Source organism: Ambystoma mexicanum, chromosome 5q (assembly GCF_040938575.1).
Source record: "Ambystoma mexicanum isolate Mex_15411 chromosome 5q, UKY_AmexF1_1, whole genome shotgun sequence".
Lineage (NCBI taxonomy): Eukaryota > Metazoa > Chordata > Amphibia > Caudata > Ambystomatidae > Ambystoma > Ambystoma mexicanum.
Window position 1 is genome coordinate 71,816,968 of NC_090933.1, and position 1,153,433 is coordinate 72,970,400.

The 1,153,433-nt window shown below is 47.1% G+C and overlaps 1 protein-coding gene and 2 pseudogenes across 1 annotated transcript; all 3 read left to right on the forward strand.

The window, feature by feature from the left end:
- The first annotated feature begins 69,585 nt into the window (after nt 1-69,585).
- LOC138498215 (histone H1-like) lies at nt 69,586-70,235 on the forward strand (annotated as a pseudogene).
- A 41,345-nt stretch (nt 70,236-111,580) lies between these two features.
- LOC138498217 (histone H2B 1.2-like) lies at nt 111,581-116,217 on the forward strand (annotated as a pseudogene).
- Nucleotides 116,218-264,785: 148,568 nt separating this feature from the next.
- ZNF830 (zinc finger protein 830) lies at nt 264,786-877,752 on the forward strand. The gene is made up of 10 exons (XM_069620545.1): nt 264,786-265,055; nt 351,340-351,439; nt 460,458-460,587; nt 496,947-496,980; nt 547,410-547,654; nt 632,075-632,165; nt 692,081-692,144; nt 814,505-814,585; nt 816,166-816,242; nt 876,931-877,752. Exons 1-10 carry the CDS (start codon nt 264,871-264,873, stop codon nt 877,109-877,111), a joined length of 1,188 nt encoding a protein of 395 aa, XP_069476646.1. The 5' UTR covers nt 264,786-264,870; the 3' UTR covers nt 877,112-877,752.
- The last annotated feature ends 275,681 nt before the right edge of the window (nt 877,753-1,153,433 follow it).

The following is a 1,153,433-nucleotide window of genomic DNA, read 5'->3' on the forward strand; positions in this document are numbered from 1 at the left end:
TTTGGATTGAAAAATGCACCTGCTATGTTTCAAAGGATGGTAAACCAGGTTCTGAATGGGATGGAGGACTTCTGCATGGCATACTTGGATGACATAGCAGTGTTCAGCAATTCCTGGGAGGAACATGTGGAACACCTGAGAGATGTTTTGCAGGCTCTTGGAAAGGCCAATCTGACCATAAAGGCAGGTAAATGCCAGATTGGACAGAGTAAAGTGGTCTACCTTGGACATGAGGTAGGAGGTGGAGAAATAAGGCCTTTTCCCAGTAAGATTGAAGCTGTGCAAAATTGGACAACACCTTCTACTCAGACCCAGGTGAGAGCCTTCTTAGGTCCCACTGGGTATTACAGGAATTTCATCTTGAACGATGGGTCCATAGCTTCTCCACTGATTGTCATCTCTCCTAAATTCCCTAAAAAGGTTAGATGGAATGAGGAATGTAATCAGGCCCTTGAAACCCTGAAAAAGGCTCTTTGCCAAGCCCCATTACTCAGAGCTCCTGACTATCACCAAACTTCCATTGTGCAAACAGATGCTTCAAATGTAGGAATAGGTGCAGTCCTCAGTCAACTGGATGGGAAAGGTAGTGAGCACCCCATTTGCTTCATCAGCCGAAAGCTGAAGGATCCTGAGACAAGGTGGGCAACAATCGAAAGAGAATGCTTTGCTATTGTGTGGGCACTGAAGAAGTTTAGGCCATACTTGTATGGTTCTACTTTCGTCATTCAGACTGACCACCAACCCTTGAGATGGTTAATGCAAATGAAAGGGGGAAAACCCAAAACTATTGAGATGGTCAATCTGCCTTCAAGGGTTTGACTTCACCATTGAGCACAGGTCAGGGTGTCACCATCAAAAGGCTGATGGACTCTCTATGATGTATGTCATCGACTAGAGGTATGAGGTTCATCCAGGAGTGGATTAAATCCTCCTGTCCCTTAGTCTGGGGGGGCGAGTGTTAGGGAGAATTCTCTCTTTAGGCTGAATTTCCTAACCTTGTGAGTCCCCCAGCAGCTTTGCTGGATTTCTGGAGTTTGTTTTTTTCCTCCTGCCAAGGGTGAGACTCTTTTTCTCCCACTCTTTGACATGATTTATGGTATTCCTTTGACTGGTAATGTGTTTTGTGGGATATGGGGTCCTTTACTCCGTAGGGTCTCATGTGTGTTTCCTATGTGTGTTACACAGCACCCTGCGTGCAGTAACACAGGGGTGTCATAGTGACACCCCACCATAGACTCCATACCCTGGGACTGACTACTGTCTCCCAGGGCATGTAAAGTCACCATTGGCTTTACTAGTCCCAAATTATTAACTGAAACCATACAAACCATCATATTGTGGACGTACTGGTCGGGGCAATTCGATTGCCCCAGGGTCTGTTAGTCGAGGGGGCACGTCTCCGTCCCCCCTGATCGAGTTTTGGCTGGTGGCAGTGGAAACTACTTTTTATATTCGACCGCAATATTTTCCTATGGGATTTTCCCATTGTTCGAGGCTACCAACTTTAATTATTTAATTCTCATAGCCTCGAACATACCGCCGGTTTATTTAATTAATATTAATTCTCCGGTTGGTATTTTTTGCCAAGACTCGATTCTAAAATGGTGTTTGTGTTCTCTTCTGTGACTCCAACCCAAGTCGAGCCCTTTCTTCCACTTTTTGGCGGGCTTCTCCACAGAAGCCTCCAAAAGTGGTGCTACTCTGTCTGGGTACCACAGGTGGTGTGGGAGGGGGTTTAGGCACCCTGGACTGAGTTACCTTGGTAACTCAAGTTGCACTCTTGTGTGATTGGCCCAAGTGGTGAGCCGGCCGGCTCACCACTTAGCATGTTTGAGTGACAGCTAGGCTGAGTGAATGGGGGTTTTCTGCATAAAAGCAGGGCTTTGGGGACTGGAACTTCAGAAGTCGCCACAGGACCTGAGAATCCGACGAGGGAGAAGCTGAGCCGACCTACCACGACGACACTACCGGTGGAGCCCTGCAGAACCGACTCACCACTTCCCGACAGAGAAGATCTCCTGGCTGGAGAGGCTTCTTCCCCTGACTGGTGGGCACAACCAGTTTACCTTTCTTTCTTTGCACCCCAGCCCGGTTTGTGGTCAAACTGCCCTTGCCAAGCACCCCGGCAGCCGGATAGCCACTCACCACTGAACCGCGAATCACCGGACTGCTCCTTGTACCTGAGAAACTCCGTGGCTGGTTTCTTCCCTGGCAGTGCAACAGGCTCCTGTCTTCCTCTACGACGAGATCCTCTCTTCCCCCGGACGAAGCACCCGCTGCCAGGAACAACTGCCCCCGCTGGAGCGTTCTCACCACTTTAAGGTACCGTGTCCGCCAGGCCTCCCTTTCTAAAGATTGCTACAAGGTAATAATAACCCCTTAACCTTCTGGATTTGGCTGGCCGCCTTGACCCTCTAACTGGTCCCTTTCTTTGGTCCAACTCCTTTTTGAACCTTTACTAGACTTTTGTGCACTGCAACCGTGTGACCTTGGACACATTTCCTTTGGATCCTCCAAAAGTGGGTCCGGCCTCTTGAACTCGAACTTCACAGTTTTACTTTGCCTTCCTCTGTTGTTATGTTCTGATAAAAGTGTTGGGATCTGTTTCAACTTGTTCTCTGCTTTTCTCTCCCTTTTTAAAACAAACTATTAGAGTGCCATCTACGTTAAGCGCTCACCGCTGTCTGAAAATAAGTGGGGCTTTACTTTCGACTTGTCTAATATTCTTTTAAGGGAGTGTATATCTTTTAGTGACCGTCTTTTTGAATTGCTTACTATTAGTGCCTGTGTGTTTTTCTAGATGTGGTTTTAAATAAATAATTATATCTCTTTTACACCAAGCCCTGGTCAGTGTTTACTTGTTCTATTGTGTTCTCTTGATCTATTGTGAATACTCTGTATACTGCCTAACTCTTCTTGAGGGAAGTCTGACTGCTCAGCCACAGCTACCAAGTGAATCTGTGTGGTACAGACTGCTACCAAGTGGGTTTACTGCCAAACACCTGTAGTCCTAAATCTTTTGCAGTGATCCCAGAGGGAACTGCACAGGTTTCTGCCTAACACTCACAAATCATGCCAGGCAATCTAGCACCTGCTTTGAGAGGCAATCTCATAGAGGAATATACCTCAGTCAATACCTCATTACCTTTCTCAATGTGATATCAAATGAAGGATAAAAGGCCTCTTCATACTCACTAACTGTAGAAGGTAGGGAGTTGAAGATGGCCGGAGCAGACTCCGTGCCTGGCATTATCAACAATTCAAGGAAAAAGTGAAATAAATCCCAAAATATTAAAAAGCTACCTGTTAATGCACCATAAGCATGATCTTTGCATCAAGAAATATCCAAAATAAGATAAAATGCTTCAAAAATTGTTAAATGTCCATTGGACTTACTGGTGCCAGCATGTAGCCAATCCAGAATAAGGTGTCTGCTCTTAGGATGTGAGCTGAAGTGCCTTGGGGATCGGGGAGGGAGCAAAAATCTTTCTCCAAGCTGTCACACTTTGCCTGAAATCTCACCTGTTTGTCTTTCGAAGTCTTGACTGTTTTTTTTTCTTTTTCCAGACAGCTCGGGACTTGTAAAGACACGGGCGTGTATCCTCCATCGCCAGCGTGTAGTTTATTGTGACCGAAGGAGTCTGCGTTCAATTCCAGGAAGGAGCACAGCAACTAAGGTCCCGGAAGGAAGGAGGCCAGGAAGGGACCAGGAGAAACAAGGGAAGGAGCGAGTGTTACGGACGAAAGGCCCTTGATGAAGGGGAGCACTAAGATCCTGGACAGAGGGTAAGAGCACAGGAAAGTACGAGCACACTTGCCGAAGTTTGGAAGTCAAGCGTTGAGAAGCGAAGCGCCGCGGGGGCTTGTCCTTTTTCAAGGGACTGGCGAACTCCTGGAAACACTAGAGCGATAATCGCACACTAACGTCGGCCATGTTGAGTGTGCCTTAGAGGGAATGTAGCAATGCCTTATGGACCACGTAGTCAAGAAGGGGCTGAAACGGCAAATCATGACAGCATGCCCCCTCTTAAACTGTGATCCTCCTGGTTTGCCCGGATGGGTTAAATGAAACTGTCGTAGCAAACAAGGGGCATTCATGTTGGACACTGGTTCCCATGTTCGCTCACTAGGTGGATATCCTTTCCATTCCACCAAATACTGTAGGCGACCCCTTCTGTATCTGAAGTCAGAAATCCAGGCAACTTCAAATTCAACCTGGTCATTGTTGATCACAGAGGTAGGTCGAGGGGAGGTCCTGGTGTCATGCAAATAAGGTTTCAGCAGGATGTTACGCTCACCTGGACCCCAAAGGGGTGTCGATCGGACCCGGACAGCTGCGGTCTCCGCCAACGTGATGCGTAGTGCAGAGAAGACTGTCTGGACTGGCCTGCCTAGTCTTGTCTGCTGGACCTGAAGAAGTATTTTCCTGCAAGTGGAGACAGGGATTAGCCACCTGTGGGTTTTAGTGATGGCCTCCCAACTGTTCTCGCTCTCCCCCACTTATCACCTCCGATATCCCCTTAGTAACCTCACCTTATGTTTGTAAAAGATGAGCTCTCCATCCTGCGTGTCTTGCAGGGGCGCGTAGATACCAGTTACTTCACTGGTTTGAAGGCGTTGGGAGAGTTCCGGTAAGCATTTACTCTGAAGTCCCAGGCGGGATTGGTAAGTATCAAGTTGAAAGAGTTCAATGTGCCCGATGTTCACTCTTGTCCCCTTCCTTCCTTAAGTTGCCACTGAGTTTGTGAGAAGAAGGTCTCGTAGCTGCTGCTGGCGTTCAGGTAAGAGTCTGTGTTACCCAACGCTGTCCGGTAACTATTGCATGCGTTAACGTGTTGTTTTTCTCCCTCTTTACAGATGCAGCATATGAAGATATGGAGAATAATACCGCAGGTGGTAAATCAGGTAAGTCTATGGTGGTAAGAGGTATTTGTTGATTTCCTTGGCTCACCTTGTTATTCTTGTGCCCCTAGGTGCCGAAGTACGGCGAAGAAATGATAGAGACAGTGCCTGAAGCTGGCGAAGCGACGCGTGCAGGACTGATGTACTTTCCAGGTCGGGAGATGAAATGGATCCGGAATCAGGTGAGGAATTTGAAATAAGTTTGTTTTCTAACCTTGTCCTTTTCTTCCTCTTTATTCTAGGAGCTCCGGATTCGAGTCGGGCATGGCAGAAGACTGGATGCTCGCTGTAGGCACGCGGGCGTGGCAGAAGACTGGATGCTGGCTGCAGACACGGTGAGAGTCACGCTGCTGGATGCAGAATAACACGAAGCATGTGCTGCTGTTCGGGCGTGGTTTGAATAGCCTCCAAAGTAGTCCCAGGAAAGAAGTTCCCCAGGACCACACCCGAGTAAAAAATAGTCCCTGTAGTAAAATAGTCCCATCCAGGCCTCACGTTGGCTTGGATTTATTTGCAGCATGGTCTGCATGAGGTAAGTGCGCCAGGACTGATTTTTATTATGAGCCTGCCTACGGCACCAGGATCGAACCCAGACAGCCCCTAGCTGGGGCTGCTGAGGTTTTTGTAAATGTCTGGATGCCTACTCCCGGGGCTGATGGGCTTGATCCGGATGCCCGGGGGTAAGCATCATGACACAGGGATGTATGAAAAAACTGGGTGAATCCTTTTCCAGGATTGGGGCAATTGAAACCTGAAGGCCACAGGGTTGATTATTTATCTTATCGTAAAGGGTCCATAGAAACGTGGAGCTAACTTGTTGGGTCTCAGATGTCTAGGTAAGAGCCTGGAGGAAAGCCAGAACTTATCTCTGATAGCATACTTAGGCCCTGGTCTTCTCCTGGAGTCAGCATATCGTTTTACATTTTCCCTGGCCTTCTCCAAATGATTTTTCACATCCTTGTGTACTGTAACCAAATGGTCTATCCAGGAATCAACCGATGGAACTGGGGTGGATTGAGGTAGCACAGTAGGTAAAACTGAAGGGTGAAATCCCTGGGAGCAGAAGAACGGACTGGTGTTAATGGCTGCATGATCGGAATTATTGTAAGCAAACTCAGCCACGGAAATCAAGACGGACCAATCATCCTGCACCTGGGAGGCAAAACATTGTAGATATTGTTCGAGTGTTTGGTTGACTCGTTCTGTAATTCCATTGGTCTGGGGATGATATCCAGAGGACAAGGCTCATTGGATGCCAAACACTTTGCACAGATGTTTCCAGAACTGGGAGATGTACTGGGTGCCCCAGTCCGAAATGATTTTGGAAGGAAGGCCATGAAGTCTAAAGATGTGGTTTATGAAATTTCCTGCCATTTCTTGTGCTGAAGGTAGCTTTTCCAAGGGAGTAAAATGGGCCATATGGGAAAACAGGTCGATGGTCACCATTATGGTCGTAAAGCCTTTGGAAGGAGGAAGTTCCACAATAAAATCAGTAGCAATAGTCGCCCAGGGACGGTCAGGTAGTTCAGGCTGGTATAGGAGTCCTGCTGGTTTCTTATTGTCATGCTTATTCTGGCAGCAGATTGCGGAAGCTTGGATGTAATTTCTTACATCTTTGGCCATTCTGGGCCACCAAAAGTTGCTCTGAATGAGTCTGATAGTTGCTGATATGCCTCAATGCCCTGAGTGGAAGATATCATGGCAGAGTTTTATGATCTTTAACCTCAGTTCTTGTGTAGGTATCACTAGACTCTTTTCTTTGAACAGGTATCCATCTTTCACTGAGAGTTCCTATGTATTATTCTCAAGAAATTCCTTCCAGAGATCGGATGAAGGTGTCGCAGAGTGAATATTATCCAATAATGAATTCGCCTGGGTGACAAAGACGGAATCGGGAAACATTTTAGGAAGGGCACAAGTTTCCTCTGGTTCATAGTCCGGTCGTCTGGACAAGGCGTCAGCGATAATGTTTGTCACTCCAGGAATGTGGTTTGTCTGGAACTGATATTGAGCAAAAAAAAGGCCCAGCGAGCCTGACGACTGTTTCAACACTCTAAAGACTGAAGAATTTGTAAATTCCTGTGATCAGTCCTGACTTCGATCTTTAACCTCAGTTCTTGTGTAGGTATCACTAGACTCTTTTCTTTGAACAGGTATCCATCTTTCACTGAGAGTTCCTATCTATTATTCTCAAGAAATTCCTTCCAGAGGTCAGATGAAGGTGTCGCATAGTGAATATTATCCAATAATGAATTCGCCTGGGCGACAAAGACGGAATCGGGAAACATTTTAGGAAGGGCACAAGTTTCCTCTGGTTCATAGTCCGGTCGTCTGGACAAGGCGTCAGCGATAATGTTTGTCACTCCAGGAATGTGGTTTGTCTGGAACTGATAGTGAGCAAAAAAAAAAGGCCCAGCGAGCCTGACGACTGTTTCAACACTCTAAAGACTGAAGAATTTGTAAATTCCTGTGATCAGTCCTGACTTCGATTGGAAATTTGGCCCCCAAAAGCAGATGGCGCCATTCAGTAAAGGCCTGTCGGATGACAAGCAACTCCTTCTCCAAAACAGAATAATGGGTTTCACTGGAATTTAAAGTTTGGGATAGATAGGCGATAGGATGTTCTTTTTTGTCTTCTGATTCTTGTTTCAGAACAGCTCCTAAGGCGTAATCCGAGGCATCTGTTTCCACCAGGAAGGGTTTGTCAATGTCCGGTTGTGCCAGGATGGGACCTCGAGTAAATCTTTGTTTTAACTCATGGAATGCCGATTCTTGGTCTTTAGTCCAATTTAAAGGAACGTCTTTCTTTAGTAAGGCGACTATGGGTTGTACAATAGCAGAACAGGTAGGAATGCATTTCTGGTAGAAATTGGCAAGACCCAGGAAAGACTGCATCTGTTTTACAGATGTGGGAATGGGCCAAGATAGGATTGAGTCAACCTTGGCAGGATCCATTTCGATTGCTCGAGGACCTAGGATGAATCCCAGGTAACGAACCGTTGGAACGTGGAAGATGCATTTCTCTGGTTTAGCAAGTAGATTATTCTCTCGTAAACGTTGTAGGACCATTGAAACATGTTCTTGATGTATTGTTGGGTTCTTGGATTAGATTAAGATGTTGTCCAAATAAATGATGACAAAGAGGAACAGCATGTCGGAGAACACTCTATCCATGAACCGTTGAAACACTGCTGGTGCATTAGATAACCCGAAAGGCATTACCAAGTACTCAAAATGTCTGAAGGGTGTCTTGAAGGCAGTTTTCCATTCATCACCTTCTCTTATGCGGATCAGATTGTAGGCTCCTCGAAGGTCAAGTTTGGTAAAGATCACAACTCCTCGGACTGCTTCTAGGATATCTGAGATGAGAGGTAGCGGATAACGGTCCTTTCGAGTACATTGATTGAGCCCCCTGTAGTCCATACAGGGTCGAAGTTCCTTAGAATCCTTCTTAGGCACAAAGAATAAGGATGGTCATGCTGGGGATTTCGATGGGCGAATGGTTCCGTTGGATAGATTAGTGTCCAAGTATTCACGTAGTGCTCTCTTTTCAGGTTCGGAAAGTATGAACATCCTTCCGAATGGTATGACTGCAGAGTCATCTGTTTCGATGGCACAGTCTTCGGGTCTGTGAGGAGGTAACGCTTGCACAATTTCTGAAGAAAATACATCTGAGAATCGTTGGTAAGACTCAGGTATCTGGGTGACAGTAGACACACTAATGGGTGGTTCTTAGTCTCCTGGGGTTCCCAGACACAAGGTTGAGCCTTTTGAGTCATACAATGCGAGAGACAATACTCTGATCCCAGGAACAAGGATCCCGTGGTCCAGTTAATGTACGGATTGTGTCTTTGAAGCCAGGGCATGCCTAGTAGCATCGGATAGTGAGCAGCCTTTATTAGGTCGAAGTGTAGCATCTCTTGGTGGTTGTTTATGGACAGTAACAGTTCTGTGGTTTGTTGGGTTACGGGTCCTGAAGATAACGGACTTCCATCGATACCTTCGACGGCCTGGATGATGTCCTTGGTTTCCCGGGGAATATGATGTTTCAAGGCCCAATCATGATCGAGGAATATCCCCATTGCTCCGCAGTCCACTAAGGCCAGGACGGGATATGTTTCATCCTTGGTCATTGATAGAAACACTTGAAGAATCACCAGACTGTTTGTGGTTTGACAGGCTTTACTTGGAGAAGACTTGGAGCACAAATCTTTCTCCCGAAGCTGGTCTCCGTTCAAGATCGGAAGCTGGCGTTTCCCGAACGCCTGGGAGGAGCTATTGAGCAATTTCTTACTAGGTGTTTGTCTGATGCACAATACATACATAGCCCCGTCTCAATCCTACAGGTTCTTTCTTGTGGAGAAATGGGCCCCCGTAAGGAGCCAAGTTGCATCGGTTCAGGGTCTGGCTGAGGACTGGGAGTCATCTCCTTATGACTGGGATATTCCAATGTGGCCTTTGTTGGCAGGGAACGTGTCTTTTTCTTTTCAGACTTTCTTTCCTGGATACGGAAATCAATTTGCAATGACAAGTCCAATAAAGCCTGGAACGAGCTTGGGCAGGCTCATCCTTGATTTAATCGTTCAATCCACGGCTAAACAGTGTAAAACAGGCTTCCGGAGCCCAATCAGCCTCCTTGGCCAATTGTTTGAAACGGGTGACGTATGACAACATATCCTGAGAACCTAGTTGACACTCCAGTAGCCTCCCTTGAGCACTATAAGCTTGCTCAGGTCGATCAAACATAGTTTTAAAGGCATCCACAAATCCTTCATAGTTGTCCAGAAGTGGGGCCTCTGCATTTACTAGAGGTGTTGTCCAGGCCAATGCGTTTCCTGAAAGGTGGGAAATTATAAAGGCAACTTTGGCTCTGGGTGTTGAGAAGTAGTAGGGTTTGAAGGTAAAATTAACCAAACACGAGTCAAGAAAGGAACGCAATGTTTTGGTGGTTCCGCCGTATTTGTCCACAATACCGCCTACTATAGCTCTTTCTTGGAAGGCAGAGTCCCTGGAGAAAGCGAGTTGTTTCAAGGCGGCATTTTCCGCCTTTAAGTTCTCTACTTCAGTTGTCAGTTCTTGCATACCTCTCATGAGGTTTTGGGCGGCAGATTCCATTGTAGAATCAATATTCAATCCTTGGCATCTCAAACTGTCACACTTTGCCTGAAATCTCACCTGTTTGTCTTTCGAAGTCTTGGACTGGTTCTTTTCCTTTTTCCAGACAACTCGGGACTTGTAAAGACAAGGGCGTGTATCCTCCTTCGCCAGCATTTAGTTTATTCTGACCAAAGGAGTCTGAGTTCAATTCCAGGAAGGAGCATAGCAACTAAGGTCCCCGAAGGAAGGAGGCCAGGAAGGGACCAGGAGAAACAAGGGAAGGAGCGAGCGCTACGGGTGAAAAGCCCTCGATAAAGGGGAGCGCTGAAGGAGACTAGGAAAGGGAAGCACTAAGATCCTGGACAGAGGGTAAGAGCACAGGAAAGTATAAGCACACTTGCCGAAGTTCGGAAGTCTAGCATTGAGATGCGAAGCGCCGCGGGGGCGTGTCCTTTTTCAAGGGACTGGCGAACTCCTGGAAACGCTAGAGTGGTAATCGCGCACTAACGTCGGCCATGTTGAGTGTGCCTTAGAGGGAATTTGGTTTGCAAAGGTAGCGGGCGTCCCTCTCTCGATAGAACAAGGCGTGATATCCTGTTCAGTGGTTATTAACCACTTGAGAGTTCGCAGCCACTGCTTTTTCTCACTGTGCCTTTCACAGATGGGAAATATCCATTTGCATATCAGTCTTTGTCCTGCCCAGGGGCAGTCCAGCACCGAAATGCAATGGCAATTCCAACCTGAACGAGAGTACCACCAGCAACCCCATACACGTGTTTCACCCTTGTTGGGGATCATCAGTGAGGTGAAGCTGATGCCTCTCTAAGCACAGTGAGAGGGAGACCACGTCTGGTTGCCCCCAGGAGACCTAGGGTTACCAATCCCAGGTTCCTTGAAATTTGGTTTGCAAAGGTAGCGGGCGCCCCTCTCTCGATAGAACAAGGCGTGATAACCTGTTCAGTGGTTATTAACCACTTGAGAGTTCGCAGCCACTGCTTTTTCTCACTGTGCCTTTCACAAATGGGAAATATCCATTTGCATATCAGTCTTTGTCCTGCCCAGGGGCAGTCCAGCACCGAAATGCAATGGCAATTCCAACCTGAACGAGAGTACCACCAGCAACCCCATACACGTGTTTCACCCTTGTTGGGGATCATCAGTGAGGTGAAGCTGATGCCTCTCTAAGCACAGTGAGAGGGAGACCACGTCTGGTTGCCCCCAGGAGACCTAGGGTTACCAATCCCAGGTTCCTTGAAATTTGGTTTGCAAAGGTAGCGGGCGCCCCTCTCTCGATAGAACAAGGCGTGATAACCTGTTCAGTGGTTATTAACCACTTGAGAGTTCGCAGCCACTGCTTTTCTCCAGCATGGGGTCGGGCATGGATTCACATGCTCATGAATATTCCCCGTCGTCAGGCTGGGAATCCTCGGTAAAGAAAAAACCAGTATCAGTTTCGTTTCTGATCTGTCTTTCGTAGTAATAACCAATCACTGGTCTCTGCGTCATACTGACCACAGCCAATGACTGCCCTCTACCTAAGCACCGCCTCTGGCAGCCATCTTCAGATTTTTACCGCACGTTCATGTGTTGGGATCCTCGTGCTATTGCTCTCGAGCGTTAGTGCTATTTTTCGCGCTTTTTCACAAAAAACTTCAATTCTTTCGGTCAAAAGAGCCTCAAGCTCCACCGATCCTACATCCGATCAACGGGGACCCGTGTCGGATTCGTCTGTGCCCCTCAAGGGTGAAGATTTCGTCGAGCTACACTTCGGAGGACTCCAGAAGCTTCTCAGGCCCGGTCTCGGAGATGGCCCAGGAGAAGGGAAGCTCGACGCCCGGAAAGCTGTTCAGGGTCTGCCCTGGATGCCAGCTGCAGAACGTCTTTAAGGAAGACGAACACTCTTTCTGCCTTTACTGCCTTCATGAGGACAAAACGCACGTGTAGAAGGACTGTGCGTTTTGCGGCAACATGTCGGAACGGACCATGAAGGACCGTCATCAACGTCTCGCCAACTGGCTGGAGGGTAAGAGCCCGTCTGGCGAGAAGAAGAAGAAATCCGAGCGGTCTTCTAAGACCTTTGAGGGCGCCCCGGCGACGGGGGCCCAACATAAGGCCAAGCACCGCGAGTCCGCTGGCACCGGGAGCGCCGAACGGTCGGGCTCTACGGGCGCCAGGCAGGGCGCACCCTCCCCGGCACCATCAACCACGAGCCAACGCTCTGGGTCGGGTAAGAGGAAGGCCGAGCACCCGGCGAAGCTCCTGGAGAGGCCCCGGTCGAGCTCTAAGGCAGAGGAGGAGCGTGGCAGTGCCCCCTCCCTCAAGGATAAGGCGGTGAGCGCACCTAAGGTGGTGAAGGCCTTGATCCATCCGACCAAGCCCTCTATCGAAACGGTCGCGGCGGCCCTGGCTCAGCCTGTGGAGGCTGCGCCAGTGGTGGCGACCTCAGGGCCCAGAATCTCCCTGCCTCCTCGGAGGGAGTCTTCTTTTGTGCCCATCGATAGGACCCCCGTGAAACCCTCCGTGGGGAAGAAGAAGGGGGGGCAGGGCGTCGTCGTAGATTCGGCCTCAACCTCAGAAGAGGAGCTGATCGAGGTCTTAAGCCACGGCCTAGGCGTGGAGCAAGGCCAGCCCGTCGGAATGGACCCCGACGCGGGTGACGACGACGACATCGTCGAGGATACCGACGGGGCCCCTGCTCGCCCGTCGGATTCCCCTCTGCCAGCGCCGCGAGACAACTCGGCGGCCATTTTGTTGGCCATACAGTCCTTATGCACCGAGATAAGGACGAGGCTACCGTTACCGACGGAGGAACCTCTCCCGTCGGGGGATCCAGAACCGGGACCTTCTGGTGTTCCCCCTACCAAGAAAAGAAGGATCCATCCTCCACCTCCTTTTCAACCGTCGCGCCCCGTCCAGCCCTCCTCCCCGTCCACCCGAGGGGATGATACGGGGACTGACACGGCAGCGACGGGTACGGACGACGAGGCATACGACGAGGATTTTCCGTCGTCGCCCCCCACCAGGGCTTCTCCGCCCGACGAGATTGGATCTTTCCACTCCATGATCTCCAGGGCTTCCGAGCTTTTCCAACTCTGCCCTGAGGAGAAGAAAAAGGAAGGCTTCCTTTATCAGCGGCGCGAGGCCAAGAGGAAGACGGTCCTCGCAGTGCCTCTGTTGGACGACATTTGGGATGAGGGCCTTTCCCTCCTCAAGAACCCTTCCACTACGCCAGCTAGAAGAGACCGGTACGAGAAAAAGTACCGGGTCCCGGACACGGCCCCCCTATGCCTCCGGGCGCAGCCTACCCCGGACTCCGTCGTCTCCGCGGCAGCCAGGAAGAAAGCGGGGGGGGGTGCGGCCTCCACATCGACTTCCCCGCCGGACGGCGAGGGAAAGAAATTGGATGCTATGGGACGTAGAGTCATCTCGTCGGCAGCGACGACGATTAAAGCGGCCAACGCCTTGGCTATCGTGGCCCGCTACGACAGGGAGCTCTGGTACAAGATAGCTCCCCTGCTGGATTTTCTGCCAGACGACAAGAGGGCGGAGGCCCTTGAGATCCTCCAGGAAGGTGAAGTGGCTTCTGACCACGCCATCACCGTGGCGACGGACATCGCCGACACTGGGTTCCGCCAGCTGGGCAACGGCGTTTGCCTTCGACGTCGTGGATGGCTCAAAGCTACGGACTTTCGGCAGGACGTCCAGACCAGAGTCCTGGACATGCCCTTCGACGGGAACAACCTGTTTGGGAAGACAGTGGACGATTCCCTTCAGGCCATCAAGGCGGATACTGAGACGGCCCGGGCCCTTGGAGTCCTGCAGCAACGACGGACGCCCTTTCGGAGTGGCGGAGGCAAGGGCGCCTCCAAAGGTTCCGGCGGCGGTTTCGCTTCCTACCGTCAAGCGGCCCGCTCGTCGTCGCAAGAGGCCTACAGAGGACGAGGCAAGTCTAGCGGACCCCGCCGTCGTCGCCAAGGAGGTCAAGGCGGCAAGGCCGCGTCCAAGCAGGATTGAACCGGCCGTGGTGTCGGGCCCCCACCGAAGCACCCCGGTGGGAGGCCGGCTGGCGGGCTTCGTCAGCGTGTGGGAGTCCATCTCCACCGACCGTTGGGTGCTGGACGCCCTGGCCCGGGGCCACGCGCTCGAGTTTCAAAGAAGGTGCCCGCGCGTCCCCCCCGTGGCCAGGAAAGAACTTCACATCCCTCAACTTCTCCTGGAGGTAAAGGCGATGCTCAGAAAGGGCGCCATCGAACTCGTCCCAAAGAGGCTTCGGGGCTCCGGAGTCTACTCGCGATACTTCCTCGTGAAGAAGAAGACGGGAGGATGGCGCCCCATCCTGGACCTGCGACGGCTGAACAAGTTCATCAAGGCGCAGAAGTTCCGGATGGTCACCCTCCAGCACGTCCTGGGTCAACTGGAGGAAGGAGACTTCCTATCGTCGTTGGATTTGGAGGATGCCTACTTCCACATTCCCATCCTAAAGGGGCACCGAAAATTCCTCAGGTTCGTGGTCCAAGGGCGTCATTACCAGTTCAAAGCCCTTCCCTTCGGACTACGGTCGGCACCCAGGGTATTCACCAAGTGCCTCGCACCGGTGGCGGCGCAGCTGCGCCGCGAGGGGATTCACGTCTACCCCTACCTGGACGACTGGCTCATCCGCGCCAAGACGAAGGAGCTCGCCGTGGTCCACACGGCAAGGACCCTCCAACTCCTCACGGACCTGGGATTCTCCGTGAACTACGCCAAATCCCACCTGGTGCCCGCGCAAGTCGCACTGTTTCTGGGAGCGAGGCTCGACACAGTGTCCCTTCTGGCCTCCCCGTCGGAGGAGAGGACCAGGACCATCTTGGGCAAGGTGCAACGGATGTTGGTGGCCGACGCGGCCAAAGTGAGATCCATCAAGTCCCTCATCGGGATGATGTCTTCCTGCATCTACCTCATTCCCATGTGCAGGCTCCGGATGCGCCCGTTGCAAGAATTCCTGGATGCGCGCTGGATCCAGACGACGGGCAGCTTCGAGGAAAGGATCAAGCTCGACGAGTGTTTCCGACGAGCGATACGGTGGTGGGGCACCCGCGCGCATCTGACGGCGGGCATGGACTTCCAGACCCCAGCCCACCAGGAGACTGTGACCACGGATGCCTCCCTGGAAGGGTGGGGAGCGCACACCGAAAATCTGCACGCGAGGGGACTCTGGCTCCCGACGGAGAAGTCCCTGCATATCAACGTCCTGGAGCTCCGTGCAGTGTTTTGGGCCCTCAGGTCCTTCCTTCCGTCCCTCAAGGGCAAGGTGGTGAGGATCTTCACCGACAACACCACCACCATGTTTTACATCAGGAAACAGGGCGGAACCAGGTCCCCAGCGCTGTCCAAGGAGGCGCAGGACCTGTGGCATTGGGCCGTCGCCCAAGGGATTTTTCTGGTGCCGTTTCATCTGGCAGGGATAAAAAACACCATCGCCGACTCACTCAGCAGGGAGCTGCGCTCGTGCCACGAGTGGGAACTACGGCAGGATCTGGTGGATCGCCTCTTCCGACGGTGGGGCACACCCCAGATCGACCTGTTCGCGACGGCGACGAACACCAAGTGCCGGAGGTTCGCCAGCAGGTTTCCCCAGACGAGGAGCATGGGCGATGCTTTCTCGTTCCCCTGGGAGGGCCTGTTCCTCTACGCGTTCCCTCCCTTGCCTCTGCTAATCCGGCTCGTCAACCAGCTCAAGAGGTCACGGTGCAGGATGATCCTCGTCGCACCTGCGTGGCCGAGGCAGATATGGTTCCCGGACCTTCTGGACTTGTCAGCGTCCCCGCCGATCAAGCTGACGGCGGACGCGGATCTACTCTCCAGGGAAGGAGGCGCCATCCTCCACCACGACCCGAAGTCGCTGAACTTGCAGGCCTGGCTCCTGCAGCGCTAGAGTTTGGAGGATACGACATACCGGCCGATTGCAGAGAGGTTCTTGCAAAGGCCAGGGCGTCCTCGACTCTTAAATGCTACGGACACAAATGGAAGAGGTTCTCTGTCTGGTGCCACGCACAGAAGATTAACCCTCTACGGATTACGGCTCCCCAAGTACTGCCGTACCTGCTGACGCTGGCCAAAGCTGGTTTGGCACACGCGTCCATCAAGATTCATCTTGCTGCGATCTCCCGATACACCAGAACCACGGGGCGGACGTCCTTGTGGTCTCATCGTCTGGTGAAAGAGTTCATGAAGGGACTGTTCAGATCGTTCCCGCCGGTGAAGGCTCCGGCCCCGGCGTGGGAGCTCAACGTGGTGCTGACCAAGCTCATGGGACCTCCGTTCGAGCCTCTGCACTCGGCCCCGTTGAAGTTTCTATCGTGGAAAACAGCTTTTCTTGTGGCCATCACCTCCGCACGACGAGTGGGAGAGATCCAGGCCCTTTCCTGCAAGGCCCCGTACTTGACTTTCCACGACACGAGGGTAGTTCTCAGGACGCACCCCTCCTTCATGCCCAAGGTACCGTCGGACTTCCATCTCAACGAACCCTTGGTGTTACCTGTGTTCTTCCCGTCGCCTTCGTCGCCGGCTGAGAGGACTTTGCACTCGCTGGATGTAGCTAGAGCGCTGAAGTTCTACGTGGACCGCACAAAGGGGTTTCGGAAGACGTCACAACTCTTTGTGAACTTTGGACCTGTCAATCAGGGGAAGGCTCTCTCGAAGGCTTCCATCTCCAGATGGCTCTCCGGCTGTATCATGTACTGTCACCGGTTGGCAAACCGACCGCTGCCTGGCCGTCCGAGAGCCCATTCCACCAGAGCGATCGCAGCTACCACGGTGTTCCTATCTGGTGTGCCCCTGCTGGACATATGCAGGGCTGCTACGTGGAGGTCGACGCACACCTTCACGAAATTCTACTGCGTCGACCGGGATTCCAGGGAGGAGTCCAGGGTCGGCCAAGCAGTGCTGCGCAACCTGTTCGCCTGAGGTGAGCCTGGTGAGGAGGTAAGATGCTTAATGTTGAGTTGATGTGATGCTTAATGTTGAGCCTTTGCCACCTCCCGTGGTTGTGCATGTGTGTACTGCTATGTATTCTTTATTCATGAGCATGTGAATCCATGCCAGACCCCATGCTGGAGAAGGAACAAGTTACTTAACTGTAACTGTTGTTCTCCAGCATGGGTCTGGCATGGATTCACATGCGAACCCTCCCGCCTACCCCTCTGCGGCTCTTCACTTGGTCATACTGCCACTTCACGTGCTTCCAAATCTGAAGATGGCTGCCAGAGGCGGTGCTTAGGTAGAGGGCAGTCATTGGCTGTGGTCAGTATGACGCAGAGACCAGTGATTGGTTATTACTACGAAAGACAGATCAGAAACGAAACTGATACTGGTTTTTTCTTTACCGAGGATTCCCAGCCTGACGACGGGGAATATTCATGAGCATGTGAATCCATGCCAGACCCATGCTGGAGAACAACAGTTACAGGTAAGTAACTTGTTCCTTTCTCACTGTGCCTTTCACAGATGGGAAATATCCATTTGCATATCAGTCTTTGTCCTGCCCAGGGGCAGTCCAGCACCGAAATGCAATGGTAATTCCAACCTGAACGAGAGTACCACCAGCAACCCCATACACGTGTTTCACCCTTGTTGGGGATCATCAGTGAGGTGAAGCTGATGCCTCTCTAAGCACAGTGAGATGGAGACCACGTCTGGTTGCACCCAGGAGACCTAGGGCTACCAATCCCAGGTTCCTTGAAATTTGGTTTGCAAAGGTAGCGGGCGCCCCTCTCTCGATAGAACAAGGCGTGATAACCTGTTCAGTGGTTATTAACCACTTGAGAGTTCGCAGCCACTGCTTTTCCTCACTGTGCCTTTCACAGATGGGAAATATCCATTTGCATATAAGTCTTTGTCCTGCCCAGGGGCAGTCCAGCACCGAAATGCAATGACAATTCCAACCTGAACGAGAGTACCACCAGCAACCCCATACACGTGTTTCACCCTTGTTGGGGATCATCAGTGAGGTGAAGCTGATGCCTCTCTAAGCACAGTGAGAGGGAGACCACGTCTGGTTGCCCCCAGGAGACCTAGGGTTACCAATCCCAGGTTCCTTGAAATTTGGTTTGCAAAGGTAGCGGGCGCCCCTCTCTCGATAGAACAAGGCGTGATAACCTGTTCAGTGGTTATTAACCACTTGAGAGTTCGCAGCCACTGCTTTTTCTCACTGTGCCTTTCACAGATGGGAAATATCCATTTGCATATCAGTCTTTGTCCTGCCCAGGGGCAGCCCAGCACCGAAATGCAATGGCAATTCCAACCTGAACAAGAGTACCACCAGCAACCCCATACACGTGTTTCACCCTTGTTGGGGATCATCAGTGAGGTGAAGCTGATGCCTCTCTAAGCACAGTGAGAGGGAGACCACGTCTGGTTGCCCCCAGGAGACCTAGGGTTACCAATCCCAGGTTCCTTGAAATTTGGTTTGCAAAGGTAGCAGGCGCCCCTCTCTCGATAGAACAAGGCGTGATAACCTGTTCAGTGGTTATTAACCACTTGAGAGTTCGCAGCCACATGTGGGCGGGACAAAGACTGATATGCAAATGGATATTTCCCATCTGTGAAAGGCACAGTGAGCAAAAAGCGTGTGCTGCAAATTCTCACCTCAGAACTGGTTATCATGCCATGTTCTTTCTGGAGAGGAGCGCCAGCTACCTTTTGTTGAAATATTTGCAAGGAACTTGGGGTTGGTCACCCTGAGTTACCTGGGGGCAACCAGACGTGGACTCCCTGCTCACTGTGCTCAGAGAGCCAAAGCTTCACCTCACTGATGAGGCCCAACAAGGCTGAAACACGTGTATGGGGTTGCTTTTAGTACTCTTGTTCAGAGAGGAATTGCCTTAGCATTTCGGTGCTGGACTGCCCATGTGGGCGGGACAAAGACTGATATGCAAATGGATATTTCCCATCTGTGAAAGGCACAGTGAGCAAAAAGCGTGGGCTGCAAACTCTCACCTCAGAACTGGTTATCATGCCATGTTCTTTCTGGAGAGGAGCGCCAGCTACCTTTTGTTGAAATATTTGCAAGGAACTTGGGGTTGGTCACCCTGAGTTACCTGGGGGCAACCAGACGTGGACTCCCTGCTCACTGTGCTCAGAGAGCCAAAGCTTCACCTCACTGATGAGGCCCAACAAGGCTGAAACATGTGTATGGGGTTGCTTTTGGTACTCTTGTTCAGAGAGGAATTGCCTTAGCATTTCGGTGCTGGACTGCCCATGTGGGCGGGACAAAGACTGATATGCAAATGGATATTTCCCATCTGTGAAAGGCACAGTGAGCAAAAAGCGTGTGCTGCAAACTCTCACCTCAGAACTGGTTATCATGCCATGTTCTTTCTGGAGAGGAGCGCCAGCTACCTTTTGTTGAAATATTTGCAAGGAACTTGGGGTTGGTCACCCTGAGTTACCTGGGGGCAACCAGACGTGGACTCCCTGCTCACTGTGCTCAGAGAGCCAAAGCTTCACCTCACTGATGAGGCCCAACAAGGCTGAAACACGTGTATGGGGTTGCTTTTGGTACTCTTGTTCAAAGAGGAATTGCCTTAGCATTTCGGTGCTGGACTGCCCATGTGGGCGGGACAAAGACTGATATGCAAATGGATATTTCCCATCTGTGAAAGGCACAGTGAGCAAAAAGCGTGTGCTGCAAACTCTCACCTCAGAACTGGTTATCATGCCATGTTCTTTCTGGAGAGGAGCGCCAGCTACCTTTTGTTGAAATATTTGCAAGGAACTTGGGGTTGGTCACCCTGAGTTACCTGGGGGCAACCAGACGTGGACTCCCTGCTCACTGTGCTCAGAGAGCCAAAGCTTCACCTCACTGATGAGGCCCAACAAGGCTGAAACACGTGTATGGGGTTGCTTTTGGTACTCTTGTTCAGAGAGGAATTGCCTTAGCATTTCGGTGCTGGACTGCCCATGTGGGCGGGACAAAGACTGATATGCAAATGGATATTTCCCATCTGTGAAAGGAACAGTGAGCAAAAAGCGTGTGCTGCAAACTCTCATCTCAGAACTGGTTATCATGCCATGTTCTTTCTGGAGAGGAGCGCCAGCTACCTTTTGTTGCCTTAGAGGGAATGTAGCAATGCCTTATAGACCACATAGTCAAGAAGGGGCTGAAACGGCGAATCATGACACAAGCAGTTCAAAAACAATTCAAATTCTGCTAAAAAATGTTTCAAAATAGCCAGAACCAACTTTTGGCTTTGAAAATCCAGTAAAAGTATTAGGGTTGAGTTGACCCCTCCCATCTTTGAAGTATCACTGCTCTAGCCATCTGCCTCCTGGTCTTGCTGCTCCACCACCCTGTAAGGAACTCATGGTGGCAACAGTAAAGACAGACACAAGTGATCACAGTTCAAGGGTGTTTATTGAACTATTAATGCAGGGTGGAAAAACGCCTAACCTAAACCCAAGTCTAAGATGGGAGCAAGCGTCGACCATCAAATGAAAAATAAGGCAATCCTAGTGGCGTCGTGTCAAAATAAAAGGGCCTAGACTAAGAAAAACCTATTGCCAAATCCTTACAACTAATTACAGAAAAAGTGTGGGATAGGGTTTTCAATAAAGAAAGAAGTATTCACAAATAATAAGTCAGGATATGATTGCCAGGTGTCTCCCTTCCCCACGTTTTCAGCACCGGTCAAGGTGGGACCTTGGGGCACAGAACACGCTCAAGCTTTCTCAGCACAAGCCGACAGTTCTGTTCCAGCTATCAGGTTCTTCTGTGTTAAAGTTTCTTTTCAACAGTCTCTTGCACTCGAGGGCCTGATGTATTCCAAAACAAACAAACTCAAAGTTCTGCTTCACGTATACTTTGGGTGATGGCTTCACCCCTCGGTCGCCCTCTTCCGGGCATAGGCACTTCACAAAATCGTCTTCAACAAATTGACTAAACAGTTCCTTTTTCAATGAACTTTTGGTGATACAATTTCACCCCAGGATCTCCCTCGACCGGGCTCGGACCCACTTGATAAGGGGACCATTCACTTCCTCTGGTCTTCCAATCTCTCTTACTTTCATGAGTCTTAATGTCATTTTATTTATTTAATTTAATATGCATACAGCCACATGGCTTTACATATAAACATCATTACATGATATTCAATTCCTTATAAATCAAGAGCACATATTTAAATTCAATCACACAACATTAAAATCAATAATGCGTACCATCAGACAAATCCTTTAAAATAGATTAAACAAGTTCATAAAATCTCATCATATGGAATATCAGATTCAAATCCTTTCCAGACAATATTAGTTGCCAAGTCTTCTACACATTAGCAAAATTGTGACTGTTATCACACAACTTCAAATATTTCTCTCTTAGGAGACTCACGCTTTCACAATAGCATAATAGGTGTTCAACTGATTCTATAGTTAATATCCCACACAATCTGCAAAATCTCAAATGCTTTTTAATTCCAACTTTGGCTCCTAAGACCTCCAGCGTATCACAAATGTTAAATGTGAACAATAGATATTGCCTTATAATTCCACAGTCAGGATAAGCTGCTTGGTAAATTGGTTTTGATGTTTCAGTCAGCCAGTATTTCAAAAAGGGACCACTGTTTACTTTAGTCGCCAAATTAATCATATCTCATTCTTTGCATGATCGAGTATAGCTGATTTCAATAGCAGTTTAGTCTTAGCAAAAGTATACTGTAGCCAGATATATGCATTCCCTTATGCCAATTTCTGGTACACTTTACTAATCGCTGCTAAAGTTCCAATATCCATCAGACTGGGATTCCTTTCAAAGCCATTCATTAATTCCACAATAAAAGTATTACTGCATAAACTGCATAGTTTCACATAAAACATAGCCATTTTGTGTGTGGCTCGCATAAAATGACACTCTAAAAACAAATACTCTCCCAGCAATGATTTTGGCATTCTGAATAACATTTTAAGAAGTTTTGCCTCAAAACGATTCATTTCGCTAACAAATTTACCTCTCCATATTTCTGCAGCATAAAGCAGGCACAATACCACTTTATAAGAATACAACAGTAGAATGGTATTGACAGAGAACCCACCTTGTTGGCCAATAAATGAAGGGACCAGACAATTTTCAAACATTTCAGTCGAAGATCCGTCCAATGTTGCTGTCAATTCAATTTCTGGTCAATTATAATACCCAGATATTTGTAACATCCTACTACCTCAATATGTTGATCCATAGTCATCCACTTATGGTTAATGGGTTGAGTAGATTTCACTTTACCTGTGAAAGGTAGGATTTTCATTTTACTAAGATTTATACTCAAACCCTTCTGTTTTGCAAAATTCTCTAGGGTAGTCAATTTATTTTGAAGACCTTTTGGAGTGTAATCTATCAATAGCAGATCCTCTGCGTAGCCTAGCCAGCATAATCGCGCAATACCTATTTTGATGTCATCTGCCAGTAATATCTGAGCTTCAGCCATAAAATCAGCCAAATATAAATTTAATAGGGTAGCTGCGAGAATGCACCCTTGCTTAACTCCTCGCCTAGTTGTTATTGAGGAGGATAGCTTACCTTCAATGTCTAGGCACTCTCTTACTGTTGTGTCTCTATATAACAGTTGTATCATACTCAATAATCCAGCTGTCTGCCCCAAGTTTTTAATTTCAGCCAGTGTCTCTCTTATTACTGTATCGAAAGCTGCTGTGAAATCTATGAAAGCAGCGAATACTGGCATCTTTTAAATTTTGCAGGAGTACTGAATGGCTGTCACCAGATTAGCTATGTTATGTATGGTAGACAATTGTTTTCTAAACCCAGATTGAGTGGGAGACAATATACTAAACTTGTCTATCCATTGGTTTAGCTCAATTAACAAAATGTTGGCAAATATCTTAGCCGGGATGTCTAGTATAGCTAGCATCCTATAATTCCCTGGGATTTTCCATGAACCTTTTTTGTGGATAGGAAGAATTATACTCTCTCGCCAAGTTGATGGAATACAGCAATTTTTTCCAATCCATGGGAATAAAATATGCAATGCCATAGCCCATTTCTCGGGAGACTATTTTAATAGTGCATTACTGCTTTCGTCTGGGCCAGCTGCTCTAGAACTACCCAAATTCTTTATCAAACTGATCAGATCATCAAGTGTATATTTGCCCTTCGAAGGAGCGAAATTACCGAGAGTATCAATGTCTCCTGCCCTTTGTACCAAGTGTGCTCTCCACATATGACATCCAATCTTTCTCTGGCACACCATTCACCGGAAAGTGTTTTTTCTTAGTGCTATTAATTACAGCCCAGATACCTTCACTATTATTGTTCTTCGCAAACATAGCCACTGTTCGCCATGTCTCATTTGCTTTCTGATTACGGTGACACCGTAGCCAGGCGCGGTAAGCTTTTTTTTCTACTTTGATTTTCTTCGTAGCTTCTTTACTGCCACCATTCTTAATTTCTCTTATTACAAGTCTAAGCTGCTTTTTAGCCTTTTGGATCGATGCGTCATATGGGCTCTTATTGTCATGGTAGAATTCCATCTCTCATGATTACTTTGATATTTACGACGCTGAGAGGTTACTGTTTTGATGGCTACGACTATTTCCTCAATTGCTGCTATCATTTCATTACTGTCCACATTGTGCAGTAGACATATAATCAATGAATTTCACTAGTGCTAGCTAGGTCAGCAATCATTTTGCCTTTTTCTAATTTAACTGGGTTCCAGGTTATCCGGTTCCCGCCATTATTTAGCCATTATTTACGGATATGTTACCATTCAATTGGTAATCACACATGGAATGTTTTGTTGGTATCAAGAGGAACAAGGGAAGATGATCACGTTCTTCCTGGCATCCTACTGCCATATCTACAATCACAGTGTGTGCACTTTCATTAGTGAAGATGAAATCTATGGTAGACATACTAGCGCCACTAACCTAGTTGTGCTCCGGTTAGGGTCACTTTTTGTACTGCTATTCAGCATTCTAAACTGATATTTAAAAAATAGCTTAGCCCAGGGTTTACCAATGGCGTTAGAGGAGGGTTCTATCGGGCCAGATGTTTGTGTGTCTGTTGGCACTTCAGCCTCCATTCTGATATGAGCATTAAAATCTCCAAGAATGATAATCGGGATAGAGGAGTTATTTCCCTCTAATATGCTTGTTATAGTAGCTACATTTTCTTTATTATGCAAGCCATTAGGAAGATTATAGATGTTCACTATCATGACACTAGTAACCATCAATTGAGTTGTATTCACCACTACTGCAAGGACCATGGGAGTGGACCAGGCAGTGTCCTGTGCTGTCCATGGATGTCTAACCAATGTCAGCAGTCCCCCTTTAGGTTGACCTCTTTCACCCTTAGTAGCTAGGCTTTGTATAGTGGTGCGCCCATCAATTTCGCATTCAGTATAAGCCATGTTTCCTGTAGGGTTATTCTGCTGACATGTGGGATAAACTAAAGTAGGCTATTTTGTGACATGTAATGTGAATTTCCACGTGTATTCCACAATACAATTATATTGGTGTCATCGAGACCGCGTCTCCAAATAGCTCTTGAATTCTAGTGGTAACCACTGCCAGTATCCCTCAAGGGGAAACACTCCCTCTTCCGACAGCTTGAGGGTATTTTTAAAGTCATTAAGACTTATTACCAGTTTGTTTTTTACAGTTACTTTAACCATTTTTTCTGTACATTGCTTTTGTTCATAGTGTTCACAGAGCTTTTTAGATATTTAATGTTAGGCATCCAGGTCTCCTTGCATGTATATCCCAATTTTCCAAACAGCTCGCTATGAGCTAAAATGTATTTGTGTGTCACTAAATCAGCACACCATACATTAGTTATTGTTTTATTGGGAACAACTAACTGGTCTACTATTTTTAGATCTTTGGATGCTACCATCCAGAGAGGAACTATGGCTCTACATAATTCTAATATGGCTTTTCTATTTAGTATAGCCAATTCTTTTTCAGGCTTGACTCTGTCTTTCAGCCTAATTAGGGGCTTACTGCTGTTAGTTCTAAAAGGTTGTTTTCACTATGTTTTTTATTTGATTTTTTTTAAAATTTTGAACGTTTTGTATACATTAATTAAAATATGTGCATCTCTATTACTTTGTCTAAATATATTGAATGACATCGTTTTTGGCGCTATTTACAATTAGACACACCTAGTACGTGTGAAGGCGGGAAGCTGTTTTTGTGAAATTCCTTGCACACTACTGAAAAATATCTTCAATTCACTTTCTTGTCATAGGTGGACTTCTGTTGGGCTTGAGCTTTCTCCATGTGAGTGTGGACTAGAGTCCAGATGAGTTTCATGTGCTCTCGCAATCAGGTAGCTGTCTGTGAGAGGGGAATAGGTGCCTCCTCTCTCTCTTCGCAGGTCTCATAGAGCATGTCTAAAACATCTCTTGGTTTTCTACTGTAAAGTAAATCAAAAGGAGAGAATCCGGTGGATGCCTGAGGGTTTCTTTTTTTTTACTACAAATAGGGCCCATGCGATCCCAGTCCTTCCCATCCTCATCTACCAATTTTCCTTAAATCATTTTATGGGTCTTGTTAAATCTCTCTACCAATCCGTCCGTTTGGGGGTGTAAACTGAGGTTCTTAAGGTGGTAATGTGTAGTAATTCCTTTGACTTCACCCATAAGTGTACTCATGAATTTGGATCCTGGATCCGTTAGAATTTCCTTGGGGAAACCAACCGCAGAAAAAAATGGTAGTAGGTGTTTTAAAATATGCTGGGTTGTGTTGCTTTGCATAGGGAAAGCCTATGGATACCGGGTAGCGTAATCAACGATTAGGAGAACATATTTATTACCCAGTCTGTAGGTTTCCAATGATATCCATCCCAATTTGAAAGACAGGGACTTCTCTTATCGGTAAGGCGTTAAGAGGGGCAGCTAAGGGAATATGTCCGCTGTTTTTTTGGCATATTTCAAATGATGTCTGAATCAAGTTCTTTATGTCGTCATGGATACCTGCCCAGTAACATTTCTGCTGATGTGAGCTTGGGTTTTAGATTGTACTAACTGTCCCCCTGTGAAATGAGAATAAGCAATCTCTAGCACGATTTTACCATGGGCTTTGGGTATTACTAACTTTTATTTAGGCCTTCCCTGGAGGTTTCCTTTCTATGTAACAGCCCCTTTTTCAGGTAGAAAAAGAGGCTCCCCTTTTCTTGTCCTTCTCCATCAGGAATCACTTGTAAGAAAGCCTCTGCAAGTGCTGGATCATTTTGCTGGACAAGGGCTAGATCAGGAAGTATGGTAGGTTCCAGGTGTTCCATCAGCTTCTCCAAAGCCTAAACTACCTCTCTGTTTCCTCTGTTTCACTTTCTTCCTTAAACCGTGGAAATAGAGCCTTCGCAAGAATTCCCTGTGCAATGTTGTCCCCACAGTGTATTTCAAATGGAGTTTCGCCATGATTCTGTAGGAGCACCTTTATGTCTCCCCGAAAGTCTGGATCTATGACGTCTGCCAGGATATCTAAACCAAACTTCCAGGACAGATTAGTGGCTTCTCTGCTGCTACAAATATCAACGATTATGGATTCTTTTGTGGAGGTAGAGGTCTCTGAGGCTCTGTGACTAAGTTTCTGGAATTTTAGGGTGCCCAATTTGTCTTAATTGATTTGTGTCCCACTCTGACACCATATGTAGGGGAGGCATGGTATCACAAGTATGACACTGACACAATGGGAACATTTGTAAAATCTTTATTGAAATGGTTGGGGTTGGTGAAACTCCTAGTCTGCCCTATAAATAAGATGGGAGTAGTCTCAAACAATCAAAGAAAAAATAATGCAGTCCTAGTGGAGTATGTCAAATCAAAATGGCATATGCTAACAAAACCTAATGCCTGCCCTATCTCTTGTACAAAAAAGTGTAAAAAGGAAAAATGGATGCAAAAGGAAAGATCAGTGTTCAAATGGATAAATGTGGTTGAACCAGCTCTCCTCCCCATGTTAGACCTCACAGAGTAAGGCTGTCCCTGTAGGCAGGATGACACTGGCTCAGCTTCTAACACAATCAACAGTTCCGGAATGAGGATCGAGGCCCGTCTGGCCTTGCACGCTTAAGTCTCTTTTCTTGACTTTCAAAAATAATGTTTCAATCAAAAAGTTCACACAGGTCCCCCTCTGTCGCGCTCAGACCTTTCACTTCACAGTTCTCGTAGGTTCCCCTCTGCCGGGGTTAGACCTTTCGCTATAGAGTTCACGCAGGTGCTCCTCTGCCGGCCTCAGACCTCTCACAGTAAAGTTTAACACAAAGCTGCACAGGGGCTTCCTTCCCCAAGCTTACTTCACTTCGAGTCTCCCTCTGTCGGGCTCGGACCCCTTTCAGATGTCGAAGTCTGTTGAATGTGCGTGGCTTACTTGTCAGACCAATGCAGGACCACTTTGACTCAAAATATACATTTGCTTTCTTACTTCGAACAATTTACCTTTCACAGAGACTTTCGAGTGGGCTACTTCCTTTCCCCGAACCACTCCGTTACTTAGTATCGCTGTACTCACAGCCGCCTTTCACTTCAAAGTTCATTCACAGGTCTGCCTCTCCTCATGTCTCATTCACAGTTGTGTTCAAATGTTGCTATTTCAAACTTTAATAGACACACCCGTCTTGCAAGTCGCTTGCCAACTCACCTGCTGTGTGTTTCTTTGCGTTACAATTTCCAATTCACAAGTCAAGGTTAGTACCACAGGCTCGGCCTCGCCTCCTCAACTTTGCCTTTCACCTGGGAGGGTCCCGGGCGTCCTTGAAACGCAATGCAGTTCTCACTTGTGGGATCTGGCCTTCTCCACGTTTCTCTCGCGGCCTGTCGGAGGCAACGGCCACCAGTAGGGAACTCTGGGGTTTTCCGACTTGCTGCTCTTGCCCCTTGGTCTGTCGCTATGCTCTAGTAGGGTTGCCTTTGTCCCGGAAACCCTGCTTGTTCTCAAGTTCCGCCTTGCTCAGAGTGTGGCTTTGGGTTTGGCCTTTTATTCATGTGAGGAGAGCTAAATGGTATCAGGTGTATGCACTTAGAATTAAGTGCCTGACTTTGCCTCACCTGATTAGCAGGATATGGCCATTATGATGTGTGAAAGTTAATGTTGTTACTCTTAGTCATCCTCTTCCTCGACCCAGTGTTTGTGTAAAAAGGTGGGGAGTTGGGACTTCAGAGCATCCTAAAACAAAGGATGGGTTGGATAAAGAAAATAGGGGGAATACTGTGTCTCACCATCAGTAGTCTCACCGCTACTCCCCGAAGACACCTCACCCATGTGATCCTCCCTCACTGGTACACCCCCAGGGTCTGGATCCAAAGGCGACTAGCGGGTGTGACACCCTCTACTTTCTCACACTACCCAGGAGCTGCTTTTTGCTCTGGGTCAACAAATCCTAATTTTTGACCCGTTATACCATCCCAAACTGCACTTGTCACGGTGCAATGGTTTTCATATATGCCCCAGTGTTTTTAAAACTAGGGCAAACTTTGCTTTACTTCTAATAATGTGCAACCTTGCCCTTTCACCAGTGCAAAGTTTCTGTAATCTGTCCCCTGATTGTCAAACAAAGTGTATGCCAGTGACTAGATGCATTAGGAGCCAATTGAGATACCCCACAATTGCTGTAATGAGCCTTTGCTGGCTCTTGCTTTTCACAGGATTGCACAGTGCGCTTGCAGAAGTTCTCTTCGAATATTTCTAAACAGCTTCTACTGTATTCACTTGCTCTTAGATGGGTGCTTGTACAACTCCCGAATTTCAATCAAGGTACGGGAAGTGATTTTATTTAATATGGGAAATTCCATGAATGAAACTATATTTTACAACAGGATCTAAGGGAATCAATTTCTTAGATGGCAACTGGATGTTACAATAGCATGAGCTACTCAAGGTAACGTTTAACCACTTGCATTATTTCAACCGCCGATCTCTCCTTTTTGTAATCAAGGTGTCCTGTTTCCAAATAGTTTCTAATGAGTCAAGCTGCTGATATTTTTTTTAATTTGATTTTATTATATCATAGCCAATATAGGCTTTTTATGAAACCTAGAACAAAACATTTCCCACCCCTCCCATTTCATACTTCCCTTGTGTCCTGAATCACATATGCCTTGCGTAGGTGAGATCTGGTCCCTTATTCGATTTTTAGGAGCATCGCTTTCCAGAACACTATAACACAACAGTTATTACCCATTGCAGTCTACCCTGGAGCAAGGCACTTAAGCCGCTCTTTTAGGACCCTCCAAAATACACTCAGATGATAAATGGGATATAATCCCTCTCCATTAAATACTGCCAAAGTTCAACACCATCTCTTAGGAGACCAAACTTCCAGCCAAGGACAGATTTTGGGGTCAAACTTATATATCAACCCACAGGGTGTTTTAGGAGGTCTGTGGGAATCATTCCTCTTTTCCCTGGAGGGATAGTGGCTTCTCTGCTGCTACAAATATCAACGATTATGGATTCTTTTGTGGAGGTAGAGGTCTGTGAGGCTCTGTGACTAAGTTTCTGGAATTTTAGGGTGCCCCAATTTGTCTTAATTGAGTCGTATCCCACTCTGACACCATATGTAGGGGAGGCATGGTATCACAAGTATGACACTGACACAATTAGTAAAACCTTTATTGAAATGGCTGGGGTTGGAGAAACTCCTAGTCTGACCTATAACTAACATGGGAGTATTCTCGACCATCAAAGAAAAAATAATGCAGTCGTAGTGGAGTCTGTCAAATCAAAATGGCCTATGCTAACAAAACCTAATACCTGCCCTATCTCTGGTACAAAAAAGTGTAAAAAGGATAGATCAGTGCCAGTCGCTAGTAGCGCTCGCGTTCTATCTGATGAGTGTACCGGACAAATACATATCAATGACGTTAGCCCTGCAGAATCGACACCTACAATCTTTTTTTGCAATTCCTTCTTGGAGATCAATTCTGTCCATGGTGTCTACTAAATTAAATGTCAATCTTAAGTAATCCATACGTAGGAAAGAGTTTGGGAATTCAGACAGATACTTCCCTGGCATGGGCACCATCAATTGTTTATTGATTAAATCAGTTCTACCACTTTTGGTGGCCAGATTCATCCAACTCTACTCACGATACTGATTTTCATACTAACCGGAGGCGAAGGATTATCCTCACTCTTCTCTTTATTTTTCTCGAGCAGCATTAAAAACAAGTTAAGTGTAATCAGTGAACTGCGCCAATTAACAATAATACAACAACAGTTAAGTTATGTTTTTAATTCCATTCCACAGCCTGACACGTGTTTCGAGCAAAGCTCTTTTTCAAAGGCTGTACATAGTTTCCAATATAAAGTCAATAACATATTCATTATTGTATACACATATCAATTGGGCAAACACCAAGGGGTTGAAAAGGGAAAATGGCCAAAAATGAATGTGTAATACATAACAACATTGTTTAAATCATTACAATATTGCACAACCATTATGATTAAATAGCATTAGATGATAGTGAAAAAATTAAAATTTCGTACAGTCAATTACCGTTTTACAAGGGGCATCCATCCGGTTCCAAAACCAATAAAAAGGATGACAAAACAACATGGTAAGAAAATAAGTGCGTGCGGTGATCAAACAACCCTAGATGAATTAATGGGCTGAATCAACTAAAATGAATCAAGACTATTAAGGTATATTTACTGATGAACCTTGTCCAAGATGAAATCTGTACAACAAGAATTAAAATCAAAGGTCACAAAAATCACATTTACATGTTTGGAAGGCACCAGTCGGCCCTAGGCTGTTGGTTTCAAGCCAACCAGATTCTACTAGGTATACAGTGATTTTAAGGAATTAAATTACAGAGAATGCTGCAAGAACAAAAATTTTATAACGATAAAATATTGAAATGTTTGTTTAAAATGTATATGGGTGGGCTAAGGGGTTGAAACGGCTGGGGACTGGGTTGGGGTTGGTTTAAAAGCATAGGGAAACGGGGTATGGGTGGGGCCCCCTTCAAATAAAAATAAAATAAAACATTTGATATTTTCTGTTATAAAATTGTCATTATTAAAGCATTCTCTTTAATTTAATTTGTTATAATCATATGTAACCGCTCTACTATAGTAGAAGCAGGAGCTAAATAGCTCCCAGCTCCCCTCAATTTCGAACCCAGCTCCTCTGAGTAGCCTGCAAACAAACTAATAGGTGCTCCCCTATTGGCCTAACGTCTATCTTAGGGTATCCTGTGGATATAGCTGATCAATAGGTATTAATTGTCCTGTACTCTTTACCCTGTGACACCAAAGCGGCCAGAACATTCTCTACCTGGATTATATTTGCTCCAGTGGGATATATGTACGTGCCAGGCACCAGCTTCTCTATTTTGGCCAAGCTGACCTGTAAGCCTTCCAGGTCCCTGGCGCCCATGCCTCTTCGATCAAATCAGCGTCTCACGAAAGTCCTGGCATCTGCCAGACTCCCTGGAAATTGCTCATGCTATCAGGCTCAAGTTTCCTTCTACCAAAGGGTGAATCTCGTTCGCTGGTCCGTGAACTATCGGTCTGAATTGCGGGAGTCTCGGTTTGTCGATTGATATCTATAGAAGGTCTGGGAACCATAGCTGGCTCCTCCAGACTGGCGTCACCAACACTACTGTTGCCTGTTGCCTTCTTATTTGTGCTAATGATCTTGGAATCATGGTGATTGGCAGGAAGCGTATTCCCTCTCTGGACCCCATTTCTGGACAAACGCGTCTGTCACTTCCGCTGACGGATCTGGTCTCCAGCTGAAAAATCGGGTCGGCTGCCTGTTCAGCTTGGACATGAACACGTCTGTCCTGCATGGACCCCTCAGATTCATTAGGGTCTGAAATACTGTTCTGTCCAGTTACCAATCGCTGGCGTCTCTCAAATATCTCGAATTCCAGACTGCCACCTGATTCTGCAGACCTGGGAGATACTCTGCTGTAACACTGACCTTGTTCTGAAAGCACATGTGCCAAAAATCTTTCGCTTGCTCTGCCAGCATCATGGGCTTCGTTGCACCCAGTCTGTTTATGTATCTTACTGTGGAGACGTCCATCTTCAATAGCACGCAACAGTTCACGCTGTCCTGAGTTCCAACACTTCACTGCGAAGGACCCCGCCATTAGCTGCTCTAACTCCCTCACTGACCACCTGCCTCCCGTTGTCATGTCTCTGCAATGGGCTTCCCAGCCCCATCGGCTTGCATCCGATTCTATTATGAGGTCCGGAGATGAGCCAAATATAGCTCTCCCGTTCCAGGGCTTCGTGTGTCTAAACCAACACAACCATTCTGTCTTCGCTTCAGTGGATATTGGTATTCTGTTTGTAAAATAGGCCCTGTCTGTGGTGTTGACCTTTTAGTTATTGCAGTGCCCTGTAATGAAGCAGCCCTGGAAAAATTGCCTGAAGGGATGACGCAGGTCTCCCTACTGACCTGGCTAACTCCCTCAGCTACCGCCTTTGGATCCAGACTCTGGTGGTGGACAAGTGCGGGATGATCATCTGTGTGAGTGGTCCTCTGGGAGTGGGGGAGGAACGCCAGATGGCAAGACATGGTATCCCCCTTTCCAAATACCCGTGTCCCATCCTATTTTCTAGGATATTCCAACTTCCCAGACCCCCCCTTTCCTACACAAACATTGAGCCGAGGAAGAGGAGGTCTGAGGCTGAAAGGAGTACCACCCATGCAATACATTGGACATGTCCTACTAATAAGATCAGGCAGGGTCAGACACTTGATCTTAATTACATAGACATGGTACCTATTCGCTCTCCCCACATGGTTAAAAGGTGGGACACAGACACACTCTGAGCAAGGCGATGCATGAGAAGGAGCAGTTCTTCCAGGGCGACGGCAAACCAGGCGGAGAAGAGCTACAGGCCGAGGAATGGAACCAAGGTGCTGAGATTGGACACCCCGGCGAGAGATTGTTACATCCAAAGGGCCTTAAAGGTTGCGTAAGGAAGTCCAGCTAGAGACAAACCTCTTTTGTGTTTTAAGGATACCAGCCACCCTACCGGGTGAACGGCAGAGTTGGGGAGGTGCAGTAGCAGTTGTGGTATCAGCCTTGACTTCAGGATCAAAGCTGCGAAAGATGAAAATGAATTAACACAGCCGGTGAGTTGATGAAAGCAATGAAAGTCTGTTCTATGTTAAATGAATCTTGACAGCAACAGTATCTGACGAATGAAGGTTGCGCGTGTGCCGATAAGACGCAAGAGAAAGCAAAGCATTGTCTGCAAATTAAAGATACAAAGTATCTGAGTGGTCTGGCGAAAGAAGATCGCCCAATCGAAAGTCTCTGTGAAATGTCTGCTGCCGTAGAAGCGGTGGGAAGAGAAAGAAACTGAAATGCAAGATTTGAACTTTTGTTAGGTTTGATCCTGGCAGAGGGAAACCTGGATGCAAGAGATATCTTTGAACTTTGAAATAGTACTGTGCTCGAAACTACATTTACCAAGAGGCCTTGGTGTAGGAGAGGAAAAGTGGTGAGGTTTGAGGAAAGAAGGGCGAAGTGGTTATGTCAAGGTAAGAGCGAAAGCCTTGCAGTTTCGAAAGTGGAAGGAAAGTGAAAGGAGGCTTGAGCCCGACGGAGGGAAGCCTATGAAGGTGTGATTGAAGCTTGGGGAAGGGAACGCCCACAAATTGTGATTGAATGGTTTGAGCCTTGCAGAGGGAAATCTGTACTGAATTGTGGTAACCAGAAGGAAACAAACTTTTGTTGAACTGTATTACAAGCTAAAAGGTGACCTAGGCTGGAGTGACAGAAAGGTCCAGTGGATAAACTAGTGACTTTTCGTGGAAGGCCAAGTGCACCCTGGTCCAAGAAACAAACTGCATCCTTGTGTCTAAATCCAGAGTGTTTTGCAAAACTGATATTTCTTTTCAACACTGATATTCCTTTTTGCATTATACATTCCCTTTACACATTTATTGTATTAGAAGAGGGCAGGAATTAGGTTTGTTAGTCTAGGCCATTTTATTTTGACTAATGACTGACTAGAACTGTATTTTCTTTTTGTTTTATGGTCGAGAATACTCCCATTTTAGCTATAGTGCAAGATATGAGTTTTCTAAACCCTTTTAAACCATCAATAAAGGTTTTGAAACTTGCAGCTCTTGTGTCAGTGTCTACTTGTGATACCATGCCTCCCTCACATATGGTGTCAGGAGTGGGATATGACTCCATTGAAACAAGTTGGGGAACCCGCAAAAATTCACAACCTTAGTAACTGAGCATCAGATCCCACTACCGCCACAAAACAATCTATCGGCTTTTATATATGCAGCAGTATAGAGGATACGATCCCTTCAGGGAAAAGAGGACTGATTCCCACTGACTTAGTTCTAATGCCTCCTCTGGTGTAACAACCAGAGGGGGGTGTTAGAACTAAGAGGAAAAAGTAGAGGTGGGCACCACCCCGATAGTGTTTAACTTTCAAATTTTCTTAGTGGCTAAAGTTGAGTCGGATGAAATCCTTCCTTAGATTCATTTTGGCCTGGAGCTATCAGATTGAGCTGATCCCATGACACAAGGATCAAATGAAACTAAACAACAAGAATAAACAAGTGAGACCACCTAGTAGTATCTGATGCGCTGAGTTTGCTCAAAACATCAGCGTATCATTTGTGTCTGTATATCCTGATTTGTTCTTTTTTTCTTTCACTAGCACAAGTTAATTTTTGCTTTTCAGGTGTACATATTGTATCTTCCATTAATGACAGAGTCCTTTATAAAATCTTGCAGGACATTTTTATTCCAAATTCCCACAGCCTGAATGCGCTGTAATTTTTAGCAAAAAAAGACTCCTAGGTCTATAAAGGGCATTCAGCCAATGCATTTCGGTGCTAAACACCATCTTCAGAGCTATACATGCAAGATATTGACATTAACACAAATTAATACATTCAATATGGTACATACCGTAACGTGTCAAGCGTATTCAAAAATGAAAAGGAAAACAGAAAACAGAATCATCATGAATAACTCTCCAAATAATATCAGGTAATATAGAACTCGTACCTTAATTCAGTAGTCTTTCTCCTAAAATTCTGCAACCTCGTGTGCACGAATCGCATTCTATTACATGCGGTAAACGCGATAACCTGAAATATATCCCTAACTTAGATCACTGTTAGGATATAAGATCTCTATGTGCACGATCGTAAGGTATCTGAATGAAACCTTCTGCTTTCTTAACTGCGGCGTCTAGCACTTTTTAGTGTGTTTTGTATGTGGCCTCATCACTACTGACTTTCATCTGTGTGCACCTAACGATGCAATGAAATGACCTGGATTGTCATACATTGTGGACATTTGAAATGTTGGATGCCCATATATCTGGTAGCTTGTGGGTCACAAGATATTGCCCCTTTCGGCTGTGTCACAAAGGCTTTCTAAACTCACCTCACACAGTTTCTCCGGTTCTGTTTAATATTGCTACAGCTGTGGAGATGTGCATGGCTGCCAATCCAACCATGAACTGACAATCTAAGGTATTGGGCTAGGTCAGTGGTGCTACTAGACCTGTAGAAGTGGTCTTGTGCAGTTTGACATCTGATGTCTTGTATGCCTTTCTTTTGACCTCGTACCATTTTTTTTCAGTACTTCTTCAACTCCACCTTTCATCACTCCAGGGGAATTGACTTTATTGGCGATCGCTAAAACACACTGTGCAGATTTCCCAAGGGCTTGACAGCATCCTAGATAAATCACCAAGCAACTCTTCCAGCACATCGAAGCCAAAAATCTCCTTCAATCCTACCAATCTGGCTTTAGACGCAGATGCATCACAGAAACATCTATCATCAAGGTGATTAACAATGCCCTTAACATCTTTGGTGATGGCCACCTTTGCCTCCTAGTTTTCCACAGTAGACCACCAGACACTCACTGGCATTCTACATCACTGCATGGGGATCAGCAAGATTATCCCCAGCTCGTTCAAACCCTACATTGCTATTCACCACCAATTCATCCAAATGGATTGCTCCCTTGGATTGCACATGGACAGACACTTCTTCTTCAAGCAGCACATAGCAAAGAAGACACAAATGGCTTGGTACCAACTACCTCTACTGTGGAAAATAAAGCCCTTCATCACAGACGAGAACTTCAGATCTGAAGTTATCAGTAACACAGGAAGGATGGCAGTTCATGAAGCCAGAATACTGATATAGGAGATTGGATAATAAAGGATACCCCAAGATATTGCAGTATTGATTTCCAAATTTTGAAACAAGAAAAAAAGCATCACAGAGGCACAAATATGTACATTTTGCAGCATGTATGCTTAAATAAAATAGTTATAGGTAGCAACTACCAACTCTGGAAACTCCTCATCAACACCAGACTCGCCCCCTCGTTTCTACATTTCTGGAAGGTGCTCAAGACCCTCATATTCAATTAATGGCTCCTCCCTAACACCTAGGTCCCCACACCCTCTGCTCACCTAACTTGAGACGGGGTGACCTGCTTGCCTTTGTTTTTTCCACTAGCTGCCTATAAATGGCTTTCTCCAAATTGCCTGACCTCCCCCATCCCTCCCATGTTGTTACCTCCATACTCCCATGTATGACTTGTGAAGCCCTCCATTGCTTCCTGAAGCTAGGTCTTGCCCAGCAACTACCATAATAATAATGATAATACTAATACAAATAATAATAATCGCCCACCAAAATAACGTTGATTTCTGCATCCGTGAACATAGACTGCCATGATATGATCACCCAGCGTTCCCCATATTTGCTGTGCTGTACCAGCTGTAGAGAACAAAAGGGGGGCTCCAACCACATGTCAAATGTTTTACACTCTACCCTTAATTGGAGTCTTTACTGTGCTGTATCAGTTATCATTGTCTATTAGTGCTTCAAGAGTAAGCTGAGTATCCAATAGTAGGGTCATTTTACTCTGGATTTAGATTCCATGCACATATCTTGAGACATTACTTTCGTGCTCAGAAAGAACTGCTTTTATTTAGCCGGTCCAGTCCTCTGGCTGGATTTACATCTATCATATTCACATTTCAACAAATGAACAGAGTATAGGTAGTGTGATGCTTTAAACAGTACTAGGCCACATCACAACGTATAAATCAAGGGTGTGTTAGTACTGTTTGTGAGGTAAATATTGCATCATATTTACGTTTTTATAGAAAAACAACAACCGAAAGACAGAGTAACAGTGTTCACACATATAAAGGCAGTAATCTGCGCAACTTCTACAGTATTTCTATATACATGTTCCCTTGTATTGATCCAAAGTAGGGATGTGTTCATGCACCTTCTCTTCAGGAAGAACAAATATACAGGCTAATCTAATAGTTCTAGGCTAGATGTAGAGCTGGGGCTAGTTAAAGTAGCCAGCTCTGAGATGGGTTACAATATTCCCACAGAGTACCAAACCGCTGGTCTACACCAGGGGGAGGCGTCCCCTAAGAAGTTCAGGTGGGTTGTTTTAGCAAAGTCTTATGCTTGAACCACAGGCGTTTCGGCTCTTTGGTGAAAAGCCTTCATCTGGGCCTCTGGGTTTGTTTCTCTGGAGGAAAACAAAGCAGAGAGGGGGTAGGAGAGAGAAAAGGGAAAGTGAGACTTGAACTTAGTCTCTGGGCGTTGCAATGTGCATTGTAAAAACCCTGCTACTGCATGGCTAGAAGGCTGTGCAGTGTAGGAGATACTCTAAAAAAACATTTATACCAGACCATGCTAAATCTGCTTTGTAATGCTGGAAATAATCAGGGACTGACCTGTTGATCCTAGGGCAAGAGCTGATATTGTGGTTGTCCTTTTGTTTGTGGATGTGGTGCTCGGAGGCAGAAAGATGCTTGTTCCGAGTTTGGGTGGTAAGTTGTCGTCCTCTAGTGTTGGAAGACCCAGGGGTGAATGGTCGCGCTGGGTACAAGAGCAAAGGTTGGATTTTACTCATGCTGTTTTGCAATAGGTTGCCCAGAACAGTATGGTGCTCAAAGGGCTACATACCTTCTGGATGCTGTGGTGGCAGCTGCCCTAAGGTTGATAGTGGGCAGAGTAAGGCAGGATCTTCTAAAAATTAGGGAGAGCAGGAACTCTGCAGTAGTCCTGGGAGCAGGTCTTGCTGGCTGTTTAAACAAGGAGGGGTTGAAAAGAGGTATGTTTGTCTAGTTTCAGAAATAAATCAATATGCCTTGCATAGTTCATAAATGCAGGATTGCCGGCAGGGACGTTTCTCTGGAGCAGGTAGCAGCTTACCTCTAGGCTGGCTGCTGTGTAGTATGGCAATGGCCGATGTAGGAAAAGGAGTACTGCTCCTACTCCGGCGCTCGCATTCTTCTGAAGTGTGCTGTGTGCTGGAACTCGCTGTGCATGTGTACTGGAGCGTGTTGCTGCCACCGCGCATGCGCATTAGGTCTGCTCGATGAAAATGAGGGTTGTTATGGAAACCTAATGCCGCTGCGGATGTTTTGGTATCTGCGTGGCGTAAGGCTGCGGACCCTTTGGATTACTGGGTGTCTAGGTGTCTGGGGGTGTCGCCTAGTGAGTATAGAGTAGTTCTATGTAGTCAGGCTGGGCAAAAGGTCCCTAACCTGTAAAGGAAATACCCAGATCGGCCGCTGAGACTAATTCGCAGCATAGAGGTAGGTAAAGGAGTGAGACAAGGCATGGCTCCAAAATAGCACACCTATAAGTTCGCACCACCCTGGGCCCATATACAGTATTCTGTGAGGTCAGCACAGAATAATGGGAACAGGGTGGTGGAGGAGCAACCGTCGCGCCTGTCACAACCCGAGCCACAGGACAACTCGGTGGCCATTTTGATGGCAATCCAAACCTTATGCACGGTGATAAGGACGAGATTGCCCCTACCCCCAACGGATGACCCAGTAGAACCGGGCCCGTCGGAAAGCCCTCCAAACAAGAGGAGGAGAGTTCATCCACGCCCGCCCTTCCAACCCTCACGGCCTTCTCAGCCGTTATCTCCTTCTCCTGTTCCGGAGGATGACACGGGAGCAGATACGGCCACGACGGGGACAGATGACGACGGTGGTGACAACGGGATGGGCCTCCCATCATCACCTCCTCTGGCCTCCCTGCCCGACGAAATTGGCTCCTTTCACGCCATGATTGTCAGGGCAGCCGAGCTTTTTTGGCTCTGCCTCGAAGATCAAAAGAAGGAAGGCTTCCTCTACCAACGGCGCGAGGCCAAGAGGAAAACGGTCCTCGCGGTGCCGTTGCTGGATGACATCTGGGACGAGGGACTTGATCTTCTGAAGAACCCGTCCACGGCGCCTGCCAAGAGGGACCGGTACGAGAAGTAGTACCGGGTCCCAGATACTGCCCCTTTGTGCCTTAGGGCACAGCTGACCCTGGGTTCGGTCGTCTCGGCGGCGGCCAAGAAGAAAGCAGCGGGGGCATCGGCTTCAACTTCCCCACCGGACGGCGAGGGAAAGAAACTGGACGCTATGGGACTATGTCTGCAGCAACGACAATTAAGGTGGCCAACGCCCTGGCGATCGTGGCCCGCTACGTCAGGGAGTTGTGGTACAAGATCGCCCCCCTGTTGGATTTCCTTCCAGACGACAAGAGGGCAGGGGCCCTGGCGATCCTTCAGGAAGGTGAGGTGGCGTCCGACCACGCCATAACGGTAGCCACGGACATTGCCGACATCGGTTTCCGCCAGTTGGGCAACAGCGTTTGCCTTCGGCGGCGGGGATGGCTCAAGGCAACAGATTTCCGCCAGGACTTGCAAACCAGAGTTTTGGACATGCCCTTCGACGGGAACAAGCTGTTTGGAAAAACAGTGGATGAGTCACTTCAGGCCATCAAGACCGACACAGAGACGGCCCGGGCCTTGGGAGTTCTGCAGCAACGACGGCCGCCCTTTCGGAACTCTGGAGGCAAGCAAGGTGCCTCCAAAGGATTCGGCGGCGGCTCCTCGACATACCGTCAGGCGGCCCGCTCCTCGTCGCAAGAAGCCTACAGGGGACGAGGCCGGACGGCGAGGGAAAGAAACTGGACGCTATGGGACTATGTCTGCGGCGACGACAATTAAGGTGGCCAACGCCCTGGCGATCGTGGCCCGCTACGTCAGGGAATTGTGGTACAAGATCGCCGCCCTGTTGGATTTCCTTCCAGACGACAAGAGGGCAGGGACCCTGGCGATCCTACAGGAAGGTGAGGTGGCGTCGGACCACCCCATAGCGGTAGCCACTGACATTGCAGACATCGGTTTCCGCCAGTTGGGCAACAGCGTTTGCCTTCGGCGGCGGGGATGGCTCAAGGCAACAGATTTCCGCCAGGACGTGCAAACCAGAGTTTTGGACATGCCCTTCGACGGGAACAAGCTGTTTGGAAAAACAGTGGACGAGTCACTTCAGGCCATCAAGACCGACACAGAGACGGCCCGGGCCTTGGGAGTTCTTTAGCAACGGCGGCCGCCCTTTCGGAACTCTGGAGGCAAGCAAGGTGCCTCCAAAGGATTCGGCGGCGGCTCCTCGACATACCGTCAGGCGGCCCGCTCCTCGTCGCAAGAAGCCTAAAGGGGATGAGGCCAGCCAGGTGGATCTTGCCGTCATTGCCAGGGGGGCCAAGGCGGCAAGGCCGCTGCCAAGCAGGACTGAACCGGCCGTTGCGTCGGGCCCCCACCGGAGCACCCCGGTGGTAGGCCGGCTGACGAAGTTCATCAGCGTGTGGGAGTCCATCTCCACCGACCGTTGGGTGTTGGATGCCCTGGCCCACGGGTACACTCTCGAATTTCTAAACGAGTGCCCCTGCATTCCTCCCGTGGCCAGGAAGGAAAACCACGTCCCTCAACTGCTGTTAGAGGTAAGGGCGATGCTCAAGAAAGGAGCCATCGAGCTCGTCCCAAAGAGGCTCCGGGGCTCCGCGGTATACTCAAGATACTTCCTCGTCAGAAAGAAGACAGGGGGATGGCATCCCATCCTGGACCTGCGTCGACATAACAAATACATCAAGGCACAAAAGTTCCGGATAGGTCACCCTCCAGCATGTACTGGGCAAGCTGGAGGAAGGCGACTTCCTATCGTCGTTGGATTTGGAGGATGCGTACTTTCATATCCCCATTCCAAAGGGACACCGAAAGTTTCTCCGGTTCGTAGTCCAAGGACGGCACTACCAGTTCAAGGCCCTCCCATTCGGATTGAAGTCGGCGCCCAGGGTATTCACCAAGTGCCTGGCAAGAGAGGCGGGGGGCTGCGCCTGCAGGGGGTCCACGTCTACGCAGACCTGGACGATTGGCTCATCCGGGCAAGAGCAAGGGAACTCGCCGTCGAACATACAGCGAAGACCATCCGGCTGCTCACGGACCTGGGATTCTCCATCAACTTCCCCAAATCCCACCTGGTTCCGTCGCAGGTCGCACTGTTTCTGGGAGCCAAGCTCGATACAGTAGCGTGATTGGCCTCGCTGTCGGAGGAAAGGACGAAGGCCATCCTGGGCAAGGTGCAGCGTCTGCTGGCCACGGACGTGGCCAGGGTGAGGTCCATCAAGTCCCTTCTCGGGATGATGTCCTCATGCATCTACCTGATGCGCCTGTGCAGGCTTCGGAGGCGCCCGCTACAGGAGTTCCTCGACGCTCGTTGGATGCAAGCGGTGGGCAGTTTTGAAGACAAGATCTCGCTCAACGAGGTCTTCCGCCAAGCAATTCGGTGGTGGGGCACCCGCGTGCATCTTGCGGCGGGCACAGACTTTCAGACCCCAGCACACCAGGTGACGGTGACGACGGATGCCTCCCTGGAAGGCTGGGGAGCGCACACCGGAGATCTTCACGCGAGAGGCCTTTGGCTCCCGGAGGAGAGGCCGCTCCACATCAACATACTGGAGCTCCGAGCAGTGTTCTGGGCCCTCAGGTCATTCCTCCCGTCCCTCAAGGGCAAGGTGGTGAGGATCTTCACCGGCAACGCCACCACAATGTTCTACATCCGGAAGCAGGGAGGAACCAGATCCCGGGCCCTATCCAAGGAAGCCCAGGATCTGTGGCACTGGGCCGTTTCCCAGAGGATGTTTCTGGTACCCTTTCATCTAGCAGGGATAAAAACCACCATCGCCGACTCACTCAGCAGGGAGCTGCGCTCATGCCACGAGTGGGAACTACACCAGGATCAAGTGGATCGACTCTTCCAGCGATGGGGCAAACCCCAGATCGACCTGTTCGCGACGGCGACAAACTCCAAGTGCCAGAGGTACGCCAGCAGGTTTCCCCAGCCGAGGAGCATGGGCGATGCTTTCTCGTTCTCCTGGGACGGCCTGTTCCTGTATGCGTTCCATCTGTTGCCGTTGCTGCTCCGACTCATCAATCAACTCAAGAGGTCCCGGTGGAGGATGCTCCTCGTTGCACCGGCGTGGCCGAGACAGATCTGGTTCCCGGACCTTCTGGACTTGTCAGCGTCCCCACCAGTCAAACTGTCGACGGACACAGATCTTCTCTCCAGAGAAGGAGGAGCCATGCTTCATCACGACCCAGAGTCGCTGAACTTGCAGGCCTGGCTCCTGCAGCACTAGAGTTTGGAGGATACGATATCCCGGCGGACTGCAAGGAGGTTCTTGCGAAGACCAGGGCGTCCTCAACTCTCAAGTGCTTCGGACACAAGTGGACGAGGTTCTCTGTCTGGTGTCGTGCACAGAAGATTAACCCTCTACGGATTACGGCCCCTCAAGTGCTACCGTACCTACTGTCGCTGGCCAAGGCGGGACTAGCGCATGCTTCCATCAAGATACACCTGGCAGCCATTTCCCGATACACCAGAACTAGAGGGCGGTCATCCCTGTGGTCTCATCGCCTGGTGAAGGAATTTATAAAAGGACTGTTCCGATCGTTCCCGCCGGTGAAGGCTCTGGCCCCGGCGTGGAAGCTCAACGTGGTGCTGACCAGGCTCATGGGGGCACCATTCGAGCCTCTGCATTCAGCACTGTTGAAGTTCCTGTCGTGGAAGACAGCATTTCTTGTGGCCATCGCCTCCGCACGACGAGTGGGAGAGATCCAGGCCCTATCCTGCAAGCCTCCATACTTTACTTTTCACGAGACGAGGGTGGTGCTGAGGACGCACCCCTCCTTTATGCCCAAGGTGCCGTCGGACTTCTATCTCAACGAGCCCTTGGTGTTGCCAGTTTTCTTCCCGTCGCCTTCGTCTCCGGCCGAGAGGACTTTGCACTCGCTGGATGTAGCTAGAGCGCTGAAGTTCTACTGTGGACCGCACAGAGTTTTTGGGAGACTTCACAGCTTTTTGTGAACTTTGGACCTGTGAACCGGGGGAAGGCCCTCTTGAAGGCTTCCATTTCCAGATGGCTCTCCGGCTGCATCATGCACTGTCACCGGTTGGCAAACCGTTGCCCGGCCGTCCGAGAGCCCATTCGCCCAGAGATCGCTGTTACCACGGCGTTCTTGTCTGGTGTGCCCCAGCTGGATATCTGCAGGGCTGCTACGTGGAGGTCGACGCACACCTTCACGAGATTCTACTGCGTCGACCGGGATTCCAGGGAGGAGTCCAGGGTCGGCCAAGCAGTGCTGCGCAACCTGTTCGCCTCAAGGTGGGCCTGGTGAGGAGGTAAGAGTTGCTTAATGTTGAGTTTATGCAATGCTTAATGTTGAGCCTTTTGCCACCTCCCGTGGTTGTGCATGTGTGTATTGCTATGTATTCTTATATTCATGAGCATGTGAATCCATGCCAGACCCCATGCTGCAGAAGGAACAAGTTACTTACCTGTAACTGTTGTTCTCCAGCATGGGTCTGGCATGGATTCACATGCAAACCCTCCCTCCTACCCCTCTGCGGCTCTTCACTTGGTCATACTGCCACTTTACGTGCTACCAAATCTGAGGATGGCTGCCAGGGGCAGGGCTTAGGGAGAGGGCAGTCATTGGCTGGGGGCAGTATGACCCAGAGACCAGCGATTGGATACTACTAAGAAAGACAGATCAGAAACGAAACTGATACTGATTTTTTCTTTACCGAGGATTCCCAGCCTGACGACGGGGAATATTCATGAGCATGTGAATCCATGCCAGACTCATGCTGGAGAACAACAGTTACGGGTAAGTAACTTGTTCCTTCTTGATGTTGTCTGATTGATTCTACCGGCGGTTGCGTCATCTCCCTCTGGTTGGCCTCCACATGGGGTACTGAAACATGGGCATTGGTGGGGGAACCCAGGGTTGGCCTCTGGGTCCCCCTTGCCCTAAAAAAGGTTGCGGTGGTATAGGCGGTGGATATGGAAAATTTGTGTTGTACATCTGCTGGCCGTATATGTTGTTAGAAATATCGGTCCCAGAGCTAGAACCAGAGCTAGACGTATCAGAGAAAGTGACCCATTTTCTTCTTTGTTTTAGTGTGGCAGCTTGTTTCTGCATCCTCTCTTTTTCTTTGATTTCCTTATAGGCTGGGTTTAGGTAGGGGTATACTGTTTCTAGTTTAAAGTTCTTAATGTCTTTTGCCAGTTTCTTATGTTTTTTCTCAAGTGTTTCAGCAGTGAACTGGTCCACAGTACTATTAATTTCTTTCAATTTTTCCCTTGCTTTGTCCATGCTATCATTGGATAGGAACTTTTCTTCTTCTTTTTTGAGCTCTTCATGAATTTTAATATGGATTCTTCTGGCAGTTGTTAGTGTGAGGGCCATAAGGTCCCTGCTACATTTCGTAGCAATTTTACTAAACCCCAGCATGTTTTCGGGGTCATCCAGAAAAAGAGCGGGTTCGTTCTTTACCTGCAGGCCCATTGGAACTAGGTTGACTCGCAAATATTCACAAAGAAAATACCCATTCACTTCTGTACGGAAGTACTTCTTTTTAAGTTTGAGTAGTTCATCCCCTGATGTAGTTGCTGCAATTAGTTGATTGGCTCCTTGCATATTAAACAAGGTGGGTCCAAGGATGATATCATTTATCTGGTCTTCCGTAACGCTTAATGTGTGTTCCATCTTGGGAAATTTGTAGAAAGGACTGTAAAGTCTAGAAGCGTTGATGTTAGATCACGTTGTGTAGTTCCAGATGTAAAAGGAAATCTCAGAGGCCCTAAAAACCCAAAGGTCAGTCGTCTGGTAATCCCAGCTGGATTATACAAAATCCAGGATCTCTGTATTCAGAGTCGAGGCGTTAGTGGGCACTTCATGGCAAAATGCGGATCATGGATCCCTAGTGCAGCTGGCTGCAGCTTCATAATAGGTAACGAAAGGGATAGCCCTATTTATGTGGAAGGAAATAGAGCTAGAGCAAAGTAGAGAACAAAAGGGGGGACTCCAACCACATGTCAAATGTTTTACACTCTACCCTTAATTGGAGTGTTTACTGTGCTGTATCAGTTATCATGGTCTATTAGTGCTTCAAGAGTAAGCTGAGTATCCAATAGTAGGGTCATTTTACTCTGGATTTAGATTCCATACACATATCTTGAGACATTACTTTCGTGCTCAGAAAGAACTGCTTTTATTTAGCAGGTCCAGTCCTCTGGCTGGATTTACATCTATCATATTCACATTTCAACAAATGAACAGAGTATAGATAGTGTGATGTTTTAAACAGTACTCAGCCACATCACAACGTTTAAATCAAGGGTGTGTTAGTACTGTCTTGAGGTAAATATTACATCATATTTACGTTTTTATAGAAAAGCTATTTTTTATACAAGCTGAGCAGTCCTCTAAACCCACGCCCTTACGCTCATAACCAGTTTTTTTAACCAGTCACACTTTGCTTGTTGTGAACGTAGATCTCCCCACCATCAAGTCTCCTTTCTTCCGCTACAGGACAATGTGAAGTTTCGGAGTGCCTGAGACTGAACTGTTCACCGCTGCATAGTTTTGAGACTTGTCTCCGTCTTGTTCCTGCGTTTCTTAACCCTTTTCTTTCTCCCTAATGACACACGCATCGCTTTGACGTGCCTTTCTGGCAGTATTGAGTGCTAAAACTCGACAGAAATCAAATGAGAGGTGCTTTTATTGCTGATGAATGAACCTATTGGTTAAGCATACTGGGGTTCGACGCCTCACTCTGGAGCTATTGCAGAGACGCAGTGATGTGCTCTGTATTGCCTGTGCCCGAGATCAGACAGAGATCATTGTTATTTGAGGGTGCAACTATGGCTTTGGGAGCTCTGACACTAGGCCATTATTAATCAAAGCCCCACTGCTGTGTGATTGATGTGCATGTGTGACGTCATGGATGCATGTTGAGTCTGAGTGTTCCATGAGTGTCAGTTGCCTTCTACATGTGTGCTTTGGATGGATGGTGGCTCGGTGGGCGCGGCCTTACATAACTTCACTTGCAGCAGCTGAACCTGTTACCTGTCCTGGTGGACAATGACTAATAACAAGCCAGTGCCGCGCCCACGTGGTTGATTACACCAAATAATAGACACAAATGTTTGAAAGATCTCTTGATGCATATAACAGCTTTCATTGAAGTACATGCAGTCTGCATCAGGGTCGGACTGGGACAAGAAATAAAAAAAAGTGTCACACCCCTCGCCTCAAAAATTAGCCCACCCCACGCCTCAAAAAAAGTGGCCCTCAAACCATCACCCGTGATTCGTGAATCACATCAATTCCCGACTTTACAGAAAATGCTACTTATGGAGGTTGATACTCATTTATCCACCTTGAATTGAACCAGAGATATGCAGATCACACCTAGTACGCAGCAGCAACATTCAACCTGCTACGCTATCTTGCTGTAGTAAGAAAGGAGCAAATAGTTCCTTCCTTTCCTTCTATCTTCGTATCCTTCCTTACTACCTTTCTTCCTTACTTCTTCCTTCCTCTTTTGATTATCTTCTTTCTTTTTTCCTTCGCTCCTTTCTTCTTTCTTCACCCTCTTCACTTTTTGCTTCTTTCCCTTTTTCTTGCTTCCCCTTCGATCACCTTTTTTCCCCCAGTTGGGCACTACATTATTCGCTAGAAGTCCATGGCTTGTGGTTCTTCCACAAAGTCTAGGGAGGTGCAGTCTAGCATCCCCACTACTAGTAGATTTAAGATAGTAACTGAAGAGGGTAATCCTAAGAATGCGCAAGATATATACACTGGCTTTTTAATATGTTTTTCACCTGTTTTATTATTGTTATAAATTAATTGTAACAGCGCCACACGCCCATGTGCCTGAGAGCGCTAAACGAGAGAAAAGATGGAGCAGGAGGGGAGTCGTCACAGAAGATAAGCGAGATCATCAACCAAGGTCAGGCTAAGAAGCAGGGAGTGATCTAGCCCGGGCGAATAAATACCTCTTAAGAGCTTTTTTGAAACATGACGGAGAAGGAATGCAGCGAAGGGAGAGGGCAAATTGATGCAGAGAGTTTGGCCAGAAACATCAAACATGGAATTGCCGGTACGCTGCAGCGTGAAGCGCCGACATCCATCTGAAAAGAATCATTGAAGTAAAGACATCTCCTAGGAGCAGAAAGTTTAACGCAACTGGTGAGATAGGCAGGGCCAGAGCCTGCAAGGTATTTATGTGCCAAAGTTAAAATCTTGTGTTTAACACGTGCCTGGACTGGAAGCCAGTGTAGAGACTGCCTGGCAGAAGTGCCATGATCCCGGTCTGCAATATTACAAACAGTACAAACTGCGATGTTCTGGATAACTTGGAATTTATGAAAGTTGACTTGTGAGGTGCCTACAAGAAGGCCATTGCAGTAATCCAACCTTGAACCTACAGTTGCCCTAGCTAAAAGACAGCAGTTGGTGTTGGAAAGATAGGGGCTGAGTAATCTTAGATAATATGCACAAGGAGATCTAAACTGGTTGATATTAGGAGTCATAAAGAGTCCAAGATGAAGCCTGGTTTCTTACCTTTGTCAGCTATTTTAATAGTACAGCCAGAGATGGAGATGGAGAAGGAGCAGTCGTGGGCGTCTAACTTGTTGATACGTTGGCTAGTACCAAGGATGAGCAGCTCGGTCTTTGTATTCTATGTATGTATGTATGAATAAAGATTTTCCATAATGTCTTACTAGAAAGTCTTAATTCTATTAAAGACACGGAGGCAAGCATTATGCTTCTCTTTCTTTTATTTAATTAATTAAGAAAGGCTCAGCAGCAAAAATATTTTCTTTAGTGCTTGGAAAATATGTAACTGAAAACATAAACAGGTAATCATGTCAAATGTCAAACAGTCTTTAAACACATAAAACTCCATTTCCCAGGACGCCTGAGGAAAGTCCAACGTGATGTCACCAACATGTGACTAAATCCTCCAATGAGTAAGCATATCCCTCCATAAACAGTCCAGGATATGATGACACTTCCTCTTTCGAAGCTGCAAACTGTGCAGTAGAAAGTGTGAAACTGAAGCCATCTCATAGAAGTGAAAGTATGCCGAGTATTAGGCAGACTTGTCTGTTGACGCTGTCAAGAGAGAAAAAATCGCAATCGGTTCATGTATATTACAACCCTAGTTCCCATATAGGGGTGGGAGAGAAATACGTTGTTACTTCAATGAACAATACTGTATTCAAAATCAAGCAATCATTTTGCAATATATGTATAACCATTCAGAATGATATGTTAAAATTTCTCGCCGGGTGGGATAATGCTTGCCTCCGTGTCTTTAATAGAATTAAGACTTTCTAGTAAGACATTATGGAAAATCTTTATTCTATGTCGAGACCGGAGGCTCCCATTATGCTAGTTTAAAGCTTACTTACCACAACGGATGCCGGCTGTTCTACCGGTTTCAGGTAGAATTGCTTAAACACAGATTCACTTGCCCAGTCTGCCATTTTCATGATGTCGTCTAGTCGGATCCCGACTTGGAAGGCCTTGGAAGCCATGGCTCCTCTCACGGAGTGGGCTCCAAAGTGCAAGGTATCTATTCCTGCTTGGGTCAAGGTCCACCGCACCCAGCGTGCTAGAGTTGGGGCGGAAACTGCTTTGTGAGGTTTGCGTAAGGCTATCAAAAGTTGCCCTTCTGGTGCGGTCCTGAGAGGCGCCGTAACCTCTTCGTAAGTCTTCAGGCATCTGACTAAGCAGAGCTTGGGCTGATCCTTGAAGGCAGGATAAGAGATCACTCTTGAGTTGCACTTAGTCCTTCTATGTATGTGGAATATAATGCCATCGGGGGAAAAGGTTCTGCCTGCTAGGTCTAAGGCTTTGACATCAGAAACTCTCCTGCAGGAGACGAGGCAGAGCAGTGTAGTGAGTTTGCCGGACAGGGCAGTGCGGGATAGTTCCTTATTATCTGGCCAGGACAGAAAAAGGTTGAGCAATTTGTTAACGTCCCAAAGCTTGCTGTAACGGGACGGAGGCAGGACTGTAAGTCTGATGCCCTTGAGTAGCCTGCAAATTAGATGGTGCTCTCCTGCTGGAATCCCTTCTATAGGATTGTGGACTGCTGAAATGGCAGAACGGTACGCGTTGACTGTTCTGTAGGCTAGTCCTCTTTCTGCTAAGTATGCTAAGAAATTCAGAATTTCCTCTATAGGTGCTGAAACTGGATGTAGTCCTTTTTCTTGACACCAGTTTCTCCAGGCATTCCAAGAGTTAGAGTATCTTTTGAGAGTGGCAGGAGCCCAACTTTCTTCGATGAGGCTGACTGCCATGTGGGACATGCCTGGAACTCTCCACCTTGACCTGAAATCCTCCAGGCTGCCAGGGTCAGAGATCCGTGGAGGAGTAGAGGGTGATGATGTCCCGCTGGATCCAACAGGAGATCTGGAAATTGGGGTAGAAGGATTGGAAAATCGGAAGAAAGTTCCAGAAGAACTGGATATCAGGTCTGAGAGGTCCAGACTGGTGCTATAAGAACCAATTCTGTTTGTTACTAACGGACCTTCGCCAGGGTCCTCACAATCATGTTGAAGGGGGGAAAGGCATAGTGCACCCCTTCTGTCCAATGTTGGAGGAAAGCATCCGTCGCCGTTGCTGCTGGATCCGGATTCCAGCTGAAGAACACTGGAAGCTGAGTGTTCAGGCGAGAGGCAAACAGGTCCTTGGACATGGGACCCCATATTTGTTGAATTCGGAGGAAGACTTCTCTGTCCAGTCTCCAATCGCTGTAATCTGTCGTGTTCCGGGAGTACCAATCTGCCACTACGTTCGTAAGGCCTGGCAAATACTCCGCTGTGACCGAAATCCGGTGTTGTAGACAGAAATGCCAAAAATCTTTGGCTAATTCCGCTAGAGGTCGAGATCTGGTGCCACCCAGATGATTGATGTATCTTATTGCAGAGACATTGTCCATTTTCAGTAAGATACAACAACTCACTTTGTCTTTGGCGAAGGAGCGTACTGCGAAGGAACCCTCCAAGACCTCTAGGCAGTTTATATGCATCTCGAGTTCTAGAGGAGACCAAGTTCCTCCTGTGGCTACTGAACCGCATCTCGCTCCCCAGCCGGAACGACTGGCATCTGACTCTATCACTATGTCTGGTGCAGACCCGAAGATAGCTCGGCCGTTCCAGGCCTCCATGTGCGTAAGCCACCAGTTGAGTTCTGTTCTTGCTTCCGGTGACAGAGTCATCCGTTGTGAATAAGAGAGACTGCGTCTTAGGTGTTGTCCTTTCAGTCTCTGTAACTTTCGATAATGCAGAGGTCCGGGAAAGATAGCTTGAATAGAGGAGGAGAGAAGTCCTATTACCCTTGCTAAATCCCGAAGAGAAATCACTTCTCTCTGTAGAAGACTGCGGATCTCCCGTTTGGTAGAATGAATCTTGGCAGTGGGAAGACGAAGTTGAGCTAACTCTAGCTTCTGGATGGAAAAAGGATTGATTTTTCCCAATTTATGAGGAATCCGAGACTGTGCAGTAGGTCTATGGGTAACCTGGTCTGTTGCTCTACCAGTGCTTGAGACTGAGCCATAAAGATCATATCGTCCAGGTATATGATCCGTCAAACGCCTTGTTCTCTTAAATGTGCTACTACCGGTCTCAGGAGTTTGGAGAAAGCCCAAGGAGCTGAAGAAAGACTGAAGGGCAGACTCGTAAATTCCCAGTTCTGAAGATTCCAAGAGAATCTCAGATAGCTTGCGTGGTCCTGATGTATGGGTACCGCGAGGTACGCATCTTTCAGATCCAGACGCATAAGCCAGTCGTTGGGTCTCAGAAGGTCTCTGAGCATGTAAATACCCTCCATTTTGAAATGGCGGTAGACGATGAAATCGTTGAGAGCCTTCAGGTTTATCACTGGATGCACTTTCTCTTTTCTGCGTATCAGAAATATTGGACTGAAGAAACCACCTTGGCTTGTACAGGGGCGAATTGCTTGTTTCGTCGCTAAACTGCGAATCTCTTTGTCTAATGCAACCTTCTCCTCTTTGGACATTGGAATGGGAATGGGACGAGCTGTTTGAAAGGGCTGTGCGAAGAATTCTAGGCACAAGCCGCGAACTGTATCTCTGACCCATGCGTCCCCTGATAAGGAATCCCAAGCATGCGCAAAAGGAGCTAGCCTCCCTCCTATAGGCATTTGCGGCGCTGGCGCTGCAATGGGTAGACTGACCTGTGGCTTGTTGTTGAGCTGGATATCGGCCGGCTCTCCTCCAACCGCGACCTCTTCCTCGCCCTCTCGATGGGAAGAAGGTATCTGTGCGATCTGGCCAGGCTTGTTGATCCCTGGATTGTTGAGGTCTTCTATCGAAAGAGTATCGGCCGGAAGAGCGACCTCTGCCTCGTCCGGCCCTGGTGAAAATTTTTGTAGAAAAAACTCTTCTGATGGATGATTGCGCTTTGTCCAGCGCAGTGAAGGTGCCCACAAATTTTGACATCTCCTTCATGAAGGAGTCTCCGAAAAGGAGACCTTGGGCTGCCGCTCCAGATTCCAAATCTGCTAACTCACTTAGCTTGGCGTCGATTTTATAGAGAATACCTTTGCGGCGCTCAGTTGATATGGCACAGCTGGTGCTTCCAAGCAAACATATGGCTCTTTGAGCCCAACCTGATAGTATCAGAGGATCAATGGGTTCCTCTGTATTTATGGCTGCTTCAGCCAGGTCCATTATCTTTGCCAGTGGACCGGTGACGTCCAGCACTCGGTCTTGGCATGACTTCCAGGCACGATCTATGCCTTTACGTGGATCTTTAGTATTCTTTCCAAGGAAAGTGATCATTTTGGAGTCTAACTCCGGTGTCAGGGCCACCTTATCTGGGATCTCTGGGCGTGGACATTCTGCCCTGAGTCTTGCTCGGACTTCTTTGTCCAATGGCTTACGTAGCCTGTCTTTAATGTAGTCTGTCGTCCTAGAAGATGGTTCCCAGTGTGAAGACCTGGGGTGCACTAAGTCCTCTGGAGCAAACATCCCTTTTGAGGAAAGGAAATCTTTGGCTGGCTTATTAGGGATGGGGACTGCCGCAATCCCTGAGGTTGAGGGTTGTGACCATATTGTCTGCGTATCTTCGTCTGAAGAATCTGGAGATTGACTGTGACGGTCATATTCCTCTGGGTCAGAGCCCAGATGATATCTCTCTGGGTTAAAGGGTCAGAAGTCCCTGTTTTCTTCCTCGTGGTAAGAGGGTTCGTCACCGGAAGGGAGTTCCTTCCTATTCAAAAAGGCCTTTTTCAGCCTGGAGAAGGCGTCTGATAGGGCAGCAGTGGCTGGTACTGGCTGGCTCGGGGGGGTCGTAGAGTCTTTACTCAGGCGAGCCGGTATACATCCCCCATCTAAAAGGTGCTTTCTTTTTTGTGTCTTTTTTCTTGGTAGGGATTTTTCTTGTAAATGCTCCTCCATGTTATCTAGGCGTTGCTGTATAGGCAGGAGCATTTCTGACACAGCTTTCTTGATGCTGGTCTCCACTGCGGAACCCAGCACTTTTTCCAGGCTGGAAGCCATAGCCACTTCATCAATATCCAAAGTATCTTCCTCGTATCCAGACCAATCCTGGCCCTCCTGAGGGAAGTACTGAGCTGCCATGTTGTTAGCACCTTTATATTACCCTACTTACCCTTTTTTTTTTTTTAATATTATAATTATTATTATTTTTTTTTTTTATATATGTGGGCAGACCACCTTCTCTCTATGCCCACAGTATGTAATGGGGAGTCTTGTATCAGCCCAGATCCAGAAGGGCATGAATCAGCTGTCCGCTGTCTCCCTTTATTTTCTTTCACTTGAATTGATGCTACAGCTTCTGGCACTCGCGATCGCTAAATTCGTTGTGAAATGCAACGGAAAAGCGATCGCGGGCGCCAGAAAGCTGAGGAATGGACCTGCAGCAGCAGGTGCTCCCTCTGGTGACCGCGAGTGGAATCGCGGTCACACTGAGATTAAACAGCTGCTTCCCGAGGCCCGGCGACGCAAGCTGCCTAGGGAGTAAAGCGGAATACGTTCGCGAGGGTCTGTGAAGACAGGCCCTCGCAAATAAAGAAAACGCGGCTTGTAAAAGCCTAACGAGGCATAAACACCTCGCGCAGTACTCTCCGACGCCAGCAGGAAGCAGCTGGCGTCGGAGATAATTCCAGTCACGCTCTACTGACGCGAGCGCGTCAGACTGAAGGGAATTAACCCTTTAAATAACGCGCGATGAACGCAGCGCGTGTAAACATAAAATGTATATTAAAAAATCAGTACAATCAAGGTAAATTCAATACATATAAGGGAAACAACATAATCTAGAATATGAGGCACTTACCTCTTGCTGTGAGCAGCAAAGAAAGAGGAAGTGTCATCATATCCTGGACTGTTTATGAAGGGATATGCTTACTCATTGGAGGATTTAGTCACATGTTGGTGACATCACGTTGGACTTTCCTCAGGCTTCCTGGGAAATGGAGTTTTATGTGTTTCAGGACTGTTAAAGACATTTGACATGATTACCTGTTTATGTTTTCAGTTACATATTTTCCAAGCACTAAAGAAAATATTTTTGCTGCTGAGCCTTTCTTAATTAATTAATTAATTAAATAAAAGAAAGAGAAGCATAATGGGAGCCTCCGGTCTTCACATAGAATTTAAAAAGTGCAAGCCTTACTGGGTAGCGGGGAACATAGGAGGTGTACCCAGAGGGTTACAGGTACGGTGCGGGAATAGCATATGATGCTGGCAAGGGTAGGGGAAGCAGAGGAGGTGGGGAGAAGTAGAGTTAAGTAGAGTGCTTAGTGTTGGATACAATGTTCTTTGAAGGATGGAAGAGGCCAGTCAGATTTGCACTGGTAACTTTTTTTTGCTTGTATTTTGCATTTTTATTTGCCTCAGATTGGTTTTCATTAGGATGTATTCAGTTATTTCCGATATAAAGATTTTTTCATGTAATTTCTGTCTTTTTACCAGAGACAGAGTAGCTGAAAAAATAACCTGTTTCCTGTTTTTCCCTCTTGTAGTTCTTTGTTTCCAACCTGGCAATGTCATTGCTTTATTGAATAGAAGTAAACAGGCAACTGTGGCACTAGAGACAGGGGGAGATGTAAGGTCCATGGTAGGTCAGCTGTCTACCATTAAAGACTGGTCAATAGTGTGTTGGTAAGGGTCAGTAGTCTAGTTCAGATTAGAGCAGAGTGTGTTTTAGGTGATCAGCAACATTTCTAAATCTGTGCGGAGTAGAGAATGACAAGCAGATACTGGCAGTGTAGCGGTGGCCAGCCATGAATGCATTTTCTATAAAATGGTGAATGTATATGACTTAGGTAATAGACCATGTAGGGGATGCAAATGGGATTTGTATGAGGGTGTGAGGATGTGGAATCGTACTGGTTTCCCTGTGCTTGCAATGCGGAGATCAAGGCGGAGTCTGGGGCTCAGTGACAGTGTATTTGGCAGTCATCCAGGTCCTGTTATGGATTGGGAGAATAGGGTGAAACTAATAAAGAAAAGTTATTTTCTGATTGCACTAGGGTGATGGTCCTTCACCCCTGGGTGTCTCCCTCTTCCGGGCTCAGACCCCTCTCGAATGTCAGCCCCCCTCTGTCGGATTCACTACGGCTTTTATTGCAAAACAATTTCACTTTTCGCTTTCACAAGTCTTTGGCCGGGGGACTAGTCAGGGAGACATCTTCAGGTTTCTCACATTGTCCTGAGGGTGGCTTCCCCAGGCTTGATATACAGTGTTCGTATCACTTCCCCTCTGTTTTACTTGGGTCGCGTTGCATGCAGGGTCGTACTGGGCCATAACATTTTCTCGGGCACCAATGAAAATGTGGCCCACAGTTGCAAAGGGCTATTCATTCCTTCCTTTTGTGACACTGTTTGACTAGTACCCAAGTGGGATTTTTGGGATAAAATTTGATGCAAATTGTGCATTTTAAAGAATATTTATTCAGCAACACTGGTCAAAACTACTAGCCTCATAGTAAAGTAACTCATCAAACTGGCCCACATTGGCCAGAAAAGTGGCCCACTTTGACCAAAACAGCTAGCCCACACCAGCATTTGGTGTTTTTGGTTCGGCCATGGGCCTATTGCCCTATGGGCCAGTCCAAGCCTGTTTGCGTGCCCTTCCCCTTCTTACAAACATGTGTACAGTTGGCGGCATCTCCAGCTGGGATATGCGGTATTCTTATCTCTCTCACTCGGTTTTACCTGGGTCTTGTGCCCGTTCCTTTTTCCGAGCCTCTCCTACCGTGGACAGCTTTGGCATTCTTTGACCCCCAAGGATCACAGCCCTCACTGGTGTCCTCACGTTGGGAGCGTTTGCTTCCCTCTCAGTGCTGGTCTCATCTTGTCGGTACAGGCCCTCGCCGGGTGGAGCTCGAGGGACTAGGGCTCCTTTCTTTCCTCTGGTCTCGGCGTCGGTTGGTGGGCGCCAGGCCCACCATTGTTCTCAAGTGGACACGCCACCAGGTAAGGCGGTTTTCTTCCCGTCTTCATTCCGCTCCTGGCCAGAACCTCTTGCAAGGATGCAAAGACAATCTTGTTTGACATGCTGGCTGTCAGAAAATGGGCTCAGCAATTGAACCCTGGAAGTGAGAATAACCCCCCATGAAACATGAAATCAATCTCTCTCTCTTTCTCTTTCTCTCTCTCTCTCTCTCTCTCTTTCTCTCTCTCTCTCTCTCACACACACACACACACACACACACACCCGACCCCCCCCTGCCAAGAACCACACTCCCCTCTTGCGAAATGTGCGGGGATCGAGCCCCAAAAACATAGAACCACACGGGGCATGCAGGCATATGTCCATTTGGAGGGGCTGTGTTATTTCCTTCCTCTTAAGCAAGCATTTTCTTTGGTCCACGGACGGTGAGAAGCGAAGACGTTATCGGGCACTGTAGGGAAAGAAGTGAACAAGGTTATGCTGGGGCTGTGATGCAGGGGAGGTGAGGAAGAGTGGTCGAATATGAAGTGGAAAACAAAGTTTGCTCATGTTTGTGTCTGAGCTGAAGGTGGGATGCCAGCTTTACAAGATGCTTAAAAGGGAACCAAGGCCCCTCCAAGAGGAAGATGATTTTGAATAAGAGCTGGGAGGTGCTGCGGTCCTGTTGACACATGCAAGATGAAATACATGTATGCAGGTAACTTTTCGAAAATGGATTATTTAAGCAGAGGAAACACAGTGTGATTTTAGCAGGGACAGTGCGGTGTGCTGGGCCCAGCCTCCCATTCTCTGGACCAATCAGGTGGAAGCTCCTCCCTATATATGCACAGCGGTTGCCGGGCCGCCCATTACTGATCTATGAGTGTATTTATACAGCGCACTATCACCACCGTAGCGGTCCCCTGGCGCTCTGGTGGATCTGAAAGTAAGAAGGGTAGGTTAGGGTGCGTTAGTAGGACAAAGTTTGCAGAAAGAGCAAGGGAGCTGTGATGTGCTGTTGGCAGCTTCAGTTCGGTTAACACTGTTTGATGAGCTTTTTGGTGTGGTATTCGGTCAGAGTCCGTCGTGTGCTGTTGTGTAAGGCTCTGTGTGGTGTGGTGATGTGCATGCAGGTTGCACTGGTTTAAGAGGTGTGGTTGTGTTTAGTTAGCGTTTGAGAGGTGTGTGAAGAGGGGTGAGATTGTAGGGTTGGTTACTGGCATTGTTGTCTGGAGAAAAACATGCACTCATATTGTGTGTCTTTCTAGATTCAGACAAAATGTCTTCCTTACAGTGAACTAGTTTCAGCAAAACAGGACTGTCTCTCATCTCGCTGTCCTGATTTTGCGTAAGTTAATCTCTACAATTCTATCTTTGTTCTTAGTCAGTCCAGCCCCAACATCCCAATCTGTGCCTGATGCAACTGGTCTCTGATGATCTATCTAGTTGTGACCTATGCCCCTACTCATAGCTCTGTCTGAGTGTGACGCAGTACAGTTCAGTCCTTACCAGGGTGTCTAGATTAACGCACATGCATCACCTTACCTATGTCTTACATGATTATGTTGTGTGTGTTGGGTTAATCTTTAGTAAGTCGGGAAATCTCCAGGAGTATTGCTAGGGTATCGTGTAAGTTGGTGTAGTGCATTCCGTCTTCTACTTACTATCTTGAGCGTGGGTTTATTAGTGTTGTCATACTGGTCTCATTTGGCTGGCAGGTTCGCTTATATGGAGGGGTTGGTTTGAGGATGGTTGTCTTGGGAGCGTGAGGTAGTAGTAGGATAGTGTGGATGCACATTTGCGTTGGGATTGGGTTAACAAAAGGTTTGTGTAATCATGTCTATCAGGGGGAGGCTTGGTAGTGGGTAAGGGTTTATGGTTGTGCCTGTTTGTGTCAGCCTTGTTAGCTATTGTCCTGATTGGGATGTTGCTCGTGGTCTGTTCCGCCTAGCATAGTATCTCTTGTTATCGTGGGTGTTCCCCCTCTGTCTGTTCTAGGTGTTATCTGTATCGTCATAGGTCCTGTCGACCAGTTCTAGTTGCATTTTTGTTTTTTTATTTTTTGTTTTGTTTCAGTTGTTTCCTTCTAGTTCCAAGCTGTTGAAGGTGGTCGTTGCTGTTTCTTATTTCTTTCGGGAGGTTGTTCCAGGTTTTTGCTGCCAGGTGTGAGAAAGAGGAGCCCCCAAGTGTTTTTCTGGCATATGGCTTTGGTTCTAGGCCATTTCCTTGCTTGATTTGAAGAGTCTCATCGCCTTGTAGATGGTTATTTTCTTTTGTAGGAATTCTGTTCCCTGGCCACTGATTGCCCTGTGTGTTATGCACATTGTTTTGAATGTGATACGTTGTTTAATTGGGAGCCAATGTAGCATTTTTAGCGCTGGTGTGATTTGATCTCTTCTCGATAGCTTGAGGAGGAGTTTCAACGCAGCGCTTTGGTGGCGTTGTAGTTTCTTCAGGTGTTCCGGGATTCCGAGGTAGGGGCTGTTGGCATAGTCGATTCCTGACATGATGAGGGCGACGATTGTCAGTGTTTTGTGGGTGAAGGACAGGAATGATAGGATTCTTTTTGTTGAGTGAAGGAAGAAGAAGCATTTCTTAATTATTGTGTTTACTTGTGGTTCTAATCTTAGACTCCCAGGTTTTTGACTACGTTTGATGGTGTGGGCGCAGTTCCCAATTCTATCGGCCTGGTGTGTAGGTATTGTTCTCTTGGTTTTTGAATGTAATCATGATTTCTGTCTTTCCCGGATTGATTTTTAGGTTGTTGGCATTCATCTAGTCATAGATTTCTTTGAGACATTCTCCTAACGTTGAGTATGCTTCTTGTGCATCTTTGATTGTGTAGATGATTTGGGCGTCGTCTGCGTAGTTGTAACACGTAAGATTGTATTTTTTGAAGATCTTGATTATCGGAGTCTGCTAGATGTTGAAGTACAATGGTGATAGTGGGGATCCTTGTGGTAGTCTGCAGTCGTTAACTCGTGGAGCAGATTTGAAGCGCTTTATCCAGACAATTTCTGTTCTGGTTGCTAGGAATTATTTCATCCAGAGTAGTGCTAAATCGGTTATACCTATCTCTTCTAATCTCTTGATGAGGGTTTAATGGCTTACTGTGTCGAATGCTGCTGACAGGTCGAGCGGAATCAGGGCTGAGGTTGTGTTGGAGTCAGCGTTTGTCTTTAGGTCATCCCAGATGGATAGGAGTGCCGATTCTGTTCCTTTTGCGGGTCTGAAGCCAACCTGTGCTTGGTCCAGGAACTGGTGTTTTTCTACCTGCTCTTGGGTTAGTTTGTATACATAGGTTTCTAGGAGTTTTGTCAGGTAGGGGATGTTTGAAATAGGTCTGTAGTTGGAGAGGTCTTCCATGTCGTCACTTGTGTTCTTAAGTAGTGGTTTAATATATGCTGCTTTGAAGGATCGTGGTACGATCCCTATTGCGAGCTACAGATTCAAGAGATTTCTGTAAGGTTCTGATAGTGTTCCTTGTGTGAGGATTGATTTGTAGATGTCTAGGGGGCAGGGATTCATGGGCCAGCCTGCTTTCCTGCTCTGTTTTACCAGCTTGATGAATGTCTCCACTGATATTTGCAGGAGGGAAGTTTTGTAGTTTGTGCTCTGTCTCCTCGTTTGATCCGGTTGGTTGTGTGTTAGGATTGGTCGGTCTCTTTTGTATGATTTATCAGATGCTGTTGATTTTATTTTTGAAATGGTCTGCTAGGTTGTTGCATACTTTCTGTGAAGGTATTGGAATGTTGTCGCAACCTGGAGGGTTTCTCATTTCATTCATGATGCTGAACATTTCTTTTTGTGTGTTGGTGGCTTTGGTGATTCTGTCGTCATAGTGCCTTTTCTTTGCCTTTTGAATTTCCTTCTTGTACGGCCGTATTTGTCTCAGGAACTGAGTTTTCTTGCCTTCCTCCATTCTAGTTCTAGCTTCTTGTTGTTCTTTTTCATGGTGCTTAGTAGTTTGGTGAACCATTTTGCAAATGCTCTTTTTCTTGATGGGGTAAATGGTTTTTCCAGGGAGATATTTTCGATTGTGTCAGCAATCCATTTATGTAGAAGGTCTGTTTTTCCGTTTAGATCTGCCTTCTGTAGTTCCGTCACGGATGGTTTTGTCAGCTCCAGTTGTTCTATTAGGTTGCTTGCTTTGACGGTTTTCCAGTTTCTTTTTGTGGTGTTTAGGAGCTTGAGGGGCAGGTTGGTAGCTTTAGTTGGTAGCGTGATCACAAATCGGATGATGAGATGGTCGCTCCAAAGTATTTGTATTGGCGGTGCAGTGGTGATAAGTTCTTTGTTGGCAAAAATCGCATAGAGTGTGTGCCCTTACGACTGTGTTGCTCCTTTGACCGTTGTTGTAGTTTCATTGTTGCTAGTTGCCTGATTAGTGAGCTTTGTGAGCTGGCGTGCCTTTCTTTGAACCATATGTTGAAGTCCCCCGGGATTATCAGATGCTCATGTTGGATGGCTATGTTGGTGATGGCTTCTATGAAGTTGTCGACGAAGGTTGCATCGTATGTCCGGGGTCTGTAAACCAATATGAATGTAATGTTGGTTTGTGGGTTCGTTGATAAGTGTATGACCATGGATTGGCAGTTCTTGATGTTTAGAGGTTTGTCTGTTTTTATTTTCAGGTGTTCTTTGAATACTATTGCAAGGCCGCCTCCTTTTTTTCCTTTCCAGTTTAACTGTAGGCATTTGAAGTTGATCGGGAGGCAGCTTTGGAGTGTGATTTTGTAGTTGTCTTCCAGCCATGTTTCTATGATGAATAGGATGTCGATACTGTTGTCGCATAGCAGGTCGAAGATCTCTGTTGAGTGTTTTGACATTGATCTTATATTAATTAGGTTGCAGTGGATTTTTATGATATAATTTGGTTTGTTCTATATTATTGGTGTTGTCTTCTGATTGGTGTTTTGGTTTTCTTCCCTGTAGATCTCCGGTTGTGGTGGTGGCACAGTTGTGTTTGTGTTGTTGTTGAATAGCTCTTCTAGGTTAAGTCTTAGGTTATTTTTTTTCTTCAGGTTCATCTTCTAAATTTTGTGGCTCTTGAAGAGTGGGTCCTCTTGTTTTGGTGATATATGGGGTTAGGGCATCGATTGTGTTCTTGTACCCTATAGATTTGTCCGTTCTTCTTCTGCGTGGTTATGTTCTGTTGTCAGTCTTTCTTGATTCGTTTGTTGGGTTGGTTCGTTCCGGTAAGTTGTTTGCAAGGTATGGTGTTAGGTATAGGCACTTTTCTCTTCTTTCTGCAGTAGTTCTGTTTTTGATTTTGTTGATGGGGGTGTGACCCGCAGTTGTGGAACTGTGGTGGCGTTCAGTTGGGTTTGTTCTCTCTCCCATTTGTCTTTCTCGTTGTCCTATTCATTTTCGTGGCATTTTGTGATATTTGGCGGTAGGTTGTGGGGTTGATGTCGGAATTGTTTCTCCCTTTTGGTTTTGTTTGGTTTGTCGGGACCGGTTTCCTTGTAAATTAGTTTGTTTATGTTTCCTCTGCTTTTCCTTCAGGGTTGAGGTTGCGGTAGCAGGGGTGGTAGCCCTTGTGCAGTGCATTGCCGGTTGGCTCTGTTTTTGTTATGATTGTATGATTGTACGTGCTTTCATGTTTGGTTTTCATTCGGTTCTTCACTTCCTTGCGTGTACGATTGTGGGTGTGGTGCTGCTGTTTTACAGGGTCAGCGTTTGTGCTTAGTCTGGCTGTCTCGCTGGGTTAGTCTGGGGTGAGGTGGGTTTGTCCGATATCAGCTTGTTGGCTGTCTGGTGGTGTAGCTTGCTTGATAACATGTGTCTGGTTCAATATGTGGCTAAGGTGAAAACCAAACTCTGTAGTTGGTGGGTGGGATGATCTAGTCAGGGTTGTATAGCTAGGGCAACTCTCTAGCTATTCATTGGGGTTCTATCATAGTTCTATCTCAGTATGATGCCCGCCAGTATTCACAGTTCGGTCTTAATGTGGCCGAAGCCCATGGTCACAGATCTCTCTAGATGTGACTAAAGGCAGCATTCCCAATTCTAATCTTAATGTGGCTGAGGCCAGTAGACCCTGTCCTCATTAGATGTGACTGAAGGCGATATTCACAGTTCTCTCTAAGTGCGACGCCAGTCATTATTCACAGTTCTTTCTCAGTTTGGTAAAGGCTGGTATTCACAGTTCTATCTTGATGTGGCAGAAGCTGATGGTCCCAGTCCCCTCCAAATGTGAGTCAAGGCAACATTAACAATTCTCTAAGAGTGCGACGCAGGTTAATATTCACAGTCTTATCTCAATGTGGAACTCTATAGATGTGAATCAAGGTAGCATTAACTATTCTCTCTAGGTGCGACACAGGCTAATACTCACAATTCTATCCCAATGTGGCTGAGGTTAACATTCACAGTTCTATCCCAGTGTGGCGCAGCCTAATTTTCACACTTCTGTCTCAATGTTGTACTCTCTAGATGTGACTCAAGACAATATTAACAATTCCCTCTGAGTGCGGCGCAGGCTAATACTCACAGTTCTATCCCAATGTGGCACTCTGTAGATGTGAATCAAGGCAGCATTTACAATTCTCTCTGGGTGCGACCAAGTATAATATTCACAGCTCTATGCAAGTGTGTCAGTCCCTAATATTCACAGTCCTATACCAATGTGGTGCAGGCTAGTATTCACAGCCCTATCTCAATGTGGCACAGCCTAATATTCACAGTTCTATCCCAATGCGGGGCAGGCTAATATTCACAGTCCTATCTCAATGTGGCACAGCCTTATATTCACAGTTCTATCTGAAAGCGGAGTAGGCTAATATTCACAGTTCTATCCCTATGTGCCACAGCTTAATATTCACAGTTCTATCTCAAAGCGGGGCAGGCTAATATTCACAGTTCCATCCCCGTGTGGCACAGCCTAATATTCACAGTTCTATCCCAATGCGGGGCAGGCTGATTTTCACAGTTCTATACCAGTGTGGCACAGCCTAATATTCACAGTTCTATCCCAATGCGGGGCAGGCTAATATTCACAGTTCTATACCAATGCGTCACAGGATAATATTCACAGTCCTATCTCAATGTGGGACTCGCTAGATGTGACTCAATGCAATAATAACAATTCTCTCTGAGTGTGACGCAGGCTAATATTCACAGTTCTATCCCAGTGTGGCACAGCCTAATATTCACAGTTCTATCCCAGTGCGGCACAGGCTAATACTCACAGTTCTATCCCAGTGTGGTACAGCCTAATATTCACAGTCCTATCCCAATGTGCCGCAGGCTAATAGTCACAGTTCTATCTCAATGTGGTACTCTCTAGATGTGACTCAACACACTATTAACAATTCTCTCTGAGTGCGACGCAGGCTAATATTTAAAGTTCTTTCCCAGTGTGGCACAGCCTAATATTCACAGCTCTATCCCAGTTTGGTGCAGCCCAATATTCACAGTGCTATCGCAGTGTGGCACAGCCTATTATTCCCAGTCCTATCCCAGTGTGGCACAGCCTAACATTCACAGTTTTATCCCAATGTGGCACATCCTAATATTCACAGTCCTATCCCAATGCGGTGCCGCCTAATATTCACAGTCCTATCCGAATGCGGCGCAGGCCAATATTCACAGTCCTATCCCCGTGTGGCCCGGCCTGATATTCAAAGTCCTATCCGAATTCTGCGAAGGCTCATACTCGCAGTTCTATCCCAATGTGGCTCAGGTTAACATGAACAGTTCTATCTCAATGTGGCACTCTGTAGATGTGACTCAATGCAATAATAACAATTCTCTCTGAGTGTGACGCAGGCTAATATTCACAGTTCTATCCCAGTGTGTCACAGCCTAATATTCACAGTTCTATCCCAGAGCGGCACAGGCTAATATTCACAGTTCTATCCCAGTGTGGTACAGCCTAATATTCACAGTCCTATCCCAATGCGGTGCAGCCTAATATTCACAGTCCCACCCGAATGCGGCGCAGGCCAATATTCACAGTCCTATCCCCGTGTGGCCCGGCCTGATATTCACAGTCCTATCCGAATTCTACGCAGCACTCACAGTTCTATCCCAATGTGGCTCAGGTTAACATGAACAGTTCTATCTCAATGTGGCACTCTGTAGATGTGACTTAAGGCAATAATAACAATTCTCTCTAAGTGCGACGCAGGCTAAAATTAACAGTTCTATCCCAGTGTGGGACAGCCTAATATTCACAGTCCTATCTCAATGTGGTACTCTCTAGATGTGACTCAATGCAATAATAACAATTCTCTCTGAGTGTGACGCAGGCTAATATTCACAGTTCTATCCCAGTGTGGCACAGCCTAATATTCACAGTTCTATCCCAGTGCGGCACAGGCTAATATTCACAGTTCTATCCCAGTGTGGGACAGCCTAATATTCACAGTCCTATCTCAATGTGGTACTCTCTAGATGTGACTCAATGCAATAATAACAATTCTCTCTGAGTGTGACACAGGCTAATATTCACAGTTCTATCCCAATGTGGCACAGCCTAATATTCACAGTTCTATCCCAGTGTGGTACAGCCTAATATTCACAGTTCTATCCCAGTGCGGCACAGGCTAATATTCACAGTTCTATCCCAGTGTGGTACAGCCTAATATTCACACTCCTATCTCAATGTGCCGCAGGCTAATTGTCACAGTTCTATCTCAATGTGGTTCTCTCTAGATGTGACTCAACACACTATTAACAATTCTCTCTGAGTGTGACACAGGCTAATATTCACAGTTCTTTCCCAGTGTGGCACAGCCTAATATTCACAGTTCTATCCCACTTTGGTGCAGCCCAATATTCACAGTGCTATCCCAGTGTGGCACAGCCTATTATTCACAGTCCTATCCCAGTGTGGCACAGCCAAACATTCATAGTTTTATCCCAATGCGGTGCAGCCTAATATTCACAGTCCTATCCGAATGCGGCGCAGGCCAATATTCACAGTCCTATCCCCGTGTGGCCCGGCCTGATATTCACAGTCCTATCCGAATTCTGCGCAGGCTCATACTCACAGTTCTATCCCAATGTGGCTCAGGTTAACATGAACAGTTCTATCCCAATGTGGCACTCTGTAGATGTGACTCAAGGCAATAATAACAATTCTCTCTAAGTGCGACGCAGGCTAAAATTAACAGTTCTATCCCAGTGTGCAACAGCCTAATATTCACAGTCCTATCTCAATGTGGTACTCTCTAGATGTGACTCAATGCAATAATAACAATTCTCTCTGAGTGTGACACAGGCTAATATTCACAGTTCTATCCCAGTGTGGCACAGCCTAATATTCACAGTTCTATCCCAGTGTGGTACAGCCTAATATTCACAGTTCTATCCCAATGTGCCGCAGGCTAATAGTCACAGTTCTATCTCAATGTGGTACTCTCTAGATGTGACTCAACGCACTATTAACAATTCTCTCTGAGTGCGATCCAGGCTAATATTTAAAGTTCTTTCACAGTGTGGCACAGCCTAATATTCACAGCTCTATCCCAGTTTGGCGCAGCCCAATATTCACATTGCTGTCCCAGTGTGGCACAGCCACATATTCCCAGTCCATTCCCCGTGTGGCACAGCCTGTTATTCACAGTCCTATCCCAGTGTGGCACAGCCTAACATTCACAGTTCCATCCCAATGTGGCACAGCCTAATATTCACAGTCCTATCCCAATGCGGTGCAGCCTAATATTCACAGTCCTATCTCAAAGTGGTACTCTCTAGAAGTGACTCAAGGCAATATTAACAATGCTCTATGAGTGCGGTGCAGGCTAATACTCACAGTTCTATCCCAATGTGGCTCAGTTTAACATTCACAGTTCTATCCCAGTGTGGGACAGCATAATATTCACAGTCCATGTCTTAATGTGGTACTCTCTAGATGTGACTCAATGCAATAATAACAATTCTCTCTGAGTGCGACACGGGCTAATATTCACAGTTCTATCCCAGTGCGGCACAGACTAATATTCACAGTTCTATCCCAGTGTGGTACAGCCTAATATTCACATTTCTATCCCAATGCAGCACAGGCTAATATTCACAGTTCTATCTCAATGTGGTCATCTCTAGATGTGACTCAAGGCAATATTAACAATTCCCTCTAAGTGTGACACAGGCTAATATTCACAGTTCTATCCCACTGTGGCACAGCCTAATATTCACAGTCCTATCCCAATGCGGTGCAGCCTAATATTCACAGTTCTATCCGAATGCGGCGCAGGCCAATATTCACAGTCCTATCCCCATGTGGCCCGGCCTGATATTCACAGTCCTATCCGAATGCTGCGCAGGCTAATACAATTCTATCCCAATGTGGCTCAGGTTAACATGAACAGTTCTATCTCAATGTGGCACTCTGAAGATGTGAATCAAGGCAACATTAACAATTCTCTCTGGGTGCGACTCAGGATAATATTCACAGCTCTATCCCAGTGTGGCACAGCCTAATATTCACAGTTCTATCCCAAAGAGGGGCAGGTTAATATTCACAGTTCTACTGTATCGTGGCACAGCCTAATATTCACAGTCCTGTCCCAGTGTGGCACAGCCTAACATTAACAGTTCTATCCCAGTGTGGCACAGCCTAACATTTACAGTTCTATCCCAATGTGGCACAGCCTAATATTCACAGTTCTATCTCAATGTTGTACTCTCTAGATGTGACTGAAGACAATATTAACAATTCCCTCTAAGTGAGACACTGGCTAATATTCACAGTTCTATCCCACTGTGGCACAGCCTAATATTCACAGTCCTATCCCAATGCGGTGCAGCCTAATATTCACAGTCCTATCCGAATGCGTCGCAGGCCAATATTCACAGTCCTATCCCCATGTGGCCCGGCCTGATATTCACAGTCCTATCCGAATGCTGCACAGGCTAATACTCACAGTTATATCCCAGTGTGGCTCAGGGTAACATGAACAGTTCTATCTCAATGTGGCACTCTGTAGATGTGACTCAAGGCAATAATAACAATTCTCTCTAAGTGAGACGCAGGCTAAAATGAACAGTTCTATCCCAGTGTGAGACAGCCTAATATTCACAGTCCTATCTCAATGTGGTACTCTCTAGATGTGACTCAATGCAATAATAACAATGCTCTCTGAGTGTGATGCAGGCTAATATTCACAGTTCCATCCCAGTGTGACACAGGCTAATATTCGCAGTTCTATCCCACTGTGGCCCGGCCTGATATTCACGATCCTATCCGAATGTGCCACAGGCTAATAGTCACAGTTCTATCTCAATGTGGTACTCTCTAGATGTGACTCAACACACTATTAACAATTCTCTCTGAGTGCGACGCAGGCTAATATTTAAAGTTCTTTCCCAGTGTGTCACAGCCTAATATTCACAGCTCTATCCCAGTTTGGCGCAGCCCAATATTCACATTGCTATGCCAGTGTGGCACAGCCCAATATTCCCAGTCCATTCCCAGTGTGGCACAGCCTATTATTCACAGTCCTATCCCAGAGTGGCACAGCCTAACATTCACAGTTCCATTCCAATGTGGCACAGCCTAATATTCACAGTCCTATCTCAATGTGGTACTCTCTATATGTGACTCAAGGCAATATTAACAATTCTCTCTGAGTGTGACACAGGCTAATATTCAGAGTCCTACCCCAATGCGGTGCAGCCTAATATTCACAGTTCTATCCGAATGCGGCGCAGGCCAATATTCACAGTCCTATCCCCGTGTGGCCCGGCCTGATATTCACAGTCCTATCCGAATGCTGTGCAGGCTAATACTCACAGTTCTATCCCAATGTGGCTCAGGTTAACATGAACAGTTCTATCTCAATGTGGCACTCTGTAGATGTGAATCAAGGCAGCTTTAACAATTCTCTCTGGGTGCGACCCAGGATAATATTCACAGCTCTATCCCAGTGTGGCACAGCCTAATGTTCACAGTTCTATCCCAATGAGGGGCAGGTTAATATTCACAGTCCTAACCCAGTGTGGCACAGCCTAACATTAACAGTTCTATCCCAGTGTGGCACAGCCTAACATTCACAGTTCTATCCCAATGTGGCACAGCCTAATATTCACAGTTCTATCTCAATGTTGTACTCTCTAGATGTGACTCAAGACAATATTAACAATTCTCTCTGAGTGCGAGGCAGGCCAATATTCACTTTTCTATCCCAGTGTGGCACAGCCTAATATTCACAATCCTATCCCAATGCGGCTCAGACTAATATTCCCAGTCCTATCTCAATGTGGTACTCTCTAGAAGTGACTCAAGGCAATATTAACAGTGCCCTATGAGTGCGGCGCAGGCTAATGCTCACAGTTCTCTCCCAATGTGGCTCAGTTTAATATTCACAGTTCTATCCCAGTGTGGGACAGCATAATATGCACAGTCCTATCCCAGTGTGGTACAGCCTAATATTCACATTTCTACCCCAATGCAGCACAGGCTAATATTTACAGTTCTATCTCAATGTGGTACTCTCTAGTTGGGACTCAAGGCAATATTAACAATTCTCTTTGAGTGTGACGCAGGCTAATATTCACAGTTCTATCCCAGAGTGTTACAGCTAAGTATTCACAGTTCTATCCCAATGCGGTGCAGCCTAATATTCACAGCCCTAGCTGAATGCGCCGCTGACCAATATTCACAGTTCTATCCCAGTGTGGCCCGGCCTGATATTCACAGTCCTATCCCAATGCGGCACAGCATAATATTCACAGATCTATCCTAGTTTGGCGCAGCCCAATATTCACAGTGTTATACCAGTGTGGCACAGCCCAATAGTCACAGTCCATTCCCAGTGTGGCACAGCCTAACATTCACAGTTCTATACCATTGTGGCACAGCCTAATATTCACAGTTCTATCTCAAAGTTGTACTCTCTAGATGTGACTCAAGACAATATTAACAATTCCCTGCGAGTGTGGCGCAGGCTAATACTCACAGTTCTATCCCATGTGGCTCAGGCTAACATTCACAGTTCTAGCTCAATGTGGCACTCTGTAGATGTGAATCAAGGCAGCATTAACAATTCTCTCTGGGTGCGACCCAGGATAATATTCACAGCTCTTTCCCAGTGTGGCACATCCTAATATTCACAGTTCTATCCCAATGCGGGGCAGGCTAACATTCACAGTTCTATCCCATTGTGGCACAGCCTAATATTCACAGTTATATATCAATACGGGGCAGGCTAATATTCACAGTCCTATCCCAGTGTGGCACAGCCTGACATTCACAGTCCTATACCAATGCGGCTCAGGCCAATATTCACAATCCTATCTCAAAGTGGTACTCTCTAGATGTGACTCAAGGCAATATTAACAATTCTCTCTGAGTGCGATGCAGGCTAATACTCACAGTTCTATCCCAGTGTGGCACAGCATAATATTCAAGGTTCTATCCCAATGCGGGGTAGGCTAATATTCACAGTTCATTGCCAGTGTGGCATAGCATAATATTCACATTTCTATCCCAATGTGACACAGGCTAAAATTCACAGTTCTATCCCAGTGTGATACAGCCTAATATTCAGAGTGCTATCCCAATGCTGTGCAGGCTAATTTTCACAGTCCTGTCTCAAAGTGGTACTCTCTAGATGTGACTCAACACACTATTAGCAATTCTCTCTGAGTGCGATGCAGGCTAATACTCACAGTTCTGTCCCAGCGTGGCACAGCCTAATATTCACAGTTCTATCTATATGCGATTCGGGCAGTAGTCACAATCCTCACTAGTTGTGAAGCTGGTTAGTATTAGTAGCCTGGTCTTCTATGTTCTGAGAGTAGATAGAGTGGCAGGGCTTCCGGAGTGCAGTGATGGCTCTACTCCCCACCCAGGCCACACCTACCTTGATGGTCGGTGCTGGTTGACGGCTGGCCAAGGCCTCCCCTGCTGACACAGTTTGGAGCTCCCAATGTAGGATCCGCCCTTTGCCTTGGGGCTCTCAGCCGAAGGGGCTGCAGGGACAGAGGGCTGCCCTCCGGTCCACACCAGCACACCAACAATGGCTGAAACTGCTCCCGCTGTCGTGGCTCCGTCGGTAGTACCCACCGCTGCCAAGAAGAAGCAGAAGAGAGCAGCCGCCGCTGCCAAGTCCAAAAAGCACACTGGGCCCAGCATGTCCGACCTCGTCCTAAAGTGCGTCGCTGCCTCCAATGGGAGGAAGGGCGTCTCCCTGTCTGCCGTCAAGAAGGCTCTGAGTGCCAGGGGATATGATGTGGACAAGAACAACAGCAGAGTCAAGATTTCCCTCAAGCCTGGTGAACAAAGGACCCCGAGCCCAGCTCAAGGGCACCAGGGCCTCTGGATCCTTTAAGCTCAACAAGAAGCAGACGCAGGGCAAGGAGAAGGCGGCCAAGAAAGCAGCAGTGAATAGCAAGACGCTGCAGCAAAGAAGCCTGCTGGTGCTGCCAAGTAACCCAAAAAGGTGGCCGCCGGAGTCAAGAAGAGTCCCAAGAAGGTGAAGAAGCCGGCAGCCGCCAAGAGCCCAAAAAAGTCCAAGGCTGCTCCAGCCAACAAGGTCGCCAAGAGCCCAAAAAAGCCAAAGCAGTGAAGGCAAAAGCGGCAAAGAAGAGCCCGGCCAAGGACGTTAAACCCAAGGCCGTCAAACCCAAAGCGGCAAATCCCAACAAGGCTGCACCTAAGAAGAAGTAGAGGCTTTCGCTGGGACCTTAAAAATACAAAAGGCTCTTTTAGCAGCCATCCACAGTATCTGAATGCGAGCTAGCTCATGCCTCTGCCTGACATGTACTGCGATACAACTGCATGTTGGAAAGCCAAAGTGTAATACACAGGGCCCATTGCGAGAGTCCGCCCTCGCCTCGGACGCCACGCGTGACTGTTGGCAGTGGCACCCACCTATAAGCCCACATCACTTGAATCCTTTGGGCATCTGCACACACAGATGGGGGTGTTGCGCACCAGACCACATGCCCCATCATTAACTTTTTAACCGTGGTGTTCAGAGGGACTGCCAGCAGGGTGCCTGGCAAATGATGATATTAAATGTCAGCACACAGGGAATGTGTAGCGAGGGCAGACTTCAGAGGCTGATTCACTGCACTTGCTTGCCTCTCCTCTGAAGGCTGGTGGGGGAGGGCACTGGGAGATTGAATTGGAGCAAGTGGGGGCTGGGAGGGGGGTGCAATTTTATCTATCAACAGCGTTTCACGAAAGGCCAAACACAACCTTTGGCAATCGCTCTTTTCTTTCCGGTTTGTTTGGCCAGCCAATTAAAGGCTGCCGTCCAGTGTCTGAGTTTCATAGCCACACCAACACTGACCAATCACAGCGCACCACAGGCTTTTTCAATCCTGAGCCTAGCCAATTGGAGGAGAGCTTGGTCTTTATATGCCGGTTCCCATCCCGCCGGAACATCACTGCGAAGACCCAGTGAAACCAGCCCTACTGTGACAAGACCACACAGACCAAGAAGAATACAAACCCATGACTACACACTCAACCCGTGAAGATGGAGTAATGAGGCTCAAGCCTCGGTATCCAAAAATCACCGCTGATGGATAAAAATCTATCAGCAAGAAGAAGAACAAGCGCGCCGGACCAGTCCTACTGTGACAAGACCACACCGACCAAGAAGAATACTAACCCACGACTACATACACAAACCGAGAAGATGGAGTAATGAGGCTCATGCCTCGGTATCCGAAAATCACAGTTGATGGATAAAAATCTATCAGTAAGAAGAAGAAGAAGCGCCAGAGTCTGTTGATTAGAGATTGAAGACGTCAATGGTTGACGGCTCCAGCGACTTGACTGTTGAGATTCTTGATTGCTGTTCATTGGGATTGATTGTGGGACACGATTGCGATTCTTGAAACACACAGATAGCCTGATGTGTGATGCTGATTATCTGAGTGATTCATTCTAAGCCGATTGCGAGGATTGACTACTCGATTGCTGCTGTTGAGCCCGAAAACACAGCTGGACTGACTTGTCAGAGTTACTCGACTCAAGCAGAGGGCAGAGGTCGTTTCCTAGTCATCCCGCGCTCTGCATCCATTGTGAGAAGGAGAGGCTTGTGCGGTGGCAGATAACCTGGGCCTTTCCTCAACAGAAGGGGCCGTTTAGGGGTCTCTGCCTCCATCTAATGGTGACAAGTGGCGCTCTTGTAGCCTGCTTCCTCCACCGAACGGCAACCTTCAGGAGCCTGCTTAAATCCGCAAAAGAGGTTTTTGCATCCCTCAAAAGAGCTTTTTGAACACTGCATTCACCTCCAAACTGTCCTTTTTAGGGCACACCTGAGCTGATTCCTTTTTTCAGTTATCCTTTTTTAAGGTAATCAAGAGCTGCTTAAACTTACAACTAACTGCTCTGATAGCACTAGCCTCTACAAAGGGCAGCAAAAAGCATTCTACCTTTTCCTCTTTTTCCTATCTTCTACCCCTCTCTTCTCCCGCTTTCCACTCCGCCAACTTTTCCATCCCTTCTCTCCACTTTTCACCTCTTTTTTTCCCTAGATCAAGCATGGCGGCCCATATGTCTGACATGCCCCACCTCCAGGAAACTGGTGAACAGATGCAGGATATGGAACTAGTCTCTCACAAGTGGAAGACGGTGCCTGGTCAAAGGTTCGACTGCAAAGGGTCGAATGACCTTTTGATCGAAAACAAAAGAACCAAAAAAACCAATTGAAATGTTTTAATATTTATTTATTTATTTATATATTTTTTTAGTTTAGCATGTATAAAACACTTTTTTATAAAGAGAAAACAGGGGGCTGTGGGGGACGCCCCCCATAAAAAAAAATGGATCCTTTTTTTCCGTCCTATTACTGTCGAAAAAAAGGCATTTGTGCCTGTTGTTTTCGAAACTTTGACCTATAACCGTGGAAGGCTTATGGAAGCGCATCACCAGCTGCATCGCCAATAAAATTCAAGAAGATGGCTGAACCATCCGTTGCAGGCGTGAGCACCAGCAACAGGTATGTTGTTCTAGAGCATGAACAACTGAGCGCAGTACTGGCAACGCAGCGGACGAGCAGGTGCTCCTCTCACCCAAGAAGATCCGGATCCCACCAGTGTTTGTGAAGAGCCTGAAAACACACAAGTACCTGGTCGACTTGCTCTGAGACTTGTGCACTCAACCAACCTTCACGACTTAGCCTCGTGGAGATCACGTGAAGATATTGCTCACCACAGTGGAGGACTACAGGAGCGTGACGGATGCCTTCACCAAACAGGGCCTACAATATTACACCTTCCCACTGGAGCGAGTGAGGTCGCAGAGGTTTGTGATCCATGGCCTCCCGGCAAACATCAGCATTGGAGACATTGCAGAGGGACTTGCAGAGCACTGCCTCCCAGTGAAGAGTGTTGTACAGCTGACCTCACCAGCGGACAAGAGCAGGAAATTCCCTCTGTTGCCACTCTGGCTACAACCAGGGATGGAAAACCCGCAGACCTGATGAAGATTGCACGGCTAAGAAGATGTGCAGTCACCACAGAAGCACCGAAGGGCGGACGAGGGCTGATAATGTGCTTCAGCTGCCAGTGCATCGGCAGCACATCTGCCACCAGGATCTACGCTTTGTGCGATGTGGGGAGAACAACGCATGTCAACACTGCCCCTGAGACTGAACAGAGCCAACTGCAAGGGACCTCACCCTACTAGCTACTGCGGATGCCCAGCCCTGACCAGAGCAAAACAGGATGAGCAGCAGAGGAGGGCACCACGGAACCCAGCAACCACTGCACATGACTCGCAGTGGACAATACCAGCCACACCAAGGCACTGCACATCGCCAGGACTCAAAACAAACACCGGCCACGCAGAGGAACAACCAACCTCGCCCGCCACCAGACCAAGGCCCAGCTAAGACCCAGAGGACACCCACCACATCCGGGCTGAGCTACGCCAGAGGTCTAAATCCGCCACCCAACCTGCTGCGAGCTGCCAGCGCAGGAAGAGGGAACAGCGAGCGCCAACTGGAAAAGGAAGTGACAAAGAACCTGCAAGCTTCATTGGATACCATCTCAACCTGGTACAGCAACTGGCGGATAGAACTCAACACCAGCAAGACAACTGCAACGCTGTTCACCAGAAAGATCAAGGAGCACACGCACATCAGCCTCATCGTGGAGGCCATCAAATGGGAGGGCAGCAGCCGCTACCTCGGTGTGACCCTGGACAGCAAACTCAACTGAGGGAGCCATATCGAAACTACTCAGCAGAAGGCAACAGGAAAGATGGCAGCGCTGTACCCCTCCGGACAAAGATCAACATCTACGAGGCGATCATCCGACCTACCCTGACGTATGCCTCCGCAGCATGGATGACTTGCCATGAGCGACATCTGATATCAGATAGTCCAGAACAAGGCCCTACGGATAACATCTGGAGCTCCAATCTTCACAAGAATAGCTGACATTCACAGAGAACTGGACATCGAGATGTTGGATGAACATCTAGCGAAGCTGAATAAGAACTTCTGCCAAGGACTGGATCAGAACCTTAACCCTCTGATCAGAAGACTCGCTGCAACCGCTACAAACCCTTTCAACTGCTATCCGCAGGCCAACACGGCAAAGACCCGGTGAAACCAGCACTACTGCGACAAGTCCACACAGACCAAGAAGAATCCTTACCCACGACTACATGCTCAACCCGAGAAGATGGAGTAATGAGGCTCAAGCCTCTATCCAAAAATCGCAGCTGATGGAAAACATCTATCAGCAAGAAGAAGACAGATAGCCAGAGCCTGGTGTATCACTTGGAGAGATCTTGCAGTGCTGCCATGGCCCGTACTAAGCAGACCGCCCGCAAGTCCACCAGAAGCAAGGTGCCTCGCAAGCAGCTGGCCACCAAGGTTGCCCATAAGAGCCCCCCGCCAAAGGCAGTGTGAAGAAACATCACCACTAGCGTCCCAGCACTGTGGCTCGGAGGGAGATACGCTGCTACTAGAAATACACAGAGCTTCTCATCCGAAAACTGCCCTTCCAGTGCCTGGTGCAGCACTGCAACCACAGAAAACACCACAAAGGATCTTTTAAGAGCTGCCAAATTGTCACAAATGAGCTGCTCCTATCGGCCCCTGCTCTTCACTTGGCTACGCTCGGGGGAGAGAGAGGGGTTTGCGTTTCTTCTCCCTGGACCCAAGACCAGACCCACAAAATGCCCACGTGTTTTACCTTTCACGGGGTGCTGGTTTTTGTCTGGAATATGCCTGGCTACCAGGGTCCAAGCCGTTCCGAATCCCCTCCAGTTCGATAGGGCATTTCACTCTCGCCGAGGGGCAGGCTTTCTGGTTTATTTACCCTTTGGACAGAGCGCCGCCCCATAACGCAAAGAGGCAACTGCACTGTTTGTATGTTTCTCCTGAAGGGAGAACCAGGTGTCTGTATCCTGCTCGGTTTGCACCTCTACCCATTTCACTGAGCGTGCCAATGGATTGAGCTTTGCCAAGGGCTGTGTGTGTGTGTGTGTGTGTGTGTGCGCGCGACATGCTGGTGAGAGAGTTGCTGGTTAGTCAGGCACACAAAGAGTCAAGGCACAACATGGCTTTCTCTCCACACTCCTGCTACTGGCCTCTGCAAACAGCTGGCCGTTTCACTTTCTCACTTTACCACTGCCAAACCCTCTTGCTGAGGTAGATACATTGTACACCATGTTGGGAGAATAGCAGATGAGCGGAGGGTTCTGTCTGGGGATTCCATACATTACCCTAAGGGAAGCACAAGTGGTTCTGGGAGGCACGAACGGTTTGACTTGAAGAAAGAACAGCCTGAGGTATGAAACCGAGTGGCTCATTTCACCTATTTTTTTGTTTTATTTTAGCACCTTGTTGTGCAGGCCGAGGGCCCTCTCTCTCGCTCTCAAACTTCAAATCTAAATTGCTCAGGTGATGTGCGGAGTGAGGGCTGCTGGGAATTTTGCCCATCGGGGCAAAACGCAGCGTTTGTCAGGCACTTGTCAGGCTTTCGAAGGCAGGGGCCAGAATGCCAGCTTACTTCTCCCAGAAATCTATCCCAGTGTCCCCGACAGGCCTCTCCTCCCAGGGATGAGATGAGGAACAAGGAAGATAAAAGTGGGGCTTGGGCTTCCTCAGAAGGTGCTTTGGCGAACCAGGAGAAGGACTCGGACTAGAAAGGGTCCTGGTGTACACTTGTTTATGCAAATAAAATAAAAAGGCCTATCTGGCCCTATCACTATGAGAGAAGTTCAATGCCTTCTAAAACAAAAACTAAGGGTGCTCGTCGAAGTCCAAAAATGAAAGAGCCCCAAGTCCAAATTCCTAGTTACTAACTGGCCCTACCATTCTAGAAAATCTAACTAAAAGCAAAAGGAGGCTTGCCCAATAGCCTCGGAATGGGCTGCTGCCTGGCCCGACTTGTAGAGGATTTATGCATTATAAGTCTCAGAGTTCCTTTAGAAAGTCTTTACACAGCTTGCAGTCTTTGAATATAGAGTATGCCAGTTAAAATTATAAATGCCTTCTGGATGGCTTTCTCCTCCCCCTTTGGGAAAAAAGACACCATATTCATATATGCTGTTCAGCATTTTACCACTCGATAAGTCCCTTCAGGAACACTTTGGTACACACTTCTCTACATCCCACCTTTGTGGCACTGGGACTCCCCAAAGTCCTGCGGCTCTTTGGCAGGGTTATTGGTTCTCAGTCCATTAATCTCACTACTCACCTACCCGGCTACTTAGATCGGCTCAAGCACACTGCCTGACCATCCCTACATATAAACTGCAGAGAGCTGGGGGCACTAGCTTCCCTGTCCTTGCCTCCAAATTATGGAACTCCATTCCATTAACCATTAGATCTGAAAATTCTCCAACCCTATTCAAACAAAAAACCAAACTGTGGTTATCCACCACACACTCCTAATGCCACTTAGGACTTTTTGGTCATCACCTGCTCAGCATATGTATTCAAGATTATGCTAACTGTAAATATTGATGCACATCATACTGTATACTATGTATAATGTATAATGTTACTGTATATATTGCGCACACCTTACATTGTTATTTTACCATTTTCTATATCCTGTGCATTGCTGTCTCTGTTTATCTGTAACTATTATTGTGATGTAATTACTTGCCAAGATATGCGCCCCGTTGCCCTTGGGCCTGGTGCGCTATATAAATAAATAAAATACAAATACAAATATATTTATCGGCTTTCGCAGCCTTGGATTCAAGCCGCACGTATCCATTTACCTCTCTTGTTTACAGTGCGTGTGCCCATTCGATTGTCTTAGGTTCTTGTTGTAAGGATCTCATGGTGGCAACAGTAAAGACAGACACAAGTGATCACAGTTCAAGGGTGTTGATTAAACTGTATATGCAGGTTGGAAAAATGCCTAATCTAAACCTAAATCTAAGATGGGAGCAGGTTACAACCATCAAATAATAATAAGGCAGTCCTAGTGGCGTCTTGTCAAATAAAAGGGCTCGTAATAGAAAATAAACATTGCCAATCCTTACAACAGAGTGTGGGATAAGATTCACAAGAAAGAAAGACGTGTTCACAAATGATAAGTCAGGATGTGGCATCTGGGGGTCTCCCTTGTCCACGTTTTGAGCACGGGACAAAGCGGGACTCCAGAGCACAGCACACTCTCAAGCTTTCCCAGCACGAAACGACAGTTCTTCTCTCGGCTATCGGGACCTTCGGTAGTTAAGTCTTTTTTCTACAAAAAGTCTCTTGCCTCTGAGGACCTGATGTGTTCAAAATAACAAACAAAAAGTTCCTTTCCTCTTGTACGTTGGATGATGACTTTTCACCCCTGGATCCCCCTCTTCCGGGATCAGATCCACAAAAGTTCCTAGCGATATCAGGACCGGTAGTCAGTCAAAATCTCGAAAACAAAATATCAAATACAAAAAGACCGAAAAAAAAAATATCGAAAAAAAAATATCGAATTTTTTATTTATTTATTAATATATGTTTTTGGGGTCAGGTAAGTAAAAAAAAGGGGTAAAATAAAAAATAAATGAAAAAAAAGGGGGGTTGGGGGGGGGGAACCCCCCCATTTAAAAAAAAAACACATTGCAAAAAAAAATTCGATATTTTATTTTTCGGCCTTTTGTATTCGAGATTTTGGTTTTCGAGATTTGTGAATTCGATATTATCACTATGAACCATCAGGACCTTCAGAGGTACGTTTCTTGCTTCCGAGGGCCTGATATGTTCAAAATAATAATCAAAAGTTTCTTTCTGATTGCACAAGGGTGATGGTTCTTCACCCCTGGTTCTCCCACTTCCGGGGTCAGACCCTTCTCGAATGTTTGCCTCCCTCCGTCGGGTTCACTACAGCTTTTATTGCAAAACAATTTCACCTTTCGCATTCACACGGCTTTGGCCGTGTCCTGCCCACCTGGATGACAGATTCCCGGGGCTAGTCAGGGAGACACCTTTGTGTTTCTCACATTGTCCTGAGGGCGGCTTCCCCAGGCTTCATATACTGTGTTGGTATCTCTTCCCCTCTGTTTTACCTGGGTCGCGTCGCATGCCTGTTTCACTCTTACAGATTTTCATACAGTTGGCGGCTTCTCCAGCCGGGATATGCAGTATTCTTATCTCTCTCACTCGGTTTTACCCGGGTCTTGTGCCCGTCCGTTTTCCCAGCCTCTTCTACCGTGGACAGCTTTGGCAGTCTTTGACCCCCAAGGTTTACATCCCTCACTTGTGTCTTCACGTTGGGAGTGTTTGCTTCCCTGTCCGTGCTCGTCTCGTCTCGTCGATACGAGCATTTGCCGGGTGAAGCTCGAGGGTCTAGGGCTCCTTTCTTTCCCCTGGTCTCAGCGTTGGTTGGTGGGCGACAGGCCCACCACTGTTCTCTGGTGGATGTGCCACCAAGGAAGGCGGTTTTCTTCCCGTCTTCGTGCTGCTCCTGTCCAGAGGCTCTTGCTTGTTCAGAGCACCCGCCTTGTGGCCTGCAGCTAGCGGGCCTTGCTTTAGCTACGCCACCACAGGCTCTGCATAGCCCCGCCCCTCCAGGACTTATCCACAGCGGCTTTCCTCCGCAAATCCAGGATTCTACTCCCTCTGTAGTAGTTGCTCTCACAATTCCTACTGTGTTGAAGTAGGCCAGAACAATCGAAAAAGGTGTGTCCTCCTTCCTTGACGGCGTCATTGCAATGAAACCCAGCCTTACCTGAAGCCAACAACGGGGTGGAAGGAGGATCACTGGTAGTTGTAGTCAAAATATGAGAACAAACAGTCTTTTCAAGTCCCATGAAGCTGGACAATGGAGTCCGCTCAGGGAGGTCCTCATTGAACTTGGAGTCCTTGTCCCCAAGAGGGATGTCACTCCTTGTTTGGTTCCGCTTGTCCAGACCCCTAGGGAGGGTCTTGTGGGGCAGGCCCACCTCCCTTGCCTCTGGGTGGCGGTGGAGCTGGCAGGCTCATCCCTGCCAACGCTTCTCCCTGCGTGTCCCACAGGCACTGATTTCTGCCCTTCCTGTCCCACATAGACGTCCCCCTTTAGGTGACGCCCTCCTGTGTGCCTGGCTTGCCACGCCCAAGCATGCTTCTCCGTGGTCAGGCCAGTGTCAGCCTGAAAAGGACATGGAATGGGACGAGAGGGCAGAAGGCCAGAGATAATGTAGAGAAAAAGTGAATGCAGGCCAACACTGCCCTTGCATGCATGTCGGATGCAAAGACAAGCTCATTTGTCAAGCTGGCTGCTAGGAAATGGGCTCAGTAATTGAATCCTGGAAGTGAGAATAACCCCCCATGAAACATGAAATCAATCTCTCTCTCACTCATACACAAACACACACACACACAATCTACCCCAGCCCCCACATCCCTCAGCCAAGCACCTCACAGCCACCCACCACACTCCCCTCTTGTGAAATGTGCGGGGATCGAGCTCCAAAAACATAGAACCACTCAGGGCATGCAGGCCTATGTCCATTTCCAGGGGCGTTTCTAGGCTCGGCTAACACACACACACAGAGCTGTGTTATTTCCTTCCTCTTCAGCACGCATTTTCTTTGGTCCACGGAAGGTGAGAAGAGAAGACTTTATCGGGCACTGTAGGGAAAGAAGTGAACAAGGATATGCTTGTGCTGTTATGCAGGAGAGGTCAGGAAGAGTGGTCGAATATAAAGTGGAAAACAAAGTTTGCTCATGTTTGTGTCTGAGCTGAAGGCGGGATGCCGGCTTTACAAGACGCTTAAAACGGAGCCAAGGCCCCTCCAAGAGGGAGATTCTTTTGGATAGAAGCTGGGAGGTGTTGCGATCCTGTTGACACATGCAAGATGAAATAAATGTGTGCGGGTGACTTTTAAAAAATGTATTATTTAAGCAGAGGAAACAAAGTGTGTCTTTAGCAGGGACAGCACGGTGTGCTGGGCCCAGCCTCCCAGTCTATGGACAAATCAGGTGGAACCTCCTCCCTATATATGCACAGCGGTTGCAGGGCCGCACATTACTCTCTGAAGAACTCGCAGAAAAAGTATTTCCTGTGAAAAATGTTGTGCAACTCTCATCGCTGACTGACAAGAATGCAAAGTTCCCACTATTCGTTGCGACTCTGACACCCACCCCTGAAGGAAATACCAGGGAACTCAGAAAAATCACATGTCTCTGCAAATGCATTGTCACCAATGAAGCACTGAGAGGGAGACGATGCCCTGAAGTGTGCTACAACTGCTAATAGCTTTTGCACACTTCAGAATTCTGCCACCAGCAGCCACGCTGCATCTGCTGTGGTGAGAACCACGAAGCAAAGAAATGTCCCTGTGACAGAAAAAAGGACCCTGCAATGTGTGCAAACTGTGGTGGTGCACATCCAGTAAGCTACCGTGGCTGTCCCTACCTAGTCAAAAGTGAAACAGGCAGACCAACAGCAAGGGATTAATAACCAACAGAGTCTCCACAGCTTCCATGCTCTTCCAAGACCAAATCTATGACTACCAGCACATGCTACCATCCCACAGGGAGACCAGGAGCAGGACTTACTGAGAAGATCACAAGTCGAGCTAGACACAGGAGGACAATTGCTACACTTATGCTGTCACGTCAAAGAAGACCCTCACACCTCCAATTGAAGAACCTATCTCTGAAGGCTGCAAGCGCAATTATGAAGATGCAAATCCATCCCATTGTAACAACTCTAGCCAAACTCATCATGAGCGTATTCCCCAGTGAACATACCAACCAGAATGGCTGCAACAAATAAAGGTAGCTTCAACATCCTGATATGGAATGCAAAAAAAACAGCTGAATTGTTACACCTAATGGAGAAAGACAACATCCGTGTGGCGCTGATTTCTGAGACACATCTTCAGGCACACCAGAAATTGCTCCTGACAAACTACAAAGTCTACCACACAGACCGCACAACAAAGGGAGGTGGAACAGTTGTACTAGTAAAGACCAGCATCAAGCAGCACAAACTAGCCCTGCCCTCTCTAAAAAAAAAATATAGAGGCAACTGGTATCCAGATACAGACTGAAAAAGGGCCTCTGCGTTTATTTTGTGTACTCTGTGCCAAGGGCAGCTCTGATAGAGAGGGACATTGACACCCTACTAGACTCAAACCTCCCAACGATGATAGGAGGTGATCAGAATGCAGAACACCAAAGCTTGAATTCTCAGACAACAAACAGCAAGGGTCGGACTCTACTAGGATACTCAAGAAGAGGTGACGTGGTGGTTGCAGGACCAACAGAACCTACCCATTACCCCGGCCTTGCAAGCCATGCGCCAGATGTCCTGGACATTGTAATGCTGAAACATCTCACTCAGACTGTGCAGCTAGAAACCATATCGGAGCTGACCTCATATTACAACCCAGTGTTAAACAAAATTGGTGATGAGGTAGAAGTCCACCAACAAATCTCAAGATACAACTTTAACAAGGCTAATTGGACACTCTACAAACAAGGGCTAAGCAAAATGACAATCCTGGCCCTCTTGAATCCGCTGACGAGATGGAACAGGCTGTGAACCACCTCACAACTGCAATCCAGCATGCTGTTGAAAAGAGCGTTGTTAGGAAAGAATTTTCCCTCCAGTTGTGAACCCCCCAACTTTTTGCTTTGATTTGAACACCATAGTCTGACTTTAACAGAGGAGCCCAGCCTTATGCTGCACTCCCCTGGGCTTTTCGCTCATTTTGTTATGGGGAAACTGACATGTCAGTACTGGGAGACTTTGTTTCCCTTAGTCCTTGTCAATGTTGCAACTTTTTAGCAACATGCTACAAGTGCACCAAGTACCTTACAGTACAGTGCACTTGGGGACTCTAGTCATTTCCAAAGGCCCTAGATCCTCTCGAAGGATTTCTTAGAAGTGCGGATGTGCTTTGGACAGGGCTGGTGGCAGCTTATCTTTTCATGTATTTTTAACCCCTCCTTGCCATGCAAACCACGTTAACCGCATTTGGCACAGAAGGGTGGCATGGCTCCAAAATGGCCATGCCATGAGGTTCTTTGTCCTGTCCTTTGGCCATCTTGCCCCTTCACCTTCCCTAGGTCGAGTCGTCCCGGGTCAGTCCTGATTTGGGCATGCATTCTCCCGCGAAATGCCAACCTTTCGCAGGCTTCTGCATGCCTTGTGTGTGTGCTTCCAGAATGTGGGCTGGACTGTCTGAGTCCAATACACATCCTGGCTGCCAGGGAGTCTAGATTGTGGTGAATGGTGCGCGATTGGTCCACGTATGGTGTGCCAGTATGTGAGCAGATCTCCCATTGGGTCACCTTTGTTTTGGCGCGAAGGAGACTTTGGATAAGAGAGGCCCCCAAACAGCCATACCAGGCCGATCTCTGAAGTTCTCACGGAACGAAGGATAGGATCCAAGTATCCTGAAACCAAGAAGCCGAGTCGAGGAACCGCTGGTGACTCGCTGGAAGGTCTGGCACCCTAAGCCCGCTGTCGTCCCGCTGGACCCCTCTGCATCTGATCAAACTAGAAGGTCTGTGAAGATGCTTCGACTCATTGGAATAGTCGGACTAACTACTGTGGGCACCTTTATCAAACCGTGCAAGTAAGTCTTCTCGGAAATGTCCCTGGGCTAACCAGCGGGCTGACCAGCTTACACAGGACCTTTGCCGTGATACCGTCGCTGTTTGAAGGAGACCCTTGAAACTTGGTACGCTGCCAGCTCTGTGTTCACGGCACTCTCACACCACATTTCGTATATACTTGGGATTCCCAGGTCTGAAGTAAAGAGCGAGAGCCTGAACCGGAGTGAGCGTGGTTGCCGTGACACCCAGCTGCGGTGACGGAATTTGCAGGTGGACTGCATTTGTGTCCCTCTTTGCCCTGAAGCCTGCTGCAGTGAAACTGGCCTGATCTATCCACCAGGAGTGGAGAAATCACCACTGTCCTGTTTGGGAATCAGCATTTGAACCTACAACCGAAGTGGACTTGACTGCCGAAGTTTGGTCTGGCGTGCGCCTAGGGGCGGTAAGTAACAACCCTTACCTGTGGCCCCTAGCGCATCCAACCCTTTATACACATGAGTGGCCCCTGAGGGTGCCTCTCCTTTCCCCTGCTAGTGCGAACTAGCAAACTATTCCCTAGTCTCGGAACCCGCTCTGCCTTGTTGGGGAGACCCTCTTCGAATAGTGGGAACTGATTCTTCATCACCTCACCTGCCTTCCTGAGCTGCTACAGCCCCCTGAAGAGACCCTGTTTTTGCCCATCTGCACTACCACGTGCGCCAGCATTGCAAGTACATTTGAGCCATAGGCTCCCCTCATTTTAGGGACTGGACTGCCTTTCAGTTAGGATTGTATTTGATGCAGAATAGCCTAAAGACTCTTTGCACTACCTACTTCCTTCCCCTTTTAGGTTGTGGACCCATTCAGTGCATTAACCCTTTAGGCCACTAGGTCTTGTATATATGTATTTAGATAGGATTGTATTGATCTAAAAGTATTACTGTGATTATTATTGTGTGGTTAACTTTCAAAGGCCTTGAAATAAATGTACATATACGTTTTATATATACACCTGACTGGGAGTGATTGTAATTGTCCTTTACTCTGTGTGCTCATTGAGGTCTTTCAGTCACCCTCACCCCTGCTGAGACCTAGTCTTGACCGCCGCCAAAGCTACCTTGATTGGTCTGGCTTGTCCAAAGGGATACCCTGTTCCAAGAATCTAGGCTGGCCTTCTGAACCTCTGCCCACCAGGTCATAGTTCAGTAATCTGTCTAAACAAATTGGTGTACAGCGGTGGGATAGGACTGAAGGTATCCAGTGTTGCACACTAGTGAAGGCATTTCAGATTACCCCTACTTAATAAGTGATAACTGTAAAGGCCATAGACCTATCTAATATAGTGGAAACAAGTACCTTTATAACCTTAAATGCTTCTAGGTCAGAAACATTGAGAAAGATGTGTGCTGAGAGAAGTTTACTTACTCAAGGCACACAAGTGGACATGATTCAGAGAATCATGGAATGGCAAGAGTTGCAACTCAGTGGCATAGCTTCTGATAAATGTGTAGAAGGAGGTGGGGCTGCTTCCACTGGCAGAACGGACATTTCTCTTGCTGCCCTCATCAATAGTGCCCATGAGGATAGGGAGGATGCTATGTCTAATGTTTCCTCTGCCAGCTCTGATGCTGAGGCCATGTTGGAATTCAAGAAGCAAGAGCTGCTGTTTAAGCAGAAGGTGCTGAATTTCACACGGCTAATCTGAAGATAGAGCAGGCAGAAAAACAGAAACACAGGGATCACCAGTTGGAACTGCCAAGCTTCAGGTTTCAAATGGATCCAAGGCATCTGGGCATGGGTCTGGGTACTCCTCTCATCCAAGTTTTCCTAAAGTGTGGATGATGAGAAAAATGACATTATGGACTGGTTGAATGCATTTGAGTATGCATGTGAAGTTCAGGAGGTTGTAAATGCTGATAAGATTGCCTGGTTGCTCAGCAGACTATCCCATTCTAGCTGCAGTGCCATTATGGAAATGTCAAAACCTGAAAGAGTTGATTTTGCAATGTTGAAGCAAACTCTCAATTTGAAATTTGGGAACACTCCTGCCCAATACCTTAAAAGGTTCAGAGAGTATAAAAAGAAAGAAGGAAGTACTTGGGTGTCAGATGTGACTGATTTTTTAAAGAACTTAACTGGCTGGGTTGAAGGCTATAAGGTCTCCACCTTGAGGGTATGATATGTCTTGTCATGCTTGAACATATTTTTGCATCTTGTTACCCTGAGCTTAAGCAGCATTTGGCAGATTCAAAGGAGTTTGATCCTAAGAATCTGGCCTTAGCAGCAGATTTGTGGGTTTCACATAGCATGTCCCATAAGGACAAGACTCATCCTGGTAAGAAGGAGGAGGGGAAAAAGTCCAAATATAGTCCTCCTTCCAAAAGAGCGACAAAAAGAAATGTAAGGGTAAGTCACAAGAGAACACACCGGGTAGTGGAAGTTATCGTCCAAAACAGAACTCTGGTTACAGTGAGCCTCCCTATGTCCCAAGACCCAGTGGATCTTGTGTGGCCTGTGGAGCAAGTGATCATGTTAAGGGGGAATCCAAATGTACAGTCAAAATCTTGGGGGTCCCCTCTGCTAATTTGGCCTTCTCCTCCTAGTAGGAAGAAGAAATTACAGGGGCATCCTTCTCCTCAGACTCCTTCCCCAGTGGGATAGATTCTGAGGTAGTTTTAGTTTCCCTGGGTTCCTGGGAGCCTAAAGTCTCAGAGGCTTATGCTAGGATTCCTGATAATACCAAGCACTACTTTAAGGACAGTGTGCTGATCAATGGAGTTGATGCTCCAGCCCTTAGGGATAGTGGGTGCAGGGGAACTGTGGTGGATTCTACCTTGGTATACCTAGAGGAAGTGCCAGAGCTCCTCTGGCCACCACAAAACTAGCTGATGGCCGACCTCTCAAATTCCCAGTTATGCCTGTAAATCTTACTATAAATGGTATAGTGGTCGGGATTCCAGTGAGCATTCAGAGAGATGTCCCAGCAAAGGTCTTGCTGGGGAATGATCTCAGAGCTTTAGGGCTTGTGGGAGACGCTCTGTCACAGGTTTCCCCCCTTCTCACCTGTCTATGTTGTTTACTGGAGTTCTTTGAAGGAGTCTTCTTGCGCACGGTTCGGGTCTTGAATAACCCTGTGCGAACGTCCTCGGGTTCCAGCGTGCGTTCAGCGTTACGACTCCTGGAACGTTCAGAATGTCCGGGAAGTCCTGGAAGTGACGCAGAGTGTACTCAGAGACGGGTACACCGAGATCCGGGATACAAGAGGTAATAAAGAGGAAGGGAATGAATGAGGAAGGAAAAATAGGGGCCAGCAACCAGGAATCAATGAGTTCAGCGAGAGCGAACTACGGCAGCACACGTCTAGCTACTGCAAGCGGTAGCGGTGAGACGCGCGGGGCCGCGGGGGAGTGGCTTCTTTATAGAACGTGCTACGTCCGACAAGGAAGCTGGTAAGCAACATTCCATGTTTGATGGCCATGTTGGGAGTACTGCTGAGTGCAAGCCCCGATGTGTCAGGGACCAGGAAGTCCAAAAGGGACGCGTCCGACGGTTCATGACAGCATGCCTCCTCCGAAGGCCTGTCCCTCTGGGTTTGCCCGGGTGTATGAGGTGATACCTTCTGAGTAATCTGGGGGCATTTAGGTTTGAGATTGGTTCTCTGGTGCATTCACTAGGAGGGTACCCTTTCCACTCAACCAGGTACTGTAGCTGACCACGTTTGTACCTGGAGTCACATATTCTGGACACTTCGTATTCCAGCTGGTCATTGATAATTACAGGGTTAGGCCTAAGGACAGTCCGCGAGGACTGGATGTATGGTTTCATTAGAGACGTGTGAAACACTGGATGGATCCTCTTCCAAGAGTCTGGTAGTTTGAGTTGGAAGGCCACTGGTCTTATGATTTCCTTTATGGAAAAGGGGCCATAGTACCGGGGAGCCAACTTATTTGGCTGTAAATGTTGAGGCAGTAGTTTCGAGGATAGCCAGACCTTATCACCCATTGCATAGGAAGGTCCTGGTCTTCTTTTGGAGTCCGCGTAATGCTTGGTGTGAGTTTGGGCCCTTTCTAAGTGTTCTTTGGCTTCCTTGTGTACATTGATGAGAGTTTCGATCCAGGAGTCGACTATAGGTACTGGTGTAGGATGTGGGAGAATGGAAGGCAGAACCGAAGGGTGAAATCCTTGGCTTCAAAAAAAAGAGCTGGTCTTGACAGCCGAATGATCCGAATTGTTGTAGGCGAATTCAGCCACAGGTATTAAGAGTGACCAATCGTCCTGTACCTTAGTAGTGAAGCAACAAAGATATTGCTCTAGGGTTTGGTTCACATGTTTAGTAGCTCTGTTAGTCTGTGGATGATAACCTGAGGAGAGGGCGCGTTGGATCCCTAGTATACGGCATAAGTGTTTCCAAAACTGAGAAATATATTGAAGTCCTCTGTCTGATATAATCTTGGAAGGGAGTTCATAAATTCGGAATATGTGTTCCAGGAAGATTCCAGCAAGTTCTGATGAAGATGGTAGTTTATACAATGGTGTAAAATGAGCCATATGAGTGAATAAATCAATAGTGACCATGATAGTTATGTATCCCCTGGAAGATGGCAATTCCACAATGAAGTCCGTAGCAATGAATTCCCAGGGTCTTGTTGGTAGCGTAGGCTGAAGTAGGAGACCCGCCGGTCTCTTGTTATCATGTTTGTTTTGATTGCAGACTGCATAGGCTTGGATGTGGATGTACAGTTGAACATCAGTTTTCATTCTTGGCCACCAAAATTGTCTTTGTATTAGATGGAGGGTGTTGGTCATGCCACGATGTCCTGAGTGAAGGGTATTGTGACAGAGGTTTATAATCCTTTGTTGTAGTCTCTGTGTGGGAATAACCAGGCCTTTATCCTTGAACAGATACCCGTCCTTTGTTCTTAGATTCCATTGATTCTTTACTGTGAATTCCTTCCAGAGCTCAGAGGACTGGGTTTGCATCTGAATGTCTTCCAGGAGGTTGATTCCTTGGGCTACAAAAATTGTGTGGGGAAACATCTTTGGGAAGGACGGATCTTCAAGAGTTTCGTAGTCGGGACGTCGGGATAAGGCGTCAGCAATTATGTTCTGTGTTCCAGGGACATGATGGATCTGGAACTGGTACTGGGCAAAGAAGAAGGCCCAACAGGCTTGACGGCTATTTCTACATTCCAGAGGCTGTAAAACTTGAAGATTCCGATGGTCCGTGCGGACCTGAAGAGGATGTTTTGCTCCCAGAAGTAGATGACGCCACTCTGTGAAGGCTTGACGGATGGCTGACAGTTCCTTTTCCAAAACAGAATAATGGGTTTTGCTGGGAGTTACAGTTTGTGAAAGATAAGCAATGGGATGTTGTAGATTATCCTCGAATTACTGCTTTAGAACTGCTCCAAATGCGTAGTTAGAGGCATCCGTTTCCACTAGGAAAGGTTGATTGATGTCAGGTTGAGCCAGGATGGGGGCTTGTGTAACCTCTGTCTTTAACCGTTGGAATGCTTCATCTTGGGCTGCTGTCTAGAGAAAGGGAGAATCTTTTTTCAACAATGTAATGATCGGTTGAACTATCTCAGAAAAGGAAGGTATGAATTTCCGGTAAAAGTTGGCAAGTCCCAGGAAGGATTGAATCTGTTTCACGGTAGTTGGAACAGGCCAGGATAGTATGGCTTTTACTTTTGAGTGGTCCATTCGATTCCTTCTGGGCTAAGGACAAATCCTAGATAGTGAACAGTAGAGACATGGAAAAGGCATTTCTCTGGTTTAGCCAGAAGCGTGTGTTCACGTAGCCGCTGTAACACTGCCTTAACATGCTCTTCATGCCTAAAATGGTCCTTAGAGAATAATAGGATATAGTCCAGGTAAACTATGACGAAGAGGAACAGCATATCAGAAAACACCAGATCCATGAAACGTTGGAAGACCGCTGGGGCATTGGCGAATCTGAAGGGCATGACCAAGTATTCAAATTGACCAAAGGGTGTTCAAAAGGCTGTTTTCCATTTGTCACCCTCCCTAATACGGATCAGATGGTAGGCACCTCTGAGATCCAATTCCGTGAAGACTACAGCTCCTCTCACCGCTTCCAGGATATCTGAGATTATGGGCAATGGGTAGCGGTCCTTCAGGATGCACTGATTTAAACCACGATAATCAAGACAAGGCCTAAGCTCCTTAGTATCTTTCTTAGGAACAAAAAACAAAGAAGCTCCTGTTGGTGATTTGGATGGTCGTATGGTGCCATTTTCAAGGTTGGTATCTTAAGTATTCATGGACGGCCCTTTTCTCTAGTTCGGATAAAATGAACATTCTTCCAAAAGGAATCACGGCTTAGGGTTCAGTATCAATAGCCCAGTCTTCAGGTCTGTGAGGGGGTAGGGCCTGAACTATGGCAGTTGAGAACACATCAATGTAATCCTGATAGGCCTTAGGAACCTGGATGATATTTGAGAACATGAATGGGCCTTGCTGGTCTGTCCGCGTACCTCCAGAAGATGTCGGCGAGGAATCCAGAGATAGTCAATGAGACATACAATGCTCGGAACCAAGGAACAAGGATCCTGTTGCCCAGTTGATATATGGGTTGTGCTTTTGTGACCAGGGCATACACAGTACCATTGGGTAATGAGCAAACTTTATGATGTCAAATTTGATCACCTCTCGATGATGGTTTATCGAGAGCTGGATCCCTTTGGTTTGTAGGGTTATGGGTCCAGAAGAGAGAGGTCTTCCATCAATAGCCTCTACAGGTTGCGTGATGCCTCGAGTTTCATATGGGATGTGGTGAGTAGGGACCCAATCTTGATCTATAAATATCCCCATGGCTCCACAATCCATCAATGCCAAAATGGGATAGGTTTTGTTCTTGGATGGCGATAGAACGGCCTGTGAAATCACAAGATTGTTTTGTCCAGGAGAGTTCAAGGATGGAATAGATGTGGAGCAAACATCTCTCTCCTGAAGCTGTGCTCCATCTAGGTTCGGGAGCTGGCGTTTCCCGAACGCCGTGGAGGAGCCTAGAGACATTCTCTCCCTAGATGTTTGTCTGAGGCACAATACATACATAGCCCAGTGTGAATCCGTTGCATTCTTTCTTGCGGGGATATGGGTCAGCGGAAGGCCCCCAGTTGCATGGGTTCTGGGTCGTTAGTGGAGGCAGGAGTGGGCTCAGCCTTCGAGGAAGGTTCTATGGCGGTCTTTTGGAAAGGCATTCTAGTCTTCTTTTCTGCCTTCCTTTCCTGGATACGGAAGTCTATCTGTATAGAGAGGTCCATAAGAGCCTGGAATGAACCTGAGCAAGCCACTCTGGCTAGCGCATCTTTTATTTCTTCATTTAGTCCTCTTCGAAAAAGGGTACAGCAGGCTTCTGAGAACCAATCTGCTTCTTTAGCCAGTTGTTTAAAGCGTGTCACATATGTAAGCATATCCTGGGAACCTTGTTGGAAATCCAGTAGGTGTTCCTGGGCACTATAGACCTGTTCTGGACAGTCAAACATAGTCTTTACAGCCTGTACAAATCTATCGTGGTCATCCAGGAGGGCATCTCTAGAATTAACCAAAGGCATAGCCCAAGATAATGCATTCCCGGAAAGATGCGAAATCATAAAGCCCACCTTTGCCCTGGGGGTAGAGAAGTAGTAGGGCTTAAAAGTAAAGTGGACTAAACACGAGTCAAGGAATCCGCGAAGGGTTTTTGAAGAACCATTGTATTTATCTACTACTCCGCCCAATAATACGCTTTCCTTGGTCGCGGAATCACGGGACAGGACTAATTATTTTAATTCAGCTTTCTCGGCTTTAATATTCTGCACTTCAGTTGTTAACTCCTGCATGCCATGCATGAGACCTGGAACTGCCGCCTGCATGTCCATATGAATTTCAATTTGTTGGCGTCTCAATCTTCTGTCACAGGTTTCCCCCCTTCTCACCTGTCTATGTTGTTTACTGGAGTTCTTTGAAGGAGTCTTCTTCCGCACGGTTCGGGTCTTGTATAACCCTGTGCGAACGTCCTCGGGTTCCAGGGTGCGTTCAGCGTTCCGACTCCTGGAACGTTCAGAATGTCCGGGAAGTCCTCAAAGTGTTGCAGAGTGTATCCGGAGACTGGTACATGGAGGTCCGGGATACAAGAGGTAATAAAGAGGAAGGGAATGAATGAGGAAGGAAAAATAGGGGCCAGGAATCAATGAGTTCAGCGAGAGCGAACTACGGCAGCACACGTCTAGCCGCTGCAAGCGGTAACGGTGAGACGCGCGGGGCCGCGGGGCGTGGCTTCTTTATAGAACGTGCTACGTCCGACGCGGAAGCTGGTAAGCAATGTTCCGTGTTTGACGGCCATGTTGGGGGTACTGCTTAGTGCAAGCCCCGATGTGTCAGGGACCAGGAAGTCCAAAAGGGACGCGCCCGACGGTTCATGACATGCTCCCAGCTTGAGGGTGAACCTCCTGGGAAGCACAGGATTTATTGGAAAGGTGGGCTCCTGTACTGTGAGCCCATAGAGTCTACAGAAGGAGAGCATAGGAGGTTGGTGGTTCCCCTTGCTGTAAGACCCTTCCTCTTGCAGCTGGCGCAGCAAGTGCCCCTTGCTGGTCACCTTGGTATCAAGAGAACCAAGCAAAGGTTATCCATGCACTCCTACTGGCCCAAGATGGGGTTGCAAGTAGAAAGTCACCACAGGAGTTGTGCCACATGCCACTTATCTGGGAAAAGTGGCACAACAATCCAAGCTCCACTGGTACCACTCACAGTTGTGGGGGTACCATTTGAGAGGGTAGGGATTGACATTGTTGGTCCCCTTGACCCCCAAACATCCTCAGGCAATAGGTTTATCCTGGTGCTGGTCGACCATGCCACCAGGTATCCTGAGGCCATCCCATTGAAAACTGTGACTGCCAAGTCAGTTGCAAAAGCTTTACTTGGCATCTTTACTAGAGTTGGCTTCCCTAAAGAAGTTGTGTCTGACAGAGGCAGCAACTGTATGTGCAAGTATATGCAAGCCATCTGGAAGGAATGTGGTGTCACTTACAAGTTTTCATCCGCATACAAACCAATGGTGTAGTGGAAAGGTTTAACAGAACCTTAAAACGCATGATTGGTGCTCTGGAAGAACCCCAAAGAAGAAAATGGGATCTTCTGTTGCCATGCTTACTGTTTGCCTACAGAGAAGTACCTCAGGAGGGTGTTGGCTTCAGCTCCTTTGAGCTCCTGTTTGGTCATCCTGTATGGGGAACCTTAGCCATAGTCGAGGAAGGATGGGAGATGCCCTCTCCTGTAACTACCAATGTAGTAGACAATGGGCTGGAACTCAGAAAAAGGATGGTACTCCTGATGGGTCTGGCTAGTGAGGAATTGAAGGCAGGACAAGCCCTGGTGAAACACTGGTATGGCCAGAAGACTGCCCTCATCAATTTCACACCAGGTCACCAAGTACTGATCATGAATCCTATAAGGCCTAGAGCTTTACAGGACAAATGGTCAGGCCCTTACACAGTGGTGGAGTCACTGGGTGAAGTCATCTATTTGGTGGACCTTGGAAGGGCTGGTCAGGCTCCAAAAGTGTTCCATGTAAATAGGCTGAAGGTTTTCATCCCAAGAGTTGAAATAGCAGCACTGCTGCCGGCTTCAGATCTTGAGGAAGAGCAGTCAGAACCCCTCCCTAACTTGTTCCAGGGCAGTCCTTCAGATAGCTCCATTGAGGGTGTCAAAGTGGCCCCTCACCTGACTTCTGATCAACAAGCTGAGGTCAACAAAATGTTGGATCTTGGGCAGATTGATCCCTCTAGTAGTCCTTAGTCTAGCCCTGTCGTTTTAGTACCAAAGGTAGGTACCTATGAGTTGAGGACCTGTGTGGAGTACAGGGCTCCGAATGCTCTCACCTAGACAGATGCACACCCCTTGCCTAGAACAGATGAGCTGGTGGATACTTTGGGTGCATCCAAATACCTCAGCACATTTCACCTCACTGCATCATGTGAAACACCTTAGGATTGTTTTGCAGGCTCCTCAGAATGCCTACTTTACCATAAAGGCCAGTAAGTGCCAGATTAGACAAGGATCTGTGGTCTACCTCGGACATGAAGTAGGTGGAGGGAGGATACAGCCTCTACCCAGTAAAGTACAAGCAGTACAAGACTGGCCTACCCCCACTACTCAAACCCAAGTGAGAGTCTTTTTAGGACTCACTGGGTACTATAGGACTTTCATGGCAGACTATGGCACCATAGCTGCCCCTCTGACTGCTCTCACAACTCCCAAGAAACCCAAGAAGGTAACATGGTCTGAAGAGTGTGGGAAGGCCATCAATGGCTTAAAAGACTCCTTGTGCCAGGCCCCTGTCCTCAGGGCCCCTGATTACCAAAGACCTTTTATTGTGCAGACAGATGCCTCTGACACTGGGATAGGAGCTGTACTATCACAAGTAGATGAGAAGGGTAAGGAACACCATATTGGCTTTGTTAGTCGCCAGCTTAAGGACAGAGAGCTCAGATGGTCCACAGTAGAGAAGGAATGTTTCTCTGTTGTGTGGGCCCTAAGGAAGCTGAGGCCCTACCTCTATGGGACCCACTTCACTGTGCAAACTGACCATACGCCCTTAAAGTGGCTAATAAACATGAAGGGAGAGAATTCAAAGTTGCTCAGGTGGTCCATAAGTCTGCAAGGCTTTGACTTCACTATTGAGCATAGGCCTGGTGTCCAAGATAGCAATGCTGATGGGCTGTCCTGAATGTTTAACCAACCTGAACATGAGACTCACCCAGGGGTGGATTAATTCCCCCTGTCCTTGGTCTGGGAGGGTCGAGTGTTAGGAAAGATTTCCATTTCATGTGTAATTTTCCCTCCAGTTGTGATCCCCCCAACTTTTTGCTTTGATTTGAACACCATAGTCTGACTTTGCCAGAAGAGCCCAGCCTTATGCTGCACTGCCCTGGGCTTTTCGCTCACTTTGTTATGGGGAAACTGAGATGCCCTTAAATACAGTCAGTACTGGGAGACTTTGTTTCCCTTAGTCCTTGTCATTGTTGCAACTTTTTAGCAACATGTTACAAGTGCACCAAGTACCTTTCTGTACAGCGCACTTGGGGTCTCTAGTCATTTTCAAAGGCCCTAGATACCCTAAAGGATATTTTAGGAGAAGTGCAGATGTGCCATGGACCGGGCTGGTGGCAGCTTATCTTTTCATGTATTTTTAACCCCTTCTTGCCATGCAAACCGCGTTCTCCGCGTTTGGCATAGAAGGGTGGCCTGGCTCCAAAATGGCCCTGCCACGCGGTTCTTTGTCCTGTCCTTTGGCATCTTGCCCCTTCGCCTTCCCCAGGTCGAGTCGCCCCGAGTCAGTCTTTATTTGGGCATGCATTCTCCCGTGAAATGCCAAGCTTTCACTGCCTTGTGTGTGTGCTTCCAGGATGTGGGCTGGACTGTCTGAGTCCAATACACATCCTGGGTGCCAGAGTGTCTAGACTGTGGTGAGTGCCTGGGACCACCGGGGTCCGTGATTGGTCCACGTATGGTGTGCCTGTATGTGAGCAGATCTCCCATTGGGTCACCTTAGTTTTGGCACACAGGAGACTTTGGATAAGAGAGGCCCCCAAACAGCCATACCAGGTCGATCTCTGGAGTTCTCACTGAACGAAGGATAAGATCCAAGTATCCTGAAACCAAGAATCCGAGTCGAGGAACCGCTGGTGACCCACTGGAAGATTTGGCACCCTGAGCCTGCTGTCATCCCGCTGGACCCCTCTGCATCTGGTCGAACTAGAAGGTCTGCGAAGATGCTTTGACCCATTGGAATAGTGGGAGTAACTATTCTTGGCACCTTCATCATACCCTGCAAGTAAGCCTTCTCGGAAGTGTCCCTGGGCCAACCAGTTGGCTGACCAGCTTACACAGGACCTTTGCCCTGATACCGGTGCTTTTTTAAGGTGACCCTTGAAACTTGGTACGCCGCTAGCTCTGTTTTCACAGCACTCTCACACCAAATTTCGTACACTTGGCATTCCCAGGTTTGGAGTAAAGAGCGAGAGCCTGAACCGGAGTGAACGCGGTTACTGTGTCGCCCAGCCGTGGAGACAGACTTTGCAGGTGCGCTGCAATTGTCCCCCTCTTGGCCCTGAAGCCTACTGCAGTATAACTGGCCTGATCCATCTGTCAGGAGCGGAGAAATCGCCACTGTCCCATTTGGGAATCATCACTGTATCTTCGCATTGAAAGCCGCAGAGCAGATATTGTCGCATTTGAACCTGCAACCGAAGTGGACTCGATTGCCTCAGTTTGGTCCGGCGTGCACCTAGGGGCATAAGTAACAACCCTTACCAGTGACCCCTAGTGCATCCAACCCTTTTTACGCACGAGTGGCCCCTGAGGGTCCCTCTCCTTTCCCATGCTAGTGGGAACTAGCAAACTATTCCCAAGTCTTAGAACCTGCTCTGCCCTGTTGGGGGGACCCTCCTCAAATAGTTGGAACTTATTCTTCATCACCTCACCTGCCTTCCTGAGCTGCTATAGCCCCCTGAAGAGATCCCGTTTTCGCCAATCTGCACTACCGCGTGCGCCAGCATTGCAAGTACATTTGAGCAAAAGGCTCCCCTCATCTTAGGGACTGGACTGCCTTTCAGTTAGGATTGTATTTGATGCAGAATTTCCTAAAGACTCTGCACTACCTGCTTCCTTCCCCCTTTAGGTTGTGAACCCATTCAGTGCATTAACCCTTTAGGCCTCTTGGTCTTGTATATATATATTTAGATAGGAGTGTATTGATCTAAAAGTATTACTGTGTTTATTATTGTGTGGTTAACTTAAAGGCCTTGAAATAAATGTACATATATGTTTTATATATACACCTGACTGTGTGCTCATTGAGGTCTTTCAGTCACCCTCACCCCTCCTGAGACCTAGTCTTGACCGCCGCCAATGCTACCTTAAGTGGTCACGCTTGTCCTGAAGGGTATCCTGTTCCAAGAAACTAGGCTGGCCTTCTGAACCACTGCACACCAGTTCAGCGTTCAGAAATCTGTTTTAACAAGTGTCCCAAAACAAGGACCTGCATGCTGCTCTATTAATGACTTGCCAGAAGGGATCAAAGGATCTATCGCGGCCAAAAATAGAGCTAGATGCCAATGGCAGAAAGCAAGAACACTTGACCCACTGAGGAGATACAACTGGCTCACAAAGCTGCTGTAAGACCAGATCCAGGAGCACAGAGGTAAAAAATGGGAGACTGAAGTGGCAGTGGCACAGCTGGAGGAGACGGACAAGTTGATATGGAGGATGACACAGCGCTTGACTGGCAAAAAAGAATCCAGCCCGCCAAATTCAAGGCAACACCCACCGTGCCTGTACAAACAAGGACAAGGCAGAAGTGTTGGCTGACACGCTGGAAGAATCTTTCAACCCCAATCAAGCCAGCAAGATATCACAGGACATGCAACAGAATGTTGCCAACCGCTTCAAAGAGCACGCGCCAGGAACTGAAGCAGAACATGTGAAGACATGCACACTGGTTGAGGTTCTCTGACTTGCTCAAAGACTGAAAAATGGCAAAGCACCAGGAAGTGATGGAATCACAAACCAGGCCATCAAGTTGCTTCCACCTGATGCTATGGAGTACCAGGTTGAGATCTTCAATGCCTGCCTGCATCTCCAACACTTCCCTGCAAAATGGAAAAAAGCTAAGGTCATAGTGTTTCCTAAGCCTGGGAAGTCACTGAGAAACCATAACAACTATCAACCAATAAGCCTGCTCTCTAGATTATCAAAACTCCTTCACAAGATTGTACTTGCACGCTTAAATGAACATGACACAAGAGAAAACATCCTTGCAAATGAGCAATTTGGATTTCGAGCGGAACATTCAACAACCCACCAACTAATGAGAGTGGTTGACATAATGTGCCACGGCTTCAACATAAACAAGTCAACTGGGATTGTCTTTCTCGATGTATCCAAAGCCTTCAACAGAATCTATCACACAGGACTTCTCCATAAATTAATCAACCTGAGGTTTCCAAACTACTTGGTTAACCTACTCTGCAGCTACCTGACTGAAGGCAAATTCCACGTATCTGTTCAAGAGGAACACTCAACAGCCCGTTGCATTCGTGCAAGAGTCCCACTCGGATCTATCGTGGGCCCCTTCCTCTTCAACGTGTTTACTAACGATATCCCAAAACAACTTAAAAAGACAGAACTTGCTCTTTATGCTGACGATGTAGCAGTGATTTCGCTGTCCTTCAGTGAAAAGGAAGTCGCAAAATATGTACAGACGTCCCTTGACAAGCTATCTGACTGGTATCTAGACTGGCAGATTGCTCTAAACTCAAGTAAAAGAACTGCAACTCTATTTACCAGAAACAACGTTAAAGAGCACCCAGCAATCCACCTTAATGGAGAGACAATCACTTGGGAAAGCAGCAGCTCCTGCCTTGGAGTAACAATGGATGCAAAACTAAAATGGAAAAACGATATAGAAAAAAAACAGCAAAAAGCAACTGGCAAACTTGTGGCACTATACCCACTTTTGAAGAGTATATCTGTGTCGATAGAGAGCAAGATAAAAGTTATCCAAGCTATAATCAGGCCCACCTTGACCCACGCCTCTCCAGTTTGAAGTGGCTGCCACAAGCGACATTGCAGCATTCTACAAATGGTCAAAAACAAGGCACTAAGAATTGCAGCGGGTTCCCTCCCTCCCCCCGGTCAAGGACAGCAGAGCTCCATTACGACCTGGGTATGGAAATGCGAGACAAACATCATTTAAACTGAACAAAATATCTATGAAGATTTGAATTGGAAAGAAAACCCCCTGGTCAGGAATCTTGCGGTATCATCACAAACCCATTTGACCGCTACCCACGGCCAATTGCAGCATTGAACTTGTGAACTACTGCATCCCCACTGCGTAGTGATGTAAAGCAGACCAAGATGTGTTCCTAAAAGCGACTTAAAACTTCAACCAGCTACATTGGATTAATAAGGCGAAAACCTTGGTATCCAAAAAACACACTGCCAGAATATCTCTGGCAGAGAGAAAGAAGTCAGGTGGTGTGTACTAATTTCTCCTGCTCCTCACAGAGTGAACGCCAGCTGCAGACCATGCCTGAGCCAGCCAAGTCTGCCCCAGTGCCCAAGAAGGGCTCCAAGAAAGAGCTCTCCAAGCCACCCAAGAAGGACAGGAAGAAGCGCAAGAGGAGCAGGAAAGAGAGCTATGCCATTTACATCTACAAGGTGATGAAGTAGGTGCACCCTGACATCTCTTCTAAGGCCATGGGCATCATGAACTCATTTGTCAATGACATCTTCGAGCGCATCACCGGGGAAGCCTTCTCCCTGGCTCACTACAACAAGCGCAAGACCATCATCTCCAGGGAGATACAGACTACAGTGCGACTCCTGCTGTCTGGTGAGCTGTCCAAGCACACCATGTCCGAGGACACCAAGGCTGTCATCAAGTACACCAGCTCCAAGTCAGGGCAGCCACAGCCCTCTGTGCCACAGCCCCCCGCACAAAAAAGCTCAAAGGCTCTTTTAAGAGCCGCTCACCACCTCAGGCTCTCTGAATCAAGAGAGTTGATGAGAAAAGAGACTTGGGCACAGAAGGCTCTGTTGCTGGAAATAGAACTGTATCCTTGTGTCGAAGAAGCCAGATTGTGTGCTTTGCTCGAGTGAACCGCCTTGCCCCGTGCTGAAAACATGGGGAAGGGAGGCCAACGGCCCGAACATCCTGACATATCATTTTGTGAACACTTCTTTCTTTTTCATGAACATTACCCCACGCTATTGCTAAATTAGCGGTAAGGATTGGCAATATATATTTTTTTAGCATATGCCCTTTTACTTTGAAAAGACTCCACTAAGCCTGCATTATTATTATTTGATGGTCGTAGCTTGCTACCATATATAGATTTAGCTTTAGATTGGCGTTTTTCAGACCCTTGTGAAAGTTCATTAAACACCCCCGAACTGCAGTCACTTGTGTCTGTCTTACTGTTGATACCATGCCTTCCTTACAACACTTAGAGTCATGTGCCTGACTTTACCTGACCCAATTAGCGGTACATGTCCAATTTGATGTATAAGAGTTAGCTTTGTTACTCTGTCGCCCTCTTTCTCGGCCCAGTGTTTGTGTGGAAAGGGGAGGGTGAGCTGGGAGATCAGGGAATTCTATGAAATAGGATGGGTCAAGTTTACGGGAAAGGGGAGAATACCGTGTCTCACCATAGGCTGTCTCACCTCCACTTCCCGAAGACCCCTCACCCAGGTGATCCTTCCACATTGGTCCACCCCCAGTGTCTGGATCCAAAGGCGATGGGCATGCCCTGGCCAGCTGAGAGAGAAATCCCAGGGGATTAGCAGGTGAGACACCCCCTGGTTTCTCACATACCCTTCCCCAATGCAATGTAGCCGCATCTGTTTCACAGGGAAGCCAGGAAAAGAAATTGACATTCCCCAGTTCCTTTCCTTTTCAGTGTTCCACAGTGAAACAGTAGGGTTGCAGGTCTAAGAACCATTGCATGACTCAAGGGTTAGAGTCCTTTTGTTGACCTTTCCATACCAAAGGTGAATGGTCCGTAACAAGTGTGAACTTTCTCACCAGAATATAGTACCTCAGATGAATAATTGCCTATTTGATGGCAAGGGACTCTAATTCCAATACAGAGTAATTTTTCTCAAGTGGGACAACTTTATGACTAGTGAATAGGATGGGGTGTTCTAATCCATCGCATATTTGTGACAATACTGCTCCTAATCCAGTGAGGGAGGCATCAGTCTGTAATACAAATTCCTTTGAGAAATATACCACGTTCTTAGAATCCGTCTACTTGTGGCCTTTTGACACGTAGAGTAGCCGACAAATTCTTCCTGATGATGTATCTCTTTGTGTAAACGTATAAACACACAAATAAATCTATTAACTAGAAAATGGATTACCAGATGAAACCGCAGGCTGCAAAGAAATACCAAGAAAGAAATCATCAATACACGTGAGGAACACAGGCACTGAATACAGATCACAAGTACAGACGGAACTAACCTGGTATCAACCAATCGTTTGTCATGATCTCTGCTTCCAAAAGGTCAGGGTTTTCCCAACTCCCTTGGAAGCAGATCCATAACCCAGGTTCCGAGTGCCAACCAGTCCCAATTGGGACCTTTTGGACCCAGTCCTGGCGCCAGTGGCACCAGGCTCATAAATGTGCCCAGTCCCAGCGCTGGAAGCGCCGGGCTCATAATGCTTGGGTGGACTTACCTGCAGCAGACCATGCTGCTTACTTGCCTGCCAGTTGAGCCTCTGATCCTCTTCTGTTTGGAACTACTTTTACTGTTGGGTGGGGCAGGAGCCACTCCCTAGATTCAGAACACTGGAACTCTTCTGGAAAGCAGGAACTCTTTTCTTACCTAGGCGTGGCTGTGGAAGGAGACACCTAAGCACTACAGGAGGCTATTTAAACCACTCCCGATGGATGAATCTTGCTTTGCGTTATTCTGCATCCTCTGCAGCAGAACGCTCATCGTGTCTTCTGCATCTGATCCTGGGCCTAAGGAAAAAGGCTTACCATCCTGAATCCAGTCTTCAGCAACACCTATAAAGACAAGAAAGAATAGGTTAGCATTACGGTCTTCAGTGACAGCTCTTCACTTACCTGGTCCATCGGCTGTCACCAACGCCTCGCGCTGCATTCCGGCATCTGAAAGACAAAGGCTTACCTACTCTTCGTGCGCTCCGGAGGTCTTCACACTGCATTCCGGCATCTGAAAGACAAAAGCTTACCAACTCTTTGCACGCTCCGGAGGCCTTCGGCGCTGCATCCCGCATCTGAAAGACAAAACAAGGTGCGTTTAAAGACATTGGGGAACTTTAATACTCACGTGCCATTACTCCTTTCCACATCTAACCCAGTGGGTATTCCGGCACCCTGCAGCCGCTCCGAACTTGTACCTGCAAAATAAAAAGACAGTTAGAGCGCATCGTGAAGCAGGCAACAAGCGCTTACTTACGTGCTTCCAGGCGCTTCTATTCATCACACGGGCTCCATCTTCAACTCACTTCAGCCCGTCATCCGCCATCGCCGGAACCCTGCAAAACAAGAAACATCATTACTAAAGACTTTAAAGACATTAGAATTACTCGAAACTTACCGTTCGTGCAGTAAACGACGGACAGCAGTCCTCTGAAGTCAAGAGGCCTGCTCCCCTTATCCAGTGAAGAAACTGGTTACAGCACCCTGCCCCGAGCAGCGCAGATGGAGAGCACGGCGTTCACTTACCTAAGATGAGAGCGTTAACCTTTGGGGTTCTACAGGAGAAGAGAAAGGGAAGAAGAGAGAGACATTCAATAACCCAGTTCCTTAATCCCATATTTTCTATCTGCAGACATCTTACCCTTCGAGTCAGACATACAGTGCACAGAGGTCCAGCCCAAAGAGCCAGCCGTGTGTTACACATCACCTTTGAAGATACGGTATACGCCCAGTCAAGACCGGCGCCTCTACGGGAATCAGGTGAGCGTTACATCGTTGTTCTCTAACCTGCGAAGTCTATGTGTTCTGGCTCCACTCAGCCCTACAAGAATGAGGTATGCAGGTTCAGACAGACACAAGAACTGGAAATTACTTAGAAAGAGAAAGCTAAAGGCAAAAGTCTGATGCAACACTTACTAGAGGGTATGGTAATACAGCCAGTAGTCTAGGAAGTTCTTTCTCCAGTGTACCAGAATCTGTGGCAATGGAATTCTTAGGAACAGAACAAACGCCACCGGCACGAGGATGCCTAACCTAAGGTGGCACCAGTCTCTAGTCCCCATGGGCCACCGGAACCCGACGGCACGTGGAGACCTAGAGCAGAGGAGAAGCACACACCCAGGAAGCCTCTAGCCCGTGCGTGATGTGCTTGGCGTCAATCTTTAACAGACCATGAAGCAGAAATGAGGTTGGCAACTGGCTGGCAAATGTTGTACAAAACGTTTGTTTGTTTGTTTTGTTTTATTCATTTATAATGTGCGCCAGACCCGGGGGTATCAGGGCACATTCCAGAGGCTGTAAAACTTGAAGATTCCGATGGTCCGTGCGGACCTGAAGAGGATGTTTTGCTCCCAGAAGTAGATGACGCCCCTCTGTGAAGGCTTGATGTATGGCTAACAGTTCCTTTTCCAAAACAGAATAATGGGTTTTGCTGGGAGTTACAGTTCGTGAAAGATAAGCAATGGGATGTTGTAGATTATCCTCGAATTCCTGCTTTAGAACTGCTTCAAATGCGTAGTTAGAGGCATCCGTTTCCACTAGGAAAGGTTGATTGATGTCAGGTTGAGCCAGGATGGGGGCTTGTGTAACCTCTGTCTTTAACCGTTGGAATGCTTCATCTTGGGCTGCTGTCTAGAGAAAGGGAGAATCTTTTTTCAACAATGTAATGATCGGTTGAACTATCTCAGAAAAGGAAGGTATGAATTTCCGGTAAAAGTGGGCAAGTCCCAGGAAGGATTGAATCTGTTTCACGGTAGTTGGAACAGGCCAGGATAGTATGGCTTTTACTTTTGAGTGGTCCATTCCGATTCCTTCTGGGCTAAGGACAAATCCTAGATAGTGAACAGTAGAGACATGGAAAAGGCATTTCTCTGGTTTAGCCAGAAGCGTGTGTTCACGTAGCCGCTGTAACACTGCCTTAACATGCTCTTCATGCCTAAAATGGTCCTTAGAGAATATTAGGAAATAGTCCAGGTAAACTATGACGAAGAGGAATAGCATATCAGAAAACACCAGATCCATGAAACGTTGGAAGACCGCTGGGGCATTGGCGAGTCTGAAGGGCATGACCAAGTATTCAAATTCACCAAATGGTGTTCTAAAGGCTGTTTTCCATTTGTCACCCTCCCTAATACGGATCAGATGGTAGGCACCTCTGAGATCCAATTCCGTGAAGACTACAGCTCCTCTCACCGCTTCCAGGATATCTGAGATTATGGGCAATGGGTAGCGGTCCTTCAGGATGCATTGATTTAAACCACGATAATCAAGACAAGGCCTAAGCTCCTTAGTATCTTTCTTAGGAACAAAAAACAACGAAGGTCCTGTTGGTGATTTGGATGGTCGTATGGTGCCATTTTCAAGGTTGGTATCTAAGTATTCATGGAGGGCCCTTTTCTCTGGTTCGGATAAAATGAACATTCTTCCAAAAGGAATCACGGCTGAGGGTTCAGTATCAATAGCCCAGTCTTCAGGTCTGTGAGGGGGTAGGGCCTGAACTATGGCAGTTGAGAACACATCAGTGTAATCCCGATAGGCCTTAGGAACCTTGATGATATTTGAGACCATGAATGGGCCTTGCTGGTCTGTCAGCGTACCTCCAGAAGATGTCGGCGAGGAATCCAGAGAAGGTCAATGAGACATACAATGCTCGGAACCAAGGAACAAGGATCCTGCTGCCCAGTTGATGTATGGGTTGTGCTTTTGTAACCAGGGCATACACAGTACCATTGGGTAATGAGCAAACTTTATGATGTCAAATTTGATCACCTCTCGATGATGGTTTATCGAGAGCTGGATCCCTTTGGTTTGTAGGGTTATGGGTCCAGAAGAGAGAGGTCTTCCATCAATAGCCTCTACAGGTTGCGTGATGCCTCGAGTTTCATATGGGATGTGGTGGGTAGGGACCCAATCTTGATCTATAAATATCCCCATGGCTCCACAATCCACCAATGCCAAAATGGGATAGGTTTCGTTCTTGGATGGCGATAGAACGGCCTGTAAAATCACAAGATTGTTTTGTCCAGGAGAGTTCAAGGATGGAATAGATGTGGAGCAAACATCTCTCTCCTGAAGCTGTGCTCCATCTAGGTTCGGGAGCTGGCGTTTCCCTAATGCCCAGTAGGAGCTAAAGGACATTCTCTCCCTAGATGTTTGTCTGAGGCACAATACATACATAGCCCAGTGTGAATCCGTCGCATTCTTTCTTGCGGGGATATGGGTCAGCGGAAGGCCCCCAGTTGCATGGGTTCTGGGTCGTTAGTGGAGGCAGGAGTGGGCTCAGCCTTCGAGGAAGGTTCTATGGCGGTCTTTTGGAAAGGCATTCTAGTCTTCTTTTCTGCCTTCCTTTCCTGGATACGGAAGTCTATCTGTATAGAGAGGTCCATAAGAGCCTGGAATGAACCTGAGCAAGCCACTCTGGCTAGCGCATCTTTTATTTCTTCATTTAGTCCTCTTCGAAAAAGGGTACAGCAGGCTTCTGAGAACCAATCTGCTTCTTTAGCCAGTTGTTTAAAGCGTGTCACATATGTAAGCATATCCTGGGAACCTTGTTGGAAATCCAGTAGGTGTTCCTGGGCACTATAGACCTGTTCTGGGCAGTCAAACATAGTCTTTACAGCTTGTATGAATCCATCGTGGTCATCCAGGAGGGCATCTCCAGAATTAACCAAAGGCATAGCCCAAGATAATGCATTCCCGGAAAGATGCGAAATCATAAAGCCCACCTTTGCCCTGGGGGTACAGAAGTAGTAGGGCTTAAAGGTAAAGTGAACTAAACACGAGTCAAGGAATCCGCGAAGGGTTTTTGAAGAACCATCGTATTTATCTACTACTCTGCCCAATAATACGCTTTCCTTGGTCGCGGAATCACGGGACAAGACTAATTGTTTTAATTCAGCATTCTCGGCTTTAAGATTCTGCACTTCAGTTGTTAACTCCTGCATGCCTCGCATGAGATCTTGAACTGCCGCCTCCATGTCCATATGAATTTCAGTTTGTTGGCGTCTCAATCTTCTGTCACCGGTTTCCCCCCTTCTCACCTGTCTATGTTGTTTACTGGAGTTCTTTGAAGGAGTCTTCTTGCGCACGGTTCGGGTCTTGTATAACCCTGTGCGAACGTCCTCGGGTTCCAGCGTGCGTTCAGCGTTCCGACTCCTGGAACGTTCAGAATGTCCGGGAAGTCCTCGAAGTGTTGCAGAGTGTATCCGGAGACGGGTACATGGAGGTCCGGGATACAAGAGGTAATAAAGAGGAAGGGAATGAATGAGAAAGGAAAAATAGGGGCCAGGAATCAATGAGTTTAGCGAGAGCGAACTACGGCAGCACACGTCTAGCCGCTGCAAGCGGTAACGGTGAGACGCGCGGGGCCGTGGGGCGTGGCTTCTTTACAGAACGTGCTATGTCCGACGTGGAAGCTGGTAAGCAATGTTCCGTGTTTGACGGCCATGTTGGGAGTACTGCTGAGTGCAAGCCCCGATGTGTCAGGGACCAGGAAGTCCAAAAGGGACGCGCCCGACGGTTCATGACATGCTCCCAGCTTGAGGGTGAACCTCCTGGGAAGCACAGGATTTATTGGAAAGGTAGGCTCCTGTACTGTGAGCCCATAGAGTCTACAGAAGGAGACCATAGGAGGTTGGTGGTTCCCCTTGCTGTAAGACCCTTCCTCTTGCAGCTGGCGCAGCAAGTGCCCCTTGCTGGTCACTTTGGTATCAAGAGAACCAAGCAAAGGTTATCCATGCACTTCTACTGGCCCAAGATGGGGTTGCAAGTAGAAAGTCACCACAGGAGTTGTGCCACATGCCACTTATCTGGGAAAAGTGGCACAACAATCCAAGCTCCACTGGTACCACTCACAGTTGTGGGGGTACCATTTGAGAGGGTAGGGATTGACATTGTTGGTCCCCTTGACCCCCAAACATCCTCAGGCTATAGGTTTATCCTGGTGCTGGTCGACCATGCCACCAGGTATCCTGAGGCCATCCCATTGAAAACTGTGACTGCCAAGTCAGTTGCAAAAGCTTTACTTGGCATCTTTACTAGAGTTGGCTTCCCTAAAGAAGTTGTGTCTGACAGAGGCAGCAACTGTATGTCCAAGTATATGCAAGCCATGTGGAAGGAATGTGGTGTCACTTACAAGTTTTCATCTGCATACCACCCCAAACCAATGGTGTAGTGGAAAGGTTTAACAGAACCTTAAAAAGCATGATTGGTGCTCTGGAAGAACCCCAAAGAAGAAAATGGGATCTTCTGTTGCCATGCTTACTGTTTGCCTACAGAGAAGTACCTCAGGAGGGTGTTGGCTTCAGCTCCTTCGAGCTCCTGTTTGGTCACCCTGTATGGGGAACCTTAGCCATAGTCGAGGAAGGATGGGAGATGCCCTCTCCTGTAACTATCAATGTAGTAGACAATGGGCTGGGACTCAGAAAAAGGATGGCACTCCTGATGGGTCTGGCTAGTGAGGAATTGAAGGCAGGACAAGCCCTGGTGAAACACTGGTATGGCCAGAAGACTGCCCTCATCAATTTCGCACCAGGTCACCAAGTACTGATCATGAATCCTATAAGGCCTAGAGCTTTACAGGACAAATGGTCAGGCCCTTACACAGTGGTGGAGTCACTGGGTGAGGTCATCTATTTGGTGGACCTTGGAAGGGCTGGTCAGGCTCCAAAAGTGTTCCATGTAAATAGGCTGAAGGCTTTCATCCCAAGAGTTGAAATAGCAGCACTGCTGCCGGCTTCAGATCTTGAGGAAGAGCAGTCAGAACCCCTCCCTAACTTGTTCCAGGGCAGTCCTTCAGATAGCTCCATTGAGGGTGTCAAAGTGGCCCCTCACCTGACTTCTGTTCAACAAGCTGAGGTCAACAAAATGTTGGATCTTGGGCAGATTGATCCCTCTAGTAGTCCTTCGTCTAGCCCTGTGGTTTTAGTACCAAAGGCAGGTACCTATGAGTTGAGGACCTGTGTGGAGTACAGGGCTCTGAATGCTCTCACCTAGACAGATGCACACCCCTTGCCTAGAACAGATGAGCTGGTGGGTACTTTGGGTGAATCCAAATACCTCAGAACAATTCACCTCACTGCAGGCTATTGGCAAAGGAGAAGACAGCTTTCTCAACACCAGAGAGTCTTTTCCAGATCAGGGTAATGCCTTTTGGGTTGAAGAATGCACCTGATATAGCAGTTTTCAGTGCCACCTGTGAGGATCATGTGAAACACCTTAGGATTGTATTGCAGGCTCCTCAGAAGGCCTACTTTACCATAAAGGCCAGTAAGTGCCAGATTAGACAAGGATCTGTGGTCTACCTCGGACATGAAGTAGGTGGAGGGAGGATACAGCCTCTACCCAGTAAAGTACAAGCAGTACAAGACTGGCCTACCCCCACTACTCAAACCCAAGTGAGAGTCTTTTTAGGACTCACTGGGTACTATAGGACTTTCATGGCAGACTATGGCACCATAGCTGCCCCTCTGACTGCTCTCACAACTCCCAAGAAACCCAGGAAGGTAACATGGTCTGAAGAGTGTGGGAAGGCCCTCAATGGCTTAAAAGACTCCTTGTGCCAGGCCCCTGTCCTCAGGGCCCCTGATTACCAAAGACCTTTTATTGTGCAGACAGATGCCTCTGACACTGGGATAGGAGCTGTACTATCACAAGTAGATGAGAAGGGTAAGGAACACCATATTGGCTTCGTTAGTCGCCAGCTTAAGGACAGAGAGCTCAGATGGTCCACAGTAGAGAAGGAATGTTTCTCTGTTGTGTGGGCCCTAAGGAAGCTGAGGCCCTACCTCTATGGGACCCACTTCACTGTGCAAACTGACCATACGCCCTTAAAGTGGCTAATAAACATGAAGGGAGAGAATTCAAAGTTGCTCAGGTGGTCCATAAGTCTGCAAGGCTTTGACTTCACTATTGAGCATAGGCCTGGTGTCCAACATAGCAATGCTGATGGGCTGTCCTGAATGTTTAACCAACCTGAACATGAGACTCACCCAGGGGTGGATTAATTCCCCCTGTCCTTGGTCTGGGAGGGTCGAGTGTTAGGAAAGATTTCCATTTCATGTGTAATTTTCCCTCCAGTTGTGAACCCCCCAACTTTTTGCTTTGATTTGAACACCATAGTCTGACTTTGCCAGAAGAGCCCAGCCTTATGCTGCACTGCCCTGGGCTTTTCGCTCACTTTGTTATGGGGAAACTGAGATGCCCTTAAATACAGTCAGTACTGGGAGACTTTGTTTCCCTTAGTCCTTGTCAATGTTGCAACTTTTTAGCAACATGTTACAAGTGCACCAAGTACCTTTCTGTACAGCGCACTTGGGGTCTCTAGTCATTTCCAAAGGCCCTAGATACCCTAAAGGATATTTTAGGAGAAGTGCAGATGTGCCATGGACCGGGCTGGTGGCAGCTTATCTTTTCATGTATTTTTAACCCCTTCTTGCCATGCAAACCGCGTTCTCCGCGTTTGGCATAGAAGGGTGGCCTGGCTCCAAAATGGCCATGCCACGCAGTTCTTTGTCCTGTCCTTTGGCATCTTGCCCCTTCGCCTTCCCCAGGTCGAGTCGCCCCGAGTCAGTCTTTATTTGGGCATGCATTCTCCCGTGAAACGCCAAGCTTTCACTGCCTTGTGTGTGTGCTTCCAGGATGTGGGCTGGACTGTCTGAGTCCAATACACATCCTGGGTGCCAGAGTGTCTAGACTGTGGTGAGTGCCTGGGACCACCGGGGTCCGTGATTGGTCCACGTATGGTGTGCCTGTATGTGAGCAGATCTCCCATTGGGTCACCTTCGTTTTGGCACACAGGAGACTTTGGATAAGAGAGGCCCCCAAACAGCCATACCAGGTCGATCTCTGGAGTTCTCACTGAACGAAGGATAGGATCCAAGTATCCTGAAACCAAGAATCCGAGTCGAGGAACCGCTGGTGACCCACTGGAAGATTTGGCACCCTGAGCCTGCTGTCATCCCGCTGGACCCCTCTGCATCTGATCGAACTAGAAGGTCTGCGAAGATGCTTTGACCCATTGGAATAGTGGGAATAACTATTCTTGGCACCTTCATCATACCCTGCAAGTAAGCCTTCTCGGAAGTGTCCCTGGGCCAACCAGTGGGCTGACCAGCTTACACAGGACCTTTGCCCTGATACCAGCGCTTTTTTAAGGTGACCCTTGAAACTTGGTACGCCGCTAGCTCTGTTTTCACAGCACTCTCACACCAAATTTCGTACACTTGGCATTCCCAGGTTTGGAGTAAAGAGCGAGAGCCTGAACCGGAGTGAACGCGGTTACTGTGTCGCCCAGCCGTGGAGACGAACTTTGCAGGTGCGCTGCAATTGTCCCCCTCTTGGCCCTGAAGCCTACTGCAGTATAACTGGCCTGATCCATCTGCCAGGAGCGGAGAAATCGCCACTGTCCCATTTGGGAATCATCACTGTATCTTCGCATTGAAAGCCGCAGAGCCGCAGATATTGTCGCATTTGAACATGCAACCGAAGTGGACTCGATTGCCTCAGTTTGGTCCGGGGTGCGCCTAGGGGCATAAGTAACAACCCTTACCAGTGACCCCTAGTGCATCCAACCCTTTTTACGCACGAGTGGCCCTTGAGGGTCCCTCTCCTTTCCCATGCTAGTGCGAACTAGCAAACTATTCCCAAGTCTTAGAACCTGCTCTGCCCTGTTGGGGAGACCCTCCTCAAATAGTTGGAACTTATTCTTCATCACCTCACCTGCCTTCCTGAGCTGCTATAGCCCCCTGAAGAGATCCCGTTTTCGCCAATCTGCACTACCGCGTGCGCCAGCATTGCAAGTACATTTGAGCAAAAGGCTCCCCTCATCTTAGGGACTGGACTGCCTTTCAGTTAGGATTGTATTTGATGCAGAATTTCCTAAAGACTCTGCACTACCTGCTTCCTTCCCCCTTTAGGTTGTGAACCCATTCAGTGCATTAACCCTTTAGGCCTCTTGGTCTTGTATATATATATTTAGATAGGAGTGTATTGATCTAAAAGTATTACTGTGTTTATTATTGTGTGGTTAACTTACAGGCCTTGAAATAAATGCACATATATTTTTTATATATACACCTGACTGTGTGCTCATTGAGGTCTTTCAGTCACCCTCACCCCTCCTGAGACCTAGTCTTGACCGCCGCCAATGCTACCTTAAGTGGTCACGCTTGTCCTGAAGGGTATCCTGTTCCAAGAAAGTAGGCTGGCCTTCTGAACCACTGCACACCAGGTCAGCGTTCAGAAATCTGTTTTAACAAGTGTCCCAAAACAAGGACCTGCATGCTGCTCTATTAATGACTTGCCAGAAGGGATCAAAGGATCTATCGCGGCCAAAAATAGAGCTAGATGCCAATGGCAGAAAGCAAGAACACTTGACCTACTGAGGAGATACAACTGGCTCACAAAGCTGCTGAAAGACCAGATCCAGGAGCACAGAGGTAAAAAATGGGAGACTGAAGTGGCAGTGGCACAGCTGGAGGAGACGGACAAGTTGATATGGAGGATGACACAGCGCTTGACTGGCAAAAAAGAATCCAGCCCGCCAAATTCAAGGCAACACCCACCGTGCCTGTACAAACAAGGACAAGGCAGAAGTGTTGGCTGACACGCTGGAAGAATCTTTCAACCCCAATCAAGCCAGCAAGATATCACAGGACATGCAACAGAATGTTGCCAACCGCTTCAAAGAGCACGCGCCAGGAACTGAAGCAGAACATGTGAAGACATGCACACTGGTTGAGGTTCTCTGACTTGCTCAAAGACTGAAAAATGGCAAAGCACCAGGAAGTGATGGAATCACAAACCAGGCCATCAAGTTGCTTCCACCTGATGCTATGGAGTACTAGGTTGAGATCTTCAATGCCTGCCTGCATCTCCAACACTTCCCTGCAAAATGGAAAAAAGCTAAGGTCATAGTGTTTCCTAAGCCTGGGAAGTCACTGAGAAACCCTACCAACTATCAACCAATAAGCCTGCTCTCTAGATTATCAAAACTCCTTCACAAGATTGTACTTGCACGCTTAAATGAACATGACACAAGAGAAAACATCCTTGCAAATGAGCAATTTGGATTTCGAGCGGAACATTCAACAACCCACCAACTAATGAGAGTGGTAGACATAATGTGCCACGGCTTCAACATAAACAAGCAACCGGGATTGTCTTTCTCGATGTATCCAAAGCCTTCAACAGAATCTATCACACAGGACTTCTCCATAAATTAATCAACCTGAGGTTTCCAAACTACTTGGTTAACCTACTCTGCAGCTACCTGACTGAAGGCAAATTCCACGTATCTCTTCAAGAGGAACGCTCAACAGCCCGTTGCATTCGTGCAGGAGTCCCACTCGGATCTATCGTGGGCCCCTTCCTCTTCAACGTGTTTACTAACGATATCCCAAAACAACTTAAAAAGGCAGAACTTGCTCTTTATGCTGACGATGTAGCAGTGATTTCGCTGTCCTTCAGTGAAAAGGAAGTCGCAAAATATGTACAGACGTCCCTTGACAAGCTATCTGACTGGTATCTAGACTGGCAGATTGCTCTAGACTCAAGTAAAAGTACAGCAACTCTATTTACCAGAAACCACGTTAAAGAGCACCCAGCAATCCACCTTAATGGAGAGACAATCACTTGGGAAAGCAGCAGCTCCTGCCTTGGAGTAACAATGGATGCAAAACTAAAATGGAAAAACGATATAGAAAAAAAACAGCAAAAAGCAACTGGCAAACTTGTGGCACTATACCCACTTTTGAAGAGTATATCTGTGTCGATAGAGAGCAAGATAAAAGTTATCCAAGCTATAATCAGGCCCACCTTGACCCACGCCTCTCCAGTCTGAAGTGGCTGCCACAAGCGACATTGCAGCATTCTACAAATGGTCAAAAACAAGGCACTAAGAATTGCAGCGGGTTCCCTCCCTCCCTCCGGTCAAGGACAGCAGAGCTCCATTACGACCTGGGTATGGAAATGCGAGACAAACATCATTTAAACTGAACAAAATATCTATGAAGATTTGAATTGGAAAGAAAACCCCCTGGTCAGGAATCTTGCTGGTATCACCACAAACCCATTTGACCTCTACCCACGGCCAATTGCAGCATTGAACTTTTGAACTACTGCATCCCCCACTGCGTAGCGATGTAAAGCAGACCAAGATGTGTTCCTAAAAGCGACTTAAAACTTCAACCAGCTACATTGGAGTAATAAGGCGAAAACCTTGGTATCCAAAAAACACACTGCCAGAATATCTCTGGCAGAGAGAAAGAAGTCAGGCGGTGTGTACTAATTTCTCCTGCTCCTCACAGAGTGAACGCCAGCTGCAGACCATGCCTGAGCCAGCCAAGTCTGCCCCAGTGCCCAAGAAGGGCTCCAAGAAAGAGCTCTCCAAGCCACCCAAGAAGGACAGGAAGAAGCGCAAGAGGAGCAGGAAAGAGAGCTATGCCATTTACATCTACAAGGTGATGAAGTAGGTGCACCCTGACATCTCTTCTAAGGCCATGGGCATCATGAACTCATTTGTCAATGACATCTTCGAGCGCATCACCGGGGAAGCCTTCTCCGTGGCTCACTACAACAAGCGCAAGACCATCATCTCCAGGGAGATACAGACTACAGTGCGACTCCTGCTGTCTGGTGAGCTGTCCAAGCACACCATGTCCGAGGACACCAAGGCTGTCATCAAGTACACCAGCTCCAAGTCAGGGCAGCCACAGCCCTGTGTGCCACAGCTCCCCGCACAAAAAAGCTCAAAGGCTCTTTTAAGAGCCGCTCACCACCTCATGCTCTCTGAATCAAGAGACGTTGATGAGAAAAGAGACTTGGGCACAGAAGGCTCTGTTGCTGGAAATAGAACTGTATCCTTGTGTCGAAGAAGCCAGATTGTGTGCTTTGCCCGAGTGAACCGCCTTGCCCTGTGCTGAAAACATGGGGAAGGGAGGCCAACGGCCCGAACATCCTGACATATCATTTTGTGAACACTTCTTTCTTTTTCATGAACATTACCCCACGCTATTGCTAAATTAGCGGTAAGGATTGGCAATAAATATTTTTTTAGCATATGCCCTTTTACTTTGAAAAGACTCCACTAAGCCTGCATTATTATTATTTGATGGTCGTAGCTTGCTACCATATATAGATTTAGCTTTAGATTGGCGTTTTTCAGACCCTTGTGAAAGTTCATTAAACACCCCCGAACTGCAGTCACTTGTGTCTGTCTTACTGTTGATACCATGCCTTCCTTACAACACTTAGAGTCATGTGCCTGACTTTACCTGACCCAATTAGCGGTACATGTCCAATTTGATGTATAAGAGTTAGCTTTGTTACTCTGTCGCCCTCTTTCTCGGCCCAGTGTTTGTGTGGAAAGGGGAGGGTGAGCTGGGAGATCAGGGAATTCTATGAAATAGGATGGGTCAAGTTTACGGGAAAGGGGAGAATACCGTGTCTCACCATAGGCTGTCTCACCCCCACTTCCCGAAGACCCCTCACCCAGGTGATCCTTCCACATTGGTCCACCCCCAGTGTCTGGATCCAAAGGCGATGGGCATGCCCTGGCCAGCTGAGAGAGAAATCCCAGGGGACTAGCAGGTGAGACACCCCCCGGCTTCTCACATACCCTTCCCCAATGCAATGTAGCCACATCTGTTTCACAGGGAAGCCAGGAAAAGAAATTGACATTCCCCAGTTCCTTTCCTTTTCAGTGTTCCACAGTGAAACAGTAGGGTTGCAGGTCTAAGAACCATTGCATGACTCAAGGGTTAGAGTCCTTTCGTTGACCTTTCCATACCAAAGGTGAATGGTCCGTAACAAGTGTGAACTTTCTCACCAGAATATAGTACCTCAGATGAATAATTGCCTATTTGATGGCAAGGGACTCTAATTCCAATACAGAGTAATTTTTCTCAAGTGGGACAACTTTATGACTAGTGAATAGGATGGGGTGTTCTAATCCATCGCATATTTGTGACAATACTGCTCCTAATCCAGTGAGGGAGGCATTAGTCTGTAATACAAATTCCTTTGAGAAATATACCATGTTCTTAGAATCCGTCTACTTGTGGCCTTTTGACACGTAGAGTAGCCGACAAATTCTTCCTGATGATGTATCTCTTTGTGTAAACGTATAAACACACAAATAAATCTATTAACTAGAAGATGGATTACCAGATGAAACCGCAGGCTGCAAAGAAATACCAAGAAAGAAATCATCAATACACGTGAGGAACACAGGCACTGAATACAGATCACAAGTACAGACGGAACTAACCTGGTATCAACCAATCGTTGTTCTCTGACCTGCGAAGTCTATGTGTTCTGGCTCCACTCAGCCCTACAAGAATGAGGTATGCAGGTTCAGACAGACACAATAACTGGAAATTACATAGAAAGAGAAAGCTAAAGGCAAAAGTCAGATGCAACACTTACCAGAGGGTATGGTAATACAGCCAGTAGTCTAGGAAGTTCTTTCTCCAGTGTACCAGAATCTGTGGCAATGGAATTCTTAGGAACAGAACAAACACCACCGGCACGAGGATGCCTAACCTAAGGTGGCACCAGTCTCTAGTCCCCATGGGCCACCGGAACCCGACGGCACGTGGACACCTAGAGCAGAGGAGAAGCACACACCCAGGAAGCCTCTAGCCCGTGCGTGATGTGCTTGGCATCAATCCTTAACAGACCATGAAGCAGAAATGAGGTTGGCAACTGGCTGGCAAATGTTGTACAAAACGTTTGTTTCTTTGTTTTGTTTTATTCATTATAATGTGCGCCAGACCCGGGGGTATCAGGGCACAACAGTTGCAGAGAATGCAAGGCTTAGTAACGACATTACAGGAAGTAGGCACAAATTAAACATATGTACAAGTTATAAACAGGCGAGCATGTTACATGAAATGGGCAGGAATAAGACATATGTACATGATAGGGCAGGAGAAGGGCGTGGGCACAGCAAGCAAGAGACAGTAATAAGACATATGTACAAGTTAGAGTAGGAGATAGTCATACGCACAGCAAACGAGTGCCGAGGACTACCATCACAATGGTCAAGCCTAATGGTCAGTAGATTTGAGCAGGTTAATGTAGCTGCGTCTAAAATTAAGGTAAGGTATTTGACCGAGACTTCCCAGCATTAACATATAAACCCCAGTTGGCCAGAAGGGTCCTGGAGAGCTGGCCCGCCCCACAGGGACAGGAACAAGAAGGGGGAGACTTAACTGCGGAATGAACGTGGGGAGGGGGGAGTAACATCCTCAGGTAATACGTGCCTACCAAATGTTGATCACAAGTGAATGTAATGCTTCCTGCCTTGTTCAAAAATAAAAATATTTAAAAAAAAAAATTCAGGTAAGGTTGGTCTTCTCTAAGAGAGAGTGGCAGGGAGTTCCAGAGTTGGGCAGCTTTCACGGGAAAGCTGCTGCCACCTGCCTTAGCGAGCTTAAATCCAGGAATGGTGAGGCAGTTGGTGTTACCCAGTTTTGTTGGTCTAGTGGAGGTTCTCCTGTGGAGTCTGGCAGTAAGATAGCTGGGTGCCGCATTGTTTAGAGCTTTGTGGCTGAGTGATGCGGTTTTTAGAAGGATTTTATTGTGGGTCGAAAGCCAATTGTTTTGGCGTCTAGTCGCTGTAATATGTGGTCTTCTAGTCACTCCAAGTGCAGCTCAGTCAGAGGTAGAAACAGTCCTTTAGCTGGTCCGGGTCATACACAGAGCAGGTAGTCCAAACAGAATCAATGAGCAATGCAAGGTAAGTTTAGGAGCAAAAGGTCGGCATCAAGATCAGCAAGACAGAAGGGCAAGGCGTGAGATGAATCCGGGGACAAGACGAGGGTCAGAATCGTGAGCTCTGATTTCCACAGGACGCTAGGAAAGCAACCCTAACACCAAATCAGAAGCACCGCGGCAAATCAGATAGGGATTTAAATAGTGGACACATGACCAAGCCGCGTTCAGACAAGAGACGCGTTGCGTTGTATTGGCTGCCAGCGTCTCCATGGCAACCTCCAGCTCTCCTGTGAGGAAAGCGTCTTGTGAGTTTTGTGAGCTTGGATTGCTTTTGTGAGGCATGGATTATGTTTCTTATTGCTATTAACCCCTAATTGATCACGCAAAGTAACAGGACCCCGCTTAATGCAATAAGAACAGCTGCAGTGTAACGCTTACCCTAGGTCTCCGCGGTAGCTTTATGCCTTTTCAGCTGAAGACCTGTTGTCTGTGTACTGATTCTGTGGAAACAACAATTATAACAAAACCTCTATTGTAAACCCCATTCACAAATTATAACTGTGATACAGTGTACCTTGAAATAACCCACCCTTCTCACCTGTGCTTTTGTTTTGTGGAGCTCTCCATCCTGTATTCTACAGGGGCGCGTTGGGTAGGTGACTTTTGATTTGAAGGGGCAGTGGTGTCGAAATATTCGTAACTGAACAATGTCCAAAACGTCTTCTAAAGGTATCTTGGGCAAGTCTTTCGGTGGAAATAATAATTATGTACAGTTCATCAGATACTGAATGGTCCCTATGTTGGAGAGATCTCTCTTGCTAGAATTTCCTTAAGTTTGTGCAGGTTTTTGGTTCCCTAACAAGTGCTGATGCTGTGGTATGACTGCAGCTATACTCGTTTTGAGGAAACGTACATTTACGTCAGTTCATCGAAAAAACGGAGTAATCGCTGCCTTCAGAAACAAGTCCGGTATGAAACAAGCGAAGAAAAGCCTTGCTGAGACTTCAGGTAAGCACATATGTAACTTCTTCTTTCATTCCTTTTTACAAGTTCATTCATTCATTAAATACCTTTGTTTTGCAGGTCTTCGGAAAAACTGTTGAAGAAAATACCTTCGGACGATGCAGAGATTGCTGAGAAAAACTTTAGGAAGAATATACTACAACCGCAGACAAAGGCTGCTGAGAGAAGAAATGCTGCGGCTGTGACGGAGCTTCTGACAGAAGATGCTAGGCTACGAATATAACAGCGGACTGTGGAAAAAACTTTGAAAAAACTTCAGTTCGGTAAGTCTTTAAAATTCTACTGCTATTCTGTTGATTTTGCTGTGGAAATTAATATCTTTGACTTGTTTTCTTCTATTGACAGATTCTGTCAGGAGATCGCTGGAAGCGTTACCCGCTGTCAGCGGAGAAGACGCGAAGCGAGAGCTTCGGCGGAGGCGGGGCTTAAGTAGCTCCCTCTGCAACAGGTGTAGCATACACTGTGAGTTATCTATGGACTTAGCATCAGCCATGTTGAGGGTAGGGAAGGCAATGTGAGTGTAATGAGCCTATTGGTACAATGCTAGGAGTGAGGTAAATGTCTCTTGAGCCAAGCTTGAAGCCACTCTTGACCCACTGATGAATATGAAGTTCCTTGCCATCCTAGTTTTACTGAATGGAATCTGTTTTCCTGTGCTGGGATCATGACACGCAGTTCCTGACACACTTTTAGTATTGGATTTTGGCATAAGGTTTGTTTCAGGATATTATAACATGCATTGTCCTCATCAGACCGACACATTTTCTGGGGCTCCGTGTTTCTCAGTTTATCTGTAAAATGTGGGACAAACCTACAGTAATAACCAATTAATCAGAGGAATGCCATGAGGTCTCTCTTGGTCTTGGGTGTGGGGCCATTTAGGACGGCTTTTACTTTTTGGGGGGGGGGCTGGACACTGCCATTCCCTACAAAGAAGCCTAGGTATTTCACGGCCGATTGAGCAAGCTTACATTTGGATGGATTGGCAGTTAAGCCAGCTTCTCTGAGGGTTCTTATAATAGAAAGATGAAAAAGATGGTTTGCCCAAGTTTTACTATAAATGACTATGTCGTCAATATATGTACCACAGAAATCACAGTAAGTCTTTAATATCCTGTCCATAAGTCGTTGGAAAGTGGCTGGGGCCCCATGCAGTCCAAAATGGAGGACTTTGAACTGGAATAGTCCCATTGATGTCGAGAAAGCTGTATTTTCCTTATCAGTCCAGATACAGAGACCTGCCAATATCCCTTGGTTAAATCTAGGGTTGACAGAAATGTGGCATTTCCGAGTTTATCTATCAACTCATAGATGCGTGGCATAGAATAGGCATTGAATGCGGAGCTGGCGTTGACCTGCCTGAAGTCTATGCAAAACCTCCAAGAATGATCGGGTTTAGTTACCAACACAATAAGGGAGGACCATGGACTTGAGAAGGGCTCCATAATGTTCGCCTCCAGCATTTTTTTTAACTTCATCAATTACTATCTGCCTTCGTGCTTCTGGGAGTCTATACGGTTACAAATGGACCACTTTTGCCTTTGGAGTTCTGATGTAATGATAAGTACTGTGTACTCCCCCTGTTTTTTTACAGAATACATCAGGGATAATAAGGTCATTCAGATCTTCTTGTTACTGTGTAGAAAACAAACAGGACAATATAGAGGAGGTAGTAGCGGAAGGATTTTCTTTCCACTCTTTTTGGAGATTTACTTGGTAGAGGTGGGTGTTTTGCCTTCTATCAGGTTGGGCTATTTTGTAGGTACAGGTTTCTGTTTGCTGTAGCACTTGATAGGACCCATGCCACTTTGAGACAAGTTTATTTTCGGAGGTAATTAGGTAAGACTAATACTTTCTGTCCTACTGAAAATGATCTTAAATTTACTTTTCTGTCATAGGTGGATTTTTGTTGGGCTTGAGCTTTCTACATGTGAGTGTGGACTAGACTCCGGACGAGTTTCATGTGCTATCGCAATTGGGTAGCTGTCTGTGAGAGGGGAATAGGTGCCTCTTCTCTTTCTTCCTAGGTCTCCTGGAGCATGTCTAAGAAATCTCTTGGTTCTCTAATGTAGAGTAATCCAAAAGGGGAGAATCCAGTGGATGCCTCAGGATTCTTTCTTACTGCAAATAAGGCCCACGGGATCATACAATCCCAGTCCTTCCCATCCTCATCTACCAATGTTCTCAAAATCATTTTGAGGGTTTTGTTAAATCTTTCTACCCATCCATTTGGGGGTGGTAAACTGAGGTTCCTAAGGTGGTAATGAGTAGTAATTCCTTGACTTCACCAATAAGCTTACTCATGAAATTGGATCCCTGATCCATTAGAATTTCCTTGAAGAAACCAACCCTTGAAAAGAATGGCAGCAGGTGTTTTACAAAGTGCTGGGTTGTGTTGTTCCGCACGGACAAGGCTTCTGGGTACGGTGTAGTGTAATCAACGATTTCTAGGACATATTAATTACCCAGTCTAGCAATTTCCAACGGCCCAATGATATCCATCCCAATTTGGGAGAAAGGGACTTCTATTATCGGTAATGAGTTTAGAGGGGCAGGTAAGGGATTATTTGAGCTGTTTTTTTTGGCATATCTCACATATCTGAATGAAGTTCTTTATGTCAGCATGGATACGCGGCCAATAGAATTTCCCACTGATGTGAGCTTGGGTTTTAGATTGTCCCAAGTGTTCCCCTGTCAAATGAGATTTTGTGATGGGTTTTGGATATTACTAACTGAGTTGTACTTATGCATTCCCTGGAGGTTTCTCTTCTATATAGTAATCCCTGTTTCAGGAAGAAAAAGAGACTTTCCTTCTCTTATCCTTCTCCCTCAGGGATCACTTGTAAAAAAGCCTCTGCGAGCACTGGATCATTTCGGTGGGCGAAAACTAGATCGGGAAGGATGGTAGGTTCCTCTTCCCTTTTTGCCTCCATGATATGTGTCTCATTGGCCTCTCCAAAGCCCAAGCTACCTCTCTGTTTCCTCTGGTTCACTTTCTTCCTCAAAACAGGGAAATAGAGCCTTCTCAAGAATTTCCTGTGCAAATTTGTCCCCAGGTTGTATTTCAAACAGTTTCGCCATGGTTCTGTAGGAGAACCTGTATGTCTCCCTGAAATTCTGGGTCTATAACTTCTGCTCTGACATCTAGACCAAACTTCCAGGCCAGGCCAGATTTTGGGGGCCAATCTTATATAACAACCCGCAGGGGGTAATAGGACTAAGTCTGTGGAAATCATCCCTCTTTCCCCGGGAGGGATAGTGACTTCGCTGCTGCTACAAATATCAATGCCTATGGATTCTGTTGTGGCTGCAGAGGGGTCTGAGGCTCTGTGACTACGGCTCTGGAATTTTAGGGTCCCCCAATTTGTCTCAATTGAGTCGTATCCCACCCTGACACCATATGTAAGTATGAGACTGACACAAAAGGTACAATTTGTAAAAAAGCTTTATTAAAGTTTCTGTAGGGTTGGAGAAACTCCTACTTTGCCCTATAGCTAAAATGGGAGTAGTCCCAACCATCAAATCATAACCAAAACAGTCCTAGTTGTGTCTGTCAAATCAAAATGGCCTATAGAAACAAAAACCTAATGCCTGCCCTATATCTAGTACAGGAAGTGTGAAAAGGAATATATGTATGTAAAGGAAAGTCAGTGTTCAAAAGAATAAATGTGGCTGAATCAGCTCTCCTCCCACGTTGGACAGCACGGGGTAAGACTGTTCCTGTAGACAAGGCGACACACTCTGGCTCAGGCTCTTAACACAAGGCAGTTCAAAATGTGGATCGAGGCCCATCTGGCCTTCCACATTAAAAAAATTGCTTTCCAATTTCCACAAACACAATTAAACAAAAGGTTCACAGCGGTCCCCCTTTGTCGGGCTCAGACCTTTCACGGCAAAAAGTTAATAAAACGTGCAGGTGTTCCCTTCCCCAAGCTTAACTCATATCTTTGAGGGGTTCCCTTCCACTAACTTATTATATTTCTGGTATCCCTCAGTCGGGCTCGGAGCATTTCCTGATGTCGAAGACTTTCAAATGTGCGTGGCTTTTGCGACAGACATCCCCACGACCACTTACAGCTTTCATCTTGCACTCCTATGTTATTTACCCCAGTGCTTTCTAGTCTGTATTATGCACCAAAGTTCAACGTTCAACTTTTCACGTTTCCCTTCTGTGCGAAGATGTCTCACCCGCTTGTCCCCAGGGATCTGTCATCCAGGTGGACAGGACACGCCATCGCTTTTGGATCCAGTTCCTGGGAGTGGACCAGTGCGGGAGGATCACCTGGGTGAGGGGTCTTCGGGGAGTGGGGCACCGGATGGCGAGACGCAGTATCCCCTTCAAAACCTTTACCCCATCCTACCAGGTAGATGGGCGCTTTGGTTGCTGATCAAAATGTTACTACAATAATAAATGGGAACAGTTGCAGATCCTGGCACTAATTAGGGTGACCCCTGCCTAACAGTATACAAATTTAAACAAAGCGTGCCAAGGTCTAATGCGCTTGTTCCAAACTAGTACGTAGAATACTGTTACCACACAATACAAATACCAGTTGGTTATGTTTTGGTAATCCAATTTAATTAACACATTCCACTCAAACGTCAGATAGCGTACAGCAATAATTACAATTTGCCAGTGGCTGCTACACTTTGCCGACACGTGTTTCGACCAACATGGTCTTTCTCAAGGCAGAAATCTTAAAGCAACCTAATCACTAAACAATTTGGATACACATATAACAAACATACATTAATGGCCAATTATGTGCCTTATAAAGAAGAGGAGACAAAAAAAGAGGAAACGAAAAACGGGGGGAGGGGAGGAGAGAGAAAGAATTCAGTCAGTGTATAAAACACATTTCAAGGTTATACCTTATTGAGTTACCAACTCATGACATGTTTGCATGACAGAAACCCTCAATCATCTTTTCTTCATCTATTCATTTGTTGCCCAAACATATTGATGTACACATCAAAATCATCTAAGTTTAATAGTTCTAACTTGTTGCATGACAGATGCCCTCAGTTGTCAGTTCATGAAGTGTCCCATTTCCTATGACAAACAACCAAGGATAAACCCTAGAATCATCATTGTTAAGTATCATTCCAAATGATTAATCAACTGATGTTTCATTTAGCATGTGTAGTTGAACGCCAAATAATGTAGATGCGCCAGTCTTGGAGCCTCGATACGCCACAATTCTCGAAGGCAGGATGCCAAATTAGTCTTTTAAGAGACGGCCCACTTAGCCTAGAGCACTATATTGCTACTCACCCTAAAACTGGGTTAATGATCCTCTTCAAGGAGAATGTAGTTTCTGAGTCCACCGACTCTAAAGATGAAAGTGTGTTCATGTCAATAGAACCCTTTTATAGCTAAAGGCATGAAACTCCCATGCTACACACCGTATAGTCAGGTTAGTAGTCCTCTTCATATAAGGTATGTATAAATCAATGAAATTCTGAGTCCGCCGACTCTACAAATTGATAAATATTCTTGTCAATGGTATCCCGTTATCACATCTGTTGCAAATAGAGTTTATCCTCCTCAATTAAACTGTTAACATATCCTTATTGCTAGGCTGTATTCTTCCTTGTCAGTGTTAGTTGCAAAGTCTGGTTCCCTGCAAGATTGGGATGGGACTGGGTTATTGCATCTTTTTACCAAGGATTACACAACTAATATAATTCAGACTGTGTCTCATTTATCATAGATTCTATCAGAGGTCCCATTTCTATTAGCCTCACCTCTAATTTTCAATGCTCCCAAGGTCCTTTAGGGTTCCTTTCAGTAAAGGTCCCAGCCTCCGACTGGCGTCCGCGTGCTTTCATTTTTTGTTTCCTCTTTTTTGTTTCCCCTTCTTTATATGGCACATAATTGGCTATTAATATAGGTTTGTTATATGTGTATCCAAATTGTTTAGTGATTAGGTTGCTTTAAGATTTATGCCTTGAGAAAGACCATGTTGGTCGAAACACGTGTTGGCAAATTGTAGTAATTATTGCTGTACACTATCATATGTTTGAGTGGAATGTGTTCATTAAACTGGATAACAAACACATAACCAAGTGTTATTTGTATTGTGTGGCAACAGTATTCTACATACTAGTTTGGAACAAGCAGATTAGACTGTGGCACGCTTTGTTTAAATTAGCATACTTAGGAACTCAGCACCACTTCTCCCCCCTTTACCAAACAACACTTTCTCACTGACACTATGAGAGAAAACGGACTAACACCTGAGCTGTGTACCTGATATGTTCCAATACAATGGTTTGGCAGGGTCAGGCAATTACTGACCATCACACACACCAGACTTCCATTCACATCCCCACACTGATAAAAAGCAAAGCAAGAGAATACACTTTGAGCGAAGCAAAGCACACAAGGAAACAGCAGTTCCAAGATGGCAGTTTAACACAAGGCAAAAGATGGCAAAACAGAAGGGAATCGCAAGGAGGGAAGTGCCCATGGCCTTTCCACGAGGAACCGTTGCTTTCGTGAAACCTTGAGAGTAGAAAGCGTGAGACCAGGAAGCCAAGCCGAAGAATCCTGTATTTTGTGTTGGAGGTACCAATTTCAATTTAACTCAAACTTGCTTTAACCAAAAGCTCTCAGCTGTTCTCCCGCCGCCGGGCTTGGATAAACTTCATTTATTTTGTCATCAACTTTCTTTATGCTATGTGAGTAACCTGAGGGTATTCTCCCAGGTAGATTACTGGCCCCTTATTCAGGTGGCCAGGAATTAACATGCTCTCAGATCCCAATCCTAGGAGTAGACGTGCGAGGGAGGAGCACATGGGTAGGGGAACCCAGGATTATGCTCATGGAAATGCCCAAAGGGAGGAAGAAGGTGATGGGGACAAAGTCCCTGAGTTTTTTTTTTTTTGGTTATGCCACGTCTACCTTCCTTCCATCCAAAGAAACTCCCTTAATAAAATCCAATCACACCTACACCTCTGGTAAACCAACTAGTAGCCCCAACCCTATTACACTCGGAAACTACTACTGCTAGAATTCCTGTTTCCTATGTCCTACCCGAATACTCCCAGTCATTCTCCTTCCCGTCTCTCTGATTATTATTTCTGGCACTCCCAACCTGCTCATATAAAACACTACAGTTCCCGCAATCCCCCCTGTTTATTTCATGATAATAATCCCGGTCATTCCTGCTTGCTTCATAAACCCTACCAATCCCACCCTTCTGAATTTACCAACCCCCCTCGGACGAAGATTATATATTCTCATGACAAATGCCCCCTTTTTGGCACAAAAACGTTCTGACCCTGAGGAAGACAGCAGACTAACCCTAGAGCTGTTTTCCTAACATGTCGCGACACAAGCGTCAGGCAGAGTCAGGCAATTAACCAGAATTGAACACACCTGACGGCCCTTTCCTTTTCCCACATGGATAAAAGGTGGAGCAGGAGAGCACAAGATGATCAAGTCAGACCTCACGTCGAGAAAGCTAACTCAGCACGGCAGTTCAAGAGGAGGAGAAAGACGGCGCAAACCGAGAGGGTGACAAGGAGAGAAGCGACCTTGACCTTTCCAACTAAGGCCCATGAAACATCTGCAGAAGTAATCATAAAACCACGAATAATAGCCAGCGTGTGTTGCAGCAGATGCCAACGTTACACGAGACCCTCCTCCGCTGATAACCAAGCCGGGAAAGACGCTTGTCTCCGTAGTACCAACCTTGACTGCAAAGAGAAGAAAAGCTGAGTGGTTCATCACAGCCGGTGAGTTGAGGGGAGAGCCGATAAGAAATCGAACCTTGTTGAACGAAAAGTAGCAAACAAGTGATTGAACTGTGAAAGCATAAAGAAATATTGATACTGAAAAAGGGGGAAAACCAGCAACAGAGGAGTCTGGCACCACTTGGGTGCTCACTCAGGAAACTGGGCGATTACCCGATTGTGGAAACTCGCATTACCAGAAGGCCTACGGAAAGGCAAGAAAGGGGGTAATAGTGGTCATGCAGGGGTCTGGTAAAATCCTCCATACAGTCGAAAGTCTTTGACCGACAGATGATTGTGAAGCTAAGGGACGTGAATCTCGCCTGGTAAAACCTGAAGACAAAGTTGGCAAGAACCCGAAGCAGTGATGCTGATAAACAAGGGGCAACGTCTAAAGTCCTAATATACAGTGTGTTGACAAGAGTGAACCCGGTCGAGGGAAGGGAAGTCCACAGTAAATGTTTAAAAAGGCATTATTATTCGTTAATGTCACAGACAAAATTACATTGAAAGCCATAGTGAACCCAAAAGAGGGAGGTGAACAGTCGAGTAGGATATGAGCCCGGAAGAGGGGGGTACAAGGTTGGAACGCTAACACCCACCAACCCGTGAATGCAACAAAGAACAGTAACACAGAGAAAGTCTTGGAATTCATGCCAGTGTGAACCTGACACAGGGAGGCTGATATTCGAGAGGGATCTGAGCCCGGAAGAGGGGGACCCAAGGGTGAGGAACCATCACCCAAAGTGCAAGCAGAAAATAACTTTTATTGAACCACTTTTGTTTTGTACTCTGAACCTATCAGGCCCTCAGAAGCAAGACAACTTAACTACCAAAGGTCCTGATACCATTAACAACATTTTGTGGATCTCAGCCCAGAGGAGGAGATCCAGGGGTGAAAAGTAAACCCCACTGTGCATACAAAAAGGGACCAGCCAACATAGGTACCAAAAGGAACTTTTTATTTATTATTTTGAAACCCATCAGATCCTCAGAGGCATGAGACTTTTTTTTAGAAAAGAGACTTAACCACCAAAGACCCTGATTGCTGAGAGCAGAACTGTTGGCTTGTGGTAGGAAAGCTTGAGCGTGCGCTGTTCTCCAGAATCTTACCTTACCCCGTGCTTAAAACGTGGGGAAGGAAGACCCAGACTACTGCATCCTGACTTATTATTTGTGAACACTTTGTTCTTTCTTATGAACATTATTCCACACTTCTTTTGTATTTAGCTCAAGGATTGGTATCAATAATTCACAAGGGAAGAGTTTCAACACTCTCCCCTGAACCCCAGAAGCCGAATGGATTCAACCCTCCCACCGTGGTTGGCACAGTCACCTGATTTGCAAAAACACAGGTAACCACGTCGTAGCCAATGGGGGGAAGAGGGATTAGGGAGAGGTTGTGGCTAGGGAGGGGGAGATTAGGAAAACCAGAAAGAGGTGTAGGGTAAAACCTATTGTGGATAGGTACGGGGCAGCACAGGGTAAACCTTACAAACCTGACACACTTCTACCACCCTGTTTCTGCCTAGCCCTACTACACTCTATCACTCATTAATCATACACTATGGTCATGGTAATATACCGCCTAACGTATTGACTGCAACTAGTCTGGAATGCACAACATGTCACATGAAACATAAGGAGCTTGGCCACATGACAACATTTAGCAAGCATGAATGAAACAAAACGGGGACGCTTTCCCAATGAATAAACAAACACATGGCCCCAGGGACAGGCATAAGCAAACATGACATAAACATAGGATCTTTTTCCAGCTCCAGCCGGGCTGTAAAGGGACTTGATGGTGAGGAGTTAACATGTGTTTCCTGAGCACACGTGTCCCAGACGAAACTTAATATCCCCTGCTCCCCATAACAAATGACATGTGAACTGAGCATACTCCCTTATAGACCAACTAAGTCCTTTTCCATAACAGTTCTGATCAGGATTCGTAGCTACCAACTAAACGTCTTTCCTATTTGGAATGTAAGGTGTCCCGGACGCCTTCTCTGGCATTTCCAGGCATAATGGAGGTCACAAAAGTTAAACAAACATGTCCTTTAAGCACTGTGTATTGAAATACAATGCTTCCTACACACAGCATTTTCAATCAGGCACTTAGCTTTTGGCCCGGTAGCCCCATAGGACTGCCCGGATTGGATTAGGTTGAGCATTGTAACGGGCACCAGCTGATCACTGCTGCATGGCCCAGAATCCTTTTCTCCTCCTGCCCAGTACTTCGACATGCAACGACTGCATGCTGAAATCCTCTGCTCACTCACCAAGAATGGCCTGTGCTGACTGAATAATCCGCACCTGGCCTGTGCCGTTAGCTGTTAATAAGCTGACTGCAATCATGGTCAGTTTTTCTCACGTGTGAATGTGCTGAACTACCAATTTGTCCCTGTTGCTGCTGGGAAATGTAGTTCATCAGTCTGTTTTAGTCCAAATCAGCCTTTCATTACTGCACTCACTGTTTATCTTGCATACTGCAAGACCCCTTGTCTGCCCCAGCCCCTAATCCTGACAATTGGCAATAGGTTGTTCTTAGTATAGGCCCTTTTTATTTGACAAGATGCCACTAGGACTGCCTTATTATTGTTTAAAGGTCGAAGCTTGCTCCCATCTTAGATTTAGGTATAGTTTCCAACCTACCTATACTGTTTAATAGACACCCTTGAACTGTGATCACTTGTGTCTGTCTTTACTGTTGCCACCGTGAGTTAATTATGTATGGTGTCAGGAATGGGATATGACTCAATTGAAACTAATTGGGGACCCTACCAAAATAGAGACTCAAATTCTAAGGAAACTGGCCCGGAGAAAATGGATCAAACTCACAAGGACTCTCCTTTTAGACTGGGGGTTGCCTTTCACCCTTTAACGCCCCAGGCTATCCCACCCGAGCGGAAAACAGTGGAAAGCAATAATTATTACCTCGGAAGTCCTCAAGACTGTCTAATACCAGGGAGGGATAAAATTGTGGTCTCTCTGGACTTACAAATCGGTTGGTCTGCCACCTCAGCCATATATGTGATACCCCACAAGAGAAGAGGTGTACAAGTATTTCCCTTTCTATCTTGTAGAGATGAGATAAACTTGATTTGCTTAATTTGTTTTCTACTCCCAGAAATATTAATTGAGGAAAAATACTAGGAACCCTCATATATGAGACCATGTGGAATTCCCCATTTAAGAGAACTACTCAAAAAACTAGCAGTTTGAATGAGTCTCAGATAGACCACCCCTTCATTTCCCCAGAAGACCCAAATCTCACAACACCGGAATTGGAAGCCATACTGACCTCCCAATACATTTGGTATAGGAAACATAAAAGCCCTTTGCTAGAGGAATTCCTCACAAATTCATTCCGTGGGGGGAGAAAATGCATAGAAGGTACACCAGGTTCCAACATTTCACGGATTGAGGAACATAATCTGGGAACTCTAGAAAAAGAAACATCAGGAAAGGGTCTAGAGAGCCCTTTTTCAGAAAACAAAATCCCAGGACCCCATCCTTTATATTCAAACGGAATAACAGCGGGCGAACAAATAAGGTAGAGGGACCCAGACAAACAAAGCATAGAGAGTCATGATGCCCCAGAAAAATGTGTTAGCCCCCTGAATAAGGATACGAGAGGGTCAACATCCATTATCTCCCTAAACAATTCATAAACCTCTCAGGCTGAACAATGCCTATTTTGTGGGGACTGGGGCCATGCTATGGAGATCTGCCCCGACAAGCTAGAGGAAGAGTTGATGGACACTCTAGAGAGAGACAAAGAAGTGAAAGAACTTTTTGAATCATCTCCCACGCAAGCATAGACCAACCGGAAAAGGGTTAAAAATCCCAGCGGTAACAATCCAGTAATATGCTGGAAAGCTTGGACCAACACTCTAGGTGTTCCATGATGGAATTTTCCCTTGAAACACCACTGTCCAACCAGTATGTGAGAAACCTGAGGGTATTCTCCCAAGTAGATCCCGGGAATCCCTTATTCAGGTGGCCAGGGATGAACTTCCCTTCTCAGATCCCAACCCTAGGAGTAGACGAGCGAGGGAGGAGCACCTGGGTAGGGGACCCTGGATTATGCTATGGGTAATTCCCAAAGGGAAACACAGTATTATCCTGAGGAAGAAGGTGAGGGGGACGAAGTCCCTGAGTTTTTTTTTGGTTATTCCACTTCTACCTTCCTTCCACCCAAAGAAACTCCCTTAATAGAATACAATCGCCCCTAGACCTCTGGTAAACCTACTAGGAGCCCAAACCCTGTTACACTCGGAAACTACCTCTCCCAGAATCCCTGTTTTCCTATGTCCTACAAGAATACTCCCAGTCATCTCCTTCCTGTCTCTCTGATTATTATTTCCTGCACTCCCAACCTGCTCAGATAAAACACTATCATTCCCACAATCCCCCTTGTTTATTTCATGATAATAATCCCGGTAATTCCTGCTTGCTTCACAAACCGTACCAATCTCACCTTTCCAAATGTATCAACCCCCCTAGGACGAAGAATATAATTTCTCATGACAAAAAAAACCTTTTTGACACAAACACTTTCTTACCCCGTGGAAGACAGCAGACTAACCCCAGAGCTGTTGTTTACCTGACATGTCCCGACATAAGGGTCAGGCAGAGTCGGGCAATTAACCAGAATCACACACACCTGACGGCCCTTTCCTTTCCCCACAGGGACAAAAGGTGAAGCATGAGACCACAAGACGAGCAAGGCAGACCGCACGTCGAGAGAGCTAACTCAGCACAGCACTTCAAGGCGAGGAGAAAAACAGCACAAACCGAGAGGGTGACATGGAGAGAAGCAACCTTGCTCTTTCTGACCAAGGACTGTGAAATCTCAGCAGAAGGAATCATACGACCGCAAAGAATAGTCAACGTGTGTTGCAGCAGATGCCAACGGTACACAAGACCCTCCTCCGCTGATAACCAAGCCGGGGAGAGACACTTGTCTCCATAGTACCAACCTTGATTAAGAACTATTGATACGGAAAAAGAGGGAAAACCAGCAACAGGGGAGTGTGGCTCCAAGTGGGTGCTCACTCAGGAAACTCTGGGTGATTACCCATTTGTGGAAACTACCATTACCAGAAGGCCTTGGGAAAGGCAAGAAAGGGGGTCAAAGTGGTCATACGGGAGTCCAGTAAAATCCTCTGTACAGTCGAAAATCTTTGATCGACAGATGATTGGACAATGTTGGCAAGAGTGAACCCGAAGGAGGGATGCCGATAAACAAGGGGCAACGTCTAAAGTCCTAATATACAGTGTGTTGACAAGAGTGAACCCTGCTGAGGGAAGTCCACAGTGAACTGTTTAAAAAGACAGTAAGATTTGTGAATGTCACAGACAAAATAACATTGAAAGCCATAGTGAACCCAAAAGAGGGAGGTGAACAGTCGAGTAGGATCTGAGTCCAGAAGAGGGCATCCAAGGGTGGAAAGCTAACACCCACCAAACCGTGAATGCAATAGAGAACAGTACCACAGAGAAAGTCTTGGAATTCATGCCAGAGTGAACCCAACAGAGGGAGGCTGATATTCGAAAGGGACCTGAGCCCGTAAGAGGGGGACCCAAGGGCGAGGAACCATCACCCAAAGTGCAAGTAGAAAATAACTTTTATTTAACCACTTTTGTTTTGTACTCTGAACCTGTCAGGCCCTCTGAAGCAAGAAAATATAACTACTGAAGGTCCTGAGCTTTTTGTGAATCTGAGCCCAGAAGAGGGGATCCAGGGGTGAAAAGTGAACTCCACCATGCATACAAATGGCATCATCCAACGCAGGTACCGAAAGGAACTTTTGTTTATTATTTTGAAAACCATCAGATCCTCGGAGGCAAGAGACTTTTTGTAGAAACCACTGAAGGCCCTGATTGCTGAGAGCGGAACTGTTGGCTCGAGCGTGTGCTATGCTCCAGAATCCTACCTTACCCCGTGCTTAAAACGTGGGGAAGGAAGACTCAGACTACAACATCCAACACTTCCTTCTTTCTTATGAACATTATCCCACACTTCTTGTGTATTTAGCATAAGGATTGGAAATAGGTTTTTCTTAGTATAGGCCCTTTTTATTTGACAAGATGCCACTAGGACTGCCTTATTATTGTTTGATGGTCGAAGCTTGCTCCCATCTTAGATTTATGTTTAGTTGAAGTGTTTTTCCAACCTACCTATACTGTTTAATAAACACCCTTGAACTGTGATCACTTGTGTCTGTCTTTAATGTTGCCACCATGAGTGCCTTACAGCCATTAACATCGAAGACTTTCGGTTGTGCACAGGATTTTGCTTGACCCATTGCAGGACCACTTCGATTTACAATTCTTTGTCACTTTTTCGCTTTTGCCACCTTTCACTTGGATACCTTACAGAGACTTTTGAATGAGCATGCACAGGCCCGACAACTCTGTCTAAGGTATCCCGTATCTTGGCTTCAAAGTTCAATCACTCATCTGTTTGTTTAATTTTACTTGCGTTGATTATCACATACGCTACATACACAGTTCGCTTCAGCGTTCACAATACAATGTTGCTGCTTGCAACCTTGGATTCAACACAGACTGGTCTGGTATCAGTCTCCTCAACGTACCGGCTGTGTTGACTTCACTGGCGCTGCTTTGTTGTTGGAGCCACCGTACCACAGCGGCAAGCGATTCTCCCCGCCTTGACTATCGACGCAGGAGAGCCCCGGGTACCTCTGACACACAATGCAGGATGCTTCAGCCTTGTTTCCTGATCTTATGTTTTGTATTCTCGAAGGTTCATCAAAGTAATGGTTCCTCGTTGAAAAGGACAAGGGCACTTCCCTTCTTGCGATCCCCCTCTTTTTTGCCATTCTTTGCTTTGTATTGAACTCCCATCTTGGAACTGCTGCTTAACTGTGTGCATTGCCTCGCTCAGAGTGTGCTCTTGTGTTGCGCCTTTTATCTGTGTGGGCAAGGGTAATGGAAGTCAGGTGTGTGTAATGGTCTGTAATTGCCTGACCATTGTATTGGGACATGTCATGTATACGGCTCGGGTGTTAGTCCATTTCCTCTCTTAGCCAGCTGTCCGTGAGAACGTGTTCGTGTTGGGAAAGGGGGTGGGGGGATTAGTTCCTAAGTATCCTACCTGGTAGGATGGGGTAAAGGTGTTAGAGGGAAGGGGATACCGCGTCTCGCCATCCTGTATCCCACTCCCGGAAGACCCCTCACCCAGGTGATCCTCACGCACTGGTCCACCCCTATGAACTGGATCCAAAAGCATTGGCCGTGTCTGGGTCATCTGGATGACCGATCCCTGGGGACTAGTGGGTGAGACACCTTCAGGGTTCTCACATTAGTCATAGAGCCTCTGACCCTTTTATCGCCATGAAAGAGTCCATAGGCTTTGATATGTGTAGCAGCAGAGAAGCTACTATCCCTCCATGGAAAAGAGGAATGATTCCCACAGACTTAGTTTTGATAACCCCTCCTGGGTGTTATATAAGATTGGCTCCAAAATCTGGCCTGGCCTGGACATTCGGTTTAGATATCCTACGGCGTCATAGATCCTGACTTCGGGGGAGACATTAAGGTTCTCTAACAGAACCATGGTGAAAATACATTTGATGTACATCGTGGGGACAAAATTGCACTAGGAATTTTTGAAAGGGCTTTATTTCCTCACTTTAGAGAGAGTGAACCGGAATACTGAGAGAGGTACCTTAGGCTTTGGGGAAGCGGATGAACCATCTATCATTGAAATATACTGGGAAGAAGGATCTACTATCCTTCCCGACCTCGCCTACGCCCCGCAAAATGATCCAGCACTCGCAGAGGCTTTCTTGCAAGTGATTCCTGAAGGGGAAGGATTAGAGAAGTCCCTTTTTCTTTCTAAAACAGGGATTACTATACAGAAAGGAAATATCCACAGAAGGCCTAAGTAAAACTCAGTTAGTAATCCCCAAAACCCATCAGAAGATCATACCAGAGAGTGCACATTCTCATTTGACAGGGGGACACTTAGGACAATGTAAGACCCAGGCACACATCAATGGGAAGTTTTACTGGCCAAGTGTTGGGGAGAATTCTCAGAAATGTGTCTATTCCCTCTACCTTAGAGACCCCCAGCAACTTTGCCGGATCTTGAGGACTTGATATTTTTAACCTAGAGAGAGTGAGACCCTTTTTACCACTCTCTCAAGTATTTTAATGTGATTTTTGTACCCTGTGTTTCTTTTGGTTGTGGAGTCTGACAAACCCCATAGGCATCATCTTTTACATTGTGTTGTGACACACAGCACCTTTAGTGCAGTGACACAGGGAAGTCTCATAGATTTTCCCAAGGTTTAAATACCTTCTCTGAGATAAACTACTATTTCCCAGAGCAGTAAAGTACTTACATTTGTAACTTTCTAGACCCAGCACACACTATCTTACGATAGGGTGCTGGAGGAGTTACCTAGTATCCCCTTTTGTATAACCTCTCATGTAACATTTTTATGTTACCCTTTCCTCACTGAATGGCTGGTGGCAGTGGTTTTATTTTTACTACAGTGGTGTGCATTTAAAGCGGGCTGCGTTCTCAGCTGCAGTAAAGCACCCATGGGTGCAATTTTTGTCAAAATGGTCCTGGTCTTCTTTTTTTTCACCATTTCTTTGTGGAAAGGTCATTCTTGAGATTTACTCTGCGCGCCAAACCAGGTTTGGTCCCTTTGTTCGTTTTGCCTTTGACGGGATTCATGAGTGAATCTAGGGTAAGGGTAAGCAGGAAGTGAGGGAGGTGCCCGAAACTCCCTGTGCTTAGTCTCCTCGTAGACCCAAATTCACTCTGTGATGATTGGCTGGCTGTCTGTCCGGCAAGGACATCCACCCTACTGGGTGATTGGCAGCTAGGCTGGAATGAAAGGGAGAGAACTGTATAAAAGGCGAGGCTTTTGGCTTGGAAGGCAGAGTCAACCACCGGACGAAGGAACCGAAGAAGAACTTGAAGAGAACGCTTGCTGCAACTCCTGGACCGTTGGTTTGCCCGGTGAAGCCCTGCTGCAGTGCCGAAACACCAAGTTCGCATCGTCAGAGAAGCCCCTGCAAAGACGACTTCTCCCCTTGAGTTGGTGGGACCAATCAACTCCAAAGTAAGCCACCTGGACATCCATCTCGGAGCTGGTTGAATTTCCACAGAGTTCCTGCTGGAAACCGTAGAGCCAGGGAGAGGAACACCAGTTTGTGTGCGTTGCTTTTAAGTTAGCCAAGAGCTCCAGGAAGATCCTCCGGACTGTCGGGAAGCCGGAGTGACCGTGCCTGAGCCCCCTCAACAGAGTGCAGGACCCCAGAAGCAAGGAAAGTCCATCTCGACATCCAGGAACCGCGGTGTTGCTATTTGCGGTAGACGCGAGGAGCTCAAACACTGAACAGCCACTGAAAGTGAAGTTTGTCGGTTGCGAGTTTTGACTGTCCCAGTGCAGTGCAGGAGTCCCCCGACGTCCTCCCTCTTATCCCCACAACTGAGGCCCAGGAACAGTGAGATCTGCAGAGCTGCACAGGAACAGGACTCATCTGCTGCATCTTTTCTTCATTGCTAAGGTACTGTACAAAGTCTAAGAGAATTTACCTATTGCTGTAGAGTTGCTTGAATTTTCTACTACTCACAAGTCTAACAGCTTGTGGCCCTACATTGATTCATCTTTTTTCTTCAAAGACTTCGGAAACATTGTGCAAAGACTTTTCTAATTACCTTCAAAGAAGTGCTCAGCCCATCTAGACTCTTGCCTATTGACTTTGGCCTAGCCTGTTTTAACTGAATGACTTATTGGGGGATCTGAAAGTATTTGCCTGCTTAAGAAATATTTGTGGTATCTTGTTTTCTCTAATAGTCTTTTCCCTTTTGACTTGCTCTTAACTAAATCTGAATGCCAACAGTAATACATTAATGTCAACAGCGCCCTAGCAATTGAAGTCATCTGTGGGTGTAGGACTCTGCTGTATGCCATCCCAAATGGATATTTACTGATTCTAAACTTAAGAGAGTGTACAATTTTGAAGTATATTTATGTGGTGTTTTACAGTGCTCCCTTCTGAAGAAGGTTTACATTAAATGACTGTTAAATAACTTAATAATTGTTTTATCAAGAAACCCTGTGTGTGTTTGTGTAACGCTCACCTGATTCCCACGGAGGCGCCCACCTGTTCTGGACTGCTATGACCTCTTCTAAGGTGATGCGCAGGACTCGGAAGACGGACTGGACCGGACCCCCAAACCTCGCCTGTCTGGCCCGTAGAAGAATCCTTCTGTAGATGGAAAAGGGGATTAACTGTCTGCTGGATAATGTGTCGGATTCCCCCCCTTCCCCCTCTCACACTCCTCGAACCCCCTTCGCGATTCCCCGTAGAGTCTCACCTTAGAGTCTGAAAGGACGAGCTCTCCATCCTGCTTCCGATGCAGGGGCGCGTTGATTTCCAGTTACTTCACTGGATCTCGGGTTTGGTGAGTATTCAACTCCGCTTGACTTTTCCGATATGAGACCGTAAGTATTCAGTTGCAAAAATTCAAGCCTTAATTGTCCGTTGTCCTTTTCTCTATTTCAGATGCAGGATGAAGAATCCGCGTAGAGGAATGGATTCGCCGAAGGTAAACTCTGGTGAGTCTTTTTGATGGATGGTTTCCTTAGTGATCTTGCTTTCACCCACTAATGCGTGTGTCTTTTTCCCCTTAAAGGCCGGGGTACGGAAGTGCTAAAGAAGCGGCGCCGACCCGAGGTGAGGAAAGATTGTCCCAACAATAATCAGGTAAGTCTTAAGGTGGAAGAATCAGGCCTTCCTCAATCTGTTCCTTCGCTCACCTTTGTTTTGTCTCTTTTTCTCCTTAGGCGCTGAAAGGCGGCTGATGGTGCCAATGGTCGCTGAAGAGCCCGAGGGCGCCACGTGAAGGTGAGTGGAACGCGGTGCTGCAGCGAGCGATGCGATGCGCTTCTAAAAATAATGTCTTTTCTCAGGATCGTCGCAGTGATGGTTCCGGACTCCGGATGGAGGTAGGTAAAGTTCAATTATTCACCTTTCTCTCCTTTCCTTCCTTTTCAGGTGTTCCAGGTTGCTGGCGGGCGTGGCTGGAGCCAGGATGCAGGAGCAGAAACGGTGAGCGTCCAGCTGCTAGATGCAGAACAACGCGAAGCGTGAGCTGCTGTCTGGGCGTGGTTTAAATAGCCCCCAAAGTAGTTCCAGGTAAGTATTCTTCCTCAGCCATGCCCGAGTGGTAAAATAGTCCCATAGGTAAAATAGTCCCTTTCAGACCTCAAGGAGGTCTGGATCCGGCAGCATGGTCTGCATCAGGTAAGTCCATCCAAGCACTCCCATAATGAGCCTGGCGCCAAAGGCGCCAGGACAATGTCCAAAGAGACTCTATAAGGGGTTGCTGGGTCCCTCCCTGGGGACATGTCTGCTTTCGGGGACGCTGGGCCTGAACTGGCTTCCCGGGAGTAGGCATCATGACAGCACTCTCCCCCAAGGCCCCTCCCAAGATTGTTCCCTCTGGGGGTTTTGGTTTGTTTGGGAAGATCCGGTGGAATTTCTTAATTAATCGAGGTGCATTCATGGTCACTGGGTTCCCACGACCTCTCCTGAGGCCCGTATCCCTTCCAATCGATTAGATAGAAAAGTTTTGACCTTAACATCTTTGAATCTAAAATGTTCTTCACCTCGAATTCAGGTTCTCCATCTATTTGAATGGGTTCTGGAGGCTTGATTAGTCTGGTTCCAGGTTGCACTGGTTTCAAAAGTGACACATGAAAAACAGGGTGAATTCGCATGTTAGCTGGTAAATCAAGTTTAACGGCCGCTGGATTGATTATGGCCGTAATGGAGTAACGCCCCAGATATTTTGGTTAAAAGTTCGAGGTCCCTTGAGCGATAAGTGCCTGGTAGCCAGCCATACTTGGTCCCCAATCTGGTACTGAGGTGCTTCACTCCGATGCAGGTCAGCATTCTTCTTGTATCTTCTCTTGGCTTGTTGTAAATGTGTAGTTGCTTCTTTGAAGGCTTGGGTAATTGTAGAATGCAGTTGGTCCACTGCAGGTATTCCGAGGCCTTGAGGCGAGTCGAGGTCTGAGGTTCGAGGGTGATGCCCATATAAAGTATAAAAAGGACTTTGCCCAGTTCCAGAGTGTACCGAATTATTATATGCATATTCGGCTATCCAAAGAATGTCTTTCCAGTTACTTTCAGATTGCTGCAACATACACCGTAAATATTGCTCAAGGGTCTGATTCGTCCTCTCTGTTTGACCATCGGTCTGAGGGTGGTGACTAGTCGATAATCTTACATTGATTTGTGCCAATTGACAACATCTACGCCAAAAGTGGGAAATTAATTGGCTTCCCCGGTCTGAGATTAGTACAGAAGGGAATCCATGTAAACGAACAATATTTTCAAGGAATTCTTTGGCTAGAACTGAAGCTGAAGGTAAACCTTTCAATGGAATGAAGTGGGCCATTTTGGAAAATAAATCCACAATAACAAGAATAGTGTTATATCCTGAACAGGGAGGTAAGTCCGTAATAAAATCCAATGACAGGGCGTGCCAAGGTGCTGGCGGAATGTCTAAAGGTTGAAGGAGACCGGCTGGTCTTTTCTTTAGGCCTTTATTTTGGGCGCAAACACCACAGGACATCACAAATGATTTAACATCTTTTCGCCAAGAAGGCCACCAGAATTGTCGTTTCACCTTTTCTTCCGTCTTGGCAATACCGGGGTGCCCCTCTATTAGTGTATCATGATAACGAGAAATAACGAGCTCTTGTAATTCCTGGTGTGGCACAAATAAGCGCCCTTGGAAATAAGGTAAATCATTATTTATAGTAAAGTCAGATCCCTTTTGTACCCAATCCTGTAAGTCTGTAGGGTCCAGGAGTTGTTTAACTCTAGCTTGAATGTCTTCAAGCGTTTGTAAAGAAGTCATCCCCATAATTCTCTGTTCGGGAATTATCGGTACAGGTTCTGAGTTAGTATCAGTTTCTCCCATTCCTATTCGGGATAGAGCGTCCGCTTTGCCATTCTTACACCCGGGACGGTAGGTGATTACAAAATCGAATTCTGCAAAAAACAAAGCCCAACGGAGCTGTCGAGATGACTGAGCCTTGGCGGTCTTTAAATACTGTAAGTTCCGGTGGTCGGTGATCACCGTGATGGTATGTCTAGCGCCAAGTAGATAATGCCGCCAGGCTTTAAAGGCGGATTTAATGGCTAACAGTTCTTTGTCAGTGATTGCGTAGTTAACCTCGGGTGCCGAGAATTTTCTGGACCAAAATGCAACGGGATGCAGTTGGCTAGTTTCGGGATCTCTTTGAGACAGAACAGCTCCCATGGCTAGGCTGGATGCATCAGTTTCGACGACATAAGGGAGATCTGGGCGCAGGTGCTTCAATACAGGTGCAGAGGTAAATTTAGCTTTTAGTTCCTGAAAGGCCTGCTCGGCTTCTTCAGACCATTCGAAATTTTTATTTTTCCTTAAGAGCGCAGTGATGGGTTGAACCACACGAGAAAATTCTGGGATAAACCTGCGATAAAAATTGGCAAAGCCAAGCATGCTTTGAACACCTTTCACGGAGCTAGGCGATGGCCATTTGAGGATAGCATCCACTTTTCGTGAGTCCATGCGGACTCCTTTAGGTGTCAGGATGAAACCAAGAAACTCGACTTCTGTGGCATGGAAAACACATTTTTCAAGTTTAGCAAATAGTTTGTGTTGGCGCAATTTCTCGAGAACTGCCCTGACATGTTTTCTATGATCAGATTCCGAAGAGGAGTACACAAGAATGTCATCAATATATACGACAACACAAACGTCGATGAGTTCCCGAAAGACATTGTTCATGAAGTATTGGAAGGCAGCCGGTGCATTGCACAATCCGAAAGGCATCACCTGGTACTCGAATAGCCCATATTTGGTGCGGAAGGCAGTTTTCCATTCATCGCCTTCCCTTATTCGCACCAGATGGTAGGCCCCCGGGAGATCTAACTTGGTGTATATGCAGGCATCCTTCACCTGGTCAAGGAGTTCAGGGATCAGGGGCAAAGGGTATCGGTTTTTAACAGTTATCTGGTTCAATGCGCGGTAGTCAATACAAGTTCTGAGGTCGCCTTCTTTTTTAGGCACGAAGAATAAAGCCGAGGATGCAGGAGACTTAGACGGGCGAATAAAACCATTGGCTAGGTACTGATCTAGATATTGTCGTAAATGAAGATTCTCGGGTTCGGTAAGGGCATAGATCCTGCTGCAAGGGGGTTGTGCACCGGGCAATAGATCGATCTGGCAATCGTACGACCTGTGAGGCGGTAGAGTGTTGGCCTGTTCCTTTTGGAAGACGTCTTGAAATTCTTGGTATTCTGGCGGTATTCGCAAAATGACAGGGGTTACTGTAGCTAGGCCAATATTTGGATTTCTTGCATAACAGGTTTGTGCACAATCTGGAAAGGTTATCCTCTTTGCTCGCCAGTCAATTCGAGGATTAGGAGTTTCCAACCAAGGGATTCCTAGAATTACTTGAAATTGCGGAGCCTTGATTACATCAAACACAATTGCCTCCCGATGTCCGTCTTGACCCAACAATGTCACTTCAGTAGTGGAGTGTGTTACCGGCCCAGAGGCGATTTCGGTTCCATCCACTGTGGTGATGACATCCTTACTGGTTTTAGGGCAAAGAGGGAGGTTGATCCTGGAAGCCAATTCACGATCCACATAGTTTCCTATAGCCCCACTATCGATGTATGCCTTAATGGCATGTAACCGCCCAGGCTGCTTCGGATTTACGAGGACCATTGGCATGATGAAATGCGAGGTCAGAGAGTTAGTTTTTAAGCTCGGCAAGCGGATCCCTACGCTTGTCGGGTGTGGTCGTTTCCCGACTCAGATTCCATCAGGTTCTTATCAGCGACTCCTACCGCCTTCTTAGATGGGTGTATAGGGCAATCTCGTAAAAAGTGTCCAGAAGCCCCACAATAAAGGCATAATTGCATTTGCCGTCTTCGTTCACGCTCTTTTTGAGTTAAAGGTCCTTTAACCCCTCCAATTTGCATAGGTTCAGTAACATCGGCACCCTTGGGGTTAACATGGGTTTTGACCAAAACCCGGGTCTCAAACTTGGACCGATCTGCCTTTTTTGTTTTGAAGTCTGTGATCTAACTGGACCACCAAGTCTATATATTCAGAGCAGTCTTGGGGTGGATTTACGACCTGGGCCAGGACATCCTTAAGTTCTCCACGTAGACCTCGATGGAATAACGTGATTCTTTTATCCTCCGGCCATCCAGTCTCCACAATTAACCTTTTGAAGGTCGCAATATAGGCTAAGAGGTCCAGGTTACCCTGTCGTAGGGATAGAAGCTCGTTGTCCAGGGCCTGTCCCTGAGAATGCCGCGCAAAAAGTATTTCCATGCTTGTCTGGAAGGCTTGAAAGTTCCGAAGAATTGGGTCATCTTGAGTAACCAATGGAACTGACCAATCCGCAGCACTGCCGCTGAGATATGATAGTACAAAAGCGACCTTGGTTTGGTCGTTAGGGAAGGCCCCAGGTCTGCAGAGGAAGTGCAATCGGCATTGATTCATGAATACGGCGAACCTTTTGGGGTCCCCGGCAAAACGTTCCGGTGGGGCCAGTGGCGTATTTCCAGGTAGATTAATTTGCACGGGGTTATTTGAAACCACTGGGGCTGAATTACCCCCAGAACCTGGTAAAGGAGTTTGACCAGCCTGACCTTGTAATAGCTGTCTGGCAAGATCATCAGTTCGTTCTTTAGATACAATTAACTCTCTCCTGAGGGCATTCGTCTCCTGGCGAGCGGAATGAACTTCAGCCCATAATTCCCCCAATAGCTGGGCCAGCTGGTCTGTCTCGGAAGTCTCCATAGCGCCCGGGTGGGAAATTGTAGGTAGGCTTCGCGTTCTGTAACGCTCACCTGATTCCCACGGAGGCGCCAACCTGTTCTGGACTGCTATGACCTCTTCTAAGGTGATGCGCAGGACTCGGAAGACGGACTGGACCGGACCCCCAAACCTCGCCTGTCTGGCCCGTAGAAGAATCCTTCTGTAGATGGAAAAGGGGATTAACTGTCTGCTGGATAATGTGTCGGATTCCCCCCCTTCCCCCTCTCACACTCCTCGAACCCCCTCCGCGATTCCCCGTAGAGTCTCACCTTAGAGTCTGAAAGGACGAGCTCTCCATCCTGCTTCCGATGCAGGGGCACGTTGATTTCCAGTTACTTCACTGGATCTCGGGTTTGGTGGGTATTCAACTCCGCTTGACTTTTCCGATATGAGGCCGTAACTATTCAGTTGCAAAAATTCAAGCCTTAATTGTCTGTTGTCCTTTTCTCTATTTCAGATGCACGATGAAGAATCCGCGTAGAGGAATGGATTCGCCGAAGGTAAACTCTGGTGGGTCTTTTTGATGGATGGTTCCCTTAGTGATCTTGCTTTCACCCACTAATGCGTGTGTCTTTTTCCCCTTAGGGGCCGGGGTACGGAAGTGCCAAAGAGGCGGCGCCGACCCGAGGTGAGGAAAGATTGTCCCAACAATAATCAGGTAAGTCTTAAGGTGGAAGAATCAGGCCTTCCTCAATCTGTTCCTTCGCTCACCTTTGTTTTGTGTCTTTTTCTTCCGCTGAAAGGCGGCGGATGGTGCCAATGGTCGCTGAAGAGCCTGAGGGCGCCTCGTGAAGGTGAGTGGAACGCGGCGCTGCAGCGAGCGATGCGATGCGCTTCTAAAAATAATGTCTTTTCTCAGGATCGTCGGAGTGATGGTTCCGGACTCAGGATGGAGGTAGATAAAGTTCAATTATTCACCTTTCTCTCCTTTCCTTCCTTTTCAGGTGTTCCAGGTTGCAGGCGGGCGTGGCTGGAGCCAGGATGCAGGAGCAGACACAGTGAGCGTCCAGCTGCTAGATGCAGAACAACGCGAAGCGTGAGCTGCTGTCTGGGCGTGGTTTAAATAGCCCCCAAAGTAGTTCCAGGTAAGTATTCTTCCTCAGCCACGCCCGAGTGGTAAAATAGTCCCATAGGTAAAATAGTCCCTTTCAGACCTCAAGGAGGTCTGGATCCGGCAGCATGGTCTGCATCAGGTAAGTCCATCCAAGCACTCCCATAATGAGCCTGGCGCCTATGGTGCCAGGACTGATGACTTTTATGAGCCTGGACAATGTCCAAAGAGCCCCTATAAGGGGTTGCTGGGTCCCTCCCTGGGGACATGATGTCTGCTTTCGGAGACGCTGGGCCTGAACTGGCTTCCCGGGAGTAGGCATCATGACAGCTTGATTGAATACTTGTCACTGTGAACCTCTGTGTAACTCCCCTACAGCTCACATTGACCCCTCTTCAGATAAGCCTGGCTACTCGTCCACACTACCAACTTGTGTAGTACAGACTTATACCAAAGGTTGGGTTACTAAGGGTACTCCATACAATCTTGCCTAACACCAAGTATCAATGCGGATATTAAGAACTTCATTCAGACATGTGAATTATGTCAGAAAACCAGTACTCATATTCCCTTGCCTGCCTCTCTGAATCCTTTACCAATAATAGAAGTCCCTTTCTCAAGATATATGATAGGTTATTTATAACACGCTTAATACCCAGAGGTTTCTAAGCGCGGACCCGGGGTTTGAACCTGTGTTGCTCCATATCATCTTACTTCCAAGACGAGCACGTTGCCGATGAGCTATCCTCCCGAGACAAGGATTGGGATGGATATCATTGGACCGTTGAAAGCCTCGAGACTTGGTAACAAATATGTCCTCGTAATCGTCAATTATGCTACCAGATACCCCGAGGCATTCCCTATGCGGAACACCACCCAGCAGAATTTTAAACATCTATTACCATATTTTTCCAGGGTTGGTTTCCTAGGAAATTCGAACAGATCCAGGATCCAGTTTTATGAGCAAACGCATGGGTGAAATCAAGGAATTGCTCCGTATCGCCATCTTAAGGACCTCAGTTTGCCATCCCCAAACAGACGGATTGGTAGAAAGATTCAATAAAGCCCTTAAAATGATCCTAAGAAAGTTGGTTGATAAGGATGAGAAGGACTGGGACCGCATGATCCCCTGGGCGGTATTTGCAGTAAGAAAAACCCCTCAGGCGGCCACTGGATTCTCTCCTTTTGAACTACTTTATGGAAGAGAACCTAGAGATGATCCTGAAGAGAAGACATGTTCTAAACTGGCCACGATGCGTAATTCTGGAGCTGCAGATTGATGAATGATTTAAGCACAACATGACCATAATTTCAGAGTGTACTGAAGCACAAGCTGGAAATTATAAGCCGGAAAAGTGTTGCGGTAACCCGCCAACAAAGAAACAAGATGGCTGCCAGATAGGAACAAAGGACTGAGCCGACGGGCCATGACAAGGAATGAAGAGGGGCCGTGCACGGTGGCGGCTTGATCAGACCCTGAACCGATGGTAATAAAAGATTGGAAAAGAGCAGAAAGCGGGCTCGCAGGTCAGCATGGTGCTGATGAGCGCACACGCCACTGCAGAAACCAGACAGCAGGCAGGCGAAATGAAACAGGAGAGAAGAGCCTACGCAGAGGGTCCAAGGTGTGGGGACTCTCGCATCGAAACTCCAGGCGTGGAGGGTCCTGCTCGGGACAATACGAGAGGAGAACAGAAGGTGCCCGGACACTGTATCATGCCACTTGTGCTGGAAATACAGTTGTGGGACCAGATACATAGCTGCCGGTGCACTAGCACGTCATGCGAATGGTTATAAAAGCACAACAATTGTAGAGATCAGAAGCATTGCATCAAGTGAAGACCGAAATCGAGGACTGCAGAAGGTTGTTTGGCAAAACCCTATGGGAACATCAACGTAATTGCTTTGGATACTTTTCAGGCGATGCAGTAACAGGCTCCTGCAAGACAAGGACAGAGCCTCCGAAAAGGAGAAACTGACTAAGACTTGAAACGCAGCAGAGCCCCAGTAAGTGCATTACACCGGGCGAGATCCTCGATTACAGAAGACCATCATACGAGTTGAAAAACACTGAATGCAAGACAGGGGAAGCAGCCATTTGACTGCTACTACCCATGTGCACAGCGGGAGGGAGTGATCCTCTCTGAAAGACACTGCATGTTGTATCCGGAAGAGGGACAGCGACACGATCCAGCCGTGGATAGCTGTATGCATACATGGCTGCCGGTGCACTGGCACAGCTGGTAAATGTCATTAACAGTGTAACAAGAGTAAAGAGCAGAGTCATTACATCAAGGAAACCCCGGAATGAAGACTGCATAGGGTTACATGAGAGAACCCTACTGGGAACGCCAAAGTAGTTGCATTGGACACTTTACAAGCTGGGACACTAGCAGGCACTGAGAAGGCACGGACCGACCCTTACGAAATCTGGGAACGGATCAGTAACTAAGGAGCAATAGAATCCCATACACATGGGAAGCACAGAAAGTGCACTACACTGGGAGAGACTATTGCACGCAGTAGACAGCCAAACAAGATTGGAAAACAACGCATGCAGGTCATACCAAACAACTACTGGACTGCCGCATCCTGTGCGCACAGAGAGGGGGTGGAAGCCATAGAGCCGAATGCTGCTGGAATCCAGGAAAGATACGGCGGCACGATCCGGTCAGAAGATAGCACTGTGACAATACAAGCAGAGGACCAGATTGATGCCCTAGAGCTGGGCAGCACAGCCTGGAAGAAAGAAAGCCAGGACGGAGAGAAGAAGCAGCGTTGGCTGACAAAAGAGCAGGAGCAGGTGACCTTGGAGGGCTGGGGCGGTGTAAGGAAGAGCCTAGACCCTTGCAACCACTATAGGGATACCTTTTTTACTTACAACGTTGGACAAAGTTGCTTATTTGCAGATCCAAAAATACCTTGAGCTACATAAACTCCTAGTGGTCAGACAATCAGGATTCCGACCATTACATGGGACGGAAACTGCATTGAAAGATCTGAAAACACAAATCGATGAGCTGAGAGACAAAGGGAAGACAGCACGACTGCTGCTACTTGACCTCTCAGCTGCATTTGATCTGGTGGATCACAAGGTCCACTGTGGGCACCTTGATTCAGCAGCCCACTTCTCCACAGATGCTGTCAAGAGGATTGACTAATTCCTGAGTGACAGAACTATTAGAGTGTTCTCCCCATCGGCGGCGGCAGATCCTACCCCAATCGTGTGCGGGGTCCCTCAGGGCTCATGCGTGTCTCCAACCTTGTACAACATATTCACCAAACCTTTGTTCAATGAATTGGACCTTCTGGGTATCACCTACACTAATTACGCAGATGATACACAGATTCTCCTCCCGCTTTCCGGGGATCATGGCAAGGACTTGGCATTGGTGAATAAGATCTACCTCATCATTCAGGCATGGATGGCCACACACGGCCTATGCCTGAATGATGACAAGACAGAGCTGATAATTCTTGGTACCCCCTCCTACATCTCTAAACTAGGTCATGAATATGCTTCTTTTATCATTGATGGCAACAATACCATAGTCTCAAAAGAGGTAAAAACCGTAGGTTTCTACCTGGACGCCACTATGTCTTTCAATAAACAACTGAAATCCCTGGCCTCCACTACAGCCTACACGTGCAAGCTTATCAGAGCCGGTAAGCTCTTCCTCTCCAACGACAGTTGCATTATACTGGCCAGAGCCTTAATTCTCTCCAGATTAGACTACTGCAATGCTCTCTACAGCAGTGTCAACAAAGCCAGTATCCAAAACCTACAACTATTACAAAATAACGCTCTTAGAGCCGCACTAGGCATCAACAAAAGAGTGCACATGACCGCAATCAGACGCCAACACAAATGGCTATCCACCCACAACAAAATACAACTAAAAATCGCCTCCCTGACACACAAAGCATTACACAATGCTGCCCCCAGCTACCTAATTGACAAACTGTCAAGAAGAACCTCCAGCAGGCCCACCAGAGTTGTCAATACAAACTGCCTGGTGGTACCAAGATTCAAATCTTCCAAGATTGGTGGAAATAGCTTCCCTGTGAAGGCCGCCAAACTCTGGAACTGCTTGTCACACAAGCTCAGAGCTGATCAACCCTACCCACATTTTAGAAAGAACCTCATCACCCACCTCAATCTGACTGAAGACTAGTCTAAACTGAAACCACTGCACTTTAGCACACTGGACCACCCAATATTGTAAACTATTGTATACTACTGTACATTATGATGTAAATAACTTTCTTTGAAATCTACTACCTGTATATTCTGAGCCCTACCTATATTGTATTTCACTTGTCAATTTATACTGTTTGTCATTATGTTACCTTGTAAGCCTTGCATGTCTTTTGCTGCGCCCTGTTACCTCCAGGTCTAGTGTGCATTAGAAATTCAATGAACAAACAAACAAACAAACTGGACTTACCATAATTAGGGCTTCCACAAAACGCGCCATGACGGCACACAGGTCCTGAATGGCGCAACAGCACGGACCAAATACACACCCAGTGCATTCCTACCTTCTGGAAGAGATCCGCACCACCAAGCCATTCAGGTGAGCCGATATACAGGTGGGACGGTGCTGTCTGAAGGTGCTTGATGGTATAGCGGCTCCAGGGAGGGGCAGCAGAACCCGGAAGAGAGCATAGGAATTAAACACAGTTTGTGAACTATTGGTTCCCCGGAAGCAAGACAGACTGGACCCGGAAGGGGTACTTACCCACTATTGCCAAGACATGGAGTGCTCATGGAAGATAGCACCAAATATGATAAGGAAGGTGGTAACCATTGGGGAAGTTGGAAGCTAGAGGCAAGTTCCAGGGCGGAGCTGGAAGAGACACAAATAAAGTGCAGGTAACAGTGTATGGTAGAGGGCTGAGCAGACAGGTACACTACCGCCAGACTCCTGAGACTCCCACCGAAGCACCTGCAGACACAGGGGTGATGTGGAGGGTGCAGGAGATATAAACAACAGAGAGAACCCTCGCTGCGAGGTGCACTCCGAAGTGACGACAGAGCAAACAGTGGGCTTAATAACAAGTATAAACCCCAAGGAGATATATGTAAACATTGTGCTAAACGGAATGACAACAGAGACAACGCTCAAAGCAGTGCCACAATGGACAAAAAATGTAACGCTCACCTGATTCGCGCAGAGGCGCCGGTCTTGACAGGGTAAATGCCGTATCTTCAAAGGTGATGTGTAACACACGGTTGGCTCTTTGGGCTGGACCTCTGTGCACTGTATGTCTGACTTGAAGAGTAAGATGTCTGCAGATAGAAAATATGGGATTAATGAACTGGGGTTATTGGGTGCCTCTCTCCTCTTCCCTTTCTCTTCTCCTGTAGAACCCCAAAGGTTAACGCCCTCACCTTAGGTAAGTGAACGCCGAGCTCTCCATCTGCCTCGGGGCAGGGTGCCGTAACCAGTTTCTTCACTGGATAAGGGTGCAGGCCTCTTGACCTCAGAGGACTGCTGTCCGTCGTTAACTGCACGAACGGTAAGTTCTGGGCACTTCAAATGTCTTAAAAGTCTTTTGTAATGATATCTCTTGTTTTGCAGGGTTCCGGCGATGGCGGATGGCGGGCTAATGAGAGTTGAGGATCGAACCCGCGTGAGGAATAGAAGCGCCTGGAAGCACGTAAGTAAGCGCTTGTAGCCTGCTTCACGATGCGCACTAACTGTCCCTTTTATCTTGCAGGTACAAGTTCGGAGCTTTAGCGAAGCTGAAGGGTGCTGGAATACCCACTGGATTCGGCGTGGGAAGGAGTAATGGCACGTGAGTAATAAAGTTGCCCAATGTCTTTAAACGCACCTTCTTTTGTCTTTCAGATGCGGGATGCAGCGCCGAAGGCCTCCGGAGCGTGCGAAGAGCTGGTAAGCTTTTGTCTTTCAGATGCCGGAATGCAGTGCGAAGACCTCCGGAGCATGCGAAGAGTAGGTAAGCCTTTGTCTTTCAGATGCCGGAATGCAGCGCGAGGCGTTGGTGACAGCCGATGGACCAGGTAAGAGATGCGCTGCCACTGAAGACCGTAGTGCTAACCTGTTCTTTCTTTGTCTTTACAGGTGCTGCTGAAGACTGGATTCCAGGATGGTAAGCCTTTGTTCCCTTAGGCCCAGGATCAGAAGCAGAAGACACGATGAGCGTTCTGCTGCAGAGAATGCAGAATAACACAAAGCAAGATTCATCCATCGGGTGTGGTTTAAATAGCCTCCTGTAGTGCTTAGGTGTCTCCTTCCACAGCCACGCCTAGGTAAGAAAAGAGTTCCTGCTTTCCAGAAGAGTTCCAGTGTTCTGAACCTAGGGAGTGGCTCCTGCCCCACCCAACAGGAAAAGTAGTCCCAAACAGAAGAGGATCAGGGGTTCAACTGGCAGGTAAGTAAGCAGCATGGTCTGCTGCAGGTAGGTCCACCCAAGCATTATGAGCCCGGCGCTTCCAGCGCTGGGACTGGGCATCTTTATGAGCCTGGTGCCACTGGCGCCAGGACAGGGTCCAAAAGGTCCCAATTGGGACTGGCTGGCACTCGGAACCGGGGTTATGGGTCTGCTTCCAAGGGAGTCGGGCAAGTCCTGATCTTTTGGAAGCAGAGATCATGACAAAAAACTGTACCACGCTGAACTCAGCAGGTTAGAGAGTACTATAGTGCTAGTGAGCACTACAATCGCACGGAAGTCAAACAAGAGCAAAGGGAAGCAATCATCTATAGATGCATTTGCCAAACCTGCACAAATGATGGACGGCGCAAAATCGACAGCGCAAGAGGCATGAGGAGAAAAAGCCCCCAGGCGGAATGACCATCAGATACTAGAGGCCATAGCTGAGCTGAAGTCGGCATTGGAATTTAAAATCGATGCAATCAGTATTGATGTGAACCTCTTGAGACGGGATGTCAGGGCATTGGCAGAATGCACTGGAGTGCTAGAAAAGGAGGTGAAAGCTAACAAAAGCAGTTGCAAAGAAAACTCCCAGGAAGTCTCCATACTGCAGCAGCAAGTGCGGAATCTCGAAAACAGAGTGGAAGAGGCGGAAGGCCAAGCACGAAGGAACAATGTACGGATTGTAGGGCTACCGGAAGGCGAGGAACGACTAAACCCGGCAGACTTCATCGAAAATATGCTGTTTCAGGAGATAGGAGTTGGGGCACTCACCCAAGTGTTCACAGTTGAAAGAATGCATAGGGCACTGACAATGAAACCACTGCCCGGAGCTCCGCCCAGGCCGATAATAGCCAAGATACTAAATTACAAGGACAGGGAAAGAATCCTAGAACACTTTCGGAAAGGAGGAACGATCTGCCGCGCATCAGCGACCATCACGGCATACCCTGATTATACTTTCCTAGTGCAGAAGCAAAGGATGAACTATGTGGCAGTCAAGAGCAAACTACGCGCAGCTAACCTTAAATACATTTTGTTGTATCCAGCGAAAATGAAGGTCCTACATAGAGACCGCACTGTTTTTTTCGAGACTCCGGAAGAGGTAAACAAATGGATGGACACGATGAACATGCCGACTGAGAAAGAAGACCAGACGAGAAGTGAGAGTCATAAGTGAATCTGCAGTGTTTAAATAATGTACATTTGAGCCGCACAGTGGCCAGGGCGTAATAATCCGATTTTGCCAATTGAGTTGGAAAGTCAAATGCTAATTTCACAGTAAGCTGAATGCAGGAATCACTGGGGCTGCTTTGATCTAAGCGGCGCCAGGAATCACGCTATCACCCACATTAGTTTAGATAAGTTAGAATAATGGTAGTCTGGTATCCTCCCACCGCATTCCGAATACCGGCATTAGTGCCGGAATAGGAGTGAGAAGCAGGGATGCCTGAGCTCCGGATTAGGGACTGGGCAACCATTAGGAACACTTGGAGAGGGGGGGCAGTTAGGGAGTTGGGGTAGTTAGAGGGAAGTTGGCCTACGGGGACGCACAGCAGGAGGAGGGCGAATGTGATGAAGAGGAAGTGATAGTGGGAACATTTGAAGAAGATGGCTGAACTTAAAGTAGTAACTTGGAATGTTAGAGGCCTGAATAGCTACATTAAGAGGAATCGGGTAATGGCATATTTAAGACGCCAAAAAATAGATATAGCCCTCCTTCAAGAAACACACCTGACCAAAGACAGACAAGACACCTTGGCACGGAAGTGGGGAGGGGTGTCTGTAGGTTCGTCATACTCAGCATATGCCAGAGGGGTACTGATATTGGTGGCACTGACAGTCCCATTCAAGGTTCTCCAGACCTTCTAAGACAGAGACGGCACGATGGTAATACTACAGGGAATGGTAGAAAATAGAGAAATATGTGTTAACACATACGCCCCCAAATCATGATACAGTTGCCTATTTTAGATCCCTATATCCCAAGATTGGCCCGTACAGGGATGGTGTGCTGATATGGGGAGGGGATTTTAATTGCATGCTGGACCCGTCAATAGACAGATAATAAAGATGATAAAGTTGCTCATCCAGCCCCCGAAGTGAAGGCCTTAAACACATTGTTAAACGCATTCAAATTGGCAGACGTATGGAGAACAATGTACCCGCAAGTCAGGGTATAATCTCACTACAGCGCTCCTACGAACCTCTACACGAGGCTAGATTACATGTTTGTGGGGGGGAGAACTTCTGTGAGAGTTTATTAGGGCTGAATACAAAGCAAAGTTCCTTTCAGACCATGCTCCTCTAGTGGAGGTGTGGCAAGCCCCGCCCCCCCACCCCCCGAGCCAGGATTCCAACAAGGAGACTTAGGGCAGAGGTGCTCAGAGACACAGGGTTCCGAGAACATCTGAGGGAGGAGGTGAAGGAATACTTTGAGTATAACAAGGGCAGTGTGAAATCTGCAGGTACACTGTAGGAGGCCTTAAAGTGGTGGTGAGAGGGGTAGCTATGGCAAAGTCGAAAGGGATACAAGATGTTATTACACAAGATTTGCAAGAAGCAGGGGATAGGCTGGAAGCCATAGCACAAGCAGGAGAGGGGTCCCTAGAAGAGGCAAAGGAGGTGACCCGTCTACAACAAGAATGTCAGAAACACTGGGATAGGTTGAGCAACTTAAGCTACAAGAAATATATTGAGAGACAACACACAGAAGGGGACAAACCGGGGCGGTTGTTGGCCTGGCTGTATAAAAGCAAGAATAAACGGGAAACAGTTAGAGCAATTGTGGGAACAGATGGAGTGTTGTGTGAGAGGCAAGAAGGAGTAAATAAATGTTTCTATGACTATTATAAGCGATTGAATGAGGAAACCACGGAGTGTGATATGTTGGAGATACAGGAAGCATTGTCAGAGATTAGTCTGCCCAAGCTAAACACAGAAGAGAGAGACTGGTTGGATGCCCCCATCACAATAGAATTAGAGTACATGACTAAAGACTTACCGACAGGAAAAGTCCCAGGAGCGAACAGACTTCCCAGTGAATTATATGAAGAATACAGGAAGGAAATCCTGGCTCCACTACTGGAAATGCTTAACCAAGCACTGGACAATGGCAGACTGATCGGACCCCTAAGAGAGTCAATCATCATCCCCATCCTTAAACCAAATAAGCCGGATATAGACTGTGGCTCATATAGGCCCCTCTCATTACTGAACCAAGATGGGAAGATTCTCACAGCAATAATGGCATTAAGGCTCAAACCGATTAATAGCCGAGCTTATACAATCGGACCAGACAGGATATGTCCCGCATAGGAATATTACCAGTAACCTGAGAAGATGGCATCATGTTATAGATTGCACCCAAGGAAATACAAAAAAATGTGTAGTGGCGTCACTAGATGCAGTCAAGGCGTTTGACTCGGTCAGATGACCTTGGCTGTTATCGGTGTTGAGAAGGTTGGTCTTGGGGCCAACGTATATCAAATGGGTGCAGCTGCTGTACAATGAACCGATAGCTATGGTCAAAACGGGCACAATCATCTCAGAACAATGGCAGTTAATCAAAGGTACAAGGCAGGGATGCCCGTGGTCCCTGATGCTCTTTATTTTAGCATTGGAGCTGCTGGCAGTCTATTTACAGAAGGAATATGAAGGGCCAGGCATAGAAACGCTGGGAGGAAGTCACTCGATTTCATTGTACGCAGATAACATGTTCCTGGACTTGCTGCACCCCAAATCTAATTTGCAATATATTCTAGATGTGATAGAAAGATATGAGGTTTTGTTGGTCATAACAATTAACCCACAAAAGTCGAGTATGTTCCCTTTAGTAGGATACCTCAGACAACCCGTGCACAAGCTGCGGGTGCTACCAATCAAATGGGAAGTAGACACATTCCGGCACCTGGGGGTGGACATTTATCATGATCCTCGGACAGAACACACACAGAATACGTTGAGAGCAGTCAACAAAATTGAAAACTCCATGTCTTTCTGGGCCAGATTGCTGTTGTCCATAATGGGACGGGCAGCATTGCTAAAGATGGTTGTGCTACCGAGACTCCTTCATTATTTTGCAAATGTCCCGTTTGCGGTACGCAAGCCGTTTTAAAAAAACTGCACAGTATATGCAGGAGCTTCTTGTGGCATAACTAAAGGTGCAGGGTGGCACTCTGGAAGCTCCCGAACTCGTATGAACAAATGGGCATATTGCCCAATTTTGAAGCGTATTTCTTTGCTAGCCAGTTCCAATTTGTAGCTAAGTGGCTGCCTGATGAACAATCACCCTAATTGCGGCTGCTGCAGGTAGCTAGTACCCCGTTCTTCCTGAATTAAGTTGTATGGATAACATACCCTTGCACGATGTGCTCGCCACTGTTGCAGGCTGAGGTGTGTAATATGGCACAGAGCCTGCCAATTGATGGGGAACGTAACACTGTATTCCCCGCAGATCCTGTTTGTTGCGCTAGAAGGGGTTGATGAGCAATTAAGGTTAAATGTGAGGAAGTACTGGGAACCTAAGGGGGTGGCGACAGTGGGGGACGTGATAAATGAGGGTTTGCCTAAGGATTTTGGGGAATTAACAAGGGAAACTGGAGTGCACAGAGGTCAACACCACACATATTCCTGGCTTTTGACAAATCTTAGGCGTAGATTGCCGGAGACTGAAGCACCCTTGCAATTAGACGAGACGATTGAGACATTTTACGATGTGTCTGAAGGTGGACACAAAGTCTTGCGGATATATGAGCTACCAATGTCCAAATTGGGGAAGAAGTTGGAGCAGACGAAGCAAAATTGGGAGGCAGACTTACAAGAACCAATGTCAGAAGCGAGGTGGATTAGAGTTATGACGTACCACAAAAAGGTGTCTAGAAATGCAAGGCTCCAACAAATCCAATTATATATAACTCACAGAGCATACCTAACCCTGAATAGAATAGCAAAGCTTAGCCAAGCAGCAACACAATCATGCTTGAAGTGCTGAGAGGTTAACGCAGATCTGATCCATATGTTTTGGGCCTGCATAGAGATTGGTAGATTCTGGGAGGAGATAGCCCTAGCATTGGCAAAGGATATCACCCTGGATATTGGATGCCCCCTGGCTTGCCTTCTAGGGGGATTCACAAGGCCTAAGAGAGCTAAACATGTCAGTAAGCTGAAGGATCTGGCATACATACTGGCGAAAAACAGGATAGCGATGGGGTGGAAAACGCAGACAAGACCTTCGGTGCAGGTATGGTGGACGGATCTACTGAAATGGGCGAATGCAGAAACTGGTATGGCAAAAAGCAGTAGGTAGGAACACGGGAAGTGAGGAGGGGGGTGGACATTTGGAGACAGTTGATTACGGACGTGGCCACTTCTGCACAGGAAATCAAGGATGTGGAGACTATTCCTGTACAAGAGGGAGCAGACGCTCGGGTGGTGGGTGAGGGGCAAAGGATGGAGGTGGTGGATTCCTGAGGTGCGACGTAGGCCGGAAAAGAGAAGGGGGTCTTGGGGGAGGGGAAAAGCAGACAGACAGGAATTGTAAAGTAATGCATTGTATATATTGATGTAGTCCAACCTGACAGGAAACAAAAGACCCATCTCTACTACGTAAATCTCTAAAAAGAGTGGAGGGAAAATCCTTCTGCCGCCAATGCCAATGCCAGGATATTATCTTGTTTGGTACCCGAAGAAATAGATAACTTTGAATTAATTCCCCAAGAGTGGTCTAGTCAACAACAAGAAGATTTAAAAGATTTAGTTACAGCATTTCCCGATGTATTCTCTGAGAAACCAGGAAAAGTGCACTATATTAGAACTCCCAAGGGAAAAGTGGTCCATCTGAAAGCATATAGACTCCCGTAAGCCTATATACAGATAGTGGTTGAAGAAGTGAACAAAATGCTATGGGCGAAAATCTTCGAACCCTCTTCAAGCCCATGGTGTTCCCCTATAGTATTGGTCACAAAACCTGACTACCACCAAGTCAACTCCATCTCTGACTTCAACATCTATCCCATGCTGTGCATCAAAGAATTGATAAATAAACTTGGAAATGGCACCTTCCGATCAACCCTAGACTTAACCATGGGGTACTGGCAGGTCCCAGTGCATGGACCTAATAAGGAAAAGACAGCTTTCACGATGTCCCTGGGACTATTCCAGTTCAAATTCCTCCCTTTTGGCTTGTACAAGGCTCCCGCCACTTTCCAACGACTTATGGACAAAATATTACAGACCTACTCTGATTTCAGTGGGGCTTATATTGATGATATAGTCATTTATAGGAACATTTGGGAAGACCATCTTTTCCATCTCTTTACTGTTATGAATACCCTCAGAGAAGCCAGCCTAACTGCCATTCCATCCAAATGCAAGCTGTCTCAATCAGCCGTGAAATACCTCAGCTTCTTTGCACAGAATGTTAGTGTCCAACCTCAACGTGAAAAAGGGAAAACCGTCCTAGACATCCCTATGCCTAAAACTAAGAGAGATCTCAGAGCATTCTTAAGGTTAATCCGTTATTGGACAGCTAGACTGACAGACAAATTAAAGAACGCAGAACCCCAGAAAATTCATTGGACTGATGAGGACGAAGTATGTTACAACAATCTAAAACAAATCTTGTGACAGAAGCCGATCCTAAAGGTAGTAGATTTCTCAAAGGAATTTGTGCTGCAAACAGACGCCTCCCTTACAGCGCTGGGACCAGTCTTGTCACAAATTTGTGATGGATTGGAACACCCTATCTTATTCACTAGTCGCAAACATTTCCCATGTGAACAAAATGACTGGAATTAGAGGCCATTGCAATCAAGTGGGCCATTACCCACCTTAGATACTACCTCCTTGTCACAGATCATTCTCCATTAGTATGGATTAGCCAGCAAAAGGATTCTAACCCTCGAGTCATTCTTAGACCTGCAACGCTTCTGTTTCACTGTGGAGCACCTAAAAGACAAAGACCAAGGAAACGTAGATTTCCTTTCTCATTTTCCCTGTGAAACAGATATGGCTACACCGCTTAGGGAGAGGATATGTGAGAAACCTGAAGGTGTCTAACCCGCTAGTCCTCCGGGGATCTGACATCCAGGTGGCCAGGACACGGCCATCGCTTTTGGATCCAGTTCCTGGGGGTGGACCAGTGCGGGAGGATCACCTGGCTGAGTGGTCTTTGGGGAGTGGGAGACCGGATGGCGAGACACGGTATCCCCTTCCCTGTAACACTTTTACCCCATCCTACCAGGTAGGTTACTTAGGAACTCAGCACCCCCTATCCCCTTAACAACACAAACACTTTCTCACAGACAGCTCACTATGAGAGAAAACAGACTAACACCGAGCAGTGTACCTGACAATACAATGGTCAGGCAGGGTCAGGCAATTACTGACCATCACACACACCTGACTTCCATTACACTTCCCCACACAGATAAAAGGTGGAGAACGAGAGCACACTCTGAGCGAGGCAAAGGAAAAGGGGAAACAGCAGTTCCAAGATTCTATTCTAATATATTTGTCTAAGGCGCCAACACGCCCGCAGTCCTCAGAGCGCTTGACAGACAATACAAAACAAAGAACAGATAGTAGAGAATTCCACAGGGCAACAATCCGGACATGGTCAATTAAGGGTCAATGTGGCAGGGACCTACATACCACCTCCATCAAACAAATTAGTTTTGAGTGCTTTCCTAAATTAAGCAGATAATGGCAATTGTCTGATGGATAGAGGGAGACTATTCCAAACTCTTGACCCCCAAGCATCAAAGCTCAGAAGATGGCAGTTTAACATGAGGCGAAAGACGGCAAAACAGAAGCAGATTGCAAGGAGGGAAGTGCCCTTGACCTTTTTCGACAAGGAATCGTTGCTTTCGTGAAACCTTGAGAGTAGAAAGCGTAAGACCAGGAAGCCAAGCTGAAGAATCCTGCATTGTGTGTCGGAGGTACCCGGGGCCCTCCTGCGTCGATAATCAAGGCAGGGAGAATCGCCTGCTGCCGTGGTGCTGTCCTTGGCCCCTACAACAATGCAGCACCAGTGAAATCAACACAGCCGGCGAGTTGGGGTGGCCGATACCAGGCCGGTCTGTATTGAAGCCAAGGTTGCAAGCAGCAACATTGTATGGTGAACGCTGAAGCGAACAGCATATGAAGCACATGTGATAACCAATGCGAGTAAAATTGGACAACAAATGAGTGATTGAACTCTGAAACAAAGATACAATACCTTAGACAGAGTGGTCCGGCACTGCGTGCTTGCTCATTCGAAAGTCTCTGTAAGGTATCCAACTGAGAGGTGGCAAAGGATTTTGAATCGAAGTGGTCCTGCAACGGGTCAAACAAAATCTTGTGCACAATCGAAAGTCTTCGATGTTAATAGAGTAAAGAAAGTTGATGAGAAAGTAGATGAAGTTGGTCCGAGCCCAAACAAGGGAGATCAGCTGAGATCTTTTGGTTAAAGCAAGTTTGTGTTAAAGTAAATACAACTTGGTCCGAGCTCAGCAGAGGGAGTCTGATTAAACATTGCGTTGAAATGGATGTGAGCCTGGCTGAGGGGGATCCGGGGTTAACCATGAATCTCCCGAGAAATTGGATACATAAGTTGGATACATAAAAATCCTACGAGCATTTCCTTAAAGGGGATCTGCACCTGGCTGAGCGGGATCTGAGGTGAATAGTGAATCACCTGAAAAATTGAGTATGTGTGACATTCTAAGAGGAAAGGAACTCATTGTTTATCGCATCAGGCACTCTGAAAGAAGAGACTTTGAAAAGCAAAGAGACTTGGGAACATGTGAGGAACTCGTAGTGACAACAGTAAAGATAGACACAAGTGATCACAGTTCAAGTGTGGTTATTGAACAATGAATTTTGTATGCAGGTGGGAAAACGCCTTATCTAAATCTAAGATGGGAGCAAGCGTCGACCATCAAATGAAAAATAAGACAGCGCCAATGGCGTTGTGTCAAAACAAAAGGGCCTATACTAAGAAACCTATTGCCAAACCTCACAACTAATACAAAAAAGGGTGTGGCATAGTTTTAAGGAAAAGAAAGAAGTGATTGTAAATAATGTGTCAGGATGTGGTAGACAGGGACTCCCTTCCCCACGTTTGCTGTACGGGTAAGATTGGAGTCTGGAGCACAGCACACACTTGGGCTTTCCCAGCACAAGTTAACAGTTCCAATGGCATCAATCAGAACCGTTGATGGCCAAGGCGCATTTCTTCTGTAAGTCTCTTGCCTTTGAGGGCCGGATGTATCCAATAACAAAACAAACTCAAAGTTTCTCTGCAGCTGGTCCCCCATCAATACTTTTACAGCTCTTTCACAGTTCATTAAACTAAGTTAAAACTTGCCACTTTGCGTTCCTCATTCAACACAGACCAGCTCTTATCGGTTCTTCCCTTGACTCACTGGCTGTGATGAACAACTTGACTTTCTGCTTTACTGGAGTCAAGGCCGGTACCACGGTAGCAGGACTTTCCCTTGCTCGCCCTTATCAGCGTCAACAAGGTCCGAGTACCACTGATATCTGCTGCAAGACACTTGTGCTATTGTCCACGGTCTTAGGCTCTCCTCCGCAAAGGTTCCACAGGTCTGGGACGAAAAGGGCAAGGGCACTTTTCTCCTCGCCACTCTCTTGCTTCCCGTCGCCTTTCTCCTTCTCTTGAATTGCCACGCCGGATTAGCCATCTCATCGTGCTGTCTGCTGTGCTCGTAGTGTGCTCTCTCACTCCACCTTTTATCTCTGTGAGGAAAGGAAAGGGCCGTCAGTTGTGTGTGATTTTGGTTCATTGACTGACTCTGCCTGACCCTTGGGTTGGGACATGTCAGGTAAACAGTTTCATCATTAGTCTGTTTTCTATCACAGTAACAAAAAGTATTTGTATTGGAAAAAGGAGGTGTTAGAGGTTTTGAGTGTCCTATGGGATAGGTTGGGGAAAAGGTGTCACAAGAAAGAAAATGGTTGGAAGACTGAGAAAGACGAGATGGGTAGGGTTTGTGTGGCAAACGTCCTACGTGGTAGTATGGGAAAAAGTGTTAAAAAAAGGGGGATACCGCATCTCACCCGTAAGTGCCCCTCTCCCACTCCCCAAGGTCCCTCCATCCAGGTGATCCTCCCCCACTGGTCCACCTCCAGAAACTGGATCCAATAAGGAAGGCCGTGCCCTGGCCACCTGGGTGACAGATCCCTGGGGAGTAGTCCGGGATACATCTTCAGGTTTCTCACATGCCCTTCCTCCATGCGATGTAGCCACATTTGTTTCACAGGGGAATCTGGAAATAAAATCCATGTTTCCCTGGTCTATTCCTTTCCAGTGTTCCACCGTGAAACAATAGGGTTGTAGGTCTAGAAACCATCGCATGACCCTAGGATTGGACTCTTTACGTTGGCTAATCCACACAAAGGGTGAGTGGTTGTTAACTAAGGTAAACTTTCATCCTAATAGATAATATTGAAGATGGATAATGGCTCACTTGATAGCTAGGGCCCCGAGTTCCACCACAGAGTAGTTTATTTCACGTGGGAACAACCTGTGACTGGTGTACATTATGGGATGTTGTAGGCCGTCGCAAACCTGGGACAGGACGGATCCTAACCCTGTAAGAGAGGCGTTCCGTCTGAAGCACAAATACTTTTGAGAAGTCAACTACCTTTAGGATTGGATTTTTGTCATTATTCGCCGTTTCAGCCCCTACTACGTGGTCCATAAGTCATTGCTACATTCCCTCTAAGGCACACTCAACATGGCTGACGTTAGTGCCTGATTACCGCTTTAGCTTTTCCAGGAGTTCGCCAGTCCTTTGAAAAAGGACATGCCACCGCGGCGCTTCGCGTCTCAACGCTAGACTTCCGAACTTCGGCAAGTGTGCTCGTACTTTCCTGTGCTCTTACCCTCTGTCCAGGATCTTAGTGCTTCCCTTTCCTAGTCTCCTTCAACTCTCCCCTTTATCTAGGGCCTTTTGCCCCTAGCGCTTGTTCCTTCCCTTGTTTCAACTGGTCCCTTCCTGGCCTCCTTCCTTCTGGGACCTTAGTTGCTGCGCTCCTTCCTGGAATTGAACGCAGACTCCTTCGGTCAGAATAAACTACACGCTGGTGACAGAGGATACATGCCCGTGTCTTTACAAGTCCCGAGCTGTCCGGAAAAAGGAAAAGAACCAGTCCAAGACTTCAAAAGACAAACAGGTGAGATTTCAGGCAAAGTGTGACAGTTTTGGCATAGTGCCCGCTTTAAGATGTTATAGCTTATCTCGTCTTCCTCGTTCCAAAGATTTTAAGCTTATCTGTTAACCGAGCCATCTTGTCCGAAAAGTTAAGGATACATCTGCGGTAATATCCTATTAGATCAAGGAAGGCCCTAAAATCTCTTTTAGTCTTGGGAGTTGGAGTATCCAAAACAACCTTTACCTTTTCTTGTTGGGGCTGTACACTTCCAAGAAACTCAGATATTTCACGGCAGATTGAACCAGTCTGCACTGGGCTGGATTAGCAGTTAGGCCAGCATTCCGGAGGACTTTCATGATGGTATAAAGATGGAAGAGATGGTCCTCCCAGGTTTTACTATAAATTACAATATCGTCAATGTATGCATTACAGAAATCAGCATAGGGTTGTAGAATGTTATCCATAATGCATTGAAACGAAGCTGGGGCACTGTGTAGGCCGAAAGGTAGGACTTTAAACTGGAACAACCCTAGGGGTGTGGAAAATGCAGTTTTTTCCTTATATTGCTCATATACAGTGACTTGCCAGTACCCCTTGGAAAAATCTAGGGTAGATAGAAAGGTAGCCGTTCTGAGTTTATTAATTAGATCATCCATGCTTGGCATGGGATAGGCATTGAAGTCTGATATAGCAATAACTTGACGAAAGTCTATACAGTACCTCCTTGAACAGTCAGGTTTATTGTCTAACATGATAGGAGAGGACCATGGACTAGAGGATTGCTCGATGATATTAGCCTGTAACATTTTGTTGACTTCCTCAATCGCTATTTGTTTTCATGCCTTTGGTGCACGATAAGGATTTAAGTGAACTACTTTGCATCTAGGGGTTCGAATATAATGGTACCTACCTTTTACTCTTCCTGGTTTTTCTGAGAATGCATCAGGAAATGAGACCACTACGTCTTTTAAATCTTCTTGTTGTTGGACAGATAACTCGGAAGGAATTAAATCAAAGTTATCTATATCCTCAGGAACCAGGCAGGCTAGTACTTTGGCATGAGTGGCTGTCGGATTTTCTTTCCACTCTTTTAGAAGGTCGATGTGATATAAGTGGACCTTCTGTTTTCAGTCTGGTTGCGCTATTTTATACGTGCACGTTCCTGTTAGTTCTGTTACCTCGTAAGGTCTGTGCCATTTGGAAACAAGTTTGTTCTCTGAGGTGGGTAACAGGTCTAGTACTTTCTGTCCAACAGTAAAAGATCTCAAATTAACTTTTTATCATAATTGGCCTTCTGTTGGCTCTGGGTTTTGCCCATGTGAGTACAAACTAAGTCCCAAACCAGCTTCAAATGTTCTCGCATTCTAGAGGCGGTTTGCGATATTGGAATGGGAGCTTCCTCTCGTTCTTCCCAGGTTTCCCGGAGCATGTCCAGGACGTCTCCCTGTTCTCTTCAGTAGAGCATGTCAAAGGGTGAGAAACCTGTGGAAGCCTGTGGGGTTTTCCTTATTGCAAATACTGCCCATGGGATCATTTGATCCCTTGTCTACCAATTTCCTAAGAATTAACTTCAAGGATGTCAGTTTGCGGATGGTACACCGAAGTTCGCAAAGTGGTGATGTGGAGTAGCTCTTTGACTTCGGCCATAAGCTTACTCATAAAATTCGAGCCTTGGTCGGTTAGTATTTCTTTGGACAAACCGAACCTAGAGAAATACGGTATAAGATGTTTTAGGATCTACTGTGTGGTATTATTTTACATCAGGAATGCCTAGGAATATCAGGTTGCATAATCCACGATTACCCGCAGGACATACTTGTTACTCAATTTAGATGTTTCTAGAGGCCCTATTATGTCCATACCAATTCTAGAAACAGGGACTTCTATGATTGGCAACGGGTTCAGAGGAGCAGGTATTGGGATGTGGGGGCTGGTCTTTTGAAATATCTTGCTGGTTTGTATGAAAGTTTTTATATCGGCCTAAATGCCTGGCCAGTAAAACGTTCCGCTAATATGCGCCTGGGTTTCAACATGTCCCAAATGCCCCCCTGTGAGATGGGAATGTGTGATTTCTAGCACCACTTTTCAGTGGCTTTTAGGTATCACCATTGGGTTTTTACAAAATCTTATGGGGCGTTTTCTCTTCAGTAAAGTAGCCCAGGTTTTAGGAAGAAAAAGGGACTACCCTACTCAAGGCCTTCCTGTTCTGGAATTGCTTGTAAAAAGGCTCCAGAGAGGGCTGGATCATTTCGCTGAGTAAAGGCTAGTTCAGGATAGATGGTGGGTTCTTCTACTCTCTTATCTTCGATGTTAAGCAATTTATCCACTTGCCCAAAGCCTAGGTTACCTCTTTTTGTTTTATCTGGTTTGCTTTCTTTAAATTGAGGGAACAGCGCTCTTTCCAAAATTCCCTGCCCAATTTGGTTTGCCCGATGTCCCTCAAAAGGGACTTTGCCATGATTCTGTAAGCGGACCTTCACGTCTCCCTGTTAAGCAGAATTGCATGCAGTACCCTCCGGGACCACCACACATAATTAGGAGTACAGATGTAAGCAAGACCAACCTTTGATATAAGTCTGTACCACACAGTTTGTTGGTATCGAGCTGAGCAGCCAGGCGTATCTCAAGAGTGAATGTGAGCAGTACAAGTAGTTACACAGAGGACTTACAATCGCAGTGGTTCAAGTAGACACTTATACTCAAGGTTTCTTGGTAAAACACGTATTCATTTATTTACTCAATCATTTATAAAACATTTCACTAGAAGAAGACAACTTAATATTATAGAGCAATACACTTCAATACAAAACTCTACGTTTTTGACACAGTTTGAGCTCCCCTGAAAAAGGAGCAAAATGGCAGTTCAGTTACTTAACAGTGAGCAAAAAGGACAATAGTAAGTACAATAGATTATATATACTTTCTAGGCAGTGCAGATAGTTTCAGTTCACCAGAATAGTTCAATTCAAATCAATAGGCCAGGCCAAAGCCAATGGGCTAGTGTTCTGGATAGGAAAGAGCAGTTCTGGTATCAAACGGTAAATTCTTTGCAAAAGTTCTCAGAAGTAGTTTAGGCGAAAAGGAATCATTTGTGGGGTCACAAGCTGATTGAGTCTGTTAGTTGGGAAAGTTTCACAAACTTTCTCCGCTAGAGTAGCGTTCTCTCAATCGGGTTGGCACAGTCCCTTTGTATGAAGAAAAAAAATGCTGAAGTTGTGGTTCCTGGCAGTTCCTGCAGATCTCGTTGTTCCTGAGCCTCAGTCATGGGGACAAGAGGGAGGATGTTGTGGGATTCCTGCACTGCACGGGATCATTGAAGAAAGCAAACAAAATGGAGTCACTTCAGTTCCAGTAGCTGTAGATTCAAGAACACATACTGGTGTCCCTCTCCCTGGTTAAACCTAACCAGCCTTGAGAATGGTATCCAGGGGTCTTATGAGTTAATGGGTCCCACCAACTCAAAGGAAGAAGCCGTCCTTGAAGTAGCTTCTCTGTCGAATGGAGTTTGGCAATTCGACCTGCAGCAGAGCTTCACAGGGCAAACCAACGGTCCAGGAGTTGCAGCAGCTATCCTCTTCCAGCTCGTCTTCGGTTCTTTCGTTCCAGTGGTCCACTCTGCCATCCAGTCCACGAGACTCGCCTTTTAAACAGTTTTCTCCCTTTCATTCCAGCCTAGCTGTCACTCACCCAGCAGGGTGGCCGGACAGTCAGCCAGCCAATCACGCCAGAGTGCATTTGGGTCTCCTAGGAGACTAAGCACAGGGAATTTCGGGCACCTCCCTCACTTCCTGCCCACCCCAGACACTCAGACGCCAAGGGCGGACTTCAGTCCTGAAGCCCGCCAAAGGCACACGAACTAAGGGACCAAACCTGGTTTGCGCGTAGAGACAAACACTAGAAGGACCTTTGCGAAATGAAGTGGCAAAAAAAGAAGACCGGGACCCGTTTAAACAAAGGGGCTTAAGGCACCATCTTGAAAGATATGGCTCCTGTGTTTTTTAGCTACCGGTGTTCGCGTCGGGAAAAATCATGGTAGTTTGTTGTAAAACCTCTCCCACCAGCCTTTTCAATAGGAAAGGGTAGCATTTGATTGCTATATGAGTGTTTAGACACAAGGGATACTATGTAACCCCTCCAGCACTCCATTGTACGATGGTGTGTGCTGGGTCTATGAATTTGGAAAAGACTAGTAAAGTCAATTTCACTTTACATTCTCTGGGAAACAGAGGTTTATCCCATAGAAGGTATTTAAACCTTTGGGAAGTCTAAAAGAAATTCCTGTGTCACTGCACTGATGGTGCTGTGTAACACACATGAAAAGATGATGCTTATGGAGTTACCTAAAACTCCATAATCAGACAACAAAAATGTGAAACACAAATCAAAATATATGAGAGTGGGAAAAAAAGGCTCAAACTGTTTCCAGGTAAATGATCAAGTCCTCAAAATCCAGCAAAGTTGCTGGGGGTCTCTAAGGTGAAGGGAATTACCAAATTTCTGAGAATTCTCCCGAACAATCGCCCCCCCCCCCAGACTAAGGGCCAGGAGGATTTAATCCACCCCTGGATGAATCTCCTTACTCCAGTCGGTCAAACATTCCGGAGAGACCATCAGCATGTTGGTGATTACACCCTGACCTGTGTTCAATGGTAAAATCAACCCCCTGTAGGCTTATTGACCATCTTACCAATTTAGGATTCTCCCCCTTCATCTGCATTAACCATCTCAAGGGTTGGTGGTCTGTCTGAATCACAAAAGTAGATCCATACAAGTATGGTCCAAACTTCTTCGGTGACCACACAATAGCAATACATTCTCTTTAAATGGTTGCCCACCTTGTTTCTGGTTCATCCAGCTTTCTGCTGATAAGGCAGATGTGGTGCTCTCTACTTTTCTCATCCATCTGACTCAGAACTGCACCTATACCTGTATTTGAAGCATCTGTTTGCACAATGACCTAACACGGCTCTCACCTGGGTTTGAGTAGTAGGGGTGGCCCATTCTTGTAGAGCTTGTACTTTGCTAGGCAATGGCCTTATTTCACCTCCTCCTACCTCATGTCTAAGGTAGACCCCTTTGCTCTGACCAATTTGACATTTGCTTGACTTTATGGTCAGATGGGCCTGCTGAAGAGCCTGCAAAACATATCCTAAGTGGTCAACATGTTCTTTCCAAGTAGGGCTGAACACTGCTATGTCATCCAAGTATGCCATGCAGAAGTCCTCCGTCCCATTCAGAACTTAATTAACCATTCTTTGGAATTTTGCAGGTGCATTCTTTAATCCAAAAGGCAATACCTTAAACTGATAGAGGCCTGCTGGGGTTTAAAATGCAGTTTTCTCCTTAGCCTGACATTAGGTCAAATGTACTGAGGTACTTGGCTGAACCAAGTTTGTCCACCAGTTCATCCGTCCTAGGTAAAGGATGGGCATCAGTCTTTGTGACTGCATTTAGAGTTCTATAGTCCACACAGAATCTCAACTCCTTGGATCCTGCCTTTGGCACTAGCACAACTAGACTAGACCATGTGTCCGGCTATACTAGATCGATGATCTGCAAAAGCTGCTGAGCCCCACCAGACCCTCAAAGGCGTGGAACACTCAACTACTCTTTCAACAGCTAAGTATTTCTCACCCTGGGGGAAAGGGGGAATTGGAGAAAACAACAAAGAACAGACTCCCTCCGGATTTTCGGAACCTCGGGATTATCTGCAGCAAAGGAGGGAAGCGCAGATTAAAACAACATCAAACATGACCTTTAATTAATTTCCTGAATTACTGTGCTGAAATATTTGTTAAATACCTGTTTATCCTCTGCTACTAGCTTGGAGGAAGAAATGACCCTTTGTTGTGCTGAATGTTATACTTTCACAGTATTATAGCATTTCAAGGAAGAAACTTGACTTTTGAGATCAGTACTTCTGTCTTCAGTCTCACAGTTTCAAAGTCTCATCAAGAGAAAACTCTTTCAGTAAAACAAAGGGGTCTTGCCACTTTACTTGTTTTGCTCCTCAGAAGAAATAATTTTAATGAAGAAACACTGTCTTAAAAAGAATAAGTGATGTTCCATAACATTGGATAGTCTCAGACTGGATAGTTCAAAAAGTCTTTCTGTTCCCAAAAACCTGCTCCTTCATTTAGCCTGCCAAGCTGCTAATATAGTCAATCACCTGGCAAGTGTTTTACTTTACTTTAAAAACTACTTACATAAATAGTTGAATTCAAAATGTGTCCCTTCCTGCATAACGTGAATAAAACATAGAAAGGGTAACAACTGGTATTAACTCGCACCTTTAATATCTAGAGGTGCGGCAAGACTCTCACGTCGCGTCAGTTACAACAGCTGTTTCCCATCTCTCGCAACCAGAAAGAAGACAAAAAGAAAACTGTTGTATCCTGCATATGTATGAATGATGTCTGAGTCTGTGTAAGAGCTGTGATGGAATGCTAGTGGAGTTTGGAGTGTTGGGGCACCTGGGGATTCCAAAGGAGACGGTTAAGGACTTGGAGCTGGGCAGGGAACCAGGGAAGAAGCTACTAATGATCTCTCTCTCCTAACTTCTATACTGAACCTGTAACTAAGACAATAAAGCGTGTTTCTACTTTCTACATACCTGAGCCAGCCTGGTTCCTGCTCCTTGTTATTACTGGCTCAGGGTAGATCCTGCAGGAGGCAGGATACATCATTTGGCGACGAGGATCTAAAGAATCCAGTGAAGTTGAGAGAAAAGAAACTGGGAACTGGAGATTTGGAGAGGAGAAGACCTGATGCCCTACTGACGCCAACACCAGCTGGGAGAAACGCTGGTTTGGTGAGCTGAGAAGTGCAGGGCGACGTGAGGTTGGTGCCATACTGAGAAGGCACTGTACCATCAAACAGGCTGTGGAGGAAGCCTGTAGCCCATCTGTGGGGCCAGAAAAATGTCGGGCTCCGATGGAGAAATGATGCTGGAACGGCAAGAAAAAGGAGTTTGGCAGGAGCAGATTTGTATTTGATGTTGCAGCCTATGAACCAGCGCCGTTGCGCTCCTGTTGTGCAGTGATCATGGGACCTGTAGTACCACAAGTCAAGGTACTGAGAAAAAAAAAACGTTCAAATTTGCCGTGTTTTGGGGCAATTTTCGGGGTCCTTGGGGGCCGTGGGTGGCGCGCGCCCAGTTGTGCCCCTGCGTTCCAGCATCACCGTTAGGCTGGAACGCATGAATTATGCCCCTGCGCCACGTTCGTAGCTCCGGAGCTGCTAGTGAAGGAAGTGGCCGATTTGAAGAAAGCCCCCAGCGACGTGCTTGAGCGTGATGACGTGCCAGGAAAGACACTTCACAACAAATATATGCGCTTTGGGAAACGCGCGATCGTGGATGTTTTATGCACACAAAGACTCGAGGAAATGCTGCGTCTGCTGGAAATGCATTTTCGTAAAATAACATGAAGCTAGGAGGTACTTTTATTAAATCACATCACTCCGTCATGAATGGGACACATGGCACGTTGTTTCAATTAAAGACCGCCGCTCCTGGAAACTCACAGACAGCTGGGTTTGTTTACAGAGCGGGGCGCTCTGCGTGTTTTGCCAAGTAAATGCAAAGCACGGAGCTTTACAACCGTTTTGGCACGAGACAAAAAGAAGTGGAAGCATGACATGGCAACGAATTTTGGGCATGGTAACCTGAGCACTGAGTGACTCGATTACACAGGCAACCTTGAGAATTGATGTTGTTATAAAAACATGTGTGAAGGTTTATGGTTTGGGTTAAAGGTGCTGTGTTTAATTGGGCACTGGTAAACTAGACATGAATTTATATGTGAAAAGATGCTCATTTCAAGTTATTGCCCAAATGTTTTTTATTGGCAGGAGTTCATGGGGATTAATAGAGATTTTTGCTGTGAGTTTGATTTGTGGTGCATGTGAAATGGATGATGTCATGAGATTTTGAGGAGTAAAGTGAATAATGTAGAGAAATGGATTTGTCTCTACACAGCGTTTCTTATGAGATTGCAGGTAGTTTTTTTTTTCCAGGAAGAATTGAAATGTTTTTCAAGAAACTCTATTAGGAGATTTTGCATTTGGACAATTGATGAAGTGAAGTAAAGTCCACAGTTTTGAGGTTTTAAAATACAGAAACTCTCGAAATTTTGTAGTAAATGCACATAAATTGTCTGGGGAATCATAGATGTATTTCATGTATAATTCGCAGTGCATTTTAGGGAATGAATATTTTTGCCAAATACATTATGGGGAAATGTAAATTTTGGGAGAAGCACAATTTTTTGGGAATTGCAGATTTGGAAATTCTAATTGTGTGATCTGCGTTTGCATGTGTTGAAGTTCTGTATGATTGTGGATTAAGTCTGCGTATGTGAGCGCAAGCTTATGGGGTGTGTGACACAAGGGTGCGCACAGGAGGCAGCAGGTTCTGCAGTTGTAGTGCATTTTTGTGCTAGTACATGTGTGAGAGGTAGCACGTGTGTTTTGTAGTGGTGTGTGTGTGGGGTGTTGTACGTTTGTGGATGTTGACGTGTGGGAGAGTACACGTTTATATGCGGTGTATGTTGCGCAAAATAGGAATATATAAATGGGAGTTGCATGCATGCAATGGGGTTTAGGCTTATACACCCTGGCCAGGTGTATTGGCAGTAGTATAAAACCTTCAGGAGGAACCCCAAGTTTTGTTTTGAGGAGGCTGGACACAGAAGGGTGTTCCAGTGAAGTTGACCTAAGGGCATGGGCCCTCTTCGGAGTTGTTTTGTGGATTTACAACGCAGTGGTGCGTTTGGAAAAGGAAGGGAAAGGAGAATTTTTTTTTTCTCTCTAGTAGTGTATGTTTACATAATCGGGGCTACACTAGTTTGTCTGCGTTGTAGGTAACCGCACGGCAAGATGCTTCCTTTTGTTAAGTTTAGGGTTTTCCCTAGTTAGTTCTGTGATGCCAGGCGGTGCATGTGAGAGGAGGATATTTGTTGTTTTTGCACGCCAGTTTGCAAGTGGTATTTAATAGTAGTGGAGGGCACACAGTGTTTAGCCAGTGTTTATTCAGTATTGCAGTTGTGGACAATACACTGGCATGGGTTACTGGATTTAAATTCAGTTTGAATTACATTTTTCAATATTTTCAATGTTTTCAGGTCACACCATTTGATTTTTCATCCCAGTGGTGTGTCGGAGCTTTTGGGTTTTGCAAAATTTTGAAATTGCACTACACTACTGGTTTCTTTTCATCTGGTAGTGTTAACAATTTTACATCGCAATTTTTGTTTTTTTTTGCAAAGGTGAATGTGCAATGCACTACTAATTTTGTCATTTGGTAGTAATTGCATGTTAACATTTTTTCATAGCCACAATTCCTTCCTTTTGTGGTTGTGTTTTCTGTGATCTTTGTGTTGTATGTCTCTTTCCTAGGTTTTTCATTCCTTTTTCATGTTTTCTTTAGGGGAGGAGGATGAGGCATGGTTGTTGGGATATTGTTAGAGTGCATGGGATCTTTGTTGGCATGTTTAGGACCATTCTGTTTTGGCCTTTGTGTAAGTTTACAAGATTCGTGGCTACACAGTTTTGGCAAGGTAGTTAGCCTATTTTTGGGGCGTTTTGGGTTGTGCTCAAGTGTGGCAGACTTGAGGTCAAGAGTGGCAGTCTTGGCGGAAGGTGTTTAGTTTAGGAGGGTCGATGTCTGTAGTTTTGTTTTGTTTGTCCATGTGGCAAGGTAGTGCTTGGTGGTGGCGGCACTGAGACCCTGGTGTGGCAGGCCAGGGTGGAAGGAGTAGTAGAAATGTTGTGGTTGTTAGTCCTAGCATGGTTGTGAGTTTGTGTGTTTTCTCTTGATTGAAAAAGGAGGGGGATGTGTTGTATCCTGCATATGTATGAATGATGTCTGAGTCTGTGTAAGAGCTGTGATGGAATGCTAGTGGAGTTTGGAGTGTTGGGGCACCTGGGGATTCCAAAGGAGACGGTTAAGGACTTGGAGCTGGGCAGGGAACCAGGGAAGAAGCTACTAATGATCTCTCTCTCCTAACTTCTATACTGAACCTGTAACTAAGACAATAAAGCGTGTTTCTACTTTCTACATACCTGAGCCAGCCTGGTTCCTGCTCCTTGTTATTACTGGCTCAGGGTAGATCCTGCAGGAGGCAGGATACATCAAAAACTATGCGGGCGGCATCGGTAACCGAGTAATTAAAAGAGCTTCAAAGCCACCGTTGCTTGCATTACATTACCTCGCACTAAAAGGGAAGAAACAGGTGATTTACTCGAGCTTGCGTGTGCTAAAAAAAATAATGTTTGCCACCAAAACAAGTTGAATCATATCCCTCAGGAGTATTTACATTCAACAATGAAAGGATTGCCTTCCTGAAAACTGAGTGCAGCCAGCACAAATAAAGTTTGTGTTTCTCAGAACTTTTGCAAATCACAGATTGAAAGTTGTTAACTTGGCACTTATCTCAGGTTTCTGCTGAATAAACGTGCCCAGCATACAGTCTTCCCAGCTATCCTGATTCTTCCTGAAGTCTTCTTCCTGGCTCACAAAGTCTTGACTGTTTGGCCCAAGGAAGAGGCCCCCAAAACAACAGCAGCTCTTATATTCACATCCAGCTCAGCAGAAGTCAAACAATGAAAGGCAGTTGAGAACTTCTTTCTTCAGAACAAAAGGAATTCTCAGCCAATCAGATTTCTAATCAGCTCCTCCATCTTGGCTTGGGCATTTGTCACAACTCTAGATACCAAGTTAAGGCATAACTCCCATGAAATATTAACACACCTAAAAAGATTGTTAAAACTACTATCTAATACTAAATAGCTTAGCCAAACTCCAAACTTCATATTATTAGCATACCCAGGCTATGGCAACCCTGACAGTACCCCTTCCTTAACGCCCTGTCTCAGGGTTTGGCTTGAAAGGAAATTTCTTATGAAATTTTGCAATTAACATTGGGGCATGAATATCACTGACATCCTCCCAAGTGCGCTACTCTGGTCCACACCCTGACCAATCAGTAAGATATTGCAACTTCCCTCTTAACCATCTAGAATCCAAAATAGACTCAACTTCAAACTGTTCCACCCTGCCGTAGTTCTAACAACTCCCCATCCACCTCTAATGAGACCTGGCCCGATCAAACATCTTCCAAAACTCTTCCTGGAAGAGATCAACAATCCTCAAAGCTAAATGCTTCTGGCTAACCAATAGGCCTGCCCATGCAGCTGCTTCTCCAGATAAACATGATATAACAAAGGTTACCTTTGCCGTATCCGAAGTAAATATCTCTGGTCTGTTTAAAAAATGAAGCTCGCATTGAGTGCAAAAGGTCTGAAATCTGGCCTCTCCCCCATATCTCTCGGGAGCTGCCAACGGGACTGGCATGCAAACTACCCGCGCACCTCCTACTGCTCCGCTATTCCCAACCTGAGATCCATTCTCATCTTCCCAGATCAACACTGGAGGATCACCACCTGCTTGAGTTCCAAAAACAGCTGCTCTCCTAACCTCTGCTTCCTGAAGACTAGTTACCTTCTCACTCAGTTCCTCCATTCTTATTCAACTTCGCAGTCTATATATGGGAGAACTTTAACTCCTCCCTCAACTCCCTAATCATGTCTCCCAACACATCCATTGAGGTCTAGACGGGGTTCCCAGCAGCTCAGGCAGATTTAGAAATTGTGGCCTTTCATACGGTCCTGCTATACTAGATAGATGATCTGCAGAAGCTGCTGAGCCCCACCAGACCCTCAAAGGCGTGGAACACTCAACTACCCTTTGAACAGCTAAGTATTCCTCACCCCTGGAGGAAAGGGGGAATTGAAGAAAACAACAAAGAACAGACTCCCTCCGGATTTTCGGAACCTCAGGATTATCTGCAGCAAAGGAGGGAAGCATAGATTAAAACAACATCAAACATGACCTTTAATTCATTTCCTGAATTACTGTGCTGAAATATTTGTTAAATACCTGTGTATACTCCGCTACTAGCTTGGAGGAAGAAATGACCCTTTGTTGTGCTGAATGATATACTTTCACAGTATTATAGCATTTCAAGGAAGAAACTTGAGTTTTGAGATCAGTACTTCTGTCTTCAGTCTCACAGTTTCCAAGTCTCATCAAGAGAAAACTCTTTCAGTAAAACAAAGGGGTCTTGCCACTTTACTTGTTTTGTTCCTCAGAAGAAATAATTTTAATGATAGGCTCAGACTGGATAGTTCAAAAAATCTTTCTGTTCCCGCGCTCCTGTCTCCACGGAGGGCAAAAACAAAGTCACTGCGCAAAAACCTGCTCCTTCATTTAACCTGCCCAGCTGCTAATATAGTCAATCACCTGGCAAGTGTTTTACTTTACTTTAAAAACTACTTACATAAATAGTTGAATTCAAAATGTTTCCCTTCCTGCATAACGTGAATAAAACATAGAAAGGGTAACAACTGGTATTAACTCGCACCTTTAATATCTAGAGGTGCGGCAAGACTCTCACGTTGCGTCAGTTACAACAGCTGTTGTTTCCCATCTCTCGCAACCAGAGAGAAGAGAAAAAGATAACTATGCGGATGGCAACGGTAACCGAGTAATTAAAAGAGCTTCAAAGCCACCGTTGCTTGCATTACATTACCTCGCACTAAAAGGGAAGAAACAGGTGATTTACTCGAGCTTGCATGTGCTGAAAAAAATAATGTTTGCCACCAAACCAAGTTGAATCATATCCCTCAGGAGTATTTACATTCAACAATGAAAGGATTACCTTCCTGAAAACTGAGTGCAACCAGCACAAATAAAGTTTGTGTTTCTCAGAACTTTTCCAAATCACAGATTAAAAGTTATTAACTTGGCACTTATCTCAGGTTTCTGCTGAATAAACGTTCCCAGCATACAGTCTTCCCAGCTATCCTGATTCTTCCTGAAGTCTTCTTCCTGGCTCACAAAGTCTTGACTGTTTGGCCCAAGGAATAGGCCCCCAAAACAACAGCAGCTCCAATATTCACATCCAGCTCAGCAGAAGTCAGACAATGAAAGGCAGTTGAGAACTTCTTTCTTCAGAACAAAATGAATTCTCAGCCAATCAGATTTCTAATCAGTTCCTCCATCTTGGCTTGGGCATTTGTCACAACTCCAGATACCAAGTTAAGGCATAACTCCCATGAAATATTAACACACCTTAAAAAGATTGTTAAAACTACTATCTAATACTAAATAGCTTAGCCAAACTCCAAACTTCATATTATTAGCATACCCAGGCTATGGCAACCCTTACACCATGGGCTGATAGAGGGTTATATTACCCCGAGATCAAGCATCTTGTTGACCTCCTCCTTTATGTGGGTTCTGACATTATCTGACATTCTGTCACCTGTGAGAATATCATCCTGGCCCCTAGGGGTCAAGCCTGGTGATAGTGAAAACAGGGATGCAAACTGATTTAACAGAAACTTGCACTCCTCCTGTTGTTCCAGTGTCAGATTAGAAGAGAGATTAACTCCTTCTATTCTCTCATCGAAAGGCTGTCCCCTGAGGAGATCAGGCAGAGGTTCACTCTCTTCCTCCTCTTGAGCTGAAGATAGAAGCAAAGCTCCTACTTCTGGTCTGGTGATATAAGCTTTTAGATGGTTGGTGTGAAAGACCCTGGGTTCCTCCTTAGGACTGCCTAAGTCCACCAGATAGTTGACCTCTCCAAGTTTCCCCACAACCTTGAAGGGTCCTATCCATTCGTTCTGTAAGGCCCTCTGCCTTGTAGGTATCATAACTTAAACTTGCTGGTCTTGATTAAACTCAACGATGTTGGATTTCTGGTCATGACAATGCTTCACCAGAGCCTGACCTTCTTTTAAGTTATCAGATGCTTCTGTCATCATGTGCGTCATTCTCCTCTGGAGACCTAACACATAGTCAGTGACTCTCACTGGCTTGGGAGAAGGAGCACTCTCCAACCCCTCCTTAATTTGGGGCAATTGACCTCTAACTGGATGACCATAGAGAAGGTCAAAGGGACTAAATCCAACTCCCTCCTGAGGGACTTCTCTATAAGCAAATAGAAGGCATGGCATTAGAAGGTCCCACATTCTTCTAAGGGGTTACTCTAAAGCACCTATCATGCTCTTCATAGTATGGTTAAACCTCTCTAACAATCCATTTGTCTGTGGATGGTAGGCAGTTGAGAACTTGTAAGTCACTCCACAGTTCTTCCAAATTCTCATGCATGTAGTGGGACATAATGTTTGATCCCCTGTCAGAGATGACTTCCTTAGGAAAACCTACCCTGGTAAAAATACCGAGTAGGGCCTTAGCAACAGCCTGAGCTGTTACAGTCCTCATAGGTATGGCTTCAGGATACCTAGTAGCAGAGTCTACTAGAACCAGGCCAAACCTGTTTCCTGAAGAGGTTGGAGGGTCTAAGGAATCAAAAATGTCAATTCCTATGCTCTCAAAAGGGACTACCACCACTGGGAGGGGCACCAACGGTGCCACATGCTTGGGTCCACTCTTGCCAGAGATCTGACAAGTGTGACAGCTCCTACAGAATTTATGTACATCAGACCCCAACTTAGGCCAGTAGAAATACAGAGAAAGCCTTTCCTTGGTCTTCTTGAAGCTCAAGTGACCAGCCAAAGGAATTTAGTGGGCTAACTGTAGGAACTGGTGTCTTGTCTCTAGAGGCACTACAAGTCTTCTGTAGTCCCCTGGAATACACTAAGTTGGTTCACTGTAGAAGAGGCCATAACCTATGCTCCCCTGGCTCTTGCCTGTTGGCGAATACCCTCAAGAGTAGGACATTCTCTCTGGCCTCTGCTGAAGTCTGCCCTACAGGGGCCACCTTCTGCCAGTAAAGACTGCAGCTCAGGGTGGTCTTCAGGATCCAGATCTCCAATAGGGGTCAGGTCTTCTTCCAGCTCTGAATCCTCAGCAGCTGATTCAACCTTACCTCAGCTGGTGGGGTAGTCACAGGTGTGACTTTGGATAGTCCTCTCCGGGATGTCCTTCTTAGTAGCACTGGGGTGCTTTCTGGCTTTTTCTTGGAGACCTTGGGTTTCCCCTTTGTCTAATTTTTCTTTGCACTAACAGTCAGTAGCTCCTGTGGGCTAGGTGTTATAGATTCTTCTGTAACATCTTCTGGAGAGCCATTACTCTCCCTGGCCCCCCTTGTAAGGTCCTGTTTCCTTTTGCTGGGAGGCCTGAGGGTGCTTGATACAACTCCAAGAGTTTTTACGTCATTCCCCAACAGGACTCTCCCAGTCATGTTGTTGCACTGGATGAGAGCTGGTACTCTAGGAAGCATTTGGACAGGGCCTGATCCCTGAAGGTTTACCTTTACATCTGGGATCCCCTTTCACATGGTCAGTAGACCCACAAACATAACATTTTCCAAATGTTTTAACAAATGGGGGTCTCTGCTGACCTCCCTCTGGTTTGGCACCAGAGGTTTCACTATCAAACAAGGGGGCTGAGGGGAAGTACTGCTACCAGGGGGTCTTACCCATGTTGGTCATATTCTATCCAGACCTAATTAGGGACCCTTCAGGGATTCACACTGTCTCCTTAGCCTTCTCTCCAGAGGAAGAAGTGCATGTGAGAAGTGGTAACTTTCACTTACTGGCTGAAGACCCCATTGGAATCTCTGTCAGTATTTCTTTAGTGTCCCTGGGACTGTGGGAACAGCAGAATTTAGATGTCTATGATTGAATTCCAGATAACACAAAAAAAGGAGAGTGTACTGCTAAATGGTCAGGAGACCCCTGCCCTTACAGACACTGGGGCCAGCATTACTGTAGTGGATTAATCTTTTTTCAAGGCTGAGGATGTTGCTAAGGCACCCAAAAGCCTCCCTAAGCTTGCGGGGGGCCCTGTCAAACTGTTTCCAGCACCGACAGCCGTACAAAGGTAAATGCCTCCGGCACACAGGTTTCAGCACTTGGGCTTCTGACCCCACGTTGACATCTGGCAGAGGCGGATCTAGATTAGATATTGATACTAGAATACGACCAATGGTATTCACTGTATTATACCACCCTTTGTCTTCTGTTGTTTGTATCTAGAACACGGAAAGACGTACTGAGGGACCTTGAACAAACACTTCATGCGCATACAACACACAATACAAAGGACTACCCACTCAGCTATGTAGGTTGGAGCAGTCCATGGGGCAAGGTAAAAGTGCGTATACAGGTAATATCTAATGTCAGAACGATATGAGATAGCACACAGCACCTAGGTGCAGTATGTACACCAATGCGGGACGGTATAACCAATAACTTACCATACCCATTTCCCTATTTTAGGGAATCTGGACTAGCCGACTTCCTGCATTTTCTAATCAACTGACCTGTGCCATTTGGCTCGACCACTTTAGAGCTCCCCATGAAGAAAATACACTACAGAGGCTGCCTGAGATGAGAGCAGCCTCCCATGGGGCGTTTTCTTGTGAAGAACACTTCTAGGATTTCCATGGTGAGTCGATTTTGAATTCCTTTCCCCTCACCACGGTCTGTTTGAGTTAATATATTCTTCCCAAACTTCCCTTTGCCCACGAAATTTAAAGTTCATGATTTTACTTTGTTTGAAAAAGTATTACTTGATGCCTTTAAGTGTCTGCGAAGTAAACACTCAGAACTAAAGGGGGACCCTTTTTCTCTTACATGGGTCATTTACTTCGCCCTAAAGAAGACGGCTATCACGAACAATCACAAATTGCATTTGTTCTACTTGGACTGTTGTATATCTGCTGCCGAAAACGCACATTGAGCAAGGGGGAATTCACGAAATAGCTCTAATGCTGACAATTTTGGACTCCCGGGAGACATTGTCAGCATTTATCTACTGGACGTATCCAGTTTTACCCCCTGCATCATCTGCAAAGAGTGTCTTTTGGTGAAAACAATCAATAGATACCAATGCTCAATCCAGAGCATGAAACATATAATGTTTATGTCAACCGGTTGGTAGGATCATTGTCAGTTGGACTACATGGTGGCATAACACTTACAGAATTCCTATTCCAATGGGTAGATGCGAACCTAGCCTGCACTCCATGGTGTATGTATATTCTCTGTGATTCATGCAAAAGCGAACCGTTCTCTCTGATGAACACCCAAGGGTTAAAACTTTGGTGCTTTATGATTTATTGTTTGAGAATTCTAGCTGTCATTTTTTGGTAACAATGTCCAATTAGATATTGTTTTTTATATCTGCTTATCTTTATGTCTGTGTATTATGTGTACTCTTTCATAGTAGTTTTCTTTCATTATGATTTTTTTGGTGCACTAGATTTAATTTGGAAGTAATTTTGTGAAAATCAACTCCACCTTCAAATATAACTACTTGAACCTACTCCTCAGCCCTTCTATGTGTTTCTTTTCGGACAAACATTTGGATTTTTTTGACTCATTCAATCAGTAATTCTGAGGGTCCCTAATTAGGTCTGGATAGAATATGACCAACATGGGTAAGACCCCCTGGTAGCAGTACCGTTTCCCCCCCTTGTTTGATTGTTCTTATGATTGCCCGAGTCTGCTACCTGTCACTTTGGGCAAACCAAATCCCTCGTGTATGTACCAGAGGTTTCACTAGTCTGATTCGGTTTCTCATGTGGCTTACCCTTCTTATGTTTGGGGTCCTCTTTTGGATTGGAGGTATTGGAATTCTCTTTACCATTTTTCTTTTGCTGTTTCCCATCATCCTTCTTCTGAGTTGCCCCAGAATCCTTGTGAGTAGCCCTGTTGGCAACCCACAAGTCAGCAGCCTTTGCTAACTTCTGTGGATCAATTTCCTTAGAGTCAGCCAAGTGCTGTCTCAGCTCAGGAGAGCAGGCATCAAAAATAGATTCCAACAAAAATAGATTTCTCATTCCTTCAAAAGTGTTAACTCTGTAACCCTTTACCCAACCATCTAAGTTTTTCAAACATTCACACACTCGGTTAGCCCAAGGTGTACCATCATGCTTTTTGAAGGCCCTAAACCTCTTAAGGTACTGAGAAGGTGTTTCCCCAAATCTAGCTATCAAAGCTAGCTTCACATTTTCATACTCCAATCTTTCAAGTTCCCCCACCTCCATTACAGCATCAGTTGCAACCTGGGGGAGCCTAGACAAAAGCCAAGGAATCAACTGATTCCCTGTGAAACCCTGAATCCCATAGTTATATTCAAAAGCAACCAACCAATCTAAAATAAGTCTCACCTCATACATACTCACAGCTTCTTTAGGCATGCAATGCCTCTTAGGACTGGCAGACCTAGAAGACTCTGGGAGAGAACCATTTTCAAGATACAATTTCTTAATTTCAAGTTCATGATTCAATTCCATTTCTCTGAGCTTTCTCTGAGCTTCTCTGAGCTTGAGTTCTTGATGTTTGCTTTCAGTTTGCATTTGGAGCCTTTTAAATTCTAACTCAAGTCTCAACTTTTCAAGAGAGACACATTCTGGACTCAATACTGGACCTGGTAGGGTCCCTGTGGCTATAGGTTGAGGGCCTAGAGCTGGTTGAGGTAAAGATGGCCCCTCTTCCTGAGACTCCTCTGATTCTTCTAACTCATCAATAACATCTGAGCCTAACTCAGAAACATTATCATCCTCATCAACATTATCCACATTTGCTGGGGGGATAGGGGTTATAGCTCTACCTCCCAGTCTTTGATGATTCAACAATTTCTCAGTCAATTAGTTTTTCTTGCCTTTAGCAGAGAGAGAGACCTGATTTTACAAATATCTTTCAGTTGATCTACAGTTAGAATGATCAGGGCTTCCTGTTTGAAATTATCCATATTTGGCATTATAAAACAATTGCTTTTCTAGTGATGTTTAGCCTTGTGAAGGTTATTTGAACAAAAGTGATAGCAGTACTCTCAATGTAATCACTATACTGTATCCTCACCGCTGTACACCAGTGTTAGGCAGAATTGCATGCAGTACCCTCTGGGACCACCACACACAATTAGGACTACAGATGTAAGCAAGACCAGCTTTTGGTATAAGTCTGTAACACACAGTTTGTTGGTAGCGAGCTAAGCAGCCAGACTTATCTCAAGAGTGAATGTGAGCAGTACAAGTAGTTACACAGAGGACTTTCAATCGCAGTGGTTCAAGTAGACACTTATACTCAAGGTTTCTTGGTAAAACACGTATTAATTTATTTACACAATCATTTATAAAACATTTCACTAGAAGAAGACAACTTAATATTATAGACCAATACACTTCAATACAAAACTCTACGTTCTTGAGACAGTTTGAGCTCCCCTGAAAAAGGAGCAAAATGGCAGTTCAGTTACTTAGCAGTGAGCAAAAAGGACAAAAGTAAGTAGAATAGATTATATATACTTTCTAGGCAGTGCAAATAGTTTCTGTTCACCAGACTAGTTCCATTCAAGTCAATAGGCCAGGCCAAAGTCAATGGGCTAGTGTTCTAGATAGGAAAGGGCAGTTCTGGTATCAAACGGTAAAGTCTTTGCAAATGTTCTCAGAAGTAGTTTAGGCGAAAAGGAATCATTTGTGGGTTCACAAGCTGATTATGCCTGCAAGTTGGGAAAGTATCACAAACTTTCTCTGCGAGAGTGGCGTTCTCTCAATCGGTTTGACAGAGTGCCTTTGTATGAAAAAAAAAATGGTGCTGAAGTCGTGGTTCCTGACAGTTCCTGCAGATCTTGCTGTTCCTGAGCCTCAGTCGTGGAGAAAAGAGGGAGGACATCGGGGACTCCTGTGGTGCATGAGATCGTTGAAGAAAGCAAACAAAATGGAGTCACTTCAGTTCCAGTAGCTGTAGATTCAAGAATACAAACTGGTGTCCCTCTCCCTGGTTAAACCTAACTAGCCTTGAGATTGGTATCCAGGTGTCTTATGAGTTGATTGGTCCCACCAACTCAAAGGAAGAAGCCGTCCTTGAAGGAGCTTCTCTGTCGAATGGAGTTTGGCAATTCGGACCTGCTGCACGGCCTCACCGGGCAAACCAACGGTCCAGGAGTTGCTGTCATGAAACCCTGGTTCTGTCCCCTCTGGTCCTCCTGGTCTCTACGGCACCGTACCACAGCGACCTTACAAGCCCCCAACATGGCGGACGCCATTTTCAGATCTGCGGTCTAGCTCCTGGGAATTCCTCAATAGCTTGATAAGCGCCCTGCCCGTGCGGTACGGCGCGTCTCAACGCTTGCAGTTTTAGAGTTCTTCGGTCGCTGCTTTCCTTGTGTTCCTGTTCACCTACCTTGGAAACTCTGCCCAGCGGTTCCGTCCTGCTTTCCACCCTCCCTGGAGTATTCGGCCACTGCCGAGTGCTGCAGTCCTGCCGCACTTGCCTTTGGACCGCTGCTGCTCCTTACTGGACTTCCGAATTGCTGCGGTTGCCTTCAGACCGCTGCTCCTCCTTCCTGGGCTTCGTGATCCTTCAAATTAGCCGCAGTTGCCTTCAAACCGCTGCTACTCCTCCCTGGGCTTCCTAATCCTTGAACTCTCCGCGGTTGCTCCTGACCGCTCCTATCTTCCCTGGGATTTCTGTCTTCACACTGGAGAGTTGAACAGACTACCCGATAGAGTGGCGTCGGAAGAAACCCGTCCTTACCGCCACGAGACACGCACCTCGAAGAAGCGTGGGAAGCTTGAACCTACAAAGAAGAGACACTCCCAGCCTTCACAGGTGAGCCTACATACATGTTTTGACAGTTTGAGATGACAGCTACCTAACAGAAGGCCCGAGATGGATCCTACTGTGCAGGATCTTTTACGAGGAATGCAAGAATTATCCACAGAGGTCTAGAACATTAAGGCAGAAAATACAGCCCTTAAACAACTAGTTTTATCCCAGGACTCAGCCTATCAGGAAAGTGCCTTGGTGGGTGGCATTGTGGATAAATATGATGGCACCCCTAAGACGCTCCGCTCCTTCTGGATTCATGTCTGGTACACTTCACCTTTAAACCATATTATTTTTCCACTCCCAGGGCTAAGGTGGGTTTTGTCATAGCCCATCTTACTGGAAATGCCCTGGCCTGGGCTACTCCATTGGTTTCTACAGGGGATGCATTGTTGGACAATTATGATGGATTCATTTCAGCCTTCAAGGAGATGTTTGACCGCCCAGACCAGGTTTATTCCGCACAAGAGAGGTTGCTGGAGTTCCAACAAGGTTCTCAGGACATGCTCTCTTATGTTACCCGTTTTAAACAGCTCGCTAAAGAAGCTGACTGGTCTCCAGAGGCATGCTTTATCTTGTTCCGTTGTGGCCTGAATGAAGAGGTCAAGGACGAGCTGGCCAGGATAGCCCGTCTAGGTTCCTTCCAGGCTCTTATGGATTTATCTCTACAGATCGTTTTCAGAATACAGGAAAGAAAGGCTGAAAAGAAGAAATCACAAAGCTCTCCTCCAAAACCATCTTCATTCGCTCCTGTCTCCAGGGAAGCCCCTTCAGCTGAGCCAGAACCAATGCAACTGGGGGCTGTCAGAGGCCCTTTGTCCTCAAGAAAGAAACCGCAGTTTTGACAGCAGACTATGCATGTATTGTGCCTCTGACAAGCACTTAGTCAGGAACTGTCCTATAGCTCCACCTAGGCATTCGGGAAACGCCAGCTCCAGATCCTGAACGGAGCCCAGCTTCGGGAGGCCCAACACTGCTCCACCCTTCAATCCCCGGATCCTTCATCAAGATATATTTTGGGGGTTCTTCAGGTTACCCTGACTCCTCCCACCGGAGTACCACATTCAGCCCTGGCATTGGTGGATTGTGGAGCTATGGGTATTTTTATGGATGATGAGTGGGCCTTTAAGCACAACTACCCAAGAGAATCCAAGGACAACATACAGGCAGTCGAGGGAATCGATGGCTCCCCTCTATCTTCTGGACCTATTACCCAACAAACCATGAAAATCCTACTCTCAATCCACAACCATCGGGAAAATCTATAGTTCGACATCATAAAGGCGGCTCACTATCCAGTGGTCCGGGGCATGCCATGGCTAAGAAAACATAACCCCTACATCAACTGGACTGCTGGGTCATTGTTTCTGGGCTCTGAGTTCTGTTTATCACATTGCCTTTCACAAGACACACAACCAATTGTATCCATGGAAAGCAGAAGATCTAACCATCCCCTTACCGTATCCAATATCAATCAGGTGCCAGAAATCTATCAACAATTCTCGGATGTCTTTTCCTCGGCCATTGTGCAATCTCTGCCTCCTCACAGACCTGAAGACTGTGCCATCGATACTGAGGAGAACGCAATCATTCCCTTTGGCAGGATTTTTATTCTGTCGGAGTCAGAAAAAAGGGCCCTACGAGACTACTTGGACACCAATCTTGCCAACAGAACCATCCATCCATCCAAGTCCCCAGCAGGAGCTTCTTTGTTCTTCATACCCAAAAAAGACACTAAGGAACTACGACCCTGTCTATACTATAGAGGGTTAAACCAATGTACCCGGAAAGACAGGTATCCCTTATCGCTGATATCAGACATACTGGAAGCACTTCGGTGTGCCGTGATATTCACCAAGTTAGACTTAAGAGGAGCCTATCACCTCGTCCGAATTAGAGAAGGCGATGAATGGAAAACTGCCTTTCGAACACCCTTTGGACATTTTGAATACCTGGTTATGCCTTTTGGCCTCGCCAATGCCCCAAACATTTTCCAACGATTTATGGATAGGATTTTTTCGGATATGCTGTTCCTTTTCTCATTGTGTATTTGGATGACATTCTGGTGTATTCCAACGACCCAGTTCTGCATCAAGAACATGTCTCTGCGGTACTACAAAGACTAAGGGAACATCAATTGCTAGCCAAACTGAAAAGTGTATATTCCATGTTTCTACGGTACGTTACCTGGGTTTCGTCTTGAAACCCTCACGGGTGGCTATGGATCCAGCCAAGGTAGAAGCCATCACCTCCTGGCCAGTTCTGTGCTCAGTTAAACAGATTCAATTCTTTCTAGGCCTTGCAAATTTCTACAGAAAATTCATACCCTCGTTTTCATATATTGTTCAACCGATTGTGTCCTTACTCAAGAAAAATGTTCCCTTTCAGTGGACTTCCTTACAAGAAACTGCCTTCCAAACTCTGAAAGAAAACTTCACACAGGGACCCGTTTTGATTCAACCAGATACTACAAGACCTTCTTAGTGGAAACAGACGCCTCAGAATATGCTATTGGTGCGGTTTTGAAACAAGAAGCCGACAATGGTCTGGAACATCCTGTGGCTTATCTGTCCCGGACCTTGCTTCCCTGTGAGACTCATTATTCAGTATTGGAGAAAGAACTACTTGCCATTCGCCAAGCCTTTAAGAAATGGCGTCATCTCCTCCTGGGCGTCACTTACCCTGTGCTGGCACGAACGGACCATAGAAATCTACAAGTCCTTCAGTCCATGGAATGTAGAAATAGTCGACAAGCACGATGGGCCTTCTTCTTTGCTCAATATCAGTTCCATATTCAACATATTCCAGGAACCGCCAATGTCATTGCAGATGTTTTATGCAGACGTCCAAACTATCCGTCACAAGAAACACACGATCTTCCCAGGATGTTTCCTAACACTGTATTCATCGCCCAGGCTAATTGTCTCCTAGATGCTATTAAGGCTGAGACCACAATCTCAGACCTATGGAAGGAGTTCCAGGGAAACAACTCATGGACCCTGAAATACAAAGACAGCTTCCTTTTTCGGGCTCACAACTAGTGATTCCTACCCAGGCAATGAAGGAACAGATAATACACCTATGCCATGACACCTTCCATTCTGGACACCGTGGAGTTAGGTGTATCCTTCTTTCCATCCAAAGGAACTTCTGGTGGCCAAAGATGATCAAGGATGTTCAAACATATATCCAGGCATGTACTACCTGTAATCAAAACAAGACCGACAGAAAACCAGCAGATTGCTCCTCCAGCCAGACCTACCATCTCGGGCCTGGGAAACCATTGCAACGGATTTTATAGTAGACCTACATCCCTCCAGGGGACATACAGCTATAATGGTCAACATAGATCTCTTCTCTCATATGGTGTTACGCTCACCTGGTATCCACAGGGACGCCACCCAGCCTGGCTGCTCACTGGTATACTTCTCAGTGGTCCCCAGATGTGGTCTGCGGGGATGGTTCCACCTGAAATACAGGAGGGCTGTGTTCAAGACCGGCCGATCGAGGTAAGTATCCTCCCTCCACCACGTATGGTTTCAGCCCCTCTGGGCCCTCTCCTAACCTTCTTGTAGAATTAGGCGTGCTCTCCATCCTGCCTTCTTTACAGGGGCGCGTTGTCTTTCATGGGCGTGTGCGGCCCAGTTACTTCACTGACGCCGGCCCGTTTGATGTCTTTCAGGTAGGTCTTATTGCTGTTTTTTTCGTATTGTTGCATGACTTTCTTTGTTTAGTAAGGTCTCTTTTCTCCCTTAGATATGTGGAGCTTCAGCGTGGCGAACTGACTTTGTTGAGCCTCGCCGGTCAATGATGGTGCGTAATGAGCGCTATGATGCGGTAAGTAAGTGCTATGCACAGTGCTGCAATGTCTTGCCTTTGCTAACCTGTTTTCCTTCTTTTCTCGTAGGTCGCGGTGTTCTCCCAGCGCGTGTAGAATTTCCGGAGTAATGCCAGCCGAGAGGCGACCAACCAGGTAAGGCTTTTGAGCAGTTCGTTGTTTTACAATGTCTCTTATGCCTTCTTTAATGTTGTCTTTACCTTCCTCTTTCAGGTCTTTCGGTCCGGGAGGCGTGCGGATCCAAGGAAGCTGTTCACAGGAGCTGCGAGCGGATAAAGATGAAGATTGCAGGTAGGATGCTGCTGCTAACGGTATTCCTTTTGTCACCTTGCAGGTTCTGCTTCTTGGAGGCTCGTTGGTATAGCTGGACACGGTGAGCGTCACGTTGCAGACTGCAAAGTAACGTGAAGCGTGTTGTCTTGTCGGGTGTAGTTTAAGTAGCCCCAACAAAGTAGTCCAGGTAAAATAGTCCCTAGGCTACCACACCAAAAGCACTATACCGCATAGCTTGGTTCCTAGGAGTCAAGCTATGTGGATGCCTCCATGTTGGCTGAAAGCCTCAATAAAGTATTTCCCTGAACACATGTCTTTCACAGTGTATGAGCCTGGCGCCAAGAGGGCTTTTGAAGTGGATGCCAGGCCTTAGAGACCCGAGTCCTGATCCCACCTGGCCAATGGACTTGCCAGTGGGAATTCAGGAGGAGGGTTGTGACATATAGCCCACTTTACGCCGTTGGTAAAATTGCCTTCTGCGCCAGAAATGGCTGGCATTTTTGTGAAACACATTTTTCGATTGCATGGACTCCCGTCTAAGATTATGTCTGACCGTGGACCCCAGTACGTCTCGAGATTTTGGAAACATCTCTGTAAGGCGCTAGGAATCCAACGTGCCTTATCATCAGGATGCCACCCCCAGACTAATGGCATCACCGAAAGGGTTAACCAAACCCTCAAACAATATCTACGAGGCTTCGCCACCAAGGTGCAGGACGATTGGTCTGTTTTGATCCCGGTTGCTGAATTTGCCTATAAAAACTCAGCATTCAGCGATAAAAACCAGTCCCTTCGTCTGTAACCAAGGCTTTCACCCGTCAGTGTTTCCATCAGTGTTACCTTCGACAAGTCCTGTCCCGTCTGTAGATTCTTGGGCTGCGCAATTAGTCGCAACGCATCAGGATGTCAAGAATCACCTAACCATAGCCAGGAGAGATGTGAAGAAACATGCAGATGCCAAAAGACATCCTGTGTCATGATCACTGTTTCCAAGGAGCCAGGACCAGCCCAACGTCCTTGGAAGCAGGCCCCTAACCCTAATCCTAGGCACCAGCCGGTCCCTACAGGGACCTTTTGGACCCTGTCCTGGCGCCGGTGGCACCAGGCTCATCAAAACCATTGGTCCCGGCACTGGAAGCTCCGGGCTCATAATTGGTGTGAAAGTGCTTGGGTGGACTTACCTGCGGCAGACCATGCTGCTTACTTACCAGCCACTTAGAAGCCCTCTGTGAACAGGAACTACTTTCTTACCTGGGTGGGGCAGCTCCACTCCCTGGATACAGCACTGGAACTCTTCTGGAAACTGGAACTCTTTTCTTACCTAGGCGGGGCCGTGGAAGAAGATGCCTCATCACTCCAAGGCTATTTAAACCACACCCGATAGATGAAACGTGCTTCGCGTTATTCTGCATCTGCAGCAGAACGCTCACCGAGTCTGTTCCAGCCTTTCCTCTTTCGATCCTGAACCTGCAAGAATTATACTTACCATTCCTGTATCCAGTCAACATCAGCACCTGCAAAAGACAAGAAACAACAGGTTAGCAAGACAAACTTTACACACAGTGCTTTCTCACCTGATCCATCAGCAGCGGCCGTGTATTCACGCTGCACCTTCGCCTGCAAAGACAAAGGCATTGTTGTACTTACCGGCACGCCGTGAATTCCGGATTTCTACATTCTGCATCGCCGCCTGTGAAGACAAAGTTTAGTTACAACTTACTAGCATTCCGCTGACTCCGGCGCTGCAAACCAACATCTGAAAGACAAAAGAAAAAGACATTAAGCAGGTATTTACTCACGCCCATCACGCTCGTCGCAATAAAATGCCTGCGAATACTCCGGCGTCTCTTTAACACGAACTAAGCTGCAAGGAAAGAGACAGCTAGAGCGCTTGCCATACTTACGCATTTAAAGACTATAAAGACAAAAGGTGTCCAGAAACTCACCGCTCGTGCAGATAACGACGGTAACCATCCTCTGAATTCAAGAGGCCAATGTTTCACCAGTGAAGGAACTGGCAACGGCACCCTGCACCAGACGCAGATGGAGAGCCCAGCATTCACCTATCTAAGGTGAGCACGTTGACCTGGGGGGACTCTACAGAAAAGCTGGGAAGAGAGAGAGAGAGAGAGAGAGGGACATTCAACAACCCAGGCCATTAACCCCCATATTCTTTCACCTGCAGAAACCTCACTCTTCGAGTTCGACACACAGTGCGAAGAGGTTCGACCCCAGAAGCCAATCGAGTCCTGCACATCACTTTTCGAGTCACAGACACCCTCCTGCCAAGACCCGCGCCTCCGTGGGAATCAGGTGAGCGTTACATCCTGCCCCATCATATGCTGTTGGTGAAAAGGTCTGGTTATCCTCCCGATATTTACCTAGGCATTTGAGACCAAACAAGCTAGCACCCGATACTACGGACCCTTCATTGTATCCAAGATCATCAATCCTGTGGCATACCAACTATGTCTACCTACCGCTTGGAACAAGATTCATCCCGTCTTCCATACATCCTTGTTGAAACCCTACCATCAAACCACCAAGAACACTCCTCGACCTCCTCCTCTTCTCTTCCAGGGCCAGGTTGAATATGAAGTGTCCAGGATCTGTGATTCTAGATACAGGGGAGGACGTTTACAGTATTTGGAAGAATGGAAGGGATACCCATCAAGTGATCGTACCTGGGAACCAGTCTCTAACATTAATGCCCCTAGATTGGTGCAACAGTTCTATCGGTTACACCGTGGCAAGCCTGGGGTTTCGAGGTTTCGGAGGGGGTATACTGTCATGAAACCCCGGTTCTGTCCCCTCTGGTCTTCCTGGTCTCTACGGCACCATACCATAGCAACCTTACAAGCCCCCCAACATGGCGGACGCCGTTTTCAGATCTGCAGTCTAGCTCCTGGGAATTCCTCAATAGCTTAATAAGCGCCCCGTCCCTGCAGTACGGCGCTTCTCAACGCTTGCATTTTCCGAGTTCTTCGGTCGCTCATTGTGTTGCTGTTCGCCTACCTTGGAAACTCTTCCCAGCGGTTCCATCCTGCTTTCCACCCTCCCTGGAGTGTTTGGCCGCTGCCGAGTGCTGCAGTCCTGCCACGGTTGCCTTTGGACTGCTGCTGCTCCTTACTGGACTTCCGAATTGCCGGGGTTGCCTTCGGACCGCTGCTCCTCCTTCCTGGGCTTCCTGATCACTCAAATTAGCCACGGTTGCCTTCGGACCGCTGCTACTCCTCCCTGGGCTTCCGAATCCTTGAACTCTCTGCGGTTGCTCCTGACAGCTCCTATCTTCCCTGGAATTTCTGTCTTCACACTGGAGAGTTGAACAGACTACCCGACAGAGTGGCGTCGGAAGAAACCCATCCTTACCTCCACGAGACCCGCACCTCCAAGAAGCGCGGGAAGCTTGAACCTACAAAGAAGAGACACTCCCAGTCCTCACAGGTGAGCCTACATACAGGTTTTGACAGTTGTAGCAGCCGTCCTCTTCCAGCTCGTCTTTGGTTCTTTCGTTCCAGTGGTCGACTCTGCCCTCCAGTCCACGAGATTCGCCTTTTAAACAGTTTTCTCCCTTTCATTCCAGCCTAGCTGTCACTCTCTCAGCAGGGTGGCTTTCCTTGCTGGACAGACAGCCAGCCAAACGCGCCAGAGTGCATTTGGGTCTCATAGGAGACTAAGCACAGGGAGTTTCGGGCACCTCCCTCACTTCCTGCCCACCCCAGACACTAAGACGACAAGGGCAGAATTCAGCCCTGAAGCCCGCCAAAGGCACACAGACAAAGGGACCAAACCTGGTTTGGCACGCAGAGACAAACAGTAGAAGGACCTTTGCGAAATGAAATGGCAAAAAAAGAATACCGGGACCCGTTTAAACAAAGGGGCTTAAGGCACCATCTTGAAAAATATGGCTCCCGTGATTTTTACCTACCGGTGTTCGCGTCGGGAAAAATCATGGTAGTTTGTTGTAAAACCTCTCCCACCAGCCTTTTCAATAGGAAAGGGTAGCATTTGATTGCTACATGAGAGTTTAGACACAGGGGATACTATGTAACCCCTCCAGAACGCCATTGTAAGATGGTGTGTGCTGGGTCTATGAATTTAGAAAAGACTAGTAAAGTCAATTTCACTTTACATTCTCTGGGAAACAGTAGTTTATCCCAGAGAAGGTATTTAAACCTTTGGGAAGTCTAAAAGACATCCCATTGTGTTACGCTCACCTGGTTCCCACAGAGGCTCGATCGGAACTGGACAGCTGCGGTCTCCACCAATGTGACGCGTAGGGCCGAGATGACGGACTGGACTGGCCCACCTAGCTTCGTTTGCTTGGCCCGTAGGAATATTCTTCTGCAAATGGAGAAAGGGAATTAACCACCCATGGAGTTGAGCGTAAATCCCCACCCACCCCTGCTGTTCTCCCCACAGATCACCTTTGTTGTCCCCTCTTATAGTCTCACCTGATGGTTTGAAAAGATGAGCTCTCCATCCTGCATTGAGCGCAGGGGCGCGTTGATAACCAGTTGCTTCACTGGCTCGAAGGAATTGGTGAGTTCCAGAACAATATTGACTCTGACATTCCCGGCAAGACGCCGTAAGTATAAAGTTCGTAAGAGTTCAAATGCCTGACTTTCACTCTTCTCCGATTCCTTGCAGGTTGCAGCTTGACCCTAATGAAGAGTTCCTCGTGGCAACCGGTAGTATTCTGGTAAGGATTTGTATTTTCCAACACAGTTCGATAAAATAATGTCAATATGTAACCTGTTGCTTTCTCCCTTATTCAGGCGCTGAGAGAAAGTATGAAGGCTCGGGGAATAATACCTCTGGCGGAAAAATCGGGTAAGTCTATTGTGGTGAGGAGGGTTCCCCTTGTTAGTCCCTTTGTTTGACCTTGCTGTCCTTTTGTTTCCCCTTAGGGGCCGGGGTTCGGCGAAGATGCAGTGGAAGCTGCGCCGACCCGTGAAGAGGAATAGTACCCCAGGTGGTAAAATCAGGTAAGTCTATGGGGGGTGACTAATAGTCCTCTGTGTATACCCTTGGCTCACCTTGCTGTTCTTGTCTTCTCCTTAGGTGCTGGAGTGCGGCGGGAACATGCAGGAGGATGCGGTGGAATGTGAAGATGCTGCGAAGGCCGGTGAGGTCAGCGCGGCGCTGCAGCAGGCGAGGCGACGCGCATAAGATAACTTCTTTCTTCCAGCTCGAAGGCGCGATGGATCGGGAATTCGGGTAAGGATCAAAGGTATTGCTCTTGTTCTAACCTTTTCTCCTTCTTTCTCCCTTTTTCTAGGAGCTCCAAACGCGAGGCGGGCGTGGCAGAAGGCTGGATGCAGACTTGCAGGTACGGTGAGCGTTACGCTGCTGGATGCAGAATAACGCGAAGCGTGTGCTGCTCTTCGGGCGTGGTTTAAATAGCCTCCAAAGTAGTTCTCCCCAGCCCCGCCCGAGTAAAAAAATAGTCCCTAAGTAAAGTAGTCCCTTCCAAGCCTCTTTTGGCTTGGAGCTCTTGCAGCATGGTCTGCATCAGGTAAGTTTGCAGCATGGTCTGCATCAGGTAAGTTTTAATCTATGAGCCTGGCGCCTATGGCGCCAGGACTGACTCTCCATATGAGCCTGGCGCCATAGCCAGGACTGGACCCAAATAGCCCCTAGCAGGGGTTGTTGGGCTTGCTTAGGATAACTTGATGCCTGCTTCCGGGGTTGCTGGACTTGGTCTGGGTCCCCGGGGGTAGGCATCATGACACACTCCCCCCAAGGCCCCTCCTAAAGTCGTTCTTCCCTGTGGTTTTGGTTTGTCTGGGAAATTCTGGTGGAATTTCTTCACCAATCGGGGTGCATGAACATGGTCACTAGGTTCCCATGACCTTTCCTGTGGTCTGTAACCTTTCCAGTCGATTAAATAAAAGAGTTTTGACTTTATCAGCTTGGAGTCCAGGATGTTCTTAACTTCAAATTCGGGTTCTCTGTCTACAAGGATAGGGTCTGGTGGCTTGGTTAGTCTTGTCCTTGGTTGCACTGGCTTCAAATGTGACACATGAAAGACGGGGTGAATTCGCATATTAGCAGGTAAGTCCAACTTGACAGCCACCGGGTTGATAATGGCCTTAATAGAGTAAGGTCCCAAATATATGGGGTTAAAGGTCTGTGTTCCCTTTAGAGGTATATGTTTTGTGGCTAATCATACTTGGTCCCCTATCTGGTATGGTGGAGTATCACTTCTATGCCGATCAGCATCTTTCTTGTATTTTTCTTTTGCCTGTTTTAAATGTGTAGTTGCTTCCTTAAAGGCTTGTGTAATCGTAGCGTGCAGATGGTCCACTGCGGGCATTTCTAAGTGTTGGGGTGAGTCAAGGTCTGAGGTTCGAGGATGGTGCCCATATAAGGTATAAAAGGGGCTTTGTCCACTTCCAAAGTGTACTGAATTATTGTATGCAAATTCGGCGATCCAAAGAATGTCTTTCCAATTACTCTCAGTCTGATGTAACATACAACGTAGGTATTGTTCAAGAGTCTGGTTGGTCCTCTCCGTTTGACCATCGGTCTGGGGGTGGTGACGGGTCGATAACCTCACATCGATTTGCGCCAATTGGCAGCATTTTTTCCAAAAATGTGAAATGAATTGACTGCCCCGGTCAGAGACCAATACGGACGGAAATCCATGTATGCAAACAATGTTTTCGAGGAACTCCTTGGCCAGGATTGAAGCTGAAGGTAATCCCTTTAAAGGAATAAAGTGGGCCATCTTGGAAAAAAGATCCACAATAACTAGAATGGTGTTAAATCCGTTGCATGGGGGTAGATCAGTTATAAAGTCTAACGATAAGGTGTGCCATGGTGTAGGCGGAATGTCTAAAGGTTGTAAGAGTCCAGCTGGTTTTTTCTTTTGACTTTTGTTTTGGGCGCAAATGCCACACAACATCACAAATGATTTAATATCCTTTCGCCAGGTGGGCCACCAGAATTGTCTATTAATTTTAGCTTCAGTTTTTGCAATACCTGGGTGCCCCTCCATTAGGGTATTATGATAACGGGAAATGACCAGCTCTTGTAGTTCCTTGTGTGGCAGAAATAGCCGCCCTTGGTAATAAGGCAGATCATTGGTGACAGAGTAGTCCGGGCCTTTTTTTTACCCAGTCCTGCAGGTCTGTAGGATCAAAGAGTTGCTGGATCTTTACCTGAATGTCCTCTAGTGTCTGTAGAGTAGTCATGCCAAGAATTCTTTGTTCGGAAATTATAAGTACTGGTTCTGGGTTCACTTCTGCCTCTCCCACCCCTATTCGGGATAAGGCGTCTGCTTTACAATTCTTACAACCTGGTCGATAGGTTATTACGAAATCGAACTCGGCAAAGAACAATGCCCATCGGAGTTGACGTGACGATTGGGCCTTGGCTGTCTTTAAATACTGTAAGTTCTGGTGATCAGTGATCACAGTAATGGTATGCCTGGCACCGAGAAGATAGTGCCGCCAAGCCTTGAAGGCGGATTTAATGGCTAAAAACTCCTTGTCGGTAACCGCATAGTTTAACTCGGGTGCCGAGAACTTTCTGGACCAAAATGCTACTGGATGAAGCTGGCCAGTTTCAGGGTCCTTTTGAGACAGGACAGCTCCCATGGCTAGACTGGATGCATCAGTTTCCACTATGTATGGAAGTTCAGGGCGCGGGTGCTTTAATACAGGTGCAGACGTGAATTTCGCTTTCAGCTCTTGGAAGGCATTTTCAGCTTCTTCAGTCCACATAAAGCGTTTATTTTTTCGCAAGAGTGCTGTGATGGGACGTACAACATGTGAAAAATCCGGGATGAATCTGCGGTAGAAATTGGCAAAGCCGAGCATGCTTTGTCCTCCTTTAACTGAACTTGTTGATGGCTACTTAAGGATTGCGTCCACCTTTCGTGAGTCCGTTTGGACTCCCTTTGGGGTGAGGATAAACCCAAGGAATTCAACTTCTGTGGCATGAAAAACACATTTTTCCAGTTTTGCATATAGTTTTGCTGGCGCAATTTCTCAAGGACAGCTTGGACGTGCTTCACATGGTCAGATTCTGAAGAGGAGTATACTAGAATATCATCGATATATACGACAACACAAAAGTCGATGAGTTCACGAAGGACATCGTTCATGAAGTATTGGAAGGCTGCTGGTGCATTACACAACCTGAAAGGCATCACCTGGTATTCGAATAACCCATACTTAGTGCGGAAAGCGGTCTTCCATTCATCGCCTTCTTTTACACGTACCAGATGGTATGCCCCCAGGAGATCTAATTTAGTGTATATACAAGCGTCCTTCACTTGGTCTAGTAGTTCAGGGATCAGAGGCAATGGGTATCGGTTCTTAACAGTTATTTGGTTCAATGCGCGGTAGTCTATGCACGTTCTGAGGTCACCTTCCTTTTTGGGCACGAAGAACAAAGCTGAAGATGCAGGGGACTTGGATGGGCGAATAAAGCCATTGGCAAGGTACTGGTCTAAGTATTGTCGTAGGTGAAGGTTCTCAGGTTCCGTAAGGGCATAGATCCTGCTACAAGGGGGTTGTGCACCGGGTATGAGATCGATTTGACAATCCTATGATCTGTGAGGAGGTAAGGTGTTTGCCTGTTCTTTTTGGAAGACATCCTGGAATTCTTGGTATTCTGGAGGTAGTTGCATGACTGCTGTGGTTACTGTGGCCAGGCCTGCGTTCTGACTTTTCTTTGGGTAACAGATTTGTGCACAATCCGGGAAGGTTATTCGCTTCTCTCGCCAATCAATACAAGGATTATGTGTTTCCAACCAAGGTATCCCCAGTATTATTTGGAACTGTGGGCTTTGATTAGATCAAACACAATAGTCTCTCGATGCCCAACCTGACCCAATAGTGTCATCTCTGCCGTGGAATGAGTTACAGGCCCAGAGGCAATTTCAGTTCCATCGACTGTGGTGATGACATCTGAGGTGGTTTTTTCGGCAGAGAGGTAGATTCATCCTGGAAGCCAATTCATAGTCCCCATAGTTTCCTATGGCCCCGCTATCAATGTATGCCCTTACTGCGTGCATACGCGATGGCTGCCCTGGATCTACGAGGACCATTGGTATGATGAAATGCGAGGTCTGAGTATCCTTCTTCAAGCTCGGCAAGCGGACCTCTACGCTTGTCGGGCATGGTCGTTTCCCGAGTCTGACTCCATATGGCTTTTATCAGCACCTCCTACTACCTTCTTGGGTGGTTTTACAGGGGAATCCCGTAGAAAATGCCCAGAAGTTCCACAATATAGACACAATTGCATTTGCTGTCTCCTTTCTCTTTCCGTCTGGGTTAAGGATCCTTTAACCCCTCCGATTTGCATGGGTTCTGAAGCATCTGCTCCTTTGGGGCTAGCGAGGGTTTTGACCATCACACGATTCTCAAACTTGGCTCGATCAGCCTTTCTGTTCTGAAGTCTGTGATCTAACTGGACCACTAAGTCTATATATTCAGCGCAGTCTTGAGGTGGGTTCACGACTTGAGCCAAGACATCCTTGAGTTCTCCTCGAAGCCCTCGATGAAATAACGTGATTCGTTTTACCTCAGGCCATCCAGTTTCCACTATCAACCGATTAAAGGTTGCGATGTAGGATAGAAGGTCCTGGTTACCCTGTCGTAGGGACAAAAGCTCGTTATCTAGGGCCTGTCTTTGGGAGTGCCGGGCAAATAGTCTTTCCATGCTCGTTTGAAAGCCCTGAAAATCCCGAAGAATTGGGTCTTCCTGAGTAACTAGTGGAATTGACCAATCAGCTGCACTGCCGCTGAGATATGACAATACAAAGGCAACCTTGGCTTGATCGTTTGGGAAGGCTCCAGGTCTGCATAAAAAGTGCAAGCGGCATTGGTTCATAAACACGCAAACCTTTTGGGATCTCCGGCAAAGCGTTCGGGTGGAGCTAATGGAATATTTCCTGGTAGGTTTATTTGCACAGGGTTACTTGATAACCCAGGAGGTGGATTTCCCCCGGAACCAGATAGGGGTGCTTGTCCAGCCTGGCTTTGCAATAGTTGCCTAGCAAGGTCATCAGTTTGCTCCTTTGACAAAATCAGTTCTCTCCTAAGAGCATTGGTTTCTTGACGGGCGGATTGCACTTCAGCCCTCAGTTCCCCTAGTAATTGGGCCAATTGGTCAGTCTCTGAGGTATCCATAACGCCCGGGTGGGAATTTGTGGGTAGGCTTTGCGTTCTGTTACGCTCACCTGGCTCCCACAGAGGCGTCGATCGGAAGTGGACAGCTGCAGTCTCCACCAATGTGACACGTAGGGCCGAGATGACGGACTGGACTGGCCCACCTAGCTTCGTTTGCTTGGCCCGTAGGAATATTCTTCTGCAAATGGAGAAAGGGAATTGACCACCTGTGGAGTTGAGTGTAAATCCCCCCCCCACCCCCGCTGTTCTCCCCACAGATCACCTTTGATGTCCCCTCTTATAGTCTCACCTGATGGTTTGAAAAGATGAGCTCTCCATCCTGCATTGAGCGCAGGGGCGCGTTGATAACCAGTTGCTTCACTGGCACGAAGGAATTGGTGAGTTCCAGAACAATATTGACTCCGAGATTCCCGGCAAGACGCCGTAAGTATAAAGTTCGTAAGAGTTCAAATGCCTGACTTTCACTCTTGTCCGTTCCTTGCAGGTTGCAGCTTGACCCTAATGAAGAGTTCCTCATGGCAACCGGTAGTATTCTGGTAAGGATTTGTATTTTCCAACACAGTTCGATAAAATAATGTCAATATGTAACCTGTTGCTTTCTCCCTTATTCAGGCGCTGAGAGAAAGTATGAAGTCTCGGGGAATAATACCTCCGGCGGTAATATCAGGTAAGTCTATTGTGGTGAGGAGGGTTCCCCTTGTTAGTCCCTTTGTTTCACCTTGCTGTCCTTTTGTTTCCCCTTAGGGGCCGGGGTTCGGCGAAGATGCAGTGGAAGCTGCGCCGACCCGTGAAGAGGAATAGTACCCCCGGTGGTAAAATCAGGTAAGTCTATGGGGGGGTGACTAATAGTCCTCTGTGTATTCCCTTGGCTCACCTTGCTGTTCTTGTCTTCTCCTTAGGTGCCAGAGTGCAGCGGGAACATGCAGGAGGATGCAGTGGAATGTGAAGATGCTGCGAAGGCCGGTGAGTTCAGCGCGGCACTGCAGCAGGCGAGGCAACGCGCATAAAATAACGATGGATCAGGAATTCAGGTAAGGATCAAAGGTATGCTCTTGTTCTAACCTTTTCTCCTTCTTTCTCCCTTTTTCTAGGAGGTCCAAACTCGAGGCGGGCGTGCCAGAAGGCTGGATGCAGACTTGCAGGCACGGTGAGCGTTACGCTGCTGGATGCAGAATAACGCGAAGCGTGTGCTGCTCTTCGGGCATGGTTTAAATAGCCCCCAAAGTAGTCCCAGGTAAGTATTCCTACCCAGCCCCGCCCGAGTAAAAAAATAGTCCCTATGTAAAGTAGTCCCTTCCAAGCCTCTTTTGGCTTGGACCTCTTGCAGCATGGTCTGCATCAGGTAAGTTTGCAGCATGGTCTGCATCAGGTAAGTTTTAATCTATGAGCCTGGCGCCATAGGCGCCAGGACTGGACCCAAATAGCCCCTAGCAGGGGTTGTTGGGCTTGCTTAGGATAACTTGATGCCTGCTTCCAGGGTTGCTGGACTTGGTCTGGGTCCCCGGGGGTAGGCATCATGACACTTAGTCACTGCATTGAGGGTGCTGTATAACACACATGAAAAGATAATGCCTATGGAGTTATCTAAAACTCCATAATCAGAGAACACAAATGTAAAACACACATCAAAATACATGAAAGAGTGGGAAAAAAGGCTCGCACTCTTTCCAGGTAAAATATCAAGTCCTCAAAATCCAGCAAAGTTGCTGGGGCTCTCTGAGGTCAAGGGAATTAGCACATTTCTGAGAAGTCTCCCTAACACTCCCCGGAAGTCGGAGTCAATAACACCCGCTAAGACGTCTATCCCGAACTTCCAAGCTAAGCCAGATGTTGGGCTATTTGTATGTAACACCCCGAAGGGGGTATCAACACCATGTCTGTAGGAATCATTCCTCTTTTCCCAGAGGGGAATAATAGCTTCCCAACTGCTGCAGATGTCAAACCCTATTGATTCCTTGGTGGCGATGGAATGGTTAGAAGCTTTCCGACTAGGTTTTTGAAATTGTAGGGTCCCTTAATGTGTTTCAATTGAGTCACATCCCACTCCTGATACCATATGTGAGGAACTCATGGTGACAACAGTAAAGATAGACACAAATGATCACAGTTCAAGGGTGTTTATTGAACAAACAATTTTGTAAGCAGGTGGGAAAAATGCCTTATCTAAACCTAAATCTAAGATGGGAGAAAGCGTCGACCATCAAAGGAAAAATAAGGCATTCCTAGTGGCGTTGTGTCAAAACAAAAGTGCCTATACTATGAAACCTATTGCCAAACCTCACACCTAATACAAAAAAGGGTGTGGGATAGTTTTCAGGAAAAAAAAGAAGTGTTTGTAAATAATATGTTAGGATGCGGTAGACTGGGACTCCCTTCCCCACCTTTTCTGTATGGGGTAAGATGGGAGCCTGGAGCAAAGCATACATGCAAGCTTTCCCTGCATGAGGTAACATTTCCAATGGCAGGCATCAGAACCGTTGATGGCCGAGTCTCATTTCTTCTGAAAGTCTCTTGCCTTCGAGTGTCGGATGTATCCAATAACAAAACAAACACAAAGTTCTCTTTCACCGGTCACATTGGGTGATGACTTCACCACTCGGTCCCCTCTTCCCTTTTCGTTAGCAACCCTCTTCTGGGTTCAGTCTCTCCGATTTCACATTCACATTGACTCTCAATGTTCATTGGATTCATTCCCTTTTACTTTCACCATGCAGGATTCACTTCCCTTACTTTCTCAGGTTTGTAGATCAAAGTCTTTTGATTGCACAAGGATTTTACTAGACCTCCAGTATGACCACTTTGACCTCTTCTGGCGGCTCTACCATGGCCTTTTGGTTTCTGTAGTTTAATTGAAATGAGGATCTACCAGCATCTCTCGGAGCAACACCCACATGGTGCCAGTTCCCTCTGCATCTGGTCTCCCCTCAATACTTTTACAGCTCTTTCACAGTTCATTAAACAAAGTCCAAACTTGCCACTTTGCGTTCCTCATTCAACACAGCCCGGCTCTTGTCGGTTCTTCCCTCCACTCACCAGCTGTGATGAACCACTTGGCTTTCTGCTTTACTGGAGTCAAGGCCGGTACCACGGTAGCAGGACTTTCCCTTGCTCCTGCTTACCAGCATCAACACGCTCCGTGTGCCGTTGACATCTGTTGCAAGACACTTGTACTATTGTCTATGGGCTTAGGCTGTCCTTCACAAAGGTTCTGTGGGTCTGGGACGAAAAGCGCAAAGTAACTTCTCTCCTCGCCACTCTCACGCTTCCTGCTGCCTTTCTCCTTCTCTTGAACAGTCGCGCTGGATTAGCCATCTCGTCATGCTGTCTGCTGTGCTCGTAGTGTGCTCTCTCGCTCCACCTTTTATCCCTGTGGGGAATGGAAAGGGCCGTCATGCGTGTACGAGATTTTGGTTAATTGCCCGACTCTTCCTGACCCTTGGGTTGGGACATGTCAGGTAAACAGTTTCATCATTAGTCCTTTTTCTATCACAGTAACAAAATGTATTCGTATTGGGGAAAAGGAGGTGTTAGAGGTTTCAAGTGTCCTATGGGATAGGATGGGGAAAAGGTGTCACAAGAAAGAAAATGGTTGGTAGACTGAGAAAGACGAGATGGGTAGGGTTTGTGGGGCAAACGTCCTACATGGTAGGATGGGGTAAAGGTGGTAAAAGAAGGGGGATGCCGCGTCTCACCCGGTGTCCCGCTCCCACTCCCCGAGGACCCCCATCCAGGTGATCCTCCCCCACTGGTCCACCCCCAGGAACTGGATCCAATAGCGATGGCCGTGTCCTGGCCACCTGGATGACAGATCCCCGGGCACTAGTCAGGGAGACTCCTTCAGGTTTCTCACACACGGAAAGCGCTGATGCTAATATTTGAACTGCACCCTTGTGCCAGAGAAGCCAGAGACTGTGCTAAGCTTGAGTGTGCCGCCTTGTCCCGTGCATTAAACGTAGGAAGGGCAGACCAACGGCCTGAATATCCTTTCGAGTGGGCTACTTCCTTTTGCCGGACCACTCTGTTGCTCAGTATCGCTCTCCTTACAGCTATCGTTACTTCAAAGTTCATTTACAGGTCTGCCTATCTTCGTGTCTCACCACACACATGTAGCCTTTAATTTTGCGACATAATGTTGCCACTTCAATCTTTCTTTAGCACACACCGGTCTCTCATGTTGCTTGCCAACTCACCGGCTGTGTGCGTTTTTTTCTTGCGTTTTACTTTTCTCCAATTTGCGAGTCAAGGTCAGTATCACAGGCTTGACCTTGCCTCCTCAACTCTGCCGTTAACCCGGGAGGGTCCCTGGCATCCTTGAAACACAGTGCAGCCTTCTTGTTTGGGATTCAGCTTTCTCTACGTACCTTTAACAGTCTTTTGGAGGCAACAACCATCCTGCAGGGAAATCCTGGGGTTCTCTACCCGTGGCTCTCGTCCCTTGGTCCGTTGCCCTGCTTTAGTAGGTTTGCCTTTGCCCCAGAAGTTCTGCTCTTACTTGTGTTCCTCCTTGCTCAGAGTGTGTCGCTATGTTCCGCCTTTTATCCGTGTGAGGAGAGCTAATTGGTATCAGATGTTTGCACTTAGAGTCAAGTGCCTGACTTTGCCTGACCCAATTAGCAGGACATGTCCAATGTGTTGTATAAGAGTTAGCATTGTTACTCTCAGTCGCCCTCTTCCTCTGCCCAATGTTTGTGTGGAAAAGGGAGGGGGGGGTTGGGACATCGGGAAATCCTATGAAATAGGATGGATTAGGTGTACGGGAAAGGGGGGAATACTGCGTTTCACCATAGGCTGTCCTACCCCCATTCCCAGAAGACCCCTCACCCAGGTGATCCTCCTGCACTGGTCCATCCCCAGGGCCTGTATCCCAAGGCGATGGCTGTGCCCTGACCATCTGAAAGAGAGAGATCCCCAAGGACTAACACGTTAAACACCCCCTGGTTTCTCGCACATACCTAGACATTGTATAAATTAGTTGTGAGGGCAAGCATAGGTTTTGGACACAGGCAGATTCTTCAGTTGAACTCTTTGAATCAGACTTTCCTTCGTTTTATTTAGGTAGGGAAATCCCACCTTAGCATAGGGCAAGTTAGGCCTTTTTCCATCCTGACATTTAAGTTTATAAAAGTACTTGTTTTGAATTTAGAATATGTTGTCTGTGTCTTGCTTCATGATGCCTTCACAGTACTTGCAGATGCAAATGCACCCATCAGTTTTTATTACCCCAATCTGAACACTTTTTAGGGTAATGTGTAACAGTTCTGGGAGTGATGGACAGAAGCCGCCTGCTAATATGAGTATGTACAGCAATTTATGCCCTTAGATACATGCAGTGTTCCAGATAAGATTCGGAATTGGGAGTATTGTACTCCCTATTTTTTAACGTTAGGAATAGAATGACATTTTAAGCAGTAAAAATGTCATTCGAATTCCCAATGAGAGTATTTTATAAATGGGAAAATATGTTTTAACTGGAAAAGGGAATTTGTTTGGGTAATAATTATTTATTTGCACCTGGTTAATCATGCTCATTAAAAGCTACAGCTTTACTACTTATGGTCAGACAGTTACAACAATAGTTTCTTCCTGTGGTGCTACGTGCATTACTGGTCCAAACATATGCATGGATTTGTGTGGGTGAAAGCAAGTGCACAAGGTGTGTTTCCTATTTTTGGTTGGGAGTATTTGTACTCCCTAGTTTTATTTTTTGGGAGTATGTGCCTATATTTAGGGTGTAAAAATGGCCGATACACCCCTTATAAGTAGGGCTGGGCACATGTATTATTTTGTTGATATAACTCAGTTTACATGTGACCTATAAAATCACTTTCACCATACATTTAACCTCTAAATAAAAATTTTTTTTTCCTTAAAACCTTTAAAAACAGGGTTTTTCATGAGGGAGTGTGGGTTTGGTGGTTTTACGGGGAGGAAAAGCAAAAACCTCCAGCAAAGTCAAGCTTTTTTCTTGGCATCTCTGCGACTATTTAACGTTATCCTTGGAAGAGGGGGTGACTTGTTAGTTGGATAGTACTAATGCAATGCAAGATTACATTTTACTTACCAGGAAGAGGTGATCTGAAACTTCTAATACACTTTCAATTATCGAGCTGACAATACCATTGCCCATTTGTCATCTTTAATAATGGATCTAAAATTGGGACAGTTGTGTTGATTTTGAGTTGTCCTAGTCAACCATTAACTAACAAGTGTGACTCCAAGTATACTAGGTGCGAACGAAACGCTTAGCTTCTTCATTACGTGTTTTACTTCTTCACATAACTGTTTTCAATTTCTAACCATTACTTTCGTAATACTTAGCCAGATAAATGTAATCTGGAATCCACTGCAATCATTTTCTACCAAAAACATGGTAATTACCTTACAATTGTAATTATCATAAACATTAGTGAATTAGATGATTTAAGAAATCCTGTGTGCGTTACTCACGTGGCATGCAATTCAGATTTTCAACACATTTGTTCCAGAAAGTCATAATTTTATTAAAGACACGTAGCCAAATGATTATGCTTTCCCATAACTTTTCTTCTCGAACAGCAATCCAATCAATACAATTCATAACAAAGATGAAGACTACAAGTCGCACTTGATTTGAGTCTTTGGTAGTCAAGGTATTATTGGTTCCTGAGAAAAAATGTGTCAAAAAAATGTCCAATCAACTGTCATGTCTCTGCATAAACACAGGAACTCCAATCAACTTCCCTCTTTCTTTTGCTGGTCCCACCATGCGCCCCAACCAGTAAATGCGAAATTCCCAGACGATTCTCCAACCATCAGCTTCTAGCTGGTTTGTTCTCCAAGATGGTACCTAGTATAACCAAAATCACATTTCAGTGTAGCATATCAAGAGAGTGTGAATCGTATCATAGAAATACAACATGTCATTACAGTAACAGTAAATATAATATCTTATTCATAAAATACATAGCTCAACAGGATTACAAGGGTGGGATCATCCTTTGCCTCTGTGTCTTTAATAGAATTATGACTTTCTGCAATGAATGTGTTGAAAATCTGAATTCTAAGTCAAGACCGGAGGCTCGGATTATGCTTGTTCAAAGCTTACCCACCACCAACTTTGCCATCTTCTCCAATGGTTTGAAATAAAAGGTCTTGAACTTGGATTTGTTTGACCAGTCAGCAGATCTCATGATGTCTTCCAATCTAGCCCCTACATTGAAAGCCTTAGTGGCCGCAGCTCTCCTCACTGAATGGGCCCCATAACAATGAACATTGATACCTGCCTAGCTAATTACCCATCTTAGCCACCTGGCTAGCGTTGCAGGTGATACAGCGCCATATGGCTTACACAACTCTATCAGTAGTTGAGATATTCCTGTAGGTCTCAAATTGCGCGTGATCTCCTCATAAGCTGCTAGGCATCTAATAGAACATAACTTTGGTTGGTTCGCAAATTCCTTGTATGCAATTGATCTTAGCCCTGTTTACGTCTGACTCGATTTGAGGAACGTCACCCCGTTTGGTGATAAAGATTTCCTATTCACTTCTAGCGCCCTGACATCTGATACTCTCTTGCATAGTGAGTTTAGCAGATAACGCTTTCCTAGATAGATCTGTATTTTCAGGCCATGCTAGAAACATGTGCAATACTGTGTCTACATCCCACCGTTGAGTGTATTTCTCTGTAGGAGGTCTAGTCATTCTTATCCATTTTAACAGTCTGCATAACAGCAAGTGCTCTCCTATTGGTACCCTTTCAAACTTGGGATGGCCCGCCGATATCACAGAGCGAGCTGTATTAATGGTCCTATACGCTTTCCCCTGCGCTGCCATCTGCGCCAGATAATTCACAATGTGAACTACATCTGTTCCATCGGTATGAACGTCCCTTTCTACGCACCAATTACACCATTTTGTAGTAAACTGTATGCTCTATGAATCCCTGGTGCCCAAGATTCGTTGATGATGAGCTCAGCCTCGCTCGATAAGCCCGGCCTAACCCAGGATCTCCTGAAATCGTACAGGCGATCAGATTGGGCTTGCCTGACTGCACTAGCGGATGGCTGCCCCATCCTGGGTCTCGCACGATAGCTTTGTGCCTGGTTAGCGTTACTGGGTTGCTGTGCGTCAGCTCCAATACTCTGGGGAACCAGGCCTGACCTTTCCATACCGGCATGATCAGAGAAGCTTTCTGCCTTCTCGCCTGAGCTAATGTCCTCGCGATCATCGAGAACGGGGGAAACGTGTAACATGTGTCCTGTCCCCACGATTGAATGAAAGCATCTGTTGCTTCTGCCTCCGTGTCCGACCTCCACCTGAAGAACCGAGGTAGTTGGTTGTTCAACCTCGATGCAAATAAGTCGATCTGGCACGGTCCCCAACGAATCAGCAGTTCCTGGAACACCTCCTCATCCAGCTTCCAGTCACTGGCATCCCTGAGGAATCTGGAGTTCCAATTGGCTACCTCGTTCAAATGACTCGGCAGGTATTCTGCTGTCACTGATACTTGTCTCTGAAGACAGAGATGCCAGAACTCTTGTACTATTTCTGCTAACATTCTGGACTTTTTGCCACCCAATCTGTTTATATACCTGACCGCCAACACATTGGCCCTCATTACGACCCTGGCGGAAATCGAAAAACGATGGCGGAAATGCAATACCGCCATCGAATAGCGCTCGGTGCGACTATGACCCGTCACCGCAAAGTACGAAGCCATTAGCGACACCGTAGTGAACGCCAACGCTAACTGCATCAAGCACGTGCGCGCGCGCCATGCCAAACCGTAAACACCACCATGGCGCAAGGGTACGCCAATTCCGACCCTAGCGGACATGTACCTAACGCCATCAAGCATGGCGGAATGTACCATTCCGCCATGGTGAGAAGTACGGCATCGCGAATCAACCGTAAACGGCCCCACTGAGTGCCTGTACACCGCTCCCTGCCCACAAAGTACAACTCCCCGTAGGTGCAATGAAGTCACAATGCAACCAGTGAAATGTACAAGTCACCCATGCATGCCAACGAACAAATGAAACACAAGAGGGGCCAATGGGAGCTGCAGGGCACAGATGGCACGAATACAGAAGCCATCCCAATGGACATGACCACAGTCCCCCACCAAGAAACGCACGCAAACACAGGCACCTGTGACCAGCAATATTCCGAAAATCACATCATTCCACCAGTCCACCTGGCTGACCGGCATCTGTTACACAAAACCCAATCCCCCGCCCCTGAGCATGACAACATTGGCAGCCCCCATCCCTGACCTCACGGGCTTCGTAGGCAAACGCGCCCAGTACAGTACCACGCAACTAAACTCCGAAGCTGGAACCCAATGCAGATCTCCTCACAATACATCGCTCCCCAAATAGGAATATGCCACATCACTTGCAAAGAAGAACGCTACACGGGCCAAATCAGAATAGAAATTTAATGCACAACAAAATCACCAAGCCCATACAGCCATCAGGCCATGAACTCCAAAACACATTTCACCATTGTGGGCTGCATCCGCAAGAAATGACCAGCCACTACTTGTGTGACGCCCTGTTCCATCATGGTACACAGAGCCACATTCACGTACGAAAAGGCAACATGGAAGCGCACAGAACCGCAGGGCCGTCCCAATGGGGAGGCACTAGTCCAGCTGAAAGGCCGAAATGTTGCTCCGAGCCACCAGTACTGCGTAAGGGCATGTGGCCCATTGGCGATCGTCCCATAAGATCGTAATGCTGCTCCACTGATTAACACGAAGCAGCAGGTGTCGGGAGTAAAACCCATCTGCAGGAGTGGCATACAGATGGCAGTGGCAAAAGGGGAGGAGATACCTGTCAACCAAAAGAAAAGAAAAACAACAGAATGGCCATCAGAACTACATTCCAACAACTCACTTCAATGATCACACTAAATCCACAGCCATATGCATGCTAGCCCACTCCAAAGGTTCATCACCACCCAAAAACCACTTGCGACTCATAACTATCTATATCGAGGTGTAAACACCATCACAAACGAGTGTACCTGTGCATGCGTCTGTCAAAACAGAATCCATCAGATGGGATTGGTAACGTGCATGGACACAAGTGTCTGAGGGCGCGTCGAGACAGGGAGGGCTCAACAAGGCCAGATAGACGATGGTCCCACTATGGCAGCCCTGCATCACATAGCGTAGGGGAGGCGGATAGATCCCAAGAAGCCCTGTACATGGCAAACTCTGTATCAAATCACCTGCCCATGCATCCATTCATCATTCCCTCATCCCGGGATTAAAACGCCTGAATATTTACTCACATAACATTAGAAATATCCATTGAGTCTGTGCGTTATGCAGCCTGCAAAATCCACAGTGCCCCAGCCCGTAATTCCAGTGTTGTGAAGTAACATGTATTTGGGAACGTCCGGCCTCATCGCCCACGTCGCTATTGCGCATCCCAAACTATTCATATCAATCATTGCTTCCTCGCCATGGCCCCTGTCTCAAGGACATTGAACAATAGAACGTTATATTTGCAGTCAGACCTGTGGGCATTTCCTCGCCGCTAGCTGAAAACCGAAAGCGCCGCCCTTCGAATTCCTCATTTGCAACATCACGTCGAAGAGGCATCTGTGGCCGTTTGGAATCACTAATTAATCCATCGAGTGCGGCTGTGTGTGAAAATGGCAACTGCCTTCACCCACAAATGGGACGCCCCGCCCGTCGTTGCAACTCGGTACAGTGATGCATGAGGGCCCACCGTTACTCGAGTACTACGTTCCACTGACCCTTCACAAGTCTGTTCGCGACTGCACAGATAGTATGTGAAACAATGGGACCATAGCCGAATGTACATATCAACAAATGTTACACGGCCATCGGGTACAAATACATGATTGCAATAGCAAGATGCCATTCCTCGAATTGCAGCGTTGTGTGCGGGACGTGCTCGGCCAAAGGGGAGAGCAGTTTGCCCAGGTGGAATGAATCACCACAGGTGGAGGCCATACAGCCTGAAAACACATAAATTGCACACCCAGTCTCCTCCCACAACCACACCGAAATGCTACCGGCAGGACTCGCGATGTTGGCCCTGGGGGACATGATAGCACTGCAAGTACTCCAACTCCAAGAAGAAGATGAACACCAACTACAACCGGCCGCACGGAGGAGACGCAGGAGGAGGAGGAGGGCAAGGCAGGGCCAGCAAGGGCCGCCAGCACAGCCACTACCACCACGCAGGCAGCCCGCAATCCCACGCCTCCGAGCACATCCGTTCAACCTCACTGATGAGCAGATCCACACCCTCTACCGTCTGGACCGGGACACCATAGCCGCCATTGTGGACATGACACAGGCTGACCTTGTCAGCATGATAGATAGCCCAACCGCCATCCCACCCCTACTGAAGGTGGTGTCTGTACTCCACTTCCTGGCCACAGGCACCTACCAGCACACAGTCGGACAGTTGCATGGCATTTCTCAGCCACTGTTCTCACGGACACTATTGCAAGTGCTCGATGCCCTCCTGCAGCACGCAGACGACTACATCTCCCTACCACGCTTGGAGCAGGAAATTACCAACACAAAAGTGGGATTCCATGCACTTGCCGGCATACCGGGTTGCATTGGTGCCATCGACTGCACCCATGTGGAATTGGTCGTCCCACATGCCATGGAGGCCCAGTACCGCAACCGAAAACAATTTCATTCTCTGAATGTACAAATGGTGTGTGACTCCAACAGGATCATTACACATTGTTGTGCCAGATTCCCTGGATCAACCCATGATTCTATGGTCTTGAACTCTACAATACCACGCTACATGGAGCGACACGCAGGGAACAGATCCTGGCTACTCGGTGAGTCACATTACATGCATGATAATGTGGGGTATGTGATTCGGCAATGACCTGGCAGGAAGGGGGGGGGGGGTGTGCGTATGTAGCAATGGCATTCCACATCATACGTTTATCGTCCACATACAGGTGATGCTGGATATCCACTGAAGAGATGGCTCCTCACACCAGTCCGGAACCCACGGGACCAGCATGAGGAGGACTACAACCATGCCCACTCACGTACCCGTGTAGTCATCGAACAGGCATTCGGCCTACTGAAGGGTCGTTTCCGCTGCCTCAGCAGGTCTGGCGGGGCACTCCTGTACCGCCATGAGAAGGTTGCAAAGATGGTGATGGCATGTGTCATGCTCCACAACATGTGCGTACGTAGAAATGTGCCCATGCCCCCTGACGCAGAACTGCAAGCACCTGATGATGGTCATGATGAGGGTGGGGATGTGGCAGCACCTCAAGGAGTCTGCGAGGCACCGGAGGGCCGTGACATTCGTCAGCATCTCATTGATGTATGCTTCTAGCACTCACGCCTGGTGGCTGATACATGGACACGGGACTCGTGGCAGTGTGTGTCTGGGACATGCACAATATGGACTGTACGCCTATGATGGCCTAGTACACAAAGATCAATGTCCACACATCTCATTGGTTGATCGTGCACTGTTTATGGCATATGTGATATCATATTGAACACCCTATCGACCCGCCACCCAAGTGAGCCCAACACACCCCCTCCACCCTCCTACCTCCCCCCCGAACACCAGTGTCCAAAGATGCTCATTGTCAGTGGGCAGTCGCTATTGCAAGCCCCCTCTGCGGGTATCAGGGGCACCCCTGCCTGTGGAGCGCAGGTTCCTCCCAGATCTACGTTGGGGGCTGCCCTGGACGGAACTTGCAACGGATGATGTCTCTGCCTGCTCACGTCCATGCATGTCCCTAAGGGTTTGCGAGAGCTCAGTGAGCACACGGCGCACTGCGGCAAGTTCGGCACATACGTCTTTGGACGTCGCATGCAGTTCCCCCCTCAGGCTCTCGGTGCTACTCTCCATTTGTGCCCTTAGTGTCTCTGTACTTCTCTCCATTTCTGCCCTAAGTGTCTCAGTTGATGTTTCTATGTCTGCCTTAGTGCCCCCACATTCATCGGCATGGTCCTTGAGGAGCGTGGCCAGTTGCTGCTGTTGCACGATTAACTGGTCGAGGGACTGTTGCCTCTGCTGGGCCAATGCCATTTGCGGGGGTGTCACAGAGGGGCTGTTGTCCTCATGTTGCCTTGCCACAGGGCTTGTGGGGGATGGCCAGTCGTCGTCTTGTGGGTGCCCCTGCGTGGTATCCTCATGTTGTACGGGATGGGACAGACAGGGGGATTGGGACAGGTCATGGATGGATCTGACTTCGACATCCCCGTCTTCTGTGTCGGAGCATGCTGCCATCAATGGGGTGTCACCTATGGTGCTGCTGCCACCAGAGGCAGTGCCTTCTGTGGCATCCGTTGGGGGGACCTGTGGTGGTGGTGGTGTGGGCATGCTGGCTGCTGGGGTGCCTGTTGATGTTCCCTCCTCTGTGCTGCCACCTGATTTGTGCTGCTGCCGTGTCTTGATGCGTGCAGCTGAGGTGGAGGGTCTTTGGCCGTTGGTCTTGGCCCTCTTTGCAGGTGTGCTGGTAGGGGTGTCCTGATGCTCGTCGTTTGGATCGGACCCTGTGGTGGAGTAAAGGAGGGCGAGGGTTATTAATGGGTCTGTGGGTATTGGAATGGCATTGTATCACATGCATTGGGGTGGTACCTGAGGGTGATTTGGGTCGGGGCCTTGGAGGTGCTTTCATTTGTGTGTGGAGTGAGGGTGCAGTTGTTTGGCAGCCTGCAGTTAGGGTGTGCCTGCTGCACGTGTAGTGCGTTTTTTAGGGGTTTTTAATTATTTATGTATTTATTGTGGGTTTTAACGTGCGCTATCAGGCCGATGTGTGTGGACGTTCTCCTGGACATGTGTTTCTGTTGCACTATGTGGACACATGGTACCTCACATGATTGGACATTGTGGATTTGGCATTGTTTTATTTGGCCCACCTACCTGAATCTTCGGATGTCTGCACTCCTTTCTCCATCCCTCCGACTCCCTCTATGCTCTCCATTCCGATGGTGGAGGCACAGATTTCTTCCCAGGGGGTCAACTTGATGGGTGAATCAGGGCCTCCCCCGGTGGCTGTGGCAATGTTGCGGTTGGCAGAGAGTATGCTGCGGACGCGTATCCGCAGGTCGTCCCATCGCTTTCGGCATTGCTGCGGGGTGCGGTCCCCACAGCACTTACCCGCTGTGCCACCAGAGCCCATATGGCCTTCTTGTTTGCAAGTGCCGTCCTGGTCATTTGCGTGGAGAAGACGACGGCAGCATTCTCCTGGAGGGTCTCTGTTAGCACGGTGAGTTCCTCACGGGAGAAGTGGACCTGCCGCTTGCGGTCGCACGCTTTCTTCGCTACTTTTCCCATTTTTCTTGGTTTCGCTAGGGTGGATGACGGGTTGGGGTGTGTCTCTGGGTAGTGTTTTTAGTGGTTGTGTGGTTTTAGTGGTTTTATAGGTGTACGGCGGGATGTTTCCCGTTCCGGGCCCATGTTTTAACTTCCGTTTCCGTATATTTCCGGTCACCGTACTTTCACCGCTGTGATGGGTGGCGGTATTGCACCTAGGGCGCCGTACGGCGGCGGTGTGGGCCGTTTTGGGGTCATTTCCGCCATCGCGGACTTTGCACTTCCGCCATGCCGTGGTGCTCGTGCCCGATGGGTCGGAATGGGCCGCACTTTGCTCCATCGTGCAATGGCGGAAACGCTATTTACGCTGTGGCGGTCCGGTCAGTCACTTTCCGCCAGGGTCGTAATGAGGGCCATTGTCCATTTTGAGTAGCACGCAACATTGTGCCCTCTCTTGAGTCCAGCATCATACAGTGAAGGACCCTGCCAGAAGTACTAGACAATTTATGTGTTGTGGTGTTTCCTGATCCGACAACCTGCCCACTGTCACAGGTTCCCGCACCGAGCTCCCCAGCCCTATCTGCAGGCGTCGGATTGTATAATCATCGCATCTCGAGAAACCGGGACCTTCTGCTCGTATGACGCACCCCTCCTGAGATGCTGGATCTTCAGTCTCTGGAGTGCTCTGTAATGTAATGGGCCCGGGCATATCACCTGAATTGAGGAGGCTAAACGCCCCACCAGTCTGGCAATTTCTCGTATGATAATTCTCTCTTCGACAGCATCTGTCTGATCTGTTTCTTGATGTCGTTCACCTTGGCCATCAGCAAACTGAGAGAACCTTGGGTCGAATCTATCACATATCCTAGGAATTCGATGGCCTGTTCTGGGTGTACACTGGATTTATCCCAGTTGATCAGAAAACCCAGTGTTATGCTCACCTGGTCTGTGCGGAGGTGTTAGGGCACGGTTGCAGCCCTCCCTGAACTTGAATCACCCCCTTCATGCCTCTCCCTCAGTAGAAAAGCTGTGAGCGGTGGTACGTGGTAATACTGCTCCTGTGATTTATGGAAGTTAAGCTCTCCGTCCTGCTACTTCCGGCAGGGGCGCGTCGAATGGGATCTAGTTCCTTCACTGATCCCTGATAAGGATTTGTCCAGTCCAGCTGCGACTATGCTTCTCCTTATGATTGGTTAGTCTTTCTGGAGCTCTTGTGATGCTGTTTGTTCTGTTTAATGCTCCTATTTATGCCCACAATAATGTCTCGCTTCTGTTTTCTTCCCTTAGATGGAAATGCGGCCTTAATGCAGCTGTGAGATGCGAGACGTGACCGGATGGAAGATGGATGCTACCGCAATGTTCGGCAGCAGGTAAGTGATGGTTAAAGGATAGCGCAAAGTATGGTGAAGCGCAACCTTAAACTGGCTGTTTTTTCGATGTCTAACATTGTCTTCTGTTTTTCTTTGCAGGCTCTGCTGTCGACGATGGAGCGCCTCGTGCTGCTGAGCCAAGATGAAGATTTTGGCGTTCCGGAAAGTGGAAAGATAAATATTTGGTTCGCTGAGGAGATGTACAGGTAAGAACAGCTTCCCCCAGTTGGTAAGTATCCTGGCAGGAAGCAGGATGTTCAGGAAGCATGATCTTCAAAGGTAAGTCTGACCTCAAGCGAGGGTGAGCGTTACGCTGCTTGCAAGTGCAGAATAACGCAAAGCGTCTGTCTTGAGGATCGGGCCAGCTTATATAGCTGAGATCGTGGGCACGCCCATTAGTGCCGGTTTACCAGCCACACCCTGCCACTCCTAGAGAGTGAGCACATGCAAAGGCAATCCATTAGCAGCCACACCCAAGAATACACTTGGGGCTGCTTAATGGATGGAATGTTCAAGGTTAATGCATCTGAAGTGCTATGTCCATAATAAAAGCTTTTTGATGTTAAATGGATGTTCTTGTTTACTTTTGTTCATGAGCCTGTCGCCAAAGGCGCCAGGCCAGTGTCCACTCAGGTCTCCTGTGCATGCGACCCCTGCATGCCTGTGCCCCTGACTTCATGACCATGACACCCAGACTCTAGAGTAGCTCTAGAGCGATGTTCACCTGCACTTTGAGCATTTCCCTGTCCTGGCACGTCAGGCATAAATCGTCCAGGTATACTATGAGACAAACACCTTGCTCTCTCAGGAAAGTCACTAGGGGTCTCATCAGTTTGGTGAAACACCATGGTGCTGATGCCAGGCCGAAAGGAAGACAACAAAATTCCCACGTCGCCTCTCCCCAGAAAAACCTCAGGTATTTTCAGTGTTCCTTTGCCACGGGCACCATCAAGTAACCATCTTTGAGGTCTATCCTGGCCATCCAGTCCCCCTGTAATAATATGTCCCTGAAGTTGTGGATCCCCTCCATTTTTAAGTGTCTGTACACCACAAATTTGTTTAGGGCTCTTAGGTTGAGAATCGGTCTCAACTAGGGGTGTACCGTACTTCGGCTTCGAGTAAGTATTCGGACGAATTCCGGCTGAAAAAAAGCTATTCGGCTCAGGCCGAATAGTTTCTTGCTATTCGGCTCTTACGTAATACTTTGACATTCTCATTTGAATACAATGAAACATGAACTCAGAAAGGCAAATATAGACTTCAGTTTACAAAACTGAATAGAATTATACCAGAAAAATTGCTATCACACAGTTGAAAATATATTATATTGTAATCTGCTCTTCAGGGCATGTTTTGCTACAGATTCTTAGACATAAAAGGTGCTCATCTTTTATACTTAGCCTGCAACAATACAGGAAAATCGTTTCTTTTGTCAAACGTTTATATGCAATATGCACTTTTTTCAGTTGGAAAAGACAAACTGAAAGAAATGTGCATAGATGCTTTCAGTTCCTGTCATCTCACTTCCCATTGCGTACTTCATAGCCCCCACTATTCTTTTTTAAGGACTTGAGTCCTGAGTTTATCATTGTGATATTTTATCAGGAATGATAAGTTGCATATGTTTGTGTATTGGTGAGAAGGAGTGGCTAAAATAAGTGAAAAGTGAGCGCATTTGTTTGAGTGGGTTGAATAGTTGTGAGATGGAGTTTCAGATTTCCTCTTGACTTGTGTCCTGCATGAGCCGACATGAACCATTTCATACATTTCTATGTGAGCTGCAAAGAAGTTTCGAAACTCGACCGCATCGACTTTGCAACTGGATAGAGAATGCAATGCATCTGATTCACAAAGGCAGTCCTTTTGCATTTGTGAAGCCTCCTACTTTAACTGGCACTGAATAAGCAACAATCCTGTGTATATTTGGTCCCTTGATTTTGGTTAAATCTGCTTTATTTCTGGCTTTTGTGCTTTAAATAAAGATGATACCTTAATTACAATGAAGAGAAATAAAAGTATAGAATGCATTTAAAATGGGGCTTTATTCATTTTGTTTAATAAGTGTGTTTTTTGAAGTTTGGAACATGATATATTAACTAATGCAACTATTCGCCTTCATATTCGGCCTCGGCCGAATAGTTGACAAACTGTTCGGTATTCGGCCGAATACTAAATATGCTATTCGGTACAGCCCTAGTCTCAACTTGTGATTCCCTTTGACTAGGAATACATTGCTTACGAACCCTACCAAGTTTCTTGATACCTGTACTATGGTTGCTTTGCACTGTAGCTTTCTCAGTTCTAGCTCTAGAAGCTGTTGGTCTTCTATGCTTGGTTGCATACGACTTGGGAGATAAACCTGATTTGGTGGTGTGTGAAAATCTATGTGAAAACCCTTTATTGTGTCTAAAATCAAGCATCTCTGGATATGGACAGCCAAGCGCCTACATGCCTTGCCAGTCTACCTCCTACTGCGGGAGGTTCTGTGCCTACAGCGAGCTTGAACTTGCTCGCTCTCACCTGAGTTATTCTGTTGGTGGTCTCCCTGTCACCATCCTCTGCCCATTCCTCTTTCATGGGAGGGGAAGAAGGGGTTTGGATTTCGATCTTCTTGATCCCTCCATTGAGTTCTCTTGCCAAAGGACATGATGTTGTGTATCGGCTGGAAAAGCGGCCTCTGCCTCTACCAGCCCTCCCAAAAATGTGCCTGCCAAACACCCTCTTCAGTGAGGCTTGCACCTTTTCGAAGGCTGTGTACGAGTGGGCAAACCTGGTCAGTTCCTTTATAAAGGCGTCTCCAAACAATTTCCCATTTGCAGCTGCAGTAGACTCTTAAGCCGCCAGCTCGCCAAGCTTGGGGTCTATATTCACTAACAGGGACTGCCTCCTTTCTGTAGTGATTGCATAGTTGGCATTACCCTGCATACAGATGGCCCTCTGTGCCCATCCAGTTAAAATCACTGAATCCACTGGTTCATTCTTTTCTCGGGCCCCTTCTCCTATCTGGAGGATTTTCGTGAGAGGGCCTACGATGTCCAACATCTTGTCTTGGCATGAACGCCAAGACCTATCCAGCCCCTTCCTCACATCCTTCACATATTTTCTCATGAAAGTGACCATAATTTTCGTCAATCTCCGGTGTGCCCGCTATACCATCGGGAGGAATGGTCTTGGGTATTCCGCCCTAAGTTTACTCCTGATCTCCTTCATCATTGGGCGCTGTAAGGCGTTTCTTAAGATAGGTCGCCACCTTCTTAGGTGGCTCTCACTCTGAGTATCAGGGATGCTCTCCAACCTTGACTCTAGCACCCCTTGCGTCCTCATCCTGCTTGATCTCTCTTCTGCATTTTGACACTGCCAACCATGCTATCCTGCTCAGCCGTCTCTGTGATAACCTGGGAATCACTGGTCCGGCTCTGGCGTGGCTGACTTCTTTTCTCTCTGACCGACCCTCCCAGGTCCAACTTGGGTCCTTCCTCTCGGCTATCTTTTTCTCTACCTGTGGTGTCCCCCAGGGGTCGAACCTCTCTCCCTGGCTGTTTAAGCAATACCTGGCACTCCTTGCCCACCGCATCGCCGCTCTCTGCCCCAACTTTCAGTGCTATGCAGATGACACCCAGCTAATTTTCAGGCTACCCTCGCCCTCCTTCTCTCCTTCCCTCATCTCTGACTGTCTGCTATCCAGGAGTGGTGTGCCGCCAATGACCTCTGCCTTAATGCTAGTAAGACTGAGATTCTCATCATCGGCACACCCGCTCCCTCCTTTCCTGTAGCTCTCTGGCCGGCCTCTCTTGGCCCTCTTCCTGCTCCCACCTGCAAGGCTAAAAACCTCGGGGTCATCTTCAACTCCACACTCTCCTACTCTCCTCACATCTCTGACTTCTCTAAGAAGTCACTACCAGCTCCACCTCCTCAGAGGCATTCTTCCTTTACTCTGCTTCCCCCAGAAGCTCACTGTCTTCTCTCTAGGCTGGACTATTTCAACAGCCTCTTTCTAAATCTGCCTGCTTCTAGTTTCCGTCCTCTGCAACTCATCCAGAACAGGACTGCAAGACTTGTCCTTGGCCTCAAGCCCAGGGATCGTTTCTCTCTAGGACTGAAAACTCTGCACTGGCTCCCAGTGGCTGCGAGGATTAAATTCAAAACCCTCTGCATCGTCCACAAGGCCTTCTGGGGCCTGGGGCCTCAATACCTTCAACTCTCTCTTCCTAAATATGTTCCATCTCGAGCTCTTCGCTCATCAGCCTCCAACTCCCTCAGGGTTTGTTTGTTTGTTTATTAAATTTCTAATGCGCACCAGACCAAGAGGTAACAGGGCGCAGCAATAAGAAGGTGCAAGGCTTACAAAGTTACATAATGAATAGCAATATCACATAATAAGTGTGAATACAAGGCAAGGTGTAGATATGAACATTCAGATAAAATAACATTTCAATACAGTTAGGTCCAGCAATAATGTACAATAATTTACAATAATTTACACTAATGGGTAGCGATGTGTACTGTTGTGCAAATGTCTCAATTTACACTAGTCTTCAGTCCGGTTGAGATGGGTGATATAGCTCTTTCTAAAGTGTAGATAAGGTTGGTCAGCTCTCAGCTCGTGGGGCAAGGAGTTCCAGAGTTTGGCAGTATTCACAGGGACACTCTTGCCGCCAATCTTGGTGGATTTGAATCTCGGTACCACAAGACAGTTCATATTAATAACTCTAGTAGGCCTGTTGGATGTTCTTCTCATTAATTGGTCAGTTAAGTAACCAGGGTCAGAATTGTGTAATGCTTTATGTGTCAAAGAGGCGATTTTTAGCTGTATCTTGTTGTGGGTGGACAGCCGTTTATATTGACGTCTGGTGGAAGTCATGTGCGCTCTTTTGTTGATGCCTAGTGCGGCTCTAAGAGCGTTGTTTTGTAGTATTTGTAATTTATGGATGCTAGCTTTGTTGGCGCCACTGTAGAGAGTATTGCAGTAATCTAATCTGGATAGAATTAATGCTCTGGCCAAGATAATGTAACTGTCGTTTGAGAGGAAAGGCTTGCCAGCTCTGATAAGCTTGCACGTGTTTGCTGTGGTGGAGGCTCGGGATTTCACTTGTTTATTGAAGGATCTGGTTGAGTCCAGATAGAAACCCAAGGTTTTTACCTCCTTGGAGACTATGGTGTTGTTACCATCAATGATGAATGATGCGTATTCATGACCTAGTTTAGTGATGTTAGAGGGGGTGCTTAAGATTATCAACTCTGTCTTGTCATCATTCAGGCAGAGGACGTGGGTGGCCATCCATGCCTGAATGATGAGGTAGATCCTATTCACCAGCGCCAGGTCCTTGCCATGATCCCCAGAAAGTGGGAGGAGAATCTGTGTATCATCTGCATAGTTAGTGTAGGTGATACCCAGAAGGTCCAGATCATCGAACAACGGTTTGGTGAATATGTTGTATAGAGTTGGAGTTGGAGTTGGGTCAGTCGCTTCTCCAAGCAACGAGTTGGTGGTAGATCTCTTTCTTTGGCTGGTGCCTCCCTCTGGAACAGCCTCCCTGCCTCCCTTAGACTTGAGGAGAACCATCTCCGGTTCCATAAACACCTCAAAACCTTTCTATTTGCTTTTGCTTTTTCTCCTCCTCTCCTCTGCTGACCTCCTGGCTGTAACCGGAACTGCACTGGCTACCTGGACATCCTTGGATCCCGGACCCAGGTCCCTCCCTCGCCAGCGTCACACACCTGCACTGCCCACCTGGCAACCCCTGCACTTGGGGACTGTTTCTGTATCCCTTCAGTTGCCCAACCAGCCCTTGACAACTGGTGTCTGCACTTACCCATGCACTTGTCACATGCTGGCTGTTACTTTACTTATTGTTATTATATATTCCCATGTACTGCACTGTCCCTGCCCCCTTCCCATGCACTTGCACAATCTGAATGACACCTGGCCTAGCATGATCGTTGTCTGTCCTCCCTTTGTTCCCCTCCCGTGCCTCGTTGCGCCTTGAAACACTTGTGTATAGGCACGTTATAAATGCCATATCATATCATATATCATATCATATTAGGGCCTCTGGGTCAAACTCATCACCACCTTCGACATCTTCCTCCTCAGCCTTCCTTTTCTTTGGTGCTTTACTGTGTCACTCTTGCCAATCGTCATCCTCTTCGCCGGAGATACTGGTGACTCATCATGCAACATGCTGCTCTTCGATCTGGTTCTCACCTTTCTACTTTTGCTACTGTTCCTCTTTATGGTGTGGCCGGGGGCTCTGTTTGCAGGCTGCCTTTCTTCCCCCTTTACTTCTCCTATGTTTAACTCCCTTAATCTTCTCCATTCCTTGGGAGAACTTTAACCAGTCCTCCATCCTTGCTGTGACCCATGACCCATTGCACCCATAGCTTTTTTAATTATTTGTCCCATGTTCGGGTAGTTTCTCTTCTGGCTCTGTCATCACTGGTGGCACTCATTTCTGGTTATCGGGGGAGGGTGTAAACTCTCAAGTATTTCTCAGGAGTCTTGGTCCTGTACCCGTCAACATTATTACACCACTGTGTATTGGGTGAGTCCAGTTGCTGATAATTCAACACTCAGGTTTTACAGGGGACTGAGCCTGTCTTAAACTGAGTGCTAATGCACTCATTTGGCCAGCAGGGGCGCTGTGTAAGGTAATTTAACCGCTGTCCTTCCGTACGATTGTGCGGCTTTAATATAAAAGGGAGAGAATGCAGTCCCAGCTGAAGAACTTGTCAACACTAGAGACTGTGGCTAATTTTTTCTGTATAAATCATGGACGATGACTGATCTGCCACCTGTCAACTGCGACGGTTACTGCAGTCGCCGGAGGCACTGGCAGACCGCAGAAACCTAAGGCGGAATGTTCTTCCAGGCTTCCCGCTGCTTGCGTTGTGCTTCCCAGTGTTCTGTCAAAAACACCAAGATAAATAGATAATGAAGCGGAACACTTAACTAGCTGCTCGAGCAGCAAAGAAAGAGGGAGGTTCATGGGAGTTCCTGTGTTTAAATGGGGATATGACAGTTGATTGGACATTTTTTGACACATATTTTCTCAGGAACCAATAATACCTGGACTACCAAAGACTTGAATCAAGTGGGACATGTAGTCTTCATCTTTGTTATGGATTGTATTGTTGGTTTTCATTGCTGCTTGAGAAGTAAAGTTATGGGAAAGAATAATCAGAGCCTCCGGTCTTGTCTTAATTAAAAAGTTTAGACCTTTGACTACAGTCAGATCCATGACTGCATAGTATGGATAAATTCCAGTTCACATTTTGGCTCTGTTTGAGAATTGTATGATTTAATTTGATTCTTTTTTATTTGAATTGCGTATTTTGCAAGTGGTTCTGTGCTTATCACTTAGAATGGTGTACTATTTGTATCCACAATGTTTTTAATAGTTTGTTGATTCTTTCATTTGTTCACTAACAAGCTTTGTGCCATAACATTGTAAGTAACATGTTTTCATTTACCGTACATAGAATTATAAAAATTGGTTCTATCTCTTTACTTAACCTTTTAATGAACGTTAAATAAAAAATGTTATACAAACTATTTTGCACAAACCGTGTTTGATTGATTATTCCCCAGCAACATTATAATATTCTTGATTTGATGTACCCTAAAATCCGTTCAGGAAATAATTTCTTATTAACAACGAACTATATTGTTGAAGACTACTGTGCTTTTAATTAGGAGCCGGGAAACCAGAGCGTGAAGCGGGAGGAGGAGAAAGGGGGAGGAGCCAAAGCAGGAAAGGGCAGTTGAATTTTGTATTTGTAAAAGGAGGTAACAAAGGGAAGGAGATTCCTACACTGGTGTTGTGTCCTTATTCCTGCACTCCGGTGCAACAACTGACAATGAGGTTTTGTCCCTCGCACTAGTATCCACCTCCCCCAGTGATCTCTCTGTGTCCCTGGAGTGCTGCCAGGCTATCCCGCCTACCTCCAACGGCAGTCCACCGTCCTCTGGTGAGCCAGACGATCCTGCCTCATCCACATGGCAGTCCGCCGCCATTGTCCACATCAAGCGATCCCGCCTCATCTACACTGTAGACTACTGTCCCGCACAAAGTAAATTACACGGCGATCCTGCCAAAAGTGAGAGAAGGCCCGCTCCGCATCAGCCGCACAGCAGGTACACGCAGTGGAACACTCTGTCACAGGTTTCCCCCCTTCTTACCTGTCTATGTTGTTTACTGGAGTTCTTTGAAGGAGTCTTCTTGCGCACGGTTCAGGTCTTGTATAACCCTGTGCGAATGTCCTCGGGTTCCAGCGTGCGTTCAGCGTTCTGACTCCTGGAACGTTCAGAATGTCCGGGAAGTCCTGGAAGTGATGCAGAGTGTACTCGGTGACGGGTACACGGAGGTCTGGGATACAAGAGGTAATCAAGAGGAAGGGAATGAATGAGGAAGGAAAAATAGGGGCCAGGAACCAGGAATCAATGAGTTCAGCGAGAGCAAACTACGGCAGCACACGTCTAGCTACTGCAAGCGGTAGCGTTGAGACACACGTGGTGTGGCTTCTTTATAGAACGTGCTACGTCTGACACGGAAGCTGGTAAGCAACGTTCCGTGTTTGACGGCCATGTTGGGACTACTGCTGAGCGCAAGCCCCGATGTGTCACGGACCAGGAAGTCCAAAAGGGACGCGTCCGACGGTACATGACAGCATGCCTCCTTCGAAGGCCTGTCCCTCCAGGTTTGCCCGGGTGTATGAGAGGATACCCTCTGAGTAATCTGGGGGCATTTAGGTTTGAGATTGGTTCCCAGGTGCATTCACTAGGAGGGTACCCTTTCCACTCAACCAGCTACTGTAGCTGACCACGTTTGTACCTGGAGTCACATATTCTGGACACTTCGTATTCCAGCTGGTCATTGATAATTATAGGGTTAGGCCTAAGGGCAGTCGGGGAGGTTTCATTAGAGACGTGTGAAACACTGGATGGATCCTCTTCCAAGAGTCTGGTAGTTTGAGTCGGAAGGCCACTGGGTTTATGATTTCCTTTATGGAAAAGGGGCCATAGTACTGGGGAGCCAACTTATTCGGCCGTAAATGTCGAGGCAGTAGTTTCGAGGATAGCCAGACCTTATCACCCACTGCATAGGAAGGTCCTGGTCTTCATTTGGAGACCGCGAAATGCTTGGTGTGAGTTTGGGCCCTTTCTAAGTGTTCTTTGCCTTCCTTGTGTACATTGATGAGAGTTTCGATCCAGGAGTCGACTGTAGGTACTGGTGTAGGATGTGGGAGAATGGAAGGCAGAACCGAAGGGTGAAATCCTTGGCTGCAAAAAAAAGGGCTGGTCTTGACAGCCGAATGATCCGAATTGTTGTAGGCGAATTCAGCACAGGTATTAAGAGTGACCAATCGTCCTGTACCTTGGTAGTGAAGATATTGCTCTAGGGTTTGGTTCACACGTTCAGTAGCTCCGTTAGTCTGTGGGTGATAACGTGAGGAGAGGGCGCGTTGGATCCCTAGTATACGGCATAGTGTTTCCAAAACTAAGAAATGTATTGAGGTCCTCTGTCTGATATGATCTTGGAAGGGAGTCCATGAAGTCAGAATATGTGTTCCAGGAAGATTCCAGCAAGTTCTGATGAAGATGGTAGTTTATACAATGGTGTAAAATAAGCCATATGAGTGAATACATCAATGGTAACCATGATAGTCGTGTATCCCCTGGAAGGTGGCAATTCCACAATGAATTCCCAGGGTCTTGTTGGTAGCGTAGGCTGAAGTAGGAGACCCGCCGGTCTCTTGTTATCATGTTTGTTTTGATTACAGACTGCACAGGCTTGGATGTACAGTTGAACATCAGTTTTCATTCTTGGCCACCGAAATTGTCTTTGTATTAGATGGAGAGTGTTGGTGATGCCACGATGTCCTGAGTGAAGGGTATCGTGACAGAGGTTTATAATCCTTTGTTGTAGTCTCTGTGTGGGAATGACCAGGCCATTATCCTTGAACAGAAACCCGTCCTTTGTTCTTAGATTCCATCGATTCTTCCCTGTAAATTCCTTCCAGAGCTCAGAGCACTGGGTTTGCATCCGAATGTCTTCCAGGAGGCTGATTGCTTGGGCTACAAAAATTGTGTGGGGAAACATCTTTGGGAAGGACCGATCTTCAAGAGTTTCATAGTCGGGACGTTGGTATAAGGCGTCAGCAATTATGTTCTGTGTTCCAGGGACATGATGGATCTGGAACTGGTACTGGGCAAAGAAGAAGGCCCAACAGGCTTGACGGCTATTTCTACATTCCAGAGACTGTAAAACCTGAAGATTCTGATGGTCCGTGCGGACCTGAACAGGATGTTTTGCTCCCAGAAGTAAATAACGCCACTCTGTGAAGGCTTGACGGATGGCTAACAGTTCCTTTTCCAAAACAGAATAATGGGTTTCTCTGGGAGTTAGAGTTTGTGAAAGATAAGCAATGGGATGTTCTAGATTATCCTCAAATTCCTGCTTTAGAACTGCTCCAATGGTGTAGTTAGAGGCATCCGTTTCCACTAGGAAAGGTCGATTGATGTTAGGTTGAGCCAGGATGGGGTCTTGTGTAAACTCTGTCTTTAACCGTTGGAATGCTTCATCTTGGGCTGCTGTCCAGAGGAAGGGAGTATCGTTTTTCAACAATGTAATGATCGGTTGAACTATCTCAGAAAAGGAAGATATGAATTTCCGGTAAAAGTTGACAAGTCCCAGGAAGGATTGAATCTGTTTCACAGTAGTTGGAACAGGCCAGGATAGTATGGCTTTTACTTTTGAGTGGTCCATTCTGATTCCTTCTGGGCTAAGGACAAATCCTAGAGAGTGAACAGTAGAGACATGGAAGAGGCATTTCTCGGGTTTAGCCAGGAGCTTGTGTTCACATAGCCACTTTAACACTGCCTTAACATGCTCTTCATGCTTAAGTTGGTCCTTAGAGAATATTAGGATATCGTCCAGGTAAACTATGACGAAGAGGAACAGCATATCAGAAAACACCCGATCCATGAAACTTTGGAAGACTGCTGGGGCATTGGCGAGTCCGAAGGGCATGACCAAGTATTCAAAATGACCAAAGGGTGTTCTAAAGGCTGTTTTCCATTTGTCACCCTCCCTAATACGGATCAGATGGTAGGTACCTCTGAGATCCAATTTCGTGAAGACTACAGCTCCTCTCACCGCTTCCAGGATATCTGAGATTAAGGGCAATGGGTAGCGGTCCTTGAGGGTGCACTGATTTAAACCACGATAATCAAGACAAGGCCTAAGCTCCTTAGTATCTTTCTTAGGAACAAAAAACAACAAAGCTCCTGCTGTTGATTTGGATGGTCGTATGGTGCCATTTTCATGGTTGGTATCCAAGTATTCACAGAGGGCCCTTTTCTCTGGTTTGGATAAAATGAACAATCTTCCAAAAGGAATCACGGCTGAGGGTTCAGTCTCAATAGCACAGTCTTCAGGTCTGTGAGGGGGTAGGGCCTGAACTTTGGCAGTTGAGAACACATCAGTGTAATCCTGATAGGCCTTAGGAACCTGTATGATATTTGAGACCATGAATGGTCCTTGCTGGTCTGTCAGCGTACCTCCAGAAGATGTTGGCGAGGAATCCATGGATAGACAATGAGACATACAATGCTCAGAACCAAGGAACAAGGATCCTGCTGCCCAGCTGATGTATGGGTTGTGCTTTTGTAACCAGGGCATACCCAGTACCATTGGGTAATGAGCAGACTTTATGATGTCAAATTTGATCACCTCTCGATGATGGTTTATCGAGAGGTGGATCTCTTTGGTTTGTAGGGTTATGGGTCCTGAAGAGAGAGGTCTTCCATCAATAGCCTCTACAGGTTGCGTGATGCCTCGAGTTTCATATGGAATGTGGTGGGTAGTGACCCAATCTTGATCTATAAATATCCCCATGGCTCCGCAATCCACCAATGCCAAAATGGGATAGGTTTTGTTCTTGAATGGCGATAGAAAGGCCTGTAAAATCACAAGACTGTTTTGTCCAGGAGAGTTCAAGGATCGAATAGATGTGGAGCAAACATCTCTCTCCCGAAGCTGTGCTCCATCTAGGATCGGGAGCTGGTGTTTCCCGAATGCCGTGGAGGAGCTAAGGGACATTCTCTCACTAGATGTTTGTCTGAGGCACAATACATACATAGCCCAGTGTGAATCCGTCGCATTCTTTCTTGCGGGGATATGGGTCCGCGGAAGGCCCCCAGTTGCATGGGTTCTGGGTCGTTAGTGGAGGCAGGAGTGGGCTGAGCCTTCGAGGAAGGTTCTATGGAGGTCTTTTGGAAAGGCATTCTAGTCTTCTTCTTTTCTTCCTTCCTTTCCTGGATATGGAAGTCTATCTGTAGAGAGAGGTCCATAAGAGCCTGGAATGAACCTGGCCAAGCCTCTCTGGCTTGCTCATCTTTTATTTCCTCATTTAGTCCTCTTCGAAAAAGGGTAAAGCAGGCTTCTGAGGACCAATCTGCTTCTTTAGCCAGTTGTTTAAAGCGTGTCACATATGTAAACATATCCTGGGAACCTTGTTGGAAATCCAGTAGGCGTTCCTGGGCACTATAGACCTGTTCTGGGCAGTCAAACATAGTATTTAGAGTCTGTACGAATCCATCGTAGTCATCCAGGAGGGCATCTCTAGAATTAACCAAAGGCGTAGCCCAAGTTAATGCATTCCCGGAAAGATGCAAAATCATAAAGCCCACCTTTGCCCTGGGGGTAGAGAAGAAGTAGGGCTTAAAGGTAAAGTGGACTAAACACGAGTCAAGGAATCCGCGAAGGGTTTTTGAAGAACCATCGTATTTATCTACTACTCCGCCCAACAATACGCTTTCCTTGGTCGCGGAATCACGGGACAAGACTAATTGTTTTAATGCGGCATTCTCGGCTTTAAGATTCTGCACTTCAGTTTTTTACTCCTGCATGCCGCGCATGAGATCTTGAACTGCCGCCTCCATGTCCGTATCAATTTCAGTTTGTTGGTGTCTCAATCTGTCACAGGTTTCCCCCCCTTCTCACCTGTCTATGTTGTTTACTGGAGTTCTTTGAAGGAGTCTACTTGCGCACGGTTCGGGTCTTGTATACCCCTGTGCGAACGTCCTTGGGTTCCAGCGTGCGTTCAGCGTTCCGACTCCTGGAACGTTCAGAATGTCCGGGAAGTACTGGAAGTGATGCAGAGTGTACTCGGAGACGGGTACACGGAGGTCTGGGATACAAGAGGTAATAAAGAGGACGGGAATGAATGAGGAAGGAAAAATAGGGGCCAGGGACCAGGAATCGATGAGTTCAGCAAGAGCGAACTACGGCAGCACACGTCTAGCCACTGCAACTGGTAGCGTTGAGAGGCGCGGGGCCGCGGGGGCGTGGCTTCTTTATAGAACGTGCTACGTCCGACGCGGAAGCTGGTAAGCAACGTTCCGTGTTTGACGACCATGTTGGGAGTACTGCTGAGCGCAAGCCCCGATGTGTTAGGGACCGGGAAGTCCAAAAGGGACGCGTCCGACGGTTCATGACACACACGGAAGATCCCCCAACCCACGTGCAAGGGAGTTCAGGAGGCAGCACCAGCAGGAGTAGCCCAGGCAAGGGACACAGACTGTGAATGAAACGAAACTACAGGTTGAGAGCCTGCAATGGAAAAAAAAGGGTGAGGCCACAATACCACCTGCTGGAGGCAAAGCACATTACAGCCAGTCCCACTGTCAGTTTTTTTTTTCCTAAGCCCTACTTTCATCAAGCACAAGCCCCAGGACACAACATGAGCCACACCGAGCAGCCCAAATACCCACCAGAGAGGCACTTGTAAGGAGGAGAGAGAGGGAACAGCCTCCACACAACATTTGGGTGATCATTTTTTATTTTTATTTTTTTTTATCAACTTTATTTAATAATTATACAAAACATAATACAACTGAGTAACAACAGAATGGGAACAAGCAAAAGATTACTCCATATACATCAGTGCAACAAAATGCAAATTACTACTAAAGTAACAGCTATTCAAAACGAAATCCGAAAACATCCCCACCCTCCTATCTCATGGCAAGACTTGACAACACAAAACACAAAAAGGACAAAACAGAACATTTGGGTGATCATGAGCAGCCCGTTCACTGACAAGATGGGGAAATCAACCCCCGGTCATGACTTCGACATCCAAGGGCACACTGTGACAAAGGACACAGGTGGGTTGAATGGGTTGAGGAATTCAACTATTTCGTCAAGGCAGCAGGAGAGGAGCAGTCACTGACGCTGTGTGAAATTTGTATCAACCTTGTAGGACAATCAAAACAATCCTTTCGAATGAGAAAGACACCTATGCACCACTTATCACGACGCTCAACAAGAAACTCATCATAGAACCAAACAGAGACTACGAGTGGTATGCCTTCAACCAGTGCGCTCAAAGAACTGACAAAGCCATAGACAAATTCATCTCATGCCTGAAGCTAAAGAGCACACATTTCTGGTTTCATGAATTCTAAGTTGATAAGGCGATTAGACTACGAGTGATCAAAGGGTGCCTCTCACCAACATTCAGAAAACAACTTCTTAAAAAAACACTAGCCATCGATGAAGTCAGTGAACAGAGAGTTGACGCACAAGCCAAGGGACAAAGGTGAGTGAAATTAATCCATAGCAGCAATTCACCCCCAGAGAATGGCAGAGCAGGGTCCCCCAACGTGACGGCCCAACAACCAAACATTTAAACAGACCCAAAGACAATGCTACTGATGCAGAATGAATTTCCCTCATTCTGGAACATGACCGGCACTCACCCAAAAATGCTTTAATTGTGGAAAGGAAGGACATTCCCCACCCACAGAATGAAACCCCCAACACAGGGTAGACACTTCAGCAGGGCATTCCAACAACCGCACTACGCTCCACGCTTCCAACAAACATAGTTCCAAGGTCAGCAGCGGTTCGTAAGACGAGACGAGATGACATTGCAGGACCATGTGCAACGTTATAATCAATGGGACTCGAGAACACGGTTCAGGGATGAATATGATTAGCCCGCACAGCAGTACCAATATCTGGGAGACCATCAACAACCAGGGCAATCATACGACTACTCCTATGACTATGATCACGCGCAAGTGGATGAATACGTTAACCTCATTAGAGATGATCAAGAAGCAACAGAGGCACCCAGGGTCACCATCAACGTAGGAAACAGAAATTACTGCTTCTTGGTGGACTGAGGAACAACAGTCAACATAATGGGGGAACAGGAGTTCCTACAAATGCCAGAGAAGCCAACCCTCACAAAGTCAAAAAGAATATTCCAGTGGGGTGCTGCCCAGCCAGTGCACTCAGTTGGACTATTCCGACGCACTCTTGTCCACAATGGGCATTCAATCAACACTTTCATTCACTTAATACGCAGCCCCACAAAGGGTTGCTGCCTGCTGAGTTATCACACCGTGAGTGAGCTGGGGCTAATAGACTTCCACTACCAGGACTGTGAAGTGATTAAATCCTCTGGATCACCAACGGAAATGATACACGCCATGTCCGAATGCTAACGCTGGGGGCTGTCCAATCTCGAAAGAAGTTATTCAGTGGAAATTTTTCAGACCTATGCAAAGGGCTTGGGAAACCTAAGAACGTGCTAATAAAACTGCACATCGATGAAAGAATACGACCCATCCCCCAGCACCCCAGGAGAGTGGGGTTTCACCTCCAAGGAGCGGCATCACAGGAGCTGGATCAGCTACTGAGAAACTGCATCATCGAACCAGCCACTGGACCCAACCCGTGGGTTTCCCCACTTGTGATCGTCTTTAAGGAAGGCGGACGCATACCCCTATGCATCGATATGAGAGTGGCCAACACCGCCATTCAACGGGAGCATCACCCCGGCCCATGCATCGAAGACATGAAAGTGCAGCTAAACAGGGCAACCACATTTTCAAAACTCGATTTGGTCCAGGGGTACCACCAGCTAGCACTGCACGCACAGTCGAGGGTGATCAACACGATCTCAACCCATGAAGGCCTTTACCGTTTTCGACGTCTACATTTTGGCATCTCCTCAGCTGCAGAGATCTTTCAGAAGGCCTTCCGGCAAGTCATTTGCCCCATCAAATCTACGCTGAACTACAGCGATGACATCTTGGTCTTTGGGGCCACACAGGAAGAACATGACACCGCGCTACTGCTCATGTGCAAGCCATTACAGAGCGCTGGACTCACACTAAAGATAGAGAAATGCAGGTTTAACAAGAAGCGGCTAAGATTCTTTGGTCATGTCTTCTAAGATGCAGAGATGACACCAGACCCGGACAAAGTGAGTACCATCACCACCCTACAAGCGCCATGACAGGTGGCGGACGTGCTGTCGTTCCTCAGTGTGGCGGGATACTGTGCTCGGTACATCCCATACTACGCAATTTGCACAGAGCCCATACAACACCTGCTTCAGAAAGACATGGTGTTCCAATGGACTGATGAATGTCAGGGCGTATTCGATAACGTGAAGCACGTGCTGGCAGAAGCCAAACGAATCACCTATTTTGATCCCACCTGGCACACAGAAATAATAGTGGATGCAAGCCCGGTTGGACTGGTGCCATCCTCGCCCAAACCAGTGGAGAAGATACACCCCCCAGGCACATACTGGCATACACAAGCAGAGCCCTCTCGACCACGGAAACAGCCTAATCGCAGGCCGAAAAGGAGAGCCTAGTGGCAGTCCGGGCATGTGAAGATTTCCATGACTTTGTCATAGGGAATAAGTTCACCTTAATCACTGACTATCAGGCCCTCCTGTCACTTTTCGGAAATTCCATGACCACAATGCCACCAAGGATTGAGAGGTGGGGCATACACCTCCAAGAATATGACTACTTGATCATCCACAGACCTGGGGGTGACAAGAACCCAGCGGACTACATTTAACGTCACCACACAGGAAACCAAACAACAAGGAAAGGAGACATTGAATACCTTAACTATGTCAAGGCGAATGCTCTACTGCCTGCACTCTCGCTTGAGACAATGGCCTCCACGTCAGCAGCTGACGCGTCCATGTCGTTGGCCATAGGCCTGACCATTGGTAACAAATGGAGAAACTATAGGCGGCAACTGGCAAGCCACCCATGCGCCAGCAGACAGGAGATTGAGAGGCTAGCCAAAATTCACACCGAACTGGCCGTCAAGGACAATTCAATAATACTGAGAGGATGCAAGATGGTGATCCCTCCTGCACTCAGAGCAGAAGTGATCAAAGTAGCCCACGAAGGACACAGAGGGGCGGACAACACACAAAAACAGCTGAAGTGCCACATCTGGTTCCCTTTCATGGACACCCTTGTAGAAGAGTGAGTAAGAAACTGCCGACCCTGCCAATGCTTTGCAAGAGAGGAATTGGTCATACCGCTACAACCCAGACAAATTCCAGACCGACCACAGGACCGAGTGGCCGTTGATTTCTACGGCCCTATGGACACAGGAGACTACTTGTTAATGTTCATTGATGAATACTCAAGATTCCCCATTGTCAAGAAGCTGGCCACAACGGCGTACCCACAGGTGGCAACCACTCGATGAAGTGCTGAGTGAATGAGGCATGCCACGCACGATAAAATCTGACAATGGGCCCCCATTCAGCAGCCACGATTTTGCCACCTTTGCAAAACACATGGGGTTCCACCATCAGAAGATCACCCCCATATGGCTGTTAAGACGGATTTCTGAACTCTGTCCTGGTGGCGCAGAAGTTCAGAAGGCCAACCTAATTACTTGGAACAGGGTAACCTCTGGACAAGCCAGACCAATCAAGGTAGCGATCGCGGCGGTCAAGACTAGGTCTCAAGAGGGGTGAGGGTGACTGAAAGCCCGCAATGAGCACACAGAGCAAGAGCGCTTACAAACTACTCCAAACAGTTGTTTATATCAAAAATAGATACACATTTATTATAAGGCCTTGAAACTAATAACCACAGTAAAAGCAGCAATATACAACGATATTAAACCAACACATACACTATCCACCCAATATATATACAGAATACACAGTTTCACAGCATTAGCAGCACGAAATATGTTATCCACCTGCAGGGGAAGGAAAACAGGCAGTGCGAACCAATGCGAGTGATATGTCCGCCTTCTGAGGCCCCTAACTGGATGGTAGTCCAATCCCTACGAAGAGTGGAGCCTAGCGCTCAAAAGTACCTGCACACGCCGGTGCCAATGGGCAGAAGGTGAAGCTCTTCGGAGGACGTTGAACAGCTCTGTAGGGAGCTCTAATGAAGGAGAACACGGTCCGCGACTCTAGCGCAGCCTCCACTGTGAGGCAGAAGCAGGGCGCGAGTACGGACAAGGGGTGCTGTATTCACAGCGGGGAAAAGCAAAGGGCACTGCAGGAGGGCGACCAGATCCTAGCTAATCTACTCACCGGTCCCCGAAGCAAGCAGTCCCGAGCTTCTCCTCGATAGATGCAGCTTCTGGCAGGTTCTGAAGAGCAGGGAACGTCTCGTCGTCGTGCAGAGTAAAAAGACGTCCCGATCGAAGAAACAAGCACAGTTTTGTCGCCACAGCAGGGCAACGGAACGGCCGGGTGTATTCAAGCCAAACGAGCACCGCTCACCTCTAGCTTAGGACTGCTAAGCAAACGAAGCGTGTGAGCATGCCCCGGACTCAGAATACCACCCAACCTGTTGGCGATTACAGAGCAGGCCTCCTTAGTAAGCTGGTCAGTCAACTGGATGGCCCAGAGACACTTCCGAAGGCTTACAGCAGGAGTTGATGAAGGTGCCGGGAATAGCTGGTCCTGCTATTCCAATAGGTCGAAGCGCCAGTACAGGCCTTCTTGTTCGATCTTAGGTGGAAAGGGCTTCACCGGACGACAGCAATGAGGAGCAGAAGTTCTTCAGGGGGTCACCAGTGATTCCTCGGTCCAGCCTCGTGTTCGCAGGATACTTGGCTCCTGTATCCCTGGGTTCGTAAGAACTCAGGAGATCGACCTGGTAGTGGTGTTTCCAGCTCCCTCTTATCCACGGTTCCCTTCGCGCCAAAACGGAGGGGAGCCAATGGGAGATCCGCTCATCAACACACATACCATACGTGGACCAATCACGGACCACAGTGGTCCCAGGCATTCACACCACCCTAGACTCTCTGGAACCCAGGATGTGTATTGGGACCAGACAGCCCAGCCCACATCCTGGGGGCACTCAAACGACATGTAGAAGCCCGCGAAAGCAACCGTGTTTCGCGGGAAACTACATGCCCAAATAAGGAAGGCCCCGGGTCGCCTGACCCGGGGGAAGGTAAAGGGAGCAAGACGGACAGTGGACTAGACAAAGGAGCCTCGTGGTCCGGCCATTTTGTGTAGCCGGGCCACCCTTTTGTGTTCGCGGCAAAAACGTGCTCAGAACGGCAAAAGGAGCTCAAAATAAACCAAATGATCGCTGCCACCAGCCCAGTCCCTGAATGACTTGCACCGATCCAAAAACCATCCTACAAGAGTGTCTAGGGTCTGTAGAAGGCTAGAGACCCAAGAGAGCTGTAACTTAGCTTACAGTGCCCTCTTGTGTCGTGTTGCACTAAAATGGCGACACGATAAAAGAAACTACGGGAAACAGCGTTCCCCGGTACTGACTGTCTTAAGGGCATGTCAGTTTCCCCGTAAGAAAGGAGCGAAGGCCCAGAGGAGTACGGCAGAAGGCTGCACTTCTCTGGCAAAGTCAAGAAAACAGGTTGAAAACAATAGCAAAAAGTTTAGGGGTTGCCACATGGAAGGAAAGTTCCCTACAATAACGAAATCTTTCCTAACACTCGCCCCTCCCAGACTATGGACAGGGGGAACTAATCCACCCCTGGATGAGTCTCTTGTTCAGGTCGGTAAAACATTCTGGACAACCCATCAGCATTGCTATGTTGGACACCTGGCCTATGCTCAATAGTGAAGTCGAAGCCTTGTAGACTTATGGACCACCTAAGCAACTTTGGATTCTCCCCCTTCATGTTCATTAGCCACTTTAACGGCTTATGGTCAGTCTGCACAGTGAAGTGGGTCCCATAGAGGTAGGGCCGCAGCTTCCTTAGGGCCCACACAACAGAGAAACATTCTTTCTCTACCGTGGACCATCTGAGCTCTCTGTCCTTAAGCTGGCGACTAATAAAACCGATAGGGTGTTCCTTACCCTTCTCATCTACTTGTGATAGTACAGCTCCTATCCCAGTGTCAGAGGCATCCGTCTGCACGATAAAAGGTCTTTGATAATCAGGGGCCCTGAGCACAGGGGCCTGGCACAAGGAGTCTTTCAAGCCATTGAAGGCCTTCTCACACTCGTCAGTCCAAGTTACCTTCTTGGGTTTCTTCGGAGTTGTGAGGGCAGTCAGAGGAGCAGCTATGGTGCCATAGTCTGCCATAAAATTGCGGTAATAACCCGTGAGTCCTAAGAAGGCTCTCACTTGGGTTTGTGTAGTGGGGGTAGGCCAGTCTTGTACTGCTTGTACTTTACTGGGGAGAGGCTGTATCCTTCCTCCACCTACTTCATGCCCAAGGTAAACCACTGAGCCTTGTCCAATCTGGCATTTACTCGCCTTTATGGTCAAGTGGGCTTTCTGAAGAGCCTGGAGCACAATCCCGAGGTGTTTCACATGGTCTTCCCAGGTGGCACTGAAAACTGCTATATCGTCCAGATATGCAAGACAGAATTCGTCCAACCCATTCAACACATGATTCACAAGCCTCTGGAAAGTGGCAGGTGCATTCTTCAATCCGAACGGCATTACCCGGAATTGGTAAAGCCCGTCGGGAGTTGAAAATGCTGTCTTCTCCTTGGCATGTTCTGCTAAAGCTATTTGCCAATAGCCCGCAGTCAGGTCAAACGTGCTGAGGTACTTGGAGGCACCCAAGGTATCCACCAGCTCGTCAGTTCGAGGCAAGGGGTGAGCGTCTGTCTTGGTGACAGCATTCAGAGCCCTGTAATCCACGCAGAACCTCAATTCAGAAGTGCCTGCTTTTGGAACCAGAACCACAGGACTGGACCAAGGACTACTAGAGGGTTCAATCACCCCAAGGTCTAACATCTTGTTGACCTCGGTCTTAATATAAGACCGTACTTTATCCGACATCCTGTATCCCCTACTTTTGGTAGGTACACTGTCTCCTGTGTCAATGTTATGTTTGCACCAAGGTGTCAAACCAGGCGACTGTGAAAACAGGGGGGAAAACTGCCTAAGCAAACTTTTCACCTCAGCCTGCTGATCAGAAGTCAGGTGAGGGGCCACTCGGACACCCTCAACGGAGCTATCTGAAGGACCGCTTTGGAACAGGTCGGGAAGAGGTTCTGACTCCTCTTCCTCAACGTCTGACGCCAGTAGCAGTGCTGCGATTTCGACTCTTGGGACGAAAGCCTTCAGCCTATTTACGTGGAACACTTTTGGAGCCTGTCCAGGCCTTCCAAGGTCCACTAAATAGTTCACCTCACCCAGGGGCTCCACCACTGTGTAAGGGCCTGACCATTTGTCCTGTAAAGCGCGAGGCCTTATAGGGTTCATGATCAGGACTTGCTGACCAGGGGTAAAGTGAATTAAGGAAGCTTTCTGGTCGTACCAATGTTTCACCAGCGCTTGTCCTGCCTTCAACTTTTCACTAGCCAAGCCCATCAGGAGTACCATCCGTTTTCTGAGCCCTAGCACATAGTCAACTACATTGGTAGTAACAGGGGGAGTGGGCATCTCCCATCCCTCTTTGACGATGGCTAAGGGTCCCCGTACGGGATGACCGAACAGAAGTTCGAAGGGGCTGAAGCCAACCCCTCCTGTGGTACCTCTCTGTAGGCAAACAGCAAGCATGGTAAAAGAAGATCCCATTTTCTTCTCTGGGGCTCCTCCAGAGCCCCAATCATGCTCTTTAGCGTTCTGTTGAAACGCTCCACCAGACCATTGGTCTGGGGGTGGTATGCAGAAGAGAACTTGTAGGTGACCCCACATTCTTTCCACATAGCCTGCATATACTTCGACATAAAGTTGCTGCCACGATCTGACACAACTTCTTTAGGGAAGCCAACCCTAGTAAATATGCCGAGTAAAGCTTTTGCAACTGACTTGGCAGTTACAGTCTTTAATGGGATGGCCTCAGGATACCTGGTTGCATGGTCGACCAGCACCAGGATAAACCTATTGCCTGAGGATGTTTGCGGGTCAAGGGGACCAACGATGTCGATCCCTACCCTTTCAAATGGTACCCCCACAACTGGGAGCGGTACCAATGGAGCTTGGATTGTCGCGCCAACCTTACCAGACAACTGGCAGGAGGCACAACTCCTGCAGTGACTTTCTACTTGCACCCCCATCTTGGGCCAGTAGAAGTGCATAGATAACCTTTGCTTGGTCCTCTTCATTCCAAGGTGACCAGCAAGGGGAACTTCATGCGCCAACTGCAGGAGGAAGGGTCTAACAGAAAGGGGAACCACCAACCTCCTATGGTCTCCTTCTGTAGACTCTGTGAGCTCACTGTACAGGAGTCCACCTTCCCAATAAATCCGATGCTTCCCAGGAGGTTCACCCTCAAGCTGGGAGCAGGCCTGTCTCCTTAGGCCTTCCAGAGATGGGCACTCACGTTGGCCCTTACTGAAGTCGTCCCTATCAGGACCTCCTTCAACTAACAAGTCTTTTAGTTCAGGATGGTCGTTGGGGTCGAACACTTCAGGCATCGCCACCTCCTCGTCAGGCTCGGGCGATTGACCAACTCCCTCCACCGCAGTGGTAGGCGAGCTCGGGGGAATATTCTCTTTCCCCCGTCGGGACTTGTTGACTCCTTTCGCCTTGGGTTTCCCCTTCGGCTGGGGCGGCGTATTGGACTTGGCCAATGCTGCCCGTGCTTGAGACCGTGTGTAGGGTCTTTCGGCAGTGTCTCCTACGAGCCCTAGAGCTCTGAGATCATTGCCCAACAAGACCTTTCCCGGGACGTTTCTCTGAATGCTCACTGGAATCCTAACTGCTGTACCATTTAAAGTTAGATTAACAGGGATCACGGGAAACATACGGAGGGGGCCGTCAGCCAACTTAGTGGGCATCAGAGTAGCTCTGGCAACTTCCTCTGAGTCTACCAAGGTAGAATCCACTACAGTTCGACTGCACCCACTATCCCTAAGAGCTGGAGTATCCACTCCATTGATCAGCACACTGTCTTTAACGTAGTGCTTGGTATTATCCGGAATCCTAGCATACGCCTCTGCGACTTTAGGCTCCCAGGAACCCAGGGACACTAAAACTACCTCAGCCTCTATTCCGCTGGGAAATGAGTCTGAGGAGAAGGATGCTCCTGTAATCTCTTCTTCCTCGTAGGAGGAGAAGGCCAGATTAGCGGAGTGGACCCCCAAAGGTCTAACCTTACAACGGGGATCCCCCTTCACATGGTCAGTTGCTCCACAAGAAAAACAAGCCCCATTGGGTCTGTTTACGTAGGGAGGCTTATTATAACCAGAGTTCTGTTTCGGAGGCGAACCTCCACTACCCTGTGAGTTCTCGGATGGCTTACCCTTATTTTTCTTTTTGTGGCCCTTATGGGAAGATGATTTAGCAGATTCCCCACCCTCCATATCTTTGGTCTTTTTCCCTTCCTCCTGCTTACCAGGATGAGTTTTGTCCTTATGGGACACTCGATGTGACACCCATAAGTCTGCTGCAATGGCCAGCTTCTTAGGATCTATCTCCTTCGAATCGGCCAAATGCTGCTTAAGCTCCGGGGAAGAAGAAGCAAAAATATGTTCCAGCATGACCAGATTGATCATGCCTTCGAAGGTAGAAACCTTATAACCTTCAACCCAGCCAGTCAAGTTTTTCAGGGACTCAGCTACATACGACACCCAAGTACCACCTTCCTTTTTCTTATACTCTCTAAACCTTTTCAAATATTGGGTCGGAGTCTTCCCAAACTTTAAAATGAGAGTCTGCTTCAACATTGCAAAATCAGCGCGCTCAGCCTTCGACATTTCCATAATGGCACTGCAACCAGAATGGGGCAGTCTGCTGAGTAACCATGCAATCTTATCCGCATTATCAACCTCTTGAACCTCGCATGCATACTCAAACGCATTTAACCAGTCCATAATGTCATTTCGTTCCTCATATACACTGAGCAGATCTTTTGGAAACCGTGGATGAGAGGAAGCCCCAGAACCATGTCCAGGACCCTTGGACCCATTTGCGAACTGAAGCTTGGCCAGTTCCAACTGGTGATCCCTGTCTTTTTGTTTTTCTGCCTGGTCGATTTTCAGTTTGGCTATGCTGAATTCAAGCTCCTGCTGCCTAAACCGCAGCTCTTGCTTCTTGAATTCAAGCATAGCCTCCCCATCAACACTGGCAGAGGAAACGTTAGACATTACATCCTCCCTGTCCTCGTGGTCGTGATGGATCAGTGCAGCGGCAGAACCGTCGGTTCTGCCAGTGAGAGCAGCCCCACCACCTTCCGCACTGTCCTCGGAAGTTATAGCGTCAAGCTGCGCTTCTTGCCACGCCACGATTCTCTGGATCATTTCCAATTTAGTGCCTTGAGAGAAAACCCCTCTCTCCGCACACATCTTCTTCAATGTTTCAGATTTCGAAGCATTTAAGGTTAATAAAGTATTCGTTTCCATACTGTTGATAGGACTATGGCCTTTTTAACGTTATATTCAATACTTTACTGCGTGTCCTGGTTGGAATAACCTGAAAACGCCTTAGCTCGTGCGCAACACTGGATACCTTCAGTCGTATCCCACCGCTGTACACCAATTTGTTAAGACGGATTTCTGAACTCTGTCCTGGTGGCGCAGAAGTTCAGAAGGCCAACCTAATTACTTGGAACAGGGTAACCTCTGGACAAGCCAGACCAATCAAGGTAGCGATCGCGGCGGTCAAGACTAGGTCTCAAGAGGGGTGAGGGTGACTGAAAGCCCGCAATGAGCACACAGAGCAAGAGCGCTTACAAACTACTCCAAACAGTTGTTTATATCAAAAATAGATACACATTTATTATAAGGCCTTGAAACTAATAACCACAGTAAAAGCAGCAATATACAACGATATTAAACCAACACATACACTATCCACCCAATATATATACAGAATACACAGTTTCACAGCATTAGCAGCACGAAATATGTTATCCACCTGCAGGGGAAGGAAAACAGGCAGTGCGAACCAATGCGAGTGATATGTCCGCCTTCTGAGGCCCCTAACTGGATGGTAGTCCAATCCCTACGAAGAGTGGAGCCTAGCGCTCAAAAGTACCTGCACACGCCGGTGCCAATGGGCAGAAGGTGAAGCTCTTCGGAGGACGTTGAACAGCTCTGTAGGGAGCTCTAATGAAGGAGAACACGGTCCGCGACTCTAGCGCAGCCTCCACTGTGAGGCAGAAGCAGGGCGCGAGTACGGACAAGGGGTGCTGTATTCACAGCGGGGAAAAGCAAAGGGCACTGCAGGAGGGCGACCAGATCCTAGCTAATCTACTCACCGGTCCCCGAAGCAAGCAGTCCCGAGCTTCTCCTCGATAGATGCAGCTTCTGGCAGGTTCTGAAGAGCAGGGAACGTCTCGTCGTCGTGCAGAGTAAAAAGACGTCCCGATCGAAGAAACAAGCACAGTTTTGTCGCCACAGCAGGGCAACGGAACGGCCGGGTGTATTCAAGCCAAACGAGCACCGCTCACCTCTAGCTTAGGACTGCTAAGCAAACGAAGCGTGTGAGCATGCCCCGGACTCAGAATACCACCCAACCTGTCGGCGATTACAGAGCAGGCCTCCTTAGTAAGCTGGTCAGTCAACTGGATGGCCCAGAGACACTTCCGAAGGCTTACAGCAGGAGTTGATGAAGGTGCCGGGAATAGCTGGTCCTGCTATTCCAATAGGTCGAAGCGCCAGTACAGGCCTTCTTGTTCGATCTTAGGTGGAAAGGGCTTCACCGGACGACAGCAATGAGGAGCAGAAGTTCTTCAGGGGGTCACCAGTGATTCCTCGGTCCAGCCTCGTGTTCGCAGGATACTTGGCTCCTGTATCCCTGGGTTCGTAAGAACTCAGGAGATCGACCTGGTAGTGGTGTTTCCAGCTCCCTCTTATCCACGGTTCCCTTCGCGCCAAAACGGAGGGGAGCCAATGGGAGATCCGCTCATCAACACACATACCATACGTGGACCAATCACGGACCACAGTGGTCCCAGGCATTCACACCACCCTAGACTCTCTGGCACCCAGGATGTGTATTGGGACCAGACAGCCCAGCCCACATCCTGGGGGCACTCAAACGACATGTAGAAGCCCGCGAAAGCAACCGTGTTTCGCGGGAAACTACATGCCCAAATAAGGAAGGCCCCGGGTCGCCTGACCCGGGGGAAGGTAAAGGGAGCAAGACGGACAGTGGACTAGACAAAGGAGCCTCGTGGTCCGGCCATTTTGTGTAGCCGGGCCACCCTTTTGTGTTCGCGGCAAAAACGTGCTCAGAACGGCAAAAGGAGCTCAAAATAAACCAAATGATCGCTGCCACCAGCCCAGTCCCTGAATGACTTGCACCGATCCAAAAACCATCCTACAAGAGTGTCTAGGGTCTGTAGAAGGCTAGAGACCCAAGAGAGCTGTAACTTAGCTTACAGTGCCCTCTTGTGTCGTGTTGCACTAAAATGGCGACACGATAAAAGAAACTACGGGAAACAGCGTTCCCCGGTACTGACTGTCTTAAGGGCATGTCAGTTTCCCCGTAAGAAAGGAGCGAAGGCCCAGAGGAGTACGGCAGAAGGCTGCACTTCTCTGGCAAAGTCAAGAAAACAGGTTGAAAACAATAGCAAAAAGTTTAGGGGTTGCCACATGGAAGGAAAGTTCCCTACAATAACGAAATCTTTCCTAACAATGGCCAAAAGCCAACGGGATGGCAGAATGGTTTAGGGCATTTATTAAAAACATCCAAAGGACCCATGTTAAAGCAGTGAACCCACACCAAACTCTGTGCAGGATGCTCAGAGACTACTGGAGCACCCCCATGAAGCAACTGGCAGAACACCGGCCGAGCTAATGATGCGCTACCAGGTACAGACCAGGTTGGTAAGAAACTCGACCGACCCAGCAGAACCGAATGATTGTGGCGAGAGATGCAGAGGGGAAGGAGCACGCCAAACAAGACACTGACCTTTGACGGAGAGCAGCGCCCAAGGAATTTGTTGTCGGCAAGGAGGTGCTAGTAAGACAACCAATGACCAGGAAAATAGACACCTGCTACTTACCAAAACCCCTCACCGTAGTGGCCCTCAAAGGGACCATGGTAACGGCCCAAATCGCACAACGTGGAATAGAATGCCTCGCAGTTTCAATACTTCATCAAACAAGAAGAGGAGACCACACCAATAGCAGACCCGGAACCAGAATGGCCTGAGCCCCATGACAACCCATGGGTTCCCCCAGCCAGAAAGAGAACTGAAATGAGCAGAGGGAAGGGAGAGCTGACGTAAGCACCGCAGAAGAAGGATGAGGCCCCCAGCGGGTCATCAAGCGACCCCCTCGATTGGTAGAAGAATGCTAGACCAGAACTCTGAAAATGAGTCCAGGGGAGTTGTGTTAGAGACTACTATGCCTTTAATTGGCAGCCAGAAAACCAGAGCTGGAACCGGGAGGAGGAGGAATGGGGAGTAGCCAAAGCAGGAAAGGGCAGTTGAATTTTGTATTTGTAAAAGGAGGTAATAAAGGGAAGGAAATCCCTACATTGGTGTTGCGTCCTTATCAGTGTTGCCAGGTCCACTTATTATAAGCGACTTTGGGCTTCTTTTAACCCAAAGTCGCTTATAATATTTGGATGTTGCTTGTCGCAGTTTTTGTCCGCTTATTACAGTTCAGTTAATAGGGGTAATAAGCAGACAAAAACTACAACAAATACAATTACTTCCCCACCGTGGCTCTGAATAACAGGAATGCACTGGAGTTAACTTCCTCGGCCGGCCGTCACTATCAGCTTTCTTCTCTTCACTTCAATCACTGCTGCGGCACCAAGTCTGACCCCCACTGCTAAGTTTCATTAGCAGCCAGTGTCATTGAAGGGAGGATAAGAAGGCTTATAGTGACGGCTGGAGGTGGTTAACTACTCCAGTTCATTTATGAGGCCTCTCCCTCACGAGATGCAGCAGGAGGAAGCAGCACACCGAACGCAGTGCATCAGTGTTCTCCTCTTTATTCACACTCTTTTTTTTAAAGTAATGGTCCATTTAAGAACCTTTGTTGTGGACAAGGGCTTGAAAAGCCACATTTGATACTGAAGGCTGTTAGGCAGAATTCTCACACAAGTGCTAAATTCCCTCTACCTTAGAGCCCTCCAGCTCTTTTGCTATATTTTGTCACTTTGAACTTTTCATTTTCAATGTGTTTTACTTTTGTGTTCTTTGGTTATGGAGTTTTAAAACAACTCCAGTGGCATCATCGTTTTCTGTATGTCACACGGCACATTCAGTGTCTTTTCAGACTCCCCAAAGGTTTAAATACCTTCTCTGGGACTGACTACCGTCTCCCAGAGCATGTAAAGTTAAATTGGCTTTACTAGTCTTTTTACATTTACTGACCCAGCACACCATATCTTCCTATAGAGTGCTGGAGAGGTTGCTTAGCTTCCCCTGAGTCAAAACACTCATGTAACAGTAAATAAAATGTTACCCTTTCCTACTTTAAATGGCTGGTGGCAGTGGTTTAGATCAACTACTGTGATTTTTCCCGACCGCTAACAACGGTGGTTAAAAATCAGGGCAGCTATGTTTTTCAATATGGCGCCCAAGACCTATCTGTAAAAACAGACCCTCGGTCATCTTTTTTCGCCATTTCTTTTAGGAAAGGTCCTTCTTGTGTTTGTCTTTGCGCGCCAAACAAGGTTTGGTCCCTTTGTTCGTTGTCCTTTGGCGGGCTTCAGTGCTGAAGCCCTCCTCTGACGCCAGGGTGTCTGGGGTGGACAGGATGTGAGGGAGGTGCCCGAAACTCCCTGTGCTTAGTCTCCTAGGAGACCTGAATGCACTCTGGCGTGATTGGCTGGCTGGCTGTCCGGAAAGGACAGCCACCCTGATGTGTGAGTGACAGCCAGGCTGGAATGAATGGGGGAAAACTGTTTAAAAGCAGGTCTCTGGGACTTAGAAAGCAGAGTCGACCACTGGAACGAAAGAACCGAAGAGGAGAGGAAGGAAGAGGACTGCTGCAACTCCTGGACGACCGGTGAAGCCCTGCTGCAGGTCCGAATTGCCTGAAACTCTGACGACAGAGAAGCCATTCAAGGTTGACTTCTTCCCTTGAGTTTGGTGGGAACAACCAACTTGCAAGCCACCTGGACACCGTCCTATTCTGGTAGAATTTTCATCAGAGTGCGGTTGAAAACCGGATAGCCAGAGGGAAGGAAACCAGTGTGTGGACTTTAAGGCACTCACACCTTAAACCGACGTCTTGCTACAGCTTTTGGCCTCTTCCCTGGGCATTGCAGGAACCTCCTGACATCCTCCTTCTTGTCCCCACGACTGAAGCACCGGAACAGCGAGATATGCTCGAACTGCCAGGAACAAATTCCTGAGCTACAGCTTTCGTCATTTAAAAAGGTACTGTGCAGACGCAGTCCGGAAACCTTTTCGGCCATCGAGAAAGAGCGTGAAACTTTCCTCAACTACGAAGGCTTGTCCTTCCCTAAACATTTGTCAAACTTTTTGCCTAGCCAAATTCTTTAGAAATCTGTGGCAAAGACTTAACCGTTATATACCAGAACTGTGCTATCCTATACAAAAGACTCTGAACCATTGACTTTGGCCCAGGCCTGTTGAGAAGAATTGCTGGTTGTATTTAACTGAAACCCTTTGCCCTGCCTATGAATGTATTTGGGCTGTCTATTCTTATAATCTTGTCTTTTCCTCCCGTTTTTAAGTATCTGATGTGCCATTTTTCTCCTACTTCATTTTTGAGCTAAACTTGTTCATTTACTTACCGGTTGGATTTTTGTGGTGCATTAGTGTGTGATATTGAGCTGCTGGTGCTAGTGTAATGTTTTATAAATGATTGAGTAAATAAATGTATATTCTTTTACTAAGAAACCTTGAGTAAGTGTTTACTTGAATCACTGTATTGGTTGGTCCTTTGTGTAACTTGTTCTACTGCTCACTTAAACTCTTGAGATAAGTCTGGCGGCTCAGCCATCGCTACTACTTTACTGTGTAGTACAGGCGTGTACCAAAGGTGAAATTTTGCTTACACTTGTAGTCCTTATTGCCTGTAGTGTTCCCAAAGGGTACTGCTGGTGATTCTGCCTAGCAAAAGCACATACAGAAAAACTAGTTGCCATAAATTATGTTGACAAAACAAAAGTTGTGCACTATTTCAATAGTATTTATATGTCTGAATTTGGTGTGCTAAATGCTTTTTTTGGGGCGGGGGGGTTAGAATCTCACTTTGGACTGGCATCATATAAAGAATGCCTTTGTTAATCAATGCAAAAAGTTACAATTTCACATTATCTTTTGTTATGATTAAGTCTTGAAAGGAGGTCTCGGGAGGATAGCTCAGTGGCAACGTGCTCGCCTTGGAAGCAAGACGACACAGAGCAACACAGGTTCGATCCCCGGGCCCGCGCTTAGAAACCTTTGGGTATTAAGCGCGTTATAAATAACATATCATATCATATCAAAGACACCCTACACGCCATTTTTTACAATTGTGTGGAATTGCATTCTGGTATTTGTAGGCTTCAAGATGGGGTGTAAATGCAACATGTGTACTCGGTTTGCTTAACATATTTCTATAAGGATTCCTATATTGCTGGAGTACTTCAATTATGATGTGTGCACTTTTCAATTCTGATTTATAAAAGTGAGTATTGTTAAAAGCCAAACGTTGTTGTGAGGATGGGAAAGGATCAGAACACACATTTGTTGGGATGACTTCCAGGTTCCATGGATGTGGGAAGAGAGGTTGCTGGACTGAAGATATTCTTCCTGGCCCGGTGCTGATTTTCAGGGTACAAGTTGAGATTACATGTTGGTGGATATTGTCCACCCACTTTTTTCACCGTGCCAACTCCATCCCCCTTAGGTGTTTTTGAGGCTAGCATGCAAAAAGCTTGTTTGTTCAAGTTTTCGCCCACCAGAATTCCAACCCACTAAACCACAAAACCACATGAAAGTGTCTTCAAAGCACATGTCTTCTATTGGTATTTTGCTTTCCAGAGAATATTTCAATATAGATTTTGGGTTAAAAGGTGCACACCTTTTATACTTTGCCAGCAGTGTTCTAGGAAAATCTCCTCTAGCTGTTATTTTTCGGGGTGCGATTTTGTGAAATGCCATGCTCATTTCTATTTTGAATTTTCTTCTATTAAAAAAGGCCAGTTGAATAAAATGTGCGTATTTCACTTTATGTTGCGTTCAGTCCCTGTGCCTATGTTAATGACTCTTTTTCTGGACTTGAGCCCTATTGATGACATTCGAAGACCTGTGGAATTGCTCACTCTGACTGCCTCAGTACCTTTCCGGTATATAGGCTTTACAAATGCACTATCCTGCACAAAGCACTTTGCCCTGTCTGGCCGAGGTCCAATCCCTGCCCTTACATCCTTAGGCCGTGCAGTCACATTAGGTATTTTTGGATTACTTAGCAGTTTCAAAAACGTAATGCAGAAGAAATGCTTTTCAAAGTTTGAGCTTGCAAGGATGGTAGGGTGAGGACCAGAAGGGTGACTGACCAGAGGAGAATGACTCACCAGGGAGTCAAAGACCAGGAGTATGACAGACCAGAGGAGCAACACACAGTTCACAAGGGAATAGGTGCCCAGTGGGTCCGTTTCATGCATGATGATAGGAGCCAGTCCTTGATTTTCACTTGCATGCTGGTACTTGTAGGCCATACCTAGCACGGGAAGCACAAAAATGGCAGTCCAGCATTCAACGGCTTCCTTCACAGGAAGATTGCAAAAAGGTACAAGAGGGTTTCGCAAATAAAATAAAGAAAGCCCGAGAAACAATACAAGCATTGCACGCCACAAAACAAGGCCAGCAAAGCATACCCACCCCGATAAAGCCAGTAAGTAATAGGAAAGCTTTGATTTTCAGCCCATTAGCATAGAGGATGTGTAAAAGTTTTTAGCATCCATGAAACCAACCTCCTGTGCAGAAAATATCCTCCCCCGAACATAATTCTGGACAACAAAGAGATCTTCGTACCCCTGTTTACCAGGAGAGTGATCTCTGTTGGGAAGAATTCTCAAAAATGTGCTAATTCCCTCTACTTTAGAGACCCCAAGCAGCTTTGCTGGATTTTGAGGACTTGATTTTGTACCTGGAGAGAGTTGACCCTTTTTCCCACTCTCTCATGTATCTTGGGGTGCGTTTTACCCTTGTGTTTCCTTTGGTTATGGAGTCTAACCAACTCCATAGGCATCACCCTCAGTGCAGTGACACAGGGAAGCCTTTAAGGCTCTCCCAAGGGTTTAACTGCCTTAACTGGGATAAACTACTGTTTCCCAGAACAGTGGAGTGAAATTGGCTTCACTCACTTAGTCCTGTACATTTCTAGACCCAGCACAACCTATCTTCCTATAGAGTGATGGAGGGGTTACCTAGTATCCCCTGTGTCTAGATACTCATGTAACAGTCAAATGTTACCCTTTCCTCTCAGAATGGCTGGTGCCAGTGGTAGTTTTACAATGAACTACCATGATGTTTCCCCACCGCAAACTATTCGTAGCTCCGGTAACGTTAAATCGCGTGAGCCATGTTTTTCAAGATGGCGCCCAGCCATCATTGCTAAAATGGTTTCCAGTCTTCTTTTTTCGCCATGTCTTTGTGAAAAGGTCCTTCTAGAGTTTTTCTCTGCGCGCCAAACCAAGTTTGGTCTTTGTGCATTCGCCTTTGGCGGGCTTCAGGAGTGAACCCTGCCTCTGGCTCCAGAGTGCCTGGGGTAGGCAGGAAGTGTGGGAGGTGCGCCAAACTTCCTGTGCTCAGTCTCCTAGGAGACCCAAATGCACTGTGTGATGATTGGCTGGCTAACTGTCCGGCAAGGACAGCCACCCTGCTGGGAGAGTGGCAGCTAGGCTGGAATGAATGGGAGAGAACTGAATAAAAGGCAAGTCTCTTGTCTTGGGAGGCAGAGTCAACCACTGGATGAAGGAACCGAAGAATAGCTTGAAGAGGACGGCTGCTGCAACTCCTGGACCGTTGGTTTGCCCAGTGAAGCCCTGCCGCAGGTCCGAGTCATCAAGTTTGCATCAACGGAGAAGCCCTCAAAAGGACGACTTCTCCCTTTGAGTTGGTAGGACCAATCAAGTCCCAAGTAAGCCACCTGGACACCCATCTCGGAGCTGGTTGCATTTCCTCAGAGTGCTGCAGCAAACCGTAGAGCCAGGGAGAGGGACACCAGATTGTGTGCGTTACTTGTAAGTTGGCCGAAAGCGTTTGGAAGACTCTCACGACATTGGACTGACCAAGCCTGACCCTCCTCAGCTGAGTGTGAGACCTCTGAAGCAAGGATAGTCCACCTTGATAGCCAGGACCTGCGTTGTTACCAGTGCAGTAGCTGAAATGCGAAACAGCCACTGAAATTGAAGTTTGCCAGTTGCGAGTTTTTGTCTGTCCCAGTGCAGTGCAGGAGTCCCCCGACATCCTCCCTCTTGGCCCCACGACTGAGGCCCAGGAACAGCGAGATCTGCAGGAACTGCCAGGAACAGAAGTCATCAGCTGCATCTTTTTCATCATTGTAAGGTACTGTAAAATAAGACTGAGAGAACTTACCTCTCATGGTGAAAGTGCTTGAAACTTTTGCAACTTGCAGGCCTAATCAGCTTATGACCCAACATATGATTCTTCTTTTTACAAAATACTCTTAAGAACTTGTTCCAAGACTTTTCTGTTTACTTACCAGTACTGCTTTATCCTATCCAAGACTTTAGCCCATTGACTTTAACCTAGCCTATTGAATTGACTCTTCTGGTGAACTCAAAGTATTTGCACTGTCTAAGAATAATTGTAGTCTTTTATGTTCTGATAACCTTTGCCTTTTACTCCTCTTGAAAAGTATTGAAGTATATTTGTGTGTTATTATATAATTGCCTCCTTCTAATTAATGTTTTATAACTGACTGATAAATAAATTAATACGTATTTATCCAAGAAACCTTGAGTGTAGAAACCTTGAGTGTAAGAGTTTATTTGAACACCTGTGATTGTAAACCTCTCTGTAGCATCATTACTGCTCACATTCCCCTCTTGAGATAAGCCTGGCTGCTCAACCGGCTACCAAAACTGTGTAGTACAGACTTATACCAAAGGTTGGTTTGCTTACACGTGTAGTCATAGTTGTGTGTAGTGTTCCCAGAGGGTACTGCATGCAAACTTTGTCTAACACTGTTGGCAGGCGGTGAGGCTACATTGTAGAGTTGTTACATTGAGAGTTTTGCTTGACTTTTGTTCAACTAAAAACCTTCACAAGGCTAAGCACCACTAGAAAAGCAATTGTAACACGCCAGATATGGATAACTTCAGGCATGAAGCCCTGATCATTCTAACAGTAGAGCAACTGAAAGAAATGTGTGAGGTCAGGAATCTCCCTGTTAAAGGAAAGAAAAATGAATTGATTGAAAGATTGTTGAATCATCAAAGTAGTAGGCCAGTCAGCCCTGCTATCTCAGAAACTGTGGAAAATGTTGATGAGGATGATAATGATTCATAGTCTAATGCTAATGTTATTGAGGAGTCAGAAGAGTTAGAGGAGTCTCTGGATGTGAGCCCCTCTTTACCTCAACCAGCACGTATGCCTCAACCTATAGCCACAGGGACCCTACCAGGTCCAGTACTGAGTCCAGAATTTGTCTCTCTTGAAGAAATGAGACTTGAGTTAGAATTTAAAGGATTGCAAATCCAAGTTGAAGCCAAACATCACGATCTCAAAATAAGGGAAATGCAATTACTACATGCTCTTGAAATGAAGAAATTGTCTCTTGAAAATGTTTCTATCCCAGAGTCTGTCACAGGTCTCCCCCCTTCTCACCTGTCTGTATTGTTTGCTCGTGATCTTCGAAGATGTCTTCTTTCACACTGTTCGGGATTTATATAACCCCGTGCGTGGGTCCTCGGGGTTCCAGCGTGCGGTTCGTGACCCAGCTCCAGGAAGCGTTCAGATGTCCGGGATGAAGACCAGGAAATAATGAGGTTCGCACTCAGAGATACGAATGCAGTGGAATTACAGGATATGCAAGGTGAGGGAAAGGGGAAGGATGAAAGAAGAGGAATTCAGGGGACCGGGAACCAGGAATCAGAAGTAATCACTGAACGAGCTCCGGCAACCCACGTCTGACTACTGCAAGGGGTAGTGTTGAGACGCGCAGGGCCGCGGGGGCGTGTCTGCTTTGTAGAACGTAGAGCGTACAACGCGGCGGCCATGTTGGGAGTACTACTGAGTTCAGTCCCCTATGGGTCAGGGACCACGAAGTCCAGAAGGGACGCGTACGGTGGTTCATGACAGCATGCCTCCTCCGAAACCCAGCTCCTCCAGGTTTGCCCGGATGTATAAGGTGGTATCTTCGAAGCAGTCTGGGGGCATTTATATTTGAAACTGGTTCCCAGGTGCGTTCACTGGGAGGGTACCGTTTCCACTCGACCAGATACTGTAGCTGACCACGTCTGTACCTGGAGTCACATATTCTGGAAACCTCATATTCTAGCTGATCATTGACAATCACAGGGGTAGATCTTGGAGAAGATCGAGAGGACTGGACGTATGGTTTCAACAGAGAAGTGTGAAAGACCGCGTGGATCCTCTTCCAAGATTCTGGTAGTCTGAGTCGAAAGGCCACCGGATTAATGACTTCCTTTATGGAAAAAGGGCCGTAGAACTGGGGACCCAATTTATTTGGTCGTAGGTGTCGGGGTAGAAGTTTTGAAGACAACCAGACTTTATCACCTATTGAGTATGAAGGCCCTGGTCTTCTTTTGGAGTCAGCATGGTGTTTGATGTTTCTTCGGGCCTTTTCTAGGTGTTCTTTTGCTTCTTTGTGTAGGTTGATGAGGGTTTCAATCCAGGAGTCAACCGTAGGAACTGGGGTAGGATGTGGGAGAATGGATGGTAGAACCGAAGGGTGGAATCCTTTATTACAGAAGAAGGTGCTGGTTTTGACAGCCGAGTGATCCGAATTGTTGTAGGCGAATTCAGCCACAGGTATTAAGAGTGACCAATCGTCCTGGACCTTGGTGGCGAAACAGCGAAGATATTGTTCCAGAGTTTGGTTTACTCGTTCAGTAGCTCCATTGGTCTGAGGGTGATAACCTGAGGATAAGGCATGTTGGATTCCCAGTATACAACATAATTGTTTCCACAACTGGATTATGTACTAGGGTCCTCTGTCAGATGTGATCTTGATGGGTAGTCCGTGAAGTCGGAATATGTGTTCCAGGAAGATTCCAGCAAGTTCAGATGAAGATGGTAGTTTATATAAAGGTGTAAAATGAGCCATGTGAGTGAATAAGTCAATGGTAACCATGATAGCTGTGTTTCCCCTGGAAGGTGGTAGTTCCACAATAAAGTCTGGCGATGAATTCCCAAGGTCTTGATGGCAGCGCTGGTTGGAGCAGGAGACCTGCTGGTTTCTTGTTGTCATGCTTGTTTTGAGTGCAGACTGCACATGTTTGGATATAATGCTGGACATCATCCTTCATCTTCGGCCACCAAAACTGTCTTTGTATTAGACGGAGGGTGTTGGTGATGCCACGGTGTCCTGAATGAAGGGTATCATGACATAGGCTTGTGATCTTTTGTCGTAGTCTCCCGAGTGGGCATGACCAGGCAATTATCCTTGAATAAATATCCATCCTTCGTTTTGAGGTTCCATCGATTCTTTCCATTAAACTCCTTCCAGGTTTCAGAGGACTGAGTTTCATTCCGAATATCCTCCAGGAGGTTGATTGCTTGGGCAACAAATATTGTGTGGAGAAACATCTTTGGGAAGGATCTTCAAGGATTTCGTAGTCAGGACGTCGGGATAAGGCATCGGCTATTATATTGTGTGTTCCAGGAACATGATGAATTTGAAAATGGTATTGAGCAAAAAAGAAGGCCCAACGGGCTTGACGACTGTTCCTACGTTCCAGGGATTGCAGGACTTGAAGATTCCGATGGTCCGTGCGGACCTGAACAGGGTGTTTCGCTCCTAGGAGATGATGACGCCAATCTGTGAAGGCTTGACGATGGCTATTAGTTCTTTTTCCAAAACAGAGTAGTGGGTTTCGCTAGAAGTCAAGGTGCGAGAAAGATAGGCGATGGGGTGTTCTAGCTTGTCATCGAATTCCTGTTTCAGGACTGCCCTGATGGCATAGTTAGAGGCATCGGTTTCCACTAGAAAGGGTTGATCAATGTAAGGTTGGGCTAAGATGGGGGCCTGTGTAAACTCCGACTTTAACCGTTGAAACGCCTCATCTTGGGCTGCTGTTCAGTAAAAGGGGGTATCCTTCTTTAACAATGTAATGATCGGATATACAATCTCCGAAAAAGAGGGCATGAATTTCCGGTAGAAGTTAGCAAGCCCCAGGAAGAATTGAATTTGTTTCATAGTAGTTGGAACAGGCCAGGATAAAATGGAGTCTACTTTCGAGCGGTCCATTCCAATTCCTTTTGGGCTAAGGACGAATCCAATATAGTGAATAGTAGACACATGGAAAAGGCATTTCTCGGATTTAGTCAGGAGCTTATGTTCACGTAGACTTTGTAAAACTGCCTTAAAATGTTCTTCATGCTTCAGATGGTCTTTAGAGTATATCAGTATGTCGTCCAGATATACAATGACGAAGAGGAACAGCATATCGGAGAACACCCGGTCCATAAAACGTTGGAAGACCGCTGGGGCATTGGCAAGTCCGAAGGGCATAACCAAGTATTCAAAATGACCAAAGGGTGTTCTAAAGGCTGTTTTCCATTCGTCACCTTCCTTTATACGGATCAGATGGTAGGCACCTCTGAGATCTAATTTTGTGAACACTACAGCTCCTCTTACAGTTTCCAAGATATCCGAGATTAGGGGTAACGGGTAGCGGTCCTTGAGGGTGCATTGATTAAGGCCACGATAATCTAGACAAGGCCTAAGCTCCTTGGTGTCTTTCTTGGGAACAAAAAACAATGAATCTCCCGCCGGGGATTTGGATGGTCGTATAGTACCATTTTCCAAGTTGGTATCCAGGTATTCTCAGAGGGCTCTTTTCTCAGGTTCTGATAGAATGAACATCCTTCCAAAAGGAATTACCGCTGAGGGTTCAGTATCAATAGCGCAGTCCTCAGGTCTGTGAGGGCGAAGGCCTTGAACTATGGCGGTCGAAAACACATCTGTGTAAGTCTGATAGGCCCTGGGAACCTGGATGATATTTTAGACAGTGAGTGGACCTTGCTGGTTTGCTTGCGAGTCTTCAGAGGATCCTGAGGAGGAGTCTTGGGATAAACAGTGGGACATACAATGTTCTGAACCAAGAAACAAGGATCCTGCTGCCCAGTTGATGTAAGGGTTATGCTTCTGTAACCAGGGCATACCCAGAACCATTGGGTAATGGGCAGATCTTATGATGTCGAATTTGATCCTCTCTTGATGGTGGTTTATAGAAAGCAGGATCTCTTTTGTTTGAAGGGTTATCGGTCCTGAAGAGAGAGGTTCTCCATCGATAGCCTCTACAGGTTGCATGATGTCTCGAGTTTCATATGGAATGTTATGGGTAGTGACCCAATCATGATCTATGAATATCTCCATGCCCCACAATCCACTAATGCCAGAATGGGGTAAGATTCTTTCTTGGAAGGCGATAGAAAGGCCTGCAGAATCACAAGGTTGTTCTTTCCAGGATAGTTCAAGGTTGGAATAGATGTGGAGGAAACATCTCTCTCCCGAAGCTGTGCTCCATCTAGGATCGGGAGCTGGCGTTTCCCGAACGCTGTGGAGGGGCAATAGGACACTCTCTCACAAGTTGTTTATCAGAGGCACAATACATGCACAGACCAGTGTGAATCCGTCGCATCCTTTCTTGCGGGTTTATGGGTCCGCGGAAAGCCCTAAGTTGCATGGGTTCTGGGTCTGTGGTCGGGGAAGCGGCAGGCTCAGGTCTAGAAGAATGTTCTGTAGGGGCCCTTTGGAAGGGTAATTTAATCTTCTTCTTTTCCGCCTTTCTTTCCTGGATACGAAAGTCGATCTGCAAGGAAAGATCCATGAGAGCCTGGAAGGAACTTGGGCGAGCTACCCTGGCTAGCTCGTATTTTACCTCTTCATTCAATCCTCTTTGAAAGAGGGTGAAACAGGCCTCAGGAGACCAGTCTGCTTCCTTGGCAAGTTGTTTAAAGCGGGTCACATAGGTAAGCATATCCTGGGATCCTTGTTGAAAGTCCAATTAACGTTCTTGGGCACTGTAAACCTGCTCTGGGCGATCAAACATGGTCTTTAGCGCCTGCACGAAACCATCATAGTCATCCAGGAGGGCATTACCCGGATTAACTAAGGGGGTTGCCCAAGTCAAGGCATTCCCAGAGAGATGTGAAATCATAAAGCCCACCTTTGCCCTAGGAGTGGAGAAGTACTTAAAGGTGAAGTGCACTAAACATGAATCGAGGAAGGCACGAAGGGTCTTTGAAGAGCCATCATATTTATCCACTACTCCGCCCAACAACACACTTTCCTTGGTTGCAGAGTCAAGTGACAAGACCAGTTGTTTCAATGCCGCATTTTCGGCTTTAAGATTTTGGACTTCTGTTGTTAACTCCTGCATGCCTCGCATGAGGTCTTGAACTGCAGCTTCCATTTCCGTAACTATATCAATTTGTTGGAGTTTCAATGTGGCACAGGTCTCCCCCCTTTTCACCTGTCTGTATGTCATGGTGCATGCTCCGAAACCCCTGGAGCAGTTGGGCCCACCCCAGTCCCTGTCACTCAGAAGGACTTGTCAGCCCCCAAGGAAGTGCCCCAGAGCCTCATGGATTCAGTCCTGGCGCCGTTGGCGCCAGGCTCATGAAATGGGCTGAACTCATGGAACTATTTAATCTGCCTAGTGAGGCTGAGCCTTCTGTATATCCAGGGTGTGGCAGAGGGACTACTTTTCCTGAGAAGACAGGGTGTGGTAAAGGGACTACTTTACCTGGGACTACTTGCAAGGCTATTTAAGCCACACCCTGCAGGCAGAACACGCTTCGCATTATTCTGCACTCCTGCAGCGTAACACTCACCGTGTCTGCTCAGTCCTCGAGTTTCTGCAGCCACGCCCGTCTGAGATTTCCATCCATCGGTGCCTAGAAGAAAAGGAGAGGAACAGGTGTTACTTAAGCGACAAAGGCCTTACCTGCAATTCCGTCCATCAGTTCCGTCTCCAGCTGGACATCCGATCGCCGCCCCCGTTGGAAAAGGACTTCTGCGCAGGCATCCAATACTCACCTGGAATTCTACATTCCTCCGGGTTACTTCGGAGCGGTTCTTCCATTCTTCATCTTGGGGCTGCTCCGCGCCTGCAAAAAGGGAACAGAAAACAGCAGGTTAGTCGCGCACAATACAAAAACGAACAATTGTTCAGCCATCCAGCGCCACTCATCCGCGCTCATACTCAACTGGAGACAGCCAGTTCAGCATTCTAGGAGAGTCAATTCTTCTTCTAACCCTCCGTATGAGACTGCATCTGCAAGAAATACAAAACATGTTTAAACCTTGGGACAATAAGACTTGAGCATCTATACCAAGCTGTCATTGGGCTAGACACTTACCTGATTACCCAAGCATTCCCGAAACACAGCAACAGGCAATCAGGAACAGTGAAGTAACTGTGCCCAGAGAAATACTGAGCCTACTGCGCCCCTGCCGAAGGTCAAGCAGGACGGAGAGCCTACCTCACCAAACTCAAAGGTGAGCCGGAGAGGAGTCGGGCATCAGGAGGTTGCAGGAAGTGGGACCAATCCAACCCACTCATTAGCTAACATCTTGTTTCAACATTGCAGGCTAACGCCTCCTGGGGAGATAACAGGGGAGAAGACACCATCATACCATCAAGATTACGCCAGTACAGATATCGGTCATACGACTATGTGCTACGCCCCCGTGGAGACCAGGTGAGCGTGACACTGTATTGTTTGCTCGTGATCTTCGAAGATGTCTTCTTTCGCACTGTTCGGGATTTATATAACCCCGTGCGTGGGTCCTTGGGTTCCAGCGTGCGGTTCGTGACCCAGCTCCAGGACGCGTTCAGATGTCCAGGACGAAGACCAGGAAATAATGAGGTTCGCACTCACAGATACAAATGCGATGGAAATCCAGGATATGCAAGGTGAGGAAAAGGGGCAGGATGAAAGAAGAGGAATTCAGGGGACCGGGAACCAGGAATCAGAAGTAATCGCTGAACGAGCTCCGGCAACACATGTCTGACTACTGCAAGCGGTAGCGTTGAGACGCCAGGGCCGCGGGTGCATGTCTGCTTTGTAGAACGTAGAGCGTACAACGCGGAGACTGGCAAACAGCGTTATGCGTTCAGCGGCCATGTTGGGAGTACTACTGAGTTCAGTCCCCTATGGGTCAGGGACCACGAAGTCCAGAAGGGAAGCGTACGGTGGTTCATGACAGACTCTTCTAGGTCTTCCAGTCCTAAGAGACCTTGCATGCTTAAGGAAGCTGTGAGTATGTATGAGGTGAAACTTCATATTTTGGATTGGTTGGGTGCTTTTGAATATAACTTTGGGATTCAGGGTTTCACAGGGAATCAGTTTATTCCTTGGCTTTTGTCTAGGCTCCCCCAGGTTGCAACTGATGCTGTAATGGAGGTGGGGGAACTTGAAAGATTGGAGTTTGAAAATGTGAAGCTAACTTTAATAGCTAGATTTGGGAAAACTCCTTCCCAGTACCTTAAGAGGTTTAGGACCCTCAAAAGACTGATGGGCTACCTGGGTGTGTGAATGTTTGAAAAACTTAGATGGTTGGGTTACGGGTTACAGAGTGAACACTTTTGAAGGTATGAGAAATCTGTTTTTGTTGGAATCTCTTTTTGATGCCTGCTCTCCTGAGCTGAGATAGCACTTGGCTGACTCTAAAGAGATTGATCCCAAGAAACTAGCAAACGCTGCTGACTTGTGGGTTGCCGACAGGGCTACTCACAAGGATCGTGGGGCCACTCATAAAAAGATTGAGGGGAAACAGCAAAAGAAAGATGACAAAGAGAATTCTAAAACCTCCAATCCAAAAGAGGGCCACAAACAAAAAAAGGGTAAACCACATGGGAAACCCAGTCAATCTAGTGAAACCTCTGGTGCAAAACCAGAGGGAGGTCAGCAGAAGCCCCCGTTTTTCAAAACATTTGGAAAATGTTATGCTTGTGGGTCTACTGACCGTGTAAAAGGGGATCCCAGATGCAAGGGTAAACCTTCAGGGGTTCACGCTGCCTCCTTAGCCTTCATCCCTGAGGGAGACGTACATATGGCAAGTGGAAACTTTCAACTACTGGGTGAAGACCCCATTGGAGTCTCTGCCAATGTTTCTTTAGTGTCCCTGGGTCTTTGGGAACAGCAGATTTTAGATGTATATAATTCTATACCAGATAACGCAAAGGAATACTATAAGGACAGTGTACTTGTAAATGAACAGGAGACCCCTGCCATTAGAGACACTGGGGCCAACATTACAGTGGTGGATGAAACCTTTTTCAAACCTGAGGATGTTGCTAAGGTACCCAAAGGCCTCCCTAAGCTTGCTGGAGGACCTGTCCAAATGCTTCCAAGACCACCAGCTCTCCGCCAGTGCAACAATATGACTGTAAGAATACCTGTCAGTGTACAAAGTGAGATGCCTGGGAGAGTCCTGCTGGGGAATGACTTAAAAACTCTTGAAGTTGTATCAAGAACCACCAGGCCTCCCAGTAAAAGGAAACAGGAGCAGACAAAGAAGGCCAGAGAGCTCACCCTAGATGACTCTCAAGAGGTTGTTACAGGAGAACCTATAATACCCAGTCCACAGGAAATACCAACTGCTAATACCAGGAAGAAGGAGACAAAGGGGAAACCCAAGTTCTCAGGAAGCAAGAAAGATAGCACTCCTGTGCATCAGACCAGGACATCTCTGAGAGGACAGTCCAAAGTCACACCTGTGACTACTCCACCAGCTGAGGCTGAGTGTGAGAAACAACCAGGAGAGGTTGAATCAGCTGCTGAGGATTCAGAGCTGGAAGAAGACCTTCCCCCTGTTGGAGATCTGGATCCTAAAGACAATCCTGAGCTGCAGTCTTTACTGGCAGAAGATGGCCCCTGTAGGGCAGACTTCAGCAGAGGTCAAAGAGAGTGTCCTACTCTTGAAGGACTTCGCCAACAGGCAGCTTCCCAGCTAGACGGGCAAGAGCAAGGGAAGCACAAGTTGTACTGGGAGGAATGCCTCTTCTACAGTGAACCTACTGAGTCGGTCCCAGGGGACTACAGAAGACTTGTAGTGCCTCGGGAGATAAGACACCAGTTCCTACAGTTAGCCCATGAGATTCCTTTGGCCGGTCACTTAAGCTTTAAGAAGATCAAGGAAATGATTTCTCTGTATGTCTACTGGCCTAAATTGGGTTCTGATGTAGATACGTTCTGTAGGAGCTGTCACACTTGTCAGACATCTGCCAAGAGTGGAGCCAAGAATGTGATACCTTTTGGTGCCCCTCCCAGTGGTGGGAGATCCTTTTGAGAGGGTAGGAATTGACATTATTGGTCCCTTAGACCCGCCAACCTCTTCAGGCAACCTTTTTATATTGGTTGTGGTAGACCATGGTACGAGGTTTCCTGAAGCTATACCTATGAGGACTGTCACTGCTCAGGCAGTAGCTAAGGCCCTTCTTGGTATTTTTACCAGGGTAGGTTTTCCTAAGGAAGTCATCTCTGACAGGGGATCAAACATTATGTCCCACTACATGCAGGCCATGTGGAAAAATCGTGGAGTGATTTAAAAGTTCTCAGCTGCCTACCATCCCCAGACCAATGGGTTAGTAGAGAGGTTTAACCGAACTATGAAGAACATGATAGGTGCTTTAGAGGAACCCCTTAGAAGAAAGTGGGACCTTCTACTGCCATGCCTTCTCTTTGCTTGTAGAAAAGTCCCTCAGGAGGGAGTTGGATTTAGTCCCTTTGAGCTCCTCTATGGTCCTCCAGTTAGAGGTCCCTTGGCCCTAATTAAGGAGGGGTTGGAGAGTGCTACTTCCCCCAAGCCAGTGAGAGTCACTGACTCTGTGTTAGGTCCCCGAAGGAGAATGACACACATGATAACGGAAGCTTCTGATAACTTGAAAGCAGGTCAGGCTCTGGTGAAGCATTGTCATGACTAGAAGGCCAACATGGTTGAGTTTACTCAAGACCAGCTAGTTGTAGTTATGGTACATACAAGGCAGAGGGCCTTACAGGACAAATGGATTGGACCCTTCAAGGTTGTGGGAAAACTTGGAGAGGTCAATTATTTGGTGGACTTAGGCAATCCTAAGGAGGCCCCAGGCTCTTTCACACCAACTGTCTAAAAGCCTATGTCTCTAGACCAGAACTGGGAGCTTTGCTTCTAGCCTCTGATCAGGAGGAGGAGGAGAGTGAACCTCTACCTGACCTCCTCGGGGACAACCTTTAGATGGGAAGATAGAAGGAGTTATCTCTCTTCTAATCTGACACTGGAACAGCAGGAGGAGTGCACATCTCTGTTTAAATCAGTTTGCCCCTCTGTTTTCACTATCACCAGGCTTGACCCCTTGGGGCCAGAATGAGATCCTCACTGGTGACTGTTTACCTGTTAAAAGCAGAGGTTACAGAATGTCAGACTATGTCAGAACCCACATAAAGCAAAAGGTCAACAAGATGCTTGATCTCAGGGTAATATAGCCATCTGCAAGTCCATGGTCTGGTCCAGTTCTACTAGTGCCAAAGGCAGGATCCAAGGAGTTGAGATTCTGTGTGGACTATAGAGCCCTTAATGCAGTCACGAAGACCGATGCCCATCCTTTACCTAGGACAGATGAACTGGTGGACAAGCTTGGTTCAGCCAAGTACCTCAGTACATTTGACCTAACCACAGGCTATTGGCAAATAGCTCTGACAGACCATGCCAAGGAGAAAACTGCATTTTCGACCCGAGCAGGCCTCTACCAGTTTAAGGTTATGCCTTTTGGATTAAAAAATGCACCTGCTACATTCCAAAGGATGGTCAATCAAGTTCTGAATGGGATGGAGGACTTCTGCATGGCATACTTGGATGACATTGCAGTGTTCAGCCCTACTTGGAAAGAACATGTTGACCACCTAAGATATGTATTGCAGGCTCTTGAGCAGGCCCATCTGACCATAAAGGCAAGTAAATTCAGAGCAAAGTGGTGTACCTTGGACATGAGGTAGGAGGAGGTGTAATAAGGCCATTGCCTAGCAAAGTACAAGCTGTACAAGAATGGGCCACCCCTACTACTCAGACCCAAGTGAGAGCCTTTTTAGGTCTCACTGGTTATTACAGGAACTTCATTGAGAACAAGGGGACCATAGCTTCTCCCTTGAATGTGGTCTCCTCACCCAAATTCCGAATGAGGAGTGCACTAAGGCATAAGCCCTTTGTCAAGCTCCAGTCTTAAGAGCTCCTGACTACAGCCAAACCTTCATTGTGCAGCCAGATGCTTCCAATACAGGTATAGGTGCAGTTCTGAGTCAGCTGGATGAGAAAGGCAGGGAACACCCAATCTGCTTCATCAGCAGGAAGCTGAAGGAACCTTAGACAATGTGGGTAACCATAGAACGTGAGTGTTTTGCCATTGTGTGGTCTCTGAAGAAGTTTATACCATACTTGTATGGGTCTACTGTGATTCAGAGAGACCACCAACCCTTGAGATGGTTAATGTAGATGAAGGGGGGGAAATCCTAAATTGTTAAGATGGTCAATTAGCCTACAGGGTTTGATTTTACGATTGAACACAGGTCAGGGTGTAATCATCAAACGGCTGATGGTCCCTCCAGAATGTATGACTGACTGGTGTAAGGAGATTCATCAGGGGTGGACTAAATCCTCCTGCCCCTTAGTCTGGGGGGGACGAGTGTTAGGGGGAATTCTCAAAAATGTGCTAATTCCCTCTACCTTAGAGACCCACAGCAACTTTGCTGGATTTTGAGGACTTGATTTTATTTACATGGAGAGAGTGTGACCCTTTTTCCCACTCTCTTATGTATTTTGAGATGTGTTTTACCCTTGTTTTTCCTTTGGTTATGGAGTCTAACCAACTCCATAGGCATCATCTTTTTCATGTGTCACACAGCACCCTCAGTGCAGAGACACAGGGAAGCCTTTCAAGCTCTCTCAAGATTTTAACTATCTGATCTGGGATATACTACTGTTTCCCAGAACAGTGGAGTGAAATTGACTTCAGTTAGTCCTGTACATTTCTAGATCCACCACAACCTATCTTCCTTTAGAGTGCTGGATACTTACCTAGTATCTCCTTTGTCTAGATACTCATGTAACAGTCAAATGTTACCCTTTCCTCTCAGAATGGCTGGTGGCAGTGGTTTTACAACAAACTACCATGATTTTTCCCGACCGCAAACTATTCGTAGCTCCGGTAATGTTAGCATGCGGGAGCCATGTTTTTCGAGATGGCGCCCAGCCATCGTTGCTAAAATGGTTCCCGGTCTTCTTTTTTCGCCATGTCTTTGTGGAAAGGTCCTTCTAGAGTTTTTCTCTGCCGCCAAACCAGGTTTGGTCTCTTTGTTCATTTGCCTTTGGCGGGCTTCAGGAGTGAACCCCGCCTCTGGCTCCAGAGTGTCTGGAGTAGGCAGGAAGTGTGGGAGGTGCCCCAAACTCCCTGTGCTCAGTCTCCTAGGAGACCCAAATGCACTCTGTGATGATTGGCTGGCTGACTGTCCGGCAAGGACAGCCACCCTGCTGGGTGAGTGGCAGCTAGGCTGGAATGAATGGGAGAGAACTGAATAAAAGGCGAGTATCTTGGCTTGGAAGGCAGAGTCGACCACTGGATGAAGGAACCGAAAAAGAGCTTGAAGAGGACAGCTGCTGCAACTCCTGGACCGTTGGTTTGCCCAGTGTAGCCCTGCTGCAGGTCTGAGTCATCAAGTTTGCATCGACAGAGAAGCCCTGAAAAAGACGACTTCTCCCTTTGAGTTGGTAGGACCAACCAAGTCCCAAGTAAGCCACCTGGACATCCATCTCGGAGTTGGTTGCATTTCCTCAGAGTGCTGCAGAAAACCGTAGATCCAGGGAGAGGGACACCAGATTGTGTGCGTTACTTGTAAGCTGGCCGAAAGCGTTTCGAAGATGCTCCTGAGTCCCACGAAGTTGGACCGACTGAGCCTGATCCCCCTCAGCTGAGTGTGGGACCTCTGAAGCAAGGACTGTCCACCTTGATAGCCAGGACCTGCGTTGTTACAAGTGCGGTAGCTGAAACGTGAAACAGCCACTGAAACTGAAGTTTGCCAGTTGCAAGCGTTTGACTGTCCCATTGCAGTGCAGGAGTCCCCCGACGTCCTCCCTCTTGTCCCCACGACTGAGGCCCAGGAACAGCGAGATCTGCAGGAACTGCCAGGAACAGAAGTCATCAGCTGCATCTTTTTCATCATTTTAAGGTACTGTAAAACAAGACTGAGAGAACTTACCTCTCACGGTGAAAGTGCTTGAAACTTTTGCAGCTTGCAGGCCTAATCAGCTTGTGACCCAACATATGATTCTTCTTTTTACAAACTACTCCTAAGAACTTGTGCCGAGACTTTTCCATTTACTTACAAGAACCGCTTTATCCTATCCATGACTTTAGCCCATTGACTTTAACCTAGCCTATTGAATTGAATTGACTCTTCTGGTGAACTCAAAGTATTTGCACGGTCTAAGAATAAATGTATTCTTTTATGTTCTGATAACCTTTGCCTTTTACTCCTCTTGAAAAGTATTGAAGTATATTTGTGTGTTATTATATAATTGCCTCCTTCTAATTAATGTTTTATAACTGACTGATAAATAAATTAATAAGTATTTATCCAAGGAACCTTGAGTGTAAGAGTTTATTTGAACACCTGTGATTGTAAACCTCTGTATAACATCATTACTCCTCTCATTCCCCTCTTGAGATAAGCCTGGCTGTTCAACCCGCTACCATAACTGTGTAGTACAGACTTACACCAAAGGTTGGTTTGCTTACACCTGTAGTCATAGTTGTGTGTAATGTTCCCAGAGGATACTGCATACAAACTTTGCCTAGCAAACTCCTCTTTCAGAGATGGAATAATACCAGAGGAACTGAAGACAGTTACCATCACACCCCTGGTAAAAAAAAACCTGGGCTGTACCAAAAAGGACCCAGGCAGTCTGCGTCACATAACTAATTGTAACTTCTTACTTAAAGTTATGGATAAGGTGGCTACGGCACAGCTCCAAAACCTTTGTTGAAACAGATGACACCTTGCATAAACAACAATCTAGCTTCAGAACGGTGCACAGCACAGAGACATCAATGCTAGATTTACAAACCCACATGTTGAGCATCAAGGACAAAGGCAAAACGGGTCTATGTGTGCTACTAGATCGGAGCGCAGCCTTCGACCTTTTAGATCACAAACAGCTCCAGTGGGTTCTGGAAAAGGTCGCTAACTGCTCCGCAGAAGCCACCAGATGGGTAGGCTGCTTCCATTCTGGTAGAAAGTCTAAGATCCATTGGGGGGAAACATTCGCAAGTGAAATACCCATAAATTGTGGCATTCCGCAAGGTGCTAGTCTATCTCCGCTTTTGTTCAACCTCTACCTGAGGTGTCTCTGCATAGTGCTTGATAACAACAGAGCTTATTTCACAAACTATACAGATGACACCCAGTTGGTGGCGGAATTAAGTGGTTGTTACATCAATGACAGTACCAAGGTAGCAGCCATATATAACATCATTGAAGCCTGGATGAAGAGGAATTGGATGTGTTTAAACGGAAGAAATACAGAGATGATGATCTTCGGCTCACTCCAAGCTCGAGCTAAGCTTAGCCCAGAGTTTAAGTCTTTTACCATTAAAGACTCCGCCATTATTGTGAGTGAGAAAGTGAAAACCCTGGGCTTATTCTTAGAAGTCTCTATGGGTGCTGAAGCACAGGTCACGTACTTAAATAAAAACTGCCAGTACTACCTCCGCTTCGTGAAATCCATCCGTCCCTATCTGAGTGAGGAGAACTGTGCAACCATTGCTAGAGCAACCATTCTATCACAGCTAGATTATGGAAATGCATTGCTTTTAGGTGCAAGCAAGTGTTGTTTAACCAAATGCCAGACTATTCAAAACAATGCTTTTAGAATAATAAAGAGGAAACAACGAGAGAGCATATTACCACTGACAGAACAGCTCTCAGCTGGCTAACTGCCGAGGATAGGATACACTTTAAAAGCATGGCTTTAGTACATAGATGCTTGTTCTGGCATGCCCCAGCCTACATCAAAGAAAGGATCACCCAATATGTCCCAACAAGATCCCTAAGATCAGAGGCCCTGGGACAGATCATATATCCGATCTTTAAATGATCAAATGGCCTGGGCAGGGCTTTTCCCGTGAAAGCAGCCCAAAATGGAATAGCCAACCAATTGAACTAAGACTTGAAAGTGAATCCTAGGGCTGAAAAGCGGGTGATCTGAAGAGGATCCTGATAAGTGAGGTGTGTTCTACCACAACAAGCACAGCTGGGTTTAAAGAAAACATAGAGGTGAAGAATACGATGTTTCAAAAGTCATGGAATCCTCTACAAACAAGATGACTTTGTTCTATTTGGCACAAAGGACTTTTTGAAGAGTTCCATAAGTTTAAACACAATGCACATTAATACTTCCATGGCCAGTTGCAGAGTACTGTCCGAATAGGTGGTTCTAACTTGTGGAGAACCAATTGAAGCAGCGCTGGATTCACTTCTAGTTTTCTGTACAGAATAGAGTACCGTCATGGTGGCAACGGATGTTATTTTGAATGACTCACTAAAATGAACAAAGCTGTTAAGTTAACCAGATTAGATAATTGTGGACAGCTGGTTCTGTACCACAACTCATCAAGTGGTTATTTTCTGACACTTGCCACTGAAGGGCACAGCTCAAAGTAGTTGGACCAACATTCAGGTTCTGCAAATTTGCCTGGGACTGGTTGGGGCCTTTGGTAGCAGTTATTCTACCCTACTTCCACCTTGGCTGTGACAGCTCACATACATAAGTTTGGCTACATCTTTTCTCCTGATGAAGATGTTGTCAAATCTACATTTCATGTCGAAACCGGTTGAGTTAATCTCAAAGGGATGAGATCTTCATTTTTTTCTTAGATCCACCTTTGCGATAGATTGTTTTATTTAATCAGTTCTATTGCTGACTTTAAAAATACAAAAATAATCAGATTGGCTGAGGGGAGAATTTATTTATCCCGCTTACTATTGTTAATGAATTTTGGTATGTTTTTTAGTATTTGTTGTATGTTTGAATGACACTGACTGTTGAGTATGGTCTGAATGTTGGACTATCAATGTTTATTGTGGTTGCCTTTTTAGGCATTTTTTTATGTACATCCTTGCCGCCCTGTCATGTTATACAATAATGAAGTGTGTAATAGCATGTGATTAACTGACTTCTTTGAATTTTTGTATCATGTCAAATAAATTTTGAAACACCATTGTGGTAAATTAATTTGCACTCTGGACAATTTTTTCATGTTTGTGTATTAAAATAGTACTCTGTTCCAGAGTTTAGAGTTTTCCTGCTCCTTTCAGCAACTGCGTTGAAAGGAAGCACAACATTTTTAGAAAAAAATTGAAAACCCACCTTTTTAAGTGAAAGTCAATGATCCAATCAACTGTCGCTCTTAGCTAGGTCGATTGCTTGTCCTGTCATATATGTATGTCCTTTTGTCTTTTTGGCGCGCCCTGATGCCTGTGGGCTTCGGCGCAATATAAATTAATAAATAATAATAATGAATAACTGGAAATGCCCAGACTGTCCCACATTGTCACACATGACGTGGGGCTACCTGGCAACTATGTAAGGGAGCCAAGGACCAAAGGGCTGTTAGACTCAAGAAGACGAGGACCAAAGGAGAGCGGCTCGCCAAGGACCAGTTGGGCGATGGACCAGAGAAGCCAATGATAAACTTTTAAATGACATATAGACAAGAAATACAAACAAGAGACACTAAATGTCAGAAAAATGCAGTTATAATAAAATGTTTTTGTTCTAACACACTATGGGCCTCGTTACAAGTACTCCGGTCCGGAATTAACACTGCCGGTAAAACCATACCGTCACCGTTTCCATGTCCGCGCAATCATGACCCGCGGCCCCGGTAATAGCACCACCCTAAACCGCCACCGCGGAAATAGGGTTCCCGTTAAGTCCGTCTGCACGGAAACCCCTCCGTTACCGTCAACACGAAACACCGTGAGCATCACAACTAGCACGGACACGGAAATACCGGCAAAAAAATGGCGTAAATACCGTGATCACGGTGGCGGAACCGCCGCCACCGCGAACATGGCGTTATACACTGCCTGCTGAACTGAATCAGGGCACAGGTGCATGAAATCAGCCCAGCTGGACCTAGCAGGCCACTGGGAGCCTACAAAAGGGCCACACCCAGCCCAACACAACACAGAACCATGCAGGCAGCAGGTCTAGTAGCACTGGGACTGGGCCTACTCAACCAACAGGCAGCACTGCACATGGTGGCAGTAATGGCGCAGAGGAGGAGGCGTAGCCGGAGGAGGCGCAGGCGGCAACCAGCCAACCCTGCAGCTATGGCAAACCCCATTGCCCAGCCAGCCCGACCCCGCCGCCAGCCACCAATACCACGCATCAGGGCCTCACCCTGGAACCTCACCCCAGGACAGATCCACACCCTATACCGGCTGGACCGTGCAACAATCCTGCACATCACCACCATGATTGTGGACAACATCAGCAGCCTAAATGACACCCCCACCGCCACCCCCCCCTCTTGAAGGTTGTCTCAGTTCTGCATTTCCTTGGCACTGGCACCTATCAACACACCGTTGGTGAGCTGCACGGCATATCACAACCGTGTTTCTCAAAAATCCTGGTACAGGTACTGGATGCCCTGTTGCGCCATGTGTCGGAACACATAGCCCTACCCTGCACCCTCCCCGAGGTCATTGCCACCAAGTTGGTCTTCCATGCCATAGCAGGCATGCCAAATTGCATAGGCGCAGTTGACTGCACCCACGTCGAGCTGACAGTACCACATGCAATTGAGGCGGTGTTCCGCAATAGGAAACAGTATCACTCTTTGAATGTCCAGAAGGTTTGTGATGCCATGCAACTGATTACACACTGCTGCGCACGTTTCCCAGGCTCATCACATGACTCAATGGTACTGCGGAATTCCACGTTGCCACGGTACATGGAACGCTATGCCGGACAAAGCACATGGCTATTGGGTGAGTACAGCTGACGATGCTACAACCCTGTCGGAGTGGTGTGTGTGTGTCCAGGCCAATGAGCATTGTGAGTGTGCCGCTGTGACCGCACATGCATCACCCCCCTTCCATCTACCAAATACACAGCGGATGCCAAACATCATGAAGGAAGACATGACAGGGCACCACAATGTGCCCGTGCACACGCTGCCACAGCCAATCCCCTCACTGTCCCATGAACCCTGTGCCACTGCAGACACCCACCCTCAATTGAAACACTGCCCCAAAAAGCATGAGAGGCGTGTAAATGAGACGACGTGTATTTACTACTTCCGTACAGTGGAGTCACTCTGCCATGTATGGACAGCACTGCACCATGACATGCACACAATCAAATGTCACCCGCAGGGCACAGTAAACATGCAAGTTAATGTGTAGGCCCATATGCAGTCAGCGACATACCTCGTGATGCCCAAGACATACCTCCATACACTGCATGCTACATATGCATGAATGAATGATGATACACGAATGCACAGCAGCAGATGAGGACATGATGCCACAAACACTGACATGTTCCCCCATCTACATCCCATGTAGGTGATGCGGGATATGCACTCACGCCATGGATGATGACACCTGTACGGAGACCAAGGAACAGGCATGAAGAGGCATACAATAGGGCACATATCCGCACACGTGGAATGATTGAGAGGACATTTGGACTGCTGAAGGCCCGTTTCCGCTGTCTGAGCAGATCTGGCGGATCACTGCTGTACAGCCCAGTGAAGACGGGCAAAATCACGCTCGTATGTGCCATGCTGCACAATATATGCCTGCGCAGGAACATCCCAATGCCACCAGACGCAGATGAGGAAGATGGGGATGGGGATGGGGATGGAGATGGGGATGGGATGGCACCGCCTCCCCCTGGGGGTCCACATGATGGCCAGAGAGCACGGGATGCCCTGATTCGCATTTACTTTTGAATCACAGCACATTCACAGAAATGCACAAACATGGTGACGACAATGAATTAATAGTTGCACTGCAAAATAAATGATCAATGTCCACACATGTATGTCTTGATTTTAAATGGTGATGTATTGATGTGATAACAACAGGGAAGAAGGTGCATTGGTTAGGGAAGCTGTACACCCGGGGCCACCCACCACCCAAACGTGCCCACCCCCACCCAGAGCCCATTGTTCAAACTCCCAAACCTACCTACCCCACCACCCAAACGTGCCCACCCCCACCCAGAGCCCATTGTCCAAACCCCCAAAACTACCTACCCCACCACCCAAACGTGCCCACCCCTCTCACACCCTTGTAGTCCACATGTGTCCTGCACTGCCCCAAACACATGCCATCACTTCCGCGTGCGCTTCTGTGCCTGTGCAACCTTGCCCGAAGGACCCGTTAGCCTACTCGAGCGCCTCCTTGGACTGGCAGTAGTGGAGCTGGATGGGGTGGTAGTGTTTGATGGGCCAGAATCTGGGATTGAGGGCATCCGTGCCAGATTTGCCTGTTGGCCAACCAACATGGCCTCTACAAGCCTGGAGGTGTGGTCGTTGCCCTCCCGCACATGGCGTGCAAGGGTCACTATGGTGCTCGCAAAGCGTCCAATGGACCTCGACAGGCGACGCACTGAGGCGCTGTAGCTCTCCCTCTGCAGCCTGGATTCCTCTAGCTGCCTCTCCACCAGCTGGGTGAGGGTAGCCTGCTGGTCCTCCATCCGCTGCTTGCGGGCATTCAGTTCGGCCATGGATGGGGTGGGCGACCTCATGGGACTCCCCAGTGAAGTGGGGCTGAACCCCAGCTCATGGAAGGAGCCCAGGTCTTCCAATGTGGGCATCTCCCCCTGTGGCCCCGTTTCCGAGTGCTCTTGCGGGGCACTGTTATCACTGCAGGCCGCCCCCTCTGCAGTGCTGCTGCCTTCGGTGTTGTGTTGGGTGGCCATGATAGGTTCCCGTGGCACCTGTCTAGACTCAGCCAGTGTGGAGACGGTGGGGATGTCGGTGGTGGTGGTGTGCCGCACATCTGTAGTGGCTGGTAATGTGGCCAGAGGTGCAGAACTGCTGGCAGCATCCTCCTGTGTGGTGGCGGTGGCTAGTGTACTTGCCGATGCAGATTGGCTGGCCTGTTGTGCAGTATCACTGTCACTTGAAACGGCTGTGGGGACACAAAGGGCATGCAATTAGTGTTGTTGTGGTGGCAGATGGGTGCATCACATGCGTCATTAAGATTGCACATTGAATAGTGTTAGTCACATGCATCTGATTGCTGGTGTCTGCATTCAGTGATATTGGTTGCCATACGGATCATGATGGGTCCTTTGGCCCACACATGCACTGCCTGGGGGGGGGGGTTGTTAATGGGTCCTTTGGCCCACACATGCACTGCCTGGGGGGGGGGGGTTGTTAATGGGTCCTTTGGCCCACACATGCACTGCCTGGGGGGGGTTGTTAATGGGTCCTTTGGCCCACACATGCACTGCCTGGGGGGGGTTGTTAATGGGTCCTTTAGCCCACACACGCACTGCCTGGGGGGGGTTGTTAATGGGTCCTTTGGCCCAGTACTCACAACTGCATATTTACATGTGCCATTCATGTTTGGGCACTTACCGGCATCTGCAGGTGGGCTCACTCCTGCCTCAGCCTGCCCGATCCCATGGATTCCCTCTAGGTGGAGGACGCTGCTGCAACGCTCCTCCCATGCTTGCAGCCTCAGTGGGGAAGGGGGTCCTCCGTCTGTCCCACTGCTGCGTTGGCGGTGCGTGGAAATGAGGTTGCGTACCCTCAGCCTCAGGTCGTCCCAACGCTTGTGGCAGTCCTTCACGCTCCTCACTGCCACGCCCACGGCGGTGCACTTGCGTGCAGCTCCGGCCCACACCTCCTTCCTCCGCTGCTGTGTGGCACGCCGTTGGTCGGCGCTGAACAGCATCTCAGCATTGTCCACAATGTGCTCCACCAAGACGGTTAGCTCCGCCTCGCTGAAGCGCTGTTTGCGCTGCCTCTGAGCAGGAATCCTGGCCGACATGCTGGTGGTCCCTTTTGGCTTCTCAGAGTTAGGATTGTGCTTGTGCTGGCTCTGGATGGCAATGGATTGTGCTTTTATATGATGGCCGCCTCTCTGTTTCCTGTTTTGGCGATCATGGTATTTCCGGTTCCGTGTCCGTGGTGGCGGAGGCGGAAACGGGTTTAGCGCCACTTGTGGCTTCGTTATTTCCATTTCCGTGGCGTTTTCCGTGACGGCGGTAACAACGTTTCCGAGTCCGTGTGGTGCGCGCGACCGACAGCGTGTAATCGGACGGTTTTTCCGCAACCTTGCGGACACGGAAACGTTTTTACCGCCGTCACGGATTTTGCACGGTCCCGGACTGGCAGGTTATAATGAGGCCCTATGTCTGTGATTTCTCTATCTATATGTTTTGTTTCTTACTTTTGAGAACTATCTGCAGCGTTTTAAGTGTGCGCTTGTTTTTTTTCTGCTTATTTGGATGGGAGGACGCTTGTTTTGGGCTTGTTTTGGAAGGGCATTCAGCTTGTTTTATTGCGACTAGGCAACACACTGGTCCTTAGTCCTGCACTCGGGTCCAAGACCGTGCAACATATATAATTACATTTGTTCGTATTAGAATTTTTTTGTATACCACCCAGTGCTGAAGTTTACCGCCAAAAAACGTGAAAAACTAGAAGAAATGACCCGAGAAACTGCAGGAGGGACTGCTCTGTATTTAGAACTCGAGACACACCTACAGCAAGCGTCGCAGGCGTGAGGTCAGAACCAGCGCGCCGTCTGGATACAAACAAACATGGCAGCCCCCGATCAGAGTCTGAAAGGGAAACCTTTCACCAGCTCAGCTTCTTCTAAGAAACTGGCCGCGTCCTCAAAGAAGCCGGTGAATCAGGAAGAGCTGCGGCGGCTCATGAAGGAGAAGCAGCGGGAGAAACAACGAAAGAGTGTAGAAAAGAAGAGGATTGAGTCCCCCTTCGTCAAATATCCTTCGCATGTATTTTGGAAAAGTCAAGAGGGAGATTGTATATAACTGGAGGGAGAATTGTATTCGGACCTTGACGTGCGTTAGAACGAACAATGTGTTAGAACGGGAACATTCCCTAAAACATTCAGACATTTGCAGGTTTCGCCCAAAACCGCCAATTTAGCCAGTGTTGACCGGTATGTAGCCATGGGGGGGGGGGGGTAGAGGGAGGGCGCGCATTCTAATTAAACTGTTTTAGTGCAGCGTCAATGTTACAAGCGGTTAACTCCTTCACTTCTGAAACTACACATATAAGGACTGCTGTGAGAATGAGCTGTCTCCTGTCCCCCCATACCCTTCCAATCCCCCCCCTGGCATGCAAGTACCAAACCCACATCACGATTTACATTCCCTGAAACTGTATGCATATGGAGGGAGGTGCTAGCAGTCAAATGCTTTACATTTTTTTTTATTTTATTGTGAAAACCGGTTGTTCTAGACAACTTTACACAGAATTTTCATGACGTTAGATTAAAATGCGTATCTGAAAATAGCAAGTAAATGCTGTATATTAGTAATTGCTGCGCCTTCGTTAATAGCGAAGCACGCCTTTAATGTCTGTCTCCTGTTCTGTCCGGCCATGGCTCTGTATGTGAGCCAGGTCGACTACACATGGTCCAAAATTTCGGGGTGGGGCTGAAACCTGTTCAGCTCAATGGTGTTTTTACACTGTATGCAGGACCAGTCGGATCAGTAGCACAATGACTGGGGTACAGTATGCCAAGTACAGCGGTCAGGTGTTGTCACCGGAGTGGAGCTGGTGGAACTTACTTTAACAGTGTCCACTGTATGCTCTTAACCCCGCCCCCCTTCAAACCGGTTGTAGGAAGTCACTGGTACCTAACGGCAGGATTAAGAGAGGCGAGAGAGCAGTGCTTTAAATGGCATAAGAAATTGAGAAGGGGGTAGGGGGGCTCTAATGTGTCTTGATGCAATATTTGCGGACGGGACGAAAAAAGGGTCAAGTGCATCCTCAAATACCAAGTCGCCAATAAAGCTTTAAGAGTCGTGTCCTGTGTAATTAAAGGAGTGACCTAACACAGCCAATCGAGTTTACATATGTTGAATGAAAGGCCAAAAAGTTCTGATTTAAAAGAGTAAAATATGGTTAATGTGTCTAAAGAATTTGACCAAACTAAATATATTCAAATATGAAACTAAACATCAAAACAAAATGGGTCCTTAAACCATACAATCCCACACTTCTTGTAAAAGAAATCTGTTATTCGTATATACTAATTAAAATCATTCTAATGGTATTTTAATACAATGTGTTGCAAAAATCAAACAATGTATTATCTTAGAATTTCTCTTTCCTGTTTGTAAACAACCTAATTTCAAATTTAACTAATGTTGTGAGACTAAACATTACTGAAGGTGACATCTACTGCCAAAGAACAGTATTTTAAAGAAATGTGTCCAGGGAGGTTCAAGGCCAATATGTGGATACTGCTAGGGCATAACCCTGGCTCACTTAAAGCCCAGAGGAAGAGGGAAACGTACACACTAATATAAAGAGTGCAAGAGGCAATGTGAGACAAAAGGAGGGCCATGATTGGGTAAGTATGAAGGCATAATTGTTCATGTAAGTGGATTAGACAAAGCAATAAGGCAGTATCCAGAAAGGTTGAAGTGGGAACTATAGAAAAGTGTTTGGGCGAATCTGGGAAATGTGTTTTCCTAATGTGTGGCCAAAGAAGATAGCAACACCTAACTAGGAATCGTAATGGGCTTTTATGCCCCACTCCAACAAAAGCACTACAGTCTATTAGCAGTTACAGCTGTCGAATTTGTAAAATGGGGTATAGATGATTTTTCTCAAACCCACAGAGGGGAGTGTACATGAATTAAACCAGTAAGCTTTTGGCAGTGTTTCCCCCTACACGTTTTTTAAATAATGGGTCGAAATCATGCATTTCACAGCAAACTAAAGAAAAATTGGTTGTTGATGTAGAATGCACACTCATCTGCAGAGGACACATGAAGCATTCCAGCAGAAGTCAGGTCACAAAAAGCACTCTAAGAAGATCTTGTGTCTCGGTGCTGGCTCGCCCCAAAGTGAAATTGGACCGCCTCGCTCCCCAATTTATGCCAGCATTACCCACCTTACAAGCAAGTTATCCCCAAAACAGGTCTGTCCCCTTCCCCCACCTCCCCATGATGCCTTTTGTGTCCGAAGATAGTAATGTTGCCGGTCTTCACAATAATACCAGCATTGTCGCTGTAAAACACATTTTCGTGCTGCTAGTGCCCAAAAAGTGTCTAATAAATATATGCTTGCGCTGCACACCTTTCCTGCCGCTAGTACCAAAATCAAATCCTGCAGTATGTCTTATATATGCCGATGCTGGCTCCAGTCTTGAATCCTGTCACTCGGAGTCCTCATAAACGGAACCTTGTCTCAGACACGCACACGCATGCACATATGTTCACACACACATTCACACAAATGCAAACATTTTTTAAACACATTTTTTTTTTTTAGTCTAAAAGCCCCATTCATGGTTAATTATTTCACACTTGACATTGGAGCACTTGATAACTCATTAAGCTTTCTCAATGGGTTCAAGACTTGGGCACCGCCAGAAGAGCCTTTGTGATAAACCAATCTGCTTGTAGTCGTTTGACAAAGGTATGCCTCATGCACACAACATCTGCACATCAAACCATCATCTGTCAATGTTAAGCAGTGCTGAGATTTTTGTGTGGAAATGTCTACCTGAGCATTGTGAGCCATCTCTTTTGCAAGTGATAAAAGTACACTGAAACGTCAGGGGAAAACGCTTCAAATGTTGTCTTTTTATTAATTGTGCATTTGTAAGGCGCTTATACATCAAGTAAATTGTTTTTCAAAGTGCTCACAGCGCAGCAGGGAGGGAACATGGGAATGAAAAACAAATATAACTATGATAAAGGCGCACCTTCTAGGCCTTGTGAGCATTCAGAACGTGCAATTGCAGAGAAAGAGAGAAGGGATGAGGGAGTGGGGAAGGTAAGTGCAAGGCGTATCAGGAGGGAAGTGCTGGGGAGTGAGCAGCTGTAAGTGCCTAGGTGGAGTGGTCAGCTGCCAATAAGTAAGTGCAGGCCTGTGGTGGCATAGGCCAGAGGGTGCCAAGGCAAGTGCTGGGAGTGGGCATAGGCTGTAGGCGATTGGGTGTGGGAGGCCAGAACTCAGGAGGACACATAAGGGCCCTGGTCACCAATCTCAGCAACTGTGGGGTTTAGCAGAGGATGGAGGAACGGAAGGAGAAGGTGAAAAGGAAAGTCTTGAGTAGCTTCCGTGATTTGAGGAGATCTGTCAAAAGACGCAGAGGAAGGGGGAGGCTGTTCCTTAGAAGGCAGCCTGCCGGTGAAAGAGAATGACCACTAACTTGCTGTTTAGTTGGTGCCAGAGGAATGTAAAGATCTGGAGGGAGAGTATTTAGTGAGAGCAAGTTGAAGATGGCGTGGTCCCTGGCTCCAGACAGCCTTGTGGATGATGCAGAGGGATTTTAATTTGATCTTTGCAGCAACCCGGCAGCCAGTGAAGAGTTTGAAGGGCTGGAGAGATGCAGTGCCTGGGCTTGAGGCCAAGGATAAATCTTGCAGCCCTATTCTGGATTAGCTGGAGGGGTAATAGAGAAGAAGAAGGTAGGTATGTTAAAGGCTATTGCAGTAGTCTAGCCTAGAGAGAACCAGTGCTCTAGAGACATTGAGCTTCTGGGGGTGAGTGAGGAAAGGAAGAATTCCTTTGAGGAGGTGGAGTTGATAGTGGTACTTCTTGACAAGGTCCTAAATGTGAGGGAGTGAGGAAAGAGGAGTCGTCGAAGATGACTCCAAGGTTTATGGCTTCAACTGAAGAAGGTGGAGAGCCCATAGAAGATGGCCATAGTGAAGGAAAGGAGGAGGGAGCAGGAGTCCCAATAGTAAGGATCTCAATCTTGCTGGCGTTGAGGCAGAGATCGTTGTTAGTACACCAGGACTGGATGTCAGATGGGCAGTCGGGAATGATGGAAGAAGTAAGGAGCGGGTTGGAGGGAAGTTTGAAGAAGTTGGGGGAGAAGGTGAAAATTAGGTGTGCAAGCAGAACAAGATAGATGTTAAAGAGCCAAGGAGAAAGGTTGGATCCCTGGGGGACAACGCAGGTGGAGCTAGAGGAGGGGGAGGAGAAAGATCCTAGAATAACCTGGGACGGACGGTCATTGAGGAAGGTCAGCCAGTCCAGTGCCCGCTCTGAGATACCTAGGGTATCGTGGATCCATTTTATGAGAATGGAGTGGCTGACCGTATCAAAGGCAGAGGAGAGATCAAGTATAATGAGAACAGCTGGAGAGTTGGAATCAAGAGATGTGAGAAACTCCTCATGGGTGTTCAGAAGAGCAGTTTCTGTGCCTCTGGATGCTGGAATTCCAGATTGATGGGCGTGGAGGCAACCAACAAGTTCAGCATGCTGGATCAGTTGGGGGAAGACCAGCTTCTCCAAGAGCTTCCCATGGGAGGGGGGTAGATATGGGGCAGTAGTTGGATTGGCAAGACTGGTCTGAAGAAGGTTTTTTCAGAAGGGGCGCACAAGGGAGTGCTTAAGGGAGGAGCGGAAAGATCCATTAGCAAAAGAGTTGTTGCAGAAATCGGCAAGTGCAGGGGCAAGGGAGCCAATATTGTCCTTGATGGTTCTGGACGAGCAGGGGGAGACCTGCCTGGAGGAGACCTTCATGGAGCACAGAACTCTGGTGACCTCATCAGGTGTGATGGGAGAGAAACAGAGTATGGGAGGCCATAAGGGGTAGGTAGGGGGGCAGAGGGAAAGGGACACAAGGGTGCTCATGATGTCCTGAGTTCTTTTCAGTGAAGTGTGTGACCAGTGCGTTTGTAGAGGGCCTGGGAGGGAAGAGGTGAGGAGGAGACTGCGGAAGGGTTGGCTAGTTCGCTGCAGATTTGAAAGAGTTCAGCCGTGTTGTTAGATCCGCCAGAGACGCATGCCTGGATTTGGGCCCTTTTCTTGGTGCGGATGGAGAGTCTGTATTGCCTTTGGAGCAGGCGACAGGCCAGTTTGTCAGAGGATGAGCCTGAGGTCTGCCACTTGCATTGCGCAGCTCTGCCCTTGTGTTTTCAGGGCTGCATGTTCAGAGTGGTACCAGGTGTTACGCTTGGAGGCATGTTTCAGGTGGATCCTCATGAATGGGGCAAGAATGTCAAGGGTATTGGTAATGGCAAGATGGAGGTTGCTGAGGGCGGAGGTAGAGTCTGAAGTTGGGGTGGGGGGATGAAGGTAGAAGGCAGCAGCTGACACTCATTTTATCAGATGGATGTTCGTGAACGAGGTTGGCAGGGCTGGGGGAGATGCAGTCAGAGGGCCGAGAGGACCAAGGAGAGAGTGGTCTGACCAGGCAAGAGGGATGATAAGTGTGGGGAGAGTGAAAGATCAGTGTGGATGAAGGCATCAAGGGTGTGTCCAGCCGAGTAGGTAGGCCCAGAAGGGAGAATGGAGAGGTAGAGTGAGGAGCTAAGGTCAGTGAAGAGAATGGATGCTGTGATTGAGGAGTCAAGGTGGATGTTGAAATCGCCTACGAGAAGGAGTTAGAGGTGGTTGAGGAGAGAGGTGGATAAATCGGCCCATTCTGAGAGAAACTGGGTGGTAGAGCCAGGTGGCCTGTAGATAGTGGGGATATCCAAGGAGGATAGGAGATGGTGTGTGTGCCATGAGAGCAGTGACGTATAGTTGGAAAAAGAGAGAGAGAAGGGCCTGCACTGCACAGTTCAAGCACAGGCTCACCAGGCGGCCTAGTAGGCGAAGTAAACAAGAGAGCAGGTGCACAGGGAATACCTTAGTACTGCAGATGGGTGCAATGATGTTAAAAACACACCAGGCTTTGAATTTGCAAAAAAGAGACACTGAATGTGATGACGGAAGGAATAAGTTAGATTAAGTAAGGCACAGAATGAAGAGAGTTGTAGACGCACCTTGGTTCAGCGGTTCTTGTTGTTAGTGGGAAGTGACATTGTTCAGCCATCACACACTGGTATTCTGCAGGTTGCGTGAGGCTTCAGAGGCCCAAGTTCGCTGGGTGACAGGCTGCATGCCTGGTTGCTGTTCCATGTGGAGCAGAGGAGCACAAAAGTGGTTGCCTTTTGCTAGTTTGTCTGTAGTTTATGGCCCATGTCCATATGCATTTTACCCTAAGGCCATGTTAAGATTTAGTGATGCTACAGTTGGATTGCCTTTGAGGTGTCAGTTGGTAGTCAGAAGGGAGGTCCCGGGCAACAGAACTGAAGCTGTGGGTCCTGAATGCAGTGTCCCATGAAATAGCGTCACTTAGCCTAACATCCCATAATAAGGCAAAACAGCTGAATAAATAATGCTTTTCATGGATATACACAAATAATTGTGACAACCGTGATGTTTCCAAAGTGAAAGTTTGGTCCGTCCATAGTAATTGGTTGGTTTGTTGGGGAAGACATGGTAACGATAACCACCTAAAATCATTTGACCTCCTAACCCGGCAGACAAGACATTGTTTTGCACAAGTATAGCACCGAAAGCACATCTTTCACAATGCAATGTACACTACCTGAAGGTACACTTCTACACTAAACTTTCCTGTACACCACACTAACCACTGATTAACCAACAAATCTCTCCACACTCCCTAAACACCCTTTTAAGAGACACCACAGAAACAATTTACTCAAGCAACCTGCAGCGTACATTTAACCAATCCTCCAGACAGCTCCCAAAATATCTAAAACATCCTCTCCTACGGGAAGCCCTATCTGCACATCAACATTGAGACAAAGCAAACTTGACCTGCTCTCCCTGTTTCTACATTGGTTCCCTACACCAACTATTGCAGATCATAAAGCTCATGGAAATTGCGAAAACAGCAGAAGATGTGTGGTACAAGATAAGGACGTAACAGGACATATAGAAGAGTTTGTCATTTGCTAGTAGTATTCTGGACGGCTAAAGTAACCTCAGTGATTGGCAGAAACATGGGAGGAAATTAACGTTGGTTCTGCCGCAGTCAGTCTGCTATACTAGAATCTCTGGTGCACTGACGGGCTGGTGAGACTATGTATCTGCCTATGAAGTGCAGTGTTATGGGGCGGAGGTAGAGCCAGTACAAGGGCGACACAATTCTAGGTTGCACTCTTGAGGACCACAGACAGAGGAGCACAAGAATGTTGTCCCTCGTTATATCCGCCCCATTCTTCTTCTGAATAGTGTGAACTATCACTTCTCAGGACTCGACTGACTGCAATTAATTCAGTGATATTTAATCATTTGACTCGGATCACACACTGGTTAAGCAGTAAAGCCCGAATTTCTACCCATGCTGCAATTTTGACACTTTACTGCATACTTGGTATAAATATTAATACTGTTTTATAGAGATTATTTGCAAAATACACACATCACATAGTAAAGAATCATGAAGGTAGGAACATCCTTATAGAAACATCGTAAGGCAAAAGAACACAATTCTGGCTTTGTTTGCACATCCTGAATGGAAAACTACAAGTCCCAGAAAGAAAGTAATACAGGACACACTGAAAGTGTATAGTAAGGTCACATGATTATGATATAGAGACGGTTTTGTCAAAAGCGTCCATATGTTGCTAGGCATGTTGTCCAGAAACTCTTGCAGTATTCACATGAAAAGTCTTCAGATACACCAGAGATGGGTATGTCCCTTTTATAAATCAACAGGGTATGCCTAATAAGCAAAGAACAGTAAGATTTGGTAACACATCTTACAGTTCAGGCAGCTATAGCGCAGATGGTTTGTCTAACCAGAGAGGGTCAAGAGGGTTTAGGATCCAAGGCCGCGATCGGAGAAGAGCAGGACGCTATTCACGTAACAGACGGAATATGGGTCCACTTAATCAGGGCAGACAGGGTCCCCTCCCTCTCCTAAATCAGCAGACATTTTCAGAGCAAAGAGCACCACAAGGAGATTGGCACTATGCCCTGAGACAGACACGCAGACACCAGACCTACTAGTTAATCTCTCAGAACATACACTAAATAGAGAGGAGGTCAGCTTGTTGAATAAGGCATTGGGTTTTGTTCTTACGGTGAACTATGACAAATTCAGAATTTGTGTTGAGATCCAACAGCTGTTACGAAAGATCCATTTACAACAGTTTTTCTATCATAAGGATTATGATCATCAACAAAACGAGAGTGGTCTACATCATTTTTCCTTTTTGTCCTCCAACTACAAGCAACTCTCTGGAGGCAGTCGTTTTTGCCAAAAGAGTTTGGCATGACTTGCATCAATTGGAGAAGGCTATTGTTAGTATACCCTTCCAAAATGAAGTAATTCTGAACGTGTCGCCATGAAGAGTCTCTCGGATAATACAATGTGATATTACAAAAAGCTGACAAAGGTGGAGCCATTGTTATGTTGGATCGACAAGCTTACATTGATGAATGCAATCGACAGCTAGAAGATAATTCATTTTATGAAGAAATCTTTGAGGATCCTACATCACACCTCTCCACTTTAATTAACACCAGAGCTGATCAAGCTCTAGCTAGAGGATGCATTTGTTAACAGAAGCATGACTTCTTAATTTCATCTAATCCTGCTGTAACAACATTTTACATCTTACCCAAGATTCACAAGTCGTTAGTCAATCCACCTGGCCGCTTGTGTCAGGTACTGGTTCCTTGCTCGAACCGTTGTCAAAGTTTGCTGACCATTATCTCAAGCCCTTTGTCACAGTGATGTTTTCTTTTGTACAGGACACCGCCAAAGTCATTAACCTTATTGAAGAGGTGCCTTTTGACAACAAAACTCAGCTGTTGATTAGTTTGGACATTTTTTCCCTCCACACATGTATTCTGCAGGATGCTACCTTGACTGTGTTAAAGGAGATTCTGTTGTCTAAAAGAACTGAAGGTCTCACACCTAATAGGTTTGTGTTATTGTTTTGCTCTCCAAATGCGCACAGACACTTCATCGCCAGTACATGTGCAGAGCAAAGAAAAATAATTTGAACGCAGGTAGGCGAAGCAATAACTCGCAGCCAAATACGCAGTTAGTGAAATAATGATCACTTATACGGCTATTTATTCATAGCTTGGAAGCAACAAGTGATGACACAGAAATAAATCACAGAAAAGACAGAGAATTCAAAAGAAAATACATCACCGTGGGCGTAACTGAATCCCTCATCTCGCCAGAAGCGACTGGAAGACCCTGGTAATAGCCAGGCCGAGAGCACAACAGCCCACGGGTATGTCGGACAAAGGCATCCCCCTTCCGACTGAGGTCTTTGTGCTTATCTCGTCTGACCGCTGAGGGGTTCCGCATATATGCAGTCCTCAAACAGGGGTGCCAATTTCTCGAACCTTCTAGCAATGCGCTTGCGCATTGATAAGTGACCGTTGGTTGCCAGCTGGGTCAACCGACAGTAACCTCAAGGAGCAAAGCGCTTCCCTCCTCTCCTAAGAACAAACTCCGCGGAAAACAGTTCCATAACTCATAGCAAGACATAACAAAACCAGCTTTCCCAGCAGAATGTCCTTGACTGGCTGCATACCATGTTTGGAAAGCATGTTTTTTTCAGCAAAGCAAATTCAGCTCTCAGCAAAGTAAGTACAGCTTTTCACTGAGGCATGGAATAAATATCCATTATGGCTCTGAGTGCCCCCAGAATGCACTGTGCACCAGCGCCATGTTTTAGCTCCAGCATAACAGTTATGGTGTGCTGAACTAGCTCTTACGGAGAACTATTTCTGTTTTAATGGAAAACTTTTCCACCAAACCCATTGGACGGCAATGGGGTCATCCGTTGCACCGTCAGCGGCCAATCTTTATGTGGAATAGTTTGAATTACAAAATATATATAGCGCCTCCAATCCATTTTTTGCCAACATGTGGGATGGCGGTGAACATCCTTTCTGTCATTTATGGTTTGGATCAACCAGCAGAACAGGTTTCTCAAGTTTACTTCGGTCCACAGCCGGTCAGAGGTTTGGACTAAACGATCTGGGTTGATACTAATAAAAACATCTTACAAGTCAAACCAGTCCATAAGCTCACTGACTGTAATTCATGGCTATTATTTGATAGCTGTCACCCTCGCCACACCAGAGAAAATCTTGTTTGGGCAATTTTTGCTTCTCAAAAGGAATAGCTCTTTGAATGACACTTCCCATTCGGAAGCTGCAATTTTGAGCCAGAAACGAAGAACTAGGAAATAGCTCAAGGTGATTAAGAGCGCGCTCAAAAGGTCATCCAGCAACAACCGGGAGGCTCTTCTTGAATATCGGAGTAAGGTAACAGAAAACAAAGGAATAGTGTTTGTCAGTACGTTTAACTCTTTCAAATCGGGTTACCAAGATCATAAAGAAAAATTGGCACATCTTAATGGGAGGAGAATGTCCTCTGAAACATCAGTTGTGCGCCTTTAAACGAGGAGCAAACTTAAATATCTGCTTACTAGGAACGATATCGCTACAGTACACCAACCCCAAAAAAGCATTACAGAGACATGGGGGTGATCTAAAGTTACAGGACACACCCCTTGTGGGATGTGCATTAATTGTTCCTTTACAAAAAGAGCTAAAGAGAGAGTTCTGGGTCTCAACAAATCATGGGTGCAGAAACAATTTACTAATTGTAACTCTAACATGGTAGTTTACACAATATGGTGTCCTTTGACAAGTTGTATATTGGTATGACTAAAAGGAAAGTAAAGACACGGATATCTGAGCACAGAAACTGTATAAAGAATAGGGTTACCATAGCCCCTTTATTTCTATGGGACACACGAGTGACACTCTGAAATGGACAGTTGTACTTCAGATATCATCAGTCCACAACACAGAGAAGGCTAAAAAAAAATTCTACGCCAATGAGCAATGGTTTATATCTTTATGTAATACAGCTGAAATAGGTTTAAACAAAATGGTTGACTGGCACAATTTTTAAACAGTTGTACAGTCGGCGTTAGACTTTTCTGTATTCCAACAGTATCAGATTATCATGGTCTGTTGGTTAAAGGTGCCAGCTCGTTGTGCATTGTATAATCGGTTGAATGACATTATCTTCCACTCATTGACATCTGCTGATATTTGAGTGTGTTTATACAACTAGTGATGGTTTATAGGAATATTGTCGCTTTAGACATATAACTGTATTGATTGCAAATGACAGTGATTAGGTTTTATCATCACCACTTATTGTTCGTTTAAGATGCTTACAGTTGGTTGTTGCTTGTGGTGTATGCTCCTTATTAAGTTCTGAAGGAATGACACTACTCACTGTGATATGAGTATCAGTTCATTTTATTTATAGATGGCCGCCTGAGAGGTTGCACTATTTGAGTGCGATTGAGATAGTGGAGGGACTTTATCCCTTATAAATCATGGCGCAGTAATTGGACCAGGATGTTGCTAACACGACTGGACACTTGACACTTTGACTCGTTACAGCATTTTAGATTTTGCGCAGCTAGCAAGACTAGCAGTTTTGGAACGTAATAAAGTGAGTTGAGGTCCCATGGCTGCTAGTTGTTGCATAACAGCATGCGTTTTTGTGTTGTCCGTTTGGACCGCAGCTCGTATCTGGTACGGTGATGTTGACACTAAGTCGTTTGTTTATTACAATGACAGCGGCTGCGGATGGCAGGCAATTGAAGACATAGCCTTAATTATCTGGGTTGTACCACTTGCTACGATATCGGGTGGCGTTTCCTAATTCAATTGGAACATGGACAACTAGTGGGTAAGCCTCGCCACCATTCTTTGTGCTTGTTGTGTGTGTAGGGTAGTCATCTTAATAGATTTGTTCTCGAGCAGTAGGTAGGAAGGTGTCCGTTTTTCCCACGTTCTACCCTGTCCATGTATGGACTTTAGACGATACTACTCATGATACAAGTTTCAGTATGTAACCAGTGTTTTCCCATAGGTTGGTGCATGCTTACACAACTAGTTACACTGTAGAGTCTCGATTTGAAGCAGGTTGTAGTGACTAAGTTACTATTAGTTTGCTTATTATTTTTATATATAAGGACTGTTAGGCAGAATCCTGTGCAGTGCCCTTAGGGACCACTACACACAATTACTACAAGTGGTAATACAAGTTTTACCTTTGGTACAAGCCTGTACTACTATGTTAAAATGGTAGCAGTAGTGGAGCAGCCAGGCTTATCTCAAGAGTATATGAGCAGTAGCAGAGATTACACAAAGGGACCACAATTACTGTGACTCAAGCAAACACTGACTCATGGTTTCAGGTAAAAAATATAAGTACATTTATTTTTAAACCGTTTGTTATAAACACAACACTTCTATTAATTCAAAACCACAAGTAAAATATACTACAACCGACCAATTCACTTTGTACGGTATAAAAGTACCCTATGTTTTAACGGACTGGTGTTGTGAAACAAAAGACGTTACCGGGAATACATATGCGATCACATTTTGACAGTAATGACGGTTCAGTCTTACTAAAGAAACACGTATCCGCGGCAAGAAATGTTACCGGGGCAAAAACACACTTAGCACCTGAAATACCCAGAGAGAGTTGGGGGCAAAAATCAAACGCAATACTTTTGTCAAGGCAGACAAAATCAAAGAACACTCATGGACAGGAATTCAAGAGTCAATAGGCCGGAGCCAGTGTCGAGTGGAACCAGGTTCCTGTTATCGAGGATCACACAGTCGGATAGTTCACGATTCAGCGAGCCGGGATTACTTAGATATTGTCAATGGAGGAAGCAAAAGTTATAAGAAGGAGTGAAGATAAGGGCAAGCCTTGTAGGAGGAGAAAAAAGGGATTCACCAGATTTCCTCAAGCAGAACACAGTACCTTATTCATTGAAAAAGCTGGTACCATGGCAGTTGTTCCTGGTAGTTTCCTGCAGACCCACGGTTCCTGGAGTTTCGGCAAGAAGGAGGACGTCTGGAGGGGTCTGCACCACACAGGGCTGAAGCCGGCAGCAGCGACGGTGAGTGCACTCCTTAAAAACAGGAGAGGCTCTTCAGATGGCTATCCGGACCACTACAGCAGGGTGCAGTGATTTCGACCACGAAGAGGATCCTTTGGCTGTAGAAGATGAGCTGGTTATCCCCACCAGGCTCACGGGAAGAAGACTCCGGACTGGATCTTCTCTGGTCGTCGAAGGGTAGATAGCTTAGGACTGCAGCAGGGCTTCACCGGGATGGGATAGTTGCAGCAGCCGACTTCTTCGCCGCTTCTCTTCGGTTCCTTTTAGTTCCAGTCCCAGTCTTCTAGCCCAAGAGTCCTGCCTTTTATGTGAAAATCCTCCATTCACACAGCCTGGCTGTCAATCACCCAGCAGGGGGGTTGTCCAGCCTGGACAACCACCTCAGCCAATCATGGCAAAGTGCGACTTGGGTTTCCTAGGATACCCTGTGCAGGGGGTGACTACACCCCTCCCTCACATTCAGCCCACCTAGACACCCAGGCGCCTAGAGGAGGGCTTCTTGGCAGAAGCCCGACAAAAGACAGTGAACAAAGAAGGCAAACCTGGTTTGCCGCGCAAAGTAAAACACAAGAAGGACTTTAACAAAAAGAAATGGCAAATTAACCCGACCGGAGCCAAAAGAAAAAGTATTTGGTCAAGTGGGTTTAAGTTCGAGGCTAATATAATAGCCTAAAACAATACCACGTTTATATAGTATAATCGCGGTAGAAAAGTTAGGGTAGATGCCACTGCCACCAGCCAAGTCTAAATGTTAAGAGCGAAACAATGCTCTAGGAGGTACAGATAAAAAGGGCTAAGGATTAACCCTTTCCAGTAATCCATGTAAGATGTGGTGTACTGGATCTGTGATTAAATGACTAAGTAAAGTCAATGGCAACTTTACCCTTTTCTGGGGGACAGTAGTCAGCCCCAGAAATGGAGTCGGTGGGAAGTCTAAAAGACAACCCTGTGTCAACTGCACTGAAGGTGCTGTGTAACACACAAAAGAAGGGGGCTACAGAAGTGGTGTACTCCAGAGCCCACATTCACAAAAGCAGATGAAATACACATGGCAAAACATGGGTAAGAGTGGGGGGAAAACTCACTCTTACCAAGTGGAAAAAATTAACTCCAGGAATCCAGCAAAGCTGCTGAGGGACTCACTAGGTAAGGGAAATTAGCCATTGAATGAGAATTCGCCCTAACAAGGACACAAGGTAAAGCATTCTCCTTGATTGGCTTGTTGTGTTTTCTTCACAGATTGCAGTCTATTGAACAGACGCTTTAACTGCACTGTGTTTTTCATAATAGAATTTCTGTCATGGTGAGTCCCCTATGAGTTCTTTATTGCTCTTATAGTGCTTGACATTCTAATAATCACAGCATTAATTAGCGCTGTTTGTATTGTCCCTTGTAGCCTTGAACAGAATAGCTGAAATTATGAATCAGCCTTTGCCGTCTTGTTGTTTACAGAGGATAATCAGTATCAGAAGATTGTGTATACTTGTCATATGATATATGTGTCATTTCTAATGCGCTTAATACCCAGAGGCTTCTAAGCGCGGCCCCGGGATTGAACCTGTGTGGCTATGCGTCGTCTTGCTTCCAAGGCGAGCACGTTGCCGCTGCGCTATTCTCCCGAGACATGATGTTGGGACCCCCATAGGATATGTTATAAAAGTATTCGAATGAAACACGCGGGCTGTCGTAGGCACTGTAATTACACACCGTGTTAAATACCAATTTATTAAATCGGTTTATGACCGCAAAGCGGGATCCGCGAAAATTACACTTTTGTGTTTAGTAGTGAATAGCTGTGAACCTAAAGGGCATCCTACTGTAGTCCAACACTGTATAAGTAAAACGTGAGATACTGACTTTTGATAGCTGGTTCGATTTAGATGTTTCATGTATTAACGAGATTTGTATCCCTGAATTGCACATCACTTGACTCTTTTTGAATATTATTGTAATGTGTATGATGTTTACATGTATGTTTATCAATTTCTGATGAATATGAATAAAAATTAAAATATTTTTTTAGAATTTGTGAACTGGCAGACCAGTTTTTCTTTGTTGGACGAATTGTGTTTGGTGTTTGAGGTCAGAAGAGACAATACAGTGGTGTTTGGCTTCTTTAGTCTTTAAATTGACAAATATTTTTGGGGAATGAACTCAGCAGCCCAATATCATTTTCTGTTTCCCCCGTGTCTTTTCTTGGTAAAAGTCTGGAACATTGTACTATCCACAAATACAAAAGCACTTATTTTTGCATGTCAAGCTAGTGTACCTCATGGGTCAATCAGAAAAAAAAAATCTTTACCATGAGCTCTACTGCATTAATCACTTTAACTATGTTGGTAGCAGACCCAGATCTGTTAGGCGAATGGAGGGAAGGGGGACTTTCAATTGGAAATGTCCCATCACTTTGCCAATTGAATAAAACCCTCATGCCACAGACAGGCTCTGCTAACTAAAGTAACGTTCTACATCCGTAAGTGGGAAACCGTTAAGGCGCCTTTTTCCCCTCCTTTTTAAATCTGCCTTTTTTTGCTTTTAAGGTGAGCAGGTCCCTTCAGCAAAGCCCCAAAATGGGATGGGGGCGGCTGCAGCCATTAAGCATGGCGCTGCTTAAAACAAAAAGTGTGGGAACTGTGCCGCCCACGGCAGAGAATGCGCGACGTGTACACTTCCTCCCTATTCGCAGGGCCCTCCTGACGAGGCAGCAGCTGGTTAAAGACCGGGCTGCTCCTCAAATTTACCAGTTTTCTGCTATGTGGAGCCCTGCGGGGGCCAAGCTGCTCCTATACCCCCACGGTATATGCGCTACTGCAAAACACTGATCTGAAAAGAGACAATTTTTCCCTTTGCTGGATGTTTGAGAATTATCAATGAAGTGTTCCCGTACATTGCCAAAACGATCCTGATGGTGTCGGTGTGTGGTTCTCTGGTGGATACATGTCCTCGAGTGACCCGTGGCAAGTTTTAACAAGATGTTGCTCATAAAACGTTCAACATGTAAAAAAGGAGGAAGATATTGAGCGTACCGGGCTGGTACTCGGGGGCGGACTGGCAAGGGGGACAAAGGAGCAATTGCCCCCAGGCTAGCTGGGAAGGTACCCCATGGGCCAGGGCTCCAAAACGTAAAATAAAAACAGAAAAATACGAAATTCTTCAGAATATAGCATGCTACCAAGGAACTGAGTGCTGCAAAGCCTGCTCAGATTCTGTTTAAATAGGCCGAGGTATTCATCTTGATTTCGACAGTATTGTAGATGTTCCTGGGTGGCCTCCACACATGGGCAGGCTGGTCCTAGGAATTGTGGGGCCAAGGGCGGCAAATTAATTGCGGGCCCCTTAATTTCCATATGCTATCACAGGAAGTGACATCACTCCAACCTGATCTCAGAAGGATGAAACTTGAGGGGATTGGAACCCGTGGCTATCAGTTTAAACATAGATCTCTGCAGTAGACACCGTGTCTATCATTGCTGTACACATATTGATTTATGGCACACTGCGTATAAAGGCACTTTCTTGTCTAACTGCCCCTTTACCCCAACACCCATACATAGACACTTGCTTTTTTATGGTAGACTATGTGCTATACACGATTCAATAACCTAGCATAACAAAACGTTTCACTCATTCTCTGTTGGACAATACTCTCGATGGCCCATGCCACTTCAGTGACTGGCCGCAAAATGAGAACTAGGTTAATGATGGCTCTGTTGAGGCCAGTCCTCTATACTACAAGGGATTACCTTATTTGCCCATGATCAAACACTGTGGTTAAAGAGTGAAGCAGGGATTTTAACCCATGCACAGTTTAACCAACTGACATCTTCCAAGCTCCACTTGGCACGAATAATTAAAGTTTAGATTTCAAGGCCTATAATAATGTCTTGTAGATCCGAGCTCTCCAGTTTCCCATGGCTATGCTTAGTTTAGTTTATTCATTTGTATTGCGCGCCAGACCCGAGGGTATGAGGGCGCAGGAGCAGTAATGTTCTTCTCAGCTTGGTTACAGTGCTGTACAGTAATTAACAGTTTGTGCATAGGTTAATACATTGGCGATGGATACAATGATGTACATATTATTAATATACATATTTACCTAAAAGCATAGATTACAAGAGCAAGGTCAGTTATTGGTCATTGTTCTTTAGCCACTGAATATAGTTGCGTCTAAAGAGGGGGTAGGTCTGGGGTGTACTCAGGGCAGGCGGTAGGGAGTTCCAGTGTTGGGCTGCTTTCACCTGGAAGCTGTTACCGCCCATTTTGGAACGATTGAATCTGGGAACTGTAAGTAGGTTAGCATTGGAGGTTCTGGTGGTCCTGTTGGGGGTGTATCTTTTTATTCTGTCAGCTAAGTAGCGGGGGCTGCATTGTTGAGGCATTTGTGTGTTAAGGAAGCTACTTTTGAGCCAGATTTTGTCAATAGTGTTAAGCCAGTTATTGGATCTCCTTAAGTTGGAAATGTGTGCTCTTTTGGGGATGATGCTAAGCGCTGCTCTGAGAGCATTATTTTGCAGGGTCTGGATTTTATTAGTGATCTGTTTGTTGGCTCCAACATAAAGGGCGTTGCAATAATCAAGTTTTGATAAAACAAGGGCTCTGGCTAGAGTGATGCAATTCTGAGTAGATGGGAACGGCTTGGCTGCTCTTATAAGCTTACATGTGGAGGAGGCTATGGAGCTAACCTGTCTATCGAAGGATAGGGCGAAGTATAAATACATTCCTATGGTTTTCACTACCTTGGCTACCTTGATAGGGTTGCCATCTATAATGAAACTTGAGTAGTTGAGGTCTAGTTTGTTTAGATTGGGGGTGGATCCGAGGATGATGAGTTCAGTTTTGTCATCATTCAGACATAGACTGTGGGAGGCCATCCATGCCTGGATGATGAGGTACACCTGGTTCACCAAGGCCAAATCCTTGTTGTAATCTCCCGTCAACGGGATGAGGATCTGGGTACCATCCGCGTAGTTGGTGTAGGTGATACCCAGATCGTCAGGATCATCAAACGGGGGCTTCGTGAACGCATTGTAGAGGGTGGGGGAGATGCATGAGCCCTGAGGGACCCCACATGTGATGGGTGTGGGGTCAGCGGAGGCTAAGGTGGAAAAGACACGCATAGATCTGTTGTTTAGGAATGACTCAATCAATCCAGCCGATGGCTTCTTGGGAGAAGTGGGCAGCTGAGTCCAAGTGGTTGCAAAGAATTTTGTGATCAACTAGATCGAATGCTGTGGAGAGGTCTAGGAGAAGCAGTAAAGCCTTTTTCCCATTATCTCTGAGTGTTGATTTGGGCCTTAAGATCAATGAGAGCTGTCTGTCCCATGTTGGGGTCTAAAGCATGATTGCCGGATTCCCAGGAGTTTGTTTTGCTCAAGGTATTTCTGTATTTGTTGATAGGCTGTCTTGTCTAGTATTTTGAGTAGGAAGGGGACGGTGGTAATGGGTCTGTAATTGGTGGGTATGGTCAGGTCTAGGGAGGGGTTTTTGAGTAGAGAGAGGACCCAAGATTCTTTAAGGTTGTTGGGGATACCTGATGAGAAGGAGGCACTGATAAGTTTGGTGATGCATGGTGAGAGGTCTCTTGCTGCGTCTTTGGTGATTTGTGAAGGGCAGAGGTCGCCCTGGCAGTTGGATGGTTTAAGGCTAAGGATGATTTTTTCCACTTCTAGCATAGAGACTTTGGAAAAGCTGAAGCGGGTGAGTGGGTTAGGTATCTGATTCTGAGGAGAGGTGTGGGTTGTGCAGGAGTGTTGGTGCGGTTGGTAAAGTTGGTTAGGGAATTTTTCTCTTGTTGGTGATTTTGATTTGAAGGTCTGCTACTTTTAATAGACGGGGCATTTTGGACACTGGTGCACCATTGTTTATCTTTCAGGCATGTATCTGGGACTAGGACAGGTGTTTCCAACTCTTTGATGATAGTAAACAGTTCCTTAGTACTGGATTTGGCTTGTGATATTCTCTGGTTGTACGATTCTTGTTTAGCGATAAAGATTTCCTTTTTGTAAGTGGAGGCTATTTTGTTAAGGATCTGCTTATTGATGTCTGTGGGAGATTGTCTCCAAGCTTGTTCCTTTGTGCGCTTCTCTAATCTGAGGGCTTTGAGATGGGTAGAGAACCATGAGTTCAGATGCTTTTTTGGCTTTCATTTTCTCAGTTTTAGGGGTGCGATAGTATCTAAGGCTGAGCGCATGGTATTGTTGTAGCTTTCTACGAGGCAGTGGGGTTCGGAGGTAGTTGAAAGTTTGTTCAAAGTTGGGAGGATACGGGAATGAGTTTTTCCTCTGTGATGTTTTTCTTGCTTCTCGTACGGATAGCTGTGGCTAGAAGGTTGTTAGTAATAGGGCTGGCGGCTTCCAAGTTGAAGGTGAGGAGGTGGTGGTCGGACCAAGGTTGGGGGGTGTTGGCTGTGATGGAGGCCACACAGTTGTGGTCAGCTACCCAGTCAAGGGTTCTCCCTTTGTTATGGGTAGGGGTGGACACTCTTTGTGTAAAGCCTAATTCTAACAGGGTGTTGTTAATGAGGGTAGCCTGGGGGTCTTTGGGGTCTTTGAAGCCAAGGTTAAGGTCTATTAAGAGGAGGCTCTGGGAGGAGTTTTTTAGCTTGTTGGTGAGGGTGGTGGTGAGATCTTCCTCGAAGGAACCTAGCGGTCCCGGGGGGTCCGTAAAGTAGATGGATGGTGATAGTTTGGGAGTTAGCGGTGGGAAGTTTAGCTGTGAGAGATTCGCATGATGGGAGGTGGTTAGTAGTGTCTAGTCTAATGCTGAGGTGAGTTTTGGCAATTATGGCGAGGCCTCAACCTCTGGATTCTGTTCTGTCCGCTCGGAGGATAGCATAGTCATCGGGGATAGCTAATGAGAATGCCATCCAGTCCTCATTTTCCCTGGCATTCTGGGACTTTAATTTGCCTGAATTTCAAACGGGAGAGAAAAAAACTACAGGTCCCAGAATCCAAATGGAAAAAACTAACTTCGTGACCTTCTCACACGTGGCCCTGAGAAACTTCAGAGCTCGGAAAGTTTACTTAGAAAATACACATTTCTGATAGCAACATTACAATAAGTTAATCCTTAGAGACACATGTGTAACCAAAAGAATATTGTTGTTGCTTTATTTATTTTCTACACCCTGAATGGAAAACTAGAATGCCCACAATGCAAAATATTACTTTTTTTTAATTTATTTTTTTAAGATCACTATTTGGATAAAGTTTACTTTTGTCACAAACCTCTAGCAGGCTGTAGTGCAAGAGGTTGGAGCATTTGCATATTGTAAGGAAGGCATGATTCGACCATCAAATGAAAAATGAGGCAGTCCTTGTGATGTCTTGTCAAATAACAAGGGGCCTATACTAAAAAAAAAAACTATTGCCAAACCTTACAACTAAATATAAAAGGAGTGTGGGATAGGATTCATAAGGAAGAAAGAAGGGGGGTGGGAGGGGGCTCCTCCCTTCACCATGTTTTGAGCACAGGACAAGGAAGGACCTCGGAGCACAGCACCCTTGCGAGCTTTCCCAGCACGAGACGACTGTTCCGTTCTTTTACTACCAGGATCTTCGATGGCCAAGTCTCTTTGCTCTCAACAGATGTCAGAATGGCAGTCAGTGGTGTGCGACTCCCTTCCCCATGCTTTAAAGCACGTGAAAGGTGATGCGGAATAGTATTTCCACAAGTGCTGGGGGGACAATTCTCTTCCCCTGGTGTGTCTTGGTCTGCTGAGTGCCAAGGGGGACAATCCACCTCGCCTGGTCTTTCTCTCTACAAGACTGATCTTCTGTTCAATGGCGCTTAGGGTGATGTTTCTTCTCCTCTGTGTCCCTCTCTTTCGGGCGCAGACCCCACTTGGATTTCAGTCCCTCTGTCGGGTTCACAACGGCTTCTTATGGCATTTAGGGTGATGATGGTTCACCCCTGGTTACCCCTGTAGGGGCGCAGACCCCTCTCGAATATCCGCCACCCTCCGTCGGATTCGCTCTGGCTTGTATTTAAAACCGATTTCTCGCTTGCTTTCATTTGTTGTTGGGGTGATGCTTTCTCTCCCCTGGATCCCCTCTTCCAGGCGCAGATCCTTCTCAACTGTTTGCCTCCCTGAGTCGGTTTCACTACGGCTTTCAACACAATTCCTTATGTGGTATTCACAAATCTTAATGTCTTTTTAAACAGTTCAAATGTGGACAACCCTCTCCCGAGTTCACTCTTGTCAACACACTGTTATTGGGGACTTTAGGCTCCGCCCCTTTCCATCAGCATCACTGTCGGGTTCACTCTTGCCATTCTGCTTTCATACCGTGTGGGACTCGCTTCCCTTGACTTCACCATCATCTGCTGGTCAAAGACTTACGGATGTACAGAGGATTTTACTAGACCCCTGTATGACCACTTTGACTCTCTTCTCGCCGTCCCAATGCCTTCTGGTACTAGTAGTTTCAACAATTGAGTAATTGCCCAGAGTTTCTTGAATGATCACCCATGTGGCGCCTGGCTCATCTGCAGCTGGCTTTCACCTTTTACATTAACAGTTCTTGTACTTTCTCCTATCAGCCATTTGCTACTTTTGTTTAACACAGTTCGGCTTCTTTATCGGTTCTCCCCTTGACTCACCGGCTGTGATGAACTGCTTGGCTTTCTTCGTATCGGAAGTCAAGGCCGGTACCACAGTAGCAGGAATCTCCCTCTGTTCTTATCAGCGTAGGCACACTCTATGTACCGTTGACATCGGCTGCAACACATTTGGGCTCTTGTTCGCAGTCTTACAATTCCTTCCACAGAGGTTTCACGGACCTTGGTCGGAAAGGGCAAGGTCACTTCTCTCCTTGTCACCCTCTCGGTTTGTGACGTCTTCCTCCTCTTGAACTGTCAGGCCTGGATAGCTGTCTCATTGTGCCAGTCTGTCTTGCTCGTATTGTGCTCTCGTGCTCCACCTTTTATCCCTGTGGTGGAAGGATAGGGCTGTCGGGTGTATAATGTTCTTGTCAATTGCCTGACCCTTGGGTGGGGACGTGCTAGGTAAACGTCTCTGGTGTTTGTCCGTCGTCTTTCGTGGTGTGCGAATGTGTTCGTGTCGGACAAGGGGGAGGGTAGAGTGTTTGAATATCCTACGGGGTAGGATGGGGAAAAAGGTGCTATATTGAATTACAACGTTGAAGGTAGAGGTAAAAATAGGTGCATTTTCTGCAAAAAGTCTGCCTAAAATACTACCGCCGGTATTTCCATGGAATACCACCAGTGATATTTGATCAAACCTTGAATTGGCTGGATGGTAAAATCAATGTTTTACAAATACTGACGATTTTAATGTTACCAGCCAACTCTGATTGAGCCCCTAAATCTGTGATAGTTTTCCATTGTTAGCAGAACATCCTCTTCTCTTCCTTGACCAAAATAAGACACGCATGCAAATCAACGCCAGAATCAAATATATAGATACAAAGTCACATGAACACAGATGCATCCTTTCACCCAAATACACTCTAACACATTACCCTTGTCACAGAAACTGAATCCGTCTGCCTCTCCCTCTCCTCTCCTTTCCTTCCTGCTTTTGCTCCCATCACCAGGTCCGAGGCATATTCACCCCTATGCAGCCGACTTTCCAATAAAGGTGCAGCTTGGCAGCACAGAAAAAGCCACATCCCCTTGCCGTCTTTCGCTCTGCATTTTCCAAGTGCAGACGCCATAGCCACAATTACCAGCAAGACCCGACCATGGCCTTGTCGTGTCTGGCAGAGGCTGATCTACTGCCTAACTGAAAGCCGGGGCAAGGAATGGGCTTGATGTGATGGGCAATGAAAGGGCGGGAGTGGCAAATAATTGGTGACTGCGCTAGAGAAGGAGGTGCGTGCAAGGGAAGGGGATTGAATTAATAGTTAAAGGATGAGGCAAAAAAGTAAAAGAGGTCTGAAAGTTAATTGCATGAAACAGGGGGCATTGAGAATGTGGTGCAAGGGAAGGACACCGACGGATAATGGGTAAGAAAAATAGGGTAAACGAGACAGGTACACATCTGGAACGGTAGGCCAGAATGTTGACTTTTGTTGAGATCTATGTCTGACCTGCTTGACCACCCCGCCCCCTTTCTTTTTTCTAAGTGATGCAGGAACACATGTTTCAATTATTAATTGCCTTATTTTGTGACTTGGTGTTTTGAAAGTATACAATTGTACAGACTAAGATTATAATATTACGTTTTCTTTATAATTATAATCTCAGTCTGTTTCTCAGATGCATTTACTTTAGGAAGCAGACGATTGTTAGGTTCCCCATTGTAGATGCATTGGTGCTTTGAAAGCAAGATTTATTTAACAGTATACTAGTTTAGCCCTTGAAGAACAACTGTGCAGAAAGCATTTTTCTAACATGGAATAGGATAAGATGAAGTCTCCCCTGCTTTCTGAATTTGAAGCTCTGGAACCCGGAATACAGGGCTTAATACCCCACCTTCCACACTTCATACATTCTGAGATCCTGAGCAAATCACAACTGGTGAGGAGGAAGGATGACAAGTGAGGGTTTTATGTTGTCATGGGTGGGTACATAGGGTGAAGGTATGTGTTTTGTGTTGTGGGCTGAGGAGGCAGGAAGCAAAGTATGGGTAATGTGCCATGCAAGCTCATGTTTGTCTCTCAGAGCAAACCCGGACTTACCTGGTTAAGCAATGGCTCTGCTCTACCAATGAATTCTCTAGCTTTGACACCTCTTTACATTGTTCCAAAACTAAACATGGGTTGGGATGGGAGGAGATGTAGCCTGCTGTCAAATTACAAACTGCAACTCAGTGAAAACTGGCTTAAAATTCAAGCTTTCCCGTTTCACCAATTATGTTATCTGGTGAAATATTTTTACTTTTTTGGTAGGTGGGAGAATTTCCTCTAAGAAACCACAAACATAACTGAAGAATATGTTGCAATGAAGGAAAGTAATGTCTACTATGTATATACTTGAGAATGTATGGGAGGGGTAGACGTTGTATTGAGTTGACATGTTCTAGAAGTTGAGGTTGCTGCATTGTGGGTTTGGGCCATTGCACTATGGGCCAGAAAAGTAAACTTTCCACCCAGGCCAAATGTTACCAGTCCTCCCCTGCTAATATATGGCTGAATGCAGGGATCCAACAGGAGAAGGGCAACGGGGAGATCAGGCAAGAACTGTCTCCTTCCCGGGCTAAATCTGCGTGGCTCCTTAAGAGAGGGAGACTCACTGGGAGCTAAATAAAATGGCATATAAATATATCCTTTGTAATTAACAATATTTACATCTGCCCCACTGCTGGGAAAAATACATATGCATGTCTACAGGTTGTAGCTCATCGAATTGGGCAGCAAGAGGTTTGATTGATATTTTATTTCTATTGCGCTCGTACACAAGTGTTTCATAGCGCGACAAGGCAAGGGAGGGGAACAGGGGAGAACAAAACAGCGATCTTACTAGGCCCAGTGACATTGAGAACGCGCAAGTGCATGGGAGAGGGGGAGGGGGAAAAGTGCATAGAAGGGGGGAGAAGTGGAAAAGTGCATAGAAGGGGGGAGAAGTGGAAAAGTGTGAAGCAGAGGAGAAACCGATAACTAACAATAAATAAATAATAAAGGCAACAAACAGTGGTAATGCAGCCAGCAATTTGCAAGTGCTAGGTTTACGGCAGCAGACAGGGTAGGTCTGATAAGTGCAGGAAGAAAAAGGGGGGGCTGTACGGGTACAGATACAGACCCCAGTGCAAGGGGTGGCCTGGAGGCAGTGCGGAAGGGTGGCAGGGTGAGCAGGTACCTGGGCCCGAAGGACAGAGGGTGGCCAGGTGCACGGTGCCAAGGGAGAACAGATAAGCAGGGGAGAGGGGGAGCAAAGGCAGAAGAAAAGAGGAAGGTCTTGAAGTGCTTCCGGAATTGGAGATGGTTCTCCTCAAGTTTTAGAGTGGTAGGGAGGCTGTTCCAGAGGGAGGCCCCAGCCGAAGACCGAGATCTACCCCCAGCTCGTTTCCTTGAAAAACGACTGACCGTGAGGGAGTTGGAGGTAGAGGAGCGAAGAGCTCGAGAGGGGAGGTATTTGCGGAGGGATAGCTGAAGGTATTTTGGACCCAGGCCCCAGAAAGCCTTGTGGACAATGCAGAGGGTTTTGAATTTAATCCTTGCATCGCTGGGAGCCAGTGGAGAGATTTCAGAACTGGAGAGATATGATCCCAGGCCTTGAGGCCAAGGACAAGTCTTGCAGTCCTGTTCTGGATTAGTTACAGAGGGCGGAGAGTAGAGGCAGGTAGATTTAGAAAGAGGCTGTTACAATAGTCCAAGCTAGAGGGAACCAGAGCTTGGGATACCATGAGCTTCTGGGGGAAGGAGAGGAAAGGCAGAGTACCTCTGAGGAGGTGCAGTAGGAAATTTGACTTTTTAGAGACCTCAGAGATGTGGGCGGAGAAGGGAAAGGGTGGAGTCAAAGAAGACCCCGAGGTTCTTAGCCTCGAAGGTGGGGGTAGGAGGAGGGCCAAGGGAGGCAGGCCAGAGAGTGAGGGGAAAGGATGGTGAAGGTGTGCCGATGAGGAGGGTCTCCGTCTTGCTGGTATTGAGACAAAGATCATTGGCGGCACACCAATCTTGAATGGCAGTTAGGCAATCAGAGATGAGAGAGGGAGAGGAGGTGGCAGAGGGCAGCCTGAAAATGAGGTGTGTCGTCAGCGTAGCACTGGCAATTTGAGCAGAAAGTGGCAATGCAGTGGGCGAGAGTTGCCAGGTATTGGTTGAAAAGCCAGGGCGAGAGGTTAGACCCCTGGGGAACACCACAGGTAGAGAGGAAGTTGGATGAAAGGAAGGACCTAAGTTGGACCTGGGACGTTCGATCCGAGAGGAAAGAGGTCAGCCAGGCCAGAACCTGATCAGTGATACCCAGGTTTTCACGGAGACGGTTGAGCAGGATGGTATGGTTGACGGTGTCGAAGGCAAAAGAGAGATTGAGCAGGATGAGGACAGAGGGAATGTTAGAGTCAAGGTTGGAGAGCAGATCTTCACAGATGTTCACGAGGGCACTTTCCGTGCTTTGGCAGCTCTGAAGCCAGACTGGTGGTCATGGAGACAGCCAACAGAATTGGAATGAAGGTTAAGCTGAGAGATGGCCAACTTTTCCAGGAGTTTGACAAGAAGGGGAGTAATGGAAATTGGGCGATAGTTACAGGGCGAAGAGATGACCTTATCAGTGGCTAACCAAGTGGATGCTCACCCACAGTGTGTACCTTGTGATGTTCTAATTGGTGTACTTGACATGATGGGATGAGCTAAGGTAGAATCCATGCAAAGAACTTTGTCTGAAATATATAAATATGAATTGAATTACTATATTAATTTGAATTGTTAACTATGCTTCTCATTGCTCATGCATCTTATGTGCACCTTGTATTTTGGCTCTGAGGTGCTGCAGCTTAAATATTGTAATGGTATGGTTGAATTGCAGCTGACAACCCACAGACCGGTTGCAGGCGGTGTCCCACACACATGAGGGGCAGGCCCACAGCAACCGCAAAGGGTGTATATGATGGCTTATCTAGTTTTAAGTGGGACTGGGTATTGTGAGACACCTGAAGGTGTCTCCCTAGCTAGTCCCCGGGGATCTGTCATCCAGGTGGCCAGGACACGCCCATCGCTATTGGATCCAGTTCCTTGCGGTGGACCAGTGAGGGAGGATCACCTGGATGGGGGTCCTCGGGGAGTGGGACACCGGATGAGACACGGTATCCCCCTTCCTCTGACACTTTTCCCCTTCCTCTTTCATAGGACAATCCCAAATCACTGCCCCCACCCCCTTTCCAACACAAAACACTTTTGCACAACACAAAGGACAATGGTCTAACACCAGAGCTGTTTACCTGACATGTCCCAATACAAGGGTCAGGCAAAGTCAGGCCATTGATTAGAATCGCACACACCTAATGGCTCTTTTCCTTCCCCACACGGATAAAAGGTGGAGCCAGAGAGCACAGTACGAGCAAGGCGAGCCCGATGGCGTGGCTACGCAGGCACAGCAGTTCAAGAGAAGGAGAAAGGCGGCAGGAATCGAGAGGGTGGCGAGGAGAGAAGTGACCTTGCCCTTTTCATCCCAGGCCTGCAGAACCTTCATGGAAGAGAACCGAAGACCACTAACAATAGCACAAGTTTCTTGCAGCAGATGTCAACTACACAGGGCAAGCTTATGCTGATAAGCTGGACCGAGGGAAGATCCGTAATACCGGCCCTGAATCCAGGAAAGCCAAGCGGTTCATCACAGCCGGTGAATCGATGGGAGAATCAATAAGAACTGGGCTGTGTTGAATGAGAAGCGCTAAGTGGCAAGTTTGAACCAAGTTAATTATCTGTAAAAGTATTAAGGGGAGACAAGCTGCAGAGGGGAAAACTGGCACCACATGGGTGCTAATTTCAAGAGACTCTGGTCGATCCCCATCTGAGCAAACTACAGGTACCAGAAGGCCGTAGGAGTCTCCGAAAGAGGTCAAAGTGGTAATACAGGAGGTCTGGTAAAATCCCTGTACAATCAAAAGACTTTGATCTACATCAGTGTGAAACAAAGGGAACCAAATCCCGCCATATGAGAAAGCAAGGGAAGAGAATCCTGCGAATGCCAGCAAATGTTAAGTTGACAAGAGTAAACCCGACAGAGGGATGCTGATGAAAAGGGGCAAGTCGAAGTCCCAAGAAACAGTGGGTTTGGAACTGTTTAAAAAGAAATTAAGATTTGTGGAATACGATACATTGAGAAGGGTCAGCGCCCAGAAGAGGGGGACCCAGGGGTGAACTTTTCATTTGTGAAAGGAACTTTTGTTTTGTTATTTTGAACACGTCAGGACCTCAAAGGCAAGAGACTATCAAGTGAAACGAAACTTGGCCGTAGACGGCCCAGATAGCTGAATGCTCGAGAGTGTCTTCTGAGAGATGCCATTAGAACTGTTGTCTTGTGCTGGAGAAGCCCGAGACTGTACTGTGCTCCAAGCTCCCATCCTACCCCATGTCCAAAACGTGGGGAAGGGAGACCCAGGCTACCGCATCCGGATGTATTATTTGAGAACACTACTTTCCTTTCTTGAGAATTATCCCACACCCTTTTTGTATTAGTTGTGAGGTTTGGCAATAGGTTTCTTAGTATAGGCCCTTATTATTTTGACACAACGCCACTAGGACTGCCTTGTTTTTCATTTGATCGTCGATGCTTGCTCCCATTTTAGGTTTAGATTAGGCGTTTTTCCAACTTGCATACAGCATTCATTGTTCAATAAACACCCTTGAACTGTGTTCACTTGTGTCTGTTTTACTTGTTGCCACAATGAGTTCCTCACAGTATTTACAGCAAAACGAAATGTGAAAACCTTTCCTACTCTTCTTGTCTTTCCACAGATCTGAGATGTTTGATAAACTAAAAGTTAGAATCCCTTTTCATTTGAGTAGAATTTGGTCAGTGTATTGATCCCGAGTTTTGCTCAACTCCGTCTTTTGCTCCATTTTGGCCCGCCCTGGTGGATGGGGACATGAGCGTGCACAGGCTGCATTTGATATCCAGCACTGGGTTATATTTTGTTAATTACAGCCAATGCGTTGGCTTGCAGACATATCTGTCCACTGTCACAACATGTTGAAATGTTTTTAGGAAGGTCAATTTTCTTTATCTGCTCTGAAACTGGAATTTCGTGAAGTGAATCAGAGACTAAATGCTGAAATCGTGACTGGGTGTCTCAAACAAAAAAGTGGTGAGGTCATTTCGACCATGAGGGGGTCCTTTTTGAACTGTTTACAGTATAAAATGGCAGGCCAGATTAAAATTGGCGCTATGAAGAGATGCGCGCGCACACACAAAGAAATGCAGGGATGCCAATGCAGAGAGGCACACACAAACGAATGCAGGTGGCGCAATGTTTCCCATGTCACACCAAGCCGCCTAAAATAAAAAATGTTGTCCAAGCAAACCGAATAACTGTTTTTTATCTTTCATACAATAGTAATAATGTGTCCATGTTGAAGGTCTCCAACCTTTACGGTAAAGAGCTACTTGTAGTTAATGACCAATAGGCGGGAGCTACTGGGGTGGTAATGTCTGTGAGTATGAGAATTATTCCTTTGGGCGGTCTATTTGCTCTTTTTTTAATGACTGGAATAACCTGTGTTTACCATGATATTAATAACTTCTTTATTTCATTATTTATTTTTATTCGTAGCCGTCTCCTACAAATTGTCAAGCATTTCAGAATGTAGGAAGCCAATCGTGACATTCAATGTGAAATTTGACGCTGAATGCTATCGACCATTCAGTAATCTGATGTTTATCTTGAAACAGCAACAGCACTCGTGCTGTCAGACAGGATCAAAATTTTGATTCCAGGAAGTTCATGTCTGAAAAAGGCAGATTTGCATGGATAATCAATCACATCGGCTGATGCCCTCCTTGTCATAGTGTTTGCACCTAACTGCACACCTGTCATGGCAGACATACATTCAGGCCAATTTTTACAATCTCTAACAGCCTCAGCTATGGAAATTGTTGTACCCTTCACAATTGCACCATCTGTTAAAGTACATTTGTTTTTCATCAAATAATTAGCAACATTGAAGGATGCCTCGGTAACAGCATCTGCATCACAGTGTTTAGTTTTCCTGTTTTGTAGGATTTCAGACAGCATCCTTTTGCAAAAATGAGTTTTATAATTTTTGTGTATTATTGCAAAATGCCCCTCGATGTACTTTTTTTATTTTACACTGCAACTTGGGCACTGTAGATTAAAGAGGCACATTTGCTTTTTATGCTGGAAGAAAAATAAATCTGTTTTCCACTGTGGATGGAAATGCTACATCTTTTGCCTTTTGTGGGATGCTGTGTCTGCATCTGCATTCAGGATTTCAACAAGGGAGTCTATATATTTTGGGTTTGCATGTGCACAAATAATGAGTAGTTTTTCATTCAATGCGTTATATGGTTTGAAAACATTCAGCATATACCACTTTGATTTGTCAAAAAATAAAATCCACTAACAGTTTAGCATCTCCCCCAATTCATGCAAATTGCTCAAATGCTAGATCACAGAATCCAGCCAAGGAAAAGTAAGCCAAAGCCACCTTTGTTGAAAAGTGAGCGTGTGTGGCAAGCAGCGTTCACAAAAACAAGTAAATGCTGCTGGGCATGCAAGCATGCCCGGCAGAATTTACTTGTGTTTGTACGCCACCCATGGCCCTTTACATTTGCACTCTGCAATGTATATGACCCATTTGGTGGCAGGGATCCACTTATGTTACAGTTTAAACGTAACTGCTCCCAACCGTCAAATTACTAATTTGACATGAAACATGCATGAATCATATAGCGACCCAATCTGACAATATATGAACATTTTGAGCAAAGAGAGTATGGCTGTAGTGAAGGGTGACTTGTTCATAACACTGCCACCCATCTGCCCTTTATGAAGTGGGCAGCATCACAGAGAACCGCTCACATGGTCGCTGCCTCTCCCTGCAGGCATCATGGAGGTCATCCTGGTTCATGACCAATGGACCATGCCTGGCTTCCACGTACAGCTCTCTGACATATTGAGGGCTCTAGCATTTCCAAAATGGTATGAAATGACAATAATGACCTATTTGTAATAGCATCAACATGTGTTTGACACTGGCAATGCCAGAATATAACACCTGTTGTTGGTGACAAGACATCTATTGGCATGTTCCATGTGTTAGAGAATTACTTGTAAATTGTATGATGTTTTGCTTCATTTTTAGCAAATCTCTCCTTTTTTCAAATTGGTAGTACATCGCGGATTTTGAAGCCGAGTGGTGAAGTCAAGTGGTCTGCCTGTGGTCCGCCTGAGGGCCTTAGGGGCCAGAGGAGGAGCTCTTCACACTGGGCGATGCACTTCTCTCTGCTTCCAAAGGTGAGCCTCCTGCTTGACTGTTATTTTTGAAAAGATCTGAAAAGCTCATAACTGCTGATTAGTTTTGCGGCATAAATCTTTGCACCTTTTGCTTGTACCTGTTACTCACCAACCAGGATGAGGATAAGGAGGTGACCAGGACCGGTATTCGCAGGGTTTGATTGAAGAGCTCGGATGGGGCCTCCAACCGAGCCTCCTCTCTGTGAGGGAATAGATCTTTAAAATTATATGACCCCCTACTGATTAAAACAGTACAAGAGCCTGATCACCCAAAAGAGCGGGGAGAACACACCGCCACGGTTTACCAGCTGTAAAAATAAAGAACAAGAGATGAGTTCTATAATTGCAGACCGGGGATGGATTATTTCTAACTCAAGACAATATCCCTGTCAAGACTATTCAAGGAACTATGACAATAGGTTGGAATAGGAAAGAAACACTCCTTACCACTAGTAGTGTTGGGATCAATCCAAGGTGAAACAAACGGCAGTATAAAATAATAAATGGGAATGTTAGTGAGGGTTCTAACCCGAACGGCACGAGGAGCGCACTAGTTCCGGGTTGGTGCACACTCTGCGCAGCGTCCCCCTGTGCACTTGTTGAAGAAAGGTAAACACAATTCCCAATGTCCAATATCAGACTTGATAGAAATGTCAATGAATCCCAGACGGTAATCCTGTTAGATGTGCTGTTCGGGGCTAGGAGCAAGACTTGAAAGGGTCCTGTTAACGTGCGGGCAGCAGAAGTACAAAATCGATTTGGCAAGGCAGTCCGTGAAAACAAGAAATAGGTCCTGGTACACTAACCTGGCAGTAAAGTACAAAGCAGCAGAAAGACGGTCCGTTAGGCAGGCAAAGGTCAAGAATTCCAGATTTTCATGAAAGGACGAAGACGAAACTGCAAAGGCGTCAGCAACTTCAATCAGAAGCAGCGAGCTGAATGAAAAGACTGCATTTATCCGAAAGAGAAAGCAAAACGTCAGAGCATGGTGATTGGAGGCGCAGGGCACATGATAGTGCAGTGGAGCATCATGGTACTCGTAGTTTGTTCAATCCCTGCCGCAATCTCCATTGTGAAAGGAATGGGGGAATGAAGCGCCGCATACCATAAGGAAGGAAAACATGTTTGTGCGTACCTTTTAAAGAACAAGCCCGTCTTCTGGAGTGATGTGCATGGCGGGGTGTAACAGTATCCACCCCCAAAAACGGCGCCAACCCCCTACGGGCATGGAAACGGCGCAAAAGGGCAGGCGCATGTATATTGCACAAAGGCTCCCAAGACCGGTCCTCGGGACCATAGCCCTTCCAATCAACTAGGTAGAAGGGACGACCCCTGCGCAGACGATAATCCAGTATGCCAGCCACTTCATATTCCAGGTCACCATCCACGTGCACTGGAGAAGGACGAGCCGGCAGTCTGGTGGAGGCAATACATGGTTTCAGCAGACTCGCATGAAACACGGGATGCACTTTCCACGAAGAAGGCAAAGAAAGACGTACCACTGCCGGGTTGATCACGGCCGTCACCGAATAGGGACCCACAAATTTCGGAAGGAGCGCACGTTTGCCAGGTATGTTCAGATTGAGCGTGGAGAGCCATACCTTCATGCCTACCGTATAATCGAGTGCAGGGATCCGATGCTTATCGGCATAGAATTTGGCCCGTCTCTGGGCCTTCAATAGGTGTCCAAGAACTGAGTCATGCACCATCTGCATGTTCCGGACGCAATCCAGAGCTGCCGGGTTATCAATTGGAAGAGCCGGATCCAGAGGCAAGGAACGAGGGTGTTGCCCGTATAAAGCAAAGAAGGGAGAAACACCAGAAGAGGAGTGTAAGGAATTATTGTATGCGAATTCAGCCGGTGGGAGCATCACCAACCAATCCGACTGGAACTGAAGACAGAGACACCTGAGATACTGTTCCATGGTGGCATTAACCCTCTCTGTCTGGCCATCCGTTTCTGGATGAAAGGCTGAACTGAAACGGTCCTCGATCTGAAGCGACGCCGTTGAGGCTCTCCAGAAGCGTGACGTAAATTGGGACCCACGGTCTGAAACGATGATAGAGGGAAGGCCAAAGAACCTAAAAACGTTCTTAAGAAAGAGGGACGCCAATGCTGGGGCAGACAGGAGACCGATACAGGGAACAAATAAGGCCAGTTTAATGAAATAATCAACCACAACCCAGATGGTGTTAAAGCCGTTCACAGGAGGTAAGTCCACTACAAAGTCCATGGATACCATATACCACGGTTTGTGTGGCACAGGGAGCGGTTGTAGGAGGCCCATGGGCTTGGACCGAGTAGTTTTGCATTGGGAGCAGACTGAACAGGAGGCAAGGTAGTCAATGACATCTTTAGACATCGAGGGCCACCAAGCCCAACGGCGAATAGCCTCCAAAGTCTTCTGTTGACCGGAATGAGCTGCCGAAATCGAGTCGTGTGACCAGGTAAAAGCACGAAGACGTGCTTCTCCGGGAGGTAAGTATAGCCGACCCTGGATGTAAGGCAACCCCTGAACAATGTCAAGATTGAGGTCGAGGCATTCCTTTGCATGAGTGGCAACCCATTCCGTAACTATGGAACGCAAAGACGAATGTGGGGTGCATCCGCAGACCACCCTGCAGGGTAAAACCAAAGGTCGGTCAAGAATGGTAGTCTGAGGATCTTGAGGCAGGCGAGACAAGGCGTCAGCACATGTATTGAGACGTGCCGGACGATAGGTGATAGTGAAGTTGAACTGTGAAAAGAAGAGGTGCCAGCGGGCCTGACGAGCAGTGAGACATTTCATGGATTTGAAAGCCAACAGACTGCGATGATCTGAGAAAACCGTAACAGGATGCTGTGCACCCAGCAAATGATGTCTCCATTCTGAAAAAGCCTCCTTGATGGCCAGCAATTCCCTTTCCGTAATGGGGTAATTCTTCTCATAGGGAGTGAGTTTCCTAGAGAAATAAGCTATAGGGTGTATTTCACCAGAATCAGGACAACGCTGAGATAAGACGGCCCCAACAGCGGATCCCGAAGCATCCGCTTCCACCAAGTATGGTAACAGTGGATTAGGGTGCTGTAGTACCGGGGCAGAGGAGAAGGCCTCTTTTAGAGCATCAAAGGCCTCTTGTGCCTCAGGAGTCCAACGGAAGGGTTGCTTGGAACTAGTCAATGCTGTTAAAGGAGCTGAGATGGAGGAGAAGGAGTGTATGAAACGTCTATAGAAATTTGAGAAGCCCAAGAACGACTGAAGTGTTTTGACTGAGGTGGGAATAGGCCATTCTAAGACTGCCTTAACTTTCGAACGGCTCATTCTGATACCCTGATTAGTGAGATCATAACCAAGGAATTCGACCTCAGTGGTATTGAAGACACATTTCTCGGCTTTAATGAATAAATGGTTCTCTCGCAGTCTCTGCAGAACAAAAAGCACATGTTCCTTATGTGCCTGCCTAGATGAAGAGTATATAAGGATATCATCCAGGTAGACTACTACGAACTGGTCCAAACAGTCACGGAAGATATCGTTCATAAAGGCCTGAAACGTGGCCGGAGCATTGCATAGCCCAAAGGGCATGACAAGGTACTCAAATAATCCGTACCGGGATTTGAACGCCGTCTTCCATTCGTCCCCCTTGCGTATACGTACAAGATTGTACGCTCCCCTCAGATCCAGTTTGGTAAATATAACAGAAGTACCTAATTGATCCAGAAGAACAGAGATTAATGGAAGAGGGTACTGGTTTTTTACTGTGACCGAATTTAAGGCCCTATAGTCAATGCAAGGGCGAAGATCACCCTCCTTAGGAACGAAGAAGAGCGGAGAGGCTGCAGGGGACCTGGACGGCCTGATGAACCCGTTGCTCAAGGCTTTCTCAATATAGTCTTTTAATATCTTATCCTCTGGTAACGTAAGGGAGTACACTCTGCCAGTTGGAATTTTGGCCCCAGGTGTTAAATCAATAGGACAATCGTATGGACGATGTGGTGGTAAGTGGTCGGCTCCACCCTTGTCAAAGACATCACGGTAGGCCTGATATTCCAATGGAATAGTTATATCGGGAGCAGTGGTAACAGCCCCGATAAGGGCTGTGGAGGCGACTAATGCCTGACAGGAAGAATCGGGTGACACATTAGTGCTTAGAAAGCATTGTTCATTGCAGAGCGGGGATGGAAACTGAACGACCCCCTTAGCCCAGTCAATGGCAGGGTTATGTTGTTGAAGCCAGGGAACCCCTAAAATGACCCGGAACTGGGGGGCCTTGATCAAGTCGAATGTTATGTTCTCGGTATGCCCTTCTTTGGTTTGCATTCGAACCAGAGAAGTGTTTTGGGTGACCAACCCAGATACCAAGGAGGTACCGTCCACTGCATGAACGGTTTCTGGACGTACCTTAGACACCATAGGCACATTATGAGAACTAGCATAGTCATAGTCCATGTAGTTCCCTGTGGCGCCGGAGTCAATAATGGCTAAAGAAGAAAAAGAGATGTCAGGAGTCGCTGTAAAGACCACAGGTAAGCTAACAGGGGCAGAGGTGACCCCGTGTGAGTCCAAAGAATGTATCCCCGGCGTAGGGACTCTTGCTAGCGCCGGGTTTTGGCGTTTCCCGCCTTCCCAACAGGTTTCTTTGGACAGTCCCTAAGTAGATGGTCCGCCGAACTGCAATACATACAAAGATTGTTAGATCTGCGGTGTTCCCTTTGGGCTGGAGTAAGGGGTCCCCGTATAGCCCCCACTTGCATGGGTTCAGGGGCGGACAAGGAAGAACTGGCGGTTTCCAGCAGTGGAGGGGTCAAACCTGCTGGTTTGCGTTCCCCTTTTCTTTCTGCTCTTCGGGCGTCGATCTGCAAAACCAAATCCAGGAGTTCACCAAAAGCCGTGGGAACTGTAGGTACGGTTGCTAATACATCTTTTAATTCCTCTGATAGCCCTTTGTAAAAGACTGCCGATTTTTTTCTCTTCTGGCCAGTCCGTTTCGGCTGCCAGTTGATTAAACCTAGTAAGATAGGTAAACAGAGAGGATGTCCCTTGGCGTAAGTTCAGGAACTCAAGGTCCGTAGCCTGGGATTTGTAACGAGTGTCAAAAACCCGGTTCATAGCTGCGATGAGGGCATCGCAGTCATATAGCAGGTAGCTGTTTGACTCGAGTAGAGGGTTAGCCCAGGCTGCAGCGGTTCCACCAAAATTGGAAAGGATAAAGGCAGCTTTTGTCGTTGGATTAGGGAAGGCCGTAGGGCGACAAAGAAAGTGCAGCTTGCACTGATTAATAAAGGTCCTATAATTTTTTGGGTCCCCAAGAAATCTCTCAGGAGGCGCTAACGGGAATTGGGAAGCCACCAGTACTGGGGCCGCAGCAAACCCCGATGTTGAGGGATTAGAGACCCCTGGAGTCGATGCAGAAGCGTTTGAGACGTCTATCCCCAAAGACTGCGGCTGCGGAAATCTTTGTAGATTATCAATCCTGTGACTCAGAGCATCATGAGCTGCTGAAATCTCAGCCTGGAGTTCTGCCACCAGACGTACCATGGCGGCTAAGGGGTCCTCTCCTTCCATATTAATAAGGCTTCTGATTCTGTTACTCACCAACCAGGATGAGGATAAGGAGGTGACCAGGACCGGTATTCGCAGGGTTTGATTGAAGAGCTCGGATGGGGCCTCCAACCGAGCCTCCTCTCTGTGAGGGAATAGATCTTTAAAATGATATGACCCCCTACTGATTAAAACAGTACAAGAGCCTGATCACCCAAAAGAGCGGGGAGAACACACCGCCACGGTTTACCAGCTGTAAAAATAAAGAAGAAGAGATGAGTTCTATAATTGCACACCGGGGATGGATTATTTCTACCTCAAGACAATATCCCTGTCGAGACTATTCAAGGAACTATGACAATAGGTTGGAATAGGAAAGAAACACTCCTTACCACTAGTAGTGTTGGGATCAATCCAAGGTGAAACAAACGGCAGTATAAAATAATAAATGGGAATGTTAGTGAGGGTTCTAACCCGAACGGCACAAGGAGCGCACTAGTTCCGGGTTGGTGCACACTCTGCGCAGCGTCCCCCTGTGCACTTGCTGAAGAAAGGTAAACACAATTCCCAATGTCCAATATCAGACTTGATAGAAATGTCAATGAATCCCAGACGGTAATCCTGTTAGATGTGCTGTTCGGGGCTAGGAGCAAGACTTGAAAGGGTCCTGTTAACGTGCGGGCAGCAGAAGTACAAAATCGATTTGGCAAGGCGGTCCGTGAAAACAAGAAATAGGTCCTGGTACACTAACCTGGCAGTAAAGTACAAAGCAGCAGACAAGACGGTCCGTTAGGCAGGCAAAGGTCAAGAATTCCAGATTTTTAAGAAAGGACGAAGACGAAACTTCAAAGGCGTCAGCAACTTCAATCAGAAGCAGCGAGCTGAATGAAAAGACTGCATTTATCTGAAAGAGAAAGCAAAACGTCAGAGCATGGTGATTGGAGGCGCAGGGCACATGATAGTGCAGTGGAGCATCATGGTACTCGTAGTTTGTTCAATCCCTGCCGCAATCTCTATTGTGAAAGGAATGGGGGAATGAAGCGCCGCATACCATAAGGAAGGAAAACATGTTTGTGCGTACCTTTTAAAGAACAAGCCCGTCTTCTGGAGTGATGTGCACGGCGGGGTGTAACAGTACCAAGAACTAAGTACTACTAAGTACCACTTCCGCCCCCTCCCCTAACCCTTCCTCCCCACACCCCCACCTTGTTTTCTCTCGCGATGCCGGGCAAAGTTCAAAGCCGCCCTCAAGCCCTGGCAAGTCGTTCAAAGAAACCTTATGGCTTATGTTCTGAAAAGCCATCAGTGAATTCAATTGCTGTAGCTGGTGAGCAAGCAGTGACCAGGGAGCGAAACCACACGGCACCTATATCAGGAGTCACAAACAGTTGTAGAGGTACAATGGCGGCATATTTCCCCATTAAAACGAACTGTCCTGTCCAACATATACCCACAACTATAGCCAAAGAGGTTATTAGCACATCCTAGCGGAGCTCGAGCACCTCTACTCACAATGTCAACAATGACTCTCTCCTGAAAATGTGCTATGCACTACAGGGCAGTACCCTGCATGTCCGTAGAGAACCACCTACTGGTTAGATCTGCTGAGGGGGAGAACTGAAGCCCCAAGCAGTGGAGACAGATGGGAGGGCTGTGTATGCCCCCCCACCCCCCAATACCGCCTCCCACCCCAGATTGTCAGCAAGTCCCAACCTGCATTACGACTTGGAAAACAAACCTACATTATCTGACCTTTCTGCAAATTTCAGTACGCATGAGACTTCTGACTGTGTATCTAGTAATGGAGTACTACAATTTGCGGTCAATATTCTGTTCAAATTTTGTTGGTCAATACATGAGGATCTAAAAAAAGCAGGGGATTTCTATTTCTCAACTGTATGAGATGACTGAGCAAAACTGTGGTGGTAACTGAAGGGAAAGCCCTGAAAGTGTCAGGACTATGGGCTTATTTGGACATGATACACAAGGGGATTGTCCTGATCACTATATTCTCGTGGTCTACTTGCTTATTACTGTAAACCCAAAGTTTGTTCTGTCATATAACACACATTTAGATTTCTTTAGTATGTAGTAGTATTCAGCCCGTCAAGTAGGTAATACAGACACAATTCGAAACTAGATACAGCTTTCATTTATTTAGCTGTTCATGCATTTTGTAGTCATGCGTTGAAAAGTTCTTTTAGGCATAGATTTTTCATATACAAAATAGTTCAGTTTACCAAGTGTGGTTTGCTTTTATACATTTGCAAAACCTTTAGCGACAATTGAATGTAGAAACACAATTTAATTTATACAAAGCTAGAGTAAGTTTGTGCTTTAGAATTTTAGTGTAAAACCACCACCTAAAGTGACACGTGATAGCTAGGGATACATAGTACAACCAGATCAAAGAAACAAAGTCATAATTGGTTGTTTTTTAGCTAAGCTGGAGGGTGACCTAAACCACGGTCGACGTCTGGGTATTAGTCAGGTGGTTGAAAGGGCCAAATAAAGCACACTAAGGTGTTGGTCCACAGACGTTTCGGCAAGGTGCCTTCATCTAGGGCCTGGAATAGGTCTCCCTTAGGGGTAATATCACTATGGATCCTGCGAAGGGCGGTCCAACAGTTTCAAGAATGGAGTCGATGGTCCCTAATTGTTCACAAGTTCTTTTTTGCAGCGTCAAGCTGCTTGTATAACGTTGTAGCCCCAATAGCTAAGCTGGAAAGTGTTGAAGGATTCTAGTGGAATGGGTTTTTTTTCGTCCCCGATAGTGGACGTTGTCCTGTAAAAAGACAGCTGTCTGTATCCTACGCAAAGTGAGCAAAACTGTGGTGCTGTCCACTCCCTTGCTCCCGACCCAATTAATGTACCACTTCCTTCTCCTCAACCCATTGATGATGTTCAGATCATTAACATTGATACTCAGAACAACAATGAATTAGAAATGTATTCTCCAACAAACTATCCTTCGAGGAAACAACAAAGGCTGGCCAAAAGGCTCCAGGTGAGGGCCTTTAAGATCACTAAACCTGGACCCGTGCAGCCAGTTTCCCCTGAAAAATAGACTCTGAACTCTACAGTTAGATCGGACACTAACAGGAAATCTAAAAAAGAGCAGAAAGGACCAGCACGCCACAAGGGGAGGTCCACCCAGACCGTTGGCACTATAACTAGCTTGCTTCAAAGAAAATTATCTCTACAGCCCAGCTAGCTCCAACAAGCAGTGAAGTAAATAAGATTCCCAGTAATGAAAGACCACCAAATGAAGAGGTAACCTTTAACACCACGGTATCCTCTGAAGTAGATCAACAACGAAACACCAGTAGCGTGAAAATAGTGGAACTGAACCCTAAAGCTCTCACGATTGGTCCGGCTCTCGAAGCAAGGGGCACCAGAAACTGAAACTACTCTGCCTTGATGGCATTGTTCACCAAAGTAACATCATTGAGGATCTTGAACTCCAGAGATTTTGACTTTATTGATCCCCTTTGTTCTCAACAAGGGAAAGTTGCAAGGGTCCACTGTTGCCTACCTCAGACTGCCTCGATAATGTGCCAGCATCAGGCATCCATTGTCCACCTGGGATTTGTGCTGGATAAAAAAAAAACCTACAATGGTAGAGGCTTCTACATGTTGTTATCACTGTAAAAGATCGCAAACTTGTGGCAAGGTTTTTAACACACATATTTTGTCATTCGCTGAAACAAAGTTTGACGATGTCAAGTGTTGGGAATGGCTGCAGAGAGTGATCCCAAAAACAGTTTAACCAGTGAAGCTGTGCAGTCCTAAGTTGGAATACCAGGGGTTTCAACCACTGGTTACATATGGGTGGTTCTCGGGCTTACTAACTGGCCACAAAATATTTGTGTTACCAGAGACATGGGTGACTTTTAACATTGAGGTAGATGGATATGTTATTCACCAAACAGTGGCTGCTAAGGGGAGGGCATGTAGAAATTATCTTCACCCCAAATTGATTTATTCAGGCCCGCCTGGTGATAACATACTGGCAGTGGAGGTATGTGGTAGCAGTGGCGGACTGGAACAGCAGACTATGCTAATAGTTAACATCTACGATCCACCTGGTTTGGTTCCTCAGAAGCTGTTTGTTAACTTGGACCAGATTTTGTCACAATGGGGGGACTTGGCAACTACTAACCTGATTTTTCCTCTGTGCGATTGGAATGCTAGGTGTGTGGACAGGGCAGGTGGAGAAGAGTATAAAAATGTGACTGCATATTGTACCATGTTGCACCAAAACTCTAACATCAAGTGTAAGGAGTGGCTTGGCTATCTCCAGGAATGGAGTTTGTGCATTCTAAATGGATGGACAACTAGGGAGTGCCCTGGTGGTCTGACCTGGTCTGCACTAAAAAGGCCACCTTCGATCACTTTGCCGGTAACAATTATTTGATGGAACGGATAATTTAATTGAAGATGGCCTTTAATGAATTTAGCGACCACACAATGCTTACCCTGGTTCTTGATAATAGTAGTGATGAGGAGATACACTTGTGGTGACCTGATGCGGTTTCCGGCGTTATTTGGAATCCGATCAAAATAACTAAGTTGTGTACCACCGTCTTATCTCGGGGTGATTTGATTGGAGAATGCTCAGAGGCAAAAATGGCAACAATATTGAAGAATAGCTTTATCTGTTGGCACACGCCACAGGGGCATGGCATAGGAAACCTATATTAACCAGTAATACTAAATCAAGTAATACATTCGATACAGAGATTTGTGATCATAAGCCTAGGAAACATACGCCCATTCAGGCTTTAATTGTGCATGGTAAGCCCCATGGACCCTCGCTGACGGTGCAATGCTCAATCGCAGTCATAAGAAGAGAATATCGAACCTGGTTAAAACATCAGCTACTTATTCTAAGGACCGAAAGGTAGCAATTTGTCCACACCTTAAAATCACAAGTCACTGGGGAAATATGGAAAATCTTGGCTACAGTCCAGGGTGTTGCATTTAAATAAGATCATAAACCCCATTTCCGGGGCTGAATGGAGTAGTTCTATTACCGCTAAATTATTTGATCCTGCAGCGCCTTTTGGGACTGTAGGATCAGAAGTATCTTGGCCGCTGCCGATGAGTAGGAAGATTCTGGTGACCGCCATTATAAAACTTGACCTCTAGGGCATCTGGCCCGAACTGCTTAGCGAACATAGTTCTAAAGAGGAACCCAGACATATTGTCACAGATGCTGTTTATACTGTTCTCGCGAGTATGTAGAGAAAGAAGGATATAGCCTCATGACAGCAGTCTGTTTTGATACCCTTCTATAAGAAGGGGGAGCGGCAGACTGCTGTCCATGTTGGACGTCACATGTAAAATCTTTGCTACGTAAATGCCAAGAGAGCTACAGAACTGGGTGGACGCTAACAACATACTCCACCCAGCTCAGACTGGCTTTCGGCCAGGATCAGGCACTACCCAGAACATCAGCGCTCTAGTTGATCTTACGCAGACTACTCGTAGCAAGACGTTAACCGCATTGTAGGTCGCTTTGTGGACTTTAGAAGTGCTTTTGACCAAGTGAATAGGGATACACTTTGGTCTAAACTTAGGAAATTGGGATGTTATGATTGGCTTATGCATATTGTGATCCTTCTCCATAGCGATAACAGGGCAAGAGTGAGGTTGGATAACAAAGGAACGGGCACAGCAGCTATTTCCCTAAACGGGGGGAGTCAAACAAGGGTGCGTAGTGGCTCCCTCGCTGTTTAACTTGTATTTGGCCGACGACCTACATCGCCTGCTCAGTAAAGCAAATTGTCCCCCTAAGATAGGTGATCAACCAATGGTGGGTATTTTGTATGTGTACAATGTGTTTCTGTTTGACCGCACTTAACACTGGCATGAAGAATTTGTTAAACAAACTCGCAATCTATGCTCAACAACATGACTTTACCATAAACATAGAAGACCAGCATAATGGCAGTGTCTAGGAAAAAGGTCAACAGGACATGGTACCTTGTTCGGGACCATTGATCACGTACAGTCTTATCCTTATTTGGAACTAGAGATAAATGCAACTCCTGACTACAGTCAACTAATTAAAAAAGTAGAAGAGCAAAGCAATTAACTCTCCAGGCGTGTACGTTTTGTAAAAAGCCATGCTGGATACTCCATAGCTGACAGAATTATGCTTTATAGGCACTGATTTGTGTCTGCAGTACTGTATGGCCTTGATGCCCTCGCCATGCAGGAGTACTTGTGCTTGAATAAACTAGAGGGCTTCTTCTGGCGTGCGGTACTTGGATTGGGTCCCCCATGTTCAATAGAATACATACGCCTGGAACTTGGGCTGACTTCTCTAAGGGGAATGGTGCTACCCTCTAGAGGCTGTCTGTACATAAAATCTAGATCTTTTACCGCCTGTAAGCTATTGACCGGCTTGGCCCAAAGTTCTGACTGGGAATCCTTATTTAGGGGTTCCAATTATAAGATCCTGATCAAAGCAACCTTTACTGACATTAACTGGATTCCAGACTTCACCAAGGCCACACATTACATACACATGAAAAATTCTTTTGAGGGGCAATTTAACAAGTGGGACTGGTGCAATAACTATACCCACCTCTCTAAACTAAACTAAGGGGCTACGAGCTGTGGCCCATGTGGTGCACTGCTATAGGAGGAAACGACCCTACTTGTTATCGTGCCCAGACGCTGCGATAAGGAAATTCATATTGCAGTTATGGACAAACCAGTTACCAGTACTAGCTGTCCGCGGGCCTCAGATGGGCATAGCTGTTCAGGACCGTTGTAGTCGCATCTTTAGGTTGTCTGACAAAGCCAAAACTGCTAGGCATCTGCTGACTCAGTGTAAGCAAATGGGCACCATATACATGTGTGTTATTGGGAGCCTTATTCATAGGTATGAGGCCATTTTATCCAAATCCTTTTAGGACTATTGCTTAAATATGGACACTATTTCCTCGAAAATCGCTTTATATCGGGTTTGGATACACGTGAAGAAATTACTGCCACCAGTGTTATAAGGCAATCATTTTAAAGTGAGGTAGCTGTAAGGGTACAGCAATTTAGGAGTGAATATGGCTGTGCTATAATTTAATTTGACCAAAACAAGTTTGATGTGTTTGGATGTGTGTTACAGACTAACTGTTTTAGATGAATTGTAAAAAATGAAATGAATTGTATGGAATTGCTGCTGTTGTGGGTGCTGTTGATGTATAGATGTTGAAGCTTCCTATGTATTTTATGTAATTTGCAATGATTTGAATGAATTTTTATTTTATTTATACAAAGTGTTTTTCTACTTGTCTAAAGTTCAATTTGAACTAACCACAATAATATTTTTTGTAAAAAACAGTGCACATAAATTGCATTATTTCAACCCAGTATTGAAAGAGGGGAAATCCTCTGCCAGAATTTGGACATATGCATACAGGATCCCCACAAATCTATGTAGATCTCCCCGGTTTGTGTACATAGATAAATGGGCCTCCATTCCATGGCTCTTCTCAGTGTTCTCTCCCTGTATTCACTACACCTGTTTTGTAGTTCTGTTACTTTGTAGCTAGGTGTACTATATTAATCCTATACACCTAAAAATATATACATACAGACCCCTGCTCACTTTTCTCCCCTAATACGTCATACATACTCTGGTTTCATAAAACGGAGTCTGTAACAGAACTCTCAAATCCTGTTTTTTTTAAAAGTCCTGGCATTGATAGCATGTGTCATTTTACATTGTCCTTTTTCTACACGCACATATGCTGAGCAAAAAAACGATTATAGCTGTAGCTTTATTTTTCTCATTCTGATTGAAAGCCTACAATTACCAGCATGTAGTAATGCCAACTGAAATAAATCTAAAGAAACACAAGATTAGAACAATCGCATTCCCAGCTTCATTTCACATGGCATGCAGATATACGCACCCTTTCCCATTCTAATCAGCCGTCGTTTGCACCTCTTGATGACAATGGCACACATTTCCCATTCACTTTTGTTGTTGATAGTTAATCCCTTTTTGGGACTCTGCCTAAAAGCCCTACAGGCCCAGATGTGGGCTTCAAATTCTTTTGGACTGGGCCCCGCCTGAGCAAAGCTTTGGCAGGCCGGGTCTCCCCCCCCCCCCCCCCACACCCCCCCCCCCCCACCCCCCAAATATGCCAGATTTACATTTGCGTGCCGTCACTGCACCCTACTCCCAGTACAGACCCTGGGCTCTCCCCACCCTGCTCCCACCACTATCCCAGTGCTCCCGCCCATTCTACTCCCGCCACAGTCCCAGAACACAATCATACAAGCATCCATACACATATTTAAATAAAAGATAAATCAACATAAATGTACCTTCTGCAGGGGCCAGCGTGTGGTTGCTAAAATGCCCCGCTCCAGGTTGCTCTGCCCATATGTACGAGGAGGCGCAGGAGCACCCCCTCACACCTATATACTTGCAGTGCCTCAGCCAGCATTTCCAATGAGCTATGCAAGGCTAGCGAAGCAAAACGCCCCCAGCGTTGCATGGTTCAGTGATCATGTGTAGCTGGGGAACTGTCAAAGGCAAACAGTGTTTCCCTTTCACAGTTCAGCCAGCCCAAGAGCACTCCCTCAGCTGGAAAAAGCAGCTGAGGGAGTGCTCAGTGTTTCACTGGGCTGGCTCCTTGGCTGCTCCATAATGGGTGAGGAGGCCAGTGGGTGGACACCCCCTCACCCATTATGGATGAGCCGCCAGTCTTGGATTGGCCTATAAGGCCATAGAGTGATGACCGTACCAAAAATGCTAGTGTAGGCCGGTCAAAATGGGCCACTTTTTTGGCCAATGTGGGCCAGTTTGAGGAGTTTCTTCACTATGCAGCTAGTAGTTCCGACCATTGTTGCTGAATAAATATTCTTTAAATATCACAATTTGTTTACATTTGAACAAAAAACACCCCCTTGGATACTATTCAAACATTCTTTGACTAAAGAACTGAATATCCATTTGCAACTGCTGGCCACTTTTTAATTGGTGCCTAAGGCCGTTTTATGGTCCAGTCTGACCATGTAAGCTACTCCTGCCCATTTCCTCCAATATAAAAAAAATTACCTTTCATGCTGGGCTCTCGCGCCCCCCCCCCCCCTGGGATGCGGCCCACAGTTTGAAGACCTCTGGTGTAGAGGAAGAGGTCCAGGGACTTCCGACACCAAAGTAAACGCCCAGTGTGCTCCTTTTGGTATCTGATTTAAGGAGCTACTGTGAATCCTCTGGAGATCTACCAGTGGCTCGCGATCTACTGTTTGGAGACCCTGGGTCTATGTTCTATGCTATTAACTCCTCCTGTTTCTATCCCAGGCAAAAATAAATCTACATTTTCAATGATCTTTATGTTGAAATTATATAGTTTGTGAATTTTATCACCAATAGCCGTCACGTGTTTCGACCGTTGGATGATGGCCTTCTGGGCAAGGTATGACTACAGTAACCACCTTCAATCATCCCAGCTTAACCTATAATCGGTCTGAAGAGGGCCATGGTTTTTCAGTGGTGTTGCTATGAAGCCAAGAGGATAATAACTTTATGTGCAATAGATGAATGGTCACTATTATTGTATATAAAGCAAAACTATATTCTATTAAGCCAGCTTTTTTTTTTCTTCTTTTTCGAATAATGAACACGGTGGGAGATGAATCAGTTCTAGTGATTCCCAATTTTTGCAGAAAAGGCATTATGTGATATAAATAATTATTCTAATTTTCCCAGTATCACACCCCTGGGTTCGAAACAAAGATTTAATGAGCAGGAGCTAAAACCAGATCCTGGGCATTGAGCATCACTGAGTGGGCAGGAGCTATTGCAGAGGAACCGGGAGCAAGTTTTCCGAGACACAGCAAATCTAACTTTCACATGAGAACTTTTTGTCGATTATGTATGTTTAATTATATTTAAATGTGTCCTACTTCTCCATGATTAGCATTATCAAATACTGAAGTTATTGTCGCATATGTTTGTAAGGCACCAGTTGCCTGCTAGAAGCAGGAGCTACATCGCTCCCAGCTCCCCTCAATTTTGAACCCTGCACTCTTTGGTTAAGCAGTGAAGCCGGGTTTGAATCCACTCATAAGGTTAGGTAGGCACTTGACTTAATTTCTTCCGAGCTCTAGTTGGTACAAATATTACTACAGCAATACAGTCTTATACAGATTACTTGCAAAGAACACACATCACATAGCGAATCAACATGACAATATATTAATACTTATAGAAATATGTTAAGGAAAATGGCATACTTGTAACTATTTTCTACGTGCTGAATGGAAGACTAAAATGACTAGAATGCAAAGTAATGAGTGCCAAAAACATTCTTTTTTGTTTTACACAACTCCACTTCCTGGACTGAGGCACACAGTGAAAATATTGTTTGATAAGGTGATTTGTCTATAGTGCTTGTTTGGACTAACTCTTTTTTTTTTTTACCAAACTGGCAGATCCAGATACAAACTAATTTTAAAAAGGAAGTTTTGTGACACTATACCTTGCAATGCAAGAAGACTTTTATTTGGTAGAGATATGGCTGGGGGTTCAGTTGGAAATGTACCAAGCACACAATATAAGGTGCTGCTAATAACGAGATCTTGAAATAAGTAATTGTCAGGCCATCTTAAGATGCCATCCTGGGAGTGCTGTCAGTGATTGTGTTAATCACTAGCCTCATGTCCTTATGACGGCTCTCATCATGGCCCCATGACGGCTCTGAAGGCCCTTAAACCTTAACCAGAATTTCAATGTGGTCGGGTGTGGAGTTTGGGGGAGGGCAAAAGTGGGGTGGGTAGGAGGAGAGGAAGGTAAGGTCAGCTTTTAACCGCAATTCATCAATTTTTGCGATACATTTGAAAATCACACGCTGGAGGGTCATGTACAGCATTAGTGAAGAAGTCTTATTCTAGTGCCAGGTGCCCAGGACTTTCGTGGCCCCTATGGATGCAGTGCAATTAAAACCCGATGGAGTAATGTTATCGCTCAGTAGAGACGGAGGTGGAACCAAAGCCCAGTTAATCCAAGGGTGTTGCATGCCTAGGTACAAAGGCACACAAAACCTGAGCTAAAGCAAAGCCAGCATGGTGGTCTCGCATTGTTACATCGACAGGTGTTTTTTTTTTTTCCGAAGCATTTTGTAACCAAAACATTACTTTGAAAAAACGTATCAAAATGTATAGGGGTAGGCAAGGAGTTGCAATGGGGATAATGGTATAGGGAATCGGGGGGGATCTTGGGGAACCCCCCAATTAAAATAATAAACTACTTTTTTTTAAGTAATATTTTCCCAAAAATGACTTCGAAAAAACTATTGGTGGTGTAGACACATACTATTTGTATTTGTATTTTATTTATTTCTATAGCGCACCAGGCCCAGGGGCATCCGGGCGCTTAACTTAGTTACAACAAGATGAAAGCATGACAAGGCAATGTGACAGAGTATTACAAGATTATTACAGGAAGATTTACAAAATTTACAACATATACATTCAAATGAATATCGATAAGGCAGTGATTTACAGGATAGTTAATAAGGGATGCCGAGTAGGTCAAAGTGCAAGTAGGGCAGTAAGCTGATGTTAGCAGTCTTGGGCGTTCAGCAAGGTAGTTCAGCGAGTTGAAATTCTGCCTTGAACACATGGCTTCAAATCCTCTTGGGAAGTGTGTGTGTGTGTGTGTTTTATTTTTTTCCCACTCCCCTCTGAATCATTTTTTTAAATTGAGGTGGCATGACTCTGAGCTTAGGCCATGTGGAGTAGGCACTGGCTCAAACCTGGAGTGGAGTTAGAGCCAGCTGCTCCGTCAAGCCTCGCCTGGCTCCCTCAGCTCTACGACATGCAATGCCCACTCTGATACTTTTCTTGTTAAAATTCTTTGCACAGCACCATTCTCTTTAAAGGGGGGTGCATTGGTATCTTGCCTACCAAATCCTCCAATCATTTTTATTCATTGTATAATACTTAACCTCTGCTGCAAGGCATAAAGTAGTTTTAAAAAATTGATTAGGACAGTTTGCTAATTAAATATTTCTTGATTAGCAAACAGACCCATTTGATTAGCGATGTTGTACTAATATTGTTTGTCACCCAAGGTTATTTGTACCTGAGACATGAAATGAGCAACAATAAAGCTGTTTTACGTACCACTGAAAGAAGTGTGAAAAACCTAAGTGCTTTTCTCATCTTACTCCCCAATGATCTCCTACACAGGTGGCCAGGGAACGACCATCATTCTTGGATCCCGACGCTGGGGGAGGACTAGCGAGGGAGGACTACATTGGTAGAGGGTCCTCTGGGATTGAGGATGGAGTGCTTAACATGAGACATGGTATCCCCCCCCCTTTTCTGACAGTAATCTACCCAATTTTCCTTCCCTTTTAGTGGGACCCATAATTCCTGTTTTCCCTTTGACTGTCAAAGTATTGGGACGAGGAAGAGCCAACCTGGAGTGCCACAGATTACCTCTATAGACAACATGAGAACAGTAAGGGCAACCGACTTTTGAGAACAGCAATGTCCCACTAATAGTCAGGCAGGGCTAGGCAACTACTTGTACCTTACTCCAATCGACTTTCCCACCAAGTATAAAAAGTGGAGCCAGAAGCCACACTTGGAACGAGTTTGGGATGCTGGATGGTTCAAGGAAGCAGAGCAGATCCAGAGAGGCTGGGAGCGGACGGAGCATGATAAAGCAGGCCCTGTGTGCAGAGAGGGTTGCAGCGTGGTGAGGGAGCCACACCTCCAAGGAGCCTGGAGGGAGAAAACGGTGTCTGGATGGTCGTGCCAGGCCATTGCTCGTTCCCCTGAGATACGGGTCCCAGCGGTGTCGGAGGGGCAGCGGGTGAGACACTGACCTAGACATGTGTATCCCGGCAAGACAAACTGCCAACACTGCGCTACGAGTGAGTATCTTGTTTATGAGGAAGCGAGAGAAACTCTCTAGCGTATGGGTGGCTGGAGCGGTAAAAGAGCTAAAGCAAATAAACACCTTTTCGTTTAAAGTAAACATGAGGAGGTGCATTCAGAGATGCTGAAGCACAGCATTATGCAACTTGAAGTTTAGGGGAACAAAAAGACAGTGTATCACAGCCGGAGAGTCCTTGAGAGAGGGAAAAAGAGACCGGTGTATGAAGACCTGAATGTTAAAGGAGAGATGTGAGGAAAAGTCTCCCGAAAGTAAAACAAAAGGAAAAAAGATGCAGAGGGGAGCAAACGAAGTGGGAGCAAAATAAAACAGTTGTTGAAGGAAAAGGATACAAAGTAGCAGAGTGGTTCTGCGAGAGGATGTCGCACATTCGAAAGTCTCTGTGAAATGTTAGTGATTTTTGAAAGATATTACAAACTGAGATCAAAGGAAAGAAAGTTGAATAAGAGGAAAGTAAAATCTGTGAACTGTGAAATATACCAAGCGAGTAAAAGTAAAATATGGGCAGACTTCCCAGGAGTGCTTCCTGAGTGCTGACTGTTCAGTTGCCTGCTCTGTTCCATTGTGTACTTTATTGTGGATTAATTTGGCACTAGGACTTTAACCTGCTGCTAAGTGGTAGGACTCTAACTACATCTTGAACACTGGATTGATACACTTCTGTGTACTACTGCTATAACCACTTAAAACTCAATATTTTCTTTGTTGCATGCAAGGCTCCTCCTCCTTACCCAGAAATAACAAACTGCTGGCCACGTGCTTCCTGTGCGGCGCTTCCCAGAAGTGCATCCTAAGAGTGCTGACGGTTCGGCTGTTCAGCTGCCCAGCAGGACAGCCGTACAGTCAGCTCTCTCTCTATTTAAATTTGCCTTGCTTTCTTGGCTCTTAGTTGTGACTTGGAAGTATCATCATGTATACGCTAAGGACCGCAATGCCAGTGAATGCACCGAAAATGCTACAGGCGGTAGTTGGTGACTTGAAACATCTGGGTAAGATGTTTTGCAGCCAACATTGTAAAATCCAAAGCTTTACCCGATCCAAGTCCGCGGGAGCAGACTTGAGACAAATGTGGTCTCCGGCTGGGAAATGCACCCATAGTCTTGCCAGCAGGTCAAATAATTTACAACATCGGGACTTTACTACCGGCGTTGATTCGTCGTGCGAGATTTCATTGGTGGCTCTAACTCCTATTACAGATGAGGAGCTTCTGGAATTCCCCACCCAAGGTCGGTCGGTCTTGTTCTCACCCTCTACAGACTTGATCGGTAGTAGACAGTGTTAATGTGCCAAAGTTTGTGCCTTATGTTCCTCTACCTGTGAAATCGATTATTCAAATTCATATGAATGATTCGATGAACATTCCAAGATTGTATTTGCAAGCGCTAACAGACGTTAGAGAGAGTGAAAGGAATGTTCAAGAACCGCGAGGGGAGGGGCGGTGCAATATAAATGAAGAAAGTGTCTATTGATGTGGGAAACATTGGTCAAAAGCTGGGCACTAATAAAGGTTCCCATGTTGCACGGAGGGAGGAGAGTTTTCAACAAAACCAGAAATCAATAGCCACACCCACTAAGAACTTATGCAAGTGAAAAAGTGTCATCCACAAACATACATGAACAAGACTTTCTTGTGCCAGAAACACAAATGAATGTTGAGTCAAACTTGTTGTAACTATCAAATGTGGGAAATGATTCAGAATTGTTGGTTTCACCCAAATTAGCTCCTAGAGAGAATGAGCATATATTGAATTCTACAGTGTCATCTGATATGTCCTACATTAGGCCCACGCCAAGACCATCCTTCGGATTTAAAAAGCCTTTCATTCCTGCTTATGAAGTCACCCTTGCGGCTATGAATAAGGGAATTTTTTATTTAACCAAAATCGATTAACCTATTGAAAAAAAAATAACTACATTTGATGGTACTATCAAATATCCAGTGTAATTTTGATCAAGCACTAGCCGAGTTAAATCAATTAAACTTGAGGCTGCTAGATATGAAAAATGCTATGTTGTCAATCAAAATTCCTGGTAATTGTGCAGTGATATCATCTGAAATCGGTCTTGGAGTGAGTCGGAATGCGTAAGAGGTTAATATGACTGTTTCTGAGGGACAAGTTCAAATAGAACATGGTGGTGGAGAGCCCCCTCAAGATGAATCAGTAGTTGCTCCGATGTTTGGAGAGGAAGTAGGGCTGGGAGCAGAACTTTTGTCCTTTGGTGATGTTGATAAAAGTGTAGTTGATGTAGAGCGGGTCACATCGGAGGAGAATGAACTGATATATGAATTATTTCACCCACAGAAAACGCATAAAAGAAAGAGTAGGAATAGACAAATAAAAAAATAAAGCACTAGCTGCCTACTAAAAGTAGCAATCAGACAACTGGGAAACAGAATTTTTTAAAAGCTCTGACCGTTGCTGGATGCGCTAAAACAATAAAGAACGGAAACTCAAATAGCCAGAGGTGGCAAGTAACGAACACGCCAGTACATCATGTGTGAAATCTATATTCAATCTAGGAGAGGTAGACCAAGAGGTAGATATGAGTCTCCTGATGAACCTTAAAACACATTATGTAGAAGAAGAGTCGCCGGAGTCTGCAATAGTTTCGAAGTTAAATAACTCTACCCACTGTCTGGGTCTGCTAAATCCAAACAGAAACGGTAGCGATTCAAAACATTGGAAGAAAAAAGAAAAAACTTGGACGGAAGGTAAGAAGAGAATGCTCCCAACTGAACAAGGAAAGATAATATCTAAAAGAAGGAGAGAAATTAGTAAAACGCCAGGGGAAAAACGTGTGAGCAGTGACTCGCGCATTAGAAAATGTGAGCAATTGTATACTGATGACCTAATGGAGATTGATCAATTTTGTAATACACATGATTGATAGAAGATCGAGAGACCCTTTCCTTAATATACCCGCCTTTAATAACAGCTTTTGGTATGATCCCAGCTATACAATCTAGCGATATCGAGTCAGTAACAATTCCCAGAAATGGTCGAATGGATATTGCAATTATAGAAATTCCTTCGCAGCTGGTGAGACAGCTGTTGCGGTCTGCGAGGGATGAAATACGTGGTAGAGGCTTTGATATAGTACTTGAAACAAGAAATCATGGGGAAGAGAAAGTACAACACAGGGAGACACACCCCTCATAATGAAACACTCTAAAAAGCTCTAAACCTAGTTTTGAACCACTTTTGATAAACTGCCATGGTTCATGTGGCCGATTTGCGAAGATAAGTGTATTATAGGGAGAAGGAGGTGGTGGCTAACAAAAGTGGTGTCTGACACCAGTCATAAAAAATAATGCGTAGCTAAAAAAAAGTCATCAGATTTTAAAATAGCCATCTGGAATACCAGGGGTTTTACCCATTTGATGCAACCTGATAATGTGGCTAAGTTAAGCATTATGATCTAATCTTGTTTCAGGAAATGTGGCTAACCACTGAACCGGTATGGCGAAATTTGCTGGAGACCTGCTATAAAGTCTCTCAAGGGTAGGCCCATGATGGGACTTATGGGCACATTGAAAATTGATGTGTCGGGGAAGTTAATTCAATGGAAAAGTCCATGCCCTGGACTACAACTACTAAAATATGAAACAGATACTCCTAGTGAAACCATGGCTATTTTAAAAGTGTACTGGAATCCAGTTAACATAGCAGAAGAGAATTTTCTTGAATTGGTTACGAAACTCCGGGATGAAATTGATCTTGATCCAACTATAGCTTGGATGCTAATTGCGGGGGATTTAAATATACACTGTTTATCAAATAGCCATAAATCACTATCCTCTAGAGCAGGAAAATGGCTGTTTGATGTCTGACAGGAATATGATCATGTTGGTTGTACACAAGGGGATGGTCCTGCTAAACACATGTGGCAAAGACGAGTAGTTAAAGACATCATAGATGATGCATTTGTATCCAAAAAATCCATAATGTAATCTTAAACTGTACTGTCGTAAATACAGATTTAAGTGACCACAACCTTTTGATTATAACATGTCAAGACTCTCAAAGATCCATGCAAACGTATTGTACCCCTCATCTTGGAATCAATCAGGGACTGAACTGGATTAAATGGACATTGGGCAAGCTAGATAAACTGTTGTAACCTGACTAGATTCAGGGAAAAACACTATGTTGATGTACTGTTTCAGTTTAGACCAATGGAAATGATAAATAGTTGCTCTAAAGAAAACCATTTAAGACCATATGATCCTGTGATAAGAGACCAAAAGAATGAGAAAAGAATAGCTATTCGAAAGATTGTGTTTATCAACAGAAATGACTATCATAAAAAATGTACAATAATAAATACAGAAACTATAAAACAGCACAGACAAAACGTACAAGAGGAAAATGAAGCTATGTTACACTCAATAGCTTATAAGTCAAGTGCACAGATATGGGTTGTATTAAAAGATGTGCATGAACAGAGAGCAGACCACATGCCTTAAGCGTCATTGGTGAAGATGGCTGGGTCAAACATTTCCCACATTTATTTTATAAAGAATCTCTACCAAAAAAGAAAGTAGTGGAATGAGTCTTTACACAATAAAATAGTGTTTTACCTAACAGATATAGATATATATATAGATATATATATAATGATACGATATGACATTTATAACGCGCCTATTCACAGGTGTTGCAAGGCGCGACGAGGGAAGGGAACAAAGGGAGGGAGGACAGACGAGGATCCTACTAGGCCAGGTGTCATTCAGATCGGGTGTGTGATCAAAAAGTCAAGTACATCCAGAGCCCCTGGGCCCAACAGCATTTCTAATATCACTATTAAGAGATTCCCAGAGAAATGGGTGCTTATTCTGCAAGAGATTGTTAAAGAAATACAATTAACAGGGTCTATACCGGCTTTGTGGAAAAAATCCACGGTCATACCAATTTTTAAAAAAGGAGATAGATAAGACCCGACCAATTACAGATGTATAGCTTTGCTGGATTCACCAGGGAAACTATATGCCAGGATCATTCTAGCGGCTCTGAATAAATGGCTTAAATAAAACAACTTTTTGGATGTGAACCAAGCAGGGTTTGTAGTGGGAGTTGGAACAACTCTGAATCTTCTACTGCTACAAGCATTGAAATCTCAAGCTATAAACAAACAAAAAAAAACCTTTGTTCGTAGCCTTTATAGACCACAAAAAGCATTTGACACGGTATCCCGTCCAATGTTCTGGTCTAAATTGAAAGTAGCTGAATGCCCATATCGTCTTCTCAGTATAATCCAACAATTTTATTTGGAAACAATAATAAAATAAAACTGAATAACCAAGGCCTATTGCCTAAAGCAATCGTGACAAATGTGGGGTTGAAGCAGGGGTGTCTGTTCGCATCAACCTTGTTTAAATTCTACATCCGAGATATCAGTAAGTACTTCAAAGAGGTCAGAGCCTTTCCAACAAAGATCAAAAACAAGGTGGTGCAATATTTACTATATGCAGCTGATTGAATCATTGTAGATCAAACACCGACAGGGTTGAATAGAATGTTGGGGGGGCCCTCGATGAAAAAACATGCAAGGGACAACAACCTGCAGATCAATGCTATTAAGTTGAGTATACTAGTAATTGGATGTAATCAACTGGCAATGAACAAATTAAAAAAACGTTGGCACATAGCAGGAGAGATAATTGAAGTAGTGAAAAAATATAAGTACTTGGGGATTAATATTAATGATGGCAAGTTTGAGCAATCATATAAAGAAGATCTTAAACACAAAATGCGTGTAATGTGCCAGGCTCTTAAAACAAAGGTACGGGAAATGTTCAATTAACCTTTAATTATGTACTGTAAGTCGAAGGTAATGCCTACAATCACATAAGGAACAGCAAGCAAGCTGCATATTCACCAACCAAACTGGCCATACCTGGAGGGTATGTATTGGAAGATGGTTTTGAAGCTTCCAAAAAGTTTTCCTATGCCATCATCAGACATGAGCTGGGTTTAATATCTCTCCGAGCGACGGCTAATTGGAATTCATTATTATTGTATGAGAAATGCCAAACGAAAGCGAAGTATGACTCTACAGTGATTAAAGCAATTACTCAGATGTTTGAGAATGTTGACATGATAAACACATGGAAGGTCAATTGTAGAGAAATCATGGCTGAAGCTGGTATTAGTGAGACCCTTTTAACAGAAAATCCAGTCAGAGCTAAGACCAAATATAGGATCTGGGACTGGATAAAAACAAGAACTGAATGTGAGAAATACAAATGCTTCAGATCAGGATATTTCCCTAGGACAAGTCTGAACGAATTGCTGAGATGCATACAAAAACATCCTGACTTGCAGTATAGATCTAATGTTATGAGATTTAGGTTTGCCTACCAAAGCCAGAGAAATGAGGTGGGCTGGAAATAATGAGATCAGTGGCTCATGCGATATGTAAAAAGCAGCTTGAGAAGGAATCCCTCAAACACGTTATGATTGAATGTAAAGCTTTAGGAAACTTTAGAAAGGAATACTTTTCGAGAAACTTTGAGATGTATACTCTCCTTGATAATGACAGAATTTGGGAAATAAATGTGATGCCCAATACATTGCTCTAAATCGCTCCATAATTAGGTATCGAATAAGATTAGATGAAATAGCGAATCCTATTGATGGGACTGGCTTTGTAGGTAAACATTCCTCGCACTTCCCCATAAAAGAACAAACTTGAGACTGAAGGTCCTAGTTTGAGTCCCTAAAGGAAATAATAACGCTTACTGTAAAGGGCTTTAAGAGGAACAGTCAAGTAGTGAACTTAGAGTATAGGGGCTCTAAAATGGACTTGTCTTCCTTTTTATTCTTTGGTTGTATTGTTACTTGTCTCCTCCCTTTGCTTTTTATTTTGATATTGTATTTGTTCAGATTGATATTGATGACTTATAATTGTAATGCAATCCTTTTCAATATTTCTTTTAAACTGTAAAATTGTTAATGTGAATATTTCTATATTTGGAAAGTTGCTTTGTAACTAAATCAAACTGATTTAATAAATTTGTTAAATAAATAGTAAAATATAAGGACTTTGGAAAATGTCCAGAAGTATTGGTGTTAAATATGAACTTTGGAAAAGACCAAAGAGAATAAGAAATGCAAGTACCAAGAGACAATGGGGGAAAGAAATACCAAGAGGTATTGGTATTTCATACAAACCTTTGAAAGGGCCAAGAGGGTGGTCTAAAGAGAGTGAGAATCATAAGTACCAAGAAGTACCTCAGCGCTCCTACCTCTCTCCCTCCTACATGCGCTGCTGAGAGAGCACCACAGCATCCCTCCTGCCTCACCCCTCCACCCTTGATGGAACATGTGTCCCTTGGACTACCTGGGCACTCGTGTTGGCCACCCTGCATGGCACACAACAGCTGTTCCAGCATGCCCCATGACCTTGGGAAGATCACGTCTTGGAGCGCTTTGAAATGCTTGTGGTTAAAGTATAGGTGCTATATAACGGACAAATAAAGTATTGGTGCCACAAGAGGAGTATTGATTGTGAATTAAAGGAGTATCGAAAGAGAGGTCGAAGTGGTCATGCAGAGGTCTCTGTAAATTCCTTGCATTTTTTAATGTCAAATGCGATTTCTGTAAAATCGTGCCTGTCACTACAAATCCACTTTGTTTGGCACAGTGCTGCCACCCATAGGCCAGCCATGCACAGTGAAATGTTTATTTGACATTTACTGCAAACCAAGGAAATGTTAAATTAAAGTTTAATACATCCCTTGCAAATGGTGCTTGCCCTTCACAAAATCTACTTGACTATGCGAGTAGGCGAAAAGACTTTGCAAGCCCTGGATGAGTGTCTGTAAAATGTAAAAGGTTGGCTGCATGAATGGACACAAATAGATGTGCTATAAAAAGGCTCTGAAAACAGTTTGGCCAGCTGTCTCCTACACATGCTAATATCTAATGCAATCGTAATCAAAAAGCAAAGCAAGCTCTAGAGGCTAACTACAGCGTATGGTAGTGCAATAGATCTGTAGATGTACACACTGGATGAAACTATTGATCACTATGTTGCGTAAACATCTAGTTAGCTTTGTATATTCAGTATGTAAGAGGAAAGAAAGAGACTACGCAGCAGAGTGGATGGCGTAGCAGACGGAGAACTAGGCAAACTAGATGGAATATTGTAGTTTGTTGTCATCTCACTTTGAGGGTATCTGGTATAAAGCATCAGTATGATAATCTAGAATGTCAAGGAGTATGGGGTCGCTCATGGGTTGAGCACCAGTTGCACAAATGTATGTAACCAGCAAGTTGTAGAGCTGGGTTTGCCATCAAAAGCATTTGAGCGTGTGATCATGTACATTTTCAAAAGTGTTCACTCGTCAATATGATACATCTTCCCCAAAAAAATTACATTTAGTTGACACTGAGATTTAGATACACTAAGCTAAACTTTACTGTAAAGCACGGAGATAATGCAGTGTTTTACAGTATCAATTCTGTAATTAATGAATTATGTAACCACTTATATTTTAGGAATGGAATTGCATGACTGCCTTTTAAAAATAATATAAAGTGACCACATGCTGGTCTTTGCCAGATAGGATATCGAATGTTTTTTTTTTTGTAGTTAATTTTATCTGGTGCATAAATATCAACAACAAACAGCACTGTCCAATCAGTGTCCATCATCATGTAATAACATATCAAAATCCCCTCCTCAAATCCCCACCCTCCCCTTACCTCTTCTCCCACCTAACCCCTCCCACCCCCTCAGCCTTGCCTCCTGCACTCTAGTTCTAGCACCTTGCTGATCTTGCATGACTTAGTACTTCAATTAGGGCTGATCAGTCCCTATCTCCTCTGCAACTCCCTCCGTAAACAGTGTTTGCACCAAGACCTCCCAATCCACAATGCTCCCTGTGTCTTCCCCATGGCACCGCCTACCACCCTCCTCCACGCCCCAGTTTCCGCCACCAGACCTCCACCCCACCCCAGGGCCTCTTGGGGATTTCCATGCCATGGCTATTCTGCGTTTGGCTAGTATACATGCCACGTCTTTCATTTTATGAACATGTTTCATGCCCTTGGGGCGTGGAAGGCGACCCAGCAGTCACGCGCCGGGTAGAGCGTGTCCATTTTCAACCCTCCTTTGTGTAGCCTGCTAGCCACCCCCTGCCAGTATAGGCTTACCACTGGGTATGCCCAGAACATATGCCACATCCCACCTTCCATCTCCTTACACCTGGGGCACCACTGTGCCTCAGTGCCTGGGAACCTTGAGATCCTACGGAGTGTCATTTATGCTCTGTGTGTTACCAGCAATTGTATAAGCTACAGTCGTGCATTACATGACACACACTTTTGGTGCCCCAATATCTGCGCCCATTGCGCATCTGTGAACGCAACCCCCAAATCCTCTTCCCATTTTCTCCTCACCGCTAAGGGAGAGGGCGGCCCATTGGACAACAGCCGATCATATAGCGCTGATATTGTCTCACCCCTGCCTCTGTCATATAGGGCCTCCACTACCGAGTGCTTCTCCATTAATTCACTATGTTTGCTCTTTATTACGCCAGGTAGCAAATATTAGCCCATCTGCATGCATGTGTGTTTTGCAAGCTCTAAGAAGGGTATGAAAGTCGTATCTTGCAGCAGGTCCCCTATTGTGGCCACCCCACAGGTTTCCCAATACGTGCGTACTTCTACCATGCTCCATGCTGTAGATGCAACCACGGAAACCAAAGGAATCTACACAGTGACTGGGTCTGTGAGCCCCGTTGCCATCAAGTCCCTATCCCACATTTTCACCCCAGTGACACCAGATGCGACCATCGGCCACCTCGAGGCTTCCTTTGGCACACTAGTTCCTTCAAGTAATAACGCACCCTATGTGTTGCAGCATCAATGTGTCTGGGGTCGGGCCATCCGCCAGCCAATCTACCATGAATTGTAACTGTCCTGTTATGTAATATAATACAGACTGCTGGACCCTTATGCTCCCGCTGCATATGGCCTGTGTAGCGACGATAACGCTATCCTGTTCTGCCCATTCTGCCACAGGAATCCTCTACAAATGCGATCTAAAGTTTTTTTAAAAAGTCCTCGGTATGTAAAACATGAAATTTACAAAGAAATGCAGCAGTCTAGAAGCACCACCATTTTCAGCAGGGCCGCCCTTCGCATCGAGGAAAGAGGCAGTCTGGCCCAGAACTTTATAGAACTCTTAATGCCCTCCAGGGCCATCAGCGTATTATGTATATGCTCCTCCACTGGGTCGTGATGAGCATTGACCCCCAAATATCGAAATGTAGGCATTTTCCATTGCAAGGTGAGAATGGGTAACCTGCTTAGGTCTATCCTACGCAGTCCCACTAAGGGAAACGGGGCTGACTTGTCCATGCTAATTGTAATCCCTGACAATTCCGCAAAGAGCGCCATAGCCTCTAGTAACAACTACAGATTATCTTCAGGGTTTTGAACATAAAGCAGCATGTCATCTGCGTACAAGGTAAATAAATGCGTACCCCCTGTCTATTTCGATGCCTGCTTCAATATACTCCATCCTGAGATACTGGGCAATAGGTTTCATGGCCAGGACGTAAAGCAGTGGCGACATTGGACAACCCTGTCTCGTCCCCTTCTCTAATTCCCAAGCTGCTGATCTATTTCTACCTGTTCTGACCCTTGCAATCGGCCTAGTATACACTAGCTGAACCCACTTGATCTATGCCTATCCAAAACCAAACCTACACAGAGTTGCATGGAGCCAGTCTCGCTTTACTGAATCAATTGCTTTAATCGTGTCCAGTGTGGCTATTACGCACTGTGTCCCATGAAGCTGTGCTGTCTATTACGTGGTGCAGTTGCCTCAAATTCCAGGCCATGCTGCGGCCTGGTACATAACCTGTTTGGTACGACTGCACCAGGTCATGTATCACTTTTTTCAATCTGTTTGCCAGTATGGAAGGAAGTATCTTGCTATCCTGGTTGAGCATCGAGAGGGGCCTATACGAGCTGCACTCCTCCTGGGGCTTATGGGGTTTAACAAGGGGTACAATGACTGACTGATTCTCTCAGGCTAATTGGGAGGACTCCCGCCTCATAGGAATCGTTGAAGGTACTAAGCAAATGAGGGGCCAGTTCTTGGGCATATTCTTTATAGAATTCACTAGGTAGCCCATCTGATCCCGGTGTCTTCCCCGTTGGCAGGGCCGCAATTGTACTCTGTATGTCCTCCAGGGAGATATGCTCTTCTAGGCTGTCTCTCGCTTCCTGGCTCAACACCGGTAGCACTATGTCTTGCAGTTCCTCCTCCAGGTGTGCCCCATATCGGGTGTCCCCCCTGATAAAGGTCTTGGTAAAATTCCAGAAATGCATCGTTGACGCCCTCCTGTATATGACATAGGACCCTGCATTTAGTGTATATAGAGTGTATAGGGTTTCCGTTTCGCCTCATTTTTATATAGCCAGGCCAACAATCGGCCGGGTTTATCCCCTTCCCTGTATTGCATCTCGGTGTATTTAACAAAGCTATGTTTGACCAGCCTCTCCCAGCAATCCATACATTTCTTTTTTAGTTCTATAATCTCTGCTTCCGTGCCCGGTACATTTCCCCCAGACTGCTCTAGTTTCTGCACCTTTTCCTTTGCAGCGGACAACTCCCTATTGATACTTGCCTGGACACTGCTTGAACCTGCAATGGCTGCTCCTCTGACCACCACCTTCAGTGCTTCCCTGAACGTTCCTGCGCTAGGTCCTGCCTGTATTATGCAGAACATATTCAGCGATGCTGGCCTTAATGCACTCTCGAAATGGAGGATCTCTCATTGACACACTTCTAAGCCGCCACGCAGGTATCAGAGCTCTGGGAGGCACACATCGCCATTGTAGGCTGAGTGGGGTGTGATTAGACGAGATTCTTCCTTTTTGTACTGGGCGTGCATAAGGAGGTGTGCTAGTTTGCGCCCTATGAAGAAATAATCTATTCTTGTATGCATTGCATGTGGTGATGAGTAGTGCGAGTAGAGTCTAGTGTCTGAGTGGAGAGCCCTCCAGGCATCCTCCACGATGGAGTCCAGGAGCCTCTGGAATACCTTGGCAGGCGGAGCTGGTTTAGCAAATTTGGTGTCTGATCTGCCCAGTAGGGGGTTGAACGTGCAATTAAAGTCACCTCCCCATATCATATTACTGTCCCTCTAAGCGCCCAACCTGGGGTATAGAGATTGAAAGAGCAAGGCCGCCCCCCTTGTTAGGGGCGTATATGTTGACTAAACATGTATCTGCTTGTTCAAGGAGGCCCTGTACCAACACCATTCTGCCCTCTTCAGTTTTCACGTGGGTAACCTTAAAGGGTACCGAGGGTGCTATCCATATCAGGACTCCCTAGCATACGCAGAGTATGTGGAACCAAACACCAGCCCACTCCATTTATTTGCAAGCATTACCAATTTTTCAGCCATGAGGTTTCCTGCAACATCGCTATGTCCACTTTGTATCTCCTGAGGTATGAAATAGACACTTTCTTTTCACTTAGGAGTTCAGACCCCTCACATTCCAAGTAGACTTACCGTCCCAGCCGTCGTTTTTTGTCTCTTACAAATGGGCCGAACCACCCTGAGACAGCGCCCAGTGCTGCTTTCTCTCCGTGAGGTGATCCTCTCAGCCAAGATGTGCCCCTAAAGCACTTCAATTTACATGCAGCCAAGCCCCTCCCCAACAAAACATTCCCAACTATGTACAACTGCCCAGTAGTTTGGTCCCTGCTCAGGCATGTCTGCTTCTCGCATTCGCCCCACGTAGACTTGCCTGTGCCTAGTGCACAGCGGGTTGTCACAAAAACAAGTGCCCACAAAAAAAAGAACTCGGATGGTGCAGCAGCCGCAGATCTGGTCTCCTTTGTCATGGTGTGAGATACCGGCCAGTAGAGAGCCCTGCCTTGCACAAATGTGCAAACAGTAAGCAAGCATCCATGACCTGGTCCGGGGAGAACTATCTTCCTAATAGATGTTGTTTAACATGGGTTAACCGCCAGAGCCTTGCGTCTTGCTACTCGTACTGTCCAGTGTCTCTTAGATGTTCCTAGTCGTTGATTGTGCAGAGCCTCCTTTATGCTTCCCTTTGTTGTAGTCTCCACCAGGATATATCTTCTCCCTGTCCATGCATGCCTGCATTTCCTCGGGGAGGTCAAAGAACCAAGTCTTGTTTTTGTGCATAATCTTGAGCCGTGCTGGGTAGAGCAACATGTATCACAGTCCAGCGGCCCGGAGCTGAGATTTGGCTGCTGGAAATTGTGTCCGGTTCTTTTGCACTTGGAAAGTGTTATCGGGATAGACCGCAAGATCCGCTGAAGCTCTTTTCAGTTCACCTCCTTGCCTGGAGTAGGCCGGTATTTTCTCTGTCTTTATAATTCAGGACCTTCGCTATGATCGGTCTTGGGGGCACCCCTGGAGGGGGCATCTGGTCAATGCTCTGTGCGCCCTTTCGATTGCAAAGCCCTGTGTGAAGTTACTGGGCCCAATTTCATGAAGTCGCATGTTTTCAATGTATGAAGTAGGGTCTGTGCCCTCTTTAACCTCTGCCAGGCCTATTACATTATTATATTAGGAATATTATTTCTCCTGACCCTTCCCTCCTCCTCTTCCACTCTGTTCTCCAGCAGACTGACCTTCTGCTGCAAAACATGGACATCCACCTGCGTCTCGCAGAGCCCTGCTGTGTTCTCCTTCGTTTGGGTCTCCAGAGTAGCAGTACATTCAGCTAGATTTTGCCAATCCTGGCGCAATAACCCCATATCTATTTGTACTGCTGCAATCTGTGTTCCCAGTGAGGCATTCAGGTCTATCGCCAGCAGTTTTATGCTTTGGATCTATGTCACTCTTGGGACCCTGTTTCTTAGATTTGGAAAAACTATCCAGCGTGGGTTGATTTGACTTTGCCTTGGTTGATTTGGGAGGCATTTGGTCCGCTTAATGCACTGGTAATTGGTTGCAATTGTCCTCTGTTCCCAGCACTGCACATGAAGACCTCGGCGTAACTGAATAAATCTGGATCGTGACTAATCGACAACCTGGGTTTATTAAGTGTGTGCAAAGGAGTTGGAGCTGGCGTAGCCCTCCAAACGCAAGTGCCACCCCACGCACCTCAGCAGTATCCAGCTGCTCGCTGCTATAATGCTGTATGGTCCGCCGCAGCTTTATTCCAGAGTCTTCCCCTTGGTGTCACCGCTGAGATATTGGGTGGCTCAAGTCTATTGCCATCTAAGACTCAACCTCCTGTTGCCCAGGAGTAGAAAGGGCTACTTCTCCAGGTCACTGCTCAGCCCGGGTCCCCTCTGTCGGGCCACCTATTCAGATCTCACCTTTGAGCGCTGTGTAGCACTTGCGTCAATGTTAGGCCCAGGAGCCATCACTGTCGACTCCCCCCCCCCCCCCCCACTGCATCTCCCGGGTCAGCCGTCCTACAGCTTTGCCACTTGTGCCCCCAATACGGGGTGCTGGGCTTGTTAAAGGCTTAGCTCCGCACTTGCCTTATGTTTATCTCTGTGCCTGAAATGCCGGAGGGAGTCCGATGACCCTCCTCCTCCTGTGACTTCTTCACATCTGGCACACTGGCTTCTCAGCGCCCATCCTCTTAGATGCGTTCTCCTCTCTGGTCCGCCTCCTCAATCGAGCCTTCCGCTTCCTTCCAGTCAGTCCGCTGGGGTATTTCGGGCTCCTTGCGTGATCTATTCTGGTCCGCCTTCTCCTTTCTGGTCTGCCTTCTCAATCAAGCCTTCTGCTGCCTTCCAGTACGTGCGCTGGGACATTTTGGGCGCCTCACGCCTTCCGAGCCTCCAACGCTCCTTCTCTACTGCCTCTTTCACTTCGCGGCCACCATCATATTTACCGGAGCAAGCAGCGGTCTCACTTCATGCTCCATATCTCGGCGCTGTCACTGCCTCTTCACTCCTCCTTCCTGCAGGGCAGGTCAGGCGATCAGTGCTTGCTACACTACAGTTTGCCTCTACAATCGAGCCTTCCACTGCCTCGCAGTCGGTCCGCCGGGGTGTATCAGGCACTTCCCACATCTAGGCCTCCAGCGTTCTTCCTCCTCAACATGGCCGTCATCTTAATTACTGGAGCTAACAGCGTTCTCTCCCCTTCGTGCTCTGCATCTCGGCGCCACCACTGGCCCCATTTTCATCCTTCCAGCAGTGCTGCCCAGGCTAGTTCTCCCATTTTCCTGAAAACTATCGGCTGATTCTGACTGCGGAAACCTGCTGTATACATGGATTTTGAAGGATCAGGCAGGAGCCGTCATGAAAGGAGACCTACTCAATGGCCGCTGGCCATGCCCCCCCACCCACCAGGATATATAATGTTTAATGAAGGTATCATCCTGAAGAGTGTAGGAGATGATTACTGCTGCACATTCTCTCTTAGCACTTGAAGTGAACAGAGAGAGGGTGAAGAGAGCACCAAGGGGCAAGAGTGGAATGCAGGCAGAGCTGTGCTTTCGTTAAATATGGCGACATAAATAGCTAGCTTTGCTACACAAGTATCTGTTTGATTAGCAAACCTACAGAATTGCATAGCAAATTGCCATGGAACACTGATTATTTTAAGCCTTGCTGCTGTCAGTGTACCGTTGGCTGCGCTGGCTCTTGTGCGCACCTGGACCTCAAAACTGCGTTTTGGCACCAACAAAAAAAATGGCTGCACCATCCTGCCTAGCACACTTCAGGCAAAATGGAACAAGGGGACACACTGAAAAAATATGCCAGTGTGTTCTGAAACATATATGGAATCAAGTGAACAGGCAGCACTACATTGCTGCAAAAGCCAAAAATCCCCTTCAAAATGAAACTTTTTCCCCCTTTAAAAATGCTGCTTTGACGCTAATTCCATCTGTTCATTTTGAAACCACTGTGAGTAAAAAGGCCCTGTAATGCTCAGGATATTTCACTATGCTTCACCAAAACCAGGCATAACTCCTGAGTGACAGGCCCAGTCAAACCAGCTCTGGGAGAAATCAGTAAGCAACTTCATTTTCACTTGCACAGGAACACGCGTTTATTTCTTTCCAAATGTATCCAGGCTCAGCAGTTCAAAGAGACTTTAACTCTCTGAGCCAGGCCAGTGGCAAATGTATCTATGCATTAGATAAAACTCCTGCTTCAAGGATATGACTACAGCTGCAAAAACAGTGTGTGCAGCTGAGGGAGCTGCAAAACTAAATTTAAAGAAGAAAACATGCTAGTAGTTTTAACACATGTGGAAAAATGGGCTTTGCTGACTGAAGAATGAAAACCTGCTTCTTAGCAATGTAAAGGGATTTTGTTAGCCTATGTGTGTATTATCACCCAAGAGATTGTAATTATAGAAATGTATGTTTTTGGCATAATCAGATTTTCAGTAAAGTAAATGTGGGAGTTCTTGGACATTGTAAACCTCGCCTCATAAACCTGACATTCCCTTGGAAATCCAACCAGTTGAGAGCAAGGCGGAGACTAGCACCCCTGCCCCCAATCCAAGTAGTTTAGGGGCGTGCGTAGTTAACCCTGCCCAGCCTATACTTTGATGATGTCATTTTACACTATAAATAAGGGTCCCTGACAGGACGCTGACAGACACTCTTCCTGATTTTCCTGCGCCGGCGTCCTGTTCCGTTATCATCTACCAGACTTCAGATCCCAACTACAAGGCCAAGCATTGCTGACCTTACTCCAGGGCCCACTGCAGCACCCAAGCAGTGCTGACCCCATTCCCAGCAAGGCCTACAATATTAAAAACCCACATCTCCCATTAACAAGGAGAAAACTGTGGTACCTTTGGCATCCATGATCCAGCTTGGCTTGCCGCCACTGACTGCATGCTGCTGCTATCCTGCTACCCTGATGACCTATATTATCCAGTGACCAGAAGTGCTACCCAGTAACCAGTCCATGCCCAGCTGATTCAGTCCCGCTGATTGCTGTCCTTTGTTAGACCAGATCCGTGTGTTGACCAGAACGCTGACTGTCCAAAATCCTAAAGTGGACTGTGAGTATCAATAGGAACCCATAGAAATTCATAGTATACTTGCCCCCAAAACCTTGCCGCCCAAGGAACAGAGGGCTGGTAGGAGAAATAAAGAACCCAAAAAGACCCATTTTGTGGAGAAGTTCGTGCCCTCCAATTTGAATGAGAGGAATCCTCAGAGGATTCTGGGAAAAATATATTCTCCTACAGGGAGTGGGGAACTCCTCCCAAAGAAAAATGGGTCCCAGGGGATTTAAATGAAGACTGGGTGGGAGTGGGGACTGATCCTGAGTCGCCCATCCCAGAACCCCAGAATGACCATCAAGAAGACATCATTTTAAAAGGGGTTCCCAAACTCCCCAAAGCAATTCTGGTGACTGCCTCCAAAAAGGGGGGTAGGGAGGCAGCCCAGAATCAGAAAAGGAGCCCGAAACTCCTTGAATCTCCGAGTGCAACATTTTTCTTTCAGATTCCCAAACTCCTACACAGATTTATGCCCAAACTACCCCTGTGTCGGAGTCAAAAATAAGGAAATTGACTACCCAGCTTGCCCATTACCTTTGCTCATTGGAGGAGAAAGAAGGTAGATTCTATGCCTCCGTCCAAGTGAAGGGGCAATGTGCAATTCCAGCACTGGTGGACACTGGATCCCAAGCCACTCTTCTGTCAAAAAGGGCCTTTGAGCAGCTAAATTCAGGAAGGGGGGAGAGATACCAGATCCCTCTTGCTGGATAACTCCATAACTTCGATGGGAAAATTCCTGTCGAGGGGACTGCGGATTGGGAAATAAAAATTGGGAGACATAAGGTGAAACACCCTGTCATAGTCGTAACTCCACAGGGCACACCCTGTCTACCAGGGAATGACATCCTGCAAAGGTTGTCTCCCCTAATAGACTGTGTGAACAAGGTACTCTGGACCCAGACTCACAGGCCAATAAAATTAAAACTGTCAACCATGTTAGTCTAAATGGCACGTGCCACATGGTTGAACAACAACCCGATCAAATTAAGTTTCATCTTCAAAATAGTGAAATACCCAATGTCACAATAATTGCTGTTGGACAACAAACTGTTGATGGGAACTCCTCTCCATTCCTGAAAATCAACCTTCCTTCCAGTCTCAAGTGGCATTCCACACTCGAAGGAAATACTTAGAAATTCTATACCAATTCACAATCTGAAAATCCCAATTCTATAGCCCAAATTGATAACAAACCAGCCCCAAGTGTATCTGGCATTCAGAAGAAGGGCGACCAGCTCTTCTTCCCGATTCAGTTAAATGACGGGAGGGAGTCTGTCCTCGTCCGAGTTGACTTGAATAGCGAAGAAAGCTTCATCAGCGAAGTATTATTCAGGAAACTCCCAAAACACCAGACCCTGCCTGCTGTTGAGTCAGTTTATCAATGGGTATGGGGCCTGGAAATTCCCCGTTCCAAACCTCTTCTGCTTAGCAGTTGTATGATAAAAACTTCTAGAGGTGACAAAAGCATAGAACACAATTGTTGGGTTGTGCAAGGTGTTCCTTCTGCCTCTTACATGGGCAGTCACCTCCTCAACCAACTCGAGATTAATTTGGATCCCAGTTATTGCCAAGTCCGGTCCCAACTAGAGAGTAAATCTCAGGGCCCTGGCATTCCTAAAGAAAGCCTTCTGGTCAGCCCCAGTGCTACGGTAGGAAATTGAAGTTCAGAAATGGAGGAGAGGTCACCATCACAGGCCTTGCCTACAGAATCTGCATCCCCTAAGGCGAATTGACAGAAGAGAAATGGGTCCATAATAACCAGCTAAAGAGTTGCCACCCTAGGCACACTTTGCAACAAATTGTGGAGCCCAGAGAGAATCAAACAGAGGAGACAGTTGAAATCTGAGAATAAGGAAAAGAACCAGAAGGGAGCCGATAGGATTTATGAATATGATCAAGTAACAGGGAGTATTTTCTTCATCTTCAATTGTATATCCCACTGCTGTCAACCCAATTGGTGGGCAGTTCGTGTTAAATTATTGCAACTGGTTTGTGTTCCCTTTCATAGATTTGCTCTGGTTGCGCCTATCTTAACAACCAAAGAGGACCGCCCCGGCAACCTGAAAGGGAGAAACCAAATGGACCATAGTGGTTTAGTAGTGATCCTTTGGTGCTGGTAGAAATGTAAAAGATTTTGGACTCCAAAGAAAAACTGAATCTGTATGAGGTATTATCGAGGTCATGGCAGGTGACTTGAATTAGCTAATACAAGACTTTGAAGACATATGGGGGGAAGTGCTGTTTAGGATGTTCTCAGTTTAGAATGTCTACCTCCTAGGTGCACACACCCCTTCGCTAATATGTCACTGTGCAGTGAGGTTTTCGAGCATGAAATGGTCGTTTAAACTGGAGATGTCCCGGGTGAGTTAACATTTACAGTGAATAGTAAATTCAGAACCTGGCTAGCTGGAGACAAGTTGAATCATTTTTTTTCTCACTGAAAAGTGACCGTAACCTACTAATTTGAATACTGGCTCTTCCTAGCAGTGTCACTTGTCCCATATGGAATAGTTTTAATTTGGAGGATTCATTGCCAACAAAAAGGAAAATGGTGTTTTGGTCTAAATTGGATCATGAGGTTCCATTCGTATAACTCTGTGCCCCCTATGATGTTTATACTGGGTTCCTATGCTAGCCTGGTGGAAATGGTGGGTCCTTGTGGCTAAACCTCATTGCACCATTAAGAGGAACCTCCGAGAGGGACGTCAGAGGTTTGATTCTAAAAGTCCTGGAGCTAAGACCACTTTACTAGTATCCTGTTAAATCTAGAGGGGTGCTATCTGCCTGATTAAGAACCTGCACAGAGATTAAAAAGAAGAGCGGGTCGGCAGAAGACTACAGATACAAGTTGCTCAAGACTGCATCTTCCTCTTGTGATCCGTGCCTATTTAAATACTTAATTTACGACTCTGCTGATATAACTACTCCTTCAGTTGTACATAGTACTGCTGGTGTTTGCCATTCCCACTTCTGCAAGCTGTATACATTTGGTGAGGCTGTAACAGAAAAGGGACGTTTGGGGGATACAACCACTAACCCAGACACAAGTGTTACCTTCATACTTGCATAGGTTGAAATCTTCAACGTGCTGTCTATAGGACTAGGAAATATCCTGACCTGAGAGACGGCCTGTGGACTTAATTACTAGAAAGCCCAAAATAGGGATACCCTTTTTAACCTGATTTTCAAGAGTAATTATTTTCCACCTTCACAGTCGTACGGAAAGCGTCCCTGTTTATAAAAAACTACAAAGTCTGAACCATGTAATTAACACCCCATTTTCTTAAACGGGCTTGGAAAACTCTAGCTTGGAGGCGTACATCTCAGAGGGCTCCAAACGACCCCAGTTATAGGACCAAGCATTCAGATTATGCTACAATGCATTGGTGTTTGGGTGGTCAATGTGTTTATTCATGCACTGTTGTCTCCAGTTTAGGCCTTTTCTCCAACTGCCCAGGTATTCAAAATGTAGGTGTTTGTCCATCACTCGCGATTCTCATATGTAGGTGTTTTCCCCCACTGCTCAAGTAGCCCAAATTTAGGTGCATCTGTATGTATGGTTGAATCTGAGCAGACGCCCTAAAAACAAAGTGCCATCAATGGCAGCAAGGTACATATAATACACTAGGCCACAGGCATGGCAAAGCACACACACTAGAATACAGCAAGGACTATGACAAAATTCGGCTGTGCTGTTGACATAATTGTCTGCATACTCGCATCATACTGTGCCTCAACAACTCCGACAGCAGTATGCAGCGCAGACCTACACAAATTTGCCACGCTGAACACTTTGTGATTCTCTAGCACTCATGACATCTCCTGACTCCTCTAAGCACCCATCCACATACCCGACGACATGGGTTGCTCACTACCGGATGCCTGGCCAGCCCTGGTAAGCCTTATAGGCCAAATGCACACGCGCATCTTAATTGTACTCCTTGTTCTCCAACACTCTGGACTTCGGTCCTCTAAGGGCATCCCAACTAACGGTGCATTGAAACTATAATACGGTAAAAGGCGCTATATAAGTGCAAGTACAATACAAGTGACAGTGCCTTCCAGTCAAGGGCTTGCACCAGGTCTGTATCCTGGGATCTCCCTTTATCAATTTGTGTATTTTCGTGAACTGGTTCAAGTTGTTTTATGAGAATTATTTTCTTAAGTCTATTGGTATTACCACGTCAGACACCCGACTATTCCCCCTGTACCTGGAACTGCTGGGTTAGGAGAGCTTAGCTTCTATAGCCTATCTGAGGCCAGTCATGTACTGGGCTCAAATTCGGGTAACTCTATCAATCTATACATAGAGAAGCCTTTCTGATGTACTGTAGTTTCCCAGATATTCAAATCTCCCAGGTTCAGGAAGATTTATTTAACAAGTATCAATTATCAAGATCTGTGGTATCACCCTCGGGTGGGGAGGGTACGGGGGGTGTCCAAAATGTGCACTTGCCACTAGCCTTTGGTGAGTGAGTGACTCTTTGCGAGAGATAACCGGTGTGCTGTGTGCCTCATAATTGTGGAGAGGGGAGTGTTTACCCCTTTCATCCTGAAGAAATTAGTAAAGCCACCCATGAGGAAATCAAACTGGCCTACCAGGACTGGCTGGCTCATGAGAAGTTGTCGGGTTGCCATGGGAAACAATGGGCAATATTGTATGTTGAAGCCAAACCCTTATGCGGGCTTGAAGAATACATTTACCTGTTTCAACTAAAATATTGCACATCAAATTGAGATTGGGTAACCTGCCGCATGCTAGCTTCAAATCTTCTTGGTCAAAAGCTGATTCCGCTAAATACAGTTTCGTCTTGGATGCAAACAAAGCACTAGAAAATGTTCTGTTTATTTGTCCTCTTCATAACAGTGCAGTGACACACTGGATAAAACCTGTTGGGAGATCTCCTGAGATCTGTGAAATCCAGGACGCCTCATTGTGTGCTTCTTAACTATCCAATCCCAAGTATCTTTGCTGTGTCGTTATTTGATGGTGGACTGGCTTAGATCCTATACTTCAATTTAGCCATAATCTGTTTGACTCTCATTACAATGAAATTGGCTTAAATCATGTTTCGTCTTGATCATGCTTTGATACAGTCAATTACATTTTTACAGCTTTGATACGTTTTTCTGATGGGTTATGCTGTAAATATGGATCTCTATGAAGTTCTCGGATAGGCCGTATGATCGTTTTCATATACGTTAGTGATTTTTTTAAAATGTGTTTTAAATTAGTGTATTTATGGGCAAAGCCTGAAATTAATCAAATTTGAATTGAGACATGTTCAGCAAGGGGGTGGGGGAGCTGCATGCCACCAACACTTTCCCTGCAACCTGATAGTTCCTCACATGCTTATTTTGCTTGTACTGTGATCTGTTTTATTCTTCTTTGCATGCTCTGGAGTTTTATGGTTGTGAATTGCATGCGTTATAAAGACCATCTGCCATAGTGATATCTTGGAGCACTTGCCTTTTTCGCAATGGATGGGGAGCTGTATTGCATCACGCAGTGTGTCAGTGTGGGAGTCTGGCTAAGTGAAGCAGTCTAATCTACGTGCTGGAGGAGAAACATTCTGTTTGCCACTAGCTGTGTCTTGGACCTCTGCTCAGCAAGCTCTGTCTGAAGGACCATAAAGAGGGATGTCAGCGCGTGCGTGTGTCAGTCCGGCCGAATCAAGCAGTCTGTACAGTCATTGTAGGAAGAGCGGGTCAGTGCCATTATCTATCGACATTGGATTATATTTTGTTCCCCCCCTCTCTCTCCACTACTTCTCAGACCTTTCCCTTCAGGCTAACGCTGTCTCGCATGAACTATCTAAGGAGTGGAAAGCTTAGTATGCCTCTCCAAGCGAATCTCGTCCAAATCACTGACCTTGAAATATTGGCTGCCATAAATCTGCCTTTACCTGCTTCGCCTATTATTTTTACATCTTCGGCATCCCCGGCGACAGAGGCAGGACCTGAGTCGCTCCCCGCTAAATCCGGAGTGAAGGAAGTTTTGCGTCCGACACTGGCGTGAGTTGTGGGTGTGCCTCCTATTAAAACCTCCCCCAAATTGATAAATCTTTCTTTTTGTTGAAAGGGCAATTTCCAGCACAGCCCGTAAAGGGTTTAGTGAACCCCTCTCCAATGGCTCTAGCAGCAACGGTTTCACAGAACTTATTGGATCGTTCTTTACCATTAAATCATCCTGATCACGATCAGAGTTTTCCTGACACTCCACCTGAGATGGGTGAACACGATTTTCCAGATTTAGATTCCTCCTTTTCCTCGATTGACTCCTCCCCTTCTTTAAGACCATCAAAGAAATCAGAAGTTCCCTTCCTAATGCTTAGGAGGGTGTGTCTTCAGGGGAGCAATCATTGGTGGGGATAAACCAGGTTTTGTGTATTTTGGTCTTGCTATACGAGAGCTTAAAAGCTGAGACGAAAGCAAATTCAGTCTTGTTAGAATCACTTCTCTTTAAATCCGACAACATAAAATTGCACGTCTCTGCCAAAGAATTTCTGTTTAATCAAGGTCTGGGTAAATCCAAGGAAACTGCACCATCGCACATAGGGAACACCTGCATGCAGGACGCCATGGCTAAATTGACTACAGTGACGGGTAGATCCGAGCCCGTCTCTTCAATGGGGTAAACCTTGGGTATAACTACTGACTGTGAAGTGGTTTTATCCATTGTTACGGGGGCGATCAACATCAGTGCAGCGGCATGGGGTGCTTGCATTAGTGCCTTGCCTCCATCCAGGTGTGAATCGGCACTACCCTGCCTTCAAGGTTTGTCACCTGGCAACAAAGTAATTTGTTTGGTGGATTCCCCTCCTGTTAAGGCGAGTAATACCAATGGTTCTATGGGCTCAGTAGTGTCAAATAGTGCAGTCCCCTCCCTATCGGTGAGGGTTGTGATACGGAAGGCTATGCAGAAGAAGAAAACTTAAAAATTGCCCCGCCTTTCATTTTAACACAAAGGCGTCTCAGCAATTCTAAGATCTGTTATCACAGCCGGGACTGAAAACAACTTTATCTAAATCTGCTACCAGAGCCCCTCTGTTCATCACCAATAAATCCACAGTAACGCGTCCTATAATGGAGCCCTCCAGTAAGGCGGTAGCACAAACACCATTCAGATTTATAAAGGAAAATCATTGTGAGGATATCCGTTTTTTGAAACCCCATCAAGATAATTGAGGGTAGAATCTTAATTGTGTTCAAAATGATTAACTGGAGCGTTTGGAATTCTGTGTATTCGTCTTCTCTGGCCCCCACCATAGCTGCAGCACATTGGGGCTTCCCTGTTAGTGGGTTTACATCAACAAACTGGGTTCCGAATGATAGGATGGAGCCCTCTCTTTTTTTACGAAGATATCATTCTTCAGTCCATCCCGTGCACCAGCTCCTAACGGATTAGCCAGTTTTCTGTTTAAAAAAACAACCCTGTGATATGGGCTGAAACTATGGCTGTACTCTTTGCAAGCATGGTGAGGGCCTTTTTCCCTCCTCTTGGACCTTGGCATATATAGTACTGATCTATCAGAAGGGAGATAGAACTTGCCCCTTAAATTATAGACTGATTGGTATACTCGATGCAGACAGCAATGTTTTTGCATCTTATCCTGCTGTCCCATCTGGAATCCTGGGCCCTAGAGGCGAAACCTGGGAACATCATTAAACGCCTTGATTGTTCAACACCTTGAAAAGGGAAAAAGCCCTCCTGTCGCGCTTCTCAAAATAGAATAATGACACTAATGATGAATTACAACAAATAGATTTTTTATTTGCAAATCATTGAATTTAAGCATAGATGGAATGGGCAAATCTAGATGTAGAAACAAAATCAAAAAAGTAATTTTTTGTACTGGTGCTTGGGCAAAATCCAGTTAGTTTTCAAATTGTGATGTCCTTAGTTGAATACACTAAGTATTAAATATTGAGGTAAAGATCCTGGTACCAAAAAGTTACTGGCGTAAAGACTTCGAAAAGAAATGTGCTCGTTGGCTGAAACTTGTAGTGTGCTCAGTTATCGTCACTGAGTTCACTGATGCGATGTTATGGTCCAATTAAATTTCAAATTGTAATATCCTTAGTTGTGTTCACTAGGTATTGAAATAAAAAGTTCTGGTTTCAGCAAGATGATTTGTAAGAGTGATTGAGGCTCGGAAGGTTGTGGTTTTGGCAGAACGAAGCTACATGGTTCCTCAATCCACTTAAATTTCCAAGTTTTAGTGTCCTTAGTTATATCCACTAAGTGATGTAGCATGAGTCCTGGTTGAAGCAGTGTAGTTCCACTTGAAAGGTTGTGGTTTAACAGAATGGAAGCAATATGGCACCTCTTGGAGAGGATGGTGGTTTGAAGAAGCGAAAACAATATGATTCCTCGACACGCGTTTCCCCGTCGCTGATGTGCGGCGGTTCTTCAGGAGGATTGTGGTATAGAACAATTGTGTTCAAATCTGAGAGAGAGGAGGAAGAAAAGAGAGGAAAAAGAAAGGAAACAGATAAAGATCGGTGGGAAAGCAGTATGGTGTTTTGTTTAAAATATCACATTGTGTCTCAATACGATGTCACAAGTAAGGCAGGATGAGTACTTATGTATAAGATCAATGGTGTTGGTATAAAGGTTCTCACTCTGTGGTAGAATACGTTCTTTGGTCTGTAGCACAGGGTCTTATCTGTTGATAAATGGATATATAATAATACTTATGTCACAAGATTAATGTAAAAATATGTGAGGTTATATGGTACAAGTACAGGTTAGACCCAAAAAGATACTAGGTTGAGAGAAGATAGGTGCACTTGTATAAAAAGAATAATGTGGGTGTGCATGAATCAAATGGAGAAGAGGAGAGGTAAGGAGAATTGTATGGAGGAAGTGAAATAGTGTGACAAGGGTGGAGGTAAATCCAGTCTAGCTTGATTCTTAGGAGAGGTGAGAGAATAGATAAGCTGCTTACCACTGAGTGAACAATGTCCTGCCCGTTCGGATTCTGCTGCCGTACTGACAGCATACAGTCTTGGCGAATATATGTGTATTCGCGGGCCGACGCGAGCGCGGTGACGTCACGCGCACGCACCTTATTGCGTGATGACGTCATCGTGCCCGCGCTATTATGGTGTGATTGATAACGAAGAGGCTTGCTCTCCAGGCACCCGTGTATTTGTATAACATTGTGTTGACGTAAAGGTATGTTTCTCTTAAAAAAGTTTAATGTATATAGAAATGCAAGAATAAAGATTAGAGGATATACTAGATAAAAAAATGTCAATGGTAATTACTAAAACATATACGTGCCGTTAGGCAGAGACATGTTCTGAGTGTCATCCATTAAACTAGCTATGTCGGGCCTGGTGTCGGCTGGACTGGCTACGTGGTATATGATGACTCTGATAGTATTCTATGTAATATATGGTCAAAGGTAGACAATAGTGGAAGTAAAGAAAAGAGTTTCAGTGGACAGGGTCATGATACAGTCACAATGATGGGAAAGATACACATGTAGGTAGGGCCTAATGGTGCCTGAGCTAGCTAATTGGTGATGTATGTGTTCACGGTAGATGGGTCAATCTAAGTGATAGAAGCATGGGAAGGCCATTAGTAAAAGAGTGTTGCATGTAGTTTGTAGTTATCCAAATGGTAAGAGAGAGGGTGATAAGCAAAACAATCTCTCCAAGGCCAGGTTATTGTAAGAAAGATTGTAAGAATATCAAAACATGGGAGAGGTGAGATAACATGCAGAGTATGCTGAACCTTAGATTTACAGAAAATGGCATAGTTCCTGGTCACTATTTAGACCTGTGTTGCAAGTGTCCATTAGGCAGATCCAGCGAGCTTCTTGTTGTCTAAGTTTCAGTTCCATATTGCCTCCACGGGGGGCAGGTTTTAGTTTGACAATTCCAAAAAATTTCAACTGATTGATCTGAGTCGGTAGATGCGTTTGTTGAAAATGGGTGGCTAGCGGAGATCTTGAGTCCTGGTTGACAATTGCCCGAATATGTTCACTTACTCTGATTTTCAATTTTCTGATGGTGCTCCCAATGTAGAGCTTGTTGCATGGGCACTGGATGATGTATATTGTAAATTTGCTATTGCAATTGATGAATTGTTGAATGGTGTAGATGGTGCCATTTGGTTTGATGACGGTGGTTCTAGCATTATCCGAGTACTTACACATTGTGCATTGTCCACATTTGTAGTTACCTTTGGTAGGTTTGTGTAGCCACATAGTTGGTGGATTTAGGTTGTTGGTGGCGATGTTGGCTTCAAAATGAGATGGACTTAGCTCATCCTTGAGAGTTTTCGCTTTCTTGAATGTGATTGTTGGTTTGGTATCCAAAAATGTCGTAAGATCAGGATCTGATCTGAGAATGTTCCAATATTTGGTAATTGCTTTTCGAATACAGATATTGTTGACTCTGTAGTTTGTGATGAAGCTGATTTTCCTATCGATGTTGGTGATGGTTGTGTTAGTTTTGTTTTTGACTTGTAACAGTGATTGCCTGGTCCTAGATAGAGATTTCTGATAGCTGTTCTTGACAAGTTTGGTAGGGTAGCCTCTCGTGATAAATTTATCTACTGTGATTTTGGCCTTTTCAGTGAAATCGTCATCTTTTGTACAGTTCCTTTTTACCCTTAGGATTTCGCCAAAGGGAATGTTTCGAATGATGTGCCGAGGGTGGCTGCTGGTTGCGTGAAGAATGCTGTTCACGGCTGTTGGTTTGGTATAGAGCGTTGTACATATAGTATCATTTTCGATGTAGAAGGTGATGTCCAGAAAATTAATGGCTGTTTGACTGTATTCGGTGGTTAGTTTTAGGTTGTAGGTATTGTTATTGAGGTAGTTGAAATAGTCCTGAAAGGCTGGTATTGTTCCGTTCCAAATTATGAAGATATCGTCTATGTATCTGGCCCAAAAAATGATATTGTTGAGGTGAGTGAATGATGGATGTTGCCATGCGAATTCTAGTTCAAAGTGTCCCATGTACAGATTTGCGTATGAAGGGGCATATTTCGCACCCATGGCAGTTCCTTGTATCTGGCGGTAAAGGGTTTGATTAAAGATAAAAATGTTGTTTTGTAATGTGTATTGTAGCATTTCTAGAATCATGTTGTTGTGATCATTGAAGGAAATGGAGCGGGTTTTCAGGAAGTATTCGGTGGTTGTGAGTCCTTTATCATGCAGAATACTGGTATAGAGTGATGTGACATCCATGGTTATAAGCCAATAGTCTTGGTTCCAGGGTATGTTGTCTGTGAGTTGGATGATAAAGGTTGTGTCTCTGATATAAGATGCCAGTGAGTTGGCCAATGGTTGGAGTTGGTGATCTATATACTCTGAGATATGTTCAGTGATGGATCCGATACCATTGATAATTGCCCTGCTGGAAGGTAGTCTTGAGAATTTTTTATGGATTTTAGGTAGAAAGTAGATTGTTGGTGTTATTGGATGTGTTGTCATCATATACTTATATTCCTCTTCTGAGCAAGTTCAAGATCTTTCCAATGGCTGTTCAACATCTTGCCTAGGAAATTATGATTTGGTTTGTATCGCCTCCATTGCCTAAACATCTGTGTTTGACTCCTTAGACTGTGACCATCTATGGTCTAAGCTTTTTCATTGGGGCGACCCTCCTGGTCTCTTAAGGCTAATAATGGGCTTGTACTCGCACTCAAATATTCAAATACGGTTGAATCACCTTGGTATTCTTGCGCGTCAGATTCCTATGTTTTGTGGTGTAAGGGAGGGTTGCAGCCTATTTAATCTCTATCTCTATCTGATAAAGGTGATTATTTAAATCTGCCACTTTCATTACTCCCAAGCTACATCATTAAAGACCCTTTTAGTTGTCCTATGTGGACAATTTTCTTCTTTCTGAGTGTACTCCGGTAGGACTTTAAAGGTTGATCGATGCATTTACCATTTACATGAACAACCATGCACTCCAGATTAACCCAGTGAAGACTAAAATATTGCAATGTTCAAGGGTCAGGAAAGGGATACATTTTCGATGGTGTTGGTTCAGAACCAATATCAAAGGTGGAGTCACTGATTTATTTGCTATATTATATACAATCAAAGCCTGGCCAGGCAAGGCTTTTACAATGGCTTAAGAATTGTACATCCGCATTAGCCAATCAATTGGTGAGGGTGGATTCCCAATATGGTAAATGCACTCTAAAACTGTGCCTAAAGTATCACAAAGAGAAAATTGTCCCCAAGATGCTTTATGGATTGGATGTATATTTCAATCTTGGAAGAGTTGCCAACTCTGGAGGCCATTGTTACGCTCACCTGGTTCCCACGGGGGCGTCGACCGGAACTGGGCCGCTGTTGTTTCCACCAGCGTGACGTGTAGCGCCGAGATGACTGACTGGACTGGCCCGCTCAGCCTAGTTTGTCTGGCTCGCAAGAATATTCTTCTGCAAAGGAGAAGCGGAATTAACCACCCGTGGAATTGAGTGTCAACCCACCTTCCCCACTCCCGTTGTCTTCCCACAGATCACTCTTGATGTCCCCTCCTTAGTCTCACCTGATGGTTTGGAAGGATGAGCTCTCCATCCTGCGTCGACCGCAGGGGTGCGTTGATGACCAGTTACTTCACTGGCGTAGAGGAATTGGTGAGTTCCAGTATTGACTCTAAAGTCCAATTGTTCATAAAGAGTTCAAATGTCTGATCTTCACTCTGTCCGATTCCTTGCAGGTTGCTGATTAATCCACTCGAAGATTTCCAAATGGCACTTGGTAAGATTCAGGTAAGTCTATTGTGGTTTTACCCTTAGGGGCCGGGGTACGGCGATGAAGCAGAGTTGACTGTGCCGACCCGAGATGAGGTGAGACCCCCTTGATAAATCAGGTAAGTTTTGTGGGGGGTAACTGGTATTGTCTTTGCTTTCTCCCCTTAGGGGCCGGGGCACGGCGATGAAGCAGAGTTGACTGCGCCGACCCGAGATGAGGTGAGTACCTCCCGTGGTAAATCAGGTAAGTCCTTGGGGGTAGCTTGTATAGCCTTAGAGAGTCCCCTTGCTCACCTTGCTGTCTTTGTCTCCTTAGGTGTCGGAGGGCGGCCGCGAGATGGAGAGAGCGTGATGGAATGCTGAAGTACCGCCAAGCAGGTGAGTTCAGCGCGGCGCCGTAGGAATGCGAAGCGATGCTTCAAAGACTTCTGTCTTTCAGTTCCGTGGCGAAATGGATCAGGATTCAGGTAAGGATTAAAGTTAAAACTCCTGTTCTAACCTTTATCCTTATTTTCTTCTTGTTTCAGGAGTCCCAGGACTGAAGCGGGGGTGGCTGAAGACTGGAGCTGCTGAAAACACGGTGAGCGTTACGCTGCAGCAAGCAGAATAATGCGAAGCACGTGTGGCTGTCCGGGCATGGTTTAAATAGCCTTGGAAGAAGATCCAGGTAAGTATTCTTCCATAGCCCCACCTAAGTAACAAAATAGTCCCTTCAGTAAAATAGTCCCTCCTAAGCCTCATTTGGCTTGAGTCTTCATGCAGCATGGTCTGCCTCAGGTGAGTATGCAGCATGGTCTGCTTCAGGTAGGTTATCAATAATGAGCCTGGCGCCCATGGCGCCAGGACTGACTTTATCTTTATGAGCCTGGCGCCGTAGGCGCCAGGACTGAACCCAAACAGCCCCTAACTGGGGCTTTTGGGCATGCTCCAAGTGGCATGATGCCTGCTTCCGGGGCTGCTGGGCCTGGTCTGGTCTTCCGGGGGCAGGCATCATGACAGCCATGGTCTGGCATACCTTATTCGGTACCCATACACACAATTCGATATGAATTTGTTATGTGAGACCCCGGGAATCTGTCATCCAGGTGGCCAGGTCACAGCCATCGCTTTTGGTTCCAGTTCCTGTTGGTGGACCAGTGCGGGAGGATCACCTGGGTGAGGGGTCTTCGGGGAGTGGGAGTGGGACACCGGATGGCGACACGCGCTATCCCCTTCCCTGTAACACCTTTACGCCATCCAACCAGGTAGGATATTTAGGTGCTCAAACCCCCCACCCCCTTTCACAACACAAACCCTTTCTCACGGACCACTCGTTATGAGGGTAAACGGTTAACACCCGAGCCGTATACCTGACATGTCCCAATGCAATGGTCAGACAGGGATAAAAGGCGGAGCACACTCTGAGCAAGGCAAAGCATACGAGGAAGCAGCAGTTCCCAGATGGTAGTTTAACACGAGGAGAAAGATGGCAAAACAGAAGGTGATCGCAAGGAGGGAAGTGCCCTTGATCTTTTCGACGAGGAACCGTTACGTTCACGATCCCTCTACAAGGCTGAAGAATCCTGCATGGTGTGACGGAGGTACCCGGGGCCCTTCCGTGTCCATCAAGGCGGTTTGCTGCCGTGGTATGATATATATTTTATTTATATCGCGCTAATACACAAGTGTTTCAGAGTGCAACAAGGCAAGGCAAGGGAGGGGGACAGGGGAGAACAAAACAATGATCTTACTAGGCCCAGTGACATTGGGAACGCGCAAGTGCATGTGAGAGGGGGAGGGGAAAAGTGCAAGAAAAGGGGGAGAAAAAGGAGAGTGCGGAGCAAAGAGACGCATATAAATAATAATAAATAATCAGGCAACAAACAATCCTAGTGCAGTCAGCAAGTGGCCAGTGCTGGGTTTAAGGCGGCACACTGAGTAGGTCTGATAAGTGCTGGAAGAAAAAAGGGGGGTCCTGTGTGGGTACAGATACAGATCTCGTGCAATGGGTGGCCTGGAGGCAGTGCAGGAGGGTGGCAGGGTGAGCAGGTGCCTGGGCCCGGAGGACAGAGGGTGGCCAGGTGCACAGTGCCAAAGGAGAACAAAAAATCAGCAGGGGAGAGGGGATGCGAAGGCAGAAGCAAAGAGGAAGGTCTTGAGGTGCTTCCGGAACCGGAGATGGTTTTCCTCGAGTTTTAGTGTGGCAGGGAGGCTGTTACAAAGGGAGGCCCCAGCCGAAGACCGAGATTGAACCCCAGCTTGTTTCTTTGAGAAACGACGGACCCTGAGGGAGTTGGAGGTAGAGGAGCAGAGAGCTTGAGAAGGGAGGTATTAGCAGAGGGATAGCTGAAGGTATGTTGGACCCAGGCCCCAGAAAGTCTTGTGTACAATGCAGAGGGTTTTGAATTTAATTCTTGCATCAACAGGGAGCCAATGGAGAGATTTCAGAGAAAGAGAGATAAGATTCCAGGGCTTGAGGCCAAGGACAAGTCTTGCAGTCCTGTTCTGGATAAGTTGCAAAGGGCGTGAGTAGGGGCAGGTAGATTTAGAAAGAGTCTGTTGCAATAGTCCAACCTAGAGAGAACCAGAGCTTGGGAGACGGTGAGCTTCTGGGGGAAGGAGAGGAAAGGAAGAGTACCTCTGAGGTGGTGCAATGGGAAGTTTCCCTTTTTTGAGACATCGGCGATGTGAGCGCAGAAGGAAAGTATGGAATCAAAGATGACCCCTACGTTCTTAGTCTCACAGGTGGGGATAGGAGGCGGGCCAAGAGAGGCTGGCCAAAGAGTGAGGGGAAAGGATGGTGGTGGTTTGCCTATGAGGAGGATCTCCGTCTTGCTGGCATTCAGACAAAGATAGTTGCCGGCACACCGATCTTGAATGGCAATTAGGCAATCAGAGATGAGAGAGGTAGAGGAGGTGGCCGAGGGCAGCCTGAAAATTAGTTGTTATCCTCATAACACTGGAAGTTTGAGCAGAAAAAGGCAATGCAGTGTGCAAGAGTTGATGGGTATTGGTTGAAAAGCCAGGGTGAAAGATTAGATCCATGGGGAACACCAGAGGTGGAGAAGAAGAAAGATGATAGGAAGGACCCAAGTTGGATCTGGGAGTGTCGATCAGAGAGGAAGGAGGTCAGCAAGGCCAGAGCCTGATAGGTGATACCCAGGTTATCACAGAGACGCTTGAGCAGGATGGTATGGATGACCATGTCAAAGGCAGAGGAGAGATAGAGTAGGATGAGTACAGATGGTGCTGTCCTTGGCTCATAACAACAAAGCGCTGCCAGTGAAATCAACAGAGTAGGTGAGTTGGGGAGACTGATAACCAGACCTGTCTGTGTTGAAGCCAAGTTTGCAAGCGACAGCATTGTATGGTGAGCGCTTAAGCGAACTGTGTATGAAATGCATGTGATGACCAATGCCAGTTAAAATGGAACAGATGAGGATTGAACTTGAAAAAAGATACAATACCCTTAATAGAGTGGTCCGGCAGGGCCTGTTTGTTCGTTTGAAGGTCTCTGCAAGGTATCCAACTTAGAGTTGACAAAGGTGAAAGAGTGGCAAAGAACTGTTTGTCGAAGTGGTCCTGCTACATCGAAGTGGTCCTGCGATGGGTCAAGCTAAATCCTGTAGACCATCGAGTCTTTGTTGTTGATACTGCCAAGCAAGTTGATGATAAAATAGAGAAAATTGGCCAAAGCCCGAACGAGGGAGATCAATTGAAAGCTTTTGGGATAAATCAAGTTTGTGTTAAAGTGAATTAAATTGTTCCGAACCCAGCAGAGGGAGACCGATTAAACATTGTGTTAAAGCGGATCTGAGCCCGGCTCAGTGGAATCCGGGGTGGATAGCCACCGGAGAAATTGAGTATGTGTGAAATTACAAGAGGAAAATATCTTATTGTTTGTTGCATCAGGCCCTCTGCAAGAAGAGACTTTGAAGACAAAGAGACTTGGGCATAAAAGGCCCTGATGCTAATTTTTGAACTGCAGTCTCGTGCCAGGGAAGCCAGAGACTGTGATAGGCGCCAGTGTACAGCCTTATCCCGTGCTAAAAATGTGGGGAAGGGAGGCCAATGGCCTGAATACCCTGACATAATTTCTTGAACACTTCTTTCTTTTGCATGACATTGTTTCCCACACTATTTGTATTTAGAGGTAAAGATTGGCAATAGGTTACTTAGTATATGCCTTTTCATTTTGACAAGACACCACTAGGATTGCGTTATTATTATTTGATGGTTTTAGCCTGCTCCCTTCTGTAGATTTTGGATTAGATATGCGTTTTTCAAACCCTTTTTGAAGTTCAATAAACAACCTTGAACTCTGGTCACTTGTGTCTGTCTTACTGCTGATACCATGCCTTCCTTGCAGGTACTACATCTTTGCATGACAGGCTCCTTGTTTGAGGATATTAATGTAATTAAGGCATCAAGGAGCTGTACATGATTGAATGAGACAAACACATTTTGTAGTACATGTGTACTAGAGATCAGAAGCTGTATGGGAGATCTAAGAGATAACCTTTGTAGGGTCAAGAAGCTCTTATTTGCAAATGACTAGCTACAAACAATAGAGAAAATACACTCGTACTCTCCTTTGTCATTTACAGGGCGACCATAAGAAGTGGGGAACATTGGCACCGTTCTTTGCGCTTTATCCAGTTAAGTCAGTTACATGCTTTTCTGTGTTTCAGATGGAACCTGTACCTGACCAAACGGATCATGGTCAGATTTGGTCATTTGGAAGCATCTCGGACTGGCTGTCTGTTTTGCAAGGACCAGGCTAAATGTGAAACTCTTAGGCATCTAATAGCCTGTCTAGCCATGCAAGGCTTGAGTTCGATTCACTTTTAAAAAAAAACAAAAAAAAAACTTAGAAGCCCTTGAAACGGGACAAGAAGAAAGGTTTGGTCAGCATGTTTGTCTAGACACACTACTTATACTGTTGTTGCAGTTACTAATTTTTAAAAATCCTTGAAACTTGAAGTGTATTTGAACAAAAATGATGTCTCCCTTTAAGTTATTGGGAGTAAGATGTTTTTTTTTTTAAGGATTAGAGATTAATTGATTGAGCTTCCTTTTTGTTTCTTTTATTCTTTCGGCTGGATGTTATTTATGTGCTTTGTTTTGTATGGGATTATTATTGTATATGAACTTTAACGATATTGTGCGCTTTGATTGTTATAGGTTGATTATTTTTAACCATTGAAACAATAAATAAAAAAAGATATCTCAGTGACGCTGTTCATCTGATTTAAAGGAGCCTTTGTAGTTTTGTAAACTCCCCCACCCCCTTTCATTGTGTGCTATACCCACAATTCTAAGGTCAGTTGACAAATGTATTATGTTAATAGATGGCTATTGTGCTACTTTGAAATCATTGTTTTATAGGCATTTTCATTTAGACAACTAGAACATAAATGTGTGTATTCCACGTTTTTAAAGGTATTTAAAGTGATATGTGTAGGGTGAACAGAAGACTCCCTGCCAAGGGGCACAAGTTCTCGTGTCCCATGCTTTGTGTACAATAACATGTTATCAATTGGCTAAGTTTACTTGGTTCAATATGTTTACTGACACTACAAACTTCAAATTGCATTACCATATTAAAGTCTGAAAATGGGGAAACTGCTGTCATTGTGAGATCGAGACATTAAGACACCCTCGATCAAATGTATTAATTTTTGTAAAGGTTATATCCTCACGCAGTCTATATAATATTTGTATGTAGCGACTGGAGCGATTTGGGAAAAATTGAACACTACTTGATTAGGGCATTGTTCACATAAAAATTTGGTTAGGATACCACTTGATTCCAAAATCTGGCCCAAACACAAACTCCATATTAAAAATGCCTTAGTTCAGTGTGTTTTCTAATGCGTTCTCACAGGGGAAATGTTTCTTGAGAAAAGATTGAAAATAAGATTGGGGGGCCACAACATTCATACTTTGCCATGCTCCTCCTACAATTAAAAATTAAAAAATTAATTTTGTTGTAATATACTTTTTGTTTCAAATGATAACCGTGGGCCCTCTTTAAAAACAAACAAAATGTAAATAGCAGAGTTCCACTTCGTGGCATTTTCTGCAGATGCCTCTGGTCTGCGCCCCCAAATGCCCCTAGACCCCCCTGCAACAAGCAGGGGTCACCTGTGTTCTCCTGGAGGCCACCACACCTCAGTTACCACCACCCTAAATCTGCTGCCTCCAATCGCCAAGGTCCTCCTTTCCCCCACCCCGGTCTTCTCACCCCCATCTGATCATTCCCAATTTGACCCCCAACCGCCTTCTTTTCTTTTTGTCTGCCAATGCTTCGCGGTCATTCCTTGATGCGCAATTTCAGGCATGATGCGCTGTTGCTGACAGGCAGCCGGTTGGGAAAGGGGGCCTGTCGGGAGTATGTGTTAACACAAACGGGCCGACTCAATATTACTTACTGTTGAAAGTGTTTGCCCATTTTGGGGAAGTAAAATTTAACAGTACGCCACTTAGCTGGAAGGCGGAGTTCTTTTTTCCCCATCAAATTAGTGGGTGCCTGTTTAGTGTTCTGTTTATAATCAAGACTTGAGTTTGGAGTATTAAATTAAAAAAGGCACACAATATGGCTTGATAATGATCCGATTTTAATTTTGCATAATTTTAAAAATTCAATTGCAATAAGAAAAAGTAATGCTTATTGTCACAGCCTCAACAAAACATCAACTCTTGAAGACAGTTAAAGTATTATTTTTTTTGAGAGGAGCCCACTATCGGCCCTCCATTTTCCCCCTCTTACCTTCACTCGTCTCTCCCCCTTTCTTTGTCTTCCCCTCTCCCATCCGTTGCCCCTCCCCCTTCCCTTCTCTCTCCGTCCCCCTTCCTTTCCCTCTCTCTCCCTTTCCCTCCTTCCCTTCCTTTCTCTTTCTCTTCTCCCGTGGGTGGTACCTCACCTTGCACGTGCTTTCAGCAATCCTCATCCAGGCTGTTCTGCACCATCCTACCTTCTGTTTCTGCAGGATTCTGGAAATGGGGAGTGATTAATCTCTTGCGTTTGCATTTTTCTGGCAGTGTAATGCCTATTTTTGTCAAATGAAATGAGTGGTGAGATAGGAATACAGAATTTTGATCTATCTTTGGGTGTTAGCCATGTTGATGGTCTGATTCTGTAAATTCCTCTTTTCATACCATTTGTGTGCTGATTGTGTAATAAGTTAAGTCATCTTTGAAAAAAGCATTTCAAATGTCACCAATAGTTTTGCTTGACTTCCTTAACCACAAGCCCTATACATATAACAGTTTGGATCATATATCCTGTACTCTGTGCAACACACCAATCAAAAACGAATTGCTGTGGCAAACCCATATACTTGGGAAACAACACAAAGAGGTAAGCTTCTTTCCCTCCATCACTAAGAGTCCAAATGTAAGATGTGTATTTGAGTTGAACTCTGTGTTCCTGATGTTCCTTTGAATGTGAGTACATGTGTTCTACTGCATACTTTTTTGTTGTTCCGTTGGGTTCTTTCTTAGTAGATTCTAATGTGGGTAACATAGAATCTGTATATTTTTGCCATACCAACCTTCTTAAGGTCTGGCAGTAATAATAGTAGAGCTCACTGTTTAATGTTGATTCTAAATACTAGACTGAAAAGAAAACGAATTCTCCTAAAAATATAGAGGCAAGTATTATGCTTAATTTCCTTGACTAAACGCTTTAAGCAGCATTTTCTTTTCTTTTTACAAATGACCTATAGCTCCCAGCAACCATAGGGTTTTATTTAGTTCTTCTAAAATGTGTACATTTATTGATATGATATGGCATTTATAACGCGCTTGTACGCAAGTGCTTCTAGGCGCGACTAGACAAGGAGGGGAGGACAAAATAATGTTCTTACTAGGCCTTGTGTCATTCTTATCGCACAAGTGCAGTGAAGAGGGAGATGGAGAAGTGCCAGGGGGGGGAGGGGAAGAGGGGTAATGGGGGAAGTGCAGTTAACTCACCAGTGCAGCCAGCGGGTGTCTCATAAGTGCAGAGACAAGGGACCATAGGGTTGCAGATACAGACCCTGAAGTGCTGGGGAGCCTGGAGCCAGTGCAAGAGCAACTGGACATGCAGGAGCCTGGGCCCGAGTTCAGAAGGTGACCAGTGCGCAGAGCATTCGGGTGCATCAGCAGGGGAGAGGAAGAGAGAAAGCAGAAGCGAAAAAGAAGGTCTTGAGTTGCTTCCGGAACCAGAGGTGGTTCTGCTCATTTGAGAGAGGCAGGGATATATCTGCCCCCAACTCTCTGCTTGAAGAAGCATCTGACCCTCCGAGTTGGAGGTGGATTAGCGTAGAGCTCGAGAAGGAAGATGTTTTGGAAGAGATAGTTGGAGGTAGAGCGGTCCCAAGCCCCAGAAAGCCTTGTGGACCATGCAGAGGGTCTTCAACTTGATCCTTGCAGCCACGGGAGCCAGTGAAGAGGTTTCAGATCTGGAGAGATACGATCCCTGGGGTTGAGGCGAAGGACAAGTCTTGCAGTCCTGTTACCGTTAAGTTGTAACGGTCGAAGAGTAGAGGCAGGAAGAGTTAGAAAGAGGCTGTTGCAATAGTCCGGTCTAGAGAGGACCAGAGCTCTGGAGACAGTGAACTTAGGGGGAAATAAGAAAAGGAAGAGCACCTCTGAGGAGGTGCGGCTGATAGCTTGACTTCTTAGAGACGTCAGAGATGTAAGGAGAGTGGAGGGGAGATCTCTCTTCCTCCCCCCAAATCCCCACCCCTCTCCCCAATGAGGAGGATCTCGGTCTTACTGGCATTAAGGCAGAGATCATTGGCGGCAAACCATTCCTGTATTGCGGCCAGACAGTCTGGTATGAGAGAAGAAGCAGAGGTGGCTGAGGGGAGCACGAAAGAGAGTGGAGTATCATCTGCATAACACTGAAAATTGGAGCGGAAATTAGCGATGCAGTGGGCAAGAGGTGCCAGGTAGTGGTTGAAGAGCCAGGGAGAACACCACAAGTAGAGAGAGAGATAGACGAGAGGAAAGGCTCCAGTTGGACCTGAGAAAGGAGGTCAACCAGGCCAGGGCCTGATCACTAATACCAAGGTTGTCCCGGAGACGATTGAACAGGATGGCATGGTTGACTGTGTCAAAAGTAGAGGATAGATCAAGGAGAATATTCAATCATGACCTACACTATGTAAGGATTGGAGAGTTTTTTTCCTATAATTTCACCTCCTGTCACCAGTACATCATCTGTCTTTGTTGCAACAATCCTCCACAATACCCCAACGTGAACAAAAATAACATCTCCTTGAAAATGTCTGAACAACAAGGCCACATGAGAATCACTCCGATAAAACTGGTCCCTTCTGCCTTTCCGAAAACCTTGGCAATCTCACACTGCTTATTGTATTCCACTCTTCAACACTGACCTCTCCTTCTTCCTCATTTCAAAATTATATAAATCCACGTTTTGATGCCTTTTTTATTGGACTAACTGAACATGTTATGCTGAAATGGTAGATTCAGAAGCTTTTGAAGTCCCATAAACCTGTTCATCAGATGGTGGTCACACAATAAAATGAGCAATGAAGATAAATACACGTTTATTGCAAACCCTTCCTATTTATGAGATTGAGCCGTGATTCTTGCTAGGTGCTACATCCTGGAGGCTCTGCAATAGGCGGATAATCAAAGGGAGACCAGATCCCTCTAGGGTTTAGCCCATCTTGACCGCATTTGCTTCAATGATTTTCCGAATCGTCCTGTTTTGTAATGGAGGACAATATTTAGCTTTGGCATGATGGGAGTAGAGTCCCTTCATGCCAAAGCTAAATATTGTTGAAACATATTTCTGAGTCCTGTGTGTTTTAGATTACCACACTAGGGTGGAATAATGCTCTCCTCCTTGTCTTTGATGGAATTGGCACGCCACTGCGCTGTCTAGAATGGGGAATCTGCTTTCTATTGTGAAAAACAGAAGGAAGTATTCTGTTATTTCAAAGCTTACCTGCCACTAACAAATACACTTACTCAATGTAATTCTTTTTAAAATGAACATCTCCCAATGTGTCTACTTGATATCATTCAGACTAGCTCCCACACCAAACACTTTGGGCGCAAAAGAAGTGATCTGTTGATCCTGCCTTGTACAATGACCCCTACCAATCTCATCCTCCTCGTTAATGTAGACGCCAATTTAAAAGGGTACCTCAGATTACAAATCTCACAAAGGTTCTGGCTATCAATAATCCATATGCCTCAGACCAAGTACAAATCTTGCATGGGGTGATATCTTAAATAAGCTATGGAGCTGGGGGAATGGTGGGCTGTCTAGTGCTCGAACTCTTCTGAGATATTGAGCAAAGCCATACAGTCAGTTTTCTTGACAGAGCTTTGAGACTGACTGAGAGTAGTGTTCTCTCTTCCACTGTAAAAAGCAAATTGAGGGCCACCATTGCATTGCTCAAAGAATAACATCCTTTTGTTGGGTGTAAAAATCGCATCCCCTTTAGTAGATGTACTAATGGGTGTTCGTCCACTGGAACATGGCCCAGACACACTCACCCTGCAAAACGGTAAACTCTTATTCTCTGAAATGATGTTCTTTCTCCTGACAGGGAAGCTAGACATGCAAAAATAAATGTACTACATGTGCTGAAACAGCATGGAGTTCCCTTTTTTATCTGACCGCAGGTAGATTGATATGCCGAAACCACACCTGTAACTAGTTTAAAATAACCTTTAGAGGATAAATTGAGGGCCTTGTATTGCGCAACAAACAACAAATCAAATCGTATCTAGGCGCAGATGTTGTATATTAAGTGATCCACCTCCCCTGAAGGCTCTGTCGGAGGAGCTGGAATCCAGAGAAGTAGGAGTATAACATCTTAAAGTTCATGTGGCGCTGGAAACTAATCTTGCACCACCCATAAATATGTCCTTAATATTGATGAGGCTTTCTCCTCTTTATGTCCCTCTTACCCCCGGTGCACATCGAGAAAAAGAATATTTCTTATCTGGTCTCAACACTTGCAGCAACACATTTTTGCTACTATGAATGTGGCCGGTTTACAACTGATGAGTCTCTCCAGCTGGGAATCGAGTTGAGACACAAATGGATCTATCTGGAGGGATCCCAAGTCTCCATCAATTTCTGGGTGTTCAGGCGCAAATTGCTGAAATCCCTCAGGTATGTTCAATTTCATCTACCACAGCATTGAGGAGACCAAAAAGGTATTCCGCCATGACTGACAACGTCCTCTCAATGCAGTAGCAGTAATGCAAGAAGTATTTTACCATTTATGCTAAGAGCTCAGACTTGGTGCCACACAAATAGTTGATACACTCCAACTCTTACGTTCACTCGGTGTTCGTTCAGTCTGCACTCTAAATGCTGAAGAAACTGGTAGAAGTTGTAGGTAATTGATGTGGTGACCTAGTAGAGTTGACACTTCCACCTCCTATCCTGTTTTGGTATCATCTGACGAGATTATCCTATTTTGGATAAAGCTTAAAATGTCTTGCCCATTTTAAGGTTCCATTTGATCCAGCCACCATTGATGCGTGGTTAAGGTCTCCAAATTGATAGGAGCCACTTGAAAAGAAGTCTGCCTCTTGCGAAGGTGAGAAATAATTAAACTCTGAAGCTCCCTTAATGCAAAGGTCCTGCGAATAAAGCCTGGATGGAATCTACAGTCGCCCCCCCAACCTGACCATTTTTTTTTAAACACAAACTGCCTCTAGATATAACCACAAATCTGCTTTATGCCCCTCCCCTTCTCACAGGGTGGTGGTTAGTCACTGAGATCATATCCACCTGAAATCAAGCAATTTCATCTGAGCCAACCCATTCGACTTTAGTGTTTTGATCAGGTAACCGAGGTTCTGAAACAGTAATTGCTAACTCAACATGAGTTACCAAAACCTGTGACTTTAGTGGCAAGTAAATTCTTGCTCCTGGTTGCCTGAGAGCTGCTGCTGGAAGCCTCCTATGTTTGGTGAAACGCTAGGGTGTGAAGGAGAGACTCGCACATTCCCACACTTGCATCCTCCAGAGAAATTGGAGATCTTTCCTGTGGGGATGAACACCTGGGATAGCCAGAAACTCATTTATCAAATGGAGACCATCCAGCTAATCTCTTTCGAGTAAGCGTATGCCTCCACGTTGAAGTTGCAATACACCAACACACTGGTTAAAATCCTGAAAATGTATTATTGAGCAACCCTTTTCTTGATTGGGCACTAATAAAAGATTGCTCTTGAAATACATGGGTTTCAGTACCAAAGATACTACTCCCCCTGTCACCTTTTCCTTGCAAGGTTTGCTGCCTTTTTGCCCATCAACGCCATGTCTTTATGGGGAACTGACTGGAGCAGGTGGTCCCACCTATACTACTGAACACCTGTACATTTCTAGTCTGAATAATGTGGTGAGTTAGAGGCATTGCCCATCCTATGTTGTGAGGGGGCCGAGCCACAGGGGACTTGGATGGTTCAGCCACTGTCTGATGTGCCACCCAGAGGTGTAAAGCGCGTGATTCCCTGGGCTCCTCACCCTCTTTGAGAGTCGGTACTTATTGTCTAGGCCCTGTCCAGATCATTTGACAGAGCCAAAGTAATTTCTAAACCAAAACGGTTGGTAAAATTCACGAACCCACATGCAGAGGGAGAAGATAGGTGCTGGGCTGTCCGTGGACTGTGTGGTCAGATAGGGATGCCACACCCAGATACACAGCACTCGCAGGTAGCCGAGGAGTACTGAAGGACATTGATCACTCGCACAAGACATCCCAACATAGAGCTGATGGGACGGGATGTACGTTCTACTATCCTATCCCAAAAGACTAAATTACAAAATCATGGAGCCCGCATTTTGTAATTCGGTCTTTTGGGATTTTGCCCATTTGTTCCCCGCACTGCCTATGTTTGTGGGGGACACCCCCTCCCTCAGCCCATAATACCGAACTGGAGGTGCAGGAGACACCTCTGCACCCCTGTTCGGTATGCCGAATGCACTCTACACATGCATTTGGCATTTATAAATACAATCTTTTCGTGCAATCCGGATGGAACGCCACGCATTTGAAGCTGACAGAACTGGCAGGTGACAATAATATAGGCTTTAATACTGTTAGTCTTGGTCCTTGGACAATAAAGAGAAGACACAAAGGTTAATGCAGATCTTTATTGTAGAAGTTGGGAGACAAAGAGAAAGGCATCCAAAAATGTATCTTTTACTGCCGGTGAGAGAAGTGCCAGGATTGAAGAAATTGTAGAATTTAATCATGAGCTGCCTTTGGCACCTAAACAGGAAATGGGTACTAATTTCAGTGAACTAACCTAACCGGAACAGTGGCGAAGCACTGAACTCTGAGTACCGATTCCTTTTATGATCCCTTGCATGAGTGTAATGTATCCATGTATGTGTGTTTTAAGAATATTGGTGTTCTTCTCCTTGAGCCAGCGAGGTGCAAAACACAGCTCTTACACCCATGCCTGATAGCAGATCTAGTCCCCCATGCATGCTCTGAAATGGACGCTGTTCTCATGACACCACTCATCCCATAGTCTCCACAACCGTTTCAATGTAGTGCTCCTTGTTCATTTGGCTCCTCAATGGCATTCTACTAGTTTGCATGTGAGTGGGCTCTCCCCTTTCAGAGCCCAGGCACTGAGGACAGAGTTTGGACCTAGGTGGACAGACGCAGTTGGATGGAGGCCAAACGTTGAAGGACTGGCCTGAGGGAACGTGACCACTATGCATCCAATACAGTGGGGGCAATTATAATTATCCAAGGGCACAATCCATGGGAAAGAGACCAACCAGTAGTCCTTTGACAAGTTGCTCAAATGATAAAACAATCCTGGGCCCACGTTTACAAGGAAAATCAGGAAGACGCACACACAAGCAAGGATGAATAGATGTGCCATTCTCTGCTCCCCAGAGAGGAAGGAAGATCATTACCTGGACCGAGAGAGCCTCCTTTCTGGCAGCTGTCCAGCATGGTTTGCCAGATTCAAGATGGAGGCTATGCCATGTAAAACAGTGGTGCACTGCAGGGGGAGCCCATGGCTGGGTTCTAAAACTGGAACAAGGAGGAAGATCGACTGGGTTCCTCTGAAGGCTTTGAACTGACAAGAAGTACAGAGAAGAAACAACCTGTGGCAGGAGGGTTACAATATTGCCTGCCTGACAAGGAACCCCATTCTAGCTAGGCAAAGGCTAATGTGCGCTAGTGGAAGATGATCTGCCCACCTAAATCTGAATTTGAACAGGGACGAATCTGTTCTGTCCAAAAGACAGAAGAAACTGCTGAATAGAGGGTGACTTGCCAGAACAACCTGTTGGAGGAAGGGGGGGGGGCAGCAACCTGAAGCTAAGGCAGGGGAAGTAGTGAGTACCATAGCCTCTGATAAGCGTGTGCTGAATGAGAAGCCAAAAGACCAGGAGTAGGTCTAGAGTAAATGGTGTGACAGCAGAAAATCCCTAAGAGGAGCCACTAAGATGGGAGGAGAACAGAGTTGGTGTGTGTGTGTGTGTGTGTGTGTGTGTGTGTGTGTGTGTGTGTGTGTGTGAGAGAGAGAGAGGAGACACTTGTATGTTCATCAGAACCATCACCAAGGTGCCAGGAGCAATTGAGAAACCAGTTTTTGTTGGACCATCCTTGAAACTAATTTACATAGTTTTTCCTTGTGTGTGGGTTATTCTATTACCTCCCAAAGACGTTACCCCCACCACCATCTTAAAAGCACCCTTTAATTCAAATATGTGCTCTCCCTTGTTCTAATTTCTGAACCACCACCAATCTCCTGACTGCCTGCAATTCCCAAAGATTGTCCGATATCCAAGCCCAATCATGGACAAATATGGCTGCGTGCACATCCACAGTTGTGACCTTTCCTTTTATAATGCGTCTGCTGCAATGCCAAGTTGTCAGTGATTCCTCCAACGGCCACTGCAACCTCTGGTGGCGTGATATTTTTTTGAGGAAATGCCTTTGCTTTCTTAGAGACCTTGTGATGTATCCAGTTCTGTGAATGGTCCTACAAACCACCTTGGTTCTTTGACAAACGGACCCCTGTAGGGAAATTTTGCCACTATGACCATCGAGAAGCCTATGACATTCACTTGGTCTAGCACATTTTGCATTTCCCCAAACAAAAGACTGCCTTCTAGGGCCAGCTTTCCAGGATCACTGGATTAGATCTGATCTACTCGGTACCATTTTGGAAAGCTCCCTAATCTTGTTCAAAGGCCTGACCGATCCAGAAGCTTTTCTTGTCCTGATTAATAGATGTTGACAATACCCTTCTTGGGGGCCCTTTTTGATGTTTTGAAATGAGTCTGCCCTGTAGCTCCAATTTGGATGTCATTGACACTTTACCCTCAAAGAAGCCACCCCCTGAGGTTCCCTCGCTACCACCGTACCTCCCCAAGCTTTTCCCTTTGCCCCACCTTAGCTTTTCTCTCCCTCCCCCGTGTCCCCTTGAGGTGTTCACATCCACGCCCACCCACGAATGATGTTTTCACTCCGCGGCCCCCCTTGAACTTTTCTCTCTGGCCTCCCATGACCCCCACCCGTTTTTTTCCTCCGTACGCCTGAGCTTTTCCCTCCGAATTCCCCACCACTGAGCTTTGCTCCCCTTTCCTCCCACACATTCCCAGTCTCCCCTTCCTCTCTTGTGAGAACCTTGTAGCTCTCAAGTGCTAATGCATGCGTCTCGTCCTTACCATTGCAGCCCTAGAGATAAAGATCCTCTTACAGCACCATTTACGCACTGATAAAATCTCTACTGAATCAAAGTAGCTTCTCGTGCAGGAATGACTGAGAAATCACCAAAAAGGCACCAGTGCAAGCTAGACCTGCAAATCTACACTGTGAAGACCTCGGGAATGAGACGCAAGCAACAAAGGTTAAGGTTTTGGCTATAGACCTTTTATTAATAGGTTGGATGAATGCCTAATTTGTCCTATGCTTAGGCGGGATTGCCTACCTAAAGAAAACTAAGGATAGTCTGTGTCAGGAAGTCCAAAATAAATCTTTCTGTGCCAAAAACACATGCTTTCCCTCACAACTAATTATATATAATGTGCCAGGAGCTCAGCATCAAAAGAAAATTAGTGTTCAAATTCAAAGTTACACAATTCTGGTTCTTCTCTTTAGGGATTCAACTTCCTTCACCTAGTTTCAAATAGTTCCGAAAATGTAGTTGACAAAACAAGGCACTGGGGTTCCCTTCCCCAAATTGAACACTTTTCCTCATAAGTATCTCTGGATTCCCTTCTCCAAGTTTAAAACAAACAGTGTACTAATCAAAGACTTTTCTTCTCTTCATTTCTGGGCACAGTTGTCAGACCAAAGTCCACCCACTACAGGTCGTGCAACTGACACGCCCCTTGGCTTTTTCTATTGGTTCACTGTTAAGCTTCACGGTGACCCAGGTATTCATTCTATATTATATTCACTTCATTGTCCAAAAAAACATTGTATTGCTTTCGTGTAAGTCCTCATTTCTTATGGCTTCAAAGTTCAACTTAGAGTGGCATAAAACATGCCACTCGTACCATATTGGGCCTTTTGAATTTGCTTTCTTGGTCATAGGATACAATCTTGCCACTTTATCCTTGGGCGCGAGGAATTTTACCAATGTAATTGTATCCACAACGTTCCTTCTCGCAATCGCTTTGATATCGATTCTGGTTTTCAACAATGGGCAGTTCATTCATTTCGAGGCTTTTGAAAACGCGCTTCGTTTCACACACGCGACTACTCTGCTGCACTGTATTACCATTTGAAGATTAAACAATAAAAGTTTCACTCGTTTGTTCTCGTGGTTAAAGTCCTATGGGCTCTTAGCCTTCTCCACTCACTGGCTCGCCCTAAGACTTTCTGTATTCCGCGCCTGTTCCGAACTTCACAAAAATGTCTCTGTGGTCCTTCCTCTGCCCCTTAGGCACCACAGTGCTTTCTTGCAGCACCTCGGGGAACAAGCACTTGTGTAGATGAAGGAAGGACAGCCCCTCACTCTGGTTCCTTCCTCTGCATTGTCAGGAGTCCACGATAGTTAGGGCGACCAGACGTCCTGGTTTTCCCGTGACAGTCCGGGGAAATCACCCTCTATCCCGGGGTCCTGTGAGTTTTTTTCATTTTAGAAACCCTGTCCGGGGTTTGCATGGTTGGGCGGCTATGGATTAAAATTGTAATTATTTTTCACAACACATTCAGAATTTTGGAGCTGGAGGATTGGTTCGAACCCCCAACCTTTTAGGCACAAGTCACAACACTTACTGACTGTGCTGCAGAGACTGGCTTGGAAATGATTGTACAGCAAGCCATGTAATATCAATGAAAGCAAACGATTGTTTTGAATAAACATGCCAAGATTCACAGACAAAACTGCACAAATAAGATCATATACCGTTTATAAAAAGAAGTGCTGGAAATATGATTGGGTGATGGTTGTGGGGGGGTGTTGGGGGAGGGGCGGTAATTGATGGGCTGCAATGGAGTAGTCCCTCTTTTATGTTGTTGGTCGTCCCGGTTTTTCATTTTGGAAATCTGGTCATCCTAACGATACTGCGGCTCTCATGCCACACCAGACACGATTGTCTGCTCCTACAGTTCAGCGTGTCTCGGCGTCCTCCGCACAGTAGAATACTTTGCAGCAACCTCCACCCAGTCTCTCTTACTCTCTCTGGCTCCACACACTTTACACCTGTAGCCTGCTAAGAGGTGGCAGGTGTGAGCTCTTTACCTCAAATGCCTGATCGTAGTTATAGCAATTACTGAGATATGCCTGACCTTCACCATAGTAATGCTCTGGGGTCCTCTTCCTCGTCCCAGTACTAAAGTGGAGTTTTGGCCTTTTCCATTTCAGTATTGAAATAGTTTTTTCTGTCTAGATTTTTATTTTGTGAATAAGGGAAGGATTGAAAACAACCCATAAATGCCTGGGAGATGTTGGGCTCATGGGAACAGGGGATATCATGTCTCTCTAAGGGGGTCTCGCCTCCCCTCCCTTCCACAAGTCTCCTCCTTACAGGAAATCTACCCTTGCAGATCCACCCCCAGGGTAAGGATCTGATAGCAATGGGCTTTACCCGGCCACCTGAGGGGAGGATTCTAGGGAAGAAGTGAGGACGCCCTCGGATTCCTTACAACACTAAGTGAAAATCATGTAGAGCTACACAACTATCTGTTGAAAGGTTAGCATAGAAAGACGAAGTTCTGGAGACAGAGTGTGGGGTCATGATAATAATTTGTTATTTAAGTGATGCTTTCGCCACAGCACTATACATAGAACATTTGCGTACAATTATCACCCAACCAAAGTTGGTGCAACTCTATCGACCTCAGAAAGATGAAAGGCTGAGTTGACCTTTCCAGAATTTGAACCCTGTGCTGGGGAGCCAGCCAATCGGGAGGCACGGAATGCAGCCCGATGCTGCCAGTGAAAGCCCATGTTCTATATCTCCTGATGGCCGGCTCCCTCACCTGCCATCTCCCCTCCCCCTGGCTGCCCCACCGACTTTCTTTTTTTTTTTAATCCCCCACATCCCACTTACCTGATCGCTGCGGCAGCGGGACTCGCCACCGCCGCTCCTGCTGGTGTCCCCGCTCTGGCCAGCCATGGAAATGGAAGAGAGGCTCCATAGAGAGCCCCGCCTTCCAATTCCATGTTGGCCATGTTGGTACAATATTTTCTCTCCATGAATTGGATGCCGTGAGAATACTTTACATTAAAAAATAATAATAATTAAAAAACATTAGCAACTGCATAGCATTCTACACGTGTGCTAATGGCGATATGTCCCTCGGTGGCTTCGCTCAGGCCCCTAACTTGGCAGCGGGCCGTTACCCACAGGGTGGGCCTGGCACCTCGGGGCATATAGCCAAATTTGAAGCTGCAAGATCAGACACAGATAACAGCAGCAATCGCTCAATCCACTGAGCTCTCTTGCTAGATGGAAGTAAGGACTAGACATTGTGTTAAAGGATCAACAGAACGCACACGAGTCGTGTATGAAGTTCAAACAACATTGTTAGCGTTCTCATGATGGGTGGGGATAACTTCTGAAGGTTCTAGGGAAATCACTAGAAAAGTTAAAGGATGCTTTGGTAAAGATGGATAGACAGGTCAACTCAAGTTATCTCAAGGGCATAACTATAAGAAGCTAATCGTCCCATCATTCTCTAATCTAGTCTACAGGATAAATCACCCATCTTAATTCTTTGCAGTCCCAGTACTATACGGCCATGTTCATTTCTTGGTTATCTAGTATACAATCATTGGTACATAGCGCCCAGCCAGTTTCTTGGCAATCTCAGTCCTAGGGGTATAATGCCCTGCTCTCTTCTTAACAATTTTCGTTTTAGTGATATAGCAATTTACTCGCCACTTATCTATCATAAAGCTAGGGATATAGTGTCCTCTTTGCTAATTCGCTGTCTACTACTAGGAAGCATATTGTTCCCCTTGAGTTAATGTCCGAAGTACATAATCTTCCCCACTATCCTGGTGTCACACTCCTGGTTCTCGATGGCTTTCTAACACATTCCTACCAGCAGGCGCTACCTACTCCTTGCTTGAGTTTTTGTATGGCAGTGATATTCTCACCCTCCAGCCCATGGTCAACCTCCTGGGCCTGTTTTTCTTTTTTGAAACTGATAACCATATAGCCTCACCTTCTGGTGAAGTTCACTCTTGTAGGACGGTAATAACTTCTTAGTATGTTTCCAGAGCTTTGTTAAACTCTCACTGATCTGTGTCATTAAATTAATCTGAGTCTCTAAACCCCTAATTTTGGTCCTCTTAATGTTTGGATAGAATCAAGCTGGGTGGATAAAGGTCCGGTTTTAAACCTAATGGTTGCCTTTTCTCGAGTTACGCCTAATAAAGGGACGGCTGTGGGCCCTTGGCCCGTGCTTTGGGAATTCCAAGTACTCATGTGGGCAGGATGGATTTTAGAGTACCATTTTAACTTCTTTCAGCCCCAGCGGTACCAGTAATTCCTTCAGCAAAGGCTATGATGCTCAAGCTTTTCGCTGTTAGGGCAGGAACTCTTGAAATGGCAACTTTAACTTTGTATACCTAACTGGCATTTTAAAAGCTTACATTTTGGAATTGTCACTTTCTTTTGTGATTTAACATGCAGAGTATTCCCTATGGGGGTATTAAGTGAATTATAGTTGTTGGAGAGGTAAATTCCTCCCCTTCCTCCAAGTCTGTTCTAATTAGCTTCAAGACTGTCAATCAGCAGGACGGGAAGTGCCTTAGAGAAATATAGAGGTCCCCGTTTTGCTTTTTTAAGATATACGGACTATTTGAAACATTCTGTTTAATTTGCCCCTAACCCCCCCCCATCCTGCCCCCCACCCCCCACAACCACCATTTTCTCTGCAACTCAGGTTAAAGCCTTGTAATTGGCTGTCAGGATGCCGGCATACTGTGGACGCACATAGCCTTCCAGTACTTGCCGGACGTCAAGGCGCCTGACGGACCGCACCCAGCGTGCACTACATTTTCAGGCATACTCCACGGCAGTCCGCGCACAACGGTGTGACATAATCCTAAACTCTGAAGCGAGCATCCGTGTCCCCCATTCATAGGCTCCAGCGGCAGATTGACCCTCGCTCTTCAGCATTTCTATGTAGTAGTATGATTCTTGTTGCTGTTTACCATCCCAAACCGTTGCTTGGATTCCTGTTATATCTAGGCTTGTTTGGTTTGCTCTTCTGGATTTCTTTTTTGGAGCTCCTGGTTGGTTGACTCCTGGACTGCTCCTTGGAACGCTTATTGGCTTCGTCCCTTGGATTTTTTTATTGGCACTGACTTTTCTTCGTGGGATCTGTGAGGGACCCATTTTTCCTCCTCCAGGCTCCCCCCTGTTCTGGTTTTCCTAGTTGCATCCTTGTGCCAATCTCCTTATCTGCATTGCTGCTCCTTCGCCACGTCTTCCTTCAGCTACGAAGTCCTGTAAATATCCCGGATCATGTACCTTTCCTGCCCACTCTATCTACCGGTTAAGGTAGGAGTCTTGGGGGTGTGGTATGCTTTGTTTTGTGGTTTCAGTTGTGCTTTCTAACTTGTTGCTAGTTTCCTTGTAGCCTGGGAGTAAGCTTGGTAGCATTCCTCCCGACCTTGCGGCTGAGTCCCCTGCTACCTGTGTATATGTATCGTGCCGGTAAGATAGCCCAGTCGGTTGAGTGCTCGCTGCTGCTATCTGTATGGGATTCGCAGGTCGAATCCCAACAAGGGCAAATCAGGTTTTTATTCTTCCGAGGTCGATAAATGAGTACCAACTTCGGTTGGGTGATATTGTGTGCCCCTTTTGTGCCAATCTGACGAGCCTTACTCTCAAACTGATGGGAGGCATCAACCCATCACCCCTTGTAACACTCCACGGACCTTCCGCCAGTTCATTGAACACCTGCATGTACACTCTCCCTTCTTCTCTGGCATTCAGTGTACCACCTACTGCGCAAACTGTCCTTAATCCATGCCAACTCTGAATCTTTAGCTGATTCCCTTTCCCACTCATTTCTGTCCACGGTGTGAAGCACACAACAATCTGGGTGCTAATATCGCACTCTACATGGTCCTCCGGCATCGCCACCGGCAATCGCGACGAACAATCCACCACCACATTCCTGACACCTGGAATGTACTCTACCGTGAAGTTGCATTCCACCAAGTCCACCATCCACCTTGCTATCCTTGGGGACATGGAGCCCACACCCATTGCGTTAAGCACATAAGTGAGGGGCTTGTGGTCCGTCATGACATACCGGATGCCCTACAGGAACGTCCTGAAGTGCTTTGAAACCCAAGAGGCTGCAAGCGCCTCACTCTCGATCACAGCATTTTTTGTCTCTGCATCCCTAAGGGCCCTGGACACGAACGCGATCGGCCTGAACCTTCCGTCTTGGCATTACTAGGAAACTGCCCAAGACCAACTTCTTTTGCATCGACCATCAGAACAATTCTATTCTTTGGGTCAAAGGAACTTGAGGACGGTGCACATTCGACATCCTCTTTCATATGCACAAATTCTGCCTGGCATTCTTGTGACCACTCGATTTTTGGCACTCTTTCTCAATAAGGCATGCATGCATACAGTTTTCCCACCATACAAGAGTATAAATTTGATGTAGTCCTCCGTCATTCCCAAAAAAGATCTAAGCTGGTCCTTATTTACTGGGCAGGGCGCCTCCCTCATTATTCTAACCATACCTTCTCTAGTTTTTACGACACTGCCATCGAGAGTGTGCCCTAAATATGTGACCCTCGGTACACAGACCTGACACTTTGATAACTTTACTGTCAAATCACATTGCCGTAAAGTCTGCATGACAGGATGTACCCTCTCATAGTGCTCCTGGTTGTTCTTAACCAAGAACAACATATCATCCTGGAAGTAGCTCACACCAGGCACACGCCCAAACAATTCCTACGTCAACTGCTGGAAAACTGTGGACGCAGACACTAGCCCAAATGGCAGGCAGCAAAACCTTTATGCCCCCAAAAGGCTTAACAAACGAAGTTAGGAGTTGTGACTCATGAAGATTAATCTGCTGCTACACCGATGAGAGGTTGAAAGTGGAAAACCAATCCGCCTGTCCCATGATCATCAACAATTCATTAATATTCGGAAGGGGATGGCGGTCCACCCAGATACTGGCATTGAGCTCCCTAATGTCCACACACACATCCTTAAACCCCCGTCCTGTTTGTGCACCAAAAACTACTGGCAACAACCACTCCAAACTCTCAATTACCTCACTCATCCCGCTTCCTTTAGTTTCTGCAATTCCTTCATCAACTCTTCTCTGGCCAGCACCGGAACATTCCTGACCATGTGCGCCTTGGGCACCACCCCACCCTTGAGCACTATTTTGTGCGAGAACCCCCACAACATTCCTAGCTTATCTGTAAACACTGTGAGGAACTTGCTATAGAAATTTTCTGCTGACATGTTCCCACATGGCTGATCCGCCACACTCAAGACCGGCACACTCTCTTGCATGGGTGTATTTCTATATGTAGCGCTGCTTGTTCATCCCATCCCAAAACACTTGCTCCCTTGTGTGCCACATACAATTTGCCTACCGTGCGCCGCCACTTGAATTCAATCCGAGCCCATTCATAGCCCAACACCTTTATGGGTACTTGGCCACCCTCCTCTCCGTTCATCCTGCACAGTCTTGCATAATTCCCCTTAGTCTTGCAACGCCTACACTCCACAGCCCATGCCGAGCATTCCTTTGCCCCGGTAGGATGGCTCGGCCAACTGCACTTCTTATATACGTGTCTCACCCCATCGCCTCCCTTGATTCATTCTGCTATAACGGTTAGCTTGGCCATCAACCTTTTGAATTCCGCGTTTAACGTTGCCGCTACCATTCCTGGGTACAAATATAGCCTGGACTGACTCTCCTTGAATGGTCTTGTCCATCCTCTCTGTGACCACTTGCACAATGGCGCGTGGCTCCTCTATGGCTCTCACAATTTCAATCACCTTGTCTAGAGGAGGGTCTCGGTCTATCCACAATCCCTCTCTAACCTTGGAATTACTTGTCCTCATCCTAATCTGGTCCCTGTTGTATTCTTCCTGTACTCCTCTGAACTTGCAAGTGGCAATGTCAGTACGTAAAGCTGTAACATAAGGGTCAATGCTGTCCCCCAGTCCTTGTGCTCTGGAGAAAAAATGATACTGTTCAAGTACCACATTGGGTCTCTTCCCAAATCACGCCTCAAATTTCTTGAACTGTCCTACATGCACTCACTACTCTCTCTCCTTTGCCGGCACCTGGGATGAATACTTCTTCACCGGGCAAATGTCTAAACAATGAGTCCCGCAGTGCCGCCTCCTTCTCATCGTCACTGCACCTAGCACCGCCAGCTGCTCTCAAGTATACTTGGAATGCATCCACCCAAAGGTCTCACAAGACGGGAGGGTGCCCTGGGGACATCTAAAACGCCAACAGAGTCTTGCCGTTGCTTTTCTGCATGGCTGCAAAATATGATGCTGGTGAGCAGTGTCTCGCGTGTAATGTAATTTAAGTTTACAATTTCTTATCTCCTTTCCTTTCACTTCTGTTGCTGTGCACCACTTGCTGTACCACCAGCAAAAACACTTCCACTTGCCTCGAATCGCTGTTTTGTGAGGTATGAACAGGCCGGCTGGGAAGCGCAGATTGTCATAGGTTGCTTGGCAACCAAAATGGCCACCACGTCCATCGACATCACTAGGTCCTTTCCTCTAGTGTACTTGACTGGCGCAGCAATGGTCACCTGCCTGGCCAACGGGTAGGACCTGCACACAGGGACTCATTCCCGCACCGGGAACCACTTGGTCCGGTGCGTCATCAACTGCAGACGGCTGCTGAGACAGGTGGGAGGCTGCGGGCTGTCTCTCGCACTCTCCGCAATGGTGATGGCCCACACAGTCTTCCATGGGAGCTTGGCAGCCTCTTCCTCATGCGTGGGTCGGGGTCCGCTACCTGCCGCCGATCCTCGTTGCCAGTAAAGTAATGGTGGTGACACAGGTAAGGGTTAAACAACAAGCTTTATTCAAGCTGCGGACCCCGTGGCCGTTCCACCACAGAGCTCCACCAACTAACACAAGAACCTGGAACCCTGGCAACAGAGCACAGGCCAGAGTTCCATTACAACAGCCGGCTCATAGCTCTGTGTGCCTGGTCTATTTTGAAACTAAAGATGTTTGTGTCGATAATGAAGACACAACTCATGAAAAAGGAAACGCCACTCCTTCTGCTTTGGCCAGCTACTACTTTGAATCCTCAAGTGGCATTGAGAGCAAAAGAGTCTGCTAGTCTATGTAGCTGCGGTACTGGGAGGACTGCCACAACTGCACATTTTGTGCTGTTTTGTTTCTTCATACTCCTCCTTGGGTGCATTCTGACTGAAGCATCTTCTCAAAGCAACACAAGTGACCTATGTAATGGAGATCATGACTTAAGTGCACTAGCAATCCCCAAGTTTTGTACATCATCTCCCAGTACCTCCATATGGCTGGAACATGTGCTTTAATCACAATCTGCGCAATTAATTTTGATCGTAATTTTTAAGGTTTTATTGCTTGTTCCTCTTTTAAAGATGAGAAACTATGTATGAAGTGTTGGTGTTTTTATGAAAGCTCAAAATGTGCACTCTTGACAAGTAAGACATGGTGTGCTGAGTGCATGTAAAGAAGATGGGGAGAACAGGGACCTTTTTTTCTAGCTAGTAGCTTACAACTTGACCTTTTTAAACCCATTGTTTTATGATTACATCTTGATCCTTTTTGTATATTTTAATTCTGTACTGTAATTTCGAACTGTGCCACTAATGGTGTTCTTGTTGTAAGGTTTTGGTGCCCCATAATTGCCCATCATGAAATGGTACTGATCTAACCTCTGCCCTTTACATCTACAATAATGGTTTGATGGCATTTCCAAATAGTTGTTCATTATTTACGTGCCAGATTAAATCGGAATCCCACATAGGCCACGCATCAAGCTGGTAAAGTTGGCTATTGAAATGATCTACTATTCACCTTGCATCGGCCAAAGATCAACATCTTTAATTTTGGGAAATTCCCTCATCGATCATTTTAGGGAGTACGTTTCTAGATGTTTTAGCTAATAATGGAGACTTGGAGGAGGTTTGTGAGTGTAACAACCGGTAATCTTTGTACGGTAGCGCCAGGCAAAGCCTGGTTTCAATGTGAGTGGGGAAAACATGTTCTAAAGTAAGTTGAAGAAAATGGAGACAAACATTTCCCTTCTGAAACCAGTACGACTTGGTCTTCTATTGAAATTCGGGGGTGCCCAGCAGGGTGATCCTAAAACCCATGTAATCACCTATGCAGCACACTCTCTCTCCTCATAACATGAGACAGTACATGGCTTGCATGATAACCGCATCACATAAGATACCCACCGTCAATTAGGCAGGACGTTATTGGGGCCTTTTAGAAAAGGACACATGTCCTAGAACCTTCTGCTTTGCTGAAGGAGAACCCGGACCAGGAAACTACCTTCATTGTTACAGAGACCAGAGAACTGGCAATGAGTGTGCCAAACCACAGAGTTGCTTAACAAACCCCATGGATCAAAGCACAGAGGAGTTTAACAAACCCCATGGATCAAAGCACAGAGGAACACACACTCTTTGCCCACTGGGAGAAAAATACAAACCCTCCCTTCTGTATACCAAATGGGGGAACCAATACTACAATCTAAATCTCTCTCCAACGCTGCGACTCGCGTCCACTCTTTTGTTACCTACTCTCCATTGTTGTTGCTCTCTCCTGTGCCACTATTACTCCTCCTCCAACCAAACCACTCCCTCCACTCTACAAATACTCCCTCCTTCCGCTCAGTTCCATACACGTGAAAGCCACCCCTTACACAAACTCTACTAAGTACACTTGCCATGGTAACACGCACACTCGCACTGCTGTACCACTTTCACTCAATAGCTAATACCTCACCTTCTCCATAAATTACATCCTCTCTGTCGCTCCTCCCTCCTTGTCTCTTGGTCTTCCATCTCCCCCTGTTCTAGCCTCATCCATGTAACCTGCACTACCTGTTGTCTCTTTATACTCTCCACCCCCTCAGGGTTGGCTCTCAGTCTCTGGCCAATGTGGCCCGGTCTTTATGCAGCCAAGATTACAAAATGAGGAGTGGGGGGGGGGGGGGTAAGCATCGCCCAGTTCTTTTGTACGGGCCTGCTGCGTAGAAGCAATGGCAGCCCTGGAGGCTAAATGCTAGAGTTCATGTCTGGGGCCTTTGTTATTTGGTGCCCAAAGGTTAAGTACCATGTTGGAGGGCGCTATATCCCCCTGTTTTAGTCTCTGGTAGCTTAGGTTTACTGGCAGCGGCTGTGCATGCTCACTGTGGCTGTATGGCAACGCTGCATGGCTTATTGATCGGCCACATACTGGTGGTGCTGCAGCTCTCCTCTTTGTCGGTCTCTTTCCTGCACCAGTCGATTGCTGGAGCTGATTACTGGTGCTGGAACTGATTACTGGTGGTCGTGTCCTGGTCTCCTGGTGGCTGATGTGCATCGCAGAATTCCCTTTATACCACGGATATTTCTTGTTGGGGTGCAAGGTGACTAGGAGAAACAAGTACTGGCAAGCATTTTGTTGGCATAAGGAAAATGTGCACTGCTCAGAAAGACTGGCAAAAGCGGGGGATAGGAAGTAGAGCCTTCTCACAGCTCACTGTCCCCCCGTGGGTCTGGATTGGCTCTGGCCTTCTTCCCTATCCAGTCCTTCGGGAGAAAGCCCTATTCCCACTTGACAAGGCTATTGTCACACAATGTAACTTGCTGTTGTGCTGATTTGGATATTTTTGGTCGAAAAATGCAAAAACATACATTTGATCCAACTTTGAGGGCCTCCTTCTAAAGCCCACCTGTTCAGCGGACATCACTCTTCAATAAGTAGCCCACTTTTCCATTCCACACAAGCTTAATTAGCAGAAATTGTCCATTATAGTTTGAATTACAGAGATTGGCCAGTGCGGCTTGCATTCAGATATTCATCCCTTTTTTAATATGGGTCTAATGATGCTTCTTTTCCAGAGGCAAGGTATGTGTCTAATCTGTAAACAATCTCGAAACAGGGGAATTGGCTTTGTAGCCCCTTATGGTCAACCTTTTGGTATAATTCTGTTTTGAGATTCTGTTGTGTGTGCCGGATTTGTTTGTTTTTTTGAACCCCTGGTGATAATTTTTTCAGTTATGGTTGCCATCACTATTACGTCTGCAGTTTTCCACAAAAGGTGAGTAATCAGGTAGCACTAAACCATGCATGCAGGGTTGAGCTTGGGTGGTAATGACCCGCCTGCCCAAGCCTTGCTGAGGCTCAGGATCTTTACCATCCAAGTGCTCCCTTGCCTGCTGGGTTTAAAGGCTATTAGCATCCTGGGATTCAAACCGGCATGTTAAAAGCGTTAATTGGTATAAAACTAAATGTTCACTTTGAACAGGCATGCGCTGTGCACTCTTCAATGAAGGAAAGGAATGTCAGGCATAACATTGTGCAAGAGTGGTTTGGGAGTGAATCCCTTCTTGCTGACCATTGGGGCCTGGGAGACGAAGGGGGAGGTAGTCTGCTGCTATTGTCATTGAAGTGGTAGAATGAGTGACTGTAGCAGACAGAGGCTGGAGCCTGGCGCATGAAGAGCAGCCTGCAATTTCCTCCAAACCCAGGCTTATTCTGGTGGTTCCAGCCTGATGTTGGAGGGAGCTGATGGGCTAGCTCTGTCGTGCCAGGTGCCAATCTGTTAGTGTTGAAGTGGTTCACTGGGTAAGCCTCACAGGACTGCCTCATGATCAAAGCTGCCTTTGTAACTTCGTTATTGAGGTCATTGCTTTTTTCACAGGGTTTGAAATAGATTTCATGAGCAGGAGCTTAAAGCAGCCCCCATACATAAGACATCTGCTAAGCACAAGCTACCTTGAATGTACAGGATTCAAAATTAAGATTCAATTAGCAGGAGCTAAAACCAGCTACAGGGTGTTAGGCATCACCCAGTGGTCATGAGCTATCGCTGAGGAACCCATGACCAAGTGCCCGGCAAATCTAACTTCCACATGAGATGCACACTTTAACTTTTTGTTCATTTATGTATGATTAATTATATTTCTATTTGTCCTAATTGTTCTTTATTAGCATTCTCAAATATTCAAGTTAATGCCACGTATGTTTGTAAGGCACCAGTTGCCTAGGGAGCCAAATGTAGCTCCTTGTAGCTGTTGGTTTCAAGCTAACCAGGCTCTCCTAGGCTAGAAGCAGGAGCTAAATAGCTCCCAGCTCCCCTCAATTTCGACCGCTGAGGTAACCAAGAGCTGTTACAGTGTACAGCAGCTCTAAATTACAAATGGTATGCAGAATATGCCATTTTTGTCCATTGTATATTACCTGTCTTGCAGGGGCAAAGAATGCAATGTGCAGGCTTCTATGCAGGCATCAAACAATTACTCGGCCCACCCAAGTTCTCCATGTGCACATACCACACTTTCTTACTCACTGATTAAGCTACATGCTAGTTGCGAAACACGTGATATTTTGTTGCTTCTATTTTTGTAAACCCTGGGTTTGGGGATCCTTTATTAAAGTACTTTGTTTACCAAGTTCGGAAGCGGGAGACAGACTAATGGGTGCCATTTTTAAAAGGTTTATTGGAAAATAAAGAAACAATTCCGGACTTTCCTTATCCCAAGGGTTTCCCTACCTAACACAACTAAATTAAGGTGCTCGTCGTCATTGGTCAAGTCCACAATCAAAAATCTGTACTCTTTCCAAAACGAACCTAGACTGACCCTTCCACTATTACTACACAACCAAAAGACCAGGAGAATGGCTGCCTTCTCCTGGCTTGCTTTACAGCAAAGTTCTCCTCAATATGGGATCGTCTCAGAGCCTTTTGCTATCTGTTGTAACAAGTCCTCAGTTCCTACAAGGGGATTTTCCAGATCCTTTTATATTGGTTCCCTTGACTCTTTAAATTCCTCTCTGACCTTTTGATTCTTGAATGAGTCTCTAAATATGGGTGTTGCCTCACAACCCTATTCTCTTCTTTAGGAAGAACAAGTATATGCTCACAACTCTTTTCTTTGGTTGTTTAGCTACTCACTGAAACGAGTAGGTGGAGTCCATATTTGACTCTTGTTCTTATGATTTTGACACTCACTGGGACGAGTAGGCTCTCTCCAAATGTCATGTTTGTATTTTCTCTGTACTTGTACATATGTGTTTCACATGCCCTGCACCCGGGTCTCCCACTCTCCCCGTTACCTTTGTTGTACTGGGGCTGTGTCACTGAGTCTGCATCAGACTCTTTTCGGTCTTCAGTCAGGACGGCTCTTTGATAAGCGCACTTGACTTTGTTGGCCACCACTCTGTGTCTGTTTGTGGTATCAGCGAGTAGAGGTTATGGGTTTCTCGGTCCTCTCCCACTACCACGCATTTCTCTTTCCTTCGCTTAGGTTTCCTCAGTCTGTAAACAGACCTTCCTATGCCTGTCATCAGTGTGCTTTAGGTTAAGCACCTTTGGATTTGGGCTTCTCCTCACACCTTTGTGAATGTCCCTCCTGGGAATAGCAACCGTGGGACCGACTTCCTCTAGTTGGTTTCCCACTGCAGGCACTTACTTCTCTCACGCCGCCTTTAGGCAGGTGAAGCAGCGTTCTCCCTGAATCACCAGTTTTACCTCTCCAGCTGGTTTGTAATTACTGTCTCGTTCTGACATGCTCTTGTTCCTCACACTTTTATTATACAACACCGGGGCTTCTCCAGCTTCGAGTTATACTCTGCATTGCTACTTTACGTTTCTTCGTCTCAGTACCTGACAGACAGGCATTCTTCATCACTACTTTGTTCTTACTTTTCACAGTTCCAGGCAGATAGTTCTCTTCTAATACAATGAAAAGGGACACCAGGGTATAATACTACAAGGTCATACCTGTACAGAATAAACCAGCTTTAACACTACAGACCTTGAGCATATATGTGTAATTCAATCTTTGTGTTATAGGGAAATGGCAATGTTTACACCAAAAGAAACATACAAATAATGAATTACCAAATTATATTATAAGCTCAATTTATTCACAACTTCAATATTGCCTAAAATTTTACCCAAAGATACTGAGTAAGTATAAAGTGCAGCGCATAACATTCAATATATAAATTGACGTGCTCATTACAATGTAAAAGAATTGAATCGATTGTTAGTCTTACATCAAACAACAAATACATCTATTTCATTAAACTCTAATACATAGGAAGGGCTATAATATACGAAAGACAAAGCTAAAACAAATGTTTTGCTAAATGTAACAAATGTTCTACACAACTTCAGACACACAACTAACTACCATTAGCATACTTATACCAAATAGGTGTATGAATTAAAAAACCCAACATGTTTAATTCCTCAAAACAATGTTATTTAATTTCGGGAAATTCTTCAGGGGTGAATAGCCTTCTTCATTTGTCGCCAGCCTCTCCCAATCTAGCCATGGGTTAACATTCAGAATGTGGATGGCGACTCTTTGCTAATGGCCCATTATTAATGTTCACTGGTTTGAAGAAAACAATATTGATTGTGTAAAGCGATGCTCCCTATATCACAAAAACACACAGTAAACAACTATTAGTGATGCTGTTCATAAATCGCAAATACGATATACACGTAGACCTACAATTCAATATATAACAATCTACCGTAGAGGCTTACCTCAAACTCTATTCAAAATAAGTCTGGTAAACAGTGAAGAGTTTAATCCTTCATAAAGAAACCTGTGAAAACATATGCCCAATATTCCTGATTGGAAATCAATTCACAATAAGTTATATAAGAGAACATTTTGACAACACTACTATATTCGTTTTAGTCTAGATGTACCACACTTACTTATAAGACATAGCGGCTGCCACCCATTTCACCATAACCAGTCTTAAATAAGGTAAAGAGGTTTGTGTTCTGCTGTAATGACATATGTTCAACCACTTGACTCAAAATGATAATTGTACTCACTAGTTAGCCTCCTCATTGCAGCAAGAACCACAAAGCACTACTTGGGGATCTATATTAATCGTGCACTCATGGACTTAACTTGAGGTCACTTATTAATCCATGTGACTATTGTTTGTTACACTCTACTCCACTGGAGGTCAGGCTATTTCTGATTTGCCTTCAACAGACGTTTCATTAGTCTCGGGCTGTAAAATGAGAATGAAAACACGTGTTCTGTCACTACACTGATTCCAACCTCTAAATCTCTCCTGTCTAGAGAGACGGGCACGCCGGCCTTAAAGAGTGACACCTCAATAGTCATCAAGGAGGCAGATAAGGGGGGTAATATTGTCACAATGGACAGAGAATTATATTCTGATGGCAATGCAACACTTTAATACCCCCGGATGCTACAAAGTACTACAAGAAAATCCAAAGAAGGTGGTGGTGAATCACTTCCTGGAATTCAAATGGCATCGTCTGGGTCTTGTAAACGATGCTGAAAAACTCTTTTTGACCATCAAAGATCCAACTCTTCCTACTATGTATTTTTTACCCAAGATCCACAAGGCGTTCGACCAAATACCAGAAGCTAGACCCATCTTAAGCGGAATTGGGTGGGCGACGGAACCACTATCGGAGTACATTGATACAATGTTAAGACCTTATGTTAATCATGTAAAACCCTTTCTGAAGGACACAACCAGCGTACTTGATATCATCAAGGATTATCAATGCGATAGGGAGTATCTGCTGGCTACACTTGACGTTTGAGCGCTATATACTCCATAAGTCATGATCTGGCACTAAAATTCATCCAATATATATTCAGAGACAGCTCAGCCTCACACTACCATCATACCAATATGTTACTTGAGATGCTGGATACCACATTGCTACACAACAAATTAATATTTAATGGTACTATTACCAGCAAATCTAGGGTGTGGCGATGGACACAAAGTATGCGCCAGCATTGGCTAATCTCTTTATGGGGTTATTTGAAGATACAGTAATCTATACGAATCCCAAGTATTCCGAACAGGTAATGCTGTGGGCGAGATACATAGATGACATTTTAATGATTTGGAAGGGGAATACATCAATGACATTAACGTGAACGATTTTGGGATTTCATTTACTGGGGCACAGTCCCAAGGTGATTAGTTTTCTTGATCTTGAGATTTATGGATCGGGCAGTGAATTACGAACCAGGACTTTTAGGAAACCGACTGAGGTTAGAGGTTAATTCAACCTTGTATGCAACATGTTGTCACCATGATGCAGTGTTTCGGAACATACCCGTTGGAGAATTTGTCAGGGCCAGACGGAACTGCAAAGATCCAAGTATGTTTGAGAGAGCATGTGTTCTGCTAACAAGCAGATTTCATGAGAGAGGTTACCCAAATACTCATGTACAAGCTGCACTCAACAAAGCCAAATGCATGAACCGGGAAGATACCCTTAAACAAAGAAACAAGAAGGATCATAACACTCAACCCATGGAGATTAAATTCATTATGACATACTGTCAAAACCATTTCAAGATTAGAAGAATTTTCAATAAACATTGGCACTTACTTTTACTAGACAAAGACCTAGCAGAGCATGTGGGGGACAAGACAAGGATGGTATTCAAAAGAGCCAATACCTTGAGAAACAGTGTCAGCCCATCCTTTTTACCAAGTATAATGATGGAAGGTAACATTGCCTGGCTGAACCCAAAGAGAAAGGGCTTTCATAAATGCAGAACTTGCACAATGTGGAAAAATACGTTTGAACAGAAAACAGATTCACGGACTACAAAGGCATCTCATTGCCAGTGACCAATTTCCTCAATTGTCAAACAACATATTTTGTCTATGCAATTATTTGTGTGTGTGGAAAGATTTACATTGGTAGCACAATTCGAACTCTCAGAACCAGGATTAGAGAACATTTCTCATCTATCAATAGTCAAGATCTTAGACTCGCACTAACAGCGCATTGGCAAAATAATCATCAAATGGAGACCAAAAACATTAGGTTCACTGGTCTGAAAAGGATTATATTGAGCAAAAGAGGGGGCAACAAGGAAAGACTCCTTAGACATACTGAAGCCAGAACAATTTGCCACCTCTGGACAACAGAAATTGGTCTAAATTTTGACCATGAACTAAGCTAATTTTTGTAACCATGTTCATTTAAGACACGAGGACAATGGTTCCACTAACTATACAGTATAAGTGGTGTTTCCAATATTGGAGGGCTTTTCTAAAGTGTCAGTGTTGCGTAATTGGTTGTAGGTACAGACTAATATATGGGAAAGGCTGAACATGCTAGGAATACAAATAATGTATTCCTCAGTTGTTTAAGCAAAAGAACAGATGTTGTATACATATTTTTGTTTAGACTAACACATGTGATTGAATGGGGCAGTTGCCACAATAGTTCACTGCACTCCTAGTATATTATGTGGTATGACATATTAACAGTAGAACAGGACGTTTTGTCATACGAGCGCACTATGTCACATATATTCTTATAATGTATTTTTATTTGGAAACTCAACATATTTTCATAAATACTCATGTACAGAGAAGTAATGTTTATTGCTTTAGCTATGCACATTACAACATAGATACATTGTGCCTCATTCAGTTCTAACGAATGCAATGGCCACGAGTGTTGCATAAATACCGATCCAAAATGGCAGCCGTGATTCTCATAAGGATTGTGGCTGCATGAAGATTTTAGCTCCGTGAATATAGGTGAGTAGAGGGAACCTTGGATACAATTATTTTTTGCATGAATTTCACGGGGGACAAGAGACACTCATTAACCTTGGAGCGTTTTTTATCAGCGCTGCCAATGGGCTGTATGCATTACATATTTGCGAGTGTAGAGAGTCCCCTCTTACTCATAGGGTTCATTTAGATGTGCCTGAGCTGTTGATAAGTCACATATACTGTTTTAGAAACAATTATGATGCAGGAGAAACTTTACTTACACATTTAATGAGATGATTATTGTGAGTGAGAATTGCAGCAGGATAAACGCACTATCAGTACACTGGCACTTTAGAACTAATGTCCATAAGGGATAATTCATGGTCTATTACCATATGGTAATGTAGCTGTATTGAAGAATGTTTCCACAAAAGAACTGGTGAATTTGGTGTACAATGAATAATTCAAAGTATATGTAGTTGGGACATGTCTAGCTTTGTAGAATATGAAAAGGATTAACCCGGAATTGAAACACACTTAAAAATTATCTTTCCCAATTACAAGAAACAAAGTTATACATCAATGGGGTGAGTACAATATTTTGAGCAATGCCTGTTTGGAAACCAGCCATAGGGTTGTTGAAGGAATACATGTGATATATGTATAAATTGAACCGATTGCTCATGACATTTACGTAAATCTTTTTCATTTCTTTCCCCGTAGTTCTGTTTTGTGTCTTTTCACTTTTTCTCCTTTTTTCTTTTCTTCTCATTTTCTCAAACCTTGTAATATCTTTCTAACTAAGCCGTTACTATCTGACCCTACCACTATAACTATCTAAGGTCAAGAGAATTACTCCCTTCTCCTGGTGCTTGTGCTTTGTCAAGTGTTTGTCATTTCTCTTACTCCTTTCAGTAGACCATATGCAAATAGTCTCTTGTCATCCATTGTATCAAGTTTTAAAGTTCTTTTAAGGGATAGGCACTTCCCCTGATCCGTATTCTTCCTTGTCAGCTTGTCTAGTTAGATTCCTTTTTTCCCTATTGTAGGGTTACTGAATCATCTAATACTCTTTTCCTTCTTTTATGGTAGCTCAAGTTCCAATTACAATTCCCCCCATTCCCAGGGTGTAGTTTCATGAGTTTGGGCTTCCTGGTTTGACAGGTTTATTTTTTGTCTCTTTTCTGTGCTCTTATTTTCAAGATATAGGTGGGCCTTCCCTTTTTCCAAAATGTATAAGCTTCCACTTTTATTTCTTTTCCACTCTATCGTTTCAAACAGTCTGTTTCATTGGATTATTTCCAATAGTTTTCCCATTCGTTCTGGTGCGAGTTTCGCTTAACTTACACAATTTCTTATTGTGTATATGGTTTATATCAAACCTTTATACATAACATACAAATCTTACATTACATAACAAAACAGTTCAACCATACATTAAAATCATACTTTATAATAACTATCAATTTCTTATATAACGCTACACACCCAGGGGTCTTGGAGCGCTAAAATAATAGATGAGATTATACACAGCAGATCTTACATTTCATTATAAATAATTTCAATGAACCTAATCGATCCCCATTAATTCATTATTGATTCAATAAAACATATTATAAATACAAATCTTCTAAATTCTTCCTTGTATCAATTAAACCAATACCCATCATTAGATTATCCCTGGTTTGTCACAATCACATCTTATTACTAAGACTCTTACTTTATCACATTTACAGAATATCTATAGTACATAACTCGCATCATATGAAGAGGTAAGTAATTACCTAAGTCTCAAAATATCTTTATCACCTGCACATCAGTGTGTTCACCAACTAGCTCAAGAACTCCCCTAACAAAGTGCACTAGTGCTATGGTAATATGTTTTCTATTACCTACAATCAACATAGCCCTTAAGGTTTCTGCTCAAACTACTGTTCTGTGCGTTACAAGTCCCTAAGCCACCTATCTCTGAGTAAACTCGCCTTGCCACATTGTATATTTAGATGGACTTGGTATTGCATCCCCACAGTCGACACCGCTGCTCTTCAAGAGGAATCTCTCTCATAGGGCTCACAATAGGAGTCCTGCTTGGCTTGCCGGCATTCCCATTCCTCATTTTTTTACCTTCTGAGTTCTGGAGCAACGCACATTGTCGCACATTATAATTGGTTATTTATAATGTGCTTAATACCCAGAGGTTTCTAAGTGTGGACCCGTGCAACGTCGGTGGTACCTGCTGACGCTTGGATTTGCTTTCCTTCTCGTCGCCGCTCTGTGGCTTGCTCTACATGGCGTCTCCTTCCTGGATGTGCCTTTTTAGTCTTTTGGATGACGCAGGGATTGTGATTCGAACCGGGAGCTGCTTACTCCCCTGCATGGTCTTGGCGCTGTTGTATGGGCAGACTGCCCACCACTCTGATTTCATGGTCATGCCACCATTGCTCTTTCTCCTCTGCCTTGCTTGTCTTTCTTCTGATCTTGTACGCCGGTTGCCCTGCGTTTCTGGTTCTGCACCGGAGCAGCTCAGTCTCACGTCGGCTCCGTGTTCTTCCAGAGCCCCACCACCTTCTACACCGCTGCGCACAGGGAGCTTTTCCTGCGTCTCTTGGTCTTTGCTCTCTCTCTGCTGCCATTCTTCTACTCGTTGTTCCAGCATCCCTTTTCAGCCTCCTCGGTGCAGTAGATTGGAGACCTGAATATGAAGTAACTTCACGTTATTTTCATGAGTTTAACAGTTTGGTATATTTTATAAGTCCATATAAGTCATCTCTTGGAGACCATCAGTGAGTTCCTCACTGGAACAGGAGTCCTGGTCCCCAAAGGTGGTGTCTCTCCCAGTGAGGTCCCACTTGCCTCAACCCCCTAAGGAGGGTGTTGCAGAGCGGTCTCATCTCTCTAGCCTCATAGGAGGGGTTGGGGGGGTGGGATGTCCCCCGTTCAAGAGAAGGGACGAATTCCCTCAGGTCATCACACTGAGCCTGGCATTAAACTCTAGCTGCATGGACATTCACTGTTGGGCTGGAGCATTGTTAACAGGAAGAGGCAGGGAAGTGGTAGGTGCTGGAGGACCAGAATAAGCGGGAGTACACACTCCATTCTGTGCTTTTTTCCCCTGCAGAAACAGTCTGTGGAGGCAAAACTTGAAGCACATTGCAAAAGTAAACATGCGAAACATATTTGTTAATATCAATAATCTCTAACTTCATCTGGCAACCACTGTGTGAGAAATGCCCATAAAATAATTGCAGTGGCTTTTCAGGTGCAATGTTGTGTTCTTTAATAACTGCAATGTCTGGATTTACCCTACTCTGCATAGAAAAAACAAAATGAAGAATCCAGAACGACACACACTCCCACTTGGGATGCCAATTGGTAATAATCTAAAACTATTCTTGTATGAAAAGTGACTATATAACAAGCTTGTGCATTTTTGACTATATGCTGAGAGGGCACCTGCTGCATTTGCAAAAATCTCCAGCGACGCACATGTGTTCAGCAACGATCGCTCCAGTCCGGCCACCGCTACCTACCTCCTGACGACAACCTTGTTGACTAATTATTTTTGTGCACTGCTATGGCATATGAGGTATTTGATGTCTAGAACTGGTAAACATTTGTGGAGGAGAGCATGGCAGTACGAATAGACATTGGAAAGTATCTTGTATGCTGTGTATCTGCATAGCCAGCACAGTTTAGAAGAGAGGAGAGTAATCAGGCACAGCTTCTGTTGTTGGTAGGTCTGGCACCATTTGGGGAACATTATCTCAGGATAGGAAGGCAAGCTAGGTTCTTTAGGTTGAAATGGATCAACCATGTTCCCCACTTATGTTCATGTGTGTGTGCGCTTTGGCCAAGTGCCTACCACCTGGGGTTTGTGTATACTGTTGGCTATTTGTGCTGGAACTCTGAAGCTATAGAGATTGGCCAAACCTCTAGGGTGCACATCTGTAAAATGGACAGTGCTGTCATGAGTCACTTTAGTGTTGATGATGGAGGAGATTATGGCATTCACCAAGCTGTTACCCCAACATGGTACAGCTGTTGGCCACGCCACTAGCACAGGCCTTGGTCCAGGTGGGCCGAGACGTTTGCACATATGCAGCAGTTCTGGGCATGGGTGTTTGAGTTGAAGCATTGTCATGTTGATCAGGAGTTTTCTGCTCCACCCGGTCCTTGCCAGTGGCAGTATGCAAATGACAAAAGTAATCTCTTTGATGGGTATGGTAAGACTGTACCTTGGCAGAGCACCTGGGTTCTCATATGCCTGTTACGTGCTGTCCCCTTTGTACTCAGGGGACCCAAAGGCAGTCCATCCTTTGCTCAGGGGATCACAACCCTCATTGACTGTCAATTATCAGCCCCGGATACAGGCCAAGGATAGTGTGCTGTCTAGTTCCTGTGGCAGCCAATGATTTAGGTCGCTGGAGATGCAGTGCCGGTGTTCTTGGTCCCTGATCGTGGACACAAGTGATAGCTAGGCTTTGCTGTCTGAAGCTGAGCAGGGTGTACTGGTGCTCTGTGGCTAGAGTCTACATTAAACATTGTCAAATTCTACACAGCCAGAGAACCACTTGTCAACTGTCTTTGCGTGTGATGCGTGTCTTTACACATTTTCAGTGTGTTAGTGGTGGTAAGGACCAGGTGGGGTCCCTTCCATCTGGGCAGTAGGGAGGCTGCATACAGTGGTCGTTCACGTACACTAGATCTTCTTGAATGTCGTGCCTCTTCACCTCCGGTGCTTTGGATAAGCCATCCTGGACCTTTAGAACTGAGATAACCAGACCAGTATTTAGAATGGTTTCTTCATGTAGATGTGTACAGCAGAATTTAATTTGATGATGTGACGTTTCTGCAGGCCTTCCCACAAAAGTATTTTAGCTACTGTGATGGCATCCTCATGGCCTCTACTTTCCCACTGAAAACATTGAAGATAGTCAAAACCTACTTCTAAGATGCTTCGGTTGGCATGTGGACTCATGAAATGACCTCAGCGGCGGTTGATGAGATGCCGGGCCTACCTCTCTTTCTTTCCAATGTGTTCCTTCCGACCGATGACTGAACACAGCAACCCTTTCTTATGTCATTGATGCCCGTTGATTTAGGGAGAGCATTGCGTCCTTACAAATGTTGGCTAGTCTTGCCAGATATAGGTGTGGATGAATTTAGTGGCCGCTGGCCTACCTTTGGGATACCTGCACACTCGGAAGAGGTCTAGAGCACATCCCTCCTTTAGCCAGACTGATGACTTCTCTCAAGGCGAACATATTTACATCTGAATGAGGTCTGTTTCCCTGGTGGGGCAGTTGTAAACTCTTCTCTTTCCTGCCCCTCCCGCTTTTTCGCTGATTCTTTGTCCAATTCACCATTTCATTCCCTTAGGTGATGTATATTTCCTCATTGGTATTGGCCTTCAATTTTATCACTTGCACCTTTGTTGACAGCAATGTGGCTTCGTGGAAGGCCAGACCATGGGGCAAATGATTAATCGGGGAGCAGGTGGACGTAATAACATCAGTCTCCCTCCATAAGACCCCAAAGCCATGACTTGCACCAAATGCATTTCTGCTGTCTATGTAAATAACTTCCTGTTTATCGAACAGGATACAGTTTCTGGTTGGTGCTAACCGTTCTGCCACCTGTGCTAACCATGACTGCGGTCAATTATCTCAAAGAAGGATTGTACATTGTCTGAGCTCAGAGGTGGTCCTCCCACTACTGAATACCCAGCAGACAACCCCCTCCACCCCCATTTTCCTGCAGCCTCATTGATAATCCATTTACAAACATATTAATTACATTGTGAATTGCATTTTCTTTGAGGTCCAGCCCGACGATCATGGTGGTTTGTATCACCAATCTGCGCAGTGGTGTAGTCAAAGGATTGTTCTGGGAGTATTGCTTCAATGTTGACTTCCTCTCAACCTGTGTATTACATTTCTTGAAGAGTTCCTTCATATTTGAGCTCTGGTGCCTTAGAGGTGTTGAGCATGTACACAACCAGGCATTCACAAGATGTATTATGATGTTGGTACATTTTTCAATAAGCATCCCTGAAGCTGCCATCGCATGCAAACATGGAAGTAATGCTGATACTGGGTCAAGCTCTGTGCTAAAGTTTGACAGCGGTCTGGGATGTGTTTCTGTAAGAGTACCCCAGTGGCCACCCCTTCCTTTTCATTACAGTACAAGGTAAAGCCTTTACCATAATCAGGGGGCCTACAGTGGGGCAGTGCATAGCGCTTTCTTTAGGTTTTGGAATGACTAATGTAACAAGGTAGTTTAAACGATCATCCTGGGCACCCCCACCCCCTTCATCGCCTCCTTCGTGGCCGAGCAGCAAGTGCATATTCTGGTATCCACTACCTGCAATAATATGTTACTGATAGGAAACCCATGTGAGCATGGCAATCATTTGCAATATTGCTTGGATTTGGTGTTGGACTACACTGCAGTAGTCCTGGCACATGACCTAGGTATTCATTTGGTGAGACAAATTTTTATTTTTGACCTGGCCGCATTGTGCTCTTGAAGTGTGGGTTGAGTAAGAAGATTGTGTCCTTGCTAGCTAGCAGTATAAGAGCAGTCGCAAGTCATCCACGTACTGGCTGAGGGGGGTGCAGTGGGGGCACACCAGGGAAGTCCAGTATCTATTCATTATTTATGAGAATATGGGAGGTGAATCGACAAAGCCCATCGGTTGTTGGTGTGAGAAACCAGAGGGTGTCTCACCCTAGTCCCCGGGGATCTCTCTAAGGTGGCCAGGGCACGGCTATCGCCTTTGGATCCTGACTCTGGGGGTGGACCTGTGCGGGAGGATCACCTGGGTGAGGGGTCTTTGAGGAGTGGGGGTGAGGCAGCCGATGGTGAGATACAATATTCCAACCCCTCCTATTTTTGAGGATTCAATGTCCAACTGCCCCCAACACACCCCTTCTGCACAAACACTGGGCCGAGTAAGAAGGCGACTGGGAGTTACACGACTAACTCTTATACATTGTACTGGACATGTCCCACTAATCGGGTCAGGCAAAGTCGGGCGCTTGACCTCAAGTGCATACACCCGATTCCAATTAGCTCCCCTCACACGGATAAAAGGCAGAACCTACAGAAGGTGCAACAAGTATGAGCAGAACCTCCGGGGCAAAGGCGAACCTACTGGAGCAGAGCAATGGACCAAGGGACGAGAGCAGTGGGTCCAAAACCCCAAGAGTTCCCTACAGGAGGTTGTTGCCCCCACAAGACCACAATAGACACGTGGAGAAGGCCAGATCCCAATATCGAACACTGCATTGTGTTTTAAAGGACGCCAACAACCCTCCCAGGTCAATGGCAGAGTTGGGTAGGCGAGGCCAAGCCTGTGGTACTAACCTTGACTCGCGAATTGGAAATTGAAAAAAACAAGAATGAACCACACACAGCCGGTGAGTTGGCAAATTACCTGAGAGACTGGGGTGTGCTATGAAAGCTTGAGGTTTGCAACAATATATCACAAGGGAACTCTGCACACATGTGGATTAGACGTGAGGAAAGGCAGACCTGTGAATGAACTTTAAGATAGACATCTGTGGAATCAGCGATACTGAGTAACAGAATGGTCCGGCAAAAAGGAGTAGCCCACTCAAAAGTCTCCATGAAAGGTACATTATTTGAAGCGATAAAAGTGAATGAACTGGAAAATCGAAGGTGAAGGAAGTTGACCCCGAGAGAAGGGGAGAGGAAAAGCTGAAAATTGAATTCTGAGTCGAAGTGGTCCTGCGGCGGTCTGTCAGCCTGCACATTCAAAAGTCTTCGACATCTGAAATGCTTTCTGAGCCCGACTGAGGGAGACCCGAAGTGTAAAAAGCTTGGGGAAGGGAGCCCCGGGAAGTGTTGTTGAACTGTGAAGGGTCTTAGCCCGGCAGAAGGGGACCAATGTTGAACTGTGTAAGGTCTGAGCCCGACAGAGGGGGACCGGTGTGAACTTTGTTACTTGGGGAAGACTGGAACAAGAGCCTTCAACGTGGAAGGCCAGGCAGGCCTCGATCCACGTTCCGAACTGTTTCAGTATCAAAGTACGAGCTAGAGTGTGTCATTCTGCCTATAGAGACTGCCTTATTTCATGCTGTCTAAATGTGGGGAGGAGAGCTGATTCAACCACATTTTTCTTTGTTGAACACTGATTTTCCTTTTATATACATACCTACTTTACACACTTTTTTGTACAAGAGATAGGGCAGGTATTGGGTTTATTAGCATAGGCCATTTTGATTTGACAGGCACGACTAAGGCCATTTTCTTTATTATTTGTTGGTCAAGACGACTACCATCCTAGTTATAGGGCATAGTAAGAGTTTTTCCAAACCCCACAAAGTTAAAGGTTTTACCTATTGTATCCTTGTGTCAGTGTCATACTTGTGATACCATGCCTCCCCAACAGCGGGTCCAAGAGAGGTGCATGGCTCTGACGTCAAAGACAAGATGTGTCACAGATGGCCTCAAGAACAGACCCAACTCTCGAAGATGGTTCAAGGGATTTTATTAGAATGCTTGCGAAGGGGCTCACTAAAGGCCGTCCCCCTCTCGTCTCCTGTGGGCTTTGCCCTCGAATGCCCTTCCATGCTCTAAATCCAAAGAGAGTTACTAGAGCTCTGTAACTCCTCATATCTAAAGGTCTAACCGACTAGTGATAACTACCGAAAGGGAGCCACCTGATTTTGCTTGTTCCCTCGTCAATCTACGTGGATCCTAACCCGAGTCCCACACTAGGAATGGCATCAAGAAGTGGTGCCTTCGAGGCACCGCAGGTATCACTCATCCACACTCTCGTGTTCTTTTCCTTGATATTCTATCCTCTTTCCCTTTCTTCTCTCCTCCTACCCTCTTCCTTTCTGTCCCCTTCTACTTTCTTGCTGCCTTCTATCATCCCCCCTCCACTCTACTTCTCTCCCCTCTCCACTACACTTCTTGCCTACACTTCCCTCCGCTACACTTCCCTTTCCACTCTACTACTCTCCCCTCTCCACTTTACTACTCTCCCCTCTACTACTCTCCACCCACATCTTTTCCCACAGTCACTGACCTTTCACTATCCCAACCTTTCCCAGTCAATCTCACTAACGCCCCTACTTTCTCACTTGGTCTCACTCACCTTACACACACACAATCTTGCACCTAAGTGCTACTTTCACCAACTAATACCTCACCTCACCTTACGTATGCTTTCAATAATCCTTCTCCAAGCTCCTCTGCACTGCCCTTCATCGCCTAATCTCTCAGTACTACACCTCCCTTGACCTCTCCCAAACAACCCACATTGCTATGTCCTTTCTGCCGCCTTTTGTTCTCCCTTTTCCCCTTGGTTTGGTCCTCCATGTCAGCTGGTTCCTAATAAAACTGGCTTTAAGTTCCACCCCCTTTTCATACACTGATCCACCAGCTCTCTGCAATGGCGACACACAGATTTATAGCCCTTTTCAAAGTTTGTGTCTGCATCAATTTGAGTTTTGGATTGGCAGTCTAACTCGCGTGGTGCCCTCATGCTTCCCCGTTTGCCACTGCACCTCTCCCTGGTGACTGGTGTAGTCTGGTCTCTTCCGCAAGGACTTCTGGTAGCTGCAGTCCTATGGGACAACAAGGGAAACGCTGGTCAGCATGTTGCACAGCAGGTTTGGGAAACCTCCCAACTTCCGCAGCCCGCCTCTGTGGCAGGAATGGCTCTGGCAAGTAACCTAGTAGACCTCCTGCCCTAAACTGAGAGGGGGTCCCCATTCCGCCTTGTCAGATCTCTGACCCTGTCAAAGGTGCCGCAGGAATACTGAAAAATGCACTACAAAGTTGTTCAACTATTGTAAAGTGCGTGGAAGATGTGGGGTTGGCAAGAGAACGGTGGCAAGATTTGGGACGTGGCAAGTGACTGGACCATTAACAAGGTGTAGGACCTTAGCAAACTGATAAACCTGAGAAAAGGGCTTCTGATGGGGTTTAGTTAGTGTGCTCCAGCATGGGGCCGCCAGGCTGGGAATTCTCGGGAATAGAAAAACCTGTTTCAGTTTCACTTAAAAACTTACAAACTGAATTTCTCCTCTAAACCAATCACTGAACTCTGGGTACTGCCCCCGGCCAATGATTGCCCTCTCCCTGGGTCCCTCCTCTGGCAGCCATCTTCAGTTTGGACGCACGTTCAAGTGTTGGGAGTCCCCAAGTTTTGCTCTGTGAGCTATTCTACATTTTTTCATGCTTTTTTGTGAACAAGTCCTATTTTTGTCAAACAGAGCCTGTGTGCTCTTTCTCTACATCGGCCAACAAGCTGGGATCCGTTTGTGGGTGAATTTCAGGCAAGGATCGTTGAGTGTCCATCGAAAGTTCCAGAAGGCCACCGGGCCTACTCCGCACTCCGGACCATGTCAGAAGAGAAGAGGAAAGCTCCCTTTTCAAGCTCTTTACAACTGCGGAACATATTTGTAGAGGACCAACACCTTCAGTGCCTCTGTCTCCACCTGGACAACCGAGAAGGAGATTGCAAGATCTGCCTCGGGTTCAGCAAGAGAACCATGAAACATTGTCACAGTAGACTGGGGGTGTGGCTCAGCAGCAAGGCCTCTACCCTGTGCCCCTAGCAGGGGCATGCCTCACCCAGGACTGGCTGGTCCGGGGAGCAGGCTTCCAAGTCCCTTGAGGGCGCCCCATCCGTGGGGGCCCAAGACAAGACCAAGCACTGAAAGTCTGTTTCCGTTGGGGTCACCGCGCAAGCTGGTCCCTTCATGGGCAGGGCGCACTCAACCTCACCATCTGCATCCATCTCCAGCCATCGATAATGAGGAAGTCAGCCCACCCAGCTAAGCTGTGGGAGATGCCTAAGGTGCAAGAAAAGGCGACCGACCTGCCCAAACGGCGCAGGAAAAATCATCCTTATTGACGATTAAGATGGTAGCGGCCGCTCTCTCTAAGGCCATAGAGGCTGACCCGGTCAAGGTATCCCTGGCAGCGCCCAGAGTGTCCCTGCCCCCGAGGCGGGAGGCCTCCACCGGGGCTGTGGAGAGGACACCGGAAGAGGATGCCAGAGCGAAGCCCGAATCTGACCCCTCAGGATGCAGAGAAAAGGGTGGGTGACGACGGTAGAAACGGGGACGACAATGGGGCCTAGTAGACCTGCCGAACCAGCCCCAAGAGATGTATAGCTGGACATACTCTCGTCCTTGCACATGTTGGTGTCCGAAATTCAGAAGAGGAGGACCCAGCAACCCCAGTGGCTCCGGATCAACCTCTGGCGAAAAAGAGGAAGCACCACCCAGCACTGCCTCATCAATCTCCACACCCTGCTTACCCCACCACCCCCCCCCCCGAGGGAGCAGGACACGGGAACGGACACAGCGACGATGATGGACGGTATTGTCATGATGGGCGGCTCGCCCCCAACCTAGGGCATCTCCTCCGGACGAGGTGGGTGTTGTTTCATGCCATGGTCGCCAAAGCGTCCAAGCTCTTCCAGCTGGTGCCCGAAGAGATCAGAAAGGAAGGTTTCCTATACCAGAGGCGCGAAGCAAAGAGGAAGACCATCATGGCGGTACCCCTCCTGGACGCTATTTGGGAGGAGGGACTGGCCCTGATGAAGAACCCGGCCACAGCCCCAGCCAAGCGGGATAGGCAAGAGAACTCTGGTACAAACTGGCCCCTATTCTGGACTTCTGCCCGATGACAAAAGGGTCGAGGCCATCTCCCTCCTCCAGGAAGGGGAGGTGGCGTTGGACCATGCCATTACGGTGGCCCTGGACATCGCAGACACAGGTTTCCGACAGATCGGGAACGGTGTTTGTCCCCGGCGTTGAGTGTGGCTGAAGGACACCAACTTCCACCAGGAGGTCCAGACAAGAGTACTGGACATGCCCTTCGATGGGGACAACCTCTTTGGGAAGACCGTTGACGGGTCTTTGCAGGCCATCAAGACTAACACAGAGACAGCTCGTGCCCTGTGCTCTCTTCAGCAACACCGCCCGTCCTTTCGCGCCTCCGGGTGAGTCCAGCAGATCGACTAAGGGTTTCGGTGTAGGTTCCTCGTCGTACCGTCAACCCTCCCGGTCCACGGCCCAGGAGGCCTACAGAGGCCGTTCCAAGGCTTTTTGGTGGAGGTGGTCAGCGCCATTGTGGCTGCCAAGGCGGGACCCAGGCGCCAAAGCAGGGCTAAACCGGCCAGAACATCGGGCTCCCACCCATGCACCCTGGTGGGCGGCCGGCAGGTGGGTTTCGTTGGAAAGTGGAAGGTCTCCACTGACAGATGGGTGCTGGACGCTCCCGCTCACGGACATACCCTCGAGTTTCAGCAAAAATGTCTACGGATCCCTCCAGTGGCCCAGCAGTAACAGCACATCCATCAGCTCCTGCAGGAGGTACGGGCCACGCTACGAAAGGGGGCTATAGAGCTAGTTTCAAAACGACTCGGGCTCAGGAGTCTACTCCATATACTTCTTAGTAAAGAAAGACCGGGGGCTGGAGGCCCGTTCTAGACTTGCAGCGTCTCAACAAATACTTCGAGTCCCAAAAATTCAGGATGGTCACATTGCAGCACGTGCTCAGCCAACTGGAGGAAGTAGACTTCTTGACGTCACTGGATCTGGATGACGTGTATTTCAACGTCCCCATCCACAGGAAGCATGAGAAGTTCCTACGCTTGGTGGTGCATAGAAGACACCAATCCAAGGCCCTCCCCTTCTGCCTGAAGTCGGCGCCTGGGTATTTACGAAGTGCCTGGCACCAGTGGCGGCCCATCTATGTCTACAGGGGATACACGTGTACCCATACCCCGACGACTGGCTCATCCGTGTCAAGTCAAGGGAAGTGGCCGCCTGACACATGGAACAGGACCGTCCAGCTGCTGACGGATCTGGGATTCTCCCTGAATTATCCAAAGTCCTGCTTGATTCCATCGCAGAACGCACTGTTCCTGGGAGCCAGGATCAACCGTCTCCTGCCTGGCATCGCCCTCTGGGGGAGAGGGTAGCGGCCATCCTGGGGAAGGTACAACGGCTGTCGTCTCTGAAGACAGCCACAGTGCAGACCATCAAGTCGCTGTTCGGCATGATGTCTTCGTGCATCTACCTTATCTGGCTCTGCAGGCTACAGATGCAACCTATTCCGGAGATCCTGGATGCTCGCTGGATACAAGGGTCCTGAAAGCTCTGCAGACAAGATCCCTCTCGACAAGGAGTTCTGTCTAGCGATAAGGTGGTGGGGCATCCACTCCGTCGCCTGGGGCACAGGGTTTCAGACCCCCCCTTCCTCCCACCCCCCATACCAGGAGATGGTCACCGCGGACGCTTCACAGGAGGGCTGGGGAGCCCAAGAGAAGGACCTCTACATCAATATCCTGGTGCTGCGGGCAGTGTTCTGGGCCCTCAAGTCATTCCTTCCGTCCCTGAAGGGCAAAGTGCTGATGATTTTCACGGACAGCACCACCACAGTGTTCTATATCAGGAAGCAGGGGTGCACCCGATCCCCAGCGCTCTCCAGAGAGGCGCAGGACTTGTGGCACTGGGCCGTCGACCAAGAGATGTTCCTCATTCCATTTCACCTGGCGGGAGTCAAGAACACCATTGGGACTCCCTCAGCAGGGAGTTGCGCTCCTGCCACGAGTGGGACCTCTTTCAGAATCGGGTGGACCATATCTTCCTCAAGGGGTGCAGACCCCAAATCGATCTGTTAGCAACAGTGGCAAACTCAAAATGCAAGAAATTCACCAGCAGGTTCCACCAGCTGATGAGCATGGGGGACACGTTCTCCTTCCTGTGGGAAGGCCTGTTCCTATACGCGTTCCCTCCACTGCCGTTCTTGCTGAGAGTCCTCAATCAACTCACAGTGCCGATGCAGGATGATACTCGTCGCTCCGGCAGGGCTGAGGCAGATTTGGTACCCGGACCTTCTCAGCTTGTCAGCGTCGCCTCTGGTCAAGCTGCCAGTGGTCGCGGATCTGCTCACCACAGGAGTCGCCGCAATCCTGCATCAGGACCGAGGATCGCTGAACCTGAGGGCTTGGCTCCTACAGCCCTAGAGTTCGGAGGATACGAGTTTCTGGTGGACTGCAGGGAGGTCCTTGCCAAGGCCAGAGCATCATCAACTCTCAAGTGTTACGGGCACAAGTGGAAGTGTTTTGCTACGTGGTGCCGGTCGCTGAAGATCAACCCTCTGAGGATCACGCCCCCACAGGTTCTTCCATACTTTTTGTCCGCAGCCAAGGCGGGCTGACGCACACCTCTATCAAGGTGTGTCTGGCGGCTATCTCCTGCTACACCAGGTCTCCAGGGCGATCTTCTCTTTGGTCACACTGTCTCGTCAAGGAGTTCCTCAAAGGACTGTTTCAATCTTTTCTGCCGGTGAAGGCTCCTGCCCAGGTGTGAGAATTCAACGTGGTGCTGACGAGGCTCATCGGGGGCAGCTTAGAGCCTGTGCATCAGGCCCCTCAAGTTTCTCATATGGAAGACTGCTTTCCTCGTGGCCACCACCTCCGCCAGGAGGGTGTGTGAGATCCAGGCCCTATCCTGCAAACAGCCTTATCTGACTTTTCCCGACACAAGGGCGGTGCTGCGGACGCACCCCTCCTTCATGCCAAAGGTTCAGTTGGAATTCCACCTCAACAAGCTTTTGGTGTTGCCTGTGTTCTTTCCAAAACCTTTGTCGCCGGCTGAAAGGCCTTTGCGCTAGCTGGATGTGGCTTGTGCTCTGAAGTTCTACGTGGCGCGCACAAAGAGTTTCCAGAGGACGTCTCAACTGTTCGTGAACTTTGGTCCTGTGAACCATGGGAAGGCCTTGTCCAAGGCTTCCATCTCGAGGTGGCCGTCTGGCTGTATCGCACACTGTTAACGGTTGGCCAACCGACCGCTGCCCAGCCGTCCGAGAGCCCATTCCACCAGAGAGATCGCTGCGACTACGGCGTTGCTGTCTGGTGTGCCCTTGCTGAATATCTGCAGGGCTTCTACGTGGAGGTCCACGCACACCTTCATAATATTCTAGTGCGTCGACAGGGATTCCAGCGAGTCCAGGGTCAGCCAAGCAGTGCTACGCAACCTGTTCACTTGAAGGTGAGCCTGTTCCAGATGTAAGAGTAATTGCTTCTGTTGGGTCTTGCCACCTCCCGTGGTTGTGTAATCTTGTACTGCTATGTATTCTTTATTCATGAGCATGTGAATCCATGCCAGACCCCATGCTGGCGAAGGAACAAGTTACTGTAACTATTGTTCTGCAGCATGGGTCTGGCATGGATTCACATGCAAATCCACCCTCCCCTCTGCAGCTCTGCTTGGTCATACTGCCACTTTACGCGCTTACCAAACCTGAAGACGGCTGCCAGAGGGGACTAGGGACAGGGCAGTCATTGGCTGGGGGCAGTATGACCCAGAGTTCAGTGATTAATACAGTTTGTAAGTGAAAGTGAAACTGTTTTTTCTTTTATTGAGGATTCCTGGCCTGAAGACGGGGAATATTCATGAGCATATGAATCAATGCCAGACCCATGCTGGAGAACAGTAGTTGCAGGTAAGTAACTTTCCTTACATGTGCTTGTAGTTAGGGTAAGAATACTTTTTGCCAGTGAAGAATTGATAACCGGGAGGATTCCTTGTTCCACTGATGATGGAGGGCGTGGGTGGAGGTTGTGGGGGGAATATCCGGCTTAAGCGTAATGCGCAATGGCTGATCAACCATGCATGGTTACTATCTGATGCCCCGAGTGAGTTTGGCATCTCTGCCTACTGAGAGCCATCCTATGGACATATGGCAGGCAAACAGAATGATAACTGCTGAAAACGGTGCAAGTTGGGCCCTCAATGTAGTCGTTTGGAATTTTCAAAATGGCCCCCTCTGGTTTGCAATATAACTGCTCACACCGTCCTCAGAATATTATTAACCAGCCGATTCGCTGGAGAGGAAGCCCTGAGAAGAAATGTCTGGGAGAAGAAGATTGGGCCCAATGTGACATAATTGGTTGGGACAGAGGGAGGGAGCTGGGTATCCCTTCTAAATTCCCTGCCGAATAGTTGGTCAGGACGTGGGATGCGAGGGGAATTCAAAGACACTGAGTGCTCAGTCATCCTTTTGTCTGCCAGTTATTTCGTTTTAATTTGTGTTTGGAAATAGGATGCAGACTACTGGAGACAGACAGATAGCACTATGTTGGTGTAACAATTTGCCCCAGCAGTCGTTCTGGGAATCGAAAGTCCTAATGGGTCACTGAGATGATACTAGGGCCTGCCCTGGGGGGTGGAGGAAGGTTGAGAGGAAATCCTCCCCCACCGCTCACCGGACAATCTCTGGCTGACCCCACTCCTGATGGCGGGTAATTTCAGTAGACTGAGGAATTGTATCTGGCGGCGTAGGGTTGGTAGCCTAATTTCTGTGTGCAATTAGTGTGTACATTTACCCAGTGACCATACTTCTTACAGTAGTCTCTTTGGGAATAAGAACGGTTGGTCCAGGGGTGAGCACTTAAAGACCCAGTTTACAGGCCATCACAAGGAGACGGGTTGGCCCCTACAAAAATAAAGAGGCACTTGGTAATGTGCCTTGGGAGCACGTGCTGGTGCAATTTTTAAGGCCACCAAATAAGTGAAAGTGTTTTCTAATGATTCCACCTGTAACACGATCATGCTATCTTTGATGTCTGCACTGTTCTGTGGGTGTAGGTCTGATGAATCTGACCATATTCCGCCGATTTCCTGTGGTTGGGAACTCCTCTTGTGTGGCCAGGGCATGGCAGATGCTCTCTGATCCAGTCCTTGGGGGTGGTGCTGTGAGGGCAGATTACACAAGAGGAGAAACCAACCGAGAGAGCTAGGAGAATAATGTATGTGAAACCCCAAAAAACTAGCATGGCATATTACTAGATAAATCGGGTACAAAATGCTCAGTTTAACAAATTGGACTCCAAATCCATTGGTCTATGTGGACTGGGAAGAGGAGGAAAGAGTTATACAGATGTGAAGGCCAGGCAATTAAGAGTAATTGTCCTCGCCTGAATGCAATTGAGGGCTAAAAGTGTCCTGTCAGGTGGTTAAGTCTCAACTGAGAAGAGCAAGCTATAGACAATGAGGTAAGTACCCCGAAGCCCGAACAGTACCTTTTGGTTGGATGAAGAGGGTCCAGCTGGCTTCTGCCTGGTTGCAGCGATGCAGATGCTGTGTTCCTGGGCCTCAGTCATGGGGACAAGAGGGAGGACGTCTGGAGACTCCTGCAGCAGCAATTCGATGGTCGGCGGCAGCTACGGACTCTTTCGAATCAGCGTCGCTTTACTTTTTCAGCGTGCAGTAAACAGCACAACAGCGGATCTTGGACACCGGTTTGGCTTCTTCACTCCTTGAGTCCTGCACTCTGGTTAGGTGACTCAAACTCGGATCTTCCTGCTTATGGAGGGTCCTGAGTAGACTCCTGGAGCTATTGGCCAGATTACAGACGTTGCACTCGACAACAGATTTCTCTACCCCTGGCACTCGGTTCCTGCAGCAGCAAAGAAGAGCAGCCAGTCGGAGAAGGTCTTCCAGCAAAGTTCGTCTCGGGTTAGTTGGTCCCACTAACCCAATGGAAGAAGTCGTTTCTTGCGGAGATTCTCTTGTCAATTTAGAAAAAGGAGTTTCAGCACAGCAGCAGGGCTTCAACATGCAATTCAACAGTCCAGGAGGATGCAGCAAGCTTCGTTCACGAGTTCTTTGGGTTGTTCTTCCCAGTGGTTGAATCTGTCTTCAGTCCAAGAAGCCTTGCCTTTTAAGCAAGTTTCTCCCATTCATGCACAAGAGTGAGGAGAGGGAGCAGATGATGGAGGACAAGATGTCAAGTGTTTCAGAGGTGAAAGTGGGAGGCCAGTGCAGTAATGCCCGGGAGGGAGTTTAGTTTAGTTTGTTTATTTATAAAGCGCAACCAAACCCTCAGGTAACTGGGCGCATAATCATGTGTACAGCAGAGTTACATATCGTTACACGAACATCATAAATACAACAGACAGAGCGTACATTAGTTCAGGCTCTGAAAGTTTACATACAGGAGTAGAATGTACTGAGAACAGAATGTACAGAGGGCAAGTTACAGTGGCAGATGCGAACCGGGTTACAGGTTGGTCCTAAAATGGTATGGATAGAGTAAACATTGCTATAAGTCGAGCGCGGCAGCTAGCCAGTCATGTCGGTGAAATTCTGGATGTTTAGGCTAGTAGCCATGATTTTACCATGGTTCTGAATGGCCAGAATGCGGTTTCCGATCTAATTGTAGTGGGGAGGGTGTTCCAACATTGTGCTGCGAGCACTGGAAAGCTGGAGCCTCCTGCAGTTTTTAGGTTATACTTGGGGATCTTTAGTTGGTGCAGGTAAGGTGTTCTGGTGGGTCTAATGGGGCAGTTTCTAGAGAATTTGTCAGAAAGATAGCGTGGGGCAGTGCGTGATAGGCACCTGTGGGTGATGACCAGTGTTCTTAGCTTGATTCTATCACGGATCGGGATCCAGTGGACTTCTTTTCTAACCGCGGATATGTGTGCCTTGCGCGGGAGGTTGAGGGCACATCTTAATGCATTATTTTGCAGGATCTGGAGTTTGTTCAGGTTGTTAGAGGTTGTGCCTAGGTAGAGTGTGTTGCAATAGTCTAATTTGGACAATATCAGCGCTCTCGATAGGGTGAGGCAGCTGGGGGTGGAGAGGAAAGGCCTACAAGCATTGATCAATTTATTGGTGTATGAGGTAGCTGAAATGGTCGAGTTTATTTGTTTCTTTAGTGATAAGGTAGAGTCGAGGTATACACCTAATGTTTTAATCTCTTTGGAGACTTTTATGATGTTGCCATCAATGGTAAAGGATTGGTATTTTTGGTCTAGTTTCTTGAGGCGAGCCTGGGAGCCTACGATAAGTAATTCTGTCTTATCGTCGTTGAGGCACAGACTGTGTGTGGCCATCCAGGCTTGGATTTCTGAATAGATATCATTAAGCTTTGCCACATCTTCATAGCTACCCGTGAGCGTGATGAGGACCTGGGTGTCATCTGCATAATTGGTGTAGCTGACGCCGATCGTCAAGACGGTCAAATAGGAGCTTCGTGAAAATGTTGTAAAGAGTGGGAGAAATGCAAGAGCCTTGCGGCACTCCACATGTGATTGGGATAGGGTCCGCAGCTGCAGTCGGGGCGAAGACTCTAGTCGACCTGTCCGACAGAAATGACTTGATCCACTTAGTGGCATTCTGTGAGAATGCAGCAGCTGAGGAGAGGTGTTGAGTGAGGATCTGGTGGTCGACCAGATCGAAGGCCGCAGAGAGATCCAACAGGAGCAAGATGGTTAGTTTGCCCTTGTCTTTAGCGTCATCCATTTGGATTTTTAGATCCAAGAGGGCAGTTTCAGTCCCATGCCTAGGTCTGAAACCGGATTGTCGCAGGCCTAGGAGGTTATTGTCTTCCAGATGCTGTTGTATTTGGAGATAGGCTACCCTGTCCAAGATTTTGAGAAGGAATGGGACTGTGGTGATGGGTCTATAATTTGTGGGGATATTGGGATCTAGGTTGGGTTTTTTGAGCAGGGGTAGGACCCATGCTTCTTTAAGGTTGTTGGGGACCACTGAGTTTTTGAAGGAGGAGTTGATCAGAGAGGTGATGAGAGGGGCTAGCTCATTAGCACCATCTTTGATGACGGCAGCTGGGCAAATGTCGCCTTTGCAATTGGAAGGTTTGAGGCTGGCGATTATCTTGATTACTTCCTCTTCCGTGACTGGAGAGAAGTGGAAAGATGGGCAGATAGGGGTGGTGTGGCTAATTTTGCTGCTGGGATTCTGCTTGGCGGCAAGGCTAGCTTTCTTAGCTTCTATCTTGGTTTGTAGGAGGGAGATTTTTTTGGCAAGGGCGAGCTGGATATTGTTACACCAGGCCTTGTCTTTGATGCAGTCCTCTGTAGGGGGCAGTGGTGATTCAAGTTCTTTTAGTATAGAGAAGAGTTCTTTGGTGCCAGATTTGGCATTTTGTATTCTCAGGTTATAGGTCTCTTTCTTAGCACTTAGGATGGCAGATTTGTAGGTGGAGACAGCTGAAGCAAATTTGTCTTTAGTGGAGAGAGAAGGGGCTTTTCTCCAGCTAGTTTCTGCAGTTCTTTTAATATTACGGAGAGCTTTTAGTTCTGCTGAGAACCATTTGTTGGAGTGGGCAATAGGTTTGGCTTTACGTTGTTTGAGAGGAGCTATCTGGTTGAGGGCTAGTTCTAAAGTATTGTTATATAAGTCTACTATGGCTGCAGGGTTGTTTTTTTGCGTGGGTAGATTAGCTTTACTGATGGGTGCGAGAAGGGGTTTGAGGTTCTCTATAGTGATGTTGCGGTTATTTCTGGAGATTATTTGATGTAGCTTTGTGTGTTGTGTGGTAGATGGTAAGGATCTAGGTAAAGAGAAGGTAATAAGATGATGGTCGGTCCAAGCACAAGGAGAGATATCAGCCAGTGAGAGGTTGCAATTGGCATCTGCAAGCCAATCCAAGGATCTTCCTTTTGTATGTGTAGGTTGATTGATGTGTTGGGTGAAACCTAGATGAGTAATCGTGTCATTAATGGAAGTGGCTTGGTTGTCATTGAGTCCCAAGTTGAAATCTCCCAGAATGATGATTTGGGATTTCGGTTTCAAATTGGTGGTGAGTAAGAGAGAGATATCCTCTTCGAAGGTGGAGGGGGGTTCTGGGGGTCTGTATATAATGTGGAGCAGGATGGTTTGTGTGTCAGATAATGGGAGTTTGACGGATAAGAGTTTGGCTGTAGGCAGGGGTGTACTAGTTACTTCTCTAATGTTTAGGGTGGATTTCGCAATAATTGCTATTCCTCCTCCTATTCCATTTTTCCTATCAGCTCGGATGATGTTATAATTGTCTGGAGTGGCTAGAGCTATTGAGGGACCGGCTGCTGGGTGGAGCCATGTCTCCGTGATGGCGATGAAGTCTAGGTGGTTGGTGGAAATAATGTCGGCGACATCAGTAGCGTGGGCAACCAGTGAGCGAGCGTTGATGAGGGCTCCCTTGATAGAGGTCTGTGGAGGGTTAGTTTTCAAGTGTGGTGGTGAGTAAAGTGTAGTGAGGTTGTGATAAGGCGGAAGTTCAGTAAGTGAGGTATGCTGCTTGTGGTTCTTAGTCTGATTGGTGAGCATTCTGGTGAGTTTTGTATCAGGATTGGTACGATAGCTTAGTCTCTCATTTCTGGTCATGGTTGGTGGGGCTGCGTTCAGGCACGTGGTAGTGGGTGCAATAAGGCGAGAACCTAGTCTAGTATTTCTAAGGTGTGTGGGACAGGGTATGCAAGGTGAAGGTGGGCGGACGAATCTGTTTATCCATTGTATTGGAGATAGTAAGTCTGGGTAAAGTGGTGTGGATGTGTGGGCACGGAGCAACGGGAGGAGGGTAGCCTTAGTTAAAGTGGCGCCTCTAAGTGTGGCCATTGTAGGAGGCTTGGCTCTGATGATGGTGGCAGTGAGGTTAGTAGGTTTATTAGCAAGAGTGTAGCAGTAGCTACAGGTAGGGCGCAACACAAATCAAGTACGGACTATTAGCGACCATAGAGCACAACACAAATCAAATGAGGTCTATGGGCGACCATAGGGCACAACACAAATCAAATGAGGTCTATGGGCGACCATAGGGCACAACACAAATCAAATGAGGTCTATTGGCGACCATAGGGCACAACACAAATCAAGATGTCTATTAGCGACCATAGGGCACAACACAAATCAAATGAGGTCTATGGGCGACCATAGGGCACAACACAAATTCAAATGAGGTCTATGGGTGACCATAGGGCACAACACAAATCAAATGAGGTCTATAGGTGACCATAGGGCACAACACAAATCAAGTGTAGCACATGATGCAGTGTGGTCGCATCTAAGTCAAGAAAAGTGCGTTGGCTGCATTGGGTAACGCCTAGGTTCGGGTGGGGTACTTAAGCCAATTCACTGAAGGGCAGCAACTGAGTAACTAGGGCTACAGAGCTCATTTGTCATGTGTATAGATAGTGGTGGTGTGTCGGAACGCAAATTCTTTTAGGCATAGGCTGACATGTTAGAGAACTGGGCTTAAGTGTTGATGAAGTACAGTATCCTGGTGAGCCACTAGATTTCGGGGTTAGGCTGGAGGGAGTAATTACAGATAAACGGCCTATATTGTAAGTAAAAATGGTATCACACGTTTATACAAGACATGCATCAAAATATAGCAATAGAACATTGACCAAGGTCGCGGTAGGTAATGGATGACTGCCTAATATTGCGGGGTGCAGTTTCAGGGAGCTGATGCATGTGCAGAAAGTAGATTGGAACGGGCAAGGGTGCGTTTAAACTACTTATAGAGGAGCGCACAAACAGTAGTACAAGTTTAAGCACCGACATTTGCCATTATGCAGCCTCTTACTAGTAGTCCGTGGCACTGCCGGGCTCGTAGGCAGGAGGCAGAAGTGGCACTAGCAGGCGAGGGGGGACTCCTATTTTGCTCCATGTCGCGAACAGGGGGCAAACAGGGGCCTTTGTGCGGGCCTTTGTCGGTGGCCGGCGTTTCCGCCTGCCGGCGGAAGTAGAATGATAAAAAGGCTTCAGTTGCCTAGCAACGAAGCCGCGCGCCCAGAGCCTCACTCTGGTGCCGCGATGCGTCCGCCATCATGCAATCATGCGGAAGAAATGGATAACGTCAGGCGGTTCCTGCACTCGGTGCGTTTCTGGGCGAAGATGCGTATAAGCTAAATATGCTTAATACGCATATGTAGAAGCAGCTTGTCCAATCCAGCTGGTGGATGCCTCACCCTTGTGGAGTCGAGGGTGTCGAGGCAGTGTGGGGCACGGCTGGGCTGTGGGTCGTGGAGCCGTTCTAAAGCTCTTGGGAGGCTGGGCTCCTGCCCTCCTCAATGGTGTGCTGTGCCTAAAAGGAGGAGGAGGAGAAGAGGAGACTGCAGTTGGTTTGGCTAGTTCCTTGCAGATTTTAAAGACGTCAGCCGTGTTTGTGGCTCCAGAGATGTGAGCTTGGACATAAGCTCTTTCTTTGGAGCAGATGGAAAGACGGTATTGCCTTTCGAGTTAGGCGGCATGCTGGTTTGTCAGGGGATGAGCTAGATGTCTGCCACTTGCGCTTTGCACTTTCATTTCTAAGCAGCTAAGTCAGTCATACCAAGAATTGCATTTGGAGGCAGGCTTCATGCAGATCCTCGTGACAGGGGCAAGGATGTCCAGGGTGTTGGTGATAGAGAGATAGAGCCTAGTAAGGGCAGAGTCCAGGGGAGAGTTCAAAGCAGGGGATGGGGGTGAAGGGGTTGAAGGAGGAAGCAAAGGCAGCGACTGACAAACGCTTCATGGGCCGAATGACAGAGAAGTAGACTGGCAGTGTGGGGAGAGGAGACTGGGGACAGGGGAGGTCAAGGAAGAAGGACGAGAGAAGAGGGTGGTCGGATAAGGAGGGGTAGTGAGGGATTGGAGAGGGGGGGGATATCTGTCGAGATGAGGGCATTCAGGGTGTACCCTGCAGAATGGGTTGGGCCAGAGGGGAGGATAGTGAGAGAGAGAGAGTTGCAGAGGTAGTGTAAAGAGAACGGAGGACACATCAGGGGAGTCGAGACGGATGTTGAAATCCCAACGGAAGATAAGTTTGGGGGAGAGGCAAGAACAGAGCAGGAGAGGTTGGCCCATTCTGAGAGGGCAAGTGAGGAAGGACCAGGGGGGAGGGGAGGTGCTGTAGATGGTAGCTGGAGTTGCAGAGAAGGAAGAGGAGACGGATCGCCTGCAGACAAGGCTTTCAAAGGAAGAGTAGGCTTGAGTCAGGATGATGGAGGTACGAACCCACTCGGAGAATATCAGAGCCACTCCACCACCAGATCGGGAGGGTCTGGGGTTGGATATAATCTTGTAGCCATCAGTAAGAAGTATGTCAAAAGCAGTGACAGGGCTGGCCTTGAACCATGTCAGTGAGGGCGCGGAAGTCAAGGTCTTCAAGGAGACGACAAATGTCGGAGCAGTGTTTAATAGCAGAGCGAGAGTTGAGGGTAGCTAAGTGAAGCTGGAGATCCCCCCCGCCCCGTTAAAAGATTTGCAAGGGGGTACAGGGTTGCGGTACTGCCCTTTTGGGGGGGATGGGGGAAGGGGGGGTGGAAGGCGGGGGTGGGAGGCCATGCACTACCTCAACTAAAAAAGGGGGGGGGGGCAGGGTCACTTTCTCTGTGCAGGGAGGCGATGCAGCTCTGGTTCTGGGCCATCCAGCAGGTAATTTCGATCTCGGCAGTTCATCTGGCCGGAGACGAAAACGAAACGGCGGATGCTCTGAGCAGGCAGAGCGCGATCTCTCACAAGTGGGAGTTGGCTCAGGAGATTCTCCTGGAGATCTTCGCCCTTTGGGGAACCCCTCAAGTGGTTCTCTTCGCCTCCAGTGTCAACCGGAAGTGCGAAAGGTTCTGCTCGCGGGAATTTCCTCCAAGAGGAGCCTTATGAGACGCGTTCATGGCGGAGTGGTCATTCCCACTGCTGTACGCGTTTCCTCCAGTCCCTGTCATCTCAAGTTCTGCAGAGGTTACGGAGGTTCGATTCCCGGATGATCCTCATTGCTCTGGCATGGGCCCGGAGGACGTGGTACCCGGACCTTCTCGACTTGTCCATCTGCCCTCCACGTCGCCTTCCCAACCGAGACGATCTGCTCTCCCGGGAGGGGGGTCAGGTTCTCCATCCAGAGGCCAGATCCCTCAACCTTCACGCTTGGCTTCTGAAAGGTTGAGGTACAAGGATTGGGACCTCCCTGAAGACGTGATGGAGGTGTTGCTTTCGGCCAGACGGCCGGCAACAAAGTCCCTGTACCGTTGCCGTTGGAGAAAGTTCTGCGACTGGTGCAGGGTTAAGGATGTGGATCCTTTTTCATGTGACATTCCTGTGGTTCTGTCTTTTTTCTTTCGTTAGCCCACAAGGGCTTGCAAGTGTGTACCATTAAAGGTTACCTGGCGGCGTTGTCCATCTTTAAGCGCTCGTCTGAGGAGTGTTCTTATTTCAAAATTCCTTTAATTTCTCAGTTTCTCAAAGGGCTCACTAACGTGTTTCCGCCGTCACCTTTCCAGGTGCCGGGTTGGGATTTGAACCTTGTTATAAATTTCCTAATGGGTGGTCCGTTTGAGCCTTTACATTTTTGTCCTTTGAGACTGTTAACATTTAAAACTGTATTTTTAGTTGCGCCACTTCCGCTCGCAGAGAGTGAGTTGCAGGCACTTTCAGTTAAGCCACCCTTCACTGTGTTTCATAAGGTCAGGGTTGTCCTTAGAGTTCGTCCTTCCTTTCTTCCGAAGGTGGTGTCGGAATTTCATTTAAGCCAGAAGGTTATTCTTCCGGCATTTTATCCTCCTCCGCATCCTGGTAAGGAAGAGGAGAGGCTCCATAGGTTGGATCCTAGGAGAGCTTTAAGCTTCTACATTTCACGCATGTCCCGGTCAGAGTGGACGATCAGCTCTTTATTGGTTACGCTGGAAGGCGTTTGGGACAAGCTGTTACTAAGCAGACTGTCTAGATGGATTATCTTGGCAATTTCTGAATGTTACTGCTTGGTGGGTAAGGACCCTCCGGTAGGCTTACGGGCCCATTCTACTAGGGGTATGGCTGCCTCTACTGCCCTGCAGAGGGGTGTTCCTATTCGTAACATCTGTGAAGCCGCCACTTGGGCTTTGGTCCATACTTTTGTACGACACTACTCCCTAGATTATATCCATGGGCAGGATCTGGTCTTTGGCAAGGTGGTCCTTTACTCTGCAATTTGATTGGGCATTCTAAATGTCTATATTCTAAATTCTTTTTCCTTCCTCCATACGTTGGTACTGCTTTGGGAGTCTGTCATAGATATGGAATACGTCAGAGGACCCAATCCCCTTGAAGAACTAGTTACTCTCTTACCTGGTAACGTTCTTTCGATGGGATGGGGAATAATGGGGAAGATGGATGTTGTGGTTAATTTAATGTTCAAGCGAGAAATGTTATAGTTTCCACTCATTCGGCGCGTGTACTGTTTGTTATGCTGGGATTTACCCCATTGCTTTTTTTCGGCGCCTGAAAAATGCAGTTCCACAAGGCTTGTGATTTTCATTTCTTTCAATCTTTTATTCTCTTGAATTCATCAATTGATGATATAGCAGGTGGTGCCGACACGTGTTTCGACCTAACGGGTCTTTTTCTAGGCTACCATTTATAGGTTTCAATACATAAAGATTGGATAAATATTTGGTGACAATGTGGTCCCCAGATCGGGCATTCACCATTCGTGATTGTGTTGATATTGTGTGACATTTGTGTTTGGACACATTACGTGTGGGTGATTCAATTCCCAGTGAAAGTGATATATACATAGTTTCATAATAGTTTGCAGGTTGGTTCATACATTTAGAAGCAAAAAACAATTTTAATAAACAGTATTTAGTACATAGAAGGGAGAGAAAAGAAGAGATTTCCGTAAGCTTGATTGGAAATGGTCCTAAAAAGTTTAAAGTATTTGGTAATGATTGAGGCAGTTGCAAAGAGTCTCCCCTGGTAGGTAATGTGGAGGGATTGTCTTGGGTCCTGCTTGGTGCAGGCAGGTTCTGTGTACATTTTGTATGGAAAGTTACCCATGTGCGGTCCCGAGAGTGATATTGTGCTCAATTTGGGTTGGGTTGCCAAGTTAGTTTGCATAATAGGGGCACTGGTGCCCAGGGACCCTTCCCTCAGCGGCCTTGAGCGGCTGTTGTGGGAAGGGCCCGTGTGCTTATGGTGCGGAACGTGCTTATAGTGTACAATAGTGCAGATCCATTTGGTGTAAAATAATGCAGATCCATTTGGTAATTGCTGGGATCTAAGTGCATGCTGTGTTGGGTTGTGCCCGTGTTGGTTCTGAATATGGGGGCGCTGATGCGTGCGTTTAATACGCATAAGGCGTTTTTCACAGTGCCTGCGCCTTGTGTTGAAATTGTGCGATCCTGTTAACCGCGGGTTGGCCGTGGTGTGCAGACGGGGGTGGGCTGGGTGTCTGTTCATAAGGGCGCTGGTGCCCGGTGACCCTTCCCTCAGGGTGCCCCATTAGGGGGGCAAATGTGGGAAGGGGCCATGGTGCTTGAACATTTTTTTTTCAAGCATCTTAATTTGGTCTGTGCGTATAGCGGCGTTGGTTGTGCGCTTGCGTTTGATGTGCATAACTGCGCCCATTAGTTGGACATTGTTCCGGGTTCGTGGGGGGAGGTGCCGTGAGTGCCTGAGTCCCTGCCCACCCACTGCCTCTTGGTTGAATAAGAGGCAGCCACTGTAGCGTGACTATCCCCCGAACAGTTGCCTGTGACAAAGGAGATCCAAATAGGAGGGGACTGAGTTAAGCAATTACCCCTGCATATTCATTGAGGGGAAGCAGGGTTTAGCAAACTGCCGTTGCGAAAGCCTGGGGAGCATCTTACCTCTCGTGTTGTATGTGTTTCTGCCTCCGGGTTCAGCTACAAGTGAGAAGTGTAACCCCTTGGCGTTATATGGTTTGTTAGTCCTGTGTCCATTGGCCAAAATCCGGCATGCCTATTGGTTGTTGGGCTATGGTGTTTCATTGGTTGCTGGGAGGGCTGAATGCGGCTGTGGTGCCTTGTTGCGCATTGAGCAGACATGGGCTAGTGGAGCCTGAAGGCTGGCAGGGGTTCCTGCAAGAGATTGTGTGCATGGCTGCGTTTTAGAGGCTGGCGAGATTGTTTTGAAAAACCATCAGAATGAAGTCAAGATGAGAAAATGCAGCAAATTTGCAAGATATGACGAGAACTACTAAACCAAGAAGGAAAGCAAACCTGAACAGCCAGGAAATTCATGCAATGAACAAACTCTGCATGAATTCCGAATTGATCATCAAGGAGGCGGACAAAGGGGGAAACATTGTTATGAATAGGAAGGATTACATCATGATGGCCCAAACCCACCTGGAAACACCGGGGTGCTATCAAACCTTACCCAGCAATCCCATCAACAACATTAGGGAGCAGTCCATCCAACTGATTAAGAAATGGCACACGAGAGGATTACTAACGGATGATGAAGAAACATTTCTAAGAACTGATCACCCTAGGATCACAACAATATATTTCCTCCCCAAAGTGCATAAAACATTTGACAGTATACCAGAAGGCAGACCAATAATGAGTGCGATAGGTTCGATCAACGAACCCTTAGCAAAATACATCATCGGAGTTACTGAGAAAGGTGCCTAAAATCCCATACAGGATACTATGTACACTCTCTGTCCTACAAGGAATCACATGGGAACCAAATTATCTATTGGTTACCCCCGATGTCAAAGCACTCTACACAGCAATCGAACACCAACATGCATTGGATGCAATTGACTATGCATTTGCACAAATCTCTGCATCTCACTACCAACATCTAACCATGGTCAAGGAATTTCTTGAATTTTCTTTAGCGAACAGCTTCTTTTTGTTCAATGGAACATACTATAAACAAAAGAAAGGCATCGCCAGGGGTGCGACATATGCACCTGCTATTGCAAATCTGTTCATGCACAAATACGAACAGATTCACCCTTTCAGGGAAGAAAGATACAAGAAGCACATCCTAAAATGGCATCGATTTATTGATGATATCCTATTCATTTGGATTGGTGGAAAAGAACTCTTGGAAGAATACAAGGCTTATGTGAATTGCAACAACTTCGTAATAGAGCTGATTGGAACAGAAAATGACCACACCATTGACTTTCTCTAGATATCGGGATCACCACCACTACCACTGGACTTGAAACCAGAACTTTCAGAAAAACTACAGAGGTCAACTCAGTCCTCTACTCCACCAGCTGCCACAAAAGAAATGTGATTGAGAACATACCAAAAGGAGAAATAATAAGGGCTAGAAGAAACTGCAGCACAAGCGACTCCTATAAGGAAGAGTGTGAACTACTCCGTGACAGATTCCTTCAAAGAGGATACAAACTATCCAACGTCTCACAGGCTATTGATCAAGTATCAACGATCCCCTGGAATGCTACAACTTTTACAGGCAAAACAAAGAGGGAACGCTACAGAACAGATGAATGACATCCGCTTTATAACAAAATACAACAGGGATAGCTCACAGATTCAGAAGATGCTCACTAGACATTGGCATATTCTAGGAGTAGATCAAGATATAAAGGAATGGATATCAGAGAAGCCCAAGATCACCTACTGCCTGGCGCCAACACTTAAGAGCATGCTCAGTCCCTCATTCATGGAACCACAGACAGGCCCAGGTGAGAACTGGCTGAACTAACGTGTACTGGGTCTGGGTACCATAAATGCGGAACCTGCACAATGTGTCCTCAATCCACCACAACCAATAGAGTGCACTTTGACAATCTTTATGAAAAAAAGATCGACCAATTCATCAACTGTCGCACCATATTTGTTATATATGTTTTAATATGCATATGTGGATTGAAATATATAGGCAGCACCATACGGGAACTAAGGACAAGGATAAGGGAACACCTACATTCCCTGAAAACCACGGAAGCAAGATATCCACTGGCCACCCACTGGCAAGAAAAACACCAAATGGATAACCAGAAAGATATCAGATTTGCTGGTCTGGAGACCATCAAGCTCGACTCCAGAGGAGGAAATCGAGCCCTGAGACTTTGGCAAAATGAAGCAAGACTCATTTGTAGAATGAGAAATACGGGGCTCGGTCTGAATACCGAACATGAGCTTAATGTGTTCTTGTAAAATGTAATTGTTAATTTATACCAACCCCGCTATGCCACCAGAGCGAAACTATCAACACAGACATTGGTCCTCACTACCGGGAACTAGTTCCCATGACCGCCATCACCTGACAATTCCAAACGAACCCCACCATAGACGAAGCAGTACAATGTTGGTGACCCAACTGACACCGGGGCGCCAGTCTAGCACCATGACACAAGCCTCACGCCCCTTTGAGGGGCAGACATGTCACAACCCACAATGACATACATCAACAACCAGTTTTAAGCTGTAACCCCGATCACCCTGAATGAACCAGGACCACATGTCCGGGGGTTGCACCCCATCACCTTGATATAATTGCAGGGAACACTGGCACTATTGCACCAGTACCCATTCCTTAGCCCAGCACACAATCCATTGCAGAATCACCTGCCATCACCGAGAATCCGCTGGCCCATGTCTTGCCAATGCGCACCAGAAAACCACAGCTCCAATCCACGTTCACACTGAATGAAACAGGAACACATGTCTGCATCACATTACCTTGATTATAATGCAGGAATCACTGGCACAATCCCGCCAGACCCTAAAACGGAGCCATGCACACAATCTCTTGCAGGAACCCCTGTCAACCTTCAGGGTCCACTAGCCCATGCCTGCTCAATGCGCACCAATGCGCCACAGCCGCATTCAGCCCTCCCAGCAACCAATGAGACACCACAGCCCAACAACCAATAGGGATGCCGGATTTTGGCCAATGGACACAGGACTAACAAATCATATAACACCAAGGGGTTACACTTCTCACTTGTAGCTGAACCCGGAGGCAGAAACACATACAACAGGAGAGGTAAGATGCTCCCCAGGCTTGCGCACAGCACTTTGCCAAACCCTGCTTCCCCTCAAAGAATACGCAGGGGTAATTGCTTAACTCAGTCCCCTCCTATTTGGATCTCCTTTGTCACAGGCAACTGTTTGGGGGATAGTCACGCTACAGTGGCCTCTTATTCAACCAAGAGGTAGTGGGTGGGCAGGGACTCAGACACTCACGGCACCTCCCCCCACGAACCCGGACCAATGTCCAACTAATGGCCGCACTGTTATGCACATCAAATGCAAGTGCACAACCAACGCTGCTATACGCACAGACCAAATTAAGACGCTCGATGAAAAAAATAAAAAATTCAAGCAACATGGCCCCTTCCCACATTTGCCCCCTCTTGGGGCACCCTGAGGGAAGGGTCACCGGGCACCAGTGCCCTTATGAACAGACACCCACCCCACCCCCGTCTGCACACCACGGCCAACCGTGGTTAACAGGATCGCACAATTTCAACACAAGGCGCAGGCACTGTAAAAAACGCCTTATGCGTATTAACAAACGCACGCACCAGCGCCCCCATATTCAGAACCAACACGGGTACAACCCAACCCAGCACGCACTTACATCCCAGCAATTAACAAATGGATCTGCACTATTTTACACCAAATGGATCTGCACTATTTTACACTATAAGCACGTTCAGCACCATAAGCATACGGGCCCTTCCCACAACAGCCGCTCAAGGCCGCTAAGAGAAGGGTCCCCGGGCACCAGTGCCCCTATTATGCAAACTACCTCGGCAACCCAACCCAAATTGAGCACAATATCACTCTCGGGACCGCACATGGTTAACTTTCCATACAAAATGTACATGGAACCTTAATTGTAAACTGTGTCTATTAGCGCAGCCATTTGGCACAAACCACTTTCAACAGTAAACACCCTTCCATTATTCTTGGGTATTGACCTCTGATAACCATGTAACTGGGCGGACCAAGCCCTCACCAATCCAATTACCCAGTACTTAACTGACCTGCCTGCACCAAGCAGGACCCAAGACAATTCCTCTACATTACCTACCAGGTGAGACCCTTTGCAACTGACTCAATCATTACCAAAAACTTTTTAGGACCATTTCCAATCAAGTTTACAGAAATCTCTTCTTTTCTCTCCCTCCTATACACTAAATACTGTTTATTAAAAATTGTTTTTTGCTTATAAATGTATGAACCAACCTGCAAACTATTATGAAACTATGTATATATCACTTTCACTGGGAATTGAATCACCCACACGTAATGTGTCCAACCACAAATGTCACACAATATCAACACAATCACGAATGGTGAATGCCCGATCTGGGGACCACATTGTCACCAAATATGTATCCAATCTTTATGTATTAAACTATAAATGGTAGCCTGGAAAAAGACCTGTAAGGTTGAAACACGTGTCAGCACCACCTGCTATATCATCAATTGATGAATTCAAGAGAATGAAAGATTGAAAGAAATGAAAATCACAAGCTTTGTGGAACTGCATTTTTCAGGCGCTGAAAAAAGCAATGGGGTAAATCCCAGCATAACAAACCGTACACGCGCCGAATGAGTGGAAACTATAACAATTCTCGCTTGATACACACAATAGGCACCACGAGCACGGGCCTTCTAACAAGTTTCCACCAACTGGAGATGGAGGGCGCGGTAACCCATGGTCCCTGGTGCTCTTAACGTAATTTCATGTTCATCCAGCTGTTCTATATACAACCACAACAGCTGGATATGTGTGTGTGGACATCTATCTCTGCCCTTCATAGTGGTATTCGAAAAGGGTGCTGCCCCTTAGCTCTAATTTATGTTGGCTACAGAGCGTTAGCCTGAATGGCCAAGGAGGGACCTATTGTTGAAGGGCTTTAAAGGGCCTGGGTAGGGGAGGATTGAGTCTCTCTCAATGCAGATAATAGGCTGCTTTTTCTTTGGAAATACTAGGTGGTCAGGACCCAGCTCCATGTATATTTTACGGGAATTCGGTAAATGCGGTAGTCTTAAGATTAAGTCAGTCCTTTTCCTGATGCAGGGTAGGGCACAGGCTACTCTGCTGCGTTGTCCACTCTGTTATAGGTTGGACTCCTTAAATATCTGAGCATGAAAATTGGGAACAATTATTCAGACTTTTAAAAAAGCAATCTAGAGCTTTGTCTAGTAGACTTCTGAAGGATACAGGCCACTGAGCTAGTTTGGCATCGATTTTGAGGGACAACATGCCTTTTTAAAATGTTAACCCAGATACCTTTGTCTTGCAGATTATGCTAGTAGAGGTCCCAAGCTCTGAGTGTGACAAAATCGAAAAGACACTGTCACGAATTTGGAGGTTTCGTCCCTTCATCCTTGGGGGGGGGGGGGGGGAGGTGAAGGGAGCGAAGGGCATCCCTTTTGTGGCTAGGGAGTTGAGCCCACTAAGCAAATCGTTCCCTACGTGTTTGGGAAAGCGGGACCTCATTGCGCGTGACTCCCCACCAGGGAACAGGGACTCCCATTCCGGTAAGGAATTCCCTACAACCGAGACATTGTTGGCATATATGTGAATAACAGAAGTGGATCTAACGGTCAGTCATGAACTCAAAATAATGTAGAAAATGCATTTGAACAGTTGGCTCAAGGCAATGCTGGCCTCTCAATGGGCTTGACAGTTACACACCCCTTTTGTATCTGGTAACAAGTGTTAGGGAAATTTCTGGTGGTCAGCAGAGCCATACCAGGGTGCACGGACCTCCAGCTCTTGGTAGGCCCTAACTCCTTCTGCGTCCCAAAGAAGTAGAGGGGCCACAAAAGAGCAATTAGTTAGTGCTGTTTATTAGAAGAAACAAGCAGGGACATAATCATGGACCGCAGGTTCCAGGCAACTTCCCATCCGAGACGAGCTCACAGGCCTGTTTTACTACCTGTGTATCGTAAGAGTTTGCGTCACCCGCGAAAGCTCATCCCCAAACCTATTGCTACTCCAGGTTGGTTTCCCTAGTGGTAGGTTCAGTATAGGACCATATAGTGAAAAAGGTTATTGGTGGATCAGAGGTCAGTCAGGTGGTACGCTTGGTTCGTCCCTAGAAATTGTTACTCCGAAAGTGATACATGGAGAGGGTTAGTGATTGGTTATGTGGTATTGTCATCAGTGGTTAGCCCTCCGGGTCCTGATGGGGGCTCGCTGATGGGCCGAAGCCTGGGATCATCGTCGATATCAGCCCGCGATGTACCTGGTGCTGGCAACAATGTATGATTATGTGTCAGTGAGAAACAATAGACAGGTTCTGCTACTGCCATTAGAGCGCTCCTTTCTCATCGCCGCCTGTGCCTGAGTTGTTACGACTTTGTTGCAAGAGGGGTCCCAGACATGGGACACCAGTGCTTCTTCAGGAAATGGCATTGTATCAGGTCGACTTGGTCATGTGTTGGGAGACCATGGCTGAGGCAGAATTACAGGGATTTAATTAGTATTTTGCCTCGGGTAGTCACGGCGGTGGCAGGTGTCACCTTGGCTTGGAGAGCGCGTAATGTGGATTGCAACATCGCGACCTTGGCTGCGGTTGCTCCAGCCAGGGGCTGTTCTGCGTATTCGGCATCTTGTAGCTCTGTAGTTTCTATGAACCGCTCCTGGCCTGTCGGCTTTGCTCTGAGGCCTACTTCGGCTTGGGCTGGATGTCATGGCATCATGTCCATAGGGCAAGGGAGTGTGGGGCGTAGTGTGATTCCTTGTGCATAAGTCTATCTATAGGGTCTTATCCTCAGGGTTAGTAGCATGAAGCCTCTGCAAGCATATACACAAACTCTTCCGGCGTCTTGCGTTTCTGCGATGTGGTTGCTGGCCTATGTGGTAAATAATAACGACAACTTTGTATTTTGGCAGAAAAGGATTGTTGTGAGATACAGGCGCACTGACAGATATGCTGAGCAAGGGCTGCAGAATGAGGCAAGGGTTGAGGGCAACCTGCCAACGTTGCCAACGGTATGTAAATGAGACAGTGGATTGTTTGCCTGGTATCTGCGCACAAAGACACAAATCAACTAAAGTTAGCATAAAGTTTAATTGAAGAATTCTTGAAAAGCCTTTGGGAAATTCATAAAGCAGCCTGACATGTATCCTGTGCGGGATGCAGTCTGGTGTTTCAGGTGGAGCATGGTCACTGTGTGTGTTGGCATTCGGGGCAGTGAGCAGAGGTGCAAACCCGTTTGGCCGGTTGTTCTTTGGCTGCGACGTCATCTTCCAAAGTTTAGGGGTGGCTTGAGGGAAAGGACACTCCCATTTTTCCTCTTCAGTCCCCCCTCTGGTCGACTTGTCGACCACAAAATTATCCACTCTTTATTGTCTCGTAAGCACCACACCTTCATTATTCCTGCCAGATGTCCGTAGTGATTAACATGATCTGCGATCGACCAATACATGTAAACACATCCACCACTGGGCTTACAATAAACCCATTTCCCAACATATGTCTTCGGATTTTGCGGATGTTCAACTTTTATTGATGGTGGGTATAAGTCTGCTTCTATTATCTGCTGCCGTAGTCTTTCACGTTCCTTGATGTTCACGTCTGTGTGTAATTCGTCGTCTGCAGGCCTAAGGACATGCATTCCGATCATTTCTTCTGCCGTCCGTTTTGATCTTGCCATTCATAATTTTATTCCCGGCAACGATGCCAGTCCCAGTATTATACATCCTACTAACACCTTGAGGCCGTCTGCTAGCCATGATGCATCCATGACCAGAGGTTCGAGAACCAGCTTCCATCCTTTTTTGTTCCCTTAGCTTCTTCCTCCATCTTCGCGTGCATCTTTGCCAATTGCGACACCGCTTCTGATAATGTAACATTATCTTCGTCATTCGCGGGGAAGAATGTGCAGCAGGAACTCCCAATCTTTGTGCAAACTCCTCCTTCCATTGCAGTGAGGAGATCCAACACGTATCTGTTCTGTAAGGCCACTATCCGTATAGCTTGGAGTTGTTCTTTTATGGCATTGAATCCATTCTCCGTGGAGTTTCATCATCCGCTCCCACCTGGTTATCTGCAGCCATTTCACATTTGCATATGCTTGTATCCCTGAATGTATTATCGACGAGAAGAACATAGTCGTTCTACTGAACTGTCTGTGAGGTGCTGGGATTTCGCTGAGGGCTGTTTCTGATTTGCCCCAGAGGTAGTTTCCGGTAAGAGGTTCTCCTTGTCTTTTTACTCTCATCAGGGTTTTGTCTGGTGGAGTGTCAACCTGGGATGTGCGGCCTGTTTGTCCCAGTGACCTTTTCCTTCTCCTGTTCCCTTCATCCATTTTGGGGAAGTCTTCCATTTTGATGTGTTTCTGTGGTACTACCAGGGAGGGTACATTGACGTGTACTAAGGTACATACTCCTCCCCATTCTTGTGGTAGGCTGTGATATGCTTTTTCCCCGCAGTCCCAATATTGATCCATTAGTACTGCTGTTCCCGCGCCCCCCTCAGGAAGCTTTACTATTCTTTTGCATCCTTTGTTAACTCCTACAGCAATCTTTCCATCATGTTGGTAAAATACCGTGGGGTCTGCCAAAGGAATTATTGTTAATGGGTCCTCTTCCTTATCCAACCAGGTGAGCAAGCCTGCACTCTTTACCCACTCCTTATAGCATTTGTCGTTTTCCTCTTGCACCGTCACTACTGGCGCCTTTGCCACCGTCAGTATCTTATTCCCTATTACTCCATCCACCCATCCATTCTTCGTGTACACCTTGCCGATAATCAGTATCAGCGGTCTTTCCCAGCATCCAAGTTCTCCTCCTATCTCTCTTGCGCTAGATAGTTCAGTGTCACTTCTTTTGTCTCCCCTTTGTCTGGTCCTTCTGTTATGTACTGCAGTCCTTCTGTGAGCTGCCAATAGTTGTCAAACATAGTGTTTTGATGAAGTTATCTTCGTATGAGTGTTTTGACCTTGATTTCCATGTAAGCGTTGCTGTTTTACCTTGGAACCGTCCTTGTGTCTGAAACGGTGCTAAATACAGGAGGCACTGTGCTGTGGGGGCTGGTACTTCCGTGGCAGCAAACGTTCGGGAGGCACTCATGGTATAGGGGATCAACAAACAAACGTAACAGCTGTCCTTGGTTGTATCTTTACCAATTTTAAACATGTGTTTATACCACATGTTTGAGATGTGGCAACCCCATTTACATCAGTGGAAACACTAAGTTTACTTCTTCTTACCTTTCGTTTTGGGCTATCCGTACCACCTGACCCAGTGCTCCTGGCAGCTGGGGGTAGGGGAAATATTAGTGTGGGGTGTTGCGGGTGCATGCAAAGCGCAGTAGGCCTGCCAGACAGCGGCAGTTATCAGTCCAGTGGTCAAGAATACCAATAACATTTTAATCACAATCGTTGTGACCACTGGCATGTTGATCTTACCTATGCTGCTGTCCTGCAGCTATTGTGTCGAGATGATATAGGTGCCTGCCTGAAATTGTCTAAAGTTTTGCATTTTTATTGTTGGTATTTGTCACTTAAGCCCTGCGGATCAAATAATCATTCAATGTCCATGCAAAAAAAGTTCCTCCTAACTGCCCTGTTTCTCAGAGCAGGTAGGGCCTTGTGGAGGTGTCGGTCTGACTGTACTATGAATTGAACAAAGGCATTATAGTAAACGCGTGGGAGTCTAGGTCTTGAATGCATTGGCCTTCTAAGCCCGTATATGAACTGGTGTGACAATGCTTCTGGGTGGTTGATGGGAGGTAATATTTATGCCTTGGTAGTGATTAGTGTGTTTTCATTATATTTTCACATATACCATTACAATGCGCAAGATGTGCATGTGCGGGATAAAAAGAAGAAACATGCACGTATTACACAGTGTGGTGCGTATTGTCGATACCCCTGCCAACATTTATTGTTAACAATTGTCAATTGATTATTTTATTGCATTCTGTATTAACCTGGTAAGTTTTTCATATGAGATCCCAATCAGTTGTTCAGTGGGGACAGTTTGTGTCTGCGATCTGAGCATGGGGTGGGCGACGGGATGGGACTCGTTTGTGTCCTTGGGGGTATCTGATGCTTGTGATGTGTCTCTTCCGTCGTCTGTCGTCACGGTTGCCGATGCTTTGCCCTGTCGCTGCTGTGGTGGGGCGAGGTTGGTGCTTTGTAGGGCTTGATGTCGTGGATATACGTCCAAACGTCTTTACCTACTAATTTTACAGCCCTGGGTGCCACTCTTTCTACTACATGTGGCCCCGTGAACCTGGGAGTGTTCCACATACGGTTGAAACTTTTCAATAGTACATTGTCCCCCTCTTTTACCGTATACTGTCCTGTTTGGTCCTTGTTGTTGTTTCTTGTTCGTTCTCTGACCTGCCCTGTGTCCGCCGGATCTGTTGAGAAATAAGAGGCACTAGTAACCAGGGAAGTAACATAATCCTACATTTCTCGTCCAAATAAATCGTTAGCTCCTTCGCAGTCGTACATCACCCTTGTGGGTGGCGTTAATCGGAGGTGCATTTGTCGCCCGGTCACTACCTCGTGGGGCGTGAGTTGGTGGTCCGAGCCAGGCTTGTTTAGCAGCTCAAACAAGGCTAGAGGAAGGCAGTAGAGCCAGTTCCTTTTTAGTAGCCTGCTGTGTTTTTACAATGGATTATTTTAAGAGGCCATTGAGCCGTTCGCAGATGCCATTGGCCTGTGGGTGGTGCGCACAGGCAAACATGTTTATTACAAGCAACACAGTGATGTGCTGGAATAGTTCATTCACGAAATGGGGACCATTTTCTGATCTTAGTACCTCGCAAACCGCACAGCTCGGGGAACACCTCCCTCACCAGAAATGTTATTGCCCGAAGTGCGTCGGCATGGGAGCACGGGCCAGCCTCAATGCACCTTGAGAAGGGGCACACTACCACAATCATGTATCGGTAGCCTTGGCATACATTAATCATATCGACGTAGTCTAGGTGTAGGAAGGGTCCTTTAGGCCGTGGTAATACACCTTTGATCACTTTTAATGTGTGACCGGCTGTAAATTGTTGGCAGGTGAGGCAATTGCTAATGAAGTTTGCTAGGTGTGCATTTCATTCGGGCAGAACCATGACTCTTTTATTTGTGCTGTAATTACCTCCTTTCCTGTATGAGTGGGGTGGTGCAGTTGGGCTAGGGCTGTCTTTAGTAGGGCCAGGGGCATAACAACTTTCCCCATATTATTTTGTCTCCATAGTGCATCTGTTGGGGACATTGTGCATCCATTTTTTACGCACAATTCCTTTTCTGCCATTGGTGCTGCCGCCTGCAGCTCCATAATCTGTTTTTCTGGGAGATGTGTGTAGCCTTCTTTCTTTATCTGTCTTGCCCTCCCCCTCTCTTTTTGTTTTTCTTGGAGGCCCCACATCTAAGCGAAATATTCAGCATGCCTTGCATGGGAATCTGCTGCTTCATTACCTCTAGATACTGGATCTTCACCATTTGTATGTGCCTGACATTTCACCAGTGCTAGTTCATGTGGGTATGTTATTACTTATATTAATTCACCCAGGAGGAGAGCATGGTTCACCGGGGTACCATCTGCTATCCTAAATCCCCTTCATAGCCATCTTATTAATCCTGAGTGTACTGTTGACGTGACATAGGCACTGTCTGAATAAATTGTTACTCTTTTGCCGTTGCTTTCTTCTAGAGCCAGTATGAGGGCCACTAGTTCTGCTGCTTGTGCCGAATATTGTGGGGGTAATTTGACACATTTCACTGGCTCGCTTGTCCAGTCCTCCCTTAATCGCACTACAGCTGCACCTTTTCTTCTTATGCCATCACTCTGATCAATGGTTGAGGAACCGGCAATGCACAACACATCACCCCCTTCTAGGGCGTCTTCCTCTACTTTACGAGTGGATGAGTAGTACTCAATGGCATGTGTGCAATCGTGAGCGTACCCCCCCCCCCCCCGTCTGCTACCTCTTCTGCTATGAAATGTGCTGGGTTGTCATTGTTGCATCTTACTATTTTCAGTTCTGGTCTTGATAGTATTATCTCATTTCCTGTCGCCCTTTGTGTAGTGAGTGTACTTTTTGGCTTATGCAGAATTGCAAAGTGGGCGTGCCCCACATACGGTGTTGTAGAGCATCCCATCATTATGGATGATGATTTTTCTACAGCGAACGCTGCAACATCCAGGTGTTGTTCGCATGGGAATTGTCCCATCATTACTGGGTCTAGGTGCCCGCTGTAAAATGCAAAAGGTTTGTGTCCCATGTTTGTTTTTTGGGTAAGCACTGCTTTCATACTGCACCACCGCAATGCGAAAAGATGTAGAATACTAGTTTGTAATTGGGAGTGCCCAGGACTGGTGCTGTTGATATGGCCTCCTTTAATTCATTGAATGCATCAGTCATTTCTCTTGTCCATCCCGATTTTCTCCCCCCTCTTTGCGCTTCTCTGACGGCTGCCTGTAGGGATCCTATGTATGTGCTGTAGTCAAATACCCATGCTCCGCAATAATTGCACAGGCCTAGAAATTGCTGTAACTCTCACACAGTTTGTGGCTGTGGTGTATTCATTATTGTTTGTGTTCTTTGAGGTGCAATGTTAGCCCTTTTTGAGATGTGATCTGACCTATGTATAGAACCTGTTCCTGGCAGTATTGCAATTTTGCTTTGTCAACCTTGTATCCTTTCTCAGCCAGCACTGTGAGCATTTTCAGAGTCCCTCCTGCACTCCTCTTCAGTAGTACTGCAGAAGAGAATGACATCCACATATTGCAACACTGTGCTCTCAAGCTCGACATACCCCAGGTTCATCTGTATAACCCTGTTAAAAATGGATGGCGACTCGCAGTATCCCTGGGGTAACCTAGTGTGTTTACATTGTGTGTTGCAGTATGTGAAACTTGTCATATCTTGTGATTCTGGATGTAGTGGTATTGAAAAGAATGCATTTTTTAGGTCAATGACGGTGAATCGTGAGGCTTCTGCTGGAATCCCACACAATATCGGGGCCGGGTTAGCTGCCACCGGGTACTCTGCCTCTACAATGTGGTTGAGAGGCCTCAAATCTTGTATAAAACGCCAAGACCCTCCCTTTGCCTTGCACACAGAGTACACCACAGTATTGCATGGTGATTCTGATGGTACCAGTATACCCCTCTCTATTAGGGCACTTATTGTCTCATAAATCCCTTCATCGGCTTCTTTTGACAGTGGGTATTGTGTGACTCTGGGCAGTTTTGCTCCCTTTTTTAATTTTATCTTCACACTACCAATGCTTTTTATGCATCCTACATCATAGGGACAAGTCGTCCATAGTGAGGCAGGTACAGTAGCTAATCTTCCTTGCAAAAGTCAGGTGGTGCTGGGAGGGGGTGCCTCTAGTGCCATTGCCATTTTCTGTGCTACCTCTTTGTATGTCACTTTCTTTTTTTAAAATTTGTCTTTATTTAGTTTACAAACATGAGTCATGGCACAAAAATGAAAAAACACTAAGACTTCGATGAACAAGACAAATCAGTGAGATTCAATTACGGTAAATGTTCGTGTTGACAAGGTCATTGTCTATGATTGGGTCCTGTGTGAGTACCCCGACTTCCCCCCCCACTCCCCCCCCCAATTGGTCATGCAGTTTGCAGTTCAATCATTGCAGCGCTTTGCAGATAGCAGTCAAGGTCTCTTATGGGTCGTAGAGATACCTTCATTGGTGAGAGTAGAGTGGTGCAGCAAAGTGGGTCGTTTCTATTTTGTTTGAAGGCTTCAACGGGAGAGATCGATGGTTGGGCCTCGAAAAAGTCAGTTGGGGAGATATCTGGTTTTGTAGTCCATCCATAGGGCTTCCACCTACGCTGACCTTCCGTGGAGTGATGCCGTAATGTGTTCCATTATGCATATGTTGGTGGCGACGTTAGCCTATTCGTTTTGGTGGGCAGTGAGGTGGATTTCCATTTCGTAAAGAGTACGACTCGAGCTGCCAACAGTAGCTGTGGGGCCAGGTCTCTTACTCTGGTCCAAATGGTCATCTCTTTTTTCGAGGCCAAACAGAATAAGGTAGGGGTACAACGTTCTGGTGATGCCGTCGATTTCTTTTATCCAGCCCAAGACCTCGTTCCAGAAGACTGTTATGCAGGAGCAGCTCCACCACATGTGCCAGTAGTCTGCACTTTCTCCACATCCCCTCCAGCATTCTGGACTAACTGTTTGGAACATTTTGGACAGTCTGGTGGGATCATATTGCCACCCCATGCCCAGCCAACGGACCCACCGGGCTGAGGCCGCCAACAGCACATCACTGCCCTTGTGCACTTTTCCTGCTTCCTCCCACTAACTCAACCTCCCCTCCTGTTTCGGAGCCGCCAGAGCGCCAAGGGACCACTCCGGTGGTGATAGTGCGCGGTACAAATGTCCTTTAACATTAACATCTATGGAGTAATTTGATGGCATGAAATTTGTATTGATTCGCAACAGAGATTTGTGTAGCTGCTTTGCATATGGTTCCCCATAGGTCTGGGGTGAACTGCTCCCCAAAGTCTCTTCCCAATTTGTCTCTCAGTAGATCTCTGCCCCCCCTCCCCCTCACCTTCTATCAGTTCTTTATACATTGCTGATATCAGACCTTTCATTTCTGTTCTCGAGTCCAGTATCTTCTCAAAGGGTGTGAGGTCCCTCATCAAACAAAGTTTCCACATTGGTCTCGTCAAGACGCCTTTTATTTGAATGTACTGGAACGTGGATAGAGGGCCAATTCCGAGGGCTTCAGTTAATTCTGGGAGGGATATGAAAGAGTCCTTTCTTTGTAGTTGCCCGACTCTCTCTAGGCCGGTATCATACCATGCTTGGAACCTTCCTACATTTGGTATTTGGTTGTTGATTCCAGGTGACCATAGATGGCTCAAGGGGCCAGCCATGTGGTAATGTTGAGCATATTCTTGCCCGGAGTCCAGATGTTCCATATAGTACTAAGTATTGGGTGATCTTTGAGTTTTCTAGAAATTCTCCTTGTGGGGGACCAGAGCCATTTTGATACTGTGGTGGGCGCGAAGTAATGGTTATCCATGCTGACCCATTGGATGCTTGTGAGGTTCCGTAGGTGGGGGATCAGAACTCTTGAGTTGGGAAGCTTTGTAGTATTTTTGCATGTTAGGAAGGCCAACCCCCTCTTTTTCTTTGGGAAGTATTAGGGTCTTGTACGAGATCCTTGCTTTCTTTCCTTGCCAGAGAAATTTGAGGATGGCTCTTTTGGTATCCACAAAGAAACTGTTTGGGATTCTGATAGGTAGCATTTGGAAGGGGTACAGGAATCGGGGCAGGGACACCATTTTAATCCCATTGAGTCGCCCCAGCCAGGATATTGTGAGCTTTTCCCATCTCACCAGGTCAGCCCGGAATTGTTGTGATAAGGGAGGAAAATTTGCCTCATATAGATAATTTAGTTGTTTAGTGATCAATATCCCCAGGTATCATAATTTTGCATTGTTCAATGTTGAGACTCCGTGTTGAGAATTTGATATAGTTTGCCTCTACCTGACCTTGGAGTGGGAAAAGTGTGGATTTCTGTTTATTCACCTTGAACCCCGAGAGCTTGCCATATTCATCTAGTAGGAGGAGGGCTTGGGGGACCGAGATTGTAGGGTTGGTAACGTGAAGGGGGATATCATCTGTGTAAAGGGCCACTTTATATTTTGTCACCCCCTGGTGAATACCCTCCACTGTTGGGTCAGGTCTTATTGCTGTTGCTAAGGGCTCTAGGGAGAGAGCGAAAAGGAATGCGGAAAGGGGGCACCCTTGGCGAGTTCCTCTTTCTAGGCTGAACCATCTAGAATATTCTCCATTCACAAATATTGCCGCTTTAGGGTTTGTGTATACCGCATGTATTGCCCTTCTAAACCTAGGGCCCATCCCAACCTTGCGCAGCACCGCTTTCAGAAATCCCCATTCGACCCTGTCAAAGGCTTTCTCTGCGTCGATGGATAGGAGAGTAGGATCGTTGTTCATGGTTTTGGATGCATGAATTAAATGTAGGGTCCTACGCATTGTCGGCCCCTTGTCTCCCCAGTATAAACCCAACTTGGTCAGAGTGTATAAGTTGGGGCATTAATGTCTCCAGCCTTGCGGCCAGTAACCTTGTGTACATTTTTCCGTCCAGATTGAGCAGTGAAATGGGGCGATATGAACCACATTTCGTGGGGTCTCTCCCATCTTTGGGGATTACTGTGATGAGAGCCCTGACAAGAGTCGGGAGGTTTCCCAGTATCTATTATTTCGTTGAAGAGGTCTGTCAGGAAGGGGGTGAGGAGAGTGATGAAGGTTTTATAGAATCCAGCTGTGTAGCCATCCTCCCACGGTGACTTACCCAGGGTGAGCCTTTTTATCGCGGCCTGGACTTCCAATTAGGTTATGGGAGATTCCAGCAATTCGACGTCTAGGAAGGGAATGCGGGGCATGTGCATCGAGGACAAGTAGGATTCTATTTCTGGTTGGTCGGGATTTATCGCGGAGGAGTATAGAGTTTCATAGAAGTTGGCAAATCTTTCTGGAATAGTGGGGCAAGGGTACAAATTAGGGGAGGTGTCGGTTATTTGTAGTACTCTTCGTTCGGCTCTTTGTTCTCTGAGCCTAGCGGCAAGAAGTGGGTCCGTCTCGTCTCCTTTTTCGTAGAACTTTTGCTTCAGGAATCTTAGCTTGCGTACTATCTGTTCGTGTTCTAAGAGCTTCAGTTCATTTCTCTTCTACCTTGCCTCATTCAGTTTTGCTCGATCGGATTCTGATTCTCTCCGGTTGTTGGACTCCAGCTGGGTGATTTCGGTTCATAGCCTGTTAGATAAGGTTTCTCTCCCTTTTCTTTGACGCACCTTCTCTTATTAGAATCCCTCTCCAGGTGGCTTTAGCGGCCTCCCATACGATTTGTTTAGATACCTCGCCATTGTCATTGATTTCAAGAAACTGGGAGATTTCAGTCTCCAATTCAGCTTTAAAGGCTATGTCTTTCCAGAGGGTCTCGTTGCATCGCCATTTTCCACTCTTGACTGGTAGGTTCATCCACTGGATGTCTGTGCGGACCATGTCATGATTGGACCAATCGATCGGGATAATCTCTGAGTGTGATCCATCTCTGCCAGTTCCCTGGATACGTATACGTAGTCAATTCTGGTGTATGTGTTGTGGGGGGTTGAGTAGAAGGTGAAGCCTCATTCGTCTGGATGGTGCTCTCTCCACACGTCCTTCATGTTATACGTTTCCATCATGGTAGCTAGTTCAGTTCGATCGGTTCCACCGCCGGGTTTCACATTGGGGTTGCCGGACTTACGATCTTTGACAGGGTCTGCCCATTGATTGAAGTCGCCACCTAGGATGACATGGCCTGACGCCTCGAATAGGATCTTTGGTTTTAGTGAGGAATCTGGCCTGACCCGTATTTGGGGATTAGAGGGTCGCAGTAGTTACATTTGTTTTCCTTATGTGCCTGCTGACTAGAAGCGCTCTGCCTTCAGTATCGGACCATGACTTGGTGAGTTCAACTTCTGTGCCTTATCTGATGAGGATCCCGACTCCCCCTTTTCGTAATGGGCCGGAGCCCCAATATTCTGTTCCGACCTGTTTTGGTAAGATTCGCCGCTCTCCGCCCTTCATGTACTTGGTTTCTTGCAGGAGAAGCATGTCAAGTTTGGCCCTGCGGAATTCTCTGGCCACAAGTGATCTCTTCGTTGGAGAATTAAGGCCTTTAACGTTAAGTGTCCCTACTCTCAGGGGGGGCGATATGCTCTGCATCAGTGTTTGTTGCCATTGATTATTTTCATAGAGAGATGTCTGATACTGGCTACTCGTTGATGCATGTCTGCTCCTATTCCAACAATGCATTGGTATGTATATGACGCTGTGAGTACTGCTTTGACCTTTACAAGGTTCTTTAACCATTCCTTGTTCTTTCCCATTCCCTTACCCATTCCCGATTGGTGGCATTCGATCACACCCAGACAACCGCACCGAGTTGGTATCGAACCACCTATAGGGGCTGTTACATCATGCCCCCTGTCCAAATGTATCATCTCTGTTTGAGTTGAGCCCTTCCATGCCCCCCCCCCCCTAATTGTATTCATTAGAGTTGCGGGGTTGTCAGTGTTAATACCGCCTACATGTCATATAGTTCACTTGTTTTGGTTTGATCTTACCGGTAATATGAAGTCTTCAGTTTTCGCCTTCTGGGGAAAGGTTGCCTCTCTGGAATTTTCGCGATCCCTTCACCCTCTTCCTCCGAGCGCCCTGGATATGCCATTCTCGGTCTTCTTTGTTTCTCGTCCCGATTAGGTTCTTCGCCTGGTGAGGCAAGGAGGTTGCAGATGCATGCTTATATCTTTTTTTCGGATCTCAGTCTGTATCTGGTTCCTTCATATTCAAATGTTAGCGGGAAGGGGTAGCCCCATCTGTATCTGACATTTTTCTCCTTGAGGTTCTTAGTGAGGGGGCCACACATCCTCCTGAGAGCCAGCGTGAGAGAAGACAAGTCTTGGTAAATCGAAATCTGAGCTCCTCCTAGCGTGATCGTGCCACTCCCTCTGGCTTTTTTGAGGATTCAGGCCTTGTCACAGAAGCGGTGGAATCTGGCTAGGACTGATCCTGGTCCACCCGAGGGACCTTCTGCTCTGTGGATTCGTTCTGTGATTGGTTCGTCCACATCATCATCAGCAGTTAGAAGCTTGATAATATTGTGTAGTGTCTCCTTCAGGTCCGCTTCTGTTTCGCCTTCTCTTTAGGGGATACCAAAAATGCGAATATTCTGTCTCTCTCTGTTTTCTAAATCATCGAGCTTAAGTTTAAAGTCCTCTTCGAGGGGATTGGGTCCTCCGACGTATTCCATATCTATGACATGTAATCACCACAGCTGTGCTGCTTCGGAAACTTTTTTCTGCGTCGATGACGTTGATGCGCTGTCGTCGAGGACCTCCTCCGACGTCATCCGATGTGATGAGTAGGACGCACGACGCCCGTAGCCTCAGTTCCGTTTTTTCCGCGAACGTGTTGCTTCGTGAATCTCGGTTAACGCCTCGACTCTTTGGAGTTCTTCTCGGTTCTTCGAACCTGTTTGTTTTTGTGTGAAAATCCTTCGTGTGAAGATATCTTCTACTTCATCTTCGACCCCGCTTCAAGAAGTGTGCGGAGTGTGGGTCCAAGATGTCGGTGACGGACTCGCACAACGACTGCCTCTGGTGCCTCGGGGAGGCCCACGACACGGATGACTGTATCGACTGCCAGTCGCTCACGTCCAAAGCCTTACGGGAACGTAAGAAGTTGTCGGTAGGTCGGGTGTCCAAGCCCCGGAAGTCGAAGTCTGCGGGGCTTTCGACGGATGATTCGAGAGGAGACTCTCCGCGTCATCGTCGGAAGTCTCCTGGGTCTCCTTCTAGGAGTCGGTCTCGCCACTCCACGGCCTCTTCGAGGCATTCTCGGAAGCGCCGACACCGGTCGTCTTCCAGGTCCTCTTCGGAGGACTCTGCCCGGCACGTCGCTTACCCTACCAGCCGTGCGACGCCGGAGGAATGGGCTTCCTTTGGGAAGAAAATGCTGGCGATTCTCGAGTCGCAGGGTACTAAGCCGTCCGCGCCTTCGAGTGGGGTCGGTCGTGAGAGGTCGAGAGACACCGCTCGCAAGAGTGGTCGACTGGAGTCACGGGAGAGGTCCCGTTCGGACAAGGGGACTCGTTCTCGATGTAACCGTTCCAGGTCCCAGTCCTCGACGCGTTCGAGACCGTGTGCACCTGTGATGTCTTCGAGGAAGACATCGACGTCTGAGGCGTCGAGGGCGTCGACAGGCTTTCTCGAGGCTCCGGCTCCGAGGAAGTCGTCGAAGCTGAGGCAAGGGGAACCCCCTAGGAAGGCTCTGGTTAAGAGCAAGCACTCTCGGGTGCCTTCTTTTCGCCACCTGGAATATATTTCGGAGGCGGATGAGGATTCTGATGGCCTGGTTCCTAGTCAGGTTCCAGATGAAATTGTCTCGGGCCATAGTCAGTTTGACGATTTGAGGCAGTCACTGCATGATGCCAGTGGACTGGACACCTCTTCGGAGGTGGAGTTTTCTAGGCCTGAGCCTGGCTCTCATGCCGATTCCTCATACCGGTGCCTTATGGCTAGGGTTTCCGAGTACTTGGGATGGTCTGCTCCCCCAGGGGAGTTTGTGCAGGATGATCTCACGGACATCCTTGATGTTGGTCCCCCAACTGACCCGGTACTGCCGTTCCATATGGCTTTACAGAGAAGGGTGGCGGCGGCTTGGACTGCTCCGGAGAGTCTCCCGGCGGTGGGCAGGTCCTTGTCGCAAAAATACTGTCCAGCCAGTAGCGACCCCTGCTACTTGACCAGGCACCCTACTCCGTAGAGTTTGGTGGTGCAGGCGGCCACGGCCCCGGCAAAGCAGCTGTCGTACCCTACCATCCCTCCTGATCGGGACGACAAACGTTTTGATGGCTGGGTGAAGAAAGTGTTTTCTTCTGGTGGTATGGCGCTTCAGGCGGCCAACTCCATTCGTGCCTTGTCTCGTTTCACACACACTCTGTGGAACTGTGTTGCATTAACGGCTGAACATATTCCCGAAGGGGACGAACGGGATGGATTCCTTGCTATGTTCCAGGATGGTAAGGATGCCATGTGTGAGTCCGTTCAGTCGGGTTTGGACATGGCTGAATGCGTCAGCAGGTCCATGGCGGCGAGCACCGTGATACGCAGGTTTGCGTGGTTGTGGAAGTCGGGGTTTGCTCCTGATGTGCAGTCCCGGCTCCTCAACATGCCCTTTGACAGTGAACACCTTTTTGGCAGCAAGGCTGACGAGAGCCTTGAGAGGTTGCAGACCTCAAAAGCTGCAGCAAAGTCGTTGGGCGCTGCAGTTCGCCAACTTCTGCCTTTTCGTCCTAGGGGACAGCAATGGAGGGGTGGTTCCTTTCGCTATTACTCGTCCTTCAGTAAAGCGAGAGGAGCTGGCAGTCAAAGAGGCCAACGCAGGGGTACCAGAGGTGGACGACAGGGTACCCGTGGTGCCAAGGCCGCTCGGGCAGTTGCCTCTTTGCCCTCAGGTAACGCCGCAGCCGCTACCACTCAGTCATGAGGCCATGTCCCATGGTTCGCCGGTTGGGGGAAGGCTGGCGCAGCATCTTGTAGAGTGGCGTGCCATTACTTCAGATGTGTGGGTTCTGGAGATCATAACCCACGGCTACTGTCTTCCATTTCGGCACAGGCCTCGCGACAATCCACCGGGGAACCTCTCTTTGCAGAGTCCGGATCCGCTCCTTGCGCAGGAAATTCAAGCCCTGCTGGAGAAAGGCGCCATAGAACTGGTGCCTGTAGCGGAGAGGAACAAGGGATGTTATTCCCCTTATTTTTTGATTTCGAAGAAAGATGGGGGATTGAGACTCATCATGGACTTGCGCGGTTTGAACAAACTCCTCAGGAAGGACAAGTTCAAGATGGTTACTCTCTCTCAAGTCCTCCAGGCCCTTCAGCTTCAGGACTGGTTGGTGTCTCTCGACCTCAAGGATGCTTACTTCCATGTGCCGATCCATCCCAAGCACAAGAAGTACCTGAGGTTCGCGGTTGGCGACTCGCACTTTCAGTTTCGGGTCCTGCCGTTCGGATTGACCTCCGCCCCGAGGGTTTTCACCAAGCTCATGGTGGTGGTGGCAGCGCATCTCAGGCAAGGGGGGATTCACGTCTACCCCTACCTGGATGATTGGTTGATCAGGGGGAGCTCTCCCGAGCAAGTCCTTGATCATCTGTCCGTCACCTGCCACTCCCTTCACAGGCTGGGCTTCTCCCTCAATTTAAAGAAGTCCCATTTGATGCCAACACAGCGGCTCCAGTACATCGGAGCAGTGCTCGACACTTCCCTGGGGCAGTGTTTTCCTCTCCAGGTGAGGGCTCTTCACATTCAGCAGATGGTGCACAAGTTTCAGCATGCCCAGACGCTCCCAGCGTTCGAGTTCTTGAGGTTGCTCGGCCTCATGGCATCCTGCATTCTTCTGGTGCCAGAGGCTCGCCTGCGGATGAGATCTTTGCAGTGGGCACTCAAGATGCAATGGTCGCAGTCCTCTGGCAGGATGTCGGACCCGGTTCAGGTGCCGCCCTCGGTCGCCCGGGACCTTCTGTGGTGGGCCGTCGAAGGCAACTTGATGAAGGGGGCTCCATTTTGGCTTCCCTGGCCGGAGGTGACGATCGTGACGGATGCATCCCTCACGGGATGGGGAGCTCATGCCAACGGGCTGACAGTCGGCAGTCGTTGGTCTCCGTCGGAGTCCAGACTCCATATCAATCTGTTGGAGCTGAGGGCCGTCAGGCTAGCCCTGAGGAAAGAGTGTCCTGATCCTGACGGACAACACAGTGGCCATGCAGTACCTCAACAAAAAGGGAGGGGCAGGGTCACTTCCTCTGTGCAGGGAGGCGATGCAGCTCGAGTTCTGGGCCATCCAGCAGGAAGTTTCGATCTCGGCAGTTCATCTGGCCGGAGACGAAAACGTGACGGCGGACGCTCTGAGCAGGCAGAGCACGATCTCTCACGAGTGGGAGTTGGCTCAGGAGATTCTCCTGGAGATCTTCGCCCTTTGGGGGACCCCTCAAGTGGATCTCTTCGCCTCCAGTGTCAACCGGAAGTGCGAGAGGTTCTGCTCGCGGGAATTTCCTCCAAAAGGAGCCTTAGGAGACGCGTTCGTGGTGGAGTGGTCATTCCCGCTGCTCTACGCGTTTTCTCCAGTCCCCGTCATCCCGCAAGTGCTGCGGAGATTACGAAAGTTCGGTTCCCGGATGTTCCTCATTGCTCCGGCGTGGGCTCGGAGGACGTGGTACCTGGACCTTCTCGACTTGTCCATCTGCCCTCCACGTCGTCTTCCCTACCGAGACGATCTGCTCTCACGGGAGGGGGGTCAGGTTCTCCATCCAGAGGTCAGATCCCTCAACCTTCACGCTTGGCTTCTGAAAGGTTGAGATATAAGTATTGGTACCTCCCTGAAGACGTGATGGAGGTGTTGCTCTCGGCCCGAAGGCCAGCAACAAAGTCTCTGTACCGTTGGCGTAAGTTCTGCGACTGGTGCAGAGTTCAGAATGTGGATCCTTTTGCATGTGACATCCCCATGGTTCTGTCCTTTTTACTTTCTTTGGCCCACATAGGCTTGCAAGTGGGTACCATTAAAGGTTACCTGGCGGTGCTGTGCATCTTTAAGCGCTTGTCTGAAGAGTGTTCCTACTTTAAAATCCCTTTAATTTCACAGTTTCTGAAAGGGCTCACTAATGTGTTCCCTCCGTCACCTTTCCTGGTGCACGGTTGGGATTTAAACCTTGTTCTTAAGTTTCTTATGGGTGCTCCGTTTGAGCCTTTACATTCTTGCCCTTTGAGGCTGTTAACTCTGAAAACTGTGTTTTTAGTTGCGGTTAGTTCCGCTCGCTGAGTGAGTTACAGGCACTTTCTGTTAAGCCACCCTTCACTGTATTTCACAAGGACAGGGTTGTCCTTGGAGTTCGTCCTTCTTTTCTTCCGAAGGTAGTGACGGAATTTCATTTGGCCCAGAAGGTTGTTCTTCCGGCATTCTATCCTCCTCCGCATCCTGGTAAGGAAGAGGAGAGGCTCCATAGGCTTGATCCTAGGAGAGCTTTAAGCTTTTATGTTTCACGCATGTCCCGGGTCAGAGTGGACGATCAACTCTTTATTGGTTACGCTGGAAAGCGTTTGGGACAAGCTGTGACGAAACAGACTTTGTCTCGCTGGATTATTTTGGCCATCTCGGAGTGTTACCGCTTGGCGGATAAGGACCCACCGACTGGCTTGCGGGCCCATTCTACCAGGGGTATGGCTGCATCTACTGCCCTGCAGAGGGGTGTTCCTATTCGCAACATCTGTGATGCAGCCACCTGGGCTTCAGTACATACCGAGGACAGGATCTGGCCTTTGGCAAGGCGGTCCTTTGCTCTGCTATTTGATTGGCTATTCTAAATTTTGATTCTAAATTCTTTCCCTCCTCCTTGCTCTGGTACTGCTTTGGGAGTCTGTCATAGATATGGAATACGTCGGAGGACCCAATCCCCTCGAAGAACAAGTTACTTTCTTAGCTGGTAACGTTCTTTCGATGGGATGGTCCGACGACGTATTCCCTATCACTCCCTCCCTCCCTTCCCCGCTGCAGAATTTCTTTTGCGATTGCAGCTTACGTTCCGCAAGGCTTTGTGTCTGACTGGCAGTTGACTAATGTCACACGTTCTGGGGGAAAAAACTACAACTGAGGCTACGGGCGTCGTGCGTCCTACTTATCACATCGGATGACGTCGGAGGAGGTCCTCGAAAGTTTCCGAAGCAGCACAGCTGTGGTGATTACATGTCATAGATATGGAATACGTCGGACCATCCCATCGAAAGAACGTTACCAGGTAAGAAAGTAACTTGTTCTTCTCGGTGTTCTAACTGTCATTCTCTGGTCGAGTTGTGCTTCGAGTGTCAATGGAGGCTTGATTGTTCTCAACTCCTTCGAGTCCATCTTCCATATTATCGAGTCTTTGCGTAATCCTGTCTATTTTGCCTTCTATGCTGGTGCCCAGATTTTTTATTTCACCCAGAAGGGCAGTGATATCTCCTTTTGTCGCCGCTACTAGGTCATTCCCAGTGGCGTTGCTGTTCGCCATTGTGGGTTCAGGAGGCACAGGAAGAGTGGGGGTGTAGGCGAAGTGTGACAGCCTATGTTTGGTGGTCATATGAGTCTCTGGTGGTGGCGTTGAGTGGGCAGTGCGTGGGTTGGCTGGGGTGGCAATGGTCTCTGTTACTCGTTCGCCGTTGGCAGCTTCGGGATGCGTGCTGAGCCGTGAGGCGCAACAGGAGTCCTTTGTACGACGGCGTTTGGGCCATGTTAGATGTGAGAGATTTTCCTTAATGTCAATGTGGTATCCTCAATAGTGCTGTGAAGGACGGCACACCGATGTTTGGGCAGGCTGTGGGGCGGTCTCACCCTGTGTGTATCATGGGCACGGTTTAAAATGCAGCAACCTGGAGGTGGCCAAAGTGCGTGGAGTTAAGACCACCGGGTCGGTGCCAAGTAGCACAGGTTACCACAAAGAGAGAGCGCCGCAAAGTCACATAGGCTGGGGTGGAGGTAGTTGTCACGCTGGGGCGTATGAGTGGGCGCTTTTACCTCCTTCGTGCGAGATTGGGGTGGTCCGGATGCTATAGGATCCGGTGCCTTTGTGTGGAGTCACTGGGGGACTTGGGGACCGCTGTTGCCGGGTTTCACGTCCTTTCGTAGGTTCTCACTGTGGCCCACTCCCTCGTTCGTGCTGCATATCGGGCCTTAGAGAGCGGGGGTAAGGCCGGGCGTAGATGTCTGCTGTTCCTTTCGAAGTGCTGGGATAGCATGAGGGGCGCGGCAGGCCCCCGGTTCAGTTCATATGGAGGTACAGTGTCGTAATAGGGGGGGATTGCTAGGAATCGTCCTCCCGCCGCTCTATGCGCAGAGGTGTCGAGGCCTCAGTCAATTCCGGGTTCACTCTGTTCTTTACTGGGTGGTGGGACCCGGGGGGGGGGGTGGCATACCTGGTTGCCTTGGAGGGGTGCAGATGTCGAGTCGAAGTGTCGGACTTGGGGAGGAGCGGCCTCTGCGCCGTGGGATGTGTCTCTGTGATGGGCTCTCTCCGGGAAGCGACGTTCGGGGGACGATGTTGTGCGAGCTGGCGGAGCCTCTGTGCGGCTCTGTTCAGGGTCGCTGATTTCAAGCGCCGAGGGCGTGGGACCTCCCTCCTTTCTTCCTGTGGGTCAGAGGCCGGTTTTTGCCGTTGTGTTGTGGGTACGCAGTGGCGACTCCGCAGGATCCACTCGCGGGCCCTCGAGTCTCGTTGGTACGCCGCCTGCGTGTGCGAGTGGCGTCGTCTCGTGGCCCTTGTTTCCTTCTTCTATTTTAGGGGTGTTAGGCAGAAACCTGTGCAGTTCCTTTAGGGACCACTTCAAAAGGCTTAGGACTACAGGTGTTGGCAGTAAACTCAATTGGTAGCCGTCTGTACCACCCAGATTTACCTGGTAGCTGTGGCTGAGCAGCCAGACTTCTCTCAAGAAGAGTTAGACATTATATAGAGTATACAAAATAGGTACAAAGATATAGTAGCACAAGCAAACACTGACCAGAGCTTTGGTATACAAGTATATAATTATTTATTTAAAAACACACTTGTAAAATACACTAACACTAATATGGCAAGCAAGTTCAAACAGTCACTATCAATATATACACATCCCTGATTACTTATTGAACAAGTCTTAGTTAAAACACCACTTATTTGCAGACAGAGGTGAGCACTTCACCTAAGATGGCACTCCAATAAGTTAGTTAAAAAGGGAGGGGAAAGGTAGAATTAGGAAAGCACACAATACCAACACTTTTAAAATAACCACAGCAAGTCAGGAAAGGCAGAGTCTACTGTAGAGCAAGAAAGTTCATAGGCCAGGCCCACTCTTGAAGAGAGCAAGGCGGAATGTGTCCAAGCTCACACAGTTGAATTATACTTTAAAAGTCTTTGCAGATAGTTCAAAAAGAGTTGGATCAGTTCAGAGAAAGTTAGTTAACAGGTCCCAGGTCACCCCAGGATAGAGAGTCAAGGATTTACGGGACACCTTGAACAGTCTGTTGCAAGGGAGACCAGGCGGGACACAGTACCTGAAATGGTGAGAAAGCTCCAGCGGGGGCAGTTGTTCCTGGCAGCGGGTGCAAGTAAGTGCTTCGTCCAGGGGAAGAGAAGATCTCGACGTGGAGGAAAGCTGGAGGTCGTTGCACTGCCAGGGAAGAAACCAGCCGCAGAGTTTCTTGGTTAAAAGGTACTACCCTTTTATTCGCGGTAGTGGTGAAGCGTGGCTATCCGGCCGCCGGGGTGCTTGGCACTGGCGATTCGACCACGAGACGATCCAGGACGGCGAAAAGAGGGCGAACTGGTTATCCCCACCAGTTCAGAGGAAGAAGATTCTCCGGGATGGAGATCTTCTGTCGTCGGGAAGTGGTGAGGTGGTTCAGCAGGGCTCCACCAGTGGTGTCGTCGTTGCAGGTCGGCTCAGCTTCTCCCTCTTCGGATTCTTTGGTCCTGTGGCGACTTCTGAAGTTCCAGTCCCCAAAGCTCTCCTTTTATGCAGAAAACCCCCATTCATCAGTCCTAGCTGTCACTCAAACATGCTCACCACTGGGCCAATCACACAAGAGTGCAACTTGAATTGCCGAGGCAACTCAGTCCAGGGTGCCTAAACCCCCCTCCTACACATCCTGTAGACCCAGACAGAGTGGCACCACTTTTGGTGGCTTCTGTGCAGAAGCCCGCCAAAAGTGGAACAAAGGGCTCGACTTGGGTTGGAGTTACAGAGGCGAACACAAACACCATTTTAAAACCGAGTCCTGGCAAAAAGATCCAACCGGGGAATAAATATTAAATAAATAATCCGGCGGTATCTTTAACATTGCACCAAAAAAGTGGTGCGTTTAAAATGAAATGGGAAAATCCCATAGGAAATATTCTGGTGGAATATTTTGTGTGGTAACCACTACCACCAGCCAGAAACTCGACGAGGGGGGACTCCACAGTTCCCCCTCGAAAAACAGACCCAGGGGCAATCTAATCACCCCTACCAGTACTTCCACAATATGATGGTTTGTACTGGTTCTGTTCACAATTTAAGACTAGTAAAGTCAATGGTGACTTTACATGCCCTGCCAGACAGTAGTCCGTCCCAGGGTATGGAGTCTGTTTGGGGGTCACTATGACACCATTGTGTTACTGCACTGAGGGTGCTGTGTAACACACTTACCAAAAACACATGAAACCCTATGGAGTAAAAGACCCCATAGCCCATAAAACACATTACAAAGTCAAAGGATATCTCAAATCATGTCTAAGAGTGGGAGAAAAAGAGTCTCACTCTTAGCAGGAGAAAAAAATAAACCCCAAAAATCCAGCAAAGCTGCTGGGGGACTGACTAGGTTTGGGAAATTAGCCTATACAGATAATTCTCCCTAACATTTCCCCCCCCCCCCCAAACAAAGGGACAGGAGGATTTAATCCACTCCTGGATGAATCTCATTCCTCTAGTCGATGAGATACATCCTAGAGAGACCATCAGCATTTTGGTGGTGACACCCTGACCTGTGCTCAATGGTGAAATCAAACCCTTGAAGGCAGATTGACCTCAATAGTTCTGGATTTTCCCCCCTTCATTTGCATCAACCATCGCAAGGGTTGGTGGTCAGTCTGAATGACAAAAGTAGAACCACACAAGTATGTCCTAAACTTCTTCAGTGCCCACACAATTTATTTTAAAAAAAAATAATTCTTTAATGTGTTAACTGATTTACCAGTTTTTACAAAAGAACATGTTAATTTGATTGAGATGATGAAGATGATGATTCTTCATTTTCTTTGGTAAAATTTCCAATTTACTAGGGCTAAGACCTTTAAAGTTTTTCTTTGTTTAAGAAAAAGAATCCAACTTTAGACTGTGCAAAATATTTCCCAAGGCAATAACTGACCTTCGACTTAGCCCATCCATTAGAGTTGACCACCAGTACCCTTCATCCATCTCTGTGAATTTTGAATGTAAATGACCAAGATGTATTTCTCCATTTACAGTGGTACCTGGGCAAACCAGGATCAAGTGTTTTAAAGTTTCCATTGTATCCAGACTCTTACAGAAATCACAAGAATCAGTCTCTACTTTCCGTTGAATTCTTCGCACCTCATTTGTCTTCAGGAGGTACAGCCTTTCTCTCAAGAATGTAATGTACTGTAGCGCTATAACATCGGCGACTGGGGATGCATGGGATCAGGCAGTCCATAGGGCTCAGATCACTACCTTTCCTTCCCCGTATTCTCCCCTGCATGGAACCCTGCAATTCACTCCGGCTGTCACCCCCGCGCCGAGTTTCGATCCATGGTTCTCAGGGGGATGTAGGATGCTGCGAGACTTGCTCGTCGAGGGCTAGGTGAAAAGCTTTGAGCAATGCAAGCAAGAGTTTGGTGTGGGAGAGCAAAAGCGATTCTCATACCTCCAGTTCAGGCACTGGATCTCCCACCCATCGGTGAAACGCCAGGGTTCGCGCCCTCTTAACCAATTTGAAAAGTATTTAGATACTAACTCGGGGGGCAGGGCGGTGATGTCCATTTATAAGCTTTTGTAACCCTTAAATATGCCTTCTTACGATCCGCTTTAAGCGCCTCAGTGCCCTCGGGCTGTAGTGCGCTCTACAAATGTAAAAAATAAATAAATAAAAATAAAACGGGAGGAGGCACTACATTCCAGGTCCTGTATGAGTAAATGGGAGTCTGATACAGGGGCTGGCATAGGGAACAGGAGTGGCTTAGCTTGTGGTCCCAAATCCCGAAGCTCGCTAGGTCTATCCAAATCCAGGAGATGTGGCTGAAGCTTCTACTTAGATGGCACCTTACCCCCCTTAAGTTAAACAAGATGTACCCCATGCACTCGGCGCTCTGCTGGAGGGAGTGTGGCGAAGTGGGATCCTGGGCTCACATTTGGTGGGAGTGCCCGAGACTGGCTGCTTTTTGGTCTTTGGTCCGGCAGGCGATAACCCAGGTGTTGGGTCCTTTGCAGGATGGAGTTGGGGGGGCGTGACATAGTGGGTCTAAGTGGAATGCTTGCCACACTGTCCACCAAAGCCGACCGCAAACTATATGTGATAATGATGATGTCGGCGGCAATGGTCCTGGCCAGGAAGTGGAATACGAAGGACCCGCCTCAAGAACACGAGTGGGTGGCTAAACTGTGGGCTTTGTTGGCAATGGAGTGGCTCACCTACGCGCTTCAGGGCATGCACTTGAGGTTTTACTCGGAATGGGCCGCCCTGTTGTCCTTCTTAAAGGCGGGAGCTCGCCGGGCCTGGTGCCCCAGGGCGATGGAGCTGTTGGGCATAGTTAGCCCTCAAGATGAATCGGACCTTCTTGGTTGAACTGTGCTACTTCTTTTCGTTTTCCTATTTGTTGCTTTAAGAAGCGACTGATTTTTTGTTAGCCAGGCTTCGAGCATTTTATTGGAGCCTTTCTCAATTTCTTCCTGAATTAAGGTATAGATTTTTTCCTTGGAAGATCTCACTATTCTGTAAAACATGAAGCCATTAAGAGAAACCGTACCTTGGAGAGAAATTAGGCTAAGCTCTCTCCTGATCAAAACCACCGGAGTGGAGGTCGGGAACCGAAGTAGTTGTTTCCAAAGAAAACCTTCTAGTTTAGGCCAGATGGATTCCGGAATGTTTGGCATAGCTGATGCTCCATAAGTAAGGGAAGGGACTACTTTCGTCTTATAGAAGGTAATTGCTGCATTGATGGAGAAGCGGCCACATTTTTTGTCCATTATTATCAATTGATTAATGTTTTGTTTTTCTGGACCAGGGTTTCTTGCATTGGTTGTTCTGTCTTCGTGTTACTGAAAGTAGTACCCATGTATCTGAAGGTTTTCACTTCTTCTAAGCGGGCCCCATTGAAGAACCATGTCTCAGCTACTTTCCGTTTGGCTTCCTTTACAAGACGCATCACTTTTGTTTTAGTGGGATTGCTTTCCAGGTCATTGGCTTCGAGATATTCGTTTAGGTTGTCTAACTTTCGCTGGTGCCCTAGCTTAGTTTGATCAAGTAAAATGATGTCATCAGCATATAGCAATCTACTGACCTTTTCAGAACCCAGAGATGGTGGAAACGCTTTAACGCTTTTCTCGAAGTGTTGGTAATCGCCTGTGAAAGCATTGTATAAAGCCGGTGCCAGGGGACATCCTTGTTTAACTCCTCTAGTCGTATGAATTATCAAGGAGAGCAAACCTGTTCCATTAAGTCTGACTTTCAACAACGTCTCAGAATAAAGTTCTTGTATTGGATCCAAGACTGATGAAGGGCAATTCCAATTGGCGAGTTTCTCCCATAGCTTGACTCTATTTACTTTGTCGAAAGCTTTCGACAAGTCAATGAAAGCCAGACAAAGGGGGGGCGACCGATTTTAAGGATGTTCAACGTAAAGATGTTAGCCAAGGTACTTAGCTTTTTTCTGAAGCCAGTTTGAAAATGATCCCAACCTTCAGATGTGGAGACCCAAATCTTGAATCCAAAAGAAAGGATCCAAAAAGTTTTCCTATACCGTCTAGGAGTGCAATAGGGCGGTAGTTGTTGGGGTCACTCCTATCTCCTGATTTGGGGATCAGCACCTAATTTGCCATTTTCCACGACGGAGGAATAGATCTAGTTGAGGCGCGCATGATTTGAAATATTTCCGCCACCAGGATGACCCAACTTGCCGGATTCGATTTCAAGTCCATGTTGGATAGGCCATCTGGACCAGGTGCTCTTGATGGTTTGAGGTTTCTGATTTTAAGTTCAATATTTGTTGGGTTTAGTTCAATGTCCCACTTAATCGATGATTTGGTGAAGCGTTCCTTCTTTTCCAAAGGAGAATTGAAAAGAGCAGAGAAATGAGAGATCCACGCCTCTTCAGAAACACTAGTTAAGTTTCCTTTGCTCATCGTATCTTTAGTTTATATTAGTGCCCAAAAAACCTTTGTTTGTTTGCCACAGAGTGTTTTCAGCATTAGTTCAGAGTCAATCTGATAGAGCTGGATTCTGTACCCTTTTAGCCAATTCTTATAACCATTTGTCGTAATCCGAGCTATTTCTTTGTTAATATCTGAAGGAAAGAGAGAGGCCTTTCTTTTAGCTCGCCTCATAATGAGTCTTTTCTTTCCCTCAAGGTCGTATTATAATGTAAGGGCTTTTCTTTCAAAGTGCCTCCAGATTTCATTTTACTTTTGTATGGCTGCAACAATGGTCCGTCAAAATTTCGGCAGCTTTTTCTTTGTCTAATGTTTTAATTCGACAGTACTTTTTTTGTTATAGTCGATATGGTAGAGTCTTGCAATCTTAAACGTGTGGCATTCGCATAGGACTCTGTTGGTTGACCTGAGCGCGCAGGAAAACACCTGAGCCAATGAAGCGGGTATTGACCATGTTGTTTTCAGGAGATTGTGATCACTGTTGAGAGTTCGCACCACCTTAAAACCAGTGACCTGTAAGAAGAGATCTCTGGAAAAGTAGACATGGTCTAATGTTGCCTGGTGTCCGGCTAATTCCCATGTTGGGATAACCGGCAAAGAGGATTTTCCTAGGAAATGAACATTGTGCAGATCAAACGTTTCCATCAGGTCGTCCCATTTCTTTCCTCTGTGTACGGAGGTTTCAGGCACAGACGTATCCTCCGGGTCGTTGGATGAGCTTCCTGTTCCTTTTTGCATAATTTTGGCGTTCAGATCTCGACAGATGGTACTGTCAATTGTAACATGAGCAGTTGCTGCGTCCAATATAGTTTAAATTCTAGAAAGGAATTGATTTGTTGGGCATTCTTTCGGATTCCAATATACATTGATCAGTAAATAAGTTGTTTGTTGAAGCCGAGTTGAGCCTGGGTGTATCGCGACTCGTCTGATCAAAGTTGCCAAGATGTGAGGATCCTCTTTTATAACTTTGATCAGTTGTAAGTTGGATCCGATACGGAGTGCGGTTAGTAGGCCTGCTCTTGGATGGCCTGTAGCGCCTCTTAGCGCTGGAGCAAAAACAGTGATGAAACCGTCAATTGTCTGCTTTTTTTTAATCTAAGTTTCTTGGAAACAACAAATATGCGCTGTTCCTAAATTTACATCAGAAGTATGGAGGAGGTGAGGGAAACCTTGCGTGTTCCAAGAGCCTAAAGTTAGACAAGGGGCTGCTCCCGTGTTTGACTGCCCACTAGCGTTGTTCTTGGCACTTGGTCCTGTTGTTGGTTGCTAACATCTCTGTTTAGTTGACAGGACTTTGGGCAACCAATCCCATCGGTTTAAGTCCTCTGCGGGATGTTGCCGGTTCCTGTCCTTTGTGTGACACATCTTGGTCAATCGTAATGGTCCCGTTTTTTCGCGGACCTGGTGCCACTCTTTCTAGTTCCAATGAGCTAAGACGATAGTTCAAGTTTTGCTTTGACGAAAAGGACCTCTTAGTGAGTCTGTTGGGAGGTACTACAGATTGATCAGGCGGTGATAGAATTTTACTGCAGTGTAAGTCGTTTGAGCATCTCCTTGGAGCAGTTCTTGCTGGTGGCTCCCTTACTTGTTCCTTGTGATTGTCATTTGCAGAGTCAGATGCTCTTGGTAGCTTCCTAGTTTGGTAAGGTTCCTTGTGCTGGTTTCGGCGTCGGTTATTGGCGCTTGATCTGGATGCTTCACGTTTACGGTTGTGGTTATAGGTTGGCACTCTTTCACGATGCCTTGAGGAGGAATCTTTCCTAGAAACTTTTTCGTATTCAGTCAAATCGTATCCTAGGGATCTTAATTTGTTTTTTGCCATTATTAGTAGGGACTTAGTTGCTGTTGATTGGATGTGCAGGTACACCGTATCCATTCTCTTTTTGTCTTGAAATTCAACTATCGTGAGCTCCTCGGATGGTAAAAGTTTTAACGAAGGGACCAGGTGTAGGAACAGTTTTTCTGTTTAGAATAAAATCTGGGTCTTCTTTCCAGATACTTTGTAAGAGAAAAGTATGGGTCTTTGTGGTTCTTTCAGAACAACTTATGTCTCTTTTGGCATGTCGGCCCCTGCTTCCTTCTCTGACTGGGTTCACATGTATTGATTTCCTTGAGACTCTTACGCTCGAATTCCTGAGGTATCTTGGCAACGGCGAGGATCTCCTAGTTCGATGAGTTTTATTTGGTCTATTTATTGTTCGTGAACGTGATTTGGAAGGGTTTCTGGATGATCCACTTCTACGAACTCTAGAGCACCATCGATTTAGATGTTTTGTTGGACCATCAGGCTTAATCTTTTGGATATTTTCTTTCGATGGGATCGCCCTGTTGGTCGAGGTAAGCTCTGAGCCAGACTGATGTGATATCTTAACCGTTTTATTTGTTGGTGGATATGGAATCGGTCTAAGATCTTTATTCTTTGCTATTTACTTTAGTTTCCTCTCCTCAAGAGTCAGGAAGATCGGACTGGCTTGATCTGGAAGCGGGGTTGTGCCTCTTGGATTTGGTATTTGATTCGCTAAAGACGAGCATGGAGAAGGAGTTTGCCTGTTTGCCTTTCTTTTGCCTTTACACAGTAGGGACACCTGACTATAGTCTCATTAAGTACCGCCTCCATCAGCTCACTTTCAGTCATTGATTGGACGGAGTTTGCCGTGTCACACTCTCCTTTATTAGGGAATTGCCTCTTACGATTTTGCGAATTTGTAGTCGGGTCCGAGGCTTTAGTTTCAAAAGGGAGACGAGATTGTATTAGCGTAGAAGCTGAACTTTTTTCGTTGGTTCTGACTTGAGACCCCTTTGACACTTTTTTGGGCGGCCTGCTGGTGAAGCTACTATCGCTTTGGATTGACAGGTCTATTGACCCTATCGCACAGCCATTTTTTGTTTTTTCCTGTTTGTTGTTTTTTGGCTGGGATATTTGAGATGCCTTTCTTTGAGGAATTAAAAGTCAAGGTAAGGGTCTTACTCATGTTGACAATCATTTCTTCTTTTCTTTCTTTTGGTTTCCCTCTAGATTGATTGAAGAGAAACGGACCAGTCGTATTTAATGGCGTCGAGCTCTGCGATACACTTTTTACTGGATTAATTAACCCCTTAGAGGCTTCTTTCGTAGAGCTTCCTGTGAAAAGAAAGGTTTTGATGGGTATCTCTTCAGTTTGGGTGGCCCTCGAGCCTTTTACAGGCAAATGGGACAAGTCCATTTGTAATGAATCTTCAGCCGTTGTAGTTTTTTTTTTTTATTTCTTTAGCTGTGATAAAGCCTTCAATGAAAGAAAGTCTTGTTTGCATGCATGCCATGATTGTTACTTGGTCTTTTGTTGAGTCATTTAGCGCCTCATAGAGTTTGGTAAACGGAGCTAAGGCTATTGTTAAAGAGGACATGATCGCATAAAGATCAGGTTTCTTCAATGGAGTGGAAGGAGCCAAGTCGCCCATAGAGTCAATTGATTTTAGGTATTTCCTCGTCGGATTAGGCGAGAATGGAAACGACTGGGTCTCGGGGAGACCTATCAAGTTTCCATTCGAAAGTCGAAAAGAGTTATTGCACTTTTCCTTTGTCGTGTTCTCTGCAGGCGTTGGAAGTGGTAAAGCATCATTTTTCCCCCCTCACCTCATCAATCGGGTGATCAAGTTCCTGGTCCGAAGGTTTACTTGAGTGAGAGCTCTTGGGTGGGCTAGCCGTGTCACTTAACACCGTAGCGTTCGTTACCACACTCGATGGGGGTAAGCGGTGTACTGTTTCTAAATCGGGAACGATTTGTGTTTCCTGGTGGGCTTGCTTAAGTTCTTTAACATGCTGCGAAGTTTCCAGTCCTGTCGCTCTTTTTTTTAGATGCCATCTCTGCAGGAAAGCTAATTTGTGCAAAGCGTCAATCCTCATTTACGTCTTGCCTGGTTCCTTCCAGGAGCTCCGCATCAGTTAACTCTGCATTCCCTTCGATCTGGAGTTGATTGTTTTTTTTATTAGGGAAGAAATTTGCTATAGATCCCTTGCCTGCTGCTTTTTGTCTCTTAGCAGGGCAAAGATTTAGTCTCTCTTTTATTTGAGTATGTTTGCCATGTTGTTGTTTGGTAGACTTCCAAACTGCTTTCGATTGGCATAGAGTCCTAGATTTCGTCGGTCCAGCCATCGTGGAAGAAAACATAAGTTTGGGGACTGTTACAGTCGGCGTTGAGTGAGACCCCTTGAATCTGGTGCCTCTCTGAGTGGTAGTCTGTGGCTTAAAGAGAGGCATTTGATGGGTTTAATTCATCTTCCGTGTACTCTATTCTCGAGTACAAATCGTCCGCTTTTGAAGGGCAAGTAGCGCTGTTATTGAAGGAGGAGTGGGCGGACACGTTGTTTGGACACTGGTGGATTAGATCCTTGATCTCTTTTTTTGTTCTCAAGAGCGTCCTGTATCACGTTGTTGGTCGTTTTAGCAGGGGTTGGTGTCGTTGAGCCTGAAAATGTAGTAACGGCTGTAGTCCGAGCCTCCTTGACTGTCCACGGAAGCTTTGGAGACTCAGAATTCCTTTTTCCACTACAAGACTGGTCCGTTGTTGCTTGTAACACTGGGATGAAATCAGAGTTTTTTTCTCACCAAGACCTGACTCCTGCCCACGCTCGGATCTGTATCCTTCCGCCTGAGAGGCCGGTGTCGTCCTTGGGTGTCCCATTGCTGAGCTTCGTACACCCCTGTACGCGCACTCTCTCACTCCCAGCCGTCGGCGAGGCATCAGCCGAGAGACCCGTCGCCTCCGCGACGGCACTAGGGCTTCGCGGTCGCACAGCTTGAGAGGGGGAGTGCCACACATCGGCGAGGGCTGGTCAGGAGAGTTCAGTGGAGCCGAAAGGAGGACATCGCCATGCAGTGCTTTCGTGCCAGTTTTCACATCGGGGTCTTCGGTCACTGCGGAACAGCCCAGCAGGTGAGCAGTCATGTTCGGGGCGAGTGGGTCTTGCAAGGTGGTGTGGTCAGGTGAGAAGTGGATCGTATGGGGAGGCCGCGATGTCGATTCCTCAGTTTTAGTTATTAAGGCGTCCTTGAAAGCGGGGACACCCCCCTTCTCTGGCTGCACTTCTGGCTTGCTGTTATTTGCCGGTGCCCATTTTGAGGTACCGAGAAGGGCTTCTTTCTCGGCGCTTGGTGTCTCTGTCGAGTAAGTAAGATTTAGTAGATGTAAGGTGCCCCTCGCATTCCACTGTTTTCTTGTGTTTGCCTCTTGGGACGAGGGCACTTTTCTTGAACGGCTTGGAGGTTTTAAAGGACTTTGTCGTTCTAAGCTGCTATCCACACTGCGAGTTCGCTGGCTTCTCAGCCAGTGCCCTTCATTTCCGGATTCGCAAGCAGCCATTGCTCCAAAAGGCAGACCGCGGAGCGGCCGCGGACTGCCATAGACTGCGATCACCTTAGCGAGCAGCGCTGCGGCCGCTCCGTGGCTTAAGTGAAGTTTTAAGGGCTGTGTTAGACGCACCTCCAGTACAGGAAGTGAAAATGAAAAAGATACTGCTCGTAACTGTTAAACTGCGATAACCTCAGCGAGATCGGGTGACTCTGGGAGCCGCCTTGGGATTGCCCAAGTCTACCAGATAGTTCACCTCTCCATTTTTACCCACAACCTTGAAGGGTCCCATCCATTTATCTTGCAAGGCCCTCTGCCTTGTTGGGATCATAACTAGAGCTAGCTGGTCTTGAGTGAACTCAACCATGTTAGCCTTTTGATCATGCCAATGCTTGACCAAAGCTTGCCCAGCTTTCAGGTTATCACTAGCTTCTGCCATCATGTGTGACATTCTCCTACGGAGACCTATCACATAGTCAGTCACTCTGACTGGCTTGGGGGAAGGAGTACTCTCCAACCCCTCCTTAATCAGGGCCAATGGACTTCTGACTGGATGGCCATAAAGAAGTTCAAAGGGAGAATAACCTACTCCCTCCTGAGGGACTTCCCTATAAGCAAAGAGAAGGCATGGCAGTAGAAGGTCCCACTTTCTTTTAAGGGGATCTTCCAAAGCACCTATCATGCTCTTCATGGTTCTGTTGAACCTTTCTACCAACCCGTTTGTCTGAGGGTGGTAGGCGGTTGAGAACTTGTAAGTAACTCCACAGGTTTTCCACATGGCTTTCATGTCAGAGATTACTTCCTTAGGAAACCCAACCCTGGTAAAAATACCAAGGAGGGCCTTGGCCACAGCCTCAGCTGTAACAGTCCTCATAGGAATTGCCTCAGGGTATCTAGTAGCATGGTCTGCTACAACTAGGATACAACTGTTGCCTGAGGAGGTTGGAGGATCAAGGGGACCAACATTGTCAATCCCTACCCTCTCAAATGGGACTCCCACTACTGGGAGAGGCACTAAAGGTGCCAGATTCTTGGAGCCAACCTTACCAGAAGTTTGGCAGGTGTGGCAGCTCTTGCAAAACGTATCTACCTCAGCCCCCATTTTTGGCCAATAAAAGTAGAGTGAGATCCTTTCCTTGGTCTTCTTGAAACTCAAGTGACCAGCCAAAGGAATCTCATGGGCCAGTTGCAAGAACTGCTGTCTGTTTTCTCATCGGGTACTACAAGCCGCTTGTAGTCCCCAGGTGCAGGCTCAGTCGGTTCACTGAAGAATAGGCCATCTTCCCAGTGCAACCTATACTTCCTAGGCTCTTGCCCATCAGCCTGAGAAGCTGCCTGTTGGCGAAGACCTTCCAGAGTTGGACATTCTCTCTGTCCCTTACTGAAGTCTGCCCGTTGGGTCCACCTTCTGCCAGTAAAGACTGCAGCTCAGATGGTCAACAGGATCCAGATCTCCAATGAGTTTTTGGGCTTCCACTTGCTCCTCTTCAGAGTCTAGCTCAACCACACAGGGTTGTACCTCCCTCTCAGCGCCTCAGCTGGAGGTGGAGTTACAGGTGTCACGTTGGACAACCTAGGGGAAGTCCTTGTTGGAAGCACTGGAGTGTTTGCTGCTGGCTGTTTCCTAGAAGTCTTGGGTTTTCCCTTTTGCTTCTTGTTGTTCAGAGATGGCAAGTTGTAACTCCAGTGGAGTAGGAGTGATATCCTTCTTCATCATCTCCTTGGGAGTAACTCTCATGGTTCTCTCCCTTGCAGGTCTGGTGAGCTCCTGTAACCTTTTACTAGGAGGTCTGGGGGTATGTGACACTACTCCCAAGAGTTTTCAGGTCATTTCCCAATATAGCCCTTCCTGGTACCTCACTTTGTATGCTGACAGGTATCTTCACAGTCATGTCATTACACTGGATGAGAACTGGTAATTGGGGAAGCTTCTGCACAGGCCCTCCAGCTAACTTGGCGAGGCGTTTGGGTGCCTTAGCAACATCCTCTGCCTGAAAAAATGATTTATCCACCACAGTTATGCTGGCCCCAGTGTCCCTAATGGCAGGAGTCTTCTGACCATTCACCTGGACACTGTCCCTATAATACTCTTTAGTATTATCCGGGACAGAATTATATACTTCTAAATTCTGTTGTTCCCACAACCCCAGAGACACTAAAACACTAGCTGAGACTCCAATGGGTTCATCAGCTAGTAACAAAGTTTCCACTGGCCATCTGTACTTCCTTCTCTGGAGCGAAGGCTAAGGAGACAGTGTGGACCCCTGAAGGTTTACCCTTACATCTGGGATCCCCTTTCACATGGTCAGGCGAGCTACAAACCTAGCATTTACCAAATGCTTTCTGGAATGGTGGCTTGCTCTGACCTCCTTCTGGTTTGGCACCAGAGGGTACACTAGCCTGATTTGGTTCCCCTTGTGGCTTACCCTTATTGTTTTTTTTGGGGCCCTCTTTGGGATTGGAATTATTAGAATTCTCTTTGGAGTCCTTTTTTGGCTGTTTCCCCTCATCCTTTTTCTGAGTTACCCCAGAGTCCTTGTGAGTAGCCCTGTTGGCAACCCACAAGTCAGCAGTCTTAGCTAGTTTTCTGGAATCTAATTCCTTTAAATCAGCCAAGTGCTGTCTGAGCTCAGGAGAGCAGGCATCGTAAATTGACTCCAACATCACAAGATTCTTCATTCCCTCATAAATTTTCACCTTGTAACCCTTAATCCATCCCTCTAAGTTCTTCAAACGTTCACTCACCTAGGTAGCCCAAGGGGTACCATCATGCTTTTTGAGGATCCTAAACCTCTTAAGGTACTGGGAAGGGGTCTTCCCAAATCTAGCTATCAAAGCTAGCTTCACACATTCATAATCCTTCTTATCCTCCTCCCCCAACTCCATTACCACATCAGTTGCAATGGGGGGAGCCTAGAGAACAACCAGGAAAGAAACTCATTTCCTGTGATGTTCTGGAGCCCATGATTATACTCAAACAAACTCAACCAATCCAACACATCCAATTTAGGCTCATACATACCCACAAGCTCTTTAGGCATCCGGGGTCCTTTGGGACTGGAACTCCTAGAGGATCCGGAGAGAGAAGCATTTTCAACAGACAATTGCTTCATCTCTAACTCATGCTTGAGCTCCATTTCTCTGAGCCTTCGTTCTTGATGCCTTTGTTCTGTTTGAGCAGTAAGTCTCTTAAATTCCAATTCAAGTTTCATTTTCTCTAGTTCAAAACATTAAGGACTAATTGTGGGACCTGGCAAAGGCCCAGTAGGTACAGCTGGCAGAGCAGGCAGAGGCCTAAGGGGGACAACATCATCATCCTCGCCCTCCTCTTCTGGTTCTGACTCAAGATTATCAATACTTTGATCAATATCATTTGCTGGAGTGGTAGGTTCCTCTGAACCACCATCCAGACTTTGGTTTGCTAACAACCTTTCTATTGGCTCCATTTTCTTGCCTTTAATCAGGAGATTCTTATGCTTACAGAGAACTCTTAAACAATCAGCAGTTTTTGTAGCAAGGGACTCTTGACTGTAACTTTCCATAATTGACAGGTTAGAAAATAAACTTTTTAGTGCTAAGCTTTGTGGTTAGTTGCACTAAGGTATCTATAAGCACACTAAAATGTATACTCAATACAAATCCCACCGCTGTACACCAGTGTTAGGCAGAAACCTGTGCAGTTCCTTTAGGGACCACTGCAAAAGGCTTAGGACTACAGGTGTTGGCAGTAAACCCAATTGGTAGCAGTCTGTACCACCCAGATTTACCTGGTAGCTGTGGCTGAGCAGCCAGACTTCTCTCCAGAAGAGTTAGACAGTATATATAGCATACAAAATAGGTACAAAGATACAGTAGCACAAGCAAACACTGACCAGAGCTTTGGTATACAAGTATATAATTATTTATTTAAAAACACACTTGTAAAATACACTAATATGGCAAGCAAGTTCAAACACAGTCACTATCAATATATATAAATCCCTGATTACTTATTGACCAAGTCTTAGTTAAAACACCACTTATTTGCAGACAGAGGTGAGCGCTTAACCTAAGATGGCAATCCAATAAATTAGTTAAAAATGGAGGGAAAAGGCAGAATTAGGAAAGCACACAATACCAACACTTTTAAAAGAACCACAGCAAGTCAGGAAAGGCAGAGTATACTGTAGAGCAAGAAAGTTCATAGGCCAGGCCCACTCTTGGAGAGAGCAAGGCGGAATGTGTCCAAGCTCACACAGTTGAATTATACTTTAAAAGTCTTTGCAGATAGTTCAAAAAGAGTTGGATCAGTTCAGAGAAAGTTAGTTAACGGGTCCCAGGTCACCTCAGGATAGAGAGTCAAGGATTTACGGGACACCTTGAACAGTCTGTTGCAAGGGAGACCAGGCGGCACACAGTACCTGAAATGGTGAGAAAGCTCCAGTGGGGGCAGTTGTTCCTGGCAGCGGGTGCAAGTCGGTGCTTCGTCCAGGGGAGGAGAAGATCTCGACGTGGAGGAAAGCTGGAGGTCGTTGCACTGCCAGGGAAGAAACCAGCCGCAGAGTTTCCCGGTTAAAAGGTACTACCCTTTTATTCGCGGTAGTGGTGAAGCGTGGCAATCCGGCCGCCGGGGTGCTTGGCATGGGCGATTCGACCACGAGACGATCCTGGAAGGCGAAAAGAGGGCGAACTGGTTATCCCCACCAGTTCAGAGGAAGAAGACTCTCCGGGATGGAGATCTTCTCTGTCGTCGGGAAGTGGTGAGGCGGTTCAGCAGGGCTCCACCGGTGGTGTCGTCGTTGCAGGTCGGCTCAGCTTCTCGCTCTTCGGATTCTTTGGTCCTGTGGCGACTTCTGAAGTTCCAGTCCCCAAAGCCCTCCTTTTATGCAGAAAACCCCCATTCATCAGTCCTAGCTGTCACTCAAACATGCTAAGTGGTGAGCCAGGCGGCTCACCACTGGGCCAATCACACAAGAGTGCGACTTGAATTGCCAAGGCAACTCAGTCCAGGGTGCCTAAACCCCCCCCCCCCCCTCCCGCACATCCTGTAGACCCAGGCAGAGTGGCACCACTTTTGGTGGCTTCTGTGCAGAAGCCTGCCAAAAGTGGAACAAAGGGCTCGACTTGGCGTTTGTGTTCGCCTCTGTAACTCCAACCCATTTTAAAACCGAGTCCTGGCAAAAAGATCCAACCGGGGAATAAATATTAAATAAATAATCCGGCGGTGTCTTTAACATTGCACCAAAAAAGTGGTGCGTTTAAAATGAAATGGGAAAATCCCATAGGAAATATTCTGGTGGAATATTTTGCGTGGTAACCACTACCACCAGCCAGAAACTCGACGAGGGGGGACTGCACAGTTCCCCCTCGAAAAACAGACCCGCGGGCAATCTAATTACCCCTACCAGTACTTCCACAATATGATGGTTTGTACTGGCTCTGTTCACAATTTAAGACTAGTAAAGTCAATGGTGACTTTACATGCCCTGCCAGACAGTAGTCAGTCCCAGGGTATGGAGTCTATGTTTGGGGGTCACTATGACACCCCTATGTTACTGCACTGAGGGTGCTGTGTAACTCATATACCAAAAACACATGAGGCCCTATGGGGTAAAGGACCCCATAGCCCATAAAACACATACAAAGTCAAAGGAACACCTCAAATCATGTCTAAGAGTGGGAGAAAAAGAGTCTCACTCTTAGCAGGAGAAAAAAATAAACCCCAAAAATCCAGCAAAGCTGCTGGGGGACTCGCTAGGTTTGGGAAATTAGCCTATACAGAGAATTCTCCCTATCAAGGGGGTATGGAGATCTGTTTCTTCTCAGGATTTTTCCCAGGCCGAGGGGGGGGGGGTATTCCGCAATCAATATCACGTTGAATTTTGACGGGGGGTACCGGGAAGAGGGTGCTCAATTCATCTTCCGGGGTGATGCTGACGGAGTTCACGCAGAGAGTGTTCATCTCTGCATCCCCTGGTGGCCAGTCTTGTATGTCACTTTTAACCAGACATAGACGCTCATTCAAAACACCATCTCGCCATCTCCTTTCTCGTCTGAGAACAGTTCCTCGTCTGACACCTGTGTTAACCTACACCCTTCTGCCAGTGCTATCACTGCTCTCTGCCTTATCCTCTTCATCCTGAGCGTGAGCGGCAATCCAGTCCTGCCTAGCCACTATCCCTTCGATATCCACTGATATTGTCCCTTCACCTTCACCTTCACCTGTGGGTCTCTCTGGTCTAAATAGATAAACGGCTGGTCTCCTCCACACTTTACTCGCAATACCTGGCAGCCATGCTATTGCCATGTCTGATCCATATTGGAATACTTCAGGGTCCACTGGCTCTGCTCTTGGGACTGTCGTGCCATAATAAGTATCTGTCTCGCTGTGAGCATGTGTACTCCTGGTGTAGAGCATATTATGGCTTGTCAGTGAAGGAAATAGTCATGTTCAACCTGCTCCTGATGTCACGCCAGAGTATACTCACTGGTGCTTGTTTTGAATATAACAATGACAGAGATAGGTTGTGATCTCCGACAGATGAGATGTTATCAGTAAATGGAACAACCCCTCCAGCCCCAGAAAATCCTTGTGTGCATGGCATCGCCTGACAATTTGAACTTCTGTTGGGGTTCCTGTTGGTAATAACCGCTTTGTCCCCCCTGGTAGCCCTGTTGTCCCTGTTCACCCCATCCTGCTTGTGCCGGTCTTTCTCAGCATGTTTGCGCTACATGTCCTACCACCCCACAGGTCCAACATGTGGGCGGCTCCCGTGCCTGCCATGGGAATCCCCCTGGCCATTCATGTATCCCTGCTGTCTGTATTGGGAGTAGCCTCGGAATCCGCCCCCCGGGTGGTGTGCCGATGGTCCAAATCCACTACCCCTGTTAAACCCCCCCCTTCCTCTATAGTTGTGTAACAATTGCCCATTGTCATGTATTCCCCCCCCCCATGGGTTGTGTATATTGCTGTGGCGCTGTGTATTGGAGTGGAGGTGGTAATTGTTTGGGCATGGCCTGTACTTGTGGTTGCTGTATGGTTGTTTGTTGTTCTGTGAGTGGTTTAGCCTGTGGGGTGGGGCTTGTTATGAGTGCTCCCTCTAGGGTGTATTTTGATAGTTTTTTCGGAACCAATTTTGCCTCATCTTCCTTCCTCTTTGTTTCATCTTTTCTTGCCATAGTCTACAATGGTGCACTATAGTTAGTTGTATCTCTGGCAACGCCTTCGCTTCCATCCCTACCAACTTTTTTAGTTGTTGCACGTTTTCAGGCAGTCCCTGTATCAATATATGATAGTAGATGGCTAATGTTTTGTCCCCCGGCTCCCGCGTTTCCAGGCACCACTTCTCCTGAATTTCTTGGATGTAATTAACAGGATCCTCATTTTCACGCATTTTGCGTGACTTAATCGCCCCTATATCTGATGTGTCGGGGTATTGTACCCTTAATGCCTGCCACAACGCGTGCCTACAGTTTGCAAATGGTGACCCGTCTTGCGATGTGTTGCTGATGGTCACCCCAGGGAACCCTGCCCTTTTCCATGTGTCATCTACAGCGTTGCCCAAAATTGAAATCAAGAGCCAGTTGACGTCATCAAACGCTAGCCTGTGCCCTGCTGTCCATTTTTCCATTTTGTATATTCATTTCCTCGGCCCCCCCATCCCCCACTCAAGGAGGGCAGCCTACACTAGACATTTTCCCTGTCTGCATGCTTCCAGGGTACATATTGTGGCCTTGTCCCTCCCCTTTCCAATAAGGGCCTCTGTGTGTATTCGGCTATCTCCTCCTGTGTGTGCTTATGCTGTGTTGTCTGCACATCTTCTGTGTCATCCTCCATATCGGACAATTCGTCAGGGTGGTCTATGATGTTGTGTGCATAATGTGTATCCCCTGTTCCTCTGTGTCCTTTCCATTGGCATAAAGGGCCCTTGTTGTGCGCTATTCCCGACCCCTCCCTTTTACCCCGGAAGATCTCCTAGCCTGTTGACATATGGCCTGTGTGGCTGACAATGTTACTGTCTCTAGTGTACCACCCTCCACGCACTTGTACCTTCCTGTCCTGCTGTTTTCATTTCATATGTTCTGCATTCCCATGATGTCCCTGTGCCTGTACATGTGATGTAGAGTTTGCTTAGCCCCTCTCCGTTTTCCTCGCCCAGTCCTCCGATTGTTTCTTCCTCATCACTGCAGAACCCCCCTGAGAATGTGAGCTTTGGGCGTGGGTATTGTACTGTTAGTATTTCCAAGTCTACGTCCACACACTTAACTGCGTCTTCAGTATCCGTCCCTACCTGGGGTGCTGCCACCAATTCACTATCGCGTGTACTCAACTTACTCCCCATTCCCCTTTAATTTTCCTTTCGCGCTTGTTCAGCTGGCCGCTCGTCCTGATATTCCGCGTTCGCCCTGACCCTGCGTAGTTCCCTCATTATTGCATCACTCACCTCGCTCAGGGCATTCGTGTCCCGATCTCTCGTACTCTGGTCTCCACTACCGTTTGCTAGTATGCTGTCTATTATCCGGCCTTCTTCGTATTTGCGTGTGCTCTCTGATATGATCTTTTTCTTCCAGAGTGTCATTTCTCTGTCAGCCTCTTACTTTTCTTCTTCACTTCTCCTATTGTCCCGCTGTTCCATACATGCTGCGCTTTCTGTGATGCCCCGTATGAGTGCCTCGTCCCGCTCCCTTTCTTCTTTCTCTTTTTGCTCAAGTTCCATCCTCTCTCCCTCCCCAGCTGCACCTGCCTCTCTAGTTCCTTTAGTTCAAGCTGCTTAGTGAGTATGCTTCGTGTTCTCGTTAGTTCTGCTATCGTCGCTTCCAATCTTGCTTCTTCCTCCCTCGTTGAGTTCCCTTCTTCTCTGTTGCTTACCTCTTATTCCTTTTCGTCTGTTCTGCTTCCACTCTTTCTAATGCCTTAATCGCCCCTTCCTCTTTCCCCCGTGGTCGTCCCCTATAGCTTTTAAGAGCACCTGTGCTGCTATCCATTCGTCTGGCCCTATCCCTGCTTACTCAAGCTGTGCTTTCCTTATGCCGCCATCATCCACCTGTGTTCCTTCCGTAACTACTGTGCCCTCCTTAAGGTGTGTGTTGCGGTAGTGCTCTCCCGAAGCATAGGTAGTGGGTTGTACACAGGGTTCGAGTATCCCTCTGCGGCTGTCAACTCTCGGGACTGGGCTGCATCCTTTAATTCTCTCATCGGGTACAGACCCTCGTTCTCTTCCTCGCTCTCCTCCGCGTTGTCCAACACCGCTGGGAGGGGTCTGAGGCTGAGCGCGCCCCTCTCCCTCACCATCCTTTACTTCTTGTACGCTCATCATCCCTGGGCCATATACTTGTTCTCTAAAGCTGAAAAATGTCTAAATAGTTCACCAACTTCTTCCCCTTGCATGTGGTGTGTAAGTATGCTAGCAATGAATGTTGAGTTTCCTTACAAAAACTACCATTAGGCGGCCAAGCGATTCTTATTCTTTCATCTGTACCTGTCGTCCATTCTACATTGTACTTTACTATCTTATCTCTGTATGTTGGCAGTGTTTTACAAATGTATTGGAGTGGTGTTGTCAACATATGGTATCCATGGTGGGTCCCTACCCCATAGTATGACATTTTCAAATATATCACTGTTACCTGGCCCCTAGTTGGGGACTTCTGACTCTCCGCTGTCAGTAGGAAGGAAAAAATGTGTGTTAAAATCCTCTTAATTACTTCAATGTCTATCTCCCCGTTGTCATGCACTGGGCTGCCGTCCACTGACCTGCCCCTCAGCGCTTCTAGGGCCCCCTTCGGCGCGTGGTGTGCGAGGTCCCCTGCGACCTCACACTCGGTGCAGCGTGCTCTTGGGCCGCCCGCCCTTTCGGGTTAGCCGCTGCTCGGCACGCCCTTGTTACTGTTCAAGCCTCTCCTGTATTACCTCACAGCCTGCGCTGCGTATGCTCATACTGTCCCACCCACACAGGTGGTACCGCTACCCGGTACACCCCCGCCCCCTCTCGAGGACCTGCCGACATTCTCTGTGAGAGGCTGCCTCCCCACCTGCACTCCGCCCTAGCTGCTGGCCGCCGCTCCACTCCTTCGTAAAAAAACCAAAAAAAAAACACAATGTCCTATACAATACTCTTTGGGTGACATCACCGGCTTACCACAACTATTTACACACAATTTGGACATATAATGCGTGCTCCTTTCCCCGTAAGAGAACCCCACATTCCCCAAGCCCCGCCCCACAGCTGTCTTCCCATTACGCCTGGAGTGGCGTATCCATTAATCACCTTTCTCAATATAGCTAGTCAGCACACGCTGCGTTGCCTCGCGTGCGATATGTTCCCTCACCGGAGGAACTTAACCAGCCAGCTATCTTCCGCAATCTGACTCTAGCTACCTCCTGAGGGAATCCGTCATCTATTCACTGAGCTAAAACACTCAATTAATAGGAATCCTCATCTACTCATCGGACTACAACGCCGACTCATAGGAATACCACAGCCCCATACATGTGTTCGCCATCCAGACCAATCAGCACGGCACTCCGTCCAACACGTGGGGACTCGTCACCCCACCCACTAGGCTCATCAACACAAGAAGGGACTACCTCTGCTCTGTTCCCTACTACAGCTCACGTGCCGATAACCACTGATGCACCAAATTCTGCGACAATGTAAAATCACCCACCACCCTATTTACAATTCCTCCCCCCACCCGCACAACACAATATTGCTCATTGTGTGGTCCATACTCACATTAGGCTCACGTCTGCCTGTGCTGCTCGGCTGCGGACACCCCTCCCAATCGGCTCGTCACTTCCCCTCTTCTGGACCACGTGTGGACACTCGCCAACCACAGGTGGCAAAATGTTGATGTCGGCTCCCGACGACCAATCTCCGTTTACGCAGTCTGGTTGTCTCACAGTTCCGCGATTGTCCTACAGTCCTCCAAGGGGGCAACGGTGGAGGGGTTCGCGTTGCTGGGCCACCTTATCACAGACGATCTCGCTGGGGCCTCCAACGTGTTAAGGCAATTTCTGGTGGTCGGCAGAGCCGTATCCGGGGTCCGCGGACCTCCAGCTCTCGGAATGCCCTACCTCCTTCCGCGTCCCAAAGTAGTAGAGGGGCCACACAAGAGCAATTAGTTACTGCTGTTCATTAGAAGAAACATGCAGGGACAAAATCATGGAGTGTAGGTTCCAGGCAATTTCTCATCCGAGTCGTGCTCACAGGCCCATTTTCTACCTGTTTGTGTCACCTGTGAAAGCTCATCCCCAAACCTATCGACACTCCAGGTTGGTTCCCTGAGTGGTAAGTTCAGTATAGGACCATATAGTGAAAAGTTTATTGGTGGATCAGAGGTCAGGTGGTACGCTTGGTTCGTCCCTAGAAATTGTTACTCCGAAAGTGATACATGGAGAGGGTTAGTGATTGGTTATGTGGTATTGTCGTCAGTGGTTAGCCCCCCCCAACCCCCGTGTCCTGATTGGTTCATCAGCGAGCCCCCAAGCCTGGGATGAGGATGATGATCAGCATCATCCTCGTCGTCGTTCCCAGCCCGCGATGTACCTTGTGCTGGCAACAATGTATGACTGTGTGTCAGTGAGAAACAATAGACCGGTTCTGCTACTGCCATTGGAGCGCTCCTTTCCCATCGCCACCTGTGTCTGAGTTGTTACGACTTTGTTGCAAGAGGGGTCCCAGACATGGGACACCAGTGCTTCTTCAGTCTTCGGGAATTAGCATTGTATCAGGTCGACCTGGTCACGTGTTGGGAGACCATGGCTAAGGCAGAATTACGGGGATTTAATTTGTATTTTGTTTCGGGTAGTCACGGCGGAGGCAGGTGTCACCTTGGCTTGGAGAGCACAGAATGTGGATTGCAAAATCGGCTGCGGTGGCTCCAGCCAGGGGCTGTTCTGTGTACTCACCATCTTGTAGCTCTGTAGTTTCTATGAGCTGCTCCTGGCCCGTTGGCTTTGCACTGAGGCCTACTTCGGCTTGGGCTGTATGTTGTGGCATAATGTCCATAGGGGAAGGGGGGTGTGGGGCGTAGTGCGATTCCTTGTGCATCGGTCCATCTATAGGGTCTTATCCTCAGGGTTAGTAGCATGAAGCCTCTGCAAGCATATACACAAACTCTTCCAGCGTCTTGGGTTTCTGCGATGCGGTTGCTGGCCTATGTGGAAAATAACGATGCACGTCTGTGAGTGTGCGCGGTCCGCTGTCCTAGCACTGAACGTGTTCTTAGTGTGGATTGGTGCATGAATGATCCAGGTGCGCGACAGCACATGTGTTTTCGGTCTGGTGTGTCTGTCGTCATGTCATCTCTAACGATGGCAGCTTGCGTTGCAAAGTGTTTAGTCGAGCTGGTCCATGCGATCGTTCCCAACTCTGTCTTGATTCCCGTCGCATATCTTGTGCGGGATGCGGTCATGTTTCGCAGGTGGAGCATGGTCACGGTGTGTGTTGGTATTCTGGGCAGTGGGCAGAGTTGCAAACTCGTGTGGCTGGTTGTTCTTTGACCGTGACGTCATATTCCAAAGTTTAGGTGTGGCTTGAGGGAAGGGACACTCCCATTTTCCTCTTCACAAGAATAAAAGGACTTTGCCCTATGAATGGAGGAGAAGTGATACACAGAGGCGACCCTCCGACATACCGATGTTATTTGAAGACTGAGCCGAGTGTGGCTGGGTGAAGGACCTGGAAGGAGGTCTGGAGAGAGACTCGGAGAGAAGCCTGAGCGTACGGGAAACGAGGCTGAGGCACAGTGTGGTACAGAGTTGACAAGGCTGAGCAGAGCCGGCCCAGAGGTAATGCATGATCACATGGTGGACGTGGTGGGCCTGGAGCCCAGGAAAACACGCTGAACCCGGCTAGCAAGAGAGGAACGAGTCCCCTGCTCGCAGTACACGGAAACAAAAAAAAGAAACCCTTCCGCTTGTGCCAGGAGAAGACATCTAGGAGCTGGGGAGAACACAAGTGACACCTGGTCAAAGTCATGTCGCTGGAGCAGGACCTGCTAAGAAGAAGGTGGTCACCAGGGGTGCCCACATCAGAGGGGGCACAGAGACCAGACCGTGAGAAGGCAAGAAGAACCGATAGGGCTAGATCCCTACGAGGGACAACCAGGTCCAGAGAGGGAGACGGACATACATAACAAGAGGGGTAACGGGAGCCCTATAAACCCGAGCCCTGAAATCAGCCAAACGGCTCCAGGTCGCGCACACAAACCAAGAGAAAGATATATTAAGGGGGGGGGGTATCCATACCCTACGAAACGTGATAAACTGGGAACAAGAGCACCAAGGGAGCAAGGAGAGACCTATAACAAAGTAAGGAATTTTCCCAAGGGGAAAAAAGAACCACACTTTAGTGAAATCCTGTGGGGGAAAGACCCACGTAGTTGGTGGAGGAGGATTAAAGAATTATCCCTTCCTCTACTTTCACTGAGAGAATTGACTTTTTGAGTGTTTGACATATATATCAAAGGAAACCCTTTTCTTTATTTGGAACTCTGACAGACACAAACTGATAGTCTGGAGACCTGTAAATAATTATGGAACTTGATACTAGGAGAGACTCCTGGAAATATTGGATGAGACGGCAGAGTAAAGAACATTGAGTGCACCCCATATTGCTTGCTTTCCCCTTTTAAGTGACATGGCCAGTTTAGAAGTTAGGATTTGGCCAGAGGACAAGATTTATGATTTTGACTGATACTGACAAGCACCCATAGTTTAGTTTGTTAGGCAGGGAACTTCCCTATTAGCAATAGGGTCAATAAGGTATTTTCTTTCATTTAAAAGAAATTCCTGTAGTGAAGTATGTCTTCTGGTCCGTGTCTTTCTTCTGGCACGCCATAGCACTGAGGAGGATATTACGGCACGATAAACTCAGTGTCACTGACAACCCTGTATAGGTCCGTGTGAGGAGTGGCCATTATCCTACTTGATGTTCATAAATGCGATTTAACTAAACGCAAAACGTACAATGACAGGATCAATAAAGCTAGTCCCAGTAATAAGGAACTCTTTGTGATCTTGAGGGAAATGGAATCCCCTATTCCTCCAGAGGATCTGTGCACAAAGGATAAAGTATGGTGTACTAACATTCAAAATGCTTTATCAAACAAAATGACTACTCTCCAAAATAAAATCGCAGCGAAGAGACGTAATCTCACTAAACAAACTACCGATGACAACTCACAAATATATTCTCCCAATCCCCTAAAACAATTCAAATTCTCTCAAGTCACTACACAAGAGGTGGAAAAGATGATTGCCTCACTTAAACCTTCGAGGTGCCAGGGAGATATCTGCCCTGCACAAATTATCAAAGAGGCTACCAGAGACCTGGCGCCCTTCATCAATAAACTAATAAATGCCTCATTCCGTGTCTCTAATGTCCCTAATAACCTTAAGGATACTTGGGTGCTACCTTTTACTAAAGAAAGTTTCACTGGACCTAAGCATCCCCACTACTTACAGGCCCATAACCACCGTCCCATTCCTGCTTAAAATAATTGATAAAGCTGCATATATCCAAATTCAGTCATATCTAGAGTCTAACAATCTCTTGGACTTCGTCAATCAGGTTTCAGACTACTCCATGGTACAGAAACTGCCTTGATTGACCTAAAAACGCACATTGACCTACTAAAAGACAAGACAACGCGCCCTACTGCTCTTACTGGACCTATCGTATGCGCTCGATCTGGTGGATCACAAAGTGCTCTGTAATCAACTGTCTATTGCCGCCAACATCTTGAAAGAAGCCACTAACTGGATCCAATCCTTCTTTAACAATAGGACAATGAGTCTTTTCTCCATCGGCCTCTGCTGCCACCTTCTCCTATTACCTTTGGTGTACCAGAAGGCTCTTGTGTCTCAACGACTATGTACAATATTTTCACAAAGCCCCTGTTTGACGATTTGGATCATCTGTGTGTCATCTGCACTAACTATGCAGATGGCACCCAGATACTCCTACCCCTTTCAGGTGACTGTGACTTAGACCTGGCTTTAGTCAATAAAATCTTCTCAATCATTCAGGCATGGATGGCAGCACATGGCCTCTGCCTGAATGATAAAACCGTGATCTTGATCCTAGGTGCCCCAACTAACGTAAGCAAACTTGGATGTCAGTACACCTCATTTAACATTGACGGTATTGATATCAAAGTTGCCAAGGAGACCAAAATTCTAGGATTTTACTTGGACTCAACCTTGCACCTAGGGAAACAAGTTAATGCCACGGCGTCAACCACAGTGTATACTTGCAAGTTGATACATGCTTGCAAACTATTTCCAGCCAATAATTGTTGCATCATACTAGCAAGGGCTTTAATCTTGTCCAAACTCGATTATTGCAATTCCCTATACACAGGTGCAGATAAACAGATCCTGAATAAATTGCAAATTCTGCAAAATAATGCATTAAGAACGGCATTAAGTATCCCAAGGAGTCATCATATCTCCGAAGTCAGAAGAAACTATAAGTGGCTAACTATCAAGGACAGAATCCAGTTTAAAATATCTTCCATCACACACAAATGCCTGAATAATGCTGCACCACAATACCTAAGAGATAAAATCATAAAATCTTTGTCACGACCCACAAGCATGGTAAACTCTAACTGTATTGTAGTCCCCAGATTTAACTTGGAAAAAGGCAGGGGGCACTAGTTTTCCCGTTCAGGCTGCACAATGTTGGAACGCTCTCCCTATATACCTGCGCATGGATCAGACCTTCCTAAACTTCAGGACTAACATTAAAAAATGGCTAGTGTTAAACAACTGTTGACTGCCTTACCTATTGCTGCCTGAACACTGCATGATCCCGCCATGTACTGCCGCTATGCTTTTGGCTTGTTTCTGTATGTCAACTGTTGTATCTTTATTGATTATTTCTGTCACTATATGTAACCTAAGACTTGTACCTTCTTGTAATGCGCCCAGATACCTTCGGGTCAGGTGCGCAATATAAATAAATAAACAAATATTAGTGGTCCTCACAACTGGTTGTCAGAAAGTGGCTTCGAGGGGAGACTGCACATTAAGTTAGAGATTGATTTCATGGGCTAGAGCTGACCCTTACAAATGCTGCATGGCAGCTAGGCGGGCTGATTTTGCCCCAGCATCTCGAATGGTTGTACAAGAGAAGCGAGAGGTTATGTCTGCCATGGGGTGGAAGGGTATGTGTATAGCTCTGATATGGGGCAACATAGACATGCCAAAAGTCCAGAAATGGGGTAGAACATGGCAATGGGATGTACAAGGCATTGAGGTTATAGGGCACTTTGCCAAGGAAGGATCCTTTTGGCCTTTTGTCAATTAAGAGATACATTTCATCTGCAGGCCAAAGGCGTTTAACAATATCTCCATTTGTGGTACGCCATACAAGTACAATTTTGGGGTGTGTTTGACCACTGAAGCGTTGCCCTTTAGAGGCCAATTTGTTGGATGGGGAGAGTTTGCAGAGGCTGACGTCTCAACTTTTTTCTTTTAATGTATCGAACTTTACCTCCCCTTCCTTGGGTAGGCTTGGATCCACGTGGAGAATCCGAAATAAGTTTGACAACTGGCCAGAAAAACTCATGAACCCTAGAGGTGTAGACCCCAGTAAATATCTAATTGAATTCAAAGTCCTTCACATGGTAAATTACTCAAAGGTCTTTCTGCATAGAGTTCGTGGGCTCCAAATACCTGTTGTCTATGTAGGAGGGATAAGCTCTTTCTGTCAACTACTATGAGAGTGCCCCAAAATACAAAGTTACTGGGAGAACATGTTAAGAGAAATGTTCAGGGTTCTCTGGTAACCAATGGAGATGGGACCTATGCTAGTTCTCCTTCAAATCGGAGGTGAGGTGGGCCATAACAAATATAGGAAATCGTTTGTTATCCACTGCTCTGGTGGTTGCCAAAAGAGACATTGCAATTAAATGGGGGAATGGAGCAGATGCCCAGAATGTCATCCTGGAGTCAAGGTTTGGACAGATGTTTTTATTTGGAACAGAGTGTGGTTAGACGGAGGCGATTCCCCCAAAACATTTTAAGATGTGGGCTAAAAGATAGGGCTTCAGGTAAGGCCTGACTAGTCTACATGTACATGGAAGCCTAGTGGTGTATGAGTGAGGTTAGTTTGTCAATGTTGGGCTGGGATTGGCGAACTTGTGGGAGAGGATTTTTATAGAGTTCTGTTTTGTTTAGTATTTGTAAGTATATAAACTGTTACACAAGTGTTGATGAAGTAATTTTAATATTTGAACATGTTATGATTAAAATGTGAAGTCTTTCATAAAAAAAGGATGCACACAGACATTGAAAGACCGTTGTGGGCTTTTGATGTTTTTATTGTTGTTGTGCTGTTCACTAACGTTAGACTCCGATGCTGCATCTGTTTGGATTTGACGCAATAGTTTTGTACACGTGTGAGTTGTGTAACTATTTATGGTACTACCATGCGAAGACAATGAGATCTTGATACTGTAATGTTCTCCCATGTTACTTAAATACTATCCCTCTATTTGAATATTCTAGTGTGGTGGAAGCTGACCAAGCTATGTTGCATTAATTTAAATGGACGATTTGAAAAGAGGACCTTTAGGGAAAAAAAATGAAATTATTGAACCACGACCCTGATCTGATGTGGTTTTCAGAAATTAGTTAAAAGCTAACTATCTGGATTTTATGTTTCTTTTGATGCACTGGTGCTGCTTGTATGTGGCAGTACATACTCCTAATATGGAGGCCTTTGTATTGTCGGGGACTACAAACAAATATGTGTACCTCTTTGCAGTGGCAAATTTGTACTTCCTTCAATACACCATGTCTTTGACGATTCTATACTATATTACAAGCAAGTTGGGTTGAGATAGTTTATCTTTTTTGTTATAGAAAGTTGCAGAGTCAAAGGGTGTTAAACCGGTGATACCCGGGCCAGTTCCCATTTTCACTCCATCAACGTCTCATGTTGTGAAACGAAAAGGGCCGGAGTCTGAAAGCCCTGAAGTGAAAAAAGCAAAAGGTGAGGTATGTTAAACTTTTGTCGTTCAAAGTGGCCCGAAGCTTCCAGTGCTATATTCTGCCTTCAGTCTCAGATTCAAAATCCCATCCATGCAACCTGCATTTGGAGCAACAACTGCCCTTTGACGATTTTTGCCATTGCTTTAAATGCCCATCATTTGTCCAAAGCAAACATGCTTTACTAAGTATTAACTAGCTCCGATAATTCCAGTCTCAAAATGTGCCCTCACTGCTAGCTGTTGGTGAATGAAGAAATTGTGTGCTTTGTGCATGTGGAGAACTGAGGGGCAAGTGAATTGTTATGCATAGCCAGTAGCTTGCAATTTAAAATGTTTAACCATGTCACTGATAAGATTTTCTTGATTACGAAGAGAAAGCCAGGCATACATGCAGATCAAAAGAGCAGAAAGCAAGTAAAAGTGTTACCTACACAGTGGTATACATTAGTTATTTTTCGAGGGGATTGGGTCCTCCGACATATTCCATATCTTTGACAGTAATCACCACAGCTGTGCTGATTACTGTCAAAGATATGGAATACGTCGTCGGACCATCCCATCGAAAGAACGTTACCAGGTAAGAGAGTAACTTGTTCTTTTAACATATGGTTTGTGCTAATTTTGAATTAATTTCATATTTTGTACCATAAGACGCAGTATCTTTCATTCTCTGCAATGTAAAGTGGTACATTCCGCCGTTCATTCTTTTACATTTGTTGAAATTCTAAAGTGTAATAAGGACATTTCAAACCTTCAAAGCTGATCAAAAGTAAAGTCTGCTCCAGGCTCCCACCCTATCTCCCAGAAAGTACGTGTTTGAACGTGTATGTAGACCTGCTCATTGAAAGGGCAGCTGTTTGTCTTTTGTTGACCATGCTTAACATTAATCAAATCGGCCTTTTCAGTGATTGTCAACTTTGTAGTACTATATGAAAAGGAATGCGCTTGTTCTCATTGGTATTGCCAATTCCGTGCAGCTTACCCCACTGCTGTCTTCCACATTCTCAAAATGAATTTCTGATTGGTAACCGTATATTCTTCTTTCCATAGTCGCTGTTTAACACATTCACTTGTATCTTTTGATTTGTTTAGAGGAGGACCTAAGATCCTCCAGTTGTTTGCGATACTTATTTGTGGAGGAAGTAAATTAACTACCATATACTGTTTCTCTTTTGTCTTGCCACGTCCTTTGGCTTGCCATTTGAATAGCTACAAACACAATGTCTGGTTTGGATTTGATTCCAGAATATAGTGTGATTTTGGGCATTTTCATCTTGTGGATTTTGGGCCTCTGTCATCAAAGTTTCTAATGAACCATGTCATTTTCTGGAAATATGGATTTCAGTAGGTAGGATATCAGTAGTACATAACCTTATACTTGACCTCTTTATATTGAATGCTTCTAGTGGGTTTTTGTTAGTGTCTATTCTTGAGTTTGCCAATCATTTCCATGATCTGTTTTCCCAGCTTAGATTCCCTAATTTTCTGGTATATGAATGGGCAGGGGTCAGAGCTGATATTCGATAAATGGTAGAGGGTGATTATCCGGTTCTTTGTGCCTGAGTGAGATTAGATATGTTTTTTGAAAGATGGGAGTATTCTTATCTGTTTTTTGTTTGTGTCTGCTTGGCAGGCAGAACCTGGTGACGACAAGGACTCCCATCTTGTACTGCACAGGTTCATTAATTATTCATGCATAGAGCTTGGGCAGTGTATATAGTTTATGAAACCACATCACCCTCCACTGCCCCATTTTGTCCTTTCAGCCACAGATATTTCTTTATCTTTTGGCATGGTAGAAGTTTGTAATGTTTGGTATTGCTAAGCCTCTGTGTTTTGGGGCTGTGAGAACCATATTTGTTAATGTGTATGCAGAAGTACTTTGTGGATTTTGATACTACCCGAGTGCTTTTAAAGCCTGATAATCTTGCTTGATCCCCCTTCCCTACACCCTGCTCTGTCTGGTGCCTTTCCCACTTCCTACCTCAGGTTTCTCCTCAAAAGCAAAGTGAGAAATTACATGCAAAATGGGTTGTACAAATTGCTATTGCTGCATTTTAGGAGTGAGTGTGCTGCTATGATAAGTCTTTGTCTTCCCATGATCATATTTTTGTGAGGACCAAACTCTGGAGGAGCAGGAAATTCTCAAGGTAATTGTCATGATCTCTGCTTCCAAAAGATCAGGACCTGCCCGACTCCCTTGGAAGCAGACCCATAACCCCGGTTCCGAGTGCCAGCCAGTCCCAATTGGGACCTTTTGGACCTTGTCCTGGCGCCAGTGGCACCAGGCTCATAAAGATGCCCAGTCCCAGTCCCAGCGCTGGAAGCGCCGGGCTCATAATGCTTGGGTGGACTTACCTGCAGCAGACCATGCTGCTTACTTACCTGCCAGTTGAACCCCTGATCCTCTTCTGTTTGGGACTACTTTTCCTGTTGGGTGGGGCAGGAGCCACTCCCTAGGTTCAGAACACTGGAACTCTTCTGGAAAGCAGGAACTCTTTTCTTACCTAGGCGTGGCTGTGGAAGGAGACACCTAAGCACTACAGGAGGCTATTTAAACCACACCCGATGGATGAATTTTGCTTTGTGTTATTCTGCATTCTCTGCAGCAGAACGCTCATCGTGTCTTCTGCTTCTGGTCCTGGGCCTAAGGGAACAAAGGCTTACCTGGAATCCAGTCTTCAGCAGCACCTGTAAAGACAAAGAAAGAACCGGTTAGCACTACGGTCTTCAGTGGCAGCGCATCTCTTACCTGGTCCATCGGCTGTCACCAACGCCTCGCGCTGCATTCCGGCATCTGAAAGACAAAGGCTTACCTACTCTTCGCATGCTCCGGAGGTCTTCGCACTGCATTCCGGCATCTGAAAGACAAAAGCTTACCAGCTCTTCGCACGCTCCGGAGGCCTTCGGCGCTGCATCCCGCATCTGAAAGACAAAAGAAGGTGCGTTTAAAGACATTGGGCAACTTTATTACTCGCGTGCCATTACTCCTTCCCACGCCGAATCCAGTGGGTATTCCAGCACCTTCAGCTTCTCTAAAGCTCCGAACTTGTACCTGCAAGATAAAAGGGACAGTTAGTGCGCATCGTGAAGCAGGCTACAAGCGCTTACTTACGTGCTTCCAGGCGCTTCTATTCCTCACGCGGGTTCGATCCTCAACTCTCATCAGCCCGCCATCCGCCATCGCCGGAACCCTGCAAAACAAGAGATATCATTACAAAAGACTTTTAAGACATTTGAAGTGCCCAGAACTTACCGTTCGTGCAGTTAACGACGGACAGCAGTCCTCTGAGGTCAAGAGGCCTGCACCCTTATCCAGTGAAGAAACTGGTTACTGCACCCTGCCCCGAGGCAGATGGAGAGCTCGGCGTTCACTTACCTAAGGTGAGGGTGTTAACCTTTGGGGTTCTACAGGAGAAGAGAAAGGGAAGAGGAGAGAGGCACCCAATAACCCCAGTTCATTAATCCCATATTTTCCATCTGCAGACATCTTACTCTTCGAGTCAGACATACAGTGCACAGAGGTCCAGCCCAAAGAGCCAACCGTGTGTTACACATCACCTTTGAAGATAAGGCATTCACCCAGTCAAGACCGGCGCCTCTGCGGGAATCAGATGAGCGTTACAGTAATGGTAGATAAGACCGCTCAAGCCCAAAGTGGTCACTAGAGATGGGTAAACCCCTACTGTGTAAAATCTGATTGGCCGGTGTTGAGGGCCTAAATGCAACCACCATATCTGTCTTACCCCACCCCTACCCCTCAGGATTCTTCTGATTGATCCTAACCTGGGGTCCCACAAGAAGAATATCAGGAAGTTGTGCCTTCAAAACACCTAGGTCGTATTCACTATTTACTTCTCACTCTCTCCTGTTTCTCATCCTGGTGTTCTTGCCTTCCTTTCACTTTCTTGTACCCTCCTCTTTCCCTCCTTTTCCTCTGTTTCTCCGATGTTCTTCCTTTTCCTGCTACTCCTGCTCTCCTACTCTCCACTACTACTCTCCCTTCACTCTACTCTTCATTCTACTACTCTCTCCACTGCACTCTACTCTCCACCCACTACACTACTCTCCACCCCACCTTCTCCCACAGTCTCCCGCCCTTCACGGTCACCTTCCTCACTCACACTAACTCCCTACCCTTTCACTTAACCTCAGTCAGTCTCTCCCAACACACACTTATACCCAAGTACCGCTTTCTCTCACTAACGAATACCCCATCTTGCACACACTCTCTGTAATTCTCTTCCATTCCCCTCTCCACTGTCCTTACTCTACTTGGTCTCTTGGTCCGCCCACTTGGTCGCTGGTCCGCCTTCTCCTCCCTCGCCCGAACAACCCTCACCGGCACGTTCCAACTGTATCCTTTTATCCTCAATCTTGGTTTGCTGCCTCACCTGGTTCCCAATGACATCCCATGCCTTTCTCTCCCCCAGTGGCTTCATTACATACATCATTAACTATAAAGCACAATTAAGTCCCTATCCCGGTCTTCCAGTAACCCTCAATGATGGAAATACAATTGTAGTCAGGCATATAAAGAGGGGGACTCTTTATTGCTTACTTAGTTTCTGACAGATTGCTTTAATAAGCAGGCATTGAGTGCCTATTGAATTAACTGCAATCATTACTTAAGTGTCAGGATGGCAGGAGTGAAAGAAAGGGCTAGTCTCTCAATTAGACAGTCTTCCACTCTTACTACTGAGAGTTCGGCCAAAGCTATAGTCAATTTGATCAAAGTTCCATCTTGTCCTTTAACCCTTAATTTTTGATGCAGAGGTTCTCCAGCCACAGGACCACAATTCTTGGGCAACTTGTTTTTTTCGGGGTCCTCTGGTGCGCTTTCTCCTATATGGTCGCAATAAGCTGCTCCCTTATAAACTGGTAGTAGCTTCTTGTCTGGCTGCGCCCCAGGTTGGTGCTTCGGTTAGGGTTTAATGCACCCTGGTGGGTCTTGTTAGAGAGGTATATCCTTGCTCTTCGCATTCTCATCCTTATCCCATGGTTCACCCTAGGCTCTTTCCTTACCTGTCTGTTCATAATCTGTCCTTACTGTCTCCTGACGTAGCTTTGCTTTCTTATTTCCCCCACCCTCCTTTATACTCCCTACCCCCTATTCCACTCCCCACCTCCTCTTGTTCATGGTGGCTCTCTGGGACTTCTGTCTTTGCTCTTATAGTCTATGCAGTAGATCTTCCTTTCAGAGGGATTGTGTCCGCCGATGTATTCCTTATCTTTGATGTTATCCATTCCAGCTTGCTGGCCTCAGAATTTTTTTTCAGTAGAGGGCGCTGCGCGTCAACGTCCTTCGAGTCGGTGTCCCTTCGACAGCCTCCTTATCAGCGCTGACATCATCATGAGTATAAATAGACTCGCGCAGCGTCCATTTCTCAGTTCTGTTTTTCCGCGCTTCGTGTGCCTCGGAAAAGTAACGCTCCGTTCCTTTCTTCAGAAAAACCTTCTTATTCTTCGAAGATTATCATTACGCGATGGCTTCTTCATCCAAACCATCGACTCCACGGTCCGGTTTCAAGAAATGTTGTGACTGTGGAAAGAAAATGTCTTTAACGCATCCTCTCAGCATCTGTTTGTGTTGCCTGGGATCAGAGCATCACTGTATGTCCATGATGGCGAAAGCCTTTAAGGAGCATAAGGGGGAGTTCGAAAGAGGTAAGGGCTTTAAAACTTCTACTCCCTCGAAAGTTTCTTCGGCTTAGTCGGGACATTATTCTCCTCGTCGACAAAAGAAACATTCCTGTTCAAGATCTCGAATCGGTTCTCACCAGTCTTCGAGATCAAAACACTCTAAGAAGAGGCGTCGTAGATCTCCCTCTTCTTGCTCTACTTCCCCAGAAAGGGTCACCTGCCCCACGAAACACAGTTCTCTGGCTAGGTGGGAGGAATCCCATTAAAAAAATGCTTAGCGTCTTCGAGAAAGCGGCCTCGACCCCCTCAGAGACGTCTAAAGGTGATACCCTAGGTGAAAGACCCGAGAAATCAAAACGCTGCGAGTCGTTGGAACCTGGCGAGAGAAAGTTCTCGAGAGCGTCATGAACCCTCGAGTAAAAGCAATAAGACCGCGTCATCGACGCCGAAGATTCCTTCGACTCACACATCTACATCGACACCTTTGTCGAAGGGCCCTTCGACGCATAAATCGGTTTCATCAACGCCGTCTTCGACGCCACTGTCGACCGCAATGAAAGACAAACCTACAACTGCCACTACGTCACAGGCAGTAGAGGTGTCGAAAGCCCCGACCATGACGTCGAGGATGCCGTCGACAACTTAGTTGACGCAGATGAGGATTCTGATCCTCTCGAGTGCATCGAGGTCTTTTCAAACTTTTTCGACACCTTTCTCAGGATTTTCGAAGCCTATGACGTCCATGTCGACAACCTCGACGTTTTCTCAGGCTGACACAAAGTATTTGGCTCCTTCCTCTCTAGAAATGGGTTTTAAACCATATCCTAGGTCTAATTACTTTAGAGCCTTGTCCTCTATATATGAGGAAGGAGAGGATTCCGACAATGACGGACCCTTTGGTCTGCAAAGGACTACAATACCCATGCCAGAGGAGTTCATCTCTGAGGAGAACAGGTTAAAAGACCTTCAAGAGTCTCTTCATGAGGCAAGTGGTTTAGATACTTCTCCAGAAGTAGTTTGCTAAACCAGACCCTGGAGAGCATGTTGAGACTCCTTATAGGATTCTGATGGCCAGAATAATTGAATTCATGGGGTGGACTACACCTACACCTTCTTTTCAGCAGGATGACTTTACTGATATTTTAGATAAAGGTCCACAGGAGGATCCTGTTGTTCCCTTTCATACTGCTCTGCAAAGAAAAGTATCTGCTTATTGGGAAACTCCTGAAGTTATCCGTGCAGTAAATAAAAAACTCTCTCTGCTAAATACAAAGTATCAGCTTCAGATCGTGAATATCTGAGCAAGCAACCAACTCCAGAGAGTTTAGTTGTACAGGCAGCGACTTCATCTAACAGTAAATCGGTATACCCTTCTATTCCACAGGACAGAGATAAAAGATTTGATGCCATGTCAAAAAAAGTATTTTCGGCATGTAGCATGGTGCTTAAGTCTATCAACGCCACTTGCACGCTAGCAAGATTCAGCCACACACTTTGGGAGTGTGCTTCATCTGCGGCTGACTGTCTCCCAGAAGGGGAAGAACGGGATGCATTCCTAATCATCATCAGGGATGGAAAGGATGCAATGTGTGAGTACCTCCAAACTGGTATTGATTCTGCTGACAGCATCAGCAGGGCCATGGTGGCAAGTACCACAATCCGCAGATTTGCGTGGTTGTGGAAGTCTGGTTTTGCTCCAGATGTACAAGCTAGACGTCTGAACATGCCCTTTGACGGCATTTCTCTATTTCGAAAGAAGGCTGATGACAGCCTGCAGAGATTACAAACATCCAAGGCAGCAGCGAAATCCCTTAGGGCTGCAATTCGGCAGACTCCAAATCACCCCTCAGGAGCTTCCTGGATGGGGAGGTCCTTTCGCTTTTACTCCACATTCGGAAGAGGCAGAGGACAGCCAGCTCAAAGGGGCCAGAAACGATTCACCCATGGTGGACGGGTCAAAGGTACAAAAGCCGCAGCAGCAGGTGCTACTTTACCCTCGGCATCTGCTCAGCCGCTTCTAAACCCCTCTGAGGTCTCCCCTCACAAGACACCAGTAACGGGCAAGTTAACTCAACATCTGGCAGAATGGCAGGCTATTACGTCAGATGCTTGGGCATTGGAGACAGTTGCCCAAGGTTACTGCCTGCCCTTCCTACACACTCCTCCGAGTCATCCACCTGGGAGCTCTTTGAAGCTTCCACACCTGCTCCTTATGCAGGAGATTTTAGACCTGCTAGAGAAGGGTGCCATAGGGCCGGTACCCGTAGCGGAGAGGAACAAGGGTTGGTATTCCCCATATTTCCTAGTACCAAAGAAGGACGGAGGACTGAGACCCATCTTGGACTTGCGAGAATTGAACAAATTGCTCAGGAAAGACAAATTCAAGATGGTAACCCTTTCTCATATCCTTCAGGCCCTCCAGCTTCAGGACTGGTTGGTATCTCTAGACCTTCATGATGCTCATTTCCATGTGCCTATCCATTTCAAACACAGGAAATACCGGAGGTTCGCAATTGGCAACTCTCACTATCAATTTAGAGTTCTGCCATTTGGGCTGACCTCCGCCCCTAGGGTCTTTACCAAGCTAATGGCGGTTGTGGCTGCAAGTCTAAGGAGGGAAGGGATCCACGTCTACCCCTACCTGGACGACTGGTTGATCAGAGCAGTATCTCTGGAACAAGCTCAGATCCAGCTAGATTATGTCTGCCACTTCCTTCACAGGCTGGGCTTCTCCCTCAATTTAAAGAAGTCACAGATGATAGCATCACAGAGACTCCAGTTCATTGGAGCAGTCTTGGACACTTCCCTGGGAAAAGCCTCGCCACCAGGGGTGAGGGCTCAAGATATTCTACAGATGGTCACCATGTTTCAAAATGCCCAACGTCTACCAGCCTTCGACTTTTTTGAGGTTGCTAGGCCTCATGGCATCCTGAATCTTCCTAGAGCCAGAGGCTCACCTGAGAATGAGATCCCTCCAGTGGGCACTAAGAACCCAGTGGTCGCAATTCTCAGGAAGAATGTCAGATCTCCTACAAGTCCCGCACAGAGTAGCTCGAGACCTTCAGTGGTAGGCGTGTCAGGAAAACATCTTGAAGGGAGAACAGTTTTGGCAACCATGGCCGGAGATAACGGTAGTTACAGGTGCCTCACTCATGGGGCGGGGAGCCCATGCCAACGGCTTCACAATCAGCGGTCGTTGGTCTCCATCGGGGTCCAGACTACACATCAACCTGTTGGAGCTGAGAGCAATCAGACTAGCGCTGAAAGCTTTTCTGCCATCGGTACAGCGAAAGAATGTCCTGATAATGACGGACAACACAAGAGGAGGCGTAGGGTCCCTGCCACTGTGCAGAGAGGCAATGCAGCTCTGGTTTTGGGCAATTCAGGAAGGAATCTCTCTATTGGCAGCTCACCTAGCGGGAGAGAAGAACTTGACGGTGGACGCTCTGAGCAGGCAGAGCACAGTCTCCTACGAATGGGAGCTAGCTCAGGAAGTCCTTCAAGAGATCTTCACCCTTTGGATCTGTTCGCCACCAGCATCAACAGGAAGTGCGATCAGTTTTGTTCAAGGGAATTTCCCCCAAGAGGAGCTCTAAGGGACGCGTTCGTAGTGGGCTGGGAGTTTCCACTTCTGTACGCGTTTCCGCCAGTCCCTGTCATTCCTCAAATAATCAGGAGGTCGAGAAGATTCCGGAAAGACATGATCCTAATTGCCCCGGATTGGGCCAAAAGAACGTGGTACCCGGACCTTCCAGACATGTCCATCTGTCCTCCGATTTTGTCTTCCACCAAGAGAGGATCTTCTCTCGCAGAAGGGAGGCCAGGTTCTCCATCCAGACATCAGAACCCTCAACCTTCACGCTTGCTTTCTGAAAGGTTGAGATACAAGGATTGGGATCTCCCAGATGACATCATGGAGGTGTTGCTTTCAGCTAGAAGGCCAGCAACAAAGACTTTATACTGCTGCCGTTGGAACAAATTTTGCAGCTGGTGTAGAGAAAAGAATATTGAACCCTTTTCATGTAATACACCAATGGTGTTATCTTTCTTGCTTTACTTAGCAGATTCAGGTCTCCAAATTGGTACGATCAAGGGCTAACTCGCAGCGCTGTCTATCTTTAAGCGTATTGCTGAGGAGCCTTCATATTTCAAACTACCCGTAGTAATCCAATTTCTGAAAGGATTAACAAATGTCTATCCACCAAAACCTTTTCGGGTTCCTTTGTGGGACCTAAATTTAGTCTTAAAGTTTCTGATGGGTACTCCTTTTGAACCACTTAATTCTTGTTTCTCACTCTTAAAACAGTCTTTCTAATGGCCTTAACTTCGGCTAGAAGAGTGAGCGAGCTAAAAGCTCTATCTTGCACACCACCTCATATAATCTTTCATAAAGACAAGGTTGGCTTACAAGTGAAGCCCAATTTTCTCCCAAAGGTGGTCTCTGAATTCCATATTACTCAGAAAATAACCTTACCTTCATTTTATCCTCCTCCCCATCCAGGGAAAGAGGAAGAGCGATTACACAGGCTGGATCCAAGGCATGCCTTGAGTGTTTATTTTAGCAGATTTGCTAGGATAAGGCAAGCAGACCAATTGTTTGTAGGATATGCAGGGCATAAATTAGGATTGCCAATCGCAAAGCAGCCATTTTCGAGATGGATCATTTTAACCATTCTAGAATGCTACAAATTGGCAGCAAAAGAACCCCCTCAACATCTTAGGGCTCATTCAACCAGGGGTATCGCAGCCTCTTCGGCTCTCCAAAGAGGGGTCCCAATTAAAGATATATGTGCGGCTGCCACATGGTCGGCCGCACATACTTTTACCAAATATTACAGCCTAGATTCCTCCTCTAGCTAGGAGACAAGATTTGGGAAAGATGTGTTGCATTCTTTACATCTTTAAAGGGAAATATTTCATCTTTACTCCATCCTCCTCTTTATACTACTGCTATGGGAGTCTATTAAAGATAAGGAATACGTCGGAGGACACAATCCCTTCGAAGAACAAGTTACTTACCAAACTGGTAACGTTCTTTCGATGGGATGTTCCTCCGACGTATTCCTTATCGCCCCTCCCATCCATCCCCGCAGTAAAGCTTCGCTTGTAGTTGCAGCTTACGCTCCTTCAAGGTCACTAACCAATTAATGCAAAGCAAATATGAACTTCAAAACGGAACTGAGCAATGGACGCTGCACGAGCCTATTTATACTCATGATGACGTTGGCGCCGATACAGAGGCTGTCGAGGGACACCGACTCGAAGGACGTAGACGCGCAGCGCCCTCTACTGAAAAAATATTCCGGGGCCAGCAAGCTGGTATGGATAACATCTAAGATAAGGAATACGTTGGAGGAACACCCCCATCGAAAGAACGTTACCAGTTTGGTAAGTAACTTGTTCTTCTCCTTCTCTGCGATGGGCTACGCCTTGCTCCCTCTCTATGCTTTCAAAGCTTTCAACTTGTTATGTCAATCTGGCTGCGTCCCTGGGGAGCTCAAGCAAGCAATTGTGGTTCCTCTCATTAAAAAGCCATCACTGGATGTCTCTGTTCTGGGTAACTTTTGTCCTGTCTCTCTTCTTCCTTCTTTTATGAAGTTACTAGAAGTTTTATCTCCCCTTCACTCTTCTTTTCTGGAATCTTTTTCTCTGCTTGATCCCTTTCAGTCGGGGTTCTGACCAGGGCAAGGTACGAAGAGTGTCCTGGTGTCCGTTGTTATGATCTGGCCAGGTTGGTTAATGGTGGGGGAGTGGGTGCCTCGATATTACTCGATCTGTCGGTGGCGTTAGATACTGTCGACCACTTCATACGGCTGTCCCGCCTGGCCTCGGCAGGCCATTCTGGCCTGGTTCACCTCTTTCTTGGCTGATGGGGCCAATCGCTATCTTTACCTACATTTCTGTCTCCTCCTCACTTGCTTTCCTGTGGTGTTCCTCCAGGCTCTGCCTTGTCCCCGATGCTTCTTAACATCTGTGCATCCTCTGGTTGGTCTCGTCCGATCCCACGGCTTCAGGTGTTACTCTTACACTGATACCCAGATTCTGGTCCGGTCAGATCTTGACCAGGCTGTCGTTTCGTCTGTGTGAGTGCCTGGTGGCTGTGAGGGCCTTGATGGACAACAATTAGCTTAAGCTTAACTGGGACAATAATGAGGTTCTGGTGGTGGGTACTCCCTCTGAGTTGGTGTGCTGGACCGCTTCTTTTTGGTCGCCTGCACTGGGTGATTTCCCAATTCCAGTAACGATTGTGAAGAATCTTGGTGTCTCTTTCATCTTAACTCTCCATGACTCCCCAGGTGAGTCCAGTGTGTAGACAGGTCGCATCCTGCTGAAGTTGCTTCATTAAATTTTGCCATTTTTACTGTTTCATCTGCGCCCAGCAGTAGTGAACGTCCTAGTCCCAAATTGCTTAGATTACTGCAATGCTTTGTACTTGGCCCAGCCCATTGGCCTGCTTCATCGGCTTCAACTATTGCAGAAACTTGCTGCCCATGTTGCCACCTCTACCCCATATGGATTGCAGATCAGCCCGGTACTGCGAGCCCTCCGCTGGCGGAAAGGATCATGTTTAAATCACTTTGTCTAGTCCATCTGGTATATTATCGTATGGAGGCAGACTTCCTTCAGGACACCTTCGTACCCTATATTCCATGAAAGGCTCGTCGTTCGGGTCTTGCCTATCTGTTTGCTGTACCCAAATTTCACCTTTTTCACCGGTCGGGCCTTTTCTGTGGCTGCCAGTAAATTATGGAACGACCTCCCAGTTGCCCTTAGGTGCACCGAAAACCACTTACAGTTCTGTCACCCTCTTAAAACGTTATTTAAAGCTGTGGTAGGGTCTGCTGCCCTCCATATATTCCTTGTGCCAAGATTCCCTCTGGTGTATGTGCGCGTTATAAGTTTAAAAAACATAACAAACATTCCTGCCTCTCTTGAGCTTGTCCTTTGTGTACAACTTTCAACTGACTGTTGTCGCCCTCCTTCACTTGCCAAAACTTCACTCCTTAAGGTATTGACTGTCCCGCTCCCCGATGATAACCTTACCTCTGGGCTCTGAAATTATCGCTTTCTTGCATTTCTCTCTTCTGATGTCTTACGCTGGGCTATCTTTACTAATACTTCACTCCAAACTGTTCTCATCAGATCAGTAGCCACACTATCTTCTCTCTGATAATCTCATCTAGGCTTTCTTCAACATCTCGCTCCTCCCTGACTGAGCTATTTTCTTTCTTTCAACAGTACTTGATTCATTCTTACTGACCATATTCCATTGTGTTATGGTACAGGAGCAAGGTTTGTAGCTGAGTGCACCTAGTAGTTTGTGCTATGGTGCAGAGAGCTCTTTGATAGGCAGCAGTCTGGTTCCTCTTGTAGCAAGAATGTGAAACTTCCACTGGTCTACAAGGCCTCCACCCAATATCGCAAGGGTGGAGGAGAAGTGGTGCGCACGGAAATTCCCAGTAGGGAGGAAAAAAAGGGGGTGAAAAAACACATTCGGCTCACACAACAAGTCACGGTTGATGGGAGGCTGGATGGAGGTTCCCACCTTGAGCAAGTTCCTCAAGGAGTAGCGAGCAGTCGGCAAACGCAAAGGAGACCGATAAGTAGTCAAAGATGGTAGTAGCATCTGGCGAGGAAAGCATAACAGACTGGCAGAGAGACCGAGATGAGGAACAAGGGTGGGAGCAAGGCAGAGCTAGGAAAGTCAGGACAGGTACACTGGGAGCAGGCACGAACAGGGAATGGGAGGAAGGATGACCATCATAGCAATGGAGGGAACAGTTGCAACGCAAGGCTGTCTGAAATCCAATAAGTTTAATCCATGCACATCAAGGAGCAGGGTGTACACGCTACCGCAATGCTGCCATCTTGGATGAGGATGAATTCCTGTCTGAGCGATGCGCCAAATGTCCCAGATAGGTTGAAAAGAAAAAGGCCCCCGCCGAGAACCTTTGACAAATCCTGGTTGTACTATTGTGCTTTCATCCTCTATTTGACTGATACTTCTCAACTCACTCTTGAAGGTGTATTAAACTTTCCTCATCCTCAAACTCTGGGTAATCTTGCACTGAACATTTCAGTTCTGTACCTTTCTTTACCCGTTAAACCTACTTCCAGACAACTTCCTTTTTCTCCGCTCGATTTTCCAATTCTGTTTTGCTTCCTTAACTTTCCGATTGTTCAGTTTTATTTTTCTTTACACAACTTTTCCTTCTAGCATTTCTTCTGTACGTCCCACTGGGTATCTTTCTCTCCAGCTAGATTTACTGATGCATTCTAGAAACCTTTCCCTCCCCAAAAATTAAACACCCCTTCTTTTCTAACTCTAAACCTCCCCACACTTCTCTCCCAGTGTCACACACCAGTACCTGTTCTCTGGTCCGTCTTTTAACCAAGCCTACATGCTCGGGTGTCTGGTTGTTTGTCCAAACTTGTTGCTGGCACCTCTCCTGAGGGCGGTCAACTTTTGTCTGTACTGGCTTGCTTTTGAAGGATGATTGCATGTCTTTTTGGAGGGTGTCCAGGCACAGTGTATGCAACTGTTCTGCAGCGATTTTTCCTTCTCCCGTGGCCATTTTGGCATCTACTTTGCTTTCTATGTGGGAAGTGATTACGGTTATTGCTTATGTGGCAATGCTTTAAAAGGGGTGTTGATGGATTTTTATTAGAAGAAAACTCGTTTTGTAAACGTTCCTGCATGTTTGTGGTTTTGCAGACTTTTTCTGTAGGTCCATGGGCACAAAAGTCAGCGAATCCGAAGTCTGGATCCGCGAGTGCACCGTAATTGGTGTTGCAGATGTATAGCAGTTCGGGGACCCCAGGGGAGTTGGGAGGGGTTCTGGGGAGGCCAAATGTGTCATGACATAGTGATTGGGACTTTGCCACACAATCTACCAGCAGAGGTGCTTACCCTGCTCCTATGCTGCTGTGCACAGATACTTGGACCTGCCTGGCCATGTTGGAACCTCTGCCAGATTTCAGGATGGCTGAGAAGTTTCTGAAGCCCTCTGCCACCACTACACCGGGTTAATTAAGGACTATCACCAAGACAGGCATAATACGAGGTATAAATGGAACCCCTCATAGAAATGGGGGAAAGCATGCTGAGATTCAGGGTGCCTAGCAAGGTGACCCTAAAACCTTCTGGGCAACTTTGCAGCACCTCTCCTCATAGCAGAGGATGGTTGCATGGCTCGGCGTATAGTAACCGCTCTACCTGAGAGATCCTCATCTTCAGTTAGCCAGGTACCAAGAGGAAAGCTAGTAAGGCATTACAATTCATTAAATATCACACTGGGTCAAAATATAGACCGGGTCCAGAAAGGGTGACTGGCCATTTGATAGGGAGACCACCATAGGGAACTGCAATATAGGTTGCCAAAACCCATGGTAGCACCAGAGAGTATGCCCCAACCCAGGCCACCCATGATTTTCCTATGGAACCAGAAGGGGAGGACTGAATCTCCCATAATCACTTTATTTTCCTGAAGGAAAGCATGGACCTGACTGGAAAACCATATGGTTTGTCACAGGGACAGAACGGGTGATGATTGGGCCAACCCACAGAGTACTTTCCAAACCCTAGGGAAGAACACTCAGGGGAACCCACACCCTTTGTCCATAAGAGGGAAGAAAGTTTACCCCACCTTAATAACAAAATTACAGGCTTCCCTCCCAGCCCCCACAGGCGCTTTTAATGTTAGAGCTTACCTGAGTAAACAAGGTGTTGGGGGAGATTTTTGCACAACCCTTTGGTGAGGGCTGTGTAATCATCAAACCTAATGGTAGAACAGTGCGTCTCCCAAAAGGAAAGACCAGACTTCAATGATAAGGGTAGCAGAGCAGTCAGGCTTAACGTTAGATAGGAGGGAGGAAGTTTGACTGAGAAGTGCAAGAAACCCCACACTGTTATACTGTAAAAATATAAACTTTATTGTAGGGTCACACACAAAATATTTATGATGGGAAAAATAAGTGCTAAAGTTACATGGATCAAATGGGGCACAGTGTAGATGAAAAACAGTAATTGGCCAACAAAGGCCTAACTAGTTCTTTACTAACTACATTATTTACCTAAAATGTATGCCCCATACCTGCTGGTAGGCACTATAATTGTAAGCTTTCAAATGTAAGTTAATAGAAAGACCCCTAGATAATATTACGCACAGTAATGACGATCATGTTCAGGTTCGTAAGGTACCAAACAGAACTTAGTACAGGCTTCCTATTACCTTGTACATGAATCACATATGCATATAACACAGTACAGCTCTTAGATGGGGACACAGGGGAACATAATGTCAATGAGGAAGACTGGGAGAAGAGAGTTGGTGAGAAGGGTGCTCTATACTTTGTAGGTGAGTAGGGCACCATAATCCCAAGTAGTGGTTGGAGCGGAAGGTATTGAAGAAGGGCCGTGGAGAGTTGGAAGTGGAAGTTGGGGGATCACCAAAGGAATGAAGGGTTTGTTGGAGGAGTTCAGAAGATCCAGTCAAGAAGTGGAGGAGTTGTTGGAAGTTGAAAGGAGAAAGATAGAAGGTTGTTAGATGAGATAGGCGAGTGTGCGGAGGAGCTACAAGAGTTGTTTGTGGCAGTGAGGAAATCCAGAAGATTGAGGGGGATAGTAGGAGGAGATGGGACAGGAGTTTAAATAGAGTTGGAGAAACTGGAAATACATCGAGAGGACATTAAGAGCCAAAGGCAAAAGATATATCTGGAGAAGAGGTGGGAATTGAGGGGGTCGTTGGACAGAGGAAGGAGGTTGAGAGTAGGCCATTGGAGGCAGCTGCTAGAGAGTATGAAAAGGAGGTAGAGAATAAGAAGGCAGAAGGGGTATTTGAAGAGGAAGCCAGACACATCGTTTTGGAGAGGAGATGGTTGGAGGAAGAAAGATGGAAGGAAGTTAAAGCAGAGAGCTAAACACCAGAGTGAGGAATAAGAAAACTGTGAAAGTGAACAAGAGGGTGAGAAAGAGGGTGGGAAGGAGAAGTTATAAATTAAAGAGGAGGGCTAAGAAGTGCCCATAAGATGGTGCAACTTCGAATTACCAGGATTTGGTTAGGACGATGCCCCGATCCAAGAGATGGGATGAGGTACGTGAGTGAAACGTGGCAATGAGGAGGGTAGGACTAACTAAGTTGTTAGGGCAGTCCCTAAGACCACGCCCTCCTAAATGCTGGACCCGAAAACGTGTTCCCTGAGAAACCCATCATTGCCAGTGATGGGTCAGAATGGAGCAACCCTTCTCATCCAAAGAGATTTGGACTTGGCTTCTTGGCTCTTCTCTGGAGCATAGTAGTGACCCCACCGATCTGTGCATAGAAGGGAAGGATTTCATCCTGACATTTGGACCTTTGGTGGACATTTAGTGGGTGTGCAGTTCCGACTGCTGTGTCTCAGGCCTCATGCTTTGCCTACCTCGTCCTATAATATCTTTACTAAGCCATTATGTGAGCTGCTGCTAATATATACTAACTTTGCAGACGGCTCTGTGTCTTATCCCACTGTCAGGGGACTGACTACAAAGATACTGAGGTCGTTAATGGGGTGTCCTCCATAATACAGCATTGGATGTTAGCGAATGGCATGGCCTTTAACACAGACAGAATTTATGATTACAGGGGCAGCTACTAGATTAAGGAAATTTAGCACACGTAGTATGAGAACTTTGTCATTTCAGGTTGCTCCATCGCCACTCTGTGCAAAGTAAAAATGCCACAGTCTGTCTAGGTCAAGCAATGAACATGAAGGCACGTGTTTTTTTTTTTTTTATTTTATTTTTTTAAGACTATCAACTTCTTTTAGCGGGCTAAACAACTTGTTTTATTCATTTTTAAATTGTAATTGATACGTGTGTATTTTATAGTTGTAATTCTTCTTAGCCTATTGCTCTGAGAAAACCAATTTGCCACGTGTACAGTTTGCCGGCTCCTTTTACCTTATAATTGGAATGGTGCGATTGGAATCAGAGTCAGCTTCCGGCCTCTGCACGCACTAAACCCAGAAAAACTACGATCCCCGGCAGGATTGTAGTTTCCAGAAGCGCACAAACCTGGCGCGGACGGGTTGGGACAGTCTGCGGCAGTCCGCGGCTAGGACGAGCAGGTAAACTCACTGTGACTCTATTATGGGGTTAGCTGAAGTCCTGGCGCTTATTGAGGCATAGCGGAATAGATCGCTAAGGCGTTCTGTCGATTTAATCCCTACTCTTAGGGCAGGTACCGTCCTTCAACCCACTCTGTCGCTCTGTAATCCTAATATTTCACATGGTGGACTACTGATGAAGCTGGAGAATATAAGCAATGAGAGGGTACAGGACTCTTGTCCGGGGGCTATCCAGGCTGAGGCCTGCATTGTTACTGATATAGATTTACAGTAATGATCCTGTGTAGTCTTCTGAAGTGCGCTACAACCCCAAATGATTTAGAATCAACACTTTCACCCCCCAGCTTGAACATAGGCTCTATTATACCACCGTTTATTACCCCAATTTCAGAATTACAATGTATATTACTCAACACTCGCTCCTTAGTCAAGCATGCCCTTGAGGTGGCTAATTATATTGAACAGAATAACTTCGATCTTTGTGCTGTGACTGAGACTTAGGGTTCAGATGCCGCTGGTCCTCATCTTAATCTAGAAATAGCGTCTGGGTATGTCTTGATACGTAAGGATACGTAAGGACAGACAGACAGACAGACATGCAGGTAGAGGGGGTGGTGTTGCTTTTATTTTTTAAAAGGCTCTCTCTATATGGGAAGTCCCAGGTTTCATCATGAATGAAATAGATTCCAACTGTATGAAAATTGGAATGAATGCGGAATCGACAGTCAATTTTCTCCTTTATCGCGCCCCTTCCACCCCCCCCATCATTGAAGGCTAGATGGGCAGAAGCTCTTAATAACCTTGTGCTACCTCGGCTTAAACCTCACTCATGGATTATTATACTGGGAGATGTTAATCATTGGCTAGGTGACGCTGAAGATATCTACACAGAGTTCTAACAGTCGCTATTTGACCTAGGTTTTATCCAGCAAGTGACTGTCCCCACTCATGTACTGGACACACCCTTTACTGGCTAACAACCCTTAATACCCCTTGTCATGACATTTCCATTCGAAGGGATTGTGTCCTCCGACGTATTCCTCATCTTAGATATCTCCTTCCAGCTCTGCTGGCCTCGGAAATTTTTTTTTTCTAGAGGGCGCTGCGCGTCGACGTCCTCCGAGTCGATGTCCCTCGACAGCCGTCGTATCGACGTCGACGTCATCCTGCCTATAAAGGCCGCGCGCAGCGTCCGTTGCTCAGTTCCGTTTTTCCGCGCTTACTCAGTGCCTCGGAATACCGTTGCTCAGTTCTTAGTCAGATTAATCCTATTTACCTCGAGTCATTCGATCCGTACTCAATGGCTTCCTCGTCGGAACCGACAACTCCTCGATCCGGCTTCAAAAAATGCCGAGATTGTGGGAAAAAGATGTCGTTGACTGACCCTCACAGAGTTTGTCTGTGGTGTTTGGGAGCTGAACACCATTGTTCGGAATGCGAGGACTGTATGTCCATGACAGCTAAGGCCCTGAAGGAGCGTAGGGGGAAGCTTGAGAAAGGTAAGACTTTTAAAGCTTCTTCGTCGACGAAGTCTAGACACTCGTCTCCTCGTCACCATTCGCGCTCCAGGTCTCGGAGTGGGTCTCATCACTCCTCGAGATCGAAGCACTCGAAGAGGAGACGTCGAAGATCCCCTTCTCCGTCTTCCTCTTCCTCTGTTTCGCCAAAAAGAATCCCTTGCCCCACGAAACATAGTTCCCGGGCTGAATGGGAGGAATTCCGCAAAAATATGATGAGCGTCTTCGAGAAAGCGGCCTCGACCCCCTCGAAGACTGCCGAGAGCGATGCTCTGGTAGAAAGACCCGAAGGTCAAAAACGCCGCGAGTCGCAGTACCCGGCGAAGGTAACCTCTCGAGCGCGTCTCGAACCCTTGAGTAGGACTATGACCTCCAAACCTTCCTCGAAGGTTCCGTCGACGCCGAGGTCTTCGACGCCGTTGTCGAAGGGACCTTCGACACACGGGTCTGTCGACTCGACGCCAGCTTCGACACCAGCGTCGACGCCAAGAAAAGTCACGGTTACGACGCACCCAGTGACTATCCCCAGGCCCTCGATGTCGATGGCGTCGAGATTGTCGAGCAGAATTCCAATTCTGTCGAGGTCATCGAGGCCTCCGCCTTTGTTTTCGACGCCACGCTCGAAGCCTTCGGCATCGACGTTTTCGAGACCGATAATGACAAGTTCGGCACCCTCTGCCTTGGAAATGGGATTTACTCCTTTTATGAGTTCAGAACAATTGAGAACTATGTCCTCAATTTTGGAAGAGGGTGAATTGTCTGAACAGGAAGACACATTTGAGTTGCAGGGATCTGTAACCCCAATTAGAGAGGAATTTTCCTCTGAAGAACGCAGGTTAAAGAATCTTCATGATTCCTTACATGAGGCAAGAGGGTTAGACACTTCCCCTGAGGTGGAGTTTGCTAGGCCAGACCCGGGGGAGCATGCTGAAACCCCCTATAGAGCCTTAATGGCCAGAATCACAGAGTTCATGGGGTGGTCTGCACCTTCACAATCTTTCCAAGAAGATGACCTCACGGATATTCTTGACAAAGGCCCACAGGAGGATCCTGTGGTGCCTTTTCATAAGGCTCTTCAGAGGAAGATCATGACAAACTGGGAAACCCCAGATGTAGTACCAGCAGTAAATAAAAAACTGTCTACAAAGTACAGGGTATCTTCTACAGACCCGGAGTTTTTGTCAAAACACCCATCCCCAGAAAGTCTGGTGGTACAGGCAGCATCCTCTACCGATGTCAAGACGGCTTATCCTACCGTCCCACAGGACAGGGACGATAAAAAATATGATGCTATGGCAAAGAAAGTCTTTTCAGCATGTAGCATGGCGTTAAAATCTGTTAATGCTACTTGCACCCTTGCTAGGTTCAGCCATACACTTTGGGAGTGTGCTTCTACAGCGGCTGACTGCATCCCGGAGGGAGAAGAAAGGGATGCGTTCCTGAATATTATACAGGACGGTAAAGACGATATGTGCGAATCCCTCCAGACGGGCATTGATTCGGCTGACAGTATCAGCAGAGCAATGGCGGCAAGTACATCAACCAGGAGATTCGCTTGGTTGAGAAAGTCTGGTTTTGCCCCAGATGTGCAAGCCAGGCTCTTGAACATGCCATTCGATGGCTCTTCTTTGTTCGGGAAAAAGGCGGATGACAGTTTAGAGAAACTGCAAACTTCAAAAGCAGCAGCAAAATCCCTAGGAGCTGCAATCCGTCTGACTCCTTTTCGTCCCACAGGAACCTCTGCGAGAGGCAAGTCCTTTCGCTTCTACTCCGCATTCGGAAGAGGTAGAGGACGACCGGCTCAAAGGGGACAAAGAACTACCACCCGAGGTGGACGGGGTAGATATTCAAAAGCCACAGCAACAGCAGGTGCCTCTTTACCATCGGCATCTGCATCAGCCGCCCCAAAACCACTCTGAGGACTTCCCTCACAGGACACCTGTAGGAGGCAGGTTGACTCAACATCCGGCGGTATGGCAGGCTATCACGTCAGATGCTTGGGCATTGGAAACAGTTGCCCAAGGTTACTGCCTGCCTTTCCTACGTATACCTCAGAGTCATCCACCGGGGATCAGCTCTCAGAAAGCTCCAGATCCGCTCCTCTTGCAGGAAATTTTGGACCTGCTAGAGAAAGGTGCCATAGAACCGGTACCTGTAGCGGAGAGGAACAAGGGCTGGTACTCCCCTTACTTTCTCATTCCAAAGAAAGACGGAGGACTGAGACCCATCTTGGACTTGCGAGAATTGAACAAATTCCTCAGAAAAGACAAATTCAAGATGGTCACTCTTTCTCAGATCCTCCAGGCCCTTCAGTTCCAGGACTGGTTGGTATCTCTGGACCTTCAGGACGCTTATTTCCATGTGCCTATCCATCTCAAACACAGGAAATACCTGAGGTTCGCAATCGGCAACTCTCACTATCAATTTCGAGTGCTGCCATTTGGGCTGACCTCCGCCCCGAGGGTCTTCACCAAGTTAATGTCGGTAGTGGCTGCAAGTCTAAGGAGGGAAGGGATTCACGTCTACCCCTACCTGGACGATTGGTTGATCAGGGCTGTTTCTCCGGAACAAGCTCAGATCCAGCTAAATCACGTGTGCCACTTCCTTCACAGACTGGGCTTCTCCCTCAATTTGAAGAAGTCACAAATGATACCATCGCAGAGACTCCAGTTCATAGGAGCGATCCTGGACACTTCCCTGGGAAAAGCCTCGCCACCAGAGGTGAGGGCTCAAGATATTCTACAGATAGTTACCAAGTTCCAACATGCCCAATGTCTCCCAGCCTTCGACTTTTTGAGGTTGCTAGGCCTCATGGCATCCTGCATTTTCCTAGTGCCAGAGGCTCGCCTGAGAATGAGATCCCTCCAGTGGGCACTGAGGACTCAGTGGTCACAATTCTCAGGGAGAATGACAGATCTTCAGGTTCCCGGCAGGGTGGCTCGAGACCTTCAGTGGTAGGCCTGTCAGGAGAACATTCTGAAAGGAGAACAGTTTTGGCAACCCTGGCCAGAGATAACAGTAGTCACGGATGCCTCACTCACGGGGTGGGGAGCCCACGCCAACGACTTGACCATCAGCGGTCGTTGGTCTCCATCGGAGTCCAGACTACATATCAACCTGTTAGAGCTGAGAGCCATCAGACTTGGCTGAAGGGGTTCCTGCCAGCTGTATAAGGGAAGAACGCCTGATAATGACCGACACACGGTGGCCATGCATTACCTCAACAAAAGAGGAGGCGTAGGATCACTACCCCTGTGCAGAGAGGCGATGCAGCTCTGGTTTTGGGCAATCCAAGAAGGAATCTCTCTATCGGCAGTTCACCTAGCCGGAGAGAAGAACTTGACAGAGGACGCTCTGATCAGGCAGAACACAGTCTCCCACGAGTGGGAGCTAGCTCAGGAAGTCCTTCAAGAGATCTTCGCCCTTTGGGGAACCCCTCAGGTAGATCTGTTCGCCACCAGCCTAAACAGGAAATGCGACCTGTTCTGCTCAAGGGAATTTCCCCCGAGAGGAGCTCTGGGAGACGCGTTCATAGTGGATTGGGAGTTTCCGCTTCTGTAGGCGTTCCCACCGGTCCCTGTCATTCCTCAAATGATCAGGAGGTTGAGAAGATTCCGGAGAACCATGATCCTAATTGCCCCGGATTGGGCCAGGAGAACGTGGTACCCGGACCTTGTAGACTTGTCCATCTGCCCTCCAATTCGACTTCCACTCAGAGAGAACCTACTCTCGCAGAAGGGAGGTCAGGTTCTCCATCCAGACATCAAAACCCTCAACCTTCACGCTTGGCTTCTGAAAGGCTGAGGTACAAGAATTGGGACCTCCCTGATGATGTTATGGAGGTGTTGCTTTCGGCAAGGAGGCCAGCAACAAAGTCTTTATATCGCTGCCGTTGGAACAGATTTTGCAGCTGGTGTAGAGAACAGAATATTGACCCTTTTTCATGTGGTACACCAATGGTTTTGTCCTTCCTACTACATTTGGCAAATTCAGGCCTTCAAGTTGGCACCATTAAGGGCTATCTCGCAGCGCTATCCATCTTTAAGCGTACTGCGGAAGAACCATCCTATTTCAAATTACCCTTGGTAATACAGTTTCTAAAGGGGTTAACCAATGTTTATCCCCCAAGACCATTCCAAATTCCCCTATGGGATTTAAACTTAGTACTAACTTTCCTGATGGGTACACCTTTCGAACCTCTCCATTCTTGTTCGTTAAGATTCCTTACCCTTAAAACTGTTTTATTAATAGCAATTACATCTGCTAGAAGGGTGAGCGAATTACAAGCTCTTTCTTGTAAACCCCTTCACACAATATTTCACAAAGACAAAGTTGTCCTGCAAGTGAAGCCTAATTTCCTCCCAAAGGTGGTTTCTGAATTCCATATCACTCAGAAGATTACCCTACCATCTTTCTATCCTCCTCCTCACCCGGGGAAAGAGGAAGAGAGGTTACACAGGCTAGACCCTAGGAGGGCTTTAAGTTTTTACATCAGTAGACTAGCCAGGATAAGACAGGCAGACCAGCTGTTTGTAGGTTACGCAGGTCACAAGCTGGGGTTACCAATAACTAAGCAAACCATTTCCAGATGGATCATTCTAGCCATTCTGGAATGTTATAAACTGGCAGGGAAAGAGCCCCCTCAAAACCTTAGGGCTCATTCGACCAGAGGTATTGCAGCTTCATCGGCCCTCAAGAGGCGTGCCGGTTAAGGACATATGTGCGGCCGCTACATGGTCGTCTGTCCATACCTTTACACCTTTTTACAATTTGGATTCCTCCTCCAGTCAAGAGACTAGGTTTGGAAGGGCTGTACTGCATTCTAGTCATCAATAGAAGACAGCGTGAAGTCAGTACTCCCTCCTCCGATAATAGAATACTGCTATGGGAGCCTATCTAAGATGAGGAATACGTCGGAGGACACAATCCCTTCGAAGAACAAGTTACTTCTTACCTTGTAACGTTCTTTCGACGGGATGTTCCTCCGACGTATTCCTCATCGACCCTCCCATCCATCCCCGCAGTTCTACTTCCTTGTTGTTGTAGCTTACGCTCCTTCAGGGTGATTAGTTAGTCCAGAAAGTATTATTGTGGGCTACAAAACGGAACTGAGCAACGGACGCTGCGCGCTGCCTTTATAGGCAGGATGACGTCGATACGGCGGCTGTCGAGGGACATCGACTCGGAGGACGTCGACGCGCAGCGCCCTCTAGAGAAAAATTTTTCCGAGGCCAGCAGAGCTGGAAGGAGATATCTAAGATGAGGAATACGTCGGAGGAACATCCCGTCGAAAGAACGGTACAAGGTAAGAAGTAACTTGTTCTTCTCCAGCATCGGGTCTGGCATGGATTCACATGCTCATGAGTATTCCCCGTTGTCAGGCTGGGAATCCTCGGTAAAGAAAAAATCAGTATCAGTTTTGTTTCTGATCTGTCTTTCTTAGTAGTAACCAACCACTGATCTCAGGGTCATACTGCCCCCAGCCAATGACTGCCCTCTCCATAAGCCCCGCCTCTGGCAGCCATCCTCAGATTTTTACCGCACGTTCAAGTGTTGGGAGTCCACGTGCTGCGTTTTCGCGCTTTTTTCAGGAGATATTCTAATTTTTTCAGTTTAATCGAGCCTCAAACTCCACCGTTTCTACTTCCGATAACGGGGACCCGTTTCGGAATTCTTCTACGCCCCTCAAGGGTGAAGTTTTCGTCGAGTTTACGCTTCTTGGAGGATCCTGGAAGATCTGCGGCCTACCTCAACGGACATGGCCCAGGACAAGGGAAGCTTGACGCCCGGATCCAAGCTGTTCAGGTGCTGCCGTGGATGCGGATTACAAAATGTTTTCAAGGAGGACGAGCATTTGCGATGTCTCTAATGCCTTCATGAGGACAAGACGCACGTGGAGAAGGATTGTGCGTTCTGCAAGAACCTTTCGGAACGGACCAAGCAAGATCGTGGTCCCCACCTAGTCGCCTGGCTGGAGAAGGGCACAGCAGGTGAGAAGGTGAAGAAAAAGTCTGAGCGGGCTTCTAAGTCCTGTGAGGGCGCCCCGGCGACGGGGGCCCAACAGAAGGCCAAGCACCGTGAGTCCGTGGGCACCGGGAGCGCCGAAAGGTCTGGCTCTTTGGCTGCCAGGCAGGGTGCGACTTCCCCGGCACATTCAACCACGAGCCAGCGCTCTGGTTCGGGGAAGAGGAAGTCCGAGAACCCGGGTAAGCTGCTGGGGCGGCCCCGGTCGATCTCGAAGGGACCCGAGGGGGAGCGTGGCGCTGACCCCCCAAGGCAAAGGCCCAGGACGCACCTAAGGTGGTGAGGGCTTTGATCCAGCTGGCAAAGGCCTCTATCGAAGTGGTCGCTGCTGCCCTGGCGAAGCCGGCTGAGACTACGCCAGTGGAGACGGCCTCTGGGCCCAGAGTAACCCGTCACCGTGGAGGGTATCCTCTTTCCAGCCCATCGTTAAGACCCCCGTGAAGACCCCGGCGGAAAAAGAGGGGGGGGCGGTGGCCATTACAGACTCGGAATCAGCCTCTGAGGAGGATCTGGTGGAAACCGTGAAGGGCCTCAACGAGAGGTTCGAGAAAGTTCGATCCCAGGGGAAGGTTCCTGCTGAGGAGATCTAAGATGGCGAGGATGGCGACGACGACGACGAAGGCCCGGTGGAGCAACCGTCCCTCCCGTCGCAGCCATTGCCAGAGCCTCAGGATAGCTTGGCGGCCATTTTGTTGGCAATCCAAACCTTATGTACTGAGATAAGGACGAGGTTACCATGGACCCTGACGGAGGATCCTGAGCCAGGACCGTCGGGAAGCCCCCTCGAACAAGCGCAGGAGAGTCCATCCCGCTCTGCCCTTCGTGCCCACAAGGCCTGTGGACCCCTTCGCCTGACCCTGGGGATGATACGGAGACGGGGACGGGGACGGACGACGACGGTGGCGATGATACGACAGACATTCCTTCATCGCCTCCCCTTCGGGCCTCACCGCCCGACTAAATTGGCTCCTTTCACGCCATGATAGCCAAGGCGTCCGAGCTCTTCCAACTGTGCCCGGAGGAACAGAAGAAGGAAGGCTTTATCAACGACGGAAGGCCAAGAGAAAGACGGTCCTGGCAGTGCCGTTGCTCGACGACATCTGGGAGGAAGGGCTGGCTGTCCTCAAGAACCCTTCTACGACGCCCGCCAAGAGGGACAGGTACGAGCGGGTCCCCAACACCGCCCCCTTGTGCCTCAGGGCCCCAGTCTACGCCGGACTCGGTCGTCTCGGCAGCGGCCAAGAAGAAGGCAGCGGGTGCGGCAGCATCAACTTCCTCTTCCCCGCCGGACAGCGAGGGCAAGAAGTTGGACTCCATGGGACGACGGGTCATTTTGTCGGCGGCGACGACGATTAAGGCGGCCAATGCCTTAGCGATCATGGCCCGTTAAGACAGGGAGCTTTGGTTCATGTTAGCTCCCCTGCTGGACTTCCTGCCGGACGACAAGAGAGCTGAGGCCCTACAGATTCTCCAGGAAGGCGAGGTGGCGTCGGACCACACCATAACGCTGGCAACAGACATTGCCGATACTGGATTTCGCCAGATGGGCAAAGGGGTTTGCCAACGACGAGGGTGGCTCAAGGCGACAGACTTCCACCAGGACGTTCAGACCAGAGTGTTGGATATGCCGTTCGACGGCAGCAACCTTTTTGGGAAGACGGTGGATGAGTCGCTCCATGCCATCAAGACCAACTCGGAGACGGCCCGGACCCTAGGGGTACTTCAACAACGACGGCCCTTTCGGAGCTACGGAGGCAGAGTGCCTCCAAGGGATCCAGCGGTGGCTCTTCTACATACCGCCAGGCGGCCCGCTCCTCGTCCCAGGAGGCCTACAGAGGTCGCGGCAAGCAAGGAGGATCCTGCCGTCGTCGTCGAGGAGGCCAAGGCGGCAAGGCCTCCTCCAAGCAGGACTGAACCGGCTGTAGCGTCGGGCCCCCACCGAAGCACCCCGGCGGGAGGCCGGCTGGCGAAGTTCGTCAGCGTGTGGGAGTCCATCTCCACCGACCGTTGGGTGCTGGACACCCTGGCCAACGGGCACTCACTGGAATTCCAAAAGAAGTGTCCTCGCATTCCTCCCGTGGCCAGGAAGGAGAATCATGTCCCTCAACTGCTGTTGGCGGTAAGGGCGATGCTCAAGAAAGGTGCCATCGAGCTCGTCCCCAGGAGGCTCCGGGACTCTCGAGTGTACTCAAGGTACTTCCTCGTCAAAAAGAAGACAGGCGGTTGGCGCCCCATCTTGGACCTGCGTCGGTTAAACAAGTACATCAAGGCACAGACATTCAGGATGGTCACCCTCCAGCACGTGCTGGGACAGCTGGAGGAAGGCGACTTCCTATCGTCGTTGGACCTGGAGGATGCTTACTTCCACATCCCCATTCTAAAAGGACACAGAACATTTCTCAGGTTCGTGGTTCAGGGACGCCAATTCAGAGCTCTGCCGTTCAGATTAAAGTCGGCACCCAGGGTATTCACCAAGTGCCTGGCACCAGTGGCGGCGCGGCTGCGCCTGCAGGGGATCCACGTCCATGTCATGAAGCCTACCCCCAGGCATCCGGACCAAGCCCATCAGCCCCGGGAGCAGGCATCTAGACATTTAGTAAAACCTCAGCAGCCCCGGCTAGGGGCTATCTGGGTTAAGTCCTGGTGCCTTAGGCTCTAGGCTCATAGTCATTACTTGCCTCAGGCAGACCATGCTGCAAATGACTCCAATCCAACATGAAGCCTGAAAGGGACTATTTTTCTACAGGGACTATTTTTTACTCGGGTGTGGTTCTAGGGACTTCTTACCTGGGACTATTTTTGAGGCTATTTAAACCACACCCGACCAGCAACACACGCTTTGCGTTATTCTGCATCCAGCAGCGTAAAACTCACTGTGCCTGCAGCTTGCATCCAGTCTTCTGCCACACCCGCCTCGAATCCGGAGCTCCTGAAACAAAGAGGAAAGAAAGGGGCAAGGTTAGAAAACAAACTTATTTCTATTCCACACCTGATTGTGGATCCATCTTGCTCAAAGAATATCATTTCTGCACGCGCCGCACCTCCAGCTGCAGCGCCGCGCCATACTCGCCAGTCTTCACAGCATCCTTCGGGTCGGCGCTGCCTCCATCATTTCTTCGCCGAACTTCGGCACCTAGGAGACAAAAGAAAACCACAAGGCGAGCCGAGGGAACCAACCAATATAATTCTTACCACGATAGACTTACCTGATTTACCACCGGAGGCACCCTTTTGTGACTCTCCACATTTTCACGTGCCGCATCTGTAAAGAGAGACAAAACAACACATTTTCCTCGTGCAACATTTACCGGTCAGCGCCGGGTAATACAGACTCTTACCAGAGCGCCACCAGCTTCCACAAGAGCATCTTTTCACGAGCCAGCTACAAGACAAGAAAGGAAGGGGGGGAACAAGAGTCAACATTGGTCATATTGAACTCTATGAACTTAATACTTACTGGTCCTCACCAGGAACCTCAGAGTCAATACTCTCCGGAACTCTCCCGAGCCTTCAAACCAGTGAAGTAACTGGAATCGACGCGCCCCTGCAAATCCCTGCAGGAAGGAGAGCTCATCTTTCAAGAATATAAGGTGAGATTGCTGTGAGGCCATTTCGGAGATGATTAGTTGGGGAGGACTGTGGGGGTGCCATCACTTGAATCCACAAGTGGCTAAATCAATCTCTCCACTTGCAGGAGAATATTTCTATGGGTTAAGCAGACAAGATTAGGAGGGCAGATCCAGTCAGTCATCGCTGCACTACGCATCACGTGGGTGGAGACCGCAGCTGTCCGGGTCCGACCGACGCCCCTGTGGGAGCCAGGTGAGCGTAACAGTCTACCCCTACCTGGACGACTGGCTAATCCGTGCAAGGACAAGAGAACTCGCCGTCGAACACACAGCGAGTACCGTCCGGCTGCTCACAGATCTGGGATTCGCCATAAACTACCTCAAATCCCACCTGGTTCCGTCGCAAGTAGCACTGTTTCTGGGAGCGAAGCTCGATACAGTGGGGCAATTGGCCTCCCCGTCGGAGGAGAGGACGAAGGCCATTTTGGGCAAGGTGCAACGCCTGCTAGCCGGGGACGTGGCCAGGGTGAGATCCATCAAGTCCCTCCTCGGGATGATGTCCTCATGCATCTACCTTGTACCCCTTTGCAGACTTCGGATGCGTCCGCTACGGGAGTTCCTCGACGCCCACTGCTTTCAGGCGATGGGCTGTTTTGAAGACAGGATCCCTCTCGACGAGGAGTTCCGTCGGGCGATTCTATGGTGGGGTACCCGTGCGCACCTCACAACAGGCACGGACTTTCAGACCCCGGCGTTTCAGGAGACAGTGATGGCGGACGCCTCCCTGGAGGGTTGGGGGGGTCCACACTGGAGATCTCCACGCAAGAGGCCTTTGGCTCCCGGAGGAGAGGTCTCTCCACATCAACATTCTGGAGCTTCGAGCAGTGTTATGGGCGCTCAAGTCGTTCCTTCCGTCCCTCAAGGACAAAGTGGTGAGGATCTTAACCGACAACACCACCACGATGTTCTACATACGGAAGCGTGGAAGCACCAGATCCCCAGCCCTATCCAAGGAGGCCCAGGATCTGTGGCACTATGCCGTTGCCCAGGGGATGTTTCTGGTTCCCTTCCACTTGGCAGGAATAAAAAACACCATCGCCGACTCACTCGGCAGGGTGCTGCGCTCGTGCCACGAGTGGGACCTACGTCAGGACCAGGTGGATCGGCTCTTTCGACGATGGGGCAAACCCCGGATCGACCTTTTCCCGACGGCAACGAACTCCAAGTGCCAGAGGTTCGCCAGCAGGTTCCCGCAGCCGAGGAGCATGGGCGATGCTTTCTCGTTCCCTTGGGACGGCCTGTTTCTATACGCGTTCCCTCCGTTCCCGTTGCTGCTCCGTCTCATCAACCAGTTCAAGAAGTCCAGGTGCAGAATGATCCTCGTTGCACCGGCGTGGCCGAGGCAGATCTGGTTCCCAGACCTTCTGGACTTGTCAACGTCCCCACCAGTCAAGCTGCCGGCGGACGCGGATCTTCTCTCCAGAGAAGGACTCGCCATTCTTCATCACGACCCAGAGTCACTGAACTTGCAGGCCTGGCTCCTGCAGCACTAGAGTTTGGAGGGTACGATATCCCGGCCGACTGCAGAGAGGTTCTTGCAAAAGCCAGGGCACCCCCAACTCTCAAGTGCTACGGACATAAGTGGAAGAGGTTCTCTGTCTGGTGCTGTGCACAGAAGATTAACCCTCTACGGATTACGGCCCCTCAAGTACTGCCGTACCTACTGTCGCTGGCCAAAGCTGGACTGGCTCACGCCTCCATCAAAATGCATCTGGCTGCCTTCTCTCGATATACCAGGACTACGGGACGGGCGTCCTTGTGGTCTCATCGCCTGGTGAAGGAATTTATGAAGGGACTATTCCGATAGTTCCCGCCGGTGAAGGCTCCAGCCCCGGCGTGGGAGCTTAATGTGGTGTTGACCAGGCTCATGGGGGCCCCATTCGAGCCTATTCATTCGGCGCCTTTGAAGTTCCCGTCGTGGAAGACAGCGTTCCTCGTGGCCATCACCTCAGCACGACGAGTGGGAGAGATCCAGGCCCTATCTTGCAAGCCTCCATAGTTGACTTTTCACGACACAAGGGTGGTGCTGAGGATGCACCCCTCCTTCATGCCCAAGGTGCTGTCGGACTTCCACCTCAACAAGCCCTTGGTGTTATCAGTTTTCTTCCCGTCGCATTCGACGCCGGCCGAGAGGACTTTACACTTGCTGGATGTAGCTAGAGCGCTGAAGTTCTACGTGGACTGCACGAAGAGTTTGCGGAAGACGTCACAGCTGTTTGTGAACTTTGGGACTGTGAATCAAGGAAAGGCTCTCTCGAAGATTTCCATTTCCAGATGGCTCTCCAGCTGCATCATGCACTGTCACCGGTTGGCAAACCGACCGCTGCCCGGCCGTCCGAGAGCCCATTCGACCAGATCGATTGCTGCTACCACGGCGTTCCTGTCTGGTGTACCCCTGCTGGACATCTGCAGGGCTGCTACGTGGAGGTCGACGCACACCTTCACAAGATTCTACTGCATCGATCGGTGCTCCAGGGAGGAGTCCAGGGTCGGCCAAGTAGTGCTGCTTAACCTGTTCGCTTAAGGTGAGCCTGGTGAGAAGGTAAGAGATGCTTAATGTTGAGTTGTTGTATTGCTTAATGTTGAGCCTGTTGCCACCTCCCGTGGTTGTGCATGTGTGTACTGCTATGTATTATTTTATTCATGAGCATGTGAATCCATGCCAGACCCCATGCTGGAGAAGGAACAAGTTACTTACCTGTAACTGTTGTTCTCCAGTATGGGTCTGGCATGGATTCACATGCGAACCTTCCCGCCTACCCCTCTGCGGCTCTTCACTGGGTCATACTGCCACTTTATGTGCTAGCAAATCTGAGGATGGCTGCCAGAGGCGGGGCTTAGGAAGAGGGCAGTCATTGGCTGGGGGCAGTATGACCCAGAGATCAGTGATTGATTACTACTTAGAAAGACAGATCAGAAACGAAACTGATACTGATTTTTTTCTTTACCGAGGATTCCCAGCCTGACGGGGAATATACATGAGCATGTGAATCCATGCCAGACCCATGCTGGAGAACAACAGTTACAGGTAAGTAACTTGTTCCTTATGCCATGTCCGGGGTCTGACCACACTTTTATACATTTTTCACTATCTGTTCATTTTCCTGTGAAAATGAGGAACCTGCAAATGGCTATTCTGTCGCGTAATTTAAAACGCCTCACATTGAATAACATTGCGCCGTTCCTGGATAGTAATATCAGCTTCTCATTGGATACTCCTCTTCAAGCTATGTCTTCCTGCTTAGCACTTAATATGGCTAGCATCTCTAATATCTTAGCGCCGCTGAAGCCAAAGAAACAAAAGAATGTAGAAAATAAAAGTCAACCTTGGTTTACATCCAAGCTTATAAAACTTTGAACTCTTGAGGCTTTTTTTTCTTGGAAATCCTTACCAAGCCCAGCCCTCCTGAATTCCTATAAGATCCTAGTAAAGGATTATAAATAGGCTGTTCTGGAAGCCAAGCAGAACTTCCATAACATAAGAATAGCTAATGCTTCATTGGATGTTAAGGACATTTTTTTTGAATTTTAAAAGAACAGGAGGTAGTCCCCTCCCCCTTCAGCTGATCAACTTGAGACAAGGGACTCCACCTGGTGCCAGCGTATTCAAGATGGCATGCAAAATAAACTTAGACATAAGGGCAAAGATGCTGGAAAGAAAGAATGAGTTACCCTTAAAGGCTACTAGTTAGCATCAGATGTCTTCTGAGTAAGTTGACGGTTGCTCAATTTTATTTTCACCCAATCTCCGAGGAGAATTTACAAAAAGTAATTGAACAACTAAAATCAACCCGCTGTAAAGGGGATTTTTGCTCCGCCTTGATAAAAAAAAAAAACCTGTCCCTCGTCTCTCATAAAGGCAATTTGTATATTTATTAACACCTCCTTGTGCGAAGGTAAGGTTCCTGATGATTTGAACAAACCATGGTTACTCCCATTCTGAAAAAAGCTGGCCCCCAAGGGATAATCCTCAGAAATATCACCCAAAATTCAACATTCCGTTCTTATTAGAAATATTGGATAATGTGGCATATGGTCAGATCTTGGAACATCTAAATCTGTGCCCAATCTTAAATGTGCACCAATCGGGCTTCAGGCGGAGCTTTGGTACTGCGACTTCTCAAGCTAAAGTCAAAACTGCTGGATCGCCTAGATAAAGGTTCCCTTTCTCTGTTAATTTCGCTCGTCCAGTCAGCAGCGTTTGATTTGGTCGAACACTCCATACTACTATAATATTATCCAGACTATCCGAGGTGGCCAATTTTTCACCTCTGTCCTTCTTGTGGATTGCATCCTTTTTGGAGAACAGACATAGTAGAGTTTGCTCGGATACAGCAGAGGCCTCGTCCATCCTGGTTCTTTTTTTCGGGGTGCCACAGGGAGCCTACACGTCACCGTGCCTGTATAACATATTCATGGCCCCTTTCATCTGAGATTTAGAGGCTGAGGGGATCATGTTTTTCGAACTACGCGGACGACACACAATGTGTCGTCCCTCTTTCAGGCTGTCATTCTCGGGACCAAATTGAGCTAAACAGAGTATTTGATCTCATAGAGAACTGGATGCTTAACAATAATCTGGCTCTTAACAAGAGTAAAACTGAACTTATGATAGTGGGTAGCTCAGCCGCCCTTATAAAGCTGGATAGGAAATTTGGCTCCTTCAGGCTAGGGACGGATAATATTATTCCTCTACATAAACTTAAGATTCTGGGGGTGATCCTTGATCAGTCTGTGTCCACATGTAACTAGCGTTGTCTGCCTCAGCGTACTATGTTAAACTGCTTTATCATCTCAGGACCCTCATTACACAGGCAAGTGCTGAAACAATCGCCAGAGCCATCATAGGGGCTAAGATTGATTATTGAGGCAGTCTATTGGTCGGTCTCTATAAGCGAGATGTTCACAGGCTCCAGACCATTCAAAATAGGGCAGTAAGAGTAGTGTTGGGTCTGACCCGAAGAGATCATGTAACGGACGCTAGGCGCTCTCTTCATAGGCTGCCAATTGAAGCATGCGTCAAGTATAGGATACTAACCATAACATTCAAATGTAGGCTATGCTTAATGCCATTATACTTGCAGGATTCCATCATTGACAAAGTCAATGGCAGGGCGTTGAGGACCGAGTTTGCTGTTTTCTTCCTCGGAGTAGAACATCAAACGCCGAGAAGCGGGCATTGCAATTTGGTGGCCCCAAAGTTTTGGAATCAGTTACCGATTACACTAACGTGCCAAAGCTCTTTGTCGGTTTTTAAGAAAAAATTAAAAACGTTTCCGTTCTCATAACTTTAGATTGTCAACGTTAGCCCTGACTTTCTGTGAGATATATGTTCTTTGTTACTGTTTGTTTCACTTGCCCGCGCCTTTATGCCTCAGGGCCCATAGTGCGCATTACAAATCATGTATTGTTAATAATTTGATTTCCACCTCTGCCTATTACATTAGGCTCTTGTGTCAAGTGTGCCCTTTTTTGTCAGAGCAGAGTTGTTCTAGTGTTGGGAGAGTTATAGTGAGTGCTAAGCTTGATTATTGTGGCACGCTACTGTTAGGAATAGGCAAAGGAGAAATGGGTAACTTACAATGTATACAAAAGTGCAGAATGTGCAGTAATAGGCTTAGGTCAGAGAGAACATATGTGCCGAGCTCATAAAGGATTACACTTGCTCCCGGTGGAAGCAAGAGTCTTTTTCCAGAGTCTTGCATTTGCTAACCAATGTCTATTCGACACCGGTCCAGAGTATCTCTCAGAAAAGCTCTCTTGGCTTCCGAATCGAAGGCTTTTGAGATCGAATAACTCTGGCTGATTGTACCAAGAGCTAACTTATACATTGCCAATCCAAGGTGCTTTTCATCTCGTAAACAATGGAATGGGCTCCCCCCCCAACCCTCTCCTCACCCAACCTGCGGGGGTGAGAGTCACAAGCTCTTTTTAAAAGAGCTTTGAAGACTCACTTATTCTTTTAAGATGATCTCCTGTTTTCTTATGTGATTTTATTCTGCTCTTCTTGTCTCTTCTTTTCTAGTCCACCGGCATGATGCCTTTGGGCTTGCTCGCTCTCTGGCGCTATATTAGTATTAAATAGAAATAGCAGTGTGGTAACGACAGGGTAGAGAGCCTGCAGCTTAAGGACCTGCGCCCGGGAGAGTCCCAATTGTCTTTTTAATTTTTTTTCGCCTTTTTTAGAAGGGATATTTTCTTTTGTGTTTTTAAATAAAATCCCTGAAACACAATTTCCATGCCCCTTTCTGTCTTCTCCTCTGCACTCTCCCATGCCTGCGGTCAGAGTTGCATGTGGCTTAAGGGGGAAGGAGAAGTTGCTCCTTTGGGCCCTGTCGGCTCGCCTATATGTTCCCAAATGGCTCAGGGCACCTGTGGCGAAACCAGGAAATTCTCCCATGCCTGCCTAGCCTGTTGTGGGGCAGGCTTCTTTGACTGCTCCCCTTTAGCAGGATCAGCCTCGGTTGGTTTGTGAATAGGAGACCGCAAGGGAAATACCAAGCTTTGCGATTGATGCACATGGAAGGGCAACATTTTTAAACCGTAACCTTTTTTGAGTGAACTTTCACACGGATAAAACTGTGTCGAGTCAATGCCTGTACTGAAACCTGCATCTTGCCTCTGGTTAACCCAGGCTTAACCAGTCAACTAGTGGATCTCTCGAAGCTAGCAGTGATCAAATTAAATTAAAATTTATAAATGCAATCGATGTGCAGAAATCACTACGTTTGGTATTTCCTTGGGGTCTCCCATCCGCAAACCAACCAAGGCCGATCCTGCTTTGATTCACAGGCGATTAGTGGCATTCAGGGTGCTGGGATGAAACACTGATTGTGTTCCTCTTTACAGTCTGGATGTGCTAGACCCTGCCGCCCGTGAAGCTAAGCAGATTCATCCTTGGTTGGTTTGCAGATCGGAGACGTTGACATGAGAGACGTACACTGGCGTAAGCTTCAATTGATGCCAACTTGAGGGGGCGGTTCTTATGATTTACTGCCACGGGGTACTTTAACATAGGGTGATGGATCAACGGATAAGATTAGCACAAGATGGCGGTTTCCAACGTGTGAGTATGTGTAAATGTGACAAAATCTAAGGTAAGATGCATTGGATTTTTTTGATCGATCAATCGATTAAAATGCAAAGAAAATACATGCCCTATCCATTGGGACAATCAAATTCCTGAGCAAATATAGATGACAAGGGGAGATTGGCCGGCCAACCACAAACCTATGAATTTCTTGTGTGTTCCGAATCGTACAATGTTTACCTATCCATGTGTGCACAATAACATATATATTTTGAGCTTTCCACGTAGAATCATTTCTACTTCTTATTCCTCTTGCTATATAATTTAACATGCATCTATTCGTTATAAGAGAAAATATTGCATTCTAGCCACTGGTGTTTGCAAGTATGTTTAATTGTTATGTTATTTTGCAGTGTCAGGTAGCCCAGCACAGACTACTCCTTCCGAGTAAGTAGCTTTCAATGTATTATTTTTCTATTCTTGAACTATATAGAAGTTCGTTTCAAGAGGACTTAATGTATGTTTATTTTTAAATTTAGGTAAAAATATTGATTGGCACACAAGTTCTATTGCATTTCCTTGGTTTTAAGCTTTGCGCATATTGTCACATTTTTTCTGTATGCAACAATATACTTTATGTTCATTATCTTGATGTCACGTAAGTTTCCATACAACTTCAAAATAGTATATTGAATGCGGACTGCAAATGCACCATTTTTAGTTTGCCATTTTGTTGTGCCGCTTTAGCACCCCCTATAAGCCATGGAGTATAGGGAAAAATGGCATATGAGGGAGGACATTTGCCCACACATTGACTGGCCATAGCCATACTAATCCATATGGGCATTCCCACACAGCTCCTGCCCCTCCCCACCAATAACTCTTCCTCATTGGAACTCTGAGCTTGCTTTAATCACGCCTTCCTATCAACTTTGTACTCAAAGGGCCTGCCAGTGTTTTTTCAAAGCAGCCTCCTGAGAGCTAATTGGAGCTGTAAACGTGCTACTGGTGTAATGTCTTAACCAGGTGTTTCTTCAGTAATTCGATTTCTAAGCACCGTGCATGTCCTTCACTGAAGTTCTGTTAAAAACCAGCATTGGCAAAGCCAAGAGTTTTGGCTTGTGTGCAAGTATAAGGCATTTCTATTATATGCCCTGGTACTCAAACTATTTTGCACCTGCTACCATCAATGGCCAGTTAATACCATTACGGCAGTGTCTGGCAATACCAACACAAAAGCCCAAACTGTATGCGTTGCCAATGCCTGCTCTTTTTCCTTTCACTCTTTCTGGTGTATCCTCACAGGCCTGTCACTGTGCTGCACTGCTGGGATGATATTGAAGTTTTTTCTTGGAAGAGTGGAACAGGGAGCATGGCAAAATCAGCATTTTAGTATATTTTGAGTGGTTATTTTGTGACCTGCTACCTTTTTTGCCTTTCTGTGTATTTTTTTAATTCTGTTTGATAAACCATAATTTCACACTCTGATCGCCGCAAAAAAAGATGTAAAATAATTGGAGGTCCAACCTTTTCCTTAAAATGTCTTTTATATTGCTACGTAAAAGTGCATCTTATTGAGAAGTGACTTTTTTCATATTTTTTAAATGAGAGATTAAAAAGAAACAAAAGAACCCAACAACTAACCAAATGGCTTACAGTAATAAGAGGTGACTTAATTTTAGTGTAGCAACGCCATTGGAGACACGCTAAGTCGCAAGTTTTTTCTTAAAGAGGCATTGAAGAAAAATAAAGCCGGGCATTGGTAATGGCCATTTGCAAAATTAGTACTTGGGGTAAAAGAAGCATAGTGGACACAAGATACCACATTTCTGTATGTTCTGGTTGAAAATAGCCTACATTTTTGTGGGTAGTGCATAGGTTTAGGAAGTTGAACTCCATGTTTTTCCAAGCACCTGCTGTTTGAATGACTGCTTCAGTAAGTGTTCACAAACAAGGGATACAAGTGGCTGTTCCCTAAGGCCAGGCTGTGTTCTGGTTGAAACCGACACAAGAAAACAGTTGCTAAAAAAAATAAAGTTCAGGCGACATCTCCAGGTATCTGTAAGAAGATACTATTGGATACGGATGATCTTAAAATCGCATTTTAATCAAACTGTCCTCCCAAATAGGGCTTTGCGGTTCTACGCAGATAGATCTGCAGTTTATACAATACTTGCAGTGAAGCAGGAGTTGGCCTAACGTGGCACATCTTTTACAGGTGTGCCATGTGTGAAATAAGGGACTCTGTTGCTGGGTTCCTTATTTTTATTTTTTCTCCGTGTCCTTTTCACTAGCTGCTTGTTTGTTCCTTCGATGGATAATTTTGAATTATGTAACTGGGACGGATTATTGTCCGATAAGGGTGATGAAACTGGGAACATTGCCTATATTTTTTATCCAGAGGTTTATAGACTTACAATATGTATTATATAATGTCTATATTTAATTGGGGAAAGCCCTTTAGTCAAGAACCAAATGCAATTGTGTGTTTGCAAGATGTTTGGAAAAAGAAACAATACATCGAAAGTTTACCTATTTTGAGGGAGAGTCTTTTATGTCATGGAGTATATATCCGTAGAAGGAGCATACAAACATATTTTTTCATGTGATCATGAGTTCAGCATTGAGAGAGATTTGCTATTTATAGGGTTGGCAATGAAACTATAACTTGCCACAGCCTGGTACTATGCATGACATCACTTGTAATGTCATAGATTACATCACAATGGGCATTAGCAAACTAAATGATTGTCCATGTGATTTATAGTAGTGTGGCAAATTAACTTTATTAAATTATAATAATGTGGCATACTCTAAAGAGAGCCTTCATTTGGCAAATAGCGGCTGTTCCCCCATGTAGGTTAAAAATGAGCCTTCCCCACAGTGACTGTACTTTCAGCCTGTCATTATGAACCCTTGTATATCATAGCAGATGATTGCTGTCCCATCAGATGGAAGTGCTCTGAAAGAAACGGAGCAAAAAGGCTGGAAATTGGAATTCATTGCCCTTTGCTCTGTTAACCAGCACTTTGCCATATGTAATATCTATTATCCAGCCTCAAACCTTTGTAATCCCACATTTTATTAACTTCAACAGTACTATGACAGGCAATGATTGGTGCCAGTTAAGTGAGTGTACAAGCTGACATGCCTCCTATCTGATTCACCCACTATATACTGTTGATTACATGCCGGTAACTCTAATTAATTTCTGCTATTGAAAAAGCAGCCAAGAATTGGAGAATGCAGTTTTGAAAAGATAGCATCAGGCCGAAACTCATTTTGCCTGTGTTGGATTTTGTTATGGACATTGTGCTCAATGGGTCACAAGACAAATCAAAAAGCTTCTGGTTTTTATTATACAAATTGTGTTACAAAAACGTGCAATCTGGGCTAGCAACCTAGGTGGGATCCCAGTACACCTTTCTGTCAACCTTTGAGGGGCCTCTCAGCCCCCCCCCCCCCCCCGCCCAGCCCAGTGTCCCTACTACAACACATCTTAATACAGTGCTGATTTACTAGAGCTAGGGCTACCCCTACTGTCTTGATTATCCCTGTGGTAGGGATGGACTTCAGGCTTGTTCTTCTCTTAGTTGTGTAATCTTTGTCCTGGTACCCTGTTCCCCTAGATGAGCATCTCTTAACATTTTCATCAGTCACCTGTCTCCATCTTCTCGACCTCCATCTAAGCCTGTCTCTCTCCAGACTCTGTCTCCTGTCTTTGGCCGCAAGTTCCATCCTTATCTCTCCCCTTTCTCTGCACTTTTCCTCATAGTCTTCTCTGTCTCCCCCCTTCTCCTGTCTCCACATTCCAGTTGCCACCTGATCTCATTTGCTTTCCTCCAAATCTCCAGTTTGGCTTCCAAAGAGATGTTGAAATCCCTGGCTACTGTTATGGATTCATCCATTCAAATGGATTGTGTCCTCCCATGTATTCCTCAACTTATGATAAATCGTTATCTCCAGCTTTGCTGCTTCGGAAAAAAATGTTCTTGGCAGAGGGCGATATGCTCGAGGTTGCGGCGTCGACTGTCCCTCGGCGGGCTCCGTACTCTGTCGACGTCACTGATATAAATAGCTCGAGCCGCGCCCGTTGCTTCAGTTCCGTTTTTCCGATCGCTTCGCTATCGAGAACGGCGCACTTCAAGTTTTTCTGAGAGAGACAAATGTTGTCTTCTACACCTTCGACACCCAAGACTGGGTTTAAGAAGTGCTTCGATTGTGGATCTCAAATGTCGATTACGGATCCTCACCGAGTTTGTATCTGGTGCCTCGGTTCAAGTCATCGAACCGACGACTGTGGCCCCTGTCAGTCTATGATGGAGAAGGCTCTTCGTGAGAGGAGAGGTAAACTGTCGGTGGGGAGGGAAGCTTCTAAAGCTAAGGCTGTGTCCAAAAGACATAAAAAATCGACCGAGTCGTATCGCCGTAAACATTCCAAGAGATCTCGATCTCGTAGCAGGTCGAAACACTTGTCATCTTCCTTGCCTAAAAAACTGAAGAGGAGACATAGGTCTCCATCATCTTCTGAGTCATCGACCGAAGACATTTGATGTCCGACAAAATCGGATTCCCCCAGAAAATGCAAGGACTTTCTAAAATAGATGATGGAGGTATTTGAGAATGCGGCCCGAACCCCTCGAATAAACCTCAGAAGAGCCATACCCCTAAAGTCGCTCCATTGGAAGACCAAGGGAAGTTGAAAACTACTATGGTTAAAGCCAGTAGTGTCGAGGATACTCGACAAACTCGAGTAGACGCCAAGGTGACGAAGACTCTTCGAGAGTCCAGTACCTTTCCGGTGCCACGAAGATTCCACGACTTCTTCGACGCCATCGGTGTCGATCGCTTCGGCATCGAAGCCAAAAGCGTCTTCGACTCCTATATCGAAGTCATCAAAGATTCCCTCGACAACTTCGAAGGATGTTTCTATTCCTTCGACAAGTATTGTGGAGGAAGAGAGGAGATTTACTCCTTTACCCAGAACTGACTTTTTTAAGTCAGTGTCCTCAATTTATGAGGAATCTGCCTCAGAGGATGAGGGAATCTCTCCTTTTGGAGTTCAATATGGCACAAAGCAAGTTCCAGAGGAACTTATAGATCCAGAGTCTAAAATGAGAGACCTGAGGGGATACTTTGCATTCTGCCAGTGGCATTGACATGTCACCAGAATTAGAATTTGCCAGACCTGATCCTGCAGAACACGCAGACTCGGGGTACAGCAGTCTTATGACTAGAGTAATTGAATATATGGGTTGGGGTAACACTTCACCCGTTTTCGAACAGGATGATATGACAGATATAATTGTCAGAGGTCCTCAAAAAGATCCAGTTCTCCCTTTCCATAGGGCTCTTCAGAGGACAGTGCAAAAAAATTGGGAAAATCCGGAAAGTATTGCTGCTGCAAACAGTAATTTTCACAGGAAATATAGACCAGCTGGTTCTGATCCTGAATACTTAAACAGACCTCCGACTCCAGAAAGTCTAGTTGTTCAGGCAGCATCTACATCAAAACAAACAGCATATCCCACTATCCCTCTGGATGGAGAGGATAAAAAAATTGATGCTTGGACCCGCAAAGTTTTCCCTTCAGGCAGCATGGCCCTTAAATCAACCATTGTCATTTGTACCCTGGCCAGGTTCACCCATACCCTATGGGACTGTATTTCGGCGCGGCTGATCATATCCTGGAAGGTGAGGAAAGGGAAGGCTTCCTGAATATAGTCAAAGACGGGAAGGAGGCAATGGGGGAATGTCTCCAGTCTGGACTGCATACTGTTGATAGTATCAGCAGATCCATGGCTGCAAGCACGGTTCTACGCAGATTTGCGTGGTTGAGGAAGTCGGGGTTTGCACCAGATGTGCAGGCCAGACTTCTCAACATGCCCTTTGGTGGCTCGAGGCGGTTTGGCAGGAAGGCTGATGAAAGCCTAGAAAAACTCCAGACCTCAAAAGCGTCAGCTAAATCTTAGTGCCTCCATGCACCAGCCTCAGAAACCCTATTCCGGCTCATCTTCCTGGAGGGGTTGTTCTTTTCGATACTACTCCTCTTTTGGTAGAGGAAGAGGACAGGTGTTTCAAAGAGGCAAAATAAATGTCCCTCGTGGAGCACGAGGTAGAGGTGCGAAAACAGCCTCAGGAGCCGCATCTTTGCCCTCAGCCGCTCCTGCAGCCGTCTCCAAATCACTCTGAGACCTTATTAAACAAAACCCCAGTGGGAGGCAGGATCTCCCAGCATCTGAAGGAATGGCGGGGCATTACCTCAGATGCTTGGGCACTGGAAACAGTGGCTCAAGGTTACTGTCTCCCCTTCCAAAAAAGGCCTCAGATTCATCCACCGGGAGCCAACTCCGTCAAAATTCCAAACCCGCTCCTGTTGCAGGAAATTTTAACCCTGCTAGAGAAAGGTGCTATAGAACAGGTACGTGTAGCGGAGAGGAACAGGGGTTGGTACTCCCCATATTTTCTTATCCCAAAAAAGGACGGAGGATTGAGACCCATCTTGGATTTAAGAAACTTGAACAAGTTCCTCAGGAAGGACAAGTTCAAGATGGTGACCCTTTCTCAGATCCTCCAGGCTCTACAACTCCACGACTGGTTAGTATCATTGGACCTTCAGGATGCTTACTTTCATGTGCCAATCCATCCCAAGCACAGAGTACCTGAGGTTCGCGATTGGCAACTCTCATTATCAGTTTCGAGTTCTGCCATTTGGGTTGACCTCCGCCCGAGGGTTTTCACCAGGCTGATGGCGGTAGTGGCAGCGAGTCTCAGGAGAGGGGGGGATTCACGTCTACCCCTACCTGGAAGACTGGTTGATCAGAGCACGTTCTCCCGAACAAGCTCAGGAACATCTTTCGATCACCTGCCACTTCCTTCACAAATTGGGCTTCTACCTCAATTTCAAGAAGTTCCACATGATGCCATCCCAAAAGCTCCAGTTTATCGGAGCAGTCTTGGATACTTCCTCGGGAAAAGCCTCGCCTCCCGAGGTGAGAGCTCTCCATATTCTGCAGATGGTGACAAAGTTACAGAATGCCCAACATCTACCGCCCTTCGATTTTCTGAGGTTGCTTGGCCTCATGGCATCCTGTATTTTCCTAGTGCCAGAAGCCAGATTGAACATGAGATCCTTTCAATGGGCACTCAGAACTCTGTGGTCCCAGTTCTCAGGTAATATGTCGGATCTTCTGCAAGTCCCGAGCGCAGTTGCTCAGGATCTTATATGGTGGGCTTGCAACGACAATATCCTCAAAGGAGAATCTTTTTGGCAACCATGGCCGGAAATAACAGTAGTGACGGACGCCTCACTCATAGGTTGGGGAGCACACACCAACAATTTGACAATCAGCGGTCGCTGGTCTCCATCGGAGTCCAAACTACACATCAACCCATTAGAGCTGAGGTCAATCAGACTAGCGCTGAAGGCCTTTCTGCCCTCTGTGCAGGGAAAAAATGTTTTGATAATGACGGACAACACAGTGGCCATGTATTATCTCAACAAGAGAGGAGGTCTAGGGTCACTACCACTGTGCAGAGAGGCAATGCAGCTCTGGTTCTGGGCAATGCGAGAAGGAATCTCTCTATCGGCAATTCACCTAGCCAGAGAGCAGAACACGGCGGCAGACGCTCTGAGCAGGCAGAGCACAATCTCCCATGACTGGGAGGTAGCTCAGGAATTCCTTCTGGAGATCTTCACCTTTTGGGGAACCCCTCAAGTAGATCCGTTCGCCACCGCGATCAACCGGAAGTGTGCTCAGTACTGCTCAAGGGAATTTCCTCAAGTAATCAGGAGGTTGAGAAAGTTCAGGAAAACCATGATCCTAATTGCCCTGGACTGGGCCAGGAGGACGTGGTACCCGGACATGTCCATCTGCCCTCCAATACGTCTTCCGCAAAGAGAGGATCTTCTCTCGCAAGAGGAAGGTCGGGTTCTCCATCCAGAGGTCAAGACACTCAACCTTCACATATGGTTTCTGAGAGGTTGAGATGTAAGGATTGGGATCTTCCGGGTGACGTAATGGAGATCTTGCTTTCGGCCAGAAGGCCAGCAACAAAATCCCTGTACCGGTGTCGGTGGAATAAGTTCAGCAACTGGTGCAAGGATAAAGATGTGGACCCTTTACAATGTGGCACCCATGGTGCTTTCTTTTCTATTGCATCTAGCCAATCTGGGGCTCCAGATGCTGTTCTGTCCATTTTCAAGCGCACCTCAGAAGAGGTTTCATACTTCAAAATTCCATTAATAAAACAATTCCTAAAAGGACTTACTAATGTATACCCTCCAGTACCTTTTCATGTCCCAGCTTGGGATTTAAATTTGGTACTTAAGTTTCTGACTTGTATACCTTTTGAGCCTCTACACTCCTGTCCATTGAGACTTCTAACATTAAAGACTGTTCTTCTTGTGGCCTCATCAGCCCGCAGGGTTAGTGAACTTCAGGCTCTCTCATGCAAACCTCCATACACTATTTTTTATAAGGACAAGGTAGTTCTCAAAGTTAAACCTTCCTTTTTACCAAAAGTGGTTTCCGACTTCCATTTGTCACACAAAATAATATTACCAACTTTCTATCCTCCTCCTCATTTGGGCAAAGAAGAGGAGAGACTACATAGACTAGACCCCAAGAGGGCTCTTAGCTTCTATATTTCAAGGATGTCAAAGTTACGCCAAGATGACCAGCTTTTTGTGGGTTATACCGGTCATAAACTGGGTTTATCGGTGACAAAACAGACCATATCCTGCTGGATCATTTTAGCTATACTGGAATGCTACAAATTAGCGGCAAAAGACCCACCAGATGGGCTTCAAGCCCATTTTACAAGGGGAATGGCTACTTCTGCTGCTCTAAAGAGGGGAGTTCCTGCAGCAGACATTTGTTCAGCTGCAACTTGGAAATCAATGCATACTTTCATCAAGCATTACTGTTTAGATACTGCTTCCTCCAATGAGGGGCTATTTGCCAAGGCGGTACTTCACTCAGTCCATGAAAACAGTATTTAGTACTCCCACCTCCAAAATTGACACTGCTATGGGAGTCTATCATAAGATGAGGAATACGTGGGAGGACACAATCCATTCGAAGAACAAGTTATTTACCAACTGTAACGTTATTTCGACTGGATGTTCCTCTCACGTATTCCTCATCGACCCTCCCATCCTACCCCGCAGTACAGTTTACGTTTTCTTACACTTTCCTCTCACGAAGAGTGCATCAGTCATGAGGCACACCTGGGTGTTCCTCCTATAGTTTTATCGAAAAAACAGAACTGAAGCAACGGGCGCGGCTCGAGCTATTTATACCATCAGTGATGTCGACAGAGTACAGAGCCTGTGGAGGGACAGTCGACGCCGCAACCTCGAGCATAGCGCCCTCTGTCGAGAATTTTTTTTTCCGAAGCAGCGAAGCTGGAGATAATGATTTATCATAAGATGAGAAATACGTGGGAGGAACATCCAGTCGAAAGAACGTTACAGTTGGTAAGTAAGCTGTTCTTTTTAAGCTTTATATTTGGGTGATCATTTCTCCTAGTTTTTGAATAAGTTGTGCTGTCCTCATTTTTATTACAAGTCCTATCATACAAACACCACCTGTCTTTATTGTTCTATTTTTTAATAACCAGGTTTTCATCAATATTTGAACAATACATTTTGTGATCTATAGAGACCAGTCTTTTTTCCTTTACTGGCTGTATACTTTATTTGTAAAGCAGCAACAAAAAAACTAGACAGGACCCACACAAACACCAAATGTATTGGATGCATCAAATCAAAAGCTAAAAAGATCCAGGAAGCAAAGAAACAAATCGGTCACGTCTGAAAAGCAAGATAACTTTGATTCGTCTCAGAACAGGTGGAAGTGAATTCCACAACATTGGTGCCATGTGGTCAAAGGCAACTTTCCCAGCTTGCTCTAAACGATATCTGGGTTGGATCAATTGGCAAGTATTGTTCGAGCACGCTCTATGGACAGGCAGCCAATCAATTCTCTTATTGATGTAAGCTGGGGGTTACTCCATACATTCATTTATGGATAGTAGTAAGCAACCGGAACATAACCCTTGACTCCACTGGGAGCCAGTGAAGTTCACGGCACGCACTTGAAACATGTTTGTTGTGTGGAAGGTTATAGATAATGCGCACGGCCCGATTCTGAGTTGTCTGAAGCTTTGCAAGATTATCGAAGCTACTGCCCGCTAAGAGACTGCCACAGTAATCCATCTTCGAGCAGATGATTGCTCTGGCATTGATGGAGCAACTAGCTTTAAAATAAAAGGGCTGAATTTGTCATATTATCTTAAAATAATAGGCACAACTGGACAATATGCTATTGGCATATTCTAATGGAGGGCCCATAAGTCCCAGCCGTGAGCAGACCCAGCCGGCCAGGAAATCCCAGGCCCAGAGACGGAAGAGGAAAGGTATTTGACAAAGGCCTGTTTTATTCACCAATCTTAAAACCGAGGAACCAATTCAGCACACGTCTCAATGGCATTCTAACACCGTAATGGAGTACAATGGTTTAAAAAGCAAAAACACGTCACCTGTGATGTTATTGCGTTATCGTAGTAAAAACCTACTGGACGGTGGGCATTGGGTTAGTTGTATTACATATATATAGGATCTATACGAGCCACCACTCTAATAGTTTTTTACTCTATCTGATGGCTCTGCCTAAGATCACCTCTAAATTGATACTCGCAGTCATATGTTATCTGTTCGTTTCTTGATTGGGTTTTGCGTCTGTTGCAAATCAACCCCTTTCGAGAGCAATGATTGGTTGGCATTGACTTGGCTGACCTGATTATTTGGCAGGTCATAAGCACATGAGCAACAATTCATGGCAGGGGGATCGACATCCAGGTGCCGCTTTTCTCAATTATAGCACACCATCTCTGATTTCCTAGCTTCAGCTCTGAACTGGGTTCTATCTCGTATCTTTGATTCTGAGATTTTTAGGGGAATGTTGGTCTCGGGCTTCTCTGTCTAGAGTTGATGAATAGCCCTTGTTCTTCAACTCTGGGACACGTGTGAACCACCACATTTTTAATTACTGTTCTTGCCTTTTACCAAGATTTTAACCTAAGATGCTATTACTCTTTCTGTCCCCTAGAGACTTGTTCGACCTATCCTTCCCTCATCGTTGGCATCAATTAATGAGCACCTGGTCTTCTGACGCTGTTTGGTTGCTTTATTTAATCAGCGAGTAATGTATTACGCTTGAACTGTTTTATCTACTGCGCTCCTTTGTACCAGCCAAGACCTCCTTTTTCCATAATAACCTTGGCGTGTTGAGGCAACTACTGTCCAATTTGTTCATCTCTATTCCCTTTTAGCTAATTCAGCAGATTGCTTTTCCTGCAGCTTCAAGGCTTCTTCAAGCTCTCTCATTCATTTCAGCATGGCAGCGCCATCCGTTTTATCCAAAATGTCAGCAATACGTTTCTGCATTTATATGTATCCTTATGCATCTTGCACTACAGTGTGTGTGTATATATATATATATATATATATTTTCTAGTGTCTATTGTGCGTAATGTATGTTCTTAATGTATAGCCGAAAGTTGACCTATTGTTGATGTAGCTTCGTCATGAATGAATGTGTTTTGTGTCTTGTGAGTCGAGGTGTGTCATCAGTGGAATGAAGTCACTTGCTTCTGTCGTTTCTTGGCTACAGCAGGTTCATGTGTGCCAGATTTTGTAGGTGCTTCTCTTCTTCGATTGCTTCTGGGTAAGGCCGGTAGGGTCTCCTTAGTAAATAACGCCTTTAATGTCTGCTTTTATGGCGGTGGAGGGACGGGGGCAATCACCATGACGGATACTTTTACCATTGCTACAGTTTGGAGGCCCGGGAGGGGCCGATGCCCAGAAGGACCTATTCATCTGCCTCTCGACAATATGGCCTCCTAGAAAGATTGCAGTCTGTGACGAGAAAGAAATGAAACTCGGACACAAGTCAGCTATGATTGGGGGTGCAGCTAAACAGCCATTTTGTGAGGAAGCCTTTCTAAAAAGCTGATGATGATCCTGGCCTGCAATAGTGGCCATAGCGTGGGCTAATCCTCCACGAATCGCCAGTAGCTGTATGAATACAGCTGGCATGGAAGGGAGAAAATCCGGATATCGGAGGTTTGCTGCTCGCGAAGTTATAAGCAACAGAAGTGTCGGGAACGTCGATGTGACTGAAGATGGTGGTCACTGGTACCTAGTCGAGACTCTGCAGAACAAAGCACAACGAGGGATGCCGACAGAAGTCAATGCCCAGTGGAGAGCTGTGCGGGATCGAGACTGCAGGGTGACTCGATAGTCACAAGAAGTGCAGACTGGGTGTATAACGACTGGGGATTGCAAATATGTTCAAAGAAGGCTGCGTGTATAGACCGGAGAGCCGAAGAGGGACGGCGGTGAGGGAGCAGCTGGTGAGGTGGCTGGAGCGGCTGATTGCAGCGCGGCTGTGCGACAACAAAGATTAACCCAGTAGGTGAGCGCTGGGGAAGAGGGACGGGGCCAGACATACGGTGGGTATTGTTGAAGCCCTGCACGGGCTCCGCTAGTGCGGCGTGTTCGAGAAGTGGCCCGGCCCTCCAGCTCGCATACAGAAGTAAGATAGCAGCTGGAATACAGTATGGGGGCATTTATCCGAAAAGATCTGCCGAAACGAGGCATTGCACAGCCCCAAGGCACAACCTACATCAGACGCGCTCTCCCCTGGGCACAACAAAGAGAGGCAATGCGGATGGAAGAGCACTCCACATTCATAACAAGATAGCACAGAAGTGTGGATGAAACGCTGGAGCTCAGGACACAAAGTATCATTACAGATGAACCCACGCCACACGCCGGATAATAGCATACAGAACTGCAAGCTGTGCAAAGCTCGGAACGCAGCAACTTTGTAACTGATTTCACACAGCAGCCCTGATACCGTGGAGTACAGGAGAGAGCACATATCCTTTGGACACAACGAAAGTAGGCACTGCAGATTGTGGGGCAACCTACAGTCGTACATTGACGTCACAGATGTGGGGGTGGGTGAGTGCTGCAAGTGCCAGAGCAACAAAACACAGTATTAATGCTTAACTGTCTTAGCCATATAAGTGACGTTACAAGGCTAGACTGTATCCCTTGAGGTGCACATTGGGCAGCAAAGTCGGATTGGCCACTTCACTGAAAGGGGTAACGAGCAGCTCTGGCGTGAGGGTATATAAGAGAGAGCGCACACCCGCTAGACACCAATGAATGAAGGCGCTACCGACTGCGTTGCAATCCACATCCTGACAAGACAGCCCACAAGAGGGGCAGAAGAGCCGGACACGCCTAAGCTTATGGAACACTGGTTCAAGTAAGAACCTACGACAAACAAGTGACTGGGCCAAACAAGACTGCCTGCCTCGAGGCGCTAGGAAGAGGCAGATCCATACTGGCTGCCTCCACAACAATAGAGTGCGAATTGAAACAGAAAAAGAAGGCACAGGGAGACGCAACACCCTTAGCGGGGGCATCCCATTGCCGCATCTCCCCCTCCTCCCTTGACCCGGACAGCCTGCCCTGCTCCCCTCCCCAGCACCGGCCAGCATCAGCCAGCATCAGCCAGTAATTCGAAACCACCTGAAAGAACACGCCAGACAATTTTGTAAAGGTTGGAAGTGTTAATGCCACAGCAGCTTTATTTGTATAAAGTCTTGGAGTTATCTTACAGGCGATCCGTAATTCACCACACAAGAGGTTTTCTACGCTGTGTGAGGCTACCTAGGTATGAATCCCTTGTCCACCCGCCAAACCCCCCCCCACCCCTGTCCGCGTCCGTTGGACGCCTCCGGTTGAGCCAGGCCCTTGCTATCAACTTCTCTCTACCCATGGCCATTCAATATGTTCCCTTGTTTCACTGTTTCACACTTCTTGACATTTTCAGTTCCCATGTATCACACTTTTTGACAATTTTCCCCCGTTGCTCTAAGGTACCTGTTAGTAAAACCCCCCGCCCCTGACACTCTGCACAGTGTCCTATGTCTAGTTCTAGCTAAAACAGGCAGCCACGCAGTGCCACGCTATTACGTAGGTTCCTATACAGACACCTCTTTTCGGTGCCCCAACACAACACATACCCCACATCACATCTTCATTCTTAGCCGACACCACCTTCCAGTGCCGACTAACACTTTTCTATTTTCTACCTGCCTATACAGTCCTCGCTTTGCGATGTCCAGCTATCCTAGCGCCCATTTCTACACTACTCTGTGCTCCCATCCTCAACTGTGCCACTTCTACCCTAGCCCTACCTCCAAGCTTCGGGCCCCAGGTGTCCCCATACCGGCTTACTGTCCCCCGGGCAGGACATCGCCTTACTACCCATGCTCCCAGTGCCCTCCCCCTGGGCCCTCCTCCAAGGTCTTACCCAGCGCCCTCACCCCCGTCAGGTTCCGTAAACCTAACCCTAAACCTTCCCTCCCCCCGGCTTGCTCTTCCCCTCTCGAGGTGCCATGTTTTTTTGCATTGGCCCCCCCCAACTTTCTCCCCCTACAGTTCCCTGTGCTCCGTTCACGCTGAAGACTCCCACCCCCATTCTCTCCCCCCCCCCCCAAGTACCCCCATCTGTTTGCCCCCCAGCCTTGCGCTTGCCCCCCCTCTTCACCTCCTTGAATCTCGTGTCCCCCCCTGGTTCCCTCTTGTCACCCCTCAAGCCCAACGTTGCCCACCCATCCCTCTTTGTATCCTTCCTTCCATTATCCCTTCCCCCACACCTGTTTCTTAGGCAACCCCGCTTGTGCCACCATACCTTCATCTCGGTCCCCCCCAACTTCCCTTGTAGACCTTTGTTTTCACCTTGTTTTTCCATTATTTCTTTCCACCCCCCCCACATTTTTGGGGTTGGAAATGGCTTCCAAGTCCCCTAAATCCCTCCCCTTTTTCCCCAGGGCCTCCCCTGAGTCTAGTACTCTTGGGGCGCCGTAAGATCTAATCTGTTTAATCTGTTGGCTGAGCATTCCCCTATGAGCCTGCCAGTGCTTTCTAAAGGGATCGACCTGTGACTCCTCCAAGACTCTCTGCTGGCTGCCGGCGGCGGAGAGTTACCCCCAGCATGCACAGGACGCTCCCTTTCCTGCGCGCCTTTAGGCGGCGCGCCCCCTGGTCTTCCATCCCTGGTGTGAGGGGGGGTTCACCCCCCCATACTTGGATGTGTTATTAGTGCTCTAATCCTTGCCACCCCCTAATTGGCGGTGTCCGGTTCTGTACCCCTTAATATTGTGCCCCACTTTCTTCCAGTTTCACCGGAACGAGCACCCCACACCCCAGCAACTCCCTGCTCGGGGTGAGGGGGCTCGAAGCAAATGTGTGGTGCTCCGTGTGGTCTAGCTTCCGGCAATGATGTTTACCCCCGTTAAGTCCCCTTACCCTCTTCATTCCTGCACTAATCAGGATGATAAACAAGTACCCTTTGAAGGCCCACATTATCCGTCGAAGAGCTTACTTCTGTTCTAGCATAGATTCGGGAGACCTTTTATAATGGAATCCAGGAAGGTATGCGACCTGTAGTATTAATGCAGGACTGTATGTAACAGCTACATGTAGCCCAGACTAGACACAGAACTCACGTTTGCTTCCTCACAGAATGCAGAAATGCTTAAGCATGGATAGAGGAGACCGATTGGTAGGAAGGAGAAAGCTACACATACCCTAGCGTGGATAGTGGATGTAGATTAGAAGCTACCATGAAGGTATCTGTATCCAGACAGACTAAGATTGTAACTGGGACATAGTTTTCCAATAGTGTTGCCATTAGAGATCAAAAGATTAAAGTGCTTGTGGTGTGGAATATATCAATGCTCACTGATATAGTGGAAGCGACACAATAGCTAGTGAAACCACGAGTGAGGCTGTTTTGAATGTCATACCATGAGCGGGAAATCTTTCAGAAGAGCTGCCAATTTTGAAAGGTTTAGGGACTGGCAATTTCGAGATGCCAGGCAATACAAGATTAAATTAGATGCCCAGCATTAACACACTGGTTAAGGGGTGCATCTCGGATGAGTGCCCACTCTGTAATTTCTGCACTTGCACACATTCATTACCCGTTCTTACCATGAACTAACTTAATCTAATTTAATAAACTGACTTGGAAAGTACACCACCTTACCAAACATGACCATTTTTTAAAACAAAATGTTATAGAAGGGTGTAACGGAATGAATCTGGCTTCATTCTCTCCATCAGCAAGACACGTATATAAGTACCAGCATACCAATCAGTGTGATTTAACAGATTTAATCTGGGTTGGTCTTAAGTGTTTTGAAGCTTTACGTAGTTCCAAAGCACTGGCTTGTGAAAATGTCATTTACAAGCGTGTATAAAATCTTTGATTTTTATAAGATTTCGATTTTTTTTTTTTTTTTTTTAAATTTATTTATTTTTATTTTTTGTAGCAGACTTTAAAATATGCTTGCCTGAGTCCTGCACCATCTGGTCCACTCCTTTCTGTCTACCTTTACTAACTAAGCATGAATGCTTTGATTCCCAATTTGGATACTTATTCGTCTCTTGGACTGTCAGTTTATGTTCCTCATTGGAGGTAATTGCGTGGTCGTTACAACACCCCAACTGAACAAACCAATTCTAGACCTTCCCCATAAGGATGACATGTCCGTTTTTATAGCAACCCCTATCTAGTGCCGGTTCATTGCTGATAATAGCACCTGGTGTGTTGCAAGACCAAGTACATACACATGCAGGTTTATAACCTTCAGACGTAGGAAAGGCTCAGTCAGCCGTACAGCAATGTGCTATTCTAATCTTGCATAGGCCGACACATCTCTGCAATTAGTGCTTAACACCCTGAGCTAGCATCTGACCCACTGTGACACTCAATTTGCCAAAATGCATTTCAAATTTGGCTATTGGCCATGAAGAACATAGTTGCCACAAAAAGGAAAGAATGCTACAGGAGTTGGGCTGCAAGCAACTCACAACTATATATACCGCAGTGAACGCCGAAAGCATTAAATGATTAATTGATCGAGGCAGAATGTACTTGCTAAAACTGAAACGCTGCTCTTTGTTCGGAGCGCGGTTAACCATAATACGATGTGTTGTTTGTATAGGGCCTTAAACCCAGGCGCTTTACAGAGCATGTGTTGCCTGCACTTCTCTTATCCCCTCTTCTACTCCTGGTGATGCATCACTCCCGCTCATGCCCCCGCCTCGCTATGTTATTCACTGAAGATAAGGGGGCGGGGGGGACAAGCCGAAATGCCCGTATTTATATGTGTACACGTGAGCAAGTCTCACTGCACCTCCAGCGTCATAGCGCTAGAACCCGCATGACCGTCTTGTAACCCTTATGTACGGGCGCGTTGTAAAATGCCATTTCGATCAGACCGTCTGATAGCCCGAAGCACTTTCCTGCGTGCCGCGCTTCGCTCGCATTCGTCCGCTGCCCCCACTGACTACCCCCTACCCTGCCTCCCCTTCTCCCCAATTTGCCATCTAGGCCACGAGTTAGCAGGACCCTGTTTGCTACTCAGTTTCCCGTTGACCCAGCCGCACTGGCTTCTGCAACCCGCCCCCCGTATGCTACGGATGATGCCACTTCTCTGATGCCTCCCTAAAGATCCTTGCGCGCACACCATCCCCATCCCCACCTGCGTCTCGCCCTTGTTTGCGGCCGCCATTAGCCACGAGGCTAAGAATGGACTGGGACAGCGCTCCCCAACCCCACTAATTGGGGTGCCCTGCAATGGCTACCTTCCTGAGGCCGCTGGGCACCACTCACTGAACTAGCCCATTGTCCCTTACCCCACCGGCCTGATGCAACACGCGCCTATAACGAAACACGGCCGCCCAAACCTTTTGAAGTTACCCATCCCATACCCTATATCTGATTAAACCACTGCCGCCCTTCTACTGGGCCGCACGGCTTTGCTGCCTCCGCCCATGTGAGGTTTTCTTTTCGCCCTAACAGTGTGCCGTCTTGTGTTCACTAAATCAGACCGTTCTGCATGGAACCTAGCCCCTCATGAAACCGATAGGCATTTGTTCCGCACAAGCACTATTGCATGGCTAGCTTCTAAGCACTATATACGAAATGGATGCTGTTACACTTTAAAGTGCAGCCATTGGAAAGAAGACGGCAATAGTCAATATTGGCATGCGGGTATTTACCACAAACAGGAATCACAGGCTAGTGATTAACTTGCAGAACGATCTTGCTGTTAACCGGATAGAGTAGGTCAAATACACACGATATGGCTACTTCATTGTGCTGCCTGCCACTGTGACAATTCTGTCCCCCAGTTCATTCTTATTCATTATGCGGTCCCTTCGTTACACAGGTCTGACCCAGAGCACCCCCCTGGAGTGGCCGACCTAGGGAGAGACACTTGGAGAGGTGCACAAGCAACGGCCCCCCTTCCGATCCTCTCACGCCACGGGCCTCTTTGTTACCCGTCCCCCCTGCCCCCACATTACTGACACAAAACCTTCTTCACTATCGCTTGCATATGGCCAGCTCCTTCCCCAACTTGCAAATTACCAATTCTGCCACAATGATGTTCGCCTTCCGTTGCCCAAACGGGTGCTTGACCTCTTAGCTGCAACCTATTCCTAACAGGTGTTCTCAACCCGCTCTTAGTCCATGGGCCTTTACTGATTACCTAGCGACTTCTGCTTATGGCCCCAGTGATGATCCACCGCCATTAGCCACGTGGCTGTCCCCCTCCCCACCTTGGGCTGGGAGCCCACCTCTTCCGCCTTGTCCATTTGCATGTGCGCTTTTCTGCTGCCAATGCATGCTGTATTTACTGTTGCATCTGCCCCAACATTCACTAGACCCGTACCCCAAACCACGAGATGATAACTTCCTACAGTGGAGCTTTTCAGAGCACACTGAGCCGACTCCATTCCCATATATATCTATATATATATCTATATATATATATATCTATATATATATATCTATATCTATATATAATATATATATATATATATATATATATATATATATATATATATATATATATATATATAATCTATATATCTATTAATGATGGCCACCTGCTCCTCGCTGCCCATTCTGCAGTAACAGCATATCGTCATTCACCACGAGGCTGCCCTGTTCTCCCGTGGCTCATATAAAGCTTGGCCTCTTTTGCTGCGATTCCCCACGCCCGTCCCCGAGTTTTCACCGGTGCACAGACAACGGCACATTCAGGCTGCTTGCCAACCCACCTTCCCTTTACTCTTTCATGCGGTGCGGATCCTTACAGAGAAGTGGCAATCCTGCAACTGGTGATCCCCGCATACCGGCAACCCCTGGTTGTACTCCCATCACCCACGAATACCCGAACACTCCTTGATCGACAGGAACCGCAACCCCCCCTCGCTGTAACACTGGAGCCTCCTCCCAATCTCCCGCCGGCAGAGCCCCAGGATGACCGGCGGCGCAGATGTGAGGACAAAGGGGTTACATCGTGCTGCCCGAAATTGCCCGATCCTTCCAACCTCCTTACGCCCCGCACCCTTTGCCCGCCGCAATCCTGGGTAACCGTGGCCCCACTCCAACACAAATGCCGTATTCGGTGTTCTCCCCGCAATCGTACCCTCTCTTGAACTCCGTTACCGCGACCCGACGACATCAGCAAATACAATGCCCATCAAATTCCCCACACGTCCAGCCATACAATTCCAAACCACTATACCCAGAAAACCCCCCCGCGCACCTCTCCCTCTGATGATTTGGCCCACCACTATCAAGAACCCACCTCTACCGCACCCCGACCCCACCCCCAGGCGAGGTAAGCGGCGGGAAGGTGGGAGCTAAACAAGGCTATATGGGCGCTACCCAACAAAGAACAGCCTTGTTCCTTGCCCTTCCCCCACACTTGCCTCCGACCGCGCATTTCTTCCTGCCCTTGACGCTCCTTCCTCCTGGAACCACAACCTCAACCTTGTCCGGAACACTTCATTAACTGGAACAATCTCCGCACATAAACACCACCACGAAAGGCAGGAAAACCAAAATGCGTTCTCGGGCGGGGCCAGGTGCCGACGGATAGTGTGTGTTGGCTGTGCCCCGACCCTTTATAGGGCCTCCCTCTCCCTCGGTTCCCTGCCCCGCCCTTCTTCCGGCGACCTTCCCTGTTTCATCCGGGGCGGGCTTTCCCCCTGTTTCAGGAGCCCGCCCCCCCCCCCCGGTAACCGAGGAGGGGAGGAGGTTGGCTGGGCAACCCCCACTAAGGGGCGGCGCCCGCCATGCCTCCTACGTCGGCACGTTCGCCCGCCAGAGAAGGGTAAGAATATGGACGCAGAGGAGGCCAACACTGGCAAGCCGGTAAGTGACCAGAGGAGGGATCAAAGGGTCGCAGGAATAACAGCCGGTCGAATATAATTGGACTCCTTGAGGCGAGTAAGACCGCAAGAGTCGACCCGATGTTGCTTCACACCTCACAAAGCACACGCATAGAAGACAGCACGCGAACATCAGTAATGCTGGAGATGGCTAACTAAAATAAGCACTTTTGCAGGGGGACTGGATACTTCCTAGCAGGCACTAGGTTGCAGGCACTGCGGAAATAGGACGCCATCTAATAGCGAAGTCCGTTCTAAGCATGCGGGAGGCATCTCGGCCACCTCAGAATTTTGCAGCCAATCCTCGGGCAACGACGACTGCCACCCTATGACAGGTGCAAGCAACCAAGTCGGTGGACAGGAGCGGATTTGCTGATCCAGTACAATTCATCTATGGCATCCAAGTCACAAAAGAATAAGTCTTAGCAGCCGATATTAGACACTTTCATCAAATCCACGAACTTGGCGAACTACAATACAAATGGACCAGCTCAAGGGCAAAGGGGACCTCTGCATCCTCCTTTTGCACGACCTATCCGCAGCATTTGATTTGGTCAACCAAAAAATCTTATTTAGCAACAGCAGTTCACTTCTCCCCAGTAACCATAAAATGGATCAAATCATTTCTCTCCAATCGCACTAGGAGGGTCTTCTCTGACTCCTCAGCATCCACCCGAGTGCTAGTCTCCTGCGGTGTACCTCAAGTTTCTTGTCTCCCCTCTATTATATAATGTTTTTACCAAGCAGCTCTTTGACAAACTAGACAAATAGGGTGTCACGTATACTAATAATGCGGACGCACCCAAATACTCTTACCAATCACAGGCACCTGTGACACAGACTGAAACACTCTCAGCAATGTCTACCTCACCATACAGGCCTGGATGGCACAAAATGAGTTATGTCTCAATGATGAGAAAATTGAACTACTAGTCATTGGGAGAAAATCCAAACTAAGTAAGTTACCACAACTTTATAAATCCTTCAACATTGATGGCAACACTAACAATGCCGCCAAGGAGACAAAAACATTAGGTGTGTACATTGACTCAACACTCCCCTTAACAAGACAAGTTAATACCATTTTCTCTTCTGCAGCATACACGTCCAAGCTAGCAGACGCTTTCTCTCTGTGGACAATTGCATTATGTTGGCTAGAGCATTATTCCTCCCCAGGATAGACTATTGCAACTCCCTTTTTGCAGGATCCAATACTAAGAACATTAGTAAACTGAGAGTCTTGCAAAATAATGCAATCAGAGCAGCACTTGATATAGCTAAACATAAACATATCTCTTCAACCAGACGCCACATTCACTGGCCCCCAGTATGAGATCGAATCAAATTCAAAATCCTCTTGCTTACGCATAAGTGCCTCTCTAACAATGCTCCAGCATACCTCAGTAATCAAATTGTAAAAACTCAATCCAGCAGACCCACCCGGGCCTCCCACACCAACTTAATCTCTACACTGAGATTCAGGAGACAGAAAGAGGGCGGCTCCAGTTTCCCAGTGATTGCGGCCAAACTGTGGAACACCTTGCCTGTAACACTGACTGACACATCCTTGTGGTCATTCCGTAAAGGCCATAAAACTCTGCTTTTCAATCAAGACTCCTGTTAACTATCACTGTGCTCAGGAATCCACATCAAACATAAGACAATACAGGCAGAACTAAACTAAACAATCTAGGCTAGTCAGTTAACAAACGTTGACTTGTAAATGTTTGTAAAATGTATTAACTTTTTATAACCGTGTATGATAATGTTAGGCTCTGCATGACGTGGACACAAGATAAGAATGTAACCTCACTCATGTAAGGTTTCTTGTGTCTGTTAACTAAGTAACGTTGAGGAAGGTGCATTTTTCTGCATCTAACCTACTTCTTAAGTTCAAGCGCCTAGATACCTCTGGGTTTCGCGCACTCTAGAAATGTTCAAATAAATAAAATAAACAACGCTGCATCCGAGACCCTATCAACGCAAGGAAACCAAAATCGTAACGAGGGAGATGAGCAGGTCTGGATGCCATTGCGGCCCTGAAGATCGCTTTGGAATCTAAAATGGACACCATTAATGAAATGACATTTTATTAATATCGTGCTCTTACACAAGTGTTTCAGTGCGCGACCAGGCAAAGGGAGGGTAAACAGGGGAGAGCAAACACGAGTTTACTAGGCCCAGTGACATTAAGAGCACGCAAGTGCATGGCAAAGGGAAAAGGGGGAAAGTGCATGGAATGGGGGAGATGTGGAAAGTGCGGCACAGAGGAGAGAACAGAATAAATATTAATAAGTAAAATGCATGAATAAAGGCGATAAACAGTAGTAGTGCAGCCAGTAAGTTGCAAGTGCTAGGTTAGTCAGATAGGGTATATCTGATAAGTGCAGAAGAAAAGTGGGTGGGGAACTGTGTATGCATACAGATACAGACCCTAGTGCAAGTGGTAGCCCGGAGGCAGTGCAGGAGGGTGGTAGGGTGAGCAGGTACATGGGCAAAAAGGACAGAGGGTGGCCAGGTGCACAGTGCCAAGAAAGAGAACCGATCTGGGGAGAAGAGGGGAAGAGGCAGAGCCGAAGAGGAACGTCTTGAGGTGCTTCCAGAACCGGAGATGGTACTCCTCAAGTTTCAAGGTGGTAGGGAGGCAGTTCCAAAGGGAGGCTCCGGCCGAGGACCGATATCCACCCCCCTGGCACATTTCTTTGAAAAACGACTGATCCTGAGAGAGTTAGAAGTAGAGGAGCGAAGGGCTCGAGAGGGGAGGTATTTACGGAGGGATAGTTGAATGTATTTTGGACCCAGGCCCCAGAAAGCCTTGTGGACAATGCAGAGGGTTTTAAAGGTAATCATTGCATCCATTGGGAGCCAATGGAGGGATACGGTCCCAGGGCCTGAGGACAAGGACACATCTTGCAGTCCTGTTCTGTATTAGTTGTAAAGGGCCGAGAGTGGAGGCAGGTAGATTTAGAAAGAGGCTGTTACAGAAGTCCAATCAGGAGAGAATCAAAGATTGGGAGACAATGAGTTTCTGAGGGAAGGAGAGGAAAGGCAGTGTACCTCTGAGAAGGTGTGCAGTAAGACGTTAGATGTTTTAGAGACGCTCGAGATGTGTGGGGAGAAGGACAATCTAGAGTCAAAGATGATCCTGAGATTCTTTGCCTCGCAGGTGGGGGTAGGAGGAGGGCCAAGGGAGGTCGGCCAGAGAGTGAGAGGAAAGGATGGTGAAGGTGTACCAATGAGGAGGATCTCAGTCTTGTTGGCATTTAGACAAAGATCATCGGCGGCACACCAATTTTGAATGGCGATTAGGTAATCGGTGATGATGGAAGGAGAGGAGGTGGCTGAAGGAAGCCTGAAAATGAGTTGGCTGTTATCAGGATAGCACTGGAAATTTGAGCAGAAAATGGAAACGAGGTAGGTGAGAGTTGCCAGGTATTGGTTGAAAAGCCCAGGGCGAGAGGTTAGACCTCTGGGGAACACCACAGGTAGAGGGGGAGATGGAAGATGGGAAGGACCCAAGTTGTACCCGAGAGGGTCGATCAGAGAGGAAAGAAGTCAGCCAGGCTAGAGCCTGATCGCTTATACCCAGGTTGTCACAGAGACAGTTGAGCAGGGTGGTATGGTTCACATCCATTAGCTTGGGCGTGAATCTGCTGAGGCAAGATGTTCAGGCGCTCTCGGAGCTCACAGGAACACTGGAAAAGAGATAGCAGGAAATGCAGCCAACCAGAAAGACACCTCCAGAGATGTATCCATTTTGCAACAGCAATTGTGGAACCTCAACGGCAAAGTTGAAGACCCAGAAGGTCATGCCAGACGTAACAATGTGAGAATTATCATACTTCCCGAAGGGGAAGAGGGTGCAAATCCCACCAACTATATTGAGAATGTTACTGCAAGAAATCGGCCCAGGCGCCCTCACCCAGGGCTTTACTGTGGAAAGAGCTCACAGGTCCCTGACTAGGAGGCCGCCTCCAGGTGCCCCTCCACAGCCTATAATGACCAGGATACTAATTTATAAGGATAGAGAACAGATCCTCGAGCATTTCCGGAAGGGTGCCACTATACAACGAGCATCAGCAAACATAACCGCATATCTGGATTATACACTGCAGGTGCAAAAGCAAAGAATGTACTTCAACTCTGTCAAGAGAAGGATGCAAGGGTCGAACCTTAAGTTCATGTACTCTGCAAGACTGAAAGTGTTCAACAAGGGCAGAGCCATCTTTTTCGACAACCCAGAGGATGCTCACAAGGGGATGGACACAGAGAACTTGCCATCTGAAGAGTTCCAGCAGAGACGTGTGTGAGGGAGGCGCACGCTGAATAACCTGCGGCTTGCCACAGTGATGAAGCCGATATGACCGTCAGATTGCAATAGACAAAGACCTTGTACACAGAACACAGGCGTCAAAACCTAAGCGCAATAGGAGCCAGCAAGGCGTGCACTATCAGAAGCGTGCTGCAGAGAAGTGACCTTCCCCGAAGTGTGGATTTGTTTTTTGGATACTAGTTGCCGAGTATACACCTGCTGCACCCCAGCCCCCAGGACAAGCAACAGGGCTAGGGGGGAGATGCAGGGATGCCAGAGCACAAGGTATTGAGCTGGGCAATTGTTGGGGAGGGTGTGGGTAAGGACATTGGGGTAGTTAGAAAGGGGTTAGCCTATAGATCCACACACTGGAAAAACGATGTCTGTATCGTTTATACGGGATGGGGACCTTAAAACAGTCACGTGGGATGTTAGAGGGCTCAACAGTTATATTAAACGTAACAGGATAATGTCATATTTGAGGCGCCAGAGGATAGACATTGCACTCCTTCAAGAGACCCACCTCAATAAGGACAGACAAATAGTACTTGCTAGGAAATGGAACTTCACAACAGTGGGCTCGCCATACTCCTCGTTCGCAAGAGGGGTTTTGATATGGGTGCCACCGACAGTTCCATTTAAAGTCCTGAAGACTTTCAGAGACGACGGAGGCAGAATGCTTATCGTCCAAGGGCTTGTGGGACACAGAGAAGTTTGTATCATTGATACTTATGCACTGAACCATGATACCGCAGCCTATTTCAATCATTATACCCCCAGATCGGTAAACTCAGGGACGGCACAGTGATATCGGGGGGCGGGAGGCGTGGGGGGACTTAAATTGTAGATTGAACTCTAAGATAGATCGGATGACAAATTAACTCATCCGGGCCCCCCAGCCAAAGCCTTAAATATGTTATTGCAAGCGTTTAAATTGTCGGATGTATGGAGAGCCCTACACGCGCACGACCAGGGATATTCCCATCATACCGCCCCTAAGGACCCATATACTAGATTAGACTATGTATTTACAGGAGAAGAGACACTGGGTGAATTTAAAACGTTGGAATTCAGGGCGAGGGTGCTGTCGGATCATGCTCCCTTGGTGGTCAGATGGCAAACCCGCCTGCCCCAGGGCATGCATCCCGACTTGGAAGCTGAGAAGCGAGTCCCTCAAGGATGGGGCTTTCCGAAAACAGTTGAGGGAGGGGGTAAAGGACTACTTTAGGAACAATACTGGAAGTGTCGACTCCGCTGGCACATTTTTGGAAGCTTTCAAGGTAGTGATCAGAGGGACGGCCATCGCCAAGGCTAAAGGCATACAAGCTGTGATAGAAAATGATTTAAGTAAAGCTGAGGCTAGGCTAGAAGCCATCGGCTGCTCTGTGGACTTGCCCAGCGAAAGGGCCCAAGAAGTAACCCCACTACAGCAAGAATGTCTAGTACATTGGGAAAGATTAGGCAAGCTGAATTACAGGAAATATGTAGTGAGACTGTTACGCTCACCTGGTATCCACAGGGATGCCACCCAGCCGGGTTACTCGCTGGTATGCTTCTCAGCTTTGCCCAGATGTGGTCTGCGGGAAAGGTTCTGTCTTGTGTTGGAGTTGGGCGTGCTCTCCGTCCTGCCTTTTTTGCAGGGGCGCGTTGTCTTTCATGGGCGTGTGCGGTCCAGTTACTTCACTGACGCCGGCCCGTTTGATATTGCTCAGGTAGGTCTTATTGCTGTTCTTTAGTTTTGTTGCTATCCTGCATGCCTTTCTTTGTTTAAAATGTCTCTTTTTTCTCCCTTAGGTATGCAGAGCTTCAGCGCGGAGAACTGGCTTGGTTGAGCCCCGCTGGTAAATGATGGCGCATTAAGAACGCTATGATGCGGTAAGTAAGTGCTATGCGCAGCGCTGCAAAGTCTTGCCTTTGCTAACCTGTGTTTTCCTTCCTTGTAGGTCGCGGTGTTCTTCAGCGCGAGTGGAATGTCCGGAGTGGTGCCAGCCGTGAGGCGACCAGCCAGGTAAGCCTTTTGAGCAGTTCGTAATTTACAAATGTCTCTACTGCTTTCTTTAATGTTGCCTCCATCTTCCTCTTTCAGGTTGTTCTTTCCAGGAGGCATGCAGATTCGAGGAAGCTGTTCTCAGTAGCTGCGAGTGTTTAAAGATGTAGACTGCAGGTAAGATGCTGCTGCTAATGATGTTCCTTTTGTCTCCTTGCAGGTTCTGCTTCTCAGAGGTTCAAGGGACTAGCTGGACACGGTGAGCGTCACGCTGCAAGCTGGAAAGTAACGTGAAGCGTGTTGTCTTGCTCGGGTGTGGTTTAAATAGCCCCAACAAAATAGTCCAGATAAAGTAGTCCCTAGGCTGCCACACCCAAAACACTAGACCGCATAGCTTGGTTCCTGGGAACCAAACTATGTGGATGCCTCCATGTTGGCTGACAACACAATAAGTAGTTCCCAAGCACATGTTTCTCATGGTGTATGAGCCTGGCGCCATAGGCGCCAGGAGTGGCCGCAAAAGGGTTTTGGAAAAGGATGCCAGGCTCTAGAGGCCAGAGTCCTGACTCCACCTGGCCAATGGGTTTGCCAGAGGGGGTTTTGGGCGAGGGTCGTGACAGACTGCACGCGGAGGGTGATCAGCTGGGATGCTTGTTGGCCTGACTATACAGAAGCGAATCTAAACGAGAATTGATAAAACATAGTGGAAAGGGATGGGGTGAGGTGCATAACGCAAGAAAGTATTGAGTGCTTTTTATGATTACAAGGAATTATATGCAGAGGCAAGCGGATTCATCAGAAATAGAAGAAGCCCTGTCACAGATAGATCTCCCCAAGCTAGAAGTAGCAACATCCGATAGTTTGGAAGCCCCCATATGTTATGTTATGGGTGCTTATAAAGCGCCGGCAGCCCACGGGCATCAAGGCGCTGATAACAAACATGTAATGGTCACATTTGGAATTAACGTCTTTCGAGGGGATTGTGTCCACTGACGTATTCTGTGCTGCTTTGGAAAATTCTTTGGCATAGGCGTCCTGCGTCAATGACGTCGATACGCTGTCCCTCGAGGGTCGATGCCGCCGGATGTTGTATATAGGACGCACGGCACCCGTAGCCTCAGTTCCGTTTTTTCCACAAATGTGTTTGCTTCGGAATCTCGGCGCGCTCGATTCTTCTACTTCGAAAACAATGTCTCCGTCTTCTTCTACCCCGAAGTCAGGCTTTAAAAAATGTCGGAACTGCGGTTCGAAAATGTCCATCACAGACCTGCACGACATCTGCCTCTGGTGCCTCGGCCAAAGCCACGCCACCAACGACTGCGATGACTGCCAGTTCCTGATATCGAAGGCCTTGCGGGAACGGACAAAGAAATTAACGGTAGGTAAGGTGTCTAAGCCCCATAAGTCGAAATCTGCTGGGCTTTTGACCGACGACTCGAGGGGCGACTCTCCGCGTCGGCGAAAGTCCAGGGGGGTCTTGGTCTCAGACTGGTTCCCGCCATTCCTCTGCCTCTTCGAGACATTCTCGGAAGCGCCGTCACTGATCACCTTCCCCGTCCTTGTCGGAGGACCCCGCCAGACGGCGGTTGACTTGTCCCACCAAGTCTTCTTTGCGGGCAGAATGGGATGCATTCCGCCAGCAGATGATGGCGATTTTCGAATGGCAAGGCACAGTTCCGGCCGCTCCTTCGAAAGAAGCCGGCATGGAGCGGGCTCGGTCCACCGCTCACATGCCTTCGGGCTCGGGCGGTCGGCGCGATCATCGGGAGCCCGTACAAGGAAGATCGCCGTAGCTGTGCCAGGTCCCGGTCCTCAACGCCATTGAGACCGTCTGATCCTGTGAAGCCATTGTGGAAGGCATCAACGCCATCAGCGCCGTGTCCGTCGAAGGATGCTTTCGGGGCTCCGGCCTCGATTAAGTTGTCGATGCCTTGTTCGACGCCGATTCCCTCGGCGCCCTTGATGCCTTTTGTGGAGGATTTGCCAGAGGTGCTCCGGAGGGCTGTGGAAGCTCAGAGGAAGGCCTGTTTTTGAGCCCTACTCTGTTCCTCCTCCTAGATTGGACTTGTTCCAAACTTTGGAGTATATTTCAGAGGTGGAGGAAGGGTCTAATGAGGAGATGGTTGTGCCTCCTGATGTCCCTGATGTCCCTGATGACCTTTTGTCTGGTCACAGTCAGATGGAAGAACTCTCAGTCCTTGCATGATGCCAGTGGTCTTGACACCTCTCCGGAGGTGGAGTTTGGCAGGCCTGAGCCTGGAACACATGCCGAATCCTCCTATAGGCGTCTCATGTCCAGGGTGACGGAATACTTGGGGTGGTCTGCTCCACCTGTTGATTTTGATCAAGATGATCTGACGGACATCGTGGACCAAGGTTCACCCACTGACCCGGTGTTGCCATTTCACATGGCTTTGCAAAGAAGGGTGGCGGCGGCTTGGACTGCTCTGGAGAGTCTCCCAGCAGTTGGTAAATCGCTTTAAAAAAATTACCGCCCAGCTAGTAGTGAACCCTGCTACTTGTCAACGCACCCTACTCCGGAGAGTTTGATGCTACAGGCGGCTACGGCCCCAGCGAAGCAGGCTGCATACCCTACCATCCCCCCTGATAGGGATGAAGAGTGCTTTGATGGTTGGGCAAAGAAGGTATTTTCTTCTGCGGGTATGGCTTTGAAGGCAGTCAACTCCATTTGTTCCTTTGGCGAGATTCACTCGCACTCTGTGGAAGTGTGCGTCTTTTGTGGCTGAGCATATTCCCGAAGGGGAAGAACGGGATTGTTTTCTAGCCCTCGTGCAAGACGGCAAGGATGCCATGTGTGAATCTGTTCAGTCGGGTCTGGACATGGCAGACTGTGCCAGCCGGTCCATGGCTGCGAGCACCGTGATACGCAGGTTTGCGTGGTTGCGCAAGTCTGGGTTTGCTCCTGATGTGCAATCCCGGCTTCTCAACATGCCCTATGATGGTGTCCATCTGTTTGGCAGCAAGGCTGATGAGAGCCTTGAGAGGTTGCAGACCTCGAAAGCTGCAGCAAAGTCTTTGAGCGCTGCAGCACGTCAACCTCCGCCTTTTCGTCCTAGGCGACAGCAATGGAGGGGAGGTTCCTTTCAGTACTACTCTGCCTTTGGTAGATCGAGAGGAGATGTCAGTCAAAGGGGCCACCGTAGCAGTACCAGAGGTGGAAAGCAGGGTACTCGAGGTGCCAAAGCATCTCAGTCAGTTGCCTCTTTGCCTTCAGGCACTGCCGCATCCGCTCAGTCAGGAGGCCATGTCCCATGGTTTGCCGGTTGGGGGCAGACTTGCGCAGCATCTTCGAGAATGGCGAGCCGTTACTTCAGATGTGTGGGTTTTGGAGATCATATCCCACGGCTATTGTCTTCCCTTTCGGCAGAGGCCTCACGACAATCCACCGGGGGAAGCGCTCTTTGAAGCGTCCGGATCTGCTCCTTGCGCAGGAACTCCTATCCCTGCTGGAGAAAGGCACCATAGAACTGGTGCCTGTAGCGGAGAAGAACAATGGATGGTATTCCCCTTATTGTTTTATCCCGAAAAAGGACGAGGGATTGAGACCCATCATGGACTTGCGTCGGTTGAACAAGCTCCTCAGGAAGGTCAAGTTCAAGATGGTCACTCTTTCTAAGTCCTCCAGGCCCTTCAATTTCAGGATTGATTGGTGTCTCTCGACCTCAAGGATGCTTACTTTCATGTGCCGATTCATCCCAAGCACAGGGTCCTGCCGTTCGGATTGACCTCCGCCCCGAGGGTCTTCACCAAGCTGATGGTGGTGGTGGCAGTGTATCGCAGGAAAGGGGGATTCACGTCTACCCCTACCTGGCCGATTGGTTGATCAGGGTGCGCTCTCCCGAGCAAGCCCTGGGTCATCTGTCCGTCACCTACCACTCACTTCACAAGCTGGGCTTCTCCCTCAATTTAAAGAAGTCCCATTTGACGCCTACCCAGCGGCTCCCAATACATCGGTGCTGTGCGCGGCACATCCCTGGGGCAGTGCTCGCCTCCCCATGTGAGGGCTCATCACATTCTGCAGATGGTGGACAATTTTCAATGTGCCCAGAGTCTCCCGGCATTCGAGTTCTCGAGGTTGCTCGGCCTCATGACATCCTGCATTTTCCTGGTGCCAGAGGCCAGGCTGCGGATGATATCTCTGCAGTGGGCTCTCAAGATGCAGTGGTCACAGTTCTACGGCAGGATGTCGGATCCCGTTCAGATGCCGCCCTCGGTCGCATAGGATCTTCTGTGGTGGGCAGTCGAAGGCAATCTGATGAAGGGTGCTCCATTTTGGCAACCTAGGTCGGAGGTGACGATTTTGACGGACGCATCCCTCACGGATTGGGGAGCTCATGCCAACGAGTTGGTCTCTGTCAGAGTCCAGACTCCACATCAATCTGTTAGAACTGCGGACTGTCAAGCTAGCCCTGAAAGCTTTTCTGCCGTCTGTGCAGGGGAAGAATGTCCTGATCATGACGGACGATGCGGTGGCCATGCACTACCTCAACAAAAAAGGGGGGGCAGGGTCACTGCCGTTGTGCAGGGAGGCGATGTAGCTCTGTTCTGGGCCATCCAGCAGGAAATTTCGATCTCAGCAGTTCAACTGGCCGGAGTCGAAAACTGGGTGGCGGACGCTCGGAGCAGGCAGAGCACAGTCTCTCACGAGTGGGAACTGGCTCAGGAAGTTCTGCTGGAGATCGTCGCCCTTTGGGGAACCCCACAAGTGGATCTCTTTGCCACCAGTGTCAACCGGAAGTGCGAGAGATTCTGCTCGCTGGAATTTCCTCCAAGAGGAGCCTTAGGGGATGCGTTCGTAGTGGAGTGGTCCTTCCCACTGCTGTATGCGTTTCCTCCAGTCCCCGTCCTTCCGCAAGTGTTGCGGAGGATACGGAGGTTCGGTTCCCGGATGATCCTCATTGCTCCGGGATGGGCCAGTAGAGTGCGGTACCCGGACCTTCTAGACATGTCCATCTGCCCTCCACGCCATCTTCCCTACCGAGACAATCTGCTCTCACAGGAGGGGGGTCGGGTTCTCCATCCAGAGGTCAAGTCTCTCAGCCTTCATGCTTGGTATCTGAAAGGTTGAGCTATAAGGAGTGGGACCTCCCCGAAGACGTGATGGAGGTGTTGCTTTAGGCCAGAAGGCCTGCAACGAAATCCCTGTACCATTGCCGTTGGAGAAAGTTCTGTGACTGGTGCAGGGTACAGAATGTGGATCCTTTCCAATGTTCCATTACTTTGGTTTTGTCTTTTTTTTGCTTTCCCTAGCCCACAAGGGCCTGCAAGTGGGTACCATTAAGGGTTACCAGGTGGCGGTGTCTATATTTAAGCACTCGTCTGAGGAAGGTTCTTATTTTAAGATTCCTTTGATTTCACAGTTTCTAAAAGGGCTCGCTAATGTGTTTCCACAGTCACCTTTCCAGGTCCCGGGTGGGATTTTAATTTGGTTTTAATGTTCCTGATGGGAGCTCTGTTTGAGCCTTTACATTCTTGTCCGTTACGACTGTTATCCTTTAAAACTGTATTTTTAGTTGCGGTTACTTCCGCATGCAGAGTGAGTGAGTTGCAGGCACTTTCCGCCAAGTTACCCTTCCTTGTGTTCCATAAGGACAGGGTTGTCCTTAGGGTGGGGCCTTCTTTTCTTCCGAAGGTTGTGTCGGAATTCCATTTGAGCCAGAAGGTCATTCTTCCAGTGTTTTATCCTGCTCCACATCCTGGTAAGGAAGAGGAGAGGCTCCATAGGTTGTACCCTATATGAGAGCTTTGAGTTTCTATCGCTCACGGATGTCCCGGGTCAGAGTGCACGATCAGCTCTTTGTAGGTTATGCTGGAAGGCATTTAGGTCAGGCTGTTTTCAATCAGACCTTGTCCAGATGGATCATTTTGGTGATCTTTGAGTGTTACCATTTGGCGGAAAAGGACCCCCCAGTAGGCTTACGGGCTCACTCTACTAGGGCTATGGCGGCCTCCACTGCTCTACAGAGGGGCGTTCCGATTTGCAATATTTGCGAAGCAGCCACATGGGCCTCTGTCCATACTTTTGTGAGACACTATTCCTTGGACTCCATCCATCGGCAGGATTTGGCCTTTGGTAAGGCAGTCCTCTATTCAGCAATTTCATTGGGCATTCTAATATTCTAAAAGTGGAAATTCTTTTGCCACCTTAGACGTTGGTACTGCTTTGGGAGTCTGTCGTATATGTGGAATACGTCTGAGGACACAATCCCCTCGAATAACAAGTTACTTACCTTATCTGGTAACGTACTTTCGATGGGATGTTCCTCCGACATACTCCACATCGAACCCTCCCAGCCTGCCCCTCTACTGAATTTCTTATGCGATTGCAGCTTACGTTTCCGTAAGGCTTTCTGCAGTCATACTGGCAGGAGATTGGTGCCACACATTCTGGTGGAAAAAAACGACAACTGAGGCTACGGGCTCCATGCGTCCTATATATAACATCCGGTGACGTCCACCCTCGACGGAGGCCCGCAAGGGAAAGCATATCGACATTGACGGCGCAGGACGCCTACGCTGAAGAATTTTCCAAAGCAGCACAGCTGTGGTCATAACCTATCATAGGTGTGGAATACGTCAGAGGAACATCCCATCGAAAGAACTTTACCAGATAAGGTAAGTAACTTGTTCGTCTCACCGGGTTCTTATTTTGCTAAGCATTAAAGTTTACTTGAATAGAGTTTACTTGAAGTGAGTTGCCGATGGGTTAAACCCCTGGGGTGGACGGATTAACCAGTGAATTCTATAAGGAATTTGTGGCAGATGTGGCGCCCCCATTGCTTGCCATATTGGATGAAGCGCTGGACAGAGGTGCAATGCCGGTGTCTATTATAGTAACAGTCCAATAAGCCTGAAACCAACCTATAGATCTCTTTCGTTGCACAATCTGGACGGGAAAATCCTTAGCCTTGATGGCCAACAGGCTGAAGCCAGTAATATCCCAACTTATACACCCGGACCAGACTGGCTATGTGCCAGGCAGGAACATTACGTGCAACCTAAGGAGACTACATCACGTCATAGATACTATCCACGGAAGCACGAATCGATACGCGGTAGCCTCGCTGGAAGTAGTAAAAGCATATGACTTGTTTAGATGGCCATGGCTGACGGCAGTACTGTGTAGCTTTGGCATGGTGCCAACGTACATAAAATGGGTACGACTGCTGTACAGCAGCCCAAGGGCGAGAGTCGGGACAGGAGCCCACATTTCATATCAATGGCAGTTGGAGAAAGGTAACAGACAGGGCTGCTTGTGGTCTCCTATGCTGTTTATACTGCCCTGAAACCATTGGCGGTGTACCTGAGGAAGGAATATTGCAAAGCAGGCATAGTCATGCAGATCAACGCTAATTTAATCTCTCTATGTGCAGACGATATGCTCCTTTACACCCAGAAACCAATTTAGTATATTTTAGACTTGTTTCAGCGGTACGCGGATCTATCTAGTATTACGATTAATGCACAGAAATCATGCATGTTCACTTTAGCAGCATACAAGGGGACTTCCCTAAAGTAGGAGGTCAACTCATTCAGATATCTGGGAGTGAATATATTGCATGACCCCAAGACGGAATATTTACAGAACACGCTTAAGGCGGTAGACAAAGTAGGAAAGTCCATGGCTTTCTGGGTTAGATTGCTGCTCTGACCGATGGGGAGAGCGGCATTATTAAAAATGGTAGTGCTTCCAAGTCGTCTTCATTCTTTCACTAATATTCTGTATAATATTCCTAAAGGCTTCTTTAATAGGCTCGACAGTATTTGTCGGTGTTAATGAGAATTCTCATTACATGGCTAATTTCCCTTACCTATAGAGTCCCCCAGCAGCTTTGCTGGATTTGAAGGGTTTGTTTTATGTTTAATGTCTATGGGGTTTACCTCACCTCCATAGAAACCATCTTTATCCACATGTGTTGCACAGCACCCTCTGTGGGTGTCTAAGAATATATTCCTGTATAACTTGTGCTTTGCTTCCCTTTTGAGAAATTGCTAGAGTGCCATTTGTGTTTGGTTTTCACTGTGCCGTTTTGCTCAGTTTTCACTCTTGCTCAAACTTGTCTACAATTTAACTAGGGAGTTGTGTATACTTTTCTTGACTGATTTTAACTTGCTTTAATAACTGTGATTAACGTGTTAACTTAGAGGTGTGTAGAATAAATATATATATATATATATATATATATATATATATATATATATATATATATATATATGTGTGTGTATTCTTTTTAATACAAAGCTTTGGTCAGTGTTTCCTTGTGCCACTGTATTATAGCCCTATTGTGTGAACCCTGAATAATGCTCATCTCCCTCTTGAGATAAGTCTGACTGCTTAGCCACAGCTACCAACTAAATCTTTGTGGTACAGACTGATACCAAAGCGGTTTTATTGCTCATACCTGTAGTCTATCTTCTGTGGTGCTCCCTAAGGGAACTGCACAGGATTCTGCCTAACAGTCGGGGCTTCTTATGGCACAGCACAAGATGCAGAGTGGCACTAATCAAATTATAAAGACCGTACGAGCATGGTGGCATAAAGGTGCCCAACTTTGAGGCGTATTTTGTGGCGAGCCAGCTGCAATTCATCACAAATTGGTTATCAGATGAGCGATCCCAAGACACCTTGATGCTACAGCCCTTATGCACCCCATTCTACCTGAAGGAGGTGTTCTGGATGGCACCACCAGGTACCCTGAAGTCCTCACAGTTGCTGAAGCTGGGTGGGACGATTTGGCTCAGGGCCTGTCGTATCTTAGAAAAACCGGTGCTGTATTCCCCCCCAGGTCCCATTTGTGTCACTCAAAGCTGAAGACTCACAATTTAGACTGAATGGGAGAGAGTACTGGGAGTGGTGACGTTAGGAGACTGATTACAAGACGGCAGCCCAATGGACTTTAATGTACTCCTCTCAGGAATAGACCGACATGCAGGACAATAGATGACACACGCTTCACTCTTCACTAGATTTAACCCGAGGTGGCTGTGTACGGATGGGGTGTGGCAAGAGAATGACACTATAGAAACACGTTACGATATCTCAGAAGGTGGACATGCGGTTAACTATTATACGAGTTAAGAATGTCACAGTGTGGGGATCTGCTGCAGCAGACCAGGCGCAGCAGGGAGGGCAGATTTACAAGAGCAATTAACAGACGCAGTGAGCGTTAGCCTATCATAAAAAGGTGTCTAGAAATGCAAAGCTCCAACTAATACAGCTATATATAACTCGTAGGGCATACCTGACCCCGAAGAGGATTGCTAATTTCAGCAAAGCAACAGACCAAACTTGCCCGAAATGCAGATTGATTAATGCAGACCTGGTGCATATGTTCTGGGCTTGTGAGGAGATCCGGCAATACTGCTAAGAAATAGCGTAGGCCTTGGCTAGGGCAGGTATAACGCTGGACAAAAGCACACCTGTAGCCTGTATGCTTGGCATTTACGTGCAACCAAAACAGGCAAGACATGTTGGTAAACCGAAGGACCTGACATACATCCTGGCAAAACGGAGAACAGCAATGGGATGGAAGGCGCGCAATAGACCAGAGGTGCGCCTGTGGTGGAGTGATCTCCAGAAATTGATGCTTGTAGAAATCTCAGTCTGTCAGGAAGCAGCCTGCCCGGGCCAAGGAGAACCCAGTGTTGACCTTGACTCTTGGAGACATATAGTGCAGGAGCTAAGGGCTTTACAACATAGCAATACCTGAATGGTAATATGACCCGTATAATTAGTAAAGAATGTGAAGGTACATAGCGAAAGTCGATGTAAGATGTTAGCATGATGTTAGTGGAATAGGCTGGGACGAGGGTGGGGGAGAGTTTCAGGGGGTGTGGAACATACAAACATGATTGACTAGACAGTGCAATGCAATATACATGTGCCTGTAAGTTATGATGTTTAAAATCAATTAAAAAATGTTTAAGTAGGCTATGATTGTGGTTAAATACTTTTATTGAAAATAAAAGCGGTTGGGAAAATGCCTCTCTAACCATGTCCTGTTAGGGAGAATTCTCTGTAAAGGCTAATTTCCCAAACCTAGTGAGTCCCCCAGCAGCTTTGCTGGATTTTTGGGGTTTATTTTTTTCTCCTGCTAAGAGTGAGACTCTTTTCCTCCCACTCTTAGACATGATTTGAGGTGTTCCTTTGACTTTGTATGTGTTTTATGGGCTATGGGGTCCTTTACCCCATAGGGCCTCATGTGTTTTTGGTATATGGGTTACACAGCACCCTCCGTGCCGTAACCCAGGGGTGTCGTAGCGACCCCCAAACATAGACTCCATACCCTGGGACTGACTACTGTCTCCCAGGGCATGTAAAGTCACCATTGGCTTTACTAGTCTCAAATTGTGAACAGAACCAGTACAAACCATCCTATTGTGGACGTACTGGTCGGGGCAATTTGATTGCCCCGGGGTCTGTTGTTCGAGGGGGCACTGTCCAGTCCCCCCCGACCGAGTTTTGGCTGGTGGCAGTGGATACTACTTTTTATATTCGACCGCGAATATATTCCTATGGGATTTTCCCATTGTTCGAGGCTACCACTTTTTAAAATAGCCTCGAACATACCGCCGGTTTATTAAATTAATATAAATTCACCGGTTGGTATTTTTTGCCGAAACTTGGTTTCAAAATGGCATTTGTGTTTGCTTCTGTGACTCCAACCCAGGTTGAGCCCTTTGTTCCACTTTTTGGCGGGCTTCTCCACAGAAGCTTTCAAAAGTGGTGCCACTCTGGGTACCACAGGGGGTGTGGGAGGGTGTTTAGGCACGCTGGACTGAGTTGCCTCGGCCACTCAAGTCGCGCTCTTGTGTGATGGCTCACCACTTAGCATGTTTGAGTGACAGCTAGGCTGAATGAATGGGTTTTTTTTTGCATAAAAGCAGGGCTTTGGGGACTGGAAAGTCAGAAGTCGCCAAAGGTCCTAAAGAATCCGAGGAGGGAGAAGCCGAGCCGACCTGCAACGACGACACCACCGGTGGAGCCCTGCTGAACCGTCTCACCACTTTTCCCGACGACAGAGGAGATCTCCAGTCCGGAGAGTCTTCTTCCTTTGACTGGTGGGGATAACCAGTTTGCCTGTCTTTTTGCCTTCCTGGACCATCTCGTGGCCGCCTTGCCTGTGCCAAGCACCCTGGCAACCAGAATACCACGGTTTACCACTACCGCGAAGAAAAGGGTGGTACCTTGTAACCGGGAAACTCTGCGGCTGGTTTCTTCCCTGGCAGCGCAACGACCTTCAGCTTTCCGCCACGTCGAGACGACCTCTTCCTCTGGACGAAACACTGACTTGCAACCGCTGCCAGGAACAACTGCCCCCGCTGGAGCGTTCTTCCCACTTTCAGGTACTGTGCCCCGCCTGGCTTCCCTTGCGACAGATCGTTCGGGTGATGGTAAATCCTCGACTTTCTAACCTGGGTTAGCCTGGGACCTGTTAACTAACTATTCCTGACTTGATCTCAATCTTTTGTGAACTTTCTACAAAGACTCTTTGGGCATAAGCCCACTGTGTGATCCTGGACACATTTCGCTTGCTCTCTCTAAGAGTGGGCCTGGCATTTGAAATTCCTTGCTCTCCAGTAGACTTTGCCTAACCTGCCTCACTGTGGTTCTTTGAAAAGTATTGAAATTTGTGTGCTTTCATAACTCTGCCTTTTTCCCTCCCTTTTTAATAACTTATTAGAGTGCCATCTTATGTTAAGCGCTCACCTCTGTCTGAAAATAAGTGGTGTTTCTCATTAAGACTAGTCTAATAAGTAATTAGGGTTGTGTGTATGTATATATATATATATGTGTATATATATATATATATATATATATATATATATATATATATTAGTGACTGTGTGTTGAATTTACTTACCTCTTTGTGCTAGTGTAATTTACAAGTGTGGCTTTAAATAAATTACATACTTTTACACCAAAGCTCTGGCCAGTGTTTGCTTGTGCTACTGTATCTCTGTACCTATTGTGTATACTCTATATACTGCCTAACTCATCTTGAGAGAAGTCTGACTGCTCAGCCACAGCTACCAGGTAAAGCTGGGTGGTACAGACTGCTACTAATTGGGTTTACTGCCAACCACCTGTAGTCCTAAATCTTTTGCAGTGGTACCTAAGGGAACTGCACATGTTTCTGCCTAACACTGGTGTACATCGGTGGGATGTGTATTGAGTATACATTTTAGTGTTCTTATAGATACCTCAGTGCAACTAACCAAAAAGCTTAGCACTAAAGAAGTATTTTCTAAAACATGTCAACTATGGAAAGCTATAGTCAAGAGTCCCTTGCTACAAAAACTGCTGATTGTTTAAGAGTTCTCTGTAAGCATAAGAACCTCCTGACTAAGGGCAAGAAAATGAAGCTAATAGAAAGGTTGTTAGCAAACCAAAGTCTGGATGGTGGTTCAGAGGAACCTACCACTCCAGCAACTGTAGATAACAGCAATGATATTGATATGAATGTTAGTATTGATAACTTTGAGTCAGAAGCAGAAGAGGAGGTGGAAGATGTTAGAGTTGTCTCCCCTTGGCCTCTACCTGCCCTGCCAGCTGTACGTACTGGACCTTTATCAGGTCCCTCACTTAATCCTCAATATATGGAACTAGAAAAAATTAAGCTTGAATTAGAATTCAAAAGAATTAGTGCTCAAACAGAACAGCAGCACCAAGAACTAAGGCTCAGAGAAATGGAACTCAACCATGAGCTAGAAATGTAAAAATTGTCTGTGAAAAGTGCTTCTCACTCCGAATCCTCTAGGAGTTCCACTCCCAAAAGACCCCGGATGCCTAAGGAGTTGGTGGGTATGTATGATCCTAAATTGGATGTGTTGGATTGGTTGAGTTTGTTTGAACATAATCATGGGCTCCAGAACATTACAGGAAATGAGTTACTTTCCTGGTTGTTCTCTAGGCTCCCCCCTGTTGCAACTGATGTGGTAATGGAGTTGGGGGAGGAGGATAAGAAGGATTATGAATGTGTGAAACTAGCTTTGATAGCTAGATTTGGGAAGACCCCTTCCCAGTACCTTAAGAGGTTTAGGACCCTCAAAAAGCATGATGGTACCTCTTGGGCTACCTGGGTGAGTGAAAGTTTGAAGAACTTGGAGGGATGGATTAAGGGTTACAAGGTTAACACTTATGAGGGAATGAAGAATCTTGTGATGTTGGAGTCAATTTATGATGCCTGCTCTCCAGAGCTCAGACACTTGGCTGATTCAAAGGAATTAGATTCCAGGAAACTAGCTAAGGCTGCTGACTTGTGGGTTGCCAACAGGGCCGCTCACAAGGACTCTGGGGTAACTCAGAAAAAGGATGAGGGGAAACGGCCAAAAAAGGACTCCAAAGAGAATTTTAATAATTCCAATCCCAAAGAGGGCCCCAAACAGAACAATAAGGGTAAGCCACAAGGGAAACCAAATCAGAGTAGTGTACCCTCTGGTGGTAAACCAGAAGGAGGTCAGAGCAAGCCACCATTCCAGAAAGCATTTGGTAAATGCTATGTTTGTGGTTCGCCTGACCATGTGAAAGGAGATCCCAGATGCAAGGGTAAACCTTCAGGGGTCCAGCTTGTCTCCTTAGCCTTCGCTCCAGAGGAGGAAGTACAAATGGCAAGTGGAAACTTTCTACTGCTGGCTGATGAACCCATTGGAGTCTCAGCCAGTGTTTTAGTCTCTGGGTCTGTGGGAACAACAGAATTTAGATGTCTATAACTCTATCCCAGATAATACTGAAGAGTATTAGAAGGACAGTGTCCAGGTGAATGGTCAGGAGACTCCTGCCATTAGGGACACTGGAGCCAGCATAACTGCGGTGGATAAATCTTTTTCAGGCTGAGGATGTTGTAAGGCACCCAAACGCCTCACCAAGTTAGCTGGAGGACATGTGCAGATGCTTCCCCAATTACCAGTTCTCATTCAGTGTAATGACATGACTGTAAAGATACCTGTCAGCATACAAAGTGAGGTACCAGGAAGGGTTCGGTTGGGTAATGACCTGAAAACTCTTGGAGTAGTGTCACATACCCCCAGACCTCCTAGTAAAAGGTTACAGGAGCTCACCAGACCTGCAAGGGAGAGAACCATGAGAGGTACTCCCAAGGAGATGATGAAGAAAGATATCACTCCTACTCCACTGGAGTTACAACTTGCTATCTCTGAGCAAAAAGAAGCAAAGGGGAAGCCCAAGACTTCCAAGAAACAGCCAACAGCAAGCACTCCAGTGCTTCCAACAAGGACTTCCCCTAAGTTGTCCAAAGTTACACCTGTAACTCCACCTCCAGCTGAGGCTGAGAGGGAGGTACAGCCCTGTATGGTGGAACTAGACTCTTAAGAAGAGCTAGTGGAAGGCCAAGAACTCATTGGGGATCTGGATCCTGTTGACCATCCTGAGCTGCAGTCTTTACTGGCAGAAGGTGGACCCAACATGGCAGGCTTCAGTAAGGGACAGAGAGAATGTCCAACTCTGGAAGGTCTTCGCCAACAGGCAGCTTCTCAAGCTGATGGGCAAGAGCATGGGAAGTATAGGTTGCACTGGGAAGATAGCCTCTTCTACAGTGAACCAACTGAGTCTGCACCTGGAGACTACAAGCGGCTTGTAGTACCTCAAGAAAACTGACAACAGTTCTTGCAACTGGCCCACGAGATTCCTTTGGCTGGTCACTTGAGTTTCAAGAAGACCAAGGAAAGGCTCTCACTCTACTTTTATTGGCCAAAGATGGGGGCTGAGGTAGATAGGTTTTGCAAGAGCTGCCATACCTGCCAGACTTCTGGTAAGGTTGGGTCCAAGAATGTGGCACCTTTAGTGCCTCTCCCAGTTGTGGGAGTCCCATTTGAGAGGGTAGGGATTGACCTTGTTGGTCCCCTTGATCCCCCAACCTCCTCAGGCAACAGGTTTATCCTTGTTGTAGCAGACCATGCTACTAGGTACCCTGAGGCAATTCCAATGAGGACTGTTACAGCTCAGGCTGTGCTAAGGCCCTACTTGGTATTTTTACCAGGTTTGGGTTTCCTAAGGAAGTAATCTGACAGGGGGTCACATCTTATGTCCCACTACATGAAAGCCATGTGGAATACCTATGGAGTTACTTACAAGTTCTCTACCGCCTACCACCCTCAGACAAATGGGTTGGTAGAAAGGTTCAACGGAACCATGAATAGCATGATAGGTGCTTTAGAGGATCCTCTTTAAAGGAAGTGGGACCTTCTATTGCCATGCCTTCTCTTTGCTTATAGAGAAGTCCCTCAGGAGGGAGTAGGTTATTCTCCCTTTGAACTTCTTTATGGCCATCCAGTCAGAGGTCCATTGGGCCTGATTAAGGAGGGGTTGGAGAGTGCTCCTTCCCCCAAGCCAGTCAGAGTGACTGACTATGTGATAGGTCGCCGGAGGAGAATGTCAGAAATGATGGCAGAAGCAAGTGATAACCTGGACAAGCTTTGGTCAAACATTGGCATGACCGAAAGGCTAACATGGTTGAGTTCACTCAAGACCAGCTTGTTCTAGTTATGATCCCAACAAGGCAGAGGGCCTTGCAAGATAAATGGATGGGACCCTTCAAGGTTGTGGGTAAACTTGGAGAGGTAAACTATCTGGTGGACTTGGGCGTTCCCAAGGAGGCTCCCAGTGTCTTCCACACCAACCGACTAAAGGCGTATGTCTCCAGGCCTGAAGTAGGAGCCTTGCTCCTAGCTTCAACAGAAGAGGAAGAAGAGTGAAGCTCTCCCTGATCTCCTCAGAGGCTTACCCTTAGACGAAAAGATTGAAGGAGTAAATCTCTCTTCAAATCTTGACACCTGAGCAACAAGAAGAGTGCAAAGCCATGTTAAATCAGTTTGCCTCTCTGTTCTCACTTTCACCAAGCTTGACCCCTTGGACAGCATGATATACTCACTGGTGACTGTCTGCCAGTCAAAAGCAGAGGATATAGAATGTCAGAAAATAGAAGGACCCACATCAAAGGGAAGGTCAAGAATATGCTTGCTCTTGGGGTAATAGAGCCCTCTACTAGCCCATGGTCTAGCCCAGTTGTGTTAGTACCAAAGGCAGGATCCAAAGATTTGAGATTCTGTGTGGACTATAGAGCTCTTAATGCAGTCACCAAGACTGATGCCCACCCTTTGCCAAGGAACGATGAGTTGGTGGATAGACTTGTTTCAGCCAAGTTCCTCAGCACATTTGACCTTATGTCAGGCTATTGGCAAATAGCCCTAACAGACCATGCCAAGGAGAAGACTGCATTTTCTACCCCAGTTGGCTTATACCAATTAAGGTTATGCCTTTTGGATTGAAAAATGCACCTGCAACATTTTAAAGGATGGTAAATCAGGTTCTGGCTGGGATGGAGGATTTCTGCATGGCATACTTGGATGACATTGCAGTATTCAGCCAATCCTGGGAAGAGCATGTTAACCACTTAGGACATGTTTTGCAGGCTCTTGGACAGGCCAACCTGACCATAAAGGCAAGTAAATGCCAAATTGGTCAGAGTAAGGTGGTCTACCTTGGGCATGAGGTAGGAGGTGGAGAAATGAGGCCTTTGCTCAGTAAGATTGAGGCTGTGCAAAATTGGACTACACCTACTACTCAAACCCAGGTGAGAGCCTTCCTAGGCCTCACTGGGTATTACAGGAATTTCATTGAGAACTATGGGACCATAGCTTCTCCACTGAATGTAATCTCCTCTCCAAAATTCCCTAAGAAGGTCAAATGGAATGAGGAATGCAGTCGGGCCTTTGAAAACCTGAAGAAAGCTCTTTGCCAAGCACCAATATTGAGAGCTCCTGACTACCACCAAACTTTCATTGTGCAGACAGATGCTTCTAATGTAGGTATAGGTGCAGTCCTTAGCCAACTGGATGAGAAAGTTAGGGAGCACCCCATTTGCTTTATCAGCAGAAAGCTGAAGGATCCTGAGACAAGGTGGGCAACTATCGAAAGAGAATGTTTTGCTATTGTGTGGGCACTGAAGAAGTTTAGGCCATACTTGTATGGTTCTACTTTTGTCATTCAGACTGACCACCAACCCTTGAGATGGTTGATGCAAATGAAAGGGGAAAATCCAAAACTATTGAGATGGTCAATCTGCCTGCAAGGGTTTGATTTCACCATTGAGCACAGGTCAGGGTGTCATCACCAAAATGCTGAGGGTCTCTAGGATGTATGTCATCAACTAGTGGTATGAGCTTTATCCAGGAGTGGATTAAATCCTCCTGTCCCCTAGTTGGTTTTTTCCCTGGCAGCGTATCGACCTTCAGCTTTCCTCCACGTCGAGACCTCCTCTTCCTCTGGACGAAACACCGACTTGCAACTGCTGCCAGGAACAATTGCCCCCGCTGGAGCGTTCTTCCCACTTTCAGGTACTGTGTCCCGCCTGGCTTCCCTTACGACAGATCGTTCGGGGTGACAGTAAATCCTCGACTTTCTAACCTGGGTTAGCCTGGAACCTGTTAACTAACTATTCCTGACTTGATCTCAATCTTTTGTGAACTTTCTACAAAGACTCTTTGGGCATAACCCCACTGTGTGATCCTGGACACATTTTGCTTGCTCTCTAAGAGTGGGCCTGGCATTTGAACTTCCTTGCTCTCCAGTAGACTTTGCCTAACCTGCCTCACTGTGGTTCTTCGAAAAGTATTGAAATGTGTGTGCTTTCATAACTCTGCCTTTTCCCCCTCCCTTTTTTTTTTTTTAAACTTCAATTTTTATTATTCAGGTTTACAGAAAAAAGAAAAGTCTCCCCTTGTCCCCCCCACCCCGCACCCCCACCACCCCAACATGTACCCACCCCCCCTGTCCAATGCCAAGCCCAGTCTGTTGTGTCGGGAGACTCCCGGTGGGAACTCCCTCCGCGTGTGATGTAGCTGATGCCCTTAATACCGTCCGGACTGAAGCCATTTCGCCCCGGGTACTGGGCTTCCCCGACTGCTGAAGTGCCCACCTCCTCCTGGGTGCCCCTTTGGGGCCAAGATCTCTCGTTGGAAGGATTAGTGGAGCTCCCATCCCCAGGTTTGTTGTATTCCATACCAATTTGTAAGGAACGTGCTAGTATCGTTGTTCACCATGGCAGTCAGTTTGTCCATTATAAACATGTTTTTAACCTTTTTCATCCACTCTTCCTTGGAGGGTGGTTCCGGGCTTTTCCATTTTTGTGCGAGGGCTACCCTGCCCGCCCGCAACATCGTCTCCCACATCCTCGGATACCTGTGAACTTCCGTTTCCTCTGGGGGGAGGCCCAACAGCATCGTCAGAGGGTTGAGAGGTGGGAGTTCCTCTATTACCTCCGCCATCCAGCCCCTCACCTTCCCCCAGTACACCTGAGCCTTTGGACAGTGCCACCACATATGGCTCCTGGAGCCCGTCTGCCCACAACCCCTCGGACACAGTGGGGACACCCCCGAGAACATCTTCGACAGTTTCACTGGGTCCCTATGCCACCCTTGTAGGACTTTGAAATTGTGTTCCATATCGGCCGTGAAAAGGTTCCCATGGAAGGCGATTTTGAAAATTCTCGACCAGGAGTCCTCTGAGATCTCCTCTCCTGCCAGCTCCTCCCAGAATTTGCGGAAGGATCTCCTTCCCTGGAGGTCATACGTATTGAGGATTTTGTATATGCTAGAAACCGCCCCCTTCCTTGAGGTCGCTGTGTCTATCAGCTTTTCGAAGGGGGTTAGGTGCCTACTCAGACTGGTGCCCCACGACTGATCACACAATATACCTTTCAAACGGAGGTACTCAAAGACGGATAGGGATCCCTGGCCGAGTGTGTCTCTCAGTTCTTCATAGGGCAAGAATTTGCCTTCCCTGAACAGCTGGCCCGCCCATTCCAGACCTTTATCCGACCAGGTTTGTGAGAATCTGAACCCTTTGCTACCCAGGTTAAGGGGGTGCCCCCAGAGGGAAGACATCGGGGATGGCCATGTAGTGAGATGCGCCGTCTGAGGGCCCTCCTTCCAGATGTCCCACAGGACTCCCAAGGTCGGGTGAGCCCTCAGGTGTCCCGGGATCGCTCTCCGCGGGGCCCACAGGAGGTCTCGCACCTTCAGGGGATGGGTGTCCATGTCCTCCAGATACGACCAGTATGTCCCCATTCCCTCCTTCATGTGCTCCAGGAGCACTCTCAGCTGGGCCGCCCGAAAGTACAGGCCGAAGTCCGGCAGACCGAACCCTCCCTCCTCCCTGGGCAGCGTCAGCGTAGTCCTCCGGGTCCTCGGGGTTTTCCCCTGCCAAATAAAGTCCCTGGTGGAGTTCTGTAACACCCTGAAAGTCTGCTGCGGGACGCCAGTTGGGAGTGCCGTGAAGAGGTACAGGAGCCGTGGCAGTACATTCATTTTAACCGCCGTCATCCTGCCATACCAGGAGAGGATCATCCTTCCCCACCTCCTTAAATCTGATGTGATCCCTTCTATTATGGGGTCATAGTTCGCGGTGGCCAGTCTAGTTAAATCCCGTGTAAGGAGAACCCCCAGGTATCGAATTTCAGCCTTCCCCACTGCAATCCCATGGAGTCTATTCAGGGGGTCTAGCCCCGGGTCTCGGGGTCTCATGGGGAGCAGGACCGATTTCGAGGCGTTAATCTTCAGGCCCGAAAAGCGACCAAATTCCGTTATCAGGTCCAGCAGGGGGGGGAGTGAGGAGCAGGGGTCCACCAGGTAGACCAAAATATCATCTGCAAACAAGGAAAGTTTAAATTCCACCTCCCCCCTGCTGATCCCCCTAATTCCTGGGTGGGCTCTGATCCCCCTCCCTTTTTAATAACTTATCAGAGTGCCATCTTATGTTAAGCACTCACCTCTGTCTGAAAATAAGTGGTGTTTCTCATTAAGACTTGTCTAATAAGTAATTAGGTATATATATATATATATATTAGTGACTTTGTATTGAATTTACTTACCTCTTTGTGCTAGTGTAATTTACAAGTGTGTCTTTAAATAAATTATATACTTTTACACCAAAGCTCTGGTCAGTGTTTGCTTGTGCTACTGTATCTATTGTGTATACTCTATATACTGCCTAACTCATCTTGAGAGAAGTCTGACTGCTCAGCCACAGCTACCAGGTAAAGCTGGGTGGTACAGACTGCTACTAATTGGGTTTACTGCCAACCACCTGTAGTCCTAAATCTTTTGCAAGGGTCCCTAAGGGAACTGCACAGGTTTCTGCCTAACATGTCCTAAGAGGAATTTCCCTGCTGTAAGGAAGGCATGGTATCAACAGTACGACAGACACAAGTGACCACAGTTCAAGAGTGTTTATTGCACTTTAAAAAAAAAAGGTTTGAAAAACGTCTATCTAATCCCAAATCTAAAGATGGGAGCAAGCTACGACCATCAAATAATAATGCAGTCCTCGTGGTGTCTTATCAAAATAAAAGGGCCTTTACTAATAAACCTATTGCCAATCCTTACCTCGAAATTTAAGTAGTGTGGGAAACAATGTTATGTAAAAACATTTTCAAGAAATATTGTGTCAGGATATTCAGGCTGTTTGCCTCCCTTCCCCAGATTTTCAGCACAGGACAAGGCGACGCACTGGAGCTTAGCACTGTCTCTTGCTTCTGTAGCACAATGGTGCAGTTCAAATATCAGCATCAGGGCTTTCTGTGAGCAAGTCTCTTTACCTTTCAAACTCTCTTCTTTCAGAGGGCCTGATGCGACAAACAAACAAGTTATTTTGCTCCCAGGATGTCTCACATACTCAATTTCTCAGGTGATATGCTATTTACCTCAGATACCCCTCAGCCAGGCTCAGATCCTCTTTATCACAATGTTCGTTGGATTTTCTTGTATGCAATTTCTCGGGTGCTTCACGTTTCACCCAGGATCCCTGTTTGCGGGGCTCAGATCCGTTTCTACACAATGTTCAGTCTACCTCTGCCAGGCTCGGACCAATTTCAACACAAACTTGCTTTATCCAAAAGCTCACAGCTGATCTCCCTCGTTCAGGCTCGGACCAACTTCATCTACTTTTATCATCAACTTTACTCTATGAACATCGAATACTTTTGATTGTGCACACATTTTTGCATCACCCGTTGCAGGCCCACTTTGATTCACAATCCTTTGTCATTCTTTCACTTTTGCCTCCTCAGTTGGATACCTTAGAGACTTTCAAATAAGCATGCACGCTGTGCCGGACCACTCTGTCTATCGTATCTTGGTTTCAAAGTTCAGTCACAGATCTTTTGTAAATGTTACTTGCGTTGGTTATCACATGCGCTTCATACACTGCGTCAGCGTTCACCATACAATGTTGCTGCTTGCAACCGGCTTCAACACAGACCGTCTGGTATCTGCCTCTGCAACTCACCGGCTATGTTGATTTCACTGGTGCTGATTCCTTGTAGGATACAAGGACAGTACTACAGCACTGCCTTGATTATCGACTCAGGAGAGCCTCAGGTATCTCCGACAAACAATGCAGGTTTCTTCAGCCTGGTTCCCTGGTCTAGCACTTGCTATTCTCGAGGTTTTGTGAAAGTAACGGTTCTTCGTCGAAAAGGTCAAGGGCACTTCTGTTTTGCTGTCTTTCGCCTCATATTAAACTGACATCTTTTAACTGCTGCTTCTACGTGTGCTTTGCCTCGCTCAGCGGGTGCTCTCGTGCTCTGCATTTTATCTGTGTGGGAAAATGTAATGGAAGTCAGGTGTGTGTGATGGTCAGTAATTGCCTGACCCTGCCTGACTATCGTATTGGGACATGTCGGGTTTACGGCTCAGATGTTAGTCAGTTTTCTCTCATAGCAAGCTATGTGCGAGAAACTTTTTCTGTTGTGACAGGGGATGCGGGGAGTTGAGTTCCTAAGTATCCTACCTGGTAGGATGGGGTAATGGTGTTACAGGGAAGGGGATACCGTGTCGCACCATCCAGTGTCCCACTCCCCGAAGACCCCTCACCCGGGTGATCCTCACAAACTGGTCCAGCCTCAGGAACTGGATCCAAAAGCGATGGCCGTGTCCTTGCCACCTGGATGACCGATCCGCTGGGACTAGCGGGTGAGACACCTTCAGGTTTCTCACACTAACGAAAACTAAGGATTTGTCTGTGTAAAAATGTCCAAACAAAAACTGTCCTGTGTCCAAAGTTCTATTCTGACCCTCACACTATTAACTTAACTCTAAGGTGAAAAGGAAAATGTCTTTAAACTTGGGTGGTTTAGAAAAGTGTGCATAAAGGGAGAACATATGTTCTTAATGGATAAAGGTCCTTGCTCCTGAGGGTGGTTCCCTTCCCCTGGATTCTTCTTTATTCTGTGAGGTATTATAAACAAACAGTTCTTTATGCTTCTTAGCCAATTGCAACACGTGCACACAAACTGTCTGGTTTCTTGGTTTCTTTCCGGACGCCTAGTATGTCTTCCTGGTAGGTTATGTTGCTCCTTCTCTTTGCCTGGTATACTTTCCTGCCCAGGCTTTTGGTTTTCACTCACTTGTGACTGCCTGGTACACTGTCCTGCCAGGTCTTCTGGTCATTTGGGCTGGTTTAACCAAAATTAAATACAAAAAATACAAATGCAAATATATTTTCCTGCCTGTACTTCTAATTCACACACTTGAAATTGCGTGGTATACTCTCCTGCCGGGCTTTTGGTTTCCACACATTTGTGACTGCCTGGTGTACTCTCCTGCCAGGATCTTTGTTCATTCAGGGTCCTCGCCTGCTTCCGTAGTTGCTTATATATTGTGTTGGATAATGCATCCTTCTAATATATTATCCTCTCTCTGTTTTTCATATTTTGACACTGTGCATTCACCCATTAGCAAAGGGTTTGTTTGTAACTTCATTCCCCTTTTTTCAATATGTCCATTCTTTTCCTTTCTTTAAATTAGGTTATTCACAACGGTTTAACTCTGCATGCTTGCAAATACGCTCCAGTGTCCCTGCTGCTTCTGGGTGGATTTACAGGGAGGTGTGACTCCCTCTTGCCAGCCCTCACAGCAGTTGTCCCTCATTTTCTGCTTGGGCTGCTTAAATTCCCTGGTCACAGGTGCATGCCAGAAAACAATAGAGTGCTGGCTGAGTTTGTAGTCCTTTACTCAACATTAATCCATACCTCTTCCTATTATCTCAAAATCTGGGAAAAGAAGTCCATTGTGGTCAATTGACTCAAGCTATTCAGATAGGCATTTTTACAGGCTTTTAATGACAAGCCAGTTCTGGTTGCTTGATAAGGCAGACTCAAGTTGGAAGGTTGGTCCATGGATCTGGGGAAAAGGTTTTCCCTGCTCTTCATAGGAAAGGTCATACATCTAGTCCAATAGGTAATGAGGGTTTCAGTAATGGGAAGGTTATTTACAAGGAAAAATGGGGGATACCATCTGTCATCCGATGAAGCCTTGACATCTCCCCAGAGGCTGTCTCCTCCCATGTGATTCTCCCTCATATAGCCGCCCCTAGGGGCAGGATCATGTAGCGGCTGCTTACCCCTGGCCACATGGAGGAGGCCCCAAGGGTGTTGACCTTGGTGAGAGCCTCAAAATAATGCCTGCAATTCCAAAGCTCTGATACTCCCCAATTTCTTTTAAACAATTAGATGTTCCAATAATCAGCAACTCCGTTTTATCATCGTTCAGGGCAAGATAGTTGTGAGCCATCCAGCTTTGGGTATCAGTATAAATGTCATTAAGCACAGTGTCCTTCCCATGATCACCCGACAATTGAAACAAAATCTTGGTGTCATAGTTAGTATAAAAAATACCTTTCTCATCCAGCATATCAAATAGAGGTTTTATAAAAACATTACAAACATACACAATGTAACAAACCCTTGTTTATCTACCAGTTCTGATGCCCACCTTTCTGTAGACCTATGCCATATTTTGAAAGAAAAATGATTCCAGTCTTCCTCTAACTTGTTCTCCAGCCCAGCCATATTCCAACTTCCTAAAAGGTTATCTATCTGTAATAAAATTAATTTTCTCTGTTGCATTAATATATGTAAAGAAAACATGTTTAGTAATATATTGTCCCTTATTGTACATTGTTACATTGCACCCTGCTCGCCTCTTCGGAATATATCCTTCGCTGCTCTGCTATGTCTGTTATCTTGCATTTGTCTAGCACCTACTGCCATAGTTCCTGGCATTTAAGCGCGTAATGGAGAGAGAAGCCTTGCAACCTATGTGTGGATTGATCTTCCTGAACCCTATATTTGCAGTCTAGAAAAAATGTTTTTAACAGTCAGCCCGACTAACTACCAACATTTGATTGCATGCTTTAGGTTACCCACAGATTTCTTTGAAAAGCCAGGAGCAGCTGCTCCTATAGTTCCCACTTCGAAGGGTCCACGTTTGTTGGCAACAGACTATGGTGATGATGATGATGACGACGAGACTGATGAGGAGGAGCAGGAAGTGAAGGACAATGGTGATGGCACCAGTAACCAAGTTGGTTCCTCTTCTGTTGCTAAGTCTACAGACCTACCAGCACCAGTACAGATGAACATAGATCCTGCTATACCTCCAGGTAGGCGGAACAATGGTTCACGTAAACTATACCATGTTCATATTATCCAAGGTCCTTTGAATATTTTCTTTGAGATGACATTGTCTAATACACTTCTTCCAACTGTAGCATTTGCAGAAGGTTTGGCTACTGAAGAAGTTTACTATGTGGCGCTTTTCTTTTTTTTATATACTTCACATTTGTTCTTCCTTACACGCTAGTAACACAGCATACTCTTTAACACCATATTCAAGTGTGTTTAACCACTTGATTCAACACTTCTGTGGCGTTTGATTTTCGTTGGCACTATATTTTAAACGAGAACATTTAATAGCTGAACCATGTCACTGATCATAAGAATTCAGTTTATTAGGAATCTCATTAAATACATTGTATTCCCATGCTTAACCTGAAAGAATGTTTCACCAAACTATATATCAATGACGCCAAAAAAATGTTAAGTACTATTTTATTAAATTTATTGCACGTAGGTGGATATCTTTCATTTAGTAGAAGGCTCATGCTGACCCTCATCCAACACATGTAAATCTTATGCAATGGGGTCAAGTGAGCATTTCAAAGTTGCCTGTTCACCCGGATATTGAAGACACGTTCTTGCTCTCGAAGCAGTATGTCTGTCTGTTAGGTAGAAACAATGGCCCTTTGAGCAAGACTGTGGCTCAGTGATTGAGGGAATGTCACGGGAGAGAACAGACAAGTAAGTTTGCCTTTTTAAGACCTAATTGTAGATTGGAGCCAAGGGGTAAACAGACTGGGAATACAGCAGCAACACCCTTCTTTTCAAGTTCATTTGCTACTTTTGACGCTATCCTTTATTGTTTTAACCTGCAATCCCATGTTCTCTTACTTTCCCCTCCTACAATAATGCCCATGCTCTGCTTGGTTTGCTTTGGTGCTTCCTAATGCCAGATAGCACCAGGAGTCTCATGTTAACACAAAAATGAATTATTTAAAGGAAATCTGCTTTTTAATTTTTGTCCATAGATTATGATTTAGTGCTGCCTACTTGAGCAAAAAAACCTAGGTCCCGGAGTGTGGAGAGAGGGATGGAGGGGTAGAGGGGGGGGGGTGAAATCGTGTTTCCGGATGAATACACACCCATGTCTGTGCTCTTTGCCATCCTTCCTGCCCTCTTCAGTCATTGCAGGGCCCCCTGCATCTGGGCACATACATGCTACTTCATTACCTGTGCTGGCAATTTCTGCTGACCATTTCATTGAAAGAGGGCCAGCTGCAGCTAACACTCTTTCCATTCAATCGACCAATGTTTGAGCAGAGAGACACTATGAGAGAATGCTGTGTCTAATTCCTGTGGCCAGGCCACTCCAAGCCAAGTATTAACTTGGCTCTTTTTCAGGGAACAATGGGAGGGATATAACCTTCCCAACAGATGTCTCTGGCATGAAATACAGACTGCCATTGACTTACCTCATACAATCCCGAAGGCAAGTCCATTTTTAGAACCCCTGCAAGCCCTGCTCCTGCTCTGTTAAGACTACACACTCTGGCTATTTGTGAGCACCCGGTGGAAACCTAGTACAAGGGCAGTACAATCTGATGCATTGTACTGAAACCACGAAGATAGATCATGTCCCTAACATTCTTTTAATATTTTTACTTTTCTGTGCCATAAATGATATCCCTTTTGCTCTGAGGTTTTAATTACTGAGTCCCAAAAGCGAAAAGGCACTTCATCGCCCCTACACCCTTTCTTCCTGTGCTACAATTAGGAAAAAAGCACTTAACGGAACTAGTAATATTTATGTAAAAGGGGTAGCTGTTAGCTGAGTGTTATTTTTTGCTAGTTTGCAAAGGTAGCGGGCGCCCCTCTCTCGACAGAACAAGGCCTGATAACCTGTTCAGTGGTTATTAACTTATTAACCACTTGAGAGTTCGCAGCCACTGCTTTTACTCACAGGTTATCATGTCTGTTCTTGCGAGAGAGGGGCGCCCGCTACCTTTGTAATATTATTTTTTGCTAGTGTGTGTTGTGATTGTGTGATCAGTAATACGTTTTCTTTTCTAATCCAAGCAGTAAGGATTGTGATTCTCTCACTGTGGGACAAGCAATTGAAAGTAATTGTGCATACAATATTATGATCCTCTAGATTTGACTTTGTGGGTATCACTGATCCCACGCTTACCTGATGTTTATTGCGCCACCTGCTGCACTAGCCGCAGTTGTTTTCACCGCCTAGTGGCCTGTGAGTTCAGTAGTTCCAGCGAACTGCAGTTCCCGGCAACACCGGCTCTCTAATACACGTCGGTAGCACGTTGGCCCGTTTGGAGATGCCGGTTGTCGCCGGTTTTCGTCCGGTTTGATTCCGGTAGTTTCAAGCTCCTCCTACTCCAGATGACCTTTCCGATACTGCGCTCATTTTTCTCTGGGCCATTATGAGAGACATACACGCCCTAATCGCCGAACTACGCTCGGTGTCCACTGCATTCATGAGTCAATTCTGATCTACTGCGTTACAAACGTGCAGCAATATTGAAAAAATGCAATCCTCTTGATTTCTCGTCCATCAATACTGCTGTCTGTCCCAGGCCCAACACCATGCCCTTAGTCTCTGTCAACATTAGTGCTACAAATAACGGTTTCTCACTGCCTTCTCCCATCCCAACTATCGGCATGGCATGCAGGCATGAGGGTGGAGTCGGATGGGCTCCTGACCCTACTCTCTCAGCTCCTGTCACTCAGACTTAAAGCCTAGTGCCTTCTAACACCAGGCCGGACACAAATGCCAACCAGAATGCATCTTCAAACAACCTTGACAAGCAGAAAGCTGCCCAGAAGATGTCATCCATCGGCCCCTTAAGCTTCTCTCTTCTTAACCCGCGCTCTATCAGGCAGCATGGGGTTGAAGTTGAGGACCTACTCACGAACTCTAATCCAGACTTTCTCACCATAACCAAGTCTTGGCTTAGTGAAACTACCCCATCAGAGGCCACTTTAGCGATCCCTCAAAACTATCAGATTTTTCGTGATGACCGTGGGAATAAAAGAGGGGGGGGGGGTTGCCCTACTGTTTAAAGTCCAGCTGCACTGCCATCTTTTGCCCCATGACTCACCAGATGACTGCGCGAGCTTGGTGGCAAAACTGCAAATCAATGATAACGTTCCTCTCACCATTGTGGTCATCTATGGACCCCCTAGACGTTTTCCTCTTTGAGGAACAGGTCATGAACCTCCTGAACAAAATCACCAGTGTTAACTCCCCTATTGTTGTACTGGGGGATTTCACTATTTGGCCCGATGTGCCTACAGATAAAACTGCCTTCTCCCTACTCTCTGCCCTGGATTCTGTAGGGTTCTCCAAATGGGTTGAAGGTCCTACCCACTTTGGGGGGCTTACTCTGGACTGGGTACTGTCTCATCAAATTCCCATTACCAACCGATCAACCTCTGTCCTTGGTCCGATCATCATCATCTACTGACCTTTCCTATCACCTCCCCTGCGTCTCCTCCTAGAGTGGATTTCACCCCAGGCCTACTATTAAAACCATAAATTGGAAAAGCATTAGCTCTTGTAAGTTCCTGTGCTCTCGTGTCCGACTTCGCATCCTTGAGGACTACAACACTGCCTCTGATCTAGCCTCAGATCTTATGGAAACACTGAACATGGCCGTTGACACCCTCGTGCCCGTCAGAAGTACATGTGTGAAACCCAAACCCACAACTGCAGTTGGTTCAATGAGGCCATTCTCAACCTCGGACACCAAGCGGGCAGCTGAAAGAGAAAGGCGTAAAAGTCCCTCACCAGCCTCTCTGGGCTCCTATAAACTTTCAGTGAAGAATTTTAAGGCTGCCATTGTCTCGTCCAAAACCCATTCTAATAACAGGATAACACCGGCGAAGTCAAGATCAAAGGAGCTATTCACGAACTTGGGAGAATTTAAGGGTAAACCCTGCATCAAAACCGTCCCTTCTAAAGATTCCACTTAGTGCCAAGAAATCCATGATACCTTTGTTTCACCTACACTTCTATTAAAGATCAAATGTAGTCTCACAGCTCCTTAGGGGGCCTCTCGGAGGTGGTTGTACATCCCACCTCCTCCCTTGTCAAGGTGCGACCAGCCTTCGAAGGAAGCTCAAAATCACCCAGATTGTAGCCAGCATAAAGCCTACCTCACGCAAGAGTGACACCTGCCCGTCCAGGCTACTAATAGGCTGCATGGATGTTTTAGGCCCCTGGGTGACGAAATTGGTCAACCTCTGTTAGGGAGAATTCTCTGTTTAGGCTGAATTTCCCTACCTAGTGAGTCCCCCAGCAGCTTTGCTGGATTTCTGGGGTTTCTTTTTTCTCCTGCCAGGAGTGAGACTTTTTTTTTTCCTCACTCTTGGGCATGTTTGAAGTGTGTTTCTTTGGTTTACCTTGTGTTGAATGGGCTATGGGGTCTTTTACCCCATAGGGCCTCATGTGGTTTTTTGATATGGGTTACACAGCACCCTCCGTGCAGTAACCCAGGGGTGTCCTAGGGACTCCCCAACATAGACTCCATACCCTGGGACTGACTACTGTCTCCCAGGGCATGTAAAGTCACCAAAGACTTTACTAGTCTTAAATCCTGAACAGAACCAGTACAAACCATCATATTGTGGACGTACTGGCTGGGGCAATTCGATTGCCCCAGGGTCTGTTAGTCGAGGGGGCACGTCTCCGTCCCCCCTGATCGAGTTTTGGCTGGTGGCAGTGGAAACTACTTTTTATATTCGACCGCGAATATTTTCCTATGGGATTTCCCATTGTTTTAGGCTAACACATTTATTTATTTATTTACGGTAGCCTCAAACATACCGCCGGTTTATATATTTATTATTATAACTCCGGTTGGGATTTTTTGCCAAAACTTGACCCTAAAATGGCGTTGGCATTCGCCTCTGTAACTCTGACCCAAAGTGGAGCCCTTTGTCCCACTTTTGGCGGGCTTCTCCACAGAAGCCCTCCAAAGTGGCGCCACTCTGTCTGGGGTACTTAGGAGGGGTGGAGGGGGATTTAGGCACCCTGGACTGAGTTACCTAGGTAACTCAAGTCGCACTCCGTCCTGATTGGCCCAAGTGGTGAGCCGGCCGGCTCACCACTTAGCGTGTTTGAGTGACAGCTAGGCTGGGTGAATGGGGGTTTGCTGCATAAAAGCAGGGCTTTGGGGACTGGAACTTTAGAAGTCGCCACAGGACCTAAGAATCCAACGAGGGAAGAGCTGAGCCGACCTGCTACGACGACACCGCCGGTGGAGCCCTGCTGAACCGTCTCACCACTTTTCCCGACGACCGAGGAGAACTCTTAACGGAGTGGCTCCTTCCCTTGACTGGTGGGGACAACCAGTTTTCACCTTCTTTCCGCTTCTTCGAGGTATCTCGTGGCCGCCTTGCCAGTGCCAAGCACCCCGGCAACCGGAATACCCCCACTTTTACCACAACCGCGAAAGTCGGTACAACCCTTTAACCGGAGGACTCCGCGGCTGGTTTCTTCCCGGGCAGTGCAACGACCTTCTTCTTCTGCTCTTCAGCGAGATCTTCTTCTCCCCTGACCGACGTCGAGCCTTGCTGCCACTGCCTGGAACAACTGCCACCGCTGGAGGATCCTTCCCGTTTAAGGTACCCTGTTCCGCCTGGCTTCCCTTGCCACCGATTGTACGGGGTAGTTTTAGCCCCCGGCTTTCGAACCTGGGACCGCCTGGGACACCTTGGCTAAACTTTCTAAGCCTCTCTAAACTCTTTTCCGAACTCTTTTGCAAGACTCTGAATCCCTAATAACTGTGTGATCTTGGGCACGTTTTCGCTCTGTCTACTCTAAGAGTGGGCCCTGCCTAGTGACTTTTGCTCACCTGTGACTTTGTGCTTCCCTGAACTTGCTGAAAGTGTTCTTGACCTTAGAGTGGTGTGTTTAGCCTATTTCTGCTCTCTCTTCCTCCCTTCTTAAAAAAAACCTACTAGAGGGTCATCTGAAGTTAAGCACTCACCTCTGTTTGAATTATGTGGTGTTAACCAAGAGTTGTCTAGTTAGGAACAAGGGTTGGGACTGTTTTTCATATAACTATGTTTGGAGTGTTTTACTATATATTGCTAGCGTGTTTTCAACTTGTGTGTTCTTAAAATAAATCACTATATACTTTTGAAACCAAGCTCTGGTCAGTGTTTGCTTGTGCTATTGTGTCTGAGTACATATTGTGTATACTTTGCATACTGCCTAAATATTCTTGAGGGAAGTCTGACTGCTCAGCCACAGCTACCAGAAAAATCTGGGTGGTACAGACTGCTACCAAGTGGGTGTACTGCTATACCTGTAGTCCTAAATCGTTTGCAGTGTTCCCCAAGGGAACTGCAGAGGTTTCTGCCTAACAACCTCTTTTCCCGAACGGTGCATTCTGCCTCTTCTTAAAGAGGCTTGGATTACCCCTCTACTAAAGAAAATCACGACCCCATGCTTGCCAGAAATTATCGTCCCATCACCAATGCGCCCTTCCTTCTTAAAACATTGGATTGGGTGGCATATCGCCAGTTTCAGAAATTCATCGAAGACCATAACAACCTCGGACCGCAGCAATTGTGTTTTAGAGCTAGACATAGCACAGAGACCGGCATGCTTGATTTAAAATCCACTCTCCTGATGTTATTTTATCTTTCTGCTGCCTTTGACCTGATTGGCCATGCTCTACTGGTGACCAGGTGAGAGTCCGGGGCGGGCTCCTCTGGGTTGTGTGAGGGAGAAATTGTACCGCACGTAGACAATGACGCAAGAGCTGCACAATTCAAAACTTTTAGTGATGGTTTAAAAGGGGTTGGAAAATTCCTGTCTTGCCCTATAACTAAGATGGGAGTATTCTCGACCATCAAACAAAAAAAAAAATACATTCCTGGTCAGTCCTTAGTCAAAATAAGACAGCCTATACTAATAAACCTATTGCCTGCCCTCTTTCTAATACAAAACATGTGTAAAGGGAATGTGTAATACAAAAAGGAAAATCAGTGTTCAAAAGAAATGTCAGTATGGCTGAGTAAATTCCCTTCCCCACGTTTTGTAGCACGGGGTGAGGTGGCACACTTGCACCTTGCGACACTCTGGCTTTGGCCACAAGGATACAGTTCATTTTAAAGTTCAACAAAAGTTTTTCCTTCGGGGTACCACAATTCAATAGATGTTTCCATCCGTCGTGCTCAAACCTTTCAATAACATTTTGTGGGGATTCCCTTCCCCAAACTTCAATCACACCATCGTAGGCTCCCCTCCGTCAAGCCTCCTTTCACTTTCGAAATTGCAAGGCTTTTGCTCTTAAATCAGCATGACCACTTTGACTTCAAACGTCACTTTTTCTCTCGTACATCAAGGCCTCTTAGTAAATGTAGTTTTGAGCACAGTACTCATTTCAAAGTTCAAAGATATTTCTCACATCCAGGTCTTCCTCTGCCGGGGTCAAACCTAATCTCGCAACCAGGTTTCCCTCTGCCGGGATCAAACCTAATCTCACATCCAGGTTTCCCCTTTGCCGGGATCAAACCTAACAGTTCAAATCTTTCATCTCACTTTCTTTCTCTTCCCATGGCTTCTACCGCATCAGACATGTCACAGACACTTTCGATTGGGCAATCTTTTTACGCCGGACCACTGTTAATTTTTAACTTTAATTTACAGCTGTTTACAATGCTTTGCCTTCTCTCGTGTCTTATCGGCACATGCGCAACCTTCATGCATTGGATACTGTTGCCATCACGTTGCATACTCTTACGTCCCTTCCCCTTTCCTCCATACTGCATGGGCTTCCCTCGTGAGGGACGGGAGACAGAACCTTTTTCAGCAGAAAAATCTACTTCCCTCTAGATTTAGAGGCGCAGACCTGGGAGCATGCGCTGCACTGACTCCGCCCTCCAGCGCCACACCTCAGTCCCCTTTTCCGTGCCGATGAGAACGGGTTGAATTCACCAGCACTCCTGGGTTTGGCTTAGGCCATGTAATTCCACGCGCAGGTTCTTCCATCTTCTTTTGTCTTTTTGTTCAATAGGTACTTGGTCCTCAGACGCCACAGCTCCTCCCTGGCGCATGTCGACTTCGACAGGGTTCAGCAAGTGCCCATCCTGCAATGGTCCTTTTCCAACTTCAGACCCCCACGCCCTCTGCCTACGGTGCCTTGGCCCAGACCACGTTTTGCAAGCCTGATCGGTGTTCGGCTCGCTGTCCTTGAAAGCACTGAAGAGCAGACTAGCCAGGTGGAGGGAGCTCTTTCAGCTGTCTCCTTCTGAGGACCTCAAGAGTTTCGTGAGATGTTCCAGGCCAGAGGTAGGGCTTATATTTACATCCGCACCTCGCAAGGGAGACTCCTTCCCAGGGACTCTCCTACGTGGGAGGGACCAGTCGGGTCCTTTTACCAACTCGCGCACTGAGACTGTCACAGCTATCGGGCTGAGGGGTCCTCGGATCCTCCCGGTGTCAGGGTTCAGTGGCTGCTAGGCTCTATTACCGGGCTTGCGCCTGAGGGGCTCAGCCCTTGTACCGGCATCATGGCTGAAGGCATGGCCCTGTTACCAGCAGTAAGTCCGAGGGGATGCCTGAACGCAGCTCTAACGACCCCCAGGTTGAGGTTGGTACACTTACCGGGCACGTGCCCGAGGAGCAGGGCAAGTCGCGTGCCTCACACATGAGACTTGGCAGAGGCTGGCCCAAGCGAGCCGAGCAACACATCACAGCCACGTTGTAGGCAGGTCAACAAAATGGCCGACGTGCCAGAAAAGGACACCCGTTCGACACCTCTGCATGACTTTGGTGAAGAACGAGTTTCAAGGTGGGACTGGCATCAACCAGGTACGTGGCCTACGGCCTACCCTTCTTATGTGCAAGGCTGTTTTCCTTTGCGTCCATATGTGCAGGGTCGGCAGCGGCCTCAGTTGCCTCTAGTAACCCCCTCAGTGCCCTCCTCCTCCTCTTCGACCAGCGAGGACCGGATCTTTGAGAGGTTCCTCGGCCTCATGAAGTCTCCAGATATGGGGGCTATCATCAAGGACGCCGCAGTCAGGGAAGTCCTTCCCGCTATGCTAGCGCACCACAGAGGCCTCCGCCGATGCCTCTGACCCCGGTGCAGCCGGCTCCTCAGCCTACTCCACAGGCGGTTCCATACCAGCCTCTTCCTCAGCCTCTGACGGTGGTCCCCGTGCCCCAACCTCCGGCTACGGATACTTCTCCTCCACAGGATCTCCCAGACCCTCAGGATACTGATGAGGAGGAGGATCCTGACACACCATCATCGGCCAGGGCCTTCCACGAACGTATCGCGGGCCTGACGGAATACCTGGGCCTCCGACCGCCCCAGGTCGAACAGCCGGCAGAGGGGGTCCTCGCTGAAGTCCTCACGAGGCACTCTTCTGCCAGAACGGGAATTCCACTGCAAACCCATGTAGTCTCACTCCCCAAGAAGGGTTGTCTTAAACCTTACTCTGTTCAGCCAGTCAACCGTCGCCTGGACGCCAAGTACAGGCAGATGGAGGGGGATACACTCTTGCTCTCCTCCCAGCCTCAGCCACACTCCTCGGTGATCGCTGCGGCATCACCGTACTCCAAACCTCAGTCGTCCTCGTCTTCATCGACGGCGCTGTTAGGCAAGGAGGAGAAAACCTTGGAGGCATACGGTAAAAAGCTGTATTCCAATGCTTCCTTGCACCTGCGACGGGCCAATGCAGATGCCATGCTGGCAGCCGCTAACCAGAGATTATGGCCGTAAATTGCTGACTTCCACCCGGAACTCCCCACCCAAAGGCATTCACGTTTCAAGGCGGGGCTAGCCGAGGCCAAGCTTGTGGCGCAGGATATCATGGAGTCCACGCTGGCACACATCGATACCGCTGGACGGCCATCTGTATTGCCACGGACATGAGAAGGATGGCCTGGCTCCGGGCAACCAAGTTCAACCCGGATGTCCAGGAACGTATTCTAGATCTGCCCTTCGAGGGCAGTGACCTCTTCCACTCCAGCACAGACGAAGAGCTGGACAAAAAGAAGAATAGCTCTCAGACAGCTAAGTCTTTATCCATTCTGACAGAGGCCATGCCCAAAGCGTACTCCGTCTCAGCAACGCTCGGATAAGGGTCGCTCATCTGGAGGCGCAAGCATCAAAAAAGGGGGGGGCAAGGGCTTTTTCCAGTCCCCCTCCCCATCCTCCGCCTCTGCCTCTGAGGGTAACAAGTCATGACAGACCCACTCGGGTCCATGTGTCGCCAATAGGGGGGCAGGCTTGCTCTTCACGCACACTTCTGGCAAGAGAACTTTGCGGATCCGCAAGTTGAGACAGCAACTCTTTTGGCAGAGATTGGGTCGATCGTCCTGAGCCAGGCCATAGAGAAAGTCCCAGCTTCCGAGCAGGGATCGGGCTTCTACTCCAGGATCTTCGCCATTCAGAGAAAGAACCAGGCTGGCCTGAGAGTTGTACTGGACCTTTCCAACCTAAACCTCTCCTTACCTCTCCAGAGGTTCAAGATGGTGATGCCAGCTTTTAATGCGGAGACACTATGCAGGGGAGACAGGATCTGCTCCCTGGATCTGAAGGACGCCTATCTGCACGTCCCGATCTGGCAACCCCATCTGTCTTTCCTCCGGTTCAGGATCATGGGATGCCATTTTCAGTACAAGGTCCTCCCTTTAGGCCTCAACTCTGCCCACAGTGTCTTTACCAGACTCATGAATGCGGTGGCAGCTCTCCTCCGGGCTCAGGGCCTCCATATATACCCCTACCTAGACGACTGGCTCGTCAGGGCTACATATCAGGAAGCAGTTCACCACTCCTCCCATGCACTGATGAACACACTACACGACTTGGGCTTTTCGCTCAAAAAGTCACAACTGCAACCCACACAGTCGTTGACCTTCCTGGGCCTCATCTGGGACATACGCTCCGAGATGGTCTTCCCCTCGGAGGATAAGATCTCGGCCATCAGGAGGGCCACGTCCCACTTCCTCAGCCGGGGCTCTACTTCGGCTTGGTGATACCAGCATCTACTGGGCCTCTTTGCAGCGGTACTCTTGGCTGTTCCCCACACAAGACTCATGATGAGGAGGATTCAGCTACACTTTGCAGCATCGTGGAACCAGGAGAGGGGCCTCTTAGGCCGAAATTATCAGGATCCCCATCTCTCTCCACCCGGGCCTCACATGGTGGCCCAGGGTCTGCAACCTGCGGACGGGCAAGCCCTTCCGGCCACCCGTCCCTCAGGTGAGGGCTGGGGATCCACAGTGGAGGACCTCGGTCCACGGCACGTGGACCCATCAAGAACAAGAATACCACACCAATTGGCTGGAACTGAACGCCATCTGGTTAGCGCTCAGAGCCTTCCTCCCACATATCAAGGGAAGAGTGGTCCTCATCCAGACAGACAACTCGACCAGTATGTACTACATCAACAAGCAAGGGGGGAACCAAGTCCCCTTCCCTGTGCAGACTGGCGATCGGCATGTGGGAATGGGCTTTGGATCAGCATGTGGGAATGGGCCTTGGAGAACATCTACCTCACGGCAGTACACCTTCCGGGGGAATCCAACCTGGGAGTGAACAGGCTCAGCAGGTTGGGAGCGGACAACTACGAGTGGCAGCTGAATGACTTCGTTGCACGTGAGATCTTCCACTGTTGGGGCTTCACCCAGCTGGATCTCTTTGCCACCAGGCACAACAAGAAGTGCCCCCAGTTCGCCTCCTGGCAGGGGCAGGGCTCGGGCTCCTGGTGCTCCCTGGGCGATGCCTTATGGATCCAATGGAACGGCATGTCAGCATACGTCTTCCCGCCCACTCCACTGATTCACAGAGTACTTTGCAAGTTCAAGGAGTCTCACCAGCTCAACCTCATTCTGATAGCTCCATGGTGGCCAACACGGCCATGGTTCTCGGAGCTGCTCAGCCTCTCGGCGGTCCCGCCAATCCACCTCCCGACGGGCCCAGCACACTTTCTGACACAGCAGGGGGGCAGGGTCGTCCACCCAGCCCCCCACAAGCAGGCCTTTACAGCGTGGTTCCTGAGCAGGTGACGCTCTGCCGCCTCAATCTATCCCAAGCCAACCTGGAAATCATACAGGGGGCTAGGAGCAAGGTTACCAGGGCCCAGTATAAGAGTAAATGGACCAGGTTCTGCCAATGGGCTCACTCCAAGGACATCGACCTGCTGGCTTGCTCATTGGACAACGTGCTGTCATTCTCAGCTCACCTTGCCAACACCGGCGTGCAGGTGGACACCTGCCGCACATACATTTCAGCCATTGGGGCCTACAGGAACTCGGCGGAAGTGGTCTTCTCCTCCAACCCAATCGTCAGGGGGCATTTGGCCAGGCTCGCTACCCGCCCATCAGGAAGCCATACCCCGTTTGGGATTTGAATCTGGTCTTGGGCGCCCTCGCGCACAAGCCTTTTGAGCCTATGGCGACGGCGGACATCAGGCTGGTCACCATCAAGATGGCCCTGTAAGTCGACCTCACATCCATGCCCTAGTCACCTCAGAGCCGTACACCACCTTTCACAAGGACAACATGGTCCTGCGGACCCATCCAGCATTTTTACCTAAGGTGCCATCAGCCTTTCACTTAAACAAAGAGATAGTCCTTCCTTCATTCTTTGCGGACCTGAAGGACAAGCCTCAGAGAGTTCTGCACTGCCTGGATGTCAGGCGGGCCCTGAAATTCTACCTGGACAGGACCAAGGGTTTCCGCAAGTCAGATGCCCTATTAATCACCTTTGGAGGCGCCAATGCCGGGCTGTTAGGCAGAAACCTGTGCAGTTCCCTTGGGGAACACTGCAAAAGATTTAAGACTACAGGTATAGCAGTAAACCCACTTGGTAGCAGTCCGCACCACCCAGATTTACCTGGTAGCTGTGGCTGAGCAGTCAGACTTCCCTCAAGAAGAGTTAGGCAGTATGTAAAGTATACACAATAGGTACTCAAATACAATAGCACAAGCAAACACTGACCAGAGCTTGGTTTCAAAAGTATATAGTTATTTATTTATTAAACACACATAAGTTGAAATCACTCTAGCAAAATATAGTAAAAACTCTTCAAACACAGTTATAATGAAAGCAGTTCCAACCCTTACTCCTATCTAGACAACTCTAAGTTAACACCACATAATTAAAACCGAGGTGAGCGCGTAACGTTAGATGACACTCTAGTAGGTTCAAGAAAGGGATAAAAAGAAACAGAAATGGGTTAAACACACCACTCTAAGGTCCAGAACACTTGCAATAGGCTCAAAGAAGCACAAAGTCACAGGAGAGCAAAAGTCACTAGGCAGGGCCCACTCTTAGAGTAGCCGGAGCGAAAATGTGCCCAAGATCACACTGTTATTAGGGATTCAAAGTCTTGCAAAGAGTTAGAAAGAGTTTAGAGTGGCTTAGAAAGTTTAGCCAGGGTGTCCCAGGCACTCCCAGGGTCGAAAGCCGGGGGCTAAATCTACCCCGTACAGTCGGTGGCAAGGGAAGCCAGGCGGAACACGGTACCTTAAGCGGAAAGGATCCTCCAGCGGTGGCAGTTGTTCCAGGCAGTGGCAGCAAGGCTCGACGTCGGTCAGGGGAGAAGAAGTTCTCGCTGAAGAGCAGAAGAAGAAGGTCGTTGCACTGCCCGGGAAGAAACCAGCCGCGGAGTCCTCCGGTTAAAGGGTTGTACCGACTTTCGCGGTTAGGGGTAAATGTGTGGTATTCCGGTTGCCGGGGTGCTTGGCACGGGCAAGGCGGCCACGAGATACCTCGAGAAGCGAAAAGAAGGTAAAAACTGGTTGTCCCCACCAGTCAAGGGAAGGAGCCACTCCGTTAAGAGCTCCCCTCGGTCGTCGGGAAAAGTGGTGAGACGGTTCAGCAGGGCTCCACCGGATGGTGTCGTCGAAGCAGGTCGGCTCAGCTCTTCCCTCGTCGGATTCTTGGTCCTGTGGCGACTTCTGAAGTTCCAGTCCCCAAAGCCCTGCTTTTATGCAGCAAACCCCCATTCACCCAGCCTAGCTGTCACTCAAACATGCTAAGTGGTGAGCCGGCCGGCTCACCACTTGGGCCAATCAGGACGGAGTGCGACTTGAGTTACCAAGGTAACTCAGTCCAGGGTGCCTAAATCCCCCTCCAGCCCTCCTAAGTACCCCAGACAGAGTGGCACCACTTTGGAGGGCTTCTGTGGAGAAGCCCGCCAAAAGTGGAACAAAGGGCTCCACTTTGGGTCAGAGTTACAGAGGCGAACGCCAACGCCATTTTAGAATCAAGTTTTGGTAAAAAGTCCCAACCGGAGTTATAATAATAAATATATAAACCGGCGGTATGTTTAAGGCTACCGTAAATAAATAATTAAATGTGTTAGCCTAAAACAATGGGAAATCCCATAGGGAAATATTCGCGGTCGAATATAAAAAGTAGTTTCCACTGCCACCAGCCAAAACTCGATCAGGGGGGACGGAGACGTGCCCCCTCGACTAACAGACCCTGGGGCAATCGAATTGCCCCAGCCAGTACGTCCACAATATGATGGTTTGTACTGGTTCTGTTCAGGATTCAAGACTAGCAAAGTCTTTGGTGACTTTACATGCCCTGGGAGACAGTAGTCAGTCCCAGGGTATGGAGTCTATGTTGGGGAGTCCCTAGGACACCCCTGGGTTACGGCACAGAGGGTGCTGTGTAACCCACATCACAAAAATACATGAAGCCCTATGGAGTAAAAGACCCCATAGCCCATTCAACACAAGGTTTAACCAAGAAAACACACTTCAACATGTCCAAGAGTGAGGGTAAAAGAGTCTCACTCTTGGCAGGAGAAAAAAAGAAACCCCAGAAATCCAGCAAAGCTGCTGGGGGACTCACTAGGTAGGGAAATTCAGCCTAAACAGAGAATTCTCCCTAACACGGGCCATCAGACCTCCAAAGCCTCCATCTTCCTCTGGATGATCTCGGCCATCAAAGAAGAGTACGACGGCCAGCATAGACCCCTTCCGGCGAACATGCATGCCCACGCGGTCAGGGCCAAGCCAACGGCCATCGCCTTTCAGCGCCATGTCCCTTGGCAGGTCATTGGCAGAGAAGCCACATGGGCCTCTCCCTCGGCTTTCTGTGAGCATTACGGTTTGGATGCCTGCTCCAGATCAGAAGCAGCTTTCGGACAGGTGTTTTTCCGGAACCTGTTTGCTTAAGGAGGGTCTCCTCCACCCTGGGCCTACATTCAGTTGTAATCGCCCATGCAGTATGGAGGAAAGGGGACGGGACGTAAGAGTAATTATAATTCGAGGGGATTGGGTCCTCCGACGTATTCCATATCTATGACAGTAATCACCACAGCTGTGCTGCTTTGGAAAATCTTTCGCCATGTGCGTCTTGCGTCGTCGACGTCGTATTAGGTAAGATATCCACAGAGCTGGTAAATCTTCCTTTCCTGGTTCAACTCCAGAACTTTTTGCTTTTCTAGGGGGATATATTTCATTAATACCTCAGTGAGTGGGAACCTTTTTCCACACTCACCTAAACTTTAACTCTTTTTATGGGTGTCATTTTTAAGACTCTCCATAGTGTCTTTTTACAGTTATGTCTAACAACTTATTGGCAATAAGTGCCTGTTGCTGGGTTGCCCTAGGGGCTCCCCATTTAACTTTCCTGTGCTAACCTTGAGTGAACTATAGTTCCCAAGGGTAGAAAGGAACTTCGGATCCATTTTACATTTTATTCTGTGAAACCAGCACACCTCACCTTATGTGGAGTGCTGGGGCGATACAATGTATCCCCTTTCACATTAAAACTGTAACAATTCTGTTAGTGACAAGCTTACCTTTAATGGCTGGTGGCAGTGATACCTTTTACTAATTTGGTGCACCTTTACCGCGGGCTGTAATCACAGCTGCTGTAAAGGCACGTAAGGGTGCAAATTTTACCAAAATGGCCCCTGTCTTCTTTTTCTGCCATTTTAGTGTTTCTTGTCGTTTCTTGTTCCTTCCCCTGACATCCAGGGTGGGAAATTCCTTTGTTTGAGTTTTGTCTTCGGCGGGAGTCCCCTGGGCATCCCGCCTAGGCTCCAGTCAGTCTGTAAGCACAGGAAGTGGGGGAGGAGTCCAGAACTTCCCCCCTCCTTTGTCTTGCGCCTTCCTTCAACTGGGACAAATCCCAGTGGGTGGCTGGCTGTTCTGATTGGACAGCCATACGCCCCTTTCTTGTAAAATGCGGGGAGAGAATGCAGACGTAGTGTTGTAGTTCCTGATAAATACTGGAAACCTGGAAGCTGAAGTCATGTCGACCACTGGAACGGAGAACCCAAGAGGATGACGAAGGAAAAGCAGCGGGAATGATTTCCAGCGACCGGAGAGCCTGCTGTGTAACCGGAGCCTGCTGCAGCCCTTCCTTCCGATCGACCTGGGGTCTCCGACGACCCGAACCCAGAGCCTGGTGAGACCCACTAGACTCAAGATGACCTGCATTTTGAGCCATCCCAAGGGTTTCTGCGACCTTGCGTTCTTGCAATACCCTAATACCCTCGGAACCTCTATCCACTCTGCGGTGCACAGTCTTCCGAATCTCGCTGAAACTTTGTGGCCATCCCGGTGTATCTCCAGAGACACGAATAGAGTCTGAAAAGTCCCCTCACAAGAGTGCTGGACCTTTGTAACGACGAGAATTCAACCACGATTTTCTGTCTTCTTCTGTGCTCCTTGAAAAGGCGCCAAACCTGCAGAACCACATTCAGCTGCGAGAGAAATCTTGCTTAGAGCCTTCTTCATCGATCCCTACTGCAAAGTCCCTTCTGAGGTCTTGTGTTCAGTCTCCAGGACAAGTAATCCACTGACCGGGTATTTGGCTGCAGTCCCTGAAGTTCTCCCGTTGCAATCTCTTTTTCATTGCTGAGGTAGTGTTGGCTTGGGTATATTCTTACCTTAAGCCTGTTGGGATTTCTCTGTAGCTTTGGGGTGTTTTCTGTGATTGGAAGGCCCCTCATCCAGTGCACCCAGTCCCACTGCTAGAATCCTGCTGGGGTGTCTTCTGTGAAGCCCCTGGACCTTCTTCTAACCCTAGAAGTAAAGTACTCACCTGTTTGCCCAGTTTTCCTAAGGACTCTGACTTTTGCTACTAAAGAACTTATTCTAACACTGCCTGTTGGTCACTAGTCCTAATGACCCCCCTTCTGCCACCGAGAACACTAATGCTCTAAGGGAAAGACTTTAAAGGGATTGGGACTTCTGCCCAGAAAAGAAATCAAGTGTTTTACCTACTTGTAAAGAGTTGGTGGTTAACTGTAATTCTCAGAGTGAACAGTTACAAAAGTTCTTACTGATCTTGAATGTGTGATGCCCTATTCTTAAAAGTATGGTTAACATCTTTTGTTCCCCAGCCACTGTTTTTGCCAGTCTGAAAGAAAGTAGATGTGAAGGTATTTTACTCTCCTGTGATTAGGCTGTGCCTCTTTACAAAAGTAATGTGTTGGTTTCACCAGATTATTCCTGTAGGGTAATTGTATGAGTGTCCTCCAACTTGGTATCACCAGGTTAGTCCTGTTAGGATAACTGTATGAGTGTCCCCCAACTGGGTCTTGCTTCCCCTGACTTGCTGCTAGCCTGTCCTTAATAAGTCTACATTAGGTTGTTGCCTACCTAGAATAACTATTCAGTAAAGTGTGACATTGGGTTTTACTTTCCCATTCATTGTGAAGTTAAAGTAAGTGGGTTTTACTTAACTTGTGTTAGCTGTGTGCCATCCAAAACAAGTTACCAGAGTTACTGCTTACCTCAATCTGGGGTTCCCCGATTTCCAAAGCATCTGTAATTGTATATTACATCCTGAGGTTTTACTCAACTGGTATAACTGTGTGTTATGACAAAAGTAGTTATAGGTTTTAACTCACCTGGTATAAGTGTTTCACTCTTCACCAAAAGTATATTGTCCAATTGACTGCTTGTGATTTGTTCCAAGAGTCACTGTACAACTGGAAGGGCCTACTGTCCTTGTATTACCAAAAGTAATCTGAAAGTAACCATTGGTCTTTTGCTTGACCTATACTAAATGTGTATAACAAGGTTTTGACTTCTCTAGAACTACTGTTGGGTGTTCCAGATAAGGTCTATACTTGGGTCTGTGTACTTTCAAGTATAGTGATGTGTTTTATATTGTGATTTCATATAATGTGTTAGTACTTACTTAACCCCTAGATTTATCTGGGCCTACCTGTATTTAAATAAATCCTTTATTTTTACAATACATAGTGTTTCAGTGTTTCTTTGGATCATTCGTGTGACAATTTCATTTGTACTGTATCTACTGCCCTCTCTCCCTCCTAAGATAAGCCTGGCTGCTTTGTCTACGCTACCCCGAACTCAGGTGGTACAGCCTTATACTAAGAGTGGAGTCTTGTACTTCCTCAGTAGAATGGTTTTGCTAGGCCCTTAATTGGACTTCAGAAAAACTGTCCTAACACGCCGATACGCTGTCCTCGAGGGCCTCCGTCGAGCCGACGTCACCGGATGTTATAAGTAGGACACACAACGCCCGTAGCCTCAGTTCTGTTTATTCCGCGAACATGTTCGCTTCGGAGATCTCGGCGTGCCTCGATTCTACTGAATCCTGTTCTTTTGGTTCTTCGAAACCTGTTTCTTCATTGCATATCGGTATGATGTCTTAGGCTTCTTCAACCCCGCGGTCCGGTTTTAAGAAGTGTTGGGTGTGCGGGTCCAAGATGGTGCTGACGGATACGCACAACGCTGGCCTCTGGTGCCTCGGGGAGGACCATGATACAGAAGACTGTCATCTGCCAATCACTCACATCGAAGGCCTTGCGGGAGCGTAAGAAGAAGCTGTCGGTCGGTAAGGTTTCGAGGGGCGACGGACGATTCGAGGGGCGACTCTCCGCATTGTCATCGGGAGTCCGGGGGTTTCTCGGTCTGGGAGTCGGTCCCGCCATTCCTTTGCCTCTTCGAGGCACTCCAGTAAGCGCTGTCACTTGTCGCCTTCCCTGTCCTCTTCTGAGGACTCCGCCCATCGGCGGGTTGCTTGTCCCAACAAGCATTCCACTCCTGGGGAATGGGATTACTTCCGAAAGGAGATGTTGGCGATTTTTCAATCGCAGGACTCTGGTCCGTCTGTGCCGTCTGAGGACACCGGTCGTAGCTGTGCTAGAGACACCGCTCGTCCGCCTTCGGGCTCGAGCACTCATCGCGACCACCGGGCGCCTTCGAGGTCCCGGCCGGACAAGGATAGTCGCTCTAGGCATGCCCGTTCCAGGTCCCGGTCCTCGGCGCCATTGAGACCGCGGGAACCTGTGATGTCTTCAAGGAAGACATCGACGCCGGGGGCGCCGTGGTCGTCGACGGACTCTCTCGAAGCCCCGCTTCCGAGGAAGTCAGACGCCATCGGCGTCCAGGCTGTCGAGAGACACACTCGTGGCTCTCCCCTCGAGGCCTGTGTGGACGCCGTCGAAGCTGTCAGCGCCGTGCTTGACGTCAACGCCGATTCCATCAACGCCTTTCGAGGCGGCTTTGTCGGGGATGCCTCGTGGTACGGGGCAACCCCCTAGAAACGCTCTGGCTAAGGCAAAACATGTCTTTGTTCTTTTTTCGGTTCCCTCTTTCCAGCCTCTGGATTATATTTCTGAGGTGGATGAGGGGTCTGAGGAAGGTGTGGCTCCTGCAGAGGTCCCTGCTGACATTGTTTCTGGTCACAGCCAGCTTGAGGACCTGCGCCAGTCATTGCATGATGCCAGTGGGCTCGACACCTCTCCGGAGGTGGAATTTGGTAGGCCTGAGCCTGGCACGCATGCCGACTCCTCATCGACGCCTGATATCGAGGGTCACGGATTACCTGGGGTGGTCTGCCCCCCCTGGGGATTTTCAGCAGGATGACCTGACTGATATCCTGGACCATGGTCCACCAACTGACTCGGTGCTGCCATTCCATAAGGCCTTGCAGAGAAAGGTGGCTACAGCTTGGACTTCTCCGGAGAGTCTCCTGGCAGTGAGCAAGTCCTTGCCGAAGAAATATCGCCCAGCCAGTGGCGACCCCTGCTACTTGACCACGCACCCCACTCCGGAAAGTTTGGTGGTGCAGGCGGCTATGGCCCCCGCAAAGCAGGCGTCGTACCCTACCATCCCTCCTGATAGGTTCGACAAATGTTGTGACGGCTGGGCGAAGAAGGTATTTCCTTCTGGGGGTATGGCGCTTCAGGCTGCCAGCTCAGTTTGTGCCTTGTCTCGTTTCACGCACAATCTGTGGAACTGTATTTCCCTAGCGGCTGATCATATTCCCGAAGGAAATTTCGATCTCGGCGGTTCATCTGGCCGGAGACGAAAACGAGACGGCGGATACTCTGAGCAGGCAATGCGCGATCTCTCACGAGTGGGAGTTGGCTCAGGAGATTCTCCTGGAGATCTTTGCCCTTTGGGGGACCCCTCAAGTGGATCTCTTCGCCTCAAGTGTCAACCAGAATGGCGAAAGGTTCTGCTTGCAGGAATTTCCTCCAAGAGGAGCCTTAGGAGACACGTTTGTGGTGGAGTGGTCATTCCCACTGCTGTATGCGTTTCCTCCAGTCCCCATCATCCCGCAAGTGCTGTGGAGGTTCGGTTCCCGGATGATCCTCATTGCTCCGGCATAGACCCGGAGGACGTGATACCCAGATCTTCTCGACTTGTCCCTCTGCCCTCCATGTCGTCTTACCTACCGAGACGATCTGCTCTCACAGGACGGGGGTCAGGGTCTCCATCCAGAGGTCAGATCCCTCAACCTTCATGCTTGGCTTCTGAAAGGTTGAGGTATAAGGATTGGGACCTCTCTGAAGACGTGATGGAGGTGTTGCTTTCGGTCAGATGACCGGCAACAAAGTCCTTGTACCATTGCCGTTGGAGAAAGTTCTGCTACTGGTGCAGGGTTCAGAATGTGGATCCTTTTTCATGTGACATTCCTGCAGTTCTGTCATTTTTGCTTTCTTTATCCCACAGGGGCTTGCAAGTGGGTACCATTTAAAGGTTACCTGGCGGCGCTGTTCATATTTAAGCGCTCGTCTGAGGAGTGTTCTTATTTTAAAATTCCTTTAATTTCTCAGTTTCTGAAAGGGCTCACTAATGTGTTACCTCCGTTGCCTTTCCAGGTGCCCGGTTGGGATTTCAACCTTGTTCTCAAGTTTCTAATGGGTGCTCCATTTGAGCCTTTACATTCTTGTCCTTTGAGACTGTTAACCCTTAAAACTGTATTTTTTGTTGCGGTCACTTCCGCTCGCTGAGTGAGTGAGTTACAGGTACTTTCAGTTAAGCCACCCTTCACTGTGTTTCATAAGGTCAGGGTTGTCCTTAGAGTTCGTCCTTCTTTTCTTCCGAAGGTGGTGTCGGAATTTCATTTAAGCCAGAAGGTTGTTCTTCCGGCACTTTATACTCCTCTGCATCCTGGTAAGGACGAGGAGAGGCTCCATATGTTAGATCCTAGGAGAGCTTTAAGTTTCTACGTTTCACGCATGTCCCGGGTCAGAGTGGGCGATCAGCTCTTTATTGGTTACGCTGGAAGGCGTTTGGGACAAGCTGTGACTAAGCAGACTTTGTCTAGATGGATTATCTTGGCAATTTCTGAATGTTAACGCCTGGCGGGTAAGGACCCTCCAGTAGGGTTACGGGCCCATTCGAATAGGGGTATGGCTGCCTCTACTGCCCTGCAGAGGGGTGTTCCTATACGTACCATCTGTGAAGCAGCCACTTGGGCTTCGGTCCATACTTTTGTACGTCACTACTCCCTAGATTCTATCCATGGGCAGGATCTGGCCTTTGGCAAGGCGGTCCATTACTCTGCAATTTGATTGGGCATTCTAAATTTGTATCTTCTAAATTCTTTTCCCACCTCCTTACGTTTGTACTGCTTTGGGAGTATGTCATAGATATGGAATATGTCAGAGGACCCAAACCCCTCGAAGAACAAGTTACTCTTACCTGGTAACGTTCTTTCGATGGGATGGTCCAACGACGTATTCCATATCGCTCCCTCCCTCCCTTCCCCGCTACAGAATTTCTTACGCGATTACAGCTTACGTTTCACAAGGCTTTCTGTGGTCCTACTGGCAGAAGATTGGTGCCACACGTTCTGAGGCTACGGGCGTCGTGCTTCCTACTTATAACATCCGGTGACGTCGGCTCGATGGAGGCCCTCGAGGACAGCGTATGGACGTCATTGACGCATGACGCAGGCGCCGAAAGATTTTCCGAAGCAGCACAGCTGTGGTGATTACTGTCATAGATATGGAATAAGTCGTCGACCATCCCATCGAAAGAACGTTACCAGGTACGAGAGTAACTTGTTTGTTACTCACCGTAGTGACTAACATACTCTTAGTCCATAGTCCCCTTTCCTCCATACGTCCCACCATCCTCCACCTAATAATCTGGTGTCATTAGGCAATGGTAATTCTTTTGTTGACTTGTCTTTGGGGACCGAGGTATGGCGGGCGCTGGAGGGCGGAGTCAGGGCAGCGCATGCTCCCAGGGCCGCGCCTTCGTGCGCCTCTAAATTTAGAGTGAAGTAGATTTTTCTGGTGAAAAAGGTTCCGTTCCTCGCGAGGGATGCCCATGCAGTTTGGAGGAAAGGGGGGACTATGGACTAAGAGTATGTTAGTCACTACAGTGAATAACATAATTTAACACAGACCGGACTTTCATTGCCTTCATCAACTCACCGGCTGTGTTAATTCATCTTTCGCGGCTTTGATCCTGAAGTCAAGACTGATATCACAAATGCCACTGCACCTCCCCAACTCTGCCGTCCAGAGAGTGGCTGGTATCCTTGAAACACAAAAGCGATTTGTCTTTTCTCTCTGGCTGGGCTTCCTTGTGCAACTTTCAAGGCCCTTCTTATGCAAGTCTCTTTCCGGGGTGCCCAAGGTTTCTCTGTACCTCGGTTCCGCCCCTCGGCCTGTCGCTCTGCACCTCGGCCTGTCGCTCTGCTTCACCTGGTTCGCTGGCGCACTGGAAGAACATCCTTCTCGTGCCTCGTCTTGCTCAGTGTGTCTGTGTTCCACCTTTTAACCATGTGGGGAGAGCCAATGGGTAACAGGTGTTTGTAATTAAGATCAAGTACCTGACCCTGCCTGATCTTTGTGTGACATGTGTAGTTTATTGCATGTGTGGTACTCCTTTCAGTCTCCAACCTCCTCAGCACAGTGTTTGTGTAGGAAAGGGGGGGCATATCTGGGAAGTTGGAATACCCTAAAAATAGGTTGGGACAGGGGTATTTGGAAAGGGAGGGGATACCATGTCTCACCATCGGGTGTTCCTACCCCACACCCCGAGGACCCCTCACTCAGGTGATCCTCCCGCACTTGTCCACCCCCACGGTCTGGATCCAAAGGCGATGGCCATGCCCGGGCCACATGAGAGGGATCCCCCGGGGTCTAGGCAGTGAAAAATCCTCTGGTTTTTCACAGTGGGTGGCCTCTTTTCTGGGCCCCAGCAATGGCAGAGTTGCTATTGACACTAGCTCATCCCTGGCTTTTATCACCTGTGGGGTCCCACAAGGCTCTTGTCTCTTGCCCACCCATTTACATCCTGCCACCTATGGGGCTTCTTGACAACCTGGGAGTCCTCTATATCAACTATGCGGGCAACACCCAGGTCATCCTAAAGCTCTTGGGCACTTGCTCACAGGACGCATTGGCCATTAACACCTTCTTTTCTACCATCCAGGCTTGGATGGCAACCAACTCCCTGGCCCTCAACTCTGACGAGACAGAGTTCCTTGTTGTGGCCTCCGCCCACATGCTCTAAAAACCTGCCCCCGAGTATAAAAGCTTCATCATTGCTATCAACACCGCCCTGTTGGCCAGAGTGTGAAGATCCTGGGCATTACCGTAGATGCTGAACTGACAATGACACAACATGTTGCCCAGATTCAGGCCTCCTGTGGTCTCATTAATAAACTGTTCAACCACATTCGCCCCTTTCTCTCACACAGAAATATTTCTCTTCTAGCATCAGTCCTTGTAAATTTGTGGCTATTCTAATGCAACAGTCTGCTGACTGGTACCACCCAATCCAACCTTTTAGCATTACAAGTGATTCAAAATGGGGCTGACCGAGCAACCCTGGGTCTCCCCAGATGGGATCATATCACCAACACAAGGAGGGAACTGCACTGGTTGCCTGTGAAACATTGCCTCCCACAAGATTCTGACTCCGACCCACAAATGCCTGTATCATGAGGCCCCACTTATCTTGTTGGGTGCCTGAAGGTCCATCAGCCATTCCTCACTCTCAAGATCAAGCCAGACTCTTCCGGCCTAGATCTAGCCTGATCAGATTTGGGGCCACATGCTTTGATGCCCAAGCTCCACAAATCTGGAACTCTCTCCCACTTGATCTAAGAAAAATCGAAACCACAAAGGAATTTAAAAAAAATGCTCAGTACATTACTCTTTAACTACCCTTTTGGCTAAGTACTGGTTTCTCCCTGCCCTTGATGGTCTTTGATGCATTCTCTGTCGTTTCTCTTGTACTGTCTTGTGCGCGCCCCGAGACCATTGGGTGTGTGGCGCTTTATAAACATATTAAAATAAATAAATAGTGGGAGATGTTGAGCTTCGAATACAAACACTAATTTGTGATGAATCGGATTGTGTCATTGCTCCTTTCCCTTTCCAGGATCAGGCAGTCGCTACCTGATGCTCACCCTGGGGGTGCTATATGAGGGAGGATCACATGGGGAGAGACAACCTCCGGGGAAGTGTCAGGCATCATCGGATGAGACATGGTATCCCCCCTTTTCCTTCTAAGGAAATCCCACCCATACCGAATGCCTTAATGGCATATTGCTCCCCCCCTATCCACCTAAGAGTGTAGACAACCTTTTCACTAGATCGTTTTCCAAACCATCAAAAACCGACTTGCCTTTGAAAACTACTAAGTGTTTTTCCCAAACTTAATATGCAAGTGACCCAACATGGACTTCCCTTCCCACAAACCGGAGAATACTGAAATGAGGAGGAGGGAGAGAGTAATTCAGATCAACCTAGCCCAAGAGCGCAAGCTGCGCTTTAGTTGTTATGAGCGCTTAACTACAGCGAGGGAATTTAAACAGCGGAAGCAGCTGACCAAGCATAGCTGCTGGCGGGAGAAGACTGCATTTCCTGAGAGCGACCAAGAGATTGAGGCACTAGAAGGCGTTCCATGGAGCGAACCGTCTTATGTGTGAAGAGAAGGTAAGCGGACCGTGAAGAGGTACATGCTCAAGGGACGCCAGAAGCTGAGAGAAGACTTCCGAGCATTTGCAAGTGTCCAGAGGTCGCTTTCACCTCAACCGAGCTCGGGAAGAGGCCAGAGAGCCAAGCGGGAACCGCGAAGAGCAGAGATGCTGGGAAAAGGAAGTGGTGAGCAGAACGCTAAATGCTTGCTGCTGGTTAAGCAAGAGACAAAATATGCCAAGAAGAACCAGTGAGTCCACGGAAGCGAAGAGGGAACACCGGGGAGCGCATTGGTAGATGAACGAAACCGCCTCTGACCAAATACATGCAAATGAACATTGTTTTAAAAGGGATAAAGTAAACTGAAAACGAGACTTAGAATCGTATGAGTGTATGCAATACGCATGTGAAAGCAGTCCTGGCAGAATAACGTACCAGGCGGATATAAAGCCAGAAAAAGCCAGTATAAGAGACTATCAGTATTGAAAATGTGTACAGAGGTGCACATAAAGCCCTGACAGGAGAGTATACCAGGCAAATGCAAGTTGTAGGAGCATTAAAAGGAGAAAGTCCCTGGCAGGAGAGTATGCTAGGTGGATGGTTATTGTAACCATATGTCTTTGAGAAAGCCTTGATAGGAAGGCATACCCGGCATTACGTTGAATTAAGTTTAAAACCAAGATTGATTAAAGAAATCCTAAACAGAATACATAAGGAAAAGGCTGAGGAAATATGTCAAAGAAGCAAAGAATCCTGTCACGAGAGTACAACAGGTATCCTAACATGGCAAAGTCCAAGAGTCAAGTTGTTTTGTGCGCCAGCCGCATTGATGCTCAAAAGACTGATAATCCTGAAAGGAAACCAGGCTGAAGAGAAATCCAGGGAAAGGGAATGACCCTCTGGAGCAGAACTCTATCCTTCGGAAATCCTTGTGTTGGAGTTACACATTTTCTTTGTGAACATTTATACATCACCCCAGGCCAAAAACATTTCCTTTTCCACTTTAGAATGTGAGGGTTCGAATAGAACTTTGGACACAGGGCGTTTTGTTTTGGAGACGCTGACCACCGACAGATCCCTAGTTTTGGTTTTGGGTAGGGAAACTCCTCCAGTGCAGGGACAGAAAGGCATTTTCTCAACCCATTTTATTTTTAAAAGTCTTTGACCAAAACTATGAACACCTTATGTCAATTTCATTCCCGACCTCTCACACAGTCATATCTGAATTTTATTTCCATTTCTGATGTTTAAATGCTACAAGGATCCGTCTACTGTTACAATTTCTTATTCTTTTTTTTTCATAACACATTTACTTTATTATAGTTGCTTAACACGCAAAATTACAGTAACGTTGTTTCAAAGCGCATGCAGTGAGAAGGAAGGGAGGGCAGCAGGGTAGTCTATAGGTGGGAAGGGAGAGTGGGGAATGCAGATTCACAGTGACGTACAAAACATAATATCCAGAAAATCACAACAAAAATGGGGATAGAAATGAGATTTTTGCATCCCCTTGCAAGACTCTGGTGCACGAGTCAGACGTAGAGCGAAGTGCAATGATCTAAAAGTTGGATAATGGGAGATTGGGATAAGTGGGTTCTCATTTTTCTGAGGAGGAGATTCTTAAGAGAACTTTTAAATCTGCTGTACTTAAATTAGGATATTATCCTCCATAGTTTTGTCTCCTATCTCTTGTAAGTAAGAGATGGGAGCTTCTCATCTGTGGATCTTAGGTTCCTGGGTACGTTGGTCTCAACCTGTGTAGTCATTGATGGGAAATGCATAATTTGTTTACGGTGCAGTATTCAATCGAAAACCGACAGTGTGGTTTTTAGTCTGGGAGTAAGGGAAACATGAACTTTGAGCTCCAAAATGTGTCTGGCCGATTTTGGGATGAGATTAAGGTAATCTAGTCAGTATTTATTCAGTTATATGTAGACATTGTTGCAGTAGTCCAGTTAAGACAGGACTATGGATCTATGTTTTGTGGCCTTTCCACATAGGGGGTGATTATATGGAGCATACAAAGTTATTTAGAAATGCGCCTTATGGGCGACCTCGTTGATCTGTGGGGTAAAGAACATGTCTGTCTCAGGAATAATGCCTAGCTTTGTAGTTGTTTTGGCAATGGGGAGCTGGAAGCCTAAAGATGCCAGCCACTTGAATGTGTTTGTCAAGGGAGGAGGGGAGCCAGAGTAGATAATTTTGGAATTGCTTGAATTAAGAAAAAGGTTGCTGGCTGACTTCTATTCTTGATCTTACTGGAAACATTTTAGTAATGTTTTTTCGTGGGAGGAACTGGACTGGATCAGGTTGAACACAGTTTGGTAGTTATCTGCATGAAGCTGAAAATTGGGTGAGAATTTGTTGAGGAAAGCTGCTCGCATTTTTATGTAGCTATTGAATAGCCACAGTGAACCATTACATGGTCAATGCGGGTAATTAACCAAAATAAAAAATAAACAAAACAATGTACTCACTTTAATAAACAAAATAACTGACCATTCCTGTCAGGATCTTCCACTTGGCTGTGGGTCGCTGCTGATGTCCAGTAGGTTCTGAGACTTTACCACCCTGCTAAATGTGCTGCACTGTATGTCTGTGGGTACACCCAACCATTGTCCACTCTGGGATCTTTTGCTGCTCTGCAGCCTTCATCCTTTGTCCAAAGAGGAGCTGGGAGCTATCATTGAGGGTTCCCTCACGTTCCCCGAGTCTCTTTGTCTAGTTTATCACTCTAGGCTTAAAGGTTGACATTGTGGGAAAGCCCCATTTTCCTTTTTTTGGGCCGTTGCTGGCTCAGGGTGCAAGCCCCCGAGCACCGGATCCTGTTGACCACACCTTGAAAAGAAGCCTTGTACTTACCAGGTTATTTTGCTGTGCACCAGGTTATTTTGCTGTGCTGGAATTGTTTTAGCCGAAACTTTTGATGTGAGTGCATAGTTTTTGGGTCCTGTGATGGGTGATTATACATGATGCTCACCCTCTGGGGTCCCTCTGGCCCGGTGTCGAGATTCTTTAGAAGCAAGCCTGTAAGACATTTCCCATCAGCGTGTAGCCCTTGTTTCCAGGCTCTGGTCCATGCAAGGGCGTACTCCTCCCTTCCCCGGAGCAAGGACTGTTTCCATGGATGCCACCCCCTTACCCCCAGCCCGCTGATTAGGGAGGGACGCTGTACCTGCTAAAATAAAAAAATGTGTTAACAGCAGATGGGCTCCACCCTAGTTGTTTGATCATGATCGGACAGACAGAGTGAATTTTATAGGGATCCCAACAGGGACACTTCTTTGTTTAACACAAACACTAATCCCTTTTCCCTAGGAGTCCTCTGATGTGAGCTCCAACTGACTGGGGACCCGATATGTCAGCTTTTTCTCTGAGCCGGTCTGAGCACACAGCAAGATGAGAAATTATTTTTCTGTTCACCTGCTACTGTCTATTCTGTTTGGAGGAGAGGGTCATTTTGCATTCATAATTTATTTTCCTAGTATTTTAGGATTGTTCCAGTAGAAAGATGGAAAACAATTGGAAGTATCCTTTTTGCAAACTGTAAGATACTCATGGTGGCAACAGTAAAGACAGAAACAAGTGATCACAGTTCAAGGGTATTTATTAAAATGAATATGCAAGTTGGTAAAACGCCTAATCTAGCCGGGTTCAGATACAGTCTTTGCTTTATCACAATGCAGGATTCACTCTACTCGGCTCTCTCCTTGGCATCCCTGTGTCTGGTTCACTTATCCATTTTCTAAGACAGTAAATGATTTTCTCATCAGAAAGCGGGGTCCCTTCTCCCAGCTTTCTTTTGGCATCCCTCTGTCAGGTTCACACTTGCCTTATTACACAATATTCACTATCTTATCAGAAATCGGTGTTACTTTCGCCTAGCTTTCTCTCGACAAGGGGTCTGACTTTCCATTGTATAAGGGATTTGACGTGACCCTTCCATGACAGCTCACGTCGCCCTCTCCTTGGGCCTTCTGGTACTTGTAGTTCTCCAGCATGGGGTCTGGCATGGATTGACATGCTCATGAATATTCCCCGTCTTCAGGCTGGGAATCCTTGGTAAATAAAAAATCAATTTCAGTTTCATTTCTGAACTGTCTTTCTCCTAAAAACCTATCACTGAGCTCTGGGTCATACTGCCCCCAGCCAATGACTGCCCTCTACCTAAGCCCCTCCTCTGGCAGCCATCTTCAGATTTTTACCGCAAGTTCAAGTGTTCGGAGTCCTCATGCTTGGCTCTCGAGCTTTTACTGCGTTTTTTGCTTTTTGGAAGTGTTTTACATCGATCACCCTTCCGATTAATGGAGACCCGTTTTTTTGCTTCTTCAGTGCCCCTCGAGTGGATTTTGTCGAGTTTCTTCGTGGAGGCTTCCAGAAGATTCTTCAGGCCTACGCGCGTGCACTATGTCGGAGAAGGATTCCACCCCTATGTCAAGCATTGCTCCGACTGCAGCTTGGGGAATGTTTCCTCGGATGACAAATATTCCCAGTGCCTTTACTGAGAATTCTCGACACGCACGTTGAAGGATCGACGTAAGCGGCTAAATGGGTGGCTGCAGGCCAAGGCCTCTCCACCGGGCGGGTCCCAGGAGCATGCCTCTCCCGGATCCGGGAAAGATGAGCGTGTTTCTAAGTCCTTTTAGTGCACCCCTCCCACGAGGGTGCAACAAAAGGCTAAGCACTGCAAGTCCACTGCCACCGGGAGCGCCGTTGCGGCGGGATCCTCGGTGGCCAGGGCATGTCTGAAGTCTCCAGCAACTTCGGTCGCTAGCCAACGTTCAGGATCTTAGTCCAAGAGGAAATCTGACCATCCGGGCAAACTCAAGGTGGCTCCAGAGATGGCCAAAGAGAAGTCCAAAGCCAGCCTGGCCTTGACAGAGAAGGCCAAGGGGGACCGAGGCTCCAACCCGCCCCCTGAGAAGACCAAGCAGGACAAGGCGTCTGGAACGTCCACGAAGGCCAAGTAGGGCAAGGAACCTGTCCTGACCATGAAGGCCCAGGTACACCCGATGAAGGCTCTGCCGTCCATCAAGGTGGTGGTGGTGTGCCTTTCGAAGGCTGCTGAAATGGATCCGCAGGACGCAACTCCGAAGGCAGGAGGAAGTCTTCATTCCAACCCATTGAGAAGACCCCAGAGAAGATGCTGGTCATCTCTCCGAGGTCGTCCCCTCTGGACGCGATGAAAGGGGGGGAGGCACGGACGTCCTCCAGGGCACGGATATCTCCTCTGAGGAGGAGCTTGTCTACCTTCAGACCATCCAGGATGATAACGTCTGGGTCGGGCCCTACGACGAGGGCGCCTACGAGGGCGACAATGAAGGCGACGATGACGGCGACGATGACGAAGATACCGTCATGAAAGGCGACGGAGAGCCTCGGGTCGATGAGGGCCTTGGCTCTTTTCCTGCGCCCCAGCTTCCTATTCCACCTCCGCTGCCCCCTAGAGGCTTCTCTGTAGACATTCTCTCTACGCTACATACGCTGGTATCCAAGATACAGATGAGGATGCCTGTTTTGCCGACGGCTCCGCCCGCGGCTCCGGTGGTGGCTGACCTTCTGGCAATGGGGGAACCGCCAGCCAAGAAGAGGAAGAGGCACCCACTGCCTACTTGCCACCCTTTGTTGCAATCTCTTCTCCCGAGGGATGAGACGGATCCGAACACAACGACTGACACGGACGACGATGGTGGGATGTGGGACCTCCCATCACCGCCACCCAGATACTCCACGCTGGACATGATAGGCTTGTTTCACGCGATGATCTCCAGAACTTCGGAGCGCTTCCTGCTTGCGCCAGAGGAGAAGGAGGGCTTCTTATACCAGCGGCGTGAGGCGAAGAGAAAGACCATCCTTTCATTCCCGCTCTTGGATGACATTTGGGACGAAGGCCTGTCTTTCTTCTACGGCCTCGGCGAAGAGGGACTGCCTAGAGAAGAAATACTGGGTGCCGGACTCTGCGCCCAAGTGCTTGCGCCCCCAACCGTCACTGGACTTGGTGGTCTCTGCAGCGGCCAAAAAGTCGTCGTCGTGCGCTACATCCTCGGCAGCGTCCACACCTCCGGACAACGAGGGGAAGAAGTTAGATGCTATGGGACGACGTGTTATCTACTCTGCAGCGACGACCAACAAGGCCGCCAATACGCCCACAATCGTAGCGCTCTACGACCAGGAGCTGTGGTTCAAGCTCGCTCCCCTTCTGGACTTTCTCCCAGACGACAAGAGGTCAGAGGCTTTGGAGATTCTTCAAGAAGGCTGGCATCGGACATCGCCGACGCAGGGTTCCACCAGATGGGCAACAGCATTTGCCTTTGTCGCTGTGGCTGGCTCAAGGCCACCAACTATCGTCTGCACGTCCAGACAAGGGTTTTGGACATGCCCTTTGACAGAGACAATCTTTTCGGGAAGGCTGTAGATGAGTCTCTACAGGCCATCCAGATGGACATGAGACAGCACGTGCCCTGGGCATGCTACAGCAGCAATGGCTGTCCTTTCGATCCTCAGCAGGCAAGTCTCCCCGTTCTTCCAAGGGTTACGGCGGGAGTTACTCTTGGTGCCGCCAGCCCTCCCGCTCCTCGGCCCAAGAGACCAACAGGGGCCGTTCCTAGGCTTTTTGAGGACGACGTCATCGTCGCCAAGGACCCCAAGGCGGCCCGTCGACGTCCAAGCAAGAATGAACCGGCTGTGACGTCGGGCCCTCACCTGTGCACCCCATTGGGAGGCCAGCTGTCAAACTTTGTCAGCGTGTGGAAGACCATCTCCACCGACAGTTGGGTGCTGGATACTCTTGCCCACGGATACACCCTGAATTTCAATGGAAGTGTCCCCTAATACCACCAGTGGCCCGTCAGGAAAACCACATCCGTCAGCTGGAGGTTCGGGCCATGCTAAACAAAGGGGCGATAGAGCTTGTCCCAAAGCGGCTTTGGGGCTCCGGAGTGTACCCAAGGTACTTCCTTGTGAGAAAGAAAACCGGGGGTTGGGAGCCCATTCTCGACCTCTGATGACTAAACAAATACATCAAGTTCCAGAAGTTCCGAATGGTCACTCTTAAACACCTGCTCGGATAGCTAGAAGAGGGAGACTGGAGGATGCGTACTTCGACATCCCAATTCACAAGGGACACTGGAAGTTTCATGCGCTTCGTCGTTCAAGGGAAGCATTACCAATTCAAGACCCTTCCCTTCGGATTGAAGTCGGCGCCAAAGGTCTTTAAGTGCCTGGGGCCGGTGTCAGCACATCTGTGACTGCAAGAGATCCATGTTTACCCTTACTTGGATGACTGGCTCATCCGGGCCCGTTCAAGGAGCATCGCCGTCGACCACACAGTGAGGACTGTCAGCCTACTGACAGATCTGGGGTTCTCGGTGAATTATGCAAAGTTCTGCTTGACTCCATAGCAGGACGCGCTGTTCCTGGTATCCCGGCTCAACACGCTGTCATGCCTGGCGTCACCGTCAGAGGAGAGAGTGGCGGCCATCCTGGGCAAGGTGCAACATCTGCTCACTCTGAAGATCGCCACAGTGAGGGCCATCAAGTCTCTGCTTGGCATGATGTCGTCATGCATTTATCTCACCCGACTCTGCAGGCTATGGATGCGGCCACTACAGGAGTTCCTTGACGCCTGTTGATTTCAAGTGTCTGGAAGCTTCCAGGACAAGATCACTCGCAATGAGGGGTTCCGTCGGGCGATAAGATGCTTGGGCGTGCGCTCTCATCTGACCGGAGGCGCGAATTTCCAGGCCCCTACCACATCAGGCGACGTTAACGACAGACGCCTCCCTGGAGGGATGGGTAGGCCACACCGGGAGTCTTCTAGCCAGAGGCCAGTAGCTGTCGGAGGAAAAGACGTTGCACATCCAACGTTCTGGAGCTACGGGTGGTGTTTTGGGTCCTCAAATGGTTCCTGCCGTCCCTCAAGGGCAAGGTGGTGCGGGACTTCACAGACAATACCACCACAATGTTTTACATCGGGAAACAGAGGGGCACCAGGTCCCCAGTGCTATCTAAAGAGGCGCAAGACTTCTGGCACTGGGCCGTCGCCCAGGAGATGTTCCTTATCCTGTTTCATCTGGCAGAAGTAAAGACCTTCTCAGCATCTCCACCAGTCAAGCTGCCAGTGGTTGCGGATCTTCAGGTCTCTGAACCTGAAGGCCTGGCTCCTGCAGCACAAGAATTTGGTTGCTACGATCTCCCGGCGGACTTCAAGGAAGTTCTCGCCAAGGCTAGAGCTTTGTGTACATTGAAATGCTATGGACTTAAGTGGAAGAGATTTGCTATTTGGTGTCGTTCTCAGATGATCGGCCCACTGAGGGTCAAGGCTCCTCAGGTACTTCCATATTTGCTATCGTTGGCCAAATCGGAGCAGGACCACGCCTCCATCAAGGTTCATCTGGCGGCTTTCTCCCGCTACACCAGATCTCCAGGACGACCATCCTTGTGGTCGCACCGATTGGGTAAGGAATTCGTCAAGGGAATATTCCACTCGTTCCCACCGGTGAAGGCTCTGGCCCCGGCGTGGGAACTCAATGTGGTGCCTATTAGGCTCATGGGGCCTGCGTTCGAGCCTTTGTGCATTCTGCACCACTCAAGTTTTTGTCATGGAAAACTACTTTTCTTGTGGCCATCACCTCTGCACGACTAGACGGAGACCCAGGCCCTCTCCTGTAAACCACCTTACTTGACTTTCCACGAGATGAGGGTGATGCTGCGGACGCACCCCTCATTCATGCCCAAAGTGCCGGCGGACTTCCATCTAAACAAGCCCTTGGTGTTACCTGTGTTTTTTCTGACACCTTTGTCACCGGCTGAAAGGACTTTGCACCCGCTGGATGTGGCAAGAGCACTGAAGTTTTATGTGGCCCGCACGAGGAGTTTCCAGAAAACCTCTCAGCTCTTTGTGAACTTTGGTCCTGTGAACCATAGGAAGGCCCTGTCCAAGGCTTCCACTTCGAGGTGGCTCTCCGGCTGTATCTCCCACTGTCACCGGTTGGCAAACTGACCGGTGCCTGGCCGTCCAAGAGCACACTCTACCAGAGCGATTGCTGCTACTACGGCGTTTCTGTTGGGTGTGCCCCTGCTGGACATCTGCAGGGCTGCGACGTGGAGGTAGAGACACATCTTCACGAAATTCTACTGCGTCGACAGGGATTCCAGGGAGGAGTCCAGAGTCGGCCAAGCAGTGCTGCGCAACCTGTTCGCTTGAAGGTGAGCCTGGTGAGGAGGTAAGAGATGCTTATGTTGAGCCTTGCCACCTTCCATGGTTTTGCATGTGTGTACTGCTGTGTATTCTTTATTCATGATCATGTGAATCCATGCCAGACCCCATGCTGGAGAAGGAACAATTTACTTACCTGTAACTGTTGTTCTCCAGCATGGGTTCACATGCAAACCCTCCCGCCTAACCCTCTGCGGCTCTTCTTTTGGTCCTACTGCCTCTTTATGTGCTACCATATCTGAAGATGGCTGCCAGAGGAGGGACCTAGGTAGAGGGCAGTCATTGGCTGGGGACAGTATGACCCAGAGTTGTTAGGAGGAAGACGGTTCAGAAATGAAACTGAAACAGATTTATTTTCTTAACTGAGGATTCCCAGCCTGACGACTGGGAATATTCAGGAGCATGTGAATCCATGCCTGACCCATGCTGGAGAACAAAAGTTACAGGTAAGTAACTTGTTCCTTTCAACAGACAAAAAAAGAGGGGGTTTGGGGGAAGTCAGTCTTTCGAATGAGCAATCCTGCCGCGCTTGACCACTGTGCAGCCGGCCCTGTTCTGTTCTCTCCCAGAAATTCGAACACATACAAGTTCTTTGTTCACAAATTCCTTTTGTTCATATAATGTTGCCAATAGCAAACCGAACTGTGTTGAGCCCAAGGTTGCAATCTGTTTTCTCACCGGCATTGCTGAACCCGTTGGCTTGTCTTGCTTCTGGAGTTAAGACGGTACCATGGTTGCCAGCGTGTCATCCCACCTATGTTATCAACGTGGGAGGCCCCCGTGCACCGTTGACGCCTGTCCAACATGCCAGCTTTATTTCCAGGTCTTGTGATTTCCCCCTTCTGAGGCTTTGCGGGTCTGAGTTGAAAAGGGCAAGGGCAATTCCCTCCTCGTCTTCCTTTCAGGACTCGTCGCCTTTCTCATCCGCTTGAACTGCCTGTCTGGAATAGCTGCTTCCTCGTACGTTCGGCCTTGCTCGAAGTGTGCTCTCGGGCTCCTCCTTTATCCCTATGTGGAAGAGAAAGTGCTGTCAGGTGTGTATAGTTATTGTCAATTGCCTGACCCTTGTGTTGGGACACGTCGGGTATACGGCGCTGGTGTTAGTCAGTCTTGTTTCTAAACTGGGACATCTTGGCAGGCTTTCATCAGGAATTATATCCTTCATATTCCCCTGGCCATTCTTTCTACCTCTTAGTTCATCAAACCTCTTCCTAGAAGGATTGGCCATTTTGGAAGGGTGAGATTGTAGGGTTTGTGAAATGAATGGGGGAAAAATCCATAAAATAATAGTTGGACAGTTTGTCGAGCGGAGGGCCAGGATTATTGTTGTGAAATGAATAGGGGGGTGGGGTTGTGAGAATTAGTGGTGTTTGGTTAAAGCAGATGGAGTTCAGGAAATAATAATCAGAGGGATGATGAGAAGAATGACTGGGAATGCTTGGGTATACAAAAGAACAACCGGGATTCTGGGAGATGTAGTTTCCCACGGCTTGAGGGTTTGAATTCCTAATAGGTTTACCAGATGCAGAAGGGTTGTTGGATTTAGGTAAGGGAGATTCATTGGGTGGAAGGGAGGTTGATCTAGAACTGCCTATACAAGCCTCAGGGACTTGGTCCTCCTTGTCTTCTTCCCTTCTGTCATACCGCGTCTCACCTGGGGTATTCCCCTAAGCAAACCTTGGGTTCCCCTACCAAGGTGATCCTCCCCCGCTAGTCCACCCCCAGGATCTGGCTCCAACAGCGATGGCCCAGTCCTGGCCGCCTGGATAAGGGATTCCTGGGCTCTGCTAAGGAGAACACCCTCTCGTTTCTCACAAAACAACTGTTGCTACTTCAGAGAATGCTTGCATTGCACAAAAGTATTGAGTTCCTGTGTTGTGTGCATTTTTCATGAAGTGGCATCTATGTTAGGCAGAATCCTATGCAGTTCCCCTAGGGGGCACTACAGAAGATTAGGACTACAGGTATATGCAATAAATCCCCTTTGGTATCAGTCTGTACCACACAGATTTAGTTGGTAGCTGTGGCTGAGCAGTCAGACTTATCGCAAGAGGGAGATGAGCAGTATTCAGGGTTTACACAATAGGACTACAATGCCATGGAACAAGGAAACACTGACCAAAGCTTTGTATCAAAAAGAATATATATATTTTACACACTCTGTTCTACACACATCACTATTATTAAAGCAAGTTAAAACAGTCAAGAAAAGTATGCACAACTCCCTAATTAAATTGTAGAGAAGTTTGAGCAAGAGTGAAAACTGAGCAAAATGGCACAGTGTAAAACCAAGCAGGAATGGCCCTCTAACAATTTCTTCTGAGGGAGGGAAAGGTCAAGTTATATAGGGTTAGACTCCTAAACACACCAGCAACACTTCCCAATGGGATTGTGAACAAGTTAGGCAAGGCAGTACTTTAGCATAAGCAATACTTATGTGAAAACCAAGCAAAATGGCACTTCACAATATTTAAAGGGGAAGGAAAAGGAGGTTATAAGAGTATATGTGCACCAACACATTTCTTGAGGAAAAGCAATATAGAGAAGGCAGTTGTAACAGATTTAGCCAGAGCTAATAGGCCTGTGCCAGAGTCAGTGGTACAAGGCAAAGTGCCCAGGATCAATTTGTTCTAGTAGCTTCAGTCAAGTCTTTGTTTAACGTTTGAAAAAGGCGGTTGCAGAAGGTAGAATACAGTGTTAGACAATAAGGGTGGCCATCCCAGAAGGTAAGTAAAGGATTTAAAACGCCTTTAGCAGTACCCAACAAAACGGGAGGCCTGGCGGAATAATGTACCTTAAAATGTAGACGAGGCTCCTGCGGTGGCGGTAGTTCCTGGCATGGTAGTTCCTGGCAGTGGGTAGCAAGGGTTCTCAGGATATCCAGAGTTTTAGTGGTGAAGTGTGTGGCCAGTTCCTGCAGTTCGGGAGATCCAGCAGAGGAAGAGAGGCTCTCTTAGTGGAGGAAGGTTCGAGTTACTGCACTGCCCAGGGATGAAGCCAGCCGCGGTGATGCCCAACCGGAATAAAAGGTACTCTTCTTTAAATCGCTGTCATGGTGGATGGGTGCCTGGCTATCCGGTCTCCGCTTGCTTGGCACTGGCGATTCGACCAAGGCAGGTCCTGGAATGCGATTGGTGAACTGGTTGGCCCCACCAGCTCAAGGGAAGAAGACTCTTGCAGGTGAAGATCTTCTCGGGTCGTTGGAGAAAAGGGTGAGGATCTGCAGCGGGGCTTCACCGGTGGTTCAGTGGTTGCAGATGTCTTTGGCTTCTCTCCTCTTTGGATTTCTTGGGTCCAGTGGTGACGTCTTGTCCTCCAGTCCTCAGATCCCTGCTTTTATGCAGAAAAACCCCCATTCATACAGCCTAGCTGTCACTCGCGCAGTGGGGTGGCTATCCTGGCGGGTTAACCCCCAAGCCTATCAGGGCAGAGTGTGACTTGGGTTGCCTAGGTAACCCTGTCCAGGGTGCCTATTCCCCCTCCCACACATCCTGTCTACCCCAGACTCGGTGGCGCCGAAAGGAGGGCTTCTGTGCAGAAGCCCGCCAAAAGGACGAACAAAGGATCCCTGACCTAGGTTAGGATTTCAGAGAAGGACACAAGAAAGAAATATTATCAAAGATCTGGCCATAAAAACCTACCGGAGTAAAGTAAATATTAAAATAACCCGGCGGTTCGTTGGAGGCTGTCAGTAAAAGTGGTAGCCTCGAACAATGGGAAAATCCCATAGGAAAATATTTGAGGTTGAATATTTATGGTAGTAACCACTGCCACCAGCCAGAAACTTTGGCGCAAGGGACTGGACGGTACCCTCTTGAAAATGAACACCAGGGAAAAATTATTAACCCTTTTCAGTACCTCCACAGTAAGATGGTTTGTACTGGTTTGGTTCATAAGTATTGACTAGTAAAGTCAATGGTAACTTTACATGCCCTGGGAGACAGTAGTCAGTCCCAGGGTATTGAGTCTATTTTTGGGGGTCACTATGACTCCCCTGTGTTACTGGACTGAGGGTGCTGTGTAACACACATGCAAAAAGATGATACCTATGAGGGTGAGAAAAACCCCATAGACCATAAGCACAAAACTAGCCTAAAACGCACATCCGCAATATGTCTAAGAGTGGGAAAAAGAGCCTCACTCTTAGCAGGAGAAAAAAAAATAAACCCTTTAAATCCAGCAAAGTTGCTGGGGGACTCTGGGAAATTAGCCTTTTTAAGAGAATTCTCCCTAACATATGTGGTGTGTTCAACACATTAATGCGCAGATGAATATTTCCCACAAATGTAGTAACTGGTTTGAAGCAAGTAATCTTTGCTACACAACTCAAAAATTAATATCACACCCAACCAAAACAGTTAAGTAATGTTCTGGTTGCTTGTTGCATTCTATTTACATTCTATTTGAGGCTAATTATTTTTACTGTTAGAGTGCAAGTTTTTTAAAACGGTGTGTATAATACTCCTTACCTTAAAAACTTATCTTGTGCACAGGTTAGTATTCCATGTCTAGTTTAAAAGCCCATTAGTCATTGTGGTAAATGGTGCTATACCTGGTCAGCGGCAGCAGGGCCCTTGCTGAAGGGAGAGTGATTGTCATTACACCATTAACACGGGTCACAGCCTCTTTCAAATCTTTAAGACTACACTTAAAACATTCAAATTTTGACTCTTCAGTCAGCGTAAGCACTGTTACAAAACAACAATGAAATGGTTGCATTTGCAAGTGAAATTAAAACTCTGCAAAACATGTCTCTGTAGTGGTAATCCAGTTAGACATTTAAATTGTTATGTAACGCTTCATGCAGGATTCCTCCAACTTCTAAGCTCTGTGATTATTATTAGCTCGGTTAATAGCTTACTGACTTCTGAAGGATGTAAGGCTAAGTTGGGACAGTCAACATTTGACCATGAGATTAGGTGTTAGGAAAGATTTCCATTTATGGGTAATTCTCCCTCCAGTTGTGTAACCCCAACTTTTTGCTGTTGTCTGACCATCCTAGCCTGACATTTGTGAGTGGAGCCCAGCCTTCTGCTGTACTCCACTGGGCTTTTGCTCATTTTGTTATGGGGAAACTGACATGCCCTTAAAACATTCAGTGCTGGGAGACTGTTTCCCTTAGTCTTTCACTTTGTTGTTATTCTTTAGTAACTTTTTATCAGTGCACAAAGTACCTTACAGTACAGTGCGCCGGAGTCCCTTTTTCATTTTTAAGGCCCTAGACCCCCTCGAAGGATTTTTGGTGAATGTACAAGTGTGCCTTTGACAGAGCTGGTGGCAGTTGTTAGTTTTTGTTTTTTCAACTCTTTTCAATGGTCCAAACCGCATTTACCGAGTTTGGCCCAGTACAGTGCCAGTGCCTAAAATGGCCATGCCATGAGGTCCTTTGTTCTGTCCTTTGGCCATCTTGTCCCTTAGCCTTCCCCAGGTTCAGCAGACCCGGGAAATTCCTTATTTGGTCATGCAGACCACCGCGCAAACCAAATCTTTTGCAGGCTTCTGTATGACTTGTGTGTGTGCCCAGGATGTGGGCTGGAGCTATCTAGTTCCACACACATCCTGGGTGTCAGGATGTCTGGTGTGCTGCAGTGACTGGGACCATCATGGTCCATGATTTGTCCACATCTGGGATGGCAGATCTCCTATTGGTTTCTCTTCATTTTGGCGCAAAGGAGACTAAGTTTGGTCCGGAGTGCGCAGTGTCGGTGAGTACTTGCAAACCTTACTGGTGGCTCCTGTGCCATCCGTTACGCACAAGTGTCCCCTGAGGGCCACTCTACTTTATGGAGGTAGCATGTGCTACCAAGCTATTCCCAACTCTTGGGGTCTGTTCTTGCCCTCTTGGGGAGACCCTCCTCGAACACTGGGAACTTATTCTTCACTGCCTCACCCGCCTTCCTGAGACGCTACAGCCCCTTGAAGAGGCCCTGGTTTGACGTAACCGCACAATCGCGTGTGCCAGCATCAGAAGTACTTTTGAGCTCAAGGCTCCATGCATATTAGGGACTGGACTGCCCTAGGGTGTGCATTGTGAAGGACTGCCACAGAGATATTCGCACTGTATAGCTCCTTTCTTTGCAGTTTGTGGAACTGTACTGATTAATATCCCTGTTGGCCATTGGTTACTGTATGTATGTTTGCTAGTGTTGTTGGGTTTGTTATTACTGCTGAATTACTTTGTGTTTGACTTAAAAGGCCTTTAATAAATGTTTTGTTTACTGTGTGTGCTCATTGTGGGGTTTCGATCACCCTCACCCCTCCTGAGACCTAGTCTTGATCGCCGCCAATGCTACCTTGATTGGTCTGGCTTGTCCAGAAGGTTACCCTGCTCCAAGAAACTAGGCTAGCCTTTTGAACCTCTGCCCACCAGGTCAGAGTTCAGAAATCCATCTTAACAGATGTATATTTTAGCATTGAGCACTTGCCTCTTAACAAGACACTAAAATTTAAGCGCAACTAGTTCCATGGCTCTCCAATTGAGCACCTGGCTCATTGAGTGGGGTCTACGATTGGTGAACGGGCGCATTAATTTGGACATTCCTGGCAAATGTACTTTCAGCAACCATCTAGGATCTTCGATTATTGACTACTTCTGCTTAACGCTGGATCTATGGGAACTTATTTTGAGTTTTGAAGTAGAAAGAGTGGTGAATAGTGACCATTACCCACTAGTTCTATTTGTTACGGGTTTGGTCAAGAGTTCGGTGTGTGTGCGCGTCTAGCCCACTATGTGTAGTCGACAGTGATGTAGTATCACTTAGAAGAATCAAGCGGGGGAAACTTTTGGGTTCTGGTTTACACTTGCAAATATTAGCCAGCCAACAAAGTGCCCTAATGGGGATAATGGATTCATCCAAACGGTCAGAGGGAAGTGGTGGGACTTTTCACAAATACTTTGGAATCCCTAACGGGAGGTTTCTCCGTTGTTCCGAAAAAACCAGGGAGTGTTGGAAAGCGGGGCTAGTTTGACCAGAAATGTAGGCTGGCAAAATCAGCCCTTATAGATGCCCTCAATGGCCCTGTGACGGACAGACGCAGCATTGCCTAAGCACGTACAGTCTATCACAGGACAATTGAGCAAAGGAAATTAGAGCTGGAAGTCATGGCCTGGGAAGAATTTCTAGAGGCTATAAGGGTGAATGATGCAAAGGGATTCGACTAAGGGAAATCCAGGTCCAAAGGGTACTCATGTGGGGGCTTCGGACTGTGTTTCCTATTTTGGGAATCTGTAATGATGGTCGTGTACAGGAGGATGAACAGTCTGGGGGCGTATCTTTATGCTTTTCTTTGGAGGAAGTGGCCAAAGCAATAGGGGCGCAAACTCGTAATCGAGCACCTGGCCCAGATGCCATACCAGCAGATCTTTTTATGAGCCAAATTGACCTATGGGCTCCGGTGCTGACTTTGGCCTTTAATGCTTGCCCGAGTTCAGGGCATTGCCCACTATCCTGGAAGACAGCAACCATCTTCCCCATTTTCAAAAAAGGGGATATAACTTAACCTTCCTCGTACCGTCCTATTTCCCTGTTGTACACCGTTTTCAAGATTTTTGGCCGGGTTTGGCTGTGCCTCATTGAACATTGGTTAATAGAGGCAAAGATTCTTACTGACATTCAGTTTGGCTTCCGCCCTGGTTTGGGCACAATGGAGCAAGCATTAAATCTTTATCTCCTGATATTAAATTGTGTCTTTTGTAAGGGCAAGACAGTATATCTTGCATTTATGGACTTTAGAACGGCTTTGGACAAAGTAGATTGTGCTAAGTTGTGGGCTGTGCTTGAGTCCCTGGGCTGCCCGGCGGATATTTTGGGAGGATTGCGGGAGATTCATTCAGATGACAAAGCTAATGTCAGGTTTGGCCTGTGGGGCCGGTGCCCCAAGTGGTTTTGTGTTGTATTGGGTGTCCGCCATGGGTATGTCCTAGCCCCTATACTTATCACCCTGTATATTAATGAGCTGTTGCAGGCTTTGTTAAATACCGGCGTAGTTTTTTTGAAAGTGGGAGGCAGGCCATTTCCAGGCTTGGCATACCCCGTTGACACTGTGCTTATGGCCAGGACCCCCCAGGGCCCTGCAGGCATTGGTTGATGCATATGCCTCCATCAACAATTTAGGTCTCAAAATTAACTCCACCAAATCAGCGGTGATGGGCTGTGCCGGAGGCAGAAGGCTCATTAAGATGCGTCCCATAATCTGTAAGGGGCAGTCATCCCATGGGTGGCTGTATACGACTACTTGGCGGGATTAGGTTTTTGGAGAGCCTGACTGGAACGGCACATGTAAAGAAACAATCCCTGAAAATGTGCCAATATCTGGAGGATCTCTCCTGTTTCTCTGCAAAATGTAAGGGCCAGCACAAAGAATCAGCCCTTAAGGTATGTACCATGCAGGTAAAGGCAGCCATACAATACGGGCAGCATTATGGGGGTTTTGCAAGCCCGGTGACATGCAAGCCAGGGAAAATCGTTATTTTAAAAAACTATTGGGATTCCCTGGCTCCTTGTCTTGCGCCTCGGTGCATAGAGAATTGGGGGTTGGCATTCTTGGAGGATGACTGGGCAGTTGCCCCAAGCATCCTTTGGATAAGAATATGGGGGAACAACAATCAACACTGTGCCATTTTATAATAAAAGCGACACTGAACAAGAATGGATGGCATAAAATACAGTGGCTTAGATCTGTAAAAGACCTTTTGCATCAGGCGAACGTGCAGATTGTGCCACCTTTCACCACAATGCTAGTAATGCACGAAGTAAGATCATGTAAAGAAGCGATAATCAGGGAAATGGTGACTAAACGCATGAACGCAAGAGTAGTGTCACAATCTGACAATCTGCTTGCTATTGAGATGTAACACAGTGAACTGGGTAGGTTACCCTGATGATCCAAGCTGTCCTGTGTGTGGTGCCACGAATGAAAATTTGAGTCACTTCATTTTGTTCTGTCCAGGTTATGGGAACATCAGAAAACTAACCATATTGCAAGTTTTAAGAGGCACGGATCTGCGCCAATATGGCCCAGCAATGTGTTATTTACGAAGGGCAGAAAAGAAATTTACAGCCTGGGCTCTGCTGTCGTTTCAGAAGGCTGTCTGGTTTTATCGAAGGGGTTTTTTTAAGAGGCTAAGTTGCTGTATTTTTTGCAAAATCTGTGTTTTATTGTTTTTTCGTTTGGAAATTAACTTAAAGTATTATGATTGACTTTAATATGCACCAATGGAATAAGTTATAGCTTTGATTTATTATATGTATGCGTTTGATTGTAAATATTTATTTGAATAAATATATTAACTAGTTCCAGTAAATGAGGGCTTTCATTAATCAACAGACAATTCTGCTATCAAACCTCAAAACACATAATGCAAGCCATGCTTGCTGTACTTTGTAAGTGGCCAGGCTTGTTTGGGTCTTAAATATGTAAATGTATACAGGAGAGATCAAATGTGCATACCTTTTTGTAGAGGAAAAATGAAAGGCATATTGAATGACTTATACAAATCATGTGTTATAAGGTTGAATTCCTTTTTAATTACGGTTTACTAAATTCCTACTAGGTGGAGTTTTTCTGATTCCGGAAGCAGAGTTAGCCTATGTTGCGATCAATGCTATATTAGTTCTATCTGTGAGGAGCTTGCACTGCAGAGGCAATTAATTGTTGTGATTCTATGTGGGTGGTGCTCCCACTGCTGTTATGCTATTTGTTATATGTGAGTAGAGCTTGGATCACACCCCCTGCAACTGCCTTCTTCATTTCTAAAATGGTGTGCATGATGGACTGCTTATGAGGCTTCCAGTCCATCTTCCCCACTGTTGAAACTGCAATGACTGAAACAATGTAATGTAGCACAAAAGTGGGAAAAACCTCAATATAACAGGTGGCATGGAATACAGCAATTAAAACAAGTTTCTAAAACCTCAGCCCTACTTAGTTCCGCTACCTACTATTAAACGGCTGACACTATAGAAGTGCTTTCTCCATGGCACACACTGTCTACATGGGCTAGCAATTAAATGGCGCAAGGCTTTTATACATACTCCTACAAGAGTTCTAGTGAGAGAAGCGCTCGCCAGCCAGGCCTAAATATGCAGGTCGGTCTCACAAATCCACTCATGAGATGATCTAGCTGGAATATCCTCCAGCTTGTACCAATCTCTGTGTAAGCCTGGCTTCAGTGCTCTGTGCACTAGCAGCTCTTTGGTGTAAGGCTGCTAAGAAGAAAAGTGGCTGCAGAACAATACAACATTGTTTCCTGAAATGACCATGAAGCTAGCTGCTGAATTCCATGCACACAGCCTAATTTACAGGCGTTTCAGATGCACAATCCAGGTAAAAACCATTGGCAGTTGGGGTATGAATGCTTGCTGATGCAGTCCCAGCTGTGCTCTCTGGCATGTACAGTGCTTGAGTATTTTTCTGTTGTGGATTGTTGTGGGTCTGGAATGCGCCAAATGCACAGTTCTCTGCAGTGTTTGTACTTCACAGACAGACCATGTCTAATAGGTGCTGCCTGCTGTGAGGAACCGGAGGTCATCCTCACTTCTTTCTCCCCATCCTCTGCTCAGGTGGCCAGGGAAGGGCCATCGCTTTTGGATCCCAATCCTGGGGGTGGAGATGCGAGGGAGGATCACCTGTGCTGGGAAGATTTGTGAAGGCATCATGAAGCAAGACACAGACAACAGATTCAAAGTTCAAACAAAAAGTATTTTTGAACTCAAATGTCAGGATGGTGTAAGGCTGAAGTTGCCCTATATTAAGGTGGGATTTCCCTACCTAAATAAACTTAGGATAGACCGAGTCAGTAAGTTGAACTTAAGTCTGTCTGTGTCCAAAATGTATGATTGCCCTCGCTGCTAAAGCTAAACAATTTGTAGGGATGTCGTCAATCAAAGAAACAGTGTTGAAAGCTAAAAATCTGACTTAGTTCCAGCTCCTGGCCTGCTCTTGGCTCCCTTCCCCAAGTTCAAAATAGTTCCACAAAATGGTCTCAGGGTTCTCTTCCCCAAGTTCGCAGTTCTTCAGGCATCAACTTTACAGTCTCATGCTTCAAATTCACAATTAAATTAACTTATTTAGTTGCCTCTCTTTTCCACTGCTGAACCACTTTAGGCTGGCCAGCTTCAGCCTCTTGATTTCTCTTGGTTTACTCCAAGGAAGGGTTCCTCGGTCTAGGCACAGTTATCGGCCCACATGGCCCACCCATCACAGGCCACACACTGATAACCCTTGGCACTTTACAACAGTTCATTCTTTCTCTGAGGACTTCCTTGATAACACAGGTTTCTGGTCTGCACCTGTGTTAGGAGGCCACTTATTCTTCTTGTTCACTGTAGTGGTTTCTTGCCTTTATCTACATGTGTTTTTCACAAACTTTCCTTTGTGGTATTTCTCTTGGTTCCCACCTTCCTTCCACACTATTCAAGAATGTTTTACTTTTCACTCTTTTCACTTTTTTACAAATGCAGTTTCTATAACTTCAAAAATGCACATCACTTTCCTTTTCACTCGTGCAGTATTCTCATATCCTTTTCTTTAGTTCAGCATTCAAAACCTGTTCAGTACTTGTCAACTTGTTCAGTATTCATTAGTTCATATTTGGTCATTCAACCTATTTCTCCGGGTTCAAAAATCTTTACTTGCTTGGCAATTCACTCGGTATTCAATCGTTCACTTTTGGTCTCCCAACCTCTTTTCCATGCATTCTTGCGTGATCGGCATTTGCAGTAACCCATACTATGCCCCTGGAGAAACCCGGCTTGAGTGAATCTTCCCCCGCACTCAATGGTGTGCAGCCGCTCCTCCTGGTGCTCTGGTTTCGCTCCTGGGTTGTGGCTTGCTCCTCTCTTGCTCCCGAGGAGGTCCACGGAGCAGTGCTCGCTCCCTCCAGTTCTCTCTGAAGCAGTCTGCAGAGTCTGTGTTCCCCACTACCAACGGAGAACACAAGGCAATGGGATCTGCACAGCTCCAGACCCTCTCGCAGCCCACAATCGTCCTGGTGGCTTCCTGGCTTCTCCGCTGTCAGTGTCCTTCTCACCGGCCCTTATTCTGCCCACTCAGACTCGAATCGCTGCTTTCTCTGGCCCAATTGGTTCCCTGCTTTGTTGCTTCTGACTCCTTTTATACACCTGCAACCATTTTAAAGGTTGCAGGTGTGAACACTTATTTTCAATTGCCTGACCATAGATATTGGGACATGCCTGACCCTCATAAAAGTCCTCAGGCCTCTTTCTCGTCTCCGTACTATAGTGGTGTAATGAGATATCAGTGTGCACTACTCTTAGTCACCTCTTCCTCATCCCAGTACTATAATGGTTTGATTGAGGGAAAATGAGGAGCGATTGTTTACAACAGGCTATAAAGGCAGGGGGAGGGTAAACGTTGGTTCTCACAAGAAAAGGGGGATACCGTATCTCACCTGCTGACCTCTTCTTCTTCACCCTCTCCCTAGTTTTCTTGCATAGATTGTTTTCTAATGTTATCCCTGAGAGAGGGAAAAGGGGTAGCAACATGCCATAAATGCGGCTGGGACTGAGAGTTCACCCTGAAATGTAAATGGGGGGATATCGCATCTCCCCTAAGGACATCCCCCTACCATTCCCCAAGTCTCCCCAACCCAGGTGACCCTACCTCGCATCCCCACCCCCAGGGTTGGGGGTACCAGAGTGATGGCCCTTACCTGGCCACCTGAGCAGAGGATGATGGGGAGAAAGAAGGGAGGACGTCCTCATGTTCCTCACACTGTACTGATGCCGGGCTTGCATCTGGACATCTAGAGGTTACGGTTAATTCAAAACCTTGCAGCCATCGAGTTTGCGTTTTGCTAACTTCCACTAAACTGCTTTCAACTTCTCCTCTTCAACAGTTAAGTACAAAATGCGACCTCCATAACAACCAGAGCCCTATTGGAACCTTCCATGAAAAACCAGAGAGGGTGGTCTGAGATGGACCAGGGACATGAGGGCAGTCCTAAAGTTTGCTTCATATTAAGTAACGTGAAATAGCACGTTACTTTAGTCAATATAAACGCATTGCTACATTGAAGGTCAATTCATCTCCTCTGACATGTTAAGTGTGAACCCGATTTAGCTTTCTTTTAATATGCATGCGATCAGTTCAATACACGTTTGCAAGGGTCACATCAGGACACTGGTGACAGTTTGAATAAAAGAGGGTGCAATGATTAAGGTGCGTGGTAATTAAACTGAGAATTTCCTTATACGGACCTCGCAGATAAATACCTCGGCTTGGACAGTCTGAAAGGAGATTAATGTCTGATGTTTTTGTACTAATCTCATGGCAAAGAACATGATTTGGAGAGTGCTGAGGTTTGCTGGGTGGTGTGATTCCATCAAAATCCATGGAAGGAAAGTGTTTTATTGGGATAGTAAACGTATGTCCAAAGATGGTGGAATTTTCCAAAGGAGTGAGTTTCGAAGTTCACAGTTAAGAAATATGGATATATTGCAGTGGTGGTAGCTTGCATTGACAATGTTCGCAATCAGTTTAACAGTAATATGCTTAACAGTTCTTGTAAAATAATAGAGTGCTAATTTAGGTCACATTATATGCCAGCACTTGGCACCATTGTTATCTTGCATTTGTAAAGTGCCTACTGCCATGGGTTTTGGCGTTTAAGCCGTTCTTGCCTGTCGGAGGCAAAGGAGGAGTAAGATGGAACATTCAGTAGTGGTAGTACGAGCAAAGTCGGGTAGATATTTGGGATGAGGGAGAGGGATAGATAGAATGCACAGGAAGACTTTGGAAAGAAAAGGGGGAGGGGCTATGTGTACAATTGGACTAAGTTTATTGTGGAACTTAACTGTATTCTGTGGGGTGCAGCACCAAAAGGAGAGATAGTTGGAGAAAGGTGTTTGCTGCGCCAGGGGCTATGTCTGGATTGTATCTCCTGGTGAGCCAAGGCATGTTGAAGTCACGCCGGGGAAGAGCCATATGGCAAACCTCCTCTACTTCCTTCCTTCGGTCCCCAGCAAACATTTGGGAAGGGTTGCATGCTAGAAATCCGAATTTGCCAAGTTTAATAAAAGCTCACTGAAAAGCGAGCAACAACACTGCCCTTTTTTTGGGGCTTCCCATTTGTCATGGTTACTAAAAGGATTTATATTGTTACCAAATTGTCTCGGGAGGATAGCTCGGCGGCAACGTGCTCGTCTTGGAAACAAGACGACACGAAGCAACACGGGTTCGATCCCCGGGTCCGCGCTTAGAAACCTCTGGGTATTAAGCGCGTTATAATTAACCTATATCATATCATACCAAAACCCTAGGCTTGTGCTTCTGTGTGCAAGGTGCTTATGGACACAAAGATCGTCTATTGCTCTGTAGTGGTCTGACTTCCACAGTGTCATGGTGAGCCAGGGCATGTACAAACCATGCCCAAAAGCACTGTGTGCAAAACCATTCTACTTCACAAACATCCACGAACGACCCGGTACTGTATATGGGAAAGCTGGAAGGAAATATGAGCACATTTAACTAAGGGTGGGGTTTCGACCACAGTTTCCCTGGGTCCGGCCTTCCTGGAGGTTCCCCGAGTCCTGCAAGGACCTTTATCTGAATGGATGTATCTTCGTGAGGATAACTCTGGGGCAACGCGCTCGCCTTGGAAGCAAGACGACGCAGTGCAACACAGGTTAGATCCCGGGTCCGTGCTTGGAAACCTCGGTATTGAGCGCATTATAAATAACCAATTCTATTATTATATATATATATTGTTATATTAGTGTATGAGGTAGGAATCCTCTTAGCCTGAGGCTGGGGGCTTAATGGAGCTCATTTACATAATCCTGCCATTAACTAGCCTAAACCTGGGATGCACTTGGTGTATTCTGTTAATAAAGGGCATCATACAAATGTTAGTTTGAAACAGTGGGGTTTTAGGGTCCAGTTAATGGATTAGATTTCCAGGTCTACCTTCTAGTCATGCCCCCTCACGCCCAACAACCCCCTCCCCTCCCCTTCCTTCCCCTCCTCCCCGACCCACCTTACTTTTAAAAAAAATTTTTTAGTACTCTGGCATGGTCTCAATATGCCACCTTTGACGAGCCAGGTGCTTTAAGACCACTACAGTGGTGATGGGCACATTATAACTAGCAGATAACATAACGCAGAAGCACAGCGCAGTGAGTAAATTTCAGACATACCCCCTAGTGCAGCGAACCACACTCTCAAGCTATCTCTCCATTTGGTGCTGCGCCACATAGAACACAGTTGAGTCTCACAATAAATGTATTCCTATTGTACACACCTCTCCTCCACTTTTTCCTTCACATGCCTTCCTGAGCATCTTATTTATCATCTGCCCTCTTCCAAACTATCTACACAACTTTGCTCCTCCCTACTACTCTTGCATGTTTTATCATACTCTTCCTTTGCCTCTGACAGGCAAAGCGTTTCAAGGCCATAACTAATGGGAAGAGGCGCTATACAAATGACAAGATAACGTAACATGACAAAGCTATTTAAACTTCTCCCTTTTTATTATTGCCTATCTTGGTTGAGAAGGCTGGCAGAGGCAGTCCATAAATCTGAGGTTCAGTACAATTTCTCCATAAGACCCATTGCTCTCATTATCGCGAGATCAACCAGCTTTAATCTGGGATCACATAATTGGGTTCTCTATAAATGTTTGCCCTGTCTAATATAGTCATATGTTCATTCGGTTACTAAATGCAGTTTATCTAGGCTTTTCAGCATGTCAGTTGACAGATATGGATTTTGATCACGGTTTGACATGAGAAGAAATTAAATTAACATTATATATTTAAATCATTCTTCTCGGTCTGAACAGGCCGATATCCTTGGTTTGCTAATGCAAGTCTCAGAACAGGAGGATTTTCATAGGTCACATTTTTAAATAGTTGAAAGCAGCCTCATTGAAATGATTTGAAAAATGAAACCATTTAGCTTTACTAGTTTCTATTTCCCATAGTTTCTGAATCCACGTACCAACGGGCATCTGGACACTTTGAGTTTGTTTTGAAATTCCATGATCTCCTCCATCCCTTTAAGTTATGGGTTTGTTGAGCAATTCCCATTATTTTGCAGGTACCTGCTTATACTGAGCTATTCTGCATCTGGCAAAACGGGCCCTCCATTCAGATCACGTTATGCAATGGACACTGGTTCTCAAAAGGCATTTAATGGAGTGTGATATTTCTGCTGTCACATGTAATGACCAATTAATTTCCGGTTTAGAAAACCTCACCCTGAACATTATTATTGTGGCTATATTCTTTCTATTTTGAGTGTGTTAAACACCAGAAATACAAACTATTATGGTGCTCTGCTCTCAAATAGGCTGATCCATGTCCACTTATTTCTAAGTTTCCCGAGGTTTAGGAATGATTGTCCCTGTCAGACACAACTCGTAAAATCATTATTCTTCTAATGTAATTTGAAAGAGGAACACAAACATTGTTTAGGCGAAACGGCCTTCAATGTGGCATCAGTTTATTTGTGAAATACAAAGTTCAAACACAGGACACGTGTTACTGAGGTGACTACATTCTCCAACTTTAGACAGCACATTTATCAGTACGTTGGATTGCCTAATTCTGCTGTAACCTAGGATGTAGCGCTTGTTTATTTGTTTAATAATTTGCCTTTTTATTTAACTTGTAAGCACTTAATTTCCCATCTCTGTTTGGATACATTTTATGCAGTGAATGTATCATTCTGCAACTTTGTAACGAAGACCTCATTTTCATGTTTTGTCTAGCACAACACAAACCAATTATGTGTCTCTTAAAACAGCGTTTTCTGAAAAGTTAGATTTGAAATCTGAATATTTCATTCTCAAATTGTCTATGTAAAAGGGCATGATTTTGTCACAATATCCTCTTAATGTCTTGGCATGTGTTGAAACTGCACATTTCACTGAGAAAACCTCGTGCACTCTGTCACTTGTAGGAGTTCTAGTGTTGTAAAAGGTGCCTCAAAGGAAACAATGCAGCTAAGTCTGTAGGCTGACCTATGTTGGGGAGAATTCTCAAAATGTGCTATATCCTCTCTACCTTGGAGACCTCCTGCTCTTTTGCTGAACTTTGGGACTCTGTACTTTTTCATTCTGTTTGTTTTCTGTGTTTATTTTCTTTGGTTATGGAGTTTTAAACAACTCCATAGGCATCATCTTTTTTTTATTTGTGTCACACAGCACCCTCAGTGCAGTGACAGAGGGATGTCTTTTAGAATTCCCAAAGGTTTAAATACCTTCTCTGGGATAAACGACTGTTTCCCAGAGAATATAAAGTGAAATTGACTTTACTAGTCTTTCCAAATTCATAGACCCAGCACACACCATCTTACAAATGGAGTGCTGGAGGGGTTTCATAGTATTCCCCCATGTCTAAATACTCGGGTAGCAGTCAAATACTACCCTTTCCTATTGAAAAGGCTGGTGGCAGTGGTTTTACAACAAACTACCATGGTTTTTGCCGACTGTGAACACCGGTAGCTAAAAATCACGGGAGCCATGTTTTTTTCAAGATGGCGCCTTAAGCCCCTTTGTTTTAACAGGTCCCGGTCTTGTTTTTTTGCTGTTTCTTTTTTGGAAAGGTCCTTCTAGTGTTTGTCTCTGCGCGCCAAACCAGGTTTGGTCCCTTTGTTCATGTGCCTTTGGCAGGCTTCAGGAGTGAAGACCGCCTCTGGCGTCTGAGTGTCTGGGTTGGGCAGGAAGTGAGGGAGGTGCCCAAAACTCCCTGTACCTATTCTCCTAGGAGACCCAAATGCACTCTGGCGTGTTTGTCTGGCTGACTGTCCGGCAAGGACCTCCACCCGGCTCGGTGAGTGACAGCTAGGGTGGAATGAAAGGAGAACTGTTTAAAAGGCGAGTCTCTTGGACTGGAAAGCAGAGTCGACCACTGGAACGAAAGAACCGAAGACGAGCTGGAAGAGGACGGCTGCTGCAACTCCTGGACTATTGGTTTGCCCGGTGAAGCCCTGCTGCAGGTCCTAATTGCCAAACTGCATTCGACAGAGAAGCTCCTTCAAGGACTGCTGCTTCCTTTGAGTTGGTGGGACCAATCAACTCATGAGACACCTAGATACCATTCTCAAGGCTGGTTAGGATTAACCAGGGAGAACGACACCAGCTTGTGTTCTTGAATCTACAGCAACTGAAGAGAATCCATTTTGTTTGCTTTCTTCGACGAACCCGTGCAGTGCAGAAATCCCCCGACGTCCTCCCTCTTGTACACATGACTGAGGCTTAGGAACAGCGAGATCTGCAGGAACTGCCAGGAACCACGACTTCAGCAACATTTTTTTTCTTCATACAAAGGGACTGTGCCAACCCCATTGAGAGAACGCCACTCTAGCGGAGAAAGTTTGTGAAACTTTCCCAACTTGCAGGCTTAATCAGATTGTGACCCCACAAATGATTCCTTTTCGCCTAAACTACCTCTGAGATCTTTTGCAAAGACTTTACCGTTTGATACCAGAACTGCTCTTTCCTATCCAGAACAGTAGCCCTTTGGCCTGTCCTATTGATTTGAATTGAACTACTCTGGGGACCTGAAACTATTTTCACTGCCTAGAAAGTATATATAATCTATTATACTTACTTTTGTCCTTTTTGCTCACTGCTAAGTAACTGAACTGCCATTTTACTCCATTTTCAGGGGAGCTCAAACTGTCTCAAAAATGCAGAGTTTTGTATTGAAGTGTATTGGTATAGAATATTAAGTTGTCTTCTTCTAGTGACATGTTTTGTAAATGATTGTGTACTAAATTAATAAGTGTCTTACCAAGAAACCTTGAGTATAAGTGTCTACTTGAATAACTGATTGAAAGTCCTCTGTGTAATTACTTGTACTGTTCCCATTCACTCTTGAGATAAGCCTGGCTGCTCAGCTCGCTACTAAAAAACTGTGTGATAGACGTATACCAAAGGTTGGTTTGTGCTTACACCTGTAGTTGTAATTGTGTCTGGTGGTCCCAGAGGGTACTGCATGCAATTCTGCCTAACAACCTGCATTTAGGAGGAAAATGGCAGGCAACTTTCTGTTCCTCCCCACAGATGCGGCAATGTTGGCAAACACCCCATGGGACACCAGACAACACAACCCCCCCCCCCCCCCCCAACCACCACAAGAAGAAATTCAGGGCCCAGTTCCAGGCCCTGCAAGCAGCCCCAAGACCAAATGCACCCAAACAGGAAACCACCTTCTATGCAAGTCAAAGGAAGGGAACATGTGGTTGTAGCTGCCTACAAAGATCTTCTACTTAAGTTATCAAGAATAACACACCACCCTAGAACTCAGGCAAGTACTTATGGCATTGGTTCCTGAAAACACTGTTCTAGAAAGGCAGAAGAACTCAATAAATCAACACTACTTTTTACCGGGAAAAATGAAGGCTCCAGTTACTTGAGTTTGAATCCTGGGCCAATGATGAATCGATCATCCTTCACATGCGTGTACTCAGCATCCAGAAGTGGAAAAAGAAAAGGCAGTGGCTTCTGTAGGATAGAAGAACTTGCCCAATGCCGACCCTGCCGGCTTGAAATGCAAATGTAGGTGACACTCTAGCAAAAATGACCCCTGCTGCAAACAGACAGCAATGACGACCCAGAGAAGCAGATGTGGAGTTGATTGGTGTTGTGGTCCCAACCCCCTGCCAGGCGGTGGTAGCTTCCAGCACCAAGGTGATAGTAACTGGCAGTAAATAACTGGCCCTAAAACAGCCCTGACAATAGTCCCAGGATGGAAGGCCTGGCCCAAGCAGATGAGAACTAGCAGCAGGTTACGGTCGACCCGTGAAGGAGGCCCATCACCCGAAAATGCAAACTGGACCACAGTAGGGACGCACCAGGCCCACCAGTATGTCCAGAGTCTCAAAATTGACTTCAGTGGTCATCAGTACCAAAATCCTTCATCAAGCAGACCTGCACTCCTTATATAAATTCGACAGAACGGAGTGTAGGAACAAGGGTTCAACTATATGTGCCTTCACTCAAAGGGGCTTGCCTGTGCCAACCCACCACTCACAGTTTGGGCTTTAAAAACGAACATGTTGGCATCCAGCCAATCCATTTTAACCCAAAATCCGCCTAACTCTTAGGCTTGCCCCTTCAGGAAGTGTAGTGGCCTTCCCAGTGCCAAGTACTCCAACCCCTATAGAGGGTGCCATGTTGTACTCACAAAGAGCCCGCATGTGCACAATGACAATTTTAGGCCTATCTCGTGGTTTCCTGAACAAAGGAAGGCCCTAAAACAGTATGACTGAGAGTAGGACTTAAAAAAAAACATTAGCACTCCAGTGGTCACCATACAGGTACATTAGGCTACCAATGCAGTAAAGTGTCTGGCACCCCTGGTAGCCTAAAACAAACCTTGGGGAGCAAAGGGGTGCTCAAGTATCACCCCTGAGTCTGGGTGATCAAGGAGCACATATACTTTTTTTAATTATTTATTTAACTTGTTTGGATGCATACATGGGACAGTAATACAATGTAACAGGTATGATATGTTTCATTAACGGGACAGAATACGAAGTAAGAGGTATTTTCCCCTAATCCTCTCCTGGGAGCATATTACCCCCACATTCCAGCAATTTTATTTGATGTTACTGTTGGGGCAAGGGGAGTCCCTTTTTTGGGTGCTGTCTCTTAGGACCTGGCTTGGCAGGTGGTGCTTGTGAGCATATGCTTTTTAAGAAGTGAAAAAGGAATGTAGTGGCAGGGGGACTTCAGCAGAAATCATTCGGACCACCAAAATAAATGAGAAAAAAACAAAAACCAAAGGGGAAAAAATGCAGAAAGAGTAGGGATCCCATAAAAAAGAACTGCAGAACCTCAGAAAATGGTATTCCCGTAGTCACTTTGGAGAGCCTTCCAGTACTTGGTTTAGTTATTGTGTATGGAGGCTTATACAATACTGTTAGTCCTATGCCAGGTAATCTTATACACCCAGTTAAAAGCGGGAATGGTTTTGGAGGCAAGACCCTGCTCGAGGATTTTAACTATAGATTGAAACGTTCTTGTTCTTTGGCAGAATTTAATCAAGGTGATATCCGTGAAGAGGACTGATAATGTAAGAAGGTCAGTACTCTGACCTTGTCAAGAGGGTTTGGGAATCTTGCTCAGCCTGAAGGGGGAGGCCCACCAGGGAGGAATCCAAAGCCAGTCCTTACCCAGAGGGTGGTGTTGTCAGTTGGGAGAGCTCCTTTTCCTGTTCTTTCCCCAAGTGCCATTCTATACACGTGCAGTGCCAATTTACATCACCCCATGCCGGGGGAGAAAGCCACCTAGAGGGGGGTGGGGAGGGAGTGAGAGAGACGTTTCACACTCTCTCTTGGCAGTATGGGCCACTATTATTGCAGAACAGTAGCCCAGAGTGGGGCAAAAAGTGGTGGTGCTGAACCCAATTTTTTAAGATTTCTGAATTGCTGATACCTCCTGGGCAGGTAAGATGGGGCTAGATGACCTACCAGAGAAGGAGAAGGTGGATAAAAGAACCTCCAGGAAGCTTTTGGTTGTTTGAGTAAGGTCAGAGGAGGTGGCAGACAACTAGCCTTCCTCCTGCTGGTCTCAGGGTGTGGGGGGCGATTTTTGGAGCAGTTTAGGTATTGGTTAGTGAGTGCAAGTTGTACTGTGTTGCAAGTGTGCGTGAAATGCTAGCAAGTGTGATTCGTTGAGTATGGGGAGTAAATGAGAGAGTGAAAGGGGGAGTCCGAGAAGAAGGTGGGGTGGAGTAGTGTGGATGAGGGAACAGCATTAAAAGGTAGAGGCAGGTAATAAGAGTGTGAGACATCAGAGGGGCACCAGAGGAAGGTACGGAGTAGGAGCGGAGGTTGGTAGAGTTGGAAGGAGGTGAATAGTGAGGGAAACCGCAGGAGGGAGGGAAGGGAGCATGTGGGTATAGTAGGAAGACCAAATTGGGGAGAATGGTTTAAAGACCATCCCATTCTCTATTTTAGTCAACTATCCATTGTCCTACTGTGGATTCAGTCTAGAACTCCCTGAGGGAGGATAAATACGCCAGAATATCGCCTTTAAGTGATCTCAACTAGCTAGATTAGACTTTAGTGGTCAATATTCTGTATGTACTAACCGTAGGAATAGAAAATCTAGGATGGGGAGGATTTTTACTTTTTGGGCGAGAGCGAGCAAGAGGGCCCTAGGGCCCTGAGAAACCATTCAATATAAAACCTTGAACCGTCTGAGATTCAAAGTGTTCTACAGTAAATGAACAGCTGAATATTTCCTGTGAGTTTTGTTATGTGCAACCATACTTAATGACTATGTAACTTGTCCTGAGAAGGGGCACATATTTCTGAAGTAAACTAGTTGAGGTTCTTGGAACCTTGCACAATAATCTGCCCAGTTATTTTTGTTGTCATCTATGCGCCTAAGCAGGAAGGATCACATCTGACATCTGTAAAGCCTTAGCATTACATTGTTTAATGCCAAGCACTTAAGGAATGGAGATTGCATTTTTTTGAAGATCTCTACTTATATGATGAGCCCACAAAGATGTGAGGGCCTGGATTCTTAGTATGGAGGCTCAGCTGTTAAAATAGGTTTGGCTATTCTGCAATGTTGGCAAATAAATTGCTTTCTTTTCGTAAAGTATTGAAGGCTTTTTAAAAAAATCTTTTGAATAACCAACTATTTCTTTTAAATATTTTCTGTCTCCTTTGTTGATTTCTTTTAGTACAATACCCTCTTCCCCCTGCCCCTCTACAGATTCATTTGCAACTTTTAGTCATGCTGCCAAAAATGGAACTAGGATGTCGCCCATTACAGGGCAACTTCAGCATCTTCCATTGTTGGTCCCGATGATGCAAAGAGGCTTTATAAGATGGATTTCTAAAATCAACCATGTTTGGAAGATTTTAGGAGGCCACTCCAGTTATGGTGAACTGAAAGACTCTGTAGTCAAAATCCAATCAAGGTAGAATGGAGAGCAGTCAACGCTTAGTCTCTGTGAGAGTGTTCAAGGCTCTCAGTAAGTCCACAGAGAATAGCATGCACACCTTTAGCTGAGATGGTCAATATATAAAACATAATTTGTATTAGGCCTTTATGAACACACATAATAGCTGTCAGTATTATCACTCAAAACCATGTATCACAAATATATACATTCACCAGTAGGTTCACTTACAGTGCATCAACAATAATTAACCAGGTAAGTAATCCGATGCAGATAAAATGAATGGACCCAACACAATTCCAATTCCCTTTTACTTATGAAGTCCAGCCCCAAGATGTATGGTGCCTAGTTCCTAAAAGTCACAGGTTCCAGAACATGTTAATTTTAATGTTTAGTACTTTTTGTAAGGCGCAACTAGCCCACAGGCCTCACTGACCAGCAAGTAAACAGATAAAAACCAAGAGAATCCATCCAAATAGGATGAAAGAGCTAATCGTTAGAATTCAAAAGAAATGTTTTCAGTAATCTCTTGAAAGTGAGAGTTTCAGACAAGGTACGGATTCCTAAGGGAAAAAGGTTCCATAGAAAAGGGGCAACAAGGTCAAAGCTGGTACCATCAAACATTAAAACTGTGTTGTTCCAATTTATTAGTGTTGCTAGATCGAAGTGAGCGAAGGGTACTGAAGCATTTGATTCTTTCAGATAAACTGCGGGAAATGTATTTATGCGTAAGAAAGAAAATCTTAAAAGTGATGCAATGTTTGACAGGGAGCCAGTGAAGGGATCTGAGAGCCTCTTAAACGTGATTCCTTATTGAGAGATTAGACCCAGCTCGGATGGCATTATTCTGGACAACCTGCAGAGTGGCCAAATTGAACTTGGAAGTGCCAGCAAGAAGGCTGTTGATATAGTCCAATTTGAAGTTAACTAGGGCAGTAGCAAGAGCAGCGGTATTAGGAGCTGACAAAATAGTTATTTTCTGTCCGAGACTTGTGGTGTAGGCACAGGATGCCTTAACTTGACTGACATGTTTTTTCATATCCAAGGACGTTTCAAGATATACACAGCATTGGGTCTTAACCCAGGGACTAGCTTCAATGGAGATACCCGAGATGTTAAAGGCAGTATATATGGGATCCGTTTTTCCCAGGTGGTGGGTGATTATTAATCATCCAATCCTCTATGAGATTGTAAATAGAGGTGATCTTAAGTAGATCCCTCGTAATCACCAGTTGGGTCGATCAAAATCTGGGTATCAACATAGTTGGTGTAACCCACGCTGATGCTATCCAGAACGTCAAAGAGAGGATGGGTGTAGAGGTTGGGGGAGAGGCATGCTCCCTTCGGCACACCACATGTAAGAAGTTCAGGGCGGAACTTACAAACCCGCAGGCAACTCGGACAGAGCCGGGGCCCAAGAAGGAAGCCATCCATCCCAAAGCACAACTGGGGCAGTTTGCAATGGTCCCCAACCTCTCCAGCAGCAAAGCATGATTAACCAGATAGAAATATGTGGAAAGGTTGACGCATCAGCATAGCAACCCGGTCAGAGTCCACAACCTGACAAAGATTGGCTTTCAGATCAAGCAAGGCAGTCTCCGGATCGTGAAATGCCCTGAAACAAGATTGCAGGGAACCCAGTAAATGGTTATCCTCAATGTGCTTTTGAATCTGTGAGTAGGCCACTCTGTCCAAGAACTTCAGCAAAAAGGTGGCATTGGTTATAGGACAGTAATTTCCTACCAATGCCAGATCGAGAGAAGCCATTTTTTTATCACAGGAGAGAACCAGACATTTTTCAATGAGCCACGAACCGTGGCAGTGGAAAAGGAGGAGGTAATCAGTTTTGTAACAAAAGGGGTCAGTGAGTTGAAAGATTCTTTAATTTGCGATGGAGGACTGTTTCTCAGGACAAGAAGAGGGCTTAAGGTGTAGAAAAATATTAGAGAGTTCAGTTTATTTCTCTAAAATTAAAGATTGGAGTGGTACAATTAGATGACTGAATATGAGTGAAATCCTGAGACTTCATACTCCTGCGTCCCGTCCCCTTTCCATACTTGTGGGACATTCCGTCCTTCGAGACGGGACCGGAGCACTTTTTGTAAAAAAGCATTAAAAAATCAATGTTGTTCTTCTTTTATTTTTATGCTGGGCCACTGCATGTGACTGTAATCCTGCCTTCCTGAGCTCTGCATCGCCCATCAGTCCTTTTCTCTGCACGGTCTGGGTCGGACGCACTTGCATCACTGGGAATTTTTCTTTTTGTTCCCTTGTCCTTCATTCCTGCTCCGTTTCCACAGTCATCTTATTCTCTGTCTAAGTCGGAGCGTCTGGGATTCGTGTACTGTTCTTCCTGCGAACATTGTTTCGCGAGGGCGGATACCCACTCTCTCTGCTTGGAATGTTTAGGCCCGCAACATTGTTGGGACTTGTGCTTCTACTGTGACTCCATCTCCGGCCGTGCACTCCAGCTTGGGCTTGTCTGGTGGGAGGAGTTGTTCCAGCACGTTCCTCCACCTCACTTACAGCTCTTCATTGACGTAAAAAGGAAATGGCTGGTAAGTTCTTTCCTTTTCAGTGCACCACGGCAGCAGGACTCCTTCCGGGGTCTTCCAGATCCGGGAGGGGCTCAAGTAGCTCTACTACCAGGGATAGCCCTGAGGTGTCCCGCAAGGGTCCGAACAGGCACACTGGAGCCACCTCTGGGGCCCCTCGTAGGGGGCTGCCAAAACCGGTTCTTCTTCAGAGGTTCCCTGTTTAGGGGCTAAAGCTGGGCCCAGTTCCTCTGTGGCTCTTGGTATCGGGGGTTCTCCCTGAGGTTTCCACATCAGAAACTATTTGCACTGAGTTTCGGCTCCAGGCCCCTCCCAAGGTTGCTAAACATACTGGGGTTAACCCTGAGGTTCCCCTTCATTGGGCTATTCTAAACCCTGGCAGAATTGAGGAACTGGCTCGCCCTCCCTCAGAGCTGAGGTTCAGAAACTTATAGACCTCAGAGTAGTGGATCCTGTTCCCCTTGGGGAGCAAGGGGAGGGCTACTACTCCAGTCCGTTTACAGTTCGCAAACCCAACCAGGATGACCTGCTCACTATCATTGACCTTTCCATTTTCAATCTTTTTCTCCCCCCAAGAGAAATTCAAGATGATTTCGCCCGGCCAGATAAAGTCCTCTCTCTGGAAGGGCGATTGGCTCAGCGTAGTAGACCTACAGGATGCATACATGCATATTCGATTTGGGGCCCGCATCTAAAATATCTGCGGTTCTCCGTGGGAGCGGAACACTTCCAGTTTGGTGTGCTCCTGTTTAGTCTCAACTCGACACTACGTGTCTTTACGGAGATTTCGGTCATTGCAGCATTCATCAGACTGCAAGGAATCCATGTATAGCAATACTTAGACGATTGGCTCCTGCGCAGTCCTTGCCGGATATGACCAATCTTCAGTCACTCCTTCAGCTCCTGTTCCATCTTGGGCTGTCAGTGAACTGGCAGAAATTGTGCATGCTGATCTTTCTGGGTTTCCGTTGGAATGCCGTCAGTACCAGAGTTTTCCTGACAGAGGACACGTGCCAGCTCTTGTTCCTCTTACATGACTGTTTGGGGGTTCCAGAGACTCTTGGGACTTATGGTTTCTTGTGTGTTGGCGCTACCTCTTGCGCGCCTGAAGATGAGACGCTCCCAGCTTGCTCTTCGGGACAGCTGGTCCCAGGCTACGCAACCGGATTCCAGGATGATTTCAGTTCCATCTTGCATGATGGCGGATCTTCAATGGTGGTCGTCTGCCAGCAACCGTTCATGGGGACCTTCTTTCAGGAGCCTGCCCATAATAACAGTTGCCACAAACTCCTCCCTTCTGGGGTGTGGTGCGTCACGGTCATCTTGAAGTTTACGATTTGTGGACGCCTCAAGACAGATAGTTCCATATCAATTACCTGGAGCTCCTGGCAGTTTTTCTGGTGCTCAAGGCTTTCCAACCAACCATCACCAACAGTGTGGTCCGTATTGCATGAATACTTCTGTTGCAATGTTTTACATAAACAGGGGGGCACCAAGTCTCCTCTCCTGGTAGACCTTGCCATACAAATTTGGAATTGGGCCATCCAGCGCAATGTCTGGCTCCAAGCTGTACACATCCCGGGCCACATAAATGTGGCTGCAGAGTCCCTCAGCCGTCAATCGGCAGCGAGTTACGAGTGGGAGATGAAAAATGATGTCCTCACCAAAAATGTTCAGCAATGGGGCACTCCCGAGGTGGACCTCTTTGTAACATCATCCAACAGGAAACTTCCTCTGTGTGTCCAGGGACGGGCTCGGAGCATCTTCCTTGGGGGACGCCCTTGCGATACTGAAAGCTCATGCTTTTCCTCCTTTACCACTGATTCATCAGTCACTTTGCAAACTCAGGAGCATGTCAAACTGCACTCTCCTCTTCGTGGCACTTTGGTGCCCAGCCAGGTTTTGGTTTTCGGAACTGCAGCACCTGTCGATTCTTCTCCCGATCAGGTTGCTGCAGATTCCAGACCTTCTTCATCAGAGCAATCACCAGGTGTTGCACTCCTCCCCACAAGTGTTCAGCTTGGCGGTCTGGTGCCTGAGTTCCGATCTTTAGAGCAGTTCAATCAGTCCAAGGACAACACACACATTATCCAAGCAGCCAGGAAACCATGCACAAGGGCGCAACACAGGAGCAAATGGCTCTGTTTTTGCCATTGGGGTTTGCCCAAAGAGCTCTGTCCCAGGCATGCTTCTATCAACACCGTTTTTAGTCTTTCGTATCTAACCTGGCAACCTTTGCCATGCATGTCCTGTCACGCAGGACTTATTTGTCTGCCATTGCGGCCTACCTGTCTGACAGCTGTTCTTTTTCATTGACTAACCCAGTCATCAAGAGACACTTTGCGGGACTTTTCCAGCAGGTTCAGACTCCTCATCCCAAATGGAATCTGAATGTAGTGCTCACCGCTTTATGCCATAAGCCTTCTGAACCCAAGGCCACTACCGATCTGAAGTACCTTTCTTTGAAAGTTGCTTTTCTAATTGCAATATCATCCGCGAGGCGAGACAGCGAGCTTCAAGCTCTTTCTGTAGAACTTCTGTTTCTCACTTTCCACAAGGACAAGGTTGTGCTTCTTACTCATCCTTCCTTTCTTCCTAAGGTGGTTACTGATTTCCATTTGAACCAGTCTATCGCCTTACCAGTCTTCTTCCTGAACCCAGCCTCTGATGCCGAGAGAATTCTGCACAATCTGGACATCAGGCGAGCACTGAAGTACTCTGATGTCCCGTCCTCTTTCCTCCATACTGTATGGTCCTCCCTTCCAAAGGACGGGAGACGGAACCTTTTTTAACAGAAAAAACCTTCTTCACCTTTAAATATAGAGGTGCGCCATGGCGCAGCCCAGGGAGCATGCGCTGCCCTGACTCCGCCCTCTGGAACGGGCCGAATTCACTAGCGCTCCTGGGTTTAACTTCGGCCATGTAATTCCACAATTCCACACGCGGATACTTCTTATCTTTGTCTTTTTTGTCTTATCTATCATTCAGGTACTCGGCCCTCGTGCGTCCTGCTCCTCCCCGGCGCATGTCGACTTCTACAGGGTTCAGCAGGTGTTCATCCTGCAATGGGCTCTTCCCAACTTCAGTCCCCCACGCCCGCTGCCTACGTTGCCTTGGCCCAGACCACGGTTAGCAATCCTGTTCGGCTTGTGACTCGCTGTCCTTGAAGGCGCTTAAGAACAGACTCTCCAGGTGGAGGGAGCTCGTCTAGAGGTTGCCTCCAGAGGATCTCAAGAACTTCGTGAAGCATCGAACCAGGCCCGAGTAGGGCCAATATTTTCCAGTGCACCCCGCAAGGGAGACTCCTTTCCAGGGACTCGCACGGGAGGAACTAGCCAGGTCCTTCTACCGGCATGTGCCTCCAGGATGCTACGGCTACCGGCCTTCAAGTCGAGGGGTCCTCGGATCCTCCTGAGCGCAGTGTCGAGGGACCAGAAGGTTTTTGTACCGGGTCTACACCTGAGGGGCTATGCCCTTTTACCGGCACAATGTCCGGGGGCCTACGCCATAACACTGGCTATACATCCAAGGGGCTACACCCTAATACCGGCAATGCATCCGAAGGGGCGCCTAAACGCAGATCTACTGACTACCGGGCCGAGGCCCAAGAAGCAGGGTAGGGCTTGTGATCCACACGCAAGAGTCTTGGACGAGGCCGGGCCCAGCGGGCTGAGCAACACGTCACAGGCACGTGGCAGGCAGCTCGACAAAATGGCCACCGCGCCAGAAAGGGGCAACCGCTAGACTCCATTCCACAAATTCAGCAAAGAACGAGTGTCAAGGTGGGACTGGCTTCATCCAGGTACGTGGCCTACTGTTAGTGAGAATTCTCTTATAAGGCTAATTTCCCAAACCTAGTGAGTCCCCCAGCAGCTTTGCTGGATTTTTGGGGTTTGTTTTTTTCTCCTGCTAAGAGTGAGGCTCTTTTACTCCCACTCTTAGGCATGATTTGAGGTATGTCTCTGACTATTTGTGTGCTTGTGGGCTATGGGGTCCTTTACTCCATAGGGTATCATCGATTTTTTTTGTGTATGTGTTACACCGCACCCTCAGTGCAGTTACACAGGGGTGTCATAGTGACCCCCAAACATAGACTCCATACCCTGGGACTGACTACTGTCTCCCAGGGCATGTAAAGACACAATTGACTTTACTAGTCCTAAATTGTGAACAGAACCAGTACAAACCATCATATTGTGGAAATACTGGAAGGGGTTAATTATATTGCCCCTGGGTCTGTTTTCAGGGAGGCACTGTCCAGTCCCCCCTTGTCGAGTTTCTGGCTGGTGGCAGTGGTTATCACGCAAAATATTCCACCGGAATATTTCCTATGGGATTTTCCAATTGATTTTAAACGCACCACTTTTTTGGTGCAATGTTAAAGATACTGCCAGTGTATTTAGCCCTTTGTTCCACTTTTTGGTGGGCTTCTCCACAGAAGCCCTCCAAATGGTGCCACTCTGTCTGGGTTCCACAGGATGTGTGGGGAGGGGAATTGGCACCCTGGACTGCGTTGCCTTAGCAACTCAAGTCACACTCTATTCTGATTGGCCCAGTGGTGAGCCGCCCGGCTTACCACTTAGCATGTTTGAGTGACAGCGAGGCTGTTGAAAGGGTTTTTTTCTGCATAAAAGCAGGGCTTTTGGGACTGGAACTTCAGAAGTCGCCACAGGACCTAAGAATCCGAAGAGGGAAGAAGCTGAGCCATCTGCAACGACGACACCACCGGTGGAGCCCTGCTGCAACGACCTCGCCACTTTCCCGACGACAAGAGGAGATCTTCTGCTGGAAGAGTCTTCTCCCTCTGAGCTGGTGGGATCAACCAGTTCGCCACTTCGGTTTCCCAAGACGTCTCTTGGTCGAATCGCCCGTGCCAAGCACCCCGGCGACCGGATAGCCAAGCTTGACCACTTTGACCGCGAATAAAAGGAACGCACCTTTTACTGACGAACTCCACGGCTGGTCTCTTCCCTGGGCAGTGCAACGACTACAAGTTTCCTCCTCAACAAGATCTTCTCTTCCCCCTGGTCGAAACCACGACTTGCATCCACTGCCAGGAACAACTGCCGCCGCTGGAGCTTCCTCTCTCTTTAAGGTACTGTGTTCCACCTGGCCTCCCTTTCTTCGGATTGCTAAAGGTGACCCTTAAATCCTTGCCTTTCCAACTGGGTTGGCTCCAGACCTTCTAACTTTACTTCTCGAATCACCCCAACCTCTTTGGAACACTCTGCAAATACTTTTAGTGCATTTTAAACTGCGTGATCCTGGGCACATTTCGCTTTGCTCCATTTAAAGTGGGCCCGGCCTATGAACTTTGGCTCTACAGTGTTACACTGCCTTCACTGACTTGCTTTGGACTTAGAAAAGTGTTGGGAATTGTTTTAATTTTATGCTCTGCCTTTTTCTCTCCCTTTAACTTAACTATTGGAGTGCCATCTAGGTTACGCACTCACATTTGTTTTAACAAATAGTGATGTTTTAACTCTGACTTGTCTAATAGTTATCAAGGGAGGTGTTTATACTTTATCTGACTGTGTTTTAACTTGCTTTTGATTTAGAGTGCTAGTGTATTACCTAAAGTGTGTTTTAAATAAATAATTATATACTTTTGATACAAAGCTCTGGTCAGTGTTTGCTTGTTCCACTTTGTTTTTGGCCCTATTGTGTATACTCTATATACTGCCTTACTCTTCTTGAAAGAAGTCTGACTGCTCAGCCACAGCTACCAGGTAAATCTGGGTGGTACAGACTGCTACCAATTGGGTTTACTACTCCCTTAGTCTTAATCTTTTTGCAGTGTTCCCCAAGGGTACTGCAGAGGATTCTGCCTAACACCTACAGTCTACCCTTAATTTGCACAGGGCAACTTTCCTTAGTGTCCATATGGACAGGGTATGCAGCGGCCCGAGTAGCCTCCCGCTACCCCGTCGGTACCCCCTGCTACCTCTTTGGCCATTGAAGAGGTGAAGTTTCTCGGCCTCATGAGGGGTTATGATCAAAGACGCAGTCAGGGAAGTCCTCCCTGCCATACTACAGGCACCACAGATGCCTCCATCGGGCCCCCAGGCCCCGTTGCAGCGAGCTCCACAGCCAACTCTGCAACCTCCGCCGCCTTCTCAGCCACTGGCTGCGGTCCCTGTGCCCAAGCCTCCGGCGCCATCTACTCCTCCTCCTCCACAAGGTCCTCCAGATCTGCAGGATACGGACGAGGATCCGGACATGCCATCCTCAGCCAGGGCCTTCCATGAACGTCTTGCTGGCCTGGCAGAATACCCGGGCGTCCCCCAACTCGAGGTCGAACAGTCGGCAGAGGGGGTTCTGGCTGAAGTCCTCGCAAGACACCCCTCTGCCAACACTCGGGATTCCACTGCAAACCTATGTAGTCTCCCTGGCCAAGAAGGGTTGGCTCAAGCCCCACTCACTCCAGCCGGTCAACTGACGCCTGGACACCAAGTACAGACAGATGGAGGGGGGATACACTCTTGCTCTCGACCCATCCTCAGCCACACTCTTCGGTGATCGCTGCGGCATCACTGTACCCCAAACCTCAGTCATCCTCAGCCTCCTCCTCTGCGGCGCTGCTAGGCAAGGAGAAGATCTTGGTGGCGTACGGCAAGAAGATCTACTCCAGCGCCTCCTTGCACCTGCTTCCGGCCAACGCAGATGCCATGCTGGCTGCCACCAACTAATGGTTATGGCGGGAAATTGCGGACTTCCTCGCAGAACTCCCCACCCAATGCCAATCACGCTTTAAGGCGGGGCTAGTGGAAGCCAAGCTCGTGGCGCATGACCTCATGGAATCCACAGTGGCTCATATCATTACCTCAGGCCGTGCCATCTGTTTTGCCACGGACATGAGGAGAACAGCCTGGCTCCGGGTAACGAAATTCATCCCTGATGTCCAGGAACGCATTCTAGATCTGCCGTTCGAGGTGGGGGTGTGGAGATAATCTCTTCCACTCCTCTACGAAGAGCTGGACAAGAACAACTCACAAACGGCAAAGTCTTTAACCATTCTTACAAAGACTACGTCCAAATCGTACACCCAATCTCAGCAGGGCTTGGAAAAGGGTCGTACATATGGAGGGTTCTGCGGCTTCGAGGAACGCAGATCCAGGCAGCCGGACCGCTCGCCGTCTCAGAACCGGCGCAAACAACAAAAAGGGGGGGTGGAGTAGGGGCTTTTTCCAGTCCCCCTCCTCAGCGTCATCCTCAGACGGAAAGAAGGCATGACACGCGCCTTCGGGTCCACATGTCTCCAGTGGGGGGCAGGCTTGCTCTCCATGCACAATTCTGGCACCAGAATTTCGCGGACCCCTGGATCCCATCCGTAGTATCCACTCCTATACCAACCTCTCCTCCCCTCCCACAGATTGGGACAGCAACTCTTTTGGCGGTGGTCCGGTCGCTCGTAGAGAGCCAGGCAGTGGAGGAAGCCCCTCCCTCCCAGCGAGGCCTTGGCTTCTACTCCAGAATTTTCGCCGTTCAGAAGAAGAACTAGGCGGGCCTGATAGTTGTGCTGGACCTTTCCACACTCCACCTCTCACTACCCCTGCAAAAATTCAAGATGGTTACTCCAGCTTTCACAGTGGAGACATTGGACAGGAGAGACTGGATGTGCTCCCTGGATCTGAAGAACGCGTACCTACACGTCCCGATTTGGCAGCTCCATCGTTCTTTCCTACGGTTCAGGATCATGGGCTACCATTTCGAATACAAAGTCCTTCCATTCGAGGGGATTGGGTCCTCCGACGTATTCCATATCTGACAGGTAATCACCACAGATGTGCTGCTTCGGAAACTTTTTCCTGCGTCGATGACGTCGATACGCCATCATCAAGGACCTTCTCTGACGTCATCCGATGTGATAAGTAGGACGCATGACGCCCGTAGCCTCGGTTCCATTTTTTCCGCGAACGTGTTGCTTCGTGAATCTCGGTTAACGCCTCGACTCTTTGGAGTTCGGTTCTTCGAACCTGTTCGTTTTTGTGAGAAAATGCTTCGTGTGAAGATGTCTTCTACTTCGTCTTCGACCCCGCGTCCGAGCTTCAAGAAGTGCGGGTCCAAGATGTCGGTGACGGACTCGCACGACGCCAGCCTCTGGTGCCTCTGGGAGGCCCACGACACGGATGACTGTATCGACTGCCAGTTGCTCACGTCCAAAGCCTTACGAGAACGTAAGAAGAAGTTGTTGGTAGGTCGGGTGTCCAAGCCCCGGAAGTCGAAGTCTGCGGGGCTTTCGACGGATGATTCGAGAGGTGACTCTCCGCGTCATCGTCGGAAGTCTCGTGGGTCTCCTTCTAGGAGTCGGTCTCGCCACTCCTCGGCCTCTTCGAGGCATTCTCGGAAGCGCCGACAGCGGTCGTCTTACAGGTCCTCTTCTGAGGACTCTGCCCGGCACGCCGCTTACCCCACCAGCCGTGCGACGCCGGAGGAATGGGCTTCCTTCGGGAAGAAAATGCTGGTGATTCTCGAGTCGCAGGATACTAAGCCGTCCGCGCCCCCGAGTGGGGTCGGGCGTGAGAGGTCGAGAGACACCGCTCGGAAGAGTGGTCGGCACGAGTCACGGGAGAGGTCCCGTTCGGACAAGGGGACTCGTTCTCGACGTCCCCGTTCCAGGTCCCGGTCCTCAACGCGTTCGAGACCGTGTGCACCTGGGATGTCTTTGAGGAAGACATCGACGTCTGAGGCGTCGAGGGCGTCGACATGCTTTCTCGAGGCTCCGGCTCCGAGGAAGTCGTCGAAGCCGTCGACGCTCAGGTCGTCGAAGGACACTCTCCGAGCTCCGGCTTCGAGGACTGTGTCGACGCCGTCGATGCTGGCGGCGCTGCATCTGACGTCGACGCCGATTTACTCGACTCCGATCCTCTCTGCGCCGATGCCTGTTCTCTCGACACCGGCGCCGATTCACTCGACGCCTTTCGAGCCCGGGTGTCGGAGGTACCCCGTGGCACGGGGGAACCCCCTAGGAAGGCTCTGGTTAAGAGCAAGCACTCTCATGTGCCTTCTTTTCGCCACCTGGAATATATTTCGGAGGTGGATGAGGATTCTGATGGCCTGGTTCCTAGTAAGGTTCCAGATGAAATGGTCTCGGGCCATAGTTAGTTTGACGATTTGAGGCAGTCACTGCAAGATGCCAGTGGACTGGACACCTCTCCGGAGGTGGAGTTTTGTAGGCCTGAGCCTGGCTCTCATGCCGATGCCTCGTACCGGCGCCTTATGGCTAGGGTTTCCGAGTACTTGGGATGGTCTGCTCCCCCAGGGGAGTTTGTGCAGGATGATCTCACAGACATCTTTGATGTTGGTCCCCCAACTGACCCGGTACTGCCGTTTCATATGGCTCTACAGAGAAGGGTGGCGGCGCTTGGAATGCTCCGGAGAGTCTCCCGGCGGTGGGCAGGTCCTTGTCGCGAAAATACCGTCCAGCCAGTAGCGACCCCTGCTACTTGACCAAGCACCCCACTCCGGAGAGTTTGGTGGTGCAGGCGGCCACGGCCCCGGCAAAGCAGGCGTCCTACCCTACCATCCCTCCTGATAGGGACGACAAACGTTTTGATGGCTGGGCGAAGAAAGTGTTTGTTTTCTTCTGGTTGTATGGCGCTTCAGGCGGCCAACTCCATTTGTGCCTTGTCTCGTTTCACACACACTCTGTGGAACTGTGTTGCGTTAGCGGCTGAACATATTCCCGAAGGGGACGAACGGGATGGTTTCCTTGCTATGGTCCAGGATGGTAAGGATGCCATGTGCGAGTCCGTTCAGTCGGGTTTGGACATGGCTGAATGCGTCAGCAGGTCCATGGCGGCGAGCACCGTGCTACGTAGGTTTGCGTGGTTGCGGAAGTCGGGGTTTGCTCCTGATGTGTAGTCCCGGCTCCTCAACATGCCCTTTAACGGTGAACACCTTTTTGGCAGCAAGGCTGACGAGAGCCTTGAGAGGTTGCAGACCTCCAAAGCTGCAGCAAAGTAGTTGGTCGCTGAAGTTCGCCAACCTCCGCCTTTTCGTCCTAGGGGACAGCAATGGAGGGGTGGTTCCTTTCGCTGTTACTCGTCCTTCAGTAAAGCGAGAGGAGCTGGCAGTCAAAGAGGCCAACGCAGGGGTACCAGAGGTGGACGACAGGGTACCCGTGGTGCCAAGGCCGCTCGGGCAGTTGCCTCTTTGCCCTCAGGTAACGCCGCAGCCGCTACCACTCAGTCATGAGGCCATGTCCCATGGTTCGCCGGTTGGGGGAAAGCTGGCGCAGCATTTTGTAGAGTGGCGTGCCATTACTTCAGATGTGTGGGTTCTGGAGATCATAACCCACGGCAACTGTCTTCCCTTTCGGCAGAGGCCTCGCGACAATCCACCGGGGAACCTCTTTGCAGAGTCCGGATCCGCTCCTTGCGCAGGAAATTCAAGCCCTGCTGGAGAAAAGCGCCATAGAACTGGTGCCTGTAGCGGAGAGGAACAAGGGATGGTATTCCCCTTATTTTTTGATTTCAAAGAAAGACGGGGGATTGAGACCCATCATGGACTTGCGCGGTTTGAACAAACTCCTCAGGAAGGACAAGTTCAAGATGGTTACTCTCTCTCAAGTCCTCCAGGCCCTTCAGCTTCAGGACTGGTTGGTGTCTCTCGACCTCAAGGATGCTTACTTCCATGTGCCGATCCATCCCAAGCACAAGAAGTACCTGAGGTTCGCGGTTGGCGACTCGCACTTTCAGTTTCAGGTCCTGCCGTTCGGATTGACCTCCGCCCGAGGGTTTTCACTAAGCTCATGGTGGTGGTGGCAGCGCATCTCAGGCAAGGGGGGATTCACGTCTACCCCTACCTGGACGATTGGTTGATCAGGGGGAGCTCTCCCGAGCAAGTCCTGGATCATCTGTCCGTCACCTGCCACTCCCTTCACAGGCTGGGCTTCTCCCTCAATTTAAAGAAGTCCCATTTGACACCAACACAGTGGCTCCAGTACATCGGAGCAGTGTTCGACACTTCCCTGGGGCAGTGTTTTCCTCCCCAGGTTAGGGCTCTTCACATTCAGCAGATGGTGCACAAGTTTCAGCATGCCCAGACGCTCCCAGCGTTCGAGTTCTTGAGGTTGCTCGGCCTCATGGCATCCTGCATTCTTCTGGTGCCAGAGGCTCGCCTGCGGATGAGATCTTTGCAGTGGGCACTCAAGATGCAATGGTCGCAGTCCTCCGACAGGATGTCGGACCCGGTTCAGGTGCCGCCCTCGGTCGCCCGGGACATTCTGTGGCTGTGTCGTCGAAAGCAACTTGATGAAGGGGGCTCCATTTTGGCTTCCCTGGCCGGAGGTGACGATCGTGACGGATGCATCCCTCACGGGATGGGGAGCTCATGCCACCTGGCACAACAAGAAGTGCCCCCAGTTATATCCTGGCAGGGTCAGGGCCCCGACTCTCTAGGCGACGCATTTCACCTCCAGTGGACCGGCATGAAAGCCCTACGCCTTTCCCCCTACTCCCCTGATCCACAGAGTTATTTGCAAGATCAAGGAGTCACACCGACTCCATCATTCTGATAGCTCCATGGTGGCCGGCCTGGCCATGGTTTTCGGAACTACTCAGCCTCTCGGACGACATCTGGCACAGCAGGGGGGGGGCAGAATCATTTACCCTGCGCCAGGGAAACTAGCCCTCACAGCGTGGTACCTGAGCAGGTAACGCTTCAGCTCCTTAGCCTTTCACAGGCCAATCTGGAGATTGCACAGGGTTCCAGGAGCAGGGCCACCAGGGCCCAGTACAAAAGCAAATGGACCAGATTCTCCCACTGGGCAGACTCCAGGGAATCGACCCCTTGGCCTGCAATCTAGCCAACATGCTCTCCTTTTCGGCGCACCTCGCTCATTCGGGCGTACAGGTGGACATACCTTGCAGCCATTGGGGCTTACAGCAACTCGGAGGAAGGCATTATTTTCCTCCTCCAACCCTCTAGTCAAGAAACATCTGACCGGTCTCGCTAGGCCCTATCCGCCTGTCGAGACCACAGCCTGTGTGGGACCTTAACATAGTCTTGGGTGTCCTGGCGCACAAACCATTCGAGCCAATGGCATCAGTGGACATTAGGCTGGTCACCATCAAGACGGCCTTACTCGTCTTAACTCAGCTCGCAGAGTCAGCAAGATCCAGGCGCTGGTCGCCTCTGAACCATATACCACCTTTCACAAGGACAAGGTAGTCATGCGGACGCACCCGGCATTTCTGCCCAAGGTTCCATCTGCATTTCACTTGAACGAAGAAATAGTCCTTCCTACGTTCTTTCCCGATCCCAAGGATGTAGCACAGAGAATGCTGCACTCCTGGATGTCCGGCGTGCCTTAAAATTCTACTTGGACAGCACCAAGGGCTTCCGCATGTCGGACGTTCTATTAGTCACCTTTGGAGGCTCAAGGCCAGGCTATCGGGCCTCTCAGGCCTCCATATCCCATTGGATGGTCTCTGCCATCAAGGAAGTGTACGAGGGCCAGCACAAGCCACTCCCGGCCAACATGCATGCCCACGCGGTCAGGGCCAAGGTAATGGCCATCGCATTCCAGCGCCATGTCCCTTAGCAAGTCATAAGCAGGGCAGCCACCTGGGCCTCTCCCTCAGCTTTATGCAAGCATTACTGTTTGGATGCTGGCTCTAGATCTGATGCAGCTTTCGGACAGGCGGTTCTCAGGAACCGATTTGCTTAAGGAGGGGTCTCCTCTCCACTCTGGGGCTACAATCAGTTGTAATCACCCATACAGTATGGAGGAAATGGGATGGGACGTAAGAGTAATTATAAGTTACTCACCGTAGTGACTAATGTACTGTTAGTCCATAGTCCCCTTTCCTCCATATGTCCCACCAACCTCCCCTCTAATAATACTGGTGTCATTAGGCAATGTTAAATCTATTGTCGACGCATCAATGGGGACTGAGGTGTGGCGGCGGAGTCAGGGGCAGAGCAATCGCCCTGGGCCTCGCCCCCACGCGCCTCTAAATTTAAAGGGGAAGAAGGTTTTTTCTGGTGAAAAAGGTTGTCTCCCATCCCTTGGAAGGGACGCCTATACAGTATGGAAGAAAGGAGACTATGGACTAAGAGTACGTTAGTCACTACGGTGAGTAACTTATACTTTTTACCCCGATAGAACGAGCAAACTCAGAATCTCCTCACAACTCTTCGTCACATTTGGGGACCCGAAAGTGAAAATAGCCTCATGTATTTCTGAGGCCTATATCATTCAAGGCCTTCAACCCCCAAAGGTTATACATGCATACGTGATGTGCGGAAAAGCGACTGCTCTTGCCTTACAAAAGTATGCCCCTTGGGAGTCCATCACCAAGGCGGCTACGTGGGCCTCCCCATCGTCTTTTTGCAAACATTACTCTCTAGACCTGAGCTCCTGGGCTGATTCCCAATTTGGCCAGTCCGGTCTAAAAAATGTATTCCAATAAGGGTTTTCCATCCACCCGTAATACCTACGGTTAGTGCTTGGGAATCTCCCACAAGTATAGAGGAAAGGGGACAGGACGTAGGAGTATGACAAAGTTACTTACTGTAGTGACTACCTTACTCCTAGTCCATAGTCCCCTTTCCTCCATACGCACGCCTGCCGTCCCCTTTAATAAGTATGTTATATTGCAGGTCTCAGACCTGGCGCTAGAAAAGGACTGAAGGGCGATGCGCGGGGCGTAGCTCAGGAAGGTGGGGGCTGTGGCCCTGTGTTAAAATAAAAGGATAACAAATAGATATTTTTTTTTTTTTTTAAGAAAAGCGCTCTGGTACCGTTCCAAAGGATGGAATGTCCCACAAGTATGGAGGAAAGGGGACTATGGAGTAAGAATAAGGTGTAGTCACTACAGTGAGTAACTTTGTCATACTGGCTAGAATAGTGTGATCATAGCACATCCTGACTGGTATCATGGCGAGAATGAAGTATGCTATTAAAGCCTTGTTGGATATCAGAGTACCACTGGTCACTTATCAATGTAAAGGTGAGAACTTCCTTTCCCTTCAAATTCTTTGAGAATTCTCTCTGGGAAGATTTTCCTGTTTCAATACGTTCTTCATAATGTTCACATTTAGCAGCTAGGATAGCCATCTTATATTCTAAGGCGGCCTTTTGGTACGAGGCGTGATTTTACATAGGTCAGGTGGAAAAACACTTCTATTTTTTGTCTTTTGTATGTTTGAAGACCCTGTCGGAGAACCAAGATTTCCCAAGGATTTCAGTTTTAGCGGTTTAAGTAGCTGGAGGTGCTAAGGTGTTAGTGATGGACGCCATGATCTTGTAAGAGTCCAGGTACAATGTAAGTCAGGCAAAGCAACAAATAAAGGAAAGGCCAGTTCTCGAAAGACCGTAGAAGTAATTTTGCGAGTCTTCCTGACAGTCATCTGAATGCGCAGGTTGATGTGTTTTCTAGGAATATTAACACCAAAGGAGATAAAACTATGATCAGACCAAGGGCATAACGAGATATCCGACACATTCACAGTTAAGTGATAGGAGAAGACCCAGCCTAGGATGTGACCATCTTAATGGATGGGGTTGTTTGGGATCGAGGGCTTTGAAAGCCTGGATAATGTTGGCAGCGTCATTGGTCCAAGGGAAAATGAGCCCAAAAATTAGTCATCCAGAATGATGACATAGAAAGTGGTCTTAATATTGCCAAGGACCATGAGAAGTTGTTCTTCAAAAAGAGGCATATCCATAGGAAGACGATATAGATTAAATATACAGATAGTAATAGCATCAATAGACATTTTAAAGAAATTGTATTGGCATTCATCAATTGGAAGAGAGGTACATTTTTGAGTAGACCGATTGTCCCTGACTACAATAGCCGTGCCACTGCCACGCGCCCGGCATCACGGTCGGTTCTAAAAATCTTATATCCATTGGGAACAGGGGATACGGCCGCGTGGGTGGTGACATTAGAGAGCCAAGTCTCAGTGAGACATAAGTCCTCTAGACGCTTGGTAAGTATAAGATCAGCGATCTCATCTTTGTGTCTTAACTAAAGAACTTGCTCAATAGTCCAAAAGACAGATGGTAGCAGAGCTAGGGTTACTCACGGGATGGACATCCAGGGCCGTAGTAGCTTGAACAGTGCTAATCTCAGGAAGATTAGGATCACAAGAGGTATCAAGAGGGGAGTCCTCATTTGAATCTGAGTTGTAAATGTGAGCATAGTTACTGGTATCGGCCTCGGAACTCGAGAGGTCATGGTCAGCAGAAGGCATCACAACAGATGACTGGGTGGTGGAACATTCATGGTATAACACAGTACTCTCTGAGGAACTAGTTAGAGGGTTACAGTTGCTGTACATGTCCTGATGTTTGCTACATGTGGACTTTTACCTGGTTCGTCCTAGCTTGTTCTATAGTGGCCATTGCGTGCAAAATAGCAGAGAACACTATCACTGAAGTGGAACCGTAAGCACGTACTAGCAGAGACTGGCACATACCGGCCTGTCTCACACGCCCGATTGTGCATTAAGAGGGGGGTAAGAACTGCAACAAAACTGCAAACTTAAATTCAGAAGGTAAAAAGGCAACGGGTAAGTAGAAAGCAGAAAGGTGAGCGCTATAAGCAGAGGATTTCAAATGAGAGAGTAATGAACACCAGTTTAAAACATACGATCAACACAAAATAAATAACTAGACAAGAGGCTAATTGAGAGGCACATTTTAGCACGTTAAAAGGGCAGCACAGCTGAGACAGAAGAATTCAATAAAACTGAGTTAAAAGGACACAGTCAACACGATTTAGAATTTGAGGACTGGATAAAAACAGTGGTCAGTACAGCAAGTTAATGGGTACCACAACGAGAGCAGTTGGGAGAAGCTACCGACAGAACTGGCTGTTCAAATGCCAAGCAGAATGGCGACATCCCTCCACTGTAAAGTGTTTAGCTGCTCCCAGGCAAGGTATTTCCAGAGAAAGTTTCTCAAAAGGATGCAAAACAGTTCAAGATTATTTCAAAGTTAAATAGGTATTTTTGCAAAGACAGGTAATTACTCCTCTCTATCCTAGTCTCCAGGCTAGCCCATGGGTAGGATACTTGACCCAGGTTCGATGACCAAAGGTAAGTGCAGGAGGAGTTAGGAGGACAAGGGGCTTTGCACCCAATGTTACCCTATGGTGTACATTGGGGGGGGGGGCGGGATCAGGAACAGTTATGTTTACTTACCCCCCCTGACATTGATTTTCCCAGGTCACACTGTGGACATGTCCATGCTTGGGCCGGGTGAGGGCTGCCCAGGGGCTGCATGTTCAAGTGATTCTTCCGTTCGGGTTCAACTTTAAGATGCAAGCCCACAACAAAGAAGAATGCAGACTGCCTCAGTTCAGGCCCCTTCAGGACACTTCACAGTATGGAGGAATAAGAGTTCTAGCGACAGTCAACACTTGCATGTAGCGACAGGCAATCTTCCAGGCGTGGTCACGGAAGCAGCTCCAGCACAGCCTCCTTTGATGATAGGAAGCTGAAATTTCAGGAGAAGGCGATTTATGGGACAAGCTGGTTGATATGATATGATATGATAGGTTATTTATAACGCGCTTAATACCCAGAAGTTTCGAATGATATGATATGATAGGTTATTTATAACGCGCTTAATACCTAGAAGTTTCGAAGCGCAGATCCAGGGATTGAATCTGCCTTGCTCCGTGTCGTCTTGCTTCCAAGGCAAGCACGTTGCCCCTGAGCTATCATCTCGAGCGAGGTGCCAGAAATGAGACACGGAATGAGACACGGAATGAGACACAGAGGAGACATGGTTGTGACTACAAACGTTTATTTAAATGAAAAAGGTTTGGAAAATGCCTCCCTATCCGTAATGTAGGAGGAATTTTCCTACATCAACCAAAAGCTAATGAGTCCGTCAATGTTAGGATGTCCAAATAAAGTAAGTCCTATGCTTCTAATCCTATTCTGGCCCTCACACTCTAAAACAACTATAATATGCAAACATCCCTTGTCTTCTTAAAGTATTCAAAAGTGTTCAAAGTTCAGCACAAAAGTTCCAAATCCAACAAAGGATTTTCTTCATGGACGAAGTTAACAGTTCTAGAAAGAACATCCTTTCCTGGGTTCTTTACATTCAACATCCAATTTCAAAAGGAACCACCAAGTTCTCAAGAGGACTTTTCTCTCCTCTCAGAGCGTTCACTTAGCTTGCAGGACTTGCTCCCTTCCCCAAGATTTCTCATTATGTCCAGTTTAAAAGACACCTTTCTTCCTAGACCTTTTCTTTCTGTTCAGTACTTTGTTCACATTTCAAAACATTATTGATTTTCTTCAACTTCTTCTTTTTCACTTCACAGTTCCAGGTGGTCCTCCCTCATATAGCTGCCCCCAGGGTTCGGATCGGGTAGCGGCTGCCGTCACGTCGCTACATAGGAGGAAGCTTCCTCCGGAAAATTGGTGACGACATTGGTGGTAGCCAGTGAAAAGAATCTGGCAAAGTTCAGAGGATTAACGCAGAACAGCGACGGCTGCAGCGAGATAGCCAGAAGGGAGCAATCCACTGGGCAGTCCAAGGACACTTCCGAATGCTCTGGGAGCACACAACTCGAACAGTGGCCAATAGTAGTTGGTCCCACTAGTCATAGGGTCAAAGCACCAACAAGGGTCTTCCGAGATCAGGCAGATTAGCAGGGCTTCACACGGTCAATCACTGGCGAGGATGCTGGTCAGCTGCAGGAGTCATCCTCTGGTCTAGAGAATGCTGCTCTTCTTCGTCGAAATCTTGGCTCCAACATAGATCTGCAGAAGTCCTCCTGTTATCCACCAACAGAAGTCCACTACTTACTCACCAACATTGACCACCTTCATCTATCCAGGCAGGCAGGAAGCCTCTGAGCTGAACCCCCCACTGTGAGCAGTACCAACACATGTTCCTGGAGCATCATAGCCCCTCATTTCGGCAAGGTAAGCCCTAAAGGGCTTTAACATCATTTATATTCAGTTTTTTAAAACAAAACTTGAAAAAGAAAACCATTTTAGTTGTATTGTGAAACGGGTGCTGCGCTCCATCTAAACACAGAAAATCGGCCCGCCGATTCCTCAATGTATGCGCACTTGTGAGGCACCATTTTGGACCCTGATGCTCATGAAGCAGCCAGCTGGGCTATTACATCTTTATCTTTCGTGTTACTGCTCCAAGATGGATGCCCCTCTTCATGTTGAGGAGTTGATACATCAGGTAGGCCCACTCTCTGATTGGGCAACTGTTTCCTGAAACTGCCCAATCCTGTGCGCCGGCAGGCAAAAGCCGGCCCCCTACCTCAAGGCCCTTGCAGTAAGGCCCTGGTCTGTTCCTGGCCGGGTCTTGGGGATTCTCACCTCTCAACCAACAGGAGTATGGCGGCTAAACACCACAACCTTGCCTCCCTAGTCACTAAATTTATTGGGATGACGCGGAGATATGAACAATGATCTACGGCCATGTTGAAACCTCCCAGACTCTTCCTTGCCACTCTTGTCTAAGGGCAGCCCCCTAAACCCTGTGCGCATAGGGTAGTGCACTTCCAACATTGTTTTTTCTGCTTTAGCCCAAAATCAAATGTAGCTGTGTGTACATTGTGCTATTCTGTTCTTAACCGTAACTGAAACCGTTGTGTCACACTTATGCACTGCCTGGTACTCACCTGCCACCCTCTGTCCTCTTCTGTCATCCCCCACCCCCTGGTCCCACATTGTACACCTCCCATCCCTTTGTGTCTGCGCACCAGCTCCATTCTTGCCTCATTCCTCGGGGTCCTGCTGGGTTAATTGTACCACCTTGTGTCCACTATGACACTTTCTATCTCCCCTGTCTTCCCCAAATGCTTTTCCATCACCTATCCTTCACCTCACTAAATCTGGCAGGAGGAAAATAAAAAAAGTCTCCCTGGCGTCCAACCCAGGCCTACCTATTGCTGACACCTAATGTTGTGGAGATCTTTCCACCTTGACCAATGTTTGTACATCTAAATAATGGACATCAGGACTTCCTATTTCCAAATCAGTTTGTTCATCTTTACTGCCTGACCACACTCCAAAGACGTCATCAATGTAACGTATCAATTTCTTTGTGATCTTTCCAAAGCGGGTTGTTAATTATGTGGGTGGTCTCAAAGTCGTACATAAAAGAGTTTGCATATGACGGAGCCATGGTGGCTCCCATCGTGGTCCCAGTTAGTTGATTGTAATAAACATTGTTATATTCAAAGCATGAGTTTGCTGAGATGAACTTCAGTAATAGCATCAAAAACTCTTTGTTGGCTCCTGTTGGTCCTGCTTGTAATAAGGTTTTCGACAGCTTCCTGCCCCAAATTGTGTGGGATGCTTGTATACAAGCTTGCAACGTCTGTGGTAAATAGAATGCTATTTGTAGTTAGTTCTATTTGATCAAGAATTTGAAGAAAGTGAGTAGTGTCTTTGACATAAGTGGATGTCTGTTAATAATTGGTTGAAGAAAGTAATCTATGTAAGTTCCTAACGGTTGCAAAATACTTTCTGTAGCTGCTGCGATTGGTCTTCCTGGTGGATTATTGAGGTGTTTGTGAATCCTGGGTAAAGTGTATAGATGTGGCATTTTTGGATAAATTGTCCATAAATATATCTCGGTTTTGCTGCTGATCCAATCATTTTCTAATGCTGTCTCCAATATATTTTCCAAGTCAGCCTTAATGTTCCTTGTTGGATCATGAGTAATTGGTTTGTACGTATTCTGATCTGAGAGTTGTCTGAGACATTCTTGATGGTATTGTTCGGTGTCCTGTATTACTATTGCTCCTCCTTTGTCGGCTGGTCTTATAGTAATGGTATCATCAATGAACAAACTTTTAGTAAGTGATAGTTCTCCTCTGCTTAAATTCTGTCTCTTAGGTGGATGAAATTGTATGTTCCAAAGATCACTTAACACCATGTTGTGAAAAATGTCAATTGCAGGCACATTTACTGGAGGGACTTAAGGTGCTTTTGGGTTTAAATTCTACGTATTCTGTTTCCGGTGCTGGTTCAGTGGGGGCATTTCTCGTTTCTGAGAAAAGTTTTGAGTTTTAGTTTACAAACTAGTTTGTATAGTTCTACCTTGGTGTTGCACCTGGTGCAACTGGAAGTTGGCATGAATTTCAATCCTTTTTCTAATGTTTTGATTTCTTGTGTCGATAGTACTCTCTTTGAGAGATTGACTACTTGCTTCGATTCGTTTGAAGTCATGTCTTCATCCCTTGATCTTTTCTTATTACTTCTTCTTGCCCTCTTCCTCTTGCCCCTAAAAAATCCCTTCCTTGCAAGTTGGGGAGTTGTGTAGGTCTTGGACTTGTCCCTGATGTGCTAGCTGTAGCGTCTCCTGTTGTGTGTTCTTCACTTGTTTCTGCGTTGTAAGATCCTGAACTGCTTTTACCGCTTGATTGTTTATTGGGTCGTTGTCCTTGATTAAGATATTTATCTGCCCATGTGTATACCTCGTTGTTTAAATAATCATAGGTATCCCTTCTAAATGTCCTTATTTTCCGGGCTTCCAAGTCTTGTTTGTAACATTCAAGTTTGGTATTAGTGTGTGCTAATATTTCTGCAAAAGATTCTGCACCAGTTATATCGGTTATGTCCTTTGATAGAACTTCTATCTCTTTCTCCAATTGTTCTATGTTCCCTGAGAGTTCTTTGATCGTGAGTAATATTAAATCTAATGTGTACTTAAGATTTGTTCCCACTTTGCCACAAATTCTCTGTTCTCTTTACAAAGAGTCGGATGTAAAGGTATTCTTAAACCTCTTGGAATTCGCTGTGCCTTGTAGTATCTACTTAGGGTGACTGCATGCAATTTCCGGTTAATAATTTATCTTATGGAATATTCTAGTTGCTTGATTTTACTTTGCGGGTCTTTGTTTGCTGCAGTATGGACTGTGTCCTTAATAAGACCAAGTATTGTATCTGCCTCTTCGGCTGAGAAGCCGAGTGTTATTGCTCTATTTTCTGTGAGAAATTTAATGTCTTCGTAAGACATAATGGTGTGCACTGGCTCAAAAAATCACGGATGTGGGAAATGAATGTTTACCGCAGGTTTGAGCCCTCCCAACGGTAAAGATCTGCACCATTCAAACAGCCACTAGTTGTCCAATCGGTGACAACTACTGGTTTCACATCTGCCCAGTAGCAGAATCTCTGGCGCCAGGAGATGTGGACTGGGAGTAGACAGTTCCAACCCTTTCCTCTTGGCTCACACACAAAGTAGCGGCTTTCCTGGGCAAGTGCATGACCTTATATGGAATTTCCTGCCCTGAGAGGGCAGGTGGAAGGTCAAACTACAATATTTCCAAAGAAGTGAAAAACCTGTGGCACGGCCATCTTTGGGTGCAAGCCACTTTTAGTAGCCCTTTGTGGTATATGTAAAAGGAACAAGAAAAAATATAATTGCTGCCACCAGCTTGTCTTAGAAACATTTAAAAAGTAACCAAATACCCAATATATCAACCAACATTTATGGGGATACAAAGTATCCATCATTACAATGTACTGTAAGGTCCTGTGTGCAATTGGCAATAAACAGAAATTCCAAAAGAGAGACGTCTCTCAGTACTGAGTCTTGGGGACCTAGTCACTTTTCCCATAACAATGAGCAAAAGCGAAGCGAAGCTGAGGGCTTTACTTGCCTTCAAAAAATGTACGGACAGGTTCAAAAACGAGCAAAAAGGAGGATGTCCCATTGAAGTCAATGGACGGAAGGTGCAAAAGAGAAACTGTTTCCTAACAATCCTGCAAGTTAAAATCGCTTTCCTCTTACTGCCAGGTCTTTATTTTGATAAGATGTGAGTGCTTGTATAGTTCAGGTAAGAGCAATTTTCGTAAACTTTTTCTTTTGACCTAATTTTTATTTGAAAATGAATGTCCGCAGTTGTCTGCATTCGTTAACTTCCTATTGATTTTATGTGTTGACAAAAAAATGTTGGGGTATTTTGCACTGTGTCCTAGGACTTGCTTCAAAGCATTGTGAGAAAAAGTAACAGTGATAAAACAGCAGGCAAACTCGGTGAGCAGAATTGCGTAAGATGGGACAAACAGAGTTGGCTACATTCACAGTAAAACTAAGCAGTTGCATTCCTGATAACTTAGAATGGCTAGTAATACATTTTGAGGTCTCACCGTGTTGACTGAAGTAGTTTTAGGTTCTTGCACTTGTTCTCAGGGCTTTTCTGAACTGGAGTTTTTCCTGAAGTTAAAAAAAAATACTTACAACAAAATGTCTAATTTCATGTCAGCCATCATTGTTAGGCAGAATTATATGCAGTACCCTTTGGGAACACCACACACAATTAGGACTGCAAGTGACAGTACAAATTCACCTTTCGTACAAGCCTGTACTACACAGTTAAAGTGGTAGCGATGGCTGAGCAGCCAGACTTATCTCTAGAGTAAGTGAGCAGTATCAGATAGTTACACAAAGGACTGCAATTACTATGATTCAGGCAAACACTGACTCAAGGTTTTCAAGTAAAAGAATATACATTTATTTCACTCTACAGTTGTATAACATTTCACTATTATAAGCAAGTTAAAAATCACACTATTAATACACCACTTCCCTTAAATTCCAGACAAGTTAAGCTCACAAAATGAAGTGGGAGCAAAATGGCACTCTAGCAATTTAAAAGGGAGGGAAAGACAAAGTTATTAGAAATTAAATCAAACCAACAGGTAAGTACTCGGCAATTCAACAAGAGGAACTACAGAGATAGAATCAGGTAGAAAAGGCTTAGGGCCAAAGTCAATGGGTCAAAAGTCTTTTGCTCAAGATCACACAGTTCAGGGTAGTTCGTGGTAGGTAAAGTTTGTGGCACGGTTTCTGGATGAGGTTGGTTGATACAAAAGTTAATTCGAAGAGAAGGACAATCCCTCGGATTGGAGAAAGGTTTCAAACACTTTCACTGCGGTTGAATGAAACGAGCAACTGGATTTGCACAGTACCTTAAAACTGAGTGGAAGCTGTAGCTGAGGCGGACGTTCCTGGTAGTTCCTGCAGGCTCACGGTTCCTGAAGGGACTGTCGGACTGACAAGAAGTAGGAAGACTGGAGGGTCCTGCACTACCAAGGGAAGAAACCAGCAGCAGAGCAAAATGACGAATAAAAGGTGCGCTCCTTAAAACCCAAGCAGGGTCCGACCTTCCTGGCTATCCGGCCCACTGTAGCTTTGCACAGCGAATTCGACCAGAGGGGTCCTGGCTTGCATTTTGGGCAAACTGGTTGGTCCCACCAGCTCAAGGGAAGAAGTTTCCTGGAGGATCTTCTCTGGTGTCGGATTCTGAAGATTCAGACCTGCAGCAGGGCTTCACTGGGCGGTCCAGTTGTTGTAGGGGTTCTCTTCCATCAGCTCCTCGTAGGTTCTTTCGTTCCAGTGGCGACTCTGCCTTTCCAGTCCCAGAGACCTGCTTTTTTTGCAGTTTTCCCCCATTAATACACCCTGGCTGTCAATCACACAGCAGGGTGGCTGTCCTGGCAAGGACAGTCCCCTTAGCCAATCAAACAGGAGTGCAACTTGGGTTACCAAGGGAACCCATGGCAGGGGTCCGAAGATCCCTCTGTCACATCCTGCCTAGACTTTCAGGCGCCTTAAGGACGGCTTCTGTGCAGAAGCCCACGAAAAGACAGCGAACAAAGGAATCATCCCCGGTTTGGCACGCAGACAAAAACACGAGTAATACTTTAGCAAAAAGAAATGGCAAATAAACCCAGCTGGAGCCAAAATAAAATGTATTTGGTCAAGCAGGTTTATGTTTGAGGCTAATATAATAGCCTGAAACAATAGCAGGGTTATATAAAATAACCGCTGTAGAAACGTTAGGATAGTTACCACTGCCACCAGCCAAGTTTTAATGTAGAGGGAGCGAAACAATGCTCCAAGTGACACCGACAAAAAGGGATAAGAATTACCCCTTTCCAATACTCCATGTATGATGGGGTGTACTGGTTCTGTGATTTAAAGTGACTAAAGTAAAGTTAATGGCAACTTTACCTTTTCTGGGCGACAGTAGTCAGCTCCAGAAAATGGAGTCGGTGAGAAGTCTCAAAGACAACCCTGTGTCACTGCACTGAGGGTGCTGTGTAACAAACATGAAAAATCTGAGGCCATGGAGTAGGTGAGGCTCCAGTGCTCAAGATCACACAAAAAGTGAAAACACACACAGCAAAACACATGTAAGAGTGGGAAAAAGGTTCACACTTTTACCAGGTGAAAAAATAAATCCTAGAAATCCAGCAAAGCTGCTGAGGGACTCATTAGGTAAGGGAAATCGGCCATTTATGAGAATTCTCCCCAACAACCATCACATCTGTTATTCTAGATGGCTCCACCTGCTGTATTCCCCTTAGTACTTTCTGCTTGTCGGATTAAACTTCATAAGGCTGGTGTTGACCTAGTTTGGTTTGTCCACCATGTGGTTTTGTAACGCATCCTCTTGCTCAATTAATCTTTTGCGCCATTGAGAAATAGGTCCAGAGCTGCATTCATTTGCTAATTATTTTTATCTTTAATATCCTACCCCTTGTTTATTTAAGCATGAACAGAATGAAGAGTATGGTCAATGTCTGCACACTGTACATAGTTCATAAAGATTTTCCTGAAAGTCTTTATAGTATCCAAGGTTGAAGCAGATGTCTGTATTTACTGATTTCACTCTTTGGTTGTAGATTTCTTTGACAGTAAAACACCACCTGCTACAAAGGTTTCCCATTCAGGATCCATTTTAAAAGCTGAATTTCAAGAGAAGGCAGTAGAAAGGTAAGCTTGGGACAAAATTAACAGCTTGCTATTTGTGTGTATTAGCCAAGGCAGGATTGGGAAATTGTTTAAATGGCAAGAGTCTTTATTACATGATTTGTTTTCGAAACTCAAAAAAGGACATAGACTGGGCATGCTATTAATGCTATTCCTAGTGTGATGTCTATTTGTACCCATGGTCCTTCACGCATTGAGGTCCCTTGGATTGTAAATTTCCGCCATTCTGGTCGGTTGTAAGTTGCTGAGTTCTTTTTAGGCTGATGCCTTTGACAAACTAAAAGTTTATTCATAGTCTTTCTCTTCTATCCTTTACCGTCTGCCCATTGCCGCTGCATCATTACTGCTCGACGACCCCGAGTGGATGGCTCCATCATCGAAGACGCCTGACTGACTCTACGACCGGACACTGCAGCCTTCACGGGCCTCGGCCCTTGCAGTAGGGAAAGCGGGGGGGGGGGGTTTCATATAGTCTCATCCCTGCCCTTTGCATTCACTACGGAGAATACCCCTTTTATACATTTTGGCCAACATGTAATTGGAAATTTCCTTACAAGGATATGCACCGAGTGGGCAACTACTGCCTTCCTAGGGACCATACAGAAAAGGTCTGCAAGTACTGCACACCTTTTCACCCTAAAACACTGACTGCTGCCCCAAGCGCTGGGCCGAAGCCTCCATCGGCGTGACGGGGGAATCCATTGAGGTCAGTATCGGCATCCAGAGTGACGCTGAAGGTGACCAAGGTTTGTCAGAATCCCATGTGTGGGCCCCTGACTCCACTAAGCAATCCAGCGGCTCTGTGACGGAGACTATACCCGGTGGCCCAAGCACAAATACTTACTAACATGCTAAACACACAACCCATGGCCAAGCTTCTAAGCCCATGCAGTGTCTGTGGAGAAAGCATCTAAACCTTCCCTGTCCTCTGGGACAACCACACGACAGACCTTCTGAACTGTTAGAAGCTGTTTCGGCAGCGTGCATAAGAAGGCCCTCCTTTCACGTGCTGAAAAACGAGCGGTGAAAGGCGCGTGGGCGTCCCCCAATGCTATGCTGGAAATGCAAAAACATATTCTCCAGCATGGGGTCTGCCATTGAGTCCCATGCTCATGAATATTCCCTGTTGTCAGACTGGGAATCCTCAGTAAAAGAAAAAAGTTTCACTTTCACTTATAAACTGTCTTTCTCCTATAATCCAATCGCTGAGCTCTGGGTCATTCTGCCCCCAGCCAATGACTGCCCTCTCCTTAAGCCCCTCCTCTGGAAGCCATCTTCAGATTGTTACCGCACGTCCAACTGTTGGGAGTCCTCGTGTTTTGCTCTCAGAGCTTTGTGTTTTTTGGCACTTTTTTTCTAGAAAATTCCTATTTTTGTTCGATTGAGCCCGTGTGCTCCATCGTTTCTTCATCTGACTGATGGAGATCCGTTTGTCGACACCTTACATCGCCCCTCAAGGGCAGAATCGTCAAGTATTTCTTCGTCAAAGTTTCCAGAAGGCCATCCCTCTTCAAGCTCTGCTTCAGCTGCAGTTTGAGGAATGTATTTGTGGAGGACAAGCATTCTTAGTGCCTCTATTGTCTTTACCCGATGCACAAAGAGGAGGATTGCAAGATCTGTTGTTGCTTTACCAAGCGCACCATTAAGGATCGACACATCAGACTGGCTGTGTGGCTCAAAGCCAAGGCCTCTACCCCATGTGGTGCACAGGGGCATGCCTAACCCAGATACAGCCAGTCAGAGCGGTCTTCTAAGTCCTTTGAGGGCACTCCATCCCTGGGGGCCCAAGACAAGACCAAGCATTGCAAGTCAATTTCAGTCGGGGTCACCACGCAAGCGGGTCCACGACGAGCAGGATTCTCAATCGGCCTCAGTCTCCAGCCATTGCTCCAGTTCTTTGTCAAAGAGGAAGTCCTCTACCCCTGGGAAGCTGCGGGAGAAACCGGAGAAGGCCAAACCGCAGATCAGGTATCCGACTTGCCCGTGAAGGCCCACATGATTGAGGCTAAATTGTCCTCAACTATCTAGTTGGTGGCAGGGAGGACGACATAGGTGCTGAGCCCAGCGAGCCTCCCCGCCCCCGGCACCTCCCAGGGATTTGTCTCGGGACATTCTTTTGACTCTCCACACGCTAGTGTCGGAGATACAGAAGAGGATGCTGACTGCACCACCACCTCCTACCATGTTGACACCGGGCCCACCACTGCCGAAGAAAAGGAAAGAGCACCCTATGCCGCCTCACCAGCTGCCACAAGTGCCCCCCCGCTCCCCTAGGGATACGGGGACGGACACGGCAAAGACGGACACTAAACGGCAACATCAAAAGGATGCAGTGGGCTCCTTCCACTCTATGGTCGCACTCGCATCGGAACTCTTCCAGCTCACGCCAGAGAAGAGGAAAAAGGAAGGATTCCTTTATCAACGCCTGGAGGCAAAAAGGAAGACCATTCTTGCGGTGCCCCTCCTAGACGACGTCTGGTATGAGGGCATGGCACTGCTGAAAATTCCAACCTCAGCCCTGGCGAAGAGGGACCGGTTGGAGAAGAAATACCGGGTGCAGGAGTCTGCACCCAAGTGTCTGCAGTCACAGCCACCACTGGACTCTGTGGACTCGGCAACTGCTCGAAGAAGTCATCCTCCAACCCGTCGTTCTCAGCCTCCGTTCCCCCGGACAGCGAGGGGAAGAAGTTGAACGCCGTGGGTAGAAAGTCCTCTACTCTGTGGCGTCGACAGTCAAGGTGGTGAACGCTTTAGCTATCCTGGCCCGGTATGACCGGCCGTTGTGGTACAAGATGGCACCGCTACTGGACTTCCACAGGAAAAACGGGTTGAGGTGATGAAAGGCAAGGTGGCATCAGACCATGCCATTACTGTGGCCCTGGACCTGCGGACACGAGGTTTTGCTCTGTTTGCCTCCATTGTCGTGGCTGGTTTAAGGCCATCAACCTTAGGCCAGAAGTTCAGACGAGGGTCCTGGACATGCCGTTTGACAGAGACAATCTCTTCGGAAAGGCCGTCGATGAATCTCGTCAGGTCATCAAGACCGACACAGAGACGACCCGTGCCCTAGGCACGCTCCAACAGCACCGTCCGTCCTTTCGTTCCTCAGAAGGGAAGTCGGGCAGATTATCGAAAGGTTTCAGCATAGGATCGTCCTCGTACCTCCAAGCCTCACGTTCCTCAACCCTGAAAGCATACATGGGTCGCTCCAAGTACTTCCGAGGTGGCCTTCATCATCAATGGCTCCAAAGGCGGCATGCCAGCCTCCAAGTAGGATTGAACCGGCCAAGAAGTCGGGCTCCCACCCTTGCACCCCGGTGGGAGGCCGGCTGGTGAACTTCGTCAGCGTGTGGGAAAACATCTCCACTGATCGATGGGTGCTGGACGCTCTTGCCTATGGACACTTTGGAGTATCTGCGGATACCACTGGTGGCCCAGCAGGAACGAAACATCCCTCAGCAGCGGCTGGAGGTTCGGACCATGTTAAAAAAAGGGTCGATAGAGCTGGTTTCGAAGCGGCTCTGGCTCTACAGAGTTTATTCCAGATACTACTTAGTAAGAAAGAAGACAGGGGGCTGGAGGCCCATTCACGATCTACGACGACTCAACAAGTACAAGTCACAAAAATTCAGGATGCTCACATTGCAGCATGTGCTCGGACAACTGGAGATGGGGAACTTCCTGTTGTCGCTTGATCTAGAGGACGCGCACTTCCACCTCCCCATTCACGAAAAACATTGCAAGTTCCTGCCCTTCGTCATACAGGGGAAGCATTACCAGTTCAAGACTCTCACCTTCGGACTGAAGTCGGCACCCTGAGTCTTTACGAAGTGCCTGGCTCCGGTGGCGGCCCATCTGCACCTACAAGGGAATACATGTGTACCCATACCTCGATGACTGGCTCATCCGTACCAAGTCGAGGGACGTCGCTGTCGATCACATGGAGAGGACCATCTGGCTGCTGACGGATCTGGGGTTCTCGGTGAACTATCCAAAGTCTTGCTTGATTCCATCGCAGGACATGGTGTTCCTGGGGTCCAGGCTCAACACGGTATACTGCCTGGCGGCCCCCTCAGAAGAGAGAATAGCAGCCATTTTGCGCAAGGTGCAACAGCTGTTGGCACTGAAGATCGCCACGGTGAGGCCCCTATTCGGTATGATGTGTATCTACCTGATCAGGCTCGGCAGGTTGCGGATGCGACCACTCCAGGATTTCCTGGACGCCCGCTAGATCCAGGTGTCCGGAAGCTTCAAGGATAGGATTGTGCTCCACAAGGAGTTCCGTCGGGCAAGAAGGTGCTAGGGCATTCGCTCCCAACATCACAGGGGGCACAGACTTCCAGAGCCCCCTGTACCAGGAGACGGTCACCACAGACACTTCCTTGGAGGGCTGGGGAGCCCAAACCGGACGTCTCCACGCCAGAGGCCTGTGGCTACTGGAGGAGGAGCAGCTACACATCAACGTCTTGGAACTACGAGCAGTGTTTTGGGCCCTCCAGTCATTCCTTCCGACCCTCAAGGGCAAAGTGGTGAGCACCAGATCTCTAGCGCTCTCCAGAGAGACGCAGGAATTGTGGCACTGGGCTGTCGCCCAGGGGATGTTTCTCATTCCGTTTCACCTGGCGGGAGTCAAAAACACTGTCACCGACTCTCTCAGCAGGGAGCTGTGCTCTTGCCACAAGTGGGAACTTCAGCAGGATCAAGTAGACGGCTTGTTCTTCAGGTGGGGCCGACCCCAGATCAACCTATTTGCGACGGCGACGAACTTCAAGTGCCAGGGATTCGCCAGCAGGTTCCACCAACCGGGGAGCATGAGGGGGGACACGTTACCCTTCCTGTGGGGAAGGGTCTGTTCCTGTAAGTGTTTCCTCCGTTGCCTCTGCTACGAGTAATCAGTCAACTCAAACGGTGCCCGTGCAAGATGATCCTCTTTGTCCCCAGCGTGGCCGAGACAGATTTGGTACCCGGACCTTCTCAGCCTGTCAAAATCATCTCCAGTCACTCTGCCAGTGGTCGCGGATCTGCTCGCCAGAAAAGGAGGTGCAATCCTGCACCACAACCCAGGATTGCTGAACCTGAAGGCCTAGCTCCTGCAGCCTTGGAGCTCAGTGGGTATGAGCTTCGGGCAGACTGCAGGGAGGTCCCTGCCAGGGCCAGAGCATCGTTGACTGTTAAGTGCTACGGGCACAAGTGGAAGTGGTTCGTGACTTTGTGCCGGTCACAGAAGATCAACCCGTTGAAGGCCACGGCCCCTCGGATCCTTCCATATTTTATTGTCTTTGGCTAAGGCGGGGCTCGCGCATGCCTCCATCAAAGTGCATCTGGCGGCTATCTCCCGCGACACCAGATCTCTGGTTTGGTCTTCTTTTTGGTCTCACCGTCTAGTCAAGGAGTTCCTTAAAGCACTATTTCGACTGGTGCCACCGGTGAAGGCACCTGCCCCGGTGTGGGAACTCAATATGGTTCTGACAAGGCTCATGGGGGGGGGGGGCCCTTCTAGCCTGTGCATCAAGCATCCCTCAAGTACCTTTTTTGTGGAAAACGGCTTTCCTCATGGCTATCCCCTCTGCCAGGAGAGTAGGTAAGATCCAGGCCCTGTCCTGCAAGCAGCCGTATGACTTTCCACGATACAAGGGTGGTTCCGCGGATGCACCCCTCCATCATGCCGCTGGTTCCATCTGAATTATCTCAATGAACCTTTGGTGTTAATTGTGTTTTTTCCGACTCCTCCATCGCCGGTTGAAGGGACTGAAGTTCTATGTGGCCTGCACAAAGAGTTTCCAGAAGACGTCTCAACTGTTTGTGAACTTTGGTCCTGTGAACCATGTGAACCACCTTGTCGAAGACTTCCATCTCCAGGTGGCTCTACGGCTACATCACCTATTGTCACCGGTTGGCAAACTGACCGCTTCCTGGCTGCGACAACTACGTTCCTGTCTGTGCCCCTGATGGACAGCTGCAGGGCTGCTACGTGGAGGTCTAGGCACACCTTCATGAAGTTCTACTGCGTCGACAGGGACTCCAGTCCAGGGTCGGCCAAGCAGTGCTGCGCAACCTGTTTGCTTGAAGGTGAGCCTGGTTAGGAGGTAAGAGTAATTGCTTCTGTTGAGCCTTGCCACCTCCTGTGGTTGTGTATGTATGTACTGCTATGTTTTCCTTATCACGAACATGTGAATCCATGCTAGACCCCCTGGGTCTGGCATGGATTCACATGCAAACCCTCCCTCCTGCCACTCTGTGGCTCTTCTTGGTCATACTGCCACTTTACGTGCTACCAAATCTGAAGATGGCTGCCAGAGGAGGGGCTTAGGTAGAGGGCAGTCAATGGCTGGGGCAACTATATAAGTGAAAGTGAACCTGCTTTTTCTTTTACCAAGGATTCCCGGCCTGATGACGGGAAATTCATGAGCATGTGAATCCATGCCAGACCCATGCTGGAGAACAACAGTCACAGGTAAGTAACTTGTTCCTTAAAAAACATGTCCCTGCTACCCTTCTAAAAACAGATGCCAAAACGGACTAAATCCTCAATGCCTTTGCCACTTCAGCCCACTGTCTCTCAGGATGCAGGTTCCTTCTCCCCTGTATATACATTCACAGAGGCAATGCAACACAAGGATCAGGCACCCTCTCGACACACATCTACCCCCTCAAGTTTAAAAATGTCCACTGAGTGTACCCCTGAACAATTCAACAGAATAATGAAAAGGATGTCTTGCTTTGTAGATTACATGGACAGGCACCCTGAAGTACTGAAGTCCTTTAGGAACTCCTCTCAAACGGGGGCTGCAAAACAATAACTCCCTGCCAAGAAGCCACGTCTTGACATTTCGCAGCCCAGCACTTCAGCCCAGGGCCTTCCAGCCTCCCCTTATCAAGACCCATCTCATGACATGTAGGCTAATGAACCCGCAGGGACTCAAGATTGCAGGTCTTTCAGGTATCAGGGAGACCAATACAGCCAAGATATGTACTATGATGACGAAGATGACATTTATGTCATCCGATCGCCTGACCACCAGAACCAGCCAGTAGCAGACTCTCCAGTAGATTATCAACTGCAGTATAACAAGCTGCTGCTAAAAGCTCCCCAACACTGCAATATTGACACCCAGGAGACCCAGTTGGACAAGGACATTTATGGAGGACATTCATGGTGACAAGAGGTTCATTCCCCTTTTACAATGAATTCAGAGGTTGTATCCATCCTTCCCTGCTTGCACCTAATCTCACAAGGGTGGTCAACCCTTGCAATGAAAAATTACTCGACAGTGCCTACAGACCTCCTGTACATTAGGGGTCAGCTCAAACCTGACTCGCTTGTCGTCTCAACTATCAGAAAGTGGGCGGGCACTCCTGTGACTTAGGCTGAAGCCTGCAAGATAAGGAAAGTAAAAAGATATACACCTTTGGCAGAAAGGTCACGTCTTTAGCAGCCTATCGGGCAAGAATTGCTAATAATACTACCCTCCTAGCTAGTTATAGCTGTCATAAATGGGACGAGTTGGAACACCTTAATGAAACTGTCCCAGAACCTTTAATGTCTCAGCTACTAAGCACCATTTCATAAGGCAAGCAGATATCTAGCTGCCTTCTTAAAAACAACCTTGACGGCGCAGATAATGCAGGTCGTATTATTGCAGAGGGCACCCTTAACAAACGCCATGCCTGGCTTCGAAAGTCTGGGTTAAAATTGGAAACGCAGGCCACCCTGCTTAACACGCTGGCGGAACCGAATGCCTTCTTTGGCAAGGCAGTCGAAGATGCCCTCAAAAGTGCGAAAGAAGAGCGTTAGGCAGAATTCTCCAAAATGTGTTAATTCCCTTCTACCTTAGAGACCCCAGCTCTTTTGCTGGCCTTTAGGACTTTTCATTTTTATCCTGGAGAGAGTAAGACCTTTTCCCCCAGCCTCATGTATTTTTATTTGATTTGAACACTGTGTTTCCTTTGGTTTTGGAGTCTGACAAACTCCGTAGGCATCATCTTTTTACATTGTGACACACAGCACCTTCAATGCAGTGGCACAGGGAAGTCTTTCAGATTTCCCAAAGATTTAAATACCTTCTCTTGGATAAACTACTGTTTCCAATAGCAGTAAAGTGTAATTGACTTTACTTACCCTTTGTAACTTTGTAGACCCAGCACACACTATCTTCCATAGAGTGCTGGCGGGGTTACTTAGTATCCCCTTTGTCTACTTTCTCATTTAACATTTTTATGTTGCCCTTTCTATAATTAATGGCTGGTGGCAGTGGTTTACTTTTTACTACCGTTGAGTGTTTTTGCCGCGGGCTGCGTTCGCAGCTACAGTATAGCACCCATGGGTGCGCATTTTGTCAAAATGGCCCGGTCTTCTTTTTTCGCCGTTTCTTGTTGTAAAGGTCCTTCTTGAGATTTACTCTGCACGCCAGACCATGTTTAGTCCCTTTGTTCCTTTTGTCTTTGGCGAGGTTCACTGCTGAAGCCCGCCTCTGGCTCCAGCGTGTCTGGCAGGACAGGAAGCAAGGGAGGTTCCCGAAACTCCCTGTGCTTGGTCTCCTTGGTTACAGGAATGCACCCAAAGGTGATTGGCCGGCTGGCTGTCCTTCGAGGACAGCTACCCTCCTGTGAGTGACAGCTAGGCTGCGAATGAATGGGGAGAGACTTGCATGAAAGGCGAGGAAGAACTTGGAAGAGAAGCCTGCTGCAACTCCTGGACCGTTGGTTTGCCTGGTGTAGCCCTGATGCAGTACTGAAGCTCCTAATTCGCCTCAACTAAAGCCCTGCAAAGGACGACTTCTCTCTTTGGGTTGGCAGGACCAATCGACCCCAAGACTAACTCGACTGCAAACCCTCTCTGCTGGCTGTACTTCCATTGCTGCTGCAGGAACCGAGTGCCAGAGAACAGGAACACCAAAATCGAGTGCATTGTTTTTAAGCTGGATCCGAGCTCCAGGAAGATCCTCCGGACTCCCTCGAAGCAAGGCTGACCAAGCCTGAGCCACCTCAGCAGAGTGCTGGATCCTAGAAGCAAGAACTGTGGTGGTGCTATTCGCGAGAAGCTGAAATCGTGAAGTAACGCTGATCTGTACTCCGCCCATTGCTGCTGCCGATTGTCGAATTGTAGTCAAGTAGTCACCAGACGTCCTCCCTCTTGTCCCCACAACTGAGCACCAGGAACAACGCGATCTGCCAGAATACAAAAGGAACAGATGCCAGCTGGAAAACATTTCTTCAGACCTAAGGTACTGTGAACTAAGGATACTTGTCTCTTTATTGTGTAGCATTGCTTGTTCTCAGTTGAGACTTGACTTGGCTGCCTTTTGCGGAGTTGCTTGCAGCTTTGCCCATCACAAGCCTCCCAACTTGTGGCCCAACAGTGATTTCTTTTTCTACAAAGCTCTTTAAAATACTGCAAGACTTTTTACTTGTGTTCAAGAAGTGCCTCAGCTCCCCTAGACTTTGCTCAGTTGACATTGGCTGTCCTGGCTCCCCGCAGATTCTTCTAAACTCTGACTTTGTGTTTTGATCTGTCCCTCCAAAAAGTCATGCATTCTTTACTTGTATAGCTGGGAAAGGGTTAATCGGTTTATAGTCATAATTTCGAAACCAATGTCGAAAGTCATTTTTTTCGAAAAAAAAGTCGAATTGTTTTTTTAATGCATTATTTTTTCGAAATGGGGGGGATCCCCCAACACCCTTTTTCAATTTTTTTTGTTTTACCTATTTTTTTTATCCCGAACCCCAAAATAAATATATAATTAAAAAAAAATTCGAAAAAATGACCGACCACCGGGTTAATCTGCATTGCATTGGAGGTGGCGGGGGGGTACAAAAGTGCTTACCTGTTTGAGAAACGTGTTAACCATTGGTTCCTTCCCTAACCTTTCCCTTTTTGACATCAAACTCAGTATTGCTTTAAATGTTTGTTTTTATTTTTTGTAAAGCGCACCTAACCCGTGGGTAGCAGGGCGCAAGCAACAAGAGGAGTGTACAACTTAGGTTACAGAATACGCAGTAAATGAATCCAAATGGGTTACAGTATCGGAAGCATCAAACATTAGGGTCAATACATCAAAGTATAATTTAAATGTGAATATACATAGTTTACAGGTTGTAGATATATCTAAGCATAGAGGTGAGAAGATATACGATTTATACACATTTTACAATAAGCGCAGCAATGGATGTGGTTAAATGTCTTATCATTCAGTATCGTGTTCCTTGATCCAGCGGATAGTATTGGATCTGAATTGTAGGTAGGGAAGGTCTTCCCTTAGCGGTGGTGGTAAGGAATTCCAAAATTGTGCTGCTTTAACCGGAAAGCTATTCCCTCCAGCCATAGTACGTTTGAATCTTGGGACGAGGAGGTTTGAGTTGGCACTTCTAGAGGGGCGGCAGGAAGTCGGTCTGGTGAATCTTGTTATTAAATATTGCTGGGCCGCTTGGTGTAAGCATTTATGGGTCAGAGAGACCGATTTAAGGAAAATGTTATCTTTTGTAGAGGGCCAATTATACAATCTTCTAGTCTCTGAGATGTTTGCTTTCCTTGGGAGGCTTAGGGCTGCTCTTAAGGCATTGTTCTGCAGGATTTGGATTTTATTTGTAATGGATTTGTTGCTGCCTATGTAGAGCGTGTTGCAATAATCCAACTTGGAAAGGATCAATGCTCTGGCTATGGTGATGCAGTTGTTTGGTGAGAGGAATGGTTTAGATGCTCTAATGAGTTTACATGTATAAGATGTAGCGGAGGCCATGGCATTGACTTGTTTTTTGAAAGTGAGTGTAGAGTCCAAATACAATCCTAAGGTTTTGACCTCCTTGGCTACGGTAATGATATTATTGTCAGTGACAAAAGAGGAATATTTTTGATCCAATTTGTTAAGGTTAGGTGTAGTGCCTAAGATGAGGAGTTCAGTCTTGTCATCATTCAGGCATAGACCATGAGAGGCCGTCCATGCCTGGATGATGAGGTACACACGATTTACAAAGGCCAAATCCTTGTCATAATCCCCCGTCAACGGGATGAGGAACTGGGCATCATCAGCATAGTTCGTGTAGGTGATACCCAGGCCATCTAGATCATCGAAAAGGGGCTTTGTGATGTTGTACAGGGTAGGGGATACGCAAGAAGCCTGTTGCACACTACAGGTGATGGGCATGGGGTCAGCGGTTGCTGATGGGGGGAAAAGACTTGCATAGTGCGGTTATTGAGGAAGGACTGGATCCATTCCGTTGCCTCCTGGGAGAAATGTGCTGCCGGCTGTAAGTGTGTGCAGAGGATCTCATGGTTGACTAGGTCAAATGCAGCTGAGAGATCGAGAAGTAACAGAAGTGCTGTCTTGCCCTCATCTCTCAGCTCATCTATCTGTGCCTTTAGATCTATAAGTGCAGTCTCAGTCCCGTGTTGAGGTCTGAAACCTGACTGTCGGACTCCTAGAAGGTGGTTAAGTTCAAGGTAGTGTTGAATTTGTTGGTATGCAATTTTATCAACGATTTTGAGGAGAAACGGCACTGTGGTGATAGAACGGTAGTTCGTGGGGATGGCAGGATCTAGATTTTTAAGGAGTGGGAGGACCCAGGATTGTTTCAGGTTGTTAGGTATGATGCCGGCTGTGAGGGATGCGTTTATTAGTTTCGTAATAAAAGGTGAGAGTTCTCTAGCTGCATCTTTTATCAGTTGTGCAGGGCATAGGTCTCCAGGGCGATTCGAAGGTTTGAGTGCAAGTATAACTTTTTCAACCTCTTTAGTAGAAACTTTGCTGAAGTTGAAGAGGGAGTGGACATGGGAGGTGACCAGGTAGGTTGAGGAGTGGAGCTGGTGTTGCTCGGTTTGGAGGTGGAGAGAAGAGAGTCTTTTTTTGTTGCCGATTTTAGTTTGCAAGGAAGTACCAGTAAGAAATGTACCAGTGGTATATCAATGTCCACAGTGTCCTAACTATTGAAGTCACTTAAGGGTGTAGGAAGTGTCTGTGTGCCATCCCCAAAAGGAATCTACTGATTAATTGAAACTGAGTGTGTATTTTGAAGTATATTTAAGTGTTACATATTTGCCCCCTTCTCAAGAAGGCTTATTCCAACTGTCTGTCTAAATTAATACATTTTGTTTAATCAAGAAACCTTGAGTATGCGTGTTATTTGGATACTTGTCACTGTGAAACTCTGTTACAACCCCACAGCTCACATTGACACCTCTTGAGATATGCCTGGCTGCTCAGTCACTCCACCAACTTGTGTAGTACACGCTTATACCAAATGTTGGATTAACTATTGCCAAGAGGACAAGGCTGGTGCACGGTCCCAAAGGGTACTGCATACAATCTTGCCTAACAAAGTGTATAATACTCTGAAGTCCCTCAGACAATTAACCAACAAACCCTTCGTCCAACGTGGTTCCTCTAACTCCAGGAGGTTTTGTGGACAGGGCATGCAACGCTCCTCCGGGTTCAATCATGGCGGACAGTCTTCATCATGGGTCTACACACAGGGTAGATCTCATCTTAATTTTCAAAGAGGTTCTAAAAGATCCAGGGGAAGATGTAGAGGCTCCCTGGCCAGAGGCTCCACCTCTCCCAAGCAATGACACGCCGCTCCAAGTCCCCTCCCATGCCTCCCTGCAAGGGGGTCGCAGCTCCCATTTTGCCCACGCATGGGAGAGGATTACATCAGACAAGTGGGTACTGTCCACCGTATCAAGCAGGTATTGCATAGAACTCTTGCAAAAACCAACCAATCGCCAAGATACAGAAGGACGACACCAGAAGAGCGGCGCATATTACTAGAAGAAGTAAAAACCCTGCTGGAAAAAGACACCATAGAGATTGTCCCAGCAAATCGGGTAAACAAGGTTATATATTCAACGTACTTCCTTGGGTCAAAGAAAGATCTATCCATGCATCCAGTGCTAGATCTGCGCCCAGCAGACGCATACATCGAACGTTTTGCTTGACCATGCTCCAAGAGGTAATCCCCCTCCTGAAACGGGGGATTACATGGCAACATTGGATATGAAAGATGCATACTTTCATATTTCAGTGTTCCCAGCGCACAGAAAATATCTGCGATTCCAGATACCGTGAGTACACTACCAGTTTAAGGTGCTCCCCTTCAGAATCGCCTCAGCCCCAAGAGTGTTCATGAAGGTGCTTGCAGTACCCATACCTAGGCGACTGTGTAATTACCATGGAGTCTCCTCAAATGTGCAGACAAAACACCCAAACAACTATCAACCTTTTCCAATTGGGATTCTCCAACAAGAAGAAATCTCTCGTTCCCAGCAAAACAAAAGAATTTCTGGGAGCCATCTTAAAAACAGGAGGAGCTGTCTTTCCCGTCAAACGAGAGGATACAAAATATGCTGTTACAAGCACCTCATTACAAAGCCGGTCGCTAGATAACTGTATGCAAAGCAATGCGCTTGTTCGGAATGATGGCCTCATGCATGCACTTGGTTCCACACGCGCACCTGCGATCAATGAAGCAGTGGTTAGAGAAACAATGGTCTCGGGCAAGCAGTCAGTGGGACGACCTAGTGGTTGTTACGCTACCCCTGGTACAAGCTCTTCGCTAGAGGGCCAAGGACAACCTTCTAAAAGGAAAACCCTTTTGCATTTCAGCAACACAAGTGATCCGAACTACAGACGCCTCACTCGCCGGATGGGGAGCTCACTTCCTCCAGCACACAGCACATGGCCAGTGGACACGCACTACAGCCCAGAATCGCATCAATTTCCTAGAACTTCTGCCAGTTCTCTACAAGCTTTTTAGCAACATCTTACAAGTCAAACAGTGCAGGGCCTCATAGACAGCACCACTGCCATGTTCTACATTAACAAGAAGGGAGGCACACCCTCCAAGTCTGTCAAGACTATCCCAAAAAATATGGAAGTGGGCACTGAAGTGGAACATGTTCCTAACCTTAACACGTTCCAGGGGAACTCCATGCTTTGGCTGATTCTCTAAGCAGAAACCCTCTACCAGAGGAACAAGAGTGCTAGCTCAACAGAGATATTCTAGATTGAATCTTCTCTCAATTGGGTCATCCCCCATTAGACTTATTCGCCACAAGCCTAAACGCGAAATGCCCAGACTTCTCTTCCAGGTTTCCCCAACCACGGTGCAAGGGGAATGCCCTCTGGATGAACTGGTTAGGGAAATTTGCTTACGCTTTTCCCCCCTAACACCACTCCTGAACAGGATAGTGCACAAGATGCACCAGGAACAAGCTACACTAGGTAGGTTAGTAATCTGGGTTGCTCCCATGTGGTCAAGGCGACCCTGGTTTCCACATCTGTTCAAACTGGCGATGTGCAACCCGATCAAGCTCCTATGCCCCTACAACAGGCTATCACAATACAAGGAGGCATCTCCCCATCCTCAGCCTCAATCTATGAACTTGGCAGGATGGCTCATGAAGTCATAGTTTGGTCATTCAAATCTTCCACAACGGTGTATGTATTTACTAAAAGAGGCACAGAAACCAAACACCAGACAGTGTTACTTTAACAAGTGGAAAAGGTTTGTGTTATAGTGCAGGTCACAATCCGTAAATCCAATTGAATGTTCTCCAGCCAACATTCTGCATTACATGCTTTACCTACTAGACTCTGGCCTAGTATTTAACTCCATCAAAGTACACCTGGCTGCTCTGTCAGCTTACACAGCTTCACAGAGCAAGGTGTCCTGGTGGAAAGTACCTGTCATTACGCCCTTAATGGAAAGGGTGAAGAGGCTATACCCTACCATTTCTAACCCTCCACCAGGTTGGGATCTTAATGTCGTGCTCACCAAAGTAATGGGTCATGCCCTTTGTACCTATGCACAAGGCCAGCCTAAAACATAGACCTACAAAACTCCATTCCTTGTAGCCATCACCTTTATAAGACGAGCCAGTGAGCTTCAGGCACTGTCTGTACAAGATCCTTTCTTCGTAATCCACAAGGACAAATAACACACCCTAGGTTTTCACCTAAATTCATTTCAAAGTTCCATGTTGATCAATCTATCGAGCTTCCTACCTTCTTTCAGAATTCATCCAACTCAGCTGAAAGAAGCCTCCATACAGAGGGCAGTCTTGTACTACGTGAATAAAACTAAACCCAAAAGGAAAACAGACCAGTTCTTGGTTTTCATGAAATCTGGGAGAGAAGGCAATCCTATCTCAAATGCCATCTCCAGATGGATAGTCAAATGCATGCAACTCTGCTTTCCCGATCCAAAAGAGCCTTACCTTTCACTCCCAGGGCTCACTCTAACAGAAGTTTAGGACCTACCCTAGCCTTCATTGCAGAACATCCACATGGAGTTCCATTCATACCTCCACGCAGCATTATTGCATTGATGCTCGCTAAACGAGATTCACAGGTTGCTAAAACATTTGCCGTTGTACCTTCTCACATCCCACCTCCTTCTCCAGATACTGCTCGCTATTCTATGCAGAGCATGTGATATAAGCATATCCACAAGCCTCAGAAAGGATACATTACTCCCTGTAATCATTTTTCTGATGCTTGTATCTGCTTAGATTCACATGCGCCCACCCTTCCTTCCCTCTTGGAGTAGAAGGTCTATAGATGTTTTTCTGGCTTTATCTGCTTTCACATCTGTACTCGCGCTATACTTTATGCAACCTCATGTCAGAAACAAACAATCCTTGACTCGTGATGGTCCCTGGGTACATTAGACGTCAAACTAGGGATAGTATTAATAACACTCCCAGTCAACGTCCTTATATAGTCCGACATCTAGTGGTAATCGCGGAGTACTGCCTCTTTATTTCGAAGATCTAAAGGGGACGTTAAAATGGGTGCGACTGTAACACTATCGCTAACGTGACGTGTAGTGTACCCAAAATCCTTCAAGCGTTGAGGACCCTGTGATTCTTTTTTTCCGCCCAACTGGTTGGTCGCCTTATGCAGAGCTCGCAAGAGTTGATATTGTTCAATATTGTTTTTGTCCCACGAACTATGGTCATCTAGTCTCCTGATTAATTCTTTTCTACGACTGCTTCGTGGACTACCTGCCGTCCAAGACATCCACTACTGTTCGGCGACTGGTGTATTGAAATATGCAAGAGTCTTGTGGCTATTATTTCGGAAGCAGGAGAACACAGGGGCACACCATCTTGTCGAGAGGAATATTCTGAATCCCCCCAGCCTCTCTCAAAGGCTTTATCAGGAAAATCTCCCACCTCCAGACCCTTCTGCATCCTCCCTGTGGGCTAGACAGAGATTTGAGAATTTTATATAGACAAGATGGACCAATTTATAGATTTCTCAGATAAATGCATTACTCCCAAGAGACGTAGGGAGGAGGTCTCCTGCCCCATTCCACAAAAGGTGCAAAAGCTTCCCATTCATACACAAGTCCACCAAGAGGAGGTCTTTGATTACTCAGAACAGGAGGAGATATGAGGATAATCCTTTTGATCAGGACACAGCTCATCAGGACCTGGACTGTGATAAAGATCAGCCAGCAGGTCAGGGGCCTTGGCCTTCACCCACCCATACATACCCTGACCCCAACATTATTTGTCTAGCTCCACCTTCATCACCTCAACAAAGGCAGTCATCACCTGTGGATGACCAAATGTTATTTAATGCCATCCTGAAGAGAGCCGCAGATCATTTTGAGATCGCTACGCATGAGGCAGCCCTGGATGCTGACTTTGTTCAAAATATTCTCAAGGAAAATCCTCCCACTAGTCGGGCTATTTCATTACTTAATTCAATAAAGAAACACCTAGCTCCTTCTTTATTGTCACCATCCCCTTTTTTTTCTTCTTTTTTTCAGGATTTAAATTTTTATTCCAAAATTACAATATACAGCCAACACAAATGAGCACAAAATTACACTATCTAAGCAAACAATCAACAGCGCATATAAAAACCAATTCTGCAAATGAAAGAAATGGACAAGAGAAACAAAAGGGTAAAAGAAAAAAAGACAAACCAAGAAAGGACAGAGAACCAGAAAGCAAATGGTTGGCCAAAGGAACCATCAATGCACAATCAATAAAATATTGAACACAAAGTACATTACTTAGCCACAGAGACATCACATCGTGTACATAAAATGAAATTCAACCGTAGACCTCCAGGAACCTGTTCCAAATGTTCCAGAATTTCTCAATATCATCCGCATTCTTGTAAATTGCCTTCTCATAAATTGAAACAGTCAAAAGTTCATCCACCCATTCATCAATGTTAAAGGAGCAGTTTGACTTCCTTGATCTCAGTATCATCCTTTTAACTATCTTACTGGCACGGAGAATCCAAGTCGCCTGCCCAAAAGAGATATCATCAATCATTGACACGTCCCCCAGAATCGGCAAGGTGGCAGAGAGGGGAATCGTACAACTCAAAACCAGACCCAATCGCTCACAAATTGACTCCCAGAAGTTCTTCGTTTTAGGACAAAACCATATCTGATGACTGAGGGAGCCTCTAGCATCCTTGCACTTCCAACAGAGTTCATCGTCCATGAGTCCTCTTAAACAACCTGACCTGTGTCCAGTAGGACCTAAAGAGCAGTTTAGTTTGCGATGCTCTAAGGCCCTAATCCAGACTTACCAATCGGGTATTCTCACAGCAGCGCTGCCAACAAACATCATCAATGTGTTCTCCTAACTCCTCTGCCCAGAGCACTGGCAGCCTCGAATCTTCCTTCCTGAATCATTTCAGAAATCCGTACATCGTAGCAGCAGGGTGAGCAGCACTTTCACACAACTGCAACATAGACCAGGCAACATTCGGTTCCAACAAATCATTACCACCAAGGCAAGCATTGACAATGCCTTTCAATTTTCTGTACTCTGAAAATGAGCAACCAGCCGTATCGTGGGTTCGACACAGCTGTGCATATGGGATCCAATGCCCTCCATCAATTAGATCACAGAGGTACTTAATACCCACCAGGAACCACTCCGGCCAGAAAAAAACCTTCCCTTGACATTTCAGGGCAGACTCAGCAAAATGGAGGCGTCTAAATGCAGGTAGGGGTCTGCCCTCATGCGCCTTGATATGCCACACCAGCAGTCTTGTAGAAAAGCAGTCAAAGGATTTGCTTCCTTCAAGACATTTTTCTTTGAAGTTAGCAGAGCTCTTGGTTCCAGCTGGGATATAGCACCACATTCCCACATTGCACACTGAACATTCGTCATTCGGAACAAGGAATTTACAGTTATGTCGGGTCGAAAATGAAACCTGGTATTCACTGAAGTTGGGTAAATTCATCACACCTTTTTTCAATGGCAGTTGCAATTTCCATATAGCTAATCTTGGTGGCTTTCCATTCCAAATAAACTTTTGCATAAGTTTGTCTATTGCTCTGGAAATATGACCAGGAACCTTGATAGGCAACATAGAAAGAAGATAGTTCACTCGAGGAGCCAGGTTCATTTTTATGCAATTCATTTTTCCCCACATGGACAGATGTAAGAGCTCCCACCTGCCTATGACAGACTGTAATTTTTGGATGAGCAGTCCAAAATTCAACGCCGGCAATTTCACCACATCCGCATCAATCCAGATGCCCAAATATTTGATTCGATCACTACACCATCTGAATTGGAAATAAGCACTATGCAGACAGAGCATTGAGAGGTAAATTCTTGAATGTCATGCATCAAGTGGGGTATGCCAGTAACTGGATCCTGGAGTGCGACCAATAGATCGTCGGCGAACAACCAGAGCAAATTGTTACTGTCGCTACCAATTATTGGCTTAAGGTTCACATCCGCTCTGACAGAGCGCCAATGGTTCCATTAACAGGATAAACAGTGCAGAGAGAGGACAACCCTGTCTCGTGCCCCTGTGGAGTCGAAATGCATCAGAAATTAGACCATTGGTAAGCACACTAGCTGAAGGGCATCTGTACAGAAGCTGCACCCACTGCTGATATCTATCACCAAAGTGCATCCTCTTCAGGCAAGAGAACAAGAAGGCCCACTCCACCCTATCGAATGCCTTCTCAGCATCCAAAGAAATGGCAGCAGTGGCTACCCTCTGACTATGACCACTTTCAATAGACAGCAGCGCATATTATCAGCCAGAGCCCTACCTGTAACACATCTGACTTGGTTTTTGTGAATTAGAGATGTAATCACTGGCTCCACTCTCATTGCCAGCATTTTCGCAAGTATTTTACAATCACAATTAATCAGGCTGATCGGCCTGTAGTTTCACACCTTGTAGGACACTTGTCTTTTTTCTTTAGAACAGTTATTTATGCATGCCACGTCGTTTCAGGCAGCAAACCTGAATCAACGGCCTCCTTGTGGACATCACACAAGAGTTGTATGGCAGATTCTGGTAGGATTTTGTAAAACTCGCCTGGAAGGCCATCCATACCCGGTGATCTACCCCCTGATAGTTTTGAAATAGCCAACTTTATATCTTCAACCGTAAACTCCTCTTCAAGATTTGCTGACTGATCGTCTGAGAGTTGGGGTATGTCATAGGAGTTAAGAAAATTAACAATACCAGTCTCACCACAGCTCAGGTCAGATTCATAAAGCTTTGTATAAAAGTCACGAAACAAGTTGTTTATTTCTCTTTGCTTAGTCTCCATTCCGCCGTTCTGATTCGCAATCGCTGAAATGAAAGGATCACCCTCTGCTACTTTCAGTCTGTATGCCAATAATTTTCCAACCTTTTCACCATTTTCAAAATATTTTTTTTGTTTAGGGCATAGTCCACTTGACTTGAAATTAATTTATTTAATTCAAACTTGGCTCTCCTCAGTTCATCCTTAACACCATCATTCCTGCTGCTCGCAAACAATTTATCCAGTCTTTTTGCCTCATTGGAGAGTCTCTGGATTTCCTTTGCCCTTATTTTCCTTTGCCTACCAGTCCAGTCAATCAGAAGACCACGGGCAAAGCACTTCAGCGCATCCCATACTGAGGAGATTTTGACATCATCAGTCTTGTTAATCCGGATAAAGTCTTCGAGTTCATCCCTGATTTCTTCTCTGATGAGATCATTTTTAAGAATGTTAGAGTTCATCCTCCATCATGGTGACTTCAACAAAGTGTGTTGTAAAGACAGGTTCAGAGACACAGGAGCATGATCTGACAGTGCAATAAGCCCAATTTTGGAATCACAACAACTGGAAGTTACCCATCCTGAGGTCAAGATAAAGTCAATGCAGGAGTATGTGTCATGGCATTGAGAATTAAACGTATAGTCCCTTTCACACGGGTGCTCCAGTCTCCAAATTTCAGCCAGATTAAACTCCTTTATCAGATCATCCAAGGATCTCTTGCTTTTTTTTGGGTTTCTTGAGCAGTCCCCATTTGAGCGATCCAGAGCAGGATCTTGCACCAAGTTGAAATCACCAGCCAGTACAATTGAATCCTCATCAAAACTTTGAAGCAGCGCCGCAAGCTCATGAAAGAAAACTGGCTCATCCTGGTTTAGTGCATACACATTACATATAAGTAATTTTGAATCTTGGACTTTGAGCAAGACACATATGACTCTCCCCTCTACATCCGATTTGCTAGGGAGGATAGATATTGGCAGATTTTTCTTGATCAGTAGAGAAACTCCCCTTTTGCTGGGCATGTAAGTTGGAAAAAAAGGTTTCACCAACCCAACCTCACTTCAGTTTCTCAGACTCAGTAAGGTGTGTCTCTTGGAGGAGGGCAATATCATAAGAATTTGCTCCTAAGTAGGATAACACTTAGTCCTCTTTGTGACGGTCTTAAGTCCATTAACGTTCCACGAGACGATGTTGAGATGATCCACAATTTTAGTATTCATATTAACAAATCTATTATACACTCTGAAATATTTTTCTTGGTTAGTCAAAAGATGCAAAGCAATTGAAAATAAAAGGAAGAGTAAAAGTAAAAGAAAAAGGCGGTAACCCATGTCCCGATAGGACAAAAGGCAACCAGAAAAGGTAGATCTAGGCCACAAATAGACGACTCACTGTAAAGAGACAGCAACAAGTCAGCACTTTCAAAAAGAAATCCCAAAGCAACTCTGAGTAAAAATGCAAAATACCTTAAATCCCCCCCACTACCCTCTAAGTATATAGCCTTGATGACAAATGAAGCGCATAAAACCAAAAGCATTTTCACCTGCCGCCGCAGGCAAACGGCTAAATATGTACAACACCCCTATCCAATCAATCGTAAGAGCAACAAGGACCCACAAATAAAGTCTAATATAGAGAATCAAATAGCAACTACAACGCCATCACAGCCAAAGAGCGAAAACAATGCCCCATCCGACTTTAACAAGATGTCGCAAATTCGCACTACATAGGAAGAGACCTACATTCAATCGTGAGAAAGTAAGACCTGGCCCAGTACACAGTAGTTGTACAATAATAGACATAATAGGCTGAGACCACAATTCGGAAACAACCACATAGAGCATCAGCAATATTGAGAACAAAGGCCAAGTCTGCTGCTATTTGCAGAACAAAAACTGGTGCAACCTAGAAAGAGGCATACTTGACTGGACATAACCCCATTATCATGTCTGCCCAACAACTCAAACATGTCTGGATGGACCAAGTATAGTCAACAACACATTTGAGATCTTCCCAGCAGCATAAGATGTGACATCACAATGCTTCTAATACCAAACCTGAGACCCCACCTATAATACTCAAGCAGATACGGACTGGGGTATCCTATCCTAGTAAGATGAAATATACTATAATGTTAAGTTATCTAATGTCATTCACTGATGAAGCTGAACCTATATGTACGCAAAGAAGTCCACAATAAAAGAGGGCCCCCCCACAAAGTCTTAGTCACTCAGCGATCCGCAACTCTAATACCTGTGCATACACCCCATACCTCTCGACCTAATACGGTAAAACCTTCTCATAAACTGGCATTGGGGGACACAGCTGAGCCACGAGTGCTTTAACCAACTGAGCCATAATTGACCTTGTCCAAAGCCCTTCAGAGGTTGCGCAAAGCACTGCCCACAAGAACACCAAAGCTTTAGAACTGAAGATCTGCGAACAAGCTCATCTAACACTACTCAGGCCACCAGCAATTAACATGCATCACCCCAATACCTGCGACCAGATTCTCCTATATTGCTCTCCCTATCCGCATATACAGTTCCCCTATACTATTAACTGCAGCACCAAATTCCTAAAAGTTACAACGCATTGAGTGCACAATGTGCAACAACCTTCCAAAACAAAGGCGTGAACCTGTCGCAGCAAAACAGACAGTATTCATTGGTTCCCAATACAGCCAAGCACCCACTGACACGTACCAAACTGCAGCCTGTGTAAGAAAAAAACAGCACAAAGTGCAGCTCTATTTTAATTAGATTCGATTTGATTGCGTGCATAGTGATGGGACTGGCACTTTTAGCTGCTCAAGTTATCGTACGCTCAAAATTATTCAATACGATAGAGAAGCAAGTAAACACATGGGGCGTAACCTCAAATGCCAGAACCTCCCAGACAGCAGCCGAATCATACACCTTCACAACGAGCAACAGTCAACCACATTCTCATACTAGCAGTCGGATATCAAGACAACATGGGAGGAATCACGTTACATGTCGGCAGCAGGGCACCAGGGGGCTACCACGGCAATAAATATGAAATAGTATCATCATGTAAAGCAATAAGCAACAAGGAACTAACCTTATGCTCCGGACTATCCCTCACACGGCAGTGAACCGCACGGAACCAGGTGAAGGCTGCCACACCGTACCGATTCTCCGGGAGACAACTACAACAGTGGGCCGAGATAACGAAACAACGAAGCGTAGCCATATTCATACGCGCAAGCCTAAAAGACGTCCACGCACGTCCGTGGGTAACATTCAAATGAACGCGCACACGCTTCACGGCAGTTACAACAGAAGCAAATGAAACAAGCAATTGTATATTTAATAAAAATGCCGAACCAAGCAGATAAAGCATTTAAACGTTAATACAGTGAAAAGATCATCGCAATTCAGAATATTAAATAAAAAAAAAACAGAATCCCCAAACAATGACAGGCAAGCAAAGTAAACCTTTTGAGGCAAATAACTCTTAGGTGGTGAATGTCGAAGCCAAACACATGCTTGTTCAAGGTTGTCAGTAATCTTTACACCATCCGAAAGGAATATTTTCAGAGTTGCTGGTCTCATCAAGGTAGTTTTTAAACCATGCACCTTAGCCAGGCGTTTGGCTTCAGTGAATGCCTTCCTTTGAAGCGCTACATCCTTTGGGAAATCGGGGTAAATATGAAATTGTTAAGAATCCTGCTGCCTTGCCATCTAGAACACATTTTCCTTTTTAGATGTCCGTGCACATTTTACAATTTGTCTGGGCTTCCCTGCCTCAATTTGCCAGCTCTAAAAGTCATATCCAGATCATTTGGCTGAATATGCAACCAGGTAAACTCCCTTGTAGCACATCAATCACCAAAGCAGACAGAAGTTGTTCTGGTTTCTCAGAGATGCCAATCGGGCAAGCATTGTTGCTCCTAACCCATATCTCCAAGTTCATGTTAGTTAACTGCAGTTTTGACATGTCCTCCTGCAATTCCTGATAAGACGTGTAACTTCCAGAGGCTTCCCTTTCAAGTCCAGATGTCCTGTTCTCAACATCCACCATTCGGGTTTCTAAGCCACTGACTTTACCAGACAAGTCATTCAGTGTAGCCTTCACTTCACTCATGTCACTGGCCACCTGCTTCAGTAGTTTAAAAATGTGAGCAATGCTAGGAATATCTTCCTCTGAATCATCATTGACCTGCTTTGGTTTTTTGGAGAGAGGATTGTCCATTGCTTCAGTTTTCTTTTTGGTTGACGTTGTCAGATAGGCCTCAGATGGTTGCCAGGGAGAGGGCAGGAGCTGCTTCCTTAAGCTGCTGCTCTCTCAGAGGCCATTCTAGAATCTTATTGTCACCATCCCTCAAAAGGGCAGTCAACCCTCGGGTTAGGAAATTGTTCCCGCCCCTCTCCATCTGACACTATGTATATTCGAGGTCATGCCACATAGGTCTCCCTGGCTGTTACAGACAGCAGAAGCTCCCCCAGATAAAGATTGCAAAACACTTTATGCCCTAGGCAAACCTATTACTACCTCTGCGTCCTATTCCTCCAGAATAGCTAACAATACGACTCTGCTCGCTAGTCACAGCAACTTCTCCAGCATTGGCTCTTTCATAGATTCAGATGCTTGAATAGTCCCCATCGTCAGACTGGGGATCCTCGGTGATACAAATAATTATTAAAAATGTTTTAATATACACACATTGCTACATAGCAATGCATGTACATAGCCCATTATGGCCTATGAGCCATTCTATTGTGTAGCCCAGCCACCTCACTTTGGTCCTTTATGGACGAAACCAATGAGGTGGCAGGGCTTAAGCTCCGCCCTTCGGCAGCCATCTTCAGATTTTTCACCGCAGTCTAAAAGACATATGGAATCCTCGAGCTCTCTGAGCTCTCCAATTCTTTTTCTACTTTTTGTGTGGAATATATTTTTCTAATATATTGTACTTTGTTCCCCTGCTTAAGGGGCTTTGGTCTCAGATAATATTTGGGACAAATGGCTTTTGTTTTTGACCCAAAATAGTCATGTAAACCTCTTCAGAATGGCTGCATCTCAGGCTGTCAAAAAGCCTTCCCTGTTCAGGGACTGCACGAGGTGCAAGAAGTTAGTTTACATGAAGGACCCCCATGAACATTGCATTTACTGCTTGTATCCGCGTGACATTCAGAAATGTGATATTTGCAAGACCTTTTCCAACAAGACCCTTTAGGACAGGCACAGAAGACTTCTTTTACATCTGGAAGCCAGGGATCAATCTTTAGGCGAAGAGTCTGTCAGAGCAACTCCTGTCCACTCCAGCATTCCATCTGAGAGGCAAACTTCGAAGAGAAGGTCCTCTTCAGTGGAAAGGAGTTCCTTTCCCATTGCCAAAAGTAAGAGGAAGCTGGTGTTAACACCCTTTCTACCTCCACTGGACTCCACGAGCCAGAAGGAGTCTCATTCGTTAGACAAATCTACCTCCAAAGGTAAGGAGTAGTTAGCAAAAAACCAGGAGAGCGGGGGGGCATTCCTCGATGGGGAAACCGTCCACAAGCGATGGGAAGGATAAAGGCCCATCGTATCGTCGGCGAAACCCTCATCAACGACGATTACACATAAGACATTGTCTACGGCAAGATCATCCACGAAACAGTCGTCGATGAAGGAAACGCACCATTCGTCCACAAGGCGCTCGTCCACAGAGCACTCGTCGACAGGGGAGCGACCATCCAAAACACATTCGTCGACGAAGTTACCATCGACGACACCAAGTTCCTGCATCTACGCAGTAATTGGATCCTGAGGCGCCTTCTGCTCACACCAGGCTGACACCCGTCATTGAGGACAGTTTCCTTGAGGCTGCTGAAGCTGCTGAACCAATGGTAGCACAAGTTTCTCCTTTGGGGATATGGCAGAGCTTCCTGATATAATTCTCCTGGAGGAATTTTCAGATGCAAAAGTGGTGGAAGAACGACCTTGTCCCTCTCCCAAGCAACACAGTCCCCCTTGGCAGCCTTCTACAGAAAAGGCCGACTATCCTCATGACTCGATACTGATGTTGTCCATACAGAGGATCATGGATGAGTTCTACAGGCGTCAAAGGGAGCAGAGCAGGCCGGCTGATTCCATAGAACCGGAAACCCATCGGAGCGACACGTCCCCAATTCCAGGCACATCAAGAAGTTCACTTCACAGGAGTAGACCTCAAAAGAGAGCATGATCAACTGAGCCTGCTCGAAGGTCTAGGAGCAGGACTCGCAGTGCTTCACCGACAAGGGTCCCATCATCACCACCATCATCGCATAGACCACGATCTCCGGATAGGGATCCAACAATGGTGCCGTCCTCAGTTTCAGTCTCAGATTGGCAGGAGGATCCTTTTAGAGAATTCTCTTATCCAGAAGAAGGCGAGATTACACAGGAGCCCGACGCAGCCAGTGAGTGGGATGAGTACATCGTCAAGAAGCCCAGGAGGAGCGATGATCTGGTTTCTTTCCACACCATAATAGGCAAGGCTGCAGAATTGTTCAAAATTCAGGTTAAATCAGAGGAAAAGAAATCGGTGCTTTATGAGCACCTGGACAAACGCAGGAGGACAGTGACCACCATTCCTCTCCTCGACACCATCTGGGATTCCGGATCCAAGATATTGTCTACGCCCTTGTCTACTCCGGCTCTGGTGTCCAGATGAGAGAAGAAATATAAAGCACCCGAGTCTGCACCGCTTTGTCCGAGAGGTCATACAAAACCAGACTCGGTTATCACAGTTGCAGCTAGGAAGAAGCTTGCCAATCCTGCTTCGCCGCTGTCAGCACCACCGGACAAGGACGGACGTAAGCTAGAAGCCATGGGCAGGAAGGTATCGGCTTCGGTGTCGCTTACCATCAGAGCGGGTAATGCACTGGCCATGACTGCGAGATTTGATCGCGAGCTTTGGCTCTGCATGACCAAATTGGTTAAGCAGTTACCACCAGAGCTCCAGGAAGAGGCTAGATCGATAATCACCAATGGTGAAGCAACATCAGATTATATGATCGATGCAGCGGTTGATGTGGCCGAATCAGGCTTCAGACTGATGGCCCATGGTCACAGTACTCCGAAGACAGGCCTGGATGTAGGCTACTAATTTCAGGCCTGTAGTCTAAGTGCAGATATTGGACATGCCCTATGATTGACAAGAGCTCTTCGGAAAGAAAATAGACGACCACCTGAAGGGAATTAAATCAGACACGGACACAGCCTGAGCCATCAGTTCTTTAAAGGACAAGGATAAGGACCGTCGGTCTTTACGCCCCTTTAGAGGCTCATCTTCTAAGTACAGATGGTACGGTACGGCCGCTCCTCTAATGGTCAGAAGGCGCAAGGTAGCACGTACCAAGAGAAGTACTATCAATCCTCCAACAGATACTCGCATAGAGGCAGGCGTTGCTCCGCCCAAGGGAAGTCGCAAAGCAAACAAAACTATCAGATTCTTTCCCCTCAACGTCACAACCTGCTGGGGGGGAAGGGTAAGCCAGTTCTTCCAACGCTGGCAGTCAATTACATCAGACAAATGGGTGTTGCAGGTGATCCGAGAGGGTCACACCTTAGAATTTCTAGACCAACCTCCTTCCCTGCCTCCAACTTCACGCAGGGTGCGTATGTTAAGGCAGGTCATGTCCGAAGTTCAAAAACTGCTCCAGAAAGCAGCAGTAGAGCCGGTACCATACCCCCAGAGGGGGAAAGGGTTTCTACTCCCACTTCTTCCTCATCAAAAAGAAAAACGGTTAATGGAGAACCATCTTGGACCTGATAGCACTCAACAGATCTATCAAACGCAAAACATTCAAGATGGTAGCATTGCAAGGAGTGCTTCCTTGGTTAAACAAGTATGACTTCTTGGCCACTTTAGACTTTGAGGATGCATACTTCCATATTCCGATCCATCCAGCTCACAGGCAGTTCCTCAGGTTCACGGTGGGAGAGCTTCATTTTCAGTTTCGAGTGCTCCCGTTCGGGCTGAAATCAGCACAGAGTTTTCACAAAATGCTTGGCACCAGTAGCTGCAAAACTCAGGAGGACAGGAACGGAAGTCTTCCCATACTTGGATGACTGGTTGATAAAGGCATGTTCCGCCGCAAGGGCTCACTCAGCAGTTTTAAGGACTATCAACCTCCTAAAAGAGTTAGGTTTCTACATAAACACAAAATCCTGCCCCGTTCCAGCAAGACAGTTCTCTTCCTGGGTGCCGAGTTCGATACCAGCATTCCCAGGGTGGGACCATCGGCAGAAAGGGTAGCAGCGATTCTACGCTCAAACTTGTGCTTCTTGGAGAGAGAGACAACATCTGTACAATCTTACAAATCCCTTCTGGGCATGATGTCCTCGTGCATATTCCTCATACCAAATTACAGGCTTCGCATGAGACCGGTTCAGGAGGCCCTGGACCACCAATGGAAACAAGCTCTCGGATGTTGGGAGGACGTCGTCCAGATTCCATTGACGTTACACAAGGCTCTTCGATGGTGGAATGTTCAGCGGAATCAAGGGATGCCGTTTCAAGCACTGACATCGACCTTTCTGCTGAGGACAGACGCGTCATTATCAGACTGGGGTGCTCACCTTGCGGACCTCCAAACCAAGGGCACTTGGTCGGCACAAGAGTCCCAACTCCACATCAATGTGTTGGAGCTCAGGGCAATAAGGTGGGCGCTGAAAGCTTTCCTGCCTGTGGTAGCTGGACAGGTACTTACAGTCCTGACAGACACCACCACCTCCATGCACTACACAAACAAGCAGGGAGGCACAAGGTCAGAGATCCTGTCACAAGAAGCCCAACAGCTATGGGCATGGGCCTTGCACCACGGAGTCCAGATCCAGGCAGAGGATCTTCCGGGAGTGGACAACGTCCTAGCAGACAAACTAAGCAGAGAATACACGTCGTCTCACGAGTGGGAGCTGGACGAAAAGGAAACCCAACATATTTTTGCCTTATGGGGCCATCCACAGATCGACCTTTTTGCCACCGACGACACAAGAAGTGCTGAAGGTTCGCCTCGAGGTACCCGGAGTATCAATCGCTGGGAGACGCTTTCTCAGTGGCTTGGATGGTAGAATTCCTCTATGCCTGTCCCCCCATACCCTTCATTGCGCGGGTACTACGCAGACTGAAGGAACAGAATTGTTTAATGATCCTAATTGCGCCGGATTGGCGCGAGTCTGGTACTCGACTCTAAAGCATCGATCCCGACTGCCCGATTAGCCACAAGGCGCATCAATATCTGTTGGCGTAACATAACCGCAAGGTCCTCCAACACGACCCGAGAAGCCGATCTCTCAAGGCACGGTTCCTGAGCAGCGTAAAGTGATGAATCTTAAGCTACCATCAGAATGTTGGGATATCAAGGCCGCGAGAGCCCCTTCGACACGAGTCACCTACACCAGGAAGCGGACTCAATTTTCCAAGTGGTGCGAGAGATCTGCCCTCGATCCTCACTGTTTTGTTTGACCAGGTTCTACCCTACTTATTGTGCCTAGCTAAGACAGGGCTTCCATTGTCCTCCATCAGGGTCCATCTGTCGGCCATAGCGGCGTACACAACAACTCTGGAGATGCAATCCTTGCTCTCTTTGCCGGCGGTTAAAGCCTTTCTGAAAGGGCTCATGCATACTTATCCTCCTACACCCACACCAGTCCCGAACTGGAGCCTGAACACCGTCTTGATAGCCCTCATGGAACCTCCCTTCGAGCCCATACACAGATGCGACATGAAGTTCTTGTCTTGGAAAACAGCCTTTTTGATAGCCATCACATCAGCCAGAAGGATCAGTGAGTTGCAAGCTTTGTCGTCTGAACCTCTATTTACTTTGTTCCAGAAGGGCCGCGTCATCTTAAGGTGCTGTGGGAAATGACACTCTCTGAGCGCATTGTTTTGCCAACTTTTTTCCAGAATCACGCTTCTGAAGCAGAAAGAACATTACATTCGAAGGGATTGTGTCCTCCGACGTATTCCTCATCTTAGATATCTCCTTCCAGCTCTGCTGGCCTCGGAACATTTTTTTCTCTAGAGGGCGCTGCGCGTCGACGTCCTCCGAGTCGATGTCCCTCGACAGCCGCCGTGTCGACGTCATCCTGCCTATAAAGGCCGCGCGCAGCGTCCGTTGCTCAGTTCCGTTTTTCCGCGCTTACTCAGTGCCTCGGAATACCGTTGCTCAGTTCTTAGTCAGATTTATCCTATTTACCTCGAGTCATTCGATCCATACTCAATGGCTTCCTCATCGGAACTGACAACTCCTCGATCCGGCTTCAAGAAATGTCGAGATTGTGGGAAAAAGATGTTGTTGACTGACCCTCACAGTTTGTCTGTGGTGTTTGGGAGCTGAACACCATTGTTCGGAATGCGAGGACTGTATGTCCATGACAGCTAAGGCCCTGAAGGAGCGTAGGGGGAAGCTGGAGAAAGGTAAGACTTTTAAAGCTTCTTCTTCGTCGACGAAGTCGAGACATTCGTCTCCTCGTCACCATTCGCGCTCCAGGTCTCGGAGTGGGTCTCATCACTCCTCGAGATCGAAGCACTCGAAGAGAAGACGTCGAAGATCCCCTTCTCCGTCTTCCTCTTCCTCTGTTTCGCCAAAAAGAATCCCTTGCCCCACGAAACATAGTTCCCGGGCTGAATGGGAGGAATTCCGCAAAAATATGATGAGCGTCTTCGAGAAAGCGGCCTCGACCCCCTCGAAGACTGCCGAGAGCGATGCTCTGGTCGAAAGAACCGAAGGTCAAAAACGCCGCGAGTCGCAGTACCCGGCGAAGGAAACCTCTCGAGCGCGTCTGGAACCCTCGAGTAGGACTATGACCTCCAAACCTTCCTCGAAGGTTCCGTCGACGCCGTCGACGAGGGTTCCGTCGAGGTCGATGTCTTCGACGCCGTTGTTGAAGGGACCTTCAACACACGGGTCTGTCGACTCGACGCCAGCTTCGACACCGGCGTCGACGCCAAGAAAAGTCACGGTTACGACACACCCAGTGACTATCCCCAGGTCCCCGACATCGATGGCTTCGAGATTGTCGAGTAGAATTCCAATTCTGTCGAGGTCTTCGAGGCCTCTGCCTTTGTTTTTGACGCCACGCTCGAAGCCTTCGGCGTCGACGACATTGACGTTTTCGAGGCCGATAATGACAAGTTCAGCACCCTCTGCCTTGGAAATGGGATATACTCCCTTTATGAGTTCAGAACAATTGAGAACTATGTCCTCAATTTTGGAAGAGGGTGAATTGTCTGAACAGGGAGACACATTTGAGTTGCAGGGACCTGTAACCCCAATTAGAGAGGAATTTTCCTCTGAAGAGCGCAGGTTAAAGGATCTTCATGATTCCTTACATGAGGCAAGTGGGTTAGACACTTCCCCTGAGGTGGAGTTTGCTAAGCCAGACCCGGGGGAGCATGCTGAAACCCCCTATAGAGCCTTAATGGCCAGGATCACAGAGTTCATGGGGTGGTCTGCACCTTCACAATCTTTCCAACAAGATGACCTCACAGATATTCTTGACAAAGGCCCACAGGAGGATCCTGTGGTGCCTTTTCATAAAGCTCTTCAGAGAAAGATCATGACAAACTGGGAAACCCCAGATGTAGTACCAGCAGTAAATAAAAAACTGTCTACAAAGTACAGGGTATCTTCTACAGACCCAGAGGTTTTGTCTAAACACCCATCCCCAGAAAGTCTGGTGGTACAGGCAGCATCCTCTACCGATGTCAAGACGGCTTATCCTACCGTCCCACAGGACAGGGACGATAAAAAATATGACGCTATGGCAAAGAAAGTCTTTTCAGCATGTAGCATGGCGTTAAAATCTGTTAATGCTACTTGCAACCTTGCTAGGTTCAGCCATACACTTTTGGAGTGTGCTTCTACAGTGGCTGACTGCATCCCGGAGGGAGAAGAAAGGGATGCGTTCCTGAATATTATACAGGACGGTAAAGACGCTATGTGCGAATCCCTCCAGACGGGCATTGATTCGGCTGACAGTATCAGCAGAGCAATGGCGGCAAGTACATCAACCAGGAGATTCGCTTGGTTGAGAGTCTGGTTTTGCCCCAGATGTGCAAGCCAGGCTCTTGAACATGCCATTCGATGGCTCTTTTTTGTTCGGGAAAAAGGCGGATGACAGTTTAGAAAAACTGCAAACTTCAAAAGCAGCAGCAAAATCCCTAGGAGCTGCAATCCGTCAGACTCCTTTTCGTCCCACAGGAACCTCTGCGAGGGGCAAGTCCTTTCGCTTCTACTCCGCATTCGGAAGAGGTAGAGGACGACCGGCTCAAAGGGGACAAAGAAGAACTACCCGAGGTGGACGGGGTCCATATTCAAAAGCCGCAGCAACAGCAGGTACCTCTTTACCATCGGCATCTGCATCAGCCGCCCCAAAACCACTCTGAGGACTTCCCTCACAGGACACCTGTAGGAGGCAGGTTGACTCAACATCTGGCGGTATGGCAGGCTATCACGTCAGATGCTTGGGCATTGGAAACAGTTGCCCAAGGTTACTGCCTGCCTTTCCTATGTATACCTCTGAGTCATCCACAGGGGATCAGCTCTCAGAAAGCTCCAGATCCGCTCCTCTTGCAGGAAATTTGGGACCTGCTAGAGAAAGGTGCCATAGAACCGGTACCTGTAGTGGAGAGGAACAAGGGCTGGTACTCCCCTTACTTTCTCATTCCAAAGAAAGACGGAGGACTGAGACCCATCTTGGACTTGCTAGAATTGAACAAATTCCTCAGAAAAGACAAATTCAAGATAGTCACTCTTTCTCAGATCCTCCAGGCCCTTCAGTTCCAGGACTGGTTGGTATCTCTGGACCTTCAGGACGCTTATTTCCATGTGCCTATCCATCTCAAACACAGGAAATACCTGAGGTTCGCAATTGGCAACTCTCACTATCAATTTCGAGTGCTGCCATTTGGGCTGACCTCCGCCCGAGGGTCTTCACCAAGTTAATGTCGGTAGTGGCTGCAAGTCTAAGGAGGGAAGGGATTCACGTCTACCCCTACCTGGACGATTGGTTGATCAGGGCTGTTTCTCCGGAACAAGCTCAGATCCAGCTAAATCACGTGTGCCACTTCCTTCACAGACTGGGCTTCTCCCTCAATTTAAAGAAGTCACAAATGATACCATCGCAGAGACTCCAGTTCATAGGAGCGATCCTGGACACTTCCCTGGGAAAAGCCTCGCCACCAGAGGTGAGGGCTCAAGATATTCTACAGATGGTTACCAAGTTCCAACATGCCCAACGTCTCCCAGCCTTCGACTTTTTGAGGTTGCTAGGCCTCATGGCATCCTGCATTTTCCTAGTGCCAGAGGCTCGCCTGAGAATGAGATCCCTCCAGTGGGCACTGAGGACTCAATGGTCACAATTCTCAGGGAGAATGACAGATCTTCTTCAGGTTCCCGGCAGGGTGGCTCGAGACCTTCAGTGGTGGGCCTGTCAGGAGAACATTCTGAAAGGAGAACAGTTTTGGCAACCCTGGCCGGAGATAACAGTAGTCACGGATGCCTCACTCAAGGGGTGGGGAGCCCACGCCAACGACTTGACCATCAGCGGTCGTTGGTCTCCATCGGAGTCCAGACTACATATCAACCTGTTGGAGCTGAGAGCCATCAGACTTGCGCTGAAGGCGTTCCTGCCAGCTGTACAAGGGGAAAAACGTCCTGATAATGACGGACAACACGGTGGCCATGCATTACCTCAACAAAAGAGGAGGCGTAGGATCACTACCCCTGTGCAGAGAGGCGATGCAGCTCTGGTTTTGGGCAATCCAAGAAGGAATCTCTCTATCGGCAGTTCACCTAGCCGGAGAGAAGAACTTGACAGCGGACGCTCTGAGCAGGCAGAACACAGTCTCCCACGAGTGGGAGCTAGCTCAGGAAGTCCTTCAAGAGATCTTCGCCCTTTGGGGAACCCCTCGGGTAGATCTGTTCGCCACCAGCCTAAACAGGAAATGCAACCTGTTCTGCTCAAGGGAATTTCCCCCGAGAGGAGCTCTGGGAGACGCGTTCATAGTGGACTGGGAGTTTCCGCTTCTGTACGCGTTCCCACCCGTCCCTGTCATTCCTCAAATGATCAGGAGGTTGAGAAGATTCCGGAGAACCATGATCCTAATTGCCCCGGATTGGGTCAGGAGAACATGCTACCCGGACCTTCTAGACTTGTCCATCTGCCCTCCAATTCGACTTCCACTCAGAGAGAACCTACTCTCACAGAAGGGAGGTCAGGTTCTCCATCCAGACACCAAAACCCTCAACCTTCACGCTTGGCTTCTGAAAGGCTGAGGTACAAGGATTGGGACCTCCCTGATGATGTTATGGAGGTGTTGCTTTCGGCAAGGAGGCCAGCAACAAAGTCTTTATACCGTTGCTTTTGGAACAGATTTTGCAGCTGGTGTAGAGAACAGAATATCGACCCTTTTTCATGTGGTACACCAATGGTTTTGTCCTTCCTACTACATTTGGCAAATTCAGGCCTTCAAGTTGGCACCATTAAGGGCTATCTCGCAGCGCTATCCATCTTTAAGTGTACTGCGGAAGAACCATCCTATTTCAAATTACCCTTGGTAATACAGTTTCTAAAGGGGTTAACCAATGTTTATCCCCCAAGACCATTCCAAATTCCCCTATTGGATTTAAACTTAGTAGTAACTTTCCTGATGGGTACACCTTTCGAATCTCTCCATTCTTGTTCGTTAAGATTCCTTACCCTTAAAACTCTTTTATTAATAGCACTTACATCTGCTAGAAGGGTGAGCGAATTACAAGCTCTTTCTTGTAAACCCCCTCACACAATATTTCACAAAGACAAAGTTGTCCTGCAAGTGAAGCCTAATTTCCTCCCAAAGGTGGTTTCTGAATTCCATATCACTCAGAAGATTACCTTACCATCTTTCTATCCTCCTCCTCACCCGGGGAAAGAGGAAGAGAGGTTACACAGGCTAGACCCTAGGAGGGCTTTAAGTTTTTACATCAGTAGACTAGCCAGGATAAGACAGGCAGACCAGCTGTTTGTAGGTTACGCAGGTCACAAGCTGGGGTTACAAATAACTAAGCAGACCATTTCCAGATGGATCATTCTAGCCATTCTGGAATGTTATAAACTGGCAGGGAAAGAGCCCCCTCAAAACCTTAGGGCTCATTCGACCAGAGGTATTGCAGCTTCATCGGCCCTCAAAAGAGGCGTGCCGGTTAAAGACATATGTGCGGCCGCTACATGGTCGTCTGTCCATACCTTTACACGTTTTTACAATTTGGATTCCTCCTCCAGTCAAGAGACTAGGTTTGAAAGGGCTGTACTGCATTCTATTCATCAATAGAAGACAGCGTGAAGTCAGTACTCCCTCCTCCGATAATAGAATACTGCTATGGGAGCCTATCTAAGATGAGGAATACGTCGGAGGACACAATCCCTTCGAAGAACAAGTTACTTCTTACCTTGTAACGTTCTTTCGACGGGATGTTCCTCCGACGTATTCCTCATCGACCCTCCCATCCATCCCCGCAGTTCTACTTCCCTTGTTGTTGCAGCTTATGCTCCTTCAGGGTGATTAGTTAGTCCAGAAAGTATTATTGTGGGCTACAAAACGGAACTGAGCAACGGACGCTGCGCGGCCTTTATAGGCAGGATGACGTCGATGTCGATACGGCGGCTGTCGAGGGACATCGACTTGGAGGACGTCGACGCGCAGCACCCTCTAGAGAAAAATGTTTTCCGAGGCCAGCAGAGCTGGAAGGAGATATCTAAGATGAGGAATACGTCGGAGGAACATCCCGTCGAAAGAACGTTACAAGGTAAGAAGTAACTTGTTCTTCTCTGGGCGTGGCGAGAGTTTTGAAGTTTTACTTGCAGAGAACCAAGGAGTTCCGCTCCTCAAACCGACTGTTCATTGCTTTCTCTGGCCGTACCAAGAGCCAGCATAATCTCTAAACAAAGTCTGGCATGCTGGGTTTCGTCCTGCATCACCCACTGTCATCAGATGAAAGGCGACCCTCTAACTAGACCGCCATCAGCACACTCCACCAGAGGGAGGGCCGCATCAACAGCATTCCATGCAGGGATGGCCTTGGGGGACATATGCAGAGCCGCCACGTGGAGCACTCTGCACACGTTCGCGAAACACTACTGCCTGGCTGAAGATACCAACAAAGAAACTGCAGTTGGACAGGCAGTGTTCCGCCATCTCTTTGCATAAGGTAGGACCAGCCTCCTTTCCCCACCTTTCCCGGAGTATGTAACCGTTGTGTTGCTGCATGGTAAAGGCTTGATCAGAAATGTGTTTTCTGTATTTATGCATATATATATAAGATATATCTGTATCTGTAACTGGATTTCTCCAGCATTGGTATCTTTCATAGATTCACATGCGCCCGCCCACCTCCCCTGAGAGGCTGCTCCTATGCTCAGCATCCATCATACTGTAGTCTCTACGGTTCAAAATCTGAAGATGGCTGCCAGGGGCGGAGCTTAAGCCCTGCCACCTCATTGGTTGGGGCCATAAAGGACCAAAGTGAGGTGGAGGGACTACACAATAGAATGGCTCATACATGCTATGTACATGCATTGCTATGTAGCAATGTGTGTATATTAAAAACATTTTAATTATTATTTTATCAATGAGGATTCCCAGTCTGACAGGGAATATTCAAGCATCTGAATCTATGAAAGATAACAATGCTGGAGAGATATAGTTACAGTTAAGTAACTAAGGCGTCCCCTTGTGAATGGGGATGTGGAAGTACGCATCCTCCAAGTCTAGCGACAACAGGAAGTCCCCCTCTTCCAACTGTCCGAGCATGTGCTGAAGAGTGACCATCCAGAATTTTTGGTACTTGATGTATTTGTTTAGTCAACGAAGGTCGAGGATGGGCCTTCAGCCTCCGGTCTTTCTCACAAGGAAGTACCTTGAGTACGCTCCAGAGCCCTAGTGCCTCTTTTGGACGAGCCCTATTGCGCCTTTCCTTAACATGGCCCGCATCTCCAGCAGCAGCTGAGGGACATGGTTTTCCTGCCGGGCCTCTGGTGGTATTTGGGGACACTTCCATTGAAATTCCAGGGTGTGTCATGGGAGAGAGCGTCCAGCACCCAACAATCTGTGGAGATGGTCTTCCACGTGCTGACGAAGTTCACCAGCCGGCTTCCCACCGGGGTGCCTTGGGGACCCTGGCGATGACGTCGTCCTCCGAAGGCCTTGGAGCAGCCCATGTTGGTCTCCTGGGCCGAAGAGTGGGAGGGTTGGCGGTAAGAAGAGGAGCCCCCGCCAAACCCCTTGGAGGATCCTTGGGACTTTCTGCCTGAGGACCGAAAGGCGGCCTCCGTTGTTGAAGGGTGCCCAAAGCACGCACCATCTTCGTCTTTATGGCTTGGAGGGACTCATCCACAGCCTTCCCGAACACATTGTCCCAGTCGAAGGGCATGTCCAGCACCTTTGACTGAATGTCCTGATGGAAGTTGGTAGCCTTGAGCCAGCCACGACGACCAAGGCAAACGCTGTTGCCCATTTGGAGGAACCCTGCGTCGGCAACGTCCATGGCTACCGTGATGGCGTGGTCCGACACCACCTCGCCTTCCTGCAGAATTTCCAGCACTTCCTCGACGACAAGAGTCGGAAGGAAGTCCAGGATGGGAGCAATCTTGAACCACAACTCCTGGTCGTAGCGAGCCACAATGGCAAGGGCTTTGGCGGCCTTGATGGTTGTTGCAGCAGAATAGATGACCCGTCCCTTGGCATCTAACTTCTTCCCCTCACTGTCCGGCAGGGTGTAAGCTGCCGAGGAAGAACCACCTGAAGACTTCTTCTTGGCCGCCGCGTACACCAGAGTCTGGAGAAGGCTGTCCCCGCAAGCACTTGAACGCAAAGTCCGGCACCCTGTACTTCTTCTCAAGACGATCCCTCTTCGCCTGGGCCGTAGACGGGTTCTTCATGAGACAAACCTTCGTCCCAAATGTCATCCATGAGTTGGACCGAGAGGATGGTCTTCCTCTTCGCCTCTTGGCACTGATATAAGAAGCCCCCCTCCTCCTCTGGAGCGAGATGAAAAAGTTCTGACGCTCTGGAGATAGAGTGGAACAAACCTATCTCATCTGGCGGGGAAGATCTGGGAGGCGGAGACATCTGGGAGGCGGAGACGGGAGGTCCCCTAACCTGCCGTCGTTGTCCGTGCCTGTCGGCTGTGTCCGGATCTGGCTCATCGTGGCCGGGGGAGGGGGTCGGCCGTCACCTGTGCCGCGTGTGGGGCTACCGGCATGATGGGCATCCTTGTCTGTATCTCAGAGACCAGCGTATGCAGTGACGAGAGAATGTCCACCGAGAGATCTCTAGGAGGTAGCTGAGGTGTGGGTGGCAGCTGAGGTGCTGGCAGAATAGGCCACTGGGGCACCGCCTGTGAACCCAGGCCCTCTTTGCTATGCTGCTCTTCCTCGAAGGTGTCGTCAGCGCGCTTGTCGTAGGGCCTGCTTCCTACGTCTCCCTCCTCCTAGATGGTTTGCAGGCTGGTGAGCTCCTTCTCAGAGGAGATATCTGTACCCTGGAGGACCCCCTCATCTCCCCCACTTCTTTGCTCCCAGAGGGGAAGGTCTCGGGGAGATGACAGGCATCTTCTTCTACGGAGTATTCTCAATGGGTCGGAACACAGCCTCCCTCCTGGGAGGGAGGGACTCCCTGGCCTTAGGGGTCGCGCCCTGCAGAGCCGCATCAGCAGCTTTCGTCAGTGACGCCGCCACCCCCTCGATAGAAGGTTGGGCCTTCTCTGGGTGTACCTGGGCCTTCACTGTCTGGGCCGGAGCCTTGTCCTGTTTGGCCTTCTCCTTAGGGGGGCGTGGTCCGCACCCCGCTCCCTCTTGGCCATCTCCGGCAGGATGGACTGGGGCTGCTCCTTGAGTTTGCTCAGGTGATTCGACTTCCTTTTGGCGAAGATATGGAACGTTGACTAGTGACGGAAGCTGGACACGTTAAAAGCGCCCTGGCCACCGAGGAGCCTGTCGCAACGGCGCTCCCAGTGGCAGTGGACTTGCAGTGTTTAGCCTTCTGTTGGAGCCCATGGGAGGGGCGCCCTCAAAGGTCTTCAAATCCCCCTCAGCCTTCTTGGAGCTGGGAGAGGCATGCTGCTGGGTCCCACCGAGAGCAGGGGCTTTGGCCTGTAGCGCTCTTTCAGCCGCCTGTGCCAATCCTTCATCGTGCGAAGGGCTATCTCCTGGCAAAACGCACAATCCTTGTGCGCAGGGTACACGCAGTAAAGGCACTCGTAATGATTGTCGCCCGAAAAGACATTCCGCAAGCCTCAGCTGGAGCGAATCCCGACCAGGGGAGCTAAATCCTTTTCCTCCGACATGGTCCACACGGCATAGACCTGAGAATCTTCTGGAAGCCTCCACGAAGAAACTCAATGAAATCCGCCCTCGAGGGGCGTTGAAGAATCCGGAAAACTGGTCCCTGTTAATCAAAAGGTTGATTGATGGAGCACAAGGCCTGATTGAGAGTAATACTCTTCTAAAAAGTGCAAAAATGCAGTAAAAGCTCGAGAGCTAATCACGAGGACTCCCAACACTTGAACGTGTGGTAAAAATCTGGAGATGGCTGCCAGAGGAGGGGCTTGGCTAGAGGGCAGTCATTGGCTGGGGGCAGTATGACCCAGAGCTCAGTGATTGGTTGTTAGGAGAAAGACAGATCAGAAGTGAAACTGAAACTGATTTTTTCTTTACCAAGGATTCCCAGCCTGACTATCTATATATCTATATCTATCTATCTATATATATATATATATATATATTCTTTAGTTGCATGGCCGTTAAGGTGAGACCTTAATGCAACGAAACCCCTGAAATTCAGCTAAAGCCACTGTAACTCTGTAACTTTGCGTCCCCTGTTGCGCAGCCTATGACCACAATGATGACCTCACAGATCACATCACAATAGTAACTGGCATTAAGCATGGCTTTAAGCCATGGTTGGTGTGCATGGCCAAATAGATTTTAACACATGAATGGGTACTAGTCATGGCCTTCAGTTCTGGACAGTGGTCACAACCTTCACCCATGTGCACTGTATTTTAAAACACTAACAGGCTACCAACCATAGGTTGTGGCCTTTACCAGTAGATCCAGCTTTCAACTGTTTCCACTGTATATTATATACACTGATCAGGCACTAGCCATGGGCTTTAGCACAATACTAGCCAGTGGCCACAATCTTTGGCTCTGCCCACTATCTATTCTAACATATAAATGGGCCAAAAGCCATTGCCTTAGACGTTGAGCAGTTGGTACATCTTTTGGCCATGTCTACTGTGTATTTTTAAATCTGCCATAAGCGATGACCTTCAGTCGTGCCCACTGTGTATTATACAACGATAACCAGCCACTAGCTATGGCCTTTGGCCTTGCCCACTGTATATTATCCACAGCAACCAGCCACTAGCCAAGGTCTTCAAGATAATACTAGCCAGCGGCCACTGCACTTGGATGTGCTGACTGTACATTCTAACAAATTAATAGGCACGAGCTATAGCCTTTAGCCATGGCCACTGACTACAGCTTTCAACGTTGCCCACTGTATATATTTTGAAACGGTGACTGGCTACTAGGCATGGCTTTTGAACATTAACCGACCACTAGCTATGGTGTTTGTTGACGTCCACTGACCACAGCCTTCGTCATGGCCAAGCCCACTGTCTAAATTGTTATCAAGACAATCAAAGTCTTTGAGCCAAATAATAATGATGTTGTATCTAATGCGATTATTGATGTAATCTGATATATACAATGTAATTAGTGATGCTATGTGTGATGTTGGGTGTTCTCCTACATGCAATTAGTGTTGTCATCATTGCGGTCAAAGGCTGTGCAACAGGGGGCATTAAGTTAAGGTGGCTTTAGCTGAATTTCAGGGGTTTTGTTGCGTTAAGTTCTTGCCTTAATGTCCATGCAACTAAAGGTTTTCCATGGAATTTTCAGGGTTTTGTTATTCCATAGATTTCTTCCGCATATGGCCACTCTATATTTTAAAACTCTTGCAACCCATCACTCAGATGTTCATCAATCCCAAACTGATTTTGACCTGTTTTGACAGTGGTATTATGTATAAAATATTGCAGGCTTTGTGAAGTCAAAATGTTATTAGGCAATGTGCAGTGAGATTAAATTATTTGCCGATGATCACATAGTTTGGTTAAGCAGCATGCTACAAGCTCCTTGTTTTATGGTTGGTCTCTTGGTGACTGTTTTGATACATCGCACAACCCCAACTAACCACATTTAAGCAGCATGTAAAAGGGGAAAAAATGACCAGCTGCAAGAATAACCTATGCCCAGGTACTTTTGTCCCCATAACGAAAATCAAAAGCTGGCACCCATGAATATATGCACAGTAAGTGAACATATATCTTAAAGGGAAATATACAAATGTAGTTCAATAGACCTACTACTTAGAAGAAAGTGCGCAAGACAAAATAGCATTGGATGTTTAAAAAAAGTTATGAACACCAGAAAAAATAACCTGAGAGGGGAAATATTCCAATTAATATGCTGGCAAAGTGTAATAGGTGCTCACCTTTTAAACCCAGCAATCTGTCGTGAAATATTCCCTGGAAAACTAAATCCCAAAACGAAACATGTGCTTGTGGTCTTGTGGGTAAGCATCTGCACTGAGAACATGACAACCTTAGTATAATCCTGGTAGCCAAATACCTGAGCAAGCTTGCCAACCTCAAAAAACTCCAAGGGGTTGCATCCGCCCTCTGAAGAAATGTTATGCTGCCCACCCACATGCGTCCTTTACTTGTGCCTTGAAAAGCAGCCACAATCTAACTGCACCAATGTGCAGGATTGCAAACTCTCTTGCGACATCATGGACAAACACTCATGACTTACTTGCCCTCTCATTTCCCCTCCTCACCTCTGTCTGGCTTTGAACAATATTCTGCTTTACAAAGAACTTGACAAGTACACATACTATAGTGTCACTCAACTATATAAATCTTTATAGAACTATGTTAGGCAAAAAGTGTACATTTGTGGCATTATTCCCCCACCTTGACTGGGAGACTACTAATGCCAGAATGCAAAACATTCAAGGACTGGCAGTAGCACGTTTATTAAAAAAAAATTGAGGCTTCCGTGTTTTATGAAATATTAAAAACTAAGAAAATACACAGCCTTCGGGACTTTGGACTGTCTCCCATCCATGCACTAACCGGGACCAACCCTGCTTAGTTTAAAGCAAGCAAGGAAGGATCCAGCCCCCTTTTGCCCTGTTGCTCGAAGTGGTCTTGTAAGGTGTACTCATTTATTAGGCAACATGGCCTCAAGGGGCTGTCCCCTTCCTGGCTTAGAAGCTAATCAAGGTTCGTCCCAGTTACTGCATGGATGGCAAACCCACTGAAGCTGTAAAAATATATTTTTTAATTTTGTATTATTGACTAGAAGGCTACAGTTTTATGTTCATTCATCGCCCATTTTCTTTTTCATGGCACTTTTTGGCAAACATTTATTTTTGTATTAGGGGGTGGGGGTTCCCCCAATCCCCTCCCCTCTTATTTCCTATAGATCACCCCCACCCTACCCCTTATATACCACCCACCCATATTTTTAGATTTATTTTTCAGCAAAACATTTTTGACAAAAATTGCAGCAAAAAAAGAAGGGCCAAAGAATGAACGTCATACCGAGGCTACAAATACGAGAATGCAATTCAGCAAAAGACAAAAATATTGTCTCCGAGTGCAAAACATTCAAGGACTGATAGTAGCACAGTTAAAAAAAAATGTGGATTCCCATTCGTTCACCCATCCATGCAGTAACTGGGACTGACCCTGCTTAGCTTCAAAGCAAGGAAATGGCCGGCCCGTTTTTCCAAGTGGTCTTGTAACTTTGGCTCATTTATCAGGCAACATGGCCTGAGGGGGCTGGCACCTTCCTCACTTTGAAGCTAAGCAGGATCTGCCCTGGTTACTGCATGGATGGGAGACTTGGATGGCTATCGTGTCACTGGCCATTGGTTATGGTCAGTGATTTTTTTTACCCCTGACGTCGCTATAGCTGTAAAAATATCTTTATTATAAAAACTCTAACCGCGGTTACGGAACTACACATACCCTCAGCTATCTGTAGTCCTTTATAGCCTTGAATATAGATGTGAATATAAAAGAAACAGCTGGGGAAAAAAACAACTTTACTACCTCTCCAGGCCCTCACGAAGTGCCCCCCTCCCCCCCAAATCTGTGCCAGCTCCCCCTACTCCCCAGATGGCCTCCTCACCCCTACCCTCCCCCCCCCAACAACACACATGGTTTCTGTCATGCAGTTTGAGAGATGTCGGCTATTCGAGGCTATAGCCGCAGCTACAGAAAACCTAGTGTTGCAAATTCAGCCCCTAGACCCCTTCCAACTCCCAAATTTTACTTGCTGCCCTCTAGCAACATCCCCCGTCCCACCCCTCTACACTGATTTTGACTTTTTTTTTAACCTGGAAATGGCTTTTTTCCTAAGTTTCATTTTCCCATAACCTCGGCTATAACCTTGAATATCTCACATAGTGAGAAAAACAAGACGGCCCTGCGATATAGCTATCTATTTTTGAGCAGGGGAACCCCCTTCTCCGTCAAATATTTAAAAAACGACTGCACAGAATAACCCCAAACCCCACGCATGGATCTCGAGTCAACACTTCGTGTCCAAGTTGTTTTGGACTTGGTCAAAATCCGTCCAGCGGTTTTGGCTGAGCGCTTTGCCAAAAATTGAACCTATGCCACGGCCTCGGAAGGCCGCAACGGGCCTCGGCCCTCACAGTAGGGAGAGTGGGGGATGGTTCATTCTTTAGTCTCATTAATGCATATTCCCTTCTCCGCCCACCTATTTCGCCAGGTTGCCTTCCCCACACATAATGGAGAATACACCCTTTAAGTTTTGCCCCTCCTGTCATCGAAAGTTTCCTTGGAAAGACTTGCACCAGGTCTGCAATCTGTCTCTCAAGCGATCACGCCAAAGGACAGTGCACGTCGTGCAAACTGTTCAGGCCCAAAACATTCAAGGACCGCAAAACAAAACGCTGGGCCCACCCCACCACGCCATGCAAGCCAAGGCCGCCATGGACGTCGAGGGAGCCTCCAGCGACGGCAGCATCAATGTCTACAGTGACGCAGAGGGGTGTTCGGGATCCGTCGGATACCCGTGTGCAAGTGCCTGACCCCAACATGCAGGCCGACTGTTCTGCCACTGGGACGACACCCGGCGGTACTCGCATGACCAAGTCGCACCACACAAAACAAACCTGCCACGTCGCCGACCGGAAAGCCACACACGGCGTAAAGGGGACGTCTGAAAGTTCCCTGTCTTCTGGGTCATTGCGTTTGTGGTCGCCACATGACAGGCTCCCAAAACAGACGAGCAAGTCTGTTTCTGACAGCGTGTCTAAAGCCACAAAGTCATCACACCGACAACAGGGCGTCGAAAGATGCATCGACTGCCCCCTCACATGCCAACCACTGACCGTCGAAGGACACTTCGAAGGCCTCTTCGAAGACTACACCGAGCTCGAAGATAAGCAAGCTCATTCAAAGAGACGTCCCAGACACTCTGTTAAAAAGTCGGACGTCAAAAAATCATAAGTCTTCTAAAACGCAGGTAGAGGGCTCTATTTGTGGGACTATGACCCAGGGAGAGGGCACCATTTTGGGGCCTATGCACCGTAAAAGACCACCTGTATCAGAACCAACACCCACCCCCCTGCCTCTGTTCCCCCCCAGTAATCCCAAGTTCATCTCAATGGCAGCAGAACAGATTGAAAAGGTTGTGAGATGTATGTCCCCCCTAGCTAATTCCTTAGATGACCACCGTGAGGTCTTGTAAAACCTTCAGGGTGGCCCACATAGCTGGCCAGTAACTACTACAGCAGTTACCCAGCCTTCCAGCCCGCACAGACCTCTCCCAGGTTTCCACCGCGTAGCAGGATTTAGGTCAGCATTCTTATTATTACACCATGCAAGACTCCCAGGACCCTGGAACTTACACAGACCCAGACAACCGAGGGGACTTGGGTGATGGTGACCAATTTTATCATGATGACGAAGTTGTCTACATCATCCAGTCGCCAGATCACTCAGACCCAACGGTGGCGGACTCACCAGTCGATAACCAAATACAGTATAGTGGCCTGCTCCTAAAGGTGGCAGAGCATTTCAAATCGATACACAAGGACTTTGTTGAGGACATACTAGGGGATAAGAAGTCAGCCACCCCATTTGTCCCCTACGTCAATCAGTACCGAGACATATCCAACCCTCTCTAATGTCTCTTAATTTAACACAGCCAGTCAAACCGCGCATTGAAAAAGTATTCCAGCCGGCACCCTCAGACCCCCTTTACTTCAGTGGACCGTTAAAACCCTGACTCCTTAGTGGTGACAACTACTTGAAAGATAGCAGGAACACCTCTGACCTCTTCAAAAGCCCCCCCCCTTATAAGGAGAATAAAAGGATTTACACTTTTGGAAGAAAAGTAGCCTCTTCGGCAGCTTACCAGACTAGAATTGCTAAAAGCACAAATGTATTAGCTAGTTACAACTGTCACAAGTGGGATGAGATGGCCGAGCAAATAGCGTTCGTTCCTGAGCCCCTTAAAACACAACTCTCGCTCTCCTTTGCATAGAGTACACAAATAGAAAACTGCATCCTAAAGAACAACTTGGATGCAGCAGACGATGCAGGAAGAATAATAGGAGAGGGCATGTTGATCAAAAGCCACACGTGGCTACGCCAGTCTGGCTTCAAGCTTGAGATTCAGGCTACCCTTCTTAATATACCCATAGAGGCCAACTTGTTGTTTGGTAAAGTGGTGGAAGACGGTCTAAAGAGCGTGAAAGAAGACTACGACACCCTAAAATCATTGGGGCAGCTCACCAATAAACCCTCCGGACAAAGGGGGGGGCTATCATTTTCGCCGTTTTAGAGGGCAAAACTCTCAACGAGCATCTTGTTGCAATCAGGGTCAAAGCTTGTCCTGGGGTTCATCTCAGGGACAGTCCTCAACAGGGTTTCAAAGAGACCAAAGAAGGTCTCGCATTAGGGGTAGGTCCTCCTCCTCCTCCTCCAGCGGCTCAACACCCCCAATGACCACCCGCTACAGGTTTTCTCCCATGTGACTCGAGTAGGAGGCTGCATTTCATATTTTACCCACCTATGGGATGGAATCACCTTTGACCCTGGTGGGCGGTTATTGCATAGAACTGATAAAGCAACCAACCAACCATCCACCAAGACAAAGGAACGCCTCTGAGGAAGAACAGCGTATCCTGTTGGAAGAGGTGACCGCGCTGCTCTTAAAGAACGCCGTAGAAATCATCCGGGCAAACCAGGTAAGCAAGGGTATTTATTCAATATAGTTCCTTGTGCCAAAAAAATCCTCACAATGTGCCCTTAGACCTGCGCCCTGCAAACACCTATGTCAAGCCACAGAAAATATGCATGACAACGCTACAGGAAGGAATCCCATTGCTAAACTGGGGAGGATTACATGCCTACCCTTAGGTATGGAAGATGCATACTTTCTTATTTCAATGTTCCCAGCGCACAGAAGATTCCTGCGTTTAAAAATAGCAAACAAGCACTACCAATTCAAGGTGCAACCTTTCGGCATAGCCTATGCTCTTAGGGTATTTAGCATGGTACTGGTGGTGGTGAGGCATCTATGCAGGGAGTCAATCCCGGAAGACTGGCTGATCACAGGGGAGAACACCCAAATTTGCAAGAAAAAGTGTTGTAATCTAGGGTTGGCTTGCTGGTGATGTCACTGACTCTCTGGAACGTTGTGATTTCAGTGTAGAGTGCTTGTGGTGTTGTGATCTGAACCAGGGTTCCAAGAGCTGCAGTTGAAGAGTGTAAGGTGGTGCTAAGGGACGTGCCAGTGTTTCCTGGCCACTATCATACCGAATAAACATACAGTAAACTTACCTGCTGGCTCAGGTTGTTTGTGTACGATACCACTTTATTTCATAAAATACCCAAAGAACAATCAATTTACTTTTTCAATTGGGGTTATCTATCAAAGAGAAAAAGTCAAGCCTTGTACCAAACAAGACCAAACAGTTCCTAGGAGCTGTCATAAAGACAGAAGAGGGTCTAGTTTTTCCATCAAACGAAAGAGTACAAAACATGCTGCTGCAAATACCTTTGTATCTTGCCAGTCGCCAGATAACCGTACGCAAAGCAATGCTCCTGCTCGGGATGATGGCATTATGCATTTACCTGGTCCCACACGCACGATTGCACATTCGCCCAATGCAGGAGTGGTTGGCAAAACAGTGGTCTCAGGCAAGCGGTCAGTGGGACAAACTCATAATCGTCGCCAACCCTAGTACAAGCTGTGCGCTGGTGGACAAAGGAGAACCTGTTAAAGGGAAAACCCTTTCACGAGGCGGTTGTCACAACAGACTTATCATTCACCAGGTGGGGGGGGCAATTACTTTCATCTCAGTACTAAAATTAACTACATTAACTTTAAAGAGGAGGCAGTTTATATTAAAATGGTCACAATGTGCTTCCTTCTATTCCATGCCTTCCTCAGATATTCTGACATGCCCCAGGCAACAGTTAAGGGTTCTGCACGCAACAAGAACAAAAGTGTCCGACGACACTGAGTGAAATTCGCTTCTGTTAGGAGTGGGATAATAATTTGTTTTCTAATCTCATACCTAGAACAAAACAAAATGTAAAAAGTTTTCCTTCACACCTCCACAACCCAGACAGGCCACACTCTGCTCCTGCCCGTGCCATTTCTGCTTAATATCCCTCAGCAAGAGCAGATATCAGTGAAAAAAACGTTCATTTATACAGAGTTTAGATATGATTCATCTCAATGAAACTGATGAAATTCAGTGGGTATGGGAAGGGACGCCCATCTTAACTTGAGTACCACCTCTCCCCCACACCAATAGATGCTGTGTGAGGTCATTTCTTTTATCTTACTGTTAAACCCTGCTGTGATGGCTCTTATTGCTCATGTACTGAGTAACGGGTGGGAGGGGGTTACAGGGACTTTGAGTTCAGATGACTTCCCACACCCACTGAATTTCATGGGTTTTATTGTGATAGATCAGTTTATTTGAATTCTGTATTAACTACATTTATTTCTCTGAATTTCAAGGGTTCTGTTATGCTATGCAATGCTCTCTCCGGCCATGGCCACTGTCCATGGTGCACTGATTACTAAGACCGGGGCCCATGGACCAGGCCAACAGCTAAAGCCGGTATCTCCCCCCCCTCCCTTCTCCCCTTAGTTAACCAGCCAAGGCTGTGGTGAATATCTCTGGTGCCCCAGTTATTAAAAAAGACAGAGGCCCATGGCCCTGGCCTACAACCAAGGCTGATTCCCTCCGCCCCACCTGGAAGCTAACCAGCCAAGGCTGTCCATTTTGCCCCAATTTTTTTAAAAGACAGAGGCCATGGCCCTGGCTCATGGTGAGGCTAATTTTGCCACTCCACCCCAGTTACTAACCACATCCCACCAGCCATGGCCTTTGGCTTTGGACACAGGCAGTTGCCCCAAAATTAAGAGCGCTCGGCCTATCGACCATGCCCTATAACCGGATTCCACCAGCCTTGGCCTATGACCCATACCTCTCTCGCTCCTTTAATTTCTGATGTTGTTTCCGCTGGCAACGTATGCAGACAACCTGTGCTACTTCGTATTACTGCAGTAACCAATACAAATAATCATTCCCCATGGTAATGCATTATTTTCAGATCGCTATGAAAATGAGAAAACGCTAGACAATTTAAGTCTTCCCATCCCCACTTCAACTCTCCATATGCCCCCTCCTTTCTAGGTCCCTGCTTTTGTAAATCCTCCCTGACCCTTTATTAACTTCTTTCTCTCACTGGTTTGTGTGACACGTATTCTTTTCGAGTCTTGTAACATCTCTGTGGGAATCTTGCCAGATTCCATGGGTAAGTCAAAAACGGTAAGGAACAAACTCGCTCCCCAGCCTACCCCTAAATCTACCAAACCACCCTTTTCACTCCTCCAAATATAATTTTTAGCACTTTTTTTCGGATAACTGCAGGAAACGCTTGCATCAAGGAAAAAACGGTGTTCTTAGATTTCTGAAAGCCTCGCTGCTGCAGTGCACCATGGATATATTAAAGGTTTTTGGGACAGGTTGTACCCCCATTCTCCATCTAAGTATTTCAAAACTACTACATGGTTTTACGCCAAACCAACAAAAGGAACATTTACAGTGCTTTCTGCTCAAGTTGTTTCTAATTTGATGAAACTCCGTCCAGCGGTTTTCACGATACACATGTTCAATGGAAGCACCTTTTTCTCTAAGGGACAAAGCTTTAAAATAGCCTTTCTTTTGTTTTATGAATACATTTCCAACAGTTTAACAAGCTTGCCACTGAATTTACAGTTTGGAGGGGTCCTTGTAGGCAGTCTTTTTTGTTCGAAATGTCATCCAAATAAGCCCTGAGTCAAACCCTATTGGCAACAGAATTGTGGGATCAGTCAATGCAAATTGGTTATATATTAACTAAACTATAGGGTGGTGACCGCTGCCTTATATTATATATTGTTAGGGAGTTTTACAAACGTCCACCTTATGTAGGACTTTAGAAGACTCACTCTTGGGACACAGGGTTCCAACTCGTAGTTGAGGCCTGAGCCACACACACATGTTGGTAGCAATGGCTGACCAGCCAGGCTTATCTTTGGAGGGAGAAAGGGCAACATAAAGCATTTAAATACTTGTAATTATTTCACAGAGGCCTAGCACTTTCGAAGTCTGTCCCTATCTAGTTATTAGTGTTTCAGTCGGATTGGAGGGCAAAACTGGTAAGGCACAAGCTGTAGAAATCAAATGTTCCAGGGGAAGTCTTCAGTAGCAAGTAAGTAACGCTCTTTTTTGGGAAAAGGATCAGGGACTTCAGAGAAGGCTCCCTGAAGGCACACAGGCATTGGGCATGGGCGAACTCCCAAGCACACGAACCAGCACTCCAGCAACACAGGAGCTGCAAATCAATTCTAGGTAAGTTCAACTAAGAGTCTCACATTTAGAGGTGAAAAAGAGGATGCAGCACAACCCCTCCAAGATGCAGCAGACCTGGTCACTTGATTCTTGGTCAGACAGATGAGTGGTAGGGACACTGGAATGGATCTCGCAGCAGCAGTTGAGTGAAGAGGCTCTCTGCAAAGGATTATTTAGGGTTCTGTGATTTTGCCACTTTTTCCAAAGCACCGGTCAAGAACATTTACCGCCTTGTTGATGTGTCTCGCTTTCTCAGTCCAGCACTCTAGTGAGGGGACTTCAAGGAGTGGAATCTTGCCTGGAGATTTAGGAGTGCACCAAACTTTTGGGAGGATTCGATCTCCAGAAGGTGATGTTCTGCACAATGGCTGCAGGTCCCTGGGTATTGGCGGTTTGCAGCCTGTGAAGGTCACAGCTCATTGTTAGGCTCGAAATGCAGGTCGTCTCAAGACTGATTTGGTCCCACCATCTAAGGAAGAGTCGTCCTCTTCAGAGTTTTCCTGATGTTTGGAAGGGGACGTGGCACAGCAGCTGTTACAGAGAAGGCGTCTCTGGCCGTCTGGAAGGAGCTGCGGGCGTCTCTCCTCTTCTTCCTCATATAGTTTCTTCAGTTACAGTGGTCCGCTTGTGATCAGCCTTAGCCTGAGGATCCATGCCTTTAATGCAGGAACCCAGCCAATCAGCACCCATGCACCATTCAAACTCTAGGTGGTGGCTGCCCTTTAAGGACAGCCAGCCCCCCAGTTGGAACTGGTTCCAGGCAGGCACAGCAGAAGACCAAGAACAGATTTTCAGAGTCCCCCCCTGCTTCCTATCCTCGGACATACTGGCCCCTGGTATCCGGTCATTGCATTGACAACCAAAGCATCAACAGCCAAACCATCTAAAAAAAAAAAAGCAGCTAATAATAAAAATGGGTTTTAAAGGTTAAAAAAGGGGGGTTGGGGAGGAGGCCCATAAAAAAAAGAAAAAAAAATGCATTAGATGCTTTTTTTTTTTTTTTTTTTTTTTTTTTTTTAGATACTTTTTTTTAGATGGTATGGCATTAGATGCTTTGGATGTCGATGGAATGACTATTAAAACTGGCCCTTGGTGTGCTTCACAAAGGGATCCCACCAAAGACCCAAGACAAACCAGGTCCTCCCCAAGCCTGCACTGTAGAAGGACCAAGAAGGAACCAAGCCATCTTGAATTGGCGAAAAAAGAAGTGTCACCATGTTGGGTCAATGGTGACCCTTCTGGGCTCCGAATGCAGACTGGGAGTAAAAATTGCACAACGTAGGAAGGATAAAACCACTGCCAGCAGCCACTCAGATTAGCTTGTTACAGGAGCAGTGAGAAAGGGGATAGTGTCACCCTTCTGTACTTCACATAAGGTGGGGGTGGGTTGATCTCACAAGGAAAATAACAAAATAAAAGGGGAAACCCAGGCTCCCAGCCAACACTGCACAGAGAGTCATGTCAATGACAGATGTCACAAAACTTGGCGGAAAGCATTGCTCAAAGAATAATGTATAAAAAAGGCATACAAAATGGTCTCAAAAGTAAGGGTCAAGGAATGAGTGTGGAAAAAGGTTCCCACTCACTCAGGAGAACAGACCAAAAATCCAGTAGTCTAGCAAAATGTACTGGGGGACTCGCAGTTGAAGGGGATTTCAAATAAAAATGAACATCTACCTAACGTATATGTATAGCGATTACTTAACTGATAGTAGCACTTAACTTTAATGGACATTGTTCAATAAATACCATATATATCTTTCAGTATAGATTGTGTGGACAATGCTTCACTTGGTTTCATTTGTAAGTGATCTGTACCTTATACCAGTGTCCTCCACTTCTAAGAGTTGAAGACTTAGTGCTCCGTTAAGTTTGCCTTTTTAGAGTTTGGTCAAACTTGGTAGTAACACTGTAACACTGCAGATCCACTACAGGTTGGTCTTTCAAAACCCCACACCAGTGGGAGTGACGAGTAGAAAAACCTTCCTAGCAGTTAGTACTTGTTTTCAGGTGTTGTGCTTGTTCTGGTAATCTACTTCAGCCTTTACCCAAGACCACAGGGCAGAGATTTCAAAATGCCTGTCCTCCAAGATGGGATATGGTAGTGGTATTGTCGAGAACAAGTGTGCCAGTGTTCTCACTGAAAATTCTGCAGGTACGTTTTAGCTCTCGCATTTATCATATACGGGCAGGCCTGTGCTTTTGTGTTTTGGTTTATTTCTTGTTGAGCTCAGCGATCCACGCCGTAGCCTGCGCACACAGTGCGCATTAGTTGCAGAATCTTCCTTGTAGATCTGTAGTTGGAGCCTGGTGCCCTCACTACAAGGTGTCTCCCCGAGAGTGACCACAGAGCTTTTATATTGTTACAGCGCCATTATACCACTAACTGATCAACTGCAAATTTCCCCCATTTCTTTATGGTTCTCGATGTATACGAATGACAAGGCTGTCCTAAATAAAATTATCTCAACAGACCTACTCCACTTAGCGAATAGGGTAAAATCTAGATGGCAAAGCAGTGTGGGAGCCCCTCTACTGAGAACGAACATGGGTCGAATACCCTGATCTATGGCATTTCTTCCACTCAGGAGGGTGTACATCCATGTTTTAGCTCACTGCACCCTACACAGAAAAGAAATATCCATTTGCATATCGGTCTCTGTCCCACATAAGTGCAATCCAGCACCAAAATGCTGGTCAAATCTCCTCTGAACAAGAGTACCATCAGCAACCCTAGACACGTGTTTCGGGCCGTCTTGGGCCTCCTCAGTGAGGTGAAGCTGGGCCTCTCTGAGGCGCAGTGAGCAAGAGGTCCACATCTGGATTACCCTGTTTTACTGGGGGTGAACCCCCAAGGTTTACAAAATTACAAAGTAGTGTGGGAGTCCAGGCAGAACTAAATGAGGACGTCAAAATAGGGTTAGAGTATGCTTGCCATTCATGCATTTAAACTTTATCAATTAATTTGATCTATTTTGTGTCTACAAAAAAGTGGCAGGGAAGCTAATAACATTACGATTTAATCATCAGCTTGCCTTCGCAGCTAACAGAATGCATTGGAAAAGCCTCAAGAAACCCTCTGGCAAGTGCGCTATCTCACTACAGATCAATATGCATGTTCTGTTCTTTTGCCATTGGTATGACCACCCGCGCTGGGAAAATCCCAGTTAAAAATGTTCTTGGTTTTAAACTGTGTTGAGTTGTCTATTACCTGTTGCTGGCGAATGATTTGAGAGTATACCGGTCTCTGAAACATTTCATCCCAGCTTTAGTGAAGATTAAATAGCATAGGCTCTCCGTGGTCGAGTAAGCACTGTTTATATTTTTTATTAAAATGTATCTATTGACTGTCATTGATGTTTTGACCAGTATTTTTACTGTGTACATTCGTATTGGAGCCTTCACATTATTTTCATATATGTTTTACTGTTTTATGCATATGGAATTTTTTTCCCTTACGGAATTTTTATTTCTGATGCTTGTTAATCTGCTTAGAATCACATGCTTTGCATATGGTCCGACATCCACTGGTAACCGCAGAGTATTACATCTCTTCTTTCGGGGACCGAAAGGGGACGTCAACATAGGCGTGCCTGTAACACTATCCCTATCGTGACGCGTAGTGTACCCAAAATCCCTCAAGTGCCGAGGTCCCTCAGATTGTTTTTGTCCACCCAGATAACTGATCGCCCTATAGTGGTGCTCTTACATGAGACATTGTTTCTTATACCGACTTTGTCGGTTATTCCCCCTTAAGTCACTTCGACAGCGATTAAGAACTTCAACGAAGACTGCGGAAAGTTTCTACATCGGTGGATTTTGGCGCTTAAGATCCGGCGGCTGAGGCATCAACGTGGCTGGGCCCTCTGGCCGGCCTACACAGTAGGGAGAGTAGGGTTGGGGTGGCCATATCTTTCGTTATGTCTTTCCTCTTTCCCCCTCTTTACCCTCTAGTTCTGGTCATCTTTGTTTATACCTTTCACTATGGAAAGGTCTCCATTTAGGTTCTGCCCTAAGTGTAGGGTCAGATACCCATGGAAAGACTAGCACAGAACGTATAATTCTTGTCTCCCCTTGGATCACAATGAGAAGCGGTGTGCGGCTTGTAAGATCCTTCGGCCTAAGACCCTTACGGAGCGCTTTGTAAAGCGTTGGGCCGCGTACGGTATGTCGTGGGCTGAGCCCTCTTCCCCCACCGCCACACCCGCTGAAAGTGACGGGGGCACCTCTGATGACCAAATATCTGTATTAGATGTTATAGACCTTGAGCCGGACACTTCTAGGTCTGCCACGCCCGTCCAGGACCCCTTAAGGCCTGGCACAAATCTCGCTTCAAGGACAACACCCGGCGATAGGGGCGTACAAAAACCACAACACAGTAAGCACACAACACCACCACCGATTTTGGCGGTTCCGTTGAAAAAGGTGACAACGCCAACAGGGCAGTCGAAAAATGTGAGCGGTTTCCTCTGATCGGGTAGATCAGCAGCCTTCCCCGCATCCGCAGCAGCGCCTTGCGACTGGGCACTCCAAAAACAAGGGCACTACCCCTAAATCGGGTTTACACGTCAAAGCACGGTAATTCGTAACTCCGACGGTCCCTAAAGGCCCGGTAGGCCCAAAACCTACTACTAGGCCTCCAGGCGAAAAATCTACTGCTAGGTCTTCGAACCCGTTAACTCACGCCGATTCGGCAGAGATCGAAGACCGTATCGCGAGAATTACTTCAGCAGTTGGGCTCGTTCCTACACCGTCGAAACGAATGGGGCAGGCCGCGGACAAGTCTAAAGACACACCATGGTGCCCCAATTCTCGTGAATTTTACGAGGATAGTCAGGAGGCTCTGTCCAACACCCTTGGAGACACATTTCTATGCCAAAGGGCAGAAAACAAGGTTCTTCCCCCGCCTTCCTTCCTTTCCCTCCCCTCCCCTGTCCTGTGTAAGTTGGGCACTACCCCAATTGCCGTCCGGCATATTAATTGTAGCCGCCTGCCTCCTACAGCCTTCTCGCCCTTTCCCTCTTACACCTTTTATCTTGGCACTTACTCTTATCACTGTCCCTTGACCTCTGATAAAAGCTTGTCTGTCCCCCCCCTTTCTTCCTTGTCTCCCCGCTCCCCCACTCCTTCCCCAGCACTATTGTGGTCAGTTGCTGACCCTTTAAGATAGCCTATTGTTTTGTTCCTCTCCTCTTCCCTTCTCCCCTGTCCCCACCAACCCTTCTCTTGTCACTCTTGCACTGCAACAATTGTCGTCAGGCATAGTAATGTTACTGCTTGTATTGTTCTCCTTTTTTCCTTTCCTCTCCTCTCCCTTATTGTTCCATGCACTTGTACTATCTGTTATGATTTGATAGTTATTTCTCACATTCTGATTTGTTTCAAGGACCTGTAAGAATGTAACTGTATTTTCCCATGTTCCCTCACTCCTTGAAGCGCTTTCAAGAACATTGTGCATAGGCGCTATACAAATAATCAATCAATCAATCAATCAATCAATAAGTGGACAAGGGAGAAATTTGAAGGGTGCATGGATCATCTTGAAAGGATTGTCTTGTTTTCTGAGCAGCCTTTCCCTAAGAGATCTCGTGAAGACCCTCCCTTAAGATCAGCTTCACGTTTCTAAGAAAATCTTGACTCTCAGCCCTCGACTTCTGTCCATCATGAAGATGTGGTCCAGATGCACACTTAACAGGACATCTACAGCGAAGAAGACCCTTCCTTCCTGCAGGACTACCCTGAGGACCAGGCGGATGCCATGGATAACCGGGAGGAAACCAAGCAAGTGGAAACGGAGCCATGGACGCTCCCCACACAAGATCAGGACACTGATTTGCTATGCCTGGATTCTCCTCCATCCACCCCGGCGTGCCAAGCCTCGCCTGTAGATGACCAAATGGCCTTCAATGCCATTTTAAGGAAAGCAGCAGATCACTAATTAGGAGGCGGTACACGAGCAAGACTTTGTGGAGGACATTCTCAAGGAGACACCCCCCCCCTCCAGCCAAGTCATTCCCCTCCTAATTTCTGTTAAGAAGATTGGCCCCCTCCGTGGTCACACCAGCTGGAACCCAGGCAGTGAACCCAATAGTTGAAAAACTATTTTGGCCAGCTCCACCGGACCCTCAATATATTAAAGGCCACGCCACCCCCGACTCCTTGGTAGTCACTACCACCTGGAAACCGGAAGGGGTACCCCTTGCTATGGGGGAGGCACCTCCAGATAAGGAATCCAAAAGGTTATACGCCCTAGGTAAGCGGGTTTCCTCAGCAGCTGCATACACCACATGCATAGCGAATAAAACCACGCTGCTGGCCAGTTATGCAGACGCATAATGGAACCTTGTACAAGGTCTCCAAGAGGTTCCCGAACCCGCTAGGTCCGGGCTTCTCACCGTCGTGGCCGAGGGCAGGCAGGTAAATAGGAATATAATCAAGAACACTCGACACTGCTGAGAGAGCATGCAGGTCTCTGGCCCAGGGCTCTCTACTCAAGCAGCATGCTTGGCTTCGCAACTCAGGGGTTCAAGCCTGAAACACAGACCTCTCATCAACAAACCCATAGAAGAAACCAATCTCTTCGGGTAAATTGGTCGACGATGCCCAGGAGACGGCCAAGAAAGAGCATGAGACACTCAAGTCCTTGCAACAAATAACTCAGAAACCTTCCCCCCCAAAGGGGAAGTGGTTCTCGTCGATCCTTTCGAGGGCAGTCCCGTGCAAGTCAGAAAAACTACAGCACGGGAAACTATAACTCTGGAAAAACATCAGGAAGCCCTGCCAACTACCCGCCTAGGGTCAGTGACGAGGTAGAGGGCCCCAATCCCAGAGGAGCCATGGCCTCTGGTCAGAAATTACCAACAGATCCAAGTCCCCTCCCATGTCACCCCGGTCGGGGGGCATTTAACATCTTTCCTCACGGCATGGGAGGGGATAAACTCAGACCAGTGGGTTATAAAGACGGTCGCCCACCGGTATTGCATGGAATTTGCCCGACCACCACAGTTCAGAACGCCATGCCCACAGCGCCTTTCAACAGACCATCTGCAGATCCTGAATCAAGAGGTGGAAGCGCTGCTGGGAATGGCCGCCATAGAAGCGTCCCTATTCTTCAGGTAAACAAGGGTATTTATTTAGTGTATTTCCTTTTACCCAAAAAGGACCTCAGCATGCACCCTGTTCTAGACCTGCGCCCAGCAAACAAGTTTATAAAACCTTAAAAGTTTCGTATGGTAATGCTACAGGAAATGATCCCACTGTTGAAACAGGGGGACCACGTGGCAACATTGGACATGAAAGATGCATACTTTCATATTTCAATGTTGCCAGCACACAGCAAATATCTAAGTTTCATGATTTGAGGACGGGCATTACCAATTCAAAGTGCTCCCCTTCGGCATCGCCTTGGCGCCAAGGGTGTTTACAAAGGTCCTGGCAGTAGCGGCAGCACATCTGTGCAAATGTCCGTCCCGGTTTACCCTTACCTCGACGACTGGCTTATAACGGGGGACTCTTATGACACATGCTTTTTGAACACCCAGAAGACCGTAAACCTTCTGTTAGGTCTAGGATTCTCCATTAACGAGAAAGAAAATCCAGTCTAGGCCCCAGTCAAGTAAAACAATTTCTGGGGGCTCTAATCCGGACGAAGGACGGCCTCGTCTTCCCGTCCAACGAGAGGGTTCAGAACATGCTTTTTCAGATCCCTCAATATGTAGCCAGTCGGGAGGTGACGGTACGCAAAGCCATGCGCTTGGTAGGTATGATGGCGTCATGTATATACTTGGTTCTCCACGCGCGACTGCGCATGCGTCCCATGCAAGAGTGGCTCAACAGCCAGTGCTGTCAGGCCAGCGGACAATGGGAAGATCTGGTAGTTGTCTCGCCAGCCCTCGTTCTCTCTCTGCAGTGGTGGTCGAGGGAAAACCTCTTGAAGGGAAAAACCTTCACCATCCCTGCAGTGGAAGCCACTCTCACGACAGACGCCTCTCTCACGGGGTGGGGAGTTCACCTGCTTCAGCAGACAGCACATGGAGTGTGGTCCCCACAAGTAGCATCCAACCATATAAATCTACTGGAGCTATTAGCGGTGTTCAAGGCATTGAAAGCCTTTCAAATGCAACTACAAGGTAAGACAGTGCTGGTTCTGACAGACAGCACCACAGCCATGTATTACCTGAACAAACAAGGGGGCACACACTCTCCGGAGCTATACAAGCTGTCCCAAAACATTTGGATGTGGGCTCTCAAACACAAGATGTTTCTGTAGTCCGAACACGTTCCAGGAGAACTCAATCTTCTGGCAGATCTGCTCAGCAGAGATTTCCCACTGCCCATAGAATACGAATGGCGGCTGCATGAAGACATCATGTCCAACGTCTTCGCAGAATGGGGCTTCTCAAAGATCAACCTGTTCGCAACTCAGGAGAACGTCCAATGCCAAAACTACGCCTCCAGGTACCCCCAGAATCGCTCCAAGGGGAACGGTTTCTGGATAAACATGGTCAGGGAAATTTGTCTACGCTTTTCCCCCTGACTCTCCTACTCAACAAGATAGTGCACAAGATGCACCAGTCACCATGATATTGTAGCCCCCATGTGGGCCCGCCAACCCTGGTTTGCTCATCTAATGGAAATGTCCCTCTCCCCACCAGTAAAACTACTGTGCCCGTACAACATGTTGTCTCAGGATAGGGGGGGGAGACCCTACACCCATGCCCACACACTCTGAATTTAGCAGCCTGGCTCCTGAGGTCATAGAGTTTGGACACCTTCAGCTCCCTCAGAGATGCATGGACATTCTCAGGGAAGCTAGGAAACCTAACACCCGCTATAGCTATTCCAGCAAATGGAAACGGTTTGTCATCTGGTGTAATACCAAGGGCGTCAATCCCATCGATTGCTCACCCACACACATTGTGCTGTACCTAACCCATTTGTTAGACTCTGGGTTGGTCTTCAATTCCCTAAAAGTTCATCTTGCTGCTCTTTCAGCCCACACCACATCACAACAAAAGGTGTTGTGGTGGAAAATACTGGTCATTAAAGCTTTTATGGAAGGGGTTAAGAGTATTCATCCCCCCATTTCTCACCCAGCTCCTGGATGGGATCTAAATGTGGTTTTAACCAGACTCATGGGTTCTCCCTTTAAGCCAATGCATAAAGCAAATCTAAAAGACCTTACTTGCAAGACGGCTTTCCTAGTGGCTATCGCTTCTATTAGAAGTGTTCGTGAACTACAGGCCCTTTCTGTTCTCTACCCTTTTGTTACAGTCCAGAGGGATAAGGTAGTCTGCGCACTCATCCCAGATTTGCGCCTATATTCATCTCGAAGTTCCATGTGAACCAATCGATCAAACTACCTACCCTTTTCCAGAATCCCACTAGCATGGCCGAAAGAAGCCTACACACACTAGATGTGTGGTGCAGGGCAGTCATGTTCTATCTGGAAAGAACGAAACCACTAAGAAAAACAAACCAATTTTTTGTTTGTGGCAGCTGGTAGAGAAGGGGATCAAGTCTCTAAATCTGCTATCTCAAGGTGGATTGTCAAATGCATCACACTGTTACGCTCTTGCTAAGAGAGAACTGCCCTTCGAGCCTAGAGCACACTCTACTCAGGGCACTGGGGCTTCCATAGCATTCATTGGAAATGTTCCCCTAGAGTCCATTTGCAAAGCGGCAACCTGGAGTTCTGTACACACCTTTACAAAACACGATTGCCTAGACGCCCATTCTAGGTCTGATTCTCAGGTGGGACAAGCAGTACTAAGAAATCTTTTCTCTACTGTTCCTTCTCACAACCCACCTCCAACTCCAGGTACTGCTCGCTAGTCTATGCACAGCATGTGATTCTAAGCAGATTAACGAGCATCAGAAGACATGCATTACTCACCGTAATAGCATTTCTGATGATTGTATCTGCTTAGATTCACGTGCGCCCTCGCTACCTTCCCGCTCAGGGTGGAAGGGACATAAACGTCTTACTACTTTCTTTATGTACTCACTCACAATAGCCTTGGGATTCCTCATGGCAGAAAAAATACAATAGGAGGGACCTCTGCGCATGAGGGATTTTGGGTACACTACACGTCACGATAGGGATATTGTTACAGACACGCCTATGCTGACGTCCCCTTTCGGTCCCCGAAAGACGAGATGCAAAACTCTGCGGTTACCACTGGATGTCGGACCATATGCACAGCATGTGAATCTAAACAGATACAATCATCAGAAATGCTATTACGGTGAGTAATGCATGTCATATTCTGAATAACAATTTACTACTACTGCAGTCAGCTAATTAAAGGCAATGCCAAATGCATTGCCTTTTTTCAGTTATTGGTGTGTGCTTCGGCTAGGTAACTGTTGACTTTGGAATTTTCAGAAAAGAAAATACAGCAGAGGCACTACCAGAGGGGTTCTTTGATGATCCAGAAGTGGATGCTAAGGTAAGACCGTTGGATATTCATACATTACTTGTCTTCACTAGTGACATATTTTCCCCCAGAAGTTAAATATTCTATTTGTTTCCACTTTTTAAATGAAACTATAATTTGGTCACAATTGAGTCCTTTTTGCTGAAAGTGCAGGAAAGGGGGTGGAAAATAACCAACCAAGCTTGCCCACTTCCTACCATTGGAAGGATGTCCTGGTCCTACACAGTTCAATCACCAAATAAAAGGTCCAACAGCAGCGAGGCCATGCCAGAAGATTCGAAGGATGCTGCGGTGCACCGATTCCCAGATCAGCCATCACAGGTGAACCCTGGAAATTGTAGGGGCACACGATCAGAATAATTGATCCAGCCGGTCCAGTGGATCAAAGGGAAAGAGCAACACTGTACACCACTGGACAAGTATAGTTTTACGGTTTGGTTTTGTGTTGTCGAATAGATACTGAAACAGAGATTCCGTTATTGCTTGTTCCCAGTGCGTGTAGATCAAAGCAGGACAAAAAGACTGTGAGCCTAGAACATGCTAAACAAAGTCGTTTCTGGAATCTGCAATATTAATACTCATAGAGCCCATGTAAAAGGAAGTGTGATAACAGATAGTGCACATAGTCTGGAGACAAACCAAATCCTACACAGATTGACTACCATAGGTTAGTCACCAAATACGGAGAATCCTTTCAAAAACACATAAGTGTTTACAAAAATAGATATCAGTATGAGAAGACTCAATCTGTTTATACAATTGGTGATTAGACAAATGGACTATTTTTAAAAAAGCATGATGAAATAAACATCAATACTATACATGACACCATTTCAGACATTCTACCAAACATATAGAAATGTGGATCAAAAATATTGTTTGCACTATGCAAAAGCCCCAACTTGTTTGACCCCTGGGCAATGAGGCTCCTTCGGAGGAGGAGAATGAGATAATGGGGAGGTTGATTAGATAAGAAAAACGCACGTTTTAACAGAAGCCAGAGCAATCTTCTGTTACAGACTTAAAAAATGATTTACAAAGACTGTCCAGAGACTATAGATGAAGTACCAGCAATCCACAGATTACCAGTGTAAAATGATGGCTTGTATGTTGCATTGCTTTGTTACAAGGCTTTTTTACTGTGCAAAATCACCTCAATAGTATTCTGAGAGCACCTGGGTTGTCTGGAAGTTGAATATTGTCTGCAGACCTTAGTCTGCAGAGGGAAAAGGTGTAGGGAGAAGATACATGGATGATAAAGTGAGTGTAAGAGCAACAGTCAGTGGGACTGGGTGGTAGGAGGGAAGAGGGATCTTCTGTGATGGATCGAATGTGTGTGGGCCTTTAATGTGGACCATGAGTCTGAATTGCAGAAAGGCAGTATATTCTAAGCATGTTTGGAACTGTGCACAATATGTGAGGCAGCTTCAAAGTTCAATAAGTAGATGATAACGGGTAATGTTGGTTGTATGGTGGGCTCAAGAAGTGCTCATGCCGCCCAGGTAAATTATGCTGGCTTTCGACCTGGGATTATCTTGCAATTATTTACCGGGCCAAACTCTGGAATAGTAATTTGGGATCTGCTAAACCTGTATGACCAGAATAGACTGTGTGGCAGGTGTATGTGGTTGGAGAAGCCTTGTACTCCTAGGTATGAGGCGCTCTCATGATCAGAAGTCCCTTGTTCCTCCATTGAGTACAGCTCACTCTGATGCAGTCACAGTCTGAGTTTGCCATTAATACTACATGGCATTCTCCTAATAGCCATTGTGCAGTTAGATAAATTGGCATGTCAGCTTATCATACATTGAGCTAAATAGCAACATGCAGTAGAAGTAGTAGCAGGAGCCACATGAGACCGGTAAGAAGCATGCCATGTCCTGTGAAATCCAATCAAACATGTATATGCAGCAGAATGTGTGATGCCAAATAAAATAATGTGCATGAAGAAAAGATCAATGGAACGTTCTTTGAAGATCTTGGGCAACTTCTTGATTCTCTTTCCACTAAAAGTCACCTCATTCTCTTAGGTGACTTTAACCTTCCCTCTCCAACCACTTTGCAGAAATCTGAACTTGAGTCTTTTCTTAGTGACCACGCTTTCCACTCTATCCATAACCCACCTACCCACACAGGAGGGTCACTTTTTGGATCTCTTATTCCTCTCCACCGCTCTCTCAGCCACTAATACTACTGTCACACCATCCTTATCTGATCACTCAATTGTTTCCACCATCCTCTCCTTTTCACCGTCTGACTTTTCCTAACCACTTGCTTAACATATTACTAAAAGGGAAATTTCAACCTTCTGCCATTTCCCCCACTTTCGCTCTAACCTACAGTTCTCCCTCTCCTCCTTCGAACCCAATGCCTCTTCCACCAACACTGCCTTATCCAGCTTCATTCCCTAGTATAGGACTCATTAGCTTCCCACTGCTTACTTTCACCCCTAAGTCTCTGCATCCTCAGCCCTCTGTCACCCCATTCATACACTCTCTCTGCACAGACCTACGTCTGCTGCGGCGCAAATGGAGGCATACTAACTCTCATGAGGACCTGCAACTCTACCTCTCTGCCCTGAACACTCTGCCAATCTTGATAGTGCAAAAAAGGAATTCTACCGAACCCTCATTGACTCAAGCTCCAACTATCCTCGCCAGCTACAGGGCACCCTAAACGCACTCCTCCCGAGTCTATTACTATCAACTCCATTCTTGCAGTTAATGGTCTAGCTGAATACTTCGCTGAAAACATTTCCAAAATTAGGGAGACTCCCCTGACCTTCCTCACACTCCCTCCTCCTATATTTTACCATCATCCTCTGCCTCAATCTCCTGGTTTAGTCCCACTAATATTGGCAAAGTGCTATCTCTACTGATGAAGGCTAACCAACCCCTCTTGTGCCCCATTAGACCCTCTTGCGCCTCAGCTAGTCCAGCCTATTGCCCCTTTAGTTGCCTCTCACCGCACCGAACTCTTCAACTCGTCCTTTGACCCCTCTTGCTTTCCCTCTGTTTTCAAGACAGCCGCGGTCACCCCCCCCCCCAAAAAAAAGCAAGGGGCTGACCTAAACCTACTGGCTAACTTTCACCCACTTTCCTTCTGCACTACTCTAAAGTGCTCGACGGGGTTGTGTTAAACCGTTTTACCAATTTCTTATACATCCACAACCTTCGCAACTGCCTACAAGCAGGTTTCCGCTCCTGTCCCTCCCCGAAAACTGCTCTCATGAATGTGTCCAACTTAATTGCGTCTGCTAAGCACACCACAACCTATCCTAATTCTGTTTGGCATGTCTGCTGCCTATGACACTGTCAATCACTGTGATCTCCTTAATACTTTTCTTCTTGGGATTCATGATCAAGCCCTTGCCTGGATTGAATCCTACCTTGCACCCCGCCAATTCTAGTTCTCCTGGAGCAGCAACACCTCTCAGCTGACTCCTCTAACTGGTCGTGGTCCACAAGGCTTTGTGTTGGGTCTGCTCTTCTTTGCACTCTCGACCTCTGCTCTTGGGGCACTGATCTCCTCCTTTGGGTTCTTGTACCATCTCTTTGCGAACAGCGCCCAAATCATCTTCTCTTTTCCTGAACTCTCCTCTGGTCTCTATATCGACATATCCAACTGTCTCTATTAAATATTGGATGGCTTTGCACTCTGATAAGATCTACCAAAACAGAGGTGTTCTTTTTCCCTGCCAAATGCTCTCTCTCATCTCTTCCTCTGGCTATCCAGTTCCCACCTGACACACTCCCCAACTCTTCAGCTCGAAACACTGGAGTCATCTATGACCCTTCTCAAACCATCTCTACTTTCATCTCCAAAACTGGAACGGCAGCTCAACCCAACCTGCTAAATAGTATGAAAATCTGGCAACTCCTTCTTTTCAACACCAAGTATCCCTTAATCACTCTTGACTTCTCTAAACTGGACTACAGTGCCAGCATCCTCTTTGGTTGCCCCTTCACTACCAGGACTCTTTGAACGCCCTCACTTTACACCTACTCCCTCGTAACATCACCAAGCTAGATTGCTGATGATTCAAAACAGGGCCAGATTAAAATGTCTTCTCCTGGTTCAAAACTCGGTAAGGCTCTGCTGTATCTATCCAACTGTACAAGCCTTCTCATCTCTGCTCAGCCTCCTCAACTACCCTTTTGGCTCCTCCCCCTCCCTGTGCTTCCTCTCGCTTCAGCTATTTATCTCTTCTTGCTCTAGTTGCATGGATTTCTCTTCTCCCGGACATTCAAGAAACAGACCACATGGATTTGTTCAAAACCAAATTAAAAGCCTACCTCCTTGACCACAGAGTTTCTGTTAGGATTTACCGCCAGTACAAGTACTAGCTTGGCAGGAGCGCTGAACTGTGAAACCCAGGCGTTGCCGAAGAATTGTTCGCACAATTGTAACTCTCTGTGTGAATGTGACCGACAGATAGATCCAATAGTTGGAAGAGGAGAAACACACCCACGACATGCCAACTATAGAAATGAAAAGAGAACAAATCAATACCCAGGATATATAACCAGAAACACGCCCCAATTTCGGGTAAGTGCACAAACCTGAATAGTCAGCAGGAAAAGACAGAGAGTGGGTATGAATGACAAGGTTCCTCAATGTTCAAGGTAATGTACCTGATCAAACAAACACAAGAATTACCTGTAATATATACAGATAGAACAAGATCTAAATACTAACTACTGATAAAATAAACCAAGATCTTACCAATGAGGTGGAAAAGTCAGTCTGTAATGCAAGTTTCAGCAGTTCCAGGTCCTGACCGGACGGCACAAGGACGCCTGGCAGTTCTTTGAAGTACTATCCCAGGATAAGAAAACCTACCCCGACGGCATGAGGACGCTTATGACAACAGCACGGCACGTGTTTCTAGTCTCTTGTAACAGTTCCAAGGAGTAGAGGATATGCAGAGTATTCGCTAGCCGATGGATGAGTCGTCCTGCGTGTCCAGATAAATGGCAAGCGAGTAATTTGCCAGCTGATGGAGAAGTACTGCGTGTCCAGAAGGATGGCAACAGGGAAATCAGGGCAGAATATCAACTCCTTATGGAGTACTGGAAGTGCTGTGAGAGTAGAGTTGGAGTGGCAGCGTTGGACAAAATCAGTCCAGTTAGCAGAAATAGAGTGGCAGCCTGCAGGAAAACAATATTGCAGCGTGGGACAAAGGCACTCCAGAAAGCAGAAATGAGTCGGTTCACATACGGGCTGTGGAAAGTATTTGGAACGTAAAACAAATGCAATCTGTACCGTAGAAAATAAGGGTCAGTTTTTTGGCGGTCAGCAACGGGAATTGTAACGTTAGGCAAGGCAGTCCTTTGCACAGAAATGGGTCGGGAAGCTTGCGGTCCAATACTGCATGTAACATACACGAAGCAAACAAAAGTTACCAGAACAGAAGGGGCAAGACCAGGAAATCCAGGAGCGAAGCAGGAGTCAAAAGACGCAAGGAAACAAGAAAATGAATGCAAGAACACGAAGACCGTAGTCCGTAACACTTCAATCAGAAGCACCGCCCGTGGGTCTGGGGGCCAGCTTTATTCTACTACTGTCACGTGTGTTGGTATCACGTAACGGCCTTCTGTTGGCGTTACATGTAGTGAGCTTCCCTCGTCGCCACGACAACAAGTTGTTAGGGAGAATTCTCAAAAATTTGCCAATTCCTCCCACCTTAGAGCCCTCCAGCTCTTTTGCTAAACTTTGGGACTTTGAACTTTTCAATTCAATGTGTTTTCTGTGTTTTTTCTTTTGGTTATGGAGTCGAACCAACTCCATAGGCATTATCGTTTACAATTATATCACAAAGCACCTTCAGTGCAGTGCCACAGGGAAGGCTTTCAGATTTCCCAAGGTTTAAATACCTTCTCTGGGATCAACTACTGTTTCCAAGAACAGTGGAGTGAAATTGACTTCACTTAGCCCTGTAAATTTATAGACACAGCACACCCTATCTTACAATAGAGTGCTGGAGGGGTTACTTAGTATCCCCTATGTCTAGTTACTCGTGTAACAGTCACGTGTTACCTTTTCCTCTCAGAATGGCTGGTGGCAGTGGTTTTACAATGAACTATCATGATTTACCCGGGCCGCAAACTGTTCGCAGCTCCGTTTACGTTAAATTGTGGGCGCCATGTTTTTCAAGATGGCGCCTGAGCCTCCTTTGTTAAAACGGGCCCGATCTTCTTTTTTTGCCATTTCTTTGTGGAAAGGTCCTTCTCGAGTTTTTCTCTGTGCGCCAAACCAGGTTTGGTCTCTGTTCATTTGCCTATGGAGGACTTCAGGAGTGAAACCCGCCTCTGGCTCCATAGTGTCTGGGGTAGGCAGGAAGTGAGGGAGGTGCCCAAAACTCCCTGTGCTCAGTCTCCTAGGAGACCCAAATGCACTCTGTGACGATTGGCTGGCTGGCTGTCCAGCAAGGGCAGCCACCCTGCTGGGTGAGTGGCAGCTAGACTGGAATGAATGGGAGAGAACTGAATAAAAGGCGAGTCTCTTGGCTTGGAAGGCAGAGTCGACCACTTGAGGAAGGAACCGAAGAAGAGCTTGAAGAGGACAGCTGCTGCAACTCCTGGGCCGTTGGTTTGCCTGGTGAAGCCCTGCTGCAGGTCTGAATCGCCAAGTTCGCTTCGACAGAGAAGCCCTGCAAAGGACGACTTCTCCCTTTGTGTTGGTAGGACCAATCAACTCCCAAGTAAGCCACCTGGGCACCCATCTCGGAGCAGGTTGCATTTCCTCAGAGTGCTGTAGGAAACTGTAGAGCCAGGGAGAGGGACACCAGATTGTGTGTGTTGCTTGTAAGATGGCCTAAAGCTTTTGGAAGATCCTCCGTAATCCCACGAAGCAGGACTGACCAAGCCTGATCCCTCACCCCCCCCCCCCCCCTCAGTAAAGTGCGGGACCTCAAATGTGAGGAAAGTCCACCTTGGCAGCCAGGAACCGCGCTTTTTGCCATTTGCTGAACTGCAAGGAGCTGAAACACGAAACGGGCACTGAAAGTTAAGTTTGCCGGTTGCCAGCTTGGCCGGTGCCAGTACACTGCAGGAGTCCCCCAACATCTTCCCTCTTGTCCGCACGACTGAGGCCCAGGAACAGTGAGATCTGCAGAGCTGTACAGGAACAGAAGTCTTCAGCTGCATCTTTTTCTTCTTTACTAAGGCACTGTAAAACTAGCCTAAGAGAACTTACCTCTTACTTTGGAAGTTCTTGTAACTTCTACAACTCACAAGTCCAATCGGCTTGTGGCCCTACATTTGATTCTTCTTTTTACCAAAGACTCCAAAGAACTTGTGCAAAGACTTTTCCATTTGCTTACCTGAAGTGCTGCATCCTATACAAAAACTTTGGCCTGTTGACTTTGGCTTAGCCTATTGAATTGAATGACTCTTCTCAGAGCTATCTGAAAGTATTTGCCCTGCTTATGACTATTTGTATTTCTTGTGTTCTAATAACTTTTGCCTTTTACTTATCCGGAACCAGCCCAGAAGCCTCGGGAGCAGACCCCAGCAGCCCCGGCTGGGGGCTATCTGGGTTCAGTCCTGGCGCCAGGCTCATAGCCATTACTTACCTCCTGCAGACCATGCTGCAAATGAATCAAAGCCCACGTGAGGCCTGGATGGGACTATTTTATTACAGGGACTATTTTTTTATTCGGGTGTGGTTCTGTGGAACTTCTTACCTGGGATTACTTTGCAGGCTATTTAAACCACGCCCGAACAGCAGCCCATGCTTCGTGTTATTCTGCACTTCAGCAACGTGACGCTCACCGTGCCTGCAGCATCCAGTCCTCTTCCACGCCCGCCTCGAACCTGGACACCATCCTAGAAGAAAGAGAAATTAGAACAAGAACTTACCTTTTAATCTTCATCTATTCCCGAATTTGCCGCACTTCAGAATTGGAAAAGACACGTCGGAAATAAAAACATTGCATCGCTAGCAGGCGCGCCGCGCCATACTTACCAGTCTGCATCTCCACGGTTCAGTGCTGCAGCCATCATTTCATCACTGCATCCGTGGAACCTGGAAGGGACAAAGAGAACAAGGTGAGCCGGGTGCTAACAAAGGCAATCAAAGCAACCATATTATAGTCACCAGAGTTACCGCTCCCCTAGGCATCTCATCGGCGTTCCACCTCTTTAACGCCGCACCTGTGGGAGGAAAGAACACTTGTTAAAGACATTTATTTCGCTTTTACCGGTCAACGCTGGGTAATACAGACTCTTACCGATGCGCAACCTGCAGCACTTCAGGTGACTCTTCTCGGATTAAGCTGCAATACAAAGGGATAAAAACGAGTGAATAACAGACAATTGAACTCTATAGACATTATACTTGCGGCTCCTTGCCATTTACCATGGAGTCCAACACGTCTGGAACTCGCCCAAAATCTTCAAACCAGCGAAGCAACGGGGATTCTATGCGCCCCTGCGCTCGGTGCAGGATGGAGAGCTCATCATTACAAACAATAAGGTGAGACAACAAAAGGGGAATATCGGGGTGCTTGGAGGGAACAAATTAAACAAGCGTTTCCTTGCATCCTCTGGGTGGCTAATTCCCCTCCTGCTTTTAGGAGACTACTTTTACGAATCAAGCAGACGAGGCTAGGAGGGCCGGTCCAGTCAGCCGTCTCTGCACTACGAATAACGCTGGTGGAGACCTTAGCAGTCCAGTTCCGCTCGACGCCCCTGTGGGAATCAGGTGAGCGTTAGAACTTACTTTTTAAAGAGTATTCTGTATGCTAACAGTAAGGTATTAATGTCCCCAGCACCCTTGTTACTAAAGTCACTTGTGGGTGTAGGTTGTGTCTGTGGGCCATCCCAAAAGGGCCTCGTCTAATCCAGAAACTCAAAGTGTACAGTATTGAAGTTTATTTGTGTGTTACTATTCTATTGCTCCCTTCTGAAGAAGGCTTTATAACTGACTGATAAATAAATGATTTGTTGTTTATGCAAGAAACCTTGAGTGTAAGAGTTTATTTGTATACTTGTAACTGTGAATCTTTGTGTAACTCCACTACAGCTCACATTTCCCCTCTTGAGATGAGCCTTGCTGCTCAACACTCTGCCAACACCGTGTAGTTCAAGCTTATACCAAAGGTTGGGTTGCCTATACCTGTAGTCGTAGTTGTTTGTAGTGTTCCCAGAGGGTACTGCATTCAAACTTTGCCTAACACAAGTAAAGAGCCAAAAACGGAGCTCTCCTTTGTAACAGATGAGATGGTGTGTATGGAGTTGGTGTTGTTTTCTCTCTGTGTTTTTAGTGCGGGTGGAATGGTTTTGGTGCAAAGCACCCTGCGCATCCGCACATCACAGTGATTCCGAACAGTTACCCTCTTAACCTACCTCTCATCTGGGTGCTAGCTAACATTTTTACCTCACCTCTAACCTGCCTCTGTCGCTCACTTTCTCTTCCTCCACTCTATCACTTGACCCATAATGGCCACATCCATAGCACAGCTGGCCTTACCGCCTACCTGCACTTAAAAAGGTCCAATGTTGGTTGTCTTTAATCTATGTATGTGCACTTATTTATTATCCCCGGCGACTGTTCCATTTACACCCCTCCACAACCTGGTCCGAAAGTCCCTCAAACTCGCCCCATTGTAAGAAGCTCAGTTCTTCCTGTTAAATCTGATTTCTTATCTATTATACGTTCTTTTGTGATCAAAAGAGCATTGTTCCTCCTGTACATAAATAAAATCAAACCCTAAAATAGCAAGGAAGAGTGAAAACTGGTGATCTGCCTATCTGATTTTTCTCTGGTCCTTCATTCCGCCATCTGTTTCTTCATGAAATAACTGTTTGCAATTGTACTCTGTCATAATCTCCAATTTCCAGGCGCTGCCATCTTCTTCCTCTCAACAGATGCACAGTCTCTTACTCAGCGGAGGCCAGTCTGTCCCGCACAACAAATTGCGGCAAGGCTTTGCTGGTTTCCTCTATTTTTTAAATGTGTTTTTTTAAATTTGTTGCATTCTTTTGATTTGGTTATAACAAACCATTACACAATACAAAAATAGACTTTATCAATAATTCATAACCATATAATTTTGCATACATTTAAAATATATAGTGCTAAAATATCTAATTTCCTTGTGACTTTTACAAAGACATATTTTATCTATTTGCAAACATCTCCTTAATTTTTAGCCATAACCTACATACTTTTCTAGCTAGTAATATGGAGTGGCCTGATGAGATGTATTCCCAAGGATCTTGTATCGTCTGTATAGGGGTTATTTATTATATGTTCCGAATAGTCGGTTATCTGCTGTCCATGTAGTTTTATACATTCTAAAAAACAATAGAGGTGTTGTTTCCAAAACATTGTTACACAATCTACATTTTCATCTTTCCTGTAAGATATTTTCCCTTGCACCAATTACCATATATGATGGTAATAAAAGAATCTTCTCAAATAGATATCATTCCATTTAATGAGATATGGGAAAGATGTGTATTTATATTTCTGTTTATAATTTTTTCTGTTGTATATAATGACCCAGATTGGCTGCCCATTCCCTTAATTTAGCCTTTTTCTTAAATTCGGTGTTAAATAGGCTAAGATTTAGTATTCGATCTGGCTCCCAATTATTTTGTTTAAGGAACTTTCGGCAGGTGAAAGTTAATTCATCCATTAGTTTACTTTTAGTTTTCCCATCAGTAATGATTTTATTAAAATATCTCAATAAGGATCTCTTTTCTGCGAAGTATTTTAAAATATAATATACTGTGCTTTATTTTTAGTGATAACATTGATGATGTTAGGCCAATTTCTAATCTGAGGGGCACCTCTATATAGTCCTAAAGCAGATCTCCAGAATGTTCCTTTAAGAATATTTAACCACTTCACTTCTTTTTCAGTAAATATCTCCAATCCATATAATATTCCTGGAAAGAGAATCGAATTATATATTTTACACAGTCCCTCAATAGAGGAACCACACGATGTCTGCGTTAAACGTTTAATTTGGAGACCTTTTTTGATTTGAGTAGTTACGTATTCTCGCAGTCTCAATGTCTTACCAGGGAGAGTGTTGTATCCAAGAAAGTAAACTGTTCTATCATTTCTAGGTTTTTGTCATCCATATACCACTTAAAATGTACATTGTCACCTTTTTTACTTGCTAGCATTTTGGTTTTATTATAAGTTATGTTTAATGTATTCATTCTAGCATAATCAGAGCCTTTACGGCCCCTTATAAGACAATTGGTGTTTGGTGGATGATCACCAAGTCCTCAGCATAACGTAACCAATTTATTGGGTGCTCTTCAATCTCAAAGTTCTTTTAGGTGGTTAATCTTCCCAATTTGGTCTAAATGTGACTCATGGCTAATCTTCACCGATCTAAGTGTGATGCCTGGCTAATGTACACAAATCTAAGTGTGACACATGGCTAATCTTTGCAATTCTGTCTAAATGTGACGCATGGCTAACTGCCTCTAGTGATATTACTGAATAGGCGCCTGATTGCCTACGGGCTTTGGCGCGATACAAATAAAGTAACATATAACATAGGTAATAACGAAAAACATATGTAACAAATCATTTCCGAAATAATACTGAATTTTTGTTAAATATACATCTGGGGGTGGCGTAAGGTGTTAAAACGGGTGGAAAGGGGTTTGGGGTGGGGTTATAAACAAAGGGAAATGGGGGAGTGGGAGGCTAGTCATTCTTTTTAAAATTGGTTAATATCACATGGAAACATGGCTAACCTTAACAAATCTATCTGTGTGACGCATGGCTTTTCTTCCCAATATATCCCAGTACAACACTTTTCCTGCCTCAAAGTACATCTGTGTGCAACACATTTCCTTTACTGCAAAATGCAACTAAAATCTAACACATGATCTGCCCCTTATCATGCATCTAGGAGCAACACATTTCCCTCCACAATTCAGTACAATGGCTAACTATGGAGCACAGCACAGTTCACAATGGTAGTAGTGTATGTGTGGCCGGGTTTTCTGGAGCAGAGTAATGGCTGTGCTCCTCTCCTGCATCACCTTATGATGGCTAGTTATAAGGTGCAGCAACGTTCAACACAAGCTAACTATGGGTCGGTAAACACAATGGCTAACTTTAGGGCGAAGCACAGTTCTAACTCGGAGCATAGCAGGGGAATATAACTAGCCTATACCAACAGTTCAGATGTGAAGTATGGCTACCTTGCGTAATTAGGCTCATTCCAGACTATAGTTACCTTACAAACTTGGCTTGAGTGACAAATATGTGTACCCTACACGATTAGGCTATATGATAGGTAATAAGGGTGGTGGTGTTTTAATGGAATTCAGTAATGGCTGCACTCCCACACCATATAATTCACTGTAGGCTGTATGCATCAGGCGTCCCGGCCGAACACATAGTGGACGTGCTTAGACGGGAGCTGTCCTTTGCCTTGTGGCCCTTAGCCGACTGGATGCTCTGGAGGGCCTCTGAAATGCAGTTGATCCAGTGACGTGGGGGGCACAGACCAATAAGAACCAAATGGAGGGGCAGGAGAGCAGTGTGGAGGGTCAGAGGATGGAAGCAGGGAGAGACAGCTGCCAGGACAGAGGCAAAGAGACACCCGACTACCTGAACCAAATTGTTATGGGGTTGTGTGGGGAAAGGAAAATGGCCAGAAACAAAGGACTACAACACAAAGGCAGGGCACTCTAGAAGTAGTCAACAGTGTCCTTTGTGGACACTCCCATCCCCTGCACACCTAAAACACTGTCAATAGTGACAGCCAGAATTTGAAGTATTGGTTATCTACTCAGTAATCTAGATTCTTCTGTACAAATCATTCTTTAGATGGTGTTCACAAATAACATTTGTATTTAATAATTCATGAACATAATATGCAATTTTCAAAATGGTATGTCAAACAAAACATAACAATAATTCAAATGATATCTAGAGTATCCATTAGAATATCATCATCAGTATTTTAAACAACCAAGTTATTATAATCTTTATTATTTTTTTACTCCTGTGAAACTGAAAATACTTCACCTGGTTGGATTAAGCCATGTGCTTATTTCAATCTAATATTTTCATCAGTGCTAGTCTGAACCTGAGGGGTACCACTTGGGATTTCCTACAGTAGACGTGAAATGAGCCTTTTCTTAAATTGTTTTACTTCAGCATGATTTGTAAGTTGTTATGAAACATTTGAACAAATCTTCACGCTGCACGCCTGCTTCGCTTTCCATTCCAGTCTTCAACTTATGCAATGCCCGTATGATATCAGTCGGGAGCCCGTTCTCTGTGTCATTTGTGGGCATATACGTGCAGCATGACAACCCAATCTTCTTGCAAACGCCCTGTTCCAACGCCGTCGGGAGATCTAAAACATTTCTATTTTGGTTCAACCGAATAACCCAGTTCACACATAATTGCATTGAGACCTTGCTTGGCATCAATTCAACTGGATCACTTCCCACCAAACAATGTTTAGCCTTTTGACCATTGCTACAGCCTGGATTCCTGGAGTCATAAGGGACACTAAAAACACCTCCATTTTAGTAGATGGTCCGTACTTCTCAGGAATCGCTTTAAGAAACTTGGACGATTCTGTCATGATGCCTACTCCCGGAGAACCAGTCCAGGACCAGCGTCCCTGGAAGCAGACATGTTCCCGGGGAAAAGGCCAGCAACCCCTAGTAGGGGCCCTTTGGACACTGTCCTGGCACCTTTGGCGCCAGGCTCATTTTGGACCTCAGTCCTGGCGCCATAGGCACCAGGCTCATAAAGGGAGTGTTTATGTGAACTTACCTGATGCAGACCGTGCTGCCAGATCCAGACCTCTTTGAGGCCTGAAGGGACTATTTTACCTGTGGGGCTATTTTGCCACTCGGGCGTGGCCGGGGAAGAATACGTACCTTGAACTACTTTGGGGGCTATTTAAGCCACACCCAGACAGCAGCTCACGCTTTGCGTTGTTCTGCACCTAGCAGCTGGACGCTCACCGTGTCTACTCCTGCATCCTGACTCCAGCTACGCCCGCCTCCATCCTGGAACATCTGAAAGGAAAGGAAAGAAGAGAAGGGAAAAGGTGAACAGAAGAACATTACCTGCTTCTACCCGGAGTCATCACGCCGGCGATCCTAAGGGAAGACATTTATTTTAAAAACGCATCGCGTTGCTGTAACGCTCACCTGATTCTCGCAGAGGCGCCGGTCTTGACTGGGCGACTACCGTATCTTCAAAGGTGATGTGTAGCACCCGGTTGGCTCTTTAGGCTGGATCTCTGTGCACTGTATGCCTGACTTCAAGAGCAAGATGTCTGCAGACAGAAAATATGGGATTAATGAACTGGGGTTATTGGGGTGTCCCTATCTCTTCCCTTTTTTGCTCTCCTGTAGACCCCCAAAGGTTAACGCTCTCACCTTAGGTAAGTGAATGCCGAGCTCTCCATCTGCCTCGGGGCAGGGTGCTGTAACCAGTTTCTTCACTGGATCGGTAGCGCAGGCCTCTTGACTTCAGAGGACTGCTGTCCGTCGTTTACTGCACGAACGGTAAGTTTCGAGTAATTCTATTGTCTTTAAAGTCTTTAGCAATGATGTCTCTTGTTTTGCAGGTTCCGGCGAAGGCGGATGACGGGCTGAAGTGAGTTGAAGATGGAGTCCGTATGATGAATAGAAGCGCCTGGAAGCACGTAAGTAAGCGCTTGTTGCCTGCTTCACGATGCGCTCTAACTGTCTTTTATTTTGCAGGTACGAGTTCGGAGCGGCTGCAGGGTGCCGGAATACCCACTGGGGTTGATGTGGAAAGGAGTAATGGCACGTGAGTATTAAAGTTCCCCAATGTCTTTAAACACACCTTGTTTTGTCTTTCAGATGCAGGATGCAGCGCCGAAGGCCTCCGGAGCGTGCGAAGAGTCGGTAAGCTTTTGTCTTTCAGATGCCGGAATGCAGTGTGAAGACCTCCGGAGCGCACGAAGAGTAGGTAAGCCTTTGTCTTTCAGATGCCGGAATGCTAACCTGTTCTTTCTTGTCTTTATAGGTGTTGCTGAAGACTGGATTCAGGATGGTAAGCCTTTTTCCTTAGGCCCAGGATCCGATGCAGAAGACACGATGAGCGTTCTGCTGCAGAGGATGCAGAATAACGCAAAGCAAGATTCATCCACCGGGTGTGGTTTAAATAGCCTCCTGTAGTGCTTAGGTATCTCCTTCCACAGTAGGTAAGAAAAGAGTTCCTGCTTTCCAGAAGAGTTCCAGTGTTCTGAATCTAGGGAGTGGCTCCTGCCCCACCCAACAGGAAAAGTAGTTCCAAACAGAAGAGGATCAGAGGCTCAGCTGGCAGGCAAGTAAGCAGCATGGTCTGCTGCAGGTAAGTCCACCCAAGCATTATGAGCCCGGCGCTTCCAGCGCTGGGACTGGGCACATTTATGAGCCTGGTGCCACTGGCGCCAGGACTGGGTCCAAAAGGTCCCAATTGGGACTGGTTGGCCCTCGGAACCTGGGTTATGGATCTGCTTCCAAGGGAGTTGGGAAAACCCTGACCTTTTGGAAGCAGAGATCATGACAGTTGCTCGCTGCAGCGCCGCGTTCCACTCACCTGTTCACGAGGCATCTCCGTGCTCCTTAGCGACCATCTGCACGATCCGCCGCATACCTGCGCCTAAGGGGGAAGAGAAGAACAAAAGGTGAGCAAAAGGAACATATTGAGGAAAGCCAGATTTTCACCATAAGACTTACCTGATTATTGTTGGGATAATCTTTCCTCATCTCGGGTCGGCGCCACTTCTTCGGCAGTACCGTACCCCGGCCCCTATGGGGAAAAAAGACACACACGCATTAGTGGGTGAATATAAGGACATTAAAGGAACCACCCATCATAAACTCACCTGAGTTTACCTTCGGCGAATTGTTTCCTCTACGCGTAATCTTCACTCAGCACCTGTGATAAAAGGGATAAGAGACGGACTACTGAATATAAAGGCAAATAGAAAAGGAGGCCAACTCTTGAACTTTTACAACAGTATACTTACTGCACCATGCCAGGAAAGTCAAGTAAGCTTGGATCCTCACCAATCCGAACACCAGTGAAGTAACTGGATATAATCGCACCCCTGCACCAGAAGCAGGATGGAGAGCTCGTCCTTTCAAACCTTAAGGTGAGAGTTAACGGGGAATTTCGGAGGTGGTCTGAGGAGAGTGAAAGAGGGAAGTGGGAGGCCGACGCGCTACTCCGCAGGTAGTTAATCCCCTTTCTCCATCTGCAGAAGGATTCTCCTGCGAGTCAGACAAGCGAGATTTGGGGGTCCTGTTCAGTCGGTCTTCCGAGTTCTGCACATCACCTTAGAAGAGGCCGCAGCAGTCCAGACCTGGTCAGCGTCTCCGTGGGAGTCAGGTGAGCGTTACAGATTCTTCCAACAAATAGTTCGATCTCTTCCTTCTCAGATTCAATTACCGCTTACTCTTCTTCACGTGTGGGTGGGGGTTGGGTAGACAGTAGGATAGATTGCACCACGTCACGTTTGTATGCTATTGTCATGTGTACTTCTGGCACTACCAGGATAGGATTTAACTTTTTGGCACATTCGAACTCCACGAAGCACAAGGACGTCCGCTCCAAGATGGCCGCTGGGAGGCATTAGGCATCCTCCACTCACCTGCCTACACCCATCCCGAGCCATCATCCACTGCCATTGGCTAACCGGGCTTGAAAGTTCCCAATCAGCTGCCGGCAGGCGTTAGCCAGCCCTCCTCAGGAAGGCCCAGAGAGAAGGCTGGTGCCTGTCCTAGCCTGTCGTGCCGCGTCGGGCTGAGGGGTTCGCCACTATGCCCTATTCCGGATCTACCTGTATCGACTGTCGCATTGTGTCCCTATAAGAGGAGGAGGTTGCACGTCTGCTGTATCCTACACGGCCGAACACCACCTGCTAGAATGCCCACCTCCATTACCTGGTGAGACTCTCAGCTCTTTCCCATTGTTCGACTTGTGTTGGCTACGAGCCCTTCACTGATATTATGTTCTACTAGTATTGCGCATGTTTGCCTATCCTGATTGACCACTGAACACCCGATTCATGCATCCCCCATGCTAATCTCACCTCGCATATAATTAGGGAACGTACACGTGCCAACCCACTGTTCTCTACTATGTCTCCTACTCTCCCGCCTGCAAGTGCATCCAGCTTGCTTCCGATTGCCCTACCCAAAACTAAACTCTCTATCAACCGCATAGCTTCCACACAGAATCCTTGATTATCTCATCTGTAAGCACAGTATCTATCTGCTTACTTGAACTGCCCACGTCGACCCATTGTAAGTGCGCCCTCGACAACAACACCGGTATATGAACTGCCTGGCTAGCTGCATTGTATCTGCATTGCATTGTACTTGGATTGCCCACTTGACCATACGGATTACCCAAAACCTACTGTACCTGCATAGACTGCCCCACCCACCTAAACTTGCTGTGTTCCCTTTGATTGCCTGGGTTACCCTAACTTGCTGTGTTCACATTGATTTCCTGGGTTCTCCAGCATGGGGTCTGGCATGGATTCACATGCTCATGAATATTCCCCGTCGTCAGGCTGGGAATCCTCGGTAAAGAAAAAACCAGTATCAGTTTCGTTTCTGATCTGTCTTTCGTAGTAGTAACCAATCACTGCTCTCTGCGTCATACTGACCACAGCCAATGACTGCCCTCTACCTAAGCACCGCCTCTGGCAGCCATCTTCAGATTTTTACCGCACGTTCATGTGTTGGGATCCTCGTGCTATAGCTCTCGAGTGTTAGTGCTATTTTTTCACGTTTTTTCTCAAAAACTTCGTTTTTTCGGTCAAAAGAGCCTCAAGCTCCACCGACTCTCTATCCGATCGACGGGGACCCGTGTCGGATTCGTCTGCGCCCCTCAAGGGTGAAGATTTCGTCGAGCTACGCTTTTGGAGGACTCCAGAAGTTTCTCAGGCCCGGTCATGGCCCAGGAGAAGGGAAGCTCGACGCCCGGAAAGCTGTTCAGGGTCTGCCCTGGATGCCAGCTGCAGAACGTCTTCAAGGAGGACAAACACTCTTTTTGTCTCTACTGCCTACATGAGGACAAGACGCACGTGGAGAAGGACTGTGCGTTTTGCGGCAACATGTCGGAGCGGACCATGAAGGACCGCCATCAACGTCTCGCCAACTGGCTAGAAGGGAAGAGCCCGTCCGGCGAGAAGAAGAAGAAGAAATCCGAGCGGTCTTCTAAGACCTTTGAGGACGCCCCGGCGACGGGGGTCCAACATAAGGCCAAGCACCGCGAGTCCGCTGGCACCGGGAGCGCCGAACGGTCGGGCTCTACGGGCGCCAGGCAGGGCGCACCCTCCCCGGCACCATCAACCACGAGCCAACGCTCTGGGTCGGGTAAGAGGAAGGCCGAGCACCCGGCGAAGCTCCTGGAGAGGCCCCGGTCGAGCTCGAAGGCGGAGGGGGAGCGAGGCGGTGTCCCCCCCCCCCTCAAGGATAAGGCGGTGAGCGCACCTAAGGTGGTGAAGGCCTTAATCCATCCGGCCAAGCCCTCTATCGAAACTGTCGCGGCGGCCCTGGCTCAGCCTGTGCAGGCTACACCAGTGGTGGCGACCTCAGGGCTCAGAGTCTCCCTGCCACCTCGGAGGGAGTCCTCTTTTGTGCCCATCGATAGGACCCCCGTGAAATCCCCCGAGGGGAAGAGAAATGGGGGGGAAGGGCGTCGTCGTAGATTCGGCTTCAACCTCGGAGGAGGAATTGGTCGAGGTCTTGAGCCACGGCCTCGGCGTGGAAGAAGACCGGCCCGTCGGGATGGATCCCGACGCAGGTGACGACGGCATCGTCGGGGTACCGACGGGGCCCCTGATCGCCCGTCGGATTCCCCTCTGCCAGCACCGCAAGACAACTCGGCGGCCATTTTGTTGGCTATACAGTCCTTATGCTCAGAGATAAGGACGAGACTACCGTTGCCGACGGAGGAACCTCTCCCGTCGGGGGACCCAGAACCGGGACCTTCTGGTGTTCCCCCTACTAAGAAAAGAAGGATCCACCCTCCACCTCCTTTTCAGCCGTCGCGCCCCGTCCAGCCCTCCTCCCCGTCCACCCGAGGGGATGATACAGGGACTGACACGGCAGCGACGGGTACGGACGACGAGGTATACGACGAGGATGTACCGTCGTCGCCTCCCACCAGGGCTTCTCCGCCCGACGAGATTGGATCGTTCCACTCCATGATCACCAGGGCATCCGAGCTTTTCCAACTCTGCCCTGAGGAGAAGAAGAAGGAAGGTTTCCTTTATCAGCGGCTCGAGGCCAAGAGGAAGACGGTCCTCTCAGTGCCTCTATTGGACGACATTTGGGATGAGGGCCTCACCCTCCTCAAGAACCCTTCCACGACGCCAGCTAGAAGAGACCGGTACGAGAAGAAGTACCGGGTCCCGGACACGGCCCCCCTGTGCCTCCGGGCGCAGCCTACCCCGGACTCCGTCGTCTCCGCGGCGGCCAGGAAGAAAGCGGGGGGAGGTGCGGCCTCCACATCGACTTCCCCACCGGACGTTGAGGGAAAGAAATTGGACGCTATGGGACGCAGAGTCATCTCGTCGGCAGCGACGACGATTAAAGCGGCCAACGCCTTGGCTATCGTGGCCCGCTACGACAGGGAGCTCTGGTACAAACTGGCTCCCCTGCTGGACTTCCTGCCAGACGACAAGAGGACAGAGGCCCTGGAGATCCTGCAGGAAGGTGAGGTGGCTTCGGACCACGCCATTACCGTTGCGACGGACATCGCCGACACTGGGTTCCGCCAGTTGGGCAACGGCGTTTGCCTTAGGCGGCGTGGATGGCTCAAGGCTACAGACTTCCGTCAAGACGTTCAGACCAGAGTCCTGGACATGCCCTTCGATGGGAACAACCTGTTTGGGAAAACAGTGGACGATTCCCTTCAGGCCATTAAAGCGGACACTGAGACGGCCCGGGCCCTGGGAGTTCTGCAACAACGACGGACGCCCTTTCGGAGCAGCGGAGGCAAGGGCGCCTCCAAAGGTTCCGGCGGCGGTTTCTCCACCTACCGTCAAGCGGCCCGCTCGTCGTCTCAGGAGGCCTACAGAGGACGAGGCAAGTCTGGCGGACCCCGCCGTCGTCGCCAAGGAGGTCAAGGCGGCAAAGCCTCAACGAAGCAGGATTGAACCGGCCTTGGGGTCGGGCCCCCACCGAAGCACCCCGGTGGGAGGCCGGCTGGCGAGCTTCGTCAGCGTGTGGGAGTCCATCTCCACCGACCGTTGGGTGCTGGACGCCTTGGCCCGGGGCCACGCGCTCGAGTTCCAGAGAAGGTGCCCGCGCGTCCCCCCCGTGGCCAGGAGAGAACTTCACGTCCCTCAACTTCTCCTGGAGGTAAAAGCGATGCTCAGGAAGGGTGCCATCGAACTCGTCCCAAAGAGGCTTCGGGGCTCCGGAGTTTACTCGAGATACTTCCTCGTGAAGAAGAAGACGGGAGGATGGCGCCCCATCCTGGACCTGCGACGTCTGAACAAGTTCATCAAGGCGCAGAAGTTCCGGATGGTCACCCTCCAGCACGTCCTGGGTCAGCTGGAGGAAGGAGACTTCCTGTCGTCGTTGGATTTGGAGGATGCCTACTTCCATATTCCCATCCTAAAGGGGCACCGAAAATTCCTCAGGTTTGTGGTCCAAGGGCGTCATTACCAGTTCAAAGCCCCCCTCTTCGGACTACGGTCGGCACCCAGGGTATTCACCAAGTGCCTCGCACCGGTGGCGGCGCAGCTGCGCCGCGAGGGGGTCCACGTCTACCCCTACCTGGACGACTGGCTCATCCGAGCCAAGACGAGGGAGCTCGTCGTGGTTCACACGGCAAGGACCGTCCAACTTCTCACGGACCTGGGATTCTCCGTGAACTACGCCAAATCCCACCTGGTACCCGCGCAAGACGCTCTGTTTCTGGGAGCGAGGCTCAACACAGTGTCCCTTCTGGCCTCCCCGTCAGAGGAGAGGACCAGGACCATCCTGGGCAAGGTGCAGCGGATGTTGGTGGCCGACGCGGCCAAGGTGAGGTCCATCAAGTCCCCCCTCGGAATGATGTCTTCCTGCATCTACCTCATTCCCATGTGCAGGCTCCGGATGCGCCCGTTGCAGGAGTTCCTGGACGCGCACTGGATCCAAACGACGGGCAGCTTCGAGGAAAGGATCACACTCGGAGTTTCCGACGAGCGATCCGGTGGTGGGCACCCACGCGCATCTGACGGCGGGCTTGGACTTCCAGACCCCAGCCCACCAGGAGACAGTGACCACGGATGCCTCCCTGGAAGGGTGGGGAGCGCACACCGAAAATCTGCACGCAAGAGGCCTTTGGCTCCCGACAGAGAAATCCCTACATATCAACGTCCTGGAGCTCCGTGCAGTGTTTTGGGCCCTCAGGTCCTTCCTTCCGTCCCTCAAGGGCAAGGTGGTGAGGATCTTCACCGACAACACCACCACCATGTTTTACATCAGGAAACAGTGCGGAACCAGGTCCCCAGCACTGTCCAAGGAGGCGCAGGACCTGTGGCATTGGGCCATCGCCCAAAGGATATTTCTGGTGCCGTTTCATCTGGCAGGGATAAAAAACACCATCGCCGACTCACTCAGCAGGGAGCTGCGCTCGTGCCACGAGTGGGAGCTACGGCAGGATCTAGTGGATCGCCTCTTCCGACGGTGGGGCACACCCCAGATCGACCTGTTCGCGACGGCGACAAACTCCAAGTGCCAGAGGTTCGCCAGCAGGTTTCCCCAGGCGAGGAGCATGGGCGATGCTTTCTCGTTCCCCTGGGAGGGCCTGTTCCTCTACGCGTTCCCTCCTTTGCCACTGCTAATCCGGCTCGTCAACCAGCTCAAGAGGTCACGGTGCAGGATGATCCTCGTCGCACCTGCGTGGCCGAGGCAGATGGGGTTCCCGGACCTTCTGGACTTGTCAGCGTCCCCGCCAATCAAGCTGCCGGTGGACGCGGATCTACTCTCCAGAGAAGGAGGCGCCATCCTCCACCACGACCCGAAATCGCTGAACTTGCAGGCCTGGCTCCTGCAGCGCTAGAGTTTGGAGGATACGACATACCGGCCGACTGCAGAGAGGTTCTTGCAAAGGCCAGGGCGTCCTCGACTCTTAAATGCTACGGACACAAATGGAAGAGGTTCTCTGTCTGGTGCCACGCACAGAAGATTAACCCTCTACGGATTACGGCCCCCCAAGTACTGCCGTACCTGCTGACGCTGGCCAAAGCTGGACTGGCACACGCGTCCATCAAGATTCATCTTGCTGCGATCTCCCGATACACCAGAACCACGGGGCGGACGTCCTTGTGGTCTCATCGTCTGGTGAAAGAGTTCATGAAGGGACTGTTCAGATCGTTCCCGCCGGTGAAGGCTCCGGCCCCGGCGTGGGAGCTCAACGTGGTGCTGACCAAGCTCATGGGACCTCCGTTCGAGCCTCTGCGCTCAGCTCCGTTGAAATTTCTGTCGTGGAAAACAGCGTTTCTCGTGGCCATCGCCTCCGCACGACGAGTGGGAGAGATCCAGGCCCTTTCCTGCAAGGCCCCGTACTTGACTTTTCACAACACGAGGGTAGTGCTCAGGACGCACCCCTCCTTCATGCCCAAGGTACCGTCGGACTTCCATCTCAACGAACCCTTGGTGTTGCCTGTGTTCTTCCCGTCGCCTTCGTCGCCGGCTGAGAGGACTTTGCACTCGCTGGATGTGGCTAGAGCGCTGAAGTTCTACGTGGACCGCACGAAGTGTTTTCGGAAGACGTCACAACTCTTTGTGAATTTTGGACCTGTCAATCAGGGGAAGGCTCTCTCGAAGGCTTCCATTTCCAGATGGCTCTCCCGCTGTATCATGTACTGTCACCGGTTGGCAAACCGACCGCTGCCTGGCCGTCCGAGAGCCCATTCCACCAGAGCGATCGCAGCTACCACGGCGTTCCTATCTGGTGTGCCCCTGCTGGACATATGCAGGGCTGCTACGTGGAGGTCGACGCACACCTTCACGAAATTCTACTGCGTCGACCGGGATTCCAGGGAGGAGTCCAGGGTCGGCCAAGCAGTGCTGCGCAACCTGTTCGCCTGAGGTGAGCCTGGTGAGGAGGTAAGATGCTTAATGTTGAGTTTGATGTGATGCTTAATGTTGAGCCTTTGCCACCTCCCGTGGTTGTGCATGTGTGTACTGCTATGTATTCTTTATTCATGAGCATGTGAATCCATGCCAGACCCCATGCTGGAGAAGGAACAAGTTACTTACCTGTAACTGTTGTTCTCCAGCATGGGTCTGGCATGGATTCACATGCGAACCCTCCCGCCTACCCCTCTGCGGCTCTTCACTTGGTCATACTGCCACTTCACGTGCTTCCAAATCTGAAGATGGCTGCCAGAGGCGGTGCTTAGGTAGAGGGCAGTCATTGGCTGTGGTCAGTATGACGCAGAGACCAGTGATTGGTTACTACTACGAAAGACAGATCAGAAACGAAACTGATACTGGTTTTTTCTTTACCGAGGATTCCCAGCCTGACGACGGGGAATATTCTGAGCATGTGAATCCATGCCAGACCCATGCTGGAGAACAACAGTTACAGGTAAGTAACTTGTTCCTTACCCTAACTTGCTGTGTCCACATTGATTGCCTTGCCATTGATTGCCTTAGTTGCCTAAATTTGCCGTGTTCACATTGATTGCCTGGGTGACCCCAACTTGCTGTTTTCACATTGATTGCCTTGCCATTGATTGCCTTAGTTGCCCAAACTCGCTGTGTTCACATTGATTGCCTGGGTTACCCTAACTTGCTGTGACTACATTGATTGCCCTGGTCGCCCAAACCTATTATGTTTGCCTTGCATTAACTGTCCTGATTACCCAAACTTGCTGTGCCCGCATAGTCCTGCCAGGGAACCGATCTCTGGCATACAGGGATCCATCTCTCCTCCTAACATGCAGCATACCTAAGCTTACCCAAAACATGCACACTCCATGGAGCCTACTACCTCTCCTCCTTAACGTGCTAGCCACAATCTATTTTCTGACTATACTCATTGCCTGCCAGAAATGAAAGACTCCGATCCATCCAAACTCCATGATCCTCCTGCAAGAACCCTTCCCCCCACCCCCCAACAACAAAAGATCGGCCCCTTCACCTGTCACACATCTTCCCAAAAGTAAAGTCCACCTCAAAACTATGGCCTCAGACTCCACCTATCCCAACTCGCAACCTTCTTCAGGCACCTCAACCCTCACCTCAGCCCGCAAATGCATCAAGGGTGTGCTAATAAACGCAAGATCCATGATCGCTCATGCCACTGAAATAGCAGACACGGTACAGGCGGCAGACGTTGACTTCTTAGCGATCACTGAATCCTGGCCCCAAGCTGTGGCAGGGCCAGCCCTCTCACTAGCCATCCCCTCAGGATACATTATCCTAAGATCAGACAGAGTGGACACCAGAGGAGGAGGTATCACACTCAGTGCTAGAGATAACCTACAACTTAGACTATTACCGTCTCTAGACACTAAATCCTGTGAGAACCTGACTGATAAACTCAACTTAAATGACTCCCAGACACTCACAATCCACCGAAGATATAGACCCCTAGGCCCCATTGGAACCTTCGAAGAGGATTTATCTAACCTTGCCTCTAACAATCTCAAACTCTCCTCCCAAATGTTACTTTTAGGAGACCTCAATTTAGGCTATAACGACCCAAAGGATACACATGCCTCCAGCGTTGCTAATATACAATACTATCGGAACAAGGCTTCTCACAAAAAGTGCTACATGTAAGGAAGCCACCAGAGCCAGAGGTATGTAGTAGACAGTTTATTTCTTATCTTTAGTAGCATACCATAAGACCCCCAACACAAGCAGTATCCAGGGTACAACTGACTAAACTCAAGTGTAAACATATTGAAGTAACATCATTCCAGAATGGTACAATAGGCAGGGATCCATTCTGGGATTACAGGTGGCATGCTTGGCATAACATAGCTGCAACAGAGCCACCATAGCAACCAGCAAAACATAAAGCATTTAACCTTTATACAACACACCCCTCTCCCCTATGAAATATAATTCTTTATTGTGAGAAATATACCAATTGAAAAGATACTAAAACTTCTATCTTTTTAACCTTTGCAATGCTGGACTAACACCAAATTTGACCACTTTCTACACACACAGCATTTTTGAAAACTTGTGTAACTCTTAACAGGTTCTGTGTAGAGCGGCTCCCCTTTCTTAGAAATTACCGCTTTCCTTATCCGCACCCAATCTCCGGCCTCGACCACAGTAGTTTTTCTTGGATGTTTCTCATTTACTTTTTCCACCCATCTGTTTTTTCGGGGATCCATCTTTTTCTTTACAACATCCACAACCACATCTGTTGCTCTTGCCCTGCCCAACCAAGCTGGCGCCACACAAGTGTTTGCTTTTCGCCCTCTCATAAGTTCAAATGAACTAATCCCTGTTTTTATTTGCGGAGCCATCCTCAACGCATACATCCTGTCTCTTACTGCAACTCTTTTGTCAAAACCACATGCATTCGCTCCACGAATAGCCACCACAATAGCATCCATAATACATCGATTTACTCTCTCGACCATACCGTTTGCTTGGGGATAATACAAAGGGGTCCTTTTGTGTTTAATTCCGCATTTATGAAGATACTCTAAAAATAATGTTCCCATGAATTGTGGACCATTATCGGTGAGTATGCTCCTGGGTAAACCCTCCCTCTCAAACACATCCTCCATGAATTCAATAATACAGCGACATGTGACTTCCCTCAAGATCTTAAATTCTGTCCATCTTGAAAAAGTATCAACCATAACCAAAATGAACCTTCCTCTACCCGCACCCATGTCTACTGGACCAAGAACATCCATGGACAAATCTTGCCAGACTCCCTCCGGAATGCTTGTTTTTCCCATAGGTTGGGACACCGCTATCACATTTTTTCCTGATTTGGTACAATCATTGCATGCACCAACCACTTTCTCAATCTCACGATCACCGGATAAGAGCCTTTTCCCTGGCCATCCATCCACCACAAAAGCCATGACCCGCTTCCACCTTTCATTAGACTTCAAAACTTGAACCCACTCTTGTTTTTGTATTATACCTTCCACGGTTGCAAAAACCATTTCATTCTCACCACACACATTACTTCCTCTATCCACCAGCATTATCTTCCAACTTCACCCTCGAGGCATGGTCAGCCTGAACATTCTCTTTACCAGCAACTACTTCTATTTCAAATTTATGACACTGTAGCCTGGTTACCCAACCTGCCACTCTCCTTGACACCTTGTCGAGGCCTTTACTTTCAAAAATCGCCTTAAGTGGTCTGTTCTCAAGGTAAAATCTTGACCCCAGACAAAATTTTTCATTTTTTTTATGCCCCAATGGCACGCCGAAGCTTCTTTTTCCAACACGAAATAGTTCAATTCTGCGCCTCTTAACATACGGGATGCATGCATCACAACCATCTCCGTAACATCAATTTCGAGGGGATTGGGTCCTCCGACGTATTCCATATCTGACATGTAATCACCACAGCTGTGCTGCTTCGGAAACTTTTTTCGGCGTCTGCGTCCTGCGTCGATGACGTCGATGCGCCGTCGTCGAGGACCTCCTCCGACGTCATCCGATGTGATAAGTAGGACGCAAGACGCCCGTAGCCTCAGTTCCGTTTTTTCCGCGAACGTGTTGCTTCGTGTTTCTCGGTTTAAACGCCTCGACTCTTTGGAGTTCTGTTCTTCTCGGTTCTTCGAACCTGTTCGTTTTGTGAAAATCCTTCAGAAGATGTCTTCTACTTCGTCTTCGACCCCGCGTCCGGGTTTCAAGAAGTGCGGGGAGTGTGGGTCCAAGATGTCGGTGACGGACTCGCACGACGCCTGCCTCTGGTGCCTCGGGGAGGCCCACGACACGGATGACTGTATCGACTGCCAGTCGCTCACGTCCAAAGCCTTACGCGAACGTAAGAAGAAGTTGTCGGTAGGTCGGGTGTCCAAGCCCCGGAAGTCGAAGTCTGCGGGGCTTTCGACGGATGATTCGAGGGGTGACTCTCCGCGTCATCGTCGGAAGTCTCGTGGGTCTCCTTCTAGGAGTCGGTCTCGCCACTCCTCAGCCTCTTCGAGGCATTCTCGGAAGCGCCGACAGTGGTCGTCTTCCAGGTCCTCTTCGGAGGACTCTGCCCGGCACGTCGCTTACCCCTCCAGCCGTGCGACGCCGGAGGAATGGGCTTCCTTCGGGAAGAAGATGCTGGCGATTCTTGAGTCGCAGGGTACTCAGCCGTCCGCGCCCCCGAGTGGGGTCGGTCGTGTGAGGTCGAGAGACACCGCTCGCAAGAGTGGTCGGCACGAGTCACGGGAGAGGTCCCGTTCGGACAAGGGGACTCGTTCTCGACGTACCCGTTCCAGGTCCCGGTCCTCGACGCGTTCGAGACCGTGTGCACCTGTGAGGTCTTCGAAGAAGGCATCGACGTCTGACGCTCAGGTTGTCGAGGGACACGCTCGGGGCTCCGGCCTCGAGGGCTGTGTCGACGCCGCCGATTCTGGAGGCGCTGCATCTGACGTCGACGCCGATCTCCTCGACGTCGACGCCGATCTCCTCGACGCCGATCTCCTCGACGCCGATCTCCTCGACGCCGACGACGCCGATCTCCTCGACGCCGCCGATCTCCTCGACGTCGACGCCGCCGATCTCCTCGACGTCGACGCCGCCGATCTCCTCGACGCCGCCGATCTCCTCGACGCCATCGACGCCTTCCGTGTCGGAGGTACCCCGTGGCACGGGTGGACCCCCTAGGAAGGCTCTGGTTAAGAGCAAGCACTCTAGGGTGCCTTCTTTTCGCCACCTGGACTATATTTCAGAGGCGGATGAGGATTCTGATGGCCTGGTTCCTAGTCAGGTTCCGGATGAAATTGTCTCGGGCCATGGTCAGTTTGACGAGTTGAGACAGTCACTGCATGATGCCAGTGGACTGGACACCTCTCCGGAGGTGGAGTTTTGTAGGCCTGAGCCTGGCTCTCATGCTGATTCCTCGTACCGGCGCCTTATGGCTAGGGTTTCTGAGTACTTGGGATGGTCTGCTCCCCCAGGGGAGTTTGTGCAGGATGATCTGACGGACATCCTTGATGTTGGTCCCCCAACTGACCCGGTTCTGCCGTTCCATATGGCTTTACAGAGAAGGGTGGCGGCGGCTTGGACTGCTCCGGAGAGTCTCCCGGCGGTGGGCAGATCCTTGTCGCGAAAATACCGTCCAGCCAGTGGCGACCCCTGCTACTTGACCAGGCACCCCACTCCGGAGAGTTTGGTGGTGCAGGCGGCCACGGCCCCGGCGAAGCAGGCGTCGTACCCTACCATCCCTCCTGATAGGGACGACAAACGTTTTGATGGCTGGGCGAAGAAAGTGTTTTCTTCCGGTGGTATGGCGCTTCAGGCGGCCAACTCCATTTGTGCCTTGTCGCGTTTCACGCACACTCTGTGGAACTGTGTTGCGTTAGCGGCTGAACATATTCCCGAAGGGGACGAACGGGATGGTTTCCTTGCTATGGTCCAGGATGGTAAGGATGCCATGTGTGAGTCCGTTCAGTCGGGTTTGGACTTAGCTGAATGCGTCAGTAGGTCCATGGCGACGAGCACCGTGATATGCAGGTTTGCGTGGTTGCGGAAGTCGGGGTTTGCTCCGGATGTGCAGTCCCGGCTCCTCAACATGCCCTTTGACGGTGAGCACCTTTTTGGCAGCAAGGCTGATGAGAGCCTTGAGAGGTTGCAGACCTCGAAAGCTGCAGCGAAGTCGTTGGGCGCTGCAGTTCGCCAACCTCTGCCTTTTCGTCCTAGGGGACAGCAGTGGAGGGGTGGTTCCTTTCGCTATTACTCGTCCTTCAGTAAAGCGAGAGGAGCTGGCAGTCAAAGAGGCCAACGCAGGGGTACCAGAGGTGGACGACAGGGTACCCGTGGTGCCAAGGCCGCTCGGGCAGTTTCCTCTTTGCCCTCAGGTAACGCCGCAGCCGCTCCCACTCAGTCATGAGGCCATGTCCCATGGTTCGCCGGTTGGGGGAAGGCTGGCGCAGCATCTTGTAGAGTGGCAAGCCATTACTTCAGATGTGTGGGTTCTGGAGATCATAACCCACGGCTACTGTCTTCCCTTTCGGCACAGGCCTCACGACAATCCACCGGGGAACCTCTCTTTGCGTTGTCCGGATCCGCTCCTTGCGCAGGAAATTCAAACCCTGCTGGAGAAAGGCGCCATAGAACTGGTGCGTGTAGCAGAGAGGAACAAGGGATGGTATTCCCCTTATTTTTTGATTTCCAAGAAAGACGGGGGATTGAGACCCATCATGGACTTGCGCGGTTTGAACAAACTCCTCAGGAAGGACAAGTTCAAGATGGTTACTCTCTCTCAAGTCCTCCAGGCCCTTCAGCTTCAGGACTGGTTGGTGTCACTCGACCTCAAGGATGCTTACTTCCATGTGCCGATCCATCCCAAGCACAAGAAGTACCTGAGGTTCGCGGTTGGCGACTCGCACTTTCAGTTTCGGGTCCTGCCGTTCGGATTGACCTCCGCCCCGAGGGTTTTCACCAAGCTCATGGTGGTGGTGGCAGCGCATCTCAGGCAAGGGGGGATTCACGTCTACCCCTACCTGGACGATTGGTTGATCAGGGGGAGCTCTCCCGAGCAAGTCCTGGATCATCTATCGGTCACCTGTCGCTGCCTTCACAGGTTGGGCTTTTCTTCAATTTAAAGAAGTCCCATTTGACGCCAACACAGCGGCTCCAGTACATCGGAGCAGTGCTCGACACTTCCCTGGGGCAGTGTTTTCCTCCCCAGGTGAGGGCTCTTCAGATTCAGCAGATGGTGCACAAGTTTCAGCATGCCCAGACGCTCCCAGCGTTCGAGTTCTTGAGGTTGCTCGGCCTCATGGCATCCTGCATTCTTCTGGTGCCAGAGGCTCGCCTGCGGATGAGATCTTTGCAGTGGGCACTCAAGACGCAATGGTCGCAGTCCTCCGGCAGGATGTCGGACTCGATTCAGGTGCCGTCCTCGGTCGCCCGGGACCTTCTGTGGTGGGCCGTCGAAGGCAACTTGATGAAGGGGGCTCCATTTTGGCTTCCCTGGCCGGAGGTGACGATCGTGACGGATGCATCCCTCACGGGATGGGGAGCTCATGCCAACGGGCTGACAGTCAGCGGTCGTTGGTCTCCGTCGGAGTCCAGACTCCATATCAATCTGTTGGAGCTGAGGGCCGTCAGGCTAGCCCTGAAGGCTTTTCTGCCGTCTGTGCGAGGGAAGAATGTCCTGATCCTGACGGACAACACAGTGGCCATGCACTACCTCAACAAAAAGGGGGGGGGGGGGCAGGGTCACTTCCTCTGTGCAGGGAGGCGATGCAGCTCGAGTTCTGGGCCATCCAGCAGGAAGTTTCGCTCTCGGCAGTTCATCTGGCCGGAGCCGAAAACGTGACGGCGGACACTCTGAGCAGGCAGAGCGCGATCTCTCACGAGTGGGAGTTGGCTCAGGAGATTCTCCTGGAGATCTTCGCCCTTTGGGGGACCCCTCAAGTGGATCTCTTCGCCTCCAGTGTCAACCGGAAGTGCGAAAGGTTTTGCTCGCGGGAATTTCCTCCAAAAGGAGCCTTAGGAGACACGTTCGTGGTGGAGTGGTCATTCCCGCTGCTGTACGCGTTTCCTCCAGTCCCCGTCATCCCGCAAGTGCTGCGGAGGTTACGGAAGTTCGGTTCCCGGATGATCCTCATTGCTCCGGCGTGGGCTCGGAGGACGTGGTACCCGGACCTTCTCGACTTGTCCATCTGCCCTCCACGTCGTCTTCCCTACCGAGACGATCTGCTCTCACGGGAGGGGGTTCAGGTTCTCCATCCAGAGGTCAGATCCCTCAACATTCACGCTTGGCTTCTGAGAGGTTGAGGTATAAGGATTGGGACCTCCCTGAAGACGTGATGGAGGTGTTGCTTTCGGCCCGAAGGCCAGCAACAAAGTCTCTGTGCCGTTGCCGTTGGCGTAAGTTCTGCGACTGGTGCAGAGTTCAGAATGTGGATCCTTTTGCATGTGACGTCCCCATGGTTCTGTCCTTTTTACTTTCTTTGGCCCACAGGGGCTTGCAAGTGGGTACCATTAAAGGTTACCTGGCGGCGCTGTCCATCTTTAAGCGCTCGTCTGAAGAGTGTTCTGACTTTAAAATCCCTTTAATTTCACAGTTCTGAAAGGGCTCACTAATGTGTTCCCTCCGTCACCTTTCCTGGTGCCTGGTTGGGATTTAAACCTTGTTCTTAGGTTTCTTATGGGTGCTCCGTTTGAGCCTTTACATTCTTGCCCTTTGAGGCTGTTAACTCTGAAAACTGTGTTTTTAGTTGCGGTTACTTCCGCTCGCAGAGTGAGTGAGTTACAGGCACTTTCAGTTAAGCCTCCCTTCACTGTATTTCACAAGGACAGGGTTGTCCTTCGTGTTCGTCCTTCTTTTCTTCCGAAGGTAGTGTCGGAATTTCATTTGGCCCAGAAGGTTGTTCTTCCGGCATTCTATCCTCCTCCGCATCCTGGTAAGGAAGAGGAGAGGCTCCATAGGCTTGATCCTAGGAGAGCTTTAAGTTTTTATGTTTCACGCATGTCCCGGGTCAGAGTGGACGATCAACTCTTTATTGGTTACGCTGGGAAGCATTTGGGGCAAGCTGTGACGAAACAGACTTTGTCTTGCTGGATTATTTTAGCCATCTCGGAGTGTTACCGTTTGGCGGGTAAGGACCCACCGGCTGGCTTGCGGGCCCATTCTACCAGGGGTGTGGATGCATCTACTGCACTGCAGAGGGGTGTTCCTATTCGCAACATCTGTGATGCAGCCACCTGGGCTTCAGTACATACATTTGTACGTCACTATTCCCTCGATTCCATCCGAGGGCAGGATCTGGCCTTTGGCAAGGCGGTCCTTTGCTCTGCTATTTGATTGGCTATTCTAAATTTTGATTCTAAATTCTTTCCCTCCTCCTTGCTCTGGTACTGCTTTGGGAGTCCGTCATAGATATGGAATACGTTGGAGGACCCAATCCCCTCGAAGAACAAGTTACTTTCTTACCTGGTAACGTTCTTTCGATGGGATGGTCCGACGACGTATTCCATATCGCTCCCGCCCTGCCTTCCCCGCTGCAGAATTTCTTTTGCGATTGCAGCTTACGTTCCGCAAGGCTTTGTGTCTGACTGGCAGTTGACTTATGTCACACGTTCTGGGGGAAAAAACTACAACTGAGGCTACAGGCGTCGTGCGTCCTACTTATCACATCGGATGACGTCGGACGTCGGAGGAGGTCCTCGACGACGGCGCATCGACGTCATCGACGCAGGACGCAGACGCTGAAAAAAGTTTCCGAAGCAGCACAGCTGTGGTGATTACATGTCATAGATATGGAATACGTCGTCGGACCATCCCATCGAAAGAACGTTACCAGGTAAGAAAGTAACTTGTTCATCTGGCTGCAACATCACCACTCCTATTCCTGTGTCACTAGCATCCACAGCCAGAATAGATTTCTTTCTCGTATCAAACATCGATAGGGGTTTTGCCATATCAATTTTTCTTTTCATTGCTTCGAATTGTTTTTCACATTCATTGCGCCATACAAACTCAATACCTTTCCTTAACAATGCTCTCAAATTTGTTATGGAATCAGCATAATTCTCAACCAACCTATGATAAAATTCAATAGTACCTAAGAATTATCTCAATTCGGCCTTATTCTTCGGTGATTGTGTTTTCAAAATAGACTCAACTAAATTCCTCTTCGGTTTGAGTCCTTGCTCAGAAATTTCATGACCTAAGTAATCAAACGCTTGAGTCATATAAACACATTTCTCGCCACGCAAAGTTATTCCCCTTGCTTTAAAGATCCTAAGAACCAGATCCAGTCTTGTTTTCAACTCACTCTTATCCTTCCCACATATCAGAACATCGTCCTGAAAGCACCACGCTCCACCAACATCCTTCAATAATTTGTCCATAACCTTTTGGAATACAGAAGACGCTGATACCAATCCAAATGGCATACGCTTGAATTGATATATTCCCTCATAAGTAATGAAAGCAGTCAATTTGCGCGATTCGTCATCTAAACTTATCTGATGATACGCACTCGCCATGTCAAGTTTTGCGAAGTATTTTGCACTCCCTATCCTACTTAACAATTCTCCCACATTTGGAAGGGGATGGCGATCCGCTGCAACACACAGATTGAGTTCCCTCAAGTCGATGCATACCCTCAAATCCCCATTGCTTTTCTTCACCACCACCACCACGGGAGATATCCATTCTACTGCCCTAGCTGGCTCAATGATTCCCTCTTTCTCCAATTTTATCAATTCATCGCGCACAGCTTTCCACATAGATAAGGGTGACGGTCTGAGCTTTGACACAACAGGACTGCTCCCTTCTTTTATCTCCATCTTGTGTACCATCCCTTTGCGACATCCTATTTTGTCACAGAATACTTCGGGGTATCTAGCTACCATTTCACATTTGGTTTTGTTGCGATTAGGCTCAGAAGAGTTAACCACATTGAGAACTTGTTCTTCGCTATTGGTATCTCCCAATCCCCTTTGCTCTTTCCAACCTAACAATGTTTCACCTCTTTTGGTAATATATATTTTCCCATGTGTCATTCTCCCTTTGAACTTGAACTCCGCCTCACAACACCCCAAAATTTCTATTTTGTCTCCATTGTATCCCCCAAGCATTTTATCTGAAGGAACCAAACATCTGATATCGCCTCCAATTACATTTTCAAAGACACTCTTGGACATTAATGTGATTTTGGAGCATGAGTCGGCAAGCATTTTAACCAAATGCCCATTTACTTCTATCCATGCTGAGGGATGCTCACTCATCAGACCCCGAGCACTTTACCATATGAACTGTAACTATTTAATTCTCTGAAACATCAGCCTCTTCAGACGACGAACCATCATACTCGTCAATCAGGAGTGTTCCCTTTCCACCTCCAATTCGATAGTTTTTACAGCAATTCTCAAAATGCCCCCATTTCTTACACAAACTACAATTCACACGCCTTCCAGGACAAATGGGAGATGTGGACAAATGTCGTGAACTCCCACAACAAAAACACAGTCTATCTTCCCTTTTCACATTAAATTGGGCAGTGTCCTTTTGAAGACGCCTATTACACTGCTCGCCACCCCCACCCTTGGTTTGGGTATTCTCATAACGCTTAATGGGCTTGGTTCTATGTTACTTCTTTTTCTTCGGGCAACCTCCCTTCTTGTCTCCAACCCTTAGTACTTCAACACCTGGTGCTGATTTATTTTCCTTGAGCGACAATTTCGCTACACACTGTAAGGTGTGCTCAATCCTCTTCGCTATACTAGTAACTTCCTCCAAATTGGGATCGTCCTTTAACCATATTTCCTCTCGTATTTTATCATTAGAGCAATGAATCATAAATTGATCCCTTCTGTGTTCCTCTAATCCACCACCAAATTTACAATTTAGGGATAAATGTCTCAAAGCAGTTATATAGTCTTCAACAGATTCTCCCTCATGTTGACATCTCATGCCAAAGTGATATCGCTCCAATAAAGTGCTAGTTTTTGACTCAAAATGCTTATCAAGTTTGATTAATGCCAGGTCAAAATCATTTGTTCCCTCTTCCAAATCCAATTCTACAATATCAGGAAGCGTGTCATATATCCTCTGACCTTCATAACCCAAAAAATGCATTAACATTGCTACTTTACGTTCTACAGACATCCCATTTCCACATGTGGTTTTAACATAATGCAGGAAGCCCTTCTTCCAAGGAGCCCACTTAATTTTTGGCGGACCTGGTGTGGGCATAAATACTTGTGGACCAGGAACTCCAGACAGTGCCATGTTTTCTACCCTCGATAGGCTGTGTGTAACAGTACACTGTGTATGCAGTGCTAAAACAGCAGTTGGGGTGTGTCCACAGTACAGAACACAAAAAAAAAAATTCTTCCAAGAGTGTCAGATGGCAATTTCTAGACCACAGTCAAATGTCACCATGAACATAAACACTCCCAATTAGGAATGCTCTCTCCAGTTAATTTCCTTGTAGGCCAGATCCATAAGGATTTTTCTTTTCCACGTGGGCGGGGAAAAACACACACTCCCTCACCTGTGATGCTCCTTGACAATGCTCCCCTAGTTCGCCTTTCCACACGGGGCCCTGGGCGAGTCCTCAGTACTTTCCCTTATTACGGCGCCACATCCGCATTCAGCTGGCCTTATAACGGCGCCACATCCGTATTCAGCGGGCCGCGTAACACGCAAACACGGATCTTCTCTTCCGCGTCGCTTGCAGCTGACAGCGCCGTGACGGGCGCGTACGGCCCAAATCTCCTTCGTTGAAACCACGGGACTGCAGCTCCACCTGCAGACAGCCCTTCGCTCGCCGAAATACCGCAGCTCGCACGCAAACCAGCTGGGACGCTGGTGGGAAAAGATGTCCTCCCCGCAGCACCGCAGGTTCACCCTGCAGCCTCCAGCCCAGTTCCAGCGACGGCTGCAGATCGACTCCGGAGCCAGCGGCGCTACTCCAAAAAAAACGAGTGCGCTTCCACGGGGCACCTTCCTAGCACCATCCGGCAGTGTCAACCCACTCGGGACGAGCGCACCTCATGCGTGGGAAAAGCAGATGGGGACACTTTTCGCTTGGAACAAACTGCAGGCTTCGAGCGAACTCCTCCTGGATGTCGGCTAACCCTGACCGCTCCTCACGAACACCGCTTCCATACACGGTTGTGGGTCTTGGCTTCAATAGGGATCACATCAGACATCCCATCCTCGTCGCCATTGTAAGGAAGCCGCCAGAGGTATGTAGTAGACAGTTTATTTGTCTTGTCTTTAGTAGCATACCATAAGACCCCCAACACAAGCAGCATCCAGGGTACAACTGACTAAACTCGAGTGTAAACATATTGAAGTAACATCATTCCAGAATGGTACAATAGGCAGGGATCCATTCTGGAATTACAGGTGGCATGCTTGGCATAACATAGCTGCAACAGAGACGCCATAGCAACCAGCAAAACATAAAGCATTTAACCTTTATACAACACTACACCCTTCCCATATCAAAGGAAGAATTCTGGACTGAGTAGCAGACCATAATTGTATGGTTAATATTGCCTCCATATCCCCTCAGATATGGTCAGACCATTACCTCATAACCTTCACTTTAGTCACCGATAAACCTACCTCTGCTCTGGCACCTCTAGTGCCACCTATTCCCACTCTGAATAAAAAGAACATTACATGTGATAATTTAATACCACTTATCCTACCCACAATCAACGCCATCCCAGACAATCTGGGTCCTGATGACATGGTCAGAGAATATAACCAGATCCTGACTACTTCTTTAGACGCCATTGCCCCACTCAAACTCGGACAAAGTAAACCCAAAGCACACCTCAACACATGGTTCACACCATACCTTAAAACACTTCGTGCCAAAAAAACGTTATGTGCTACTTCCTGGAAAAAACTCCCTTCAGAAGAAAATAAGACTAACCTGAGTACTATTACAACACTATACAAAAATGAAATTCTATTAGCCAAACGCGAATCCTATAATGCAAGAATATCCCAAGCTAACTCTAGCACGGAGGAACTTTTTATTATCCTTAAAGAGCTGGAAGCCCCGATCTGGTGCCAGACAACTGCACTAAGGACAAACACTGGTGCTCGAATATCCAGCAAGCTCTGGCTAACAAAGTCACAACTCTACAAGCCAAAATTGCCAACAAAAAAAACCTCATTAACTTGTACCATGCCTATGAGAGCTGCAGTAGACCCCACCAAAACAACTTTGACCCTCCTCGGTTTAAGTTTTCCAAAGTCACCATAATTGAAACCGAAAAACTCTACTCTCTCTCAAACCATCCAACTGCCAGGGCGACGCATGTCCTCCTCAAGTAATAAAGGATGCAGCCAGAGATCTGTCACCATTTATCACAAAACGTATTAATGCATCCTTTACATCCAATACCGTCCCTACTGACCTCAAGGAATCATGGGTGCTCCCACTCCTAAAGAAACACACTTGACCCCCTTATCCCTACTAACTACCGACCTATCACTACCATATCTTTTCTTCTTAAAATCATTGATAAAATGGCCTACTCGCAAATTCAAAAACACTTCGAAGCCAACTCCCTACTGGGGACAAGGCAATTGGGCTTCCGACCACAGCACGGAACAGAAACTGCACTAATAGACCTCAAGGCACAGATAGATGAACTGAGGGACAGAGGAGACTCGGCCCTCCTTCTACTTCTGGATTTATCGACCGCCTTCGACCTGGTTGATCACCAGGTTCTGTGCAGTCACCTTGACTCAGCGGCTCACTTCTCTACCGAAGCCATAGCCTGGATTCAATCCTTTCTCAGTGACAGCACCACGAGTCTTTTCACCCATGGCCGCAGCTGACCCTGCTCCCATTACATGTGGTGTGCCACAAGGATCATGTGTTTCACCTACCCTCCATAACATCTTCACGAAGCCCCTTTTCGATGATTTGGATCATTTGGGTATCACCTACACTTAACTATGCAGATGATACACAGATCCTCCTACCTCTTTCAGGTGATTATGAAAAGGATTTGGCCTTGGTGAACATAATCTATCTCATCATCCAGGCAAGGATGGCCACCCATGGACTATGCCTGAATGATGACAAGACTGAGATCATTATCCTAGGCACGCCATCTTCCCTTAAACTTAGCCCTAAATACTCAGCCTTTAACATAGACCAAAACATCATCTCAGTCGCTAAAGAAGTCAAAACCCTGGGGTTTTATCTGTATTCAACCCTATCCCTCAACAAACAGGTGAATGCCATGGCCACTCCCACAGCCTATACCTGCAAATTGATATGATTCCTCTCTAACGATAGCTGCATCACCCTTGCCAGAGCACTTATTCTCTGAAAATTAGACTACTGTAATGCCATGTACATTGGAGCAACCAAACAAGCAACTCAGAAAATCCAACTCCTGCAAAATAACGCCCTGAGAGCTGCTCTAGGATTAACCAGAAGATAACATATCTCAGAAATGCATAGAACCAATAACTGGCTTTCCACAGCGGACAAAATCAAACTCAAAGTTGCCTCACTCACTCATAAATGCATCAGCTAGGCAGCCCCTCTCTACCTCTCAGACAGAATCAGCCTGAAAACCACAACAAGAACAACTAGACTATCCAACACAAACTGCCTTCTGATTCCTAGATGCAAATTGGCTAGAGTGGGAGGTAGCAGTTTCCAGGTCAAGGCAGCCCAACTCTGGAACGCTCTCCCCCCCCCCCCCACCCTAAGACTAGAGCAGTCCTACCAAAAATTCCGACTTAACCTAAGAAGGTCGCTAAAAGATGCTGACCACTAGCTGCCTATGTATCCCAAAGCTTACACGTGCTCACCATCACTTTAATCAACCGATGTAACATATTGGACCCGGGTATATCCTCTGTAAATATTCTGTACGCTGTTATTCCTACAACTCCATATGTCAATACCCAGTTTGTATTTTTGTCCCTTTATTTGATGTATACAAGTATCGAGTTTTACTATGTACTGTACATATTTCCTCTGTATTTGCAACTAAGCTTTGAGTAACCTTGTAATGCGCCTGAATACCCTTGGGTTTGGTGCGCTATACAAATAATAAAAAAAGTGCAAAACCCCCAAGCCGCACTGCTTACCACCACCTTTTCCCATCTGTTTGATATGAACAATACTCATTCAATTTCAACATAGGCTGGGGCTTGCATTGAAGGGCAGTGTCGTCCTTTGCACATTTCTCTTCATCTCTGTCCATTAGTACAACTTGTACTTTATGCCCCTGGAATAGACTGCGAACACTGGGTCTCTTAGGGTGCTAATTTTTGGGGTACTAACATTTTGGGTGCTCCTGACGTGTGGGGGATGAGGGAGCCGACATAACTCCCGGTGTACCTCTGTTTCCCATATATTTATACCACATATTAAACTCTGGGTAGTGCACATTAGACATGGTATCAAACAGGAGACTCCCGGTTACACAAACTAATCACAGTGCAGGTATATGTTTCAAGGATCATGAACAACATGAAACGTGTGATGGCATGATACCGCCACAGTGACTAGAGGGATGACTTGGCGATTTGCTCTGGGTCCTGACGAGCAATTACTGCTGCAGCATTGAAAACTTCAATATCCACTATAGCTTGGCTGGGAAGCTATCCATACGCCTGAGTTCTTAGGATTTGGGCCATTATTTTTGGACTTCCTCCAAGACATAAGTTGGAGATGATGTCTCCTACTCCTTGTACCCCTAAGTGAGGCATAACCTTTACTCGGCTTCTGTCCTGAAGAAGGTTCGGATAAGAAAGGGCTGAAGTTTGCAGCCCAAATAGCCATCTGAAATACGTGTCGACCAAACATCTATTGTCTAACAGATTGACTCGCCATTCCAAGAAAGGGGTGTACAAACATGTTGTAAATAATATCTATCACTAGGCTACATATGTTGCAACCTATTGCGAATTTGGAGAAACAGGAATAGATTATGATTGTGTGTGCGAACGAGAGAATTGAATAGGAGTTGTATTTTATTAGAAAAATGAATATGCTGGAAATGTATGTTGACTTGATATCTTAAATTGATTGTTTTATATTTGGAAATAAATTGAAATTGCTTTATGTAAACATTTAAATGTTTTTCTTTGCCATTCTCAACCTCTCGGTCAATTTATTTCTGTGTTTTTGACTGTAACTTACCTGGAGAACCGGGTAGTACTGCAGGTAACCTTCTATTTTGTAATTGTATCAAACACTAAACCTTTGTATGGATTATACTCTTGTTTTGTCCTCGAGACCCCTTTTAACTTGTGTTTTCAAATCACATAAAGTATCCTGTTTTTTTCATTTGCTTAAGGTTAACTACTGTGATTCGGTATTCATCATTTGGTGTTGTGGCTTCAAAAAGTTGAACAAATGTACATTCCTGTAGAAAATACTACTACATTCTCACCTCCCTTTATATGGCCTACCCATATAACTGCACTAAATATGTATATGAGAAACCCAAAAGCAAGCCCACACAAGTGGATAAAATATGGTTCTGCAACTGCGTCCAGAGCACACATGTTAAATACTGTCCAACAACAGTGCTATTTGGAAAAAGAAACCATCAAAAAGATTCAAAAACAAAAAAAATTCTGCCAAACCAAGAACCCTACAAATTCTGCTGTAAAAACGAATAACCAAAATCATCAATCAGTATTTTAAAAACACTTAAGATGCTTACATTTGAGGGCACAGCTTGTGGTGCCTTTCAAACATCGGACAAATGGACCCAATAACGCAAAAACAGCAAGAAGAGTAGCATGTACCACAGTCTAAGGACCGTTGTAACCAGGTTCACTCCATCTTCAAACACCATTCTTCACATACATTTTATCATTAGTAAACAATTGCAATGGTGGCGTGCTCGCAGATTAAGGTGCAGCGCTGTTGTCAACCTCTTGAGGCTGCTGTGGAGCAATCTGTTGAGAAAGGTATTTATAAAACTTTGTCAACTGCATTAAATATGAATTAAATTCCTTCCCCTGGATCGACGCAGCCCTGTGAGCTTCCGCAGCACCACACACAGGAGTTGGAGGCATGTTCATACGTCTCTCAGTCTCATGAGGGGAGTGGTGATGGTCCTTACAGGGCTGGGTCCTTAAACTGAACAAGGGAAGGCGAAACTTCAGTGTTGCACAAAACCTAGATAATTTTGTTTTAGGCAAACTATTCATCCTTTCAACAATTCCATTGGCCAGGATGTGATAAATGGAACACAATGTGTGCTTAATTCCTAAAAAAGCTGCAATTCCTTTGCTCAACTCGTTAAAGAAGTGGGTGCCATTGTCACTCCTAAGGGTATCGCACACACCCCATTTGGGAAACACTTCTCTCACCATAAGCTTGGCGGCCGTGTTGGCATCAGGATGTGTACATGGACCAGCCTCAATCCAACCGTAAAAATACCACTATCAAATAACGAAAAGAATTACACCTCTCTCCCATATCTGTGAACTAAATATGTAAATCACGTAATGGACCAAAGTCTGGCACACTGCACAGTTGGACGTAAACTGGGATAACAGTTCCTGAATATTGGGCACATGCCAGTCCTCTTGAATATCTGCTGCAATGTGTTTAGATACGTGGGTGGGGTAGTGAAGCTGGTTGCACGCCACCAAAGCCATGCCTTGAGGCATGACTACCTTCCCTGTGCGGAGTTGTCTCCACACCAAATCAGTTGGGGATTGTGCACACCGTCGCTTTTGCCACACTAACTTCTCACTTTGCAGGGCCTGTCCCTGTATTTCGATAATTTCTGTAACAGGAAGGGCCAGATATGGAACTTGCAACTGTAACTACATATTCGCAACCGCTGGATGCTCAGGTATATCTTTAACTGGGCCATAAGCGGGGTGTTTCGCAGCAGTGTCTGCTGCTTTGTTCCCGAGGGACACAAAGTCCACACCACTTGTGATGGGCGGCACTCTTCACTATTGTGACAAGCGTAGGCTGTGTGAGTGCAGTGATCAATCTGTCTAGCAAAGCCATATGCTGCACTGGAGATTTACCTGCCCTGTGAAACTCTCTTCTCATCCATCTCGACAACCCTGAATGAACAGTCGTTCTAATGTACATAGTGTCAAAATATATTGTTATTTGGCACCCCTGCACTGTCTCAAGCTCTTTGATAAGGGCAATCAGTTCTGCTGCTTGTACTGAATAATGTCCTGGCAGCCCCTGCTGCAGAACCACCTCATTTTCCCCATCAATGAGATGTACCACTGCTGCCCCAGTATGTCTCTGACTTGTCTCCTGGTTAATCATTGACGACTCAATAACAAAATCTACTTCTCCATCATCTAGGGCGTAGTCACGGGCCTTAGGGATGTCATCCTCGGGGCCTTTAAATGTAGCAGTCATGCACCTCATTGTCATCAGTAATCGGTTCAGTTAGAAGAATAGCTGGATTTACTCATACAATGTGGATAGACTGGCTTAAGAGGAAGGATCCCTTATATGCAGAAGCTCTTTACGTGGTGAGAGTAGATTTGGACCTCTCTAGTATTGCAAAAACTGTGTGCTCTACATGCAGTGTTAGCGACCATTTCATGATGGTGAAGACCGCAGCAGCCAACGCTTGTTCGCAAAGGAACTGCCCTTGCATGACAAGCTAACATGCCACTGTAATAAGCCAAATGTTTGACCCATTGTGCTGTGTTGTCAGAACTGCAGTCATCTGACCATCCTAGTGCGGGAAAAGAGAACATTCTTGGGTATAGTCGGGAGTGGCTACTACTGAAGGAGTGGAGATCACATCTTTAAGCTCCTGAAACTTAGTAACCATTTAATCAGTCCAGATAATAGTATTTTCTGTTCATTGGGCATCTTTAAGAGCCTGGAGCAATGGTTTAGTGTAAGACATGTGATCAAAAATCCATGAGCTACAATAATTGCACAGTCCGAGGAATTTCTGCTTGTCCTTTACTGTCACTGGCTGGGGGATATTACGCACTCATGCCGCCCGTTCTGGAGTAACCGTTTTACCATTCACTGAAATAAACTGTCCCAAATACAATACCTCTTGTTGGCAGCATTGCAATTTTGTTCGGTCCACCTTATACCCTTTGTCAGCTAACAGTTGTAACAACGCTATAGAGTCCTCCCTGCATTCATGGTCTGTGCTGCTACACACCAGCATATAATCCACATATTGAACTATAGTACTGGGAACAGTAATATTGCCCAAATCCTCATGTAACACCCTGTTAAAGATACTCAGACTCATAGTACCCTTGAGGTAGCCTAGTGTGTTGAAAACGGCTTCTGGCAAACGTAAACTCTGTAAGCGTCTGGATGTAAAGGTACTGAGAAAAAAGTATTCTTCTAATCCACCACAGTGAAATGGGTATCATCAATAGGTATATTACACAATATTGTAGCAGGGTTCGGAACCACCAGGAATTAAGCTTGTACAATGTAATTAAGGGCACGCAAATCTTGGATCATCCTCCAGCTAGCACCTTTCAATTTCTTGTCCGGATAAATAGCTGTATTACAAGGTGAGGTTGAGGTTACTATGATGTTCTGATGCAAAAGGGCCATTATGGTGTCATAGATTCCATCGTCTGCTGCCTTCGATAGAGGATACTGCTTTACTTGTGGCAGCACTGCGCCAGGTTTCAAGGTAATACGTATCACGTAACACTCTTTAAAAGACCCACATCATGTGGATTACTCGTCCACAGCTCATCAGGAACCTAGGCCAAATCTGCAGGGGCAAATGAAGGGGCAATCCCTACTAGCCGCATGGGGCAGTCTACATGTCTGTACTGTATCATGATCTCACAAGGGACACACACTTCCAATATTATTTCTTCCTCAATGTCTCTGTTCTCAAACAACTCCTCATCTAAAACATTCTTATTTTGGTTAATTGGTATTGTGGCGTCAATGCACAAATCTGTGTGCCATTCTCCTTTGTTCGAATCAACTGCTTACAAAACAATCTGGGCTTCTGCCACTAGAACTCCTTCTGTATCAAGTTCAATAATGCTGCCTGCAACTATCTCCTGAGGCTGGCCGGGCTGGGTCAAAAAATTCAGAGGGTTCTTGCCAGTACTTATTTGCCACCTGTGGCACTATGCTGAGTAGCATGGTAATCGATTATAGAAACAGGTCAAAAGCCACTGGTATCCCTCTTGCCACATACTCGATGACTAGTGCATACAAGGCCAACATCACCCTCACAGCACACATGCCAGGTGTGGAACAGCCCACACCTCTTTCCGTGAACAAGATGGTCATGTTGAGTTTACTCAAGATGTCTCTTCCCAGCAGATTAATTGTAGTCACGGTTGAATACAACAAGGGGGGGGGGCACACCTCTCTGCCCTCTATCTTAATTGGTAATTTCTTTGTAAAATGCATCGATTGAGCTGCCCCAGCGAAGCCCTGTGTTTCCATAACCTCACCTGATAAAGGGAACCCTCCCTCGCTAATGCATGATTTAGTTGCACCTGTATTCACCTTGAAAATGAGTGGTTTGTTTCTTATCTCCATGCCTACCAAGGGTTCCTCTTCTGTGTCGGCAGTGACCGATAGAACTGGACATGCTAAGGCTCTCTGTGGGCTGTTCCAATCTGGATATGCGTTTCTCCCTGACAAAACAAATTGGTTCCCTCTGACCACAGTGGGCCCCTGATATTGGGCCAACGCACCATTCGAACAGTGTTATTGCTCTGGGTCTGGGTCCTCTGTTGTTGCCCCTTGATGTACAGTATTTGGCAGCATATTACTAGGGATAGATTTGGTGTAGAGGAGCACTCCTAACTTGTACGTTATTTAGCGTGCACTCAAATGATTTTTCATATAATTACGACTTACTTAGGTGCCATACAGAGGATGATTCTGGGCTACAGAATCCGTAATCGGCAGAAAAATTTGCGGGATCACTTAGAACAAAGTGACCTAATTCTGTGCACACTATTGGGCATGAAATCATGCAAAATAAATCTTCTTGATACAACTTTGTAGTTAATGTTTTTTACTTTTAAATTATTCAAAATAGTGTATCAATATACTTAATGTCGATATCACTGTTTGACTTTACAAATATTCCAAAAACACACAATTCACAATTTGACATTATTCTTCATGGAAATCATTAATTCAAATTAAGTACAGTTTTTTCAATGAAACAGATGTGTAACTTGTAACAGCTTTTTAAAATAGCATCACCAATTTTGTGAGTTCAATAATTCATTTTGTATAAGTGTGTGAAAACTTAGAGTCCAAGGTGTTCCATGATGGTTATTGAACTGATCTTTAGGTAGTCTTTTTCTCTAATGCACAACGCGTTTCGGGCTCTTTATGCCCTTCATCAGGTGCGACCAAATACTATTTTTCAATGTGTTGATTCTGAAAATTAAACATATATTTCTATTTAGAAATTCTGTCCTTCATATGTTGTCTATTTTTTAAAAGCAAATGTTTTTTTAGAAAAATGATTTCTTATTGTGTTTATTAAGTGACCATTGTACCTGTGATCCTGTGAACTTCTCTCTTCTTTGCCTTCATCTACTACTTGTTCAATTTAGCTCCAAGAGTTTTAGCCACTTCAGTTCTATTGTGCCCGTAAGGAGGTTTGCTCGATCTGTTAAGAAACGAGCAAACATTTGTTTTTAAAGCTGATTCAACTTTCTGTAATTGTCGGTTTTGTGCTGGGAACAATCGCTGTGCAAGGGCTCTGTGCCCCAGTCACAAAACCAAAATTTAGCGTCTTTACAGTTTGTTGCATGTTTAACATTTGGTTGTCTCACCTGTGTCGAACGGCCGACGTAGGGAACAAACTCCTCGTTTGATAAGCGTGCGCGCTTGATATTCAGAACGCGTCGTGCATTAGAGAAAAAGACATCTGTTTAATTGAAAAATGTACTTAATTTGAATTAATGATTTGCGTGAAGAATGTCAAATTGTGAATTATGTGTTTTTTGGAATATTTGTAAAGTCGAACAGTGATATCGACATTAAGTATATTGATTCTCTCTATTTTGAATGATTTAAAAGTAAAAAACATTATTAACTACAGAATTGTATCAAGAAGATTTATTTAGCTTGATTTCATGCCCAATAGTGTGCACAGAGTTAGGTCACTTTGTTCTAAGTGATCCCACACATTTTTCAGCATATTACTAGGGCCCAGGACTGGCAACTGTGGAAAAGTTGGTGGAGGAGCAGGCAATGCTGTGGTTATTGGCATGCAGGGGGTATCTGTCCCTGTGACTGGGGGCTTGAGATCGGTCATCCCCATAGTATAAGGGTACATATGTTGCTAGGGGTATGCGTACCTTTGTCTACTGCTGCATTCCCTTGATAAATTACCCATACGACAACACGTCTAACACTGACCCACTCCTCCTCCTCGTGGTCCAATCCCCCTGAAACTTCCTCACCCTCCCTAGAACCTAAAAATCCCCCTCTTCCTGCTGAAACCCCCCTGAATATTGAGGTTCATACCCACCTGCCCAATCGCTTAGTGCTCTCCACACGGGCCCTGCATGCACATCTGCCTCAATCGCCCTAAAGTCGGTCGACCCTTCTGTCTGCACTGCTGCTGCAGCCCCCTCTAAGGCAACTTTTGCTAGCTTTTGAACCAGTTTCTCATCCTCTGCTTGCGCTCGTTCACCTTTCCTTCTCCTTTTCTTTCAACCATTTACAATGATGAATAATAGTCTGAATTTCCGGCCAACCCTTTGCCTCAAACCCCATTATCTTATGGGCCTTCTGCACCTCTTTCAGAAACCCTCTTTTAACCACGAAATAGAGAAGTGGAAAAATGTAATTTGAGATTATAAAAACTTAGTTGTTTAAAATACTGATGATGATATTCTAACTGATTCTCTAGATATCATTGGAGAAGAAATACGATACAGCTCCTGAAGAAGGAATTACCCTGAAACACTTTGAGCTCATTTTGAATTATTTTTCTTTAGTTTGGCATATCATGAATTATTAAATGAAAATGTTATTTGTGAACACTGTCTAAAGAATGATTTGTAGAGAATAATCTATACTAATTAGTAGATAACCAATAATTCAGATTCTGGCTGTCACTATTGACAGTGTTATAGGTGTGCAGGGGACCGGAGTGTTCAAAAACAAAGGACACTGTTCACATTTTGATGATTACGGTTCACTTGTGTCAGAATCGTGGTTCTCCCCCCAGCACCCTAGAAAACCGTAAGAGAACGGAGTAAGACCATATTTATTTAAGTTAATTTAGCTGTGCAATCTAATGACAGATTTTTACACTCTAGAAGTAGAGCAGATCAAAAAACGGGTTGGAAGTCAAAGGAAAACACCAAATAAATCCCTCAGAAAACCAGCAACTGGCCCAAAAAATGATTGCAAAATGCACACAAATCCCTCCAAAAGGCACCCAAAACCAAGCCAAAAAAAGGATTAGAATAAAAGTAGGGCACTCAAAACGCATCAGCCAGGCGCTAAGATTGTTGACCAAGTGGTCTCTGTACAGGATGGCTAGAGATCACATTCAGGAAGGGAGACGAATGCAGAGAGAGATGGTGCCGCCATCTGGCATATTAGACCAGACTTGTGCCCTGGGTGGCAGACATGGCTACTGTTGCGATGCACGTTCAGACCACTGCACCTCGTAGACTTTTTAGATTGCGAAAAATATATTAAAAGCTGGAGATGGGTACAGGACGGTGTAGGGGGAGGGTAGTGCGTTATGTATGAAGACATGTGGCGGGAGTGGGGAAATCGCATATCGGGGAGCTTACCAGTAGTGTTGCAACCGAACAATGAAGGATATAGTATGCATATGTACCCTACAGTCATGACCCAAACCAATACTGCATTTACAAGTAGGCCTGAATCCTCGCAGGCAGGGCTCTCATAGAAACACAGAACAATGAGGCCTTATTCTGCGCTTTATCACATCCCAATTCAGGCATGGCAGAAAATGCGCATATGCTCCCTAATCAGTTAGGCCTTTAAACTAATTAGGCAGGAATGTGTGTAACCGAAAAAGCGAAGGGCTGCGTCCCAGCACCAAGATCGTATTCCTGGGAGCGAAGGCGGTGGTTCCAGGATGCCAAAACACGAACCAAGATTTAAGACACTAGCACCTCCAGAATGAAGGTCATTTTATTTGAACTACCAGATTTTCAGGGAAATGGGCGTTATATCCTTCATGATCTGGTGTGGGTTACATTTTTCACTGATCTCTTCTCACATGGTGCGAGGGAGGCCAGGTCTTTGCTTAAAGGGATGGTGAAAATAAGACTATCTGAGAGCCGACTATAGAATATGGGGAGGTACTTAAGTTAATTCAGAAGGCCAAGAATTCTAGGGCCCCTGGCCCAAATGGTTTGACAATGCCCTGAAAGAGATACCAGAAATGTGAGTCCATATACTTACTACAGTATTTAGAAATATTGTGGGAACTGGTACAATACCCATTAGTTGGCAGACTGTCCACATTGTCCCTATTTTCAAGAGAGGGGATCGAAAAAATTAGACACCTATCGCTCTAATTGACGCTGATTGCAAACTTTTTGCCTCACTGTTACTAACCCATGTCAACGAATGGATAGTGTTGAATAAAATATTAAACAAATGTCAAACTGGGTTTAGGGCGAGACATTCCACAAATTTGAATGGCCTTATTCTAACGCCCTACAAGACTCTTCATGGAGCAAACCTGGGGGATCCCTGTATGTTGCCTCTATCGATCTGTCAACTGCATTTGACTCAGTGATTAGATCGCGACTTTTGGCCAAACTTGCCAAATGGGGTATCCCAGAAGCTCTACTAAATCTTATAATGGCTATGTATGAGAATTCTGGGATACATGTGTCTGGATATGGAGGGGATCCTATCCAGAAGAATTAGAACTTGGATAGGAGTGAGACAGGGTTGCTCTTTAGCACCCTGTCTCTTGAACCTCTACATGGCAGACGCCGGGGAATTTCTCTCCAAGACCTGGTTGGTGAGTGCTAAATTGGGGGAAATCAGGCTATCGTGGTTGGCATATGCTGACGATTTCCTCCTGTTAGATCAAACCAGAGTGGGACTACAACGGTTGATTAATAAGTTTCAACAATATGCAAATTTTAATGGGCTAAAGATCAATCCAAGTAAAACCCGAATTCTGGTTGTAGCAAAGGGAAATGAGGGCCAAAAAAATGGAATGGAATTTTGGAGGTGAAAAGATTCCAATAGCTCAGAAAATCATGTCCTTTGGCTTTCCCTTTCTGACCCATCCATCGGTCTCTGAACTCAGATTGTTCCTTAAACATAATGCTATCCCATTGAGAACTCAGATTATTAAGATGGATAAAAAATATGGCAGATTTTTCTTAAAGCCAGCGCTGGACTTTTATGAGGGAAAGGTTGTCCCAAAGTTGATTTATGGCATGGAGCTGCGTTTCATGGACATCCATTCTTCTTGGGATATCATAGAAGGAACAATTTGGCGAAAAGTCTTGAAGTTGCCTAATAACATTCCAGTGGTAGCAATTAGGTCTGGTCTCGCTCAGAGCTAAATCTCTGTGAAGGTATATGGCCTTATTCCGTTCCCTCCTTTGCCCAGAAAGCGGCTCCCTTTATGACGATCTGGGGAGAACTCTCTTTTCCCAAGGTGGGCCAGTAGGCAATACTTAGCTTATTAAGTTCAGGGACTTGTGTGATAAGGCACTGCATGATTTATCCATGTACAGACAAATATTAATTATGAATCCAGACAAAGTTAAGAAACTGCTATATGCACTTGACTGGATTAATACGACTGAAAGGCTGCATAGTTATTACTCTTAGTAATATTAATCATGAACACAAATAAAGAGGAACCCTTTAATTTATTATGACCCAGTTCCCGAATAGATATTCTCCAGCATGGGGTCTGGCATGGATTCACATGCTCATGAATATTCCCCGTCGTCAGGCTGGGAATCCTCGGTAAAGAAAAAACCAGTATCAGTTTCGTTTCTGATCTGTCTTTCGTAGTAGTAACCAATCACTGGTCTCTGCGTCATACTGACCACAGCCAATGACTGCCCTCTACCTAAGCACCGCCTCTGGCAGCCATCTTCAGATTTTTACCGCACGTTCAGGTGTTGGGATCCTCGTGCTATTGCTCTCGAGCGTTAGTGCTATTTTTTCACGTTTTTTCTCAAAAACTTTGTTTTTTCGGTCAAAAGACCCTCAAGCTCCACCGACTCTCTATCCGATCGACGGGGACCCGTGTCGGATTCGTCTGCGCCCCTCAAGGGTGAAGATTTCGTCGAGCTACGCTTTTGGAGGACTCCAGAAGTTTCTCAGGCCCGGTCATGGCCCAGGAGAAGGGAAGCTCGACGCCCGGAAAGCTGTTCAGGGTCTGCCCTGGATGCCAGCTGCAGAACGTCTTCAAGGAGGACGAACACTCTTTTTGTCTCTACTGCCTACATGAGGACAAGACGCACGTGGAGAAGGACTGTGCGTTTTGCGGCAACATGTCGGAGCGGACCATGAAGGACCGCCATCAACGTCTCGCCAACTGGCTAGAAGGGAAGAGCCAGTCCGGCGAGAAGAAGAAATCCGAGCGGTCTTCTAAGACCTTTGAGGACGCCCCGGCGACGGGGGTCCAACATAAGGCCAAGCACCGCGAGTCCCCTGGCACCGGGAGCGCCGAACGGTCGGGCTCTACGGGCGCCAGGCAGGGCGCACCCTCCCCGGCACCATCAACCACGAGCCAACGCTCTGGGTCGGGTAAGAGGAAGGCCGAGCACCCGGCGAAGCTCCTGGAGAGGCCCCGGTCGAGCTCGAAGGCGGAGGGGGAGCGAGGCGGTGTCCCCCCCCCTCAAGGATAAGGCGGTGAGCGCACCTAAGGTGGTGAAGGCCTTAATCCATCCGGCCAAGCCCTCTATCGAAACTGTCGCGGCGGCCCTGGCTCAACCTGTGCAGGCTACACCAGTGGTGGCGACCTCAGGGCTCAGAGTCTCCCTGCCACCTCGGAGGGAGTCCTCTTTTGTGCCCATCGATAGGACCCCCGTGAAATCCCCCGAGGGGAAGAGAAAGGGGGGGCAGGGCGTCGTCGTAGATTCGGCTTCAACCTTGGAGGAGGAATTGGTCGAGGTCTTGAGCCACGGCCTCGGCGTGGAAGAAGACCGGCCCGTCGGGATGGATCCCGACGCAGGTGACGACGACATCGTCGAGGGTACCGACGGGGCCCCTGATCGCCCATCGGATTCCCCTCTGCCAGCACCGCAAGACAACTCGGCGGCCATTTTGTTGGCTATACAGTCCTTATGCTCAGAGATAAGGACGAGACTACCGTTGCCGACGGAGGAACCTCTCCCGTCGGGGGACCCAGAACCGGGACCTTCTGGTGTTCCCCCTACTAAGAAAAGAAGGATCCACCCTCCACCTCCTTTTCAGCCGTCGCGCCCCGTCCAGCCCTCCTCCCCGTCCACCCGAGGGGATGACACGGGGACTGACACGGCAGCGACGGGTACAGACGACGAGGTATACGACGAGGATGTACCGTCGTCGCCTCCCACCAGGGCTTCTCCGCCCGACGAGATTGGATCGTTCCACTCCATGATCACCAGGGCATCCGAGCTTTTCCAACTCTGCCCTGAGGAGAAGAAGAAGGAAGGTTTCCTTTATCAGCGGCGCGAGGCCAAGAGGAAGACGGTCCTCTCAGTGCCTCTATTGGATGACATTTTGGATGAGGGCCTCGCCCTCCTCAAGAACCCTTCCACGACGCCAGCTAGAAGAGACCGGTACGAGAAGAAGTACCGGGTCCCGGACACGGCCCCCCTGTGCCTCCGGGCGCAGCCTACCCCGGACTCCGTCGTCTCCGCGGCGGCCAGGAAGAAAGCGGGGGGAGGTGCGGCCTCCGGATCGACTTCCCCACCGGCTCTGGTACAAACTGGCTCCCCTGCTGGACTTCCTGCCAGACGACAAGAGGACAGAGGCCCTGGAGATCCTGCAGGAAGGTGAGGTGGCTTCGGACCACGCCATTACCGTTGCGACGGACATCGCCGACACTGGGTTCCGCCAGTTGGGCAACGGCGTTTGCCTTAGGCGGCGTGGATGGCTCAAGGCTACGGACTTCCGTCAAGACGTTCAGACCAGAGTCCTGGACATGCCCTTCGATGGGAACAACCTGTTTGGGAAAACAGTGGACGATTCCCTTCAGGCCATTAAAGCGGACACTGAGACGGCCCGGGCCCTGGGCGTTCTGCAACGACGACGGACGCCCTTTCGGAGCAGCGGAGGCAAGGGCGCCTCCAAAGGTTCCGGCGGCGGTTTCTCCACCTACCATCAAGCGGCCCGCTCGTCGTCTCAGGAGGCCTACAGAGGACGAGGCAAGTCTGGCGGACCCCGCCGTCGTCGCCAAGGAGGTCAAGGCGGCAAAGCCTCGACGAAGCAGGATTGAACCGGCCGTGGGGTCGGGCCCCCACCGAAGCACCCCGGTGGGAGGCCGGCTGGCGAGCTTCGTCAGCGTGTGGGAGTCCATCTCCACCGACCGTTGGGTGCTGGACGCCTTGGCCCGGGGCCACGCGCTCGAGTTCCAGAGAAGGTGCCCGCGCGTCCCCCCCGTGGCCAGGAGAGAACTTCACGTCCCTCACCTTCTCCTGGAGGTAAAAGCGATGCTCAGGAAGGGCGCCATCGAACTCGTCCCAAAGAGGCTTCGGGGCTCCGGAGTTTATTCGAGATACTTCCTCGTGAAGAAGAAGACGGGGGGATGGCGCCCCATCCTGGACCTGCGACGTCTGAACAAGTTCATCAAGGCGCAGAAGTTCCGGATGGTCACCCTCCAGCACGTCCTGAGTCAGCTGGAGGAAGGAGACTTCCTGTCGTCGTTGGATTTGGAGGATGCCTACTTCCATATTCCCATCCTAAAGGGGCACCGAAAATTCCTCAGGTTTGTGGTCCAAGGGCGTCATTACCAGTTCAAAGCCCTCCCCTTCGGACTACGGTCGGCACCCAGGGTATTCACCAAGTGCCTCGCACCGGTGGCGGCGCAGCTGCGCCGCGAGGGGGTCCACGTCTACCCCTACCTGGACGACTGGCTCATCCGAGCCAAGACGAGGGAGCTCGCCGTGGTTCACACGGCAAGGACCGTCCAACTTCTCACGGACCTGGGATTCTCCGTGAACTACGCCAAATCCCACCTGGTACCCACGCAAGACGCTGTTTCTGGGAGCGAGGCTCAACACAGTGTCCCTTCTGGCCTCCCCGTCGGAGGAGAGGACCAGGACCATCCTGGGCAAGGTGCAGCGGATGTTGGTGGCCGACGCGGCCAAGGTGAGGTCCATCAAGTCCCTCCTCGGAATGATGTCTTCCTGCATCTACCTCATTCCCATGTGCAGGCTCCGGATGCGCCCGTTGCAGGAGTTCCTGGACGCGCACTGGATCCAAACGACGGGCAGCTTCGAGGAAAGGATCACACTCGGAGTTTCCGACGAGCGATCCGGTGGTGGGCACCCGCGCGCATCTGACGGCGGGCTTGGACTTCCAGACCCCAGCCCACTAGGAGACAGTGACCACGGATGCCTCCCTGGAAGGGTGGGGAGCGCACACCGAAAATCTGCACGCAAGAGGCCTTTGGCTCCCGACGGAGAAATCCCTACATATCAACGTCCTGGAGTTCCGTGCAGTGTTTTGGGCCCTCAGGTCCTTCCTTCCGTCCCTCGAGGGCAAGGTGGTGAGGATCTTCACCGACAACGCCACCACCATGTTTTACATCAGGAAACAGGGCGGAACCAGGTCCCCAGCACTGTCCAAGGAGGCGCAGGACCTGTGGCATTGGGCCATCGCCCAAAGGATATTTCTGGTGCCGTTTCATCTGGCAGGGATAAAAAAACACCATCGCCGACTCACTCAGCAGGGAGCTGCGCTCGTGCCACGAGTGGGAGCTACGGCAGGATCTAGTGGATCGCCTCTTCCGACGGTGGGGCACACCCCAGATCGACCTGTTCGCGACGGCGACGAACTCCAAGTGCCGGAGGTTCGCCAGCAGGTTTCCCCAGGCGAGGAGCATGGGCGATGCTTTCTCGTTCCCCTGGGAGGGCCTGTTCCTCTACGCGTTCCCTCCTTTGCCACTGCTAATCCGGCTCGTCAACCAGCTCAAGAGGTCACGGTGCAGGATGATCCTCGTCGCACCTGCGTGGCCGAGGCAGATAGGGTTCCCGGACCTTCTGGACTTGTCAGCGTCCCCGCCAATCAAGCTGCCGGTGGACGCGGATCTACTCTCCAGAGAAGGAGGCGCCATCCTCCACCACGACCCGAAATCGCTGAACTTGCAGGCCTGGCTCCTGCAGCGCTAGAGTTTGGAGGATACGACATACCGGCCGACTGCAGAGAGGTTCTTGCAAAGGCCAGGGCGTCCTCGACTCTTAAATGCTACGGACACAAATGGAAGAGGTTCTCTGTCTGGTGCCACGCACAGAAGATTAACCCTCTACGGATTACGGCCCCCCAAGTACTGCCGTACCTGCTGACGCTGGCCAAAGCTGGACTGGCACACGCGTCCATCAAGATTCATCTTGCTGCGATCTCCCGATACACCAGAACCACGGGGCGGACGTCCTTGTGGTCTCATCGTCTGGTGAAAGAGTTCATGAAGGGACTGTTCAGATCGTTCCCGCCGGTGAAGGCTCCGGCCCCGGCGTGGGAGCTCAACGTGGTGCTGACCAAGCTCATGGGACCTCCGTTCGAGCCTCTGCACTCAGCTCCGTTGAAATTTTTGTCGTGGAAAACAGCGTTTCTCGTGGCCATCACCTCCGCACGACGAGTGGGAGAGATCCAGGCCCTTTCCTGCAAGGCCCCGTACTTGACTTTTCACGACACGAGGGTAGTGCTCAGGACGCACCCCTCCTTCATGCCCAAGGTACCGTCGGACTTCCATCTCAACGAACCCTTGGTGTTGCCTGTGTTCTTCCCGTCGCCTTCGTCGCCGGCTGAGAGGACTTTGCACTCGCTGGATGTGGCTAGAGCGCTGAAGTTCTACGTGGACCGCACGAAGTGTTTTCGGAAGACGTCACAACTCTTTGTGAACTTTGGACCTGTCAATCAGGTGAAGGCTCTCTCGAAGGCTTCCATTTCCAGATGGCTCTCCCGCTGTATCATGTACTGTCACCGGTTGGCAAACCGACCGCTGCCTGGCCGTCCGAGAGCCCATTCCACCAGAGCGATTGCAGCTACCACGGCGTTCCTATCTGGTGTGCCCCTGCTGGACATATGCAGGGCTGCTACGTGGAGGTCGACGCACACCTTCACGAAATTCTACTGCGTCGACCGGGATTCCAGGGAGGAGTCCAGGATCGGCCAAGCAGTGCTGCACAACCTGTTCGCCTGAGGTGAGCCTGGTGAGGAGGTAAGATGCTTAATGTTGAGTTTGATGTGATGCTTAATGTTGAGCCTTTGCCACCTCCCGTGGTTGTGCATGTGTGTACTGCTATGTATTCTTTGTTCATGAGCATGTGAATCCATGCCAGACCCCATGCTGGAGAAGGAACAAGTTACTTACCTGTAACTGTTGTTCTCCAGCATGGGTCTGGCATGGATTCACATGCGAACCCTCCCGCCTACCCCTCTGCGGCTCTTCACTTGGTCATACTGCCACTTCACGTGCTTCCAAATCTGAAGATGGCTGCCAGAGGCGGTGCTTAGGTAGAGGGCAGTCATTGGCTGTGGTCAGTATGACGCAGAGACCAGTGATTGGTTACTACTACGAAAGACAGATCAGAAACGAAACTGATACTGGTTTTTTCTTTACCGAGGATTCCCAGCCTGACGACGGGGAATATTCATGAGCATGTGAATCCATGCCAGACCCATGCTGGAGAACAACAGTTACAGGTAAGTAACTTGTTCCTTATCTATCTAGTTTACTGAAACGTACGTGGAACATCCTACCAACGAAAGAGGTCCTGAGGAGAAGGAAGGAATTTGATTGGAGATAACAATACACAGTGCATATTTTGTAATAAGATAGGGGTCTTGGAAACAGCTTGTCACTTCCTTCTAGACTGTGCTCATTTAATTAAAACCAGAAATCTATATTTGGGAAAATTCTCGACTCTGGGGATTCTGGGGGATGTTGATTATATCTGGTCAAGATGCATATCAATTTGTAATGTAGCAGAAGGCCTTGCAGTAGAAGCTTTTATCAATTAATTGGATCTCTACTCATTTTTGGATCACCGAGGATTTGTAATTTAATGTAATACTGGGTGATGTAATGTGTTTTGTATTTGCTGCTCTAGGAGGTTTGTGAAGTTGTTATATGGGCAATATGATGGTTATTTTAGATTAGTGTATTGATTTGAAGATTATATATGAAATTATATTAAGAGATTGATTTTCACCAATATGCACTGATTTTAGCTCATATTTTATATGTAATGTAATAAAGTTGTAAAGGTTGTGTATGTAAACCAAATACAATAAAAACAAAATTACTGGATTGATTAGTGGGACACTAGGCTTACTCTTGGGGAGGGGAACTGCTAAAGGGGGAAGTGGAGGACAACACAATCCATGATTTGTGCCAGGTAGAGCTAAGAATGATGCATGAGAAAAGGGTTGCTTTGTCCACAAGGATCAGGCTGACCTCGAAGTTGCTCACTGAATTCATGTTGATAACCTGGTGCATTTCCCTTGGTGAGGATCGAAGTTAGCATGGTGCCAGTTCAAATTAGCGACTTGCTTTACAGCATCCCAAGATGGACGAGACTGTTGCCCATGTGTGGTGAAGATGAGCGACAAGACAGCGGAACCAATTGAATGATGGGCTATATGTAATCATAAGCATGTATATAGGCGAAAGCCAATGAGGGTGGGTGATTAACACTATTTCAAGTGTGTCATGGGTGACAAATTGTGTGTTTATAATCTGAATCTTGAATGAAGGACGTCCGAGAGCTCTGTGGCTGTGGATTAGTAATACCCTGTTGCCATCTTCTTTTGTATACAAAATAAAGCTCTTGTCTTTCTCAAAAAAGGGTGCACCTAGCTTTTTTCCCCCTACTGGGTTGCATTTCCTTGGTCTGATGGCTGGGAGTAACCCCTTCTACATGGACCCCGACCTTGTCAGCACCTCAGCAGTTGCCCCAGAAGGCTTCAAGTTTTGAGGAGCATTTTTTTCACTAGATTTGAGGTCGAAGTCTTCTCGGTATTTTGAAGGGGCTTATTCGGTTGACGATTAAAGAACCCCACCCCCCTTGGCGCTAGCACTTACTCAGGCACTTGGAGTCCTCAAGAGACGGAATCTCAACCGGCTGATTCACATCCTCCGGAGGCCTCAGCCCCACTAAACCCAGTGCCCCCTCAGGATGCTTCTCCAATGGGTTGGGGGCTATGCAGCTACAGCAGCTAGAGATATGTAACCTATGATAGCTACTCATCAGCTCTGACATATTTGAGTGGGGATGAGGAAGGTGATATTTCCTCCTTCGCCAAAGCTTTTCACTACCATACAAAGGGGTTGGTCAAGTTCCTTGGTGTCCTGCTCCCCCAGCAGGAGCATCCGGAGGGAGGCGTCCTGGAGGAGATACTCGCCATGAAAGCATCAAGCTGTTTGGAGATCCCTCTGCCAAAAGATGTTTTTGCCCTTGCCAAGAAAATTTGGCAAAAGCCACATTCATGTCAACCAGTTAGCTAAAACTTGTAATCAAGATTTAGACAGCCTGTCGGCCAAGAAACTAGTTTGTCTTCCCACACTCAGTCTTGTTTGTAGTAGTGGCTGCTTTATCATATGCCAAGCCAATGTCGACTACATCCTCAGTTACTTCTTTATCAATCGTGGTGCCCCTGAAAGAGGATTAGGTCCTTGAGGCTAACATCCATAAAGTATATGCCAATGCAGGCCCTCACTTGTGGCAAGCTAATACAGATACCCTTCTATTTGGGGCTAATCAAAAACTCTGAAAGAATATTGCAGATTTTCTTCCAGATCTGTTGGTACATCGATAGACTGCCTTCTGACGAAGGCGAGGATAGTTGCTCTTGTCCTCCTAGGGTCTTTGGTAGCATATATCGACACAGTGAACCGTGAAGCTTGCATTGGGATACATATGCAGAGGTCTGCTTGGATGCATGCTACTAAGGTCACATCTGATGTCCAGGCCCATATCTTGAATTTGCCCTTCAATGGTATGAAGTTGTTCCATTAGTGCTCGGACGCAGAATTTACTGAGGAATAAAAGCAAGCTCACAGACAGCAAAAACACTATCTGTTCTATCCAAGCTGATGTTCAAGCTTTAACCATTCAGTTAAGATGGATTTCTAAAATCTGCCACTGAGGGGAGGATTTTCGGAGACCACCCTATTTATGGTAAACTGGGAAGACATTGAGAAGTTTGCCAAAACCCAATCAAGGTAGAGTGGAAGAGCAGTAAAGGCTTAGTCTGAGGAAAAATGTGAGAGTGGTCTAGAGCTGCACAACACCAATAATTCAAGTTGGTCAGTATATGAAAATAAAAGTATTTATTAGGTCTTTCTAAACACTATAAGCATACGAAATCACAGGTAAGTAGTGTACTCAAAAACCATATATCACATGTATACATTCAGCCTTTGAAATAAGATTGCATATTCATTGAATACCAGTGGTCAACAAGTGATTAATTAAATGTAGGGAGAACAGATTAGATAGAATAATCACAAACCCAAAGCCAGTTCCCTCTGTTTTATGAAGTCCAGCCTAAAATGTAGGGGGCCTTGTTCCCAAAAAGTCACAAGTTCCACTCTAGTTTCTCCAGGGAACATATTTCAGAACCGATGCAGGGGGCTGTAGTGGTGATGATAGTTATTCAAAGTAAGGTATGTATTTACTTCGTTAGGAGAGTACCGCACTCTATCCTGTTTCAAAGTTAAGTACGTTTTAAGAAAAGATTCTTAGTCCAGGATCGACAACCCAAGGCCAGGCTAGAGGGAGTTTAGGAACAAGGGCTGTACCTTCCTTCTTACTCTGAGAGATAGGGGGGGAGTCGGTACGGTGAGGCGGGGGCAGAAAGAGGTATTTCTACTTACCCCATGACTCTTATTTTGCCAGGTGACAATGCAGATCTTATGGAATTCGCTGGGGTCACCAATCATCTATCCTTGGTTCGGGTGAGGGGAGCCCAGGGTTTGCGGGTGTAGTTGTCACTTTTCATGTCGGGAGCTGGCACGGTTCTCACCAAATGGTTTCAGGCACCTTTTTGAAGACCCCAACTGAAGAAGAGATGCAGACCTCGTGGTGCAGAACCTTCAGGACACCTTACAGGATTGCAGAAGAAAGGTTCTAGCGTAGGTCACAACAGTCAGGCGGCTAGAGGCGATTTCCCACTGGTAAACACTGGAGCAACCCAAGCTCAGTTTCCTTTTGTCGTGAGAAATTGAAATTGCGAGGACAAGTTACTTAGGACAGATGCTGAAGATCCTGTGAGTCCTACAGCTTTGCTCAGAACGGCAACAGCTGCAGCGCAGTAGCTCAAAATGGAGATGGGCAGTCCACCGGCTGGTTCAGGGACACTTCCCAAGGCTTCCAATGCAGGGGTCTGAACTGGCTGTTCCTACCGGTGCAAGAGTTGAAGCACCAACAAGGGCTTTCTGGGATCAGGCAGAGGAGCAGGGCTTCACTGGAGTCGATGCTGGTCAGCTGCAGGTGTCGTCAATGTGATGCTCTTCTTCGTAGAAGTCTTGGTACCAATGATCTGTCAAATAGCTGCAGGAGCCCTCCTTTTATCCGAGATTCAGGCTGGGAGCTAGCCCAGGCAGGAAGAAGGCCAAAGAACAAGATAGCCAAAGTTCATGAGAACATCTTGTGATAAAGCAATTTTGGGGTGCTATCCACCATTAGCCATTTGCGGTAAATGCAAAAGTGCACGAGAGATACATTGCAAATGATAAAATCATAGAGCTGCCACCAGCTTGTCTCGGGCACATTGTGAAAGTAACCAAAACGCCATCAGGTAAAAAGTTATAAGGATACAAAGTATCATAACTGTACTTCACTGTAAGGTGATGTGTGCAATTGTAAAAACACAAGAATCACAAAAGTGAGACAAAGCTTCTAAGTACTGCTGGTCTTGGGGACTAATCTATTTCCCCATAAGAATAAGCAAAACGGGCAAGATATATAAAGCAGAAGCTTTACTATCCTCCAAACATCAGGACATGGTTACAAAAATTCGCAAAAAGTCTGGGGTCTGAGAAACCAGAGGGTGTCTCACTTTCTAGTCCCCGGGGATCTCTGTTGGCCAGGGCACGGCCATCCCTTTGGATCAGACCCTGGGGGTGGACCAGTGCGGGAGCTTCACCTGGGTGGTGTCTCTTCGGGGAGTGGGGTGAGGCAACCGATGGTGAGATGCGGTATTCCCCCCTTTGCCGTACCCATGCTCGATCCTATTTTATAGGATCCTCCAACATCCCAACTACCCTCCCTCCCCCTTTCTACACAAAGACTGCACCGAGGAAGAGGGTGACTGAGAGTAAAGAGGCTAACACTTGCATACCTCATTGGACATTTCCCGGTAATCGGGTCAGGCAAAGTCAGGCACTTGACTTTAATCACATACATCTGATACCCATTACCTCTCACCACACGATTAAAAGGCGGAACATAGAGACACACTCTGAGCAAGGTGGAACACAAGAAGGAGCAGAACTTCGGGGTGAAGGCGAACCTACTGCAGCAGGACGACCCATCAAGGGATTAGAGCAAAGGGTATGGAAACCCTGAAGATCCCTACAGAAGGTCGTTGCCTCTGGTAAGCCGTGGAGGAGACGCACAAAAATCCAAATCGCTTACAAGAAGAAACCTGCATTGTGTTTCAAGGATACCAGTGACCCTCCCGGGTAAACCGAGTTAAGGAGGCGAGGCAAAGCCTGTGGTATCAACCTTGACTCGTGAATCAAAGCTGCAGAGACAAGAAAGGAACGCGCACAACCAGTGAGTTAGTGAAAGATATGAAAAGCCGGTTTGTGTCAAGGAAAGATTGATGCTGCAACAGTGTATCTCACAAACGAAGGATACGCACATGCTGATGAGATGCGAAAGAAAGCAAACCAATGAACTTTTAAGTTGCCGATAACTGTGAAGCCAGTGATGGAATAGTAGAGTGGTCCAGCGAAAGAAAGTAGCCCACACCCGCAAAATGTTTTATGTCTTGTAAAAAAAAAAAACAGAAAAATGGAATGAACACTGAAATGTGCAATGGTCAAGATGAACCCCAGCAAAATGGGAAGTGAAAAGGTGAATGCTTTAAGAACAAGATTTCTTTGAACTTTTGTGCTTGTGTTATGGAACTGCCAAGACCAAGAGACACTGGGGCAAATAACATAAAGGGAGAACTGGAGTGAAACTCGAAGTGGCCCTGTGGAGGTCTATAGTAAAAGCCTTGCACATTCAAAAGTCTTTGACATCAGTGAAAGGTCTGAGACCGACTTATGGCGACCTGGAATATGAAATAAGTTAGGGGAAGTGAGGCCCTAACAAATGTGACTAAAGCTTGGGGGAAGGGAAGCCCTGCAAGTGCTGTGATTGCGAGGTCCGATCCCGACAGAGGGAGACCTAAGTGAACTTTGAAAGAACTTTTGAAAAGCTGGAATAAGTGACGTTAACATGGAAGTCCAAGCAGGCCTCGACCCACGTTTTGGACTGCCTTTTTTTGATAACAGTATGCGCCATCCTGTTTACAGGTACCGCCTTACTCTGTGCTCTCCAACGTGGGGAGGAGAGCTGACTCGACCAACTTAATCCTTTGTTGTAACACTGACTTTCTTTTGCATACACATTCCCCTTTTCAACCTTTTTGTATAAGAGATGGGGCAGGCATTAGGTTTTGTTAGTAAATGCCATTTTGATTTGACAAAGACTGACTAGGACTGCATTTCTTTATTATTTGATGGTAGAGACTACTACCATCATAGCTATTTGGTAGAGTAGGAGTTTTTCTAAACCCCAATAATAAAGGTTTTGAAACTTGTAACTCTTGTGTCAGTGTCATGCTTGTGATACCATGTTTCTCTTACAGGAGTCCCATTGGATTCTATGGAGGCAAAAGTGAAAAAAGAACTAACCGTCTCAATCCAGGAGTGAGTGCAGGGTGTTCTAACAAAGAAAGTTGAGCCAGCACAATGTGTTGCTCAGCACTCACATTAATGAGGGTAACTTCCGTGTCCACATTCCCCTGTATGAGGCAGACTTACTCTGCATGTGGAGCATTGGCATGTCTGTTGAAAGACCCATATCTACTTTCTGTGGTTTCACAGGATTCTGCTTCCTCCATTCCTCTCGCCTCTCCCTCTTACAGATTGGTTCTTCAGCACTTCTCATGGAAGCTGTGCAGTTGCTAGAGTGCCAGGCAGTGGATCCTGTTCCACCCTCAGAATGTGGCAATGAGTTCTACTCTAGGTTATTTGCAGTTCAAAAAAAGAACCTGGTTGGCATGTAAGCGATGCTGGATCTTTCCTACCTCAATCTTTACTTATCCTTTGAGAAGTTCAAGATGATGTGTGCTCGGATTGTGGAGACCCTCTGCATGCGGCACTGGCTTTGTGCCCTGGACCTGGCCTGCTTACATATTTTGGCAATCTTGTTGACAGTTGTTAAGATGAATTTCTAAAATCAACCCTGGTGGCCAGAATTTAGGAGGCCACCTTAGTTATGGTGAACAGGGAAACTCTGAAAGTTTAGCCAAAGCCCAAATCAAGGTAGCAATGGAGAGCAGTCAAGGCTTGGTCTTGGGAGAGTACTCGTGTGGGCAGGAGCCCTCAACATGTCCTCCTAGAATAACCCACAATAATTCAGTTTAAGCATCCAGTTATAAAAATACAGTTTTATTTAGGCCTTTAGGACACTGAAAAATGAAACTACCAGGTAGGAATATCACACAACACCATATACAACAAATATATACATTTACCAGTTGGTTTGCTTACAATACATACACTACTAAATAACTAACCAGGTGAAACGGATAACTATTGTAGCTGTAGATAAAATTATTAGAGTAGATTTTCCTTCTTGAGTGAAATTCTCTCCACTTTTGCGTCCCCAGCATGTTTTGTGTGATTCCCCTGATTGAGTGGGAACCTTTTTAATCACTCACTCATTCTTTTACTCTGGTCTTTGGAACCTTTTTTACCTCTTTTGGTATATTGTTTTGGAGTCATGCATTCCTCCATCTTTGTTGGCATCTGCATTTTACTGAAGTAGCAAACGGCACTTTCTGTGTAGTGTTACTGGAAACTCCTACAGCTTCCATTGTAATGTTTCTTCATTTTACCCTTGGTTAACATCCTTTTAGCAAGACAGGTGGATACTTTTTATCCTACCTGTACTTTCTTTTGTGAGATCGGCACACTCCACCTTATGTGGAGTGCTTAGAAGAAACATTGTATCCCTGTTCTCACTTCTCCAGTAACTTTTTTTGACAAGTCCCTCTTTTCAGGCTGGTGGCAGAGTACCTTTCACACCACTTTACTCTTACGTCCCGTCCCCTTTCCTCCATACTGTATGGGTGTCCCTTCCAAGGGACGGGAGACAGAACCTTTTTCACCAGAAAAAAACCAAACCTCCTTCCCCTTTAAATTTAGAGACTCGCGGGGCACGGCCCAGGGAACATGCGCTGGCCTGACTCTGCTCTCTGGCACCACACCTCACTTCCCTTTTTCCGCGTCGACGGAAACGGGCCGAATTAAACAGCGCTCCTGGGTTTGGTTTCTGCCATGTAATTCCATGCACGGTTACTTCTTCTTTGTCTTTTTGTCTTATCTATCATTCAGGTACTCGGTCCTCAGGTGTCACGCTCCTCCCCGGCGCATGTCGACTTCTATAGGGTTCAGCAGGTGTCCGTCCTGCAACAGGCTCTTCCCAACTTCAGACCCTCACGCCCTCTGCCTACGTTGCTTTGGCCCAGACCACGGTTGGCAATCATGTTCAGCATGTGACTCGTTGTCTTCGAAGACGTTGAACAGACTAGCCAGGTGGAGGGAACTCTTCCAGAGGTCGCCTCCAGACTATTTGTGAAGCATCGAACCAGGCCCAAGGTAGGGCTGATATTTTCCGGAGCACCCCACAAGAGGGACTCCTTCCCAGGGACTCTCCCTCGTGTAAGGGACCGCACAGGTCCTTCTATCGGCATGTACACCGAGGCTGCTACAGCCACTGGCCTTCGGGTCGAGGGATCCTCCCGGGGGCAGTGTTGAGGGACCGGAAGGTTCTTGTACCGGGTCTGCACCCGAGGGGCTATGCCATTTTACCGGCACCATGGCTTAGGAGCTATGGCCTAACACCGGCAATACGTCTGAGGGGTTACGCCCTAAAACCGGCAACACGTCAGAGGGGGCGCCTAACCGCAGCTCTGCCGACCCCCGGGTCAAGGGTGTCACACCTACCGGGCCGAGGCCCGAGGAGCAGGGTAGGCCTTGTGATCCACATGCAAGAGTCTTGGACGAGGCCTGGCCCAGTGGGCCGAGCACCACGTCGCAGGCACATCGCAGGCAGCTTGACAAAATGACCACCGCACCAGAAAGGGGCACCTGTCTGACGCCATTCCACGAATTCGGCGAAGAACGAGTGTCAAGGTGGGACTGGCCTCAACCAGGTACGTGCCTACAGTCTACCCCTCATTTGCGCAGGGCAGCTTTCCTTTGCGTCCATATGGACAGCGTACGCAGCAGCTCCAGCAGCCCCCCGCTACCCTCTCGGTACCCCCTGCCACCTCTTTGGCCAGTGAGGAGGTGCTCTTCAAGAAGTTTCTCGGCCTCATGAGGTCTCCTCATTTGGGGGTATCATCAAAGACGCCATCAGGGAAGTCATCCCCGCCATGCTAGTGGCACCAGAGACGCCTCCACCGGGCCCCCATCTCCTGGTGCAGCCGCCTCCACCGGCTCCACAGCCAACTCCGCAACCTCTGCCTCCTCCTCAGCCTCTGGCTGCGGTCCCTGTACCCCAGCCTCCGGCGCCATCTAGTACTACTACTACTCCTCCTCCTCAAGCTCCTCCAGATCTGCAGGATACGGACGAGGAGGATGATCCGGACATGCCATCCTCAGCCAGGGCCATCCACGAACATCTTGCTGGCCTGGCGGAGTACCTAGTCCTCCCCCAACCCGAGGTCAAACAGCCGGCAGATGGGGTTCTGGCTGAAGTCCTAATGAGATGCCCCTCTGCCAACACAGGGATTCCCCTGCAAACCGATGTTCACTCTCTGGCCAAGTAGGGTTGGCTCAAGCCCCACTCGGTCCAGCTGGTCAATCGATGCCTGGACGCCAATTACAGGCAGATGGAGGGGGATACACTCTTGCTCTCGACCCATCCTCAGCCACACTCCTCGGTGATCGCTCCGGCATCACTATACTCCAAGCCTCAATCGTCCTCAGCCTCCTCCTCTGCGGCGCTGCTAGACAAGGAGGCATACGATCTTGGCGGCATACAATCTTGGAGGCATACGGCAAGAAGATCTACTCCAACGCCTCCTTGTACCTGCGTCAGGCCAACGCAGATGCCATGCTGGCTGCCGTCAACCAAAGTTTATGGCGGGAAATTGCGGACTTCCTCGGAACTCTCCACCCAGCGCCAATCACGCTTTAAGGCAGGGCTAGCAGAAGCCAAGCTTGTGGCGCATGACCTCATGGAATCCACAGTGGCTCATATCGATACCTCAGCCCATGCCATCTGCATTGCCACGGACATGAGGCGAACAGCCTGGCTCCGGGCAACGAAATTCATCCCGGATGTCTAGGAGCGCATTCTAGATCTACCGTTCGAGGGTGTGGGGGGGGCCTCTCCACTCCTCTACGGACGAAGAGCTGGACAAAAAGAACAGCTCACAAACGGCTAAGTCTTGATCCATTCTTACAAAGACCACGCCCAAATCATACACCAAATCTCAGCAGCGCTTGGAAAAAGGTCATACATATGGAGGGTTCTGCGGCTACCAGGAACGCAGATCCAGGCAGCCGAACCACTCGCTGTCTCAGAACCGGCAGCAACAACAAAGGGGGTGGGGGGAGTAAGGGCTTTTTCCAGTCCCCCCCCTTCTCAGCGTCAGCCTCCGACGGAAAGAAGGTAGGACACGCCCCTTTGGGCCCACTTGTCTCTGGTGGGGGCAGGCTTGCTCTCCATGCACAATTCTGGCGCCAGAATTTCACGTACCCCTGGATCCCCTCCATAGTATCCACGGGGTACTGCCTCCCTATCCCCGCCTCTCCTCCACTTCCACAGGTTGGGACAGCAACTCTTTTGGCGGAGATCCGGTCGCTCATATAGATTTTCTCCACTGGGAAGAAGAACCAGGCGGGCCTGAGAGTTATGCTGGTCCTTTCCACCCTCAACCTCTCCCTATCCCTGCAAAAATTCAAGATGGTTACACCAGCTTTTATAGCGGAGACATTGGACAAGGGAGACTGGATGTGCTCCCTGGTCCTGAAGGACGTGTATCTACACGTCCCGATTTGGCAGCCCCATCGTTCTTTCCTACGGTTCAGGATCATGGGCTTCCATTTCCAATACAAAGTCCTTCCGTTTGGCCTCAACTCGGCCCCCAGGGTCTTTACCAGACTCATGAACGCTGTAACGGCCCTCCTCAGAGTGCAGGGCCTCCACATTTACCCATACCTTGATGACTGGCTCATCAGGGATACATCTCCGGAAGCGGTTCACCACTCTTCCCATGCCCTTATGAACACACTGCACGACCTGGGCTTCTCGCTCAACCTCAAGAAGTCACAGCTGCAGCCTACGCAGACTCTGACATTCCTGGGACTCATTTGAGACACGTGCTCCGAGACGGTTTTCCCGTCGGAGGACAAAATCTCGGCCGTCAAGAGGACCACTGCCCACTTCCTCAGCAGAGAGGTGACCTCTGCATGGTGGTACCAACATCCCCTGGGTCTACTGGCGGTGGTCCTGCTAGCCCTGCCGCACACGAGACTAAGGATAAAAAGGATTCTGCTGCACTTCGCGGCCTCATGGAATCAGGAACGGGGCTCGCAATCCGAGATCATCAACGTTCCTCCATTTCTCCACCCGGACCTAACTTGCTGGTCTATGGACTGCAACCTACGGATGGCAAGCCCTTTCGGCCACCCTCTGCGCAGGCCACCATCACCACAGACTCCTTGCTCGAGGGCTAGGGAGCCACCCTGGACGATCTCTCGGTCCACGGCACCTGGACTCGACAGGAGCAGGAATACCACATCAGTTGGTTGGAGCTGAATGGCATCTGGTTAGCGCTCAAAGCATTCCTACCACTTCTCAAGGGCAAGGATGTCCTCATCCTGACAGACAACTCGACCAGCATGTACTACGTCAACAAGCAGGGAGGCACCAGATCCCCCTCCTCTGCAGACTGGCGATCAGCATGTGGAAATGGGCCCTGGATAACAACCTTTTCCTCTCGGCAGTCCACCTCCCGGGGTAATCCAACCTGAAGGCCGACAAGCTCAGCAGGCTGGGAGAGGACAATTACCAGTGGCAGCTAAACGACCTTGTTATTCAGATCTTCAACAGGTGGGGTCTCCCCCAAGTGGATCTCTTTGCCACCTGGCACAACAAGAAGTGTCCCCAGTTCCCATCCTGGCAGGGTCAGAGCCCCGGCTCTCTGGGCGACGCATTTCACCTCCATTGGACCGGCATGAAGGCCTACGCCTTTCCGCCCACTCCCCTGATCCACAGGGTAATTTGCAAGATCAGGGAGTCTCACCAACTCCTCATCATTCTGATAGCTCCATGGTGGCCGGCCAGGCCATGATTTTCGGAACTACTCAGCCTCTCGGAGGTGCCTCGATACACCTTCTGATGGGCCCAGCACATCTTCTGGCGCAGCAGGGCGGTAGAATCATCCACCCTGCACCAGGCAATCTATCCCTCACAGAGTGGTACCTGAGCAGGTAACGCTTCGGCACCTTAGCCTCTCACAGGCCAATCTGGAAATCATACAGGGCGCCAGGAGCAAAGCCACCAGGGCCCTGTACAAATGCAAATGGACTAGATTCTGCCACTGGGCAGACTCCAAGGGAATAGGCCGACATGCTCTCCTTTTCGGCACACCTTGCTCATTGGGCGTACAGGTGGACACCTGCCGTATATACATTGCAGCCATTGGGACTTGGAGGAACTCGGAGGAAGGTATTTTGTCCTCCTCTAACCCTATCGTCAAACACCTGACTGGTCTCGCTAGGCTCTACCCATCCGTCAAGAGACTGCTCCGTGTGAGGGACCTTAACATAGTCTTGGGCGCCCTTGCGCACAAACAATTTGAGCCGAGGGCGACCGTGGACATTAGGCTCGTCACCATCAAGACGGCCTTAGTAGTCCGTCTCACCTCGGCTCGCAGAGTCAGCGAGACCCAGGCACTGGTCGCCTCTGAACCATGTTCCACCTTTCACAAGGACAAGGTGGTCATGCGGACGCACCCAGTATTTCTTCCCAAGGTTCCATCTGCATTTCACTTGAACGAAGAAATAGTCTGTCCTACATTCTTTCCCGATCCCAAGGACGAAGCACAGAGAGTGCTGCACTGCCTGGATGTTAGGCGTGCCCTAAAATTCTTGGACAGGACCAAGGGCATGTCGGACGCTCAGTTTGTCATTTTCTGAGGCTCGAGGCCAGGCTATCTGGCCTCCATATCCCGCTGGATGGTCTCTGCCATCATGAAGCGTATGAGGGCCAACAAGCCACTCCCAGCCAACATGCATACCCACACAGTCGGGGCAAAGGCAACGGCATTCCAGCGCCATGTCTCTTGGCAAGTCATAAGCAGGGCGTCCACTTGGTTCTTTCCCTCTGCTTTCTGCAAGCATTACTGTTTGGATACCAGCTCTGGATCTGATGCAGCTTTCGGACAGGCGGTTCTCAGGAACCTATTTGCTTAAGGAGGGTCTCCTCTGTACCCTGGGGCTACAATCGGTTGTAATCGCCCATACAGTATGGAGGAAAGGGGACAGGACGTAAGAGTAATTATAAGTTACTCACCGTAGTGACTAACGTACTCTTAGTCCATGGTCCCCCTTTCCTCCATACGTCCCACCAACCTCCGCCCTAATAATACTGGTGTCATTAGGCAATGTTAAATCTATTGTCGAGGTGTCAATGGGGACTGAGGTGTGGCGCTGGAGGGCAGAGTCAGGACAGCGCATGCTCCCTGGGCCACGCCCCCGCACGCCTCTAAATTTAAAGGGGAAGAAGGTTTTTTCTGGTGAAAAAGGTTCTGTCTCCCGTCCCTTGGAAGGGACGCCCATACAGTATGGAGGAAAGGGGGACTATGGACTAAGAGTACTTTAGTCACTACGGTGAGTAACTTATAATTTTGCAAACCTTTATTTTTTTAATATACATTCAGCGAAATGGCTTTGTATCTACAACATTTTTTTTTTAAACGTGTATAGCCGCCTGTCATTGCGACTGTGGTAGGGGACACAATGGTCACGCTTGACCCAAAATTGTGGCTGTACTTTTTGAGTCCTGAACAAGATGGCTTGTCCTTTCTTAGGTTTTCTACCCACCTAGGTCGGGGGAGGTTCGTCTTATTCCTTTGTCTTTGCCGGGCTTCCCTCCTGTGAAGGGTCTTCGACTGCAGGACAGGACATGGGGACGGTCAACCGAAACGCCCCAGTCCTCTGTCCTGCAGAGTGCCTGAGAAAAAAACTGTTCTGATGGTGAGGGTGGCTGTCCCCATTAGATAGGCATCCACAAGTTTTCGAATGTTGAATGGGATTTGATTGATGGGACAAGCCAGTGTTCCTGTGTAAATTCAGAGGTCCTTGAGCAGAAACTGGGAGTCGACCACTGGAACAGCAGAATCGAAGAAGGAAGAAGATGCCAGCCACTTCCTGAGCCTGCTGAATAGCCGCTGCTGTCCCGACCTCCACTTCTGATCGACGGGGATGATATGAACGAGACAACTAACTCCCTTGGGCTGGTGGGGCTAACCAGTCCCAAGACGAACTGCCTTTTGTGCCCTCCCTGGAAGAGATGCAACCTCCACAGCCTGCAATTCACCAATATTTGGGGTCCTGGTCCTCTGTGCTGTGCAAAGTCACCCGAAGAATTAATCTGCCTGGAACTTTGTGGGCATCTTTCTTCAACTGCAGAGACTCGGTCCAGCTCCCTAAATTCTCCTCACATGAGACGAGGACTGAGAAAAGGAGTCTACCGTTGTAACATCCAGCCTTCAACTGAACCTAGAAAAGGCACCAACAAGCCAGAACTGAGAAGATCCGTTATTAGGCGTCCGGCTGCACGAGAGCGGTCGCCTGGTCCAGCAGAATCTCCTGTCGCCAAGACCAAGAAAGCTGTGACCGGGTCTGCTGTCTCCTTTCCACTGGAACCGTCCTGCAGCAACGAGTTCTTCATTTTAAGGTACTGTCCTGCTCTCTGTAAAACATACCTGGAGCTTTGCTTGCTGATTCTGTATTGCTTGGGGCTGTCGACAGTTGTATTTCGCACACCTTCAGGGCTCCCATAGAGATACATTGGGATGAACAACCCATTGTACTCTCTCGTACCTTAGGACGCTGGTCCTTGCGGCAACTCCACAAGGAAACCCCTAGGCTTCCTTGACTTAAAAAACCTTACTTTACCTACCTGCAAACCCAAAAGACATCCTGTTGGACTCTGCCACTTTTGAACCTTGAACACTGTATCCTGCCAAACCCCTAACCTCTGGTGGCCTAGGGCCCCTCTGAGCATTGTGACACTCTCATAAGCTAGGGTAACTATTTAAGACCGGTTGGAACAAAGTTCTACAAAGTTATCATAAGTTGGCAAAGTTTGCATATGTTTCAGGTGGTTACTAAAAGATGTGTTACTGTATATGTTCTTCTGAAAGTTCTCCAGCATGCGGTCTGGCATGGATTCACATGCTCATGAATATTCCCCGTAGTCAGGCCTACTTCAACAGCCTTGCAGCGGGGAGTTCCTATTCGGAATATTTGTGACGCAGCGACATGGGCTTCTATCCACACCTTTGTCAAACATTACTCCCTGGATATACGTTCCATGGTAAAGAAATGGCCTTTGGTAAAGCGGTTCTGTATTCTGCCATCTGATTGGGTATTCTAAATTATTCTCCCTCCTCCGTTTTCTGGTAATGCTTTGGGAGTCTGTCAAAGATATGTAATACGTTGTAGGACACAATCCATTCGAAGAACAAGTTAATTACCAACTGGTAAAGTTCTTTCGACTGGATGTTCCTCCAACATATTCCATATCGCCTTCTCAGCCTGCCCCTCTGGAGAATTTCCTATGCTATTGCAGCTTGTGTTCCTCTCAAGGCTATATGCAGTCAAGCAGGCATTGTGTACGAGTATGTCACACGTTATGGGGGGAAAAAACATAAACCGAGGCTACGGGCTGTAAGCGATATTCAATCAACACTACAGCCAAGTCAATGCCTAGTCTGGGATGCTGAGGAAAACCCTTATTAATGTATTTTTGTGTCTAGTTCAGTACTCTGGATGACCACCCTTGTATAACACCCCCCTCTTAGAATCCCCCTGAACCCACTGAGCCAAGAAGTAGGTTTGTTTTGCAAATTAAAAGGTTTATTTGAGAATTTAAACAATAGATATATATCACACTTTATAATAAATTAATATCGGATAGTACACTTAGACATATGATGTTGATCAACAATGGGTAATCTGGCACTAGCACACTTCTTTACAATCAATGAGGAGTTAGTATAGGATGGATAAAGTAGCAAAAATACTTTTATAATTTCAAGGGAAAAGCAATGAGGAACAAAATGCAGTACAGAAATACTTGATATGATTTTAGCAAAAGATAAGATAATCACTTTTTCTCTGGCAATTCACCCTCCTCCCCTATGCAATGTAAGAAATGGAAGGAGATGGAAAGAGGAGCACACAGTTCTCAAAAATGCAATCAAATACAATACAAAATTCAGTTCCCCCCCAGCAAGCTTAGAGGAAACAGGTAGGAGTTTGAAACACAGGCCCAAAATGCTTTTTAAATGTGATGGCAATGGATGGGAAAATGTGCCAATGATTTTAATTCCCTCTAGAGATTTAGGGTGAGTGGGAGATGCGTGTTGGTATTAGTTCAGGCTCACTTTAGCAATGCTCTGAGTTATTACCAAGTTGCAAACAGATTTTAACAAAGGAAAGAATGGAGCTGCTATTTTGACAAGTGGAGAAATTGAGCCAAAATCACAAATCGTGGTGAATTCGCGAGTGCGTGAATCGTGATTGCGGCAAAAGTATAAGGAGTAGCAAGTCTAGGCTTTGTTGGAAAGCTTAGATCCTAATCTTTCAGAGGAAAGTTAAATCTTGTTCCTAGCCCAAACGGTTCCAGAGATACGGACGAATAAATAAAGGTAGTTTTTCAGATTTAAAGTAAAACTCAAAATGTCAGGTGACAGTTGTGCAGCTTTACAAATGACAGATGACACGATTTCTAGGAGGCTGTTCTACTTAGGTTAAAATAGTTTGGATTAGATTATTTTAACTAAGAGATTGGTTCTGCACAGTTCTGCTAGGTACTCACAATATAAATTTGAAATAGGCCTTGCCACGGATCTGGTCAGGTTTTGGACTGGACTCCGGTTCTGGTCTCGGCACTTCACAGTGATCTGGGTCAGCTCTCTGGTTCTGCTCACAGCGGTCTGGGTCACTCTGGATCTCTGGTCTGGTCTCTGGCAATTGTTCTTGGCAAAAGAATTCAAACAGCTCGCCCCGGCTGTGGAATAGTTTGCAAATGATTTTAAGGCTGCTGAGGCCTGCTGAGAAGAGTTCTCAGTTTGTGGGTTTAGGCCCTTGCTTTAAGTTCTGAAGTAAAGTTCTGGTCTTTGGAGATTGATGGATTTGAAGTCTGGATCTCTGGATGTGAAGTCGTCGGTCAGCATGCTCCGCAGCAAATGGAATTGAATGTCTCTACCTGTCCCGGCAGTCTCTTTTTATGTGTTTTGAAAATGGGTGTGTGCCTGGGCCTAGCTAAGCCTGCCCCTCTCTACTTGTCATTGGCCCAATTCTCCCCTCTCCCATGATTGGGGGAACTGAGTTGTGAGTCAGAGTGATGAGGTAGATTTTATGGCCAGAGGGCCCTCCCCTTGTCAGATTGCACACAAATCTATATTTGATCCAAATACATATTTTCCCAAATACACAGTTGTTTTTACATCGCCTACACACATCATATATCACATGAGGTAGGCACTGTTGCGACTCTGGTGTTTCTAGGAGCTTGGGTAAAGAAATTGCAACTTATTTTCGATTTTAGTGGGTTATACAACATTGGTTTTTCATTAAAAATTATACACATATACATGGCCTGTCCATACATACTCCAGTAAATTCTCATGTCTCTAGCTTAAACACAGAGTCTGTAGTATCAATAAATAGCGGGGTTTTGCCCCAGAACATCACACAAATTGGAGTTTGGGCTTGAATTGTGGGCAAAGTTTTCATTTTAAGGATCCCCAAATTTGACATTTCTGTCATCTGGTTACCAAGAGTTATCAGCGTTTCTGTAAAATATATATTTGCTTTCAATTCAAAGTACTGCAGTGTTTGAGTCCGCCCCCAAAGTTTGGGGTTGACAGTGATCACATGTCTCTCCTGGCTGGCAGATCTTTGTTGACAGGAAACAGTCAAAATCACCATATCCTATTCAAGGGAAAAGGTCTTTTGTGTGGGCTCCAGCAAGCTGAGGTCAACAGACCAGGGGGCCACTTTGCATTTGGTTAACATGACCATGTGATATCCTGGGCTTTCTGAGGTGGGAAGGTTTCCCAGCCTTTTGGCCTGTTAATCAAATCAGATTGTCTCTGGGAACAGCAGGTGGTTAGATTTCTAATTAACCCACAGTCTTTTGAAGTCCCAATTGTCACAGAAGGCTGATTAGCTTCTGAAGTAGCAGTTCTCCTGTCAGAGTTTAAACCGCTAGCGCCGTCTTGAGTCCAAAGCGGGTACTGCATGCATTTTTTTTTTGATCAGTCTTGAATTAATGCATTTCAAACAAGAGATTTTACATGGAAGTATATTATCCAGGTTCAGCACATGGCACTGGTGTGGTTCTGCAGCAAAATAATTTTGTGCCCATTGAAGAAATGAATTCCCAATAGTTGTGGGTTGCTTTTGGCAATCAGCATTGCCCCTTTTGCAATGGTTTCAGGCTACTGTGTGTAGCCCAATGGTGGTTTTAGGCAGTGCCCTTCTGTGCCCACAACATTGGCAAAAATGGGTGGCAGCCTATTCTTCATGCATTTTCTGGGAAGTTCTGGCCATCATGATGTTTTCAATGCCAGTAAGGCACAGTTTTTGTGGTAGGGCTCGGATGCATGGGTAAAAACATCCCACAGGGCACCATGCGTCCTATCTATAACATCGGTGACGTCGGCCTCGACTGAGGCCTTCGAAGGACATCCATCCAACGCGATCGACGCAGGACGCTCTCTGCTGAAAGATGCCCAAAATAGCACAGCTGTGAACATTACATGTCAAAGATGTTGAATACATTGGAGGAACATCCAGTCAAAAGAACGTTACCAGTTGGTAAGTAACTTGTTCTTCTCCTATAAACCAATCTCTGAGCTCTGGGTCATACTGCCCCCAGCCAATGAATGCCCTCTCCCTAACCCCTCCTCTGGCAGCCATCTTCGGATTTTTACTGCACGTTCAAGTGTTGGGAGTCCTCGTGGTTTGCTCCCAGGGCTTTTCTATGTTTTTGTGCTTTTTTGTTAAAAAGTTAAAATTTTGGTCAAATAGAGCCCCTGTGCTCTTTCGTTCCTTTGACAGGCAAGCAGGGATCTGTTTGTCGGCATCTCTCATCGCCCCTCAAAGGCAAGAATCGTCGAGAGTTCATCAAAGATTCCAGAAGGCCTTCCTACACCGCATGTCGGAGGAGGACGGAGGTTCTCTCTTCAAGCTCTGCTCCAGCTGCGGATTGAGGAATGTGTTTGTGGAGGACAAACACTCCCAGTGCCGCTACTGTCTCCATCCTGACCAGAAGGAAGTGGATTGCGACATTTGCCTGACATTCACCAAACGCACCGTCAAGGATCGGCACAGTAGATTGGCGGCTTGGCTCAAAGCCAAGGCCTCTGTTAGGGAGAATTCTCATTCAATGGCTAATTTCCCCTTACCAAGTGAGTCCCCCGGCAGCTTTGTTGGATCTCTGGAGTTTATTTTTTCCACTTGGTAAGAGTGTACCCCTTTTTCCCACTCTTACTTGTGTTTTGCCATGTGTATTTCATCTGTTTTTGTGATTGTGGACTCTGGAGTACACCACTTCAGTAGCCCCCTTCTTTTGTGTGTTACACAGCACCATCACTGCAGTGACACAGGGTTGTCTTTTAGACTTCCCACCGACTCCATTTCTGAGGCTGACTACTGTCCCCCAGAAAAGGGTAAAGTTGCAATTAACTTTACTTAGTCATTTAACCACAGATCCAGTACACCCCATCTTACGTGGAGTACTGGAAAGGGTTAATCGTTAGCCCTTTTTATCTGTACCTCCTAGAGCATTGTTTCGCTCTTTTAACATTTAGACTTGGCTGGTGCCAGTGGTATCTACCCTAACTTTTCTACCGCGATTATACTATATAAACGTGGTATTGTTTTAGGCTATTATATTAGCCTCGAACTTAAACCCACTTGACCAAATACTTTTTCTTTTGGCTCTGGTCAGGTTTATTCGCCATTTCTTTTTGTTAAAGTCCTTCTTGTGTTTTACTTTGCACAGCAAACCAGGTTTGCCGTCTTTGTTCACTGTCTTTTGGCGGGCTTCTGCCCGCCTCTAGGCGCCTGGCTGTCTAGGTGGGCTGAATGTGAGGGAAGGGTGTAGTCACCCCCTGCACAGGGTATCCTAGGAAACCCAAGTCGCACTTTGCCATGATTGGCTGAGGTGGTTGTCAGGCCAGACAACCACCCTGCAGCGTGATTGACAGCCAGGCTGTGTGAATGGGGGATTTTTGCATAAAAGGCAGGTCTCTTGGGCTAGAAGTCAGTCGCCATTGGAACTACAAGGATCCGAAGAGAAGTGGTGTAAAAGTCGACTGCTGCAACTATCCCGCCCGGTGAAGCCCTGCTGCAGTCCTGAGCTATCTACCCTTCGATGACCAGAGAAGATCCTGTCCGGAGTCTTCTTCCCTTGAGCTTGATGGGGATAACCAGCTCATCTTCTACAGCCAGAGGATCCCTTTTGTGGTCGAAATCGCTGCACTCTGCTGTAGTGGTCCGAATAGCCACCTGAAGAGCCCTCCTGTTTTTAAGGAGTGCACCTTTTATTCCCCGTCGCTGCTGCCGGCTTCAGCCCTGTGTGGTGCAGACCCCTCCAGACGTCCTCCTTCGGATCCAAGCTCCAGGAACCGATGGTCTGCAGGAAACTACCAGGAACAACGGCCGTGGCACCAGCTTCTTCATTGAATAAGGTACTGTGTTCTGCTCGAGGAATTTGGGTGAATCCCTTTTCTTCGCCTCCAAGGCTTGCCCTTGTCTTCCCTCCTCTTTATAACTTTTGCTTCCTCTGTTGACAATATCTAAGTACTCCTGGCTACGTTGAATCGTGAACTATCCGACTGTGTGATCCTCAACAACAGGAACCCGGTTCCAATTGACACTGGCTCCGGCCTATTGAGTTTTGAATTTCTGTCTTAGAGTGTTCTCTGATTCTGTCTGCCTTGACAAAAGTATTGCCTATGATTTTTGCCCCCAACTCTCTCTGGGTATCTCAGGTGCTAAGTGTGTGTTTGCCCTGGTAAAATTTCTTGCAGCGGATACGCATTTCTTTAGTAAGACCGAACTGTTATTACTGTCAAAAAGTGATTGCAAGTGTATTCCCGGTAACGTCGTTTGTTTCATAACACCGGTCCGCTCAAACACAGGGTACTTACCTTGAAGTTATACCGTACAAAGTGAATTGGTTCGTTGTAGTATATTTTATGTGTGGTTTTGAATTAATAGAAGTGTCGTGTTTATAACAAATCGTTTAAAAATAAATGTACTTATGTTTTTTTTTTACCTGAAACCTTGAGTCAGTGTTTGCTTCAGTCACAGTAATTGTGGTCCCTTTGTGTAATCTCTGCTACTGCTCATATACTCTTGAGATAAGCGTGGCTGCTCTGCTACTGCTACCACTTTAACATAGTAGTACAGGTTTGTACCAAAGGTAAAACTTGTATTGCCACCTGTAGTCTTAATTGTGTGTAGTGGTCCCTAAGGGCACTGCACAGGATTCTGCCCAACAGCCTCTACCCCGTGCGGCAAGCAGGGGCATGCCTCACCCAGGACTAGCCGGTTCGAGAAGAGGGCTTCTAAGTCCTTTGATGGCGCTCCATCCATGGGGGCCCAAGACCAGGCCAAGCACTGCAAGTCCGCTTCCGGCGACAAGCAGGGCGCTCTCATATTCTCCATTAGCCTCCATCTCAAGCCATCGCTCCAGCTCCTCCTCGAAGAGGAAATCAGCTAACCCTAGGAAGCTGCGGGAGAAGACCAAGGAGCAGGGTAAGGTGACAAGGCCTAAGTGCTAGGTGATCCAGAAGCAGTCGCCTTCGACAAAGGAACTGGTGGCAGCCGCCCTCACGAAGGCGAAAGGGGCTGACCCGGTCCAGGGGAACCCTGCAACACCCAGAGTTGCCCTTCCTCCCAGGCGGGAGGCTTCAGCCAAGCCGGTGGAGAAAACACTGGAGAAAAGGATTCCAGCCCTGAGCCCGGCTACGACCCCTCAGGACACAAAAGGGGGGGGGGCAGTGGAGGCCTCCACAAGGCTTCAGGGCATGGATATTTTATCTTCGGACAAAGAGTATATGGTGTCCGTTCAGACGGACCTGGAGGACGTGGGAAACAATGATGACGGTGGAAACGCTGAGGACGACCACGACGGTGGAATAGTCGAGGAGGACCGTTGATAGTGGTGGAGCCAACGACATAGGTGCTGGGCCCTGCAAGCCTACTCGCCATCCACCTCCCACTTGACATACTATCGACTCTCCACACGCTTGTGTTGTAGATCTAGTGGAGGATGCCGACGGCACACCCAGCGCCAGCCCCGGTGGTACCAGTCCCCCCGATGAAGTAGAGGAAATGGCATTCTATGCCTGATCAACCGCCTCACATACCCTCACCCCCCCTTGGGGATACGGGGACAGACACGGTTACGCCGGACACAGACGGAGTCTCCCCACCGCTGAGAGCTTCTCCACCGGACAAAATGGGATCATTCCACGCCATTGTCACCCGCGTGTCTGAGCTCTTCCAGCTGATGCCAGAAGAGACCAAGGAGGTGGGTTTACTTTACCAGCTCCAAGAGGTGAAGAGGAAGACCATTCTGGCAGTGCTGCTCCTGGACGACGTCTGAGATAAGGGCCTGGCGCTGCTGAGGAATCCTGACTCAGCCCGGCGAAAAGAGACCGGCTGGAGAAGAAATACTGGCTGCCGGAGTCTCCACCAAAGTTCCTGCGGTCGCAGGCCTCCCCGGACTCTGGTCTCAGCGGCTGCGAGGAAGAAGTCCTCAAATCCATCATCTTTGGCCTCACTTACACCGGACAGCGAGGGGATGAAGTTGGACACCACGGGTAGAAAGGTGATCTACTTGGCGACAGCAGTCAAGGCAGCAAATGCTCTGGCGATCCTGGCCAGGTACGATGGGGAGCTGTGGTACAAAATGGATCCGCTACTGGATTTTTTCCCTGATGACAAACTGGTTGAGGCGCTGGAAATTCTAAAGGAGGGCGAGGTGGCATTGGACCATGCCATTACCATGGCACTGGACATCGCGGACACAGGGTTTCGACAGATAGGGGAACTGTGTTGTGGCTGCTTGAAAGCCACCAATTTTAGGCAGGAAGTTCAGACGAGGGTACTGGACATGTCTTTCGACCGAGACAATCTCTTTGAGAAGGCTGTCGACAAGTCATTGCAGGCTATCCAGGCCGACACAGAGACAGCCCTAGCCCCATGCATGCTGCAGCAGCATCGGCTTTCCTTTCGTGCCTCAGGAGGCAAATCCAGAAGATCATCGAAGGGTTTTTCGGCAGGGGATCATCCTCGTACCGCCAACCCTCCCGTTCCACGTCTCAGGAGGCCTACATGGGCGTTCCAAGGCATTTGGAGGTGGTTGTCATCGCTCCCAAGGTGGCACTCTTGCCCTGAAGCAGGATTGAACTGGCGGGAGGCTGGCAAGCTTTGTCAGCGAGTGGGAAAAGCACTCCACTGATCGTTGGGTGCTGGACGCTCTTGCCCAACGGTGTCTAAAGTACCTCAAGTCCCAAAAATTCAGGATGGTTACGTTGCACCATGTGCTCAGCCAACTGGAGGAAGGGGACTTGCTGGTTCTAGGTGACGCCTACTTCCACCTCATTCACGAGAAGCATCGGAAGTTCCTGCGCTTCGTCGTACAAGAACAGCACTACCAATTCAAGGCCCTCCCCTTCGGACTGAAGTCGGCGCTCGGGGTGTTTACGAAGTGCCCGGCACCAGTCTGGGACCCAACTACATCTGAAAGGAATACACGTTTACCCATACCTCGACTGGCTCATCCAGACCAAGTCAAGGGATATCGCTGTCGAACACACAAACAGGAACGTCCGGCTGCTGACGGATCTGGGGTTCTCAGTGAACTATCCAAAGTCCTGCTTGATTCCATTGCAGAACGCCCTGTTCCTGGGGTCCAGGCTCAACATGGTCTCCTGCCTGGTGGCCCCCTCGGAGAAGAGAATAGCAGCCATTCTGGGCAAGGTGCAACGGCTGTTGGCACTGAAGATCACCACGGTATGGACCATAAAGTCGCTGCTCGGCATGATATTGTCGTGTATCTACCTGTTCAGGCTCTGCAGGTTGTGTGTGCCGCCCCTGCAGGAATTCCTGGACGCTTCATGGGTCCAGGTGTCCCAAAGCTTTGCAGATAGGATTGTGCTCGACGAGGAGGTCCGTCCAGCGATGAGGTGGCCGGTGTCATGGATTTCCAGATTCCCCCATACCAAGACGCGTCCCTGGACGGATGGAGAGCCCACACCGGATGTCTCCACGCCAGAGGCCTGTGCCTACCGGGGGAAAGGGATCTCCACATCAATATCCTGGAGCTGTGGGCAGTGTTCTGCACCGTTTCTTCCGTCCTTCGAGGGCAAGGTGGTGAGGATGTTCACGGACAATACCACCAAAATTTCTTACATCAGGAAGCAGGGGGGCGCCAGATCCCCAGCGCTCTCCAGATAGGCGCAGGAATTGTGGCAGGGGATGCTTCTCATTCCTTTTCACCTGGCGAGAGTCAAGAACACCATCGCGGACTCCCTCTGTAGGGAACTACGCTCTAGTCACGAGTGGAAGCTTCGACAAGGTCAAGTGGATAGCCTCTTCCTCAAATGGGGCAGAACCCAGCTCGACCTGTTTTGTGACAAACTCCAAATGCCAGAGATTTGCCAGCAGGTTCCAACAGCTGAGGAGCATGGGGGAGGCGTTCTCCTTCCCTTGGGAATGCCTGTTCCTGTACGCGTTTCCCACCGTTGCTGCTTCTGCTGTGAGTCATCAATCAACTCAAACGGTGGCGGTGCAGGATGAGCCCCCTTCACCCCGGTGTGGCTGCGGCAGATTCGGTATCCGGACATTCTGAACCTGTCATAGTCATCTCCAGTCAAGCTACCAGTGGTTGCAGATCTACTCCCCAGGGAAGAAGGCGCAATCCTGCACCACGAACCAGGATCGCTGCACCTGAAGGCTTGGCTCCTGCAGCCTTCGAGTTTGGAGGGTATGCGCTGCCGGCAAACTGCAGGGAGGTCCTTGCCAGGGCCAGAGCATTGTCAACGCTGAAGTGCTACAGGCACAAGTGGAAACGTTTTGCGACGTGGTGCCTGACGCAGAAGATCAACCCTCTGAGGGTCACTTCCCTGCAGATTCTTCCTTACTTGTTGTCCTTGGCCATCAAGGTGCATCTAGCAGCTATCTCCCCCTTACATCAGGTCTCTAGGACGGACTTCTCTGGTCCCACCTAGTCAAGGAGTTCCTCAAAAGACTTTTCAGATCGTTCCCGCTGATGAAGGCGCCCGCCCTGGTGTGGTACCTCAACTTGGTACTGACAAGGCTCATGGGGGGGGCCCTTTTCCAGCCTATGCATCAAGCCCCTCTCCAGTTCCTTTCTTGGAAAAGAGCTTTTCTCGTGGCCATCACCTCTGCCAGGAGGGTAGGTGAGATCCAGGCCTTGTCCTGCAAGCAGCATTATCTGGCTTTCCCTGAGACGAGGGTAGTTCTGTGGACGCACCACTCCGTCATGCCAAAGGTTTTTTCGGAATTCCACCTCAACAAACCTTTGGTGTTGCCTGTGTTTTTTCCGACACCTTGGTCGCCGGCTGAAAGGACTTTGCACTTGCTGAATGTGGCACGTGTTTTAAAGTTCTATGTGGCATGCACAGAGTTTTTCCGGAAGACGTCTCAAGTTTTTGTGAACTTTGATCCTGTGAACTATGGGAAAGCTTTGTCCAAGGCTTCCATTTCCAGGTGGCTCTCCTGCTGTATCACGCACTGTCACCATTTGGCAGACCGACCATTGAACGGCCGTCCGAGAGCCCGTTCCACCAGAGCGATTGCTGTGAAGATGGCGTTCCTGCCTGGTATGCCCCTGCTGGACATCTGCAGGGCTGCTACGTGGAGGTCTACGCACACCTTCACAAGATTCTACTGCCTCGATAGGGATTCCAGGGAGGAGTCCAGGGTCGGCCCAGCGGTGCTATGCAACCTGTTCGCTGGAATGTGACCCTGTTCCGAAGATGAGAGTAATTGCTTCTGTTGAGCCTTGCCACCTCCTGTGGTTGTGTATGTATGTACTGCTATTTATTCTTTATTCATGAACATGTGAATCCATGCCAGACCCCATGCTGGAGAAGAAACTAACTACTCGCATGTACCTGTTATTCAGCATGGATTCACATGTGAACCCTCTCATGCCCCTCTGCGGCTCTTCTTGGTCATACTGCCACTTTACGTGCTACCAAATCTGAAGATGGCTGCCAGATTAGGCTTAGGGAAAGGGCAATCATTGGTTGGGGGCAGTATGGCCAGAGCTCAGTGATTGGTTTATAGGAGAAAGGCAGTTTGTAAGTGAAAGTGAAACTGGTTTTTCTTTTACCGAGAATTCCCGGTCTGACAACGGGGAATATTCATGAGCATGTGAATCCATGCCAGACCCATGCTGGAGAACAACAGTTACAGGTAAGTAACTTGTTCCTTACTACACCTTTGATCTATTACTTAAGAAACTTGCAATTGTGTTCTACGTGCATTACTGTGTTTTAGTACTTACTTACCTTGCAAATATATAAAAGTGCCTTATTGTATATATTAAATTATTATTCGTTTTATATATAACTTTCAGTGTATTAGTGTTTTCTAGAATAAATGTATGCTTAGAGTTCTTTGTACGTTCCTACAGCCCTCCTCCCCTCCTAGACTAAGCCTGACTGCTCAGCCATTCTGCTAAACCTTTGTGTGGTTCAGGTGAAACCTAAGAGTTGGAACATCCAAGGTGGGCTTTTCTTTTTTTTTTTCTTCAAGATTTTATTTATTAATTTAGTACCTTACATAAACAATAAAATAGTACAAATGTGCAAAGTCCTACTCCTTCACATACAATTTGGTAATCTAATCTTTAAAGTGATAACAAAGAAGAGCAGAAGTCAAAGAGCAAAATAATAGAAAGCGAAGGAAACAAATAAAAGAAAGAGCAAATCCAAAAAGCAAGAATCCTAGAATGCGACTAATGATTAAGCATATAGATCATTAAATGCCCCCCAAAATCCTCTCATACTTATCAAGCTGGTTTGTTGCGTTAAAGGATATTTTCTCTCTCCTTGACAGAAGATAAAGACTCTGCAACCAATCATCAATATTGGGGGAAGTGTCACTTTTTCTAAATGTGTTTCTTGGCAAGGAGGAGGGCTCGATATGCCCAGAACATTTTACTATTAGACAATCCAACACCTAATGAAATTAAATCTAGCACACCAACAAGTGGATCTCTGGCTATAGCTAGATCCATGACTAGTTCCATTCTCTGAAAAACCATATCCCAGAATAGTTGTATCTCACCACATAACTAAAACATATGGAGCGTAGTGCCCATCTCTTTTACAGATCCTACATATGTCTACATTACACAGCAAATGGTAATGGTTAATTCTTTGTTGTGTGTATCTCAAATCTAAATCCACTTGGTATTTAACTGGACCTGCACAAATGTGGTACCACTCAATATCTGACAATGAGTAACTCAAATCCAAGTCCCAATTTCCTCTACCACATTGTGATGGCAACTGAGATGATGAAAGGTGGGCTTTTCTAAGTTCAGTCACAGAAATTCCCTAACCATGAGAACTAGTCACATGTACAATTACCTATACTTAAGAAGTTGAATCCTAAGATGTATGGTGCCCGGAAGTCACAGGTTCCAAGACTGGTTTCTCCAGGGAAGGTTATCTCTAAACCGATGCAATAGGCTGGTGAAGGTGATTTCAAACTATTTAAAAGTAGAATTAAGTATTTGTTCAAAGACAGACACGTTCTCTCCTCTTCCAGTTCCAATGCTAGTCCATGGGTAGGATGCTTGACCCAGGTTCAGTGACCAAAGGGAAGTAGAGTTAGGAGAAAAAATGGGTAATGCTCCCAATGTTGTCCTATGGATGACTGGAAGTGGGGGGGGGGCAGGAACATTGTGTTTATTTACCCTCCTGACTCAGATTTTCCCAGATCACACGATGGATCATCTGCGGGTAGCTGGGGACAATATCTTCCATCCTTTGTTTGGGTGAAAGGTGCCAGGGGGTTGCAGGTTCGTGTACATCTTTAGATTGGTGTCTAACTTAAGATGCAACACCAGAGGCTTAAGAAAGCAGACTTTCACATTGCACAACCCTTTAGGACACTTCACAGGATGGAAGAAGGCGGGTTCCAGTGACAGTCACCCTTGGCAGGCGAGCTTCCATTGGAAGTCATAGACGCAGCTAAAGGACAGGCTCCCTTAAAGACAGGAAGCTGACATTTTAGCAGAAGATGACATATAGCACAAGCTGGTGACCACCAAAGTTCCAGACTTGAATGGGAAATGGCAATGTTTCTGGTGAGGAAGCCCACAAGGGAGTTGGTCAGTCCACCGTACAATACAGGGACACTTATAAAGGCTCTTTGGGCATGTGACCTAGAGTAGGCATTGAGACTAGTTGATCCCACTAGTCCAAGGGCTGAAGCACCGATGAGGCCTTCTGAGATTTGCCAAAGGAGCAGGGCTTCACCCGGGCAAGTGACTGGAGAGGATGCTGGTCCACTGCAGAAGTCATTGTCTGGTGGTCCGCGGTCTACTCTTCGTCATAGAATTCTTGGTTCCAAAGTAGATCTGCAGGAGGAGTCCTCTTAACCAGATTATAAGCCGGAATTAAGTCCAAGCCCACCAGTGAATAGGATCTGCCACACTCAAACAGCCAGTAGTTGTCCAATCTTGGACGACAACAACTGGCTTCACATCTGCCCAGCTCCAAGGGATGTGGACTGGGACCAGACAGTCGCAGACCCCTCCCTTGGGCTCACAGGCACACAGGCTCACTGTTAGGTATGTTTTCCTAAAGTCCACTTGGAGGTAAGACTCTATAAAACTATCCCTTGGCATACAGGTTCCTAACTCTTACTATAAGTCTGTACTACCTAAAGGATCTGGTAGAATGGCAGAGCAGCCAGGCTTATCCTATGAGGATGATGTGAGCTGTAGGTAAGTACACTGAACCCAGTCAATACAATAGCCCAAAGAAACTCATACACACTGAAAGTTATATTAAAATATAGTTTTATTTTATATTTATTGCATTTGGTTGTACGCCCAGACCCTGAAGTATCATTACTTGCAGCATAATTAAGAATATAGATTACAAATATATACACAAGGCAGTTGAGTAAATACTCTTTTAGACTAACCAGAACACATAGGAAATATCAACAATACTTTTAAACAGTGACTGCTTCAATAGTAGTTGCTTGCACTTACAATTGTTACTGAAAATGAGACAAATGACAGTTCTTCCGTATTACTTATAGTGCCGCGCACCCGCATTTGTTACAGATAAATTATAGGTAGGTCATTTAGTAAAGTCACATCAGACAAAGTCTGTTGGAAGGAAAAAAATTGTTATTCAACACTTTAGCAGTAATTCACTTTATGGTAACACTTTTGTAGTCTTGTAATGCTTTGGCAGTCCAATCCCTAACCATCCAAATGTCAGTGTAGGAGTGCAACAAAAATCGTATGCAGCAGTAGGAAAATCAAAGGTACTAATATAAATGCTTAGCAAGATAACGCTAGTTATAGGGGCCCTGCAAAGGACACCCTAAAGGAGCACAAGCTGTTAATCCTGGGCCAGAGGTTTGGATGAACCCCCAGACACCTTCTAATGCACTCCAGTCACACTGGTGCAACTCTTCGACTTAAGGTAAGTTCTACCTTTTAGTCCCACAGTACCTAAAGTTAGAAGAAGGAAATGCAACTGTATTCTTTCCTGTGCAGCAGCGATGGACCCGATCTCCTGATTCCTCGGTCTGGTGATGAAATTATAGACTTTGAATGGTGATGTCACAGCAACAATCGGCCAGAAAGTACCTTCAGCCTGGATTTTTTTGGTCTCCATCGTCAGTTTGTTGTTTTGTTGCCTTTTTCTCATCTCCAACAAAGGACGGTTATTGCCTGGAAGATCTGCCTCAGTTCTTCAGTCCTGCATTCGGGTGAGGTGACTTGGATGCGTGGAATCGTGCCTCTGGAAGTCCAACTGGAGCTCACCAAAATTCTGGGTGGATTAATTCACGCAAAGACTTTGCACTGCAGATGGGTCGGAGGTCCCCTGGTATTAGCGGTTTGCAGCCCTGGAAGGTCACAGCACCTTGGGGGATGGCTCGATCTTCAGTGCGTCTTGGGGATGGTTAGTCCCACCAGCCAAAGGGAAGGAGTCGTCCTCTTCGGAGCTCTTCTGTCAATAAGAACTCAGGGTCAGGACAGCAGTGGTTGCTTCATGGTTACTGGAAGGGTCTGCAGGCATCTCTGATCGTCTTCAGCTACACATTTTCTGTTCCAGTGGTCGACTTGCCTTCTGCCTCAGGAACCTCACCTATTATTCAGTTTTCCTATTAACTCCTCTACAAACTCCCAGCAGTTTACAGAAAGGGGTGTGTGGCTGTCCAATCAGGGAAAACCAGGAAAAATATAACTGCTGCCACCAGCTTTAGAAGAATTTCAAAGAGAAACAAAGTTTCTCAGTACTGACAGTCTGAGCGACTTGTCAGTTTCCCCAAAGAGCAAAAGTCAGCGGAAGTGAAGCTGAAGGATTTACATGCCTTCAGAAAGTCGGGACTGATTCAAAAATCGGCAAAAATAAGGGTGTCCCATTTAAATCAGAAGAGGGACATTTTCAAGAGACACTCCTCCCAAACATTGACTTTCGTAGGTTTCCTATGGAACGCCTCTTTCCAACCCCAGACAGGCGCATCAATATTCTACGAGTGCTTCAACATTTTCTGAGTACAAAGATTACATCGGTGTGGTGGTTCCAGCACCTATTTGGGCTGCTGATTATTAGCATCATAATGGTTCCTCAAACTGGATTCAGGATGTCCTCTATAGTTTCACTTGGCACCATTTAGGAGTCGGGGTAGGAGGGACTCAGTCGTACAGGATTTTGATTCCCTCCTACTTGAAAGAAGACCCGCTCTGGTGGAGAGAGGAGCACAACCTGATGAGTGGGTTGTCTCTGGCCCCAACTCACCACTATGTTGCATTGACCACAGACTCCTCTCTTGGGGGCTGGGAGGGGCCACTTCAGAGACTTATTCTACTCACAGCCCTTGAACAGGTCCAGACATACACTTTTTGGAGCTCAAAGCCATCTGGTTGGCGCGCAGACCCTTCCTGCCTCTCATTCGGAACAAAGTTGTGCTTGTCCAGATTGTACAGCACAAACTCAATGTTTTATGTCAACAATCGGGGAGGGGCAGGAGCCCCTTTTTTTTTTTTTTACTATTGGCATTTTAATAACCAAAAACACACTTGTCTCCTACAAATGGAAGCCGACAAGCATGCACACCAAACTCTGCGCTGTAACACCTCCCCTCTTTTTCTGCACCTCGTTAACTCCCTCCTCTCCATGCTCTAACACATTCCCAGTCCTTATTTACCCAGGGCCATTATTGTTCACTATTCTCATCCTGCAGGCCTCCAATCGTGTCCTGAAGCTGGTCTTTATCATCCCAAAATCTTTTTCTCCACTTTTACAACAGCTTTGTTTAATTATACAATATATTTGACAGCATCAACTAGTACCTCCCGGGGTGGTTTGTCTTCCCCCTCCATCTCCATCCCCATCTCCATCCCGTACCAGCTGTCAGTTCTAATATCTGCCACTATTTGCAATTTCAACCATGGGGTTGTGGGGGAAGTGCATCCAATGGGGGAAACATTGCTTGTACCAATACGTCCCCACGCATTCACATCCCCACACCCTTCTCCTGACCTACTTTGCTCTGCTCTGCACTGTGGCAGGCAGCAGATTATGCCAAAGCCCATTTTCTCAGCCCAGCATTGCATGCTTCTATCCTAGGGCCCTCGGGTGCCTTCCAGCCCAATCCTCTTTTCCGTTACGCAAGTATACAAATGAGGTCTTTCATGCGGGTGAAATGTTTCGCATGCCTTCCACTTCTAGGGTAAAGGCCCAACAAGCATGCCTCAGGGGACCATGTCCGCATCAATATCCCTCCACTAGCAGCATTGGTCCCTACTTCTGCCAAAACCACTAATGCCTGGGCAGGACCAGAACATATGGAAAAAGTCAGCAATCTCAAATTCGAATCAGGGACAGTAACAACACCCTGAAATTTTGAAATCCTGTGAGGGGTCACGGAGGACCTATGCAGTACATACAACTGAATCAACTTAAACCTTGAGTTCCTTGACACTTGTTTGGTGTACTCCAGTGCTCGCAGCCACTCAGCCTCAGTTAACATCAACCCCCCTTTTTCACACACACTATATCGCAATGCCTCATGTGTTGACAGAAATGCTTCATATAATCTGGAGACTGTCCACCCTCGGCCGCATCATACAATGTGCCTAACATCTGATCTTCCTCCATACCATCATTTAAGTTTATCCATGTTCTCTGTATATTCTTGATCAAGGTCTGGTGTATCAAGAACTGTCTCCTATGTATGCCCGTATTTTCCATTAATGTTCCAATTTCCTCTACCTTCCCATCAACCTGTAAGTCCCCCATGGGCTTAGGGTCTTGCCCTTTTCCCGCGAATGCTACCAGTGGGATATTCGGGGAGTATGGGTTTGTAATTCCCAACAATTTCCATGTCCTGCTCCATATGGTCATACCCAATTGCATCAGCGTGGTATCTTCGTGGCATCTATGTCTGTCGCCCACAGGACTTCTTTTAAGAAATATCATCCAAATAACTGCTGCAGAAACCCTGAGTCCAGCGTGGCCTCATCTGCAGCCAGCTAGTAACAAATTGTAACAAATTGTAATTGGCCTGCAAGGTAGTATAACTTAAAATTAGGTACTGTAACTCCCCCTTGAGCATAGTCTGCCTGCAAAGCCTTCAGCGCAATCCTACACCTGCCATTTCCCCATATGAATGTGCGCACCAGTGAGTGCAAGTCTGTAAAACATTTGAAGGATATTATACGGAATATTAATGAAATTGTACAGCAGATGGGGTAATGCAACCATCTTGAGCAGGGCAGCTCATTGACCTGGAGACGCCCTACAGGATCTTCTGCATGTTGTATTTCTGGGCTGCAGCCAAGTCATGCCTAACATTGATCCCCAAGTACCAAAAAGACTCCACCTGCTGCTGCAGTCCCAGGTCAGGCAGGTTATCTCGATCCAACCCTACGATTTCTGCAAGGGAGACTAAGCAAGATGACCGGGAGCTCCCCAAACCGATCTATTATATGCGACCGGTTTTCTGCCGGTAAATACACATAACCCAACATGTTGGCTGCATACATTGATATCAAGTGTCAGACTCCACCCACCGTTATCCCAGCCTCCTCGTAGTTCTTATGCAAGAAGATCAACAGAGGCTCCAAAGCTAAAATAAAAACATCAGAGATGGCAGTAAACCCTGCTTGGTACCCCTATGCAATTCGCATTCTTCAGCGATCTGTTTCCCGAATCTCACACTAGACCAGGGTGTCTTGGACAGCAGCTCCCTGCATCTGCAGAACCTTTCCCTTATCCTGAATTGCTTCATGGTTGCATACAGTCAACGCTATCTGACAGAGTCGAAAGCTTTAATTGCTTCCAGGGAGGCTACTGAATAGTAGTCCTTCAGGTTCTTGGTGCAGTCTATTATGTGGTGCAATCGCCATCAATTCCACACACTGCTTCTATTCGGCATGTATCCCGTTTGGTTAGTCTTTATCAGATGACCAACCACCTCCTTTAGTCTATTCCCCAGCAAGGCATTAAGGATTTTATAGTCCTGATAAATCATGACCAGCGGCCTCAAAGGTTTTTTCCCCCAGATTAAGTATCGGCTCTATCACAGACTCTCGCATACTCTGTGAGGGAGCCGGCCCTTGTCCCATGCCTCCTCATATAATGTCAGTAGTTTCTGTGCAAGTGTCGCAGCGTAAGTCATATAACATTCTCCTGGCAGACCGTCTGGCCCAGGGGTCTTGTCTGTTGGCAGCAACTGAATAACTGCCTGGATCTCCTCCACCGGAAGCGGGGTGTCCAATCTGTCTACTCCCACCTCACCTAACCAGGGTAATCCTGTCTCAGTCAAAGCCTCAATGATCTCCCCATCATAGCCCACCTGTCCTGCCGAATAAAATATTTCATAGCACCTAGAGAATCTTTCGTTTATCACAGTTTGTGTGGTCAATAGGTTCCCTCCCTCAACCCATACGGCACCTATTTCCCTGGGTTCCTCCCTCTTGCACAACCACGCAAGCAGTCTGCCTGGCTTATCCCCCTCCAAGTGCAATCCCTGGGTGTATCTTGCATAGTCAGATTTGCCTAGTCGTTCCCATTCCTTAATACAATTTTGTCAGATGACTAATAAACGGCTCTCTGCATCCACCCACCTTCTCCCAATTTGATTCGAGTAGTTCCATCTTATTTTCAGTATCCTCTAGAGTTCCTAGTATCTCCTTCATTAGTCCTTCAATTTTTCCTATAGAAATTTCCAGCACAACCGTTTTAAAAGCATCCGATAAAATGCCACCCTCATCAACACTACCATGTTTATTTAGAAATATTCCTTAATTTTTCCCCCTGGGAAGCTTCTGAATACACCATCCCAAAGGGCTTCCACATGGGGCGCCAGGTCGGGATTGGCAATTTTAAGAAAGGAACACTGCCATATGATTATCAATGGGGCATGGTCAGAAAACACCCTTGATTTATACTTCGCCTCCACAAACTCCCCAGCCGGGTCTTGCCCCGTAAGCATGTAGTCTAGGTGGGTGTAAACCCCAGAAGGTGCTGCAGAGTGTGAGTATTTCCTTGCTTCTCCATGAATTCCTCTCCATATGTCTATCAAGTCAAGATTCCTCAATATTTCACTCAAGGGCCTCGCTGAGTGGGAGAGCTTCAGGTATCCATCATCCGACCTGTCCATTGAGGGAATTCAGCATGCAATTAAAGTTCCCTCCCCACACCCATGTGGCGCCACGTTACTCAGCTATCCTGGAGTAAAGGGATTTAAAGAATTTTGTGGTTGTCATTATTAGGTGTGTATGTGCTTGATACATGTCTCCCTGTCCTCCAGGAACCCAATCAACAATACCATCCTGCCTTCAGCGTCCTGTTAAAAATCTAGTAATCGGAAGGGGGGAACCATTGGTGCAATCCATATGATCATAACCCTCTCATATCTCGAGAAGCTGGAACCATACATCTTCCCACATTATTTCTTGCTTAGTACATTTTGTCGGTCTGCAGTTAAATGTGTTACTTGCAACAATGCAATGTTTATTTTTCTTCTTTTCAAATAGGCCTGGACTCTGAGCCTCTTGATAAAGCTGTTGAGAACTCTGACATTCCATGTTGCTATGTTTAAATAAATAGGGATCAAATAGCCCCTCACGCCGGCCTTTGTAGTTCCCACCGGCCACTTGTTAAGTCCACCATAATCCCCTGGTTGCCTTTCCCTCTAACCACCCATCTTCCGTTGATCGAATCTGCCAATGTCTCCATCCTACTTTTGTGTGGAGCACACCTCTTATCAAGCCACCAGCGCCCTCTGAGCATTCGGCAGCCTGTGCGTTTTGCCCCTTCATGCCATCAAAACAGCTCCTTAACAACTAAAACCGTCCCAACTCGGTGGTGAAAACATGGCAACCTTGAAGTGTAACTTTCCCATTCCCTCCTCCAACCAAAAACTGCCAGACCTGTAGCATAACCTGGATTCAGTCACCGCTGAAACCTAATACAACAAACTCAGCCCCGCCCCCAGAACAGTTGTGAAACGAAGAAGGCCCAGGAGAAACCAACCAAACTCCCAGCCCTAAAACCAAAGACTCAGTGACTAAACATTCTCTCGGGTCCCACTGCATCTGCCGCTCCCTCCACCCATGCCACAAGCAGTGTGCAGCAGCATGATGCCACGAAACGGGCATCAGAGGTAGTCTTTTGGGGTGTCCCAGCAACTAGCGCATGCATCTGCAATGGTTCAGCATGCCTTGTGCTGTTGGAATCCACCTTTTATAACACAAAACATATCCCTAGGCTGCTGTCTTGGGGCGATATGCCCCCCATCCTCCCATCAGCCACGTGGTGTCATGGGGCGTTGTTCTTCCTCTCTGGAAGCTGATTTAAGCCCATGGCGACCAACCAGGAATGGGCAGCGGCAGTGTCCTCTAAGAGGTGGGATTGGCCATTGTGCAATAACTTGAGTGGATAAATGAGCATGTAGCGGATATTTGCCCTGCGCAGCCATTCTTTTGTGTGACCAAACATAGCTCTACACTTCTGGACCAACATGGTGTAGTCGAGGTATATCGCCAGTTTTGCTGACGCCCGCACAATTCTCCCCTGCGCTCTAGAGAGAGCCAGAATTTGTTCTTTCTTTGAAGTTCAGAATCTATGCTATCAGCGGCCCCGGGGAGGTAGGGGGGGGCAGCCTCCGGGCCAGCGACCTGTGTGCTCTCCCCACTGTGAAGCCCTACATCAGTGTGCCATGGCCCACCTCCTGTACGTAGGTAGTCAGATCATTCCCTTCCTCTCCTTCAGGCAGCCCAAGGATTCTGATGTTGTTCTGATGCCTGGCCCTCCAAGTCTTCCACCCGGCGCTCCAGGACACTCACCCGGTTCATCAATTCTGACAGCTGCACCTGAGCGGTCATATGCCGTGTTTTCTCGCCCCTGTGTCTCCACTGTCCCGATCCCACAGGAATCGTACGTCTAGCTTCAACAATGCCACATCTACCGTAACCGCATCCACTTTTTGCTCCAAACACGTCTTCAGTGATGCAGTGGCCTGAAGAATATGGTTCTCTCCTCCTGCCGGCCGCCATTCTCCGCTGCTGCAGGCATCTTCTCCACGCCCGTTTCCTCCTTTTGGGCATAAGCATACGTCATTGCTTGCCCTTGCTCAGGTGGTGCTTGTCTGGTATTTGGTGCAGGGTGACTGTCAGGCCCCCAGTGAACAAGACAGTGCAATTGTGTTAGCCCCTACAATATGCGTGGGGTCAGGCAGATTTCAGGCTCTCTCAAGCCGCAGCGGGATCACCCACCGTCTTCCACAACATCTGGGGGCAACATCGGTCACACCATCCCAGGACACGTGGCATCAGAGGGGTGAACGCCCACCCCACGGCTCTGTAATCTCAAGTCAAAGGTGCACCTCTCTCCTAGCAATATGCTGTCTAGGAGCCTCAGGCAGTGATGATCTGGAGCAGACAGGGGAGCCACCTCTGCCGAATCGGCCCTGCAGGAGTATCCAGGCCGCTTTGCTCTCTCCTCCGGGGGGTGCGGGTCACTAGGCTTTTCCCCTTGGTGTCTAGACGGGGAGCTGCCAGCAACGTTATCAGCTCGTGGACACGCACCAACTCCCAGGCCCCCACCAGCATCCGGGCTCCAGGAAAGAAAACCGTCTTGGGGGCACCCCACCAGAAAACGACGGGGAGGGGTGAGTCCTCAACTTAAACACCCCCAGGCAGTTTCGTCTTTGAGTTCTGATGAAAACCACTGCAGCAGTCCCTTTTGGGAGATTTCTCCCTGCCTCAGCCCCTTCAGTGTGCACAGCGACTCTTGCGGTGGCAAACAGGCCATCCCATGTCAACAGTTGAGCCCCCTCTCAATGTCCTGGGGGTGTCCTCTGCCACCAGGTACCCCTGCTCAAAGGCACCTTCAGGTTTTCCGCCCTCTGCCAGGGAACAGCCTGCTCCTCCGCCTCCATGCCGAATGCGGCGGTTCCAACGCCTCCTCTCCAGCTTCTGGTGATGTCCAAGGAGAGAATCGGGGTAGAAGTGCCAGCAGGGAAGGGGGTCCAGATCATCAGCTCCCCCAGGTGCTTGACTCTGGGCCCAAGGGGGGGGGCCCGAGCAGTGCCAGACATGTCAGGCGGGCCCTCCAACGACTTGCTGCCCCAATGTTATGCTGTGCACCGAGGGCCAGTGTCGGCACTGGGGACACGGACCGGCAACTCTGCGCCTCACAGCAGATGAAGGTGCTCCGCCCTCACCAGTCAGCGGGCTCCTCTGGCGACTCCACTTTCCCTGTTCCTTGGGATCTCTGACGCCCATAGCCTTCTCCCCCAGAAGCAGGTGCGCCTCGGGATAGCCATTGCCACTGCTCGGAGCACAATGCACCCCACAGGAAAGCGACAGCTGACATCTTGTCTTCCAGGATCTCTTCGTCTTTGTGGACGATATCTTTGCAAAAGTCAGTTTGGAGCGACTCAGTCTTATGAAGCGGCAGAAACAGCAAAATGTTCAGTGGTTACTTTCAGTCTCTAGTTAAAGATGCTAGAAGAATTAACATAACATTGGAGACCGTGTTAAAGGACTCGCAAAAGGCACACAAGCGTCAGCTTGGGTTAGAGGTAAGAGTGGACACCCTAAACACTGCTTCGTGCACTCCAACATTCTGGAGTGACTTCTTGCTTTAAGCTAAGCAATACCGTTTCACCCCACAGTACCTTATGTTACAAAAATAGTTTGTGGCTGGATTCTACTATGTGCAGTAATGAGGGACCCGGTCTCCGGATTCCTCGATAGGCAGGACTCTGATCGGGATATCTCTGCAGCAGTCTCGAAAGAGGACCTCTAGCATGGATTTTTTCACCTTCTCTGGTCAGTCTGTGGTTTTGGTACCTTTTCTGCAGCACCAACAAAGGACACAATTTGCCCGGACAATCGTCAATTACTGGGGTCGTGCTCCTTGCAGTGGGGACTTGGATGAGTCTGTGTCTCTGGAGGTTCACCTGGAGTTCAGCAAAGACTTGGATGGATTCAGCCTCGGCAAGACGTTGCACTACAAATGAGTCGGTATTCGCAGTGTGCTGCTCTGGAAAGGCACAGCACCTCGGGAGATGGCTCATATTGTAGTTCATTTCAGGGCTGGTTGGTCCCACCAGCCAAAGGGAAGGAGTCCACTTCAGGGCTCCTCTGTCGCATAGAAAACGGGGTCAGGACAGCAGTGGTTGCTTGATGTTTTGGAAAGGGTCTGACTGGTTGCCGTCTTCTTCGGTTACTTCAGTTTCTAGTGGTCGACTTGCCTTTCACCTCCAGAACATCACCTTTCATTCAATTTCAGCACACACTCCTCTGCAATCTCTCAGCAGTTTTACAGAAAGGGGTGGGTGGCTGTCCAATCAGGACAGGCAGCCCCCCAGTGGGCATTGCTTCCATTCAGGCACTCGGGCAAACAAAGAGCAGGGGAGTGAAAACCTCCTCCCCCCACTTCCTGCCTGCCCAGACTCACATGAGCCTAGGCGGGAACACCCAGTGTTCCCGCCAAAGGCAAAACACACACTCAGACCTCCCCCTCCCAGAATGGTAGAGAAGGGCTAACAAAGGGCAACCACGATACAAATGGCGAAAAACAAAAGGAGCCACCATTTTGGAATATAGGTGACCCTGTTGTGCACTACCGGGACTGTGAAAACAGTCTTCTGTAAATAATAGCACAATAGTTGGTAGAACACGTCCACTGCCACCATCCATAACTAGAGGATTGTCTGTGACTAAAAAGTCACAGGAGCAGAGAGAAGGGGGGATACTAGGTATCCCCTTGGCACTCCACATAAGGTGATGTATGCCAATCTCTCAGAATATAAAGTGTTAGGAGGGATAGAAAGTATTCCTCTATCCTTAAGAACAGTAGTAAGTAAAGAAAGGAGAACACAAAGGGTTCCCAGCAACACTGCCCATAAGGTGCTGTGTACTGCAAAAGTTAAACACAGATGCCTTAAAAGAGATATGGAGTAAAGTAGACATAGCAAATAAGAAGGAATGAGTCACAATGGCCCTGGTCTTCTTTTTCGGCATTTCTTGTGTTTTACTCTGCGCACCAAATCAGGTTTAACCCTTTTGTTTGTTTTGCCTTTGGTGGGCTTCAGTACTGAAACCCGCCTCTGGCTCCAGGATGTCTGGCAGGGCAGGAAGTGGGCTAGGTACCCAGACACTCCCTCTCCTTAGTCTCCTTGGTAACCTGAATGCACCCAGTGCTGATTGGCTGGTTTTTTGTCCTTCCAGGACAGCCACCTTGCATTGTGAGTGACAGCTAGGCTGTGCATGAATGGGAGAAACCTGCATAAAAGGCGAGGCTTCTTGAACAGGAGACCGAGTCGACCACTGGACGAAACATCTGACGAAGGAATTGTGAGGAGAAGCTTGCTGCATCCTCCTGGACCATTGAACTGCCCGGTGAAGCCCTGCTGCTGTACTGAAACTGTTTTTCCGAATCAACTAGAGAAGCTCTGCAAAGTAAGATGACTTCCCTTGGGTTAGTGGGACCAACTAACCCCAAGACAAACTTTGCTGGACGACCTTCCCCAACTGGCTGTACTTCTTTGCTGCTGCTGGAACCGAGTGCCAGGGGTTGAGAAATCCGTAGTCGAGTGCAACGTCTTTAAGCCGGACCCAAGCTCCAGAAAGATCTTGAGCACCCACCGAAGCAGGACGACCCAAGCTTGAGTCACCTCACCGGAGTGCTGGACCCAAGGAGTGAAGGAAGCTTCAATGAGGCAGCCCTGATTGTTCTGTCAGTAGATCAACTGAAAGATGTGTGCAAAGCCAGGGGTCTGCCTGTAAAAGGTAAGAAATGTGAATTGATTACAAGGTTGTTGAATAACCAAAGTTTGGGTAGTAGGCCTGTAACACCTACTATGCCAAGTAATATGAAAAATGATGAAGCTGTCAGTTTAGAGTTGATATGCAAGAGGAGTCAGTGGAGTCTCGGGAAGAGATCCCCTCTTTGCCACAGCCTCCCCTTTTGCCTTGGTCTGTTTCCATTGAGACCCCACAAGGTCCAACATTAAGCCCAGAATATGTTTCTCTTGAAACCATAAGATTAGAGTTTGAGTTTGAAAAGTTGAATGCTCAAGCTCGAGCCAAACATCAAGGCATCAAACTCGGGGAGTTGGGAATGCGACATGAAATGGATATGAAAAGACTCTCTTGATTCTACTTCTCTTTCAGGGTGCTCAAGGTCTGCTAGTCCCAAGAGGCCTTGCCTGCCCAAAGAAGCAGTGAGTATGTATGAATCAAAACATGATGTATTGGATGAGCTGGGTATGTTTTGAATACACACATGGTCTTCAGGGAATCAATGGGAATGATTGAATCCCTTGGCTAATGTCTAGGCTCCCCCTTAATGGCTGTGATGATGTAATGGAGTTGGGTGCCATTGAGAGAAAGGATTATGAATCTGTGAAGCTGGCATTAATAGCCAGATTTAAGAAAACTCCTTCCCAGTACTTTAAGAGGTTTAGGACCCTCAAAAAGACTGATGGTACCCCTTGGCTAACTGGGTATGTGAGTGTTTAAATAACTTTGATGGTTTGGTTAAGGGTTACAGATTGAATACCTTTTGAAGGAATGAGAAATCTGTTTTTGTTAGAATCTATTTTTGATGCCTGCTCTCCTGAACTGAGACAGCATTTGGCTGACTCAAGAGATTAATCCCAAACGGTTAGCACATGCTGCTGGCTTGCGGGTAACCAACAGGGCCACTCACAGGGACTCTGGGGCAACTCGCAAAAAGGATGAGGTGAAGCTAGACAAGAAAGGGGGAAAAGAGAATTCTAATTCCAACCATCCAAAAGAGGGCCACAAACATAGTAAGGGTAAGTCCCATGGGAAACCTGGTAGGTCTAGTGAAACCTCTGGTGCTAAACCAGAGGGAGGTCAGCAGAAACCCTCATTCCGGAGAACATTTGGGAAATGTTTTGTATATGGGTCTACTGATCATGTGAAAGGGGATCCCAGATGTAATGGTAAACCTTCAGGGGTCCACACTGCCTCCTTCGCCTTCATCCCTGAGGCAGAGGTTCATATGGTAAGTGGTAACTTTCAATTACTGGCTGAATACCCCATTGGAGTTCAAGCCAGTGTTTCTTTAGTGTCCCTGGGTCTGTGAGAACAACATAATGTGAATGTGTACAACTCCATACCAGATAACACTAAAGAATATTCTAAGGACAGCGTACTTGTAAAGGGTCAGGAGACCCCTAACATTAGAGACACTGGGGCAAACATTACAGTGGTTGATGGTTTTTCAAACCTGAGGATGTAGCCAAGGCACCCAAAGGTTCCACTAAACTTCCAGGAGGTCTAATCCAAATGGTTCCTATTCTTGCAGCTCTCATTCAGTGCAATAATATGGCTGTTGGAATACCTGTCGGTGTACAGAATGAAGTGCCTGGGAGAGTCCTGTTGGGGATTGATTTGAAAACTCTTGGAGTTGGATCTAGTACCCCCAGGCCTCCCAGTAAAAGGAAGCGGGAGCAAACAACATTGGCCAGAGAGGCAACCTTAGGAGACTCTCAGTGGGAGGTTGAGGAGATTCCTCTTACCCCCAGTTCCCCGGAAGGCCACCCTTCTATTTCCAAGCCAAAGAAAGAGACAAAGGGGAAACCCAAGATCTCTGGGACAAAGAAAGGTATTGCACCTAAACCTTTTCACAGGACAAGGACATCTACATGAGGGCAGTCCCAGGTCGCCCCAGTGACCCCTTCCCCAGCTGAGGCTGAGTGGGAGGATCAACTAAACTCAGAAGAGTCGGCTACTGGTGAAACAGAGCTGGAAGAAAACCTTCCCCCTGGATCCTAAAAACGATCTTCCTCTCCCCCCTCCCTGCACTTGCACAATTTCAATGTCACCTGGCCTAGTAAGATCGTTGTCTCTCTCTTCCCTTTGTTCCCCCTCCCTTGCCTCGTCGCGCCTTGAAACACTTGTGTATAGGCACGCTATAAATGCTATATCATATCGTATATCCTGAGCTGCAAACTTTACTTGCAGAAGTGGACCCTCTAGGGCAGACTTCAGCAGAGGTCAAAAAGTGTCCCTCTCTAGAAGGTCTTTGCCAACAGACAGCTTCCCCACTGGAAGGACAAGAGCCAGGGAAGCATAGGCGTACAGTGAACCTACTGAGTCTACCCCAGGAGGTGAGACAACCGTTCTTACAGTTAGCCCATGAAATTCCTCTGGCTGGCCACTTGAGTTTCAAGAGGACCTAAGAGAGGCTATCTCTGTATTTCTACTGGCCCAAGGTGGGGGCTGATGTAGAAAACATCTGTAAGAGCTGCCACACTTGTCAGACTTCTGGCAAGAGCGGAGCCAAGAATGTGGCACCTTTTTTATAGCCCCTCCCAGTAGTGGGAGTCCCTTTTGAGAGTGTGGGTATTGACATTGTTGGTCCCTTAGATCCTCCAATTTCTTCAGGCAACCAATGTATATTGTTTGTGGTAGACCATGTTACCAAGTATCCTGAAGCCATACCTATGAGGACTGTTACTGCTAAGGCCCTCCTTGGTATCTTTACCAGGGTAGGTTTTCCTAAGGAGGTCATCTCTGACAATGTGGGGGGTCCTGACCCACGTTTGAGCTATCATGCTGCAACATTTGGTGCTGTGGGCTTAGAAAATCCAACATGGCCAAAAAGCCCACATGTGCGCCCGAATCCAGGAGAACCACGCAGTTTGTGCACACTAAAATGGTTGCCTAAACTTGCCACCCACCAGTGCGAGCAGGATGGGCCGGGGTGCCATGAGTGAATTGTGTGCCACAGGAAAAATCGCACTTTAAAATCACCTTTGGTTTCTCTGAATGCCAGCTCAAATTGCCTATTTTCAAACATTGCAACACATCCAAAAATCTCACTGAACACCAGCGGACATCTGGCAGAATGAAGTATGTGTGCATACTAAATCTGGGAAGTTGAAGAGCCCCAAAACAATGTTCATAACAAGACTGGCTGAGCTCTGCAGGTCTGCAGCAGCCTAACTGAAACTGGATTTAAAACTACCAAAAATCGAAAATGTTTAAATTAACTGAGTTACCTACTTTTGAGTGTCACATAGTTTGTAACTGTTAAAATGTCATAGTTTTGAACTTAGAATCAGCATTCTAGCTGCATGTGTAAACATTGTTAGTTTTATTTGAATGCAGAAAACTGGGTAACTAGAAGTGACATTAGCTGGGGCCTGGCTTAAGGAACTGGATTCTGCCTGACAACTTCCCCCCAATTGGAGTGAAACTGGATCCACAGCAGTTCTCATGCCTGGCTGGATTCTGAGGGGAGGTTACCCCTCTCTGATTGAAATACCAAGGGACTGCTAGAGACTAAACAAAGGACCCAGGCAGAGGGTTTATTGGGGGGAGGTCATAAATGGCTTCCTCTTGAACAATGGGCCTTCCAGGGCCCAGGCAGATGGTTTATTGGGGGAATCGTAAAATAGCTTCCTCTTGGCAGAAGCTGGGAGGGGCAGGGTCTCTGAGCTTGGCAGAAACTGGATAAACTGGTTTCTACACCATGTGACCTGGGAAGACACACCCCTGTTGGCCAGAATATGATTTTAAGAAAGATGTATAACTCATGGTGCGGACTTGTCAAAATTAGCTAAATGATACCATAATTCTTGTGATTTTTCTGTGCACGTTTTAAGACGCGTTGGGAATTTGTGTGATGTTCTGGGGAAAAACCTTGCTATTTATTGAGACCACATACTCTGTGTTTAAGCTAGCGACCTGGAAAGTTACTGAGATATGTGTGGGAGGGGGGTGTACATGTGTATAAATCTGGAGAAAAATCCGATGTTGCAAAACCCACTAAAAAGCACAAAATGTTGCCATTTTTTAATGTAAGCCTCTAGGAAGAGCAGAGTTTGATCAGAGTATACCTCATGTGATGGGTGCATGTAATTTTAAACAAATGTGTACCTGTGCAAATAAGTCTTTAGGTCAAATATAGATTTGTGGGCAAACTGACCAGGGGAGGATCCTCTGACCCATAAAACCTACAGCATCACCATGACACACATTTCCTTCCCCCAATCAAAGCAGTGCGGAAAGCTTGACCAATGGGCAGTTGAGAGAGGGGCTGGCTAGTGATGCTGCACACACACCCACTTTCAAAAGACATAAAAAGAGCCACTGGAAGCTAGAGAGGAAATTCAATTCCATTTGCTGCGGAGCATGCTGACCGACGACTTCACATCCAGAGATCCTACACTTAGACTTCCAAGCTAAACAGAGACTACAGAACTGTGAACCAAGAAGGCCCACTGCAAGCATAAGTATTTGTCAGCAGGCCCAAAATCATTTGCAGACTATTCACAGCTGTTGATTCTGGCCTAAAACCCTGCGCCAGAAAGATCCAGAAGCAGTGCTGTACCCAGAGAAAGCAGAGCAGTATCCAGAACCAGAGGCCAGAGATCCAGAGTGACCCAGACCGCTGTTAGCAGAACCAGAGAGCTGACCCAGATCACTGTGAAGTGCCGAGACCAGAACCAGAGTCCAGTCCAAAACCTGACCAGATCCGTGGGGAAGCCTACTTCAAAAATATATTGTGAGTACCTAGCAGAACTGTGCAGAACCAATCTCTTAGTTAAAATAATCTAATCCAAACTATTTAATCTAACCAGAACTGCCTCCTAACTGTCACCTGTCATTTGTAAAGCTGTCACCTGTCATTTTCTAGCTGCAAGCTGTAACCTGTCGCTTTGAACTTTTAAAATTTCAAATCTGAAAAACAACCTTCACAAAATTGTTCATAACTCTGTAACCGTTTGGGCTAGGAACTTGGTTTAACTTTCCTCTGAAAGCTTAGAATCCTACTCCTTATACTTTCTCCGCAATCACGATTCACACATTCGCGAATTTTGCCGCCATTTGCGATTTGGCCCGATTTCTTTACTTGTAAAAAGATAGCTGCTTTTGCCTGAACTGATAAATTTCGTTTGCCTCTTAAGAACCATCCCTAGATCATTGCTAAAGTGAGCCTGAACTCATCCCAAGTATATTTCACTCACCCTGAACCTCCTAAAGGGAATTAAAAGCATTTTCAGCATATTTCTCACTGCATTGTCACCATATTCAAAGCATTTTGCCTGTGTTTCAAACTTCTGTAGTCTAAGCTTGCTGGGGTGAACTGAATTACATTTGATTGCATTTCTAAGAACTGTGTGCTCTCCTCTCCATTTCCTTACATTGCATAAGGGGGGTAGTGGATTGCCAGAGAAAAGTGATTAGATTGTTTTGTTGAAATCATATTGAGTATTTTCTGTATTGCATTTTCATTCAACATTGCATCCATCTGAAACTAGATAAAGCATTCTCTACCACCTTATTCTTCTGTTCCTATTCCCAAGCGTGCTACCTCATCCTTTATACTACTCCTGGGTAATCAAATCAGTTTATTAGTAGAACATTACCCATTGTTGTTAACTGCTCATGTTCTGAAGTGTGATATTAATTATTAATTTATTATAAAGTGTGATATATATATATTGTTTACATTCTCAAATAAACCGTTTAAACTTGCAAAACAGAACTACTTCTTGGCTAAGTGGGGTCAGCGGGGGTTCCAAGAGAGGGGTGTTATATAGGGGTAGTCATCCAGAACTCATGAACTGGACATAAAGATATATCAATAAGGGTTTCCATTCAGTATCCCAGACTAGGTATTGACTTAGCTGTAGTGCTGGATTGAATCCTCTTACAACAAGGGGTCAAATTCTATGTCCCACTACATGCAGACCATGTGGAAAAACTGTGTAGTGACATACACGTTCTCAACAGCCTACCATTCCCAAACCAATGGGTTGGTGGAGAGGTTTAATAGAACTATGAAGAGCATGATAAGTACTTTAGAGGAACTCTTTAGAAGAAAGTGGGACCTTCTACTGCCATACCTTCTCTTTGCTTATAGAGAAGTCCCTCAAGCAGGGGTTGGGTTCAGCCCCTTTTTACTGCTCTATGGTCATCCGGTTAGAGGCTCTTTGGTCCTGATCAAGGAAGGGTTGGAGAGTGCTCCTTCCCTGAAGCCAGTGAGAGTCACTGACTATGTGCTAGGTCTCTGGAGGAGAATGGCACTCATGATGACAGAATCTTCTGATAACTTGAAATCAGGTCAGACTATGGTCAAGCATTGTCATGAACAGAAGGCTGACATGGTGCAGTTTACTCCAGACCAGCGTTTACTAGTTATGGTACCTACAAGGCAGAGGACCTTACTGGACACATGGATTGGACCCTTCAAGGTTGTGGGTAAACTTGTACAGGTCAATTATTTAGTGGACTTGGGCAATTCCAATGAGGCCCCTGGGGTTTATCACACTAAAAGTCAGAAGGCTTGTTTCCAGACCAGAGCCTAGGAGCTTTGTTTCTAGCCTCTAATCAAGAGGAGGAGGGCGAGCGTCTCTCTGATCTCCTCAGGGGACAACCCTAAGATGAGAAAATGGAAGGAGTAAACCTCTGTTCAGATCAGACTCTGCAATAACAGGAGTGCAAGGCTCTGATAAATCAGTTTGCCTCCGGGTTTTCATTGACACCAGGCTTGACCCCTTGGGCCCAGCATGATATTCTCACTGGTGACAGTCTCCCTGTCAGAAGCAGGAGTTACAAAATGTCGCACCATGTAAGATCCCACATAATGGAAGAGGTCTAGAATATGCTTGATCTTGGGGTAATAGAGCCATCTTCAAGTCCATGGGCTAGACCAATTGGACTGGTGCCAAAAGCAGGAACCAAGGACTTGAGATTCTGTGTGGACTATAGAGCTCTTAATGCATTCACCACGGCTGATGCCCATCCTGTACCCAGGACAGATGAGCTGGTGGACAAACTTGGTTCAGCCAAGTTCCTCAGTACATTTCACCTGACCTCCGCCTATTGGCAAATAGCTCTGAACGATCATGCCAAGGAGAAAACTGCATTTTCTACCCCAGGAGGCCTCTACCAGTTTAGGTTTATGCCTTCCGTACTCCAAATTGCACCTGCTACATTCCAGAGGATGGTGAATCAAGTTCTGAATGGGATGGAGGACTTCTGCATGGCATACTTGGATGACATTGCAGTGTTCAGCCCCACTTGGGAAGAGCATCTTCTCCACCTTTGATGTATTTTACAGGCTCTTGAACAGGCCCATCTGACGATAAAGGGTAGCAGATGTCAAATTGGTCAGAGTAAAGTGGGCTACCTTGGATATGAGGTAAGAGGAGGTGAAATTAGGCCAATGCCTATCAAAGTATAATCTGTACACGACTGAGCCACACCTACCACTCAGACCCAAGTGAAAGCCATTCTAGGTCTCACTGGGTACTACAGGAACTTGATAGAGAACTATGGGACCTAGCTTCGCCCTTGAATGTGATCTCCTCAGCCAAATTCCCAAAGAAGGTCAGGTGGAATGAGGAGTGCACGAAGGCTTTTGAAGGACTGACGAAAGGCCTTTGTAAAGCTCCAGTCTTGAGAGCTCCTGACTACAACCAATCCTTCATTGTACAGACAGATGCTTCTAATACAGGGATAGGTGCAGTTTTGAGTCAGCTGGATGAGAAAGGCAGGGAACACCCTATCTGCTTCATCAGTAGGAAACTGAAGGGCAGTGAGACAAAGTGGGCAACTATTGAACGTGAGTGTTTTGGCATTGTGTGGTCTCTGAAGAAGTTTAGACCATACTTGTATGGTTCTACTTTTGTTATTCAGACCGACCACCAACCCTTGAGATGATTAATGCAGATGACGGGGGAGGGGGGAGAATCCTAAATTGTTAAAATCAGCCTCCAAGGGTTTGATTTCACCATAGAGCACAGGTCAGGGTGTAATCACCAAAATGCTGATGGTCTCTTCAGAAAGTATGGCCAACTGGATTAGGAAATTCATCCAGGAGTGGATTAAATCCTCCTGTCCCTTAGTCTGGCGGAGACAAGTGTTAGGGAGAATTCACATTTCTGTGCTAATACCCTTCAACCTTAGAGGCCCCTAGCTCTTTTGCTGGACTTTAGGACTTTTTAAATTTTTATCCTGGAGTAAGCAAGACCTTTCTTTCACTCTCATGTATTTTGATCTGATTTGGACTCTGTGTTTATTTGTTTTTGGAGTCTGAAAAACTCCATAAGCATCTACCCTTTGTATTGTGACACACAGCGCCTTCAGTGCACGGTCACAGAGAAGTCCTTTGGATTTCTCATAAGGCTTAAATACTTTCTCTTGGGTAAACTACTGTTCCCAAGAGTAGTAAAGTGCAATTGACATTGCCTAACTTTTTTTATGTAGGCCCCCACACCCCATCTTATGTGGAGTGCTCGGGGGGGGGGGGGGGGGGGTGTTACTTAGTAGCCCCTTTTCCTAATTACTCATGTAACATTATTTATAGTTCCCTCACTACTTTAAATGGCTGGTGGCAGTGGTTTAATTTTCCTACCATTGTGCTTTTCTACTGCAGGCTAAATCCTCAGCTGCAGTATAGCACCCATGGGTGACTATTGTGTCAAAATGGCCCGGTCTTCTTTTTTTTTGCCATTTCTTGGGTTTTAATCTGCGTGCCAAACCAGGTTTAACCCTTTTGTTTGTTTTGCCTTCGGCGGGCTTAAGTACTGAAACCCACCTCTAGCTCCAGTATTTCTGGCAGGGTAGGAAGCAAGGGAGGTGCTTGAAACTCCATGTCTTTAGTCTCCTTGGTAACCTGAATGCACCCAGTGCTGATTGGCTGGCTGGATGGCTGTCCTTTCAGGACAGCAACCCTGCAGTGTGAGTGATAGCTAGGTTGTGCATGAAGGGGAGAACCTGCATAAAAGGCGAGGCTTCTTGAACAGAAGACTGTCGACCACTGAACGAAACATCTGACGAAGCAATCGTGAAGAGAAGCTTGCTGCATGCTCCTGCGCCGTTGAACTGCCCGGTGAAGCCCTGCTGCTGTGCTAAAACTGCTTTTCCGAATCGACTAGAGACGCTCCGGAGAGGACGACTTCCATTGGGTTAGTGGGACAATCTACCCCCAAGACGAACTTTGCTGGAAGACCTTCCCCAAATGTCTGTACTTCTTTGGTCCAGCTTAAAGACTTCTTTCACGCATGTGAGGTACCGTTTTCATCAGGACACCTGTAGGAAAGCAGGAAGGTATGACATCTGTTGTTGGCAACGTGTTTCGGTGAGTGGACAGAGGGAAATGTCTCAGAAATTGGCTGGAAATATACAATTCTCAAACATTTTGCTCCGGCCACCCACCGAAACACACCACCAACAACACATGGCCTACCTTCCCGTATCACCACACGTGTCCCGATGAAAATGTTACCTCACATGTGTGGGTGCACCTACCGGGGCGCAAACGGGAAAGGGTAACCCACTGGTAAACCTAAGCCTTTCGGCACAGCACATTTTGTTCATGTGGGCAACCTACAGATTTGGGCCTAGGGTGTCGAAGCCAGCAAGGAAAACGGGGAACCCCATGCACTTCCGAAAAGGGGACACACGTGGGAATCCACAGAGGTCTGCCTTGCGCAAATTGCCCCAGTTTTTATTAGCTACAATTCCCAACAAAATGTGATATTTGGTGGGGGAAAAAACACAATGTTCACTTTGTCTGGGGTTCTGGGTGACCCAACTCCCCTTGGCGCAGAGGGGCACATTGGTGTGCCAATCTGGCCCCAGGGTGCCCAAAAGGGGGCCAGATTGGCACACCAATGTGCCCTTCTGTACCAAGGCAAGTTTGAAAATGGCAGGCTGCACTTTAAGGGGGGCTGAGGTGCACCCTAAACCGACAGGTAATTTTCTAGTGATATGGATGGGTGACTCTTTCCCCCCCCCCCCCCCCACACCAAATGCAACGGGGGACATCTCATGCAGCCCTCCCTATGGTCAGATGCCCCTTCCTGGGAGCAGATATCTGCCCCTAGTGAGGGCTACAACGGGAGCCCCTATTTCCCCTTGGGGTGAGGGGGAGAGGGCCACCCCCCTTTTCGTAAAATAAATCTCTGGTGGCTAGTGCCCCACTCCCACCCAAATCTTTTTTTTTCCTTTTCTTTTTTCCCACTTCCCTGGGGGCAGATGATCAGCCATCTGCCCCCTGGTGGGCCAAAACCTGCAGGCCCCATCCTTTGGGGGGCCTGCACACTTATTCCTGGTGGCCCTCCCCCCACCTCCAATACGATGGGAGTCCACCTCATGTACTCCTGCCTGGGGGTAGCAATCTGCCCCCAGGGAGGGCTGCAAGGGGTGGCCCCCCTTTCCACTTGGTGTGGGAGGGGGAGGGCCACCACCCTTTCACAGGGGCAAAAAAAAAATCCCTGGTGTCTAGGGCCCCCCATCCCCGTTGGATTTCCTTTTTAATTTTTTATTTTTATTTTGCCCTCTTCCCTGGGGGCAGATGATCAGCCATCTGCCCCCAGGGTCTGCACATATGTGCCCCCATGCTTTGGGGGCCGGCGGGGGGGAGATGGGGGCTGCTTACTGTAAGCAGCCCCCACCTTCCCCCCACACCCCTGCATTCAAAGATATCCCTGGTGTCTAGTGGGCATTGCTGGGCGCGGATCAAGCACTCTGCGCCCTATCCGTGCCCAGCAATGCTTTCACAAAAGGTGTCATTGGAAAGGGTAGAATCTCCCCTTTCCAACGACACCTCCCTCGATCTTCGGCTTGAAATACAGCCGAAGATCGAGGAGGAGAAAGGTGGAGACTCACCTTGTGTTTTCACCGCAGCAGCCCGAAATGGCTGCTGCGGTGAAAATTACTTTAGTTTTCACGTCGACTTGCGTACTGAAGGTAATCCAGCCCCCTGGCAGTGAGGGGGGACTTCCCCTCACAAAGCCCGTGGGTTGGATTACTGTTTTTGAGCGATCCCTGCTGTGCAGGGATCGCTCAAAACAAGAGTGGCAAAAAGGACAAGCTATCACGTCCTTGGCACCCTGGAGGGAATTCCAAGGATGAGATACCTCATCCTTGGCACTTAAGGGCTTAAATGGAGCGGGAACTGCCTGTCAGAGGCTAAGAACCCCCATGTACAGAGATGTGGCTTAAGAAAAGCTCAAATGTCATCTATTCGCAAAAAGTAAAAAAAAAAGTGAATTAGTACAGGATAAGCAAAACTTAATAATGTAGAAATGCTGTCGAGAAATGAACCCAGAAAAGCCTTAGTTCTAACCTGGTTGGGTCAGAAACTGGGAAATGTGCTCATAAGATCGCACAACTTGATATTTTGCCAGAGACTACAGATTGAGGAATGGTGTTCTCAGAATAGAGATTGTATTGTCGTTGCATGCGGTAAAAGTAATCTCCCCCATTTCTTGAGCATTAGTAAAAACTGGGTAAATGGATCATTCTACTTGAGTTGTGGTGAACTAGATTTAATCTGCCCAACTCTACTTTGTCCCCTTCAACTAAACCAGAACAGTTGAATCCCCTTCGACATATCCTTGGCCTCAAGCCCAGGGACTGCATCTCTCCAGCCCTGGTTATTATTGTTTGTATCTGTGCCCGTGTGCCTGTGGGCCCAAGGCGCAATATTAATTATAAAATAAACAGAAGGTTACATCACAGGTTGACTGCATCATAGCTGTATGGATCATGGCTTTGTATTGTCCTGCTGTATGATAATGTTAAGTAATGGCAAAAGGAGTTGTGGGACTTCATGCGTGGTTTACTATCTTGCCTACTTCCATTGGCCCGGGTGTTTGTACATAGCGGTATGTTATACACAACCTCACTGGGCGGTAGAGATCAATATCATCTATGGGTGGAATGTACGATCTAGAATGGTTACCTGAATAAAGAAAGTTATACAAAAAAAAATTCTTATTCATGTGGCACAGTAATCATACATTTAAGTAACGTTGAAGGGAGGTAATGTGAGCATCATAGGAGCTGACAAGTGGCTAGTGTTTCACACTCATCAAAGCTTTAAAAAAAGGGACTGATTGACTGTTGGAAATCATCACCACAATAAACGCCTTAAAGTACTGAAGATTGTGTGGTAGTTATCATTTCGCGTCCCTGCCCAAGGGTATCCAGACAAGCATGAAGTAGTGAAGGGGAGAAGTAATAGGGAAAGATGGGACAATAAAACAAGGCTGGGGAGGGGGGGAGAGGGTTGTTCAAACTGAGTTAGAGTAAGTTAAACAAAAGATGGGGGTTAAAAGCCTGATTCGAGGGGAATGGGTCCTCCGACGTATTCCATATCTATGACAGGTAATGTCCACAGCTGTGCTGCTTTGGAAAATCTTCAGCATCTGCGTCCTGCGTTGATGACGTCGATGCGCCGTCCACAAGGACCTCCTCCAACGGCCGACGTCACCCGATGTGATAAGTAGGACGCACGACGCCCATAGCCTCAGTTCGTTTTTTTCCGCGAACGTGTTCGCTTCGTGAATCTCGGTACGCCTCGACTCTTTGGAGTTTGCTGTTTTCAATTCTTGGTTCGTTGAACCTGTTCGGTTTTTTGTGAAGACCTGTTCGTGGCGATGTCTACTTCGTCTTCAACCCCGCGTCCGGCCTTCAAGAAATGCGGGGACTGTGGGTCCAAGATGTCGGTCACGGACTCGCACAACGCCTGCCTCTGGTGCCTCGGGGAGGCCCACGATACGGACAACTGTGTCGGCTGCCAGTAGCTCACGGCAAAGGCCTTGCGGAAACGCAAGAAGAAGCTGCCGGTAGGTCGGGTGTCTAAGCCCCGGAAGTCGAGGTCTGCGGGGCTTTCGACGGATGACTCGAGGGGCGACTCTCTGCGTCATCGTCGGAAGTCCAGTGGGTCTCCTTCCAGAAGTAGGTCTCGCCACTCCTCCGCCTCTTCGAGGCATTCCCGGAAGCGCCAGCATCGGTCGCCTTCCCCGTCCTCTTCCGAGGATTCCACCCGTCGGCGGGTCGCTTATCCCTCTATGCAAGCGACACCGGAGGAATGGGCTTCCTTCGGGAAGTAGATGCTAGCGATTCTTGAATCGCAGGGCACTGGTCCTTCCGCGCCTTCGAGTGGGGTCGGTCGGCACTGGTCGAGAGAAACCGCTCGTACGCCTTCGGGCTCGGGTGATGGGCACGGCTTGCGGGAGAGGTCCCACTCGGACAAGGGTAGCCGTTCTCGCCATGCCCGTTCCAGATCCCGGTCCTCGACGCGCTCGTGACCGCGTGAGCCTGTGCCCTCTTCGAAGAAGACGTTGGCGCCGAGGTCATCGATGATTTTTCTCTAGGCTCTGCCTCCGAGGGGGTAGTCGACGCTGTCGGCACCTAGGTCGTCGAGACACGCTCCGAGCGCTGGCTTCGAGGCCTGTGCCCTCGACGCCTTTCGAGGCGGTGGTGTCGGAGGGGCCCCGTGGCACGGGGTTAGCCCCTAGAAAGGCTCTGGCTAAGGTTAGGCACTGCTTTTGTCCCCAGATGTCTTCCTCTCCCCACCTGGAGTACATTTTGGAGGGTGATGAAGGCTCTGATGATGGCTTGGTTCCGGTTACGGTACCAGGTGAGCTTATCTCTGGCCATAGCCAGTTTGATGACCTGAGGCAGTCACTGCATGATGCCAGTGGACTGAACACCTCTCCGGAGGTGGAGTTTTGTAGGCCGGAGCCTGGCACTCATGCCGATTCTTCATATCGGCACCTTATGTCTTGGGTCACTGAGTACTTGGGTTGGTCAGCTCCCCCAGGGGAGTTCGTTCAGGATGATCTCACGGACATCCTTGATCTTGGTCCCCCCACTGACCCGGTTTTTGCCGTTTCATATGGCTCTGCAGAGAAGGGTGGCGGCGGCTTGGACTGCTCCGGAGAGTCTCCCGGCAGTGGTCAAGTCTTTGTCGCAAAAATACAGTCCAGCCAGTAGCGACCCCTGCTACTTGTCCAGGCACCCCACTCCGGAGAGTTTGGTGGTGCAGGCGGCTATGGCCCCGGCAAAGCAGGCGTCGTATCCTACCATCCCTCCGGATAGGGATGACAAACGGCTGGGCGAAGAAAGTGTTTTCTTCAGGGGGTATGGCGCTTCAGGTGGCCAACTTCATATGTGCCTTGTCTTGTTTCACACACACTCTGTGGAACTGTTGCATTAGTGGCTGAACGTAGTCCCGAAGGGGATAAACCCCTTGTTTCCTTGCTATGGTTCAGGATGGCAAGGGTGCCATGTGTGAGGCCGTTCAGTCGGGTTTGGACATGGCAGATTGTGTCAGCCGGTCCATGGCGGCGAGCACCGTAATACGCAGGTTTGCGTGGTTGCGGAAGTCTGGGTTCGCTCCTGATGTGCAGTCCCGTCTCCTCAACATGCCCTTTGACAGTGAACACCTTTTTGGCAGCAAGGCTGACGAGAGCCTTGAGAGGTTGCAGACCTCCAAAGCTGCAGCGAAGTCGTTGGGCGCTGCAGTTCGCCAACCTCCGTCTTTTCGTCCTAGGGGACAGCAATGGAGGGGAGGTTCCTTTCGCTATTACTCGTCCTTCAGTAAAGCGAGAGGAGCTAGCAGTCAAAGAGGCCACTGTAAGAGTGCCAGAGGTGGAAACAAGGGTACTCGAGGTGCCAAGGCCGCTCGGGCAGTTGCCTCTTTGCCCTCAGGCAACGGCGCAGCCACTACCACTCAGTCATGAGGCCAGGTCCCATGGTTCGCCAGTTGGGGGAAGGCTGGCGCAGCATCTTGTAGAGTGGCAAGCCATTACTTCAGATGTGTGGGTTCTGGAGATCATAACCCACTGCTACTGTCTTCTTTTTCGGCAGAGGCCTCACGACAATCCACCTGGGAACCTCTTTGAAGAGTCCGGATCTGCTCCTTGCGCAGGAAATTCAAGCCCTACTGGAGAAAGACGCCATAGAACTGGTACCTGTAGCGGAGAGGAACAAGGGATGGCATTCCCCTTATTTTTTGATTTCAAAGAAAGACGGGGGATTGAGGCCCATCATGGACTTGCGCGGTTTGAACAAACTCCTCAGGAAGGACAAGTTCAAGATGGTTACTCTCTCTCAAGTCCTCCAGGCCCTTCAACTTCAGGACTGGTTGATGTCTCTCGACCTCAAGGATGCTTGCTTCCATGTGCCGATCCATCCCAAGCACAAGAAGTACCTGAGGTTCGCGGTTGGCGACTCGCACTTTCAGTTTCAGGTCCTGCCATTCGGATTGACCTCCGCCCCAAGGGTTTTCACCAAGCTCATGGTGGTGGTGGCAGCGCATCTCAGGAAAGGGGGGATTCACGTCTACCCGTACCTGGACGATTGGTTGATCACGGGGAGCTCTCCCGAGCAAGTCCTGGATCATCTGTCCGTCACCTGCCACTCCCTTCACAAGCTGGGCTTCTCCCTCAATTTAAAGAAGTCCCATTTGACACCAACGCGGCGGCACCAGTACATCGGAGCAGTGCTCGACACATCCCTGGGGCAGTGTTTTCCTCCCCAGGTGAGGGCTCTTCACATTCAGCAGATGGTGCACAAGTTTCAACTTGCCCAGAATCTCCCAGCGTCTGAGTTTTTGAGACTGCTCGGCCTCATGGCATCCTGCATTCTTCTGGTGCCAGAGGCTCGTCTGTGGATGAGATCTTTGCAGCTCCAGTGGTCTGTCCTCCGGCCGGCTGTCGGACCCTGTCCAGGTGCCGCCCTCGGTCGCCCAGGACCTTCTGTGGTGGGTCGTCGAAGGCAATCTGATGAAGGAGGCCCCATTTTGGCTGCCCTGGGCGGAGGTGATGATCGTGACGGACGCATCCCTCATTGGATGGGGAGCTCATGCCAACGAGTTGACAGTCAGCGGTCGTTGGTCTCGGTTGGAGTCCAGACTCCATATCAATCTGTTGGAGCTGAGGGCCGTCAGGCTAGCCCTGAAGGCTTTTCTGCCGACTGTGCGAGGAAAGAGTGTCCCGATTCTAACGGACAACACGGTGGCCATGCACTACCCCAACAAAAAAGGGGGGCAGGGTCTCTTCCTCTGTGCAGGGAGGCGATGCAGCTCGAGTTCTGGGACATCCAGCAGGAACTTTCGATCTCGGCTGTTCATCTGGCCTGGGACGACAACGAGACGGCGGACGCTCTGAGCAGGCAGAGCACGGTCTCTCACGAGTGGGAGCTGGCTCAGGAGATTCTCCTTGAGATCTTCGCCCTTTGGGGGACCCCTCAAGTAGATCTCTTTGCCTCCAGTGTCAACCGGAAGTGCAAAAGGTTTTGCTTGCGGGAATTTCCTCCAAAAGGAGCCTTAGGAGACGCGTTCTTGGTGGAGTGGTCATTCCCACTGCTGTACACGTTTCCTCCAGTCCCCGTCATCCCGCAAGTACTGCGGAGGTTACGGAGGTTCAGTTCCCAGATGATCCTCATTGCTCCGGCGTGGGCCCGCAGGACGTGGTACCCGGACCTTCTCGACTTGTTCATCTGCCCTCCACGTCGTCTTCCCTACCGAGACGATCTGCTCTCACAGGAGGGGGGTCAGGTTCTCCAGCCAGAGGTCGGATCCCTCAACCTTCACGCTTGGCTTCTGAAAGGTTGAGGTATACGGATTGGGACCTCCCTGAAGACGTGATGGAGGTGTTGCTCTCGGCCAGGCGGCCGGCAACGAAGTTTCTGTACCATTGCCGTTGGAGAAAGTTCTGCGACTGGTGCAGAGTTAAGAATGTGGATCCTTTTGAATGTGACATTCCCATGGTTCTGTCTTTTTTTGCTTTCTTTGGCCCACAGGGGCTTGCAAGTGGGGACCATTAAAGGTTACCTGGAGGCGCTGTCCATATTTAAGCGCTCGTCTGAAGAGTGTTCCTGTTTTAGAATTCCTTTAATTTCTCAGTTTTTGAAAGGGCTCACTAATGTGTTCCCTCCGTCACCTTTTCTGGTGCCCGGTTGGGATTTGAACCTTGTTCTTAAGTTTCTTATGGGTGCTCCGTTTGAGCCTTTACATTCTTGCCCTTTGAGACTGCTCACTCTTAAAACTGTGTTTTTAGTTGCGGTTACTTCCGCTCGCAGAGTGAGTGAGTTACAGGCACTTTCAGTTAAGCCACCCTTCACTGTGTTTCATAAGGACAGAGTTGTCCTTAGAGTTCGTCCTTCTTTTCTTCCGAAGGTGGTTTCGGATTTTCATTTGGCCAGAAGGTGGTTCTTCCGGCGTTCTATCCTCCTCCACATCCTGGTAAGGAAGGCTTGATCCTAGGAGAGCTTTCAGCTTTTATATTTCGCGCATGTCCCGGGTCAGAGTGGACGATCAACTTTTCATTGGTTACGCTGGAAAGCGCTTGGGACAAGCTGTGACGAAACAGACTTTGTCTCGTTGGATTATTTTAGCTATCTCCGAGTGTTACCGCTTGGCAGGTAAGGACCCTCCGGCTGGCTTGCGGGCCCATTCTACCAGGGGAGTGGCTGCGTCTACTGCCCTGCAGAGGGGAGTTCCTATTCGTCACATCTGTGATGCAGCCACCTGGGCTTCAGTACATACTTTTGTACGTCACTACTCCCTCGATTCCATCAGAGGGCAGGATCTGGCCTTTGGCAAGGCAGTCCTCTATTCTGCAATTTGATTAGGCATGCTAAATTTGTGTTCTAAATTCTTTCCAACCTCCTTGCTTGGTACTGCTTTGGGAGTCTGTCATAGATATGGAATACGTCGGAGGACCCAATACCCTCGAAGAACAAGTTACTTTCTTACCTGGTAACGTTCTTTCGATGGGATGGTCCGACGACGTATTCCATATCGCTCCCTCCCTACCTTCCCCGCTGCAGAATTTCTTTTGCGATTGTAGCTTGCGTTCCGCAAGGCATTGTGTGTCTGACTGTCAGTAAACTGGAGGCACATGTTCTGGGAAAAAACTATAACTGAGGCTATCGGCGGCGTGCGTCCTACTTATCGCATCGGGCGATGTCGGCCGTCGGAGGAGGTTCTCGGGGACGGCGCATCGACGTCATCGATGCAGGACGCAGACGCCGAAGATTTTCCGAAGCAGCACAGCTGTGGACATTGCCTGTCATAGATATGGAATACGTCGTCGGACCATTCCATCGAAAGAACGTTACCAGGTAAGAAAGTAACTTGTTCTTCTCCAGCATGGGGTCTGACATGGATACACATGCTCATGAATATTCCCGCTTATCAAAGCTTGAAAAAAATAAGGGATTCATTGACTTTGTATCTCTGACACAAGCATGTGGAGAGTCGAAAGAATGTCCTGTGACAAATCTCTGTGAGGTGTCAGGGGAGCAGGCTTGCTGGGCCCAGGACCTACGTCGTCGTCCCCATCCCCGTCAGTGTTCTCGCTGTCGTCGCCTCCTTCGGCAACTTCCTCCTCTGCAACGTTCCCGTCATCCCCAATGTCTTCCAGGACCGTGTGAACGGAAACCATGTCCTCTTCGTTGGAAGAAGAAATATCCGTGCCTTGGAGCACTTCCACCCCCTCCCCCTTTTTTTGTCCTGAGGGGTTGGTCTCTGGCTTGGGGGCGGCATCCTCTTTCCTGGGGTCTTTTCCACTTGTTTGGCCGAAGCCTCTCGCCTGGGAGGAACAGCCACTCTGGCTGCCGTCGGGGCACCCTGGACTGGGTCAGCCCCTTTCGACTTTCAAAGGGCGGCCGCCACCAACTTGATAGTTGAAGACGATTTAGCTTGTATCACCGGGGCCTTCACTGGCAGGTCGGACACCTTACCCTGCGGCTTGGCCTTCTCTGGTTTCTCCCGCAGCTCGCCAGGACTAGCTTACTTCCTCTGTGATGAAGAACTGGAGTGATGGCTGGAGGTGGAGGCCGATGCAGAAGATGAGCGTGCCCTGCTTGTTGCGGGACCTGATTGCCCGGCGACCCCGACTGAAACAGACTTGAGATGCTTGGCCTTTTCTTGGGCCCCCACGGATGGAGTGCCCTCAAAGTACTTGGAATTCCTCTCTGACTGGCTGGATCTGTGAGCCACACGGGTTGAGGCCTTGGCATTGAGCCACACCACCAGTCTGCTGTGCCAATCCTTGTTGGTGCGCTTGGTAAAGCCACACCAGAACTCGTGATCCTCCTCCTTGTGCGTCAGGTGAAGACAATAGAGGCACTGGGAATGCTGGTCCTCCACGAACACATTCCTCAAACGGCAGCTGGTGCAGAGCTTGAAGAGGGATCCCCTGTCGTCCTTCTTGTCCGACATTGTCCGGCGTGCAGTTTTGGCATTCTGGAATCTTCGAAAAAAAAACACTCTACGATTCTGCCCTTGAGGGGTGATGAAAGACGCCGACAAATGAATCCCCATTAGTTGGATGAAGAAACGATAAAGCACACTGGTGCTGGTGGACTCGATTGAACATAAATAGGAATTTCCTAGCAAAAAAGCATGAAAAAAGCAGAAGGCTCCAAGCGCGGAACACAAAGACTCCCAACACGTGGACCTGCGCTAAAAATCTGAAGATGGTTGCCAGAGGCGGGGCTTAAAGAGAGGGCAGTCATTGGCTGGGGGTGAAACTGTTTTCTTCTTTTACCATGACTTCCCGGCCTGACAACAGGGAATATTCATGAGCATGTGAATCCATGCCAGATCCATGCTGGAGAACAACAGTTACAGGTAAGTAACTTGTTCCGTACGTGTTGCTCAAGAGTAGATGATCAAGATTTCATATATTGGGAGGGTACATTGTAAGATATTCTGAGGAAAAGGGATTTTTATGTAAGGATAGTAAAAGTTCCACTAAAGGTCTGCCACTATGCCCGAGTGTCATCATTAGTGTGGGTGTGATGAAACTATGCACCAAGCAAAGGAATTGTCTTCCCAATGCCAGGTTCTGTGGGTTGGAAATCTGGCAGAAAACTACCTCTTAAATGTGTGTGTGTGTTTAGTTTAGTTTGCCTAGCTTGTGTGTGTGCGCCTTGAACTGTGAGCACTGCTCTACCAGGCGACCTGGAAGTTGTTGAGACCTGCTAGAGGCTGTATGGAGAAGGTTATAGTGGTAATGAAGGCTGTATTCCTCTTGGGCTTTGTTTTTTGGGACTCATTCTGCTTAATGCAGCGTGATCTACCCTTCTAATTTGGGCTGTAGTTAACATATCCTGTTAAATGTGGTGGGAAATGAGTGATGGGTGGAGAATGTAGTGTTTGCCTGAGCTCGAATTCTGTCTCGAGTGAGTAAAAACCCATGAACCTCTGTAGCATAAAGAGAGGATAATTGCTGTGCTATGCTCAAGGAATTGTAGAGGACCTGGAATCGGACTTGTATTTTTTTGACGGAAGGAATTGACAAAGATGATTGGTCGCTTTCTTGTATATTGATGCCAGCTGCCTGGTAGAGTGCTGCACTTTGCAATGATGGATTGCTGCAATTGCCTGCAACTTGGTATCAAAGCAAAACCGAGGTGAAGAAGGGACACATTTCTTAACACTGTGTGCGGAAAAAAAGTTTAACTACCCGAGTTCATCTGAGGGCAGAGTGCAATTTGGTAAGGATTAACAGTTTTAGGTTTCGCACTTGTCCTAGGGCCTGGCAACTATGCAGAAAACTTGCTTAATCTCTACTGCTGAAGAACCTGACTATTTAAACCCTTGTGTCCCTCCCACCCCCAAATGGTGGTAGTCCATCTTTGTGTTTCGGTCATTTTTGCTATACTTTTTCTTTCATTAATTCCTTGTGTTATGGATTATTTCAGTTGTGGTTGCTGTCTCATGAGCACAGTGTGTTCTCCTGAGCTCAGGGTAAGCCCTTTTTAGCTTGAGCTAACAGATGAGACATGCAATTGCTGCTGTTTTTCTTCCGCGGGAGCATGGCTTGCACCAGCATTCTCCTCACATCTTCCTTTATCTGTACCATGTTTTTTGCCCCCTAGTTGAGCACAGTTCCCCTAGCCATGTCGTATTAGTACGAATTGTGAGAAATCAAAGGGTGTCTCACTTGCTAGTCTCCAGTAATCCCTCCCTCAGGTGACCAGAGCACGTTCATCGCTTTTGGATCAAGACTCTCGGGTGGACCAGTACGGGAGGATAACCTGGGTGCGGGATCTTCAGGGAGTAGGGGTGAGAAAACCGATGGTGAGACGCAGTATCCCACCCTTTCCTATACCCATCCTGCTTGATAGGATTCTCCAACGTTCCAACTCTCCCCCCCACCCCTTTCTACACAAACACTGGGCAGAGGACATGTCCCGTTAATAAGGTCAGGTGAAGTCGGGCACTTGGCCTTAATCACATACATCTGATAACCATAGGCTACCCCCACACAGGCGGAACATGGAGACACACTCTGAGCAAGGTGGAACACGAGAAGGAGCAGGTCTTCCGGGGCGAAGGCGAACCCACTGTAGCATAACGAGGGACCAGATCAAGGGACAGGGAAACCCTGAAGATCACTGCAGGAGGTTGTTGCCTCTGGGAAACCTTGAAAGAACACGCAGATAAAGCCAAATCCTAGAAAAGAAGAAGACAGCATTGTGTTTCAAGGACACCAGCAACCCTCCTCGGTGAACGGCAGAGTTGGAGAAGCAAAACCGGAGAGAACAGAAAGGAATGCACACAACCGGTTAGTTAGCAAAAGACTTGAAAGGCGGGTTTGTGTCAAGGAAACATTGAGGCTGCAACGGTTTATATCCGAATTGAAGGTAGCGTCGGTGCTGATGAGCCATGAAAGAAAGCAAACCTGTAGTGAACTTTAAAGTCAGTGTTAACTGTGAAGCTAGTGATAGAGTAGCGGAGTGGTCTGGTGAAAGGGAACGGCCCACTTGAAAGTCTCTACGAAATGTTTGTTTTGGTATAAAGCGACAAAGTGAGCGAAATCTGCAATGCATAAATGTCAAGATTAACCCAGACGAAAGGGGAAGTTAAAAGGGGATTGCTTTAAGAGAAAGATTTCTTTGAACTTTTCTGATTGTGTTGTGGAACTACCAAGAGAAACTGGGGCAAATACCATAAGGGAGTGCTGAAGTGAAAGCTGAAGTGGTCCTGTGGAGGTCTATGGAAAAAGCCTCGGACATTCGAAAGTCTTTGACATCTGTGAAACCTCTAAGCTTGACTGAAGGAGACCTGGAAAATGAAAGAAGTTGGGGTAAGGGAACCCCAAACTAACGTGAATACAGCTTGGGGAACCCCTGCAAGTACTGTGATTGCGAGGTCCAAGCATGGCTGAGGGAGATCTATGTTGAATCCGGTACTTTTGTTGAGAGGTCCGAGCCCGACCGAGGGAGACTTACTTGAACTGTTGATGCCTTGAGAGGTCCGAACCCGATAGAGAGTGACCTGCGTGAACTTTTGTTGAACTGTGAAAGAACTTTTGGTGAATTTGTGACTTTAACATAGAAGGCCAAGTGAGCCTCGACCCACGTTTTGAACTGCCTTTTTGTTGTTAACCGAAGCCAGAGTGCATCATCCTGTTTACGGGGGCTGCCTTACTCCGTGCTGTCGAACATGGGGAGGAGAGCTGACTCAGCCAGCTTGATCCCTTATGTGTCATGGCCACAGGCCACAGAACACAAAAACCACACCACCCAGGGATGGAGGCAATGGGTCACTTGACTCACTTATGTCCCTTTTGGACCTATAAACACAGGGGCCCTGGTTGGACTCAGTCCTGGCGCCTTTGGCGCCAGGCTCATATTGAGATGTGAGCAGGAACATTTTATTTCAGTGCAGGAGTGCTTTTATTTTACAAGTACTTTTCAGGAGCTGAAAGCCTTTATTCCAGAGAACATCCTCATGTGCTGACTCATCGGGTATGGCTCTCTAGGCCTGGTCTTCATGTGCTGACTCATCAGATGTTGCAGGGTGTGGCAGGCAGGCTGAACCTGGTGGGTGTGGCTTCTGAAGCTCAGCTATATAAGCTGCTCCATCCTTGAGGCCGGTGCTTCGCGTTACTGTGCACTCCTGTGCAACATGACGCTCACCGTCGCTTGGACCAGTTTACTTACCTTTGAAACTAGGCGTTCTCCTGCATACTCAACTCCAGGAAACCGGTGCTTCATCGCTTCATCTGCAGACTCATCTCCTGACATCCAGTGATCTTGATCCCGACGCCGCAGCACTGCACTCCGCATCCACAAACTCGGACCCTGTGAAGAAGAAGAAAGACAAGGTTAGAACATCGTTCTAGGGCCACGCCGCATTTCAACACTGCGTGCCCCCTAGTTAACAATTTACCAGCTACTGTACCGCTGCAGCTTCGTTCCTCATTCCCTCCGGCTATCGCCTCAAGCTCCACAGCTTCTGCCGGGCCGGCAACATCACCCACACGGGAAGAAAGCAAAAGAACAAACATCAAAAGTGGAACGTACAGCAATACAAGACAACGAACTTTACAATAGAAAAAAACAGACGAGGAAAGACAAAGGCAAACAGGAACACTTACCTGAAGTATAGTGGCTTAGGCGCAGCAGGACTGGACTAGCACATGCAAGGGACCAGTGAAGGAACTCGGTCCAGAACATACAAGCCCCCCTGCCAGAAGCAGCAGGATGGCGTGCTCGCCAAAACTAAACAGGTGAGCTTTCTAGGGACAGTGTATCCCTCGTGTACCATGGTTTTTGGAAGGGGTCTGGAAGGGGATCAGGCGCACAAGCTGGCATACTCGCGCCCCCCATTCCCTACACAGGAGCAGTCTCCAGCAGCATCACCTATTACCACCAGTCACCACATAAGCGCAGAGGGCGAATTCAGACCCAAGCGACCTCGCCCCAGGGAGGGCTGCAAACGTGCCCCAACGCCTCCGCAGAGACCAGGTGAGCGTAACATTATAACACTGACTTTCCTTTGCGTACACGTTCGCCTTTACCCACTTTTTGTATAAGAGATAGGGCAGTTTGAGAACCCTGAAGGTATCTCAACCGCTAGTCCCCGGGGGATCTGTCATCCAGGTGGCCAGGACATGGCCATCACTTTTGGATCCAGTTCCTGTGGGAGGATCACCTGGATGAGGCGTCCCGTCCTCAGGGAGTGGAAGTGGGACACCGGAATGTGAGACGTGGTATCACCTTCCAGTTCACCCTGAGCGTCAACGGGCCTAACATGTCCCAACACAAGGGTCAGGCAATTACTGATTACACACACCTGACTTCCATCACTCTTCTCCACACAGATAAGAGGCAGAACACGAAAGCACACTCTGAGAGAGGCAAAACACCAAAGGAAGCAGCAGTTCCGAGATGGCAGTTTAATACGAGGAGAAAGACAGTGAGACCAGAAAGGGTTGCAAGGAGGGAATTGCCCTTGGCCTTTTCAGAGGAAGAAACCTGTTACTTTCACAAGCCCTCCAGGATAAGAAACATGAAACCAGTAATTAAAGCTGAAGAAATGTGCATTGTGTGTCAAAGCTACGTGTGGCTCTCCTGCATCGATGGCTGAGGCAGGGAGGAGCGATTGCCGTTGTGGTACTGTCCTTGGCTCCGACAATAAAGCCGCTCCAGTAAAGTCAGCACAGCCGGTGAGTCTGGGAGACTGATAGCAGACCGCTCTGTGTTATAACAAAGGTTGCAAGCGGCAACCTTGTATAAAGAAATCTGCAAAGAACAGAGGTTAAGGTGTATGTTATGAGCGACGCAAATAGAATTGAATATCCAAGGAGTGAGTGAACCTTTGAACAGTAAACAATGTAAATGACATATACAGAGTGGTCCGGCACCACGTGGGTGATCATTCAAAGGTCTCTGTAGCATAGCCAACTGAGAGTGTGAAAACTGTAAACTGTGAAATCAAAGTGGTCTTTCAATGGGTCAAGCCAAACCCTGTGCCCATTCGAAAGGTCTTCGATAGCAAACGAGAATAGTTATTGGTCCGGGCCCGGCTGAGGGAGCCTAATTGTGAAAAGGGGATCTGAGCCTGGCTGAGGGGTGATCCAGGGTGAAGAGTGAATCGCCCTACTTGAATACTTGGAAAGGAACTCTTTCATTTGTTTGAGACATCAGGCCGTCTGGATCAAGAGCCTTTTGGATAACTAAGGGACTTGGGTATAGAAGGTCTGATGCTTGTGATAGAACTGTGTCCTCGTGCCGAAGAAGCCCAAGAGTGTGCTATGCTCGAGTGAACCGTCTTGTCCTGTGCGGAAAACGTGGGGAAGGGAGGCCAACGGCCTGAAAATTCTGACTTATCATTCAGGGAACACTTCTTTCTATGTCCCCTCAGTATTTGTAACTTAGCCGTAAGGATGGACAATAGGTTTTTTTTTTAGTATAGGCCCTTTTATTTTGATGAGACTCAACTAGGACTGCATTATTATTTTGATGGTCGTAGCTTGCTCCCATCTTAGATTTAGGTTTAGATAGGCGTAGATCACACCCTTGATAAGGTTCAATACACACCCTTGGACTGTGGTCACTTGTGTCAGTCTTACTTTGATACCATGCCTTCCTTTCAGCAGGCATTTGTTTTATTTTAGTTTAGGCCATTTTGATTAGACATAGACTGATGAGGACTGTCTTCTTTATTATTTGATGGGAAATACTACTCCCATCATAGCTATAGGGCAAAGTAGGAGTTTTTCCAAACCCCTAAAATGTAATGAAGGTTTTGAAATGTGTAGCTCTTATGTCGGTGTCATACTTGTGATACCATGCCTCCCTTACATAATCCCTTTATTACTGTGCGCCAACTGTCAATTTTCCACTGGTGAACCATGTTATAAGAGCATTGCCCCTTGATTCTCTGATACATGCTATTAGCTATCCCTCTGCTGTTAGGGTATATTAAAACTAGACATTCCTCAATTGAAGATCATTATATTGAGAGTGCCCCATGTCGTCTCAACATACAGTGACATTCCTGTCAGCAGCGTTTCCTGCTGGTTCTCCCAAAATCATACACCCCCCCCCCCCAAACCCCCTGTACTCCTGTACTATTTTTAATATCTATCCAACTCCCCCAATCAAAGTTATGTCCCGTCTTTCCTGCGCCTTTGAGTCTTATGCTAATGGAGCATAGATTTCCTTCTGATTTGCAGGGGACACACCTTCTGCAGACAATTCGATTTCGACCTGTCTTCTAGTGTCAGTGTTCCCATAGGAATTATACATCCCCATAAACCCTGCCATTACCATTCCATTGCCCTTGAGCCTCTCATCCTTTGGCAGGTGAGAATGTAATTATATCAATAACCAATGACCGGAACAGCACTGTTTTCTGCATTGAAAATACAGAAAATTAAAAACATTATGTATTATTTTTATGTATAAAAAATAAAATGATATGCACAATTTATGTTTGGTGTATAGAAAATGTAGTTAATGTTCCATAACTCAAGTATTTCTGGTTATAAATCTAAAACAGTTTTCCTAGTTACACCATTTGCCATACAGAGGTGCTGCAACCTTCCTATCACTCAGATACCTCGCATACCAATGCCTGGCAATAAAATGGCAAAAGGTCGCAAATGTCCGAGTCCCTGGGCATACATGGTAGTGTCAAGCAAATGTCAGGCATGTGCTTATCTAAAGCCTATAGAAGAGTCTGAACTCTTGAATTTGCCAAAGCTTGTTCCTTATCTACTTGTTGTTCCATGTTAAACCAGGTGAGAAAAGTCGATGCTCCAAAAGATCAAATGGACAAAGAGTGGGACGAGTTTCAGAAGGAGATGAGGCAAGTCAATACGGTAAGTGATACGTTGTTAGCGGGTGTTTCTGAACACTTAGCACAAGTGCAGATGTCCCTTTTTATTTCATTTCTTCATGACCATGTATGATAAAACACTAGTGTCAGTTAAGTGTGGATGCACTTTTCAGTGCAGATTACCTGGCAAAGAAACAACGTCTGAGATTATTTAACTCTGATAAATGAGACGGTTCTTAACATTCAAAGTGAAGAGCACAGAACTCTTTAACTGAGTGTATGATCTTTTTATTCCAGTTCCTTAATTTAGCTCGTTCAGTTTGAGGATCTATTTGTAGGGGAGGTTGAGTTTGTATTAGCGGACATCTATGAAATATAAAGATTGGAAGACTTTCATTAGCTTGTGCATCATAGGTGGTAGAGTCAAAAGATACAGGTGAAGTTTAGATGGCGAATGCAGATACCTAAATTACTTGTGAAGCGCAATCCATTTTATAGTGGTACCAATGTGTCCCTATTTCTATTATGCCAGAAGACGTGGCGCTAACTGTAATTAGCACACTAGATACACAGGAGCCTGCAGTAAAATATATAAAGGCAAAAACTGAGAAAGTAAAATGAAACTCATCTACAGTAACCGATTGGGAACACTACCAATTTAGTTTACAAATCTGACCTTTTCCACTTCCCTGAGGCCTAGTTAGTTACCAAAGCCAGCTCAAAGGGACAATGTCCAATTTGCAAAGAGCAGCACCATTTTAGATCATTTACTGGTGTCATTGCCATGGGTTTGGTGAAGTCATAGCGTCAAAATGAGATGTTTCAAATGAATAAATGCCATGACTTTATTAGTGCACTGACTTCATAACCTATGTTGTGTTGCAGACAGCGTTCCTCCTAATTAAAGGAATTTTGTAATATAAAAAACAGTGGTAATTCCCAACTCAATGGCCCCATGGTAGTCCGTTCACCATGATAAAAGTATTTAGGTTCAGTAAATTAAAGTCATCAACGAGTGTATAATTAATAACGTGTCTTGCAATATTGCCACTTCAGAATGTGATTTGTATGACGATGTGTGACTTCACACCGAATAACTGATGGTCAATATCACACAAACCTTTGTGTAAAAGATCAGAAAAAGAAATGCCTACATCAGCAGTCTCACAGTATTTTCTTATCCATGGTGTGTATACAGTAGGTGGAAAATAAAGCATCAAATAATAATGGCTGCAGAGTAGCAGGGAATATAACTAACAATACATGTTTTTAATGACATTGGGTTGTGCCAAAATGGGGTTATCATTCTGCTATGATGAAAGGATGCCCAAGGATGCCCAAACAAGAGAATATGCAGATCAAGTGACCCTAGCTCATGAGTCATCTCCTCACTTACAATGTGTAATAAACCATAAAGACTCAATATTGGCATGGGCCTCGTTGGCATTCTCCCCTGCCTTTCTGTAGACTGTATGGCAATAGCGAGCAGAGAAAGGGAAATATGCTCCAATAGGGAGAGCATGCTTGCTTAAAGGTCAGCTAGCTTGTATTAGGGCCAAAGCTCTCTTCTCTCAAAATGTGAATTGATTTTACAACACAGCTAATCTCTTTTTGGCACTGCAGGTTTCTGAGGCGATAGTGGCAGAAGAGGATGAGGAAGGGCGATTGGAGCGTCAGATTGAAGAAATTGATGAGCAGATGTAAGTATATCATGTATCCTTGAACCCCCTTCGTATATTACAACCCTTGGCTCATATAAAAAATCCTGTCATTTTATTTCTTGAACTTCGTGACATGCTTCTAAATTATGTTCACAGCTTCTATATTACTTTGGAGTATCAGACCAGGTAAGAATGAATGTTAAAGACGCACATCGATGGGAGCAACATTCAGTCAAATGTAAATGTTTTTGGTTCAAATTTGGATGCAGAGGGAAAGGGCCAGTCTTAATATTATTTAACTGGCTCCCGGTTGCTGCGAGGATTAAGTTCAAGAACCTACATCATCCACAAGGCTTTCTGGGGCCTGTGACCCCGCTACATCCAACTCTCTCTCCCTAAATACCTCCTAGACCCCTTCGGTCTTCGATCGCCAACTCTCTGCAGATCAGATGCTTTTCCAAGCAGAGAGTGGGGGGTTATATCTCTCTTCCGCAGGAGCCTCCCTCTGGAATGGGCTCCCTGCCCCTATCGGACTTGAGCCGGATCTCCTTAGGTTCCTGAAGCTTCTCAAGATCCTCCTTTTCTCTTCTTCCTTCCCTCTGCCCAGCTAATGTCCCCTCTGCTGCATTGACTGGCTGCCCGATTCCTTATGATGCATACTGGGCACCAGGCCCTCCTCGCCCAGTCTACCCTAGCACTTCAGTCACTCCTAATCCCCCCCCCCAACTGCCCTTGCCCGTCTGACATTCTTCCCTCTGCACTAGCCTGCTTGGGCCTGCACCGCTACAGAGCCCACCAAGCCCCTTCCTCGCACTCACCATGTGGACCTTCATTACCCTGTATTCCCCTGGCACTTGTCCACCTTGCCTCCCCTTGGCACTGGCGTAGCCACCTTCTCCCCCCACCGTTCCTGCCCCCCAGCACTTCTGCGCTCCCCACTACCTACCTACACTTCTTTCCCCCTTTACCACAAGCATGTTCTGCTCTGTCTGGAACAAAGCCCTCCCCGTCGCCCCCCCCCCCCCCCCCCAACTCCCCTGCACTTCTTGTTACTGCACTTGCACGATTCGAATGACGCAAGGCTTAGTAGGACCGATTTTTATTAGTCATCCCTGTTCCCCCCCCCCCTTCTGTCTTGTTGCGCCTTGATACACCACTTGCTGTATAAGCGCATTATAATTACCCAATAATAAAAATATTTGAGATTCTCCATTTCCCACAAATGGCAACGCATAATGGAGGAAGGGAAAATGGAAGAGAAAGTGAGGGCATGTCTGTCCTTAGCTAAAGCAGTAAAAAAAACAGGCTGTGCGAATTGTATTACCCTTAATTGACTTTTACAGAGCTAAGATATTGGCGACTATCTTGTATGGAGTCGATTTGACTCGCGGCAAGAGTAGAAGGTTCCTGGACTACCAGGAAGGGAGAAATTTGAAGAGTGCTGGGGGTCCCCGCCTCAGTCCCAGTCGGCCTTATAAGACTGAAAGTGGGGCTAGAGTTTTGGTGCGGGCAGCTGATGAAGCGTAGACATACACTGTTCTTTAAGATGCCAGAGCACAAGGACCACAGATGGACTGACGTCTACCTGAATTCCACCATGGGTAAGGGAGTCAACCCCTTATTTTGTATTTTTAAGAAAAGGTGTGAGGAATTAATGGAACAACTTGATCCCCAGGGATGGTCTCTGACGATTTAATCAAATCAAAGGTTAAGAGATGGGATATTATAGCAGATCTCAGAGACCTGATACTTAGTAACGAGTGGTCTGGTGGAAAGGAGTAGCCCACTTGAAAGTCTCTGTGAAAGGTGCATTGTTTGAGGCGATAAAAGTGAATGAACTGTAAAAGCGAAAGTGAATGAAGTTAACTCCGAGAGAACGGTCTGAGCCCGACAGAGGGGGACTGGTGTTAACTTTTTGTTTCGTTATTTGCGGAAGACTGGAACAAGAGCCTTTAACTTGGAATGCCAGGCAGCCCTCAATCCACTTTCCGAATTGTTTCAGTGTTAAAGACCGTGCCAGTGTGTCATTCTGCCTATAGAGATTGCCTTATTCCGTGCTGTCTAAACGTGGGCAGGAGAGCTGATTCAGCCACATTTTTTCCTTGTAGAACACTGATTTTCCTTTTATATACATACCTACTTACACAATTATTTTTAACAAGAGATGAGCATTAGGTTTTATTAGCATAGGCCATTTTGATTTGACAGACATGACTAAGCTGTTTTCTTTATTATTTAATGGTTGAGATGATTCCCATCCCAGCTATACGGCAAAGTAGGAGTTTTTCCAAACCCCAAAAGTTAATAAAGGTTTTACAAATTGTGTCCGTGTCATACTTGTGATGTCATGCCTCCCTTACACAGCCCATGGACTGACCATGGTCGTGCTAATCCCTGTGGTCATTCCCATCCAGTTCCTGCCCTTCCCCGCCCAAAACACTGCCTCATGGGATCTCTTTCGACCTGCTTTAATCAAGCCTTACCCTCAAACTTTGACTCAAAACATAACTACTAAGACCCACCCAGACCGCAAACAATGTTTGCAACACCATGCTGCCATTATTTGATGCAAACTGGGACAGGCAGCTACTCAGGCTGCACCTGGCCCATCTGATGCAGGACAACCAGGCCAGGCCAGGGCACAGGGAGTACGGGGGGTGTAATGAGGAGGAGAGCAGACTCTGCAAGGCAAGCACCCATCCCCAGGCCATCATCCTGGGCCCTCAGTGACACCCAGTTGGTAACTGAGCATCGCCTGGACAGGGAGACCATTACTGGGCTGCTGGCCACAATACATGACGAAAATGGGAGCAGGATTAACATCCGCACAGCCGTGCCCCTACTGGTGAAGCTGGTGCTAGTCCTGCAGTTCCTTGGGACGGTCACTTTCCAGCATTCGGCCACGATGCATGGCATGGCACGGCACAGTCAACATTCAGCACAGTCCTTGGCCAGGTGCTGGATGCCCTTCTACGCCATGTCAACCAGCAAATCGCACTGCCCACCACCCAGGCCCAGGTGAATGACATGAAGGCGCGCTTTTATGCCACTGCACAACTACCCAACGCGATAGCAGTCAACTGCACCCATGTTGCGTTGGTGGTGCCCCAGGCTCATGAGGCAGTCCACAGTAACCACAAACACGATCACTCCATGAACATGCAGGTGACCTGTGGCCCTGAACTTATTACCCACTGCTATGCCTGCTACCCTGAATCCACCCACGACTCCATGGTCCTACGCAACAGCACAATGCCGGGATACATGTAGAGGCACAGAGGACAACAGACCTGGATAGTGGACGAGTACAAACCCAGCCACAAATGCATGTCGAAGTATAAGTAAAAAAGGGGGAGGGGTTTAGCCGCAGGAAGCATTACATGTCAAGAGGAGGCACTGGCAGCAGCTGTGCGGCACCTGCACCATCGACTGGGGGCACCCAAGGGTGCATGCACATGTCTACCACACCCGGACACACACATGGTGATGGACACACCCCGCTGCCAACACAATGGCACATCAGACCACATCAACCACAATGCACCTTGAATGTGCTGCAGCTCAGATCCACACAGCATGTCCACCCATGCCACAGCCGTCTTCCCATATGCAGTCTGGTTGACTGCAGTCAACCGTCACACAGCAGCCACTACAACAACACAGGGTGCATATACAGGACAAGTAATGCATGGCATGATATACAAAGGATGCATACCCATCACGCATACACATTGCATGGTCTGGATGCACACAAGAATGCCCATGCCTCACAATGGCCAAATACATTGAGACTGCAGACCCATGCATGAGACAGATGACTGATGTTGGTATTCCATCCCATACAAGTGACTCTGGATACCCGCAGCTGAAGTGGCTGATGACCCCTGTGCCTGACCTACGAACACCACATGACCATGCCTACAACCATGCCCACAGCCGGACACGCATATGCATAAAAACGCACTTTCGGACTAAAGGCATGATTCTGGTGCCTAGATCGCACTGGAGGGGCACTGATGTATGCACCAGACAAAGTAGGGAAAATTGTAATGCTTCACAACATTTGCCTCAGGAGTAATGTGCTGCCACCCCCACCGCCCCTCCCGATACTGACGGGCAACACCCAGGGGAAGATGAAGATGACCGTGTGGCCGGAGCCAGAGCAGACGCACAGGGATGAAGTGAGGGAACGGAAACTGGCCTGGCAGGCACTGATACACAATAACTTTGAGCACGTTGACCTGACCCAGTACAGATCCAGCACATATTGAATAAAGGGCACAAGTACACAATCATAATTGTCCTTGCATTTTTCTTTAGTTCAACAGGCTTTAATGTCACTTTTTCTAACCCCATCTGCTCTCCCCCAACCCACCACCAACAACCCAGCACACTATCCCCCTACCACAAACACCCCAGTACGCTATCCCCGTTCTTCGCCCCCACCCACCACTAACACCCCCAGCACACTATCCCCCTTGCCCCTACCCAACGGCGTGTCCATATGGAGCACACTCAGGCCAACAGTGTGCATGGCTGTCATGAAGGCTGTGCCCTCTTTCCCCAAACCCCAGCATCCGGGGAGCGTGAGCGTAGCTTGCGCTGGGACCTCCGCCTAGGTGTTCGCTGTTAGGATTCCTTCGTGGGGGTGGTGGAGAATGAGGTATTTGAGGCTGCCATCGGCAGCTGCTGGTGGTGGAGGGCATTACTTTCCCTCTTCTGCTTCGCAAAGGCAAAGAGCCCCTCACAAAGCTCCTGCACCCTCTGGCTAAACCCAGTCAGGGAGGCTGTGCACGCTTTCACTACAGCCCTGGTTAACGCATTGTCCCAGGCCGTCCTCTTCGTGGCTGCTCTGATGGATCGACTGATGGCCTGCACATGCTCGTTGTGGGCAGTGGCAAGGCCCTCTATGTGGCGCTGGCATGCCTCCATGGCATCGAGGCGTTCCATTACAGCGCCCAAGGCGGCAGTCGGCTGAAGTGGAAAGCTGGGACGTTACTTAGTGGGCCTTCTGTCTGGTGACCCATAGGAACTAGTGTTGGTATCCGGCTGCGGGATGTGTGTGCGTCGGTGCTGTCTGGCCCTGTGGGCTTGGGCTGCGCTTGGTCTCCCGAACTGGGCTCTCGGTGGGGGGTGTGATGGCTGGCGATGTCTGCGGCCTTGAGTCGGGGCTGCAGCTGCATGCTGGCTATCACTGCAGATGCTTCTCGCCCCTCCCTTCTCCTGGGTGCCGGTTATTGGGGCATTGTGGTCAACCAATACCTGGCAACTCACCCGCTGTATTGCCATTTTCTGCTCAAACTTCCAGTGCTACGCAGACGACACTCAACTCATTTTCAGGCTGCCCTCTCCTCCACCTCTCTCATCACTGATTGCCTAACTGCCATTCAAGATTGGTGTGCCGCCAACGATCTTTGTCTTAATGCCAGCAAGACATAGATCCTCCTCATTGGCACACCATCACCTTCCTTTCCCCTCACTCTCTGGCCGGCCTCCCTTGGCCCTCCTCCTATCCCCACCTGCGAAGCCAAGAACCTTGGTGTCACCTTTGATTCCACTCTCCTTCTCCTCCCACATCGCTGATGTATCAAAAAAGTCAAACTTCCTACTGCACCTTTTCAGAGGTATTCTTCCTTTCCTCTCATTCCCCCAGAAGCTCACTGTCTCCCAAGCTCTGGTTCTCTCTAAGTTGGACAATTGCAACAGCCTCTTTCTTAATCTACCTGCCTCTACTCTCTGCCTTTTACACCTTGTCCAGAACAGGACTGCAAGACTTGTCCTTGGCCTCAAGCCCTGGGATCGTATCTTTCCAGCTCTGAAATCTCTCCATTGCCTCCTAGTGGATGCAAGGATTAAATTCAAAACCCTCTGCATTGTCCACAAGGCTTTCTGGGGCCTGGATCCAACATACCTTCAGCTATCCCTCTGCAAATACCTCCCATCTCGAGCACTCCGCTCCTCTACCTCTAACTCCCTCAGGGCCAGTCGTTTCTCAAAGAAACGAGCTGGGGGTAGATCTGTCTTCGGCTGGGGCCTCCCTCTGGAACAGCCTCCCTGCCACTCTAAAACCTGAGGAGAACCATCTCTGGTTCCGGAAGCACCTCAAAACCTTCCTCTTTGCTTCTGCCTTCTCCTCTCCCATGTTGATTCTACTCTCCCTCGGCACCATGCACCTGGCCACCCTCTGTCCTCCGGGCCTAGGTACCTGCTCATCTTGCCACCCTCACACACTGCCTCCGGGCCACCCCTTGCACTGGGGTCTCTATCTGTACCCATACAGCCCTCCCCTTTTCTTCCTGCACTTTCAGACCTACTCGGCCTGCTGCCATAAACCCAGCACTTGCCACTTGCTGGCTGTACTCCCATTGTTTGTTGTCTTTTTATTTATTATTTTATTATTTTTGTTTTTTCCTTCTCGCTCCGCACTCTCCTTTTGTTCCCCCTTCCATGCACTTCTCCCCCTTCCCCCTTTACCCTGCACTTGCACGTTCTCAATGTCACTGGGCCTAGTAAGATCGTTGTTTTTGTTCTCCCCTGTTCCCCTTCCCTTGACTTGTCACGCTCTGAAACACTTGTGTATGAGCGCGACAGAAATAAAATATCAACATCAATATCCACGCTAGCCACTGGTATGCCCCTGTCGGGCTGGCCTTGGGTAGTGGTTGTGCCCTTGCTGTGGTGGGGTGTGCATGGGTGTTGCCTGACGGCCCCTTTGCGGGGTGATGGTGGTGGCGCGGGAGGGCCCACGTGTAGACGGCCCTGCTACGTCCTTTTCCCCTGATGGCTGTGTGCCTGTAGGGGGACATAGGAGATGGCATTAGGACACATCCTGTCACGTGTTTTGGCATGCATGGCAGTCATTTCAGGTTGAGATGTGTGGCACAGGGCTGTTGGACTCATGCATGGGCCTGGCCTGCTTGGATCTGTTAGCAGATTGGCAGAGATGGGGCCACATGCTGGGGAGAGTGGGGGCGGGTGTGGTACTTGGAGATGTGAATTTGCTTTGTTGGCATGGCAGGGGAACATTGCTGGCATAGCCGTTGCTTGTCGTGCAAGCTCTGGATCCCCATTACCAGCTGGACTGTTGCACATGGTGATTGGGGAGGCTGGCACTTGTCACTGACAGCCACCAATGGGGCACTACTGTGCACCCACCAGGGCTGTATGGTGCCTGGATGTGTCCCTTGGCTGCCATCCCCACTACTCTGCCTCACAGGAGTGGCCTTGGGGTGCACTGGCACATAAATGGGTGCTGCTGTATAGGGGCCTGTGGTGGCTCACACCCACTGCCCCCAGTCACAATGCCCGACTCATAGGTATTTCAACTGGGGGATGCTGTGGTGGGCTGTTATTACACTTTGAGGGGGGTGGGAGTGTTTGACTCACCTTCTGCCTCCTGGATGCCAGTGCTAGCCTCAGCTCCTCCAACTCCCTCTATACCCTCCATGTTAATCACAGTGCTGCAGCGTACCTTCCTGGGTGTCGGGTCGAGCTGTGGTGGTGAGCCTCCCCCTGTGGCCATGCTGTCTGTGCGATGGTGCGGCAGCATGACCCGGACCTGCAGGTCATTCCATCTTTTACGACAGTCTTCCCCTTCCCGGGGTACGCAGAAGACTGCAGAGCCCTTCAGGCTCACGGCCAGCCAGACCTGGGTGCTCCGCTGGGAGGTCTTTTTTTGCCTTGCCCTGTATAGCTCTGCATGGTGGGCCACAAACTCATCCACCAGTGCATTCAATTCAGCCTCTGTAAACGTAGTTTCCTGAGCTGATCTGGGGCTGCCTTGCCCTTTGCCCTCTCCTGTGACATTTTTGATGTTTAGGAAGTCTGCATGGCTGCCAGGGGCTCGGATTCGGAGTGGATTGTGATTTCCAAGTTGCAGTCTTTCCCGTTCTGTCGGTGACATGTTTTCCACTGGCGCTATTACTGCGCTCTAATAGCGCGTGCTGATGGCGCTGCCAGTGCTATTTTAACTGTTTTTTTGAGCGGTAGGCCACTCCCCAGCACTGTTTGTGTCGGACGCAGTTAGCGTTACCATCGGGGGCTGTGTGCGTGCCCACATACTTGTGATGCGGCACTATTTGCACCACGGCTCCAGGCGTAATTTGAGTTCCGTTAACGCCCAACTCGTGATGAGGCTGAATGTGCCTGCCTGTGTTTTTTCAAAGCAGTCTTCTGAGAGTTAATGGCTTAATGAGGCGATATATGCTCCGAGATGGCAGGCCGGCACTTTAGGTAATGGCCGGCTGCACAAGTTAAGGGACGCTCACTGCGCTCGGGCCCTTAACGAGGGTGGAGAGATGTGGGGTGCTCATTTTATTTTTTAATAAAAGAAAGAAAACGTACCTTTATCTCACCAACCGACGCCGCACAGTTGTCCGGCTGGAAGTCGGTTTACAATGTCGGGTGGCGGTATATAGGTAAGATTTCTGTTTTTCATACCGGGGGAAAGACACCATTAGCACCCATGTAGAAAGCTACACTGTTGCTAAGGGGGAGCGGGGAAAGGGAAGCTCCTGTCACCATTAGAACTCGTCTGAAGGGTGGATTTCCTTAGTGAATACAGCCCGTGTTCCAAGCATTCTCATTGGTGGACGGCGTCACCCATGGTGCTAATTTGAGTTGTAAACCTGCTACTGGTGTGATAAAAATGTCTTGCCAGGTCTGCCTTCTGCTACTCGATGAAAAAGCACTCTGCATGTCTTTCACTGAAGTCCTGGTAAAACAAGCATTGGCAAAGCCAACAGTTTTGGCTTGTGTATGAGTATTAGGCATTTGCCAGGCACAGCTATTAGATTTCCAGGTACTCGCACCATTTTGCACCTGCTACCATCAATGACCAGTTAATACCACTACGGCTGTGGCTGGCGAGTACCTTTCCCATGCCTACACTAAAGCCCAAACTGTTAGCATTGCCAGTGCTTGTTTTGTGTGTGTTGAGCCATATTTCTCTTTTGGCAACTTTACCGCCATAGATCCTATGTACCCACAATCATTTTTGCATTGTTTCTGAACCTGTTCTGACTTTTTGAAGGGAAGTAAAGCATTCAGCCTCCCTTCCCTTGTCTTGTGCTTATTTGTTATGGGGAAACTGATCAGTCCTTCAGACTATCGGTACTGGGAAACTCTGCATTCTGTGACTTTTTAACATTAAACACAACATCTTACAATGCAGTGCAATGGCTGTACTTTTATATCACCCTAGCTTTTTACACTTGGGATTTTTGGTTACGACAAGCTGGTGGCAGCAGATATATTTTTACTATTTTTGCATTATGTTTGGTGTTCACATTCGCATTTACCGTGTATGGCTACTAAGCGTGGCTAGAGCCCCAAAATGGCGGTGCCATAAGATTTATGCTTGTTCTTTGGACATATTGTTGTTTGGCCTTCTTCCTGCCTGGCCAGGTAGGAAAATACTGTGCAAGGTTGTGCACTTGCCTGGGAAAGCTACTGCTTTCACAGGATGGTGATGTCCTTGTGTGTGTGCGTTGCCCAGGAAGGGAGTAGGACTGTCTAGTCCCATTTTACATCTGTGTTGCTAGAGAGTTTAGGTGTTGGGCATGAGTGTAACCAGTAGTTGAACCTGATTGGACAACTGGCTGTTTGACTGGTGCAGATCCTTACCATTGGCGGGCTTATTCTTGTTTCCAGGCTGGAATGTGGAAAAGAGGACTCCTGCAGCCATTTCTTCAGATCTGCATTAAAGCCATTGGAGAACAAGCTGTTACTGGGCACAAGACTCCATACGGTGCCTTGCCTGGCGTCGCCCTCGGAGGAGAGGATGGCAGCCATTCAAGAAAGGTGCAGCGACTGTCGTCGACAAAGACAGCCATGGTGCGGGTCATCAAGTCATTACTGGGCATGATGTCATCCTCCATTTACCTCGCCCGTCTCTGCAGGTTGCAGATGCGACCCCTACAGGAATTCCTGGACGCCCGCTGTATACAGGTGTCCGGAAACCTCACAGACAAGATGTTAGGTAAGATTTCCACAGAGCTGGTAAATCTTCCTTTCCTGGTTCAACCCCAGAACTTTTTGCTTTTCTAGTGGGATATTTTTCATTAATACCTCAGTGAGTGGGAACCCTTTTCCACACTCACCTAATCTTTAACTTTTTTTATGGGTGTAGTTTTTAAGACTCTCCATAGTGTGTTTTTAAAGTGATCATGTTTAACAACTTGTTGGCAATGCGTGCCTGTTTTTGCTGGGTTGCCCTAGGGGCTCCCCATTTAAATTTCTTGTGCTAACCTTGAGTGAACTACAGTTCCCAAGGGTAGAAAGGATGGGTCTTTGGATCCCTTTTATATTTTGTTAGGTGAAACCAGCACACCCTAAATTGAAATGGAAATTGATGTTTGCTAAGGGTCGATTCAACATATACTTTTAAGAGGAATAGAGAGAGAGGAGGGAGCCTTGCAGGATCCCATATTTAACTGTGTTGGGGTAGCATTGAAAAGGGGGGAGGGGGGCGGAGACCCTGTGTCCTGCCAGTAAGGAAGGAGGTGAACCAATCGAGGACGGGGCCTGAAAGTTTCATCCTGTGGAATAGGATGTTGAGTAGAATGGTTTGGTTGATGGTGTTGAAGGATGCAGAAAGGTAGAGGAGCTCAAGTAGTTCCTTGTCCTTTGCCAGTGTTATTGTGGAGGTCATTGATGATGTGAAGTGTAGCAGCCTTAGTGTTGTGTCTAGGTCAAAAGGCAGATTAGAAGGGGTTGAGCAGGTTGTTTGTGGTTATGTATTGTTGCAGTTGGTAAGTGACAAAGCCTTTTATGATTCTTGTGAGACATGGCATGATAGTGATGCGGTAGTCGTTTTCGCGGGAGTGTGAGGTTGACAATTTTTTTTTTAAGGAGGGTGGTGAGATGTGTCCACATTTGGGAGCAGAGGGAATAGTACCATCTGAGAGACAGGACTTGATTATATTCAACCAGGGGCGTAATGCAGTTGGAAGCAGCTTGAGATGGGCAGACATCATCCAGGATGTGTGCAGGTTGTCTTTTGGCAGTAAAGGCTATGAGGGTATCCGTGTTCAATGTTGAAGGGGTCCCAACTGCCAGATATGTGGTTGTGGAAGAGCTGGGGGGCAGGGGGTGCTTGCCTAATGTTGTGTTTTTTTGGAGTTGAAGTAGTCCATGAAGGAGTTGCATACTGCAGTGGATGTGTGACACACAGTGGTGTGTGGAAGATGTGGATAGTGGTTTGGAGAGGGATTTGACAATGTTGAATAGTGTCTGTGCACAAGTGGTGGCGGAGTGGAGTTCCTGGAGATAATGGGTGGCTTTGGGATTGTGTATGGCTGTTTTGTATTTGTTGCAGCAGAGATGGAGTGGTATTCTGATAATGTGGTATGTGTTCTTTTGTGAGGCTCTTTCTAGGCGTCTGGCTTCTTGCTTGATAAGAGAGGTGTGAGCTGTTTAACCATGGTTTATGGTGGTCGCTGCAATGCTTTTGTGATTTGACAGGGGCAATTTTGTCGAGTGCCTGTGCGATGATGGTGTAATTATTTGGGAAAGTGTATGTGTGTATATATATATATATATATATATATATATATGTGTGTGTGTGTGTGTGTGGGGGTGGTACCGGTGCTGCTAAGGCTGCATCATGAGTTTGGTTTGTCTGGCTGGTGGTGAGGGGGATGTTTGGCATGTGTGTGGGAGGAGGGGGGGCATCTTGTGTGGTAGTCAGTATGATTGGGATTGCAAAGTGGTCTGACCATGACACCTAGATTCGATTTTCCACTTGAAATGAACACATCCATGGTGTTGCCAGCTGTGCGTGTAGGGTAGGTGATGAGCTGTGCGAGGTCATAGCGGGTGAGTGGAGTGAGGATAGTCTTCAGTATGTCATTGCTGTGCTATTGGGAACTACTAGGGCTGAAGTCGCCAAGGTAGATATTGATGCAGGGGGAGCTGGGTTGTTCGTTGTGAAGTCAGTCCAGTCTGTGTGGAATTTGGGAATGTGTGTTTTGGGGTGGTAAATGAGGTGGAGAAGGTTGGGATGTGGATGTGATGGAGGTGAGCAAGTGAGAACAAGTGCTTCAGAAGATGTGTATGGGGGTGTCGGTTTGTGACTGGTGAGTGACTCTTTATATATGTTGGCAATACCACCACTTTGTTTGTGTGGGTGGTCTCTGGTGGATGAGCTTGTGTAATTGGAAGCATGTCATGGATAATAGGTGTGTGGTGGATTTGGTTTGTGCCATGTTTTTGTAAGGAAGAGTATATGTGGGGAATGTGTGCTAATGAGTTAACTGATATCATGTGTCTGAGCAGGGGAAACAGTGGCAGTTGAGGAGAAGGCAGGTGTATGCAATTAGGTGTTTTAGTGGAGTGTTGTGTTTGAGTTTACTTTGAATATTGTTTGTGTGCTTTCTATGAGGCATGTTTTGTGGCAACTAGTTAACAGGGGCAAGAAGGGAAAAGATAATGGCAAGAACACTTTGCTCTGCCCACCGTTTGCCTTGGATGCTCAGGCGAGTGGACGTCCTAAGGAAATCGCTTACATTCCCAAAGTAACCTACAGGTGCTTCAGCAACAGAGAGATATACATCGGAAACAGGAAGTCAGTCCTCTTTTGAAAATGAAAGCTGAAAAAAAAAGCTGCATGATGCTGGACGAAGGATTACCGCGGGAGCTTCAGGCTGCAATATGGCACTCCTAAGGGAGGGTGGCGGGGAGAATCTACCCTACCTTCCACACTTAACTGGCCCTGAGGGGAACGTGACCTGTAAGTGGGGGTCACGTAATCAGCCCGTAGATTGACCCTGGATGATTCTTGTGGGTCCCCTGTCCTCTGCAGCCTCATGCTGCTGGAATAAGTGCCTTTGGTGGTATTTTGTATTTTTTTTGTTGCATTTATTTGGTATTTATATCCCCTAATCCAAAGCGCTTAACATAGCAAAAGTATAAAACGGTACAATAATAAACAAATTAAGCTTGACATTGGGAGCCTGGGATCAGCCCTGCTGGATTAGATGAAGTTTCAGCGATTTGCGGAATAGGGAATAGGTAGTGATAGAGCGTAGAGAAAGAGGAAGAGCATTCCAATATAGAGGGGCAAGGTGAGCAAGTGTTCGAAAGCGTGATTGGGTATTGTACTGAGCTCAGTGTTGCTCTCAACCCAGTTGAAGCCCTTCTGAGGGTGGAAAGTCCTTCAAATATGAGGTTTCTGGTATTGGTGGGCAGGGGGAGGGGGGGGATCATGTGACCAGCCCATAGATCGACCATTGGTGAATCTTGTAGGTCTCTTGATCTCTGCAGGTAGCCTCGGGCTCAGTACTATTATATGCACATTCACTTTGGTGTGCTCTGCTAAGTGATCTAGCGCTTTACTTGTAGAATGCATTTAGATCTGTTTCAGAATACTGTAGAATAGCAAAGCAAGTGAAAAGAAAGAAACCATTCAGATGGATCAACCCTGGGAGTGTATTCTGAGACTACCCCAATGCCCCTATTAGAGTGAACATGGAGGAGACAGATGTTTATCAAACGCAAACGAGGTAGTTAGCAGAGCAGTAAGATTTAGACTCAAAAGGGTGTTAGTTTTCTAGAGCCACCTAGGCACAAACAGAGTACTCCAATAATTCAAGTTTGATGGACTAATCCGTGACCAGGCTATTACCAAGCTTAGCCAGGCATGGGAAAGGTAGAATTAGGACTTTATGCCCATACAACCCTTTGGTGGATGGGGAGGTGTTAGAAATAGGTCTGCAAACAACGGGTCTGGACAGGTTGTTCCCACTGGTCCGGGGGATCAAAGCAAGCACTGACTTCTGGAGATCAGGATAGAGGAGCAGAGCTTCACCAGGACTTGGCTGGAGGCGATGCTGGTCAGCTGGAACAGTCGTCCTCTGGTCTTCAGGAAGATGCCCTTCTTCGTAGCATTCTGAGCTCCAACAAATATCTGTTGAATGACTGCAGGAGTCCTCCTTTCATCAGACCCAGCCCCCACATCCGGACACACGCTCAGATCACCACTTTGCCTGGGAAAGCAGGAGCTTTGCTTGGGAAAGGTCTTTCCATGGTGTCCAGTCATAATGTCGAATGAAATTAGTCGAATTACAAAAAAGTCGAATCCAAAAATGTCGAATTTTTTATTTTTTTATTTATATATATTTTTTGGGTTCCGGTGGTAAAAAAAAAGGGGTAAAACAAAAAAAAAATTAAAAAGTGGAGGTTGGGGGGGAAACCCCCCCCCCCCATTTCGAAAAAAAAAAAGCAACCAAAAAAAAAAAATTCGACATTTTTGTTTTCGACTTTTTGGATTCGACTTTTTGACTTTCGAAATTATTGAATTCGACATTATGACTATGAACCCTTTCCATATAGGGCAATTCTGGAACCGAGAGGGCAGGAAGAACGCCAAGGCACAAAGTGGATAAAAAAACAGGCGAAAATCTCATGGTGAGCTGTTTTAGAATATATGGTACTCAAAGTGGCATTATGTGATAAAATGCAAAAGCACATGATTAAAAGATTTTTTTAAATGGTAGGGAAAAGAAAATGCTACTACCAGCTCATTCTGGACACATTTTGCCTGTAACCACTAAGTTGCAAAAGAAAGTTGTAAGGATACTTTTTATCCTAACTGCACTTCACTTTGATTTGTGTAGCTTTAAAAATGCAAGAATGCTACTAACTTGGACAGTGTCTCACAGTATTGCAGTCTTGGGGACTGATCAGTTTCCTCATAAAAATGAGCAAAAAGCAAGGAAAGTAAAGCTGAGGGCTTTACTTACTGCTAAAATGTCAGGTTAGGAATCGTACAATAGCAAAACGATAGGGTGTCACATATCTATGTGAGGAAAGCAGCAAAAAGAAAATCTTTCTAACAACCTACATCGTGTTTCGGTGGTAATGTTGTGGCCCTTTCTTCATTGTGCCAGGATTGTCTAGCTATCCAGTACCAGGAACCGTCTTGCCAGAGCCTGGAACCGCCCTGGTCATGCCAAAGGTGACCTTTACACCTGTGACCCTTAAGCCCCCTCCACCGTAACTAAGACACAGAGCACAGGGTTCCAACGATTTTAGAAGCCTCTGAAGGGGTCCCTAGTAAATCGGAGTACAAGGGGATAGTAAACTTACCTTTTCATACCACCCCTCTCCCCCACAGCCCCCCTTCGACCCTGATGGGGTTTAATGAGTGCAAGTCCTTGCCCTACCTCTCCCTTGCCAGACCGTGATCGGTGGAGCTCTGGTCAATGATCCTCCCCTGGGCTTCCATTAAAGTGGTGGGCTTGGTAGAGGGTCTCCCAAGAACTTTACTGCTATTCCTCAACTTTAAAACACTTGCCTGCTTGGTTTGCCAATAATTGTTCAGACCAGTTTCAAATCTCCTAGCCTCCTGCAAAATTTGGACTTAAAAAGAAAATACACAGGCTGGGACTAGTTGCTTGGCTATAAGGGCTATCCCTTAACCACTAGACTGTGAATCCCTTTCAACGAGCAAGGCAATCACACCCTTTTAACTAATTAAACAAGGCATGTTTGCTTTTTTAAACACGTTCAAAAACCTTTATAGGCCCTTTTCAGCAGAATGACTTTCGTTATTCATAGGACTGAGCAGTCCTATGAACATTTGTGTTTGAATTCACTGCCTTAACAGCAATAACGAGCAGAAGCTCCCTGGGGTGAGCTTGCGTTTAGTTATTGTCGCCAGGACATCGAATGAAATAAACACTGTGCACACTCTGCAAAATGGATGCCTGCACAATTTTAAAAACACATATGTTGCTCACTTTAGATTGAATTTTTTTTTCAACAGATGTATAACATTTTTCTATGGCCAATAGTTTTAAGGAAATTCTTTTTTTTTTATATAAATGGCTGTTTATTAAGAGTACTGTGTGTTCTTAGCTGAACCCTTCAACACACTACCACATTCTAATTCCAAGCCTTGCTACTTGGTCACACTACCTTGAAAGAGTTTGGCTAGAATTGAGTGCCTGCCTTTCACTGTTCACCAGAATGGAGTGGCTTCTAAGAGTCTGTCCATGGGGCTGATTTTGAAAATCCATTTTAAGAGTACGTAAGAAGAGGTCTACAGCAGCAGTTCCAATCCGAACAAGTACAGATGACTCAAGGGTCGATAATGTGCCTGCCAAATACCTTTCGTAATGCACGTTTGATACAGTCTGATGAGAAAGTACTTTCTGGTACCTCAACCTCAGTCCTGCCAAAATCAGATGAGGTTATCAAGAAACTGAAAGCCTTACAAGATAAGACTCCAGCACTGGGCCAAGTACCAAAAACTTTGAAACATAAACAGGGGTTTGCTAAATATCATGGAAGGGAGTGAAACTATCCGCCCCCGCTTATTTCCTGAGGAATCTGAGTCTGATATTTCTTTAATCTTTGATTGAGGCATAAAATAAATGAAGGTATCGCCACATTTAGATAAGGCAACAACTGCACCTTTAAATTAGGCTCCCATTGACCCGCTTCAGTAGAACCACTCCCTTTGAAGCCTACACTACAGGATGATACTCCAGGCACTGAGGAAGAACAGTGCCTTTGCGGAAAAAACTTCCAGTAAGTTATTTCCAAAGCCGTGCAGGCTTTAGAGCTGCTTCAATCTGACCAGTCTTTGGTAAGATCCATATATGGCTACTGCACTGCTTGCTATTGATGGCGACTTCATTTATAAAACATACTGTTTTCAGCAACGTCGAAACCTCATTTGCAATGCACTTTCATTCTCAAAAGTTCTTCTGGTGAAGTACAAAATTCCCAGCAATTATCTGTATGTGATTGGGAATCTTGATATGATATGTGGCATTTATAACGTGCCTGTACACAAGTGTTTCAAGGCGCGACAAGACAAGGAGGGGGGAAGGGAGGAAAAACCAACAATCTTATTAGGCCTTGTGTCATTCAGATTGCGTAAGTGCGGGGAAGAAGGAAGGGGAGAAGTGCAATTGACTTAATTGCAGCCAGCGGGTGGCTCATAAGTGCAGAGAGAAGGGACTTTAGGGTTGCAGATACAGACCCTTGAGTGCTGGGGAGCGCAGAGGCAGTGCAAAAGCAATTGGACATGAAGGAGCCTGGCCCAGAGTTCAGAGGGTGACCAGTGTGCAGAGCAGACGGGTACATCAGCAGGGGAGAGGGAGAGAAAAAGCGGAAGCAAAAAGAAAGGTCTTGAGTTGCTTCCAGAACCAGCAGTGGTTCTGCTACAGTTTGAGAGGCAGGGAGGCTGTTCCAGGGAGATGCCCCAGCTGAGGATAAAGATCTGCCACAAACCCTTTTCTTGGAGAAGCGTTTGACCATCAGAGAGTTGGAGGTGGATGACCAGAGGGCTCGAGATGGAAGATGTTTTGGAAGAGAAAGTTGTAGGTAGAGCAGTCCCAGGCCCCAGAAATCCTTGTGGACGATGCAGAGGGTCTTGAACTCGATCCTTGCAGCCACAGGGAGCCAGTGAAGAGATTTCAGAGCTGGAGAGATACGATCCCTGGGCTTGAGGCCAAGGACAAATCTTGCAATCCTGTTCTGGATAAGTTGTAAAGGCCGAAGAGTAGAGGCAGGCAGATTTAGAAAGGCTGTTGCAATAGTCCAGCCTAGAGACACCCACAACTCTGGAGATGGCGAGCTTCTGAGGGGAAGTGAGAAAAGGAAGAATACCTCTGAGGAGGTGCAGCTGATAGTTTGACTTTTTAGAGACATCAGAGATGTGAGGAGAGAAGGAGAGGGTGGACTCTAAGATGATGGCAAGGTTCTTGGCCTCACATGAAGGAGCAGGACGAGAGCCCAGATTGGGCGGCCAGAGAGGGAGAGGAAAGCAGGCAGCAGGTGTCCCAATGAAGAGGATCTCGGGCTTACTGGCATTAAGGCAGAGATCATTTGCGGCACACCATTCCTGAATTGCTGCCAGACAGTCTGATATGAGAGAAGGAGCCCAGGTGGCTGAGGGGAGCCTGAAAGCGAGCCGAGTGTTATCTGCACAACATTGAAAGTTGGAGCAGAAAGTAGCGATGCATTGGGCAAGAGGTGCCAGGTAGTGGTTGAAAAGCCATAGCCTGGGAGAGATGTTAGACCTCCGAGGAACACCACAAGTAGAGAGAGAGATAGAAGAGAGAAAATACCCCAGTTGGACCTGAGAGGGTCGGTCCATGAGAAAGGAGGTCAACCAGACCAGGGCCTGATCAGTGATACCAAGGTTGTCATGAAGGCGATTGATCATGATGGCATGGTTGGCCGTTTCAAAAGCAGAGGATAGATCGAGGAGAATGAGGACAGAGGGGAGATTGGAGTCGTGATTGGAGAGCAAGTCTTCAGGAGAGCAGTTTCCATACTTCTTGATACTCTGAAGCCAGACTGGTGGTCATGGAGTCGACCAACAGATTCGGTTTGTAGATTAAGCTGGGAGATGGCCAGCTTTTGCAGGAGTTTGCCCAGGAAAGGAGAGATAGAGATCAGGTGATAGTTAGCCGGAGAGGAAAGATCGCCAGAGGGCTTCTTGAGAAGGGGGTGCACAAGGGAGTGCTTAAGGGAGATGGGGGAAGTTCCAGTGCCAAATGAGTGATTGCAGAAATCGGCTAAGGCTGTCGATGTGGTCCTTTCTGGTTCTAGATGAGCTGGGAAGAACCTGCTTTAATAAGACTTTCATAGATCGGACTTGTCTAGAAACATAGTCCGGGGTGAACAGAGGAAAGGAGATGGAGAGACGGCCTCAGATGGGGCAGAGTGGTAGAGGAGGAGGAAGAGCAAGTAGTGGAAGAGAGGGTGGACAGGATGCACTTTCTGTTCCAATCCTGTGGTTACAGTGACATTTGGTACGAAAGGAAAGGGCCTGATCCTGCCCCTTCTTTCATTAGACCGAAATCCTGAGGCCTGGGAAAATAAGGATCCATTTTGTTTACTGAAGGACTGCACTTGAGACTGATAGAATGTTTCCACAGTTTTGGTGGGATGTAAGCATCTAAATGGGAAAAGGTTTGTCAATTTTCTTCTTACACAAATTATTTAGGAGTATACATTTTGAATTTCGGAAGATAGTGAAGCAGCACTGCAACCATTGTAGGTTAAAAACGACATGACTAATATGGAAGTTGAAGCTCTATGCCTTACCTGAAGTTCAAGATTTGTTAACCCAGAAAAGCGGGACGTTGCTTCACCTCTCCTTCCCATTGCTTAACTTGAAAGTTTGGTACCTGAAAACATAATTTCTGATGCTTGTGAATCTGCTTAGAATCACATGCTGTGCATATAGTCCGACATCTAATGGTAACCGCAGAGTATTGCATCTTGTCTTTCAAGGATCGAAAGGGGACGTCGACATGGGCGTGCCTGTAACACTATCCCTAACGTAACGTATAGTGTACCCAAAATCCCTCGGGCACCGAGGTCCCTCCGATTGTATTTTTTCTGCCGTGAGGGAGCCTTATGACTATCGTGAGTGAGAACAGAAAGAGAAGTAGTAAGATGGGACCTATGTGATTATTGCGACGGCCGAAAATGGTGACTTTTCTTTAACCTTTTACACCACATATATATGCGGGGGAGACCCCCTGCAGCCTCTGCATATTATTATATTCTATACCCCCCCACATATAAATGTGGTGTAAGGGAGGAATAAATAAAATAAAATAGGCATTTTCGGCGGTCGCAATTGTCAGGTCGACATTTTGGTACGATTCCGTAAGATGTTTGTTCCTTCCATCCGAGCGGTGAGGAAGGGTGGGTGCATGTGAATCTAAGCAGATACAATCATCAGAAATGCTATTACGGTAAGTAATGCATGTCTTCTGATGCTTGTGAATCTGCTTAGAATCACATGCTGTGCTTAGACTAGCAAGCAGTACCTGGAGTTGGAGGTGGGATGTGAGAAGGAACAGTAGTGAAAGGATGGCTTACTACTGCTTGTCCCACCTGAGAATCAGACCTAGAGTGAGTGTCCAGGCAATAGTATTTTTTAAAGGTGTGTACAGAACTCCGGGTTGCCACTTTGCAGATGGACTTGAGAGGAACATTTGCAATGAATGCTATGGAAGCCCCAGTGCCCAGAGTAGAGTGTGCTCTAGGCTTGAAGGGCAGATCTCTCTTGGCAAGAGTTTAGCAGAGTGTGATGCAACAGACAATCCACCTTGAGATTGTTGATTTAGAGACAGGGACCCCATCTCTACCAGCCACCACTGAATCGAAAAACTGGTTTGTTTTCCTTAGTGGTTTAGTTCTTTCCGGATAGTACATGACTGTCCTGCGCATATCCAGTGTGTGTAGGCTTCTCTCTGCCATGTTAGTGGGGTTCTGGAAGAATGTGGGTAGTTCTATTGACTGGTTCACATGGAACTAAGAAATACACTTGGGCGCAAACCGTGGGTGAGTGCGCAGATCACCGTATCTCTGAATTATAACAAAAGGGTCTAGGATTGGAAGGGCCTGTAGTTCACCGACTCTTCTTATTGAAGTGACAGCCACTAGGAAGGTACTCTTTAAGTGATTGCTTTGAGGCTTGCCTTGTGCATAGGTTCAAAAGGAGACCCCATAAGTCTGGTTAATACCACATTTAGGTCCCATCCGTGGAGCCGTGTTAGAAATAGGGGGATTAATTCTTTTAAGCCCTTCCATGAAAGCTTTAATTACTGGGATCTTCCACCACAACACCTTTTGATTGTATAGACTGAAAGTGAAGCTAAGTGGACCTTCAGGGAATTAAAAACTAGACCAAAGTCTAGTAGGCGAGTCAGGTATAATACAATATGAGTAGGAGAGAAGCCAATGGGATTGATGATCTTGGAATTGCACCAGATGACAAAGCGTTTCCATTTGTTGGAGTAGCAATGTCTGGTGTTAGGTTTTCTTGCATCTCTAAGCATATCCATGCATTTCAAGTCGATCTATGGGAAGCCCCATTCTGCGAAAATGTTAGAGACAATGTCTTTTTGTAGTCGTCATTCGTACTCCAAGAGCAATGATACCTCTTTGCTGAGCACGTCTGCCAGAAGATTTAGTTCCCCTGAAACGCGTTGAGATAATAGAAACATCTTGTGTTTGAGAGCCCATTTCCAAATGTTCTGTGACAGTTTGAACAGCCCTGGAGACTGAGTGCCCCCTTTGCTTGTTCAGGGAGTACATGACCGTGGTGCTGTCCATGAGGATCAGTACCGTCTTTCCCTGTAACTGTCTGAAAGGCCTTCAGTGCTTTGAATACCACCAACAGGTTTATGTGGTTGGATGCTACTGCCGGGGACCAAACGCTGTGTGCCGTCTGTTGAATGAGGTGAGCCCTCACCCCGTGAGAGATGCATCTGTCGTGAGAGTGGCTTTCACTGTCGAGGTGGTGAATGTTTTCCCCTTCAAGAGGTTTTCCCTCGACCACCACTGCAGAAAGAGAACGAGGGCTGCAGAGACAACCACTAGATCGTCCCATTGTCCGCTGGCCTGAGACCAGTGGCTGTTCAGACACTCTTGCATGGGGCGCATTTGCAAACGTGCGTGAGGAAACAAGTAGTACGAAGCAAGGAAGCACCAAGCAGGATGCTATCATCCCTAACAGTCTCATGGCCTTGTATACCGTCACCTCCCAACTGGCTACATACTGAGGGATCTGAAACAGTATGTTTTGAACCCTCTCGGTGGAGGGGAATACGAGGCAGTCTTCTTTCCGAATAAGAGCCCAAGGAAACTGCTCGACTTGACTGGGTTGAGGCAGGATTTCTTCTAGTTTATGGAGAATCCCATACTGAATAAGAGGTCTATCGTATTTTGAGTGTTTGACAGGCATGTTCCGTAGGAGTCCCCTGTTATGAGCAAGTCATCGAGGTAAGGATAAACTGCAATTGATTTCCTGCGCAGGTGAGCTGCTGCAACTGCTAGTACCTTTATAAATACCCTTGGGGCTGATGCAATGCTGAAGGGAAGGACCTTGAACTGATAGTGTGTCTTCCATCATGACCCTTCGTATTTCCTGTGTGCTGCCAACATTGAAATATGAAAGTATGCATCTTTCATGTCCAATGTTGCCATGTAATCCCCCCTGCGTTAGTAGAGGAATTACTTCTTGCAGCGTTCCCATACGAAACTTATGGGGTTTGACAAATGTGTTTGCAGGGTGCAAGTCCAGCAGCAGGCGCACAATGAGATAATTTTTGGGTACAAAGAAGTACACTGAATAAATACCCTTGTTTACCTGTAGAACGAGGATGACTTCGATTGTGCCCTTTTCCTGCAGGATCTCGACATCTTGCAGCAGGATTTTCAGGTGTTAGACACCTGGACTTTGGAGGTCTGAATCGAGGTGGCTGGTTGAACTCGATGCAATAACCGTGAGTGACTGTCTTAAGCACCCACTGGTCTGTGGTAATCCCCTCCCATGCATGAAGGAATGATGTTATACGTCCCCTGACCGGGGAGGCATGGGAGGGGACCCAAATCTGAGTCATTTCTGACTGGAGGCAGGGGGCCTCTGGGGGTGGCATTGCAACCCCTTCCTTTCCCACAGCATTGTGCTCTGGGCGGATATGGATTAGAGGCAGCAGACCCCTCTGCTGAGGACCAATTGTTAACCGTGCCATATTGATTATGTGGGGAACGAGAACACGACTGTCAGCAAAAGGAGAGGCGAGAACTCTCCCCCCAAGCCCCTCTCTGCTGAAAGGGCCTTTGAGTGATCAGATTCAAAGATTTCAAAGTCTTGTGCTCTTTCTTGGCATTTTCCAGAGCCTCATCAACCGCCTTGCCAAACAGGTTGAAGTCTTTCCACCGGTTTGTTGATTAGCGACGCTTGCGTCTCTGGTTTGAACCCCAAGTTCTTTAACCAGGCGTGACATTTCAAAAGGGTACCCTGGGCTAAGGTTCTTCCTGGTGTCTCAGGAGCATCTAAGGCGTTTTTGAGGATGTTATGGTTTACCTGCTTACCCTCTGACACAATTGTAAGCTGGCGAGAACGCACTGGTCGGGGAACCTTCTGCAGGCCCTCCTGCAGCAGGTTCCACTGGACAGCAGAAAAGCTTGCCGACAGCGTGGTATTGTTGGCTATTCAGGTGGAATACGCTGCCGCAGTAGTGATTGTCTTCCCAAAAGCATACAATTTTTTTACATTCCTTGTCCGGCGGCGCCTCGTCTGTGGACAAGGGGACCTCTGCCCTTTTCCCTGTTGTCGTGACCCCAGGAGATTCAGGGGTGGCATGACCCCTAATAATAGAGGGTGTCAGAAAGGGAGGGACGAAAAAGTTTTTCCAGCCGTGGGTTTACAAGCCCTATTTTGTGAAGGCTGTGCCTTTTGATGGAGCTAAGTAAAGGGATAGGCTGGCTGGCAGGAGGCTTCACCTTTAAAATGTCCTCGATGAAATCTGAATCTAGCACTGCATCTTGCGTGGCTATCTGGAAGTGTTCAGCTGTTTTTTTCAGAATGGCATTAAACGCCAACTGATCATCTACAGGATATGCCCGACGCAGAGGTGGGGACGAGGGGGTGTCCATGCATAAGGTATCAGGATCCAGGATATGGGTAGAAGACAGCCAAGGCGGGTTATCCACCGGCTGTTCATCCCCCCGATCCAGGGTCTGATCATTGGGATCCTCAAAGGAATCATCCTCCTGTGAATAAGGGTCAAGAGGAAATTCTTCTAGATCTGTAAGGTCAAACACCTCCTCATGAAGAGGGCAAGATGTTCTTTGGAATTTGGCCACTGTGGGATACGGGTCTTCTTCACTAGGCCTTTTAAGAGAGAATTTCTCAGAAGTCCACAAATTTAGCCAGCCTGTCCATACATCCTTCAAATTTCTCCCTGGTGGAGATGAGCCAGACTGGTTCAGAGGGGGAAAGGGCTCCTCCTGGGGATCCCTTTGCCTAGAACGCAGAGATTTGTCAAGGAGAGTCTTAGATAAGGACTGGGTACTCTCAAAATACTCCTCCTGCCCTTCCGGGATTTTAGACGTGTCTTTCGATGTGTCTTTCGACTTGTCCTTTTATTTCTCCAGCATGGGGTCTGGCATGGATTCACATGCTCATGAATATTCCCCGTCAGGCTGGGAATCCTCGGTAAAGAAAAAACCAGTATCAGTTTCGTTTCTGATCTGTCTTTCGTAGTAATAACCAATCACTGGTCTCTGCGTCATACTGACCACAGCCAATGACTGCCCTCTGCCTAAGCACCGCCTTCTGCAGCCATCTTCAGATTTTTACCGCACGTTCATGTGTTGGGATCCTCGTGCTATTGCTCTCGAGCGTTAGTGCTATTTTTTCACGTTCTTTCTCAAAAACTTCGGTTTTTTCGGTCAAAAGAGCCTCAAGCTCCACCGACTCTCCATCCGATCAATGGGGACCCGTGTCGGATTCGTCTGCGCCCCTCAAGGGTGAAGAATTCGTCGAGCTACGCTTTTGGAAGACTCCAGAAGCTTCTCAGGCCCGGACATGGCCCAGGAGAAGGGAAGCTCGACGCCCGTAAAGCTGTTCAGGGTCTGCCCTGGATGCCAGCTGCAGAACGTCTTTGAGGACGAACACTCCTTTTGTCTCTACTGCTTACATGAGGACAAGACGCACGTGGAGAAGGACTGTGCGTTTTGCGGCAATATGTCGGAGCGGACCATGAAGGACCGCCATCAACGTCTCGCCAACTGGCTGGAAGGGAAGAGCCCGTCAGGCGAGAAGAAGAAGAAATCCGAGCGGTCTTCTAAGACCTTTGAGGACGCCCCGGCGACGGGGGTCCAACACAAGGCCAAGCACCGCGAGTCCGCTGGCACCGGGAGCGCCGAACGGTCGGTCTCTACGGGCGCCAGGCAGGGCGCACCCTCCCCGGCACCTTCAGCCACGAGCCAACGCTCTGGGTCGGGTAAGAGGAAGGGCGAGCACCCGGCGAAGCTCCTGGAGAGGCCTCGGTCGAGCTCGAAGGCCCCATCGGAGGGGGAGCGAGGCAGTGTCCCCCCCCCTCAAGGATAAGGCGGTGAGCGCACCTAAGGTGGTGAAGGCCTTAATCCATCCGGCCAAGCCCTCTATCGAAGCTGTCACGGCGGCCCTGGCTCAGCCTGTGGAGGCTACACCAGTGGTGGCGACCTCGGGGCTCAGAGTCTCCCTGCCACCTCGGAGGGAGTCCTCTTTTGTACCCATCGATAGGACCCCCGTGAAATCCCCGGCGGGGAAGAAAACGGGGGTGCAGGGCGTCGTCGTAGATTCGGCTTCAACCTCGGAGGAAGAGCTGATCGAGGTCTTAAGCCAGGGCCTTGGCGTGGAAGAAGACCGGCCCGTCGGGATGGATCTCAACGCAGGTGACGACGACATCGTCGAGGGTGCCGACGGGGCCCCTGATCGCCCGTCGGATTCCCCTCTGCCAGCGCCGCAAGACAACTCGGCGGCCATTTTGTTGGCTATACAGTCCTTATGCTCAGAGATAAGGACGAGACTACCGTTGCCGACGGAGGAACCTCGCCCGTCGGGGGATCCTGAACCGGGACCTTCTGGTGTTCCCCCGCCCAAGAAAAGAAGGATTCACCCTCCACCTCCTTTTCAGCCGTCGCGCCCCGTCCAGCCCTCCTCCCCGTCCACCCGAGGGGATGATACAGGGACTGACACGGCAGCAACGGGCACGGACGACGAGGTATACGACGAGGATCTACCGCCGTCACCTCCCACCAGGGCTTCTCCGCCCGACGAGATTGGATCGTTCCACTCCATGATCGCCAGGGCATCCGAGCTTTTCCAACTCTGCCCTGAGGAGAAGAAAAAGGAAGGATTCCTTTATCAACGGCGCGAGGCCAAGAGGAAGACGGTCCTCGCGGTGCCTCTACTGGACGACATTTGGGATGAGGGCCTCGTCCTCCTCAAGAACCCTTCCACGACGCCAGCTAGAAGAGACCGGTACGAGAAGAAGTACCGGGTCCCGGACGCGGCCCCCCTGTGCCTCCGGGCGCTGCCTACCCCGGACTCCGTCGTCTCCGCGGCGGCCAGGAAGAAAGCGGGGGGGGTGCGGCCTCCACATCGACTTCCCCACCAGAAGGCGAGGGAAAGAAATGGGACGCAGGGTCATCTCGTCTGCAGCGACGACGATTAAAGCGGCCAACGCCTTGGCTATCGTGGCCCGCTACGACAGGGAGCTATGGTACAAACTGGCTCCCCTGCTGGACTTCCTACCGGACGACAAGAGGGCGGATGCCCTGGAGATCCTACAGGAAGGTGAGGTGGCGTCGGACCACGCCATCACTATTGCGACGGACATCGCCGACACTGGGTTTCGCCAGTTGGGCAACGGCGTGTGCCTTAGGCGGCGTGGATGGCTCAAGGCTACGGACTTCCGTCAAGACGTACAGACCAGAGTCCTGGACATGCCGTTCGATGGGAACAACCTGTTTGGGAAAACAGTGGACGATTCCCTTCAGGCCATTAAAGCGGACACTGAGACGGCCCGGGCTCTTGGGGTTCTGCAGCAATGACGGACGCCCTTTCGGAGCAGCGGGGGCAAGGGCGCCTCCAAAGGTTCCAGCGGCGGTTTCTCCACCTACCGTCAGGCGGCCCGCTCGTCGTCTCAGGAGGCCTACAGAGGACGAGGCAAGTCTGGCGGACCCCGCCGTCGTCGCCAAGGAGGTCAAGGCGGCAAAGCCTCGTCGAAACAGGATTGAACCGGCCGTGGGGTCGGGCCCCCACAGAAGCACCCCGGTGGGAGGCCGGCTGGCGCGCTTCGTCAGCGTGTGGGAGTCCATCTCCACCGACCGTTGGGTGCTGGACGCCTTAGCCCGGGGCCACGCGCTCTAGTTTCAAAGCAGGTGCCCGCGCGTCCCCCCCGTGGCCAGGAAAGAGCTTCACGTCCCTCAGCTTCTCCTGGAGGTAAGGGCGATGCTCAGGAAGGGCGCCATCGAACTCGTCCCAAAGAGGCTTCGGGGCTCCGGAGTTTACTCGAGATACTTCCTCGTGAAGAAGAAGACGGGAGGATGGCGCCCCATCCTAGACCTGCGACGTCTGAACAAGTTCATCAAGGCGCAGAAGTTCCGGATGGTCACCCTCCAGCACGTCCTGGGTCAGCTGGAGGAAGGAGACTTCCTGTCGTCGTTGGATTTGGAGGATGCCTACTTCCATATTCCCATCCTAAAGGGGCACCGAAAATTCCTCAGGTTTGTGGTCCTAGGGCGTCACTACCAGTTCAAAGCCCTCCTCTTCGGACTACGGTCGGCACCCAGGGTATTCACCAAGTGCCTTGCACCGGTGGCGGCGCAGCTGCGCCGCGAGGGGATCCACGTCTACCCCTACCTGGACGACTGGCTCATCCGAGCCAAGACGAGGGAGCTCGCCGTGGAGCACACGGCAAGGACCGTCCAACTTCTCACGGACCTGGGATTCTCCGTGAACTACGCCAAGTCCCACCTGGTACCCGCGCAAAACGCACTGTTTCTGGGAGCGAAGCTCGACACAGTGTCCCTTCTGGCCTCCCCGTCGGAGGAAAGGACCAGGTCCATCCTGGGCAAGGTACAGCGGATGTTGGTTTCCGACGCGGCCAAGGTGAGGTCCATCAAGTCCCTCCTCGGAATGATGTCGTCGTGCATCTACCTCATTCCCATGTGCAGGCTCCGGATGCGCCCGTTGCAGGAGTTCCTGGACGCGCGCTGGATCCAAACGACGGGCGGCTTCGAGGAGAGGATCACACTCGATGAGAGTTTCCGCCGAGCGGTCCGGTGGTGGGGCACCCGCGCGCATCTGACGGCGGGCATGGACTTCCAGACCACCAGGAGACAGTGACCACGGATGCCTCCCTGGAAGGGTGGGGAGCGCACACCGAAAATCTGCACGCGAGATGCCTTTGGCTCCCGACGGAGAAGTCCCTCCATATCAACGTCCTGGAGCTCCGTGCAGTGTTCTGGGCCCTCAGGTCCTTCCTTCCGTCCCTCAAGGGCAAGGTGGTGAGGATCTTCACCGACAACACCACCACCATGTTTTACATCAGGAAACAGGGCGGAACCAGGTCCCCAGCACTGTCCAAAGAGGCGCAGGACCTGTGGCATTGGGCCGTCGCCCAAAGGATGTTTCTGGTGCCGTTTCATCTGGCAGGGATAAAAAACACCATCGCCGACTCACTCAGCAGGGAGCTGCGCTCGTGCCACGAGTGGGAACTACGGCAGGATCTAGTGGATCGCCTCTTCCGACGGTGGGGCACACCCCAGATCGACCTGTTCGCGACGGCGACGAACTCCAAGTGCCGGAGGTTCGCCAGCAGGTTTCCCCAGGCGAGGAGCATGGGCGATGCTTTCTCGTTCCCCTGGGAGGGCCTGTTCCTCTACGCGTTCCCTCCTTTGCCACTGCTAATCCGGCTCGTCAACCAGCTCAAGAGGTCACGGTGCAGGATGATCCTCGTCGCACCTGCGTGGCCGAGGCAGATATGGTTCCCGGACCTTCTGGCCTTGTCAGCGTCCCCGCCAATCAAGCTGCCGGTGGACGCGGATCTACTCTCCAGGGAAGGAGGTGCCATCCTCAACCACGACCCGAAATCGCTGAACTTGCAGGCCTGGCTCCTGCAGCACTAGAGTTTGGGGGATACGACATACCGGCCGACTGCAGAGAGGTTCTTGCAAAGGCCAGGGCGTCCTCGACTCTTAAATGCTACGGACACAAATGGAAGAGGTTCTCTGTCTGGTGCCACGCACAGAAGATTAACCCTCTACGGATTACGGCTCCCCAGGTACTGCCGTACCTGCTGACGCTGGCCAAAGCTGGTCCGGCACACGCGTCCATCAAGATTCATCTTGCTGCGATCTCCCGATACACCAGAACCACGGGGCGGACGTCCTTGTGGTCTCATCGTCTGGTGAAAGAGTTCATGAAGGGACTGTTCAGATCGTTCCCGCCGGTGAAGGCTCCGGCCCCGGCGTGGGAGCTCAACGTGGTGCTGACCAAGCTCATGGGACCTCCGTTCGAGCCTCTGCACTCGGCCCCGTTGAAGTTTCTGTCGTGGAAAACAGCGTTTCTTGTGGCCATCACCTCCGCACGACGGGTGGGAGAGATCCAGGCCCTTTCCTGCAAGGCCCCGTACTTGACTTTTCACGACACGAGGGTAGTGCTTAGGACGCACCCCTCCTTCATGCCCAAGGTACCGTCGGACTTTCATCTCAACGAACCCTTGGTGTTGCCTGTGTTCTTCCCGTCGCCTTCGTCGCCGGCTGAGAGGACTTTGCACTCGCTGGATGTGGCTAGAGCGCTGAAGTTCTACGTGGACCGCACGAAGTGTTTTCGGAAGACGTCACAACTCTTTGTGAACTTTGGACCTGTCAATCAGGGGAAGGCTCTCTCGAAAGCTTCCATTTCCAGATGGCTCTCCGGCTGTATCATGTACTGTCATCGGTTGGCAAACCGACCGCTGCCTGGCCGTCCGAGAGCCCATTCCACCAGAGCGATCGCAGCTACCACGGCGTTCCTTTCTGGTGTGCCCCTGCTGGACATATGTAGGGCTGCTACGTGGAGGTCGACGCACACCTTCACGAAATTCTACTGCGTCGATCGGGATTCCAGGGAGGAGTCCAGGGTCGGCCAAGCAGTGCTGCGCAACCTGTTCGCCTGAGGTGAGCCTGGTGAGGAGGTAAGATGCTTAATGTTGAGTTTGATGTAATTCTTAATGTTGAGCCTTTGCCACCTCCCGTGGTTGTGCATGTGTGTACTGCTATGTATTCTTTATTCATGAGCATGTGAATCCATGCCAGACCCCATGCTGGAGAAGGAACAAGTTACTTACCTGTAACTGTTGTTCTCCAGCATGGGTCTGGCATGGATTCACATGCGAACCCTCCCGCCTACCCCTCTGCGGCTCTTCACTTGGTCATACAGCCACTTCACGTGCTTCCAAATCTGAAGATGGCTGCCAGAGGTGGTGCTTAGGTAGAGGGCAGTCATTGGCTGTGGTCAGTATGACGCAGAGACCAGTGATTGGTTATTACTACGAAAGACAGATCAGAAACGAAACTGATACTGGTTTTTTCTTTACCGAGGATTCCCAGTCTGACGACGGGGAATATTCATGAGCATGTGAATCCATGCCAGACCCATGCTGGAGAACAACAGTTACAGGTAAGTAACTTGTTCCTTACTGGCATCCAAAACGATCTTAGCGAGACTCTCGATGTTCGGCGTCAACGAGAGGGGTTTAGGCTGTTTAGATGGTTGTGCCGTAGATTTTGGCCCAATCAGGGCTTTATGCGTCGGCGCGCTCTTAGGAGGCGTCTCGACGGCCTTGTGGCTTTTGGTGATGGCACCCTTGCTTGCAGAATGCCCAGATGCATGCTGCGGTTGCAGGATGCCGATCAGGTGAATGGGAAGGTGCTGTCGAGAAACTCGACGTACCCGTTGGTGCCTTGGACCGCTTCGACTGATCCGTCGAGGTGGAAGGAGGGGTTGTGTGCTTTGTCCTATGAGTAGCGGGTGCGTCCCTGTCACCGGGGTGTACATGCCCCACAGCAGGACTATCATCGTGCCTGGTGGGGCCAGGGACGGACATCGTGGAGCGCAAGCGCTCCAATGAGAGCTCAATGGCATCCGGATCAGAGCCACGGCCGTCGCTTGGATCCTCATCACTTTCTGCGACGGGGGAGCTAGCCTCGGCCAGCGACATGGCATAGGCCGTCCACGGTCTCACTTAAGACGCAGGAGCTGATAGTACAGACAGGACGCCTCGTCGTGATTGAGAGGGAGACACTTATTTCACCGCCAATGCTGGTATTTCCAGGGGTATTTTCTCTTACAGTAAGGGCAAAATTGTGTACTGTCCATAGCTCAGGTGTTTTAAAGCGACGACAAAACCAAAAGGGCAAAGAGAGGGGAGAAGGAAAGACATTCTTGAAAAGAATAGCAACCGCCAGGATCCCACTCTCCCTACTATATAGGCCAGACAGAAGGCCCGGCCACACGGTTGACGGCGTCGACCAGAGCACCAGCTGTCGAAGTCTATTCTTTCGCTGTCTTCGGCGGCAGTAATGAAGTAATCATCGAAGAGGGGACGAATAATATATAAAAGACCGGAGGTCGGGAAGTATAGCAATTTTGCAATAAGAGCTCTGCATAAGGCGACTAGGGATCCACGTTCTAAGCAGATATCATCAGAAATTCTATTATGGTAAGTAATGCATGTCATACGGGCTCCATGTTTCAGAAGAGAATCTCATGTTTGCTGGTAGAAGCACATCTAACAAGAAGGGGTACAAGAGTAAATGATTTGAGGTTCTGCCATTGGGCAATGGTGAAAGTCTTTTACCCCATCAAGAACTCTTCTGAGGACATTATATTGTCTTCTGGCATCAACTATTCTTTACGTCGATACTTGTTAACACTATTTGTAAACTATTGGTGCATACTTGAATAAGAATGCTTTCTTATTTTCTTTATAGAGCGAATTTTAATGGTTTGTTGATGCTTCACAATCCCTTTAGACAGCTAACCCTAGACCTGAACTTTGTCGTTTCTTCTGTAATTAACAAGCTTGTTGAACCAAATGCTTCTTGCAAATAGAGCTTCTCACATAGGACACTGCCTTCCTGGTGGTTGTCACTTACGCAAGGGGCACTAGAAAATGTCATGCTCTCTCTTAAAAGCAGCCTTCCCTGACTGCACAAAAGGATAATAAGGTAGTGTTGCAACCTCTTGCATCTTTACTTCCCAAATTGGTTACATAGTATCACCCCAACCAGCAGACTAATCTTCAATTGGTTCTTTCCAAGACCACACTAGAGTAGAGCAGAGGAACCAATGCATAACCTAGATATGCAGAGACACTCAGCCTGCATAGAACCTACAAAGTCATTTAGTTGTTACCTATGGTGTACTTTATTTCCATTGGCAATAATGCTTACACGGCTTTGCTAGAAGTTAGTGTGGGAGCCCCTCTACTGAGAACAAACATGGGTCAAATGCCCTGTTCTATGGAATGTCTTCGAGTATTTTTTCTTGGTGGTCTTGTTTGGCCTCCTCATTGAGGTAAAGCTGAGCATCTCTAAGGCACAGTGAGCAAGGGGTTGCAGACCCTCCTGAGTGGACGAAATTCCACAGAACAGTATTTTGCACAGGTTTGTCCTCAGTAGAGGGGCTCCCACATCTTTGCTTCTTTTGATAGGTCGATTTGTTTTGTGCAACTCCATAATATCATTTGCTAAGAGGGGAGCATAATCTTTTTGGTATTAGGGCACATTTGATCCTCTCTTTGGCATTATTGGTGGCTTTCCTATGGCCCATTTCAATTACTACAATTCGAAGGGATTGTATCCTCCGACGTATTTCTCATCTTAGATATCTCCTTCCAGCTCTGCTGGCCTCGGAAATTTTTTTCCTAGAGGGCGCTGCGCGTCGACGTCCTCCGAGTCGATGTCCCTCGACAGCCGCCGTATCGACGTCGATGTCATCCTACCTATAAAGGCTGCGCGCAGCGTCCGTTGCTCAGTTCCGTTTTTCCACGCTTACTCAGTGCCTCGGAATACCGTTGCTCAGTTTTGGCAGGATTTACCTATTTACCTCGAGTTATTCGATCCGTACTCGATGGCTTCTTCGTCGGAACCGACAACTCCTCGATCCGGCTTCAAAAAATGCCGAGATTGTGGGAAAAAGATGTCGCTGACTGACCCTCACAGAGTTTGTCTGTGGTGTTTGGGAGCTGAACACCATTGTTCGGAATGCGAGGACTGTATGTCCATGACAGCTAAGGCCCTGAAGGAGCGTAGGGGGAAGCTGGAGAAAGGTAAGACTTTTAAAGCTTCTTCTTCGTCGACGAAGTCGAGACATTCGTCTCCTCGTCACCATTCGCGCTCCAGGTCTCGAAGTGGGGTCCCATCACTCGAGATCGAAGCACTCGAAGAGGAGACGTCGAAGATCCCCTTCTCCGTCTTCCTCTTCCTCTGTTTCGCCAAAGAGAATCCCTTGCCCCACGAAACATAGTTCCCGGGCTGAATGGGAGGAATTCCGCAAAAATATGATGAGCGTCTTCGAGAAAGCGGCCTCGACCCCCTCAAAGACTGCTGAGAGCGATGCTCTGGTCGAAAGACCTGAAGGTCAAAAACGCCGCGAGTCGCAGTACCCAGCAAAGGAAACCTCTCGAGCGCGTCCCGAACCCTCGAGTAGGATTATGACCTCCAAACCTTCCTCGAAGGTTCCGTCGACGCCGAGGTCGGTGTCTTCGACGCCGTTGTCGAAGGGACCTTCGACACACGGGCCTGTCGACTCGACGCCAGCTTCGACACCGGCGTCGACGCCAAGAAAAGTCACGGTTACGACACACCCAGTGACTATCCCCAGGTCCTCGATGACGATGGCTTCGAGATTGTCGGGCAGAATTCCAATTCTGTCGAGGTCATCGAGGCCTCCGCCTTTGTTTTCGACACCACGCTCGAAGCCTTCGACGTCGACGACATCGACGTTTTCGAGGCCGATTATGACAAGTTCGGCACCCTCTGCCTTGGAAATGGGGTTTACACCCTTTATGAGTTCAGAACAATTGAGAACTATGTCCTCAATTATGGAAGAGGGTGAATTGTCTGAACAGGAAGACACATTTGAGTTCCAGGGACCTGTAACCCCAATTAGAGAGGAAATTTCCTCTGAAGAACGCAGATTAAAGGATCTTCATGATTCCTTACATGAGGCAAGTGGGTTAGACACTTCCCCTGAGGTGGAGTTTGCTAGGCCAGACCTGGGGGAGCCTGCTGAAACCCCCTATAAAGCCTTAATGGCCAGGATCACAGAGTTTATGGGGTGGTCTGCACCTTCACAATCTTTCCAGCAAGATGACCTCACCGATATTCTTGACAAAGGCCCACAGGAGGATCCTGTGGTGCCTTTTCATAAAGCTCTTCAGAGGAAGATTATGACGAACTGGGAAACCCCAGATGTCGTCCCGGCAGTGAATAAAAAACTGTCTACAAAATACAGGGTATCTTCTACAGATCCCGAGTTTTTGTCAAAACACTCATCCCCAGAAAGTCTGGTGGTACAGGCAGCATCTTCTACCGATGTCAAGACGGCTTATCCTACCGTCCCGCAGGACAGGGACGATAAAAAATATGATGCTATGGCAAAGAAAGTTTTTTCGGCATGTAGCATGGCGTTAAAATCTGTTAATGCTACTTGCACCCTTGCTAGATTCAGCCATACACTTTGGAAGTGTGCTTCTACAGCGGCTGACTTCATCCCGGAGGGAGAAGAAAGGGAGGCATTCCTGAATATCATACAGGACGGTAAAGACGCTATGTGCGAATCCCTCCAGACATGCATTGATTCGGCTGACAGTATCAGCAGAGCAATGGCGGCAAGTACAACAACCAGGAGATTCGCTTGGTTGAGAAAGTCTGGTTTTGCCCCAGATGTGCAGGCCAGGCTCTTGAACATGCCATTCGATGGCTCTTCTTTGTTCGGGAAAAAGGCGGATGACAGTTTAGAGAAACTGCAAACTTCAAAAGCAGCAGCAAAATCCCTAGGCGCTGCAATCCGTCAGACACCTTTTCGTCCCACAGGGACCTCTGCGAGGGGTAAGTCCTTTCGCTTCTACTCCGCATTCGGAAGAGGTAGAGGACGACCGGCTCAAAGGGGACAAAGAAGAACTACCCGAGGTGGACGGGGTAGATATTCAAAAGCCGCAGCAACAGCAGGTGCCTCTTTACCATCGGCATCTGCATCAGCCGCCCCAAAACCACTCTGAGGACTTCCCTCACAGGACACCTTTAGGAGGCAGGTTGACTCAACATCTGGCGGTATGGCAGGCTATCACGTCAGATGCTTGGGCATTGGAAACTGTTGCCCAAGGTTACTGCCTGCCTTTCCTACGCATACCTCAGTCATCCACCGGGGATCAACTCTCAGAAAGCTCCAGATCCGCTCCTCTTGCAGGAAGTTTTGGACCTGCTAGAGAAAGGTGCCATAGAACCGGTACCTGTAGCAGAGAGGAACAAGGGCTGGTACTCCCCTTACTTTCTCATTCCAAAGAAAGACGGAGGGCTGAGACCCATCTTGGACTTGCGAGAATTGAACAAATTCCTCAGGAAAGACAAATTCAAGATGGTCACTCTTTCTCAGATCCTCCAGGCCCTTCAGTTCCAGGACTGGTTGGTATCTCTGGACCTTCAGGACGCTTACTTCCATGTGCCTATCCATCTCAAACACAGGAAATACCTGAGGTTCGCAATTGGCAACTCTCACTATCAATTTCGAGTGCTGCCATTTGGGCTGACCTCCGCCCCGAGGGTCCTTCACCAAGTTAATGTCGGTAGTGGCGGCAAGTCTAAGGAGGAAAGGGATTCACGTCTACCCCTACCTGGACGATTGGTTGATCAGGGCTGTTTCTTCGGAACAAGCTCAGATCCAGCTAAATCACGTGTGCCACTTCCTTCACAAACTGGGCTTCTCCCTCAATTTAAAGAAGTCACAAATGATACCATCGCAGAGACTCCAGTTCATAGGAGCGATCCTGGACACTTCCCTGGGAAAAGCCTCGCCACCAGAGGTGAGGGCTCAAGATATTCTACAGATGGTTACCAAGTTCCAAGATGCCCAACGTCTCCCAGCCTTCGACTTTTTGAGGTTGCTAGGCCTCATGGCATCCTGCATTTTCCTAGTGCCAGAGGCTCGCCTGAGAATGAGATCCCTCCAGTGGCCACTGAGCACTCAGTGGTCACAATTCTCAGGGAGAATGACAGATCTTCTTCAGGTTCCCGACAGGGTGGCTCGAGACCTTCAGTGGTGGGCCTGTCAGGAGAACATTCTGAAAGGAGAACATTTTTGGCAACCCTGGCCGGAGATAACAGTAGTCACAGATGCCTCACTCACGGGGTGGGGAGCCCACGCCAACGACTTGACCATCAGCGGTCGTTGGTCTCCATCGGAGACCAGACTACATATCAACCTGTTAGAGCTGAGAGCCATCAGACTTGCGCTGAAGGCGTTCCTGCCAGCTGTACAAGGGGAAAAACGTCCTGATAATGACGGACAACACGGTGGCCATGCATTACCTCAACAAAAGAGGAGGCTTAGGATCACTACCCCTGTGCAGAGAGGCCATGCAGCTCTGGTTTTGGGCACTCCAACAAGGAATCTCTCTATCGGCAGCTCACCTAGCCGGAGAGAAGAACTTGACAGCGGACGCTCTGAGCAGGCAGAGCACAGTCTCCCACGAGTGGGAGCTAGCTCAGGAAGTCATTCAAGAGATCTTCGCCCTTTGGGGAACCCCTCAGGTGGATCTGTTCGCCACCAGCCTCAACAGAAAATGCGATCTGTTCTGCTCAAGGGAATTTCCCCCGAGAGGAGCTCTGGGAGACGCGTTCATAGTGGACTTGGAGTTTCCGCTTCTGTACGCGTTCCCACCGGTCCCTGTCATTCCTCAAATGATCAGGAGGTTGAGAAGATTCCGGAGAACCATGATCCTAATTGCCCCGGATTGGGCCAGGAGAACGTGGTACCCGGACCTTCTAGACTTGTCCATCTGCCCTCCAATTCGACTTCCACTCGGAGAGAACCTGCTCTCACAGAAGGGAGGTCAGGTTCTCCATCCAGACATCAAAACCCTCAACCTTCACGCCTGGCTTCTGAAAGGCTAAGGTACAAGGATTGGGACCTCCCTGATGATGTTATGGAGGTGTTGCTTTCGGCAAGGAGGCCAGCAACAAAGTCTTTATACCGCTGCCGTTGGAACAGATTTTGCAGCTGGTGTAGAGAACAGAATATCAACCCTTTTTCATGTGGTACTCCAATGGTTTTGTCCTTCCTACTATATTTGGCGAATTCAGGCCTTCAAGTTGGCACCATTAAGGGCTATCTCGCAGCGCTATCCATCTTTAAACCCACTGCGGAAGAACCATCCTATTTCAAGTTACCCTTGGTTATACAGTTTCTAAAGGGGTTAACCATTGTTTATCCCCCAAGACCATTCCAAGTTACCCTATGGGATTTGAACTTAGTCCTAACTTTTCTGATGGGCACACCTTTCGAACCACTCCATTCTTGTCTGTTAAGATTCCTTACCCTTAAAACTGTTTTATTAATAGCACTTACATCTGCTAGAAGGGTGAGCGAATTACAAGCTTTCTTGTAAACCCCCTCACACAATCTTTCACAAAGACAAAGTTGTCCTGCAAGTGAAGCCTAATTTCCTCCCAAAGGTGGTTTCTGAATTCTATATCACTCAGAAGATTACCCTACCATCTTTCTATCCTCCTCCTCATCCGGGGAAAAAGGAAGAGAGGTTACACAGGCTAGACCCTAGAAGGGCTTTAAGTTTTTACATCAGTAGACTAGCCAGGATAAGACAGGCAGACCAGCTGTTGGTAGGTTACACAGGTCACAAGCTCGGGTTACCAATAACTAAGCAGACCATTTCCAAATGGATCATTCTGGAATGTTATAAACTGGCAGGGAAAGAGCCCCCTCAAAACCTTACGGCTCATTCGACCAGAGGTATTGCAGCTTCATCGGCCCTCAAAAGAGGTGTGCCGGTTAAAGACATCTGTGCGGCCGCTACATGGTCGTCTGTCCATACCTTTACACGATTTTACAACTTGGATTCCTCCTCCAGTCAAGAGACTAGGTTTGGAAGGGCTGTACTGCATTCTATTCATCAGTAGAAGACAGCGTGAAGTCAGTACTCCCTCCTCCAATAATAGACTACTGCTATGGGAGCCCATCTAAGATGAGGAATACGTCGGACACAATCCCTTCGAAGAACAAGTTACTTCTTACCTTGTAACGTTCTTTCAACGGGATGTTCCTCCGACGTATTCCTTATCGACCCTCCCATCCATCCCCGCAGTTCTACTTCCCTTGTTGTTGCAGCTTACGCTCCTTCAGGGTGATTAGTCTAGTCCAGAAAGAATTATTGTGGGCTACAAAACGGAACTGAGCAACGGACGCTGCGTGCTGTCTTTATAGGCAGGATGACATCGACTCGGAGAACGTTGACGCGCAGCGCCCTCTAGGAAAACATTTTCTGAGGCCAGCAGAGCTGGAAGGAGATATCTAAGATGAGGAATATGTCGGAGGAACATCCCGTCGAAAGAACGTTACAAGGTAAGAAGTAACTTGTTCTTTGCAAGGCTTCCCCTTCGGCCGCCACTCTATCTTTCTCTAAACATTCTCTCGATACTTCATCTAGGACGGATGCTACTTTCAGCCAAGAAGTACTTTGCAACCTCTTTGCTTGGGGTCTGGTCAGGTGTATGCTGACACCTCCACCCATACGCTCTAATACCTTCCTTCATAGTCTAGCCCCCAACCAGTTGGGAAGGAGGGTGAGGGTGGGCAGCAGGAGAACAAACATTGAAAAATTACCTTTGCAGTGATTGACGTTCTCTTGGTCCTTTCTGTCTCTCCTTCACAACACCCACCCTGTTAATTCCTTTGGTATATAGGGATGACTAAATGCGATCTGTTCTGCTCAAGGGAATTTCCCCCGAGAGGAGCTCTGGGAGACGCGTTCATAGTGGACTGGGAGTTTCCGCTTCTGTACGCGTTCCCACTGGTCCCTGTCATTCCTCAAATGATCAGGAGGTTGAGAAGATTCCGGAGAACCATGATCCTAATTGCCCCGGATTAAACTGGAGTGGACACGGCCAACTCCCAGAACCGACTGGGAAGCTCCCACGGCACCTGGACGGGTGACGCCGGGTAAAATGTAACACAGGCGACGCCCATGGAGACAGAGAAAACAACCCCAACCTAGTCCCACCCAACACCCACACTCGCCCCTTAGTTGCCACCAGGTACCACAGTGTTGTGGAATTGTCGGAATACTGGTAATCACCATACTAGCTGAGTTGTGGACATTGGCAGGTGCACTGGCTGTATGAGTGGGAAGGGAAGACATGTAGGGCTGCGAGGGAGGATGGTGAAGGAAGGGCCAGATGTGAAAGGGACCTTGAAGGCCGAACGGGCCCAGGTCAGGACAGAGGCGCAGGGCTGCTTCCGAACCCCATCTGGGGAAATTATACAAACCCAGCGCCTCAATTCAGGATAGAGATGCCAACTAACCAATTGCACTAACAATTTCCCCCTCTGCATACACCTCTCAAACTCTAAACCAAACACATCCACAAACCTACAGCACAACAAACCGCACAAACTTCACTACATGGCAAAAACAAAACAAAAACACACATAGACTCACACAACAGCACACGCCGACTGCCGGCCGCAAACACCCCAGGCACAGCCAACGGACCCACAGGACTGAGGCTGCCAACAGGACATCACTGCTCTCTTGCATCTTTCCACCTTCCTCCCACTAACACCCCCTTCCCTTCCTCTTTAGAGCCGCCAGAGCGCCAGCAGACCACTCCAGTGGTGATAGTGCGCGGTACAAATGTCCTTCAACATTAACATATATCATGCCACAACCAGGGGACAAATTCATGGAACTGGCGTGTGCTGTATGCTGATGTACTGGTAGAGGGAGCATGGTTCGCGCACACAGGGATGGAATCATGTGCAAACCCAGCGTTTTGTAAATAACTTTATTCAAGTGGCAGTGTCTTTTGGAGCCAGCTTTATTGACCCACCTGCAGATGCAGGTGATCCTAACTAGTTGTGAAGGAGCTATGGCAAGAACTAAGAGAACCTGAATCGCCAAGAACATCATTTTTCACATGTGAACTGTTATAGGAATGTATTAATTGGTAATGGAAATATTAATTTCTAAATGTTTCAATATTGTGGGTATGCAGACAGGCCCAGGAGTGAAACAGAATATGCATTTCTCACATCCTGGCTGCAGAGGTCCTCTGCCCTGCATTACGCAACATGTATTCAATCTGCTCACATTTCATATAGATTGTACTATAAGAAAATGCAAGATAAGTAGTCTGGAGGAAAAAGAGCATTTAATTGTAATTTTACAAGGTGTGCTTTTCTTAGATGTTTTTTTTTTAGTTGAAAAATAGTACTAATTATATGGTTAATAGAAATACAAATACTTCTCCAGTACCAAATATGAATACTGCCACTTAATAATTATCCATTAAATAGAGATGAGCCAAATGAAATATCTGTGTACATGTATTCTGGACAACCCATGTTACAATTGCATTGAGCACAATCAAGGGCACACATGACAACAGAAGGCTTTAGTTGCATGTCCCTGCTGTTACATGAACATAGACCATGAACGTTATGCCCTTGAATCATGGAGAGACCATGGACCATGGTCAAAGCCAAAGAGGGATGACAATGTATATACATGGACAGCTCTGTTTATTTTTGACTATTGACCACAGAAGAACAGGGTTGTTGTTGCTTCCTTGGTTTGTATGGCTTACGTTTCATCACCGTCTTTAGCTGCACCAGCTCTCATAATAGGAAACTCTAGTACGCAAGCAGCTTTGTAGATGGACTCGGCTATGACTCTCATGATCTCTTACCATTGAATATGCTGACTGGAGGCAAGTGCAACAACAGTACACTTGGAGAAGGTGGTAACTGTCGGCCAAAAGGATCAAACTATCAGGGGTTGGTGCCTGCATTCCAAAGATTCTTATTGGCTGACATTAGACTCTGGGTGTTCATTCGGAAATTGTCCTTTAACGTGTTATTGGAAAAAAACTCTTACTTTACGCACCTAATGACCCGCAGGCTTACGGGCACGGACAGCATGTAACATGTAATACAAACAATGGGGCTTTCAAAAAAACGAAATAACCAAGCCGAACATGGAGAGAACAGTCCCATCAACATCACCTAAACAGCCAGGTCTTCAATTTTTTTCCTAAATATTGTGGTGAATCTGATTGCCCTAAGATCAGGCGGGATCATGTTCCCAGCTCTCGGAGCGTCGAGAAGGAAAGTGCATTTCTTCACCTGCTTACGTTTACATGTAGGTATCTTAATTTGTTTCAAGGTGTTGGATCTAAGAGCCTTAGTGCTGTCATTATTAACCAGCACTTCACTCAGGTATATGGGACTTCACCTGGTCAGGCATTTTCGCGTGATCATGAGCAGACTGAATTGAATTCTGGCCTCAATTGGTAGCCAGTGCAGACTACGTCTGGCTTCTGACACATGGTCCCTCCTCCTGAGTCCCATAATCACTCTAACAGTGCTATTTTGCACAGTTTGCAATCTGGCGCAGCCTGACTTAGCATTGCCCACAAGCAGGCTACTGCAATAGTCCATTTTTGACACTGATGGCTCTGGCTAATGTGTCACAACTAGTTTGGGAAATGTAGGGACGAATCTGCGCTAACAGTTTAATGTGATTGGCAGTAGCTTAGGCTAGGCTTCCCACATAGGAGCGCATATTCAAGTTCTTGTCCAAATAGACTCTCAATGTCTTCACTTTTTTTTAATTTTAATGTTGCAGTTTACTACTATAAAATAGGTATATTCATTGCCCATCTTTCGTAGTTTGGCCTCTGTGCCCATCATCATCAGTTCATTCTGCTCTTTACTTCAAGCCAGGCAGTTACTTACCATCGAGATTTGAATAATATTGTATATTCTGTTAAGACTCTTCATCCTCTCTGTAATGGCCAGACAGTGGGATGACGCACTGTGTGTCATCCGCATAGTTCGTGAAGCCAATTTTCTTTTCTTCCACGAGTTTGAAGAAAAGAACCGTAAAAATATTATAAAGGGAGGGGGACAAACAAGCTCCTTGCATTACTGCATACTCTACACCAGCGGTTGTTCAATAAAGAGCTAATCCAAAGGGCAGCATTGTTATGTTATGCCATTTATATGGCACCAAAGCCCGAGGGCGTCCAGGCGCTGATCTCTAGAGAAAGGAAAGAGGATGAGAGAAAGATCTTGGATCTGGGGTTCCAAAAGTTTTACTCAAACAGCCTGGTTTTCAAAAGTCTACTGAAAGCAATGCGACTACTTTCTTTTATATGGATTCAGGTAATTCATTCCTTGCTTGGGATGCTATAACCTGGAAGGAGCAACCTCTTCCCTGGGCTCTTTTCACGCGGTCGACCTTAAAGAGGAGTGCTTTTGAAGATCTTAAGTTCCTCATATGATTATGTAGTGTCAGCCTCTGTCTGAGATATATGGGGGCAGACCCCAGGATGCATTTAAAAAAAAATGTATTTGAATTTATAAAGCGCTCAGCGGCCCAAAGGCATGTGGCGCTGTTACAGAAGATTCACTTGAATGGAGATTTCACGTAACATTACAAGGTTATTCAATGCAATAATACAGGTGAGTATGTTCCATGGTTACAGAGGAGCTACTTAATGTATAATCTCGTTAAAACAGCTTAGTTTTCAATGCTTTTCTGAACATGGTGAAAAAAGTTTCCTTTCTAAGGCTGAGCGGTAGTGATATGATATGGCATTTGTAACGCGCCTATACACAGGTGTTTCAAGGCGCGACGAGGCGGGGAGGGGGGAACAAGGGGAAGACAGACAACGATCCTACTAGGCCAGGTGTCATTCAGATCGCGCAAGTGTAGGGGTAGGGGGAAGGGAAAAGTGCAAGGGGGGCGGAGTGCAGAACAGGGTAAGTAGAATAAAAAATAAATAAATAGGGCCAGCTGGTGGCAAGTGCAAGGTAAGTGCAGACAAGTGCAGGGAGGGGGGGGCTGTAGGGATACAGAGACAGTCCCGCAGTGCAAGTGGAGAGTGGCTGGGCCAAGGACCGAGGTCGGTGAGAGTGACCCAGGTGCAGGTTCAGTGCAGTTTCCGTGAAGAATTTAGCAGGGGAGAGGGAGAGAGAAAGCAGAAGCAAAGAGGAAGGTTTTGAGGTGCTTCCGGAACCAGAGATGGTTCTCCTCAAGTTTCAGGGAGGCAGGAAGGCTGTTCCAGAGGGAGGCCCCTACCGCAGAGAGAGATCGACCCCCAGCTCGTTGCTTCGAGAAGCGGCTGACCCTGAGGGAGTTGGAGACAGATGAGCGAAGGGCTCGGGAAGGAAGATATTTAGGAAGAGAGTTTGAAGGTATTTAGGCCCCAGAAGGCCTTGTGGACAATGCAGAGGGTTATGAACTTAATCCTCGCAGCCACTGGGAGCCAGTGTAGAGATTTCAGTCCTGGTGAGATACGGTCCCTGGGCTTGAGGCCAAGGACAAGTCTCGCAGTCCTGTTCTGGATGAGTTGCAGAGGGCGGAGAGTGGAGGCAGGCAGATTAAGATAGAGGCTGTTACAGTAGTCCAGCTTCGAGAGAACCAGGGCTCTGGAGACCGTGAGCTTCTGGGGGAAGGAGAGGAAGGGAAGAATACCTCTGAGGAGGTGCAGCTGGTAGTGTGACTTCTTAGAGATATCAGATATATGAGGAGAGAAGGAGAGTGTGGAGTCGAAGATGACCCCGAGGTTTTTTGCCTTGCAAGTAGGAGCAGGAAGTGGGCCAGGAGAGGCTGGCCAGAGAGCTGCAGGGAAGGAGGGAGTGGGTGTGCCGATGAGTAGAATCTCAGTCTTACTGGCATTAAGGCAGAGGTTACCAGTTTCTTGGTGCTAGCACAGAGAAACTGACACCACCAGCTTTGGCTCTTTTGAAGGTCGGTACTGATAGTTGGTTTGAGTATTTTTCCCGTTTAGGTCTGTTTCCGGGCACCTGGTGAATTTGTTCTGACGGGTAGGTGGGGGGGCGGACTGAGGTAGGCATCTGTGGGTGATGGTGAGGGTCTTAAACAGTATGCACTCCTTGACCGGGAGCCAGTGGGCATCGCGTCTAGCCTGCGAAATGTGCTCCCTCCTAGGAATGCTGAGAGCCGCTCTGAGCGCGTTGTTTTGTGTTTGTTAATGTTTTTGGATGAGGTGCCTAAGAGAAGGAGACATTGCAGTAGTCCAGCCTTGCACCTGTGGTGGATCTGGCTATATTAAGGGTATTATTGTCGGAGAGGTATGGTTTAACTGCATTACTGCTTTTGATTGTGAGAGCTGATGAGGATGAGATGGCGCTGACTTAATGTTTAATTTATAGGGTGGAGTCAAGGTATACACCCAAGATTTTAACTGCAGTAGATACCGTGATTACAGTATTCTCTATGCTGAAGCAGCTGTATTGGCTGTCCAGTCTGTTCAGTTTCCTTGGGGCCTACCAATGGGCTCTGTTTTGTCCCTATTGAGGCATAAACAGTTAGCCGCCATCCAAGCCTGGATGAGTGCATACGTCTCCCTAAAAGTGTTGAGGTCTTGCTCGTAAGAGCCGGAGAGAGGGAGGAACATTTGCATATCATCGGCGTAGTTCGTAAAGGCAATGCCGTTTTCGTCTAAGTAATTGAAGTTGAGTTAGAGTGAAGAGATTGTAGATGGTGGGGGAGGTGCATGAGCCCCTTGGGGGACTGAGCAGTCAATGGGGGAGGGAGAGGCCAAGGTCTGATGAGAAAAGACCCTCATGGCTCGACCTTGAAGAAGGAGTTGATCCAGGCTGTAGCTTCCTGGGAGAAATGGCCAGTCTCTGTGAGATATCTGCATAGGATCTTGTGGTCGACCAGGTCAAAGGCGGCAGACAGATCCATGAGAAGGGCAGGCTTACCTCTATCCATTGTTTCCAATAGCTGATTCTTTGGGTCTAGCAAGACCGACTGTACCATGACGTGGACGGAAGCCAGATTGCCTTTTGCCCAGAATGTTGTGTGATTCCAGGTAGGACTGAATTTGAAGATATGCTGCTTTATCTAAGATTTTTAGCAAGAGCCAGTATCTTAAAGGCAACTCTTTCTGCCACTGGCAGCCAGTGTAACTCTTGCCTAGCTATAGAGACTGGGTCTTTTCGTGTTAGTTGGTACACAATACGTACAATACGTACTGCTGTATTCTGTATTTTCTGAAGGATGTAAATAGATTTTTTATTTGATGCCCCTAAAAGGGAATTGCAGTAGTCCAACCGTGAGAGGATGTAGCCCTTGCTAGCTTAGAACAATTCTCCTTAGAGATCATTGGTCTAACCAGCCTTAATATTCTCAGATAGTAGTTCTTAACGAGCAATTGAACATGTTCGTCCATATTAAGGTTTGCTTTCATGTAGACTCCCAAGGTTTTGACCTTGGGCACAACCACTGATTTCCATCCATCCAAAAGCTCTCATAGACTGGGCTCAGATTTTTTGTTGCTAGCCTCGAGCCATAAATCATTAGCTCGGTTATGGTTGCATTCAAGCATAACCAGTTTGTGGACATCCATTTCTTAACTTCCTGGTATATGTTAGCGAGCTTCTCCTGATCCTCTTTGAAGTTTCCACACAATTCCATTGTGAGTTGGAAATCATTGGCATAGTTGGAGAAAAAATAATCCTAATCTCTCCAACATTAGACATAACGGCTGAATATAAATATTCAACAGGGGCGAGAGACAAGCCCCCCGCGGAACTTCACAAGTCAGCAGTATTTCCTCTGGTGCATTGTCTCCACAGTACACCTTAGGTCGACGCCCTTCTAAGAATGATCTCACCGACATTATCGCCTCATCATTATCGCCTCATCATAGAGTCCCCCTATCTCTGTCAGTTTTACCAATAGAATCTGGTGGTCCAAGGCTGCTGAAAGATCTAAAAGGGTCAGCAGCCCAAGTCCACTTCTTTCCAAGGTATCCAGCATTTGTCTCTGCAGGTCCACCAGAGCACTCTGTGCCATGAGCACATCTGAAGCCTGATTGCTGCGTATGAAATATACCAGCTTTTCCCAAAATGTGTCTCGAGTTGCAAAGCCGCAACTTTGTCCACTAATTTCAAAAGGAAAAGAGTGTTCGTAATTGGTTGCAAGTTAGATGGGTCTCTTGGGTCAAGCCCTTGTTTCTTAAGTAACGGCTTAACTGCCACATCTTTTACCATTTACGAGAAACTCTTGTACTTGAAAGAGGCATTAACGAATCTACTGAGGAACGGGATAAAAATATCCAAATGTTCCAAAAAATGTTTGAAGGTAAGAGGTCTCCCGGGCAAATTAGTATGATGCATGTTTTTGAAAATCTTTGATTTCCTGTCCTCTTACCTCCTTGAAGCTAATCTTACTAGCAGGCATATCTTTGTTTAATATCCTTGCTCAGCAGTAAGCCTTTCCCCTAATCCATTATGATGTTCTTCGCCAGAATATTCACTTATCGTATCTATTTTCCTCCCGGCCAATTCTTTCTTTCTTTCTTCGCCAGAATATTCACTTATCGTATCTATTTTCCTCCAGGCCAATTCTTTCCTGATCATGTTCTGTGCCAGGAGGAGTTTGTTTGCAAATTCTTTGTGCCTGTTCACAGTCCTCCTTAGAGGGATTAATACTCTGCTTCAGAGCTCTGGGTTTTTCCCAGGATTTGAAAACCCTAAAGAGTTATTTTGTTTGGTTCCCCGCTTTATTTATTAAGTCATTGTAATAGTTACATTTGGTTTCTGTGACTTTTTCTTTATATTTATTCTCTTTATTTTTCCACACTGTCTTATTAGTGGGATTTTGATATTTTTGCCAAATATGCTCAGCTTGTCCCTTTTTTGCCTTCAGCTGGGCTAACTCCGCTGAAAACCATTCATGATGGTTTGGCTAGTCTTTGATATTTCACAGTTTAATGGGAGTTTATGTATCCAATAGCTGGCTCATCTCCAAAGATGTTCACAATCCTTAGTTTTCAAACCTGCAGCATTCATACATTCCTCCAATTTAATTGCTGTGATTTTGCTAGAATTTCTGCCCAATATCTTCCTAGATTTTTTGTGTTGATGTTTTATCGGAGCAGGGATCCTAATTTGACATCTTATAGCGGCATGGTCGAACCGTACGCATTGAGTAGTTTTGATCTGCGTCAGTGGTATAATGTCACTGGTGAGCCAAACTAAAATCTGACCTTTAATTTGAGTTGATTCTGAGTTGTTGAATGATATTTTCATTTTTCAAAAGGGTTTCCAATTCGATGGCTTTTTTATCTTTATCCCACCTCTACATATTCAAGTCTCCTAACATAACCAATGTAGAGTTTAGTGACTGCGTAGGTGTCAATAGATTAATCGGATCTTCATTAAAAGTTGACGATTCAACCGGGGGCCTATATAGCAGTATAAAATGTATGCTGTGATTATTATCTGGAATAACCTTTGTATATGGAGTACATCACAGCCCTCGCAGCCAATTTTCGTTTCATACGTCCCGAATTCTTCTTTGCAAATTATTGAACACCTCCTCCTTGGCTCTCCTGTCTGTGCTTGCCAAAAAATAAATAACCAGGTGGCGTTACCTGCTCAATTACCAGGCCACGTGCTTCTTACAGCCAAGTTTCTGTAATGCACATAATATCGACTTTATGATCTAATATATAGTCGTGTACATCTATGGAGTGCTACACTAAGGATCTTGTATTCAATAGTACAAGATTCATCTGTTGCTCCCTAAGGGACTATGAGAGAGGTTTATTTCCCTGATGCGTTCCTTGCTCCCCCTTGTTCGTGATTTCCCGTTGGTTCACCATCTTGTCTCTACATGAGTCTATGATACTTAGGGCTTGAAGTCGCTGAATTCGTAGTCGTATAAGACTTACTGTCCCTTCTGTTTGGGTCATCGGCCGACACGCACATCTCCTTCTCGGGTACGTGCTGTGTGTTGTCGGAAGGCAACTGCTCCACAGAGGCCAATTCCATGGGGCACTGCGTCCCAGTCTTTAGCTGACTTTACTTATTTATAGCATAATCAGTTTTAAGTACTTGAACATCCCCAGGAACTTCATCTGAGATGGAGTCCCAGTTGTATCTATCCTTGGTGTTTTCCCAGGGTCCTCCTCTGAGTTTCCAGTTCTAAGTGACTGATTTGCTTCCCCCTAAGGCAGAGGTCTTCAAACTGTGGGGCGCCCCAGGGGGGCGCGGCCGCATCCCGGGGGGGGGGCGCCAGAGCCCAGCATTTTTTAGATTGGAGGAAATGGGAAGGGGCAGCTCACATGGTCCGACTGGACCATAAAACGGTCTTAGGCACCAATGAAAAAAATTTTCAGCAGTTGCAAATGGATATTCAATCCTTTAGTCACACACTGTTTGAATAGACCCAAGGGGTTGTTTTTTGTTCAAATGTAAACAAATTGTGATATTTAAAGAATATTTATTCAGCAACAATGGTCAAAACTACTAGCTGCATAGTGAAGTAACTCCTCAAACTGGCCCACATTGGCCAAAAAAAGTGGCCCATTTTGACTGGCCTACACTAGCATTTTGCATTTTGGTACGGTCATCGCCCTATAGGCCAGTCCAAGCCTGCCGACTCATCCATAATGGGTGAGGGGGCGTCCACCCACTGGCCACCTCACCCATTATGGAGGAGCTGAGGAGCCAGCCCAGGGAAACACTGAGCACTCCCTCAGCTGCTTTTTCCAGCTGAGGGAGTGCTCCTGGGCTGGCTGAACTGTCAAAGGGAAACACTGTTTGCCTTTGACAGTTCATTTCTCCAGCCGCACATGATCACTGAGCCATGCAACGCTGGGCGTGTTTTGCTTCGTCAGCCTTGCATAGCTCATTGGAAATGCTGGCTGGGGCACTGCATGTATGTATGTGCGAGGGGGTGCTCCTGTGCCTCCTCGCACATACGGGCAGAGCAACCTGGAGCGGGGCATTTTAGCAACCACGCGCAGGCCCTTGCAGAAGGTACGTTTATGGTGATTTATTTTTTATTCAAATGTGTATGGATGTTTCTATGCTTGTGTTATGGGACTGTTTTGGGTGCAGGATGGGTGGCAGCACTGGAATAGTGGTGGGAGTAGGGTGGGGAGTGCCCAGGGTCTGTAAAGGGAGTAGGGTGCGGTGACGGCACGCAAAAGTTCATAGCAATTTCTACATACTGTCCATCTGGCACTTTTGGGGGGGCCCGGCCTCCCCAAACTTTGCTCAGGGGGGGGGGGGGGGGCAGGCCAAAAAAGTTTGAAGACCACTGCCCTAAGGCATAAGCTGTCTCGTCTTATTTCAAAAGGTTTATAGCTTAACTTACCTTTAGCTGCTGCTGTTGCAGCCAGGACCTCTACCACACCCATATCCTAAGGCAGCAGTCGACCCCACAGACCACACGGACTAGCACAGACTAGCCTGTCCTGCGTGTGCCGGCACGTTCGTGCCAGGTTTGAGGGGAAATACGCATCAGGAACTGCAACCCCTCCTGGGTAATTGGCAGAGAACCCCACCGCATCCTTTTGCCGGGTGACAAACAGCCTGTGGGCCACCAGGTCAAAAGCCGGTGTTAAATCAAGGATCATGAGTATGGCAGTTTGCCCTCTGTCCATGATCTTGCGCCATCTGTACTTTAGGTCGAGCACGGGCGATTCCATCCCATGCCCCTGCCTGAACGCAGATTGCCATTTAAGGATACCATGGTCCTCAGATGCGTCGAGACCTGCTCATAGGCAACCAGGTCTACATTCGTTCAGCACAAGTGTTTGTGATCGGCCGATAGGTATGTCTCTGGACATAAACCTGGCTTTTTTAGCAGCAGGGTAATCCATGCTTTTTTCAAATTTATCGTAACATAATTGTCCCTAAATGAAGCGTTAACACATTTGCAGAGAATACCTTTCAATGTAACGGACCACGCCTTAATAACCATAGGAGGACATGCATCCCCTTACAGTTAGTCGGTTTAAGCTGTTCAATGATTACGGTGAGTTCTGCTTCTGACATAGGTTTGAAATTGTATTGATTAGGTAGTCTCTTGGATGTACAAACATCTAAATCCGATATCAAGATAGCTGCTTTGCTGGTCATCTGTCTGATCTCTGTTGTGTTTGATACCCTTCAGCTTACCTAACATGGCTTCCTGCATGGAAGTACACCAGGCCACATCTTTCATGACTGTGTCTGCTTTATTGGAACATGGAAGTTCTAATTATCTCAATCTTAAAAACTTCTTTTGATTCTGATTGAGCTTTGTTAATCCTTACATTATATGATATTTTTGTTGTTTTAAAAACAGCTAGTTTGTGTTTTGGCAGCCCTTTTATACGCCTCCCTTACTTGAATCTCCTGGCAGAACCTTCAGGTATAAAAGCACTTGGTTTTTAATGATTTGAGTTTTTGGAGATTGGAGAAAACCAGGAATTGCCCATTCTTTCCACAACCTGCTTCATGTTTGTTGCTTCTTGGTATGTTGACATGATTCCTTAATACCTTGTGACTGTGGAAGATGTTTCAGCTGCTCCACCAGCGTCAAGAGCCAGGGTTCCAAAGCCTCTTGTGTCAATTTCTTCCCATTCATGGACACTATGCAAACTTTATTCACTTCACTTCCCTTATCTTGAATTGTTTTTCACACACTATGATGGTGAATGAAGAAATGGTCTGACCATGGTCATGGACATCAGTTGTGATAGCCTTATGCATGGCCACCCAATCTAATATATTTCCCCTATTGTGTGTAGGAGATTTGATAAGCTGCTCAAAGCCCAGATTTGCTAGTGGTTCTACAAGAAACCTATCCTGAGTCGTTCTTGTTCCCCAACCTGTAATGAAAGTCTCCTAGGACAAACGCTCTGGTGTTGGGTTTGAGAAGTGGTAGTAGGATTTCTGATGCTTGTTAATCTGTTTAGAATCACATGCTGTGCATATGGTCCGACAAACAGTGGTAACCGCAGAGTATTACATCTTGTCTTTCGGGGACCGAAAGGGGACGTCAGCATAGGCCTGTCTATAACCTAGCGTGATGTGTAGTGTACCCAAATTCCCTCACGTGCCAAGGTCCATCAGATTGTTTTTTTTCCGCCCAGATAACTGGTCGCCCTATAGAGGAGCTCTTACATAAGAGATATTGTTCATCTTTAATCGACTTGTCGGTTTCCCCGTTAAGTCACTTCCACAAGAACAACTTCAACCAAGACGGCAGGGGAATTGTCTACGGCAGTGGATTTCGGCACCTAAGATCCGGTGGCCGCAACCTCCACGTGGTCAGGCCCTCCGCTGACCTTCACAGTAGGGCGAGTGGGGTCGGGGTGGCCATATTTTCGCTATGTCTTTCCTCTTTACCCCTCTTTACCCTTCAGTTCTGGTCCCCTTTTGCTATGGAAAGGACTCCTTTTAGGTTCTGCCCTAAGTGTAGGGTCAGATATCATTGGAAAGATGAGCACAGTACATGCAACGCCTGTCTCCCCTTAGATCACGACGAGAAGCGGTGTGCGGCGTGTAAACTCCTTCGGCCTAAGACCCTTAAGGAGCGCCGGGTAAAGCGGTGGGCTGTGCACAGTATGTTGTGAGTGGAGCCCTCTTCCCCCACGGCCACACCTGCCGAAAGTGACGGGGGGACTTCTGATGACCAAGCATCCGTTGCGGATGTGATAGACCTTGAGGAGGACTATTCTAGATCTGCCACGCCCGTCCCCGACCCTTCAAGGCCTGACTCTGGTCTCGCTTCAGGGACAACACCCGGCGACAGGGGTGTACAATGGCATCTCACTAAGCACACAATCCCTACACCTATTTCGACGGGTACGTTGAAAAAGGTGAAAGCGCTAACAGGACCGGCGAAAATTTCAGGGGATTCCTCAGTTCGTACAGATCCAAAGCCTTCCCTGCAGCCTCAGCAGCGTCTTGCGACTGGGCATTTTAAATCAAACAAGGGCGCAACCCCTAAATCAGATGCATAGGTCGAGCGCGGAAATCCGACGCTACAATGGTCCCGAAGGCCACGGTAGGCTGAAAAATCACAACTAGGCCTCATGTCGAAAAAGCGACTGCTAGGCCCTCTAGTGCCGCAGAAGGCAATAAATCTACCGCTATAAATCTACCGCTAGTCCTTCGGAACTTTTGTCTTGCGCGGATTCAGCGATTATCGAAGAAAGCAGCAAGAGAATTACTTCGGCGGTTGGGCTTATTCCGAGTCCGCCGAAAAGCATGGGACAGGCAGTGGATATGCCATGGATTCCGATTATCACGATTACGGAGGACAGTCAAGAGCCTCTTTCTAACACCCTAAGAGACAATTTTCAACGCCATAGGGCGGAAGACAACGTTTTTCCACCCGAAGGCCCTTCTGCGTTCTTTAAATGGACAAGGGAGACATTTGAAAGGTGTATGGACCGCCTGAAAAGAATTTAGTTTTTCTGAGCATCCTTCCCCCGAAAAGATCTTGTGGAGAGCCTAATCTTAAAGCAACACCTCTACAAGAGGATCAGCCTTCTGTTCCCGTCCAGCATGAAGACATTATCCAGATGGACACTTATAGAGACATTTATAACGAAGAGGAAGAAACTTCCTTTCTACAGAATTATGAGGAGGACCAGGCAGATGCCATGGACAATTGGGAAGAAACCCAGCAGGTGGAGACGGACCCATGGACGCTCCCGCATCAAGATCGGGACACTGATGTATTGTGCCTGGATTCCACCCTGGCTCGCCAGGCCTCACCTGTAGACGACCAGATGGCCTTCAATACCATGTTAAAGAAGGCAGCTGAGCATTTTCAGATCTCTACAGAAGAGGCTGTGCCATTTTGTAGAGGATATTCTTAAGAAGAAACCTCCCTCTAGCCAGGCCATTCCCCTCCTTAATTCTATTAAGAGACGGTTGGCTCCCTCTCTTGTGTCACCAGCGCAAACTCGGGCAGTGAACCCAAGAGTTGAAAAGTTATTTCGGGCAGCTCCTTCGGACCCACTATACATTTAAGGGCATGCTACCCCCAATTCTCTGGTAGTGACTACCACCCGGAAACAGGCAGGAGTACCCCTTGCCACAGGGGAAGCACCTCCGCATAGGGAATCCAAGAGGCTGTATGCATTGGGCAAGCGAGTCACCTCGGCTGCTGCGTATTCCAAGCGTATAGCAAATAATAATACGCTGTTGGCGAGTTATGCTGACGCTCAGTGGAACCTACTCCAGGAATGCCTCCAAGAGGTCCAGAACCCGTCAAGTCCAAACTTCTCTTTATAGTGGCCAAAGGAAGGCAGACGAACCAGAATGTGATGAAAAACACTCTGGACACGGCCGAAACAGCAGGCAGGCCCCTGGCCCAAGGAACCTTGCTCAAAAGACACGCTTGGCTGCGCACCTCAGGGTTTAAGCCCGAAACACAGGCTTCGCTCATCAATAAGCCGATTGAAGAAGCTAACCTCTTCAGAAAGGCGATCGATGAGGCCCTAGAAATAGCCAAAAAAGAGCATGAAACTCTTAAGTCCCTGCAGCAAATCACTCAGAGACCGTCCCCAGAGAGGAAGTAACTCTCTGCGGTCTTTTCGAGGGCCGTCCTGTGCAAGCCAGAAAAACTTTGGCACAGGAAATTTCAATACCAGACAAGCATCAGGAAGCCCCGCTTACTACCCTCCAAGGGGTCAGCGACACGGCAAAGCCAGAGGTAGAGGCCCACAATCCTAAAGGAGCTACGGCCTCCGGTCAGAAATGACCATCAGATCCAGGTCCCCTCCCATGCCACCCCGGTCGGGGGGCGATTGACATCTTTCCTCACGGCATGGGAGGGGATAACTTCAGACCAGTGGGTCATAAAGACGGTCGCCCACGGGTACTTCGTGGAATTCGCCTGACCTCCACAATTCAGACCACTGCGCTCACAGCGCCTTTAACCAGACCATCTGGAGATCCTGAATTAAGCGGTGGAAGCGTTGCTGGGAAAGGACACCATAGAAGCAGTCCCTATTCTTCAGGTAAACAAGGGTATTTATTCAGTGTACTTCCTTGTAACCAAAAAGGACCTAACCATGCGCCCTGTTCTAGACCTGCGCCCAGCGAACAAGTTCATAAAACCTCAAGTTTCGCATGGTAACGGTACAGGAGGTGATCCCACTGTTGAAACAGGGGGGACTACATGACAACATTGGACATGAAAGATGCATACTTTCATATTTCAATGTTGCCAGCGCACAGAAAATAAGGTTCATGATAGAGGACAGGCATTACCAATTCAAAGTACTCCCCTTTCGCATCGCCTCAGCGCCAAGGGTGTTTACGAAGGTCCTGGCAGTAGCTGCAGCACACCTGTGCAGGTTATCCGTCCTGGGGGTTACCCTTACCTCGACGACTGGCTCATAACAGGGGGCTCGTACGACACATGTTTTTTGAATAACCCAAAGAACCGTGGACCTTCTCTTCAGTCTGGGGTTCTCTATCAACGAGAAGAAATCCAGTTTAGTCCCGAGTCAAATAAAACAATTTCTGGGAGCTCTGATCAGGACGAAAGACGGCCTCGTCTTCCCCTCCTACAAGAGGGTTCAGAACATTCTTTTTCAGATCCCTCAATATGTAGCCGGCCGAGAGGTGACGGTGCGCAAAGCCATGCGCTTGCTAGGAATGATGGCGTCATGCATATACTTAGTTCACCACGCACGGCTGTGCATGCGTCCCATGCAAGAGTGGCTCAACAGCCAGTGGTGTCAGGCCAGTGGACAATGGGAAGATCTGGTAGTTGTCTCGCCAGCCCTCGTTCTCTCTGCAGTGGTGGTCAAGGGAAAACCTCTTGAAGGGGGGGAAGACCGTCACCACACCTGCAGTGGAAGCCACTCTCACATCAGATGCATCTCTCACGGGGTGGGGGGCTCACCTGCTTCAACAGACAGCACATGGAGTGTGGTACACTCAGATAGCGTCCAACCATATAAATTTACTGGAGCTATTAGCTGTTTTCAAGGCACTAAAGGCTTTTCAGACGCAATTACAAGGGAAGACAGTGCTGATTCTAACGGACAGCACTACCGCCATTTATTACCTGAACAAACAGGGGGCACTCACTCTCAACGGCTAGCCAAGCTGTCCCAAAACATTTGGATATGGGCTCTCAAACACAAGATGTTTCTGTTGTCCCAACATGTTCAAGGGGAACTCAATGTTCTGGCAGACGTGCTTAGCAGAGATTTTCCTCTGCCCAAAGAATACAAATGGCGTCTGCACGCAGACATCGTGTCCAACGTCTTCGCAGAATGGGGCTTCCCAGAGATCGACCTGTTCGTGACTCAGGAGAACGCCCAATGCCAAGAGTACGCCTCCATGTACCCCCAGAACCGCTCCAAGGGGAACGGTCTCTGGATAACATGGTCCGGGAAATTTGTCTATGCTTCCCCCCCCCCCCCCCCCGACTCCCCTTCTCAACAAGATAGTGCACAAGATACACCAGGAACCAGTTACCATGATACTGGTGGCCCCCATGTGGGCCCGCCAACCCTGGTTCGCTCATCTGATGGAAATGTCCCTCTTCCCGCCAGTAAAACTACCCTGCCCATACAACATGTTGTCTCAGAGCAGGGGGGAGACCCTGCACTTTTGCCCACAAACTGAATTGAGCAGCCTGGCTCCTGAAGGGAGAGAGTTTGGACACCTACAGCTCCCTCAGAGGTGCATGGACATACTCAGGGAAGCTAGAAAACCTAACGCACGTTATTGCTATGCCAGCAAATGGAAATGTTTTGTCATCTGGTGTAATTCCAAGGGCGTCCATCCCATCGATTGGTCACCCACACACATTGTGCTGTACCTTACCCATCTGTTAGACACTGGGTTGGTCTTCAATTCCCTAAAGGTTCAACTGGCTGCGCTCACAGCCTACACCACATCACAACAAAAGGTGTTGTGGTGGAACATATCAGTGATCAAGGCCTTTATGGAAGGGGTTAAGAAGATTTATTCTCCCATTTCTCACCAAGACCTAAATGTGGTTTTGACCAGGCTCATGGGCGCTCCCTTTGAGCCAATGGATAAAGCAAGTCTAAAAGACCTGACCTATAAAACGGCCTTCCTAGTGGCTATTACTTCTATTAGAAGGGTTGGCGAACTAAAGGCTCTTTCTGTTCTAGACCCTTTTGTTACAGTCCACAGGGATAAGGTAGTTCTGCGCACTGTTAGGCAGAATTATAAGCAGTACCCTTTGGGAACACTACACACAATTAAGACTGCAACTGACAGTACAATTTCACCTTTGGTACAAGCCTGTACTACAGTTATAGTGGTAGCAGTAGCGGAGCAGCCAGACTTATCTCAAGAGTAAGTGAGCAGTACAAATAGTTGCACAAAGTACAGCAATTACTATGATTCAGGCAAACACTGACTCAAGGTTTCTAAGTAAAAGAATGTATATTTATTTACTCAACAGTTGTGTAACATTTCACTATTCTAAGCAAGTCAAAATCACAATCATAAATACACCACACCACTTCCCTTAAATTCTAGACAAGTTAAGCTCACAAAATGAAGTGGGAGCAACATGGCACTCCAGCATTTTAGAAGGGAGGGAAAGACAAAGTTATCAACAATTAGGCAAAACCAACAGGTATGTTTTCTGAGCACTTGAACAGGAGAGACTACAGTGAGGAGATCAGCTGGAAAAGGCTTAGGGCCAAAGTCAATAGGTCAAAAAGTCTTTTGCTCAAGATCACACAGTTCAGGGTAGATCGCGGTAATGTTCGTGGCACAGATTCCGGACGAGGTTGGTTGGTAGGAAAGTTAGTTCAAAGGGAAGAGAAGGACGAGCCCTCGGATTGGAGAAAGATTTCAAACACTTTCCCCGCAGCTGAGCGAAACGCACAACCGGATTTGCACAGTACCTTGAAACAGAGAGGGCTGTAGCTGAGGCAGACGTTCCTGGTAGTTCTTGCAGGCTCACGGTTCCTAAAGCGACTGTCATACGGATTAGAAGTAGGAAGACTGGAGGGTCCTGCACTACCCAGGGAAGAAACCAGCAGCAGCGCCAAACAATGAATAAAAGGTGCGCTCCTTAAAACCCGAGCAGGGTCCGACCTTCCTGGCTATCCGGCCCACTGTAGCTCTGTACAGCGAATTCGACCAGAGGAGGGCTCCTGGCTTGTAGTTTGGGTGAACTGGTTGGTTCCACCAGCTCAAGGGAAGAAGTTTCCTGGAGGATCTTCTATCGTCGGATTTGGAGATTCGGACCTGCAGCAGGGCTTCACCGGGCGGTTCAGTCGTTCTAGGGGTCCTTTTCTTTCAGTTCCTAGTTGGTTCATTCGTTCCAGTGGCGACTGTCTTTCTAGTCCCAGAGACCTGCTTTTTATGCAGTTTTCCCCCATTCATACAGCCTGGCTGTCAATCACACAGCAGGGTGGCTGGCTTGGCAAGGCCAGTCCCCTTAGCCAATCAGACAAGAGTGCGACTTGGGTTATCAAGGGAACCCATGGCAGGGGTCCGAAGATCCCTCCATCACATCCTGCCTACCTAGACTATCAGGTGCCTTAAGGAGGGCTTCTGTGCAGAAACCCGCAAAAAGACAGCGAGCAAAGGAGTCATCCCCGGTTTGGCACGCGAGAAAAACATGTAAGACTTTAACAAAAATAAATGGCGACTAAACCCAGCCGGAACCAAAATAAAATGTATTTGGTCAAGCGGATTTATGTTTGAGGCTAATATAATAGCCTAAACAGTAGGTGAGGCTCCAGTGCCCAAGGTCAAACAGAAAGTAGAAATACACATAGCAAAACGCATGTAAGAGTGGGAAAAAAGGCTCACACTCTTACCAGGTGAAAAAAAAATCCTAGAAATCCAGCAAAGCTGCTGGGGGACTCCTTAGGTAAGGGAAATCAACCATTTATGAGAATTCTCCCTAACACGCACTAACCCCAGATTTGCGCCTAAATTCATCTCAAAGTTCCATGTGAACTAATCGATTGAACTACCTACTTTCTTCCAGAATCCCACTAGCATGGCCGAAAGAAGCCTACACACACTAGATGTGCGCAGGGCAGTCATGTTCTATCTGGAAAGAACTAAACTATTGAGGGAAACAAACCAATTTGTCATTTCAGTGGCAGCTGGTAGAGAAGGGGATCCTGTCTCTAAATCTGCTATCTCAAGGTGGATTGTCAAATGCATCACACTGTTACACTCTTGCTAAGAGAGAACTGCCCTTCAAGCCTAGAGCACATTCTACTCGAGGCACTGGGGCATCAATAGCATTCATTGCATATGTTCCCCTTGAGTCCATTTGCAAAGCGGCAACATGAAGTTCTGTACACACCTTTACAAAACACTATTGCCTAGACAGAGACACTCATTCTAGGTCCGATTCTCAGGTGGGACAAGCAGTACTAAGACATATTTTCTCTACTGTTCCTTCTCACAACCCACCTCCAACTCCGGGTACTGCTCGCTAGTCTATGCACAGCATGTGATTCTAAGCAGATTAACCAGCATCAGAAGACGTGCATTACTTTCCGTAATAGCATTTCTGATGATTGTATCTGCTTAGATTCACATACTCCCTCGCTACCTCCCCGGTCGGGGTGGAACGCACATAGACATCTTACTACTTATCTCTTTTTCATGTACTCACTCGCGATAGCCTTGGTCTCCCTCATGGCAGAAAAATACAATCGGGGGGACCTTGGCGCATGAGGGATTTTGGGTACACTACACGTCACGATAGGGATAGTGTTACAGACAAGCCTATGCCGACGTCCCCTTTCGGTCCCCTAAAGACAAGATGCAATTACCACTGAATGTCGGACCATATTCGCAGCATGTGAATCTAAGCAGATGCAATCATCAGAAATGCTATTATTGTAAGTAATGCATGTCATTACACAGTTGATTAGTAAACTCGGGCATAGTAGACGTGGGTCTAGACTAGTACCAGATTGTTGGTAGTTTCTCCATCTATCCTGATGTTTAATATTGTAATTTCACACCCCAACACACCCAGTGTTTCCATTTGCCATACATCAATATTTGTTTTGAAAATGAAGGCAATCCCCACACCTTTCACGTCCTGTCTGTCTTAGCTTTAAATGTATTTCCTATCAAGTACATATGGAGTCTGTATGAACATTGTGACAACAATACAGGAAATATTTTTACTGAATCCACTTTGTATATACATTAAGTTCGCGTGGACAATACACCATGTTTGAAATGAAAGTTGTTCACATCTTATGCTTTGGAAATAAAGATCTGCTTCGAAAGTGTTGTAGCGTCAGCAAAGTTACTTGGCTAACAGTTGAAAATGGGTGGCATGTAAGCATGACCCAATTTGTGGATAACCATTAGATGATTATTCCTATTTTAAATTATTTACAAGTTCGAATTTGGCAAAAGTGCTTTGTTTTTTTAAAAAAAATCTCTATGCATGTCATTAAATTCAATCACAGAAGAATCAAATACAGAAAGGAATAGTGAACCAGAGAACACAAATCAAAATTATTAAATTGAAGAACATATCAATAAACATAATCAAATGATCCCTCCGACATACTAAGAACATTTTCATTTTTGTAAACCATAAAAGACCAAAATACAACAGTCAATAAAAACAATTAACACAGAACATACACACAAACACCAACACCAACACACAGACACCAAACCAAATCCCCCAAAAACCATAATAGTGAAAAGAAAAATATATATATATCTTTCCCCTTTCCTAACTCTTTTCCTTTCCTCTTCCTTTTCCCACTACACCATTTCTACACACTCCTCATACTAATCCGCAGCCTATATAGTCAATTAGGCATTGAATGGACCCCAAAACAGATTGTTCACCTCTTCATTGTCTTTCACTCTAAATGAGAACTTTTCAAAATTCGATAAGGTGCGCAAATCAACTAACCAAACTAAAGTGCTTGTTTGATTGCTCCACAAATGAGCGTGAGGGGCTCGGAAGACGACCGATAACATGAGCATTTGCAAAAATTCCAGGACTTTGAAACCACAAATTGTTCACTGTCTTCGGCCATGCATGGTCGAGCAAGTCCCCAAGACAGTTAAAAGGTGGTGCTAATGAACTGCCTCTTTGCTAGTGTTAAACTATAATTTGCACACGATCAGGTCAGACATCTAATTGTTCCAGATTTGGGGTCAGTGGCAATGGTTGTTGCTTTATCATTATCCAGTGCTTCCCGATGTGCAACCTTTGACCATGAAATGTCTTTACAGTTTGCTCAAATGCTGTTTGCCTATCAAATAAAGAATTTGATCATCAGGGGTGCGGGGGGACTATGGGAAGTCTCTAGGCCTGCTAAAATCTGCCAAACAAGTGATTCTTGTTTTTCTTTTCCTGCCATCAAATCTGCCTCATTAAGAGTTTGGTGGTAATGCCATCAGTTTTGCCACCAAACTCTATTACCAGTACCACCACTTTGTCCAGTGGAATTGTTGCCAGATTGCGAGTGGTGGTATGGACGGGTTAGTCTCCATTCCTGGAGTCTAGTGGACTACATTGGGGATTTGGAGGCATTGCCACAGCACCACACTCTGCCTGTTGTAATTTCTCCTAATGCTGGTATTAAAATGGAGGATTGACTTCCAGCACTTAACGACTCCAGTTGAATACAAATTTGGAACTCAGTGTTGCAATAAAAAAAAGTTGCATTAATGGAAAAACTGCCAAATATATTTAATGCACACCAAAATTCATGAGCCCCTAGGTCTTTGAGACATTGGAGGAGGAGTTTATATATACACACACACCCTGTTATTAATGACTTACTCAACTTCCAGACAAGCCTTGGTGCTCTGAGAACACTACAGTGGTGGTTTGTAACATAACGAGCTAGGAACATATTTTAACTCCTAGACGATGTGGATTTTCACGTTCATGGACTGCGGGCAACCGATTAAATGCACATGTGCATTGTAGGCAACATCAGACTTTAAACTATTTACTTGGATACTACGCCACCCACCTGAAATCCCATGTGTGTGTATGTATATATATACATATATATTTTTCCTTCCCCCTAGATGGAGGCAGCCCCTACTCCACAAGATAGAGGGAGCGCCCTTAACACTCAGAATGTTACAGGTTCTCCCTGAACGCCAGGCATATGCTGACTCATGCCATGGCACAGTTGCCATTTCCCGCCAGATGAAGAGAGCTGGGCCTATACGATGGTTGCAGCTCCCAGACTGCCGCAGCTCTCTTACGGCTGCAAGGCAGGTGGCACTCCACGGCCACACAAGTACATGTAGTTAAATCAGTTTGCTATAGACCTAAACCATGTTTGAAACCGAATAATACATACGCATTACTCTTTTTCTTGTATGCAGGGAGTGTTACCGTCGGATTGAAGAACTGCGTAACCGCCAGGACTTGATGAAAGGCGCATTTCTGAATGCCATGAGTTCCATGGCATCTGAAGGACAAGACGATCAGGATAGTGGAAGTGATGACGGGGAACTGCAGGTCCTGTTGTCCCAAGACTGGAGAGTTAAAGGGGCTTTGTTGTAGCATTGCACCCTTCAGACTGATTTTGCAGCAGCACTTGAAAAGGCATCTCTTTGATTGGATCCCTCATCAGCCCTGCATCAGCATGCAGAGCAAAGGGAATAATTCTGTGCTCGTGGGTGAAATACACTGCTCTGCCAAATCTTTACTAATAAAAAAGATGCTTTTTGTACTGCTCTGTCCATGACTCTTTCCCAGCGTTGTGATGCTTGCCTTTCACTTAATCAATGAAAGCATACCCACTGAAACCCAGGTCTTGCCAGAGCACTAACTCTGTCACCAACTTGGTGCCCTATTTCTATTTAACCCCTTAAGTGCAAAGGACGAGATTGCTCGTCCTAGGTGCACGTGGAATCCCATTGGGCTCGAAGCCAGTGGCAGGATGTGGGATGGAGATTGCCTTGCTGAGACCACTTTCTTTTGTGTTCATGTAGATGTGTTCAAATATGATGAAAGTTTAAATGCATAACAATATTTTAAAATCCAAATATGGAAAGTGTTTAAGCAAGATTAGTGTTTCCATAGGCGCAGAGACGTTTTTCAAGTTGGTACATGCAATTTTATTTTTGAGTGCGACATAGAAACTACATTTATAACATTTGCTAGTTTTTATACTGCCGTAAATTAAAGGTGTCAACACCTAACTTAATTGGTACTCATTTTATTTCCAATAGAAAGATAAACAGCTTAGCTGCCCTTTGCTCTATTTGAACATGTTCCCTTCTGTTATTTACAGATCACAGCAGCAATAGCTTAATTGTAGGAGGCATTGTATGGTTAGATGTGCTATGTTTGGTCTGTAACTCAAAAAGATGTCCTTCAAACCTTCATCTTTTGATAGAATTCGAGCATAGTGATGACCGACAAACAGAAGGTGGTGGAAGCTTACTGGCCTGTTTGTCTGAGGTACTTTTAAGGTGAGGTATGCTAAGTTATGTGTGGGGAACCTTAATTTTGAACGGGCGAGTTACACAATGGGGCGGCCAAGACCGTGAAATAGTATTTAACCCAGCACAAACATCTTGAGACCTGCTAAATAGTGGGCAATGGAGTTCATTTGATTCTATTCTACAGACTTGAAAAATGTTCTGTAGTAATGACTTCCTCATAAAAACTACTGCTAGCCAAAGTTTGGGAAGTTGTTAGTTTTTTTTTAAATGTATTTAATGTGTTATAGTTAAACATGTTACACATGTCATAGAAGTAATACATTCTAAAGACGTACATAGAACAGGTACATACAAATATATGCAAAAAAAAGCTCCTATCCTTTTAAACGAAAAAGGATGTGTAAATATAGGAGTATGAAATGTCTAACAGATTTCTTAAATTACTTCATGGTGGTTTGTTCAGTCAATCACATAAAACCCCATTAACAGACAAGTGTGCTAAAATCGTAAGGGCAATGACAAACCCATACCACCAAGATTCACCAATTAATCGGAATTAGCACCCTGGCGGGAGGAGCCAGACAATCAGGTGGTTAGGAGCGCTGGCTTGAACCGCTGGTGAAAACCTGTGTTCCATCCCACCTGACGGCTGGCTCCCCCGCCGCCATCTTCCCCCCACTTAACTTATTTCTACAGCGGCGGCACTCCCTACCCCCGCCACTGCTTCCTCTCTGCTCCTGCATGCCGACATGGAAAGGGAAGAGGGGCTCTGTATGGAGACCCACTTCTGTTTCCATGGCGTGCCCATCTTGGATACGTATTTTTCTTTGTGTTAGGGAGATTAAACATTGTTATGCTTCGCCCCCTCTCCTATTGAGACCCCCAGTACTTTTGCTGGACTTCTGGACCTTTTTCTATCTATCCTGAATGAGAGGAGCCTTTTTCCTCTCATTCATTCTTGGTGGCCTTGTGTTTTGGAGCTCTATTCTTTGTATTCTATCTGTACTATGGAGTCTGTCTGCTCCATAACTCTTAAAAGCATCTGGCTTTTTACTGCTGCAGCACACAGCTCCGTATAGGCTGTGTTGCTGGGGACCCCTAGGGTCCTCCTTTAAGATTCACTTTCTATATCTTCAAGTAACTACCGTTTTTAAGGCTAGAGAGATACTTGGTATCTCTCCCAAAACTCTATAGTCGGAGGGATTGGCACACACCACCTTCAGTGGAGTGCCAAAGGGATACATAGTATCCCCCCTTTCTCTCTGCTCATGTGACTTTTTAGTCACATAGACAATCACTTAGTTATGGCTGGTGGCAGTGGACGTGTTCTACCAACTATTTTGTATTTTTTCTACCACAGGCTATGTCCATAGTCTCGGTAGCAAAAACAAAGAGGTGATGGCTGGAAGGTTTAGAATTAATCTTAACCACTGGCAATGCTCTGGGCAACCCTCCAGACCACCGTTCTTCGCCTGCCAAGCCATTACAGAAGGGGAAAGACCATATGCAAATCAGGCTTGGCCCCACCCCAAATGGGGCAGTCCAGCCCGAACTGCTAGGCCACATCCCTTCTGCACGAGACCACAAGCATCCCCAAACATGTTTCGCCCTTGTTGGGGCTCATCAGTGAGGAGTAGCTTGGGTCTCTAGGCCCAGCAGGCACGGGACACACGTCTGGGCATACCCGTCCCACTCGGGGTGACAAAGCAAAAACAAAGAGGTGATGGCTGGAAGGTTTTCAATTAATCATAACCACTGGCAATGCTCTGGGCAACCCTCCAGACCACCGTTCTTCGCCTGCCAAGCCATTACAGAAGGGGAAAGACCATATGCAAATCAGGCTTGGCCCCACCCCAAATGGGGCAGTCCAGCCGAACTGCTAGGCCACATCCCTTCTGCACGAGACCACAAGCATCCCCAAACATGTTTCGCCCTTGTTGGGGCTCATCAGTGAGGAGTAGCTTGGGTCTCTAGGCCCAGCAGGCACGGGACACACGTCTAGGCATACCCGTCCCACTCGGGGTGACAAAGCAAAAACAAAGAGGTGATGGCTGGAAGGTTTTCAATTAATCATAACCACTGGCAATGCTCTGGGCAACCCTCCAGACCACCGTTCTTCGCCTGCCAAGCCATTACAGAAGGGGAAAGACCATATGCAAATCAGGCTTGGCCCCACCCCAAAAGGGGCAGCCCAGCCCGAACTGCTAGGCCACATCCCTTCTGCACGAGACCACAAGCATCCCCAAACATGTTTCGCCCTTGTTGGGGCTCATCAGTGAGGAGTAGCTTGGGTATCTAGGCCCAGCAGGCACGGGACCCACGTCTTGGCATACCCGTCCCACTCGGGGTGACAAAGCAAAAACAAAGAGGTGATGGCTGGAAGGTTTAGAATTAATCTTAACCACTGGCAATGCTCTGGGCAACCCTCCAGACCACCGTTCTTCGCCTGCCAAGCCATTACAGAAGGGGAAAGACCATATGCAAATCAGGCTTGGCCCCACCCCAAAAGGGGCAGTCCAGCCCGAACTGCTAGGCCACATCCCTTCTGCACGAGACCACAAGCATCCCCAAACATGTTTCGCCCTTGTTGGGGCTCATCAGTGAGGAGTAGTTTGGGTCTCTAGGCCCAGCAGGCACGGGACCCACGTCTGGGCATACCCGTCCCACTCGGGCTGACAAAGCAAAAACAAAGAGGTGATGGCTGGAAGGTTTAGAATTAATCTTAACCACTGGCAATGCTCTGGGCAACCCTCCAGACCACCGTTCTTCGCCTGCCAAGCCATTACAGAAGAGGAAAGACCATATGCAAATCAGGCTTGGCCCCACCCCAAAAGGGGCAGTCCAGCCTGAACTGCTAGGCCACATCCCTTCTGCTTGAGACCACAAGCATCCCCAAACATGTTTCGCCCTTGTTGGGGCTCATCAGTGAGGAGTAGCTTGGGTCTCTAGGCCCAGCAGGCACGGGACCCATGTCTGGGCATACCCGTCCCACTCGGGGTGACAAAGCAAAAACAAAGAGGTGATGGCTGGAAGGTTTAGAATTAATTTGTTAATTTGCATATTTAAGTAACTTTGGGTCTCACCCTAAGTTACTAGGGTAATCCAGACGTGGACCCCTTGCTCACTATTCTTAGAGAGGCGCAGATCCACCCTACTGATGAGGTCCAACCAGACCGAAACACGTGTCTGGGGTTTCTGGTGGTACTCTTGTTCAGAGGAGAATTGCCTAGCATTTCGGTGCTGGACTGCCCCAGGGCAGGACAAAGACTGATATGTTTGGGATATTTCTTCTCTGTGTAAGATAGTGAGCTAAAGACTCTGGGTAAGTCTCTCGTAACCAGGACTAATGTCTGGCAGAGGGACTCCCAGGACCCCCCTTGTTAATTTGCATAGTCTCGGTAGTGCACAATAGGCGCACCCAAGTACCAACTTAGTGGCTACCTTCTTTTTTTGCCATTACTAGCGTGGTTGTTCTTTTTTAGCCCTTCTACCATTCTGGGAGGAGGTCAGGGGGGGGTTGTGTGTGTTTTGCCTTTGGCAGGAACCAGTAGGCATCCCTGCCTAGGCTCCAGAGTGTCTGAGCAGGCAGGAAGTAGGGGAGGTGTTTTCCACACCCCCCCCCTGTCCTTTGTCTGCCAGGGTGCTTGAATAGGTCCAGCTCCCACAGGAGGTCTGGCTATCCTGCTTGCACAGCCAAACGCCCCTTTCTGTAAAATGCTGAGAGAGATTGCAGAGGAGTGTGTGCTGGAACTGTATAAAAGGTGAGGCTTCTGGAGCAAAAAGCAAGTCGACCACTGGAAACAGAAGTGACCGACGAAGACTACCAGAGACTCCTGCAGACCCTTCGCAACACTGTGAAGTGACCACTCCTGTCCTGCCCCCATTTTCTATGTGACAGAGGAGCTCCAAAGGGGACTCCACCTTCCCTTTGGCTGGTGGGAACAACCAGTCCCAAGACTAACTTTGAAACAAGCCATATCTCAAGGTCATAGGAGCTTACAGAGCTGCGGAACCCCAATACCATGAGACCTGCTGCCCATTTTGAGTGCATCATTATGGAAAGGCCAAATACATCTAAATCTTTGCTGAACCCGTAAAGACACTCCAGAGATCAGATCCAACTCGCCCAGACCCCCTCACCAGAGTGAGGGACGGCAGGAAGCTAAGAAAATTGACTGGGCGATCCGTGTCCTTTGTTGGTGCTGCAGAAAAGGCTCCAAAACCACAGAGTGAACAAAGAAGTTGCTAAAAGTTGTGCCACAGGTCCTGCCTCGAGACTGCTGCTAAGCGATCCTGTCTATTGTCCTGCCTTCAGTCACCAGACCAAGGAATCCAGAGGTCAAGTCCAGAGCTGCAACATCATGGAGCATCCAGCACGAAAATGCTATTCTAACCTGAGGCACTGTGGGGGAAAAAGGTATTGCTTACCTGATTCCAAGAAGACGCTCCAGAGTGTTGGAGTACATGTTCAGGTGTCCAGGGCAACCCCCTTTTATCTCTGACCCAAGCCGCTGCTTGTGTCCCCTTCTCAAGTCCGTTTTAAGGTCTCCCATGTTAGTTAACTTGCTGCTTCGACAACTCTAGACACTGGAAGAAATCCACAGGAATTCTTTGTAATTTGCTGCTTCCCAAGACTTCAAGTCCTCTCCGAAATACCTTTAGCTAGGGTTGTGTGTTAGGTTTTAAAAAAACTTACTAGGCAAAGAAACCGTCTCTAGAACCTTGAACTAAACTTACGTTGCACTAACTAACCATTTTCCCCCCTTTGAGTGACTGTGTTTGCAGAGTAAATGTACTACCGTATAACCTGTTGAAAACCGTGTGAGTGCGCAATAACCGATAATACGATAACATTGTCTTTACCCGTTAACGTTTCTACAAATGTAACCGCAAACAAGCACAAAAGTGGAAGTGCCCTTTGAAGTGTATTTTCAAGTAATCCGAAGTGTTCTAGTATAAACGTCTGAAGTATTTAAGGTGATTCTGGTGTAAATATAATATATACTTTTTATATAACTATATGTGTAAGTGCTTATTTGTTGTGCCTGTCTAGCTAAGATTCAGTGTACATAGCTACAACTCACATCTTCCTCTTAAGATAAGCCTGACTGCTCTGCCACTCTACCAAGGTCCTGAGATGTACAGACTGATACTAAGAGTTGGGGGATCTACAAACCACTGGGATAACTTCCTACAGTCTTACTGCTGGTAGGACTTTAGGAAAACTCCCTTAACACTTTGTACAGTGGGACGCGTGCAGCGTCCCATTGTACAAAGGAAAATACGTTGTTTTTTAGTTTTATAGAGTGCCAGATTATGACCTTTGCCCTAAATGGTAAAGAGCCTTGTACAGATTCAGGAATCTAGCACCACAGCTATTCTTATATAAAAGTGTCATAAAGAAGCACCAGATAGCTTCAGTCTCTGTACTCCACGCTCCTCTTATCCCTGAATGCATGATCTCCCCGATCTATTTATGTTGCCCTGGGCCTTTCCCTGTATCTGCCTCTTCCTTGTAGGGGCTGCTTGGTCCCATGTGCACTCACAGAGCAACCTTGCATTGGTAAAGTAACCTGGCAGTCTGAACTACATCAGGTGATCACAAAGACTTTCACTTCCACTATTCAAAAGAGTGTGAATTGCTGGTATTAGTTACCATGGAGAATGTGATCCTGTGAATTGCTACACTCGGGGAAACTGTTGGTTTTGTAAGGATGTAACTGGCACAAATGTGCATATGTTTTTGGACTAAGATGTTAGCACTGTTTTGCATGGTTCGACCTAATCCTGGTGCTGTTATCCAAAGAACACCCATTACTTCCATTTTGGTTCTGCTTCCCTTCAACCTGGACGTCCCTGTTGTGAAGAAGTGGGCTTATAAGGCTTTCGTTGTAACTATAAAACAGCTACTTAGAAATTGGAAGAGTCCCCCCTCTGAAGACTGGCTGCAGAGAATGGATATCCCGTCAGACAGAAAGAGGCTGGCTTTTGGGAGGATGGATTAACTCGATTATGAACTGCTGTATGCAGCCATTAATGATCTTTGCAACAAGGTTGGCAAGGGTCAGTCTTGCCCCCTGATTCAACACACCTTTTATTGACTGTCATATCCTCCTATTTCACCCAGTTCTCCAGAGAAGTGTTGTACCAGACCTTTTTGCACATTGAAATCTTGCAAATACAACGCCTTTTATCTTTGAATGCGGACCATTTACACATCAGTTGAGAGCAGTGGTCACTGCAAAGGGCAGGTAACTTGACATAAGCCCGAATACATGCTTCGATTCTTATCAGCATGGATGAAACTGCAGAACATGAAGGAGCGGTGTAGACATTTTTCTCTGAGCCTGTCGGAGCACAAAGTAAGATGATCAATTGTTTATTTCTGTTTACCTGCTGTTGTGTTTTGCGTCTGGAGGGGCATTTTGCATTCACATTTATTTTTTCCCAGCATTTTAGGATTGTTGAAATAAGATGGAAAGCAAATGTTAAGTATCCTTTTTAAAAACAAATGTTGCTTCATAGAAGGCACAAAAGTATTTTTCAGAGCTTCTATGTTGTGTGTGCATTTTTCATAAAGTTGCATCTATTTGGTGTGTTCAACAAAATATGTAGAAGAACATTTGCTACACATGTAATTTTCTTTGAAGCAAGACATCTCTGCTATACAACTGTTTATGGTTATGTGTTCAATTTTACGTTAAGTAATGCTTGTCGCACTTGCTGAGTCAAATTATTTTTACTCTTAGAATTTCATTTTGTTAAAACAGTGTGTTTAATACTCCCCACCTAAAACCGGTACAACGTCCTTTCGTTGCCTGCCTGTTTATCCCCAGGCTTTTTAGCGTGCACATTCCATCGAATGTGCTCATCGAATTTTTTAGGGGGGTCGGGGGGTAGGAAAGGGCAGATAAGGGTTTGGGCGGGTGGGCAATAGCAAAAAATAAGTGTGGGAGCGGGTCTGGGGGGTACCCCCCAAACAAAACAAAAAATACAATGAGCACATTCGATGGAATGTGCACATTAAAAAGCCTGGGGATGAACAGGCAGGTGATGAAATGACATGGAACACTAAAACCTTACCTGGGGCATGGATTAGTATTCCATGTCTAGTTTAAAAATCCATTTGTGGAAGCATTCGTTATCGTTACATGGGGCATATTTACATATTTGCGTATCTTACGCCCCCGGACAGTGAGGCCAGGAAACAGGACACGTTTGGGAAGCTGGTCCTGACGGTGGGGGCTACGACTGTGAAGGCTGCAAATTCCTTGCAATTATGGCCAGATATGATTGGGAAATGTGGCACAAGATAGCCCGATTCTTGATCATCTTCCGGAGCAACACTGTAAGGAGGTAATGCTGTTGGTTCGAGAGGGGGAGGAGGCCTCCAACCACAGCATCAATATTGCAGTGGACCTGGCAGAGTTGGGGTTTAACCAAATTAATTATGGGGTGGTGTTCCGACAGAAGGCCTGGTTGAAGTGTACGGATTTTCACCCAGAAGTCCAGTATAAGGTCATCGATATGCCCTGTGAGTGTGAACACTTGTTCGACGAAAAGATTGATGAGGCCGTGAAAGGTATGAAAGAGGATACCGAGACGGCAAAGTCTTTGGGTTCCCTGCAAGGTGGTCGCTCTTTTCACAGTGCTATAAATTGTCAGCAGCTGCGGGGATCTTGATAAAGGGAGAATGATTGTCATTACACCAATTACAGGGGGTCACAGCCTCTTTCAGATCTTCAAGACTACACTCAAAACATTCAAACTCTGACTCTCCAGTCAGCGTAACCACTGTTGCAAAACAACAATGAAATGGTTGCATTTGCAAATGAAATGGAAACTCTGCAAAACATGACTCTGTACTGGTAATCCAGTTGGGCATTCTAACTTCTATGTAGCGCTTCATGCCGGATTCCTCCAACTTCTAAGCTCTGTGATTATTATTAGCTCCGTTAATAGTCAATTTACTGTCTTCTGAAGGATGTAAGGCTAACTCGGGACAGTCAACATTTGACCATGAGATTAGATGTAGATTTTAGCATTGAGCATTGTATTCCAGTACATGAGGGCTTTTATCAATCATCAACAAGCAATTCTGCTATCAAACCTCAAAAAACTTAATGCAGGTCATGTTTGCTGCAATGTGTAAGATTTGTTTTGTCTTTAAAATTAAAATCTGTGCGGTTGAATTCCTTTTAATTACGGTTTACTAAATTCTTACTATGTGGAGTTTTTCTGATATCTGAAGCAGAGTTACCCTATGCCCTTATCCATGCTATATTAGTTCTATCTAGAAAGAGCTTGCACTGCAGAGGCAATTAACTGTTCCTTTTCTATGTGGGTGGTACTCCCACTGCTGTTATGCTATTCCTATTCTATGTGAGGAGAGCTTGGATCATTTAACCCCTGCTGGGTAGGTTCTTTGTGAGGAGACTTTGGACTGCTCAGCCTATGCTGTTCACGTTCTATGCAAATATAGCTTTGTTTTCTGAAGCCATTTATTTACCTGTTCAGTGTGGGGGGTGCTTGCACTGCTCCATCCCATGCAGTTTGTTCTCAGAGTGGAACTTCTACTTCTGTGACCGACTTTACTGTGGTAATCTTGTACTGTTTAGATCCATAATGTTCCTGTTACATGTGAGGAAAGCATGATCTATCGAGGTCCATGGCATACCTTTTCTATATTAGGAGTGAGTGTGCACTCCTGAAGCCGATGTTTCACCGGTTCTATAGACCCTTTCGTTATCTGTTCTTTGTGTGGCTATTGTCAACCCTTGCTTAACTTGCACAGATCCTCTCCACCTGTTGTACATGTCGACAGCTTGCATTGCTGTTAACCTGATTAGTCTTTTCGAGGGGATTGGGTCCTCCGACGTATTCCATACCTATGACAGGTAATGTCCACAGCTGTCCTGCTTCAGAAAATCTTCGGCATCTGCATCCTGCGTCGATGACGTCGATGCGCCATCCCCGAGGACGACGGCCGACGTCACCCGATGTGATGAGTAGGACGCACGACGCCCATAGCCTCAGTTCCCTTTTTTCCTCGAACGTGTTCGCTTCGTGAATCTCGGTACGCCTCGACTCTTTGGAGTTTGCTGTATTCTTCTCGGTTCGTTGAACCTGTTCGGTTTTTGTGAAAACCTGTTCGTGACGATGTCTACTTCGTCTTCAACCCCGCGTCCGGGCTTCAAGAAATGCGGGGTCTGTGGGTCCAAGATGTCGGTCACAGACTCACACGACGCCTGCCTCTGGTGCCTCGGGGAGGCCCACGATAAGGACGACTGTGTCGACTGCCAGTCACTCGCAGCCAAGGCCTTGTGGGAGCGCAAGAAGAAGTTGTCGGTAGGTCGGGTGTCTAAGCCCCGGAAGTCGAGGTCTACGGGGCTTTCGATGGATGACTCGAGAGGCGAATCTCTGCGTCGTTGGAAGTCCAGTGGGTCTCCTTCCAGGAGTCGGTCTTGCCACTCCTCCACCTCTTCGAGGCATTCCCGGAAGCGCCGGCATCGGTCGCCTTCCCCGTCCTCTTCCGAGGACTCCTCCCGTCAGCGGGTCGCTTATCCCACCATGCAGTGACACCGGAGGAATGGGCTTCCTTCGGGAAGCAGATGTTAGCGATTCTTGAATCGCAGGGCACCGGTCCGTCCGAGCCTCAGAGTGGGTTCGGTCGGCACCGGTCGAGAGACACCGCTCGTATGCCTTTGGGCTCGGGTGGTCGGCACGGCTCGCGGCAAAGGTCCCGCTCGGACAAGGGTAGCCGTTCTTGCCATGCCCGTTCCAGGTCCTCGACGCGCTTGAGACCGCGTGATCCTGTGCCGTCTTCAAGGAAGACATCGATGCCTGTGGCGCCGAGGTCATCGACGATTTCTCTCGAGGCTCTGCCTCCGAGGGGGTCGTCGGCGCCTAGGTCGTCGAGAGACACACTTGGAGCTCCAGCTTCGAGGCCTGTGTCGACGCCGTTGACGCTGGCGGCGCTGCAGCTGACGTCGACGCCGATTCTCTCAGCGCCGCCCTCGACGCCTTTCGAGGCGGTGGTGACGGAGGGGCCCCATGGCACGGGGTTAGCCCCTAGAAAGGCTCTGGCTAAGGTCAGGCATAGCTTTGGTCCCCAGGTGTCTTCCTCTCACCGCCTGGAGTACATTTCAGAGGGTGATGAAGGCTCTGATGAAGGCTTGGTTCTGGTTACGGTACCAGCTGAGCTTCTCTCGGGCCATAGCCAGTTTGACCTGAGGCAGTCACTGCATGATGCCAGTGGACTGGACACCTCTCCGGAGGTGGAGTTTTATAGGCCGGAGCCTGGCACTCATGCCGATTCTTCGTACCGGCGCCTTATGTCTTTGGTCACTGAGTACTTGGGATGGTCGGCTCCCCCAGGGGAGTTCGTTCAGGATGATCTCACGGACATCCTTGATCTTGGTCCCCCTCACTGACCCGGTACTGCTGTTTCATATGGCTCTGCAGAGAAGGGTGGCGGCGGCTTGGACTGCTCCGGAGAGTCTCCCGGCAGTGGGCAAGTCTTTGTCGTGAAAATACCGTCCAGCCAGTAGCGATCCCTGCTACTTGTCTAGGCACCCCACCCCGGAGAGTTTGGTGGTGCAGGAGGCTACGGCCCCGGCAAAGCAGGCGTCGTATCCTACCATCCCTCCGGATAGGGACGACAAACGTTTTGACGGCTGGGCGAAGAAAGTGTTTTCTTCAGGGGGTATGGCGCTTCAGGCGGCCAACTCCATATGTGTCTTGTCTCGTTTCACACACACTATGTGGAACTTTGTTGCTTTAGCGGCTGAACATATTCCCGAAGGGGACGAACGGGATGGTTTCCTTGCTATGGTTGAGGATGGCAAGGATGCCATGTGTGAGGCCGTTCAGTCGGGTTTGGACATGGCAGATTGTGTCAGCCGGTCTATGGCGGCGAGCACCATAATACGCAGGTTTGCGCGGTTGCGGAAGTCTGGGTTCGCTTCTGATGTGCAGTCCCGGCTCCTCAACATGCCCTTTGACGGTGAACATCTTTTTGGCAGCAAGGCTGACGAGAGCCTTGAGAGGGTGCAGACCTCCAAAGCTGCAGCAAAGTCGTTGGGCGCTGCAGTTTGACGACCTCTGTCTTTTCGTCCTAGGGGAGTTGGAGGGGGAGTTCCTTTCGCTATTACTCGTCCTTCAGTAAAGCAATAGGAGCTGTCAGTCAAAGAGGCCACCGTAAGAGTGCCAGAGGTGGAAAACAGGGTACTCGAGGTGCCAAGGCCGCTCGGGCAGTTGCCTCTTTGCCCTCAGGCAACGGCGCAGCCGTTATCACTCAGTCATGAGGCCAGGTCCCATGGTTTGCCGGTTGGGGGAAGGCTGGCGCAGCATCTTGTAGAGTGGCGTGCCATTACTTCAGATGTGTGGGTTCTGGAGATCATAACCCACTGCTACTGTCTTCCTTTTTGGCAGAGGCCTCACGACAATCCACCTGGGAACCTCTCTTTGAAGAGTCCGGATCCGCTCCTTCCGCAGGAAATTCAAGCCCTGCTGGAGAAAGGCGCCATAGAACTGGTGCCTGTAGCGGAGAGGAACAAGGGATGGTATTCCCCTTATTTTTTGATTTCAAAGAAAGACGGGGGATAGAGACCCATCATGGACTTGCGCGGTTTGAACAAACTCCTCAGGAAGGACAAGTTCAAGATGGTTATTCTCTCTCATGTCCTCCAGGCCCTTCAACTTCAGGATTGGTTGGTGTCTCTCGACCTCAAGGATGCTTACTTCCATGTGCCGATCCATCCCAAGCACAAGAAGTACCTGAGGTTCGCGGTTGGCGACTCACACTTTCAGTTTCAGGTCCTGCCGTTCGGATTGACCTCTGCCCCAAGGGTTTTTACCAAGCTCATGGTGGTGGTGGCAGCGCATCTCAGGCAAGGGGGGGATTCACGTCTACCCCTACCTGGACGATTGGTTGATCAGGGGGAGCTCTCCCGAGCAAGTCCTGGATCATCTGTCCGTCACCTGCCACTCCCTTCACAAGCTGGGCTTCTCCCTCAATTTAAAGAAGTCCCATTTGACGCCAACACAGCGGCTCCAGTATATCGGAGCAGTGCTCGACACATCTCTGGGGCTGTGTTTTCCTCCTCAGGTGAGGGCTCTTCGCATTCAGCAGAAGGTGCACAAGTTTCAGCTTGCCCAGGCTCTCCCAGCGTCCGAGTTCTTGAGACTGCTCGGCCTCATGGCATCCTGCATTCTTCTGGTGCCAGAGGCCAGGTTGCGGATGAGATCTTTGCAATGGGCACTCAAGCTCCAGTGGTCTGTCCTCCGGCACGATGTCGGACCCTGTTCAGGTGCCGCCCTCGGTCGCCCAGGACCACCTGTGGTGGGCCGTCAAAGGCAATCTGATGAAGGGGGCCCCATTTTGGCTGCCCTGGCCAGGGGTGATGATCGTGACGGACGCATCCCTCACGAGATGGGGAGCTCATGCCAACGAGTTGACAGTAAGCGGTCGTTGGTCTCCGTTGGAGTCCAGACTCCATATCAATCTGTTGGAGCTGAGGGCCGTCAGGCTAGCCCTGAAGGCTTTTCTGCCGACTGTGCGAGGAAAGAGTGTCCTGATTCTAACGGACAACACGGTGGCCATGCACTACCTCAACAAAAAGGGGGGCAGGGTCACTTCCTCTGTGCAGGGAGGCGATGGAGCTAGAGTTCTGGGCCATCCAGCAGGAAGTTTCGATCTCGGCTGTTCATCTGGCCGGAGACGACAACGAGACGGCGGACGCTCTGAGCAGGCAGAGCGCGATCTCTCATGAGTGGGAGCTGGCTCAGGAGATTCTCCTGGAGATCTTTGCCCTTTGAGGGACCCCTCAAATGGATCTCTTCGCCTCCAGTGTCAACCGGAAGGGCAAAAGGTTCTGCTTGCGGGAATTTCCTTCAAAATGAGGCTTGGGAGACGCGTTTGTGGTGGAGTGGTCATTCCCACTGCTGTACGTGTTTCCTCCAGGCCCCGTCATCCCGCAAGTACTGCATAGGTTATGGAGGTTCGGTTCCCGGATGATCCTCATTGCTCCAGCGTGGGCCCGGAGGACGTGGTACCCGGTACTCAACTTTTCCATCTGCCCGCCACGTCATCTTCCCTACCGAGGCGATCTGCTCTCACGGGAGGGGGGTCAGGTTCTCCATCCAGAGGTCAGATCCCTCAACCTTCACGTTTGGCTTCTGAAGGGTTGAGGTATAAGGATTGGGACCTCCCTGAAGACGTGATGGAGGTGTTGCTCTCGGCCAGGCGGCCGGCAACAAAGTCTCTGTACCGTTGCCGTTGGAGAAAGTTCTGCGACTGGTGCAGAGTTAAGAATGTGGATCCTTTTGAGTGTGACATTCCCATGTTTGTCTTTTTTTGCTTTCCTTGGGCCACAGGGGCTTGCAAGTGGGGACCAATAAAGGTTACCTGGCGGCGCTGTCCATATTTAAGCGCTCGTCTGAAGAATGTTCCTATTTTAAGATTCCTTTAATTTCTCAGTTTTTGAAAGGGCTCACTAATGTGTTCCCTCCGTCACCTTTTCTGGTGCCCGGTTGGGATTTGAACCTTGTTCTTAAGTTTCTTATGGGTGCTCCGTTTGAGCCTTTGCATTCTTGCCCTTTGAGACTGTTAACTCTGAAAACTGTGTTTTTGGTTGCGGTTACTTCTGCTCGCATAGTGAGTGAGTTAAAGGCACTTTCAGTTAAGCCACCCTTCACTGTGTTTCATAAGGACAGGATTGTCCTTGGAGTTCGTCCTTCTTTTCTTCCGAAGGTGGTTTTGGAATTTCATTTGAGCCAGAAGATGGTTCTTCCGGCGTTCTATCCTCCTCCACATCCTGGTAAGGAAGAGGAGAGGCTCCATAGGCTTGATCCTAGGAGAGCTTTGAGCTTTTATATTTCGCGCATGTCCCGGGTCAGAGTGGACGATCAACTTTTCGTTGGTTACGCTGGGAAGCGCTTGGGACAAGCTGTGATGAAACAGACTTTGTCTCGGATTATTTTAGCTATCTCTGTGTGTTACCGCTTGGCGGGTAAGGACCCTCCGGCTGGCTTGCGGGCCGTTCTACCAGAGGAGTGGCTGCGTCGACTGCCCTGCAGAGGGGAGTTCCTATTCGTCACATCTGTGATGCAGCCACCTGGGCTTCAGTGCATACTTTTGTACGTCACTATCCCCTTGATTCCATCAGAGGGCAAGATCTGGCCTTTGGCAAGGCAGTTCTCTATTCCGCAATTTGATTGGGCATGCTAAATTTGTATTCTAAATTCTTTCCCACCTCCTTGCTTGGTACTGCTTTGGGAGTCTGTCATAGATATGGAATACGTCGGAGGACCCAATCCCCTCGAAGAACAAGTTACTTTCTTACCTGGTAACGTTCTTTCGATGGGATGGTCCGACGACGTATTCCATATCGCTGCCTTCCCCGCTGCAGAATTTCTTTTGCGATTGCAGCTTGCGTTCCGCAAGGCATTGTGTGTCTGACTGGCAGAAAACTGGTGGCACACGTTCATGGAAAAAACTATAACTGAGGCTATGGGCGTCGTGCGTCCTACTTATCACATCGGGTGACGTCGGAGGAGGTCCTCGGGGACGGCGCATCGACGTCATCGACGCAGACGCCAAAGATTTTCCGAAGCAGCACAGCTGTGGACATTACCTGTCATAGATATGGAATACGTCGTCGGACCATCCCATCGAAAGAACGTTACCAGGTATGAAAGTAACTTGTTCTTCTGTTTGTTTGAGGGAAGCCTAATCCGCTCCTACTCAAGATTACTTGATCTATGTATTAATGAATCGTTAAAAGGTATATGCTGCTGTTGTACCTATTCTTTGCATGCAGGGGAAGTCCACAGTGTTAGTGCTCATCTGCTTCCTTTGTGAGGGGTGTTTGTTCTACTGCACACTGATTTATATGTTAATTTGAGAGAAAGATGCTTTTATGTCATACAGTTTTAACTTTTTGGATTCGTTGGCTAGTTTTTCACACTTTTTAATCTTTTATGGATGCCAAAACTCATTTTTACTCCTTTGAAATAACGTAATCTCAAAAGTTTAAAAATAGCGAGTAAAATACTCCCACCTCAAAATCTTATCTGCAGCACTGATTATTTTTATTTTTTATTTTTTTACCCCCCTCCTAATTTGATCCCTTCCTCATTTGTCTCCAGCCATCCTGCTTTCCTTGTGTCCCTGTTTATAAGGCATTTTATGGCAGTTTTGTACAACCCCCTTTTTAGGGCTGTACTACCACTAACATTGGAGTTGAGGATGGATTCCTAGCATCGGGCCTGGTGGACAGATCTTAGGAGACTACCCTAGTTATTGTGAACTGGGAACTCAGAGGTAAGCCAAAACCCAATCCATGTAAACGTTGTGAGAAGTCAAGTATTCTCAGGAGAGTGATTGGGGTCAGGGGTCCACAATCAGTCCGCACAGTGAAGTACACACTAATACAATTTAGACAGGTATGTACAAAAATACAAATATTTATTCTTGGCCTTTACAAATACTAAAAAATGAAACTAGCAGGTGATAATATTGCACAATACTCAATAATAAACATTCACCATTGGTTCTTAAAATGCATTTAAATGACTCAATATAAAAGTTAAGTCAATTAATGCAGTAAAGATGGAACCAAGTCACAAGTGATTTTCCCTAACTTCAGCAGTCCAATCCCTAAGAAGAATGTTTAGGGAGTTGTCCATATAGGTGATACAATCATGCTTGATGAATAGGTTCTTCTTTGTCAATCCTTTATTTTGTTAAATGAAGCTTAAACATCACCTTGGATTTCCTTTCTTTTGGGCTTTGCGTACCCCGCTCATCACTTCCAGCCATGAGTTTGCTTATCTCTTAATTATTCTCATGTGTGTATGGTGTCTTTGAGTATTTCAAACCTAGGTTGTATGATGTCCGAGTATTTCAAACCTCTATACGTGTTTCACCACTTACCAGTGGCTATTCAGGAGGATTTACATGAAGTACTACGGAAGCTGCCAAAAACAGAATAATGTTAATTTAATTAACCTGAAATGTTTAGTTAAGTTCATCTATGGTGAAATGTCACAAGACCTTAAAGGTCAGAAACGTCTCCATTCACCTACCTGTTGGTAGTTTTAGAATGAGTCTTGACTGGTCTTCAAAGAAAGTTAATTGAAAAAGAACCAGACAAATTAAATGTCTGTGTTTCTAGTGTATATTGCGGGGAGCCAGGAATGAGGACTCATGGTTTTGGTTACAATATTTTATACTCGGTTGGGAAAATGCCTAACTATCCCTAGTCCAGGATGTGTTTCCCTACCTCACCTGAAAACCTAGGGTCTGTCCTTTGTCAAGATTTCCAAATGAAAGATACGCCATGTGTGCAAAATCCTAGCCTGTCCTTCACACTCGGTGCAAAGGGTATAGTCTCTGGTTTTCAAGGTGCACAAAACGTTCAGATCCAGAACAAAGGTATACATCCAACCAAAACGCTCCAAGTGGACAAAGGTCAGAATTTCCAGGGAATGGCTTGCTTCGCCAGGTTCCTTTTTAGTGATTGGAAAAGTTGAACCAAAGAATAATGAATTTTCCTACAACTCCAAGAGGATATCGCCCTCACCCTCCTCCCGTTGTGTTCACAGTTCTCTGGGAAATGCCTCCCTTCCCCAGGTTTCTCTTTGCATTCAAAACAATTAAATATTCCAAGGGCATGTGTCCCTTTTAGGATTCACTGTCACTGTGTTATAATTTGGATGCGGGTCCCAGACTCGCAGGTCACCTGGTATACTCCCCTGCCAGGCTTTAAGTGCCTCTCACATTTCTCTGCTTCCTTTCCCTTGTTGACTTGGTGTCCGGTTACCCACTGTATCTTCGCCGCGTCTCTCTCTGCTGTGCCCAGCTCCGGCTGTCTCGCGTTCTCGGGCATCGGGCTTCTGTTTTCGCTGCCTGAATTTGCCTCCATGTCACTACACCTAGCATGCTTTCTCTGTGTTCTGACAGTTTTCAGCACAGGTCGTGGCAGAACTCGCTCTCTGAAGCTCACACACTGGTCTTTCAGCTGTGGTCGATTTAAGTTTCCTGACATGATTGAGCAACTTCAAAAGACTAGGCCGCTGTTTTGGTTTCTTGGTCTTAGTAATCTTCTTTGCTCCTTCCCTCTTATTCATCTCAGTTGTTACCATGCTGATCCTTGTGTGATGTAGGGGAATATTTGCAGTAGATGTAATAAGTGGGTGAGGAAGAGGGGGTAACCATATGGCATCAGTGCACTACGAATGATAGGAACATCCCTAAAAGGGAATGGAGGTATGTGACTTCCTCCTACGATGGTATGTCCTGCCCCTGAGGGTCACCTCCACCCATGTGGTTCTCTAACTGCCCCCAGAGTTGGGATCAGTTAGCGGCTGCCTTCCCCCTGGCTACATGGCGAGAGACAATCCCAGGGAAAGGAGTGACGACGCATCAGATTCCTCATCATTTATAAAATTGATTTGCATGTCAAGGGTTTGGTGTTCCAAAATGGCATCTATTTACGTTGATGGCATCATCGTGCTCCATTTCCACGTAATGATGTCCTCCAGTATCTACACAATTGCGGCCATATTTGATATTCGTTCAAAGTGGCGTGTGAAGAATGTTTATATTGTTCACACCATACGCAGATTAAAAAATGAAAATCTAAGTGCTATAGCTAATCTTGATTATGAACCGTTTCAATTGAATATATTTTTGTAGTAAGAACATGTAGAAGAACATGTATTTTTAAACTTTTTGAAACACTGAGTGATAGTCCTAATTCTGCCAATGGATATTATATGAAGACCTCTTAGTTTGTAAAATGTCGTCTTTTTGATAGATACAACATATACATTATATAACTTATGTTGACAATTTTAAAAATATTGTACACAGAGAATAGCCATTACAGGTAGGTAAAAAACTAATTGAGTTCTGTTTGGCATTTGTCCATTATGTGAATCCATCTGGCTTCCTGTTGTCTCAACTCCAATTCCCTGTTGCCACCTCTCAAGAGGGTCTACTGTTGCTAAACCCATACACTTGAGTGTCTCAGTGGGCATGCCCGGATATTCCTATTGGTAATGTATGGCCATTCTATACTTAACGTCACCATTTGTTTTATTGTTTGCAGATTTTCAAAGTTACAATTGACGTATGGTGCTACCAATGTACACTTTTTCACAATGGCATATATCACAAATGTAGTGTTGCAGTTAATAAATGTACTGGTTTTATGTTTGTAACCATTATTATAGTATCCACTTTCTCCATCATTTGTGGGTATACCTTGCAATTGCAACATTTGTAATTCCCTATTGGTAAGGGTCATTTACAAAATTATTTCTTTTTAGGTTGTAATAAACTTGGACTGATTGTTTTTGATTGTTTTAGACTTATGACAAATCATGGATGGTTGTTCATCAAGATATTTAGTGATGCCTTTGTCCAAATGCAGGATGTGGCAATTTGTCTTAAAGATGTGCATGCTCCTCTGATGATCTGTACTGAATGTTATTCATTTAATTTTGTTTTCAAAATCTATTGTGGATGATTTCCTCTCCATGTGTTGCAGTAGCACAGATCTTGGTTTTGTGTTGGCTCTAGACATGACTTGATTTAAAGTGTGTTGGTTATAAACTCTTTCCCTGAATTTGTTATAGTGCTGTCCAAATGTTTTTCATATTCTTCGGTATTGCTTCAATTCCTTTTAATTCTGAGCCTTTCTCCATGTGGAATGCTTTTGATTATGTGGGCAGGATGGTTACTTTTTGCATGTATAATACGGTTTCCTGCGGTTAGTGTCCGATAGTGTTGTATGAATCTCATTTTTATCCACATATAATTCCAGATCCAGAAAGCTGATTTTCTCTCCACCTTGATTCATTGTCATCTTAATGTTGTACTTTTTTTTTTTTCTTTTTTTTTTCTTCTGTCGATATAATTGATGTATTCTAACTTGACATTACTATGACGTGAGAAAAGGCTATTTGAAGCAGTTATTCAGAGCGAGAAACATCAGAACAACTGAACTGGAGGTTGCAGGGTGTGTAAATGTGAATGAAGATCTGGCTGTACACTCACTAGCTTACTATTTAACTTGGGCCTAGAGGAAAAGACAAAGCTTTATACATTGATATTTGTATATTTTATAATCGGATTTAGAAGTGACAGCAATACCAGTAATACCAGTTGTATTTTTTTACCCTACTATGTTTGTTTTTAGGCCCGTTCAAGTGCACTGCATCTAAGCTGTATTTATTAACTGTTATCATTTTAAGAATGTTTTTAAGAATGTATGTCATATTGTTATGAATCTATTATCGTATCATATTCTAACACTGATTTCACATCTCCATGCCAAATAATTGTCGTCTATGAAGTGAACCAAAGACACGGTTATTGAATGTCGTACATGCTGGATGTATCCATGCGTGTTCAAGCTCAAAATGTCCCCTGAAAAGGTTGGCATATGGCAAGGCATACTTCGCACCCATTGCTGTTCCTTGTCATTCCTGATATATTTGTCCATCAAAACAGAAGTAATTATTCTGTGTAAATCTGTGCATCGCCAATATAGTTTGGTTGTGCTTATAGAAAGAGATGAAACGTAACTTCAGGAAATATTCAATTGTTTGTAGTCCTTTTCTCATGCTGAATACTGGTATGTAGTGATGTTGCACCCATAGTTACAAATCTATAGTTGTCTTGCCAGATGATGGATTCCAATTGTTGGATAACTTGTTTGGTGTCTTTTGATGTACGTGGCTAGGTTCATAACCAAGTGGTTCAGATGTATGTTTATGCATTTTGAAATCTTCTCTCTAAGGGAACCTATCCCATTGTTTATTGGTCTACAGGTGAGAAATCTCATATAATGTTAATGTATTTTTGGTATGAAGTACATAGTGACCATAGTAGGGTGCTGGACATTAATGTATCAGTATTCATCCTCATTCAAAAGAACAAAACATTTGCTTAACTTATGCCATTATAGTCTAGTGAAGGCAAGAGATTTGATTCCAGCTTGATATAGCACTTTCGGTCATCCAAAGTCCACTCATGTTCCAGGTGTGCATTAAATTGTACCAATAATAACTATTACTAGAAGCCACCCCTATATCCTTATGTTCTGCACAAATGTGATAGTGTTCAAGGAAGTAATGTCAACATTCACAATTTAAAGCAATTCCAATCACAGCATAACCTGAACTGTGCATAGTGTACAAGGTAGGTACAATTTCACTCAAATCCCCTATGGGAGAACGATACGTTTGGACTGGGTTCAAATAAACATTTATGTGAAGAACCACCCGGCCAGTAGTTACTCAAGGTATTCGAGGTACATTCCACCACCAGGAGTCCTGGATTGGGCCCTTCCCAAACCTTGTATGCATACCCAAGTCATGCTTTGTGGCTGTGTTCGATCCCCCATAGGGTCATCCCTTTATCCTTTTGTTAGCTGGTTGTAGCAAAACATGATCATCTAGCAAGGTAAGAGTCTGAAACCAGACCACTTGTACAATGACAATGTGGAGGCCAAATAGATGGTTAAATCCCTTTGTTTTCCAGCAAAGAATGTTCAAAGCCTGGGTCTATGCCTTATTAGGACATGTATTTACTATACCTTTATCCTGGTGGAGTCTGGCAGGGAGCCAAGACCTGTTGTTACCCTGTGAATCAGAAGGCAATGTTTTAGAGTCAAAGTGGACCGATCTTTTGGGGGGACCTTTGGTTAAGTAAGACATTTTTAAAACGCTACAGCCCACCATACCCCTTATGTTCCTACATGTTGAAGCAAAGGTATTAGATTTAGACTGTAAATTACAGTTGGGCTCAGAATGAACAAAAACATAGCGAAATGTCAGTAGCATCTCTCGGTCTGAAAGCAACATTTCAGATAAAATTCTTGATGGCACATGGTGCACCACAAGTTCGGGACTGGTCTCACCAAAAGATTTGATTAACAGAAATGTCATTGGAGACCATCCGCGTCCGTGGAATATCATGTAGTAGGGATGGAACTTTGGAGCGATTTAGGACAACAGGAGATGCCAAGACGACCAGTAAAGGGAGATCGAACAAGGTCTGCATTTGGGGAGCTTTGTGTAATGTTGCACTGTTGAGCTTTTGGTTGCTATGCAGTCTCCACCTCTTTGGCAAAGAACTAGGAGGACACTCAGCGGGCAATGAATACTCATGAACCTAAAGGTCCTATAAGGAGGGAGTATACAATTGATCATCTTGCTTATGATTTGTCTGTAAGAATGGAATTATAGAGCCATTCTTAACAGGTTTACCATTGTTTCTTTTGTTCACAAAGGGCATGAGATTTCCCTTTTTGTTTTTCCCTTTTGCAGGGATCAGTACCGGTGCAGGATCTTATTGTTGGTCCTCATGTGAAATTGTATTTACTGGTGGGTCTGCCTGTAGGCCATTTTTCATGTTGCGCAAGAAGTAACGAGATCCCTGATTCTTTATAATGGTAAGGATTTAATATTTTTAGATGTCTTCCATTTTTCCCTCTTTGGGAAACCACTGTGCGTTCTTCCGCACAAACAGTGCTAGGATCTATGATGTTTGAATCAAAATCATCTTGTGGACCTCTAGACTGCCGACCTCACAGACCACATCTTCATTTAACTCCATCCACTTGCACCTGGGAACCTTTATTGAAGAATCGGTGATGGCACTTGGATCAATGACTACCTCGTGACCCTCAAGACTGACAATCACATGCACCACTTCCTCTGCTAAATTCCCCATTTGACCATCATAAGTGGCACGAGGCTTGTTTGTAACCAAGCCTAGACTTTGTTGGTTATTTCTTAATGGTGCTGCCGTAGGCTTGCCTGCAAAAATATAGCCTTCGATGGTACACATCTTAGAGTTCACGTCGTTATGGATCAGCTTATTGTCTTTCATGTCTGCACTGGTATTGTCATACAATCGTAAGATGGAATTGTTACGCTCACCTGGGTTCCAGAGGGGCGCCAAACGAAGCTGGACTGCAACGGTCTCCACCAATGTGACTCGTAGTGTAGTGATGAGTGACTACATTTGCCCTCTTAGTTTTGTCTGTCTGGCACGTAGGAGGATTTTCCTAGAGTGGTAAAAATGGTAAGTTAGCTGACCGCTAGAAGAAGGTTTAACTTCTGCTTCCGTAACCACCTTGTGTTCCCCTAATTATGTCTCACCTTATTGTTAAGAAGGATGGGCTCTCCATCCTGCGTTGGAATTGTAGGGGTGCACTGAAACTTGGAAATCCAGTTAACTTCACTGATCCCGTAATCTTATGGCAGAGTTCCAGACAACAATGACTCCGAGGTAAGTCTTTTGCCAATCCAAAGTAGCATGCAATGCTTTAGAGTTCGGGTTGTCTTATAGTTCACTCTTGTACCTTTTCTTTGTTTCTTCCTCTTGCAGAATTGCCCAAGACGGGTGTCTCTTCTCCGAAAAAAAACAAGGTAGCGCCAAGGTAAGATTCAGTATTTGCACCAAACAAAAAGTCTTAGCAAGCGATTATTGTTCATTTGTGTGATTAATCAATTGTCCTCTCTTTATTCTGCAGGTGCAGCGCTTCCCAGGAGCGAGGGACGTACGATGGTGATTCGTGAAACCTCGAGCGAGTATTGCCTCAGGTAAGTATCTTGCGGTGCGAGGTCGAATGTCTTTAGCGAGGCGCAGCTCACCTGTAAACTTATCTTTTGCAGATGCGGATGCTCAGAGCGGCGATCTCGTCAGAGTGCCTCGATGGATCGCATGGATGAATGGAGCTTCCTGAGTACCCCGTGGCGCTGATGCTCACTGTATAGCGCGGTAATTGGAGTTCCTTTTCTTGCAGGTGTGGCGACTCCCGGATGATTGCGATGGCGAATGGTAAGGCTCTTGTTCTAATCTGCTTTCTGTTTCTCCTTTGCAGGTTTGGATCAGGAAGAACAAGACTTGCGTGGCCGAGGACTGGATACTGGAGCTGCAGGCACGGTGAGCGTTACGCTGCAGGAGTGCAGAATAACACGAAGCGTGTTCTGTTCTCCGGGCGTGGTTTAAATAGCCATCCAGAAGTAGTCCCCAGGTAAAGTATTCCCAGTACCACCCCCAAGGAAATAGTCCCTTGAATAAAGGAATCCCTTCAAGGGGCTCAAGGTGGCCTGTACATGGGTTCTCCACTTGATGACCTGACTTGCCTGAAAAAGGCAATATGAGCCTGGCACCAATGGCGCCAGGACTGAGTCCAGGAAGCCCTTAGGCAATCCTTTGGGGCATTATAGGTCCCAATGGATGCCAGTACTCTGGGCAGACTGGTCTGCTCCTGATGTCTGGGGGCAGGCATCGTGACAGCACCCCCTGCCCCCCAAGCCCCCTCCCAAGGTGGTGGTTCTCGCTGGTCCAGGCTTGTCCAGGAAGTGTTGGGGGAACCGTCTTACCAGTCGTGGTGCATGAATATAGTCACTTGGTTCCCATGATCTTTCTTGTGGACCATAGCCTTTCCAGTCAACAAGGTAAGAGTTTTGATTTGACCAGCTTTGAGTCCAAAATGTTTTTTACTTCGAATTCTGGTTTGCCATCTACTAGAATGGGGCTTGGTGGTTTTCAGTTGCACTGGTTTCAAAAGTGAAACGTGAAATACCGGATGGACTTGCATATTCGGAGGGAACTCCAATTTAACTGCCACTGGATTGATAATGGCTTTAGTGGTGTAAGGTCCAAAATATCTGGGATTAAATGTGTGGGTCCCTTTTAGCGGTATGTGTCTTGAAGCTAGCCAAACCTGGTCTCCAATCTGGTATTTTGGGGCTTCACTCCGATGTTGATCAGCGGTTTTCTTGTACCTTTCTTTTGCTTGTTTTAAGTGTTCAGTCGCCTCTTTTAAAGCTAGCGTTATTGTAGCGTGTAAATTGCTTACAGCGGGCATCTCCAAGTGCTGAGGTGGATCGAGTTCAGAGGTTCGAGTATGTCTTCCATATATGGTGTAAAAAGGACTTTGTCCAGTGCCAGAGTGTAAGGAATTGTTGTAGGCATATTCGGTTATCCATAAAATATCCTTCCAGTTGCCTTCCGTTTGGTGTAACATGCACCGTAGGTATTGCTATAACGTTTGGTGGTTGGTTCTCTCAGTTTGACCATCGGTTTGTGGATGGTGGCTGGCTGAAAGTCTTACATCAATTTGGGCTAATTGGCAACATTTTCTCCCAAATTGTGAAATAAACTGACTGCCCCAATCAGAAACTAGGACTGAAGGAAATCTGTGTATTCGGACGATGTGTTCGAGAAATTCTTTGGCTGGGGTCGAGGCCGAGGGTAAGCCTTTTAACGGGATAAAGTGGGCCATTTTGGAAAATAGGTGCACTGTTACTAAAATAGTGTTCAACCCATTACATGGAGGAAGATCCGTAATAAAATCTGCCAGAGTGTAGGTGGAATGTCTAAGGGTTGCAATAAACCTGCTGGCTTCTTCTTCTGGGCCTTGTTTTGAGCACTAATGCCACAAGATAGCACAAATAACTTAATATCTTTTCGCCAAGTAGGCCACCAGAAATGTCTCTTGATTTTGGCTTCGGTTTTTGTAATTCCAGGGTGACCTTCTACCAAGGACTTATGATAATTGGAAATAACCTGTTCTTGCAGTTCCTTACTAGGTAGGTAAAGATGTCCCAGGTAATACAGTAAATGATCAATGACTGAATGATTTTTGCCTTTGTTTGACCAATCTTATAAGGCTGTAGAATCGAGAAGTTGCTGAATTTTCTCATGGATGTCGTTTAGAGTTAGCAAAGTAGTTATTCCTAGGATTCTCCTTTCTGGGATTATGGGCACCGGTTCTGGATTTGTATATGCTTCTTCCTTTCCTATGCGGGCTAGAGCATCTGCTTTGCCGTTTCGACAACCAGGTAGGTAAGTAATTACAAAATCGTATTCCGCAAAAAAATAAAGCCCATCTAAGTTGACCTGATGATTGAGCCTTGGCCGTTTTTAAGTATTGTACGTTTCTATGATCCGTAATTACTGTGATGGGCTCTGAGAAGATAGTGCCGCTAAGCCTTGAATGCCGACTTGATGGCAAGAAGTTCTTTGCCAGTGACGGCGTAGGTTAGTTCAGGTGCTGAAAACTTTCGTGACCAAAACGCCACTGGATGAAGTTGACCTGTTTCCGGATCTTTTTGGGAAAGCACCGCCCCCATAGCCAGACTGGATGCATCAGTTTCTACCATGTATGGGAGTTCTGGGCGTGGATGCTTTAAAACTGGAGCTGAAGTGAATTTCTGCTTTAGATTTTGGAAGGCCTTTTCTGCTTCTTCTGACCACTGGAAGTATTTATTCTTCCGCAATAGTGATGTGATTGGTGCACCAAATGTGAAAAGTCAGGAATGAACCTGCCGTAGAAGTTTGCAAATCCAAGCATGCTCTGTACCCCTTTTATTGAAGTAGGTGAGGGCCACTTGAGGATGGCATCCACCTTCCGTGAATCCATTCAAACTCCATTTGGGGTCAGGACAAACCCAAGAAATTCGACCTCGGTAGTGTGAAAGAAGCACTTTTCTAATTTCGCGTACAATTTATGTTGGCGTAATTTTTCTAGTACTGCATGAACATGTTTCACCTGGTCTAGTTCAGAAGACGAGTATACCAGGATATCGTCCATATACACGATGACACAGATATCAATTAGTTCTCGAAGGACATCGTTCATAAAATACTGAAATGTTGCCGGGGCGTTACAAAGCCCAAAAGGCATCACCTGGTATTCAAATATTCCGTATTTGGTACGGAAGGCGGTTTTCCACTCGTCGCCCTTTTTCACGCGTTCAAGATGGTACGCCCCTCGGAGATCCAACTTAGTGTAAATACGAGCATCCTTTACTTGGTCCAATAATTTTGGAATTAGGGGCAAGGGGTACCGGTTTTTTACAGTTACTTGATTTAATGCTCGATAGTCAAACCAAGTTCTTAGGTCTCCTTCCTTTTTTGGGATGAAGAACAAAGGCGAGGCCGCTGGAGACTTTGACGGGCGGATGAAGCCATTAGCCAGGTATTGATCTAAGTATTGCCTTAAATGAAGATTCTCGGGTTCAGTAAGGGCGCAGATCCAACTGCACGTAATTTGTGCGCCAGGTATGAGATTGATTTGGCAATCGTACGATCTATGAGGTGGTAAAGTGTTGGCTTGGTCTTTCTGAAATACATCCTGAAAATCCTGGTATTCGTGGGGTAACAGGTTTGTTGGGCTCATGACCGTGGCTATCTTCTTGGTCAGGGGTTCTTCCGGATAACAAGTATGCATACACTCTGAGAAGGTCACTCTCTTTTCACGCCAGTTTATGCAAGGATTATGCGTTTCTAACCATGGCATTCCCAGAATTCTTTGGAATTGTGGAGCCTTGATTAAAGCAAAAACAAAATTCTCTCGATGCCCATCTTGGCCCAACAGCGTCATCTCCGTCGTTGAAAGAGTCACTGGGCCGGAAGCTATTTCAGTTCCATTGACGGTGGTGACTACATCAGTTATGGTCTTTTCGCAAAGAGAAAGATTCATCCTTGTAGCCAATTCTTGGTCCATATAGTTACCTATGGCTCCACTATCGATGTTTGCTCTAACCGCATGCATGCGAGATGGTTGCTGGTGACCAATAAGGATCATTGGTAGGGTTAAGTGTGAGTTCTGAGAGTCCTTCTTCTCGCCCGACAAGCGGACCTCTACACTTGTCGGGCGGGGTCATTTCCCGGCTCAGATTCAGTATTGATTTTGTCAGCGGCTCCTACTGCCTTTTTAGGCGGTTTCACCGGACAGTCCCTCAAAAAATGCCCTGAGGTTCCACAATATAAGCACAATTGCAGCTGTCTCCTTTTGTCTCTTTCGGTTTTGGACAACGGTTCTCTAACTCCCCCAATTTGCATGGGTTCCGATACATCCGTACCTTTGGCGGTGTTGTCTTTGGGTCTCACCAGTACCCGATTCTCGGATCTAGCTTGATCAGCTTTTCGGTTCTGAAGTCTGTGGTCCAACTGAACCACTAGGTCTATATATTCCTCACATTCTTGAGATGGGTTTAATACCTGTGCTAAAACGTCTTTTAGTTTGCCTCTTAACCCACAATGGAATAGCGTAGTTCTTTTGTCTTCAGGCCAACTGGTTTATACCACCAACCTATTGAAAGTTGCGATGTAAGTTAATAGATCCTGGTTCCCTTGACGTAAAGACAAAAGTTCATTATCGAACGCTTGCCCTTGAGAATGTCGGGCGAATAATTTCTCCATGTTTTGTTGGAATCCCTGGAAATCCCGAAGAAGAGGGTCATCCTGGTTGACTAGCGGAATTGACCAATCCGCCGCACTGCCGCTGAGATATGACCGTACGAAGGCCACTTTCGATTGATCATTTGGAAAGGCACCAGGCCTACTTAGAAAGTGCAGGCGGCACTGGTTCATGAAAACTGCAAACCTCTTAGGGTCCCCCACAAAGCTTTCTGGTGGAGCTAAAGGGATAGCCCCCGGTAATACCACTTGTACTGGGCTGCTTGACTGAGTTGAGGCTGACGCTCCCCCCAATCCAGGTAATGGTGTGTGACCAGCTTGGGCTTGGAGTAGTTGTCTGGCGAGGTCATCTGTACGCTCCTTCGCCACAATCAGTTCTCTTCTTAAGAGCCTTGGTTTCTTGGCGGGCGGAATGTACTTCAGCTCTAAGCTCCCCCAGGAGCTGGGCTAATTGGTTAGTCTCTGAGGTTTCCATGACGCCTGGGTAGAAATTTGTGTAGAGGCTTCGCGTTCTGTTACTCACCTGGGTTCCACAGGGGCGCCGAACAAAGCTGGACTGCAACGGTCTCCACCAATGTGACTCGTAGTGTAGTGATGAGCGACTGCACTTGCCCTCTTAGTTTCGTCTGTCTTGCACGTAGGAGGATTTTCCTAGAGTGGTAAAAATGGTAAGTTAGCCAACCGCTAGAAGGAGGTTTAACTTCTGCTTCCGTAACAACCTTGTGTTCCCCCTAATTATGTCTCACCTTATTATTAAGAAGGATGGGCTCTCCATCCTGCGTCGGAATGCAGGGTTGCGCTGAAACTTGGGAATCCAGTTAACTTCACTGATCCCGTAATCTTATGGCAGAGTTCCAGACAACAATGACTCATAGGTAAGGCTTTTGCCAATCCAAAGTAGCATGCAATGCTTTGGAGTTCAGGTTGTCTTAAAGTTCACTCTTGTACCTTTTCTTTATGTTTCTTCCTCTTGCAGAATTGCCCAAGACAGGTGTCTCTTCTCTGAAAGAAACGAGGTAGCGCCAAGGTAAGATTCAGTATTTGCACCAAGCAAAAGGTCTTAGCAAGCGATTATTGTTAATTCGTGTGATTAATCAATTTCCCTCTCTTTATTCTGCAGGTGCGGTGCTTCCCTGGAGCGAGGGACGTATGATGGTGATTCGTGAGACCTCGAGCGAGTATTGCCTCAGGTAAGTATCTTGCGGTGCGAGGTAAAATGTCTTTAGCGAGGCGCAGCTCACCTGTAAACTTTCTTATCTTTTACAGATACGGATGCTCAGAGTGGCGATCTCGTCAGAGTGCCTCGATGGATCGCATGGATGAATGGAGCTTCGGTGAATACCCCGCGGCGCTGATGGTGACTGTATAGCGCGGTAATTGGAGCTCCTTTTCTTGCAGGTGCGGCGACTCCCGGATGATTGCGATGGCGAATGGTAAGGCTCTTGTTCTAATCTGCTTTCCTTTCTCCTTTGCAGGTTCGGATCATGAAGAACAAGATGGGCATGGCTGAGGACTGGATACTGGAGCTGCAGGCACGGTGAGCGTTACGCTGCAGGAGCGCAGAATAACACGAAGCGTGTTCTGTTCTCCGGGGGTGGTTTAAATAGCCATCCAGAAGTAGTCCCCAGGTAAAGTAGTCCCAGTACCACACCCAAGGAAATAGTCCCTTGAATAAAGTAATCCCTTCAAGGGGCCCAAAGTGGCCTGTACATGGTTTCTCCACTTGACCTGACTTGCCTGAAAAAGGCAACATGAGCCTGGCGCCTACGCCTCCAGGACTGAGTCCAGGAAGCCCTTGGGCAATCCTTTGGGGCCTTATAGGTCCCAATGGATGCCAGTACTCTGGGCAGACTGGTCTGCGCCTGATGTCTGGGGGCATGCATCGTGACAGGAATTTAGTACGTGTAGCCCCAATATTTAAAAAAAAAAATGTATTTATTGCATTTCAATAGTGATTTATTTTATTTTTTTAAAAATTTTTTTAGCAATTTGTTCTAAAACAGCGTAAGATAAATTCAAATCAAATTGGGGGAAAAAACAGGAGTTCAGTTGAACTGACTGAGCCAGACTCGAAGGATATTCTTCCAAGAAATTGGACAATGACAATTACATTCTTGGTTCGCGACTTGTCTATTCGCAAGGGCCACCAGTTCAAAGGGTCTGACGCTGAGAAGTCAGTAAAAAGAGATCTATAGTAAATAGTACGTAAAACTCTCAGACACACTGTCACAATGTGGATCAATGTCTCGGTTTCATTGGGATTTCTGCATAACCGACAGTGGTTCTCTTTGGACAGACCTCGAATTGCCTGGATCTCATTTGTTAAGTATAAATTCAGGCGAGCGCAGAGGAATTGGTCCCTTGCTTTTTTTGTTCGGAAATTGGTTCAAGTAAAGACAAACCTTATTCCGTCTCCAACCATCCAAAGGCAGATGCAACACCAAACGACATCCGCTTGCTGCTTCCGAAGTTTGGATCCAGTCAAAGATTTTTAGTTTTGTTTTTACTGGCGTAGGGTTTGCCATCAGTTGTTCAAAACGACTTCCGATGTCAGTCAGGCACTTTATCATATCCTGGGACCAATACCACAGATACAGGTTTTCGTTCTGTGCTAGTTCGTTATAGATCAGGTCCAGGATTGAAGATCTCGAGGTGGAAAGACATTTACCAAAGAAAGCCAATCTGCTCCAAGTAACTGAACACCTCAGAGGAGAGGCCCAGTTTGTGGCGAAGGATAGCAATCGACGTAGATTGTGGGACCCCCAACACTCTCTTCCTGAAAGCCCTCTCGGGCCGGCTCTAGAAGTGTTCTGAGATGAGCATCGCATCGGCTCCATAGATGACAGTTGGGATGACTTTGGCCTTGTAAAAGCGATTCTATTTATCGCGCAAGCCTGGCAAGTTAATGTCTTTTCTCAAACAGGTGGGCTAGCATAGGCATTTCATATTTTAAGTTGTTTAGCCAGACCCCCAGATATTTAAAGGAGTCCACATGCTCGATCTTCTCACCTCCAATTTGCCATATAGGACAGTTCCTAGGCTTTGCAAGTGCTCCAAAGCTCATGGTTTTCGTCTTCCCTTTGTTAATCTCGAGTCCATTTTGAGTGAGATAGATTTGAAGGGCATCGAGTTGCCTCTGTAGACCCACCGGAGTCTGATCGATGAGCACCACATCATCGGCATAGAACAGTCAGCGAAGATGGACACCACCCAATTTGGGGGGAAATGATCTTATAGTCTCGAAGGCATCAAGTATGTCCTCCAGGTAAAAGAGTGCCGGGGCCATAGGACACCACTGCTTCACGCTTCTGGAAGTCTTGATTACTTTAGACAAAAGACTACTTTGACTTAGTCTAATTCTCAAGGAGGTGTCCGAGTACATGGCCTTATTAGGTTCTAGAATGGTAGTTGAACAGTTCTTCTTTGCAATTTTGGACCACAATAGGCCTCTGTCAACCTGGTCAAAGGCCTGAATACCATGTAGATTTTCATTTTGGGTCATCGTGAGGTTTCCTTCAGCACCTGTAGCAGAAAGATGTTGACAGTCGTACCCAGATCCCTGACGAGGCCACATTGAAAGCGAGCTTAACTATCAATGGACCTGCACCAACGATGAACGTGGTCATGGGGAATCCTACCGTACAGTTTGCCGATGACGTCGAGGAGAGCGATAGGGCGTAAGTTCTTTGGGTCCTTCCGATCCCCTTCCTTATGGATCGGAACCACTATTGCTCTTCTCCATAAACTAGGCACTTGTCGACTTGTGGCTATCTGGCCAAATAGAATGGCTAAGAAGGACGCCCAGTCTTCGGGTTCGCCCTAAGCATAACATTTAGCCCATCGGGGCCTGGAGCACGGGAGGTTTTCAATTTCTTGATCGTAACTACAATATCTTTGATGTTAGTATTTGTGACCCACGGGTCTGAGTTCTTGCAAGAGGACTCCACTACCCCTATGGTAATAGTCGAGGTGTAAAGGCTAACATAATGATTGGTCCAAGCGTTCTCGCTTATTAAATTAGATTGGCCAATCTTTATACAAGCTACATCCGGTTTAATTAAGGACCAGAAGGCACCAGGAGCTTTGCCAGCCAAGACTTTCAGCATTGACTCGGCGTCATTCTGAAGTCTTTGATTTTTAGATGCCCAAAACCAGTTTTTATAGCTAGTCTGTGCCAGCCTTGCTTCGCTGATGTCCTCGGGTAGTTTGCTGTTTTTTGCGATTCTCCTCAGTTTTCGGACCAGTCTTCTTTTAGCCACCAGAATCGGGTCAAAGGCACGTAGATCGTTCTTTGTGACAAGGCCTTTACCTTTAGGCTTGGAACTGAATTCCTCCAGCAACGGAGAGTAATCAACCATGGATATAGTTTTCTCAAAATTTGCGGTTAACACGCTGATGACATCCTGAGGTGTGTGCCCTTGTTGCAGGAATCAACCATAATGGGTATATAGTCTTGGTGATCACTCTGGGGTGTTTTTATCACTTGGAAACTGTGTACGAACGGAAGAAAGTTAGCAGACACGTAAATATAGTCTAGCACAGAGGAAGATTCTGTGCCTCGCCATGCCATGTGAGCGGGAACATCTCCCGTAGTGATCCCATTCAGAAGCTGCATTGCTCTGGAGTCCATAAGTGCGGACCACTTGCCCTGTCTCACGTGTTTAGGATCATCATGGTGCCAGGATTGAGCCTGGTTCGTTTGTACGAGGTCAGGAATGTTGAGGTCTCTACAAATGACGGTGTAAGTTGGATCCTGGCTTATGTTAAAGTCATCCAGGCAAGCGACAATTTGAGCTATGAATGAGTCATTGGAAATCAGTACTGGATTACAGTAAATGTTTATAAGCAGGATCTTAGTTGGTGTACCGCTATCAACAGAAAAGAGGTTGGATTCCCATTTGATCGTGGTCACTTGAACTAGGCGGTTCAGGTAAACAGATTTCAAGAGTTTCAAACCACTGCCCAGTTTAACTGCTGTAAGCAGGCCCGCCGAGGGGCATCCATGGTTACCTTTCACAGCCGAAACGATAGATCAAAACCATCCATCGTAGGTTCTTTCCTCAGCCACGACTCCTGTAGGTCATCCAGGTTCAATTTGCTCGGTCGTGTTAAGTGAGAGAACCCCCCCTGGTGTTCCAAGATATCATTTTCAACCGAACGGGGTTAGCTGAGGAATAGACCGCTTGAAGATCCCTGTGTTGGTTTGTGATCGTGCGGCTGGGTTGCTAAAATGAGGTTTGCAGTGCCGGGATGTTTTCTAGCCATGACCAATCAGATGCTGGCAAGATGGGTCGTTTAGTTGGTTCTTGCAAAAGGACATTTCCCACTTGTCAGGATGAAGAGTCTTTGTTAAAGGTCACGTTTATTTTCACTTCAGGTCCACACGGAACCCTGCCCACCTTCAAAGGATCCTGGACCAAAGGGAATGGTTTAGGGCCATAAATCTCCTCCTCCCTCTGAGGATTGGGCAATTTGTTAAATGTAACAGCCTTGGGTGGTGATGTGCTTTGTGGTAGCTTGGGCACATTTTGATCTGCTCTGCTCGAACCCCAGTAGCAAAAGGCTTTCTGTTGAATCAAGCAGCATGTTTTTGACCACTGGGGATGGAATGTGGAGGAACACTGAATCCAGATGTTTATCGTTGTGAAATTAGACAAGTTGAAGGTCAGAAGAGCGCAGCAGTCTTAGATTTGGTATCAAATGGTATAGTTCCAAGACCACTCGCCGGTTTAGGGCGAGGTTACTGTTATGGTCCACGATCCTCCAGTTTCAGTGATCGAGTCGATGGATTGACCTGTTGCGCTCTAACTCTTGTATCGTCCTGACGATTACCCCTAGTGTCGTTCTGTCTCTCAACTTCTGCCCTGTTTTGCCGGTCTTCACTATGGTTTGTACTTTTAAGATGAGAGGCTGGGTGCATGGTAGGTACTTGATCTCTAGCGGGTTGAATAGCCTGAAGTCTTAAGCGTTTCCATTTATCATTCATAGACTCGAACCGGGGGGGATGCCATCGGCTCTGTTAGACACTGCTGGTATCGCGCTGACTCCGTTGTTTGTATCTTTGGGGGCAGGAAGCCCTTGGTCAGGGGTTTCAACCAGTGAGTCTTCAATTGAATAAGTTGAAGGGTTCAATTAGCAAAGGAGAAGGGGGGTCACGTAAATCAAACCGCTGAAGAATCAAGCGGGATAAATTGCTCTCGGTGTAGAAGCTCAATGCACAAACCCAATTCCAATCTCAAAGTTAAGGAACATGTTTTTTATAATACATTACAACAGAATAATGGAACCAAGAAAAAGAAAAAAAATACAAAAAGAAACCTAAAAGCAAATAAGGAATAAAAGAGGAACAAAAAGAAAAAAGTAGGAGACCCAACATAACAGGAATAAAACAGTAAATATTTCCTGGAAAATTAAGCTGTTGTCCCCAATTGCAAATTTAATTTAAATGCACTACTTGTTGCCAATCCGACCTAAGTACTATACTTAGGTCGGATTGACAACAAGTAGTGCATTTAATTTGGTTTCCACTGATGCACTTTGTTTGTCAGATTACTGCAAATTCAATTTGCAATTGGGGACAACAGCTTAATTTTACAGGAAATATTTACTGTTTTATTCCTGTTATGTTGGGTCTCCTACTTTTTTCTTTTTGTTCTTTTTTCCTTATTTGCTTTTAGGTTTCCTTTTTTTTTCTTTTTCTTGGTTCCATTATTCTGTTGGAATTTATTATAAAAAAAAATGTTCCTTAACTTTGAGATTGGAATTGGGTTTGTGCAATATGTTCTTGAATTATAATTGTAATTTGCACTTTATGCTCACTTTATCTTATAGGCTGCCTACTAGATCAATATGCACTTTAATTGGAGATATCCAATACTGATTGATTTTATGCTGTTTTATCATGATCTCAGCACCATGTTCAATGTTATTAGATATATGTATAATAAAGATTGACTGATTTTATATGATCCTTGGCCTGGCCTATCCCCTCATTGAGCTCCTACACCGAGAGCAATTTATCCCGCTTGATTCTTCAGCGGTTTGATTTACGTGACCCCCTTTCTCCTTTGCTAATTGTTCTGTTAATCCCCTGGGTCTACGTGTTTGGGAGCCCCTATCCTTGTTTACATAAGTTGAAAGGTTCAGCAGGATCTGTATTGTGGGCTCTGCTGGGGTCCGTATGACGGCAGGCTTGCAGGGTGGCTCTCGGAGGCCACTTTCTTGTCCGGGTCCCCCCCCCCCCATCTCCCCCCCGGTGTGATTGTGTGCAGGGGAGGAGCGGTCCGTCTTGGAGCGGTATTAGGAGCTTGCCTCCCATCGTCTGGCGGTTGCATTGAGACTTTTTCTTTGTCCCAGTGAGGTTACCTTGCTGTTGCTTTTTTCGCTGTTCTTTGAGATCCCCTGCTTTTGGTGGGAGAAGATAGAAAAAGCATGATTTCTTCCAACCCTTCTTCCTCCTATGAGATAGTTTCCAAGGCCGCGTCAGAAGTGGTATATGGTCCGTTCGCTGACTTTTGACAACCCAATGAGTCAGCAGGCAGATTTTGTGTAAAGCCTGGTAGGTCTCAATGAACGTTTGTCGAGTCGCCCGGTGTAATTAAGGTCCTTGTCTGGGTCGACTGGGTAAGTGTGGACAGTCACACCGTCAGTTTGTGAAGCAGCGTTGAAGGGGGTCCCGTTGTTACTCGTGTTCAGCCTGCTAACGATCTTGCCAGTAATGAAACCCTCCAAGAATATTAGCTTAGAATGGGTCATTGCTAAGAGAGTGGTATGGTCCTTGAGGGTATCATTAACTTGTTCATATAGTTTGTAGACCTGATTGAAAAGAGGTCCAATTTTTGTCCTTCCGATTCGACAGAGTTTGCGATGGGGGCTTTAAGGGCCAAGCAGCTGGTGACGAGAAGGGGGTCGGTTGGCCGGTTGAGGCCAAAGACAGGTCCAGATCAGCATCATCCTGGGACGGTAGAGGGATCTCCTCTGCCCCAAACCCTTGCTGGTCCGGGGGGGGGGGTTCGTGTTTTCACCCCATTGGTCCCTTGCTTCTTTGATTCTGGAGTGCAAGATCCCTCCAGTAGGGCCGCCACAGGGTGTCGACCATGACTGGGACATCAAACCCAGTATATATTTCATCAGGTGTCATGGGAGAGGGCTCCTTTAAGGGAACTGCCAGGGATTGTTCCCCTGGTAGTACCGGAGGCGGATGCAAGAGGTTGTTTGAGATAGGATGCTTCTCCAAGCCCCTACATGTCGAATGTCCTTTTAAAGGCACCAAAGGAAGCACCTGTCTGGGCTTCTGGCCCTGCTGTACAGCTTTAAAGTTGAACGGGTCAATAACTGGTAGAGCAGTTCTTGTCCCCCCCGCCCCCGCCCTAAATATAGGCTACAGATCTTTTGCGGGTCACCCCCATAGTTCAGCACCCTCTAAGTCAGAGTCTGAGATGTCTCCCAAGCAACGGTCCAGTATGGGAGCTGCTGATAATTTCTTTTTAGCAAACATAGAAGGAACTGTTTGGTTTGCCAAGCTGGCTCGCTTGTGAAGTCTGATAGATCCGGGGCTTGTGTAACAAGTTGACGGGTCTAGGTAGAGGGTTTGCACCCGGCCCTCTCATTCCCTTGCGAGTGTTAAGACGCACAGGCTTAGGAATATGATTAGTAGAAGCTTTTGTTTTGAAGGAAGGGTACGCCAACTCGGTGTTCTCCAGCAGAGCCGATGTTGCCCCCGGAGCCGCTGTGTCCCCATATGCGAGGCCATTTCTATCAGCAGCGGAGATAGATGGTCTGTTTCCCTAGGTATCTGAGCTCAATGCCGGTACAGGGATCCCCCCGGGAGGTGGGTAATTGCTGTCGTTAGCAGAGGTAGCAGAGGATCCTCGCTGCACGTGTTCACAATGTGTGGACTTGGGCTTCTAGCATGCGCTAGTTGCGCAGCTGCGCTTATCTCCTATTCCAAACCGTCTTCAACCTCTAAGGTACCTGTGGATTCCGGTGTAGTTTTATCTGCCGGGGGAGCCAACGTATCTTATGTTTCAATTGTTGTGCGCACGATTTCAGTAACCGGAGACTCGTGCTTCTGGATGTTATCTGTAGGAGTGGCAGTACCGAATCTTGCACAGATTCATTGGCGTTTATTAAGTGATCCACAGTTGGTAAGGATTTAGAGGAATGAGCTGAAGACCCCGCGTCGCAGAGGGAGTCGAGGGATGTGGAAATAGGATTTAAGCTCAGGGATCTTTTGCTGTCTGGGCTTGCCAGGTAAACTACACCCGGCAATGTGCATGGTCGGGCTGGTGAGTGAAGGTCAAGTTTTAAAGCTACCAAGTTTTTACTCACCGCCCTTGCTTCAAACGTCCCCCACGAAGGGCCAGATGAAGTGTAGCTTGCAGAAGTCTGTAGCTGGAGGCTTGATTTTTGGGTTGGTCGGGGACTGGTATTACGAGCTTCTTAGGTGCATAGCTTCGTCCATCGACCACTGGACACCAGACACTCAATCTCACTCCACCACGCTCCACTCCTCTCTGAGATTTTGAGGGCAAGCGCAGGCTGGAGGGGGGAAGTGTCCAATGATGGAGCAAGTAGAAAGACTTCAAGAGGCAGCAAGTTTGTGTCAAAGCAGCAAGTAATTAGACACGTGGAGAACAATAAAGGTTGCTACACACAGCTAGTCCAAGGAAGCAATGCAGGAATAAATAGTTATGAGAGAGTCGGCAGCACACCAGACACTCAACCTCACTCCCGATCTACGATTGGTGCATTCAGTCTGTCTGTGGAATAGCAGTATGAGAGTTAGTGTGGTCTCTATTCAAAGTGTCAGTGGACTGGTGGTACCCAACTAGGACTGGTGAGGTCACACGAGCCTGGTAGGGAAGGGTTCATTTCTTCCAGTTGGTTGCCTGGTAGGGTCAAGTCCAAAGGCATAACGGAAGTATCCATTAAAGGATACAGGCAGTCCTAATATGAGGGGAGGCGGTGTCAAGGGTAGAAGGAGAATTCTGTACCATAGCCTCAGGATTAACAATGGCATATTCACCCAGGATGGCAATGGCAGGAGCAGCCTGACCATGGGCTACATTAGGGCCCACCATGTCCACCTTTTGTGGAAAAAATTGGGGGATATAAGTTGCTCCATTCGCACATAATGGCAGTGCAGCAACTGATGATTAAGTTGCCAGATGGGGTCACAGCAGTGATTGCTAATGGTGTCTCCATAGTACAGTGGAGGGTGAGCATGGAAGGGATAATGTCAGCTGTGTTGCCCTTGCTGAGGAAGGCATAGATGGTTGGGAGGAAGAAAGTAAAGAATGCTCTGCTTGCCGCAAAGTCGGAGGTGGCAGTGATGGATTACCAGGGCAATCCATTACAGTATCTGGGCAGGGGCACGGGTCATAGACTGCCTTGCCCCCCCCCCCTCCCGCTGGACAAAACTCATGCCACCCCCCAAAACCCAGGCCCCCTTCCATTCTGCAAAATGAAGGGATTACTTACCTTGAGTCAAATTCAACAAACTAGTCTAGGCTTTAAATTGATTATCTAGTTAATAAAATATACATGCATATCTGTGGCCGGTTTCCCTAAGAGTGTGCTCTATTGAAGACACTTTCACCTTGTTTCTTGATTCGAATATTATATTAATTTTGAAAAAAAAATAAAGGAGCATTATTTTGAAGCAAGTATTTATCTAATAAAATGATAATGTAACAGTTCAACCTGATAATTTTTTTCCTAAAGGAATGTGTTCAAAGTACATGCTCTTGGAAAAACATTGAATGACTAGGCAGCAGAGAAAACAAAAAGGCATGTAACAAACATCAAAATTCACTTAGCATTTCAGTTCATGCCATCACAGCAGGCAAACAAATTCAAGTAATCACAGAAATAGTAAGATGAGAAGCACCCAGTCAGTATATGCTTTCTACTGCCCAAGGCTGATGTGCCTGAAACACTGCCAAGATATTGCAAAATCATTAATTATGTCAGAAAATTCTATTTCTTGAACCATTCCATACTTGATACTTAACAGAGCCAAATAATTAAATCTGGCTTCAATCATAAAGGTACAACCGGGACAGTTAAGAGATACACCGCCTTCACCTTTTGTGGGAATGTGGGCTGAGGGAAAGCTATGCTCTTAAGAGGGGTGTGAAGGTGAATCAGTAGTGACCCAAACAGGATCACAGTCCAAAATAAAAAAGTCCAATCAGGTTTCTATAAAGAATATATATATACAATGTCATTAAATTCACTGCCTGTAATAGAACACATAGAAAATACTGTACAAAAACCCACCCGAAGAAATAACAGAGAAGTTGTAAGAAGAAACTAGTACTCAAAGTGGTTCCAGGTGTGATAGGAGAATTACTAGCCACAAAAACATATCTCGATGTTGAAAAACGGGTGCGATTGTGACCTCTCCAGTCTCTAGGGCCCAACTGGATGCAGGGGGAAGTTCAGGATCCACAGTACCTGGATTCAGTTCTTGGTAGGTGCTGAGTAGGGGTGAATGAGGTTGCTCTGTGCAGCAGAAGGGTGCTCCCAATGACAAAGGCCAGAGCGGTCCAGGATTGCTTGGCAGGTGAGCCAGGCCAAGCCAGGCTTTAGCCGCTGGGAGGGATTGAAGAGTGACACTGCAGCGGTTCGATTCGGCAGACTATGGTTGTTGATGTGGTCACTTTAGGGGCGTTGATGTGCAGGTCAATGAGGCGACTGTTCAATGGCTAGCTGGGCTGAGCCAAGGTTGTAGCCCCTGGTCAAAGTCAGTGTCTGACTCACCAGTGATTTGGATCGGGTACCGGCATTGAGCATTCAACCTGCCTGTGCCGTTCCAAGCCGTGAAGGTGGGTTCGCCAAGACGGTGCTTTACAGCTATCCATTTGTTTTCTTTGGGGCTATTTAGAGAATGTGCAACCGCTAGACGGCTTAATTTATGGCAGTCCTCTGCTGCTCTCTTTATTTATTTATTCAAGCCAGCTAGGCCACGCGGCCGGGTTAGTTGTGTCGGTGTTCTAAAGATTAACTTGTTTGCTTATTTCTAAATTGCGGAATCCCATAATGTTTACATCGACGGCACCCATTTATTTATTTATTTTTATTTTTTGCTTATGGTCAGCTGGGGAATTTACAAGCCCTGTGGATCACGGGATCTCTTGTTCTTACTGAAATTACAATCCTACTGGAACCTGTACCTCACCCAGGCTGCCTTTTCCATGCTATGTTCTAAAAAGGTTTGAACCTACACATCAGGACATTCAGGTGAGCCATCAAACCATAGACTCCCACTTTAAGCTTCAGCTCATATATAACCTCTGTATAGTGGTCCTCATTTGGACAACCAACTCTGCACTGATTACTTTAGGATCTGCTATTTCTTCAAATATTTACAGATTTAGTTATTGTCCCAGTTCTTATCCTTAACCATCGTGTACCCCCCTTTTCATTTCAGTTTAGACTGTTCTATTTTCATTTTTACTATTCTTTCCCTATTGGGCTATTTATGCTCATACTTTGGGAATTTCTGGTAGTATGAAACCCACCTGACCTCCCTGCTTCACTTGTTCTCTGGAGTAATTGTTTGACTATTTAGTACTTTTTTTGACTATGTACTTTATAAGATAATTGAAAATTCTAAATGTACATTAATACCTTGCGTTGTAGATCCATTTTGTTTGAGATCTCTTTCTGGTGTGGCTGCACAGTTACCCCCTGACTTATTAACAGGATTGCGGAATCAGCCCCCACTCAGGGTTGAGATTATGGTAATTACCTTTTCTCCCCCCTCTCTATTGAATGTCATATGATTTGTTGAAACCAACTGACATGGGAGAAATCCCTCTTACTGCATTTACAGATCTAAAAAAAATGTTTAACCAGTATGTAACTGTTATTCATAATGTGTTTCCCTTTTTTTCCTTCTTTTTTTCCTCCTTCTTTCCTTTACACCTTGTTTTAGGTGAAAAAATGTGTTTATTTTCAAATACGTGTAAACATATAGAAAGGAAAAAAATATTTTAATTAGATCTGGGCACGTTCAGAAAAACACAGATGAACGATCCAGAATCCATGAAATTCAAGGGAATGCTACGTCCTGATGAAGATGGACATCACCTGCATGTCTTGTTAGATGTGTTATTTCCATCGAAACTACTATTTTTTTCAATGGTGCCATGTTACTCACATTTATCATTTTGTTTTTTTCTTCTCCATGACACCCCAGTAGTTGACGCACAGCATCCCATAGTCAGATATTAGTGTGTGTGCTTTACTGTTTTCTTTTTGGAATTTGATATAATTTCTTTTTCTAGTTCTTTTTTGTTCATGATTTGATTACTAAAATGAAACCTTCATTGTTTAGTTTTCAGGATTCAATATTGTTGAACTGCGTTTTTGACATTTGACTAATTGTTTATACATTTAGTCTGGTCAGAGCGACTGGGGGTCCCCACTTGAGTGATTCCCTTCACTCGCCTGGGGCACCACTCACGGCATGACCAGATCAATCCTTAGGTTTCATGTGATTGATTGGCTTGCGATCTTTCGCAGCAGTTATTATTTGATATTAGCACTTTAAAAAGTATGCACTTTTTTAACCAATTGCAAGATATATTTCTGTATATTGTACTAGAGCTTTAGATATTTTAATACTTTTTTAAGATTCTATTTTGTAATCAATATAAATTTGCAAATCAATTGTTCTATGTATGATGATCTGTTGAGCAGCTGGGGGGGGTCATTTTCCCTGTCCACACGGTGGAATGATGTCCTTGGAGTGAACCTCTTTTTCTTTCCACTGGCTTGACTTCTATGTATTACCGGCATTGAGCAGTCCATTTGGGCCTAGCAGGTGATATACTTGGTGCATGAGGCAGCATCAAGCTGGTTCAAAGTGCAAGCAATATTTTGAAGAGCGCAAAAGCCAGCGCTGTTACCTTCCCTCTCATTCACGGTGCAATAAACACAGAGCGACGGGTTCGGTAGAACAAAGATCCTCGGCTGGTCTGGCCCTCCAGCTGCTGTGAAGCCTGCTCAGTGGGACTAGAGGACAGGATGGTTCTACTCAGGGTCTGCTCTCCCAGCTTCAGGAGATTCTGGCGCAGTGTGATAGGTCTTGGTCCAATGCAAAGGTCCCTCCCGATGTGCCCTTGGAGTGGGTAGGGGGCAGACCTTCCTTCTGTCTTGCACGTCTCCTTCACCTCAGGCTGAGGGCTTTGGAAAGCACAACCTTTCCAAAGAAAGTTCAGTTGGTTCTTCTCAGATGAATCATGGTGTCTTCAGAGGATCTGAGAGAATTTAAAGAAGGGGTGGGAGATGCCTTATTTTAAAGGGGAAAGTCCCCAGGTGATTTAACTAAAGCTAGCCTGACTTACTGGTCCCATTCCTGTACTTGAACGGAGTGGACTTTGCCCTTCTGATGTCACAATCAAAGTGCTTTGCTCAAGAGGAAGTGAAGGGGACAAGAAAAAGAAATAGAGACAGAGAGAAAGAAGATGGTGGAAAACTCCTTCCATTGACCAGGGCCTCCTACCTACTCTAATCCTGCCCCCTTCCCACTAAGAACAAAGGCCCTTAGAGATGCAACACCATGGTGTGAGGCTACTCCTTTTGAATGGGTGTGCTCCTTTGAAGCCCTGGCCCAAGACATCTGCCTCATAAAGAGATCAGAGGAGACCCGGTCCTCCAGCTTCCTGTCCTGCCATTTGGCAGTCTCAACCCGGCTGGGCAGAATACACATCGCCTTCCACAGCAGAGCTGACATACAAGAGCTAACACATGTGCAGTATCAATTGGGATGTGGTGGTCATGATCAGAAGTACCATGCCTAAACTCAGGCATAACTTTATTTATAGCTGACCCTGCCACCAGTATGGGTTACTCATGATCAGTGTAGTTTTAGTATGGGCGATAAATCTTAAATGCCACCCCTGTGCGGCAAACACTTGGCTGTCGAGTCTGAACCTTTGAATGTGCTAATCTGCTCTATGCCACGAGCAGAGCAGGTGCTTCAGGTCAGGCTACTGATACAGCAGGGCACTAGTACACTATTTGGCAAGGGGTTGATGAAAAGGGGAATCTGGTTGGCAGATTCTGCTTTTGGAGATGGAAATACCTGCATCGTTTTATGTATCATCAAAAAAGCCAGGGCTTTGCACCCTTGACAGGTCGCAATTCTTCACATTGTATACATTCTAAAATGTAACATACGTCATGCTTAGAAATTGATTAAAAAAGCAGGACATTGATCAAAGGGGACCCGTAATATGAAATATGTGTCTTAAAGCACAAATGAAAGTAAAGAAGAGCTGAAGAGGGCCATTATAAGGAGGCATTGAGAAACACAAACATCACTTCCAGCTGCACATTTTGCAGAAACCAGTAGATGGGTGACACTGAGAAATGTAGCAGCTATCATCACCATAATGAAGATATTTTAGTTTACATAACTAGTTCTTTTTATTGCAGGTATGTTTTTAGTAGCACAGTAAATGCTCCTATCAACAGCATGTATATACACAAATATGAACCCCAGCACACACACATAGATCTCTGCAACAAATGCTTAACTCACTGAGCTATCTTCTTCACCATGGTATTCATTTCAGCTTTGATTATTGCAGTTCATTTATATATTCCCTCAAAGAAAGATGGAATCGCCACAGTGTTTGTGCTGTAATGAATGCACCAACTGGACATTTAGCGGTTCAGTTGATCTGATCTAAACTTGGTTGCAATACCTCATCCACACACTATGCATTAGCTAAATTGTTTAAGTCTGGATAGTCAGGTGGAGCCCCCACCCCACAGTGCAACATCACAGTGAATGCAGACAAATAGATCACACTTGTCCTGTCTGTTATAACTCTCCTTTTGTTGTCAGTCATCACCTTGGATAGGCCCTGATTGAGATTTGCAAGGTGCTAATGGCTAGGGTGTGGATGCCAGCCCTGCACCAAAGATGAACTGTAACAGGCGTGCTGCAAAGCGCACACTCACAGAGAAGTAAGCATGCCAGTGTTCTTTATTTTTCAAAATGATTGCCAACATTGAGCGGCAGGGACTAAGGTGAGATTGCAACCTATGTCTGTTTATTCTAATTTGTACAGCTCCTCCTACAACAGTTCGAAATGCACATAATTGCCAGAAGAAATATTCTCAATGAAAGCCTCCACACACCAAAACATACTTCTCCAACATTGGATCTTTCATAGATTAACATGCTTCAATATTTCCAGTCGTCAGACTGGGAATCCTTGGTAATGAAATAAAATTAAAAAATGTAATATATATTACATTTTTCCCATAGGAAAAGGGCAATAAGGATTGCCCATTATGTCTAATAAGACATTCACTTATGTAGTCCCTCCACCTCACTTTGGTCCTTTATGACCCCAAACAATGAGGTGGCAGGGCTTAAGCTCCACCCCAGGCAGCCCTCTTCAGATTTTTCACTTCACTGCAGTGTAGTGACTAGGGAAACCTTCACAGCTATCCTGAGCTTTCTTATACAGTTTTTTCTAGTCATTTTTTTCAAATAAATATTTCACTGACAGAGTTTCTTCTACTGTGTTTTGGAAACGTTTGTCTTCATCTTTAAATCGTCAAGGGGAAATCCTACAACTGGCCCCTCATGGCAACAGGGGTTTCAGGATATAAATGGCCTTCCTAATGAAAACCTCTTTCCAGAGACTGCTTCAGGTACTCCATAAGGTTTGTCTTCATGGGAGACCCACCTCCAGGAGTGCATATCTGTCTTTACCCTTATGACATTCAAGGATGTCCCTTTGGTCAGACCTTCCTCAGGCACAGGAGACTCCTTCTTTGGAGATTGAGTGCCATTCATTGGATGCACAGCTCCCGTCACTCCCACAGGACCCCTGAGAAGCATGCTTCATGCTAAACCGAAGTCCTTGTCAACGGAAGCCCTCCTCCACGACTACATCATCGATGGTTAGTAAACGATCTACGGGAAAGGCAGAGTTGACGGGGAAACACCATCTAAGGGCCGTTCGTCCACGACTGCACAGAACAGTCATAAACACATACAGTTTGTGCCACAGGTCATTTTCAAATGCTAACCTTGCCCCCATCATGCAAATGGGTAAACTTCCTAACATAATTCTGCAAGACAAAGGTTATGACCAAAGGAAACAAACAAAAAAAAGTCCAGGCCTACGTCCAGTTGGTACGTTCTTCGTCTCCGACCCTGCAGTAAAAGCCCTCTTGAAGGTTTTTACTACAGTCGCAAGTACGTAAATCTTAAGCGCACTAGTGCCCTTTAGAGTGTCTTCCAGATTGTTAAATTCAGTATTTAAGCATGCGAATCTGTGAAAGATCCAATGCTGGAGAAGTCTTGGTTACTTACCTGTAACTATATTTCTCCAGCATTGGTATCCTTCACATATTCACATGCACCCTCCCGCCTCCCCTGAGAGGCTGCTCCACGGCCCGGCAGTCATCACCTATGCAGTCACTATACGGCTCAAAATCTGTAGATGGCTGACTGGGGTGGAGAGCCCTACCACCTCATTGGCTGGGGTCATAAAGGACCAAAAAAAGGTGGAGGGACTACGTGAGTGAATGTCTTTATTAGACATAATGGGCAATCCTTGCTGCCTTTTTCCTATGGGAAAAATGTATATACATATATATTTTTTTTTTAATTACTGAGGATTCCCAGAATGACGATGGGGAATATTCAAACATGTGAATCTATGAAAGATACCAAAGCTGGAAAAATACAGTTGCAGGTAAGTAACTAAGATTTATTGTGCATCGGGGTCAACATTTCCATTACTATTACTTTCCTGTTACATCTGGGGACGGGGCCTATCTGTCACCTGCTTTTGTTTTCTCGTAAAGACGCAGGCTCCTGAAAGGTTACCTCGGCCAATAGCGACTGTGAATCAAATGTGCCATGGCTTAGAAGTGGCTGAGTATCTGACTGAGAGAACATTTTCCCAGCTTGTGTGTGGTACAAGACGTTATACAAAAAATTAGAAGACAGACATAATTTAGCTCGTACAGCATGCTGTCCGAAAAATATACTCAGTTGCTTTCCGAATTGTTTCCCTCTCATGCTAAACATTCCTGCTTTCTGAAACCATGCACTTATTTACAGACCGTGTGGATGGAGGAGCCCGCTCACTGTGTGCCTTGCAGAATCAAGGCCTTGGCGGAGGGGAGTGGGGGGCTGCCACACTAGAAATACTTTCCACTAAAGTGAGGACCTGCCAATGCGGCAATCTCACAATCTCATTTCTTCCTCAGACAAGCATTTTTTTTCTCTTTGAGTCATGATATTTTGTGCACTTTAAACTAACCTGGTGCTTGACTAATCGGGGATTACTATGCTCAGCTAACAGTACTCATTTTATCTGCCAATGACAGGCTTAGTCGGCCCTAATGGGGTTACAGAGCTCAGCGCCCCATCTCCTTTAACTTTGTGTATATTTTTTGATACTCTGAGCAGGTTATTACACATCCAATGTAATGTAAATGGTGAACTGTTACTGCCTGTCACTCGTATCCTGCTGGATAAAAGCTGATATTTGAGATAGGTAGTTGCAGGGCCACCTCAAATATCCGCCACTGCACGCATAATAATCTGGCCTTTGAGGTCAAGTTAGAGAATCCTAGAAGTGATGAGACGATATACACATGGCAGCACAGTAGCTGGCGGCTATAGTTTCACATCAAATTACACTTTTATACACAGGTAGATGCAGAGATTGGTCCAGAATAACACTGCTCATCAGGTACTGAAGCTAGGATTTAAATAGAAGTGTCTGCGTGCTAAGATCAGTAATGTGGACACTAGGCCACCCAGAATTCGTCATCACTGGGACTTTGCTGCGGACTCCAGTAGTGTTATGCAAATTATATCATACAACACAATACATGAGGAACCGTCGCCCTGTGAGGCCTGGGGCCGTTTGCCTCTCTGACTGGTACTCTTGTGATGGCTATGCATGGATGATCAATGTACATACCTTCCCCAATTTGATGACCATTTGTCTCCCTCGCCTCAAGCCTCGGGTAGGAGTGGCCGAGGAAGAGCTCCTCAGGCTTCTGGCTAGCTGTCCTTCTGTGACAGGCAGGCTGAAGGCAGCAAAGTGAAAGTGCTGATAGTGGGAGGCAGACAAACAGTAACAGTGGTGCGACCTGTTACACCATGCACCGAACAAGGGCAGTGGCAGAGCAGCCGCTTCAGGCAAGCTGCTGCAGTGTGCCACCCACACCGGAGGAAAAGCATCTGACCCAGGTGTGCCTTCAGCCACTCGATTTATAGACACAATGCATGTCCTTCAGTGAAGGTCTGTTAAAAACGAGCATTGGCAAATACAACAGCTTTGGCTTGTGTATACATATTATGCATTTGCCAGGCACTGCGATTAGAAGCCCAGGTACTCGCACCATTTTGCGCTTGTTACCATCAATGGGCAGTTAATGGCACTATACAGTACCTGGAAAGTGCCTTTGCCATGGCTACACAAAAGGCTAAACTATTGGCATTACCAATGCTTGTTTTCTGTGTGTCAATTGTGAGTGAAGGCATATGCACAAAGCATGTGTTCTTTTCAGTGTCTAAATGATGATGTAAATGAGAACAAAGAAATAAAGAACGCAAAATGTTTTCTGGCCTCGTGTCATGACTTGGCCACACACCATGAAGTGCCAACCTATCCTCCCCCCCCCCACCTCACCCAAGCCATGCAGCCCCCCCCCCCCCAAGTTGGGCAGCAGATGGGGTCCCGGGGCATGTTCCCTGTTTGCCCACCCACAAAAATGTCTTTATGGATCAACCTCGTTGAATCATAGATGAATACCATTCCTCGTTGTAAACGGGAACAGCCAGTGTCTGCAATGAAAAACACAAATGCGCACAAATCACAGTTAAAAACAGTGCTAGAGGGCGCAAAACAATTCTGAAATATAGCCAGATGCCTTCAATAATGTAGATGCATTGTGGACCGTTACCACTGCAATTCCCTTCACGGAAGAATAGTGTTAATAAAAAGGCATTCTTCATAAGTATTCACTGAAAACTATCCCAGCAGAGGGTTAACGGAAGAATGCACCCAAGATGGCCCGAAAGGGGAGATATGCTGGGGTAGTGGATTCCCACTACCCTTCCAGGTGATGGCAGTGAACCTGGCAGTAAATGGTATGAGGTGGCGTTGGGGAAGCCTGGAGACGGTCCCAGCATGGAAAGCCTGCCTCAACACAAATGGAGCCAGCAGGAAGCCCAGGTTGGACTTCGAGCCATCAGAGGTGTGCTCCAGATGACTGCATCTAGCAGGTATTTGTATTTTATTTATTTGTATAGCGCACCAGGCCCAGGGGCAACCGGGCGCATAACTTGGTTACAACATAAGAAAAACAGACAGCGCAATAATTACAAAAGATTACAGGTATAGTACAGGATTTACAAGTTAAGCAATGAACCCAGAGTTAGATGTCTTGGGCGGCCAACCAAGTTTTGGTAAGGTGTTTGAATCTCAAGAAGGAGGGTTCTGCTCTAAGCTCATTGGGAAGTGTGTTCCATAGTTTAGCTGCCATAATAGGGAAGCTGATTCCACCTGATCTTTGGAGATTGAAACGCGGAACGACAAGGCAGTTAGATTGAGCCGTTCTGCGGGGTCTGATGGAGTTGTGGAGGGCAAATCGGTTGGCCAGGTAACAAGGAGCTTGGTTGTGAAGGCATTTGTGGGTAAGAGCCAGGGTTTTTAGGGAGATTCGGTGTGGAATGGAAAGCCAGTAAATGTTGCGTCTAGTGTCAGATATGTGTTGGCGCCTGGGAATGTTGAGGGCAGCTCTAATCGCATTGTTTTGGACAATTTGTAACTTGTTTAGGTTGCAGCGATTAGTACCTAGGTACAGTGCATTGCAGTAATCGATTCTTAGATAGTACAAGAGTCCTAGCCAGGGTAACACAGTTGGTTGCAGAGAGAAAAGGGCGACATGCTGTAATAAGCTTGCAGGTATATGCCGATGCGGAAGAGACTGAGTTGGTTTGTCTGGTCAGGGATAGAGTAGAGTCAATGTAGATTCCTAAGGTTTTTGTGTCCTTGGCGGTAGGGATAGTATTCCCATCGATGATGAAGGACTTAAACTCAGGCTCGAGTTTGGTAAGTTTTTGAGGCGAACCAAGAATAAGGAGCTCTGTCTTATCATCATTAAGACAGAGTCCGTGTTGTGCCATCCATGCTTGGATGACTTGGTAGATGACATTGATAGCTAGGGAGTCAGCAGCGTAGTTACCTGAGATGGGGATTAGTATCTGCGTGTCGTCGGCGTAATTGGTGTAAGTGACACCCATATAGTCCAAGATATCGAAAAGGGGTTTAGTGAACACGTTATACAACGTGGGTGAAACACAAGATCCTTGTGGCACGCCACAGGAGACAGGTGCAGGTGGGGCAGCTGCTAGTGGGGAGAACACACGCATTGATCTATTGTCTAAAAAGGACCTAATCCAAGTTGTAGCTTTATCGGAGAAGTGTGCAGCTGATTTAAGGTGGTGGCAAAGAATATCATGATTGACGAGATCAAAGGCCGCCGAGAGGTCCAGAAGGAGTAAGAGAGCAAGTTTGCCTTTGTCTTTTAGATCTTCAATCTGTGTTTTTAGATCTATGAGGGCAGTTTCGGTGCCATGACGTGGCCGAAATCCGGATTGCCCGAGTCCCAGAAGTTTGTTGGATTCAAGGTAATCTTGAATTTGTAGATCTGCTGCACGGTCGAGGATTTTTAGTAGAAACGGGACCGTGGTGATTGGCCTGTAGTTTGTGGGTATGCTAGCGTCCAAGGTAGGTTTTTTCAATAGGGGGATGACCCACGCATCCTTTAGATTGTCAGGTACAATCCCAGAGCTAAAGGAAGAGTTGATGAGCGTAGTGATGAATGGCGCTAGGTCGTGAGCTGCTTCCTTAATAATGGGCGCCGGACAGAGGTCGCCTTGGCAATTGGATGGTTTAAGGCTGGTGATTATCTTTTCCACTTCGGAAATGGAAAGTGGAGTGAAGCTAAAAGGAGTCCGAGAATCAGGGATGGAGTGGTTGAGGGTGGGGATAGGGTTAGGTTGTGGGTTGGATTGTAGGCTCGTTTGTTTGTTATTGATTTTGATTTGGAGGGAGGCAATCTTGCCGAGGAGAGCCTCTTGGATTTTGGTGCACCAAGTGCTATTATCTTTGATGCAAGTATCTGGTGCCGTGAAGGGAGTTTCAAGTTCTTTTAGGATTCTAAACAATTCTTTGGTGTTAGATTTGGCTTGTTCGATATGTTTATTGTAAGTGTCTTTTTTAGCCTGGAATATGGCTTCCTTGTAGTTAAGGATGGCCAGGAACAGACACGATTTGTTCGCTGCGGACTGGTTGCTTTTCCAGTGTGATTCGGCAGTTCGTTTTTCTTTGCGCAGGGTTCTGAGCTGGGGAGTGAACCAAGAGTTCAAGTGGGCACGAGGTTTGGGTTTTCTCAGTTTGGATGGGGCGATGATGTCTAAGGCTTTTTGCATAGCGAGGTTAAAGGTGTCGACCAACGCCGTGGGGTCAGAACATGAACTAACCTGGTCATTGAGAGCAGGAAGGAGGAGGGGGAGGAGTCTGTAGCAAGTGATGTCTCGTTTGTTGCGGGTGGCAGTAGCCGGTGCAATGAGAGGAGAGGAGCGGGGCTGGCAGGGTTGGACTGAATGTTAAACGTAATTAAATTATGGTCTGTCCAAGCATACTGTTGGTTAGAGATGATGTGGATGGGACAATTGTGGGATGCTAGCCAGTCAAGGGTTCTGCCCTTAGAGTGGGTAGGTTGGTTGATAAGCTGTATGAATCCTGCATTCATAAGTATATTATCAATGGTCGTGGCAGCGGTGTCATTGGGATCAGTAAGGCCAAGGTTAAAGTCCCCTAATATCGAGGCTTGGGATTTGGTTTTGGTGTTATGAGTGATGATGTTAGAGAGGTCCTCAGCGAAGGTGGATAACGGCCCAGGTGGCCGGTAGAGTAGATGGAAGGTGATGGAGTGGTTAGGGGTGACGGCTAGTTTGGCTGTCAAGGCTTCCATAGAGGAAAAATGATGCACAGTGGAGAGGTGGAAGTTTAGAGCATTTTTATGGATAATGGCAATGCCACCACCTTTGGACTGGTTAGAGTTACGATCAAGTCTGATAATGTTGTAACCTGGAGGGATGGCAAGGGAGAGTAGAGGACCGGAGGCTGCGTGAAGCCAAGTTTCGGTGATAGCCATAAAGTCAAGGTCGAGAGTTAGGATAAGGTCAGCCACTTCTAGAGCGTGTGAGTGAGTGATCTAACATTGATTAGCGCCCCCTTGATATTGCTAGTGTTAGGGAGGTTGGAGTGAGGTGATGATGGGTTTTGCATGTGTGTGGACGAGGTGGTGGTCAGAGGCTGTTAAGATACGCAGGGTGATGGGAGGCGTGTGTGAGTCGCGAGCCACACGCCTACCCATTAAGACCCTCATATGGTATAGCCATATGAGGGTCTTAATGGGTAAGTAAACCTATGTCTGCTGAAAATCCAGCAACAAGGGACCGAGGAGTGTCAGGGTTTCCCTTAAGCATCACCACTTGGTCTGTCTAAAGACAACCCACCAATCACAGGAGGATATGGACAAAGGGAGGGGTCTAGTGGTTGGCCCTTGGAACTGCCACTCAACCCATATCACACTCACAGGCTGTGAGAGGAGCAGCCCAGGAGACTGGTTTAAACCCGTGGTTAAGATGAATTTGCAGAATCAGCCTTATGTAACGTTTCCTATCGCCACCCTTTTCTGGTGAACAGGCACAAACACAAAGTTCTAGCCAATCTCTATCTGGTTAGTGTGACTGAGCACAAGCTTCGGATCTAGCAAGGTATGACAGTGGTGAAGGGTTCAGTAAAGCATACAAAGGAAACTCTTAATAATAGGAAACACTAAAACATTCACTACAATTCTATGCACATTCACTTTGGTGTGCTCTGCTAGGAGAACAAACACAAACCTCATATGAACAGTGGATATCTTTCTCTATCGACTACATATAGCTGGCAACTCTTCATTTCCACTAATTTTCTTCTTAAACCTCTATAGTAAACTGATAGCATTGTCCTTTTACTCCCAAAACATGTACTCATAATTTCATATTACAACCTTTTACAAAAACCCTTTCCATTTATTTTAGAAATTAATCTATTGTGTCTATTTTACACACAACATATCACCATTTTCATGTTTTAATATCCCCATTAACAATACATCTCATTAAGTGATGTTTTAAAACATGTCTGTACTTGGATACGTTTATGTATACTTATTGATAATCAGCAGCTACAATCATATTTCGTATATCCAGCAAAAGGTGAAGTTTTATGCAATCAAGCAATTAGTGTTGCACAAGTTAACAGGTGAGATGTAGCAGCTTTTCTATCTCGTACCACAATTTAACAGTGGTGCAGCTCAGTTGTACATCATTTACCCATTATGACTATACCCCAGATGCTCTCTTTGGCTGTGGCGTTTAGATAAGGCGTTTGATGCCCAGTGTAATGCTTCCTGCGTAAGTCGGTAGTGCCTGCAGTGTGGTATTACATGTTGTCTACTGTAAATAATCAACAGTCTCATGTCAGCAGGGATTTTGTTCCCCGTACCAACGATTTCCAGGGTTGGGAGACAGTTGAATTTGAGATCCATGTAATGCCTCCTGTTTTTATTATTCGGATATTCTTTCATATAGGGTGGAGAGAGCACCTATTAAGGAACATATAGAATATACTCTTAAGCTAGTGTTTTGTTGAGATCAATCAAATTTTGTTCATGGGAGATCTCTCTTGGGTGCTTTCTGGTTTGCTCCATGCACGTTAATGTAGTAATCTTAGTGTAGTTAGCCCAAGTCATAGCATCCTTATACAATGTATTTACGGTGGATCTGATGTTATGAGTCCTAAATCTGCTACTTATTTGCCATAGTTGTGATATCCGACTTTGTTTTTGCCATATGCATTTTATGCACCAGTCTTATTTGCTTGATTACTACTTGGTGTGTAAGAGATGTAGGCATAATTCTGCTCTAATATATTCTGCTGGTAGACTTTGCACCATAGTGAACCAACTCTTTATGCAGTAATTATCCAATGTGATTAAGTTCTTGCCTTATAGTATTGCTGGTAGATGCTTTAACTTCTAATAGTCAACTATAGGTTTTAATGTGTATCTGAAGTGATAAGATTTAAAGAATTGAAAAGCAGCGAAGAGCTGTTGGGCTATGCTTTTCATATGTTCCAACCACACCATTTCCTGGTTGTTGGTCATCCATCCCTCCCTCCCACCTCCCATCCCGCCCACCCTGCCCTGATTGGTAGCTAGGCCCTGTGGTCTGGGGCCAGTGGAGCGCAGCGTCGACCCCTCGGCTCTTTCCATCCAGAGCGAGGTGAGTCTAGCTGCAGCCCCCGTGTGATAGTGCGAACGGTGCAGCAGTAGTAAATTGTTGATTTATTTATCTTTTCGGGCCCGTGCCCTGGTGTCTCCCTCTCCCCTTCGCGGCCCATTTCCTGGTTGCTCGTCGTCCATCCCTCCCTCCCTCTCGCCTCCCATCCCGCCCTGATTGGTAGCTAGGCCATGTGGTCTGGGGCTGGTGGAGCGCAGCGTCGACCCCTCGGCTCTTTCCATCCAGAGCGAGGTGAGTCTAGCTGCAGCCCCCGTGTGATAGTGCGAACGGTGCAGCAGTAGTAAATTGTTGATTTATTTATCTTTTCGGGCCCGTGCCCTGGTGTTTCCCTCTCCCCTTTGCGGCCCATTTCCTGGTATTCCATCCCTCCCGCATCCCATCCCACCCACCCTGCCCTGATTTGCCCAGACGAGAGGACTCCCCACCATTACCAGTCCCCATAGGGCAGCCCATCGGCTAAGGACCTGAGGCAAAGGACGGCGCCTACAGCGACGGCGCCAGGTTCTATCTGCAGGTATCCGCAGGAGAAGCAAGAAGCCGACAACAAGTAAGTGTGGCAAGGGCGGTGCCAGAAGCAATTACTTCTCGCCATACTACCCTAGCACTCATCTAAAAAAGCATCACCAGTGTAAATTCATTATTTCTGTAATATATTTGCATGTGGAAACTCTATCCTATACATGTGAAATGTTGAATTTAGAAGTGCCCCCAATAGCCTCTCTGTGAAAGTTGAATCCAGAAGTGCATTTAAAAGTTGAATTTAGAAGTGTGCCCAATAGCCTCTCTGTGGAAAGTTGAATTTAGAAGTGCATTTAAAAGTTGATTTTAGAAGTGTGCCCAATAGCCTCTCTGTGAAAGCTGAACTTAGATGTACGCCCAATAGCATACCTGTGAAAGTTGAATTTAGAAGTGTGCCCAATAGCCTGTCTGTGAAAAGTTGAATTTAGAAGTGTGCCCAACAGCCTCTCTGAATTGAGAAGTGTGCCCAATAGCCTCTCTGTGAATTTAGAAGTGTGTCCAATATCCTAATGGTTCAACCAGGCACGTTATTAGACTAACTAATCTCCCTTATACCCCCTCTGTGCAAAGTTGACTTTAGAATCATGCCTAATACCCTCCCTGTATAAAGTCGAATTTAGAAGTGTACCTAATATCATGTCATGATGCCTACCTCCAAGGAGCCAGACCAGGCCCAGCTACCCCAGAGGCAGACATCATGTCCCCGAGGGAAGTCTCAGCAGCCCCAAGTAGGAGCCCTTTGGACTCAGTCCTGGCGCTTTGGCGCCAGGCTCATATTGGACAACAGTCCTGGCGCCATAGGCGCCAGGCTCATAAAAGATGACTGTGTTTAAAGGTGCTTGGTGTAAACTTACCTGATGCAGACCATGCTGCAACATCCGGGCCATCTAGAGGCCTGAATGGGACTACTTTTCTTTGGGGACTACTTAACCACATGGGTGTGGCCGGAGGAAGAATACATACCTGAGAGGAAGGATACATACCTGGAACTACTTTGAAGGCTATTTAAGCCAGCCCAAGCAGCAACTCACGCTTTGCGTTGTTCTGCATCTAGCAGCTGGACGCTCACCGTGTCTGCTCCTGCATCCTGACTTCTGCCACGCCCGCCAGCATCCTGGAACACCTGCAAAGGGAGAAGAGAATAGGGGAAAGAAGAGTCCTTACCTGCTAAACCCGCATTCCGGAGACATTTTGCCGACGATCCTGAAAAGGAAGACATTCATTTTAAAAGCACATTGCATCGATTGCTACAGCGCCGCATTCCACTCACCTTTACTAGGCGCCTCCATGTTCATCAGCGACCATCTGGACCCGCAGCCACATTTCAGCGCCTAGGGAGAAAAAGACAAGAACAAAGGTGAGCTGGGGAAGAGAATAAGAAAACCTTAATTTGCCATCATAAGACTTACCTGTTGGGTCATTCCCACTTCATTTCGGGTCTGTGCCGCATCCTGGCATTTCCGGACCCCGGCCCCTAAGGGGAAAAAAGAGACATCAGCGTTAGTGAGCGAATGCTAAGACATTACCTGAACGCTCATTAAAGACTTACCTGATATCTACTGGAACTGCACCTCTCACTTCAGGTCGGTGCCATATCTCCGGCATTTCCGAACCCCGGCCCCTATGGGGAAAAAATACACAAGCATTAGTGCATTAATGCAAGGACACTAAAGGAACCTCTCATCAAACAACTCACCTGAGTTTCCTTTGTCTGTTCCATTGCTCATCTCGGAATTTTTGTTCTGCACCTGAAATAGAGACAACGGACAATTATTATTTCGGGCTCATACTTATAAACAGAATTCTCACAGTACTTTACTGGGAAGGTCAAGCAAACTTGAACTCTCTACAATCCATGATCCAGTGAAGTAACTGGATTACAACGCGCCCCTGCATCAGAAGCAGGATGAGAGCTCGTCCTTTCAGACCCTAAGGTGAGACTTCACAGGGAATCGCAGAAGGGTTTCGTAGAGGGTGAGAAGGGGAGTGGGAGGCCTACGCATTATCCCGCAGATTGTTAATACTCCCTTTTCACACACAGAAGGATATTTCTACGAGCCAGACAAGCCAGATTTGGGGGTCTGGTCCATTCCATCTTCCGAGTCCTGCGCATCACCCTAGAAGAGGCCACAGCAATCCAAACCAGGCCAGCGCCTCCGTGGGAGTCAGGTGAGCGTTACATATCATCTCTGTGTACAGTTGAAGCTAGAAGTGCACCTAATTGCCTAATATCTCTGTGCAAATTGAACTTGGAAGTGTGCCTAATAGCGTGCCCCCACTGAATTTAGAACTACAATTAGAAAGCCCTCCCAACTCCACCTAAAAGTCCAACTAAAACCATACCTGGGGTGTTGCTACTTTCAACTTCTCCTTAATAGTTTACCTATATTCCAGTTTACTAGAAGCCACTAACAGCCAGTGATACAGCCAAACTTATAAAGTCCAATAAACTGTAAATTGCACTTCAGACTACACCTAACAGCCATACTAAGCATGAGTGCACCCACTCCACCAGAGTCTGTCGGAAACGACCACTGTGATCCGCCCCCACTCCCTGATCTGCCTTCCCTCCCGTCCCCCCTTCCCAAATCATCCCATCCTCCTTTCCACTCCCTACCACTCGCCTCTCCAAACACCAAGCCAGAGGGGCGCGTTGGCGAGCCAACCACCCTAAGACCACTCCTCCCCCGAACTCCACCACCGACCAGCGTACGTTAACCATGCCCGCTCCCCTCACTATCATAGCGGGCACACCCCGCCCTGCAAACATCCAGCCCCAGCCTTGCCCACAAACCCCCACCACCTTCCCCCCAAACGCACCCTTTCCCCCTCCCTAAAAACTGCACGCCTAGCCTTAGCAAGAACCGAAGCCGCATCCCTATCCCCCTCTGACTCCCCCCCTACCCTCTCCCACACTCCAATCGCAATAAAGAAACTAAAGAGGAATCGTACCTGGTCCCCCTCAATCTCTCAGCACTCTTCGCCTCCCCTGTCTCGACCCACCACCTCTTTCCCCCAATCACCTCCTTCCCCCGTAGCTTCACCCTTCCTGAAACTCCTCTCCCACGACTTCTCATCAACTGCAACTGAACCTCTTAACCTCCCATAACCCACCTTCAAATCCCCCGAGCCAAACCCAATCATCCTAACGCACGCAGCCAGCCAATCCCACCCGAAACCCGCCAATTCTTCTGCTCGCCCACTATTCCCATCGATCATCTCCCACCCTTCCCCTCTCCAGCGTCCTCTCTCTCCGCCACCACCCCCTTCCGCTCCTGCTCCGAGACCATCCTCGCCTCCCAATGTGAACTGCATCCTAGTTAATGCCCGATATGTAGCAAAAACAGATACTGCATCTTTGACCGCCTTGCCTCTGACAAACCAGATCTGGTTTTCATCACCGAAACTTGGTTCTCAGACGACTTCGTGCCAATAGCCAGAGAAGCCCCCCCCCCCCCACCCCTCCCTCGACTACTCCCTCATCCCTCTGGACCATCCCTCTAGAGGAGGGGGGGTAGCATTTGTCTCAAGTCTCTCTTCCATGCCTCAATCATCGACAACCAACCGTCCATTCCTTCCTGCAAATCACTCCTCGTTAAACTATCCCACTCCCCATCGCTCTCACACAGCTTCCTAATAATCTACAGGCCCCCTGGCTACGATAGACAATTCGCAAACAAACTCTGCGACTCGATTGCCACCCTTCAACTAAACCATCCCAACCTCGCCCTTCTTGGAGACTTCAACATATGGCTCGACGTCCCCACCAACCCTATGACTCACTCTCTGGTTGACGGTTTAGACGCAATTAACCTCCAACCCCACATAAATAGCCCAACTCACTATAAAGGACACACTCTTGATGCTATCTTTAGCTCCAACACCCGGATTCATTTAAGCCCCCCCCACCCCTATCATCTGGTCCGATCACTTCATTCTCTCTTTCGCCATTCGCTCACCCGACCCTCGTCCCGTACTCGAAACTGAACCACCGAATCTATGCAAATTCTGGAAAAAACTAATAATCGTCCCTGAACTAGCCGACGCACACCTCCAGTCTCCGCCACCTACCTGCCAACTCAATAAACAACTAACTCCTGACGCCTTTGGCTCAACGCATCTCTAATGCGGCTCACACCCCCTTGCAAACAGTCAACCCGCCGTGGCCTCTTCCCCAGATGGTTCACTCCTGAGTTGAAGACCACTAAACAACTATATAAATACCTAGAACGCAAATGGCAGAAAGACAAAACCAAGGAGAACAGGGCCACCTTGGCCCGACACCTCTATCAGTACAAGGCCCAAATCCGGAAAGTAAAAAAAGCCCACTACAGCTCCTGAATCCTAAACTGCAAAAACCCAACCAAAGAACTCCACAAAATCATCTCTGAATTCACCAAACCGGCTTGCACCACGACCGTCCCGACCCCCCTCACAATCACTGTGCGACTCACTCTCCCTCCACTTTTACACCATGGCTCTCAAAAGAACAAATACTCTAGCCACCAAACTGGCTCTCTTACATCCACCAGGCAATGCCCCCCCCCCCATATTGGCCAGCCCACCAGCTGCGACCACTACGCAACCAACGTTCGAATCCTTTAGTTCAATATCACCAGAGCAATTTCTCAAACTCCTATCTGCCCGCAAACCATCTGGCTCTCTCTTGGATCCTTGCCCGGCCACAACCCTCAAAGAGATTTTCGCTTCCACCTGTGCAGGAGAACACGCAAGATCCATCATAAATGCCTCCCTTTCCTCTGGTGTCTTTCCCGATGCATTCAAAATGCTTCATGTCAAACCTCTAATTAAAAAACCTTCCCTCAACCCTCTCGAGCCCAAAAACTACCGCCCCATCTCAAACACCAGATTCCTTGCCAAACTCATTGACCAAACCGCCTACTCCCAACTAAATGGCTTTGTCGAAGCCAACAATCTCCTAGACCCCGCACAATCAGGTTTCAGAGCCCGTCACGGAACTGAAACCACCTTAACCTCAATCTAGGATGACCTTAAAATGATGGCAGATTCCACGGGATGCGCCGCACTAAACCTTCTTGACCTATCGGCCGCCTTTGACACGATCAATCACTCAATCCTCCTAGACCGCCTCCACTCCCTAGGAATTTGTGGAACCACTTTTAAATGGATAGCTTCATTCCACAAAGATAGGTACCAAATAACGATACTCTCCACCTATACCTCCCAAGCCCAACCAGTTGACACGGGAGTCCCACAAGGAGCATGCCTATCCGCCCTCCTGTTGAATCTCTACCTGATCACCCTCCCACCAATAATCCGTTCACACAACATCCTGTGTTACAACTACGCTGACGACACTCAACTAATTCTAAAACTAATGAACTCAAAACCCAACTCCCGACCTGACCTGGCCTCCTGCCTCCTCGACATAGAACTCTGGATGACCCAAAGCCACCTCCTGTTAAACCCTCCAAAACGGAAATCATGGTATGTGGCAACTCCGAACTTCTTCCGTACCCACTCCCCTGGCCACCCGCCATGGGCAACTCACCGACCCCCTGCAACTCGGTGAAAAATCTTGGATGCACCCTTGACTCTAACCTAACACACTCGCGCCAAGTCAACAACGTCTCAAAGTCCTGCCACTACCACCTTAAATCCCTTAGGCGCCTCTTTCCATATCTCTCCTTTCCCAACAGACTCTCTGCGGTCCAATCAATCGTTATATCAAGACTGGACTACGCAAACCCCCTATACCTCGGAGTCCATGCGTACCAACTGAATAAACTCCAAAGGGCACAAAACGCGGCAGCCAAAATGCTACTTGCGCTCGGCCCAAGAGACCACATCGCCCCAGCCCTTAAGACGCTTCACTGGCTTCCAGTAGCCCGAAGGGTGACTTTCAAAACCTTATGCATCTCCCATCGAGCACTGCATAAAACCGGACCTCAATATCTTCAAGACAAGCTAAAACCCTATCACCCCCCACGCACCCTAAGATCAAGCTCAGCCGGCCTCCTTGTCATACCTAAGACAAACTCAGTCAGGTTGGGCGGATCATCATTCTCAGCCTTGGCCCCACCCTGTGGAACTCGCTCCCACCCCACATCCGTCTAACTGAGGATTTAACGTCTTTCCGCAAACTGCTGAAAACCTGGCTTTTCCCTTAAAACCAACCGGTACCAAACCAACACAAACAGAATAACAGCATCTCAATGACACCAATCCAACAAACTACCAGATGTGAGAAACTGACAGCTGCTAATCCCGAATATAAACTAGAAGGACAAACAGAATTAAATGAGTAAAGTAGATCAAAACCGTGAAGTGGATAATACGAATAAATCATAGGGAAACAGTAAAGAGATTAAACTGCTGAAATGGACATAATGCATGAGGAGCGAACAAAGTGAATGGCGTGGATGAAATATTTTTAATGGATGAAGCGTGTAGAACCGATGAATGCGCTAAGTGGAAGAATGCATGATTGGAAGAACAGATGACTATATAGATCTAATGAGTATGTAAAGCAAATGAGTATGTAGATCAGATGAGTGTATAAAATGAATGAACATGTTAAGCGGTTGCGTGTGTAGAGCGGATGAGCGTGTAGAGCGGATGAGTGCGTAAATACAGAGAAGCGAGTAGAACGCATGAGTGCGTAGAACAGATGAATGTAGAGAACGGATGAGCGTAAACCGGATGAGAATGTAGAGCGAATGAGTATGTAGAGCGGATGAGTATGGATAGCGGATGAGTACGGAAGTGAGGAGAGTGTGTAGATCGCTGGAGCAGATGAATGTGCAGACCTAGCAAATGTATAGAGCGGACTCGTGCATAGAGCGGACGCGTGCATAGAGCGAACGCGTGCGGGGAGCAGATGAGTGGAATGCGTGGAAAGCACAAGTGCATAGAGCGGATTAATACATAGAGCAGATGAGTGAGGCGAGCAGACGAATGCGAGGAGCGGATGAGTTGAATGCGTGGAAAGCATGAGTGCATTGAGCGGATGAGTACATGGAGCGGATGAGTGCGGCCAGGCGGATGAGTGCTGCCAGGGGAGGGGGGGCGGATGAGTGCTGGGGGGGGGGGGGCGGATGAGTGCGCGTACGGAGGGGGTGAGTGCATACAGAGGGGATGAGTGCATATAGAGGGGGGATGAGTGTGGATAGCAGATGAGTATTGAAGTGAGGAGAGTGTGTAGATCGCTAGAGCAGATGAATGTGCAGACCTAGCAAATGTTTAGAGCAGATGTGTATAAAGCGGACGAGCACATAAGAGCGGAGGGGAGCGGACGGGCGAGGGGAGCGGACGAGCGCGGGGAGCGGAGAAGTTGAATGCGTGGGGATCACGAGTGCATTGAGCGGCTAAGTGCGGGGAGGGGTTGAGTGCGTAAAGCGGGAGAGTGAGCAAAACAGGTGAATGCATAGTACGTGTGAGAGCATAAAACGGACGAGTGCCTAGAGCGGAGTGAGCGAGTACCCAGAGAGAACAGACGTGTTGCGGCTGAGTTGCGTAGGGCGGATGAGTATGTAGAACGAATGAGTGCAGATTGCATTACGCAGTATGGATGCGTGCGTAGAATGGATAAGTACATAGAGCTTCTGAATGCGTAGAGTGGATGGAACGAGTGAAGTATGTAGATGAATTCTATATGGATAGTACAAATTATATATGTGAATGGAACTGATCACATATGGATGGAACGCATGCTGGACGTGGATGGAACGGGTGACGTACATTGATGGAACGGCTGACATATGTGGATAGAACGGGTGCCATATATGGATGGATCGGGTGCCGCATGTGGATGCAACGGGTGACATAAGTGGATGAAACGTGTGAAATAGGTGGATGGAACGGATGAATTATGAAGATGCTAGGGGCGAAATTTGTAGACGGAGTGCATAAAACAACTTCGAATACACGAAACGGATTGAAGTAAATAGAGTGGTTTTGAGTGCGAGTGGCGGACAGGAGTGCGCGGGGCAGACTAGAGTATGTAGGGAGGACTGGAGTGCATTGTGCAGACTGGAGTCTGTAGAGCAGACTCGGGTGCATGGAATGAATAAGAGAGCATGGAACGGACTGGAGCGCATAGAATTGCGTGACGTACATAGTACGGTTTGGAATGCAGGGAAAGTTTGAAAGAGCATATAACCCATCATATCACACCACCACGCTTACTCTCTTCTTTACACCACCACTCAACTAGAACACAGAGATACTATGACACCATTCGGTATAACTGTTCTCATACCAACATCCGCCGCTCACTCCGCATCATTCTAAGTAAACACTGCTGGTTACCCCCCCTCCAGCCAGGCGTTCTCCTCATGCCTAACGCAGCCACATTCGGTCTGGATAAATCCTGCCAGAACGAACACATACTCCTGATCTCTCAACCACCACCACCACACCTACCGCTAAAAAGCAGCTATCACACGAATCCCGCACCAGCTGCACACATACCCGGTGCTCACATGCACCTTTGACTCTATCTACTCTCTCTACTGACCTGAACTTCGGTTCCAAGGGCGTTCAACCTAACAGCGCCTTCAGACCATACCAATGGTATATAAGGCGCTATATAAATGCAAAATAACATAAGACCAGTCTTTGATCTATGATAATCCCAAGATACTATTAGTGTGAGACTACTTCTAGCCTGTTGTTGATTTCCCAGGCCTGCACTTTCTTGCTATTTGAGCCATTAAAGATCAAAATCTTAGTTTTGGAGTTATTTGTGACAAGCAAATGTATTTTGGCATACTCCGATAAAGCATCGAGCAGGTTTTGGAGGACTACCGGAGTTCTGTCCATAAGTATGTATTTGTCCGCATAGCCTAACCACTGGGCTTGAAATTAGCCAATTTTTGGTGGGTATGCTGTGGCCTTAGTCAGAGCTATGGAGATATCTGGTGGGTATACATTAAAAAGGGTTGGGAAACACACCCTTGTTTTACGCTTGTGTGTTTTTTTACTTTTAATTGTCCCTTTTTATTTTGTCTGCCACGGTCATCTCTTTGTGAAGAGCAATGAACATATTTAGAAGGCTGTGTGGTATTTGGCAATTTATTTATTTGCTCCAAAGTAAGCCACGATCGACAGTGTTCAAATAGACCACATATAAGGAGCAATTGTTTCTGGCTCTCATGTTCTATTGTGGTCACTAGAGACTGGATGTGGACTATGTTGACTAAGGCACTGGACCCTTTCCGGAAACCTGTTTGATGTTTTGGCAGCATATGTTTATCTGACATCCAGCTATTGAGTTCTTTTAGGAGAACATGTGTAAATACTTTGGATGAAGCATTCACTATTGCAAGTATTCTATAGCTGGCAGGGTTTGTTTTAATCTCGCGTTTATATACCAGTACTATTATACTTGTTTCCAAGTATCTGATATTGTGCATAATTGGCTAATAGAATTAAATTGCAGATGCAGCATATTTCCTCAAATATGTCTGCCTTTTTTTTAGTAGGGCATTCCATATGCAATATGGTTCCGGGGTAGTAGATCTTTTAAGATTGTCCAGAATGTTTACCACTTTAGTTTAGCTCCCCAAGTAGACCCAACTGTCCTTAGTTGATTTTGTCAGGGTTCGATTGTGTACAAGAGCCAACTGTGTAGGAATCCAACACAAACCTACCTTATCTTGATTTTGGGCACAAGAGCACTGTCCCTATGGTGCCTACAACCGGCTGCATGTACAATCAAACCAAATATCTAATGAGGAGTCAGGTGGGGTAACCAACTGTTCTTGGTGCGCTCACCACTTTTTGAATTCATATATTATCTAAGGTTTCATTTTCACAGCTACTCAATGTAGCAGGTAATTTTGAATTATAGTCACCAGCCACTGTTATAGCAGTGATATGCCAATTTATATCCTGATCAATCTTTTGTTCAATGGATCTGATCTTTCTGGTGCAACTAGGGGACTAGTTTGTTTACGTGTGTCCATTGATTTAAAGTCTGTAATTACTCCTGCTAGTATGTTTGGATTGTCATTTTGTTTTGGGATCTCACTTCTAGTAAAAAGTGTTCCTAACACTGGTGATTGGTCCACCACTAAGTCTTCCTTTATCTCTCTCTTTAGCTACCTTCTGTATGGTGTTTCTGCCATCAATCAAGGTTTCTATACACCAACTGTCTTGCATATCTATTTCATCATATAATTCACCCATATTTGTGATGACTCCCAGATCCTCGTGATGGGAATGACCTTGAGTGTTCCATGTTCTTATTTTTAAATCAGTATTGCCATTCTTGCTAGGTCTGCAGTTTGGGCAATGTGTGTAGGGTCACAGATACCTTCTTATGTTCTCCTGATGGCCAGATCCTTACTTTTGTTGGTAATTTGCTTACATAGTCAGGGCGATCTGTTGTCTCTGTTCCTTCAGTTTTGTAATAGTCACGTTTGCATAAACTCTCTGTGTATGTCAATGTCGGGGACACCACTGCTTCTGTGGCAAAATAAATCATTGAAGTGCTTCACTTGGTGCCCTCTCGTTGGTCTACTATGTCAATGTCTAACATGCTAATTACTCTTAATTTGGAAATGGAGTGCTACACTCTATTTGGATATCGACTGTAGTACTTGTTGTATGCAATGCCTATTTAAATAGCAAAACAAAGGGGGGTCTGGGAATCTCTCTACCAGCACGAACACAGCCCAATGACCTGTTCTTGGGTGAATAACCCCTGGGAGAGACTCTACCAAGTCTTTAGCTCACTGTCCCTTTCACAGAGAAGAAATGTACCCGCATATCAGCCTTTGTCCTGCCCAGGGGCAGTCCAGCGCCGAAATGCTAGGCAATTCTCCTCTGAACAAGAGTACCATCAGTAACCCCATACACGTGTTTCAGCCTTGTTGGGCATCATCAGTGAGGTGAAACTGTTGCCTCTCTAAGAACAGTGAGCAAGGGGTCCATGTCTGGATCGCCCTGTTAACTTAGGGTGAAACCCAAAGTTAATTTATGCAAAAAAAAAAAAGGCTCCAGGGTTCCAGCAGGGGCCTGGGTTCACTGGACGAGAGGACTCCCAATCACAGGAAAACCCCCAAAGCTACACAGGAATCACAAGAGACTTAAGGTAAGTAATACCCAGCACAATACCTCAGCACAGAAGAAGAGTTTGCAGAAGGAGGACTTCAGGATCTGCAGCCAAAACCCAGGTGCTGAATTCCTTATCATGAAGACAGAAGACAGGACCCTGGATGGACTTTATCGGCAGGGATTGATGCAGAAGGCCACAGGCAAGAGTTTCTTTATGGCTGGATGCGGCTCTGTTGTTTAGGTGCCCTTTTCAGGAGCCAGAAGATTGAATATGGTTGGTCGGATTCTCGTCGTTTGCAAGGTTCAGCACTCTGGCGAGGCAGCTTTTTGCACTTGATTCACATCTCTCGAGGTCCAGCAGAATGCCCACAAGGGTTCAGCAAGATTCGGAATTCGGAAGACTGTGCAATGGCTTGAGGTCCCAAGGTATTGGGGTATTAGAGCTCTGCAAGGTCGCAGCACGCTGTGAGATGGCTCAAAATGCAGGTCCTCTTGAGTCTAGTGGGTCTCACCAAACTGTGGGTTGGGGGGGTCATTTTCAGTATCCGAGGTCGATTGGAATGGAAGGGTAACGGCAGGCTCTCTGGTCGCTGGAAATCATCTCAGCCGCGTTTTCTTCATCACCCTCTTTGGTTTTGGTTCCAGTGGTTGACTACCTATTCAGATTCCAGGATCAGACTTTCATGCAGGAACCCAGCCAGTCAAACAGCTATGCAACATTCAAACTTCGGGGGTTGCCAGTTCTTTCAGGACAGCCAGCCTCCCAGTTTGAATTGTCTTTCAGCCGGACAGTGAAAATCCAAAGGGCTGCAGAGTTTTGGACTCCTCTCTCACTTCCTGCCTGTACAGACACTCTGGAGCCTGCACAGGATTCCCACCGAAGATAAAGTGAACACAAAGGATTTTCCTGCCTTGTAGGTCATGGGAAGGAACAAGAAAGGACACAGAACAGGAAAATGGCAAAAAAGAAGACGGGGTCCATTTTGGTAAAATGAGCACACACGGGTGCTTTTACCGGGGCTGTGGATACAGCCCACGTAAAAGGTGCAGTGCCACATGAGAAAGGGGATACCCATTATCTCCCCAGCACACCACAAAAGGTGGTGGAGGTGCTGGTCTCACCTAATAACATGTAAAAGGGATCCAAAGGTCCTTTCTACCCCTGGGAACTGTAGTTCTCACAAGGTTAGCCAGAGAAAGTGAAAGGGGGAGCCCCAAGGGCAACCCAGCAACAATAGGCAGTATGTGCCAAAAAGTAATCAAAGACAATAACATTAAAAAGACACTACGGAGTGTCTTAAAAATGACTCATAAAAAGGGTAAAATACTGTGTGAGTGTGGAAAAAGGTTCCCACTCAGAGGTATAAGGAAAAATAATCCACCAGTAAAGCAAAAAGTTATGGGGTTGACACAGATCAGGGAGATTTATCATTGCTATGAACATCTTACCCAACAGCTTCAAATAGAAACCCTCTACAACACCTGCTTTAGTGAAACATATTGGATTAGCAGGCCTCCCATTTTCCAAGGGGTGTTTTAGCAGAATGGTCAGAACTCTAAGGGAGCCAGCAGATGGCCATCTGATTATGCTTTATCTGTCAAATGCCACTGTTGCCAGAAAAGTTGACACCTGTGCTGTATGTCCACGGAGACCAAGAAACCTATGCCAAGGCCTGGCTCAACTTTCACAAAAGTACACAGCAACTCAAGGTCGAGGTAACTGAAGAGAAGAAGAGGTAATTCTAGGAACCAACCTTTCCCAATCTGGCACATTGGTTTTGCCGAAGAGGAGCAGATCATGGAACCCAAACAAAAATAAAGATTCACTTGATCTCAAGATCAAAGGCAAACTGCTGGACAGGTAAGTCTGTAGGGAACTCGGAGTGAGCAATTGGTTTTAAGGTGTTGGTGGCAACAGTGGGCCAGACATTGTTTATTTTTACATTTATAGCAGCGCACAAAGCCCTGAGGTCTCTATGCACTAGTTACAGAACAAGTGCATTTGCAAAGTCCCCAGTGTTCAGGACCAAGCAAATAGTTAGTGTAAGTAGGGAGAGTGCACAGACTGGTAAAGCCTCACCTCCTGGTACGGGGAGGGAGGGAGGGGCTACATTGGCTGTTGTGCAAATAAGCATAAATAGCATTTGTGAGAATGTAGAGACTGGTAAAGCCTTAACTCGCGGCACGGGGGTGGGTGGATGCTACATTGGGTGTGCAAATAGGCATAAATAGCAGCATTTGTGAGAATGCACAGACCGGGAAAGCTTCACCTCATGGTACGGGGGGGCTACATTGGATGTGCAAATAGGCATAATAGCAGCATTTGTAAGAATGCACAGACCGGTAAAGCCTCCCCTCACCTCATGGTACAGGGGGCTACATCAGGTGTGCAAATAGGCATAAATGGCAGCATTTGTGAGAATGCACAGACCGGTAAAGCCACACCTCACTGTATTTTTTGGGGGGGCAGGGGCTTACATCGGGTGTGCATATAGGCATAAATAGAAGCATTTGTGAGAATTCACAGACCAGTAAAGGCTCACCTCATGATGCTGCGGTGGGGGTGTTACATTGGATGTGCAAATAGGCATAAATAGCATTTGTGGGAATGCGCATATAGGTAAAGCCTCACCTCTTGGTATAGGGGGCTACATCGGGTGTGCAAATATGCATAAATATAAGCATTTGTGTGAATGCACAGACCGGTAAAGCCTCACATTATGGTACCGGGGGCTACATCGGGTGTGCAAATAGGCAAAATCAGAGCAACATTCAAGTAAATGCACAGAGCACTAAGGTGTCTAGGTGCTGGTTACAGTTACAGGTATGTTATCAATTATAGTAATCCACACCAGTCTGCTGTGCCCTAATTGAAGGCATCCTGCTAATGGTTCATGTATAGGATATTTAGACTGCCTACCATGTAATGCTAATGCTGGGGCACGTAGGGTCTCCTGGTCTACCTTACCCTACCATGGATAATTGGCAGGGGCTCGTCCATTGAAAGGATGCTTCCAGAATGGATGACTCTACAACACCAGTTATTTTTGTATGAAATTATACCAAAAAGGTGCTCTAAGGGATTACCAAGACCCTCATCTCACAAGGGAAATTCTGGGCGGACGGTCAAAACTCCTGGCATGGTAACCTTGGGGTAGCTGGGATTCCAAAATTCGATCTGCAATAATAAAATGATTTCCAAGGTGCTAGAATCTGGGAAAGAAATTCATGGCTGCCAGTCTGCAGAAATATTGAGTTTCGCAGTCAAACATCACACACGAGAACATCTACTTGAGAATACTTCCGTTTCTGAACTGTTGGACTACATAAACCCCCCGTTCAGGGAATAGCCCTGAGTACATGGACACTGGGTGGGCGTGTAATGGATGGTACCTCCACCTCGGCATGTTGGGAGCAAACCCCAATTACCTTATGTACCAAAGATGCCGTTTTACCAAGTGTAATGTGACATGTACAGCAATTAAGACAAGCAAATTATTGGCTTAACACATATGCGGGTATTTCTTCTGTTCCCAGCATATGCAGTGCTCTTTACACAGAGCTATTTCAAACACTAAACCAAGACCTTCTGCCTTTCCATTGCATATTAAACAGCCTCTAGTGCCTGTTCATTTGGTGGCTTATATAACCATATATATTTCCACTTACTGCTGCTTCAAACTGGGTGCTAGCACCTCCCTTCATCTCCTGAAAGACACAGTGCACCTGTGGACCCGGCAGAGATCGTCTTGTGAGAATAGCTCAGAGGCAATGTGCTCACCTGGGAAGCAAGACCATGCCGAGCAACAGAAGTTCGATCCCAGGGTCTGTGCTTGGAAACCTCTGGGAGCACGTTATAAATAACCAATTATATATGATATGACATTTATAACGTGCCTATACATAAGTGTTTCAAGGTGCGACGAGGCAAGGGAGGGGAACCGAGGGAGGATAGACAACGATCCTACTAGGCCAGGTGTCCTTCAAATCGCGCAAGTGCATGCAAGGGGGGAAGGCACAGGGCAGTACATGTGATAAAAGAATAAATAACAAGTCGAGGTACGGCCAGCAGGTGGCAAGTACAAGGGTAAGTGCAGACATCAGTGTAAGTGCTGGTAGTGGGACTGTAGGGATGCAGAAAACAGTCCCCAAGAGAGGGGGGTGCCAGGACGGCAGTGCTGGTGTGTGACTGGAGGAGGAGGGGACCTTGGCCTGGGATCATAGGGTGGCCGGGTAATCAGTCCAGTTTAAGTTTCAGCCAGGATGTCAACAGGGGAGAGGAGGAGAGAAAGCAGAACCAAAGTGATGTTTTGAGGTGTTTCCGGAGATGGTTCTCCTCAAGTTTCAGGGAGGCTGTTCCAGAGGGAGGCCCCAGCCGAAGAAAGAGATCTACCACCAACTCATTGCTTGGAGAAGCGACTGACCCTGAGGGAGTTGGAGGTGGATAATGCAGAGGGTTTTCAACTTAATCCTCGCACCTCCTGGGAGCCAGTGCAGAGATTTCAATCCTGGAAAGATGCGATCCCTGGGCTTGAGGCCAAGGACCAGTCTCACAGTCCTGTTCTGAATGAGTTGCAGGGGCAGAGAGTAGTAGCAGGCAGATTTAGAAAGATGCTGTTGCAGTAGTCGGGCCTAGAAAGAACCAGAGCTCTGGAGACCATGAGCTTCTGGGGGAAGGAGAGGAAAGGAAGAATACCTCTGAGGAGGTGCAGCTGGTAGTGTGATTTCTTAGAGACCTCAGAGATGTGAGGAGAGAAGGAGAGTGTGGAGTCGAAGATGACCCCAAGGTTTTCAGCCTCACAGGTGGAAGCAGGGACAGGGCCAAGAAAGGCCAGCCAGAGAGTGGCAGGAAAGGAGGGAGCGGGTGTGCCAATGAGGAGAATCTCACTCTTACCGGCATTAACATGAAAATTAGCTGAGTGTCATCCACATAGCATTGGAAGTTGGGGCAGAGCAAGGTATTGCGGTGGGCAAGAAGTCAGAGTGTCCCTTTGCTGGTGACATCTTGTAGCAACTAAGTGGTTGCCGTAGTTTACTGCAAACAAAATGGTAATGACTCTGCGCACCGGGATGCCGTCGAAAGAAGCCATCACCGTGTGTGCGCGTGAAGCCATTTGGACGCCTAAAATGTCTTCACGAACTATCAATCTCATGTGAGTCAGTAAATCCGCCTCTAGCATAAGAGCTTGTTCGGCAATGGCCGACATTGGAAAATTCTGTGCTCTAGGGGGTAAAGGCGGAAGGAGCCATGAAAATGTTCAAAACCCAAGTCTTAATGGTCCTTTAAATAATCATGATCTAGCTTGCAAAGATACTCAGGGGAGCAACGTGGGCACTCAATCCTCCCTCCATGATTCGTTAATTGCTGCAGGAGTCCTTAATGTAATTGACAAACAAGAACTGGGGGGTTGGGGGGGAGTTGAACCACAAAATGAAGTGATAGAAATCCTCCATAGCATACAAACTACTGCCGGACATAGTAACGAGGAAACAGAGCCGAATGCCCTGCCAGTCATAGTGATAGCGACACTGTTTGTTGAGGTGAGAATGGTAAATACTCATAATAGAACCATGGTTAGTTCACCTGAGGCAAAAAAGACAAGCAGTTCCAAGCAGGACGACAGTGAAGACAGACAAGATTTATATCAATCACCTATGATGTTTTCCCCGACGGCTAATGCATCTTCTGTAATGTCCTCTTCTTTTGCTCAACCGACCCCTCGGCGGAATCATTCTGATCCAAATGAAAAAACACAAGCAATACCGGGAAATTTTGTAATAGGTCTAGAAACATCATTACAAACTATGAATGCAGCCTTGTTCTCACTTACACGTCTATATGACACACTAGACATCAAAATAAATGATCAACATTCTTTATTAATAAAATTGTTACATAGAAATAAAGCCAATGAATCACATTGTGTATGCTGTGAGAAACAAACTAGCAGACATAATAGCCTAGCTGTAAATTCAGAACCAAGAGTTGAAGAAATAAAATCACAGGATGACAAAATTTTACTAATTGATTGCACACAAAATCAACAGACTGCTTTACAACTGGGGGTGAAAAAAAGAGGAAGTCTAACAGAACTTGTTAAGAAAACCATTACCATTGACCCCCCCCCCCCCCCATAATGATAAGTGTCTGGAAAGCACTTCCATAAGTACCAACCAAGATAAAAATGAGGAGTGCAAACCAGGGCAATCATGCACTAAAAAAAAGAAAGCCAAGTCTAAGAACTTGGAAATGTCCAGTAAGCAACCGCAGGTACAGATGAAAAACAGTGTGGCTCTAACTGCTTTTGGGGTATCAGAGAATAGTAATGCCCTAACGTACATCATCTTTGATACGAAAAAGAAAGAAATAAACACTATTGCCAAAACAGCAACAACAAAATCAAAACTTTTTCCAACTGTTGCAAATTCTAAAATTACAGGCACAAGGCAGTTTATCCGTACCCTAACGCTACCCAAAACAGCTGCTGCTGTAGCTCGCACGGCCATCGCTAATAAATATCGAAATGTGATATTACAAAAAGCGAGTCAAGGTCGACTGACACAAAATACGCCTGCAGAATATGAGCCCTTAGACAATTTAATCCTTTTGGCAAAACAGCAAAGGGAAGTTGCTAAAGGTAATACTGTAAAGGAACAAGTTAGAATGGTTGGTAATAGTGAACCAGATGTCACAGCAAGCACATTACCGGATAAGCTAAATGGTCATTCTAAGAATACTGAGAGATTGCCAATGAGGGAGAATTCAGAACAAACTGGTGAGGGGGAGGAATGTTATGACTAAGCAAAGCAGTATCAGGAAAAACCCATTTTAATGAGTGAATGGAAAACGGAAATAGAGCAATCTTTAAAAAGAATTATTGCTCAGGCGAACACGCAAGAGAATCAAATAGGAAATGCCACGAGTGGTGGAGCACAAACACCTTTGATCAACACCACAAGACAATTTAATAGTTTGTCACATGCCAAAGTAAGCTATGCAACCAAAGCGGGGTTCCGTACTCCATTGAGAGATTCTAATACAAACTGTTTAATGATGCAGTGTCGCCCTCATCCCTTTCGCAGTTTTGATCTGAATAGACAATCCGTGATGAATATATTTGCAGAGGTTGTAGCTCTTGAAGGGATATGTTCGAGTGACATAGACCAGATAGAATTCCCTCATAAAAATGACTTGTCTATGATAAAGTTATGGATGAAATCAAGCTTTGTCAAAAATGCTGTGTGGGAGGCGATAGATGACCTGTATGAACTGGGTTTTATTTTATTAAATCCAGCTCTTTTTGATCAACAGCCCCCTAACCTGAGAAATCAGTATGTTCCTAAACCAAATGTGTACTACAAAGGTCAAAATCGTAACTCACAGACAAATGTGGCAAGATTGGATGGACAAATGTTGGATACTAGAGAAATGAGACTGAATAAAAACTAACTAGTCCAAAATCAGAAGCCTCTCTCTCTAGCCTCCTGGAATACAAGAGTCTTTAAACATCTTACTAAATCTAAAGTATTAAAACTAACAATACTGGACCCGATTTGTAGTCATGTAATTATCACTGGAGATTTGAACTTAACATGTTTACCCCAAGTGGGGAACCCTCTGACTCCGATAGCTAAAAGATGGAATGCTTTTATGGTTGAACGTCCGTTCCTAATGTTAAATGGAGCAAGAAAAGATGATATGCCACCCCAGAGTACATGGCATAGACGTTCACATACAGCAACAATTGATTAAACTTTCTTTGACAAAGATCTGTTTAATCACATAACTGAATTCCAAATTATAGCTCAGGAAATGAGTGACCATGATATTCAATCTACAAAATGATCCTGGTTTACAGAAAATAAAACATATGATTCATCCCTAGCTCACAATTTAACGACAAACTCTGTGCAAAATAGGTTCCATTGGACTCCTTTAGCTCTACTAATTTTAAGTGAAAATTTGAATCGATTACCGAATGGAGATGCACACTATGGCTCCAATATCTTCTTAGAACTTTGCACACATTTGACCATGAGGTGGCCCTCTATAAAACTCAATGTAGAGCTGATAGAAGAAAAATCATAAAGAGAAACCCTCCTGATTGCCTGCGCCAATTGAATACTCTAAAATGTAAACATAAAAACTGGATAAGAACAAGAAAGGCCCTAATGTATCAACGAGACGCAGAGGTCATGCTGAGGAGTTTTTAAGAGATGAATTCAGCAAAAATATGGTCGCACTTAAAATATGCTCAAAGTAAAATTCAAATGGTGAATCAAATGAATCTGATTCCCCAAGAAGTGTGGGCTGTTTTCTACAAATCCTTGTATGCTGACACATTGACTACTAGGCGTCAGGACACTGATGAGTGGAGTAAAATGGAGAACCTTGTCTTTGACATTGATGACATCCTACTATTTATCTCAAAACTGTCTACATCTCGCGCTCCGGGCCCCGATGCACTTTCCAATTTTATGATAAAAAAAAATCCCACTGCATGGGCACAAATTCTAGCTACCATTTTCAATCAAATTGTGTTAATGCGGTGTATCCCTGACTCCTGGAGGAAATCCATCACCATACCCATTCATAAGAAGGGGGATAATCAAAACCCTAGGAATTATAGACCTATATCTCTTTTGGACATACCAAGTAAAATATTTGCGCGACTATTATTAAAAGATATTAACAAATGATTGAATGGCGCAGGAATCAGAGACCCAAATCAAACTGGCTTTATGCCAGGGATGTGGACAGCAGTTAATCTTCACATATTGAAAGTTGTAAAGAAACAAGAACATCAGAAAGGCCAGGTAGTTTACATGGCCTTTATTGACTTCCAGGCCGCCTTCGAATCAGTGTGCAGGAAACTTCTAATCAATAAGCTAAAGGAAGCAAAATGTCCTGATTATCTCACTTTTTAGGTTAACGAATTACATTCACAAACCACAGTTCAAATTAGATTGCCCCTAGACGGTACTCTGTCAGATCCAATTGAAACTTTCCGTGGGTTAAAACAAGGGTGCATACTGGCAAGTACCTTGTTTAATTTTTTCATGTCGGCGGTGCAGCGAGAGTTTATGAACATCAGATCTGATGCGTCCCGCTTGGGAGTTCATGCAGTCCCCTGGTTGTTCTATGCCAACGATCTAGTGTTGCTAGCTAAGACGCCACGGGGCCTGCAAGCTCTCTCATGTTGCTTAAGTAACTATGCTGATGCAAATCTGTTAAAAATTAACCAAGATAAGTGTAAAATCATGATACTAGAGCCCAAGAAGAAAATAGCCTCTAAAATTAGAGCGTGGCAAATCCAAAACGTTAACATAGGAATTGTCACTGAATACAAGTATCTGGGAATAACAATTGGTAATGACCAACAGGATATACCATACTACAGTGAAATTGAAAATAAAGTTAACACCGGTATAGCCCAGTCAAAGATAATACAGGGCAAATTTGGAAATTTTTTGCTACTACCAGCCATTACATTTTACAAGCAAAAAGATACACCCATAATAACTTATGGGGCGGAAACCAGAGATATCATCCTAGAGAGTGTTTGGCTAAGATCCGAGGGTCGTTTCTGGAAGAAGGTTTGTGGCCTCTCAATGTCTATATCAATGTGTCTATTAAGGCACGAAATGTGGCTAGTATCCTTGTATGTAATTTATTCATGGAAAGTTCTGTCATTGTATCGAAAATATCTGATAGCTGTGAGAGAAAATGGAATAATGTACACCATGGGTAGACACATGTTGGAATCAATGAATCCAAATATCCTGAAATGGAGAAAATGGTTAAAAGTATTGATGGAGATGTCCGGCATTGATGATGATCTACTTATTAATAATCCTGTGAGGGTGAAAATGAAACACTATTTGTATGATTGGATAAAAACTAGACATGCATGTATGAAACTGAGTGTTTAAACAACAAGCTTTTGAAACTAAAAAACTTCATGTAAATGAAAATTATCTAGCTGTTTCCTGACTCCAAATCCAGGTATTCATATATGAGAATAAGCCTGACCATTTGCCTAACGAATCAAGTGCGATTCATGAGAAATAATACATCCAACGCCAGCTGTAGATTTCGTCTTGTACCATCAGCTATAGACACACTAAAACATCTAATCTCTGAATGCCCTGCGTTACAGCGGGAAAGATGTCAAATGTTTAAACACCTATTTGAGACCTATTCCATGTTGAGCAAGGAAAGCTTTTGGAACATTTTGTATAACAGTCAGTCTGCAAAAATGAACATTGCAAGTCTTCTGTTTGTTGAATCGTTAAATTTGCTGAATCAAACTGATACCATCAATTTCAAAGTGGCATGATCCAGCAAATAATTGTTCTTAAAATGATGATTGTTCTTATGTAATGAAATTTACTCATTAGAGATTGTATTGTCAAACTTCGTTTTTTAATGTAACCATTTTTTATATTGTGTAATGTTTAATTTTTTGAAAGGCTGTATTTTACAGCTATATCAAAATAAAAATAAGAAAAATAATCAATCCATGCAGGTGAACCGGAGTGGGAAAATGGGTTTTAATTACATTTCACCTTTTCTTTGGGTTTGGCAGCCCTCCTCGGTTTCCCCTCGCTGGAGGAAGAGCTGTGTTCCCCTGCCCTTCTGCCGCCTGCATGTTTAAACCAACGTGTATTACCAAAGGGGCAGTACCCCTCTGCAAATTTCCGGCAAGTTGCCTGCTCCCCCTGGTAACTTGTACGGCTGTTCCAGTGGGAGCACCCACGAAAGGACCCCCTTCCCTGGTATGAATAAGACCCTCTGAATTTCCCAAAATGAGGCTTCTCAACCTGCGCCTTGTCCACAGCCTCTCTTGAAGGTACAATTTTTTTTCTATCTACCCCCTCACATCTACCTCGTCCTAGGATATTGAGGACCAGACCTGCATTTTGAGCCTAAAATGTCATATTTCAGTCAAGCATCCCCGCCATAAGTCAAATACAATGTGTGTATATACTGCTCATATGCAATCAGCGCACAAGCATCCTGAGGATATTTCTCAATCATGATGGATGCTAAAATCCTAAACGCTGCCAACCAATCGTTAATGGTCTCCTCCACCTTGGGCCTCTCCGTAGCCTTCTTCTCCCCCCTCCTCTCTTTTTCAGTTAATTCCCGCAATATCATCCCCACCGGCTTCATGTCCAATAATGAAAAGATGTCAAAAAAATATTTCTGCCAGATCCTCCCCTTATAAGCCAATGGTATGTGCCAAACCAATGAGTTCCCTGGAACCCTATGGGGGTGCAAAACCTGGCATTGCTCTGCCATACTGTGTGACATCTCCCACCATTACACCCTGCATCTGATTTGCAGCTGGCGCTGGCAACGGCTGTCTGTCATGGTCATGAAGTCAGGGGCACAGGCATGCAGGGGTCGCATGCACAGGAGACCTGGGTGGACACTGTCCTGGCGCCAAAGGCGCCAGGCTCATGAACAAAAGTAAACAAGAACATCCATTTAACACCAAAAAGCTTTTTATTATGGATGCAGTACTTCAGATGCATTAACCTTGAACATTCCATCCATTAAGCAGCCCCAATTGCATTCTTGGGTATGGCTGCTAATGGATTGCCTTTGCTCGTGCTCTCTCGCTGGGAGTGTGTGAAGTGTGGAATTATAGTCGGAGACAGGCAAATGCTAAAACAATATGTATTCACTGGTTTAAGGCAGCAAATGCTGAAAGAATAACTATCAAGTCCTTCCGGTTAGCTTCACCGGTGTCTTGGCCTCCTGTAGTACAGCGGCGTTAGTCCTGGCTTGGTCCTATCTCGAGCCGCTGTCCGGATAGGCCCACCACTCTGGTTCTCTCTCCTCTCTCTTCGCCGTGTCCTGTGGTATGAGAGCAACCCATTAGTCTCGTTTGGCGCGCTTTTAACACACCTGGAGGTTTCAAGCCCCCACCAATCACTGAGGGTCTGGCTTCTCATTGGTTCCTGGGACCTGGTCCCGCCCCTCTTAAGGGTTGCCGTCCCGGGGTGTCGCCATTCCCGTTCCCCTTGTGGTGGTGGGCGGTTGTGTTGGCCATGCGGTTGTGGCCGTGCCGTGTAGGGACGCATTCGGATGCTGGGCGTCCCTCCCCAGCAATGTGCAGCTCTGGCACCGTCAGGAGTAGCACGGGGGCGGCGAGCCGGCGCCGTTCTCCCATATCTCGGTGCCGTCATGGGCACTGCTCCCCCTCCCCCGGACCGGGGTGGTCAGGTGAGTACCTGGCGGCCCCGCCGTGGCTGTACACAGCGGCTTCTTCCGCGGCCTTGCCGCGGCTACCCGCAGCGGGTATCCCTTCCCTTGCCGCAAGGGAAAGGGCAGGCATGGCAGCGCCTCCCGACTCGTGCGGGCCGGCTACACGCCGCGGCATCAGCTGAGGTGCAGCATCACACATCCCTACCCCAATCCCAGGCTGTTCGGGCCAGGGTGAACACCTAGACAGATAGTCAGCCACCAGCTGGAACCTGGCAGGCCTGTGCAACGTGACGAAGTCGAAAGGCTGAAGGGAGAGAAACCAGCGGAGTACCCTCTGGTTCGTGTCCTTATGTTGAGCCAGCCACTGGAGGGGGGGGCATGGTCGGTGTATAGCGTGAACCGGTGACCCAACAGATAGTACCGGAGCGAGTCAACGGCCCACTTGATGGCCAAACACTCCTTCTCAATGGTTGAGTAAGCCGCTTCATGGGGCAACAATTTCCGACTGATGAAGCACACTGGCTGCAGGTCCTCCCCATTCATCTGCGATAATACAGCTCCCAGGCCCTGGTTTGAGGCGTCCGTTTGTAGAAAGAAATGTTTCTGGAAGTCCGGGCAGCAGAGGACCGGGTTGGACGTGATCCTTCGCTTTAGGTGTGCTATGGCGTTCAGGGCCCTCGGGTCGTTGGTCAGGTTGGGATTCCCCTTGAGCCTCAATGCGTCTGTCAAGGGAGCGGCTATCGAGGAGAAGTCGGGGATAAATCTTCGGTAATACCCGATCAACCCCAGGAACGCTCGTATTTGTTTCCTGTTGGTGGGAGTCGGTATATCATGGATAGCCTGTGTTTTGGACAACTGCGGTTTCAGCACTCCCCCACCCACTATGTGGCCCAGATATTTGGTTTCGTGGGTTCCCATCGTAGTCTTCCTGGGGTTGATATGTAGTCCTGCCTTCTGTAAATCAGCCACTACTAGTTCTAGGTGGTTCAGATGCGATCCCCAGGATTGGCTGTATACCACAATGTCGTCTAGGTAGGCAGCAGCGTATCCAGCATGCGGTCTCAGTATGATGTCCATCAATCTCTGGAACGTGGCGGGGGCCCCGTGGAGGCCAAAGGGCAGGACCTTATACTGATATAAGCCTTGTGGGGTGGAAAAGGCAGTTTTCTCCCTGTCCTGGGAGCGAAGGGGTATTTGCCAATAGCCCTTGGTTAAGTCTAGAGTACTTAAGAAACTGGCTGCTCCAAGGCCCTCCAGGAGTTCGTCCATCCGAGGCATTGGATAGGCTTCGTATCGGGACACCGCGTTCAATTGTCTGTAGTCCATACAGAAACGGACCGAGCCATCCGGTTTAAGGACGAGTACTATGGGGACGACCAAACGCTGACAGAAGGCTCGATGATATCCATCCTTAGCATCTCATCCACCTCGGATTTGATGATGGTTCGCCTGGCTTCGGGTATCCGGTACGGTCTAAGCCTCACAGGTGGTCTGGGATCTGTTTTGATTATATGCTCAAGAACATCGGTTCGTCCAGGTAAGGCGGAAAAGGCGTCAGAATAAGGGGACAGCCTGTTCCTGATGTCCGTCTTCATTTCGAGGGTTAGGGCGTCTCCCCAATTGACTGAATCCAGGGTATCAGGAACGGTGTTCAGGATCTCGTCCGGTTTGGCTTCCTCGATACATACAAAGGCACCCAGAAGAGGCTCGTTCCATTTTTTTAGAAGGTTGATGTGATAGACCTTCTCTGGGGTGGTACGATCAGGTTGGTGTACCCGGTAGGTTACTGGGCTAAGTACATCAGTGATCTCGTACGGCCCTCTCCATCTAGCCAATAGTTTGTTGGTGCTGGTAGGCAGGAGTACCAATACCTGGTCCCCTGGGTTGAAGGTTCTCATTCGGCTCCCCTTGTTATAATTCCTTTCTTGAGTTGTTTGGGCATGTCCAAGGTTGTCTTGGGCCAGTGTACGTAGTGCGGTTAGGTGTTCCTTTAACTCCTCCGTATACTCGGTTAAAGACACTTCTTCGGTGGATTCCCATTCAACCAGGTCTAATATTGTTCGAGGTTGTCTCCCAAACAAGAGCTCGAAGGGAGAGAAACCGGTGGACGACTGGGGGGTGTCTCTTAACACCAGGGCGATCACCCGATCCCAGTTTTTCCCGGCTGGTCCCGTCACCCTTCTTAGCATTTTCTTGATTGTTTGGTTATAACGCTCTACCAGCCCATCAGTTTGGGGATGATATACTGAGGTTCTCAACTGGTTGATCTGGAACTGTCCACATACTTGTTTTAGGAGGGTTGACATGAAATTAGTACCCTGGTCGGTGATTATCTCGGAGGGTATCCCCACTCGGGCAAAGAATGGAATTAGCTGGTCGCACAATACCCGGGCCGATGTTCCCTTTAGGGGAAAGGCCTCTGGGTACCGAGTAGCGTAGTCGACTACGACCAGTAAGTATCTATAGCCGCGGCTGGCTGGTTCCAGGGGTCCCACTATGTCCATGCCGATCCTCTGGAATGGGATTGAAATGAGGGGCATTTTCTGTAGCGGTGCCCTTGCGGGTAGAACCCCGCTAGTCAATTGGCAGGTGGGGCAGTTCTTGCAATGTTGGGCGACCTCCCCATAAATGCCTGGCCAGTAAAACCTCTTTAGTAGGTTTTGTTGGGTTTTAAGAGAGGCCATGTGACCCCCACAGGGATGGTTGTGGGCCAGTTGTAGCACTATAAGACGGTGGCTCTTCGGTAGTACAAGTTGTTCCTTTATGGCGTCGTCGTCACCCTTATACCTCCGGTGTAGGAGACCTTGTCGCAGTAGAAACCCTGGGCCTCTGGCTAGGTTGGGTTCCCCTTCCCGGGCGGCCCTTTCCCTGGCCACTCGTAGGGTGGGGTCGGTTAGGGTCTCCCCCCTTATGGTGTCTTCGTTACCTTCGAGCTTCCAGTCGATAGGCCGGGTCATATAACTGGCCTGACACCATGCCATCCGGGTCCGCCTCTTTCGCCCAGGTGGGGGTTCCCGGGAAACGGGGTCCGTCCCTGCAACATCGGAATTGGGCAGGGACTGTCCTTCCCTTTTATCCCTTAATGTCTGATCGAAACTGGGGAGGTCGGTCCCAATTACCACCGGGGTGGGGAGACAAGGTAGGACGGCAACCCTCAAGGGAGAGGAGGTTTAATTTAAATCAATCACTACATCCTTCATCGGGTAACACTTGGTGTCCCTGTGAATGCATCGGATAGGTACGGTTACGTTAGGTAAGCAGGGAGTGTTACTCACGGTTGGTGATCTGGCGGTCTGCCTGCTGCCGCTGTCCAAAAGTGCACGTGTTGGTCTGCCGTCGACCCGAATGTCCACCACATATGGTCCTGGGACGCCGTCCTCGTCTATCGGGTTCAGGTAGCCGATGTCCATGGGTTCAACCGTTCTTCTCCTGGGACAAAACCGGGCTATATGGCCCCACTCGTTGCACTAATAGCACTGCGGTTGCTTGTAACCAGGGGTCGGTGATGGGGCCTTCTCCTCGCTTCCTGGTCTCTTGTCCTCGGGTCTCCTGGTGTTCTCATCGGAGGGTCTCCATCTTATGGGTAAGGCTCGGTTACCCCTAATCACATGGGGGTCGGATATCGGGGATGGCGATGCGGGCTGATACCCCTGTAGGTGGTAGTCGGAAGTGGCCGGCCTTCTGGTATGCTGATGCAATATCCACAGCCTCGGTTAGGGTGGGCCGATGGTGCTGCCTGACCCATTTCTGCATCTGCCCGGGCAGGGCTTCGACAAATTGTTCCAGAATAATTTTATCGATCAGGGGTTGGTTAGCGGGGTTTGGAGCCAGCAACCACTTCTCGGCTAGGTCCTTTATCCTATAGTATAGCTGGCGTGGACTCTCCCCGGCCCTGAGCCTGGTTTCCCTCAGTTGGATCTGGTATGCCTCGTCGTCCAGGCCTAAGCGGTCTAGTACTGCAGCCTTGATCTCTCCGTACGGCGTGTTGCCGTTGGGGTTTACCGCCTGGTAGGTGCCCTGCATCACCCCAGACAGTAGGGGGGCGACATACTGACCCCACCGGTCCGGAGGCCACTGTGCGTTTCTGGCTATGCGTTCAAAACTAGTAAAGAAGAAGGCAGGATCCTCTCCGTCCCTATACTTTTGTAGGAGGGCCGAGGGCACCAGTGGTTGGTTTCTAGTAGTGGCCACTGCATCGGTGAGACGGGACATGGTCTCATGCTGTTTGTCCTGTGCGGTGGTCAGTATAGTGCCCTGCAGCTGGATGGCTTGTTGAAAGGCTTGCTGATCCGCAGCTGCTTGTTGTGACTGCAGTTGTACCATCTGTTGCAATTGTTGTTGGCCCTCAGACAGGGTCTTTATCAAAGACTCCATAGCGCTGTCTAAAATCCCACCTTTGTCGCCAGTGTGAAGTGTGGAATTATAGTCGGAGACAGGCAAATGCTAAAACAATATTTATTCACTGGTTTAAGGCAGCAAATGCTGAAAGAATAACTATCAAGTCCTTCCGGTTAGCTTCACCGGTGTCTTGGCCTCCTGTAGTACAGCGGCGTTAGTCCTGGCTTGGTCCCATCTCGAGCTGCTGTCCGGATAGGCCCACCACTCTGGTTCTCTCTCCTCTCTCTTCTCCGTGTCCTGTGGAATGGGAGCAACCCATTAGTCTCGTTTGGCGCGCTTTTAACACACCTGGAGGTTTCAAGCCCCCACCAATCACTGAGGGTCTGGGTTAACCCCCTTCTCATTGGTTCCTGGGACCTGGTCCCGCCCCTCTTAAGGGTTGCCGTCCCGGGGTGTCGCCATTCCCGTTCCCCTTGTGGTGGTGGGCGGTTGTGTTGGCCATGCGGTTGTGGCCGCGCCGTGTAGGGACGCATCCGGATGCTGGGCGTCCCTCCCCAGCAATGTGCAGCTCTGGCACCATCAGGAGTAGCACGGGGGCGGCGAGCCGGGCGCAGTTCTCCCATATCTCGGTGCTGTCGTGGGCACTGCTCCCCCTCCCCCGGACCGGGGTGATCAGGTGAGTACCTGGCGGCCCCGCCGTGGCTGTACACAGCGGCTTCTTCCGCGGCCTTGCCGCGGCTAACCGCAGCGGGTTTCCTTTCCCTTGCCGCAAGGGAAAGGGCGGGCATGGCAGCGCCTCCTGACTCGTGCGGGCCGGCTACACGCAGCGGCATCAGCTGAGGCGCAGCATCACAGAGTGGCAGGGTATCGCTGGTAAGCCGGCCCTAATGGGCGTGCCCACGATCTCAGCTATATAAGCTGCCCCTATCCTCAAAACACACGCTTCGCGTTGTTTGCAAACAGCGTAACGCTCACCGTCGCCTGAGGTCAGACTTGCCTTTTGAAGTTCCTGCTTCCTGCCAGCATACTTACCAACTGGGGGAAGCTGTTCTTACCTGTACATCTCTTCGGCGAACCAGGTATTCATCTTTACACTATCCGGAACGCCGAAATCTTCATGTTGGCACCACAGCACAACACGCTCCATCGTCGACAGCAGCGCTTGCAAGGAAAAACAGAAGACTAGGTTAGACATCGGAAAAACAGTCAGTTTAAGATTGCGCTTCGCCATACTTCGCTCTTTTCCTTAAACCATCACTTACCTGTTTCGAACATTGCGGTATCCATCCATCTTCCAACCGGCCGCGTCTCACAGCTGCATTGAGGCCGTATTTTCATCTAAGGAAAGAAAACAGAAGAGAGACATTATTGCGGGCATAAATAGGAGCAACATATAAAGACATTAAGCAGAACTAACAGCATCACAAGAGCTCAAGCAAGACTTATCAATCATAAGAAGCATAGTCGCATCTGGACTGGACTAATCCTCATCAGGGATCAGTGAAGGAACTAGATCCCATTCGACGTGCCCCTGCCAGAAGTAGCAGGACGGAGAGCTCATCTTCCATAATTCACAGGAGCAGTATCACCACGTACCACGCTCACAACTTTTCTACTGATGAAGAGGCCTGAAGGGGGTGATTCAAGTTCAGGGAGGGCTGCAACCGTGCCCCAACGCCTCCACAGAGACCAGGTGAGTGTAACACTGTCCCCAAAGACTGCCCCCACCGACGGGGATTTCCCATGAGAAAGCTGCCCCTTGACCCCCAAGGCTGAACCCTGCCCTTGCAGGCATGATGGAGTCGCAAAGACCTGCTGTAACTGAGTAATCCCCCCGGATGCTGGTGTTAGACCGGACACTGGTGAGGCCTGCACTCTGCCCCTGGGGCTTAGCCCTCCTGCCAAGCCCCCCAACCCCAAGTTCTCCCCCTGCTGGTGAACAATCTCAGCATTCCGTCCTATCTGATTAAATGCATTAACATTACCGCTTAACATTTGACCATTGCCCTCATTCACCCATGCTTGCATACATTGCATGAACATACCTTTCACTTGCTCCAAGGATGCGAGTCCCACTGCTGATACCACTGCCAAGTTGGCCACAGGAGCACTGGGTGCACTGCCCACTGTTCCTTGGAGCCTCAGCAGGTAAGGGTGCCGTGAAGACAACAGGCCCCTGCGCTCTCCCCCTTCCTCTGGCTCCAGCCTATTTGCTTTTCTTAGCTGCCTCTGCCTGCTGCTTGCTGCTTGCTGGCCCTCCCCTTTGCTGTCATGGTCCTCTTTCTCTTAGTTGCTGGTTCCTCCTCTTCGCTCTGCTCGTCCTCTCCATCCTCCTCATCTATGGCCTGGGTCTCACGTATGGCCTCATCAGCAGACAAGTTAGGAAACATCAGATGTTAATCAGCCCTCTGGCTTGGCCCAGCTGCATCATCGCCAAGGTGTGTTTTGACCAAGTTCAACCAGCTTGGTTCATACTTGGCCGTTGTCATCCATGCCATGGCTAAGAAGGCGTAACCCTTGCGCCCTCTGCGCTTGTGTGGCCATCTCCCTTGCTGAAGGTTCCCTCTTCCTTAATTGGCTTCATTTCGCCAAATCTGGGCACATGCACTGCCAACTTGCAGCAGCCTTCAGGCAGTACTTCTGATTGTCCTTGCTGTGTGCTTCCCCTACAAAGATTCCTACTCCCAGCAGTCTTAGTTCTGCAAAAACCCAGACACATGCACTGCCTTAACTGCAGCAGCCTTCAGGCAATGTTCTTTGTTCCCCACAGCTTCCTAGGGATCACTTCCCAACTGTCTAGTTCCAATTACTTCCCCTGTGTAAAGTCAACAGCCGTTTTCAGCAGAATCGTCTTGTGTCCCTTTAAAAGTTGGACAGCAGCACTTCCCACTCGTTTAGTTGCCTCCAATGCGAAATGGATATCTTCATACGTCGTGTTTCCTCAGCAAATGCAGGCAATTGCTCCAAACAATTGTAACAATCGCGTTCCTTCTTAATTATCACCAATGTCGTAATGTCCAAAATTGTCCCAAGTTTTGCAACGCTCAAACCGTTTAAATGTTGCCCCGTTGCTTTTCCCCCAATGTGGCCAGATGCCTAAGAAACCGTTCAGCTAGCATGATTGCCCCGTGCTTACATGTGGCCACTGCAAATGTCCATCAGTTATCTCACCCGCGGCCCGGTCTCCCTCCACAAAGCTTAACGCAGCCCCTTGTCTCAATAAAATTTCACCTAAGGCGCCCTGGATTACTGTCCTCCTACCTCGTCCTGATGTCGTTGACACAGGCTATGTGCTGTAGGTGCTCCGTCCTCTCTGTCCTGCCTGACCCGATGCTTCCTCAGCCGCGGTTCCTGGCTGTCCCAGTGGCTCCACGTTGTCGGCAACTGGGTCCGCTCCTTACGAGAGCTCCGTCTGTGGTCCTTATTCATACCCCGTTGCTCCTACGAAGTTGCTCTTCCTCTTCGGCTCCAGCAACAGCCCGTGGCAGCCCTCGGGCACGCGCACCGCGGTTTCTACGACGGCCACGAACTTCCGGATGAGACCAGCTACTTCCTCCTCATGTTAATGACTTCAATTCAGCACTCCAACTAAGTCAATGCCTTGTCTGGGATGCCCAAGGGAAGCCTTTATTTATATATTTTTATGACAAGTTATAATCTGGATGAAAAAACCCTTATATAGCGCCCCTCTCTTTGTAATCCTCTGACCTCACTGAGCCAAGAAGTAGGTTTGTTTTGCAAATTAAAAGATTTATAGAAAAATTAAACAATATATATATCACACTTTTATGAATAAATTAATATTTGATAGCACACTTATGAATATGACAGTGATCAACCATGGATAATATTACACTAGAACACTTTTTAAAGCGCATACCCATTTGGGAAAAAGGAAAGGGGAATATCGTGTGGTCATAGCAAGCAGAAGCAGCACTGGTACACTGGCGCACGTCTAGAGCAGCACGATATAAAGCCAAATGCGGTCCTTGTCTGAAGGGCTTTGATTTCACGGCAGCATTTGAAAAACTACCCCCAGAAGGGGAAGAAAATAAGTCAATTTTATAGCAAACATTCCAGGTTGCAGAAACAGAGCCGCCCTCCCCACTCAGCACAGAAACAGGGGCACACCTTTGTTTTTTTTTCTATCCACGCACATCACATCAAGAGGCAATTGACTAGGCACCTTTTGTAAGACAAAGCACAAGTACATTAAAGTTTTGAAGGCTACAAAAAGAATACCACAGCCTGAGCTACAATCAAGCAGCAAAACAGGAGGAAAGAGGATCGATGCTCTCATCCTAAAGGAAAAGTTGCTTTTGGAGTGGGCCAAGGAAGCTGAAGCTGTGCATGGCATGGATTTGGTCCAGAAAAAGATGGCAGAACTAGCGGTGCCCAGCAGGGATGCAGAAGCAGACGAAGCAACAGGACAGCGAGGAAGATGAACCAATGGAGCATGAGCCACAGGCCAAGAAGAAGACGCCTTGATGTCTGCAGCATGCCAGTCTCAGCAGACGTCCACCCCGGCAGCAAAAGAAAAGCTAAATCAGGTACTGTGCAAAATGATTTGGGGCCAATGTTAGAACAATTTTTAAAATGGCATAAAGATTTGGGCGCTGGGAAAAAGAAGAAAAGGCACAGGGAGGACCCTAGCAGCTCCAGCACCGAGAGTGACCGCTCTGACACAGGGTCTGAATCGCGGAGCGAGGATGACCAGGGCCACCTCAAAGCATGGGTCGGGCCTAGTAACAATATTGAATCAAAAGGGCTGCAAATGACCAAATATGGGAGGCGCACAGCAGGGAAAAATGTGAATAGGAGCGTGAAGACTATTGCAGTGCATATTGAGCGCAAGATTAAGAAAAAACAATTGGCAAAAACGTTTTATAGAAATGTTCTCTCTTTTGGAATATGAAGAAATAGGCCTTGACATTGTAGAAAAATTCCCTGAGGAAGGCACAGTGCTGATTGCCTACCATCACAGGATTTTGGAAAGCCACAATACTTTTGGGGGAAGAGTACTGGCGGAATTATGACTTGGAATTCAGAAAGGAAATGCAAAGATTCCCTGAGCTGGGCTGGGAGGAAGATCCCAAACTGTACATGTGTTATGTTTTAAAAGAGAACTCGGCTCACAATACACAAAATAATAAAGAGCACGAGTCTCTGAGTAATAGAAAGGGGAATTACAGGCAGCGCAACACGCGCAGTTACCAGAGAGGCAGTCTGCCCCGCGCCCCCCCACCCCATTAACAAAAGCACTCCTTTCGGAGGCCGGCCCCATGGGGGGGGGCAGAGAACTGGTCAGCAAACCCAGGGACAAACAAGCACCCGCAACTCGGGTGCACCAAGAGGGAACACCACATCATATTGTTGGTATTAAGATAAAGGCTCTTGCAGCTGGGGGACAAATGTAAGTTCAGACACCAATGTAGCACATGTGGTGGAGACCACAGAAGTGGTAAATGCACCAAGTTCCCCCTGCCAAGCGGAGCCCCAAAGTCACTGAAAGCAAAAACACCCACTAAAGTTAAAATGGGGGCTTCACCACTGAAGGTAGATAAACTGTTGAGAATGTGGCAAGACTACCCTGACTTAGCAGCACAAACCTTTCTAGGACAAGGCTTTAAAGAGGGTTTTCGAATCCCATTTCATGGACATGGATCCCAGGACATCCCCAATAATTTGAAATCTGTATCCTCCCGACCATCAATAATCGGGGCGGAAAATAGGAAAGGAATTAGCCTTGGGCAGGATAAAAGGACCTTTTGACACTCCTCCCTTCTCAGAATTTGTATCCCCCCACCCCTTCTTGGGCTAGTGTCCAAGAAAGAAAAAGGGGAGTTTAGAATGATCCACCACTGCCCTTCGGGGAGCTCTTTTAATGATGGCATCCCTGCCACAGAGTCGGCTGTTTCCTACAGCAGCTTTCAGGATGCTGTGGATTTGGTGAGATTATCAGGGCGGCATGCACTCATGGCAAAAGCGGACATCTAGCCTTGAGCCTTCAACTAAGAACGGGAGAGGTAACCAAGCAGCATCACCACAAAAGGCTGGGCAAAGAGATAGCAAAAGGCTGTATGGGAGACATTCCTTAAGAACTTTAATGGGAAAGTAATATGGTGCAAGCCTATAAATGACTGCAAAAAGGGTCCTGTTCACTGACGCTGCAGGGAGCAAAGGCTATGGTATAGGTCTTGCCAACAAATGGTGTGCAGGCCACTGGCCCCCCAGCTGGCATGAATGTGAATGGACCAAAAACATTGCCTTGCTGGAGATATTGCCCATATGGATGGCACTCTACATTTGTGGGGACACGCTGATTAATACTGAGTTGGTCACATGGTCAGATAATATGGCAGTTGTGCACGTGCTGAACAAAGGAACTACATCCTGCTCATTGGTATTAAAAGTATTAAGAGAAATGACAAAACTTTGCCTAAAATACAACATTGTAATCATTGGATGGCACATTGTGGCAAAGAAAATAAGGCCGCTGACGCAGTGTCCCGTTTTCAGTTCCATACTTTCTGGGCGCTAAATCCCCTGGCAGAAGGAAAGATGACGGATGTGCCAGAGTGTGGGCCATCTTGGGCTAAAACAAAACAGACCACAACATCCCCACAAGAAAGGCCCCACAAGGAAAATCCCTGCTCACAACCGCCCCCAAGTTAAAGGCAATGCCGAAACCAAATCTCGCCATCACACAGCAACAGGTGAGCCCAGATGGATCCTAGGGGACCTGTCAAAAAATGCCTCTCCCTGAAAACAGCAAAAATGTCTAGTAAATGCCTTCAAGAATTTGGCAACAAAACAAAAATCACCAATATCAAAGGCATCCAGGAAAGCCACGTCAATGATTTCATGGAATGGGCCTTCAAGCAGAACAAAAAGAAGGCGTGGGCATTCTCCCATTTGGCAGCAGTAGCCTACTACACTAAACTGGCAGGAGGCACCGATCCCACACACAGCGCATTGACAAGATATGCGCTGAAAGGTTGGTCCAAACTTAAAGGGATAAAAAGAGATAACGGGCGCCCCCTGAACTTTGCTGAACTAAAAACCTTATTAGACAGCTTGCATAAAGTATGCCACAATTCATACGAAACTGCCTTATTTAGGGCAGCCTTTACACTTTATTACTTTGGGGCTTTTAGAATTAGTAAAATTGCATCCAAGAACACAAGTTCAGAGGAAGGGCTCGATATATCTGACATCAACCTTGGTGAAGAGACCATGGCAATTAAACTTAACAGATCCAAAACTGACCAGATGGGCAAAGGAAGAATTATCAATCTCTATTGCATAGAGGAGACGGAGTACTACCGCATCTGCAATACCAGGGCGTTCCTTAGCAAACGCCCTAGTCTGGGTGGCCAACTTTTGACACTTAGAAATGGTTCCGCTCTTAGCAGATTTCAGTTAAGGTCTGTGCTCAAAAGGGCCATAGTGGCAGTAGGATGGGACCAAGCAGAATTTGGGTGTCACTCCTTTAGGATAGGTGCTGCAACATCCGCATGGATGGGGGGCATGCAAGAGAAAGCGATAAAAGGGATTGAGGGAAGGAAATCTGGGGTATACAAAAATATATATTCGGAAAGACCTAATTAAAAGATTCCCCTCCCCCCACTTCTCGTTTTTTCACACAGGGAATCGTCATCGTCCTTTAAAAACTGCCTGGATCGTGGGCCACTCATTCATCACCAGGGGCAGCAGATGGCTCAAGGAAACTCGGGAAGGCATGCATTTTCAAAACACGATCACCTATTGGTGGGGCAAACCCGGCAAGTGTTTGGGGGGACCTCCTTGACAGCTTAGCCAGTCTGCTAGGGCTCAGCGCCACCCCCCCCCCTTGATTTACTGATTATCCCTCTCGGGGGGGGGGGGGGGCAGGATGGTTTGCCCTAGCTAGGAAGGAATCCACTATTGACTGAAATGTGCACCTCTCAGATCCATTGCAGACATGTTGAGACAAACAGAAGTCCTGATGTCCGAAATCATTGGAAAGGTGCAGAGTCTAATAAGGCGATGGAAATTTCAAGGCATAAATTAAACAAAGCATTGGGCAATTTTTGCTTATTTTCAGGACTAAAGTTCATAAGGCACGGTATCGCAGTGCATAACAAGGCCCTATTTTGCAGTGACGGGGTCCACCTGTCCATAGAAGGCATGGACATCTTTACCAGGGACATTTTCTGGACATTGGCAGCGAGGAGCGGTTGTTTGTTTTTTCCCTATTTTGCGGGGACATGGGGGGGCCGCCGTGCAGTACCCCCACAGGGTGGCGGCAGTGATCAGCCTCGAGTTGGCCCTACGTGTGAGTAGGGTCCCTGCTCACTTGATCCCTTGTTCGCTAAAATATTTGTTTTATGTTTTTACATTATGTTTTATGGTTGGTTTTCTTTTGCACCATAGATCATGTTACAATAAAGCTTGTGGCCAACGTTTTTCCACCTCACATTTTGTTTGGCCTCCTCCTTTAATTACTCTGTCATTACTGTCACTTATGTCACCCCGCATGCTCCCCCACACTAAAACACTTCCAGGCTTATGGGGGCTGGGAACAACAGCACATGGCGCAGGATGTGTAAGCGCAGTGCAATACAGACTGCAGAAGGTAGGTTGTTAGCGTATAACGGAAAACTCAGGGGTAGGGGAGTATGGTTGCATTTGAACATTGCGGCTGAGTTTATTGGGGTTTCCCCGGGGTGGAACGTGGGCTTTGGGGTCTTTGGAGGAAGCCTAGGGGGGTAGGATGTAGTTGCGAGTGTGAATCCTGGTTGCGAGGTCAGGGGGAGGGGAGAAGGGGGGCCAGCTGCAGCACGCAGGGATCTTTGTGGGCCTGGTTTGGTGCCAGACGGAGTGCTGGCGCCAGTGTTGGGGAGGGGCGAGGAGCGGGAGCAGCAACCTTGACATATGGGTGGCACTGGTGGCTGTGGTGGGGGGCAAACCGCTGATTGCACCCTGGGAACTGTGTGGCGAACAGTGCCTGGGGAAGGACCATGTATCATATGGTCCATATTGGAGCAGAAATGGGTTTTGGGTCGAGCGGCCCCTGCCGACTGGACCACGGATACCAGGATGCACCGGGGACTGGGTGCTGATCTCGGGAAGGGGAAGCACCCATGAAACAGACAGGCAGCTGCTGGCGCAGGGTGCACGGTCGCTTTGTGTGAAGGGGTTGCCGCTGGGGGTTGATGCAAGTTTTGCCTTGCATGGGTGGCCAGGTGTGATGTGAGAGGGGCGGCGGCATCGATGCACTGTATTGGCTGTACTCTCTTACTTAGATACTGGATGACTGGGGGCAGCTCCAAGGCTTGGAGCTGCTGGTGCAGAATGCAAGTGCTTTCAAAGGAATGTTTTTATGGGTGAGTTGATCTTTTGGGTCTGTTGTGGACTGCGTTTGCGCTGAGGAGGGTCCTGTTGTCCGCATGGGGATGGGGGTAGGGGTGAGGCTGGGATCTGCCTTCTGGGGGTCAGGACCAGAGTAGAGACTTGCCCACTGCAGTCACTGGTGAGTACACACGGTGGGATTGCACTCTGCAGAGAATAGATGTTTAAGTGCAGTTTTGCACGTTTGATGGGTGCGCTTCGTTTGCAGTGAACGTGCTGTATTGTCGGAAGCGCTCCACTGGTCATGGGTTATTTGCCAGTTGTTACTAGTTAAATGGAGGTGTTGATGTGTGGAGGTTGGGGGTTTGGTGGGATGGCCGAGTGGAATCTCCCTCCCCCCCATTGATTTGCAGCATCCCGTGGCCCACTGTGGGATCCGACAGTTCATGGTTTCCATTTCCAGCAACCATCACAAGGGTGTCCGGGTGTGCGCTGTGATCACGCTTATAACTTGCTTCTGCAGGACTAAGGGCTGTCAGATTGCGAGCGGCTAGCCACGCGCCCCCCAGCGGGTTGATGCGTGGCATGCCCTATTCTCTACTCACCTAGAGTGGGCCAGGCCCCCTAGGGCAGGCGGCGAGGGTGAATGTTGGGGTTTGAGCAGAGCATGCACACATGGTTCCTGCTGGCTGCTTCATGATCAAGAGGTTTCACCAATGTTGGTGAAGGTCTCAGACCAAGGTACGAGTTGGTGATGTTGAGTACAGTTGCTTGGCTGACCCTACTGTTTGTCAGGGGTGTGTGTGCCAATTTGAAAGTTGACAGAGGCCCTACTTTTCTGAACATACTCCTCACCGAGTTTCAGACGGATATAACTCCCTGGGTGGGCACGCCTGCTGAAGAGGCCTCTGTGCAAGTTTGGGGCCACTGGTTTGCTTCCCAGAAGGCAGGGAGGATGGCGATGGCTGTGGGTAGGGGGTGGCATGCAGTGGCCTACTGGTGCTGGGTGGGCTACAGCCACAGGGATGATGGTCGGGGGGGGGGGTCGCACGGGGAGATAAGGGCGTGATCTTATCTCCCCGTGCAATCTGATTCCGGAATGTTGGCCAAGGTGACAGCAGCTTGAACCTGCAGCTCCTGGTCTCCTCCTTGAAGACATTTATTTATTGATTATGAATTAAAAAAAAAAGATTCAAGAACCTGAAAACCCAACCTCTAAGAAACAGAGACAGTTATTGGAAATGGATGAAGACAACCCCAGTAGCCAAGACATCTATAAACTCCTGAGACAAGTGGCTCTGGACATGGTCGAGGTCAAGACAACCTTGTCTGAACTGAATTCAAAAGTTTGTAACCTGGATGGCAGAGTTGAGGAACTGGAAAAGAAATCAACATCTTTGAACTCTGAGATGGCTGGAAGCTATAGGGCTTACAATAATTTGAGAAAGGACCTTCAAGGTGAGAAAGACCGGCGCATGGACATGGATCTGAAACTGCGGGAGAAGAATGTCAGGTTGATTGGGGTTGATGGGGATCCTGACCCCAGGAATGAAAATCTGCTGTCACTGATATTTGGCATCTTTATAGACTGTTATGGCATGACTTTCAAAGAAGATGATTTTGACAATGTTTTCCGGGTGGGTAAGTAACCCGGCTCCAAGCCAAGGCATGTCATGGTGTCATTTGTTCTGGCAAGAAAGAAGGAACACTCGTTATATGCAGCTAGAAGCAAAGGGTCTGTCACCTATAAGGAAAAATCTTTATATGTTTATCCGGATTACCCTAAAGAGGTCATGGCTGCCAGGAGGAACTTTAAAGGTGTGAAAGATTTGGCTAAGACCTTGCAGGTTAAAACCTTTCTTAACAGATTTAATGCTTTGACTGTTATATTGCCTGATGGGAGAGAAAATCACCTCTGATCCAAAGGAGGCTCTTAGGTGGTTGGAGGCCCTTAAGGAAGCCCGTGCTACAGTTCCAGATTGAGGCCATCGGCTATTCTGATTTTGTTGAGTATATTAATTTATTTTTTTATATAGTACATTTTTTTTTATTTAGGACTAATGGTTAATTTACAACAGAACAATGACAAAATGGCGCTGGACATAAATGCAGTTGAACGTTTTTGGAACTTGGTGTGTTTACCTTTGAATGCGCGGATGGCTTGTGCAACAGTAAGCTGGGTTTCCTGAGTAGAGAACCTTAGTTCAATACAGGATCAGCTGGTACACGCGCAGCGTCGTGCATCATTATGCGGCGCTGTTTGTCGGCATCTGGATGCGTGCGCATTGTAAGCCTTCAATTTCGGCTAAATTTCGGATGACTCCACCCCTCCAAAGGTGGGGGTTGGAGTGCTTGGTTGAGCGCGCATGCGGCGCATAGAGGCTGTCGGAGTCACAGATGTTCGCGCTTCCAGTTTGTGATATGGCGTGCCCTATCCTTGTTTGCTTGCTGGAGCGGCGAGAATCCATTCATCCATCGACAGCGGGGGATGCATGTCGCCGGTGAGTGGGTGCTCCCCCTCCCCAGGTACTGCTGATTTGAGGTGTGCTGGCATTGTGGAGTGGTTCTGCTGGCTTCTTGCCAATGCGCCCTATGTGCAGGCCCGACATCAGCAGCGATCAACAGAACACTGATGTTGCACTGTCTGGGGATGCCTGGACATATAGAATAACATACTTTGACTTAAATGAAAAAGGAAAAGAGATAACTGAGTGATTTAAATCCTGACATAGAATGGTCAACACCCTGAGCCAGAACGTGTAGACTATGGATTTCCGTCCTTGGTTTTCCGTTTTCCATATGATGGTTTACAGCTCACGTCAGCCCTTGCCGGCATAGTCATTGGGAGGGGATCATGGGAGTTGTGGTCCCGGACTTCTGGAGAGCGGCAGGTTGTGCTACCTGCTGCAATGTGGTGTGTGCACCGCGTGACAACATGGGGTCGTTCCATGCAACGCCATGCCATCAGTAAGCAACATTAAAGTATAAAGTGAATTGGACAGTTTTGTGCACAGTGTTTCTCCAGTGGTTTATTACTGCATCAGCTTTCAACGTGACTTAACACTGAAGTGGTACCACTCACTCTAAGGTTTCGGCTGCACCAGCTCCTACGTGTGACATATTGTCTTCTGGATGCAGTTTGTTATGCAGTTGTGCATGGATACTGGCCATAAGGATTATGTTGATGCGACAATGGGGGCCTCACATTACGCACTAATGGCAGCACACGGAGCATCATCAGAGATCTGTGACATGCTGTTACAAGAGATATTTGGTCACACGGCTTCACTGGCAATGCTATTAGTTACATGAATTTGCTGTACTTCCTGTATTGACTCTCCTCGCTGTGGATTTATGTGTTTCGTTCATAATTGCTGGAGCCTGCTGTCTGGGAATGAGCCCATGCACATATTTGTGGATTGCTGGATCAGTCGAGCCATACAGATTTATTACTATATGTGATAATATTCGTGCATGGTTAGATGTCTGTTTCATCTGTGGATTTTTGGAGCTGCTGAATAGCCTAATGGCAGGGTTGAATATTTAATGTAATGTGCAATGTTTCAGCATAGGCGAGTGACATGGGCGTTCTGATGTGCTGCAATGACTTGCAACTTTTATAGCAACTTTTATAGCGCCCTGATCTCATAGTTTATTTTTGGAAAGGCATGATGTATATACATCAATGTTGGGTCTATTCTCAGGCTGATGTTTGGGTTAGACATCGTTTGCCTTTTATTGCAGTGGCCTTTTTTCCACCTTTCTATGTGGTGGAGAGAGGATTCTCTGTGCACTCTTGTTGGTTCTCATGATGTATCAGTGCCATTTTGTGTGTTGTTTATAATGTTTATTTGTCTAGTTGATTAGATGGAGTTGGGGGTAATTTGGGTCGCCGGGTACTTTGTTACTTGACTAGTGGTTGTATATGTGCTCTGGGTGTTTCTGGTTTGGGATGACTTGTTTAAATTCTGATATGTGATTGGGGGGGGGGGGGGGGGTACCGGGGGTTGGTCTGGGTTTTGTTAGCTCTTGTTGACGTTGGATTCATACTTCTGTTGTAGGGGGCGGGGTGGGTTTTTGACGATTTGGGGGGCAGAATTTTTGTGCTTCTTGGTTTTTGCCTTTTTACTGTTATTGCAATGTCGCTAGGGAAGGGGGACCTTTTGTCCATATCCTCTTGGAATGTGAATGGCCTCAACAATCCTATCAAACGACAAACGATTTTTAATTGTTTGAATAATGTGCACTGTGATTTTTATTTCCTTCAGGAGACACATGTATTGTTGGATGAAATTAATTTGTTGCGCAAAGGTGGAATGGGGAGTTTTTTGTCTCGTGTTTTTCTTCTAGGAGTAGAGGGGTGGCTGTTTTGATACGGAAAAATGCCCCGATTAAAGTCTTGCGTTCCCGCTCTGATGGTGAGGGAAGGGTCATTGCACTTTTGGTAGAGGTTCAGGGGGTTCAAACTGCTCTTTGTAATGTTTATGCTCCCTTGGTGGACGACGGCTCCTTTTTTGGAACTGTAGCTCAGATGTTGCAAGATTTTGGTACACGGAATGCGATCCGGGGGGGGGGGATTTTAATTTGGTGAGGGATGATACCAAAGATCGTAGTGGTCCCTGTGCTACTCGGAGAAGGGACACAATTACAAATTCTTGTATCTGAATTTGCCTTGGAGGACTGTTGGAGATTGCGTAATTCTGGCTTGAGGGAATACACCTATTATTCTGGCTCGCATTGTTTACACTACCGTATTGATATGTTTCTCACGGCTGGATCTGCGACATCCAATCTGGAAAGTTGCGAGATTGGTTGTATTGCTGTTACTGATCATGCACCGGTGTTTCTGAATATAGGTCTGAAGTTTGATACATCCAGGTCATTTTGTTGGAGAATGAATACCTCTATTCTTCAGGATGAGAAGATTGTGGAAAAAATCAGATCCGAGGCTGACCATTTTGTGGTTGAAAACAGAATAGGTGGGATTACTGTTGGGACGATTTGGGAGGCTTTTAAATGTACAATGCGGGGTCTGATTCTGGGCTTGTCCAGTAGCAGGAGAAAAAATTTGTAGAGAAAAAGTTTAGATTTGAAACAACGTATTAAACAATGCTCAAATGCCTTGATGAATGATCCCGCAAACCTGGAAATTAAGAGAACATTAAGGAATATGCAGAGAGAGTTGAATGAGAATTTGAGAGTACGATCTGAGAAAGATCTGTTCAGGCTGAAATGTTCCTATTATGAGTATGGTGAGAAATGCGACCGCTGGCTTGCGTACAGATTGAGGCAACGACAGTCGGAGGGTGCAATCAGTTCCATTGTAACGGCGGGTGGTAGGGTGACTTCTGATCCGAAACAGATTAATGGGACGTTTGAGGAATATTATGAGAAATTGTACCAGAATGAATTGGGTGTTGGTGGTGTGGATGAATCCTTTTTGGATGGTTTGGATATGCCTAGAGTAAATGATTTGGAGAAGGGCATCTTGGGTGAGAGTGTAACTGTGGATGAGATGAAGTTGGCGATCGGAAAACTGAACTCAGGCAAGTCTCCTGCTCCTGACGGTTTGCCTGTTGAATTTTACAAAATCTTGCCGCATTCAGCGGTGGAACTTTCACGTGATATGTATATGGAGTCCAGGGAGGGGGGTCTGCTTCCTGCTTCTACCAACCATGCCACAATTTCGGTTTTCCTTAAAAAGGGTTAAGACAGCAGCTTGCCTTCAAATTATCGTCCAATCAGTTTGATTAATACGGATAGCAAGATATTGGCGAAGTTGTTGGCTATGAGTTTGCAGACTGTGCGTGTGTCAGTACTGCGTGCTATGAACCTGGGGGAAGAATTTATTTCATGGGTTGCCCTGCTTTATGCTTGTCCAACGGCCACTGTTAGAACTAATGGACAATCATCAGATTCTTTTTGTGCTGCAGAGGGGCACGAGACAGGGTTGTCCTTTGTCTCCTCGGATCTTTGTTTTGGCTATGGAGCCGTTGGCCATGACATTGCGGTGTGATGTGCACATACAAGGATTGAACTTTCATGGTGCCGATCAAATATTGTGGTTTTATGCAGATGATCTGCTATTATTATTGTGGAATTTGAGAGTGTCCCTTCCGGCCTTATTAGATGTTTTGGATAGATTTTATGCAGTGTCAGGGTTTAAGGTCAATTGGTCCAAATCTGAGGTGTTGCCGATTTCAGGATACTGTGATAAGAATTTGATTACTGGACTTGGATTTCAGTGGTGTGAGAGGAAACTAAAATATCTGGGTATTTGGCTGGCCCCACAGGTAGACGAGATGGTCGTGGTGAACATGAGTGAAGTGTGTAGTGACTTGAAAATGAGCCTTTTGAGGTGGTCTTTACTTCATTTGTCACTTTGGGGTATGGTAAACGCTCTTAAAATGAATGCGGCTCCGAAAATTAATTACATTCTGGGTATGCTTCCAGTGAAAATTGGTCAACACTATTGGAAGAAAATTGATGGTTTGTTGCAGTCCTTTTTTATGGGATAACAAGCCGCCACGGCTCAAGTTATGGAAACTTCAATTACCTGTGGAAAAGGGTGGACTGGGAGTTCCGAATTTTAAGGCGTATCATTTAGCTTTTTCCAGTCACTTCATTGTACCCTTTTTGGTAGACTCACCTGATCAATGGGCAATTGCTGAGGCGAGTTTATTGGGCCCGCTTCTTCCTAGGGCGATCCTTACGGCTACGAACAAATTGTGTAAGAAATCGCCTTTGACGGTTTTTCTGAGAGAAACGTGGAGACATACATGAATTCCTAGGATTGGTTACTATGAAAACCACTCATGCATCCATCTGGTTGAATCTGTCGATTTCTGTTGGAGGTAGGTCTTTATTCTGGCCTGATTGGTTTTTGAGTGGAATTTATTGGATTGATGATGTCTTTGTGGATGGTGAGTGGATTGGTGAAAGATAATTACAGGCGAGATTTAACGTTGACAATTTCCGAACTAATGATTTCAGAAAATTGAAAAGATGTATTGGTGATGTAGTGGAGCAAGGGGGTGCAATGGTGAATCTCTTTCTTAAGGAGAGGGCACCAGGTGGTTGTTCAAATGCTAGCAGGATTTACAATAGTATTGTGTCTGCTTATGAGGAGAATTCTGGTTTGAGGGATGAGTGGGGGAGGAGATTGGGGTGTGAGTTTTCGCCATATATGTGGTTCGAAATGTGTGCGAATGTTAAGCTTTGTGCTATTAATTTGGAGGAAAGGTCGAGACAGGTAAAGATCCTCAATAGTGTTTTGGTATCCAGAACGGATGTTCAAGAGAGGGATGATTGATTCGGACGATTGCTGGTGTTGTGGGAATGCCTTGGGAAGTTTGGAACATCTGCTTTGGGAATTGTGCATGTGCTGGGATTTTGGCATGATGTTTGTTGTGTCAGTTTGCGTGTTTTGAATTTGGATGTTGAGTTGGATTTCATGACGATGATTTTGTGGGGAGGTGAGTTGCTGGAGGATCTCTCTATTTCACGGAAGAAGTTTCTGCCCCGTGGTGCTAGCTTGGGAAAGAAACTGGTTCTGAGTGGCTGGAAGACACGGAATGCTCCTGTTGTGGAGGACTGGATTGAGGGGATGTCTGGACTTGCAACCATGGAGAGGATAATTTATAAGCGACAAGGGAAGTTGAGATTACATGAAAAGATTTGGGATGATTTTCTGAGTTTGTATTAGTTCTTTGATGGTTCTTTGTATATTATATTCTGTGTGTACTTAATTGCTTTGTTTTAATTGTATTACTTGATTTGCTTTTTCTTTGTGTAAATCTTATAAATAAATAAATTTAAAAAATAAAATAAAAAAAGATAAGGGCGTGATCTTGGGCCAACGGCTCCGATCTTGTTTTTGGGGTTTGGGTAGGGAGCACACATGGTCACGCAGCTATGTCATGCAGTAGGAAGTTATTTAAGGAATGGTCCTGAATCCATAGGTATGCACATAACAGATGATATATACGTGGCAATAGTTTTGCACACGCGGAATATTGAAAGCCCACATTGAGGTTCCCGAAGAGTTAAGTTTCACATGGGGGAATCGACGGCTCTGATAGCTTCGAAGGAAAGGACCCATGCTTTGCAATGCTTTATGATACACGGATATGCATCTTCTGGGTTTGTGCAGCCTTTAGTCAATTTTTCCTTCAGTAAGTATCCTGAGTGTGTCCTCAAACACGCACACGTTATAGCTATTACTTAAAGGCTGCCCTTGTCATGGAAGCTGTATGCCATCCGGCGCGCAACAAACCTTCATAATTTACAAAACCTCCCTAGGCATTCCAGCAGTGACATGAACGTTAAACACCGATCTTCAGGGCCGTTGCTTACGGTCCGTTTGTTGCATTGGGGGCTTGGTAACCCACGCTGCATGGGTAAACCCTCGGCCTCAACGCAGTTTCCAATCTCGCAAGCTCTGGTTCATGGTGCAGGGCATCGGGCGAGCGTCGAAGGGTAAACCCGTGGACAAACTGTGGGCCGGGTCCAGAAGTATGGGGTGTTCTCGGTTGTTAGAATGCTTAAAATTGTTCTAGGATTGTTGTGATGCAAGTATTGTAACATGAGCACATACATTGTTTTCGTTGACTAATATTAGTGTGGCTGGGAGCTGTGGTGTAGGAGGCGAGCAAATGGGGCATCCTCGCGAACTCCATAATTGTGCTTTATCCTAGTTTTTAGTTGTACAAGCTGAAACAATTTTATTACATATTTTCAACGGTTCTCCTAGATACTCAAGATTTGTCATTAATCCAAAAAAACCAGCGAAAGTGTGTGTAAAAAGCAATGGTACTGGGGAAGAACACAACGTGGTGTGCTGTACTAACATGTTAGCTGTATATTTCAGGTCGGTGTTCACAAGAAGATTGACAAGTGGAAAATTCGGCGAATTAGGACAGGTACTGGGTAAGAACACAAATGTAGACTGCCAAGGTGGGAAGCAAGGAACAATATAAGTGAGCAACCCACATGGTGATAGGCATGCATGACTCACCGTTAGGTTGGCAGCATGCCCATTTATCTTAAGAAGGGTAAAGGTGAGCTGTAGAGCTGTGGAACGAAATCCACTAATATAAGTATCTGATATAAACATGTCTGGGTTAATGAGGGGTAGGGCTTGATGGGGGAAGGGCTTGATGGGGGAAGGGCCTTGGAAATGGCAAGGGCAACCCATAGCAATATGTGTGGCAATATTTTGCCATATTTCATGTTTGATACGGGAGATCTAGGTTTGAGGAGAATGGCGTCTTTACACTCAAAACTAAAATTAGTTTCACCAAGCAGAGCATGGAAGTAGGGGGTTATGTGTGAAGGGATGTGGTGGTTGAGAGGGACAGTGAACAAAAGGGGAGGGGGTTTAGGTGGTCAATGTGAAACAATGATGGAAGGAAGCGTTTGGCTTCCTAACGAGATTAGGGACTTTCTTGTTGGGGTAAACAGGTAATGAAGAGGAGGGTTCAACGCCACATTGGTGGCTGGTCCGGGGCAAGCAAGTAGGTCAAACCAGTCTCCAGAGTTCTCCTAAGAGCAGATCATTTGAAGGATTCCACAAATGGGGAAAAGATGGCAACAAATGGGCAAAGTGTGACGTCAGATGCATAAAAAAAAAGAAATAAAAATATAGCAAAAGTAAAGCGAAACGTGAGAGGAATTTGAAACATACAAAGTGTAAAGTTAAGGTATAAATTGCAATGATAAGGAAATAGAAGTTAGTGACAAAATATGACTGTTAATACACTGAATTATGAAGTCCATGGTATGGTAACACAAATGTACTGTATGAACGCTAGCAGGGGTGGTCAGCTTCGGGCAAGCAAGGAACTAATAGAGTGTGTAACAGGGAAGCGAGTAAGAGATTCAAACCACCGGGGAGAAGGGAGTGGGGGTAGGAAGTAAGATACAGGGACCTGATGTAAGAAGTAATAAGGTATGGCATGTCTGAAGAGACCTTTGGGACTGTGTAAGGGGTCAATAGAGCGTGGGGCATGGGTAAGGGGTCAAGCGACATGGGAAAGTGTAAGGGGCCCACTGACTGGGGTACCGTGTAAGAGGTCAAGTGGCAAGGGGGTGGACGCTGCTATGATAGCCGGCAAGCGGAGTAGGGCGGGGGTGGGAGACAGCCACAGGGTCAATAAAGGGCGACAGAACCCGGCTTTGTGCCAACTTCAAAGGTATGAACGGTCAGCATGTGATTTCAACTATGTCAAAGCCACTACTGATAGTCAGCATAGGGCATCAAGTAACAGGGGTGAGGATAATACCTGCCGGGCAAAGAACTGAAATGTTAAGGTGCCTTTTGGATGAGGCATCACAAGGACACTGGAAGACAGAAGAACTAGGGTCGAGCTGGTACCTATCCCGAGGAAAAGGCAGGTGGGGGAACTCTCTGGCGCCGTGAGCCGCCGAAGAGTTGTGGCGAGGACAAGGCAACAGGCGGATGGGGCAGGCAGGGACACATGGAAACAGGGCGCAGGGGAATCCAGTTAGTCGGGGAAAGCAACTTGGGGAGTTAGAAGAGAACTAGTGGTTGATTACCATGGGAAGGGGGTAAGTGCAACTGGTAATGAATGAGGACAGGAAACAAAATGGGGGCTGGTAAGAGGGTAAGTCACTCAAAGCAACAGGGAACAGCGTAGAAGGCCAAGAGACTGGGTAAAAGTGGGCAGAGGGTAAAAGCACCAGGGAAGTGGGGTAGGAGGCGAGCGAGTTCCAGAACCCTGGGCAAGGAGTCAGTTAGGGACATGGAAACTGGTGGTCGGCGTACCAAAGGGTTGGGGTGAAGGAAAAGGTTAGAGCACTGAACACCTCGCCAACAGGGAGCATAGGGTGTCAGGAGACGGGGGTAAAAAGATGTTTAATGAGCCTGCACCTGGGGAAAGTATGAAATTGGAAGTGGCTGCAATGGAAAGCCGTTACCGAAATGGGGAGTGTTCGGTTTGACAGATGGTAAAGTGTAAGGGCAGCATCTCCACATGAGACGGATGCTGCCCGACCCAAGTTGGGAAGTGTAAGGGTTTGCAGCTCTGAGCAGAATCCTGATGCTGCATTGCCAAGTAATGGAACACCGGTAAGCTACCTGCTGCTTAAAAAGCAACTGCGGCCTGTCCACCCACAATCTGAGTCTGCGTGTTATTTCATGGAGGGGGTGCGGTGGAAATGGGGGACATGGGACTGGAGGCATATGCAAAGAGAAGCATGTGAAGTGAAATCAGGCGTGTGCTATGCGGGGCCTGAGGGGCCGAGTGTGGGGTGCTGCGGCTAAGGATGCCTGGTGCAATTGAATGCACACACATCACCTTGGTCTTCCACTTAACAGTTTTTAAATGGCCTATGAGCAATTCCAAGTGTCTCCCCGACCTGGGGGGGGGGGAGGGGTGGCAGTATGACCGGTAGCTGTATTCACCCTGTAACAGGACTGCCCTCATCTGAATGTCTGTCCCACAATGTAACTTTATCACGGTGTTAAGCTCCCTTGGGATCTCTACTCACCTTCTAAAACAGACCCGAATTCTCTTCTACTGAATGTTGCTGGGGGGAGTGACATCTTGTCCGTCTTGAAACAGATGTCTATTTGCACACTGGTTGCAATGAACGTACAGGGAAATCCTGGCACTTGCTTCTTGAAACCAGGCCCAAGAGATTAAATGCTTACACACTCTGTTCTCCCACTTGTCATTCCCATTCGACATTTCTTTTTGGTTTGGCGCTTTGGTGCCTTAAGACACCTAGCCAAAACATGGCCACTGTAAATGTAAAAAGAAAAGAGAATGGGGAGTTCGGGAGCAGTGATTGGCATGGCAACTTGCAGAGAAATGACCACTGGGCCTGCACCCTCTCTCACGTCTGCTACTGTTTTCAGGGAGCTGTGCACGCTCAGAAGAAGGAGTAAAATGTCTACACTTAACTATTTGCTGGTTATTATTTTCCTTTGTATGCACTAATGCCTTTGGACTACGTTTGAAGTCTACTGGAGGAGTGATCTGTTTTCTAGTCGAAGCTGCGGCCGTTTGCAGCCTGGCACTGCTGCTGGCATCGGAGACGACTTGTCTGGCAAAACCGCGGTGCCAACACCCAGACTTCCAGCAAAAGAGGTGCAGTAGGTGTGTCCTGAGATAAGGAAAGCAATGTTTTAATAAAATTATTCTTGCCTACAGATGAACTGTTGGCATGTGCATATCACCGCAGCTCGTAATGGCCGGCAGAAACTGCTTGAGATCTAAAAACGTAAAAGGAGAATTTCCCCCCACCAAATTGCTTAGAAGAATTCAGTCACGCCTGCCCTCCTATTTATTCACAATCAACTCCCTTTTAGACACCTGTGGATTCCATGAGTCAATTTTGTTTAACGAACCCGAGATAATCAGAGACACACTTTTTTTATTTTCTTAGCTAAAAGTTCAATATTCAGATTCAATTGTTTCCTTCAATAGCAGGTTACACATTTATCTTTGGTGGAATTAATACCGAGCTACTTCTCGGGACACAAGAAAAAAGACTTGTTCAAAAATGTGTAGAGGTCCTTGGAGTTCATGATCAGAAGACTGCTTCAAACTTACCACTGCTGATACAAAAAGCATCAGCAGCCAAAGAAAGAATGGATGAAAATAAACATGAATAAAAAGGGGAAACCGCAGGAGAGCCAAGACAGAACCTTCTACCAAAATGGCAGTCCTGTACCAGTGATGTGGGATATCTGTATTCCTCTTTTTAAAAGGAACATAACCCACATTACCTGCTGGTTTAGTTTCATCTTTACAGTGTCAGAAAATGCATTTTTATAAATGCATGACATTGGTGTTTGTTTTAACTTGCAATGTTCTTCTATCATTTATTTCTCTATAATTGATGCTGATGTCAGACATTTTTATTTATTCATTCATTTTTTAGTTTTGCAGTGCCTAATGCAATACCGGGAAAGGTGGCAGGGGTAAGGTGAAGGGAAACAGAAGACATCGAGGGCGGGGGCACTGATCTCTCACAGCCTTGGTACATTCACATCAGGTAAGTGCAATGGGGGCAGCAAAGGAGGGCAAGTGCGAGAGAACAGCAATGCGGTGAAGGAATAGTGCAGGTTGGACAATTCTGGTAAAAAAAATACCACAGTAAAGACAAGGGCAAGACTAGAGTTAGCAAGCCGAAGAAAGCAACAATAAAGTTAATCATTTTTACCGCTGTGGATAAAACCCATGTCCAGAACTAGACAGAGAACTCCTTCTGATTAAATACATTCGTTCTGGGTCGATTGGAGCAGTTGACCTGACCAGATGTCTCAGGAGGATAGCTTAGGGGCAACGTGCTCGCCTTGGAAGCAAAACGGCGCAGAGCACCACAGGTTCGATCACCGGGTCCGCGTTTAGAAACCTCTGGGTATTAAGCGCGTTATAAATATCCTATCATATCATGAGGGGCGCCCTCTAAGCAGAAACAGAGGCATCTGTTTGCCACAGATATTCTTAAAGCATAAAGCTTTCAGTAGTTTCTGAAATCTTGAGTGGAACTTTCTCTTCTGTAGTGTGGTTGCTCTGTAGGGTGGCAGCAGGCACTGCATAAATCCAGCCGTCAAACATCGTTTTCCTGATTGTGGCCAGCGTTAGAGTCGTAGATAAGAGGTGTCTGAGGGGTGCTTTTTGATTTTTCGCTCCGCTGCATCAAGCAAAGTTGATAATGGAGAGGGTCTTCGGCTAAATTCTAATTTCAACTGTAAGACGATGGAGGGATTTGAATGCTGGAGTAAAGTGGCCTCTAGGTTTATGTGTTAGAATTTGCTTGTTGCTTTTTTCTGTATTTGCTAAATTTGGTGGGCCAGGTATTTTCATAGCCGAGGTAGAGACTATTACAGAAATCCAGATTGGGGTAGAACCGTAGCTCCTGCTACTTCCATTTCCTGAGCCCTTTTCAGCAAGCGAAGAATTCTTTTAAGCATGTGTAATGACATTGACATCTTTTTGCAAGGTTTTGAACTTCTTTCGTGATAGAGAGCAATATGTCGAAATGCAAAGAACCAAAGAGTACTAATATAATAATGATCGAAGTTGGTATGTAGGCAGGCGCTCTCCCTGCTGCCCTATATTATGGCATTACTGGCCAGGTCCAGGCGGTAGGTACTGGGGAAGGAGTCACTGTAGGGCCAAGGGAACACATGTCATGGGGGGTAGTGGGATTTATGGTAGGGCATTACAATGAAACCCTAAAAATGATGTAAACATCTATCGAATTCTTCCTATGTTCAAATCTGGAAATCTTTAGAAGCATGAAGCTGCATAGAGGAAGTACGGGATAGGAAAGCCAGGACCTGGTGCACAGACTGAGGGCACAGGGGTAGGAAATGGGGCTGTTGGAGTAATATGGTGGATCTTTGGTTGCATATTGTACTGCTTTTTCTAATTATTTAAGTCATCCCTCGCTCTAAAAACACACCTATACTCTAATTTCTTTAAAAAGCAGATTATGTTGGTGCATTAATGAAAAGCTGTAAAAGTAAACACCACATTTTGCACATTTTCCTAAGACTTCCCCATGGGAAATGCTGGGAATTCTAGAGCTCCTGATCCCTCAACATGGTGTCCATAGCTACCACACTTTGTGCTGTCATCGGGTATAGAATGTTGGCTCTCCAGTTATGTCTTGCAATTCTAACAAGGACTCAGTTCTGCAGCAGCCCTATTTGGGCAGCAATTGCACGAGGCCTGTTGTCTCGTCAGCAGAACGATGGATCGGAATTTGCCAGAATATGTAAACCCTCGGAAGCAGAACGCGGATGGAGATGTGAGTAGTTTGCGATGTGTCAAGGGGAGCATCTACCTGGGCTAATGTCTGGCAATTGGCAGATAGTGAGATGAGGGCCACATCATGTCACATTCAGAGCTGCAGCTCAGCGATAAGCCAAAGGGGGTTCCTCAGCAAACCTGGGCCAAATGAGCAACACGCAGGGTTAGAATGATTCAATCTTGCACTAAAACCCAGAAAATAAGTTAAAGAATAGGATCACAAAACTGACCAGGATATGACACTCAAACCCTGTGCCATCCCAAAAAACTGCTTGATCAAGTTAAAGTGGCAGTTTTCTAATGTGTTTCTGTGTTTAGCATCAGCTTAATAAATAATCTCTGTTCCACAAAGAACAAACAATAATCAAAGAACAAGCAAATGTTCGGATTGTTTTATGAGTTGTTAGATTATGTTATGTTAAAGGTATTTGTACCACGCAATTGTACACAAATAAGTAAACCGAAATCCAGATTTCAATGTTGCAAGATAAAATGGGCGGAAATGTAACAATTAGCTGTATTTCAGAGTATCAGTCTGGCTATTGGCCAAGCACAGTTTTGTTACATAGTGTTGAATAGACTGTTGTCAACACTTGTTTCGCACCACAGGATTTTTCAAGACTTTGCCATTAAGGGATTGTTCATCAAGTTCTAATTTGTGCAGTACTGTTCAGTTATTAAGCTGTCTTATTTACATGGTGCAACAATAATGAACAATTAGTAGGTACCATAAGCGGTATTGTTAGACAAGTCCCATCCTTAATATAGTGTTTTCAAGAAATAAACGTCCATCATACGAATGCAAAGAAAGGGTGAAAACAGGGAGGAGAGAAGAAACAACAAGCATGTTCAAATCCATGCATTTATAGCTCCATCATAAGTAAACACCAACATTTCTAGTTTAATGTGCTGTCTTATTGATTCTATTCATTCAGCAACAGGGAGTTATGGTGTATTTTTCCAGGGACATCATTTCACCAAAATGCCAGGGGTAGTGGAAGTGACATCACATGACCCTTGATGACATAACAGGAAGTGGTGTAATCTGATCCCGCCCCAGGTGATGTCACAGGAAGTGATGGCACATGATCTTTCACCCCTTGACAAAACAGGAAGTCGCATCATATAGCATTGTTCCTCAGTACACTAAGAAAAATATGGTTAAAATATCACTATAATTTTTTAAACATTTATTTTACATTTTTAAAGCGCTGACACAGCCCGCGGGCATCGATGCGCTGTTATTGAATTTGTTTTTACTTGCGTAATTGTTTTTTTTGTGTCTTAGTTGCGTATTAATATATGATATACATTTCATACAAGAATGGATCACCATATGTAGCGTTAATATCAGTGTGTATAGGCCCTTCGTTACAAAATTACTGTGAATGTAAGCAGACATCCAACACACCCACCTGGACTATTGTACATCACTCAGGCTAACCTGTAAACAGACAGAGCATCTCGAAGGGCCCTAAACCCCAAAGCACAGACATCCAGTGCTTGCTAAGTGTCTGGCCAAAGACTGGAAACAGCAACTGACAAACACAAATCCAAGTAGAAGACAATCAGATTCTGTACCACTGCATGCTTTCACATTTGGACAAAATGCGCAGGGATTTTCTTGTCAAAATTGCACTTTGAACCATTGCATAGCATCCCACTCCCAAAAGTCACACACAGCCTGAATATCCCCCAACCATTTTCACCACGGGCACACCACCACCCATTGCGAGTCGCTAAGGGCCCTCGGTCAACAGTTTTAAATGTCTGGCACCCGCTCCCTCCCTCCAGCACCTTACACCTCCAATGCCTTGCTCCAACACCTTCATGTTTACACAGTGCCACCCTCCAGCAACTTAAGTCTCCAGCATTCTCCAACACCATCGACCTCAAGCAAACTAGCAACTTAAGTCGCCAGTACCCTCCTTCAACACCCCAAAAGTGTGAGTCTCAATTACCCTCCTCAAACATCTCATATCTGCATTCAATGCATTTCAACTCTCTTACAACACATCACATCTCAACCACTCTCTCCCAAAATCTGTAAGTCACTAGCACATCATCTTAAATCTCCGGTATCAGTCTCCATAACATTGAGCCACAAGCACACACCGCAAACCCAGCGATGTGCCAGTGGTTATGAATTATTTGAAATCTTCCAGCCAGGGGTGGTGTTAGGTCTGGGAAAGATCCAGGGCTACGCTAATTTCGGGACTCAGGGGTAGCTAGCCTTTTGGATATAGCCCCTGAGCTTCTCTCTGGGGCTACAACCGAAATACTCTGTGCTATAGCCCCCTAAGCCCTCTGCTTCCAGCCATCACCTTTCTGTTTGCTTATTTGGTAAGTAGTCCACTGTCTTATTGTTAGATGGGAGATAGAGAGGGAAGGATGTGTTGCAGGCCACAGTAATTGCAGGTTTTTTAAATTTTAAAATGTAAACAGCAGCAGCAGCAGTTCCGTGAGATCCCCCCTACAAAAGGCCCATTTTATTATTTGCTTTGCTCCTTTATATGTTGCTTAATACCAGCCTCCTCCAGGTTCTAAGCACTGGGACAGGAACTGAACCCATGTTGCACTGCATCCTCTTGTTCCCAAAGCAAGCATGTTGCCCCTGAGCTATCCTTCCAAAGCAACCGATGGTTTATTTCAAAGGCGAAGAACAACTTCATGTACATTAATTATGTCACTTTGTGTCTATCTACAGTATGCCTGTGATGCAGGTCTGGCAGATCTTGGTCAGGTCACACAGTGCCCAGGCAGGATGATTTGGGGTTGTTTTACAGCTACTGAAAAGTTCACGACAGAAATGACCGCATGAGAAATGTATGTAATACAAAATTGTTCATACATTTCCCATTCGGTGATCCACTGTAAAACAACCCCAAATCTATGGATCATCCAGGGCATATTAAATTACATGAATACTAATTTTAAGGTTTTTGTGAGCATGTTTATTATTATTGTATGGGAATACTAACAGGCAAGTTACCATGGTAGTTTACCGTAGTTATTATTCAAGAATGCGTTTTAGATTGCTCCCCCTGACCTGATAGGATCTTCCGTTAGGTAAAACAACCTGGCCATTGACCTCATTTGACACGCTGTTATTTATGTTGTTGTATCTACGAACATTTAAAGATACATTTTTAGTCAGTATGATTAATTATCAAAAATATATTAACCACTATATTAATATAGAAGAGCATTGACGATATATGTCTCACCTATTTCAATGGATAACTTGTTTAACTTAATGGGAAATACTCTGAAAGTGATTTCCTTGAATGCATGCTTCTATTTGAGACCCCATTAGCAGTAATAACTACCTGTAAACTAAGATGCGATGTGAAAGCATGGATACGTTTCTAGTAAAGTCTAAATCGACTAATGTTGAGATTCACTTGTTGCCTGCCTGGCCCTGGGCCTTTATCAGAGTTGCATAGAAAAAAGAGGGGATGATGTAATAAGGTGGACGGTAGGGACAAATAACTGCTTACGTTGGTAAGTGTTAGGCAGAATCACCTGCAGTACCCTTTGGGAACACTACAGGTTATGTGAAGCTGCTGGTCCTGAGACTAATCCGGTAGAAGAACTGGAAGCGTCGCTGTAGAGTTCTTCCTACCAATGTAGCCCTTTGTATTTAAAATCAAAACTACAAAAGGATCAATTAGCGAAAGATGGAGATCACTGCATCCGTAGTTTGGCAGGTTAAGACACCGTTGTTAGCCTCGGGTTGGAAACTCCAATACTGATGACTGCCTAAATGAAAAGACCTGAGTTCAAAACAAGGTAGTCTCCCAAGAACTATACAAGAGCATGAATATCAGAACCAAACTAGAACATTGAACAGCTAGGAGCAAGAAGAAACGAGGAGATGAAATGTAGCACATTTACCACTGGGGTCTATGGTGAGAACACTACTGAGGAACTCGTACACCATCCAACCTAACCCTAACACCTAGCCGACAGAAGGACGCCTGTGCGGAAATAGTCTCTAGTCCAAGGTACTATCCCGACAAAACGAGGACGCCTAACGCCTTATGCGCCAATGATCACAGTCTCTAGTCCAGTGCCGAGAATGGGATGGTGTAGGTTCGCTCTAGGCAGTAGTGGAGGCAAGCAAACACAGCTGCCCAATCAGCCATAGTGGATCGGGAGCCGCTCCCCATTTGATGGCGTGTGGCAGATACAGATGATATCAAAGAAGAGGAAGTAGGTCACTGGACGTTCCGGGGTCGGCAGCGGATGAGCAATGCAGATAATATCCGAACGAGGAGGCAGGTCGTTGAACAATCCGAGGTCAAGCAGCGTGCGGGCAATGCAGGTAAAATCCGAAAAGAGGAGGCAGGTCACAGGACGGTCCGAGGTCAGCTGCGTGTAATCAACAGGTAAGACGTATCCACAATGCAGGTCAGAAAAAAACATCCAGAGTCGAGAGTCAGGGGGAGAGCAAACAAGGCAAAAGAGGGCAAAAAGGGGGTTAAGAACAAGAGCAAAGGTACAAACAAACTAGCTTTAAATCAGAATCAGAAGCAACGAGTGTGGCAACCCAGAAGGGATTATAGCGGGTGAGCGCGGCCTCGCTTCCGCTTGACTCCTCCCCTGCGGAACACGATAGCGTTATGCTTGTGGAGGGGACGCCACAATTGCCATGGGAACAAAGCTGTATGCATCCTGAAGTAGGTGTGGATATAACGGGAATTCCGAACGTGGCGTGAATTTTGCAAGGGTTCTGCCAGAGATACTGCCGGGTGACAGAAGGCAATGAGTGTTTCTGGCCGATCCTGACAGGTATTTAGGACTGCAAGTCTAAGCACAATTTCACCTTTGGTACAAGCCTGTACTACACAGTAAAGTGGTAGCAATGGCTGAGCAGCCAGACGTATCTAAAGAGTTTAAGTGAGCAGTAGAACAAGTTACACAAAGGACCAACCAATACCGTGATCCAAGTAAACACTTACTCAAGGTTTCTCAGTAAAAGAATATACATTTATTTACTCAATCATTTAAAAAACATTAAACTAGCACAAGCAGCTCAATATCACACACGAATACACGATAAAAATCCAGCCGGTAAGTAACTAAACAAGTTTAGCTCAAAAATGAAGTGTGAGCAAAATGGCACTTTTAGATACTTAGAAAAGGGAGGAAAAGACAAGGTTATAAGAATAGACAGCCCAAATACAATCATAGGCAGGGCAAAGGGTTCAAGTTAAATACAACCAGCAATTCTTCTCAATAGGCCTGTGCCAAAGCCAAGGGTTCAGAGTCTCTTGTATAGGATAGCACAGTTCTGGTATATAACAGTTAAGTCTTTGCCACAGATGTTCAAAGGATTTGGCTAGGCGAAAAGTTTGACTAATGTTTAGGGAAGGACAAGCCTTCGCAGTTGAGGAAAGTTTCACACACTTTCTCGATGGCCAAAAAGATTTCCGGACTGCGTTTGGACAATACCTTTTAAATGAAGAAAGCTGTAGCTGAGGCAGTTGTTCCTGGCAGATCTCTGTTCTTGAGCTTCAGTCGTGGGTACAAGGATGATGTCGAGAGGTTCCTGCATTGCCCAGGGAAGAGGCCAAAAACTGTAGCAAGACGTCGGTTTAAGGTGTGAGTGCCTTAAAGTCCCCCTGCTTTCCTTCCCTCTGGCTATCCGGTTTTCAACAGCACTCTGAAGAAAATCTGACCCGAATAGGACGGTGTCTAGGTGGCTTGCGAGTTGATTGTTCCCACCAAACTTAAGGGAAGAAGTTAACCTTGAAGGGCTTCTCTGTCGTCAGAGTTTCAGGCAATTCGGACCTGCATCAGGGCTTCACCGGTTGTCCAGGAGTTGCAGCAGTCCTCTTCCTTCCTCTCCTCTTCGGTTCTTTCGTTCCAGTGGTCGACTCTACTTTCCAAGTCCCAGAGACCTGCTTTTAGACAGTTCCCCCCCCCCCATTCATTCAGCCTGGCTATCACTCACCCAGCAGGGTGGCTGTCCTTGCTGGACAGTCAGCCGGCCAATCGCACCAGAGAGCATTCAGGTCTCCTAGGAGACTAAGCACAGGGAGTTTCGGGAACCTCCCTCACATCCTGTCCACCCCAGACACTCTGGCACCAGAGGAGGGCTTCAGCACAGAAGCCCGACAAAGGGCGCGAACAAAGGGACCAAACCTGGTTTGGCGCACATAGACAAACACAAAAATGACTTTTCATAAAAGAAATGGTGAGAAAAGATGACCAGAGTCTGTTTTTACAGATAGGTCTGGGGCACCATATTGAAAAACATGGCTACCCCTGATTTTGAGCTACTGTTGTCAGCGGTCGCAAAAAATCACTGTAGTTGATCTAAACCACTGCCACCAGCCATTTAAAATAGGAAAAGGTAACATTTTACTGTTACATGAGTGTTTTGACTCGGGGGAAGCTAAGCAACCCTGCCAGCACTCTATAGTAAGATAGGGTGTGCTGTGTCTGTAAATTTAAAGAGACTAGTAAAGTCAATTTAACTTTAAATGCCCTCAGAGACAGTAGTCATTCTCGGGGAAGGTAGTTAAAGCTTTGGGGAGTCTGAAAAGACACCCCTGTGCCACTGCACTGAAGGTGCTGTGTGACACACAGAAAAAGATGATGCCAATGGAGTTGTTTAAAAACTCCACAACCAAAGAACACAAAAGTAAAACACACACAAAATACAACATGGATGAGTGGAGAAAAAAAGGCTCACACTCTTTCCAGGTAAAAAATAAAATCCTAGAAATCCAGCTAAGTTGCTGGGGGTCTCAAAAGGTAAGGGAAATTAGCACATTTGGAGAATTCCCCCTAACAGTAAGCACATTCAGGTGTATTTATTCTTGGGCACAACGTAGGTCAGGGACAAGGGCACTGGCACAGCCCACCCGCTATGCAAACCATCATCAGCTGCCACTTGTGGAACCCCCAGCATGTTACACTCTACTACACTCCAGCATTGACCTCACTACATTCTGAGAACCGTGAGACCACACGAGCACCATTACAACACTTCTTCCCCTGTATAATTTTGCAAAGGAGAGACCCCACACCCCTCAACATCTCAAACATAAACGTCTGGCCAGCATGCAATGAACAAGAACCAAGACCACCACTGATGGAAACACCTACTCACATATGTGTCACTCATGTCACCCGAGGATCGCAAACACACGCTCCCACATAACACACCATTACTAAAACGTAGGATTCCTCTGCTGGCCCAAAACGCCATCCTGTCAACCCAAAGGGTAACATGAACTCACCACCGCCATCCAACAACTAAACACTGCTTACACTGCTATCTCCGCTATCACCTCCAACCAACACCTAAACGCCACACAAACTGCTAACACTGCTATTACTGCCATCCACTCCATTCTCACCACCAAACAGCAAGAACCCACCAACGTGACAAAACCGAACTCCCTATAACTACTAACCCAACGGAAAACCTGACAACCTTCAAGGGCTGAAAAACAAAAAAAACACATCCACCTGTCCCGAAGCTGCCCCTCGGCACCTCAGGCCTGCCACACCGAAGTATTCCAACAATTATGACTCACTAACCTACCAGACCTTCAGTGCACAAACCCCTTCCGCCCTGAGCTGCCACTCAGAGCCTCAAGCCTGCCGCACCTGAGCACCACCCAGCCCAACGTGGTGTCATGACTCCTGCCTCTCATGTCCCCAGCCCTCCAAGATGTCAGGCTGGAGCCAGCACAATTATAAGGGGGTAGAGTCAACAGGCTTCCCTAGCCAGTAGCGTGATGGGTGGTCGGTAGGACCTTGCAAGAAAAATACTGTATTGATAGTTAGCCACAGACAAAAATCACCACAGTGTGCATGAAACAATGATCAGCATTTATTTTCAAAGAAAAGAGAGGTTTTGTCTGAAGGAATTCTTATGTGCCGTGGCACAACACAAGTACATATAAAAGTGCATGTATACTCTGCACGGTGGTGGGTTAGTAAAAAGTGGTTGCAGAACATTGTGTATCGCCATTGTACAGTGAACATTGTTAAGTTGATAACAATCTCTTATACATATTGTTCAAGGTCACAATATATCAAACAGTGTTGACACTTAGATGTGTGTTTCTGGTTCGGTAATTGGTTGGCGGAGCGCAGGGCTGGTAAACATGAGACAGCGCTGCAAGATGGATACCGAACTGTCTTCAGGACGTGTGCGTCAGTGGTCAAAATATGGCGTCATCCTGCAGTGAGATGGAAAACTAACGTTTAAAATGGTGAATTTGTCTAACATTAGTGGAAAAAGGGAATGCAAGGAACAAAGACCTACCAGGCAGTGAATTAATAAACGCTCTGGCTGTAGTCCATAGGTGGGGGCAGCTGCTTAAGGTGCGGCTGGGGCGGATCTGCATAAATCAGGCGCTCGAGTCTATAATTGAGAAGAAAGACTATTAGGAAAGGGCATAGAAGTTATGCTCCTACTAAGTGGGGGAGTGCTGTTGGCTGAAAAAAGACTAAAACGGCACAAGCCCCAACAGTAGTAAATGACGTGGTTAGGGTGGAAGCTAAATAAATAAAATATGCATGTTGCGGTACGACGTTGTTTCATATCTGCTGTGCATATGAAGAGAATGAAGTACGGCCAGTATTTAGGGCCCTGTGACTTCGTCGGCAGAGTTATCAAAAATGGGTGCCGTGACAGTGGTTCTAGATATGGGCTGGAGGTCGAGTGCCGGTAAGATAGTGAAAGTAGGTGCAGGGGGACTGTATCGGACGGATATTGTAAAACGGATATTGCAAAGTTGCGGCCGTGAGCTTACCTTTAGTTGGCCAAGTGAGCTGTGTCAGTCGAAATCTGTGCGCAAGCGTAGTGGACAAGCCTCGGTATAAGTCGAGGTGTTTGTCAGTACGCATGCGCCGGGGAGTAATGTCTACGTTGTGCGCCAGTGGGCCGGCCCATCAGGCACCTGTTTAGTATACTAAATCAGTTCGACCACGATGAATAACATAATTAAATATCCGACATTGTGAAGCTTATTTATAGTAGTGCACCATTAATCTGGCATGGAAAAACACTGTTTGACCTTGTATTTTACATGGTGTGTCATTTGACTATGCCATCCGTGTGCAGTAGATTGCAATCACAGTTTGCCCCAGTGAGCTGTGTAGGTCTGAGGTTGTGCGCAGGCGTGGTGGACAAGTCTCGGTGTGAGACAGGATGCTGGTAGCTGTGTATGTGCCGTGCGCCATTTATGTGATGCGCAGGGCTGATGTATCTAAGATATCAATACTAGATGTCCGTTTGTTATTAATACAAAAAAGAGGCAAGGCAATCGTAACAACATATTATCAGAACGATTAAGAAAATATTCAAATATTCGATGTTTTATGACATTTTACTACATTGTTTTGCATGTGGCAACAAAAAAAGGGTATTGCACTTTGTTTTAATCAATGTATGTCATTGGAAAGGTATTTTGGACACATTGAGAGATGTTTAACAAAAAGTCATAGTAAAAGCGGGGAACAGATCCAGGGGTGTGTCATGACAGTGGTCAGCCAAAGGAATGGTATGGAGATGAGCACACATGAGCTCTAGTAGTGTAGTCTCTGGTGTAGCGAAACAATGGACTATTTGTTAAAGAAGAGATTCCATTCAATCGAGATATTGAGGCCATGTTTCACAGAGTCCAACCGGTAGATCCACTTTTGTTCGAGTTTGCGGAGGGCGAGATCTCTATCGCCTCCGCAGAAGGGATTGCGGACTGTTTGTAGTATTGCCCAGAATAAGTCGTTGTGAGTGTGTTTCATTTTCTTAAAATGTGCCACCAGAGGTTTGTCATCGACCTGATTTCGTATGCACGATCGATGTTCACATATGCGTAATCTGATTTCTCTTTTTGATTTGCCTATGTATATCAGGTTACACGGGCACTTTATGATGTAAACACACCATTTGGTTTTACAATTGGTGAAGGAATTGAGTGTCCACGGATTTCCTTTAAGGTCAATGGTCTTGATATTCGCTGTTAGGCTGCAGACAGAACAGTTTCCGCATTTGAAATGGCCTTGCACCGGGGGTAGCTGCCATAGTGTGGTTTGGGTGTTGCTGGTGGTATCAACCTCAGTATATGTGTGTACAAGGATGTCCTTTAGATTCCGATTGCGTTTGAACGCAAAACGTGGTTTTTCCGGTTTGAAGCAATCTGTGTGTAGCTTATCCCAGTGTTTGAGAATCACCTTTCGTATAGAATTACTCATGGGGGTAAAAGTGGTAACGCAGGTCATTTTTTCCTTTGATTGATTTCTGACAGTTGGGGTGAGGCAGATCTCTCGGTTGGTATGTTTGACTCTACTTCTTGCCTGACGATAATGTGGCTAGGATACCCACGTTCTTTGAGCCTAGTTGCTAGTTCTTTGCTTTTCAGATCATATTCACTCAATGTGGAACAATTCCGTCTGATACGTAGAAATTGACCGAAGGGCAAATTCGTTTTGAGGCCCGAGGTGTGGGAGCTTGAATACTCTAGCAAAGTATTTTTGGAGGTTGGTTTGCGATATAATGTAGTATTCAAGGAATTGTCTTGATTCTTAGATATTTCAAAATCTAGAAAAGGAATCTGGTTTTTATTGTAGTCAATGGTGAATTGGATACAGGCATTTTGGGAGTTTAACCATTTCAGAAATGTGTGTAGGTCCTCCTCTGTGCCTTTCCAGATCATAAAAACGTCGTCGATATATCGTAACCAGCAGCCAATTGAATTTTTGAAGATGTTGTGTTCTGCGTAGATGGAGATCTTTTCAAAATTGTCCATGAACAAATTTGCTACATCCGGGGCAAAAGTGGCGCCCATGCTGGTCCCATGGCACTGTTGATAGAAGGTTTGTTTAAAGATAAAGTAGTTTTCCATTAAGGCTAAACGAATGCACTCAAGAAGAAAAGCAGTCGCGGGGGGTCCATAGATGTTCTGGCATCTAGATAGGTTTTGAGCACTAGTATGCATTCTTTTTGTGGGATACTAGTATACAAAGATTCGACGTCTAGTGTCACCAGTAGGTCGTCTTGATCCGCTTGTAGGGTGTCTAGTTTCCTAATCATTGATGTGGTATCTTGAACATATGAAGGCATTTTGCAGATGAATGGTCTCAAAAAATGGTCTATGTAGATAGACAAGGGTTCCAAAACTGATCCTATACCAGCCACAATGGGCCTACCTGGTGGATTTGATATGTTTTTATGGATTTTCGGAAGTAAATAGAAAGCCGGGATGATGGGATGGTTATTGATTAAGAATATTTTTTCGTCATCGTCAATCCAGCCTTCTGCAAGTGCGTGGCACATCAGGCTAGTTACTTCTGATAGAATCCGAGATGTAGGGTTCATGGGTATTGATCGATAGAACTTGGTGTTGGACAATTGTCTCTTAACCTCCGTTTCGTAGAGAGTGTTGTTCCAAAGGACGATGCCCCTGCCCTTGTCCGCTGGTTTGATCAAAAAAAGTTTGTTGTTTTCTAGAGATTTGAGGGCCAGCCTCTGTTGTGCTGAAAGGTTATTTTTAGAGTAGATTGGTTTGTCAAATAAATGATGCATCTCTAAAAGTATGCGGTTTTCAAAAGATAAGATCTCAGGACAGACCATCGAGGAGAGTGGCGTAAAAGTTGACGGTGTTTTTAGGCCTGTAGATTTTGGCGGTTCTTTCTCCGGGCTGTCTCTAAAAAAGTAACGTAACCGAATGGTACGCAAGAATTTGCGTAATTCGGCTTCTGTATTGAATTTGTCTGCACTGGTGCTGGGTATAAAACTTAGGCCTTTACTCAGGACTTCAATTTCATTAGATGATAATACATGATCACTCAAATTGAAGATGGGGATTACCATGTTTGTTGCGGTCGTGGCACCCAATTGCGAGTGCGCATTGGGTGTTGGCCTTGGTAACGGGTTCTCCCTCGTTGTCCTCGCCCTTGAAAACTTGAGGCCTGTGGGGTGTTACTTTGTCCAGCGCCAGTTGAATCTGAATCGCTGCTCACCTACATGGCCCTCAAGGGCCTCTCCATCCCTCCAAAGACCCACTTGGAGTCAGACTTGGCGCTTGTGGCACCAGACTCGCTCACTCCCATAGGATAACATTGGGGATTGGGCTTGTAGTGCATTGATGGGGACAAGATGGATGCCCCCACATATTTTGGTTCCCAGAACTGCATGTGCAGTCTATTCTTTTGGGTGTGGTTCAGCCCAGAGACACCTGGGATACCCCGAGACTTTTTAAGCCACGCCCAGGCTGAGAAACATGCTTTGCGTTTTCTGCACCTGCAGCGTGACACTCGCCGTGTTCGGATCGGTCTCCAGTAGGCCTGCATCTTTCTTCTGCTCTCAGCTCCTGCAAGAACAACAACACCGTTAGGAACAGCCTTACCTTGTGGCGCTTCTGCCCATCATCCATCGCTCCTTCTGTTCTGCGGACATCTTTGTCGGTGTCATTCCCATCCCGGCACGCCACTTCCTAAGGAAAAGGGAAAAGAACATAAAAAAGGCATTAGTAAGCATTCAGCAAATCTTTGCTTATTTTTAAAGACTGTACGAGCTTCAAACGCTTACCTGAATCCCAGCCGCTCTGGGGGAACTCTGTCTCCGGAACTTCTCATCCATCTGCAAGAGGGAAAAGACACTCCAGGTTAGCGTGGAAACATCTAGAGGTGCTGCATACCTCGCTTACTCACCGCATTTCTTCTTCATAACCGGCATCCACGGTGAAAACGTTGCGGCACCTAAAAGACACAGAAAAAGAACTCAGTTCAATTCAAATACAAAAGGGTTGAATCGCGCATTGCGCTCTCACTCACCTTCAGCGCTACTCATCTCAGCAGCACGTCGCCATCCCCGGACGCCGGCCATCATCGAAGGAAGGAAAGGAACGAAGTTGGAGAACTTTTCAAAAGACTCATTATACTTACGTGTCGGACTCTTGCCAGTGAAGTAACTAGGCAGCAATGAGCCTGCATCAATCGACGCGCCCCTGCGCTGAAAGCGGGACGGAGAGCACACTTTCCAAGAAAACAAGGTGAGCTGTGGATCAAAGGGAAGGGTTGGACCACGGGGAAGAAGGGGTTCAAGCATACAGAGACAATAGGGAGTTAAACTCTACCAATCCTGTGTTTCAGGCCCAGTCTCCAGTCAAGTAGACTCCAGGGAAGGGTTTGAGGTCGTAAGAGGTCAGAACAGGCTCAGTGACGTCCCGTGGATACCAGGTGAGCATTACACGTGGGCAACAACAAGCACATTTTACCATCAGTCCCCCCACTCAAAAAAACTCACAGTGAAAGGAAAACAACTCAACATCTGCCAAACCAGGTCCAAAACGGATCGTGGCCATGCCACAGAACGCACAAACGAGATAACAGCAACACCCGTTCCCGGCCATCATAATCACCACACCCACTCAACCAATAACAAGCAACACCACCAACTGACATTACTCTGATATAAATGGTCACACCACTACCAACCAACCAACAATTCAACAATCAGTACAAAAAAGAAGGTGGGTGAGGCGCACACTCCCGGTCCTGGTCAATTGAACCTGTTGCAAAAAATAAGTAGCTGGGTCACATCCCAAAATGGACAAATATTCACAGGGTTAGATCCCTTCTGCTGCAAATCATGTACTCAGTATTAACAGGGTTAGATCCCTTGCTGCAAATCAGGTACTCAGTAATAACAGGGTTAGATCCCTCAGCTGCAGTTCTGTGGTCTGTAGTTATTCTCCTCCTAGCGCTTTCTTATCTCAAATAATCATCAGGGAGGCTGTTGAGCAGGTGTGTCTAATTAGACTCAAAGGATTCTGGTAGCTGTAGTGAAAACGTTTTTTTCTGTTCAGGTTCAGGTTGTAGTTACTAGTATCGTATGGGTTTCAGTGGTGTTCCCTGTGTGTTTTGCTGATTTAGCCCTAGTGTGAGAAACGCTAGTACCATTTGTTGGTAAAACGGCTGAATTGTTTTTGTTGCTGCTGCAGATGGCCGGGTGGATCTGTTGCAGTGCTTGGGTATCTCTAGTGAGTTTTTCTTTGGCCATTACGGTTCCTGCCAGTTCTCATACTTTGTATGCTTACGTGTTTAAGTTGACTGGCCATTGTCGTTGGTGGCAGTGCGTGTTCATTGTGGCTTCAGTGCCTGGTTTTGTGAAAGGTGGTTTGGTGTTGGGGGGGGGGGGGGTGTGTGTGTGTGTGTGTGTGTGTGTGTGTGTGTGTGTGTGTTTGCTGAGTGTGTGGTGTTTCCTGTGGGTATAGGTTGTTGGGTAGATGGTGTTTTTCTGCTGGTAAGGAGGCGTCGTGCCTTCTTGGTTTTCTGTCTAGTGGTTTCTATTTCAATTTTTGGTGGATCACAGGGTTTGTTTGTTGTGCTTGCTGTGGGTCGTGGATGGCCGGGAGGGTCCATTGGCCGGTTAGTTGTGCTCTGGCTTGGCAGGTTGGAGGCCCTGGGGGGCAGCCTGGGGTGGGAGGTGTGTAGTGTGCACGGATGGCTTTCGGGTTTGTTAGTTTTGCTATTTAGGGTGTGTCCGGTGTGGCAGGCCTGAGCTCCGGGGGCCGCTCAGGGTTTGGTGGTAGTGCATATTTTTTTTGTTTTATGTCCTCGAGGGTTTTGGTCCCGTTGGAGTTTGAGAAGTAGGAATTGGGTGCTTTGTGGGTTTCTAGTTTTGTTTGTTGTTGGCTTTGTTATCCTATTTGGTTGGTTGCAGTAGGTGGGTGGTGGAATGGTGATAGTTGAGAGTTGTACTATCTGGGTACGTTGATACATGGGAGGGGCATTAAGGCGCTCTCTTGTTCTAAATGTAGTGTTCTGTTTGCAGCATTCTGTTCTGTGGGTTATTATGAGTGTTGTGGCGGCTTGAGTTTTCTCTGTTTACAGGTTGGGTGCATGGCATGGTGGCCACATGTTGTGTATCTTGAGTTGGTTTTGTCCTCGTTAGATCTTTTGAAGAATCTGTCGGAGGGAGAAGTGTTGTATCTTAAGTGTTTTGTATAGGGAGGGGAGTGCACGCGCGGTTCATGGATGTGGGAATGTTGGCGCGTGAGGCTGAGTGACGTGCGTGTGCTCTGTCAGTTGACAGTGAGAGAGAGAGAGAGATCTAATGCCTGCCGGGTGGGGGGCTACCGGTGTCTCTTCAACGTTACCAATTTACCTTAAGAGACAAACGTACTGAAAGTACCACGTTGTGTCCTTACCTGCTTGCTATTATAAATTATTACAACTTTCTTTAGGCAACCTGGAACCACGCCAAAGACGTTATGCGAGGCAGTGGCAGCCCACTCGTCCTGCACCCAGCACTCACAGTAAAAGGCTGTCCTTGCTAGTGCCGCCCGGCTGCTAACAGGAAACCGTGCCTCCACTCTTGCAATCGGGCAACCACACAGGCCTTGTGCCTTGCTTCTGCCTCCTCGATCAGCCTCTACTCACACTTGCACTGGCCTCCAGGCCCCAGCTACAGGACCTGACTACAGTGATTACAGTTCAGCTCCGACCACAACTCCTGCACCGGCGTTCAGTGGTTCTGTTGCTGCCATGAACTCTGTTCCAACACCGGACTCTGGGCTCTGCTCTCCGCCCCGGCTACAGTGGGACCAAGTCGAGCCAGTCCGGCCAGCCGCAGCTCCCTTGGACCATCTACCTCTAGGTCCAAGATGCTGGCCCCGCCGGATGGGATGGATGTAATGGAGGGCACTGTCCTTGTTCCGCCGCCCCCTCCGCGGCAACTCTGAATCCTCGTTGCCAGTGTAATAAGGTGGACTGTAGGTACAGATAACTGCTTAGGTCGGTAAGCACGGTCAGGTGTCTTTATTCTTGAATATAACGTAGGTCAGAGACGAGGGCACTGGCACATCCCACCCGCAAACTGCTGAAAACGAATCTGTTCAACTAAGTCTTTCTCTGCAGAACTCTGCTGTTCCATCTTGCCAAACGAACCTGCAACAATGACTCAAACCACTATGCTTTGTATTGTTCCATGTATGTATGCACCAAGCAAGTATCCTGTGACAGCGCCACGGTGCCCCTGGACCGTTAGGCGCTATATAAATTCAAATAAATAAATGCCTTTTAGATTGCTCCCCCTGACCTGATAATCCTTCTATTCAGGTAAAACAACCTGGCCACAGACCTCATTTGACACGCTGTTATTTATGTTGGATGCATCTACAAAAGTTTAAAGATATATTTTTTGTCAGTCAGTATGATTAATTATCAAAAATATTTTAACCACTATATTAATATATTAATTTAGAAGAAAATTGACGATATATGTTTCACCTATTTCTACTGATAACTTGTGTAACTTCATGGGAAATACTCTGTAAAATAAGATGGGATATGAAAGCATGGATACGTTTCTAGTGAAGTCTAAATCGACTAATGTTCAGATTTACTTGTTGCCTGCCTGGGCCTGGGCCTGTATCAGAGTTGCATAGTAAAAAGAAGGTATGATGTAATAAGGTGGATGGTAGGGACAAATAACTGCTTAGGTCGGTAAGCACGTTCAGGTGTCTTTATTCTTGGATACAACGTAGGTCAGGGACAAGAGCACTGGCATATCCCACCTGGCAGGCAAACGATCATCAACTGCCACTTGTGGAACCCCCAGCATGTGACACTCCACAACACTCCAGCATTGACCTCACCACATTCTGAGAACCACGCGATCACACGAGCACCATTACAACAGACGACCAATCAGTAGTCAAGTGAAACCAAAACAAATACTGGGAATGATGTCACCACCCAACGTAATCCCCATAGAGGTAAACAACACAGTGAGCAATATACATTCGGCAAGCTGCAACTCGCTGGGAAGACATCACGCGCAAAATGTGATGTCATAATCTCATGCATCTGCTTCAAAACACAACATGGCTGTCATGGCATGCTGTGGAACCAGGTTGCCAAATCCAGCAGGGGTCCACATGGGGCGACGCGTTCCAACAAGAAAATCTCAATATTTGTCTACTTATGCTTCACTAGAAACATATCTAGCCCACAATTCTCCACATCTGTGCTGCTCTGATTTGCCTCCTTTTCCAAGTACATGGAGGGCCTGATTCACAGACGTGTTTTATAATGGCGCAATCCCATAGGAAAACATTCTGTGAATCAGGCCGGAGTGTTAAATTGAGAGTAGAGACATTCTCAAATGGTGTATGCATCTTTTTGCACCTCATTTAACACTCGGGGATTTCTGGGTTTTTTTGCCAGGCAGACCAAGAGCCCAAAACAAAAGTTATGGTCCCACCGCCTCCATGTATGACAACTGTCAACAAATACATTTCTTCCAGAATCGGATTTTGATACTCCTTGAAATGATTGTTTTTTGTTGAAATGAAGGCCGGGAGCCACAGAGGTTAAGTTAGGTGTATTGCCACAAGGTATTTCGTGCAAGGTGAGCAGGAGCACATAGATAAGGTTACTGCCATTCTCTCCATCTACCCAATTCAGAACGGCTACCCGCACACATTCCACTCAGGCACAATTATTTCACTGGCCAGTCCCAACGAAGCTCCCAAACACCCCCCACCCCCCCCCCCCCCCCCGCCGCCATTAGCCCGACAGATCGATATCAAAGCCCTTTAACCGTGCTAGAAGACTCTGTAATCTGTCTGGGCTTTGTGCAGGCGCACTGCGTGCATTTCCCCAATTGTGTGCATCAGCAGGTGTTGGTTGGTTGATGTACACGTTGAAGTTGCTGCTACTCAGTGTGTAGGACGAAGCAACCTCGGCTGTAATCAAATCGGGCGTGGGCACCACACCAACGTCACATTCTAACTACAGGTTCCACAATGATACCAAGAATTTTAGACAATGTCGACCTGCACATACATTTGTATTATTATTGAATGAGCCTCATGCATGCAATGAAATTGTTTACTTATGATCAATTTGCATTCATACTTACAATAGAAGTTGTTAAAAACAGGAAAGGCCCTTTTAATTTGTTTCATTTTACTACGCTATTTAGAAATCAGTATTGTGTTTCCAGTTTTATGGAATTATCTTATATTCTGAAATAAATTTTATATTGGTACCAAGAATTAAATTGCAAGCTTCAGGCGTTACAGGGACTAAGGAGCTCATTTGGCTCCGATTTTTATTTTGACAGCCGGGACGTGATACGTTTGCACTCGAGCGTATTCGGATTCCTGCCACCAACATTTCGTCATTTGTATATCGTGGTAAAAATGTGCAGGGCAAAAGGGGATGTACATCGCCTTTTGCCCTGCACATCTTCACTCCGTCATGTAAGTAAGCGGCATTTACAATTACACTTCAGTGCAATATGTTTATTCGGATGAGCACATCCATCAAACAGCTACAAAATACAAATTCATAACATTAAAAATATCCACAAGACCAACGTTCCATAGTTAAGATACATTACTTGGAAGTCCATTCCAATAAAGAATAACAAAATATAAGAAATAAGAACAGCTATTTGCAGTAGAGCTAAAACACCCTTTATAAAATGTCTGGCCCTTTTTAAAAAAAAAAAAAAGAGAGGAAAGCCCCAGCAACATATGGGGAATCGGCTGATAAAAGAAAAAATGGGGCTGAGCGATGTTGTCTCAGATTAAACTGCCTACATACAGGAAGAATAGTGGCTTTTCGAATGTCTTTGTAAGCAGGACAAAACTAGATTAAATGCTTTAGATCTTCCTCACAATCGCTGCACACTGGACAACTCGCTAATGTGGAAAAGCCCTTCCAGCCGTTAGTATTGTTCCTCAACAACAAACAGTTGAACCGGGCATGGGTGATCAGCTAACGGTTCACCTTTTTTGTGCTAAAGCTGAGATAAGGTTGAAGAACACCCACCCGGCTAATGGCGGCATGGGCTCTATTTGTTGGAATAGACATCTCCTTGCACGCCTGCTTCTCTGAGGCAAACAGACGCTTGTAATGTTGTAAGTACTGTGAGGAATTCATGGTGACAAGTAAAACAGACACAAGTGATCACAGTTCAAGGGTGTTTATTGAACAATGAATGTTGTGTGCAGGTTGGAAAAACAGCTAATCTAAACCTAAATCTAAGATGGGAGAGAGCGTCGACCATCAAATGAAAAATAAGGCAGTCCTAGTGGCGTTGTGTCAAAATAAAAAGGGCCTATACTAATCTATTGCCAAACCTCACAACTAATACACAAAGGGGTGTGGGATAATTTTCAAGAAAAGAAAAAAGTATTCTCAAATAATATGTCAGGATGCGATAGCCTGTGCCTCCCTTCCCTGCGTTTTGGACACTGGGTAAGATGAGAAGTTGGAGCACAGTACGGTCTTGGGCCTCTCCAGCACAAGACTTGGAGCACAGTACGGTCTCAGGCCTCTCCAGAATGAGACTTGGAGCGCAGTACGATCTCGGGCCTCTCCAGCACGAGATGACAATTCTGATGGCTGTTCTCATGACTGTCGGTGGCCAAGTCATGTTTCCTTAGAAAGTCTCTCGCCTTCCCTTCGGGCCTGATCTATTCCAATAACAAAAACAAAAATTAACTTTCACAAATGAAAGTTTGTTTCCAAAGTTGGTTGGGTGATGGGGTCACGCCTGGTTCCCCCTCTTATGGACGCTGACCCTTCTGAATTATAATCCAAATTATATCACATTTGCTTTATCAATCAACTTTGGATGATAGCTTCACACCTGGATCTCTCTCGGTCGGGCTCGGACCCCTCTTTTTATATTCTTGGGTGATGGCCTTCACCTCTGGATCTCCCTCGTCGGGCTCGGACCCCTCCTAACTTCTAGCAGGATTCAATTCCCTTGATTTCTCAATGTTTACCCTCACCGTGGGATTCACTTCCCTTTCTCTCGCACTGCTTGAAGATCAAAGTCTTTCGATTGTATGGGGATTTTGCTTGACCCTCTGCATGACCACTTTGACCTATTTCGCTTGTCTTCCTATGACCTTCTGGTACTTTTAGTTTCTCTCATACAGGTGTCTCGAGTTAGCACCCACCTGGTGCCCCTTTCCCTCTGCAGCTGGTCTCCCCTACGCACTTTCAACAGTTCCTTCAAAGTTGTTCAGCTTTGGTTCAAAACTTGCCACTTTGCAATTCTCACTCATCACAGCCCGGTTCTTACCGGTTCTTCCCTCAACTCACCGGCTGTGTCGAACCGCTTGGCTTTTAGCTTCTCTGGAGTCAAGGCCAGTACCACAGGGGAGCCTCCCTCGCTCCTGCCTATCGGCATAGGCTTGCCCTGTGTACCCTTGACATCCGCTGCAGGACACTTGTGCTATTGTTCGCCATTTTAGGCTCCCTTCCACGAAGGTTCAGTGGGCCTGGGACGAAAAGGGCAAGATCACTTCTCTCCTCGCCAACCTCTCGATTCCTGCTGCCTTTCTCCTTCTCTTGAACTGCCACGTAGAAGTCGTCTAATCATACTGTCTGCTGTACTCGCCTCGCTCATACTGCACTTTCTTGCTCCACCTTTTATCACTGTGGGGAAAGGAAGGGCCGTCAGAGGTGTGTGATTTAAATTTATTGCCTGACTCGGCCTGACCCTCAGGTGAGCACATGTCCTCTACCCAGTTTTATTATCAGTCCATTATTTTCTATATTGGGAAAAAGTGTGGGTGTTGGAAAAGGGAAGCAGTAGAGTTTGTACATGTCCTATGGGGTAGGATGGGACTAGGGAATTTTTGTGAAATAAGCAGGAGGCTTTGTGAGAATTCAGAAAAATGATAATCAGATGGACAGGATTGGTAAGGTTTGCGGGGTAAACAGGAATAGTTGGAACTGTAAAATGAATAAGGGGGATTGTGGGAACTGTAGTATTTTGTATGAGCAGGTTGGGAGTGCGGAAAACCATAATCGGATGGAATGGAAGAAGAATGATTGGGAGTATTCGGATAGGGAACTGGAAAACAGGGATTCTGAGAGAGATGGTTTCTTAATGCAGCGGGGTATGGGATCCTGTGGGATTTGTTACATACGGAGGGGATGGTAGGTTAGGGTAAGATAGATTCAACTGGAGGAAGGTTGGTAAACGTATTACACCTACAAAGGTCCCAAGTATATCATCCTCCTCTCCATCGTCAACTGCACAATACTGTGTTTCACCTGGGGTGATTCCCTGAGCATAACCCTGGACTCCCTTACCCCGGTGATCCCCCCCCCCCCCCTCGCTCGTCCACCCCCAGTGATGGAATCTGAGAGCATCAGCCCTCCCCTGGCCACCTTAATAAGGGTTTCCGAGGTCTACTTGGGGGAATACCCTCAGGTTTCTCACAGTACGCGGATGACAGCAGTGTACTCGGGGAGGGGGGGGTTTAGAAGCATTGGATTTGGTAAAAGATTCATTTATATAAGAGATCCAAGGAATTTTGTCCCAATTGTTACTGCGAATAGAGATCTGAGGATGAAGTGTGTTAGACTTGTATTCTCATTTGACCAAAGACATAGCCAGAAAAGGATCAGTGCTAATGTCCATTGGTCCTCTAGAAAAACCACTCCCAATTCCTTGTAACCAGCAACATTTGAAGCAGACCCCAAAAGTCCCATTAAATGTTTAAAAAATGTATTTTCCTGTATTTGGAAGTAAGGCATTTTTTCGAGCAACCTGAAAAGGGGGGCTCCATACAGGACAGCATTCTTTGTCTGCTTCTCATAAACATTTAATATTATGTCCAGTGGTTGACCTTGGCACCAACCCATAAAGCGGGAAAGCCCACCCAAGTATTGGGTCATCTTCAGTTGTTGCTTATTGACATGTGCTTGACCCGTTACTACCACCGAAAAGCGGACGCTTAACTAATCAAAATACTTGACCATCGGGATGACTGCTACATTTCAAACTATAGGGTTCATTTTCACAAACCTCTTCCCCCTAGCACACTGCGAGCATGGCAGGCAGCGTTTAACTGTAAACACTGCCTACCTTATAAGCATGGCAGACAGTGTTTACTTGTACATGCTTCCTGCCATGCAAGCATATTCAATGGATCCCTATAGAGTGTGCATGCTTTAAGCTGGTGCATAAAGCTGACAGGCTCCATTAGGTGGCCCAGCATTTTCGCTGGCACGCAAATGCTGCAGCATTTGTATGGCAGAGAGGAAAAGAGGCAGCAGAAACCCAAATTGCGTTCCGCTCCTCCTCTCTGCTATACAAATTAATGAAAATGGAGGGTGATGTAAGAAACATGTGTAAAATCCTTATGCAAGGCTTATGCATGTTTCTTATGTTACACCCCCCACAAACATGAGCTCCTAGGTGTTGCTCCCATAGCCTCAGTACTGTATTCCCAGTAATAATTTCATAAGAAGCAGACCATGTTTTTGTAGGGGATTAGTATACATATCTAGCAATACCAGTGGCAAAGCCTCGGGACATTTAAGGCAGGTTTTCTCACAGACTAGACCAGGGGTGTTCAACCTGTGACTGTCGACATTCTGGACTACAATTTCCATGCTCCTGACCATTGACTATGCTGGTTGGGACTGATGGGAGTTGTGGTGCAAAACATCTGGCGTGCCAAAGGTTGCAGATCCCTGCTTTAGACAATCGGACCTAAAGATCTCAATTGCACCGTTTCATGGTACGACTAGATTGTGGGTGGTAAGCACAGTGAAACTGCTGAGAGACGTTAAGGGCCTTACAGATCTCTTGAAAAATCTGTCATGTGAAATGTATTCCTCTGTCCTGTTATGAATTCAATCAGAAACCTTTTAGCTATAGTAATCACATCTGCCCTTCTACAGGGAAATGTTTTCTACCAGCCAGAGAAAATGTCAACTGTGACAAGACAATACTTGCAACGCACGCTCTTGGGGAGCTGTACAAAATCAATCTGCACATTCAAAAAGGGACTGTAGGAAGAAATGACTATCCCTTCCTTTTCTCTAATTCTGTTGTTTCACTTTGGACCTTCAGCTATACGCCATCAGAATTAGTACTGCAACATTTTGTTAATTGGACTCATTCACTTCTAGAGGCAAAGAAAGACTGCTACACTCATTGATAATTATGTGCTTTATAGGCGCAATCTCTGTAGTTACATAAAGTTGTTGCGTACAAACACCAACACATGAAAACAGTTATTTTAAGGCACATGTGCAAATAAAAATGTAGTTTAGCAATGTATGATTTAAATTGATACATACCTTTTGTTTTTTTAACCATCTATGTCCCTTTTTTGTTCAGCTATCATTGGATGGCTCATTATTTTCTAACCCTCTGCAATAAAGGGACCAACTCCCACTAAGAATTTTAAATGTATCTTACTTCATTAACCTTTTGGTACCATAAAGGTTAAGGAAGTGTTGTTTTGTGTCCAATCTGACATCTTGACAATTATCGTGCAGGAGAGATTTTAATTAATGTATGTATTTATTTTTCACAACCACCATCCAAATGATTTCTGGTCTCTCTGGGGCCTATTCTGTGCTCAAGCCCATGGCCCACAATCTCCTTTCCTGCTGCTAGGTATGCTTCAGCACGTCATTGACCAATGCCCCTGATCCAGACACTCACTTTTCCCCAGCCATGGCCTTCAGCAAAATCGAACTCCCAGCGCAGCTGCTAGCCAGCTCCGACTCCAACCTCCCAGTCCACTCCAGACCAAGTCTCTGATCCCCACCCCCTTTTCTTCCCCTATTTCAACCCGTTCTTTCATATACGCTGCTTCTATATGCCCCTCTGTACATTTTCTTTCAATTCACCCACCTACTTCACAATGTCACTACTCACCACACCACATATCAGCTTGTGCAATTTTCCAGCTCCTACATCTTTTCATAACGACCTTTGAACAGGGTTCCGTTTTGGCACCATCTCATGCTGTTCGCAGAATAAAGTTACTTTTACATATCCTTCTGTACCTTTCCTTTCCCTCCTGTTTAAGCACTATCAATTAGTGGTTTCTTTTCAACGCCCCTCTCGCTTCTGTTACATGCACTGCCCGCTATGAATCTTTCCTTCACTAAGTACTGTTGTTTTTCCTTCAATTTTCCTTGGGTTTTCTGCACTCAAGCATGTTTATTTACCTGTAACTATGCTACCATTGCCATGGCCTAAGTAAGTCTAACCCACTCTGCTCACCCCCCCAATTCTAAGTGTTAATGTAAAATGTTAAAGTACCTACTACATAACTACTAAGTTCATAAATTCTCTAACATTCCCGGGGGGCGTTGTGGAGCAGCCTACAAGATGGCTCTAGCCTGCTGAGCTCCGCTGCCAGCCACCCTTTGCTGGCTTCCGCAGCCCCCTAATGGTGTCCATAAAGCAGTAAAAACTAAATTTATGGACGTCGGTGAAGGTGGAGCGCTCTTGGTCCAAATGTGATGGATGTGGGCCCTCTTGAGCCTGAGTGAAGGATGCTGCTCTGAGAAGCTGCTGGGTGTGAGACCAGGGGGGCAGGGCTGAGGGTAGCGCAACGAGGAGCTGGCCTACACTGCCCCCATTGTGGTGCAGTGGCCACCACTGCCGGCACCACTGAGGGCCACAAAAAAGTGACCCCAGAGACCATTGCAGTGAGTCGACCTGACATGGGTGTTGAGACATGCAGCAACCTAGAGCGGGCCCCAGTGCCTACCAATGGCCGGGCCGCAACCCCGCCTCCTCGGCCCTCACCACCCGGTGGGCAATATTGTTGTGTGGGGTGGGTGTTGGGGGGGGCCCCCAGAGCCTGCATGGTAGGATTGCCACTGGAGGAGGCATGGACGAGCTGAAGCCAGCTCCCTCTGCCAGATAACGTTCCAAATGTATTTTTTATTTTTACCCCACGGAACACCTGAGGGCCTGTACCTGTATGGTGGGGCCTGGTATTTATGCTGGCAACTGTCCATATTTTGAGGCATGAAGAATCGTGCTGGGCACACTCTGCAGTAATAGTTTGTACCGGAGAACCTCTAGAACTACACCTCAAACATACTGTCCACCCCCCCTGGGGCGATACATCCACAAGCCTGTACTTAGATGCCTGGGGTGCCATGCCACGGATACATGAACTGCACATGGGAGCATGAGCCTCTTATGATCTTGATCAGGCCCTGACCCCCAAACTAACCCCCTGCTGAGGTGATTCAGAAAGCATGCGGCCATCCCCACTGCCAGGCACCACCTGGACACTGGTTGACTACTGGGCCTCTTAGTTCACATCCACCGCAATCATGACAAAGGGCATTGAAGCCTTGAAAAAGCAGAGCAACATGGACTCCTTCACAGATCAGGCAAATAGATTCCATCCGGACATGGAAATGAAGCTCGGCGGGGCCTCAGTTGCTGCAACTTCTGACATGCGGCAGATCATAGACAGCATGCTGACTGGGTTGGCTGCAGTTAGTGGCAAACTAAATGAGCTCACTTCTAACATTTCCACACTCAACGACAAGATGGAGCAGGAAAGTGCAAGAGTGACAGAAGTGGAGACTCTCATTTGGACAGCAGAGGATGACATTGAAGAGCTGAAGACCCAGGTGTCTGAATGTCCAGGGATCTCAAGTGAGCCTTTCAACGGTGTGATGATCTGGAATCACGCTCCAGGCGCAATAACATCCATCTGGTTGGATTACCTGAGGGATTTGGCAGAGGACCCATGGAGCCAGCAGTGGAAGCCCTGCTCGGGGAACTCCTTAATGACCCACCATTTTCAGCCACCTTTGTGGTAGAAATAGCACATTGGTCACCGACAATGAAACCTAAACCTGGAGCTCCACCGAGGCTGGTGATATTACACCTGTTAAATTATAGGGACCGCAATCTCGTCCTGCACTTAACCGGCTAAAAGGGGCCCTCTACTATGAATCAGCCAATGTGCACATTTATCCGGACTTTTCCAATGCAGTCCAGATATTTTGGAGTAAAGAAACTGCTGAGGGACAGGTCCATGCAACATGCGATGATCTTCCAAGCACGATTGCAATTCCAGCACGAGGGAACACTCTTCTTCATGCTGCTGGAAGAGCCAGTGGTGTATATGGAGGCGAACATCCCTCTCCCCTGCGTGCCCACTGGCGGTGTTAATGGAGATGCCCTGAATAACTGAGGCCAATTATGCAGTACCTGGTCCAGTCTCTGGATACACAAAATGCTGTCCTCAGTGGCATAAGCGCATTGGTTTGTTTTTTGATGAGGGCTGGTTTTCTCCTTCTGAATGTTAACAGGAGGGAAACTGCAGTGTTTGACTAAGTGCTGTTATCCTTATGCACAGTGGAGGGCGTTGGTAAAGTGAGTTGGCAGGAACAGCTCACCAATGCAAAGTTGCTTTATTGTTTGTGTGTTTTATGTTTGGATTTACGGGAGGGTAAACATCACCCTGTTTGGGGGGAGGATGAAAATGGGATGTGGGGGGTGTAATTCTGGGGTTAACTGTTATAGCAAATTGTCTTGGCAGACGGAATTAGATTCTAGTGAGGACAGAACATTGTTGGTATGCATGGTAATACACTCGATGGACACTGGCCTTACAGCAATGGCTCATGAAGTGGTAGGATGATGACGCTGAATGTTATGAGTTTGAATATCTAAAGGCTGGGGCACTATACCAAAGCTAGGAAGATATTAGCGTGTGTTAATCGGTACAAAATAAACATCTTGTTCCTTCAGCAGACACATGCCACAACGGCTGCTAACAAAAGAGTGTCGCTATCCTGGGGCGACAATAGGTTTTACACCAGTGTCTCTTCTCAGTCCAGGGGGGGCACTAACCCTGATACTCAAAACTCTAAAATTCACATTGAAAGGTAAACACATTGATCCAGATGTTAGATATGGGTTGTGCACTTTGTGCTAGAGGGAGCCGAAATGCTCCTGGTGAACACATATGGCCCAAACATTGACACCCCAAGCATCTATGACGCTGCTGCTATTTTAGCGACCTATCACAACTGTGCCCATAACCTGGGAGGTGGAGGGGGAGACATGAATATGATTCTGGACCAACAATTGGATAGAACTGGAATAGCTCAGATACTACCAACCAAAGTGGCACTCCGCCTGCTGCTACAGATTGAGAAACTCGAACTGCGTGATGCATAGAGGGCCCTGCATACACAAAAGTGCAAGTTCACATCTCACTCCTCGGTACACATGTCCTCTCGCATTGACCTTTTTCTTGTCCCACAACACCTTATGTGTAGGATACTAAATGCGGACATACACCCATCTACGCTTTCTGATCACTCTCCTATAACGTTGCGGCTAAGGATTAGCAAGACTCTTAATAGAACGTCATGGAGGTTAAAATCAGATGCCCTACATAGTGCCCAAAGCTGACATTGAAGATGATATACCCAACTTCTTCACTCATGGCACACCTGGTGCCACAACTTATGGTATGATATGGAAAGACTTCAAAGCTTATATCGGGATGGCTATGTCCAGGGAATTCGGCGTGCTCATAACCATCAGAAATGACCTAGGATGCTGTGAAACCAGGCTGAAGGAGTTGGAGAACAAATGCTCTACTGCTCTGAACTCAGCTATACTGGCGGATATACACTCCCCATTAGAGGAGTATCACAGACACATGCTGAATGAAATGAAATATTTCTCCAGCCCAGGGCTGCCAGGAGGTATGGTGTGGGGGGAATCGTCCTGGGAGGACGCTGGTGAGATAGACATGCACGGAGGGCTGTCCAACCAAAGTAGACAATATTCTAGATGAGATGGTAGCGACAAATACACAGACCAATATATCCATGATGTCTTCAAAAGTTTTTATGTGGCGCTTTATCGTGCAGACGCACCAAAAGATATACACACCCTACATGCACTATTGAATAATATCCCAATGTCCAGACTATCTGAGAAAGCCAAAAAAACCACATTAACACACTCTTCACAATTCAAGACGTCATGCAGGTGATGGACATTCCAAGGGGTAAAGCTTCGAGCCCATAAGGGTTGAGAACTGAGTTTTACATGGCATATGAGCCTCTTCTGGCCCCACATATTTTGCAGGTCTAGGAAGCGTCCTTACAGAACTGCCTCCTCCCAGAGACACTTCGGGAGGCTGCTATAACTATACTATTAAAACCAGGCAAGCCTGGTAATGAGTGTGGCTCGTACAGACCCTTGGCTCTAATTAACGTGGACACCAAGATTTTTGCAAAAATTATAGCAAATAGGCTCCTTCCCTTGATGATGCCCCATTTGGTTCACTGTGACCAGACAGGCTTTATCTCGGGCAGTTCCACCACGCTGAACATTCGCTGCCTATTTAATGTCTTGTTGTGCCTCTCCCCCAATACCTCTGCTGCTGCTGTTATGCTAGATCGACAGAAGGTGTTTGATATGGTTTCCTAGGAGTACTTCTTTGTAGTTCTGGAGAAGTGTGGGATAGGGCTGCAAATGATTAGCTATATCAAACTCCTTTATGCAAGTCTGATGGCCAGATTTCTCGTAAACCCGCGCTGCTCTGAACCTCTCCAGTTGGGAAGGGGTAAGCGCAAGGGTAGCCCTTTCCTCGATACTGTTCACATTGGCCATTGAGCCGATGGCTGACATGGTAAGGGAACGGCATAGAAGGCGAGGAATTTGATTGTCTGGGCCTCCCGATATAATTTCTCTTTATGCAGACAACGTGCTAGTATATTCCAGGGACTCGCATATTAACCTGGATCCTATAATGCGAGATATCATGGAATTCGGAGAATACTCAGGCTTCACAATCAATTATTCAATGTCCAAAATGTTTGCATTAACGGATACCACAATAAGGCGGCAGGGAGAATGCCTACTGAAATGGGGCTGCAGACAAGATCAAATACCTGGGGGTACAGATATCCCCCCACACAGTGGCTTCTTTTTGAGAACTACACATCACATGAGACCTACGTAAATACCAAAATCAATAAATGGACAAACATACCATTATCACACGCAGGAAAACTAGGGTTGGTTAAAATGACTCGCCTTCCCAAACTGCTGTTATCTATTCTCGAATGTAACCTTGTGGCCTGGAATGGGTTTCTTCACCAGGCTTCACAGATCCCTATCACAATTCCTTTGGCATGTAGGAGCAGTACGGAAATAATTGAGCTAGCTGACACAACCATACGAGAAAGGTGAACTTTCATGTCCCCACTCAGAAAATGATTGGCTGGCCGCTCTGGCCCAGTTTCCGTCTTATTGGTTTGGTGAAAGCAACACCCCACTTGACCTTACACCGGAATGACCAGCGGCAGATAAAATCGACATGAAAATGCTACTGCTTGACAATACATACACTGACAACTGCCCCTATTTCATTTCATTTCATTTTTGTCATTTGTAAAGTGCATTATGGTCCCAATGTGCTGTTGGTTGAATGCCCTCGGAGGGACCAAAGTCCAGAGAATGGGAACAATTTGGAAGTGCAATTTAGCCTGTGTGCATTTTGGCCATTAGAGTTATGAGCATGTGGCCAAGACCTTGCTAGTCACCGATGTCTGAATAGCATGTGAAGGGGCAGAAGAAGATATACTATGAACTAAGCAGGAGTGGTTGTTTTTAAGTGGATCGAGAATTATGTTCTTAGTTACAGTTTGAATTTTTGTCATGAAAGGGAGCTTCATTCTTATGGCAGAGGTGTTGTGCAATAGTGTTTGTGTTGTATGTGAATGCAGCGGTGTATGGGTGTGGGGCTGTGCCTTTAGCTAAGTTACAAAGGTGCGGTGTGCGAGAAGATAAAATGGGTTAGCTGTACAAACAACAATGTCTATCCCCTGGATTGAATCCATGTGCAAATGGCATTGCTTATCTTAGTGCAATAGTTAAATAAAGGTAAATATTCACCCCCTGAGTGAAGCTTGGAGTGATACATTGCCAACCTCATGTCCTTAAATTGTAAAATAATCCCACCTTACATGTCTATTTGCGGCGGTAATGCCCTCCTTTAGAAGCTTTAGAGATGCATACAGTGCCGACTACAAAAGCATATTCAATTATAACTAATTAGCCTCCTCCAAATTGATCCAATTGCTTGACCTAAGGTGCGTTTAAGTGCAATGCATTGCCCACCCTCCGAGCTCAGTTGAATGCAAAGCCTAGCCCGCTCTTAGGGTTCTTATCATGTGCAAGATACTAGTACCTTCTTTAGTCCTCCAAATTGGGTTGGCACAGCTCAAGGGGTGAGGGTGGGTAGGGTGGCATAGCACAGACTATAAATGAGAGATGAGACAATATTGGTGAAGGACGGACAGGAGGGAGGGAGTGTGCATGTGGGATGTGTGGGGGGGTCTGTCTGCTGGATTGACCTTGGGTGCCGGGGAAATGGGTCATGAGGGTTTAGGAGGCGGGGGAAACAGCCAGGTTTTGAGGGCTTTCCTAAAAGCCAGGTGATCCTCTGTGAGGTGGAGAGTGAGGGGGACGGAGTTCCAGAAGGTGTATGCGAGGATGTAGAAACAGTTGCCTCCTAGTCTGGAGAACTTGAAAGGGGGACTATTGGGAGGTGTGCAGTGCCTGATCTGAGTAGTCGGGTGCGGGGGATGTGCGAGAGTTTGCTTTGGAGGAATATAGGGCCTTTATTATGGATGACATAGTGGGTAATACACATGGCTTTGAAGGTGGCCCATTGGCTGATGGGCAGCCAGTGAAGTATCAAGAGTGTAGGGGAGATGTGTTCTCTGGGGTAGAGTGTGAGGAGGAGCCTAGCTGCAGAGTTTTGAATCTGTTGGAGCTTTATGAACTGAGATGCGGGCGCGCCTAGATAGAGGGAATTGGAATAGTATAGACTTGAAATGATGATGGCCATGATTGCAGAGACTCTATGGGTTAGTAGAGATATGGGAAAAGCTGCGAGAGTGCAGAGGTGCAACCAACAACATATATAAGGGCTTGCTGGAAGGACCTCCTAAGGAAAACTAAAAAGGACGTGGTTGGCAACAGTATTACTTCTATCTGGTTGAATCCTGACATAAAAGTGGAGGTGAAATCCCTACTTTGGTAAAACATGCTGCCGGGTGGTATACAGTGGCTGGAAGATCTTGGTGAAGGTAAACAATGGATCAGCTTTAAATGCTTAACTTTGGAAAAGGGTTGCATCGATTGCACACTGGGAGAATATAGAAAGCTAAGGAAAGCGCTGTGAACAAGGATCCAAAGGGTGGCATGTTTGATTAAGAGAGTATAATTCAGAAGGTCACCTGGCCTCTAAGGTGTACAAGAACCTGGAGCAGTATAAGAATTCAAATGGAGATCTGTTGGACAAAATTGGAAACCCTGGTGGTTTCTAAATATGCTTTGGTTTCATGGATTCAAGGGGGTGGGCAGTCCTTGTTTTTTTATGATTCAGCATCTATTTGGTTGAGTCTGCAAGTTGAGAATAAAGTGCTTAATTAGAGGGGTTGGGCCAACAAGGGCATTCTGAAGATAGAGGATGTGTGGAGGGAGGGAACGATGATTCCATTTGAGGATTTGGTTAATCATTATGGTTCGAGTAATAGGGAGATCGGAAGGCATAGGTTTTTGGAACAATTGTTGATGGAGAGATTACAGATGTTGAGTGGGCCATTGAGTTGTAGACCCCAAATCTGTGAATTATTTAATACTCCTCCAGGTGCGGTCTGTACATATATGAAATTGATGCCTCTACAGGAATGTATGCAGAATTCTTAGGATAGACTGCAAATGGAGTTGGTGTCAGAACTGGAAACTCAGTTATCTGAGAAACTATGGGATAATGTCTGAAGAGTGACGGTGAGAGCCAAAATAGATTTAAATTTGAGATATATTCATCAGTGTATTTTAGGATGTATTTATTGGACGCCTGTGAGTATGAATAGGAGAGGATTGACAGATACAGACTTGTGCTGGGGTTGTAATCGCTCAAGAACAACCTATCTACATATGCTCTGAGTGCGGTAGAGTGTTGGATTTTTGGAAGGATGTTTTGGATCGGGTTGATTTGGTGGCAAGTATATAATTCCCTTCAACTTTTATGTCTGTAATCTTCCTCCCAGTTGATAGTTGAAGTGAGGAAACATGTGATTCTTCGGATTGGATTGATAGGGCATTGATAATGGCAATAAAGCATATAATGAAAGTGTGGAAATCTAGAAAAAAAAACAGCATTATGAAAACTGGTTTTCGGACATGCAGACGCTATCATGGTATGAGAGGACTCGGGCTTCTAGACGTCATTGGGAGACTGATTATGATGAGATGTGGGGATCGTTTAATAATTTATTTGGATAAGGTGTAGGATTTGTGCTTTAGTTGTAATTATCAGGGGGCCATGGGGGGTGCATGTTTTGTCTAATGTTGTGTTTCTGTTGTGTCATGTTTTTTATTTGGGATATGGGGGTGGGAATTTGATGGTAATGTTAAATTGGCTGTAATATATATTATATAGAAGTGATATGTATGGAACTGCTTATATCCTGTTCTCCCCTGTATGTTTCTTATTTGTAATCCTGTGGAATAATTATTAAATAAAGTTGAAAAAAAAGAAACACTTGGATTGGAGATGACTGAAAATAGGTGGATGAATGTGTGCAAGAATGTGCTCTTTCCTCTTGGCATCTTGGTGAAAGGAGTCGCCAAATCAAAATTTTAAACAGAGCATTTTGGACGCTGCAAACATTATTTGCATAAGGTTTACTTGATTCAGAGGCCTGTTGGAGGTGTAATCATGTCAGGGGAACATTTGAACATATGATTTGGGATTGCTACGAACTAAGGAGTTTCTGGCGGGAGGTCACTTTGAGAATGAATAAGGTTCTTATGCTGAACTATGAATATGACAGTATAATTCTGGGAGAGGAGGACTTGGTGGAGGATCTCTCCCGCAACGATGCTGGATTACAGGGTGGCGAACTCTACAAAAAAAATAATTCTGAGGAAGTGGAAAAGTGAGGAAAGACCAGATGTGGCAGAATGGATGGCTGATCTAAAACAAGTGTTGAGAATGGATACAATTATTCTACACAAAAACAAGAAAATGAACTTATTTGAGCAGATTTGGGGGAAGGTTTTTGGATCGGTAAATTAATTTCTATTTTATCATCCATGGGAACTTGTGTTTGATGCTTGATTATTTTCTGAAGTTTGAAAATGACATTTTCATTGATATGTGTTGGGTACTCTGAATGTGATGAACTTGGTTTTAGGCTTGTTTCTTTATTTATCATAGTGATGGTAAATGTTTGTTTATTTGAATTGGAATGTATATATTTCTTATAAACATATGAGGAAAAGAAAATAATGCAGAGGTGGAAGGTGCATGATCTGGAGACCATTTCTTTTTTTTTTTGTTTCTGCATATGGTTATACAACAAACCTTTAGCAAAATATATTATAATCATATGAAACATATACATTGATGTGGCGGGAGAGGGTCATGTCTGAGCTAAAAGTGCATACTAGCTTTTCACTGAAGGGGATGCAATGGGAGTGGGTCATAAGGAAGGCAGCCAAGGGGTAGGTTGGGGAAAGCGAGCTGTTTTGCTGCAGATTAGGATTTCAGTTTTTACGGGGGGTGAGGAGGTGGTATTTGTTCATCATCCATCGGTCAATGTCTGCAGGGCAAGATGCCAGGTAAGGGAGTGGTGAGAACGGGGAGTTGGGAATCTTGAGGATGATCTGAGTGTCATCAGCGTAGTTGTAACAGGTGAGATTGTGGGAGCATATGAGTGCAGGGAGGGATGAAAGGTAGAGGTTGAAGAGGAGGGGGAGAGGGAGGCTCACTGCGGGACTGAGCATGTGGTAGAGGAGAAATGGTGGAGAACAGTGATTTCGGAGCGGTCAGGTAGGAAAGAGGAGGTCCATCTAAGGGTGGAGTTCCTGATGCCTAGGTCAAAGGGTCTGTTCGTAAGGATGGAGGGATTTATTGTGTCAAAGTATTGTATTGTTTTGTATTTATATAGTGCCTTAATCCAAGGCGCTTTACAGTTTAACAACAAACATCAAACATGGAAGCAACAACACTGCCTCGCACGAATGGCCACAATTCCATGGAAATCCACGGCCCAGCACGCCTCCTCCGGACTCTCTCTCCTTGGACCACCGCCGCGGACCACTCGCGACAGCCGAAAGCTGGATCCGGACGTTGATGTCTGGACGTTGGTAGTCGGCGGGGAGTGGACTCCCTTCAAGGTACTGTTGCAAGTGATGAAAGAGGCAGATTGCCAGGGAAAACTCCGGACCCTGGCAATCTGCCTCTTTCATCACTTGCAACAGTACCTTGAAGGGAGTCCACTCCCCGCCGACTACCAACGTCCAGACATCCGAAGTGCACTCTCCTGGAAAGGACGTTGAAGCATTAAGTTCCACTTCCTGGATGAAGGAGCTCACGTCAGGCCGCACAGCATGCGTCCACCACGCCGCGCTCACCATTACGTTCCATTCTCCGTGATCGGAACGCAGGAACGTATGACAATGCCCCCTCGACGTCATCATTATTCATGCAGGACCGAAGGAATAGGATCGCTCCCGGCTCCTCTCCGGCAACCCAGCGTCCAGGCACACACCAACCAGACGGCGGAACCGACCGCCTCCAGATGGATAAACTGGCTACACTGCTTGCCAGCTCCTCCACACGGGCTCCTGTTTCCCTCCTCCACACGGGCTCCTGTTTCCACTGCCGAGCGCTGTAAGCCCCAACTCCGCCTGAACCACCCGGCCTCCAGGTGAAAACAGGATCGTTCGATTACTGAAAAAATCAACCCAAAACCAACGGAGGATTTCAGCTGTAGTATCCCTGCGACCACTAGCTCCAACAGCTCGCAAACGGCAGAAGGCGCAACACGAACCTTCTCAGATGCCTTGAACAAATGGCACTAGACACGGGGACAAGAGGGCTTTCAAGCCCCCCACTACAGGCCAGAAGAGATCACATTAGGGTGCTGCAGGCATCCAGACGGCCTCACGCCCACGCCTCCAGTCCTCGACTCCCCCGCAAAAGAGCCTGCTCTTGCTGCTCGTCGCTCAAGCTCTGGACCCAGGGATGCACTCCCTGCTGCAGACCACCGGAGTTCCACGAACAGTTTCTTTGACCCCTCACCTCCAGGGTCCCGGCTCCCACAGTATAAGAGCTTCTTCTCCCAGCACCACCCGGCCTGCTGGGGTGCAACCTCGGTCTGGACCCCAAGGGCTGCACAGCTGGCTGCTGTACTGGATGTGGACACTTGGAGGGCGGCGTCCTGTTTAACTGCTGTCCCCTCCACGACAGGATCCCATCCTCGTCACCAGTGTAACAATGCGGACTCGTCATCAACACATCTGAGCCAGCAGGTAAGTTATATGGGTTTATTAGTTCATTAGTACAGCAGGAAAGCACCGGCACATCTTAGCCAGCCAGCTCTCTGTCTCCAACTGTCCCCCATGGAACACTATTCAAATGACAACACTCTGAGCACAGTGACCTCACCACATTCCACTGACATCACCTCACCCTGCAAGGAAGACACAGGAGGGAAGACACACATTATAACACTCCTCCCTCTCTTAATTAAATAAAGGTGGATCCTACACGCCACACACATTATAACACTCCTCCCGCTCTTAATTTGACAAAAAGGTGTTCCTAACGCAAATGCCATCCTACACAAAACGATACAAATACGCGTGGCCACCACGGATCTGGCCATCGACACCCAAACTAATATGAACATGCTACCCAAACCCCCAGGAAACGGTCCACATGAGTCCATTCACAGACCAAGGCCAACAAAGGAGCATAAAAACTCCACCCTCCATAAAGGTGAAAGCACACTGAGACCATTGAAACTATTTCCCACTAATAAAACCCAAAGCAGTAAACCGGCGGAAGCATAACAAATGCAAGGTGACTACCACTAAACGAAACACAGATAGAACCTACAACACCTCACCTACCTTCTATCCACCAATAACTCACCAAAGAGGAACCCACCGAGATGGATAAAGGGCTGCACCTCCCCTCAACAGAACTGGAATACATATCGAGGAACAAAACAAAAACAAGATCTCCACCTGCCTCAAGCTGCCCCTTGAGGCCTAGGGCCTGCCACACCCCAGCGTCCCTTAAAACGGATACACCACTGACAACCGAAACCCCTCAGTGCACCTACAACCTTCCACCCTGGTCCGCCACCCCAGGGTACCAGGGCTGCCACCCCCGGGCACTACCCAACCCAAAAGAGAAACCACCGGGCACTAACCCAACTCTAATGAGCACAACAAGCACAAACGACAACATCAGTTCCAACACTCTAAAAATATAGAGAACAGCTTTACCTCCACACACAATCCAACCTCAAGATAACATACACATAAAGTTCCTGTGAGCACACACAAGCACACAGGAAGCCCAGTTCCTACCGAAACACCACTACACCCATGGGACCCCTAGTCCCTGCCAACCAACTCCACTACACCCTGGGACCCCTAGTCCCAGCCAAAACACCACTCACCCTGGTACCCCAAGTCCCTGCCAAAACACCACTACACCCTGGCCTGGGACCCCAAGTCCCTGCCAAAACACTACTACACCAGTGGGACCCTAGTCCCTGCCAAAACACCACTACACCAAAATCACGACACACCATCCCCTAATGAGACCCCCAGCACCCGCCAGGCTACCACAAAGGACAACTATTAACAAAGTGCAAAATGAAATACACATCACCTTGAAATGGGACCCCTAGAACCTACTAGGCTACCACGGTGGCTACTACAACAGGCACCACCACACGCGCACAACCTACATGCGCACTCACACCCAGAATCACACCACAACAACAGCACGCAAATTGTAAAACAACTGTAGCATTTCAAATGAAATATCAACAGAGCTCTAATAATTGCAATGCTCCAAAAAAAATTAAAAAAAATAAAAACATGACACATAATAATAATATGTTTCTTCGTACACTGGCATGTGTTAAAAACAGAACACTTATTGCATAAAAATAGATGGAAGTAAAAATTGTCAACAAAAAGTCACTGGTAAAAACGCCAGGCAAGTTCAAAGCAAATCAAAGTTCCCACGAATATCAGACAGACCGAATTAAATATTTCCATTGCATCATAAATAAAAAATCTCCCGATGCCGTTTCCAAATGCCTCCTGTAAGAAAATATGTTAATGGCACAACATTATAATAAAACAGTTCTGAAACCTCCCTGTAAGGAAGCACGTTAATAGACAACGGCAAGATAATTCAAACATCTACGTTTCATTAAAGAGGCCACAACATGAACATACACACCTACTCTCATCCAAACCGGCCAAACACAAAGAAAACTATTCCTAACATAGGGCCACAACACGAATACACCACTCCACGCACACTGACCCCACAGCTACATGACACCATTACTATATTGCGTAATGGTTCTCTCTGATGTTGGCATTCAAACGCAGTCCTTTCCAAGAGTCACTGCAGACGGAACTAGTGTCCACAGCGTTGTCCTGAACAGCTGCACAAGGGAACACTCCGGACCCTGGCAATCTGCCTCTTTCATCACTTGCAACAGTACCTTGAAGGGAGTCCACTCCCCGCCGACTACCAACGTCCAGACATCCGAAGTGCACTCTCCTGGAAAGGACGTTGAAGCATTAAGTTCCACTTCCTGGATGAAGGAGCTCACGTCAGGCCGCACAGCATGCGTCCACCACGCTGCGCTCACCATTACGTTCCATTCTCCGTGATCGGAACGCAGGAACGTATGACAATGCCCCCTCGACGTCGTCATTATTCATGCAGGACGAAGGAATAGGATCGCTCCCGGCTCCTCTCCGGCAACCCAGCGTCCAGGCACACACCAACCCGACGGCAGAACCGACCGCCTCCAAATGGATAAGACTGGCTACACTGCTTGCCAGCTCCTCCACACGGGCTCCTGTTTCCCTCCTCCACACGGGCTCCTGTTTCCACTGGCGAGTGCTGTAAGCCCCAACTCCGCCTGAACCACCCGGCCTCCAGGCAAAACCAGGATCGTTCGATTACTGAAAAAATTAACCCAAAACCAACGGAGGATTTCAGCTGTAGTATCCCTGCGACCACTAGCTCCAACAGCTCGCAAACGCCGGAAGGCGCAACACGAACCTTCTCAGATGCCTTGAACAAATGGCACTAGACACGGGGACAAGAGGGTTTTCAAGCCCCCCAATACAGGCCAGAAGAGATCACATTAGGGCGCTGCAGGCATCCAGACGGCCTCACGCCCACGCCTCCAGTCCTCAACTCCCCCCGCAAAAGAGCCTGCTCTTGCTGCTCGTCGCTCAAGCTCTGGACCCAGGGATGCACTCCCTGCTGCAGACCACCGGAGTTCCACGAACAGTTTGTTTGACCCCTCACCTCCAGGGTCCCGGTTCCCACAGTATAAGAGCATCTTCTCCCAGCACCACCCGGCCTGCTGGGGTGCAACCTCTGTCCGGACCCCAAGGGCTGCACAGCTGGCTGCTTTACTGGATGTGGACACTTGGAGGGCGGCGTCCTGTTTAACTGCTGTCCCCTCCACGACAGGATCCCATCCTCGTCGCCAGTGTAACAGTGCGGACTCGTCATCAACACATCTGAGCCAGCAGGTAAGTTATATGGGTTTATTAGTTCATTAGTACAGCAGGAAAGCACCGGCACATCCTAGCCAGCCAGCTCTCTGTCTCCAACTGTCCCCCATGGAACACTATTCAAATGACAACACTCTGAGCACAGTGACCTCACCACATTCCACTGACATCACCTCACCCTGCAAGGAAGACACACATTATGACACTCCTCCCTCTCTTAATTAAATAAAGGTGGATCCTACACGCCACACACATTATAACATTCCTCCCGCTCTTAATTTGACAAAAAGGTGTTCCTAACGCAAATGCCATCCTACACAAAACGATACAAATACGCGTGGCCACCACGTATCTGCCCATCGACACCCAAACTAATATGAACACGCTACCCAAACCCCCAGGAAACGGTCCACATGAGTCCATTCACACACCAAGGCCAACAAAGGAGCATAAAAACTCAGATGTGTTGATGACGAGTCCGCATTGTTACACTGGTAGTGTAATAACGGAAGAATCGGGTAAGTTGTGCAACTCTTTTTATTCTTCAACCCGTACACCGTGACCATCAATCCCCTCCCAGCTCCCTGCTCCTTCAAAGATCAACCGCCGCCACGAGCGTGGAACTAGGAGACGTTCCACGCACATGCGACAAAAGACAAAGGCACGCGAAAGTGCGAGACACTTACAACACTTCTCCCCCCGTAAACCACAAAAACATGTGAGCACAAATTTCCACACAGAAAACACAATGAGGGGAAGAACGGAAAATAAAAAAAAAGGAAAATAAGGAAATGAAGAAGAAAGAACCATCAGAAAGAAAAAAAAAACAACTACATAAGGTTGAATATCTGTAAAGTCTAAGACAAAGTCCTTGTATTTTGCTGGAAGCTTCTTCATTCTGTTAGGGCGGTTATTCATGTCATTGAAAGCCTCCGCAGGAGAAGAAGCCTCACTTGGTTCAGCCCCGGCTGGAATTAAAACAGAATTGTCCGAAACAGACACTGAAGATTCATCAGCATCCTCTGGCCCCACCTCAGCCGGGATAAGAGCAAAATTATCAGAATCACATTCGGAAGACTCATCCGCCTCCCCACCAAATGGCGCAACACCTTCACTCCCCGGGGAAGACACCTCAACACTTTCATGACCCACCACATTGGCCTGCCCAGAGACTACCACATCACTACTGGCATCCAGAGGGCTTGGTATATGAACCACACACTCAGCCGCACACTCGAGACCATCTCCATTTGTGGCCCCGCTCCCCTCACAACCCTGGTCCTGAGTACCCGCAAAGTTTCCCTTAACAGGAACCACCCGCCTCAAACTCCACCTGGTACCATCCTGTAGTTTAACATAACCACGACCGACTTTGGTCACGATACACGGCTGCATAAACTTGGAACAGCCTTTAGCCACGAACCTAGGATTTTTCACGACAACAAAATCACCAACTTGCACACAAAGGGGTTTCCTTTTGCAAAGCTGAGATTCCCAAAATCGGGATTGTTTAACACGTACCCTATCAAGAACCTCCTGCATGTTGACGCAAGTTTGTACACCACCCCCAAGAGCGGCTATCCTGAGTTTGGACCCCGGTTTCCTACCCCTCATTAACTCAAACGGAGACAAACCAGTAAAAGATGAAGGGGTAAGCCTATAAGCCTTAAGTGCCTCAGACACCACACTGCACCACGGCAAACCATTGGCGATGGCCAACTGAACAGCCCCTTTCACGAACCGGTTCATCCGCTCCACTAACCCGTTGGCCTCCGGGTTGTACAAAGCCACCCTATGGTGACGAATCCCTAGTTTAGAGAAGAACTCTTGCATGGCACCCGATACAAACTAGGGACCGTTGTCGGTGACGACTCCTGCAGGAACACCATCCCTGTCAAACACCGATGACAAGAAATCAATCACCTTTTCAGTGGTGACTGAGGACAAAGCCGTGGCCTCCACCCACCTGGAGGTGTAGTCGACCAACACTACAAAATACTTCAAACCTCCACCCAAAGCGTCTAGGGGACCCATAATGTCAACGGCCACTTTTGACCACACATCTTGGGGCACTTCCACAGGTTGAATGGGTTGGGGCAAGGTTGTTTTGCTCTTATCGCTGATGGAACAGGCCGCACAATCTTTAACTACCCTCTCAACTTCCTCATCCATCTTGGGCCACCAATACCCTTCTCTGAGCCTCCTTTTCGTCATGGATCTACCGATGTGCCCCTCATGAGCCAACTCCACCAACTTAGCCTTTAGACATTCAGGCGGTATTAACCTAGCACCCCTAACAATGCCCCACGGACCATCCGACAACTCAGACCACACCTGACCGAACGATTTATTCAAATCGTCCTTGCCCACACCAGTTGCAAGAGCTGTTTTAATGCTATTTAATACCGGATCTCGTCCACACTCTATACACCACTCCTGCTCACTGACGGCCGGAAACACCTTGGCCACCAACATACACTCGTCACCCGTCACGCACTGTGTTGGGTCTCCCACGCGTATATCGTGGCGGGGGAAATGAGAGAGACAGTCCGCAGCAATATTTTTAGTGCCAGGTATATATTCGACTCTAAAATTATACTCCCTCATGTCGGCCATCCAACGCATCACCCTAGAAGATGCCTGGGACAATCCCTTAGTTGTCAACACATGCACCAGGGGCTTGTGATCGGTGCGTATAGTGTATTCCACCCCCCACAAGAATGTTCTGAAATGTTTGGATGCCCAGACGGCGGCCAAGGCCTCCCTCTCTATGACGGCGTATCTGCGCTCAGTCTCACTAAGAACCCTGGAGGCGAAAGCAATGGGGCGGTACGACCCGTCAAAACACTGCTCAAGAACAGCCCCTACACCATACTCACTAGCATCCACTGTTAAAACCGTCTTCCTTGAGGGAGAAAAGGAAGCTAAAGATGGAGCCTGGTCTACCAGAGCCTTCAAGCCTTCAAACTCAAGCTGGCACAACTCTGACCACTCAAAACGTACACCCTTTTTGAGCAAAGCTCTCATAGCAACTGTCTTGTCGGAGTACGTGGGAATGAACCTGCTGTAATATTCAGCCAACCCCAAAAACGACCTTAGCTGGTCCTTACTGGTGGGTGGAGACATCTCACATAATGCCTTCACTAATTCAGCCTTGGGATGTGTCCCTTTGGCTTCAAGAGTGTGTCCCAGATAAGTTACACACTCCACCCCTATTTTACACTTACTCATTTTGACCGTTAGACCACTCCTCTCCAAAATGCCTAAGACTTGTAGAACCCTCTCATCATGTTCCTTACGTGACCTGCCCCACACCAAGATATCGTCCTGAAAATACTCCACCCCATCCACTCCACAAAACAACTTCTGCATAACTCGCTGAAAAACAGCAGAAGCAGAGGCCAAGCCAAAAGGCATCCGCCGGAAACGAAAAGCTCCGAACGGGGTAATGAATGAGGTGAGAGGGCGTGATTCGACGTGCAGATCCACCTGGTGATAGGCAGAGGACAAATCTAGAGTGGAGAAACAAGACGCCCCTCCCACAAGCGAAAGCATTTCGTTTATATTCGGCAAGGGATGTCTGTCGATCCAGATATTGCAATTTAAATCTCTAAGATCGACACACATCCTCATTCCTCCATCGGATTTGCGTGCCAAGACAATAGGGGCTAACCACTCTGAGGACTCCACCTCCTCAATTAAACCGGCTTCCATGAGTTTGTTAAGTTCCGTCCTGAGTGCCTCACGTGCCATGATGGGTACTCGCCTGACCTTGTGCACAACGGGGATGGCACCCCTCTTAAGCACAATCTTGTGTGAAAAACCCTGCAACTTGCCCAGGACAGGGGAGAAAACTGACGGAAACTTCTCTTGAAGAACTTCGGCTTTCAACGAGCTACCTTGACCCAAACTACCTTCCCTTCCTTTGCTCACACACAAAACAGGAACAGCTTTACCCGGGCGAACCTCTATATCGAGGGCAGCCTGCTCATCCCACCCAATAACCGGATCACCCTTATGAGCTACATAAAGCTTTCCTCTGGTTTTCCGACCGTGAAATTCTATATCAACCCAGTCGTATCCAAATACTTTAATTGGAACACGCCCATACGCACATGGATTGATGTCAGGCGGACTCAAATCAGATACCTCTTTATGGAACTTGGCCTTGTACAGCTCGGGAGAAACCATGGTATAAGGAGAACCCGTGTCGACCAACACACTGAGGGGAACTCCATTCACACTAAGGGTAGCCCACGCACTCTTTTTGGTTGGTCCCACACTCAACAGCGCACCTTCCTTGGGAAGAACACCCGCCGCAGGGGAGGGGCTGACATATCCTACAACCGTTACATTTCTATCATCCTCATCAGGATCCACCATGCGTACAACTTCCCTCTGTGGAGCAGTCTCGCACATGCGGGCAAAATGTCCCCTTCCCTTGCATTTTCCGCACACAACTGCGGAAGCAGGACACTCCTTAGCTCCTGCAACATGACCCCTCCAACCACATTTCTTGCAAAGATCTCTGCTATTTGACGTCGCCCTTTGATCCCTGTCCTTAGCACGACTATCCTCAGCCTTGCGTGGCTGAACCATGTGTACGATGTCCGCCTTCTCTGTCACTTCCTTGACGCTCTTCCTTGATTCCTCCAGGGCACGAGCTATTTCAATCACTTTCTCCAATGGAGGGTCCTTTTCTGTCCATAACCTCTCCCTGACCTTTGAGTCACTAGTCCTCATCATGATCTGGTCACGAATGTATTCATCCGTAAATCCCGTGAATTTACAGGTAGAAATGAGGGTGCGCAGAGCCGTCACATATGAGTCGATGTTCTCGCCAGGACCCTGTGCCCTCGAGAAAAAGTGATACCTCTCCAGCACAATGTTGGCTCTCTTGCCGAAGCGTGTCTCCAACTTCTTAAGAGTAGTTTCAAATGACAAAACCACTGCCTGCCCCCCTCTCCATCACCATCGCCAGAAGGTAAAGCCAATACGTCCTGGCCTGGAAGATGTCTGAAGATCCTCAAACCCTTCGTGCCAAGGCAATTAAGTAGGGTTGCTTCCTTGTCGTCATCAGACATCCTGGAACCCCCTGACGCTCTCAGATATACTTTGAAAGTGTCCACCCAAAGCTCCCATGCAATGGGGGGCTCCCCTGCATTGGGAAGAAAAGCTGGGGGAGGGCGAGCATTACTGTACTGCATGGCTAATAGAAACAGAAATCGTCACAGAAGAAGAGCACAACCGCAAATGGGAATGATGGAGAAGTCTGCACGTGACCAGGTCAGGTTGATTGAGAGAACTTCCTTCGAACACAGGGTATTAACTTGTACAACCAGTTCCAAAAAAAAAAACAGCAGACTCCAAAGAGCTGGCTGGCTAGGATGTGCCGGTGCTTTCCTGCTGTACTAATGAACTAATAAACCCATATAACTTACCTGCTGGCTCAGATGTGTTGATGACGAGTCCGCATTGTTACACTGGCGACGAGGATGGGATCCTGTCGTGGAGGGGACAGCAGTTAAACAGGACGCCGCCCTCCAAGTGTCCACATCCAGTACAGCAGCCAGCTGTGCAGCCCTTGGGGTCCGGACCGAGGTTGCACCCCAGCAGGCCGGGTGGTGCTGGGAGAAGAAGCTCTTATACTGTGGGAGCCGGGACCCTGGAGGTGAGGGGTCAAAGAAACTGTTTGTGGAACTCCGGTGGTCTGCAGCAGGGAGTGCATCCCTGGGTCCAGAGCTTGAGCGACGAGCAGCAAGAGCAGGCTCTTTTGCGGGGGGAGTCGAGGACTGGAGGCGTGGCCGTGAGGCCGTCTGGATGCCTGCAGCGCCCTAATGTGATCTCTTCTGGCCTGTAATGGGGGGGCTTGAAAGCCCTCTTGTCCCCGTGTCTAGTGCCATTTGTTCAAGGCATCTGAGAAGGTTCGTGTTGCGCCTTCCGGCGTTTGCGAGCTGTTGGAGCTAGTGGTCGCAGGGATACTACAGCTGAAATCCTCCGTTGGTTTTGGGTTGATTTTTTCAGTAATCGAACGATCCTGTTTTCGCCTGGAGGCCGGGTGGTTCAGGCGGAGTTGGGGCTTACAGCGCTCGCCAGTGGAAACAGGAGCCCGTGCGGAGGAGCTGGCAAGCAGTGTAGCCAGTCTTATCCATTTGGAGGCGGTCGGTTCCGCCGTCGGGTTGGTGTGTGCCTGGACGCTGGGTTGCCGGAGAGGAGCCGGGACCGATCCTATTCCTTCGGTCCTGCATGAATAATGATGACGTCGAGGGGGCATTGTCAAACGTTCCTGCGTTCCGATCAGGGAGAATGGAACGTAATGGTGAGCGCGGCGTGGTGGACGCATGCTGTGCGGCCTGACGTGAGCTCCTTCATCCAGGAAGTGGAACTCAATGCTTCAACGTCCTTTCCAGGAGAGTGCACTTCGGATGTCTGGACGTTGGTAGTCGGCGGGGAGTGGACTCCCTTCAAGGTACTGTTGCAAGTGATGAAAGAGGCAGATTGCCAGGGTCCGGAGTGTTCCCTTGTGCAGCTGTTCAGGACAATGCTGTGGACACTAGTTCCGTCTGCAGTGACTCTTGGAAAGGACTGCGTTTGAATGCCAACATCAGAGAGAACCATTACGCAATATAGTAATGGTGTCATGTAGCTGTGGGGTCAGTGTGCGTGGAGTGGTGTATTCGTGTTGTGGCCCTATGTTAGGAATAGTTTTCTTTGTGTTTGGCCGGTTTGGATGAGAGTAGGTGTGTATGTTCATGTTGTGGCCTCTTTAATGAAACGTAGATGTTTGAATTTTCTTGCCGTTGTCTATTAACGTGCTTCCTTGCAGGGAGGTTTCAGAACTGTTTTATTATAATGTTGTGCCATTAACATATTTTCTTACAGGAGGCATTTGGAAACGGCATCGGGAGATGTTTTATTTATGATGCGATGGAAATATTTAATTCGGTCTGTCTGATATTCGTGGGAACTTTGATTTGCTTTGAACTTGCCTGGCGTTTTTACCAGTGACTTTTTGTTGACAATTTTTACTTCTATCTATTTTTATGCAATAAGTGTTCTGTTTTTAACACATGCCAGTGTACGAAGAAACATATTATTATTATGTGTCATGTTTTTTTTTTTTTTTGTTTTTTTTTGGAGCATTGCAATTATTAGAGCTCTGTTGATATTTCATTTGAAATGCTACAGTTGTTTTACAATTTGCGTGCTGTTGTTGTGGTGTGATTCTGGGTGTGAGTGCGCATGTAGGTTGTGCGCGTGTGGTGGTGCCTGTTGTAGTAGCCACCGTGGTAGCCTAGTAGGTTCTAGGGGTCCCATTTCAAGGTGATGTGTATTTCATTTTGCACTTTGTTAATAGTTGTCCTTTGTGGTAGCCTGGCGGGTGCTGGGGGTCTCAAGGACATGCCAATGTTTTGTTCCTGGCTTTGAACTACAATAAATCTACTTAATAACTTACCTGCTGGCTCGGGTGTCATCAGCTTCCAAGTTATTACATAGAACAATTTGCATATGAGTAGAAGGAGGAGAGGAGGGGGATGGGGAAGGAAGGATGAGGGAGAGAGAGTAGGGAGTAAAGTGAGTAGTAGGAAGAGAGGTCATAGGAAAGAAGGGGGAAGATTAATAGAACTAAGATGGGGGTACTAGAGGGAGAGAGAGAGAGAGAGATAAAGGGTAAAAAAAAGGGGGAATAGGGTGTCGGGGAGGGGAATGAAGGAGTGATTTCAAGGAGGAACGGAAGGAAGCATAGGTAGGGATGGAGCGGATAGAAAGAGGCAGGGAGTTCCAGTGTAAAGGGGCAAGGAGCTGAACCGAGAAGAGGCACAAGGGGCGGGGGAACAGAAAGTAAGAAGAGATCAGCAGAGCGAAGGGAGCGAGAAGGAGTGTGGAATGAGAGAAGAGAGGAGAGATATGATATGATAGTTTATTTATATAGCGCCTATACACAATGTGTTTCAAAGTGCTTCAAGGCAAGGGAGGGAACATGGGAAAAAACAATGACATTCTTACAGGCCATGAACAGTAAGGATGTGAAATTAACTATCGTACTCGGTCTGACGACATTTCAGATAGTACAAGAGCTAAAACATAGATAAGGAAGGGAGAGGGAGAGTGGGAAGGAAATGGAAACAGACAGGAGGGACAAGGTCATGAAGAGATTTAAAGACAAGAAAGAGGAAGTGAAATTTAAGTTGGGAGTGGAAAGGAAGCCAGCCTAGGTTAGATAGTGAGTTGGAGATGGAGTCAAGGGGAGAGAGAAGGCAGAGGCTATGGATTGTAGCGTGGTAAAGGGATTTGAGGGGGGCAAGGTGGGAGGCGGGGAGACCAAGGAAGAGAGAAGATCAATACAAGAGGCTAGAAAAGATGAGGGAGGAGATTAAATGTTTGGTAGCATGGAATGTTAGAGAGGAACAGACTTTATGGATATTAAAGAGGTGGTAGCGACATGCGCAAGAAGTAAGGGAGATATGATGGGAAAAAGAGAGGGAAGGGTCCAAGTAAATGCCTAGATTACGAGCATGGGTGGAAATAGGAAGGTTAGAAGGGGGGAAATGAATAGAAGGAGGAGTGGGGGAAGGAAGTGTGTTAGAGGGAAAGAATAATACTTCAGTATTATCACTGTTAAAAGAGAGATAGTGAGATGACATCCAGTTTTTAATGGCGGTAAGACAAGAAGAGATCTTTAGATGTAGGTCAGAGGTAAAGGAAGAAAAGGAGAGATATAGCTGGGTGTCATCAGCGTAGAAATGGTGAGAGATCCCAAAGGAAGAGATGATAGGGGCGAGGAGTGAAGTGTAAAGAGAGAATAAGAAGGGACCGAGGACAGAGCCTTGGGGAACGCCATAGTCCAGAGGGAAGGTAGGGGAGGTTTGACCAACCCAAGAGACAGCAAAAGAACATTGGGAGAGGTAGGAGGAGAGCCACTTAAGGACAGAGCCATTGAAGCCAAAGGAGGAAAGAGTATTGAGAAGTAAGGGGTGATCGACAGTATTGAAGGCAGCAGAGAGGTAAAGTAGAATGAGGATTGAAGATTGTTTAGAGTAGCGAGCGGTGAGGAGGGAGTTAAGAACATAGGTGAGAGCGGTCTCAGTGGAATGTTTGGGGCGGAAGCCAGATTGAGAAGTGGAAAGGAGAGAGAGGTTAGTGACAAAGGTCGAGAGCTGAGAGTAGGCTAAGCATTCGAGTATTTTAGAGAGAAAATGTAGAAGTGAGATTGGACGAAAGTTGGAAGCAAGAAGGGGGAAAAGTCTGTCAAGAGGTCGAGTAGGATGAGTGCGGCACAGCCTTCAGAGTCTGGTGTTCTTTTCAGATGATCCCAGATTGAGACAAGGGCAGATTCAGTTCCATGGAGGGGTCTGAAACCAGATTGAGAAGGGTCAAGAAAGCTGTGGGATTCTGAAAAGAGGCTGAGCTAGTAATAGGCCGTGTGGTCTATCTTTTTGGATATGAAGCGATTGTTAGAAATGGGGTGATAGTTGGATGAGCGCAGGGAGTCAAGGCGGGGCGTTTTTAATAGTGGATTGATGAGAGGTTTTGTATGCTACTGGGAAGATCTGAGCTGTTAATGAGTGGTTGATTTTAGATCTGGCAAGTATACGAAAGGCATGGTATCAACAGTAAGACAGACACAAGTGACCACAGTTCAAGGGTGTTTTATTGAACTTCAAAAAGGGTTTGAAAAACGCCTATCTAATCATAAATCTAAAGATGGGAGCAAGCTACGACCATCAAATAATAACACAACCCTAGTGGTGTCTTGTCAAAGTAAAAGGGCCTACACTAATAAACCTATGCCAATCCTTACTTCTAAATACAAGTAGTATGGGAAACAATATTATGCAAAGAAAAGTGTTGAGGAAATGATATGTCAGGATATTCAGGCTGTTGGCCTCCCTTTGTTATGATTAACCTCCTCCTTCCACAAATTCGACCCTTCTCTTCCCTACACACCTGTGTCACAGGCTTCAGATCCGTCCTCGGAGATGTGGCGTCGTTATGTATAGTCTTTCCCTTTCCTTTGACGATTGCTCCTACCTCGAGAGGAAGCCACAGTGACCATTGGCTGAACGGCGGCCTGTGACCCCCTTCCCAAAGACTGATGGGAGTGGGGAAAAAGCTGCAATAGCACAAGAACCCTGTGTAATTGCCAGGTGCCAGTGGAGGTAGAGATCCAAACTGGATATGGGATACCCAGATAGGAGTGGAAAGGGTACGCCAGAAGCACCCGACGGATTGGCATGAAATGAGAAGAGAAGAACAACGGCTTAGAGGAAGGAGCCAGGTAAGAGAAGCCGGCAAGGAAAAAATGGACAGCCAGGAAAACAAAGCAAGAAAAGCAAAAAAGAGAAAGGGAGGAAGCCCCTTACGGAACAGAGGAGAGAGAAGAAATCGAGTAAGTCCGGAAGGGAATACAGAGCAAAGGGAGAACAGGGCGAGAGAGAAATAGAGAGAGAGAGAGGTTCCGGTGTGGAACAAAAGGGAAAAAACTAGCGTCAAACCGGAACAAGAGGAAAACCAGAAACAGCAGTTGCAACGTGCCGACTGCTGGGAGAGAGAGTGTTTTGAACCTCCCAGCGGCGGCGGCCATGATGAAAAAGACTAGACCGACACCAGGGAAAAGGAGGATAACGTGATGGGACGGTTAATGGCGTCCCAGCCTCCATTTCTTCCATATGCTCCAGGAACCCATGTGCATGACAGTATGCCCCCCTTTGTGCCCTGGTTTACGAGGATGGGCCGTATGGAACTTCCTAACCAGTCTGGGAGCATGGACGAAGTCCTCCGACCAAGGGTACCCCTTCCAGCTGACCAGATACTCCAGCCTACCACAACTGTAACGGGAGTCGCAGATCTGTGAGACTTCATATTCAGCTTCAGATTCCATAGGAGTTTGTAGAACACTGGGGAGTGGTCTAGGTGTCTCATCTGGTACCTAGGGTTTAAGAAGAGAAGAATGAAAAACAGGATGACTGCGGCATAGAGCCAGAGATAGGGTAAGTCTGAAAGATACAGGGTTAATTTGAGCGGATATAAGGAAAGGACCCAAGGAGTGGGGAGATAATTTAGAGGGATGCAGCCACTTGGGAAGGGATCTGGTCGAGAGCCAGACCTTGGATCCCACCTTCCACTCGGGACAGATCCTGCAGTGCATATCGGCTCTTGTCTTGTCTTGGATTGTAATTGGGAAGCCTCTAGGCTAAGTTTGGCAGATTGGCGGGCTTCCAGTATCTTAGTCAATGTAGCTTGTATAGCTGGTACCTTAGTCGGCCCTGTGTGATTGGGAAAGAGACTGCAGGGATGAAGGCCATAGTTGCAGAAGAATAAAGAGAGACCTGTAGGCATGTGGTTGGCATTGTTGTAAACAAATTTGGCTGTTGGGAGTAGCGCTACCAGTCATTCTGCTGTTGGTTAACAAAACCTCGGAGATATTGGGAACAGTCACTTCCTGTCAGGATTGGCTGGGTTAGTAACAGTAACAAGATTAACATTGTGCCTTCAGAGCTGGCTGGGTTAGTTGGGCTTTCAGAACTGGCTGGGTTAGTAACAGGAAGAGTTTGTACATAGAATTAACATTGTGCTTGCCCAAGTCAAGATGGAGCAAAAGAAACTTAATCTGATTGGTTAAAGGAACAATAATATGTTTGGTTTGCCTGATTGGTGCAGAGGACAATGGGTTTGATTCTTGGGAGGTGAGCAAGATTCTAAACTGCCTTTCATCCAGAGAAATTCAGTGGCTGGTTGTACATTAGTTAAGCTCCTTAAGTAAGGCCTTTTCAGAGCTCAGAAAATCTACCAAAGAAGTAAGAATATCGTTTGCTGATCCAGTTTGAACAAGAAGTCATCAGGTGGGATCGTTCTTTTAAAGATTTTAAGATTGTCACAGTGAACTTTCATTTTCTTTTATAAGAAAACTTAGAGTTAACAAGTTTCAAATTCATTTGAGAAAAGAGACATTTACAGTTATTATAAGGAAAACAAGCTTGAAAATTGTGCGTACGAGTTTAAAGTTTATTAACTGAGTGTAATGTTCTTCAAGACTGTTTAATGTGTGCGCGAGCTCGCAAGTCGTCGTTTACGTGTTTTTTAAAGCGCGCGTGTACATTTTTAACGTGAAAGACGTTTCCTGAGAAAGCGCGCATGGTTTTGCGATAGAGCGCGTGCCAAAAAGAATTGCGCGAGTGAATTTTAGCGCGTGTACATTTAAGACGTTTCCTGAGAAAGCGCGTGTGGTTTTGCGATAGAGCGCGTGCCCAAAAGAATTGCGCGAGTGAATTTTAGCATGTGTGCATTTTTTACGTGAACGACGTCCCATGAGAAAGCGCGTGTTGGTTTGCGATAGAGCGCGAGTCCATTTTAACCAGTGCGTGTTATTTTTTTATCGCGTTTACGTATTTTTTCACGCGCGCAGGTTTTGTAAATAATCACGTGTGTATTTTAAACGCGAGGACAATTCTTCACATCTTCTGATTTCACGTGTTTATCGCACACGCTTATTAAGGAAGAAACTATATGTTCTTTGTGTAAATAAGGAAACAATTCACACGCAGAAAGAAAGCAGTATTCCAGGAAGTTAAAGAATATTATTTAAAGTAATTTATGCAAATGGAATTCAATACTTTCAGAGAAAGACTGCAATTTATGAAAGCATTAAACTACATAAGGTTAAAAGAACTTTGAAGCAAGAAGAATATCTAGTTCTGAAAAGATGTTGCAAAGGCCATCACTTTAGGATTCTAAAGAGACTTGATTGGCTTGAACTATATGCACAACACAAGATATATTTACAAGATATTCCACAAAGATTACTAACCTCTAAGTCTTTTACTGAGGTTTAAGAGGTAAAGAGTTTAGAGTTTATTTAGAATAATTTTAGAAAAGAAGTTTTCTTATCATATAAGTAACCAGGTGTATTTGTTTACCACAGATACCAGAGCCTACCAGACGGTTGAAGGGCTGCAGTGTCTCCGTTGTTATTTTCTCCAAATTCCCCTTTCCCTTTCTTGGGGTTTTCAGCTCAGCTTATATTTAAGGGTTGAGAGGTGAACTCCTGGTGAGGGTCTGTGGGGCCAGCATCAGCTCCTGTGGAATTCAGTCAAGCCGGACCCTGACACTTCCCTGACCTGTTGTAAGAACCTCTCCAAAAGACAGACAAACCGGTTCCTGGGAAAGAAAACATCAGGAGGAAGTTTCTGAGAGAGATCGGAAGAGTATTTCCGGGAAAGGGTGTCAGCAGCTGTCTTGTGATTTCCAGGCAAGTAGGTGATACTAAAGTCAAGCTGGGGAAAACAATGAGCCCACCTTGCCTGTCTGGAATTAAGACACTCCATAGATTGTAGTACTTGGAGGTTTTTATGATCCATTCTTATAACAAAAGGGAAAGTACCCCCTTGCAGCAGATGACGCCACTCTTCACAGGCTGTCTTCATGGCCAAGAGTTCTGTTTCGAGCATCGAATAGTTGCGTTGACTCACCGACAAGGTCTTAGATAGATAAGCAATGGGATGTTCCAGACCTTGAAATTCTTGAAGAACAGCTCCAATGGCAGCTGTCGAGGCATCGGATTCAATGATAAACTGCTTCCCTTGATCAGGTTGTCTTAAAATATGAGCTGAGCAGAATAGGTTTTTGAGGTATCTGAAACTGTCTTCCGCCGCCGAAGTCCACTGAAAAGGTCCGGAGGCTTTTTTAAGAAGTGAGGTGATAGGTACCACAACTTCAGAAAACCTCGGTATGAAGCGGCGGTAGAAGTTAGCTAATCCCAAAAATCGTTGAACTTCTTTGATGGAGATGGGAGCTGGCCACTCAACGATGGCGGATACCTTCTTAGGATCCATCATTATTCCCTGTTCAGAGAGAATATAACCCAGATATGGAACCGAAGAAGCCTGGAAAGTACACTTCTCCAGTTTGGCAAGTAGATGATTGTCTTTGAGAATACCAAGATATCATCGAGATAAACTATCCCATACATAAACAGTATGTCAGAAAAAACTCGGTCCATAAATCTTTGGAATACAGCGGGGGCTTTCACCAGGCCAAAAGGCATCACCCTGTATTCATAAAGGCCAAAGGGAGTGCGAAAAGCCGTCTTCCGCTCATCCCCGCAGCGAATCCTGTAGTGGTGGTAAGCATTCCTACGGTCCAATTTGGAAAACACCTTGGCTCCTTGAACTGCTTTGATTATGTCCGAAATGAGAGGCATAGGATAACGATCTCTAATCGTGACCTTAAGGCCCCTGTAGTCTATGCAAGACCTTAGCTCATTGGAGTCTCGTTTAGCTATAAAGAAAAGAGAGGCGCCAGCTGGGGAATTAGAGCGTCTGATAAGACCATTTTGTAGATTGGCGTCTAAGTAACTCTTTAACGCTGCTATCTCAGCTTGGGAGAGAGAAAACATCCTGCCAAATGGCACTAACGTCTGTGGCACCAATTCAATAGCGCAGTGGAGGCAGAACCACCGGAATCTGTTCCATGAATACTTCCTGAAAACCCATCAGGTCATGAGGTAAAGCATAGACTGGCACAGTATGGTCAATACTTCCTGCCGATGAAAGGACCTCAATGTATGCTGCAGAAGGAAGACAGTGATATTTGCAGAACTGATAGTCCAACCGCAACTGATTCCTTGCCCAACCTATTCGTGGGTTATGCTTTTTAAGCCACGGAATGCCCAGGATAATCAGAAAATGAGCAGCCCGAATAATATCAAATTGGATTAACTCTGTATGTTGCATGTTTGTGAGTTTCAAACTCTCTGTGGTCTGGGTAATGGGCCCCGATGTAATGGACTTCCGTCTGCTCCTTCCACCTGTTGTGCTTCCTTACGTTCCAATCTTCCAAGACCTCTTTCCTTTGCCTAGATTGTGTCAATAAAGTTACATGCAGCCCCGCAATCAAGGAGTGCGAGGGTCTCAATGGGTTTCTGGTTGACCCATAACTGGACCGTGACTACCATGCGACGGGAGTCCTCCTGGATATCGGTAGATGACACTGTAAGGGATACATAGGGACTTTAACTGTAGTTGTACCCTCGGAAACCTGTCCCCCCTAGGACCGAGGGTGTCCGTTTCCCAGACGACGTGAAGGAACTTCTGTGCAGTCCCTAAGGATGTGTTGGTCAGACCCACAATAAGCACACAGACCCTTCTCTCAACGTCTTCTCCTCTCTTCCTGGGTGAGTGGTGCCTCTGTAGCGCCAATTTGCATTGGTTCTTCTTGTGACATGAAAGGAGAGGAGGTAGAGACAGCTGGGGAACTTCCGTAATCAAAATAACCACGCTGTTTCCTTTTTCTTTGCACCTTTCTTGTATCCGGAATTCTATCTGGAGCACAGAAGAGAGGAGATCTGTGAAAGTAGGAGGTTGGGGGGAGTGTGCTAGCTCATCTTTTATCTCCTCTCAGAGACCTCTGCAGAATATGGCATATTGAGCCTGGTCAGGCCATCCGGTGTTCGAGGCTAATCTTTTGAAGGTAGTGATGTAGGATAACATATCCATGGAACCTTGATGGACATCGAGTAGTTCCTAGCATGCAGAAAACATTATTTCAGGGCATTTGAAAGTATGTTTCAGTAGGGTGATGAACCCCCAAAATCTTGTAGTATGGAATTTGTGCTCATGACCAAGGGTGTGGCCCAGGCTAGCGCATTTCCAGTCATGTTTGAGGTCATATAACCCAATTTTGAGTGATCCGTAGTAAACGAGGTAGGTCTAAACTTGAAGTAGACCTGGCAGGCATCGAGAAATTCCTTCACCCTCTTTGGGGCGCCATCAAACTTTCCAGAAGGTAGTGCCATGGGAGGCAATTCAGTTTGCTGTGGTTCACGGGAGGTGATTAATTGTTTCAATACAGCGTTTTCGTTCTTCAGTACTTGCATTTCCTGAGACAGGCTCTGCACGGCACCTAGCAGTTCCTGAATCTGCTCCGCAGTTGTCTTTTTTGCAGGTAGATGTGGGCGTTGCATTCTGTTATGATCAACCTCTCCTCCTTCCCCAAGATCGACCCTTCTCTTCCCTCCTCACCTGTGTCACAGGATTCAGATCTGACCTCGGAGATGTGGCGTCATGATGTATATTCTTTCCCTTTCCTTTGATGATTGCTCCTACCTCGAGAGGAAGCCACAGTGACCGTCGGCTGAACAGTGGCCCTGTGACCCTCTTCCCGAAGATGGATGGGAGCGGGGAAAAAGCTGCAATGGCACAAAAAAACCAGTGTGTATTCGCCTGGTGCCAGTGGAGGTAGAGATCCAAACCGGATACGCGATACCCAGGTAGATAGGAGTGGAAAGGGTATGCCAGAAGCACCCGATGGATTGGCATGAGATGAGTACAGAAGAACAACGGCTTAGAGGAAGCAGCCAGGTAAGAGAAGCCAGCAAGGAAAAAATGGGAAGCCGGGAAAACAAAGCAAGATGAGCGAAAGGGAGGAAGCCCCTTACGGAATGGAGGAGAGGGAAGAAAGCGAGCAAGTCCGGAAGGCAAGCGAATACAGAGCAATGGGAGAACAGGGAGTGAGTGAGTGAGAGAGAGAGAGAGAGAGAGAGAGGTTCTGCTGTGGAACGAAAAGGAAAAAACTAGCATCAAACTGTAAATAGAGGAAAACCAGAAGCAGCGGTTGCAACGCGCCGACCGCCAGGAGAGTGTGTGTTTTGAACCTCCCGGCGGCAGCGGCAGCCATGATGAAAAAGACTAGACCGACACCAGGGAAACAGAGGATAATGTGATGGGATGATTAATGGCGTCCATGCCTCCATTTCTTCCATATGCTTCAGGAACCATGTGCATGACACCCTTCCCCATGTTTTCAGCACGGGACAAGGAGGCACATTTGAGCTTAGCATTGTCTCTGGCTTCTCTGGTACGAGGGTGCAGTTCAAACATTAGCATCAGGGCCTTCTGTGTTGCAGTCTCTGCCTTCCAAAGTGTCTTCAGCCAGAGGGCCTGATGCGACAAACAAACAATAAGTTCCTTTCCTCTTAGAATTTCACAAGTACTCAATTTTTCAGGTGATTCACTATTGACCTCAGCCCCTCCTCCCCCCTCCTCAGCTGGGCTCAGATCCCATTTAAAGCAATGCTTGTAGGATTTTCATGTATCCAACATATGTATCTAATTTCTCTGGTGATTCACGGTTCACTACGGATCCCCCTCAGCCGGGCTCATATCCGTTTCAACACAATGTTCATTCAGTCTCCGTCTGCCGGGCTCAGACACATTTTAATTTACTTTAACACAAACTTGCTTTAACCAAAAGCTCTCAGCTGATCTTCCTAATTCGGGCTCGGACCAACTTCATCTGCTTCGTCATCAACTTTCTTTACTCTATTAACATGGAAGACTATCAATTGTGCACAGGATTTTGCTTGGCCCGTTGCAGGACCACTTCGATTCACAATCTTTTGACACTCTTTCGCTGCCTCTCAGTTGGATACCTTACAGAGACTTTCGAATGAGCATACATGTGGTGCCGACCACTCTAAGAAATCATACCTTGGTTCCAAGATGGCCACTGTGCGTGGCATAGACCATAGAGTCTGCTACACCTTACAGCCTGCAGTGCTCTTCCACCTGAGGTCTCATTGTTGGCTGCCTTTCTGCCCCTCTGATTTAGGACTACACTCTAAATCTCTCACCAGCCTCCTAGTCAGCAGCTGGGCCAGCCTCCCCACCTAAGTCCCCCATTTAAGACCCGCTGTCTGTCTGGGCTCTTTGTCACAATCTCCAGCTCCATCAGGAGAGTGGCATCCAAGCCCCTCCTAAGGAGGCAGATGCCGGAATAATAATTCTTCATGCATCAGAGCGGTTGGTCTTTGAAGATGGCTTCTGTGCATAGCAGAGAGCATAGTCTGCTAGACCTTACAGCCTGCAATGCTCTTCCACCCAAGGCTGCATCATTGACTGCCTTCCTGTCCCTCTGATTGAAGCACTACACTCTAAAACTCTCACCAGCTTTCTAGCCAGCAGGCTGGGCGGCCTCCCCACCTAAGGCCCCATTTAAGGCCTGCAGCCTGTCTTGGCCTGGCCGGAGCTTTCGGCGGCTCGGCGTATCGCTCTGCTCCTTTTGCACAATGGGTTCTTGACACTTCGCTTCTGCTGTCCATGCTTTGGGAAGCTTTGCGCTGCCTACAGAACCTGCCTCTACCTGACTACAACTCAGAGACTTACTTTGCACTGTTAAACCGCGTATCATTTACTTAATCTGTCCCCAGTCAAGTACGCTATATGCTGCCACATCCTACCTTACTGACTATGACCTCTGCCTCTTGCTGCACTCACTCAACCACCTTACCTTCCGTTTTCCATCCAACACTGCCCAAGTACCAAGAGGCGAGCCTAGGCAAGCTTTGTTTATCCTACCTACTTTGATATTTGACAAATGTACTATGCTGCATGTCACCTACCTAGTATTGCATACTTGATATTTCCCCCCCCATTCCATGAGGCCAGTCTTTGCAGGGGTTGGTAGAATTGTTGATGCAGAAGCTGTGGAAGGCTTGATGGCTTTTCTGATTGCTAATCTGTAGGCTTGCATCTGTCTAGCAAGGGTGGATTTGTTTTGGATGGTAGAGTTGATCCGCCAAAGACGTTCCAGGTGATGGTTGAGGGTTTTGATGAGGGATTTGACTAACGGGCTGAACCACTTGGGGAGGGACCTGTGCAGTGGGAGGGGTGGTCTTGTGGCAGGGTTAGGGGGAAAGAGCATCAGAGAGCCATAAGTCAAAATGGCCTGGAGAGAGGTACCTCTTTGGAGGGGGGAATGGGAAGGGAGGAGGGAACAGAGGAGGATAAATCCTGGGGAGATAATTACCTTGTCCCAGAACGGGATCCTAGGGGGGTCGTGTGACAGGGCAGGAGGGGAGGGAGGGGGGATGGTAGTCGGAGCTGAGAAAAGGATGGTGGAGTGATCAGTACAGATGAGGGGGCGGGTGAGTGGGGAAGAGATGAGGGTAAATGAGCTGAACACTCAGTCTAGGGTGTGACCCAGTCCAATCGACACTAAGATTATGTTGATCCATATTCGCTAAAATGGAGAGGGATGAAGCCATATTATAACCTACCCTCTACTTGGGACCCTACTCTCCGCACACACTGGGAGAAACTGGGGTACCGGCATTGGGGGATTTATTCCCAGATGGAAGGTTTATCACCTTACAAACATGGAATGCTGGTCATAGGGGAATTACTATGGAAAACGTGCAATTTTATAGGCTGAGGGACGCAGCCCCTATGTGGTGGGAATGCTTTCCACTAGACCTCTCAGAAAATTACCTCTTGTATACATATCTAACTCCTACGGTAGCTGTAGACTTCTCTCCTCATTGTATAAAGTGATAATGGGTAAAGAGGGGGTTCAGGCATCCAATGCGAGGGAATGGTGGGTGGAGGACTTGGGACTGGAGATGTCCAAGGACCAGTGGGGAAAGATGTGCTCTCTGAAAAAGACAGTGTCGATGAACACATTGTTCAAACTCACACAATTCAAAATGTTATACTATACACCTGGCAAATTTTAGATGTAAATGTCCTAGGTTTTGGGAGGAGGAGGCGGGTCACCTACATATGTTGTGGTATTGTGTTAAGCTGCATGATTTTTGGGGATATGTGTTCCATACACTGACTAAAGTATTGGATCAGCCATTGGAGAGGTCACCCATGAGCACGATGTTTGGGATCTGGAAAGGGATATCGGAAAGGTTACTTGGATGATTCCTAAATATGGGATGCCTCATCACTAAGCGGTGTGTACTGCGGAAGTGAAGTGATCACAACCCACCACTGGGGTGAGACTGGTTAAAAGAACTGACATGGGCTGAGTACTGTGAAGAACCATTTATAGTTGCTTACCAGGGACGTCTAAGCCTAGGGACAATTGGTGTGAATTTAGAATGTACCTGGCTCAGGTTCAGTCGCTTGAGGTCACACTACAGGCGCAATTGCTTGACTGTATAAATATGCCATACATGTAAAGTCTTCCCCCAAACAGATGGTTAAGTATGAAATCAGTTACCGACTTGCCAAACTCGTATTATGATGTGTCTTCCATTTTCTATTATGAGTATGTATTTCCTTTGTTAGCTTGATCAAAACATGGGGACTCTGCAAAACTGATCATCTCTATAGCTAGAAATCATGCACCACCTGTACAAGTATTTTCATTGTTTCCATGACTGTCAGTCGAGCTGCATTGTCAAGTATTTTTACTGTAAGTGCCACTAACCATGTTTACAATCTCTATATATAAAAGTCAAAATGTGTGTCGGTTTGTGGTTAGATTTGTGGATTTGTGGCTTGGCGAAGCATTGTTCCTTATACAATTCCACACCGTTTAACCAATCTGCATCAAATTTTGCATAGTTAACTATAAGGACCATTCGAACATTACTGGCTACATTACATTTGGACACTCCAGAATTTTCCTGGATTTCAGCAAAAGTTGATCTCTGTTTGTGGGTTTGTGGCATGCCAACAAAGCCGTAAACCATTTTCACTGGGAAGGGAAACAAAAATGTATGAGAGGCGAATGGACCTGAGAGGTAGGTAGAATTCCAGAAGTTTTCAAATTGTTGCTGCATCAGGTGAAATAACTTTTTCAGAGGATTTTTGCGAGATGGTGCCTGCCGATGAAGCCGTGAACCATTTACACCAGGAAGGCAAACAAACATTTTTTGTTTCTCAACAGTCCATAAGGGATCTCGAAAACCACGTTTCAAGACCCTAGGATGCACGGTTTCCGAGATATTTGCACCGAACTGCACCATGCAAGGGTGAGGTGGAACAGAGACCTACAGGATCATTCATTTTCAACAATTTATGAGAGTGTGTTCATGTCTTTCTACAGAACCCTTTCGGGAACTTTTGCTAGTAATAACTATAGATACACCTGCAGCTATCAACCCCTTCTCTGTCCACTGCAATTTCTTCCATGCATTCATATCGCCATCTGCCAAACTCAGGCTACTTACTGTGATGTTATCCTTTTGTATACTCAACTTTATTTTAAGTGTGTCCTTATGCTTCAGGAGATACTCTCTATTAGGATCCATAGGAATTGGTTTTCTTTGGAATAACTCTACGGTTTCTACTCTTTCTTCCCTTAAATAACCAGTACTCCAACCATTATCAGTGTCCAAGGTCACTGTTATAAATAACACACTGTACTGCAATGGCCATAATACAAAAGATCCATGACTCAGGTGTGTGACTATATAATTCTCTACACATGTACTAATCAACCACCTATGCTTGATTAATTTGGCGTGTGCAAACATCTCAGATTTTTAATTACTCATTGTCACCTCACATCCTTCTGTCACACTCTGATCTGCTTGTAATCCACATACAGCATTTGTTGCATCAGGTACCAACAGTTTTCCTGGGCATATGTAATTTTGCTCATTGAACTTTATGCAAGTATCTAATTTTGGAATTAGGTACAAACCCGCCTCCTGCGTTTAAAAGGCCACCATTTCAGGAGTCACAATTTGTATGTATCATTCTGCCAGAAGACTACGTTATGTACAATTTTGGGTTGATATATCACTTCTGGGTGATATATGGAATGCTCAATTAAAACCCAATCTCCATTCGCTCTATATGTATGTACATCACACTTCTCATCTCAAAGGCGATTTGTTTCTTGAATTGGTCCTATTGCTCTCCGTCTTACCCATGCCATCATTTGCCAGATGATGTCAGATGAAACAAAATACAAAGTAATGTGACTCTGTAATGTGTATATATATATATTTTTTATTAAGTGCTTATGGCCAAATCAAACTTCTTGCACAAAATACACAATCATCACAACATGCAAAATCAAACATTTGCATAGTTAGATAAAAGGAAACACTTCAGTTCAGCTATTTACAAGAAAGTTTAAAACATTACAGCTAGTTTTGTTGTTTTTAAAAATAAGAACAAACCAAATTCATCATATTCTGGATTAGCACATCCAGCCTGGCCATCACTTTTATGCTATTCTCTAAAAGCGTTGACTGATCATTCAGGATTACAATAGTTTGATTCACATACTGAACCCATCCATTCTGTTCCACTTTTATCTTGTACAATCTCTGTTGTATCATCCTTAAATCTTGGCCTAATTCTCAGGCCTTATCAGCTGGTGTGTTCACTGACACTGTATTTGCTGTTGACACAGTTGTCTTGATATGGGCAAAATCTTCCTCGGGGCCAGCCCTTTGAGAGCAAAAAATACCGAATTCAGCCCAAAATACAGGTTCTATTGTGCTGAGCAGTGATCTCATGCTAGTGACAAATGACACCTTCAATAAGTTTTAGTATTTATTCTAAACAGTGAATTTCATATACATTTGGGATTCAAGTTAGAGAAGATTACAAAGCACAAAACTTAGAGAAATGCAAAATATAGAGAAACATAGAACTTAGAAAAACATAGAGAAACATAGAGAAACACAGTCTTACGCCCCTTCAATCAGCACTGGGAGACCCTGGCCCTCATAAGCTAGCTGTAACAAGCCCCGCTCAGAGGACAGCGCTGCAGGGTGCCGTCAGAGCTCCAATTCCGGGCACTTGATCTTGCTCGAACCAAGTCCACAGGACGATCTCCCACCCGAGTCATGTGAGCATGCATATTTTATAATCTCGTGCTGCCCGTCCATGAGGCACAGTTCCAGAACTTTCCCTGTGCAAAATATAGGCTGGCTCATGGAAAAAACCCAACTCTGTTAATTTCCACTGTGCTTCTTCTGAGCCCCTCCCTGGCCCATCTGCGCGAAAGCTCAGGAATGTCTTATCAGTGCCTTCCCAGAGAAAAGGAAGATTAGCTTGGGGCCATGCAGGGCTACCGTTAGTGAGGCAGAATATTCTAAGGGAAGCAGGGATGTATTAACCCCATCTGCAAGCTCTAAAAGGCATGCACTCGTAGCTTAGTGTTCATAGCGCTTAAGACTGGCTATCTAAGCGCTATATAGGTGCCATAATGTTCCAAACACTCCAAAAATGTCTATTAGCTACAGAGCTAGGGCCCTCTCCCTGCCTGTCTATCAACAATGCATAATGTGACCTATCACTCATACTAGGCCTGCATATTCCTTGTAGCTCACTACTGCATAATGGAAGTGCTACAACAGACTACTGTCAGCATTTTTAGCACATACTTTGAATACACTATTGGCTTTCAGCGGCTAATGCTGTCATCTAAAGCCCTGATTGGCAAGGTTGCAATTTTGTGTATCACTACATTCCACCCCTATTCAAAGTGTGTGCGACAATGCTGACTAATACACATCAATATAGTATTTAGTGCAGTGATAAAGACCTTGGGGCTTTGCAAGAGGTTTAAGCAAACTATCTTCTAGCGGTTAGTCAGCGTGGCATGCAAGGTAAAACACTACCTAGACAAGAATGTACACAAAATGAACAGTGACATATACCCTTGCCAAAACCTGGCCTACACAAAAAAAAAATACCTACACAAAGTGAACATGGGCATTTACTCTAGCCAAAACCTGGCCTACACAACAATACCTAAATAATTATTGTATAACTGATTGTCAGTTAAAAAGCAGCATGCAGTTAGAATGTCAAGGCAATCCGGTGTAGTCTAATCTACAATGCACTATTGCATTTATGTATGGTTACCAATTCTAAAACCTGGCATCCTTTCACTCTAAGGGCCTACCCTCCCCCTGATCCCAGGGCATTCAAACGTGACTATGGGCTGTGTGATTAGACACTTCCCCCATGTATGTGGAACCCAACCAGAAACCATCTAATTTCGTGAACAAGGTGAACCCATGGGCACCAGGTTATCTAAATAAAAACAATTCTACTAATTTACATCAAGCATGGCATGTGTTATTCATGCAATCAAAAGCAAGCAATTTGATCCATATGTATGCTGGTAACTGTAGCTCTCCGTGCCAGTGTGTGGAGGATGGTCGCCCTCACTCAGTAAAAAACCAACACCTGCTAATTTAACAATGTTTGCCATAAAATGCATCATGTGTATTTAGCAGTCTTGTTGACCTGCCCTATGGTAGAAAAAATGTCTTCATACCTAAAATTCTGCCATCTCCAGTGGTTGCCAATACTTGTAGCAGTGTTGGGCGTATCAATAGGCCCCACTAGGCCAGAATTTCTATAGCAAAGCTGGCATTACAACCCATAGTGGCTAGCTTATTGTGCACAGTTTCTATGTCACAAGCATATAAAGCTCCTGTTATTAATTAATCTAGCTCCCTAGCTACGCGCACTCTAGTGATGGGCCATAGAAATAGACTCCATTTGAAGCAGCTTGGTAGTACTAAGGAAACATTGCCTCATGATAAATCTATGTCTAAGTGTATCACTGTAATAATAGAGGTGTGCATTACCAGCCTACAATTTAAATGTTGCCTTACTACTGGAAAATCTAACATGTTCACAGTGTCTACCTATTGTGACTTGGAGAATACCCTTCTTCAAGTGGGATATCTACCATATACAATATTAGTTTTTGCCACAAACACCATACTACCATCCGGCAGTGGCTGTTTTCATCACACCATTGTGTGAAATGCATATAGTCAAGTTATAGTCCATAAAATCTTGGCGAGAACACTCGCTGCAGTTCTTGGTCAGAAAAACATCACATTAAACAAATTAAACAAATCGTTGTATCCATTCAGTGACAAAAGATGCCCGACAATGTGCCAGGCCAGTACGCTAGCAATTCCATGTGGATACTCATTTGTAGCGCTTTTCCAAAGAATTATTCCAAATGTCTACAATCAAAAGGTGACTCTTTGCATTAGTGTGCTGGAGACAGCTGTCCCCACTAAAACATGAAACTGGTTGGTTTAACAAAAACCGTGTCACACTATGTGTCATAAAATCAAACATCAAGTCAGTCATGGTTTCATTTACCTGCCTTAAGCTGGCTGTAAAAGTATCCAGTGTTTCAAAGATTACCATTTCAAATTGGAGCTCACACACTTGGCAGCATTACTTCAATTAAGGATCTTAACCTATGCGCAGGTGACTTTGATGTGCGCACTCATTTTATCTCAAAATAAATTACACTCCTGCTTGCATATTTCTGCTGCCCCAACAATTCATAAATCATTTTCCTGCCTACGTGCAACGTAGAAGTTTTTTTTTTTCAAAAAAGCAAAGCATCTCTGGTTAAAGCAATTCAGTTGGAAGAGCAAAACCATTTCGTTTTTTCAGATTCATCTCAAAAAGTGCATTTAAAAACCATTTTTCAATGTGTTAGCATTCAAGTGCTGTGTCACACAGCTGTTTGTGGCGCATGATGTTACAGTCCACAACTCATTGTCCATAGTCCTTTAAACAAGAAAGGCAAGACATGTCAATTAAGTTATTTCCAGCAACTGAATCATTTGAATGTGTAGCATCAAATATATGATAATTAGCCAAGTCTGCACCGTGCCAGTTCAGCAAAAGTTATTACTCTGTTGGACACCTTTCGCAGGTTGCAGAACAAATGTCCTCATACGTCATGCATGTTAGCAGCATTGAGTGCGGTGCAGGACACGTTCAAAGTTGAAATAGCATCTCGCAGTGACTCGCATATTCTCTGAGATCAGTGTCACCCACAAATTGCACACATCTACTTCTGTTATTGTCTTGCTTTTTTTGCCTAGGCAAAATACAAACAGAAATGTTAGGATGCCATCAAAAGTACAATGTCCTTATTCTTCACATTAGGATGTCATCAAAACTTCAATATCAGCGTTATCCACCCCTTCCCTGAACACCACCCCCATCTTCAGAAGTCTCATCAGGTAACTACACACTTTATCATTGCTACCACAATTATTTATCACCCTTCTGCATGTTTCTGGGGGCTTATTTACACTCAACCATACGGGGTGTAATTGCCTAATCACAAACTCATTTGTGCAATGCAATCATAGTTGGTCAATGGTACCTCAGACTGATCTGCGCTTTTACAAAAGCCATATAATAAGTACCCAGGTCGCACAATGCTTTTCTTTTTCACCAAAGCGATCACGAATGCCAGGCGCCAACTTGCTTCCAGTGTCTCATGATCTTGATTTAGTTTGCCCTGCTGGCATCACTCCATTTTTCAAAGGTAAAGTCCTTCAGTCCAATACTGCCTGCAGTTGCACAAGCAGCTTTGTTTATTTTTCTCCATACAGATAGTGTCTTCCAAGCCTCTGTTTTTTCACTTATCATTTTCTCAAAGGGTGTTTGCTGATTTCTTGGCCCACCCCTTTGAGAGCGATAGTCTAAGTCAGTTTCTTTTGTTGCTTCAACAAATCATTCATTCTTGCACTAAGCCGTGAGGCTTCTGGATCATGGCTAATGTGCAGTGTTCATGTTGTACTCCAAAGCCCCGCTCTGCATGTTGTCTCTTGCAAAACACCTAAGCGCTTTTGTCAGTTTTGCTTCCATCTGGAATGCCATAATGTCTTTGTCAGTTACTCCAGCCCTGGCAATGTAGCTTGCATTTTGCCAGCTGTGTATTTTCTCTTCTCAAAGCGCCTAGAGGTTTCTTCTCCAGTGCACAGCACTTTACTTCAGTTCACATCACATGGAGCACTGGAATGCAGCTTGCACAGCAATGTCGCTTGAAATGGGCAGCTGTCTTTTCTTAGCCCATTCACAGATGCACAGGTTCCCCAAATGTTCAGATGTGATGTGCCCATCTGCCATCCTGCATGCAGCCTTTGTTTTCCTTCCAGTGTTACTGGGCAAATTCTTTACTTCTGATCAGCATTTCTGTCTTTGCACCCCCTCTCCTCAGTTTTTTGCTCACAATGACGGTGTCTCTCACAGGGGATGGAATGCAGGAATGTCATTGTTTATCTTTCGCGCAGCAAGCTTATCTCTTTGCTCTATAACTCTTAAACTGTGGCGGCTTCAATGGAAGGCACTCGTTTCAGACAGTTTATCCAGATTAACTCTTTCCTGCACTGCTCCAGCAACTCAGAAAAGCTCTCATATCTGAAGCACCATTTCACTAAACAGGAGTGCAGTATTCTGCTTTTGTCTGCCTTCCTCCAACAGTTTTTTTTTTTTTTTTTCGCACCTCGCCCAAGACAGTGCAAGTTATCTTCAAGGCACAAGCTCTGCACACACAGCAAGACTCTTATTTTCAAAAGAGGCACTTTCTCTTGTCATCAGATTCTACTCCATGTAATTTAGCAAAATGTCAAAGCGTCTTTTAGCCTGTTTTGAACAGATTAATGTCCCATTTAAAAGCATACATTTTTTTTTTCTCTTCTTCCTCGTAACCTTGTAGTTTGGCTTCACAAGCTCACTCCAATGCAATGTGCGATCTTTCAAAAGAACCCGCAACCCACTAAATCTTTGTGCTATCTTATCACACACAGATTTTTCATTCTGTTGTATCATTGCCAGAATATAACCACTTATTTCAGTGCATTTAAAAAATGCCATGTTTAGTGCAGCTCCCTACACGTTTTTTTTTTCTGCAAGAGCAACCCACACTCTATTGCTTGTGGGCTGTTAAATGTGTCAACAACATTTTTCACCATGTATCACAGTCAACAGGTCACTATTTCCAAACATGCATCACTTATAAGGCAACAGTACAAATCCATGGCATAGCGTGGGAACAGTCAAAAATACTCCAGGGGCAATTTAGAGGCAATTTAGAAAAATATAAATTGTTTTTTCCCCCCAAACCATTGCAAACTGATTCTGCAATTTCAAATCAATACACAAAAATCGAAAATCCAAATAACATCACTCACTTTCTTTTTTAAGTGAGTCTCTCACCCATTATAAGCATGGCACAGCTTAAAATGCAATATAACCATTTTAGTGTGTTTCCTTTAAACAGAATTCGCCACCAGCACATGGAATTTACAGTTGCCAAAAGAAAAACAAACCCTTTAGGCTCTCAGCACAGATGTTACTCTTTCTCCTAAGCACGGCTCATTCCCCACGTTATACTTTAGACTGGGGAAACCGCATGATAAAATTCTTTCCTAATTGAACATACATCTTTCTTGACCATTCATCGGAGCGCTTTAAACAAAGCCATTTCCCGCTTGTTTATCGCCTTGTACTCCCTGGCTCCATTCCCAAGCAATAAGTCAGTCACGACTGATTTACTGAAGGGAGTCTTAACCACACAAGCTATCGGCCACGGCAAGCCGACACAACGCTGCTGTCTTTTGAAGTCTCAGAGCTGCAGTGAGACCCCCAAGGAAATGCGACAGCCTGCTCCTCACTCTGCACTGTGTTCTCTCACACAATTTGTCATTTCACAGCAAGGCACTGCTCTTCACAAATCCCACAAAGCTGCCACCAAATGTCTTGATATGGGCAAAATCTTCCTCGGGGCCAGCCCTTTGAGAGCAAAAAATACCCAATTCAGCCCAAAATACAGGTTCTATTGTGCTGAGCAGTGATCTCATGCTAGTGACAAATGACACCTTCAATAAGTTTTAGTATTTATTCTAAACAGTGAATTTCATATACATTTGGGATTCAAGTTAGAGAAGATTACAAAGCACAAAACTTAGAGAAATGCAAAATATAGAGAAACATAGAACTTAGAAAAACATAGAGAAACATAGAGAAACACAGCCTTACGCCCTTTCAATCAGCACTGGGAGACCCTGGCCCTCATAAGCTAGCTGTAACAAGCCCCGCTCAGAGGACAGCGCTGCAGGGTGCCGCCAGAGCTCCAATTCCGGGCACTTGATCTTGCTCGAACCAAGTCCACAGGACGATCTCCCACCGAGTCATGTGAGCATGCATATTTTATAATCTCGTGCTGCCCGTCCATGACGCACAGTTCCAGAACTTTCCCTGTGCAAAATATAGGCTGGCTCATGGAAAAAACCCAACTCTGTTAATTTCCACTGTGCTTCTTCTGAGCCCCTCCCTGGCCCATCTGCGCGAAAGCTCAGGAATGTCTTATCAGTGCCTTCCCAGAGAAAAGGAAGATTAGCTTGGGGCCATGCAGGGCTACCGTTAGTGAGGCAGAATATTCTAAGGGAAGCAGGGATGTATTAACCCCATCTGCAAGCTCTAAAAGGCATGCACTCGTAGCTTAGTGTTCATAGCGCTTAAGACTGGCTATCTAAGCGCTATATAGGTGCCATAATGTTCCAAACACTCCAAAAATGTCTATTAGCTACAGAGCTAGGGCCCTCTCCCTGCCTGTCTATCAACAATGCATAATGTGACCTATCACTCATACTAGGCCTGCATATTCCTTGTAGCTCACTACTGCATAATGGAAGTGCTACAACAGACTACTGTCAGCATTTTTAGCACATACTTTGAATACACTATTGGCTTTCAGCGGCTAATGCTGTCATCTAAAGCCCTGATTGGCAAGGTTGCAATTTTGTGTATCACTACAACAGTTGTCCTAACAATAGCCACTACCATTGCGACTAAAATTGCCGCTATCAGAAATCCGGCCATTCTACGTTCCCTTTTCCTCTTGGCACTTGATTTATTCATAAATATCTTTTCCAATTGAGGCAATAATTCTATTACTCCTCTTTGAGCACGTTCCCTATGTACCAGAACCCACTGTTTCACTTGAGCAGATTTAACCTCTGTAAAATTAAAATTCCTATCTACAATCAGTTTCAGATCCACACTAGTGTAAGTATTTTATAAGTATTAACCGTCTGTTCCCTATAATGAATCCAAGTGCATCTTCCATAGCAATGCCTGGTGCTGGCCAGGCTCGATCACAATTGCCCATTTACTGCTATGTATTGTGTCCATGTTATCCACATTATATCTAAATCATTCTTAAGGAAGCTAGCTGAGTCTTTAGTTCTCTTATTCCTTCCATGTATCACAAACTGCCGCCGTGTCATTTAGTCCTCTCCTCCACGTCCACCAGTTTTTTTCCATTTTGGGCACTCCTCCTTTTCTCATCCCGTGGATGATCCCTCTTTCCGTCCTGGCTCCATCGTGGGCATCAGGCTCCCGAAAAACATTTCTGGAGGAAAACGAGTTACTCTTTCTAGGACAGTGGAGAGAGACCGACACGTTAATGACCTAGCACTAATAATTCTATCCACAGGTTAATGGGCAATCACTAATAATTCAATTCAATGTTTTGTCAATATTCGTTTTTTTAATAGACCATACCTTAGATTTTCTTCCATTCCTTTAGGTACACTAAACATACATACTTACATGTTTACTGAAACAAAGTGACCTCCTTAGTCTTCATTTGAGTTACTTTATGCTTTATTGGCATCTTCTTAAGTTACATCAGCTTATCTTATCAGGAACTATTACATAGGACAGATAGAACAGACATTAGCACCCATCACCCAGGTAGGGGCTCTCCAACTGCCTGGTCTTGGAAACCTCACCACAAACATTCTCTCATCCACACCATAACATTCCGCATTACATCACTATCTTCTGCATACACTTAACAAGCACATCGCAACACATCTCCCTTTCTACCAATGACACCACTTACACACACAAACCAAGCACACCACTACACACATCCACACGGTGCACTATTGTTAAAGAGGGGTGCAACTCTGTAAGAACAAATGTGGAAGGCGTGACCCCCCTTAATCACCTTGGTGGGACTCACAATCCACACCCTTGACCAACACTGGCAGGGGGCATGACCACACTGTAAACCTTGGAGGGAACGCACAATCCCATCCATGAACTAAACACTGGCAGGGCATGACCACCCGGTCAGCCTTTGGGGGAACTCACAATACTATCCTTGACCTTAACACTGTAGAGAGGCATTACCCCCTTTTTACCTCTGAAGGAAAGCATGACCCAAAAGCATGACCTCCTGGCCTGCCTCTATGGGAACTACCAATCCCAACCTCATAACTGTAGCGGGAGGCATGACTTCACCTTAACGTTGGTGGAAGGCACAACCTCCCTGTCTACCCCTGTGGGAACTACTAATCCCAACCTCTTCCACTGGCAGAGGGCATGAACCCGCCTTTTGTTAACTAACATGTGGGAAACTCACTATCCCAACTTCTTACGACTGCTGGGAGACGTGACCTCCATCTCTACCTGAGTGGACACTCACAATCCCAACCTCTAAACACTGCAGAGGGCCTGACCTCTTAACTGTGGGGGCAGGCATGAACCCCTTTTACCTTGGGGGAAAGCATGACTTCCCTTTAGCCCTGGAGGAATGCATGACCCTCCTGTCTATTAAACTTAATATCATATACTACATGTATCTCAAAGTTCACAGTGATACACCTCACTGCTGCACTTCCGTAAACTGTTATCACTGGCACAGTACATAACAAAGTTAAACATATCAATGTATCACACTATAACTTTGACAACCTATTGAAACCTAAAAGTCCATAGCCTAAAAAGGCTCCAACCTGCAAATCCTCAAATTCTGTTAAAACTATGACATAGCAAAATGCCACGTTTCCTAGGACATTGTCATACATTCTTCATGTCTAAAATTCTGTGGTGCATTGCACCTCAAAACCCTGAGAAAGTTAAACTTCATGTTTCTCTAAACACAGTAATAAACTCCTCCACTCATAAACTGTGCATCCATTCACACTTTGCATTTCCTCCCACATCTTGTACCATAATGGATACTAACACTGCACATAATGGCTTTCTTTTATCGTGCACTAACCTCACCCTACTTAAACATTGTACATAATGATACGCTCTCAGTTGCACACTTTAACCAAATTCACTATTACCCAAACAAAAAAGAAATGAAACAGAAATACTGCCATGGTGGTAGCACACCTTTCCAATCCCATCGGGGATCAAAACGAAACATGGACTGCATTTAGCATGACTATGTTGTCACCACAGATGAAACGACACAAAATAGGATTCCGCTGGACCCTTAAAATAACTTCAACCATCTTGGGCCATCGGATTACCAGTTCAGAGCATCTATTTCTTCACTATGCCTCTGAATGCTTTACTTTACATTACTTCTTATTGTCGGGTCACAATCAATACCGTAATATTGTTGCTCTCCCTCACAGTCGACATACTGCACATCCCAGTAACCAATCGCCTGTACTCCTTCTTGCTGGATTCTTTTTTATTTTCACTACGCCGACAACGGCAGCACAGCGTAGACACTCCAATCCACCTTAACAAAACTGCACTGCCAGACCTGTGACATGGATAGTCTCACAGCGTTGACCTCATCACGCTTCCAGCAGGTTCTTTTTTCTAATGCACATAGAGGAAGACCTCCTTACTGCAGTGATATGGGAAAGACCATTCTGTGTCTTTCCACTGCCCCCGCCCGCAATGTGATATCACCATTCCCACGACCGCTGCTGAGCACTGCAGAGCTCCAGCTGCTCAACCATCACTAAATGATCAAGTGACTCTGGATCTCTCATTGCAGTTCCCACAGCCTGACTAGTGCTTCTGCAGACAAACCGGAGCCTCTCTCCCAGCTCAGACTTTAGGCTGCCTCCATTCATCTGCTCACTATTCAGGAGGTACTCCCATCTTTTTCTTTACATTACTGCCCACTGCTAGATAGGGCTGGGACGTTTGCTTCTTATTGTTGCCCTTCTTTTTGTCTTTTTGTTTGCTCCTTGTACATCCATTTCTTCCATGGGCTCTGCATGGGGCACCTCTCCCCCCTTCCTGGGCTCATACAACCCAAAGGACTCCCCTCTTCAACATCTCACTTGTCCAGTCTAAACCTTCTCAGCTTCCTCTGGACAGGGACATAGACTTCTTTCTTCTGCCCCTCCCTTTTCTTCACTACTATGGGGCCCTGGTTCTCCCCCTTTATTGCCCTGGGTGATGGGATTTACTTGCCTTGGGGCAGTGTGTTCGTTTATCTTCTTGCTGCACCCCCCAGAACCCCAGCAGTCTGGTCTATTTCATGTTTCTTTTGCCTTCCACAATCCCATCCTCGTCGCCAGTGAAACAAAGGGACCTCCTTAGTCTTCATGTAAGTTCCTTTATGCTTTATTGGCATCTTCTTAAGTTACATTAGCTTATCTTATCAGGAACTGTTACATAAGACAGAACAGACACTGGCACCCATCACCCAGGCAGGGGCTCTACAACTGCCTGGGCTTGGAACCCTCACCACAAACACTCTTTCATCCACATCATAACATTCCACATTACATCACTAGCTTCTACATACAATTAACAAGCACATCACAACACATCTCCCTTTCTACCTAAAACACCACATACACACAAAACACATTGCAACATTTACTTACCTACATTGTGATGCATGTCTGTACCTGATGCAACCAGTATGCCTTTAAACCCTTCTTTGTTCCAGCTGGCTGTTCTATTCTTTTTATCTCATGTTTTGGGTGAAATGGCTTGATTTGATTTACGTGGACAAAAACTGTTCCATGGCCAGATCACCTTCCTTCATTAGTATTCTGTATACAACAGGTTACATTTTGCCTAAAATTTTGAATGGGCCACTCCAGGATGATAGAAATTTAGAGTTCTAGTTTTTTCCATTCGCAAACTTAAATTTATATATCTGGTCACCTATCTCATATTCCCTAGTTGATGACTTTCTGTCACAGTAAGTCTTGCCACCTTCAACTGTTCTTTCTAGATTTTTCTACGCAAATGCAACTGCATGTTGCATATGCTTCCATAATTCCTCCACATATCCATGAATTATGGATGCATTTACCAAGACTTGTTCATTGGTCCTGTACAAGAAATGTTGGGCAATTACCATTTTCCTGCCTGTAATTAACTTGTGCTCGTGGCATTGCTCAGTTGGCCATGAGTACTAAAGGGAGTCGTAAATCCCAACTAGACCCTGCTTCAGCCACAGACATTTAGGATATCCATTATTGACCTATTGCATCTTTCTACTCCCCCACTGGAGGATACACGATATGAAATATATAACTTCCTCTTCACCCCTAAAATTCGCCTCATCTTGGTCATTACTGCACTTGTAAAAATTACTGGTCTGACTCTATTCTCTGTGGTAAGACAAACTTGGAAGATATGTGACTCAACAATAAGGTTGCCACGGTCGGTGCACTGCAATATGGAGCACGTATGCACTCCAACAATTTTGACATTAAACATGAAACTGTCAGCATATAGTTGCTTTCTCATGGGGCTTTTTGGACTGATCCAATGAAATCGATTTGTAAATCTGACCAGGGTAGAGTCAATACTCTCTTCATTAATGCTGCTCTTTGTGTTGGGGAGCTGGGTTGGAATTGTACACACACCAAACACATCAGTGTATACAATTCCTCATCTTGGTGCCTATGTGACCCGCTGTTATTGCACCATATTCATGATATAACATCAGTCCCAGAAAACGAAACGGGGACCACCCACTGAACATGACCGGAAATTGATTTTTGGACCACCAATCCATCCTATAACTGGACTGTTTTCTACTCTTCATCAACACTCTCAATGCCTCTCTGCCCTTGCAGTCATTCTCTGTAATGGGATTGTTTTCTGTATCCACAATATGATTATAAAACATACCTATGATTGGATCTGCCTTTTGTGCCTTAATGAAATCCTGATCAGGTGTGTCAAAGCTCCTTTGACCTTCTAGTTGATTGTCTACCCCTTGAAGTTTGGAACGTGTCACCATGTCTACCTGTATCTCTCCAAGCATTTGTCCAATGGGAGATACTTCTCCCATTACTGCCCCAATTTTGGCCAACTGATCAGCCTTATCATTCCCTTTTATTTTCTCCTGGTGTTTTGGAGTGTCTCCTTATTTTCCTCCAGTGGATTTTCATCTCATTCTCTGAAACAAGATTGCTAATGGCTTGAATTGGCTTGTCATGGTTGAGGTTTTTATTTGTTACAAGTGACCATCCCTCCCAGTTTCCATTGCGGTAGATATTCCACAAAGCTCTTCCGGGCATAGTCAGAGTCGGTGACAAACACTAGCTCTTTTAATTTTTTTCTAACGCTGTGGATATTGCGTAGTATATTGCAGCCAACTCTGCTACTCGACTACTCCTGGGGCCTATCTGCATACTCAATGACGGAATATCATATTTTCTAACCCACACATTTCCGATTCTTGCCACTAACTCCTTTTCAGGGTCATTATTCACATGAAATGCACAACCACCCAAAAATATGGTTGGACGATTTTTAAATTTTTCTTCATCAAATGCTTTGTGTGGTGAATGTTCAAATTCAACCAAATCAGTTTTTAATTCTATATTTTCTGTGGTGCCCACAAATGCGCAATCATGGAATTCTGCAAGCCTCTGGGCCACTAGACTTTCTATTCTGCCCATATCTCACCTCTACGGGGAACCCTTGTAATGCCAATGTCCATAAGGTAATTCTTGATCCTTTTACTTTGTAAAAACTGTAAAGGCTGGTGTGCAGTTTCAACAATTACCTGCTTCACTTGAAAAATCAGGCGGAAATGTTGTAATGCCCAAACAGTTGTTAACAGTGCTTTCTCACATTCATTAAACTTGGTTTCTACTTGTGACAAAGGTTTGCTCGCATATGCAATGGTCTGGTTATTTGAGTCGTGCTTCTGATAAAAAGCCGCTGACATGCCTCAGTCTGTGAATCCTAGCTCTATAAAGAAATTCTGATTCTTCTTTGGATAAGCCAAACGTGGAGCACTTGCCAAAGGATCTTTTAATTTAGCTACCACATCCTGCTATTCCTGTCCCCATTTCGAGGGCACACCTAGTTTCAGTAACTTAGTCAATGGTTGTGTGATTTCGGCATAATCTTCAATACATTTTCTATTATAACTCGTCATACCCAGCAAACTTTTCAAACCCTTCAAATTGGTGGGATCCTTCAACTTTTAAATAACTTCTACCTTTTTCTTCTGTGGGTTCAATCCCTGGTCTGTGATTTCACGTCCTAAGGCATTTACCCTTTTTCTGCACCACTGTGCCTTCTGTAATGAAACCTTTACCACAGCCATTTGTAATCGGCTGGGCACATGTCTTATTTCACTGAAATTACTTTCTACCTCCTCATTCTTAATCAGGGCATCATCCACTTAAACCACAGTTCCTCTCTCGGCTGCACCCGGAAGTGCCTTATTCAGAAAGATTCCAAACTCGCTTGTGCTATTGACATAGCCAAAGGAAACGCTTTCCCATGGATATTGTTTTCCTTGTATGTCCTTTGCTAATGACACACACCAATACCCAGCTGTCAAATCCAACGTGGTTAAAACCTTTGACCCTGTGCAAGGCCTTGAACAATGAATGGAAATGGCCACCTTGACACAACAACCCTCTTATAAGTTCTCTCAAATCTGCACATAATCGCCACTGACCACTGGGCTTCAATACACCTAATATAGGCATGTTTGAGGTGCTGTTAATAGGTCTAATGATCACTCTGTGGTCTAAGTTTTTAATGATTTCCGCCAAGGACTCCAGACAGGACAAAGGTAGCCTACATTGTCACAGAAAGACTGGTTCCCTACTGTAGCCTTCTGGCAATGTGGGTACATGCAGATCAGTATGCCCACAATCATATGCGTCTCTGGAATTTCAGCCTCCATCTCCATTCGCTGCTTATCTTCTTCTCATTGACAGCCAAATGAAATAGAATGCAATCATCCCGGTGATGACAAATCACATCTTTTGATTCATAAGGATATACTGACTGTATTTGGAAAACTCCTTTGGGTTTGGAGTCTAAAAACTCAGATGGGTCATCTCGCAAAGTGGCATAACTTTCAGGAATATTTCCATTGATTGTGTTCAAATTTGCAGTGTAGTATGATTTTTGAATTTCCATCCCAAATGGGGTTCCTTATTCCAGTTGACTCTCCTGACATCCTTTGTTATCTGCTAGTATCTGTATGGGATTATCCCCAACTTCTATCAGTGGTATGTATTCACATTCTATTCCCTATTGTTTCGTGATTTCATTGATGCAAACAAATGAGTCAGGCTCCATAATCTTGTGTCCCTTTCTGGGACTCAACGTTACTGTAAACTGCCTTGTGAATGCAGGAATGGTAACAGCCTTTTTCATCTGGAGTTCAACTGTATATGGCAGTATTTGTGCATAACAATATGCTTGCCTTTTATTCTCAAATTCCTCTGGTGCTCCACTCAGTCTGGACCAAACTTTTTGATTCAATAAATCCAGAACAATGCTCATTCTGTGCATAATATCATTTACCATATATAATTTGGCCTTAGTTCCATTTACAATCCACTTGGGAAGCAGCTTTAGGGGCTGGTTGATGCTCAGTGAGTAGTTGTATATTTATTGTAATCCATTTTGTCCTGTTTCCTGTACTGTAGTGGAGAGGTTTGAGTGTTTTTCAATCATTTTATTTACCAACTTGTGCTATTATGATGGGGTTCTCTTGTGTTTTTGTAGCTTCTGACCCTGTTCTTCTGTACTGGCCTGCATGTAGAGTGTGTAGTCCTTGTGGCACAGTCCTTTGTTTGTGTCTGGCTTTCTCCCAGTCCCCCCCCGCCCCCCTCTTGCAATTGGCTGGAATAGTCAGGCGTGTCTCTGCCTGGCTCCCAGCAGCCATTTTCCCCATGCCTTCTGGACTGCAATCTCGAAGGATCTGGTAGGGAAACCACTTGGGAAGCAGCTTTTGGGACTGGTTGTGCTCAGTGAGTAGTTGTTCATTGATTGTAATCTGTTTTGGCCTGTTTCCTGCACTCTAGTGAACGGGTTTGAGTGTTTTTTCAATCCTTTTTTGACCAACTTGTGCTATTGTGATGGTTTTCTCTTGTGTTTTTGTAGTTTCTGACCCTGTACTTCTGTGCTAGCCTGCATGTAGAGTGTGCAGTCCCTGGGATGTAGTCCCTTGTTTGTGTCTGGTGTTGTCACAGTCCCACCTGACCCCCAGCCTGCCCACCACCTCTGATTGGTACGTCGACCTGGTTCCAACTGACCTTCCCAGGGCAGCCCTCTGCCCATGCACCCCCTGCAGCAAAGGGGCCAAAGGAAAAGGGTGGCTCCAGATTGTGGGCCTCATCACGAGTTCGGCGGTAATGCAGCAGTTTTCCCATCGAACGTAAATGGCGCTAACGCCAAGATCACAAGTTTTCGTGCACGCGCATAGGGACATGGCGGTAGCGCAAATAGCGCGCAATGGGTAGAACCCGTAAATCCGGCGCACCGTGCGCTACCGCCACATTGCGCGCACTATTAGTGCGCGGGAAACACATCACTGCCGGAACGGGAAACAAAGTTGCGGCCATCTTGGAAATCGCAATCCGTCGGATATCACAGCCTCTGAAGCCATCCACCCGATTGAGCACCAAATCATGTCACAGGAGCGCACTAGTGACAAGTCTGCCCTGGACAGGGTGAGAAAGCCCAAATTTAGTGACCAGGAGCTGGCTGTACTGGTGCAGGAGGCCGAGATCCATCACGAAGAGCTGCAGCAGCGCAAACCCAGTGGCCAGCGCAGAGCACAGATTTGGTGCAACATCAGCCAAAGGGTCACTGCAGTGGGGCGCGTGCCCCGGGATGGGGAGGATTGCCGCAAGCGCCTCTCACAACCTGCATGTGAGAGTCCGTGGCATCCTCTCACAGCACAGGAGTGCAAGCAGGGGCACTGGAGGAGGGCCACCACCACTCCACCCAAACTCACACCTTGGGAGGAGAAGATGAGTGCCCTGATTGACATCGGCACCATCGAGGGAATTGGTGGAGCGGAGGCAGGCACTGGCATTGATCCAACTGCAGGTGAGTCTCACCCCAAATGCATGCTACTGAAAGTACCACAAATGCAGACCATGAGTGAATGAATGTGAAGAAATGCCTGTGAGGTACTGCAAACACCCTAAGTGACCCCTTGATCCAATGCATCAATAGAAGGGGCAGAGGATAGACATCCATAGCCATGAAACAGCTACGTAGAGTGCGAGTGTGCAAGAATACACCCCCAGGACCCTGAGCGCAGTGCACCCCAACCCCGCATGTAATCTTGTCACACAAACATTCCCATCCAGTGTACCTCCACACTCACACCAAGCACCACATGGCGACTGAACAAAATGCAAGTTGAATGCATGATTGATACTGTCTTCAATCCCTCTTGATGGCATGATGGCATGAACTGCATGATAATAATGTAGGTTGCCTTGAACTCAAACCACACCCTATGTACCCAACAGGCACATGGCAAACCCCACGGGATGAAGATGATGGGGAGGAGGCCACACCATCACGGCGCCCGAGACAGTGAGCCTCCACCAGCACCACCACTGCCGCACACAAGGAAACCGAAGCAGGCCACCTCCCACTCCACCACAACGCAGCCCTACCAGACCGCTGCAGCACCCACATGCCCGCAGGGAGTCCATGGCCAGCTCGCCCCAAGCCACCAGGCATAGCCCTGATGTAGAGGGACTCACCTGTGGATCGGAGCCCGACGTGGAAGTGACACCTCCACGTGCGCATCAGGCAGGACGTCTGCATTCACCCGGAAGCAGTGACACTGAAGGGATGGTCACACCACAGGGGACCCCAGGGCCAGGCACACAGCAAGCACAAACCCCACATGTGCTTGTGCATCATGCCCGCACACCACAGCCAGACGAGAACACGCCATCATATGGCAGCCCTGAAGTCCGGCACTCGGAGGCCGGCAGCCCAATCCCACCCGGCAACATGTCCCCATGCAGCCCCCCCACCTCCCCAACAGCGCACAAGTGGCAGGCCGGCACCTGCCACACCAGGGGTACCCTTCATCACGGGGGCAGCAGTGATGGGCCGACTGGACGTGATCGAGGCCAAACAGGCCAAAGTTTAATCTATGGCCAAGGTGCACAGCCAGCACATCAAGGCTATCAGTGCATCCATACTCCATGGTTGCAAGTACATAGCGTGTGATAATGCGCGAACACGCAGAGTGGTAGAACAATGCACCGCAGCCCTGACAGGGTTTGGACAAAGGTTGAGGGAGTTGTGCGAGGCAGTGTCAGCACTTGCTGAGCAGACAAGGGAGGGGAACAACCTTCTCCGACAGCACATGCAGGCAACCGGGTCAGTCCCTTCAACCTCCACCACACCCACGGAGGGATCCTTGAGCCGTCGCATAGGCGCCATTCAATGCGCCACCTGAGGTCACACACACACACACACCAGAGGGGCCTGGTCAAGGAAAGCATCAACGACCATCCTAGTCGGACATGGCATCATTGTGGGTGCCCTGATGACAAACATGCACCTACCTGCACTGTTGTGGGGAGTACACGGGGGGAGGAGGGGGATTGTGTGCTGGGTGTTCACTGGGGGGGAGGGGGGATTGTGTGCTGGGTGTTCACTAGGGGGAGGTGGGATTGTGTGCTGGGTATTCACTGGGGGGAGGGGGGATTGTGTGCTAGGTGTTCACAGGGGGAGGGGGGAGTGTTACACTGAGAATAAATCATGTTTAAAAAACCACAAAGCATGGACAGTAGTGATTGTGAAAAAGTGCTATTTAATGTGGAAGTGACATTTGTTAAATGTAGCCGTCACCCGTTAAAAAAATAAAAAACATCAACCAATCTCTGTCTGGCCAACCTCCCCTCCCTCAGCCAACCCTTTGTGCACGTGCGACACCTTCCAGCACGTCATCGCCTTCACTCGCATCCTCAGGTGGCTGCACATGAGCATCTGGGGGCAGTGGCACATTCCTGCGACAGCAGATGTTGTGCAGCATGGCACATGTCAGTACAATTTTTCCACCTTTTTCTGGTGCATAAATCAATTCCCCTCCCGTACGGTCTAGGCACCGGAAGCGTGCCTTCAGCAGTCCAAATGCCCTCTGCACGAAGATCTGTGTACAAGCATGGGCAAGATTGTATGCCCTCTCCGCTGCAGTGTGTGGATGATGCGCAGGGGTCATGAGCCATGTGTACTGGTGATATCCAGAATCACCCGTGGGGGAGAGAAAGCAGGTTTGGGGACAAGGTAAATTCAGTGGGTGTACAGGGCTCAGTCATCAGTGTCATATTGCCATACTTGTCATTTGGTCAATAACATTGTGGAGTGTGTTGTGCTACGAGCAGCATTGAATCAATGAGGTACTCACAACTTGGTATGCCTCTGTTTCAGTATGTGACGGTACTCATTCACTTGTCACTGGGTAAGGGGGCACTTCCATCTGCTTGTGCATGCGAGAAGTGGCTACCTCATGTGTCATTGCCATTCCCTTTGGCTGCAGTTGCATCTGCTGGTTGTCACTATTCTGTACTGTTCTCCATGCATTTCATTGGCCATTCAGGGGACAGGGTTTGTGGGATGTACATTGCCATTACTCAGGCTACTTCTGTGTGGTGCATTTGTGGATGTGGAGACTTTTATGTTTCATTTGCATGACTGTCGGGTGGGCAGAGTGGGATGTCTGTACTGTGTCAGTGTTGGAAGGCATAGTGCTACTCACACAGGAGGCTTTGTGGTGGTAGGCCTTCCATATGTCACTATGCTGCCACGTGTCTCTTACATCCTGAATGGGTGTCTTCTGCTGTGTTGGACATGCCCAAGGTTTCACATGCAAGGTGCTTGATTGGAAATGCTGCACTGATGGTGCTGCCTATTGTCATTCAGGGATTTCATTGTGTGTGACCAGCCCCATCAGTTGTGGATTAACATGCATTATGGTATACATTTGTACTCACCCAGCAGCTATGTGTTTTGGCCTCTGTGCCTTTCCATCTACGCTGGCAGGGTACTGTTGCGCAGGACCATGGAGTCGTGGGTAGATCCTGGGTAGCGGGCACAGCAGTGGCTGAAGGTGAGGTCAGGGCCACATGTCATCTGCACATTCAGGGAATGGTACTGTTTCCGGTTTCTGTAGGCTGCCTCATGTGCCTGGGGTGGTACGAGTGCTACATGTATGCAGTCCAGGGCTGCTATTACATTAGGGACTTGGGCAATGGCATGCAATTGACCCTTCAGCTGGTTCACCTGTGCCTGTGTGGCTGGCAATGCGATGTGCTCATTGACATGATTCAACAGTGCATCCAGCACCTGTCCCAGCATGGCACTAATGTGGACTGGGCCATGCCATGCATCATGGCAACGGCGTGTTGGTAGCTGCCAGTCCCGAGGAATTGTAGCACAGACACGAGTTTCACTAGGGGAGGTACTGCTGTGCTGATGGCTATGCGGCTGCCGATGTCAGCCTGGATTGTGTCCAGCAACTGGGTGATGGTTGCCCTGTCCAGCTGATATTCAGTCACCAACTGGCCATCAGTCAGGGCCCAGGGTGTTGGCCTGACCCTGGGGATGGCTGGCCGCCTTGCTGGTGCTGCTCTCCTCCTTCTCCTCATCCCCACCACCCCTGCACTCCCAGGGCCCTGGCCTGGTTGGCAGGCCTCTGGAGCTCCAGGCACAGCAGGTAGAAGTCCACATCAAGGGTCCCGGCTCCAAATCGCAGTATGGTGTTTGGAAGTGTTTGTCGTGCATGGGTGGGTCCTTTGTAGGCCTCTGATTTGCATTGCTTTAAGCTGGGCCTTTATTGCGGTCTCCTCCTTGCTCCTACTGGTGGAATGGTGTTGGGGAGGGTGTGTTGTGCATGGGTGGGTCATTTGTGGGCCTCTGATTTGCATTGCTTTCACCTGGGCCCTTATTGCTGTCTCCTCCCTGCTCCTACTGGTGGAAGGGTGTTGGGGAGGGTGTGTTGTGCATGGGTGGGTCCTTTGTGGGCCGCTGATTTGCATTGCTTTCACCCGGGCCCTTATTGCTGTGGCCTGTGTTCTTTTACCTCCAGCTTTTTGCGGGGGGTATTTTCGGCGGATTGTCCGACGCTTTTCTGGCGCTAATTGCGCCTACGCCGGACTCATAATTGCAATGTTTTAGCACGAATAGTTACTGCCGCTTTTGCAGCCGACGCTTGTACAGCCGGCTGTACTTGCGCCGGCTGTAATGGCGCCGGCGGTATTTGGACTCGTGATCCGACGGACCCTTAAAATCGGCGCTGATAGCGGTACCGCCGATTTTAAGGGTTACCGCCAAACTCGTGATGAAGCCCTGTCTGCAGGGGAGGCCAGCGTCTAGCCATCAACCAGCAGCAACCATCAAGGTAGGTGTGGCCTGAGTGGGGAGTAGACCAATCCCTCTACTCCAGAAGCCCTGCCACGCTACCTGCCCTCAGACCATAGCAGACCAGGACACTAACCCTAACCTGCTTAACAACTAGATACAATTATGAACATTAGCCTGCGTCACATCGAGATTGAGAATGTTAGCAAGTACCACACCTAGATAGCATTGTGAATGCAAGTGCCACATTTAGAACTGTGAATATTAGCACCTGCCACATTTAGATAGCATTGTGAACATTAGCCTGCGTCGCATCGAGATAGGATTGTGAATGTTAGAAAGTGCTACACCTAGATAGCATTGTGAATGTTAGCAAGTGCCACACTTAGATAGAATTGTGAATGTTAGCAATTACCATATTTAGATAGAATTGTGAACATTAGCATGCGCCAGATCCAGAAAGAGTTGTGAAGGATAGCATGTACCACATTTAGATAGCATTGTGAACATTAGCCTGCGTCTTTTCAAGATAGGATTGTGAATGTTAGCAAGTGCCACACTTAGATAGAATTGTGAATGTTAGCAAGTGCCACACTTAGAACTGTGAATATTAGCATGTGCCGCATTTAGATAGCATTGTGAACATTAGCTTGCGTTGCTTCAAGATAGGATTGTGAATGTTAGCAAGTGCCACACTTGGATATAATTGTGAATGTTAGCAGGTGCCACACTTAGAACCGTGACTATTAGCACGTGCCACATTTAGATAGCATTGTGAACATTAGCCTGCCTCACATCTAGAAGGGATCGTCAATGTCGGCCAGTGCCACATCTAGATAGAATTGCGAATGTTACCCATTGACACATCTAGACTGCATCGGGAATATTACCAATGCCACATTTAGATAGAATTGTGAATTCTAGCTTGCTTCGCATCTAGACAGGATTTTGAAGGTGGACCAATGCCACATTTGGATATAATTGTGAATATTGGCATGTGTCATATGGAGACAGGATTGTGAATATTAGCCAGTGCCGGATCTAGATAGAAATGCAGAGATATTCACGTGCCACATCTAGAAAGAACGTGGACATTTAGCACATATCACTTCTAGATAGCGAGGGCAATAACCAACCCGCTAACAATTTCACCCCTCTGTATACAACTCTCAAACTCTAACCAAACAAAAACCTAAAGCACAACAAACCGCACAAACTTCACTACACCGCAACAACTAAACAAACCACACATAGCTTCACACAATGGCTACCGACTGGAAAGCACCCCCAAGCTCAGCAAATGGTGTTAACCGAACTAAAGCTGCCAACAGCACATCACTGCTCTCTTGCACTTATCCTGCTCGTTCCCACTAACTCACCCCGACCGCCTTTCCTTTTCAAATACGCCAGAGCGCCAAGGGACCACTCTAGTGGTGATAGTGCACGGTACAAATATCCGCTAACATTAATAAGTTCTGATTGATGCATTTGGATCCTATCTCTATTTTTAACATGCACCTGCCTACAATTCTCTGTCCCAGATCAAGGTTGTCTAGTCTGAATTTTTTGATTTTTTTTTTGTGGTAACATTTGGTATTTCTTTTCTATCAAGTATCTGTTTAAACACTTTCTCAATGATAAACCGTTTTTCTTGTTCAAGGGCCAGTACTGCCTCAGTCATCTCTGGATACCCATCCATGAGCACTGGCATATATCCCTGATCTTCATTCATGTGGATCTCAGCAATGGCTGAAATATACTTTTCCTGATCTGACACTGGAGCGTCAAAGGGTTTTGTGTCTTCATAATTTAAATAGAACCTTAATGTGTTTTCATCAACTTGTGTTTTCCTGTTCTTCCTTGGATCTTAAAGAATCTAAAATGATTGTTTTACCTTTTATCCTGCATTTCAGCAAGGCATTTGAGAATGACAGTACCATTAGGGAAACAGCCATTATGAAGATAGAGCTCATCCTCTCTTTCTGATTTGGCAATGGTGTAACATTCTTTTCATTACTACGCTGACTTGCCACTTTTTAAGACTTCAGCAGCTTTTTAGTTTCCCTACCTTAACCTCAGTAGCACCTTCCAGAGGTATTTCCTCACCATTGTAATTGTGCACAGGGCCCTCTATCTGTCTTAACTTTGAAGTGTTGTGTCGTCGTTTTCTCTCATTTATGCAATCTAGCATTTTTCATGACATCACAGTAGCCTGTGCTCCAATGTCCATCATTGCAAACACACTGCATTGCTCTTCTACTGTGATAGGGGCATAATATCGATCCTCACACTCCTCTGATATACACAAAGTGTGAGTGGTTACTAATCCAGGACTGATTTTCCTTGATCGTGCTTGACATTTTGGTAAACAAAGGGGCATGTGGAATGATAGCGTACCCCCTTTTTGACTGTCTCATTTCCAACATTCCTGTTTTCTTTGTTTATTTTTCCATCCTACGAGTCCATCTGAAGCCTTGCTAATGACTGGCCTCCCTGCTTAATGGTCGCACTTGAGTTCACACCAAACTCCTTGTCTCTTTTACTCACATTGATTTCAGTATCAACACTTACCTTCTCTATGGTGCATCATTTCCCTATATTTTCAGGAGTTCCTTCTTCATGCTGTAACACATGATCATCTGGGGTTGTCACTTACCTTGCACCTGTACTTTTCCTGTTAACTGCACCTCATTGAACATCTGTGGCACAAAATATTCCTCTGGTGCCTCACCTGGATGTATATTTTGACGAACTTCTACATGTGTGGAAATATGAACAGTGTTCGATTCCCCAGGCAATGCAGCTCCATCACCTTTTTCTTTATTCACTTCATCCTCACTGGTCGTTTCATTTATTTCTGATGTGCTCTGCACTCTCATTTATACTTTGTGAACAGGATCATCCAAGTCATTAAGCAGGTGGTGGCCCTTTGCCTCACCACCACCCCTTCGAAGGATCTCTCTTTCACCACCCATGCTGTGAGTGCCCCATCCTGCATCCTTAACACTGTGGTGTATTTGTGTATTTATATTCTCCCCATTCACCACCATGTGTAGTATATTTCCCATTAGTTTGTTTTCTTTCCTGCAGTTCTTTGGGCTCAACACTCCTGCTGGAGTAATCATGTGTATTTATCCCTTGTCGTTCACTATGCTCACACTCCTGAATGGAGTCAATAGTTTGATTTAAGTCTAGGTTGGACCACACCCATTTCTTGTGTGTGCTTCTATTTGCAATGTTGTTGCATATCTTATTCTCAAAACTAAGATTCTCTATATCCCTCTGTTTATCTGATGGTGTATTAATTTGTTTCTGTTCTCCAGGGTGAGGTGTTTGTATTAATAGTCACTTACTAGTTCCTTGTGCAATGTCCCTCATATGCTCCTCATTCTGATTTGTCATTTGTTGGAGATTTGTTTTGGCTAGCACACAGTCTCCCTACCTGATCAGCAAGCATCCTCACTTGTGTTTCTAGGCTCTGTAAGAAACCATCGCGTGTCTCACTTGCTAGTCCCTGGGGAGCTCTCTCTCAGGTGGCCAGGGCACAGCCATCGCCTTTGGATCAGGCCCCTGGGGTGGATTAGTGCGGGAGGATCACCTGGGTGAGGGATCTTCAGGGAATGGGGGTGAGACAACCAATGGTGAGATGCAGTATCTCCCCCTTTCCCGTGCCCCCTACCCCATCCTATTTTATCGGATTCTCCAATGTCCCACCCCCCTTTCTACACAAACACTGGGCCGAGAAGATGGGCGACTGAGAATAAAGAGGCTAACACATATCTCATTGGACATGTCCCATTAATCAGGTCAGGCCAAGTCACACACTTGACTTTAATCACATATATCTGATACCCATTAGCTCCCCCCACACGGATAAAAGGCAGAACATAGAGACACACTCTGAGCAAGGTGGGACACGAGAAGGAGATATTTCAGGGCAAAGGCAAACCCACTGGAGCAGGATGACCGATCGAGGCTCCAGAGCGAAGGGTAGAGAAACCCTGAAGATCCCTGCAGGAGGTCGTGGCCTCTGGGAAACCGTGAAGGATATGTGAAGAAAGCCAAATCGAATACAAAAAGAAGCCCCTCCCGGGTGAACAACAGAGTTGGGGAGGCGAGGCTTAGCCTGTGATATCAACTGTGAGAAACCAAAGGGTGTCTCACCTGCTAGTCCCCAGGGATCTCTCTCTCTCAGGTGGCCAGGGTACGGCCATCGCCTTTGGATCCAGACCCTGGGAGTGGACCAGTGCGGGAGGATCACCTGGGTGAGGGGTCTTCAGGGAGTGGGGTTAAGACAGCTGATGGCGAGATGCAGTATTCCTCCCTTTCCTGCACCCATGATCCCTCCTATTACATAGGAGTATCTGATGTCCCAACTCCCCCCTCCTTTCCACACAAACTCTGGGTGGTGGAAAAGGGTGACTGAGAGTAATAATGCTCACTTTTATACATAGAATTGGACATGTGCCACAGGCATAGTACATCTGATACCAATTAGTTCTCACATGAATAAAAGGCAGAACGTAGAGACACACTCTGAGCAAGGTGGAACGCAAGTACAAGCAGAACTTCTGGGGCAAAGGAAAACCTACTGGAGCAGAGCAACGGACCGAGGGATGAGAGCCCCAGGAGTTCCCTGCAGGAGGTTGTTGCCTCCAAAAGACCGCAAATGATACGTGCAGAAGGCGGAATCCCAAACAAGAAAGCTGCATTGTGTTTCAAGGACGCCTGCGACCCTTCCGGGTAAACGGCAGAGTTGGGGAGGTGAGGTGAAGCCTGTGGTACTAACCTTGACTCGTAAACTGAATGACAGCATAGACGAGAAAGAAACACACACAACCGGTGAGTTGGCAAGCAACTTGAGCGATCGGTATGTGCTGATGAAAGATTAAAGTGGCAACATAATATCGCACAATTGAAGGCTAGACGCTTGTGGATGAGACGCAAAGAAAGGCAGACCTGCAAATGAAAAATGCTGAGATGATATCCAGGGCCATAATAGGCTCAAAAATCGATTACTGTTGAAGCTTGCTCATTGGTACCCCACAATCTGAGTGCAACCACTTACAGGTTCTGCAGAACAGTGCAGTTAGGTTTATTAAGGGCCTCAAGTGGAGAGACCATGTGGCGGACACGAGGCAAAGTCTTCACTGGCTTCTAGTGAGAGCTAGAGTTCAGTATTGACTGCTTCTAATTACCCACAAATGTCGCGATAGGACTCATGCCTTCCTACTTGGTGTATCGTTTGGTGGAGAAACAGAGTTTGAGAGCGCTAAGGTCGAATTATCCCAATCAATTGATGATCCTTGATGTAACACTACCAAAGTTCTAAAGGAAACTTTTGTTGCAGCTGTTCCTAGAGCCTGGAACTCTCTCCCTGCGGATCTAAGGGAAGTCAAATCTATGGATCTATTCAAAAAGAAATTGGAAACCTTGTTATTTTGCTAGGTCTGTCTTGCCTCTTTAGTTGTGCCTGGGGCGTAGGTGCTCTTCCTCTCACGGAGGTTGTTCTGTTTCTTGCTTTGTATGCGCCCTTACGCCCTCAGGTCCTAGGTGCACAGTATGAATGTAAATAAAGTAAAGTAAATGAACCTTGTAGTAATGATAGCTGTAAAGATAGTGATCCTGAATAACAGAGTGGTCTGGTGAAAGGAAGTAGCACACGTGAAAATCTCTGTGAAATGTGAATAAGCTTATAGCGATAATGTGAATGAACTTTAAAAGCGAGGTGATTGAAAATGACCCTGAGAAAAGCAGTGATTAAAAAGGTAAATGTTGAACTGTGGTGCATAATATATATATATATATATATATATATATATATATATATATGTATATATATATATATAATATAGTGAACTACCAAGACCAGGAAGCACTGGGGAAGATAATAGAGGAGTGTACATAGAAAGCTGGGAAGTGGTCCTGCGGAGGTCTGTCGAAAAAAGCCACTCACATTCGAAAGTCTTTGACATAAGGAAAAGGTCAGAGCCCGACTGTCTGAAGGTGTAATAAGTGAGGGGAGGGAACCCCTAAAGGAATTTAAATAAGCTTCTGTAAGGGATCCCCTGCAAGTCTTTTGTTTTGCATTGAGATGTCTGAGCAAAACTGAGGGAGACCTACATGAACTTTTGATTTGAGAGAACTGAGCCCAATTGAGAGACACTGATGTGAACCTTTGCTTTTGAGCGGTCTGAGCCCGACAGTTGGGGACCAATGAGAACTGTTGATAAACTGTGTTTCGGAAAGTGGAAATTAAGACTTTAACGTGGAAGGCCTGGCGAGCCTCTATCCACGTCTTGAAATGCCTTTTGTGTTAAGAGCCTGAGCCAGAGTGTAATCTTGCCTACAGGGACCACCTTATTCCATGCTGTCCAAAGTGGGGAGGAGAGCTAACTCAGCCACATTTATTCTTTATATTTTGAACACTAACTTTCCTTTGTGTACATATTCTCCTTTTCACATGATATAGGGCAGGCATTAGGTTTTGTGATTATAGACCATTTTGATTTGACGGCCTCTACTAGGACTGTTTTATTTAATATTTGATGGTCAAGACTACTCCCATCTTAGCTATAGGTCAAAGTAGGAGTTTCTCCAACCCCATTGAAACTTCAATAAAGGTTTTACAAATTGTACCTTTTGTGTCAGTGTCATACTACTGATACCATGCCTCCCTTACACAACCTTGACTTGTGAATCAAAGCAGCAGAGACAAGAAAGGAATGCGCACACCCAGTGAGTTAGCAAAAGACATGAAAGGCCAGTTTGTGTCAAGCAAAGATTGAAGCTGCAACAGTGTATCTCACAATTGAAGATTGCGCGCATGCTGATGCGATGTGAAAGAAACGCTAAGGTTACTGATAACTGTGAAGCCAGTGATACAGACAAGCAGAGTCATCCAGCGAAAGGAAGTAGCCCATTCAAAGGTCTCTGTGAAATGTTTGATGTCTTTTTATAAAGCGGCAAGTGAATGAACTCAAATACGAAATGGTCAAGATTGATCCCATCAAAAGAGGAAGTTAAAAGGTGATTGCTTTAAGAGAAAGATCTCTTTGAACTTTGCTGATTGTGTTATGGAACGACCAAGAGACACTGGGGCAAATACCATAAGGGAGAGAGAAAGTGAAAGTCAAAGTGGTCCTGTGGAGGACTATGGAAAAGGCCTTGCACATTCAAAAGTCTTCGACATCAGTGAAAGGTCTGAGCCCGACTGAGGGAGACCTGCAATATGAAATAAAATAGGGAATGAAACCCCTAACAAATGTGATTAAAGCTTGGGGAAGGGAGCCCCTGCAAGTGCTGTGATTGTGAGGTCCGACCCCGACAGAGTGAGACCTAGGTGACGTTGAATCAGGTGCGTTTTGTGTTGAAAGTTCCGGCCCGACAGCGAGACTAACGTGAACTTTTGTTGAACTGTGAAAGAACTTTTCAAAAACTAGAATAAGTGACTTTAAAGTGCAAGGCCAAGCGGGCCTCTACCCACGTTTTGAAGTTCGTTTTTTTGATAAGCTGAGCCAGAGTGTGTCATCCTGTTTACGGGTGCCACCTTACTCTGTGCTGTCCAACGTGGGGAGGAGAGCTGACTCAACCACCTTGATCTTTTATGTTATAACACTGACTTTTCTTTGCATACACATTCCCCTTTGCACACTTTATGTATACGAGACATGGCAGGCATTAGGTTTTGTTATGATAGGCCATTTTGATTTGACAAAGATTGACTTGGATTGTATTTTCTTTATTAGTTGATGGTAGAGACTACTGCCATCATAGCTATAGGCCAAAGTAGGAGTTTTTCCAAACCCCACAATTTGAATAAAGGTTTTGAAACTTGTAATTCTTGTGTCAGTGTCATACTTGTGATACCATGCTTACCTTAGAGCTCTGAAATCTTTCTTGATCCCTAAAGTCATTTTTCTGTGTTCTAGGCCTACATTAATTTGACTCAAACTGCCCGAGCCTATTCTGGTTACCATGGTTACCTTAAGGTGACTGTATTTGTTTAGTATTGTCCACAATTCCTATGACAATGGAGGGGAGAGCATGGTGTTGTTGCTTGTCTATAACCCCCTTGTGCCATGACCTGGACATAGGACATGGGCTGAAAATTGCACAAGGAAGCCCATCCAGAGAGTAGAGACAAACCTCTTTTGTGTTTCAAGGATACCAGCCACTCTCCTGGGTGAATGGCAGAGTTGGGAAGGCGCAGCAGCAGTTGTGGTATCAGCCTTGACTTCACTATCAAAGCCACAAAAGACGAAAATAAATTAACACAGCTTGTGAGTTGATGAAAGCAATGAAAGTCCGGTCTGTGTTAAATTAAACTTGACAGCAACAGTATCCGATGACTGAAGGTTGTGCGTGTGCCGATAAGACGTGAGTTAAAGTAAAGCATTGTATAGATCTGTAAATTAAAGATGCAAAGTAACAGATTAGTCCAGCAAAAGAAGATTGCCCAGTCGGAAGTCTCTGTGAAATGTCTGATACCGTAGAAGCAGCAGGAAGAGAAAGAAAATGAGATGCAAGATTTGAACGGTTAGGTTTGATCCCGGCAGAGGGAAACCTGGATGTGAGAGATATCTGTGAACTTTAAAATAAGTACAGTGCTTGAAACTACATTTACCAAGAGGCCTTGGGGTAGGAAAGAAAAAGTGACATTTGAGGAAAGAAGGTAGAAGTGGTCATGCCGAGGTAAAACCAACAACCTTGCAATTTCAAAAGTCTTCAACAGTGGATGGAAAGTGAAAGAAGGCTTGAGCATGATAGAGGGAAGCCTATGAAGGTGTGAATGAAGTTTGGGGAAGGGAACCGCCACAACTTGTGATTGAAAGGTTTGAGCCCGGTGGAGGGAAACCTGTACTGAATTGTGATAACTAGAAGGACACTAACTTTTGTTGAACTGTATTATAAACTAAAAGGTGACTGGGGCTGGATTGAGAGAAAGCCGAGAGGTCCAGCAGATAAACTAGTGACTTTTTGTGGAAGACCAAGTGGGCCCTGGTCTACGAAACAAACTGCATCCTTGTGTCCAAAGCCAGAGTGTGTCGCAAGGTCCAAGTGTGCCACCTTACCCACGCTACAAAATGTGGGGAAGGGAAGCCATACTGACATTTCTTTTGAACACTGATTTTCCTTTTTGTAATATACATTCCCTTTACACATTTATTGTATTAGAAAGAGGGCAGGCATTAGGTTTATTAGTATAGGCCATTTTATTTTGACAAAGGACTACTAGGATTGTATTTTCTTTTTGTTTGATGGTCGAGAATATTCCCATCTTAGTTATAGGGCATGATAAGAGTTTTCTACCCTGTTTTAAACCATCGATAAAGGTATTGAAACTTGCAGCTCTTGTGTCAGTGTCTACTTGTGATACCATGCCTCCCTCACACTTCTCTTTTAGACTGGAAAAAACTTTAATACATAAACATATTGCGATAAAATAACGACCTAGCTTCCATCTCCTCCGGTGTGCTGTTTGTAACAGGAATAGTGACAGAGCGCTCATTTGTGGGGACAGTAACAAAATGCTCATGCAATGCTGATATTTTAATTATATGGGGTGTGTGAATGTGACATTATCAATACTACCGTTCGCTGTCCCCCCTTTTAAATGTTTACCCCATACAAAAATGGTGCTCCAATATACCCAAACCCAAACATAAACATTATAAACAATCCTGCAATATAATGCACGTGCATATGAATAAGAAAATCTTGACATATCAAAAACAGAAATTCTTCTAACATTTACTGAGTGATTAGATAAAACACGATCCATTTCAACATACATACACCGAGCTATACGATCCATAATATAACATTTCCTGTAAAAAAAAAAGAAAATATTACCAAACAAACAAAAAGGAAGGTGAAATGGAAGATGAAAAAAAAGGAGAGATAGAGGGAGGGAGAGAGAGAGAGAGAGAGAGAATAAAAGCAAGGGAGGATACATACACCAGAGTTTGGGGAAGGGTGAGAATGTGCATCCTGTGCAATGCAATGCGTAGCAGCTTTTGAGCACTTTGTTTCTCAATTGAGGGATGCATATGGATGATTCCCAGGGGTGAAGGTGGGCAAGTTAGTGTTGTCTCCTGCTCAACCTGGGGTGCTCTGAGCACACCTGAAAGGTGCACCCAATAATGCAACTCCTTCATAGCATATACGACTTCATATTTTCTGTTAAACCTGGACTCTGACCAGCGGTGGATGAAATTCCTAATCTAGATGTATTCTCAAGGGAGTCATTGTGACGGGGCAACATTGCTGGCGTATACGCTGCTGTGCCAGTCCTTTTCTCTGTTCTCGGTGGTGTGATCTGTTGGGAGACACATTTTATGGCTTTCGTTAGAGAAGACAGATAGCTTTTAAATTCCTCCCCAAAATAAAAGCTGCTCTGTGAGGGAATGATGCTCTCTGAACAGGGGACAATGGCGTGTGCATGCAGCGCCCTGTTACCACTTCATGGGGTGATAAGTGGTGGTCTTTGAAAGGCTGTGTCCGCAAACTGAACAACGCCAATGGTAAGCAGTGCACCCAGTTTTTCTTTAAAGTGGTGCTGAGTTTTGACAATGTGCTTTTCAGTAGGCCGTTTATCCATTCCACAACGCCATTAGCCTGGGGCTGTTAACTGGTTCACATCTGATGTTTAATGCCCAATTATTTTGAAATTCCTGTAAATAATTCATTAAAGAAGTGTGTGCCGCTCTCTGATCTTAATCCACCCTCCGCATCTCTTGAACATTAATAATGTATTGCGCTGGGTCTTGATCATCCCCCATGGTAAACTGAATGATTGACTGCAAATCGGGTGTGTCGGGGTACGTTCACCGAATTGTGTTCCACACCGGCGTGCTTATATTGTTGAAAGGTGCACCATTGTGTGAGTCGTCATCCAATTTCACCCCCCGGATACCCTGCTTTCACCCACACATCTCCAGCCTGGTCCCCTACAATTGCAACTAACATGTTTTTCATGTCCTCTACTGCAAGGGGATCCCTGTTTGTTTCTCAAACACATATATCCATTCTCTGGCCCTGGAGCAACTTGACCAAATTGTTTTTATCCATGTGTCCTTCCCTCCTTTTGTCCTACACTTCCTTTTTTCCTTGCTAAGGCCACATTACCATACCTATTTCTCATCCGGGGTCCCCATATGCTCTCCATCCGCGTTATCTGAGGAGCCCGCTCTTCATCCCCTTCACCATCCTCAACCCGTCAACTGTCCCCACTCTTCATCTCTTAGCTCTTGGTTGGTACCCCTGTCAGACATCACCATCCCATACCCCATACCTCCTGCTCGTCCTTCAACCCCTCCTCCCTTCTCAATATGCATATCCTTTATCACTGTACTATCTAGCCAAACTAAAATATACCCTACTCCCCACTCGTCAACCCCACACCATCTTCTTCCCCCTCCTTCTTGGGTCGCTCTCAATCAGGCTAACTCTACCTGTGTCACCTCTAATGCTGCCTCTAACTCTTTCTGGGTTATGTTGTCCTGGGGTGAGACCATGCTTTGTGTTGGTATATATGGTAGTGGGGCAGTTGCTGCGGCGGGTACGCATGTGAGGATTGTGTACCTTATAGCTCTGCAGGTGGTGAGTGGATAAAACCCTGTATGTGCGTGTACAGTCCCATTGTCGTAGTCCCTGGATCCAGCGCAGAAGTAGCACAAACTCCTTCCTCCCCTTAGCAGATTTGGTGCCTGGGACTTAAAGCACACAGGGCACCACAACCACCACAGGGAAAGAGGGTTAGGGTCCTCGGATTGGATGGGTACGGGGTTGTAGGATCACCGGGTAGAGGTTAGGGTAGAAGTCATGGATAGGTAGGGGACTTGGGGATAAACATGCTCCTGATCTCTTGAAGGTGCTTGGTTGTTATGCTCAACACCTTTTGAAGAACACTTTCATACATACACTCCAGACTCTCTCAAAGGGCCACACTCAGTTAGCTGCACTGAGTTAAAGTGGATGCTTAGCTTCTTGACACTGATTCAAAAGCTGGCACCCTTCATAGCCTGCTTCGGCTATACCACCATAGAATGACACTTACTTCAGTGTCACACAGAGTAACGTGGATTCACCTTACAGTACTTTCTGTTTTACCACACAATCTAGACCCCTACACATTGGGTACAGGTGCAGGCTGGAACTGCCACTTACACTGCATATCATGTGATAACAAGTATGAACATATGTGCTCCAACGTTGGTTTTGTACTGATCCCAATACCAGGCTGTCAATAACACAACACAGATTCAAACCCAAATAAACTGTAAAAGACTTAGCTTCGGTGCTTGTCTGAAGTCCGGTTTGTCAGCGGCCCCAGCGGTGCCTTGGAAACCGTGAGCTGCGTCTGCCAAATGAAAAAGTATTAGTATGCGGTTTGCAAGTATGCAATGTTCACCAATGCTTGACTCGCACACAATTCTTCATGCGATTAGTAATGTGCGCCTGATGCCAAAATGCGCCCTAGGGCTCCTTTAGTAATCGGGTGCCTCCTGGGTGTCAATCTCCCCATGCCGTCATGCAGTTAGTAGTTCAGGGATTATGAAGCTGGTCTACGCTCCATGCAGAAAATAAGGAGTACTGAGCTTTTGTGCTGGGGGGGGCGCGGTGAGGTGATCTGGGCGAGGGATGGCCCCAGGTAGGAGTTTTGCCTTCTCGGAGCTCTGGAGATTGCGTCCGCCCATGAGGAAGTCGAGCGCGAACAGAGTTTCGTTTTCTGCGCATGCGCGATCCCGTTTCGCGCATGCGCAGTAGCTGGGGCGTTGTCCGCGTGAGGCTGCAGGCCCCGTGTGCTTATTTCTGGTTGTGCTGCTCCCGGAGGCTGCTGGGAATTGTAGTTTTGGAGCCATTTCTCGCTACTGATGCTCTTTTAGTCCAGCAGATGATGCCATTCTTCCCCATCTGAGAGTTCTACAAGTGGGACAGAGATGGCATCTGCTGGATGAATAAGTTCCCACACTGGTGGCTGCCACACTAGGTCCTTGCTGGGCTCTAACAGTACATCCCCTTCCCGCAGAAGGGCCTTGTTTATCCGGGTAGTTATGGTGGTATAACCGTAAGAGACGAGGAGCATGTATATTAGAAGCTGGTTCCCAGCATCTTTCTTCGGGACCATACCCAACCCAATCAATGAAATAGTATAACTGTCCCCCCCTTCTACATGAATTGAGGATAGCTTGCACCTCATACTCTGGGTACCCTTCTACGAGGATCGGGGGAGGCCTTCCCATTCGGGTATAGGGTGCTGCAGGCTTTAGAAGGGCAACATGAAACACTGGGTGTACTTTCATATGGGTAGGTAACTGTAACCTCATGGCCATTGGATTTATGATATGTGTAATGCGAAAAGGTCCAATGAAACGGAGCTTGAACTTTCGTGATCCAGGCAATTTTAAGTGTTGGGTAGATAGCCATACCTTATCCCCAACCTTGTAGGTGGGACACGCTCGCCTTTTAGTATCAGCATGTTTTTTACTTGATTCCTTTGCTGTGAGCAGGTGTTGGTGCACCTTTTTCCAAGTTTGTGTTAGCAAATCCAAGCGTGCTTGTACAGATGGCAAAGAACCCAGGATGGCTTGAGGGATGGTGGGCTGGACATGTGGATCATATCCGTAGGTGGTGTGGAAGGGCGAGAATCCCGTGGAGGTATGACATGAATTGTTGTATGCTATTTCTGCCATCCAAAGAACCTCTACCCAGACACCCCCGTACTGTGTGTGTAACATCTAAAATACTGTTCTAGAGTCTGGTTCAAGCGTTCTGTCTGCCCATCAGTCTCGGGTGGTAACTGCTAGACATTTGCAATGTAACTCCCACTTTTTTACAAAATAACTTCCAGAACCGTGAAGTAAATTGAGCCCCTCTATCTGACACAATGTGTTGGGGTATTCCATGTAAACAAACTATGTTTTGTAGGAACAGGTCTACTAGTTCGCTGGCAGTTGGGAGTCCTTTACAAGGAACAAAGTGGGCCAATTTAGAAAAAGAGTCCACCACTACAAGTATGACTGTGTAGCCCTGGTCGAGAGGCAATTCTATTATAAAGTCCATGGAGATGGTGTGTCAGGGCTGTGTAGGCGTGGACAAAGGTCACAAAAGACCCATTGGTTTTCGATGATCAGACTTACTCCGTGCACAGACTTCACATTGTTGTATGTATTTTTGTGTTTCCTTTAGAAGACCAGGCCACCAATAATGTTGTTGTAGTAGCTCTTGAGTTGTATTAATCCCGGGATGTCCGGCCAGTGGGGAATCGTGGAACCACTTCAAAGCTTGTGCTCGCAGAGCAGCAGAGGGCAAATACACGGAGGTTCCACGATATGGTATTCCATCCCGCAAATACTGTTCTTTTTTCGGATCTTCCCATTGCAACAGTTCCTGAGCTGACATTGCTTCCCTAATCTGCTTGAACAATTCATTTAAAACACTTGCCACAATTTTTTCAGAAGGTATGATGGGTTTTGCTAGTTCTTCTGGATTTATCATCGCCGGAATCTCGGGATATCTTGATGGCATATCGGCCTTTTTATTTTCCAATCCTGATCGATAGGTCACTACGAAATCATAATCTGCAAAGTACATGGCCCCTCACAGTTGGCGTGGGGTTAGGGCACGTGCAGATTTGAGAAATTGGAGGTTACAGTGATCGGTAAGCACCGTGATGGTGTGTCGTGCTCCAAGTAAACAATGCCTCCATTCTGCAAATGCGGCTCGAATGGCCAGTAGTTTCCGGTCCGCTATAGTGTAGTTTTGTTCTGCCGGATTTAATTTCCTGGAGTAGTAGGCCACTGGATGCAAATGGCCCGTTGGGTCCCGCTGAGACAAGATAGCCTCCAAAGCGTAACTGGAAGCGCCTGTTTCTACAATAAAAGGTTGCGTGGGATCAGGATCTAGTAAAATAGGCGCAGATGTAAAAGCTTCCTTTAACTGGTTAAAGCTATGATTAGCTTCTGCTCCCCAAACAAATGGCGTTCCTTTCTTCAACAGTTTGGTAATATTTACCACCTTTTTTCGCAAAGTCCCGAATAAAGCGTTGATAAAAATTGGCAAATCCAAGAACTGCTTGAACTTCTTTTATGCTTTTAGGGGGCGGTCAATCCAGAATGGCTTGTACTTTTTGGTTGTCCATTTTTACCCCGTTTGGGGATAGGATGAATCCTAGAAACTCTACTATAGTGCTGTGGAAACTACATTTCTCGAGCTTAGCATATAAATGATGCTCCCTTGTTGTTTTAAGACTGATTTAACGTGTAGCACATGTTCTTCCTCAGTAGATGAATAGATCAGAATGTAATCTATGTACACCACTACATAGCGGTCGAGGAGACCGCGAAGGACTTCATCCAAAAAATGCTGGAAGGAGGCGGGTGCGTTGCAGAGACCGAATGGCATGACCTGGTATTCATACAGTCCAAATTTCATTCTAAATGCGGTCTTCCATTCATCCCCCTCACGCACCCGCACCAAATGATACGCCCCTCTAAGATCTAGTTTGCAAAGGTAGCGGGCGCCCCTCTCTCGACAGAACAAGGCCTGATAACCTGTTCAGTGGTTATTAACCACTTGAGAGTTCGCAGCCACTGCTTTTACCCACTGTGCCTTTCACAGATGGGAAATATCCATTTGCATATCAGTCTTTGTCCTGCCCAGGGGCAGTCCAGCACCGAAATGCAATGGCAATTCCAACCTGAACGAGAGTACCACCAGCAACCCCATACACGTGTTTCACCCTTGTTGGGGATCATCAGTGAGGTGAAGCTGATGCCTCTCTAAGCACAGTGAGAGGGAGACCACGTCTGGTTGCCCCCAGGAGACCTAGGGTTACCAATCCCAGGTTCCTTGAAATTTAGTTTGCAAAGGTAGCGGGCGCCCCTCTCTCGACAGAACAAGGCCTGATAACCTGTTCAGTGGTTATTAACCACTTGAGAGTTCGCAGCCACTGCTTTTACCCACTGTGCCTTTCACAGATGGGAAATATCCATTTGCATATCAGTCTTTGTCCTGCCCAGGGGCAGTCCAGCACCGAAATGCAATGGCAATTCCAACCTGAACGAGAGTACCACCAGCAACCCCATACACGTGTTTCACCCTTGTTGGGGATCATCAGTGAGGTGAAGCTGATGCCTCTCTAAGCACAGTGAGAGGGAGACCACGTCTGGTTGCCCCCAGGAGACCTAGGGTTACCAATCCCAGGTTCCTTGAAATTTAGTTTACAAAGGTAGCGGGTGCCCCTCTCTCGACAGAACAAGGCCTGATAACCTGTTCAGTGGTTATTAACCACTTGAGAGTTCGCAGCCACTGCTTTTACTCACTGTGCCTTTCACAGATGGGAAATATCCATTTGCATATCAGTCTTTGTCCTGCCCAGGGGCAGTCCAGCACCGAAATGCAATGGCAATTCCAACCTGAACGAGAGTACCACCAGCAACCCCATACACGTGTTTCACCCTTGTTGGGGATCATCAGTGAGGTGAAGCTGATGCCTCTCTAAGCACAGTGAGAGGGAGACCACGTCTGGTTGCCCCCAGGAGACCTAGGGTTACCAATCCCAGGTTCCTTGAAATTTAGTTTGCAAAGGTAGCGGGCGCCCCTCTCTCGACAGAACAAGGCCTCATAACCTGTTCAGTGGTTATTAACCACTTGAGAGTTCGCAGCCACTGCTTTTACCCACTGTGCCTTTCACAGATGGGAAATATCCATTTGCATATCAGTCTTTGTCCTGCCCAGGGGCAGTCCAGCACCGAAATGCAATGGCAATTCCAACCTGAACGAGAGTACCACCAGCAACCCCATACACGTGTTTCACCCTTGTTGGGGATCATCAGTGAGGTGAAGCTGATGCCTCTCTAAGCACAGTGAGAGGGAGACCACGTCTGGTTGCCCCCAGGAGACCTAGGGTTACCAATCCCAGGTTCCTTGAAATTTAGTTTGCAAAGGTAGCGGGCGCCCCTCTCTCGACAGAACAAGGCCTGATAACCTGTTCAGTGGTTATTAACCACTTGAGAGTTCGCAGCCACTGCTTTTACCCACTGTGCCTTTCACAGATGGGAAATATCCATTTGCAGATCAGTCTTTGTCCTGCCCAGGGGCAGTCCAGCACCGAAATGCAATGGCAATTCCAACCTGAACGAGAGTACCACCAGCAACCCCATACACGTGTTTCACCCTTGTTGGGGATCATCAGTGAGGTGAAGCTGATGCCTCTCTAAGCACAGTGAGAGGGAGACCACGTCTGGTTGCCCCCAGGAGACCTAGGGTTACCAATCCCAGGTTCCTTGAAATTTAGTTTGCAAAGGTAGCGGGCATCAGCTTCACCTCACTGATGATCCCCAACAAGGGTGAAACACGTGTATGGGGTTGCTGGTGGTACTCTCGTTCAGATTGGAATTGCCATTGTATTTCGGTGCTGGACTGCCCCTGGGCAGGACAAAGACTGATATGCAAATGGATATTACCCATCTGTGAAAGGCACAGTGAGTAAAAGCAGTGGCTGCGAACTCTCAAGTGGTTAATAATCACTGAACAGGTTATCATGTCTGTTCTTGCGAGAGAGGGGCGCCCGCTACCTTTGTAAAACTATTTTTTAAGGAACCTGGGATTGGTAACCCTAGGTTTCCTGGGGGCAACCAGACGTGGTCTCCCTCTCACTGTGCTTAGAGAGGCATCAGCTTCACCTCACTGATGATCCCCAACAAGGGTGAAACACGTGTATGGGGTTGCTGGTGGTACTCTCGTTCAGATTGGAATTGCCATTGTATTTCGGTGCTGGACTGCCCCTGGGCAGGACAAAGACTGATATGCAAATGGATATTACCCATCTGTGAAAGGCACAGTGAGTAAAAGCAGTGGCTGCGAACTCTCAAGTGGTTAATAATCACTGAACAGGTTATCATGTCTGTTCTTGCGAGAGAGGGGCGCCCGCTACCTTTGTAAAACTACCCCTCTAAGATCTAGCTTGGTGTAGATAGCTGCTCCCCGCACTTGATCTAATAAAACTGGGATGAGGGGCAAGGGGTAACGGTTCTTTATCGTTATCCTGTTGACTGCGCGATAGTCTACACAAGTCCTAAATTCTCCGGTTTTCTTGGGCACGAAGAATAGTGGTGACGAAACGGGTGAGGTGGAGTGCCTTATGAAACCGCTTTGCAGGTTAGCGTTTATGTATTCTTCCAGATACTTGTTTTCTGCTTCTGTCAGAGCATAGATCCGACTACATGGTAGCGTAGCTCCACGTTCCAGATTGATCCTACAGTCAAAGGAGCGATGTGGGGGTAGTGTCTCTGCCGCAGCCTTACTAAAAACATCCCGGAACTCAGCATATGCCGAAGGAAGTCTCACCAACTCTTCTTGGTCTGATTGTTGTGTGGCACCCAACACTCGCACTGGTCTCGCCCCGTCTCCAACACAATGCCGAGCGCAATGTTCAGAGGCAAATGCGATCGTACCGCGTGTCCAATCTATGGCCGGATTCGTGTAGAGCCAACCATGGCAAACCTAAGATGAAACCGAACTGAGGAGCATCAATGACATCAAAAGTGAGACTTTCACTATGACCTTGTATGTCTAATACTACCTCTTCGGTACGCTGAGTCACGGGTCCAGATTTCAATGGTCATCCGTCTACTGCACAGACTGGTTCCTGATGTTCCTTCTGACGCAGAGGTATATCTAAGGTTTGCACACATGTTGCATCTACGAAATTGCCAGTGGCTCCCGAGTCCACCATTAAGGTGATCACCTGGTTCTTCAAATGAGTCTTCAGAAGTCCGGTCACAGTAACATGAGGGCCGTGCGTATGGGTTGCATTAGCCAAGAAGTGAGAAGGGGCGTCAACAGGACTTGGGCTTGAAAGATCCACCCCATTCACTGGCGAGCGCTGGCGTTTCCCTGCGGAGTACTTCCCTTAGGTTTAGTCCCACACTCCTTAACAAAATGACCTGACTTACCGCAGTACATGCAAAGTTTTTCCCGTCTCCGCTTTTCCCTTTCTTCTTTAGTAATAGGGCCTCTAATGGTGCCTATCTGCATGGGTTCAGGTTCTGATGTCTTATCACTTTTCCCCACTGCTGGGGATTTTTGATAGTCTAACCGGGGTGGAACACCCTGTCTGCTCTCCCACCTTTTCTTATCCTGACGTCGCTCCCCTTGCCGGTGGTCCAGATGGAGTGCTAGGGCAATCATTCTGGTACAGCTATCTGGTTGGGGATTGACCTGTGCTATAAGGTCCTTTAGGTCATCTCTTAAACTTTGATAGAAGAGGGCTAACCTTTTTTCATGTGGCCACTCAGCTTCTACCACTAGTCTATTAAAGGACATTACGTAGGTAATCAGTTCCTTGTTCCCCTGCCGTAACATCAGCAACTCCTTGTCCCTGACTAGGGAAGCCGCCTTGCGATTGAAGATCTTACTAAACTCCTCCTGAAAACTCCTCCAATCATACAGAATTGCATCATCTTTTTGGACCAATGGTGTAGCCCAGGCTGCCGTATCCCCCGTGAGATTCGAAATAACAAAAGCTGTTCTGGATTGATCGGAGCGAAATACTGCGGCCTTGGTTAAAAAGTGTAACTGGCATTGTGTAACGAAGGTCGTGTACCTCTGTGGGTCCCCCCGATAACACTCAGGGGTAGCTAATGGTACTGGAGTTTCGGCAGTGACATGTACCTTTACGGGAATTTGGGGCTCCTTCTGGCAGAGGGACACCCTGGGCAGCCAAACCCCGCACCTTGGTGGCGAGGTTTACATAGTCCTGGCGAGTGGCGGCTAATTCAGCCTTAAGTTCGTGCAAAGCTTGGGCTATTTCCTCCATAGTGGCGGCAGAGTTTGTGCTACCTGGGCGCTTACAATACTTGGGTTCGCGCCTTTGTCATAGTCCCTGGATCCAGCACAGAAGTAGCACGAGCTCCTTCCTCCCCTTAGCAGTTTTGGCACCTGCGACTTAAAGCACACAGGGCACCAGAACCACCACGGGGAAAAAGGGTTAGGGTCCTCGGATTGGATGGGTACGGGGTTGTTGGATCACCGGGTAGAGGTTAGGGTAGAAGTCATGGATAGGTAGGGGACTTGGGGATAAACATGCTCCTGATCGCTAGAAGGTGCTTGGTTGTTATGCTCAACACCTTTTGAAGAACACTTTCATACATACACTCCACACTCTCTCAAAGGGCCACACTCAGTTAGCTGCACTGAGTTAAAGTGGATGCTTAGCTTCTTGACACTGATTCAAAAGCTGGCTGTCGAGACTTGCCGCGTAGTGAAGAGTATTGAGCCTCTGTCCACAAATCACCCACAGGGAGAGAAAGATAAACACTCCCTGTGCGAGCTTTGAGGCCACAGGTGGGTTGTTGGTTGTAGAATCAGGTGGCGCCGAGGACTCCAGAGGCTGTTGGAAGGAAGTCGGGGTTAATACAGGCAAAGACAGTGCTTTAGTTAAGAGTGAATAAATGATACTTTCTTACCTATGTTCAATGGAAGGGAGCCTGAGGAATTGGTGCAAGGGAGCGCCGATGATTCAAACAGGCAGGTACCTGGAGGTGGGTACGAGCTGACCACCAGTAACCCGTAATGATTTCCAAGACTGAACAGAAGGAAGGTCTTCAACCTTCCAAGGGTCGAAATCCGGGTTGTAGCAAGTGAACAGATAGGGAAAATCCAAAGCAGTCCGTTAAGTGCAAAAAGGGTCCAAAGTACCAGTATCCGTGCAGAGTATCGGCAACCGTATCCAAGGAGCAAGAGTTAATCAAATCCGTGAGAGTAAGCCTGAGGTCGAAATCCGATGAGGTCAAAAACGAGAGTCAAGAACGCCGAACAGTGTTAGAGAACAGCTGAGAAGCAGCGAGTGATTCAAAGCTCCCGGCTTTTATGCGAGCCGCCTCCCGATCACGTGAGTGGGGCTCCGTGCACATGATCGGGAAGTTTATGTGCAACCAGGAAGCGATCGCGATCGGCTGTTCCAGCCCGATCGCAATCTCCATGGCAGTTGCCATTGGAGATGAGGAAACAGACCACACCGTCCTCTTCGTGTGATCCGCAACCATCGGTGATGGCGACTCCCCTGCACCCTAGGTGATGGGACGTGAGGAGGGTTGGGCGGTGAACCGGGGAGCCTGACAGTATTTTGCATCGGGGTGTCATGCAGAGTGTTGTGTGGGTGTGCGACTGACCTATCGTGCATAACACTGGCACCCTTCATAGCCTGCTTCGGCTATACCACCATAGAATGACACTTACTTCAGTGTCACACAGAGTAACGTGGATTCACCTTACAGTACTTTCTGTTTTACCACACAATCTAGACCCCTACACATTGGGTACAGGTGCAGGCTGGAACCCCGACTTACACTGCATATCATGTGATAACAAGTATGAACATATGTGCTCCAACGTTGGTTTTGTACTGGTCTCAATACCAGGCTGTCAATAACACAACAAAGATTCAAACCCAAATAAACTGTAAAAGACTTAGCTTCGGTGCTTGTCTGAAGTTCGGTTTGTCAGCGGCCCCAGCGGTGCCTTGGAAACCGTGAGCTGCGTCTGCCAAATGAAAAAGTATTAGTATACGGTTTGCAAGTATGCGATGTTCACCAATGCTTGACTCGCACACAATTCTTCATGCGATTAGTAACGTGTGCCTGATGCCAAAATGCGCCCTACGCCTCCTTTAATAATCGGGTGCCTCCCGGGTGTCAATCCCCCCTGCCGTCATGCAGTTAGTAGTTCAGGGATTATGAAGCTTGTCTACGCTCCATGCAGAAAATAAGGAGTACTTAGCTTTTGGGCCGTGGTGAGGTGATCTGGGCGAGGGATGGCCAGCGTAGGAGTTTTGCCTTCTCAGAGCTCTGGAGATTGCGTCTGCCTGTGAGGAAGTCGAGCGTGAACAGAGTTTCGTTTTCTGCGCATGCGCGATCCCGTTTCGCGCATGCGCGGTAGCTGGGGCGTTGTCCGCGTGAGGCTGCAGGCCCCGTGTGCTTGTTTCAGGTTGTGCTGCTCCCGGAGGCTGCTGGGAATTGTAGTTTTGGAGCCATTTCTCGCTCCTGATGCTGTTTTAGTCCAGCAGATGTCATTCTTCCCCATCTGGGAGTTCTACAAGTGGGACAGAGATGGCATCTGCTGGATGAATAAGTTCCCACACTGGTGGCTGCCACACTAGGCCCTTGCTGGGCTCTGACACCCATCCCTCTGTGCTGCTACTGCCACTGTATCTAGGGCAGCCCCTTCAATTTTCCCAGTAGTGCCGCCCCCATCAGGATCTTTCAATCTTCAGTCATCTTCCACAAATCCAACACCCCTTTCCTCTTTTGCAGCTGTTTACCTTATATTTAACAGCTAAAAACGGGTTCATGAGTTCTAAGATGTCTCTGTTGTGGGTGCCCTGCTCTCACCAGGAGCAGGGCATCTCCTCTTGTGTCTCTACCACCCACTGTTTGTGATATTTCTCAATGATGCCCCTGTACAAGGGTAAAGGACTTTACATATACTCCAAAGCTGTTCCCCCTTCATCTTAAAATCTGCGTGCCTTTATACCCCCCCACTCACCGGTTCGAGCCTGGTCACTGTAGGTGGGGGCAACCCCTCTGACGCAGCAGCCTGGAATCCTCCATCACTGCGGGGGGCGGGGGGAGTCACTGGAATCACGGCGAGGTCACCAAATGAAGTAATGTCCCCCTTAGATGCTCACACCAGAAAATATAGAACCTGCTATGGAAAAAGGCCCAAAACACCTCTTGCAAGGATAACAAGGTTTATTTCCACAAAAAGGGATGTGCCAACAAAGGACTTTGCTGACATGGAACGTTCTGCCAGAATTAGCTTTAGCAGAACCTTGTAAACATACAAAACGTCATTTGTGTCGCAATTACATACAGTCAAAACCCACGTGGCTGGTTGGTGCGCCCCTTTACATGGGTGGCCTTCTCTATAGGGGATGCCAGGCCATTGGTCCAAGGCCAGTCCGCCCATCTTCCTTCACGTGGGCGATGTTCATCCGTCATTGGTGTGGAATTAACTAATGCGCAAATATTCACACAACTACACAAAGCATCGCTATCTCTATAACAGGGCACCTGGGCCAAACAAACAGGGGCCGGAGGGGGGGAAGAGCTGAGGTCACACTAACTCACACACTTCACTCACTCCCAGACAGGCAGGCACATCTCCAAGGTCTTCCACCCTTGTTTTTGGCTATAATTTCATCCTCCCTGCACCTCACCGCACAAATCACGTGACCTTGAAGTGATGGCAGGAAGGCTCTGCTTTATGATCTTTTTGATCAATCTGGGTGTTTAACAGTTTCATGATCAGTGGTCTGGAGCTGCCTGATATCTTGGGATTCAGGGGTCCTATGTTGGGGCATTTGGGTGCTATAACCTACAATTGGGACTGTTGGGGGTCGAGGCTCATGCACTCTTTCTCGTGGGACCACATTATGCAGGAATGCACAGCCCTCCTCCCGTGGCCTTGCAGGGCACATTCTTCCTAGGGCACAGCAGCAACATTTTAGAACAATGAAGGGTTTATGGGTATGTGTGGCTGTGACCTCTCATCAGTGTCTGGTATACAATCTGGTATTTTCCCTCATGTTCGATTCCTCGCCTGGGATGCTGGCTGCCGTGCTTCAGCGTTAGGCCTTGTGCTCCAAAATGGCTGCTAATATCTAAGATGGTGTTTGTTTTGTGAATGCATTATTACCTACAAAAGCATGCACTAAGATAATCGTGCTGGGCCCTATTGGCATCCCCTGACCCCTAGTCTCTCACATTGGCTTCAATGGCCTTTTGTCGTATTCTAAAGCGCGCGGTGGTGTGGGTAGATCGTCTCCCCTTCCCACAGGTACAATCGTTTCTTGTGCAAGCAATTCAATAATAGGGTGAATACATTCTTCTGCTTGTTTAGCAATAGGATACTGCAGAACCCTGTAGGGTTCGATTTGGTCCAGCGTTATTTTTACAGGCATAACATTTAACACGCAGCCACACATTTGCTTGTGTGGACCATAATTTAGAAGGAACCTCATCTAACAGTCCCTGTTGTAACAATGGAGTGTCATCCTGAGGCCCCAGTTTCAAATCAGCATTTTCTTGTAACGCAACCAAAACCTCCAACCCCTTAGGACTGGGAACATCAAGATATATACCATTAAGGGAACAGTAAATTATACCGCTCATTTTACACAATAAATCCAGACCAAATAATTCATTGGAGTACAGGGACCCAATGAAAAAGCATGATCAACCAAGATAGGACCTAGATTGAGAGTCATAGGGTGATAGCAGGGTGGGGTATAGGAGTACCCCAATACCAACAGCATCAATCACTTCATCAGAACAAAAGGCATGAGGAAATTCAGAAGCTTTTGATGCAGAGTGCAACGCTCTGGTGTCAGCTAGCCAGGAAACTTTCTTTCCACTAACTGCACAATCAACAAAAGTTGCAGACAGATCAAGTCGTAAAACAGGGCAAATATCTTACGGGCCCCTGGCTGTCCTAATGCAAGCTCAACATATTTGATAGTGAAGGTGGAGGAAAGGTTGGTGTAAACTGTGAAGTGGTTTGACGGTATCAGGTAATATTATCCCCATAAATAATGTTGCCATACATATAGTCAGTGGGAAACAACATTATTTATGGGGACAATATATGGGGTTAATGGGAGCGGGGGATGCAGGTGTGACCCTCGCTCCCTTCAAAAAAATATGGGGACTCCAGGGGTGTCCCCCGCAGGTTCCACATGGTAACACTGTTGCAAAAAACGGCATCATTCTTGTACTGTGACTTTTTGCAGGGATATTATCACATGGAACCGGTTTGACTCGGTCTTAAAATCTGCTCTGTCGGCTGATTTGGATACACAGATTTCCAATGGGCGAACACTTTACAAAAATGTCATTGATCATTATAAAGATTCACAAACTGTCTTTCTTTCCCTTGTGGAGCTGGAAAACCTCTTCGCCTCCACCTCCCCCTTCCTCTGACTCTGCATTCGCCCAAAATCCTTCCCTTCCTTGTGCAAGCTATAACTTTTGAAACTGCAGTGCCATCAACTTCGCCCAAGTACTTTCCTTTTGCCTCCCAGCATTATCATATAAACGCTGTGCAGCTAACAATCCGTCCTCACCAAAAGGACTGATTTTATCCTTTGTGCTTCTTTTGGCTGTGGTCCCATAACAAACTGCGATACCACGGCCTGTCGTGAAGGAAGCATTTGGGATCCCTGAATACTGATCAAAACATTCCTTCAGTTGTTCAAGAAAGTCAGACGATTTTCATCCTTGGTCTGCTGATATGCATTTTTTTTTTATGACCAATCTGTTTTCTTTGGACAAATCCCCAAAACTGACTGAACCAATCTGTCAGAAACGCATTTAAATGCCTATCTATGGTCTGGGGTGTTCTTTTATGAAGTGAGATGTAATGTGACCAATGAAGGGGCTGCTGTAGCTGTTTTTTCTAATCTACTGTCTGTTTTAGATCTTGATTTTCTTACATGTTTAATCTGTTTTAATATCTGCTCGGTGTTGTATGAAATGTGACTTTGTGATGGTTTTGTGGATGTAATAATTTAGCAATTATCACCCGTTCCACGGGCTGCAATGAGTTGTAGCGGCCTGGTGCCCAAGTTTGTGAGGGCCTATAACGGGAGTCCCCTGTGCCTTGCCAATACGGTAACCAGGGGAGCCGGTAGCTATGTCTTTTGGATGAATGAAAGGGATGGCACATTCATACGGATCTATGTGATTATTGCGACAGCCCAAAATGCAGACTTTTCTTTTTAAACTCCTTCACACCACATATATATGCGGGGGAGAGACCCCGCTGCTCCCCATTTTAATATTATGTTATATTCCCCCCCACATATATATGTGGTGTAAGGGGGGGTAAAAAAAAGTCAGCATTTCTAGCCGTCGTAATTATGAGGGTGTTAGGCAGAATCACCTGCAGTACCCTTTGGGAACACTGCAGGCAATTAGGACTACAAGTGTAAGCACAATTTCACCTTTGGTACAAGCCTGTACTACACAGTAAAGTGGTAGCGATGGCTGAGCAGCCAGACTTATCTCAAGAGTTTAAGTGAGCAGTAGAACAAGTTACACAAAGGACCAACCAATACAGTAATTCAAATAAATACTTACTCAAGGTTTCTCAGTAAAAGAATATACATTTATTTACTCAATCATTTGTAAAACATTACACTAGCACAAGCAGCTCAATATCACACACTAATGCACCCAAAAAATCCAACCGGTAAGTAACTGAACAGGTTTAGCTAAAAAATGAAGTAGGAGCAAAATGGCACTTCAGATACTTAGAAAAGGGAGGAAAAGACAAGGTTATGAGAATAGACAGCCCAAATACATTCATAGGCAGGGCAAAAGGTTTCAGTTAAATACAACCAGCAATTCTTCTCAATAGGCCTGGGCCAAAGTCAATGGTTCAGAGTCTTTTGTATAGGATAGCACATTTCTGGTAGATAACGGTTAAGTCTTTGCCACAAATTTTTAAAGGATTTGGCTAGGTGAAAAATGTGACAAATGTTTAGGGAAGGACAAGCCTTCGTAGTTGAGGAAAGTTTCACGCACTTTCTCAATTGCCGAAAAGATTTCCGGACCGCGTTTGCACAGTACCTTTTAAATGAAGAAAGCTGTAGCTGAGGCAGTTGTTCCTGGCAGTTCGAGCAGATCTCACTTGTTCCTGAGCTTCAGCCATGAGGACAAGAAGGAGGACGTGAGGAGGTTCCTGCACTGCCCAGGGAAGAGGCCAAAAGCTGTAGCAAGACGTCAGTTTAAAGTGTGAGTGCCTTAAAGTCCCCCTAGTTTCCTTTCCTCTGGCTATCCGGTTTTCAACAGCACTCTGAAGAAAATTCGATCAGAATAGGACTCTGTCCAGGTGGCTTGAGAGTAGGTTGTTCCCACCAAACTCAAGGGAAGAAGTTAACCTTGAAGGGCTTCTCTGTCGTCAGAGTTTCAGGCAATTCGGACCTGCAGCAGGGCTTCATCGGTCGTCCAGGAGTTGCAGCAGTCCTCTTCCTTCCTCTCCTCTTCGGTTCTTTCATTCCAGTGGTCGACTCTGCTTTCCAAGGCCCCGAGACCTGCTTTTAAACAGTTTTCCCCCATTCATTTAGCCTGGCTGTCACTCACACAGCAGGGTGGCTGTCCTTGCCGGACAGCCAGCCGGCCAACCACACCAGAGTGCATTCAGGTCTCCTAGGAGACTAAGCAGAGGGAGTTTCAGGCACCTCCCTCACATTCTATCCACCCCAGACACTCTGGCACCAGAGGAGGGCTTCAGCACGGAAGCCCGCCAAAGGCCACGAACAAAGGGAACAAACCTGGTTTGGTTCGCAGAGACAAACACAAGAAGAACTTTTCCTAAATGAAATGGCAAAAAAAGATGACCAGAGTCTGTTTTTACAGATAGGTCTGGGGCGCCATATTGAAAAACATGGCTACCCCTGATTTTGAGCTACCGTTGTTAGCGGTTGTGAAAAATCATGGTAGTTTATCTAAGCCACTGCCACCAGCCATTTAAAATAGGGAAAGGTAACATTTTACTGTTACATGAGTGTTTTGACTCAGGGGGAAGCAAAGCAACCCCTCCAGCACTCTATAGTAAGATAGGGTGTGCTGGGTCAGTAAACTTAAAGAGACTAGTAAAGTCAATTTAACTTTACATGCCCTGGGAGACAGTAGTCAGTCCCAGGAAAGGTATTTAAACCTGTGGAGTCTAAAAGACACCCCTGTGCCACTGCACTGAAAGTGCTGTGTGACGCACAGAACCAAGGAGGTTGTTTTAAAAACTCCATTACCAAAGAACACAAAAAGTAAAACACATTGAAAATGAAAGGTTCAAAGCCCCAAAATATAGCAAGAGAGCTGGAGGGCTCTAAGGTAGAGGGATTCAAGCATTTGTGTGAGAAATCTCCCTAACACTCCTCTCAAACAGATTAAGGGACATGATGATCTAATCCCCACCAGGATGGATCTCCTGTTGCAAGTCGATTAAATGGCCTGCTGAGTACACCAGCAACCATTTGTAACCCTTGCTATGAAACTTTCTATCAGTGGTTTTTCTTTGTAAGCTATATGACCTACAAACCTGTTGTGGTACATCTCTCTTTTTTAAGGTATAGGGGAGCTGATCTACCAGTCCCTCAGAAGTTGCAACAACCTCTGAACCTACAATAGGCTTTTTCAAGGGGTCCTTAGAAAGGAATCCCTTAGACCTAGAGAGGCCTCCATGGTTCCTCACCACCTCTCTCTCAAGAGCAGGTTGGGTCTCAGGCATCTTGGTTGGAGGGGCTGTGGTCAAGCAAGGTACATGCTTCCACCTCCTCCGAGATCTGGTTTTACCTGGTTTAGAAGTTTCCCTCCTAACACTAGGATTTACACTGGAGTCTTCAGTAGACTATCCAACAGTCTTAAGGAGTTTAGCCTTAGACCTATTTTCCTGGTTTTCCACCAGCTTTGAGAATTACCAGTTCTCACAGGCCTAGACAGGGGTCCAATTTGTCTATCCACCTCTTCCACGGAAGCAGGGGGGGTCAAAGACTTTATAATTGGATGGGCAATGATGGAACTTGGTTGGGGCACCCACTTCCCTACTATACTAGCCTCAGATTTGCCTGGGTCAGGGGTCAACTTACTAACACCAAGGCTCGCAGTGGGTTTCTCTCTAGAGGTTCCCACAGGCTAAGAGTGGTCTCTTAAAGTTGCCTCTCTAGCCAATTTGGTTTGGTTCGGTTTTCTCTCACTGGGAGGCCTGGGGGTACTGGATACTACTCCTAGAGTTTTTAAATCATTCCCCAACAGGACTCTCCCAGGCACCTCATTCTGGACATTAACGGGAATCCTCACTGTGGTAATATTACACTGAATGAGAGCTGGTAGAATTGGAACCAACTGGACAGGGCCTCCGGAGAATTTAGTCGGACCTTTGGGTGCCTTAGCTACATCCTCAGGCTTGAAAAAGCTTTCATCCACTACTGTTCTGTTGGCCCCAGTGTCACTCCTGGCAGGAGTATCCTGGCCATTGACAAGAACACTGTCCATATAATACCCTCTAGAGTTCTCTGGAATGCAGTTGTACACATCCATATTCTGTTTCTTACCCAGACCCATGGACTCTAAGGATACAGTGGCCTGAAGACCCAAGGGTACTTCAGCAAATAGTTGAAAGTGGGCACTAGCCATTTGTACTTCTTCCTCTGGGGAGAAGGCTAAGAAAGCAGTGCTGATCCCTGTAGGTTTACCCTTGCATCTGGGATCTCCTTTCACATGGACAGTTGACCCACAGACCTAGCATTTACCAAATGCTCCCTGGAATGGGGGTTTCTGCTGACCTCCCTCTGGTTGGGCACCAGAGAATTCACTAGCCCTGTTTGGTTTCTCATGTGGCTTACCCTGGTTATGTTTGGGGGGCTCTTCTGGTTGGATGGATTTAGATGCATCTGTGTTCTCACCTTTGTGCTGCTTCCCCCCCATCCATTTTGGGAGTTGCCTTAGAATCCTTATGATTGGCCCTGTTGGCTACCCATGAGTCAGCTGCTCTGGATAACATTTTTGGATCTAATTCCTTAGAGTCAGCCAAGTGCTGTCTCAGCTCAGGGGAGCAGGCATCATAAATAGACTCCAACATAAATTCCTCATACCTTCATAAGTGTTCACTCTGTAAACCTTAACCCAACCATCTATGTTTTTCAAACATTCAGTCACCCAGGTAGCCCAAGGGGTACCATCATGCTTTTTGAGGGTTCTAAACCTCTTAAGATACTGAGAAGGGGTCTTCCCAAATCTAGCTATCAAAGCTAGCCTCACAGTTTCATACTCCCTTCTGTCTATATCCCCCAACTCCATTACCACATCAGTTGCAACTGGGGGTAGCCTAGAAAAAAGCCAAGGTATCAAATGATTCCCTGTAATGTCTTGAATCCCATGGTTATATTCAAAAGCAGCCAACCAATCCAAAATGTCAAGCTTAACCTCATACATATTTACTGCATCTTTGGGCATTCAAGGCCTCTTAGGACTGGAAGACCTAGAAGACTCTGGGTGAGAACCAGTTTCAACATACAACTTTTTCATCTCTAGTGCATGGGTCAATTCCATCTCTCTTAGTTTAAGTTCTTGATGTTTTCATTCAGTTTGAGCTTGGATTCTTTTAAACTCTAACTCAAGTCTCATTCTTTCTAAAGAGACAAATTCAGGACTTAAGGTTGGACCTGGTGGGGTCCGTGGGGTCAGAGGTTGGGGCCTATGAGCAGACAGAGGTAAAACAGGGCCTACATTTGAAGACTCTTCTTCTTCCTACTCTAACTCATCTAGAACATTTGAGTTACTCTCAGAAACATTATCATCCTCATCAACATTTTCCACATTTGCTGCAGGTGTGGGGGATTCAGACTCACTCCTCAGACTTTGGTATTCTAACAACTTTTCTATCAATTCAACCTTTTTGCCTTTTCAGTGAGATTCCTAGCTTTGCACATATCTCTCAATTGATCAACAGTTAAAGTCATTAGGGTCTCCTGTCAGTAGCTTTCCATGTCAGTTATGATAAAACAATCGCTGTACTAGTGTTGCTTTGCCTTTGTAGGCTTACCTGAACAAAAGTAAAAGTAGCAGTCTAAATGTAACAAGTATACTGTATCCTCACCGCTGTACGCCAGTGTTAGGCAGAATCACCTGCAGTACCCTTTGGGAACACTAAAGGCAATTAGGACTACAAGTGTAAGCACAATTTCACCTTTGGTACAAGCCTGTACTACACAGTAAAGTGGTAGCGATGGCTTAGCAGCCAGACTTATCTCAAGAGTTTAAGTGAGCAGTAGAACAAGTTACACAAAGGACCAACCAATACAGTGATTCAAATAAACACTTATTCAAGGTTTCTCAGTAAAAGAATGTACATTTATTTACTCAATCATTTGTAAAACACTACACTAGCACAAGCAGCTCAATATCACACACTAATACACCAAAAAAAACCAACCGGTAAGTAACTGAACAAGTTTAGCTCAAAAATGAAGTAGGAGCAAAATGGCACTTCAGATACTTAGAAAAGGGAGGATAAGACAAGGTTATGAGAATAGACAGCCCAAATACATTCATAGGCAGGGCAAAGGGTTTCAGTTAAATACAACCAGCAATTCTTCTCTATAGGCCTGGGCCAAAGTCAATGGTTCAGAGTCTTTTGTATAGGATAGCACAATTCTGGAAGATAACGGTTAAGCCTTTGCCACAGATTTTTTAAGGATTTGGCTAGGCGAAAATGTTGACAAATGTTTAGGGAAGGACAAGCCTTCGAAGTCGGGAAAGTTTCACAAACTCTCCATGGCCGAAAATATTTCCGGACCGCGTTTGCACAGTACCTTTTAAAGTGAAGAAGAGCTGTAGATGAGGCAGTTGTTCCTGGCAGTTCGAGCAGATCTTGCTGTTCCTGAGCTTTAGTCGTGGGGACAAGAAGGACGACGTTGGGAGGTTCCTGCACTGTCCAGGGAAGAGGCCAAAAGCTGTAGCAAGACGTCGGTTTAAGGTGTGAGTGCCTTTAAAATTCCCCTGGTTTCCTTCCCTCTGGCTATCCAGTTTTCAACAGCACTCTGAAGAAAATTCGACCAGAATAGGACGGTGTCCAGGTGGCTTGCGAGTAGGTTGTTCCCACCAAACTCAAGGGAAGAAGTTAACCTTGAAGGGCTTCTCTGTCGTCGGAGTTTCAGGCAATTCGGACCTGCAGCAGGGCTTCACCGGTCGTCCAGGAGTTGCAGCAGTCATCTTCATTCCTCTCCTCTTTGGTTCTTTCGTTCCAGTGGTCGACTGCTTTCCAAGTCCCAGAGACCTGCTTTTAAACAGTTTTCCCCCATTCATTCAGCCTGGCTGTCACTCACCCAGCAAGGTGGCTTTCTTTGCCGGACAGCCAGCCGGCCAATCACACCAGAGTGCATTTAGGTCTCCTAGGAGACTAAGCACAGGGAGTTTCAGACACCTCCGTCACATCCTGTCCACCCCAGACACTCTGGCTGGCACTAGAGGTGGGCTTCATCACAGAAGCCCGCCAAAGGGCACGAACAACGGGACCAAACCTGGTTTGCCGTGCAGAGACAAACACAAGAAGGACTTTTCCTAAAAGAAATGGGGAAAAAAGATGACCAGAGTCTGTTTTTACAGATAAGTCTGGGGCGCCATATTGAAAAACATGGCTACCCCTGATTTTGAGCTACCATTGTTAGCGGTCGCGAAAAATCCTGGTAGTTGATCTAAACCACTGCCACCAGCCATTTAAAATAGGAAAAAGTAAAATGTTACTGTTACATGAGTGTTTTGACTCAGGAAAGCTACCCCTCCAGCACTCTATAATAAGATAGGGTGTGCTGGGTCAGTAAATTTAAAGAGACTAGTAAAGTCAATTTAACTTTACATGCCCTGAGAGACAGTAGTTAGTCCCAGGAAAAGTATTTAAACCTGGGGGAGTCTTAAAGACACCCCTGTGCCACTGCAGGTTGTTTTAAAAACTACATTATAAAGAACACAAAAGTAAAACACATTGAAAATTAAAAGTTCAAAGCCCCAAAATATAGCAAAAGAGCTGGAGGGCTCTAAAGTAGAGGGATTTAAGCACTTGTGTGAGAAATATCCCTAACAGAGGGCGACAATTTGGTATGATTCCCATTCATACAAAAGATTGCTTCAGACCTGGAAGATGAAGCTCCAAGCAAAGCCCCTCTTCCATTTCCATGGCAGCCAGAAGGAAGACGGAGTGGCAACAGCAGCAGCAGCGCCATTAGGTAAGTGGGGGTGGGAGTAACAGGGGAATTAAGGAGAAGGGAAGGGATGGTGGGGGGAAGTTGGTGGGGCAGGGGAAGATGCCGTCATGTTGCTCGAAACTTAGGCTTGGATCGTGGGATTCAGCCTGTGAGCCGAGCAACCCGATTGGTTGCTCCCCCACCCTGGGTGCTAATATGAAATAAACTTGTTGATGATTATCATGAAAAGCTTTTAAATCTTGGGGCACAGGTTTTTATCAGAGTAAAAATGTCAGGATGCAGAGCAGTTCTCAATAACTGGTTAAGATCAATACACTTGGGCTTGTAACAATGAATTAGAACCTGCAATTCCTCTTGAAATTTGGTAGGATCTTCTCGAATCTTTGGGAACAGTAACAAGGACATTACTATGCCCCGGTAACTGTCTTAAAGGAAATGCGTTGGCAGGTTAAGGTCAGTAGTTTGGAAAACCTTCAAAATATCACAGAAGCACCGGTAGAAGGGGAAACAAAAAGATTGGACAATTGCCAGCGCTCACAAAGGGTATCAAGAGCTGAAAGCGTTGCAATGTATTAGTTAGTGATCTTAAAAGTGCAGATGTAGATTGACTATATGCAGGAGGTTCACTTAAAGTTGAGTTGGTGCTTCTGGCCAGACTCTGCTCGTCCTGGTGAAGAGCCAGAGCCGATGGTGAAGCTTGAGTCAGTTTGGGTCCTTGCTCCAGTACAAACGTCGAAATAGCAGGAGAGTATGAATTTAAGATATCCTCTGTAGATTATTTCGGAGCGGTTACCCCTTGTAGAACTGGATATACACGGTTATAACCTTTTTTATGATTCGGAACTTCCAGATTTAAACATTCAGCTCTTTTATCGGCCCCTGTAATTTCTCCTGGGCTTCTCTAAATGCATGCGATTTAGACTCAGGCTGTCTCTTTGTGGCTTCACTGTTCCTGCCAAAAAAACAGTCCTATTGTTGCTGGTCTAACTTGGTTCATTTTGCTTCTAAAGCCCTGCATAAGTGGATAACAAGCCTGTCTATTTCAGAGAACTGGGCGTCATGAGAAAAATACTGCCTTTTGTCTGGAAAATCACATGTTTTGGGAGAATAATGTGTGAACATGAAGTGAGCTGGACTTCCTTTAGGAGGGATTGGCACTTCTCTAGACTTACGTGCACCCATTCTTACAGGGGAACACAAAGAATGGCTTATTATGGAAAAGTCTGTGAGATGCTCCCACAGCTCCAAGCACTACTTTACCTGGGGGGGCAGAGGGGTAGGGGGGTGAAGTTGCCATGGCTCACGATGACCGATATCTATTGAAAATTGAGCACATAGTACAATATAGCACGAGTGCCGTTCCTCTCCGATTACAGTCACCTCAGTTTTGTATTGCTTCCTGTATCCCACTAACTGTGCTTCATGCATATATCATTCCGGCACAGTTCATGTGCCCCATTAATTAACCCAGTTCAGATGGCAGTCCAGAGAAAGGGCATGGGAAAGGACGTAGGATACAGACAGACGAGGATGAAATTAAAGCCTGACCGGTTTCGTTTCTAGATAAAAAAGAAAGTCGAAATTTCAAAGCCTCTATTGCACGTGACGTTTCTATGCACACACATTTTAAGGTCAGGGAACGGAAGGGTCGACCGACAAATAAACAGATCTGGCATCTGAATTCTCTGTTATCCCCCTACTTTCACATTCATTGTTATATTATTTTCCATTCTGAATGTCGTGCATGGTTGCAAGTGCTTGGGTGTTGCAGTGACATATAATTCCATTATAGTAGATAAGGGTGCCAGCCGGTATTTTCTTGTATTTTATCCAAATAGAACCTAAAGCTGACAAGGTACTTTCCCTCATAAAGTAAACTAATGGCAATTTGGAGAAATCCTATCCTGATCAAAGCACTTAATAGCTACTGTTAGGTCACAAACGGTGTCGCAAACCAAATTACAAAAATATAAACCTTGGAAATACAAGTTTCATAAGGCGCTCACTCAAATTTGTATATTTAAAGAACATTGTTATCTATTCCCATGTACTGCACTGCTCCTGCCCCCCTTCCCACGCGCTTGCGCAATCTGAATGACACCTGGCCTAGTAGAGTCGTTGTCTTTCTTCCCTCTGTTCCTCCTCCATTGCTTCGTCGCGCCTTGAAACACTTGTGTATAGGCGCGTTATAAATGCCATATCATATCATAAATTCTAAGCCTGAAAAACATTGGTTGTACAAGCACCAGTCCTGTTTAATGTTCACAAAATGTATAGTATGCAGCTGAAATACATAAATTAAATAAGCAAGGCCTGAAAAGCCAGATTTGATTTAGTTAAACAAACACTGAGCCGACACGTGTTTCAAGCAGACCTTTCTCTTCATCAGGGCTCTCAACGCACAAAGAACTGTTGTGACTATGCAGACATATTTATAAACAGTGATGTTAACATTAGGTGCAATGCTCTGCAAAATTATAATACTTCTCTCTGTTGTGCGAGGGGCCAGCAATGCAAGGCATAAAACTGTTGGATGATTGTTCAAAACATGCCATTTTATTAAAGAATAAACAATATTAAATGCCTCACTATGCCTACTCTGCTGAGGATTTCCCTGCCTAACCAAAACTAAAGGCAAACACTCTAACTCGAGATGTCTGGCCCTCACAGTAAGCATTATATACAAAGAAAAATATATGGCAGTTCAAATAGCATCAACAACATTCACAGTTTCTTGATAACCTCTCAATAACCTGGGCGAGTTCCCTTCCCCAGGATTCAAAGTGAGTTCTACTCCAATGTTCAAAAATAAAAAGAAACAAGGAAACCCTTGAAGATACAATAGTCTCATATCAGTTCTCGATGTTTCAATGTCAAGGAAAGGTTTTGTTAACCAAAGTTCCAACAATAGCAAATCTCTTCTTCTTGGTGAATCATGGACTATCCACTTCCTCAGAACAGCAGCAATGGTATTCTCAGCCACGCTGCTTTGCCACCATTTTCAGTAATCCATGAAGCTTGCCACAGTTCAAAAGAAACACAACTTTTACAACTGTCAGTGAAACACAGTTCTTGGTTAACCGTTAGTATATCATTAGTCACACTTCAAACAGACCGACCCACGCTGTCATGAACTTCAGAACACTCCCCTTTTGGACCTCCTGGTGCTTGTCTCAACGGGGCTTGCATTCTCTAATACTCCCAACATGGTCGCCCAGTGCTAAAACCCTTTCTCGCTCCATATCCTGGATGTAACATACTCTATTTATAGACCACGCCTTCTGCGGCTCCGCGCGTCTCAATGCTATTGCAAGTAGCCATCAGACGTGTGATCTATAGCTCGCGGTATTCTTTCTCTGTCCTTGTGCACCTACCCGCTCCTTACCCCTTCCTTTCTTCCTGTTTCCTGGACATGTCTGCTAGTTGCACTAATCCTAGATCCTTGGATTCCTGGATTCCGCGTTCCCGGAACTGAACGCGCCCTGGAGTCGGAAGAGACTCGAGCAGCCTTAGTTAAAACCAGGACCGTCCGCAAGAAGGCAGCGACCAAAGACTCCATCAAAGAACGGACCTAGGTAAGAAGGGGGGGGGGGAACTCCTTGACACACATGGGCCATTTATTCAAAGACATCTATACCATCGACAAAACACACTTTTGGAACTACTTGATGAGCGGTGAATCAACAAAACTAGTAATTGCAGTTGTGGCCTTTTTCCAAAGCCTTGGACTCGAGTCTTGGCCACTGAGATCACACACAACGTGGAAGGATAACATAAACTGGAAGCAGAGCGAAGACCCGTCAGGAACGGAACACGTAACTTTAATCATTTTAAGATGAGACACACATCAAAGGAACAAAAACCTTGCAAAAATTGGTTTATCCAATTAAGACAAGAGGAAAAAAAAATGGTGTCACAAGATCAGGATTCACAATTCGTTATTTGCCAGGATGCTTTCACAGTGCTGCTGCTTCAACAACTTCACTTCTACTCAGGTTTACCTTGAGAGCACTCTCCTTTTTCTCATAGTGCTTCACTTCATTTGGACTTCTGAAATGTTTCATCTACGGACACTTAGATATACCACCACAGTTCCAGTACTTGGAAATGCCAGCACAGCTTCAGTACTTGGAAATTCAAAACAGTTTTTAGTTCTCACACATTTTATTTTAAGGCACTTCAACATCTTCCAACTGGCAAGGCACTCGTCCTCTGAATCTCTTCAAAAGGGGCAGCCTCTTTGCCTCTCTTGTTTGTCTCAACTTCAGATAAAATTCATCAACAGCAAGTTTCCATTCCCCAACTTTGCCTTCATCTCTCAGCCAACTGTTAGCCAAATTAATCACCTAGAAGCCTTGGTGCCACTCTCTGGCCTCCAGGTAAAGCTTGCACACTTGTATCTTAGGTCATGTTATACTGCCTGTAGGCACACAGTCTTAGATGGTTTTCTGGCTTTAAGAGAAGACAGTTCATGGGAACACTCTTGGCTTGGGCAATGCTTGCTCTCTCTTCAATTGTAGATACAAAGTTTAAATGCTACACTTACTTATTAAGCATTTAACGTTCATGTGAGAAAGATGTAAAAGGTCACTCTTTCCTTGGAAAGGGAAGTTAGGCAAACGCAACCACTTCTTTATATAGTTTATGACCTTTAAAATGTTTGGCAATGGCTTTCGGTAGCGTTTACTCTTCACACCAGTGAAAAGAGAAAACACAGATCACACACGAGTGATACATTGTTCCAAAAGGGTGAATGAACAACTTCAGCCTGCTTCTATAGGCGAGTGAACATAGGAATGGATACTGTTGCCGGTAGTGCTTGTGCTAGGAATCAGTACGGCAGGGTTGACTCACCGGCTTCTGTAATTCTTCTGATGCGGGTTGCATGACTCCCACGGCTTCGGGTACAACTTCTATTGCTTCTGGCTTCACGGGGACCTTGCTCGTTGAAGGTGTCTCTGGTCCAGCCACTCGACAATGGAACCCCTCTTGCTCCTGAGACTCAGTGTTTGGAAAGATTTCCATTTATGGGTAATTTTCCCTCCACTTGTGAACCATCCTAGCCTGACTTTTTCCAGTGGAGCCCAGCCTTCTGCTGTACTCTGCTGGGCTTTTGCTAATTTTGTTATGGGGAAACTGACATGCTCTTCAGACTATCAGTACGGGGAGACTTTGTTCCCCTTAGTCTTTTATTTTGTTGTTATTTCTTAGCAACATTTTATCAGTACACAAATGTACCTTCCAGTAGAGTGCAACTCTTTTCTATGGTGCAAACCCTGTTTACCACGTTTGGCCCAGGACAGTGGCCAGTGCCTAAAATGGCCATGTCACGGGGTCCTTTGTTCTGTCCTTTGGCCATTTTGTCCCTTTGCCTTCCCCAGGTCGAGCAGACCTCAGAATTCCCTTATTTGGTCATGCAGACCCCCGCGCAAAAAGAAGCTTTCGCTGGCTTCTGCATGTCTTGTGTGTGTGCGCCCATGATGTGGGCTGGAGCTCTCTAGTTCCAATACACATCCTGGGTGCCAGGATGTCTGGTGTGCTGGGATGACTGGGACCACTGTGGTTTGTGATTGGTCCACGTCTGGGATGGCTGAATGTTTCTGAATTGGTTTCTCTTCATTTTGGCACGAAGGAGGCTTTGGATAAGAGAAGGCCCCTTATACCCATTCCAGCTTGATCTTAGTAATGGAGCCAATTATCCTGAACCAAGGAAGCAGATCCGTGGAACTGCTGGTGACCCACTGGAAGGTATTGCACCCTGACCCCGCTGTTGTCCCGTCAGAGCCCCTGTTTCTCATCAATCACAGAAGGCCTGCAAGGGCGCTTTAACCCTTTGGAGTAGTGGTACTAAATACTCTCAGCACCTCCTGCTCAACCTGCAAACAATCCTTTTTGAAAGTGTTCCTGGACCGCCCAGTGAGGTGGCCAGCTTGTACGGGACCTTTTGGCCATTTCGAATTTTGGGTCCGTAAGCTCTTGGTAGAAGGCACTCTCCCTCCCATTTTCGTACTCCTATCATTCATAGGTCTGGAATTAGGCGAGTCTACCTGAACCTAAGCATCTGTGGTTCCTGTGGTGCTCCATTGCGGTGACAATCTTCGTGCCCCCCTGTGCCCTACAATGAGCTGCAATTGAACTGGCCCGATCCCTTCACCAGAAGCAGAGAAATCGCCAGTGCCCCGCCACAGACTGAGGTCCTGGAACGCAGTCCCTGAAAGCCAGAGAGACATGCAACTGCAGGGTTCAAACCTGCGAATGAACTGGACTTGACTGGCGAAGTTTGGTCCGGAGTGCATCGAGGGTCGGTGAGTACTTGCATCACTTACCGGTGGCCCCTGCTGCATCCAAAGACTTTTACGCATAAGTGTCCCCTGAGGGCCACTCTCCTTTGTGAAGGTAGCCTGCGCTACCATACTATTCTCGTTCCTGGAAATCACTCTGCCCTCTTGTGGAGACCCTCCTTGAATAGTGGATCTTCATTCTTCATCAACTTTTACCCTTCCTGCAACACTACAGCCCCTTGAAGAGACCCCTTCTGTACTTCGAACGCATGATCGAGTGCTGCTGTGCAGAACATACTTTTGAGCACAAGTAACACATTTCCTACGGATTGGACTGCCTATTAGTTAGGGTTTGAGTTGTTGGACTGCCTAAAGTATATTGAACAAATCGGAATTTTGGGCCCCTTTCATCCAGGAAGTTTTTTTAAACTGTATTAGTCTCTCGACCATTCCATCATCCTGGAAGAAAGCGATTTTGGTCCCTATTTTTAAAAAAGGATGTAAAGACAACCCTGCACACTACCGGCCGATCGCTCTTCTAGACTCCATAGGAAAGCTCTTTGGGGCCTTAATCCTGGACAACTTTAGGAACTGGATCTCGGCGACTGGTCTGTCAGATCCCTTCCAAGCGGGGTTTGTGAAAAACATCGGCACCCTGGCTAATGTTTTGGCAGTGAGCACACTAAAAGCCAAGGTATTCGAAGGCAGCCCCAAGATCTATATGGCATTTATCGACCTGGTCCAGGCGTTTGACCGGGTAGATAGGCAACGATTATGGGATAAACTACAGCACCACGGCTGCCCCCCAAGGATACTGGAACCCATAAAGGCCTTATACACAGATACCACAATATGTGTCCGACTCAACAACCAAGGTCTTCTGTCCACCTGGATGAAGACAGTAAGAGGGGTAAAGCAGGGATGCCCCTTAGCTCCCGCCCTGTATAACGCATACACGGCCGACTTCAAAGAGTATGAAGCTAGAGTCCGGACATTTCCACCGACATTGGGAGCTAGCAAAATTTCATGACTGCTTTACGCGGATGACATAATCCTCTTTGATGTAACTCCCATCGGCCTCCAAAGACAGATAAATAACCTTGACTCTTACCTCAAAGAGAATAACCTCCTGATGAATTTGGAAAAGACCAAAATCATGTCTTTGGGAGGAAATGAAAGGAAGTCAGAGAAATTCACATGGGCGGTAAATAACACCAAAATTGAATTGGTAGACAGCTTTAAATACCTGGGAGTGACTATCAGCAAGAACCGCAAGGAAAAACTAATGCAGGAGAACATCATGACTAAGGCGAGACTTCTCGCCTCTCAATCTCAGGCAATATTGAAAAAATATGGAAAATTCACCATGACCCCTGTGATAACCTTCTACAAGGCCAAAGTGATTCCAACACTTACATATGGAGCAGAAGCCCTACCGAATCTGCCAACATCTTTCTGGCTAAAAGTGGAAGGCTGCTACTGGAGAAAGGTTCTTAACCTTCCTGACTCGCTACCAATGGTGATAATAAGAAGGGAACTTTCCCTACAATCTTTGACCTCTATTGTCTCCCGTAATGAAGCAATGTTATTTCGAAAGTGCCTACTTCCAAACCCCGCAGGGATCATGAAAGAAATCCAGTATGAAATACTGTCTGGATCATGTAAAATGCTCACAAGTTGGATGGTAAAAATCGAATCAATCTTAGAGAATGCTGGAAGTTCTAAAGATGAACTAATTAATAACCCGTCCAAGGCGAAATTTCGATTATTAAATCAAGACTGGATTAACACCTTGGAAAAAGCTGCCGCCTCAAAGCTGTTTACAGATCCTATTCCACAGCTGTCCAAAGTAAATGAACTTAAACCTTACTTATTAAGAGGACCGAACTCTAAACTTAGGATGAATTTCTTAAGAATCCGCCATAACATTGTTCACACAAGGGAAGTCCTATTTCGTAGAAAACTGGCCCCGGACGAAGCATGTAGATTCTGCACGAAGGTAGAGATGGCGGAAACCACAAGACACCTCCTGCTCAACTGCTTAGGCGTCACAGGCCCCCGCCAGAGACACCTCGGACATTTGTTCAAAAACCTATACGCCTACGAGGAAGAGGAATGGTGGCGCCGGCTCATAAGTGGGGAAAAGACTACATGGGTGATTGCAGTGGTAGGGTTCTTTCAAGAGATTGGCCTGCTTACCTGACCGCAGTCATGGATGGGCAGGATAGCCAACTGGGTGTTCTTAACCCCCACTTTTGTGGGGGTCGCGGTCCCTGTGCATGATCCTGGTGTAGAATTGGAGTGGGAACTACGTGTGACTGCAACACAGGTTAAAATAAGACCTCACGCCGTTCTGTTAGTGATCTTCGAACAAGTGAATGGGAGGATTACATTCTTATTTTGTAAAAATTGTATTATACAATTAAATCAAATAAAAAAAAAAAAAAAAAAAAAAGTATATTTACACTGTGTGAACCATTTCTGTTTCAGGCTGTGGTTCTCTACTCGTTGAATATTCCTCTAGGCCATGAGTTACTGTGTATATGTTTCATAGTATAGTGTTCAGTTGGTTATGTTAATATTGCTGTGGTTTCACTTGTTGTTTGAATTAAAAGGCCTTTAATAAATATATATTTATTTTTGATATATACACCTGACTGAGAGTAATTTGTGGTGTTTTTTGCTGTGTGTCCTCATGTGGACTGTCGATCACCCTCACCCCTCCTGAGACCTAGTCTTGACCGTCGACAGTTTTATTTATTTGTTTTTGTAGTACGCACTACAGCCTGCAGGCATCGAGGCGCTATGAGAGTGCTTACCAAGGCTTGATTCTGGGTTACAATGAAGCCACCCATTGTAAGTAAACTAAGAGCATGGTACACAGCAAGGTACAGGTTACAATTACAGAGAGAAGGGGGAACATCATGTTTCTAGGTTAGATACAGAGAGGATTGAGCAAGAACAGGCTGGTTCAAACAAAGAGTCTCGTTTTGATGGCCTTGCGGAAAGCTGTGTGGGAGTCAATTGCCCTGATGTCGGGAGGGAGGGTTTCCAGTGGGTGGCTGCCAGGGTTTGGAAACTGGTGCCGCCTGCACAGGCTTTGCGTGTCCTAGGATCAGTTGTCAAGTTGGAGTATGGAGTTCTGGATGGCCTGGAGGCAGGGGTTTGGAAATCCTTTGGACGAGGAAAGGGGGGGGGGGGTGGCTGGCCGTGAAGACACGTGTGCTTAAGGGCAAGGGTTTTAAAAATGATCCTCTCCTTGACTTGTAACCAGTGGACTTGTCTTCTGAGCTCTGAGATATGATCCCTACACAAAATGCCAGTGGAGTCTCTGAGAGCATTGTTTTGCACAAGCTGAAGTTTGGCTAGATTTTTGCCTGAGGTTCCCGCTAGGAGAGCATTAAAATAGTCCAGTCTGGATCCAATGATGGCCCTGGCAATAGTGATGCAGTTTTGCTGGGACAAGAAGGGTCTCACTGTGTTGATAAGTTTGGAGTGGTATGCTGAGGTAGACGCCATGGCATTAACCTGCCTGTTCGTGGAGAGGTTAGGTTCCAAATACACACCCAGGGTTTTAATCGATTGTGAGACTGTGATAGGGATATAGTCAATGGTGAAGGAGGGGTATTGTTGGTCCAGCTTACTCAAGGTGGTTGGGGAGCCAATCGGCAGAAGCTAGGTTTTCTTGCTGTTGAGACATAGCCAGTTTTCTGCCCTCCAGGATTGGATTGTAGAGTCGATGGAGTTGTGAGTGTTCAGGTCGGACAGGTAGTCACCCGAGAGGGGGATGAGCACCTGGGTGTCATCAGCATAGTTCGTATATGAGATACCCAGGGCGTCCAGGATTTTGAATAGTGGTTTTGTGAAGAGGTTGTAGAGGGTGGCTGCAATGCATGATCCTTGCGGGACCGCGCATTTGATGGTGCTAGGGTTGGCACAGGAGGAGTCAGAAAAAAACCTTCATTGCTCTGTCTTGCAGGAATAAGGTTATCCAGTTACAGGCATTGGTGGAGAAGTTGGCTGCAGTGGAGAGATATGGCAGAGAGTCTTATGATCTACCAGATCAAAGGCAGCGTAGAGGTCTAGGAGCAGAAGGAGCACAGGTTTGCCTGTTTCTCTAAGGTCATCCATTTGTTTTTTTTAGCGTAAAAGGGCTGTTTCGGTGCCATGACGTGGCCCAAATCTTGATTGCCATAGTCCGAGAAGATGGTTGTCTTCAAGGAATTTCTGAACTTGCAGGTAGGCTGCTTTGTCCAGGATTTTTAGTAGGGAAGGGACAGTGGTGATAGGGCTGTAGTTACCTGGGAGAGAAGGATCCAGGGAAGTTTTTTTAAGGAGCGGACGAACCCACGCTTCCTTTAGTCCCACAGGGACATGGTCAGACAGGAAGGAGGCATTGATAAATGCTGTGATGATGGGGGCTAGGGAGGGTGCACAGTCCTTGATGACCTGTGCCGGGCAGGGATCCCCTTTGCAATTAGAGGGTTTAATGGTACGAGGAGCGCAATGGCTTCAGATTAGTCCATGTCTTTAAAGTGAAACACAGGGGAATGACTGGAGTTGGTTGTTGGTGGTGGGCTGCTGTCATTTTTGGCTGTTAGGTTGGTGAGTGCCCGTTGGTGGGAAAAGATTTTGGCCTGCAGTGTATCTAGCTTATTCAACATGGCAGACTGTATTGTATTACACCAAGCTTTATCCTTGAGGGAGGTGGGGGTGGTGGTAGGGGTCTCCAGCTCTCTAAAGATGAGAAGATTTCTCTGGTCCCTGATTTAGCATTAGCTATCTTGGTGTTGAAGGATGAAGCTTTTGCTTTGGTGATGGCGGTTTTGTAGTTTTTGGATATAGCTTTGATAGTTGCTGTGGGGTTATTCGTCCAGGTGGTGAGAGCAGTCCTTTTTGGCACGTAATTGCAAGAGATCCTGGGTGAACCAGGCATTGGTGTGTTTTACTTTTTTTGGCTTTTTTCAGGGAGAGTGGGGCAACCGTGTCAATGGCCTGGGTGATGACACTGCTACCTTGATTGGTCTGGCTTGTCCAGAAGGTTACCCTGTTCTAATAAACTAGGCTCACCTTCTGAACCTCTGCTCACTAGGTCAGAGTTCACAATTCCATCTTAGCACACGGCTTGCCTGCAGCTCCTCGCGTCGGTCTCCAACACCTCTGGAACAGCAATCTTCACAATCAGGCTCACATGGGGAAAGCTAGCCTTCCTGTATGCCTACTGGTGTGCAGCCTCTGCAACTGAGAGTTTGGGGAACAGGACTCTCACAGAACAAGCACGTGAAATCTGCTGTATCAATGTTCCAGCATCCCTCTGGTGCTCCCACTTCTGCATAGATTTCCAACACTGTGTCTTCTTCTTTCTGCCTCTGCTACTACAGCATGCACACCAGCCACAGTTTCAGCTCCTTCTCATTGCCTGCATCTGAGGGGGCCTTTTATGCCTCCCAGGTTCCTTCAGGTGTGGGCTGTTAGGCTTAATTGTCTGACTACTGCTACAGCATGCCTCTTCAGTCCTCTTCCTCATCCCGGTAGTCATGGGATTATGAGACTCGTAGTCCCCAACAACAAAGTTAGTTCCTTTCAGCAACTTCTTAATTGTAAGGGCAGCTTTATTCCCCTTAGAATTCTTAAAAGATGAACTATTAGAATGAGTTATTACAGAGGAAGACAACTGACTTAAGGAAATAGTGCTAGAACCTTCTACCATATACCTTTGGGAGTAAGGAGGGTTTTTATCTTGAGATATCTTGAAAGATCTTTCTGTTATTAAGGTTTGTTCAGGTTCCATGGTATTTGTGCCTAGAGCCATAGAATTAATCTGTGGTTCAGATACATTGCAATGGCAATAAGCCATTACCTGCTTTGGCAAAGGTATTCTGTTTCAAAGGACACATACCGCGTCTCATCCCACGGGATATCCTCACTGCCCTAAGCCTTTTCGCCTCCCAGGTGATCCTCCCGCAATACACCAACTCCAAGGTTAAGATCAGGAAGCATCTGCCTTTGCCTGGCCACCTGGGAGGAGACTATAGGCTGGGGCTCAGTGAGGGATCCGTAGGATTCGTCACAGTTGTCAGTCCATCATCTACTGCCTAGCACATAACCACACACCATATTAGGTGTAAGAACATTGGTTCAAAATTACCGATTATGGTCTTCAAGATTAAAGGTTGTCTTCAAAAGGAATAGTAACTTCTCTAATACAAAAAGGTTCCTGCTGGCAATGCGGATGAGTGAAAGATTTCAATAGCAAAACGCTGTCTTAGTCGAGCGGCGTAATGGCAAAACTTGAAAGACTGTGGCCTGTGTTCACAGGCTGCTGCTGGCTCATGCACCTGATCACGTTGAGTTGAATTCTACTGTATCTGGTTTCCTAGAGTGAAACTGTAAATTAAATGGGGTTTGTGTAGAGTTTCCCTCCTAATTTATTACCAGACCGCTACCCGAGACAAACGGTTAAAAGACGACAATACATAGCAATCCTGTTAAATGCATCTGCTAACTCTTGCCTTGTCAGTTCTTTTCTCAGCTGATTTGCCTATTCCACTAAAATCCATGGGACCCTTTTTAGCGATCTCTCATTTAGACAATATTCTTACCTTCAGCTCTGGGGTCGCTGAGATTTGCGTCCGACGAGACTCATGTTTGCGCAGGGAAGTAAGATCTGATGTCTCAACGGCACCAACTTGACAGGGAAGTCTTTCATTCACGAATAATCCAAACAGAAGGGTTAGTAAACCTCTTTAATGGTAATCAACAACACAGCAGAGTGAACATCAACAGTACAGGACACCACAAACAAATGCAAAATGGCCGACCCCATTCCCAAAATACATCAGCTCTTAGACCTTTCTTCACGGTTAGCTTCTATACGAGGGGCGTGCCTAACAAATCATTTTAAGGAGTAACTCTGTTTCCTGCCCATCTTCACATACTTCAAAGTGGATCCATAACTCTGTCAGTTCTCCAACTCCCGGGTTAGGAGAGTTCACCCGGGCACACAGCCGCATGATGCTATAATTGAAGCAGGTCAGCCTTATCTAGTTTCAACTACATTAGAGAAGCTTTCTAGTCGTGACTGGGCTGATATAATGTTGCATGTTCATACAAAGTAACTTGGAAAGCTAAATGTGAATACCATGAAAAACAGGAATCACTGATTGCAAATGCCAAATGGAAATACATATGAAGTGGGCATGTTTGCAAATGCATGAAGTTATGTCTCTACATAGGCCAGGACACCATTATATTGACGAGAACTATTCTATTCATAGTAGCAATTTATTGATTTGCATCTCAAGGGTCTCTTGTACCAGTACAGTAATCAAGAATACATTCCATGAGTGCATATGCATTACCTTCAGCGTATTACTCTGCATATAATTGTCGTAAAACATTTGTTTCCTACTAAATCATCATTTGGCAGTGCTGCCAGCCAAAGATCCAGAGGAGGTGATTCAAAGCGGATTCTTTAGTGAACCCTTACCTTGGGTGAAACAACCCTGCATACATCGACATCAAGAAAGGGCAAACCACCTTCGCAGGCTGCACTGCAGTGAGCCTGAGATCTGCTGAGCATGTTCTGGGTGACTCGCTCCTGCCACAAGCCACTGTGCAAGGCACCAGGAGCTGGAACAAGACCTTGCAATGAACTTTCCTGACCGGTTATTTGCAACCCCCAACATGTTGGCAATGAGTCCATTTCCCGATTTAAATTCCCTTTCAAAAGGCAAGTTTACTGTGAATCATTGTTTGTACTCCCAAAGCAATGCACCTAGGCCTTCACTATGAGTTGGCCGAATGTTGCTTTTAATTATCATCTGCAATATTTACTGTTAAGGCATTTGGTAATTGCAGAAATTCACCCCATTATAAGCTGCATTTCAAATCTATATCTCATTTAGCGCTTGAAATGGGTTGTATACGGTAGCAGATGCTATCAATGGGTTGCATGTTTCTTGTTATTGAACAGCTGTGTCAGTTTGACCATTTTGTCCGTTACATTGTAAAAGGGGTGAGAAAGTGGGCATCGGGGAGCCCAATGGGCTCCCCTTTGGTGATTCCAATGCAGGAACGTGTACTTCCTGTTTTGACGGGAAGAGTATGTTCTTTCCTTCACTACATAAAATAAATCTATTTTAAACTTCAGGAAACTGCAAAATGTTTACCTCAATCACTTGTGTGGCAGTAAACAGTTGAGTGAAATCTGTAAACCACTGCGTAATGTGGTGGTATTTACCACGTGCAGTTTTCTCTGGATTACCACATGCGATAAATACCCTAAAGGCCACAACGTGGCATGTGGAAAATACAGGAAATATTGGCCAATGGCGTTTGTTTTTACCATTATCACCACATGCATAATGAGTACTAGAGAGATTGTCCCCTCACAGCTTTTTGTTTGGCCTGGTTTTTGTAACATACAGATCTTTGAAAGGGCGTCTAGGTACATATGTTATCTGATACTGTGTGCATGTGTGTGTGTCCCATGGGCCTTCGTGTGTGACACGCTCACCATTTCGAATGTACTCATCCCTGGATCGGCAACAGCATAAAGAGAAGCGTGTGATTCCACTTTGTTTAATCAGAGTAAATTATTTTGTGGTAATTCACTTCGATGCATATAATGAGGTGTTCCCCGTACCCTCCCTGCAATCTCCTACCCACTCCCCTACAATCCCCCCTTACAATACTTACCTCAAAATATACATATTTAAATTGCTTCCCAACAAAGTAAATAAATGGAAGTAAATTACAGCAAAGGAACTCACTTTAATGAAACAACTGAACATCAAGCACGCATATGGCAGATTGTGTGGCATCAGGAAACTGGTTGGAAGAACAACAGACAAAAGTGGTACCATAATTCGTACTGCAACAAAAAAGCTGTTATGAAAGCGGTAAGTGTCGAATTAATTGTGATCTGAATTTAGGATGGACCCATAACACAATGGAGAAGCAATAAACCCAACTTAGATCATCAAATCTGTGGGAAAACATTGAATGTATCGTCAAAGCACTACATATGTCCTGATGAAGGCCCACTGTCTGCAAGTGAGAAGGTGAGACAAGATGTGCCTGGACTAGTATTAGAGGGCCGAAACAGTGTCAACTGTATATGTCTGAGGTTGTTCTTGTCAAACATCAACACAAGGTTGTTCCTTCTTTTGTTCCTTCTTTTGCGATGCAGAGGAATGTACTCTGTATCCAAGTGTGGACTGTTTCACTAGTGAAATTGCAGAACAGTCTGCTAACATGTCCTTCTATATGCGATTTATTATGGAGAAAAATTCCAATATTGTAATATTCTGCTTTTATGAAATATTTAAAACAGTTTGATATGTTTCGTATTTACTAAGCCCCATGCACTTTAATATATTTTGATAATGTTTTTATATAGTAAATGGATAAATAGTTGATAGTTCCAGGTCTATTTTTGTAAAGTAAAGCAATGTATTGTTCGATATGAATATTGATTGAATGATGTGAGGTTCTTTTTTTAAGTTGCTATTAAAGCAAGTCGGAGTGTTGCTTAGGGTCTTGAAATAGATGCACTTTTATAGATTAGTGAATACAATTCCTTTCCAAAATACAACAGTCTAGAATAGAGGGAACAAGATCAATGTCTGCCTGCGACTTGAAGCCCTACCTCCCTGATGTTTCTATAGTGTGTAAACCTCGAATGTAATGTGTTTTCTGATGTTTCTAGGGCTCCAGCTTTCCGCAGATAAAGACATCAGTTTCCACCAGGGCTACTAGATTAAAGGTGCGTATGCCAAGAGGGTGTCATGATTTATATTTGAGTACATCCTTAAGTGAAAAGAAAATACATATTATGAAACCGCGCTTTTTAACCTTTTCCAATAGCATTTACCTTATATATGATACATTTTGTCTGATGGGTGGCACAGCCTCTAATTGCCAGTGTTGTCATGTACACGATAGAAGGCAGAGGAGAGCAACTGGTCTAAGTGTGTCATTCCAAACATTGCATACTGACTATCTTTCTGCATGCTCCCTAGTGGTGTGCCCTTTCTGCATGACGTGGTGAGGTGTGCCGGAACTGTGACATTTTTCTTAGGTCTGGCTAACACTCTCTGAGAGATCTCTTGCAGCCGAATGTAGAGTGGCTCCGGTGCAGGGGTGTTGCTAGGTCTAAAAAAGATCTGGGGCTATGCTAATTTTGGGACTGTCGGGACTGGGGGCCAGCTAGCCTTTTTGGTTGTAACCCTGCAGCTTCTATCCGAGGGTACAACCAAAAGACACGGGGCTATAGCCCCCTCATGCCCCCCCTAGCAACGCCTCTGCTCTGGTGTCAATCAGGTGGTCCGTGAGGCAGAAAGAGTGCATCAAGGGGGAAGCTCTTTCATAGAAGTTAAGAAGGATTTCTGAACTCTGACCTGGAGGGGCAGAGGTTCAGAAGGCCAACCTAGTTTCTTGGAACAGGGTAACCTCTGGACAAGCCATACCAATCAGGGTAGCTATGGCAGGCAGTCCAGACTAAGTCTCAGGAGGGGTGAGGGTGACTGAAGGACCTGCGGAACGGAAGTAGCAAACCTCAGGTATACACTCTGACAAACTGGCCTGCTGCCTGATCTAAAGGCAATACAGACTCTCCATCCGTGCCAAGAAAAGGGCTCACATCCAGGCTCAGGTATCGGATGCTTCCAGCAACATGGCTGAACTCTTTAAAATCTGCAGGGAACTAGCCACCTTTCCGCAGACACCTTCTCCCCAGTGACATAATTTCACAAAAATGCCTGGGGTAACGAAAGTGACATTACATGACCCTTGACCTCTGATGACATCACAGGAAGTGATGTCATTCGACCCCACTCCGAAGTACCATCATGGGAAGCTATGAAACGCGACCTTTCACCCCTTGACAAAATAGAAACTTTCATCACATAGCATTGTTCCTAAGTACAGTACGAAAAATATGGTTACGATATCACTATAATGTGAGATACATTTCATACAAGAATGGATTACCATATATATCATTAATATCAGTGTGTATAGGCCCATATTACCAAATTACTGTGAATGCAAGCAGACGTCCAAGGCCAAATGATAATTATGCGTTACTATATGGTGTCCAGTCATAGTTTCGAAAAAAATGATCAAATGCCCTTTTTTTCGAAACCAAAAGGACCGGAAAAAATGTTTTTTAATGCTTTTTTATTTATTTGTTTATATCTTTTTTAGTTTAGTATGCATAAAAAAGTTTTTTTTAAAAATAAAAACGGGGATTTGGGGGGGCACCCCCCATAAAAAAAGAAAAAAAAGCATTCAAAACTTTTTATTTTTCACTTTTGGTGTCGAAATAAAAGGCATTTGACCCTTTGTATTTTGAACAAGTCACCTACAACCTTACTATATATAGCGCTTACGCGCTTTATATATAACAAATATACATACAATATCACCCAACCTATGTTGGTACGCATTTATCAACCTCCGAAGGATGAAAGTCTGAGTTGAGGTGTTTAAGAAAAGACTAAATCAGTGACTCACCCCCTGAAGAGTGCCTGAAATAAACCTTTAATGAGTCTAGCAATTATCGTATAGAATTCCAGAAAGACAAATTATTTGTTATTCCTATTCTTTCTTCTTTAGGGACACTGCTCAAAGTGTTACACTTGTGGAACCCCCTCTTTTTGTTAAGAGGCCTTAACAAGAAAGCCAGCCACTCTCGAAACAAATAGCCACATAGTGCTGGCCAAAGCCCAGGAGCTTACACCTGCATTTCTTTTGTAAATACAAAATAAAAACTTTTGTTTACGAGTAGCAAGGGTGACTACAGGGGTTGCAGTTGTGACCCTCAAATGGCATCCCTGCTCCTCCCCTCTTCCTTCCCAGGCCCTCTGCATTACACTGGCCACACACTTCACCACTAAAACTCTGGATATCCTGAGCACCCTTGCTACCCACTCCCCCAACCGCTCTGCCAACCCCTGCCTCCAATGGCCACTCACCCTCCTCCTTCCTCCCTCTCCTTCTCCCCTGTCACACCAGATGAGGTTTAGAGTTGTCCTATTTATGAAAGTCTCCTCCAAACCGGTTTCCCCTTGTCCTCCAGAACCATCAAGGTCAACATTGGCTCTCTTGCCCCCTGCTCTTGCTGATTTCTGCAACCACTCTTTTGCTACTGGATCCTTCCCCTCCTCACTCAAGCACTCCCTTGTTCACCCCCTCCTGAAAAAACCTTCAGCAGATCCTACTTGCCCAGCTAACTACCACCCTATTTCTATCACCCCTTTCCCTGGGAAACTCCTGAAGAAGCTGGCCTTCCCCAACTTACTGCACACACTGAACTTGTTGGCGGTCTCCATGACCATCAATCTGGTCCGAGCATCCAGAGGCAGGTAAATGGCTCTTCTGAATACCCGTGAAGAACTGCTCAGATCCCTTGATTCCAACTCTCCAGCTGTCCTCATTCTACTTGATCTCTCATCTGCCTTAGACATGGTCAACCACTCAATCCTCATAAAATGACTCCATAATACCCTGGGTATCTCAGAGTGGGCAGTGGACTGGCTGACCTCTTTCCTACCTGATCGTCCTTCCCAGGTTATTCTGGGCACCTTCTCCTTCCTACTTCCTTCTCCAACTGTGGTGTCCCCCAGGGCACCAACCTCTTCCCCTGGCTGTTTACAACTTACCTTGCTCTGCTGGAATGCATTATTTGCTCTTCTCCTCCAATTTGTAGTGCTACCCGGACGACACTCAACTCTTCCTCAAACCTCCTGTTGACTCTCTTGCCTCATCCATCATCCCGGACTGCCTATCTGCCATCCAGTCCTGGTGCATTTACAATGATCTCGGCCTGAATGCCAACAAGACTGAGATCCTTCCTATTGGGACACCTGCTCTCTCTTTCTTCCCCTCATTCTGGCCATCCTCTATGGGTTCTCCCCCTTCTCCTTCATCTGAAGCCAGATACCTCAGAGCCATCTTCGACTCCTCTCTATCCTTCCTACCTCACATCCAGGAAATTGCCAAGAAGTGAAATTTTCATCTCTTCCTTCTCGAAGGAATTCTACCTTTTCCCATTTTTCCCCCAGAAGATCAATGTTACCAGAGCCCTAGTACTCTCTAGGCTTGAATACTGCAACAGTCTTCCCTTGTATCTACCCTCTTCCTCTCTACGACCCCTCCAGCTAATCCAGAATAGGGCAGCAAGACTTATCCTTGGCCGCAAGCCCAGGGACTGCATCTCTCCCACCCTAAATACTCTTCACTGGCTCCCTCGAATTGCTGCACGGATTATATTCAAATCCCTCTGCATCATCCACAAGGAGGTCTGGGGCCGGACATCACGCTATCTGCAACTTGCTATTACTAAATATTCTCCCTCTAGACCTCTACGTTCCTCTGGAACCAACTCTCTGCGTGTGAAATGTTTCACTAAACAGAGGGCCGGAGGCCGATCTTTTGCATCTGCTGGCTCCCTATTGTGAAATCACCTCCCCCTTCCTCTTTGTCTTGAGCTGGACATTTTTTAATTCCGGAAGCTCCTGAAGACTTTCCCTTCCTCCCTCCTCCGCTAACCTCACAGTATACTGTGATTGGTGACCAGGGCCCTTATGTGTCCTCAGGGCCCTGGTCTCCCACACCCAATTGCTCCAGCTTCTGCTTACCACAGTACTTGTTTCTGAACCCACTGACCTACGCCATTGTAGGCCTGCACTTGCCTGCTTTTTGCAGCTCAACGCACCCTAGCTCTTACTACACTTGGCACTTACATCTGCTGCTCACCAACGAGCATGGACACTCCAGCACTTACCCCACCTCCTCTTCCCCTCTTCTTTCTCTGCACTTGCACGTTCTGAATACTCAAAAGGCGTAGTGGGCTCGTCTTGATCCCCCTTCTTATATTTTGTTTTTCAGTCCCATGTTCCCTCCCTGTTGCCATGTGGGCTCTTTGAAACACAATTTACTTTTTGTATAAGAGCCTAATAAATGCACAATACATAAAGTAAATGAAGAGTTGAATTAACCATAATTAAAGGATAGCATCAGTGTTAATCTTGTGAAAGAAACTTTTGAGTGCATCATATCAAAATATTTCAATTATAACAAATCGAATTCAAAAATATATTAAGAGGATAGTTGGGGTTGATCTTACTGTCAAATAAAGTGACCCCTCCAAGTGCCAAATAATGCATTTGGTGGAGAAATTAAGCTATGGCTGCTGTAGTTCATGTTGGGGAATGGAGAGTTGAGCAGTGACTTGCCACTCCAGAGCTGCAGCCCAATACGAGCCTATATGGGCTTAACTGGCCACAGCAAAATACTGCTCTATTAGGCTGATTGCATCCCTTAAAGAAACATTGAGAGAACGAGCATTGGTTGATGAAAGGGGTCCAAATTGTGAAACTCTATAAGCATTTTAAATTATGATGCCTTCATGCTGATCTAATGTATTTCTATGTGTGTACATCAACCAAGGAGAACAAAGAAAAGAGACACGGGTGGCTCAGCAAGATGCTGTGGGCTCTGGGCACAGGGGCATGTGAGTTTTCAAATGTTGGGCATCTTCTCCTAGTGCTGCCACATGTGCAACCAATCGTGGAGATAAGAGATCAGTGGTTAGGAATTGAGGAGCCTTGAAAGGCGCGTAGTCTATTTACTAAGGTGAAGTAATCTCCAGAGTAAAGTATTGTATTATTTTGTAGGCCTCCCTTGTACCACCTGGGAATGGATCAGCAGCTCCCGAGTCGCTGCCTGATTGGAAGTCACCCTGCAGGATCAAAATGGGCACAAAGGTAAATACACATGATAATATACTTGTTTTTTCTCCACTCTTTCTTCAGTAATCGATCTTATTGTTGCCATTTAAACTCACCTGCAACAAATACCAACCTGCTAGATGCCTGTTAATGAGACCCCTTTGCAATAAAACTCCCCTCTATCCTTTTATCCATTTCCCAACTTCCCTTCCTCCATCCCACACACCGCCTCCCCTCTTTCTGCTCTTCCACTACCTTACCCCTTTGGCCCCTTTTAACAGCAATCACAACATCCTTTACAAGCTCTAAACACTAACTATTCACGCTCCTTCTTGCCAGCCGCAGCTCTCCCACCTATGCCCTATCAATCTATATGTCATCTTCCACATCGTCCTCGCGCCCTCACCTCCGCTCTTTAACTCCCCATCCATACAATATAGCTGGTAAGATAGCTCGGCGACAGCCGATAATCTAGCTCAGTGAGTTGACCGCTCGCTGCTGTGATCTGTATGAAATCTGCAGGCTTGAATCCGAGCAAGGCCAACTCATCCTTTAATCCTTCTCAGGTCGGTAACGGAGTACCAACTTCGGTTGGGTGATATTGAATGAAAATATGTTCTATATAAGGTGCTTTAGCGAAAGCGCTGTATAATTAACACATCAATATCATCATCATGATGGAAGTGCACCTCACTGTTCTCAGCTTTTCTGCGTCTCTCTGCCTGGCTATCTCTTCAGTATGCAGCAAATGTTGTGAGAGAAACTTCTTTCCCATCTCCTGCTCCGAACGCCTCCTTTTCTGCCCTCCTAGTCTACACCCACCTCTTCACCCTCCACATATTTTTTAAACAGTCTTAATGGGGGCGCTGTTGTGCGCCAGCTAAGATGGCCGCATAACTAGAGAGCTCTGCACTACGGATACATCTTTATGAGCAGATCCTGAGTCTGGTGGACCCAGCAGCGTCATGTCTACGCAGAATCAGTGCAGCGGCCTGGTGGCAAAATTCCTGTGTGCCTGCTGGTTGAAACACTGCATGCCTCATAGAATCTTCCAGAGCCGATGGCGGCGGTGTAGTGGACTACACTATGAACCGGGGGCAGGAGAGCGGCTAACAGCGTTGTATGCTATCCTGCATCCCTGGGTATCTTGAGGGAGGCAGTGTTTGGCAATCTCCGGAGCCACGCTCCCTTGGAAGGCCCCGCCCACGCACAGATGGCTACAGCCATACAAACAGCATAAAAATGAAAAATGAGACAATACAGCCTGATAGCCCGCCCTCCAACAGCTCCGTTCCTGGGATTGGCCAGCTATGTCTTTGTAGCTCCACCCCTGCTCATTCCTGTCATCTGTGGGGATGCAGAATATCATAAAAAGGGCAGGCAGACAACGAATTGTTAGCTGCTAACAAAAGGATCAGAAACATGGGACCATTTTTTTCTTCAGTGTCACAGCCCCTCCGACACAGTCTGCATAATAAACCCAACAACACGTTTTTTTTTCTTTTGTCATTGCAGCCGAGGCTTGAATTATCATAATGGCGACTTTCCAACGAAAGACCACCAGTCATCTTGCAAATCTGTTACAGTTAAAGTAAGCAACACAATAAAGCACACTTTTAAATTAAATGTGTTCACACCCATAACGTCTAATAGCTTGATATCCTAAGCAATGTGTCCTTTCATGTCCTCAGTTGAATGTTCTTAAAACAATGCATAACACCACACTGGTGTTTTGTGACACATCTCCAAACCAAAGTGAGTTTTTTTGCCTCTTTTATTGTGTGTCTTAAAGCACTGAAAATATAGTGAGTACATAGATATTTTGACTTTTGCATCTTATAGGTTTCCATTCAGGATGTGGAAAATAAAGGTACATTGAAATGCTGCTGCTATAAGTATTTAGATGTTGACATGATGCTTTACTATGCAATTTGTGGATTTTGCAAATAAACTCTATAGGACAGTATTATTGTAGGTCTTGACACCCAAAACTTAAATATATGTTTCAAGTAAAGTGTGGAAGAAGATGGCCGTGCCCAAATTGCAGAGTGGGTTAAAATCCCTGCTTCACTTTTTAGCATACGTGTGTGATCCTGGGCAAATAATGTAATCTCACAATCGGCCTCATTACAAGTCCGGCAGTAACCTAGCCGGTGCTACTAGCGGGTTGCCTCTGCACTTGCAATATTTAGTGGCACCTGGCTTGCCGGAAACACAGGGGGATTACAACCCCATTGTTCCGGGAAGTAGGGCACCAGTAAACGGTAAATCCCCATTCCGATTTCAGTCCAGGACTCAATGGGATTGGGGATGACGGAAGCACCGGCAACGTTAATAACGGTGCCAGTGCTTCCGTGAAAGTCTGTGGGCGGGCGTGCCGCCGCCAGGTCTGACCCTAGCGGGCAGCACGGCACCAGCCCTCAGACTTGTAGTGTGCCGGTCCGTTGTTACTGGACTGGCACACTCGTAATGAGGCTCACTGACTTCAACTGCAAAAATTGGAGTGCTCATAAGTGATTAAGTTTACACCCTTACAATAGGACAGTTTTAATAAGTTTAGAGAAACATTATTGTACCCTGGTGCTCCTCTGCTAGTGGCTCCAATATGCTCACATAGAATTGCATTATTGCTGCACTGGCCCTCCGCCAGTCACCTATAACTTGATTTGACAGGCAGACAGTCTCACCATCCAGTCAGTGCACCAGAGATTCTAGTACAGGGGACTAACTGTGGTAGAACCAACATTACATTTTCTCCCCTGTTGCTCCCAGCCACTGAAGTTGTTTGGGACGTCCAGAGTACTGCCCCACACTCTGTCTTGTTATGCTATGATATTGAGCCTCTGAGAGTTGGACGAGACATTGGGAGCAAAGATACCAGGAATAGCTCTTCAAAAAAGACCAGTGTGCAGGAACTAGACATTACGTCCGCACGTAATACCTTTTACTTAAACTCTGCAAGCTATTCTTAGAGGAAAGATGGGGGCACCTAGCAAGCGCTGCAAAAACACAATCTACTGCCAAACGTCCACATCCAGGTCAATGGAAGAGTTATATTTAGCTCAGTTTGTACATGTCTATTTATAAACCAGTTATGAACTTATCGTTTTATGTTAACAGGACTATACGGCTGTATAGCCCTAGTGCGTAGCTGCTAGGTTCTTCCCAGCCATGTTTGCTGTATACTTTGCTACTAAGCAACAAAGACAGCACATTAGCCGAGAGTCAGGGACGGTGGCAGGGCCTTTCAACCCTTTCAAATGAAAGGGGCCTCGCACCTCAGGGGACCCCCAGCAACAGCCCCCATATTGTCACTCAGCAGTGTAATAACACCGTAATATATTCCTTTATATATTGCTGACTTTCTGGGTCTTACAGTGTGTGCTTTGCAGTGCTCAACTTACAAGCTGCTGCTGGAGCCCCATTGAGGAAAACAGAAATATTATCACCTACTTTCAACACTGTTTCTTCCACTTCACCTACTTTCTTATGAACAAGGATCATTCACAACTATTCAGCGGTCATTCAGTGTTTCAGCTCCCTGCTGGCTCGTGATAATTGGTGGCTATTAACCTTATCTTTATCTCCATTATAATGTATGCCCTCCACCCCCACAGGAGCCTCAGACTCCTTTCTGCTCTAAGCAAGGGGAGCCGCCCACCATCATGTTGAAATAGTCCCCCACACATCTTCACCCAGGCCTGCAGAGAATATTCCATTATGTTTCGAGAGGACATTTTATCAGACCTATGTGCCCCAATACATCGAAACAATTTTTCCCTTGCAAATCATGCCCCATACCACATGTCACAGCGTTGAATACTATGCACATGTACCAGAGGTGCAGCATTCATACACTTACAAGAACAGTACAAACAATTTTGATAGTGGCGGTGCAAGATATCATGGCCTGAACGCACCTATGATAATTTGCATCCCCTGTCTCCAGGGCGTTAACTCACAGTGACACAAGTGGTCATCCTGTTTTATGTTTAATCTGGTCCCAACCAATGTAGAGGCACTATCTAACCCCTTCCTGGACACCCCCATACCTTTTTGATTGTGGGGTTGCATGATATCATGACCTGAACACACCTACGGTAATTCACATCCCCTGTCTCCCTGGGTTTAACTCACAATGACTCAAGTGGCCATCCTGTTTTATGTTTAGTCTGGTCCCACCAAATGTAGAGGCACCATCTAACCCCTCCCTGGACACCCCCATACTTTTGATTGTGGGGCGTGCAATGTATCGTGGTCTGAACGCACCTATGGTAATTCACATTCCCTGCCTCACTGGGGTTAACTCACACTGACACAAGTGGTCATCCTGTTTTGTGTTTACTCTGGTCCCAAATGATTTAAGGGCACCATCTAGCCCCTCCCTGGATACCTCCATACCTTTTGATTGTGGGGGGTGCAATATATCATGGACTGAACGCACCTATGGTAATTTGCATCCCCTGCCTTTCTGTGTTTAATTTACAGTGACACAAGTGGGCATGCTGTTTTGTGTTTACTCTGGCCCTATCCAATGTAGAGGCACCATGTTGCCCCTCCCGGAACACCCCAATACCTTTTGATTGTGGGGGTGCAAGATATCATGGCCTGATTGCACCTATGGCAATTCGCATCCCCTCTCTCCTTGGGGTTAACTCACACTAACACAAGTGGTCATCCTGTTTATTGTTTAATCTGGTCCCAGCCAATGTAGAGGCACCATCTAGCTCCTCCCGGGAACACCCCCATACATTTTGATTGCGGGGGTGCGAGATATCATGGTGCGAACACACCTATGATAATTCGCATCCCCTACCTTCCTGTGGTTAATTTACAGTGACATAAGTGGTCCTGCTGTTTTGTGTTTACTCTGGTCCTATCCAATGTAGAGGCACCATGTAGCACTTCCTGGAACACCCCAATACCTTTTGATTGTGGGGGTGCAAGATGATATGGCCTGGACACACCTACTGTAATTCACATCCCCAGTCTACCTGGGGTTAACTCACAATGACACAAGCGGTCATCCTATTTTATGTTTACTCTGATCCCAACCGATGTAAGGGCACCATCTAGCCCCTCCCTGGTCACCCCATAACCTTTGATCCCCCCCCTTGGTGCAATATATCATGGCCTGAACACCACTATGGTAATTCACATCCCTTGCCTCCCTGGAGTTAACTCACACTAACACAAGTTATCATCCTGTTTTATGTTTAATCTGGTCCCAACCAACGTAGAGTCACCATCTAACCCCTCCCTGGTCACCCCATAACCTTTGATTGTGGGGGGTGCAATATATCATGGCCTGAACAAAACTATGGTAATTTGCATCCCCTGCCTCCCTGGGGTTAACTCACACTAACACAAGTGGTCATCCTGTTTTATGTTTAATCTGGTCCCAACCACTGTAGAGTCACCATCTAACCCCTCCCTGGACACCCCATACCTTTTGATTGTGGGGGTGCAAGATATCATGGCCTGATTGCACCTATGGTGATTTGCATCACCCAATCTCTTGCAGTAATTCACACTAACACAAGTGGTCATCCTGTTTTATGTTTAATCTGGTCCCAACCAATGTAGAGTCACCATCTAACTCCTCCCTGATCACCCCATAACCTTTGATTGTGGGGGGTGCAATAAATCATTGCCTGAACACAACTATGGTAATTCGCATCCCTTGCCTCCCTGGGGTTAACTCACACTAACACAAGTGATCATCCTGTAATGTTAGTCACCCTACATATACTGCGTCACTATACCCCTGTCCCTCAGTTCCTCAGTTTCTTTTTTCCACACGCTCAGCATGCTGCTCATCAGTACAACTCACTTTCTCTCAGACATATTGTTTTCAATTTACGAATTTTCATCTTATTCAATGCGGTTTCAACATTGTCGCTCCAAAGGTGTCAGGCTTCAAGCGGTGCAAGTACTGTCGTTCCAAGATGTCCATTACAAACCCACAAAGTGTCTGATGTGACTGATGCCGAGGCACCACACGTAATGAGGGCTGTGGTTCTTGCAGGAAGTTGAACACGAAATCACTGCGAAGAGGGCTACGAAACTCGCATTATGTTCACCCCTTCAAAGTCTCCGGCCTGCTGGTCCGCCTGGTCGTCGAAGCTCAATATGGAGGGGCCCATTCCGGCAAAGGATTTTAGGCACCATAAAGAGACCAAAAAGTGATCACATTTGCGCAGTCATTCCTTGTTCTCCTCTTCCTATACCAAGAAATGGCGTCATCGACAAATGTACGATTCTGGTTCCTCTGACGTACGTGTTAAGTCGGCTTCAGGGCCTACATCTAGGACCGAGTGGGAGGTTTTTAAAGAGCAAATGCTAGCCATGTTTAAGAAAGCAGCTGCAGGTACGGGTGACTCCTCAAAGCAGCACACTCCATCTGGTGCATCTGTTGTGGATCAGTCGGCGTCAATGTCTGACTGATCGTACATGCCTCAATGGCAATCTGATTTTTTTCGGCACTATGGCTACGATTTTCAGGGACAAATGTCCATGAGCCGTTTGACATTGATCTCGCAAATTCAGGCAATGGAGGCAATTATCCTTCTCAGATGCGGCTGATTTGATAGCCGTGGCAGAGGGGCTTTAAGATGCAAGTGGCTTGGACCCTTCCTCTGATGTGTAGACTCAGCAAGCCTACCTTTATGTTCAAGCAAGTGCAAAGCATCGTTCCACAGTGGACAGGGAAGTGGATGCACTAGGTAGCAGTGACCCAGCCAGAACTCGGTCAGGATATGATCTGACTAACAATTTGGATGAGGGAGCCCCTAAAGAAAAAGCCATCCCTTTCAATATGGCCATTGCTGACCCCATCACCACCTTGTGGCAGAAGTCTTGTACCACATCACCTATGAATTCTTTCTTCACGACGAAGCCCCATACACATCCATGATAATCTGCATTTCCTGCCTTTTAGCGGCTGACCCACAGACAGACAACAGGGTAGCCTGTTTTATATTGATTGGAATCTCAAGATATGTTTCTGAATCATGTAACACTTCCATGTATTACCCCCACCCTTTCTTATTGTTGTGGTTCAAGATATTATAGGTTCTTAGCAAAGCCTTAGTCTCATTACAGTGATTGGACCATGTCATGCAAAGCAAAAGAAAGCAATGGAATAATGTATGCAGACCTCACCCCTTTACACTTTTGATACCTCAGTCATACTCTGTCCATGGGTGCCACGATAAGAGTTCATAGTAGATAATGGGGCAATGGGTCAGTCATCTGCAGTAAGTGGGATAAAGACAAGGTGGTTGACCAACAGAACACTTGCCGAATAAATCAGGTGTTAAGGGTATTTATTGTAGACGTCAGGCTGGATATGGGGTAAATGAGTATGGGTAATGAGATTGTTCTCATTTGATCAGATTTTGTCTTACAGTTTGGTATTGGAGGTAGAGCAGGAGCTCTATGTGATTGTGCACAGAAGCACGCACCTCAGAAGAATATTCCCTTTATCGTTGTACCATTATTAGAGGAGTTGACCAACATGGGTACCCAATACCTGCCCCCACAGGAATAGGTATGGAGGGGAAATGCAACAGGGTCTCTGGGACCCTCAGGGCCCCCCTGTGCAACTCACAAGGGGATCGTTCAGTTTGTGCAAACTTTCCAAGGTCTCCAGATTGTATCAGTGAGCTACGCCTCTTCTGGAGCTTCAGACGATGTTTGAATGAAGCCACTTGTACTTTGGGCTCTTGCATGCCATAAACTTCCAAAAGGGGATCTCAGAATGTAGAGCCACTAAAAGGGTTTTAGATAACAAGCTGCCTGTGTAGATGAAAGAGATGGTGCAGCCAGGGCAATAATGCAGTGGAAAACGAGGGAAAATAAATGGCCTAAGAACACCCTAAAATAAATGTGATTACATCACTTATGGTTGAATTGCAATTTAGCAAGAAATGTCTGGTCTGTTCCAGCAGAGAGAAGTGACTGATTTTAAGAGCATCATGTATGACCTGAATGATGGCAGTTACAGTGCCGAAACTAGATTGTTAATCACAAGAGGCTGTGTTAGTTAATCAAATCATGGAGTTGGTTGGCAACTGGCTACTGAAGGATTTCTCCAATTAATGGGAGGCTAAAAATCGAACAGTAGCTTACAAGATTGTCAGGGTTCAAGGTACTTTTTTGTAGGAGGGAGGATGAGTCCTGTTTTAGGGTCCTTTGAAAGATGCCTTGTGTGAGTGAGGTATTTACTGTTTTAAGGAGGGAGGATAAGGGCATTCCCCTTGATCTTTTAGTATATGTGATGATCCTTCAGATGGCATCACTTCTCCCCAGAGGGGGGCCCCTTTCCATGAGGCCAGGGAGGTGTGACCTCTAACCAGTAGTCACCCTGGGTGTGGTAACATGCAGGAGAATCTCATGGGGAGGGACTCCCTTCCTGGGGATAAGGGCGTGAGTCTGAGATAATGCCCCCTTTATCTCCCAACCTCCTGGGCTGATACCAATACCCCAGTTCATTGGATGTATGGTGAAGTCTGAAACAATATGTTATTTTAACATTCCTGACAAATCTATGAAGATTAATACATAGATGAAGAAAAGTCGGAAAATGCAACAGTCAAGCGGGAAGAACACTCCACCAGCTGTAAGCAATTGGACCATTGTTACGCTGGGGCTGTCCCCGCTCCTTAAGCTAAACAGCAAAGAAGGACATTATTCTCGCCACCCGATGATGAGAGTGGAAGCAAGTGATCTTTGTTGCAGTGTGGCCCATCCGGCTGGACCCGAGCAACCACAGTTTGCAAAGAGGAGGAGAAACCTGGCGAGCAAGAGGGCCTCCCGCGAGCCTGTGAAGCTGAATGTGGGCTCTGGGGGACTATAAAGAGGCAGCAGAGGTGAGCAGCGGGATGCCTGAAATGTTTGGTGCAGGTCAGTGTGAGGCCAGCATACTGAAAGTGGAGAGCAGCAACAGTGGTGGCATGACCTGTAATGGGTGGATCATTAGGTCTAACAATTGCGCTAAAACCTCAAGTCTTACGTGAAGCCGCGTAGATGACAGCAGTGAGAAGGACTAAGTTGGTGGCGTACCCTGTCGTGGGTGGACCAAGCGGGCCAACAACTATGCCGAGACCTTCAAGCATAAGAGTTGGCTGCAGAGAGGAGTAAATCGTGGAAGTAAAGTGATAGAAGAAGTGAACCCGCGTACCCTGGCAAAACCAGTGAAGAGGTTCCCCAGGGAAAGGTAACTGGAGCCAAGATAATCCAGGAGGAGGCTGGGAAGAGTTGAGACTGTGAAGTATCTTGAAAAAGTAGTTGATTTTTGTCCGCAAATCCCTGGCCAGTTCCACAAACATGTGGTCCTGGAAAGTCAAGAATACCTAAGGGGTCATCTTACTCGTCACAGTGGGGTCCAATTTCAGGTATCAAAGAACGTAGAAGATATTGACATTTCTGAAAGCGAATTACAAGAGTTGATAAAAAAAAAGCAGAACATTGAGGAACTAGCTAGGAGAAGGGAGTCCTTCTCGTAGCCCTTCTGAGAACTTTTCGTGGGGCTCGTTTGGTTGCTGGAACTCTTTTTGCTGAACTTTCAAGAACTTTTGTTTGGAAAGACTTTCACATCCAGGAGAATGGAATCATTCTCCTGGGCTCAGAAATTGCTTGAACTTTAGTTATTATTTGGTGTAGCGACAGGGAAAGAGAGGTTTTGACCAAGACAGAACTTTACCATTTGGACACTATGGACACGCTGACAGAGCTCAGTTTAGTTTCTTTAAGTAGGGAAACTGCCTATAGAATAGGGATAGATAGGCTTTGTCTTTGGTTAATAAAAGTCTATAGCAATCACAATGGCACCACTTGGTCTGTCTCATCGTTCCTTGCCACCACAAATGACAGGGGGGGGATCATCTTTGTATGGTATGTGGTTGACAATGACCCTTGTTGGACCGGACATTAGAAGTAAGGCGGATGAGGGTGGCAGCGTGGTCTGTCCAGTCATGTGGGATAGGGTTAAGACAGTGTATAGGAAGGATGCTGAGATGACAAGGTGGAGTATATATCCTATGATGTCTGTGGGTTTAGCATTCATTGTTTTATATCCAGGGAATCCATAAGGTGGTGTCCCTAGTGATGTTGGTGAAGTCACCAAGGAAGATGTTTGCGATTGATGCTGAGGTGAAGGCGTCAGAAGTGTTTTAGAGGAGGTGTGTGATAAATCAGATGAAATGTATTTATATCTATATGTGGTGCTAGAAGGTGGCAAGAGAGAAGCAATAGGGATTTCATGGCCGTTTAACTGAGCATGGTATAGGTTGAGTCTGATTTGTGTATAACTGGCACACCTCTCCTTACCTTCTCTTTGCGGCCAACATTTTGAATGCTGTACCCAGGTGAGAGGAGAACATCAAAGACATTGGTAGAGGGAGTGCCAAGTTTCAGATATAAATATTGCATTGACTTTGTTTGCGGTGCTGAGGTTGGTGATGTCAACAGCATGGTGGATGGACTGGTTTGAATTAATAAGCATTATGTGGTGAGAGAGCCAGGATAGTGCAGATGATATCCTAACGAGGGAAAGAGAGCGCGGCTGAGATTGAGATGATTTGCGGCTCAATGACGCGGCAAGAGTTTGTGTCCTCATGAGCTTGGGAATGGACTGTGGCTGTTGAAGACAGTGTAATGTCTGCCTGTTGGAAAAGCAGGGGTTTCTCCTGTCCATTCCCTAGCCATTACAAACAGGTAATGTTCTTGTCTTTGTCCTTAGCGAAGGATGCCAGCGATGAGGACATCCAGGCAAGGCTGACCAATCATGTGGCTTGTGAATGGCTGGTGGGCTGGAGGCGACTGGGCTGGCAATATGACACTGAGGCCGGGGAAAGAGCACAGCAACGGAGAAGAAGGCCAGGCCCTTAAGTAGTATCTAACATGTTATGCACAAGGATATCATGTGTTAGCCGAGTCTGTGTGCTCTGTGCCTATCACAGGTGGTACAGATCCTTCCCACATTAGTGGATCTGTCTGAACTTTAACACAGGTTGACCATGGAGCCATCGCAAGTCAGTGAGGCTCTCCTTTTTTATAACTATTACATGTTATGAACAGAGGTTTCTAATGTCAGCGACTCAGAATGCTATGTGGCTGTCAAAGGGAACGCAAAGAGTTGTCTTGTCCGAAAGCCTGCCTACTCTCTACCAATTATAGATGATACACTCCCACTTTAGTGAATCCATTTGCACTTTATCTATCACTGGTTAAACAGGGGGGCCCTGACAGGTCAGCAAGTCTTTGTCTTTTCTATCGCAGTATATGCACACAAATATCACAAGTTAGCAAGTCTCTCTGCTATGTACCTATCACAAGTGATGCATAGAGTCACCACACATCGAGTGTGTCTGCAATGTGTTTATCAAAGGTGGTACACAAAGCCATTATATTATAGACTGTCGGCTATGTGCCTATCACAGTTAATACAAAGAACAATCATATGTCAGTGAGTCTGCTATGTGCCTTTCACAGGTGGTGCACAGAGCCATCACACACTAGCAAACCTTTCTTCTGTGTATTGTGACAAATCTCAGGGTGTCGTCACTGCTTCCACAGGGGGAGCACCTTCTCATGTGTCCAGGTGGGTGAGTCCACTACCCGATAGTCCACGAGGGGTTGGTACTGAGCGGGAGGATTGCATGGGGAGGGAGACCAACTATGATACCAGTGACGGCCCTTGGAGAATGCAGTATCCCCGCCAGTCACCTGATCCTAGAACCCTTGCCTACCATGACCCCACCTCTTCTTTAACTTCTCTCTCTACGCCTTTATCTTCTTACACTGTGTGTTTTGGTTGACCAACCAAAGTAGAGAGTACTGAGGCGAGGGAGATTCCTAGTGAGTCACAACATCATGGCCCACTCAGTACTGGGACGAGGAAGAGGCGCAGAGCAACATAGAGTGCCTATCGATACCAGAACATGTACTCTAGAGGTTCTTGATCACGGTCAAGACAAGTTAAAAAGGAAGAGGGACTTGACAAAGTGTGAAGCCTGCCCTGGAGGAAGCATGAATCGGAGAACACTCAGGGAAGAAGGAAGGCAAACCAGGGAGCCGTGGATCCTGCTGGTGTGCAGAGACCGTGTGGTGTGCAGCATGGGAAGCGCTTCTGGCAACCCTGAAGGTCAGCAACTGGGGGCGGGCAGTCCCGCACTGACGAGAGCAAACCTGGTGCGCCAGAGCCAACAAATGCCAGAGAGGAGAGAGGAAGCAGGGGAAGCCCCACCGCTGATGGCAGGCATGCAGGAAGCATCAAGTGCATCACGCACCAGCAACCAAGGTACGTGGAAGAGCGGGAGGTGCTTGGAGGCCTGTGAACATAACGAAGGCCAATTACACACAGAACAGAGGCTGGAACCCCTACAGTTCAGATGTAGATCAAGAAGGAAGAGTTTCTGTGCAGAGGGGACCTGGCCTTGCCGTTGTGGCTGGGGTGCTACCATTGGTGGCAGTACCTGACTGATTTGCATATGGCTGGACCCATTTTGCATTGGTGCGGACAGGCTAAAAAAAGTTGGAGAGGAAGGTTGCCCAGAGCAGTGCCAGTGGTACAGATTAATTCAAAACCTTCTACCCATCACTTTTGTGGTTATAGTTTGTCTCACGATGTGAGAGATGGTGTGGCCAGACATGGGTCCCTTACTCTCTGCGCCATAGGGAACCAGTCTGCACCTCACTGAGGAGGCCCAACAAGGCCGAAACATGTCTGGCATTGCTTGTGTTTCTGTGCAGAGGGGACACGGCCTAGCAGTACGGGCTGGGCTGCTACCATTGGTGGCAGTACCTGAATGATTTGCATATGGCTGGACCTCTTTAGCAATGGTGCTACGGGCAAAAAAACGATGGTATAGAAGATTGCCCAGAGCAATGCCAGTGGTACAGATTCATTCAAAACCTTCCACCCATCACTTTTGTGGTTACAAGAAGGAAGAGTACCTGATCTTACTTGTGCAAGTTCTTGGTCAGAAAACAAACTAAGTCAGCCCCTCAAAGCATGAGACTATAAAGAGAACTGGGAGAGCAAAACCTATAAGCATAGTACTTGGCATGTGAGTGAACCAAGTCTTTGTTTGTGTGGCGGCATATGGTAGGGGAGGAAACCAGATCTGCCAGTCAGGGTCGGGGATTCACCACAGCCTGGGAGTGCATCCAGGCTGTTCTTCTTTGTTGCAGTACCTGGTGGGATGATACTAGGGCTGCCATTCAGGGTAAGGGGTCCACCACAGCTTGGGGGAAGTGCATGTAGGCTGTTCTTCTTCATTGCAGACCCTGGTGAGAGGAAACCAAGCCTGCCAATCAGGGCCAGGGGCCCAGAAAGTCTGTCACCACCACAATGACTCCTCTGTGTTAGAGTCTTGCTTCTGTGCCCTTACAGTATGCACACATTATACACAGATCCATCACATGTTAGTGGGCCTGTCACCAATGTGCCTATCACATAGGTCATCACATAGAATAGTGTATGTCTACTATGTGCCCATCACAGGTGATACACCACACTATCAGGTCACTGTCTGCTGTGTGTCCATTATGGGAGATACACAGAGACATCACAGGTCAGCAATTATGGCTGCTCTGCACCTGTCACATGTTCTACACAGAACCATCACATCAATGAGTCTGTCGGCTATGTGCCAATCACACATTATTACAATAGCATACCACACCAGCAAGACTGTCTGTTATGTGCCTAGAACAGGTGATACACATAACTAGTGCATCATGTATCAGTGAGTATGTCTGCTCTGTGTCTATCGCATGTTATACACCGAGCCATCACATTAATAGTGATTCTGTCTGCTTTGTGCCTATCACATGGGCTACACAGAGCAAGGTCCCCCATACTGATATGCATAAACTCTGAAAATCGTCTGTCTATAATAATTGGAACTTCTACCATCCTGCTACCTACTACTACTGTGCCCCTCTTGCCCATACCTTGAAAATCGAATCTAGGCACTGCTGTAAATGTTTAATTTGTATCTGTGTCCTACCACTACATAGCATTTCACGCCCATACCTTGAAAATTGAATCTAGGCATTGTTGTAAATGTTTAATTTGTAGCTGTGTCCTACTACTACTTAGCATTTCACGCCAATACCTTCAAAATCGAATCTAGACACTGTTGAAAATGTTAATTCTGTGACCCTCTAATGATCTACCACTGTTCGTTAAGCCGACACAGACAGTCCCTCTTACTACAACTGGGCTAACTTCCCACCTTTGCTCCTCCACTAGCTGCTCGATCACACTGTCTACCCTTTCTGGCTGCACCTTGGCTGTACGCACCCGGCTTAGTGACTCTCCGCCATCATGTTGCCCAAGATATCAGATTCCACACACAAAAAAGACACCCTCTCTCTCAGTGCTACACTCCGCCCAGCCCTCCTTATAACCTTCGCTATAGCCCTCACAATAATGGCCCCCACTCCTCCCCACCCAAACCCGGCACGTCATACTCATTGCCCTGCACTGAACTCACACACCACATCACCCGACCTTAACATCTCACAGTCTCAGCCACCCAGTCTAGCAATCAGACTCAACAGATTCAGAAACCGATCACTTCTCAGACACCTCCTATGCTCACCCACACCCCTGACCTCAATAAATTCCAGACTAGGCACACGCACTGCACCGACACTCTACTACAACAGGTGCAAAAGCGCCGCCCCTCTCATCACCACCAACCTGCCTCAGCACTACCACACACTAAGGCGTACACCACTGCACACCACGACAAGTACACATCATCTCACCCTAACAGAAAAAAACTTGAAAGCGCACATTACCATCCTCTCAAATGTGCACTGCTGAACGTACGTTCCCTACCTGCACATGCCCTAGAGATAAATGACTCGACAAGTACACATCATCTCACCCTAACAGAAAAAAACTTGAAAGCGCACATTACCCTCCTCTCAAATGTGCACTGCTGAACGTACGCTCCCTATCTGCACATGCCCTAGAGATAAATTACCTCCTATCCACCCACAATATTGACCTACTAAGCATCACCGAAACCTGGCTCAATGACGCACTTGCCCTACCCCCAGGCTACGCCATCTTGAGGCAAGATAGATCTGACAGGACTGGAGAGGGAGTCACCCTTATTCACAAAGATTCACCATCCATCAGGGTATTAGACCATAGTACATTGGGTGGAAACGGGGATATCCTCTCAGCCAAGCTCACGCTCTCTCTCAACAATTCAATAAATATCCACATCCTCTATAGACCTCCAGGACTCCCAGCAGATTTCCAAGAGCACCTCTCCCACCGTCTCAGTAACATCAAAAAATCCTCCAAAATCCTTCTACTAGGAAACCTAAACTTAGGATATAATGACCATAAAGATAAATCCGCCGCATCCCTAGCAAAAGAACTAGCAGACCTAGGTTTCTCCCAAGGAGTACTCACCCCCACCCAATCAAAGGGCCGCACCCTCGACAGGGTCATGGACCACAACTGTGTGACCAACATTATATCAAACACTGCCTTTCCCTCGACAGACCACACTTGCATTGAATTCCTTATCCCCTCCACCCCTAGCCCCAAAGCTCTCACCCACGCGCCACCTGCAACAACAAGAAGCTCAAAACAACTTGGCGCAAATAACCTCCGACCATACCTCAAAAACCCCTGCTTAGCTCCACCCTTCTCTCAGGATCCTAATGAGCTATCGGCCATCTTTAATGATACTCTTACCAATGCCATAAACTTAATAGCCCCACTTGAAATCAAGAAAGAAATCAAGAAAGAAAAAAAATAATTTCATTGTAATTCCTGGTTCTCGGACGAACTTAAAACGCTCCTCGCACAAAAGCGTCAGTCACAAAAAAACTGGCAAGCAGATCCTAGTGACCTTAATAAAAGCCTCTTCAAACAGATAGCTCTCCAATATGAAAAAGCCATCATAGCAGCAAAATCCAGCTCCCTTAATGAGAGGATTTCAAAGGACAACTCGCAAGCCAAAGAGATATTCACAATCTTTAACGAACTAGTCACACCCCCGGCTACCACACATGAAATAATTAAGGAAAAGGTCTGGTGCGCTAGAATCCAGTCCGCCATGCTCAACAAAATTAACCTCCTCCAAAATAAAATTCACAACCACTGCAAAGCTCTCCCAAACCAAAAGACTAATGCTCCAACACAAGTTAAAAATAGCAAACACAAACACGCCGAATTCATTTTCAGAGACATTACCAAATCCGAGGTCCTTGAACTCATCAAAAACCTCAAACCATCCCTCTCCAAAGCAGACATTTGCCCCCCCCCAAATTATCAAGGAATGTGCTAACGACCTAGCACCCCTGATTACTGCTTTCATTAACGCATCCTTCAAAACAGGATCTGTACCAAACAGCCTTAAAAATGCTAGGGTTCGCCCCCTTCTAAAAAAAAAGCCACACTCGACCCAGTGCAGCCCAATAACTACAGGCCTATAACGACAGTTCCGATCCTTCTGAAAATCTTGGATAAGGCAGCTCATAACCAGATCCAATCTTACATAGAAGCCAACTCCATATTGGGCAAAAGGCAATCTGTTTTCCGTGTCGGGCATGGAACAGAATCCGCCTTGCTAGACCTAAAAAATCAAATATCACAGATCATGGACAAAGGTAAACCTGCCCTACTCCTCCTTCTCGATCTATCAGCAGCTTTTGATCTGGTAGATCACAAAACACTAACTACCCATCTTTCTCAAGCAGCTAATTTCTCTAAACAAGCAGCATCTTGGATCCCATCGTTCCTCGAAGGCAGAACCATGAAGGTTTTCTCTAACATAGCTAACGCCGACCCCACTACAATAAGCTGCGGTGTTCCCCAAGGATCATGTACAGCTCCCACTCTTTATAACCTTTTCACAAAACCCCTCTTCGACCTACTTGACTCTATGGGTGTGACATATACCAATTATGCAGACGACACTCAAGTACTTTTACCACTATCTGGCCTCTATCACCAAGACGCCACGGCCCTTCACGACATCTATGCTACAATCCAAGCCTGGATGGGGATCAATGGCCTTTGTCTCAACGGGGATAAGACTGAAATCCTTATCCTCGGTCAGAAAAACACAATAGCTAAGCTAAGCCCCCAGTACGCCAATTTCAACATAGACAACTCTACCATCACTGTACCATCCTCTGTCAAGACTCTAGGTGTCCACATTGATGCAAACCTATCAATGAACAAACAAGTCAGCGCCATAGCCTCTGCATCAGACTACAGCACCAAACTTATCAATGCCATTAAACCATACCTGTCCGCTCCCAACTGTCTAGCAATAGCCAGAGCAACAATAGGCGCCAAACTCGACTATTGTAATGACTATTCTAATGCTCTCATAGCTGGCACCTCTTCCAAAAACATTCACAGACTAAAAACTACACAAAACAATGCCCTAAGAGCCGCTATGAGCATCCCTAGAAGAGACCACATATCCCATGCTAGACAAGCAGCACGGTGGTTACAGGACAAAGACTGCATTACTCTCAAAATCCTCACTATCACACACAGATGCATCTACAACACCGCTCCCACATATTTATCAGAAGCTATATCACGTATCAAGAGATACAGCTGGTTGGCTAGGCTTCTCTTACATTGCGCCGAAACTATGGAACTCACTCCCTGCCACCCTCAGAGCGGAAACCTCCATCTCTGGCTTCCGCAATAATCTCAAGACCATCTTCCTTAACAAACACTGCCACCACGCCCTGTCCTCCTAACATGTATATTGTAATATAAATGTAATATAATTTAATGTAATCTTTGTATATATACTGTATCACAAATGTAATCCGACTTCACTCAAACTGCTCACTATGTAACAAATGTCGACATCTTTTTTATGTAACTAAGCTTTGCCTTCTAACAAGTGCCACGATGCTCGCGGGCTGTTGAGCGCTAGATAAATTTGAATAAAACAAACAAACAAACAAGGTCAGTGGGTGTGTCTAATATGTACTGTGAGGGCATCATGAAGCAAGACACAGACAACAGACTTAAAGTTCATACAAAAGGTGTTTATTAACTTAAATATCAGGTTGGTTGAAACCCTAACTTGTCCTATACTAAGGTGGGATTTCCCTACCTGAACAAAACTAAGGAAAGTCTCAGTCAAAGAGTTTAACTTAAGTCAGTCTGTGTCCAAAACCTATTATTGCCCTCACAACTAAAACAAAACAATGTGTAGGGATGATACTAACACAATAAACAGTGCTTCACTCAAAGTCTGAGCTTTTTCCAGCTCTCAGCCTTCTTTCCTTTCCCCTTTCCCAAGTGCAAGAAAGTTACACACAAAGTCTCAAGCAACACAGTTCCAAATATCCTCGGAGTTCCCTTCCCCAAGTCCCAAGCAACACAGTTCACAATCTCCTCATGTGGAGTGAGTTCTTCGTCCTCTGATGGTGTCCCACTGTCAGTCACCAGAGTAGAGGTGAACTTTGCAGGCAGCTTGTCTTTTGCTTGGCGTCGGAGGTCCTTCGAACGCTTCATCACATCATCTTCTGTGCGCCTCTCATATCCCAAGGCGCTAATATTGTCCGCGATACACTGCCAGTGGGCCCTACACTGAGCAGGCGTATGTTTGGTCCCTGCTGTCACCAGCATGTCGCGGCTATGTTCAAACATGTAGTCCACAAGCGCGTCCAGTTCCGCATTACACAAACTTTGCTTTCTTGGCGTGTTTGAGGGCTGAGCCGTGTCTAGGGTCCCAGCCTGTTCTGCTGGAGCACGCTTCTTCCTCTTGGGAGCTGGTGCGGACCCTGAGTGGCTTGTGCCACTCTGGTCAGTAGGAGCTGAAGCGCAGGTGGACTGGCCAATGGAAGCAGGCAATGACATGAGTATCGAAGGTCAGACTGCAGGTATTGGCAGCTGGGTGCTGTTGCTAGGACCCTGCACCGCACCTACCTCGGTGCCAAGGGCCAGGACCAACACAGTCCTGGCTGAGTGACTCAGAGCCAGGTCATGTCAGCTGCAGCTGCCCCTGCAGCTTCCACAACCTGCCTGCCCGTGGCAACAGATGGCACTGCTTGTCGGGTTTGACGGGTGCTGTGGATAGCAGCAGCTGCATCTCCCTGACCCGCTTGTGGTGGGGGCATAGCTGTCCCTGCACGTGCCTGGACACCCTGCCCTCATGGACCACCCTGGCCATGTTGCCCACCGCGGCCACCTTGGCCACCCTGGCCACGTCCCCCACCAGGGCCACCTCTGGGAGGTGGCCCAGCTTGGCCTCCTTTACCACTTGTTGCCCTTCCAGTCATGGCACTGATGTACTAGCGCAATAGGAGGTACAGACAACAATTGTCCTGAGCAATTGGGGTGAAGGGGGCAAGGTACATGATGGAAAACGTACCCCTGTGCTCCTGCAAGGCTGTATATGACCCCTGGGGAAAAATAACGGGTCACGCAATGCTAAGGCACCCCAAAAACAAATGTGCACCCAACCCCTCAGTAGCCCACGTGCGATGAAAAAACATCCTGCAGTGCGCTGTGGCACCCAGGAACACAAAAAATGCATAAGCGGGGAACACATAGGCTACTGTGACCTTGAAAATGGGGCAAGTGACACACAGTGGCAACCACAGTGGGAAAAATGCATGCGCGACTCACTGTCTGCATGGAAAAAAGGAGAAAAACACATGCGCATGTGTGCGTAGGCAACTCCCCCGCCAAAACAAGAAGTACGCACTGCCACAGTAGTGATCAATTTGCGTGTGAACCCACAAAAAGAAGAATCTCACGCGTCACTCTCCACGAAAAGCACGTACAGTGCACTGTTGTCCTACGTGGACCTTTAACCCGTACTGAACGGCAACGCCCAATGTCCAGCACGCATCACATAACTTACGCGCTTAGGGCCTTTCCTCGTATTACACGCTAACACGCTGTTTCCGCACGTGCAGAGTCACTCTGCATCCGGCTGGCCACGCGAAAGCACACAGAAGACCTACGCTCCTTCCCACAAGGCCATTTACCTGCCTCCAACTGTCCCGAGCTTCCTCCTAGAGCCATCTGCTGCTGCCAGCCCACTCTGTGTACCTGCTACTCACGTGCCCTGCATTTTGGTGCCTGCTCTGAAGCCATTGCCAGTGATCCTGTTGCTCTGACCACCTCTGCTGACCCTGAAGACTCCCGACTGACATTCCATTGTTCCACAGCCCAGCCCCAGGACCACCTGCCCCCCCCACTCCTGCCTCGAGGGTTGCCATGTCTGACCCATCTCCATCTGAGGCAAGTGGCACCCCCCCCCCCCGGCAGAGAGGCAGAGGGCTGTCAGCTTCTCTTCCAGAGAAGTTGGCATCCTGGTGGAGCAAGTCCTGGGGCATTATGATGCCCTCTTCATCGGACCATCCCGCGTCGACAAGGAAGGACGGAGTAAGATCTGGGCGGACATCGTGGATGCCATCTACACGGAGGGGTTGGCACCCCGCGACTACCGACATGTCCGTAAGTGCTGGGAAGACTTCAGGTCCAGGACCCTCAACAAGGCCCAGCACCTCCTCAAGGCTGCTGATGACGGAGCGAGGTGCCGGGGCCGGTTGTCCACCAATGAAATGCGGGTCCTGGAGCGCATCGACCCAGCACTGCATGCCTAGGTCTTGGATTTGGTGCTCCATCTGGAGTCGACTGGTAAGTCTTCATGTGTTCTTGTCTGCCATAGTGCATGTGTATGTTGACGTGTGGCTGGAGTGTGCAATCCGATGCGGAAGACGGTGGGGAGTCAGCCAGGTTGGTGGTGGACGAGGAGGAGGAGGCCACATCAACCCAGCACATGGGGCCTGGCGAGGGTGATGTGGTAGGTGCAACTGATGCAATTCAGCATAGGGGGCAGTCGGCAGTTCAGGTCACCGTGGAGGGGCCTGTGCCTAATCCTGTCCCTGAAACTGCACCTGCATCAGTATCCACCTGCGGGCATGCCTCAGGCCAGACCCGTCGGCAGGTAGCGGATGTATCCACGTCAACTGATCTTCGACTACCTTTGGACGAGGCAATTCATGACAGGGTGGAGCCCATGCTAGCCAGGATCGCAAGGCCGACCGGCCCAATTCGGGTTGACATGCAGGCTTCCAAATGGGGGCTTGCACATCATCACAAAGAGGTCTGTAGCCTCATGAACTGGCTAGCTCAGCTCGTTGTCGCGAGTTTACTACGTGTGCTGGCCACTCATGTGACCCCCCCTCCTCCTCTTCCTCCACGGTGCGCCAGTCGTACTCCCTGCCGTCTTCCGGCCCAGATAACACCAGGACCCCCTAACACCAGGGCCCCCTGTGGACCTGTCCCAACCACGGCAGCCAGTCTGTTGGAGACCACATCCCTGCCACAGTCGGGAGTCGGAGGATCAGCAGAGGTGGTCAACCCAGCAACAGGACCAGTGGCAATGGAGGTAGTGCAGGCACCTTGCAGCAGGGCACGTGCACGACTGCCCCGGTGGTTGTCATCATCCCGGAGGGAGTCTCGGAGGCGCAGGCACAGGGCTTATCAGCAGTAGCAGGCTTGATGTAGAAGGCGACAGGACTCGGGGCCCTCAACATCACAGGGCAGGTATTAGCCATCGGGCAAGATGGTAACATGGACCTTGGAACAAGGATGTCTTCCGTGTTGCAGCAAATTGGCCAGCAAATAGGGGCAGAGCGGCAGCGGGGGCATGACTCACCATGGCCACGGCGGTGAACCCCCTGCGTTGCGCAGAGAGGCGGGTGGAGTTCCTCGAGGAGACTCACGGGGAGTTTGATCAGAGCATGGAGGAGTCCCTGCGGGCCCTCGAGGGTAGAGCACAGGCCCGCCTCTGGGAAATAGACGCAGAGTTCGATAATGCCCTCGCCGGAACACTTGGGGAAATGGTGAGTCATAGGACTAGCCCGCTGCCTTTGTAAATAATTATTTAGTGGTAGGTTTCCTTTATTTTTTTAATGATTTGGAGTTCATGGACTTTGCGCCACATCTTGTGAATAGTTTTTTATTAGGGTTTTTTAGGATGTATATTTGGATTTAGGGATCATGGACCCTCCAGTCTTATACATAGTTGGACATGTTTTAATTGCAATTGGAAGACCATCATTTTTTGGAGTTTCAACTTTTTTAATAACACATTTCTTTTTGTTTCAAATTTCATTTTCATTTGCATTCGATTCATTATCATGTTCATGGTTAGCTTTTAGTTGGTGTGATTTTTTGGTACTTAATAAATGTTTATTCCTTACAATCAAAGTGGTGTCTGCTCTCAATGGTTTGGTGCATGTGTCACTCTTCATTGGCTCTGTTACGTGTCCCTGCTGCTGAGCAATGTTGGTCATCTGTTTGCAAACATGCATGTGTGTATTTGTGATTCACATGCCATGGGGCATGTACGGGGGAGTAGGACCAATGGATGGGTGCTGAGTTGCACTGTAGGGGGGGCAGCGTGTGGTGGCATTTTGGTGGACATGTGCTACATAATTGCATGGTGTACAGATGTGGGGGGCATGAGTCGGGCCTGTCTGCAGGTTGTCGTCATTGGTGGGGCTGGGGGGACATGAGTCAGAGCCTGCCTGCAGGTTGTCGTCAATGGTGGTGGTGGGAGGACGTGAGTCGGGGCCTGCCTGCAGGTTGCCGTCACTGGTGGGGGTAGAGGGACATGAGCCAGGGGCCGCCTGCCTGCGGGGTATGGTCACAGGTGATGGCGTGGGGTCCCTTGTGGTGTGGGCTGCCTGTGGGGTGTGTTCTCGGCTGATGGCAGCATGTGCAGCCCTTTTCACGCAATTTAGCTGGCGCGAGCGGGTTACGCAATTTTGTAGGTGTAAGCAAGGGTCATGGGTGATTGGGGGGTCCCTTGTGGTGTGGGCTGCCTGCGGGTATGGTCAGGGGTGATGGTGGGATCCCTTGTGGTGTGGGCTGCCTGTGGGTATGGTCTGCCTGCGGGTATGGTCACGGGTGATGGTGGGGTCCCTTGTGATCTGGGCTGCCTGTGGGTATGGTCACGGGTGATGGGGGTCCCTTGCAGTGTGGGCTGCCTGCGGGTATGGTCAGAGGTGATGGTGGGGTCCCTTGTGGTGTGGGCTGCCTGCGGGTATGGTCATGGGTGATGGGGGGGGGGATCCCTTGTGGTGTGGGCTGCCTGCGGGTATGGTCATGGGTGGGCTGCCTGCGGGGTATGGTCACGGGTGATGGGGGGGATCCCTTGTGTTGTGGGCTGCCTGCAGGTATGGTCACAGGTGGGCTGCCTGCGGGGTATGGTCACGGGTGATGGGGGATCCCTTGTGTTGTGGGCTGCCTGCGGGTATGGTCACAGGTGGGCTGCCGGCGGGGTATGGTCACGGGTGATGGTGGGGTCCCTTGTGGCGTGGGCTGCCTGCAGGTATGGTCAGAGGTGATGGTGGGGTCCCTTGTGGTGTGGGCAGCCTGCAGGAATGGTTAAAGGTGATGGGGGATCGCTTGTGGTGTGGGCTGCCTGCGGGGGTATGGTCACAGGTGGGCTGCCTGCGTGTATGGTCTCAGGTGATTGGGGGGGGGTCCCTTGTGGTGTGGGCTGCCTGTGGGGTATGGTCACGGGTGGGCTGCCTGCGGGGTATGGTCACGGGTGATGGGGGGGATCCTATGTGGTGTGGGCTGCCTGCGGGTATGGTCATGGGTTATGGGGGTCCCTTGTGGTGTGGGTTGCCTGCGGGTGTCACGGAATTCCCCCTTTCTCACCTGGGAGCGATCCCTGCAGGATTTCTTGGGCGGTGTTTTCTTCCGCACGGACCTGGTCTTGTATAAGCCCGCGCAAGCCTCTTCTGACTCCAGTGTGCGTTCAGAGTTCCAGGATTCTGATGCTCCGGGATCCAGGAACGAAGAAGGCGTGCACACGTCACACGAGTCCAGGAGACAGGAAGAGGGAAATTGGGATGGAGTTAGAAGGTCCAGGAACAAGGGTAACAGTGTAGCGAACTACGGAGCACACGTCTAGTCGCTGCTTGTAGTAGCATTGAGACGCGTGGGCCCACAGGGGCATGGCCTATTTGTAAGTACGCTACGTCTGACGTAAAAACAAGGAAGGTGTTCCACGCTAGTCGGCTATGTTGGAAGTATCAAGGAGTACAAGCCCTGTTATGACAAGGTCCAGAAGGGGCGTTTTCTGTGGTTCATGACAGCATGCCTCCTCCGAAGACTTGTTCCACCAGGTTTGCCCGGGTGTATGAGATGGTATCTTCTGAGCAATCGAGGGGTATGCAAGTTAGAAGCTGGTTCCCATGTTTTTTCACTTGGAGGGTATCCTTTCCATTCAACCAGGTATTGAAGTTGACCCTGTTTATACCTGGAATCGCATATTCGGGATACTTCATATTCCACTTGGTCGTCCACCATCACAGGAGTGGGTCTGCAAGATTTCCGGGAGGATCGGATGTAGGGTTTTAATAAAGAAGTGTGAAAGAATGGGTGAATTTTCTTCCAGGAGTCTTGTAGCTTGAGTCGGTATGAAACTGGATTTATGATTTCCTTGATGGTAAATGGACCATAGTAACGAGGAGCCAATTTGTTTGGCCGTAAATGTCAGTGTAGTAGCTTCGAGGACAACCAGACTTGATCACCAACTGCATAAGAAGGCTGTGGTCTTCTTTTAGAATCAGCATATCGTTGAGTATGTATTCTGGCCTTCTCTCAGTGTTCCTTAGGTTCCTTGTGTACATTGATGAGTGTTTCCATCCAGGAGTCGACGCTAGGGACAGGTGTGGGATGTGGAAGAACAGAAGGTAACACTGATGGATGATATCCTTGACTGCAAAAAAAAGGGCTGGTCTGGAATGTTGAATGATCAGAGTTGTTGTACGCGAACTCAGCCACAGGTATTAGGAGCGACCAGTCGTCCTGAACCTTTGTGGCGAAACAACGAAGGTATTGTTCCAGGGTCTGATTTACACGTTCAGTGGCTCCATTGGTTTGTGGATGGTAACCTGATGAGAGAGCGCGCTGGATTCCTAGAATGCAACAGAGATGTTTCCAGAATTGCGACACGTAATGAGGTCCTCAGTCTGATATGATCTTGGAAGGAAGCCCATGTAGGCGGAAAATATGTTCCAGGAAGATTCCAGCGAGTTCTGATGAGGACGGTAGTTTATGCAGGGGTGTAAAGTGAGCCATGTGAGTGAACAAGTCAATGGTAACCATGATAGTCGTGTATCCCCTGGAAGGTGGCAATTCCACAATGAAGTCTGTAGCAATGAATTCCCATGGTCTTGTTGGTAGAGTGGGTTGTAGCAGGAGACCTGCCGGTCTCTTGTTATCGTGTTTGTTCTGACTACCAATTGAACAGGCTTGGATATATAGTTGTATGTCTGTCTTCATCATAGGCCACTAGAATTATCTTTATATAAGACGGAGGGTGTTGGTGATGCCACGATGTCCGTAATGAAGGGTATCATGACAGAGGGGGATTATCCTTTGTTGTAATTTCTGTGTGGGGATGACGAGGGCATTATCCTTGAACAAATATCTGTCCTTGGTTCTCAGATTCCAATGACTCTTCCTTGGAATATCCTTCCAAAGCTCAGAGGATTGGGTTTGTAACCGGATCTCTTTGAGGAGACTGACTGCCTGAGCTACAAAAATCGTACAGGGAAACATCTTGGGATAGGTCCAATCTTCAATAGTTTCGTAGTCAGGACGTCAGGATAAGGCATCAGCTATTATGTTTTGTGATCCAGGAACATGAGTGATGTGGAATTGGTACTGGGCCAAGAAGAAGGCCCTGTGGGCCTGACGACTGTTCCTACACTCCAAGGATTGTAGTACTTGAAGATTTTGATGGTCCATGCGGACCTCGACAGGATATCTCACTCCCAGGAGTAGGTGTCGCCATTCAGTGAAGGCTTGACGGATGGCTAACAGTTCTTTTTCCAGGACAGAGTAATGTGTCTCGCTGGGAGTCAGAGTTCTTGAAAGATCAGCAATGGGATGTTCCATCGTGTCCTCAAATTCTTGCTTCAGCACTGCTCCTATGGCATAGAGGCATCCGTCTCCACTAGGAATGGCCGATTTATGTCGGGTTGGGCTAGGAAAGGGGCTTGAGTAAACTCTGTCTTTAAACGTCGGAATTCCTTGTCTTGAGGCGTAATCAGAGAAAGGGAGTGTCTTTCTTCAAGAGTGCTACGATTGTCTGAACAGTTTCAGAAAAGGTGGGTATGAACTTCCGGTAGAAATTGGCAAGCCCCACGAAGGATTGAACTTGTTTTACAGAAGTGGCAGCTGGCCAGGATAATATGGCCTTAACTTTTGAATGATCCATACCAATTCCTTCTGGACTTAGAACAAATCCTAGGTAATGAACAGAGGTAACACTAAACAGGCACTTCTCGGGTTTGGCTAGGAGTCTATGTTCACGCAGTCGTTGTAGGACTGCCTTTACATGCTCTTCTTGCTTTAGAAGGTCCTTGGAGTAGATCAGGATATCGTCCAGGTAGACGATGACGAAGATGAACAACGTATCGGAGAACACCCTATCCATGAAACGTTGAAAAACGGCAGGGGCATTAGCAAATCCAAAGGGCATTACCAGATATTCGAAGTGCCCAAAGGGTGTTCTAAAGGCTGTTTTCCATTTGTTTCCTTCCCTGATACGAATCTGATGACAGGCACCCCTGAGATCCAGTTTCGTGAAGATTACAGCTCCTCTCACCGCTTCCAGGATATCCGAGATCAAGGGTAAGGGGTAGCAGCGGTCCTTGAGGGTGCATTGATTTAATCCACAATAATCAAGACAAGGTCTAAGTTCCTTGGTATCCTTTTTAGGAACAAAAACAGCGAGGCTCCAGCTGGAGATTTCGATGGCCTTATGGTGACATTTTCAAGGTTGGTATCCAAGTTTTCTTGTAGGGCTCTCTTTTCAGGCTCGGATAGGATGAACATCCTTCCGAAGGGTATCACTGCTGAAGGTTCAGTATCTATGCGCAGTCTTCAGGTCTGTGAGGGGGTAGAGCCTGTACTATGGTGGTTGAAAACACATCATCATAACTTTGATAGGCCTTGGAACCTGTACGATATTGAAAACCATGAGTGGTACTTGCTGGTCTATTAATGGTTCTTTGGAAGATGTCAAGGAGGATTCCAGGAATAGACAGTGGGACATACAAAACTCAGATCCAAGAAATAAGGATCCTGCTGCCCAGTTGATATAAGGATTGTGCTTCTGTAACCAGGGCATACCCAGGACCATGGGGTAATTAGCAGACTTAATGATGTCAAATATGATCAGTTCTTGGTGATGGTTTATTGAGAGTTGTATCTCTTTAGTCTGCAGACTTATGGGTCCTGAAGTGAGGGGTCTTCCATCTATCGCTTCCACCGGTTGCATGGTACTTCGTGTTTCGTACGGAATGCTGTGACTAGAAACCCAATCTTGATCAATGAATACTCCCATAGCACTGCAGTCAACCAAGGCCAGAATGGGGTAGGTCGTATTCTTGGATGGCGATAGAAGGGCCTCTACAATCACTGGGCTGTTTTGTCCAGGAGAGTTCAAGGATGGAATAGATGTGGAGCAAACCTCTCTCTCCCGAAGCCTTGCTCTATCTAGGATCGGGAGCTGGCATTTCCCGAACGCCGAGGAGGGGCTACAGGACTATCCCTAACCAGGTGTTTATCCGAGGCACAGTACATGCATAACCCTGTATGAATCCTTCTCATCCTTGCTTGCGGGGATATGGGTCCACGGAAGGTTCCTATCTGCATAGGTTCTGGTTCAGTAGCTGACCCTGGATTTGTGTCAGTCTTGGAGGTAATCTTGAAGGATACCTTCGGGGGGGGGGGTTACCTTGGATTTCTTTTCCTCTGCCTTTCTTTCCTGGATACGGAAATCTATTTGCATGGCAAGGTCCATAAGAGCCTGGAATGAACTGGGGGCGAGCCACTCTTGCCAACTCATCTTTGATTTCCTCATTCAGTCCCCTTCTGAAAAGTGTAAAACTTGCTTCAGGAGACCAGTCAGCTTCCTTGACCAATTGCTTGAATCGGGTTACATACGTAAGCATATCCTGGGATCCTTGTTGAAAGTCTAGCAGGCGCTCCTGGGCACTATAGACCTGCTCCGGGCGGTCAAACATGGTTTTAAGGGCTTGTATGAAACCATCGTAGTCATCCAAGAGGGCATCGCCAGAATTGACTAAGGGCGTGGCCCAAGTCAGAGCATTGCCGGAAAGATGTGAAATTATGAAGCCCCCCTTAGCCCTGGGAGTTGAAAAGTAGTAGGGCTTAAAAGTAAAGTGAACCAAACATGAATCAAGGAATCCACGAAGGGTTTTTGCCGACCCATCGTATTTGTCAACAATGCCGCCCAGCAATACGCTTCCTTTTGTGGCTGAATCATGGGATAGAACTAATTGTTTGAGAGCTGCGTTTTCCACCTTTATATTTTGTACCTCGGTTGTTAGTTCCTGCATTCCACGCATAAGATCCTGAACAGCCGCTTCCATGTCGGCTTCGACTTCTGTCGTTTGGCGTCTCAAACTGTCACGGAATTCCCCCTTTCTCACCTGGGAGCGAACCCTGCAGGATTTCTTGGGCAGTGTTTTCTTCCGCACGGACCTGGTGTTGTATAAGCCCGCGCGAGCCTCTTCTGACTCCAGCGTGCATTCAGAGTTCCAGTATTCTGATGCTCCGGCATCCAGGAACGAAGAAGGCGTGCACACGGCACACGAGTCCGGGAGCAAGGAAGAGGAAGAGGGAAATTGGGATGGAGTTAGGAGGTCCGGGAACAAGGGTAACAATGTAGCGAACTACTGTGCACACGTCTAGTCGCTGCTTGTAGTAGCATTGAGACGCGTGGGCCCGCGGGGGCATGGCCTATTTGTAAGTACGCTACGTCCGACGTAAAAAGAAGGAAGGTGTTCCACGCTAGTCGGCCATGTTGGAAGTATCAAGGAGTACAAGCCGCGTTGTGACAAGGACCAGGAGGTCCAGATGGGGTGTGTTCTGTGGTTCATGACAGCGGGTATAGTCAGGGGTGATGGTGGGGTCCCTTGTGGTGTGGGCAGCCTGCGGGTATGGTCACGGGTGATGGGGGGGATCCCATGTGGTGTGGGCTGCCTGCGGGTATGGTCACGGGTGATGGTGGGGTCCCTTGTGGTGTGGCTATGATCAGGGGTGATGGTGGGGTCCCTTGTGGTGTGGGCTGCCTGGAGGTATGGTCACGAGTGATGGGGGATCCCTTGTGGTGTGGGCTACCGGCGGGTATGGTCATGGATGATGGGGGGGTCCCTTGTGGTGTGGGCTGCATACGGGGTGTGTTCAGCTGATGGCAGCACGCACAACCCTTTTCATGCGATTTGGCTGGCGCAAGCAAGGTATGCAATTTTGCGGTTGTACGCGAGGGCCTTTTCACGTGCTTTGGCTGGAGCGAGCAGGGTGCACAAGGGCCTTTTCACGCGATTTAGCTGGCACGAGCGGGGTAGGCAATTTCGTGGGGGTGGGCGATGGCCTTTTCACACGATTTTGCTTGTGCGAGTGGGGTAGTCGATTTCACGGGGTATGTGAGGGCCTTTTCACACGTTTTGGCTGGCACGAGCGGGGTACACAATTTTGCAGGGGTACGCGAGGGCCTTTTCACGCAACTTGGTTGGCACGAGCTGGGTACACTCCGATTTTCCATGTGATGACAATGGAGGGGGGGGCTGTGTGCTGGCTCACGGATGGCGCAGGGCCTTGCGCCGTATTTGCAATTTCACTTGCTTTTTCCTGCGCAAGGGGCAGTGTTGGGGGTGTTACTGGCATAGATGGATGTTCACTGCACCACGGCTGGTAATGGTTCGGGAAATTCACGAATATGTGTGGCGCGCAGGTGCTGCTTTGTGCCCAAGCTGGTGTATGCTCCCTTTTGGCGCGCAGCGTTTCTTCTGCGCTGGAATATAGGAATCAGGTCCATTGTTACCATACCGGCACACTATGAGTCTGCGGGCGGGTGCCGTCCCACCCACCAGGGTCAGACCTGGCAGGTGGAACGGCACACGCCCGCAGACTTTCACGGAATGTTAACGGTGCTGGTGCTTCCGTCATCCCCATTCCCATTGGTACCTACGGGACTCAAGTGGGAATGGGGATTTACCATTTACCGGCGCCTGACTTCCTGGAACACTGGGGTTGTAATCCCCCTGTGTTTCCGGGAAGCCAGGTGCCACTAAATACTGCAAGTCCGGTGGCAACCCACCGGTAGCACCGGCAGGGTTACTGCCGGACTTGTAATGAGGCCCATTGTGAGATTACATTATTTGTCCAGGATCACACACTTACGATAAACAGCAAAGCAGGGATTTTAACCCACTCTGCAATTTGGGCACGGCCATCTTCTTCCACGCTTTACTTGGAATAAATATTTAAGTTTTGGGTGTCAAGACCTAGGATAATACTGTCCTATAGAGTTTACTTGCAAAATCCACAAATTGCATAGTAAAGCATCATGTCAGCATCTAAATACTTATAGCAGCAGCATGTCGGTGTACCTTTATTTTGCACATCCTGAATGGAAAACTATAAGATGCAAAAGGCAAAATATCTATGTACTCACTTTATTCTCGGCGCTTTAAGACGCACAATAAAAGAAGCTAAAAAACTCACTTTGGTTTGGAGATGTGTCACAAAACTCCAGCGTGGTGTTATGCATGGTTTTAAGAACATTCAACTGAGGACATGAAAGGACACTTTACGTTTTAGGATATCAAGCTATTAGATGTTATGGGTGTGAACACATTTATTTTAAAAGTGTGCTTTATTGTGTTGCTTACTTTAACAGTAACAGATTTGCAAGGTGACTGCTGGTCTTTCATATGGAAAGTCACCATTGTGAATAAGCAAGCCTCGGCTGCAATGACAAAATAAAAATAAACGTGTTGTTGGGTTTAATATGCAGACTGTGTGTCTCGGAGGGGCTGTGACGCTGTGAAGAAAAAAAATACGTCCCATGTTTCTGATCCTTTTGTTAGCAGCTAACAATTCTTTGCGTGCCTGCCCTTTTTATGATATTCTGCATTCCCACAGATGACAGGAATGGGCAGGGGTGGAGCTACAAAAACATAGCTGGCCAATCCCAGGAACGGAGCTTTTGGAGGGCGGGCTATCAGGCTGTATTGTCTCATTTTTCATTTTTACGCTTTTTGTATGGCTGTAGCCATCTGTGGGTGGGCGGGGCCATCCAAGTGAGCGTTGCTCCGAAGAATGCCGAACACTGCCTCCCTCAAGCTACCATGGGATGCAGGATACCATTCAACACTGGATACCTCGCAGAGGGGGCGTGACTCTCCGGGCTGCTCCCTGAGTCTCTGAGCGGTTTGGGCGCGATCCTCTCCTGCTCCACACGCTGTGGGGAGTGGGGGCTGAATGACTGTCTGTTTCGAGTGGGGAAGTGTGAGTCGAGGGACTGTGGGGTGCCTGAGACTGTGGGACATTTTTTGCTTAGTTGTGAGAGACATGTTGAAGAGAGAGAATTGATGAGGGTTCGGTTGACTGCACTGGGTGTGGCTGAGCTGAGTGGGAGGGCTTTGCTGGGAGGTGACGGGGTGAGAGGCAGGAGGAGGAGCAGTGTGATGTTGGATTTTGTGAGGCAGACGGGGCGGTGGGAGGAGTTGTGAGTTTGTGTGCTAAGTATTGATTGGTGGGTCTGGTGCACATCATCCTTTAGGATAGGGAAGCACCTGCGTGGGTCCACCCACGCCTCCGATAATTGAGAAGAAGAAGGAGTAAAGGGGGGGGGGATTGACGCTTGGAAACACCCGTTCTAGCAGAGATAGAAGAAAAGTGCACCCCCCGCAACATCACCCATCACAACTGAGGCCCGGCGTGCCCTTTATCCCCCGGCAGGAGGTTATTAGCGGGAAGCGGACCACTGTGGGGCGCGGTCTCCATGACATAATTTGCCCGTACTGGGAAACATCCGAACTTGGGCAGCGGCGGTGAAATGAGCATTGAGGCTGCAATATGTTTTGAGGAACAACCAATGGCCCATGAGTAAGCAACGACTGGGCCCGATCCCCACACACTTACCTCGGCCTCAACTGCTGGGCATACGGACACACAGAAACATCAATGCCCACACCTGTCTAGATCATAGCAATAAGGAACGTGTGTCTCTTCCCCTCTACAACACAGCCCGCAAACAACGCGAGTTGTCGACAGTGACCTGGAGGATTGGCACTGACCTTATCCAGCAGACCGGGCCTCTATAAGCTCAGTGGCTGCAGATAATGCAGACTCATCCTGGAAAAGACGAGGAAAAAGAAAACCGAAAAAAATAAAAACAAAGTCTTGTCACGCAGTCACTGCCACGGGACTATGATCAGAGGAGGCTCAACAGGTGGGAAGAAGGGCCCCATGGATGCCTTCGCCAACACTACCCATCCTGACGAAGACCCTTCCTGCTCACAAGTCCCCCCCCTCCAAGCATGACAACCCCTACCAGCGCCAACATGGATCCTGACATGGTGGCCATACAGGCAGGGTTCACAGTCAACACCAAATTGGATAACATTGGCACCAGCATCTCCTCTCTGCGGACTGACCTGCAGAAAGAAAGTGCATGGATCACTGTTGCTGAAAACCGGGCGGGGGACCTTGAGGACGCGGTCATGATACACAGTAAAGATATCGAGAACATCAAGAAGGACCTGAAAGCGAGCGGTCCAAGTAAAATGCAAAGACTTAGACTCGCGGTCCTGCCGCAGTAACATCAGGGTGGTGGGCATGGCTGAGCAGACTCTCAATGTCCCCTTGAAAACCTTTGTGGAAGAAGCCCTACATACTATGTTCCTGGAGGCGCCAATCTTAGCTCAGTTCCTGGTGGAACGTGCAGACAGATCCTTGGCCCCCTGTGTACAATTATCACCCGGTTACTTAACTACCAGAACCGAGATCATATCCTTCGACTGGCGCGAGAGAGGAGCACTCTACAGTACGACTCTGCTAGGATTCACATATACCCCGACTTTTCTTCAGGAGTGCAGACTGCCAGACACAACTCTAATGAGGTGAAGCAAAGCCTCAGGGAATGCAAGATTTCTTACTCCATGATGTTCCCAGCCAAGCTTAGAATCCAGTATGCAGGCAGATTCCATTGTTTCGAGAGCCGTAGGACGCCAGAGTTTACATGATCAGAACATTCCGCTCCTGCCACTGGCTAATTCCGCAAGTGGTCCTCTGCGTTTCCCTTGATTTACTGTGCTAGAACATTCTCTAAGCATACAACCGTTGAGTCCTCCATGCTCGTTATCTTTTGGTAGTGCAGAGCAGACCACCCCTCTGATTAAATGTTCTTGGTTGGATGTACACGTTGCCTCCCAATGCTTAAGAAGGGGTTGTTAAAAATGGGATTTACATTGTCAAGTTTGGGTGATGGTGTTGATGAGGGTGCGGGGCTGAGGGATGGAGTTTGCTGGTTGGAAAATAGAAAAAACAGGACGAACGCAATTAGGATAATATTTGATCCAGATACATGCTTGCCTAGATTGAACTCGACAAGAATTACATGGTGTGATGGCTGGGTCGTCGAGAAAGTCGTCACAGACTACTCATCACAATCTAGGGGTGTACTCACCGTGATTCATCACTCTTTAGCCTTCCAAATGACCAGATCATTAGTAGACCCGCTGGGCAGATATGTTATCTGGGGGAACCTGAGGGGACATCACACTGCCCTTGTCAACACTTATTTTGACAAGGGCAGTGAACATCGATGACCGTGTTTTTTACCTCAAAATAATGAAGCTGCTTTCCCCACTGGATGACATGAAGATACTGTGGGGCGGGGACCTCAACACTATATTAGATATTAGACCCGGTATGGGACAGGACATCTAAGGCTCCCCGACCGACCACTAGGGCTGCACACACTATGCTCCAAGCCATGAAACACATTTCCCTCACAGACACTGGCAGGAGTTGCATCCCTCCTTGGCAGAGTATACGTTCTACTCCTCGGTCCATAACTCCGGTTCTCGCATAGATTACTGGCTATATTCCCCAGACTCTGTCCCCTTCACATCAGACTGTTTCATTCTTCCATAGACCATAGAGGAGATAGGTAGAGCAATTAAAGACCTCACGGCCAGGAATGCTCGGGGACCAGATGGCCTTCCCATCGACCTCTATAAAACCTATACACCAGAACTCTCCCTCAAACTTTTAGCATTATAGGATGAGGTTGTACGTGTAGGGTTTCTCCCACCATCATTAAGGGAAGCGGTTATCTCGGTCACACTTAAACTTATTAAACCCCCACAGGAGACCGCATCCTACCGCCCCGTATCCCTGATTAACTCGGATGCAAACATTTATGCCAAAATCATTGGAAACTGTCTAATGCCCCATAGGAATCACCTGATACACCCTGATCAATTAGGCTTTATCCCTGCAAGTTCCACCGCACTGAACCCACGTAAACTATTTGCCATTATTTCACAACTAGACCCCAAAGCAAGAGTAATTGCTGCCTCCCTAGATGCTGAGAAAGCTTTTGATTCGGTATCCTGGAAATACATGTTTGCTGTCCTTCAGCGATTTCAATCGAACCCCAATTCATTAGCAACATTAGCCTACTATGCAACGCCCCGTGTGCCATGGTTAGGACGAATCACATCCTTTCATCCAGATTCCCACTCAGTAGGGGTACTCAGCAGGGATGCCCCCTTTATCCCCTTATATTCACCCTCATTATCGAATAAATGGCAGCATTGATCTGGCAAAAACACTCTGAACGTGGTATCAGAATAAGGCGAGCCCCCCAACTAATGTTGTTAAATGCATACGATACCCGGTTATATATTAGAGACCTTGAGTCCAACGGGGCCCCTGTCCTGAAAGACATAAACAAATTCTCTAGATATTCTTGATACAAAATGAATGCTTCCAAGTCAGAAATCATACCACTCTCACACGGTGCAGCATGGACAGGGGCTTTGCTGGGCCTCCGCCTGTCCCCAGCCTCGGCTCGATACCTGTAGATAATAATTGCCACTGATAGACAAACTTTATATTTGACCAATTAAGAACCGCTCATCCTGCAACTGTAAACAAACCTCAAACTCTGGGATAACCTCCCTATATCAATGTACAGTCGCATAGTGTTGCTAAAAATGATAATACTCCCTAAGCTGTTATACCTATTCAGTAATATCCCAATATGACCGGGTAGGTCCTTTTTTACTAAATGGCGATCAATGGTGTCGACATTTGTCTGGAATAATGTCTTGAGCAGGGTCAGCTGGGTGAGAATGACAGAGCAATATGACACCCCTGGGCTTGCGGCACCAGATTTTGAGCTTTATTACCTCGCGGCACGAGCCCAATTTGCGCATTACTGGTCCACGTACACTGAGAACCATCCACATCTTCGTGTCGAGAAATCGATTCTATTCGCTCACACCTACACTGATCCCACAGCCATAGACC

Coding starts and splice junctions, on each gene's coding strand:
- ZNF830 (XM_069620545.1), top strand. CDS start 264,871: ATGGCAGCCCCCGATCAGAGTCTGAAAGGGAAACCTTTCACCAGCTCA. Junction 265,056..351,339: donor ATTGAGTCCCCCTTCGTCAA/ATATCCTTCGCA, acceptor CAAGCCCTATAC/ATATAACAGTTTGGATCATA. Junction 816,243..876,930: donor GAAGAAATTGATGAGCAGAT/GTAAGTATATCA, acceptor TCTTGTATGCAG/GGAGTGTTACCGTCGGATTG.